The sequence below is a fragment of the Peromyscus californicus genome, unplaced genomic scaffold (assembly GCF_007827085.1).
Source record: "Peromyscus californicus insignis strain IS unplaced genomic scaffold, ASM782708v3 Scaffold_7__1_contigs__length_154581171, whole genome shotgun sequence".
Lineage (NCBI taxonomy): Eukaryota > Metazoa > Chordata > Mammalia > Rodentia > Cricetidae > Peromyscus > Peromyscus californicus.
In genome coordinates, this window is record NW_026294595.1 from 119,704,734 (window position 1) to 120,619,619 (window position 914,886).

At 43.3% G+C, this 914,886-nt stretch overlaps 2 protein-coding genes and 1 pseudogene across 7 annotated transcripts; 2 read left to right on the forward strand and 1 right to left on the reverse strand.

Moving 5' to 3' along the window:
* The first annotated feature begins 163,881 nt into the window (after positions 1 to 163,881).
* Positions 163,882 to 652,490, forward strand: Slc24a3 (solute carrier family 24 member 3). The gene is made up of 17 exons (XM_052722879.1): positions 163,882 to 164,033; positions 233,569 to 233,697; positions 456,934 to 457,010; positions 518,946 to 519,020; positions 524,546 to 524,630; positions 525,009 to 525,112; positions 588,991 to 589,065; positions 600,909 to 600,934; positions 608,017 to 608,070; positions 612,892 to 613,025; positions 615,109 to 615,269; positions 616,229 to 616,499; positions 623,776 to 623,942; positions 625,585 to 625,699; positions 627,204 to 627,316; positions 646,558 to 646,623; positions 650,571 to 652,490. Exons 1-17 carry the CDS (start codon positions 163,895 to 163,897, stop codon positions 650,715 to 650,717), a joined length of 1,938 nt encoding a protein of 645 aa, XP_052578839.1. The 5' UTR covers positions 163,882 to 163,894; the 3' UTR covers positions 650,718 to 652,490.
* A 40,259-nt stretch (positions 652,491 to 692,749) lies between these two features.
* Rin2 (Ras and Rab interactor 2) lies at positions 692,750 to 904,805 on the forward strand. 6 transcript variants are annotated; one of them, XM_052724316.1, is made up of 15 exons: positions 692,750 to 692,869; positions 737,739 to 737,866; positions 804,535 to 804,627; positions 842,174 to 842,274; positions 842,519 to 842,677; positions 855,405 to 855,500; positions 860,538 to 860,730; positions 864,553 to 864,664; positions 867,048 to 867,120; positions 874,570 to 874,661; positions 876,288 to 877,445; positions 891,624 to 891,929; positions 894,172 to 894,303; positions 899,547 to 899,710; positions 902,835 to 904,805. In XM_052724316.1, the coding sequence occupies exons 7-15, from the start codon at positions 860,539 to 860,541 to the stop codon at positions 903,153 to 903,155; spliced, it is 2,550 nt and encodes an 849-aa protein (XP_052580276.1). In that variant the 5' UTR covers positions 692,750 to 692,869; positions 737,739 to 737,866; positions 804,535 to 804,627; positions 842,174 to 842,274; positions 842,519 to 842,677; positions 855,405 to 855,500; position 860,538; the 3' UTR covers positions 903,156 to 904,805. The 6 variants fall into 6 exon arrangements, with proteins under 6 accessions (XP_052580276.1, XP_052580274.1, XP_052580275.1 ...); XM_052724314.1 differs by lacking the exon at positions 855,405 to 855,500; XM_052724315.1 differs by lacking the exon at positions 842,519 to 842,677.
* On the reverse strand, positions 724,327 to 724,422 carry LOC128102739 (uncharacterized; annotated as a pseudogene).
* Positions 904,806 to 914,886: the final 10,081 nt, after the last annotated feature.

The following is a 914,886-nucleotide window of genomic DNA, read 5'->3' on the forward strand; positions in this document are numbered from 1 at the left end:
TTCCCTTCCTAACTGTGGACACAAAGTGACCAGCGGCCTTGTATTCTTGACTCTGTCTTTCCTGCCATGATGGACTGGATCTCTTAAGTGGTGAGCCAAAAGAAAGGTCCCTTCCTTCTGCTGTTTTCGTCAGGAAGTCTGTCACCACAACAAGAACAGTGCCACACAAAGCGGGAATCTAGCTGTTGCATCTGCATTGCCAACACTCTGCTTTCTGGCCTGCTGCTCCCTCACCAAACATTCTCTTCTTATGCACCAAGTTGTAAGTCATGGCCAAGGCAGTGTGTGACACTGATCCCACATTCTCTGCTTTTCAAGTGTGCTTTTCCTTTGGAAAATTCAGGACTTCTCTAAAGTCCAAATTTCATAATTATATGTGGGCATATACTTATAGATGTGCATATTAAGTGATGTAAAATGGGTATATATGTAATATGTAATATACAACTACCTCATAAAATAACTTTCTATACTAATGAATTAGGCCCCGCCCATCTCACCGAGGCTGTATTGTTTCCATGGTAACTCAGGCACTGCAAAGTGGAAGGGGAAAAGAGAAACTTGATAGATTTTTTTTTAAAGGCCAGGGAACTATATACAAACATAAATAGTATATGCCACTAGGTGCAGTATGGGAAGGATCATAACACTTTTAATTGACACTTGCTTAGGAAAACCTGTATAGGTCACTTTGCAGCATCCCTGGGTAGCAGAATTCTCTCTGAAGGTACAGAATGGTCCAAAGACCAATGGCTACCTGCTACTGGCAGACACTGAACTGATATGATTAGGTTTCCAATATTCTGTCTGGAAAGACTTTAAAGACTACTGGGAACTTTCAGCTTTCCACCCCCCCCCCCCCCCCACCTGCCTGCTTACATCAGCCAAGCAAACTAAGCTCCACCCACTTGCCTGGGGCACATTCCAGAGCTAGCCAGACTAGCAGAAAACTGAGCTAGAGACTCTTTCTCACTCCTGTTATTTTTCCCTTGCCTTGCTATTCTCCACCTTTGCTCTCCACCCTCTTCTTTTTGCTTCTCTCATGCTTTGATCCCCCCTCCTCTGTTTTGCTGAGGTTTCTAGCGTTCACTTTCCTGAGACTTTTTCCTTTAGTATAGATTATCCACATAACTCGTTCTTCGCAGGCTTTTGTTGCCATAGACACTTGCTTTCCCATCCCTGCCACATCCTAACATTCCAGAGGACAGAGACCATCTGTGTCTTTCCAGCTCCAGGCACAGTGGGTAATACAGGCCTGATTAACCAGCTTAAATCAGGAAACCTCACATTTCGGCATACATAAGGACTCATTCCTAGATATTCTCAGTGTGTAAGCCTAGGTTTAGATAGACCAAGAATTGGCATTTCTAATAAGCACCCAGGCGATGCTGATGTGGTTGGACCAGAGGCCACACTTGTAGACCACTGGCCTAAGTTAAGTGTGGACCATTGATCAGATGTCATCTGTTATTTATTCCTCTAGTACACCTCTTTCAGTCTCTCTTTGTCCCAGCCCCCATCCTCCAATTACCTTCTAAGCATGCTGCATGCACAGCTTTGCATTCTGTTGGCTTAACCTACCCACAGGAACCTATCCCAATGATGATTGTTCTCAAGCTTTGAAGGGTAACATTTTCTTGAGGACAGTGTTGGATGGGAAAGAGAGTTTCACTTCTTCTGAATGAAATGGAAGTAAGCCTGGGCATTCTAGCTGGAAAAGCTGTATTGTCTTCAGCAGGTTCCATGAACCTCTCAGGAAATCTCAAGACAAGGCACAGCACAGCTGCTTATGTGCTTGCCCACTACTGACTTCTGTAATAAACTGCTCTTCTCCTTCTCACCATCGCACGCCCCTGGCCCCTGCTTCTCTGGGATTATCCTCTTGAAGAAATGTCCCACACTCAAGTCCCTATCTCAAAAATCTTTCTTTTGAGGCAGCCCTCACTAAGAGATGTGACATGATCATTTTTTTGTTGTCCTCTTCTGAGAAGTCATGGCCCATAATGATAAATCTGTGGGGCCATCATTAGCTTTCCAGATAAAGCTCTGAACATTGTAAAAGTCACAGAGTAGCAGAGAAGGCCACCCAAACTGAGAACAATTTATGGAATTGGGTTTTATGGAAGACTACATTCTAAGCAAGGGCTCAAGTGTTTGGGTTGGAATGGGTTGGGTTGGAAGAGCATGTAGAAGATATCTAATATCAACCATGGAAGTTCTTTGTATCTAGCAGAGGTGTGGGACTTTCAGTTAAGTAAATTGAAAACATAGTTCTGTTGCTAAGAAGGTTCCAAAGCTACTGGGTGAGGACCTAATGCCTTTTCCCAAAGGAGGTGTGAGCAACACATCCTTTTTCCTCATACATGTACTATGTTTGTCCCTATCTTGGCAAGAGGAAGTGGGCAATATAGATGTAATTCTAAACAGTCTTATTAAATAAGAAACACGCCGGGCGGTGGTGGCGCACGCCTTTAATCCCAGCACTCGGGAGGCAGAGGCAGGCGGATCTCTGTGAGTTCGAGGCCAGCCTGGACTACAGAGTGAGTTCCAGGAAAGGCGCAAAGCTACACAGAGAAACCCTGTCTTGAAAAACCAAAAAAAAAAAAAAAGAAACACAGAGCCAAATAAAGAGTTAAAAGCCCAAGAGGTCAGAGCACTAGCAAATAGCCTTTAGCTTGCCAGCCGCTGCTGTCCTTCCCCTGAGAAAGAGACCTACTTCCTGTGTGTCTGTATTTTTATTAACTTTCTGTTCTGCCTTCTCATTGGTTCTAAACCCAACCACATGACTTCTTCATCACTGCCTGTCTATACAGACCTCCAGGTCTCTATGGTTGGTACTTGAATTAAAAGCATGTGTCACCAAGCTGGCTATGTCCTTGAACACACAGACTCTGCCTGCCATGTGATCAGATTAAGGGCGTGTGCTACCACTGCCAACTTCTGCTAAATGGCTTGCTATTAGCTCTGACCCCTAGGCAATTTTATTAACATACAAATAAAATCACATCTCAGCACAAATAAAATATCACCATATTTCCCCCTTCTATTCCAATAAAAAGAAAAAAGGAAAAAAGTTATAACTAATATAAGAAAAACTATATCCAATAAGTACAATAATTATATACAATATATACAAGCAATAAATACTTAAACAATGTCTAGTCCTATTTTGGTAAGTCCAAAATGTACCTGATTCACTTTCTATCCTAACTTATATTACTAACAGAACTATTTTATAATGTCTTTCAAATTTATACACTTACACCTCTTTAGTGAGTTTCTTTTCTAAAATTCTTAATAAGGAAAACTGTAACTATCTAATCTTCAACTATAACTGTAACTATCTAATCTTCAACTATAACTATCTAACCTTCAACTCCCTCAGAGACCCAAAAAGGAAATAATATTACCTAATAAAGCAGGGAGTGCAAACAAGCGACTTCCAAAAAAGTTGCGAGTCAACAGAAACAGCCAGCTGCCTGGACAGTCACCCGAGGTTTCTCCGCAGCGCTGGGGCATCATAAAACAGCAGGGCTACAGTGTCCTTGGCGTGGAGATGGAACACTGAGGCTCTCTGCTTCAAGGCATCTGCCTCTCTTCTTTGATGGAGTTGGAGGGAGCTGAGTCCCAGTGATGGCCGTGCACAGAGCCAGCCAGCCCTGTTGGGTGAGGCCAGCAAAGAACCATCACTGTTTCCTCTACTCTAAAAGCAGTTTAGAGTAGCCTTGAGAGGAAACACAGAAGGGAAACAGGAGTCAGGGAGCAGACCTCGCTGTCTAACTTGGAGCTAGGCAAAGTCTGCCTGAATGGAATGCTTGGGACTTCTCCATGATATGCTTTGTTTGTGTTTTTTTTTTTTTCTGCTGATTAAACACACACACACACACACTGATGATTATGTAGAAAATATGGATGAAATTAAAAAGGCCTTTCTGTGAGTCAGGGTTCAATGCCTTGTCATTTTTAGATGCTAACTTTCTTCAAGGCACTGATTCTCAATGATCGGGGAAGGATGGGGGAAGATTTTTAGGTTGCATTCTTATATTCCACCTCTAGAGAATTTGGTTCAATATGTCCAGGGTAAGTCCTGGCATCGGGATACTTTTTATGTGATCCTTGGGTTACTTTGTTCTGATGGTATTCCCATGCTAGGGCACATTGGTCTGCATGGTAGGGCACTCACAGCAGGAGCCACTGTGGCTAATTCTGGCATATTGAAGACTAAAGGACAGCCAGCAAAGCGCACCTGAATCCCTTTGGGGTTGTAGATACAACAGCCCACATGCTTGTAAAATGGAGAAAAGACCAGAAATCTCTAATGTGAGCTCCCCATGATGGGAACAGAGGAGCAGGCAAAAGCCCAGCTGGACTGAAATAGCTGTAAAGACCTTGCCTGCAGCTCTTTCATATGAACTTGAAATGCCCCAAGTTCTAAAGTTCCTCAGGGGAGTAATCAAGGCAACTGCTCTCCTTTTTTCTATAAAGCCATGTATCATCCCTCCTCCCCGATGAGATGTTCAAGGACACCCCTGCTCTTCGCCCTATTTCATCTTGGGGGAAAAAAAAAAGAAAGAAACAGAGACCAAGGAAGGATTTGCTCAAAGTAGAGGTGAGGTCCCAGGACAGGAAGAACTTGGAAGAAAAAAGGAAGCCTGGGAGAAGATGCAGCAGGAGGAAAGCTGGATGTGGAAGAATGAAAAGAGAGGGAGGAATGGAGAGGATGCAAAGGGATCAGAGGGCGGGTGAGGCATGGACGAGCTCTCATGACTTACTCAAATTTCCACAGAGAGATACAAGCAGAGCAGAGCTGTTATCTTATAAGCCCAAGAGTGGCAATTCTACCAGATGAAAAGCAGGTCAACCGCTAACATCTCCCTGACTAGATTGTTACCCATGTCACCTTTGGGGGAAACTTCCCTTCTTCTGGTCTTTGATTCATTTCACATTAATAGATGCTTTGCTTGGGTTTAGCCTTGACACCCACATTTATCTCTGTATTACAACCTTGCTTTTGACTACTGACCTCTGCATGTTCCTCCTTGCCCACAGTGTCATCTACAGATGGCTCATCGAGGCCCATGCGTTATTTCTGTTCATTCATTCTCTTATATGTACATTTATTTCACGACCACCACACACAGAACCAACACATCTTTATTGAGCCAGGAGTGGTCCACACAGCACTGCTCTTTTGTGACTTATGATCTTGTGTACCAGTTTGGAAAATCATCTGCATGATAAAGTCACTTCAACATACCCTCATCCAAGTTCTCTGCCAGATTACATCAGAATGTCAGAACTGAGTGCAGCTGGTATGGGGGTCATCTGGGCTTGAGGACTGAGGAAAGTCACTTTCTAAGTGCTGCTATTATTTGGATCCTTATAATTCCCACCTCCTGTGCAATAAAGGCATGGAACATACCTGAGTTTCAATTTCTTCCCTGGTAGCATCTCCCCTCTTGCTCCTACAGCTGCTGGACAGCTCCTTCCATGGCTTCTGATAGACTACTCTAGCCATAGTTTTAACCTCTGCAGCTGTAGTAACATCATTTCCCCTCTGCACTTCTATTACTGGAGGTGGAGTGGCCTCACATTGAAACTATGCTGGTTAGTTTTTGTCACCTTGCCACAAACGAGGCTCCTCTGGGAAGAGGGAACCTCAGTTCAGGAATTTCCTTCATCAGAATGGCATGTAGAAATGCCTGTGGTGGCATTGTCATGGTTAATGATTATGTGGAAGTGTTCAGACCATTGTGGGTTAGTGTCATGCCTGGGTGGGTATAAAAGAACACACTGGAAATCAAAACAATGCTGAGATTTCATCTCCCCAGTCAGAATGGCAAAAATCAACAAAACAACCAGCAACAAATGCTGGAGGGGCTCTGGGGAAAGGGAATCCTTTCACTGTTGGTGGGATGCAAACTTGTACAGTCACTCTGGAAATCAGTGTGGAGAATTCTCAGAAAGATAAAAATAAGTCTACATATGACATAGCTATACTACTCTACTTTGGGCATATTCCCAAAGGACTCGACATCTTATTCCACAGATACTTGTTCAGCCATGTTCATTGCCGCTCTGTTCAGAATACATAAGAAATAGAAACAACATGCAGGTCCTTCAGTTGATGAATGGATAATGAAAATGTGGTACATATGGAATACTATTTAGATGTAAAGAAAATGAGACTAGGAACTCTGCAGGTAAATGGATAGAACTAGAAACGATCATTTTGAATGAGATAACCCAGACCCAGAAAAACAAACATCTCATGTTCTCTCTCATTGGAGGCTTCTAGCTTCAAATCTTCAGATGTGAGTACATATCATATAGTAACTACAGAAACCAGAAATGTAAACTGGAAATAATGATCGGATAGCGGGGTTGGGGAGCAACAGAAGGGAACAGCAGTATATGAGACCCGATCTGGGAAATGGGAAAGGGGGGTCTATAATTAAGGAGAGTAGATGGAGTTAAATACAGAAGGAGAGAGAGGAGGACAAAATATCAGTAGAGGTGTCTGAAAAAGTCATAAGGAATCATACTATTAACTATTTACCTAAAAATAGCCACACACACACACACACACACACACACACACACACACACACACACACACACACTGTTTAAATGAAGATTTCTCATCTGGGCTGGCAATGCTCCCTCTAAGAGCCAAAGAATGATCTAACAAAATTCAGAAATAAGAAACCATATTTTGAGTTGTTGGTCAGGGTTGTCAAGAGACTTCTAAAACACACAGGCTGTTGCTATTGCCTTTGGTTGTCCCACATGCAGGTAAGTAAGTACCCATTGCTGAAGACACCATGCACTTCAGATGCAGAGCCCAGAGGCCCCTGGGCTGGATCTAATCTGAATGCCTACTTCCTGAGGAGTAGCTTTCATGGTACCAAAAGGCTCCATGCAAGCTTCCACTCTGCTATGACAACTATTAAACACAACAATGACCTGTATGGCACTATTACTGTAAGAGTGCAGTCGTGGCATGTATCCTTGGTGGCAACCAACAGCTCTTTAATTGGACTTCAGACTGGCTCAACAAGGGGGAAATCATACTCGATATTAGAAATAGAGCCAACCACCTAGGTCTAGTAAAGTCATGGATCTTGAAGGAGAACCAACAACTACCAATTTGCTAAATAAACATAATTCCTAACTACATTCTACATATTTGACCTTGTACCCACAGATAAGTGTTGTCTTCAACCCTCAACAAGAAAACTTCTCTTTGCAACAGACAGAGATAAAAACCACAACCAATTAAAATGCAGAGTTGTGGAGCCCAGTACCAACGGATACATCTACAAAACAACTCCTTCATTGAAGTCTCAGGAACGAACATTGTGGAAGAGGGGACAGAAAAGTTGTAAGAAGCAGAGGATCTGGGAGTTCGTTGTTAGACTGTATCTCCTAGTAATGTCAGAAGCTACACCCACCAATAAAGCCTCACCAACATGACTGCCTAAACATGAGCTGAACAAGGACAACACCAATAGACTGCCAAAGTGGATGGGGAAAGCCCATGAGGCCTCAAACCTATATACAAATGACTACAGACAACTGAGGAGTGCTGATAGCAGGGAAACAGTCTTCCCCAGAGAAGAGCACGCCAATCGGTTGTCTAATACCAAATGGATAGCCCTGAAAACACATATTCAAATAACTTTATACAGGTTGAGTGGGTTGTATTTATGTATTCAGGAATATATATATATATATATATATATATATATATATATATATATATATGTGTGTGTGTGTGTGTGTGTATGTATGTATGTATATATGCATGTAACAACAATTCATGAAAAAAGAGGCCATGAATTTGAAAGAGAGCAAGGAGGGGTATAAGGGGTTGGAATGAGGAAAAGAAAGGGGGAAATGATGTAATTATATTATAATCTCACAAAACAAAAGAAAAAAAGAGGAAAAGTTATATCCTTAATTTTATGACTTACCCTTTTATTTTTCCCAACTTTTAGCTAAAAAACAACAACTAACAAAAAAAAAAAAACAAGCCAAATTCTTTCTGTATAAGTGTGGAATTGTCAAACAATAGAAACAAAAACAATATTCTTAAGTTAAAAACAAAAAAGCAAGCCAAGGAAGCCACGGGGAGCAAGCCACCAAGCAGCACTCCTCCATGTCCCCTGCTTTGGTTTGGTTTCTGTCTCCAGGTCCCTGCCTTGGCTTCCTTGCCCTGGCTTCTCTCAACAATGGACTCTGATCAGGACATGTAAGCCAAGTTAACCCTTCCCCTCACCAGGTTGTTTTTGGTAATAGAGTGTCTTAGGCTTGTATTTCTGTGATAAAGACCTTGACCAAAAACAGCTTGGGAAGGAAAGGGTTATTTCAGCTTACAACTCTCAGGTCACATGCCATCAGCAAGGATGTAGGGTATAGACTCAGGTAAGGAACCTGGAAGTAGGAACTGAAGCAGAGGCCATGGAGGATCACTGCTTACTGATTTGTAACCCTGGCACGCTCAGCCTGCTTTCTTATACAACTCAGGACCACCTATCCAGGGGATGACACCACCAACAGGGGGCTGGACCTTCCCACATCAGTCATTAATCAAGAAAATGCCCACAGATTTGCCTATGGGTAATCTGATGGAGGTATTTTCTCAATTGAGGTTCATCTTTCTAGATAACTCTAGCTTGTATCAAGTGGACAAAAAAAAATACCACTCCATTCCATCCTCCTGCAAAAAGCAACCAACCAGGACATGGAGTTTATCACAACAAATGGCAGTAACTAGGACAGTCAATAACCTTTATGTGGCTTCCCAGTTGTCCATCATCTTGTAAACAGCCCCCTGTAATGAATTCCCTCTGTTAGAAAGAACGTGCTTGTGGTGGTTCCTGTTTTCCAGAGGGGATTGCATGGCACAGAGTCCACTGTAATGAATGACACCTGTATCTTAGCAACTCCCCATCCCTTGTGAGGTGGTACACAAGGTATCCAGGGAGGCAGCACATGAGAGTGCTGGAAGATGATATTGTCCTCCTGCACTGGAAATACCCAGATTAGGTATGATAATAGGTAGTCCTTATTTGCACCCACACCACCTGCCGAGTGATTCCTGGCTGCCACTTTCTACCTGCTGAACTGAATTCTCTGGCTCAGAAACTGTAAATGTAAAGAAATTTCTCCAAAGCTCCACTTTTATCCTCGTATAACCATGTAGCTATAACCACACAGAGGTCTGCGTAGACTTCTTGTGGGTGCAATTATAGCTCCACCTCTAAGATATGGTTTAGAGAAAAATGAGAATATCCCCTCACCACATGGGAAAGCACCAGGAAGAACAACCTGCCCATTGGAAAAGCACCAACTTACATGTACTGCCTCAAAAATCATAGTAGCTTTGGAATTAGGATATAGGTCAGTGAATGAGCATTGTGGCTTGTCAGAGAGTGAAGGACATGGGCCTTTGACTTTTAGAATTTAGGATTTTGTGAGGATCCACACTCAGGAACTACAGTTCAATACTTAACTTCCAAGTCAAGTAGCATTTTTGTGTGTGGTAGCTGCAGAAGGTAAATGAAATGAAAGCTGCCACAGACCCAGAATGTAGTGGGCACTCAAAAGCAGAACATTTATCTAGGATCCTTTCCTCTTTCTTTCCCTTCAGCCCCCAGCTTGAGATAAGAATCCAGTAGAGGAAACAGAACCAAGACCTGTTTGGGTTTCCAAGCAGCTTTGTGTTTCTTTATCTCTTTCCTTTCCCACTAAGCCAGGGATCTGACTGCTGGCTTTGGTATTTCCTTTCTGCAAATTCTAACAGCATGTGGCCATTACCATCTTTCCTTTATGTATTTATCTTCAGACAAGCTCCTTGAGGACAGGGACTTCCCTTTCCCATAATTCCTAAGATTCTTTCTGAGCCCTTCATAGATAAGCAATACATATGGATTTATTTCAATATTTCTAGTGATGACTCTAACTTTCGAATATGCACAAGTTTTCCAAGGTGGAAATTCTCTGGGGGTACTTTGCCTGCAATTGAGATCCTGGCCAGCAGATGGTGGTAGAATACTGGGAAATGCTGTTGGAATTATTTCTGGTCTCATCAAGTTGTATTATTCACTTGACCTGGAGCAAAGAAAAAGGATCCTTTATCAAAACTACATTATAAAATATCAAAGCAATCCTCAATTAACAGCATAACCTGTGATCCATCTGCCTAGCACTTGGTATCCTATCTGTCTGTCTATTTATCTAATCTATCTGTCTATCTATCTATCTATCTATCTATCTATCTATCTATCTATCTATCATCTATCTACCTACCTACCTACCTACCTACCTACCTACCTACCTAACTACCTACCTATCTACCAGGAAAGAGAGAGCAAGAGGGAGAACATCTTTCTGTGCTGCTAGGTTACCCAGACTGGCCTTAAACTCCTGGATTTAAGCAATCCTCATGCTTTAGCCTCCTGAGTAGCTAGGAGTATAGGTAAGTGCTACAATACCCGGCTTAGAATAAACTCTTTCTCTTCCTCCCTCTCTCTTCCTTCCTCCATTTCTGCCTCCATTGCTGGGGATAAAACCAAGGGCTTTGTGTATGCTAGACAAATGCTTATCTTGTTCACCCAGAAGTGTGTGTGTGTGTGTGTGTGTGTGTGTGTGTGTGTGTGTGTGTGTGTGTGTGTGTGTGTTGTATGCTTTGGAGACAGGCTTTCTCTATGTTGGCCTTGCTAGTCTTGAACTTGAACTTGTTGCTGTCTCAGCCTTCTCAGCTCTGGAATTACAGATATGCACCATCACACCTATTGTGCTTGATATTTTAAATTAATCCTTTTCACTTTTGCCTTTATTTTTATCCCATTTACATTTACAAATGTTCTTTGTTATCCTATGACCTTTAACCTTTACTTGGGATGCCTACTTGAGTTCATTTACTTTCTATTTTAATTCTGTAGGCCATTTAGTAAGATTTTGCTTTCTGTGGACTATTTAATCAATTAATATAGCATTCTTTTACTTGCCTCAAAAAAAAAAAAAAAACCTTTAGAATTTGCTGGTCTGCAAATTTTGGCTGCCCCCTCGAGAGATTGTACTTTTTTCATGTGACTGGAACTGTGCAAAATGGAGGATAAAAAGAGAAGGGGGAGAAGGACAGAGAGAGAGAGAGAGAGAGAGAGAGAGAGAGAGAGAGAGAGAGAGAGAGAAGTGGGGGAGGGAGGAGGGAGGGAGGGAGGAATGGAGGAGGAGAGAGAGAGGAAAGGAGAAAGGGAGAGAGCAAACTATGGTTGTTTTTCTGAGTAACACAGGATGGTGCTTACCCGTGAAATCTCTCTGCCTTTCTGAGAGCAGTCTGTGAACACTGGGGTCTGAGAAGGTAAGATTGGTGGGAAAGAGCAAGCATACCAGCCAGGGTCTGCTGATAGCCTTCCCTTCACTGTGGTGCCCTCAAGTTTTGAAGCTGGAGACCCTCAACATCTTCTTCCTTGGGACATCATCCCCACGAAGAGGGGTAGAATGTGCTCCGCACAAATCAGAGCTGTGGCTTTGAAGTGGACCCTGGTGAAAGGAGGCAAGATTAGTGAAAAAAAAAAAAAGAATTAACAAAGAATAGTAGGATATGATGCCATCCTGTGGTCCTGTGGCAGATGGCCTGGGGTGTTCTGTGCACTATAGCCAGGCTCTCAAATCACCATCTACCACTATGTAACAGCTCATTCTAAAATTTAGCAGCTGAAAGCAACCATCATTTTGTGTCTCATGATTTTGTGGGTCAGCTGAGACCAAACTCAGCCTGGCTGGTCTTTTGAAGCACACTCACCAATTCAGATCACTTAGTTGTATTCAGCTTCTGGGTAGGCTAGTCCTGAGCTTGCAGCTTGATACCATTGTTGAGCCTTGGCGGGGATGGCTGGAGGATGGGGCAGGAAGATGGCAAAACAGAGATCACCACGTGATCTCCCCAACATGGTAGAATGGAGAAGTCAGACTTACCACATGGGACTTCTGGGGTTTCCTGAAAGGATGTTCCAAGAGTTCCAGAAAGAAGCTGACAGTCCCCTGGCCCTGCCTTGGGCTCCCAGAGTATCACCCTGCTGCTCTAAGAAGAGGCCTGTTACAAGGGCATGGGACTTAGGTCCTGCCTCTCACTGAGAGGAGTGGGAAAGGGGCATTGTGGCCATCTTTCGTCTACTTCACCTGCTTTATAGTAGCTCTTTAACACCATTCCCACCTCTCCATATTAGCCCATTTACATATTTGATTTTCTGCAGATTCTTAATCTCTCCACACCTGAACAGAATTCCTTGAGAGCAGGGAGTATTACTTTCTTCATTAAAGGACCCGCTAAGCACATAGAAATTGCTACTGAAACATTGTAAGTACCCAACTAATCATTGCCGAATGCCTTATCTTGCTTAATCCTCTTACTACTTTTTGAAAAACTTCTATTATCTCAATTTTACAGATGAGAAAATGAGGCAGAAAGAGGTTAATATACTCACCCAGTCACATAGTTATTGAGTGGCAGAACTACTGTTTGGACCCAGGTAGTTCTGATGTATTTTCAAGGTCATGAACAAGTTTTGTTTTGTTTTGTTTTTTTTTACCAGCAAAAAATTCAATGCATAAGAGGGCCTGCTAAGAATGGTGTATGTGGCCTTTCCTAGGCTCTTAATCCAAAGCAGTGGTTGGCTGTGGGAATAAAAGGTTCTGGCAACGGATTTATCTTACATTCTAGCTTTGCTTTCCACCCCTCCACCAAGATCTATTTTGAGAAAACACATATGAAGTACAAAATCTGAGGGGCAACAGTGTTGCCTCTGTGTTTGTGCTGCTGACCCTTGGTAGTCAATGCAGGACTTCAGGGCATGAGAATGCCTCTTCACTGGACTGTGGGCTTAGCCAGGTTGAGCAGTGAGGAGCAGTGAGACAGCCTTCTACACCACTGTTGAATAATTCTGGGTAATCTCTTGGCTATATTTAGACACGATCCATGGTCTCTGTGTTTGCTAAGTAGATGACGCACCAGAGGGACAATGCCTCCGAAGCCACCCCACGTAGACAGAGCATTGTGTCTATAACCGTGCCTGTCCTGTCCCTTCTGTCTCTTCTCTATTCCGAATGTCAAGCTCCCTGGACACTTTCATTCTGTCATCCCTGCAAACTTTTCAGTGGTATGACATCATATGACCTTGTCAAATCTGATGAAATCCTTCCTCTGTCTTTGGGTGCATGTGTTTTTCTTCAGGATGGGGGACTGGGATTCTAGCAGCTGTAGAAGTTCTCTGCAGACTGTCATCTGCTTCTCCTTTCTCCTTGCCCACTGTCTCCTTCACTACAGTGCATCGCTACATAGAGAAATGTCCTGAAGGTGAGGCTGGTGATCGGTGATGCTGGAGTTCCGGGAGGGGGGCTTGGTAGAGTAGACAGGGATGACAGCAGCTGGCAAACACAAGCCGTGCTAGTTGTTTCTCAAGAGTGAGAAGTCAGAGAGAAAGGAGTATTCTGGCTCCACAGTTCAGGGATGGTGTGGTGGTCATAGCTGTGGGACCATCTCTTTTCCACGGTGGGGGAGGGAGTGTGAGGCTGTTTGTTCACATGTCTGTAGAACAGGAAGCAAAGAGCTTAGACAGTCCAGGCTATCACTCATAAGGCCTGTCATCTAGTGACTCAACTTCCTCCTAGTAGTTCCCACAAATTCCCCACAGAGTACCATCAAGTGTTCAAACATCTAGGCTATCACACAAGCCATGACTCACGGGGATGGGGTGAGGCTGTGCTGTGGGTGGTGGTAAGCTATTCTGAGGCAGAGGGGGGCCAAAATTCACAAAACCAAGGATGGGGAACAGAATTAGGTTTGACCAGAAGATTAGAACATGTTAGGCAGAGCTGAGGTCTTGGGGAAGGGCTCATTCATTACAGATCCCTTCTTTCAGTGAGTATTTACTGAATATCTATTGAATGTACCCAACTCTGCACAAGGCACTGGGAATGAAGAGTGAGGCCAACAGCAAACAGCCATGATTTCCTAGAGTGATGGAACCAGAATTAACCAGCTGACAAGCATGCAATCACAGTGTGCTGTGTGACAAGAGGAGAGCTTGAGAGGTATGACTTGGGAAGGGGGACTTCTGATAGGGGTGAAATAAGGCTGAGTCAGGGGCAGAGCTCTAAGCAGACAGAGGGGGTGTTTAGGAAGGCCAAGAGGGCAGAGAGAGAGAGAGAGAGAGTTAGTGTGTTTAAAGGACTGGGTGGAGGCTCTTAACACAGTGATCTCTCAGCAAGATCCTGTGTACCCAGCAGCAACTGTTGTAACTCCTATCTCAAAACTTCTCAAATGTGCTGTGTGGCTTCTGACCCTGGGGAGAGGACACTGCCACACTTACTTAATCCCATGCTTCTGGAAGCTTCTTCCAGGGAGACTGTCTGGATTCTTCTACTGGAACCAGCCATACCAAGATGCTATGCACACAGCACCAGTAACCATCATTTGTGTGTGACACGACTGCTTTCATGACCACAGGTCTCTATCATTAAAGATAGGTTTGTTTTTCCTTCATCTTTATAGTCCCAATGCCCAGAATAGGGCCAGGCACATCCTACAGTGAAATAAGTAGTTATGACCAGTGGCTGGAAATATGGCTTCAGTAGTTCGGAGTACTTGCTTCTCTGGCAGAGGACTCAGATTTGGCTCCCAGAACTCACACTGGGCAGCTAACAGCCTTCTGTAACTCCAGCTCCAATGGGATCAGATGCCTCTGGCCTTGGCAGGTACCTATACTCCTGTGTACATACTACCCCATAATGTACATGCATACACATAATTTAAAATAAAAGTAAATCTTTAAAAGTTGTTATGACTAATGGGAGTTTCAGAGTCCATTGCTTCATTTGGTAGCTTAGTACCTTGTAGGGCTTGAGAATTAAGACAGGCCATAGTGAGAATGGCTTGTGTCTTCTGTATGAAGCTTGGAAGAATTCATGTCTGGGTGAGCCAAAAGCTTGTGTCTGGAATCATCTGAAGCTGTTGATTCCAGCTGTTGGTTGAGATCTCAGCTAAAGTCACCAACCGCAATGTCTACATGTGGCCTGTCCTTTTGCTTGGGCTTCCTCATAAGACAGTGGCTTCACATAACTCAAGGCTCCAAAGTTAAGGGTTCTCGAAGGATCTTTAATCATAAAAGTTGTGTGGGCTTTTCTCAGTGTGTCCTGAGAATTGCCCTATGTGACCACTACTAGACGCTTTGAGGTCTAATTGAGCCTCCGCTCAATCCAGATATAAATACCACTTATCCAAGAAGGAGTAGGGTTTCCACGGGTCTGGCATCCCCGGTGATTAGTTGTAATAGACTGGTTCTGGGTTCTGCCATATCCATCCTTTGTTCTGTGGATGCTGCTGTGATCCTTTCCTGGAGGAGTGCTTACAGCATCGGGCCAGCAGGAGTAAAGGAGGCTCAAACATCTGTACGATAGACTTATAGACGTAGAGGACAAGGGAATCTTTCAGAGCACCATCGTCCTCAAGGGGGAGAAGCAGTTTGGGGTCTGGGTACATTACAGAGGGAGGAAGCCTCCTAACATGCTGAAATTTTACAAATAGAAAAGACAGTGCTGAGAAGTCAACTCATTTTCCATTACCTCGGGGGAGTTAGAGTTGAATCCACTCCTGCAGCTGATAGGGCCCTGGGGACTGGAGCCTATGTGTTTTCTGAACAGTTGAGTTGGAGAAGGAGAGGGGCCTCTGTGTCTGGAGTTCAGGTGAAGCCACTCACATCCTGGCCTTGAACAGCAGCAGTGACCTCATTGTGTCTGAGTCAATCAGAGAGAGGCAGCATCTGGCCATGGAGTGTGGAGAGGTCAGCCACACTGTTCCACATCAACCCTGCATCATGGCTAGAGATTCGGAGGTGTCAGTCCAAGGGAAGGTCTGGGCTTTCTCTAGAGTAAATGTTTATGGTTGTGCTGGAGAAGCTCAAAGCCTAGCTCTTATATGCAGTCTTCTGTCATTAAGGCTCCTATCAACTCACCTTTCTTTTATTGATGTAAAATTTATGTAACATAAAACTCACTCTCAGCTATAACGACTATCTAATTTCACATAGGAGCACTGTTATAATTATTATCCCTCACCAAGCCCTAAGCCAGCACTGATCTGCAACCTCTGCCTTAGCCTGTTCTGGATGTTTCCTGTAGGTGGAGTCATATAATATACACAAACCACTTTCCTTTGCGCTATGAGAGAAGATGGGAAGGTGATCAGCTGTTACATGCTCAACATGCCAGGGTCAGCCCTTGAGCAGTGGGAGCCTGGGCCAGGGATGGCTTTCCATCTTCCTTATTTCACACAAGTCCTTGGGAAAAGAGTTAGCTGCTCCCAGAAGTGGCCAGCCCATAATTCATCATCCTTGGATTTTCTTTCTTCCCTCTTAGCCCCACCAACCCTGTTCTGTGAGAACCTTCTTCTAGCCCCAAATAAAAGCAAGCAACTTAACATGACTTACTGCAAATAAAGCCTCCCTCTTCAGACTGTCTGCCAGGAAAACATTTGGGAAGGGCTCTGTGGCCTTTGCAGGTTGGTGGCTGGGGCAGGTTTGTCCTGGGAGAGGGGCAAAAAGCCTTAAGATCTGGATTCTGCTTCAAACTTAGCTCTGCCTTTCAGTGCCCTTCCTAAACACTATTCTCTTTGTGCCTTGGTCTGCTCATTAATAGACTGGGGATAATGCCAGGATCCACTTACAAGGACACTGGAAAGTTTAGTGGTTGCATGGCAGTGCTGGATTGAGGACCAGGATGGAGTCAGTGTCATGTGATCATAATGAATGAACCTCTCCCCTCAAAAGTTTCACCAAAGGGTTTCTGGTTACTTTCATATCAGCCTTCTTCATTCTTAACACCCCAGATGCATGCTATCAATTTGGCAGCCATTCTAACTCAATGTGACTCATTTTAATAAATATTTTTGCTAATGCAATATATTTTGATCATATTCATCCCAATTCTTTTCTCTAACTCTTCCAAGATATACCCCTACCTCTCCACTGGAAAGTATCCTGCAGCCTGCTGGTAAAAAAGAAAGTTATTCACAGTCTTACCCAGCCATGAATCCTGTGAACTACAATAAGGACCATAGTGGCAAGATATAACCATGGATGTAATAGTGGCAGGTCAGTTATGGGGTAAGTAACTGCTTTCTAAAGCCAATGGCTTCAAGGCCTGCTCCACAGGAGGAAACACATGCCGGATACTGGAAATCTGGCAAAGAATAGGTATCAGTGGAGTGCTCAGCCACAAATGGGACATCTATCATGCCCTCAAGGCACAAGACCTGTATAAGGTCAAGCCGGTCAACATAGAGAGGGATGCAATTGACCAGCTCCCACCCCAACTGAGGAACTCCTGACAGTTGATGGCTTCTGGGGGAGGAGTGGTTAGTTTTCTTTAAGGATGTGGACCATGGTCGGCCAACCACACTCTGTTGGTTGTATATGGACAACGCAAATTGGAGTCAATGGGTTTTTAACAACAACAAAAGAGGATAAGAAGCTTCTTGTACAGGCAACCACAGCTGCTGTGAGTTCGTGGTTTAGTGGTCCTGTCATGACCAGAAGACGCTGTTTTGCTCTGGTCCTTCCCAACCTTTGGCTTTTACAATCATTCTGCCTCCCCTTCTCTAAAGGTGTCTGAGCCTTGGGGGCATGACAGATGTCCCATTTGTGGCTGAGCACTCCATGGACACTTATTCTCTGTACTTTGACCAGTTGTGAGTTTCTGCATTAAGCATTATCCACTGCATAAAGAGACTTCTCGGATAATGTCTGAAAGTGGTATTAATCTACCATAGAGCTATAAATTTAGAGGGCAGCTAGGTACTATCTTCATTAAGCAAGATAATAGTGGTAGGTTCACCCCTGGGTCCTGTGACTCTCCAACTACAGGCTCTTTGCCAGATTTCCAGTACCAGGCATGTGTTTTCTCCTGTGCGGCAGGCCTTAAAGCCATTGGCTTTAGAAAGCAGTTATTTACCTGTCCTGCCACTATTACATCATGGTTATATCTTGCCATCATGGTCATTATTATAGTTCACAGGGTTCATGGCTGAGTAAGACCGTGGATGACTTTTTTTTTAGTTCCAGCAGGTTACAGGACACTTTTCAGTACTATGAATGCTAGACAGCGTGGAGGAAGCTTCTTGGTCAGTACTGATTTGATTTTCCCATGACCAATTTATGCAGTGTCTTTAACAATAGAGTTTTATTATCAAATTTTGGCAGACAACCAAGAGCATGCCTTATTGTTTTGGGCGTTTCAAGGACACCTCTGACCAATGACTCTAGGTGAGGTATCCTACATCTGCACTAGGCTTTTTATTTGGCAGCCGACGGCTTCTGGGATGAGCAGAGCCCTCCATGTATAGTAGCTCCAAGTAAAGCATTTGATAAGAACACCTACATGCACACTGTATAAAGCAATAGGTCTCCATATGCCCTGTCAAACATCCTCAGTGTTAGTTATTCCTTCTCCAACTTCCTTGTCTGCCATACCCTCCCACTTGTGACTCTTAAAGATCAAATACTAAACACAATAAAATAAAACTTCATTTCCTCAGCAGCCCTGCCACATCTCAGGTGCTCAAAGGTCCCCAGGGAACTTGTGACTCCAGCACAATTGCACTGCAGACAGAGGACATTGCTAAGATCATCGAATTCTGGGAGATGGCACTGCTCCTGCTGCTCTGAGATGCCCCTTGCTCTTTGAACATGTGTTACCCTTTCCCATTGAAGCCTTTGTTCATCATCTTCCTCATGTCTGAATTCATCATCCACTGGTGGCTTCCATTCTTCAAACCTTAACCATTCCTTTGGAAGGGAAGGTACCATCCCAGGCTCTAATCCTCCTCCTCCTGCTTCCTGTGCCTCACACTATTAGTGGGTCTGTCTATAGTCTCCGCTCTACTCTGAGGGTCTGGCTGCATTTGGCTCCTCATTTCTGCCTGGGTTGGAATTCACTCTCCTTGGATTTACTCTGCATGGCTGTTAGGCAATAGCAGCTGCCTTGGGGTAGTTCTTCTCATGGTGACGGCTGTGAACAAACACGTGTTTCTGCTTTAGCCCATTGACCACAGCAAGGCACCTGGTGAAGCCCAAAGGTAGAGAGGAATCATCTCTACATTAGTGTGAGAGACCAGAATTTAGTAAGGCTAGGGATGGGTGCAAGGAAGGATGGTCTTGAAGCCAGTAACTGGATCCACCCCTGATAAGGAAGTTTACAGTTCTGCTCTCAGCCACCTTTTCTTTTATTCCCTGGTGGTAAGGCTTCAAGTCCTCTGGTTTTTCCACAGTTAGCTGCGTTCCAAAAGGGACTCTTCACAGCTCCCCCTGTACTCACTACTTTCTGTGAATACCACCAACCCCAGTCCAGTTTTGAGGAAGGTACTACCTAAAGGCTCAGTAGTATAGCCAGAAGCCTGCTTCTTCAGATTAGTGAATCTTTAATGATGGTGTTTGGGGCAGTGTGAGAGCTACATTTGGAGCTCATTTATTGGTGAAATTATTAAGGCCACTCCATGTAGTTAAAAGGAGATTTATTTAATGGCGTAACTTACAAGTTAAGGGATAGGTAGGTCGCAGGGTCTGGGGAAGGTGTATCGCAGTCCAGCGGTGTTCTCTGGAGCTCTGCTTGGCCCACCTTCACTGTCCAAGGTCCCAGAACCGAGTGAGTGCGCCACCCATCCAGATCTCAGGTCTCCAGGCGCCTCCCTTGGCCCCGCCTTGTAGGCGTGACAGTTGTCGAAGTCTCAATGGGAGTTGGAACTTCCAGATCAAAGCTGGAATGGCTACCCACTACACTCATTTATCCTTATTTATGTGCACAAATAGAAGTTGGCTAATAATGTTTCCTGTGTGAGTCATGGAATACACCTGCTTAGAAGGAGCCTTGCTAGGTCTAGAAGTCAGGAGGCATGGGATAAGGGCATGCTCTTTCATGGGTCCCTTTGCGGAAGTTCTCCCTGTTTCTGGGCCTCTCAGTGTTCTCATATTCAGTAGATAATGAGGTTTATGGTTTCTGTGACCCTGGCTGGCTCTGAGACATTATGGTCCCAAATCGTCACCGTCCCTGCTCAAAGCAGCAGTTGGTCTTGCTTTCTGGTCTCTATCTCTATCTCTAAAACCTTTCCAACCTCTAACCCTTGTTATCTGCCAGCAGAATTGATGTAAAAGTTCTGAGGAAGAAGGCCGACTTTAGAGGCGTGCCTACTTCTTCTAGAAGGTATATCTATGGAAACCTGCATACAGACTCAGGTGTGGAATCCTAGAACATCAATACCATGTTGTAAATACAAGTCAAACTCAATCAGATATCAGGGATATTGCCAGAACAAATTTAGGATTACCTCAAAGGTACAGGGCTTTGGCAATTTTAAAGGCTCTGATATTGTCTCCTGGGGACCATGTCCAACTCATCTACACCCACATGAGTATCAGAACAATGTGGACTTTAATTTTCTGCAGAGAAACCATGTGTTTTTCTCCCCCAGGAACCAAATTGACTAGCATTTACCCAGAATGATTTGCTGCAGTTTTAGCAGCTCCTGTTTGAAGATAAGGATGCTTCTGAAAGAGGCCCAGAAATAGCTGGAGAAAACAATCTGGTTGGTTGCTTGCCTGCAACAACAATAGAAGCAGGTGGAGTGATTCAGAGCTCGCAGGGAGCCTGCTCCCCCTGGGATCCTGCCTGGGCAGCTCTACTCTGAAAGCGTTTTCCAGGTCAGGGTATCTGAAATAAAAAGGTTGGGAACTAGATGGGGGGATAGTTGGAAAGGGAGGTTGTGAAACATGGTTGGGGGTAGTGAGGGCTGCAGGTGTACTGGCCAGGCAGATGGGCAACAGGGTGGTTGATGGTTTTCAGACACACACTAGAGGGAGAAGAAGATCTCCCCTGAAGAAAGTATCTCCCAGAGCTAGAGTTCTTGCAAATGAGCCAGTCTATAGGCTGTTACTGGGGTCTGCTTTTTTAGATTCTGTGCCGGATGTACTTACTGTGGATCAAGTGCAATGTGAGTCTCTAGGCATCTGGAATGAATATGCTGTCCTGGTTGATTTTTTTTTTGTTGTTGTTGTTGTTAACCTGATATAAGCTACAGTTATTTGGAAAGAGGAATCTCAACTGGGGAAATGCCTCCATCAGATTGCCTGTAGTCAAGTCTGTGTATTTTCTTGATTGATGATTAATGTGGGATGGCCCAGCTCACTGTGTATGGTGCTAATCTGGGGCAGGTAGGCTTGGGCTGTATAAGAAAGCAAGCCAGTAAGCAGCATTCTTTCATTGTTTCTGCTTCAGTTCCTGCATCTAGGTTTCCACCCTGACTTTTTTGATGATAGACTGTGATAAGGAAAATAGGCAAAATAGACCCTTTCCTCTTGTCTTAGTTAGGTTTTTTTATTGCTGTGAAGAGACACCATGACTGTGGCAACTCTTATAAAGGAAAACATTTGAGGCTGGCTTACAGTTTCAGAGGTTTAGTCCGTTATCATCATGGTGGGAAGCATGGCAGCATGCAGGCAGACATGGTGCTGGAGAAGGAACTGGGAGTTGTAACTCTTGATCCTCAGGCAGCAGAAGGAGACTGCCATATTAGGTCTAGCTTGAGCATGTAAGACCTCAAAACCCACCTCCATAGTAACACACTTCCTCCAATAAGGCCACATCTGCTCTAATGAGGCCATACCTCCTAATAGTTCCATTCCCTATGGGCTAAGCAGTCAAACATACAAGTCTATGGGGACCATTGCTATTCAAACTACCACATCTCTCCAGGTTGATTTTTGTCCTGGTGTTTCATCACAGCAATAGAAACCTAAATGAGACAATGTCCATGAGGCACTAAGGTCATTGATCCTAATTGTTTCTGCTATGGTTTGTGACATTGTGATAGAGGTTTTGCACTGTGCTGGTCTCTGTTTTTCTTTCCTCACTAAGCCTTAGCAGGTAGGAGTTATAGTTCTTATTTTGCAGAGAAAGAGTGTCAAAAAGTGTCCTTTAGGTTATAGCCAGTTAAGTGAGGTTCTGGAAAATCATCCTTGAGGCCTGCACAATCTATCAGTGAGCACACGAGCAATTGTTAAATATTTAGTAGCCACATGTAGACTTCAAGTTTTGCAGAGAGACTATGTGTTTTTCTCCCCCAGGAGGTAAATTGACCAGTCACATCCCCCTCCTCTGATGACAGAAAGACCACTGCATACCTTGGTTCTGGGCTATAGAAACTCAAGTGTGTGAGCCTTCTATACTGGGAAAGGTAGTATCTGCCAAACTTACTGCAAGAGTTGTTGGAAAGACTCAGGGATATTGATAATAGTATACTACATTGAAATACAGTGATTTTCTTCAAATCTTTGCTCTTTGTAACTTCTAAAGGAATACAAGATGAAACAAAATACAAGAGTGAGTTCTTGAATTAGCTGCCACACATATGCCACTACTTATAGAGTGGCACAAGGGAAATTTGTTCTGGCCTGTGTCCCCTGGTATGGCTGGCCTGGAAGTCTCTGTTGGTGCCACGGCTACATGCTGGCAGCAGCTGTTTGAATTTATGAGTGCCTTGCTGATAAATTGGGAAGACAAGTTAACCTGAGGGTTACATAGCTCCTGAAGCTTTGCTAGATCAATAAAGACCACAACACTGGCTCTGTGTGCAGAATGCTTCTGCTCTCTCTAGAAGCAAGCTCGTGGTGCTTTCCACCAGCATCATCCAGTGCTCAGCATCCTGAAGAGGAGAGAGTCTAGGCAAGGGACTCCTGTGGGAGGGAGGCCATCAGGGGGAGGACTGCAGATAGTTCTGGACATATCCTGGCTCTAACTGGCATCACTGAAAAGGCCCACACTAGTGCCCTGATCCAGAGGTTCCAGTGAACTTAGTCTTGGGGTGACCTGGGCATAAGGAAGGTTTTACAGCTTTTCACATGATTGAAACTTGTGATCATATTCAGGGACACAGCAGAGTTATAACTCCCATCAACGTACAGGATGGTTTCAGGCTTGAGTCTTTAGTCAGATTATTTTTGGGAAGAAGATCAGCATATCTAACCTCAGATGCCCCCCAGGAATGGGAATCTGCCAGCTGTTTATCCACCAGGGAACTCATATCTAGAATATATGAAGAACTTAAAACTGAAACACTAGAAGCACAAGAAACCCAATCAACAGATGGGAAGTGAACTGAATAGACAAAAGAAGAAACAGAAATGACAAATAAACCCATAGAAATGTTCAGCATTCTTAGTCATTAGCGAAATGAAATCTATACAAGTGGCTACCATAAGTAAACCAAAATCATGCTGGCCACAGTGGGGTAGAAAGACCATCTCCATGGCTGATGGCAGTGTTTATTATTACAGCCTCTATGGGAATTGGTATGGAGGTCCTTCAGACAATTTAAAAATAGCAATACTGTATGACCCAGCTGCACCAGTCCTGGGAATATACACAAAGAGAACAAACAGCATAAAATAAAGATACTTGCACATCCAATTTAAGGTGGCAATATTCACAACTTCTGTGCTACAGCATCAGCTTCATTGCCCATCAGTGAATGATTGGATAAAAAAAAATGAAATGCAATGTATATACACAATTGAGTATATAGTATTCAGCCATAAAGAATAAAATCGTGTCAATTTCATGACACAGAACACAAATGTCACTTCAGCAGCTACATGAATGAGGCTGTTGATTTCACTGGCAATGCCATTTTATCCACAGAACAAATTTTACTTAAATTAACAGTAGTAAAACTTCAATTTCAAACATAAAAATATGTAACAACAAAGGAAAAAGCAAGAAGTATCTCGCTAGCAAACAGATGAGCAAGTTCTCTGGCACTCAGACACTGGCTGAGGCACAGGGAAGCTGTGTTTCTGTTAAGATACAAAGTGCGGCTTAGGCTTTATTTCTGTTTAATAAGGCCTTCTACCATTGATTAAACGAAGGAATGTATCTTTTTGAAGAGATTTATATTCTATAAATAAACATTGGTTGTAACAATAAACTTGAGTTCTAACTATAAAAAAAGGACTAAAATCATGTCATTGGAAGGAAAATAGATAGAACCATCACATCGATTGAAATAAGTCAGATTTGGAAAAACAAGTACACACATTTCTTTCTCACATGTAGAATCTGGGAGAGAGAAACATGCAAGCAGGAAGGGAAAGTTCTAGGTCAAAGGGACAGGATTGAGGAGGCTAAACAACAGATGGCAGAGGGGTCGATATGACCTAAGTACATGATATGCATGTGTGAAATAGCCCAACAAAATGTTCCTATTGTTAACATACACCAGTAATAAAGAGAAAGAAGATGCTTAGCCTCGGCAAATTGCTTATTTTCCTGGGAACTCTGAATACACACACACACACACACACACACACACACACACACACACACACACACACAAGCATGCACACACCATGTCCCAGTTATTTATATATGTATATATAAACATTTATGCATACACACAGACACATACCTATCTATCTATATGTGTATCAGAAACTCAGTAGACTTTCAGAGCTTTTTTGCATTTAAGGAAGGATACCATAACCCCCAGGACAGCTTGGCTTTGAATGATCTTTGTCTATGCCCCCTACTCAGGTGCTGCAGAACTCACATACCACCAGACCAGAGCACACAGGCCACTGGAGGATGCTGTTTGGCTACAGGCTCAGCCTTGTGTGCTCTGGAGTGGCACCTGAACTGCATTTCTCACGTATTCCCGTGGACCTGCTGGTCTCCACCTTAACACTAAGAGCACAAATGTAGCCTGTGTTTACAGCCTATGACCACCTGGCTTGGCTTACAAGCACCGTGGTTCCCTTCCCGGTTTGGAGTCCAGGGCTTCTGGGTATGATTACCCACAATTTCCCCCTGGTCCTGCCTATTATCTCCTTAAATCAATGGGTCACATTCGAATTCCTGAAGTGCTCTGTTGCCTAGAAGAACACCGTACAGAGATGTCTTTGATTGTCTAGGACTGGCCTGGATGCTGGGGGTCTTTAGAGCCCAGTTGCTCTACTTGTCCCTCGTTCAGCAGCAGCCTTGGGGTTCAGAATTCAACAGAGTCAGGGACTCTAGTGGGGAGTCCAGAAATCGGTGCACCAAGTGCTCCAGGTGATTCTGTTATGACTCTGACAGTCACTTGTGTAAGAGGGAGGGGTGGCTCGGCCCTTGTTGGTCACCTCTTGACCACGGCTGAGCCAGTGGAGGGATGAAAATGGCTGCCATTTCTCAGGTGTCCCTAAGTAATAGCAGGTGTATCTGAGGAGGCCCCACAAAGCAGAAGTCCACAGTGCCTCAGAATCTGGGAGCTCCCACACTTTAGGGCTGGCTGCTCTGGTGGGGCTACCTTCCAGCCCCCAATGTACCCATTGGCCATTTAAAATCACTGATGCACCCTTTTTTGCATTGTGTGGAGTGGTGCAGACTTCCCTTCAGAGTCCCTTTAGGTGCCAGGAGCCACGTCGCTTGGCTTATCTAGGACTGTCTGGGACCCATTTCCCTGGGACAGATCTCTTACCACTGTCTCCCCATCTCCTAATTGCAGCCTAATTGTGTAGAAGTTGGAAGGGATTTGGATTTCCTCTACCCTCACAGTGACTCCCCCAGGGTATATATAGTATTCACAATTCCCTTTCCTCCTGATAGGGTATGGCCAGAGACAGCGAGCCAGACACCCAGAATCATACAGCATGTTCATAACTGACTCAAGTCTCAAAAACCTATGTCTTGTCCCAGTGGGCTGATTGTATAATATTACATTTCAGGGGAGGCTTCTTAGCTTGTCCCTCATGAGCTGTTAGGCTGCTACCTTCAGGATTTAGTCTGGATTCCAGGCTAGAGAGTGATCACTGCTGGGGCTATCTACTATTTAAGACCTGTGAAGTGAAGTTTGTAAATGTGTCTTGAGATGCTGAGGCCACAGGATCCAGCAGCATCCCCTGTGATGGGCAGGCTCCTAGCTGTGGCCGGCATATTGTTTCCTCCTCAGGTCTAGTAAGAAGCAACCCCAGGCAGATGGCCAGCTTCCCAGCCACTCCTAGAGAAGGACTGCTCACTTGTGTAATCATTATCTTCAGACTGTACTGGGGACACAGCTCTGGGAAGGAGGGAAATGTTTTTCCAGGATAGCACCTGTCAGGGATGGACTTGGATAGACAGGTATGTTGATCTTTTCAAAGTCATTGAAGGCCTTGGCCTGTTGCCTGGGGGTTCTGTGTTGTCTCAATGGAAGCAAAATGGCTGTGTTTTCTTCTGTACTTTCACCTTATCTAGGTTGGCAGCAGTAGACTGGGGCAGAGAGTAGCATATGGCAGAAGATTCTGGATGCTCCAAGGCCACAGGGCAATGCATGCCTTGGAGCTAGAGTTTTCCTGCCTGGCCCACAGTCAGGGCAAATCTCTCTCACCTGCCAGTCCCACAGCCTCTCAGACCCAACCAAGTAAACACAGAGACTTATATTGGTTACAAACTGTATGGCCGTGGCAGGCTTCTTGCTAACTGTTCTTACAGCTTAAATTAATCCATTTCCATTAATCTATACCTTGCCACATGGCTTGTGGCTTACCGGCATCTTCACATGCTGTTTGTCATCGTGGCGGCTGGCAGTGTCTCTGACTCAGCCTTCCACTTCCCAGCTTTATTCTCCTCCTTGTCCTGCCTATACTTCCTGCCTGGCCACTGGCCAATCAGTGTTCTATTTATTGACCAATCAGCAACACACTTGACATACAGACGATCCCACAGCAATGCCTTGACCTGAGGGGGATCTGGACTGGCACCTGGTAGGCACCATAGGCATACACTGGTGATTCCTGTCTGTTAAGGGTAGGGATTGGCTGAGGGACTGTGTTGTGGCTGCAGACCTAGCACAGCCATTAAGAACAAGGCAGGAACATGTCCAGACTCCAGTCTTTCTTACTACATATGAGCTGTGGGAAGTTGGGAAGCTATATTGTTGCTTGATGACTGTTTCCTCAATAGTAAAACGGAAATACTAATATTTTGTTGTGATGAGTAAATTAACTACTGGATACAAAATCTTTAGCTCAGTGGTTGGCAAAGAGCTTAGCAATGAGCCTTTTGCTTCTAGATAAGGGTGTGGTTTGCTGTGAACTTTCCCTAAAGAAAGACTGCCAAGTTACATGACAGGTGTCGACTTTTGGGGTCGGCTGCTCATAACGAACCCCCTAGTACATACTCAGCTCTTAGGGAGGAAGTGTGGTGGCAGAAAGAATTGTTGGAATTAATGTTCAGATCTGAGTTTTTTTTTTTTTTCAGATCTGAGTTTTTAATCAAACCTTTGAAGCCTATGAGAAACATGGGGACTCAAGGGCGGGTGAGAATCAGCCCTGCAAGAGAAACCTATTTAATGCTGCAGGCTCTTGAGAATTTTCTGAGTGGAGGTCACTAGTGTTCTTTCTAATTGTGTCCAATTTCTCTGCTCACAAATCCTGAAAATGTTTCATGTCATGGCTCTGCCGAGCAAAAGCAGGAGATTAAATAGCCCTCAAGGAAGTCATATTGGATAACTTCTCAAATCAAAGCCTTTTGTTTGTTTGCTTCTCGGCTATTAATAATATTCAGTGTAGGTCCTTGTGGGAGGACTCGCCATGCTAGACACAGCGTGAAGATGCTGCATCATCCCTAGTCCTTCTCTGTTGGAGAACATGGTTCATAAGATGCAGGATCTCGATTTGAATTAAGGGGGTTATGGGTGATTGGAACTAGAATGCTTATGGCTTCTAACAGAAAGCTGTTTCTACTGGGATGCCACTTTCTAACTCAAGGACCCACATTCTGTGCCTCAGTCAGATGACTCTCTGATGACTCAGGTCCTCCTCTGAATGCAGAACTCTTCATGGCTATATCCTCAGCTCTGAATATCACCTCAGTAATAAAATATTACTTTGCATTCATTTCTTATGTACATGCTATGTGTATAAATAAGTTTAGGGATATGTGTGCATATGTGCACATGTGTGTGTATACACATGCACACTTAACCTCTGTTCCCAGAACACATCACCAATGCTTCCACTTAGTAATAATTTACTTCCTTTTTATTAAGAGTATTTGAGTGTATCCCTTCCCTCCCTCGTCGTCTGCTCGATAATAAGGTCATGGTATTTATAAACCTTGCAGGGCCAAGAGTACCCCACAAATGCTGGTTAGATACATGACATTTGTCTTTAGACCCTTGACACCTATAAACAATGATTAGGGACCCTACATGATTACTGAGCTCTTGTGCATATCTGTGGAGGACACAGAGATACAGCCCAGACCTTGGCTCTCAGTGTGGAGAGTGTGATCAGCAGGTGACCGTAAGCTCTCGGCCTGTCAGAAACTCACTTTTCTGAGCATGACCTGTGTCAACCAGCCATGGGACAGCTCTGCAAGCAACATTTATTCCAGAACTCCCTGCCAGATTCTCAGGCTTTGCTGGATCTGCCTTGGGGTTTGGCTTTTTGGGTCCAATCCTACATCTTTGCCTTTCCTTTTATGGAATTAGTCTCCAGGAAGAATGCAGCTTTCCAAATTCCATGGTGCTGACTATCTCCTCTGTAAAGTTAAGCCTATGAAGTTTTCAGTAGAAGGAAGGCTGAAGAAACTAACTACCAATCCATGTTTGAGAAAATATTGTCAGGAAATATGCGTCTTACAGGTAAGTAATAGCAGTTCTGAGCTAAGGGTGTAGCCACCAAGAGAAATCCCCATTCAGCTCTTTTTTTTCCCTATCCGAAAGAAAAGGGAAGCCTGATAAAACTAGTCAGCAAGTCTCCTTTCTGGGAACTCTCTCTCTTTCCTCTCTTTCTTCAGGGATTATCTCTTCCTGATACTCCCCCGTGTATCAGTAAGCTATTGGAGAGTAACAAGTCATACCAAGCTCAGCCTTCTGGCTATAAGCCTTTGGGCCTCATGTATTTATCTGTCTTCTTCAGATTGGATAGGTAGTGTGTATGACCCTAGCTGAGTATTCTCACTTGCTTGGTGGGAAGTCTTGAGCATAAAAGCTCCTTAGCAGGCACAAGTGCTGAATGTCTGATCCTTAGCTATTGGAGCTACTTTGGGAAGTTCTGGAAACTTTAGGAGGTGGGACCTGGTTGGAGGAAGTGGGTCATTAGCGGTATGCTTTGAGGATTACTCCTGGTTTCCAGGACCTTCTTAGCTTTTTGGTTCTTGTTCGCCACAAGGTAAAGATCCTCCTCTGCCACACACTCTCGCTGTCATGGCGTCCTACCCCAGTGTTTGCAGCCAAGCAACCATAAACCAAACATTCCAAAACTACGGGAGAAGATGGGGCTTTTGAGTGGCATCCTCCAACTCTCCAAGACTCTTTTCCTTCTTAGTTTTTTGTTTCTCATTCTTTCCTTCTTTGTATTTGATTTTTGAAATATAATTTTTATTGGTCTGCTTTCCAGGTCATTAACTCTTTTGCCATCTTTGTTGACTATATAGCCCATGCAGTAAGTTTTTAAAAATTGGTTATTTTATTTTTCAGTTATAAAATTCGCATCTAGCTCTTCTGTTTATTTGCTGATTTCCCGCCTTCCCTTTCACTTCAGCAGTGTTCAGTCATGTTTTGAAGAGTTGTAAATGAATACCAGGTTTCTGTCAGATGCGACCAGCATCTTTGCTTTCTTACTGTTATTGTTGGATGTTGCCATTAAGAACTAAGTTTCACCAGGCGTGGTGGCACAAGCCTCTAAGCCCAGCACTTGGGAGGCAGAGGCAAATGGATCTCTGTGAGTTTGAGGCCAGCCTGGTCTACATAGAGAGTTCCAGGACATCCAGGGCTACATAGATAGACACCCTTCCCCCACCCCAAATTGTAATTTTCTTGATTTTTCATATGCTAAGGAATTTTGAATTAAATTTTGGAAACTTGGAATATTTGTATTGTGAAACTCTAGATTTAGTTTTATTTTCCTCATGAAAATATGAAATAGAGGCAGGGGGAATACTTCCCAATTTATTGTATGAAATCACTATTCCCTTGACACCAACACCACAAAAAAAATAATTCAATAAAGAAAATGACAGATCAATATCCATTGTAAATATACGTGCAGAGATACCCGGCCCAATATTATCAAATGGAATTAAGCAGCACTTAATACAAAGCATATTCCTCAACAGAGCTTTGTTTCTGGGATTTGAGGCTGATTTCACATTTGAGAAGTAACTTAACCCACCCATATTAATGGGCTGACGAGGGAAACAATAAGAACCATTGAAGACGAAGCATCTGGTAAGAGTCAGCACTTCCGGGGAAGACTGAGAAAAATGAGAACAGTGCGGAGCTTCCTAAAATCCATATACAAAGCAGCTAGCATGGTAGAGCTTGCCCGAGGAAGACTGGATGTTTCCACCCAGGTTCTAGGCACAAGGCAAGGGTGCTCTTGTACCCTGACTCCTACTCAGCATTACAGGAAATCCCAGTGAGCCCCAAGGTAAGAACAGGAAACCCAAAGCAAAGACCAGAAGAAAGAAGAGACTCTCTTATCCAAAGACTACATGGGTACCTTATATCTTTTTAAAACGTATTTGGTGCTACTGTGCACAAGTCAGGCTTCATTGTGGTACTCTTCAAATGAACTTTGTTCATGGTTCTTTTACTCCCCTCCTCCTGCTCTCCACGTGAGACTTTCCTTTGTGTTCTCACATCGCGTGTGTCATTTGTTCCTACCTACTTCTCAACACCCCTTGTTTTTCTCTTCGGTCTCCTCTCTAATTTCCTAACTGATCCCCACATTCATAACCTATTCCTTAAGAACGTGCAAATGTTAAAAATTAGGATCTGGAGCTGGTACATGCCTTTAATCCTAACACTATGGAGGCAGAGGCAGGCGGATCTCTGTGAGTTCAAGGCCAGCCTGAACTCACAGAGCTGGTTCCAGGACAGCCAAGGCTACACAGAGAAGCCCTGTCTCAAAAAACCAGAAATAGATGAAAATTAGGATCTGCATATGAGGTAGAACAAATAGTTTTATTTTTGTGAGATTTGGTCATCTCAAGATAACGGTTTCTAGACCTATCCGTTTTCCTGCAAAATTCGTAATTTCATTTTTCTGTATAACTGTATGTGTTCCCCAGTTTTATTATCTAGAATTATTGACGAATAATGCAGCAACAAACATGGATATGCAAGGGTCTCTATGATAAGGTACAGAGTCCTTTGGGCATATGCTCAACACTGCTCTAGCTGGGTCACCTGGTAGCTCTATCTTCTGATTTTCTACGGAACCTGAATACTTATTTCCATAATGGCTGTGCTGGTTTACAGTAAACAAGGGCATCACATCCTTGTCAGCATTTTTTTGTCATTTCCTTTCTTCTTCTTTCTTTTTACTTTTAATGCTTTAAAATAATGGTTTTATGTGTTCTTTGATAATCTCATACAGTATATTTTGGCTACACTCATTCCCTTCCCCCCAAACACCCCCAGATCCTTGTCCACCTCCATCGTTTGTTTTATTGATAATAGTCGTTTTTAATGTGGGTGAGATAAAATCTTCAAGTAGTTTCAATTTTCGTTTCCCGTATGGTGAAGGATGCTGAGCACTTACAAGAATATTGGCCATTTGCATTTCTTCTTTTGAGAACCGTCTGCTCATTTCCTTAGCCCATTTATTGATTGGCAGTTTTTGGCTTTGTGTTTAATTTTTGTAGTTCTTCAAATATTTGAGACATCAACCCCCGCCTGAGGTTTTCTTTCACCCCAATGGCTAGTGCTCTTTCTGCCCACACTTTGCTTTGCTGTGTAGAAGAAGCTGCTGAATTTCATGGAGTCCCATTTGCTGATGCCTGCAGCTGTTTCCTTTGCTACTGAAATTGTGTTCTGAAAGTTACTACCTAAACTTGTATTTTTATGTTTCTTCCAGCAATTTCAGCATATCGGGTTTTTAAGTTCAGGTCATTTGGATTTAGCTTCATTGTGTACATGGTGCTTAATATTTATTGTACTAGGAAATCAATCTTCTGAGGCTACAAGATCTATCTCTAGATCTCAATGTCTATTATATGTTAAGATTTTTGAAGAGTTGTGTCTGTCCCATGTTTAGCTTTCCATCCATCAGGCATCTGGTTAGCAGTCCATCCCTTAGTTCAGTTCTCCAAGTCTGTGGGGGTACCAGTAGGGTCAGCCTATGTGTGGCAGCTTGTGACTGAGCCCAAGAGCCAAACTACCTGATGTGGTTGCTCTTCTGAACTCTGCTCTGTCTGTGACCTCCTTAGTATTTTCTGATTCCCCGGAGATTACCTTTTAAATTCTACTCCGCCCCCCCCCCCCCAAAAAAAAAAACCTTCCACCCCTGGTGCTGTGTTTATTTTGCGCTGCTGCTTCCTCCTCCTAAAAGAACACCTATCTAGAGTCAAGCAGATTGGAAGGAGGGAGGGAGAGAAGAAGAGAAGGGAAAATGAGAAAAAAAGAGACAGCCAGGGTTCACTTCCCCATCCTGGGATTATAGCTCTTAAAATTGGTAAGGAAGTTCCCTGGCTAGGACTTCCAGGCTCCTGCAGGGTCTCTGTTTGCACCAGTGCCACCACTGGCATTGGACTATTCTGAAGCTGGTACAAGACTCCCTTTTCTTCCCTTCCCACAAGTCAGACTAGAGAGTTGCTCCTAGAGTGAGCCACGCCCTGTTGGTTTGAAAGAGCAATGGCCTCCCATAGGCTCATGTATCTGAACACTTGACCTTGGTAGCTGATGCTGTTTGGGGAGGCATTGGAACCTTTAGGGGGTGGAGACTTGCTGGCGGAAGCACATTACTGGGGATGGGTTTTGAGGGGTTATAGCCTCACTGTGTTTCCTGTCTTTCTCTCTGCTTTCTACTTCCTGTTTTCCCTTCCTACTTCTTCTCTGCTTCCTACTCATAACTGAGATGTGATCTCTCAGCTGCTGCTGCTACCATACCATGCCTTTCCCACCATGATGCCTCTGGAACCACAAGCCAAAAGGAGCTCTTTGTTCTTTAAGTTGCTTCTGGTCATGGTATTTTATCACAGAAGCAGAAAAGTAACTAATACACATGCCATTTTATACATTCAGACTTCGGAGTGATAGAGTTCGGATCAAGTATGGTAATATATTGTGTACCCTAATAAAATTTGCCTAAAGATCAGAAGACAGAACAAGCCACTAGATTAAACATAGATGCTAGGCAGTGGTGGCACACACCTTTAATCCCAGCACTTGGGAGTCACATGACTTTAATCCCAGCACTTGAGATCTCATGCCTTTGCTTGGGAAGCACACACGCCTTTAACCCAGCACTAGAAAAACTGAGACAGGAAATGATATGGCTGGGTGGAGAAAGGTATATAAGGTGTGAGGAGACAGGAACTAAAGGCTTTTTCAGGCTGAGGAGTCCTGGAGGTAAGAAGTGACTTGTTCCTTTGTCTCTCTGATCTTTCAGCAATTACCCCAATATCTGCTCTGGGTTTTTTATTATAAGACCATTTAGCAATTCGTGTTACAATCAAGAAATCCTGGAGGAAACCAAAAATAGAACTGCCAGCTTGATGGCACTTGAATTCCAGTCCCCTTCCCCAATCTGCCCATTACAGTTTGCTTTTGAAATCAGGAAGCACATCTCCATGGATTCTTTACAGGGAACACTGCTTTCAGAACAGGCTGGGTGTATGTTCTCTATTTTATACCTACTTGGGACCTATCTTGGATCCGTCATGCCTTTTAAGGGTGACATTCATTCATATCCCTCTCCTTAAAAAAGATGCTTTGGCCCTTTCATCTAATCCAAAGTGTCATCCAACAACTACTAAATTCCGGTAGAGAATGGAATGTAGTAAAGGTCAACAAAAGCATGGTGAGTCACAGACTCTCTTCTGCTCGGGATAGAACAGAATCTCCAGTCCCTTCCCCCTGTGACTATTTGTCAGGCAAGGCCCTAAGCCTAACATCTGTTCAGCAAGATTTATATAGCCAGTATGATACCATATATATAAATATAAAGAATTAGAGTCTCTGTTGGTGACTGAGTATTTTCCAACTCTTTAGAGAGATAATAGAAACAAAATAAGGACAATGATGAAGCACAGTTGTGATAAACTGCCCAATTAGAGCAGCAAAGAGAAATATTCAAGCAGCATTTGCTTGAATAATTGCAGTCCATATTGATATTACATTTTAGGAAATGAATTTGGAGGGGAAAAGCACCAAAGAAATACTAAAATATTCATACATACTTGTGAATTTATGCTAAGACAATAACTTTAAAATGAAGTCATATGCTCAAAGGGATTTCTTAAAGGATCATTTCTAGCCATCAGATATTAGACATCAAGCCCAATGTTCCCTAACTCAGGAACATTTTATTAAATTAAGGCTCATAAATATTGTGTTATGGGATGAAGCAACTTCAAGTGAATATTTAAGTATGTGAAGGGATGCAAATATTTGCAACACCTTGATGGGTCAATACTCTATTACTGTGCAATTTTAGTATTTCTCTGTATTGGAATAAATGCTACCCAAATGAAATACACATGAAAGAGAGTTTTAACAGAATATTACCAATTACATAAAATAAAAACACTTCATGTTTGTATTTCACCCAGTCTCAATTAAAACATATGTTCATCTTTTACATTGCTGCATTATGTAGTAGTTTTGAACAGAGTTTTCTTTTTCTTTCTTTCTTTCTTTTTTTTGGTACCAAATTACTATGTAGTCCCAGCTAGTCTTGAACTTCCTACTGAATCCATGCTTCACTTCAACTCATGATCCTCTCTCTTTAAGCTTTGGAGTACTAGGATTACAAATGTGTGTACCACCAGGCCCAAAATTTTTGAGATTTTTAAAGTACACATATAAACTTGAAATTAAATTAATTTTGCATCCCCCCCAGTCTGTAGTGCTGGGGACCAAACTCAAACTCAGATCCCAACACATGCTAGGAAAATACTCCATGACTTAGCTACATCCCCACAGCTTGGTGCTTCATCTTTAGGCTTTGTTTCATAGCAGTAGGAGAGTTCCAGAAGAGAGTGGAATAGTAGCAGTGGAAGGCAAGTATCTCCTGTTCTGGGATCTTTAACACAGGTTATTACATGAACACTGTAAAAGAGAAAATGGTGTGCTCATCACTACACATTTAGCAAATGCTGCAAAGGCAGTTTATATACCACTATATCAACCCTTTCAAAGGGTCTAAGGATAATTGGACAAAGAGGGCAAAAATGCAATGAAAGAAAAAGCATTTCCCTGAAACTTCTGAAAGTTTTTATGTCACCAAAATAATATTCCAATAGTGATTTTAAATGACTATATATGGTAACAATATAGTATATTATATAGTAAATATAATTATATATTAAATTATAATATATAGTTATAATTCATCAAATTTTGTTCAGGAATTATTGTATTGAGTTGACTCTCCTTATCAAGTCTCTTTATATATATTTTTTAAAAGTTCAGAGGAACTTTAAGTTGGTGCCCTGTCAGAAACTTTTGAATAATCCTAGATTTTGTTGATTTTTGTGTCTAGTTTCTTAAAGTTTCTTTTGTTTTGTTTTGTTTCCGAGACAGGGTTTTTCTGTGTAATAGCTCTAGCTGTCCTGGAACTAGCCCTGTAGACCAGGCTGGCCTCAAACTTGCAGAGATCTGTCTGCTTCTGCCTCCTGAGTGCTGGGATTAAAGGTGTGTGCCACCACAACCTGGCTTAATTTCTTAAAGTTTTAGATTTACACCTTTAATTCATTCTTTGAGAATTTTGAACAATGTATTTTGGTCTCCTGCCAGACCCAGACCCACCCACTTATGTTCTCTCTCTCTCTCTCTCTCTCTCTCTCTCTCTCTCTCTCTCTCTCTCTCTCTCTCTCCTTTCAAAGTCCCTGAAGTTTAGTTTCTGCTGTTCATATACTCTCTTGGATGTGTGGCTATCCACTTGTGTATGGTTGACCTACCAGTGCTATACCCTTAAAGAAAACAGAGTCTTCCTGTTCCAGTATTCATTTTATGTTTAGAATTATGATCAATTTTAAGTTATATTTTGTATAAGGGGTATTGCTTAGGTTGAAGTTGATCTTTTGTGAATGAATGTCAAACTGTCATTTGAAAAAGCAGCCCCTCTTCCTTTGGATTTCTATTGTACCTTTCTTATATCTTTGGTTGTGAGCCTAGCCTTTAACAGCTGAGCCATCTCTCCAGCCCTGTTGTACCTTTCTTAAGTATTGATTCTCCATGTTTGTGTCAATATATTTTTGGAGACTTGTTCTGTTCTACTGTATTAATTGCTGTAGTTTTATTAAAAGTGAGTCAGCCAGGTGAGCTGATATCTGCATGTAATCCTATCACTCAGGAGACGAAGGCAGAAGAATTGGGAATCCCAGGCCACTGTGGCCTATGTAGTGAGACTTTGGTTAAAGAATCAAAACTAAACGTAAGTCTGAATATCAGAAAGTTTGTAAAGTTTCCATCTTAGAAAAATTATGTCAACTATTCCAGTTCCTTCAGCTTCTGTCTATGAAGGCTGAAATTTGACTATACTATATATTTTTCAAAAATTATTTGAAAAAAATCCCATGAATTATAACTATCAAATATGTATTCATCTTGGAACTGAACCTTCTATAGTCTTTTGATAAACTTCGCCAGGTCATAGGATGTAATCCTTGTAATATACTTGTTTATTCAATTTACCTTTAAAACTATTTTTAAACATATGTATTGATATATAAAGCTAACTAAGAGTAGTGTCTTTTTTTGTGATTTTATACACAGGTTTTCCAGTTATGGTTAAACTAGCTTCATTGCATGGATTTGAAAAGCTTTTTATCATTTTCTATGGTCTGGGAGAGTTTAATATAGGAATTATCTGTATTTTTCTACTGACTGAGTCTCTGTGTGTCTAAAAATATCTTTCTTTTGCCTTGACAGATGATGGATATTGTGTCTGGGCTGGGAGTCTTGGAATACTGGCCTCATTCAATCATCTTTAAGCATTTTTTTTGCAATCTTACCTCAAAGTATCCATGTCTATCCCATTCCTTTCCCATTGCATTAATCTCTCTCTCTCTCTCTCTCTCTCTCTCTCTCTCTCTCTCTCTCTCTCTCTCTCTGTAATATTTTCTCTTTCATAATTAGAATTCAGGAATTTCATCAGGAAATGTCATGAGAGGGTCTAGTTTTGTTGTTTTGTTTTGTTGTTTTAACATATGTTTAATTCTACTTGGGTTCCATTACTTTTTTAACCTGAAAAATGAAAACCTTTTTCCTACTAAGAAAACTTTTCTATTATGATTTCCTTATTTATGACTTCTCCATGTGTTCCCTTCTCTCCATTTAGTAAAAATTTATTTTTGACACTCAGATACCCTGGATCTGTCTTCTGGGTCTCTTTTCTTAATTCCTCATGAATTCCACACCATTTGTCAGGTATTCCTTCCATTTGACCTTCAAGTAGTCACTGGGTTCTTAGCAAAGAATTTTCTCTTTTCACTGAAATCTTTTGAATTTGTAATTTAAGAAATAAGCATCTCAGTTCTAGAAAAAGCCTTTTGTTCTGTGTTTAATTAAGTACCCCTTGGGAGTTCTCATTTGTTTTTTCGTGTAAGTTCGTCTGTCCCTTCCATTAACTCTAATAAGTCGTCTGCTCTCCCTGTTAGCTCACACTGCTCCCCTAGCTTGCTGAATTTCCCTAATTTAGAGGCTCTCAACCCTGACCACACAAGAACAGCCCACTAGGGGGGCCTTGCAGTCTCAGTGCCTCTGACACAGTGCAACTAATTAATGAGGAATTTCTCATAGTAGAATTTGGGCACTGGTACACTTGAAAATTCCCCAGATGGTCCCAGCAAAGCAGCTGCAGGTAGGCAGCACTCTTTTAAGTGGGTCTCATTCCATTTGCCTGCTCATGGGTGTGAATTATCACCCGTAGAAAGGCGAGCAGGGAAAGCCAGAGACTCCCTTCATAGGCGATTGTGCCTTTCAAGTTGTGGAGTTGTTCCAGATGGAGAGTAGGGAAAGGAAGTCAGCAGGCAAGCATGCAAAGCAGCCATACATAACCCCAGAGTCCCCTCTGAGGCTCCACTTGGCAACTAAAGACTTAGTCATAATTTAAGCTTTGCATGGATCAGATCACTAGTATATCGTTCATAGTCATAAATCAAGTACATGGAGAATCTGACACACATCGATGTACCAGCATGGGCAAATCTCAAATGTAAAATAGTAAGTGAAAGTAGGTGGGCTCAGAAGACTGTGCACAGTATAATTCCATTTATATGTCATTCTGGAAGATATACACCATGGGGACAGAAAACAGATCCGTGGTTACCAAGGCTTAAAGTCAGAGGGAGGGACTGGCCACAGAGGGGTACTGGAGGAAATTGGGTGATATGAAATTCTATAGCTCGATTGTGGTAGTGGTTATACATTAGATGCATCTGTCAAAACTCATAGAACTGTGTATTAAAAACGGCACATTTTGCTACATATGAATTATACCTTTAACTCTATTGGGAAGGAAAATAAAACTCATGTACTTCCTCTATTTGCCATGCCCTACAGCTTCCCTGAAGCCTTTCAGGCTTCTCAACTTTTGTCCACTGCATGGGCTATACCAAGAAATTCCCCTTTAACGTTTGTGATTTGGGCTGGACACCTTCTCTCCCCGGAAACCATTTCCTTGCTGGAGTCTCCCTGTGTTTCTCTTAACACAACAGTTCAAGCTCTCCCACCCCTCCTAATGTGGTTCTGAGGTGCTTGTCTCTTTGTTTTGATGGCCTGTTTAGGACATAAAATCGTATTTACCTATCGGCCAGCAAATACAGCCTCAGAAATTTTCCTGGAAGCCCCTTTAAAACAATCAACAAATAACCCAGCCGTGCTGCTCAGTCACAGAATGTTTGCTTAATATACGTAAAACCCTGGGTTCTGTCTCCAGAGAAAACCCACATTCTCTCTCTCTCTCTCTCTCTCTCTCTCTCTCTCTCTCTCTCTCTCTCTTGCACACACCAAATCATGAAGTGTTCTTGCTATTACTTGCCCAACCCTCACACTAGACAGCATTAGAACATGTGCGCTGCCGAGCTTACAAACCCATATGGTGGACACCTAGAGGGAGATATTTAGAGAAGGTGCAAGTCCATGGTCCATAGCACCTCATCCATTTTTATAGGTACACTCAGCAAGAATAGTCATTCCCTTTCCTTTCTTTGCTTGACAATATAATTTCAGAGACTGATGAAAAATGTCTTCAGCTCTAGAATCAATACTTCTGATTATGGCTGCCTTTGTGCTCATCTCTCCCCAGTGGAAATACTGCCAGGGAAGATGGGAAGATGTATGGAAGCCTCCTGTCTCCTGATATTTTAGCTCTTGAAAATCTGTCTGTTCTAATCAAAAGCTGCATTTATCTTCAAGACTTTGAAGGCAGGAGTGTGGGATAAGAAAAGAGTGATGATAATTTTTAGGCATTTGCTCTAAAGCTCTTCTGAACCAATAAGGAGCCGCCGTCACCTACCTCTATTTCAGAATCACATCTCTTTCCCTTTATTGATTGTCAGTTATCTGTACAAGCACTCAGTATAGCTAGGAAATGCCTTTAATTTATACAACTCTCAAAGAATTTGCCTTCAAGATTAAAGATGGGCCACCTCCTCTGGTAGGAGGGACTTCTCTCACTCCTGGTGGATGACGTCACTGAAATGTTGCCATCCTGGCTGCACCTTCAGGCCTGCAGGAAGAGTCACTTTTTCTGTTTTTATACTGATTTACTTTTTGTCTTTAAAAAAATTAATTTCTTTACATCCCTACAATGGTGTCCTCTCCCTCGTCTCTCCTCCCAGTCTCACTCCTTCCCCTTTGCCTGTCCAACCCACCTCTTCTCCTTTCTATTCAGAAAACGGCAGCAGCTCTCCCATGGATATCAACAAAACATGGCATATCAAGTTACAGTAAGACTAAGCTCCTCCCCTTGTATTAAGGCTGGACAAGGCAACCCAATATGAAGAATAGGGCCCCACAAGGCAGTAAAAGAGTCAGAGACAGCCCCTGCTCCCACTGTTAGGAGTCCCACAAGAAGACCAAGCTGTACTACTGTAACATATATGCATAGGGCCTAGGTCAGTCCCATGTAGGCTCCCTGGTTGTTGGTTCAGTCTCTGTGAGCCCCTAAGAGTCCAGGTTAGTAGATTCTGTAGGTTTTCTTGTGATGTCCTTGACCCCTCTGGCTCCTACAATCCTTCCTCCCCATCTTCCACAGGATTCCCCAAGCACAGCCTAATGTTTGACTGTTTCCATCAGTTGCTAAATGAAGCCTCTCTGATGACAATTGGGCTAGGCACCAATCTATGAGTATAACAGAATATAGTTAGGCATCATTGCATTGACATTTCTTTTTCCTTCAGTCATGTTTTGTTCTATTCTAGGTCTCTGGGCCATCCAGCCTCTGGGTCCTGGCACTCTAGGCAGTGTCAAGGGTGGGCTCAGTCTTGTGGCATGGGTCTTAGGCTGGACCAGTCATTGGTTAGTCACTCCCCCAATCTCTCTACCACCCTTACTCCAGCACATCCCATAGGCAGGATAAACTGTAGGTGGAAGGTTTTTGTTTTATTTTGATGGAGCAGTGGAAGCTTGCTATTGTTTCAGCCTTTCTCTTCATTTTTTTCAGAGTTGCATCTAAGTTCTGAGAAGCTGCAGAGGGCCACAGTGTTCAGGAGTGGAGGAATGAAAGTGTATCTCAGTCTGGATTGTTCTCATCACATACCTTATCTTAGCCCTGGGTCATTCACTCATGCGGATTGCATCTTTGATTCCACCATTATATTCTTCAACCCAGTTAATCTTCTATCCCCTCTCTCTGCCACTCAGAAACATTTTTTGGGGGGGGGTGTCTTTCTGCCTTTGTTCTTACAATCTCTGAGATTATCTTAACCCATCCTCTTAGAAGCCCTTTGTGACATCTTTTCTATTTTTTTTTTTTTTTTTTTTTTTTTGGTTTTTCGAGACAGGGTTTCTCTGTGTAGCTTTGCGCCTCTCCTGGAACTCACTTGGTGGCCCAGGCTGGCCTCGAACTCACAGAGATCCGCCTGGCTCTGCCTCCCGAGTGCTGGGATTAAAGGCGTGTGCCACCACCGCCCGGCAATGACATCTTTTCTATCTTAGGTCCCCGAGGTATGGGATAAGTCTGTGCAGCTCTGGGGTCATCAGAAATTGAAGCATCCAGTTCTTGGCTCCCTGGAGCTCCAGGTACAATCTTGAATGCCTAATCTAGCCAAATGGAGATGGGTGAGTTATGGGCTTAAAATGCCTTTCTTGGAGCCTAGTAAGAGGAAGCAGGCCACTGGGTTTTTGGGTCAATCTCTTGCTCTGGTCCTTCATGGATAGCTTTGTCTTGACTTCCTGCTGTCAGACAGATACAGGGTAAAGAAGCCCCTCTGTACACACTGCTACCACATGGGCTCAAGTATGTGAGAGCCAAGTGACCATAGACTGGACCTGCTACAGCCATGTGTCAAATGAATCTTTCCTCTCTCAGGTACTCTGTACCAGGCGTTTTGATTACTGTTGAAAACTATGTCAAAGTTGAACCATACTAAGTCACCATTTATGTTGGCTCAAATGGGTTTATTAGTTCATACTAAATTGGCATGAGAGTGTGTGTGTGCATGCTTGTGTGTGTGTGTGTGTGTGTGTCTATGGGGTAGTAGTAGTAGTAGTAGTAGTAGTAGTAGTAGTAGTAGTAGACTATACTACCAAATCATAATAGAAATTTCTCATTCTATCTACCAACTTTGCAAAGCTTATGTTGAAATTTTTTTTTAGAAAAGTCACCATTCCTTCCTGATGACCTGTAGTTGGTTTTGCAAACCACTTAAAAGGCCTTGCATTTGAACATTGCAGAGCAATTGTTGTTAAACCACTGCTAAATCCTTCATTTGCAAGATTGTTTAACACATCAGGAAAATGCTCCCAAATGTTACCATACAACACACATTTATAGATAAAACACTTAGTCTGGTAGGACAAATCCACGCACACTGGGGATAACTACTTTGGAAATGCCCTCTTCAGAGATGGAAGTATTCCTTAGTGGTGGAGTGCTTTCTTAACATGCCAATGCCCCCAGTTCTATCCCATGTACTGAAAAATAAAAGCTGTTTTCATAGCATGCCCTAAAATGTTTTCATTTTATTTTATGTGCATGGGTATTTCCCTGCATGTATGTCTGTGCACCACATGTGTGCAGTTTTCACAAAATCTAAAAGAAGGTGTTGGATCAACTGGGACTGGAGTTACAAACAGTTGTGAGCCACCATGTACATGCTAGGACTTGAACCTAGGTCCTGCAGAAGAGCAGACAGAGCTCTTAATCATGGAACCATCTTTGCAGCCCCAAGCATGCTTATTTAAAACAACAGTTTTTTTTTTTCACTTTTGCTTAAAATGTCATCTTAACCATGAATAGACAGGTAAGACACTTCTCAAAAGGAAGTATTTGTTAAATGGCAAAATTATGACAGACACTTGAATCTCATCACATGAAGGGAGGGAAAAGTTAGTATACTTGTCTTTTTTTAAAGCAATGTTTCTTATTAATTTTTTGAGAATTTCATGCAATATTTTAGAAAATCATGCAAATCAGATCATGCAAATCATTGAAATCAGACATATATTTTAAGTACTTTGCCATGAGATAAGCTACAATCTTTATGTAACACACACAAAAGAGCTTCGAGGGCATTCTCCTTTGATTATGAAATAGAGTACCAATTCTATTTGACCTCATGAGCATTCATTGACAAATTTTCCAGCACTGTTGACATTCTATAGTCCTTGGTGCATTTTGAGATTCAAGGTATTTGTCACAAGCCTTTACCTATGAGTAATGCTCTACGTGTTTTATATCAAATACTCTTTTGGTAGCTTTACCCCAGAATTCCTGCATAATCTCATAAGACTGTGTATTTAACTAAGACATCAATTGTTAAGATTATCTTTCCATGCACATCTCTATTATAGTGACTCACCCAAAGTGTCTCTTTGTGGATTTCATTAATGAAAGCAATCTGGTAAATCTCATAAGCTAAAACTTGTTAGAAACATCTGTAGTTGATCTGCTTATAATCTCCCACACGGAACGGCGGTTCAGATGCCCCGCTCTTCCACAGTCTTTCTGTGAGCAGTCCAGTGGTGTTTGCTGACCAAGGGATCCATGTTTGTCGGTTGCCATGTTGTCTTCTGTCCATTCTCTTAGCCACTTTTTCTTTGTCAAGGAAGACAAAGTTATTCCAAACCGGGTTACTTTGTTCAGTCACTGGTATGTTTTCAATTTATGAAGCACTGGATGGAGAATTTAAACACCACAAGAAACAAAACCTTCATGCTCACTCCTTGGTTTTGATGTTTTTTTTTTTTTTTTCCCAACAACTGTCTTGTTAAACACGATGGTTCTGTGCAGCTATTCTCAACAGAGTGTGGCCCTACAGAAAGTGCCTTGAATATTTTCCTTGTCTTTCTAAGGGAAATGAATGTGTGGGGAGAAGACAATACATTAAATCCAGTGGATGGTGTTTTAGGTCATTAGGACTTAATATCCTGGAATTCTAATTAAGGGAATGTTTGTGGAAAAAAGCCACTGTCAAATTCTTTGGATTTCAGGGTTTGTAGTCTTCCTTCATTTACCTAGTAAATTTAATAGACTATACATTCATTGTAATCCTGTGCCATTCCTTTTATTAACTGTAAGAAGACTAAGGCTTTTCTGTGTGTTTTTGATAAAAATAAATGTAAATACAGATTTCAATATTTCATTACATATATATATATCCCCAGTGAAGTGCCCGTCTTGTCTCCTGCGTGTGGACACCTTACTGTGGAGATGGTCACAATATAGCATGGATCTTTATTTATAGCTTTCATGGTAGCAAAGCTTTTTCATTGAGAACTGAGGAACTGTAGAGAACTGATGAAGCCTAATTTATATCATGGTTTCAAATGGGTTCAGTGCACACAGAATTCAGTGGCAGTGGTAGATTGTTCTCTTTATTACACAGCATTATTGTAGTAGAGCCTGACTAATTCTGAGGGGCATGCCCCAGGTCCCTATAGGTCCTTCATCCTAGCTTATGGCAAATATCAACATAGACCTGAACCAAGCTCAACCTGTAGCCTATAGTTGAGTCTGGTTGAATCCAACGGAGTTATTGTTGACTTTCAGAATCATGAGTGATATTTAATGGCAAATAAACTTTAGCATGTGACTGTGTAAAATTTTTATCAGCTTCGAGTACCCACAGTGCTCTCTTATCCTAAGTCCTGTGCAATTAAGAATATAGATAGTTGGAGGCACTTGAACATTCTCTGAACAATTTTGCCCCAAATTATCTGATTGTGGCTTTGTTCCCCATGAGACAATCCTCACATTCTATGAACCAGTCCCCAAATACACCATCCTTTTTCATTTATAACTTTGGGGTGGAAAATGGATACATGTGAAGTTGGTCGGAGAACAAAGTTACAAAACATGTTATGGAAATAAAGGGATTGATAAAGGAGTTGAGACGTCCATGAACATGGAAGGAAATGGGAAATCAGTTTTCTGAGGGCTGCAGCTTCAGGATGGAAGAAGCAGTCATAACTTGGGATGAAAAGGCTAGAACTCCTGAGGATGTCTGTGAAGCCTAGTGTCTAACATGTGAGATCCAGACAAGGTTTGCTAAACACTCATTTTTGATAACACCATTCCAGATGCCTTCCCAGGAACTCTCACCTCGTGGTTACTGGCTTACTGCTGCCTTCCCACCCACAGTCTTCTCACTGGTCTTGAGAGTTTCTCATGAAAATCCGAAGGCCTCAGGGAAGCACTCAAAGAGGAGGCTCTACATCCTCGGTGGGACCCTTGGTGGTGCAAGCGGACAGAAGATGGTTCTGTGCTCAGTCTGCCAAGGCTTTGTGGACCTAGTCTGTTTGGTTCATTCAGTTCCTGGATCTACTCAGATGTTAGCTGGTTGTGACAGAGGGCATGTCCAGAGCCCCATCATGCTCACAGCTACCCATGGACTTGCCTCCTCAGCGTGTGCTGCCATGCTAGGTCTCACATCTGTCTCCTCAGTTTGGCTTCAGGTTCCCTGGGGGAGGCGGGGGCGCTCTCTTTTATCTATCTTTGCTTCTTCAAAGACTAGCATTTTTGTGTAATTTAGTACACCATCTGTACATAGAAATAATTGGATGTTTTTCTTTTTAAATTAACTTGTTTTAATTTGTAAAGAAGAGGAGGTTGGAAAGGTCTTTACCAAATTACACTAAAACCATGAACGTGATCCCCCCTCCTCCCTGGCATTAAGGTCATGCATATTTTGCATCAGAGATTTTTGCCATCCTCATCAAAGCTGTTTCCTTGAGAGGCATGGGTCTGGTTTGTCTCCTCGACTCCAGGCAGGGCTTCACTCCAACCAGATGGAAGATCATCTTTCACTACTTATTTATTTAAATTGAAAGATTTCACTCTGGCTCTTGAATTTGCTTGAGGATATGAAGAAAAGAGATAGTGGTCCAATGTTGTTGCAGCACTACAATCTCCAGTCCACACAACTTCCCTGGGATCTGGTGGAATATTTGCATTTAAGAGCAGCCCTCTTGGGCTGGTTGCTGGAATTTGCTTTTACTCTCAACCTGTCCAATCCGTCTCTCCCAGCTTCTAAAAATACACTCTTATTTTTTGCACTCCTTTCAACTTGAAACGGACATAGAACGCAGACATCTCACACTATTTACACTCCCAGAAAGCTGTCAGCAGAGGCGCTGGGGAGACAGTGCTTAATCTTGGGAAGAAAATAGAACGTATACACACCCAGCCAAGTGAAATGTTGTACATTGGCCTTGGCTCTGACTGCCCCTATGTGTGGTAGCAGCTACCATGGCAAGGCTATGAATCTCCACTGTTGTCACAGACTCCTGTCATCTGGGATAAGTGCTAAGGTTTTCCTGCTCCACAGTCTCTGGGATCAGCCAACCCAGCAAATCACTGTTAGTCTGGGTTTCTGGATCAGCCCTGTTTATTGACTCCCTATTGAGGAAAACTATTTCCTTCAGCCTTCTTTCTTGGTCTCTTGTCTCTGCTAGCCTAAGGTGGCAGTTTAGCAGGAGTTATGTGGTATCGTGGACAATGGTGTCTCCACAAAACCTCATGAATGCAGCTGGGCATTTGCTTCAAGCGTATGTCAGAGAGTCATTGGCAACCTTGGGGGCTGGGGTGCATTTTGTTATAGGCTTGGATCTAGGCACAATTGCTGGAGCAGGATAGTCCCAGCAAAGTCAGACAATTCAGCCCTGCTCCAGATGTATGTATGAGTCAGGGCAAGAAGAGCCTGTGGCAGTGAGCATATTTGTGTATCAAACAGTGTAGACCAGAATGACCCTAGAAGCAGTATTCATCAGCCTCTCTGCTTTAGTTTAGATCTTGACTATCCCCCAAACCCATATTTTGGAGGGTTGGCACCTCTGTTCCACAGTGCCATTGTGAACAATGGGACTTTTATAAGGCAGGGCCCAGTGAAAGGTTATTGGAGGCATACCTTGAAGGGGATATGGATCCCCAGTCCCTTCTCTTTCTCTCTGTTTCCTGGCTGCTCTGAGTAGCCTCTTCTTCATGTTCTTCCCACTGCTTTGCTATAGGCTCAACAGCAATGGAGCTAAGTGGCATGGACGGAAGCCTCCCAAACCGTGAGATGTAGCCAAGAGCTTTTCCTTGGGTATTTTGTTACAGTAATGGACAGTTGACTAATCCAGGCCCCACCTGGAAGTAGTATAAATATTCATCAACAGTAGAATTGATCGATTATCTGAGCTGGTATTAATACGCTCTATTATTACCACGAAGATAATGAACACAATTTAGCTTCATGTCACAACAGGAAAGACTCTAAGAGCATAATGCTGAACATGGAAACCAGGCATGTAAACTTCATCCAGATGTTTTTGTGCTTGAGTCCATCATGAGGTGTTTGAGAGAGGAAACAGTGTGTGCTGTTCCAAAGGTAGGGTGGGGGTGGTTGGAGCACGAGCAGCTCAGAGGAGGGGTATGCCGATGTCCTTCTGTCCTGATGGCATCTACACTTGCATGTCTGGTTTATGTAAATCCATTCTCACTTGTGTACAATCCTGTGAAAATGTTACACTCCACTAAGAAAACAATATAAACAATAAAAATACAAGCCTGTGACAGCCCAGCTTACTTTCCTGGCCCCCCTTCTGCTTTTTCACAAATTGGCTCTCAACTGACAAGAGGAGCTGTTGACAAGCACTCCACTCGCTCTTGGTGCCTGGCAGGATCTTCCAACTAGTGAGTTTCACCCACCCCACAAGTCCTCAATCCTCAATACAAACTCCATACCCCCCTTTTCTTTCTAATCTTACCATTGCAAATGTGCACCAGCCCACTCCAATTCCCCTGCCACATTCTTCGCCCACTTCAGACCCATTGCTCTAACTGCTATCACCTGCAGACAGGACCCTCAGGAGGCTGGCTTCATGTCTCAGCAGCACTTGGTTCCTACTGGGCCTCTAACCAAAAGCATCTCCTCTCCCTCTTTGGCATCTGAAATCTCTAGACTGCTTACTACTTTCAGACGATAGCATTGAACATTCCTACTACAATGTTACAATGGAAGTGGCAGGCAAATATTACTTGTAATCCATCCATCAAGCAGACCTTTTATTAAGGTCCCCTGAGATCCAGAGAAGCTTCATCTAGTGTCCCTTTGGGAGTAGTCTTCAGACTTGACCTTAAACTTTTGAAGAATGGGTTACACATTTTGTTTTCCCTTTTGGTTTAATAATCATATTCCGTCATTTCTTGACACAAAACCATGAAATAAGAGACTTATTTAGTTCAGTTGTTTTCAAACTTAAAAAGAAATTCTCCCCAAACTCTGCTGTCTAAATTAAAAGAAAAAACACTTAAGAGAGATTAGTTGTTGGGCGATGGGGACAGGAGACTTCTGAGGCCCTCTCGGTGTCCTCCAAACAGTCCTCATCTTGGTGACGATGAGGTTCTGAGGGGCTCATGTTTGGGAATTGGGTGTTTTGTGCAATCTTCTCATCTTCTGGTCATGACTTGGGCTCACCCTGGTTGTACTGGCAGAGACTGACTGACGCTCTCCCTGCCAGAGAAGAGCTCTTTCCTCTATGGCATGGAAGCCATTCTTGTTTCCATTTCTCCTCAGTATTTGCAAAACACACCTCTTTCTCTGTTTCCGTCTGAGACTCTCCTGCCTGTTATACACATGTGTGATCAGGTGTGTGTTTGCATTCTGAAGACTTGAAGCCCAGTTTCTCCTCAGGCATATGTCATCCCTGCTTTAGGTCTAAAGGTTTGTCAGGGAACATTGCTGGGAAAATTAGTCTGGATCCCTGGGCCTTCACCAAGGAAACTGAGTGTTGGCTTCCCAGATCGGGGGACCTGGTTTAGGTTCAGATAAAGGATATCAGGGCCATCTGAGCTTAGATACTGCAGTTGCCTCTATTCTGAATTAGCTGCATGAACCAGTTGAGTTTGGGGGATATGCATACATCACTGGACACATGAGCATTTTCAAATGGTGTATGTGATCTGGGGCTGGCATAGCAGGTCTGTAATACCAGTGACCTGGGAAGCCAAGGTAGAAAAATGCAAGGTCAAGGCTTATCTGAACTACAGAATGAGTTCAAGTCCAGCCATGGAATATTTAATGAGCCCTCATCTCAAATAAAAATGAAAAAAGAATTGAGAATGTAATTCAGTGGTAGAATACTTGCCTAATGTGGGAAGACCCTGGTCCAATCCTTAATACCACAAAAGTATGTACACGCATGTGCATGTACCTGTTCATGTTCGTGTGTGTGTGTGTGTGTGTGTGTGTGTGTGTGTGTGTGTGTGTGTGTGTGTGTTTTGAAGGCCTCACCAGCCAAAATCTCCAGGCATACACCTGGAGTCAAACAAGATTAGGCAAACTTCTGTAACATTGACAAGAGCACACAGGGAGTCAGGTGTCTCAGAAAGAGGACACAGGCATGGCCTCTTACAGAATATGTGCCTTTTGAACTTAGAAAACTTGTTGCTTTAGAGCCACCATGGAAACACACCTCTGAATGGATGAGTGAGGAGAATTTCAGAAAGCCTTAACTGAGGAGAGAAGACCCACCTTGGATATAGGTAGCATTATCCCATGGGCTGGGGTACTTGAGGTACTCAGTTGAGTAAGAATGAGTAGTGAGAGTCAACAAAATGGCTCAGCAGGTGAAGGTGCTTGCCAGACAGGTCTGGTGATGGGAGTTCAAACCCTGGAACCCCTGTAAAGGTAGAAAGAGAGAACTGATTCCTGAAAAGTGTCTTCTAGCCTGCACATGAACAGCATGGCATGTGCGCTCACACATACATCCTTTCATCTATATGCAGAATAATAATAATTTTTGAAAAAAAAAGAAAGGAGAAAACGAGCTGACCACCAACATTGCTCTCTCTGTTTCCTAGTGCTCCTGCTGACATGTCTTCTCTGGTATAGAAGATAAACCCTTCCTTCCTTCATCCCAAGTTGTTTTTGTTGGTTATTTTGCACAGCAATAAGGGAAGTGACTCATATTCAGGCCTTGAGGATGTTGAGGCTAGCTCTGGGTTGAGTGTTATCGGAAAGAAGGAACAGCTCTGATGTTGAAGGTATCTGGGCAGTTGTTACCTAGGCAACATGAGGATTAAAATGGGACTTGTCACTGATAAAGGAACAGAAGATGCTTATTGGTTAATTTTGTGGTCCCTGGGTGTCCTTATCTCTAATTAGCTTTACACACAATTATAGAAGGCTCTTGTATTTCACTCTGGTCATCAAGTAGCCTACTCTAAGTATTATTTATAGTTTGTAAAACTTGTTCATACTCAACTGGAAGCATTACAATTTTCTTGCTGTTTGATGTCAACTAGAGTGTTCATTAAAAAATGTGTTAGTTCTTTGAGAATTTCATACAAGGTGTTTTATTTATATTCATCCCCTCAGCGCTTCCCAGGTCCACCCTCCTCCCATACTCATCCAATTTTGTGTCTCTTCTTCCCCCTTTTTAACCCATCAAGACCTATTTGTGATGCCCAAATATTCTTGCTATATGGTCTTCCACTGGAGCATTGCCAACTTACCAGGAGCTACATTCTTGGAGAAAGCTGACTCTCACTCTCCCAGAAGCTAACAATTATCAATAGCTTCCTCACTAGGGGTGGGACTTCCTGCCTAACTCCCTTCTCAATGCATTTGGTTTGTCTTTGAGTTAGCACAGGTCTTGTGCATGCTATCACAAATGCAGTAAGTTCATATGTGTAACTGATATGTCCAGAAGCCACCATCTCCTTGTAGTCATCCACTGCCTCAGGCTATTACACTTTTTCTTCCCTCTCTTCCACCATGATCCCCGAGCCTTTGGAGGACTTGGTGTGGCATAGGTTCCATTTATAGGCTGAGTATTCTGCAGTCTCTTATTCTCTGTGCCTTGGCTAGTTGTGGGCCACTGTATAATCAATCACCATCTACTGCAAACAGAAGCTTCTCTGATGGGGGTTGAGAAATGCATTAATCTATGGATAGAGTGATAGGTCATCAGGAACCAGTCTAACACTATGTCCATTTAGCAGCATAACAATGGTGGGTTCTTCCCTGGGGCCTGTGACCTGTCTAGACATAGGTACTTAGCCTGATAATAGTGCCAGGTGTGGATTTTATCCTTTGGACTAGGCCTTAAATCCAATCAGAAAGTGACTGTATTCTCTCATGATGTTTGAGCCACTATTGTACCAGTGGGCATGTCTTGCCAATCCAGTTATTACTGTAACTCACAGAGTTCACAGCCAGGTATAACTGATGATCATGTTTCTCTTCCAGTAGCATGAATATCACCTGCCAGCACTGTGAAAGCTGAAAGGGATGAAGCTTCCCAGATGAGGACCAGCTTTATATCGTCATGTTCTATGACTCAAGCATGTGGTGTCTTCAGCAATAGGGACTTACCATTGAGTTCTGGAGGGTAGCCAAGAGCATTGGCAATAGCATGAATTATCTGAGGGTCTGTGGGCTCTCTGGCCATCAATTCCAGAAGAAGTAACCCATTCCTGGCACTAGGCTTTTTATTTGTTATTCTTTGATATCTTGTAGGGGCTTTATTGTCTCATTATGGGGTAAGGAGTGGCCATTTTAACTCCCACCCATATTTTGCTGTATCCACATCCATATTCATTCACATATATAATATAATGCAAGTATGGTATTAAATGATAGAATGTGCATGCCAATATATAGTATAGTGTATTTAGTACATATAATCAGGAGGGGCAGCCCCACACAGACACTAGTACTAGGGGCTTTGGAGCAGAAGCCTGGGTTTCTAATTCTTTAAGCAAATTTCTTGATTGTACAAGTTACTTTCCTGTTGCTGTGATAAAGTGTTCCTAATAAAAGCAACTTAAAGGAAGAAGAGTTTTTTGGCTCACACTTCGAAGGTAAAGTCCATCATCATGGAGATTTGGCAGCAGGAGCTTGAGGTGTCTGGTCGCATTGCATCCACAGTTATGAAACAAGGAGTAATGAATGTTCACTCTCAGCTTCCTTCCTCCTTTTCCTTCAGTCCGGGACCCTGCCCATGAAATGATGCTCCCCACAGCTAAGGTGGATCTTGCTACCTCAAATAACCTAATTTAGATAATCACTCATTGGTTTGCCCATAGGTTCTTCTCCCAGGTGAGTCTAGATCCCATTACATTGATAATATTAGCCACCACAAATATTAAGTGGCAATGCCATGAAGCAAGAAATGAACTCCTGTTAGAAAGACGGAGTTAAGCCCAGTTCTCAGTGTGTGTTTGGGGGTGGGGGGGGAGAGGTAATCTCTAGAAGAGCTTTAGTCAAAGAATTAGATAGGAACTTGTCCCTTTGATTAGCAGATAAGGTGAAGGAAGGTTGTAGTTGGCTAGGACTTAGGATTTGTGAGCAAGCATGAAGACCAGAAAGGAGAGGGGCAAAGTGTATGTCCACAGACAGAATCAACGACATTACCTGAGGACCTGTGGGACACACAGATTACCAGACCTCACCTGAGACCTACGGAATCTGAAACTGTGAAGATAGAACCAGTACAAGAGCCATCAACAAATGCTTCAGGTGATTGAGGTGCTCCTTATGGTTGGAAACCTCTGCTGTGAATGTGCAGGACTCTTCAGTACTGGCCTGGAGGGAGGACCCTGTGAAGGTATGTCCACACTGTCTCTGTGTCACTTTAGAGCATAGCTAGCAGCCAGGCCTATTTATTCTCTGTTCTTGTCATGAGGAGGAAACACCATGGCATGTAGCCATGAAGAGGCTTCAGGCCATACCAGAGGACTTACTGGTGGGTCTCCCACTATACCTGTTTCTGTGAGGGTTATAAGTAAAGAAAAGAAGTGTCATAATGAGTTTACATCAACTTGATGCAGATCTAGATATTCCTGGGAAGGGGAACTCTCAACTAGGGAATAGCCTCCACCAGACTGGCCTGTGAGCATGTCTGAGGGGGTATTTTATTGATTCCTGATTGATGTGGGAGGACTCATGTCACGGAAGGTAGTGCATTCCCTGGGCAGATGGGTCTGAGTTGCATAAGAAGGGTAGCTGAGTTAAGCCAGGGGATTACACCAGTAATCAGCCTTTCTCCATGGTCTCTACTTCAGTTCCTGCCTCCAAGGTCCTGCCTTGAGTTCCTGCCTTGGCTTCCCTAGAGGATGGACTGTGACTTATAAGCCCTTTCCCCCACTAAGTTGTTTTTGATTGGTGTTTTATCACAGAAACAGAAAACTGTCTAAGATAGGTAGAGACAAATCTTCAAACCAAAAGGTTTTTATTAGGCATAATAGAATATTAAGAGGATCATCTGAGATTATAAAGAGAGACCAGAATGACTTAGAAGTATGCCTGAATTATGTTGGAAAGGGGGCACTGAGGGGAGATGGAGGAACAATACAGAACATTTCGAAAATGGTCTTATTTTTCTTTGGAACATTTCACAGAAGCTGCCAAGCCCTGATTGGCAGGTAGAGTATCTATGGAATATAGTTAGTCTTAATGTCATAGTAGGCTGCTTTATGGTCAGCTGCTGGGTATGATGATTTCAATTAGGACAGCCCCCAGAGATTCATATATTTGAATACTTGGTCCCCAGTTGGTGGGCCTGTTCGAAAGGATTAGGAGGTGTGGCCTTATTGGAGGAGGTGTGGCCTTGTTGGAGTGTCACTTGGCATGTCACTGGGGGTGGGCTTTGAGGTTTCAAAAGCCTACACCACTCCCAGTTTGCTCTCTCTCTGCCTCATGGTTGTTGTGTTAACATGTAAGCTCTTAACTACTGCTCCTATGCTATGCCTTCCTGTCTGCTGCCCATGCTCCTCTACATGATGGTCATGGAACTGTAAGCAAATGCTCAATAAACTCTTCCAGAAGTTGCCTTGGTCATGGTGTCTCTTTACAGCAGTATAAAAGTAAGTAAGACACTGGGTAAAGCTATGTTGTGGTTTGAATGAGTCCCATAGACTCATATGTTTGAATGTTTGGCCCCAGTTAGTGGAACTGTTTGGGAGTGATTAGGAGGTGTTACTGGGGGTAGGATTTGGGGTTTCAAAGGCCAATGCCAGGCTTAGTGTGTGTATCTTTCTTTCTGCCTGCTGCCTGTGGATCAGGTTGTAACACTCTTAGCTGATGCTCCAGTGCCATACCTGTCTGCTTCCTGCCATGATGATCATAGACCAACCCTCTGCAACTGTAAGCAAGCCCCAGCGAAATATTTTCTTTTATAAGAGTTGCCTTGGTCATGATGACTCTTCACAGCAATAGAATATTAACTAAGAAAAGCTAGGTTTTCTAAAAGTCACAGCAGGTCTCCTCACTGGAGTAGTGACTTAGGAGGCAGTGTCTGAAACAATCTGTTATGACCTAAGCATTTTTCCTATGGCTTCTTACTTCTGTTTTATATAGATATAACAAGAATGTATTTGCTTCTATGCTCAACTTCAAATGTTGATTTTTCAACTGGATCCCTGGTTCTGGGAAACATGTGAGGATAGCATGCCTTCAGGCTTATGGTAGAACCTAGGAGTTCTACTTTTAGTGCAAATTAAGCCCAGTGAGGCCTCTGTATTGTGAGAGTGAATAAATCCATGAGAAAGCTGTGGCTCTGGGTGCCCATGAAATACAGTCTCACTCAGCTCCCAGTTACTGGAAGACATTGTACAAAGCACTTCTTTGCATCTCCATTAGCCCATGCTGTGTCCCTGAGGTCTCCACAATTAGGAAACAGATGTAGAAAGAAATGAAGTTTATTATGTTTGGGGGCAGCCAATTTCTAGATGGCTTTGGGAAACCATGGACTAACTGATGGTAAGAAACTCATTTTTACTTTTTCATGCCAAGCTTCTCATTGTATTGGATTTAGTTATTTATTTAAAGTATCTTTTATTGGTGCATATTCATTGTACAAAGTGACAGGTTTCCTAATGACATTTTTGACCACACATATGTCATTTGATCATATTCATTCCCCACTACTCTCTTCTATATCTCCTTCCCCCATTTCCTTCCATTCCTTTTCTCTTCCATTTTCGTGTTCTACATATACATGTCTATGTGCACACACATATGTGTATATATAAAGTAATCTATATTCTACATATAAGAAAAGACATGAAATACTTGTCTTTCTGTGTCTAGCTTATTTTGCCAAATATGATAGTTTTCAAAGCAATCTATTTTTCTGCAAATGACATTTTTCTTAATTATGGCTGAATAAAACTCTATGTGTTTATACACCACATTTTCTTTATCCATTAATCTGTTGATGGACACCCATGCTTATTCCATAACTTGCCTATGGTGAATGGTGTCAAAAGCAACATGGAGGAATAGGCATCTCTATACTATACTAATTTCTCTAGGTTCTGTAAGGTGTCCCCAAGGTGACCCAGACTCTCTGATAAACCCAGTGCTCTTCTCTGGGTTTTGGAAACTTCAGACAAACTAATATTCACTACCATGTTTCTGCCTAAAATTCCTTTTTGGTTAAATATAGTGAAAGCATCAAATACCCTTATCTTATAGAAAAACAAAACAAACACACAAAACACAAGGCAAAGCACTAAATATCCTTAGTTCGAAGTCAAAGTAACATGGTCTTATGTGCATTATTTGTTTGTTTTAAGTGTGTGTGTGTGTGTGTGTGTGTGTGTGTGTGTGTGTGTGTGTGTGTTCCCAAGTGCAGGTACCCTCAGAGGCCAGAGATGTCTGGAGTCACAAGTTGTTATGAGCTGTTACACATGGGTCTTGGGAACAGAATTCAGATCCTCTACAAGAGCAGTATGTATTTTTTAACTGCTGATCCTTCTCTCCAGCTCCAGTCACTTTGATTTTTTTGAAAGACATTTGTTCAGTGTTTTTGTGAAAACTTTAATATTGCCATTTATACTAGAGCCAAACTAAATGAAAAGAAAAACTTAAGTTTAATGCTCACAGAATATATTCAGGAACTATAAACAGAAAATTGCAGATCACCATAGACATTTAAAAAAATCTAATATTGGTAATGGAGAAGTATACTGTATCTATACATTATAAAACTTATTATTATTTTTATTTATATATATTTATTATATATTTTCCTCAATGTTGAAATTGTGTTGAATCTGCATTGATCTACAGAGTCAATGTAATCACAATGAAAATCTCAGAAAGCTTTTTTTTGTAGATGTTGACGAGCTGATCCTCTATTTTGCATGGAAAGCTACAAACAAACCAATAAACTGGCACATAGCAGCATGGCCAACACAAATAATGAAGAAGAAAGATGGAGGACTAAGGCTACCTGACTATGAAGCTACAACTATCAAGAAAATGTGATGTTGGTTGAAGAAGAGACAGATCATAGCGGGAGAATGAGGAGCTCAGAAAGACTTTATAAATGCAATGGGAGTGTGGCAAAGTTAGTCTGTTTAGTAAATGGGACACAATCAGAAGCTTGTATATAAAAAATAAGATAGTAAATAAATACACACATACACACAGAGACAGAGACAAAGACAGAGAGACACAGAGAGAGACACAGAGAGAGACAGAGGAAGAAAGATACAGAGACATACACTGAGAGAAGTTAGTATACACACAAACCCTAAATATTTCCAAAATTAACTCAAAAGGAATCAAAGTCCTAAATGTAAAGCACAGAACTAAAAATTCCAATGAAAATAATGAGAATCAAAAGTTGTTTGTTTTGTAATAAAACAGTAAAAGCCTACTAATATATTAAAAGAAATACCAATAAATTGGACTTTATTGACATAAAAAAATTTGTCACATAAAAGACATTGCTGATAGAATATAAAGATGGGAGAAAAACCTTTGCAATGTAGATATCTGACTAAAACTTATTTCTAAACCATGAAAAGACTCTTAATGCTTGCCCATGTAAGTGAAAAAACTCATTTAAAATGAACAAAAAGACCTGAACAGATACCTTACCAAAGGAGATAACAGATGGCAAATAAGCCAGTGAAAAGAAGTCAATAATGTGTATCATTACAGAACTTAAAGTCAAAATATCAACCATGTGCCATGGCATATCTATTAGAATGGTTAAAATCCAAAACCGGACAATGCCGAATGCTAACGAGACACGGAACAACATGAAAAATGATAAGCTGCTTTAAGACAGTTTGTCCACTTATTCAAAGATAAAGATTGTCTTTCATATTATTCAACAGTTATGATCATTGGAATATACCCGAGTGTATTGAAAAGTGTCCACACAAAACCTGCTCCTGAATACTTATAACAACTTTACCTTTAATGGCCAACATTTGGAAACAATTGGACCTCCTTCACAGGCTTCAAGGATAAAAAGTCATAGTGCATCCCTACGAAGAGTAAAAAGTCTCATTCATTCAAAAAGAATCTACAGCTGGGCAGTGGGGATGCACACCTTCAATTCCAGCACTTAGGAGGCAGAGGCAGGAGGATCTCTATGAGTTCAAGGCCAGCCTGGTCTACAAAGTGAGTTCCAGGACAGCCAGCTAAAGAACCTGGGAAGCTTTATATGCACACTAGTAAGTGGAGGAAGACAGTCTGCAAGGTTATAATATGATTGCAACTATACATCATTCTGGAAAAGACAAAGCTGTGAAGACACAGTGGTCACCAAGGGATCAAGCAGAGGGGGTGAGGTAAATATGTCAAACACAGCAAAAGTATTAGAGTAGTTTAAGTATTATGGTAGTGATACAATATACCTGACATTGACATCATGTAACGGTTTACACGAATAGACTTTTACAGCACAAACCATGAACCCTAATATAACCCTACCCCTTTTTGTAATTTTTTTTTGAGCTATGGTCTTACTATGTTGCTTTGGCTGGCCTGGAACTTGCTATGTAGACCAGGTTGGCCTTGGACTCAGAGATGCCTGCCTCTGCCTCCAGAGTACTGGGATTAAAGGTGTGTGCCATCATGCATAGCTTTCCTCCACCTTTTAAAATTGAGTATCAACACCTCTCCGGAGTCCCCTGGTGCAGTGTTTTAGGTTGGTTATGTAAAAGCCTATTCTCTAGGCTGTTTTTAATTTGGCTTCTCTGTCATTGTCCTTCCTTCTGACAACATCAAGCGCTGTCTATCATAAACTTACCAGACCTGCCAATGAGTTGCCAACCCTGTCTGTTTTTCAGTCCAGTCATCCAAACTAGGGTAGCAGGCCCAGCTGGTTGGGACTTTTTATATCAAGAGTGGTCAGAGGAGCATCACCTGTAGCTGTAAATTGAAGCTGGAGAACCACTGGGGTTATCGTTTTCATTATTCAACAACCCCAGTGAGCAGTGTTTTCAGTGTTCAGCATAGAACTGCTGGGAACTCCTTGTGGGTGAGGTCTTTCCCACCATATTGCATCTGCAAGTGATGATGGAAAGCTGGTACTGTGTTCATGCATCACACAGGTAGACCACTTGAAGGTAGAAGATCCTCCTTGATGTTGCACAGACTCACTGTCCCCTGCCGTCCTTGTGGATATGTAGAAAGCAGTTGGTAGTTGTCAGAAAGACAATCATTTCCACAAGGGGATATAGGGCTACAAAGGTCCATCAAACAGAAATAGCTCTTCTTATTTGATTAAGGCAAGAACCAAGGAGTGGAGAGAAGAAAACATTTGAGAAAGTCTTAGTTTGTGTTTGTTGAGCATTTATGAATCAAGGTCTTTGGGGGAATAAGACACTTAGCCAGAGGGTGCTGGCTTTGACACTTTGCTATGGTCTGCATGTGTCTCCCAGAATACATGTGCTAGACCTTTTATCCCTAGAGTGACAGTGTTGGGAGATGAGGCCTTATGGAAAATGATTAGGTCATGAGGGCTTGGATTTAATAAGGTATTGATGCCTTATAGATAGGACTTCTGTGGATTGGCTCATTCTCCTATTTTCTTCTACCATATAAGGATGCAAATTTTGTCTCTCTCTTGCCCTATCTTCCGCTGTATGGGGATTGAGCAAGAAGCCCTTCATCAGACAGCAGCAACTTAATCTTGAACATCAAAGACTCCAGAACCATCAGGAAATAAAGTTCTGGTCTCACAAATTACTTAGCTTGTGGTAGTTATAGCAGTACAAAATGAACAGAGACACTCCCAAAGTCCAGTCTATTTCTGCAGTTAGAACGCCTCCAGGCTGGGGCCCTACAAGGTCTTCACTGAGCACAGGCTGCCGAGGGGCAGACCGAGGGGCTCTGGGCAGCACTGAGGGTGCAGCTTTAGAACTCCAGTCTGAGTGTGGGTGGGAACTGGAGGAGAGGCAGATGGAGGCAACCCTTTCCCATGTTGCTTCTGAAAACAAATTTTCTACACCTTCCACAAACCACTCTTTCAGTTAGTGAGTTCTCCATGCTTTTTCTAAAGTTTTGCTTATGTGTTTCCTCAACTAAAATTGGTCTCCTTTCAATTTTAGAGTCAACGGGTGTTCTCTTTCCTGTATTTTCTTTTGGACCAACCCTACCCCAAGTAGCATATTTGGAGTTAAAGTTTCAGTATTAGAATTTGATGAGACACAAATATTACATCCAAAGCGCTGGATGATATGAATCTTATATATAAAATAAAGTATAATCAATTATTTCTTTGAATTGATAGTCCTTGACTAAACTATTTTTTAGAAATTAGAAAGTTTACAATCTTAAGGCAATTCTACAATTTATTTTCCGTTTCTCTGCAGCATTCATCAATCTAAGAAGGATGTTGGGGAAGTGTATAAGAAAGAACAGGGTAGGGAAAGCCCTAAGAGTAGTGTAGGAGCCTGGGATTAGAAAGCCAGGGCATTATACCCTTTGGCTTGAGTGGCAAGAAGAGCAGTTTCCAGAAACTGGAAGGAGAAGGTCTATGCAGAGAGATACCCTAAGAGAAGGTATGACCTTCAGTAGGAAGACATTGCCAGCCTGAGGGGGAGGACTTTGATATTCCTTTCCTGTAAGCTCCTGCTGAGTTTCTATGTTGGTCAAATGCAAAAACACAAGACAGATGGATGCGGTGGCACATGCCTGTAATCACAGCACTCTGGAGTCCCAGGCAGGGGGATAGCAAGTTTGAAGATATCCTGGGATACATCCTAAGTTTTAAGTCAGTTTGAACTGTATAGTGACCCTGTCTCACTGTTCAACATATGCGTGTATATAAGCCAGAAGACAAAGGAGTCAGTAGCTTTGATCCAAAGAGGTCAACATCCTAGAACAGAGATCTGGAGGAGATGTGGCAACTGACTGTATCCTCCAAATATCATATGTTCAATGCTAACACTTAATTTCATACTACTGGGGACTTGGGCTTCTAGAAAGCAATTAGGTCAGGATAATGGAGCCCTTGAAAATGGAACTATGGGCCCCCAAACCACCCATTTGACCTTTTTCTGTCTTTAGAACACAGACCAGCATGGTACCACGTATGGTCTAGAAAAAGGTTCTCCCTGGCACAAAACATGCCATCATCTTGATCACAGGCTTCTCAATTTCAAAAGTATGAAAAATAAATGCTTGTTGTTTTAACCATCAAGCCTGATACTTTGGTTGTGTCAGCCCCAAGGACTCAGACAAGGCTAGTAGAGAGAGAATCTAGAGAAGTGAGCAGAAGGCATTTGACAAAAGCTCTCTTTTGTCTCTTAACACACATTCTCATCTGTCATCTGGGTGAAGTGTTCAAAGAATACGCAGAGTCCTACTGCCAGTTACATTATATGAGGTGACATTCATTTGGCTGCATGCCCAGTTGAAATCCTAAATGTTAGACACTTGCTGGTATCTGTTTTCAATTCAGTAGGACCATGATGCATTTCTGAAGGAATCATTCCTCCTTTGGTGCTTCTAAACCCAGAAAGACTATGAACATGGTGCTAATAAGCAAAAGTTTTTCAAGTGGTTTATGAAGAGTAACAGTGAGATGGGACATTTTTTTCATTCTGGCTGTGACAGAGGGAATATTACATTTAGATGTTGTTTTAAATTAGATCATAGAGAACACCCCCACAATTTCATATAATGTAGGCTCCTGGCCAGTGGTATACGTGGGCATCATTTCAACATGTAGCAAGGCAGCAAATAGGTGATGGGACATGTTGAGAAGCCAGGGAATCCCGTGTGCATGGTCAGTGGCGCCTCTGCAATGAAACTAGATTTCTAAGCAAAAACAACACTGTGTAGGAAACCATGGCATAAACAACAAATTCCCTAAGTCTAGGAACAGTAGCTCTGGAAGACACATTGCTAGAAAAGAAGATAGATTCTTGCCTGCCATAAGCATGTGTTCCCATGAGAACAGAGCACTGTTCCCACCATTATGGGACATTCTAATGTGATCAAATTGCTACCAAGTAGTTGCCATATCTAGCACTAGCTGAAGCCAAGTGAAAGCCAGGGGGTAAAGGAGTTGTATTGCTGCTCTCCATACATGATAGTCTTCTAATTGAGAGCCATTTGGAGAAGGGAGGAGGATTGAACATTGGTTAATGAATTCACAACTCAAGGGTTCCTGCTCTCCAACCACTGAGCTACTTAAGCCTGTGATATTTCTAGATTCTTCTGGCTGTTTCTGCTGTCAAAACAGAGTTCCTGAGATAATTTCTATCTCAGTGAGAATATGGAGTATCCTTTGTCTCTTCTGAGTGTGTTTGCATTTAACAACCAGTGTTTCTGCTTATGTAGAATTTCCTTTTTGATCATTTGGAAAGTGGGAGACAACATACTTATGCACCAACTGCTGGAATAAAGTGGGACTAGGTGGAGAGCAGCCATCCTCTGAGGTGGTGGGTGAAGGAGGAAAGACACTGACATTTTAATAGCAAAGGAAAAAGAAAGCTTAAGAAAGCAGGAGAGTGCCAGAGAGAGTCCATTCAAGAGAGCCTGGCCCCAGGTGGGCAGTGCTCACCTTCAAGTGGGGCATGTGCAGCAACTCCCAATGAGAGGACCAAGGCTCAGATAAAGTCTTAGAAAAATAGGCATTGTATTTTCAGTACCAGCAAATTTAGAGAGCAGAACATGGTGAAGAAAGGAGGGAGGGAGAGAGGAGAAGCAAAAGAAGTGACATAATGGAAAGAATCTGTGAGTAGCAGATGAGGGATAAAAACCAAAGAGAGAAAACACAGTTAATGCTGGACTTAACCTTAAGCATAACTGCATAGACACGTGAACTTCTCCACATATACACACACAGAGAAACACATATAGCTTGTACACACACACACACACACACACACACACACACACACACACACACACAGACCAAGTGATCTCAAGTAAATAATTTAATGGCACAGCTCAAATTTTAGAAAGAGATAAACAATCCAAAACTCAGAAAAGTCCATGGAAAGAAATAACAAAGATTAGGGTAGAAGCCGATAAAACAAATAATAGTAATAATAATAATAATAATAGTAATAATAATAAATAATACAAAAACAGAATCAGGGAAACAAAAGATTCCTTCTTTGAAAAGATAAACAAGATTCACAAACCCTTCACCAAACTGGGCAAGTTTCTAGACACTTATGAACTACCAAAATTAAACCAAGAGAATATAAAAATGTAAATAAATCTGTGATGAGTAATGACATTGCAACAATAATAAAACGTCTCCCAACTAAAATGTCCAGGCCCAGATGGACTCACAGTTGGATTTTTACTGGATCTTTAAAGAAGAACAAACATTGGTGTTCTTCAAACTATTCCGCAAATCAGAAAGAGAGGGAGTACTACCAAGCTCATTTTGTAGAGCCAAGATTACCCTGGAACCAATACTGGGTCAGGCCACATCAAAGAAAGAAAATTTCAGGCCAGTCTACCAGATGAATGTACATGCAAAAATTCTCAATAAAAGACTTGCAAATTGAATTCAGCAACACATTAAAAAGATCATTCACAATGACCAAATTGACTTCAGTCTAGGGATGTAAGGATGGTTCCATGCATACAAATCTGTAAATACAATACAGCGTATAAATAGGATCAAGAACAGAAATTACATGATCATTTCAACATATGCAGAAAAAGCCTTTGACAAACTCTAACATCCCCTCATGATAAAAAGCCCCAAAGAAACCTGAAATAGAAGGAGCATACATCAACTTAATAGAGGCTGTATATGACAAGCTTAAAGCCAATTTGATATTACACGGGAGAAAGAGATCACCCCTCAGATCTGGACCAAGACTGGGTTGCCCTTTCTCCCCACTCTTATTCACCATAGTTCTTGAATCCTTAGCTAGAGCAGTAAGACAAGAGAATGAAATGAAAAGCGTGCAGATAACAAAAGTAGATATGAAATTATCTATATCTGCAGACTCTGAGAACTTCCAGCCGAGCAGCAGGACACAAAAATCAACACATAAAATCGGTATTCTTATATACCAATAATGAGCCTGCCATGAAGGAAATAATGAAAGCAATTTCATTTTCAGGAGCTTCAAAACACCCATAATAAACCATGTTAACCACTGCAGCCAAGTCTTGACTTCCAGAGATAGACACAGGCAAAGGTATTCTGAAAAGGATTCCAAAAACTAGGAAAACATTTCAAGACTTGACAGCTAGAAATGCATACAATTAACAGCTCCTGCACAGCAAAGGAAACAATTACTGAAGAGACAGCTCAGAGAATGAAGTTCTTCGCTAGCCATTCATCTGACATATGATATTCAGTTTCTATGTTATACAAAGAAATGAAAGAGCTAAATAACAAATAATCCAACCAATAAATGGGCAAATGCCATCAGTAAGCAGTTCTCAAAAGAGGAAATACAAATGGCCAATATGCTGTGGGATGGTCTGTATGGCAAATGTGTTGCTGACTGGTCAATAAATAAAACACTGATTGGCCATTGGCTAGGCAGGAAGTATAGGCGGGACAAGGAGGAGAATAAAGCTGGGAAGTGGAAGGCTGAGTCAGAGAGACACTGCCAGCCGCCACGATGAGAAACAGCATGTGAAGATGCCGGTAAGCCACAAGCCACTTGGCAAGGTATAGATTAATAGAAATGGATTAATTTAAGCTGTAAGAACAGTTAGCAAGAAGCCTGCCATGGCCATACAGTTTGTAACCAATATAAGTCTCTGTTTACTTGGTTGGGTCTGAGCTGCTGTGGGACTGGCAGGTGAGAGAGATTTGTCCTGACTGTGGGCCAGGCAGGAAAACTCTAGCTACAAATGGCGTCCAATGTCATGGTAAGAGTTTCCACCTAAAAACTGAGAAAAAAGATTCTAAAATGGAGATAAAAACAGCTTCCTAATTGTCTCTCTCAAATGAGCAGCAGCTGCCGGTTTGAGCTACTGGTGGGTTCCTAGCGTGTGCGCTCGACCTGCAGTATGATGGGAATGAGGCCTCTGCAAGTGACACATTAAGCTGCATGGTGGATTTAGCCTTTGCAGGTACAAAACAAAAAAAGAGGTTTCTGGGCTACACGCTACTTGGATAAAAGCATAGACACATGGTTGCTCCCAGAGCTGGTGGTAAACGTAGCCATGTTGGGAAGCTGAGGTGGGCAGAGCCAGCAGCCACAGCTGCTGCAGTTTAAAGCAATAGATTCACAATAAGACAGATTCAGATGTAATAGTTTACAATGTGTGTAAAATATACGTAGGCTTGAAAGAGACAAAAAAGGTGATATATACAGTTATATAAACAAATACATAGTTTTAAAAAATAAAGTCTTTAAAGAAACAGTAAAATTAATATAAAAAATAAGCCACGTGAAGATGAATATTACACAGAGAATCTGGATTGTGTTGTCTTTGGGATTTTTAACTGCAGAAAAACATTTGATTGTAAAAGCTGTTGAGTTATGCCAAAATGTATATTTTAAAGGTACCTTGACTTCAAAATTTGGATATAAGGATATGTTGCTTTGAAAAAGAGTCTCTGCTTTTGTTCCCACAGAAAGTCAAAGGCTATGGATTTGTTCCAGATTAAGATACATCAGGTTTGACCAGCCAAGACCCCCTGAAAGGTCTCTGATGACACCATGGCCCAGATGATCCAACATCCAGAATGGTTTCAAGGCAACTGGCTCAGATGATACAGTCTCACAAACTACTCCATGATCCTAACTGTAGCTTGAGTTTTCCTGCCTGGCCCACAGTCAGGACAAATCTCTCTCACCTGCCAGTCCCACAGCCTCTCAGACCCAACCAAGTAAACACAGAGACTTATATTGGTTTCAAACTGTATGGCCGTGGCAGGCTTCTTGCTAACTCTTCTTACAGCTTAAATTAATCCATTTCCATAAATCTATACCTTGCCACATGGCTCGTGGCTTACCAGCATCTTCACATGCTGTTTCTCATCATGGCGGCTGGCAGTGTCTCTCTGACTCAGCCTTCCACTTCCTAGCTTTATTCTCCTCCTTGTCCCGCCTACACTTCCTGCCTAGCCAATGGCCAATCAGTGTTTTAATTATTGACTAATCAGCAACACATTTGACATACAGAACATCCCACAGCACCTAACATTTTCTTTGTATCCCCATAAGATACAGCGCCCCCCTCCAGCAGGAAGTAGTAAGAGAAGCTATGCCCAAATTCCATGTAATTTTACTTTGTTAAGGTTAAAACCTTCCTTTTTGAAAAAAAAAAAGGGGGGGGGAGTGCTGTGGGATGGTCTGTATGTCAAATGTGTTGCTGATTAGTCAATAAATAAAACACTGATTGGCCATTGGCTAGGCAGGAAGTATAGGTGGGACAAGGAGGAGAATAAAGCTGGGAAGTGGAAGGCTGAGTCAGAGAGACACTGCCAGCCACCACGATGAGAAACAGCATGTGAAGATGCCGGTAAACTACAAGCCACTTGGCAAGGTACAGATTAATAGAAATGGATTAATTTAAGCTGTAAGAACAGTTAGCAAGAAGCCTGCCACGGCCATACAGTTTGTAACCAATATAAGTCTCTATTTACTTGGTTGGGTCTGAGCTGCTGTGGGACTGGCAGGTGAGAGAGATTTGTCCTGACTGTGGGCCAGGCAGGAAAACTCAAGCTACACCAATAGACATATGAAAAATGTTTATCATCCATAGTTATTAGAAAAATGCAAATTAAAACTACATTGAGATTTCTTTTCACCACAGTCCGATTGGCAATCATCATATGCTGCTAGGGATAATGTAAACCAATTCAACCAGTGTGGCAATCAGTATGGGGGTTCTCCAAACAACAGAAAATAGAACTGTCCTGTGGTCTGCCTAAGCTAGCATTCTGCAGAGATTTTTGCACATACCTGCTTATTGTAGCATTATTTACAATAACCAAGTTACTGATAAGGCCAAAGAAAAAGTACACGGCATTGAAGTAAAAGCTGGAGTATCTGGTAGTGGGACAAAGGAGAGAGAGAAAGGAGCGGGTGTGGGGGTGAACATGGTTTAAGTACATGACATAGCTTAGTGAAAATGACTTTATGTAACCCACCACTCTGTATAATGAATATACACACCCACTAAAAGCAAAAGCAAGTGACAATTGTACTAAGTCTGACTCATCCCTTGGCCATAAAGGTAACCACTAAAGCACTGAGTGGTATTTAATTTGGGTTTTTGTCTCTTAAAATTTTTATTTCAAGTGTCTAGTTATAGAGAAACTTGAAGGAGACTGAATTATAGACATTATCAACCAGTATCTCTAACATGAACAATGGAGAAAGATCAGGCCTGTGGTATCAGGAAACTCAGTGTTCAAAGTTAGAATCTCCTAGGTCCCAGAGGGTATGAATTGGGACACTTTGCAGACTGGCAAGATCCAACTTTCTTCTTCTGTAGTCGAGGGACAAGAGTGACTGTCCCCCGGGACTTAGGATGTTAAGTGTGGTTGCAGGTGAATGGAACAGTCCTGTGGGCCCTACCTTGCCCTCTGGGAATGCTGTGCCATCCATCCTTTTCCCTTCACTGACCTAGAGTTCATATTTATGTGTTTTGTCAAAGGGTTTCAAGGTCCAGGCCTCAAAAGGAAAGCTGAACATTAAAAAGCAGAGATGTTAGATAAAGCTTTGGCTTTTTCTCAGTGAAACCCATCACATCAATCTGTGAAGATGTGGTTCATTATTCTCAGGGTGCTGTAATTAGTCTTAATGATCTGACAGGAACTTCTGAGCAATGATTCCTAATAAAGCTTCCAGGACTAAGGTCAAAGCCACCCACAGCCTGGGCTATTCATCTTGCTCTCAAGCTCATCCATGTGTATCTAGTCTATACATGCAGTTCTTAAACCCATCTTCAGGGGACTTATGTAGTGATATTCTATTATGAACAACCTTGCTTCTAGCTGAGAACTATGCTTGCCTCATTTCACAAGAGAAATAGGCTAAGGAGGAGAGGAGGTGAAAGTTGAGCTGATATCCCTCAAGATACATGGATGGACCAATGGCTTACAATAGCTTGAACTGAATGAGAGATTTGAATGCTTCACGTATATAGTTTAATCAGTTACTCAGAGGATTCATTTGGTGTCCCAGCTGAGTAATTGTGTGATGGTATACTTGGCTTTTTACCTCAACCTTTCTCTGACCAGCACAGCCTCATGAAGGGCTCTCTATTCTGAATTATCTTAATACTCACTGTAGCTCCATAATTGCTCATGTACCTGTTATAGACATACCTTGACCTTCTTCTTGATGGCACAGAGATAGCAGAGTGCCCTGAAAAGGCGAGTTACTATTTTCTCAGATGTCCTTTATGCTAAGACTTAAATATGCAACTGATCTTGGCTTTTGGAGTCAGGCATGGGAATAGGGAGTCACCTGAGAGCTTTAGAACTTCTCTGCAGTTTTAAAAGACGGACACCCCCATGCTTGTGTTTGCATAGTATACATGAGAGTGCAGTGCCAGCAATCTAATGATCAAAGGAATAAAGAACAGATAACCACAGAGAAGCCAGAACAGTCCCTATAACAAAGTTTCAGACATTGATGGGCCTTTTGTAATTACGATACCATAAGATTACAGCGGAAGTGTTAGCATCACTTACTGATGTCATAGTTGTCACACAATACATCATTCACATGTTTGTGTAGAAGAAAGAAATTTCTGTGCATGCAATTATTTATAGTTCACATTGTATTATAGTTCATATTATACTTCATAATAGTAAATAACTATTTTCCTGGTTTATGTATCTACTATACTATATATTTTATTATTATTTTGAAATATATGTCTACTTATTTAAAAAGCAAGGGAAGATGGGGGAAATGGGAGAATAACATTAACTGGTGATGGGAGAGGCAGGGTGATACAAAAGAAGAGGGAGATGGGAGGGATATAGGATACTAAGATAAAATAATGTAGTTTCCCTATGGATTTTTCAAAAATAACACCCAAAAGTGCTATTAATGCTACCTAGGGAGAAAGGCAAACAATAGTCCTATCTACCTGTAAAGCCTGTAGACTACAATAGACTATAGGTACCTCTGAAGTACCTTCAGTGATGCAGTAGTGGCACTTCTACCTTAGGGGTAACCAACAGCTGTCTAATTGGACATAAGGCCTGCGTTGTGGGGGAATTCATGCCTGATACTGTAAACCTAGGCAACCACCCATGACTGATGAAGTCATGGAACCCAGAGGAGAACCTACAACAGTCACATTGCTGAACCAGTGTGATTTCTAATTCCATTCTAAAAACGTATCCTTAAACCTGCAGATAAATGTAGCTCTCAACCTCCACCAAAGAAGCTTCTTTCTGTAGCAGATAGGGACTATTACAGTAATCTTCAGTTGGTCAAAATGCAGAAAACAAGAGACTGTCTGTGGCATTCAACCCCAATTGGTACATCTACAACAGAGTCTCTATACCCAAGACTCAAAAAAACTTGTGGAAGAGGGAATGGTAAGATTGTAAGAGGACCAGGATATCTGCTGAGAGATAGTGTCTTTTAGATATTATAGGAAATCTGCATCTAAGAGATAAAAAGTCATCTAAACAATACATGCATAAGGACAAGCCCCCTGAGAAATTATGCAATCCCAAGTGGTCAGCTCTAAACACATGCCCATAGGAGCAACATTTAATGGACTCAGTAGGTTCTCTCTCTCTCTCTCTCTCTCTCTCTCTCTCTCTCTCGTGTGTGTGTGTGTGTGTGTGTGTGTGTGTGTGTGTGTGTGTATTTAAAGAAGAAATGGTCATGAATTTGAAAGAGAATGGGAGGAACTTGAGGGTGGAAAGAGAAGTATTGGAATGGTGTAAATATAGTACGAATGTAGGGAATTCTAAAAAAAAAAAAACCACAAAAACCTAAAACATAAAAAAGCAAGTTAAAAAAGTTTATAGCATTCTACTTAAGTGTATTCATTACTGTGATAACATGCCTGAACAAAGCAACTTCAGGCAGAAAGAGTACATTTTGGCTCAAGGATTCCTCATTTCCTTTTGCTGCTATGATAAACACCATGACTAAAAACAGCTTGGGGAGGAAAGGGCTTGTTTCATCTTATGCTTCCAGTTAACAGTTTGTCACCGAGGGAAGTTAGAGAAGGATCGAAGGATCTGGAAGCAGGAACCTGGAGGCAGGAACTGAAACAGAAACCAAGGAGAAACGCTGCCTACTGGCTTGCTCTCCATGGCTTGCTCAGATTGCTTTCTTATACAACCCAGGACCACCTGCCCAGGGGTAGCATCCTCCACAGTGGGTTGGGCCCTCCCCCATCAGACATAGTTAGGAAAGTCACCCATAGACATCCCTACAGGCTGATCTATCCGGTGGAGACAATTCTTTATTTGAGGTTCCTTCCCCCTGGGTGACCCTAGTCTGTGTTAAGTTGAAAGAAACGATTCCCACAGAGGAGTCACCATATCACCATGACAGGGAAGGCATGACAAGCAAGAACGTAAGGTGGCTGGTCACATCACAGCTGCTGTCAGAAAGTCAAGAGAAACGAATGCTGACTCAGCTCAGTATCCTTCCATTTAGTCAGGACTCCTGCCTAGAGGATAGTGTAGTATATTTAGAGTGGCTCTTCCCATTTCAATTAACTTGCTCTCTAAACTCCCTTGCATGCGTCTCCATAGACGACTCTAGATCCTGTCAAGATGACAGTCAATAGAAACCATCACAGGAAGTATACTCCTTCTACTTAATAATAGCAGTATGTCACGTTACATTGGCAATGGCCTCAAACATCTGGTATTTACTGTATTTCTTGATCGCATCAAGTGTCCATGTTGCTAAAAACCTATACCATCTATGTTTCTGTAAGTGCACTGTATAATGTTCATACAATACCATGATCTTAAAGAAACACTTCTCAGAATGTATCCCTATTAATGAAGGAGATGAGATTGTAGTTTAGTTGGTCAGCTAACAGGTCCTGGCATTGCTCCCCTCCAAACCTCTTGTTATATATGGTAATCAATGCCCTTAGTTGTAGTCACTTTTGATTGATGCTAGCATTTGATAATAATTTCAAAATATTACTCCTCATTCCTTGTTAAAAGAATACAATTCTGTTCATTGAGGAGACCCTCTGTCCTTGGTGGAGTTGAGTCCAGTCTCCATGCTAAGCTATGCTGGACAATGGAGTAGAAAGTGAGGACTTTTGGAGGGCTGTGGGAAGTGTTCCTCTTCCCTAGTAAGTGAGAAGCACATAAACACAGAGACTCTGTCCCAGTCTTCCTCATGAAGACAGATGCATAGGATGCATTGCAGAGGAGGGAGGTGCCCTCAAAGCAATGGTGGAGAGGACATCTTTGAGTTTCTGAAATGAATCCTGAACCATCTGCATTTAAAGTTTTAACAAGAACCATTTATCACTATTTGATTTGTAGCCATAGGTTGGGAGGTCCCTGCTAAAGAGACTTTTAAAGTGCTCAGGCCTTGTCTAGAGCTCTAGCAGGTGGTAGGGGTCAGGTAGGTTTTCACAGTGATGTTGACCAATTTTCCCCTTTAAACAAAGAGAATGCATATCATGTTTTTAGAGTGATGGGGAAATTCAATGAAATAAAATGCCCAACCAAGTAAGAGAACTATGCCCTTGATTGGGACAACTTGAAACTATGGTTTGGCCATGATGTGGTACAAAATAATAGAAATATCCTAGATGATCATGGGAGTTGATGAGGACAGAGAACAGTGGCTTCAGCATAACCAGGGAGAGCCTGAGCACCTCATGATTGAATCCACATGCTATGTGATATCTTTCTGTATGCTGTGAATATATGTTGCTCCCATTGGCTAATAAATAAAACTGTTTTAGCCTTGGCAAGGCCGCTCAAAGGCAGGCGGGAAATCCAAACAGAGATACAGAGAGAAGAAAGGAGAGTGGGGAGAGCCGCTGAGCCGCCGCCCAAGGAGCAGCAAGATGCCAGCAGACCCATAATGCCATGGCCATGTGGAAAAACATAAATTGATAGAAATGGGTTAATTTAAGATAAAAGAGCTAACTAGTAAGAAGCCTGACATAGGCCATACAGTTTATAAATAATATTAAGCCTCTGAATGATTATTTTATAAGTGGCTGCAGGACCGTGGGGCCAGGTGGGATGGGAGAAAACGTACCACTACACCCACACCATAAATGGCAGGAGAGGGGAACATTTGATATTCCCAAGAGGATGGACAGAACCACTGTTGGAAAATAGATGGGAAAACAGTAGAGATTGATTCCTGTGATTTGCTGGTGAAGTATACCAGTGACTTTTTTTTTAATCACTGAGCTCAAGAGATTGGTATGACTTGGGGAAAAAAACTGTTGTGTAATTGTATGTTTGACTGTTGCCAGCACCTCTTTATCCAACTTGTCTGCACCTGTTAGGAACTGCCTTACATTTATCTGTTCTCCATGTATAGGCAACAAATATGGTGTTTAGCATTAAATTGGGCAGATAGTTATTGAGTCCATACTCTGCACCAGGCATAGTGCTAGGTATTGGAGGATTAGCAATGAACGTTGCTGAAAGGCTGCTTACATGAATCAGGGCAAGCATCAGATAACCCTTGGCCGGTCATTGAGGCTCTACCCAAAGTGGCTTCCTGCTGATCTTTGTTAACCACTAGAGGGCAGAAGAGGAGACACTTGCAATGAGTCATCTTTCTGAAGTTGGAGACCAGGCTCTGGACACCTGAGACCTAAGAGGGACACAGGGGTGGGACTAGGACTCCTTGGAACTGTTCCTGAGTGCTGTTCTTGCTTTTGGTGTCCTTCTCAAGGCATCCCATAAACTGGGAAAAAATTACTCAGTCATGTTAATTATGACAGCCAGAGACCTCTCTCAAATTACCCCTGTGTCCAAGTTCTGGGAAACACAAACTTTTAAGCTGTAAAATTGTTTTCTTTTTTATAGCAATGAACCACTTTTATAAAACCCCCAATGTACCCATAGGTTCCCAGGAAAATGGAATAGGTGGCTTCTCAGAGGTAGCTTCTTTTCCTTGCCCTTGATTTGGTTCAGGGTATTTATGAAATGGTAGATTTGCCTCAGTTGATGGAGAGAGTGGTGCAAGTCTGGTTAACATACAGCATTTCAGCTGTATCAGCTTCTCAGTCCTCAGGGAACCATAGCTGAATGACTAATTAAATGGCTCTGTGTATTGGGAGATGGCCTCATGCCTTTATCTTACACTGAACTTTCTCTTTTATGTTAGTTAACCTTTAAGCATGGTCACTCCACAATAAACAGAAAGTCTCAAACCAGGAAATCGTTTCCTCTTGTGGGGCTTGAAGCGATACTCATCTTCAGCAGAGAGCCCAAGTGTGCCACCAGGTTCTAGTGGGGAGAGGTGTCCAGGGTACCAACATAATGTAGAGGACTCGGCATGTGGGACAGGAGAGAGCAGAGCTCCAAGACATGAAAAATCTTACAGTCTTGTTTGTGTGGAGCCTTGTGAGCAATGTGCTGTTCAAATAGCCTATGGAATTGCTTGCATGAATCACTGGCTACATCATTCAGGAGTTACATCCTAAGCATTTTAAAAAGATGCCAGAGGGATGGGCATAATTGAAAACTGCTTATCTCCCAGTATTAGTTGCCCAGTGACCAAGTCCTAAACATTAACTGTTTAGATCCTGGGAAAAGCAAGTATCAGCTGATTAAGAGTGAGGGGCTATGAAGTTAGGTTACCTGGCCATGTATCTATGCAGGGTGTAGGGTCAAGGGAGCGAGTGATTAAAACCTTGAGTTTATTTCTGCAATCAGAGATGTGCTTTGCAGTTGGAAATCTTTTCGTGTTCTCAGGGAAAGTGAGAGACATGTGGAAAGTACAGATAGAAAGTTTTATGATGATTGCTGAAGAATTTCTTCTGAAAAGCCATTTCAAGAGGAAAGTGGTGTTATGTGTTCAGGTTGGAACAAGAAAATGAAATCTTCTGCTGCCTAAAATAAAAATCAACCTGTGGAGAACAAAGAAGAATTACTTGTATTTGTGACTTATCAGGATTGCAATTCTGGGGTAACAAAATTCAGGCCATCTTGAAAATGTGTTTTGGGTTTACAAAACAATATCTATGCTTATTCCTCAAATTGCAAGGGGGGTGTTAATTACATCTATTGTTTGTCAAGAATGGGGATTGCTGTTGCAAAGGTCAAGCTGTCCTGTAGAGAAACAACTGGGCATGGTCTCAGCAGTGTAGAGACAGGGTTAGGGGGGCTAGGGGTGGGAGGCTTAGGGAGGTGTATGTGTGTGTGTGGGGGGGGTGACACTTTGAACAAAGGCCATGAGTTTTGTACTGACAAGGCTAGGAGGCAGCTTCTGTCCAGCTCAGATGATGGCCAGAGGCTTTGAATCCATGGTTTGAAAAGCTTGACTTTGCCAACAGTAGCAATGTCCAAATAACAAGAATGATTATGGTATGATTAGAAATCCTGAAGCTTTTTCCAAAGGCTGAACCATTTATACAGATGCCAGATTCAGTGCGAGAGCTGAAGGGAAACTATGCAACAGTAGGTATTGTATCACTCTTTCTAACTGTAAAACTTGGCAAAAAGCAAGTAGCTAGTAACAGTAAAGTGTGTGGGGAAATTATGGCAAGTACAGACTTGAAAATGTTTATTTCGAACAGTTTTTAGTGACAATGCAAAGTGTTCATGATATGGTGTTGACACAAACTTACACAAACAATATAATTCTACCCCTATTTTTAAAGCCTTTCTTTGCAGATAAAAGAGATTGGAATGAAATATGCCAAATGTAATATGTTGGGTGGTGTGATTATGAATGATTCTAATTTTCTTTTGTATCCTCACTCTATTTTTCCAAAGCATTTTTTTTCTTCCATGATCAGAAGAACAGTACAGTTTTGTTAAAGCCTGGGAAACAGAAGCCCAGTGCCTTGCTCTAGCTGGGATCTGAAATGTTCTCCCCCAAGTCCAAAATGTGTTCAGTGTTGTCGCTTTAGCACCAACTCAAGCAGTAGGACCAGTTTAGCCTGGGCCAGCGTCTCCAAACCTGTGAGCCAAAATGAATCTGTCCCTTTTGCAAGTCGGTTGTCTCAGATCTTTTGTTTCAATAACAGAAAGCTGAACACATCCCTAGTGATGATTTTGAATCTCTTTCTCTTTAAGTTAAACTGCCTTTCCCTGATCATAGCCCCCCTGCCCCCCAGCATTCTCCTGTAATCCTCCTCCTCTATCTAGACTCATCTTGATGGCTGGAATTGGGTTTCTCTTTGGTAGAGCCCACGCCTTGGGCCTCTCTGATCCCTGTAATGTCCTGTCTTGGACATATGTGGTACCTCACACCTACTTACAGAACTGGATTGTAAATACAAGACTTGGATATGATATTAGGGAGCCACAGGGAGAGAAGTGAAGAGATAAAACGCTAGTAAGTCATGATTTTCTGGCAGGGTGTAAGAGCATTTTTTTTTCTTTACCTGGTCCTCTATGGTGTGAGAATAAAGATGACGCCCTCTTCGTGACATAAAACTTTCAGTGGGTTAGAAGCAGAGTGTGTTGGATGGCTTTGGATGTGGAGAAGCCACTTAATACTGGTGCTCTCCCTCAAACCCTGCCACTCTGTAATTCCTTACCAGACCAACTATGGGGACCATCTTCATAAGTGTGGACTGAGCCAGTTTGGGGCATCTGATCCCTTCTCATGGTGTACCTTCCATCTACTTGTTGCAAATTTCTTTGCTGTCTGGGATCATAAACTCCCCTGAACTGGGAGATTTATTAAAGTTTGAATTCCCTTCGATGCATTGCTCTTGGCAGGTACTAAATAAAACATGTTTAATGAACTTTAATTTCCCTTCCTAGATAACCTATTTTTTTTCCTTTTTAATCACAGCAATTCCTAAACTCCAATGCAAATGCTTCCTGTTTACTCTAAAGCCAGGTCCTGGGGGTTGGCATCTGGAAGGTTAAACCAGGACAGGACTTGGAGACAGAGGCAGAGGCTTTCTGTAAGTGAGTGGGGGAGGGAGGGTGAAGGGATGCTGGCCTTCGCTGGGACCATTCACTGTTTGGCAGGTGTCAGCTCATCTTCAATGGTGAGGAGAAGATGTAAGTTTATCTCTCACTTTGAGTCACTCATTGAGATATACCCTTGTATTTGCACAGCTCCTGGTACCTAAGAAATGTTGAAATATTTATTTACCATAAAATTCACCCCTATCTCTAGGCCACTTGATTGCTCTCATCTAAGTTTGTTAGCAGATATGGAAGGCTGGAACAGAAGCCAATTTTTAAGTTATTCATAGATCTGGGGTTCAAGGACGCTGTCAGGATAGTAGTGTGGCAGCCTTCTATGCTATATTCAGAGCCTTAGAAAAACAGGACTTATTCTCCTGGTTCTGGAGCTAAACCCTAGCTAATACTGCACAATGAAGCAAACAGAACCCATTCAGGAGGTACTCATGAATTCTGAGCCAGGCCAGAATTTAAGGTTTGTTTGTCCGTGGCCCTGGCCATGTAATGGTGTAGCATTAAGTCACCCCACTTACTTGTCTCTAATCATTGTCCTCCTGCCTGGGGATAAGTCAGAGGCTTGTGACCTTGGTTTCCTTGGTTTCTGGAGCAAGGTGAGAATTTGTGTTTTTATGTAAATCAATCCTTGTGTTTTTCTAGCATAAATGCTAATTGGTAATAACCAGTTGATAATAAGTCTGTTGATTTAGAAGCCTCTGGAGAAAGCTCCCTCTTTTAATTTGCAAATAGAGCATGTCACATTTGACAGTGGGGTTGCTCGTCATCTCATAGTGGTGTTGGGCCGTGTGTGTCTTGCTGGAGCATGACTCACAGGATGAGTTTGCCTGCCACCGGATGTCACAAATAATGCTGCTATTCAAATGAGGAGGGATGCTAGGAGCAGGACTCAGAAATTATTATTTTTTTAATTGAAAACCTTATTTATGTGTCCTCAAGAATATCCCAAGCCCCCTCCAGGAGAATATACAATGCTCTCTGTTTAGCTGGTGAGGCAGAGGCAACAAAAACCCCATTATGTGTAATACCTCTGAAGCCAAATTACAATATTTACCTCTGCATGTGAACTTGACATGCATAATTATCTCTGCTTAGAACAGAAAATGGAAAAAAAGGTTCAATGAACAGCCACGTGTGTGTGCTGAATAATGTTGTTCCAACAGAAGCTAAGTTGTGGGGGAGGACTGGAGAGGAGGAGGAGAATGGGGAGGAGGCAGGAAGCACAGCTCAGGGGTATCCTGGGGAGAGGAAAGAGCAAGAGGGAGTCTCTGGGCATGGGAGCAAGACTGGAGAATCACGGCCTGGAGCAGAAGGGTCTCTCTTGTCCCATCAATGGCAATGGGATGTCCATCAGCACTCACACAGCTTTCCCCCTCCAAACCATCCAGTGTCCCCACCATTCTGCTACCAAAATCAATGTAAGTGACAGCAAGACAGCCAGGCAAGCCCAGTGCAGTCCAGTCCCACTGCAGATTTGGAGCTGATTCTCTCTCAAACTCTCGATGACCAGCACAGGTTCCTTGGACTGGGCAGATACTAAGAAAGAGTGCTTCAAATACTCCTGTCCGAGCGCACTGCCCCTCAGCCAGCTCTGGCCTCCCCACTTCCTAGACCAGCCCTGAAAGGATCAAGATCTCTCCATTTTTTCCCCCTGGCTGGCCACATGGAGGAAGGGATCTAAGGTAAAGGAGGAAACTCACAATGGCTCATTTTTTAGAATAGACTCTGTCTTGGTCTCTTACACAGCGACAAGCAGGTAACAAAAGAGTGACGGCCTGACCCAAAGCATCACCAAACAGATGTCCACACCAAAGCAACAGTAGCATTGATCCCTGAAAGTGGAAGGCTAAGTGCTCAAAGTTTTTACTAGTGTGTAATTGACTGATGGGTAACGCTGGCTTAAGTATTGATTTTTAATTAGCTATCACCTCAAGACACTGCCATCCAGATAGCATCCTCAGAGAATCATGAAGTTTTGCTCTTACTTCATCCATCACCCTATCCCTGAAAGGAAAGCTCCGGGGACAGAAGATAGAACATTCTAACACAACCTAGAAATAAGCTCAGCTTTCTCAGCTTGGAGGCTGCTTGCTTCAAGTGCTGAAAAAGACACCCTCTGGGGACACGGTCTCTTGAAGGCAAGCCAAGGCTCCGGTTCCCAGCTAACGCTGCTGTGCCTCAGCCCCTAATAACTTTCAGGTGCTACCTTGGACGTGAAGGAGACTGTGGTTTCCTTGCAGGCCTTGCTTCTTCTGTTTTGCATTCACGCCTGACCTAGCCTCTTAGGCACTATAGAAACCAACTCCCCATGACCCAATTGTTGAACACGAATTTCACTGCTGGGAATCAGCTAGTTAATGCTCAGGACTTGAAGGCAGTTGTTACACACCGCCATCACCATAAATTAAATTATGTTAAGTTGGAAGTAATGCATCACACGAAAAACCAAGAAAAATAACATTAACTTGTGATATCCTGACTTTACCGCATTTCCTGTTGCATCTAACTGTGAGGTTACTAGTGTCTCTTGCATATAAACGCATGTCACTATGGATGCTGCATCATAACTCCCCCTAACTGTGACATCACTGTGCAGCTTGGACTTGTCCACCCCAGAAGTATTCACACCAGAGAATGGCAATAACGACATTCACTGCTGCTCGGGCTTCTTAGGGAGACAGATACTCAACATTGAGAAGCACAGCTGTGATCTTTGCACACCTCCACCCAATACACAGCAAGAAATTCCTGGACCCATGTTTTGGTTGTCATCTTCTTGGGGTGCTTACTGCCACTCATGGGTAAAGGCTGGGTGGGCTAATAAATAGTCCACAGTGAACACAGTTGCCCCCACAACAAGGAATTCTCCATCCCCAAATGTCATTAAGGCTATTTTAGGAAATGCTAAGCTAAGCAGACAACACAGGTCAGCCTTCCAGTGCTGAGACCATGAGCGTAAAAGGAAGTCCAACCACGAGCTTATAGGGAAACAGGACAAAGAGAGAGTGTGCTGTCTGAATGGTAGCACTGGGAAAACCAGAGGTGGGTTCTTCATGGAATTTTTAAGGAGCTCAGTGTGTTTGCATCACCCCTGAAGAGGTGTTGGCAGCAACTGACTTACCAGCTCCCAGGATGCTACCCCACCCTAAGCCAAAGGACCGAGGAAAGCAGCCAGGCAGGCCAGGGGCTAGAACATCCAGAAGAGGTTAGTATCTCCCAGTACACTGTGAACAATGTAAGCTGACATTACCTGCAGAAAGACCCTGCTTCCTGCATGCTTGGGGTCATTTGTTCTTGGAAATGCACAAATGCAAAAACTAGACTAGCAGTGCTGACATCACTTCCTGTGTGTCCTAACGGATGGAACCCTGGAACCCTCTTTCTGTGGTGAGTCCTACAGTAAGGGCACACTGTGGAAGAATGTGGGCTCCTTGTCCAGTGGCTCACCACAAGCCTTTCCATGTTTCCTATGTATACAGTTTCAGTAAACTGTATACGTCACCTGTTACTTTGGTCTCTTGACAACCTACCCCTCTGCCCTATGGATGCTCAGACATTTGTAGCTCAATCATTATCAGCCAGCTGGCTGAAGTCCTTTGGATATGCCTGGACAGAGATCATGGGTAGGTGAGGAGAAGCTGGCAATCCCTGGGTCCTTGAGTATTCAAAGCCTAGGAACTGTATTAGCAGACCCAGAGGCTCAGTGCTCAAAACTCTGAGAACTAAGGGCCTTCTCTTACAAGGCTTTAGATACCAAAGCTTTAAGCTCTAGACACTCACAGGTTGAGGCTTATCACTCTGGGCTCTAACCACCAGCAGTTCTGGTGCCTGTCAGTTATTATAATCCTCAGCTTCCAATAGCAGGAGGCATTGATAAGAGCCCCAAGTAACAGTGGGTGTTGTTGTCTAATGCTACATACCTCAGACAGACATTAAGGGCTTTGACAATGACATGTTTGATAATGCTTGGGCTAGAGTGTCTGAGACCCTTGGCCCTTAAACTTTGATACATCCATTGCACTCTTCATGGGCATGGACCTTAACTTCTCTAGCTCCCCATAGCCTTCTATATTCCTTCTGCTTCTATTCCCTACCCTATCTTTCTGTTTCTCTACTACTTGCCACCTCTATTCCCTATTGTTTTTATCCTAGCTGCTTTCTCTTTGTTACTACTAGGGTGGCAGCCACTGCCACCACCACTGATGTTGCCTCTTTCGCTCTGCTGCTGCTGCTGCTGTTCACTCTTCATGTTACCAGATCAGTCTGTTCTACTAAGGATGATGATCAATAACAGGCAAGAAAAAGCCATTCAAGAGAACGCTTTTGGTCAGCCTGATGGTGGAGGGCCGCGCTGGAGGTTTGAGTAGTGAATTAAACAGCATGCTTATATAGCCAGAAGGGCAGCAGAGTGGCAAGGTTATCTTTTCCACCAAGCAAAGCAGAACCTCATGCAAATGAAGGGTTATGTTGGTACCAAGCCTGCCATCATCCCTCGCGCAAATGGAAGGCTTTATACGCACCAGTCATAGGTCTGTGCTGGGCCATCAGCATGAGAAACTGCTGTTCCGATAGCTTGGGCAAATGACTACGGAGTTCTGCAGAATTCAGGGCAATTCAAATGGTTAAAAAAAGCACAGTGCAAGCCATTCGAATCGGTCATAGTTGGTAGAGTCCCTTTCAGCACTGTACATTAGCAGCAAGCAGCTGTGCCTGCCATGTGGTTTCCTCAAGGTGTCTGTGAAATGTTCCAAACAGCTGATGCACTAGTATGACAGTAGTCTGACTGGCTGTTTGGTTTTAGCCTTTTGGTTAAGGTGGCTGGGACACTACCACCAGATTTTCTCAAATCTGGTGGAGCACAGAGACTCTGGTGATGCCTGGCAGGCACTAAGAATACTGAATGAATGAATGAATGAATGAATGAATGAATGAATGAGTGCATTAATGAACTCTAACTGGATAAAATAACTTTCTCAGTATCCCATGGTGGAATAGTAGAATTCTGCCTCTTTTCCTCCTTATGCCCCTGCCAGTGTTCAAGCCCAACTGGAATCCTTGTGGTACTGGCCTCTCCCTCACCCAGCACCACCAGTGCAGGGGCTTTGTCCTTCATGGAAATAAGTGTGTGCTGGTCACCATGTAGGGAGTTTAGCCAAGGGCTTTTCACCCGGTAGGAAGTCAGCAATACTGAGGCAACAATATGCGTCCCCTCTATGTTGTATGCTTAGGTTTTTGAGTTGGCATATGGAGTTTTGTGTGGCTTTCCCTATTGTGTTTCTGTAAGTTATCAATCTTTGTTCTTGTTGATAATTTTCATTTGTGGTTTTAGTCTTCCATAGGCAAGAAGTCCAGTTGACATGTACGATTAAAGACAGGGAGCTGATTCTCACTCACACCACTTATGTCCAATAGTGTCATTGGGACACTAAATTAGTACCAAGCCTTCATTCCTGGAGAAAATAGAACTGGCCTCCCATGAGTTTGTGGTCTCAAGTCAGAGGCATCCAGTCCCAGTGGTGGGGCAAGGGCTATAGAGCTGTGGCAGTGTGGTCTAACCCTAATCTACTTTTGGATATTTAAATTTTAAGCCAGCAAGCAACTCAAGCCAGTTTGAATCACCTTTATTATTGCCATTTTCATGCAAATGACCCCTGATTAACTTATCCATTTAGTGAAAATGCATTTTTACTGTATTGCAGAAATAAAATGCAACTGGTGCTACTTTATTTCTGATAGCGGGAAACTCTCTATCTAATGCCACATTTTTATAAAAGAATGCTTTTATGAAAGCAGCCTTCCTGACAGACAGGCAGAAACATGTATTGAGTACCAACTGTACCCCAGGAACTAGAGCAGGCTTATAAGGTACTCGTCTTACAAAATGAATACCCTCCAAGGTTTCATGGCTTAAGATAACGTCAACTTTTTAAAAATCGTTCTCTGTGACATGGGAAAGTAATTTTATTATTAATGTTTGATGTGCTTAGCTTTCACTACAGTAATACTGCATTTTCTTAAAGCAAATAAAAAGCTTGGTGGTACGAAATAGCAATTTATACACAGGCTAGGGGTGGCTCTGAAGGTCTCAGCTGATCACAGTCTTGTGTCTAGGGTGGGCTATGGTTTGGCTGGTCTGGAGTGGCTGTGGCTCGGTGATTGGATTATTCCATTGACGTATGCAGGTGGGTTAGAGTGGTTCGGGCTACAGGCTACAGCAGCTGGGTGTCTGGGCTACATCATCTTTTTCAGCTTAGTCTAGCTGCACATGTCCTTTTCATAGTGACAACAGAACTATAGCACAGGGAGGGGAACATAGGTGAGTGACCAAAGGTGTAGGCTACTTCCACCTCCTTCTATGAGTTGAAATAAATCACATGGGTAATGTTGAAGTCAAGGCGGTGGGGGGGATGATAGCTCTTTGGTGAAAGATATTACAAAGCATATGGATACAGAGAGGGCAAAGAGCTGAAATTAATACTGTAATCTGCTGCGCTGTTTCTCTTAGGTCTCCTGGAAATCCAGCTGAATATGGCTGGAAATCACTTGAGTGTCCACTTCTTTTGGTTGCTTAACTGAACTTGGCATTCTTGTCATGACTTTCTTCTCTCCGGGTCTTGCTTTTCTCAAATGGGGTGCATGGCAGGCACAATCTGTCTGTGATGGGGACTGAAAAGCTGGAGCTGGTACTTTCATAATGGGCTCTTATCGTAAGCTCTCTGGGGGCACAGCTTACATCATTCCAAGTTGCACTCTGCAAATTGCTAAGTTCCAGAGAAGTGAATATTAATGGAAACACATTAGGCACGAGGTTGTCTTGAAGTTGGGCGCTTGTTCCCAAAACCACCCTGAGAAACTGTTTGCATGAAGCTGATTTTGTTCATTCTTTTGGTGGGAGGACATTCTGGTAATAGGATTGGACAGGCTACATTATTTCCTTTAATGCCTTGCTGGAGAGAGATTGATTTTTCTTGATGTAAAGTACTGATGCATCTCTTCCATTAAACAAATTAAACTGCTTAGGTCAGGAAGGCTACAAGAAGGAGCAGTGGTGTGTTGATAAATGTTTAACAACCAGCTCTCTGCAAGAAAATGCCCCAGTTTGTAGGATTTGCCAATTCCCATGGCATAGATCTGTTCACTGTTCAGCTGATGTAAGGCTGCCAACCTTCTGAAGGCTCTGATTGGAGACTAGTGAGTAGATACAGCTGTGTGAGCCTGCTCTACCGTCACTGCCTCTGATGCTGGGAAAACCAGGTGGAAGAGAATGGACTTGCTTGCTGGACAGTCAAGGGGCAAAACAGACAAAATAGGGCTCTGTGTAAACTTTCTTGGAGGTAAAGTCAGCACAGGATGAGTCAGGCTGTATCTAGAGTGTTGATGGAAGGGGGTTTTCCAGGATGAGGCTGTTTGTTGTTACAAAGTTGCTGTTTCTCTTCGCACTTCACCCCCATGAACACAATTGCTCTTTACACAAGCATGTAATCAGGACTATGCTGGAAATGTGGGGCAAGAACTAAACTTGTAGTAAGACTCCAGTTGAAATCCAGGCTCTTTAATCTCAAGTCCCTCTTTGAAATGAAGCTGAGTCTCCTGCAGTACCTGAAGAAATTACAATTAGAACAGCTTTAATTCCTCCTCCTTCTCAAAGATACCCCACCACTCTGCCAGGCTATCCACACCTACATTCTGCATTTGACAGGTGGATATTTCTGCAAGAAGTCGTGAGCATTGGCATCTCTGAGGCTGAATGTGGCCCTGCCTACCCATGTCATGACTTCTACCTGACGCCCCAGCCAGAGGTTCTATACAGGGGTAGAAGTCTAGCTTGCACTTGCTCATAAAAACCGTGTGGAAAATCTTCAGGGATTTCTCAAGCCTTTATGAAAAATTAAGTCACACAAATATACAACTAAACACTTTATGAAAGATAAAAGGAATAAATACTCGCCTCATCTCTTCTGAAGTGCGTGTTCTGCAATCTGTGCTCTTGGGGTTATTTATATCTGTGGCACCTGTCTAGAAATGTTTACAGGAGGGTGGCCACTGAGTATCCTTTCTAACTTCATGTGTAGGACATCACAGGGGTAGCAGAAAGTCACCAATGGCAGGAAGATTTGCACCATGGAGACCATCAAAGCAAAGCTTGGTTTATAATTTTGTTGTTGGCTGGAGTTGGGAAGGTGCTGGAGAAGACGTCACTAATGCAGATTAAACTTCAAAGTCTTGGCCATGTGTGTGTGACAGTAATAGCCCAACATTGTATGAATATGGATGTTTCCAATATTTGAAATTATGATTTTATATAGTCAAGAAGTCTCCTAGGTTACCAATGAATAGGTGACATCCCAACACTTTGTATCACCTCTGTCTTTTTTGTTAGCAAAATATTACTGGCAATGGACCTGTATTCAGATAGCAATTGTAATAAACTACATGTAATGACTACAAATCCAAGAGTTAGAAATTTGATGAAAAACTCAAATCAATGAAAGAACTTTTTTTTATTTTTAGCCAAGATGAAGTAACTAGACAATTCCATAATTATAGTATGAATATAATATATAAAAACGGCTTCTTTAATGTCAAGAAAGTGAGGAAACAGGTGGATTTCATGACTGCACAAGATTGTTGTTAAGCAAAACATCAGGAGGTTGTAGTAGTAGGACAAGACAGAACCTGGCAGACTCCTTGAGTTAAGGAGCTAGAGATGCTGGGTAGAGAGGTCAATGTAGCTTTGATATCAAAGAGCTTCAGGGAGGAGACAGCTCTTCAGAGGCAGCATCCTTCCAAAGGTGTGCCCAAGTGTCCACTGGTATATTCACCAGCACAGCAGCTGTGCAGTAGCTATTCTTTACCCACCTGGCAGGTTTAAACATGTGGGGCTGTGTATACACACTTGTTATAGGCTCTCAGTACATTGGTATGATAGGCTAAAATAGACATGTGTGGTTTGAAAGGCCCTTCTTTTGATTTTGAAAACACAATAGTAGATCAGACTTATCTATCAGTTGATACCCACACACCTTTAAAACTATCTCACATGGACAGTATTGCTGTGGTATGGTCTGTATGTCAAATGTGTTGCTGATTGGTCAATGAATAAATCACTGATTGGTCAGTGGCCAGGCAGGAAGTATAGGCGCGACTAACAGAGAGGAGAATTGAGAGAACAGGAAGCTGGGTGAGGGGACACTGCCAGCCGCTGTCAGACAAGGAAGATGTAAAGTACGTACCGGTAAGCCACAAGCCACGTGGCAAGGTATAGATTTATAGAAATGGATTAATTTAAGCTGTAAGAACAGTTAGCAAGAAGCCTGCCACGGCCATACAGTTTGTAAGCAATATAAGTCTCTGTGTTTACTTGGTCGGGTCTGAGTGGCTGTGGGACTGGCAGGTGAGAGAGTTTGTCCTGACTGTGGGCCAGGCAGGAAAACATTAGCAACACAGTATGTTTTAGTTTGCTTTCTATCACTGTGATAAACACCGTGACCCAAAGTAACTTGGGTGAGGAGAGTTCATTTGGCTTACACTTTCACATCACTGTACATCACTGAGGGAAGTCAAGGCAGGAACTCAAAGTAGGAGCCTAGAGACAGGAGCTATAACAGAAGCCACGGAGGAGCACTGCTTACTGGCTTGCTCCTTCTCACTTGCTCAGCCTACTTTCTTATTCAGTCCAGGACCACCTGCCCACTGGTGGCATGGTCCACAATGATCTGGATCCTCCCATATCAATCATCAATAAAGAAAATGCCCCACAGGCCAGTATGATACGGACATTTTCTTAATTTAGGTTCCTTATCTTAGCTTGTGTCGAGTTGACAAAAGACTAACCAACATACAGTGAAAGAGCTCGTCTCCATTTATTCATAGCTTTGGATGCAGCACCAACAGAATGATGGAGGCAGAATGACGTGCATTGTTTTGCAATGTACCAATAGCTAATAAGAGATACACTTAGAATAGGTGTCAACCAGGACCAGGTCGCTGAAGCTAAAGTTGCAATGTCATTAGGTTCAGATATGTGGACAAACTGAACCAAATTAGCATTTCTCAAATGCATGATCATTTAGAAACATTTAATGAGCATTTCAAATTATAACTCAAAATGAATAAGCCCTTGCCTGAAACTCGGTGTTCCCGTCTCTACTATAGGATTGCAGATGCTCATGTGACATGAAAGTCTCAAGCAAGCAAATTACAATTCCATTTAGTGATGTAAACGTGAAGCTGTTGAATACTATGTGGATGCTGATGACTATGGTTCTGTACTGTAAGCACCACTCTATAGCATGAAAGTTAACCAGGCAAGCTTTGGAATCGTACAGGCATGGCTGGAAAATCTCAGATGTGGGACAGTTGCTATTTCTGAGCCTTCATTTTCATATAAAACATCTGCAGCCCCTCTAAGAACAATGGTGTATGTAAAGGTCTAAGCACAGTTGAAATTGCAGTAGAACTCACTCTGTGTGGGGCATACCTCCACATACTAGGGTATGGCTTGAACAGAATCAAAAGTATAGTGTGTGTGTGTGTGTGTGTGTGTGTGTGTGTGTGTTTTAAACACATCCTAATCCCTTCTCACCCAATCACTAGATGAGAATATTTGTATTGAAAAGATCGGACCAAATTTTGCTGAAATGTACTCAGCAGGACGTTGGGATATTAAATGCAACACTGTTCTCAGCAGCAGCAGAAGCAGAGGTGGTGTGTGTGAGTGTGTGTGTGTGTGTGTGTGTGTGTGTGTGTGTGTGTGTGTGTGTGTGTGTGTGTGTGTTGTTTCACTGTGCCATGTACTGGAAGAGGTCATTTCAAACTCAAAAGCTGAGCAGGGCCATATCACATAGCTGGTGGTTCACTACATTGCTAACAAAGACTCACACATTCAGATCTGGGAGATTTTCTTTGTCCTCATGTGGAAGAACTGGGCTGACTCAACATTTTTTATTTTAATTGGCCTTCCACAACAGTGCAAATATGCCTCAAGCATTTGAGTGTATGATGGAGTTTTATATTCATAACCTTCAAGGATGTGATAGGTGCCGATTCCCTGCCCTCCGTTGATCAACTCATTCATACATACAGTTCAGCTTCCACATCCTGGATTTGCATGCCACTCTCAGATTCATTATTTTAAGGAGAGGATTCTGTTAGGAGTTGTAAGGAGCAGTCTGCAACCCCAAGGTGCTGGGAAACCTGAACAGGGAATACCAAGTATTTTAACTCAAAAATAATAAAGCTTTAGATGCTAAAAGTATTCTATAGTGTAAACACTTGGGATTTTAATTGGCCTTCCAGTGCATCACAAATCTATCACAGCCATTTCAATCTGCTGTGGAGCATCATCTCTGAGCATCCTGGAAATTGGTGAACTTGAGTTTTGGTCATGACAGTGATCCATTCATGGCCCAGAAGTTCATGAGGAAGGCAAATTAGATCTCTGCATCTGGTTAAATGAAATGCCTTTAGAGAGTCCATTGTCAACCTCTTAAGTTTTAGGTTTTAAAATTAAATAGGTATAAGATAACTTTCACAATAAGAATGACAGATGGATGAGACTCTGGTGTTACCACCAAGCTTAAGAATCAGAGTTCTGTGAGTCCTTCAGAAGCCCTGTGGATCCTGTTCTGATACAGCCTCCCTCCAGGCCTGCAGAGGGATAGCCACGGCCTTGAAGTCTGTGCTTGTAGCTACCCTATCCACACTCAAATTGTATGAAGTGTGTGTGTACCTTTCCCAACATGTTCAGCTCTGCAAGCTTCTTCACTTGGTAATGTGAGTCATCGTCTATGTTTTCCTTTAGGACTTGCTGTTTAACATTGCTCTCAAGCCCTCCCACTTCATTTTAGGTTGCAATAGGTCACACATTTGAGTTACTGTGCAATTGGTAGTTGTCCTCTGTATGACTACAGCATTCACTGCTTAATGATATGGTTTCCATTTTCCTAGTCTTTCTTGTTCCTTCTTTTTTTTTACATTTATACTCTTAATTTTTCTGATTTTTTTCTTTTTGTCTTCCTTCCTTCCTTCCTTCCTTCCTTCCTTCCTTCCTTCCTTCCTTCCTTCCTTTCCTCCCTCCCTCCCTCCCTCCCTCCCTCCCTCCCTCCCTCCCTCCCTCCCTTTCTTTCTGAGCTTCTCAAATGGCTTGGAAGTTTTGTACTTTATATAATTTGGGTTCACGCTGTATATCTTACTTTTTTTCCATTGCTATAATGAAGTACCCGAGACTTGGTATTAGTTAAAGATAAGCAGCATATTTAACTCACGGTTTTTGAGGCTAAAAGTATAAACAGGATGATATCAGCTCTGGAAAATACCCCTCTTGTTCATACCACATCATGCTGAATGACATGGAGATGCTTGGACTGATGTTTCCCTTCCTTCAGCGACTAGATTGTGCAAAACATTTCCAACATGCTGGGCATAATAGGCCTATCAGTACATGCAGAGTGAACCTTACTTTAAAAACTAAGTCAAATAGGGATAGGGGCACTGAGAAGGGCCACTTTTTCTTTCTTATAGTAATCCCTCACACAGTACCTAACCAGATTCCAAGAAAGGTATCTTATGCTCTCCCACTTGTGGCCCTCCCAATGGCTCAATCACTTCCCATCAGGCCTAACCTCTTAGAGGTTCCACTACCTCAGCATGGCTGTACTGAGCCCCAAAGCTCCCAATACAAGAGGCCTTGATAACAAATTCAAACCATATCCAAACCATAGCACTGTGGGGATGTTAATACCCATTCTAACCTTTAGAAGGCTTGAAATTACTGATATCTTCAAGGCTTCTCATAGCAGTGCAGATTTGAACACATTGACTCAGCTTACTTCCCTTACACACACTGGATTTTTGCAGTTTTAATTCAAGCTTGGTTTTTAGTTACTCCCCACCCAAACTGGATATTTGAAAACACATTGCTTCTTTTATGCTTGGCTTGACTTACTCATATTTTTCTAATGTTTGTCCACCTCTCTTTTGTGTATTTCCTGCTTTCTTTCTGGATTTTTTTCCTAATGTATATCCTTTGGAATTTTTCTTTTTGAACATCTAATTATTTTTATTTTAAGTGTATGGGTGCTTTGCCTGCATGTATGTCTGTGTAGCAACTGTGTTCAGTGTCTGCAGAGGCCAGAAGAGGGGATTGGATGCCCTGGAACTGGAGTTACACGTAATTGTGAGCTTCCATATGTGAGCTGGGAAGCAACCCAGCTCCTCTGCATATGTACTTGGTGCCTTTAACCACAGAGGCATGTCCAGCCTCACATCCTTTGGAATTTTATTTAGTGAATCCTTATCCATGTGTCTGTAACCATGTTTATTCTGTCTTCTCGGAGTAAGTTTTACTACACTTATAATCCTAGACTGTCTTTCCTTAGCAGACTGAAAGCGTTTAGGTCCTGTTTGTACTACATAGTTGCTGATGGGACCTGAAACATCAGCCTAAAGATCTTTGTGGGTAACTTTCTCGGGTTTAATTTTAGACTGTGTCCTTGATGTTTCTATAACTTTACCATGTACATGATTTTCTTCCAATGATCCTGTCTGGATTTCTTTTCTTTGTTGACTCTCTACATGAGTTCTAGAAATGCTTGGGTATGGTATCTTTGACTATTGCTCCGTCTTTGCTCTCTCTAGCAGGGCTGAGGCTGTGTCAGGGTGTGTAGGACACTCATGTTCAGCATAGAATTAAAAAAGAGGAGCTAAAATATTAAGTAATTGAGGCAAATCATATTTTAATGTGGCAATTCTAGAAATAAAATCCAGTTCTGGAAGCTGCATTGTCTACCCATGCAGGGTACCCCCACTCAAATATACACACACACACACACACACACACACACACACACACACACACACACACACAAACACACACACACACACACACACTATTATATGTGTGTTACATATATATATGTATTATATATATGTATGTGCATAACAATAATTACTAAAGAAAAAGAGGGCATGCATTTTAGAGAAATCAGTGTATAGAGAGAAGTAAGAGCGGTTGGAGAGAGAAAAGGGAGGAAGGATAAATGTAATACTATATATGAAATTCTCAAAATAAATAATTTAAAAAATTATATTTTGCAATTGGCTTACAAACTAGTGAGTTTCCGCAGTCTCTCCCCATACATCCTTAGTTTATGTTAGCACACCCTGTAAACCCCTTCTCTCTCCCAACCTCACTTAAACCTTTAATCTCTAGTATTCCCTACCTCTTCTTCTGTATCACACACACCACTCTCCCTTCCAATGACACTCTTAAATTGGGTTGCAAGGCAATAGGTTTCCACATGTTTTTTCATACACCCTTCAGTTCAGTTAAACCTCCACTCTGTTGTTTTCTGCATCTCCCCAATTCTCCTTGCTAAAACTCCCCCTCCCTCACTATTCCCCTCCCTACTTGTTTAATCTATATTCTACTCTCCTGCATAGTGTCCTGGCTTCCACATGTATTCCAAGCTAAACACACAAAGGTTCCAAAGCTAGGATCCACATATAAGAGAGATCATGTGGCATTTGTTTTTTTGCCTGAGAGCCCTAATGGCCTCCAAAACAAAACAGGCTATTACCACTACTCTTAGCTGTCCATCATAGCTAGATGACAAGGCTCTATTCCTGAAAACATCACACATTTTTGTTGCAAGACATAGAAAAATCATTCTTGAAGTGACCTGGAAATTTCCTTCCTGCTGGCTACCACTCATAGTGCTGAATGCTATGCAGGTCACTGAGGAGAAAAGGCATCAATGGTCTTACACACTGCCAGACCTGCTATACCACAATACAGAGCTTCCATGCAAGATGTGCCCACTGGTAGAACACTGGCATAAATGTTATGAGGGTCATCAGTTGCTTTCTTGTTGGATCTGAGTCCTGCTCTGTAGGAGGCAATTGTTCCTTAGTACTGTAAACCTAGTCAAACGACTAGAGGACGCTTACTACTATTTTTCTAAATGGTCATGTTGTCAAACTGCTTTCTAAATATTTATATTTACACCCATAAATCTGTTCTACTCTCAACTTTTTCAGAGAAGTTCCTTTTTGCAGTAGGTGGTGTTAATGCAGAGACTCATAATTGTTCAAAATGATGATAATAGGCAATTGAAGGTATTGCAATGAACTGGTCCACTTTTCAATCAACTGTTAAGTAAGTACGTGATGAATGGGCCTTATGTTTAATGCCAGTTCTCTGGTTCTCAGTCTTGTCAAGGGAAATAACACCAAGAAGCTGGTTCAGGCTTTGTAGTTCACATGCTGAATGAAATATGGAGGAAGATGCTGAAATAGCATGAAGATGATTAGATTTTCACACTTTGGTGCAAACAAAGGACACATATTAAAAGTTAAAGGAACATCTCTAGACTAGCACTCCATCACCAAGCCACATTCCTACCCAACAGGCATTTCTGCCATCCAACTGCTAACCAGGCCTGACCTGGCTTAACTTCTGGGTATATTCAGGACGGTAGAACTGTAGAGCCAAATGACGTTTCTAAGAGAAACTTCAAAAAATTGAGATGATCTATCTTACCTTATTTTCTGCAGGTTCTATTATTTTATTTGACTGCCAAATGTCTGGTCTAGCTGGAGCTCCCTGGAGGCATAGTTTGAGAGAGTTGCCAGGTTGCATCTTCTTCAGCTTCTTTCCTTGATGAGAAGTAAAGACAGCCTTGAGGGCCGCTTGATTGGAAATGTGATCCCGGAGGCTCATATTCCCACAAAGTCTCCTGTGTGGCCTAAAAATAGTCTCCATCTATGTATATGCACATGGATACTTTAACCATGAATGGTATGTGTGGTATGGCATTCATGTGCAGTGTATATGCATGTGTGTATGGCAGGGAGGAAGGAAAGAAGGCAACTTTGAACATGTTTTCTGAGACCTTCCATTTTAAGTCTTCAGGGATGGTGAGACAAAATTAAGCTATTAGGCTTCCTGGCACTTGCTTCTGTGAGAATTCCTTTCATATTGGACAGTCATGTGAATCACAGCTTATATGCAGCCCAGTTCAGGACTGTTTTTTTTTAATGGTCACTGATATATGTACTATACATGACTAGAATTTTCTTGAGCTAGGGACTGGTCCACAAATTTATCACAAACATAGGAAGAAATCTCTTCCAGCCACATGATCATGGGTACTTGTTTTATTTTTGTTTTTCAGTTTGAGATACTGACATTTTGTAAGATACTTCAGTTGTGTTAAAAATTTATATGATGGTAACCAGCAAGATGGTTCATCAGATAAAGACACTTGCTCCAAGGCTAATAACCTGGGTTCAATTCCCAGAACCCACACAGTGGAAGGAGAGAATCAACAAGTTATCTCCTATCTCTACACACATACTGATGCATGTGGGCCTGTGTATACACACACACACACACACACACACACACACACACACACACACAAACACACACACACACACACAAACAAACAAAAACACACATACATGCACTAAGTAAGCGCAGGAAAAAATTGATAAGGCAACTGAAGTAGAAAAATGAGGTCATTATTATATAGAAGGGAAGTCAGACAATGGTTAAACATTTGTCACTGGAGACAGAAACAAATTTTAGATAAACTGTTGTGAGTCCTGGTCAAGTTCACTCACTCTATTGCTTCAGTGGCTCAAGTTCATACATCTTCCAGACAAGCCCCAAGTCTAGGTTTTATATGGTGGGTTTAAAACAAAGAAACAACAGCCATTGCCCACAGTAACTTTAGAGAGCTTCTGTCCTGCTATCCTTTGGAAAGCCAACCATATCCCCTAAGAATGGGATTGCAAGCCTAAACCATCACTGTGTGCTCCAAGAGGCTGCTGTAGTTTATCTTCAGGCCTCTTTGTCCTTCGGGCAAGCTGATGCAAGGGTTCTCCCTAAGGGCAACAACAGGTCATTCTGCCTCATTAGTCCATATTCCTCTTACTCACTACATCCAGAGTTGCATTTCCTCCATAAAATATTACATTGAAAAAGTCTCCATGTATGTTATCAAATGCTATGGATACTAGGCTCAGTTGATTATTTAGATTCATAGAAAACCAAAACAGCATCCAACATCCAGTGGTTACCATGCCAGAAGCAGAGCTAGGGAATATTTATCACATGAAGTCCTGATGAAGAACACCAGTCTCCACTACACATAACATGTTTGCCAATGTTGAGGAGTGGAAAGAAGCTCTTGAAGTCCTGGCTTTGGGCTCTTACTAATCCTCTTCTAATAAATCCATGTTTTTATGGATTGTAAGCTTTCTTACTTGGCTATTCCCTTTGGCTCTGTAACACAATGGTCCTCTGAAGCTCCATTGTGGCCTTGGCACTTTCATTGCTTTAGCAGGAATCATCATTTTAGCATCCCTGTTTCCATTTTGTCATAGAATATGCCCTCCAGCCAGTTTCGAGGTGTTGGATGAATCTGCACGGCCTGGTGTTTAATTTTATATAAATGACCATAGTAAGTCTTGCCAGTTGGCTGTGCATGCCCAGGGCTGGCAATAGGTGCCAAGCAGGTGCAGTTTTCAGCCGGGTTGGACATGCAATGAGTGTGGAAGGAGAGCCAGGGCCTGGATTTGCTGATAGAAATAGCCGAGTTCAGACCTGTTTTTTCTGAGTCACTTGACTGCTTTTATCATATGAGCAGATCAAAAGACAGGGCAGAGACCTCTGAAAATGATTTGTGGTGATTTTGAAAAAAAAAAAGAGTTTTTCAGTTCACTGTCACTGTTTCTACTAAGGGATATGAACCTCGCTCTTCTCCTTGGATCTCGTGGGTTCCCATGTTTTTATTGCTATGTAATAAGTTTCCATCCACTTAGCCTTGTAGAACCACACTTGTTTCTTCACTCTGTAGGTCAGAGGCCCAGCCCCGCCCTCCACGTTCTCTGAGTGCATTCTAAAGTTAACCCTGACATTGATGAGCAGAGTGTATTGTCTGGAAACTGCTTTCAAGCTCCTTCCAGCTGTTGACAGAATTCAGTTCTTCGTGATGATAGGACTGAGTACCCTTTTCCTCACTGACTGAACTAGCGGACTCCCCCTGCTACTAAAGGCCACCTCCAAGCCTTTCCATGAGGCTCCTGCCACCTTTAAGGAGCAGAGGTACGCTGGGTCCCTTCATTCTTCAGGTTTCCAGATTCTCCCTCTTCTTCCATCAACTGGAACATTAGAGCTCATGGGATTATATCATGCCCATTTGGACAATACCCCCATCTTAAGGTCACCTGTGCCAGAGAACAGAGCTTAAGCATACTCTTGGCTTTCATTAAGGTGGGACAACTCTGAGATGTCATCTGAGAAGCTTTATCACAGCTTGTGACAGATTGACTGAAGAATCTGGCAGGAATGAACCAGTGTGGTTTCTAAACCAGATGCTCCATCTTTTTCTGAGCTCACATTATTATGTGTATCTGTGGCCTGCCGTACATGAGGTCTACTGCTCCATGAAGTGAGGAGGCAATCCACATATATATATATACGACTGCCTGGCAGCCCTCAATTCTGACTCAGCTCAGATTAGGTTCTAGACCCAGGAGTGACTAGCCTTAGATAAATCTGTCCCCCACTCAGAGACATTCCCAGTTGAGGTCCTAGACAGGAGAGGAGAAAGAGGCAATTCCTGCTGTACCCTTCCCTGATCAGTTCCTGATACATGAGTAGAGAACCGTAATAATATGATCGTCGCAGTCTCTATGTTAGGATATAGTTTATTATGCAGCAATAATCACCAGGACAAGTAGAGGTAGAATGAAAACACCATTTTCTCATTGCCCCTCTGTGGAGTGAAGAGCTGGTATAGAGTGAAATCACCATTTTCTCATTGCCCCTGTATGGAGTGAAGAGCTGGTGTAGGGTGGTGTGTTAGCTGCAATCACCACTGTAAAAGAAATAACTGAAGGAAGAATGGTCTCTTCCGGTTCACGCTTTCAGAGGGCTCAGTCTGTCATTGCTTGGCTCTGTGTTTCTAAGTTAGTGTTGAAGAAGAACATTTTTGTGCCAGGAGTATGTGGCAGAGACCATTTACTTCCAAGAAGACAGGAGGCAGGACCAAACCATAGCAGGGAGAGGCCAGGGCATGATACAGCCCCAAGGGCATGCCCTAAAAGTGACCGACTTCCTCTAAGTAGGTCCCGCTTTGCACAGTCCACCACCTCCCAGCAGTCAAGCTTAAATCCATAATTAGATTAAGTTATGAGCCCTTCATTAAACCAGAGCCCTTGTAATCTAATTATCTCTGGGAATGTCCTCATAGATACAAAAAGATGTGATGGCTAATATTCTGAGTATTTCTTAAGTCAATGACATTAACAACCAAGGTTAACCTTCATCAGCTTGCTTAGAAATGTACAAAAGGCACACAGGTCCCCAAAACCCACCAGCCACCACCATCAGTTCACAGGAGGTGTGAGAGGCACACATGCCCATCCAGGTCTGCAAGCAGAAGAACTCAAATTCCAGGCATGGCAATTTGCCAGGCACAGTTCTCAATGTGTTTCTACAAGCAGACTTTGGGCCATTTTCAGACCCGGGCACAGTTTTGTCATGTTTATTTCTTTTCTGACTAAAATTCTGCTACCATTTTAAAAACTAAATTTATTTTTAATTTTTTTTGTTTTTTGAGATTATAATTATATGATTTCCTCCTTCCCTTTCCTCCTTGCAAACCCTCCTATATACCCTCCTTAATCTTTTCCAAATTCATGACCTCTTTTTTCATTAATGGTTGTCACATGCATATATGTACACATGTATATACACACACACACACACATATATATATTCCCATTTTTTTAAAAGACAACATCTTATACAGTCAAGCCCGCCCTCTAAATATGTATATATATATACATATATATGTGTGTATATATGTTTATATTTATTATTATTATTTATTTTTATATTTGTATGTTATATATATATATATAAATAAATCCGGGCTGTACTTAAACTCTTGATCTTCCTGTCTCGGCCTCCTCAGTTCTGTGAAGACAGGTTTGTTCCACCATACCTGACTTATCTGCCATTTTTTATTGGCTTTTAACTTATTTCAAGTGTGTCACTAATGATGCAGATGCTTTTGAATGCTGTACCCTTACCAAACTTTTTGCAGCACTCCCCGTGGGTTTTTGTTTTGCATGATTCTGCACAGCAGGGTGATTTAGGAATACATAGGCCATACTATAGAAGATCTGACTTTAAGATCCTGGGGGATCTTAGAGCCACAGGTACATTGTCTTAGAGACAGAAACAAGCCTGTTTTCTGAGGAAATGTGGCACCTGAACAGCAAAAAGGACAGAAAAGAGATGGGGAGACAGACAGCCCTGAGGGCTGGGTCATAGGAGCCTTAGAGTTGGATAGAATTTGGCAGTAGAAGTGACTCATACCTGCTGCATTGATATAGAGCCATTGGAGGGGAGAAAGAAGGGAAAGACCATGATCAATGGCTTCTCACTCTGCTACCTGCTGTGGCTGAGTGACGGTAGGTCCTCACAGGAACAAGGGGAATATGAAACTGGGTTTCTTCAACAATTTTAATTTGCTTTTTTTTTTTCATTACCTCAGATCCCAGTACAGTGCTTGGGGGTTGATTCGGGATATCTCAGTGTTAGTCCTGAGGGTTTTCACCATCTCACTTCTACCTCCACCCCGAGGGAAGAGAACTGTGTGTGTTCTGCTGTGCTGAAATGTTGTATGACATTATGTTGATCATGGCAGAGTTGAATGGGAAACCATGTCTAATTTTTGATTGATTGCTTGGCAGTGGATGAAGGCATACATTTTCAATTTCTGAGGGAGTGATGCTTACATTTTTAGGTATTTAATGATACCCACATTGGAGGGATTTGAAGAAATCATCCCTTTCTCCCTAGCAATGCCTGCTCATGAGCATTACAAACTCTCTTGCCTGCATGCTGGGAATTTTCCATTGTGGCATTGTTGCCCCTCAGAAAATTTTGAGTCCTTGGCATGCTAATGCTTCCGAGGACAAAGTGGAGCTTTCCTCTTTGATCTCCTTTGATCCCTCCTGGGACGTCTTTTCTTGGCACTAGGATGAGGTTTTAACAGTCCTGACGTGGAAGCAGTGGGGAGATTTCACTTGGTCTGTGGATGGTCAAAGGGAAGTAACCATGCTCTGTTCAGTGGATGGGGAAACTGAGGCAAGTGGGAGGAGGATGTGATAGCAGCAGAACTCCAGACATCCTCATATGTTCATGAATTAATTGTGTTTCACTTCTCCAGCTGTTTTAGACTATAAAGATAGCAGCTCTGCACAGGCCTTAGCCATCAGCCCCGGGGGACTGCTGGTATACTGTCGTTATGCTGCTGATGTATTGATGGTATACTGATGATGTATTGTTGATATAACGATGGCATACTGATGGTATACTGATGGTATATTGATGGTATACTGATGATATATTGTTGGTATAATGATGGGTATACTATTGGTGTACTGATGATGTTCTGATGGTATACTGTTGGTATACTGATGGTATATTGTTGATATACTGGCAGGATACTGATGGACTGCTTCTTAGGACTTTCATGTCTTCATTTTCTGTAGATGTAACCAACGGTCTTATTAAATAAGAAACACAGAGCCAATTCAGAGAAGAAAGCCAAGAGGTCAGAGCTAAGAGCCTCACCCTTCCTGATTCAGGGATCCTCTTCAGCCAAGAGAGCTCTCCGAAAAAGGGGACCTACTTCCTGTGTGTGTCTTTATATAGTCTAGCTGTTCTGCCTTCTCATTGGTTGTAAACCCAAACATGTGACTGCCTCGTCACTGCCTGAATGTACCGCCCTCCAGGTCCTTAAAGGCGTGCGCCACCGCCGCCATGCACTTGCTATGGCTCTAATAGCTCTGACCCCCAGACAACTTTATTTATTAACATACAATTAAAATCACATTTCAGTACAAGTAAAATACCACCACATTTCCCCTTTTCTATTTTAATAAAAAGGAAAAAAAAGAAAAAGGTTATAACTAACAAAAGAAAAACTATATACAAAAGTACAATGACTATATACAATATATACGAGTAATAAATGTCTAAACAATGTCTAGTCCATTTGTATTTGACAAATTCAGAGAAAATAATTTCATTATCCTATTTTGTTAAGTCCAAAATGTATCTAATTCACTTTCTATCCTAATTAATCTTCAACTATAACTAACTAACCTTCAACTCCCTCAGAGACCCAAGAAGGAAATAATATTAGCTAACAAAAATAAAAACAGAAAATGCATGCAAGCAACTTCCAAAAAATTTGTGAGTTGACAGAAACAGCCAGCTGCCTGGACAGTCACCTGAGGTTTCTCCACAGTGTTGGGGCATCATCTTCAGCCTATAGGCTTAGCATATCTGACAGACTCATTTGTGAAGTAGGATGTACACAAGGTCAACAGTTCAACCTCACATTGAGTGAGAGTAGTCCATGTACCAGAAACACCTGAATTCCACTAGTGTCATGTCATGATTCAGGATTTTAAATTCTGGAAATTGTTGATGGTTTTTTAATTCAGCTGTCCATTCTTCTTGGCTGTGTATATATGGCTTCCTCTCAGCATCCCATTCTTCTCCACATCCCTCTATCAAATGCCAGTCTACTATTGAGAGGCGTGAGCTTAGTTACTCTTCAAGAATAACTGTTTCAGCTGCTGTTCCATTGCACATCAGAAGCCATCGGCCCACTGCCTGTTCAGCTGCCTTCGAAGAAAAGGGCACTGTACCTTTTCCGAATTGCGAAGGCCACTTCAGGGATGGTGCCATATTGTCCTGGCCTCAGAAGATGCCTTTTGATAAAGCCATAACCACACTTGTTTTGGCAAGAATCAGTAGCCCTTTGTTTCATGTCCTGTCTGTCCATTTTGTCAGCAGTTGATTCAAGGATACTTTGTTGTCCAGTGGCTAATTTTTGCCACAATGAAAGTTAACTCCATACACAGTTTCTTCAATGCCCATATTTTCTCTGAAGTAGATTGGTACTGCCAGGAGCCGACATGTCTCATAATCATAACAAAAAAGAAAAAATTTCTAAGTTATTAAAACATTTTAAATGCCATATTCTGTAGATCTCTGAAGGGTTTGAAGATGATCTGTCTAAAATATATCTGCTCAATTTTTAAAACATATCTAATATGACTACAAGTTCTATTGTAATGTCTAACTACTAACTTTCATTTCTTTATATCCTAATAGTTGGTAATAATAGCATTCAAGGATCAGAAAATTGCATTGTTAAATGAACGGTATAAGTACAATTAGAGATATACATATAGCATTTTCTAACAATATCAATTTCAATATATATAATTTGTATACAATATAAAACAATCCAATCCAATGTAAAGTATTTAAAACTAGTAATTGTCTTTTTCTTCTTCTTTCTTTCTCTTTTTTTTTAAAAAAAACAAGAACCTTAAATCTAATCTCCTTTGCTTAGCCTTTTTCCTAACCCTTGACAACAACTTGTAACCAACTCCCCTAAACAATGAAAATTATCCCAGACCCAAAACCCATTAAAAAGACCAAAAAACCACCCGTCCCACACCAACTCTTTGGGAATGTGGGCGTCATATTCTTAAAATTGCTTCCTGCTGGGTATGGGCGAAGTTATCTTTATCCTGAAAGAAAAATTTTAGGTTAATTGTCAAATTCTAGGAAAGGTAACCATATCCTTCATTATCCAGTCTGTGTATAATGCCAAAGTTCAGGGTTTATCTCAAGTCCTTATTCAAGTAGTCTTTGAGACTGGATCATCTCAGCTAGTCATCTTAAAATTGCTCTGAGCACCTTGTAGTTCAAAGCTGATCTGTAGATGATGTTTGTCAGCTTAGTGACATTGTTGTTGTTGTGGGGCCCCAACTTCTTCCTGGAGACTTCAGTTGATGTTAGGCCTAACCGTGATTTCCTGCAGAAAACTGATAAGAGACTCGAACACAAAGACATATATATGCAGCTAATTGAAGCCTTTTTTCTAGAATTAATTAATACTCTATATGACCATTCATATCTTAACAAAGGTTAAAATGTATATATATCTATATATCTATATATATATATTAATCTTGTAAATTTTGATATAAAATTTATACTTTAAGAAAAGTTTTAAAGAATCAGAATAGAATCAAAGAGTTGAGATTAGTAATAGAATAGTCCCTTAGTTAATTTGGCTTTTCTCCTGTCCCATAGCAGAAGATGGCTCTTTTATTCTGGCATGATACAGGGGGTTTGCATTTTCCTTTTAACAACATGCTTGAGTTTAAAGAAGGAGAGAGCCATTCTCCAACTCTAAAGTCAGCTTTAAATTTTAATTGAACTGGGACTATTAGAAGACCAATAGTGTTAAATTTTTAGAGAAAAGCAGAAACAAACATTTAGGAAGACATACAATTTTTTAGATAATATATACCCATACGCCGTTTCACTCTGTTTCCTGGGATAGATGATTTGTCCCTTTTCTTCAGTTGTCTCATTTGTCCAGTGTTCTTCAGATTCCTTAACCTTCATTCTCCTAAAAGACAAAAACAAAAACCTTTCCCCAAGACTAATTTTGGGGATGTTTCTTTTTGGCAAGTTATTATCTGATTAAATGAAAAGACGTGTGTTACTGGTATAAGTTAGTTTAAATTGGATGTTCATGCTGGTTGAAGAACTATCACCTCCTCTAATTAAGAGGTTTCTCTTGTTCAAATCGAACCTTTATCAATTTTGATGGTACCCACAGCTTATCTTCTCCTGTAGAAATAAAAGCAAAACCTCGTCCCCAATGTAACACATATCCTGGTTTCCATTCTGAGGTCAGCACATCCTTAAAGTATATAGGTTGATTTAATTCTGCAGTTTTTTCTATTATCCAATGTCTCTCTGCAGCTGTTGTTCCTTTCTCATTGGCATTGAGAAAATTCAAAGTTAATAGAGCATTATGTAGTCTATTTCTGGGGGTTTTTGTTACTCCTTTTTGTTTATTTAGCATATCCTTTAGAGTTCTGTTTGATCTTTCTATAACTGCTTGACCTGTAGGATTATATGGTATGCCTGTAATATGCTTTATATTGTAATAAGCAAAAAACTGTTTCATTTTAACAGAGACATATGATGGAGCATTATCAGTTTTGATTTGTGCAGGTATACCCATGATGGCCATAACTTCTAGCAAATGAGTGATTACAGAATCAGCTTTTTCAGAACTCAAAGCAGTTGCCCACTGAAATCCTGAATAAGTATCGATAGTGTGGTGTACATATTTCAGCTTTCCAAATTCTGCAAAGTGAAACACGTCCATCTGCCAGATTTCATTCCTTTGAGTACCTTTTGGGTTACATCCAGCTGGTAATGGCGTTTGATTGTAGAAGGAACAAGTAGGACATTTCTTTACTATTTCTTTGGCTTGTTGCCAGGTTATGGAAAAATCCTTTTTTAAACCTTTACTATTGACATGATGTTTTTTATGAAATTCTGAGGCCTCCAGCACATTTCCTATCAATAATTTATCAATCTCATCATTGCCTTGTGCTAAAGGACCTGACAGACCAGTATGGGATCGAATGTGAGTTATATATAAAGGATGACTCCTTTTCCTGATTGTATCTTGTAATTGAATAAATAGTGAAGTTAATTCTGAAGCATCAGGGATAAATTCTGCAGTCTCAATATGTAATACTACTCTTTCAGCATACTGAGAGTCAGTTACTATGTTGAGAGGTTCTGAAAAATCCATTAATACCAACAGAATAGCATACAATTCTGATTTTTGAACTGAATTATAAGGACTTTGAACCACTTTACTTAAATTTTCTGATTTGTAACCTGCCTTTCCTTGTTTGTTGGCATCTGTATAAAATGTACGAACTCCAGATATGGGCTTTTCCCGTACAATTCGAGGCAAGATCCAATCAGCTCTCTTTATAAGATCAATTCTATCGCTTTTGGGATATTTGCTGTTAATTTCTCCCAAAAAATTACTGCAAGCTCTTTGCCAAGGTTCACTTTCTGTCCATAATTTTTCAATATCCTCCTTAGTTAAAGGTACGACAATTTCTGCTGGGTATATTCCTGCTAATTGACGAAGTCTCAATTTTCCTTTCCAAATCAAGTCAGAGATTTTTTTCCACATAAGTTTTTAATTTTTTATTTGGTTTATTTGGTAAAAATATCCATTCTAATATAATATCTTCCCTCTGCATTAATATTCCTGTTGGAGAATGCCTAGAAGGTAAAATAACCAAAATGCAATCCAGCTTTGGGTCAATACAATCCACGTGCCCTTCATGTACTTTCTTTTCTACCAAGGCCAATTCTTTCTCAGCTTCAGGTGATAATTCTCTTGGACTATTTAAGTCCTTGTCACCTTCTAAGGTTTTGAACAAATTATGCAGTTCATCATTTTTTACCCCAACAATAGTTCGTAAATGAGAAATATCTCCAAATAATCTTTGAAAGTCATTAAGAGTCTGTAGTCGATCTCTCCTAATTTGCACCTTTTGGGGTCTAATTTTTTGTATCTCTATTTTATATCCTAAATAATTAATAGAATCTCCTCTTTGTATCTTTTCAGGAGCAATTTGTAATCCCCAGCAAGGCAAAATTTTCTTTACTTCTTCAAACATTCTTTCTAAAGTATCTGCATTTGAGTCAGCTAGTAAAATATCATCCATATAATGATAAATTATAGATTTAGGAAATTTTTTACATATCACTTCCAATGGCTGTTGTACAAAATATTGGCACAAAGTTGGGCTATTCAACATTCCCTGTGGGAGTACCCTCCATTGAAATCTTTTAACCGGTTGAGAATTATTATAAGTAGGCACTGTGAAAGCAAATCTTTCTCTGTCTTTTTCTTGTAAGGGTATTGAAAAGAAACAGTCTTTTAAATCAATAACTATGAGAGGCCATCCTTTTGGTAACAGAGTAGGCAAAGGAATTCCAGATTGTAGAGAGCCCATTGGCTGAATTACTTTGTTAATTGCTCTAAGGTCTGTTACCATTCTCCATTTACCAGATTTCTTCTTAATAACAAATACAGGAGAATTCCAAGGGCTGGTTGATTCTTCAATATGCTGAGCATTTAACTGTTCTTCTACCAGCTCTTCTAAAGCCTGGAGTTTCTCTGTTGTTAAAGGCCATTGCTGGACCCATACAGGCTTGTCTGTTAACCATTTTAAAGGTAGAGCTGTTGATGTCTTTGGAAGATCATCAGTTGTTGTGACCTGTTCTTGTATAATATGGATGCCTGATGACCATTCAGAATATTGCCTTCTAATATTTCTCTCAGAAACATGTGCTAGTTTATGATTTGTTTCTGAGATTGGAGGGATGTTAATCTGAGTATTCCATTGTTGTAACAAGTCTCGACCCCACAGGTTCATAGCTATGTTAGCCACATATGGTTTTAATTTTGCTCTCTGTCCTTCTGGACCTATACATTCGAGCCATCTTGCACTCTGTTTCACCTGAGATAATGTCCCAATTCCTAACAGTTGAATGTTTACCTCCTGAAGAGGCCAAGTTGGATGCCAAAATTCTGGTGCAATTATGGTAACGTCCGCACCTGTGTCTACCAGACCAGACAACAAAACACCATTTATTTTTATCGATAATTTTGGTCTTTGTTCATTAATAGAAGTTTGCCAAAAAATTTTCTTTATGTTTTCTCCTGAATTTTCTATTCTCTCTGTTTCATCATCCTGACCAGCATGACTTATTCCAATAGGCATTTGGTTATTTAATTGCTCTGAGTTGGGGTTTCCTCTACGACTGCAGGAAAGGTTTGAACTGGATTTGCTATTGGGGCCTGCATGAGGCCCCTCTGGGAGTTTCCCGAAGACTGAGGCAAAGGATTACCCTGTCTGTCTCTTGTTGATCTACACTCCAGTGTTTTCCCTTACCACACCTTCTGCATACTCCAGAAGGAAGGGGCAGTCTGTTGCCATTGTTCCTTGAAGAAACATTGTTTCTAGGAATGACCTGTTTACAGTCCCTTTTCAAATGTCCTTGCTTTCCACATCCAAAACATCTAACATTCCTCAAACCTTTTGAAATTGCTTCTCCTACCCACGTATCATCATGCTCATGAGCTTCAACATTAACCGTGTCTCTAATCCAATCTTCCAAAGGTGCAGATCTTGCCTTTAACGGCCTGATTATTGTTTTGCATGCTGCATTCGCATTCTCAAAGGCCAAAGATTCAATTATTATCTTACTAGCTTCTGAATCCGGGACCATTCTCTTTACTGCTGAAGCCAGTCTTTGTAAAAAATCTGTGAAAGATTCTTTTGGGCCTTGTACAACCTTTGTAAATGACTCAGTTTTTTTTTCCTGGTTCCTCAACTCTGTCCCATGCATTCAAGGCTGCTGTTCGACATAAAATTAGGGTTTGGACATCATATAAACATTGTGCTTGTGCTGAAGCCTATTGACCTTCTCCAATAAGCTGATCCTGGCAGACTTGTATTCCTTTATCCCTCCACTGTTTTTCTATGTTTTTAGCTTCATCCTTGAACCAAGTTAGCCACTGAAGCCTTTGACTGGGTTCAAGAACAGCTTGTGCCAGCTCCCGCCAATCCTGTGGTACAATCCTATTATATGTTGACCAAGAGTTTAACATTTGCTTTACATATGGGGAATGCATGCCATAAGATACTATTGCCTCCTTAAACCTTCGTAAATCTAACATTTCAATTGGAGCCCAAATATTTTGTGTAGTCATTTGATCAGGCAACTGCTGTACGGTTACTGGACAAACTAAGGGTGACTGTGTGAAAACAGGCTTTCTTTCTGTAACCCTATGATCCAATCTTGAAGCAACTTCACTGTTAATTTCTTCTGTCTGAGTTTTTACAGGTTTATCAAGTTTTTCTAAAGCTGTCATCCTGGCACTTAAATTGACTATCTTTTTAAATAGTAAAATGAGAATAAGCATAGTAATAAAATGCATAATTCGGTCAACATTAATCTTCTCATATAGCTGTTCCATTGTCAGACTGTCTAAAATTGCAAACAAAGCCCAATTTTCTTCCAATGAACACAGAAAACCCATTTTTTTTTAAATGTGGAAAAAAATTTCTCTTTTAAATAGTTTCCTTTAAAATATTCGATATGTTAAGTGACTTACCAAGTCCTCGTAGAACAGTACCAATCCGAGGGGAATTTCAAAACAGCCTCCTAGTGTCCGAGGTGTGAATCCAGAGAGAGAGAGAGAGAGAGAGAGAGAGAGAGAGAGAGAGAGAGAGACAACACGCAAGAACCGTAGCCACAAGTTCTGCCTAAGAACTTGAATCCAGCCACGTGTTCCCGCTTGAGCCTAGTCAAGCCTTGGCTCTGGCTACCTTAAGCTCCAACCACGTGCGTTGGCTTTACAGGCAGGGGCCCTGTTCGGCAGGGCAGGCCTGAATTGTCTGTAGCACCGGCTTTAAGCAAGTAGCTCAAAGTTAGTCCGGCCTGAGGCCAAGCCAACCTGGGCCCGGGCTAGGGAGCCGGCCGCCCTGGCAGGAAACGGGACCTGCCGGCCGCCCTGGCGGGAGAGGGGACCTGCCGGCTTCCCTGGCGGGAAACCGGACCTGCCGCCAAGCCAAGTTAAGTGGTTTTTAATGGATTCTTGTCACGTTGGGCGCCAAATGTAGATGTAACCAACGGTCTTATTAAATAAGAAACACAGAGCCGATTCAGAGAAGAAAGCCAAGAGGTCAGAGCTAAGAGCCTCACCCTTCCTGATTCAGGGATCCTCTTCAGCCAAGAGAGCTCTCCGAAAAAGGGGACCTACTTCCTGTGTGTGTCTTTATATAGTCTAGCTGTTCTGCCTTCTCATTGGTTGTAAACCCAAACATGTGACTGCCTCATCACTGCCTGAATGTACCGCCCTCCAGGTCCTTAAAGGCGTGCGCCACCGCCGCCATGCACTTGCTATGGCTCTAATAGCTCTGACCCCCAGACAACTTTATTTATTTATTAACATACAATTAAAATCACATTTCAGTACAAGTAAAATACCACCACAATTTTCTGTGAGTACTATTTAGAGATCATGTGGTGAAATGGAAATCCCCTTTATTCTTCTTAGAGTTTTCTTTCCCCGACCATCACTATTTCTTTCTCTTGGGATAGAAATATGATAGAGGAACTCACAGGGATCTTCTCTCAGACATGCCAAGCTCGGTCTATCATCTTCTCGCCACTATCATTCAAGTACCAGGCATCTTCTAAGATCTGGGTGCTTCTGGCCTCATTCTCCTGAATCTTAAGCAACATTGGATATCCTACATGTTTGGTTTGGATGTAAAATGTCTCCCACAGGCTCATGTGTTTGAACATGTATTCCTCAGTTAGTAGTGCTATATGGGGGAGTGTATGGAACCATTGAAAGGTAGAGACTAGCTGGAGGATGTGGATCTCTGATAGATCTGCTTCTGGATCTACCAAGATGTGAGGGAGGAGCTCCATGTTCCTGCTCTCACAGATAATCTGTGAGACCACCCACCACATACCTTTCCCACCATGATGGACTTCCCTCAAACTCCAAGTCAAAATGAATGCCACCTTTCTTGGGTTGCTTCATTAGATGTTCTATCACAATGAAGAGAAAGGCAACTGATACCCTGTCTCTATATTTTCATGATCTTTCCATTTATGTACAAAAAGAAATAGATTCTCACAGTCATGTGAGTATATATAAAGAAAAATGAAGTGAGGGTAGAATAAGGGAAATGTACTCAAGAATACAGAAAGGTCTCCAAATGGCTGAAGAACTAGGTTTCAGAAATGGGGATAAGCTAGTTAGTTCTAAGAATGGGGCTGGTACAGAATGTATATCCAACTAGTTCTCTGCTTCTCCCTGCCCCTCATCTTCTTCCTCCTTTTCCCTCTCCCTCACCTCCTCCTCCCCTTTTTCTTCCTTTTCTTTCCTCCCTGTTGTTTCTATTCAGTAATTGTTTTCCAACTAGCACTCTCCAGAGTTTACTTACTCATAATTTCTGTATGCAAAATGGTCCCAGTGGGGAGGCCCTCTCTTCAACTCATCATGGCCATTGGCCCATATAATGGATCAAATACATACTTCTCAGTTCTGGGGTAAGAAGGCTGGTTTTTTTGAAACAGGTACAAAACCCTTAAGTTGGTATCCACCAAGGATCAATCAACTGTGACACGAAATATTGATAAAGTGTGATTGATGCCCATCCTTCTAGGGTGCATGAAAAATGTGTTCAGGGTGGAGAAAAAATTGGCCTTTTTAATACAACTTAAGTTCAGCCCTACAGAGTTTAAATCATTCTTGTGATACTATCTATGTCTGAATCTCATCTCCTTTCTGAGATGGATCCCTGTCAGCCCATCTCTCAAACAGTCTCTGTTTGACCTGCCTTCTCCAACAATGGCTGCTTGAAGAGATCAAAGGGATCAGTGTCTATGGTGTTGCTTTAAATATGAAATCTCAATCTGAACATTTCATGAAGGACATTTGATTCAGTTAAATCATGCCAGAGCTGTGCAGAGGAACACCATCCCACCAATAAAGTGTGGTTTCAGTAAAATATTTATGTGGCAAGATGTTTAAAACACTGTTAAATGGAAAAAGTGAATTCTAAATGGTTCACACATTATTATTCTGCCTGTGAGTACACATGTATATGTGAATGCATACAAACACACACACACACACACACACACACACACACACACACACACACACACACACACAGAGTCTTTGTACTTGGGAAGATGCTCACTAAAAAACCACCAACAGTACAACGTAGATGCTAAGATTATCATTATTTTGTCTGTGTGGTGTGCGTGCTTGGGCGTGTGCGTGGGCGTGTGCGTGTGCGCGTGCGTGCTTGTGTGCGTGCGTGCGTGCATTCTTTTGTGTGGGTGTATGAGTGTATATGTGCATGTGGAAAACAGAGATTGCTGTAGGGTGTCTTCCTGGATCACTCTCCTTATTTACTGAGGCAGGGTCTCTCAACAAACCCAGAGCTATAACTATTCAGCTTGCCGGGTCACATGTATTCACCTCCCAACAGCTGGGATTACTGGCTGGCTGCCACACCTGCCTAGCTTTTGCATGGTTGCTAGGGATCCAGACTTGTAGGACAAGTATTTTATCCACTGATCTGTCTTTCCAACTCTAGGTGGTAAGATTATTGGTGATAAAAATTTTATTCTGTTTGCTGAGCTTTAATTCTTATATTTTCAACAATAAGCATCAGATATAAAGCTGAAATTTCTTTAAGGATAAACTACAGTTTTTAAAGAGTTTGCCACACTAAGTATGTACAAGAGGTTTAGTAAATAATTGTGAGTCCCCTTAAATCCTATGTGGAAAGTTTTCGGTAAGTTCACAGGCGCCTGTGTCTGTGTCTGTGAGCATGAGTGAAGTGATTGCATTGTACTGAACGGCTTTCTTGGGTCCAACCCTGTAGGAAGAAGTAGTTTATTTGAGAAGTGGTCTCAGGAAAGAGAACAGGAAAATAAGACAGAGAATAGAAGAAATCCAATAGTGTGTATGCTGCTTACCACACTTTGGGGGCAACTGGGACTTCTCTCATAGGGGCATCCAGAGTGCAGGAGCTGGTCTATTTGTCTGTTTCCATCTATATTGGTTTAAGGCTGTTCCAAAGTAGGGTTGACTCTACAGTCCTTCCAGTCTCCATGTGCCCAGGCATAGCAGTTCTGGAGACCAGATAGGGCCTTTGTCTTTGCAATAGGAAAGCACCAGTATGCATAGGAATTATGAATTTTGAGAGGATATGGCAGGTATCACCAACATCCACTGCCATTGTGCTCTTCCTCTTCTTTTCCTTAATTTTTGAGTCCTGCTATGCACCCAAGGCTGGCTTAGAACTCACAATTTTCCTGAATGAGCCTTTTATAATTACAGTTGGATACCACCATGCCTGACCATTCTGTCCACCCCACCTCCACCTTACCTTTGAGACAGGGTCTCCCTATTTAGTCATAGATGTCCTAGAACTCATCATGTAGACCAGGCTGGCCTCAAATTTGTGACAATAGTGCTGCTTTTATCTCTTCAGTGCTGGGATTACAGGCATCCAGCATCACTCCCAACAGTACTCTGCCTTCTTGATAAGCACCTTCCTACCAAGTTTTACCCACAGTTTTTCTTGATAGGTATAGAACTGAGATTATTGGGTTTACTTGTAATAGTCCATGTGATATTGTTATTGACAACCACTTAAGCCAATTAAAAGTTTTAAGTCCATTTTATTGATGGCCAGACCAAGAGTGGGCTTGTGCCTCTGAAAGTGTCTTGGTGCTCAAGTTCAGGGATACGGAGTTTTTAAAGGCAAAACCCACAAAGACCACAATCTATATCAAAGTTATATGAGGGTCAGAGTAATCTAGAAATGTTCATTCCTGGCTGAGCATAGTAGTTATTTTAGATATAACTTGACAGTTATTTTGGTTAATACATCTGGACCTTGGCCAAGACTATGAAAATCTCAAATGTGTTGCTAAGGCAGACATGACCATTGGGTGGGAGGGAGGTAGAGGGATGAGAACTGTCTAAGCAAAGACAAAAATGGAGTCAGAACATGATGGTGTTACCTTAGTCATTTCATACTGACAGAACATGAGTGAAGGGTTGCTTACAGAAATGTAGATGCCCCCCAAATATCCATATTTTAAAGTCTTCCCTCCTCACAGATCATGGCTTCTCCATAGTCACATAGAAGGAGGTCACAGCTCTACTTAGCTGTTACCAGTTTATATACTTTACCACCTCCAGAGCCCCTGAGGACACCTGGTCTTAGGTCAAAATGCATATTAATGGCTAGAATCCCAGGTGAGGGTCCAATGACCCTCTCTATCCCTTCCTTCTTGGAGGCATCAATTGTCAACAGGTCAGCTCATGACTGTCTTTTATAAGCAGCTGACTTGATAAAGGTGGAGACCATTTTTGATGAGAGAACCTTGTAATACAGTACCTGGGCTTGGTATAACTCTGTTGTTGAAGACTTAAACAACTCCCCATGATGATTCTGGGAACATCCAAAGCAAAGGTGTAAAATCCAGGCCAGTGAAACTGAAAAATGCACCGCGAACACATGATAGCAGAACTGAGAGATGTTTATTTATGCATTTGGCAAGGTCTTTTTAATTTTATGGAGCATTTGAACTCCTCTACATATAAGGCAGAATTTTATCAGCCCAACAAGTCTATAAAATCCTTCACAACTCATTTTATGGTGTGTTTGAAATACTTCAGGCTAAGTTATTTGTTGATAATTTGTCTTTTCTTTTTGATGTCTCAGCCAGGGATTATCTTCCCCAAAATAGGATTACTAACTTCTCGGAGACCTGTGACCATTGTTTGTTAGCAGGACACATAAATATTTATTTATTGGTGCCATGCTAGTAGCAGCAGAAGTCTGTATCTTAGGTTTAGTAGAAACAAAGTCTTTCAGAAGGAGAATCCCAATTGTAAGAGGTAAGTTTTCATTTTACAATTCAGAAGACAGTCCCATGTCATCCATCTGGTTCAGGGAGAAACTCTGCCATTTCTTCCAATGAAGTAGCCTATGTGAATGTTGACTGATGTCTTTTCCTGGTTGGGTGGTAAATGATTCAGTGATTCATGCTAATCATCAGCTCAGACTCCTGTGGTCAGACTCCATGGAATCTCTTTCATTGACCATGATGTGATTGGAGGAGTTCTCAACCTCTTTAGCTTTCCTGGGCCTTTTAAATTTATTGTATTCTTTCAGAAAAGCAAGGACAATTAATTACTTAAAGACAATTCCAGTTAGCTAGAACAAATCATTATGGGTTCCTAAAATAAAGTTTTGCTGTGTCATAGAGCCAGCCCACTCCAGTTCTCAAACCAGGCTATCTGCCTCCTCTATGGGGGCAATTTTGAGGATAAATTAAATGATATGTGTAATGAAACCCCTCTGTGGTCAGGTTTAATTTTTAAGAGATTGGATGTTCAAAGAAAGAAAGAGCAAGTAGCCATTTAGAGGATTAGTGAAGAATGCTGGCTAAGGCATATCTAAAACATGCTAAGGCTACCTGCTAGTCAAGAAAGGCAAGCTTTAACAGCAGAGCCTAAAGACAGAGTCCTGTGCTCAGAAGAGCTATATAAAAGCACTTTGTACATGTATTGCTTAATTTAAGATGGAAAAGCATGCTGAAGGCATGGGGACCCTTTATTTTCTACTGGTGAATACATGTGTTCCTTTGTTTAAGGAACTCAGGTAGAAGGTGGAAAATGAAGAGGACAAATCTCCTGCTTGCTGATGTAACTTCTGAAACTCAGGTGGAAAAAGGCCAGTGGTCTTTATTATTATCACATCAGTGTGTCATGTTCTGTCCCACATTGACTCCCTTGTAGTACATCAGTTACCTTCCCCAACTCAAGCTCTGTACTTCTGCCTGCTGCCATCACATTGGTGCCATGGGGCAGTGAGGATGGTGGTGGATGCCTTCAAAGGAAGAAGAAACTGGATCTATCCTATAGCCAGAGAGGCCATTTGCCATCTACCCCCTCCCTATCCACTCCTCCTCCATCTCCATTCAGAAAGGAGCAGGCTTAAGCTATGCTTGCAGATATGTGAACATGTGTGTGTATGTGCATGTTGCTTATCTCCAAATGAAGTGTGTGTTTTTGTTGAGGTCTGTGGCAAGTGTGGATACTATCGGCTTCCAGTTGTAAATTTTTGTCTTTTACGTTTTCAGACATCTTGTTTAGTTTATCTCTTCCCTGTTTTCCTCTTCGCTTCCTTTCCTTCTCTTCCCCTCCCCTCCTCTCTCTTCTGCTTCTTCTCTTTTCTTTTTCTTCTTTCTTCTCATCCTTTTTTTATTGCCCATTAAGGATTTCTGTATCCAAAATCAACCCAGATGACACAACTTCTAGAATATCTGCCATCTGGTAAGTGCTTTGTGTCAATGGGCAGAATCTTATAGCAGGTCTATAGAGTGAAGTGCTGGAGGCAGTTGATACTTGAGATAGAAATGAAATCAGATGCTCTTATTAGCATCTCTCCAGGGTCTCATGACCACACATATCCACACCCAGTGTGTGTTTACAACAGCTAGTATCTCACTTCTCTGGTGGAAGACTGCCCTAGGCCTCTGGACAGTTCTGTCTGTATGCCAAGACATGGAAGTACTTGAGAGTATGTTTTGGTTTTAATGAAACTAACAATGAACAGGAAGATTTGACAGGAAGCCAGTGTGGTGAGAAGCCAAGTTTTTAATAGGATTCTGCTACCTTCCAACTTAGATTTTAATATATTGAGACATCATTTGTATTCAGCCCAACATACCCCCATGAAGATAGTGAATGTTCCCATCATCATGAATGTGTCCTTGTACCCATTTCCACTTAATTCCAACCTCTCCAGGACCACAGATGACTGCTCTCTCAGGTACATTAGCGCTGTTGACATTTCCCTGCTCTAGAACTTTATGAAACTGACATCATTTATTTCCTCTGTGTCTATACTATTTCCTTCAACGTTATGTTTGTAAAACTCTGCCACATCTTTTTTCATAGTGATAATCAACATTCCTGCTGTAAAGTAGCGTTTTACTGCACAAACAGACTACAGCTTCTATGTTCTTCCTTCTGTTAATGGACATCGGGGTCATATACAGTTGGGAGCTTTCATGAATAAAGCTACTATGAACATTCATGCATGAGTCTTTCTGTAGACTACAATGTTCTACATAGCTTTTCTTCCTCCCTGCCCTACTGCATTTAAATACCTCCTTCATGTTGGTTTGGAAGAGAAAATACTTCATTCCTCTTTCAGTGTGTCCTGTACAAGACCTTGCAGATTCAGCCTTCAGAAAAGGGCTACTCAGAAAGCCAGCCTCTCTCCCATACTCCACCTCTTCCTTCAGTCAACCCCACAGTCCTTACGTTAGCTAGATCCTTCCCTCAGGAGATTTCAGCTCTCCCCTCTCACCAGCTTACCAGCATGAGTGTGCAAAGTGTTAATTGGCATTTTATTTCCTCACTGCTGGGAATGGAACCTGGGCTTCACACATGCTTTCTCTGCCACTCAACCATGTCTCCAGTGCACTCTCTTTGCTGAGCCTCACACATGTCAGCCTGACTCTACCGCTGCTGCTTGTGGTCCCCCTTTATCCAGGTGGAAGCCCTAGACTCTCAGATCCTGTCTCCTCTGTTTAGTTTCCCCAGCCCATTGCTCACAGCCTGCAAACCTGAGACCAACAGAAGGTAAACAACCTGTCCAAGGTTCCAAACCTGTCAAGAGGGAAGCCAGAGTATGAACTCGGTGTTGCCTTGCTCCATAGGCCACTTGCTTTCTACCCTCATGTTTTAGAAAAAGTTATAAATAAACCCTTGAGGTTAAGAAGAAGGAAACTGCAGATCAGAAGTCTCTAACTCCATACATTTTATTATAATTATAATGAAAAGCAGATACCCTCAGGGCACAAGCAGCCTGTGTGGGAAGAGAGATAAATGACTGAACCTAGATTCGCATGGGGGCTACTTCTACAGCGGGCAGTGTGAGAAGTACAGCCATACAAAAGCATGGCTGCCTAAAGTGCTGTACCCTTGTACAAACGGTCAGGAAGATGATGAAGTGGGGGTTGGGGGGGGGTATTTTATTCTGTCCGAGTCTTACAAAAAAAAAATTCTCTGCAGAACAGAGGTCAAACAAGGAGAGCTGGAAGTTGAGAATTACTGAGAGATGGCCTTCTTTTCTGCACCACCCCGTGACAAAATGGAAAAGGCTGTAGTAAAGCATCTGGCTGATGTAACTACAGTCACAGAACAACGTTCTTTAGAGCCTGGAGAAGCCCCAGGCTCTAGGAACACCTGGTAGATGCACTTAAAAGTTCAATATACTCTTCTGCAGGCTCCCCTGGTTACCTGGATTAACTGTCATGCTGTGGACATGTCTGGCCTGACTACCTCTCGGCTTTCTGCCAGTCTTTCTGAGGACTGGGAGCAGGTGGAGACAGCCCAGCTGCTGAGGAAGGCAGGACCACCTGCATTATCAGCACAGACCTCTCCTATAGCAGTGTGTTGTTGAGAGGAGTGCAAATGTCTTAGGGGTGAGTGAGAGCATGTGGAGACTTGCTATGGTGTGTTAAATTGCCAAGTGGAATACTGAGTGTGTGTTAAATTGCCAAGTGGAATATTGAGTGAATACATAGTCTGTCCATGTGACATGATGGTTGTGTTTCTTCATCCAAGAATCAATGTAACCTAAATACTTCTGAAGGAATGTGTCGAAACTTGAAACACCTCTATTTTTAACTTTTCATTTCTGTCCCCCAATATTCACCAGTAGCCATCTTTCAAAACTAGCCAACTGAAGAAAGATGGAAATGCAACTTAAGAAAGTGGGTTTGAAGCAAGTCCTGACTGACAGAGACAGAATAAAGGCACCATAGAAATAAGAAAGAAGAAGGCTGAATAATGGGCGACTCGTTGACTATGCATCCTGATTTTCCTGGCCCTGGTCAGGGAAAAAAATAGAGGCAGAAGGACACTGGCCATGTGTTCCACTTTGAGTTTTAGTTGCTCTGATTGGGCAAAGAGGGAGAAGAGAATCTAAATTTTCTCTTCTATAGTCTTACTGTGCCTATGTAGCTCGATAATCATACAGATGGACTCTTTGGACCCATAGGATGGAAAGTCAGTGAGAAAGTCCTGGGAGACGACAGAATTTCTATATTAAATCATAGTGACTTGTAGCCAACAGTTACAGAGAAAGTCACCCAACAACTTGGACTGAATTCTGCACCAGAAAGTATTGGGTTAAGAGGCCAAAATGAGAAGATGAGACCTCAGGCTCTAATGGGTTCAAGAAAATGGACCATGGCTTCACCATCCACTGCAGCCACCAAAGGAAATAGACAGCCTTGAGAACAGATGGACTAGAGGTTTCCTAGAGAGGCCAGGAGAGATACAGCAGTACCCATGTTACCAGGGCTTGGAGTCTGGGCTAGGTCTTTTCAGGTTATTAGCCTCTTATTTAAAAAAAATTAAATAAAAACCCACACAGACTGCAACATATTGAGAAAACTTCATTTAAGTCAAAGAGATAGAATAGATTGGAATGCACCACAGGAGAGCAGAAGGCCACAGGAGTGAAGATGCTCATGGTCCATAGGTGGGCCTTTTTATGGGGTATAAAGGAAGGGAGGCTGGCAACTAAGGTTCTCTATTTTGAATGATAGATTAGATCATATACTTATTTTCCCATTGCCCGTATACCTTCCCATAATGCATCTGATTTTAATCATAAGCACACTGGATTATGCATTGGCATAAGATGGGGATTTGCCTTAAAAGCTTGCTTGAGGATCAAGTTATCCCTTACTATAAATGCATCCAAAACTAATTTAGACTGCACTGGCCTTTATTTTTTCCTACTTGGACACAAGCACGGTACAGTTAAATAAAATCTGTTGAAGTTATGTACTTTCTAAGGAAAGAAAACATCCAATTCATTGTTAGAGAGGAGTGTATATGTAGGCTGATACAAGTGAAGGTCCTAGGTCGCTAACACACTGCGAGGTGCACTGTTCAGTGTGTGTGTGTGTGTGTGTGTGTGTGTGTGTGTGTGTGTGTGTGTGTGTGTGTAGTACATGCAGGCAAGGGATCTAGGCTTCCAAGTGCATTACTATTAGCAGATAGGAGTGCATATAGTCCAAACCAAGTGAGGTCCGAGGTTAATAAAATATTCCCTATGCTCGGCTGCCTCACCTGGATCTATGTGCATGGATTGGAGATGTTCTCTCTCTCATCAGCAAGGAACTCCCACCTTAAATATCATGAGACACTGAGACAGACTAGTGAAGCAGAAGAATAAGCATTTACTTGGGGCACACTGAGTCAACTAAGAATTTTTAGTGGGAAAACAAGTGATGAGATGTGGGTATCCTGACCTATGTTCTCTGGCTTTGGTTTGAAGGCAAGGCTGAAGATGGAGAGGCACTTGGAGATATGGAAGGGGCTGCTTCACAGGAGGTAGCTGGATCAACACCAAAGACATTTGAACAGATTTAGACAAAAAGAGAGTTCAGGTCTATCCGCTAGGCTCTCCTCTTCTTCCCTGTGGCACTGAAGTGAAGGCAAAGTCTCATAGTTTGTGGAAGCTAATGGTGGTGAAGAGTTGACTATGGGAGTGAGTTACCATGGCAGGAGCTTGAGAGTCAGTTCCATAAGAGGCAAACATCATTGTGTCCAAGTCTCTTAGATCAGAACTAGTCACATATCTGGATGCAAAGAACACTGGGAAATGCAGGCTTTGCTGAAGGTAAATGGAATGGTTAGTGAACACCTAGCAAGGCTGTGGCTGACTATCTTAGTTGTAGGAAAAGCAGTTGCTTCTTTGAAGGTGGATACTTAGAGTCATTCAGTTTATGAATGAGTTATGTGTGTGGATGCTAAGTCAAAGAAGTGGAATCTGCTTCTTACAGAGCCAGGGATCTTGTGTGGAACCAGCATGAGCTGAGATGGAGTCAGGTAAGCATGGAAACCCTTCAGGTCCTACAGATTCAGGAAATGTAGACATAAGCAAAGATGCCCACTGGAGATACTTTTTTATCTGAAAGGACAAAGTCAAATAATTGAACATGCAGGTATATGTAGAAATATCAATATAGTCATATATGAAAATATGGGAGTGAGGTCCATTACTTTATATAGCTAATGCATATTAATAACTATAATTAAAAATAAAATAAAGGAGAACACTGAAGGCCAAATTAATAGAATGTTCATCATCAAGGATGTTTTTCATTTACCTCTTGGAGTGGAGATATGTCAAGTCCCTAGGGAGGTTAAATTTGTTATTATTGATAAGAAATCTATGCTTTACCTGGTCAATCATGAAATGAATTAGATAATTTGTTTAGGTGTGCTGAAAATCCATAAGAACTAAGTCTTGGGACTCCTCTTGATGTGCCTGTCATCCACATCCATTGAGCTGTTCTTGTCTGAAGTTCTGATATGATGACTTCAGGAGAGAGAGCACCTTTATATCTGAGCTTTGTTGAGAGACATAAATTGCATTCTATTTGAAGGTCAGAGGGCTATATGTCTTCTAATTTCATGAATCTATATTTGGCAATAGCTTGCCTGTAAAAGAAAAAGGAGTGCTGATCAATATTAATTTAGCTGAAAAACCTGCATGGAAATAACACACAGGTAGATAGATAGTGTGCACTGGCTGAATGGGACATTAGGGCCTTGTGGTGACTAGAAACTCAAGGCCACATGCTCAACAGGGACATTTGAACATTTTTTTTTTAATAGTGATGAGAGATAATTCAGTTGGGAAAGAGCTTACCGTACAAATGTGAAGATCTGGGTTAGATTCCCCCATTCACATAAAAAGTCAAGTGTGGCTTGTAAATTCAGAACAGGGGAGGCAGACAGTCGGATCCCATTATCCACTAACCAGTCAGCCTGGACTAACTGTCAAGCTGCAGAGTCCAGGGACCAGTTTCAAAAAACAAGGTGGACAACCACTGGAGAATGACACAAGAGATCGACTTCTAAATTCTACACACGCGCACACACGTGCAAAGATACACAACACACACACACACGGAGGAGGGAGGGAATGAGGGAGGAAGGGAAGGAAGGAAAAAGAAAGGGAGGGCAGGAGTCAGGAAAGCAGGCATTATACTTAGCAAACAGAAATGCCAGGAAGCAGGCTTCCAGTTTTTAGTCTCACTTTAATAGCTGATCCTTTGAAATGTTAAATGTACATTACATAGAAATAATTTTTAAAAATATTTGCTGTTGGAGAATGACTTCTTTTCCATTTTCCTTTCATGAGCCACTCTGAAGTTCCAAGGGGGCTCAGCAGACACCGGTACCTCAGATTACCTTAGAAAAGAATCAGTTAATTATTCAAAATTTTGCCAAAAGAGAGGTGAATTCACAGTTGGGCATTCCAGCCCCACATTTTTCTTCACCAGGAGATATGGGCAATGAGATTTTTTTTTCCACAGGTATAAATTAAAGTATTCCTCACTGATCCCTGAATTTAGTAAAAAGCAGATGGAGAATTGCCAAGAAGAACATTAGAATTGTATATAAAAAGTTCTCAAGATAAAATGGCCCCTTGGCAAATGTCACCACTCTGTCTCCCAGGTAGTTTTGAGCAATGTGGCCTGGCCTGTCAGAGTTCTGGTTTCAGACCTCTCAGAGAGGGACACAGTGATACTTTGGGTTCAGTGCTCCTTATCTTTGGAGAAAGTCAGGTGTCTGGGGAGTATGGCAGCGGCTTCTAGGGTATATTTACAGAGTCCCAAGTCCAAGTATAGGATGTGTAGGAGGATCTGTGCAGATATTAGACTGAGAAGATGTGGGCTGTACTAGTTACAAGCTGCTGTCTCCCACCCTTCCATACTCAGTTGTGTGGATGGGACCTGGCATCAGGACTATCCCACTGGCTGCTCTCTGGTACTCGTCAGTGGGGCACGAGCAGAAAACACAGAACTGGAGTAGAAGGGTCTGCTCTTTCCTGTTTGCTTCTTGCTCTAGCCTTGCATCTCCATGCTGGCAAAACTGTTTGTTCCTATAGCAACAGCTGGGTGTATTTTGCAGTTTTCCCAACAGTTACACAACCACCCCAGGCAGCACCCCCAGCCAGTCAGTGGCCCCTTCAGAGTCCATCAGAGTCCAGAACCAGGGTGACTCCCTCTGATCTCAGAGGCACCAACACTGATTTCCAATGCCTGCCCCCCAGTACTACAGTAGGGAATCCCTTCCTTAGTCCTTTATGTTTCTGTCATCCCAGCCTCTTTTCCATGTTCCTATGGTCCTAATGGCATTGTCTCTGCTTCCTGTTGCTCTGCTTCATGACAAGACACCTTGGTGTCCTGTTTGGGTCCCATTGCATCTTCAGTATGTGATTAATCATTCTTTATAGTTCGTTATCTTTGTGAAGGGAACTAGTTTGTGTTTTGTCTCCTGACTGAATAATAACAGATATGATGAGCATTCAGAGGGACAGGGGAGGGTACAGTTACAGAATTGCCTCCCCTGTGTTTGTGCTTAGAGACATCCAACTCAGGTGCTTGTCTGTCCTTTGGGTATTCTGATGGGTGTTTCCCATCTGCTACCACTTAAGGGGCCTGCTCATTTCTCCATAATGAGAATGGACTTTAGTCTTATGGGCAATTGGTTACAGTCACAAGACCCCAAAAAGAAAAACATTCTTCTATTAATCCCAGTGTAAGGCCCATCTTCACAGATAATAAATTCCATCTAATGTAAATCTCTTTTTAGTAGTTTAGTTTGTGAGAACTTCCCAGATAAAACAGCAACTCTGCCTGAGGAAGTATGAGCTTCTGCCTGCATCCCGTGGACAATTACAGTGGGAGAAAGTAGACTAATCTCTGGACACAGGCTCATCCTTTTTAACATGAAGTGATAGACAGGCTATCCAGGATATGTTTGTTTCCCTGGAGCACTTAATTTTCATTTCTTCCCTTAGTGTGAGATACAAAGAGGCTGTATTGGTACTTTCTTCCTTGATGTGACAAAATGCCTGGTAAAAACAACTTGAGAAAGAAAGGGTTATTTTGTCTCACAGTTCAGGGGAGACAGTCTAATGTGGTGATGTTTTATTTGTGCAACCCAATAAAGTTTATCTGAGAATCAGAGGAAAAAGCCAGCCACTATATTAAACATAGAAGTCAGGCAATGGTAGCACATACCTTTAATCCTATCACTCGGGAGGCAGCGATCTCTATGACACACTGAGAACAGAGCCAGGTGTGGTGGCACATGCCTTAAATTCTAATACTAGTTAACCATGGAGGTCTGGAGCTCTGTACAGACAGACAGGAAGTGACACAGCTGGGCAGGAAGAGGAAGTGATGCAGCTGGACAGGAGAGCAAATGAGATAGCAGAACAGAAAGGCATATAGGTGTGGGTATACAGGAAGTAGGTCTCTTTGGAGACTGTTAGTGAAGTGAGGTTAGCTTGTGGCTTTCGTATTCCTCTGATCTCTCAGGTTTTTACCCCTATATCTGGCTCTGGGTTTTTATTTAATAAGACCATTTAGCAATTCGTCTACAGTCAAACATGATGGGGAAATAACTGGCAGCTGCAGGAGGTGGTTGGTTACATTGTATCCATAGTCAGGAAGCAGAGAATAATGAATGTGTGTGCTTAGCATCTTCTATTTATTTAATCTGGGACCACAACCCACGGAGCAGTACCACATTTAGGATGAGTCTTCTCACCTCAGTGATCTAGTCTAGATAACCTCTCACATTCATGCCCAGAGATTTGTCTCCAAAGTGGTGCTAGCTACTCAAATTAACAATCAATTTAAATCATCACACATATTCATGCCCCCTGGCAAATCCTCCTTGCCTGCCCAGAGGAAGCCATACACAATTCTGTAAGTATAAACAATAATATGAGTCAGATTAATCCATACTGGGATCATGCATTTCATTTAAGTAATAGGACTTACAGGCAAAGCTTGCTAGAACATACCAAACTAGCCATGGGGGTGCTTATCTGTATTCCTAGCACAAGGAAGGCTCACAGAGGAGGATTATGAGTTCAAAATCAGTTTAAGCTACTTAGCAAGACTTTGTATCAAAGCAAAAACAAAAACAAAACAAAATATCAGCAGAAAATGTAAGTCAATTTTATACTCATGAAAGAATATGTGACAGCCCACTTCTAATGTCCACACTCAAATTAACAGTAATACTACCCAAGAATAGGACTTATTTTTACTAATTTATATACTAATACTAATTTATATCAAGTTTCACTTATAAGTAAAATCAAGAGTGTTTCATGTAAGTTGTAGTGTGCCTGAGAACTTTGCATCACCTTTTTGGGGTTCCTTGGGAAAGAAAGGTGGTGCTCTCAAGTCTAGCTATAATTTAAGCAAGTTGGCTTAAGATAAAGGCAGAATTCTTTGAGAGAATCACACCATGATTTATTTCAATAATCCTAATGGGTGTTTGTCTGTAGTAAATAATATCTCCCTAAAATTCAGGTTCACTCAGAACCTCAAAACATGACCTTATTTGGAATTGGGGCTGGCAGAAGTTATGAATCACAATGAGGTCACATTGGCTAGGCTGAGTCCTGATCTGGTGATGCAGCAATTTCAAAGACGTCCTTTGTCCCTGCTTTGTTTTCTGTCCCCCCTCCCCCCCAGGGGACTGTATCAAAGGCTTGCTAGATGAGCACTCTACCACTGAGTTAAATCCCCAAGCCTTGATGTCATCATAAGAAGCAGAAACAAACACAGAGAGAGGAAAGAGCAGCTTGTAATAATGGGGACAAAGAATCGGGTGAGGATCACACTATCCAAGAGATGCCCTTTGTAGTTTATAATACTTTATTAAGAATTTTATAGATAACTGAAAGAGTTTGAAAGTTCTCCACACAAACAAGTGATAAATGTCCAAGCAGATGGAAATGCTGGTCACCTGGTATGATCTGCACATTGTGCATATGTCAAATTATCACCCTACCCCTTACACATGTGTGAATAAACATAAAAACTTTCGATGAGACAGGGCGTATATAACACTCTTACACTGAACACTACTAATACTGGTGTTAGAAGTCAAACACAACTCGGTAAGAGGAGAGATGTATTATGGAGTTTAAAAGTTCAATAAAGTGGAAACATAAACTCTACCTAAATTTACCTCTTGAGTAACAAAACACAAGAATGCAGTGAGCACAGTTCCTTCTCATTGTTTTGATGTTGACCATGTTAACAGGAGGCAACCTGTGCTCATCCCCTATAAAAGCCATGTTCCCCGCCCCCACCTTCCTCCTTCCCTCACCTCTCTCTCTGCCTCCCTCTGTCCTCTTTTCTCCCTGATCGGTCTTTCCAGAGGCTTGACAATTTGGTCAATCTGTTTTTTTAAAAAAAACAACAAAACAAACAACAACAACAAAAAACACCTACTTCTGGCCCAAATGATTGTCTTGACTATGTCTCTGCTTAAAAATTTATGCATTTTCATTCTTTCATACTTATTTCTATCTCATTTAATATTACATTCTTTTTTTTTTTTTTTTTTTTTTTTTTTTTGGTTTTTCGAGACAGGGTTTCTCTGTGTAGCTTTGCGCCTTTTCTGGAACTCACTTGGTAGCCCAGGCTGGCCTCGAACTCACAGAGATCCGCCTGGCTCTGCCTCCCGAGTGCTGGGATTAAAGGCGTGCGACACCACCGCCCGGCACATTCTTTTAATGAGCTTTTAAAATTGGCCTTTTTGTTCATTTCTTTTCAACATGGTTACTTAAATGAGTGTTTAAAGTACTTTATTACTGCTTATCTAGGTATATCCATATTTACATTTCTTTTTGGTATCTCTGTTATCTTATTGTATGTCAGTCAAGGCTGTCTCCTTCAAATCTTCTCATCAGTGGTTTGTAACTTAGTGTAATAATTATAGGAAAAGGTGTAAAATTGGACAGTTTGGGAACAGATAATAGTTAAAACGGTAAATTTGAGGTTGTGGCATGTTTTAGATTATTACATTTCATTCTAAAACTTTTTTTTCTGAGAGCAATGTAATGTATCTAAATGTGACTGTGAGGCTATCAGGAACAAGGAATTTCATTAGAATACTAATTAAAGAAATGAGAAGCAGAAAGATTCTAAACATTTATAAAATCAACCAACGGTAGGATTAAGGCACACCTTCCACTAAGAACTTTTTTTTTGCCTTTATCTGCTACAGACACCAGATAAAGACAAAAAAGAAAATTATAGGCCAATATCCCTGATGAACATAAATGCAGTTTCTCAACTGACTATTTGCAAATCAAATTTAACACGCCATCAAAAATACCATTCACCACGATCAAATTGACTTCATTTCAGAAATCACACAATCATTATAATAAATGCAGAAAAAGCTTTTGACAAAAATCCAATATCACTTTGTAATAAAAGCTTTAAAAAAGACAGGAATAGAAAGAATAAAGCTCAAATAACAAAGACCATATACAACAAACCGCCAGTCAACATTATACCAAATGAGGGAAAATCTCAATGCTTTTCCAACTTAAGAATAAGACAAGGGTACCCATGCTCTTCACCTTTATTCAAAGTAGTCCTTGAAGACTTACAACAATAAAACATGAGAAAGAATAAATAAAAAGGATACAAAAAAGAGAGGAAGATGTCAAAGCATCCTTCCTTGTAAATGATATGACCCTGTACCTAAGAAATTCTAATGTTCTACCACAGGACTCTTAGAACTGACATACATTTCCAGAAATTTGGCAGGATACAATAATCAACATAAAGAGACCACCCAGTAGCCTAGCTAGATAGCACTCAGTAACAAACATACTAAAAAAAAAAAAATCATTCATAATATCCTCAAAAACACCTTACAATAAACCCAACAAAGGAAAGGAAATACCTCTATTATTAAACATATAACATAATATATATAAATAGAATATAAATAGATTAATAATAGAAATAAATATATTATTCAATATGTTAAATATATTAAAAATATTGAAGAAATTGAAAAAGGCAGTTGGAATTGGAAAAGACATTCCAATGAGTCATGAGTCAGCAGAATCAATATTGTGAAAATGACTGCATCACCAAAAGCAATCTACAGAATCAGTGCAATTATCCCCACCCAAATTCATGATATTCTTCACAGAAATAGAGAAAACAACTCTAAAATTCATTCGGAAGCACAAAAGTCCCAAGATAGTCAAAACCAAAGCAAAAGAGCAAAGCAGGAGGTATCACCACTTCTGCTTTCAAATCGTACACCAGAGCCAGAGCAATGACAATAGAAATACAGAACAATAGTATAAAGGACATGTATACAAGCCCACATGGCTACATCTGCTTGGCTAGTGACTAAGATGCCAAAAATACACATCAGAGAAAGACAGCCCCTTCAGTAAACAATACTAGGGAAATAATACTTGGTTATCCACAAACAGAACAATGAAACTAGATCTACATCTCTCACCGTGTACAAAAATCAACTCCAAACAATCAAAATCCTTGCGGTAAAACCTGAAACTCTGTTACTGTTGGGAAAACACTTCAAAACATAGCCACAGGTAAGTAGTTTCAAAAAAGGATTCTGGAAACAATCCCCACAACTGAGAAATTAGATGGCATTAAAGCAAAAACATTTCTGTACAGCAAAGGAAACCACTGAATGTAGAGACAAGCTATGCAGTGGGAGAGAGCCTGTGCTAACTGTATACCTGACAGAGAGTTGATATTCTGTAGAATACACCAGAAACTCACAACACTACATAGCAATGAATCAAATACCTTCAACAAGAATGAGGCTGATAAAATGAGCAGACAGTGTCCAAAAGTATGGTAGTAATGTCCAATAAACATATGAAAAAAATCCAACATCAACAGCCAAGAAATAAATGCAAATTCCATTTTGGTCAGAATGACAGCCATTATGAAAACCAGTCGGAACAAAGGCTGACAAGGAAGGGTTCAGGGAAGAAGGAGGGAGCCCTTTAAGTGATGATGAGGATGCAAATTCGTTTACCCTCTATGAAGTCATTGAGGTGATTTCCGGAAACCTAAAACCTTATTTACTATGTCACCCAGATATATTCCTGGTCACTTACCCAGAGGACTCTAAGTGAGCATATCACAACAGCACTGGAACTTTGATATATATTGTAGCATCGTTCTTGACAGCTAAGTTATAGAATCAGCCCAGATGTCTTTCAAGAATGAAATGGATAAAAATGTAGTATATTGTAGAGAGTCTTATTAATAAATTCAAACCTGAGGCCAGTTATTGGGGTCAATGCTGGTAGATCAGAGAGACAGAACAAGCCACAGCTATCTCACCTCACCAGTTCCTCTGCTGGTCTTGTTTCCTCAGACTGGATGCTTCTGAGTCCTGTTGTTGGAGTTTTCCTGCCTGGCCCACAGTCAGGGCAAATCTCTCTCACCTGCCAGTCCCACAGCCGTCAGACCCGACCAAGTAAACACAGAGACTTGTATTGGTTTCAAACTGTATGGCCATGGCAGGTTTCTTGCTAACTGTTCTTTCAGCTTAAATTAATCCATTTTTATAAATCTATACCTTGCCACATGGCTCGTGGCTTACCGGCATCTTCACATGCTGTTTCTCATCTTGGCGGCTGGCAGTGTCTCTCTGACTCAGCCTTCCACTTCCCAGCTTTATTCTCCTCCTTGTCCCGCCTACACTTCCTGCCTAGCCAATGGCCAATCAGTGTTTTAATTATTGACTAATCAGCAACACATTTGCCATACAGAACATCCCACAGCAGAGTCCTCATCCCAATGGCTCTCAGCTGAACTGCCGCTAGAAGCCTGAAAGCTTAACCAAACAAATGCTTAACCAGCCAAATGCTTAACCAGCCAAATGCCTCTAGTTTCTGGTCCTCACGCCTTATATACCTTTCTGCTTTCTACCACCACTCCCTGGGATTAAAGGCTTGCTTTCTGGGATTAAAGGCATGATGAGTCACCATGCTTGTCTGTATCCTTGAACACATGGATTTCTGCCTCTGGAATGCTAGGATTAAAGGTGTGTGCCACCACTGCCTATCCTTTATGTTTAATATTGTGACTGCTCTGTCTCTGACCCCAGATAAGTTTATTAGCATACACAATATTTGGGGGAATACAATACCACAGTATATAATGGAATTTCTTATCCATAAAAAAGAATGAAATTAAGTTGTTTGCAGGAAAATGCATGCAACTAAGAATTATTATGATAAGCAAATAAAGGCAGAACAAAACTGACAAACACTGCATATTTTCTCTCATTTGTAAATCCTATATTTTATACGCATATGCAAAGTTTGATGTATCTATGACATGAAAAAAATGTTTAGGACCCTAGGGAGAGGAGGGGTATTCGTGGAATAAGAAAGGAAAGGAAAATAGTGAATAATATGGCTAAAGCATGTCATGTGCTTGTATGAACAGATCCTTGTGAAATCTACCAATATATACAATGGATACTAGCAATAAAAATATTTATGAGCTCAGTAGATAATAATGTAACTATATCAATAATCAGGACATGTGAATACACTAAATTTACTAAATTAATTAGATTGGCTTAAAAAACCTAACCCAATTATGCATTATCTACCAGAAACCATATTTAAATATGAAGGCTCAAATAGGGTAAAAGTAAAGGGATAGAAAAAGATAATTCATATTAACACAAGCAAGGAAACAAAGATAATTGTTAATCTCAAACATATTTTTCTTTAGGACAAGAAAAATTATTAGATATTATAAAGACATTTCAAAATGATAAGTGGATAAATTCTCTAAGAATTAAGTTTTTATTCACCTAGCAAAAGGGCTTCAGTAGGGATATATTATATGAGAGAAGAATAAATTAAAAAATAAGGTAAAACTTTTAGAACTATAAAGGGAAATAGAGAAAATCACAGAGTACATAGAAATCAGACAGGATATGACTGATCTGAGTAGGGTCATCAGTCAACCTGATATTTATAGAATATTCCATCGAATAATAGCAGAATATACATTTTTTCCCTCTGGCTCATATGACATTTTTACCACACTGACCATAAAACATTCCTTAGTAAATGAAAAGGAATAGAAATCATATAAAATATGCTTAGGAATCAAGTTAGAAATCAATTACAGAAAGATTTCTATAAAGCTGTAAAAAATTTCAGAACATAAATTAAGATTACTTTAAAATGATATTATATTTCTTGGTAATTTCTGAGCCCCTGGTTCATATATTTGTTTAATTTAATTGGGGCTTTTGTCTGCTTGCCTGAGGAGTGTGTGTGTGTGTACAAGTACAGGGGATCAACTCTAAAGCCTTGTGCATGATCCATAAGCACCCTACCACTGAGCTAAAGCCTCAGTCCAAATTGATTTAACATAAAGTGTTGGCACAAAATTTCAGGGTCCATTAAATTTCAGCTTTGGCCTTAGTGTTGTATTCTGACCTATTATTTGGCTTTGCTGGATCTCAGTCTTTGGAAATGAAGTCTGTTCCCTGTCTTATCACTCTGTTTTACAAAGTCCAGTAACCAGTTTACCACAAACATATGATTACATAAATAACCCGCACATCTCATTGGAAACAATGGTGCTGCTTGAATCTTAAATAGTCTTATTAATAAAAAAAAAAAAAAAACAAGACAAACCCAGAGCCCAGATATTGAGGTGAAAACTGAAAGATCAGAGAAGCAGAGCAAGCCATAGCTAACCCTGCCTCATCAACTCCTCAGCTGATCCTGTTTCCACACATTCTCAGACTGAAAGCCTCTGAGTCCTCACCTAAAAGGGTCTCAGCTGAATTGCCTTTTTCCTATCTCCTCACATCTTATATACCTTTCTCTGCCCAGCCAATGTTGCTTCCTGGAATTAAAGGTGTGTGTGCTTCCCAGTACTGGGATGAAAGGTGTGTGCTACCACAGCCTGGCTCTGTTTCCAGTGTGGCCTTGAACTCAAAGAGACTCAGACAGATCTCTGCCTCTGGAGTGATAGGATTAAGGGTGTGTGCCACCACTGCCTGACCTCTATGTCTAATCTAGTAGCTGGCTCTGTCCTCTGATCCTCAGGCAAGTTTATTAGGGTACACAATATATCACCACACAATGGCACCAATTAAAGGAAAGCATGCTGTTTAGATTTCTTTTTATTATGTGAATTTCTATTTCCAAATACAGATACATATGCTAGTGATAACTTAGGGTAAAAAGCATGTACATGATGAAATTCCATTAAAGTACAGATGCATATTAATTATTATGAGAGTAAGATGTTGCAGTTAATTATTATGATTTTTAATATTTTTATTAGTGTATATTAATTACACACAATAATAGGTTTTGTGCTATTTTCATGGGTGTTTATAATGTATTTGGGTCATAGTCTCATCCCTCTATTAGTCCTCTTTTGTCTCTTTCCCACTCTTGCTAATAACCTTGTTCATCAAGAAGCTCCATTTCTACTTTTGTGTGAGCCATTTTTGTGGGACCCATTGACAGGAGCTTGAGCCTTTTACCAGTAGCTACGCCACTGAAGAAAATGTCTCCCTTGTCCCACCTGTTAACTGGTTATAAGTCCTCAGGGCAGAGTAATTATGATTTTTCAAATAGGATGCTAGAACTGAGAACCCACAGGCCACTCCGGCCAAGGAAGCAGATAGGCTAACTGCATATCTTCACCTCTCATTAGCACGCCAGATTCTAGGTCCATTTTCCAGTTTTGTGTTCAAAAGTGAATAAAGCAGAGGGCAATGGAGTCATTACTAGCTAGAAGGAATAGAGCTATAGTCAGCATTCTTTTGGGGGTGGGTTGGGGAGAGGTGCTTCTTTCAGCTTAAAGTTTATAGTCCATTACTTAGGGACACCAAGAAGGTGTCTGGAAGTCAAGCAGGAATCTGGAGGCGGGAACTGAAGCAGGAGACCATGGTGGAATACTGCTTACTGGCTTGCTTACATCAATTGCTAAGTTTTACCTTCCTTCCTTCCTTCCTTCCTTCCTTCCTTCCTTCCTTCCTTCCTTCCTTCCTTCCTTTCCTTTTCTCTCTCTCTCTCCCTTCCTTCCTTCCTTCCTTCCTTCCTTCCTTCCTTCCTTCCTTTCTTTCCTTCTTTCCTTCCTTCCTTCCTTTCTTTTTTTCTTTCTTTCTTTCTTTCTTTCTTTCTCTCTCTCTTTCTTCCTTCCTTTCTTTTTCTTTCTTTCTTTCCTTCATTCCTTTCTTTTTTTTTTCTCTTTCTTTTTTTTTTTAATTTATTTTAATTTATTTTGCAATACAATTCAGTTCTACATATCGGTCACGGATTCCCTTGTTCTCCCCCCTCCCGTCCCCCTCACCTTCCCCCCAACGCCCCCCCCCATTCCCATCTCCTCCAGGGCAAAGCCTTCCCCACAGACTGAGGTCAAGACTCAGTCCAGGTAGGTCTAGTCCCCTCCTCCCAGGCCGAGCCAAACAATCCTGCATAGGCCCCAGGTTTCAAACAGCCAACTCATGCAATGAGCACAAGATCTGGTCCCACTGCCTGGATGCCTTCCAAACAGATCAAGCCAATCAACTGTCTCACCCATTCGGAGGGCCTGATCCAGTGTGGACCCCTCAGCCATTGGTTCATAGTTCATGTGTTTCCATTCATTTGGCTATTTGTCCCTGTGCTTTATCCAACCTTGGTCTCAACAATTCTCGCTCATATAAACCCTCCTCATTCTCGTTAATTGGACTCCCAGAGATCCACCCAGGGCCTAGTCATGGATCTCTGCATCCAGATCCCTCAGTAGTTGGATGAGGTTTCTAGCACAACAATTAGGGTGTTTGGCCATCCCATCACCAGAGTAGGTCAGTTCGGGCTGTCTCTCGACCATTGCCAGCAGTCTGTTGTGTGGGTATCTTTGTGGATTTCTGTGGGCCTCTCTAGCACTTTGCTTCTTCCTGTTCTCATGTGGTCTTCATTTACCATGGTCTCCTATTCCTTGTTCTCCCTCTCTGTTGTTGATCTAGCTGGGATCTCCCGCTCCCCCAAGCTCTCTTTCCCTCGACCCTCGCCTTTCATTACCCCCACTCATGTCCAGGCTGTTCATGTAGATCTCATTCCATTTCTCTGTCATTGGGCGATCCCTGTGTCTTTCTTGGGGTCCTGTTTTCCGGGTAGCCTCCCTGGTGATGTGAGTAGCAGACAATTCATCCTTGTTTCATGTCTAGTATCCTGCTATGAGTGAGTACATACCATGTTTGTCTTTCTGAGTCTGGGTTACCTCACTCAGGATGATTTTTTCTAGATCCATCCATTTGTCTGCAAACCTCATGATGCCATTGTTTTTTTCTGCTGAGTAGTATTCCATTGTGTATATGTACCACATTTTGTTTATCCATTCTTCAGTTGAAGGGCATCTGGGTTGTTTCCATGTTCTGGCTATTACAAACAATGCTGATATGAACATAGCTGAACAAGTGCTCTTATGGTGTGGTTGAGCATTTCTTGGGTATATGCCCAAGAGTGGTATAGCTGGATCTTGGGGGAGATTGATTCCCAATTTTCTAAGAAAGCGCCATATTGATTTCCAAAGTGGTTGTACAAGCTTGCATTCCCACCAGCAGTGGAGGAGAGTTCCCCTAGCTCCACATCCTCTCCAGCATAAGGTGTCTTCAGTGTTTTTGATCTTAGCCATTCTGACAGGCGTAAGGTGGTATCTCAGAGTTGTTTTGATTTGCATTTCCCTGATGATTAGGGATGTTGAGCAATTCCTTAAATGTCTTTCGGCCATTTGAGTTTCCTCTGTTGAGAATTCTCTGTTTAGTTCTATAGCCCATTTCTTAATTGGACTGTTGGGCATTTTGATGTCTAATTTCTTGAGTTCCTTATATATTCTGGATATCAGTCCTCTGTCAGATGTGGGGTTGGTGAAGATCTTTTCCCATTCTGTAGGCTGTCGCTTTGCCTTGTTGACCGTATCCTTTGCTCTACAAAAGCTTCTCAGTTTCAAAAGGTCCCATTGATTGATTGTTTCTCTCAGAGTCTGTGCTACTGGTGTTCTATTTAGGAAGTAGTCTCCAATGCCAATGCGTTCAAGACTACTTCCTACTTTCTCTTCTAGCAGGTTCAGAGTAGCTGGATTTATGTTGAGGTCCTTGATCCACTTGGACTTAAGTTTTGTGCACGGTGATAGATATGGATCTATTTGCAGCCTTCTACATGTTGATATCCAGTTTTGCCAGCACCATTTGTTGAAGATGCTTTCTTTTTTCCATTGTGCACTTTTGGCTTCTTTGTCAAAAATTATATGTTCATAGGTGTGCGGACTTCCCTTTTGGAAAACTGGTGAGTACCCTTCCTTGCCCCAGACCCCATCCCTGGGCACCAGCCACTCCAGGGAAGACCTACCCAACTTGGCCCCAGGTTCTGGCCACCGGGCAGGTTCCCTGCTAGCCCCACCGGGAAGGATCCCCTTCTCCAAGACCCCTGGCAGGCCCTGCAGTCTCCACGCCCTGCCCCCACGCCCATCCGCCTGAGCCCCAAGCCTCTTCCTGAGACTTAGAGGCCGGCCCCCAGCTCCCATCTTGCTCCGGACTTCACTTTTGGAACACTGGTCTGGCTGAACCAAGTGTGCGGATAAGGCCAGTAACGAAGCACAAGGAGACGGGCAGACGTCAAGGCAGAAACATATACAACAAAATGAATAGCAATACAGCATCACCAGGCCCTAGCCCTCCTCCAACACCTAGACCTGAACATCAGAAATTGGAAGAAGCAGAAGAAAACAGCCTTATGAATGACATCATGAAGAAGCTAGAGGCTTGTGTAGAGGAAAAGACAAAAAAATGTGAAGAACGCTGTAAACAACTAGAGGAAAGGGCAAACAAATTAGAAGAAATCAATAAAGTCCTGGAAGAAAACATTCCTTTCTTTTTAATTAATTTATTCTCTCATTATTACATCCCAACCACAGTTTCCCCTCCTTCCTCTCCTCCCAGTCCCTCCTTCCCATCCCCACTCCCCATCCACTCCTCCTCCTCCTCTGTTTCCCTTCAGAAAAGGGCAGGCCTCCCAGAGATATCAACCAAACATGGCCTATCAAGTTGCAATAAGATTAGGCACCTCCCAGAAGAAGGGGAGGAAGGATTGGAGGAGCCAGAAGGGTTAAGGACACCACAAACCCCCCACAGAATCGACAAACCTGGATTCATAGGGGCTCACTGAGTCTGAACCGACAACCAGGGAGCCTGCGTGGGTCTGACCGTATATGCTATGGTTGTGTAGCTCATTGTTTTCTGGGACTCCTAACAGAGGGAGCAGGGGGCTATTTCTGACTTTGGGGACCCTTTTCCTCCTACTGGTTGACTGATCCAGCCTTAATATAGTCAGCATTCTTCAGCCACCATCAGACTACAAGATACACAAGCAGGGCCTTGTCAGACACTGACAACAGACATTCACGTCAGCAGCAGTGATGTGCTTAAAAGACTGCTCCGAAAGAAACCCAACGGCGAGCCAAAGCCCTTCCTGCTTCACCCCTGGGTTTTGCCGCATGTTAATGGATCGAATCAGTAAGAGCCATGGTTACTTTCAGAGAAAACTGGTGGAAGTTGCTAGAAAAGGGATCAAAGGGTTTATCTTAAAATGTAAGTTTCTTTAGTAGCTCAAGGGAAGCATTGAAGTAGAAGAGGCCAGTGGAAATCCCGAGATCACTTTGTGCAGTGGGAAGCTGGTTGCGTCTCCCCTACTGTTTCCATAGTCATGATGGAGAAAGACTTTTTTTCTAGTATTTTTGCAATACAGAAATTTCGTGTAGAACCAACTCTGACATACATTTCTCCATCTTTGCCTCTATCTGCATAAATATCACCATGTTACCTGTCTCGGGAAATATTTATTCTCTTTACAACAGAGAAAGTTTTAAGTTTGTTAGATTGTTTTGATAACTGGGTTAAATAAATAAATAATATAACATAATTATATAATATAAATTATTTATATTATGTATATAATTATATAAATGACTTTACAATACTGAATAATTTTCCTTGCCCTAAAGAAAAATGTTTGAAATTAACGATTACCTTTATTTCCTTGATTGTGTTAATATGAATTGTCTTTTTCTATCCCTTTACTTTTAGCCTACATGAGTCTTCATATTTAAATATGGTTTCTAAAAATAAATAAATCAATTAATTAACCTGGTGGTGCTGTCACATGCATTACCAAGTCCAGCCAGGTGTTTGTACTTTTCAGTTAACAGAAGAAATCTGTTTATTATCACTATGTGCAGTATAATGAATGTAAGAAACTGGCAGCTGATAGCCCATCACCATTCCAACAAGCTTTTAAAAAGGTGGTATCAAAATTCTAACCAACAACAATTATACTGATAACTGAATTTTTTGGGTCAGTGTTTCTGATTTATTTGTCTGTGACAGAAGTTCATTTAAAATTCTGTGATCTTTGTTTGCCTTGATTGAAAGACTGATTTAGCATCTAGTCTGTTGAATTTGGCCACATGTAATGTTTGATGTTCTCCCTCCAATACACCTTGAAAGGATGAGAAAATAAGTGAAGAGATAAAATAAACCCTGACTATCATCATGTTCAATATCAATATCATTGGGGGTTTGGTTTTAGCTGGAACAGAAGGAATCATTTCAAAACAAAAACATAAAAACAACACATGACAGACAAAACTGCTTAAGCATAAAACTGCCCCAGAAGCACCCCTAACCACTGAAAATTAGCATTCACCTATGCCCATCCAACTAAGTTCTCAGTTTGCTTAGGTCCTGGGTGACTGACTTGTGTGTGAACTCCTAAGAGTCGGATGTGCATCCAGTGCAATTCATTTGCTAAGTGAAACTGCAGACATAGTAAAGTATGCATGCCTGTAAGAGGTTAAGGGAAGTAGTAGTAGGGCGTGGGTGGAGTGTTCACAAGACTTGGAAAATGAAGACCTGGCAGACTGTGTCAAGTTCACAGCCAGGAATGAGAAAACAGCCAGAAGGATGGCAGGAGGCACACCTTGATAAAGAATGGTCTCAGTCTCATGGGAAGGAAAAAGGCTCTCAAAAAACTGATGAAGCTGTGATATATTTATTAAAATCTCTTCTTATTATGATTACAAACATTGTATAAATACAATTACTAATAATGCAGACTATGTGTTCAATATTTATCATGTGGCAGACACTGCCTCAAGTATTTTTTTAAGCATTAATCTAACTTTGCTCACAACTCTTTGAAGTAAGAGCTCTAACTGTTCTCATTTCATACATGAGTGAACTAAGTTGAAGAAAGGCTTAAGCCACTCTCCCAAAGTCACACAGCTAGTGAGTGATTAAATTGGTCAATTAAGGATATTATAGCAGAATTCTATTGAAAAATTTACAACTAAGTAATCAACATGTTCATTATCTATTTTAAAACCATGTGTTGTTATAATTAACTGAAATGTTTTAATACTTTTATACCATTTGTGTGTGTGTGTGTGTGTGTGTGTGTGTGTGTGTGTGTGTGTACAAGCACGCACATGTGTGGGTGCACATGTAGATGACTAGATGTCTATATCAGGTGTCCTTTATCATTCTCCACCTTATTTTTGAGATGAGATCTTCAGTGAACCCAGGGCTCATGGATTCAGGTAAACTGTTAGGCCAGTGAGCTCCAGGGATTCACCTGTCTCTTCCTCCCCAGCTAGGATCGCAGGTGCTTGCCAATTCACCTGACTTTTTATGAGGGTTCTGGTAGTATGAACTCAAGTCCCCATGTGCCAGGCTCAGTTAGAAACATTTCATATATCTTATTTAATTTTTACAATTCCATAAGTAGGTAATATTATCTCATTATTCAGATATGGAAACTGTTGGCTCCTGAATGTCAAAGATTTGCTCAGAGTTATGCTACTAGATATGTAGTGGAGTTGTGGTCAGGCAGTGTCTTAGCAGGATTTCTGTTGCTATGAAGAGACACCATGACCATGGCAACTCATATAAAGAAGACATTTAATTGGGGCTGGCTTACAGTTGTAGAGGTTTAGTCCATTACCATCATGGCAGAACATGGTGGCATATAAGCAGACATGGTGCTTAAGAAGGAGCTGAGAATGGAGAAGGAGCTATATCTTGACTTGCAGGCAACAGAAAGTGGTCTGAGATATTGGGCATGACTTGAGCATATATGAGACCTCAAAGCCCATCCCCATAGTGACACACTTTCTCCAAAAAGGCCATACAAACTCAAACAAAGCTATACCTCCTAATAGTGCCACTCCTCATGAGCTTATGGGGGCCAATTACATTCAGACTACCACATACCACTCCCTGGTCCCCATCAGCTTGTAACAATATCATAATGCAAAATGCATTTAGTCCAACTTCAAAAGTCCCCATAGTCTATCACAGTCTCAACAGTGTTTTAAAGTCCAAAGTTCAAAGTCTTTTCTGAGATTCATGAAATCTAACTGTAATCCCTTACAAAACAAACAAACAAAACAAAACAAAAAACCAAATCACAATCTTCCAACATATAATGGCACAGGATATACATTACTGTTCCAAAACATAGGGAAGGGAGAATATTAAGGAAACACTGGACCAAAACAAGACTGTGTCAAAATGCTCTTCAGATCTCCAGCTCTTTTTATCTTTGTTGACTACAAGATACTTCTTTCTCTTGGGCTGGATCCACTTTGTTATCAGCTTCTTGAGCCGGTATCCCATGGCTCTGGCATCTCCAACATCTCAGGGTCCTCTAAGGCAATCCAGGCTTCACCTTCACAGGTTCACACAATGGCCTCTCTAGACCTCTATTCAGGGACACATGCCTGGCCTCAGCAGCTTTCCTACAGAGGCAAATTCCATAACCTCTTTTTTCTATCCTTAACTCTAAAGCCATGACCACATGGCTGAAGCTGCCAAGTTCTGTTTACTAGGGCTGGAACATGGCCCCCTTGTTCAATTACATCTTCATCAGCTTTCTGTTTTTGATGTTTTCCTTCTATTGTTTTAATATTATTTTAAGGTGTGTTTTTGTTTATGTTGCATTTGTTTAACTCTGTGAAGCTGTGTTACTGTGCCTGTCTAAAACACCTGACTGGTCTAATAAAAAACTGAACAACCAATAGCAAGGCAGGAGAAAGGATAGGCAGGGCTGGTAGGCAGAGAGAATATGTAGAAGGAGAAAAATAGGAGACAAGAAGAAGCAGCCAGAGAAAGAAGAGGACTCTAGGGGCCAGCCACCCAGCTACACAGCCAGTCAAGGAGTAAGAAACAAAGGTATATAGGAAGAGAAAAGGGGAAAACCCAGAGGCAAAAGGTAGATGGGATAATTTAAGTTAAGGAAAGCTGGCAGGAAACAAGCCAAGCAAGACCAGACATTTATAATTAAGAATAAGCCTCCATGAGTGATTTATTTGGGAGCTTGATGGTGGGCCTCCTAATAGAGCCAGAAAACAAACAACAGCATCCTTCACTGCCTAAGCTTGTCTGTCCTGAAACTGGGTCTGTAGACAAAGCTGGTCTCAGACTCAGAGATCTGCCAGCTTCTGCCTTTGGAGTGATGGGATTAAAGGTGTGAGCCACACCCAGCTCTAAGTTTTTCCTTAATTTGTTTCCACAAATTGGAAACTTAGCTGGGTGGGATCTTGCCCTGAGGTCACCACTCCCTTTACTCTATTTCTTAATCTTTTTATCTCATTGAACATAGGGCTTAGCTCCATTCCACTTCCTGGGGTCTCTTTTCTCCTCAATCTGTACATTTTGTTTTTCACTTGCTCAACTTGCTCCTTTTCATTATAAATCTGTATAAGAGTAATCAGTAATGCTGGGCAGTGGTGGTGCATGCCTTTAATCCCAGTACTAGAGAGGCAGAGCCAGGTGGATCTCTGTAAATTTGAGGCTAGCCTGGTCTACAGAGCAAGATTCAGGACAGGCATCAAAACTACACAGAGAAACCCTGTCTTGAAAAAAGCCCCGCCAAAAAGAATGATTAGTAATAGCCACACAACAGAGTCAATACTAGACTGTTTTGAGATTTCCTCTGACAACAGAATTAATCCAAATTTCTTCAAACTTTAGCCTCAGGTAGACTCTTCAGACAAAGGTAAAAAGGATCCACATTATTTCCAATTACCAAGAATGATCTCTAGGCCATATATTAATATTCTTCTCCTCTGAAACCTCTTGAGCCATCCCCCACCAGTTCAAACCATTGTTAGCACCATTGTCTTCTATGCTCCTTCTAGTATGGCCCATTAAGGAATGCTTAAAACATTCCACTGCTTTCCTAATCCAAAGTTCCAAAGTCCAAAATCCTCCAATGGTCAAGGTTATCATAGCAATACCCCACTCCTGGTACCAACTTCTGTCTTAGGGTTTCTATTGCTGTGAAGAGACACCATGACCATGGCAACTCTTATAAAGGAAAACATTTAATTGGGTGACTTATGGTTTCAGAGGTTTAGTCCATTATCATCATGGTGGGACATGGCAGCATGCATGCAGACATGCTGATAGAGAAGGAGCTGAGAGTAGAGAAGGACCTATATCTTGACTTGAAGACAACAGGAAGTATTCTGAGACAGTGGGTGTGGCTTGAGAATATATAAAACCTCAAAGCCCACCCTTACAATGACACATTTGCTCCACCAAGGCCACAAACTCCAATAAAGCCACACTTCCTAATAGTGTCACTCTCTATGAGTTTATGGGGGCCAATTATGTTCAACTACCACAGGCAGGCAGGCAGGCTCTAGACTGCTTTGAGATCACTCTATCACTTCTCACGTAACAATACATTTTCATGTAATATATGTACATGTATACATGTAGAAATATATAGAACAGATGCAGATCTGGAAATAGGTAGATAGTAGTTAAGCACAGTTTCTTATTATATCCTTAGGACAAAGTAAAAATAAGATCTTTCTTTTCATTCTTTGCTATGAAATAGTCTCCACTTTAGGAAGAATCACCTGATCTTGGATAGTGAGGACCAGCCAGACTAAGTTATCCAAAGGTCAGCACAGCAATCATGTGGTGGCTCCATACCTAGAGTACTATCCACCTGGGACCCTCCATCCCTGAACTGCAGGTACCCAAATGTGAGAAGACAGCAGTTAGAAGGTGCTTTGTTGTGGCCTTGTGGAAAAGAACATCAACAACTATTGTGTAGTCTGAGTGGATCCTGATCATATGGGACTCTTGTTCTCTTAATTTATATTTTTCAGTCAATTTTAAAATCAAGATATAATTCATGCATCATAAATTTCAATTCAGTCAAAAGTGTGGGACAGAGGGGATGGCTTGGTGTATAACCATGAGGACCTGATTATTCAGATCCCCAGAACCCACCTAAAAGCTGATTATGGCAGCACCCACCTATAACCCCAACACTTGCAGGGTAGACAGGAGGGTCTTGGGGGTGCACTGTTCAGCCAGTCTAGCCAAATTGGTGCGCTTCAGGTCTAGTGAGGGATCCTGTCTCAAAAAAAAAAAAAAAAAAAGGTGGTAGGTGGTAGGAGGAGATACTCCATACCAATCCCTGGTCTCCATTAGGGCACACACAGGGAAAAGCCTCATAACCCATGTATACACACATTCAGACACACACTTTTTTAAAAATTAAAGTATGATTGAGTGGTTTCTAGCATATTCACAAGGATATGGCAATATTTCCTCTACTTAATTCTGGAACATGTCATTATCCCCTATGGAAAGCCTGTCTTTAGCATTCACTGGCCATCATCTATCCAGTAAGCCTCTGTCAACTGCAGATCTCTGTGTCTGTGCAGAGTCCCATTTTCTGACTGTGCTGTGGGATGTTCTGTATGGCAAATGTGTTGCTCTGATTGGTTAGTAAATAAAACACTGATTGGCCAGTAGTCAGGCAGGAGGAAGTATAGGCGGGACAAGGAGGAGAATAAAGCTGGGAAGTGGAAGGCTGAGTCAGAGACACTGCCAGCCGCCACCATGACACACAGCATGTGAAAGATGCTGGTAAGCCATGAGCCACTGGCAAGGTATAGATTTATAGAAATGGATTAATTTAAGATATAAGAACAGTTAGCAAGAAGCCTGCCATGGCCATACAGTTTGTAAGCAATATAAGTCTCTGTGTTTACTTGGTTGGGTCTGAGAGGCTGTGGGACTGGCGGTTGAGAGAGATTTGTCCTGACTATAGGCCAGGCAGGAAAACTCTAGCTACATGACTGTTTCATGAAAATTAAACCATATGATATATGAATTTCTCTGTTTTCAAGGTTTACCTAGCATTATAAACACATATTACTCTTTACTGCTGATTAGTCTTCCACTGAATGGATATACTATATTTTCTTTATTCATGCATCAGTTTGTATAAAATTAGGTTATTTTTTACTTCTTCAGTAACCATGAATTGTCCATTTAGATGAATTTTCATACAATATCTTAGATGTATTTAGGATTGAAAGTCCTCTGGCACAGGATCCCCCTCCATATGGAGAGAAGGCCAAACTTCTCTCCTTTAACATTGCCACCAGTGATACAGGAGGGTTCCAATTCCTCTGCCTCCTCAGAGTACTTGTTACTGTTTGTGATTTGATCATAACCACCCCAGTGGTTGAGAAATCTTATCACATTTATGACTTCAAGTTGTGGTTTCCTAGCAGCTGAAGGTATTTAATTTTTCTTTTGTTTATTTTCCATTATAATTTTAATAATTCTTTAATTTCTTTTTTGGGGGAGGGGGTTTGGTGTTTTGAGACAGGGTTTCTCTATGCAGCTTTGGAACCTGTCCTGGAACTCACTCTGTTGACCAGGTTAGCCTCAAACTCAGAGATCCACCTGCCTCTGCCTCCCAAGTGCTGGGATTAAAGGGGCATACCTCCAATGTGCCCCAAGGAATTTCAGTAATTCTTTTTTTTTTTTTTGGTTTGTTTTTTGTTTTTTGAGACAGGATTTCTCTGTGTAGCTTTGTGCCTTTCCTGGAACTCACTCTGCAGACCAGGCTGGCCTCGAACTCACAGAGATCTGCCTGCCTCTGCCTCCCGAGTGCTGGGATTAAAGGCATGCACCACTACCGCCTGGCTTGAATTTCAGTAATTCTTTAAGAATTTCATACATAAATAAAATGTTCTGATCAAATCTGCCCCTGCTCCTTTTCCTCTGGATCCTCTGATACCCATTCCTCACCATTACTGCGTCTCCCTTCCAACTTCATGTACTCTACAAACCCCCGGATCCCATTTTAGCCAGCAATCTCAGACTGTGAGTTCATGTGTGAACTGTGCTAGCACATCTGGAAAACATTTGTTTACCACCGTCTTCTGCCACCTCTGGCTCTTACAATCTTGTTGTCACTCTTATGCAATGATGTCTGAGCTTTGGGGGGAGGGGATGTGATATGGTCCCATTTGGGGCTGAGCGCTCCACGTTCTCCTTTTCTCTGTACTTTGACCATTAAATGTATTTTTTAAAATATCTAGTTTTAAATTCCCCCCTTTGGGGGAAATTTTGCCTTTTAAAGACTGAACAGTAAGAAATTTTTATGTATTAGGGATACTAGTTCCTTCTTAGTGATAGAACTTAGAAATATTTTCCCATACTGTAAGGTTGTCTTGATAGTATCCTTTGAAACAGAATTATTTTTTCACTTTGATAAAGTACAGTTTACCAACTTTATGTTGCTGTGCTTTGGTGTTGCCCTGGTTAGCCTTGATTGTCAACTTGGCACAGTCTAGAGACATCTAAGGAAAAACTTCAATTGAAGAATTGCCTGTGGGTGAATCTGTGGCTACTCTTTCAATTGATAATTGATGTAGGAGGACCTAGACCACTGTGAGCACTACCATTCTTGGAAAGGGGGTTCTGGGGAAACTAGCTAATCAAGAACCTGAGAATAAGCTACAGAGGGAGCCAACAAGCGGAGTTCCTGCCACAGTTCTTCCTGGAGTTGCTGTCCCAACTTTCCATGGTGGTAGATTTTGATCTGGAAGGATAAGGCAGATTAACTCTTTCCTCCCCAAGTTGCTTCTGGTCAGAGTGTTTCTTCAGAGCAACAGAAAAGTAACCAACAAAGGTGTTACCTGAGAAATTATTAGTCTGAAAGATTTGTAATTATATTTTTTTCTAAGAGTTTTTATCTTCTTACCTCTTTTATTCAAGTGTGATTAATTTTGAGTTAGTTATTGCATCTGATGTGAAGTCTGGCTTCAGTCACCTGCTTTCGGTATACGACCATTCCAGTACCATCTGTTACAAAGGCTCATCTTTATTCACTGGATATTTGATAATTTTGTGTGAGTTTATTTAGACTCTCAATTATATCCCGTTGATCTGTATGTTACAGTTTTGTCAATGCCACACAGTGTGGATTACTGTAGTTTTGTAGTAAGTTTTCAAATTAAGAAGTGTGAGTTCTCCAACTTTTTATTTTTCAAGTTGGTTTTGGCTAGTTCAGTCCATCTCACAACCACACAATTTTAAAATAATAAACCTTATTTAATTTTTATTAATTTAAAATATATTTACACCATTTCTCCTTCCCTTTTCTCCCTCCAATGTCTTCTGTATACCACCTCCTTGCTCACTCTCAAAACCCTGGCCTCTTTTTCTTTAATTATTATATGCCTAAATATTTATTGGTCTGCTTAGTGTTATTTGTATGTCTATGATTTTAGGGCAGACCATTTGGTATTGGATAACCAATGAGGAGACTCATCTCTGGGGAAGACTATTTCTTCTACTCTCAGCAAATTCCTTAGTAGTTCCTTGTCTGTGGGTGGGGCCCAATGAGATTTCCCCCTTCCATGTTAGCAGGTCATTACTTCTTTGGTAGACCTTAATTTTCAGAGCTGCTTAGATTGGGAAAAAATGGAGCGGAAGGCAAATCCCCATATAGCCCTTTCCCTGTGACATGTGAATCCTCCCTCACGTAGAAGCCCCATACCAGAAGAGTACATTGGCTGCATTGGATGAACCTATATTGACACATCATAATGCAGCCTAGTGTTTATTATATTTGGGTTCACTCTCAGTGCTGTACATCCCATGGATTTGGACAAATACGTAATGACATGAATCACTACTATTGCATCAAGCAAAGTAGATTCTCTGCCCTGAAATTCTTCCATGTGTCACTTGCTACCACTGACAACCACTAATCTTTTTGCTGTCTATGTAGTTTTGCCTTTTCAAGAGTGTCATGTGTGGCTTCTTCAGATGGTCTGCTTTCACTTGGGAACGTATTTAAGTTTTCCTGTATGTCATCTCCTTATTTGATCGCTTAATTGCTTTATGTACTGAATAATGTTCCACCGTCTGAATGTGCCACAGCTTATTTATGCTCTTTATGGGGACAGAAGATTCCTTGGTTGCTTCCAAGTTTTGACAGTTTTGAATAAATCTGCCATCAAACCTTCCTGTGTAGATTTGGTGGGGGCATCAGCGTTTGACTCACTTACACCACTTATGCTGTTTTTTTATTAAATTCAGTAGCTGCCCCTTAAGCAACTGCTGTCCTAATTGGCAATTGCAAATCCCACAGCTACCAGAAGCAGATTGGCCACAGTGGCCATAGCCAGGCGGGAATTCTGTTCCCTCAGAAACCAGCTCTATCACAGCTGCTAGAGGGAACTTTATTTAGATCTCTATCCCTCTACAGAACTCAAGATTCAAAGGTTGAGGTGAAATTCTGCTTGCTTTGAGAGGCTGAATAGCAAGGAGCTAACCTTCTTTCCTAGCTCATGGCTCCCTAAAAAACAGAGCATCCTTCTGCTCAGCCCCCACTTAAGGACCCTAACTATACCTGGGTTCTCTCTACCACTTTCTGTCAGCTACTTGCTGACTCAGCCTTCTGACCCCAGGTTAATTTTACTTCATCAAACAAGTTTAACACGTCTTTGTACCACGAGACAAATATTTCATGGCATAATCAAATGTAACACTTTTTTTTTTTTTTTTTTTTTGGTTTTTTCGAGACAGGGTTTCTCTGTGTAGCTTTGCGCCTTTCCTGGAACTCACTTGGTAGCCCAGGCTGGCCTCAAACTCCCAGAGATCCACCTGGCTCTGCCTCCCGAGTGCTGGAATTAAAGGCGTGCGCCACCACCGCCCGGCTAAATGTAACACTTTTTAAATTAATATTCCTCAACACATTTAGGCAGACACATTAGATAGGGAGGTTGTGGTTTGAATGTGAAGTACACCCCGGGAGTTCCTGTGTTTAAACAACAACTTCCCAGCTGGTGGTTTGGGAAGGCTGCAGAGCCAGTGGGAAATGGGGCCTAGCTGGTGCATGCCGGCCACTGGGCCAGGCCTTTGAAGGTTGTCTCTCACTCCGGTTGCAACTGGGCCAGGACTTTGAAGGTTGTCTCTCACTCCGGTTCTGGTGTACTTCTCTCCGCGCCATGGTCAGCAACGATGTGAGAAGCAGTGGCCGCACATGCCTACTGGCACACACCAACTCTGCCATGCCTGCCCTACAATGATGCATTGTGCTCTCTTAAAATAGGAGCCCAAACAAGCCCTTTTCTCCCATAGGTTGTCTCTGCCAGGGGTCTGTGTTACAGTGACAAGGAGCTAACAAGAGTGTACAATTTCTGCTGGGCAGCGGTGGTGCACGGCAAGCCAGGCAGATCTCTGTGAGGTCCAGGCCAGCCTGGTCTATAGAGCGAGATCCAGGACAGGCACCAAAACAACACAGAGAAACCCTGTCTCAAAAAACAAAAAACAAAACAAAACCAAAACAAAACCAAAGAGTGTACAATTTCTGAAATGTATGGAATGAATATGTTCAGTTTTGCTTGCACCTGCTCATCGGTCTCCCAATGAGGCCATAAAATTTTGTATTCACACCACTAATGGAAGAGAACTAATGGTTCCCGTCATCATCGGTGTTTAGAACTGACTTTGGGATTTTTTTTTTAATTTGAGCCATTCTAACAGCTGATAGTAGTAGCTTGTCGTTTTAATTTGCAATTTTATAATGACAAATGATAGTCAACACATTTTCTATGTGTAATTTACATCTGTGTATCTTTGGTGAGGGGCCTGTTTAGGTTTATTGCCCATTTTAAAAATGTTATTTCTTACTGTTAAGTTTTAAGAGTTGGCATATTTCAGACAGCAATTCCCCTCCTGTTTCTTTTCCTCTTCTTGTTTCTCCTCTTCCTCCCTCTCCCCTTTAGAGCTTCCTCCTTTTCCTCTTCCTTTTGAGACAGGAACTTGCTGTGTGGCCTCAGTTGGCCTCAAACTCATGACCCCCCAGTCTACTGCATTACATATATGTACCACAACATGGGGCTAGACCACACTTCTTTATCAGCTATGTCCTCCCCAAATGTGACTTGTTATCTTATTTTCTTGATAGTGTCTCTCACAGAGCAGAAGTTTTCCATTTTGATAAAGTTCAGCTTATCAACTATTTCTTTCCTAAATCATACTTTTGACATTATGTGTGAGCAGTGGTCATTATTCTCTAGTCACATAGACTTTCTCCTGTGTTACTTTCCAAGCATTTACAGTTATATATTCTACATTTAGGGCATTGCCCTGCTTTGGATATCCTCTAAAATCCATACTGAAAATTCACGGCCCTCCTGATGGGGCTAAGAGGCAGAGTCTTTGCGTGGTGAACTGGTCTGAGGGCTTTGCCCTAACGAATGGATCTCACTGCCAGTGGGAGGGGCTTCCTGAAAAGAACGTGCTCCCATTTCTTCTCACTTGTTCACTGACAAGGCTGACTCGGTACAAAGACCCTCCGCAGATCACAGTGACATGTTGTCAGGCTTCTCAGCTTTCCAGAACAGCACACTAAAGACACTTCCATGGTTTATAATTTATTCAGTCTTCGCTATTCAGACACAGCGGCAGAAATGCTGATAATCATGTTGGACTTCATTTCTGTGAGAAGGCTGAGGCCTCTGTTCAGACTCACCTCTTTTCACTCGAATATCCTGCTATTTAAATACCGTTTATTGCAAACACCCTTCTTTCTCCACTGGTGTGCCTTTGTCCTTTCCTCGGAGATCAGTTGAGTACATTTATGTGGATCTATTTATGGTTTCTTTGTTACATTCCAGTGAGCTCTCTATTCCTTTGCCAGCATCATGTTGTGAGGATTATTGTATGATTATTTCAGATCTTCATGTCAGGTATTGTGGGTTCCCTGACTTTATAGCCCTTCAATATTTGGTTGGTTATTCTGGACCTTAACCTTTCAAAATAGTTTGAGACTTAGTTCCTTTATAACCGCAAAATAACTATCTAGATTTAAATTGGACTTGATTTGCAAAATTAGATCTAGTCAAAAAGAACTGACATTCTAGCCATCACAGTTCTTTTTTGTGTGACAAGGTGATATATACAGTTATATAAACAAATACATACTTTTAAAAAATAAAGTCTTTAAAGAGACAGTAAAGTTAATATAAAAAATAAGCCACGTGAAGATGAATATTACACAGAGAATCTGGATTGTGTTGTCTTTGGGATTTTTAACTGAAGAAAAACATTTGATTGCAAAAGCTGTTGAGTTATGCCAAAATGTATATTTTAAAGGTACTTTGACTTCAAAATTTGGATGTAAGGATATGTTGCTTTAGAAAGGAGGCTCTGCTTTTGTCTCCACAGAAAGCAAGAGGCTATGGATTTGTTCCAGATTAAGATACATCAGGTTTGACCAGCCAAGACCCCCTGAAAGATCTTCGATGACACCATGGCCCAGATGATCCAACATCCAGAATGGTTTGAAGGCAACTGGCTCAGACAATACAGCCTCATGGACTACTCCATAATCCTAAAATTTTCTTTGTGTCCCCATAAGATACAGTGCCCCCCTCCAGCAGGAAGTAGTAAGAGAAGCTACGCCCAAATTCCCAAATATACCAAGCTGACTTTGGAGATGTATAAAGGTTAAAACCTTCCTTTTTAAGAAAAGAAAAGGGGAAGTGCTGTGGGATGGTCTGTATGGCAAATGTGTTGCTGATTGGTCAATAAATAAATCACTGATTGGCCAATGGCCAGGCAGGAAGTATAGGCGGGACTAACAGAGAGGAGAATTGAGAGAACAGGAAGGCGGAAGAGAGACACTGCCAGCTGTCGCCATGACAAACAGCATGTGAAGATGCCGGTAAGCCACGAGCCACGTGGCAAGGTATAGATTTATAGAAATGGATTAATTTGAGATATAAGAACAGTTAGCAAGAAGCCTGCCACGGCCATACAGTTTGTAAGCAATATAAGTCTCTGTGTTTACTTGGTTGGGTCTGAGCAGCTGTGGGACTGGTGGGTATCAGAGATTTGTCCTGACTGTCTCTTTTTTAAATGAAATCCTGAACACACTACACCTGTTCAGATATCTGGCTACCAGGAGTCCTCTGTATTTGTCGTTCCTACACATCTCCCACTTCCTTCTCACCTTCTGTCTTTGGCAGCCATTCTTTAATTTTATATCTCTATGCATTTACACTTTGGTTTTGAAATTCTACATATAAACATATTAAGAGCATACGGTGTTTTCTTTTTGGCATCTGCCTTCTTTTATTCTGTATAATATCCCCCAGGTCCAACAATATTATTACAAATGGAAGGATATCCTGACAAGTCATATTCATAGAGGTACGCACACATACATACATTTCCCCACCCCTCATCAGTAAAGGATACATTCCAATACCACCTTCAGTACCTGAAAACACAATAGTCCTGAGCACTGTGTGTAATAGTTCATAATAGTTCATAATAGTTCATAGACTATATGTATACACTATATAACTGTTGTATGTAGGACTCCGTACTGGTGATGGAGATGGCCACTAAGTGGCTAATAGGAAGATAGTGTGCAGTGCATAGACATTTTGGACAGCAAGGTGAGTTGTCTTCCCTGCTAGACAGAAGGATGTTTTAAAATTCCATCATCTACTTAGTATAGTACACAATTCAGACAAAAATTTTTTTCTAAAAGTTTCCATTCAATATTGTCAGACTGGTTAATTATATAACCTGCAGAAAGCGAAACCAAATATAAAAACACAATATTGTTTAATGTTCTATTAATTCCTTCATCCATTTATAGACAGTAGGGTTGTTTACACATCTTGGTTCTTGTGAATAAAGCCACAAGGATGCCAGACATAATCATATGGACATACAGATGTCTTTTTGAGGTGGTAATTTCATTTTCTTTGAGTATGTAGTAAGACGACTGATTGCTGATTCATTACTCGTTCTGTTATTCTGCGGGAAACTCCGTACTGTTTTTCTATAATGTTTATACCTGTTTACATTCCCACCAACTACCTGCTAGGATTCCTTTTTCTGTCGGTTCATTATCTCTTACCTTTTGAGATTATAATGTAATTGCACAGTTTCTCCCTCCAAACCCTCCTATACACTCCCACTTGTTGCTGAGAGCGGGAGAAATAGTGTCCTCCAGGGAACAGCACACCAATTGATTATTCTGTAATAACCAAGGATCAGGCCTGGAAGTGCATACATACAGGTAACATTATATGAACTGAGCAGGTTGTATTTATATACTGAGTCTCTCTCTCTCTCTCTCTCTCTCTCTCTCTCTCTCTCTCTCTCTCTCTCTCACACACACACACACACACACACACACACAGATGTAGCTACAGTTCATTATCTTTTATCTTTGTTAACAGCCACCATTCCAACTATGTGGTCCAGCTAAACACTGCCATAATATGCATAAGGTGTGAGGAGTGAGGCCATAGTTCATAATGGTTTTGAGTTGCAATTGCATTTTCCTGATGATTAATAATGTTGAACCTACTAACCAGTTTTATGACTATTTTGTAAAAAGAAAAAAAAAAGTTTGCAGAAACCACCCCAAAACAAATTTTCCCTGACAAATTATAAAGTTTTTTTAAATATAAATTTTGGATATTAACCACTTATTGCATATGTGGCTTGTAAATATTTCTCCCAGTTGGGAGGTTGTCTACTCATATTGTTTTTTTTTATGTGAAGACATTTTTAATTTCATGCAGTCTTTTTTTTTCCAATTAGAACTTTTAGTCTTTTTTTTCCTTTTATAGACTAAAACTTTTGTCAAGGTCTCAAAAATATTGTCTAGTTTAAATCTACAAAAGCAAGAGTAAACTAATTTTATAATTTGCCTTTTAACTAGGTTGTTGTTTGTGTATAAAAGATACTACTGTTTTGTAGGCTATTTTATGTCCTATGTGCTGTGGGATGTTCTGTATGGCAAATGTGTTACTCTGATTGGTCAATAAATAAAACACTGTTTGGCCAGTGGCCAGGCAGGAAGTATAGGCAGGACAAGGAGGAGAATAAAGCTGGGAAGTGGAAGGCTGAGTCAGAGAGACACTGCCAGCCGCCACCATGACAAACAGCATGTGAAGATGCCGGTAAGCCACGAGCTACATGGCAAGGTATAGATTTATAGAAATGGATTAATTTAAGATATAAGAACAATTAGCAAGAAGCCTGCCACAGCCATACAGTTTGTAAGCAATATAAGTCTCTGTGTTTACTTGGTTGGGTCTGAGAGGCTGTGGGACTGGCGGGTGAGAGAGATTTATCCTGACTGTGGGCCAGGCAGGAAAACTCTAGCTACACCTATGCATCTACCTGGTTCATTTACTAGTTGTAACTACGTGAGAATGGATAGATGTGCATGTATGTGGATACATGTGTGTGTATTAGGACATGTGTGTGCATGTGTATGAGTACATATTTGTGTGTATATGTGTGTACATATATGTGTGTTTGGAGATTTCTTTGCATAGGATCCTTCCATCTGCATACATAAGTGATTTCAATTTTTCCTTTCCAGTTTGGATGCCTCTTGTTTCTTTTTCTTGCCTGATTAGATGTTACTTGAAGACTTTTCGTAGACACTTCTTTTAGTAGACACGTTTCCTCATGTTGAGGAACTTTACTTGAACTTTTTGACAATTGCTTTTACTGTGTTCACTGAGGTAGTCATATGGTTTTTAAATAGTTCTGCTAATATTATGTGTTCACATTGACTGATTTACTTATGTTGGTGAGCCACACATGGCCAGGAGAAATCTCATAACGTATATGTGTTCAATAAAAATCACTTCATTGTAAAGAACTTGCAAAAAAAAAAAAAAAAAAAAAAAACCACAGAGCTAGATAACATAGCCTTTTAAAAAAGTACTTGCCCACAGCCAAAGCCTGTATATGCAAATGAACTTATATATAGTTAGAAGAGTGATTCTGAAGCCGTGGAGCTTTGCTCTGGGTTTTATGTTCTCAATATCAACTCCATTTTAATGTACTATTCACCAAAAAAAGGAAAAAAAAATCCTTTACAGAGTTAAAACGACAAAGAGTTAGTTTTATATCTTTTTTTTTTCTTCTTCACAGTCCATGTGTCCTCCACCTGTGTCCTGTTCTTCCTCACCACCCTTTCTTATTCTCTTTTCAACATGCTATTTTATACCTGGTCATACATCTGACTATATTTGTACATGAATACATTATAGGCTATGGTCTGCTTATGAGGGAGAATATGTGGGATTTGTGTGTGTGTGTGTGTGTGTGTGTGTGTGTGTGTGTGTGTGTGTGTGTGTGATTGAATGATCTCACTAAATATAATGCATTCTAAGTCTGTCCATTTTCCTGCAAATATCGTGAGCTGAGTGATATTCCATCATCTATGCATACCAGATTCTCATTACCTGTCCTCCTCTTGATGGACAAATAGTTTGGTTCTATTTCCTTGAAGCAGCAAGCATGGGACTGCAAATATCTCTATGACAGGGCACAGAGTTTTTTGGATGTATGTCCAAAAGTAGCTGGGTCAGGTGGCAGTTCTATTTTTAATTTTTTGAGGAGCCTCCAAATTGTTTTTCATAATGACTGTATTAATTTGTACCCCTACAGTGAGTACTTTCAATGTATTATAGAGTTCTATTGCTAATATTTTATTAAGGATTTTTTTTTGCATCAGAAATACTGGCCTGTCATTTTCCTTGCTTGTGATGTCTCTGTCTGGATCAGATGTCAGGTGATAGTGGACATATAAAATACATGGGGAAACATTCCCTTTTGCTCTGTTTTTGGAAGGTTTCATAATTCACTTTTGGATGCTTGATCAAATGTAGAGATAAATTCTTGCCAACCTTGGCTTTTCTTTATTAGAAGACCAGTTACTTCTTCAATCTCTTTATTTGCTACTATTCTATCTAAAATTTTACTTTTTCTTGATTCAATCTTGGTAGACTATGTTTTTCTGGAAAAAAAAAAAGGAAGCGAAACATTTATCCTCAGTTATCCACTTTCTGGCCAGTCATTGTTCACAACAGCCCCTCATGATTCTTTTCATTTTCCAAGTGTCTTCGTGTGTTTCCACTTAGGATTTTAGGTGTGTGGGCTTTGGCTCTTCTCATCCTGGTCTCACTGTGGGTTTGTTCTGCGACTTCAAAGATGTGCTCTTGGTTTCTTTGACTTCTCAATGGTTCTTCTGTTCTTGATCTATTTCCATTCTTATGTTTATTAGCTCCCTCCTTCTGCTAATGTTTGCTTTGGCTTGCTTGCCTTCTTCTAGCACCTTGAGGCGCAGTGTTAGACTATTTATTTGGAAGCTTTTCCTGTTAATGGAGGCATTAACCACCATGAACTTGGCCTCTGGGAATGGCTTTTGCTGCCTAATACAGATCTGACTATTATGTTCCCATTATTATTTATCTAAATATAATTTGAATTTTTTCACTTTTTCTTTCTCCATTTGTTTTTGAGGAACATGTTTAATTTTTATGTATTTAACTTTACCCTGATATTCCTCTTATTATTATTATTACTATTATTTCTCTTATTATTGGAGTTGGAACTAATTCTCGACATGCGTCAATTTTGAATTTGCCTTAGGCATGTTTTGTGGCCTAACATATAGTTTATCCTGAAGGACATTGCACACGTGCTTGAAAAGAGTATGTATTCTGCTAGTGATGAATATAACACACTATACATGTTTTTAGATTCATTTTGTCTGTCTAAAGAACATCTCTAGGCCAATGTTTCCTTTCTTATTCCTACCTTTTAAAATACCCACTGTTCAAGACGAGTTATTAAAGTCCCTTTGTTGAATCATTTTATTATTTTTTCCTTCATGTTGGTTAATATTTGTATATTTAAGTAGTGATATGCTGTTTGCATCTGCATTTACAACTGTACATCCTCTGGATGATTAACCTCTTTATCATAAATCCTGGCTTTCTTTCTCTCTTGTAAAAGCTTAAAGTATATCTTATCTGATACATATATAGATATATATATATATTCCTGGTTTGCTTTAGGTTACTGTTTACATGGACCATCTTTCTTTATCTTTCAACTCTATCTACTGTGTTGTTCTTAAAGTGTGTCTACTGTTGGCAACATTTAGTTGGACTTTGTTTCTCATTATTAGTTCTGTGTCTTTAAATTGGAGCATTTAATTCATTTACATTCAGGTTTGTAGACAGGCAAAGACCTACTTCTACTACTACCTCGTTAATTGTTTGCTAGTTGTTTGTTGAACCTTCATTCCTTTATTCCTTTCTTGTCTACCTGTATGACTTGGCAATTTCTGCAGTGCTAAAGTTGGATTCTTTTCAATTTCTCATTTACCTATGTATTATGGATTTGCATCTTGTGGTTATCATGGAGCTTGCATTAATAATGTAGTTATTATAGTTATTACAGAGTATTTTAAATTGATTGCAAAATAATTTCACTCACATTCAGATACACACTTTAGCTGTTTATTACCCCACTCTAAGATTTGTACTTTTTAGTGCTACAAGTTATATATTTTCTAGTACTGTAGCTGGAAGTTTTTCTGTGTCCCGCAGCTGCTAGGTCCCAAATAGACACACTGAGGCTTATATTAATTACTATCTGTTTGGCCTATGGCTCAGGCTTATCATTAACTAGCTCTTACAATTTAATTTAACTCATTCCTATTAATCTATTTCTTGCCACATGGCTTCATGGAGTTACCTGTGCTCCATTACATCTTGTTCCCCTGGCAGTGCTCAGTGTCTCCTCTGACTCCACCTTCTTTCTCCCTGTATCTTTGCTTGGATTTCCTTCCTGGCCCTATTCTGCCTTGCCATAGGCCATACAGTTTGTAATTAATATAAACTTCAGTGTGTTTATTTGTGACCTAGTGCCTGTGGGACACAGGAAAACTTTCATCTACAATTGGCACACAGACAAGAGTTTCCACTTAAAACCTGAGAGAACTTAAGAAGAGATTCTAGAACACAGTTAATACAGCTTCCTAGTTCATGTCCTTCATGCAAGCTGTGGTCCAGAGACACCATGATACAGAGACTCTGTAACATTCAAACTTGAGCACAACATGACAGATTCCCGTCATGGTACACAGAGGCATCTCCAAGCCGTGCAGCATGCTGTGTGGCAGATTTAGCTTTTGCTATAAGGTTTCTGGGCTGCACACTGCTTGGTGGAGGCATAGATCTGCTGCTTCCTAGAGTTGGTGGTGAGCATAGCTCCTGGAGCTGGTGGAAAACATACCTCTGCCATGTTTGGACGCCGAACTGGGTAAAGCCAGCAGCCAAAGTCACAGACTTGGTCCTAGCCTCGAAGCTTAAGAGTTTAAAAACTCTCCTAGTCAAAAAAGAATTACAGATATGCAGTAGCACAGATTCAGATGGAAAAAACCTCTAAACAGTTTACAGTATGTGTAAAAATGTACGTAGGCTTAGGAAAGAGAGGAAAAGGAGTATAAGCGTTATACAAAGAAATAAATAGTTTTAAAAAGTAAAATCTTTAAAGTGACAGTAAAAGTAATATAAAAAATAGCCATGGAAAGATGTAAAATACACAGAGAGTCTGGATTATGCATATTATTGTGTTTTCTTTAAATTTTTTGACTATTAATGAGCTAACTGCAGAAAGACATTTGATTGTAAAGGCTGCTAAGTTAAACCAACATATATATTTTTAAAGGTATCTTGACTTCAAAATTTGAGTCTAAGGATACACTGCTTTGGAAAAAAAGGTTCTGCTTTTATTTCCACAGGAAATGAGAGGCTGTGGATTCATTGTGTGTTAAGAAAAATCAGATTTGATTGAGTAAGATCCTCCTGAAAAATCTCCAATGGGAATAGATGGCCCAGATGATCCAATGTTTCAGAGTGCCTCTGTTGCAGTTTCCTCTGAGTTCTGCATCCAGAAAGGCTTCAAGGCTGCTGGCTGAGATGATCCAGCCTCACAGACTACTCCAGTCAGGACTTGACCATAATCCTAATTTTTTTTAGGTTCCCCTAAACGTTACCAGTGCCCCCAATCAGCAGGAAGTAGCCTAGAAAACTATGTCTACATTCTCAAAAAATGGATTATGGATGTCTGTCTTTGTTTAGAGGATTTGGTTACAAATTGCTATTGGTCATAATCAATCTCTTTCTAAAAGAAAAAAATAGGGATATGATATAGAAATTATAAAAAAGATAGATTATTGAATCTACTTTGATTCAAAAAACAGCTGTTAATCTCAAAATACTTTACATTGATATAGATTTGATTTATTGATACAAATTTAAAGTTAATTTTGGTATACTGTATGTATATTTCTACTCTTGTTTAAGGTATTATGTTTATGCAACTCATTTAAAATTGTAATGTATAATTAAGAAATACAGATTAATAATTAGTCATCTATGATAATCAAACTTATGTTAGTTAATTTTCTAGGTACATAAAGATATATTTTAATTAGGTTGGTAATCTTCAAACACTTCAAAGACTGACAGAATATGGCATTTAATATGTTTTAAGAACTTAGACCTTTCTGGACAGTGAGTGCAGATGCTCCTAGCAGCATCAATTATTTCAAAGGAGATGATGGGCATTGAAGAAACTCATTATGGAGTTTGCTTACAATGTGGAAAAGGCTAGCCATTTGGGCAATAAATTGAACTGCGTGACAATGTGTTGTATAAACTAGACATGCAGGACCCATGGGAAAATGACCATTGAGCTTTGCCAAAACAGGGTGAGAGGGTCCTTCAGCTTCCTGCTTCACAGAAGAAACTCTCAGACATTCTGCAGGACACAGAGAAAAGTGACTGGCAAACTTTGCCAAAATAGGCAAAACAGTCCTTCAAATTTCCTGCTTCACTGAAAAGTATGCCAGAGACTCTAGGCTTGTGGATTGAAGATAGATGTCCCAACATTACAGACGAACTTTGGGTGACTGTCCAGGCAGTCAGATGTCTCTGTCATTTCTAGAATTTTGAAAGTTGTTTGCAATACACTTCCTGTTTACTCAGATAATACCCTTCTGGGGTCTTTGATGAAGCTGAAGACTAGATAGTTATAATTATAGTTTTCTTTGGTTATGATAAGAGGTAAATTAGATATGAAATTTTAGACTCACAAATATAAGATAGATGATAGAATATTTTCTTTAATTTTGCCAAATACAAATAGACTATATATTATAACTAATTCTTGCTTGATAACTGTTTTGTTATTTATAATTTTACTATGTTAAAATGAAAACCTTCCTCTTTGATTAGACAGAAAAGGGGAAGTGCTGTAGGATGGTCTTTCTGTACGCTGTGAATATGTGTTGCTACCATTGGTTAATAAATAAAGCTGTATTAGCCTATTGCAGGGCAGGAGGGAGCCAGGTGGGAAATCCAAGAGAGATTGAGGGAGAAGAAAGGTTGAGTCAGGGGAGACACGATCTAGCCACCCAAGGAGCAACAAGATGACGGCAGACAGGTAATGCCATGGCCATGTGGCAAAAACATAGAATAATAGAAATGAGTTAATTTAAGATGAAAGAACTAGCTAGCAAGAAGCCTGAGCCATAGACCAAATAGTTTGTAATTAATATAAGCCTCTGTGTTTATTTGGGACTGAACAGCTGAAGGATTAGGCAGGACAGAAACTTCTGTCTACACAGCACTGTGCACTCCTTAACTGCACATCTAGCTACAGTTGATTTTGACCAGAAATTCTAAAGATTTACACAATACCATCATAGTCAATGTGTATTCTGAATCAGAATTTGACTGTGGATTTACTCCAACTAGTGAGTTTCATAACTCAATATGTTTTCATGATAATAATGACCACTCCTTTGTTCTAGAACTGAAGTAGACCTTCCCAGGAAGTCAATACTATGGCTACTCAGAGCAGTCATCCCAGCTGGCTTTTCCTTTATATTTATGCAATTAAGTCAATCAGTCATGAAAGGGCTTAGATTCATTTTGTCTGTCTAAAGTACATCTTTAGCCCAATGTTTTCTTCCTTATTCCTATTTTGTTAAACTACCCACTGTTCAAAATGAGATATTAAAGTCCCTTTGTTGAATTGCTATTTTTTTCTTCATGTTGATTAATATTTGCATATTTAGGCACTCAGATATTGTTTGCATCTGTATTTACAACTATGAAATCCTCTGGATGATTAACCTCTTTATCATAAATCCTGGCCTTCTTTCTCTCTTGTAAAAGCTTAAAGTATATCTTATCTGATATATATATAGTCATTCCTGGCTTGCTTTAGGTTACTGTTTACATGGACCATCTTTCTCTATCTTTCAACTCTACCTACTGTGTTGTTCTTAAAGCTTGGGCTTGTCTCCATTCTTTACTCATCATGAACATAGCCTTGAACATACACACAGCTCTGCACATGCATGTGGCTTTCTATATTCCCATGAATGTTGGTGTTTTCAAAACCCCTTATGGACATCTCTTTGTCTAGTTCTTATTTTTAAATTTTTGGTTAGCCTACTTTGTTCCATTTGTTATTCACTGCCTTGGGCATGATGTTAAACAATTGCTGTTGATTAGTTCCAACAAATTCCCACAAGCAAAGGGCAATCTGTATTGGTTGAGCTCTGAGTCAGGTTAAAACGAAGAGGAATTTTTCCGAGAATGTGTGCCATGATGGTTGTCTGCCTCTTCCTGTGGCTGCTAGTTTTACATGGCACTTGGTCACAGGATATTGGTTGTCAAAGGCTTCCATGGAGGTGGAAAGTGTGAGTATGAAGCGGGCAAGCTAAAAATCCTGCTAAACATATTGTTCTTTCCCTGTTCAAGCCACTTTTTCTTGACTAAATGCTCCATGTATTGATGGAAATCTTCGATTGGTTTCTCAGAAGTACATCGAAGTAGATTCTGTCTCTCTAAGTTCCCCCTGTTGCTATGGAGGGAGATATTTTAGGGCAAACTCACTTTATTCTTGGTAGAAGCTAATGAAACTTTGAACAAGAGGTGAAAGCTGGTTCACATGAGGCTTTGAGGTACAGTGGGCATCTGAAAATCAGCCTCTCACAGTTCTGGCTACTGCTTAGTGGGGACTTGGAGAGCTTGCTGTTGTGAGCACACAGACCTCATAATTTCAGTGCCTCAGAAGTTTCTCTTAAATATACAGAGAGCAGAATTCATGCTTTAAGAACAAAACAAAACACTTGAGCACCATGACATTTTTGAAACTGCACTCCATCAGTATCATGATACTCAATATATCTGACTAAGGATGTCTTCATGGAGCCCCTCCAGTCATCAGAAACATACTGCATACCAAAAGACTCTGTTATGTTTATAGGATATGGTGATTTAAAAGGTTACAGATGCAAATCTATTTGATTACAGATAACCGGCTCTGCTTGATTTATGTATTTTGCTAACAGGATTGGCACATGGATTGCTGTGTGGTTTTCTACTCTGAATGGCAACTAAGGTTACTCACAGATACAACTTAAAGTCTTATAATCCTTGAGGCCTTGTCTGGTAGATTTATGTTTGTGGATTGGAAATTTCCACTGGAACAAAGAAAGTTCTGAAGTTGAACAATGCACTGAAACATGCAATTTCCTGCAGACAGGGCATCTGCCCTCCTTTCTACACTGCTCACTGCTTATTGCTTGAACACATCCTACTTACTTCCTCAAATCCTCAGCCTTGACACACACACACACACATACACACACACACACACACACACACACACACACACACACACACACACCCTCTGTTAGTCATTCCCCAGTTCAGGAACATGGCAAGTAACTTCACCAAATAGGTGAATCTTACATTAGTCATCCTTGTAGAAAAAAAAAATCCACCAATGCTACTAAAATTATTAGGTGGAATTTTTATGAGAATCAAGAGGTATATAGTTTCTAAGTACCCTCAAATATTTAGTTCTAGTGATCAAGATTGATATCATCAATAATAGACATAATAGTGGCATCAGAAATCACTCTGTAGGGTGCACTTGGAAGGACATGCCATCTTTCCATTGCCCCAAATGCATAACATCAGTCAAATCATGGGAATAAAGCAGAGAAACTTAAACCAAGTCTACAAAATAAATTCTCAGTGTGAAATGCATTATACACCGATGTGATGTTGCTGTCAAACTAACATGGTTTACAATGGTTGTGGGATTTCGCTTAGATACTTTTTTTCCTTCTCAATGCTGTGTGGAATAGAAGCCTTGCTATTTACCCCTACACATTGCTGTAGCTGGAATTCTTCCTTGGGGACTTCTGAATCTATTGCCTAGAGTTCACTTTAAGATCTTAAACCCTGGAGATTTCATTTTGTTGATTTTCCATATTGAAGAGGTGTTTGGATACAAATGAGATGTAGAAAGTTGGAACAACAGAATGGTCCATGTAATCTTGAATGAGCCACGAACATGGGCAGTTATTGGTATGGTTTGGCTGCCTTTTGAATCTGCTTCCCCCAAAGCTTGGGGGACACATGCTAGAAACGTGGTCTCTTTGATGAAGCTGAGATGACAGGATGTTTCAGTGGAGGCCATGGTGGCGCCAACCTTGTAATGGGTTGTGCTGGTTCTTGTGGGATTGGAGTAGTGGCATGAGAGTAAGTGTTCATAAAAGGAAGTCAGCCTGCACGGTTGACCTTGTCTTCACCTGATTGGTTCTCATTTTGCCTCTCCACCATGTTGCCACACAATCAGGGACCTCATCAGGACACTGATACATCTGTTTGAATCTCCAGCCACATACTTACAAACCAAACAAATTATAACTTTCTTAGCCGCTGGCATTTATATTGTAGCAATGCCGAATGAACTAAAAACACTAACAAAGTACCATTCATCTAACCTATAGGTGCATATAAACCTAATCCATGCCTCTCAATCTTTGGTGTGTAAAAGAACCCTCTGTAAGTTTTGTTAAAAATGAAGATGGTGAACCCAAGAGCCATTTCTAACAGTCTCTCAGGTAATGCTGCCTCTAACTGTTGTTGGTCCTTGTTAGTTCTGTGATCGTGTCTTGAAAGAAAGGAATTTCATTTTAAATAGGGGGAACATGAGGTACCTACGGACAGTATGGCTTGATCATAAACATCCGAGGAAATGTTGCCAATGAAGCAGACTCGGGAACCCTGAAAGGCTGCTTGTGACGTTGTGTCATTTTAACCTTGCCTTAAAGGCAGCATGAGAACCAAGGAGCCTGGATCTTACCCCAGTTTAGTCTAAGCCAGTCTAGGGCAGATAACCCGGAGTAGGGAACACCTTCTAAGAATGCAGATCCCGGCGGAGGATGGTTGCCACTGCCACCAGGGGGCGCACCACCATAGCATTTCCAGGCCTGCAGCATCTGGTTTGAGTCAATCTGAGAGACTACTAACATGTGAAGGAGACGGGATTTAAAAAAACAAACCAACCAACCAAACAAAACCGATACAGCACAGCACTGGATAATGTGAAGCCATCCCATTGTCTTCAGGTGTCTTTAATAATGAAGACTTTAGGTAAGTTGCATATTTACAACTCTCAGACACCTGACAGCTGTGCTGGTCTTGTGTTAAAGCAAATTCCAAAGGTAGATTGAAAACTCAGTTAAGAGCACTTTCCAGTGATTATTCTCCTTAAAATAACCTAGAGCTGTGCCAGAGGCGATTGACTTGGGTGCTCCTCTGCTTTGAAAGTTTTACGTTTCCAAAATGCTTCACTGCTGGCTGTAAAATGTTTTACTGAGGAAGGGCCGTGGTGGTCTAATTATCAGCGGGGAAACTGAGGCACACGGGGAAGAAGTGACCCAGGCCTTAGATCTGAACCTGGATTTGAACCAGAAGTTCAGCTTCCTGACTAGGCAGCCTGGCTGACCACCTAGGTGGGCTGCCTAGCTGCTTGACACCCCAGGGCTCCTTGGAATGGGAGTTTCCAGCCACAGAGCAAGCCAGTTAAGGCTGAGAGAATCGCTGGCCTTGGAAGGCTGGCTAGAAGGTCCCACCAAGCCTCCTGCTGTCCTGCCAAACTGAAGCCATGTTGGCTGTATAATTTATGTTATCTGCCTTAACTGCTTGCCTGTGGACCAATAATTTTAATTATTTTGTAAACCAAAAACTAGGACATATTGATGGGAGAAGAATTACCAAACTACAGGAGCATATAGAGACAAAAGTGAAAAGTCCCTTTGCGTTAGTCAGTTCTCATCCAAACCCTGTACTCCACCAATAAACACCTAATATACATCATGTATATTCACATACAATATACACATGATATATATTGCATTTTATATACATATATACCCACATGTGTGTATATATATAATATAATATATATATATATATATATATATATATATTATAGATCTGTTTTAAACTTTCAGAGAACAGAAAATAAGTAGGTACAATTTGATCAATTTGTTCATTATGTCAGGAATGTTTTTTAGATACACAAATATATAAACTCACATATATAGGGAGAGAAGTACTTTTTCAGAACTTTAAAGGAATGGGACTATGCAACCCATACTATGGCTTCTGATTTTTCACTTATATATGTCATAACCTGTCAGGATGAGATATTGAAAAAACATCTCGATTAAAAGCATGAGATTCTTAGCTGGGCCCAATGGCCACACCTGCAGCCACAGCTCTTAGGGGAGCAAATCAGGAGGGTTGCAGGTTTGAGACTGGCCAGGGCTATGTAAAAGAGTGTCTGAAAACATAAACATAAATCCCAAGGGACTCCTAAATCCAGTGTTCTGAGGACAGCAGTATGCTTTGAGGTCCACCCTGGTCTTCTCTACACACATAACATCATGTCTGCTTGAGCTTACATAGACAAAATAAAGAGACATTGATGTGTTTTCCTTCTAAATCAGTGGTTCTCAACCTTCTTAATGCTGTGACCCTTTAATATAGTTCCTCATGCTGTGGTGACCCCCAACCATAAAATTATTTTTATTGCTATTTCATAATTGTGATTTTGCTGCTGTTATGCATTGTAATGTAAATATCTGTGTTTTCAGGTGGTCTTATGTAACCCCTGTGAATGGGTCATATGACCCCCAGAGGGGTTGCCACCCACAGGTTGAAAACCAAATGATCTTAAGAGTGCTCAAAGGGCTTAAATTGTGAATGCTTAATTTTTTCTTTCTGAGGACTGAGCATTTCAATCTCTTATTTCCATGATTATGGATTATTTTATGGAGCTTATTTTTCATATTCAGGTGAAACAAGGGATGCAGACATCTCCATAGATGTCTGGTGTGTGCTGGTGTGTGGTCCTCAGTTCTTCAAAACACTCCAAACAAGTCAATTGAAAATATTGACAAGGAGGAGCTAGGTAATAGATCTTTCCTTTTTAGATTTTCTTCCAGGACCCACGCCAAGTGCCCACCTAACTGTTGCTTCCTCACAGCAGCAGGTCTCAGCCTTCTGAAGAGTCCCAGGAAGCATGAGAATAATATAGCTGATTAGGTAGGCCTGTACCCCACTGCTCAGGGTGGCTGGGTGAGGACATCTCTGTCATACTCACATGGACCTGGAACACCAGCTAACACTGGATTACAAGGAAGGGCTATGATTATGAGGGACGGAGTGTGCATTTTTCCTGAAGTCATCTGTTCTATTTTCCTCTCCTCCCCCGTCTCTCTCTCTCTTAGAATAAAAGGGGTAGAAAACACACAGGGGAAATGATTGTACTGACTTTCCCCATGAAAAGCAACTTTTAACATAGATGTACTTCTTGAGAATTCCTCCATACTCATCTTTAAAAGTATGGCATCCCGTTATCCGCCAACCCATCTGTTGACTGTTGACATGTGTCACTGAAGTGACCCTTTTGCCAATCCTTGTGTGGTACAACAGGTTTGAGAAGCAGCCAGTGACTGCTTTCAATTTTAGCTAAAGTTCCTTGCAAAACTAGCTAGCCCGGGAGGTCATTTGTCTCTGGTCCAGAGGCGGTGGTTTGATTATTCTTGGCTCAAACTGAACTTGGAAGGGAACTGAAGCATCAGGTAGGAAAAAAAAAAAGAAGAAGAAAGAAAAAGAAATCCTCCATACCTACAGAACATGAGAAAGAACAAACAAATGCATGCCACCAGTGTGGACAGATTTCATGGAAACAAAGCAGAGTGACTGAAGTTCAAGGACAGGTAACAGTGACCTGAAATGACAGGAATAGGGAGGAAGGTTGTCATATGGAAGAATTATTGCTTTCAAAAGAGATGGTGGGGAAAAATGCCCCGGGCCCTATTTTGGTACTTATTTAGCAGGGTGCATGTACATATCTGACTTTGTGGAGTAAAGACTTAAGCTGTGCACATTCTGATATATAAAATACCTCATTAAAGTCCTTTTTATAAAGAAGAAAGCTGTGGTTTAGGCCATGAGCCAAGGGAAGAAAACTATAGTCATCCATGTGGTGAGTCAAAATTCATCAAACAAATGCATACAATTGGAGAAAGAATGAAAAATTAACACTTGAATTAATGATAAAGTAAGAGGTCTATTTTGACTCCAGTAGTAAGCTGAACACCTAATACAGGAGGAGTCCGTGCTGTGGACATGGCGTTCTCGATATCCACACTCCACAGAGGAGTTTTTGTACTTAAAAAATGCTGCTGTACAGCTTTTTTTTTTTTTTAAATAAAGGCAGAGGACAAGGAAAGTACAGTGTCTTCCTCAGTAAAAGTGAGGAAATGTGTGTGATGGGCAATATGAAAAACACATGTGACCCACAAGTGGAGGGTAACTGGTCAGTCCTACCCATACAATATACATAGAAATCACATATCCTTAATTCCCAAGACCCATAGAAGGTCCCACATCCAAGGTCTGTCGCAGAAAGTTTTTTTTTTTTCTTTTTCTCCTTCTCCCTACGCTGGTTCGTTGAGCTAAAATGACCCCTGTGGACAGCTCGTGCGCTTCCCTTGCTCGAGCCAGGCCTCTGTGTTACTGAGCGGCACAGGGAGGAGTCACTTCTTCATGCAGGTGACTGCTTTTCTTCTTTCTCCTCCCCTCTCTTCTAAATCCTGGCTTGTCTGTTTAATACCACCGGCAATGTTTGGTGTTATGGAGACACCACCTCACTTTGTTGTGGAGACTGCTCCGTCAGGTCTGGGCACTGTGGGTGAGGGGAGATCAGAGAACTTGGTAAGACTGCAGAGAGCCCAGAACAATCTGCCTTGTCTTGGAACAGTGGAGGCCCCACCTCACTGGCGGATGAATGATCCCAAGCCAGTGTTATCTTAGGAGGGACTGTGGTCTGTTACTGTGGTTTACTGTTGTTGCTGTTTTGTTTCAGATGGAGTTTCAAGGTGTAGCTCAGGCTGGCCTGGAACTATGTTTATGGCCCAAACAGACTTCAGATTTGTGGTCCTTCTGTCTCCATCTCTTTTTAGGGGCTGGGATCACAGAAGTCTGTCAGCATGCTCAGTTTTCTGGGAAGGCTTTTGATTTTTGCTGTTGTTGGTAGTGCAGTGGCAGGGCTGTGAAATCAGTGAGTGGCTTCTGTTCCCTACATCAACACTGCACGCCACTGCACGTGAAGGGCTTATGGGAGTAAAAACTGGGGCAAGGAGATGGAGCCCTGCCTCCAGCCAACATGGAGATACTCTGTAAATACACCTGCTTCATTCTTGGAAGGGAAAAGGGCCCACCGCCCCCAAGCTTCTTTTTCCAAGCAAGCTCATTCTGGGATGGAACTGTAAGTGTGGGATTTTCATCTTGAAGCATAAGATGTGAGACCAAGTGTGGAACGGACTGGGGAATAAAAGGAAGCAGCCACACTGGGATCCTTGAGCTTCCTGATCATGAAAGACCACAAATACGTTCTTTATTCTGAGTCCCCCTCCTTCCAAACTTCTGTTTCCCGAGGTGAATTCCTCCACAGATGCTCTCACCCTAGGAATTAGGGGGTCTCTCTGAGCTAAGGCACTGTCAGGAGGGGGACCAGAGATCCCCACCTTTCGCTCCCAGCGATGATTGGCAGCTCCAGAAGCTATCTTTCAATGTGCTTAGCCTCCCCACCTCCTTTTACGCTGAGATTTCTTAGAACAAGTATCAACTAGCCAAGCCCTCTCTGTGGGCCACAAGAGTCTCCTCTCTATTCCAGGGACTCATCAGTTCCTGGTCCTTCTCCCTTCCTCCCTCACACACCCTACCCATGCCCAGATCACACAATTCCTTCTGCCTATGGTATTTTCTGCCCCAAGATGAGTTAGTGTTCATTCCCTGACTCAGTAAATTCCAGGTTGCCCCCCCCCCCTACACTCCTGCTTTTCATACAGACATCATAAGAGTGACTTTCCTAGCACATTGAACTCAAGGGTCTCAGAATGCTTGATGGAGGTGGCCTAACTAGAGAATTCTCCATCACATTCCAACTTTGGATGGACCTGAATAGTTTGAATTCCTCCTTTGGTCCCTGGCAACTTAAGCAAAGGTAGGCTCACCCAGGCATTTCAGGGAAGGTGTGCTGGACACAGGGCCGCCAGCAGAGAGTAGGAGGGAATAAACTACACAATAGGAAATTAAATCTTCTGCTCTTGGGGTGTGTGTGTTAAATGGCCCTTCTGTGGAAAAGAGACCAACTATGACCACTCCCCATTTCCCCAGATGTTATCAGGGAGGCTTCTGACAGTATGTGGGGTGGAAGGTCACCTACTGCTGATTCTGTGGGTCCTTTGGGACCTAGGCATGGAGAAATCTGTTCACAGGTTCCCTCCTCCCTTCCAACCTCCCAGGGCTAGACTGCTCAGTCCCAAGAGCTTCCACACCGCCATCCAAGCTATGCATCTGGTTTCTAGGGCCATCCTTTTTAGAATAAGACTTAGGTTTTCAGCACCACGTGTACAACACATGTCCTCTTCCTCCTTTCTTCTGGGGTTGTGTGTCTTTCAGTCTGCAGGCACCTGGGAGGAGGCAAGGGAAGTCCAAGCATGGAGAGTGAGCTGTGCCTGGGATCACTAGGTGTCCTGTTCAATGGTCACCTGCTGTAGATGGAGGCGGAGACGTTAGCAGGGGTAGAAGAACCCGAATGAGGGGAATGGGGGCCTAGGGCTTAATCTTGTGAGATAGGCTGATGATCCTTGTAGAAGGCCAGGAGTCTCCTTCCCAGGGATCTTGCCAGGGCCCCCTTATCTTCAGCGACACACTGGACTTGCTTCAGTTCCTCAGAGAGCGAAATGTGAACCTGAGCCAGAGGGGGGAGCCAGGACACCTCTAATAAGCCAAAAGCCCCCAGGAGACCAGTTTTAGAACTTGAGCCTGGCTCACGGGGATCCCCACCAGGGGGCAGAGGGGAACCCCGGAGGCCCGCGGGAGGAGGCAGGACCCAGTGGTTAGCACTGGCCACCTAGCACACTCTCACGCTCTAGCTGAAGGCAGCGGATGGAAGAGAGCCAAGGAAACCCTCCTTTTCTCTGAAAGTTTCAGGCGAATCCTTCTTGGCAGAGATCTGTCTACCCGAATCTCGCCTTGCAGGCCTCCGGCACCACCGCTTTCTCTGGGCACCAAAGGGTTGAAGGGCTGTGCACTGGGCTCCCTCCGCAGCCCAGTCTCCTCCCTGCGCCCCCTCCTCTCAGTGCTGGCCAGAGACCCGTAGCATCCCGGGCGCTGCCCCCCCCCCAACGCCGTGAGCCCCCCCCCCCCCGCCATCGACCCGCTGGGGGGCTACGGGAAGCTGCTCTCGCCGGTGCCGCTGACGCTCGCCGGCTCCGAGTGCCCCGCGCGTGGACCGTGGAGTAAGGGGGCGGCCCCGCGACGCGCTCCCGAAGCTCGAGGCCAGGGCCTGCTCAGGGTGGCCAGCGGCTGGCCCTCCTCTCGCCGGTCCTTCCCCGCTCCTCCTCCCCGGCCCCCGCCACCCCCGCCTCCCGGCCGCCCCCGCCGCCGCCGCCCCAGGCCGAGCGCGGGCGCGGAGCGTGGGAGCCATGGTGCGCGAGCAGGAGAGGGACCCTGAGCGCAAGGAGGCGGCGGCGCGGGCGAGCGGCGAGGAGGAGGAGGAGGAGGCGGCGGCGGCGGGGGAGGAGGGACTGAGCGATAGCGACGAGGGCGACGGCGTGGAGACGGGCAGCGGCCGGGAGGAGGGAGAGCAGGAGGCGGCGGCCGGGTGGGAACGCAGCGAGGACGCGCGGCTGCTGCGCGCAGGGCTGCCTCCCGCCGCCGTCCCCGCCGCGGCCGCCCGCGACCCGAGCGGACGCCGCCCGCCGGGGACGCCGCCCGGCCGCCCGAGGATGCCGCCGCCGGGCGACCAGGACCGCGCGCGCCGCCGCCGCCGCCGCCGCCGGAGGGACCTTCTGCTGAGCCAGCTCTGCTTCCTGGCCTCAGTGGCGCTGCTGCTCTGGTCGCTGTCGAGCCTGCGAGAGCAGAAGGGTGAGTGCTCCGCCGCCTGCCCCGAGTGGGCGCTGCGGCTCCAGCGGCTCGGGCTCCCCGGGCTCAGCGCTGGGCGGCTGCGCTCGGCTCCGGTCACACCGAACAAGCACGAGGACACCCAGGTTCCTCGCAGGGCTGGGGAGGAAGGGGTCTGGGCGCTAGGACTGCTGCGGTGGAGGAGCGGCCGACCCCCTTGGGCACCCTGAAGACCTTTACTTGTGACTCTTTGCCTTCTGCCCCTTTCCCACAACCTGAAGACTGGTGGTGGCGGTGGTGACAGGGAGTCTCACCCTAAGCAAAAACCCTGTCACCACTAAGGCCAGTAATAAAGTTGTTCTGGCAGCAGTCGGTACCTGTGCAGGTAACCAACCACCTGTACTTCTGGCTTGCTGAGGACTTGCAGGGCTGGCTGACCGGCTCACACCCGGTTCTCCACGTGTTCTCCGCAGAGAACAGGTGGGGTGGACAGCAGAGAATGCTCCTTGCCACTGTTTCAGTCCAAGAACAGGTGCTGGGAACTTCGGACAGGAGAAAGTGATAGCTACCAGCTGGGGTTTAGGAAAGGGCATGTTCTCTTAGAGGGTCGCTCAACAGGAACACATGGATTCATTTCTCAAGGCTGGTTTCCTTCCCCGGACTTGATGCTGGGGTTGGACCACTCTATGCTGTCCACTTTTTCCTGGTGCCTTGGCTGGTGGCACACACACACACACACACACACACACACACACACACACACACACACACACGACTTTGGTCTTATCTTTGCCCTTGGCTTTTCTGGAGCTAAAATAGATATCGAGGAGAAATGTGCTCAAAACAGTTGTCTATTGGAAACAATTTGGACTCCGGGATGCAGCTGTGTAAAAGAACAAAATAACACCACGGAAAGGAAAGACTTGGGAGAAAAAAAAACGGTTGTAAAATGATTTTGTATCCTGGCTTTTCAAGTGTCAGGGTTTGTGGGGAAGCAGACAAATAAATGGTTGTGGGTGGAATAAAACAGTTACAGATATGTGCTGTACTGTTGAGATAGACATGGATCTGATAAGCAGTGCTCTGAAGCACACAATAAAGGCATTTTGATAGTGATGGTGACATTTTAAAAGATGCCATCAATCAAGACAGGGATTCCCCTCACATTGGCTGGTGTGTGCTTCCTGGTGAAACTCAAGGGCCATTCTAGACTTAGCAGATCTCTCTACAGACTTCATCATATATGGTAATAGGAGAGAGGCAGCCCTGGTTTTCGGTGAAGCCTGTAGACTTGACGAGTCTCTCCATTGCTTTGGAGTCTCAGATTTTCTGGCCCTGGGTGCTGATACCGGGGAGGGGGGGCTGTGTTGTTGGAATGAATTGAGACTTCTCTCCAAGGGCAGATTCAGACCTGCTAAGCAGTGTCCACTGACTGTCACCAAGAGGCTTGGTAGTTTTTCTGAGTGAAAGCCAGCAGATAGTTTATGCCTCCCTTGGCAAGAGTTATTCCAAGTCAATTACTTGGTGGCCGTTTCCCTACAGGTTGGGGCCCTTGTGAGTCACAGGCTTCTCAGCACTTTCCAGGACATAAAAGACATTGTTTTTTTTTTTTTTTTCCTGGATGGTGAATGTGACCCACACAGTGAAGTGGATCCATTGCAGGGGGCTTCAGTTCCTTATGACCATCAGGAGCTGGAATGGCTGGGCTGATAGGATAGCACGCATTGTAAACTTGGAACCCGATGACTAGACTTTCATTTTGAAGTAGTTTCCCTGACAATGACATTTCTGTCCGGGTGCTACTGACTCAGATTTTATTCTATAGCATACCCCCATCTCTACCCTTTTCTTATTAATCTTTCATATTCTCTTTCTCACTGTCACTTTCTCTCTACCCCCCCTGTCAATGTCTAGTTTAGGGACCCTTGATTCCCAGCCCTTGAAAGACTTAGTTGGGAGAAACCCACCAGTTCTAAGGACCCTGCAATCCAGGCTCTGCTTATCCCCTCCACCCCCAGCTCCATGGCTTGCTGGTCCTAATTCTTTCTCTAATCACCTTTTCTTCCATTAGATGCTGCTGTTTTCAATAGGGGAGGCACAGCCGTGATGCAGCAGCAAGGCATAGTTTTCTTTCAGGATAATTTTAAACAGATTAATTACTGCATAGGACTCTTCCAGTGATATTTTGCTTGGGATATGCCATTGAGGATTATAAACATCTGAGTAGTGACTCTTACCCCCAAAACTTCAGGACCATTCTACATAATGTCCTTTCAGCATGGGCAAAATGTTCGTAATTTTGCCCCACTTTAAAGACACTGGGACTCACAAAGGGTGATTGAGTAAAGTCATATAGGAGTTGAGAAATGGAGGGACAAACCAACTTGAGGTGACCTGCTCTTTGTTCCCAGTTGCATTCCTTGCTTTGGGGTGCAGCAGTGTGATGTTTATATGGTCATGTGGGGGTATGGTCCTAATGACCAAAGGTAATATTTTACCTTTAAAGGCAATTATTAAAGGTAATTATTAAAGATAACAAGATAACCCTCCAGAGGCTTGTTCCCCAAGGATCTCCCCTATTCTTGTTCTTTTTCTTTCTTAATAAAAAGGGCAGTTAGTTCTTTTTATAAGAAAGTTCAAATAGAGGTGTGTGGAAGTTATGTTACATAATGTCTAACATTTCTAATCATGGAATTTGGGATCTCTTTCTTGATTTCTAAGTAAATGCAGATTGGGTTATATACTGAAAAGTTTGGTTCTATTTTGCAAAGGTTTTTGGTGCTCAGTATTTGGTTAGAAGAAGTATAGCAAATAATCTATACTGGTTCTTTTTTTTTTTTCCTGTGTAGCTAGGACATGAGGATTGTTTAATTTAGGTCAGGAAGAGTTAGTGCTGGAATGAAGGGAATTCTTAATTCTAACTACAACAAAAGCAATAATAATAATAACAACTACAGTTTGGGCATCTCAAGCGCCAGGCACTGTGCCAAGCATACTTTATGTGCATTTTCCTCATCTTCAAATACTGTCTTCAGTCCTGTGAGCCTTCAGCAGGGGAGACACAGGCCCCAGGTGCCCTGTTTAGTTGTTACTGATGAAGATCTCCTTTTTGATCTCTGTGTTCAAAGCCAATTTAAATAAGGTGTTAGATTTGCTAATGAGGGTTTTCACTTATTCTTGCCATGAGAATGGATTCTGTTTGTATATATTGAATAGCTTGGAAGTGTTTCACTTTTCTTGATATAAACTACATGGCCATCTTTCTCCAGAAGTAGGGGTTCTAACTCAGGAGCAATTATATACATCTTGTCTAGAAAGTTCTCAGGGTGTAACTAAGAAAAAAATAAACATTTGCACACACACATACACACATTTGTGCGTTAGTGTATATATGTATATATATGTATGTATATATATATGTATATATATATGAGAGACATATATGACTGTATATTTTGTAGTTCAGTTACTCTTGCTATTTAACAAATTAGCCCCAAAGTTGATAACAACAGCTGTTTAACTTTTTTCCCCATGGATACTTTGGTTCAGGGATTTGGATGGGCATGTTTGGGATGGCTTTTCTCTACTTCATTATGTCATAGGCCATGGCTGGGAAGAGTGCAAGACTGAGCACCTTGACAGTTGGCTCTGGAATCATCTGAGACAACATCGCTCCCATTTATAGGGGTTGATGTGGATGTTGACCTACACCGACACATGACCTTTCCATGGGGCTCAGTTTGAACTTCCTCAGAGCATGGCAGCCAGGTTCCCAGAGATAGCACCCCTGACAGCAAGATGGAAGTGCCTGGCAATTTTATGCTCTAGCAGAAACCACAGAGTGCTGCTGCCATGCTGGCCTTCTGCTGGTCAAGGCAGGAACAAATGCCACCCAGGTTGAAAAGGTGAGGACATAGAGTCACTATTTTCTCAGTTTAATGGGAGATATGATTTTGGAAAAATCTGGAGATCTGGGAGGATCCTAACGTAGAAGTGAGTGAAGGCATTTTCCCAAGTGGCCAGTTGGGAATAAAGGAAGTATATACATATACATTTGCATGTAGATGTTTGTATGTGCACCCATGTGGACATACACTGTATATACATGCACATGTATAATGTCTTTGAAATGTCCTCCAGTCGTGAGAGTATTGCCGTTAATCTTATGTGGGGTGAAGACAGGAGGTAACCTTTGAAGAAGGAGCTACAGTATGGATTTGAACTGCAAACTGAGAGTCCATCTTTGCTTCCTGGAATCCCTCATCAGAGGGCTTGGGGTGAGCCTGCAGAGTCCCTCCCTTGATGTCCCCTCCCTTAGCCTTCTCTTTTCTGATCTCACTAGGGCTTTTCTGTTGCTTCACAAGGGTGTGACCTTTCTGGGCCCAGATTTCTCACATGTGCTGGTCCCACTGTACTCCTGTGTCCACCACAACTAGCTAATCCTTCACTCTGCAGTTACTTAATCTTCCTGCAAGGCCAAGATCTTCTGGACTGTATTAGATCCCCACTGTGTCCTCTGAAAACGCTGCTTTCTGTTGATTATATTTATCAAAGTCGGCAGCTGTCTACTTGTTTGGTCAGGGTTCAAGCAACATTCCTCTTCACTGGATTCTGAGCTCCAGGAGGTCAGAGACCCTGTGATCTAGTCTGACATCTGTCACCCCCATCATCCAGCCCATAATAAGAGCTCAAAATGTATTTGTTATAGAGAAGTCCTTCTGATTTCTGAACTTCAATGTCTGTGATAAAAATAAAAAAGCCAAAACAAAACAAAACCCACCATGTTTTAGGGCCCCACTTGCTGGCATGTGCTTAGTTTCTGAATTTCTAGTCCTGTAAATTTGATGTTGTTGACCGTTTTTCTTTGGAGAGCGCCGAGCTGGCAAAAAGTGGCAGACTGTACCCATTATCAGTTGGATAGGGGTAGGATTTGAACCTAGGGATGCCTGTGTCAGAGCTGCATATGGCTGCATTTTCAGCACTGGCAGAGAGGAACACAAGCCAGGGATTCACCCTGCCTTTTTCAGTCAGCCGAGGAGTAAGGAGTAACAGAAGGTTGGTTTCATAGAAGCAGTATTTTAGAAACACGTTGCTTTCAACCTTTTCTATTTTCCGCACAAACATATATAGAAGTGTTTCTTTCCTCCTGCCTTTTCTTAGCTGCTCATCAACCCAGATTTTTTCTCAAAGATTTCCTCTCCTCAGAAGCCTCGAATCCTTGTGGGAAGATTTTTTTTACCCTGGAGGGTTGGCAAAGCCAAAAGAATTGCAAAACTAGCTGTTTGCTGAACATTCCAAGGCCTGGTGGAAGCTGGCTGATAGTGCAGGACTTTGGCAACTCTCACTTCTATAAGGAGTGTTCCATACGCACAAGGAAAATCTTTGTGTACGTGTTTGGGTAATGGAGGGGAGGATACTACATAGACTGTCCGAATGGAGAAACTGAGGTATAGGGGATTCAAAAAAAAAAAAAAAGTCCCCGGAGTCACACTGTGAGTGGGTTATGATCTCAAGAGAGTGACTTGAGGATTTCTGGTTGATGGCTGCCAGTTTCTGATCCTGTAGTGTTTATTTGACAGCCAGTATTATTTATTGCTTGCAGTACTTTCAAACGAGGTCCTGCTGTGTAGGATCTGAGAATGTGAAGTTTTGAGGACACAAGTGAAGGAAGGTTTGCTGTGATCCAAGGTGGTGGTGGGCTGTGTGGGTTTCCGGCATTCTGCTTGCTCTTCTCTCAGTCTGCTTCTGGCTTGGGACTGGCCATGCTCCTCCCTGTTGCTCATGTTGGGCGCCACCATTCTTCGATGGCTTCCTTGTCCCCATCACTGTCTTCGTTAGCTGTCTTTTTGTGAACTTCTTCTCAGTGGATTCCTTGGAAGGAGCCCTTCCCAAGACCCCAAGGGCATCAGATCCAGGGATCTCTGCCTATGCCTTCTTTAATCAGGCATTTTGCTAGTTGTTAGGGTGACAGTCCTATCTGAGATTGACACCCAATGTCAGTCTTTGGGCTTTGTGAGAAGAGGGGCACCGAATGACTGTTTTTGAGAAATCGTTGGTGATATGAATGAGAACTACAGCATGCCCTGGAGGAGTATGTGGTGCTTCAGAGGTGCTAGGACCTGAAAAACAGAAATGAGTTAGGAAGACAAACACTCCTAGAAAACTGAGAAAATACTGTGGGCAGGCAACAGACAGAGATGCAACTGCAGAGGGCCTATAGCCACACATAACATTTTCCACCCTTAATTATCAAGTGGAGAATTGGAATTTAAAAATAGTGGAGATGTCATTTCTTTTTAATAGTTGGACTGGCAAAAATTAATGGATCCAAGTGTAGTTAACTACAGTGTGGAGGCTGTGCGGCTAAGTTGCTGTTTGCTGTTGTTTTTGAACCACATACATGCTTATGGAGTTAGAGCAGCTGCACATATTTTTGACCCCTGTGTACAGACTTAGTGGACTTCGACCCAAATGTGGACCACGGGGCTGGTTGGCTGTGGCCCTTCAAAGTCTGGAGTTTAGGATTAGAAGGGAACTCTGGGGAATCAGGAAAGACCAGTGCTGGTTGCTTATTTAAACCCTGTAATCTAGCATCCATTCTTTACTTTTCAGTAGCTATATGTTCCTCAGAGGGTGAGCAAGTAAGATCAGCTCAGCTGCTACCCAGTTTGGAGAGTTTCCCATCTGTGGCTTTTGAAGTGTTGACAGTGCTCCTTTTCATTTTTCCCTTTAAGTGTCCACTTTGTTATGGCTTAGGAAGGGGTGTCTTTACTTTAGTGACCTGGTATGCCACCAGAATTTGAATCCCCACAGGACACGAAAGAACAAAGGGTGGCGGGGAGGCCTTGGCGACCAGGCTGGCATTACACGTCCGCACCAGGAGGTCAATAATGCCACTTTCTAGACGGAACGTGAAGTGTTCATTTTTGAATAGTTTGAGGTGGCGAGCTGGTGGGACACGATGAAGCTGACAGTTGAAAATCGGGATTATTAGCAGTTGCAACCACAGACAAGGACTTGTGAGGAGGATACCAGAAGGTGAGAATTATCTCTTCGGCAAGCTCATATTCTTCAGACTTCTATGCAGTGTCACCGGGGAAACTCTGAGCTTCACTTTTGTCTGAATCTTACCCAGAGATACTGATGGAATGCTCCAGGGTATGGTGTGGACATTGGGTTTTTGTTGTTGTTGTTGTTAAGGGTGATACAGTTGGTGCCAGTGTACAGCCAAGACTGAGCCCTGCTGGGGTAGGTTCATATGCAGCATTCACTGTATTATGACTATGTAAAGGCCCATTGCCGCTGATCTGTGAAATATACTGAACTCCATTTTTCTCTTCTGGATGAAAATCAATATTCTTTTGCTTAGTTTTCTAAACCGCTGTCACAATTTCATCCCGAACTCTCTTCCCCTGGCCTCATCTCATCTTTATATGTACGCTGACATTAAATGCTCCATCAGGGTTTCTTTGGGAAGTGATCTGCACGTGGGTTCTTCTGGCCTTTTCTTGTCTGCCAGGTGACTTGGTAAGCCTGCCATCCAGATGTCATCCTGCCACCTCCCTTCAGCTCTCTGCCGGTCACATCTCACGACTCTGCCCCGGAAGTCATCTTCCTAGAAGCCATGCCTGCATCTCTCTCGGATTATTTCCCCAATTGTTCTTTTGGATCTCAAACATTCCAAGGGCCTCTGTACCAAGGCAGCGAAAGCACAGGTTTGACTGACTCCTTGTGTGCTTGATCCTTCTTCTGACCCGCGTGCCAGATGGATTGGGCTCATAACTTAGGTTACACACCTGTAATCCTAGAACTTGGGAGGGCTGAGCAGGAGGGTTATGATTTTGAGGCTAGCCTTAAATCTAAAAATAAAGGGAAAATAATTTAGGATGGGCCTCATTTTCCCCTGGGGTCTGAAGATGTTGCTTGGCTACCTTTCTTCAACGATGTCTTTAAGAAGCCTGATGGTGTCCTATTTTCCATTGTTTTAAGACTCTGTTTCCTTTTTCTCAGACATTTGCTTGGCTCCTCCTGTGTTATTTTCTCCAAGTGTCAGTGAGTTAGAAGACTAGTATGGGTGTGTGTCTGTCCAGTCCCTTAGGTCTTCCACCAGATTCTTCTAATCTGGACGTGCATGTCACTCAGGCCTAGGAACTTCCCCTCAGTGATGTTCTCATCCTTGTTCACCCCCTTTCTGGGTTGTCTGTTACTGGATGTATGAGTTCCTGAAAGCATCTCCTATTCTACCTTTCCTCTTTCCTCCCTTCCTCCTCCTCGTCCTCGTCCTCGTCCTCGTCCTTGTCCTCCTCCTCCTCCTCCTCCTCCTCTTCTTCTTTTTTCTGAGACAGGGTTTCTCTGTGTAGCTTTGGAGGCTGTCCTCGAACTCACAGAGATCCGCCTGGCTCTGCCTCCCGAGTGCTGGGATCAAAGGCGTGCGCCACCACCGCCGCCCGGCTCCTCCCTACTTCTTTCACCCTTTTGACTGAGCTTTTCTTTGTGTTTTGAGATAGTTTTGTTATACAGCTCAGGCTGGCCTTGGACGCATGATCCTTCTGCTTTAGCTCCCCAAGTGCTGAGTGTACAGTCATATGCAATCACCCTGGTCCTTTGGTCTGATTTCTATTAATGTTATTTATTTGATTATATTAACTCATGTGGGTATTTTGACTACATGTGTGTCTGTGCATCACATGTGTTCCTGGTGCCTGAGGAGTCCAGAGTAGAAATATGGATCCCCTAGGACTGGAGTTACGGAAAGTTGTGAGTAGTCATATGGGTGCTGGGAATCAAACCCAGGTCCCCTGGCAGATTCTTAATCTCTAGTTCCTAATCTAGTGTTCTTAATCTCTGAACCATCTCTCTAGCCCCTCCACAAATTTCCCTAACCAAGAATTTCCACCTCGCTTAAACAATCTTGGTTTAATTATTCACTATGGTGTGTGTGTGTGTGTGTCTGCGTGTATGATGTGTGGTGGGGAAGCATGCATGTGGATTCATTGGTAACCTTATGGAATTAGTTCCCCGCTTCGACCTTTAATGGGTTCTGAGGATCTCACTCAGGTCATCAGGCTTGCACGGCAAGGGCTTTCACCCACTGGACCATCTTGTGGTCCAGGTTTCCAACTCTTACAATGGCTTCAATTCCCAAGAGCTGTATTTCCTGTGGGAATGACTTTACTAGCTCCTCCTTCTTTTATCCATCTGAATCATCTCTCCCACCTCTAAGTGTCCACGTACTAGTTTTGAAGCTTCCCTTTCTCTCTGTGGACTCTTTTATAAGTGGTTCTTGTCCATCTGCCTTGTTCCATTTTCCTTACCGGTGTCTTTCAATGTCAGGAGAACTTTGGTGTCTGAGCCTGCCTTGTGTGTGGGTGGAGCTGTTTCCCTGGAAGCTCACCTGACTGGGCCGTGTCCCTGGGAAAGGCTCTCTGTGTCTCATTTTCCATCTTTGTCCAGGGGTTAGTCGGATTTATTATACAGTAAGATCACTGTGTCCTGCCATCAGCGGGGAGACCAGTGAGAGAAGAGGTTTTCTTCAACCAAAGCACTTTCTCTGACTCAAGGACTTAGGTCCTCCCAACCATGACTGTGAAGGGGTTCTATAACTTATTTGATGACAGAACCCAGGCTATCCCAAGTTATTTAAGTCAGCCTGCCTCCCTCCCGCCCTCCCTCCTCTTCCTTTTCAATTTTAGCTACCATACATAAGAAAACTAAAGGTAGTGGGTAGGAGGAATGGAAAACCTTTTCTTATAGAAATTTTTTATTGAGTGAATTGAAGAGTCTCAGGTAGGTGGAAAGCAAAATACAGAGACCCCATTGCACATGTTTTCTAGTTAGCTTCACTGTAATATTTTGCAAAATTATGGCATAATATTATCAGGAGGATGGTGTCCTCCATCCAATCCAATTCTCTTACTCAGATTGACTCTCTTTATTGTGTATGCAGGTGCATGCATTCATGTGGGTGTGCATGTGTGCGCACGCACGTGCACGTGCACATACACTGGATTCTACACAATTGTATAACTCATGTGGGTTTGTGTATCTACCACCAACAGTCAAGGTAATAGAGAAGGGTCCCTCTTATGACAACACCATCCATACCTTTTAGTACAAAAGGACCAGTGGCATTAAGTAATTGATAATCACCTACACTCAAATAAAGTCAACTTTAAAAATCAAGATTTTAAGAATGAAGGAAAATCACCACCAAGACAATTACATTCTGCACAAAATTTTGATTATACATTGGGGCAGAGAAATGATCACCAAGTTCATTTACATTTGAGAACTGAAGATTTGGACTGCCTCCTATGTTTGCGGAGTTACCAATCTAGCATGTGGAAATCTGAACTGAATGTGAGGGGAAGGTTGTTCTTGGCTTGTTGAGGGCTTCTTTAATGGATAGTTATTTTCTGTCATTTGTACAATATTTTTGAATGAAGGATGCATGAAAATAGCTTCTTCAGATAGATGGACCATTCAGGCAGTTTTTCCACATTGCTTTCCTTGGTATTTGTTTTCTGGAATATTAGACATGGAGGCACTCTTAGGGGCCACTGAGTCTTAACATCTGATTTTGTTAGAAGTGACACGAAAGAAAATTGCCAATTTCACTCTTTGCTTGAAAAAATAAAAGCCACTTAAGAAAACAGCACAGTTAAGGGAAGAATATAATGAATGAAGATCAACTTTTGGTGAATTGTCTCACATTCTGAAATGTTACTGAAGTGCTGGAATCTCCTGGGAAACTGTTTGACATTCAGGAACGTCGGTTCATGGGAAAAAAAGGGGGAGTCCCGGGATGAGCTGCTTCATGTAACAAGTAGAGATGTGCTGACGGTGGAATGGTGGCTCTCAGGGCACTCCTTGTTTAGTTTTCTGAGAGTTTGTGTTATTGTTTCACTTCCGTCTATCTCGATGTAATCAATACGACAATGGGCTCTTTGGAAAATGAGTCGCCCTGGATTTTCTTTTTCTAGTGAGCAATGTTTGAGTTTATAACTTCCCAACTTCGTTTTGTCCTTGGACATTGATCTGAACACCAGTTGCTAAGGAGAGCTTCCTAGGATCTTAGCAACGCAGGATTTTAAAATCAAACCTATAGCCTTTGGAATGGGATTTCAGGTTGATGTTTAAAATCAGATAGTTTGGGGCTGTGTAGAGAGAGTAAACTCTGCGCCCACTTTAAACAAAGCTAGGGAAATTTAGATCAGTCCTATTATTTTCTAACATTGTGATGTTATTTTCTCCCTTTAGTATGTCAAAATTGAGATCGAATGTATATAATGGCTTAGATCTTTAAAATTTTTTGTTTGTTTATTTGTTTTATAAGACAGGGCTTGTCTGTGTTTGCCCTGGCTGTCCTGGAACTTGCTCTGTAGACCAGCCTGGCCTCAAACCCAGAGATCTGCCGACCTCTGCCTCCCCTATGCTGGGATTAAAGGCATTTGCCACTGCCACCCATCAGATCTTTAAATTTAAAAAATCTCTCATCTATATCTATCCATACATGCATCCATCCATCCATTCATTTGTCCATCCATCCATCCACCCACCCATATCTCTCTATCTGTCTGTCTATCTATCTATCTATCTATCTATCTATCTATCCATCCATCCATCCATCCATCCATCCATCTACCCATCTACCCACCCACCCACCCATATCTATCTATCTATCTATCTGTCTGTCTGTCTGTCTATCTATCTATCTATCTATCCATCCATCCATCCATCTACCCACCCACCCATATCTATCTATCTATCCATCCATCCATTTACCCACCCATATCTATCCATCTATCTATCTATCTATCTATCTATCTATCTATCTATCTATCTATCTATATCTATATATCTATTGTGTGGATATGTCAGTATGTATGTGTGTACATGTATTCATGCCACAGCATAGATGGAGAGGTCAGAGGATAACTGGGAAGCCTGAATTTTCTCCTTTTACCATACGGGCAGGTCCTAGAGATCAAACTTAGGCTATCAGGCTTAGAGACAAGTGTCCGTACTCACTAAATCATCTTGCTGGTCCCTACATTTTAAAAATAAATTAATATGTTTTAACTTAAAATTGCGTACAGCAAAACTGATTGACAGTCAGGACACAGATAGTACGTCACTCTCCCTGCAGAACTCCGGATTGTCCCTTTGTAGGCACCTTCTCCTTTCATCCACTACCCTGATTCATTGCCTGTCACCGGAGTATTTGATTGTTTTAAGAATGTAGCCAAATGTAACGACACACACCTGTAATGCTAGCCCCAGGGAAGTGTAGACAGAAAGATCATGAGTTTGAAGCTAGTTGAGGCTAAACAGGGAGACCTGTCTCAAAAGAAGAAGTAAAATAAAAATTCATGTTTTGCAAATGGAATCCAACAGTTTGTTTCTTTTACTGAATATCGTGACTTCACCTAAGTTGTCTTCTGAATCGGGCACTTACGTGTCCACTTCTTGTGGCTGAGTAACCTTCCGTTTGCAGGTATTGGAGGGTTTATGCCGTTACCTGTTGTAAGGCACTTGAGTCGCTTCTAGCATGATGTTTACTGTAATTTTTCATAGTTATATTTTACAATGTGAAGGAATGTTATGTCTCACTTTCATTTGGTGAGAAGCTATTTTTTTTCTTTTTAAATAAGGGATGGGTATTGAAACTTCTCAAATGCCTTTCCTGTAGGAATGAATTGCCTCTCTGATTTTTTCCCTTAGTTAACATATAATGGTTATTCAGAATGGATTGTGTGGAGCAGCCTTTGAACACAGAGCCAGTCTTGCACACCAAGGATAAGCCACAGTAGCTCAAGAAATGGTTTGCAGTTTATATTTCTTGGATTTGATTTGCTAAAATTTTAGTGAGAACTTTTATGTTATGATTGCATGAGAAAATAGTTTGCGATTTTCTTTCTTGGTACTGTCTTTGTCTGGTTTTGCCGTCAGGGTAATACTAGCCCACAGAAGGAGTTGGGAAATGCACCCCACCCCGCGCCCCCCCCCCCCACCCCCTTGCTCTTCTGTCTGCTGGGAAAGATTGGAATTGACAGTGCCTTCCTTTTAGCCTGTCATCAGCATTTCTTCAGGACATTAAAGTTAAGATACAATTTTAACATCTGCATAATTGTAATAAAATTGCATTTTGTTTATTTGAGAGAGAGCCTTGCTATGTAGCTCAGGTTAGTCCTCTAACCTCAACCTCCTAAGTGCTAGAGTTATAGGTGTGTGCATCTGCCATAAAACTCATGCTACTTTTTATGGAAACCAGTGTTTCTGGAGCACTTGGCAGGCCTGAGAGAGACATTGTTCCAGGTACTTTTTCTGTCTTAACTTCCTTACCTTCCCCCATAACCCTATGGAATGGGAAACATTTTCTTTCTGTTTTACAACCAAAGGAAAACAGGAGACAAAAGAAATTGAAGTAAAATTATTGATGCTCACTGTTTCTATATAACCAACTTAGATTAGAACCCAGCCTGTTTGATTCAAAATCACATCACATACCACACATGGTATAATCTCTTTTGATTTTACTATGCCATACCTGATTCATTTGAGTTTCTATTTGACAACATTTTATTTCTGAGATAGAGTCTCACTCTGTAACCCTGGCTGCTTTGGAACTTGCTATGTAGATCAGGCTGGCCTCAAACTCATAGAGATGTCCCTGCCTCTGCCTTCTGACTGTTGGGGTTAGAAGTGTGTGCCCCTACACCTGACTTTCTTAGGTTCTCTATTTGACATTGTGAGGCATTTTCCATAGGCCCTCTGTGGTGAGAGTCTGGTGCAGAATCTTTGCCAGTATCTGACAGTTTGTTTGACTAGAATCTTAGAAACGGTATTTCCTCGTTAACAGATATGTCTGTCGGAGAGGCTCATAGTAACTGCTCTGTCAGCTTCCAGGAATGTGAACAGGTTTGAAATCCCTACAACCATGCTTGACAGCTTTGGATTTAATATCCACTTGCCAAAAGTGAGTATTATAATTATTGTGTGGTGCATTTCTTCAGCACTGGGAAACAAACCCAAAGCCTCTTATGGATGCTAGGCAAGTGCTCCGTCAGTCACTGAGCTGCATACATCCCAGCACTTACATAGTTCTCATTCACTTTACGGTGGAAGAATGGAATCTCACTGCTTTTGTTTGCCTTTCTCCTCTATCTTTTATCCATTTATGTCATTTTATTTCCTTGTGGAAAAGATTTGTTTATGTGTAATCTCAATTTTCTTTTTTCTGTTAAGAAAACTAATTCCAGGTCAGGATTATTTATTTGTGTCACCACACTCAAGTCTGCATTTCTATTTAGGGGGATAATAGTTTTTAAAAGATAATCTATAAGAGTTTTAGATTTTTCCTGTATATCTTATTCTCTCAGAAGTTTTTATGGCTTACTGGTGTCATTTTCATCCAGTTCAAGCTCTCTCTTTTTTGCTTATATCTATCTTTATTTTATTCTTAGATTCAAGATCTGAATCATATATTTATCTCACATAATCCTTCCTGTTTTTTCTTCCGACCTGTATGGTTTAACTTAAAAAAATTACTCTGTACTTCATTTGGGGTTCATCATGGTTGAGCTGAAGATGTGAACACATTCACAGGCTTGCCTGTTAATTCTAGTATTGTTTGTGGAATCATCTTGACCCACGCATTTCTCCTCATCACATCGGTCTGTGTTTATTCCCCCTTTGCGGCTGCCGGCTGTTTTTACGACATCTATTTCATTCCACTTCCTCATTAATTAATGCTGTAGTTTATTAACATGTTAATTATCTGGCAGGGTGAGGCTCCTGTCCTCTTGTTTTGGAAAAAGTCATTTGCTGTTATCATCCGTTTATCTTTCTAAGTGAACTTTAGAATCTCTGTGAAATTTCCATGAAATCCCTCTAGGATTGGGCAAATCTATAAATAGTGTGTGGAAAAATGGCATTTTGCAGTGCAGATTTCTCTCACCCCTGCTGCGCTGTTTTGTTTGATCAGGCTTTAAGGAAGTTAGCTGGGAGTCATGATTACTTCCCTATTTCTTTCCTGCATTTGTTTGTGAAAGTTATTCTGCTGTGTATTAATTTATCATTGCTATTGTTTCATTCTGTATACATTTAAAATATTTCTTCATAACATTTTATTCTTTTTAAGGTTTACTTTTATTTATGTGTATGTGTTTCTGTATAAGTGCATGCCACATGTGTGCAAGTGCCTGTGAAGGCTAGAAGACAGCATTCTATGCTCTGGATCTAGACTTCATAGAAGGTAGTGAGCTGCCTGATGGGGGTGCTGGGAACTGAACTCATGTCCTCTGCAGGAACAGCATGCACTCCTAATAACTAAGCTATCTCTCCAGGCCCTGCATTGTATTCTTAAGATTTAAAAATTATGTAAATATAATTATTCTACTAAAGCAGTAGTTATCAACCTTCCTAATGCTGTGACCCTTTAATACAGTTTTAAACAGTTCCTCATGTTGTGGTGACCCCCCCAACCATAAATTTATTTTCATTGCTACTTCATAAGTGTAATTTTGTTACTGTTTTGAATTATAATATAAATATCTGTGTTTTCCAATGTTCAGAACTGCTGTGCTAATGGAACATAGCAATAAAATGCCTTCTGATGAGATTCTGTTATACCTATACATCAGTGCCTCACCCAACCCTCATCAGAGAAACTTCTTGCAGTAGATGGGAGCTAACACAGAGACCCACAAATAAACTATGTATGGAGAGCAAGAGACTTGGCAGCCTTTGGTCCTAATGGAGATGACTTCATCAAAGCCCTCCCTTCAGAGCTCAGGGGTCTATGGGAAAGAGGAGGCAGAAAGACTGTAAGAACTAGGAATGATTGGATGACTCCAAGGCAACAGTGTCTTCCATACACAACAGGATTGATGAGCATATGAACTCACAGGGACTGTGGCAGGATGCACGTGGGTCTGCATAGATTCAAGCCACAGGGGGTCCCAGCACTGAGAGGGAGAAGTAGACATGGACTCCCATCCCTAACCAAGAAGCTATGTGCAATTGATACCCAATGGCAAAGGAAAGATTAGTATGCTCCAGTGAAGTTTCATTGGGTATTTTCACCACACTACAGGACAAGGCAGCATGCGGAGGAGTAGTTGGCCAGTACAAAACGGTATTTTAATAAACTTTTCATCCCATTTTGCTTTGTTTGGGTATTTTTTGCTTTATTGGTCCTTTACTTATTCTGATTTCTGTTTTTATGCAGTTTTTTTTGTTTCTTTGTGTGTATTTGTTTGTTTCAGTTTGATGTTTGTTTAAATAGAGAGATAAGAACATAAAGTTGGGTGGATAGGAAGGTGAGGAGGACCTGGGAGGAATTAGGAGAGGGGAAAACATGGTCAAAATAGATTGTATGGAATTATATTTCAATAAAAATTGTGTAAATATATTAAAAATAATTTCTTATACAAAGCAATAACATCCAATTTTGTGGTAATTTGCTATCAGCTAAGGAATTTTTGGGCCAGTTCACGACTGAGTATTTATTGATCTGTTACGGAGCTTTGTTTCCAGTTCTAGTGTCTCTGATGTTTATGATCAGTCATGGACATTGAATGTGAATAAATGCCTGGGTAATGCCTATTGAAGTGTTTAGTACAGCATGATGTAAGTACATCTCCACAGTAAGCCAAGACTACATGACCATGATAGAGGTTTTTTCCTTTGAATTTGATTTGTTGGGGCCTTCTCTGAAAAATGTACTCTCATATTAATGGGTTTATATATTTATTGACTAGACTTGGGTGTCAAAATAACATCAACTTTATAAAATGAATTGACAACTTCTGTGTTTGTTTATGTCACAGAATATGTTGTCGAGCATGGAAATGAGCTTGATAGTTAGAACGAGCCTGTCCTGGGGTCTCCTTTGATAGCAATTTTGTACAAACTGCCGTTTCTTCCATCCATATTTTCCTATGTGGGTAATTTCCATTTTTCCAAAGAACTCTCAGTTTCATTAAGATTTTAAAAATGATCAAAATTATGCATTCTTATTTGCTTTACTATTTTAGTTGTGATTGTATGATCTTCCCTCAGCACTGAGGTAAGCTTTTCTGTTTCCCTTGATTCAATCTGATGCTATTTGACTGACTTTATTAATTTTGTATAAAAAGATTGACTGATTATAGTGATCAGCTTTGCTTTTCCAATTGCTGACTCAGTTTCAGCTGCCATATTTCTGTAAAATCTTCTCTTAATCTCTTTATCTTTTAATATGTTGAATTATGAGTATTATCTTTATTTGTCTTGATTAGTGGTCCATTTGATTTTGTGGGTAGTCAGACTTATGATATATATATATATATATATATATATATATATATTTATCTTGTAGTTATTGTTGGCTCTTTGCAAATAGTAGTATGATTTTCATTTTATTTCCTCTGTAATTATTTAAGAGACTGATTTCTCAGCTGTCATGGTGAAATATATATATATATATATATATATATATATATATATATATATATATATATATATAATTTTTTTCCAAGCTCTAGTTTTATCTCATTTTTGTCTGGAGAATATGGCCATTGTAGCTTCTCATCTGTTTCAATTCCTCTTTTTTTTTCAAACAAACAAACAAACAAACAAACTTTTTATTTTTATTAAGCATGTGTCCCACTCTTCACTCTAATATTTTTATTTTAATATATACATTCATGATAGCTGCTGCTGAATTAGATAGATTATAAAATAAAGATGTAAATATAATTTGTTCAGTGGGTACATGTTAAATGAATGAATGAAAAACAGAAAGTCCTCAGATTAACTCAGTATATGTTAAAAATAAATCAGAGTAGAAAACTGTTGCTGTTCTTAATCTGTATGAGAAAGATGTACTAATTAATACTATAAGACCATTATTAGCAATTTTCAAAGTCAAACTTGAAAATGATACAGCAGAGTCAATTCCATCCTCTTGGGACTCAGCCTCATGGTGGGGACCCAGAGTCCCCTAGTTTGTTTATTTTTTTAAGTTTAATTTATTTATTTTTACATCCCAACTGAAATTTTCCTTCCCTCTTCCTCTTCCATTTCCTCCCCATCCCCTCTGCCCCCGCCCCCATCCATTCCTCCTCTGTTTCTGTTCAGAAAGGGGCAGGTCTCCCATGGGTATCAACAAAGCATTGCATATCAAGTTGTGGTAAGACTAAGCACCTCCCCTTGTATTAAGGCTGGGCAAGGCAATCCAGTATGAGGAGTAGTTTCCCAAGAACCAGCTAAAACATTAGGGACAGCCCCTGCTCCCACTGTTAGGAGCCCCAGAAGTAGACCAAGCTACCCAACTGTCTCATATATGTAGGGGGCCTAGGTTGGTAACATACAGGCTCCCTGGTTGTTGTTTCAGACTCTGTGAGTTCCTATGAACCAGGTTAGTTGTTTCTGTGGGTTTTCTTGTGATGACCTTGACCCTCCGGTTCCTACAATCCTTCCTCCCCCTTGTCAGCAGGATTTCCCAAGCTTGGGCTAATGTTTGGGTCTCTGCATCTGTCTCCATCAGTCACTGGATGAAGACTCTCTGATGATAATTGGGGTAGTCACCAATTGATCCCTGGAGAAGGCCAGTTCAGGCTATGTAGGCATTATTGTTAGAAGTCTTAGCTGGGTCATCCATGTAGATTCCTGACCCCAAAATGCTCCCCTTTCCAATCATCTTTTTCAGTACTCTCCCCTCCATGCACCCCCCCCCTAACCTGATCCCTCAAGTTCCCATCCCCACCCAGCCCTATCCACCCAGGAGATCTCTTCTATTTCCCCTTCCTAGGGAGATCCATGCATTCCCCCCTTGGGTCCTCCTTGTGACCTAGTCTCTCTGAGTCTGTGAATTATAGCATGGCTATCCTTTTCTTCAATTCTTAAAAATATGAACTGTTTGTAATTCAGAAAACCATTTGTTTGTCTTTCATATCAATCATCTTCTCTGTTCCTTTTTTTTTTTTTTTTGAGACGGTCTCATTATGTAGCCCTGGCTAGCCTGGATCTCACTATGTAGACCAGGCTGGCCTCAAATTCTCAGATTCACCTGCCTCTACCTCCCATGTGCCACCATGCCTGGCTCTGGTTTTTCCCTGCTCATGTTCTAGGAGGTTCTGCATTATTTTTCTCCTTGGCGATGGGATTTCCAGCATAACTGACTTCTGTCTTTCATTTCTCTTTATGCTTTATGGTTGCATTTCTTTTATCCATCTTATGCCTTGTCCACCTCTAAGTTAGTCAACTCCATTATAATCTTAGCCTCACTGTTTTGTGATTGATTTTTTTTCTTGTAGCCCCTGTTTCTTGAACAGCATTGAGACTCCATTTAGGTTCTCTTTAAAAGTTTTTTTCTATACAATACATTCTTCTTTGTGGAAAATATTATTTTTCCTTTTTTTTTGATGCAAGGCATTTTCAGGAGACTCAAGGCCATTGTCCTCTGACTGAGGAAGTTGAGATCATATTTTGAAAAACTCTCCTGTGCCTCCAGTGTCCTTCTCCACCCTCACGTGGCTCCAACAGTCCATTTACTTGAGCATCAGTGATGCTGAAGGACTGGTTGGTGGGTGTGGCTTGGCTAACTGTCCAGTGTTTGAGGATCCCTGCCCTACTCTGAAGTCTGTTCCTTCTGCCAAGTGTTGTGAGTATGTGATTGGGACTTTGTTTGTGGAGGTATTGTGTTCCCCAAAATATTGTGCACCATAATAAACTTATCTGGGGTAAGAGACAGAACAGTTACTAGATACGAAGGCTAGAAAATGGTTGCACTCACACCTTTAATCCTAGCACTCCAGAGGCAGAAATCCCTCTGGATCTCTGTGAGTTCAAGGCCACATTGGAAATGGCCAGGCATGGTGACACACGCCTTTAATCCCAGAAAGTGAGCCTTTAATCCCAGGGAGTGGTGGTAGAAAGCAGAAAGGTATATAAGGCATGAGGACCAGAAACTAGAAGCATTTGGCTGGTTAAGCTTTCAGGCTTCTAGCAGCACAGTTCAGCTGAGATCCATTCGGATATGAGGACACAGAGGCTTCCAGTCTGAGGAAACAAGACCAGCTGAGCAGTTGGCCAGACTCTCTAAGATTCCTGCTACATTTGTTCTCTTTATTATTTTCATCAAGAAATAATTCTTCCTAGTTCTTAAACCAGAAACAGTGTATGAAAGTTTCGCATCTTCCCTGATTTACAACTCCCTGGTGCTCTCCATCCCTCCTCTTTTCTCTTAATCTCTGGAAAGCAATATATCAGCATCCTGTTTTCTATCTGGTTAATTTGCATTTCCAGGAAATGGGGTCTCTGAATAGATGAGTCTAAAATGCTCTGCTGATAGGGGTGGAGGTGCCCTTGGAATCGTTTCCTTTCAGTCGCAAAGCCCGCATTTTCTGAGCTTACACCTGGGGGTCAGTGTGTTCTCTATGGTCCACCTGTCACATCCCATTTTTATGTCTCAGGGCCTTCACACTCAGCATCTTTTTATGTTTTTCTATATCCCATTCATTGGGAATGTGGAGAAATGTGAACTGTTCGCTACGAGCTAGCTGACGTTATATTCCAGAATGCTTCTTCAGGCTTCAGCTTGAAAATGTCTGCTCATTAGAAAGAAAATTATCTCTGCAGAACCGCAGGGGAGGCCCCACTACCATCATCTGAGTTAACGTCAGCAGTCATTTTGAATTTACACTTAATGATTAGAAGGTGTTTGAATGTTTACCCTGTTCCAGCAGTTCTCATCTTTCCTAGTGCTGCGACCCTTTAATACAGTTCCTTGTGTTGTGGTGACTCTCTAACCATAAAATCATTCCATTGTGACTTCATAACTGTAATTTTGCTACCGTCATGAACTGTAATGTAAGTATCTGATACGCAACCCAAAGGGGTCATGGCCCACAGGTTGAGAACTGTGGTCCTATTCTAAGTATCTCTGAAGACAAATCACTGAGCATTGCTGCCTGGGGACCTGGACAAGAGGTTATTTCAGTGTGTTATTCAGGGTTCTCCAGAACTGATAGGAAAAATAAATAAAAAATAAAAATATATGTACATATATACATATTTTATTTATAATATTTTTAATTTTTTACATCGTCTGGCAGTGCGATGATAGTGTCTCACACTGGATAGACCAAGAATCCAGTAGTTGTCCAGTCTACAGTTCTGAGTGTCTTGCCAGTCCTGATTAGTGCTGAAAGCCCGGAGGACTCTTGGAGAATTGCTGTCTTTGGTCTATACTGGAAGACGAAGAAGCTTATTCTAGCATCAGTGAAGGAATGTAGCAGTGGCAGTCACAGCAGAGATAAACTTGCCAGCAAGAGGGAAAGTAAGCAGGCAAAAAAGAAAGCTTTCCTTTGTCCATACCCTATTTTCTTGACTGTCTCCATTTTCTGGTAAGTCTTCCCACTTCAAACCATCAAATGTAGAAAACTCCTCACAGGAGTGCCCAGGGCTTGCACTGTAGCTGATTTAAGACATAGACAAGATAGCTAGCTGTGGTGGTGGTACATATCTTTATCCCCTGCATTAGGGAGGTAGAAGCAGGCAGATCTTTGTTAATTTGAGGCCAGCTTGGTCTACACAGGGTAGCCATGGATGCATGGTGAAAACCCTGTCTCAAAAAAAAAAAAGTCAAATTAACAACTAAAATTATCCATTACACCTAGCCTGTTAGGTGCAATAATGGCCCTTCGTAGATGTCTGTGCCCTGGTCCCTATACCCTGTCATTTTGTCGTGCTGCTCGGCAGTTAAGGGGAAGTCAGTTTCCAGATGGAATTAAGGTTGATAGTTGATCCTCAAGTGCTGAGATTATCACGATCATCAAGATGCTCTAATGTCATTATACAGCTTCTTTCTGGCAAAAGGGAGGAGGGAGAATCTGCATCAGAGAAGGGGATGTGATGGCCCAAGCAGAAGTCAGAGTGGTGTGACTCTTGGCTTGAAGATGGAAGGGCACCACAAGCCAAGCACAGCAGGCACCAGCTGGGAGCAGTGGAACACAAAGGATTCTGTTGTGTAGCTTCCGGAAAGAACACAGTGTTGGGCATGTGGAGACCTGCTTTGGATTCTGTGTTCTAGAACTGTAGTATCAAAGTAGGCTGTTCAAAGGCTCCAAATTTATGATAACTTCTTAGAGCAGTGATGGAAACTCCTCTACTCTATGTATTAAATATTGACCACAGTATAACTTACTGCAGACACCAGAAGTCCGTGTGGGACTATGTTCACATTTCATGGGGCTTTTATGTTACCATCTCTGTGTAACTGCTTGAGGGCTATATATTTATTGTTTCTTCAGTTGTTACTTTTCCCCAACTAGAATACCAGCTCCCTAGGAAACGGCACCCCTACACAAATCAATAATAAGATTAATACTTGAAAATAAGAATTTCCACATCACAGACTGGTCATTCTATTAAGTAGCTCCATCACAATTATCTGTGGTTGATTCTTGAAATTGTGCTGGTTGTTGCAGTATTTCGTTGCTGTTATTAGACACTTGTTCATGACTCTGTTCGAATCCCTTCATCTCTTACCTTGCCATTGTGTTTGCAGTAATTCCACAGACCTGCACAGCCCAGTCCAGCTATCGATGGGTGGTGCTGACAGGTTCCAGGACTTTCACACAGAACAGAACTTGCTCCACTAGACCACCCTCTGTAGAGTTGCTGAATGACTGGCAAGTTTCCTGCGCACCTGTTGTCAAGTGTCCCCGTATTGTCTCTCCAGCCTCAGCTGATGCTTCTCCCTAGAATTGTTCTTCAGTAGGCATCTCCAGAAGCTCTCCAACAGATGGAGATAGGAACAAGACAGGAGGGAGCACAGTGAAGGCTAAGATGAACATCCAGGGTGGACGGCAAAGCAGAAGGCTTATTGATAGCAGGCTGAGACATCTCCTTCCAGTGTGTCATGTGACATACTTCCCCTTTTCAGTAGCCACTTTGCTTCCCTTATCGGCTCCTCTTGAAGGCTGCTTTGGCTTCCTCACGCACTAACTGCTTCTGGGATGACAGAATCTGAAGGGAAACACAATTTTGACCCTTGCCTTAGTCTTGCAAAGATCAGTGAAAAGTTGGGGTGGGGGAAATAATGACTCCCCATGGTTGTACAAACCTGCAGTATTAACTGAATTAAAAACAACAGTGCTGAGGGAGGAGAAGCATGTCTGGGCTAAGACAGATCTGGACAGTCTTTTTGCCTAAGATGGCAAAAACATTATCTTTTAATCTTGATCCAAGAAAAACATAAATGGATGCATCTTGTCCTGCTGGGTCGGGATGCTCATGTGGGTGTCTGGGTGCTGTAAGTGTCCCTTGGTGACTTTTTCCACCTTTGGACTTTATCTTTTGGGAGGTGGGGTGTGAATGGGGTGGGGGAGGAAGAGAAGACACAGGAAGCTTGCTTGCCTGGCGCTCTCTCCTGATGAGCATTCCAAGTGTCAGCGTGGAAGGAAGGCTTCCTTTAGGAGAGTTGAGGAATGAAATCTTTTATGTTGTCATTGTACAGGGCTGGCTGGGACCATTCTGCTCTTGCATCTTCACAGAAACACCCAGGTACAGGAAACTTGGCCCATTAATTCAGTGACATTGCCCAGCACAGAAGTACTTGACCGAGAGCAGGGAGGCAGGAGGTTCTAACCCCTTTCTGGAAGTGGTCTTCTACGTGCTTGCTCTCTCTTGTCCTCGGTGTCCTCATCTGTCAAGTGTGAACCTGAGTGTTCAACTGCTGTTGTGTTCACAACACTGCATTGCTCAAATTCTATCTTTAATTTGAATCCATTAGCCTCCTGGATGATGTGGGAAATGTGCTTCCTTCTAGGGTGAATTTACAGCCAGAGCAGTAACGCTTTGCCCCCCAGCATGCCCTGATTCATCCTTCATTTTTATTTCACAAGAATTACTCTTGTAAATGTGATCTTCTATTAGTTTCGCAGGGCCATTGAGATTGTATGGCTCAGTGGATTCCTTCCATATGTCATAAATTTTTGCTCAGTGTTTTTCAAAGTGAGATCCCAGGACAGCAGATGGCATCTCCCGGGAACTTTGTTAGTGTAGGTTCTTGGGTCCCACCCTGGTCTGCTGAATCTCTGGGGAGAACTAGGCAGCTTTGTTCTCTATGGTCTTATGTCACATCAGAGAAGTGTGAGAAGTGTTGCTGGTAAACCTGGGGAATAGTATGCTGCCCTTTGTCCTCCCAACTCCAATAAGCATGTGTTTTTCTTTTTTCCTTTGAGTGGCTGTTATAGTTTGGATCTAGACTATAGTGCAGAGGTTCATATTTTGAAAGTTTAGCCCAGGCCTATGTTCCTTTAGGGAGACTGGAAGCTTTAGGTGGTCAGACCTATTGGAAGAGAGGTAAGTCATTGGAGGAACCCTCAGAAAGGAGATGTTGGGACCACTGGCTCCTCTGGTCTCACTCTTTGCTTTCCAACCACCATGAGGAATGCTCTCCTCTAGAGGTATTCAGGCTGTGATACCACAGGCCCAAAGAATCAGGTCCAAAAGGTCATGGAGTGAAACCTTTAAACCTTTAAAACTGTAGACTAAAATAAACTCCTCCTCATTGTAAGTGGTTTACCTCAGGTAATTTTTCACAGTAACGAAACTTACTAACATGATTCAGATCCATCTGTGTTAGAGAAACAACTGTGGCTTTCTTAAGAACTTAATGATACCAAGAGAGAAAAAAAATGTGAACCTGCTTCAGGTGAAACAGAGAATAAGTCTCTCTCTTTAACTTCTTGAGTAACAGGATCAAATCTGGAATTTCCCAGGAATGGCTCCTTTGCTGACCTCACGGGACCTGTAGGTTCATAGATACATCCTGAAATGAGGCACTGGACCAAGTATTTCTCAGGACCCTGGGGGAAAAACAACAGCCATGATTAGTCTGCCATTTATGTGTGTGGCATTTATTTTGTTATATGTTCCTGGGTTTTGATCCCAATCCCCATGATTATGATAGACACCATCCAGTTGGGAGCATGGTTCTGAGACCTATATAAGCTTCAGTCCTACAGGGAATTGTTCTTAGAGAGACAAGTCTGAGCCTAGGAGAGGCCAGAGTTTCCATCCTTGGTCATTTCTGCAAAAGTTAACTAAGCATTGTGCATTGATGGACAGATGCTTGTATGCACACACACACATCCCTTATCATCATCTGTCCCCAGTGGAAGGTGTTGAAGTGTCTGTGTATCCAGCCCTAACTGGCACTCCTCTGAAGTATGCCGTGACAGCTTGAGAGCCACCATAGCCTTCTCCTTATTGTGAACATCTCACACTGAGTTAAAACACTGAGAGGTTCACATTCCCATTCTTTAAGTGCTTTTTACCCATAGAACACTTGACTCATTTCTTACATCCTTTGATACCTAGTAAAGCTCATTAGTGTTCCATCAGGACCATAAGATGCCCTGGCACAAACATTCATTGTCAGGATGTCCAGCCTTGGTGGCCACAGAATGGAGACCCTGGTCTGGAGCTATAGCCATTTAGGAAGGGCTGTCCTTTGCACATGTACTTGTCATTCTGTATATTTGTTTGGCCTCCTCTTTGTGCAGATGTCTAGCCAGGGACTCTGGGTCCCTAAAAGGTAGAGGGTAAACCTGAGTTTTCACTTATAAGCTGTGTCTCCATCTCTAAGTGTGAATATTGCTGAAGAAAAACTTCTGGGACAGCCTCTTAAACTATGTTTCTTTCCTGTTTGGTTACCTGGATTTAATATCTGAGCATCCTAGATTTCTGTGTCTTTACTATACCACACCCTGGAAGCTGGGTCTCTGATTTTGTCTCTGTCCTTCATACTGTCTGTCTGTCTGTCTCTCTCTCTCTGCTGTCTCTTGAGTATACTCTTACCTTATCTTTCATCAGGTCTAGATCTTGTCACCTCTGCGTCTCGGATTGCATTCCTCCTGATTGTTGGACATATCACACAGCATCCTAAAGCAGTGATGTGCTGGAGGCAGGGGCGTTCTTATGCTGAATATCCTGTCATAGCCCCTTCCTCCCCCATTACATGAAACTGGAACCATGTTGCCTGTACTTGAAGCCTCCATCATTCAGCTCTAGCTGACACTGTTGATGCCCAACCCATTCCATAAACTGTAGGGTCAAGGGGCACGTGGAATACCTGGGGATTTGATAATAAAAGTATTGGGTGACAGACCAGATGACAACATGCAGAAAGTACTAACAGAACAGCAGGCTGGAAGACGTTTATTCTCTACCTTCTTTTATAGCTTGACTCAGCTCCTGCCTTCTTGACATCTTACTCCAGTAGTTAACTTCTTTGGGGGAAGGGCTTGGTCATTATTTAATATAGTTAAGCTGACTTTGAGGGTAGGAGCCACTCATTCCTGATCCCATGGTAGTAGTGCTCAGACACAGTGCTTGTTCTGGAGATGCTCAGAGTCCAGTGAGAAGATAGATATGTGTAAGCAAAACGCCCCTAATGCCATGTGTAAAGTCCCCTAAAGAGTAACATGGAAGGGCACTAGTCTGACTGTCAGGGTTAGGATCTGACACATAGAAGAGCTACTTTGTGTTTCCACTTTTCAATGTGATATTTTCAAATTAAAATATTTAATAAAAAAACTATGTTTTCATTGAAGATGCACAATGTGATATATATATATAAATATAATGATGACATATGTATATACATAGTGAATATACACATACACACATGTATACATACATATATAGGTATTTAACAACACAGTCATATTAATGAGCATCCAACACTACTCGTAGTAACTACTTGTGCTACTGTGAAGAAAACACACCATAATCAGTTGGGCGTGTCCTGGTTTATATACAATTTATTTATCCATTGTAAACTATGGTGTTTCATTGTATTTAGGCAGTAGCAATCTGTGCCTTTCATTTGGTATGTTTCTTATTATCATTCAGTTATTATGAGAACGTTTTAAAAGAGTGGTTCCCCAGGATATCCTATGCACCCTCAGCTGTGCCCTTCACCCCTCCTCCACACCACTCTATGCAAGAAACTTACTTCCCAGCACCCTTGCCGTCCATTTTCTAGGTAGATTTGGTCAACATGATGTATGGAGTTGGGGGAAAGGAAGGTCCTCTCTTTCTCATCCCCTCCCTTTCTTCCTACTCTTCTTCAGGGAATAGCCCTGGCAGTGGCTGTGACTTCTTTTATGCTAGAGAGCCCTGGCCCTCATAGCTTGGTTTTCTGAGCTCCTATAACATTGTAACAGTTAATCATTGTCAACATGACAGGATCTAGACTAACCATTGGAAACAAGCCTCTGTAGATGTCTGCAAAGAATTATCTAGATTATATTAATTGGAGTGGGAAGACTTACCCGAAATGTGGGAGGTACCATTCCATGGGATGGGGTCCTAGACGACGACACAAAACAGAGGAAGGTAGCTGATCATGAACGTTTGTCACTGCTTCCTGGTTGCGGATGATGGATTCCTGCTCCTCCCAGCATGCCTTCCCCACCCTGGTATGTCCCCTTGAAGTATAAGTAAACATAAACCTTCCTTTAACTTCTTTCTCGACAGACATTTTGTCACAGCAATGAGTAAAGAACACAATAAAGCACCTTCTTAGTTCACTCCTTTCACCACAGTGGAGATGCTGACAGTTTTCTTCTGTTGATAGCTCTGGATGTGCATCCCCTTTGGTCATGCTCTCACCTATAAGTACAAATCCCCTGAGTTCAATTCCTGCCATTTGAAATGCCAACTGTGATTTTGATGTTCGTCACTAATGTCTGCCTCATTCATATGGAAATAACAGATCATTTTGGCTTTCAGTTCTTCCCATCTACGGTGAACACTTGAGTTACTTTTTACTATTTTCCCAATCACAAATGGCATGGGTGTTGAGCACCCCTGTGCAGAGCTCTTAGTGCACATGCCTGAGAGCAGTTTCTTCAGGTAACACCAAGCAGTAAGATCACCAGGGTTAGCATTGAATTCTCCTCTGGTGCATTCTGTCTTTAGTCTCTAGCAAGTTCATCTACAGGAAGAAGTCTGCTAAGCAGCCATGGACTGAGTAAAATGAATGGATTTCTACTTACAGAAGGAGAAAGCATTGGCCAGGTGACCTCCAATGAAAGACTCCCTGGCTTTTTAGCTTACCTTTTTACTGTTCTTCCTGTACATTACTTTGGGGACTCATACCCTGGAGAGATTGACCTGAGAATCAGGGCCTGCTGCTTTATGTAGGATCCAGATTAGCATGGATGCTTACAGTGAGTCCTGTAGCTAGTCTAAGTAGAATGTTACAGAGAAGTCCTGTTTTCTTCTTCTGGGAACCCAGTGTACATTGTGATAGAGGGAAGTGTTGTGACTGCGGGAGTAGGCATAGGTATTGGTAGAAATCAATATAGGTTAGGACCACACAGTATCCCAGGAGAGGTAAGCAGCTGTTGCCTGGAGAATCATGGAGTCTCCATCCCTCTGTAGGGGTTGATAGACCAACCAGTCCCTGTTTCATTATGTACTTCTATCCTCTACCTTATAAGATTTCTAGATAAGGAGAAATCTTAAAATGTGCATCCGGGACACATTGAAAGGTCAATAGTTATGACAGCAAACCCACTGTTGGACAGGGATACATATGTTGAAGAGAGAGAATATTCCTTGGGGGTTATATTATTGTATTAGCCTTTTCTTGCTGTAAGAATATACCCAAGGCTTAGTAATTTATAAAGAAAAATGGGTTTGGGGGCCTGATCCAAATAGAATAGTTTTATCTCTGGTAGACAGCCCCAGCTTCAGGATGTCATGGCAGATGTGCACTCAAGAGGAAGAGACCACAGAGGAAGACAAGAAGCCAGAGAGCAAGATGGGCGCAGTCTTGCTCTTCTCGGAACAACTCACCTTCATATGACACTTCAGTATCTACAAAAGTGTTTCCAAGGGTGGCTGCTTCAAGGACCTGACTGCTTCTTAAAGTTCCCATTGTCTTCTAATGTCACCATCCTGGACACCAGGAGTCCAAAACATGAGCCCTGAGAGGACACACCACATCCAGACACTGGCAAGGAAGGTCGGTGTCTCAGCAGAGGGGGCTTTGTAATCATCCAGACTTTTTGTAGAGCATTGAACAGACCCAGGCATTCTCTTTATCCCTGGATACTGGGGAGCCTGCCCAAGCTCCAGACAATTCCAAATGCTGAGATTAACTTAAAAAATATGAATTGTATGGCCCTTGGCCTGAAATGTTGGCAAGGAAACATGCTGGCCACACAGCAGACATTTGATTCATACAGTCTTTATGAGCACAGCATTTGCCAATTGTACACATGTCCTTCTTTCTTAAGGTCTGAGTTTAGAGACCTCCAAGTCTCAGGTATACACATTCATTCACCTGTCCCTTCCTACCAAAAGTGCAGGTCTTTCTGTGTTCAGATGTCTAGGGACTTGTGTGCCTGCTGCTGGAACAGGCAGGTGTGTGGCAAGCCATGGAGTTAGATGGAGCGAGTGGTCAGGGACAGCAGAGTTGCCTGCTTTTGTCCTGCTTCTTCAGTCTGCCTTTAGCCACTTTGCCATCTGCAAGTCACCTTGAAAGGGATTTCATGAGAGCTGCCTTCTGAGAAGGCCTGGTGTGTGGGGTCCCTGTACAGTCTGAGGGAACTTCTCTCTGGGGTCAACCTCTATTCATGCCACATGCTGGCCCAGCCTGAGATACCTGCAAACTGGAATAGCCAGGCTGGAGCTCAGGGCATCAAGTAGATCTTGCATATGTTCTCCTTGAGTAGTACAGCTGGCTCCCCCTGTATCCATATCCATGGATTCAGTCACCCATGATTTAAAAAAAAAATCCAGAAAAAAAAATGTCTGTGCTAAAGTGTATATGGCTTTTAATGTAGTATAACCAATGTTTTCTGTAGAATTCATGGTATTCACTGTTATAAGTAATACAGTGACTTAAATTTTATGGGGAAATGTGCATAGGTTGTAAGGACTTGGTACTTCTTTGTCTTTTAGTACCTGCAGGGGGTCCTGGAACCAGTCCACCATGGATACTGAGGGGTGATGGCTGTCTGTCCCTGGTCTAATGTTAATGTGGACATGAGAATGGCTGGGTTAAGAGAGAAGGTGGGGAGGACAGATGTTCTGCTCTCATGTGGGACTCTTGGTTCTGCCTTTTCCATCAGTCCCTCCAGCCTCCACCTCTCCCTCTGCTGGAAGCATTCGGCTTCAGCTGATTTTACTTTGGGTAGATTCTATGAAAGCCTGAGCTGCCGAACGTTTCCTGTGGCTTTTCTATTTTCAACTTGAATAGGAAGTGACAAGGACAACTTCAGAGGAGGGAGAGCATGATTCACTCTGTTTCTTTAAAACTGCTTGTGGAAAGAGAGAAGAGAGAGGAGAGAAAAGAGAGAGAGACAGAGCGAGGGAGGGAGAACATGATTCATTCTGTTTCTTTAAAACTGTTCGTGGAAAGAGAAGAGAGGAGAGAAAAAGAGAGAGAGACAGAGATAGAGACAGAGTGAAGGAGGGAGGGAGGAGGAGGAATGGAAGGAAGGAGGGAGAGCGTGATAGAGAAGTGTACACACAAGAAATGCACCTAGCATAAGTGCATAGAAGCATTTTTTAAACCAAGCACACCCTTGATAGGCATAGATTTATTCTACTCAGTATTGTGTTATTTCAGTGTAACCTGTGGGTACTCCTTTGCTGAGTGTCATGTATGGGAGATTCATCCATGTCCTCATTGGTGGTGGATGATTCCCGATCACTGTCATTTACTCATGAGAACTGATGAGCAGCTGGTGACTTCCTGGGGTTTTACTAACTTATGAGCTGTGCTGCTCAGAGCGTTCTTGCACACGTCTTTCCGTCTTTCCATGGTCACGTGTCTGCATGTCTACCTATCTCCGCAGAGTGGAGCTGTGCCTGCACTCTGATGTGGTGCCTCAGCAGTCCCTTTCCTCAGTTTCCTGTCATGTTTGCTGCGTGGAAGGCCTCACGGGAAAACCACAGCCAAGAGAGGATCAAAGCCTGGTCAGCGGGGGTGGGGTGGGGTGGGGTGGGGTGACAGCCAGCACTATGGTGCCATAGCCTCTCACTCTTGATGAATCCTAGCACCATACAAGGAAGTGCCTAGACAAGGGACACACCAGGGGCTCATGAATTGCCTTATGGAGGCAAAACAATTTATTATTATTATTATTATTATTATTATTATTTGATGCTCCTCTTCCTGTTCTTACACACACACACACACACACACACACCCCTTGCCCTGTGGTAGTAAGGCAGGCAGGGGAATTACAGTGAGGATAAAAGTGTTAATTATCCCAGAGAAAGTGCGATCACAGTAGCCACAGCTCTTCAGAGAAATGCTTATTAAAGGGAAATGGCAAGGATGAGTCTTCCCGAAATGACTGTGTCTGGGGTCTGCCCTGTACACACCGCCTCTCTCCCATGGTCTCTGTGCAGGGTTAGAATGGTGCTAAACTCATAATAAGTGGTGTGAGGACCAGACACCCCGAGCAGAAATAACAGGGCAGCACTTTCTCCAAATGCAACACCCTCTTTTTAGCCACACCCTCTGTGACTGGGGATCCCACTGCTTGCTTGCTGTCTGCCTCTAAGGTAGCTTTGAGATGGGGTGAGGGCTTGCTCCTCACTTGAGGCCCTGATATACACAGGGAGGGCAGAGTGTGACTGGTAGGAAAGACATTTACTTGAGACATTTGTTACATTGCTAGAGAACAATGTCCTTTGGGCTGTTGACCCCTCTCTTTTCCATTCGGTTCAGCTCAGGCATGGGTAACATCTTGAGAAGTCAGTATATATCTGTGGAGGGCTGGGATGTCCCAGGTAAATTGGTTTGTTGACACAATAATCCTATTGTATTTTTTTCTCACCCTACCTGTTGATCAGAGTGTGAGAACTTACTCAGTGTCAGAGGATCTGAGCTTGCTTTACCCAGCAGGGCTGCATAATAGATGATTTGGCCACGGGTGTGTTTACCAAATGTTTGGAAGGGTCTACACTTGTCTGTGCAGTGTGCTTTGATCTTGCAAGGGGTAAGTCTTTTGCCTCTCCCCTTGGCATATTATAAAAAGTCCTTTTGAATAATCTTTGAGGCTGTTGGGTATTGACTCAGGCCTTCCCAAAGCTAATCTGTGTTTTTGTCTTTCCTCTCGTCAGCTAGGTCTCTCTTTCTATCTATCATTTCTTAATTCCTCTCTCCTCCACGTAAGAACCCTTCAAAAGGTAGGAGTAGGTTGGAGCTGGTCTCCCACAGACCCCCACATCAGAAGTTTGTGAATTTGGTCTGAGATCACAGAACATGGGGTGTAGGGGAAGAATCTGAAAGCCTATTTTGTTGTATCCCGTGTGGCCCCATCCTCAGGGCTTTGTGCAACATCATAGCAGCTGCTGGAGCCTAGTGGTACAGTGTCGCTAGAAATGGAGGCAATGCCCATTGTGCCTTTCTACGTGCGTTGTCTCATGGCCTGTTCTTGTACAGAGCCTTGCTCCCAGCCAGACCTAGAGACTCCCAGATGCTGGCTAGAGGGAGATCATAAGTCCCTCTACCAAAATGGCTAGCAAAGTGGCTGGACATTGTTGTGAGATCCCATGCAAGCAGCCTTGACATAAATCTTGGGCTCTAGCACATAAAGCTATGCTGGGAGAGGTCCCAGACTGGCTGGGTTTAGCACTCAGATCCAAGGAAGTGAGGGAACTGGGTTTTATGTCACCATCAACCCCCTTCTCTATCTTTTGACCCTGGACAGCCTCCTGCCCTTGAAAACTCGAATGACTAGGACTGGGAAGCTGCCATCTTGATGGCAGACCATCCCTTGGACTGTATAGGGTGATGTGATAGTTGGTATGGAAAGTGATTTAGGGCTGACCTGCATCTTTTCTCTCTGGCTGTCTTCTCACTCGCTGGCCCAACTCCAAGGGCCTAACAAAGGATCAATTTACAAGGTATAAAAAAGCGGGTTTATTAGGACCCTTCAGTGAGTATCTCCTAAAAATCCAAGGTCTTGCAAGATTATGTGAATCAATCAATAAATCCATATATTAATAAAGCACCATTTCTTCCTTTTCCTCTGAAATCCATCCTAGACCTACACAGCTAATTGCTAGGGCTTTCTGTCAGTGCAAGTACTGATGTGGCCACTTGAGCTTACATCATTAGGGAGGGAAGCAGAGGCTTATAGGTTTCTGTTCATCATTACAGGCGTATTCAGAGGAGGTCTGAGGTTTGTGGTGTATTTCAATTGCACACAGCCCCTCAAAGCCACACTGTCCTGTCACTGGGCAGAGGAGCAATGGCTCGGCAGTACATATTTGCATTGTGGACACAGACTATCTTCCCGGTAGGTTCCACATCCCAAGTTACTGGGAACTCTAAGGACATGCAAACTCTTCACAGTAAACCAAACTGTATGTGTGCAGACAGGTGCTGGGAAGCCAGGGAGGCCAGTATAGGTGCTTATACAGGTGTTTACCCCCACCCTACCCCTTGATGGGCATCAAATAGGATAGAACCCTGACCTCCTCCCAGGGAGTCATCTGCTGCCTCTGGTTAACACCACTGTGTTCTTAACACTTGAAAGCAGGAGAGGCAGCTGGGAATGTTGTCTCTGCTGGAGTCTAGTAAATCCCACTGGAAATTCCAGAACACAAGGATGTCATAGAGTTGATCTAATCCTGAAGCAAAGGGTCACCTCTTGTATTTCCCAGCCTGCTGCTCACTATTTCCTCGTCCCTGGCTATTCCTGGCATGGGGTGAATGCCTCTGAAAGAAGGCAGATTCTCTGGAAGACAGGGGTAGCTGGAAGCCATGAGCAGCTAGTGATCATGGCAGCAGGATGGTGTCTGGACAGGGAATGGATTCTAGTTGACACCGGTTGACACAGGAGCCCCTGTGGGCCTGGCCTGCCTTAGGTCTCCATCTACTGTCCTTGTGAATCATTTTGTGAACTCCCCTGGACCAACCAGTTTACACAGTACCATTTAGTAGCTTTGGGGAAAGCAGACCTTCCATAACCAAGAGCACTAGGCAAGTGGACAAAGCAGCTTGAGATATGGCTGTTGGGTAGGGCAGGATGTGGGAGCCCCAGATGTCTGGTGACCCTGTTTGAGGCCCATCAAAGCTTAGTCATACGTCCCTGCTTAGAACAGCTGCTATGAGACACCAGGGTTGTATGGACACCATGCAGGTCTGGGCAATTCCTCAGGTGCCACCAGAACTGTGGATTTTCCACCCCTAGTTCCCCTCTCTGGCCCAGGACCATTTTCTGCAGATGGCCTGGATCTTCTTCCAGCAACTCCATCGCTCCATTCTTGGGATCAGGCTGTTGATTAGGAAAAGCATACTGGTCTCACACAGATCAGATGAGACATCTGGGTCTGAATTCTGAAACAGTGAAAAGTACTCCCTGAGCATGCCCAGGAGCATTTCCCAAAGCCAACACAGATGGATTGGGAAGAATGGATTGTAAATAGCAATCATGGCATGGTTGGTGCTTATGGTGAAAACTTTAGCTCTCGGCCTTCTTGGTGGAGTTGGAGACACTCTTTCCAGGCTGGTGACTCTGCATTCACTTCAGAATCTTTGACAATATGCAGAGAAATGGTGATGAAGAGTGAATCAGCACCTCCCAGATATTGGGGTTTATTTTACTGCAGAGTAACTGTGCTTTGTCTCTATGGCAAAGGGGTGATGAGAAATGAGTAATAAGGACAGTAGAAATGCTGAATAACAAGTGAACTTGAGCCCAGCAGGCCGCACGTTTGAATGGCTCCCTTTGATTGGCCCAGGATACCTCCAAGGTTCCTGGACAGGTCCTTCGGAAAAAGTGATTGGCTTCAGCTTATCTCTCTGCCTCAGTGGGATCAGATCTCCTTGCAGGCTCTCATCCTCACAGGGGGTTTTGGTTTTGAGTATAATAATAATTTGGTGGAAAAGCAAGAGGAGGTGAGGTGAAGTGTGGGATTGTGAGTTGGATGTACTGAACCCAGATCCAAGAGGAAGATTAATTTACAACTCAAAGGGAGAGGTGCCCGCAGTATCTGGAGCCAGTCTGTGTGCCCTGATAGGAGGAAATGAAAACCTCAGGTTTTGTCTGTGTTTCGGCTTCGTTCATCCACTTCCACATTCACTGAGGTGAGAGGTGTGAGGTAAGACCAGTTCTGCTTGTGTTGTGTTGGAGATGCCCCATATAGATTGGGGTTTGGACAATAGAGGTCTGGGTAATGGAAAGAAGCAATTTTTCCACTCTTTTTCTCAAAACCGTACCCAAAGCAGCTGGGATTGCAGCTGACATTTCCCACACACGGCACTGTTTGCTAGTCAGTACTCACTCAAGGGGGTACATTCTCTCATTCCTTGCTAAATAAAAATTTTCAGAATGGTGAACCATGGCTACTATTATATATATATATATATATATATATATATATATATATATATATATATATGTGTGTGTGTGTGTGTGTGTGTGTCTAAAGAATTCATTTACTTCATTTTTAATGAGGAAACTGGTAAAGTGATGCAAACATGTCCAAAAAGAATACAAAGAGCAGGTGGTTACCAGCCAGGGAGAGTAATCAGTGTGCAAATGGAGGCAGAATTGCTTTCCTCTTCAGTGGGGGAGGGAAAGTTAATTAAATGTACTCTATGAAATTAGCAAGTCCAGGTAATTATTTTGCGTCATCAATTTACAATGTTGTAAAATAGCTCAAGGGTAATGAAAAGTTAGAATCATATAATTTGGAAAATGTACTGTCAACAATACATGATTTTTTTGTTGAAGCATGAGTTTTTTTCCCCCTCAGTAAAATCCAGAAAATATGCTAAGGAACTACCTCTCTGTTTATTTTTTAAATGTATAGATAGAAATAATGTTTTTAAAAATAAAAATTTGATATTCTCTCTGACTTGTTCCCTGGCAGTGTTGCCAAGTTCAGGCTTAGCTTGAACTTCGGACTCTCCTGGGAGAGACTTATACTAGGATAAAGGCATATGCTTTAAGTAACTTGAAGAGTTATTTTAGAAGTGAAATACTGGATTTACCCTGCATGCTTTCCCAGAATTTGTATTGATGAGTCTAGAGTATGGTCATAAGAATATATGTATGTATGAAGTATGTAAGATGCTGAACATGGGACTGGCCTCAGAGTAGCGATCCATGAGCCAGAAGTGAAGAGTGTCATACAGCATGAAGAGCCTCACATCAACAGCTGCTATGGTAGATGCTGGGAGATGTGGGGAACAGCACGTTTGGAAACATCTAAATAGTTGCAGAACATGATCTCAGCACCACCTGGTTTTGTACCTGATCTTTTTATACTTCATCCTCAGCATGGGTAAAATGACAATAACCAAGTTCCTTCCAGTGAAATGTGACTCCTTTTCAAATGTATCATCCTTTACTTTCATTTACCAAGCCTTCAATTCCTTTTGCTCTTATCTGACATTTCCTTTCATTCTATTATTATTATCTGATGCTGGCCTTCCTCCCTCCATCTACAATGACTCTGCATTCATCTTAGTTCTGTAAGCATTCCTTTACTGCTTTCTGAGGATCATAAGCCAGATGCTGCGGGAGATCTGATGCTGAGCTTGAAGATGGACATCAATTAGAAACTTGCACTGTTAAGTGTATAATAATAAATAGAGGAAAGTTTTAGAAGGAGTATACTACATGACTATGCAAGAGGAAACTCCAGTTTAGTCTGGGAGCCAAATGAAGCTTTCCTGAGGAAACGGTTGTTGGGACAAAAAGGTGTCTGAGGAACAAATAGTAGTGACATTCATAAAGGCGAGGTGGTGGCTTTTGTCAAGGACACTGGGTTGCAGGAGGCTTGGTGCACACAAGAAAGACTGAGTATGAGAGGTCTGTGTGCTAGCAGGAAGTAGATGAAACCTAGAGTGACCTGGGATGAGATGGGGGAAAGGAGGCATAAATAGGTAGTTCTAAGTTGCAACAAGCAGTTGAGTGTCTATTGTCAGGGTGAAGGGAGATCCTTTAGGATTTTAAGCAGGCAGGGAAATGACATAACCAGCCAAATCTTTTGTAAAGATCATTGTGACAGCTATATGATGACTAGTAGACAAGACACCCTGAAATTGCTCCTGATCCAAAAGCAAGAAATGCTGGAGAATATCATAGCATGGGTAGGGCTAAGCTTACAGGGAAGGAGAAGATATTCCTGGAACTGAAACCAAATTCAAAGACCAACATTCATGGAAGAAACATGCTGCCACTGACTGCTTCATTTTTTTGGTGGCATGTTGTCAATAGACAAGAGATATACCTTTAATTAAATGACTAGGGACAAAAGGTAAGGCTGGGGTGGTCATGAATTGAGGACCTAGATACAGTACAGTCATCTAAGAGAGGAATACTTTCAGTAGTAAAAAAAAAAAATGCCATATAGTAACTTTTCCTTCAAAAGAAAATGTTGGGAAACTTCTCCTTTTTGACCTGGGCTCTGGTTGGGAATGGAAGTGCTTTGTTCTAAAAATATCTTGCCATGGACCTGCCACGTGGGTTTGAAATTCCCCTTTACTCTATTTTCATGACTCTAGATACCCTGTGCCAAGACCTAAACATAATAATAGGTCCTGCATCTGTGAAATTCTCTTAATTCTAAAGAACTTAATCCAACAGCATGCATAAACCATATAAAAACATTTTAAGCTGCATAGAACAATAGTGATGGTATAATTAATTTGGGTAGATAGTCAGAATTAAAACACATTCTTGTGCTTTGAAGGGAAGAGAGTAGGTATTTTCATGAAAATATAAATTTATTAAGTTAAATGTGTATGTGTACATTAAAATTATGAGGTGTTACTAAAGTTTAAGAATAGGGAACGTGATTTTCAAAAGCAAAGAGGATAACACTTGGCATATAGAACTTTGTTGGTCCAAAGAAGAGAGCAAAAAACAATGAGAAGAAGAAATATAGGATAAGAAAAGTGAAGATATAAAACCAGAAGTTAAAAACAAATTCAGTCAATAAATAATAAATGTAAGTGGATTAAATTTAGGACAGTTGTCCTACTGAAACATAAAAAAACCAAATTTCATCTCTATATTCTTTACTACAGATAGATATAATATAAAGGCATAAATGACACCTTTTCCTGTAATTATCCCAAACCCAGATGGGTAAATGGCAGTGCAAGAATACATTCAACAACATAAAGAGCAATATGGCACCACCAGAACCTAGTGATTCTATAACAACAAGACCTGAACATCTCAACACAGATGAAGAAGAAGAAAATGACCTTAAAAATAATTTAATGAAGGTGATAGAGGCCCTTAAAGAGGAAATGAAAAATTGTCTTAAAGAAATCAAAGACAAAAAATTGAAAGAAATCAACAAATACCTTTTTTTAAAAAAGCCAAGAAAAAAGAATCAAACAGGTGAAGGAAATAATTCAAGACTTGAAAATTGAAATAGAGGCAGTAAAGAAAACACAAACCAAGGGAATTCTGGAAGTGGAAAATCTGGGTAAATGATCAGGAAGTACAGATGCAAGTATAACCAACAGAGTTAATACAGGAGATGGAAGAGAGAATCTCAGGCATTGAAGATATGATAGAGGAAACAGATTCATCAGTCAAAGAAAATGTTAAATCTAACAAATTCTTAACACAAACCATCCAGGAAATCTGTGACACCATGAAAAGACCAAACCTAAGAATACTAGGGATAGAAGGGAAAAATTCCAGCTCAAAGTCACAGAAAATATATTCGACAAAATCAATAAAGAAATCTTTCCCAGCCTAAAGAAGGAAATGCCTATGGAAGTACAAGAAGCTTACAGAACACCAAATAGACTGGACAAAAAAAAAGTCCCCTATCCACATAATAATCAAACCACTAAACATACAGAGTAAAGAAAGAATATTAAGAGCTGAAAGGAAAAAAGGCCAAGTAACATACAAAGGCAGACCTATCAGAATTACACCTGACTTCTCAATGGAGACTCTGAAAGCCAGAAGGTCCTGGACAGATGTAATGCAGACACTAACGGGTTTTTCTTGTAAATGCTAATTGTCCTCCATCTTTCTCTCTTGAGTCTGTTCTTAAATTATTTTATTAATGAGACTAAGAATCCTGAGAGGGGACCCTGTTTTCCCACAGTAACATGTGGCACTCCAGATGGGGCTCCCCCAAATTTTCAGAATCAGGAGCAAGTGATGAGTAAATGTGAAGACAGCACTGACTGCCCTCCCCAGAGGGCTTTATGGTGTTCTGCTCTTAAGCCATGCCAAATTTAGAAAGAATTAATCCTACCTACTATAACTTACAAACTGTATCTTCTAAGATTTTTGATCCTTTTATAATAACACGTAGAACACAAACACATGGTAGTTTTGTAAAAATATTCTTTTTTTCCCCCATGTGTGGCAGGGTCTTGCTTTGTAGCCCAGGCTGTTCTCAAACTCACAATCCTGCCTCTGCCTTTTTAAGAATGACATTAGAGGCCCACCTCACTTTGTCTGGCCTCAAAATGCTTTCTTTATATTCTTGTTACTGTTTTTGAATGTTTTTTCTAAGCCCAAACACAAACACACACACTAGCCTAGGCTGACAGAGCACCAAGAGTCTCAAAGTCACCTTCTATCACCTCTACAGCTGTCCCACTGGGAAGTCTCCAGGGCTGGCCCTTCCCCAGGATGTTTTATAGTTAACCCTTTAAAGAATGGATAAGAGTGACAGTTCTCAAAAGAAAATCACAAATGGCCAAGAAGGTTTTTGGTTTTGTTTGTTTTAATGTTCAATATCCCTAGCTATTGGGAAAATGTAAATTTAAAGTACTTTGAGATGCCACCTTATTCTGATCAGAATGACTGTCACCGAGAAATCTGGCGATAAATGCTGGCAAGGATATGGAGAAACGGGAACCCTCTTCACTGCTGGTAGGAGTGCAAACTGGCATAGCCATTGGGAAAGTCAGGATGGAGAAACCCAAAAAATTAAAAATAGAACCGCCATATGACCACTTACACCATTCCTTGGTATGTTCCTCAGGGATCTCCATGTTCATATTTGCTCCATTCACAATAGCAAGGAATTGGAATAAATGCAGATGCCCCTCAACAGATGAATACAAAATGGGATACATATACACAGTGTAATTTTATCAATTGTAATGAAAAATAAAATTATGAGAATTTCAGGACAGTGGGTCTAGAAAGTATTGTATTAAGCAAAGTGACCTAAACTCAGAAAGACAAAAACTACATGGTCTTTCTCATATGTAAATTACTTGTAATATATGCATGAGTGTGTATAAATGGGTGAAGATGAAGATAAAGCATACCAGAGCTTGAATGGAGACCAAGACAGAGTGAAAAGAAGTGATGAGAAAGGGACTTGGAGCCAAAGGACACATTTGATATGAGCATGGGAAGGAGACCTGGCTGGGGGTATTGGTGGAGTGGAGGGCAGGAGATGAGTGGGGAAGAGAGTCTGCTAAGACACACTTTGTTTACTTTGTTTGAAAATGCCATCATGATAGCTAATATTTTGTATGCAAATTAAAAAAATTAAAAACCCTGTAGTATGCCAAATAGGGAAACTAGTGATGGTGGTCCATTATTGTTGCCAGGTTCGGACATCATGTGTAGTTGTAAACTCTGGGCTCTCTGCAGTGGGCAGCACAGCAGACTTCTCTACTATCAGCATCAGCACAGTCCTGGGCGAAGCACTACACTATCTTCATGATAGCTAGGGATGTGCCCAGCTCTCTTATAATCCTAGGGGAGTTTATCAAGTGGGGTCTGTTGTTGACTGAGGTCATTATGCAGTACACAACTGTAGTTTACTATGCCACAGTACAGCATGACAAAAAATAAATGCGTCAATTATTCACTGTAAGAAGTTAGAGGAAAGAACAATCAAATAAACCCAGAGACATTCAAAGGGAGGAACTAATTCATGTGAGTACATCCAGTTAACTAGGAAGCAGAGCTTGCAATCCACAGAATCATCAAAACCAAACCTGGTTCTTCATAAAGAGCAGTGAAATACACTCCTCGATAAGTTTAGTCAACAGAAATGGCCAATATTAGACAAGAGCAGTGGGTCGTAGATGTCGCTGTTCCATGAGATCATTGTCAGTGTGGTAGGAGACCCAGGTGAAGCTGAAATTGTTCTAGACAAACATATGCTGACAGTGTGATCCAAGAAGGAACTGAGCATTTATAGGAATGTGCAATGTTAAAATTTTTATCAGTAGTGTAAAATATCTTTATGTGTTTGTTTAAATTTATTAATGGGGTTTACCTCACAAATAGATCAAAGAATAAAAGATGTGATTTGCAAAATAAATGTAGAAAGACATTTCAGAAATTCAAATGTTCTCCTCTCTCTCTCTCTCTCTCTCTCTCTCTCTCTCTCTCTCTAGCTCTCCCTCCTCACCCCTTCCCTCTCTCTTTCTGCAAAGCAGGGCTACTAAAAAGTAGAAGTAGACTATCCAAACCAGAAAAGAAATATAGCTATTAGTTACATATTAAATAAATACTTCTTTTAAAGTCAAGAACAGGCAACACTGATCATACTATTCCTCTTAATCAGTATTTTATGTGTTTGTAAGCAATATAATATGTCAAGACAAGTTAAAGATAAAACCATTTCCTCAGGCTGGAGGTGATTAAGAGCACTGGTTGCTCCTCCAGAGGACCTAGGTTCAGTTCCCAGCACCCACAACCAGTCTGTTTCCAATGACTTACAACCATCTGTAACTCCAGCTCGGGGATCTGTCTCTCCCCCTCTGTGGGCTCCAGGCACACACACGGTGAGCATACATACATGGAAGCAAAACAGTCACCACTAAGACAATCAGATCAGTTGCATGTCTACACATCAGTCATGTTCAAATAGGCAAATATGTACCATTTAGAAAGGAGGGGCATATGCCCTCATGGCTGCCATCTCTTAGCATGGGGTCTTTCCTGATTAGCTGCCCTTCCCATTCAGGCACACCCATACCCTGCACCTAACTCTGACCTTTCACGCCAAAACTGCCTCCTTAGTTGCTTCTCTCAGTGTTTGTCTGACTAAATGGAAATTAAGGAGGGGAAAAGGAAGAGAATCTAAGTCCAATTCCTGAATGTCTTCAACACTTTCTAGTGATCTGTGACTTTCTCAGAACACTCTTTCAGAGGGAAGGGTATAATCCAGAGGTAATAATTTTGTGGCTAAAAATATGAGGCTTCCAGCCACTGAAATGTTCAATCCTGGCAGCAGTAGACAGCTCCCAGCTCTGTGTGGAGCAGCAGCCAACAGTCACATGTAGCTGAATGAGAACTTGAACTGTGGAATCCAGATTGTAATATGCCTGTCAAACTTTGAAGACAGAACACAAGAATATGAATATTTCAATAATAATCTTGTACTGATTATGTGTTACAAGGCTATTTTTGAGGTACGTGGGTTGTTTACATTTTTCTTGTAGAAAAACTTGACATTCTAAGTGCTAGGCAATGTAAGGTTCTATGTAGGGCTTGCCTCTGTTCACATTTTGTTTCTATTGGCCAACAGGGCCTAGAGCTGCTTTTCCTAATTGTATGGTTTGGGTTGAGTGTCTTATTTCTTTGTGTCTCCCTTTTCTATTTTGTAGGCAAGGATGGTAAGTCTCATGTACTCCACAGGAGGTTGAGAGAAGTGGGGTAACTCATCTTACAAGGGTCTATTTAAATCATGGTAAAGCATTACAAAATGTACACTCGATGCTTTTGTTTCTTATCTGTCTGTCCACTTTTGTTCGGGAACACAGCAGAATTCCACCAATGGAGAAAAACAGAGGGGCTTGGAAGAAACTAACCATAGTTCTGGGATCTTGCTTCATTGATTGGACCCAGCCCTGTGAACCAGCCTCTAAGCAAGCTTTGATATTGGTCTTCCTCACAGACTTCTACATTTACAGAGAATCAATTCTCTATGCCCAGTGTCCCACACTCCCAGTGGGCTCAGAGGATAGGCTAGTGGTAGAGTACTTGCCTGCCATGTATGAGGCTCTAGGTCACAGCCCTAGCACATAAACTAAATAACAACAACAGAGGCTTGTAGCATTGGTTATACATGCACAGCACAATGAAACATAAAAATACAAATATATAGATAGCACACTTAACTTTAAACATTTTAAATACTGAGGACCAAGTGTCTTCTTTGTAAATACAAAATAAAAAATTTAAAAAATAGCAGAAAAAAAGAGCAAACCATAACTTAGCGTTGAATGACTAGGACTTACGGCATGGAGCGAGCATCATTTAGATGTTTCTACTGCTGCTCAGACTCTGTGTCAGTTTGTGTTTTGTACTTTTAGTTACATGAAACATTTCCAAGAGCTCCTCAGATGCAACATTCTTTTTCCTCATGACTGCTTTCATTGGGTCTGTTGGTAAGTTTGCCTTTGCTAATTCCTGGCGCTGCAGTCTAGCCTGACCAACCGTACCATGTCATCATTCCCATGGGCAGCTGTGTCTTCCACAGCTCCATCACCTTGTGGCCACACCTCCCTTCTGTGGCACCACTTTCCACTGCTTTGCTTCACTTCTATCTTGTGGGCAACATCTTTACATTATCCATCTTGCAAAATGTCACATGGGCTTAATGCCTGGGAGATGGGAGGAAACACAGCTTCCTCACCTGCTGCCCGGTTGTAATGGGTAAGCTGATGCAGTGCCCCTTCAAGACCGACTTGGAAAACTTGGATGTGTGGGTCACTGATCAAGAGGCACATGCTATTTGAATGGTGATTTGAGTTAGCAAATGCTGAGCTTTTGGTTGATGTACAGTAGGAGTGAAGCTAGAACTGGTAGTGTTGGGGTACTAATGTGATCTAGATCATAGCCACTGACACTGGCATCTTTCAGGACTGCAAAGTGAGGGCTGTGTATACTGAGCATGTCTATTGGAAGAGAGAGACCCCTCCATATCTCTACTCCCTCATCTGCACTACAAGGGCTCCTTTCCTACTTGCATTCTTCTAATGCTATCCTGTGCAAATTCTGAGCATGTGAGGGTGATGTGCGGGCCCAGCCATCATTGAGTCACTCAGCAGCCATGTGCCCAGGCCCCATTCTACACTGGGCTAAGGGCTGGCCTCTGGTACATTTTCTGGCAACTGAAAGTGCCTGAAATTGCTCTCATTTTTGGTTTTTGGCAGCTAACTTTCCAGCATATTTTCCAAACCACTGCTTATACCATTTGCAGAAGGTTTTAAAGTTGCTTCTCACTTGCACAACTTTTCCAGTATCTTGATGGTTGAGATATACACGTTAGGAACATCGACTCTTGAGATTGGGCTACAGGCCCATTTTCTAAATAGGACAATCAGCTAATGGACAGGGTCTAAACTTGCATTGCTGCTGGTTAATTATTCAAAGCAGTGTTTCATCAAAGCCAGTGCTATTTCTCAGCACCATCTTTCCTCCGTGTTTTTTAATTGACCTAGGAATTATGGCCACCATGGTCTACAGGGTGTGTTCGGGTTTACTTAAGATCAGATGTCTTTGCCTGGAGGGTTAAATTCCACTACAGAACTACCCCAACCAGAATAGAGGTGTGGCCAGAGGGAAAAGTTCAACTTAGAGAAAAGAAAGAAAGAAAAGAAAAGACCAACCAACCAACAAAAACCAGATCAACAGCAATAACAAAAAGGCTTTAATCATTTTATGGTCCTTCACCATTAGATGCTTTAAGTTGTGTTGGCAAATGATGCATTTGCTTAAGATATTTGAAACTCATTTTAAGTGAGCTCTCTGGCTTTCAGTGTGAAGGGAACTGAACTTTCATTGAGCAATGACTATGATGGAGGTCTCTGCATATCATCCTACACGGTCCTAACAATAGCCTTCTAGTTAGGAGTCATTAACTTCATAGAGAAAACTAAAGCCTAGGCTGGAAAATAAAAATGCCCAAAGTCAGTCTCATATCTTTATATATTGGAATTGAATTTTAATTTATTAGTTTATCTAGTCTCAAATTCTTATGCCTTTCCTTTTGGGATTGTAAATGCTTTAGCGTATGGCTACCAGTCTCCTATTTTGGCACCATTACAGACATCACTAATTGATAGCCTATCTATTATCTCTACCTTATGACATGCTGCTGCCTTTGAAGGTATTGAATAGTGCTCAGAATAGAAATTCCATTTGACCCCCTTAAAGGATAGATAAGGCAAGCAAAGAGATTTTAGGAAAAGTTACCCTAAAGAACCAGTGGGATATTGATGGCAGGCAGCTTTCAGGCCAATGTGATCCTTCATTGCTGGAGAGAGCACTCCTCCTGCCTGACATTTTCTTAGGCCCATTATTTCTATATTAGGGGTAGTAAGGGAGAGCTAAAGTATCCCCTGAGGAATAAGCCACAGCCAGCAAAGGAAAACAAGCACTTGTGAATTTAAATCCTGCATGTTCAGCCAATGTCTTGGCTTGGGTTTCCCTAAAAACAGACATTCAGATAAGTGCTTCAGTACAAGGAGGTGACCCAAGAAGCAGACCAAGGGAATGAGATGAGTGAGGCAGAAGGGCAAATAAATACCATTATCCTCATGTGGGTATGCGAGACACACACACACACACACACACACACACACACACACACACACACACACACACACGGAGAGTGTGTGAGCATCTGTGTGCATACATGCATATGCATGCATATATGTATATAAACACATATACATATATACAGATCACATGCTTCCGCATTAATATGGAAAGAAGTGGACACCTGTGTGCATACATGTGATTCACATGCATGGAGAGGCCAAAGGTCAAGTTCAGGTGATTTCCGTGGTTACTCTTCACCTTAGTTTTTGAGACAAGGTTTGCCATTGAATCCAGCAGGCTGTCTGATAAGCTCCAGGGATTCATCTGCCTCTGCCTCCCCAGGACTGGCATCACAAACACATGCTGTCATAACTGTCTCTTACAATGTCCTCATGCTTTCAAAGCCAGCATTTATATTCTTAAGCTGAGTACTGCAGTGGGCTTGTGAGACTGAACGTTAGTGGGATCTCGGAATCTATAAAAAACAACAACAACAACAAAAAAAAAAACAGCTTCAAGGTCATCCCGTTGCAAAGCAAAGAAGATGGGGGATTTCCCCACCAAACTAGTCCCCTACAGGTTGAGGGGGCTTCTCATCCCTCCCCTGCCCCTGATGAAATCTCCTTTTAATTCACAGATGCTAGCAACAGTCCTTGTGAGAAAGGTGCTGGGAAGCAGGGGCAAAACATGGAATAGAAGTGACATGGGCCCCCATATGGCTACAGAGGCTGCTTCTCCAGCATCTGTCCTCTCTCCACGTGCCTCAGAGGGATACTTTTCTAGATGGCCTGCAGAGAGCCAAGCTAGTCCCACCTCCCTTGCTATAGGACGTCACCAAGATTTTCCATGTTCTGAATTGCTCATGCCATGTACACACCCCTTAATGGCTTTTCTCTACCCCTAGGCAGCATGCCGAGTGGTTGCAGCCAGCTCTGTGGATTTGTAGCTTATGGTGACGGTTGATTCCATCAAAGACAGCACAGAGTGCTGTGTGTAACTCCTAATAAATTCCTCGTTATCTTTTACAACCATTACGGGAGAGCATCATTCCTCTGGATACAGCGGGCCATGTCAGCCAGAGCAAATGTTACCCTAGATAGCCATGGATCCAAGATTAAAGAGGTGTCAGAGCCAAAATAACTGCCTTTGAGATGGAGCCAAATAGTTTTGTACGGCAGAAGGGCAGATCGAAGGCAGGATGAACTCAGATGGTTTTTGTGTTGGGGATACCCTCAGCTTTGGAGGGTCCCGGCAGCTATTGGTAGCAATATCTTTGCCACCAAAGCTTGGAACAAGAAGAAAAAGCCATGGTGGTGACAGGGCAGTAATCCACCCATGGTAATAGGCGCTAATTAACCCAGACAGCTGATTTTAATAATTTTCGTCATCTGTGGAGACCAGCTAGCTGGCAGAGTAGCTCCATTCCATCTTTTCCAATGAACGGATGCTTAGAGCTGTTCTTTTATCCTGCCTTACCTCTCTTCTAGCTTTAAATTTTTCCTACAGATGGAATAGGGGGTATGCCTCCCAGAAACCCCTGCTCCTTCCCTTCAGGTTGTTTGTGTGTGTTCGTTTGCATGGGACATTGTCCCATTTGACTGTGAAAACTAGCAGCCAGCAGCTCCATGGATTTTTCAGTAGCTTTTGTCTGGAGTTCTTGTGATACATTTCCGTTGCTCCTCCAGTTTGGGGATGTTAGCTTCCATCTAAAGTAGATGTGTGCACAGCCTTGTACCACACTCGAAAGCTATAGGCAGAGGTGGCACTTGTTTCTTCAGTGGCCTGGTAGGAGCAGCATGTGCGCTTAGGTTTCTGTCATTATGCAATAGGTGCGTTGCCTCTTAGAGTCAGGCGAGGTCAGTCATGCGGCAGCATGTGGAGCAATTCCTGGATGTTTGGTCCTCCCACAGGATTAGGCAATGGCCCTGTTCCTCATGCGTCCCTCAGGGCCGCAGCTGGAATGGTGCCATTTATAGAAGGTATTGGCCATTGTCCCAGGTGGCCTATGGACTCATCTGCCTGATCCTGTAGGTGGAGGAGGGGCTGTAATTAAATTTCACATCTCCTGGGGACTTGTTGGGCTATCCCAAGGAGCAGGCCATGTCCTGCTAATTTCAACCAGTGACCCCCAAACATTGAGGGTAAATGACATCCCTATCACTCTTGGTTATGGAAACCAGCCATTTTCAGGGCCTTTCCAGCTCAGGAGAGGAGAGACATGCAAGAAAGTGTTCAGGATCTGAGGAAAGCCTATGTGTAGCACATGTAAACAACTTTCTTGCCAGGTGTCACCTTGACACCGCTCGCTTCTACCCTTGGGGCCTGAGCACTCGGGTAGTCAAGTCATAATCCTCTGGGTTTTCAGTATCCTTCCCTGTAGTCTGACCTTCACCGCTCTGATTATTTCATTAATGTTAATTTAGACTCATCAGTGTCTTTGCCTGTAGGAATCAGGTGTATACCAACCATGACCTTCTGAGGTCTTGGCACAGGTTTGAGCATTGCGGATCTGTGTGAGCTCACCTATGCCTTGCCCCTCCCTCAGTTGCTCAGTCTGGCAGGAGGGGAGCTGAGCTGATGGAATGACTCTGCCGTTCCAAGCTGCTAGACAAGATGGAAAAACCAAGCATGCATGTGGGAGAGGAAATCATGATCCTCTATTCTGGGCCAAAGAAGGGGGCTTGAGTCCTAAGGGAGGCCCTCACAGGTGAGGGGTGTCTGGATGGTCTGCTCCTGGTATGGTATGGGTGGGGCTTAACTAAGAGAGAAAGGAGACCTGATTAGCTGGGGCTTGCCCACGGCCAACTGCAATGTGTGTGTTCTATGTCTATGTCCCATGGCCTTGTGAGTAGTAAGAGGGAGTGGTTGGGACTCTGAGAGCTTAGAACTTCTCTTATCCAATACACAGTCCACGTTCTCCTCCATTCCAGAGTGGCATGAACTCTGGACTATTTTGCCAGGTCTTCTTGGTTCTCAAGGTGAAATTGCTTTTTGTATAAACTTGAGAAATTTTTACACTGTATGAACAAACTCCACATGTGCATGCCTATATCTAGCCTCACTTTGGCTAGCTTCCAGCCAGTACTTTCCTAGTGTGCTCTCGTGGGGTAATGTTCCCCAGGCACCCTGCTGTCTGTCCACAAATGATGTGACACTAGAGCCTGTCTGCTTCTGTCTGGTCACCCAGATGTTCATGAATAGATCCCAAGAACCTCTTTTAGTCTTAATCCTTTTTTTTTTCTTATATTGGTGAATGAACCCAGAACCTCATGCTTGCTCAGCAAACATTCTACCACTGGGCTTTTATTTTGAAACGAGGTTTCACCAAGTGACCCAAGCTGGCCTTGAACTCCCTCTGTAGCACAAGCAGTCCTGGATTTTGTTGTCCTGTGGTCTCACCCTCCCAGGTAGCTGGAGTTACAGGCCTTCACAATCGGTCTGGCCCTCTCTTACTCTTCCCTGAGCTGAGACTGGAGCAGAGAGACCTCAACTTCAATTGGAAAGCCACCTGCCATGCTGTACCAGATGAGAATTTCTGAGAAAGCATTTCAGGCGCGGGTTCGGGGCATGGTTTGGGGACAAAGCCAATGGATCTGAGCATCGTGGAGTCTTGTCATTCCTCAGTGACAGACTCAGCAGCTCCTTCCAGTTCAATAAAACCAGAGCCCCGTGGCTCATGCAAGCGATGACAAGTAGTAATAATTCATAAACAAAAGGAAGGAATTCTTTTGTCTTTCTGTCTCATGCTTTGTAGGCAGGGTGGCCACAAATGTTGTTTGGAGTGAGGAGACCCAGAAGGACACTCGCATGTCATGGGAACTCTTTGGGTTCTGTTGTGGAGAGGTAATGGGGTGAGGTTGGAGTCCCTGTGCCATCCAGTCTTTTCAAAAGTAGCCTCGTGGTCAGAAACTTGAATTTTGAAGACAACTGCCTGGGATGTGGGCTGTACCACTAGCCCTGTGGCTTCCAGGAGTTTATTTAACCTCTCAGTGTGTCAGGTTTTCTCTTTAAATGCAGATCACGATAATAATAGCAATAATAATAATGCTTACACTTCCCACACTGGTTGTGATGAGCTACATACCATATCTAAATCTTCCCTATGAAAACCACTCAGAAGACCATCTGGTACATAATTACTGCCATATAAGGGTCATCTGTTACTATTAATTATTCCTTTTTTTTTTTTTTTTTTTGGTTTTTCGAGACAGGGTTTCTCTGTGTAGCTTTGCGCCTTTCCTGGAACTCACTTGGTAGTCCAGGCTGGCCTCGAACTCACAGAGATCCGCCTGGCTCTGCCTCCCGAGTGCTGGGATTAAAGGCGTGCGCCACCACCGCCAGGCTATTAATTATTCCTATATGCTGGAGAAAGGGTGTATCTGCCCTTACCTGGAAATAGTAAATGTCTTCCATCCACTGAGTGGGGATTCACGGGGTGTTATTATTTCCAAGGGATGAAAGTTCACTGGTGATTACTCAGCAAGTCTCCCTTTTCCAGGTGTATTTGCATCTGGTTTCCATAACTACCCTCTAAAGCAGGGGATATGTGTATTGTTTTTCTGCCTAAGGACTTCAGTTCCGTTATTTCTGTGTGGTGACTGGTCAGTTTAACCTTTGCAGACACTTCTGGAATTCAGCTGTCTGAAGAATGGAGAGGCCCTCCCTCCTTCCTCCCTCCCTTTCCTCCCTCCCTGTCTTCTTTCCTTTGGCTCTTCAAATGCAGCTCTCTTTAGGGTGGTTCTTGATTTCCACCTTGTCTCAGGGCCTGAGCCTTGGATGAAAACAGAATGTCAACCATGGTGTAGAAAGCTGTTCAGGGAGAATAATGGACCTTTGGATGGATTTTCATCTTTGTCTTCTCCATATGACCGCCCCCCCCCCCAATGTAGGTAAGAATGAAGCATGTTGCATAGGATGGGCCCATAAACATGTGGGTTAAAGTCAGATGTAGCCACTGTCCGGCATGTAACCTTGGACAGGTAACTCTTTGCACTAACTTTATTTAGTGTCATAAAGAGAGAGGGAGAGGGAAAGGGAGGAGAGGGAGAGAGGGAGAGGAAAGGGGAGGGAGGGAGGGAGGGAGGGAGGGAGAGGGAGAGAGAGAGAGAGAGAGAGAGAGAGAGAGAGAGAGAGAGAGAGAGAGAGAGCGGCTGTGTGCATTCAGTATGGAAGACAGGACCACACTCAACATGGAGTACATGGAATTCAGCTGGTCCACAGGATGTTTGCTTTTGGAAGCTTCATTCAAATGTAAAATATCTCATTAGTGACTTTTTATCCATCGATGGATTCAGCACCTAAAAGGAGTGTTGAGCTGATGCATGCAGCAACATGGGCAAACATTGAACATTCAATGTTAAGTTAAATCAGCCATTCACCAGAGACCATGATGTAGGCGTAGGCTGTGTCCAGTGTAGACACCTCTGTGAGTTCAAGAGGCAGGTTAGTGGTCACCAGGGTGCACGAGTAGGTGGCAAAGAGGGGTTTCTGCTAGGTGCCTTTTTGCCATGATGAAAATATTCTTAAATTAGATGTTGGTGAAGCAACCTTCCACAACTCTGAAATACTTTTAAACAGGTTTAATTGTGTGCTTTTGCATGAGTGAAAAATCACATGAGTCAATTTTATATCATAAGTTCATAATTTATATAATAAATCATATATAAGTAAAGTTGATAGAATGATTTTTATAATTACAACACATTGAAATGATAGTATTTTGGGTATGCCAGGCTAAATAAATATGTATTAGAATTAATTTCACCTGTTTGGTATTCCCTTTTAATATTTCTGCTGGAGGCTCTGGAATTACTTACACGGCTCACATTATATTTTTTTTGGAGTTACCACACCCTCCCCAAGGACCATCCAAGCTCCAGAATTGTATTCCTCCACAAACCTGTCCCCAGGTTTGAACTTCTGATGACTCATCTGGCATAATGATTAAAACTCAATTTTGGGGAAAAAGTCACTTGGGTCTGTTTTTTTTTTTTTCTTCTTTTTAAACATCATTTGCAAAAATAGGTTTTAAAAGAGAAATCCTGGAAGGAGTGAGCGTCAGAGCTGGGCTCTCACTTTGTCTTGTTCTGTGAGTCGTTCAAAGAGTCGTCTATAACCATGGACAGGACTGTTTTAAAAAATTCATAGTCTGAGCTAAACAAAGGTTTCCTTAATTGATCCTCCTCTGAGCTGCAGGCTGAGGGAAATAGGTAATTGATTCCTGGGTGGCCAATGGGCTCTGTGGATGCCTGGATTCCTCTGTCCTGCCTACTTTTTCTGGAGACCATAGGAATATCATGTTTGCCTCTAAAAGGTCAAACCTTGACCCTCAAGTACACCTGCAGCGAGGGCTGAAAATGACCTCACTTTTTGAGCGGGTCCTCCTGTAGAATTTATTTTTCTAACTGTTTCTTCTACCAGCTGCCCTTGCTGGGCATTGTGGGAACACTCAGAAGTCTGTCTGTCTGTGGAACCAAGCAACGTAGCCATATTACTCCAAGAAACATACCTGGATTGCCTTTCTTCGATGTGACAGGATACCTGGGAGAAATGAACTTAGGACAGAAAAGGTTTCTATGGACTCCTGGCTTGAGGGTGTAGTCCATCATGGCAGGATGTCGTGGTAGCTGGTCACCTTGCATCTGCAGTCAGGAAGCAGAGAGGAGCGAATGCCGATGCTCAGCTCGCTCTCTCTTTGGTAGTCAGTCCAGGACCCCATTCCAAGGGATGGCGCTGCCCACATGTGGCTTCCTACATCCATTTCCCAATCTATATTTCTTCATAGATATCCACAGAGGCTTGTCCCCTGGGTGAGGGTGGACAATACTGGGCATCAATCCAGAGCTATGGGTGTGGTTCTCATTTCTGCTGTGAGAATATGTTTCCTCTGCCTTCCACTTGTACCTTAAAGGACGATCAGTCTGAAGCTGGGCCAGTAGCCCTCTGCACTCCTGCATTCCTGATACTCACACTTGGGAAGGTGTCTGCACTGGTGCCAGTGTTCGAAGTCTTGGGGACTGTGGGAGCCCGTTCTCGGGTTCCTCGTGGCTTTACCCAGCAGGTCCGCATAGAGGATGATTAGGACCACGGGCCTGAATGCAGGTGTCTGAGATGGTCTGCACTTGGCTGTGCTGGGGGAGGAGGTCTTTTGCTCCACCCCTTGGCGTCTCTATAAAAACCCTGGGGCAGAGACAGTCAGGGCCCGTTGGAAAAGGTTCCAGGCCCTCTCGAGGCTATCCTTTATTTTCTATCTGTTTATCTCCACAAGATTCTCCTCAATAAATCCTTCTATCTAATATTTCCTGCTGCTCGCACTCAAGAAAACTCTGGGGAACTGTGGGGGTGGTGGGTAAACGCCCCACAGGGGACCTACACTTGCAGGAGCTGGCATGCAGCTCTTCTCCAGCCAGTTGCCTCCTATCCTATGAGTCCTTCCCGCTCATGGCAAAGCCATGGAACAAAACAAATACCGAAGTCTTTGGTAGTCCCCATCACAGAGATTCAGTCGGAGAAGCAGGGATGAGGAGGGAGATATGAATGAGCTTTAACTTACCGAAACTTTCCCACTACCACACAAGCTTTTCCCAGAGAAAATCAGGCAGGCACAGAGGCTACACAGCCATGATCAAGCACAAGGTCAGGGCAGATCAGACTGATTTGTGGAATACTATGCAGATTGCATCCAGGCCCATCTGGTGCTTGTAATAAATCACCAGTAAAATAACCCAGCTCACCAGAAGGCTTCCATTTTAATGTGAGTGCAGGGATAGAACCCAAATCACAAGCACACTAACTGGGTGATTTTCCTAGGCACAGCGATATCCTGAGGACGTATTGAAAATAGAGCTGCACAGAGGGAATTTGCCCCTGGCCAGGATTATTTGATGGCTCTGGCCAGAGAGGACTTTTGTCCATGTGGCTTTGCTACTAAGGCTAAGCCCTCCAACACCTCTGATGAGAAGATGGGATAAACTCCTCTAGAAGAGGGCCAGAAGCCAAGGTACAGCTTGAGATGCTGGGGGAGTTGGCGTGTCCCTGGAGTAAGGATTCAAGTAGGCATGGTTATGGAGCAGGATGCTCCCTACTGCCCGATGCCAGCAGGATGTCTGTTTCTTGGTGAGGGGTATGTTCAGGGTGCTTGGCTACAGTGGGTATCAGCACAGTCACCACAAGACCCTGAGGCAGAGTAAACATTATCTCAGAAGTGCTTCTGAATGGTGGTACGCTCTTTGCTCTCATCAGAAACCCCTCTGGCAAGGGGTAGACACACTCCTCTGACTCAGTGAGTCCCTGTCTGTCATGCCTGTCATCAGCAGAGAGGTCAACCAGAGACATAGATCAGGGTAGCCTTGGGAGTAGGACGCAGCAAGGAATGACTTTCTATATAGTACCTCAGATGCCCTCAGCCCCTCATGTGGCTTCAGGATGCCACAGAAAACAGATGGTAACATTCATAATACCATCATAGCTTCAGTGAGCATCTCTGAGGGAAATGTTGCTTTCAGAGAGCATCCCTTTCCAGTTTCCTTCTCCTCTTCTGCTGTGGTAGTGTGGAGCTGCCTGCTAGGCTGCCCTGATGGACAAGGTGCTTTCCCTCATCCAGTAGACGGGCACAAGTTGACCCAATGTGGGCCCTGAGAAGAAGGAGAGAGACTTTGGGGCGAGTATTTACTGCCGTTATGAAAACTCTTCTTGTGTGAGGAGGCAGACTTGTGGGACAGTTCACACATGGAGGGCCAGCTTCTCAGAAGCTCCTGTGGCAGTAAGGTCACAAAGGTCAGAAATAAACCGGTGCCAGATAGGAAAGGGAGTGTGCTGGTTCATGGCAATGCTATGCCAGAGCAGAAGGCATGGTACTTCATATTGTCAAAAATAAAACAACTGACATGCTCGATTTACCTGGTGATCCCATCACAGGTATTTGTAGTAGAGTATGGGGGCATCAAAGCTCGAGTAGTGAACAGATCCGTGGTCACATCAAGAACCCAGTTTTATTTTCTCTTCCCTTTTCCTTGTGTTTGCTTCATCTCAAAACCAGCTTCTCTCTAATGGCAAAATGGTTCCAGGCCTCACCTCTTCACATAGAAGGGGAGCGGTACATGGCATCAGCAGTTCTATCTGAAAAGCAAGAGGACCTTCCTTCCTTCCTAGATGCTATCGGCAGACTTCCTTTCATGTCTCACTGGGGGTTATTTATCACTCCCAGACCAGAGATATGCTACATGCAAATCCCTCCTACTCAAACAATAGTGGCCCACCAATGAAGTTAAGGCCAAGCCACCCCATCTCCTCTATAACCTCCTGCTGGTACAACAGGGATGGGTAGAAGTGATCTTGAGAAAAAGGCAGTGTCCATGATATCTCCCATGGGGGTTACCAAGTACCAACCCCACCCTGTGCCTGACCTAGCTGCGCTGTCACCACCCACTCACCTTTCTGCCATGGAGAGAGAATATGTAATTCCAAAAGAGACAACATGCTCCATTCATTGCCAGAATCCCTTGTGTTACCACCCCTTTATAATGTGGTGTGTGGTGTGTGGTGTGTGTGTGTGGTGTGTGTATGTGTGTGTGTGTGTGTGTGTGTGTGTGTGTGTGTGTGTGTGTCCGTGTGTGTCCACCCATCCTTTGTTTCCCCTTATTTCTTGGCCATGGAAGCTGTGATGGACAGGCTGTCTCACAGTATTCAGAAAGGACTGGCCCAGTGTAGCTTTGGGAAATAGAATGTGAGCTAGAAAGCAGGAAACAGGAAGCCTGCAAGCAACAAACCACACTGAGTGGGACCAGGAGCTCATGGCTAGGTGCAGATGGCAGAAACCCAATACTAAGTATTGAGTTTCATTTCCAGTGAGCATTTTCCAAGGGGAAGCCATTGGAAGCCTGCCGCAGAGACTTGTCAGAATTCTGGGAAACAAGCAGTAGGATGTAGGGGTCCTCTTAAAGTCAGCATAGGGGAGGTATTGCCCCCTGGCTGAATTGTGAGTTCTAATCAATCATGCTTGCAGTTCAGACAATATGTGGTGGTGAGTAGCACCCCGCTCTCCACAGCCTGTCACTGTCGGGCTCAGCAGTGTCCCCTTTTCCCAGCTTGCCTTTCCTCTCCATGGACCTGAGACTCAGGCTGAGGCAGGAGGGCCTGGAGCTGATCTTGTTTTTCCATTAGCCCCGAGTGTTCTCCTGTTGCTGGTTTCAGTTTCCAGCTTGGATAGGGATGTGTGTGTGTGTGTGTGTGTGTGTGTGTGTGTGTGTGTGTGTGTGTGTGTGTCCCCCAAAGAGAATGGAATGGTGAGAGCAGAGTGACTTTTTGTTTAAACAGAAAGCACACCACCAGCCCCCTCCTCCACTGTCCTGGCCTCTTTGTAAGGTGTCAAGGGGGTTATTTCTCTTCTGGAGTCAAGTTCCATGGTAAGAAGAGCAAAGGAGGAAAACATCATTAGGATGTCCATCATGGCTCTGCACCAATTGCATCTTCCACTTGCTTCAAGGGACTTTGCATCAAAAACAAGGCCAAGGTTACCTTTTAGTCGATGACATCATTTGGATTCCCTCTAGACACCCTGTCTGCTCTCCTTGGGTTCCGGTCACAGCGGTAGTGGGCAGGTCACTATGAAGTCAGACTCTCATTGAAATGACAGGGTATGCCTTGTTTCATTCTGATAAACCCTTTCTAGATATGTTGGCCCCCACAGCAGGAGCTGGCTTGACCCACTCAAAATACAGGCTGGAATTGGTGGAGTTCATGCTGTTAGGGGTAACTCTACACTGGTGGGATTCTAGAAACACAACGTTTATCCTTCAGATGGACAAATTCGGAAGGCTTTCTGGATACATCATCGAGTGTCTGGGGGGCTTATGCCTTATTAAGAGTCAGGGCCTCCGTGATACATCATGGTCTATTTTCCCCCTTGTCTTGACTTCCAGTCTTTCTCAGCCTCCTCTTCCCTTCCCTCCCCCTCAAAATAAACTACATCCATGTCTTTGTCTTCTTAAATTTGACTTTTGTGGAACTCAAACCAGGATACTTCCTGGTGTTGCCAGCACTACGTTGCCATCTAAAGCATTCCTGCACCACCACCATGGTGTTTGAGGCTTCCCATCATTTGAACGTGCTGGCCCCTGGCTGTCAGCTGCCCAGGCTGGCTGAGTATTTGGGGAGCTCTGCTTGAACTAATTTGATCCACTTTCAGTGGCCCAGCTTCACCTGGAGTTGATCTCTTTATCCCCTATAGTCATCTTAATCCACAGTAGCCCAGTGCTCTTACAGATCTATTCCTTTGTTTTATAGATGACATTTGAAAGGCTTACCATTCATGACAGAATGAGGGACATTTGTTCAGAAAAAAAAAATGAAGAGCTCTCTGCACCATGGTGGATGCAGGATGAAGGCAAGTTGGTTTAGACAAGAACAGTGCTGGTTTATTCTTTTAGATTTCATCAGATTTTACATGAAATGGGACTTTGAAAAAAATGAATCATGGATCAGATGGGAGCCTTTCCATTGCTCTTACAGAAAGACCAACCTAGGCTGGTTCAGGCTGCAGACAGAAATCATTGAATCATGTGACTGAAAAGCTCACGATTGTCTTGGATTCATCGTCAAAGCCAACATATGATGTCATCTGGGCCTTGGCTGCCTGCCTCTTGATCTTGTCTCTGGTCACCTTTGTGTGCCTGATGTGTTCTTCCACTCAGAGCCTCTGGGGTTTCCTAGCATCATGTTCATGTTCACTGAGAAAGAGTGGATGAAGATCTCTCCAGGGACTGGCCTGGTTCAGTTATAGCCATTGATCAGAACCAATCGTCATGGCCCATGAGATGATGGCCTTTTATTAGTGTGTTAGTCAGTTTTCTACAACTATAGCAGAACAACTGAGGCGATTAACTTGTGAAGAGGAAAGGTTTATTGTGCTTCCTAAGTTTGGGACTTTCTGTTATCAGTTGACTAGTTGCTTTGATTCTGTGGTGAGGTAATGCATCATGGTGCGACAGACATGGGACAGCAAAGCTGCTCATTCATGGTAGCTGAGAACCGAAAGAGAGAGAAGAGGGGACCAGCACCCTAGGTCTCCTTTAAAGCATGCGTCTAGTCTCCTAAAACCTCCCACTAGGCCTCACTTCCTCAAGTATCAACACATGGGCTCTAGGAGGACATCCAACATCCAAACTGTTGCAGTTGCCCATGCATTCCATGCAGGCTGCACGGGTGGGTGGATGGAGCTTCCTGTCAGAATTGGTGGACTGGATGTGGTGAAGGGTTGCTTTCAGAATGGAAATTTTAGGTTGATTCAAATTAAGGGAGAAGAGATGTGAAAGGGGTGGGGTGAGTATAAACCTCAAATTTCCAGTGTAGTTAGCTTTGTGTATTTCTCAATAGAGATTGATTGAATCATTCTGTGTAAGACCTTCCTAGAGCCCAATGAGAAAAGGATAACCATGTCAGGAAGCCCATGACCTAAGTGCGGTGATGAAAAATATATGTGGCTGGCACTCATGCAATCATTCAGATGCGTTTCTTACTCTCTGTGAGGCTGTGAACTGTTCTTCCTCACTATTAATGTTCTGTCTTTTTGTCCCTGGTCCCTGTCATCCCCCACCACCCCCAGGGAGAGTCCTGATACTTCCTGTCTTTGAAGAGCCTTGTCCTCAGGACCACAGAGGAAAAATTGCCTTTCATTTCTCCTCCCTCAGCCAGATTCTCTCGTGTTGCTTTTTATCATTGGTGTGAATTAAGAAGAGCCTAGGATGAGGGGGAGTCTTAGTCCCTGCCCTCTTCTGCAGCAGGGGGATGGTGCTGCCTGAGAGGAGATGCAAGCAATTTTGTACTTGTACCCGACAATAAATTGGAGTTTATTCAAGCACAAATGATGGAAAAGGCCGTGCTTTTGAGGAGCCAAGTGATGTAGTGTGACCAAATTCTACTCAATTGGAAGCAAAATGTGAGTTTTAAGAGAAACGAAGGAACGTATTAGTCAGAATTTCAGGGGTCAAATGTATTCTCTATATGGAAAATACAGTCACAGGGGTACACCAGCAGTGCATGGCTTAGCTAAGATGGATGGAATCATTTGAAGTCAGAATCTGCAAATTCTTCTGAACAATGTGAATGCATGTGTCTTCAATACTTTATTATGTGTGAAAATGATGTATTTTACTGGGGCCTTGTACCTAATTTTGTATTTCTATTTTACATTTTTAAAGAAGGAAACTTATATAACTTTAGGCCCTATAAAATCCAGAAACATAAATTTAAGAAGTAAAAATAAAAGTTAAAAAGTGATTTTAAAATTGTTTTATTTTTTTCATAGAACAAAATATTTAGATTTTAATGAATACCATAACATGAATGAACATTGTTTTATTGAGTAGACATGACTCAATACACTTAATCATTTTTGAACATGTGCCTTTCCAGAAACATGTGTTTGGAGCTCTGACTACTTTGTGTTCCATTTAGAATTGAAGCTTAGTGGCTAAGATAATTTGGTAAGGCACACACATCTGAATGGCAGAAGCACACTATAAGTGAGATCTACTAAGTTGTGACACTGATTTTTCAATCACAGCCAGTTATGCGAATAATCCTCATCCTGGCTCAGCTGATTAATCTTGTAGTTTTTCAGGTGGTATATTTACACATTGTTAGGACATGTGTTCAAAACTCATTGTCTTGGAATGTTTATAAGCAGATTACACAGTTCTTCCTAATTTATGGTGGGTGGGACATATAAACTTTTTTTTAAGAGTCTGCTGATCTTTATCTTCCAGTAAGGGGACACAAAACTTCTTGATACTTGTTCTCAAATGACCTTTCCATAGAGTGAGTTACTTTAGGAAAGCATCAGTGTTCTCACTAGCTATTCAAATGTCATTTTGAAAGATGCATGTTTGTCTGTAGGTGTCTGTGTGTGCTCTCTGGAAATAGCTAGGAGCCTACCTACCTAGTAATCATGTTCTTCCCAGAAAATTTTAGCATATTTATAGTAGTTGTCATTTTGTAATAGAGAAATACACACTTTATATTTAAAAATAATTTTTACATGTACTTACTGCATATGTGAACTCAAGAATGCATTTACATGACACTTATGGAACACGTGTGGAGGTCAGAGGACAACATGCAGGAGTCAGTTCTCTCCTTCCACCAGGTAGGTCCCAGGGCTTGAACTCGGGCCATCAGGCTGGGTGGAAAGCACTTACCACTGAGCCATCTCACTGGCCCAAAGTCACCAGTTAAAAAAAATAGTTATACATCTATGAAGTAAAAAAAAAAAAAAAAAAGGTCTGAGATCATATCCCCATTTCATCTCAAAGTAGTGTACAGAATTTATTTAAGTAATAATTTGTCATTTCATTAAACTGAACTTATTCAAAGAGCACCATGCTATAATTCTATGAAAGCAAGGGAGCTAGGGATGGCACCATGTCTGTCCTGTGCTCTTCCTTTAGGACCACCCCCTGCCTTTTGGTTATAGTAATACTTACTATTGGATATGTAGACTCAGTGTGATGCTGCCACTTTATATGTTAAATATTAAATCAATATATGTTTTTCTGACTTTAGATTGATGTGTGATGAATATATGCCATTTCTAATAGTTCCTTCTCTCCTGAAAGCTATGTGGCTCCTCCACAAAACTCTAGAGGCCAGGGATCCTATTAGCCATCAGATAACTCTCCCCTAGATAAAAGATGAACTTAGAATCCAGCTAAATGGGCATTAGAGGTCAGATTACTCATGCCTTTCAAGGCTCAGGTCAGTAACAGAGATGAAATGATTCAGCTTCTACAGACAAAAGCTATTGGCAGATCTGGGGCTAGAACTCCAAATCACTATATGCCCAGGATAACAAGGTGCTAGGTCCCTTCCCCAGAGGACCTCATGTGATTTCTCCATCAACTCGATTTTGTTTGAGTTTAAATCAGATTTGGGAATGTTTGTGTGCCACAGAGCAAAATGACTGTGTGAGAGGGCTTGGGGTGGTTTTGAGTATTGAAAACTCTTCCCATCTCTTCTGCCATTAAAATGGTGGTCTTTCTTTTACCCCTGAAAATAAGAAACTGAAAGAAAAGCAAAATTGAGCGGACTCCATCTCCTTTGTCTCCCTGTAAAGCTTCGCCAGCTTTATCTGAAGGCCAGTGCCTTTCCCTTTGCCTCCTGCAGTTGAAGTTTCCCGATGGAATTGGGATTCTACCTTGATTCTTGGCCTTGGAATGAAACATTTTATTTAAGGGATGCAACCAGCCCTTAAATAGCCAGCCCTTCTGCTGTCTAAGAACCCACAGTTCATTTCTCTTCTCGGGTAAAAAAGGCACATGGGTTTGATTTTAGTATTTGATCCTGAGTTCTATACAAAAATTGATAGACCCAGCAGGCTCTTGCTCATGGAAGGAACTAACTGTAGGTCTTCAGGGTTGCCCCATGAAGAGAAGAATGCCCCTCAGACCTTCATCCTGCAATATGTAACCCACAAATGGTAGAACCACAGCCCTTTCATTTCCAGTCTAGCCATTTCACTTCCAAAGACCCACATTCCTCTTGGGACTGCTTAGCCCTTCCTCCAAACTGGGAATCTCTGGAGAATGCTTGGAGATCCTACAGAACTCACTTCCAAGACATGTGCAGTTTCCTTTCTGAATCACATCTTGGGGAAAACTGGTCCACAGCTACTCAGACCCTTTCCTGAACATATATGTGCATCAGTTAAAGATGTATGAAACTCCTGCTTCTTGAAGTGGTGTTTGGACCAGCAGCACTAGTCTTCCTGGAAAATAATTAAAAAGACAGAATTTTAAAACTCATTCTAAAATCTGTATTTGCACACAATTATATTAAAATTTGAGAAGTATCTTAAATATGACATAATACTACAGATTACATGGCTTAAGCAATGAAAAGTTCTTCCTCATAGTTCTTAGATTGCAATTCTGAGATCAAGGTATCAGGTCATGGTCAGGTGAGGATGTTCTTCTGGGTTGCAGGCTACTGTCTTCTTGAATCTTTATCTTTTGGGAAAAGAGCTAGAAGGCTCTCCAGAGTCCCTTTATAAGGACACTAATACTATCCCTGTGATTCAGTGATGACATCTTAGCCTCATAAATTAATTACCTCCTAAAGAACCCATGTCCTGATGCTGTCACACTCAATATAAGAATTTGGGGGAGGCACAGTAAATATATTATAACAAGATATCTTTTTTTGATATCTTCATATCAAAGAGAGAGAGAGAGAGAGAGAGAGAGAGAGAGAGAGAGAGAGAGTCTGTCTGTGTGTCTGTGTATGTGTGGGGGTCCTGTTATGAGGGGCCAGTTAGGAGACACATGGTGACGAGCCTGAACTTCAGGCTCTGCAGACAATAGAATCTAGAAAACAATCCTCAGTAGGCAGGAGGTGGTGAAGGAGCTTCTCTAGTATGGTGAAGTGATGAGCAAAGAGAGACTAAGGGGAAAGGGAGCTATTTGGTGCTAAGCTTGGATCTCTGACAGGTCAATGGACCATCAAGAGGAAGTTGGGCTGTGGGCAGGATGCATGGGTCATTAGAACAATCCCGTTTGCTTTGTTTAGTATTTGAGTGTATGTCATGAAGAGAAAAGGCTGCCTGTACTCTCCATCCCTGTGTCAGCCTCACAGCTACCCTACCTTGACCTTCCCAACATCTTCAGCAGTTTGGATTTTTTCTCATGCCTTTGCTCTCAAGCTCTGGGCAGTCCTTTCTTCCTTGCCAGGGACTCATCCAACTTGCTCCTTCCCATGCCACACTTCTTCAGGACTGGTGAGTTGGGTGTGGATGTATAAGGCGGGACAATGGAGTGGCCAGCATCAGGCTGGACTAGAAATTAAAGTGATTTTAATGGGAAGTCAGGAGAAATATGGGCCTTCCCTTTCATTTGCTATGGTGCGTTTGCGTCTTGTCTTGAGACGGGCACAATTTCTATAGAGATATGACATGGTTGTATACCCTGTATACCATCAGTCTCACAGCTTGCTTAGGTCCTCATCCTCCCTGCCTCCATCAAGGCTTGAGTTTACTGTGCTCTGTGTCCCTACACCAGCAGCAATACTGGGTTCTAACAGGCCCTTTGAACCTTTGCCTCTGGTGCTGAGAGTATGGCCTCTCAGTCTGGGAGGAGCCCGCATAACTCGTATGGCCAGGGAGCTCCGTGAGTATTAGATACAGAATCCAATATCTAGCCCCAGGGCATCTGAAAATGCTCCTGACTCATAGAACCCCACTTTAAGTGGAATGGTGACTAGTATAGTATGGGTTGGTTATCTGTTCCCCTCTACTCTGAGCAAACGGGAACCCCCTCAAACTGACTGAGACCCTCAACTGAATTCAAATTCAGCATAAGTTTTTTTCTTGGAGTAGAGACAAGAGGAAGAAGTTTACATTGAGCATGAAAGCTGCTGCCTGGGAGTGCCCGAGATGACTGGGGGACACTGGAGGTGTGACTCAGCCCATCAGATTCTCGGGGTCCTATCACCTGCCAGACACAATGTGCACATGGCCTGAGGAAGAGGAGCTAATGGAATCCATGGCTTCCCTAGGGTTTGGAGTTCTTCTCTTCCATACCTCTGGATCTCACCCGAACTCTTTCTGGAAACTTCCACATAGTTGACAGAAACCAGTGCACTTTCCACTTAGCCTCAACCTCTCCCTCTCTACTGGGTGCGGAGGGCTCACTTCATTGAGTTATGGCTTCGCTACACATTTCCTTCCCAAGGACCAGGAAATAATGCAGAAGCAAGTTCTTGTTTCAAAACTCTGAAAGATTTTGTATTAGAGGTGGAACAGATACAGAAAAAAGTGGAAAGAGAAGGATGGAGTGAGGAGGGGAGGGCAAGGGGATGAGAGGGGAGAGAATTGGCCCCAATGAATACGTATAAAAGTCCCATATGGAAACCTGCTACTTTGTAAGCTGATTTATGAAATGAGAATAAAGTGTTTAAAAAATTCATTGGAAAGAAATCCTCATGTATAAACCCCCTTCACTTATAGAAGATAAAAATTGCCTGGCCACTCTCTTGGGATAGAAGGGGTGAGCCAGAAAAGGGGCCGAGTGGAGAGTGGTGCTGATCACTGGAGACTGCAGAAGGAGGTCTGCAGGCTGCTGGCTTATGCAAACTCGACCTCCAACCCTGGGGTGAAGACCTGGAGTGCATAGAGTGGAGGCAGCTGTGTAAACTGCAGAGTGGGTATTTATAGCCTTGGCGAGGCTTACACGGCCAGCCTAGAGTCTGTCAGTGGCTATCACCATCAGATTGAACCTTGTGCCCTGGACTGAGTTTTCTGCTCCTTCCTTCTTGAGTGATGCAGGAGGTTCCATAACTTAGTTCCTACACCTGCAAGGGAGAGGCTGTTGCTATGGTGTTCTGGACACTTGGGAATGGTGGCTCTCCATGCTCATTTTCAAAAAGCAGGACAGCATTCCAGTTCTCTAGAGGTTGTATGTGCTTTCAAAGAGGGACTGTTGTTCCTGTGAGGCCACTCCCCTGCCTCCCCTAACACTCTGGGACAAGATGGGAAAATGCATGCCTAGACTATGGACTCAGATATGGACTTGGGTTCCAGCTCAGCTGATCAACGTCTGAAGCAAAAGGGTAACAGGATGTAGTGACATGGCACAGGAAGGGGACTTGGTGCATAGCTGAGGGACATACAAGATACATTTTACATTCTTCTATTTTCCACTTTTTATTAAGATATATTAATTGCATAAAACTGCTATATTGTGACATTTTTGTGTGCGCGCGCAGGAGAGAGACAGAGAGACAGACAGAGAGACAGAGAGAGAGAGAGAGTACATTGATCACATTTATTTCCCTGATCACTCTCACTTATCCCTCCCTCTCCTACTGTTTTACTTTCACTGATGATGCCATCTTCAACCTGTCCAGGTCTCTGAGGAGTTAATTTCTTGGCAGAGAACCAACAGACCCCCTTCTCTTCTGAGCCTAAGACCAGCAGCCTCTGAGAAGGGATAGAAGGCCTGTGAGTCAGTCTAGCAGACAAGAGGCAGTGTGTTAGGAGTCAGGGCTGTGAGCTGAGGATCTGGGTCATGGGGCTCCCGAGAAGATCCATTATTGGTATGTGAAATCCTTGGGCTCCGTATGCGTTGGTCATGGGAAGGAGAGTAGGAGAGAGACAGAGAATGAGAGGGAGGGGGAGGAGAGAGTGCTAGAGTGCAAAAGGGTGAACACACAGCTCTGTAATGGAAACTTGGCACCCAGCCTCCACTCTCTCTGCTTCCTCAGTGCAGGCGGCTTGGATCTCAGATTGAGAACTGAGTTTCCTCCTCCGCCAGCAGCAGCCCACAGCATCTCTATGGCCCCCTCTTGTCACTCCTTCTCAGAGACCAAAGCCCTACACGCTTCCTCTGCTGGTGACATGTGACAGGAGAGCCTGCTGCTTCCCCTGCTCACCCCCTGCCTCCTCCCCTTTCCCTGACTAATTAGGCCAACATGCAACGTCCAGGGCCTGGCAGATGAGAAGCCAAGAATGCCATGGACTGGGGCCAAGTGTTTTTGTTGACATTGCTCGAGTGTAGCTTTGTGGAGCAGCCTCTTTGCTGTAGCAGAGAAGTCCGAGGAGCCAGGGAAGCTAGTTAGGAGAGGGAAATGGAAGGAGCAAGTGTTGGCACCCTTTGCTTACCTGCTTCACCTTCCCCTGCATCCCAGCTTCCCCACTGCCCACACTTTGCCTTCTCTCTCTCAATCCAAGAATGCAGCAGCCCATGTCCTAGATAGCCAGGTCCTTGAGTAGAGTGCCATGTGTAGAATGAGATTCTACAAGTGTTTGAGTCTTTGGTCTGTGATGTTTTCCAGGTGTGCTGCTCAACTTCATAATAGTTTCTGGGGACTGTTTAATAGGTCTAGTAAGAGAGTCTTCACCTACACCTATTATAAGATGCAGGCTGCTTACACAGTCCACCTTACTATAAACTGTGCATTGCAACTGGAGTGAGCTTCTTCCATCTAGGGATCTGCCAGGAGACTGGCCTTTGAAACCATTAATCCTGGGTTCAAATCTCTCCTCTGCTACTTGTTCACTGTGCAATGCAGGGCAAGTTGCTTAACCAAGGTATGCTTCCATTTCATTTACTTATTTGCAAAAATAAAGCTAGTATTTCCACACAGGTTTATTATGAAGATGAAACATATTGAAGAATGGAAAATTGTTTGCACATAATAGACACTCAATGCGCACAATGACAAAAGTTATGGAAAGTATTTGATACGGCCATAGATGTTCTTAGGCAAGTCAATTTCACTCTGACTTACTTACTTCAGAGATACATAGGCCCTGAAGCCTTCTCTTCTTACCAGAGATTTTTGAGGAAATCAAACTGAGCTACAGCACCATCAAACTTTGTTCTCCCTGGATGTTGTTACTATTTTTATTATTAATATTTTCTCAGACTCTGAACATCATTGTTGTATCAGTGGTCGGTGGTCAAGTCTGTTTTTGTTGAGATAAAAGTTTGTAGGTTTTGGAAGGCTGAGGTGCTGTCTTAATAGTGTCTAATTCCTGAAGATATTGAATCATTATGTTAAAAAATCCTCTAATTTTCTGCTACAATAGCTGGCTTTGCTTTTACATCTCTTAATTGGTATCAGCTTTTCTCTTAGAGTCACAGAACCATGGAAACTTGGCAAAAGAGCCTTGGGAGTCATTGGAAGGAATACTTTTGCTTCTTTTCAAGTCTTTGGGGTCTGCCTGAACCTTATGACTGCGGGTCCACAGAGCACCCTTTTCTGACCCACATTGTGAGGACAGGCAGTAGAGTGGCCACTCTGCCAGCCACAGCATGACTGCTTCTTTAGATGCCATGTGGACTGGCAGATAGGGTGGTACTCTGTCCATATCTGTTGTTCTGACTCCTTCGTGCTCACTGGCACTGTACAGCTTCCAGAGCCGGCATCTCATTGTCAGAGGCCTTTGCTGTGCACCAGAGCTCACTTTGGAGCTTCATGTCAGAGGCTAGAGAATCTGGAGAGGGTGATAAAGAAATGGCCCGGCAATGAGGAGCATGTACTGCTCCTGCAGAGGACCTGAGTTCAATTCTCAGCTCCCACATCTAGTGGCTCACAACAAGCTAGAATCCCAGCTTTGGCCTTCATGGGCACTTGTACTCAACCCCCCCCCCTTCCCACACACACACACACACACACACACGTACACACACGTATACCTCCCACACATACACAAGCACACACACATATACCACACACACACACACACACACACACACACACACACACACACACACACACTTTTAAAAATAAGAAATGAAAGAAAAACAGGAGAATTCATGTTTGTGGGAATAACCCCAAGCCTATGGCAGAGGAGTGGGTAGACCAGTACCCATGTTCCCTCCCATCTTGTGGATCTGAGATGCTTTCTCTCTGGCTTGTAGCACTTTCAAAGGGACCCAGTGCTCTTCACGTATTTTGGCAGCTGACTTGACACATATCTCTCCTATCCTACTTCTCTATTCCCTGGCACGTTCTTCCTGGGATCACATCTGTCAGCCAGTGGTGCTCAAGTCTTCCTTAGGAGCCATTCCTGACTCCTAGCCTGGGACAAAGTGAATGCCTCTCCCCACACTTGATAGTTTTAATATGGTACATTTATGCTTGAAGACTGCTTATTGGAGTTTAAGGCTACTGACTTTACTCTTTGTTCATAGTTCTTGGAGGATATTTTTTCTGCTTGACATCAGTTTTAGTCATAGGACCCAGGTCAAATAAGCTATCCAGATAACTTGATTGAACTTTGAATCCTTTCTTAAGCGTTGTTCTGGTAATTTTGGCCAAATGAGTACATGTAGCTACCCTAGAGGTTTTTTATATTTTGGAGTTGAAGCAATGGTTTATTGGACTGTCCCATACCTTCTCTGACTAGGGGTGCTTTTCTGGCTAAATACCTAAGTTCTAATTAGACATCTTGACAATTTTACATTCAGGACTAGGGCTGTTTTTTGGGGAAAACCTAAATTCACGAGCTGCTGATACTATCAGCAGATTTTGAAGTGAGATGTACATGAGCACTACACTTTTCAGAAAGGTCTAGGACCCTAGTTTATCCATGTATAAGGTGGGAATGATGATTTCAGATCGTGCTTACTGAATACCTCCTGTGATCTTGTAGCAGTTTGTTGCTGGAGAGATAATGTTTATATTCTCCTGTGTAGTGTTGTGAGAATCAAACTCCATAGTGAAGGTAAAATGGTTTGGAAAATTGAGAATCACTGTAAAAATAGAGACTAGGAGATGGTGGCTTTTAGCTCTACATTGACAATTTCAGAATATCACATTGTATAGGAGTGCACTGTGGTCTATGTGAAAGCCACTGGGCCCAAGAATTAGGTCCTTGTCTTGTATTTAGAACCATCTCTCTTTATATTTTTATTAAGATAATTTTAAAATTTAAATATGTTTTATTATAGTCTTGCCCTCCCCCAAGTCCTTCCAGATCTTCTCCCCCCTCTCTACCCACCCAACTTTAAGTTCTTTCTCAAAAAAAAAAAAAAAAAAAAAAAAACCCTAACCAAAACCCAATGCAACCATTTTTCTAACCACAGCTAATCTAGCCATTTTGGAGGTGATCTCCCATAATTTCTTTCTTTCATGCCAGGCCACTAGAATGAACTACCATGTCTGACCACCTCCATCTCCAATAACCCCTTCATGACCTCCAGTAACCCCCTCATGGCAAGCTCGAGCTATCATTTCTCTGTTTGTCTCGCTTGATTTTTCCATGGTGTTGAAGACTGTTAATCTTTCCTCCTTGGATTCATTCTTCCTACTTTTCATTCCACTTGCTCCCTTCTTTCCCTATCTTTTGTTGAATTCTTTTAACCGCCTGCTCTCTGGAGAAACATTAGGTTCTCAAAGATTTTCTTTTTCTGTTTCTTCTCATTGCTCATCACTAATGTATGTATGCATGGTGTCTCCCTCCAGTCATGAAACCTACAGAGACCCCCACCTGGTCTATATCCCAAGGCCTTCCCTGGGATCTCTTTTGTATTCGCTCTTTTGCCTGAGGTATCATTACCAAGAAGCTATATGATTTCCACCTGATAATCTTATCTGTAGAAACTTCAGACTCAGCATCCCCTGAGCCGGATAGAGAGCCTCTTCCCTCATGTGCCCTTTCTTCTTTTTTCTTTGTATTGACACTCTCATCTCCATAGTCATCCCACCCAGAGACCTAGGCTTTGTTATGCTCACCCTCTAACACGGCTTCTGTAGCCTTCTTTTTCCTTCATCTCTCGTTTTATGGAATTTTATGCTGGGGCCCTTACAGGCTACTGCTTTGGGGCTAGTGAAATGGTGCCTTAGCTTGGGTAATCCCCAAGAAGCAGATTCTGAGCGTACATTCAACTGCAGTTGGTTATGTGAGAGATGATTTAAGCAAATATGGTGGAGGTGTAGACATTGGTAGGCCAAAACTGCTCACACTGACTCAGTAGAGTCCATTCTTCCCAGATTGGTGTTAATGGTGTTATATTTGTAGCTTGATTTTAGCTCTTGTGAGAGTATTGGTGCCATGAAAATCTTCCATTGGCTACAAGTCTTGACTGCCTCCCTCACTATTATTGGTTGCTAAACAGTTCTTAGCATCATTGGGTGTAGAGGATTGAAAAACAGAGGCGCTAGCTATCAAATATACTTTATCAAGAGATTTGTCTTGTAGACAACATTAGTTTATTCACACGGTGGGAAACTCTGGAATCCAGTATAGAATGCATACCTCACTGTCATCCTTCTCAAGCAATGAAGTATTTATATATGAGTTCCTTCCTGTCATTGGATAGGAGACTGCTGTTGTTGGGCCTAGGAGGACTCAGCAGTCAGAGGAAGCCCTCAAACAGTTAGAGTCAAGATGTCTTAAAGGCATCTATGCAGTGCAGAGGAAAATAGTAGCTGATTAAGGCACAGGCCAGCATGGGTAAAGACTGACATTATATTTAGTTGTTAGTGATGCATGGTGATTCTCTTTTTTTGTTCTCTAGAACTTGACCTCATGGATCTCATCGGAGAAGATAGAAAATGGATGGTGGGGAGAAAGCTGATGCAGGTGAATGATACACTGACTTCTGAAGATGCAGGACTCCGGAGCAGCAAGAACTGCACTGAGCCAGGTAATAGTGGTGACCTTTTCCTGGCACTGGCTGCCATTTTCCGTGATCATGGCTGAGGATGAGCTGGGTGACATCTCTTCTTTAAATTATAATCTGGAGAGATTTTAAAGATGTTGAGGGCATATGTTCCAGAAACTCATGTTTGATTCTCTCAAAGGTCTCAGAGCTCAATAATGTGAAGATCATGTGTCTAAAGATGGAGACAGACAGTTGCCATTGTGCTCCCAAAGGACTTAGATCTTTTGATATGGAAAGTGTTTCAAGAAGTCACGTGTCTACTCTTTTTTTGGAAAGATGAGTAGAAAGATCTTTCCCTACTATGCCAAGCATCTTAATAATCATTTCTCAAACGTATATGGAAAGAATGAAGACCTGATACTTGTATGTCTACCCCAAAATACTGTATAACCTATGGTCCTCAGGTTGGAGGACTCATGGTTACTGTGAGCTGTAACCATGCTCACAAGGAACATTTTCAAAGGTCAGTGAAGCATGTGGAAGCTACCTTAATTATAAATGAAAATGGCCATGAAGGGTTTGTGTGCTCTTGCTGAGTAGATAGTCATGTATGACCTGAAAAGCACAGACATGTCAATGACTGGCCTGAATAGACAGGAGAGGGAAAGTACAGGCTCTCCTCCAAAGACTCTGTTGGTGATCTTGTCTGGCAGTCAGTTTTCAATGTATTTCTTCAATTAGCAGGCAGATGGTAAGTGGGATATAGGAAGAGAGGAATCACAGTAGTAGAAATCTCATTTTTATCTCTGTGGAAAGAGTGGAGAGAAATGTGACGTGGTGATGAAGACCTTTCATTGAGTTTGTCTATATGCAGGGTTGGTGGAGATGGAAGGATTCTATTTCCTGCCAGTGTGGCTTTGTTTGTGGGGAGAAGATAGGCAATCTTGCTGTGAATGACATTGCTCACTCTATTAGGAATGTCTTCCCCACAAGATAGGGGTAGAAACTTCAGGTACATTGAAAGCCATTCCCAGGGAAGAGATGACTCGACTTCATAGGTAGCAGCAAAAATGTCTGGGTTGATTAAAAACAAAATCCACAAACTTAGCCTCTACGGAGTTGCTAAAGGAGGGTCCAGAGAAGAGATAAAAGGTTTTATGAAGACGATAGGAGGCGATGAAAGAGAGCTCAGGTGTGCTATCCAGGAAAGACTCTGATGTGCATGTATGGAAATGTTAGCCCACTATTAGGAACAATTAATATATGCTCATAAAACATTACAAATAATGGTTACAAAGGAATATAGTGCCAGAATTGATACTCTCACATTACTCATCTGTAGACTAAAGGGACTAGAATTCACTTTGGGACCTTGACTCTGGACTAAACTGCAGGGAAGGTTTTCATGCCTGAAGCAGAGAGCCCTGTTCACGTTCTGGCATGTTGGACCCTGCATTCTTCAACTCCCCTGCCCCACCAGCTGTGGGGACCACTTTCTTTCCCAAATGCTGATGTTATGAAATGTCTTTAACTACACCCTGCATGATAATATTCAGTGACAATTTAAATCAAATAAATATGGCTAGAGAGATGGCTCAGTGATAAAGAGTACTGACTGCTCTTCCAGAGGACCAGAGTTTTGATTCCTTGCACTCACATGTCTGTAACCCCAGTGCTGGGAATTCAGTACATTCTTATGACATTTATATGCACTAGGCATATCTATAGTACACAGAATACATGTAAACTAAACACCCATATACATAGAATTCATTAAAATTAAATCAAATGAATGAAAATAACATAAAATAAAACGTGTGGATGTTCTTGATGTTCAGTTGTGTTAGCCATGTGACTGGCAGCTGCTGTAACTGGGCAGCACAGGTCCCAGAACATGTTTATTAGCATGAGAGGGATTATTGGACAGGTGGATCTAAAACTTCCAGTGGTCTCTAGATACATTTTCTGTCTTACTAGCTCACTTGCAGACATTTCAAGAACTAAGAGTAGATGTGTGTCTCTGTGATCTCCATTTCCAACCTTCCAACCTAGATCTTGGAGTCACATCTAGGTTTGAATTTAGCTTGGAACCTATGGGCTGTGGGCAATGTAACCAGGTTGTCTCAGTCCACCAGCTCCTCAGAAATTATAGCAATTATTCTGTTCTTTCACGAGTGAGAATCGGTACTGAAGTCATAGGGTATGTACAGTTTAGGACTGCTTGTATGATAGTAGTTTTGTAAGAGTTGACTTGTAAACTCCCCGTGTTTACTGGAAGGTGTCCGTCTCTCCCTCTCAGGTGAGTCATGATGCAAGGTTCCTAGAGCCACAATTCCATAGCTTCTTCCCCACAAGAGATGGTCAGTTGAGGTCTATCAACTACCCACACTCTCTAGTAGTCCAGAGCTGAGCATCTAGTCAGCTGGACTGTGAGAGCCAAGTACCATTATCTGTCAAACAAGCGCTGAAGATCCTGTGCTGATAATGAGCACCGTCATCTCTGCTGACCTCTGTGACTAATAGTGATGTGATCAAAACATGCTGGGCATGATCAAAACATGACACAGCTGGCTCAGTGCCTTGCTAAGAGGAACAGGTAATTTATGAGACAAAAATTAAAAGCCGAATCACAGGTAGGGCTGTGATTTAATGTTATAACTTTAATAGTGTCATCAGCCCCCATTCCATGGGGGCATTCTGAAGACTCCTAGTGGATATCTGAAACCACGGAGAATGCTGAGGGCATATATACATATACATATATATGCACCCATATATGTATATATATATACACACACATATATATCATATGTGCATACCTACAATAACCTTTAATTTAATAGAGATGAATAGTAATGACGACTAATAAAATAGAACAATCATATCAATATACTATAATAAAAGTTACAAATTGCTCACGTCTGGAATTTTCCACTTAATATTTTTGGACCATAGTGGACTGCAGGAAACCAAAGTAAATGAAACTGTGGGTAAGGGTAGGGAGCTGCTGTGTTATCTCTACCTCTGACTCGTTGAGTGGGAGCCCTTAGCTGGCGTGAGCTGTGGCGGGTCCATTCACCAATCCTTGTCTGGTTTTCTTTAAGAGGCTCGGAACACAATGGATATCATTGTGCTGGCTGAATACAGTGGATTCAGAAGTCTAAATGTAGGGGCGAGGAAGGGAGCCTGCGGTTTCTGGACTCTTTCCTTTCTTATTTGTGATGCCAACAGTGGCCCTGAGTTGACAGAGACGATGGACCAGGGTTCCCTCTGTGCTTGGATGGGGTGATTATTTGCACAGGAACATGAGCGTGCTGGGTGCCAGTTGAGCCGTAGCCATGTGAGCCATGGTGTCAAGGTCATAGGCAGGAATTAGTGTAGCATTTGTCCTGAAGCACAGTCTGTTTACCACTTATGTTGTCACATTTTCAGTTCCAAGACTGTGTCCCTGAAAACTCTACTTTTAGATGCTGTTAGGGGAAGCCTATAGATTTGGGCTCTAGCAGGAGAATTAGGGCGTTTATTTCCTCCTGTTGTCATGGAACTGGTTTGCTTCTCAGAGCTCCATTTCTTCAACTATGAAGTAGAACTCCAGCTTTCATCCTTTCCATTACACAAACCCACTAATTCAAAGAAATTTCCAGAATAAAGACTAACAAAACTTCTACTCCAAGTTAGCCTCCTGCTAGTAACTTCCTTACATTTACATAATTCCACATCATTTCAAACTTCTTCTCCCTTTCCCTCTCCCCTTCCTCACCTCTCCCTCTCCTCCTCTTCTCTCTCTGCCTCTCTTTCCTTCTCCCTGAAGGTCAACAGCCTAGAACACTCCATTTGTAGGCCATGAGAAGTAAGGTGCAGGGCCTCTGATGAAACAATAGTGTTTTATGTGACTGGTCTGGCAGTATTGGAGTGTCTTACTCTTTATATGATACAAGCCACTTTAAGAATATATTATTTTTCTGGGCGGTGGTGGCACACGCCTTTAATTCCAGCACTCAGGAGGCAGAGCCAGGTGGATCTCTGTGAGTTTGAGGCCAGCCTGGTCTACAGAGTGAGATCCAGGACAGGCACCAAAACTACACAGAGAAACCCTGTCTTGGAAAAAACAAAGGAAAAAAAATAATATATTATTTTAGGCACTCTTTATTTTTACAAGAATGGCATATTTCATCTCCCCTGGTTTAGTAGAAGCCTATCATTTTTTTCCCTCTAGAACTGAGTGAAAAGATTGACCTCCAGGCTCCAATTTTTTGTGCAATTGTTCCAGCTCTCTGTGAATTTTTGAGCCTGTTTTCTTAGCCTGACAGTGCCGATTTCATCTGAAGCCTGGAAACAGATTGTTTTTTTGGCAAATAACACTTGAAATTGTTTATTCAGATGACCTATTAAGAGAAATTTCACTTTGAATAAATCTGATCCACAGAAAATTAAGTTAACTTAATGTAATATTGAGGGTGGTGGACAACTGCAGCAGAAATGCATTCTTTATAATAATTCTGTGTACACTTGGCAAAATTTTATTCATACACTTTGCAGTTTGTCTCCCAAAGCCTCTATCACCCCCCTGTTTTCAGTTCTTTGATTATTTTAAGGAAATGAGTTTCTTCTTAGGGCACCTCTCTGAAATAAACTTTGGGAGGAGGAAAATAGCTGGAGTGATAGGCTTTGGAGTGAGGCCCTTTGGATGGAGAGGTTCAGCTCATGGCTCACTCCATCCCTTAGCTTAGTTGGGTCTAATGTCTGTAGAGGTAAGAAAGATACCTGGACCTGTGTTGCAAAACCAAGGTGAGGTTGTCCTAAGGAAATGTGTCAAGAGGGTCTATCAGATCAGTTGTTTATGGGATGATCAGAAACCACATAATTAGGAGGTAAGTGGTGATCAGAACAGTGGAGGGAAGCTGGAGGTAGTTATGAAGGAAACTGGATGAAGTAGGTTCAAGGAGAAAGTATGGTGGGAGATAAGCAAGAACTTAGATGTAAGTGGGCAAAATCCACACAAGGTTCCGGCTGTGAACAGCATGCCAAGATCCCACTGTATAGGGATTTGAACAGTAACGCCAGAGCTGACTAGTTTAATGAAGGGCTGGATGTGACCAATGTACAAAGCATGAGAAGGCTCAGCTTCTAAGCTTTTACATGAAAGATCAAGATGCAGATCGGAGAAACAACCTACCCAAGGTGATGGAACTGAGAAGAAGCAAGTCTCCTGCACTGTAGACACTCAGTATGCACAGAAGTGCATAGACAGCCTGAACTGCACATTATCTAGAATAGAACAATGGGAACATAAATCATAACTCAAAGGCAAACTTAGATTTTTCCAGCAACTACCTTGCAAAAGTAAGGTTGAACAGGTAAAAATAAAAAAAAAAATATGTTGACTATATTTTTATCAAATACATGAAAACATTAGAAATAACTAGTTGCAACAACCTCAGTATTATCATTTCTGGTTTTAAATCCAGGAAAAAATGAAGTTTAAAGACTTAAAATCCATACATTATGTAGCATGAATTGCTAAACAGTCTTATAAAATGAAATAACCAGATCCAGGTTTTGGGGTGAATGCTGAAAGACCAGAGAAACAGAACAAGCCACCTCACCTCGCCAGTTCCTCAGCTGAAATTGTTTCCTCGGACTGGAAGCCTCTGTGTCCTCATCCAAATGGATCTCACCTTAACTGCTGCTAAAAGCCTAAAAGCTTAAAAAAGCTCTAGTTCCTGGTCCTCATGCCTTATATACCTTTCTGCTTCCTGCCATCACTTCCTGGGATTAAAGACGTGAGTGTCCATGCCTGGTTGTTTCCAGTGTGGCTTTGAACTCACAGAGATCTGGATGGATCTCTGCCTCCAGAAGGCTAGGATTAAAGGTGTGTGTGCCACCATTTTCTGGCCTCTATGTATGTCTAGTGGCTGTTCTGTTCTCTGACCCCAGATAAGTTTATTAGGGTGCACAATATGTTGGGGGAAACACCATTTCACCACAACATTATTACTCAAGGTCACACACCTTCAACTAACTTCTCTTTGCTGTTGCATTTTTTTTCTGCTCTCTGGTGTATATGCATGTTGTATGAGTGTGTGTGCTTGTAGGGAGGGTCGCCCGTACCCACAGGCACACTATAGAGGCCAAAGAAGGACATTGGGTGTCCTACCCTATCACTCTCAACTGTATTCCCTTGAGAGAGGGTCTCTCATGGAACTGAAGCTTGCCACTTGGACTAGGCTAGCTAGCCAGAGAACTCTCTGGGCCCCTCCCATCTCTACCCTCAATGCTTGGTTTCCAGGTATACAGGGCAATGGTTGGCTTTTACATGGGTTCTGGGGATTCAAACTCATGTCCCAGTGCTTATGCAGCAAGCCCTTGTACCCACCGAGCCATCTTCCCAGCACTGTAGTTGCTGTTTTCTTAATGATTCAAAATAACAGCTGCTTGCATTCTTATATGGAGCAAATTAGAAACTAATGTGATCTGCTTTGTAATTTGTGTCAAACTTCTCTGCTGAAGTAGTTAGATGGGGAAATAGTGGCTATAATAACAGATACGAGGGCTTTACATCAGAAACTTTCTTTCTCAGGCAGAATTTTGTTCCATGGCTGCCATTATTGTAAGAAGTGGTCCATGAACTTCTGATCCTAGTGCCTAGGGGCTTATGTATCCCCATATCTGGCTTCCAAGGCCCTGTGCTTCTTTACATTGAGGGTTCAAACATGGAAATTGGACATAGCAGGATTGATCACTTTCTGTTCAAATTCCACTGGCTAGAATTCAGACACATGACAACTTCTAAGTTGGGAGGCTAGTGCATGGATGTTAGAAGAATGTAGAAAAAAACAAAGAGAAAATGAGTCTGGTAAATATCTAGCTGGGTCCTACTCCATTCATTTCTTCCAAGGTTTTTTTTTAAATGGTCTGTATGCTTTTTATGACAATGGTGTGCTGGCTAGTTTTATGTTAACATGACACAAGTTAGTTATTGGAGAGGAGGGCACCTCGGTTGAGAAAATGCCTCCCCTCCATCAGATCAAGCTGTACGGAAGCCAGTAGGGCACTTTTTAAATTAGTGATTAATGTGGGAGGGCCCAGCCCATTGTGGGTGGTGCTGTACCTGAACTGGTAGTCCTAGGTTCTATGAGAAAGCAGGCTGAGCAAGCCAGGAGAGCAAGCCAATAAGCAGCACCCTCCATGGCCTCTGCATCAGCTCCTGTCTCCAGGTCCCAGTACTGTTTGAGTTCCTGTCCTGACTTCCTTCAGTGATGGACCATGGTATGAAGTGTAAGTCAAATAAACCCTTCCTCCTCAACTTGCTTTTGTTCATATTGTTTCATGATAGCAATAGTACCGATAACTAGGATAAAAGGCAATATATGCCACTGTAGAAAAATCATAATTCAAATCTTTCAAGCTTAGCTTCAGCCCCTGGCTTCACTTGATCAAGGTGATAGTGCTGATTCTCTTTTTACCCTGGGAAGATTATCACTGAGGTAGAAATTCCCCAAGTTGCAAATCACAGTTTTTCACTGGAAGAAAGCAATGATTGTTTTTCTATAGATGAGGTCATTAATAGTATGGAAAAAAATCTGAGTTCTGGAGGAAATCTTAAATCCCAGTCCATCGTTTTCAGCCTCTTTGATATTATATGAGGTTTCTAAATTCTCTGAGCTCCATTGCCTCCTTCTGTAAGGGGCAGATTAAAGTGTCTTCTTTACAGGTTGTACAATCACTAATGGCATGAACTTTGTAGAATTGTTGGGTCCTCCGTGGTCATTGTGTGCATGTAATGAGTTTCATCTGCCTTTATCTTCTTTACAGACATGGAAAAAAGGGCAGGCTGACAGGAACCATTTGCAGTCCCTGTTTGGTTCTGCAGACACATTAGAACATGGCCAGATATTCAGCTTATTTGAAGGATAACTACAGCATTCAGGCTAGTTCAGCAACAAGGCACCATTCTCGCAGTGTAGCAGTGAGGAGACAGCAGATAGAGGAATTACTCAATGGACTTCTGACTTCAGAAGGCCAAAGAGGCCAGTTTGTAGACAAATAGGATGGAAGGTAGGAGGGGACTTTCTACTTCATAGACATCGCAAGTTTAAAAGACTTGGGTTCTTCCAGGAAAGGGCCAGCTATACTGCATTTCTTTTAACTTTGACATCCCTTTAAGACCTTCAAGACATTTTATTGAGACCTTTCTTTAAAAAAAAAAAAAACTATTCTCTAACATAATCTGGTAAGTGGTGTCTGGAATTCTTCTGAAAGGCAGACAAAGGATGATAAACTGTCCTTTGATGTAAGGCTTTGGGGGTTATTTGTAAAGCACATTTGGCTTTTCAGAGTATTTCATGTTCATTACCTTACTGGAACAGTTTGGCCCTTGGAACAAATCCATCCAGCTCAGACCTCCAGCTTAAGAATGGCTATCCTATAATGCCCAGTTGATAAGTAAATAATTACAAATCCAGAGTCACAACTGTGAGTAGAATTTGAGGGATTATTACTTCTAGTCTCCTCCAAATCCCTTTCCTTAAAGTCAGTCTCAACAAACTAGAGCCCTTGGATAAAACAGAACTGTTAACTGTATTTTATGAATAAAGTTTTATTAGAAAATAGTCAAATGCATACCCATTTATGTGTGGTCAATGACTACTCTTATCTATTAAGGCTTAATTGAGTAGTTGCAGACAATAGAGTAAGCAAAGCTGAAATTATTCTCTGGCCCTTCATAGAAATACTTATTACTGTTCCCTGTGCTAGACCCTGATACCAAGACCTCATGTGGCCTGGAAAGGAGATTAAATCAAGAATGACTTTGTAAACTTCCTCTCTGTACCTGACCCTGACCATCCCTGTGCCGCATTAAATATATATAATATAATCCTCAGTATTAGAAGTATTTGAGCTACATATTTTTCCTTTTCTGTCCCCTCTAGTCAACACATAATATAAAACTCTTTGTCCTTCAACATTTCTCTGTTCTTGTATTGGGAATATGTTTAAAATTTTACTCTAAGAAGAATTTTCTACTGCCTAGAAACCCTTCAGAATCACTGTTCTGGACTGCCTTGCAATTCATTAGCATCTGCTTTTCGATACTCATTAGTCCCTGCATTTGTTTTTCTCTTGGGTCTAAGAGTGAAGCCTCAATGCAGGTTGAATCCAGGCATACAAGCCCATGTCATATATGAACAGCTTCACTAAAGCTTGCCTCTCAAGCAATTCCAGAATGGGCAGCATCCCTCACCTACGCAAAGAGTCCATAAGAACAGGAATGGAGTGGTTGGCAGCACCTACTTTTGGACCCAACCAAGGGAAGACCACTTCCTGGCCCCATTGTACCTCTTGACTGGACCTGTGTTGCCTACAACAGTGATGGTCATGTGTCACTGCTGGCTAAGGATCAAATGCTAGTTCATGTGTCTAGCCCTGTGGATCTTACGTCTCTCTCCTCTGTCATTTCTGTAGCAGTAATATATCCAGGGTTACTGGGGTACTCATTTGAATCTTTCACTCAGAATTCATCTTTTTGCACAGATTACCTCATTGTTCAGATAAAGCCAAGCTGAGGTTTCAGTGTGTGAAGGAACCTCTCTGGAATCTACAACTAAAAGGCGCTAGAATGAGGACAGACTAGCCACAATGATAGTCTGACACTCCTAGCTTTGTTGGTGTGTACTTTTAAGTCATACCTGCAATCTGGATTGGCAAAGAGCACCAGTTTGCCCTCATCTACATGTTCTCTGGTGCCTCAAAATCATGAGCAGTATAGGCCTCAGGGATTGCCGGAAGTGGTCATTTCTTGGCCAGATTTGAGATCTGTTAGATCAGAACTTCCTGGAAGAAGACTCGGACATCTGGGTTTTCACAAGTTTTCTGGGGCTTGTTGGGTGCACTCAGGTATGAGGTCCCTTAGTCTAGCTCAAGTGGAAGTCACTTGAGGAGACTGAAGTTTATGCCTTTCCTTAGGCTCAGAAGCTGGGATGGCTTAGGTAAGGGACTCAGGGCAAGGCCTTAGTGTAGCTAGAGAGTTTCTCTCCAGCTCCTACCAAGCCCCGCCAGTCCCAGAGCCCACTTATAAAATAAACACACTGACTCTTATATTATTTAAACTGCTCGGCCATTAGCTCAGGCCTACCATTGTCTAGCTCTTACTCTTATACTAAGCCCATTTTTGTTAATCTATATGTCGCCACGTGTTCCGTGGCTTTACCTGTTGCCTCTACATGATGCTCTCTGGATGGCAGCTGGTGTCTCCCCTGTCTGCCTTCCTGTCCTTTCCTTTTTCCTCTCTGTTAGTTCTGCCTATACTTCCTGCCTGGCTACTGGCCAATCAGTGTTTTATTTCTCAAACAATCATCCACAGCACCTTAGGGTGTAAGCAGCTCTCCTACCACACTTTGACCTGGAATGTGATGCTCTGAGCCTGGGAGAAGATGAGACTCAGCTTCTTCCCAGAGGCTTTCTGCAGTTTCTCCAAAATCCCCACATCAGTCTAGGCTGCCTGCCTGAGGGATACAAAGAGGGCAGAGCTGAGTTATGCACCATGTGAATTCAGATACAGAGACTTCCCTCAGTGGGATTCCTGTGGCCAATAGGCTGATGGCCTTCTTTACAGTCTACTTAGGGACAAGGCCCTAGCTAAGTTGAGAATCGTGTTCACATTGCACTTTAGAGAATCCATTAAATATGAATGTGTCTAGTTTGTTGTATGGCTCTTGTGAGCCTTCTGATATAATCCCATTCATTTCTATGATAGAAAAATAAAATCTCTGAATTAAATATGAACAGCCCCTTTCAGAAACACAGAACAAAAATGATTTTATGCTAGTCTAGTGTCTTAGCTGTCTATATCAAGACCCAAAGCTCATCCTTTGGGCTTCTAGTCCTGGGCCAGCAGTGAGACTTCAAGATACCACACACCTTTGGTATTAGAGACAAGGAATCAAGGAAACATGACAGGCTACAGACCACTTAGTACAGCAGACCATGCTGGAAGAGATGGGTTTGGGAGCCAAAGAGTAGGCTGGATTTGTCAGTGGTTTTGTTAATCATTTGTCTTGGAGTCATGAGGAAACCTGAAGATAGGGGATGCTCAATTTTTGTTTTGTTTTGTTTTTGTTTTGAGACAGCATTTCTTTGTGTAACAACCCTGGCTGTCCTGGTACTCACTCTGTAGACCAGGCTGGCCTCGAATTCACAGAGCTCCACCTGCCTCTGCCTTCTGAGTGCTGGGGTTAAAGGTGTGCACCAACATGCCAGCAGGATGTTCACATTTTATAACTCCTTGGTACCACTAAGGATACAGGCATGAATCCTATAAACCTGAGTAGGAAGCCTGACTTTGACAATCATACAAACCAGGTATTTAATATCTCAGGGACTCTGATTTCTCCTCTGTGCAGCAGAGACGATTCACAGGAGTGAGTTTATAAAGAGCACCAAGTACTTTACACCCAGCACATGCTCAGCGTTGAATAGATGCCCATTTCCTGGGCACATGCTGTGAAGATTCTAAGTGATCTCACAAACCAGGACTCAGTGAGTGACACATAAGGAACTGTGATTACTATTCATGCTATTGATTCTTTTCTCTGACTTGGGGAGGTTGAGAAGTGAATTTGACAGATATTAATATAAAAATCCAGGAATGAAATAGAAATAGCTTTAACTGCCCAAGTATTTGTGCAGGGTACAAGAACACCCTATTGGTATAAAAATAAGCCATTAATTTGCTCTGGGCAAGTCCAGAGAGCGACCACTGTTGACAGGGATTTGGAGCTTTGGATGGAGTCGGCTAAGTTGTGTGTATGGAATGAATCTTATGGGATGAAGAAGAGTTGAAAGGCTGTGAACAGGTGCAAATGATGTTGGGCTTTTTCTGTGCAGGTCTCTGCTTCCTGTTGTCTTAGCTCATTTGGCTGCTGTAACAAATACTGTAGACTGCTTGGCTCTAAGGAAAAGGAATTAGTTGCTCACATTTCTGGAATCTAGAAAGTAAAAAGAAGAGGTACCCACAGATTTGGTGTATGGTGAGGGCACTCTTTCATTTTTTACAGATGCCACCTGCTCACTCTAATGCCCTCTGGTGTTAAGGGCTGAGTTCTTTTTCAAACACTCTTTTAAGATTTATTTATTTCATTTTGATGTGTATGAGTATTTTGTCAGAATGTCTGTCTGGGCATCAAGTACATGTCTGGTACCTGTTGAGGTCAAAAGAAGGGGTTGGATATCCTGAAAGGAGTTCTGAGTGGTTGTGAGCCACCACATGGGTCCTCAGCATTGACCTCTGCATGGTAAACAAGTGCTCTTAACCACTGAGCTAGCTCCCTAGCTATCCTCTAGATGATGAAGCCCCACCCATGGTAACAGCTGAAGAAGCATGATGCTTTGGGTACCTTCCTTCCCGTATCGCCTGCTCATTCCCTTCTGGTGTTTCCTGGATAGCCTCCTAAATCAACACACTCAGATCCTTGTCTTGGCATCTGTTTCTAAGGGAGCCTAAAGTAAGCTGAGGCACTGGGTGGATACAGCAGTGTTTATGTGTTATCTTTATATAGGTCATTTACAAATCACAAGTTATCTACTAAAAATCACACTGTAAGGGACTGGAAAAAAAGAAAATAAATAAATGACACCTCAGGGAGTTTTTCAGGGACAGAATTTATTGGGAATTATGGCTCTTACTACATTCAAAGACCCTAATACACACAATTCTCACCTTAATGTAAGGGCCTGCGTTTCTTACCTCTATCAGCATCTAGGTCTCAGTGGAGGCAAGTGTAGAATTCTTTCTTCTCTCTGATGCTATGACTGTTGACTGTAATAGGAATCTGCCCAACTTTAGAAGGATGCTGCCTAGACCCCCTGACTCCCAGCAGGTTCCATAGCAGAATCCCATGGCTGTTAACACAGTAGATCTAATCACTCCCTCCAATCCCTTAGCTTCTCCCTCATACTTACTATAGCTGAATTTCTTTCACTACACTCAGAGAGACAGGAGTGGCAATAAGCCCTTAAGAACCACAGAGACATCTCCCATCCCCCACCCCTTTCCCAGTCCAGCCCACAGTTCCACTTTGGAGAGACATGAGAGGGGAGATTATGGGTAACTGGTCTTTGCTAAGTTTCTTTCCCTGATGAAGTTTTCAGATACCACAAAAGTGTAAATATCTGAGAAAAAATGACCCAAATTTACAAGGCTTTTCCCAGAGAGAAACCCAGCCAATTCACTAACATTTACCCAGAGAGTGCATCATTGTGTATGTGTTATCTACATGTGTTGATATATGTTTATGTGTATGTACATATAGCCAAGAATGTATCTATGCTCCAAAATATGGATGGATCTCAAAGCCTGTGTGCTAAGAAGGCTTATATCAAAGAGCATGCTTGCACACAGAGTTCTAGAACAAGCATGAACTATTGTTCTGTGGTGATAGAAATAAGATGTGTGGTTGTGGGAAAGCAAGATGGGCTGGAGTGTTCTAGGAAACTGCACAAGAGAACTTTTCTGGGATCATGGTGCATCTTTATCTTCACAGTAGTTGGATGTACAGGTGTATAGTTGTGACCAGCTCACTAACGGTAGACTGGTGGACTTGGGTATGTGGGTAAATGTAGCCCCCAAAGAAGGGCAATAATAAACTTTATTTAGTTAATGATATATTTATTAGCCTATGCATTGGGGGGTAGAGTATAGCTTTAGTTTGTTTGACATCTGGTCTCAATATGTGGCCCAAGCTGGCCTTGAAGTCCTGATTCTCCAATCTTAGCCTCCCGAGTGCAGGGATTACATGAGGGGATACATTGATTTCTGTAAATTGCTTTGAAACACTCAAATATGACAGATTAATGAATGGAGGCCGGCCTGGCTACATGGAAAAAAAACCAGATAAAGTAAAATACAAATTGCAGCCCTTCAGTGCCGGCTCTGTGGTCTGTAGGTGGTCACTCTAAAATTCTTCCAGTTTTCCTGGATGTTTGCAAATGTTCACAATAAAATGTTCGAGAAAACAAATTTGAGGACAATATTCTTAAAACTGAAAGGGGAGATTGGGGATAGAAATTTTCATATAAATAACATGTAAAATTGTAGCGTTCTTGCACAACAGTTGTAGACTTCTAATGATAATTATTAAGAGACTGCATTCCCCAGGAACTGCTAAGCTGAGCCAACAGGCAGTAAGACATTTGGTCTTGGCATCTTAAAGAAACTATCCTTTTCTAGCTGGAAACATAAAATAATTCTGCAACGGGGCCAGTGTCCTGCCTGAAACCAGGATCAAGGGATGCAATCTACTGGCCAAGGGAGAGGGGCAGCTGTGCGGCTACTTCTAATGCAGCTTTAAATAATTCAGTTTAATAAGGCAGCCTGGGATTTGAGGTTAAAATGGAACAGGCAATGGAGAAACAGAGAAGGTCAGTAACTTCTGTGTCCGTGGAACACAGGTCACCTCTTTTGGAGAGGTCTGACTGAGGTGACATTCAGAAGACAGGCATCCATGTCAGTACTCAGAATGGAGGAAGTGAGGCATCATATGAACGCTTATGTCTCTCCTAAATTCACATACTGAAGTCCTAGCCCCCAAGGAGTTAGAAATCAGAAATGGGATTACAGTCCTTATATAAAGATAATCCACAGGTCCAGCAGAGAAGACATACTGTGGAGTTTTTCCACCAAGAAGGGAGAGAGACCAGCGTTCATTCATTAGTCGTGCCTTGAGGGAAGTCGTGCCGTGCTCGGGTTCTGGTGGTTGGAAGTTGGGTCAGGGTGTTCCCAAGAGCTAAGGGTAGAGAAGGGCAAGTAGGCCACTGGCAACCATTGGCTAGTTTGCTTCTTCTGCCTCCCCACATGTCTTAATATTCGGGGAAGTACATCCTAACCCCAGAGATTCTGTCATTTTCCACCCCCTTCCTCTGAATGTGCCCATTTGTGTTTGTCTCCCTAAGCGCAAGTACTCAGACTTGGCCCTCTAGATTTTCCAGCCTCCTAATGTGTTTGCACAGTCACTGATAGAAGCTCACCATTAGCAGTAGGGTCAGGTCTGTAAAGGGGAGGGCACTTTCGTGAGAATCAGAAACCATCCCCCACCTTCTTCATTCTATCTGTTACCACTCTCCCCTGTGTCAGACATCTGGGGACCCAGGAGGAAGCTCCCAACTTGTCACTTGGCAAAAAAATGGAAGCTATAAGAAAAGCCTACCCCCAATTCTTCTGCCAGGAAGCAGAGGATTAGATGTCAACAGAACAAATCCTTGTATTTTGCAATCCAGGAAAGTAAGCAAGTCATGTCTAGAAGTGTTGTTGGGACCTGAGCCTGGGACTTACATAAACTCGAATAGAAAACTCCTTGAGGACTGAGTAGATGTTAGGGACGGTACTACCGGAAGCATCCTGCCCACCCCATGGCCCATGGTGGGTGTGAGATTTTAGGGACACACACTGCTTTTCTGGCTCCAGAGTTCAAAGCAAATGGATGCATATCTTCAGGCAACACTTTAATCTCTCACCAGGCTCTGCCTTGTGTGAAATGGAATTTGTATTTCATACTAAATCATTTTTCAAAGAGAGTCGGTATGTTTAAAGTGAGGAACCCGGTACTCCTGTTGTTCAGCTCTTCTGTGGTTTTCTATTTCTAAAGATTCTCAAAGGTGGAACACATCTATGTTAGCAATGCTCTTCAGCCCAAAGCTTGGCACAGAGGAGGGAATCCCCAGGCTAGAAGGTGGTGTGTGGATCCCTCAGAGGAACTAGAGTGTGATTTCTAGGGAGGGATTGAACTTCATGGAACTTTTAGTCAGGCCCACCAATGCTAAGGCTTGGCCTGCTGGCTGTCTCTGTGAATGTAGCAGGCCTTTGTGACTTGTGTCTGATAGGTAAGATATAGCAGAAGCTGTGTACCTTCTATATCTGAGTTATTGCAGGCAGTGCAGCCTCCATCCGGCTCTCTCCCTTGGGATGAGTTGATCTTGGAATCTGGCCACCACACTGGGTGAAAGCCAAGGTGTCAGGGAAAGCCACATGCAGGCTCTCCAGTCAGCAGTCCAGTCCCAGCTGGCTCAACAACTAAACATGTGAGTATAGTCCCTTCCTGGATGACCCGGCCACAGCCCCTGTCTGATAGCAATTTCAGAAGAGATTCTGAGGAGGAGTTGTGCACCAGAGCCCAGGTGCTTTCAGAACCAGGAAGGAGAAAAATGAAACAGAACTGTGGTTATTTGGTGCTGCCAACTTGGGTTGGTTTGTTCTGTAGCCACAGTGTGTGATGCAGTCATACATCCACTCTACCACTGCTGAGGAACCTCCATGGCCAAGAAAGGATCTCCACTGCCCGCCCATCACTCTCCTTCGGCTGTAGTGACTGTTCACTTCTTGTTTCCCCAGAAGTCATGGTCAGGGAAGAAAGGACAGATGGAACATCTCTCTTTCCTATGATTCTCAATCTCCAGATTTCTGATACTGTTTGTATCTTAGAGGCAGACATAAGGTTTTCACTGTACTGATAATTCAATTGATTGTCTGTTTGGTGTTTGTTAACAGTGGCTGTCTTTCTTTCTAAGAAGATACTGAACAGACAGGATCACCATGGTGATGGCAGCTATGACCCAGAGTAACTTGCGATACTCTGGACTCTGGTCTCCATTGACCAAATTTGCTTTCATTTTTTTTTTTTTTGTTTTTTTTTCGAGACAGGGTTTCTCTGTGTAGCTTTGTGCCTTTCCTGGAACTCACTTGGTAGCCCAGGCTGGCCTCGAACTCACAGAGATCCGCCTGGCTCTGCCTCCCGAGTGCTGGGATTAAAGGCGTGCGCCACCACCGCCCGGCTGCTTTCATTTTTTAAATTATATGTATGTGTTGGTGGGGGCTTGTGCATGCTTATGGAGGCCAGAAGAGGGTCTCAGAGCCCCTGGAGCTGTAGTTACTAGTGGTTGTGAGAGAACCAATGTGGGTGCTGGAAACTGAACTCAGGTCCTCTGTAGGAATAGTATGTGCTCTTAATCCCTAAGTCCTATCTACAGCCCTGCTAACTTGATTTCTGGTCATGACCTCCATAACCAAAACTGGGGTCTTAGGAAGTACCCGGCTGCAGCAGAGGCTCAGGTGTCCCTTCCAGTTTTTCAGTTCTTTCCCATATGAATCCTTGTGGGGACCTTTATACCCTCTTTCTCCCTGACATCACTTTGTGTTCAGTCCAGAAATGGCCAACTCCACTGGCTTCTTGGGAGAAATGAGGAGGGAAATCGGCAAAGGCAGAAGCTGTCATTAAGGGGTTAATAAGCCACTAGCAGTTGGGGCAGGAGTGGTGCACCTTTGTGGCCATTTGATCACCTCTCCACACAAGAGAGTTAGAGTCCTAAGGTGTTAACACTCACAAACTTAAAAATTCCTGTGGCCCAGGTAATGCCGGACTTACCTTTATAGCATCATTCTGAGGTGCTGTACCTTCACGTCTTTGGATACCTGTAGTGACAGGAAGTTCACTCTTTACCTCCTTGCAAAGGCCTTTTATTGCTAGCTGCCTGGGGTTATTAACATTGTCATCCTTTTGAAGAGCCAAAGTTAGTTGCTTTTATGTCATTCTGAGTTTGTACAATACATCTTAAGCCCCTTTCACTTGTATCTCTTTGAAGGTAGCTATCAATTTCTTCCATTTACAGGTTTCCCTTTCTTTGGTCTTTCAGCCACATCTTACTGTGCCATGGTTTGGAGAGCCTCCATCTCTTAACACCATTGCCTCCCTGCTCACCTTTGGTCCTCAACACTATCCTTCCAGGTCACCTTCTTGCTCAGATGTTCAAATGTTCATCCTCTTCTCAGCTCTTAAAAATCAGTTTACTGGTGTGTTTGAACATGTGAAGAGACGGAAACTGATTGACTCTATGATCAGTTCTTAGATGCAGTTGTTTCAAACATACACTTAGCACTCCTACAGTAGTATTCAAGCCCATGGGTTCTGTCCAAGGAAGAGACGAGGGAACCAGGCACTTCTTAAGTGCCCCCTTGAAGCCAAGGCTGGGCTAAGTGCCCTGCCTACAGAATCTTCTCAATTCTGGTACCATGCTTATGAGTCAGACATTCCAGAACACCTAGGGAGAGCTGGGTGGTGCTGGAACTACAGCCTAACCATGCCTAAGTGCTGCTTCCCAACACCTCACCCCTCACTAAGCCATGCCAGGGAAAGTCTTGTAAGGATGCATTATTTCTCCAAGTTCTGACTGTTTCACAGTGGATGAGAAGCCTTGGACCAGGGCTGCTTTGCTCACTATCACATCCTTAGGATATAGATTTTTACCTGTCATGTGGAAAGAAACATTTGCTGAATGAAGAGTTGCATGGATGAATCTGTGAAATTTCCATGTGGCAGTTTTTTCTTTTTTTAATTGAAGCCAAACAGCAACAACAAAACCCTACTGAAATAACCAAACTTCCAGTATCTACTCTCAGAATTAATGAACTTGGACATTTAATATAGCCTTGGGTCTGGAAGAGCTTCTGACCTTAGCTTATTTTTATAATATTTGCATACACTAAATGAGGTGTCTTAGGGTTGGGACCCACAGCTAAAGTTGCAATTCATTTATGTTCATATGCAGGTTTTGAAAATGCCTGAAGATGATTTCATATGATATATGATATTTAAAAATTTTTTGTCCATGAAACAAAGTCATATGCATTGAACCATCAGAAGTCAGGTATGGAATTTCTCTCTGTAGTTTTATACTAATAGGTACTCATAAAGCTTCAGGTTTCAGATTTATAGTTTGTTCTCTGTGTTTAATCTTTTCTACTACAAGTAATAAAACATTTTTATTTATCCTTTGTATTTAATTGCCCAGATCTTTGACATTCATAAGCAACCACCCTTCTATTTTGAAAGTATCTGGCTTGTATTTATTATTTTTAACCTCATGTGTGTGTAACATGTGATTTTGGTATCATTTTCAAATTAATGTAAATGTTATTTTACTTTATTAGCATTAACATTCTGTGATTCTCCTCTCATGTTTGCCCTGAGCTCTAAGTATAGACTCTCGCTTATTTTTCTGCTATGCTTCTTTTTTACACATTGTCCAGTAATCAATATGAGGGTTGTTGTCTGTTCTCAGCTGTGGGCATCAACATTGTCACCATCAACCCAACAGGTAAATGACACATCTAAGGTGAGAGAGCTTTAGTGATTGTGCAGCCAGAGAATCAGCCCAGTCTTTCCACTTCAGCCTGGTGGCCTTTCTCCCTGTTAACAAGATCTCCCTTCAGGGAATGATAATACAAGAGGGATCCCTACATCAGCTGAAAGTTACAGGAAGGGCATGATCACTCTGAGAGTTGAGTGTAAATATGCTGAAAGTTACAGGAAGGGCATGATCACTCTGAGAGTTGAGTGTAAATATGCTGTTGAAAAGATCACTCCTGTGTGCTAGCAGGGCCTATTCATGGTGTGGAGTTTCCCTTCTGCGTTGTCACTGCCAGATGCAGACAGCATTGTCACCAAGTCTCTGACCTAGTAGGTGCTGAGCAGAATACCCACTCCTGACTCCTGCACACAGGACAAGGATTATGTTCACCATAGAAGATCCAGGTAGCCAGGCGGCGGTGGCACACGCCTTTAATCCCAGCACTCGGGAGGCAGAGCCAGGTGGATCTCTGAGTTTGAGGCCAGCCTGATCTACAGAGCAAGATCCAGGACAGGCACTAAAGCTACACAGAGAAACCCTGTCTCAAAAAACCAAAAAAAAAAAAAAAGATCCAGGTAGCTTTCAGTATCTCCAAACGCCATCAAGATGGGACCACTGCTGTCTTGAGTTAACATCCTTTTTGTTTTTCATTTAAACTGAATACAGTGTCTCACTGAGCAAAGTCTCAAAATCAGTTACCACCAAAAGGGACTGATCATGTCTTCCCTCATTTCTCTTTAAAATTCAGCACTGAAAATTAGCCAAGGTTTACAAGTTTCTCAGAAGATGTTCCTGTAACATTAAAGCTACCTTTTACTTTCTCAAGGCATGGTATAGTGTAACATTCTTCAAACCACGTGGCTCAGTTCCTTTCCACTAAGAGACCCATGGGCAGTTTGTGTTTCCAAGCACATGATATTAAGCTAGGTATATGGTGCAGGCTTTTCATCCTACCTACTCTAGAGGCAGAAGGATCATGAGTTCAAGGCCAGTGTGGTCTCAAAAATGAAATTTCTCACATATGATGCTTATTTATTTAGTGGGAAACATGTATTGGAGTTCCTGTACAGTCACCCTGCCAATATCTGTCTAATCTTCCTGTTCATGACTTGGTAGGCTTTTCCATAAAGAAACTCATTTGGATTATGTGAGCTCTGACCATCCACACTGGGGGCCCACTTCCTTCTACATGAGGTTGTCACAAGTAGGATGCTGGCACCCATGGCCTGTTGCGTCATGTGTGAATAGTGATTGCTAGCCATTGTTAGGATAGTCATTTCACTAATGGCCTGAAGGACGAGTGATTGTCCTGTCATTGCCTGGACTGAACTGAGTGCTCCACCAAGAAAATTATGGCAATTTAATTTTCCCATTCTCCTGTGACTTGGCTTCATTGGGGTCTTCAAGGACACTGTGGAGAGGACTAGACATATTAGTCCCTGCCCACCTGATGCCCCAGGATTTTTGTGGCATAGTAGACAGAAATGCATCCATTCCCAAGAACCGTCCTCCCATGATTCTTCCACTGTTCTTTGTCCAGAGAAGACAGCATGCTTCTGAGGCACCCATTCCTGTGCTTTCTTTTCCGTTCTTGAAAGAAAATGAAAATGAAAATCCCTCAAGTTAAAGCTAATGACAAAGCATTGTACAAGGAAAGAAGTATGTGAGAAAACACTCATCATCAATAAAACATGAAGTGGGTGTTTGGGGGAAGATGGGCTCTGGAAGAGGGAAGTGATAGGAGTTTATTTTGGGGGCATGCTCACTGCCTGACTCCCCAAATAACCCACATCCTTCAAACCTGGACCAGCATATTTTGGCCCCATCTGTGTTTTGAGATTCGGTTTTATTTTTTTCCCCTTTGTTTTTTCTGTAGCAAAACTATAGTCGTGCTGCTAAATTTCCCTCTTCTAGTTGACTGCCGCTGATTGTTTGTTCACATATGATATGTGTGGGTTGTTAGCAGCTTTCTGTTGTAGATCAACATGACCAGGAGCTATCACATTCCTGGAGAAGCACTGTCCCATGGGGGCCCCATAGAGTTGGTGAATCTCAAATGTCACATTTCCTTCTATATAATTATGTTCTTTCCCCAGAGGTAGGTTTTTGGTTGTTTTGGTTTTTGTTTTCATTTTTTTCATTCTATTTCTAGGCCTTCCTGGTATTCTCAGTTTTTATGGGAGGAATAAAAATATTACAGCCTAGCCACGCCCATGAGAAACTGTAAGAAGGTGATTGTTGTCCTTGACTAACTCTGAAAGCTATTTGTGTTAGTCAGTTTTCTGCTACTATAACAAAATATCTGAGATAATCAGCTTATAAGAAGAAAATGGGGCTGGAGAGATGTCTCAGTGGTTAAGAGCACTGGTTGCTCTTCCAGAGGCCCTGAGTTCAATTTCCAGCACCCACATAGTGACTCACAACCATCTATAATGGGATCCAATGTCTTCTTCTGGTGTGCAGATGTACATGAAGACAGAGTACTCATATACACAAAATATAGAAGGAACTAAATCTTTCAAAAAAGAAAAAGCTAAAAACAATTCACAGAGTGAAAAAAAGAAAGATTTATTTTGGCTCACTGTTTCAGAAACTTCAGTCTGTTATCAGTTGGCTTTGTTAACTTTGGGCCTGTGATGAAGTAGAGCATTATGGTGGGGACACTATACACAGTGGCTAGGAAGCAATGGAAGCGTGAAAAGAGGTCCAGGGTCCCAGTATCCCATTCCGAGATATTCCCCTAGTGACCTAACTTCATCCTGCTATGCCTGATTTCCTAAAGATTCTGCCATCTGACAATAGCACACATCCTGGAGACCCTTTAAAACATGGGCCTTTGGGGCAAAGTTAAGATCCAAACTCCAGCACCATTTACAAAACCTTCCAGCCTCTCCCCTCTTGGAACACCATCTTAGCACTCACCATGTGCAATGCTGGTGCACAAACCAACTGGAGGTAAAGGCTTGTGGACAGTGGCAGCACCTGTTAAAGAGTGAGTGCATGCTGTGAGTTGGGATGCTGCTCTTACTTGAACCCCGTACTTGGTCCTCATCCTATTTTTATTAATTTTTAAAAAATTTTATAGAAACTTCATACATGAGTACTGTATTTACATCATTTCACACATACTCTTTGCCCCTCCCTCCAACTCCTCCCACTCCCTTGACTCCTTGTCAAATTCATGACCTCCTCTCCTCCAGTTCTTATTGTCACACACACACCCATACACACACACACACACACACACCCATACACACACACCCATACACACACACACACACACACACGCACACGCACACACACACACATACACACACACACGCGCACACACACACACACACACACGCACACATACACACACACACACACACACACACACACACACACACACACACACACACGCACACACACACGGCCCACTTCTTGGCAGTCATTGTTTGCCTTTATGTCTTCATCAGTGAGTGGGCTTTATGAAATTTCCCCCACCCACACTGACATATCAACTGGTGGTCTTATTAAGCAGGTCTTGTTTAAGTGATCAAATTGTAGAGATTTCATTGGGGCAGCTACCCTGTCATGTCTAGAAGATACTAACAGCAGACATCCTGGTCCTCTGGCTCTTACAGTGTTTCAGGCTTTTTTCCAAGATGTTCTTTGAGCCTTGGGTATAGGCATTGCATTGTAGGTATCAGTTGGGATTGGGTACCGCAAGGCCTCTTGTTCTCTCTGTATTTTGGCCAATTGTAGATCTCTGCAAATAGTCACTATCTACTTCTAGAAAAAGCTTCTTTGATGGGGACTGAGAGCTATACTTATATATGTGTATTAAGGATAAGTATTTAGAATACTTCTAGGAATTATTTGGATTTAGGAGAATGGCAGTTGTAAGTTTTCCTCTAGGGCCCATGACCTCTCCAGCCATGGGCAGTTGGCTGAGTTCACAGTAACAGGCAGGATTACATCCTAATGACTGGGCTTTTATGTCTAATTAGACAGTTGTTGGTTACCCCAATATAAGTTCTACTATTGCACTATTAGAGATATCTTGCTGGACCAGGCATTGTTATGATTCTTAGGCTTTGCAGTGGGGTAGGACTGATTGATGTTTTTCTCTTTGCAGCTTGTATATCACATTCAGATACAACAGGAGCTAGTCCTCGGGGAAGAGGCTTCTAGAACAATTGAAGCTCATTTCCTCCAAGTCTTATATTTGAAGCACATTATGTTGTCAGCAATAGGTCTTACCTTTAAGATTTTAGGGACAACTGGGGGCACTGGAAATAGTCTGTATTGTTTTGATGAGTTAAGTAAGGCAGCATCTGCTTGAGAAAGACTGATGAATGGTTGGTTCTGAGGTTCTAGGGGCTTGTACTGTGTGCTGTGTACTGGCTGTCCACAATGAGATGCCTCCGAGAATCTTATTCTGGATTTGGAAGCATGTGGAGGTCTAGGTCCTAGACAGGAAGCATGAATCTACACCTTCCTGGATGAGCATGTCTCCAGGCATGTTTTACAGAATCCCAGATTCCTAGGAGGTTAACAGAGATTAATAGAAAGATGCTCCATTGGTTTGGGAAAGGGGAACTTAAAGGGATCAGACAGATCTGCCCCCATGTCTCTCAGAAGCTCTGGAAGTGAAATAGCATTAGATCTCTCACAGGATATGATGCTCTGTGTTCTCTAAACATAGTGAATGACACAAGTTTCTTCTCCGGGCTTTATCCAAAGTTATTTCCAAACAAAACACATTTTCAGCATCCATCTGCCACATCTAATTTTCAAGCAAGTGCTATTAGTTATTTAATTCAAGATCAATGAATCTTAGGGTGGGATCCTTCTGATAGTTAAATACAAACAGCTCTTCATACAATAATCTTCCCTCTATTGTCCCCAAGTGTTTACCATTATAGTTCACTGAACCCATAAATGCTGGGGTTTCATGTAGGTCCTGCCTATAACAACAGTCATTATGCCATTCATTCATTCATTCATTTATGCACCAAATACCTACTGGAACCTACTCCATACCAAGTCCTGGTCTAGGCCCTAGAAAAAAACAGGACACATGCTAGACAAAGGCCCAATTCTCAGAGGGCTCCCTCCCTGGATAGCTCTGTACAAAGAGTTTTTCAAACAGTATGTCTATTTTTCTTAAATTTTATCCTTCTTTTCCATGTGAGCCTTTTAATCTGTTTGGGGACATTTTTATGTATCTTCTTAAAAAAAATAAAAGCATTCCCTTTCACACTAGCAGGAGCTTTAACACATCATCTAGTTTATTTGTGTATTTTGTACACAAAATACATGCTTCAGAGGAGAGGGTCCATGAAGTATTTCAGGTACACTGGGCACTATTCAATATTGGGTACAATTACAAACACTATCTGATTTGTCTTTTATAGTAAGCTCATTGTGAAACTGGAAAACCATTTAACTGAGTCATGAACTAGCTAGTGTCAAAATCTAGTCTACAGAATGCCACATTGATGCAGTGTCTGTGCCAAAATGTTCTTTAAATTCTTCTCCATGGTTTTGCTTGGTTTTAATGGAAACAAAGGCATTTACAAAAATGAGTTTTCATCTTTATTTTCCAACATTGAGTTAGTATCTATGTGACACTGAGGTCCTTCCTATGGACCTTAGGAAACGTATGGAGAAGGGTGAATCTTTTCTTTCATGAGGATGTGTCATATTAAGGGTATTTGACATCACTGCTGTGAAATTTTCTAATGAACTGTTGCAGATGCTGTAGAAGGGAAAGGCATCTCTAAAGATGTATTGGTCAACAGTGATGTTAATGACTCTGTGGTTCCCTTTTGGTTCCCTTCAACCCCACATTTATGAGTATTGCTCACATCACCCTTGCAAAAAGAAATCTCCAACTTAGACCCAGCCTGGCTTCATTATAAAACGTGGGAAAAAATAAACAAGTAACTCTGATTTTGTTACACATTTTGTTTTGAAAAATCCAGAAGCTAGGCTATGACTCTGCCCTTGTAGTCCCCAAGCAACTGGCTGGAGTCAGGTGACATCTGTGTTGCCCTCAGGGAGCAGGTGCTGTAGAGATAGAACATCGCACGCCCCCTGTCCACCTGTCATGTATTTGGCTGAGGGCCTCTCAAGATAGATTTTATCCCTGATACACTCTGCAAACCTTTATTGAGCTATTTGTTATTAAAGTGCCCCCAATCAGCGATGTCATTTGCAACCCGTGGTAGAGAAATAGTAAGCTGGCTGCACTAGTGGCTTTATTTCATTATTAAGGAGCCTGAATTATGACTCAGGCATCTCATTTATCCAGCATCATGGAGAAATCATTTCTACCTAAGTGGCTGCTGTTGGTAGTGCAGTTCCTTATAGCTGGAGGAGCTCAGTGAATGTTTGTTGAATATAGTTGAATGAATGAAATACAGCATCTCTTCAAATGCCACAGCGTTTACAAAGAGATAAGCATGTGGTCCATATCTTTCTAAAGCAAATTCTATCCATGTCTCCTTAGTTACTCAGTATATGCTAAATGTAGATTGTCTTTCTGGTGACACACTAAAGCCATGATTTTGTTGAGGATACATTTACTGTTCTGTTATGTAATCCATCCCTGTACCCCTTGTTCTCTTGCTGTTGTTTCTACTGGTTTCTAGGTTTGCCTTTAAATTGTCCACACCTCCTTGTCTTGTAAAGATCCATCCTGGCAGGTATCACAGACACATGAGAACAGGCAAATGTACTGTAAGTCTGGCCCCTCCCGTTCCCTGGCTGCAGAACTCCATTCTGTCTCTTAGTTTCCATGAATATGATCTTTTGGTCTGTCTGCCACGTGGTCTGTGCTTGACCTGAGAGTGGGACTAGAATATTCCATTAATTAACTCGGACAAAGGGCCTAATGTGGTGACTTGATCATTTCTTAGCCTCCTGCTACTCAGTTTGGTCCAGGGACCAGCCCAGCAGCGCCAGTAGCACCCGGGAGTACTTTATAAATGCATGGCCTGGGGCTGGAGAGATGGCACAGTGGTTACCAGCACTTGCTGCTCTTGAAGAGGTTCAGTTTCATCACCTACCGAGTGATTCACAACCATCCTTAACTCTGTCTAGTTCCAGGTGACTTGATGACAACCTCTTCTGACCTCCACACATGTATCAGACACATGTGTTATACATACATTCGTGCAGGTGAAACACACACATAAAAAATCTAAAAAAAATGGTGCAGATTATAGGTCCCAGCTACCTAGATCAACTGAATCACAATCTATAGGCCAGCACCCTCCCCAGGTGTTCCCTGTGCACAGTAAGTATGGCTTCCCTTTCCTCTTCTGGTGAAGAGAAAACAGTAACTCCAGCTTAGGCATTCAGGGTCTTCCCTTTGCAGAAGGTTCATGTACCTGAGCTTCATGAGCAATAGCCTCCACAGAACAGTAGAACTTTTTTCTAGATTCTTTTTTGTATAGGAGGGCTATAGACAGCCTTTTGTCATTCCTTCTTAGCCATACACATACAGATGCAGGATCTTATGGGAGGATAAAAGAAGCCCAAACACTAACCCAAGGAAGTCAGGGCTTCCCTTCTGTGCCCTATGCACTGTCCTGGACCCTGGGGACAAGCTGGATCACTAGGCAATGTTAAGGTAGCTGAACACTGTTCTAACTCAGTGCCCTGCATCCAGCCTGCTTCTGGAGTCCTATCCCTGCCTAACCCTAGGGTCCTGAGCAGAAAAAGCTATATCATCAGAAGGTATTGACATATGATCACCCACTCTTCAGTTTTTCAAACACATAGGCCCTTGCCTTCCCAGTGTGCCCTGTAACATCTTTGCATCATAGTCTAGACTCTGGCCACTCAGAATGTAGAATGAGGAGTAGAGGTATAATCCTGCTCCTCAGCTAATTGACTGTGTAGAAGCTCAGGCTAAGTCTGGGCCCACTAAAACTGAAAGTTTATTCTAGTCTCAGGTGACCGTGCACACAGTAAATGTTGGAAAGTGTGGGCTACTGTGTGTTCAGTAAATATTCTCTCTTCCTTTGTTAAATATGGCATGTGAAATAAAAAAAAATCAATAAGCCACTATAGGAGAGTAATGAGTAGGCCATGAGCAGGCTACATAGTTCTCTGTGAGGTCAGGGGTGCTCCAGGGCTGACCTGTGGCTTCCTGGGGATGAAATGTACTGCCTCAGCCACTTTTCTCCTTCATGGATGTCTGCAGCCCATGAAGCCCTGGCTGGAGATAGCTCTTGTCTATGTTGCAATAGCCCAGGCTGCAGGAGCAGAAAGAGAGCCCAGCATCGCTCTTTCTCTGCTCCGCTTCCATGATTTGCTCTTTAGTAATACTTCCAGATGTTGTGTATGGGAATGCTCTCCTATTCTTGGACTACCTGTTCCTTTAACTGTGTATAGTTTTGCTAGAGAAAGACAAATGCCAATTCCAAGGACAGCCAAGGTGCTTGGAATCTCGGAACAGGCCTTTTTGAGATCATTCTAGGTTGTTCTTATTTTTTCTGGAGTCTTTTTAAAAGCTTTTGTTTTCCCTTCCCTCTGTAGACCCAACATTCCTTCATTTCCTGACCCCGTTTCCTTCTATTGAGATGGACAGTTTGGGGTCATTGGACCTTCAGTTTTGCTTGCTTTCTTATATGTATCACTTTGAGCTCAGATAAATGAAGTGTTACAGCATGAACCTAACACGTGTTTCCAAAGGCTCCAGATAGAGAATTCCACACTTGCAGTGGGCAGTTTCAACCAGCAGGGTATGCTCAGAGGTTCTTCTTCCATGGTGGATCCTTTCAGAGCCACATACAGGAAATCAGAAGGAAGTTTGCTATACTCAACAGTTCCACATTCCCTGAGGGTTTATGAGGGCCAGGCATTCTTCCCCATGCAAAGAGGCATGAAGATAGGAGAGTTCAGCCCTCAGGAACCACATGGTAAGGAGCCAGGGGGAGAAATAGTTACTTCTGCTAGAGGTATCCATGCTGATCTTGGCTGGGGACCAAGGGAGGATGGATAAAAGGTGTGGAGCAAAGAAAGTTTGCCTGTGGAAGGCCGTTTTTAGTCAGTGAGGATCTTCTAAGGAAAATAGTTAATTTAGCACTCACTTGGGAGGCAAATGGTCCTGTGAAGTGGTGGGTGTCACAAAGTCAGGACTCTCTCTCTCTCTCTCTCTCTCTGTGTGTGTGTGTGTGTGTGTGTGTGTGTGTGTGTGTGTGTGTGCATGTGACTTTCTTCTTTTACCTCACAGCTGCAAAATATTCATTTTGCTTCTTGCGCTCGTTAAAATCCATCTTTCAAAAGGATTGCACAAATTATATATGTTATACATGGCCCATGTAATAACATGACAGCCCATGTCCAAAACCGTATTGGGGTGGGGGTGGTTTTCCTCTGCATTCTCTCTTGTTCCTCTGTCACAAGTGCTATGTAATTGCTTCCTCACCTTCACACTCATTCTTCACTTTGGGGTATGCACGTGTTTATTCATGTGAGTGCAAGTGCACATGCATTTGCAGGTGTGCATTCACATGTGGAGGACAGAGAACAGCTTTAGGTGCCATTTCTCATAAATGCCTGTCCACATTTTTACCTTCTCGGACACAAGGTCTCTCACTGGCCTGGAACTTGCCAAGCAGGCCAGGCTAGCTGGCTAGGGAGCCTTGGGAGCCCTGGTCTGCTTCCCTAATAGGATTACAAGCACATGCTGTCACATGCCCTCACAGCTTTTTTCTTTCCTTTTTCATACATATATATATGGCTTTATTTTTATTTTTTAACTTGGATTCTGGTGATGAACTCTGTTTGCAAGGCAAGCACTTTGCTTCCTGAACTATCTTTCCATTCCTCAAATTCCGTTTTGAAACCTTGGAAGGGTGAATGGAAGGGAACATGTAACAGGAACTCTTGGAATGGGATATTTTGCTGCGAACTGAGATGGCATTTGCTGGGTTTATTAGTGAGCTAATGTGATTGTTAAGTTACAGTAGGCATGCTTCTGTTAGATCACTGTCTTGGAAGTGTTCCTTAGGCCTGGAAGACACTGAGCCCTGGTTTCTCTTTACTGAAAGGCTTCATTTATGTTTCTAAGAAAGGTCACATGGCTGGGTACTGTAGAGCACATCTTTGATCTTAGCATCCAGGAGGTGGACACAAACCAGTCTCTATGAGTTCAAGGCCAGCATGGTCTACATAGTGAGTTTCAGGCCAGTCAAGGCTACATGATGAAACCCTGTCTCAAAACGGGGGTAGAGGAGGGGACAGCGTGTACCATATCAGTGTGCCAGGAATTATCAATGGGTGACCCAAAATAGGCACAGATATAAAGGAGAACTCTAGAAAACTGTTCACAGTCCTAGCTACATAGAAGTTTAGAACAGTTTAATGTCTTTAGACTTTAGATTCATATGGTTGATTTTAAATTAGCTGAGTCATTTAAGCACACATATGTCCTTAAGAAATCCAAATGGAACCACATAAAGCATAGAATTAAACTCCTTCTGGGGTAGGGTGTAAGGTGATGGCTCAATAGTGAGAGTGTTTGCTGTTGAAATGTGAAGACAGGAGTTCATATTTTCAGAACTCATGCAGTCTCCTCCAGGCACAGCCCTACAAGCCTAGAATCTCAACTCTGGAGGTTGGAGACAGGCAGATCCCTGGGGCTCCCTGGCCAGTCGGTCTAGCCAAAAGAGGGAGGAGCTCCAGGTTCCAAAAGAGGCTCTGTCTCAAAACAGTGAGATAGACAAGTGATGAAAGATCCCAGTGTTCATCTCTGACCTGCACAAATTCCTGCATTGGGAGAATATCCTCACACACATTTACACACACACACACACACACACACACACACACACACACACACACGAACGTATACACATGTGTATGCACGCACACATACACACATACACAAACTTATACACACATACATACATACACACACACTCACAATACACCTCCCATACACACACATAGACGCACACGCATACACACACACTCCTCTGCTTACACTACACTGCCTCCATCTGTGCTGCACAAGGACCCGAGCCACTCTGAACTGGGTTCTGAGAGGGTGGAATTGCTGGCCTCTTACTCACTCACAAGTTCTTGCATGCATTATGAGGTAGCACCACTGAATTACATTCAGTGAATGTGTAAGTGTGAAAACTTGCACAACTCCTGGGAGCTTGGGATCCTCTCCTTTGGTTTTTCATTTGATTGTTGATGTGGTGGCGGCTTTGTTTCTATGTATCTATCTAGACTTTGTAACTAGAGATGGAGAAGGACCTTTGGGTTGTGTCTTAGAGTTTCTATTGCTAAACACAGTGACAGAAACCAACCTGGGGAGAAAAGGGTTTGTTCCTGCTTACAATTCTTGGGTCACATTTATCACTGATGGAAGTCAGAGCAAGGACTCTGGGGGCCATGGAGGATTGCTGCTTCCAGGCTTGCTCCTTGTAGCTTGTTGGGCCTGCTTTTTCATAGCACCCAGGACCACCAACCCAGGAGTAGTACCACCCTCAGTGAGTTAGGCTCTCCCACATCAATCATCAGGCAACAAAGTGCCCCACAGGCTTGTCCACAGGCCAATTGGTAGAGGCTTTTTTTTTTTTCAGTTGAGCTTCTGTTTTTCCAAATGACTCTACCTGTGTCAGGATGACATAAAGCTAGCCAGCACAAGTTGTGATGGATTGATTTACTAATTTATTTTTGGTTTTGGTTTTTCGAGAGACGGGGCTTCTCTGTGTAATCCTGACTTTCATGGAACTCTCTCAGTTGCTGTGAATTAACCCTTCTGTACACTGTGAATATATGTCACTGTGACTGGTTTAATAAACAAGCTGACTGTCCAGAAGCTGAACAGGATAATGTTAGGTGGGAAAGCCAAACTGTGAATGATGGGATGAGGAAGGGTGGACTCTGGAGAGATGCCAGCCATCCAGCTGCCGAGGAAGCAGGTCATGTAGAAGATGAGCTAACAAACCATAAGCCATATGGCAAAGCATAGATAAGAAATATGGGTTAATTTAAATGAAAGAGTTAGGTAGTGACAAGCCTGAGCTATTGGCAGAGCCTTTCAAATTAATACAAGCCTCTGTGTGGTAATTTGGAAGCAGCTGCTGGGACTAGAAAACTTTGCCTACGCTTTGTAGACCAGGCTGGCCTCAGACTCAGAGATCCACCTGCCTCTATCTCCCAAGTGCTGGAATTAAAGGTATGTGCCACCACTGCCCAGCATAGGTTGTGATTTTTATTTTGGCTCTTGAATGAAGTTTGGGGATTGCCATATACTCTTACAGACTTGGCAGCTCAGCACTCTACTGACCAGCTAGAACCAATGTAGTATCATTGTGGATTTTGATGATCAGAGGGAACTGCTAGCATAGCTTGGCTTCCTGTGTTCCCTGGACTGATAGTTTACATGCACATAAGTAGGTCACTCTTATTCACCATCCCCTCATTTACTGTCCTTCGTATAGAGAGCAGAGTCAGGACCCATGAAATGAGCACATACAAGGATGCCCCTCAATATTTCCATTTACTCCCCCTTTATGGTTATCTTTCCATGACCCCTGCTTCGCGGAAAAGTGAGACAGAGTGGAACAGAGTATTCTGGCTGCTGCATATCCTTTCAGAGGCAGAATAGAATCAGAGCATCCTAGAGGGAGCAGTGGGTGAGTGACTGGTTCCTCCTGTGCATTCACCTGTACCTAAGTGACACTAAAACAACAGCACACAGCAGATCCAGGATCCAGCCTTGTGCTGCGCCATTTCAAGGGCAAGGCTTGACCTTGCGTCTTCTCAGTCTTCCTTTTCTTCTTAGTTTAACAAGTCAGATTTTAAACTCTATCCAAGAATCCACAGCATGGAGTCCACATGGCTTCAGAATTCTGCTGCTTATCATGAATGGACAGGTAACAACTTCCTGTTTCGAAGGAGGTTCGGCGGGCTGTGGTGATATGTTTTCCTTGTGCTTGTACCCTTTCTTCTTTCCCTTTCCAGCCAGTGCTACGGAAATGCCACACGGACCAGTTTAGCCCTTCAAGGTGCTTCAAGCTCATGCTACTCTGTCTCTCTACACTGATATGTTTCCATGTCCAGGCCAAGAGGCAACAATGCCATACACCTAGGCTGAACTATAGACTTCAGCTACTAGGGTATGGGGACACATGCTGCACATTCTCTCTGATGTAACTCCTATGCACTTCCTCAGCTCACATGAGTAGCACCTGGGTGCTCCTGGCTAATGCACCATAAAAGCTTTTCCACTGGACAGTCTGTCTCCAGGCTCATCTGTGGCTTTGCTATAAGATCTGTGGCCTGCAGACCCGCTTCTTTGGAACAATAGTTTGGGGTGAAATATTGCATTAAAAGAATGATTGGACTAAAGGTGTCTGTTTCTATTCTAAAACTTTCCCTGTGTTGTTCTGGGCACTTGAGTGATCTATCTCACTAGGCCCTGAAGCTCTCTTTGCTGCTAGATAGAAGAGAGGTGCCGTGGAAGGTTCTTGGCTATGCAGGCATCCTGGAATCCCTGCCTCCTCGGCATGCTGCCCAGCCTCACAGTCTTCCAGGAGAAGAGTCAGCAAAGGCTTGTCACAACACACCTTGGTGCCTACCAGGCCTTGGCCTGCCGATGTGTCTGGACATGGGTTACTGATTGCAGGCTGGAAGCCCGATGTGTCAGATGTGGGATTTATGCATGATGTCTGCAACACACAGACCCATGGTATCACCCTGTCATCTGCAAACGCTGACTGCCTGTCTTGTCATTCCAGCAAAGGCAACCTCAGAGGACAGTGCCTAAGAAGAAATCCACTTTGATCTTACAGGTCACTGAGCCAGCAGGATGGCAGTCAAGTCACTGCCTCTGGGACATGCCTCCTTCTGTCCCAGCTCTAGGAGCCCATCTGCTCCTGTTTGCTGCCTTTGCAAAGAAAGGGTCCTCTGTGTTGCTGTCTTCAGACCTACTTATCCTTGTTCCCATACCTATTCCTAAATTCCCCACATGTTGCTAGTTTTCTCCCTACCAGGCAGGGTTATTTGGTCTTTCCCACCAGGTTAGGATTATTGAAATGGAAATGGGAAGGGAGCTGTGTGCAGCAGACTGTTGTGCTCCCACATTGGTTTTCCATGGCATGCTTATCTCAGGATCTGGGTGGACACAGAACTGAGGCCTCAGATAGTCACTTAAATATTTAGGAAGCAGTATACATTTGAAGGGTTTTTGTTTTTGATTCTGCACCCAGCACCAAATGGGAATGGAATGTTCTGGAGAGGAACCATACTTATGCAGCGATCCTAGCACTGTAGCCCTACACGGAGTTCTGCCTGAAGACAGATCCTTCAAACTGTGTGACCACGGAAACTTCGGACAAAGCTAGGGTGTGGAAGTAGTCTCGGTGATTTCATGGTGCTGGGCTCTGCATGCCTTGTTTGGATGTTTCCAAGAACATCCAAATTGGTGATCATCGTGCTCTTTGTGTGGCCAGTGGCTCTGGGGAAGGTTGTCACCTTGCTGGAGGCTCAGCACTATAGCCAGTTCACACTAACCCCACTAGAAAACTAGGAAAACAATAGGTTTGCTGGAAGGATGAGACCACAGTTCCCACCTCTGTGTGCTTGCTGGAGGGGGTCAGTAGGCACAAGTGTGCCATCAAAGCCACAGAAGAGACAAGCAGGTCCATAGGACTGACATGGAAGGGGGAAGAAGGTAGTTGGCCTACAGTCACATTGTGTCACTGGGCTATAAAACATCAGTGGTTGCCCCTCCCAGGAGCAGGTGCAGGGGTCCATTTGACAGGGCTGGGGTTTCCTGTTTAATCTGAGCTATGACTCATAAATCAGTTAAATGAAAAAATCCAATTTTGAAAATCTGGCAGTTCTAAAATTCTGGGATTAAGTTCTGAACAGAGGGGCAGTAAATCAGTCAGAAGTGAAGTCATCTTGAACCCCACTGGATAGAAGAGGGGAGTGTGGAGGCCAGGGTGGCCACAGTGGAGGAAGGTCACCCAAGCTGAGATAGAACTTGCAGAGGAGAAGATGAGAACAATGTTATGATCTTTGCTGAGTAGGTGGACTTCAGCTATTCCCAGATTTCTGATTTTTATTAGTGCATATTAACTGTGTTTGCAGTTTTTAGTTAACTGGCTTTCCTTGATTTCCAAGAGAGCTCCCACTGGGTTGGTGTGCTCATTCATGGGTATCAGGATCCTCTTGTTTCCATTTCTCCTCTAATGCTTTCGTTTCTACCCTACTTCCCACAAGGGCTCCCTGGCCACCTGCTGTATCCACATCTGCACCCACATCTGTATCCACAGAAAAGCCAAAATGAGAAAAGAGCCCGGGCACAACAGCCATAACATGGCTGTGGGTCACCCATAAAGGTCTCCTCATCATTCACAAATGGTCAAACAAATTTGGGTCCCCAACCACATGCCAGTCTTGCCTTGAGATGCCTCTTTTTGGGTTTCTGAGACAGGGTTTCTCTATGTAACAGCTTTGGCTGTCCTGGAACTCTCTTTGTAGGCCACGTTGGCCTTGAACTCACAGAGATCCACCCACCTCTGAGAGCTGGCATTGAAGGCATGTGCCATCACTACCTGTCCTTAAGATGCCTCTTTAGAAGCTGACAAGGAAGATGGCCTGGATGTGCACTCTCTTAGTTAGGGTTTCTGTTGCTGTGAAGAGATACCATGACCATGGCAATTCTTATAAATGAAAACATTTAATTGGGGTGGCTTACATTTTCAGAGGTTTAGTTCATTATCATCATGGTGGGACATGGTGGCATTCAGGCAGACATGGTGCTGAAGAAGTACCTGAGTGTCCTACATCTTGACTTGCAGGTAACAGGATGTGAACTGTTTCACTGGGTGTGGCTTGAGCATATATGAGACCTCAAAGCCCACCTCCACAATGACAGTTCTTCCAATAAGACCACACTTACTCCAACAAGGCCACACCTCCTAATAGTGCCACTCCCTTTGGACACCATTTTCTTTCAAACCATCACATATACCTTCCTCCTTTGAGCTGGAGGTAGGTCTAGACTCCTTTGAGAGGTATCGTTGGCTCCCCACCAATAACCTTCTTGTCCAAATTGAATTACTTTGTTGGCTGAATGTACATGCCTTGGGTTTGCAGTAGCCCTTTATCCCAAGAAGCGTAAACCTTTTGTTTAAAAAGTGATCTGCATCCCTGATGCTGCTCAGTAACAGCTGCATTCTGGGTCGTGTGGGTAGCAAACACTGGCCGTGCCTTGCCTCTGGCTCCTTGTTCTTACCTCTTTAGTGCACTCTGGGGAGGTGCCACCTACTCCCACCTGTGTTCTTTTACTAAAAGACTTTCTCTGGAGGCCGGAGTCTACTTATTTCTCTACTTTATCATAGCAACTCTTGTGATACCCCTCAGCAAGTGGTCCCTCTCGCTGGGTTGGGAAGTCTCAGGTGGGAAGTCTTCAGTAGGATTAGGCTCTGGTCTCCCCTGGTGGTGACCTGCTGTATAGCATGTTCCATTGACCAGCTTTCCCTCCCCCTCTCCACTTTTTGAATAAGTTACTTGCACTCAGTATTTGTCCCAGGGTCTGGCCCATTCACCATCTTTGCAGGGAGCTGTAGGTAGAAGGAACTTACTGTGATGAACAGAAGCAACCCGGGAAAGGCCAGTGCCTGAAGAAACAGGCATTTTAGCTCCAGAAGCCACAGTATAGCCTCATCTCTGGCACAGATGTCTGAAGCTTTCCCAAAGTACTCAATTACCTCCTTGAGTGCCTCTTTCCCAAGGTCTGCTGCTGTCACCACCAGGTGTGAGATCAAGGATAGTAGACACTGGCTTCTCTCTATTTGAAGTCCCCAGAAGCTCCTTCTGGAAGCACCAGTCTCTTGTGGGGTTCCATGGGTGGAAGGAGTCACAGATATATACCCAGACAAGTGACTGTGAGAAAACAACACAAGGCTCAAAGTATGTCCTTCTTGTCTCAGAGATAGTCTGGTCATGGCCATGTCCCAGAGCCCTACCTTAGGGCCATTCACCTGTAAGAACCTCCCTGCAAGGGGAGCGAAGCATTTTGTCTAGCTTCATGCAGAATGACTGCCTCAGTATAAATGATGGAGTTCTTTCTCCATTAGACAAAACAGCTTTCATTCTATGTAGTTTATTCCCCCTTTTAGGCACTGTCCAGACCTCAGAGAGAGGGACTTGGTATTAGGATGTAGGAACCTCCCCATAACGCGTGTCAAGTTAATCTGCTTCTTTTGGTTTGTTGGAATATTAGCCTTATACTATCCCCTCTTTCCCTAGTCATTACAACTCATTGAAGGTGAGACTCAGATGCATTTGGGGATATAGAAATAAGAGCAAACTAAATCTCACAGGATTGTCCTGTCTCATTAACATGTTGGGGGGACACTAGTCTCAACAGGGCAATTCTTTGCTCCGTGTGTGTGTGTGTGTGTGTGTGTGTGTGTGTGTGTGTGTGTGTGTGTGTGTTTTCTTAAAAGTATGTCCTGGGACTGGAGAGATGGCCCCATCAATAAAGTAGTTGCCTCATAAGCATGAGGATCTGAGTTTATATTTCCAGCTACCATATAAAATGCCAGGTATACCAGTATATGACTGTAATCCCTGGGCTAGGGCTGGGGAGGCAGAGATCAAAGGATCTCCCAGGCTTGCTGGCCAGCCAGTCTAGCTTAGTCTTTGAGCTCCAGGTGCCATGTGAGGATGTCTCTAAATACACAAACAAGCAGATGGAGAGAGACTGAGGAAGATGCACAACATTGACCTCAGGCTTACACCCACATGTACACACCTGCATGTACACACCACACACATAAACAGACACATGCACACACATGCATGTACACACAAACAGACACATGCACACACAAGTATGAGCAGAGAGAGAGAGAGAGAGAGAGAGAGAGAGAGAGAGAGAGAGAGAGCATCTCAAGCATTTTCCAGCAGAACTAAACAGAGACTCAGGTGTCTTACTGTTTCAAGTCCCTGCCATCGAAACTTGGGTGTGCCTCAGAGACGGTGCAGTTTGTACTCTACCTTCTCTCTCAGTTCCTGTGTTTACTCACACTCATGTAGACAGCCCTGTCACAGCAGAGACCCTTTCATTCCTCAGTAGATTCCTTTGGATGTGCTTGCTGGTATCCCTGAATGCATGGCTCTGGGAGACATGTAGGGGTGCAGAGATAAATAGCCTCCTTGCCCTGAAGAACAGGGTTCTGGAAGGCATAGTGCTGTTTAAAGTATCCATCAAGAGCAGAGCACAAGCATTGGCAATTTGGAACTGTCCTAGGTTGAAGGGAGCTAGGTGTTGGGAGAGTTATGGGGAGGTGGTGATGGAGTGGACCTTCAGAGCAGGGTCACAAAGTAGGAAGTTCTGGGGGTGGGGTTTAGAGGGAAGTTATTCACCAAATGGTACAGAATAGGTCAGTATTTGAACAAGTGATAAATCCATACTGGTTTTATAACAGCTGACCTGTGCCCTATTGACTATGGGGTTTTGGCATACTCACACCCCCTGCTGATCAACTTCTCCTTGCACTAGGAAGAAATCACCAGAGCTTTTATGGATGGCCAGGAGAGTTCTGGACCAGTGTCTCTTTAGCTGCAGCACAGATCAGAGCTGTGTCTGTATAGCTTGCTCACCTATAATTACATCTGTTTAAATCTGTTGGATGTCAATGTGCTTATATAAAAGCTGGGCCAAAGGAGCACTGATGCCCTGTGTACTGTATGACAGGCATCTTGTGGCTTTGTTTTCTGTTGAGCACTGATAGGGCCAGGCTTCGTTGTTTAGAGGAGTGGTGTGCATACGTCATGTGTTTTTGCTCCCATCAAAATACGGTAATGTACTAACATCATAAAGGTCGAGTTATGAAATTAACATGAGGGGATGCCTGAGTGGAACTTAAAAGATTATTTCTACCTCATTTAGGAGATTGTTGCTGAGTTGCTGTTCTGGAGCTCTTGACTTTGAGCATCTGCTCATTTTTTTCTGGGACAGATGTTGTCCATTGCTTGATTCATGCTACAGTCATTGTGCCTTGAGTGGGCTGACCTTTTTGATATGGTGTATTTCTGGCCTAGTCACAACATCTTATTCAGGGGATTATCACATTTGCTTAATCTCCCCATACCCATACTATCTGCTACATATACATTAGTGCTACATTATACCACATGTATTACTACTGTATAAACAAGTGTATGGATGATACAGGTATATGTATTTTACATATCAGTATATGTATATTGTATATGTATTTAAATATATTTGAAAATGCATTGAGGATCAGCATTTGCTTGTAAACATTTGAACATAAGAACCAAGTACAATGATAAAGTATGAAAATGTCACAATTATACCCAGCTCCCAGCTTTCTCATCAGAGAAGCTTCTATTTTTTTTTTTCAGTAGACTATGGATAATACAGAGTCACAATTGGCCAAAGTATGGAGAAAAAGTGACTGTGGAATCTCTGGCCCTAAAACGGACATCTGTATTACGCATCTCTCCTACAGCTCAGAAAACATTGTTGAAGAAGGGCTGGAAAGGGTAGAAGAGCTGGAGGTTGAGGAGGAGCCCTGTGACGTACCCGGCCAGCACACTCATGAACTCACTGCAGCTGTGGTTACTTACACACGGTAGGGCTGGTCAGCATTTTAGCATGGAAGCAGGAAGGGCTTATGAGGCAACACCCCTCCCTAAAGAACTAGTGACAGTTAATGGTGTCTGGGGGAAGGGCTGTCCCTTTCCTCGGTGGTATAGCCACTGATATTCCCTATGCCTCAGTAAATAACCTCCCATCCATGCTTATGTACACAACTCTAGTTAAACTCACTATGTCAGACGTGCACAAAAAACATGGACGTAGAAGTGGGACTTGTTGGGAAAAAGGGTTTGGGGAGGAAAAGGATAATAGGGGGTGAACGGGTCTAAAGTTCATTGCATGCATATATCAGATTGCCAAAGAATAAATAAATAAATAATTTAAAGTATAATTAAAACCATTGTTTTACATGTAACGATATTAACAAAACATAGTTTTATTAGCATACACACATAAAAACGAACATATTAAGAAAACAATATAAGCCTGATCTCCTAGGGCCGTTCCTAACTACTGACATTGTCACACTAAAGAAATGGGATAGTTACCTTGAAATTTCATAAAGAAACATCAGTTCCATGTCAACTTGAAACCTGAGTGTTGGAAGCAGGAGGAATAATAACTAACTTATCAAGTGGACATGGACTATGTACTGAGCACCATCACTGGCATTGAGGAAACAAGGAACAGAAAGAATAGGAAAATGAATGATGGAGAGAAGAGACATTTGAAGGAACAAAGTTAAAGGCCACTTTCAACTGTAGGCTTGGAAATTAATACAGATCATCTAAGATGGTCTAAACTCCTTGGAATCATAAGAGATTGCATGCATTAAAATGTGTCTGTAGCAATTAAAAGTGTATGCCAAGGGGAAATTTCTAGTGTGTTAAAATAAACGTAATTGTGTTTTCTGGTCAAAGTTAATGTCAATAACATCTAATATATGCCTCATTCAAATTCTTTCCAATTGTCTCCCAAAGTCTTTCTTAGATGTGTTTTCAATGTAGAATCCAGTTTCGGTTCCCACACTGCTTTGTTGCTTGTCAGAATAGCACACTGTTTCTTCCTCTTCCGCATTACTGATGTTTGGCAGATTCAGGCCTGTTGATGGGTAGAATACCAAGCTCTGACTCTCTCGTGGTCTCCACCTGATTTGTTGCAAGTTGGATATTTTTACTAAGAAGTATGTCCCATCAGGATTATATGTCATCAGGGCCTCTTGCCAGCTTGGTCCCTTGGTTAGGGTACGTTTACAGAATGCTGTTTTGCTGTGTGTGACTACCCTGCTTCCCAAAGACCTTTTGTTCCATAGATTAGTATCTTTGGGTCATCCTAGCCTATAGCAGTCATTACACCAATTTAAACAGTGGTTTTCCTATTCAGCCAATCCTACATTAGCTTGTATTCTTCTCTATAGAATTTTCCTCTTTTAGTATCACTGTAGGTTCAGGGTGTCTTCTAATTATCCTTTTCTACTCCAACAATCCATTATCAACATTGTTCTTTCAGAGCTCAGATTGTCTCCATTTGGCTCTTGTGACATGAGCCCATTTGAGATGACATGTTTCTAGTGGCTTTCCCAATTGCCCCACCTTGTCTTTTCCTTAGGGGTGTTTTGAACTTCCTGTGTCCTGGAATTGCTCCCCACAGGGTGAACTTTACCAGCTCTGTGAGATCTACTTAGAGTGTGGCCATTTCTTTTGGTTGCTATTACTGTGTATTATTCTGCTGAATTCCTTGTGTCTACTGGGAACAATCAGGAGATGCCATCCACACATCAGTCTCAGACTCAGCAGCCTTAAGCTCACAGAACACAGCAAACTGTGGCTGTGTTAAGCTCTTCACCGAGCTTTCCAGGATTAGCTTTCCTTGTCAGCTGGAGCTGATGAAAGAACACAGACATGGGCAGAAAGGAGCCCACTTTGGGTGAACAAGTTCTCCTTTGAGGATAAACATAATCCTCTTTATTCCTTAAGCTTTTATGGTATCGAGCATAGAGCTTTATAAGCAGAATGACCCTGAGTAGAGTTTAACTGTATATGTGGTAACTGGGGTTAAAGTGCCAGGGGCTCAGTGGCACAGACACTTTTGGATAGACCAGCCTGAAATTTCTAGGACCAAGAAATTTAGCCTTGAGTTCTTTCTGGCAGAGCTTATCATGTCATTTTTATTCAAGATATTCTTAAATATAAGTAGGCCTTGTGAACCAATGAAATCAGGCCCTGTGGAGATGACATGGAGTTCCCTAGATATTCGGGCCACTTTGTGCTATGAAGGCTGCTTGTCTTCAGCCCACTGCCTATGATGCCCTCACCATGAATCTCACATGCAATCGAATCATCAGGAGGTCAACAGGGGAGATAAAGGGAGGTCACTACAGTTTATACAGTGTATGGCACCTACTGTCACAGAAGGACTAGAAATGACACCCACGAGGGTAACAAAGCATTACCCATTTATCTGCCAAGGTGGCTGAAGAATTGTTCCCTTAAAACCCTGCTTCATTTAAAGAATTTCTTTGTGTAGCTCTGCAAGACATTTAGATGACATTGCTATCAACACCATCATTGGCATTTAAAAAATCTACTAAGTTAATAATATTTACTTTCTGGCTTGTCATAAACTAGAAGAGTGTCTGCCCGGGTCATTGAGAGATAAGCCAGACCATGCATAGAGAGCTCCTAGCATAGTATCTGTAGGTAGGCTAAGGGTTCAGAGACACTGGCTTGGAACCTGTTAGCTGGCCAAGATGATGTGATCTTGGACTACTTCAGAATGAAAAATGTTCTTCCAAAGCCATTAAATATTCCTCTTATTTCAGTCATCTGAGATCTCCAGACTATCTTTTGCGGTACTTGGAAGGCTATAAATGGACACCTGTGAGAGAACTTGACTGTCTTTTTTCCTTCACTAGAACAGGAGAAATGACCTCAAGTGCTGCATGTCTCCGTTCTTAAAATCCACCCACATCCATTTGAAATCATTTTGGCTTTAATTAGTTTTCTTATCTATAGAGATATAGGGCCACAATCAAGAGTCTTGTCTGAATTATAAACCTGCTGGTGTTTATTATGAACCAACTACTGTCCCAATTAATTCTGCCTTTGAGAAAGTTCATTTCCTAGAGGTGTACACCAAGATATCATGACCCCACATGCCCTGGCCCATGTAGCCTAGGGCTTCCTGGTGCTGTGGCCAGAGCAGCATTGGTCACTGTACTCTCCAGACTCCACAGATTGGTAGTTTAATCTGTATCCACTGGTTAAGTCATAGAAAGTCAAGTTATTGATTTAGGAGTGTGATTTTCTTGAACTTTGCTGTGGAATACCCAATTAAGCAGCTGAATGGAAAAGCCAAGTGTCTGATAGTTTCCCAAAGAATTTAATGCACTCTGATGTTTGGATTAATATTGTGACACCTGCCATCCTGGGAAATGCCTCAGACTGGTACAGGAAGTTAATCCTGGTGATATCTTCAGTTTGCAGTTTTCACCCTGGAAACTGATATTCAAGAATACAACTTCTCTGTGATGGCAGCTCAGAGGTGAATGGAAGGTGGAGGTTTTTTTTTTTTCATGAGGTGACATCATCTTATTCTTACTCATGCTGATCATTTTTCTACATTCCTAAAATACTCTGGATGACCTTCAGGTCAGAATGGGCCATCCCACAAAGAGGAGAAATCTAGATTACAACCCCAGGTGCTGACATGGGTGAACAACTTCAGCCTGACTCAGAATGGATGGTGGTCTCCTTCAGTGCCCTTCACCACTCTGACCATTCCCATGGACAAAGAGGCAACTACCAGGGCTGTGGGACTATATTTTCTTCTGAATGTGCTGTTCCATTGGTCCATGCATTATTCCTTCATCCAGAGCCGAGCCTGGAAAGTGTGGTGGGATTCTCAGAGCAGAGGAAAGTTCCATGAAGAAGCTATTAACCATGATGAGAAGTGTGAGAGAATTGAGAGGAGATTATGAAGCAGTCAGAAGAGCCATGTGAGGAGCCATTACCAGGACCATTGTGCTACAGGAGTAAAGGCAGAAAGGGACAGCGCTGTGAGAGCTGTTTACATCAGGGACTTGAGAGAAGCTATCAGTAAAAAAAAAGAACCAGTAAAAAGAGGATCCTGCCCTCTCTTCCCTCCCACTCTTTGATCTGCCATTCATCTAATCCCCAAAGGACAAGTGGTCCAGGCTAGGCTTCCTGTGGCACAGAGGAGGCAGGGGTAAGTGGAGACTGGATCAGGAGGGACAAAGGGAGAATTTACAGCACATTCTAACCCCCCTTTCCTTTCTTTAAAAAAAAATACAGAACAAGGCTTGTTTCCTTTGGTTTACAGAAATGGATTCTTAGTTTTTACAACAAGGAAAAATAATCTTGCAAACAATTAAGTACTGTTTAGAGATTCATTAAAACAAGACTTTGAGCCAGGAAGAGACGTAGTCTGTCTCTTCCTCAGGTTTGGTGTTCCCCACATTAATTTGGTTCATGTTTCGTATTTCTTTAATTTTATTTTGAATGCTCATTAATATTTAGCTGCCCAGTCTTGAGTTGTTTTGTTCTTTTCTGCTTCACACAGTGGAAGGAGCATATTTAGGGCCCTCTCCTGTTCTGATTGGCAGAATGCTGGACTAATGGGAAAGCCATGAACTTGCCAGATGTTAAGATGCTCCTTGTGGACTCTGTCTGTGGCAGGGTTCAGTTATTGTTAGGACACCTGATAGCTATATCCACTCTCTTTCCAAACAAGTCACCAAGAGAAAAGACTCACGCCTAAGTTGCCCAGGTGAAGATGCTTAGGAGGAGCACATAAGATGACATGGACGTACACCACACAGTTTGTTACCTTTGAAGGCCACAGTGGGATAAACAAGAAAAACATCAGTGTTTTGTCACTGTGATGCTTTAAATGAGAAAAATCCTTCATAGATTCATGTGTTTGTGTACTTGGTCCCCAAGGGTTCAGGGCAATACTCTTTTAGGGAGGTTATAGAACTTTTAGGACACGGCATCTGGCTGGAGAAAGTACATCACTAGTGTCAGATTTGATAGTTTATAGCCTTGCCCTACTTTCTGCTCATTCACTCTACATCTTATGTGTGAGCCCACAGCTTCCTGGTCTTGCCACCATGCCTGCCTGTGACTGTACCTTCCCCCCATTATGGACTTTAGCCTTCTGGAACTGCTTGACAAAGTAAGCTTTCTTCTTGGTCATGGTATTTTATCACAATAACATAAAAAGTAATGAATACAGCCATATTTACTTATTCCTCTGAGGCTTGGTGTTAACATAGTCCATCACTCTGGAACTAAATGGAATCCTCTATTCCTGTATCCCAAGTAGAGCTCACCCAGGACAGATTGTCTCACTTCTTTGAGTATCTGCTTTATTACACAGAAATATATATCTTTAGGAATGAACTTATTTGGATGAATATGTTCCCAACCTCAAGATCTACTGAATTCTCAGCTCACCGTCTTTAGTGTTCCAAATGTGTTTCTGTGCTCTTTTGTCTTCTTTTCTATGAGACTTTATACAAATGTATTCATTCATTCATTGAATTGGGTAGTTACTGTAGGTCACTCATTGTGTCTTCTGTGGAGGACAAGGAACAAAGAGTCTCTATATACATGAAGGTTCCATAGGGGCTAAAAGGTGGTGGAAAATACAAATAATGGGCAATAAAGTTATCTGTAAAATAAATAGAAAGGATGTTTAAAAAGCACAGATGGTAATGGGGGAAATTAACAAGGACAGAGATTAATTGGGGGGAATATGTGGTAGGTTGCAACTTTAATTCAAGGTAGAACTCTCTGAGAAGGTGGCACTAGAGCAATCAAATAGAGAGATGGGGGAAGAAAATAGAGAGATATCTAAGCAACAGCATGTGGGCAGAAAAAATGTAAGAGCAAGGTGCCAAAGAGGAAGGAAGCATGATCGGCATATTGTGAAGCAGTATAGAGGTTGCTGAAATGGAATAAAGGAAGAGGGGGTAGGAGAGAGGGCAAGACAGATGGGAAAACCAGACCCTGGAGGTCACCAGAGTTCTACTTTCAGAATGAAGATCCCGTTCTTGCCTCAAGAAGTGACAGGACAAGGCTTGGGTTTCTAAAGGGTCAGTCAGAATAGTAGATTGATAAAATATAAAGGGCAAGTGGAAAGCTAAAGGACTGTTAAGTCATGGCTCACAATGGGTTGGTGACAAGGGAGAACATAAAGAAGCATTAAATTCTAGATGCAATTTGAAGATGATGGCATCATCCTGAAAGAATAAATGTAGTGAGAAGTCCATAGAGAAGTCTAAGGCTCTTGATCTGAGCAAGTGCAAAAATAGTTGAGAAGGCTGTTCTGTTCTAGAACTATGTTCTAGAACTACACATAGGCTGAGGCCATGAAAAGGCAGATGATTGTGAGAAGTATTCATCTGGTGTATCATCATGTCAGGCACCAGGTCAGGGCTGAAGATGGAACAGGAGACTGGGCTAGTAAGACACTTACGTTTATAGCTATGGAGAGGCCCCATGGGAGAGTGTGGACAGGGTTTGATCAAGGACTTAGCCCAGGCACTGTAGAGAGCAGTCAAAGGGAACTGAGAAGAGCCAGAAATGTGTTCCTGGGAACTGGGTACCCAGGATAGAGGAAGCAGAGTGCAGACTGCTGACCAATCAGGTGGCACAGAGGCTATTAATGACATGGATGAGAAAATGATGTGGTGCTGATGAGAGCAAAATGTTGCCCGGATGGTTACAGAAGAGGATTCCAGGAGAACTGGAGACAGATCAGATAGGAAACTCTTGGCAGAAGTTTTATACAAATGGATGAAACACAGTAGCACACAGAAGGGGAGGAGTACGATTTGTTTTACTTGATTAAAGAATGTATAATGCCTATTCTAATGGAATAATCTTTGTTCCCCTGAATATACTGACTTTGAGTCTTTTATCTTTTTGCTAACTGATGTTAATCTTTTATTCTACAAATGTGGCTTCCTTTCCATCAATAGAAACTGATAACTATTACTCCTATAGCTTACTAGGCATGTGTAAGCCATTCTATAGCTTATCAAATAAGTTTTTTAGCTTAGTCATTCAATTATTTAATTGTTGCAGTCTGTCTTATAGATATGAAGATGATCTTATATATACTATTTTTCATGCTTATTCAACTTGTAAGTTAATGAGATGGGCTGTGAAATCTTTAGGAAAATATAGCATCACTCTATCTGAATTTTTGTCCTCCTTAAAAGATTAATTAGTTTGTGGTTGAAAATATGTTTATTGGCCCTGGGTTTGCTGTTGGCTTTATTTGGTCTAATTAATACAGAGTAAGTTCAGTGCTGTTATTCATGATAGTTCAAGGTTGTAGTTTTTACCATGACAGTAGTATAACTGCACCCAGAATCTTGGGATTCTCGTTGATACAACTTATGTGAAATGTCTCTTATTCCAGGATGGAGGCTTGTGTGGTCCTGGATACCCATTAAGATAGTTCAGATCTAGAGTCTCTTAACATGGCTTTAAGTGCAGAACTCTGTAACCCTCATCACATGCCATTTTGCCCCACATTTAGTGTAATTAAGGGCTAACACACTATCTTTTGAAACATGGTTATGCCTTAATGTAGAATTGCCTTAGTTGTTTTCAAGGGTATGTAATGGTGCATATCTCTTTGGCCAAAAGTTGTCTAGGTGAAGTTGGATTGAGAAGTGTCTTTCAAATATGGTGTGTGAACATTTTCATGAGATCAGTGTGATGGTTTGAATGAGAATGTTCCCCAATAGTTAAGATTCTGAATTAAACACCAAAATACTTAAGGGTAGAAATTAATTGTATACCTGAAAACCATAAGAATCCATATTTCTCATAACATATTCTCAACACACAGAGTAGTAAGTGGTAGGGGAGGGAGAGTTTTCCCTACAGTAGATGGTGAGCAGAGCCTGCTGGATGTGCAGGAGCTCCTGGGCTTGGAAATTCTTTATTTTGTAGCCATCACTGGAAGGGTCAGGTCAGATAAAATCACTAGTTCAAGTAAAATCTAGGGGGAGGTTCTGATGAGGAAGAAGACATTTACATCGCCTTCAGATACCTCTCCAGTTAACAGGAGGAAAAGTAGCAACTGTAGAGTAATCTGATAGTACTTTGTCTGAAATGACCTAGATCAAAGTCAATGTCACTAGTGAGACTATGTGACCATGGTGGCTCCCAGAGGTGATGGTACAAGAAGGAAGGATGCATCTTCTCTGTAGTATGCTGGCCAGAAATGCACAGTCTGAATATTATTACTAGGAAATACCGGATAAAAATCTCATAAGAAACATCTCCATGGAAACAAGGGCTTACTGTGCCTTCAACAATGCTGGTGTTGGGTTGGTGAGGTAGCTTTTGAGGTAAAGGTGCTTGCTGCTAAGCTTGATGACCAGAGTTCAATTCCTAGAACCTAGATGGTAGGAGAGGACCCACTCCCACAGCTATCCTCTGACCACGAGATGCATGCAGGAGTATGCATACAACTACACAGATAAACTTACACTCTAAATAAATAAATAAATATTAAAAAATGAAGAACAAATGTCAGTGCCATGTAACATAAGAAGGCTGTGGAATTGCTCCAGATGGCCATAAACTAGACAGGGGCAGGGGGACAGTGCACAATGGGTTGTGACAAGACTATTGAAAAAAGAAAGCTCCATTGGCTGCCGTTGAATTAAGTGATAAGATATAGGTATAAATGATAGATTAAATAAATAAAAGTTTATCATTATGTCAATGATAAACTTACAGAAATTGATAACTATGTTGCAGTTTTATAGGAAAATGTTGTTCTGCGAAAGTTAGCAATGAAGTATTTCAGGATGGATGATACTGATCCATTTGATACTGGATCAAACTGCCTGGATCCAGATAGAAATTGTCCAGACAGATAAATAGAATACTGGAACAGATGGGGCACAGCATCAACTATAGGTGACCCTGGGTAATCTATAGGAGTTGCATATAATGTTGATTTTGTTTTTCTGTTAAGCTTGACTTCTCCCCAAAACTTCCTTTTTAAAAAAATGCCTGTGTTCGTGATTGTTCATAGAGGCACTTGGGGAATCACTATAGCCCCCACATGGGAGAAGGTAGAATTGGCCTCATAGAAACCTTAGTGCTACATGGCTTATCTTAAATGAAGCAAAAGTTGTGGTTTTTCTTGCCTACTTGTGTATTCCCATCTGTGCTTCTACCTGATGCCTCCAGCTACTCTTTCTAGAACTTCAAATTCAGACATCTAGGAAGCTGAGATAATTTATGAACAACACTCAAAAACTGTTTAATTTTGCCTTCTCTAGTGTCCGATGGACTGAGGGTGTTTTGGAGCAAGCTGAAAGGGCTAGTGGCTGGCATCCTGTGGCTTGTTGATAGCTGTTTTGTTGAGATTCCATTTTGTCAAAAAGTGAAATTACCAAGGATGACATGTGTCCTCCTATACTGTGACTTGTTACAATGGACAGCTCTTAACAGCCCTTTTAGTTTAATTTTATTTGTGGGGTGTGTGTGTGTGCGCACGTGTGAAGTGTGTGTTTGTGCATATGCATGACAAGGTATTCATGTGGTTGTATATCAGAACTAGCCCTTGGGGGTTGGTTCTCTCCTTCCACCAGAGGATTGGTGATCAAATTTAGGTCATCAGGCTTGTGTGGCAAGTACTTATATCTGTTATATTATCATGCTGGTTCAGACCCTTTAAACTTTGGGGTGTGTGTGTGTGTGTGTGTGTGTGTGTGTGTGTGTGTGTGAGAGAGAGAGAGAGAGAGAGAGAGTGTGTGTGTGTGTGTGTGTGTGTGTGTGTGTGTGTGTGTGTGTATAGGAGTGGTATATATAGTAGGACATTGGATGTCCATAGAAAGACATATGCAATTACATATGGGTTGTGAAAATACTGCCCTTTTTTTTCTCCCATTTGAGTCTAATGTTTGGCTATGCTAATGCACACTTCCACTACCATCAAAGTTCTCAAACAAGGGCCTATGAAGCACATTTGGATGGTGACTTAAATGGCCCCAGATGTGTGGGGTATGAAAGGAAGGTGTTGAGCTGAATTGTTGACCAAAGAGGGAACTGGGAAGAAAGAATGAAAGTTTAGGAAGGAATATATTTTTGTGTGTGAATTTGAATTTTGTTGAGCAAATAAAATGTTATTGATGAGTTTTGCTATTTTTTGCAGTAAAAATCATGGATGTGGTTGAACATTGAACACCATCTTAATTTATAAAAATGGAAAGAAAGAAGCACTAATGTGATTGTTGTTTATTATTTTGTCATTTTCAGTGGTAGCTAATTAACCTTCAGTGCATATGACTCTGATGGTTAGATGTGGGAATATGTGAGATCACAATGCATGAAACCACTTATAGTGAAACAACACACCCAGTGGGTTTTATTCTAAAACCAAAAAAGAGGCCAAGAGAGTGACTCTAAAGAAAAGTAAACAAAATTGCCTGCCACTAATATTTTCAGTAATGAGTATCCAACCAACCCCATGAATACACTGGAAAATGACCAAATCACGTGCTTTCAGTGGTTGAATTGTATGGGATGGGAACTATATCTGAACAAAAAGGTAGCAAGAGAAATGTGCAGATAGACTTGACCATGAAGAAATCAGATTTTAGAAGTCACACAGGAAATAAGGGAAATGAGCGGCCATGGCCTCCATGGCCGTGCTCCATTTATTCTAATGACTTGCTATTGGCTAAAGGGCCTGAGAGCTGGACTGTGGGAATTGCTTTCAGAACCCAGGACATGTTCTTTTCAGTATTCTCAATGGGGGCCAGATGTCACTGAAGAGCGGCTTGGTTTTTGGAAACAGCTAAATGTTCTAAAAGTAGAACTGGCAATTAAGCAAATGATCAAGCTGAGAAATATCAACACAGTAAAAAAAAATGTACAAGAGTGCTGCAAAGCGTAGAAAATATAGAAAGTATATACACACAGTAAGAAAGTTAAAGAAATACATTTTCTGAGATCTTATATGCTAATTTCACAAATGATGATCATTTTTACCACTGAAATTAGCTATGTTTCAGACTATGAGATTTAGTGCCAAGATAAATGTGACTGTCTTACTGACATAATTGTCTTAGTTAGGTTCCCTCGGAACCCAAGTTGAGCCAGTAAGAGCAGTGTGAGCCAACAGCAATCATGTGGGTAACCTGGGTTTGCTGTTACCAGGCAACTCTGGAAGCCTCAAGAGACTATGTCTCTCAGAGTTTCCCAAGCTAGACCACATATAAGCTGGGGTGCATGTTCATGGATCCCTACCTGTCATTTGTAGGCGCTGCTGCTCTGGCCTTCATGGGGCCCAGTGTGTCCTCAAAACCAGGGACCATACACTCAGGTAGAGTTGGGATATCCATGGCAAACAGTTTCTTTGACACCAGCTTTACAGTGTCTCCAAACAATACACAGTCTGTTTGGAATTTCTGTGATGGTAGACATTTTCTCTGTCTGTACCATAGAGTGATGTAGCTGAGAATGGGACTGATATGGCTGAAGAATTAAATTTCAAATTTTAATTAATTGTGATTTTCATGACTACATAGAGTTAGTAGCTACTATCTTGACAATGTCATTTCCAATAGCATATAGTACAACAAAGCCCTCCACATCTCCTTCTCTCAAACTGAAGAATTAAGAAGAAAGTGAGTGGTGTCTAAAGGTGTGTTTTCACTAATACCTAAGTCCCTTCAGTCTTTTGTGCTTCAGCCACATAGGTTTTCAGTCTTTCTTAGCTAATAGACAAGACTGTACTCAACTAAAGATAGTGGTGAATTAATTATTCAAATTTTTAAAAGACATTTGTAGGAAATTTCTGTGTCCATGCACTCTACTCTAGTACACAGAAGAGGAATAGCTGGGGTCTCCATTGATGGGAAATCCATGCCTGTCAGAATGCTTGATGCTTGACTGCCTAGATAAGGGATGGTCAGGTCTGAATTGTTAGAAGGGAGTTCCTGGAGTTATCATTTGACTGATTTGATTGATAGTGACTACAGAAAAATATTAGTGGTAGGCAGTTTCGTTTAGTCTTTAGTTTCACGCTACTGGCCAATTAAAAAAAAAAACTAATATAGATAAATATGTCAACAACTCACTTGGTGAAGGGAATTTAGAAGTTTACTAACACCTGTTTCTGAAGCCTGAATTACCATCAACGGATTTTTGTTGTAAATGAGCATTGGCACAATAGAACATAAATGACAACCATGAGGGATGTTTGACTTACCTCATGCCATCTTTCTTCATGTCTTTGCTCAGGGCAGGCATTACTAATCAACTAGAGTGCTCTTTCTTATGCACTGATATATAGCCTCTCATGTTCTCTTAACACTGAGCTGGGAGCCCATATACAGCAAGTAAATCAAGATGAGTCCATTCATTAAGAAACAATTAGTCGGCCAGGCGGTGGTGGCGCACGCCTTTAATCCCAGCACTTGGGAGGCAGAGCCAGGCGGATCTCTGTGAGTTCGAGGCCAGCCTGGGCTACCAAGTGAGTCCCAGGAAAGGCGCAAAGCTACACAGAGAAACCCTGTCTCAAAAAACAAAACAAAAAAAAAAAAAAAAAAAAAAAAAAAAAAAGAAACAATTAGTCATCTCTGTCACATAAAGATGGTGGGTGATTCAGATACTATTAATATTAAGACACTTTAAATAGACTTTTTATTATTGTTTCCTAACTCCAGGGAATAAGGGCACTAATGTTTCCATGTATTTCTCCTCTCCTGGTCTATCCTGCAGGTTATGGCTTAACAAACTGTATCTGCTTGTATAGAGAAAATGCTGTGAGATTCAGCTACACTCTCTCATTTATGTGTTTCTGTGGCTGGTTGTGTGGTAGAACCAGACTATATGGACTATAACTGCTGAAAGAGTGACTGTCTGGCTCTTCGTAGGTTAAGCTTTCTAAGCCTAGTGTAGATACATCTCCTCACTTACATACAGAGAGAATACCCCTCCTTCCTGGACACCAGAAAGAACGGGTAGTCTCTGCTTGTCCTCTCGCACTGAGGGAACCTGGAAAGTGTGTTGTTTTCAAAACCTACTGGTAAAATGCACATGAACTTGCTCTCTGGCCATGGTGGAGACTTTTCAATCATCACATAGCATAATTAATTAATTACAGAACCAGAACTTCCTAAGCATGTGAACTTGGGATAAGTTGGCCTTAGATTCACTCTTTGGATTAGTCACATATTGTAGCTGGAAGTTTTCCTGTGTCCTGCCCAGTCTGCAGCCACTCAGACCCAAGTAAACACCCAGTTGTATTAATTAAAACTGCTTGGCCATTAGCTTAGGCTTACTACTGACTAACTCTTACACTTAAACTCAGCCCATTTCTGTTAATCTATATGTCACCACCTGTTCTGTGGCTTTACCTGTGTGCCATTACATGCTGCTCCCTGGACAGTGGGCTGGTGTCTCCTGACTCAGCCTTCCTCTTCCCAGAATTCTCCTCATCTGCTTATCTCACCTATACTTCCAGCCTGGCTACTGGCCAATCAGCTTTTTATTAAACCAGTGTAAAAAACCATTATCCCACAGCAACATATCATGTGACTTTTGTTCACACAACCTTTCTGAGTTTCTAATATGAAAATATTAAATCTTGATTTGTCTGTGTGGCTACTGAGAGAATTTGCTACCAGAATTAAATAAGGAAATGGAACAAAAGAAGTGCCCTCTCCAGCACCTAATACATATTAAAATAACAGACATGTAGTATGTTTTTTCTTGAGAACAGATACTAGAACAGAACAAATTCCAATCTGCAACATTAATGTGTTGGGGAAAGAGCCTTCATTCATGCATGAGTTAGCTATAGCTGTATAACAAAATATCCATATACTTTGTTGCTTCAACCATGCATCCATGGGTCAGCTGGGCATTCATATTGAACTAGACAGGATCAGCTGTTCCCAATAGAGCTGGTTTGTGTGTGTGTGTGATCATCTGTGGACCATCTATGGGTAGCAGAATTAGGATGGTTTCGCATGTCCTAAGGTTGACTAACTATTGGGTAGGTCTCTTATGCCTACTCTACCTTTAGTGCTTATCTCAGATTCATTCAAAGGAATGCTGGAGAGCTGGAACATGCATAAGGCCTATGAAGCTTGACCCAGGAAAATGGGATAGCATCACTTTCACTGATTTTCATGGTCAAATCAAGTCATGAGGCCCACCCAAGTTCAAGAGATAGCACCATTTACCAGTGAGAGGAACAGAAAAATCTTATTATAAAAGGATGAATGAAGTGCAGGCTGACAGTTAGTCATTCCATCACATTCATTTGCTCCTGCATAGATGTGCTGTGGGATAATGCTTTTGTACACTGGTTTAATAAAAATCTGATTGGCCAGTAGCCAGGCTGGAAGTATAGGCAGGATAAGCAGATGAGGAGAATTCTGGGAAGAGGAAGGCTGGGTCAGGAGATGCCAGCCCACCGTCCAGGGAGCAGCATGTAATGGCACACAGGTAAAGCCACAGAACAGGTGGTGACATATAGATTAACAGAAATGGGCTGAGTTTAAGTGTAAGAGTTAGTCAGTAGTAAGCCTGAGCTTATGGCTGAGCAGTTTTAATTAATGTAAGCCTCTGTGTGCTTACTTGGGTCTGAGTGGCCACAAACTAGGTGGGACACAAGAAAACTTCCAGCTACATAGATGATTTTTAAAAAATAATAAATGAGGAGGTCACCGATAAAATGTACCTTTTAACCTTATGAAATATTAAAATCAAATATCCAAATATTTTCAGCTACAGCTTTAAAATATTTTTATAAACTTTATTATAAAAAAAACCTTACAAGTAACACCCACCACACTCACTGATATTAATCAGACCCAAAGTCTACATCTCAGCAAATTGTATAGGCATTTTGAAGCTTCTGCTACAGCTTGTAGCTTTAAAGAGAGAAATGAGTATACGTTCTTAGCTTTAGTAGGAACAAACTGAAATAAAGCTGCTAATTAGGTTGTTCTTGGATAAGCTCAAGTTCCCTTTGACCTGCCAGTCTTGCTATGAAATGTGGTCAAGGAAGCCTGTGGCATGTCCAGATGCTAATTGGGTCTTGTCTCTCATAGTTTGTCTCTCATATAACAGGGCTACAGACCTCCAGGGCCAGTTGGCTAGCTGTATATCAGTTTTCTTTCATTGAAATTTCCTACAGCATCAGAGCCCTCAGATTGTCTTAGGAGGGAACCCGAGACCCTCACTTCCCAGACTAAAGATTCCATAGGCTATGAATTCTCCCAGAGGTTCCTTGAAAAGTGAACTGCAGGGCAGACAGGGTGCCATTTTGGTACCTGGGATTGGGCCCTCCTGGTGGACTGCCAGCTTGGTCTCACTGGCTATTCAACGTCAGCCTATTGTTAGGGAGAAGTGTGGGGAAGCATGAGGAGTTGTGTTTGTCCTCTGGGGTTCATAAACAGTGTATGAACTTGGGTCCTACTCTTGCAGGTATGACCTTGAACAACATGCTGACCTTGAGAGGCTTCAGGTTTATTTCAATTAAATGGGAGTAATAATTGCCTTTCATATACTAGCTGTGAAGATTGCCCATGTCCCTTATGGTGATACACCTGGCTTCTGTGTACAGAACAAGCCCTCACTCCCCGAGAGCACTTATTACCACCATTGTTTTTTAGGTATTTACCCAGTACCTTGGAAAGGCTAAGATATGGGTCTGGTCTGTCCTCTTCAAAGGGTTCTCCACTGTCATTTTAAGGCCAGATCTGGAAGACCTATTTTGAGTTGGGAACATCTATGTGTTGCCATGGTGATGCCATTTTTTATTCACAAGGCATTTTCTGTGTTTTGAAGGGGATAACTTCTCCTCAGCACAGGGATATTTGCCAAGCTTCGAAAGAGCCATAAACTTAGTGAGTTGTGGAAAGGCATTCTTCGGTACTGAGCTCCCAATAAACATGTTTGTAATTACTCCGAATGCTCTCGGAGCTTCCTGGTGTAGCTCCCCTGGTGTATTCCCATGGGAAATGCCTCAGGCTGTAGCTGTATGTGGATGTTTGAGTTCTGTCTTCATTCTCGTCCAGGAAGCCACACTTTAGCAGAGGGCTGTTGGCTTTTGTCTTAAGGTATCTGTTGGATTTTTTTTTTCTCTTCCACTTAGCATATATGTGGGTGTTCATTCTGCAGAAAGGAGAAACACATTCAGTGAGTGAAGAATCCATGACAATATTTATTCATAACCATCAATGAGTCTATATAACAATCTATAAGAGATCTTTCAAAGAGTCATTTCAGTTACTTAGCTGTTCTAAACTTCTTACATGGCCTACTTTGTTTGGAAAAGTAAAAGGAACACATTAGGAAAACGTAACCTAATGAATGTCAGTGTCAGAAGAGACAGAAATTGTTAAATAACTGCTGGAGTCTCATTTCAGTTTGCTTCCCACATGGTGTTTTAGAGAGGGCCCACCCTGGTATACCTGCTGGGTAGAATTGTATTCTTAACCCAGGGCTGCAGGGTTTGCCAAGACTGGGGGCTGAGGTTCAGGAACCAAGAGGGAATGAGGGGCAAGCACTAAAATCAAAAGTCTTCCCAAATTTCAAGCTAGTAGTAAGTCACCTGAATGCAGCTCAGAGTTATTGCTTACTGTTTGATAAATCTTGCTTAGTCAGAAGTACATTAGACAGGGGAAGAAGGGGAGGACGCAGGCCCATTGCAGAGAGAGAGTTCTACATGATCTCTAAAGGATTTCCTTTTGATAGTTTCTGAAGCAAGAGGTGTTGGATAAAGTACTCTTCTACTTGGAGCTACTCACCCTTTTAAATGTTCCACACTCTGTTCTCTGTCACTGAGTCTTAGGGAAGTAGGTCTTTCAGTTTGGGGTGGTGCTGTGGATTGAACTGCAAACCTCACAAAAAAGATATGTTGGCATCCCTCCCACCTCCCTGAGAATGGAGACTTCCTTGGAAATAGGGTCTTTGTAGAAGTAGCTACATTAAGTTGACATCATTAAGACAAGATAAAGCAGACATGACGCCCTGAGTCCTTGTAAAATGAGGACATTGAGATGTTGTCTTAGTTTGGTTTCTGATGTGACAATAAACAACATGACCAAGAGCAATATGGGAAGGATTTATTTCAGCTTACTCTTGTTTCCACCCTGAATGGAAGTCAGGGTCTAGGTGGAAACAAATCAAACAAAAATCAAGACTCTAAAGTATAACAAGCATCTGGGACTCATTCATGATCCTCTGGGCTCCAAAGGGTCTGGGCAGCTCCACGTCTTCAGCTCTGCCATCTGCAGCACACACAGCTTGTCTTACAGGCTCAGGCGAGTCCCATTCCACAGCTACTGCTGTCCTTGGAGGTCATCCCACACTCCTGGCATCTCCCACATTCTGGTGTCATAGTCTGCACCACAACCAATAGCATTTCCTGGGCTCTCTTCAGGGACTCTAACCCTGCCGCATAGTGTCAAGCCTCAGCGTCTCTCCATGACATTTTCAATCCTGGAGTTTCCACTATAACTGAGGCTATGTCTTCACCAATAGCCTCTCCTGGCCTCTCCCAGTGCCAAGCCTCAGCAATCCTCCATGACCCATTCATGCCTTCAGAACAAGTACCACATGGGAAACTCTTATACATTACCAAGTTTAGCTGCCATCATGAGATGCAGCCTTGACCTCAGCTTCTGTGGGATGGCTCCAAAGAAATACTTCCCAGAAGATTTTACCTCTATAGTGCTAGTCTCTTCTTAACCACCACTCATTTCTCAGTCCCAGCCAACTAGGATGTATTGTCTCAATAAAGCAAAGATTTCAGTTTAGTGGTTCTGGCCTCTTGTTAACCACAGCTGAGAATGTGAAGATGCATGCAGACATTTGGGCAAGGTGTCTACAATCCAGGGACATGGAAGGTTAGCAAATTGCTGGGATGTGGGAAGAAGCTGAAACAGATTGCCCCTCACAGGCCTTGGATGGAGCTAATGCTGCCTACTTCTTGATCTTGGATGTTTGCCTCAAGAACTGTGAGATGATGGGCTTCTGTTGTTGAAGCCACACAGTCTGTACTGCTAAATCGCAGCAGCTGTAGCAAACTCACACAGATGCTTCCTGCTGAAGGGCATGAGTGTTCTTTCTCAATGGCCCCCTGTCTTGTTTCTATCATCTCATAGCCTGGGCAGTTGGATAGAATGGAGTGAGGAGAGAATAAGACAGAATTCAATGTCCAGACATTGCCAGGTCCCCTTAAAAAATTCTGGGGATCACCTAGCAATGCACTGCTACACACCCAGAAACTAGAGCATAGATTGAAGATGTCTCTCTCTAATCTTGTCGTGTAGACTTTCTGTTTAGAACAAAATTACTAATATAAAAAGTATCTTTGTGTAGTATTCCTCCTTTGTAGAATGTCACAATAACACAAGGAAATTTGAATACACACCATATTGAATGTTTGCCATAGCAAGTGAGTTAGCTCTTTCTGTTCCTTTACTGTGAACGAACTGAGACTCTGGGCATAAGATGACAAATACAGGTGAATGACAGAACCAGAGATCAAATTCAAGACAACTAACTCACTGGCTCTATGCTTGACCCGTTACTCTGTAGGGCAAGCACACCAAAGTCAGGATGGTGGCGGAGTCCCCTGGTCTTGGTGGGGTGTGAGCATGGGGATTTCTCAGCTCTCTCACACCGACACCTTCCAATGAATTATTTAAGATTGGCAGCTGCTTTAAGATCTTTATCTTGTTCAGAGGCGCTCACAGAGACCTGTGACAATCACCTGGGGAGTTGCTCCTTATGTGCAGATTCTGAGATCCAACCCATGCATACAGATCAGGGTTTCTAGAACTGAAGTTCAAGGAATAGTATTTTATAAAATATTCAACAGTTATTCATGGATCATAGTGGTTTGGGAACAGGTTCTAGTTTGTCCCCTTCAGAGTACATTCTGGAATCTAGCTAATGACAGGACTCTATTGTCTTCCCATAAAATCTATGCTAAAAAAAGGAGGGACACAGTTCTTCAATTGTTTTAGATAAATATCCCAAAGATAAATATTAGAATGCTACATTCAAAAAGCATTCCAGAGGGACCAGGATGTAAAGAGAGTAGCCACTCCTTCATTCAACAACCACATATAACTTCCAGTCACCAGGAACTCTGGTGTAAAATGAAACAGCTCTTCATAATCCCTTGTATAGCAGTCATTTTCCATTCCACATATGCACAGGTAACAGATATTTTGATGTGATCTAGCCAAATTCTTTATTCTGCAAATGAACCTGAAGTCTGTATTCTATGTACTCCCTTCAAAGGACAGGTCTAGGATTGAAGACTCCTGATGCCAGTTATTATGTCCTTCTCATTGTCTCTCTGTTTCTGGCCATGGATGTGAGTGCTTCTAACTGAATTGCCAGTTGGCATTTCTGAGATATTGGTGCCCCAGATTGAACACTTGCTTTAGAGGAACCATGATGTGTGACAAATGAAGCTTTCTTGGAAAGATTGTAAGCTAGGGACTTGAGAAGCATATCTGAGAAGAAATATATCCCAGTTTGCATGCACAGCTTAAGTCAAATGAATCTGAGTTTTATTGCACCATGTTCTAGAACAGTATTCTCAAACCTATGGATGCAGTCCAACACATTTGTAAACAACTGTCATATTGCATTATCAAAAGTTGGATACCCATGTTCTAGAATGAATGGCACAGCCTTCACTGGAAGGTTGCCTTAATGCTGAGGAGCACCTAATCTGAATCCTGTAGGCAAATGGGTATCACTTACTTTCTTTATGGAACCCTTGCCCTCGAGTGGTTTATTGTCCGTGGAGCAGAGATCTTGGAGAGGCAGCATGGTGTGACAAAAATGAGCACAATGTTTAGGGTTGGAAGCCTGAGACCTAAGTGTTAACTTACCCCTTGGCTACAGGGGATAAACTCCTGAGGCTTTCTGGGCTTCTGTTTTGCATCTCTAATAATATCTGTGTTTGAAGTATTTTTGAAAAGCAAATGGGGTGGTGAGTGTTCAAACATTACATTTTTTATAAAGCATTGATTGTTATTACTGGTGTTAATGGGACATTAGTTCACCTGAGGGGAAACTGAAAATGGGGTACCAACTTTGATTTGGACCTACAAAAATGAAGTGTTAAGAACCTATATCTGTTTGTGAGTATAATTTTCCTTGGCTATCCTTTAAACAGTTAAGTAATGCAATGCCCTATATGTAAGTTAATCTGATTATTCTTCAGTTCTAGAGCTTAACATCCATGCCAGAAAATATTGGCAGTAATGAAGTTGACTGGGCTGTTGGCCAATGCAGGTCCATTAGTAAATCAGTCCTTACATCTTGCCTAGGCACTGTGGGAAACTGGTCTAGAGCCACAGAACTGCACTCTGCCAGTGTTCCAAAAATTTCCCCTTGGTATCTGTCATGACAAATTTCTGCTGAATTGGCCATGTTAATCTTTGAACAGATCTGATGTTTAAAATCATATTCAATTATAATACCCAATGCATTGGAAGGTTGGGCAATCACAAATTATGCTGTTAATGTTGAATGACATGGGAACATGTTTACAGTAACTATTTTTGTGCAGTATGGAAATACGTATACCAAGTGTTAAGAATGTGTTCCTGTTGGCAAAAGGAAGCTATTTTTATTTTCATCTTTGTATCTGTTGGATTTTTTAAAAAGAAATACTAATTCTGCTGGTGAATGTGACTTCATAGGAGATGTTACACTTGATGGGTCTTAATGGATGTGTAAAAGTTGAGAATGGGGAAAGTGCCTGTGGAGTGGGAGTAGCATGGATTAACTAATGTCTGTGGTTTGTTCTGAACTGGTGGCATTTAGGGTAGTCCACATTCGGGTTGACAGTTATTAAAATGTTACAATGCTGTGGCACCTACATACTCCAAGTTTGAATTTTGGCTTTACCATATTCACTGTGTGACTTCGGGAGAGTCAGCTTATGTTATCCATCCTCAGTGCCTCCATTTGTAAAATGCAAGAAGCATTAGGACCAAGGTATGGGGGAATGAGTGAATGATTAACATGTTAAGCAGCTAAGCTTCTGCCTAAGCATAGATGGTGCTTAGCAAAGGTCAGCAATGGTATGATTTAGTGTCGCATGTCTCATTGTTATAGTAGACATTGTGTTGGGCCCCACAGAAGTATAAATGAGGTTATCATTTATTTGACAACTGGAGAGACCACAAGGAGGACAAGTGCTCTGTGGGATTTCTGAAATCATTCAGATGGAGGGAAGAATGGTGGGTATTATACTAGCCTGGTTGCCACCAGGTGAGAACATTCAAAATGTAAGATGAGTTCTACCTGGAGTAGAGAGGAAGGATGAGCAGTGCTTGGAGACAATATTGAATACATTCAGTGAAACACAAAATGGAGAAAGGCAACAAAGGAAAACAGATTAGGATGTGAGTTTACAGGTGCAGCATGCTTAGTGGAAATCTTAGAGTATATGTGGTGTGGGCCCAGCCATATTTCCTAAAGTTGTGGGATTGTATGTCTCATGGACCTCACCTAGGGCTAGTACTGATCTAGAAGTATTTTGGTCTCTCTTTTCCCATAGTGTTACTAATAAGCTCTGATTGCTGAGCCAAGAAGGAATCATGGTAGACTTCCCTTCTGCATGTTGGGGTCTTGGCTAGAGAGAGCAGAAATCTATGGATCCCTCCTTTGGTAGACAGGCAGGACCATGGTTAGTTATGAAGGAGCAGTGAACATGAGCAGGCCACAGCAAAGTGTATGGCTCTCTTACTTTTTTTTTAAGTTTATTTGCTTTTTAACTTTTCTTAATTTTTGGATACCTCATTATTCTTTAATTTTAATGATATGGTTAAGATATACACTTGAATGGGTTTGGAACAATGATTGTACCTCTAAGTCAGCATTCTGAATGCTAATTTTACATGTGTAGATAAACTGAACTGGCTTATAACTTTACAGTTCTTCCCAAATTGATAGGTAGATTCAGAGAAACCCCAATCAAAAACCCATCCAGGTTTATGGATATTAACAGAGTGACTCTAATATTCATATGCAGAGGCAAAAGTTCAGCTATAAGTTTCTAATAATGGTTAGAATAGCCAGGAAAGTGATAATACCTGACTTCAACAGTTGCCACAAAGTGACAGAAATCAAGGTCAATGTGGAGCTAGAGAAAATATTACACACACACACACACACACACACACACACACACACACACACACACGCACAAAGATGGCATAAAGCAATGCCTCGTTGACCCATATTGGAATTAACTAAGATACCTTCAGTAGGTGTATGATGAATGAAATGTAGCAATTCATAAAATAGGATTAAACCACAAAAAGACACATAAAAGTGCTAAGTGAAACATGCCAATCTGAAAAGGTTATGCCCTGTCTGACTCCCAAGTGCATGATTTAGGTCAAACTATAAAAAAAGAAGGGCTCAGTAGTGACCTGGAGTTTCAGGGGTCTGAGAAATGGAGGTGGGGCACAGAGGTGTTTTAGGGAAGGGGAACTAATCTATATAATACTGTAGTAGTGGGTACATGATGCCTTACCAAATCCCAGCGATCACATCAAGGATGGACCCTAATACAAACCGTGGGCCACAGGTAATTAGCAATGTTGGTTACTTACTTGTTACAACCAAAACACCTCATCAAGGCAAGAGGGAGGGGGCACATTTGGGAAGATTATAAATTCTGTTCAGTCGTTCTGTGAACTCAAAACTTCTCTGGAAAAAAAAAAGTCTAGAAACAGATGAATACAATAAAATAAACCCAGAAGTTGGGAGTTTTAAGTTAATGTCTGTGACTAGTTAACTTTTAACATCTATTAAAATAGATTCTAGGCTGTTCCCACAGCAGTATGTCCAGTACAGAAGATGAGAGGTTAATGTCATTGCATCAAGAATGGTATGTTTAGGGAGATGTGTGGTATTGGAGGCCATGTGGGGTTGGAGATCAGTCGATTTGAGGCTTATCTCAGAACATCTCTAAAATGTAGTATACTTACTGTACTTTTGCATCCACAAAGTGGGGGTGAGCAGACCTACCCGTTGGGGTTGTAATAAAGATGAAAGCAGATAAGGTCTGCAAAGTGGTTAGGCAGCAGGGCCATGGGGCTGAGCTTCCACCCATGCTAGCTTGGTCTTCAAACCTTCCTGGTGCTGAACAGAACATTTCTCCTTGATTCAATCAAGAGTCGTGCCATCTTTGGCTTGTGTTCTGTGGTGGGGTTGCCAATCGATGACAGACAGCTCCTCTGGCAGGTCACAACAAGGTGGTAATTGACCTTGCTTCTCCCAGGACATCTGTTCAGGCTCTGCTAGAAAGCCAAGGAGTCCCCAATGTGGGTTCTGGTTTCACATTGTGGCAGTCCAAACATTCTTTATGGGCTGGCAAAAAGCATTTCACACTTCAGATGGGACTCGGGAGGGTGATTCACTTTCTTCAAGGAGGGCTGGGAATTTCCAGATGATTGGAAGTTTCCACCCTGTTCATTTTAATGCCTCAGATAGACTCCCCTCAACGCATGCAGTCCTATCAGAGAAAGGAACACGCAGTAACAGGAGGTGAACTGTCACTATGTTGGACAGTACAGATATAGAATATTTCCACTGCCGCAGAAGGTTCTGCTGTGGCACAGAACAGACATAGAATGTTCTGTCCCTTTGCTGGTCACCCCTTTTATCTCCTACTTGCATCTCCTACTTGCATTGCTGCTAGTGTGGTCACCACCCCAGTTCTGCTGTAAGCATTCCATTTGACCGTTATCTTTCAGCAGGCTGCCTGTAACCCTGAGGCTCTGGCTTCTCAGTGGCAGACTTACACCTCTGCTCAGTATTCAGACTTTTGCCAGGATCCCAGGGCATCAAGAGGACGTTTTCTTACCCACTCCTCAAGACATGCATAAGAGTGCATGGGGAGTAAACACTGGCCACTTGCTGTTTCAGGAGCCACGTGGCCCTAGTCCCACCTGTAGGCTTAAGGTCTTCTCAGAGCAGATTCCCTTCCTATCTGTCTGCCCTGGCCCAAACCTCCATTAGAAGGCACATTCCTTCACTATCACCTCTGCAAAGAAGGCTCTATGATCACCCAAACATAGACAGTTTTTCCTTAGGGAGATCATCCTAATATTTTAGGTTTCAATCACACACAACGTCCAGTCCATCCTGTTTCACATGCTGTAAGTGTTGGTATTTCCTGACTTCACTTCCTCATGGGGAATATGGGCCTCTAAGGCCCTAGTTCTCAACCTGTGAGTCATGACCCCAGGAGGGGTTACACATCAGATATTTACATTACAGTTCTTAGCAGTACAAATTTTCAGTTGTAAAGTAGCAACTAAAATAATGTTATGGTTGGAGGTCATCATAACATGAGGAACTGTATTAATGGGTCACAGCATTAGGAAGATTGAGAAACACTGCTCTAAGCACAGATGCTCTGGTGCCTTTATCTGTGCAATTCCTTGGTGGGCAACATGTTTTTGGTGCATGGTAAAGCAGCCTCTTTCCAAAGAGCAATGCCTTTTTTTAAAATTATTTAAGTGTATGTGTGTATCTGTGTGTGACTATGTACATGTGAGTGCAGGTGTCTGAGGAAGCCAGAGATGTCAGATGCTCTTGAGCTAGAGTTACAGTCAATTGGTGGCCTGATATGGGTGCTGATAATTGACCTGGAGTCCTCTGCAACTGTGGCATTCACTCTTTGGGTCAGGTCTCCAGTCCCTATAGCAACTTATAAAGTCATTTCTCCAAGAAATTTGTTTCTAAACCTCCATAGCAACAAGCCATCAATCCTGCGTTGATTCCATCTAGGGAGAGCCATAGAGCCTCTGCCTCATCGCTGGTCTCTTGGTCTTTGCATCATCCCCTCCCTATCTGCATGCCTTAGATGAGCATACACACAGGCCATGTGTCCCCTTACAAGGGAGATGGGCTGTGTCTTAGACACTGTCCTTGCTCACTTCATGCCCTTCAAGCTGTATTACTGGAGTGATTATTTCCCAAGCTTCTTACTGCCTGATCCTGAGTCTTTCTGCCTGAGGTTTGGGAGGTTTGGGAGGTTTTGAAATACATGGGAAGAGCACTCTGCCTACTCCATAAAGCAGACTAGGAATTCCGGGGGAATACAGCCCTGGGGCCAGTCTTCAACGAAGAACCAGTGCATGGCAGTATGGAGATGCCCTGTGGGTGGCCTGGCTGTAAGTGTGCATGCTTCATCTGGCTTTCTAGAGTTCTCAACTGAGCTCAGTTGTCCACACTAGGGTTGGTGTTTTACCTTTTATGGGTTCCCATGTGCCCATCCCACCTTTTCTATTATGATCCTCCTTATCTCAACATAGCCACTTGCCTTAAGTCTCTAGATTCTGTCTTTGGAGAACCCAAATACAGACTGAATGGCAGTCAGACAATCTTCATTTCTGGCATCCTGGCTCTTTTAGCTTCATCACCTTTTGATCTTTCATAGCCAGCGTTTTGTCTACTTAGTTTATCACTGTGTGGCAGATGTCCCTCTGCACTTAGCTGGGATGATTGTCTTGCTCATGTCACAAGACTAATCCTGGAAAATGCCATGTCCTAGTGCAAACCCAGGAGGGTGGAAAACAGGCCTCAAGAGCTGTAGACCTTTTTGAGGTATCCAGGAGCTATGCAGGGAACAGTGCAGAGAGGTTCTTGGCTGACATAGCTCTCTCTTAAGCCAGAGGTTATTGAGGGTAACCAGCTCCGCTCTTTAGGAATGAATTCATAGCTGGGGACTGTAAATGAAAAGTGGGAAATACTGTTTTAATGTGAAATTTCATTTGTTCTGTAGCTGATAAAAAAAAGAGCATTTGTTTAAAATGGATTTTTTTGGAAGATAGCAGTTACTTTATAAAATTACTTCTCAGTTTAATTCTCTCTGAATTCTTTTTCTTGGATCTACTATCTTCTTTTTACATTCTTCTCCTTTCTCCTTTTAACTATTATTATTTGTAGTACTGTGTTTAGAAAATATTAACTTTTTAAATACACATAATTTGGCTTAACTATTAGTATTTGAACTTAGCAGAAGTTTCTATGGAAAAGAGCAAATGTATGGCTAATGTGCTACCATCTTATATCTATTATACTTTCCAGGCATCAGTAGTCAATCACAGTACATCTGTGAGCTTCCAGTAGACATTGCCAGTTGATGGGCATTAGTTGTGAGCTGGTTAGATTGGGGACATCAACTAAAGCAGGTGCTTGGTATGCTGGTCCTTTCATTTGCCATGTGTTACAAGAATGAAGCTAAATGATTGGCTCACCATCATTTAGAATCAGGCAGGAGGGTTCTTTAATTCCCATGGTATTTGAATCAGTTTGTGATGTTTGACTTCAGCTGGGGAAAATTGCAAGGAAGAGTGGAATCACAAGTCTGTTTTTCCATCCACCTCCCTTCTGACCCTGATGACAGTTTAATATAGACCTTCAAGAATATGTACAGATAGGATTCTTGCTTTTTGTCTCCTATGAATTTTACACACATTAATGCCACTGGGGTTCCCCATGACCCAGCTATAGATCCCATTAGTCATTGGCTTTTCCCTTCCTTGAATTCCTTGATATTTGTGGTCATCAACTGTCCCAGTTCAGGAATGGTCCCCACTGAGTCTCTTTGGGGACAGATGAGAAGGGATATCACTCCTCTCTTGGATCATCTCAGTCTTTCCCAGAAATTTAATCCTACACTATGGACATCTCCCACTGGTTTTCTGTCAGTTCCATCCATAGGTGTCTTTAACATTTAAATCTTTAAGTCATTTCAGATGCCATGTACGGGATCATCTTCCCCTCCCATATCAACTTTTCCAAATGGAAATCCAGTCTTGATATTTTTTCCATCTCATCTCCACATTACTGTCTAAACATAATCCTAGGCAACCCATGGAGATGATAAATCTCCTCATCCAAGAAACTTAATGACTATCTCTCCCTTCTCAGAACCCTTTGTTCTCTTACCCTTATTTTGTTAAAGATCAGTCAACTTGGAGAACTTCTTTAGTGTCTGCTATCCAACCGAAGCCCAGTGTTGAACTTGTTGAGAGCTATCATTTGTGTGACCAAGAAACAGTATTGTGGTAATTTGAATGTAATTGGCCTCCATAATCTCATAGGGAATAGCACCATTAGGAGGTGTGGCCTTGTTGGAGGAAGTGTGTCACCGTGGAGGCAGGCTTTGAGGTCTCCTTTGCTCAAGTTTCATTCAGTGTGACACTCACACTACTTCCTGTTGCCTGCAAGATGTAGGACTCTCAGCTACTTCTCCAGCACCACATCTGCCTGCATGCCACCATGCTCCCTGCCTTGATGATAATGGACTGAACCTCTGAAACTGTAAGCTGCCACCTCAATTAAATGTTTTCCTTGTAAGAGTTGCCATGGTCATGGTGTCTCTTCATAGCAATGAAGACCCTAAGATGGTAATTTTTACCTTCCAGGTAAATTTCTTTCCTGGAATACTTTCCAATTCTTTTTATATTACTAACATGTAGACTAGAGATTTGTCTTTGTGAGTTCCTCCTTGTGCACCCCTAAGGCTTCAGGAAATGCCTCCCATTTGATAGCTCATTTATTTCACTTTGCCCAGGTAGACTGAACATAATAATGGCCATAGACTCCATGGGTTTTGGAAAGTATGAAATTTTATTTTAGGTTTGATCCTTTGCAACTCCTGAAGTCAGCAAGCATGACTTCAAAAAATATTATCCTCGTTATCAACAATGAATCATAAAAGAAATTGTATCTCAGATATTTTTGGTATCTTAAGTTGGATTGCCAGTTGGAAACTCTGTGGCAGTGATTCATGGCATGTGCTTTGTTAGGAACAGAACTCAAGAGAGACTTGTGAGAGAGGGAGGAATACAGTGTTGAGCAGGGATAGAACCAAAAATGGATATGGGGTCAGCCTTAGCCTGGTCTGTTGTAGACAGGACTGATTTTATAGCTGACATCACACCTAGACTCTCCCTTACAAGTCAAGGAGTCAACTAGCTGCATCTATTTTTGTTTTTGTGTTTGTTTGTTTTGTTTTGTTTTTTTGAGACAGGGTTTCTCTGTGTAGCTTTGTGCCTGTCCTGGATCTTGCTCTGTAGACCAGGCTGGCCTCGAACTCACAGAGATCCACCTGCCTCTGCCTCCCGAGTGCTGGGATTAAAGGCATGTGCCACCACCGCCCGGCCAGCTGCATCTATTAATTGGTCAGTGAATCCCCCTGGAAGTGAGGAGGAGGTGCAGCATTCTGGGGACTTTACTGACAATGGACAGTTTTGCAAAGAGCTCTTGAACTTCAGTATCATTCTTCAACAACTAGGAGATGATGGTAGCAGCTGTTAAGAGATGGGAGGTGGATTCTGGGCATCGGAATAGGGCATGTTTGTGCTAGACAAGCTCTCTACAACTGAACTTCCTCTCTAGCCTGTTTCCCTGGTTCTCAAATGAGGAATCTGAACCTCAATGAGATCCAGGTGTGTCCTCAATCTGGGAAGTACTAAACAGAAGACTCAGGATTTGAACCCAGAGCTCACTTTCTTGTTTCCTTCTCCACAGCACTGATCCGAGTTACTTCATTGCTCCATGTTTCAACCTGTTAATCCCCAACCTCTCAAGAAAGGCACTGTATCAGAGTCCTTAAGGCCCCAACTCAGACTCATTCTCATTTATTTATTCTGTTGTGAGCTTATGAACAAGCTCATAGTCAATTCAAATTGCCTGTTTGAAAGGTAGGTCATCTACAGGCAGGGGGAAAATTGAGATCTGAAGTGGAGAAAGGGACAATTTAATTATAGCAATTTAAAAAAATGATCAATCTTGAGCCAATCACCCTAGAGAAGCCTTCTGCTCAGCACTCTTCAGCAGAATCCAAGAATGTCATTAAATTATATTGTACAATTAACTAGAATTTGTCCACTTTTTTTCTAGCAGAGTTCAATTGAACACCTTCCATGTGTCAGATATGATGCCAGGGATATAAAAACTTGATTCTTGTGCATAAAGAGCTTCCATCTTAAATACTGTTTGGCTACAAAGAGGATAAAAGGAAGTAAGAGCTAAGATTGGGTGTCTTCTCTGTATAGGAGGCTTTATCTCATTAACAAGACTCATAAAATTGCACCTCCCAATAAGCTCATGGAGGATGCTTAACAATACAGTAGTCATTGGAAAATAAAAATTAAAAATACCATGAGATACTACTGTATGCTTACATGAATGGCTCAAATTTGAAAGCTAACAATACCAAATATTGGGAAAGATATGGAGCAATTGGAATGTCTTGTAAATGGAAATATAAAATGTAAAGAAGCCACTTCAGGAAACAGTTTAGTTTCTTCTTATAGATAAACGTGCACTTACCATATGATTCACCTATTCTGCCTCTGTGGGAATTAATCCAAGAAAGATGAAAAAATATAGTCACAAAACATTATACACATGAGCCAGATGTGTGGGGATATACCTGAAGTCCTAGTTATTTAGGAGGCTGAGACAGGAAGATACCTTGAGCCCAGGAATTTGAAACCAACCTGTGTAACGTAGCAAAACTTTGTCTCAAATGAAAACTACACTTAAAATGAAAGATATGGATGTGAATGTGCTTATTAGTTTTATTCATAATTTTCTCAATCTAGAAAAATCCAAATGTCCATAAATTTGCAAATGAATGAACAAATAAGGATGTATCTGTGCAATGAAATATTGTGCAGCAGTGAACCTCCGAAACACGAAGGATCTCAGAAAACACCACACTGAATGAAAGAAACTAGACACAAAAGAATGCATCCCATATGCTAATCCATTTGTAAGCAAGCTAAACTATGAAAGTAAAGCAAATCTGTAGTTATGGGGGTATGCAGCTATGGGGCTGGGGGTGTGAGAGGGAAACTTTAATGACTGCAGCTCATTGTATAGAAATTATACCTAGGAGCATACATAGCCCATAGCACAGTCAGTAAATGATGGACATGTAAATAGCTATTTGATCATTTGGTGCTTTAGTTACTTTTTTCACTCAAGAAATTAATAATAATTGTAGCTAGAGTTTTCCTGCCTGGCCCACAGTCAGGACAAATCTCTCTTACCCGCCAGTCCCACAGCTGCTCAGACCCAACCAAGTAAACACAGAGACTTATACTGGTTACAAACTGTATGGCCACGGCAGGCTTCTTGCTAACTGTTCTTATATCTTAAATTAATCCATTTCTATAAATCTATACCTTGCCACGTGGCTCGTGGCTTACCGGCATCTTCACATGCTGTTTCTCATCATGGTGGCTGGCAGTGTCTCTGACTCAGCCTTCCACTTCCCAGCTTTATTCTCCTCCTTGTCCTGCCTATACTTCCTGCCTAGCCACTGGCCAATCAGTGATTTATTTATTGACCAATCAGAGCAACACATTTGCCATACGGAACATCCCACAGCACTTCCCCTTTTCTTTTTTTTTTCAAAAAGGAAGGTTTTAACCTTAAAGTAAAATTACATATAATTTGGGAATTTGGGCGTAGCTTCTTTTACTACTTCCTGCTGGAGGGGGGCGCTGTATCTTATGGGGACACAAAGAAAATTTTAGGATTATGGAATAGTCCATGAGGGTGTATTGTCTGAGCCAGTTGCCTTCAAACCATTCTGGATGTTGGATCATCTGGGCCATGGTGTCATCGGAGACCTTTCAGGGAGTCTTGGCTGGTCAAACCTGATGTATCTTAATCTGGAACAAATCCATAGCCTCTGGCTTTCTGTGGGAACAAAAGCAGAGTCTCCTTTCCAAAGCAACACATCCTTACATCCAAATTTTGAAGTTAAGGTATCTTTAAAGTATACATATTGGCATAACTCTTTTACAATCAAATGTTTTTCTACAGTTAAAAATCCCAAAGACAACACAATGCAGATTCTCTGTGTAATATTCATCTTTACATGGCTTATTTTTCTTGCTTGATATTGTTTGCATTGGTTGTAGTTCCATCTTATCTAGGTCATTATCCCTCATTATTCCTGGACAATATTTGATAACCATTCCTTTGTATATAGTCTTGTATTAGGTTAGAACCTTCTTATTTAGATAAAAAGGGGGAGATGTAGTGGGTAGCCATTCCAGCTTTGATCTGGAAATTCCAACCCCCATTGAGACTTCAGCAACTGTCACGCTTACAAGGCGGGGCAAAGGGAGGCGCCTGGAGACCTGAGATCTGGATGGGCGGCACACTCACTCAATTCTGGGACCTTGGATGGTGAAGGTGGGCCAAGGAGAGCTCCAGAGAACACCGCTGGACTGTGATACACCTTCCCCAGACCCCGCGACCTACCTATCCCTTAACTTGTAAGTTACGCCATTAAATAAATCTCCTTCTAACTATGTGGAGTGGCCTTAATAATTTCACCAATAAATAATGATGAAAATAAAGCAAATAGATTCTTTAACAAATGGATGCATTTTTCTGATTACTGTTTTTTTATTCAACAATATTTATGCACAAGCTACACTTTTAGCCTCAAAGGCAGGACAATGACAAGAGACTGTGTACCAGTCCCTAGTCCATACTTTTAATTGGATTCTTTTTTAAATCAGTACACAAAAGTAAAGGGTTTTTAGGGGGTATTCCATACATTTGTGTTGTTTTACTCTGCTCATATTCACCCATCACCCTTTTTTCTTCATAGTTCCCTTCCTACCCCCAAATAGTCACTCTTGTGCTTTCATGTCATAAATATATGAATTTTTACATATATATACACGTGGTACTTAATTCTGAACTCTTTATTACATGTTTCTTACAGTTTGCTTCAACATTACTATATAAGAGCTGAATTAAGAATATTGTATAATATAAGGAAATCAAGTTACTTTGTCCAAATTCTTGTTGGTTCCTGTGTCAGGAGTCAGGTTTCTATTGTGGAACTGTCTGAGTGGCTTTAGCTCTGCACGAATAAGTCAGTAAGGGGTAGGTGTCATGAAAAGATGTTTGTAGGTGCTTGCCAGCCTGTCGTCTTGTGCAGATAATGGTGTCTTGTTCTAGGGGTACAGAACTCTCCACTCTCCCTCCAAGTGGGGCAGCAAGGCCCACCTCCTCTTCCTGTGGGAATAGTTGTGTAGAGGTTGCCAATGAGATTCCCTTCTGCTACAAGCAATTGTGTCTCTTTTCTGTCTTGGTCTATTGTGACCCTGGGCAGATTCCCAAGGCCTTTGTCCTGGTTTGATTTTCTGTTGCTGTTATAAATTACATGTCCAAAAGTAACTTGGGAGAGAAAGGGTTTATTTCAGATTACAGTTTACAGTCCTTTGTGAAGGGAAGTCAAGGGGGAGCTCGAGGCAGGAACTGAAGCAGAGACCATGGAGGAACACTGTTTCATTGCTTGCTCCCCATGGATTGCTCAGTTTGCTCTCTTTTATAACCCAGGACTACCTGCAATTGTGGTACCACCCACAGAGGGCTAGGCCTTCCCATGTCAATCATCAACCAAGAAAATGTCCCATAGATATGTCCACAGGACAATCTGATGGTGGCAATTCCTCAATTGAGATTTCCTTTCCAGATATGTCTAAATGTGTGTCAAGTTGACAAAAACTGATCACAGCCTGTTTGCTACACCCCAGGTCCCCAAGCCAGGCAGAGTCAGGACATCCTAAATGGCCAGAGGGAGACAGCCACATGTGGTTCTCATCACAGAATGAGGAATGCCGTCATTTCTCTTCTGTTTGGAGACTCCACCCACTAGTTCAGTTCTTGTGTTGAATTTATGACAGTTCAAACCACTTCACAAGATAGTTCCTGATTAAAATCCAATAAAACAAGACAGGGAGTAAATGAGTTGGCAAAGATGGCATGTCTAAAAATAGCTTGTCTTAATTTATGAGTTATGCAAGCAACATCTGTTAAGACAAGCAAGTGTCACTTCCTGGAATCCAGATTGAGTCTCACCTCTGGCTTCTTTGACTCAGAGCTGTGGGGTCCTCCAGGGACCTTCAGTAGCACTGACCTGGTCCTTTAGTAATTCCAATTCTCCATTTCCAGTGACTCTGAACAGGGTACTAAACGAATTCTTTTTAAGCATACAGGCACCAAAGGGTGCCTTTCATTATTGAAATCTGGTTATCAGTATAGTAAATAAAGAGGCAGCTAGTGGAGGGATTGATGGGTTTCTTTATTGCTGCATTTAGTAGTGAGATCTGGTGGTGGACCTGATGACATTTTGAATTGCTGATGTGCATGTATGCTATTTGGGGATGTCTGTCATACTACAATGTGCCATAAAATGCTCAAGTGCTCTTTTTCATAAAGTCATGATAACTACTGATTTTGCCTCAAGCCTTGGTGATGGGCAGAGCCTTGTAGGTTCCCCCGAATTGCACTAAATGATAGTCTTGGTTACATCTTCAAACACTGTTGTAACCCAATGGCCATGCTAATTATTTTGATGCTGAATTTCGTAGTTGTCAATTCCTGTGCCTTTTAGTGATGACTTAGTCTTTCCTATTCAGTGACCACCACTAGGGAATCCAACTCTGACACATGTGGCCCTCTAGCTCAGTTGAGTTAGCAGGGCTGTTCTCATCCCACTCCTGCATTCATTATGGTTTTCTTTTATTTCAGCCAAAGTTTTATTTAGTATGTTCCTTATTTTTCTATCAATAATTCAGATTAGTAACAAAGACTTTGCAAAGGCCTACGTGGTGTGGCAGATGATGGAGGAGCAAGGAGGTGGACTGTATAAGGGCAGCTTCTGCTCTAAATTGGAGACAGGCCAGACAGATGTTGCCTTCACAGCCTCTCTAGGCTCTGGAGGGTTGTGTAGCCTCAGAGCAATTGACTGGAGAAAATGGTGTTGTCATTGTCAGTATCTGGCCAGGCACAAATGTCAGTGTCAAGCCAGACACAAATGAGGATATTCCAAAAGACAACCGTGTCACTCACTTTTGTCCACTGAAACAGTAGACCCCAAGAAATTAGAATTCCCTTAGGAATCCAATGCTGGGATAAGAAAAAGACAAAAACTTGAGTGAGTCAGAGTCTGGAGGGAGGACCTTGTCTCAAGGAATTGCAGGGAAGAATAGTACAGGTAATGATGGGCTAATGATGGGTGATCCTATCCCTTATCATGGACTGTGTAGCTATGCATGACTCTGGCCCTATACTTAAATCTCACCTTTGTGCCAGTACCCCAAAGATGAAGTTGGTAGGAAGCAAGGGTCACTGGATCACTTTGTACCTCTTCTCAATTTGACCAAATTTAATAAATCTTTCCTTTTTTAATGTTATTTGTTTGTTTAATTGGCTTATTAAGGATGATGACCAAACATGGCTTATTAGGGCTGTGAGGGCACAGGCTCTTGACCATTAATTATTAAGATAATGGATATATATCCCTGCATTCCTATGTAGATGCCAAGCCCCATCCTGGACCAAAGAACAACCTCAAACAGATATCCAGGAGTCTGTTATGCACAGATAAAAGACTCCAAGGATTTAATGAATGTTTACTGCAGGGAAAAGGACGTGGAAGAATATTTGACAGATACTAAGGAGTAGGAGTGAGAATTTACATCTTTCCCAAAATGTTTGAATGTCCAGCACATGTGTGAGAAGATCCAAACATCTCCTCATGCAAACCTCTCTATGAGTCAATATTAAAACTACCTCCACATCTGAATCTCAGAGCTTCATCACCTGTGGATGTCTCCAAGCTTGAGGTTGATAATGTCCCATCATCTCATCATGTGACTGGCTTAGCATGTCACATCAGCATCTGAACTTGTGATGCTTTAACATTTCAACATACTAATGTGTCAACATGCAAGATTCATATTCAACAGGTTCAAGAGTGTCTCAATGCCTCAGTAGCTAAAACCATCTTGACATGATGCAACACCATCTGAACCAAATGTCTCGACCTAACAGCATGAAAATATCTTTATTACAGCCCATGATTTATTGAGGGAAAGATCATCTTCCTTACTCATCCAGTTCCTCAAAACTTCATTTAAATACTAATTGTTGGAGGGTTCTGCTCTTTCATAGATGGCAAAGGTGACCTGGCTTTGTAACAATTCAACAACACTGAACTTATATGGAAATCAGGATGTTGGTTCTCTCAGATGCTTCCAAATCTTTCAAAGACAACCCTGATACCCATGCACTTTACCAAAAGTGGCTTTGAGCTTACCCCCATGATCCCTAACAAAATAAGTGCAGATAACATAAACTTACAGATTGAGAACACCACTGAGTCTGTCTGTCAAGTGACAGCTAACTGTGATGAAAGAAGCTGGAAAGTGAGTATCCCAGGAAGTGTAGGTATGTCCACTGGGAAAGGGTAGGGGGCTTTCCAAGCACATGGTCAAGGAGTGGATAAGGCTTTAGAATACACAGGGTATTCACATGCCAAATCATGTGAATGCACACTTGAGATTTGTGCATTTTATTATGTGGTTTTAATTATATTTCAACAAGCAGATATCATAAACAAATGATGTGTGTCCTGAAATATTCAGGGAGAAGTACGTAGATTATGCTTGCAATATATTTTTCAAGTTTTATGTATTGTTGTTGGGAGTTATAAGACCCATGTGTGGAGGTTAAAGGACAACCTTATGGAGTTCCACTTTTAGAAGGGTTTCAGGGATGGAACTCAGGTTACCAAGATTTCAAAGCAGGCTCCCTTACCTATCTAGCCATCTCAAAGGCCCCTGTAATAGAATTTTAAATGTGTTTTAAAAATCATAGGTTTATTGATGGGTACATGAATGAAGATGTGATAAAACAAGGGTTTTACAACATTGTTGTAAAATCTAAGAGGTGGTATAACTTAGAAAAATGTGAAAATTACTCTAGTAAAATATTCCAGAAAAAAAAATAGTAGGCTGAAAAAACCAGCAAGTCTAGCCATTAGGAGTCACTCTGCCAATGTCACAGACTAATATTATTACCTAGTTGTATCTTACTTTCATACTTGATACTCATTAATATCAGAGGCTATTTTTAGAAATCTTTAGAAATTCTAGTTCATGTGTATTTAAGACAGGAAAAAAAGCATAATTACTTTTGGAAATTTTCCATTAAAAAAATCTCTGCACTAAAAAAAGGAGTTGATTCTTAATTAAAGGTAAGCTTTATATACCTGGAAAATCCCATTTAACTGAAGCCTTGTAGGAATGTCATGTTAATTAGCATTTCTGGTTTGTGGGTAGTCATATCCCCTTAACTTTCACTTGGCTTCATCATTTCCAGGACATTTTTATATTATGTATCATTTCAGGGGGTCAGAGAAAGAACCTTTGAGTTAGAGTCATCTTAATTTGAATTCTACCTTGACTGCTTGCTGGGCAAGGAACCAAAAGACGCTTAATTTGTTTGAGCTCAGTGCTTTCCAGTGGCCAGTGGAAACGATGATACTTAAGGCAGGTATGCATTTGATCCCAGCACTCAGGAAACTGAAGCAGGAAGATCAAGAATTCCAGTCCAGCCTGGGCTACACAGTGAGTCCCTGTCTCCAACACCAAACCTAGAAATGCCTCAACAAACTTGATGTGACTATTGTGAAAACAATTAACCATTTGGGCTTCACACGTGTCACCCAAAGAAACTTAGGCTTGAGCTGTCTGTCACTGCCATCGATCTCTGGGCCATAGGGTAGCATGCACAGAAGTCTTCCTGACTCTGAGCTCTCTAGGTGGGCCACCCTTTTCATTCTGTGGCTCATCACTCTGATCCTTCAATAGCATCCCTTCCCTTCCTACCTGGAGCCCAAACCAAATGAGAAGGTAGAGATGCAGGCTCAGGAGTGGGCACACAGGGCAGCAATAGCCCTTCAAATGCCCATGTGTCCTCTCAAGCATACTACCTTTGTTCCCTTTCTTTGGTGGAAACGATAGAATTTCTTACCCACAATCGAAGATAAGCCATATTTATTACTTACCAGATTGACTTTGCCTTAGACCTGACAGTATTTAGATAGCTTTATGCCAGATATCTAAGGTTTTATTTATTTTTCCTTTGTAAAAAGGACTCTCTGGATTTCAGGCTGGCACTGAACTATGTTCCTCCTTCCTCTACTTCCAGAGTGCTCGCACTTGAGATATATATCATCATGCCTGACCATATACCTAAGTTCTAGTGAAGCCTAGCAAGCCTTCTTAGCGTCATCATCAAGAACTGACAGCAGGCCTTACTGATAGTGTGAATGGATAAGAGATCTATCTACTAGAGAGTCTTACTAGCTTTTTGAGCTTTGAATGCTGTGTTGATTCGAAAGGGAGATTCCAGGAGCCCAGCCAGCATGTGTCTGGCTGGGGATGCCCATTCAGGGTGCTTTGTGGCATGTCAGAGCCCATGGAAGGAACAAAGTACACTGGGACCAACCCCAGGAGAGAAGCTGAGGCCAAAGAACACACACCCTCATGTGGCTTATTGTTTTTAGAGCATGCTAGAGAATTACAACAGACTGCTTGGAGCCTTAACAATCGCTTGTTTTGTATTGGATGCTTAAAAAAAAAAAAAAAGCAAAGTTTTTTTTTTTTTTTTCTTTGTGTGTTACACATATGCCAGGAAAAATAGTTCCTGGTGAATGAAAATAACTCAAGGGTCAGTTTGTAACTTGAGAGGACCCATTGGGTCCGGTTTCGAAGATGCCATTTTCTCTGCAATAATGAGGCTTAGTGTTCTGCGGGGAGACAGATTCCAGATTAGGTGCATAGGCTTGAAGGCGAATGGTTTCTGTCTCTAGGGAGAATCCAGCTGAGTCTTAGGGGAAGCCTTAAGGTGCAGTAAAGTCTCTGCCTCCTCTGGCTGATAGGAATATGGGCTCCTGAACAACTTTTGTCCAGAAGTTAATGGGGAACAGATCTCCGGCATGATATTCCAGCCCCGATGTCCATACATGGCCCTAGGCTTCCTCAGGGGGCAGTTTGCTTTTAAACTGTGTGTTCCCTCAGCATCTCCAGGGCTGACTTGGGAAACTCACCCAGATCCTGGTTTTCTTTGGGCTGTGCTGTTCTCTGCAGGGCCAGGAACCTGCCAATCAGCAGCTGCAAGGGTGTGCAGCAACAGAGACCTGAGAAGAGGGAAGACGCAAACAGCCCAACTTGCAAGTTAACCAAGGCTGTGGTGTACAGCCTCCCTGAAGACCACAGAGAGGAGATCTCAGGGCCGTGTGCACATAGTGTGTTTAGAATGGCGCTCTCAGCATGCAGCCATGCCACCCGGCTGGGTGATGACAGATTTGGTCCCACTGACCACTTCAGCTGACTTCCCTTCATACCAACTTCTAGGAACATTGGGAGTCATCCAAGCAGTGTGCCTCAGAGACTGATCCAACGACCCCATCATTAGCTTCCTGTAGGAGCACATGGGAAATGTAGATTCTTAGGCTCCATCCCAGACCTACCAAATTGGGAATTCTGGGGGTAGCATGGGAGTCTGAGTCTTCATAAGACCCTCACGGGAGCCTGATCAGCACTCCTAATTCAAATCCCAGGCTGTGGCAAAACCACAATGACTTTTGCAGAAAACAAACTGAAGTAATAAAGAAGGGCCCCCATTGTGGGTGTTTCTTTAGTCTCTCCCATTCTGCACTTGATGCTAGCTGCAGTTAGGTTTCTATAAGGGAGCTGCCGGGGATATCTGAGGCAAAGATCTGCTAGAATGGTAATTTGGAACTTTTAAAATTTCTATGTCATAGTTAATAATTTAGATGATATGGATCAGTACTCTAGTACTTTTGTTCATACTTTACATAAGAGTAAGCAACTGTCAAGGTTAGGGTTTGCGTCTAAGGCTACTTTTGTAATTGCTGACGGCAGGAGGTGGTACTATAACTACCCTCCAGCCCTCCACTCTAAGGCTCCAGCAGCAACATGCATGCATCTTCTGGACACTGGTGTGTCAAAAATGAAGACATTTTTTTTTCCTTCCTGACTTTCCTCTGACACGTGGGTTCAGGTATTGTTTATTATCTGGTTTTTCTCCTTGCCTCCAGGCTAGGACTATATTTAAGCCAATTCAAACTTTGCAGGTCTTAAAAATAGCTCTCCCCTTGCTAACATCATCTGGGTTTGGCAGGGGCTTCTTTGGAACAGGAAGTCCATCTTCCTACCTGCCCATCCCCTGTGATTAACACACCCTGTGACCCTTTCTAACATTTTCAAGCTGTTATAATACTATTTGACAAAGGCTTTTCTTTTGGTGGTTGGTGGTCAGCGTGAGTATGGGGTCCTGATTCCCCTGCTCTGTAGCTGAAGATACTTATTTCTCAGTGGCGAAACTAAAAAAGATGAACGTCTTTGAAGGCAAACAGTCCTCTGTGCCTGTGATGAATGTCAAGTTCATCTTCGTGTCGCTGCTCTGAAAGTCGCTCTCATCTCTGGAACTGAAAATGGCTGAGATGATTTAAATCCTTCCTGCCCATGGCATAAGTAAGCTGATAATTATCTCCGAAGAGAATTACTTTCATACAGAGAGGAGGCCCTAGGAGAGTTTTTATTCTCCTGTGGTTCCTCCATTTAATTGTGTGTGTGTGTGTGTGTGTGTGTGTGTGTGTGTGTGTGTTTATTTGTGAGTTCTAGATTCTATTCTCCAACAGGTTTCCATTTATTCTTTTTTGGTTTTATTTTTTCACTGATTTATTTTTACAACTCAACCACTGTTTCTCTTCCTTCCTCTCTTCCCAGTCCCCCTATCTTCCTTCTGCCCCTGATTTATTCTTAACGACCAAAGCTTATCTGAAGACTTTTTTCCTGTCCTTAAAAACAAAACAAAACAAAATTGCAACAGTCAAACCCACCATCCCCTGAATGAGCCCCCCTGCCCAGCCCACATTTCTTTATTCATGAAAACTTGAAAAATATGAAGTGGGTATACTAGCCCTTGAGGGTTTTGATAGATTTAAATTGACTTGCTTAATAATCCAGTTAACATAGGGGCTAGTGATGCAGCACCATGCTGAAGCAGGTTTTCCCTTGCTGAGACATGAAGAGTGGGACATCTTGGGAAGGTAGGTGTAGTAGATGAAAGAAAGAGTCAGTCTCCCATCCCCATCCCTCATTCGAAGCTTACATATCCTGGAACTTACTATCACCCATGGTCACGTGAAAATGACATTCTGAGAAGTCACTAGGTGGTTCAAACCCAGGCCTCCTCTGCTTTGACTTATGTACCTTTTGGTTAGCGCCAGCATCCATTACAGCATCTTACAATAGCACATAATATTCTTTGTCCCATTTAGTTTAATTGCCACTTGCCAGAGTGCCTATTGTACATTTGACACATGGACAGCGTGACTAAATTTAAGACTACATTTTGAAATGTATTTAATTACCATTTACTTCTAAATAGTCACATGTAGCTAGTGTCTACCATGTTGGGCAGCTGGAAGGAAGGAAGTGGAATTAGCTGAACAGAGCCTGTTCCCTTGTGACCTGACGATTCCACTAGACAGAGGTCCGAGGAGCAAACTGGCTTCTTAAAGAGCGGTTGTTTCTGAACTCTAAATCTGAAGGCTGAAAGGAGAAGAGGCAACTGTTTCCTAGACTACTGGAGAAAATCGGGACTCTAAGTTTTCACACCGGTGAAAACAGAGCCTCTCCTCGGCTAGGGAAGGGTGGAATGAGTCGGCGTCTGATCAGATGCCCAGGCTTTCAATTAGCCTTGCACACTCTCTTCCAGTTTTCCCACCCTGCTGAGCCACCCCTCGTTGGAGAAGGGACAAAGGAAGGAAAGAGAACTAACTGATGTTGCCCTGGCTGACCAGAGTCATGAGATGAGGGGCAGGGAATTTTTGGAAACATCCCAGACAAAGGCTGGAAGATCTCAGGTGGTGTCTGGTACCATTTGCAGTCAGTGTGGGGGCCATGTTTATCTGAGAAAGCAGTTCTATTTGGGAATGTTCCTTGGCAGAGATTGGCTAATTACCACTCTTGATGTCTGCTGTGTGCTTTGTCTATGTGAGTCAATGCGACATCATTACATTTGTTTGTTTGTTGTGGTACTAAGGATTCAGCCTAAGGCCCCATACATTCCAGGCAAGTGCTCTGCTACTGGGCTCTACTCCAAGAAGCACCCCCTTTTAAACGTTTTATCTTGAAGCAGTCTTTCTTAGTTGACTAAATTGGCCTTGCATTGGTTCTTCAGTAGACATGTTTTGAACTCACGTTCATTCCGCCTCAGCCTCCAGTACCTGTTCACAGAGAAGCATCATTTTTACCCATAGAACAAAGAAGCATGGGATTAGGGAGCTAAAATATGCAGTCTTTTTAACATGTATATTTTTGAGACTATCACCTGAGTACTATATTTACACAATTCCCACCCCTCACGCTTCCCCTCCAACTCTTCTCATGCCCACTCCACCTCAATGGTGGGACTTCTTTGATCATTAGAGTTATACACTCACTCATACACACATGCACACACACACACACACACACACACACACACACACACACACACACACACACACACACACAAATACAACCTGTAACCTGCTCAATCCATTTAATGTTGCTCATATGTATATGTGCACAGGGACATGCAAACACTGGAATAAATGACAGGAAAAATTGTAAGACGAATTGCTCAATGATCTTATTAATAAAAACCCTGAAGCCAGATACTGGGGTAAAAACCAAGAGATCAGAGGAATAGGACAGGCCACAGTCAACCTCACCTTACCAGCCCTCAGCCTCCAAAGAGATCTACTTCCTGTCTACCCACACCTATATGCCTTTCTGTCCTGCCATCTCACTTCCTCTCTCCGCCCATCAACATCACTTCCTCTTTCTGCCCAGCTCTGTCACTTCCTGTCTGTCTCTATAGACCTCCAGACCTCCATGGTTAACTAGTGTTGGAATTTAAGGCGTGTACCACTATGCCTGGCTCTGTTCTCAATGTGGCCTTGAACTCACAAAGATCTGGATGAATCTTTGCCTCCCGAATGCTAGGATTAAAGGCGTGTGCTACCATTGCCTGACTTCTGTGTTTAATATAGTGGCTGGCTTTTTCCTCTGATCTTCAGATAAGCTTTATTAGGGTATACAATATATTGGGGGACACAATAGTTTTCAAAGTGTTAATTTTGGGGTGCAGATTATGGATGGGGATGAATGTGTATACACAGATTCACTGATGCCATGGTGGCAATAAGTCAGAAAAACATGTTAGATGGATTTGGGAATGTTTTGATTCTGAGAACAATCATGGCTGATATACCAATGCAGGACAGTCCAGCAATTCATGATGATGAATGGGGCAAGGTATAGCCAGAGTCAAAAACAGGACAATCAGAGTCAAAAACAGCAAAACAGGGCCAGAAGATTATCCTGGGAATCTGGCACTTCAACTCCACGTTCATACATCCACATCATCTTTCTTCCTTTGATCTTGACTTCCCATCATACCTCTTGGTTTGGGTTCTTGGAGGGGTCTCATTCCCTTGAAACTTTCTCTGCCTGGTTCTGGCTTTGGAGCCTGCTGTGGGCCCCCTGTTTATGCTGTTGGTGGTCCCTCCTACAGTATCTGCTGAACCCACCTGAGGTTCTGGCATTGAAACTCCTTCCTGGGTCCTCATAGGAGTCATCTCCAGTCCCTCCACAGTCCCAAGCTCCTATTAGCTTCACTTTTTTGTGTAACAAACAGCCAGGGCTGCCATTTTCTCCAATATAAATCAGTATAGGAAATGATGTCTTAATTAAAGGCAGGCACTGAAGAACAGTTAAAGCAATTCGGAAACAAAAATGAGACCTGTGGTCCCATAGGATAGGCTGTCACTGACCAAATCTGGGGTAATTTTAATATAAAAAATAAAGACATTAACAAGTTATAATCCAGAGAATAAAACCAGAATCTATGAGTCTTTGTTAGATGGAATTGGGGAGGGAAAGAAGACATGGGACAATGTGAGTGGAGAAAATGATAGAATTGAAGTAGTAGCCATTTAGCAGGCATTATGATGGTACAACATGTGTAGTTGTGTTTGCCAGTTTTCTTTCACTCTATCAGATCTCCTGAGATGGTTAACTTACAAAGAGAAAGATTGGTTTTGTTCCACAGCACTAATGGTTCTGGGCCCTTGTCAGGTTGATTCATTGCTTGAGGCCTCTGATGGGCATGGAGGATAGCAATGGTGGGGATCGGATGTAGAACAAAGTGTTCACCTCATGCTCAGGAAGCAAAAGTGGAAAACACTGCCAGCCCAGGTCCCTCTTGAGGCACACCCCCAATGTTCTAAAGACCTCCTACTAAGTCTTAATGCCTTAAATGATGCAGCTCACTAGCACTATCCAAGGGACCAAGACTTCCATACATGGACCTTTGGGAACATTCAAGGTCCAAGGTGTGTCTACCACGTGACATCTCAGTCAGTGATGGGCTGTGTGGTGACAGTGGTTCCATAGACTTATAACAGATTTGTAAGATTTCCTGTTGCTGACATTTATGGTCATCATAACAGCTTAGTGTAACACACTCACATGTTTGAGTGATGATGATATGGACACCTGAACTGCCAGGAGTATGAAAGCACAGCACACTGTCATGTGCAGAACATAGTACTTGGTGCTAATAAATGACTGCTAATGGTTTTATTTACTACTTCAAACTTATTTTTCAACCATGGTCCTTCTATTTATAAAAAAATAAGTCACTGTAAAGCAGTATGCCATGGTACTCTGGCAGGAGACACATATATCTTATGTTTACTTTTTCTCTTGGTTGCATCATTTTCTATTGTGCTTGATTTATCCTGTGTGACTTTGTTTATCATGGCCCTAGGATAGTGTATCTGTGAGTGTGCGCATGTGTATGTGTGTATGAAAATATATGTATATATAATATATATATATATGAGCCTATTGCTCCTAAGCTATGATATGTGTATGTCTTTGTGTGTGTGTGTGTATATATATATATGTGTGTGTGTGTGTGTGTGTGTGTGTGTGTGTGTGTGTGTGTGTGGCTATATGCCATATATCCTAAGTGCCTAGTTATGGATTATCTAGGTTTCTGTAAGTGCTTTTGATGCTTATACAATAAATTAATTAAGCCAGCCTTCCTTCCTTTTTTCAATTTCCTTCCTCCCTCCCTCCCTTCCCCCCTCCCTCCTTCCTTCCTTTTTGGGATAGAAAGTGAACTCAGGGTCTTATGCATACTAAGCAAGCACCCTACCACCAATCTACACCTTAGCCCTTAAGGATATGTTTATGAGAACATATTCCTGTCATAAAGCAATACAGAACTGTGATTATTTCAAACAAGCACCGTAAATGAATCCTAGACCTAGTGCTAACAACTTGGTAAACAGGACATTAGCATATTCTCAAAGTGAATACCACAGCATAGTTAGTGATTAAAAAAGGGAAACCTGGTTGCTTCACAGCCTGGCTAACTCCTGCCACTCGTGAGGGTTTGTTGTTGACATCTTCAGTAAAGGCAGACATAGGAATGTGCTGTCTGATGAAGGGTGAGCAATGTGCCTGGGACAAACATGGCCTCACTTCTGGACTCTTCTGCCTAACATGTGTGACAAGAAAATAATCACAAGCTGTCACCAGGCAAGCCCAGATTGAGACGTTCTAACAAATTTCCAGCTTGTAGTCTTCCAAAACGAGGAGGACGTGAAAGGCAACCCAAGATTGAGGAACTGTCCCAGATTGGAGGCAATGGGACAGTTAAGGAGGGGAGGGGACAGTTAAGGAGGGGAGCGGACAGTTAAGTACAACATGTGGCTGGTGGAATCCTGACCCATAAATGACCATTTTTCCTATAAATGTCATTAGTGTCCTAATGAGCAAAATGGGGAATATCTGAAGATTAGATAAATAGTAATGCTATCCCTGTTCATTTCCATGTTTTGACAAGTTTGTGTTAGTTATGGAAGAGAATGGCCTCATTCCTAGGAAATATAATAAAATGTTTGGACATTCAAGGGCATGGTATCTGACTGACTGGAATGGACACAAAGAACCAGCTGGGTGGGGAAATACTCTTTAGCTTTATGGGTTGTGGTTTACAAAGAAATTCACATTTGACAAATTTCATTAAACTTACACTGGAAAGCTACATGTTTTCCTGTAGGCAAATTATGCCTCAGTGAAAAATTAAATCAAAATAAAAATAAATACTCAAATTATTCCAAAAGAGCTTAATGTGTAAGTCTTTACAGTGGGTGTGTAAATCTCTCACAGTGGCTACTTTAGCATTTCAATGAAATCTCTCATCAGTACATACTACTTTTTAAAAATAATTTACTTTTTTGTTATGTGTATTTTCCATTTAGTGACACATCTAGCATCATAAATATTTGTCAATTGATTGGTAACCATGACTGGCATTTTTATAGAGTGTGTCGTATTTGAGATCTAGCAGATGGGAAAGACATTAGTGTTGACTGGGAGGAACAAAGGGTGACCCTAAAGGTGACTTTTCAGGAACTTTTAACCTCCGTAGGAGGATCTTCTGTCTTGAAAAATGCCCCTGCCCTGGTGGGGCAGCAATCAGAAGGATGGCAGCCCTACCACTCCATGAGGTGGAGCTGGCCAAGCCGCTGACGGGGATTTCCTTGTAAGGCGTGTCTGTCAGCTTCCTGCCTTGTCAAGATTTGGAGAAATTATTTGTGGTTTTTCAAATCACACTCCCATGCCAGGATATTATAAGTCTTTGGCCTACAAATTAGTTGGAGTGAAACTCTGCAGCTAGCCCAGCCCAGCAGGAGGGAAAGATGTGCAAATATGGCAGGTCAGGGAAGCAGAGTCAGGATTTCGATCTGGCAACTGAGGCTGGACCTTGGCTCAGAATGCTCGAGCATTGAAGCATGCATCTCACACTGAACCAGCACGAGGCTTTTGGGGTCTTGGAAGGTCCTGATGCTGGTTCCACCCTTCAGCCTGTGCTTGAGGCAGGCACGATTCTGACCCTTATTTGCAGATGATAATACAAAGGCGACTTTAAGTTGAATGTGAAACGTTCTCTATATGCTTATGATTGGAATACTTGGTCCCAATCCACTACAACTCTTTTGAGAGATTCTGGAAACTTGAGCGGGGTGGGGTGGGGGGAGGTACAGTCTACCTTTATAATATACTGGGAGGCTAAAGATGCAGCTTAGTTGGTAGAGTCCTTGCCTAGCATGTGCAAAATCCTGGATTTGATTCCCCAGTACTACATGAGCTGGATACTGTATACCTGTTCTACTGTACATGGTATTATGTACCTCTAATCCTAGCACTTGGGACAATTCCAAGGTCTTCCTTGGTTATATAGTAAGTCCAAGGCCAGCCTAGAATATATGAGATGTTTTCTAAGAAGAAATAAAAAAAGAAAATGAGAACTGGGGGTATAAGGTGAGGCCTTAAAGACATCATTCTGTCGTTCTCTCTGCTTCTAGTCTGCTGTGACTGAACAGCTGTTCTCTGACATATGCTTCCACTGGCATGATGTTCAGCCTGAGCACATGGGGCCAAGCAATCACAGACCGAGATCCCAGAGACTGTGAGCCAAAATAAATCTGCCTCCTCTCAAGTTGTTTCTGTCAGCTGCTTTGGTCAGAGTGGTATAAAAGTAATGAATGTAGAGGCTCGGGGATAAGAACTCACTAGAAACCAGACTGTCTTACTCCCTTCTTTTCCAAGGCCTGTTTTATTGTGGGTTCTCTCAGAAGCAGATTCTGAGCAAAGATTTGAGGCTAGGTCATCTACAAGGTAGATGAACCAGGGGAAGGAAGGGATTTCTGGAAGCCTCTTGGCTGACGTGTACTCTGCTGGGGATTCTGTAAAATTTATCCCTTCATATTTACTCCTCCAAGAAGGTAGGAACCAGGCTATGGTTACTGTGGCAACTGTCTGTAGTTCTTGGCCAAAGGATGAGGTTGCCGATTCCTCGCTCTTCTGCCCCCTGCCCATGTGGGCAAATAGATGCCAGTGCTGAGTGCTGGCAAGCACCGAAAGAGCAAGGGCAGAGGAGGAGCAGCAACAGTGTGCCAACAGGGTCTGCCATGCTACCTTTTGTGTGCTGGACCAAGTGGAATAGAACGAGAGTCCTGAGCAGAAAATGAACATTCTGGATGGACTTCAGGCCTGTCTTTGAAAAATAGATATACCTTTCCCTCCCCTTCCCTCCCCTCCTCCCTCCCCTCCCCCTCCTCTTCCCTCTCCCTCCCCCTCCTCTCCCCTCCTCTCCCTTCCCCCTTCCCCTTTCCCCTTCCCCCCTTCCCCCTTCTCCCCTCCCCTTTCCCCCTCTCCCCTCCCCCTTTCCCCTTTCCCCTCCCCCTCTCCCCTCCTCCTTCCCCCTCCCTCTTCTCCCTCCCCCTTCCCTCTTCCTTTTCCCCTTCCCTTTCTCTTCCCTTCCTCCTCCTTTTTCCTGTCCCTGCTGGGTAGGAATATCTAAGCCATGTGGGGTCAAGTTCTTGAGCCCCTTCATGTCCATTCCTTGTGTGCTTCTTACTTGGAGGAAGACACGCGGTAGTGAGGCTTGAGGAGACAGGAAGGAAGTGTTGTGAGCAAGTGAACCATCCTGAGGTACAGGGAGAGGGCAGAGATGTCTCCAGGCCACCAGCACTGGCTCTTGGTGCCACAACAACTGAATCATCCATGCCATCCACCTGAAGGATGATGCTCTTAAGGAAAAGTCAAAGACTGAAACAGGTGGTAGTAGTGGAGGCTCATGGGGAGTAAAGGCATGGTTCTGCCCCCTTAGTGCTGTATGGCATAGGTCCTGGTGCCATTCTCTCTCTCTCTCTCTCTCTCTCTCTCTCTCTCTCTCTCTCTCTCTCGTGTGTGTGTGTGTGTGTGTGTGTGTGTGTGTGTGTGTGTGTGTGTGTGCGTGTGTGTGTGTGTGTGGTATGTGTGTTAAACCAAAAGCGGCAAACATGACATAACAGAGGAACGAAGCGACACAGGCGTCACATGACCAAGGCTTGGAGAAGCTTCCAGCCTCTGTACCAAGAATCCCATGTAGCTAGAGGAGAGCCCTGCAAGTAATCTTGCTCCCCGAGCTCCACTGGCCTCCTCAGTGGCTAAGAGAGGCAGTTAGGGCAGGAAGTGGGGCAGATTCCAGAGAGAAGCTTGAAAACGTGCAAGGCAAAGCTTTCCCTCCACCTGCTCAGGGCCAAGCCAAGGACACGGAATACCCACTAAATCCTATTGCTCTGGCGGGCAGAAGTTGAGATTTCATCAGATGGCATCAGAGGGCAAATATTTGTGCCTGTCTATGGAAAGTTCTTCTGATTCACCATTTCCTGTGGCAGCCTGAGGCTGGATGAGACCGCAAGGAAAATGAGCTACACCGAGAGCGTATATGCTTAGGCTGGGTGGTCAGGGGCGGGGGTGGGTAGCACCAGCACAAGTACATGTACATGTCTCAAACTTTGTGATCTCTGGGGGCCCCTTTTATTAAAGGGCTGTTACTCTGCCATCTCTGGGACCTACAAGCTGGCTCTGTGCCCTCACCTCATTTTGTCCTTTCGTGGGGATGCTTTCAGGCCTGGTTTTGGTTTGTTACTGTTCCTCAGGAGACTCTGACTTATATGACCCAGTTTCTCCCTTGGCAGACCCAAAGGAAACTAGACCTTTACTGGAATGTTCTGGTCATGCTGGCCAATGTCAGCCCCACTGCCACCTCTTCTGCAAAGGCAGGACCCTACTGGGGCTGAGCTCATCTTTCACCTGGTTGGGGAGTTGAATGGACATTGCTAGTCTGTGAGAAATTAAGCACCATGTTGGCTTATGGTGTTAAAAGTTCAGACAATGAAAGATGAATGACATGAGAAAGAGTGGCGGTAGAAAGATGGGAAGAGAGGAGTGCGAGAAATAAAAAGAGAATCCCCAAATCTTAGAGAAGAACATCTGCAGCCCCCCATGGGGGGCCCTGGTAGAGACTCTTGGTCATTACATTCCTGTCCAGTTCTCCACATGACTTTGAAAAGTCATTCCAAGTTTCAAGAGCTGATCTCTTCATTGTAAGAACAAAGGCATACGGTGAGATGACATACAGAACCCCCAAAGAAGGCAAAGAACAGTGAGGACCAAAGCCAATGGTCCAGAAAGGACACGGGCTGCTCTGTTTCCAGCAGTGAGCAGGTTACTCAACTTCCCAGAGTGCCGGGGGCTACCCTTCCATCTCCCCCAGGTGCCACCCTTCCATCTCCCCCAGGTGCCATGGGACAATTCTCAAACTTCTCTGCAGGGCTGTCTTTCTGTCCTTCGTTGGGTACCAAACTCAGTAAGCTCATACTGACATCTGGGGGTGGCACATCAGTTTTACTTATGATTTTTTGGGGGAAATAATTACTTCTTATGCTAAAACTAACATGGATATATCATCGTGCTTCTTGGGTAAAGTGAGCTTTGATTTTAAAGATACTTTTAAGGTGGTGACTCCAAACAGCAGGTTCTGTGTGTGTACAACTATGATATCCAACCTGTAGCCAGGGCTGCCCAGGTGTAACACTTAAGAGATCATCCTTTTTTTTTTTTTCCTTAGTTATCAGAACAGCCTGTGTGCCACTTAGGGCCCTATATATGATCCTTTCCATCTTGATGTCTGTTCTAGGTGTTGTTTTAGACTAGAAGGGTGGTTCCCAACTTCTGGGGGCCTCATGAAGAAACTGATTATCATGGCTAGAAATTTGGACTTAAATTTTGCACAGTACCTGGGAATATTCAGGTTATTATATAGATTCCCAGGCTCTGTATCCTAGGTTAGAAAGGTATTGTCTAGACAGATATGAGGGGGAAGATAAGTTGGAGGAAGACCTTTATCTCCTACTAGGTGCCATTTTTTTGGAGAGGGTGGACTTCTGGATGTAGAAGTGTCTGCTGAAGTCATTTCCAAATCCACAACAGTATGAAGCTATGTGAGGTAGTGAGGGTGGTGTGTGTAGGAGGAGTATTGTCTAATCTAGAAATCCAAGACTCCTCTTGGGCTAGTCATAGCTTCTTTTAGAATCTTTTTGGATGGGTTTGATACTCAACTTAAATAATTATTCATCCACATTGTTGTTACCTACCTATTGGAATCAGATTTTCACACCATTTTTTTTCCTAAGGAAGTTGGGACACTTTAATGCTAAAATGCCTTTGCTTAAGGACCTAGTAAAGAAGGAGCCTCAGAAGCTGTCTACCATGGCACATCAGTTTTACTTATGATTTTTTGGGGGAAATAATTACTTCTTATACTAAAACTAACATGGATATATCACCGTGCTTCTTGGGTAAAGTGAGCTTTGATTTTAAAGATACTTTTAAGGTGGTGACTCCAAACAGCAGGTTCTGTGTGTGTACAACTGTGATATCCAACTCGAATCACAAGTTCAAGGCCATCTTGGACTGCATAGTTTCTTGTTCTGGGCTATACAGCTTTTTGTCCTGTGCTAACCTGAGCTACACAGTGAATTACTTTGCACACTCGCACACACGCACGACCTCAGCCTAAAGAAGTGACACTTTAGTCCTGTAATCTGAGAACAAAGCAATGACTCTCAGTCAGACTTCAAAATCAGCAAAATCTCCCAGTTTATCTGATTATCTAACCCCAACATAGGATTCAGATGTCACTCTGGAGTCGACTGAAAGATAGCAAGATGGACTGTTGGGTTGGCCTCCATGCTGCTCAAGTATCTTTTCTTTCTGGTCACACATGAGCAAATGTAACTCTGTTAGAGTGACACATTTTCTCTGAGCTGGTACTCTGATAAAGCAGGTTGGATTTACCTGAGCTCTTCAAAAAGTAGGCTGAGCAGTGAGCTGGTATTTAACTCTTTGAAAATTATGCTGAGTACCTACTTGCTCTGTTCTCAGTCAAGTGGAATCCTGAATGGTGAATAAGCCTCCTTTTTATGCTATGTTGTAAGATATGGAAGGCCAATGCCTGCATCTAATCTCCCTTAGAGCCCCTGGTGGCCTCCCAGCACCCCTGCAGGTAGGTCTGAGCAGTTAGCAAGATTACCACCATGCTTTCTCATTTGCACAGCAGGTTCAGGACATCATCTGACTTAATTCTGTCCACACCCATAGGGAGGAGGTATGCTGGCACTATTTTCTAGATGAGAACATAGGTGTATGTTATAGAAGGTAAGAAATATGGCTGTCACAGCTCTGTTCAATGAACAGACGTCAGACTCAGGAGCTACCGCTGCCCTGTGGATTTCCTTCAGTCCTTTGCCTGAAGACTTCCTCTGGCCACATGTCTTAGTTACTTTTATATTGCTATGAAGAGACATCATGAAGAAAGAGTTTATTGGAAGCTTGCTTACTACTTCAGAGAGTAAGTCCATAGTCATCATGGCAGGAAGCATGGCAGCAGGCAGGCATGGCAATGGGGTAGTAGCTGAGAGCTTACATCCTTCTCTGCAAATAGAAGGCAAAGAGAGGGCTAACTGGGAATGATGTCGACTTTTGAAAGCTCAAAGCTCATCCCTAATGACACATCTTCTCCAACAAAATCACACCTCCTAAGCCTTCCCAAACAGTTCTGCCACCTGGGGACCAAGTATTCAAATATATGAATGTATAGTGGCCATTCTTATTCAAACCAACACACCTGTTAAAGGTGTCTTTCCTGCCTTTGTAGTAAACCGGAAATGAGAGGAGAAAATGCTTCCTGAGACAGCCATATTGTGATAGAAGGGCAAAGGTGTGCATCTAGCCCTTGGGTGAGAGAATGCTTGAGGTGCAAGAGGCTTTCAGTCTTGCATTTTCCACAGGTTTCTTGCTGAAAGTTAACCTGTTGCTATCATGCTCCATAACTCTGGGACACATGCTTTATACTGGACCTCTTCCCTTCCCAGTGTCATCTCCCCATTTCTGTGTTGGTATGCCTTCACCTGTCCTGAAACATTTTCAGAGTCTGTAACTGGGAGAAGTCATTGAGACTGCAGATTCTTGATCAACATGGCCTGGCTTTTTCCTTCTAAGGGCAAATGTTCTGTGAAGACAGGACAGAGCATGCTCCAGTGGAAGAACAACCCATATCTATCAATCCTGTGGTGCAACAATATGCAGTGAAGTAGGTGGAGAAAGAAAATCAGAGGGGCCTGGAGTTACCTTGCAAGCTAACCAGCCAGCCTTTCAGAGGCTACACTCCTTTCCCATAAAGAGAAGTTGCCTAACAGAGGCAGGGTGGGCAGAGACCAAAGAGAATATCCAGTGTCAGAACTTCTGGCCTGGGAACAAGATTGCACCAAGATAGGTTCCAGAGTTCATGATGTTGTTCCGTTTGTTTGGCAGATAGCCTTGGTATGTAAGGGGAGGAAGCACCATGTCCAACTCTGTGACAGCCTTTGTAAATCGTGGGAAGTGTATGTGGCCACCTCCTCATGGAAGCTTGGAAGTGAAACTGTATGTCAAACCAGGAATCTGGGTTGCATTTATCCTCAGCCACCTCGGCTGGACCTGTGGCTAACAGGATATGGGAGTGACTACTGAGGTGTGTCCATCATGAGTTGGGGCTCAGCACATCCTCTCAACACGCTTGAAGATCACAGAGGCCCAGCAAAGCACAAGTGTTTTAGAGTAGCTTTTCCACTTTGCTGAGGTGATCCATAATTTGCCACATGAGCAATGAAGGACTTTTAAAATGAGGCCAGATCTCCAAAATTATTGCTTCTGTCTGGAAAGCTCTTTTGAGTGTGTGGGAAGAGGTTGAAATGAAGAGAAGATGTTGAATACAGCCTGCCCTCCTTATTCAGATCTGATAATCAAAGCCCAATCATTTTACCCTCCCACAAGTGTGTATTTATGAGGATGAAAAGGAGCACACACAGCTGTGTGTAGGTATATGCAAACAGACACGGGTGGTCAAGAGTGTGTGCATTCATTTAAGTGTACATTGTAAGATCCGCAAGAGTGAGAGGAGGGGATGGCAAGGAGCCTTGTGGAGGACATTGCTTATCATTTTACTTATAGCTCTATTCTCTGTTACTGAAACTGCCAATTTGAGGACACTGTTTTAGGCTCTAAGTGACCACATTGAATAAGAAACCAAAAAGAGAAAGGGCAGATGGAGGACTCTCTGTCTTTCAAGATTGCCCCTTGGTTAGTGTTCTGGTGAATATTATTAGAACGTAAAGACTAGTTGCGAGGATCCACTGAGACCGATAAATGAGACCCCAGAGTCTTCTCCAGATTGCCCTCTGCTTTGCATGAGGTTCCCATGTGTCCCCAGAGTGGACATTCATGGCAGCATATTGCCGTAGGTTTGATGGGAGGCTAATTCCAAGTCATTTTCCTCTCTACCACAAGCAAGCCAAGGGAAGGATATTCCTAGAGCCAGAGTGTTCCAGCATTCTTAAAGGTCATTGCCACTTTTTCTTTGGTAGCTCTTAGCAAGGCAGAAATGCTTGGATGTCAACCCTGTCTCTTTAATACGGCTGTGAGCTGACTCCATTTGTTAGAGATAAAACTTCCCTCTTGGTCCAGGAGTGTTCACGGCTGAGTTGGCCACGAGACAGAGGACCCTGTGTTCCTAATTATTTCTGGATGAAAAGTCCTGCAGGCAACTGGAGATTCGGGGCAAGGATGGCCAGGTGGAGCCATCACCAGTGTGCAGTGAATTGTAGAAATGGAAAGATAATTAAATTAAGAGAGGCAGGTGCAGGCATTGAAAAATAACCATGGGTGTTAATTATGCAGTCCAGCCTCGCTGTCCAGTGTTAGCAAAGGAAATGCCACAGGCCTGTCCATCACATGGCTTGTGAAAAGCTTGGGAGAAACACATTCACGGTCTCTAGAGGATTTGCCAGGGCAGGCTACTTGGGATTCTAGCGACACGGGAATTATTTATTAGTGGCACTGTGCTGCACATTTCCCTCTTTGCCAAGATGGCCATTTTGGGGTGTGTGTGTGTGTGTGTGTGTGTGTGTGTGTGTGTGTGTGTGTGTGTGTAGATGGTGTGGGGGGTTAACCTCAATCACACAAAAGTCTGAATGCTGTGCAGATGTTTGAATGTGTTCTCAATTTAGACTTTTCTGCAGGCATTTCTTCTCTTTTTTACTTGAAATGATTTTATGGGCCAGGGGCAATGTGCCCTTGTTGGGAAAAGGTAGAGATAGATGGCGGAATGTCTGCACAAGTGTGGAGCATAACAATCAAAGGGAATGGCTGCTAAGAGCTGCAACAGCACATGGCTCGATTACAAATCCAGTAAACTGAGTGACGGACGGCACAATGCCTCAGAATCTAAGGCGTGTTGTTCCATTTTGATGCATCCCATAATAGGTTCAACGAAGCCGTAGTGGGTTGGGAATGTAGCTGATGGTTAGAGTGCTTGCTTAGCATGCATGGGGCTCTAGGTTGCATTCACAGGAGGGCATGAACTGGTGTGAAGGTACACGTTTATAATCTTAGCACCAGGGCTGTGTAGATGGGAGGATTCGAAGTTCGAGGTCTTTCTTGGTTACACAGAGTTGGAGGCCAACCTAGGTTACAGGAGACTCTGTCTCAGATAAACAAATAAACAAACAATCTAAGCCACAGAGATAGGTGTCCAGACCTCATGGGGTACACAGGAATGTCACAGGATGGTGGGAATGTTCTCTGTTTCTTGGGTGAGGGGTATGTGGGTGTAAAGAGTTTTCAAAATTTGTCTAATGTGCCCTTTGAAGTCTTTGCATTTCCTTCCTGGTAAATAATGCCACTCTGAAAGGAATGTGAAAAGCCCTTCAGTGCTTTGACCTTACATAGGTTTTGGATCCTGGTCAGTTTATATCAACACATACCAAAGACAAGTCTCTGTGGCCCAGATTTTCTCAGTTCTGATCTGTTCTGAAAAATCTTTAATTAAAGTAAAGAAAAATCAGAGACTGTGGATAGCAAACTGCAGCCTTTGGCTGGATCATTCACCTACATTTTCCTATGTAAAGTAGTCTTGGGGCACAGCCACACCCACTCCTCTCTGTGTCTTTCCTGACATTGCTCTCTTGTCGCAGTGGCAGGTAGGTAATCTGGCCCTAAGCCCTCCTGGACCACAAGTCTGAAGGTGTACTCTCTGTCCCTTTATAGAAAAAGATTGTGAATTTGGGAGTAAAGGACCATTTCTGTTTGGAGCGTCTCACTTCACTGTTTATGGGTGGAGTTTTCTAATAGAGTGTGCTGTATAGGGAAGAGAGCTTTCTAGAAGAGACAGGATAGGACAGCTCCAGAGTGTGTGCACTCTTTGAGATCAGTTGTTCAACCCATAGATTTTGCTGGACGTGCATGGTGCCAAGGACCTGCACAGCTTGGCCTATATAAAGTCTAAATAAACGTTTTCTGGGTCATCTTTGTTAGAAGAGGAGAAATAAATCTGGCCTGGAAGCTATCTGAGACCAAAGCTAGACTCCCTTTTTAAGCTTTGAGCTGTTGGCTGGGAATTACCCCTTCACAGAAAATAAAGCCAAGCTAATTGATGGTGATGAAGGTGAATGTGATCTGGTTAAGCATCGTCAACACAGTTGGCAGTGTTTGTTCAGTAAATGAAGGAACAAAATGAACCAATATAAAAACTCAGGTTTGAATTTGGGGCTAAGTGAGTCATTTAGCAGAAGATCTACAGTATTGTTACTTCCTTTAATAAGGAAGGGTTAAACCTCCTCCCCCTCCTTGACCTTCTACCCGAGATGAGTGCTCAGGACAGGAAGTCCCTGGAGGATTTGGTAATGAGACACACAAGTCCCAAAGTTCCATCTTTCTTCATCTAGCAAGGACTTAGCTTCCTCATCTCTCTCTATTTTGTCTTTAAAGGATTTGATCTTAGGCAAGAAGGGTCATTAGCTTTTGTAATGAAAAAGGCAAAAACTGATAAGTACTAGTACCCAAAGACAGAGAGGTATACCCTCACTTTCTAACAAAACAAAACAAATCATCAAATGGCGGGAGCTGACTATGACCTGGCACCTTGGCCCACACCTTACAGAGCCTCAGTTTCTTTCTATGGCTGTTCTCGAACCACCCCAGGTTACAGCGTCTGTGAGCAGGGAAGTTGTACCTCCCTGAGACATGACAGGAACAGGATGAAGAATCACGGTTGTGTTCAGTGCAACACAGGTATTGCTGATTTGATCATCTGGTTGAATATTTGTGATTTTAATCTGTTCCATATGCTTAAAGTCCCTGGGGCACCCGACCCTGCACTAGAAGCTGGCACTGCCCGAGGAGCACCCTGATCTGTTCCTGGTTCACGGGCCCTTTTTAGGGTGAGAGCAGAAGTGGGAAAATGACAGTATGTGGCAGTCGTTATCTTCCTGGGTTTGATGTTGAGTCCACAATCAATGAGGAGTCAGTCTGTTTTTCCTTAAGATGAAGGGACTTGGTGAGCCCCGGCTCAGCAGTTGGTGGAGGACCTGAACTGGAGTATGTTGCTGTTTGTGTTGGTGAAGGTATCTCTGTGGGCCCTGGGGTAGGGATTAGAGTTGGCCGAGTTATCAGCCACCCACGTTTACTTTGTCATCTAAGAGACAGTCAGGATCTGCCAAGATGTTCCACAGACCATGCTACTCTCGGCTTCTACTGCAAATAGTGTAAGAAATAATTAAATCCCCATATCACCCCTGCACCATCCCTTAGGCCACTGAACCTGACAATAACAACAACAATGCATGTACCATAATTAGATTTCCTCCCTTATACCTTCAGCTCTGGATTGGCGACTGAGAGAGAATATGATTTTTAATACTTGTTTCAAATATGTATAAAGTATTTTATGGGTATTTTCATAGAATTGCTAATAAGCCTATGAGTAGGAATGCTGTATTCCCAACACAATCTGGTGAATATTCTCTGTGCATTTGTTCATTCATCTAATAGGTCATAAGCTCATCTTTATGAAGCCTATCTCCATATGTGAAGTTCGCTACTTATTGATAGGAAGTTAACAGTAAGCACAAACAAACTAATTCCCTGCAGCTTAGTAAAGGAGGCAGATGATTATGTCATCATGTGCAAATCTGTGCTTGCAAGTTTGGAAAAACATTGTATAAGATGTGGATTGATTAATGGATCTGGGGAACAGGAAAGACCTTTTAGATGAAAATGACACTGAGCTTGTAATCTACAGCCATCCTTACCAGGTGGATATTAGAGGAAGCTGAGCAATGGCATGCCACATCCAAGTCCCCAGGATAAAAACATAACAGCAGCATTGATAAGTTGCCGTCTGAAAAGATGAAGACGTTGCCTAATCTCAATTGTTATGATGCTTATGAAAAAAATAACTCACTTTCTTTTACTGTTCAGACTGTTTTCTTCTTCCTCCCACTAAATATCCTATGTCAATAGTCATCAGTTCGTCAGACCTTGCCCCACACTCAGACCACGCCCTGTGCAACATCAGGCTTCTGGGTTATGCATTTCCACTCCTATTCTCCCACTGCCTTTGCAGCCCTGGGAGGCGAGTCAATCAGTAAAAGTCATGGCATATTCACATGTAATGAGTCACAAATTGCTGACAATTTTACCAAAATGTTGACATGCTAAGAATGCTCCCTGGTCCCCAGCCAAGAACTGACACGTGGCAGACATCCACATTGATGTCAGGAGCAATGTTCATGGCAGAGAACACCATCCCTGGAATGGAGAACAGATTTTATCAATGCTACTGGTGGGACATTTCAGCTACAGGATGTGTTCCTTTCAAATTCTGCTTCAGTGTGTCAACCCCTGATGCTTATTTCCATGTTCTATGCTTAAGAGTATGCCTGCCTCTCCAGTCACCATGAGGCTGGATAAATGCAGAAATGTATGAACCTTGAATATTGTCTAAAAGGAGATGCAATGGTAATGTGACTCATTAATACTCTTGAGGCAGCTCTCCTGGAGACCTTTGCCCAGTGAATGAATGGCTTCAGCCCTAACCTGTCAGGGGAAAGCAGAAATCAAAGCATTGGGGACAAAGACAGAAGAATGAGAGTGGATGTCAGTCACTCCGCCTGGAAAGGAGTCTACTTTTGTCAGTAAAAGTTAGTGGTTATTATAGCAGTGGCCCTGGACACATAGCAGATACAGCAGAGAATGTGTCTCAAGTCCTGAGAGCACATAGTAGTGCAGGGCCTTCATACCCACTGTTCTCATATGCTCCTCCCCATTTGTCCCCTCTCCCCTTTCAAGGCAACACCAAAAGTTCCAGAATATATTGAAACTGTATGACCAAATTGCATCAGCATGAAGGGAGGGAGACAGCAGGTCTGAGGTGCATCATCTTTCATTGCCCATCTCCTCCCTCCTAGAAAGTGATTTATGAAGCACCCACATGGACTGCGAGTGCTGGAGGACTTGGGCTGGAGGCTGGTGCAGCCTTGCTCGGGGTGAAGTGGCAGTTTGCTCTGGTCTTGCCATATATTCACTCCAATCTAGCCTGGCTGCTTGGTGTCTCTATGGTGAAGCCTACAAAATTACGAGCTCTGTACAATTGCCACTGACTCAGCTGCCAAAGCATATTTTTCTGTCTGTTTCTGACAGAGGTTCTGTCTGAATAGAAGAGGGATCATCTCTTTGCAAAGTGACTCTTGCCTGATTCTCAAGTCACCAAGTCCATTTGGAATGAATTGATTTATCCTTTCTAGTGGTCCTGATCAACACCCTCCCCAGAGGGTAGGCTGTAAATGGGAGGTAATCATAATGATATACATATTTCTTTGTGCTGCCTGATTAAGCCAGTCCATTTTCTATAGATATCACTTCAGACAGCTACTGTTCCATTGTGGGTCTTGGGAGTTTTCAGCTGAACCCCATGCTTCAAGAGGAATCTGGTAGTTTTGTGGATGCCCTTGAGTTGCCAGAAAAGCCTGGGATAGAGCAGAGTGTCCTCCTCTGTGCTTTTACATTTTTTGCTACAGAAATTGCATCTTTTACTCCTTTCTCCTTGGGCAAAAGTTGAATAACTCATTTATCTTGCACAATGATATAACCACATGATGCTGTAGACGTGATAATCCATGCACATTTACTGATGCTCCATGTCCACCCACCATCAGGCTTTGTGTTATCATGTTACATGTTTGTTTTGTTTGGCACACTCATTGTTCTGGGCTTCACTACAGCAAAACTTGGTATATTTGCATGGCTGTCCCATGTGCCAACTGGCTCTGCAGCTGGAAATCTGGGGAACTGTTTCTGTCTTGACCTGTTCATCCAACACCATTTGTTTTACCTCCCAAAGCTGAATGCTTTCTTCAGCCATCTACTATTGTCTGCTTATGAACTCAACGTTTACCTAGGTAATACTTCACTTTCAGTTTCTTCCCTTTTGGGTCCAAACTAAGGGTTCTACTGGGATTGGGATGGTATCCTTGTCCATTGCTGGAATTGCCTTACTCCAACAGCAACTTTAGTATGCATGGATTTCTTTATATTACTACTTTTTTAAAAAAGTGCTGAGTCAGGGTCTTACTAGGTAGCTCAGGTTAGACTAGAGTTGTAATCTTCCTGCCTCAGCCTCCTGAGTGTTGGGATTTCAGGCTCATGCCACCATGACTGGCTCATCTGTTTTTAATTTTTTTTTTTTTTTTTTGGTTTTTTTTCGAGACAGGGTTTCTCTGTGTAGCTTTGCGCCTTTCCTGGAACTCGCTTTGGAGACCAGGCTGGCCTCGAACTCACAGAGATCCGCCTGGCTCTGCCTCCCGAGTGCTGGGCTGTTTTTAATTTTTAAGGGCACTCCATACTGTTCTCCGCAGCAGCTAAACTAGCCTACATCCCTGCTGTGTTCAGGAATCTCCACTTCACTGTGTCTTTCCCAACACTTGCAGTCCATCTTATAGTAATAATTACTCTAATAGGTATAAGGTGATATGTCATTATATTTTCATTTGAATGTCTCTGATAATTAGATTTTTTCCATATACTTGTTGGCCTTTTATCTTCCCTTCAGGAATGTATAATCAGGGTCCTTGTCCATCTTTAAGTCAGGTTATCTTCTTGCTATTGAGTGGTCAAATTCCTTACATGTTTTCAGTATTAACCCCTTATGCAAATATTGTCTTTCATTTTATAACATGTTTCTTCACAATGTTGATTGTTTCATTTGTTGCATAGATGGTTCTTAGTTTGAAGTAATCTTATGTGTCTACTACTTTTGTTGTTATTTTGTGGGTTATTGCCAAAATATTCATTGCCTAGACCAATATCAAGGAACTTTCCCCCATATATGCTTCTAATAACTATAGTTTTATATCTGAGTCTTTATTACATTCTCATCTGACTTTGAAAGTGGTATATGATGGGGATCCAATCTGAATCTTCACCATGTGGATATCAATAAGTGATGTTCCCAATACAATTTATTGGAAAGACTGTTCTTTTCTGTGTGCTCTTGACAACTACATTGAAGTTCAATTAACTGTACATGCCAGCATTTTTTCTGTATCTAATATCTTCTAATGGTCTGTTTGTCTATTTTTATCTAAGTACCTGGTTCTGATTACTGGCTTCTTTGGTGTATATCTAAATCTGGTAGTGTGATACCTCTAGCTTTGCTGTTATTGTTCAATGATGGCTTTTAGGAATTTTAATGGTTTTGTGCTAATTTTAGGGTTGATATTTGTTCCTAATTCTCTGAAATATTCCACTGTAATTTTAATAAGAATTTCATCAAATCTTTGATTGATTTGGCTAGCATGGGCATTTCAACAATATCAATTCTTACAAGAAATTGGGAATATGTTTCTATTTACCCAAGTCCATTCAGTGTCAAAGCTTTCTATGTACAGTTCCCACCTCAGTCAAGTTTATTTCTAGGTATTTCTATGTTACTATAAATGTATTATTTCCTTGATTTTTTTCCAGATAACTTGTATCTTAGAGCATGGAAACTCTACTGGCTTCTGTATGTGGATTATAAACATACCCTCAAGTTTATTGAATTGATTTATGAGTAGGTTTTGGTGGAATAAAGGTATTCTGTGTATAAAATTAATGCATCTACAGAAACAAACAGTTTAATTTCTTCCTTTTTAATGTGGAAATATTTCACTTTTTTTTTGCTTTGGATACCACTTCTAGTACTGCATTGAACAGAATTGGTGAGAGCTACTTTGTAACAGAAGGATGAGGAAAAGCACGTTTTTCTCCCATTGACTATAAAGTCAGTTTAGAGTGTTTGATTGTAAAAGATTTTCTTTGTGTTGATAAAATTTCTGTTTATCCCTAACTTATTGGGTATCTCTATCTTGAAAAAATTTTAATTTTGTTAAATATGTCATTTTCATTGATTTCTCACATGCTAAATAAAATTTGCTTTCTAATGCAACTTGTTGTTATATAGCTACTTATTCTAATCCATATCATCTCTGATGTTTCTGTAATGTCAGTTATAATGTCCTCTCATTCATTAATAATTTTGAGTCTTCTTTCTGTTTTCTTAGTTTGTTTTGGTTTTTTTGTTTTTGTTTTTGTTTTTGTTTTTGTTTTTCGAGACAGGGTTTCTCTGTAGTTTTGCGCCTTTCCTGGAACTCACTTTGTAGACCAGGCTGGCCTCGAACTCACAGAGATCCTCCTGCCTCTGCCTCCCGAGTGCTGGGATTAAAGGCGTGCGCCACCACCGCCCGGCTTGTTTTCTTAGTTTGGCTAATACCTGCTAACAATTTCTAAAAAACAGTTTTTAAAAAACTTACTTACAGTGATCTTTTACATTTTCTGTTCTATTTTTTTCTGCTTATGATTCTATTTTTTCTTTCCTTTTGGTATTGAGGTCTAAATTGTCTTCTTTTTGGTTCCTTGAGGTGTAAGGCCAAACTGTTTATTGCAGAACATTCTCCCATCACAGTGAGCTTCTCCAATAGAATCAGTTTTGTTACAGGCTATAGATTTTAGTATTTTGTATTTCATTTGTTTCAAGATATGTTTTGATTTCTTCCTTGGCTCATTGATTGTTCAGCAATGTGTTGTTTAATTTTCACATATTTGTGTATTTTCCATTTTTTCTTGTTTTATATTTCCAGTTTCACTGTGGTTGGAAAAGATACTTGATATGATTTTAGTTTCCTTGAATTTGTTAAGACTTTTGTGGCCTAGCATATGATCTTTTCTTGAGAACTTTTATATGTGTGCTTAAAATAAATTAGTATTTTAAGCTGGGTATAGTGGTTCATGCTTTAATCCCAGTACTCAGGATGCAGAAGCAGGCAGATCTCAGATGTTCAAGGTCAGCCTGTTCTACAAAGTGGGTTCCAGGACAGCCAGGGCTACAAAGAGAAACTCTTGTCTTCAAAAATAGATGGATGGATGGATGGACGGACGGACGGACGGACGGACGGACGGACGGACGGACGGACAGACAGACAGACAGACAGACAGATAGATAGATAGATAGATAGATAGATAGATAGATAGATAGATGTGTATTCTGCTGCTGTTGAGTGGAGTGTTCTGTATATATACACTAGGTGATTTTGGTCTGTAGTGTTATTTAAGCTTGATGTTTCCATACTGATTTTCTGTATTAATGATCTATCTATTATTAAAAGTAGAGTATGTAAGTCCCACACTATTATTGTACTGTGCCTATTTTGCCTTTAATTCTAATAATTTTCTGTATATATTTAAATGATTCTTATTGGGTAATTGCTATAGAATCTTGATGAGTCAACTCTTATTAGATAATGGCTTTCTTCATTCCTTGTGATACTTTCTGACTTAAGAACAATTTTGCCTGACACATAGCCAGCTTGTTCTCTTCTAATTACCACTCATATGGAATATAGTTTTTCACTACCTTCTATTTCAGCCTATGTGTGTCATTAAAGTTAGTACAAATCTTTTATTGCATGGCTGGTTTTTAATAATCAAAGAAAAAGAGGTCACCAGCTTGAGTTGTGGGTGGTGGGAAGACATGAGAGGGGTTGAAAGGAGGAAAGGAGAAGGTGAAAATGATGTACTTATATTTTAATTAAAGTTAAAAAGTACTTGTTGAGGAAAAAAAATCCATCCATTCTATGTCTGTTGATTTGAGAATTCAGTATGTCCACATTTAATTAACCATTTTAAAAGAACAATGTACTACTTACATTGTAATGGTGGTTTCTGTTTCATACTTCCCTCCCAGCTTTCTTCCTTCTCTTTTCTTAGTGATTTGGTGGCTTTTATAATGATATTCATCAGCTCATTTCTCTTAATGGTTTCTGGTTATGAAACTTACACAAAACATGTTATGGTTGTTCAGTCTGTTTAAATCTGACCACAACTTACCGTTGCCTACATAAAATAAAATCCCCTTTTAATGTATCCTCTTCCTACATGTATTACCAATACAGCTGTTTGCATCTTTTATGTGGCATGCATCTACCACCAAGTAAATTCAGTGTCTCTATTTTTTTTAATATAGTTATGTTTTAACTTTTTTTCAGTGTTACCAGTTAACCCAGGGATTTGGCCATGGCAAGCAAGCACTTCACTACCGAGCCACTCCCTCAACCCCTGTCATCTAACTTTTATAATAGACTTAAAAGTAATTTATATACTGCCATTATAATGTTGGAGCATTCTCTTCTAATTCCAACTTTTAAGTTTTGTGTTTTTATATGTTTTCCTACTGCCTCTGTATTTTTGTTTCAGTTTTAAGAATTACCTTTAAACTTCTAGTGTTAATAAACTTCTACCATCTTTGTTTGCCTGGGAAAGTCTTTCCCATTCACTTCTGAAGGACGACTTTACTAGATAAAAGCATTTGTGGCTTGTGGATATTTTGTTTCACCAGTTTAATATTTTTGCCTATACTTTGCTGGCATTCCAGGTTCCTACTGAAAAGTCTGTTGATAGTCCTAGAGAAGTTCCCTTGTGTGTGTAATTGGCTTTTCTCTTGCTGTTTTCAAAATTCCTTTTGTCATTCATTGCCTTTTGAGAATTTTATTATATAACCTGTGCTGGGGAAACATCTCTTTATATTTAATCTTCTTGGGATTCTCTGGATTTTATGGGTTTAAATGGGCTTTCTCTTTACAGATTTTAGAAATTTTCATTGCTGTTTCTTTACATTAAATTTCAGCCACTCTGTCTTTCTCCAGACATTCTAGAACTTATAGAATGCACACATCGGTTCCCTTGATAGTGTCTCCTGACTCTTAAAGGCTTTTTAAAATCCCCTTTTCATTCTGTTTTCTTTTTGTTTCTCTGATTGTGAAATTTCACTAATTCTAGCTTTTGCTTGATCAACTCAGCTGTTAAAAACCCTTATGGAATTTTTCAGTAAAGTCATTGTAATTTTTATTTTCAATGTTTTTCTTGGTACTTTTATTTCTCAAGCCTCTTTGTTAAACTCATCATTTTCTTTCTGTTTTATTTTACTTCTTTTTATTTTTTTGGTCTAGTCTCCCTTTTTTTGTTTTGTTGTTGTCTTAAGACCTAGCAAGTTCTAGGCCAGCTAGGGCTGCATAGTAAAATCTCTATGCCATATAGTGATACCTGCACATTAGAAGAAGCCAGCTCCTATCCTAATCTTCACAAACTAGCATTGACAAGAAAAGTTCTTTACCAATCAACTGATTTAAATATTCTGGGGGCTGGGCATGGTGACACACACTTTTAATTCTAGCACTTGGGCAGCAGAGGCAGGAAGATCTCTGTGAGTTCAAGGTGATCCTGGCCTACATAGTGGGTTCTAAGACAGCCAGGGCTATAGAGTGAGACTCTCTCAATAATAATAATAATCAATAACAATAATAATGAAGATTTTGGGAAGGCCATTTGGCAGGGTTATAGAAGACTTTCTTTTTTCTGAAGTCATTGGGTATGCCAAGTATGGAAGGTCTATGATAGTAGCCTAAGTGTGGGAATATAGAGGCTGGGGTTAAAGCCAAGTTTACTATGTTCATTACAGCTGGGAGGCCAGCCTAGTTATAAGAGGCATAGGGAATGGCCTGGAACTTGTGTCTACAGGGGATATTGAGGTCCATCTCTAGTGCCATAGGAGCATGGTTGGAATATGTGGAAGCTTGGAGGCCCTATTGGTGTGGTCCTGGAACCTTGGGTTGTAGAAATGCATCTATGCATCTACAGTGAGTGATGCTGAAGACTTGCTTTGCAGGAGCTAACCCAGTAGAAGGACTGGTTTGGATAGTGGCCTAGAACCAGGGGAACTTGAATCTTGGAGTGAATGGTGTAGTGGGTAGCTGTTCCAATTTTGACCTTGAAGCATAGCCCCTAGTGAGGCAGCAGGCAACTGCTACACTGCCTATGACCTGCCCCTGGGGCATGGCCGAGACGGGGACCCCTTAAGACCCAAAAATGCATACGTGCCCGCTCTCTCTTGGCTACCTCGTGATCCTGGATGCTGGATTGCTGACCAAGTCAGAGTTCTCCAGAGAACCACGTTGGACTGTACCTCACCCTCTCCCAAATCCTATAACTAACCCCTTTACTGGTTATAAGTCACCCCAAAATAAACCTCTTTTAACTACCAGATAAACTATGTGGAATTCCTCATTAATTGCTGCTTTAGAATGGGGCTTACTCATTACTAGAATGTGTCTGAAGCTTAGAATTGCAGAGCCATCCCAGAGCCTAGTTATATGGGGACTGGCCTGTTACTGGGGTCTACAGCAAAGTAAAGTGCTTAATATAGTCGTCTTACCCCATGTTGAGAGGATCACTACCTTACACTGCTTGGGATTTGGTGGAGGTTAACTCAGCCAAATTGAACCTGTCTTTCTAATCATCATAAGAGAGTCTGTCTTATTCTGCACTATGGGTGTTATAGTCTCACATCTGTATTTCTCAGCTTTCACAAAGCTATTTTCTTTCACGGGATGGTGTTCAGATTGATGCTTCTGTGAGAGGATGAGCACTGCTAGTGTGATTGCACTGCTCTCCTGATGGCATGCCCCAGTGTTTCATGTATTTATTTGATAATTTTCTGCATCTCCTGCTACATGCTCTGTGACAAATCTAGGAATTTATTTTATTTATTGTTGAGTTTCTAGCCAAAGATTGAGTCTGAAAATTTAATCAATAGAAAAAAAAACTGCACTTAATTATAATTTGCCCTACACGTCTTTCCCTTTGAGCTCTTATTACATGCTCTAAGTTCTTCAACCTCTGTTCCACAACTATAGACTTCTGTCATTATTTTGTTGTGGGAATTTTCAGTCAAATGAAGAGCACCTCATTAATATTCATGTACATACTACCTAGATTTTACTATTGGCATTTACTAGACTTGCCTCATTGCCCATTTCTCTGTTCATCTAAATTGCATAATACCCTTTAAATTAAAAGTAGGAGAATGAATGAGGATAGGAAGCTCCACACCTTGCCGAGTTCATTCCAATCTGATTGTCCTAATCTGAGGTTTGTAACCACTGCAGCCAAGCTCAGAAAGACAGTCTATCTGGGGTGGGGGATAGCAAGTGTGCCCATCTACTCCCTTGGGATCTTCCTTTGTCTGTCTTCCTAACTAATGAGAACTGGTAACCATAAGGTCATGCATCACTGGATAAGCTTCTCCCCCAGGCCTGAGCACTGCATATTTGCTTGGAGAACTTCTACCGTAATCAAACCTTCAGATACGTGCAGGAGAGGATGTGTCCATGATATATCGTTGTCACTGTTCACCTGGCATATAACCCTCAGGCTATCTTGTTTAACTGATCTGAGGGAGGCTCCTCCCCCACCCACCAAGACCCTGAGCATCCTAGGTCAGACTCCAAATGTATTTTCTTTTTATATCCCACATTAGCTTCAGGCTATAGTAGATGTATTAGTCAGGGGTCTCCAGAGGAACAGAATCAATAGAATGTATACAACTATAAGAATGGATTTATTAGGCTGTCTCTTATGATTAAAGGCTGAATCATCTTACAATGGCTGCCTGTAAGCAGGAAAGCCTGGTAAGCCAGGAGCTATTCAGTGCAAGAAGCTGGGAATCTCAAAACAAAATAGACCAATGATGCAGCCTTAGTTAGAGGCTGAAGACCTGAGAGCTCCTCGGAGAGTTGCTGGTACAAATGCAGGCTCAGAGCCTGATGAATCTGGAATCTGAGGTACACAGGTAACACAACATCAGCACAATTCAAACTTGCTCAGCAGAGCCATGTGCACATGTGAGCTTCCCTCCTCTGCTGCTGTGTGTTCCACCTGTGTGAGCCTATTGGGCAGTGCTGCCCACACTCATGGCAGAGCTTTCCCACTTAGTTTACTGGCCCCCACTCAGTTCATCTCTGGAAGCATTTCCATAAACACACCCCATAGCATGTTCTGGATAGCTCTTGATCCCTTTAATGTTGACAACCAACACAAACCATCACAAGGAGACTCCTTAGTGACTAAAATATTGAAGGATCATTGGTGACTCAAGATGTCTCCCTAGCCATAAATACAGACCTGTGTCACTGAAGAATGTTAATGGACTCTAGAGAAAGGATTTCTTGCATTCTTTCCAAGGTGTTGGATCCTGCAGCTTAAGTTTCTTTATGTGCATAAATATAAGGCCATAACCAATGCTTCTTGGAGTTGGGTCATCATCCGGCAGCACAGGCATCAATCAGTAGACTCAGAACAAATCTCAGTTCCCAAATCAGAACCCTTGGGGTGGTGCCCTACAGTGTATTCTGTAGTCAGCCCACCAGGATTGGAGAGTCCTCTCCAAGTGTGAGGAACAATGGGCCAAGCCACAATACATCTGGCTAACCTCAGTCTTTGGGAAAGGTATTGCTGATTATCAAGAAGACTTTTCCAGGCTCTGTGTCTAGAGGCATGTCCCAGAAAAAATACAGAAGTTTTTATTTTGTTTTTGCTTTTGTTGTTTTGTATCTGCTAAGAGTCACTCCTCCATTCTCCAAGGCCTACATCTGAGGCTAAGCTTGAGGACATACTGAGAACTTCTGCACCTGCTGTATGGGTCATAGGTCATCTGGCATGTGGTAGCACTGCAACTCTAGTGCATGGAGAAAGGAATAGATGTTTTAGCCACTGGTGAGTGTTAACAGTCTGTTTCCCTTGGAATAACTGAACCTATGAGTCCAGGGCTGGGGCATCTCATCATTTGTCTTTGTGTAGCCCTAACTCAGAATAGTTACGTAACAAATATCCTAAAAAGAGGAAAGGTCCATGGAGCTTAGATGTCTAGAGGCCAGAAAAGGAATTAATATCCATGTTTCATCAGTTTTCTTAGGCTAAGCTGTGGCCTTTTGGGGATAAATAAGCAACAGCCACACCTATTGGCCTTTACTATTAGGCCTCCAAGTTACCTGAACGTTGGGCGAGTAGAAAGGAGGCCACAGAAGGGACATAATAGCTTACAATGCGTCAGTTCGCCACAAATGCCCTCAAATCGCTTAATACTGAATTCCATCATTTTCTATTACCTTCCTTGAGAGTAGAGGCTGTATGAATCCCCCTCTCCTCCTTGATGTACAGAGTTTTGGAGAAGACTTTTAAAAATGATGAGAAACATTTCAACAAGGCACCCAGTTTTTCAAGCATGACTGTGAATTTCTCTGTGATTTTGCTGACCAAAAAGCTGTCTTCATGAAGCCACATCCCAAAATCCCTGGCACCCACAAGTTATGATCACATAGAGTATTCTCAGGGATATTGAAATTGGTGGTCATCTCTGTCTTCTGGGGTAAAGACCCCCTTTAAATTATCCTTGAATGTCATCCTTAAGTCAGAGTGCAAGTTTCTCACCCATGGTCCTTAACATACAGGTGTGCCATGCATCTTAATTTCAAATGGCAATGTGAGTGTGGCATCATGGTAGAATGCCCGCCTAGTGTGCATAAATCTCTGTTTCAATCTCCAGTACCACCAAGAAAAAAATTAAATACATAACTCTAAAATGTGAATGTGCCCTGTGGATAAATCATCAGAGACAAACTGATACTGTGACATGTGACCTCATAATAGTAATTAAGTAGATAACCCCTGTTGAGGGAAGAGGTGTTTGCCATCAGAAGGGGAGATCTCTTTCTCTATTACCCAGGTTATTTCTTTCTTTTGGTCAGAACCAAACTATGCCATACTTCCTGTTTATCTCTTATTTCTGATCACATCTAGGTATACTTAAGCAAAGAATAGATTTTCTTTGATGAAGTAACTCAGTTATAATATGCCCAATAAATTCTTGTTTGTTAAATTAATTTTCATTCAATTATAAAAACTATACATGGTTCCTGCCTAATGCTTATAAGAAATTCATAATAAAAAAATATAAAAAGATCATCAGTATCCAAAGTTAGCATACTCAGTAGTGAAAGGTTAAAAGTTGGTTTTTTTTTTCCTAAGGCAAAGAACATGATCAGTATGCCATTTGTATTCAGCATAGCCTTGAAAGGCCTAGGAGAGAAATCAGATGGTTATTTTTAAATCCAAATTTGGATGAAGTGTTAAAATTGTTCTGTGAGAAATATGATCCTATATTAAAAAATCCTAAGATTACATATATAAACACATGTATAGTCAATTCTATAAACCATTAATAAGTAATATGAAAAAAATCTAAGAAAGCAATTACATTTAAATATTATCCAAATTATTGCTGAAAGCTTATTGCTATGATGACAGTCCTATTCAAAATAGTCTTTATATTTCATGCAGTCTATATCAAAGTCATAATATTTTTCCATAAATAGAAAAGCATATCATAAAATTCATGTATGATCTTAAAAAAAACCCAAATAGCTATAGCAATCATGACAAAATGAAGGTTTTACACTGACTGGTTTTAAAATTTGCCAAAGCCACAGGGGTCCAGAGACCATGGCAGGACTACAAAGACTGACATGTGGCCCCATGGAACCAAACAGGAAGTTCAGACATACAGTCTCATACATATGGGGAAATGATTTTCAACAGACTGCCAAGACTATTCAAAAGGAAAAGGACAATATTCAACAAATAATGTCAGGGAAAACTTGTGTACACATAAAAGAATGAAATCTTTGCCCCAGATTTAAAAACTAGCTCAAAATTGATCAAGGGTTGGAGTTCAAGGTCTAAAAATATAGAAAGGAACCTTGCACAGTGGTGCATGCCTGTAATTCTGGGGCTCCATAGGTAGAGGTAGAATTATGGACTTGGGTGAGCTACATAGCGGTATCCTGTCTCAAAGCAACAAACTGACAGAAACAAACACAAAGTATAAGACTTTTAAAATAAAACCATTGAGGGAAAGTTCATGACATTGGGTTATTGGATTTAGCAGTGATTCCTCAGATATAAGGCCAAAATATAGGCAATCAAAGTCAAAACAGATAAATTGAATATATCAAAGTTAAAAGGCTCCATTAATGAAATGACATTACAAATAGAGTAAAAAGAGAATGGAAGAAAATATTTCAAATTTATCTGATAAGCAGTTTATATCTAGGATATAGAAAGCACTTCTAAAATACACAGATTATAAACAAACCACAATAACTCAATGTAAAGTGGGCAAAGGACTTAGATTGACATTTCTCCAAAGATAATCTACAAGTTACCAGCAACTGCATAGAGATGCTTAATGCCAGAAGTCACAGAGAAAGTCCCAATCCATCAATCACCCCACCCCAGGGGCCTGGCTGATCTATCACATACACACAAAAAAGAAAGAAAAAGAGAATAACTGGATAAATTGGAACACGTGTTATGGGGGAAGAGGTGTACAATGATGTTGTCACTGTTGAAATTTCTCTAAAATTCAAAATGAAATTTCCATGTCACCAAGCAACTCTACTTCTAGGCATATTCCTAAGGAATGGAAAGCAGGGACTGTAGCTGATGCCTGTATCCTCACATCCGCAGTGACATTCTCACAGTAGCCAAAGGTAGAGGCAGTCATTATGTCCACTGATGGGTGAATAAAAAACACATTGTAGCATCTATATACAAGAATGTTCTGATATATGCAGCAATGCATATGAACCTTGGAGAATAAGCCAGTCATGAAAAGACAAATACTATATGATTTCTCTTATAAGAGGTACCTTGTGTGGCTCTGTTCATAGGGATAGGGAATTGAACACTGGTTGCCAGGGGCTGGAAGGAAGAATCATGAAGAACTACAGTTTGATGGACCTAGAGTTCCAGTTCTGAGAGATGAAAACTTCTGGAAATGTGTTGGACAATGTGACTGCAGTTAACTCTACTGAAGTGTCCACTTAAAATGGTTGTGATGGAAAATTTTATGTATGTGTATTTTACCACATTTTTAAAAATCACCCGTTATCTATCTAGTGGTAGATACACAACAAAATATCTGATATGTAACTCTCTTAGAGTTCTCCTTCCTGTGTATATGTGTTTGCAAGTGTTCACATAGGCACATGCATGAACATATATGCACATACACAGACACACCAGCACAACACTGATTGATGGTTTTATAGTGTTGGAGGCACAGAGAATGGTACAGATTATGTGACCTGGGCTCTGCTTACAGCAACAAATGATTGCAATGAAACCTGGCTGCACCTCAGTGGTTAGATAAAAATGGAAACTACAAGATCAGAACAGGTTTCTTTTACATAGGGGGAGGTGACTGTGTTATGTTAATATATGAGTAGGAGTTTTACAGACAGAGAAAGGAAGTCATATACTAAGAAGTAGAAAATACGTGAATAGGATATGGAAGCATGAAAGTTGTGATGCATTTGGGGAATGTTGAAAAATATGTTTGAAGCATTGGAGTGTGGTAAGGGGTGGCAAGGCATGAGCTAATGGCTTGAGGTGAAAGTTTTGGGTCTGTCTATTCAAAAAATGTTCCAACTACTAACCCTCAAAATGATATGCTGGTTTTAAAGAATGAGAATGGTATTTTGGTAGCAATAGCAGCCTTAGTGGTCATCGGCGATCGGTAGTCACTGAAGAAAGTTGTACAGTGAGCCCTGAAGGTAACTATTCATAGCTCTGAAAAGGGAAACTCCTAATATCTTGGCTCCTGCAGGGATTATATTTCTTACACATGTGAAAATTGAGTCTTAGTTATGTGCTCTTCCTGTTGCTTTTAAAATAGACTAAGTAATGAGGTCATAGAAGCTCTCCATCCCTACCACTCAGGACAGCTCTGTCCAGGAGATAGAAAGGATGGCATACAATGTACTTATATGTTTTCTTTCTTTCTTAAAAAATAAACTTACTTATCTCAGCGCAGTTTCCCCTCCCTCCCCTCCCACCAGTCTCCTCTCCCCACCTTCTGCTTTGTCCTAACCCCCAATCCACTCTCACCCTTTTTCTGTTAGGACAGGGCAGATCTGCCATGGATATCAACAAAACATGGCAAAGCAAGTTGCAGTAAGACTAAGCACTTCCCCATGTATTAAGGCTGGGCAAGGTGATCCAGTATGAGGAGTAGGGTCCCAAAAGGCAGTCACAGAGTTGGAGACAGCCACTGTTCCTACTGTTAGGAATTCCACAAGAGGACCGAGATACACAACTGTAAGAGATGCAGACCCAGCAGCCAAACATTATTCGTTTTCTAATAACTGCCTTAAATAAAATAAAAGGCAGCAGAGAAAGTGACCGGAACAGAATATTTGATTTCTCCCATTATTAAAATTGTTTCATTTCGACATGAAACTAATGTAATATTTATTAATGATGTTTTTAAGTTCTCTTTTTATCTCTGGTTTTCAAACTCCAGTGTGTGTTTTGCACATCCAACTATCTCAAGGCAGACTGCCAGCATCATGAGTACCACATGCCTCAGTGGCTACATCCACATTGTGAGTACAACATACTGCAGATACTTCAAGAAAGTCACAAGAGCCATGCATTGGGCATAACTTTGTTGGAATAAAACAGGGTCAGTATGAGTATCTTCTGCTCAGCCTCTCCTCATAGGTACAGATCTAATTACTAGGGGTTAAGCTGATGGACTGTAATCTTAACTGACACCTTAGTTTGCCAGAATCCTTTATAGTGTCTAAAAATCGTCCAGTCATGGTAAGTGTTGTCAGGAAGGAACTTGTCAGGGACGTGCATGACGGCTCTTAGCACCTCTACTTGCCAACCTTGACAAGGGATTTTTTTCTTTTGCATTTTCATTCTGGTCCGTAGAGCTGAATTACTCTACAGAATATGTATACCTGGCTGAGTATTAATACAGGTGGGACTTACTTTAGAGGATAATGGACTGAAGAGTCCATGAGAAAGTGACCATTCACAAGACTACAAACCATTACAAACACATTCAACACATAAACATAGGTAAGACATGCTAGTAATCATTTGCATCTTTTTATACATCTCAATCCGACCTATAGAACCGACTCTTTAGGTATTAGTTTGAGTACAGTCTAGATGTACCTTTCAGATTTTCCCTCCTCCCACATCTGGCCTATTTTTAATCTGTAGATCTGGAACCTTCAAACTGTATGTTTCCTTTCCTTTTTTTCTCATTACCCAAACTTCTCCTATAAGCCATATGCTTTTATTCTTTAAAGTTAAGATTTGTTTTCATCATAACCAGTTAGATTCTGGCCAACAGTAGGTTATAACCTCTGAAGTAGCATATCATGGCCAAACCTCCAATCAAGATAACAGATTAATTGGAAACTACAGCATTTGGAAAGCAAACTAGACTTGAGCCCAGGAGTTTACAAAGGTTTAGCAGGGTTTACAAACATTGAGAGAAAATAAAATCCTAAAAACAATTTATTAGGCAAGCATTTGTTGTTTTCAAAAGCTTTTCCCCCTATGTCTTGCTTCTTTTTACCTTAAAAATGTTAGCCTTTCAAGTGGTTATCAAGGGAAATGATGTGCCTTTTCTTTCCAATGGAAATTAGGATGAGAAGGGAGGTAGGGTAAAGATTGTAAAGTTAAAGGTTGGCAAACATAGCCGGGCTCTTTCATCTGTTATATAAGTTGGAAGCTTCCGGGAAATAACCTACTTTGGAACCATCACCATGATGTGGAACGAGCTTGTAAGTCTTTATGTTATGTAAGCTTCGGCAGGAGCAGGGATGGTACATGGTACCTTTGCTCCCTGAGGTTGCAGGGCAGCAATAGGAAGTGAAATCTCAGAAGGAAGTAAGAATCATGGTTGCTCTCCCTCAAGGAGCAAGGGAAAGAGCCACCTGCGTGTGTGTGTGTGTGTGTGTGTGTGTGTGTGTGTGTGTGTGTGTGTGTGTGTGTGTGTTGGGGCAGGGGAGCACATTTTTCTTATACGCTGTTTTATTAAATTCCAGCTGTTGCATGATTCTGCTGTCTTGGCCTCTTTCAAATCTTTATGTTTCATTTATTTTGATGTTTTGAGCCTTCTCTCTATTCCCCCAATAATCATTTTCTTTTGGCTTATGATGTAATTTATAAAACTTATTGTTGGTTTGCCTCATCATTTAATTTAACTTAAGGGACTGAAACATTTATTTAAAAAAAAAGCCTGTTGAGATTTTGATTCAGGTTGTCTTAAATATATAAATTGAATTCGAGAGGACTGACAGCAACCTAATTCTGAGCTTTCTGACACTAAGTATGGCACAACTGTCCATTGCTTAGGTGTTTAACATCTCTCTGCAATCTTTTGTAATTTTCAGTACACATATTTTGTATACCTTTTATCAGACTTATCAGACTTATTATAAAGTTTTAGGGCAAAACATACTGCTTTTAAACTTTCTCTTTTTAGTTTTGACATTTTAATTTTGTTTTGGTTTCTTTGTTGATAGCATGAAGGCACAGTAGATTTTGTATATTTAGTTTGTATTCTGTAACTTTAGAAAACTTGTGTGTTACTTCTAATTGATTTCCATTCATTCACTGTATTAGGTTTTCTATATAGAGGGCTGCAATGTCTGTAAATAATGAGCATTCTTTTACTTTGTCCTTGTAATTACATTTATTCTATTTTCTATGTTATAAGTATATAAATATCCTGCATATTATTCTAATTTTATTTTCTTGTCTACTGCCCTAGCTTAAGGAGAAAGAATAGATAAGCTTGTCTTGCCTATTCTTTTTGAGAAATGGATACATTCTTATCTCTTTAATAAGATATAAACTGTAGGAATTTTTGTAGATATCATTTATCATGTGAGGGAGTTCCCCTCTATTCCTAGATTGAGAATTTTTTGTTGAAAATGAGTATTGATTTCATCAGGTATTTTTTACTAGTCTATTAAGATGATTGTGTATCTTTTGTTTATTTATAGTTTGTTGATATTGTCTAACAGCTGGATATAGGGCAAATGTTTAAACTTCTGCCTTAGTTTTTCAACTTACAGCCCTATTTCATAGGACTGATGTGAGAATGTATAAGCTGATGGATGTCAAGTACTTAGAACATTTCAGTCACATAGCACATGTCTTCTTCTTTTAGGTCTGAGGTCTAAAAGAGACAATGACCTTAATTGCTTTTCCAGTGATCACCTCACAATTGCCTGAAGTCCATAGAGGTGCCACAGATGGCTTTAGTTTCTGCCATCTCTCAGAGTACTCTCCACAGTGAAAACAGACTGCACCTCAAGCTTTCCTGAAGTGACAGGGGAACCCAGACACTCAAACAAATGAATTATAGGTCAAGAAGCTTGTTGTATCTGATGGCATACTGTTAGATAAGAGATGCTGTAGGGTATCCACTTGGATACCTGACTGAAACTAATCCAAACCTTAAAGAAGCTACATTCTTCAGAGCCTTGGAAATCATCTACTTTTGTCCCTTCATTAGACAATGGAAAAGTTAAGTGTCTTTTCCCAAGGATTCTCAATACAGATAGATTAGGAACCCGCTTGAGGGTATCATAGTATGATCAGCGCCCTGGCCAGAGCCTCTTACTCTTACCAGTTCAGGTCATCACCATCCATGTCCTGACTCATAGCACTTGCACTTTTTTCATTAGCATGAATTAATTGTACATATTTATGGTGTCCAGTTTGCTATTTCTACCCATGCATACAAGGCTGCCCTCTGTGACTAACAAAGCACACTATGCCTGTCCAGTGGAGTGTGGGAAGATGCCACGGGGTCCAGGAATCACCCTCCCTGAATGCCTCTGGGAGTTGGTGTATACCCCAGCTCCTTTCATCTGTGTCACATGGAATTAGACCCTGTATGGGCATAGAGACAGCTGGTTTCCTAATATGCCTTTCATTGATTGCCTTCACTTTACTTTCTTCTTCTTCTGTTTCCTGGTAGTATTTCTTCATCTCAGCCCCCATAACACATTGTTTGCCTATAAATCTTTGTCTTGGTGTCTGCTTCTGAGAGAACCGAAGCTAAGACAGAGGCTACATGGGAACAAGTTACAACCCTTAGGAAAGGCAGAAATCCCCTTTTAATGTACTGTTATAAAGAGGAAAGAAAGAATTAATGCTCTAAAGGTCTAATCTAAAGATTAGACAGAAGCCTTGAAAGAAATAATCACAAAACAATCAAATCCGTGATGATCTCAACAAGAATAGGCAGCAAATGAAGAAGGCTCAGTCTGGGAAAGCAGATTTGCTAGGTTTTTCTCACCCCAGTCATTCCCCATCATCTTGCGACTGTGGTAGGTGAATACAGATGCTAGAGCAGTGCATCGGCAACCCAAAGCTTGGCTCCCAAAAGAACCTAACCAGGGGCCTTAGAATGGAACTCAATTGGTTGATCTCCAGCACTGCGTAAAACCAGGCACGATGATGTAGACCAGTCATCCTAGCACTCAGGAGGTGGCAGCAAAAGGGAGAGAAATTCAAGGCTCACCTGGCTTACGTGTAACCCTGTCTCAAAAATTTACAGAAAGGAACTAACCATGGTCTCAGAAGGATAGACATGGTGGGAAGCCAACCAAGCGTTCACTGTGGACTCCACATAGTCAGGACAGCTCGAAAAGGAGACTGCACCCTCAAAGAGACTTCAGATGAGGCAGCCCAGTGATGGACAGACAGTAGTGAGAGGACCAACCTTGAATGCAGGTTGTTTTCAGCAAAGAACATGAAAACAACAGTGATGGGTGGGGCATCTAAATCTGTTGGGCACAAGGAAAAATCGGAGAACTTGGTTTATTTGACAGAGGAACAGTTTAAAAATCTTTCTTGTTCCTACCTTTTTAGAAAAGATCAATGGTGTCTATTTGGTTGTAAAAAAAAAAAAAAAAAGCTGCAATTATGATGTTAGAAAGGAGAAAAACCCAAATAGGGAACAATGTGGCTGTCCCCGAACGTGGAATGTGCAGAGCTGAGGAGGGCCCAGAACAGTGTCTATGTGTATTGGGAGAAATGATCTATGTAATGTGGGCAGGATGGTAACATCCATAGCTATGGCTGATTCTTGAGGACTGAAAGAAGGGATAATGTGAGTAAACTGAGATTTTATCTTATTTAATCAGTGTAAATTCCTTTGACACATGTGGCTTGGAGACTTCTCAAATTATGCAACCCAGGATGTACCCCAGGGTTCTTTGAGATGCTTCAGAGGAGCCCCTGGACTGACATTGTGAGACACATAGGACAGAGTGAGCTCTGTCAAAGAGCCAGTCTTGTTTCTTCCTCTTTTCTAAGATAAAGGAATCACTAGAAAGCGTAGGTTTGTCCAACATCATAAGCTGTGTGGAATGGAGTCCTCATAGCAATCCAGTGCAACCCATATTTATTTCCCCCCTCTCTGAACGACCCCCTGCACATGCCTCTGTGTGTGTGTGTGTGTGTGTGTGTGTGTGTGTGTGTGTGTGTGTGTGTGGTGTGTTTTACTGGATACTGTGCCTAGGGCATTACATGTACTACTCTTTACCCACACTCTACTGTTGAGCTATACCTACAGCCTTCTGTTTTATCTTTCACTTTTAATTTTGAAGTAGAGGTCTCAGAAAACATCCAGCTTTGGCCTCAAGCCCACTACATAGTCCAGGTCAATTTTCACTTATAATCTTTGTGTTCAGCCTCCTGAGGGGCTCGGATTACAGGCCTATGCTACCAGAATGCCTGTTACTTTGTCATTCATTCATTTATTTCTTCAGGAAATAGTCATTAAAACATGAGTTTAGCTTTGAGGACACAGACACAGTCTGCATCTTCATACTCAGGAAGATGAGGAGATGGTAATTTAACAAGAGGAACAGACGTCAGACCAATAATTACATTGATTTACTTAATTATGACTATGCAAGTACCATTATTAAAAGGGCAGAGTACTGTGAGAACCAGTAACAGGGCTCAGACTCACCTTAAGGTGGCAGGTGGCCTTCCTGAGGAAATAACTTTGAGTAGAAATTAGTCTGGCAGAGATACAGCAGTGAGTGGGCAGGAAAGAACATTCCAGATCGAGGGAACAGCATGGATGCTGGCCCTGGGGAATCAAAGATATTGGTTTATTTCTGGAGCTGTAAGACTAACAATGTAAGACTATAGGTCAATCCCTTACCATGCAAGCATGAAGACTGAGTTTGTTGAATCCACAGAACCAAAGTAGATGCTGAGTGGAAGCTCCCATGTAATCCCTGAGTTCAAGAGGTAAAGTCAGAGATCCCTGGAGCAAGCTGACCAGCAAGAGAGACCGAAACAGAGACAGACAGACAAACAAGGGGGGGACACATAAACTTCCACATATATGAACATGCATATATGCATGCAACACACACACACATACACACACACACACACACACACACACACACACACACACACACACACACACAGCCAGAATAAACCTTAAGAGATTATTTTTAGTCCTGTAGTAGAGCCTATAGGGTCAAGAGACCCCAGTTATTTTTCCAGCCTTTTGCTGTTAACAGTGGAATTTCATAGTCAAACAGTCTTTTAGGTAACTGCCACAGCACAGTAGATGAAGGCAAGCTTGCTTGCTTTTCCTAAGGGGAAGAGGATCCAGTAAGTTTTGGGTCTGAACATCAAGTTAGGTAGAAAATGCTGCTGGAGGCAATCCTTATCTCACATGTGAGGAACTGGAAGTGCAAAGCACATACGGGAAACGGCCAAGATTGAATATCTCACCCAAAGCAAAGCAAATCAGTACCATATCACATTATTGCAGAAGGAAAACTCCAAATCTCAATTCAGAATTCAGTTTTGCCCATCAGGTATTTCTGGGATGACAAGCACATGTCAAGTATGCTCCTGGAAGCCGGGAACATACCAATTAACAGAGTAAGGCATAACCTTTTCTGTGGCTCAATTTTATGAGCTCACACTCACGGTGACCGTTGGGTTAGACAAGCTTGTCGACACTCTAGTTTTGGAAATCTGTAAGTTCTTATGACAGGACTGTGGATCAAAATAACTATTTTTATAGCTTGCTTTATCCAGTTGTCATGGTCACGTAAAAGGGGAAATGATGATGGAGTCACTGAGTGTTAAGTACTTGGTGAATACAGCTTTGAACAACATTACCAAAAGAAAACCCACCTGTGCCCTAGGGGTGTGGTAGTTTCCTGTAGTTCTTTCTGTTCCTCCCGCCAGCCTCCTTTTTTATGCATTTGTGAATCACAGCCTCATGTTGATATTTCAAGCAGAGATTTCAGTTTAGTTCCATGTGGACTTCAGTATGATCCAGTGTGGCTGCTGGTGGTGATCAGTCAGGTGTGGTCTGTTGCTTGCCTGAGCTTGTCTCCTTCTTTGTATTCCAGTCTTTACCTGAGCCTTGGCATAGCAGAAGCAGTGAAGGCCACCTGCTCAGGAGATGGGCTCTTCCCAGTCGGGTGGCTATTCTTTCACTAGACATGAAAGAAAAGTGGTCATGGTTTTTCCTAAGCCTGTTAGTGGTGAAGTGGTTTTATTTTTTATTTTTTGAGCCTTAATCTTGGGGTGAGAGACATGGCTTTGTGATTAAGAATGCTTACTGTTCTTGCAGAGGGCTGGGTTTAGTTCCCAGAACCCGCAAGGTAGCTTATAAGCACATGTAAATTCAGGTCCATGGGATCTGATGCCCTCTTCTGGCCTCTGGGGGCAACAGGCACACATGTGCTACACATACATACAGATAGACAGACAGACAGACAGACAAAACACTAATAAACATAAAAGATACAAATTAAAAAGAGCCTCAATCTCTTCTTATAAAATTCTCAGAGTATGTAGAACAGATAGATAGTAAAGACATCCTTCCCTGGGGACCACTAGTTGGCACACATAGGGTGGCCGAGAGTCCTCTGCATGTAGAGTGGTTTTTAGCTGAAAGTTGGGAATCACCTTTGTGTACGTCACCAACTTCAGTGTGTCTATAGTCTTAATTCCAAGATTCAGTGTGTTTCTCCATGGACCTTGGTCATGGAGTCTTTGGCATCCTCCATGAACGGTGCCTTAATAAAAAGTTTCCTTCATTCAGCTGGTATGACTGAACTGAGGCCTTGGAACCTACTCTTCCCAAATCTTCCAACAGCTCTGTAGGAAAACCAGATACCCCACATGCCACCTCCAGTCAATCTCAGCTCCCTCTTTGCCTTCATTCCCTCTGCAAAGTAAAACTTACAGTTAAGGGTGAAAGATCTGTATCTTAGAAAACAAAATGTTGTTGAGTGCCATCCTACCTGCTTCAAGCACCTTTTCATTCGGCAGAAAATGGAGAAATAGGCAAAATGCCACTGGTGACCCATCATGTGTGGAAGCATCAGGGAAGCTAAGCAGCTAGAGAGGCAGTTTGGCCATGAGCTCACTGAAGCAGAACTGTGTATACCCTTACGGTTGCTATCTCCTTTGAATTTTCATTGACCACCACTCCAACACAAATCAGCTAATTCCTAGTGTATCAGTAGCATTGTTTCCAGTCACTTTAAGATAAAAATGAAAAACAGGGAAGTCTTTGAAGAACTGCAATTTTATTTCTACTCAAATAAAATTCTACTTATTGGAAGACACAGCTCTAAGCTAATGGGAATTGCATATTGGGTTAGGAGAACATGAAGATGTGGTTTAATTTTTTTGTAGAGGCAACTTTGGGTAGAATAATGAAGTGGTTTTAACACATGGATTTGGAAATGCATTCAGGTTTGTTCAGTGAATGATTTCCTGTGCTGAGGATTATATTAATAAAGACTCTGTCAGCAAATGGATTTCAAAAGGGAACTTTTGAAAATCTGATTTTAAATTGCTTCATGGAAGCTGCTAAAATCTTGTGTCTATCCTTCCTTTCTTATTTGATTGCCTTGAAAAGTTCTTCAAATTCAGTCTGAGGCTTACCTAGCTTTGAGAACATTGGGGCGCTCAACCAAAAGGGCTTAGTATTTTAGCAAAATACCTAGTATTCTTAACTTTGTGTTACTATTTTTATGGGGAGGTGGAGAGAAAGAGGGAGGGAGGGAAGGAGAAAGGGGGTATAGAGAGAACTTGACTGTTGGTACCAAATCATAGCCCATCTGGAAGATTTCTTCTTAGAAATTCTACATAAGTATTCTTGTACTTGCATGTAAGAGCAATTGTGAAATTACAGAGGATTAACAAAGTTGATTTAGAATTGAGGAACGTGGAGTTGGATTTTACGGCTCTTCTGCTTCTCCCTTCCTTTAATATCTATGCAAAGACTAAAATAATTGACTTTTCAATCTTCATCTGGAGAGTCAGTTCAGCTCAATTCAAAAATGCTTATTAAGAATCACGCCAGCTCTGTCTACAGCCAAACAACCCTGAATACATCTGATCAGAAGCTAAGCAGGGTCATGCCTGGCTAGTCTTTAGGTGGAAGAACCTTCTCGGTGCATTTTGAACAAACAGGATTTGACTCCTTCCTTTGAAAAATTTTTAGTCTAGCAAGGGATGAAAACATTGCAGTACAGAGCATTGAGATGAGTAGGGCTAGAGTACAGGAGTATGGCAAAAAAAGTGGAAACAGTAAGAGAAGGAAAAATAAATGTAAGGACCTGAGGGTTAAGCAGTAGTCACAGCCTTCTGCTTGTCCTCGGTGGCCAAGTCATCCCTGCAACCTTCCAGTGGGATGAGGCAGGGCTCTGTTGTTTGCATCCCAATGCACACATAAAGTGAGTCATTTTCTGTCTCTAGTGTATGTTACAGAAGTACTCCCCCTCTGTGACAAGGTGCCAAGGTACAGCAATACCAATATAAACCCTGGAAAGTAAGGGGGTAGATCCAGTAAGGGATGGCACCTGACAGATTTGTGATATTCGCTTGCCCTTCTCCCAAGACCAATGGCATCAGACATCAAAGATCAGTCATGGTACTCTTCCCTGTTGACTCTCACAACAACGTCAACCAGAGAGTGGTCATTAGCAGGATACCTTTATTAGTCAGGGGCTTGTCACCATGAAAAATACCTGAGAGTGGTTTTAAAAGTACGTGTATTTTATTTTGGCTCATGAGTTCATTCCACGGTTTCTTGCCTCTGCAATATCTATTACTTGTGATCGAGGGGTGGGTTTCTGGAAGCTGCACAGGCAAGTGGAACTCAGTGAATTTGTTAATAAAGAATGGTGGAGGCTCCCAAGAACCAGCATCTATCCTTTTTAGAGCCCATAGGTATGAAAGCAGGACATACTGGGGGGAACTTGCACAGTAGCATTGAAAAGTGGGAAGCTCAAGGCTTAGAAAGAGGAAGGTTGGAGGGATGGACAGTTAAAATAACGGAGGTGAGAAATTTCTGGAGAGTTGGAAATGCCCTTTAGATGGAAAGTAGTTGTCATTTTCACATGTTCTGCTTCCCAAAGCTGTGTCCCCATTTCTGTCTGTCTCCTGGGAGTTGAGAAAGGCTATGCTCTGATGGAGCCTGCTCCAGCCGCTCCAGGCATTGAGGGAGGCCACCTGGTAGGGTGGAGATGGCTTTCATGTCAGAAACAGAGAAAAGGAAAATAACAACAAAGCTCCCCTGGCTTCAGAGAACTGCAGGAAGGATGCAGCAGATGAAGAGCTTCAAGGAAAATGAACGAACCACACAAATGTCTATTTTAAGAGATTTTTACTTTTGATTACTCTCAGGCCTAAAATGAAAAAAAAAAACAAACAAAAAACGACTAAAGACCAACAATGATAATGATCATTGTCATTATGTGCTAGGTTTCCCTCTTGCTTCACAAAAAAATATACTTTTCAATTTATTGATGAGTCTTCTGTATTTTGGTAAAGATATGATGGCAAGGATATGTTTCTTTTTTAAATTTATTGTTAATGTGTAAGTAACTAAAACTAGGTTTCCTTATGACATATTCATATATGTATATAATGTACTTTGATCATAGTCACCCTCCATTGTCCCCTCTCATAGCCACCCCTCCTCGTGTCCCCCTTATTTTCGAACTGTTCTCTACTTCCATTTGTTTTTTATATGCATTTAGAGTGTAAGAGAAAATATGCGACACTTGTCGTTCTATATCTGTTTAATTCCACTTAATGTGGTGATTCCAGTTCTGCCATATTCCTGAAAATATTTGTGGCCCAATAAAACTCCATCGTGTGTATACATATGTTTACACATATACATACATACATACATATGCCATGTACAATATAATATATCTATCTCACTTTTTAAAAATCTAGTCATCTGTTGGATGCATCTGGATTGGTTCCATTCTTTGGCTATTACATTGGTGCCATAGTAGGCATTAGTGTGCAAACATCTCTATATGCTGACTTGAATTCATTTGGATATATGAAGTGGAATAGCCAGATCGCCTGGTAGTTCTGCTTGTCATTGTGTTGTGGAACCTTCCTATTGATTTCTATAGTGGCTACTTTAACTTATATTACCCACAGTAGGATAGGATTCTTTCTCCCCAGCATCTTCTCCAGCATTGTTTTTTGTTTATTTTCTAACTACAGTAAGGTAGGATCTGAACATAGTTTTCAATTGCATTTTCAGTTGCTGATGGCTGAGGATGTTGTGAACATTGCTTCACATATTTATTATCTGTTTGTACTTGCTTTGAGAACTGTCTGTTGAGTTCATTTGCCCCTATAATAATAGATTCCATCATTGTATGTGGACTCCATGCCCACTAGACACTGCTATAGACTTGGCAAAGGGTGTCAGTGAAAGAGAAGTCCTGATACTTTTTTTTTTCACTTTAGTGGGAATTGGGTATACCAAGAATAAAGGCTGCTATCAATTTCATGTTTGCTTATAGGAGTAAACTTTCAAAACTAGTACCTCCTTTGAACATTCTGTAACACTTTTAAAAAGAGCTACTGCTTGCAAAACCATTCCTAAGATTGGAAGAGAAAGCCAACTGTCAGTACCTAAAAAAAAAAAAGTGAAGGAAAATGTTGATTATCAATACCCACGAAATTGAAGATTTTTTTTATATTATACTTTTGTCTAATTGTAAAACAAATGCATGCTGATTGGGCAAAGATTACAAAATCCTGAAAATATAAAGAAAAGTAAATTTTATTGCTCAGGTATACCATTAATATTTGGTACATTTATTATCATCTTCATATTTTTTTGTGTGCATGTCTGTGTGTATGCGTGTGTGTGCATTTACCTGTGTGCACAGGCATATAGCAGTCAATGTCAGGATGCCGTCCTCAATTGTTCTCCACCTTATATTTTGAAACAGCGTCTTTTTCTGAGTCTAGAACTTAGTGATTCAGCTCGACTGGCTATCCAGTGAGCCCCTCAGAGCCTCCTGTCTCCACATACCCAGTACTAAGATTCCAAGGCCACTTCACCATGCCCAGGTTTTTACTTGGTTGCTGAGGATCTGAATTCAAATCTTCATTCTTGTGCTTGTGTAAGCACTCTACTCACTGAGCCATTTCCCTACTTTTGTTCATGGTTCTTTATACCCAGGTTTTACAGACTGCACCTTTGTATGCATGTTTTTATTGACTACATCATATTTTGCCACCCATATGAGATTAGTGTGTATAATAATTGTCATATTTTTATATTACCATTTCTTTTGATTCTTAATAAAAGTTGCTATCTCATTATATCCTTGTGTCAAAATTAGTGGCTCCACTTTTGTCTGTGTCATCAGGAAAGATTCCTAGAAGCAAAATACTGGACAAAGAGTGATGGTTTTGAGATTTAAGAAATCCTCCAAGCATAAAATACATCCTGACAATGTGGCAAATAAAATATATAACATTTCCCCAAGGAAATGGGACTTGCCTTTGCTATGTTTTTTGTCTGATCGGGGGGTTCACATGAGTAAAAGCTTGGTTCTTATAGTTGAGATAGTGGGAAATACTGTGGACTTAAGATGGGAGGTCCTTAGGTCCTGGGAGTGCATCTTAGATGGTTACTTTTGTGAAACCTTTGAGATCTCCCAGGAGGCTTATTATAAAAGGAGACAGCCTGGAACAACCAGTTCTCACTGCTTCCTAGCCCTCCCTGTGATCTTTTTCTACACATGTTTCCACTGCTTGCCTTTGGGCATGATCCTTGAGTCTGCACACATGCTCAACCATGGCCAGGTTTGCTCCAGTCCTAAGAACATATCTTGGTACATAATAGGTGATTAGCAAATGCTGAAAACAAGTAAATGAAGTAGTCCAGCACACCATGAGTTTTAGGTGTCTCAAGGTCGCACCAGAAACATTTTTACTCACAAATCCACCCATTTTTCCTGGAAATGTTTATCAAATAGTTCTCTGTGTAAGAAGATATCATCTACAAAATGGCAATAATACACAAGTGTTAACTAATGATTTGGACAAATGTGCTAATGAAACAGTGTCTTTGTACTCACTCCATTAATGAGTCTACATTTGACAGTGAAAGAGGTGGGAAGTACTTCTAGAAACATTCTTGTCATTTTGAAATGGAGTCTCAAGAAAGGCCACATAGTTCTTCTAGGCTTTCCAGTACCTCGGCATGACCACACAACTACTGATTTGACTCCTGCTTACCTGTCCTCCCTGACGAGTGGACATGTTCCTCTCTGATGTTCAAGGCAGCCATGACTTATTCACTGTCTCATGTGGAGGAGGTCTGGTGGGCCCCTGACACAGTGGGCTAGGAGTGACATGAGTCTTAAACACATCCTTGCTTCAGGAAGCCCCTATTCCCATCTCTTCCATAGGTGATGAGTCTATCCTAAGTATCCCAAATTGAGCCCACCCACTGTTAATCTGGAAATGTCGTTTCCTTAGGTTTCTGTTTCAGTAGAGAGTGTGGGAAAACAATGGCTCTATGCATTGATGCCTTTTATTTTTCTAGTACAAGTGTTTAGAATTCTACAATAGCCTCCTAGTTGGCAGGAGAATGAAGTCAATATTTGGACTTGAAGAGTATATTTAGACTTTTCTTTGGACATCACCTAGCAGATTGATGATCCATCATTCTAATTCTGGGATTGGGACCTTTTAAGCACCAGCAGAAGCAAGAAGTGAGTTGGATTTCTTAAGCAACTGAAAGTGCTGCCAGTCAGTGTTTGTCTGCGTTTGTCAATGTATGAGTCAAGCAAGGCTGACGTGGGAGTGATTTGAGGAGAACAAATAGGGAGCAGCAGGGTATCACTTATGGAGTGTCTCATGTGCTTCTCTTTCAAGGATCTGACCACCTCTCTGTCAGTTTGACTAATTGTGGGTTATGCTTTGAGGATGCAAGCATTTCGCTGTAGCAGCCTCCAGCGCTTGATCTCCAGAGGCTGCACTCTGTAACTAAGGACATGAGGACATAGAATTTCCTTTGCTGCTTCCAAAATAGTTGAATGTTGTTTCTTACATATTTGTTGGACATTGTGTTCTTCTCAGAACCTGCCATGGGATAAGAAACTCATGGCGTGAGCTTAAGAAAGGCCCCTCAATAGCCCCTCCCAACTCTGTAACTCAGCACTTATTCTTCATGTATTTTAATTGAGCATTCACAGTGCTTTAAGCCCTTTCTTACACAACAATCTAGGTTTGCACAAGGCAAACTTCCAACCCCAGTAACTCTAAGAATTTCATGCATTTGACCTGTGAAATTACCTCCTGCCATTTTTTTTATTCATCGTTGTTTAAAACTTGATGAAATTAAGCCCTAATGAAATTATACAGACAGAGGAGGGGGGTATGGATTGGAAAAAGAGTTCTATTGATGTAGTGAGACAGCTATAGACTCCTGGAGAAAACCCTTCTGTAGGGTAAAACTGGGGAAAGTGATGAGAAGATTGTGCTTGTTCAATTTCCCTTGTGGGTAAAATGTCAAATTGAACATGAAGAGGGAGAGAAAGAACAATGAAATGTAAAAGCGGGAGCATGTCCTGATGAAATGCTCCCAGTCTCTCCCACAGCACATCCTAATCAATTATGGTGCATAAAAGGAGAGAATGCATTGTCCTCTCATGACCCGGACCCCCTGTATGTTTCCATATGCGAATAACAACTGAACCATTTGCAAGTCATCCCCTTATTGATTTCCAGCCCCCCTCACCAATGCCCAGGCTCTGGCCAGCTGATATTATTTCGTAGACATCTATCTCTTTGATGTGTCTCTGCTGAACACACTGCAGTGTTTTCAGGATAAATATGACAATAATAATCAGGACTGGAAACCTGGGAACAAGATAGGCCAGAGCATCCAAACTTGCTACTGAAATGTCCCATCTTTCTGGGAGTGCTCTAATTAGCGGCCACCTGGGACATTCTCACCATCTGTTTAGTGCCGGAAGTAATGTTCCCTTTTGCTTCCTTTTGTTCTAAATCATCAAGAATGGCCAAACTCGGTTTAGTGCTGGGGCTAGCCTTCTTCCAGAGCTGGCCTGGATCTATAGGTAATTACAAAAGTGAGAACATGGGTGGTTTTGTGGTTTATAGTGTTTCATGATGTTTCTCGGATCAAACCAAGATAGACTTAGCATTTGCTGCATAAATAAACAAGTGGCCTCAGACTTGTTTATTTATGTTTAGGATTTTGTCTCTGTGTCTCTTTGTCTCTATGATGGGGGTGGGGTGGGAGAATTGGGGGAAAATGATGGAAAAGTTGGAATGATTTTCCAAATCCTCTTTAATAAGAAAAGTGTTAGGCTCAAGGAGCACCTTTTAAGGAGTCCATCTGGGAAGATGCCTCAAGTTGAACATTCTAGTCTCTAGCAAGGACACTCAGTCTTCCCCTTTTTCCTTGATGTTCAACTCCAATTTATAATACAGACTGTCTCAACTATCCATCAGTACAACATGCATTTGAGATGAACAACTCATAGAGAAAAGGTGTATTTTGGCTCACAGTTTGAAAGGTTTCAGTGTATAATTAATTGGTCTCGTGTCTTGGCCTTACAGTGAGACAGCCCACCATACCAGAGCAAAACTGCTCACCTCATCACTAGGAAGCTGAGAGCCGGGACAGGGTTCCACAGTCCCCTACAAGAAGAGCATACCCCCAATAGCCTAAAGACCTCCCATTAGGTTCCACCTCCTAAAGGATCAACTACCTTCCAATCTACCTTAGGGATCACGCACATGCTTTCTGAGGGACACACAAGATCCAACTATAATCTCAATGACCATATTTGCAATTCCCCTTTGATGCAGTAAAACATAAGGAAAAGCAAACAGCTTGGTGCTATTCTACTTTAGTTCCTGAGAAGACTATTCTAGGAAAGCTCTGTGATGGAATTGCTAAAAGTAAATGCATTGAATGAAAGCATAATGGAAATGATTAATAGGTGTGACTTCATTGCAGGTTAGCATTTTATCTGTAATACTCAAAGACAGAATTAACAGACCAGCTTTGGGAAAGATTTGAAACAAACATGACAGAATAAAAATATAAATATTTCTAATAGATCAAGTATTCATACAAATCAATAAGAAAAACATTAGGACCCAAAATATATATCCAGACAAAGGGCAACAGACCTCTAAAGAATAACTGCAAATGGAAAAATAAACACAGCATAGAAGCTCCAGCCTCTGTGCTGTTTTGAAAAATGCAGATTGAAATGGCAGAGGGACTCACATCCTTTATTGACTTAGCAAAGGTTCAAAAGTGGTGCTCTAGAGGAAGGTGCAGTGAGATAGAGTGCCATGTGCCACTCAGTAGCTCAGAAGGTCTGAAAGACAGCACACTAATATGTATAAAGATCCAGGAATTCAGTTTCTTGAATAAGTCACCAGGCATTGAGATCTCATTAATACACTAGATGCTCATGAGAGATGCATGATTTATTTAAATGGACCAAAGTGCACCAAAAGATAGGTCAGCAAATATGGTTCCCCCAGCCCATGGACTGTAGAGCCATTAAATATGAGAGTGGGTACCAAGTTCTTCCTGACATGGGAAACTCAGAAGAAAACCAGGAGAACACCACAGTTGACTGTTTTAATAGATTTTCATGGAAAGAGACTGATAGAGGATTCCCCAAATCCTCATGTCAGTTATCTCAGGGCAGCAAGATCATAGAGAGTTACTGTTTGCTCCTCAAATATTTTATCTCAGGTTTCCCAGAAGAGATATCCTTTCTCCTTAAAATAGAAAAAGAATAATGACCCTCCTAGATGCCCTTTTCCAGATCAATGCCTTCTTGGTTTAACATTATCTCATATATTCCACAGATAGATAAATGACACAGCACATCAGAGCATGTTTCCATTTCTTCTTTGAGTGCCAGAGAGCTAAAATTAAATATATTACTTTTATTAAAATAAATGATTATTTGAACGGCACACATATATGACATGAAACACACACACACACACACACACACACACACACACACACACACACACATACACACACACATCCCTAGATTATTTTGGGGGGCATCAAATATATTAACACATTTCCTTAGAAGAAGCAGATCCAAGGTGAGCTGATGCACAGAGCCAAGGTCACGGGAAGCTGGAAACAGAGATGCTTCAAAAACCAAGAACACCCAAAGCCCGGGGAAGGGAAAATAGATTCTCCCCTTCTGGTTCCAAAAATGTAAGAGGATTCTCATCTGTTGTTTGTGGTGATGTGTGATAGTGATCTTAGGAAGCTGACTCAGTGCCCCATTCCCTAGTGGACTGAGATTGTTTCTATCCATTTCTCTGAAGGCAACTATAGCCATCTGCACATGTTCCTGTCATGGTAAGAGGATTTGTCCAGGATTTTCTAAAATAAGAGCCCTATATGGAATGGGCAACAGAAAGTGTTCTAATTGCATTAACATATGAATTCTAGAAGGTTTTGTACATCATTTTGGAAGATACTTGGAACTTTATTTGAACATCTAGAGATTTCCCTTTCACAATATTTTTTTTATTTTATAATTAATTTAATTTTACATATCAGCCTTGGATTCCCCTGTCCTCCCTCCTCCCACCCCCAGCCTTCCCACCCCAATCCATCCCCCATTCCCACCTCCTCCAAGGCAAGGTCTCCCCTGGGGATTCAGCTCAGCCTGGTAGATTCAGTTGAGGCAGGTCCACTCCCCTCCTCTCTACACTATCTTTTAACATGCGATCTTGACAACTAATGTTGAACCAACTCCATCCTTGTCACCATTTTACCAAGCAAACCCCAGGAGACAGACTGGTTAGCTCATTTGCCCACTTGCTTCTACTGAGAACTGGAAGAACATTCAGTATGGACAAGGCTATCCTATGTAATTATGAAATGTTCTATTGGAGCAGCAGAAAGAAGGTCATTTCACTCATGGGAGAGAAATTCTAATTTCATTTGTGCCCTGAAGTATCCACTGTGGGTGGCATCTGCCAGCACTGTGTCTAGTAAGGCTGAAGGGATTCAGAGGTGTCACAGTCCCTGTGTCTGCCATCATGGAATTCACTAGGGAGATGAGCTATTTGCATAGAAATGATTCAGAGCTAAGACAAATGTTTATGTGTGGCAAATAATGTCAGTTTTGAAGGATTTAAAACAAGGAGTTGTTTGGTTTTGACACAGAAAACTTTCTGGGGTCAAGAAGCTATTATATTGCCCAGCTTAGCCTGGAAGTCCCTGGGCACATTCCTTACTTCGGTGCACTTGCCTGACAATTCTTATTTCTTGTGCAGATTCTTGCCTGTGAGATGATAGGGCACTGTGGGCTCAGTGACAACTGTGGTCCCTCTGGCTCAGTTGAGATATGTGTATCATACATATGTGCTCCAGAAATCAAACCTGTGACCACTTTGACTCCCTAGTCAGATGGGACACTGCCTTAGCACCATTCTAGTTTCATTCTGCTGCTGTGATAAAATGCTATGACCAAAATCATCTTAGAGGGGGAAGGTTTTATTCTGCTTATAATTCCAGATCACAGTCTGTCATTGAGGGAAGGCAAGACAGGAGCACAAGGCAGGAACCTGAAGGCAAGCCTTCTTGCTATCCCACACAACATTACCTCCAACCAAGGAACTCATTTCACAGGCAGGGAAGGTACAGCAGAAGCCATAGAGAATGTTGTTTGCTGGGCTTTATGTCAGATGTTTCTTACATAGTTCAGGTTCACCTGCCTAGGGATTGTACCTCCCACAGTGGGCTGGGCTCTCCTATCCAATTCTCAATCAAGACAATCCTCCACTGACATGACCTCAGGCCAGTCTGATCTAGGCAATTCTACAGTCAAGGCTCTCCTTTTGGATGATTCTACACTGTGTCATGTGGACAGTTAAAGCTAACTAGAACAGCACCCAAAACTCCATTTGAACCTTTCCTTTTTTTATTTAAATTTTTTTTCATTTTACATACCAACCACTGTTCCTCCTCCTTCCCCTACTCCTACTCTTCCCCACCTCCCCCATCCCACCCCCACATTTGAACCTTTCTCAAAGCACATTCCAGTTATTTGTGAGCTCATCTTGCATCCATATACTCAAGGCAATGGTGTGTTACACTTTAGAAAGCAGTGCCAGCCATGTTGCAAGTTTTCATTGTATTGCTCACCAGCATCTGAATTCATTTCTATCCAGCTGAGGTGCTTTCCCACTATAGCCACCCTGGTAAAAGACTTCATCACCAACATTCAAAATCACATAAAAGGCCAGAGTTGGGGTTCTATCTCCCTAGTGTATGGACACTTGACCTTGGCTACTCAGACAGATATACTCACCTGTACTTACAAGGACAGGAGAAAGGGAGGAAGACTGGTTCTGGAAGCAGCTTCTCCCAGCCTCCAGCTTCAGTAGGTAGCACTGACATGTCATGTCCACTCTGTAAGCTATGGTAATAATGCCAAGTTAATGGCAGTGGGCCACTGGCAGGCAGGTTTAGTAGTGTGATTTTGATTATATTCTAGCCACTGCACTGGCATGTATCCATGTTTTTCGGAGTCTGGGTTTTCATTGTCATGGAAGTTTTGTGAGAAGAACAATATCTACTCAGCTTCAAAGGATGTCAAGGGGATAGAAGCAGGACACCTCACCAGTGGGCTACATACAGTTGGACTCCTGCTTCTGCATGATGCATGGGGGAGGGGAGGGCCAGCTAAAAGCAAACCAATTAATTTTAGAAAACATTTAAAGGCTTATAAATCAAGACAAAGACTTGGGTAGAGATGAGAACAGAAGGATCTTTACATTAGGAGCAATGACAGACTTTTAACTTCCTCCTGCCATATTTTGTAATCAGAAACCCAGCCCCACCCTAACCTCAAGAGATCTGTGAAGATACCTCCTCTGATATAACCCAGAAACTTTCTGACTCAGGTATGAGGCAGGGTGAGGGAGTGGGGTGAGGCATGCCACTTACAAAAGTGGAAGGGAATTGTTTTCATTCTGCGTGGTAAGACTCCAGCATGATACCCTGAAGTGGAAGCCAGAAATGTGCTCCCCCGACATAATATTAGAGGATCCCTTGGGTAGATGCTGATCAGTTCAGGAGAAGAGACACACGTAACAATGGCCTTGTAACATTGGCCCCAGAAAGACTGCTTTGAACTTGTGTGACCTCTCTTCAATGAGGCCTACTGGGAGACAGACTCTTCCTCCATAGCAACAGAGCTTTCAGTCAGCACTTTAGCCCACCCCTTAAACATAAGTGATTCACAAAGAACCATCGGGTATTTAAAGGGGAGAAACAGAAAATCAAGGCAGAAATTTGTAAGAAAGAGATGGTGTGGTTACACCCAGGAAGATCAGAAAATGATAAAGGAGAAATGAAAAGGGAAGAGGTGAAGAAAATGGTGAGCCCTAATCTCGGGTTTAAGAGAAGTTATTTCATCCTGGAACAAGAACAGCATGCTATAAAATAGGAACAATTAGAGAATGCAATAGAACCCTTGGGGGAAAAAAAGACGGAATAGCAATATTAAAAGTTCCCATAGCATAGTGGCAACATAAAGTTGAAATCTCCCAGAAAGAAGAAAAAAAATCAACGAGAATATAGAATATTGGTTTAAAAAACTTAACATCAAGATACATGTTTCCTAAACAAAACATAAAAAGGAAAGAAATCATCAAATAAAAACACCAAGTGTCCTGCTCATAGCCATGGGTTGTTTACTCTGAAAGGGCTCTTAAGTGTCCATCCCAATGACTTTTAAGAGACCCTCATGTACAAACTATTCTACTTAAAAGGAACCAGAAGTCACTGGAAAAATGGTTGATTTGAGGGCCAAGACAGGAAGTATTCAAGGTGGAACACCGTGTCAAATGAAACAAGAAAATACTCATTGAAGTCTGGGTTGGCAAGGACTTGGGAGCCAGTTTGGAGCAGTTCCCTCTAACCAGAGTACAGTGACTCCAGCATCCCATAAAGTAATGACTGCAGTGCTCCAGGTGTGTTTCAAACCAGGGGTCTGTAATGAGTCTTCAGAACAGGAAAGCCCATTGGCTTGGAAGATGCTAGCAATCCAACTCATTATTTTGAAAGCTAATAAATAACAAGAAAGAATCAAGATTCTTTATTTCGCTCCTTAAAAACTGTAGCCATGGTTACCACACAGTTGATAGGAGAAGCTTTTCTTTATATCAGTATTTCAGCTAAGAAACAATCAAGGATTAAAGCAAAGGAGAGCTTTGCCGTGTATCTCCCAGGGAAATGAAGGATCCAGGCCAAGGCTGCTGATGCTGTTAACACCATGGTGGCAATTGGACATTTTGTGCCACCAAATGAAAGCACACCACCACCTGGGAAGGCCTTTTGCCAAATGTCCTCTCCTGCTGGCACAAACCCGGCAATAAAAACCTAGTTTCCCTGTTCCTGGTTATTTAAGAGAGGAGAGAGTATTTTAGACTGAGTCCCGGCTTACAATGTGTGCAGGGACTAGGGAACTGGTGGAATCTTTGGGATGTGATTGGCTTAATATGTAACAGGTGCCTCTGGAATGCTAGAATTAAAGGTGTGTGTGCGCCACCATTTTCTGGCCTCTATATCTAGTGGCTGTTCTGTTCTCTGACCCCAGATAAGTTTATTAGGGTGCACAATATTTTGGGGAACACAATATCACCACACCAGGGTTTATGATGCTTACTTCGTTTCCTTCTTACTTGACCCTGAACCAGAGTTTAAGTCTAGGAGACCATCCCAGGAAGCCAGGAAAGGGATGCAGGAAGAGAGATGGGAAAGCCAATCAAGATGCGCTGACATCAGGGAGGAATTCCTGCCGTAGGCAGCTGGGGCTCAGTCCCTCTGAGAACCTCTGTGTATCTGTGGGGAACAGGACTGGGTGTTTTCTCATACAGAGGCAAGGAAACTGTCACCCCAATTAGTTGAGTCATTTTTGGTGTAGTACTGAGCATGCTCATAGAGGTCATGTGCAGACAGGATCAAATTGTCTGTAGGCAAGTCAAGGCCTCCCACATCCAGCCAGTGCATGGCAGGGCTCAAAGCAGAACCACACCAACATAGCCCCAATTCTAAGCATGTAACTGCCACACTAAGTCACTCTTCAAGGGTCATTTATAAAGCTCACATTTGGAACTTAGAGAGGGAGGAGCTGGAAGATCCAGGAAATATTTGCCTAGATTGAACATGTATCGGATATGATACCTATATCATGTATCAGAAAAGCAAGGATTTAGGTGGGTAGGGAAAGAGAATTCCAGAAAGAAATGAGACTCTTATGCTCAGTGTGCCCGCAGGGGTCTGGATTCTGACTGGGGCTGCCCTCCAGAGTTCAACTTCCTTTGCAGCCAGCTCTTAATCAGATCTAATCCTGTCCCTGTCCAGGCAGCTTTGGTGAAAATGCTGACAGTAATCACAGGCCCTGGCTGCACAATTAGGTCACCAGGAGACTTTGAAAAACACTGATGCCTCTACATCCAACCCAGAGCAAGGAAGATAACTGGTCTGCAGTGAGTCCTGGGACTTTAAAAATGCCCCCAGCTGACCTAATGAGCATCCACACACCCCTAGGAAAGTTTGAAATGCTTAAGCAGGGAGTCCCTGTTGCAAGCAAGTATTGCTTTAGCAATCAAGAAGGAATTTCTCACTTCCTATAAAGCGCAATGGAACTGGGAGGAGAATGAGACTCCATAGAGGGAAATGTGAACAAGTTCTTTTGCTTACAGATCTAAGGTGGAATGATTGTCACTGTGCCATTGGAATAGTGATGATTAATAACTCTCATCATCTCTGACCTATAAAATCCTGCTGACCAGCCACATCACTTCAGATCCTCTGGCTTCAGTCTCCACATTTATGAAGTGGGTGTATTTGCAAATAAAGCATGGACATAGTACACACAGGGCAGTTACACCAGAGGCCTTGGTTCCACATTCAGCTAGACTGGCCACAAGGAAGCTACTTTGGCAGATAAGGGAACGTTCTATTTCTTCTGCTGTGTGCAGGTCAGCCAGGCTCCATGTCAGAGAAACATTTAAGAAGCCAAACATCTCTCTTCCTCCAGCTTTTCCTGCCCAGCCCATGCAGCCCCAAACCACAGAAACTGCAAGCCAGCAGCCAGCCACAGGGCCAAGCGATAAAGGGCCTCCACAGCTGAAAGAGGTGCTCTGGTCAATAGGACAGAAGAAAATGTAGCTGGACCACTTACACACTTGCAGCTTGCTTGCTTTCCCAAAGAATGAGCAAAGGAAGAACCCCCTCCACCAGGCATTTTAATGGGCCTGAGCAGCAGAAGGGTGGCACAGGTGTGTTCCCAGCTCCAACTGCTGTTTGAACCTAGGCACCAAATGGTATTGGTCTGTGAGGGCTAAGCTGTTACTATTAACAACAGCATCATTCAGAGCTTAGCCCAAGGCAGGCATCAAGAGAAACAGAAGCCCGCTTTCTAGGGAGGGCAGCATCCCTGTTCATGACCACAGTGGGTAGTATCTGTAAATTCTTGGGGGCCAGGGGTTTCCCAGTAGGCAGCTAGGACTCAGTCCCTCAGGGGACCTCCAGGAGACTATGATAAACACAACTTGGAATTATCTCATCCTAGGCCAGAAAAGCAGAAGTCTCTTTCCCCACATAATTTGAGGGGCAGTGCTGGGCTGCTGCTGAACAGAATGGCCACACATTGTGTGCAGACAGGGCCCAGTGTCTGCAGGTGATGGTCAGGTGAGTCAGCATCTCCCACCCACAGCCAGAAAGTGACAAGGCACAGAGCAGAACTAGACCAATGTGGCTCCAATGCCAGGCATACTAGTGCCATATGAATGGCTCTTGTGAGTCTTTCATAAAGATTAGATCTAAAGGCTAGGGAAAGAGGCAAGTGGATCTTGGCTAGACTTGCCTAGATTAAACAGGTATCATGTTTCCAGACAGTAGGTCTTTTGGTGGCCAGGGATGACAATGCAGTAGTAGTATAGTCACAAATGAAAGCCAGTTCTACCTGGAGATCTTACTGGTTACAGAAGGATGACAATGTTGAGTTCATTTCAAAACACAACCTAGTACCTGATATAAAAATAATCAGGTACCTGAGCCTTGAGTGGGGAGAGGGAGGTGTTGCAGTGATACACAGAAAAGGTCTTGGTCCTGTGGAGACTCTTGTCTGTGATGGGTTTAAATGAAAAGGAATGCATCTTAATGGTGGGTGGAAATAACTGAGTTGCAGGAGAGATAGGAATGCAGGCATGGTGTATGGAGAAACAGCAGCCAGCTGGGTGTGGCTGGGGCAAAAAGGCACAAGGGAGGTGAAAATGAGTAGGACGTTATCCGGGGGAGCTGAAAATAGACCAAACACGCAGGACCATTTCCTTTGTTAAAGAGCAAGGGGTCATTACTCACACTGGCTCCAACTCTTTACTCTGAAACTTCCAGTCCACAGGAGTCTTACAGTCAGTAACTGTGTACTCCACACACGGATCCCCAACTTGTTAGCAGATGCCCGATTGCCTTTCTCCATTCTGACTCTTTTTTCAGAAGCTTTGAAGGAAGGTTATAGTCATCAAGACTAAATGCTTGAGCATCGGTCAATAGGAGGAAAGGACATTGTCCTTCACAAACGCATTGCAATTGTCACACCTGTGGAAACAAACATTCGATAGTAGATTGTATCTGTTTTCTAACCTCTTAAATGCATTTTGGACTGGATTCCCTGTAGAGCCAACGCCTTTTCCCAGAATTATCTAAATGAACTTCTTAGTTCTTTTGTTCTTTGTCTAGAGTGTGTCAAGGGAGACATTGCAGTTGGGACAGTGGCTTTTATCTCTTTTAATATAGAATAATCTCCCACTTCTTTCTTGTTTTGATTTGTTGTGTTTTTCTTGACATATCCATTTGACAGCCTGGTGTAGTGGTCCCAGTCTGCAGTCCCAGGCCACAAAATCCAGTAAGATCCTGATTCAAATGAACATTTTGTAAAGGTCTGGGGAATGTAGGTCAGTGGTAGAGCACTTGCCAACCAAGTGGGACATGTGGGTTTGATCCCTAGTATCACAATAAACAAACAAACAAACAAACAAACAAACAAATAAATAAATAAATAAATAAAATAGCAAAAAGTTAGTTTGTAGCGAACCCCATAGTATTGATGTATATGTATTCCCTCACCGTTAGAGTGTGATAAGTGTTTTTGGCAAAAGGGCTATGTAATATGTAAAGGGGAGCATGTCCTTCCCCTTGTATCACAGCGAGAGACTCGGGAGGTCAGTTTTGTCACCAAACTGCTATGCTAAGTGGTTCACTTGGCTGTGCTGCCCTAGTCTCTCCACTTTAAAGATGCGTTTGAACCTGTCTAATTAAGGGCAATTCTACAATACTTTCATCCCATTTGCTGCTTGAAAGTCTTCTGTAAAGAAAAGCTCCCACTGCACCCCTTCAAATCATCATCGTAGATTCATGGGCTAATCTTGTATTATTTGCTACATTGTACTCTAATTCATGGACATTGTTATGCTTCTTGGTGCCCACATTGCCCCAGATTGGGCCAATGGGAGCCCTTCAAAGACAGCTCCTGTGCCCCTGCTTGGCTCTGAGTACTCACAGGCTTTCTGTCTTGCTTTGTACTTCCCTAATCTAGTCTTGAAGTTAACTTCTCAGAGGAACACAATGTCTTCACTGAAAATTGACATTGGAAACTAAGGTACCCATGGCTGCAGACGTGTCCTCACTTCAGGACGTCTGTGTGGAGAGTCTTAGGGATATCTACTTTTTAAATACTGACAAATTTATATAATTAACAAAAACTAAAAGTTGTTCTTTCTTCTCTCCTATTCCATGATGATTCTGAAGTATTAATATATGAATACATGCACTTTTTCCCTCTGTCCTACAATATGCACAGTCTTTCCAGATGACTTTGAAGGTACATTACTAACCACAGTAGCTTAAAATAAAAATGTGAGATTTCTTTGTGTCTCTTCCTTTTTAGAGTATGGTGTCCTATAGGTAAATGTTCAGAGCATTTAATTAAGAATTGATGGAATATATTATTTGTGTCTATGGTTATACATGTGGACAATTAGATTCATTTGTTTTTAACTTGAGGGTTATTAATTTTAATTTTATTCTTTGGAAATAAAATACATTTCTAAAGTCAATGCTGATCAAATTATGCCCCTAACCTGTCTCCTAGCGATGAGAATTTGGGTTATTTCCAATCATTTTCTCTCACAAATAATGCTGTGATGAATTATTTCAGTTTTGTGCGTATGCATCTTCGGATAAATTCCTGAAAATGTGATTGCAGTGTTGAAAGATAAAGCCATATGCACTTCTATAAGCTGTTGCCACATTCTCCTCCATGCAGGTCAGGCCACTTGGGTTTTCATTGGCTCTGTGACAGAATGGTTTTGAGAAGAAATGACATCAGGCATAGAGGGCTGGGTCAGGAGGGCCTACTGTGGTCCAGGTGGTGGCCAGGCTCCTGGGGGCGGAACTAGGGAGAGAAGGGAGGAGATTGATTAGAAGCTATGCTGTTGATTGGCTGTGGGCAAAAGGAGAGGAAAAGAGCAGAAAGATAAAGAAAACCCGGGATTTCTGGGTGAAAAGGACAAGGGATGGATGTCTGTGTGTTCATGCCTCTGAGTGCATGTGCATTTATTTTGTTTATATTTGTTCTGTATGCCTTAGTCTACATGTGTGTGTACATATGTCTTTGTGTATATGTCTGTTTGTATGGGTGGGCATGTGTGTACATACCTATGTTATAATGTGATATATGCACACATGTCCCCACACAGGCACTGGAAACAGTTCAGTCTGGACATGCAGTGTTGGGGAATGGACTCTCACAAGCCTGCATACCCAATAGAGTAGGCTGGCACCATGAAGAGGGCACTAAAGACAGTGCTCATGGATGAGATTAGTAAATCATCACAGTGTGCCCCCAGGCTGCATGCTCAGATATCAGCACATTGTGTTTGCTTTTCTCGTATGAACGAGGGTACTTCTTGGTTTGAGTTTAGGGGCATTTCATCAGAAGAAACATCTAGAGGACTGAAGAACAATATAGTGAGCCTATCAAGTGAAGATGTAACCTGGCACCACTAAAAATAAGTTGACTTTGTTTCCTAACTTTTAGGATGGCACATATGTTATAGTATTCCACTCAGGGGCAGGCAGGACAGCCCTGGTCCCAGGAGAGAGTCACTGGGAAAAGGGATGCTGTGTAGGGCCTTCATGAGGCTGTTCCTGATGCTGCTTTCTGCTAAAAGCCCCACTCTTCTTCCTCTCTCTCTCTCTCTCTCTCTCTCTCTCTCTCTCTCTCTCTCTCTCTCTCGTTCTGAAAAATCCTAGGGAAGATAAAGATCTCTCTTGGAAGTCCTTACCAGAGGCAGAGAGGACTCCAAGTCAGGGACTCTTCTCTCTTGACATGGTCCTGTAAGATCTTCAAGTTCCCTGGAAAATGACCCCATTTACTATCAGAGGACATTCATGTTCATGTCCTCAGCCAAAGGTGGAACCTGTGCATTCCAGCACACCTTTAATTTTAGTGGACACATTTTAGGAGTCAGCAAAAATTCTGCTACCTTGTGGTGGTTTGAATAAGAATGGCCCCCATAAGCTCATAAATTTAAGCGTTAAGTCATGAGGGATTGAAACTCTTTGATAGGGTTAGAAGGATTGGGAAGTGTGGCCTTGTTGGAGGAAGTGTGTCACTGAGGGTGGGCTTTGAGGTTTCAAAAGCGCACACCAGACCCAGTTTCTCCCCCACGCCCTTCCTGTGGATCAGGATATAGCTTTCAGTTACTTCTCCAGCACCATGCCTGCCATACCTGCCACCATGCTCCCCACAATGATGATAATGGATTAAGCCTCTGAACTGTATGTAAGCCCCCAGTTAAATGTTTCCTCTTATAAGAGTTGTAATGTGTAAAATTCATGGAGTCTATTTAATGAGCAAAGGAATTTATTTGGGGGTTAACTCACTACCATGGTAGATTTATTGTAGGATCCAGGAAAGCTGAGCTATGTCCTACACTGATTTGCCTGGTCCAAGATCTCAGCATCTGATACCACAAGGAGGCAAAGAGAGAGCTGCATACGTGCATCTCAGACCTTAAGAGTCCCTACTGGCCACGCCCCAGGGACATGTACTTCAAGGTCATAAGTAGGTATAACAGTTACTGGCTATCTCACTAGGGGCGGTGCTTCAAGGTCAAAGCTAGAACAGCTACCCACTAAGAGTTGCCATGGTCATGGTATCTCTTCAGAGTGATAGAACAGTGACTAAGACATACCTGTACTGATGACACATATATGAAACAGCCATTCATTCAACATACTGCCAAAACTGTGTGTTTGCAGAAACATGCCTGGGATCTAGCATTGGCATGTTCCTGGTATTAACACTCACAAATAATTGAAATATTTCTTCAGACTCTAATTCAACAGCAGTAAAACATGGTCTTCTTTAGGTTTCATTTCAATGTCATCTTTTAAAAGTTTTTAATGTGCTGCATCCAGTGCACATTACTTTGCCACTCTTTAACTCTAGTCACATTGGCAGAAGCCTAGGGTTGGGGTCAGGGTGAGAGTAAGGGCTGGGGTTGGATGAAAGGTTAGGATTAGGGTTAAAGTAAGAATTGTGGTTAGGGTGAGAGTTAACACTTGAGTAAAGGTCAGGATGAACATTGGGTTTGCACATGCTCATGGGTCCCCTGAGGAGTGACTGCAGCTCTTACTTCTGCTGTCTTATGATTGCAACAGCAGTTTTTACACCATTGAAATGTAGCCCTTTTCCTTGTTTATTTGCTGCTGGAATAGTGAGTGAGCTTGGACTCTGATATTTATTTGGCATGTTGCTAGTACTATGCATTGAGTAGCTATCAGAAAACTCTGACTTCCTGAAAGTAACCATCTGACTAGGGTCCAGGAAATAAAGAAATGAGAGATTATTTTGGACCAAATATGAGTTATCAAAATCCAAGAACATAGATTCAAGTCACCCTGAATTAACATGTTCTTTTGTGGAAGAGTTTACATTAGCTTTTATAGTTGGAAGAAACAATCATAAGTCATCACATTTACCAGTTACGATAGTGAACACCAGGTGGGCCAGCTATAGCCATAAGGGGCAGTCTATTAAATCTATTTCAGATACTTGCTTCTGCTTTTCATGGCTGACAAGTTGATGGAGCTTGATGACTATGAAGCGTCATGCTATATTCTATGAAGTTTATCCCAAGGATGGTAGGTCAGATAAGAAAGTTAATGTAATATATTAAAGGGCTTAAGATAGCCCAAGATAATTTGGGTTGGTGACCTGCAACATTCCATCTCTCCAAAACCACAATGGTCTAGCCAGCCAAGCCCAACCATTCTCCAGACTGTTGACCATAGATGTATCATCTTCAGAGAACTTGATTAACAAGGGCACCACTAGCCAGGACAGAGAAATTCCCAATTTGAAGACAGGATGTGGAAGAACTTTGACTCCTAGATGGTAGTGTCTTACTGCTGGCATTTGTATGTAGATACTCCATTTCCTCAAAACTGTAGATCTGACAGTACAGATGACTAAGCTACAGTTCCATCACTCATCTGAATTCTTTCCTCCAGTGGGTAGGGGTGGCATGGACCATCCATAGTCTTTACATTGGAGACAGAGGTAAGGGAGCCCTAGCCTTGAGGTTTGAGTTCTGACCCATTCCATATACCATCATCCCTGAGTCATATGGTCTTGGGCAACTTGGAACCTACTTGTGTACATCTCCTTATCTCTTAAAATTGAGCTATCATGTGCTCTGCTCAAGTGGTGGCTACAAGAAAGCTTTGCTCATTCGATTCAGTCTTCAAATTAGTGTATGTATATCCTTAAGTGAACCATGGGGAGATTTTAGATATAGAGCAGAGAAGGTACTGAGCATCGTTATTTTCCTCAGCTGTAATGGCCATGTGGTACTTTCCTCCCCTCTTGAAGATCTTCTCCCTAGTGTTTTCTTCACCTCCCTCCACCACCAAGAGTTTTAAAGGCAAATACAATATTTTATTTTTAATTTTATTATACACATTTGCTTGCTTGTTTGTTTATGGAGGCAAGAACATGCCATGATCCATGTGTAGAGGTCAGAAGACAGCTTGCAGGAGTGTTTCTCCCATTTCATCATGTGAATTCAGGGACTGAACTCAAGTTCTCAGACTTGACTAATATCTTTACCCACCCAGACATCTATAGCTGGGCCTGTAAATACAGTTTTTCTAGAAATTAGAAATGACTGCCCCACTGATAAGCTGTAATCGTTATCGGAAAGTTTTGTTTCTCTGAAGATTACTGAATGCAGGGAGGAATGTGGACACATGGACAAAGCAAGCACCTCCACTGTCCCCCACTGTTCTCACCTTTGTCTCTGTTAAGTTGACCCATAGAAAGCGGTCAATGTTTGATCCTTTTTGAAATACAAACATGACAGTTTCCTGTGCTCAACCTGACAACTTCTAAGAAAAGAGAATTTAATCTTGGCTCAGGGTTATCCAAAGCAGCATGTGCAGTGTTGTGACCTTCATGTTTATGGTGGAAATGCTAGAGAGGAAAAACCATATAGACTGTCATGTAAATTAAATGCCCAGGTAGAACTAACTGTACCATGCCTATAGCTGTTGCCCTGGTCTCTAGACCTTTGTTCCCTCTTGAATGCAATTCAGCCTAGGAACGAGGCATGATCATGGGCAAGACTATGGGAATTAGATTTGAATTTGCTGTGTCATTTTAGTATTAGGCTTCCTTTACTTTACAGGGAGGTTCTCAGAGCATTACCTCCGACACCCTACTGAACTGCTAAATAAATAATGTCCCTGGCCTTCAGTCCTACATATGCTTCATCTGAGGGCATTTTAAATCTGTGGTCATTGGTCACCAGCTATCCAGTCACCCAGTCTTTATTTTTCACTGACCCATATAAAGCATTTTCCATGAACCTGGTTAGAAATCCATCATTTGATTTCAGATTATGTCACCCTAAAGCATGTAGAATTTCCTCACAGCAAATCTCTCTTCCAATCTGGGGTAGGCAGGCAGAGATGAAATGGGGTCAGGGACAGGGATAGAGCCACTTTCCAGCTGCCTAGGGGCCATTCTACAAGGTTGCAGTGGGAGCTGAAGGCTTGATGAGGACAAGCAGAAGGGGCCTGTGTGGTCTCACTTCACCACCCCTCAGTCTGTATAAATCCCATCGGCTAAGATTCAGCTGTGGCTGAGGTAGAGCCCACCTTTTGACTGGGGTCTCTGCCAGCAGTAGCTTTACAGACATGGCCAAAGGCATTCTGGTTGCACCAGGTACTCACAGAATAGAGCAAGCAGGACTAAAGCTGAGGAGGAGGAGGCGGGTAATCAAGAGAGAACCTCCCAGCTCAGCATTACGTGTCATCGCAACCAGACCAGGGGCCTGGTGCCAAAAGAAGGGAAGTAGAGGAAGGAGGGAAGTTCAGGGTGAGGGAGGCCAGGGATGGATGTAGAGAAGAAGGAGGAAACAGAGGAGGGAAGCAAAGAAACACGGAAGGAGGGGGCCATTCTCTCAGTTCATTTGGGTGGAAACTAAAACCTAAACCTGTGCTGAAGGATTTTTGTAGCCTTCAGGGAGAATGATAATGGGCAAAGTAGTGCATAAAAACACAGCTGATCCATGCTGGCAGCTCTGCTCCCTCGAGATGCCCCTGCCTCAGGTGGTGACCACACAGTGTACACGCACAGACATACACACACGTGCATGTATACACATGCAAGCCACTCACAATACCTGTATGCTCAGATGTGGATACACAATGCATTCATATATGTACACACAGAGAGATGCACATGCACACCTAGGCACACATGTACATACATACACACAGGGGTGGGGGGAGCACTGTCTCACACTACTCTGTGCCTCCTGATTTGACCCTGGTCAGTAGTGAAGTCCCCACAGGGTTATACCCTTTTCTCCTGCCTACCTTCAGAACCCCAGGCCAGCCAGATGTCTTTGATAGGAATAAATGGAGCAATTACTTCTAGCTTTGGGGGCAGGGTCATAGAGCCAACTACCTGCAGTTGGTGAAGGCTTCAACTGACTGGTTGGCCAGCAGAAAGGGGGTGTTGAGGACATCAGCTGTGTTTTTTTCTCTGTCTTTACTTGACCTAGGAAGACCATCCATTCTGCAAGCTTGGGTCCTCTAAGAAGTAGATACAAATGCAAGATGAAATATTCAAGGGTTTTGTTAGGAAATTGCCTGTAAAGAGCAGCAGGGAGCTGAGGAAGGCAGGGAGAGGTGACAAGCCACTGTGTTGGCTGATCTTGAAGGAAAGAGGGAGCAGGGGGCATTGTCGGTCTTCTGGAAGCATCCTTTGGGGTGGAAGTGCAGTCTAGGGAGTGTTCAGCAAGATCACCAGGGAGTCAATGAGCTCTCAGGAAGGATGCATTCGAACATGGGCTAGAAATGGCCCATCCATGGAGTTATGGGCTTCTTGACCCTTGGCCCATGGGTGAGATGTGTATCTCCTGCAAGGTGAGCTGTTGGAGCCTCCTTGCTTTGATTCCATTGAAGCTGCCCGTGAAGAAACTGAGAAGCAAGAAGATGCAACACAGTCCCAGTCCACAGCAGTGGGCCCAGTTAGTCTTAGACCAGAAATAGGAAATCAGTGGTTCACTCAAGAACAGGCTTGTTTTAAACATAAAAAGGCAAATGCAGTCAAACAATCATTTGCTCACAAGCTGTACTATCTGTCTGAATTCAAGGATACTTCTCTCTATATCCAGCTGGAAAACATGTGACATTCTGCTGTCTATATTGAGGACTGTGGGATTTAAGCTGTGACAGGGAGCTGTCTGAAGGGAGACACGCTGAAACCCATTCTTCTCCTGGTATCTGGTGGAGTTGGGCAAAAGTCACGCAGGGCTGAGAGGGAATGGTGTGGCTCCTGAGGTCACAGAAATGGCAAAGATGTTTGCACTCACCGTCTTTAGCAAAAGCCAAACCCAAAGATAGGTGTTCTGAGAACAGTTACTCTGCATCGTTTTCCACAAGATGAAACTGATATGTATGTGTGCTCTTTGCAATCATCCTACTAACTAGTGGAAATTTCAAAGCCCCAATTCATCAGAGAAACGGCCCCTGAGTATTTCTGAAGCATTCTGTTGCTTTTCCTCTGCTCATCTTTCAGTTGGCCTGTGGAGCTTATTCTCAGTGTCCATATGCATTTAAGAATCCCATGGAGAATTTCAACCTGATGTCAGATTCCACGGCTACCTCACCTTTCTCAAGCTCTAAGACATGCATAATAAAATTAGCAACAAAAGCCAACAGGGAAAGCCAGAGGCTTTCCATCCTAAGCGTGGGAATCTCTTCTCACAGAATAGGAAACATGGAGTGTTGTGCCACAGAGCTGCTCAACTGTGTGACCTTGACTGGGAAGACCACTTTGCCTGCTGTTCATAGCCAGATACATTATTTAGCATGTGTTCACTGGAGCCTCTCAAAACATTGCTGTAAGTTCACTGCTGTAAATTGTGAAGAGGAAAAATTCATGGGAATGTTTAGAGTTCCCCATGATCCTTCTGTGGATGATGGTGGTTGTAATTGCCCTCATTTTATGTAACTTACAAGGCAGTGGCATAGCTCCATTCTTCAGGTAGTTTCAATTAAGGGCCAGATGTTTTCTCCGATGCAAACAGCTATCTCTCTAGGAAATTGCTTCCTTCAGGACTTAATGGAGCCTGCCTCTTCTTTTCGATATATCACCTGAAACATTTCAGGTTCTATGTGGGGCAATAGCACCCACTTTTTTTTTCAGCAGCCTAATGATAGATGACCAAATCCTTGTGCATAAAACATTTCTATTTTATTTTCAGAGTTTGGGAATTGAAACTGGGTCAAATCACAGAATGCTCTTCCACAAACTAATGAGCTTACAAAATCCACAGATCCTCAGAAATCATGCTTGTGGTGGTTTTAATGAATGCTCCATAGGGAAAACACACCGAGATTTTTCATTTGAATCAGGCAACGACTAAACTTGGGTCACTTTAGGTAAAATTTCTGTATTATGGAGACTATTAAACTTTTATATGTGTGGCTTTGATTCTTTGGATTCTTTCTTCAGTCACAATGATTGGTATCCCTCTTTGAGAAGGAATATAAAGGTGAGGCCATGAAAATGCTTCTGCCGGCCTGGGGGTGAGCATGCTATGGAGTCTGGTGAGTGTGTTGGTTCATGTTTTCTCAACTTGACCCTGGGTTGCCTGGGAAGAAGCCACTTCAATTGAGGGAGTGCCTCCAATAGACTGGTCTTTGGGGAGGTCTGTGGACATTTTTCTTGACTAATGATTGATGTGGGAGGGACCATCCCACTGTGTGTAGTACCACCCCAAGGCAGGTGGTCCTGACTTGCATGTGAAAGCAAACTGAGTAGGCCATGGGGAGCTAGCCAGTAAGCAGTGTTCCTCTGGGGGTCTCTGTTTCAGTTTGAGCACTGCCTGAGTTCTATATTGGCTTCCATTTATGATTGAATACAAATATAAGCTGAAATAAACCTTTCCCCCTGATGCTGCTTTTGGTCCTGGTGTTTATCACAGCAATAGAAATCTAACTAGAACAGTGAGTGACTCAGATGGCAATTTTGTCTTGAAGCACACTGTGTTAATAGAAAAGCTAAGGCATAGCAAGGCAGCAAATAGGATGACCACCACCGAACAGTTTGTTACTCAGTTCCCAGAAGAGGGGGCATGTGCCATTCAGGACCACATGGGGAAGAACCAGAGTTGGCCAGCTGGGAGAATGGTGGAAAAAGCCTTTACTGTGGTTTCCATGGGAAGAAACAGGTGAGGCAGAATGGATAGGTGAAGGGCTATGGTTTAAATGACTCTTGTAACTCTGGGACATAGAACTATACCATAGGATTTTGCTACCCAGTTCAGAACAGGTGGATAGTAGCCCAAGATGAATTGTGAAAACCCAGGCAGAAAGTGGTTGGGTTGTGGACTGTAGATTGGTAGGTTTATATATAACTTCTGGACAAATTATTCATTGTCGTTAGGGATTACTCACCCTGAGACTGACAGTCCCTCCCAGAGTCAACAAGTACTCTAATATCAAAGCATCAAAATGCAGAAATTGAGAGGCAGAAATCCCTATATATGTTCTTCTTTGTGGGAGTGAAATTAAGGAAACCTTCTTCTCCCATAGAAGCCTATGACCCTGGAGACCATTGGCCCTACTAGTCACTCTATAGTGATGGCCTGGACTGCTTTATAGGGAAGAACAGGAAGCTGAACAAAGTATGAGGAAGAAGACCTGTGACTGAGCACATAATAGAAAGTAATTAGAAAGTATGTCTTAGGTGACCCCTGCCCAAAATAGTTTATGCTGTAGGAACAACATTTCCACTGCCAGCTATGATGGAGAACTTTGTAGAAGCCTGGTCTCTACTGTGACAAATGACATTTGAGGGGAACTCATGATTTGTTTAGGAAAGGACAAAGTCCAGCTGTTCATAGTACCTATAGTATAGTGTGGGAGCTACCTTTCTCTCTGTTTCTCCACGTGCTATAGTGAGTTATGCAGGTGTCTCTGGGTGCTTATTTATTCTTGGCTAATTATAGTGTAAAGGGACTTTACAGTCTTACCTAAAAGAATTTAAACTCTCTTTTCATTTATCCTAGAAAAGAAAAGTGAGTCTAACCTAATGCCTAATTAGAAAATTATGTATGCAGGTAGAAGAAAATGCCAGCTGTGCATTAGAAAGGCAAGTCTATGTTCCTTCTGGCCAATGCCACACTGTAACGCCATCTCCTACACTAGAACATATCAAACAGCCTCATTATCCTGGCAGTAACCAAGGGGTTGTCTTTCCTTCGTGTTGCTTACAGGAGCTAGTCTGCATCCTCCAGGAGGTGCGTTTTCACCACCTGATCTGATGAGTCCGGCACTGGATTTTTCAGAACCGTGACAAGATGCTGCCATCTCTCTTTTAGGTAGCATATTAGTTTGCTTTCTCTTGTGATAAAATGCTGACCATTGAGCAACTTGTGGGAGGAAGGGTTTGTTTCAGCTTATAGGTTATAGTCCACCATAAATGGAAGCCAAAGTAGGAATCTTATGCAGAAGCTTGAAGCAGAAACTAATGGAGAAACCCTACTTACTTGGCTTTCTCCCAAGTTCACATTTAGCTACTTTTCTTAGACAGTCCAGGCCTGCCTGCCTAGGGATGGTACTGTCACCAGTCTGAAAGATCAACCTACATCCATAGCAATCAAGAAAATGTCCCCACAGACAGGCTCACAGGCCAACCTGATGGAGGCAATTCCTCAACTGAGGTTCCCTCTTGCCAAGCATGTTAAGTTGGCTACTTAGAACAACCATCGCAGATGGTCTGTAATGGAAAGTAACAGGCAAACCTTGCTGCAGTTATCTGCATTTTCAACCCAATATTCTATGCACTACCAGCCAGCCAATGAGAGCACAGGGTTTCCCCTATAAGGCTCTGGCAGGGGTACACCCAGTGTGCTCCTCAGTTCAGGACTGAACCAGTAGCCTCTGTGTTAGGAAGGAAGAGAGTCAGCAGAGTTGTGCATGTCCCCAGAGAATGCTTGTCTTCCCATTTACAAAAGGCATCTGGTAGAGTTAGAGTGAACTGACTTTGGAGGAATGGAACTTTCAAATGAGGCTTTGAGGCTGGAGAGATGACTCAGTGGTTAAGAACTCTTTGCTGCTCTTCCAGAGGACCTCAGTTTAGTTCCCAGCACCCACATTAGACAGCTTACAACTGCCTATAACTCCAGCTTTGGGAGATGTGATGCCTTCTTCTGCCCTCTGTGGGCAGCTGTACTCGTATGGCTTCCCTGAAAATTCAGCTTACTACTTTCACTTGGGTGCCCCCTGCACTGTGTGGCTATTATGTGCACCTCGACTATGGTCCTTTAGAGGTGGCATCGCAGTCACTTTGTGATGCTATTGTGATAATGACCCATGGTGAATAGTGCATGATGTCGATGGGCAGCCCTCCAGGTCTGAAGATCAGGCCTCACTCACCCCCTAGTATGTTCCTTTACTTACAGCCCAGCACTGGAAGAACATGGCACCAAAGTTTTCTTCCTTGACTTAACCGTTTGTTATCTTCTGTAGAAAACAAGCCCACACTCAGACAAAAATCAGATGTCCTGAGTAGCCTGCCCAAACAAAATACAGCAACCAAACAAGCAGAAAAACAAAACAAAGGGCCCAACAGCTGTATTTGGACAGAGTCCTTTGGAAAAGAGATGTATTTGAAACGTACTTGGAATGATTTTCATCTATATAATTACATACCAATTTGATTGCCACATGTAAGTGACTCCTTAAAGTCCCTATTCATGGTTATTAGTAATGGACAAAATTTACCTTAAGCAGCCCGAACTTGTTCCTAAGAGTATCTCCAAGTCTGTTGTACTCCTCTTTTTCATTTTTCCATAAATTGCATCTACATGAAGTCAGAACACTTCGATTTGATCTGTTCAAGAGGCCTTTGAACAACTAAGAATGGAGTCCCTGAATGATCTGTGGGGTTCAACAAGACCAACTAGGCCTCTCCTAGTGGACATCCCAGCTCACCATGTCCTTGATTTCGCATGTAGCCAGCTTTGGGAGGTTAGGAGATGCTAATGGCTGGCTTTCTGATTGTGCACCGGAGTTTTGGTCCTACATGAAAAGTATATAATTATACAGGTGGATTATGATCCACGCTTTCAAATATAGAGGGGAGAATCAGACATAATCTTGACCATTTGTTTCTGCTGAAACACAATGATCTACAAATCCTTGGGTATTAGAACTGCCATACAATTCACTTTTCCATCTATCTTAGTGAATTTATTTGGAAGCTCAGAGATACAGAAAACCAATCTATGGGCAAAACCACATTCAAAATTTAGCATTTTAAAGCTGATCCTCCCTTCTGTCCCCCCACTACATCTACCTGCACCTAGTTCTCAAACAGTCTGTGTAGTGTTTCTTCAGATAGGAAAGTTTCAGTCTGTATTCTCAGAAGGAGCTGGGAGGTCTGGTGGGGAGAGAGAAGCAGGCATCTATCTGCTCTGTCTCTTGCTATTATCAAAAGACTTTCAAAAGCCATTTGAAGTGGCACAGCTATCAGGGAGTCATTACCAAGCCCCTCTTGGGTCCCCATGAAGGCAAACTGCTTTAGCATCACTGAGGCAAGAGAAAGATTGTGGCCAGAATTACCATGCCCATATTTTTCTAAGCTGGAGATATTTGCTTTGAATAATGTAGATAGAGTTCATAAAGGAAAAGCCATCCTGAGTTACTCTTGAAAGCATTAATAGAATGTCAAGAACCAGAATTAGGTTCAGAGTCAAGGAGGCATGCTCTCAGAGGAAGGAGGGTGGTGAGGCTAGTGGCCAGGGATCAACAAGGCATCAGAGAGGATGGAGAGCCTTTCAGGATGTTGAGAAGCACATGACCTGTGTTCTCCTCAGTGTGACTGGTGGGTATTTAGATAGATAGATTCAAAGTTTGCTAAGTGAGAAGCAGGCTGCTGCAGACTCCACAATCACCAGGGTTTCATATCACATACCTATAGCCATGCTTCTCCTGAGGCTCTAGAATCCTGCTTGGGTAAGGCCATTTTTGAAACTTTGGATGGAGACATTCATCAACCAGCTGTCTCACCAAACTAGGGATGGGCTGGACTTTTTATGAGGCTGTCCCCTCCTTGCAAAGTAGTAGCCTATTTTTGGTTTAAACTCTAAAAGTAACAAACATTGTGGCCTTGATTAAGTTTCCCCATCGTCCTTGACACATTTCTGGGCTGGAGGTGATGACAGCTAGTACCCCAGTGCAAGCACAAGTCATCACAGCTTGATCTGGGCCTGTCACCTTGTGTCCAGGTCAGGAGCCATGTGCATCTAAAGGCAGAGGAATCCACAGCAGTGGAGGCAAAGTTTACATGGATGGACCCAACTCACACAGGCTTGCCAACCAGATCACACTTTTTTTTAACTTCATAAAGTAAATCAATCTCTCTCTCTCTCTCTCTCTCTCTCTCTCTCTCTCTCTCTCTCTCTCTCTCTCTCTCTCTCACACACACACACACACACACACACACACACACACACACACGAGACATTTTAAGTTAATTTTAGAACAGTTTTAAGCTTCATAGAAAAGTGGAAATAAAGTACAGAAAGTTCCTATGCATCCATCTTCCCCAGTCCAGGTTCCCCTGTAATTTTCATTCTACGTTAGTGTGATATGTTAGTTACAACTGATGAACAAATGAAGATGCAATGTTGGGTACTAAACTCCATAGTCTACCTCAGGGCTTATTCCTGATGTACAGCTCCATGGATTTACTAGATGCTAAGTGTCCGGTGTCTACAATGTAGTGCACTACAGTGTGTATCTTAGCTGCCCTGAAAACGCTCTGTGCTTTGTCCACGGCAAGCTCATCCCTTCCCCTACTCACTAACCCTGGAAACCAACGACCTCTCCTCTTTCTCCATGATGCTGCTTCTTCCAACATGTCATGTAATTAGAACCTGGCAGCCCTTGGTCAATTCAGGTTGGTTTCTTTTACTTGGCAATATGCATTTCAGCTCCCTCCATAAGTGAGTGTGTGTGTGTGTGTGTGTGTGTGTGTGTGTGTGTGTGTGTCTGTCTGTGTGTGACTTGCTAGCTCATTTCTTTTTATCACTGACTAAGACTCCATTGTGTTGTTGCAACACAGTGAGTTTATCTGTTCACTTCCTGAAGAACACCTGGTCACTTCCAAGTTTTGGCAAATCAGAATAAGCTGCTGTACTCGTTCATGTGCAAGTTTTGTGTGAGCTCAAGTTTTGAACTCATTTGAGTCAATTCCAAGGAGCACACACCTCCTGAAGCCAGCAGCAGGATTATGTTTAGTTTTGCGATTAACTGCAGACTTTCAAAATAGCTGTACTATTTTGCAGCCCCATAAGCAAATAACTGGCCGGCCTTCTGTTTGTCCTCACTAGCATTTAGAGCTGTCTGTGTTTGGATCTGGACCATTCTAATTTGCATGGATGTACAATTGTTGTTTTTATTTTATTTGCATTTTCCTAGTGACATATGATGCAGAGTGCCATTTTATGTGCTTACATGCCATCAGGGTATCCTCCTTGGTCAGGTGTCTTTTCAGATCATTTGATAGGTTTAAATTTTTGTTATTTCCTTATTGTTGAGTTTTAAGAATTCTTTGGACATTTCACTACTAAATCTTCTGTTAGAGATTTGTTCTGCAAATGTTTTCTCCCAGTCTGTGCTTTGTCTGGCTGCACTTTGAGCGTCTCTTGTTGAGCAGTTTTCAGTTTGACCAATGTTTAACTTGGAACTTTGTTTCTTTTCTGTTAAGTCAGGAAACTCATCCTCTAGACTCTTCTCTCGTGTTAGAGGTTCTTGGCTTTGCAGTTTACACTTATCCTGTGGTCCATTCCAGGTCAACTTTATGAAAGATGTGACATCAATGTCCATTATTCAGTTTTCTTTTTGCATTTGCATACTTTGTTTTCCCTACACCATTTATTGAAAAACCTCCTCTTCTCTATTGAATCACTTTTGACACCTTGTCAAGGTTGGTTTACTGTGTGTTGTGGGAATGTGTTTTTGAACCCCCTATTCTGTTGTGTTGACCTTTGAGCCCTTTCCTCACCAACAGAGCATTGTTGGGGTCACTGTAGCATGTAGGAAGTGCTGAAGTTGGGTAATGTCAAAATCCTGCCTTGTTTTTCCCCAGCACTGTACTAGATTGCCTGTGGTTTTGCCTTAGGAACCCGGGAATCATTTTGTTCATATTTAAAGAATGACTTGCTGTGATTTTGATTGGTCTTGCATTGCATTCACATACCAAATGTGGAGGAACTGACACATTAGTAATATTGACCCCTCCATCCATGTAGATAATACATTTGCCCTCCCCTTCTGTATTTTTTCTTTTTATTTATTCTATGTGTATTTTACATCATGTGTCTTGATCCCATTCATTTCCCCATCCCTTGGCATTCATGCTTTGCCCCTGTATAACCCACACACACACACAAATAAAACAAAATTTAAGAGGAAAAAATAAAAAACAGAAAAAAATTTAAAATCTCTTCATGGAAGCTGCAGTGTGACACAGTGAGTCACGCAGTAAACCCCTTTGTCCATATGTCTTTACTTTCAAGTGTTCATTGCAAAGAGTCATTGGTCTGGTTTGAGGCCTCAGGTTTCTGCTCCACTATTGATGCTGGGCCCTCACTAGGGCTCTAAAGCTGCAGGATATCCACAACACAGGGCAACAACAGGATACCCTTCTGTATTTTTAAAATACAAATTTTATATGTAATCCATTACCTTTACTTTTAAATACTTTTTTTTCTTTTCTAATATAAGTGACAACATGTCTTTGAGTTTAAATTCTGATTTTTTGTTCCTGGTATATCTAGGTAAGCAATTGGTTTTTGCATGCTAATCTTGTTTCTTCCAACCCGTTGTATTTCACTGGCTAGGATGCTGAGGATGATATCACAAGTGATGGCACTCTTTCCTTGTTCCTAGTCCTAAGGAAAAGCTCTGCCTTCTCACCAATTTACTATGAAGTTCCACTGTGACATAGGGGAAATGGATGCTTTGCAAGTCCTCTTTTGGTACCCAGGCTTCCTTACATGACAGCTTTCTCTGCACACAGAGCAGGCTTAGCCTGTTATATGGAAATAGCCCAAGTACTAAGCATTTAATACAGTGCCTGGCTAGTCACTGGTAGATATGATGTTAACTGTAGGTTTTTTGAAGATGTTGCTACCTCGTTCCCTTCTGTTCCTAGTTTGCCAAGAGTTTTTATGATGGGTAAGCACTGGCTTTTGTCAAATACTTTTTTTCTGGATGTATCAATATGATTATATGTTTTTCCTTTAGCCTGTTAATATCAGGAGCTTTAGTAATTGATTTTGAACATTGATTTTTCCTTGCAGATTTGAGACAAATCTCCCTTGGTCATTATTTTCATGTTTAATATATTGTTGAATTTAACTTGCTTTTATTTTATTGAGGAGTTTTTGTGACCAATTATTGTGTGAAATACTGCCTTACAGTAGGAAATTTTAATTTCTCTGTTTTTGGGCTTATGGTACAGGTTAAGAAGCATCCCCTCTGCTTCCACTTTCTGGAAAACACCACAGAGAATTGGTGTGATTTCTTCCTTAAACACTTGTATAACTTACTAGTGCATTCATCTGTGCCTTGTGCTCTTTTAAAGGTTATTAATTCCTCTCTTAGAATACTAATTATTGATTTGATTTCTATAGTGATATAAATCTATTCATATTATGTACTTCTCCTTGACAGAGTTTTTGGTAGATTATATTTTTAAAGGAATCAATCCATTTCATCTAAGTGTTCAACTTTATGGGCATAGGGTTTTGTATAATATTCTTTATTACTCTTTTAATACCCATGAGATTGACAGTGCAGATCTTCTTTCATTTTTTATTTTAATAATTTGCATTTTTAATATTTTATATTTTCAGCTAAATAGAACTACAAATTTTATTGATCATTTCACAACAAATAAAAGCCTCTTTGTTTTAGTGATCTATTTTTTCTATTTTCTATTTTATTTATTTCTGCTCAAACCCTTGTGATCTTTCTATTCTTATCTGGAATTTAATTATTTTAGTTTTAAAGCTAGAAACTTACCTTACTGAGTTTAGACCTTTCTTTTTTCTGATGCACATATATTCTTTATTTGTATATTGTTGTATGTTATTAGTAACATCATTTAAAATTACATTTTATTCATTTATTGGGGTGGGCACATGACAGGACATGCACATGGAGGTCAATAGACAATGTGTAGGAGTCAGTTCTCTTTCCCCCTGTGGGTCCTAGTGATTTAACTCAAGCCATTAAGCTTAGTGGTAAGCATTTTTACTCTCTCAGCCATCTCACCATCCATGGGACTTTTTTTTTAATTGCCAAAAAGCACAAAGATAATTTAACATACTCTGTGTTACCATTAACCAGAACCAACCTTGTCAATAACCTCATATTTGTTTTGTTGCTTTATAATAAAATCTGATATAGTACTATATGTAATGTGACATTGTCCTTTGGTCATGGTCACTTCTCATAACCTCTGCCCTTTTTCTCCATGACTATCATGGAAGCAATGTGCTTGCTTGTAGCCGGAAGTTTTCCTGTGTCCCACCTGGCCCATGGTCGGGACAAATCTCTAACCCACAGTTCCGCAGTCATTTATAAAATAATCACACAGAGGTTTATATTAATTACAAACTGTATGGCCATGGCCTATGGCTCAGTTTTCTTGCTAGCTAGCTCTTACAACTAAACTCAGCTCATTTCTATTAATCTATATGTCGCCATGTGTTCCATGGTTTTACCTGTGTGCCATTACATGCTGCTCTCTGGATGGCAGGATGGCGTCTCCTCCACCTCTGCCTTTCTTGTTCCTGTCTCTCTCTTGGATTTTCTGCCTGCCTCTAAGCTACCTTGCCATAGGCCAAAGCAGCTTATTTATTAACCAATGGGAACAACATATATTCACAGCATACAGAAAGACATCCCACAGCATGTGCTCACCTCCCAGCTACCTATACTGACTTAATGACCACCTTGATTATTCCTCTGTCAATGGTATCTACTTCATGAAACCAGAAAGGAGAAAACTCATTGTGTTGAAACAGAATAGAAGCAGAATTCATAGGTCTGATCCGGAATCCAATCTAGAATATATAAATACATATACATGCACAGGTATTGCTCTTCATTTGAGATGTCTGGAAAGCAAACCCAGGGTCAAGGATTCATATTGTGTAGGTTATGTGACAGTGTAGGTCAACGGGAGGGAATATGAGACATGGAAAAGAACATGTGGAAAGGTCACATTATCAACTTGATAATGTAGGCGGCTGGAGCTTAATTCTTCTAAGAATTCGGTTACTCATGAGAAAAGAAGCCCTGGCATTTCTGGACATCGACAAAGTCAGGTCTCAAAGCCAGAATGGCCCCTTAAGAAAGAAGGACAGGTGTGGGCAGGCAGAAGTTGGGCAGCTGTATACTGAAATGACCATGGGAAGGGAATGTGGTAAGTCTACTAACAACATCTGCTGACACTTCCTGCCAAAAGTTCCTTTTCTGGAGTCATACTTCCTTCATGGGTATATAAAAGAAAAGGAGAATGCCACCTCTACTGTGCTGTGTGCCAGGTCCTGGAATCTCATTCCATCCTTTCAAGACCCTCAAAGGAACTTAACTGTTACCTTCATCCCCTTTGTCCAGGTGAGGGTTGCAGGTGTTCGGCATTTATCTCTATCATGTGCTAGCACCAGAACTCTGATAAACTTGCACTAGCTCTGGGTTTCAGAATGTGGCTTCAATGGGTTATGCTAAAGAACATCTAAGAGGAAAGAGTGGCAATGGCAAAGAATGCTTGTGCTTAGCCAACTTTTGGAGGGCAGAATATAATGAGTTCTGGGAGACTTTTAATTAAACATTGAAAGTACAAGAGGTTGAAAGCAAGCTGCTGCAATGGGAAAGCTAATATTTACAGATAAAAATGTAAAAGCCTAGAAGCCCAGGTCTCTTATTAGGTGTAATATAATTACTGAACCTCCTCTGTTTCCTAGCAATAAGGAAATATGTTAATTCTCTGCCCACTGGTGGCATTTAAGGCAGGTCTTGGGCTTGGTCACAGGCTGAAGCCATTACCAGGGGACATGTCTTTGTTTTCATGGATGTATGTGTTCTAGAAAATCACTCTGTAAAGGAAACCATTGTTTTCACTTGAAAGATTTGGGGACAGTAAATGTCAGAAGAGGGATGTGTTCTTCAAGCGACCTTGAGTCACCTTAAAAAACCAGAGCCCTCACTCAGCTTTGCTATCAGCCCACTGTAAGACTTTAAGCAAGTCCACAGAACTCTCTGGATTTCAAGTAATTTTGTTTGTTGGTTAGGTCCTTTTAGGGTCTGTTCATTGTATATGGCAGGCAGGTAAACAAATGGACAATGAACTCTTTGCCAAAAGATTTTTGCATGAGCTCACAGTGTGTGTGGAAAGTTGCAGCCCACGTTTATCACTAGCTCATGCCAATTCTGCCAAGTCTGATGGTTCCTTGTGGTTTCCAGCATCTCCTAACTGATTAGTATCAAGCTTCTGAAACTATAAAAGCCTGCCTTATGGATACCATAAACCTAGAAGGAAAGAAGGACAAACCAAAAGAACCTTGTTGACCCATGGTAATCATAGGTGGCATAATGGACTTTAGTAGTTTATCAACACAGAACTCTACTTATCACTCTTGCAAAGTTCCACGACTACACAGAATTCAGCCTGCACCCATCCACACAGTGACTCAGAAGCCCAACAGCTTTGTACCCTCAGTTTACCATTTGCTAGGACCTCAGGAATTCTCTTATGCCTAGCAGGTGGGGAAAGAGAGAAAGCAGAGGACAGGATGACAATGGAAATTTGAAGGCTTAGACCAAGAAGGCATGCATATCATGTCTGTCCCTACATCACTGGCCAGAATTGAACTACCTCGCTAAGCATGATGGGCTAGGTGGCTTAGGTATGTAGTACATGGATTTTAGTGAAATCACAGCTAATTCTGTCTTCATTATGAGAGCAGAAATGGAGCACAAAAGTCTGACACCCTGAAATGAGATATATCTTGAAAATGGGCTTTGATGGCAATGAATATAATAATTCCAAGGTCTTAGTTAAGGGAAAGCCTTTTTTTCAGAAGCATGGGATAGATGCATGTCTTAAGAGCACCATACATATGAGTGACTCGGGGCTTCCTTGAGTCTGCAGCTAGTATACTGATGGGCTGTCTTATCAACATAGTTTCCTAAAGCTGTCTGCAGCTAGTGTAGTGATGGGCTCTCTTATCAACATAGTTTCCTAATGCTGAGGCAGTGGTGAGTTAGACAAGGTCTCACTCACTCAGGGGCTGTGAGGCTGGGTACACACCATCTATGAATCCATTGTGGACCCCACCACATACTAGTACGACATTCAGAAGTCAGCTGCCTCTTTTCACAGGGAGGCGCTATTTGTATCAGTTTTTTCCAGGAACTTGCCAAGGAACTGATGACATAATCTGTGTGTATTAGTCTGTTTCGTGCTGCTATAACAGAATACCACAGACTGGAGCATTTATAAAGAAATGTATTACCTCTAATTCTAGCAGCTGAGAAATCTAAGATAAAGAGGCTGGCATCTGGCAAGGGCCTTCTGATGCATCACCCATGACTGCAGGGAGAAAGAAGGGCAAGAGAGGATAACAGGGAGGATGTGTAGGGAGGAAAGAATTCAGAGGGGAAGGAGAGAGAGAGAGAGAGAGAGAGAGAGAGAGAGAGAGAGGCTTTCATAACTTGAATACCCCCTAACACTGTTACATTGAGAAGAAGTTTCCAACATGTTTTTCAGGGACACACTCAAACCATAACATTGTGCAAACCAGCTTAGCTCAGTCCTGGCACCAAGTCAACACTCCATGAATTGCTAATATTTTAGAGAGCTCGGGCCTTGGAGCCATTTTTTCCTTTTCTACCCATAAAGAAAAGGAAATCCACACTTCCTGGGCAGGGAAGTGCAATCAAACAGCAGTTACTCAGCACCTCCTGGGGTGCAGCTCTAAGTTGAATACATTATAGGGTCGCTGCTGCCCATTTTGTTTGGGAGTCCCTGAGAACAGCTGTAGCATCAGGACCCAAGTAGTTTCTCAGGTAAGTGATGACAGGAAAGGAGGGAGCCGAGTGGGCAGTAGAGTGCGCTGGGCCAGGGAGAAGCTCCAACCAAAGATGCTATGTTGAAGAAGTTCCTGCTTGGGGCAGAAGGGACTGTGGCTAGCACTGGGCAGAACCCTAGTTCTGTCTCTACTACCCCTGCGGCTGCTGGCTGATCAACAGCTCCTTGCATTTTAGGGGCTAAGCAGCTTTGTTAGGAGAGAGCCTAGAGGTAGACAGGCTAAAAGCCATAGCCAGTGCTGGCTGGGAGACTCCACTCTGGATGATGGGAAGTCTCCTCTTAGTGACAGTGAGACAGGGGATCGCAGGTGTGGAGCCTGTGGTGAACCAGATCTGATGTACCTTCTCATGAAAATCGAATCTGGTGGAATGGTCGATGGCAGCCTTGTGCTGGGACTGTTGAAGGACCTTGGCCCAGACCCACACTCTTGCCCTGAAGTCCCCACTTTTGCAGCCTTTGAGCATGAACATTCCATGGACAAAAGCAAATGACAGACAAAATGACGAAAAACGGGATTCTTTTTTTTTTTTTTTTAATGACCTTTGTAATTCACACACCTGTTGTATCCTGGATGTTCCCGACTTTTCCCAAGGAACCAAGCTGAAGGCTCCAAACATTAAGACATTTACTTTCTTGGGAGACAAGGGCAGAAGGCATATTATGTCTGTAGACCATCTTGGAGAGTCCCTCCTCGGTGCCAGGTGAGAGCATCATGGTTCAGATAACCTGGGTCTGACCACAGCACACCTTGCCCTCCACGCATAAGGAGTTATGTGAGGATACTTCAGAGGACATGATGGAGATCACTTGGACACACCAGAGTAAACTTTTTTCCACCGTTCCGGCTTGGCTGATGAGCAACATCCAGTCTCCAGATAGCTCTCTACAAAGGATGGGATGTTCTCTGTGGATTACACCTTCCGTCTGTTCTGTCCCCTAGCCAATACAATTCTCATTCTTGTCTTGTCTCCCCTGCCCTGATCATAATATGTTGTGATCTGTTCTGTAAGAAGGAGAAGCTGGCAGAGGGAAGGAAGAGAGGAGACAGAGAACGTGTTCCCTCTTGCCACACCCTTCAGCACACAGTTGTAATTTCTTTTTGTTTGCTTTTTTTGTTTGTTTTTACATCCCAACCAAAGTTTCTTCTCCCTCCTTCCCTCCCAGCTTCTCCCTCCCCTCCCCCCATCCTCTCCTCCTCCTCTGTTTCTCTTCAGAAGAAGGCAGGCCTCCCATGGATATCATCTAATCATGGCATATCAAGTTGCAGTGAGACTAGGCACCTCCTCTTCTATTAAGACTGGATGAGGCAATCCAGTAGGAGGAATGGGTCTCAAAAGCAGGCAACAGAGTCAGAGACAGCCCCTGCGCCCGCTGTTAGGAGTCCCACAAGAAGACCAAGTTACACAATTGAGACATATATACAGAGGGTCTAGTTTAGTCCCATGAGGCTCCCTGGTTGTTGGTTAAGTCTCTGTGAGCTTAGTTGGTTCTGTGGGTTTTCTTGTGGTGTCCTTGACCCCACTGGCTCCTACAATCCTTCTTCCCAGTCTTCCGCACCTCTGCCTAATGTTTGGCTGTGGGTCTCTGCATCTGTTTCCATCAGTTGCTGGATGAAGCCTCTCTGATGACAGTTGGGCTAGGCACCAATCTATGTGTATAGAAGAATGTCATTAGGAATCTTTTTTTTTTTTTTTCCAGTCGTGTTTGGTTCTATCCTAGGTCTCTGGGATCTGGTCACTTTCTCTAGATTCTACTGTTCCATAGAGGGCTTTTGTGCAGACCTAAAGAAAACACGAATCCTTATGGCACTCACAGCCTCATGAGCAATGGCTTAATGAGAAGTTGGTACCTTGTTTCAAACCTTTTAAAGGATGCCCATTGGAGGGACACCCCTGGGGATCTGCTAGCATTCCATGTCTTTCCCCATAGTTGAATATGTGAATATGTTTAGTTAACTAAAAGTGATCAAGCTGGGACTTATGACTTAGGCTCTTCACCTGTATGTATTCTATATTTTGAAGATATTTACTAAAACCTTAAAAGAAATATATGTAATCTGCCCACCAGAATGGCTTGGCAAGAGGATGGTATGGTAGGATTATAGCACTCAGTCCCCTCTTCATCCAAAGACCCTTGCTCATTGCACATCCTATACAACCATAAATGGCCATCCTCACCTTAACTGATAGTGGGGGAGGTGGGCTTTCTGTTTCATCTTTGGTACCCACATCTTTATCACTAGTTAGAGCTATGCCATGTAACTCAGTGGAGAGGTGGCTGGTGCAAACTGAAGAGCTCAGATACTTGAACTAATCTGCTGTTTTTTGCCACAACAAATGAAAAACTTGATAGCAGCTCCCTGCGGCAGAGACATTTTGGAGTTGGCTGCAAATACATGTAGGTGTGGGAGACTCTTGAGGTCATTGGGGAGATGACCTTTAGAGCTGTTGATAAATACCAGTCACTGGTTTTATAGCCTCTATCCCTTTGGAATGAGGTATTCGTCCTTCTTCTCAGCCCGACTTTACTGGGAGGGGACCACACAGTTCTTATCATGCAACTGGCATCAGGTCCTAGACTGTGAAAAAGCAATCAACTTTGTCTCTGTTTCCTTACCCCCCAGTAGTATCTGAGTGGGCTTCCTGCCTCGACTGGGTGAAAGATGGACGTGTTTTCCCAGAGCCTCCCTCTCTTCTCGCTTGCTTTTCTAGATGCCTCTGTCCATCCACACATTGTAAGGCAGGATTCTCTCTGTGGCCGTTTTCAGATGTCCAGACCATAGCTCATCACAGGTGGAGAACGAAAGTCCAAAGAGGCCCAGCTCCACTCCTGGGAAGCATTGCCTGTGAAAGATAAGATGCCCAAGGCTTATCCTGGACGTGCACTGGGGCTGCTGCAGCCCCAGACTCACATCTGAAGAGCCCTAGGGAAGAGATGGCGTGCTTTGTAAAGAAAAGAATTAAAATTTCCCTGGAGGCAGGAGCCGTTTATCAAAGGTTCACATTGAAACCTGCTTTCTTGCCATCAGCTTCTAGCTTCTAGCAATATTTCTGTCCCAGTTGTCACACTGCATCATTGGCAAAATTTTAAAAATGGAAAGAAGGTTGCTAATGTGAGAGCGCGCGCGCGTGTGCGTGCGTGTGTGTGTGTGTGTGTGTGTGTGTGTGTGTGTGTGTGTGTGTGTGTGTTTAAAATGGGAGAGGAATGGATATGATCGAGAAAGAAGCAATACTCTACATTTCCCTGGGGACAGTTAAGAAGGTAAGCAGGGCTGAGGAACAGCCAGAAGAAAGCAGGTACCCTTCTCAAGAGGATACTGTGGATCACTGTACTTTTTGACCTTCCACAGAGCATTATCTAGGGAAAGATCTGATTGCCCACACACCTTCTTTTGGCCCTTGGTTCGGGAAGAGACTCTATTGGTGGGCACAGGAACATCCAGTTAGCCACTAAAGTCCTTTGGAAATCTGATGAAGTTCTGGTGCCATTGACTCCTGACCCCAGATGGAAAGCTGCCAAGTATCCAAAGATACTGGGTCCTGGGAACAGAGATGGTCATGGTTCTGGGATGATGGATACATGCTTGCCAAATTTGCTCAACTGGCCCCCTGTGGCTATCACTATATGCTCTCCCCCAGCACATGCTCCCCTGCTCCCTGTTAGGAACTTCTGTGCATTCTCACTCCCATCCAAGCTGGCTCTCCTTCCCCAGGTCACTTGCAGGCTCTACCAACTGATAAAGTAAGGGAACACATGGAAATACAAAGAACAGAGAAGAACTGAGAATGTTCCCAAGCTACCCTGTATGACTTTAAAAATATATCGATACCTATCCCCCACCCCTCAAGGCTTCATTTATTGCAAGTATTTCTTGGAACAAAAGATCACTAACACCACTGACAAAAGCCATTTTTCTATTTTACAAACTGCTATCTCCAACTATCTCCAATATTTTTAGGTGATTGTCACCTAAAGTTACCCTTGAAGCCATCTGGCCACCGTAGAATTAGTATATGTACCACTTCAGTTCATGAGACATAGATGCTGGGGTTGAAACACATAACCAAAATGAGTAATTTAGAGGCAAGCCTGATGTATATGATAGTTGTAGTCCATTATTGAGAGGAGGGGCTGCACAGTTGGTCTTATTCACCTCCCACCCATCTGTGGAGTTCCCTGTCATCAAACTAGTGAGGAAGAAGACCTATCCTTATATTCTACAACATATAAACCTGATCCTTATACAAGTTTCATTAAGGGCATCATTGGCAATGATTTCTTATTTTAAATGGTTTGCAAGTGGGTAACTCTGAACAATGAGATAGATAGCTTTGTTCTTGATTTCCATATAGGATTTGCTAGATCTAGTGTTGGCCAGACACATGACATACTACAGATGGGAATGCCACTGGTAAGTTAGTAGCTGTTTGAAAACTGCTTCAAAATGTAACTAATGGTCTCAGAAAGGGGCCCTCTATATTAGCATATCTACACTTGACCCCAGCAAGCTCAACATTTTTTACAAGTGATAGAGAATTAGAAAAGTCAAGCCATGAAGAACTCCAGCAAAGACATAAAATGCATAATTATCAGATTTGCAAAAGGCCAAAGGGTTGTAGGAGTATCCACGAAGTATAATGAAGAGCAAACATTCTAGGCCCTCTCTCCAGCCTGCAAGTGAATGGGAGGAAATTTAACTGGTATATGTATCAGCTCCCATAGGTCAATTCCTCATACCAACTGTACAAAGCAGGGTGGGTGAACTCTGGCTAAAGAGCACATTCTCTAGAAAGTGCTTGTACTTGTACGTACTAGCTCTGTAATATTACAGTGATCACATATGACTAGGAGTGTACAAATAGAAACAGAGTATAGAAGATAGTGTCACTGTCAGAACTCCAGCCACCCTACCTCTTCTTGTATATATCATTAGCAGGGAGGTAGACTTTGGTGTTTTAGTACCATCATCCTTAAAGACTCTCTTTTCATGACTCATGCTGTTTCCCAAGCCAATCATTTGCATGGAAAATGGAGATGCTCCTATGGACCAGGACGAATGGACATCTGGTCAAGAGAAAAACAGATTAACTGGGCAAAATTGGACCTTGTCAGAAAGGAGCAAGGGGAGAGATGGTGTCAGGTGGGCAGCAGAAAGTTCCAGGTATAGATGGGGAACAATAACTATGAGATTTTCTGATTCTTTATTTCCCAGTAAGCCTAGTATATTGTTTTCAGTGGGTTGACTGAGTTTATTATGTTCATTTCTGATCATTATAACTTAGGCAGATGGAGAAATATACCAGGTAGATGGGATGTGAGATTGTGGATTATAGCAAATGCTGCCAATGCCTGGACCCTATCCCCTAAACCAACACTGAGTATGGGTATTTTTCATGAATGCACATAAGATTTCTTACATCTCTCATCCTCCTGCTGTTCATTGACCATGGAAGTGTGCTCAAACTGAATTTAGAACAAGCTAAAAATGCCTTGGAATGAGTGTCCTAAAAACAATCTTCAATTCATGAGAGATGAGAATGAATGAATAGCATCTTCCCATCTTTGTGGACCAATCCAGAGTTGATTCTATGGCATCTTTCAGAGGACCACTGTGAGACTGAGCCCAATTGCCCAGTGAAGTGAAGCTCACAAACATGTCCTGCATGGCTCTCTTCCCTCCCTACCTTGCCTCCCACTTCCAGATTGGAGTTTCCTGGAACCATCCTCAAACTCCCTGTCTCAGGGCTAGTTTCTGGGGGAGGGGGAGCATGCGAAGATCGGAACTACACAATTAGAACTACTTGATTGGAAGAATGAAACTGCAAGTGTCTTGGTAATACATAGTTGGTTCCTTATGTAGCATGTCTTAGGCACTCATTGAATCCAGGAGGTACAGGCATTTATGTCAGGCATTTTTGTATTTTGAGTGACCTGTGTATTTGTAGTGTGTGATGAAGCAAAGCAGTTACTTCCTACCTAGTTAATTCTCTAGTCTACCAGGAATGAGATCTCTTGTGTAAATCATCCCTCTGTATCAATAAAACCTTTCCTTGACCTTGCAGACTCATCATTTAGGAAGAAAAAAAGCATGTGGGTCTCCCAATCAGGTAGGACCTATGGGAAAGGAGAAGTCAGGTGCTTGAAGCTATCCTTCCAACAGGAACCTGGGTTCACAAGTCTCAAACATCTTCCCAGGCTGATACTCAGATTTACAAGGCACTATAACTCCCACCCAGTCTTGCCAACCCAGGTGTGCAAAAGCTATGGGTAGAAAGACATTATGTAAGTGCAGAGTTCTTACACCTAGAATTTCCAGAACTATCAAGAGAACAAACACATCAGTGAATCCCAACCCATACTCTGGTCTCCCTGCAGCCACCTAGCCCTAGGTCTTCCATCTCTGAGCCTGCTTGTGTAGCTGTGATCAAGGACCAGCAGTCACTCCGAGGTCCTTTCCCTGGGAACTTTTAGCTAAGGAGTTGATCCCCTTGCCCTCCTCCAGATGGGATGCAAACCAGGCCAGTGTCCCAGGCCAGGGAAGGACAATGTTGGAAAGAACTGTAGGTTAGGGCAAGGTGCCATGAGGAAAGAACTGAAGTTGTGAGGTTAATAGAGCTTTGCCTGGCTTCACATTCCAGCTTAGGGACCTTATAGGAGCTGAACCTTAAAAAGCTTTTCCCATTACAACATTCCCAAATGCACCCCAATATTAACACCTCCAAGGCTGAAAAACAATGTTAACTTTTTCATTAACATTCTCCTATTCAGTAGAGCCAACCTTATAAATTGTAAAAAAAAAAAAAAAAAAAATCCGTATTTTCCTTCATATAATTCAACAAGGTATTCTCATTTTGAGTTCAGAAAGTAGCATAAAACTAATTTTTATCTTTGAATTTGAATTATGCAAATGAAAATGGCCCAGTCTTTCTCTTTCATTCTAAAGTTAAGGTTCAAAGGGGTCAAGTGATTTACCCAGGTCACATAGTGGAAATGACACCAGAGCCCCATCCTCACTAATCTTTTCTGTCACATCTAGACTCCTAATAAAATGAGAGACTGCAGGGTTGACATGTCCAAGGTCATTACATTAGGGTTTCCCTGAAGGCCCTGGACTAGATGTTGGCAATCCCTACATTACTCATTTCCCCTGGTGCAGACGCTTTTCTGTATGCCCCCTTGCGTTGGCAATCCCTACACTACTCATTTCCCCTGGTGCAGATGCTTTTCTGTATGCCCCCTTGCGGTGTTTATTTAGCAGCAGGCAGTTAATGCAGAAGTCATATCTGGCATGTGTCCCATCTTTATTCATTCTAAGAAAAAGCTCTAATATTTAAGCCCCCAAGCCACTGGCAGGGAGGTTCGGGGCAAAGGATCAGTAGTATTGTCTTTTGTATCTGTGACTACACAGTGTCTACCTGAGTTTTGTGGAGTATTAGATGCCCAGGCAGTGGATGGTGTGTTATACTGACTCCCAGGTCAAAGCAATCTGTATTAGCTTCCTCATTGTTCTGACCAAATACCTGAGAGCAAAATTTAGAGGAAGGAGTTATTTGTTTTGATTCATGGTTTCAGAGGACTCATTCCATTTCACCTGACCCAGTGTAATGTGATTGGCAGAATATCATAATGGCAGGAGTATGTTCTAGTATGTTCTCATCTCAGGTGGACCAGGAAACAGACAATAAAACAGGCAAGGGCTAGGGACATTCCCCCAGTGACGTACTTCCCCTAGCAAGGCACTCCCTCCTGAAGTTTCTTGAAGCTCTCCAAATAGTACCAGCAGCTTGACACTAAACATGAGCTCGGGGTGAGATTTCATATCCAAATTATAACACTGACTTCAAGTCATCCAGTCAATTGTGTGCCTTTGGCAGTGTTTCCAGACCAGAATTTGGGATTTGTGGGTTGACAGAGGATCTCTGAGGCATGGCTGGCTGTAGAAGGACAGGGTGAGGGGAGGATTTGAGTGCTCCTAGATGTTGTTACTGCCCATCTGTGGAAACCAAAGTTCTTAGGATCTGCTCAATATAATGAAACAGTCAGAACCTGGAGTGGTGGTGGTGTAGGAGTGCAATCATTACTTGCTAGGAGGAGGAAGGAAGACCAGGTGTCTGAGGCCAGCCTGGGATACATGGTGGAACCCTGTCTCAATCACCAAGAAGCATAAAAATGAAGAGCAAGGCTGGGGTAAGGTGAGGGAGACACCTAGGAAATCCAAGAAGCCACTAAGTGGATCTTAGGAAGATTCTCCCTCTCTGGGGACTTTAGTGCATAGGTGGCATGATGCTGAGAGCAGATGGCTCTTTATATGTTGGCCCACCCACCTTGTCCTAGTGTTGGCTCTGAAAGGAAATTTTTGGTTCAGGGAATTCATAGTTCATTGTTTGACCTAGAAGCCAATGTGACAGAAACCTCTGCCCATCTGAGTAGAGACACACAGTCTTCGCTGATCTCTAGGTGGTCTGGACCAAGAAGATGGGTCATCTATGTGGTGGCCATGGTCTGTTGTATGGGAGCAAGATTCCAGCAGCCATGAACCCTTGGCTGCCTGGCTGGTGAGGTACATCAAAGTCAGTACAGTAACATTTTTGATGAGTGCTCCAGGATGTAATGTGTGTGATGCCCCCACAGCAGCACAGTGAGTTGGCTGTGGAGTCACAACATGCACCTCAGTAGCTCCCTGACTTGCTGTGACTGCATATCCCAATGGCGCATGCTCTGTGCACGCTTTATTTTGATGCTGACACCTCAGGGTGCTAATTAGGGATCATTGTGTTCTCCTCAGCACAGAAGGAAAGACTGCAAAGCCGCCTTCTACTGCAGGCCTGCCATTGTCCTTTACCTACTTCTTCTTCTCAGCAAGTCTCTAATGATCCAATAATGTTCAATTAAAAAAAAAGAAAAGAAAGAGACAAGAAGAATGAGGTGATAGCTGACAAATGCCCAGGCTTCCTCCCGCTTTGGAATGTGGGGGAGGTCCCAGTGTGTAGTCTGGAAAGTGTAAAATTCTGAGCTAAGCCATATCTCAGAGCCGACCAGATTGTTCTTGTTTTAAAGATTGGGATTCATTTCTGGGCTGGGGAGGAAATTGAAGGATGCCCTCTCATATCACTCCTGAAGTTCCCGGGTCCTGGAAGAGAAGGTGACACACACATGGGGTGCCTCGAGTGAGCATCCAGCCCTTCTGAACACTCTCCTGAGCTTGCTGCATTCAGAAGCTAACAAGCTCTCTGGGAGTACCTTGGCATGCTAAGTCAAGTTTATTTCATGGCCTCCAGAAGCTCCCTCGCAAGCTAGTTGTTACCTACTTTGAGTTTGAATTCTGTCCTAGTAGAGCTATAGGTCTGATTTCCTCAATTAAATGAACAATAAAAGAAGAATAGAAAATTGAGGGGGTTGGGAGATCACCTTCTGATGAGATACCAGGTTGGCCTTGAACTCATGATCCTCCTGTCTCCACCTACTTCACCAAATCCTACCAGCATGCACCACCAGCTACCAATCTGTGGAAGTTCAAGTTCCCTATATTAAATTGTGTATTATTTATATTGCTTATTTATACATTAAATTTATCTTTATTATATTTTAAGTCACCTCTAAATTACTTATAATTCCTAATACAATGTAAGTACTATATAAATTGTTCCTATGTTATATTGTTTAGGGAATAGTGATAAGGAAGAATACTTTATAGATGTTCAGTGCAATTACACTTTTTCTTGATATTCTTGATCCATAGCTGGTTCAATCCATCCATGAATATGGAACCTATGTGTAAGAAGGGATGACTTTATGAACACACTTTACATATACTGAGACATATACATATATACATACACATACATATATACATACACATATATACACACATGTATATACATAATGCATATATACATCCATATATACAAACACATGTTTTATATAGTATGTGACATACATACATTGAGAATTTATTTCCATATATTTGCTGTGTACTTTGCCTATACTAACTCACTTAGCGGTAATATTCAGAAGAAAGCTATGTAAATTATTATAGGTCAGATAAATGTTGTTGACTGATCCTGGATTTGAATCCAGGTATTCCAACAAAATGGCTTAAACCTTAATCACAGGAGCAGTCTTTCTCAAACTTGAGCACCCATGAGATTCCTCTGGAGAGGTGCGATATCGTAGTTGTCAACTTTTCATAGCTGTAGGAGCATCAGGGATTAACCAGGTAAGGGAGGAAGGATGTATGCTGACTCACATCATTAGAGGTTTCAACCCGTCATGACAGGAGGGCGTGATGGGCCAGTGTAACACTAGCAGCACCCTGAACATGTCCATTTTCTCTTTAGTTTTGGTTGAATCTCATGCTATTTTGTTCTGGGAACACCACCCTACACCCTATACCACATAGCCTAAGAGTGCAGTAGGCTGAATCATGTATGTTTATCTGTTTACATGCTCTGATGTTCCTATGGCAATGCAATCACATCAGTCATATCTCTCACATAATATCACATCTCTCAACATGAAGCCCTGTGATTGATGTCTATGAGTTGGTTGTTTCTGGAAGTCCATGTAGAACAGTGCATAGGGTCATCCATCAGCCTAAATGATAAGGCCTCAGACATGGTCAAGGCTTCTCATTGGCCAAGAAGTCTGTGAGACAAAAGTTTGGAAGTTGGGGAGGCCCAGTCAGTACATGTCAGGTTGAATGAGCCTCCCTAGACCCCAGCCCCATGCTTCCACCTTAACTGTCAATGTTTCTGTTTTCTCCTTTAGAAAATATGTGGGCTACCCTGGTTTAGAGGCTGAAGCCTGTAATCCCAGCTTCTTGAGAGGCAGAGGAGAGAAGAGAACAAGTTCAAGGTCAGCCTGGGTAACTTAGTTAACCTTATCTCAAAAACAAATTTTTTAAGAGTTAGGGCTTTAGGTCCACATTAGAGTACTTGCCTATCACATGCAAGCAAATCAGAGATGGGAAACCTGAAGAGAAAAGAAAAGGGGAAGTGAGGAGGGGAAGAGGGAAAGGAAAGACTGGCCTGCCTGGCCTGCCGATCTCTAGCAGTTTGACTTGAGATTTGATATCTGTCTGGTACAACTCTTGTCAAAGTGTCTCAACCACTCTTCCTACCCAGAGTCTGGCCTTGGTCCCTCCTCCACAGGGTTGGGAATATTTCCAAGGGAAAGGACCACCACCCATTGTGAGGCCTTGCTACAGAGCATGGAGGCAGAGGAGAGAGAGAGAGTTGACCTGTGGCTTGTTGCTTATTGGCTTGGAAGACTGGCATCTGTGTAGAAGCAACCACACTTGGAGGCCTTCATTCATGTGGCTCTGTGATTGATTTCGAGGGCTAGCTTAAATCGAGGTATCAGAAGAATTCTCGGAACAAAAAATCTCAGTTTCTTTTATCATTTAGCACTAGGAAAATCTCAACCAAAAGGAATGGTGCTTTGGGCTGTTTGCTGTTGTTCTGACAGATGACCACAGACTGAGTAAATTATGAATAATCAAAATTCTCTTTCCCTCATGGTTCTGAAAGATGGGATGCCCAAGAGCATGGTACCAGCACCTGATGTGAGCCTTCGTGTTCCATTATGATGTGAGAGGGCAGATAAGTTCATGCAAGGCGCATGGGGATGTGCAGGCTCTGGTTTCCATAAAGCCACAAATTGCATCATGAGGCCCCAACTTCCTGGTGTCTTCTAACCCTAATTACCTCCTAAAGGTTCTGCCATTAACATAAGAATTCAAAGAGTAAGTTTGCAGCCCATGACTTAAAAAAAAAAAACACTAAGCATATTTAATCCTGTATATCAAATATCATACACTCAAAAGACAAAACATTTGTGAAAGATATGATAATCTCATAGGGCTTGTTTATGAATATGTATGTAACATGTGAGCTTTTAACATAGCAAATGAGGCTATGGAAATGGAGTCCCATTACTTCTCTGTGAGTTTGGATTAAAACCCTGACATTTGGTTTAGATACAAACAGATATTTAGGAGCTGACTCAAGTAAGACAAGGCAGCCAGAGAATGTCACTTTATGTGCCCAGTTGCCTCTTTGGGAAACTGAAATGCAACCCCACTTGGCAAGTAGAGTTGGGGACCAGGAGACAGAGCAGAGCACACCTCACTTATCCTGCTGAGGGGTCAGGGAGCTAGGATACTTGCCCACCACCTCCAGGCAGTGCTGATTCTTTGGCCCTTCCAGTGGGCATGTACACAACAGAGGAAGCCACTTATAGATCAGCAGGTGAAGGCACTGACGCACTGGGGATGGTCTCAGGTGCAGGGTGATGGCATATACTGTCTGCTTTTGTCCCCCAGAGCCCTAGAGATAAGGATGGTGTCAGCACCCTTCTTTCTCTTATTTTCAAGAGTAGAAATGACAGACCTAGCTCTTTGTTGAACCTCGAGAACAGAAGCCCAGAGTCTACTCTAGCCTTTGGAGGCAGCTAGACTCTAACCCCCAGGGTACCCAAAACTTCCTGCTTTGTCATATTTACTTAAGTATGCTAGACCTACAGACAGAGCCCCAGTTGCCAATGTCACCAGTGGAAGCCCAGATCAGCTGCAGTAGGAATTGTGGGAGACTGAGGAAGACAAGGTGGCTGTTTGCAGATGATCAGCGATGGGGGGCATCTGGGAAGCTATGTCACTTGATAATTCAGCTTTCCAGCAGGGTGGCAAATCCAGAGTGGGAGAAAAGAGCAGAGTTCTTCACCCCCACCCACAACTATTGGAGTAGGAGTTGCTGTTTACATCTTGTAGCAGTGAAGGCAGCATGGATCTGAGACACACCTGAACCTCCAGAATGTGTCTTGTCATCACAACATATTCACCTGGCTCTTAGGACTTGATGAAAGTCAGTGGTGTCTTCATTTGCAACAGCCTAAGGGCCTGTGGGTTGTCCAAAGGCTTCTGTGTAAGATTCATTGTTCAGCTAGCAACATTCTATGAGCCCTTTACCTTCTCAAAAGAAAAGTATCCTGTAACTTTTAATAACTGGGCCATTGACTGATGCTCCATCTTTACCCCGGCTCCTCTTCCAAGGAGCTAAGGGGGCTCCTAGATTTTCTTAACCCTCACACAGTGCATCCATCCATGCTGACTCACTTTTCCTTATGACACATTTCTGGGAGAGTATTTTCTAGATGTGCTAATGCCACTAGCTTGTCTTAACACAACCCTGCAAGTGAAAGTGATGTAAAGAATCAGTAAGAGTCTGTCACCAGTGAGACAGAATTAGAGGTATGGACCATCTGAGTCACACGGGTGAACTCAGTCCAGGCACAAACATTGAAAGCGTACTGTGCAACATTGACCATCCTGCCTAAAAGCGAGGGCCTCGTAAACCAAGAGCGTCTTCCACACTGAATGTTTGGACAGATAAGTTCAGAAAAAAAATGTGGCTTGTAGAGACAATTGGCATGTGGACTAAGGGCTATGACAGGAGAGAGGGCAGCTCTAAGGGACTCCTCTTTGCTGGTTTGAGGTCTTGTGAGGGACAAGGGAGCACAGTGCAGACTAGACTTCCCATGTCACGTTTTCAGAGGCTCTCCCAGGAGCTTGAAGGGAACCTAGCTAGGAAGAGGAATACATCCCCGACACCTTTCCCACTCACTATTAAAGCTCTGTTGAGAGTAGAAAGCTGTTCACACCCAGCATTCCCAGCCCTGAATGCCCACTTCTGGCTTGAGAAACATGGAGAATGAAATCTCCCTGCACTGTCATGAGGCCTCAGGGAAGTTAATGGTTTTTATTGACCTGTAAAAAGGTCAATAGAACCTGTGAAAAGGTACCATGAGAAGTTCTTCATCATAGGGGCTGACAGGGCCTGTCAGGCCTACTGAATGACCCTAGCTGTCAGTGGGAAGGGAGAGGGGGCTCTTCAGTGTCATCTCAGGGCTAGAGGAGCAAGGGTCTGGCTCTGCCTCTCCTGCCACACAGCTATGGCTCTGTGGTTTGCTTGTAACTTACTTTCCCTCCTCTTTGTTCCTGGGGTTCTCAAAACACACACATGCATGTACACATAGCTACATGTATATACACATATACACGGTCATACATGGTGTGTATTTGTGTGGAGGGAGGTGTCTGTATCTGTCTGTCTGTCTGTCTCTCTCTCTCTCTATCTGTCTTCCAGCCCATTCATGCATGTATTGGCAAAAACTGGAGTATTGAAGAAAGAAAGACTGTAGAGTTCTGTGTGTGATTATTCACTTACTCTCTGATTTTTCAACCTGGGTCTAATCATGAGTGATTTTTGTTAGTGTTTAATATTATTAAGATTAACAACAATTGTGACCCAGCCTGTGTACACAGTTCATTTGTCTCAGGAATTAAAGTTCCTCTTTTTTTAGCAAGCCTTCAAATACATTGGTATCATGAGAGATAGGAAAGCCTATGCTCTCTATAAAGATGAAGCCATGAAACCCCCTTTATACATAATGACCTCTTTCCCAGAAAGTCAGAGATTATACTGTTTCCCCTGAGTCCTTTGGTGAGACACTGCAGGACTTCATCAATGCTGTCTACTAGAACTTTCTATGATGATAGAAAGGGCCTGGATACCCAATATGATAGCAGTTTCTACCTATGACTCTCCAGTACTTAAAATGTGGCTAAAGGAACTGAGAGTAAGGTTTTAAATTTTTATCGATTTAAAACCTTTAAATTTCAATAACATGCTAAATAACCTTGGCTATTAACATACCTACAAAGAGAGACCCCAATATTGAGGACTTGTTCCCATCATACCGGCCTGTGGGCATGTCTGTGGGGAATTTTCTTGGTCACTAATGCATGGAGGAGGGCCAGCCCACTGTGGGTAATTCTATCCCTGTGCACCAGGGCCTGTGCTGTATAAGAAAAGTGGTTGAGTGTGGGCCTAACAGCATTCCTTCATGGTCTCTGCTTCAGTTCCTGCCTTTGCATCCCTCATCGATGGACTATAAAGTATGAGATAAAATTCGTCCTTCTTCCCCTAGTTGTTTTTGTTCAATGTTTTATCACAGCAACAGAGAGCAAATTCAAACAGATGGCAACACGTGACCAGTGGCCACCGTGTTGAACAGAGCCCAAGCCTGGGAAAGCACATAGTGAGGCAACATTCCATGAAGTGGAATAGCCACCTGTCCTCTGCTCCTTTTACTCCCATGGTTCCATCACAGGAGCAGATTGGACAGGTGGAGAGGTATGAACACCTGAGGGGCCTCAAGCCTGAGAGCATCATGGCTCATGGTTATGGAAGAGAATCGCTTCTCATTTGGAGATAGTCTCTGCTAAAGGGCTGGGGATTTTGTTTTTACATTAAGACACACAAAGAGATTGCTACCAAAGTTCTTTCCTCATGTCTTCCTAGAACACACATTTGTTTGCTGAAATCCAGCCAATGGGCAGTGAAATTTAGTTAAGACAGTCCTCAGATGATGTGCCTGTTAGGTTAGGTTACTTGTGGGGAGGTGGTGGAGGGGGACAGGGGGGACTCATGCATTATTCTGAGGTCTTCCAGGAAAATGGGCCATCTTATCTCTGCAGGCCAACTTGTGGTGTGCTCTAAGCAGAAAATGAAATTGGCATGGCTCAGCATGTTTCCCCTTCGTCACAGATGTCAGAAAATGCACCCGCGACTTCATCACTGCCTAGTTGCTCATCTTGGGGTGTAATAGAATCTAGCGCTCCTTCCTCCAGGCTGATGCCTTGGAATCAGTGGTGAGCTTTAAAAATAACACAGTGAAGCCCAGGCTGCATCCTGGGACAATTAAACTGGAGTTCCTAGATGTACTTAAGAACTGACCATTTTTTAAAGCACCCTGGTGACCCCACACCTCAGGTGGCCATGCTGCCCTTAGCCAATTTTGTTTGGTTTTGTTTTCCTTATATAGATCTTAAGGTCTCTTCTAAAGTAGATTGAGTATAAACCTTAGATACAATTCTACACTTTGCTCTTGAAAGTACAAGCACATATTTATCATAAATGTGGATGTTTGACTCTTTGAAAGTATAGGAGTCCAAATAATAAATCCGAATCGAATTTCTATCCAGTGTCAAATGATATTATTATTTAAATTCAGTACTCTCCATCCCTACATCTTTCCATTGTCCCAGAAGTTTGATTCAGTAAAATACACCAGAGAGAAAAGGACAGTGACGAAGAGTGACCTGAAGTACCTTTCTCTAGCTAATGTGCAGTGGAGGTGGTGTGTGGCAGTTTAGTGTTTGCATTGGAGAACAAAGTGTGATCCCTGCTCTGAGGGAAGCCTCTCTGGTGCCTCTGGAATATTTCCCTGGTCAGACTTCCCTCAAAAGGTAATAAAATATGTGCATGCGTTGATTAGGAACAAATGTCAAAGTACCCACTATGATGGAAGTCTCGATTTCCATGGCTCTGATAAATCACAGTAGGCTCTCATGAATCTTTAATGGATGGTCTATATTTAGGGGCTTTCAGTTTCTGTAGAGATAACGTTCTCTCAGTGCCTGGCTTCTGCCAGGGCTGGTACCTATTTAAAGCACATCTTGTCTTTTTGAACACAGGCAGATTTTATGCTGACAAGAAGCTTTCCTAGACCTGAGATCAAATGATAAGACCTCCGACCTGAAAGATGTTCACTAATTTCTTCCAAAATATGATATGGATTGTCTACTATATGTCAGGCCTTGTGCTGGGCATGTTGAGGAAATAATATAGAACCCCCCGACTTCCGAGTTTGCACTCTAGTTGGAGAAGACAGCGGTAGATACGAAAACAAATCATCAGGGTAATTACAGGCTGTGGTAATTGCAGTGAAAGAAATAAGCAGGGTGGCATGGTGTGTTTTTAAGCAGGAAAGTGACATGAGCTGATTTGCATTTTGAAAGATCACTCTAGCTGCTGGATGGGAAATGGATTGTAGAGGCCAAAGGTGAAAGCCAGGGCACCAATTAAAAAGCCACTTCAGTGGTCCAGGGACCAGCTGGTAATGACAGAGGAGGTGGGAGGCAAAGAGCAGATTTGCAATGCATGTCTGTGTGTGTGTGTGTGTGTGTGTGTGTGTGTGTGTGTGTGTGTGTGTGTGTGTGTGTGTATCTGTATATGTGTGTGTGTGTCTGTATGTATGTGTGTGTGTGTGTCTGTGTATTTGTGTCTATGTCTGTGTATGTATTACTGGAGATCAAAACCCAGCCCCTTGTGCATGTTAAGCAAACCTGTTACCACTGAACTATGTATCCTCTGTTGTCCAACAGATTTTTGAGTCAAAGAGAAAAAAAAACTTGATGATAATGGAAGAGAATTGCCAGAAGAAAAGAGATAAGGACAGCTGAGCTTGTGGCTTAATGACTTCGTGGACTGTCATGTATTCTTTGAGCCATAGAGGGACAGAATCTAGGTAGAAGGGCATGTTTGAGGGGTAATATGGAGTGTACTGTCACTAGAACGATCTAAATATGAATATGGTTGAAGTTCAGATATGACTAGTCAGAGTCCTGGTTATGGGTCAAGCCTGGAGATCCTTCCTTAGGAGACAGAAAGTGAAGAGTGACATTGGCAGCCTTGAACTGGCCTAGGAAGATAGCCCACTGGATCGTGAGTCCTCTGGACCTTTGCTGTTTACAATCAAAGAGCAGAGGTACCATCAAGGATGACCAAAATTGTGTGGCCAATCGAGCACATCCTAGAAGCTGCCATAGTAAAACTAGCTCGTAAAGGAGGAAGAAGAGGAGAGAGAACACAGGGCTGTACTCTGACCTCCACACACATGCTATGACATGCACACACCCACATGCATACATCAAACACATGCAGCAGCAACAGATTTTTTTTATTGTAGCTGAATGTGTGTGACCAGTTTATCTTCCATACCCAAATTTCAGCCTAATTGTGTAAAAAATAAACCAACAATTGAAAATTAAAAACTCACCAATAAAGCCAGGTCTATATTCCTAATTACATGTGAGGCTGAGGTAGGATTCTAGGACTGCCTGAGTTACAGAGTGACCACACAGTTAACCTGGGCAATGTAGCAAGACCCTGTCTCAAAATAAAAGGGAAATAAATAAAGGGCTGGTCATACAGCTCAGTGGAAGACGACTTGCCTATCACATGGGAGCCTTGGGTTCAATGTCCAGTGCCAATTACTTACTTGTATAATTAAAATAATAGTATGCAAATCTCTGCCCAACAGAGAAATCATTGCTTTACAAAGGAATTTGCTATGTAGTTCTTTAAATACTGAGTTCTCCTGGGGTTTTAAAACTACTCAATTTTTGCTGAAACTTAATTTACTGTTTTGTTTTTATTCCTGTTAGATAAACATTGTGTGTGTGTGTGTGTGTGTGTGTGTGTGTGTGTGTGTGTGTGTGTGCGCACGCGCGCGTGCACGCACATGTGTCTGTCTGTGTGTACGATGTTCATGTGAGTCTGTGGCACATGGATGACAGAAGATAACCTGGGATATCAGTCTTCACTCTCAACCTTGATCAAAACAGATCATCTTACTGTTCACCACCAAATACACCAGACGATCTGACTCACTTGCTTCTAGGGGTTCTCACTGTACTAGGGCAATGAGAGACAGTTCATGATCCTATGAATTCCATGCTGGGGTTCTCACAAAACATTACCGTCTCCTAGGTAACTGGAGACAAAGCTTTCCTAACCTGACTAGCCCAAGAACTATAGGATTTCTTACTTGAAGAAGAGGACTGTGGATGGATTGCCTCTTCTATTACTCACTGCCCTTCTCCAGTCACACACATTCATATCCATGGGCAAACAGGCCCAGCAGACCTCCAACAAGGGTTCCCTGTCAGCCTCATTCTTCCATGTCTCTGCAGTACTGGAGTCAGCAGTAAGGGAAGCTTCTTGTACAGACCCCACAGGGGGACAAGGAGGATGCAAGGAGTCTTCAGCCAACTGAACACAGCACTTGTTGGCTACCATCACTAGATGGTGGTTCAGGGGCCATTGGGCAAGGCTGGATTAGAAGCCCCTACTGCATCTGGCCCCAGAGTTGGATCTTCTGTCCTCTGACTATCTCTCTCAACCCAACTTTGATGTTTTTAAGACCAGAAATACTGCTTCAGAGATTTTTGATGGGTTGGAGTGTTAGTTGAGAACCCCAACCCTCTCATTTGCGGAAGATATGTTCTGTATGAATGCCTGTCCAATTCTGTGCACATCCACTGCAGTTCTGCAACTGTAGATCTGATGTCAGATGGTCTCCCCAGTGACCAGTGGATGGGTAGCACTATATATAATGGATACACTGGAATAAGAGATGATTCAGGCCACTCAAAAAAAAAACATAGGTTTAAACCTTATGAATTGTTTACCTCAGAAATCTTCTATTTAATATTTTCAGATTGTAGTTGGTCACAAATGACTGAAACCGTGGACAGCAAAACTTTGGATAAGAGCTAGCTTTTGTCTATTCACTGTAGTTATACATTCAGTAGAATATGAAGCTTATATCTGTATGAGTCTTGAGAATTTGTAAAGCATGTGTTCCTTGTTCTGGAGAATAATTTATTCTGGGGAATAAATATATAATAGGTCTTATATATTTACACGTGTTTTTTTTTTAAAAAAATGAAACTTGGGGTTTATAGAATTGGCTCAGGGCAGAGCCTTAGGCTCCCAGCTCCTAACCAGCCACATTGTCACTGCAGCAATAGTAATAATAATAGCAGCCATAGTAGTAACGAGAGCAACAGCAACTGTCCTTGGAAACACTTATGAAACTGTGTTCACTCCTTACTGCGGCTTTCTCTTTCCATCCCACACAACCCACCGCATGCAACAGCGCAGTTAACGTTCCCATTTCTGAGGTCACTTGGGTGAATCGCTCACCCACATCACAGGGCTGCTGAGCTGGAGAGCCACCATCTGAACCCTGGTGGCTGAACTCCAGATGTGAAATTTTTCTCCTTGTCTTCAGACAAGCTTCGGTCATTCTGACCAGTCTCTCCCAGGGGAACTCTTGTCACCTGTAATGGCAATGTGATAGCTTCTTTGCAGGTGCTGAACAAGATCTCCAGTCAGTGCCCCTCCCAGGGTAGGAGGAATGGGGATAGCTCTGGCCTTTGAACTCATGGCTTCTCATTGTCCTTTGCAATCAGATCAGTCCTTAATTTGGTGGTTTAGTCTGCAGGAACTTCTAATTAAAAGATGGATTTTGTAATGAACTTTTATTAATTCAGCAATCTGTCTGGATGCTGAATTGTCATTTTTCCTAATAGAGAAAATTGGTTTGGTTTATTTTCCTGAACAGTGGAAGTCATTCAACTTAATTAAACTGTCTGAGGAGATTTTCTACTTGTCTTACTCAACATGGCCCAGGAGAGAGCTCCCTTCATGAGGCCTCAGTGGTGACTGGAGCTTGGCTTTCTTTCCGAAGACAGTGTGGAACTGGAGTCAGCTATTTCTAAAATCCCTACAGTCCAAATCAGGGCAAGGCGGGCGGGTTCCTCTGTGTGTGTGTGTGGGGGGGTGGGGGCTCATGCCTGTAATTGCAGCACTCCAGTGGAGGAAGCATGAGGGCTGCTAGTTCAAAGCCACCTAGGGAGGCCCTGTTTTAAATAGGATGATGCCTGTTACATGGTTTCAGGTCGTCAGGAAGGTCGCCCTGCGCCCCTGTGCCTGGTCTGCACAGAAAGGTACAGAGTGTCTCACATTCCACAATGCAAAATGACAGCACAGCCAGAACTTAAAATCCTTCAGACTACCTTAAAAGGAACATTACTGAAGTTTGCACACTGTCAAAGAGAATACTAACCATATTTGGTAGTACATTAAAGAATCATCCCTTGCCAGCAGGTAGGGATTTTTCTCAAGGATGCAAAGCTTGAATAATAATACAATATCAGGCAGTGGAATACAGCATAGAGATGGGACGCTAGAGAAAAGCACCTAGATATTTTCCTAAAGGAAATCGTGTTTTTTTAAAAAAAGTGTTTGCCTGTTTATGGTATGTGTAGTATTTATGGGCTATTTTAATAGATATTATATATTATGGAAAGATTGAGGTAATAAATGTCCATCACCCCACACACTCACATGTTGTGGCTAAAGTATTTAAACTCCATCAGAGAGCTGTCTCAACAGTTTTCAATCTCATGGTATATTAACTATCACAATTTACCATTATTTGTTATGGATTATATATTACAATATATCACTATTAGCTCTCGATAGCCAGCATGCTGGAGCAGAGAGTCAAAGAACTTATCCTTCTGCCTAACTGAACAGTATGCCCTGTAACCTGTGGCCCATGCAGCTCCCTCACCAGCTACCATTGTGTTCTCTGCTTCTGTGAGTTCATTTGCAAAGCCCTTGAGGTTTCAGGGAAGACTACTTCCTGGTGACAACTCTCTGTCACCACAGATGACCAGGAGATAAGTCCATATGATCTGTAAAAGTCACAGCCAACACAGAAGCTAGCTACCATCACAGTTTTCTTTTTCTTTATTGTCTAAAATTCTACTTCATAGCACCGTGCATAGGATCACATTTATTTGCAGATAATATGACAGTAAAACTAGACGATCATGAGCATATATTGATACTCTCTTGAAATATGTAAGAAGGTTTCAAATGATCAAAAAGAAGGTAAGTATGCAGAAACCAGCGGCTTCCAAGAATTACAAGTGAACATACTGAGTTTTATTTGTATATAATAAAATAGTAGAATTAGCTTTAACCATGTACCACCTGTGTAAAGAGAAACTTCTAACATATATCTAGATATACATTTAGGTGTTTTAATGAATAGATATTCTTGGGTAGAAAACAAGACTTATTTTTAAATCATATTTCCAATTTCATTAAAAACTCAGCAGATTTTTGGATTTACCGATAGACCTGAAAACATTTGCATGAAGAACATTTTGCGCTGCTCTATACTGAAATGTCTTTACATGTTATTTAAATTCCAGCATTAAGTCAGGCAGGAGAGTGGAACGAAATAAATTGTCCAAAACTGGCTCAATGAACCATTTCTGTAGTCAAAGAAACAGGCTGGACCAAGACAGCAGAAAGGATTATTTAGCAAAATGTCTGGGAAATGGAAAAATTACTTGGGGAAGCTCAGCTTCTGTCTCCTCACCACATTGCCTCCTCACCGCTCTCTCTCCCCTCAGGTCCACATAGCCCATGGACAGCCACTTTCTTGCTGGTCTTACAGCTCTTTTTGTAAATGCACCCAAAGGTTCATTCTGATGAGTACTTGGTATTCATCCAAGATGTTGGTAATTAAAAACAAAAAAGTCTGGGTTGGCCTTAGGGTGAAAATCCTGGAATTGATTAAATTAAAAAATATAAGGAACCCTGATGACCTTATTTAGCAAGTGACTTTTTGTCCATGAAAAGTAATATATAACATAGACCCAAGTGCAAAATGCAAGATAACATGGAAGAAAGTCCAAGTGGCCTTGGATTTTCAATGAAGGTTTATATGTAATGCTGAAAGCATCCTTAAAAGGAAAGAAATTGGTGAGCTGAACTTCATTAAAATTAAACCATTTTGCCTTTGAAAGATAATATTGAGGCTCTAAAAAGCAAGTCACAGAGTGGGAGAAGAATCTGTGCAAATCAAATCCCTATTGAAGGATGAGCGCCAAGGAAATGTAGAAATGCCCAACATATTCTTAAAGAATAAAGTGACTGCTTAGAGATGATTGTCTCAGAGGAGGAGGGAAGAGCTACAGTTTGATAGTTCCTATGTATTAAAACCATATTCCCCAGTTTATGATATTTACACCTTGTGGGCTTATTGGATTGTGATCCAATCATAAGTCAAGGGGCATTGACATAAACTCTGTGTTTACTATCTATACTCTCTAGCACAAAACCATTTAGACTTAATGCAAAGAGGAGTTAAATACAGGGTTTGGGGTGAGAGAATGTGGTTGTCACTCTCACAAGAGGCAGCCTGTACAGATGGACGAGAAGCTCTATAGTGAATCAGAACATACAGGTCCCTGGACATAGATTCCCCGCCTTGGAGACCTTTGACAATCTCATCCGTGCTGCCAGCCGGGAGTCCTTGATGATTCTCATTTATTCCCATCTGTCATCTTGATTATTTCTGGGGATTTCATTTGGGGATGTGATCTGAATCCAGAGACTGCCATCAGCAACAGAAGCTGCCTGGGGCAGGGGTGTGTGCAACCTTGTATTCCTGCTCTGGTCCTGTCCCAGCCTTCCTGAAATTGATAAACAGCACAGCCTCTCTCTTCCCCTGAGAGAAATAAAGTGCAGACTCAGGGCCTCATTGATTTCCCAGGACACCCGATGCCACTTTAGGGCTCTATTTTTATTTCCAAAGTGGCCTTCTGACCTGACTCAGGTCTGTAAATCAGCTGGCAAAATGCTTTGCTGCTGCTGTTCCTGGCGTGATCCTTCGTGCTGTAGTTTTTCGCTTTTATCTAACAAGGAGAATATCCTTGAGAGTTCAGACACATCCCCTTCTTTGGGTGGGTGAGATTTTCTGAACTCTGACCTCAGAGATAGTTCTTTTTTTTTTTTAAAGGCTTGCAAAGGCATAGGCCTGGATCCTTTGCGGCTTGGCTAGTCTATTTCAGAAAGATGTGGTGTTCCTATAGCTAAATGCCTTCGTGACCTGTGTTTGTTTGTTTGTTTGTTTGTTTTTGCCTCTGGGTGATGAGAGTGGACATGTCACAGTAGAATCTGAATTGATTCTTCTCACTCACTTTTTTAAACCACACTCAGTACTAAGTCCCCCAAGAGCTTTTACACTCTGAAAAAAAAAATCATACATACCTCTCAGTGTCCAATAAACAACTTCAGGATTATGAATCCTGTATTGCTTGTTCACTTTCCTGTCATCCTCACATAGCTGTGGCTCTATTTCCTGTGGCTTTAGCGACCCATGGTCAAATGGAAAATTCTAGAAAACTAGTAATTCATTTTAAACTGCACTCTGAATATCATGATAAAATCTTATGCCAGAATATTGTCCCACCTGGGATGTGAAATGACACTTTTATCTAGGGTAGCCATGCTGTGTATGCTACCCTCCTGATAGACATCTGGCCACCGGACTAACTGCTGCAGGATCAGAGCATTTGGGTTTAAATAATCCTTATTTTACTTTAAAATGACCCCCAACCACAAGAATAATTATGATGGCAATTCAGATATGACAAACAGAAGCTATAAGATACCTCCTTTAAACACAATACTTTAAGAAAGACACCCCAATAATATAATTTTATTATGGTGTATTGTTACAATTATTATTCTACTTTATTGCAGTTATCTTATACTTTATCATAGGAGTGCGTGTAGAGAAAACAGTGGGGTTCAGTATATGCATCATTTCGGATAGCCATGGAGGGTCTTATGCTCATTTCCCTGAGGTAAGTAGAGGCTACTGTGTACCATGAGAAACTGCAAAGCCAGACTATTGAAGACAAGAGTCGTCTCAAAGTCATGTCTCATAAACGCAACTCCATCTCTGACACAATTACTTGTCATCAGTGAATTCCAGTGGGTTGGATAAATAGCTAGAGGCCTTGCTGGCCCCACACCAGTTGTCTTTGGGAAGCAAAACACTGTCCATGTTCTAGCCGATAACTTTGTCCCTTCTCTAGGGAAAAAACAACAACAACAAAATAAAACACTTTTAGGATGCATCAGGTCTCTAGAGTGGTGTAGAATACTCCAGGTTTCTAACAGACCACAGGCCAGGTTCAGTGACTAGTCACTCCTAAGAGGAAAGCTGAAAGGGATCAGAGACTCATAACATGTGTCATCTTAGACCTCCACCAACAGTCCTCACATACACATGCAGTTCCTTTCCCTTCCTTTAGTAGTGTCAGTGCTGCCCTCAGGAGCGTCTGCAGCTCAGCAAATCCACAGGCTGGCTACGTGCTGCCAGCATCCTTCCCTTCACCCATTTTGCATGTGTCTTTGCTGTTTGCTTTGAAGCTGTTATGAATCTGTATTCCTGGGAGGAGGAAGCTTTTCTAAAGGTTCTCTTAATGGCTCCTCCAGGGCTTCCTAGACTTTGCATTCTTCTTGCAGTTCTGGAATGGGAGGAGGCATATGTTGCTCTTACCTCACATTGTCTTCAACTGGTTTTCCTAAGGAGCAGACCCTGAGCAGAGAATTATGTGCTGGTGGCTTATTTGGGAAGTGATCCAGGAAAATTTTGGTGAGTGAATGGGGAGGAAAGGGAATCTAGATGTGGTGTGTTAACAAGCAGGTTGTTTTTGTGGTTAATTAGCACCCAGTCCCCATAAAGAGCTCAAGGAGATGGAGTACATGAAGTAGGATGCAGGTTTTTATTTCAAGTTCCTAGACTTGTGTCACTGAGCTACATCTAGGGATATTAGCTCCCAGCTCTTCTGGTTTGTTCCATTGCCCTCAAGATAAGAGAAAAATCTAGACAAACCTATGACAACCATGGACACCTTGAGTACATGATCAGAACCTTGTCGGCCCTGGCTATCCTCAGGGTTAAAAGGTTCATAAAAAAAAATTCTAAGGGGATTTGATTCAAAACATTTGCTCACATAGGAGATATGGGCAAACTCACCAAGATTCAGTTCTTTGTGCTGTGAATAGGGATTTCTATGAGACATACTTCATTACAGTTGTTTTGAAACATTAGGAGATGTACATAATGTACTTAATATGGTACCTGGCTAAGAAAGTACAAAAATATCTGAGCTATTAACAGCAGTATAATCATACTTGTCTTTCAGATAAGTTAATGTGTTCAGGACAGTGTGATATGCAGTAGATCATTGCAATTCCAGGTGGCTAAGGGCTTGGGTATCTCTAATGAAGATGAGTGAGCTAAAACAGCCCACTCCACTCTGTAGGATCCTTTGGACAAGAGCAGAGGCTCTCACTGAGAATTCAATGAGACAGTTGTACACAGGAAAAGGCTTATATTTCACAGTACTCTCAGAATTTCAAATACCCACCTTTGCCAAGCTTAGAATTTTTACCTTCAGAACTATGCTAGCATCACAGGACATGCAGCATCCCAAATTTCAGCTTTTGTTCATGATGATATTTTATTTGTACTGAAATGTGATTTTAATTGTATGTTAATAAATAAAGTTACCCGGGGGTCAGAGCTATTAGAGCCATAGCAAAAGCTGGGCGTTGGTGGTACACGCCTTTAATCCCAGCACCTGGTAGGCAGAACTAGGTAGATCTCTGTGTGTTCAAGGATACAGCCAGCATTGGAGACACACACCTTTAATCTCAATACCAACCATAGAAGATCTGGAGGTCTATACAAACAGGCAGTGACGAGGCGGTCATGTGGTTGGGTTTACAACCAATGAGAAGGCAGAACAGAAAGTCTATATAATGACAAACACTCAGGAAGTAGGTCTCTCTTGGCTGAAGTGGCTAGCTGCAGCAGACGGGTAAGACTCTTAGCTCTGATCTCTTGGCTTTCTTTTTTGCATTGGTTCTGTGTTTGTTATTTAATAAGACCATTGGTTACATCTACATTTGTTTTAAAGGAAACAGTGTTCAATTTGAGGTACATAATTGCAGTAACTAATTGAGAACCGTAATGTCTTACTTCCTGCCTGATAAATGGTTCTGGGCCTTTCTTAGACAAGTAATGCATTTTGCTTCTGAGGTGCTGTTCACAGAATAGTCTAGAACATTCTGTGTATTCTGTATGTCTATCACCACATTCAATTGGGAAAGCCATTCTGTGTGCTGACCTTATAAAAGGGAAAGTATATAAAAGAATAGTTTTCTTATTTGAGTCCCTTTCATAACTGAACTCCAGTTCAGTTCTCAGTCCATCAGTCTTGTATTTGTATTTCTGGGAGACTCATCCTTCCCTACTTTTCTGTCCTTCAGGAAGAAACAAATAGCAAAACTGACTGTGGTGGTATTGTGTTCCCCAAAATATTGTGCACCCTAATAAACGTATCTGGGGTCAGAGACAGAACAGCCACTAGATACAAAGGCTAGAAAATGGTGGCGCTCACACCTTTAATCCTAGCATTCCAGAGGTAGAAATCCCTCTGGATCTCTGTGAGTTCAAGGCCACATTGGAAACAGCCAGGCATGGTGACACACACCTTTAATCCCAGAAAGCGAGCCTTTAATCCCAGGGAGTGATAGTAGAAAGGAAAGCAATATAAGGTGTGAAGACCAGAAACTAGAAGCATTTGACTGGTTAAGCATTTGGCTGGTTAAGCTTTCAGGCTTTCAAGCAGCAGTTCAGCTGAGATTCATTCTGGATGAGGACTCAGAGGCTTCCAGTCTGAGGAAACAGGATCAGCTGAGGAACTGGCAAGGTGAGGTGGCTGTGGCTTGTTCTGTTCCTCTGGTCTTCCAGCATTCACCCCAATGACTGGCCTCAGGTTTGATTTTATTAACAAGTACCTTTAAGATTCCTGCTACAACTGACCATAGTCATGAAAGAAAGTCCCAGTAGAATTCCACAGGTATATAATGATCATCCTGTTTAATGCAGGAACCCTGCATTCTCATAGCTGCTCATTATATGGTTGAACTTATAAAAGTTTTTTATAGCTGTGTGTTCACTGAAGAGGCCACTTATTAAGCACATTCAGGACATTGTGACTGGAACTTGGGAATAAAACATGAATGAGAAATCACCCCTACCTGTGAGGAGGTGCCAAACAGAAAACAAAAACAGATGTTTTAGGTAACACCCAAGAGAGGGTAGTATGTTTGGGGGAATTAGGGTATGTAAAGTATGTAGAATAAGATAGTAAAAATAACTAAAACTTATTGAGAAGTTACTACCTACTAGACATCAAGTTTAGCACTTAGAGTCTTAATTCTTAGTTTTATACAACTTTGTGAACTCTATGAGACTATAGTCACAGATTTTAGGAGTAAATCAAGTCATAGCTGCCCAAATGATGCTCAGCTGGTAAGTGGTAAAGACTGAATGGGAATCTAGGAGACCTGACTTTAGACCTAACTAAAAGTCCATCAGGGAAAAGTATGACATGGATGCAGAGGAAAGGCTTAGGGGCAGAAATCAAGTCTAAGCCATGAAGCATTCAGGAGCAAGAACATTCACCATGGTGATTATTTTTCAGTATAGTGGAAGAAATAGTGATTCCAGCTATTCTTAGAAAGGACACAGGACAAGTACCTGGTAGAATGCTTTGAGACAGGAGAGAACAGAGTGAGTCTGACTTGGGGTGTATGGAGTTAGATATTGGTGAGATAGTGTCCAAGGGAACTCTCTGGAGAAGCCAGGAAAATTGGGCCAGCATTTCCCTCAATACAGGCTTTGATTCGCGAAGCATACCTTGAGGAAACCTTTCCACCCACCCATGATATTCTTCTCTGTATCATGGGGCCCCCTTCCATGCCTTCTGGCCCTAGATTCTCCTGGATCTTTAGACCCATTCATTTCCATGGGCATTTCCTTCTGGGAAACCATAGGTTCTTCCAACTCTACATGTCCAAATTGACCTCTTGACCCATCCGCCAGACTGGGGCCTCCTCCCTAGATCCCGCTTACTATCCACATACCTCCTTCCAGGGAGCACTCATCAGTTCCTCCTCTCTCCTGCACTGTACCCAAGTCCATGTTGTTCCATTCCTCTCCAGTGTTCCCCATACAACAGACAAGGAGATCCTTCTACAAACTTAACCAGCTTGTGCGCCCTCTTATTAAAAGTAAATGAAGGGCTTCCCATTGTTGTAAAGGTAAAGGCCTGTATGTCTACCCTGGCTCTTTCAGCCCACCTGGCTCCAGCTCCCTGTCCTGTTGGTTGGAGCTGTCTAGCATACCCCACCCCCCACCTCCACACACGCACACACACACACACACACACACACACACACACACACACACACGCACACCCATACGCACACACACACTTCTCCCCTCCCTGATTTCCTTAGCTCTCACCTTTCTTTCCTTCTTCAATTATGCAAACACTCTGTCAGCCTCCTCTGCTCAACCTCTCTAGGCTTATCCTCTTCCTAGACCAGTCTGTTTCTACTCATCACCTACTCCATGCCTATACCTTTTACCTTCCAACAAGGCCAAGGGGATCAGGCCTCCTTTGACAGGCGCTGAGAGTCCTCAGAGAGACTTTCCATTCATTAACGAAATTAAATCTACAATTGCTCCTCATTGCACAGTAATCTGTCTGGATCCACAGTGTCTAGCAATTGGTCGATGCAATGCTAGTGCTTCCCACTTGCTCTCTGAATGAAAGAATGAAGAAATGATGCAAGCCATGTAAAACGTCATTCTCTAGGAAGTAATCATACCCTCAGTGATGATTACTCCTGCCTCTATGACCTGTGACACTTACCTTATAGAAATTGTCTCAAATGTGAGAACCCTGGTGGCTTTGACATTTCCTTCAAATATCCCTCTGATATTCCTCTGCTTTTGTGGAATCTCGGAGATTTCAGGAAAGTCTTTAGACAGAATTAGAGAATGCTCCAAGGAGTAGAGGCCTAGCCATGCAGAGCTTCTGCACTCTGCCCTGAATTCAATTCCAGGGCTTCTGATTCACTGTGAAAACTAGTTTAAGCAGGTAGAAAGGTGTTAAGTCACAAACATGTGCCATGGCATGGTCATGAACTTGTCCTCTCAGCGATGGTGCAGCCAGCACAGCCTTCTGGAAGAGTCTGCTCGTCAACATACCGTCTGTCTCCAGTCCAGACATCAAGGCTCTATACCAACAAATGGCCTAGCGAATTCCCCGCTTCCTTAGTTAATGGTGGCTGAAGCCTGGTGAATTGGGGTCCACTATCAGTTCAGATGCATTGATGAAACTTTGCACTGACAGTGGACCAACCCCAGGAGGCAGCTGCACTTGATCACTGCTAATTCTCCTCCTACCCACCCCATGGAGACTGACATTTAACCAACAATAGCTCCTTGGCAGATTTTATCTTCTCTAAACAGTGAAAGGGAGACTTAAATTTTTCACTTTGCAACTGAAACAAATGGAAAATAATTTTGGCAACTGCCAGCAAAGGATCCTGGACACAGAATTTGACTTTCGCATTCCAGTGGCTTGTGAGGCTGTGGATGTAGCTTTTAACCATGCTTTGAAATTTAGGGTTTAGAATGCCTGGAAGATCTTTAGCATAAGTGGCATTTTATCAGCTGTACCAGCTATTTTTCTCAACCCATGTCAAATGATGTTTTTCCCTGCCTTGCTGGGGACACCAGAGGGGCTGCAGCTAGGAGCAAGAGAGAAGCAAACAGGTCTACATAGCCAGAAGGCTCACCCAGGTGCCCCGAAGGATGAAGGACTAGCCTGTGTAACCCTGGCATCAGGCGCTTTGCAAGACTAGCTTCAGCAGACTAGGAAGGCCAAATTGGTTCCACCATGGTAGGACTGGTTTCTGGTTCTATTGGGGTCACATTGGAAGGTAAAGTCCCAGGCTTTCAGAGGGAGCTGAATTTCCTTAAGGGAAAAATTCTATGCTAGACTTGAATATTCAAGAGAGGCTTCCTGGGAACAGAGGTCAGGTAGTGTTTAAGATTCAGCCAGAAATAAAATGGTGTTAACACATGCTAAAAGAATTAATCAGCCGGGCGGTGGTGGCGCAAGCCAGGCGGTGGTGGCGCACGCCTTTAATCCCAGCACTCGGGAGGCAGAGCCAGGTGGATCTCTGTGAGTTCGAGGCCAGCCTGGACTACCAAGTGAGTTCCAGAAAAGGCGCAAAGCTACACAGAGAAACCCTGTCTCGAAAAACCAAAAAAAAAAAAAAAAAAAAAAAAAAAAAAAAAAAAAAAAAAGAATTAATCATAGAATTCCAGTTTGGATTATATATCCAAATGAATTGAAAGCAGGGTCTTGAAGAGATATTTGCTTGCCTGTGTTCCTAAAAGCTTTATACACAATAGCCAAGAGGTAGAAACAAGCCAGGCATGGTGTAATTAAAGGATTTGGGAGGACAAAGTCTGGAAGATTGTGAGGCCAGCCTGGGCAATATAGTGAGTTTAAGGTCGGGCAATATAGTGAGTTTAAGGTCAGCCAGGGATATATAGTGAGACCTTGTCTCAAAAATTTACAAAGCAGGCTGGAGAGATGGTGCAGTGGTTAAGAGCATTGGCTGCTCTTCCAGAGGACCTGGGTTCAATTCCCAGCACCCACATGGCAGCTCACAACTGTCTGTAACTCTACTTGCAGGGGACCCGACACCCTCATACAGACAAACGTACTCATAAATAAATTAATTAAATTAAATTTAAAAATATACAAAGCAGAGAATACCAGAAAGAGGAAGAAGAATATGAAGTGCTTACAGACCAATGAATGATTAACAAAATGTGGTATATCCATGTAAGGGATATTATTTAGCCTAAAAAAAGGAAAGAATTTATGACCCATGCTGTAATATGGAATAATTCTGTAATGCTGCTAAACAGAAAGTCCAGTCATAAAAAAAGATACTATATGATTCCATTTGCATGAGGTTTCTAGACTATTTGGATTCATGAGGAAGAATAGAGTGATGTTTCCCTAGGCTGAGGAAAAGGAGATTAGAGTTATTGATTTATAGATGCAGAGTAACAGTTCTCCAAAATCTTCTTGATAGTAGTTGCACAATGTAAATATATCTAACATTAGTGAACTTTGCATTTAGACATTCCTGTTAAAATGAAATTTTTGTTATATATATTTTGTCATAACTGAAAAAATATAACTAAAACCCAGCCTTTATTAATATTATACTGGATGCACACTCTGCGACCCTAGCACTCAGGAGTCTCAAGTGGGAAGATCATGATGCCAGCTTGGGCCACAAAGTGAGATTCTACCTCAAAAGGAAATATTAAAGTATACTGAAAGAAACTCAGTCTTAACTGTTAGAAAGGGAAATGCAGGTTACAGCTGCTGACACTGTTTTTCTTCTATCATGGTCAGGTTTACAAAGTTATTCAATATGTTGGCAAAAGTCTTGAGTCAGACACCAGGCATCTCTAGTGGGTATTAAAAGATAAGAAGAAGCCATTTGGATGGTCAAAGTAGACACACATAACCCAAAGCACCAAAACCTAAAATACTTCCAACTTTGAAACTTGGTTTGTGCTCACATGACACTGTAAGTGGAAAATTCTACACCTGACCTCATGTGGCATTTTTCAGTCAAAACACAGATGTACTAAAAGCAATGTTTAAAATTACCTTCAGGCTGAGTATATAAGGTGTATGCCAAGGCTAAATCAATTTCATAACTAGGCTTGAGTCCTATCCCTTGATGCCTCATTATTCATAAGAATTCCTTCTGATCCCAAGCAGTTTGGAGAAGGACTATTTAATTCACATATTTTGATGAAAACATCCAAAATATACATTGCTTTTCTCCATCAGTTCCCATGCTGAGGTTCTTATCCCAGTATACAAGGAATTATGCACAGGATAATGGGACAACTCAGTATCTAGAGCAAGTAACTAGCAGCAGGCTGGATGTCAACCATGCTGGTATTGTTAAGTGAGTCATCCTATGTCCAGTAAATGAATGAGGCAGCTGCATCTGAGGCACACGTGGAGAGATTTCCAAGATAGAGCAAGGGAAAGAAACATCATGCCGATCACTGTGTATAATTAGCCACCTTTTGTGTAAAGAGAAAGGCAGTTATATTATACCCAAGTGCTTGATGTGTATAAGAACATACATACCAGGATTCTCAGGATGCAGCAACTTGCTTATATCTGGACCAGGATTAGGTGACTGGGAGGTTTCATTTCTTAACTGTTCCAGGGTTACTTTAAAACACAAATTGCTTATTCTGTATAAACGCATGCATGCATAAAATGTCTCCCAAAACATACATAAGCTTTTTAAAAGTTGGCTGTGATGGTAAAGGTCCCAGCCCATCAGGCTAGAGGGACCTCTGATCCAGGATTAAACCATTCAACTTCATCCACTTCTAGAAAATACCTTCTCTAACTATCTTCCACACAGTGATTGTTAGAACTCCAATACAGAGGGAAAGAAAAAGCCCCTCTAAGTGACAAAGAGCCCCCTCTGTTGCTAGAGTTTTCCTGCCTGGCCCACAGTCAGGACAAATCTCTCTCACCCGCCAGTCCCAAGCTGCTCAAACCCGATCAAGTAAACACAGAGACTTATATTGGTTACAAACTGTATGGCCGTGGCAGGCTTCTTGCTAACTGTTCTTACAGCTTAAATTAATCCATTTCTATTAATCTATACCTTGCCACGTGGCTTGTGGCTTACCGGTACTTTACATCTTCCTTGTCCTGATGGCGGCTGGCAGTGTCTCTCCCACCCTGCTTCCTGTTCTCTCTATTCTCCTCTCTGTTAGTCCCGCCTATACTTCCTGCCTGGCCACTGCCAATCAGTGATTTATTCATTGACCAATCAGCAACACATTTGACATACAGACCATCCCACAGCACTTCCCGTTTTCTTTTCTTAAAAAGGAAGGTTTTAACCTTTACACATCTCCAAAGTCAGCTTGGTATATTTGGGAATTTGGGCGTAGCTTCTCTTACTACTTCCTGCTGGAGGGGGGCGCTGTATCTTATGGGGAAACAAAGAAAATTTTAGGATCATGGAGTAGTCCGTGAGGCTGTATCATCTGAGCCAGTTGTCTTGAAACAGTTCTGGATGTTGGATCATCTGGGCCATGGTGTCATCAGAGACCTTTCAGGGGGTCTTGGCTGGTCAAACCTGATGTATCTTACTCTGGAACAAATCCATAGCCTCTTGCTTTCTGTGGAAACAAAAGAGACTCTTTTCCAAAGCAACATATCCTTACATCCAAATTTTGAAGTCAAAGTATCTTTAAAATATACATACTGGTTTAACTCAGCTTCCTTTACAATCAAATATCTCTCTGTAGTTAAGAATCCCAAAGACAACACAATCCAGACTCTCTGTGTAATAGTCATCTCTACGTGGCTTATTTTTTATATTAATTTTACTGTCTCTTTAAAGACTTTATTTTTTAAAACCATGTATTTGTTTTTATACTGTATATATCACCTTTTTTTGTCTCTTTCAAGCCTACGTATATTTTACACACATTTTAAACTATTACATCTGAATCTGTCTTATTGTGAATCTATTGCTTTAAGCTGCAGCAGCTGTGGCTGCTGGCTCTGCCCACCTCAGCTTCCCAACATGGCGGCGGTACTGTAGTTTTCCGCCAGCTCTGGGAGCTATCGTGGGTCTATGCTTTTATCCAAGCAGCGTGTAGCCCAGAAACCTCTTTTTTTTGTTTTGTACTAGCAAAAGCTAAATCCGCCACACAGCTTAATGTGCCACTTGTAGAGGCCTCATTCCCACCATACTGCAGGTCAAGCATGCACGCCAGGAACCCGCCATAGGAGCTCAAACATGCAGGCTGCCGCTAGCTTGAAAGAGACAACTACGAGCTGTTTTTAGCTCCGTTTTAGAATCTTTTTTTTTTAGTTTTTAGGTGGAAACTCTTGCCCCACGTTTGGCACCATTTGTTGCTAGAGTTTTCCTGCCTGGCCCACAGTCAGGGCAAATCTCTCTCACCCGCCAGTCCCAAGCTGCTCAAACCCGATCAAGTAAACACAGAGACTTATATTGGTTACAAACTGTATGGCCGTGGCAGGCTTCTTGCTAACTGTTCTTACAGCTTAAATTAATCCATTTCTATTAATCTATACCTTGCCACGTGGCTTGTGGCTTACCGGTACTTTACATCTTCCTTGTCCTGATGGCGGCTGGCAGTGTCTCTCCCACCCTGCTTCCTGTTCTCTCTATTCTCCTCTCTGTTAGTCCCGCCTATACTTCCTGCCTGGCCACTGCCAATCAGTGATTTATTCATTGACCAATCAGCAACACATTTGACATACAGACCATCCCACAGCACCCCTCTGTGCAGGTAGAAAAACATTCATTGTCTTTCATCATTGTCCCTCAAAGCCAATGACTAACTTGGAGGCTGCCCCAGGTCTTGAGCCATTAGGACCTTAGATGCTGCAATCCATGGATATTGTTACCTTTCAGGAGTCTGGCATAGGCAGGTACAGAAATGTGGGGAAAGAGGTTGTTTGTGGGCCGTGGACAAGTGGAGGGCAATATAACTGAGTCTCCAAGCTCACTCACTACCTCCCCTCACTGCATTCTTAGACTTGGTATGTCCTTGTTGACCAGGGAAGAGATTCTCCCCTGAAGGCATGGCACTAATTAAGGAAACATAATTCATAAGGCCTAAAAACAATCATTATCATCATAAATTGGGTTCTGACATTCTAAGAACAGAAAAACAGATCAGCATTTGCCAAGGGCTAAAAGTTGACTACTAGAGAATTTGGAATGTGACAATGTTCTGCATCTTGACCTTAAAGGGGATCCTTGGTCACACCTCACATTATTGAATATACATTTTTAAAGTAAATGAAAGTTTCCAAAAGTCAATATCTGTCTGCTCCTGAAATCAACTAGGAAAAAAAATGCTGTAAATATGTAGGTAATCTGGATTTATGGCTTCCAAGCTTACACTGAAGAACCATGGCCCAAAATTCCACCCAGCATATCCCTTTTACAATCACATTTTGGGGTTTACATTCTTCTCCCTCTGTCTTTGCCTAACACTATCAACACCACTGCACGAAAGTGTTTTTGTCTGTTTTACATATGCATGCATTATCTATCCAATGGCTTCATCATGGGGACCAAACACTTAAGAAATGAAGAGGTGAGGTGTGGTGTAGGCTGTAGCTGAAGAAGAAACTCACTGTCCGCCAGGTACACTGGTCTCTGTAGAACTGTTAATGATGTGGTGCTCAGTAGGAAGCCAGAGAACAGACATACATCAGCCTTTAATGTGGATATGGGCAAGCTGTGTCTGTACCATGAAGTCTTGACCAGTGGGAAAATTATTAAATATACTATTGAAGGAGGTCAGTCAAGCATGAGATTGGGTGAGAGTTTCAGTTTCTGGAACAGCTATCAAAATTCATAACCAAAGTTCTGTCAACTATTAAATGGGGATCATAATACCACCTTCACTGGAGAGTTTGGAAGACCTGGCAAGTAAATGTGAAACACTATTTCTTTGTGACATTTCTCTGTCATCTCTTACAGAACCAACTGCTCAGGATACAGGAAATACAAAAGTAACTCCTCTTGAATTGAACTAATATTCTATCATATAATAATGAGTTGAGGCTAGAGGCTCCAATGCCATAGGGAATTGGTTTCTTACTTTTTCGTTTCTTTTTCTATTTTGATGGTGGGAACCAGACCCATGGTTTCCCACCTGCTAGGCCAAGTTCCACCATGGAGCTTCAGCTCTGCCTGGATCTAGGCTTCCTTCTAAGGATGTAAGACTCCAGCCGCCCTGTTTCCTCAGCACCTTTGTTCTCTTCCTGTCATGGTCCATTGTTTTCATATGTGATGCTCTTTTTCCTCACTGGACTTTGACCAAAACCTCATTGGTTTTCTTACATCTGAAGTGGTGCTCCCACGATATCACAGTGACAACACCAGCATTTTATAATTCCACAGCAAAACATCTTTTGCCTCCTTGGATAAGTAAAGCAATCCCCTCTCAAGGAAAAACCGTATTTCATGTGTCATCCTTAAATTCATATGTGTTGAGGAACCCAAAAGTCTTTGAAGTACTAAATCCCAGGTTGTTGCTCTATATTATAAGGACATAATAGCACCCATACTCTATGCCATGGAGAAATTCAATTTGAGTCTATTAAAGCCCATCTACCTAGCCAATGCTATGGGGCATTGTGGGAGCCCATTCTCGGGTTCCTCGTGGCTTTACCCAGCGGGTCCACATAGAGGATGATTGGGGCCACGGGCCTGAGTGCAGGTGTCTGGGATGGCCTGCACTTGGCTGTGCTGGGGGAGGAGGTCTTTTGCTCCACTCCTTGGCGTCTCTATAAAAACCCTGGGGTAGAGACAGTCAGAGCCTGTTGGAATAGGTTCCAGGCCCTCTTGAGGCTATCCTTTATTTTCTATCTGTTTATTTCCACAAGATTCTCTGCAATAAATCCTTCTATCTAATATTTCCTGCTGCTCGCACTCAAGAAAACTCTGGGGAACTGTGGGGGTGGTGGGTAAACGCCCCCAGGGCATGAAGAGACAAAGGTCTGTGCACTGTATCAGTTGCCCAATGGACTCACAAGGGAAGACAGAGCTGTTCCATTTAGAAATATTTGCTGATCTCCAAGGTACTGACACCACAGAAAGACATCAAGCTGTGCTGTCAACCTTCCTAGGACCTTTGTGGTTTGCTGCTGCTTCTAATAATGTATTGTTTCACTTGTTTGCCTCCATTTGTGTTGTTCCCCATGAAACTGTATCTGTGGACTATTTCCTTCAAATCTGAGCCAAATTAGAATACATGGTGATAGTTTTCTCTTTGTCTTTGTGACACTACATTCCAAGCAGACTCTTTCCAAAGACCATTGGGAATGGTCAAGAGAGACTCCCTTATGCATAACAAGAGCAGTATGGACATGCTCTGTGTAATGTGAAAGTTACAAATTACCCTGGCATCTGTTCCATGGTCACTCTGTAGTCATGGGACATGAGACAGTAATCAAGTTATTTCTTTGAGTCAAATGAAGCTGGAGGGTGTGTTCTTGGAGCACCAACTTGAATGTCTCATCCCAGCATGCTTCCTGCTCACCTCTAAGGACCACGTCTCCTTTCTGACTAGAATACTTGAAGTCTGAGAAGTTCAGAAAAATATCCATCTATTACAAAATTAAAGACGACTAAGGATATGCTTTATGAGCAAACCTCATGTCAGGAGCTCTGTTTTCCTTCCCCAGGAGGCCAAGAGACAGATCTAAGAATGTGCCTTCTGTTAGATAGGGAAAATGGGAGCCCAGCTCTACCAAGCCTCAGTGTCCTGCAGGTGAACAACCCATCTGGGACTTTTAGCTCAGCTCCCCTTTGCATGTGCCAGCAGGAAATGGTCTTTTCCTAGAATTCCCATTTCTGAAGCTTCTATGGATCAGTGCAATTGGGAATTTGGCCCAATTGCTGTTTAGCCTCATTGCCAGTGAGCACAAGCAGCTTGTTGAAGCTACACTTGCTGAGAATACTACCAGAATATACATACCATGTTACCTAGCTCCTTTCCCCCCCCCCCTGCTTTGCATTCTAGAAAGGAATGTGTAAGCTGTTCTTAGACTTTCTGGGAAAGGTAGGTGGCCTAGTACAGTCTTTAAAACTACTGCATGTAATTTCCTGACACAGAAGGATGTCATCCTTTGATGAGATGGAGAATCAGTAGATTTCAGGGCCACTCACAGGGAACAGTACATAAACGGAGCCACATTTGTACATGGCTGACCCTGTCTTAACCCATTCTCCAATAGTTGAGAAAAATCAACTGAAAAGAAAGAAAGGTTCATTTGTGACTTGTCATTTCAGAGGTATCAGTTCATGGTTGTTTCCTTCATCGTTTTGCGGGGCTGTGGTGAGGAAGCACATCATGGTAGAAGAACATACTAAAGCAAAGCTAGTTCTCAGGATGGCTAAGAAGCAACACAAGGAAGAGAAAGAGGCCAGGACCCCTATAACCCTCTGAGGGATACTTCTCCATGATCTAACTTCCTTCCACTAGGCTCCTGCTCCTGAGGGTCCCACAACTTCCTTATAGTACCACAGGTTGAGCAAGGGTTGAATGCTTGAGCCTTTAAGAGACACTCTACAACAAAACTATAGCAGGTCTATCCCTAAAACCCTTCACCTACCCCTTAGGTGGCTTCCGGGCAGAATAAAACGTCCTTGCTCTTTGCATATGTGTTTCCTTGTCCCAGTTTCTGTTGATCACTGTGTTTTCCTATGTGTTGATTTCCCCTTGTTAGATATCGAGTCTACATCTAACCTATACAAAGATGGTTCCTTCCGTGTACTTTCTCCCAAGTACCTGCCTCTGTTGCTCGCCGTGGTCTTGAGTTAATAGAACAAAAGTGCGCACTGTCTTCCATGCCCTTTGATGTATTAATGACCTCCAGGAGAAAAAAATGACCTCTAGTCACTGTTCTGTATGGCAAAAGGTAGCCTGATAGGGATTGAGCTTCTGGTCATCTTCAACTTCTCCAGAACTTTAGTTTCAAGTGTCTGGCTTGAACATGTGCAGGCCCTGTTCATGCTGCCACAGTCTGTATGAGTTCATATGTGCATCAGTCCTGTTGTGTCTGTACACACTGTCGCCTTGGTTTCCGCTATCCCCTCTGGCTCTTATAATCTCTCTGCCTTCTTTTCTGCATAGCTCCTGAGCCCTGGGGTGAGGGCTTTGATAAAAGCATCCTATTTAGGACCGAATGTTCCAAAATCTTTCATTCTCTGTACATTGTCCAGTTATGGGCCTCAGTGTTAGTTCCCATCTCGTGCAAGAGAAAGCTTCTCTGATGATGACTAAGTGAGTCACTGATCTATAAGTAGAGCAAAATGCCACTAGGAGTCATTTTATTGCTATGTTCCTTTAGCAGAATAATAGTATTTGATTTTCCTCTGATTCCATGACCAATCTAGTCTCAGATTCTTGGCCACTCAAGGAATGCCAACCATGGGTTCTATCTCATGGAGTGGGCCTTAAATATAATCAAAGAGTAGTTGGTTACTTCTATAATATCTGGGACACTATTGCACCAGTATATCATGCAGTCAGGTTACTGTTGTAGAACATAAGATTTGTAGCTGGGTTAGTAGTTACTATTCCTCTCTCGTAGGGCACAGAGTACCTTCCAGTACCATGAACACTAGTCAGTAGGGATGAAGGCTCTAGTTAGGCACCAGCTTGACTTCTCTGTGTTCAGTGAGATTTGTAAGTGTTGTCTTCAGAAATAGTACCTTCCCATATTTGTGGAGAGCAACCAATAGCCTTGCCAATAGCCTGCCAAACTTGTTTTTCAATTTGGTTCTGGTACGGGGACTCTGTGGTCTTGGTCAAATTATTTATTTACCTTTTTCTTTTTTTATTTTAATTAACATTTATTTTGCATCCCAACCACGCCTCCCCTCCTTCTCCCTCTCCCCCTCTCTTCTGCTCCTCCAATCCACCCCTCTTCCATATTCACTTGGAAAGGGTCAGGCCTCCCATGGACATCGTCAAAGCATGGCTTATCAAGTGGCCTTAAGATGCAAGCACCTCTCCCTGTATTGAGACTGGGCAAGGCCATCCAACAGGAGAAATAGATTCCCTAGAGCCAGCCAAAGCACCATGGACAGCCCCTGCTCCCATTGCCAGGAGTCTCACAAAATACCAAATTATGCAACTGTCTCATATATGTCGAGGGCCTAGATAAGTTCCATGCAGGCTCCCTGGTTGTTGGTTCACTATGTGAGTTCCCATGAACCAGGCTAGCTATTTCTGTGGGTTTTCTTGCAATGTCCTTGACCCCCCATGCTCCTACAGTTCTTCCTCCCTCTCCTCAGCAGGACTCCCTGAGCTTTGCCCAATGTTTGGCCATGTTACCCTTTCCAGTAGAATTTCTACATCTTGCATTGATGACAGTTCTATGTATCTACCAGTGTTGTTGAAGAATGAATTAAGGCAACATATGGCTGGCTGGGCACCAAGCTCTGCCTATGAAACCTACCCAACACAGGGGTGGCCTTAAGGTCACCCATACTTCCCATTCCAAAAGCAGAGAATTCTGAGAAGTTGATGGTATGGTAGGAACATACCTTCTACCTCTTCACTCATTATGGGAATTTGACCCTTTAATACTGAAGCTAGGATTCCTGATTCCATATGGGCATCATAGTCATAGACTATAGAAAATTATATACTTAATGTTTATTAAATTCATTGTAAAATACATTTTAAAAGTGAATTTATTATATATCTCTAGTAAACAGAAATAAATATTTTATTGTAATACTTAAACACCATCATAAAACTGTCAACATTTTTGAAAAGTTTGTTCTCACGTGGCCTCACGTTATGTCACATTGGTACACAGATCAGTGATTTAGGATCCCACCAAGCCACATTTACTTTCTATTTCTTAAAGCTGTTATCCATGTCCAACTGCAATTGTGTGACTTGCACAGCCCTGTAGTTTGGGAAGCAGTTAAGACTATGGTATATCTTCCTTTTTTATTGTATTTTATTTTTTGAAAATTTTAAACACGTATACAATGTGTCTTAGTCATATCCATTCCCCACTCCCTCCCTTCAGCACCTCCTGGTCCACTCTCAACTATTTCTAATCTTTCCAATAACATCTCCTATTTCTGACTGCCAATGTCTGAATTGAGGCATAGAATTATTTCTGACCTTGAGGCTGCCTGGGGGTCTGATGGTAGCTCTCTGAATTAAATGGATTGGCTCTGACTTTGTTGCCATGGTGACAGAAAGCTGCACAAGCTGACCAGGTGACCAGCTGGATGGCAAAGCCTTCCAGGTGTGAGATATTTCTTTTTCAGCCATCCCAGTGACTGTCAGCCCTATCCTCCCAAGCTAGTCACAAAATCATTCAGATTGTACCCCTGGCATCTTAGTTGGGGGGGGGGAGGGTGCCCAAAACCCATGATCTAATGTGTGTGCTTACAAGGTGCATGTAGTGTCATGATATATGAAAGGGAAATAAATGTAAAAATGACAAGCACACAGGGGAAACACGACCTCTTTACTTACAGATGACTAAGCCACTCAGTGTAGCATAGGCACTAAAACTTCTGCGGGAGAATAGACCAACAGCTAAAACCACACTATAGCAATAACCAGGCAGTGCCCCCTTCAGTTGGCATTTATTAGCTTCTTTCTGCACTCTTAGGACCATCTTAAGGATCCAGGAATGGAATGACCTAGAAATGAGAGGCACTGGTGTAATATAAGGGGGTTGGGTATAGGAAAGGAGGAGTGTCAGAGCACATTATGCAGAAAAAAATGATGGAGCACTTGGGTGGAGGGTCAGAATCTGAGTTGGGATGCAGAGAGGCTACGTACAGACATCAGAAATAAATCTCTCAGGCCAACTGTCAATTCATCCACTGTTCCTCCCCCAAAGGGAAGATGCCTTAGTGTTCCACACCCACAAACACCAGAAACAAAACAGACATTCTGGGTGTGTGCCACAAATGATTGCCTACTCCATTCTTTGTCTCTTTGAAAAGTTCTATCTTAACTATGTTTGCTGTGTGTTGTATCTTTTGTCTCTGAGGCTCTTAGCTTAGCTAGTTGCATTCCAGACTGCAATAAACAGCCCTTCTGCTTGTCAGGACCCAGCAGGTTCCCTGGGGCCTGAGCATATAGACGTGCATGAAGCAAAAGAGTCCATAGCTGACTTTTACTGAGTGTGTCTATGGGGAGTGAACCTTGGCCCCTACCTGCATGTGATCAACAGAGATGCCCCTGAATGTCTATCTGTAGCCTATGCCCAACTGTCAGCCATAAAGTGAAAAATTTTGAACATTTTCAGTTCTTGGAAGAAAAAAAAGGGGAGGTCAAAATTTCCCTCAAAAAGTCAACTTGGGGATTCTTCATGGGGCTCCTTCCTCAGAACAATGACCCATAGTGGGAAAGCTCAGCCTAAAAGAGAGAAAAAGCAGTGAAGGAAAGCTCTACAGATTTGAACATTTGGGGTGTCTCAACAAGGATGGCTGGTTTGGTTCAAGCTAATTCTCTTCTAAGTGATGGACTCACATAGAAAAGAAATTTTATTTAAACGTGAACACCCCACCCACCCATAATCCCTGTCCAGACTTTAAAGGAAGATTTGCGAAATAAAACTCATACTCAATTTTAATTGTCACAGACATATTTAGTGGAAAAAAGCAGCAGCGTTGTTTACTTTTTTAAAAAATTGGCTAGAGTATTTTAATTCACTGGGCAATCAATGCAACACCAGTCATTTAATGATGTCTGGGTATATGTGAGTTTGGGACCATCTATTGATAAGGCTACCCATGCTTTTCAGGGCCTGCATTTCTGAAGAAAACGGACTCTCCCTCTCCTAGCAGCCATCAATTGCCAATGCCAATAGCTACTCAGATAGATGTGGGGCTTCATGAGCTTGTCCCCAACCATTCTGGGATTTGGGGTAGCTTGATCTAGTGCAGCTCTTGTGTGTGTGCAGTCACAGCCACAGTGTGAGCTCGTGTGTACAACAGTGCTATTGTTTCTGGCAAATGCTGTTTCAGCAGATGTCTTCTCTCTCCAGTTCTTACAATCTTTCTGCCCTCTCTTCCATAATAATCCCTGAGCCTCTTTTCTAGTCATTGATCAGTGAAGTCCCATAGACACCCTCACAAACATCACAAGCTATTGTTGCTGCTCTTGGTTACTATTTAAAGCCTGATGATAGTATCTGTGCCAGCTAATTTTATGACAACTTATCAAAAGTTGGAGTTATCTGAAAGGAGGGCTCAATTGAGAAAATTCTTCCATAAGCTCTAGCTGTAAAGCATGTTCTTAAGTAGTGATTAATGGGGGAAGGCCCAGCCCATTGTGAGTGGTGCCACCCCTAGGCTGGTGGTCGTGGGTTCTATAAGAAAGCAGGCTGATTCCTCCATGACCTCTACATCAGCTCCTGCCTCCAGGTTACTGCCCTGATTGAGTTCCTGTCCTGACTTCCTTTGATGATGAACAGTGATGTGGAAGTGTAAGCCAAATAAACCCTTTCCTCCCCAGTTTGCTTTTGGTCATGCTGTTTCACCACAGCAATAATAACTCTAATTAAGATGTCATACTAGACAGTTTTATGTCAACTCGACACAAGCTAAGATCATCTGAGAGGAGGGAACCTCAATTAAGAAAATGCCTCTACAAGATCAGACTGTAGGCAAGCCTGTAGAATATTTTTCTTAATTAGTGATTGATGAGGGAGGGCTCAGCCCATTGTAGGAGGTGCTGTTGCTGGGCTGGTGCTCCTGGGTTCTATAAGAAAGCAGACTGAGTAACCATGGGAAGCAAGCCAGTAAGCAACAACCCTCCATGGCCTCTGCATCAGCTCCTGCCTCTAGATTCCTGCCCTGTTGAAGTTCCTATCCTGGCTTCCTTCTGTGGTTAACTACAATGTAGAAGTGTAAGCCAAATTAACCCTTTCCTCCCTAAGTTGCTTTGATCATGGTGTTTCATCACAGCGGTAGTACCCCCAACTAAGACAGGTAGTATCCTGTTGGTGAAGACACACATACTTGAGTTATAGGACATGGAGAAATCAGGCTAGTCCCAACCTGTAGCCTTCAACCCTACTGGCTAGTTTTCATAGTTCTGTAAGTTTCTGTGCATACTGCCTGCAAATAAAGCCATCAACAGTCTTACCCAGCTGTGAACTATAGTAGCAACTGTCTTGGCAAGATGTGTACACTGGTGCAACAGTGGTACAAATGTTAGGGAACTAACCAACCACTGTCTGATGGGATTTAAAGCCCAAAACACCAGATGGAACCCATGCCTGTTACCATTTTCTGGGCCAAAAAGCCCATGTCTGGCTAGATCATAGTCCCTAGGGAGAAATCTAATACTACTATTCAGATAAATTGACATAATAACAAACTGTTCCCTAAATTCTTATCTTTATAATCATAGATTGGTGCATCCCTCAACCCACAAAAGAGAATCTTTTTGCAGTAGATAGTGATTAATACAGAGACTCACAACTGTACCGTGTACTGAGAATAAGAGATTGTGGAATGATCAGCAATAACTGGGACATCTATAAAACACTTGTTTCTAAATGACAAATCCAATTTTTGATCTGTGCTGCCAGTTTCTAGGATACAGCCTAGATGGCAGCTATTCTCAGACTGGGAATTTTGACTGGATCAGAAAGAGCTGGCATTATTGGACCAGTTCTGGGCCACAGTGATTTGGAAGGATTCTGGAGGCAAAGCTTGCTCTGATTACCCCTAAGTAGCCACTTCTAACACATTTTATATTTCATTCTACATTCTTTTGGAGGCTTAGAACAATTGTCAACCAAAGGGGTTATCTCAGGTTGGGTTCATAAAGACCAGGAAGGGAATTGCCACCAAAGCTGTCCAACCTCAATGCATGAACTGGCCTTTACATTCTTGCATTAGCCACACATTGACTGCACCACCCTCTTGGAGCAAGGACTTAATAATGCAGGCATTTGTGGCTGAAGTAGAACATGTTAGCTAAGGGTAATTAAGTGAAGAAAAGTGTGCATGGGGCTGTTAACAGACAGCATGCCAGCATTGGGTGGCAGAGCATCAGTCAGTGAAGAGCTTCTAGGAAGGTGCCAGCAACTTCTACTGCAAGATTAAACAGTCATATTGTTGCCTTACTGTATTTGAACAAGTTATATGAGCTCTTGCCACTTTTATGGAAAAGCATCATTCACTCTTCTATGAGAGCTCCCTTTACTTTCCAAGCTGTATACAATACTGGGTCTTAGACATTTTTTACAGAGGCATGAAGAATAGTGTGGTTACATAAGCTAAGGTAACTGGTCAAACATGAACAGCTTCTCCTGTATAGAACATTGCCAGCATGGACGTAGCCACTCAGCTATTCAGTCAGGCTTATTAAAATATGAGGGCATAAAAAGAGCTGATTCCAATCATTTTATGGCAGGACAGTTTCCCTCGGGAAAGCAAGGCTGGCCAAAATGTGTGTGGTCCATACCTTTTATGTGGAAGATATTTGGAAGACTTCCCTCACTTGGACATGCCCAGTCTTGCTTCTGACCATTCACTTGAGCGCCACACCTTTTCTCTGCCACTTGCCTTTCTGGTATTTGGAAACAGTCAACATAAATTACAAATTTTCCATTGCCAAACTCAAGTTGCCAAGTTCTTTTATCCCATGTGGTTCTAATATCCAAAGAAATCCCCTGCCTCCTTCGAGATTGGGACTGGGTATTATATTGTCACCTGAGTGGAGTGTACCTATTTCCAAAGCACAAAAACATAACCATTTGGATTTGAAATTCCCAGTAAAAGCGAGGTTTGAGACAAAGGATGTGATGAGGAAACCCAGGAATACATGGACTGTGTTCAAGACTAGTGAAGTGCTGTGAGAAGACAATTCCATAGCTGCCTCTCAATTCAGACTAGTCAGACATGCCTCTGGGACACCCCTGGCTTCCTTCTGCTGGCACGGGGAATGGAAACTTTGGCCATGGGTAGTTGTTTCTGTGGCTTCTCCACTCCATGCCTCATCCCCAAGCCTCCCTCCTTCTCGCTGACAATTTCCTAAAGCAAGTCCAGTCTAGCATCCATCCGCCCTAAATACCAGCCAGCCTGTTTCAGTACAGCCGAGACGCAGAGGCATGTATGAGGCTGGGCAGGAAGAATGTTCTTCCACTGAACACCAATAGACAGACACCCCTTAGAGAACGATGGGCCATGGAGCTGTGTGTGTGGTTCAGTTTGGAACCCCTTGTTTGAAGGGAAAGTATAGCGTTCTAGATCCATATCCCGGTTGTATCCACCACCCACTTCACCAGCCTACTCTCATGGGGTTTGTATCCTGATCTTTGTAGTAATCTAATGCAGAATTTCTCTATGCTGACCAAGGAAATGGTGGAGGAAGAAGTAGTGTCCCTGTGCTTTCTGGGTTAGCCTGGAAGTAAGCATTCATGAGAAAGTGACGTTGAAACTGCAGCCTGGAATAATGAGTGAGAAATCAGCATGGGACAGGGCAGGAGGGCAATGTACCAAGCAGCACTTCATGGTAGGGACTCTCAGTTCAGGGGAGCCCTAGGGATAGACTATTGTTCTTGGGCTGGAATGGGCATTTAGGAAAGTGACGGAGCACCCAGGACCTGCTCCTGTGTGTACTAGCAGCTTTCAGGGGAGATTTTTAGGAACAATGGCTGCACCAGGCCAGCTTTCCCCCAGTGCCAGAACCTGGCTCTGTTGTAAATTGGGGTCTTTCATAAGCCCCAATACCAACCTTTTCTGCCTTACCTAAGCAGATAGTGAGAAGCTAGCATCCCGTGACCCTGAAGTGTCCAAATGATAACATGAGGTCCTGAGCTTTCTGGAAAGTGTCACTGCTCAAGGTGCCAGCATGCTTTCCATCAAGAGCATGTCAGGCAATAGAGATTCTCAGTCAACTCCTTGCTTATGCTTAGCCCAAGACAAATAACAAGACCGAGAGAACATGGCCAGCACTTGAAGTGGAGAAAAACTCCCAAATCAGTTCTTTATAGAGTGGTTGGGGGTGGGGCTGGGACTCTTCCATCTTGAGAGCAGGCACTAAATGAGATAAGGAAATTCACTACAAGGGCCATGAATGTAGGTCAGCTGATAAAGGGCTTGCCTAGCAAACCAAAAGCTCTGGGCTCAACCCCTGGCCCTGCATCTGGCACACTGTAATCGCAGCACTCAGGAGTATCAGAAGCTAAGTAAGGGTCGCCCTAATTACACAGAGAGTTTGAGGATAGCCAGTATTACTTGAGATCCATAAGGAAAGAAAGGAAAAGGAGAGAAAAGAAGGAAGAAAAGGAGAAAGGACAGAAGGACAGACACATGCTCAAGATCTGCAGTGAGGATCCCTGCCCCAGAATCTACATGCCATAGGGATGTGTCTCTCTAGCTGAGACTTTGTAGGAGGCTAATCGGGACATTGACCAGTTCTAGTATTGGATTTCATATTAAATTTTAATGAGATTTAGTGCCACTCTACATGTCCTTTCAGTTCTTGGTGAAGACTTTTCTTTTAGGAAAAACATGGAGGCTATAGGATTGGCACAGGCATTTGCTTACTTCTCTGAGCCTAGAGAAATACAAACTCAGGCATGCCCAAGGTGGGTTGTGAAGATGCTACTACAGTAGAATCAAAGGGGGGATACCTGGCTTAGAAGACCTGGCCCGAGAGGCATACTTGTTTTGTAAGTTGGGCCTCAGTTTCCCACAGAGTTATCAGGGGTACTTTGAGAGTCAGGAAGATCATGGACAGGGAACAATGGCATGAGAATGCATGAAGTAATGTCCCTGTTTTCACTGGAAAGCTTGTCTGTTCGTTCACATTACAGAGCACCTACCACAGAGGACACGAGGTAACCTGTTCCCTCTTGCCCCCACCCTTCCTTCTCTACATTCTCTTCATCTGGGCAGCCTCCTTTGGGCCATGTAAGCCTATCCTGTCTACAAGGTTCGACTCAAATCTGTCTCTTTCATGAGGTATTTATCCACTGCCCTGGCTTAGAGTCACCTCTTTCTCCCTGACTTCACAAACTACACACTGATCCTCATTAATAGCTATTGATTAACTGTTAAAAAAAAAAAGTCATAGATAAAGCTATCATTTCAAATGGGGCAAATTGATTGCAGCTTCCTATCTACTCACTACAATAACTCTCTTCTAGCATCTTGTTCCTCCCTGACCAGACACTTAGAGAGACAGTTCATTCTCCTACCCCTTAACACCATGCAGACCTTAGTAACTTCCCTGATGCACAGAACACAATAAGCCGTTGTCTGTGGCTTCCCAGGTTAGGTTATTACAGGCCACATGACTTTCTCATAACTCTGTCTTGGAAGATAAATACATAGCTATAAGCTGCTGGATAAGATGTTACCATGCAGGAAAGCCCATATAGAAAGACCATAGGGAGATAGAGAGGGAGGCCAAAAAGCTTTAGCTGTATTGGTCTTGGGGCATTAGAGTCTCTCCAGACCAGGTGTCAGACAGGTACTATGAGCTTGAGCTTCCGTGTATGTGCAGATCTAATGTGATTGCAATTGTGGAGTAACTGAGCTAGGAGCCACCGACTGAGCCTGGTTAACCATTGGAAATGTAAGACCAAATCCTGAAATGCCAGTGTTACCTTAGACCGTTATGTGTGAAACTGGTTATTATATAGACATTGATGTGTACATACATCCTGTCCAGGTCTCTTTTGGGTACTACAATGAAGTACTAACCTGGATATCTCATAAACAGAAATTGTTTTTCACAGTTTGGGAAGCTAGATGTCTGAAATGAGGGTGCAAGCATGGCTGTGGTCTGGTGAGGCTTTTTCTTCTGGGTAGATGTCTACCTTGTATTCAGGCATGCCATGGAAGAGAACGGATAGGCAGCTCTCTCATGACATTTATAAGGGCCCTAATCCTTCTCAAGCAATTACTCCCAAGAACCCGGCATCACAATGCCATCACATTGGGAATTAAAAATATTCAGGCCATTCAATTTACATTTACCTATTTACATGAAGGCACATGTATGCATGCATATAAAAATATACACATTCAGGTATAAAGCCTCTGTGTACATACACACATGCACACATTATACACACCTAAATGTGCATATGCATTTGTGGTTCTTGACATGGGCTCCCTTCTATCCTGACATCCTTGGACTTGTGTTTCTTGTATATTATACACTTAACGCTGGCTTCCTCAGCTGATCTATTGACTCCATGAGTCCAAGAATGTGTTGCACACTCCCTTGCCATCCTCAGCCAGCCTTAGAAAGACATGGCCAATGTAGCAACTATACCCTGAGTTTTTAAGTTCAATGGACAGGGAACATGCACACATCTGGGCCCCTGCAGTGCTCACTAAAGCATGTTACTGGGGTCATAAAGAAACTGGACTCATTGTGTATTTGAATCTCTCTCGGAGCAACTTGGAGCTATTGACATGAAGTCACTGAGGATAAGCCTCTTGATTTGCTTCTGTGCTACAGACTTAGAGAAAGACAAGCTGCTCCCTCGCTATCCCTCCCCACTACAGATTCCAGTTCCAGGACATAGGAAACTATTGGGCCAGGCCCTGCTTCCTCCATCCTGGCTCCCCGCAAGCTCCGCCCTTTTCCATCATCAGATGAAAAGAAGCCCCTTTCCTCTCTCCTCATCTGATTGTCACATAGGAGATACAAGCTTTTATGCAGATATATTTGAGTCTGTGGTAATACTCATCTGAACTATGAAAGAAAATGTAATCCTTAGGCTCCCTCACAGAATATGTTATTTGTATTTAAAAAGTGGCTTCAAGTCTGGGGGTGGCGACACATGCCTTTCTTTAATTCCAGAACTTGGGATTCAGAGGCAGGTGGATCTCTGTGAGTTCGAGACCAGCCTCTGCAAAGTGGGTTCCAGAGCAGGTAGAGCTTCATAGAAAGACAGACCCTAAATTTTAAGAAATAGTGGCTCCAACAGTGAAAGGATTGTGTTTTGAAATGATAATTTAAGTAAAGTTTCTCAATAGAGCTAGATGAAATGCCCTGAAGCTTAATGTTCACGAGAAATGATCAGAAATAATGATATGGAATTCTTTTCTAGCCTTCCAAAGTCAGCTGTGTTGTTTTATTCCACCTCCTTCATGAATTCAAACAGACCAGCATGACATGTAATGACAGTGTCATGACTCAAACTGAAATGACCCCCACAGGTTCATGTTTTGAATACTTCCCATCCCCAGTTTATGGCACACTCTATTGAAGGCTGCAGAACCTCTGGGAGTTAGGACCTAGATGTTTTAAACAGATCACTGTGGGTAGGTATCTGAAGGTTTCACAAGCCTTAGTCCCAGCCTGCTCTCCAAGCTTCCTAGGCCACTACTGTGTGAGGAGTCCCACCACATTACCTTCCCCAGCATGGTGGACTGATGCACTCTGAACCCATATACAGAATAAATATATCATCCTCTGAGTTGTTTCCACTTGGCATTTTGTTCCAGCAGTGAAAAGGTGACCAATGCATGCTGCAGTCCAGCATCTTCAAAGACATACAACAATGGTTCTTTGATGCTGAGGCTACCAGAGAACTCATTTCTTGGATCAGCCTTACTGAATTGGGCCCAAGATCCATCCTGGATCATGGTGTCAGAATGCACATTAGCATATGACCTCTGTGACATCATGACCTAGGTTATTACATCTCAGAGATTATGAGGCTGCCATGACTTCAGCATATTTTTTTCTCATAAGAATGGTGTTAGTTGCTTTAAAGATCTCTTTCAATCTGTCTTCAACTGAAGTCAATTCTACAATGAAATATAACCACCAAGAAAGATGCAAAGACAGCTAATGACACAGAGCCCTGAGTTCTGAGGAGACCCAGAGGTCAGTGGAATGGGAGAGAGTCTGTGACACAAAGGTGATCTGGAACCTTTTCCTCCCACCAGGTGGTGCCTTTTCCTTTTTTCTTTGAGCTACAACACACAAAAAGGTAGTATTTATTATCTATGTCTCAACTAAATCAAAAATGAAGCAGAATTTTTCTCTAAAAGATTCAAACTAACTCCTTTATGTGCTTTATGTGGTGGCTGGACTTTGTCATCGGCTTCCTGTCTCTGTTTGCTTTGAATCAGGCTTCGCAGATTTGTCTGGACTTGAAAAGCATTTATTAAACACCTACCTTCTGTTGCTGTGGATTTCAATTTGCCAACCTCACGTGGGACATCAAAATATGACACTTACAGGAAACAAAGAAGAAAGCCTCCAGATTCCAAAAGAACTCAACTCTATTTCCTTCACTATAGATGGTGGCCAACACTCTTTTGCCTTTGAACCAAGAATGATCTTGCCTCTAAACCTTGGGGCATTGCCTGCCAAAGACGTCTGAATTTCCACAGATGCTTGTTGGGATGGCTTGACCTTGAAATATTTATAGCCAAGGGCCTTGGAGTGCTGCAGTGTCTCTTCCTGTAACCCCTCCCCAAGCCAAATCTTGCTCTGTCTAGTCCTCAGTTTAGCTACATAATGCAATATGAAACTATGTATGCTACAGTATGCAGTATGTATGCTACATAATGCAGTATGAAACCCAGGCCTCCCATCCTATCTTGGCAGCCCAACCATCAGCATCATTTCCCCTATACATCTACAGCCTTACTTAGCATTGGGTCAGATAGTTGCTCCAAACGGCAGACTGACTTAATGTGACTAATAACAGATTTTTGGAATCTTATGTAAATTGGTCTTACTGTAATTTGATTTGCAGCAGGCAATGATGATGAATATAAGCTGGGCTTCTGACTTGCAGTTGTTGTAGAGTGGGTAGCAGCAGATCAAGTCTCCTGTAGGAGCTGTTATTAACATTGTACAAAATACTGAAATGATCATTATTTAAATTATCTGGATGGTAAACAAAGAAAGCAGAGAGAATAGGAAGGCTGAAAGAAGAAAGTCATGTCAGGTTGGAATACCAGTTGGCTCTTCCCCTTAGTAGATTTCCCTCTATGTGAGATATGTGGGGTACCAAACTCAAGCAGAGATCAGTCATCTTACTGAGTCAAGACATCAGAGATTACAGTTTGGCGCCCCCAGAACTGTTGTCAATTAAGGGAAATGTCAGAACAGGGGAGTCACAAAAATGTTCTTGGATAAGCATATTCTCCTTATACATAGACCCCTGAACTGCCTGGGGAATTTCCAAACATCCTGGGGAAGTTCAAAGCAGCCAGGGGAGGTGGAGGGAGAAGGCAGAAGCAACATTTGAAAGACTGATTGGGCAAACAAAAGTAATAAATCCTCAAGTTAAGTCTCTTAATGGCTTAGCCCAGTGGTTCTCAACCTTCCTAATGCTGTGACCATTTAATACAGTTTTTCATACTGTGGTTACCCCCAACCATAATGTTTTTTTTATTGCTACTTTATAACCATCGTTTTGTTACTGTTATGACTCATAATGTAAACAAACATCTGCTATGCAGGTGGTCTTAGGTGACCTCTGTGAAAAGGTTGTTCAGTCCCCAAAAGGGTCATGACCCACACAGGTTGAGAACTTCTGTCTTAGACTTTCCTTCACAATCTTAACAATGACCATATCCCAAGACCAAGAGCACAGTCAAAGTTGATTTATTAGAATAAAGTCTACACTACCACAAGATATGGGCCCTCCAAAAATTCCACCAAAGCCTATAATCCTAAAACTACCACAAGAGCCAGCCTCCAGTAATCCAACTTCCTTTTAGAACAAAATTCTGTGCTCTTCAGGGAAGATTACAGAGCACAAAGTCTCCTCAGTACATCACCTATGAAGTCATACACACAGTAAAAACTCACTAGCCATCCATCAAGTATATTCTAAACCCTCCCATTTGATCTTGTCTATCTGACACTGTAATTAGACATGGCCTTCCCAAAGCATTTCCTTTGTCATTAGTTCCTACTCTTGGTCCACACCTATGAAACCTAACTGGAGACACAAACTTGTAGTCAAAGCAAAAGGCACTTAGTCTGTTTTATTCAAAGTGATCATATACCATTGCCAGAGTTTTAGCTTGGGTTAATTACTATCTTTGTTTAGTATCCAACCATATTGAGTGACAGGTGTTTTCTTTTTTTTTTTTTTTTTTTTTTTTTTAAGATTTATTTATTAATTATGTATACAATGTTCTGCCTGCGTGTACGCCTGCAGGCCAGAAGAGGGCACCAGATCTCATTACAGATGGTTGTGAGCCACCATGTGGTTGCTGGGAATTGAACTCAGGACCTCTGGAAGAACAGCCAGTGCTCTTAACCGCTGAGCCATCTCTCCAGCCCGACAGGTGTTTTCTAACAGATAGATGCATGGTATTTGGAATATACATTTTGAACACAGAAACTTATCTAACAAAAATAAATCTCTTGAGTTCAAATCTGCTCTGAGAAGAATTGCACATGTGACTGGTAAATTGAGTGTTTTGGTCCACAACTGTGTGCAAGTGATCAAGAGATATATAAGGGGGCAGATGGTCTCCTGCAGGCAACAGCTACATTTTCCTATGAAGGAACAGATCAGAGGATGCCAAGTATGAAATTAAGGTGTAAGCAAAGCTTAATTCATTGATATTTTGTCTTCCTCTAACTGGATATGAGTTTTCTTAGACATTTCCTTTATTATCACAAATTTCAAGCAACTATTGTGGGTAGTAATAACCTATTCCATATGCTTGGATATGCTTGGTATCATATACAAATACCTTTAGACTTTTTTCTCCTATTAAGTAAATTGTGTTCTTTTAAGAAGTGCCCAGCAAAAGAAGTGGCAGGAACCACTGTTATCAGGACTAAGGGCAGGATGACTGCATCCCTGCATTTTAGGACTCTGTCTACACACCTTCAGTGTAAAAGAGCACTCGTGACCTCATTCCCATTCCCATAACCATAGCAGATACTGTTAATGCATTGGATCTATCATACATGCTCAGCCAGTCACTGCTAGTCAGCTGATGGTAACAGCTGAGCCCTGGCTTCTATCCCTGAAACAACATGGAGAAGCAAAAAGAGCAGGCTTTGAAGGGAGACAGAGGGAAACTTTTGTGCTTATCACCAAATTTTCTGGTTCTCAGTTTCCCATCTGTAGACCAATAGAACACTAAAGGTTACTCTTAGCTCTGAGATTTGGCAATTTAACATTTAAAAATGTCACTGGTTTGAAACCTCTAGTCACTTGACCTATGCACTTCATCTTCTACAAATCAAATGCTTAAAGAGAGAAAATGTTAAATGTGGGTTCCTGCAGAGAAGTATTACTTTCTAAAAGAACTAATTTAAGCATGTTTTTCCTTTAAAAAATCATTCAATCTCCCCCTTTCCAACAATGCCGAGGGACTAGGGAAGCTTCTAACCATAGTGGACTCTTTAAAAGAACTATTAAGCAGGTTTATGGGTACATCAACTGTTAGGAATTATGCACATGTGGAAAACCCCCAGCTGGCCAGGCCAGGGTATCCCGAGCATGCAGCGAACCATACTGGCATGCTGGGCAGATGCAGCAGTGGTCTGTCGGGTGACCAACTCCATGTGGGAATGGCGGCCGTGGGCCAGCAGGTCGACATTCACAACCCAGACACTACATCCATGCAGAAATGGTTTATTATAATAGAGAGACAAAGAGAAAATAGGAAAGAAGAGAAAAAGAGAGTGGGAAAGAGAGAGGGGGTCGAGGGGTGCACACCTTGTGTGAGTGGAGAAAGGGTGGTGGAGTTTTTCCTTAAGAAGAGGTTTCTATGTCAGGACGCATGGTGGCCCCAAGGGGCCGGTCAGAATATTTACATCAACTTCCTGGCCTGAGTGTCTCTAGATCACCAAACAAATGTAAGAACAGCAGGAACACAGAACCCAGACTAGACCTTGAGGTCATCCATTCAAACATTGTCTTTGACATTGGCACCAAAGAACATTTGAGGAACAAAGAAGTCCAAGAAAGAGACAGCATTCTGAATTCCACTGGGATGTTTACCTTTAATATTTCATTTCCTTTAATGAGAATTCTCTATGGACACAGAATTGATAGTCCCACATGATCAACAAAATGCAAGCTGTCACCTGCAAATAGGCCTCCTTCCTGCTACCATGTTTATGACCTTTGAATGGTACATTATTCATGAGATCACTGTATTTTCTGCGGTAGCTGCTGGCTCCGAGATACAACCAGCACTAATGTTGTTTGTTAATATTATTTATAAAAAATATGTTTCTTGTTCATCAAATTAGATTTCATTGCTCTGCCAGGCCAAATGTCTATGTAACGAATGATCAAAGTTCTTCGGTTCCAAAGAATGCCTGTTCCCTTCCAGAAGAAAAGATTGTGGGATGATTATTTAAAATCTTTTGCCAATGTGGACATGAAAAGAAGAACTCTGAAGAAGAAACCAAGCTTGTCATGAGTGTTAAGTCAACTTCAGCACCGTGGGAAAAAAAATGACTGAAGATGGTTTCCCAGCCTGCAGTTAGTGCTCTGATTATTGAATGGGGGCTAGATTGTATACATCCATGAACACATAGAATAAGCCCAAGGAAAATTGCTCATGAGACTAGTCATTTGAACACAAATGAGTTCTTTGATGGAAAAGTGAATCTTTGTTGAATTGTAAAAGTGCAAGAACTCCAGGTTCTCCATGTTTAATCTGGAACTTCCTGAGGCCCACTCAGGTACAAATGCATTGTTTAGCAGGTGAACCTATGTAGATGAATCTTCAAGTAACATTGTGAGATAGAGAAAGGAAAGCAGCCAATCAGCTCAAGCAAGTCGATCAAGCCAGGGACCAGCAGCAGCTGCTTCATTCTGTTGAGAACTCTGACCATGTAAATCACACCTAACTTGTCATAAAATGTGGAAGGGTGCATCCTGCTTTCATCAGACTTTGACTGAAGCCTTTCTAGGAGAAAAGGAACCCTTACTGTGTGGCACTGCACAGATGTGGAGAAAGCCCTCAGACTAAGAGATATGAGTGCTGATGTTTCATGTGACAGTGGTAGATGCCAGGCTTGTGGACACTAATGTCTTAGGAAATACCCATTTGTCCTTATTTCTCTCTCTCTCTAATACTATTCAATTAAAAGGGACCTATTATTTGATAAGTACTTAACCAATTCTATGTGTTGCATATTTCATAAGCATCTTCACAATTAATCTTCATAATAACCACATAAATTAATATTGTGTTCATTATCCTATTTTGCATATTAAGAAACTAAGACTCAAAGAGATTAAGACATTTCCCCAAGGCTGCACACCTCCAAGTTGGTGAAGAGTGAATTCTAATTCAAGCATTTATATAACCCTTATGGGCTGTGGTAAGCAAATGTCATATCCCAATGTAGATAGATAGATCATAGACAGACAGACAGGTAGGTAGAATCTTGCTACAGAGCCCAGGTTACATTGAAACTTGTGATCTCTCTGCTGCCTGTTCCCAAGTTCTAAGATCTCTTAAGCATTTAACTACTGATCATAACTCAGCCAGTTTGATTGGCAATGTCATTTTGATAGCTGGATGCACTCTCCATTGTAGCTCTTCTTGAACCAGGTGTTGATTTCTCTTCACAGAGATGCTTTTTTTTCATTCAAAACTGATGTTTCTGTTTTTTTTAAATAAACTTTATTATTTAAGAAATTTGAAAAAAAACACACACACACTGATGTTAACCAGACCCAAGGTGTATAAATGTCAACAAACATCTGTACAGTTATAATAACCATTCATAACTGAAAATATGGAGCTTTACATATGGATACTTTTGCTTTCAAATATATTTCTATGCACTTAGCCATCACCAAAAGCAAAAAAAATTAAGACAATATTAGAACTAGAAAACAATTAGCTTTATGTCCTCTTTAATAACTCATGTCTATCACTGGCATTCAGTCTTTCCTCGTTCCCTTATATTGAGCCTTTCTTGCTCCTTTTTCTGCATGTTATACTATACCCACATGTATATGTGTGTACATATATACATATATTATTGACTAGATTCCACATATGTGGCTGTGTCACCTTGCTTTATGTAATACATTCTAAATCCATCCATTTTGGTTTTTTGAAGGAAAGAATTAGGCCCTTAAAAGTCATGAAAAGCCAGATGTGATGGTGATGCACATCTGTAATCCCAGAACTTCAGAAGAACATGCAGGGGGATCAAGGCTAGCCTAGGCTACATGGTGAGGCCTTGTTTCAGAAACAAAATAATATCATAACAATAGCAATCATAATATAAATTTAAGGAAATGGTAGTGGTGTGCCCTTAGTAGTATTGTGGAAAGGAACATGCTAGAATCAGCAAAGCTAGTCACACCCTGCTTAAATCTTCTGTCTCCTCTGACATCTGTGTGGACTTGGGCTAATTACTTTGCCTTCTTGGGCCTTAGACAACTTGTGTGAAATTGAGGATGATGATTCTTACCATATAGAAGCAATGCAAAATATGTATTTGCATGTTTTAAAAGGTTGCTTTGGTCCTTAAATTAAGGATACTGAGATTAGCAGAATGAGTTCATAGATCTGAGCACACCCTTTCTCTCAGCTTGGCCTTATCTCCGCCCAACTTCGGTGGTGAGGACCTTGAATCGTTTGCTTCTTCTTAACTAGGTTTCTTCGAGATGTTAACTCGATACCCATTTGCATGGTATCAATTTCTTAATAAACTAGTCAAAGCAATTAAGAGATAATCCTTAGAACCAAATACAAATCCAAAAGATCTCAGATTAATCTGTAGCCCCTGGATATCCAGTGCCACCCTTTGCCTGAATCTTTCCTCCTGTGTTCGTTCCTGAAGCTTGTGTAATCTGAGAATAAGAAAATAGAATTCCGAGGAGAAGTTTCAGTCAGTGAAGCATTTGCCCTGCAAACACAAGGACCCAAGTTAGAGCCCCCAAAGCCCACATAAAAATACCTGGGTGTAATAGTGGGCACTTGCAGCCGCAGCTTTGAGGAGGCAGAGGCAGTAGATCCCTGGGGCTCAGTGTCCAGCCAGCCTAGCCTACTTGGCAGATTTCAGGTCAGCAAGAGACTCAGTCTCAAACCAACCAACCAACCCACAAAACAAAACAAATGGAGTGACCTCTGAGAAATAACACCCAAAGTTATTCTCTGCTCCGCAAGCATACAAGTCCACATGCACCCACCTCCCACCTGTATACACAAAGGAATACATCAAACTGTCTCTAATACACTCACAGAGACTAAACATTCAGAAAATTAATTTGTGCATATACAGGTTGAGAACTTCAAATCCAAACACCAAATCTGAACACTCTTAAGCAATGAGGTGATGTGGAAATTTTCCCGCTACAAAATTTTATTTCACACATCAGTTTAAAATACTTATAAAATTTGTTCCATAATGTGTGTCTAAGGTGCTTATGGAAGCGTAAGTGAATTTTGTGTTCTGATTGGGGTCCTAACACCAACATATCTCATTATACATAGGTGAGTATTCCAAAGTCCAAAATAATACAAAACCCCCATGGCCCCTGAGCATTTCAGATCAAGGATGGTCAGTCTGTATGTCCTGGCATAAAAAGGCACACGATTCTCTCGTGAATATTTTGTTCAGGGACCCTTGGTTATGAACAATGTATTGGTTTCTAAAGTGAACATTTGCGAAGTACTGGGGATACTGAGAAGAATAAATATTCTGTAATCTAACCATCTTCCCGGTCTAGTAAAGAAGACAAGAAAACAGTCACATTTTTCTGCCAGCCAAGATCTTACTAGAAAAGTCACAGGGTGCTGAGAACCTTATTAACTTCCTGTTGCTCAAAACAGCTTGGGATGTTCTGGGTAACAGGGAGCTCCAAAAATCTCAGTAAGGACAAAAAACCAAGATGTAACTTTCATGACTGCTGCTTAGACAAAATATGTGCATCAAGGGGAATGGGGACTCTGATGTGCCACAAGAAAGTCCAGTTGAATGGAAGATTCACCCTGCTGTGTTTTCAGGATCTCCAAGGCAAGAAAAGGCAAGCTGGTGAGTTGAATGCTGACTTTCAAAGCCACATACAACTGGTATTGTGCTCCAATTTCACTAGCCAGACTAGTTTCCTGGTCCCACCCACCCTTGAAAGGATTGTAAAAAGGCCCCCTTCCAAGTCTTTGGAACAGAAAGAAAAGGGATATTTATGAACAGTCCTAATGGGCAGTGGGGTTGGGATGGAGCTGTTGAGAGTTTTACTGAACCTTTCCAACAACATTTCCCAGTTAGTAATTTTGTCCTGTGTTTATACAAAAGCCACCTCCTGGGAAAAGGGCCCTCTATGTTTATTCACACTTAAATTCACTTGACATTTAGTCCATTTTCATGGATCCTTGCCTGGTGGGTGTTGGCAATAGAGTGAGAAATGGCAGGGTTCCTGTCCTCAGGGAGCTCACAGTGCCCCTAAAGTAAAGATATACATTCATAATCAAGAAGTACAATGTGGCTGGAAAAGCATTTAATTGATGCTGCCATGGTGCAATGGGGCTACGGAAAGTCAGAGAAGTCTTTGTGGGAAGCCAAGTAAATACCACACCTGGCAGAGTTCAGAATGTTCAAGCCAGGAAATGTGGAAATAGTAGGTCTTCCTGGGTGAAGGAGGGAGAATCATTAAGAGAGACAAAAGTGTCTGGTAGTAGTTATGAAGTCACCTGTCATTGTATGGAAGAGGTAGGCAGCATTCAGACCCCCACTTTGGTGGGTAATCATGGGCTTGCACTAGGTATTCTGTCATGAGAAGATTGTGAGAGTCTGATGTTCTGATGAGTGCAGAGGCCAAGATTCTATTTGCCCAGACATGGTGAAGGATCTGGCCTCTTGTGAGACTTTGCCTGGAAAGTCTTTCTATTTATGCCCAGAAAAAGAAGACAATAACAGACCAAAGAAATAATTGTGTCCAAAGACAGCTTGGTGCACCAATGAGTTTATTGGGGTTATTACTGCAAGAATATGAATGTCTCTTGGGCAGCTGTATCACCAAAAAGTTCCATCTGAGCATGGATGACAACTCACCAAAGCTGCATTAGTAGACACACCAAGTAGCTTGCAGACAAGTGTATATATGAAAGAGATCCTTCTCCCCCAGCAGTTTTCTGCTGCTAATGTAACCTCTGGGAGGTCTGTGTCCATCCTAGGCTATTTCTTGATCAATATATGACAAAGTTGTCTGAAGACGATGTTTGTGTCTAAACTAAATTTTTTTCTTTCAAACAAAACAAAACATGATCTACCTCTTTGCAATCCTCCATTTAGATTTATCACTCTTAGGCCTCATGAATTTGCCCAGGAGATGGACATGAGGACACTGATTGCTGTTGCCTTGGAAAGAGGGGTCCACTCCCTTCAGGGCTCTGTGGTTTCCATGGGAACAGCACTGATGCTGTTGCTGGCCCCCAGACTGGCAGGATATACTGCAAAGAAAATTGCAGGGAAGAAAGAAAGGAGCTGAAATCGATGGAAGTTATGAGGGGGAAGCTCTCAGCTGGATGAGGCTACATCCCTACATAAGTAGGTGTTCTCAGCATTCCACGTGTATCACGGGGTCCCCATAGCCTTACCATAGGAATCACATGCATACCTCTCATGGACTAACCATCATCCTTGGAAACAGATGAAAAGGCAAGCTGGAATTAGTAATAGGTGGATTTCCATACCAAAATCCAGAGATGAATGCACTCTCTGCCTCATGCCATACCAGAAACTTGTTATCATTGTATTAAGAATAGGCTAGATAGACCCAGGAAGCTTGGTGATATGTATTTCACATACATTGCTTTTACTCATCACAGAAATTATACAAAGATGACACCAATGTGCCCATCTACTGATGAAGGAGATCTGGCTCTATGGAGCATGGATGGAATCGAACCCTAGTCTCCATTCCATACTGTAGACCCTTAGGCAAACTATAGCTATCTGTCTGTCATGTTACCACATGCAGTGAGTATCCTACTCCATCCACAAGAAATGTTTTCAGTTCTTTTAGATTTGGCATGAGAAATACACCCTCACAGGATGCCTAGCACCAGAAATCAACTCTCTGGGGGCCCTGGAGGGTCTGTACTGTCTGATCTCTTATTTACAGATAAGGGAATTGAGGCCAGAAACCACTAGCAGAGCCTTCCAACTGAGTGTGTCCCTCTGCTTCCATATGTTCCTTGTGGAAAACTGATGCTGTTCTGAAAACACCGTTTCCCACACACACATATGCAAAGCACCAGAGTATTGTCCACGTGAATATTTTGCCTGGCCTACATGGAAGGTTCTCAGCTACCATTGGCCACTCTTCCCTGAAGAGTGGGGCAAAGCTGACCTACTCTCTCCCTATGCATAAGTCACCTGTCCATTCTCTTCTAGGAATTGGTATCATGGTAGTATCCTGAGCCTGATCTCTGATCTATCACCAGCTACAAGCTCCAGGCGATTGGTTAAAGATATCTTTCCTTTTAGAAGACCTGATTGGTCATGAGAAAATGTATGGAAATTCCCTGTGGAGTGATGGCTGGCACCATTCCATAACAACACACACTTACGTCTGGGAGCAGAGCAACTGGCTTCTGGTGGAGCTTCCTTGTCACCCAGTAGCTATTTGCTGACTTTCAAGGAGATTGAAAGTCAAAATGCTAAGCATTCAAAACCAAAGTTCTATCTTACTGACATGAAGCCCTTGATGACATTCTTCCACTCTGCTCGCTTACCACATCCATGTGGTAGTAAAGCAGGAGAATGGACAGAACTTGTGCTGGTGTGGACACATGACAGATACAGACTCATAACTACTTCTTCCTTTCTTATGGTATCTCCTATGTGGCCTCAGCTCCCTTTATATGCTGCCCTAAGCCTGCTCTTGACTAAAGCCATATTATTTCTGCTGGGCAATGAGAAAAGAAATAGATGGCTGTCACACATATATGACGAAATTACCCTCACCACCTGTCTATCTCTACTGTCTACTCAGCAGCTCCCACATGTGATTCTTTTGGTTGCCTTCCAGGGTAATCTACTGGCTTTTTAACTCTTATGATAGCTATTGTGATCAATAAGTTAACTTGGCATCCTATCAGTCTGAGGATGGGAAGGCTGTAAGTTGTGATCCTTAGCCAATGTTGAAACATCTGGTGTCAGTGACATTGAGGATAGAAACGTCAATGGAGAATCAACCTGTCTGCTGCTATGGCAATATATAATTTGTGTCAGCTCAGACCTGAAGGAGGAAGTCGTGAGAAGAAAGAGATCTCAGAGTAAGACCACAAGTGTCAGAAGTGGAGAAGAAGACAGCCCTTTGGGATATATTGGCTCTAAGTTAACTGGAGTATGGCCCTTCTTTGTAGACTTACAGATGTGAGTCCCCACATATGTAACTTGATGTCATTGTCCTTTAGGTTTCTTATGTACGGAATGCAGATGATGGCTTTTGTGGGGATGAAAAAGGATGGTGGTGGTATGGTGACGTGTAAAGCCTGCCTGAGGCAGGTGATCAATAAATGTGAACCACCATCACCCTTGCATGCCTTTACTCCTCCCTCCTGGCCCAAGAGCCATGATTTGGGTTCATCACTAGCCAACCCAACACAAACCCCAGCTGCCAAAGACTTTATATGAAGCAAAGTAAGCCTATGAAAAGCAATGGGAGCCTCGGGGAGGAGGAGCTTCCATGGTATGGACAATGATTGGCATCTCTTCAGAGCCCCAAATTGGAGCCTGGACAAGCAGAAAACATGGGAGCTGGTCACTATGCAAAAAGGGTCTAAACCTTGCAGGAAAGGATGGACAGGATGTCTTTGAAGGACTTTTCCTCTCCCTGCTCCCCTCCCAATCTCCTGAGTTTGGACAATGGGCATAAAGGAACATTTTTCATCATTTATGACTCACGCTTATTATACCTTTAACAGAAATCAGGGGAATATGGAAGCTACCAGGTGGGTTAAGGCTCAGCTCTGTCTACCTTGGGAGAGCTCAAAAACAAAAAGTCAAAAGTCAGGACTGAGGATGGCATCAGAAAACCTCCATGTAGACACTGTCATCAGCAGAGAGGTTTCAGAGCTAACCACTTCCTCCTAGGGACCCTAGAGGACCTCCCAGGGACCATTTAGTGTGGCATGTTTAAAAGAGTGTCCTTATAGAAACACACAGTTTGGGGTATCCAGGACATTCTTGTCTTTCCTAATCTAACCATTTCATTATCGTAAGGACAGGATGCAAGTAGCAAGTGTGATTAACCAGCAACATACAGGCAAGCCTGAAAAAAGTAAAACTTCATCAAGATCATTGACATACACAAACATATAACAACTATGTGTTTATTGTATGTGTTTGAGCTCAAAAATACCTTGATCTTTTGCTGTATGTGTGTGTGTGTGTGTGTGTGTGTGTGTGTGTGTGTGTGTGTGTGTGCGCGTGCACGCCTCATATTGATAGCCCAGGATCTAACTAACATTCAGAATTCAAAGTATAGTTTTGCTGAAATGTGTGAAGCTTTTGTGCCATTGCTAGTGGGAGGTCAGCTATAAATTATGAAAGGATTCATACAGCCAAGCTAATCAATATCTCTTATCTATATAGTTACCATAAGGAAGATAATGAGAGATTGGACAGATTGCAAATAAGTAATCAGTACTTTTAACTCTTCTCCTTGCTATGCTTTAGAAGGTGAGGCTTACTCTCTGTATTGATGTACTCTCTGGCACAAATACCCAAGGCCACAGGGTGCCTTACCCTGATACTATCTTGGAAACAGAAAACTGAATATTTGGAAGAAATGGCCAGTGGCTTGTGTCTCCAACAGATGCCCTAGCTGGTGAGCCATGATCCTGAGGTATTTTCTACGAGAGCTTTGTGGTTGCCCACAGGACTGAGCCCTGACATCCTCTATAGTCTTCTTTATCTCCCCTTCCTGGTCTTGTCGCCTTCTTCATTCACAATGTACACTGCAGACATTTGCCAAATAAGCTGCACACCCCTAAATCCTTGTTTCTCACTCTTCTTGGGGGAGAACTCAAGACAAGATGAGTGGCAAACCTGTGTTCATGATACCTGGCCTACAATCCTTGCCCTCTGGTGATGATGATTACCTTGACTGCTTACTAGCGAAACAGTAGGAGACATCATCAAGCTCCAGAGGAGATGCTTTTATTGGCTGGTGATATCTGCCAAAGGTTGGATGAAGGCAGGCAGGGTGTCTGCTGCCTCCTGAGTTACATGGTCTCATGGCAAATGTAGGTCAGATGAGAAAGAAGGGCAGAGTTCCAGAGCAGGGTAGAGGTGCTGGAGTGCCCCAAGCCAGAGGAGTGTGAGGGACAGGGCAATGAGGACGTGAAGGGCAGCTTGGATCTGCCCCTTCACCAGCCGGTGAGGTGGACCGTGCGTGCCCTGCTCAGAAAAACTCTTTTCGCTGCATGCAACCAAGTTTAAGATTACAAATAAAAACTGGCCATATTGAATGAAAGTATATTACAATATTATAAAACAAGTTTGTAATACTAATTCCATGCTTCCTCATTTAATTATTTTTTTGAGACAAGGTTTCCCCCATGTAGCCCCAGCTAGTCTAGAACTCACTATACAGGCCAGGCTAACCTCGAACTCGCAGAGATCTACCTGCATTTGCTGAGATGGTTAAAGGTTTGTGCCAACACATTCATCTCCCTTACTTAAGTCACAAGTGATACTCTACAAACTACCATAGCACTGAAGTGAAGAGGCAGAGCTGCACAGGTTAGTGAAATGGAGTGGAATGCACCTTCTATATTTATGCATCTGTACCACAGATCAACCAGCTACAGTTGAAAATATTTAATTGTTCCTATGTGCAGACTTTTCTTATCATTCCCTAAACATCACAGTGTGACAACTATTTAATTTGTAGGGAAAGTTATGAGTCATCTAGTGATGATGTGCAAATACCGTGTCGTTTTCCAGAAGGGACATGAACATGCTGGATTCGGTGTCCCAGGAATCCCAGGTTCAATCTCTCATAGATGCCACAGGACAAATCTAGATGAGAATTTGCATTGGCAGGTGGGGCTGAGGTCATGCTAATGCTACCATCATTTGTCACTTCATGTTTGGAGGGAATACTAAATTCTAGTTAGAGGTTTCTGAACTTCAAGTCCTTTAGTTTCTTTTGTTTTGATCTTAGGCAAGTTCTTAGACCCAGAATCAACAGGACCCTAAAGTCAGGACTGGGGGATGCTGTCCTAGATCAGCTGTACTTAAAAGGTCATCTGTACTGAGCTGGTTCTCTCTCTGTTCTCTAGCCCTGCATGAATTCCCCAGGGACATCTTCTCCAATGAAGACCGACGACAAGGAGCGGTGGTCCTCCACGTGCTCTGTGTAAGTAGTCCCTCCTGCCCCTTGGCCTGAAGGGCTTGAAGAACAGAAGGTAGGTAGACAGCGGCAATGCCCACAGAGGCTGCACTCCCTCCTGCCCACCTGCCTGGTCATGCACCATCTCCAAATGCACCATCTCTTAAAGACTGGCTGGCAGACATCTATCTGTCTGTAGTCCTTCATTTTAGTGCCCAAGAGTGATCACTCAAGTCACACTCTTTTCCCAGCTAACCTGGTCCTGTCAGTGCTTACATGGCACCCTTTGGGGGAAGGATGGAGCCATTTTGTAACTAGCCGGTCCATATGTCCCATGTTTCCCCCGCCATGCTTTATTTTCCTCTATGTAACCTGTCATCAGACAGTTACTTTTTCATTGCCTGTCAGCATCACACGTAAGCCCTGTGAGAACAGGCACTGGGTTCTGACTTCATTCTTGGCACGTAGTGGGGACTCAGTCAGCAGATTAAACGTAATGACAGCCAGTGTCTGGCCCTTAATAGGTGATCACCTCTAGCTTGTGCTTCCTCTGGTTTTGTAATTCCCACCATTGCCCCGCATCATCCTCTAAGGATACAGTGACTCTAAGGTCTTTACCTCACCTTGTTCCCATTTGGAGAGTTTTGGGGGGTGGTTGTTTGTTTTTGGTGTGTGTGTATCTAAGGAAGTGGTTGCAGAACAAGAAAACTCCAGCCAAAGTCTAGACTGGGCATGTTACTACCTCAAAACGCTCTCACTGCCATCCACTTTGTTTTTTATTTATTGCTATGAAATGAGCTTCCTGCGCTTAGTGAATCCTGCTCACATCTATTGTTTTTGGGTTCTGTGTGTCAGACATTCGGAAAGAGCATGGAGGGGATGACTTTCCTCCATGTGGGTGGGACAACCTAACTTGGGTAGCTTGGACTACATGGTCACTTCCAGAGTGCTTCTTCACTCTGAGGTCTGGAGCCTGGGCTTTGCAGGGCTCCTCTGGACCCATCAGTCAAGGCTCCTTCGTGTGGTCTCTGCAGTGCAGTAGCCTCCAGGAGTTGGATTTCCGTGTGGAAGCCATGGAATGGTTTTGACAAGCAAGGAAGAAGTGTCATAGTCTTTAGAATTTGGCCTCAGGAGCCACACTGCATCATTTCCGTTGTATTAGTTTTAGGATTCAGCAACTAATTCTCAATCTACACCTGAAGGTGATCTCTAGGCATATCCTGGACTCTGGAGTCACATCAGACATGAGTTTAAGTCTCTAATGTCTTTGCTTTGCATATGGTTTCTGACAAGACGGTTCACTTCTCTAGATCCATGAGTCATTGAGCTGACCCCTTTTCTGGAAAAAGCAATCATCGACTCTTCAACTCTCTTTCTACTGCACTCCTACCTGGGGACAAAAAAAAATTACTTTTAGCAAAGACTGTCTCTGAAAACACCAAATAAACAAGACTCCTGGAAACCTGCCAGTCCTTCCTGCCCTTCCAGAGTCGTGTGCACGGAGCAATTAATGTGGGTGCCATCTTTGGCACCACAGAGGCTCCCCTGTCACAAGGCTGAGGCATCCCAGGCACTGGTAGGATCCAGACTTCCCCAGCAGCTAACAGCACCCTGCTGCTTTGACATCTGAGATATGAGATTCCTGGTCCTGGCCCAAACAGTGAGGCCTTTCAGCCTCCCACAGCAGTGCTGTTAGCTGCACATGGCAGGGCCCTCCTCTCTAACTCTATATTCCCAGTTGAAGACCAAGGGTTCAGAGTTTCTTTTGCCCTTCACAAGGTCAGGTCACTCAAAAAGGCTCCTGGTGCCTGTGGCAGTAGTTCCAAGCTGGCATGAAAACAAAGTGGGCAACATGTGCTATTACTGTTAGACACTTCTTACAAAAATGGATGTGAGACCACAGAACAACGTTTTGTAGTCGCTGATTTCTAATATTCCTTTTTTTTTTTTTTTTTGAGACAGGGTTTCTGTGTGTAGCTTTTCACCTTTCCTGGAACTCACTCTGTAGCCCAGGCTGGCCTCAAACTCACAGAGATCCACCTGGCTCTGCCTCCCGAGTGCCGGGATTAAAGGCGCGTCACCACCACCCAGCTCTAATGTTTCATTTGCCCCCATCCTGGGTCCTGCACTTTAGAACCAGAGATCAAGGTCAATGCCCATCCCTTCACAATCCTGCTCTACACGCATAGAGTCCAAGAGTTATCTACCCACATAGCTTGTGCTGATTTGAATGAGAAATGTGCTCACGTGATGTGAACATTTGGTCCCTGTAGTTGGTGGTGGCACTGCTAGAAAGTAGAGCCTTCTGAGAGGAAGTGAGTCACAGGAGGCGAGCTTTGAGGGTTCATTCACTTTCTCTGCTTCCTGTCTGTGACTGAAGATGTCATCTCTCAGCTTCCTACACTGGCTACCTGCTGCCATGCCTCCCCTGCCATAAGCCTACAAAACTCTTCCTTCCTTAATTTGCCTTTGGTCATGGTGTTTTGTCACAACAGAAAAGTAACTAATACATAACCTCGAGCTGGCTACCAAGGTCTACACAGGATCCTTTCCAGGGTCCTAATCTTGGAAGGAAGAGACCCAGGTGGATTAATCCTGAACTCACCACCTGTACTCCACATGCATGTGTAGCCCAGGGCAGAGTCAGGTGGGCAGGATGAGGGGAAAATCTTTCTGCATGACAGACAGAAATGACTTGCTGATGCAGCTGCATTGTCAAGGACCACCTCTGATCTATTGGAGACTCTGCAAAAGAAACATGCCTCAGGAGAGGAATGCTTTACATCACATTTGACTCACTGCACAACATGAGTTGTATAGTTCTCACTTACTCAATGCAGGGAAGATCCTTTTATTCCCACATAACTAGCATATTACCCAGCAAGTTTAGCTTGCTCAGGAAGTTTTCAGTGACCACCTTAGGGTATAAGAATAATTGCTATAAGGACAGAGAGTGTTTTAGGGGCCAGCATAGACACATGAATGCACCAGTCAAAACTGCAAAGATGTTAAATGACCACACATCTAGAAGTACTCCCTGAGCTCTTGACGGGGCCCTTTTAAATGAATGAAAGACAGCTTTGCCCTGCAGGAGGTCAGTATGTTGTGAGGAGAACTGCCAGAGAAGGACTCTGCCATGTGCAAAGCACTAACCATGGTTTGTTCTGTCTGCTGACGGAGTTCAGCACAGTTGGGGCCAAGATGGTGCTGGCCTTGAAGAGTAGACAGAAAGTCACTCAAGGAGACCTAGGAAGAAAAAGGGGTATAATTCCAGACAAGAGAGGGAAATCGCGTGGTTGGAGATATGGATGTGTGGAAATTCAGAGTACCTGCAGGAAGCAGGACTGAAGGATTGGGTAGTAGTGAATGCACAGGTATGAAAGTGGAGAGCTCATGGAACAAATTTAGAAGTTACCATGAAGTGATTTAGAGGTTGCACTGGGGTGCAGGGGCACTGTCCATCTCCCACCCTTCAGCCTTACCTCCTTCTTTAGCGTTAGGGCTACAAAAGATCAGGCATAGGATCAGAGTAGACCTCTCCTTAGAGTTGAGAATGTCCCCAAAAGATCACAGAAAATGGCTCAAAGGCATGTGGGAAAGGCACCCAGGTAAGAGGAGCAATACCCCAGGCCTGGTGAGAGTCTGTCTAGAAGTGGTTAGCACATGTCAGAGTCCATCTCTGGCAGTTCTGTCCAGAGCCTAGTATGCCCCCATCCATGTCAGAGAAGTATGCTCTCCTGACAGTGGGTCCCTGTAAGTATGTCCTGTTGCCCTCAGCTTTTGTGGTGGTTTGAATAAGTGTGGCCCCCATAGACTCACATGTTTGAATGCTTGGCCATAGGAAGTGGCACTGTTAGGAAGTGTGGCCTTGTTGGAGTAGATGTGACCTTGTTGGAGGAAGTATGTCACTGTGGAGATGGGCTTCGAGGTCTCATACATGCTCAAGCCATGCCCAGTGGAACAGACTCCATCCTCTGCCTGTGGATCAATATGTAGAACTCTCAGCTCCTTCTCCATCACCATGTCTGCCTGTGTGCTGCCATGTCCGGCCATGGTGATAATGAGCTAAACCTCTGAAACTGTAAGCCAGCCGCAATTGAATGTTTTCCTTTATAAGAATTGCCGTGGTCATGGTGTCTCTTCACAGCAACAGAAATCCTAAGACAGCTGTCCTAGGGATAGAGCTATAGGACTGTTCTTTTCATGAAGTTAACTGGCCATAGTCATGGGTCTCGGGCAGAGTGGCACACACTTTCAGGTCCTCCTGTGAAACCCAGTCACACCTACTAGCACTTGCACCCAAACCCACACTGCCCATTAGTGGTGCACGTGCCACACGTGGTTCTTCCTACATGACGTCTGTAGCCTTTGGCCCTAGCTGGTACAGGTCTATGGATGCAAGTGGAAGACACCCCCAGAGCAAACTTTTAGAGCTTGCTTCTCTTGTTCTTTCCTGGAAATACTTCTCTTTTTGTGTGATTTGTGGAACACAGGGCAGCCCTTTTTGGCTCACTTGCTGAACACCCAGAGCTCTAATTTCCCCTCTTGGATCCTTTTGGTTTAGAATGCCTAAACTCTGAGATTACACTTCAAAAAGCATTTCTATTTCTCCCAGCTGTGTGCGTATGCCTCCCCTGCAGGTGGGCAAATCCACCACCTTTATACAGTTTTAGTCAACAGTGAATATTCCTAGGAAAGCACATGTCTTAGAAATCCTTTGTTATTCTGTTTTTTCTAATGCAGAGGTGTTAGAAGCAGGATTTCCTGTCTCTGAAGAAGTCTGTGTCCTTTGTGAACTCATTGAGTCTGACCCCAAATAGAGGGAGAATCCCGGGGATTATTTTCTAGGGCTGTGATTTGTTTGTGGTTTGAAAATACCTGGCAAATGTTTGCTAATTATCCCGCCTGACATGGAAAGCTGAATCTCTGGGATGATCAACCAAGCCAGGCATTTTCTCTGCCAGGGGAGGGAGAAAAGCTGTAAATAATCAATACTTGAGATTCTCAAAATGAATTTGGGATGCTGTCTCTCTTTGGTGGATCAAACTCCTCTGGGCACCTTGTCAGCTTTCAAAAGGACCTTTTGTGAGTGGTGAGGCTGCCCTGCTTTGGTTTCCCACGTTCTTGTTTTCTTCTTTTTCTTCCTCCTGTATTACATCCCAACCACAGTTTCCCCTCCCTCCTCTCCCCCCAGTCCCTCCCCAACACTCCCCTCTTGCCCAGATCCACTCCTTCTCAGTTTCCCTTTGGAAAAGAGCAGGTCTCCCAGGGATATCGACGGAATATGGCATAACAAGTTACAATAAGACTAGGCCCGGACCCTCATATCAAGCCTGGATGAGGCAATCCAATAAAAGGAAAGGGGTCCCCAAAGCAGGCACAGGAGTCAGAGATAGCCCCCATTCCCACTGTTAGGAGCCCCACAAGAACACTAAGCTACACAATCATAACATATATGCAGAGTACTTAGGTCAGAGCCATACAGGCACCTGCTTTCAATGTAGCTCTTTCCTACAGACAGTGCTCTCTCTCTGTCTCTCTGTCTCTGTCTCTGTCTCTGTCTGTGTTCTCTGTCTCTCTGTCTCTGTGTGTATGTGTGTGTGTGTGTGTGTGTGTGTGTGTGTGTGTGTGTGTGTGTGTGTGTGAAGTATCACATAAAGTGATTCTCTCCCTTGTTAAGGCAATTTCTCATTAAATGAGTCTAAGAAAAGGGTTGCCAACTCGTCCAGCAGCCCACACCTGGCAAGTGGATTGCCTCAGATAGCTACCACAATGAGTAGGCTGTGGGAGCTGTTTGGTGGTACAGCACAAAATGTTAGGTGTGAGCTCCAAGGCTGCTGTAAAACATGAACAAAAAGGCACATCATTGAGAATGCTGCTTCTCCTGGGTATTTTCATAGTCTAAACCTGGACATGCTTCAGGAGTTTCACAGGAACCTCAGGGGTTTGCCCAGGAAAGAATTTTCCTCCACTGAACTGCTAGCCTATACACTAGTCAGTGTTATCATCACTGTGACCAAATACCACAGAGGAAACAATTAGCTGATGGTTTCAGTGGTTAAGACCATCAGAGCAAGGAAGGTTTGAGATGGAATAATGGATCAGCTTACGTCACGGTAGGAGAGAGGTGGGAGCAGAGATAGAAAGACAGATAGGGGAGAACTGGGAACTTTGTATAACTTTGAAAGGCATACCCCATTGGTTAACCTTTCTCAGGTAAGCCCCACCTCCCAAAGTTTCCACAGTCCTCCAAAATAGTGCCACTAGGTGGGAGCCAAGTGTTCAAAGACATGAACCTATGGAAGATGTTTCATTCAAATCTTAACAGGCAAGCTTCTATCTGCATCCTCTCAGCTGGCCTCTCAAGACAGCGAAATGGCTATGTGGACCCTGGAGGAGATCAATCCCTACTCATCTGCCTTAGCCTACTCCATCAAGTCATGTGGGTCTTCTTGTCCACATTCCAGCTTCCCTGCACTCCAGTGCCCAGTGCCCTTTAGGACCTCATAATAAGGGGTGTGGGTCCATACAGAGCAGCCCTTCCTGGAAGTCAATACAGGATCCTGTGCTGGGCTATCAAGCCTGAACTTCCACAGAGGAAGGCCCTCCAGGACTGGCAAGGAAGACTGCTAATGTCACTCCTTGGCCATCCCCGTGTGATGGTTCACAGGTTTGAGTCAAAGTTTGGTGGTCTCCTCTGCCACATCACCTGCTGCCCACATTTCTTTCTCCTTTCTTTAGTTCAAGGGGTTACTGTGGTCTGTGGGGACTGGAGAAATCCACCCTCTATGAGTCCACACCCATTCTCTCTAATTCCTCCATTATCTTCTAAGTTTAAGAATGGGCTAATTCCAGCCTCAGGATTCTGCTATGACCTTACCTTGTTCCCCAAAGGTGCAGAGGAAATCACTGTCAGTGGAAGGAGCCTCTGGGATGGATGTGCTGGAATGTTACTGGGTAATGGGAGGAAACACTCAAATAGCATCTCCTTCTGGTGTCGCTGCTGTAGCTCGTTTCCTCCGTGTTCGGTGTTCTCATCCGAGCTTAGATGATGCGCTTCCCTTCTTCCCACACAACCTGTCTTCTTTCTGAAGATGTGGGACTTTGCTTCCATTCTGGCCCTGACTTCCTGGTGTGTTCTTCTGACTGCCTGCCCTGCTTGCTCATCACCTACAGCACTGTTCACAACCTCTGTTGGCTGGCTGCCATGGGCCTGGCTCACATTTTTTCTCACCAGGCTATGAATCGCCAGCCCATGTAAGTTTGCCTCTTCTGAGTCAGGTCACCAGCATTTAATCAAGAAGCCAGCTTATATCTCCCTTTTCATTCTTTGGGGAAAGGGAACAACTTTGCCCTGAATGGGACTTCTAAATGGATGGTGTTCCCAGTTATTTCTGCTATTTATTTAAAATCTAAAGGATGGTTTCCTGGAATGTGCTCCTCTGGGCCCAGATTGCTTTTGAGATGAGTCCAAGATTATCTCCATTCATTAGCTAGTTGTTAGGGAACCAAGGAGCTGAGGTCCTAGTAGGTGGTGGAGAGCACTCCTCCCCCATCTTCCACTTCCCCTAGCTAGCACTTTCAAGGTTCTATCAAAGCTCACATTCCATCTCAGCCTTGTATTCCCAGGTCTATCATTTTGTAGTCCAAAAGAACTTCCTGTATTAAGTTATCTGTGTTCTCCAATACGGTGGCCACTAACCATTCATGGCTACTGAGCCCTTGAAATACAGCTAGTGTGAGTGAGGAACTAGGTTTTTGTTTGTCTGTTTCATCTAGTTTTAACTAGCATAAATGTAAAAACCCATACATGGTGGCACGTTACCCTGGAAGTCCTAGCCATGAATTCTCATTCAGCATCTAGCCTCCCTTCCCATATTTTCTGTTTGACATGATAAGTTAGCTCCCTCACTGGCAAAGAGGCTCTGCTTTTCTCCTTGGTCCTTTCAAGAGGGTCCTAGGCTTGGCCATCCCAGGAGGCAAGGTGCAAGGGAGGTACCACCTAACCATTAGACTTACCGAAACCAGGATGTAAGGTGCTGGAGAGACAAGAGTGGGAGGTAGGAAATGTGTGTTATTAAGTATTCACTATTTTGGAACAAGTACCCTGTGTCTCCTGGCACATGGTAGGTGTTCTGTGGGGTTAGGGTCTTAGGTCTTTATCCTGTCCTTCCCCTGTGCCCTTCAAAAGGTGCATGTCACAGAACCTGTCACAGTGTATCTTCTGCCATAGAACAAAAGCCAAGTCCATTCAGGCAAAGCCACAATTCTTATGAGCAAGCGGACAAGGTGCAACTGCAGATCTATCTGCATGGGCATTTCCTTCAAGCCTAGGGCTCAGACTCAAGAGGTGTTGCCATTTGCTGGAAAGGAGGTTAATTTTTTAATTGACAAGTAACAACTAATTGCATATATTCATGGGGTATGATGTAAGGTTTTGATACATTATGGAATGATCAAACGTGGGCTAATTAATATATCTGTCACTTTTCACACTTAAATTTTCTTTGTGTCAAGAATACCAAGAATGCAATTATTTGGGAGTTGTGGGTGTAGCTCAGAAGTAGAATGTTTGCTTAGTGTACACAAGGCCCTGTGTACCACCAAAAGTATAAGTAAATAAAATCCATTCATTTGGCCTTTTAAAATTTACATCGTTATTAACTAAAAGGTGGGAAAGAACAAAGTGGAAGAATCTTCTGCTCTACAGAAGACCCTAAAGACTCCATCAGAAAAACTTAGGAAGCTAAGAAATGAATTTCTGAAGTTGCAGGTGACAAAACCAGCCTGCAAAGATGAGTACCATTTCTATACAGTAGCAGTAAAGCTATCCCCAAAGAAATTTAGAGCACAGTCGTATTTGTAGGACTGATAAAATAGGAATAAATTTAGTCAACGGCGTTTTGCAACTGAAGAGAACCTGCGTGGTCTGGTCAAAAAGGTTCCAGCCACAACTCACTCTCTGGACAGACATGTTTGGTTAAGGGATTTCACCCTGGAAGAGAAAAAATGATTAAAACAGCGTGTGGAATGTGCTGTTTACTCTTGGAAAAGTGTTGAGCATGTCCTTAATTTGTCAGTGTCAACACGGAGCTAAAGCTGGTGTCCAGAGAGGATTAGAACAAGGATTGTAAATTATGTTCCAGTGGATCTGAAGTCATTCCTCTCCTTGCTCATGAGACTTAATTCCCCAGGCCCATGTCAAACCACTGGGCCTCTTAGTCTCCCTTAGGCTTGCTGCAAGGTCCGTTCCCCAGGCTCCCTGAGCTGAAGACAAAGCATGGTGAGGAGAGCTTGCACTTTCGATGGAGCGGGGCATACCTGAATCTCAGTCCTGGCCTTACTGCTTCCCTGCTGGTAGTCACAGGCAAACTATTTTGCCTTTGCAGACTCTTGGCTTCCTTAACTGTCAGTGGAGACAAAGGTCACACTCACCTCCTTGGGTTGTGTTGGAGGGTACCTGCAAACAGATGTGTGATGCTCTTGGCAGAGTGTCTAACGCTGACTAGAGCACACCCTGTGTCTTCTAAGTACTGCTGATTGTGTGTGCTCCCCCAGCCGCTAATATCCAACACCCCTACAAGTCTGAGCTTTTTCTAGTTCCTAAATCCCATTCTTCTAGAATTCAGGACAGCCTCTAGTAAGTTCCAGAAAATCAACAGCCCTGTAAGTAGCCCCTGGAGAGGGCTTTGGTGGTAGATAAATATTTCACTTCCACCATGCCTCATTTGGACTAAACAGATCACGAGTTCTATTTTGTCCCCTCCTGTGACCTAATGGGATAAGCTTTCCTCACCATCCCAGTATCTCACTTGGCTTTATTCCTTTACCCTCAGCCTCTGTTCCTGAGCCAGCTTCCCATTTCCTGGGAACCCCCACCCCCACCCCGAACCCACCCCATTCAGTAACCTGCTCTGGAATTTTAGTGCTGTTTCTGAGGCACCAGCCCACCAGGTTTGACCTGCTATTTTTATGCAAATCAGCCTCCCCCCCCCCCCAGACTCTAGGAGATACAGAGACTCTGACTGTCCTACAACGTGAGACTGAGGCTACCCCTTTGGATTCTAAGCGTCATTAGTATAATCATTTAGAATGGGCTCAAAAGGAAGCTTGAGGACAATTATATTAAAGTTCGAGAGAGAAAGAGTGGTGCAGGGTAGTTGAAAACCCCAGCAACTCTCAGGAGAGATAAAGAAAAAGACATGCCTTTTAAATGGAATAGAAATAGAGACAGCTTCCTAAGAAAGGAAAAAAATCACTCCCCAGAACGGAAGTGGGCTAGTGGCGAGGAAAGTGCCCGAAGCCTCTGGCCTTGCAGCTTACAGCCCTCTTAAACTGCCCCCTTCCCTGGCCTCTTTGCTTTGTATTTCATGGACTTTTTTTTTTTCTTAGATGATGCTAGGGTAAGGGAAGGCTTCCAATACCCCTCTGCAAAGTGACTTCTTTCATGTATTAATCTTGATGTAGCTTTTTCCCATCTCCATTCCCCTGTCACAGAGAAAAAGGTCTGCTGTAAATTGATCTCTCTCTACTTCTGTTCAGGTCCTGACCCCATGCCAACACAGAAAAGCATTTGGAGAAGTGAGCTTTGTGGGGGACATAGTTTTAAAATTCATTTCCTGAGAGTCCAGGTGGAGGCAGGAGAAAGGAAATGTCCATTAGCTCATTCTTCTGCAATAAGGAGCTCGCATGGTGCTTAGATGCCAAACGTTTACATACAAAGACCAGATACCTGCACAGTCATAACTGCTTCCTTGTCTCCCTGCTCCCCACTGAAGTATTTAATTTACTTCTCTTTTTTAAATAATTTATTTATTTTTATTTTATGTGCATTGGTGTTTTGTCTACATATATGTCTGTGTGTGAGGGTGTCAGAGTCCCTGGAACTGGAGTTAGTGGCAGTTGTGAGCTGCCTTGTGGGTGCTAGGAATTGAACGTGGGTCCTCTGCAAGAGCAACCAGTGCTCTTAACCACTGAGCCATCTCTCGAGCCCCAGTATTTTATTTCTTACTTATTGTTATTTAATAAATAAACTTGATTTCTCTGTTCTCTTGAGATGCTGTTGCCAACCATGAGAGAAGTCGCTTAGTAGTTCTCTGTTGATTGCAATGTATAGAAGGATTGTTTTTCCCACTGAAAAATGTAGATACAAAAGCTAAGCCAACAATGAGGTACTGCCCTCTGGATTCATCGTATTTCATCATTTAAAGAATTAGCCGTTAGCAGATATTCAGAAAATCGCTTTGAATAAAATAATCAAATACTGTAACTTATGAGAAAATACCGGTATGTGTTAAATGCTGTGTTCAATACATTTTGTTTTTTAACGATAATTTCTTGACTCTTATGTTCTCTGGAAAATCTTAGTACAAGACCCATGTTTATAGGCCTTGAAACTGCAGGACTGGCTATCCAGCAGGAGCTAGGTTTTTGTTTTCTCTTTTCTTTACTCACCCCACTGCCCTGGTGTAAAACATAGTACAAGTAATAGTTTCTAGTGTGACTTAAAAAAAAATCTGACCATATAACAAAGAAGTTTCTGCACCCCCCAGGAGCCCAAAGGAATATTAAAGTCAGTTTTCCCAGGCATCATTTCTTCCCCCAGGATTTGAAGGGGAAGAGTTCCTGCAGCCAAGAGCCCTGATGGGGAATCCAGGGCAGGCATTTCCTCGGGGATGGATGTTCTCAGGAAGTGTCCTGTCAGGATAAGGCATAGAGTGGTGGCAGCTGAGAAAGAGGGTTCGGTGAAGCCAGGTACTCCGGAGCAAACCCGCTGGAGGGCAGCCCTGTTGGAAAACTGGCATGATGGGAGTTAAAGGACACCATCTCATATGTTCCAAACTGGATATAAGGGGCTGGGTGTTGAACTCCATGTCTTCTGTTGGTTGAAGCAGCCTTATCTCCTTACATTTTCACTCAACCCTACATCCAGGGTAGCCAGGCAGGCTCCAAAGCCCTCATGCAAATGGATAGTTATTGTGTTGGGATGCTCAGAAACATAAGTGCCCAGGGATGATGATGGCTGCAGAATACCTACTACATGTTCCAGACATTTCTAATGGGTCTGCCCAAGCAGGAATAGACCCATATCTGTCCCACATGCCGAATTCAGCCTGTAGAACTCAGACAGGTAACTTCCTCTGTATCTTCTTCCTGTCTCCATGTGCCATAAGTATAGAGTATCAGAGAATACTCAGATACAGCAGGTATGCCCTGGAATCTCCTGAGGCCAATAGTTTAGGCAGACTGTCAGTGCTTTTTGCACAATGTCTTAGAGGTAGAGAAGGAGAAAAGATGCCATGCCTCTCATCAAGTGAGCGGTGGGGAGTCTGGGGCGACCCAGCTCTAACACCGACACACAGATGGAAGAGCTGTCAACACGCTCTTCAGGTGCCTGATGTGATGTCTTGCTGGCCATCCTCTCCCAGACAGCTTTTCTTCCATGTAGCCCACACATTTCCTCTCCAAATTCATGAGCTGTGAATAGTAAGGATCTTGCCTCATTTTAAAACATCTGTTCCCTTCAGTGTGTTTCCTCCAGCTATGTGTCGTACTTTGTAACCCAGAAAATGCCATTCATTCTAATATCATATGCAGTGTTAGTGTGAGGGTCAGGAGTGCTGTGCCATGCAATTTCTGTTTGACCTTTAATACTGTGGCTATCAGTTTCCCTCCCTGGGTTTGGGAATGAGGCTAGCACCTACCTCAAAGAGACAAACAAAGAATTGCAATGGATGCTTAATTCAGTGTCTGATGAATAATAACTCTCAACCATGTTCATAGCTCCTACCATGGACTAAGCTGTGATCATCTCTTATCCAGACTGTGGCCATCTAAGATATCTTCCTAGATTCAGTCTATTCCCTTCCCTTTAAAATTTAGCTCACCAGCACCAGATCAATCTCGGAGAGCAATGTCTAAAACATGCTTTGCCTAGAACTCTCCTCCAACAATCTTGCCATCAATAGGTTAACATTCATATTAGGGAGGGGCTGGATTGTTTTTGGAATAAGACTGCCTGGACTCAGATCCCAGACTTCTCACCTTTAGGACTAGAAAGCAGACAGTTGTGTTCTCTCCAGACTTTGGGATCCCACTCAGTGAAGGCCCTGGGAGGCCACATGCTAGATGACTCTTCCATATCCCTGTAATCTCGACTGCCTCTTGTCCTATTCAGAGTTCCTGAAGACTTTTTCAGATTTTTCACATTTCTGGGGGATCTCTTCTCACATTAAGGAATGTCCTTTTAGTCTATTCAACTCCTTTTCTTGAGGAATTAGGAACCATACCCAAAGGAGGTGGTAGAGGAAGGACATTGGGAGTAACTGTCAGCCACCAATACTTCCACTGCCATGAGATAAGACCCAAGATGGGATGGGATGTCATGGGATGAGGCCCACGTGTTCATTGTTTTGATCAGTATCCATGTACTTGGCTAGGGATGGCACTCTTAGTGGGAGACATGTCCTAAGGTTCCTTTGACCACTTCTGAAACCACTTGCAAACAGATCCCTTGATAACATGCTCTTTTATTCTACCGAGAAATCACCAAGCATAAATACTAATTAGGTCCAAAGGTGGCTCTCACTATCAGGCTTATCCTTGATTCTCCTGACTTAGCCTGATAATACTGAAAGACTGGCTGGCTCCCCACTGCTTCCCCTATGATTCCAAAGGTAATCATGGGATCTGTCTTGTCAGCTACCTCATTAGCATTCTGATTGCTGTTGTTTTATGCACAAAGGTGGAAGCCTGCAGATTTCCCTCCCTTCTTGAACTTGTTAAAACTGCCTTTTCTCTGCTGTGACCGTGGGGATTCGGCAGAGGTATATTTTTGGCAGTTAGCATAATGCTTCTCAGCGTCTGAAGCTGTAACAGAATCAGCCGTTTTGGCTGGTGCTGAGCCCTCCCATCCTCTCCTGGACACAGCCCAAGTTTATTTGATTTCATCACCTTGGTTTGACAGAGTCTGCTTGAGGAAAGACTAGTTAGTATCCTCTATAGAGGGAGGCCCTAGAGGACAATTTTATGCTCATGCTTAGATAAGAATGTACATGTCACACATATTATACATGTACATCTATGGTGTTGTAACCTTTTTGTGAAACACACCAGACCATAGTTGTAGTGTATGAAAAATAACTGTATACATTGTGTGCATGCATGTGTTTGTGTGTGTGTGCGCGCACACGCGCGTACATGCATGTGCGCATGTGTGTCCCCTGGCAATTCAAATAATTTTTCCTGGATCTGCTTATCTGCATGGAGTCAGATGTAATCTGAAATAGAGTTGTGAGGTTTCAAAGGCAAAAAGCTTTTCTTCTTCCTGCAAAACTCCTGATGCTTTGGCCTTGCATCTTAGCATTGGGTTGCTTGCGCTGGAAACTTCCAAAGCAGGACTGACTGCCTTTCTGTCTTCCCACACAACAGGAAATTCTATGTATTGATCCCATCTCTTTCTCTCCATTTCTATTGGTTTGCCCCTTGTTTAGGCCACTGCCATCTCTTCTGGGCCACAGTGAGAGTGGATAGTTCTCTCTATCATGTTCATATTTCATGAAGAAATCCAGTGTGTTTTAAAAGCGTACCTGAGAATCAGAACTGCATGATCTGGTCCTGCCAAGGTCTCCAACTTCATTTATGGTCCCGTGACCTTCCTCCTCTTCCTCAATTGACTCACTTTCATCATACTTTAGACACCTGGACAACATCTGCTCCATTGATTCCCCTTTAACTCTGAGGAGTGCTGTCATGTGACCTTTGTGACACATGACCCAGTTCTTGTTTTCTGGAGAACCCTCACCAACAGCCAGACACTCTGCCCTACTCTTTGTCCTACTGACAAAGGAATCTGACTTTTCTGTGCTAAAAATGACAAAACAAAAAAAAAAATATTCTCTGTGTCCCTTCCTATAGTAAATAGACAAGTCAATAAGGGGAGGAACTGTTCAAACCAGAAAACTCCCAGTGTGACTAAATACGTGATGTGCTATGGCATGCCTCATAAGATATTCTGGCCCTTAGCAGAAGGAGTGTCAGAAAGGAAGTAGAAAGCTGTTCTGTGAATATGTTCATATGGACTTGGTTTAGTGATCATGTTGGCATGGAGACACAGCAAGAAAAGAGAAGGAAGAAAGTGTCCTCTTTAAGCTGTGGGAAGACTGCTACTGTGTTCCATCTGATCTGTCTATTAACAAGATCCAACAAAATTCTATCTGCTGGGAATCCAGGGAAGAATCAGTCTCTCTCTCTCTCTCTCTCTCTCTCTCTCTCTCTCTCTCTCTCTCTCTCTCTCTGTGTGTGTGTGTGTGTGTGTATCTCTCTTTGTCTCTCTCTGTGTCTCTGACTCTGTTTCTCTGTCTCTGTCTCTTCCTTTCCCTCTATGATTCTGCAATAAAATTCAAAGAGCCTCATGCATGCTAAGAAAGCATTCTTCTACTGAGCTATATCCATGCTGCTTGGAATGTCTTAAAATCAACTGAGCATTTTCCAAGGGTCTCTTGCTCTTGTTTTTTTTTGGGGGGGTACAGTTCTGACTATAAGCCCATTCATCAGAAGAGAAAGAATATGGTTATGTGAAGATATTAGTCTTGGTGGTTTCTGTGCTAGCTAGTGGTGTTGGATCTTTCTATCCAAAATCTCCTACTGGCCAGCTCCATGACCATGATCAAGTCCCCTGCCCTTTAGAATCATGGTTTCTCCATCTGTTAAATAAAAGAAAGTCCATTCATGGTTTATACAGTTGAAGAAGAAAGGGTCTGATCACCTGAATATCCCATCATTAGACAACTATGACCTGGTATGATTCAGCAGAGCACAGCCCCCTTAAGAGGCTGGAGTTCTGACAATACAACAAAAGACTTAATATTGCCCAACTCCAGCCTCCTAGGGATCTTGGGCACTATCAGGGATTTTAAGCACTCAGGTATGGCCAGCACATGCAGAGGAAGACTCTATACCTTTTTGTTCTAAGTAGATGAGATATCCCCAAGACCCTGGAGCTACATGACCAGTAAAAGCAGAGCAAAGGCTCCTGTGTAAGGAGCAGGACTTCTGTCATATATAAGAAAAACTGCCAAAAAGTAGTAATAATCTTGAAAGCAAGAAGCAAAATGCTGGCCAGTGCTTCACTCTGATTGCCATTGACCTTAATGATTCACCTACTACAGTTACACCAACTCCTTACTGCTCTATATGTATCAAGATGGGAGGTGAACAGAAAGGGCTGCATGTTTATTGTCCCTCTGTGAACTCTTCCCAAACCAAACCATGTGTCTTCTGCTTCACTTGACAGCCACAAAGAAACTAGTAGTGCACCAGAAGGCTTCCTAAAGTTTCCAGAATAAACAACCAAATAATTAGAAATTTATCTCTCCTATGAGATACTTATAAGGGAGAGTGGAATAAAGGTATATGTGGCTTGTGGAGTTATATGTGCATCAATACCTCAAGTTCAATCAAGTAATGAAATATAATCTGAGGTCATTATAACTGGGAGAGTGGGATAGATTACAGACAAAAAGGGAGCTATAAGACAAAGTCCTCTCTGTCCATGAGTCTTGCCTTCCCCAGTTAGAAGCTGGAAATGTTATCAACAGGAGGTTTCAGATCTCTAGGCAATGACATGGGTGCCTGTTGTCCTATCATGTAGCTTGTGACATTCCCCATTTTACAGAGGGATAATTAAGGCTCAGAGATGTAAAATAATTTTTTCCCTGTTGTGCAGATATGATTTTGTCCTTAATACTATGGAGATGGAAACTGAAACACAAAGAAATTGAGCAAGATCAGGTAGACCAGATGCCTCTCTGGGTCACTCACATTCCAAGGGGGAGAATCATTAGGCAGGACCCCAGTTACATATCAGGCCTTGGCTCTGCCCAAGGCCTTGGCTCTCATCTAAGTATATGGGCCACATAAAAGACCAAGAGCCCAGGGTGGTGGTTTCTGTAAAGCTCAGCCAGTTATCTGTTAGACTCACTTGTCTGAGGTTCCGGAAGCCATTGGATAGCACTTGTGATAATTACAGAATCCCCACATATATTGATGAGCAACAGCTACATAAATAGCACAGCTTGGTATTTACAAGTGCCAGTTTTCTGCAAATATAGAATCTTGGCAGTTACTTCAGGCAATGTGTCCAAACCTGAGAGCTAGCATTTGTCTTCTTACAGCTTTTCCAAGGGAAGCATAAGGTCACTTCCACCTATGACCAGACCAGTCATCTCATTGGAGTACTATTCATTGAGGCAATTTGCAATCTGAAACTGAGAGCAGCAATCTTCAATGTCATTTGAGTATAGAGACTCTTTTCTGACACCCCAAAAAGTGTTTCAATGATTCTCAGCATCTGTGTAAAGACTTCTGACTCCCTCCAAAATAAGCTGGAGTTCCTTCAGCAAGTCTATAGAGTACAGAAGAAGCCAAAGCTTGGTTAACAATGTACACCAGCACTTCCCAAAGTATTTTCTTTGGATGCTAGTAAAAGAAAGACACATAGGTATCATGCACAAACTAAGGATTCCTTAAAAATACCAATGGCTAAGATGAAAGACAGTCAATACCAAGTATTGAGAAAGATCTTCTCTGTTGATGGTAGAATATAAATAGATCACTCTGTAAAATCATTTGGCAGTATGAAACTGAACTTGTTCATCTTCTGTGACCCAGAAACTCCGTTCCTACACATCAATAGAAGTGTGCATATAGGCCCACCAAACATATTAAGATAGTCAAGGCAGTACTGATCACAGTAGCCAGACACTGATGGCTACTATGGAACTGTATGTGTGTCAATACCTCAAGTTCAATCAAGTAATGAAGTATCAACTGATGTCATTATATACAAATATAAGAGAAATGATAAACTGTATTATGTTCATATAAACACGACACAGTGATAGTAATCAATAACATAAAATACAGTTGAATCCCACACAGTATTGTGGCTGGAACAGAAGAGTCCAGACTATAGGATCCAGGTATAGTAATGCACACAAACAGGCAGAATTTAGAGCAGAAATAGAAGGTAACACACTTGTCACTGTTCTGTGACTGTAATAAACAGCTGGGACAACTTACAAAGGGAAAAAGGTTTGTCTTGGCTCATAGTTTTATAAAGGTTCCAATCCACGATCAATTGGCCCTGTTATTTTTGGACCTATGGAAGACAACACATCCTGGTGGGGGCGTATGGTATAGCAAGGCTTGTTCACCTAATGTTCAGGATGTACCAGGACCCCAAATTTCCCTTTGAGAGTATACCCTCAGTGATTTAGAAGATAGGTCACTAGATCCACCTCTCAAAGTCTCCATCATCCCCTGGTAACACTAACCTGGGTACCAAGACTTTAACATGGGGGCTTTGGGAGACATCCCAGAGCTAAACAGAGCAGTTAGGATGATGGCAAGCCTCAGGTGTTGGTAACTGCAACAAGGTCCTTAGCCATGTTATGCTATTTTGGTTATTAGTTGCATAGGAGTATTCTCTAGTATGAATTCATTCAAACTGCTAATTTGTAATATAAGCAATGTGCTCATTCTAATTTAAAAAGGAAATATGAAATCAGCTCAACACATCTCTGGTATCATGGTAGACACAGACACATAGAGCCCTGTCTGCTTCCCACCACTTGTCACCTCTGGGCAACAGCCTGGGGTGAAAGACTATGCCATGGGCAGGGGTATTTCACATATAGGTGGGCAGGTACATGGTGGAACATGTGGCCACATGCTTGCGATTGTGTATTTTGGAGCCCACATGGGTGCAGTTCTGATGGCTGACACACATCTGTCCTGGAAGCAGTATAGCCCAGTTGGCCCCATGGACACATCTGTTGTTAGCTCCTGTTCTATTATAGGTTGAACACCAGAGTCCCAGAGGCCTGAAGGTTTAGCCAGGGCACAGAGTTGCACCTGGACCAATGTCTCCCAAGCTCCAGACTTGTCTTCTAAAGGATATGACCTTTTAGCCAGAAAGGGAACTCAGCATGCAGTCCTCCCATGAGGATGCTTCCTAGCACAACCTGAACCACCCACTGCTAAGGGAAGCCCTGAGTACACACAGTGCCTCTGTCTGAGCACCCATCTTAAATGCAAATGAGCTCTTCCATCTGCCCTAAATTTCGAACATATCATTCCAGAAGGTTCTCAGAGGCCAATAACACCAACTCCCTCATATAAATCCTGCATTCCAGCCTGTGAGGGGTAGAGGCAGTGCCATGGTGAGGAATACACATCACAGGTGTTATATGTGGGCGTACTAATACTGCGTGAAGGCTGGGCGAGGCCTGTTTCCTGACTTTCTGCTCTACATTTTAATCACGGCTGCATTAATGGGCAAGTTTGCCTTGGATTCACTTCATTTCCAAAATTATTCTCAGCAATGGAAAAGGAAATTGAGGGAAGGAAGAGAAACAAAACATCACTGGTGTTTCCTCCCTTCACTGGACAGTCCTTGGAGATTTGTCATGGTCCCCAAAGACCAATTACAAGGATTAAGGATAAGAGAATCTATTTTAATAAAATGTCACTTTAAATGGATTTACAATATATAGGCCTTGAAGCAATTTAAAACTAATATTCTCCCCTACTTCTTCCTGCTTCTTGTGAGATAACCTTCCAAACCTATCGTCATTAGGAACTGGGGAGACAGGTGAAGACATGAAAGGGCTCCTTTAAAAACCTCATGCACATAGAGCTCATATGCTCTTCTGATTTAGAAGCGGCTTTTTGCTCTATACTTCCTTTATAAGGAACACATTCTGCTTCAACCTTTTAGGCTACCCTATGGTGGAATCCTTTTATACAGCAAAGAACAGCCTGTGTGAAAGACTTTACAATAATAGCAGTACCCAAGCTGCCCAAGCTCCTGCCTCCAGAGTATCTGCTGGAGCTGCTTTAAAGCCAAGAGGTCCCCATCTTACTTTGTGTGCTCTGGAAAATGGGTCTCCTGTCCCACCCATCCTGGCAATGCTGGCTTCTCTCTCCTTTTTTCTCCTTCCTTTTGCCCTTTTATGGTAAAGTTGAAATGGAGACGAATTTCTAAACAGTCTTATTAAATAAGAAACACAGAGCCAAATACAGAGGTATACGCCATAGAGATCAAAGCAATAGCCACCAACTAACCTTAGCTTACCACCTCACCACTGTAACTTCCCAAGAGAGAGCCTCTTCCTGTCTAACCCAAGCTTCTGTTGCCTTCCTATTCTGCCTTCTCATTGGCTCTAAGCCCAATCACATCACTTTCTTGTCACTGACTGTCCATACAGACCTCCAGGTCTCTATGGTTGGTACTGGGATTAAAGGCGTGTGTCAACACACTTGCCTGTGTCCTTGACCACACAGAGACTCTGCCTGCCATGTGATCGGATTAAGGGCGTTGTGCTACCACTGCCTGACTTCTGTTTATGGCTATGACCTCTGATCTCGAGGCAAGCTTTATTTATTTATTTATTTATTTATTTATTTATTTATTTATTTATTTATTTATTTTTTGTTTTTGTTTTTTCGAGACAGGGTTTCTCTGTGTAGCTTTGCGCCTTTCCTGGAACTCACTTGGTAGTCCAGGCTGGCCTCGAACTCACAGAGATCCGCCTGGCTCTGCCTCCCGAGTGCTGGGATTAAAGGCGTGCGCCACCACCGCCCGGCTAAGCTTTATTTATTAACATACAAATAAAATATCACATTTCAGCACAAATAATATATCACCACATTAAAACTTTAAGACTTTTTTAAAATTAGGAATGTGTATGTGTGTGTACATGTAAGTACAAGTCCCACTGAACCCAGAAGAGAATGTTGGATACTCTGGAGCTGAACTTACAAGTAGTTGTAAGCTGTGGATGCCAGGAACTGAATTTGAGTCCTGTGCAAGAGGAGCAATCATCATTTTCAACCTTCAAGTTTCAGCTTAAAAATGTATCTGCCCAATAGCAGTACCCCCTCCATCACTTCGCAGGCCCGTACCAGTGTTGGAATTCATTTATGCTACAAGTGCCAAGAATGGATGTGGACGCCTTCATCTCCCCTCCCAGTTCCCACTCCAGCCAGAACCACAGACCCCTAGCACCTCAGATCTAGGAAGGCTCTTAGTATACACAGTTTCTATAGCCTGAATTTGTTATTTCCAGAAGGCCTCCATTCAAATAAAAAATATGACCTGTTGTGGGGTTTTGTTTGCTCATTTTATTTTGAGCAGAGACCAGATAGACTTCCCACCTGGGACATCAGAAGGCTATGTGCTGCAATTGATCCTGCTTTAGGTTCTTCCCACTCTCTCTTAGCTTTGAGATCAGCAGCTACAACGTACCTTGTGGTGTCTCTACCATGCAGAGGCTGCTGAGCTTGCCTGTGGATTCAGGAAGCAAGGATAGGAGGAAAGACCTTCAACTACTGCCTCCCAACAGTGTACACCTTGATCTATAGGAATCCAAACCTATGGATCCAAGCCCATGGTAGTACCATATGAGAATCCAAGAGACCCCTCCCAGCAAAGCATCTGCCAATTAATAAAGAAAGACTTCATAGTAATAGGTGTATTCATATTCTGCACCTGCAGCCAGGTGGAAGGGGGCATGGAGAAAAGGGAAAGACTGGGTCAGGCAATATCCAAACACAGTACCCGGAAAAAGAAATGTACCTTAGCAGGTGTGAAACATTGAAACTAGAGTGAAAATTGCCCTCCAGTCTATTCAGAAACCTTAGGGATTGGAAGTCTGGAGCCTGTGCTTCTAAGTGTTTGTTAGACACTGAAAATACATGCAGCAGTTCCCTTTATTACCAATTTCACTTCCCGAGTTATTCAAGGACAATCAGGATCCAAAAATATGAGCTGGAAACATTAACTGTTTGCTGCACAAACAAGTTATGAGGTATAAATATCAGGGTGTTTTGCAGTATGGGGAAAATCTGGAGCCATCCCACTGCATCCTGCTAAGAACATGAATCAACTATGTAGTGTATCAATGTTATATGTGTTGCCCACCCTTAGAGACTTAGCCTTTTGAGTTAGCAGATGGGCCACCTTGTTACTTGAGTGTTTATGTTCAAGAGTACCCATTTTAATGGCCCCAAAGTGCAAGAGTAATGAAGCTGGTGATTTGGGTTCACCAAAGGAAAGCCATAAAGTGCTTCCTTTAAGCAAAAAAAAAAAACAAAAAGGTAAATTTTCTTGGCTTAATGGTATACTATAGAGCAGTGCTTGTCAACCTTCCTAATGCTATGACCTTTTATTCTTCATGTTGTAGTGACCCCCAAACATAAAATTATTTCATCACTACTTCATAACTAATTTTGTTACTGTTATGAATCATAAAGTAAATCATGCAGGATATCTGATATACAACCCCAATGGGGTGGCAACCCGCAGGTTAAGAACTGCCGCTATAGAGGGGTGACCAGTTTATTGAGTACACTGCTGGAGCACAGTGGGCAGACAGTGACAGAACTGCCTGCATAAGATGACGGGTTGTGGCTGCTTTTATTTGGAAACCGTCTTCTGTGGGTTAGAGTGGCCTGTCATGCAGTTCCTTTCATGCAGTCCCCAGTGTGCGGATGGAGGTGGGGCTAATTGATCAAGCTTTAGTTCTGCTTTGAGACTGGGTTTACTGGACAGCAGCACTGTGGTACCAAGTCTTGGTTCATTTTGATTGGCTGCACTCGGTCACATCATGCTAATTCATGGCTTGCCTAGAAAGGAGCCACTGTCTTCTCCTGGGATGGGCAGCAGGCATGCTCTCTAGACTGGTCTTGTACTGTTGAAGTTCCCTGACAGGGACTTGATAACCTTTCGCCTCTCTCTGCATTCCCCACTGACAGAACAACAAACCCAATCCAGAAGTTGGTTGGAAGCCTTGAAGAAGTAACTTCTTCAAGCTTAATAAGAGTGACATACAGACACTGCCTACCTGTCATGTGTTGTTGTACTAGGGGCCTTGAGGAGTGTAGTCTAAAGATTTTCTGTGTCCCGACCTCGGGCAATGCAATCTCTTTCTTAAGAAGCAAAGAGGATATTATAGATATGATAGGATGGAAGAGTAGATTATTGAATCTACTTTTAAAGAGCAACAACTTGTTTAAAGTGTTTTACATTGCTATGGATTTTGGTTTACTGATACAAATTTAAAAGTTAATTCTATTATACTGCATATATATTTCTACTCTTGTTTAAAGTATTTTGTTTATGCAACTCATTTAAAATTGTAACATATTAAGAAATACAGATTAATAATTACTCATCTATGATAATCAAACTTATAGTCATGTTTTCTGGGTATACATAAAAATATTTCAATTAGGTAGGTAATCTTCAAACATTTCAAAGACCTACAGAATATATCATTTAAAATGTTTTAAGAAGTTTGACTTTTCTGGACATTGAGACATATCTGCTCCTGGCAGCACCAATCTACTTCAGAGAAGATGATGGGCATCAGAGAAACTCCATATGGAGTTTGCTTTCTTTATGGCAAAAGTTAGCCATTTGGGCAAGAAACTGCTCTTGCCTGGACTGCTTGACAGTATGTTGTATAAGCTGGACATGCAGGATCCATAAGAAAATGACCACTGAACTTTGCCAAAACAGGGTGAGATGGTCCTTCAGGTTCCTGCTTTGCAGAGGAAACTGCCAGACATTCTATAGGACACAGAGAAAAGCAACTGAGAGACTCTAGGCCTAAAGGCTGAAGATGGATGCCCCAACATTGCAGAGGAACTCTGGGTGACTGTCCAGGCAACTCTGTCATTTCTAGAATTATGGAAGTTGCTTGCAATGCACTTCCTGTTTACTTAGGTAATATTATATCCTTCTGGGGTCTTTGATGTAGTTGAAGACTAGATAGTTACAATTTTCTTTGGTTATGATAAAAGATAAATATGAAACTTTAGACTCATAAATATAGGATAGATGATAGAATATTTTCTTTAATTTTGCCAAATACAAATAGACTAGATATTATAACTGTAATTCTTGCTTGATAGCTGTTCTGTTATATCTAATTTTACTATGTTAAAGTTAAAACCTTCCTTTTTGATTAGACAGGAAAGGGAAAGTGCTGTGGGATGTCTTTCTGTATGCTGTGATTATATGTTGCTATGATTGGTTAATAAAGAAGCTGTTCTGGCCTATTGTGAGTCAGGTTATAGCCAGGCAGGAAATCCAAGAGAGAGGCAGGAAGAAGAAAGGCAGAGGAGAGGAGACTCTAGCCACCAATGAAGGAGCAACAAGATGCCAGCAGATCAGTAACACCATGACCATGCGGCAACATATAGATTAATAGGAATGGGTTAATTTAAGATGAAAGAGTTAGCTAGCCAGAAGCTGAATCCATAGGTCATATAGTTCATACTTAATATAAGCCTCAGAGTGATTATTTTCTAAGTATCTGCAGGTCCGCAGGCTGGGAAGAATTGAAAAATTTCTGGCTACAGAGGAGGATGCTATGAAAAGAGAACCATAATTAGAAGTGATTTTGGTAGAAGGTTCATGTTGCTTAATCTAGAAGATTAAAGGAATTGGGGCTTCTGATGGTAGAGACCAAAAGCCTTGCTAAAGCATCATTTGGTGATGGAACTATTGAACCCTAGGGAAGACAATATGATGAATAGATCAAAATACAAGGACCAAATGCAAGTAGTAGACAGATAGCTGTAAGTGGTCCCAGGCAGGGGAGTAACAAGGTTACCACAATCAGATATTTGTTTTAAAATCCCACCTGGCCGATCCTCCCTTTGTTCCTTTCTCCCCAAATCCTCCACACAGTTGATGATGATTTGGAAATCTGACAGTGCTTGTCCAGATCTTTTGAAGTGAAAGCAGCATTCTTCCTTTAGCGTGGCACAGGTTCTACCATGAGCAGCAGTCTAGATAGAGAGAGAGCCTGGCGAATCTAAACTAAAACTACCACTGTACATGAATTAACTATGCTATTGAAAGTTCTTGGGTGGGTGGCAAGATGACTCCCTGGATAAAGTACATGTTGCTGTGCAAACATGAAGACCTGACCTTTGGTCACTGGACCCCACTGTGGCATGCAGCTGTAATCCTGGGGCTTGGAGGGTAGTCATACATAGGCAGATGTTGAGGACTTGCTGGCTAGTCACTCTGCCAAACCAGCAAGCTTTAGGTTCAGTGACAGAACTGTCTCAGAAGAAAATAAGATAGATGACTGATTGAGACACACATCCTGAATTCAACCTCTGATCTCTCTGTGCAGCCACATGGGCTATTGCACCATATGATACATTTGCATGCGTGCTCGCACACACACATACACACATGGACACACATGAGTATAGCACACACAGTTAAAAGAAAAGGAAATTTGTTCTTGCGTTAGTGTAGTTACTTTGTGATGGCCTTTGAGCAGAAAAACTTGCTTCATAAACCCTTCATCTCTGATGAAGGTAAGGCCAAAAGCTACCAACAATGAAATAAAAATTTTTCTTTTGCCGGGCGGTGGTGGCGCACGCCTTTAATCCCAGCACTCGGGAGGCAGAGCCAGGCGGATCTCTGTGAGTTCGAGGCCAGCCTGGGCTACCAAGTGAGTCCCAGGAAAGGCGCAAAGCTACACAGAGAAACCCTGTCTCGAAAAACCAAAAAAAAAAAAAAAAAAAAAATTTTCTTTTAGTTCAGGACAGACAGAAATATAATGATAACAGATGTTAAATGTCATCTGAGGAAGTGTAGCTGCCAGGATTTACGTTCTTATCTTGTTGGCTGGAAGGTAGAAACAGGCCTGCATATACATGGTCTCAGCATTTAACTCGACAGCAAAAACAAGGGTGAACTATGGGATGCCTCAAGTAACCCAGAAAGGTGGGACCACTGATGCTCCCTATGAGGTTCAGGGCATCCTATAAAAGAGGAGGGCATAGAAGGGATTTTTGCCCAGATGAGCAGTTTTTTCAATAGAGTCCCAACTCAGATCACCATGAGAAATATTCATAACCATTTCATGTTGTATCTGTTTAATTGTGGAAGAAGTAAACATGATTAGCCATTGAAGAGGGCAAGGATCAAAATAAACAGTCCTGTTAGATGGAGATGGGAGACCAGCCATGGCCACACCCACTAAATAATGGCCTGAAAGGTCGGTAATGAGAAGCAAACACAGAATTGAAGGCTTGTGGTGAGGAAAATGTTCTGCCTATTAGGAAAGAAAATAGGAAGGCAAGATTCTGTTGTATCTAGGAGCATAGAGTTTAGGTTCCTGGAAGCCCCCATGAAACAACAACAACAAAAAAAAAAGATTGGAGGTCCTCAGTGACCTGGGACTTGTAAGAGAGCTGTGTTTTAAAGGGATAGACTGTGTTATGTTCTGAAGACAGGGTAAAGTACAGTGTAGGTGGAGTCTAAGGATCAGTGTGACAGATCCAGCTATGATAGAGATGCTTTTAGTAATAAGAGAGGAGACAGGAAATGGAGAGTTAGACTTATTTTTTTTATTCAGAGGCAGACAAATCAGTTTCATCAGAAAGGTAGAATACCTTTAAAGAGGTTTGATAGTAGTCTGGAGAGGGTTTGTGTGGCAGGACCAGGGCAGTGTGGGTTTAAGTGTCATTGAGTTACTTCTCATGAGAGAAGGCCAGGAACAGAAGCCCCAAATCCTGGGTTTATAGATTCACATCCCTGAGGTTGGCTCTGGAAGTCCCTTCAGAGGGGACGTGTAAGTCCTTAACTGGTTTTTGTTTCTTGTTTGTTTGTGTTGTTTGTTTGTTTTTATTTTGCTGTGTAAGATGGAGCTTTATCTCAATCTTGTGAACCCAGTGAGTAATTGCCTGGAATATGATAATCATTGGAGTACTTAATAAGACCAAATGTGGTCCATTTTAAATGAGCTAAACTTGTCTACTTGAATGACAGGATATGCAGGTCTTTACGAGTACTGGGTCACCCAGTTGAACCAAATCAGGATAAGAGGTCTGAGGCTGAAAGAAATCTATTTGTAACACTAATTATTTTACTATTTGGTTATGCTTTCTGGTGAGGTCATGTATGTGGCCCAAAATGAACCTCTTATTTTCATAGTTTAGGTCATTTTGGGAAGCTTTTGGGGGTAGATATGGGGCCATTGGCTCTTTTAGGTTTTTTTCAATCATATTTTTTTTCTATCATATGTCACCTGCAGGGATGTCTCACTTCTTGTTGACCATGCTGTTGCATTTTAAGCTCCAGGGACATTTCCTCTGTAATGGCGCTACTCTTTGGAGAATACATACTTTTTAGAGTCTAATTATGGGGTCTCCATGGCCTCTCTTAGCAAGAGGACATGTTGCTTACCAAAGTTGTAAGGCCCTTTAAATGTGTTCCATTGTCCCCTGTAACCTGGCTGGCCTGTGTCAGTAGACAAAATATTAGCTGTCCTGTTAGCCCCATACTCTCATTGGCTTTGGCCTCCAAATACCCAGAAGGTCAGTTATACCAGTTGGAGGGAATGAATAGTGAGTCAAAACTTTCCTATTCTTGAACATTTAGATAAAGTTTGACAAAATAAATAAATTGAAATTCTGTTAAGACTCAATTCTCTATGAACTTTTAAGGCTGACAACTTTGCAAAAAATGATAGCAGTAATATATTGATTAAAATACTAAATCTTTGTTTTTTAAGCCTATCCTTGTGTATGCTATCAAAAGCAGATCAATAACTTGATAGTTTAATGAAAACTCGGGAATCTTTATTTGAAATATAAAAATAGACAGTATGGGCAAAATATGTTAACATTCCTAAAAACATATTTTAAAAACAAACTTAAAATAGTAACTAATTTATTACACTTGTTTAAATCTGGTAAATTAAAAGGGCCTTGGACTGAGTTTGCATGCATACTTATAAGTTTCCTCGAATCTAGCTCTTTTGCAGGGGGTGGGGAGTGGGGGTAGAAGGGGGGCTTAATCACGTAAACATGCTATATAACACACACACACACACACATATGGGGTATATAGAAGCACACGCGCACACACATATTTTATATATATATATATGTGATAAGCCAAGATGAAGTAGGGTTCAAAATTTATAAAAGACTGACATGAGTTAAGAAAACCTATTTATATTGTCAAATTAAATCTAAAGCCTGTTCTCATTGTTGTATTAAGTGAATGTCATTGCTGCTTAGATTTTAAATGTTTTTTCTTTTGTTTTTTCCTTAGTCCTAACCAGTTTTGTCATTGGCTCTTAGATGTCTGCTCTCAGATAAGATAGGGCTTAGGATAGAAATCTTGAATAACATATTTTCTTTAAAGCAGCAGCAGGAAAAAAAAGTAAGACTAAGAGGTGAGATATTGAGATCATGATTGGAAAAAGTACAGAGACAACTAGCCAAACTATTGGAAACACATGAAAAGTGGACCAGTATCTGAGGAGCCCCCATGGTACTGGACTAGACCCTCTGGATAAGTGAGACAGTTGTTTAGCTTGTACTGTTTAGGGGGCCCCCAGGTAGTGGGACCAGGACCTGTCCCTGGTGCATGAGCTGGCTTTTTGGAGCCTAGTGCCTGTGGTGGGACACTTTGCTTGCCTTGGAGGAGCTGGCAGTTGGGGGTGGGTTGGAGGGGAGGGATGGGGGTGGAAGGAGGGAGGACAGAGGAATCTGTGGTTGATATGTAGAATGAATGGAAAATCTCTTAATTAAAAAAAAAAGAATTTATAAACCTAAAAAAAAAACCACAAACTAAAAATACCAAATTGTAGACACAGACTAACAGCTGGACTAGCAGACAAAAAGTCACACCAACTTGAAAAAGTTGTTTCAAGTTCCATGAAAACAACAATGAACAACAAGAGTCACACAAAGTTACATGGAAACAACTCTTAGAATGTGTAACATAATTACATGTAATCAGAGTGCACTGTGCAAAACTAATTTACATCTCAAAGACATAGATTTTAACCTAAATGTTAAGTAGGGAACTAAGGAAAGCAAAATGATGATAAGAAAGACTTTCTATGTGGACTGTGGTAAGGAAGGAAGCCTTTTAGTGCTGGTAGGAAATGGTGAGGCAAAGAGCTAGAATTGGGGCCAAAGAGCTGTACTGTGGTGAGAGGATTGATACCATTTTAAGGAACAGAAGACCTTCCTTCTCTGGGTCAAAAGATGGAATTTACACTAGTTCTTCGGGACTTTCTCAAATGCTGTCTGAAGGGATAGATGGGGCCTGTTCCATGTTGAGACAGGTCCATGACTCTAGTTCCTAATAAGTCATCCTTTTGGAAGAGAGAGATCCAGGTGTCCAAAGGGACCCACTTTCAAAAGAGAACATCCCACATCTTTGAAAGAACCTCCTGACAAGGTATCCCCAAAGGACTTTTAAATGGGATATCTCATCTTTTGAAAGGACCTCATGGCACTGGGGACAAGAACACCATGCCTAGCCTACAGTTCAGATTTGGAAAAAGGAAGGCATAATCTTCTGTTACAGGAAAGTCTTCAGGTGATTGAAATTAGTCTTCAGAGCCCTAGCCTAAAGAGAAGGAAAACACCCAGATGTTGTTGCTGCTGCTGCTGATGATGATGGTGATGATGATGATGATGATGATGATGCTTGGCATAGGCTGGGAACAGGGTCTGAGCTAAGAAAAACTAAATAGTCCTTTCTCTCTTATGGCTAAGCAGTTCAGCTACCCAGTCCCAGACCTTCAGATCCTGCCAAAGTGTTTGTTGCCTTGGCCAGAGATCCTTGGTTGCCAGGGGATGAGTAGCCTTCTACTGAAAGGTCTGTTGAAGAAGTGGATCCCTTGTCCCCAAGTGCTGTAAGAGTTTATATAAGAACCCAGAAGACTCTCAGGATCTCTCTGAAGAGGGATGCTGAACTGATTAGAGTCCAGGCCTAGGTAAATGCACCAGTGTTTGGTTCTTCATTGTTGTTGTTTGTTTTTGTTTTGTTTTGTTTTGTTTGAGGATGCAAAATTTTGCTTCTTTCTTCTTTTTCTGTTGTTTCTTATTACTACAAGATGAACATGAAAACTTGGGTAAGATCTGGGTTTAGGACCTCATAGTCATCCCAAGAGGAGGGCTATCCCCCCATATGAGAGTGAGAGAAGTATTTGAGTAAATAGATGTTTGTTGTGCCTTCATTGCTATAATTATGTGACAGTTCAGCCCAGACTCAGGTTATGTCTGAAGAAAAGTAAATGAGATGCACCAGATGGCTGTTGCGTTTCGCTATTACAGAATACCTGATGGGCTACCTAGGAAGTCAAGTTCTACCTGCTGTGGTTCTAGAGAGTTCAGTCCAAGACTGGGCAGCCTTATTGTAGCTAGAGTTTTCCTGCCTGGCCCACAGTCAGGACAAATCTCTCTCACTTGCCAGTCCCACAGCCGCTCAGACCCAACCAAGTAAACACAGAGACTTATATTGGTTACAAACTGTATGGCCATGGCAGGCTTCTTGCTAACTGTTCTTACATCTTAAATTAATCCATTTCTATAAATCTATACCTTGCTGCGTGGCTTGTGGCTTACCGGCATCTTCACATGCTGCTTGTCATGGTGGCAGCCGGCAGTGTCTCCTTCCACCTTCCTGTTCTCTCTTTTCTCCTCTCTGTTAGTCCTGCCTATACTTCCTGCCTGGCCACTGGCCAATCAGTGTTTTATTTATTGACCAATCAGAGCATTTGGCATACAGACCATCCTACAGCACCTCATAGTGATGGCCTTTGAGGAGAAGGACACACCATGGCAAGGGCACATGTTGGAGAGGGTACTCACATAGTGAGACAGGAAGCAGAGTAAAACCGAGGTTCCCCCGAGCACAGCCTCCAATGACCTAAGAACCTTCCACAAAGCCCCTCTCCTTAAAATCCATGGCATATCTCAATACTATTCTCCCGTGGACCAGGTCTTTTCATATAGACCTCTAATGAACACTGTCCACATTCAAATACTAGCAGAGAGGGGATGGAGCACAAAGGGGTCCTTCATACTAAGCATATGGGAAAGAAAACAGATTATTATTGAAGTGACACCCTGTGACAGGAGTTAGACAGTATGTGAAGTGAACTGTGTTCAGTCTGACCAAGTCCTCCACAGCAGGGTAAACCATTGGAATCACTAATGTACCCCAGGTTCAGTTTTCCTCATCTATAAAAAGGGGATGGTGGTACCTACTGTGAGCCTTAAGCGATGGAGGAAAAGTTTGCATTTAAAGCACTTAGCAGCATGCCTGAGATAAAGTGTTAGATACATGGGAGTTTTGTTACAATTATCCTGCTCTTATTCTTCAAATGAGACAGCAATTTTTTCTCACTCTCACCATTGCATGGGTTAAAAGGCAAAAGTTCTGTTAGATGAACTCTAGTCTTCAGGTTCATAGGTAGTGTGACAATAACAAGATGTTGTGAATAGGTGTCTCACCCTCACATGGGTATTATATTCTGAGAGGCACTCTAACATGAAGAGCGAGAATGATGCATGCATACTGGTGGCTTTTTCAAAGAAGAGTAAGAGTTTGACTCTAAAATTCTGTACCATGAACAAGGTTGAAGTAGTCAGGGATGTTGAGCTATAACTTTGAGCCTCTAGCAAGACCCAGACCATGTGCCCTTCATTCTCTGAGTGTATATATGGGGGTCCTATGATGAGCCAAGCTGTGACAGTGTTAGGGATACAAAAGCCAATGAAACTTCAGATTGAGCCAGCATGCTGTTGACACAGGAGACTATATGACAAGTCTCTCTTGCAGGACCGCAATGAGGGAATGATCTAACCTGACTGGGTGGGTGAGAACTCTTCATCCAAGCAATGAGATGAGGCACAACATTCTACATTCTAGATGGTGCTTGAATTGCTTACAAATAAGATCTAAAGGTTGTGTATTACCCTTTGCAAAGAGCTTAGCAAACCTCTAAACAGCACAATCAATTCCTGCCAGGTATAATAGCTAGTGGCCATAGCTGATACAGAATGAGTTCATATTGAAAAGAACTGGGCTGCCTTTATGCACTGTCCCAAGAAGTCAAGGGTTTGTTCTGTATTGCCATCATCTAGAACACCTCTGAAGCTCTTCATTGTCAAGTAAAGAGTTCTGATGTTTCTGAGACCCATCAGAAAGTCAAACTCACTATGTTATAGCAATCATGCTTCATTTCCAACCAAAGAAAATTTCATTACTCAGCTCAACCACCCACATGAGTCAAGTCCTTTACCTCCAAAGGGTTTGGGGCTCCTTCCCAAAATCAAAATCACCCTTTAAATATCTAGTTTTCCATGTCTGAAGTTGTTGGAATGCATAATCTGGGCCCTGAAGCAAAGTGCAATATTAGCAAGGACTTCTGAGACACCTCACTTTACATTTGGTCCCTTAAGAGACCCATAAGAGATAAGAAATGGACCAACCAGGAGAAGGTTCTTCCCATTCTCTGTCTTGATTTTGAGAGTCTGCTGTGGCACTGCAGTAGAATCAATGGATAGCTTGAAGGAAAACATGAAAGAAGCGTGAAAGATCTGCTGAAATTCTAACTCTTCTACATTGAAGTAGGAAGGGCAGTCTCCAAGTGGCATCACTCTCACACTAGAACAAAACTCATAAGGCTTAAGGTAGTGGGAAGAGAGATTGGTAAGCATCACATCTGATCCTCCAGATCCAGAGCATTTCTTAGTAAAGGATAATAGCGCACTTTGAAATTAGATGTGCATCTGATGTACATCAGTGCAAAATGTTGATGAAAGCTGGATTAATGTGCCCAAGCCAAGGCTCAGATGTCTTTCACGGTAGCCACCATATACAAACAGTCAGCAAAATGAACCTTGAATAGAAAGTTGTAAGAGGGTCATTTCAAAGAAGCACTATGCACTTGGACTCTGACCTCAGATTCACTTCCTTGGAAAATATAAGCATGGGGAAGAGATGTACTTGCTGCATCTTGGCACTAGATCCAAAAATTAAGAACAAGTGAAAAATGAATGGGTGCCTCACAATCTTTTTTTCAGAGATCTGATGGGAAAAAAAAATCACATGGAGTTTAAGAACAGTGCAGGCCTGTTGTTTGGCTCTGATTGCTTACTGGGTTCCAAGAGGTGAGAAGTGGGAAACACTACGGAAAATGCAGGCCAAAGCTTTTATCTCAGTGTGCTTACAGTGTAGTAAGGAGAGGGTCTATACTGAGAGGAACTCTGTAGGAGCAGATCCTGAGCTGGCAAGCAGTGGAGAGACCTTGTGTGAACACATGCAAGTAGGAAGAAAGGAATTCCCAGAGTCCATGTGGGTAAGTGAGTGCTTGGCTCCTGGCCTCTGCAGAGCTCCTCTTTAGAGGCACGCTCCCTAGAGCCTGCTGGCCTGGCTTCCCCATTTGCACAGAGTCAGAGTCGCTATGCAGATCTTGTTTAATTAAGATCAGATAAAATGGCTGGGTTTTTTTTTTTTTTCTGGCTCTTGCTCCCATGTGAAGTTGTAAGGAATCAAACAACTAGGTCAGCCCATGCGCTGCTATGGATCCCAATGCTATGCCAACCCTCCCCTATCCCCTTGTATTTGTAAGGCCCCTTAGCCCCCCTGGGGTACATCATGCAGTATTTCTGTGGCTCTGGACCAAAGGTAATGACAGGTTTGGAGGCATGTGCCCTTTTAGAGTCACAGAGACCGGTGCTGTGCGAGCTCCATTTTCACTGTCGCCAATACAATTTAGTTGATTAGCGAGATGTCTTCCAACCCTTCAGTGCTTCCTTTTTGCTATTGTTTTTGCTACTGTTGCTTTGAAAACATAGCATATAGGCCAAATCTCATCGATTGTATCAAATAGAACTCTCAGCCAGAACACGAGACACGCTCACTACACCTCATCACTTCTCACCTCTACCTGACCCACCCACCCATCAAGGTAGTTTCATGGAATGTTAAGAATGGGTGATCATAGTTTGAAAATCCTGCCTTGCTTTTCTAAAATGTCAGACTAATGACTCCCTTAGTTTACTTTATTTTTAGAGTTTCACTCTGAGATTCTCACTATCTTTCCTAGTGGTGGGATGATAAGCATGCACTGTTCCACCCAGCCATACTAGTGCTTTTTAAGGCACTTCCCAACTTGGCAGTTGCCCTGTGTCATAACTGCACAAAACTCAAGCCATCTGGCTCCCAGCCTGGTCCCTTTACAGCTTCTCCTTGCTCTGCAATTGGGCTTCCCATCCTGAAATCACAGAACCTAAAAACCTCTATAATATCAACATCTATCTTGCTTGGTCTTTCAGTGGGTTTTCTCAGTGTGGTTCCTAGACCACTGAGTTGCATATTATCTGAGGGCTAAATAGAATACAAAATTTCAGACTCCACTTGATGATCTTCAAGGTCTCCAGGTGGCATGCATACATGTGGCAGTGTGAAGGCAAGTGGCTATCTCTTTTCTTCTCCTGCTGCCCATACCCTAGGACAGTTGTTCTCAACCTTCTTAATGCTGCGACTCCCAACAATAAATTATTTGTGTTGCTACTTCATAACTGTAATTTTGCTACTGTTAAACATTATAATGTAAATATCTAACATGCAGAATATCTGATATGTGACCCACCACAGGGGTCACAACCCACAGGTTGAGAACCACCGTCCTAGGGGCTCTTGCTGAGTCTACCATAGTGGGGCAGCTCTGGTACAAATCACACTCCAAGTCTACCAGGGGATCAGGTTGAGGAAGAATCCCCCATCTCCTCTCTTTCCACCTACCTGCTGGGCCTCAAACTGAGTACTAATACCCCTGACCTTCTATTTCTTCTGATATTCATTCTCTCTGAAATGTTATCCTCAGCTCATCTCTAAGATCTCAGCTGAGAGGTTACTTCCTCCCTGTAGCCACCACTGACCACTCATGTCTAACCACACCCCTTGTTGATATGAGCTGGTAGCATTCTGTTCCTTTCCTGTGGTACCTAAGATTACCATGTGAAATTATACATGTTTTATAGGAATTTTTTGATTAATGTGTCTCTCCCCACTAGTCTTAATTTCTTTAATAATATGGACCCTATCTGTTTCGTTCAACATTTCCTGCCTAGGGTCTGGCAGGAGGCCTGATACATCATGCATGAGTGCCTCATAAGCTTTGAGCTAAGTGAAAGAAACCAAGTACAAAATATGAGATCTACTTGACTCTAGTGATTGAAATTTTTCTAGAAAAGAAAAGTAATGAGAAAAAAGCATTTCAGTGGTTATCTGAAGGTGGGGCTGGTGGTGAGGATTCATTGCAAATAGATATGGGAAAATTGGGGAATTGGTGGAAATATTATAGGACAATGGTCATAATTTCATTATTGTATAGGTTTATTAAAAATCATAACTACATAGTTAGTTATAGCATGCAAATCATAACTCAGGAAAACTGCTAGAAAACAAATGCAGTACAAGGAACCAGAGTCCCATAGGTGACTGCAGCCACATGACCACTGTCATATCCACTGTTCTTTTCTTCCCATTGAAGGGTTGCCTGTGCTCAGCAGCAGCTGGATGAATGACCAGGCCAAAAACAATGACTTCCCCAGCCCTCCCCTGCCATGAGCCTGTAGCAGATGCAGATGCTGAAAGTGCAATTCCTTTGATGATATCCCAGAGCCCTGGCAAGAGAAAGATTCATGATTTCTAATAACCCTCGGCCCTGGCTATAGTTCTCAACTTTCTCTAATTAGAGTGGTCTCCTTTGGGCTCAGCCTGGAGTTAGAGCATCTTTGTAGCTATTGCTGCAGACTTTAGCAAACTAAGTATTGGAACTATGATGTGGTTCATCCCTGACCCTCCCAACATCATCAAAAAGGAATTCCCAGCTAAGTTTGTACTTTAGGATTATTCTTCCTTCATTCTTTTATCCTCTGAAGGTAGTTTCAGGCCAAGGTGATGGGGCTGTAGCACTTTTAAGCATTTTCTGAGTCCTTTTAGACATTTGTTAAGAGTAAAGCATGAAGGTATATGATATGAAAGATCTCTTTATAGACAAAGTCTGAGAATGTCACCCATCACTTCTGCTTGCTCTTTTTTGGTTGGTTGTAACTCAGTCATATGGTGGTTCATAACTTCAGGGGATGCTGAAAATCTTTCATGTGTCTGGGTAACCACTTCTCACTGCGATCTTTATTCCATGTTTAAGGGAGCACAAGAACTTGAAAGATAGCTAAATAGGTCTTTACCTCAACTGGATTCAAATTAACAATCCAGAATGAATGCATTCAAATGAAACATATTATTCTCCTATGTCAAAAGTTAACACAGCAGAACTAATTCATCAGCTATGACCAAAAGACACAATGTATTTACTGAAGTCAATCTCAATTCCTTTGTTTAAGAAGTGTGTGTGTGTGTGTGTGTGTGTGTGTGTGTGTGTGTGTGTGTGTGTGTGTGTGTGTGTGTGATATGTATGTATAATATGTGAGGGAGCAGACCTACATGTCGTGCCATGGTGTGGCAGTCAGAGTACAACCTCAAGTATCACTCCTTGCTTTCCACCTCATTTGAGACAGGGTCTTCCTCATGTTTGACACTGCATACATGAAGTCAACTAGCCCACCAGCTTCTGGGACGTCTCCTAGCTTCAGCTTCTCTTGTTGTGGGTGTCCTGGGGTTGCAGATCAGTATGACCATGCCCAGCTGGCTTTATGTAGGTTCTTGGAGCTTGAACTCAGATCCTCATGCTTGCATGGCAAGCATTTTACCCAGTGAGCCATCTCCCTGGAGAAACCTCAAAAACCACTGACTCCTAAAAATTCATTTCCCTTTCCTGTCAGTGAGGAGTTAAATGACTAAAGTTGTTTCAGATTGTATGAGACAAGCCATCAAAATATGACTCCAGAACCCATTTTGAAAAATAAACAAGGGCTGGGGAGCTGGCTCAGATGGTAAAGCACTTGTTTCACAAGCATGAGGACCTAGGTTAGGATTCCCCAGCACTAACACAAAATTATGGGCAGAGATGCACATGTCTGTTACCCAGGCCACAAAGACAGATCCCCAGAGCTCACTGGCCAGCCAGTTTTAGACAAATTGAGGAGAAATGATGAGCTTTGAGTTCAGTTAGAAGACTATCTCAAAAAGAAAAAGAAAGAGAAAGAGAAAAGGGCAAGGTGAAGACCAGTAGAGGAAGATAGCCAGGGTGGATCTCTGGCCTCCACAGACACCTTCTTGTGTCCACATATGCATACACATTTACATGCACATGAGTATATATACATATACCACATACACAATACATAGAGAAAGAGCAAAACAGAAAATTTGAGAAAATTTGAACAACCTTCCAGAATGGCTAGTTTGAATCATGACAGTTACTGAGAGCATGTTCGAAGTTCTATCAGGAGAGCACAGTTAGTCAGATACCCTTGGCCTAAGACTTGGTCCTCTTCCGTGTAGGATGGTCCTCCTCTTGCACTGAAGTCACAGCTTCAGAAGGGATGAGTGGAGTGATGAGACAGGAAGGGCCTAGCCAGCCAGATGAGCAGAGTCAACCCTGGCCATCAATGTGCAGGCGTCGTTAGCCAGACTGTCCTCACATCCATAACATTTGCTTGATATCTTCTTTCAAACCTCTTATGTTGTTAGTCACAATTATTGCTTTCCTACTTATCAAAGTAAAGTGTGGTTGAGAGGAATACAAATAAAGCTTTGAATCACCAAGACAGTGATCACGGAATTTGGCCTTGAAATTTTTCTGAAAGTTACTTTCCCTGTGCTATTCTAGATGAACCCCATGAATTACAGCAATTTCCTCCCCTCCCCCAACTCATTTTTTTCTTCCTCATGTGTCTCTTTTTGGTTCTTTAAAAGGAACAGACATGCTGTGTGTTAGGGTGCATGCCTGTGATCCCTGAACTCAGAAAGCTGAACCATGAGGATTGGGATATGTTTGAGCTATCCTGGACTACATTGCAAGTGCTGGGACAGCCAGAGCTACAGAGCAAAACCCTGTCTCTAAATAAGAAAATACACAACAAGTGGAACATTGTAGAGGAAAAGCATTTGTTTCACGTGTAGTCACTTCAAAACACCAAGTAACACACATAGGATCCTTAAGGTGAAATTTGGTGAGAGCTATAGAACTTGACAAGTCTCAAGAGGGAAGAAGACTGGGTCTCTCTGGGAGACTGCAAGGCAGCAGATTTGAAGAATTTTCCCTAGTTCATAAAATGAGACCAAAAGACAGTCAGAAATGGAAAGAAAGTTTGCCTTCTTGGTATGTGTCTCACAACAAAAAATCACAACTGGAAAAAGATGTAGCATGTCTGTGTGTGTGTGTGTGTGTGTGTGTGTGTGTGTGTGTGTGTATGTATGTTTATGTATTGGGGTGAAGATGTTCATGAATAGAAAGAAAAGATGCATGTTTTATTTTATTTCCATTTAAGCCCTAGCAGAATGATGTCATGATATCATAATCAGGTTTAGAACCAATGCAACGTCTTTCTACCATTATATAAGATATTAGCTACTGCACTTCAATTTGTGTCCTGCCAAACCCTTCTGTTGTACCTGGTAGGAAAAGTGCCCCTAAGTCTACTTGAGAGAGGAAATGCCTTCATAGCTATGACCAATTAAGAAGCAATATTGAAAAAATTAAAGAGAAATAGTAATTAAGAGAAGATGAGGCAGAGGGGAAGGGTGGAATGTAAAGTGGCCTCGGGTGGGCTGTCAAGTCCGAGAGCAAGAGTGGCAAGGAAAGAGGACATGTGCTGAGCGGACTCTGTCTGGAGATGTAATTGGGCTATAGGCAACTCAAACTTCAACTATCAGTGGCCTTATCTCACAGGGTGGGGAAGGAGTCCAGGGGAGTCATTTCAAGGGTCAGTGCATGGCCTTCATGGATTCTTGACTTCCCACTCTATCCATCTCTCCAGTGACCACAGCTCCCCTTTGCTCTCATGGTTTCCAAATGGAGGGCAAAAGGATTATTGAAGTTGGAACATCAGACCCAGTAATCTGAGAGAGCAAGGTATAGGAGTCAAGGGTTTTGATCATCCTACCTCAGACCCTCACCTGACAGCCAGCAGATGCCACTGTGACAAGAGGCCCTACAGAACGACTAGAGAAAGGCTTATGTTGGCTCATGGTTGAGGGTGGCACTTTAAGTTTAGAATGGCTCTTGTGGTGAGCTTGACAGTGTTCCTCATCTGGTGGCCAGATCAGAAAGCAGAGCTTTGGGAAGCAAAGCTACCAGAAGTAGATAGAACCTTCAAGACCGTCCTCCAGGGAGTGATCCACCTCTGGTAGCCAGGCCCATCATCTCAAAGGCTCCATAACCTCCCAAACAGGACCACCAGCTGGCTCTTGGGTTCCACTGTCTCTCCCTTCCATAGTTCTGTCAAGAATCTTATCACAGCAAGGAGAGCAGTAACTAAGGCAAGAGCATGATGAGTATTAATAAAAAGGTCTCCCGAGGTGTGACTATGGATGTGATCGTCTTAGGTATGATGAATGGCAAGATCCTTGTGCAAGAAGAACTCATGAAACTGAAACGATCAATACCAAGAATACCGAAATCCTCAGAAATCAAAACAGACGTGGTATTATTTTAAAACGTTCCTCACGGTTGCTCCCTGTCCCACATTCATATGGCCTTCTGTTTTGTTCATGGTGGTCATAGAAAAATTCCTTGGTGGAGTTGCTAATAACATGCCCCGAGTCTTTTGTGAGTTCTTCTCAATCTCCTCCAGAGAACACACGTCCCCCCTCTGCTGGAGGCACCTGAGGGAAGATGTTCCTTTGACTCCTGGGGATGATACATGCCCACAGAAGGCTCTTCTTCTCCTCACCTCCTGTGGGACACACTCTAGACCATCCCCCTTCCCAAGCCCTGGAATCAATTTCAAGCTCTGCCCAGTGATCTTCATTCTACTTCACTTCACTCCCCCAGAGGACCAAAACAGCTGATCTCAGCTGCCAGATCTGTTCCCAGGGCTCAGAATATATCAGAATCTCTCCAGAGCCAAAACATTTTAAAAAATAAAAACAAAACCTTGGAAGCTGCCTTTTGCTGACTGCGCACAGTGCTCCTCCTGTGTTGTTTCCACTTCCATTTGCCTGCAAACTATTTTCAATTTAGTTACCTCTCGCCTAAGAGACTCCTTTCCAAGTCCATCTCTAGGGAAACTTTTCGTTGTACCTTTCTGAATCTTACCAAAGTCTGTTCCTAAGAATATTCCTCTTCCTAGGAAGCCAGTCAGGGTTGGCCCATTCTCGGGCTTCAGCCAAGGTAAGAAGGTGAGCCAGTTCTTCTAAGTCACTGCATCCAGCAGAAGGAAGAAGCAGTGAAACAATATGAGCGTCTCTCCTCCCACATCACTGGATCTCCACCTCCAGCCCTGCTTCTCTTGTTGTCTTTGTAAGTCAAACCCACCCCGTCCTACTGCCCTTTACACATCTGCCTGGGGGAGCCATCAAACAGTTCTGCTGGTGTGATGTCATTCAACCACCAAATCATCCAGGTTTTGAGACTTCAGTCCTCCTCAGAATGTCCTTGGCATCATGATTCACAGGAACTAGTAACAGAATGGTAGGGAGGATGTGTAAAACTAATGCTGATATAAGCATTTGGGTGGCTTTGCCGGCATTGCCGCTTTCCATCCCTTCAGAATCTCCAGTCCTTCCAAGTGGCATTATGAAGTCAAAGGCAACACCTGAGACTGGGAGCAAGTGGGTGCATTGAAATATAAATGTCTGTCTGGAGCTGTTTTCAGAAATGTACACAGGGGAAACATTTAAAAAATATTAGACACACCAAGAAAGGGAACAATATGTGGGCCTTTGGGTGGCGTTTCAGAGAATGTGGAGTAGCAGGCTGGATGGAGGGTAGCAGAAAGTTCTCAGTGCGGGGCAGTAGGGTTTAAGAAAAGAGAAAAATGATTCAGAAAAAGCAAAAAGCAACTCTGTGGCACTGAATGCAGAGTGAGAATGATATCTAAAAGAGACAACCCAGAGACAGAACATTGGCTATCCTCGTTCCACTATTTAGAATGGCACACACACATGCACGAACGCACGCACGCACGCACGCATGTACGCACGCACACAAGCAGAAAACCCAAAGCGAGAAAACACTAAACAGGATTTGGTTTGGTTTTTTTTTTTTTTTCCTCCTTGATGGTCTTGCTCTGGAACTTCTTCTAGCAGGGCTTTCTAGAGGAGAAGAGGAAGTTGAGGAGGAAGAATGTTATGATGCTAGAAGTCACATTATGTTTGAGTTCACTTCCTGGTGATTGGTGTCTGTGCAAATGACGTCAGCTCAGAAGGTTTCACGTCCTCCATTTCTATGACAGACAGTGCTTGCTGATGACATCGATTTAAACCAACAATTGTCAAACCTAAGTAGGGATCCATGCAAGGCCCCTACTGAAACACCTTGCATATAGCAAGAAATTCTCAAAGGGTAGTTCTTTCTTCCCTTCCTTTCCCTTTCCCAGGATAACATCTCTGGGGCCCTCAGGACAACAAGGGGAAAGTGAAATAAGTGTCCTGAGCTTTGATTTGTTCTTCCTCTTGCTGGATGTTGGAGATGTCAGCCTTTGGAGCAAGTGACAAAAGGAGCAGAGAGCTCAGCAGAGGAACCAAACAGCTGCACAAGAACTGCAGCCAGCCCACAGTGGCTAAGCCATCCACCCAATCGAGAGGGGGAAGGAAGAGCAGGACAGAAGCATCCTACCCATAGTTGGTAGGACTTGGAGATGCCTTCACAGCTCTGCTAAAACATTGCTCTCAGATCCCTTGTATCTGTTCCCATTGATAAAGGGGTGGATTTTTTTTTTAATTCTTTACAATTTTGTAAAACTGGCTTTGAGTTAGCCATCACCTCAATAACTGACAGCATTAATGTATTCCCTCCCCCAAACAAAGAACATAGCATTTCAAAAACTAAAACAAACAAACAAAGAGTGAAACTCTTTCTTATTCTTCAGATCAGTAACTCATGAGAAGAGCCTGTTCCTTGGGGACTTATAAATAAGTCACCTGCCAAAGAGTCATCAAATAACAATGAATGTCCCAACATCCCAGAGAGGCTCCATGGTAGGAGCAAGAGTAGATTATTTCAGAGACCCTGGAGTTGATTTGACATTTCTTAAAGGAAAATGAAACCAGGGAGAATTGATGGATGAGAATTGCGTTCTCTACTTCCAATCCATTGAATTCTTACTTCAAGAATAGCCGTATTTCATCCTCTATTGGTTAGTCTCAAGAACAGGAAAGAAAAATAGTTGGATGGCTAACTGGGGACAATGGCAGATCATTTTCAAATTGCTCTAGGCAGAGCTATAAAATCAACTGGTTTAGAACTGTAAGGAAAGCTGTGTCTGCTGCCACAGCTCCAACATGTTCCCTCCCCTTAGGAGTATCAAGTCAGGGGGCCTCAGCTTCTCATGTATAAAATGAAGAAGACATCATGGGATGAGCTATCATAAAAACTAGCTCCTTTACTTTATGCTTAGGGAAATAATCTCCACAATTCATCTTGTAAAGAATTGAAAGGAGATAATGAATGCCTGAGTTTTAAAGGATTTCTCTGGGACAAATAACATCACACCGAGAGTTTCAACAGCCCAGATAGAGAAGGTGCTAGTAATCACAGGAATGTGCACAAAGGCTCGCCATGTGACTTAGTCAGCTCATGTCCCGGGAACAAAATATCTAGATCGGCAACTTATAAATAACAGAAAATCTAGTTCTTTGGTTCTTCTTGTGGAAGCTGACAAGTTCGAGATTAAGGCACCATCAATTCTGTCTGCTGAGGGCTTTCTGGAACATAAAGAACAGCTGGATGTGTCCTCATGTGGTAGAGAGAGCAAGGTAGCTTCTAGGGTATCTTTCTTTAGCATTAAAAGTCTTCTTTTAGATTATAATGTAATTACATCATTTCTTCCTTACCTTTCCTCCCTCCTAACTCTCCCATATAGCTGTCCTTGCTTTCATTCAAATTCATGGCCTCTGTTTTTCATTAATTGCTGTTACATACATATATGTATTTATATATGCAAATATATTCCTAAATATATAAATACAACTGGCGAAGTACATATAATGTTACTTGTATGTGTGTTTTCAGGGCTAACCACTTGGTATTAGATAACTAAGTGGTGTGCTCTTCCCTAGGGAAGATTATTTCTCCAACACTCAGCATTTCTTAGCTGACTGTAGTTCTTCGTGTAGGGTTGAGGCTTTGTGAGCTTTCTCAGTTTACTTTGGCATGTCTGTTATCCTTGTTCAGCTCATGTTCAGGCAGTCATGTTGGTGAGACTTTATTGGTGTAGCTTCTGACATTACTTGGAAACACAGTCTTATAGAAAATTCCCCGATTCTCTGGCTTTTATGATCTTTCCACCACCTCTTCAGAAATCATCCCTGAGCCTTAGATGCAGATGTGCTGTAGATGTATCCATTGGGACTGGGTTCCACAAGTGCATTTTGATTGGTTAAGGTTTTCTGTAATAGTCTTCATCTGATGCGAAGAGACATGTTCTTGATGAGGAGTGAAGACTACACTTATCTGTGGGTTTAAGGACAAATAGTTAGACTATAGTTAGGGATGATGCTCGTTTAGTAGAGTGGCAGTTGTAGGTTCTCCTCACGATCCATGACTTCACTGGCCCTGGGTAATTAGTTGGCATGGTTTCCAGCACCAGGCATGGTTTCCCTCTTGGTGAGCAGATATTAAGTCCAATTAAAGAGCTATTGGTTACCACCAAGGTGTACATACCACTAATGCACTCTTAGGGTTATTGAGTCATGCTGGTCATTGATGTAGTTCATAGGCATCACACCTGGGTAAAACTGTTGGTGGCTTCCATCCTTTGGAAGCTTGCGTGGTGCCTTCTGGTACCATGAAAGCTAGTCCTCAGGGAGGTAACATTCAGGTTAGTTCTAGCTCAGGGAATTCTAGGCCCTGTTTCTGAAGTGCATGATGTCTTCAGCAATAGGGAATCATCTTCCACCTTTAATGGGGAAGGGCAGTCAAGGGAAATAGTAATAGCCTGTAATGGTTTGGGAATCCCATGGGCACCCTCCATAATTAGAACCTAAAAGAGACCTTCTCATGCCTGGTGTTGGGGTTTTTGTTAGGGTATCTTTGGCCCTTGGTGGAATATCATCAGCCCATATGGGAACATTTTATTTAAATTATATATGTACATTTAAACACCAACTTATATAATTATAAGTACTTTCAAGTATATAGTTAATAGTGTGATTCCTTATGACTTTTTCAGACATTCTTATAGTCATTTTATACTCCTCTTTCTTTTTTCCTTTCTTTCTTTCTTCTGTATTTCTCTCCCTCACCCTCCATAATTAGAACTCCTCCATTTTTTTTCATTTTATAAGAACACTAGTCCCATTATGAAATGATTCTCCATTATGATCTAATCATTTCCTAAAGACTTCATTGCTGAATAGTGTCACATTAGTGATTAATGACACCAAAAGTTCCCTGTTAGGACAAGAAATTCAGCTCTCAATGGGAGATTTCTGCCTAGCTTGCAGATCCACAGCACTGGCGGGGGCGGGGGGGGGGGGGACCTGTTACATATTGTCCTTTCTGTTTTTGCTCTCTACTGCTATAAATACCTTGACCAGAGGCAACTTGAGGAGGAAAAAGTTTGTCTTTCACATCCCAGGTCATAGTGTATCACTGAAGGAAGTCACAGCAGAAATTCAAGGCAGGAACCGAAGAGAAGCCATGAAAGACTACTGTTTACTGGCTTGTGTCTCATAGGTTGCTTATACAACTTTATACAATTCTTATACAACCCAAGAACACCTACCCAGGAGTTGAAAATACCCACAGTGGGCTGGGCCCTCCCACATCAATCATTAATCAGGAAAATTGCCCTGCACTCTTGCCTGCAGGCCGGTCTGAGGAGGCACTTCTTCAATCCCCTTTTCCTGAGGGTCCTTCCCAGTTGGCTCTAACTTGGGTCAAGTTGACAAAAAAACTAACCAGCACGGTTGTACATTTCCCAGTGTGTTTTGGGCATAAAGAAATCCAAAATAAAATTCCTTTCTTGCTAACAAAATAGTCTACTGGGAAAATTGTTCACAGTGTTAATAATCAGCTTGTCTTATTAAATTGTCTTTTCCCCCACCCTATCATCCAAACTAGTAGAGAATTTGGAGTCGGCTGAATAATTTCACCATTGAGTTAAGTAATTTAATAAGAGTGGGTTTTCTTCTGGCAAACCCCAAACAATGATGTCAAATTGAGAAGGAGGCATTGTTATTAACTAGAGTTTAAAAATGTTGCTGTCATGGACAGTATGGCTTCTTTTTTTAAGACAATCTCACCACTTAACAGTAACTCACTTCTACAAGTACATTTCTGCAAAGTTTATGATACAATTCCCAGTTGAGACAAATTCTCACAGTTTTCAGTGACTAGTTTAGTATAATACAACCTCCAGATAGTAGTTCCCTCTCATCACACAGACAGTATATGCTGTGTATTTACTGGCCTCAAAAACCAAAGTTTTCTGAAAGGCAGACCAAACTGGAATATTTTGGAATATAATACTATGGAAATTTTAAGAGCTATTATGGTTAGTATTCCCCCTTTGTAATGAAGTCATAAACATTACAGTACATGAGTACGTGTATATCTAAAATGTTGGAATGGAACATAAGCAAAGCATCATGGGTAGGGGATAGGAGGTAAATGAGGATGGAACATCCAGGCTATAACAAGGTAACATTTCCTTACCTTAGGTTCTTTGAAGAACCATTAGGTTCTCTGGGTCAGTTTGAGAAACACTGACATACTAATTTTCAATCAGCTTAATTAAGTTATACTTTACAAAAATTCAGGTTTTAAATAATTTATGTTTATTGAAAATAGTCCAGAGAATTCCTGCATACCTTTATGTACACTCCCCTAATGCTAATATCTTAAATAACAATAGTATCATGATCAAAATTGTGAACTGACTCTGCTACAATACTATGGACATACTGCAGACCATATTCAGTTCTCATCAGTTTCCCCATTGATCTGCTTTTCTCTTCCAACCCAAGAGTCCATAATGCATTTAAGTCGCTGTGACTCATTTCCTTTACTCCATGACAGATACTCAACAGTTACAGTTTTCTGACCTTAACAGTTGCCATCTGGTGTTTGTCCTCTGGTTTCTTGTAGTTGGATTGATGTTATTTTTTTGTGAAATATTACATGACATTATAAATTTTTGGTGTTATCATACTGTAAATGTGAGTTATGGATATGCTTCCTTACTTTTGAGATCCAGCCATATAGTTTGTGAATGTGTTGTATGGAAGAGGAGGGCTTGTTCCTTTTTATTTGCTGAGCAGAGTTCAATTATATGTGTATGTTAAAGTTTGCCTGTTCATTCACTAGTTGGAAGACATCTGGGTTATGAATAAAACTGCTATGAACATTCATGTACAGTATTGTCTACAAATGTTTTGCTGTCTTTAGGGTAAATATTGGGAGTGGTAAGTACATAATATGCTGAGTTTTATGAGATGCTGCCAAACCGCTTCTTAACAATGTGACTGAACCTTTGGATACTCAAATTAGCAGCGTATGAGAGTTCAAGCTGTATACAATTCTTGCCAATACTTGACGTGATTGTATGATCAGTATTTGTGTATTCATTTACATGTTTATTTTGGGGTTGTTTGTCTTGAGACAGTTTTACTAGTAGCCCAGGCTATCCTCCAACTCACAATCCTGCATGTGCCGCCATATTCCAGTCTTGTTAATCTTGTTCATGTTATTCTGCGTCTCTAACAGAAGCTCTGTGTGGCTTTGATTTTCATTTCCCTGATGACTGATGACTTTGACTGTGTCTTTTGTTAGCTTCTTTTTCCTCCATTTGTCTTCTTTCAGGAAGTGTCTGCTGAACTATTTGGCTCACTTTTCATTGTGTTACTCTTGTTTTGGTCTCATCCATGGTCTCCATGTGTGGTGAATATAAGTACTTCATGAGACATACATTTCACCACTATTTTCTCCCACTTTAGGCCTGCCGTTTTCATTTTCTTAGGATCTTCTAAAAAGTAAAGGTTTCATTGTATTGTATTGTTATGTTTTACATAATCTGATTTGTTTTATCCATCATTTTTTTTTTTCCTTTTCTGGTGCTTTCCTATCTAACAAGTCTTTGTGTAACTCAAGGTCATAAATGCTTTCTTGTATGTTTTCTTCTCAAATGATGCTCCAGTGGCAAGAACTCCTAGCACCTATCTCTTCCTTTTAATTTACCTTCCTGCTCACTTAATTCTAAATCTCAGAGCCAACTGTCTTCTACGGCTCGCTGCACTTAGAATCATTAATCTTTAGCCCATGAAGAAATGTTTGTAATAACCCTGGAAACTTCTAATTCTCTCCTGGGAAATGACTCCAGTTGCTCCTGACACTCTTAATTTGCAAACTCTAGACAAGGGCTTGGACTAAGACGGGAGTGAGCTAGTAAATACATAAGTACTAACTCTCCTTAAAAAGCTAAGACTTTCTTAAAAGCCCTAATTATTAGTGTTCGTGAATTTCCAGGGTGTAAATGCAACATGCCAATTTCAAGGTATTGGTGTTATAGCAACTAACAAAATTTCTGAAATCTTGATGATTGGCTCTCCTGAACTGATCCAAGCCTGCTCCAGCACAACACCACATAAAGCTTGTTTGTTTGAACTAATCTCCATAAATCAAACTGGAGAGATTGAGAAAAAAGAGATAAAGAAAGGAAGAAAAGGAAAGCCAAAGAGTGGGAAATTAAATAGCTGGCTAACTGTGGGGAACTGGACTTGATCCCACTGAGAACTCTCTGGGGCATACTCTCTACAGACCACAACTTGGAACTCACCCAATGAGGGCTAAGAAGACTGGGTCACTGATTCACTGACGCCTACTTCACTTTGGTGATAATTGTCCCTAGGTTGTTAAGACATTGGCACTTTTAGACTTCCCTAGAGATGAACTGAGGGACATTCTAGAGCATTGGTAGAAGTCTTAGGCAGAAAAACAGAACCATAGGTGAGAAGCTCTTCATTGTCTGAAACGGGCCAAGAGGTATATCTACTCCACCCATCACACAACTTTTCAAGCTTTGGATTATCACCCATATGTCCTCACTACTTCCCAAGAGCCACAGTCAAAGACATCAGTCCCTGTCTGTACAAACTCCCTGAGAATTGTAATTGAGAAGAGGCACCTTTGGTGTCCATTAAATAATGTAAAACACTCCCTCCAGCAACCATGACAATCATTCTTCCATCAATTAATAGACTGTTTCAAAGAAGGAAGATTCCTACTGTGTTGTTTTTAAGTAGTATTGGTATCAGTAATAGAATCTAATGAAACTAATGAAATAGTTTCCCCACCTAAGCTCCTTAATTATCAAAATTATATGTAATAAAGGGGTGAGGCAAGGAACATGTAACAAACTGGTAGACCAGTCATACTTGCACACTTTCCTCCCTCACTGTCAATATCGTGAGCTGCGGTAGTGAGTTGAGTTCTACTGCCTTTACACATCTGACCCAGTGTTTCTGTGGCTGGGTAGATTAGAGAAAATCTTATCATGACAAGGAAGATGATTTCTTCAATTCAATGGTCCAATCTTTCTTGGAGCAAAATAGAAATTGGCCACAGCTCTGTCTTCTCCTCTGGGACAACATCCCACAGATGTGGAGCAGATGGATCTAGATTTAGACACCATCTGTTTCTCAGTTACAATTAACATTGGATCCAGGATGGGTTGGATTTTACCATTGAGTTGGCCATCTCCATTGACCACTGGGGACTCTTAAATCATGTGTTTGTTGGAATGTGAAACTTGGGCTGGATTTCTTTGGATGGGCATCAACTCTTATGAGACAAAGGAGGAAAAGGAAACCAAACTCTGGCAAACCATTCATTCATGTGTGGTTGCTCCTATGGAAGTAGCCACCACAACCAGAGAGCAACAAGCCTCTTGGTCTTTCCTTGTGAGGAAAGGGAGTATAAGGGAGAATACAAACACTTCTCAAAGTCTCTTCTAGTCTGTGGGCTTCACTTTTCTAAAATATTAAGATAATAATGCCCTCCCCCATCAACAGTACTGTCTAGCACTTTTGGAATGCTTACAGCATTCTAACTATTACGCTAAGAATTTTACATGCATTATCTAGTTTCAAAACCACCAAATAAGGCAGATAATATTATTTTTTCCCATTTTACAGACAAGGAAAGAGTGAAAGCCTAGTAAGTATCATACAGCTGAAGAATGAGCCAGGCTTCTGATTCCATCTTTGTGAGTGTGGCATCCTCCTGCTTTGTGACTGTTGCTGTGGGATGTTCTGTATGGCAAATGTGTTGCTGATTAGTCAATAAATAAAACACTGATTGGCCATTGGCTAGGCAGGAAATATAGGCGGGACAAGGAGGAGAATAAAGCTGGGAAGTGGAAGGCTGAGTCAGAGAGACACTGCCAGCCGCCACGATGAGAAACAGCATGTGAAGATGCCGGTAAGCCACGAGCCACGTGGCAAGGTATAGATTAATGGAAATGGATTAGTTTAACCTGTAAGAACAGTTAGCAAGAAGCCTGCCACGGCCATACAGTTTGTAACCAATATAAGTCTCTGTGTTTACTTGGTCGGGTCTGAGTGGCTGTGGGACTGGCAGGTGAGAGAGATTTGCCCTGACTGTGGGCCAGGCAGGAAAACTCTAGCTACAGACTGTGGTACCCTCGATGCCTCCTCTAACTTCCTTACAATAAGCAAGAGCATTACTCAGCCAGCAAGTTCCCTCTATTGTGGTTTTGTAAAGCATAAGTAAGAACTGTAAAATCTCAAAGATACAGCTGTCTTCCAGTAGGCTTCATAACCTCTCTACCCTTGGCATTCCTCTCTCTTGTGTCCTAGTGTGCTCTATCTCTATATGCCTTCCAAAGATCTCCTGGCTTCCTGCTTGCAACACTGATTCTTGCTTTCTCTGAGCCCTGGGGATGGAAACTGAATGCCTGATTAAGTCTTAGCGCTCCACCTTGCAGCCATGTCTCCAGTTGCTGGTGTCAGCATCTACAAACTACAGAAACTCCATCCTTCTCATTATCCACGAGAACACCTCCAAGTGCCTCACTGACAACAGAGAGGGTTTAAGTAGAGAGGTTTAGGAGCACTTTTCTCTTGAACCTTGATTGCTTCTTAAGGTTACACCAGCCAAACAGATTGCAAGGACATAGTGAGAGCAGAAATGGTGCACTGAGTTACCAGTTTCTCTGAACTCTTGCTGAGTTTCAAGCCAGCCACCATCAACCAGAGGAGAAAAGAGTCCATGTGCCCAGCCAAGCTAATTGCCTGACAAGAGAGATTTTGAATCTTCTACTTAAAAGTCCGTAGTAATTATCTGGTAATTATTCTAATGCATTGTCATTGAAGTAGTGTGATGTTGGAAGTGTTGTAAGAGGAAGTGTGGCAGTACACTCTAACTGCCCTAACTGCTGGACCCTACCCACATCCTACAGAATAAAAAGCCCAATCTATGGGCATGAAATTCCACCAATCTCCACCCTAGAAAGAGCCACCCTGAAAAGTTCCACCCCCTTCCCAAGAAGCTCCATGTAAGTCCTGTATCCTGTTCAATTTGCTGCTGTTTCTCGCAGAGGCAGCCATCCTCCTGTTTTTTTCCCGCCCAATAAATCTCTTATGTGGGGAAAAAGAGAAGGGGCAGGAGAGAGGGAGAGAGGGAGAGAGGGGGAGAGAGAGAGAGAGAGAGAGAGAGAGAGAGAGAGAGAGAGAGAGAGAATGGGTCTGGCTTAATTTGCTATACTAGATGCTAAGCAGCAAGGTAAAAATAAGAATTTATGCTCCCCACAAATCAGGACTGTTGACTTTATTCATTTAAACACCCAGCTTGAGGCTGGACCCCTACCCACCCGAACCATCCAGCTTGTTAGTTCTTTGTACCCATCTCAGGAAGGATCTGGGTATATTCCCAGCATGGTTCAATGTAGCTCATCAACACTATTGCAAGTACGTCCTATGGGACTAGTTTGGACATACTAAAGATGCACAGATAAGGAGGTGGTTCTACCCTGAGAAAGTTCTTGTGGCTTCTAACTAGCTGTTCAGGGTACCAGTCTGCTAGGGCATTTAGTCACCACCATAATGATGCCAATTAACTTGGGTTCCAAGTCCTTACACAGTAAAAGGCAGGACAGGAAGAGGGGAAGTAGAAAGATAGGTTGATAAGGCAACCAGCAAAAATTGTTTGGGTGCCCAGAACCTTGCAGTTGTGGGGAGCTCTTACCTTGGCCTGGATCATGTGTAAGCAGCAGGAAGGGAGTTTCTCCAAAGTGGTGAGTGCCAGGAAGGGGATTCATAGCAGGTATTTAATCACAGAGCAAGAAAAGGATCCTAGGATCCTATAAGAGCAGAGAATATACTGTGTTCCCTTGGACTACCCACATCAGAACTACCTGCTACTGGTTAGAAATGCAGATTCCTGGGCCTCAGCTTAGGCTTCACAAAATAGATCTCCTAAGATCTACTGGGAGCCCACATTGTATACATGGCACAGTAATAAAGCTACATGTGATCTTTTGTTCATGTATTAGATAGAAGATCTATCATCAGGTCTCCACCAGCCTGTTTTGGAAAGAGTGATGTTAAAGGTGGTAGTTTTTAGCCTACTACCCAAAAGTGAGAAAGATCCGAGACTTCCACTGAGGACCTAGATCCAGATCTTGCTGTTCCTACTGTGGCTTCAGGCCTATACTCAGGAGGAAAATGCTGAATTCCACTGAGAATTTAATGAGGAGAAAAAAATGGCATAGCAGGGAGAACAGAGTCAACAACAATGTGTGGCATGTGCCAAGATAGGAGAGATCATTTGTGTATTCACAATGTTAAAATGACAAACGTGTAACATGATAGATATGCTAATTATCCTGAGGTGATCATCACCCAATGTATACATGATTCAAAATATTGAGGCTTTGGATTTAACTCAGGGGCAGAACAGTTGCCTACCAGGTGCTAATAAGCCCAGTAACACACACACACACACACACACACACACACACACACACACACACACACACACCACAATCATATTTTACCTTATCAGTACAATGTTGATCAAGAAAAGAGATTTAATTTTAAAAAAAAGTATTAACAAAACTTCCTTGGGAAGTTGGGTGCTGACCCAGCTTAGGGCTCCTGTCTTAAGGGAGATCTCCACAGAGGAGATATAAAGTCGGACAGGGGGGCACAAGCAATGGTTAACAATCCTATTCTTGAGATGCCCTATGGCCTGGTGATTGAGAGTATGCACTCAGGAGGTGGGGTGGGTTTCCTGGGTTCATGCCCTGGCTATCCTTCATGCTAGCTGTGGGGCCTGACCCAAGTCCCTGAACTTCCCTGATCCTCGATTCCCAATCATGAGGCGGGAGGATGTCCAGTGTCCCTTCCTACAAGTTGTGAAAGGGTATGGCTGACACACAGCACCCTGCAAACCAGTGTCACCATCTGCATCATCCTAGCTTGACCCATCTGTTCCCAGACCTTCCTTCAGGTGATGTCCATCTGGGGCAGTAGGAGAAGTAAATGGACACAAGAGACAATAGTTCAGGGAATGGCCAGCATGACAAAGTCATGTGGAGTAAAAAGAGCAGAGAGAGAAGACAGAAGGAAGCAAAAGAATATGGAAGTGCTTAGCAGGTTCTTCCTCTACACAACTATCTCCCCAGAGATAGCACATTCCTCGTCTCCAGGATCCACAACAAATGACTTGTGATCCCGTGACACTGAATAGACTCAAATACAACTGAGGATCTTGTTATTTGTTTATTCACCCACTCACTTATTGTAGTGCATTTATTCATTTATTTATTGTAGTGCTTGAGATCCAAACCAGAGCCTCGTGCATGCCAAGCAAGTTATCTACCCATAAGATGTCCCAGCCAAACAACCTTCAGGAGAGCAGGCCCTGCACCTCACCTGGGTAGCCCAATAGAGCTGACCCTGTTGGCGGAGGTATGGGTGAGCCAGCCCTGAAGTTGTGAGCATGGGAGAGCCATCCCCATTATTCATCTGTCTTGTGGCAGTATGGACAGGGGACAGATGCCCCCCAACACCCATCAACACCTGAGACAGGTGGGAGAGCTGGCCCTGAGGTCATAAGAGCTGGAGAGCTGTCCCTGCCCCCCCCCCACACACACCAACTGCAACACCCAGGAGAGCAGGCCCTGCACCTCACCTGGGCGGAACAATAGAGTCAAACCTATAGGCAGAGATGTGAGTGAGCCAGCCCCAAAGTTGTAAGTGTGGGAGAGTTGTCCCCACTACTCATCTGTCATGTAGTGGTGTAGGTGGGGGAGAGATGCACCCTCTTATCCCTTACCCCTTTCTGCTCAAGACGGATTAGCAAGCTAACCCTCCCCTTTACCAGCTGCAGCTCTTAGGGAAGTGGACCCTGCATCTCTCCTGGGTAGCACAGTAGAGCTGACCTTGTTGGTGGAGGTGTGGGTGAGACAGCCCTGAAGTTGTGAGCATGGGAGAGCTGTCATGTGGTGGCATGGGTAGGGAGAGATCCACCCCCCATCAATGCCTGAGGGAGGTAGGAGAGTTGGCCCTGAAGTAATAAGATCGAGAGAGTTGTCCCTGCTCCTCCTCAGCTCCAGCACTCAGGAGAATGGACCCTACACCTCACCTGAACAACACAGAAGAGGTGGCCCTGAAGGTGTAAATGTGGGAGAACCAACCCTGAGGATGTGAAAATGGGAGAACTGGCCCTGCCCCTTGCTCATCTCTGCAAAGGGTAAACTAGCCAGGGCAATGCTGGAGAGCTCACCCTGGTAGTGAAGTCACAGGGAGAGCTGGTGGACTGACCAACCCTGCAACTTCCCAGGCCCAGAACCAGGGTTATGTGTTGGCCTACCCCAATATCCACCCCATCTGTGATCTGACTGGAGCATGGGGGTGGGGGTGGGGGTCGGGTCTGTCCTGTGGACCCAGGACTGTAGGATCTCCATGACACAGGGCAGCAACAGGATGTCCAGGAAGAGTCCCAGTGAGGGCCCAACATCAGTGATTGTAGCAGAGACCAGGGGCCTTGAACCAGACCAATGAGTCTTTGCGATGAACACCTGCATGTAAAAATAGATGGATAAAGGAGTGTACTGTGTCACACTACAGCTTCCATCATGAGATTTTTCCCTTTCTCCCCCACCCCCCCTTTTTTTTTTTCCTTTTTTCCTCTTAAATTTTATTTTGTTTTATTCTGGGGGGCGGGCAGGGAGATGAATGGAATTGGGAGGTATGATATAAAAGATACAAAGAATAAATAAATAAATAAATAAATAAATAAATAAATAAATAAATAAACAAACAAATAATAAATAAATAAATAAATGTGCCCCAACTGAAATCTAGGACATCTAAGCATTCTGAAATTCCTTTAAAGTAAAATAGTCGTAGAATTTGTGCTAAAGGAGCAAGTGTCTTAACATATAATCCCTTCCATTAGAATCCAAGCCCCTCCCCCCTTTTTTTAAATCTTACAAGTCTTTTTTACTTAAATATTATGGTTTTGGATGTAGGTCTTTTGTGGAATTTCTATGTGTGGGGATGTGTGTGTCTCTGTGTCTGTGTGTGTTCCTTAGGCTTTTCCTTGACCTCTTTTTTGTTTTGTCCTTTTGGTTGGTTTGTTTGTTTAGTTGCAAGTTTGTTTTCTAAGGAGAGGAAGAGAGAAAGGGTGTGGGATGATGGAGGTGGGGAGAATCTGGGAGAAGTTTTGGGGAGGGCTGTGATCAGATATGAAAAAAATTCATTTTCAATAAAATTACTGAAGAATAAGAAGGAGAATCATCATCATCATCATCATCATCATCATCATCATCATCATCATCCAAGGCCCTGAATGGCTTCAAAGACCTTCCAAATGCCAGCTGACTAATGACCATGGGTGACATTCAGAAGAGTCCTCTAGACTTTAGGGAAGACCTTGTTTCGGAAAGTGGCCCGCCTTGATGTCCCTTGAATTTTATTCCTCCCACATTCTCCCTTACCTCACTCCCCTTTCACTTTAATTTGGACTGTCTGGAAACAACCTTGAGGCAAAGATTTGAATATAAATGGTTATTTGTGGTAGAAGTTGATGTTGCTGGGGACTAGAAAGTGGAGCAAGGAAAGGAAGGATGCTGATGAATGGTACATGAACAAGCATACCACCCTCTGGGCATGTGACACTCCATCCATCTGGGAACTGACCACCTAGTTACCCTACCCAGAGTATGAGGGAGCTAGGCACCGATATACCAATTCCCATAGGTTTTGTGGGCTTGAGGGCTTCACAGGGGGTTAATTAATTATCCAGCACTTCTTATTCACATTGAAGCAGAGTCTGACGTTGGAAAATTAAGTGGTGTTCTACATTATGCTTGAAGAAAATAGTAAGATAAGGAAGGAACACCAGTGTCCATCAGCTGTATTCTCCTTCCCTGCAAAACAACTTCCCTAGTCCTCCTATTTGGAACTTGTATCTATTCTGTGAGGCTAAGTCTGTGTCTTTGTGGTCACTAGAGTCCCAGAGTCAACAGTAGACACAGGATCAGGTCTACTTTAGTTTCATGAGTCCAAAAGTCAAAAAGCTTGTTATGAGAAAACTATTTCATGTATTTAGTTATTTTTATGTGTATGCATACAGTGTATGTGTACATGGGCATATGGGTGTGTGCACATAAGTATGCAGGTATGCATATACATGTGTGCACAAACATGCTGAAGCCAGAGGTCAATGTCAGATATCGTCTACCAGCCTTCTCCACCTTATTTTTGAGGCAAGGTCACTGAACCTGGAGCTCACTGATTCCATTAGCCTGGTGAGCAAAAAGCTCCAGGACTCCACCTCTTCACACACACACACACACACACACACACACACACACACACACACACTGACCCCAGTGCTAGGATTGCAGACATGCACTGACATGCACAACCTTTACATGCTTGCTGGGAATCCGAACTCAGGTCCTGTGTTTGCACATCAGTCACTTCACTGACTGAGCCGTCTTGCCAACCCCACAACACCAAGAAAACACTTTTAAAAGAAATCATATTCTTTTTCAAATCCCAATCCTATGAGCACTTGAAACGGGAGCAGGGAGAGGAAAACTGCTGTTTTATTAGTGAACCACAGTCTCTGGGAGGTTTAGAGCAATTTCTAGCCAGGCAAGAGCTCCACAGACCAGCCCTATGAAGTGTTCCCCAGTTCTTCATTCATGGAATCGAGAGACAGAGACAGGAGGGCAGATGATGTAGTAAAAGGAAATTATCTGTGAAATCTGCTGACTGGAGATGCCACATAAAACAGCAGGGTGAAAGTCACACTGCTCAAATACATTTTCCCCATGATTCAGAAACACTTATGGATATCAACATTTCAGCTACAGCCTGTTCACCTCCATTAAGTCACAATCCACAAACATCTCTTGTTATATTGGGCATTTTTTTAAGTTTAACCACTGTAGCCAAAGTTCTTCAGTTTTTTGTTGTTGTTGCTGCTGTTGCTGCTGCAGTTAGTGGGCTGTGTGGGGGTGGAGGGAGAGGGGTGGATGTGAATATGTTTGTGAGCATGGGTGTGATCATATATATATACAGGTACACACACAGAGGCCAGAGGGGGTACCCAATGGCCTGCCCTATCCCTCTCCACCTTATTCCCTTGAGCTGAATTTCTCACTGATCCTGCAGCTGATCTCATAGTCAGCAAGCCCCTCCCCGTGGTTTTCCTGCCTTACCTCTACCCACACCCCCATATCCACCGTCAGCCCCACAGCATGACTTACAAGCACCTGCCACACATGACTTTTTATGTGAGATCTGGGGTCCAAACCTAGTTCCTCATACTTGTGTGATGAGTTCTATCTTTCACAAAGTAAATACAAGGGGAATTAGTTCTGGTGGTCCCTGGTGCCCTTGGGTCTTGGCTATCCTTATCATGTTGGTATATAACATTGTGCTTGTTACCTCATAGTTATACAATGGCTGCTGCCACTCTGGACATCAAATTAAAATTTAAAGGAAGAAAAAAAGGATGACTTGAATTGGTTCTGTGCCCTTTTCGAATTGACCAAAGTAGTGTCATATGGCCATGGCTAGTTCTAGGGACACTAGAAGGCAAAAGATATTAATCAGCACAACATTGATATTATTTTCAAGATTAAAACCTGAATGGCCTATGGATAGGCCATCAACATTGATAACTGTGTTACAGAGCTCAGCCCTGTGGTTCTCTCAGCTTGAGTTTAGGGGAGCCACTGATCTTCTGCTCTCCAAACTGGACTTCAAATCATTCTTGTTTGCCCAAGGACAATGACTCATTAAATCTTAGAGCTCCTACCTGCCAGGCCATCTGGCTTTGAGTTGGTGACCCCACACAATACTGTTAAATTAATAAAGAACTCTTTAAAGCCTAAAGTTTGTCCTCAGCAAAAATTCACTTTGGGTGGTCTCTCAGCAGTATATTCTTTAAGCACACGAATATTATGTCAGTGAGAAGGAAAACCTGTGGTCTTCGCTGCCCCTGGAAGTTCTTCTCTGTCATTTTGTCTCTTAAGAAATTTGAAACTCTGCCTTCTGGGTAATCGGTCATGATTTTGTGTTCACTGTGACGGTCTTTGTCACCTTATCTGTGTCTGTTGCCACATACAAAAAACTTGACTCAAATGTCCTCAGTTGGTTTGTTGAACGTGGGTTGGGTTTGGCCAGTTGCAGCTGGTCTGTACCAGAGAGTTACCTTTTTGTCACCTGATCTCCGACAGGCTTGGCAAGAACAAGTAGAGTGAAGGGCAATGTTGCATGTGCTTTTTCCTCCAGAGGGCCAGCTGGCTTAGCCATGTACCCACATCACGGCCAACGTTGCAACAGTAATGATGGTATATGAGATGTGTCACTACATCCAGGCACCTTTGACCATTTTTCGCCATGTACTTCCCAAAACAACCTTGTAAGCCACCTACATGGCACACTGATTGGTCCCACATTGGCGGCTACATAGGGTAAGAAGAATCAATTAAATTCACGCACTGTGGAAGTGTCATATCTGAAAGCTGATGTGGCCCTTCACCTCTCGGGGTATCCTCCAAGGCTCCAGACATTTCTTCTGCTAGATCTCAGTGGTGACACCAGCTGTTCTAGGATCCATTTGCTTCACAGAAGTCATTCTGTGCCAGCCCAGCCTGGAATATGGCAGATACAAATACATGATGGATACGGCAGCCATTCAGGAAAAGGGAAGCTAGATACATGAGCAAAACTCATTCATACTCCCACACTGTGCACAATCAATGCCAACATGTAGATTCCCACTCTGACAGCTCTCCCAGACACCAAGGAAGAGAAGACCCTGCGATCTTCAGACTCAAGCTAAAGTTCTAGAGATGATCTGCCCCTTGACTAGACACACCCATTATCTCTACTCCAGACCTCACATTGACTTGTTCAGATTTCAGATCTGTCTTGTATTTTACCTTGTAAAAGAAATAGCACTAAAAAGTGTCAGCTACTCTGACAGGCAGCCCTAGAAGAAGGAGCAGAGGCAACATGAGTGAGAATGGACCTGTATAGAGAGAGCTGGGTTCAGAGAAGGGTGGAAAGGGTCCTGAGGTTCAATATAAGCCTTGCCATTTGCTTATTATATCTCCCTGAATTGTCTGAGAAATGGACCCACAGACTGCCTGCCTCCCACAAGTACCAAAAGTACTAAGGGAGATAGTTCTGTAAAGGACCTGGAGTGGAATCGCACACAGTGGTAAATATCATTATTCTCCTCTTCCAAAAGATATCCTCTATCTTTTGGAAATGTAGGCCTGGGCAAATGAATCTCAAAGTCCTTTAGTCTTCTGCAAAGATTTGTGCCAGTTGCATGGACAGCCCCATAGATGCCACACTTGCTGTAAGAGCTCTGCACCATACATCTAGACTTCGAGCCTTTGTTTGGGTCCTTTGTTCTTTTAGTTCATGCATTTTGTTTATTTTCCTGGTGGGGACCTGTTTTCCTGTGGGCCTCATGGGAGAGATGTACAGGGAATTATAACCAGAGAAGCAGTCCCCCACACAAACACAGAGAGATGCCAGAAAGCACCCTAGGACAGGCAAGGCGCCTCCACACATCTCTTAGGCTTCATAGCATCTCTTGATGTGCTGGCCCAGGGTGATTGACAGGGGGTATCCTCACCTCGCCTCACCCTATCTTGTGAACCGAAATCAGCGTGGCTTTCCATAGCCATCACCCTTGAAAACACTGAGAGCTTAGCAGATCTGTTCATTTCTCATCCTAGCCCAAGCATCAGTGTTACAATATTGGATGGAGGTTCTTGTCTTGAAACGAGATCAATACTTAATATGGGAACATGCTCTTACTGAGAGGGCGCATGGACTTCTAAGCAGCACCAGCTGCTCCAGTGAGCTGACTGTGTCAGTGATAGACAGCTTATTTAGATCTTGGTTAATCCACAGATGTGTTGATCTGTATTTCAATTACTTAATTTGGATGTCCTTTCAAGGATAATGTTAAAACCTGCATGTCATTGGATCAGCCAAGTCACACAGCAAAAGGAGGTTTGAGTTTATTACAGTTTGAGGATGTATTTCTGGCAGATCCAGCGTGCTATAAAATACAGCATTAATTTTTTTTGTTTGACATATTCAAAAATGCCATGGGCAAATGATTTTGTGTAGATTATGAATATATCAAGCAATAAAAAATTATTTTAGAGACTTCTCAGGGTACCACTCTTCCTGGCTTCTCAGAGGTTAGCAAAGTATTAAAAATTACCTCTAAAATTTCCTTCCACCTACACAAATCACACAAGAAATGTAAATTTAGGGAGAAAATATAGCTAATGATTATAAAATACAGATATATTGATTCCAGTGAAGAAACATGGCTATTACTTTGACAGCATGGCCAACTCATATGCAAATGTACTTATGTATGTGAGTTGGTCCACACCTACACCTAAACAGTTTAACAAAAGAGAGACTGTATAATTTTTAACATTTTCATGTAACAGTGGAGTGTAGATGCGTTTTCTTACCACTAAGTGTACATTCACACAATCTCTTTGGAAAGCATTGCACCAAATGAGTCATGTTGTTCTACCCATCCCCTGTGGTGTATTTTGGTAGGTTTTGATAATTTAGTGTAGTCTGCAGTTTAGGACACATCATCTTTGTGCTTTTGTGTAACATTTCCACAGAATGGGGTGTTACATTGTACTTGAGAATCTCCGGGTCCTCTGGGAGAGAACAAACACATACACATGGAAAGAAATCAAGGGCATATAAAGAGACACAGGGGACTAAATTAGTGCACTGGCCAGGACTCAAAAGCCTGAGCTCATTTCTAGCTAGGACTGCATAAGAGGGCCCCAGGAAGGAAAGCTGTGAGCAACAGAAACTCCATTAACAGGTGAAATGCAAAAGCAAAGCATTGGTTCATGAAACTGGAACATCCGCTTGGTTTCAAACTGAACTGAGACAAGTGTTCTCATGATGTTGTTGGGGGTGTGTGTGTGTGCATGTGCGCGTGTGCGCGTGTGCGTGCCATACACATGAACCTGTTGCATCTTTTGATTCAGCTTCTTAATGTGGTAGCACCGTTATCAGGCTCTCTTCTATGTGACTGCTGCTTCTTGCAGATACAGGCTTGAGGGGTATTTATATTCTCTATTAATCTCTGCCTGGCCCTTTAAAACAGTCTTTCTGCCCACCTATCATTCTGAGACAAGAAATGGCATGTTCTGGCAGCTGGCCTGTGTCTTATGCTTGTGCCGTTTGTGACTGGGGGCCCATGCTGTGGAGTAGTAATCAATGGGAAAATATAATAGAAGACAAGAATGAATCTACTAGGGAAGATGCTGGAAACTGGGCAGGCCCTGGTAAATACTTTAGGCTACAAATCCTGGGAAATTCTGAATCTGACTGCACAAGCAATGCTGCTAGTATACTATAACGCCCAGAGGCATGGTGGGTTCTAATGCCACATGATCCATGGCTCCATGATGGCATTGAAGACGCTGCTGCCTTCCAACTCAGAATCAACTTCACTCTAAGAATCCCATACTTCCTCTCCACAGCTAGCAACAGAGGGAAGAAATGACCCTTTCTGGAAAGTTGATAACTCTTTCCTTTCACCTGATTAGATGAGCCTAAGTCACATGCCTACCTCTAAACCAATAGCCACCTCTACTAGGAATACTGCACACTGATTGGCCAATCAGTAATCCTGGAGAAAGTGTGAGACACTTCTGCCTGAGGCACTGTGAATATGCCAAGGTGGTGGGGTCCCCTGAAGGAGTGAGAGGTGTATGTCGGGTGGTCTTTCAACACTGGAATCCAAACAAACGGTCATTGCTTCATTGATACCTTCGATAAGGAAAAAGACAATCTCTGGCTAGATGGTGAAATTCTAGGGATACCCTAGTGATAACTGACCACAGTGTAGAAGCAAGTTTGCACAGAGACCAAGTAGTAAGGAAGCTCACTGGGATATGGTCAGCTAGCTACTCATGCCTTCAGGGGGTAGCCTTGGGGTGACTTCTGAGGACATAATTACAAGAGGACATTCATCTCCTCAAGAACTTCTGGTGGTGGACAGCAGCCTAATAGAGCTAATCTATAATCTACCCCAAAAAGTCAAGATGAGAGGGTATAGAGAAAAAGGTAGGCAGGGAGTCAGGTTGGCATTTGAAAAGCATGGCAGAGTGAGACAATGGTATATCCAAGGGAAAGAGTGCTCTGGGTAGAAGCAACAAGTGCAGAGGTCTTGAAGCTGGTGCCCACCATCTTTTTGGAGTTTTAGAAGGGGGACAAGAGGCCATTAGTAGGTACTCAGGTCAAAAATGGAGCTAAAGCCAGGCCACAGGTCTTTCAGGAATTGCAAAGACCTTTTACTTACTCTGAATAAGAAGTTAAATTTATGATAACAGAGGATATTAATTGGAGGAGATAGTGACCCAGCCCTTTCCCCCTGGCTCTGCCTGACTCTTAATTCTTTCTCCTCTCCTTTCTTCCAGGCCATGTACATGTTCTATGCGCTCGCCATCGTGTGTGATGATTTCTTTGTCCCATCCTTGGAAAAGATCTGTGAGGTATGTGGGGGCACATTCCCATTGTGCTTGAGAGGGGTGTGGGGTGGGGACTCTGTCCTGCCATGTTCTAGCCTCTTCTCCGAGGTCCTGGGGAGTCTCAGAGGTAGTAAGCACCTGAATGACTGAAAGAGAAGAACTGTGTTAGCTCAGTCTGTGTGACATTTGGTAATCCGGGGAATGGTCAGACTTTAACCCACATCTGCTGTTACTGCTAGTTCTACAGTACCCTCTGGGTATCTGTGGGGATACTTCAGAATGTCCTGCAGCAACATAATGCGTGGATGCTCCAGCGCATAAACTGTGTGTAGTAAGGTGTAGTGTTTGCAAACAACCTGCGTGTACCCCCTGTGTGCTTTACTATGGTGATATAAGTCCCGTGGAGACAGATGTTCACTGTGTTGTTTAGGGAATAATGACAAAACCAAAGATGTGTGTTCCTTGCAGATGCAAATAGTTTTTCAAATAATTCTGGTTCCATGAGTGTTAAACCCACAATCGGCCCCCCAGACATGGAGGGTCATACTTTGTGTCCTGTTCCCCGCCCCTCCCTTTTCAATTCTGCTGCTTCTTGGTCCCTATCCCTCCCACCGCCTTCCTTCCCTCCATTTCTTCCTTCTGGGATCCTGTTAGGGTAAGAACCTACCACCACTACATGTTTCCCTCACACTTAGCTCTCTATTTATACTCTGGGTGGAGTCCTGGCAGGCTCTGGGGTAAGAGAGCTGGGCAAAGAGGAGAAAAGAGACTCCAACAAGTTGTCCTCCGACCTCCACATGTGTGCCCTGACATCCTCACCTATGCATAGGTATGCACACATATGCAAGCACACACAAATACACACATATGCACATGCGCACGCACGGACATGCAATAAATAAATAAACCTAAAAAGGCTTCTTTAATGCGCACCCTACCTAGAAAGCTCTCATTTCTTGTCACTTTCATCTTGCTGTCTGCCCTGAAATGTATCTTTCTTAAATGCAAGCTTTGAGTTTTGTTTTATCTACTGTTTTTATTTCATTATCTGAGTTTTCAGAAGGCAGTCTCCAGACACAGGTCCTACCTGAAAGTCCAGTAACAAGCCTTGTGACCTCTTCCTGCTCCACCCACAGTACCTGATTCCATAGGTCCCAAAGACCAACGTAAAAGGCAGTCAGGATCTATATTTCTAATTGGGTCACAGGTATTGCTGAGGATGCTAGTCTAGAAATCTTACTTGGAAGATTTTTAACCGAAGCAGTTTCTTCTAAGCTCTGGATATGTGTTTGCTTTTGTATTTGGAAATGAACAGTCATTGCACGGTAACCCTAGACATGGCCTAGGAGTGTGTTCCTCTTTGCAGTGACAGTAAATTAAGGAAAGTAGGGTAGTGTCTGGCATGCACAGTTCTCTAATGCAGAAGCGATTGTCACAGTGATCCAGCCCAGGAACAGGCACACCTTGTGTCAAAGCAAGGAAGCATCCAGCCCTGTAGTGGAGGCATTTGTGATCCCTCAGTCTCCATGGCAGATTGGGTCCAAATCCTTGGTTGTTCAACTCCCTTCTTTTCTTCCATGAAGTAGCCAACTTTATTCAGAGCATCAGACAATTTATACTCTGAGGGTTAATAGTCACATGAGTAAAGTGTTCGGTCACAAGCTGCAGGTGGTGAAAACATGTTTTCTATAGAGGCATATAAACAAATAACAATAGCCAATTGTAATGAATAATCCCTTCTTAAAGTAGTGGAGGACTGTAAAGTTTAAACCTTCTCTAGACTATGCCTAGTACAATGTCAGTATTATGTAAATGTCTGTCAAAGTGTACTTTTCAAAGAGAAATGATGAGGAAAAAGACTGTGTGTTTGGTAAGGATACAGGTTTATATTGGGATTTTTCCCTGAGTACTTTCCATCTGAGATTAGTTGAGTCAGTGATTGAGGATAAAGAAGGCCCACTTACCACCACTTAGTACTTTATTCTTATGCAAAGCAAATTTGTTCTGCCTCTTTCCATGTGACATGTTTGTTGTTAATGGCAGATAAATATAATGTCCTATAAATATAAATACAGATATCAACTTGTGTCCTCCATTGAGGAAACCCATAGAACCTTTGAGAACATGCATGTCCTAGGAAAGAAAGCAATCAAACAGCTATCAGAACAGAATCAGGTGGAGTAAGCCTTTAACAAAAAAGTTAAGAAGGCAAGAGAATGTTTAATGGGATTAAGATGCTATTTTTTCTGGGTCATTGAGGTGCAGGAAACTGGCTTTGTTGCTGTCAGTGTGGTGTGACTGTACCCATCCTCTAACCACGTCTAAGACTCTACCAGGTGACTACAGTCAACCTCTTTCTAGGAATCAAGAAACTGAGGCTCAGAGACTTAGAGTATCCTGTGTTTAGGAGTGGAGTCATGATCTGAGCCCAGGTCAGTCTGAGCATACCACTGGGTCATCATCATACCTGTTGGCAATTCTGCAACAAGTTATATCAGGTTTGTTCAGAACTGGCTCCACCTCTAGGATCCACAGCTATCTAGGGAAGAGGAATGCAGATGAAGGGCCTCCCTTCCCAGAGTGCTCTTTGTTCCCAACCAAGTCCAGTTTTAGAAGCAAAATACATTACAAGAAAGCATGCCATGCTACATGCCCATCTCTGTGAGTACAGCTCCGTGTACTTCAAGCCACCCTAGTTACTGAGCAAATGGTGTGTCTGTAGAAATGGGTAGGATGAGGACAGAGTTGTATATCCTTGGAGACCCTATGTTTATGTCTCTGAGAGTCTGTGCTCAAATCTCCCTGGGGTTCCATCAGGAGCCATGATGTAGAACCACCCATTGTGGCCTGGCAGGGCTTCCTAACCACACCCCCATTGTTGCTTTCCCTGATCTCTTTGTAGAGAGGTGATGCTGTGTGCTCAGTGCTTGCTCCCAGATTAACTCTAGAGCTAAGAAGAGATGCTCAAAAGGGATGTTGTTTGGACTTTGGTGAAAAATGATTCTAGAAAGAAAGCCGCATTACTCAATAAATCATAGCTGAGTCAGGGGAGGAGAGTTCAAGCCAGGAAAAATGTTGGGCAGGGAAGAGAAAGGAGTGCCAATATGATGACCCAGCATGCCAGCAACAGGTCAGATAAGTCACTAAATCTTAGACAGCCTCGAAGTTACATCATGGAACATACAAAGGTGTTGGAATGTTGATAAGTCCCTTGTCTGCCGAAGATAGACAAAGTCAGATTCTCCTACACTGAAGCAAAGTGGGGAGAGAGGTGTTTCAAAGACTCAGCAAGGGGAAGATGTGGCATTCCTGGGGATCAGGAAGTAGCAGCCTTAGGTTGGTCAGAGCTTATGCAGAAATGAAGATATTGGATGTCGAGAGTAGGAAGGCTTTAGGACCATGTGCAAGTTGAAAAAAGCAGCAGAGTGGCCTCCTAGGCTGTGGAAGAGGGTGACAGGCCTTGCTTCAAGTACTGTAAACACTGAACTAGACTCTGTCCCAGCCAACCTATGTGCCCTGGCTTGTAGACCACTGATAAAATGAAGCATCCCACCTTTTATGTGCAGGTTCCACATCTAAGCATTCAACCTTGGATCAAACATTTCTTAAGTTGCATCAGTATGGGACAGATATAGACTTTTTTCCTTGTCATTATGCCCTGGACAATATAGTATTTGATGTGGCATTTACATTGTATTAGGAATTGTAAGCAATGAAGGGATGATTTGCAGTATATGGGAGAATGTGTATAAGTTATATGCAAACACTGCACTATTTTATATGAAACTTGAACAATGCTTCGATTTGAGTATCTGGGTCCTAGCAGGGAAAGGAGGCATTCCTGGAACTAATCCCCACTGATCCCAAAGGCTGACTGTATTCACAGAAGATTGCATGAGCCCAGTGGGGACTTTACGCAGAGAGAAGGGAGCAAGTGATGGATTCTGCCATGGTACCCGGGCAGGGCTGTTTGGAGGGAAGGACCAAAGGAGCCTCATCTAGAGAAAAGGTCTTGTTGACAAAGCATTTCAGAAAAAGACAGAGAATGCCTGAGCCACTGAACCTAAATGGGAACAGCGGGACCTGTTGTTGTTCATGGAGAGCCCAGAGTGTCCAGCTGTGGTGAGGGGATGCAGGAATTATTTTCTGCTAAGGATGAAGCTAAGGAAGACGACTCTCCCTCCCTCCACCTCCCATATAGCAGCTAGCAATGTAGAGGCAGGAGGGCTTCATGACTAGTGATTCTAAGAGTCCAGCGGGGTATTGCCAGGACAGAGTGAATTAAGCATGAAGGAGGGAGGAAAGGAAGGAGATCTGGAAACAAGAGAGAAACCAGACATAAAACTAATCTTCATAAGCAACAAGGAAAACCAGCTAGTGGAACTCAGGCAGGGAAGTGCAGCAACTCAGGGCTTTCTTGGGAGCTGAGCTTCCTGGACTCCTGGTTCAGGTGTCAAGTTGCCTTCTGGCCATCCCCACCCATTGAGACTCAAATACCAGGGCTTCTCCACCAGCCACAGTTTTTAGTGTTGAGTACCATCTCAAGGTCTCCTCAGTACTGCATGTGAACCTTAAACCTTAACTGTGAGTGCAGAGCCAAGGAACCCAGGATCCCAAAGAGAATGCCTCTTTAAGAGGCTCCTCCAAGGCCATACTGCCTCTCTGTGGCCAAACAGGGAAGTGCAACCACTGTTTCCACTGAGAACAAGAGGGGGTGGCATTGGAAACTGGAAAGGAAGTCTCTGCCCTGACACCAGAAGGGAACCGGGTGCTTACCAACAGCCAGCAGCTTACTTTTTGAGACATGGTGGAATGCCAAAAAGCTAAACACACCAACCAGCCACCAAGGTGCGTTTGTATTCTGCTCTTGAATATCACCTTCTGGCTCAACACACGGGGTGACTTGAGGACTCAGGAGTGTCCCCAAAGATCTGGGACTTTTCTACTCAGTCTCAAGTCTTCTCTCCTGCTGTGCCACCTGGAGTTTGAAGGTCAAGGGTTGGGACTGTGCTTCAGGAGGGTGACTCCAGAGGCACACGTACCAGCTTGAAAATGGGCTGCTGTGAGCTTGAGGTAGCCGAAGCGCTGCAACAGCCATGATCTTCGCACACAGCTCTAGATTATCCACGTCTCTTCTAAAATCAGAGTGCCTGCCAACACTCTAGGGAGCTGGGCAGAGCTGGCATTAGAAAGGATATCACTCCCCACCACTGCCCATGGTGCTCTAGCCTCCCCACTGCACCCTCCTGCTCGTTGGCACAACAGCCCGGGCCCTCGGTACATTTGAGTTGTGGACCCCTAAGTCTTCTGTCGAGCCTTTGGCTAATGAAGTCTTTGTAGCCTGCTGATCCTACAAGTGAGAGTAATGAGCAGATTGCAGAAATGGCCAGGCTCTGGATGAAGGACAGTGAGAGGGACTGAACCCAGCCCCTGGGTCCCTCTGAAGTCCTAGTGCTGCCCTTCTCAAGGCTTAGGACCCAGGGAGCCACAGTCACATGTATTCCCAGGTAAAATCCCAACTCACCTGTCTTGTCTTTGTTCCTGCACAGCGCCTCCACCTCAGTGAAGATGTGGCAGGAGCTACATTCATGGCAGCAGGCAGCTCAGCCCCAGAGCTCTTCACGTCAGTTATAGGTAGGTGATGCTAGAAGACTATCTCAGCCCTTCCCTATGTGAGAGAAAAGGGCTCTGGGGAAGAAGGCCCTCAAATTTGGGTTGTTGGCAATTCACAAAAAAAAAAACAAAAAAACAAAAAATGAAGTTCACAGACCCCAAGCAGAGCCTTCCACTTTGCTGTGGTCGTTCAACCCTTTTATTGTGTGTGAACTCGTCCTAGACCCAAAGCCAGTGCTACTAAGGGAAAGTCTCACCTCTAGATTCAGAAGCTCCCCGCAATGGTTAGCTATTTCCTGTGGGTCCTGAGCATAGTCTAGAACTAGGAAATGATCTTTAGGTTCTCCTTGGAATGCAGCTGGACCACTACAGCCAGACTGGTTTTGGTCTGTGTTTCAGGAGTCTTCATCACCAAGGGTGATGTGGGAGTCGGCACCATCGTGGGCTCTGCTGTGTTCAACATCCTGTGTATCATCGGTGTCTGTGGGCTCTTTGCAGGGCAGGTAAGACTGATGACTTCTTGGTGATGGTTGTACATGGCATGTGAAGAAGATAGAAATATGAAGCTGAGGCAAGAGATTGTCATGTTAGAATTTACGCACATTGGAGCCTTGAGCGGTAGAATTGAAGATTTCCATTAGACACCTGAAGCCACTGTTATTTGGTTTCCAGATTGATGGAAAGTAGACTTTGCAGCTCCACATAGGAAATTAACCAGCCTGACAATGCTAACTGTGAACTTGAAAATGGGACGCCCACTCCCATTTTGAGAACTACTGATCTGCACTAGAGTGATTTTCAATGTGATGGTTGCCTCAGAGGAAATAAGATAAATGAGAAAGAGGGAGAAGAAAAGAGACAAAGTTTTTCAGCTTAGAGAATTCATAGTTGAGCCCGGCAGTGGTAGTGCATGCTTTTAATCCGAGCACTCAGGAGGCCGAGGCAGGTGGATCTCTGTGAGTTCGAGGCCAGCCTGGTCTACAGAGCAAGATCCAGGACAGGCTCCAAAGATACACAGAGAAACCGTGTCTTGGGAAAAAAAAAAAAAAGAGTTCATAGTTGTTGCCATTCAGGATGTTGCCTTTCTTCTTGCCACTAAATCTTTTGTAGTCTAGAGGAGCCCTGTAGTCCTCAGTTAACCTAATGCCAGAGATATCCTGAGGGGCGACTGTCCTTTATCAATGTAGTGTCTCTTGGATAATCTCAGGAATGTATTCAGAAGTCATGGTGTGAGGCTATTGGGCAGCCAAGGTCAGAGCCTAAAGGTTCACAGGGCATGCAGCTTCCCTGTGGTTCTCACATCCTAGTTTCCTCAGAGAAATGGCCATCAGAAAAGAGAACCTCACTTCCCTGCCTAAACTGCCAAGACTCAGTAGCTTCTATTTCTAGTGTTCCAGGGGTGACTACTTATAAAATTGAGGGACCTGGTAATCCATTTTACCTGATCAGTAACCTGACCGAGGTCTGTGCCATGCCCTGCTGGAAGTGGCTAGTGGGTATAAAGGGCTAGGACAGATGCTGCTGTCCTTGGCCCTCATGTGAGTCAGGCCTCTGTGTCTCTCAGAAGCTGCTGAGCATCCCATGATGTCTGCCCCTCAAATGTACACTCAAGAGTCCCTGTAGAGTTCACCGCTCCTCTCTGTGGCCCATTTTCACTGCCACCATTTCCATGCCAACTGATTTGTCCAGTTGGCCTGCTTGTGTTTATTCCTTCCAAGTGACAGACAGAAGAACACCTTGATCTTGTCAGACATCAGCTCCAGGGCTCCCCAGTGGACAGGCTGCCTCTCACGGGACTCCTGGGCAGGTGCTTTGGTCATGAAGATTGAGGTCTGTCCCACTCTCTGGACTGAATAGTTTCTGCTTTCTCAGTGACCCGGTGTGTTAAATGTAACGAGTCCACACTGTACTGGTCTTGAACTACGTAAGTAGCACCACTGAAAGAATGAGCCCCATGCCTGCCTGCCTTTGCTGTTGTCACTCTCCCCTGGCTCTGCCCTGCCTGACCGACTCACCGTTGCCTCCCAGAGATGAATAGTCACACCAGTGGAAGCTGTTGCTGTTTGCACTTTCTTAATTAGCATCGTCACCATTAGCTGTATGATTATTAGCCCGGCCGTTATTAGTGTTGTCATTGGTTCATTAGTCATTTGTACCTGCAGCTTGATTCTGAAGCAAGCCCGAAGGGAAAGAGATAATGCAAAGAAGTGAAACAAATGACTGGGTGATGTCTACTCAGGGCCACACAGCTAATTACTTATGAAATGACTGCAGTGTGTTGGTGGCATGTAATTCATCAGCAGTGCTGCTCATCATGAGCTTGGCTAGAACACCTGTTCATGGCTGATGCACCGGTTGTTGGCATCCATCTTTCTACCTTCTACAGGTCCTTGCTGGCTGGTTTCACAGCCCCATGTGACTGGAGAGAGGTAGCAATCAGAGCTGTTCCTGGAAGCAGCCATCAGGGTGATCCTAGATGTACCCTTCCTTTATTATTTTTTTTTTATCCTCTGCCTACTTGGAGATTTCCAAAGCCATCCACACTTGCCTTTTTTGTAGATTCTCTCACATCTTTGTAGAAGACACAGAATTGTATTTGGGGAGGAACATGGGCCAAAGAATCAGATTGGCCTGGGATCACATACTTGCTCTGCTGTTTGCTGAGTGATTTTGGAGAAGTTATTTTAGCTACTGAAGCCTGATCCTTCTCATCTATAGAGTGGGTATAAGCGTGCCTACTTCTGAGTGTTGCCATGGTGATGAAACCTATCATGTTTGACATTAAAAATAGTACTTGGTCTGCAAGGACAGTCAAAACCAGTTAGACACTTTTATCAATTCTTGGTATACTCCTCCTGAGGTCCGTACTACCAGATTCCACCCTAGGTCACTGGGAAGGTTTGGCCTCTCAGCTGATGGACAAGGGTGTTTGTGGCTCCCATCAGAGACATGGTGGGGAGCAGAGAGGTCAGGAAGAAGATCTTGTAAATGAGAATGAAATGATATATTGACATAATGAGATCAGAGGACTACTGCTTGGTCCTAGGCGGTCTCGTGAGTAGTAGAAAAGAACAATCAGCAAGAAGTGAAAGTTGTCTAGCCTCACACAGGGGGACACATTCCCAGACAGCAGAGCTGGTGCCATGGGATGTCACAACAAAGGCCAGGAATTGGGAAATGAGTGATTAATAAATCTATTCACAGGTATCACTTGGCATTATTATTTATATTGTTCTGCACTTTCACTGGCTGGGAATTACAGCAAACAGCCATGGGCCTCTCTTTAATGCATTTCAGCTTAAAGGGCAGTACATGAGGAAGTCTGTCGCCCATCTAAAATTAAAGTAATTAAGCTGTAAGGTTTGAGCTCCTGTCTCAATTAGGGTTTTGATGAATTCAGTGTAATTGAATGTCTGCTGTATTAGGAGTTTACAAACATACCCGATGCCTCCTTTTCGCCTGAGGTGCTTTGTGGAGTTTTTATGGGACAGGAGGAAATTGCCTCTCAGAAAATGGCTTGGAAGGAGGTTCTGGGTATCCCACAAGACATTTACAGAGCTGTGGTCCTCCCAGTGTTTCCTTAAGAACAAAGAAGGATAACAATGAAGTGAAAATATCCAGGTCTTGACGTAACCTTCTAATATATTCTGCATATTGCATTAAAAAGACTTCATGCCAATTTTGTAAAACAATGTGCTTATGAATTTAAATCCACCATTCAGAGCATGTTAAGCTTTAAATACATAACCACAAACAGAGAGTAAACAGTTTAACTGCATCCCAGATTAGGACCTTCATATTCTGGTTATTACAGGCTGGCAGATGGCTCCAGTTTGTTATAAAAGCTCCCACATTGGCTCCTGGCATCCTTATTATGTCCCTGATGTTCTTTGGCGGGGTCCATCTAATCTTGGCTACATTTGCCTTTCTTCAAATAGCACCCTGTCTGAGCTGGCTCGTTTACACAAAACAGAGCAGCAGCAAGAGTTGAAGCCTGCCTTCATTTGAATATCTCCAGAAGAAGACTCTAGGCAAGGAGTCAAGTGCAAGTAGTTAATCTGAAAGGTTGCCCCAGGGAACACTAGCCAGACACTGAGGAGGTGAGACAGGGAAGAGAAAGCCACAGACAAAAACATTAAGGAGCAAGTTATCACTGCCAGCAACTGGGATTTGATTCATCTTTGGGGAATGGTTTACAGATGCGCAGTGATCTCACATAGAAGGTAAGAGATCTGGGGCACTTATGCATTTATACACTTATGCACTTCCACTTTCCATTCCATGTGACTCCAGGTACAACACATGAACCCCTCACCATTTCCAGCTTGTTGGGTGACCACAGTCAGGGTGGACCTTGGCACTCAGAGAAAACCCTAGGCAGAGGGATGCAAGGGTTGACTACTGGGAGGACCTGAGAAGGGGGAGAGGTGTGAAGGGGCCCATAGAGTGTGTGGCAAACACAAGACTAAGGCTTCCAAATAAGCTGGCTGTTTAGAGCCCATCTTCAGCTCCACTGATGGATACAAACGTGAGGACCAGGTGGACAGTTAAGAAATTACAGATATGGATCTGTGGCAATACAGTGCTTGCCTAGTGTGTGTGAGACCCTGGCTTTGATCCCTAGCACTAAAGAAATAAATAAATAAATATTTTTAAAGGGCTTTAAAAGATCATTTATAATTTTCCAAAAGTGACTGATCCCACTTTCAAGTATATCAATTTAGTATGAATTTGCTGAAACTATGATTCTCATGATATAATTGGTAATTTTACATAAAAGCTAGAAAAATCTTGGGATTTAAAAAGGTATAATATTCATGCAGTGCTACTTGTATGTTATATAATGCTTAAAAACATTCTGTTTAGTATAAATGTTTGTCATTCCTCATGTATCTTTATCATTTTGGACTATGTTGTATAAGTAGTAATGTTTTGCCTGTATGGATTTGTGTGTGTGTGTGTGTGTGTGTGTGTGTGTGTGTGTGTGTGTGTGTGTGTGTACATATGTGTCTCTGTGGGTGTGTACACATGTGTGAGGTTTGGGTGTATGTGGAAACCAGAGGTCAACATCAGGGATTTCAGTCCCTCTCCACCTGATTCTCTCACTGAACCCAGAGCGCATCAGCTCAGTGAGACTGTCTGCCTCTACTCTCCCAATGTGAGATTATAGATGTGCACAGCCACACACAGTGACTACCCAGACTCGGGTCTGCATGCTTATGAGGAGGATCTTTATCCGCCAAGCTATCTCCTCAGCCCAAATAATAAGACATTTAAAGGAAAACCAATATATACCACATGTACAGTAACCTCTGGGGAGAAAAGTACAAATTAACAGTGACTCTGATAGTTAATTCTGCCCCAGGTCATAGCTTCATTAAATAGAAAACCTTTCATTTAAAACGGCATGCTTCATAACTCATTGCATGATGCGGGGGTGGGGGGGAGTAGCTACTATTCAATAAGCTTATTCAGACACCACACCCACCAGTAGTCTGTGAGTATTGGTAGAAATGCACTCACTGAGTTTTAAGGTACAGGATGGTACTACCCTCATCAACAGACTAGGAAATGGACCCTAGAGATTGGGAAAGGGGGTCTGCTGAGATAGTTAAGACTAGAACAGACATATCTCTTGACTACATAATCCATATGAGGAACCACTGATTATAAAATCTCTGGATAGAACTATTGCACTTTCATTATTAGGCTGAGATTTTATATATCCTTTAGAAGTTTGGAGTGGAGGACTTGGAACAATGCAAGGAATGGTCATATCAGCAAGATGGTGGTGACCCAAAATGCATGGTGGAAGCACTCAGTGTAGCTGAGGGACATCTCGAAGCTTCTATTATAATCTGAAAAGCATCTTCCACAGCTGAGCTTTTGATTCACCAATAATGGAGATTCGGGCTGATGAACATAATAGAAGACTCACTGGTCTCCTGTATACATTAATTCCTGGGTTATTGCTCTCCAGACGAAACTGAACACGTCATCTATCACGATCCAATTCTTGGAATCAATTCAGATCCCCAAATTGGCTAGGGACTATGAAAAGTGAGAATGAAAACCACACACCACCAATTCCAAACTGGTGTTGGAGGTCAACTATCCACTGTAAATAGGGAAATGATGGGACGAGAATGAGGTAGAATGACCCCTGGAAAACTAAGGATCAGGAGCCTCCCCCCGGGCAGGATGCATCCATGTTTGGTACTGTCGGAAGCAAGACAGCAGCATGCATGGGGCGAAGATGAGCCTGGGCAAGGGTTGACCCACGGAGCAGTCAGTCTACCAGCTGGATTTCAGGATTTTATCACCTGGGAAAACAGGTTCTGCCCCTCTGCAGGCTGCCTGCATCGGAGGACAGAGTGCAGATCCAGTCCAGTTACATCAGAGGAGTGGCTTTAACTGTGAAAGCCCCACCTTCAGGCTTAGCTCCACTCATACCAGTTCCAGCTCTGGCGGGCAGGGAACCTCTGGCATGAGCAGCCCTTGTGGGATGGCCCAGTCCTGTAGCAGGCTGTGTTCCCGGGGTGTTTTCTCTCTAATCTTGGTGCTGTCACCTCCCTGGCTAGTCCAATCTCTTGAAATCAGACCTGTCTTCAGTGCCACATGTAGTTGAGTGCAGAGGCTTTCAGTTTCTGCTAGCAAGGCACCAAACTTAAATTACATTATAAGTAAAGAGAATTCAATGGGGGTCTCTGAAAACTGCACAGGAAAGCATATGGTTTGGCCAAGCTCTGACCCCATTGCTGTTCTCTTGCCTCTAATCACCTCTGTCCTCGTCCTCAGATTAGTTTTCTTTGATGGAAAAAAATAAAGACTGTACCTGTTTCAGGCCTCATATACACATAACCAAGGAAGATTACTGCATCAAGGGGTGTGTGTGTGTGTGTGTGTGTGTGTGTGTGTGTGTGTGTGTTACTGCGGCCAAATAACTGACGAAAACCTCACCTGGAGAAAGGATTTACTTTGAGTCAGGGTTTCAGAGTTCGTGGTCTCTTGACCCCATGTAGCTGAGCAGAGCCTCATGGTGCTGGGGACAGGTGTCAGAGACCCCTCTCCACTTCTTGATGCACAGAAACCAGAGGGTGAGTCTGGAAGGGAACAGGGATAATCCACACCTGAGAACCTGCCCGGTGACCTATATTCTGCAGATGGATGCCAGCCCTAGAATTTCTAGAACCTCCCAAAGTAACACCACCTGGGTGGAGACCAGGCATGAAAACCATGGGTCCCTTGGGGGGGGGGGAGCATTTCACATTCAGGCTATCACGGTATATTTGTGGTTGTTTTTTTAATCAGAAGTTTCCAAACTGCTTTTCAAAGTGGGTACCCATGTTCCCTCCCTCCCCTGATCAGTGAGATCTCAGTGATTTGCATCATCACCAGCACTTGGTGTGACCAGTTTCACTTTGCTTTGTGACTTTATGATCATAAGCATTCCAGCAAATGTGAAGAGTGCCTCTCTGTATGTTTAGTTTGCAGTTAGAAGCATGGCTCTGAGCATCTTTCCCTGAGATTATGTGCCATCTTCTTCAGTGAAAAATGTTCAAATCTCCATCGGTGCCATCATTTGGACCTTGTTCTTTCCTTGCTCTCTTGTCCTGGCAGTCTCTAAATCATGGCACTCAACTACTCCTCTGAGTCCTTCTGTCCAATTTGTTTTAATTTCTAAATCAATAGAGAGTAGGGTCATTAGAAATTATTTAGAATGGCCATAGAGATGTTTTATTAGTGCTGTTGCTCTCATTTAGGTTTGCAAGGGAGGTACACAGAAACCACACTCTTCAACTGTGCCAAAGAAAATGAAGAGGTTGGTGCCCTTGTGCCCAGCAAAGCAAACTTAGCAATAACTGAGATCCAAGATGCATATTTTCAGAAATGTGAAGTGGAAAGCTGGAGTCGCTGGAAGGTGGGGTGAGCATTCCTTCCATGTGAAGCCTTACATTGCTCCTGGAAAGTGAGTTTCAGGTCACTGCCTGCCCTTGGAATGGTCGTCTTAAGGGCTGGCTGACGGCCAATGCAAAGGGAGCCCAGACCTTCTCTCCATTGCCACAGAACATCCTTTCAAGAGGAGAGACCAACTTTGAGACCTAAAGACATTTCTTCCCAGGACACTTTATTGTTCCTGTAGCAAAAAGACCTAACAAAAGCAACTTAAGAAGGAAGGGTTTATTTCGACTCTCAGTTTGAGGGTGTAGTCCGCTGTGGCAAGGAAATCATGCTAGCAGAAGCATCGGATAGTTGGCCATATTGTGTCCACAATCAGAAAGCAGAGAGAGAGAGATGAATGCTGATGCTCAGATGTTCCTCTTCATATTCAGTCCAGAACCTCAACCCATGGAACAAGCACATGCTGATCATGCACTGGACACCGTCTGTGCATCTTTAGATATAGTCACTATTTGTCCTCAGATAACTCTAAGGAGAACACTGTTTTCAAAAGAGTAAACTGAGGCTCCAAAATGTTTAATAATCTCACCACACTAGTGTGTCCGAGGCTTTGGGACTGCAGGGTCCAGCCCGTGGCATAGAAATGTCTGCTGCTTTCTCCATTTCAATAAGAAGTCTGACACCCTAAGCTGCCAGGCCCATGACAACCATTCCCATTGCTCCTTCACAGATCAGTGCCTTTCTAATCATGAAACCCATAGGAAGCAGAGAACAAGCCGGTTGAAGAGGAACTGTGGGGTGGATTTCCTCCTTCACCTTCACCCGGATGTCTTTACAGCACCAGTTGCGCTCACATGCCTTGGGCTATCTTGGCTGTACAAAGTCTCCTAAGCTTCAAAAAGAATCTGCCTGAGGGACCCAGGTACTCTGGCTCTTGTTACCAAGACTCCTCATCTCCTGTATGCCCCTTAGGTACCAGCACACGCAAACAGCAACAAGGAGTGACTCATTCTGATCATGGCCTTGTAACTCCACCTCAGACAAAAGGGCACAAGAAACCTCCCTGATAGAGGGGAGCATAGGCATTGGCAAGCCCTGGGAATGTGCAGAGCAAAACTGTGAACCTGCTTCCTCAGTTCCTTAGGCTGGCCTCCAGACTACATCCCGGCCTCACTTCTTGTAACCACAATACACACACACACACACACACACACACACACACACACACACACACACACATGACTGTGTGAGCTATGACATCATAAACCAAATTTCATGACTTGAGTGTAAGCAGCTACAGTCAAGATACCTGTGGAAAGATCTGTTGCCACACCTGAGGCTACCCAGTACTCGAAATTATGTACCCGTTTATAGACAACATTTCTGAGAAGATGTTTGTGTAGCATCTATGGATGTAAAGCCAGAGTAATAATCCACTTAAAAACGAACCCAGGGTAAGTGTCATACCTGAATTAAAATCCCATCTCAGTAAGTTCTGGATTTAACAAGGTTCACTGAGTGCTTACTGCATGCTGAGCACTGTTCAGCACCAGAGAGATGCCAGTGAAAAGAAATGCATACTAGAATTTGGCTATAGGATACTAATAAATATCCAACAAATACAATAATTGGTAGGTAGGAATGTAGAAAGATGGATAAATGATGGATGACAGATGGATAGATAGGGTGCAAGAGAAAGCAAGATGATGTATTACACTAGTTTGGGGGCTAGGAATAAGATGCATAGTGTCAATTATGAGTCAATGCTATGAAGGAAGGAAACAGTCTAGGAAGGTTTGTAGAGGATATATGAGAATAGAAGGTGCAAGCTTCTAAAGAGTTTCCAGGAAGATCACCATCACAAATGCTGATAGTTCAATGAAGTGGAAAATACCCCCTTCCACTCTAAAAAAAAATGGTACCACTTAAAAGCTAGACCGATTCAGATGATGCTCTGAATGTGAGTCACTTTGAACAGAGGGAATATACATACCATCTGAACAGACACACAACTGCTATCCCTGGAAATACTCTAGAATGTTGGTCTACTAGCCTCATCAGCCAGAGAAAGGAAACAGCAATGCCAAGGGTCCTAGGAAGACTCATGCCCAGTGGTTACTGCTGCTTCCAGCAAGAATGAAATGTTTGATGTGACTACAATGTCATAGAAGTCTCTGTTCTGTGAGGGAAAAAAAAAACTGTTTCAGGCTGTGAGCTCTCCAGAGCCATCTCTGCCTGCCTCCTAAGGTAAGACTAGAATTGGAGACCTGAGGAGATGGATTAGTTCATAAAGTGCTTGCCAAGCATGCATGAGGAACTCAGTTTGGATCCCAAACATCCATATAAAAGTAGGTACGGCAGCATGCATGTATAACCCCAGTGAAAGGGAGAGGAAGATATAAAGATAGGCAAGCTCCTTGAACTCTCTGGCCAGCCAGTCTAGTCAATAAGACCCTGTCTCAAAATATAAAGTGAAAAGGGAAAGACACCTGACTCTGACCTCTGACATGCATCCACAGGAATGTGCATCCACATGAACATGTACACATACGTACAATACACAGAGTAGCATCAACCCCTGATAAACACTCACTTGACCTTTGATCAAAGACTAACTGAATTGCCCTTGGCACAGCACATGAGGGCAAGGCTCATATATGATCTTAGAGAGCTCACAATTTCCCCAAAGTCTGGTACACACTGTATACGGAAGTTTCTCTGTCCAGCCAGTCAACTCTGTCCCACCAGCCAGCTCCCAAATAACCACACAGGGAATCATTATTAATTATAAATGCATGTCCAAGTGGGTGTCCAGACATGAAGCAGTTAGATGGGGATGAGAGTCATAGAAAAGGCCAGTTTGGAGCCTGGTGCAGAAGGATGAGTATGAGACAGACAGACAGTCAGACATTGGCAGGGACAGATCAGGTCTGGCCAGGGGTCTTGGGTGGGATTTGGGAAACTGGAAGCCGCTGAAAAGTTCTGAAACCCACAGTAATGTTGTCTGATTTGTACTGAGACAATAATTCTAGCTACTCACTAGGAAAAGGACAGCAGCAGGGGACCAGTAAGAATGCTGTGAGAGACTTGAGTGGATTCTGTAGTCGGAGGGATAGTGAAAGTGGCTGCTGGATTTAGAGGACAGCCCAGAGGTGACACTAAGAGGATGATGAATTGAAAATGGCAGTAAAGGAAAGTGATAAATCACAGAAGACTCGGGGACTTTTAGTGTGCACAGTGTAAGTGGGCTACAGAATATTTATCGACTCTATTAGTGATGATAGATTGGTCATAAGAAATTAGGGTCTGTCTCCACTGAATATGTTGTAAAGTCAGCAATTCTGTGTCAGATCCAGAACCATGGGAGGGTCGCTGAAATAGCAAAATGAATCTATTAATCAAAACTTAGCTTTTACTTTTTAAATTATTATCCGTTTTAAATTTTTTAATTAAAATATAATTATATAATTTCCCCCTTCCCTTTCCTCCCTCCAGCACCTCCCACATATCTCTCATTGCTCCCTCTCAATTCACATCCTCTTTTTCTTTGTTATATTTATATTAATGCCTAAATACATAAATATAACCTACTCAGTCTGTTCAGTGTTCCTTGTATATGATTTCAGGCCTGACCATTTGGTATTGGATAACCAATTAGGAAGCTCATCCCTATGGAAGACTATTTCTACTGTTCTCACCATTCCTTAGATGCCTGTGTAGGGCCCCACCCCTAAATAAATTGACTTTTAACTTAATTTTAACTCTAAACCCCACATTTTTAACTAAAAGCTCTATCACCTATCTGCTACTCCCCGGCCATTTTTACTTGGTAACCATTGTCACTACCAGTCCAACATAACCTCTCTAAACAACCCAACTATTAAGGAGACGTGACTCCCATTGGTGGAGCTTATAGTCAAAATCCTGGTTGATTGGCTCCTAATGGGACCAGGACCAATGACATACAAACCCTGGGTAGCACTGCCCATCTCAAAAATCAATGTATATGAATTTCAAATTGACAAAGTTTCATAGACTCCTATCAGTCATGGTTTGGCCAATGGCAAAGCAGGAAATGAACAACTGTAATCTGCACATTTACTACAGTGTCACTTGACCCATCCATTCTCATCGGTTTTTCCCCGGACACCTATATGCCCAATTAAAGCTTGACTAGTTCATCATCTCATACTAGACTGCAATACCATCAGGCTATCTTTACTTCAGGTTCTGGAATACCATCAGACAGTAAGGATTTATTTTATGATTTTTAAAATGCAGAAGCAGTGGAGAGAACCATGGGGATGTCTGTGAACTTTCTGGGTTTCTTTTTATAGTGTGACAAAACCCTTTTCTAGTAGTTATTCTCATTGTGGACCAATCTCCCTTGACATATGTGAAGTAAGTCGCCTATGCCCCTCTGATCCAGCAGCTCTTTCCTGCCCAGTAGATCCAACTCTGCATTTAAATGAAAGTCTTAAGCCTGGACCTGATTCTGACTCTCCAAGTGAGAAATATAGTGCTATTCATTAGCTTTTCCAGCTCATGTGTGGAACACATGGACAGTGGCGTCTGTTAACCAAATATCTGGTTTCCACTAGCAAAGCAAGATGTTTCGTCCCTACCCAGACCCAACCAAGGGGCCACTTGCCTTGTACATGGCAGGAAGGGGGATGTCTCCTTTTCCTGTAGGGAGGCATACATAAGCAGCCACTCCTTAGGAGATGAGGAAGAAATCTGGTCTGTATATGTTTTATTTGTTTGTGACTCTTTTTCCTCCAATATGAAGCTGCGGCTACAGTTGTAGCATGGAAAATTAGAGCTGGGCCATGTGGTGCACTGGCCAGCAGCTGGGAGACTCAGGATGAGGTGGAGTGGCTAGTCACCATTATTACCATGGCCTTCGTCATTCTCAGATCTCTGTCACGATGCAGTAAACCTGATTTTTTTCCACTGTCTTGCTGTCTTTGATTACTGCAACATGCAGCTTTCAAAGGCACGTGTCCTGCCTCCCCACCGAATCATTTATTTTTCCTCCTTAAAAAACAATACACAACTGTCTTCTGCTCCCAGTTATTCTCTGTTTTTATTGTAAATTAAAAACAGCTTTTGTGTTAATCACTAATCATTTGGGGGGAATCTCAGCTAAGTTAATGCAGAATTGTATGTATTAGCTCATTTCATCCTTAGATCAACCCCATGGTGTAGATAATGTTTTTCTCGTTTTATAGATAAGAAAACAGAAGTGGGGGGGGGGGGGGACTTGCCCCAGGCAACACATTCAGGAAGAGCAGAGCTAGGATTTGGAGCCTGGCAGTTTGATCACAGAATGTGCATTCTTTATCTCTGGAGAGGAAGCAGAAGCCGGGGGCACAAAACAGTACAGAGGAACCTGCATACAGGAGGCTCCAGAGCACACATCTCATGAAGGAAGAGGTGGCCTAGATATCATGCACTTCTCTGTGGTCTAGATGATTTCTCTGGGGTGCCCTTGAACCTCTTTGTTGGAGAACCTCCTGCAAAAAATGCTGAGGCTGGCTACCCAGGTGGCCAGTCATCTCTGAGTGAAAAACAGGATCACGTTTCCTTTTAGATCTCAGACTCCATCCCGAGCTACATTTATATGTGCCCTGGTGGTGGAATTTCAGAGTGACTGAAATATGGTATTGGATAAAAGGGACTTTTGAAGCCGTTTCTGATCCTGATACTTAATTCTGCTATGCTCTGGTGCTTTGAAAGTCCGTTGCAAAGAGCAGTGGAGTCCCCACCTTCCCTTGCCTCGTGTTAATGATGGTGGCCCGGGATTGATTTAGTCAGCTCTTCTTGCTGGTGGACAGAGTCTCTTAGGAGAGCCAACTCTGCTCTAGGAATATGGAGAAAAGACTAGAAAGGGGCAGACAGGTGATTCTTAGATTAGCTGGGGAGTCAAAGCCCATGGAGGCCCCTGGTAACATGTCGTTTCTTTCTCAAATCCTCCAGAGCCCCGGGATGCTTTGGCCATACTCTGTGTGAAGTCTGGGGCCCGGAGGAGTATTGCTGAGGGAATGCCTCACTGCTCCTGGAATAAAGTGGTAAACCAATTCAAAATAGGAAATAGTTACTTTTATGGAAAGAGGGGAAGCCTCCACCCCTGACATCTTTGTCTCCACAGAGCCCTGGCTAGACTCTGCCAGCTTAGCCTAGGTGAACCATACACAGTGGAGATCACAGCACTTCTGAGACTTGTATAAATTCTCTGTGGGCAGTTAAGCCCCAGCAGAGCCCCACGAAGGGGCTTTATAGTCACTTGAAAGCTCCCAAGGACCTCAAGACCATTCTTCAACACCATCATAAAAAACCCAGATCTACAGTTTCATATATAACAAAATAAGAATATCAAGCGAAAATTTATTTTCTTAATTTCTCTGACAATAAAATAATTTTGTTCATCTGTCATCTCCCATAAATGAAAATGCATTTTAATGAAATGTGACTCTCCAAGTTTTAATGGAAACAAGTATTGGAGATGTATGGCTCCAATTCTAGCCCTCAGCAGAGAGAATGATTGTAAATATCAGTCATCTTGTACAAGCACTAAGCCAGGGTTTTTATATGGTTCTTAACCCTGACTCCTAATTCTGACCTCCCTCAATCTTGACTATGTGGCCTGTGGAAGTTACTTGACCTCATTATGACTTAGATTCCTTGACTATTAAGTGAAAATAATAATAATATTATAATATCTACCAAATAGAGTTGTTGTGATGCTCAGATATGTTTAGATATGTGTAGCACACTGCCTTGTGGGGCAGGTCTATAAACAGTCTGCTCAGTACCAGAGAGTACTGTCCTCATCCTCTCTTGGGGACTGTTATGAGTGTGAAATGCCCTCCTCAAGCTCAAGTGTTTGAACATTTGTTCCTCAGCTGGTGGCACCATTTTGAGAAATTGTGAAACTTCTTAGGAGGTTGAGCCTAGGTAGGGAGTAGGTCACTAGTGGTGGTGGACCTTAGTACACATAGCCTTGGCCTCCCATCCAAGCACTCTGTGTTTCTTGGCCCATGCCATGTAACAAGCTGGACTTCAGGCTTTCATCACCATAGCCAGGAGCTGAATTATGCCATGCCTTCCTTGCCATGACAAACTGTAGCTCCTCAGCCGTGAGCCCCAATCAGTCCAACCTAAGTTGCTCTGTCATGTATTTGGTCAAAGCAGTGAGAAAAGTTACTAACAAATGGTGTGACCAAGTAAAGTTTCCAGGCAAGAGGGGAGTTATTCAGAAACCTGCAGCAAGGAATAGCGAAGCTCACCTCCACACTCAGGTATGACTGGCTCCAACTCCCATGTCCTTCACCTCCCCCTGGAAGACCCTGGGAAGTTGAGCATGAACATGAGCATGTGAATTAACATGAACATGAACATAGTGTCAGGCCTCTGCAAGGCTTCCCTGGTCTCTGTCTCTGTCTCAGTCTTCCTCAGTTTCCACCCCACAATGTAACTCACCAAGATTGTCTGCTCCTGAACTTCTACCTAGCAGCCCCACCATCCCAGCCTTGTTGCCCTTCCCCCAAACCTTGGCCTGGCCTTCCTGCCCAGTGTGGGAGCAGGGATTTAGACCAGCTTGATGCTCCATAGTCAGCATCTCTAGCTGCCCTCTCAAGCATCCCCTGTCCCTTTGACACCCAGATCTGTGGCTCTGCTCTGAGAATACTTAATTCTTGGCTAGCAAAAGGCAAGGACTGAAAACTCCTCCATCTTGGATTGGCAGAAAAGGAGACACACCCAGCTCCTAGCTATCTATACTGTCCTCTACTCCTGTGACTCTTACAGCCCAATTGAAGTCTCATCTTCCCCTAAACCAAAGAAGTCATATGTATCATGCTGGCTACTCAACGGGAATCCAGCTTTGATTTGACCCTTTCTAGTCTCAGAGCTCCTGGATTCCAGAATGTCTGGCTTGTAATCCAAGTATTCACTGCAAATTGGAGCATTGTTCAAGTTGGAGTTCATGAAGTGTGAAGTGCTTGAATTTTCATGGGAGGAGGGTCTGAGTTAGTTTTTCTTAGCCTGAACAATATGGTCACGATTCCACATGAATAATTTTGTTTCATAAAATTGTATCACTGTGTGGGTATGTAAATCTAGATTGTACTTAACAGAATTTACTTTAAATAGAATTATCAAAGTGTAATTAAGAGCAGGTAAGTTTTAGTCATACTCTCTATTCATAATAAAAATTAAAATAACCATATTAGTGATGATATTTAAAATTATAATTATTTGTACCACACCGGGGGCCATTGTGTTCTTCTGTGCTATGTTCTTTTCATACATTCTTTTATTTGATCTTTCTAGAATGATCTTCTAGACTATGAGGATAGTCCTGTCATTACTCCTAGTTTATATATGGGAAAACAGAGCTCAATGATGACAGTGGCAGTGGTTACTCTAGGGGCACTTTTGCCCACCCATTCAGCACCAAGCCCCCACAATGCCCCTGCTATAAGGATAGGACTTCAGAGGGGCTGATGTGTAGGACTTCAGAAAACCATTGAGTGTCTCTATCCAGAGAGATCCTTGAGGATCTTCTTACAAAACTGAAGTCCACTTGCTTTTCAGTGTCAGCTGGGTAGAGTGTCCAATTTAAGCTTCCGACCCAAATCTGGACAACCCTAGAATCCAGGCCACTGCCACCCTTCTCTCTTTGTCCTAAAACAATCACCTACACTAAGCATAGATGACTTGAATATTCCCACTTCACAATCTCTCTCTTCCTCCTCCCTCCCTCCCTCTCTTCATATACACAGAATCCCTGCCCCTGCTCTGTAACACAATAAGCATGTCCAGTAGTGATGGGAAAGCTCGCAGTGGGTTCCCATCTTTCTCCCCACAGGCAATGCCTGGCAAAACAGTGAGTAGTTAGTTGAGGTCCAGTTCTCATGTCTTTCCAGAAGACTGTTTTCTGCTATCAATAGGAGCATCATCCAGCCTAGGTGGATTTACCACACCCTCACCGTGGTTCACCTAAGACCATTTCTCAGGAAAAAAAAAACAGTACATGTATATGTACAGTTAGGGGTTTCTGTCTCTTTGGAAAAGCCATCTGCTCTTTGCAACCCTGTAATTGGACCTCATGACCCTAGTCAAAGAAATGAAGTTTACCCAGTGAAGCCCCAAGTTTGAGTTTGAGGCAAAGGGATCCTACTCATAATTGATCTCTGACCTTGATTTGGCCAGAGCTGGACATGACTCACTAAAACTTTGGGATTAGGTTTAAATTCTGAGTAGGCTTGATCTGAATGCGTCTGGCTACACCATGGCAGCTGCATGAAGATAAACCCAACAGGGCACAATGTACCCAAACTCTGAAAGGCATAGGAAACAGTTTTCCTTTGGGTGGAGAGAGGCTCTGGGCAGCCTTGTTGAGAACGATGATGTATGTTCATTGCATCTCTGAATGTCTCTCCTTTCCCAAAGAAAAGAAATCAATGTGGAATGGAGTTGGTATCGGGTATTTCTGAGGTGGTTTGCCTGTTTATAGCACTCCTGTATCAAGTGGGCCCCATCAGAGATGAGATCAATAGACACCAGAAATAGTGACTTCAGAAACGTGACTAAATCCTTCACTGAGTCTGCAGACTTGTTTACCAGCAGGCTGTCTATTGTCAAACCTCTTAGTTGTGTGGAAGCAGGAAACCTCTATCTGGAAAAAAGTGAGATTTCCTATAGATGTTAGAATTGGGGTACATATTTCCCTTTGGGTTTTTTGTTTGTTTGTTTTTTAGTATCTTAAATTCTTTGTGCATTTCGAAATTAAGTATTTTGAAACTAGGTATGCACATGACCTATATAAAATGCCTGTGGCCCTCTGGAGTGCCGACTGCATCTGTCCTGGTACTCAGGTTCCCACTGTGCCTGATACATAGGAAGACAGCCGAGCCAGCTGTTGTCTCTGTTGCTTGTGGGCTACCCTGAGCCCCATTGTTCACAGGTCTGGGAGGATTCCCAAGGAGAGCTTGAGGCTAGGGTGCCTTTATGTTGCCAAGATAGGAAGAGGTCTTCACACATCCCCAGACAGCACCAATTGGTCTAATCACTTAGTCAGTGAGTATTTACTGAGGACCAGTTCTAACAGTGGGTCTATAACAGTGATTAAGGAGAGGACAGACTTCTCATGGCTTGGTTCTTCTGTGATGTGGAGGATCAAAAAGTAAACACAAGGTTGGGAGTGTAGCTTGGTGGCTCATTGGCAAAGTACTTGTTTATCATGCGCAAGGCCCTGTGCTTAATTACTGAAGCTACCAAAAGGAGGAGGAAGAAGAGAGAAGAAAAAGAAAAGGATGAACAAGAAAATCAATAAAGAAACTTCAAAAAGAAGTGGGCTGAAGATAGTAAAATTAGAATCTTACATATGTACACACACACACACACAATATCTATAACACTACTCAAGGATGATTCTATCAGCTGTTAATACGTTTTGTTGTTAGTTCAAAACCCCTCATTACTGACATCAAAAAATTTCCACAGTTGCTCTTCCTCTTCTCTCCCTGGCCCTGTGGCCTCTGACTCTGACCATAAAGCATAACTCAACTGTCTACCATAGTTTTATAACTTAAGTCAGTTTAGAGATAGTCTAAATCCTAATGTAATAGGACAGGCCTTTTGGGAAGGTTGGAGCTACACACACACACACACACACAAACACAAACACACACACACACACACACACACACTCCAATATGATGGCCACTCTCCAAGATGGCAGCTCATCTACTCCAGCCTTCAGTGTTAAATCTTTTTGTTCCCTCCTACACCAAACACTGATCTGTATCACTAGCAGTATATTGTAAAAATAGTGGTGTGTGGTTCTCAAGGCTGGCCATGAAAGGTAGTGTAGCTTCTGCTTGCCTTTCTCTGTTGGATCATTTTCTCTTGGGGGAAGCAGCAGCCACTGCCTGTGAGAACACTTGAGTATCCCTGTGGAGAGACCTGCATGCAGAGAAACAAGACCTCCTGCTAACAACACAACTCACCAGCCGTGCACAAGAGGCTCCTTAGAAGCAGACAATACCACCCTATCATGTCTCCATCACATGACTGTGGGCCCCAGCCAGTATCTTTACTGCAGTCTGATGAGACTTTGGAACCAACATTGGAACCCAGCTAAGCCATTTGAAATGTCCAATCTTCAGAAACTGCGAGACAGTCAATGTTTATTGTTGACATAAGTGTTACACAGAAGTAGGTAATTGATATGGTAAAACTTTCCCCATTTGATGAATGAGAATGCAGACTCTAAGGTGCCAGGGTGAATGAAAGGCTAGGAAGCAGACAAACCTATTTCATGCACACAATCCTCCAATCATTACTCCCCGTAGCATACAACTTTTAACAAGCAGATCATACTAGGAAGAAACAAGAGGCCATGTTGACTTCATCTTGATCTTAGAATAGCTTTGGATGTGGGGCATCTCCCGCTGATTTTGAATCACAACAGCCGAGTAAAGGAGATGCCTTCTACCATTTGTATAAAGTGTCTGATTGATCAACTCCAATTAGAGCTCACTGCTCACCATGTTCACCAACAGCTGTCTGGTTTTTAAAGGTTTTTACATTTCATTTTTTTATTTCCAGTCCCTCCTCTTGGGATTTTTCAAGATCACTTAAACTTGCTACCTAAATAATTCCTTTTCCAATCAGGACTTTCACTAAACTTCCTCACAAAAGAGTTATTTTCTTTCCTTTGTGTTTAAAATAAAATGTGGCTTTCCTGCTAAATACAATAGCAACCCGTGAGTTCTTCTGACTGTTGACACTCTATATTGACTGCTATTGAGAGAACACAAGGCAGCCAGCCCCACACTTCTGTACCAAGTCATCAACAGATCTGCTTGCCCATGTGCTGCCTTATTTCTAGGGAGATTTTTCCCTATGGTGTAGGCTGCTTCTGCCCGTGGAGTATCTGTTGAGTGACCTGATTCTTCAGCCCCCTCCCCCAGCAGACCACAATCAGGACACAAACTCTGTTCACTCTGCATCACACCCCCAATTCTGTAACTGCAAGTCATTTCAGTTCTTCAAGACTGTATTCAGTATTACCTCCCGCTGCAAGCGTTCTCTGATTTCACCAACTAGACGTAATCTTCTCTTCTTCAAACTCCAGTATCAATTTTCAGTTTTATTTTCCTATTTGGGTGTAGATGATAATCTCTCTGCTCCTGCTATTGGCGCCCTTTGGTGATGGTGATGCGTGAGTACCAAGAAAAACACACAAGTGTGTGAGTATTGAAGTGGGCACTAGCAGAAACTCAGAGTGTGAAGTTTGAGGTTGGTGAGGGATCAAGTGCCAGATGAATGATGGAGACCTCAAGATCCTGATGCATCTGCAGAAGGAGCTAAGCTGGCTCACTGACAGTGCTCCATTTACTGCTGTGTTCCCATGGAGCACACGCCACAGACCTATAACAGAGTCAGCAACTCTCTTTGCAGGTTAGCTCCACTGTTCCGGTGTGTTTTTGTTGTTCCTGGAGAATCACCAGGTCACAGTATGACCCTAGAAATGAATAACATTGTTTTTCAGTGTGCCAATAGAACGTCATGTGTGATGGATCTCACTGACCTAAGTACAGTGCTCTTTATATGAGTCACTGCTGTTGGCACATTATATAGGGATGCCACTCAGTGAACACACTCCGTGTTCTCTAATGAACCAACCACTTTAGAAAGCTAGGTGCCCTCATCCATCTTCCCCTCCTTAACAATAGCATCTCTTCCCTTCAATTACATCAGCCTCTCTGTCCCGTTCATGGCAATTTGTTGGAGGTTGTTACATCCTATGAAAATGTGACCTGACTGCACTCTGTAGCTGAAAGTCTGGCAGATGTGCAGCATTGCATGAAGTGGATGTGCTGGGGAAAGGCACACCCTCCATACACGGAGGCACTGATGAAGAGGCAAGAAGGGAGGACAAGGTGCCCCATCCTTGCAGAAGGGGCATTAGAAAATTGGGGGATTGGGACAAAGGTTTGGAAAACCTGATGCAACCCTTACATTTCCCCAAGCTTTCTTTATAAAGCCACAGAAAGGGCACTAGCATCCCATGCCCTTTTCTACCAATCTGTGGGGCAGTGACATCAAGGGACAATCAGCACTTGCTGCCTTGTTACTGGCGGGGTGTGGTTGTTCCTCCAACCTGAATTGTTTAGGACACATTGTGTTCACTTATTTTGGAGGATAAAATTTCAATACAATCATTTTGTTACTTATGCAACTTACCCTCATTTCAAGCAGATTATAGAAAGCTTTCTCATCTTTGCCGGTTGTCCTCACATTTATTATAATAATGGGAGAATGGGAGTGGGTTTTTTTTCCTCAAACAGAATAAAACCAAACTTTGGGATTAAGGGAGTTTGGATTGAGGGGGTCTCTATATCCCTGTGAACGTGAGAGCAGAGACTTGATCTGTGCAGTGTTTCCTGTCACATTGAAACAGAACTTGTCCCTCTGAGTCATAGCCACAAATCCTCTAATTGTGCTCACTGGGTCAGTGTGTTGGTTTTGGATTGCCTATGAGGGAACCTGGGGAGGAAACTGTCCATTTGTATTCCTGATAAGCCCCTTACTGTAATTCCAACAAAAGGGGGCTTTTCCTGGATGTTCCTGTCTTGTTCTCTTTTTTTCCTTTCCTTTTTCTTTCCTCCCTTTCTGGTCTCTTCTCCTCCTCTTCCTTCTTCTCTAGTCTCCCTTCTTTTTTGTTTGCAGAGTTTAATGCAGAGTTTACCAAATGTCATTTTACCTACAACAGAGAAACACTGGGATAAAAAGCTTACAGCTCTCTCATAGAAGATGCTAGAACTGAACCTTAGAAATGCTCCAGATCACTCCTCTTTGTAGCTGGAAGTTTTCCTGTGTCCTGCCTGGCCCTGAGATCCCATGGCTGCTTATAAAACAATCATTCAGAGGCTTATATTAATTACCAACTGTATGGCCTATGGCAGGCTTCTTGCTAACTAGCTCTTTCATCTTAAATTAACCCATTTCTATTAGTCTATGTATCGCCATGTGTTCCATGGCTTTACCTGCGTCCCATTACATGTTGCTCCTTGGATGGCGGTTCGGCGTCTCCCCCCATTCTCCTTTCTCCTCTCACTCTCTCTCTTGGATTTTCCCACCTGGCTCCATCCTGCCCTGCCATAGGCCAGTGCAGTTTTATTTATTAGCCAATGGGAGTAACACATGTTCACAGCATACAGAAAGACATCCCATAGCCCCTCTTGGACTCAGAGACAGAATAGAAGGCCTGGGCTGGCCCCCTACACTGCTCCAGGCCACAGGTCATTGTCAGTTAACGTGCCTGCCTCCTGGCAAGGATGGCCACAGAGAAAAATGACAAAAATCTAAAGATGCCACGTCTTTTTAAAAATTTTATTTTAACTAATATTTTTCATTTATTTTACATACTAACCAGTTTCCCCTCCCTCCTCACCTCCCGTTCCCTCCCCCAACTCCCCTCTACCCCCCTCCCCAACCACTCCTTCTTCCTCTCCATTCAGAAAGGGGCAGGCCTCCCATGGGCTTGAACAAAGCATGGCACCTCAAGTTCAGGTAGGACCGAGCTCCTCCCCCTGCTAAAGGCTGGGTGAGGTAATCTATCATGGGGAACAAGTTCCCAAAAGCCTGATCTCACTGCTAGGAGTCTTACAAACAGACCAAGCTACACAACTGTGAGAGTCTGCCGGAGTTCAGCTCCAGCCTTCTCCCACCTTTCAAAGGGTTCTTAGGTGGAGGAGAGAGGAATGAGGAAATACTAGGTAGAAAGATAGAAAGAGACAATAAGAATGACAGAGACACTAGATAGCTTTGGGAGGACCCTAGGTCAATACGCAGTTGCCTAGAGCTTTATTCAAAAGGGCTTTTTATAATATGCCAAGGGGAGAGGCAAAAGACCTCCCCCTTGCAAGATTAAAGCACACCATATAGCCAAGTGCAGACCCTTTAAAACACCTGGTACCCACGCCCATGGCCAAATCATCCCATTATGCAACCCTGTTTGGTAACGATATTCTCTGACCTTGAGTAAGGTCTCACTAGGAAGCCTCTGTGGGCCACCACACACAACTGAAGATGCCACACCTTGAACTCCTCCTTCCATGTCCAATTTTGTATTCCCTAGAAGCAGATGCCCTACCCCAAAAAAAGATTTAAAAATAAGTCATTAGCCGGGTGGTGGTGGCGCACGCCTTTAATCCCAGCACTTGGGAGGCAGAGGCAGTGGATCTCTGTGAGTTCGAGGCCAGCCTGGGCTACAGAGTGAGATCGAGGACAGGCACCAAAACTACACAGAGAAACCCTGTCTCAAAAAACCAAAAAGAAGAAGGAGGAGGAGGAGGAGGAGGAGGAGGAGGAGGAGGAGGAGGAGGAGGAGTCGTTTATTTAGTACAGTTCTTAAGAAACACTGGGTCAGGATGGGGGACAGAGACGAAAAGGGAAAGAAGCAACCTGTGGTGTGTTGCCAAGCAGATTTCTGCTCTGGACAGTCCTGGGTCCACACTCAGTCCCATAGAACTCTGGGAAAGGGCAGCTAACACCCACTTCAGAGACACTCCTTGGGATGGTTGACCTCTATTGTCAACTTCATGAAATATAGAGTCAGTTGGCAGACAGGCCTCTGGGCCTACCTGTGGGGTTGTTTTGATAAGTTTAATTGAAGTGAGAAGACTCGCCCACTGTAGATAGCAAAGAAGGCTGGGACCGTGGATTGTCCAAAGGGAGAAAATAATAAGCTAAGCTTGTGCATTTGTGGCTTTCTTCTTCCTAGTCATGGATACTGTGTGACCAAGTGCTTTGAGATCCTATGACTTGACTCTCCCACCATGATAGATTGTAGACTCAAACTGCAAGCCCATAAACCTTTTCTTTAAGTTGTTTCTGTCAGGATATTAACAACAACAGATAGGCAACTAAAACATCCTCGTGCCAGGGGTGAAGAAGCCGTGGTGTTTTTTGCAAACAGTGTTAGCCCTCTATACAGCACTATAACAAAATGCCTGAGACACTCAATTTTCAAAGAGAAAAGGTTGGGCTGGGAATATAATTTATTGGGAGAATACTTGCTTACCAGACTGCAGGTTCAACCCCTTTGCTTTTAAACTGTGGCAAAACAGACCTATAGCTGAGTAAACTATCTCGGAAAGAAGCATTGGGAGGAAGTCCCACCGCCATGTGAAGTGCTGCCAATTCAATAGATTGGTAAACTAAATTTAGGCTAAGAGATGGACCTTGTGCTGCCCATCTCCACTACAAGAATTCCCATGTCTTTGCTCTCTTGGTCTTTATAGTAAAAGTTAAGTTTGTTACTGGCATGATTCTTGGAACAGAGGAAAAGGAAATGGCTGTACCCTGTTGAGAAATACTTTGAAAATAATCAATCTGATAATTCGATCAGGATCCTGACTCCTCACCCAGCACTGTGTTGCATGGGAGCCCATCTGTAAATGAGTGCCTCTATTTTTTTAATTAAGAGATTTTCTATTCATTTTACATATCAACCACAGATTCCCTTGTCCTCCCTCCTCCCACCCCCCAGCCTTTCTCCCCCAACCCACCCCCCATTCCCACCTCCTCCAAGGCAAGGTCTTCCATGGGGAGTCAGCAGAGCCTGGAGTACCTCCATTTTTATCAGCAGCCAGTGGGTGGATCCATCAAAATGAGAAAACAGACCTGGTTACAGCAGAGGCTTTGGTCGAAGTGTCAAAACTTCTTCAAAAGGCTTTTGACCTTAAACAATTTCAGTAGGTCCTTCCTCTTCACATGCTTTTTATCTAACCAGAGCTTCCCCAGAATGGAACCAATAATAGGGAACATCTTGGGAATCAACAGAGATGTCAAGGTTTAGACTATAAAGCTGTCTCCCAGTATCATATTACATCAGGGGGATGCTGTTGCCTCTCCAGACAGGCTTGAACCCTCCACTGTTCCACAACAACTCTCATCAGAGGCTCTGCTGACTAAATCTAACGCTGATCCTGAGCCTTTCCCCCCATGAGCCAGCAGCACTGGGCATGGTAATCACCCCTTGGACTCCAGGGTCTACACTGTCCTGCCAGCCCTCATGGCTCCTTCTCAATCCCTTTGCTTCATTCTTCCTCCTCTCCCCCACTGCAGAGCTTGTCTTGTGAATACTGCAAATACTCACCTTTACGCTGATGACCGCAGCCACATGTCCCCGGTCATCTACTTGACATATTAGATTTGTTAAAAAGTGAACTTGTGTGACTTTTTCCTGAAATTTGTTTCTCCTGAAGTCTGCTTGAGTAAGTGAAGCTCATCCTTTCGGGGCTCTAAAGAACCCTGCAGTCATTTATTTACGTTTGCTTCTGCGTCCCTATCAGAGCTATCTGGAAGGCCTGCTGCCGACCCTTCTCAGCACCTCCACTTGCCCCCTGGCCAAGCTGCCATTGTTCCTCTCTGGGGTGACTCAGCCTCCCCTAAATGGTCTCCCCATTTCTTTCCTCATCCCCCTGTTCTCGGCATCCTGCCAGCCTGCCAAAGTGGAAGCCAAAAGTAGAGCATGTCACCACTCTTCTTAAACCAACAAGATTGATTTGGCTAAGGTGATGGAAGCCACCAAGATGTAGCCTTAAAGAGCAAAAGAACCCTTTTGCTGGGAGACGGTCACTCTGCTTCTGCCCCAGTGCTTCTTGGGAGCCAAGAGTACTCAGTTGATTCAGATGACCCATTTAGGATGCGCGTCCTTTTCCATCCATCACTCCCACAAGGGAACAAATATGAGCTATGCTAAAGGCCCCATCACACCCAGAGTAAAAGCCAAACAGATCCTCGTGGGGATCTTCTAGGTATTATGCTGAATGTACACAACAGGTTCTATTTCTGTTTTCTCTGCTGAGACAGAATGTATCCATTCCCTGCTTAATTGATCACGAAGTCTGATTCAGCTTAACAACCCAGTGGGAACTGATCCCAGACTCATCATTTCTCTTAACTCTATTTTTGCCATTTGACTTCAAGACTTTTGTCTCCGCTTGGTCTCTATCCAGGGTGGTCCAAACCTGGAAGATATTGTTCTCTTGATGTGGTAGAATGACAAGTACTGAGCCCAAAGAGATGCCCATCTCTTTCCAGTCACATGAAGGACTCTTTTACCCAGCTGCAGGCTCTATTGGTTCTTATGCTCAGCCCATGGGAGCTTTTGAGCAGTTCTAATGTTCTTCCCACATGCAACCCTTTTCTGATTTTGCAACCATCCCTTTAAATGACCCTTGTTTATCTTGGCAATTGACATCTTCTTAAATCCTGACTGACTCACACAGTGAGAGATCTGCCTTCCCACTGTGTTGCCCACAGATCTGATCAGGAGTCTCAACGATGTGATGACATTAGAGCCAGTCTTCATGTGCTGAATATCTGACTAAAACTGTCTATCTCAAAATGACAGATAAGGATGCTGACGACAATGAAGCCAGAGCAGCTGGCTCACTAAAGCCCACGATCGCCTTTGTAGATGTACCAGCAAAGAGAATGAGCCTCCCAGATTTCCAAATGTAGAAGATGGAGATTGACACACCACCATGATTGCTGTGTTCTGAAATCCACCACAGTGTTTGAGGCAATGCAGTATTCCTCATGGGTAGTTTACAGCCAATGGCTTTATGGTCCAAGAGTTGTAGGTACACCTGGGGGACCCAGAAATCCTCTCATAGGTGAGTGGCTTGGAATCTACTTGACAGCCAAGATTTCTTAGAATTTAGACTAAAACTTGGAATTCAGAATGCCAACTAAGATGCTTCTACTATGCCCAATCTGTCTGTGACTTCCCCCTCAATCTGGTGACCCTCAAAGAGTCTGCAGCAAAGCATGAAATTAGATCTTGTATTTTGAGCTGCCCCTGTAGAATTACAGGAATTGGCATCTTGGAAAGATGGTGATTGGCAGCATGATGTCGAACTTGGGATTTGGAGCCCAAATACTGGGACTGAGTCTCATCTGTGCCCCCTGCTGCCTGTATAACATTGAGCAAATTACTTCTCTCTGCATCAGCTGGGTCATCTATATGACAGACTAATGATAATCTTACCTTGTGGGACCATTGCGATGGTTCAATAAGAGAATACATGTCAAGTACTTAGACTAGCATCACATAACCGGGAATTCCTCAGTGAGAATGATCTAGTATCCTGTCTATACAGTCCCTTTCTCCTAGAAAGTACTTACTGCCGGACCCATGCAAAACTGACCCAGAGTGCCACAGATCCTCTGGCTTGCTTTCTTCACTGCAGAGACTAGTAGAAACCCCACTCTCGTGCTATTCTGCCTTTCTTACCTACTTTGTGCCTGTTTACCTGGGCCAAACCAAGTTGGGCTGTGGCACAAGCTGGGCAAGTATCACTGACACAGCAGGATCCTCTTAACAAACCCTCCACCCAAACTGTCAAACTGAGAATATGTGATCTGTGATGCCAAGGCCCCTGTGGATGCTCTGTGGACTTGGATTAAATGGCACCAAATTTACAGCTCCTGAGGCCTTGCCTTGTTCCCAGGCGGGCCTCTGACATGGGTTACCCTGCTAAGAACATCATGGCTGAGAATGAATAATGAGCTGTATTCAAAGACATCTGAGGAAGACCCAGTATCTACTAGGTTGACAACCCAATTGGAACTGGGTGTGCTCGCTCTCGCTTTCTCTCTCTCTCTCTCTCTCTCTCTCTCTCTCTCTCTCTCTCTCTCTCTCTCTCTGTGTGTATGTGTGTGTGTGTGTGTGTGTGTGTGTGTGATTAGTAAATCTCTTCTGTTTACTCATCATCTAAGCCATAATCTCTTGTTTAAACCTTAATCTTTTAAGCTTTAATTTCATAGACTCTGTGGAATTTAGCTTCATCCTTGAGCAGACCTCAATGAGATAGAGGATCTTGCCTAGCCTATTATTTAATGTCTTTTCTGGTTGATTTTGTTATTATTGTTTGTTTGGGTTTTCCTTTTTTTTAATTAGGAAAGGACCAAAACCAGTCCAGAAATGTAAAAAAAATGGATTCTAGGCTATAGTGAGTAAGGGTTCTGGAAAAAGATGCTGAGACAGGGTTTAAGTTGCAAGATACAGTTTCGGGATCAATGCCTATGAAGGAGAGAAGAGGAAAATGAGGTAAAGCTATGATACCAGCTCCCTCAGAGAGCTCTGGAACCAGTCTAGCCCACATTTGGCCTGAACTACCATGACCTTATGTTGTTGACCTTGTAGTCTACAAGGCTGACTGTGGGCTTCCCCAAAAGTGTGTGACCCTGTGATGTTGCTCTCTTCAGCTAAGCTGACTCAGATCACAGGTGGAGAACATTGTTGGCCACATCCCTGCAGTTCAGCAGTCAGTGTTTCTGTGTGAGGGTTTTCATGTCACATCCATCCCTACTGTGTCTGCTGTACCACACTCCAGATACGGACATCCAGGAGCACCACGATTTCATGGGCACCTGGAAAAGAGGAAGCTTATTGGGTGCTGGGTGAGGAGTTGACAGCATTTAACAAGAGCTGGACCTCCCTACTTCCTGGACCCATTATCTATCTGAGTTTATCTACATCTACCCACTTATTCCAGGACCACCAAATAAGCACTTTAGGCTTTGAATAAATAGTTTCTATGGTCAAAAATCACCTCTGAGGAAGTGAACTACAGAAAGTGTAAAATATCCCTCAAAAGGCATTGGAAGGCACAGGAGCCATTGAGAAGTTGTAATCCAAAAATGGTGAGCCCTTTCTGTCACATTACTCCTAAAACTAACTCAGTCAAGAATAGGAGCCTGGCTCTGTCCAGGGTCCTGCTTGGGCAGTCTCATACTCCCTTTTGGGTCTGTTGGAAGGAAAGGAGGGAGGGAGAAAAGGGAGATGGGAGGGAGGGAATAAACATTCCTGCAAAAACCATGAGTTCCCCTCACATAAGAGTTCTATGAACCAAATACCTACTCTCCCTTTCCTATATTCAGTCTTATTGAATATCTCCTTGTAAAGGAAGCAGATGAGCCCACTGCCCTCATGGGCTTTTTGTACACACGTGTGTGAACATCACACTGGGATTGAACACCAAATCATATGGACATGGTCCTACCCTTCAGAGCTCAACATGAATCTGCATCCGTAGCCTCCTGAGGAGAATGGCACTGGGCCATTTCATCTGAACTCTAGAGTTTAGTGAGGTTGGAGAATCTAGACAGCCATGGAATGTGCCTGTAAGGCTCTGTGTCAAGGTGTGCCCACTCATTTCTGCCAATGGGTAAGGACATGTCCCTAGAACATCTCAGGAATGTTGGATAAGAAACTCCCAGGACAGTGGAGCCAAGAAAATGTGCCTAATTCTTCTGTCAGGTTCTGTCCGGTGAGGATTGACTCCAGCACCCCACAGCTACAAGGTTTTGAGGCATCCAGTAAAACTGATCTCAGTGTTGAGATCTCTTTTTCACATGGCACAAATGACCCAGTCCACAGCATGTATTCCAGGGCAGATTTGGGGAAATATAGTGAAACCAAGTCAGGCTGCAGAGGGTGATCTCTGGGACTTGGAGCCAGAGCCTTGACCTGAGGACTCTGTCCATAGTCTTGATACCAGGCCACCCACATACTTCAAGAATTTACTCTCAACCTATACCTTCTCCCTGTCACAGCCACAGCTGTAAGATAAGATAGTAAAACAAAGGACTTAACAGAAAGAGGGGAGGCATCCAGCAGGGACTTCAGGCCTACAGTTCAGCCGTGGCTGTCTATTGCATAACTGTGGGAGTAATGAACAGACAGGAAGCTCTCTAGGCCCCGTGCTTTCCTTTTTGATCTCCAACTTCCAAGCCAGATCCCAGGGAGCTTTAAAACTGCCCTAATCCTATTTGAAAAAAGCTAGCTTCAGGCTCGGTGAGGGAGGGCTCCTTCTTCAGTGAATTGGCTTCTTCTCCTAGCTTCTTCCACAGAGCACCTACTGTGAAATTTGTAGGGCAAGGGTGCCAGCCTGACTTATTACTAGTGATGGGAAATGTTACTAGCGGGTCACAAATGGGGACCCACATTCTAACTGCGGGAACAGGGTGGGTTCCCACCTGCACTCCAGGTCCACATCACTGCTGCAAAGCCAGTTGGGACCCCCGCAGCAAAACATCAGAGACAGACTGGCATATAGAACAGAAGCCTCCTCCTCCCTCTTCTGCAGCCTAGAAATGTCAGCTGATGACGTCACCAGACTTGCTCTCTTCCAAGCCTCTCCTCGGCACCTAGATGACTGTCCTTTCACTTTGCCTTGATGCCTTCTTCCCTTTGGGTGACTCTTTGCCCTAATATCTCACGAGGACACTAGTTACATTATCTCCTTTTACCTTAATGATCTCTTTCAAGACCCTGTTTCCAAATACAGCTACATTGTGGAGCTATACCAAGGTTGGAAGACTTCAACATAGAAATTTTAAAGGGGTACAGTTCATTCCCTGACAACCCTGTTCAAGAAATCTTAAGGAAGTAGTTTTGAAGCTCAGCTCTTAGTTTGTGTTTCCTCACCTGAAAATTAGGGCATAGTAACATTACCTCTGTGTCTGTTGGGGTGGGGTATAGATCAATAGTTAAAACAGTGAAGAGGGGCTAAAGATCAAGTAGTTGGAATAGTGAAGAGGAGCTAATTCTCAAGCATAGGCCTTTCATTCTTGTGATCCATGGAGACAGAAACACACCCAGCTTTGTCCTGAAATTCAAGAAGTATGGTCAGTTCTTTTCACTGGTTGAGAGTATAGCATAGTTTACATGTTCTCAAACCAACTGTGAAAGTGGTTAGCTGAGGGCCAGAGCCACCTCGCCAGCACCCACTTCTGCTCACCTGTGATACCTCAAAACATAGCAATAAGCCCTTCTCCATCTCAACTTCTCCTACTGGCATGTGATCACTGGTTCTCTTCCGGCAAATCTGAGGAAGACAAGATACTGCATGACTCCCTGGCCATGTGTGTGTGTGTGTGTGTGTGTGTGTGTGTGTGTGTGTGTGTGTGTGTGTCCACCCATTCTTCCCCCCACTTCACTCCCTTCCCTTCTTTCTCCCTCCTTCCATGGCCCATGGCCTTTTGGTGCTCTAAATCACCTTGAAGCAAGCTCGGCTACCCTGAGGCCACCATGTTAGATAGACCTTACTAGCACCCAGAGTGATGCTGGAGGAGCCTAATATGTCCCTAACTGAATGCTTCCAGCCCAGAAGCCAGACATGAGAATCAGCAATTATCATCTGACTTCAGTCCCTAGTCTTTGAGCCAACTAGAGCAGAGACAAGCTGTCCCTGAGGATCTATGGTGGTTTCATGTCACCACATTTTCGAGTGACGTGTTTAAAGTTACACAGCAGGAAAAGCAACACAGTTAAAATCCAACTGCCTTGGGGCAGACTTTGTAGAGTAATGCTTAGTTTTCTAACAAAGTGGGGGCTATAGCCTGTCCCTTTAATGCTGAGCAACAAGTCTATACAGTGAGTGTTATCTACGTCATTGAAAACTTCCAGAAGGAACATCTGTTAAAGATAATTAATAACTTTAAAAGGCCAAGTCAACCTTGGGATAACAGTGAGGGTAGAAAGTTACAAATTAAATTATGGTCAGAGAAGATCTTGGCAAAGAAGCTTGACCAAGAAGAGAAAAAAATAAAAATAGATGCGGGACACGTGTGTGGGTTCAATATACCATATTCTGCAAGCAAAAGAAAATTCTCTGGGACACACTGAAAGGGCCAGAAGACCTATCCACACCCACCCAAGGCTCCCCTTTGTATTTCCAGGGGAATATTGCCAGGCTTTTACTTGGACCTCTTACCCTACAAGCCTCAGTGTTAATGCAGCCATTGGCAACCTTTGGAGATCCTGGCCAACCTATCTCCCAGAACAAGGAGACCATGATACTGTACCCCCTGCCTCATGTTCAGCAGATCTTTTTATCAGGGAAGCTTCCCACACTCTTGAGATGGAATTAAGCCATGGTTCTTATTCCTTTGGGATAAAGGAAAGATGGTCAGGGAGCCCTATGGGTTATTGGACTATCAATCCTCTTTGACCTGAGAAAGCTTGAAGAAATGACTGCATTTGAGCATCTCAAGTCCATGTCTCTTTCAAACCCCAGCTAGTTGGCAGAGCTCTCTTAAAGGAAACATGATACATAGCAATGGCTTCAGCATTGTTGATGGGGGGTGGCTGAGAGAAGTTCCCCAGCAGTTTAACAGTATAGCCTGGTGACGAGGAAGAGGTTCATTGGGAGCAAGAATTGGGAATGCTCACACCAGCTGTCCACGGATGTCAGTGAGATGCCAGCTCATTATATCAATGGGACATCATCCAAGATTCCACCTGCTAGGGCATTAGCAAATCTCCTGTCTGGTTTTTGCAGAGAAGGCAAATGGGGAAGCTAATATGTTCCACACCTGGGAAATAGGTCTTAGGTTTCTGTCATAGGGTGTGAGATCAGAAAGGACAGTGGGTGTGTGTGGCACCCTAAGAAGCTGCATCTCTGGCTGCATTTTGAATCTGCCTTGCAACAGCAGAAGAGAGACTGGTGAGGTCTCCAAGCTCTCATTCCCTCTGCCAAAGAGGCATTGGCAAAGCCCAGACCGTTTTCACGGCACTTGCTTCTTACTTTCCTGCAAAATAACAATCTCACTAGCTCTGCAAACATGTCTGACTTGAGAAGTAAAACTTTGTGAGCTGCCTGGTGCTTACTGGCAGTATTTATGCCTGTTTGGATTCTTTCTTCTCTCCTTCCGTAGCCAATTGAGGGTTCATTTTCCACACCATGTACTGGAAGCATCTGAAGATAGCAAAAAAAAAGAGGCAAATAACATAATTTCTAGCAAACACAGAGAAAACCACCATATTTTCTGCCCTCTTTATTAACATCTTAGCTGTCTGCTTGACAGCAACAGTACATGGTGCTTGAGTGGGTTTCTAGAGGTTCACATCCTCAACCCCCTAGGTAGATTAACAGTCAACAAATTTCCCCCTGGACCTCTTACTTACCCTCTCCTGCCCAGTCACAGTACCCCACTACCCTTAGACATAATTTCCTCTGGTTGTGTATGAGTTTTCTGACTTAGTTCTTAGTACAGATACTTTGTTCACCTAGATAAAAATCTGAATCCAGATACTTTTGCTCAATGTATTAGGCCAGATCCCCTCAGAAATATTATCAAATCACCAAATATGCTCAGTGAGACATTCCTCTTTATTTTATTTACTTATTTATTTATTTATTTAGTTTTGTTTTGTTTTGTTTTGTTTTGTTTTTTGAGACAGGGTTTCTCTCTGTAGCTTTGTGCCTTTCCTGGAACTCACTCTGTAGCCCAGGCTGGCCTCAAACTCACAGAAATCCACCTGCCTCTGCCTCTCAAGTGCTGGGATTAAAGGCGTGCGCCACCACCGCCCAGCGAGACATTCCTCTTTAATGGGGGGATCACATCCCTTGTGTATGGCCCAAGTGCTTGTTCAATTTTTGTTATTTGAATATGAATTTCCCCCACAGGCTCACGTTTTAAGTATTTAGTCTTTGGGTGGTGGATTTTTGGTAGGTTGTGGAAACTTTGAGAGTTTGGAAATTGGTCGCTGGAGACAGATCCTGGGGAGTGTGTTACCCCTGGCTGCTTACTGTCTTTTTCTCTAATACCTGGTCAGGCAAAAGGTGAACTACTCTCCTCTACCACCCATTCCTAGCATCCTAGTGTACCACCCACACATATGGAGTGAAGCAGCCATGTACTCAATCCTCCGATACTGTGAGTCAAGTTAAATCCACCCTCTTAAAAGAGGTCCCTGTGAGAAATTCTCCACAATAATAACTAATCCACTAAGATTCCACATATCAGTGATAGTGTGGGGGCCAATCACTGAGGACCTCTGGGCCTTGCAGCTTCTGATTTTAGTAGGTCTGGGATGAGGCCTGAGAATCTGTGTTTCTAGCATCTCCCAGAAGATGCTGCTGCAACTGTATCCCATGGCACCCACATCCCGGAGCCAGTCCAGAGGGCCGCCCAGTCTTTGGCTCTCTCCACTTTCTGCAGAGCCCCATGTTCCATCTGCTCACCTTCAGAGACTTTCCTCCCAGCTGGTCTGCTTGTGGAAGATCATTTCCACGAGGCCTTAAATCCCTGAAACACCAATGCAGAGCAGTCCCTCTCAACAGTATCCCACCTACCCAATGTCAACATCACATTGTACTTCTCTGAGTCAGCATCAGGTGAGATGTTGGGAGGTGATGAACTTCAGGAAACTCCTTGTGGAGTTCTTAGCCACTGGCAAAGTCGAGGATCCGGAAAGAAAGGCAGCTGAGTGAGACAGAAGGAAAGTATGTAAGTGCTGGAACACACTGCACCTTCACTGAGAGTCCTTGGGGGTCAAGAGACTCTACAGGAACAGTCAGAGGAGCTTGATGGCAGGTGAGGACCTAGAGTGAGGGTCTGAAAAGTTGTTTCAAGGAGGCAATGTGCTGGCTTGAGTGAACACAGCCTCAGCAAAGGAACATTGGGCCATCAAGGATGAAACTGCTGAGAACTGAAAGTCCAGCAGACATAAGCAGATACAGAAGGTGAAAACCAGGGTGACAGAGATGGGCAATATCCAGAGCATCGCTTCAGGAGCTGGGACATTAGAAAAAGATATTTTCCACTTGTCACTACACTAGCGGCCATTATTTAGAGCCTTGAAGGTTGAGTATCTAATTCAAAAGAGCTGGGAAATGGAAAATCTCTGTTAAGGATCATGGCCTGACAGGTTTTCACTCTCTGAGTATAATTTGGAGAGTGAGAAGGACCTTCACAGCAATCAATGCTTTGGGCTGAACTGTGGTCTAATGCATCTAAGGAGAGACTTGGCATTCAAGCTGTGCTAGAACATTTTCCAGCCCTGGAGCGTGAAGGTGAGTTCATGTGAGTTCAGTGGTGTTTTTTGGATTTTGTTTGGTTTCATTTTTAAACAATAAGAACTACCAAATGTAGTGACTTGAATTCAGAGTCTTTAATTGAGCAAGAAAAGGTTATTCCTTTAGCTCACTTTTGCTCTGGACTTTTGGGTACCTTGCCCAAGGGAGTTGAAAAGCAGCACCACACCATCACATTGCTACCTATTTATTTGGATGTTATCAACTTTCACACCATCAAGTGTTTCTCAACAGTGGCCCCTGACACTTGGGAACTTGGCACACTGATTGCCAGCATCCAGTGTGTTTGGCCTGGAGTGAGAGCCACTAAAGGAACCATAAAGCCTGTAGTATTTTTGCATAGGTTTCATCTTCCAATACCTTTAGGTATTACATCGATGATATTTATTAGAGGTTCATAATGACCCATAGAATTATGCTGGCCAAAATGGTAGCCACTAGATTCATAGGGCCATCTAAATTTAAATTAATGAAAACTAATTGAAATTAAAAATTGGGCATTCAAGTTACACTTCAAGTGCTCATAACTACATATGGTCAGTGGCTGCCATGCTAAACACAGTGTAGACCATGCCAGTATTATAGAATGTCCCAATGTACAACTGAATCATACACATTATCTTGGGTTTTGCAGTGGTGGGCAGAAATGAACCTACCTAGAGATGAGTCAGGTACCTACAGAAGAAGAGCAATAATGTATCCTCGGGGACAGGGATGCGCCTGTATAACCCACAGTGGACTGAGCTATGTACTAACAGACACAAACACCTGGTGTCTAGACACATCTCACATCCTTGTGTCTCACAAAAAAGATAGGAGTTAAGGATTAGGCTTCATTCCCCACAAATGCCTCTTTTGATGAACTAGCCTGATAATTCCTTCTCTTGTAGATGCCACTGCATAAACGAGAAATCTTTTCAGATTTCACCTCATATTATTTCTATTCAAGAACTGCCATTGCTTGGGTGCATCTACGCTCTTATTTTGAGGAATTTTTGCTTGGCCCTTGCCTTTCCAGGCTTTGCATTCTCTCTAATGTCTTGATTGCACTCTTCTTTGTGCAATCAAGCCTTAGCTTCAGAAGCCTTTTTTTTACATAATCATTCGATCACTGCTTTACAGAAAAGGATCCCTGAACCTGGCATCCTAGAACCCAAGCCTAGAATAGCCTACAAGCTGCCCCCCATCTGACATTTTAGTGAAGTAAAAAAAAAATAAATAAAGTGGTACGTGTCAGTTAGCTGTGTAACAAACAGGCCCTAAATCTCAGTTACATACAACAATGAGCATTTAATCCTCACCTACCATTCATTTGGGTGCCAGTTTGAAGTGGCATCAGCTACTCAATGGAAGATCTCCAAGATGGCAGAAATATAAGAGAACAAGTGAAGCTTGTCAGGTTCCTTAAGGCTGGATTCAGAGCTGGTGAGCCCTCACATCTCCTCTCATCAGAGTAACCGTGTTGCCATGCCCAAATCCAAAGCACAGGAAGGGGCATTCTGTATCACATAAGAAGAGTTACAGATTCACCTAGACTGTTGTTTGAGTCCAGATAGTAGAGTGAGAATTGCATCCTATAATTCAGCCCATTGCATTATACAGATTATGCAGTTGTTAGGGAAGGAAAGTGAGCAGATAATCAATTATAGCTCCCACTTCTAACTCAGTGAATGAGCTCTGAAGTATCATGTATCTGTTGCTATGTAACAGTCTGCTCCAAGATTCCGTGACATCAAAGAACTACCATATCATTTTGCTTATAATTTTGTGGGTGAGAAATCTGAGCTTGACCCAGTGGGATGTTGGAATGGGTTGGGGATGTTGCTGTCTGGCTTTACTGAAATGTTTCAAGTAAGAAACCTGTGCTTCTCTTTCTCCAACAGGCTAACCAAGTTTGTTCACACAAGGATAAAAAAAAAAAAACACCCCTAGCATAAAACTAGACACATAAGGCCTCCCAAGATGAAGACTTAGAATTGGCACCTACCAGTTTGTTGCATCCTATCTATGCCTCAAGGAAAGTCATGTCAGATTTGAGAGTCATTAAAAATAGAGTCATCTTCTAGGAGAGTGGCTCTCAACCTTCCTAACGCTGTGACCCTTTAATACAATTCCTCATGTTGTGTGACCCCCAACCATAAAATTATTTTGTTGCTACTTCATAACTGTAATCATGCTACTGTTATAAATTGTAATGTAAATATCTGATATGCAGGATATCTGATATGTGACTCCCAAAGGGGTCATGACCCACAGGCTAAGAAATGCTGTTCTAGATGGTACAAGTGCAAAGGAATCTCGTATTATTTCAGCAATCTACTAGATAGAGCCAGAATATATGTCTTATGATTGTAAATAAAATTACAATGTTTGTTCCCATCTGGAATTTTCCAAGGAGGCAGCCCAAAGAGTAGAAAATAGTGTGTGATAGAGTTTAGAGAAGAAATATTCATCAATGATGCTCTTTACAGTGAGACACCATTCAATGCCCTGTTAATTGATGAGACAATATTAAAAGTATTCAGGTGTCATATTTTGACTTCATCCAGTTATTATCAATCCCACATAACACCATCAGTTCTCTGGTGGAAATCTACAGGATTGAATTTACTAAGAAAGTCCCCATTTACATCCATCGTAGGTCAGTCCCACCTGTTAGCCCTTTTCTAAAGGATAGGGTTGCAGCTGTCAGTAACAGCTGCAACAATAACACTAAGTTTCTATAGTTTCATTCTGTATGCGAGCCAAAGTGAACACAAATGATACACTATGTCATTTATCCTTTGGGGGGTGTATTTATTCAGGAACAGCTGGCCACTAGTGAATGCAAGTGTGTAATTCCCTAAAATATATATCTTCTCTATGTACTTCCAATTTGTCATTTCATCCTACCAAGATTTTCAATGCAGCATATTCCCTTATAGCATTTAAAATATAGTCTAAATTCCATTTTCTTCCTATTCATCTGTAAGAGTCCTTTTTTTTTTAACTTTCCTTCACTTTTGTACAGCTAACCATAACTTCACAGGATACCTTTGCACTTATTTTAGTAATGACTATTACACTTCTGTATTATTTGGATTTCTAAAGCATTGATTTTCAAATTATGATAGTCACCAAGTCCAATTCACATATGTCAGAACTAAGAAAGAAAAGTCCATGCCAGACTCCATAGCATGGACTCGAACTTAGTGTGGTCATGTCAGTCCAAAAGGAGCTGAATTGTTCTGTTTTAGTTGAGAAATCTCTATTTTTATTCCATGTTTATAGTAAGCAACCTCCAAATTTGATGTTGAATTGGACAGAGTCAAATCCATCTTTAAAATAACTGCAACTCATTCCAATAGTACCTGAATATTTCTTAGTTTTGTCCTTTGGGGGTCTAAGCATGTTTTCTTGAGGACTCATAGGCTTAAATAATTAATCTTTTTCCTAAATCTTTATTCCTCTGTACTGGCATGCTGCTTCTACCACAACTAGAAGTGTTTAATGTGAACTTACTCTGCTGTCTTACTACATCTCCTGAGAATGTTTTCCACCAAACACCAGGAAAGACAATGAGCAAAGTAGGAAGAAAATTAGTTTTCATGGTCTAAGTCCCCAGCCCTGCTGAGAAAGCATCGAGTATTTCTGTTTCTAGCAATATGCCCATGTGATCACCCATCCCCTTCTCAGTATAAATGTAGGCCATCATCTAGAGCCAGTTGGGGCTGGAGAGATGGCTCAGAGGTTAAGAGCACTGGCTGCTCTTCCAGAGGTCCTGAGTTCAATTCCCAGCAACCATATGGTGGCTCACAACCATCTGTAATGAGATCTGGTGCCCTCTTCTGGCCTGCAGGCATACATGCAGGTGGGACACTATATACATAATAAATAAATAAATCTTTTTAAAAAATCATGTCAGGGTGGTCAAGTGGTCTAAGTTGCCAAACTCAAGCTCAGCTTCCTCTTAAAAAAAAAAATCCCATAGAAAGTCTTAGAGGAGTTTTGGACACAAAAAAGGTTCCTTCCACTTCTATTGAAAATTCATCCACATGGTTTTATGAACTGGTGTGAAATGCCTGACCTAGCAAGGGCTACAGGTTAAACCCATCAGACTCTAGCATATCAAACTTCCTTATTATCTGAAAATCAGAAGTGAGTTGTGTCCACGGGGCATTTGAATAGAAGACACTTAGTTGTGAACTTATGCTATTCACAGATGACCCATCTCCTAGATACACTCATCTGGTTCAACCATGTCATAATTAATTACATCTGATGACCTTTCACACTCACCATGGCTTCCCATTTTAGCAACTATAAGTGTTTTGTTGTTTTGGGGGGAGGGGTTGGTTTATTGTTGTTGTTTGTTTGTTTGTTTTTAGATACTCTGTCTTCTGTATTTTCCCACTATCATTATATATCCCACATTGAACATTTGGGATTTTATGAGAGGGAAAAGTCCTTCAATTAATTTCATCATTCAATGGCCTAATACAAGTATTGACCATTGTCTATTTAAGAACCCTGTGTGGTTACCCCTTTTATAGACATAAAAGTACATTGAGTCCTTTGTTTACTTATAGCATGGGTTAAGGATACAGGAAAACATACATGTTGAAAACTGGTAAATATTCTAGAAGTCAAGAGAAATAATAAAACAAATCCAAGAATAGTTAACATATTAGGCAAAGAAGGAAAGACTATGATATGTCTGACCAATATTAGATTGTCCAACTTTATTAGTTAGTGGATTTGGAACAACACAGTGGCTTCTCTTGATGGATGTTCACTGACTGATTAATGAAAAAAATAGAAGAATGGGAAACCTCGCATGCTCCTTCCTTCCCCACTGGGCTCCATAAAAAATACATGGACCCGGTCTCTTCTGAGAGAACCTCAAAAATCATTTGAAACATAACCCTACATGGGCACAAGGCCAACGAGAAAGGCAGTGGAGCAGGGAAGAAATTCTGCCACGCTTAAGGCACTGAATTCCATCCTGCCAGAATAGCGTGCTGAAATTGGAATGAAAGGCACAACTTGTGGCCTCTCCCCCAACAGGGAAAAAGGGTAGGACATCCTGCACTGGCTGTGGGGGGCTGACCAGGGATCTAGTTCCTGTCTTGTCTGACAAAGAGAACGGAAGAAGAAAGATGACAATGTGCTGTGTGTGTTTGTGGACCTCTGAGGACAATGCGGCAACCCCTTTCACTGTCAGCAGCACCAGAGAGTATATTATCACAGCTGACACCAGAGGGAGCACGTGAGTAGAAACAGGCTGAGCTGTGCATCCAGCTCAGACAAGATGCAAGAGGCCTGGGGGTGACAGACAGATGAGCATGCTCCCCTTGGTGAAGACAGTCCACGGCCTGGGAACAAGCGGCTTTCTCTCAATGTCTGAATCCCAACAAAACATTAAAAGATAATTTTTAAAATTCAAAATGTAACCCAGTCAAAGGCACAAAACATCTCAGAAATAGATCCTGGGAAGAGGATGCAGAAGTCAACAAAGGCAAGAAAGTGACCTGAGCAAAAAGAGAAATGGTGTGTGTGTGTGTGTGTGTGTGTGTGTGTGTGTGTGTGTGTGTGTGTGTGTGTGTGTGTGTGTAAAATCATCCTTGGGGGGAATCAATAGGAAGTTGTCCTTAGAGAGTTCATTTGAGACCGTGGAACTAGAGGAGCCCAAAAGAAAGAGACCTGGCAGCATCAGCCTGTAATCTGAGCTACTAGAGAGACTGAGGCAGGAGGATGGCAAGTTCAAGATTCATCTCTACTGCAGAGCAAGTTGAAGGCTCATGAATTTAGTGAGACCCTGTCTCAAAACTAAAACTTTAAAAACATGTGTGAGACCCTAGATTCAACCCCGGTACCATACAAAAAGGGAAAAAATTAAGACAATCTGAGACTTCTAAGATATAAATGCACCAATATATACATTATAGAAAAATCAAAGAGACAATTTGAATAATGTCCAAAAATTTCTTTCAAATTGAGGAAGTGTATGTACAAATTTAGAAAATGTGAATAATTAATTGTCACATAATTAATCAAATCAGGAGCTGAGATGTAGGTCAGTGGTAGAGCACTTGACTAGCATTGTAAGCCCCTAAATCTGAATTGCAGCAATGAAAAATCAATTAACTGGTGATCTGCCCCAGTGACTTATGCATGGTAGGCAAGTAAGTGCTCTACCAGCTGAACTACATGCTAGCCACTATGATCTGTTAGAGTTTGCTTACTCAATTCTCAAGCTCAGACGGGCTTGGTCCCCAGCTGTTGGTACTACTGGAAGTTTTGGGACTCTTTGACTAGGGTCCCATTCAGAGTAAGTGAAGTCATCATATACCTTAATGTACCTTAAAAGTGATATTGAGACCTCAGTCCTTTCTGCTCTCTTTCTGCCCTGTGGTGCTTTGAATAGGCATGACCCCCATAGACTCAAGTGTTTGAAGGCTTGGCCCATAGGGAGTAGGTGTGGCCTTGTTGGAGGAAATATGTAACCGTGGGGGCAGGCTTTGAGGTCTCATATGCTCAAAGTACACCCCGTATGGGACACAGGTCTCTTCTTTTCCCTTTGAATCCAGATGTAGAACTCTCAGCTCTGTCTCCAGCACCGTGTCTGCCTGCATGCCTCCATGCTTCCCACCGTGGTGATAATGGACTAAATCTCTGAAACTGTAAGCCAGCCCCAGCTAAATGTTTTCCTTTATAAGAGTTGCCACAGTCATGGTGTCTCCTCACAGCAACAGAACCGTAACTAAGATATGCCCCAGGTTATCAAGAGATAAGAAGCTTTGCCCTATCACCTGCCCCCCATGGTGTATTGCTTTGTTAAAGACCCAAAAAGAGGGGGATAGTGACCATAGATTGAACCCTCTAAACCCGTGAGCCAAAACCAAATCTTTCAATTGACTCTTCTCTGGTGTCTTGTAGCTCTGATAGGAAGCTGAGCTACCACAGAAAAAGACTGGTGTTACTGAGGTTGTATACAGCATGACATATTCTGTGAGGGTTGACAATTTTTGCATTGGAGTTTATATTATAAAATTTTTAATTATCAAATGTTTCTTAATTTTCCATGTTTTTGTATGAAAATGAAACTCAAGACATGTCAAAATCTGAATAGGTTTAGAGTTCTACTGAATAAAATAAAATGAAATTGATGATGAAATAAAAACTTTTTTAAAGTTAAAATAAAGCTTCTTTCAAGCAGTAGGCGAAAAGTGACTCACTATATACAGGGGCACTTCCGTGAGCCTACTGGTGGATTATTTCTCACAGAGCCTTGTAGATTAGAAAGGAGTGGGATAAGATACTCAAAGGGCTAAAAGAAACTGCCAATCAGGAATAATCTGCAGCAAAACTCTTCTAAAAAAAAAAAATGAAAGCTGTAAAGACTTTCCCAGATAAGGCTGAGAGTTTGTTAGCATCAGACCTGCCAACAAATGCTAATAGAGGCCCTTCAAGCTGAACCAGGTAAGTTAGTCAGCACCATGGAGTTAGCAATTATGAAGCTGCACACGCAGCTATATAGCGCTGTAATATTCTAATGTCAGTGCATATCCTTTAATTCAGGCAAATAACTTAAGAACGTATCAGGGCAAAATTAATTAGAAATTACTAATAGGTGATATCAGAAGTTCATCGTGTAACACAGGAACCTGTGGAAAGCCACTTGGTTTATAACTCACAGGAGGTTCTATTCTGTATGTCAAAGTTAGCCAGCTGCGGTTTGAGGAGAACATCAGGTGTAAGTGTCAGATAGAACTGGAAACAAGACTAAGACAACTTGTGACTTAGAATGTTCTTGTTTGATGACAATATGAGTATCTATGGGTGTGTGGCGAACAGAAGCCAGTGCCCCACCATATTTAATTTTAATTGTCTAAATGACTGGAGAATTTGGTAGAAAATAAATGTCCAGAATCCTCAGCTTCTTTGCCACTTACAATGGTCAGGTAACCTGTATTCTGAAAGAGGTTCTGATGATGAAAATAAATAACAAGCTAGGATCAAGACCATTGGAGAAAGTAAAAAAGCATCAATTTTAATTCTAAATTAGAACCCAGACATTAGGAAAATACGTCTCCCCAAGTCTTCTCCTTTTCCTGTAACCAGATAAGAGCCACCCCTTTTCATTTGGTTCAGTAATATATAACCCCATTTTCTTATTTAGCATAGTTTTCATAGCTCGCACATGAATTCCATTATGCCAAAAGGATTTTAAGTGTTGAATTAGGCTACAGTGGGTAAGGACTGGCTGTCCATAGGTCAGCCAGGGAGGCATGTCCCAAGGAAAACATGTCTTCCCCATCCAGAACAGCAAGAAGGGACAGATGTCCATGGAGGTGCTCTGAAACAGCGTCATAGAGGTTCATTCTGGCCCTCAAGCAGCCAGTGTGTGGAAGCAACATGCTAGCTGGCTAGGAAGGAAAGCAATTACATGAGCAATCCCATCATTGTGTAGAACAAAATTGGCATGACCACGTCAGTGTGTGTGTGGAATACAGATGCCAATGACTTTAAAAGTATTGAGAGTGATGATTTAAAATGTTGTTTTACAAAGTCTCCTAGGGACATATCCATCATAGAATATTTAAAATAAAGCCAAAACATAATCGACTTTCAATTTGCAGAGTGGTGATACTTCCCTCTATCACCTTTTTATGATCAGGAAGAACAGACAGAAAGAAATGTGCTGGAAGTAGCATTCTGCATGACTTGGTGTTGGTATGGTGTATATAAAGGAAGATTATGTAAATGATGGAGAAGAACTTTTAAAACAATTTTGCAAATGTCTGTCATTCTTTTGTAATTATTAAGCTTCTCCACAGACAATGCAGGGGCTGTCTGTCTACACTTTGTTCTCATAATTCAGCATTATAGTATTGCTTAAAAACCGAGCAGGAGTGCCACACTTTTGTAAATCTGAGGTGCGGATGATGCTGAGATGTCCTGTAAAAACATGACTGCCACCCTAATCCAGACTAAAGCTCCCTTGAGGGTCAGTGGAGGAAAATACAAATGTTACAAGGTTGGATTTCATGCATGGAGGAATTTGGGGGCTGTTTTGCTGAGAGAAACATGGCAGGTACAAAAGAACCAATACTCTATGTTTCTACTTCCATGGGGTACGTAGGTCAATCAATCTTAGAGACAGAATAATGATGGTTGTCAGGACATGGGCAAGCAGAAAATGGGGAATTCTAGTTAAGCATATGGCAATGATGGTAACAGTGGTTACTGATGGCAACAGTGGTTACTGATGGCAGAAGTTTTTGTTAGAAAAAAGCGAATGGACATAATACATTTTGTGCCTTTGAGGTTAACTGCAGCACGATTCATAGTAGCTAAGTTACAGAACCAAGCTGTATGTCCGTCAACAGAGGAATGGATAAAGAAATTGGGGTATGTGGACACAGCAGAATTCTTGTCCACCATAAAGAAGAATGGAGTGATGTCACTGGCAGGAAAGCTGATGAAGCTGAAGATAATCACATTAAGTAAATTAAATTAGTCTGAGAAAGATGAATGTTGTGTGTTTTCATTCATTTGTGATTCCTGGATCTTTTATATAGATATATAAAACCAGGTATGTGTATATGACATGAAATAGAAATGATGCTATCTAGGAAAACAGAAGTAACTAACAGGAGAGGGAGGGACATGATAGGGGAGGGGGTGGTGGTGTGAAAAAACATGCTCAACATACAAGAAATAATTTGTATGAAAAAATGTAAAGGAAATTTAAAAGGAAAATATGTATATCCATATATGTATAATATGTATGAATAAATATACACCTGTGTATTTGGTGGCAACCACACACTTAAAATGGTTAAGACGGTAAATCATACATCTAATTTTTTTTTTTGGTTTTTTGAGACAGGGTTTCTCTGGGTAGCTTTGCGCCTTTCCTGGAACTCGCTTTGGAGACCAATCTGGCCTCGAACTCACAGAGATCCGCCTGCCTCTGCCTCCCAAGTGCTGGGATTAAAGGCGTGCGCCACCACCGCCCAGCCTAATTTTTTAAGATCAATTTTATTTTAAATTATGTGTTAAGTGTGTGGGTCTGTGTGTGTGAATTCACACTCACTGTGCTTATGAATGCAGGTGCCCATGGATGCCAGAGGCATCAGGTTCCTTGGAGCTGGAGTTGCAGGTAGTGGTGGGCTGCCGGACTTGAGTCTGGGAACAGAATCCAGGTCCTTTGCAAGAACAGTATGCACCCCTCACTGCTGAGCCCTCTCTCCAACCTTTGACCGAACATTCCGTCAAGCTTGTGAAAATGTTGGCTGCAGACTTTGGGAAATATGGCTCTGGGTATCTCTCTGTCCTTCTCAGCTGTGGGACCTGGAGAAGCATACCTAAGCTTCCATTCCCTCTTTGGAAAACAAGATAGCCGTGTGTACCTACCAGGACTATGGGAACAGTTAGGCCTTATGGTGGATCCATGAAAGACACAGCAGACCCTGCACACAGCCTCACGTGCAGGGCTTCTGGGCCCCAATAGGCCTTAGAACAGCAGGACATTTTTATTCCAGGATTCAGAGCATCTGTCAGCTTGGAGCTGGTGGAGCTCAGCAGCATCTGACCCCTGACATGACCTCTACAGCAGGACAGGTGTGGGACTTTCCCTTCGACTCTGCCACTCATTACTAAGAGCTTAATCACTTCGAACAGCCTGAGTTGATTTCTGACAGTTCTGAAGGTTAGAAGTCAAACATCAAGATGTTGGAAAGGCTGAGTTCCTTCTAGAAGCATCAGAGGGCCTCTGCCTTTCTCGGCTCCTAGAGGCTGCCTAGTTTCCTTGAGCATGGGGCCCTTCCTTATAACACCTGAGCCTCTTGCTGCCATCACCTCATCCCCTGTCACTCCCTCTGGCCCTCATTCCTAGCCCTTTTAAGGACCCTTGTGGCTATTTAGGGACTTCTGCGAAATACTCCTCACCATTCTCAGCTTCTGGGGTCACAAGCTTAGCTGACTGCCCCAGATATCTTTCCCCTTAGGAAACTATCAGACCAGGGACAAGAGGCAATCATGTCATAGGTTAGGCATCCTTGACAATGGGTCTGGTGTGGTGAACCCATCTTAGACAATCCTTCACAAGACACTCATCCTTATCTGCACCTTCTTGGACTCTGCTTACTAACGGAGCTTTGCAGACTGCCTACCCTGCTGATTATCTTCACAGTGGGGTGTAAGTGCACATTAAGAAATGGCATGCTTTCCATGTAACTGGGTAGAGTGGGAAAGGGATTTTTATCTGTTTAGAGCAGTGGTTCTCAACCTTCCTAATGCTGTGACCCTTTAACACAGTTCCTCATGCTGTGGTGACCACCCCCCCCCCCATGAAATTATTTTCCTTGCTACTTCGTAACTGTAATTTTTTGCTACTGTTATGAATCGTCCTGTAAATATTTCTGTTTTCTGATGGTCTTAGGCGACCCCTGTGAAAGGGTGGTTTGGCCCCTAAAGGGGTTGTGACCCACAGGTTGAGAACCACCGGTTTAGAGCATTGGTTTTTGTGTCCTTTGGCTGGCTTGGGTCTGGGCCCTGCGATTCCAGCAGGTTCCCGTAACCTTCCATCGCCCTCATCTGTGAGATAGAGATTAGAGCATGTCCTCATTGTACCAGTCAGCGAGGCCCAACAGAAGAAGACACCACCCCTGTGGTGGCTTAACCAGCACAGCTTTGTTGTTTTTTCCTCACAGTTTGGAAGGCTGGAACACAGAGTCAAGGTATTGTGGGAGGGAGGGCTGTTTCTTTTGAGATCACTCTTCCAGGTGTGGCGGTGGCCATCATATCCAGGTGTTTTTCACCTGGTCTCCTTTGGCTATCTTTGCATCCTAAGCTCCATTTCTTCCAAAGATAGCAGTCTGTGAGTTGAGGTCCATTCCAAATGACCACATCTCATCCCATTACGTATTTCCTGACCTTGTCTCCAAATGCCGAGTTACCCTGTGAGGTACCAGGGTCAAGACTGCACTCTTGAGTTCTGAGGAACTACAGTTGAGCTGAACAGCAAGCACACATCTCAGAAGAACGGCACAAGAGTTACATCAGTTAAAGCATGCAGGGAGACAGCTTCAGAAGGCCTTGGCGTTCGAATTCACTCAATGCTGCTGCAGCTATTGTTTTTGAAGGAAGTTGTCCAATACACTCCCGTACTTTCTATATCTGCTATAGAATAGTTTGTGTATTTATGATGGAGAGAAAAAGCTTCCTGTACCTTTCACTTCCTTTCAAGTTCCCTACTCAGCACTTACTTTTACAGGCATGGCCATTCCTAAAGGCAGAAACATCACAGTCAAAGGGGGAGCATTGCAGTTCCTTGCTCTCTGGCCCTGTTTATATGCTGTTTAAAGGGAGGCAGTCTATCTCTTTGAAATGCTTATTACCACAGCACTCCCAGCACTCCCGAGTCAAGTTTTCCAGTTCAGCAATCTAGGCTTTGATTTTCACAGGACGCTTTTGATATGCTTAACTCCTTCCCCGTAACTACTGGAAGCCAGAATTTTATGTTTGTTGGAAAACCAAGAAAAAGAGACTCATTTACACATTTCAGCTGCCCAGCTGGTACCAGAAATTCTGCTGGGGAGACTCCAGTCCTTTTACAGAGAAACAAAGGATTTTTTAAAATATGAATCTAAAGCATCCTGATAGTGTCCATGAAGAAATTTATTCCACCTTGAGCAGCCAAGTGTCTCTGCATTTGCCTACTTTCTTTATAAAGCAAAGTATCCCCGGTTAAAACTAGGAGTAGCGTTGTCTATGGCTATAAGCATAAATGTTTAAAAAGCCACTTGAAGCCCTGACAGTTTCACTAAGCATCAGTAATAAGTTCAGTCCTGGGGCCTAAGACCTCCTCAGCCATGGGGTTTTGATTGGCTTGACGATAGCAAGCAGGAGTTCTCTGTTGTGTAGCAGGCTTCCCCTGTCAACAGCCAGTCCTGGGGTCAAGAAGGAGCTCATGGGGCCCTCCCCATCCCCGCTGAACTACTGAGGGTTCTGGGAAAAGGAAGGTCAGTGTTCTCAGTTGTGTATCCACAAAGAGCCCACCAGGCTCCAGACTCCAATGTTGGTTCCAAGCCACACAGAGGATCCTGGTTTAACTCAATGGATCTAAAAAGACCAAAACAAAACAAAAGATATAAGGGAGGGGAGAGATGGGAATAGGAGGGAGGAGATTAGAGAGGCTGGAGGAATTGCAATAATCAGAATGCACTTTATTCATGTATGAAATTGTCAATAAATTCAATAGAAGTTTTTTGAAAGATTTATTCCATGATGTTAATAGCAGTTTCTCCAAAGTGCTGCCATCTGAAATATCCATTAGCCAGTAAATAGGTGAACAAATGGCATACAGCTCAGTGATAAAAGGGAGCAAATCATCGTCACTAACAGCAGCGTATGAAGATAGAGCTGAAGGTCAAGGATGCAGAGCGAAAGGAGCAGACAGGGAAGTGTGAACACTTCACACATCCACTGTGTGAAGTCCCGGATGAGGGAGACTGCTCTGTGGGGCTAGAAATTAGGTGTTCTCTATCATGTTGAGGGTATAAACACGGGGATGTGCTACATTTTTTTTATGACTCATTGAGCTACAGATTTTATGTGGGTGCATCTTATAGCCTATAAGCCTGAACTTCAAAACTTTTACTGAGAAACCAATTAGTAAATGTGGTGGTTTGAATGAAAACAGCCCTCAAAGGGAGTGACACTATTAGGAGGTGTGACCTTGTTGGAATAGGTGTGGTCTTGTTAGAGGAATCGTGTCACTGTGGAGGCAGGCTTTGAGGTTTCCTATATGCTCAAGCCACACCCAGTATCTCAGTCCACTTCTGTTGCCTTTTGATCAAGGTACAGAATTCTCCAGCACCATGTCTGCCTGCATGCCGCCATACTCCCGGCCACCATGCTCCCCACCCACCATGACGATAATGGACTAAACCTCTGAGACTGTAAGCTGCCATCTCAATGAAGTGTTTTCCTTTTTAAGAGTTGCCATGGTCATAGTGTCTTTTCACAGCAATAGAAATCCTAACTTAGACAGTAAATAAAAGAGCATTAATCTAAAATAGAAGAAAATTAATCTCATGTTCACAGGGTGAGTGATTAGAAAGAAAGGCTTTTGACTTTTCATGTTGGGACATGTGTTCTGTCTCCTAGCACAGCCTACATCTAACTCATGAATGGTGTGGAACGTCCCCCTTTGGGGACAGAGGACGTCTCTTTTTTGAAGTACTGCACTGATGCTTCTCACAAGGGACATTTACCGCCCATATCTACAAGCTCTTTGAAACAACAGCCCTGTCACAAAGGGGATTAATCCATCATTGCCTAAAGAGTCAGGGACGGCATCCCAGAGTGACCTGAAAATCTTAATGAACTTCTAGGGGACAGAAAAAAAGATGTGACTCTGTTGACCAGGAACCCAGAAGTCTTTAATCCAGAGCACTTACAGGAAAATGCTCAAGAGGAGATGGGGGACATGATTTTAGATACTCATAGAACATTAAGCACAGACTAAAGGGGTGTGATATAGGAGTCTGTTGTTAGAGAAGGAGGAATTGGGACAATTAACTGGAGGATAAGTACTGGGCCCTGAGTGTCTCCTGTTGCGTAACTAGTCACCCACAACTTAGTACTATAAAACAAGAGTGATTTAGTTCAACTCAGTGAGTCTGTGGTCTCAGAATATAGACAGAGCATAGCAAGACAATTATACCTGTTCCACAATGTCTAGGGACTATACTGAAAATCAGCATATTAGGTGACTGGCAAGTAGACTGGATGACTAAAAAGCCAGGACCCACTGGCACTCATCTGAAGTGCCTACAAGTAGTCTTCTCATGTGTCTTGGACCATCTCACATCATGGTTGCTTTGGATATCAGATTACCTTCATGGCAGCTTAGGACTCTGAGGTTTACCTGAGGAAGATGGGCAGTTGTTGCCTGACCTTTCCTGACCTCTCCTCAAAAGTGTAGTTTCACATCTGACAACCTCGATTAAGTCACCTAGTCCACAGAAGTCAGCCCTTCCCCTGTCAACAGACTAGTGGCTTTCCCAAGAAAGAACCAGAAGAATCATTCTAACAAATAAAGGTGTTCCTAAGAAAGTGGGTGACTGAGCCTGGGGGTTCTCTGGACCTTTCTCATGGCCAAGATCATAAAGAGACTCTTGACCAGAAGAAATATTACATCCTCTTATGTTTTGGTTGTCTGCCTACAACCCTGACTGCATACTCTAACATGAAACTCACCTGTCTGAATACCCTATGAAGCTTTACAGAGCCAGCAGGCAGGATTACTGTTGAAGAACTCTGGGCACGTAGCCTGTACATATAGAAAGCCAAGAAAGGCAAGTTCCCAGTACATTCATATGTATAGGAATGCTTTCTGAGAACAGCAGGCATTTGGGAATCCTTCCCCAAAAGAGGACCAAAATGGATAAACAGAACAGCTGTCCACCAAGTAACCAAAGATAATTCTAGTGACAGAAATGATGTGGGGTTTTTGTTGGTGTTGTTAAAGGCCAGCCTGGTCTATAGAGTAAGTTCCAAGACAGCCAAGGATACACAGAGAAACCCTGTCTCAAAAAAAAGAAAGAAAGAAAGAAAAGAAAAAAAAGAAATTCTTTTGAACATTTTAATTAGTGTCTTCAGAGAGCTCCACAAAGATATTGAAGCCATAAAATTTTTAATTTTTTCAGAGACATGGAACGTATAAATAAGTGTTTAAAATATATAAAAATATATTTAAAAATATATAAAAAAGTGTTGACAATGCAAAAGTCAATTTAACTCTACATAAGAGACTTTGAAAAGTATAAAGTAGGGGCTAAGAATGTAGCTATTAGTAGACTTCATGCTTGGTTCAATCCTAAAACTGGACATGGTGATACATGCCTGCTATCCCAGCACACAGCAAGTAGAGACAGAAAACTCAGAAGTTCAAAATTATCCTCAGCTACATAGCCAGGTTGAGACCAGTCTAGGCTACATGATACTCTGTGCATGGAGCTTTCTGTCATGTCTGCCAGTTCCCAAATAGCCAACACAGAAACTTAATATTAATTATAAATACTCAGCCAGAAACTCAGGCTTATTACTAACCAGCCCTTACCATTTAAATAAACCCGTTTATATTAGTCTACATTCTGCCACAAGGCATTACCTCTCTTTTATCTTGAACCTCCTGTTTCCTCTCCATGTCTCACTGGTAACTCCTCTGACTCCATCTTTCTTCTTCCCAGGGTCCTTAGTCTGGTTCTATCACCTAACCTTATCCTGTCCAGCTATTAGCCAGTTTCTTTATTAAACCAATCACATTGACATATATTCACACAGGGTAAAGGAATATTCCACAAGACTCTGTCTTAATAAATAAAGTAGAAGGTGGGGTAAGAGGATGGCAGGAAAATACTGATCTGAACAACCTTCTTCTAACTACCATGGAATCCAGAGATGTTCCAGAAAGTTCTGTGGGAACAGTGTAGTTGAACAAGGTAAGGAATGGAGAAACATGACTGTGGATCCTCTGAATTTTGTGACTGTGCCCCTGTCATCTGCCTGGCTGTATTCTGAAGTCTGGAGTTTACTGTCCTGCTGGACCATGTTGTATTGTGTGCCACATCCTTCCTGCCACCGGGCACTCTGTGGAGAATATAGGAGAATGAATGTGATCTTTCAGAGTGGTGCAATGGAACTTCATGTGAGTATCCTGAGGATGTGTTTGTTCAGGATGGGACCCCTTGAAGAGCTGTTGTCTACCGCTATGGAAAAAAAAAAAGATGCAAATATGATGACCAGTAATGGAAGCTAGGGGTGCATCTGGCAGTTGCTACAGGGAAATCAACACTTATGTTGATCATTTTGGTAACTGTTGAATCATGGACAATACTTCTATGAGATATCATAGCTCAGACTTCTTCTGTGAGAGTTCAGTGTGAAAAAGTGAAAGATCTTTCCTTTTTGAGAAGTCATCATACTGAACATTGAACTTACTTTGATGGTGTCACTTGCTAGGGTACTGACTACCATTTGGAGATGGCCATCCCTGATGTTGGTGATCTGGAAGATGGCACAGGCCATGGTCCAGAGCATGTGTGCATTCACAAGAAGTGTGTCCATAAGTCAATTTGAACAAGTGATTGTTCACCAAAGACCTACCCTACAAACCTTCACTGAGCCATCAACCAGCCTAACTATTAAGGGAATCTGGGCAGGTAGCCAATACATATGTAAGTCCAAGGCAGAGAAGTCCCCACTTTACTGCTCTCAGTACCTCAGTACATTCATATGTATAGGTCTGATTATAAACACCACTGCCATTGTGAATATGGGTGGGGCCCAGCACACTGCCAGGTAGGTGGCCCTGGAGGGAGTGTTGACAGTGGTCCATCTCCTATGAGAAAAAGGGGAAAGAAGAAGCTACAATATAATGACAGAAGATTAGAGACAGAGAGAGAGAGAGAGAGAGAGAGAGAGAGAGAGAGAGAGAGAGAGAGAGAGAGAAGGGTTCTAGAAGATTAATGGAATGTGAAATAGAAGGAGAGCCATCAAATATATAGTATATAGTAGGCATACTAACTATCACTGTCACATACTACATGTAAGAGAGGAAATAGGGAGCAATATCATGGTGGGACTCAACAGATTGCTAAAGAAGCTAAATCGGGAGTCATTAAGATCTTTTGATTTGTCACATATAAATTAGAACTAAAAGATCCCAAAATGAAAATAATTCCAAGTGTATATATAGTTCTGGGCCACTGGAGAGGTTAATTAAGAAGTGGATGTATTTCACTATAGAACTCCAAGTACCATTTAGTTTTAAGTATGTCAATTTAATTTTTAATATAAGAATAAAGTCTTCAAGATGACCCTTGTTATAAATTTTAAATATCCAAGAAGGAAGAAGGAAGAGAGAGAAGAGTATCAAAGGCAATAGCTATGGCTTGTTGTATAGACATGGCATGCTGGCCATGTTCTAAAGCTATTAGATGTCATGACACTTGATCCTCAGGATAGACCTTGATGGAGAAGCTGCTGATATGGTTATTCTTATTTTGTAGATGAGGAAAAATGTGATACCAAGTCATGATATAATACTTCCCCAAGGCCAACTTGTAACTGTTACCAATGAGATTTCCTTTGTGTTGGGGTCTTGCCCTAGGTCCTTGTGTTTCCTGGTACTGCCACCATGCCTCAGTCCTGCTAGCACCATATATCATTTCCTCATCTTCTTCAATGAGAAAATCAGATACGAAGAAAGGAGCAAGTTCTTTAGTTTGGTAACACCTGAAATGACTGAAGCAGAAGGTGGAGTGGTTACCCACTGTGAGGGAGACATGGTGGATAAGACTATTATTGTTCCTGTCAGACTCAGTTTGAGTTCCTTTTACTTTTTAAAATGTTTTGTTTTTAAAGTTATGTATCTGTACGTGTGTCTGTGTGGGGGTGTGTGCACATGAGAGCAGGTATCTGGGGGCACCTAGACTCTGATCATCTGCAAGAGGACTCTGGTCCTCTACTATATGCTCTTAGAACGGAGCCATCTTTCCAGCCACTTGAGTTTTTTTCTAATCATAATTGCACTTTTTTTTTTTTTTTTTTTTTTTTGGTTTTCCCAGACAGGGTTTCTCTGTGTAGCTTTGCACCTTTCCTGGAACTCACTCTGTAGCCCAGGCTGGCCTCGAACTCACAGAGATCTGCCTGTCTCTGCCTCGAAAGTGCTGGGATTAAAGGCATGCCCCACCACTGCCCAGCAATTACACATACTTTTAATAGAAATTTATTTTTGAGTTTTATGTTATATAAAACCTGCATATTTCAGTGGCTTTTTGTTGTTTGTTTGTTTGTATTTGGGGGTTGTTTGTTTGTTTGTTTGTTTCTGAGGCAAGGTCTCTACATAGCCCTGGCTTTCTTGGAACTCACTATGTAGACAAGGATGAACTCAAACTCACAGAGGTTCCCCTGCCTCTGCCTCCCAAGTGCTGGAGTTAAAGACATGTGCCACCATGCTGGGGTGCAGTGGACTTTTAACTTAAAAATTACATAGAAGCAGGAAGAAATTTATGAAAATTCCATTTTGTTTCCAGGATTAGAAGTAGTTTGTATATAAATATAAGTGGGGTTCTGGGCATGGGGGTTTTGTTTGTTTGTTTGTTTGTTTGTTTGAAGGCAAATACATTTAGATGTTCTAGCTTATTCTTCTATCTTATTTGAAACTTCCTGGCTTGTGACAAAGGCCCTTCTGAGGCTCAGCTGAAAGACCTTCCTTGTCTGGTCTCAGAAGTTGCTGTTATCAACCAGATACAAGTGACTTCTATGATAAGTAAAATGGGTACTTACCAGCCAAGAACTGAGTGCCCCTATGCAGCCACATGACTCAGAAACCCTGAGCCTCGGAGTGTCAGCCTAGACATCTGTAAAATGACAATGTTAAAAAATTGCAAGAAAAAAAAAACATGAAAGTGATTGGCATCTAAGAAGCAAGTTTTTAAATGATTTATTTATTTTTATTTTGTGTATGGTTTTGCCTGCATGTATGTCTGCATCACATATGTGCAGTACCTGTAGAGGCCACTACAAGAGGGCATTGGAGCCCCCTGGAACTAGAGTTACAGACAGCTGTGGCTGACCATGTGGATGCTTGGAATGGAACCCTGGCCTTCTAGAAGAGCAGCCACTGCTCTTAACTGCGGAGCCGTTGCTCCAGCCCCTAATGTTAATGTTAACTACTCCAGTATAGGGAGGAGTTTGACCTCTTTGGAAACAGCCCAGTATACCAGATCCCCAAAGACCTCACATCATCAGAGATGTCGTTTCTTTCTGGAAATGAGATAGGGAGCTATAATTAAGACCTCTGACTGAAAATATTCTTTGCTCCTAGTATATTCTCACACAAGATCCCTTTCTTTCCACAATCTTTGGTACATCTTGTCAACATTTCTATGGGTTTTTACACATTACTATTGATCTAGTACCGGTGAATATTACCACTCCAGATGAGAACTGAAGTAAAGCAGAGATACACAAATTGTGTACTTCTGATCACATAGTACTGTAACGGTAATAGTGGGGAGAATCTCACCTCTTCCAGACACATGCTTTGAAAGTGATAGGATGGGAGAAAGGGAAGATCTGCCTTGGGATCTCATCTTCTTTCTCTCAGCTCCTTCCATTAATTATAATAGAAGCCACATACTCCTGTTGCCAGACTTCCCACCTGCTGGTGATTGCAGTTACAGTCCCATGGAAAGCTAAGGTACTAGCTACTCTCTGTTTATCTAACCTCCATCTATAAACTAGAAAATGGTCATCAATATTTAGATAATACAGTGTCTCCTATGTTTTTGTTTAAAAAGCATTCAGCTCTTCAGGGAGGGATTTTTGGGTTTGGTTTTGGCTCATTGTTATTGTTTGTTAATTTGGTTTTAGGTTCGGATTTTGTTTTGGGGTGTTTTGTAGCTGGCTCATTTATAATTGCATTAGTCACCATGTTTCCTCAACTTTCTGCCTAATTATTTAATACTGACAAAGCCTGGGAGTTTCTGGTGCACCACTGTGTTTTAATTCTTGATTCGTTTAATGTGAGGGGATCTTCTAAGTACACATTATGAAATGCCCTTGCGTTCAGTTTGCCTGGCTGCAGGACTGATTCATGATATCACCTGCTCTCCCCACCCTGCGTCTCAAAAATTGCTTAAAATAGATTGGCTGCAAGTCAACTGGAGCCAGATGAGCCACAGATATAGCAACTGGTATTGTTTAGTATAAAAATATCACCATACACCTCTAAGGGAGGAACACAGCCTGAATTCTCACCCCACGGAGGGTGGATAGATGCCTCCCTCCCACATGGAGCTCCCACCAAATATCCGGAAGAGTTTGGGCTGAGCATTGGGATCAACCACATTTATTCTTTAAACATAAGCTCCATTTTAAGTCAGATTAGCATCTACTATGGCAACAAGCCCATGCTTTTTCAAACACTACTGTAAATATACACAAATCCCACTTCTGGTGCTTTAAAGGATGAAATCAGAGAACTTTGGATTTTTCCAGGTGTGGAATGGAAACTTGTAAATCTAAATCCGTATCCAGCTTGTATTTTGAAAAATAGCTGGTTCTCCTCTTTTTCTGTTTCGTTTGTTCTAGGCTCTTAATTTTCAGAGCAAGTGGAGGTAAGAGCACCTTCAGTCCCCCAGGATCCCTTTATCCACCTTCTAACACCAGGGAAAGCTCCCTCCTCCAACCTGATAATGCAGTAGACGGTGAATGCTAATGGAACAGTGTGTATCATTTGAAGGAGGGCTCTTTTCCAGAAGCTTAAACTCACATCCTGTATGTAGTCTAGCTGTCTGATTACTGAAGTCACATGATCTACATGAATGACCCATTTTGCCCCACTTTGAATGCATAGACACTGCATGCCCTCTTGGAGACCAAGCCCTCTAATGACCTGTTACAGATCAGGGCACCATAATGGTCCCTCAAGCTTGAGATTGTCCCATTATATTATGTAAGTGAGAATACATTATAATTTATGTAAAATGAGAATACATTTACCATGTAAAATATATCTGATGCTAACTTGAAGGGTGTCCATTTTTAAATAAGTTCTAGACTGGATCTTTCCTGTTCTTTTTTTAGTGGAAGGAACTTAAAAAGGAGTAGTAATTTTTTTTTTTTTACATGGATCTATACATAGTAAAAAGGGACGCCTCCTCAACAGGACTGGGACCTACAACAGATGAAGTAAGAAACCCCCATACAAGCAGAACCTCCCATTTGTGGTGTCATCCTTCCTAAACACACACACACACACACACACACACACACACACACACACACACACACACACACACACACACCATGGTTATTCTCTAGCCTGAAGATCCTCATTAGCTTTCTATGCCCAATGCATCATACCTAGACCCTACTGTGTGGGTCAAGGGCTGGAGGGCTGTGGTCCCCACCCCAGCTCCTTACTCTCTGTATTTTCCATTCTGTCTGTGACTCTGACTTAGGTACCCCCTGTCCTCCAGCCAACATTGTAAGTGCGAATACATCACTGTGCTAATAAGAAGCAGGATTGGATGGTTCTTCAGTGGTCCTGGGGGGTGACTGCCAACACCAACAATTAAATCACCAAACACTGACAGCTAAGGAGCCCAGCCTCAAGGCTTCCACCTCCAAAAGGTAGATGAGGGGATCAATGAATTTTGATGAGAAAAAAAAATACATGCTTGGTTTTACTAAGCACTCCTGTCCAGCATTTCATCTTATTATCCAGGAGATAGCGAATGAGGGCAAACTTGGCAGACATAGTCAGTCGTGGGAATGTAGATGTTTTCATGATGCAGTACAGTTATTGCAGATGCCCCCAAACTCTTTCCCCATCCGGCCTGACTCCCAGTTAACTCTGCCCATAAAGAAACTTGCTTACTCTTGATTATAAAGGGGTGTGTGTGTGTGTGTGTGTGTGTGTGTGTGTGTGTGTGTGTGTTGTACTATGTTCATTGAATTCTTGTGAAAAGTCACATTTTTAGTTAGAGGGGACATAGCCAGTGCTCCACCCATGAGCCCTTACCATTACCAGTTCAATTCCCCTGGCTTGATTTTCAACTGTAAAGCTTCATTTCTTTTCCTGGGGGCTCTCCCTTGCCACTGAAACCTGTTTTGCCCTTCTGGGTTAAAAGGTATCAGGAAATGTAATACCTGAGTGGCTGATAGAGTCAGAGGCTATGTAGCCCAGATGCTCTTTCTCTGCCTACCTCCCAATGGGACTGAGCCTCATTTGCCCATTACCACACTATTTTTGTCTCCCTTCTGCTACCTACCTCACTTCTCCAATGTCCCAAAAATGTTTCCTAGGATCATCTCACCACATTCAATACTAGCATTTCTTGTTTCTTTCATTTAGCACATGATAGTTAATATGGTACCCTAAACATGCTACTTTTATTCAAGAAACTTATATCAAATAACTAGCACTAACAAATACTGAGCCAAGCGTTGGTATGTCAGTGCCCGACAGTGAAGGCAGATGCCCCTACACCTGGTCCTTTAATGGGTTAAGGGTCCCAGGGCACAGCAGGAAATAGCCCCGAAGATTGGCATTGTCTTCTTTGCTGCTGCAGAGCAAAGTCTGTGCATTCTGTGGGTGAACTCTGAAATACCAGGCGGTGGCTTACATTTATCACAAAAGCTACTGCACATAATGTTATAAGAGATGGAGAAGGCCCTTCTTAACCCCTCGGAAACCCAGGTCACATGAATGGCCATGTTCATCACTCAGCATGCTCAATGGAGAGCATTCAAAAGATCATTCTCTGGGCCCGCTGTCCTGAGGTGGCCTCTTTATTGAAACACATCTCAGGCAGCAGCTTGTTGGCTGCCAGTTGTTTTTCTTGTGTAAAACTAGAGCCCAAAATGAATTTTCTTAGAAAAAATTAAATATGAATTCGCTTTATGTTCCCATTGTGAGGATTAACAAATAAGCCAAAGTTCATTGGCTGGAGAAGTGGCTCAGTGGACTAAGTGTCTGCTGCTCAAGTGTGACAACCTGGGTTGGGGATCCAAAAGCTCAGAGAGGCAGCACATGCCCATAACACAAGCTCTGGGAGGAAGAGATGGGAGGGCTCCAGGGACTGCTAGCCAGTCTAGCCTCCCAGTGAGTTTCAGCTTCAGTGGGAGATGCTGTTTCAAAAAGTAAGGTGGCTAATGACAGAGGAAGACATACACACAAATAAAAAGACATGAAAAAATAAATATTCAGAAGCTCATGTGTTTTGAAAAACCATGGCATAGCAAACTTCTAGAAAGCAAAGCCATTTAGAATCTGGTGGTTTTCCCCAGTGTAGAAATATTCTGCAGCAAATCTGAAGAGTGGACATTTGGTAGCACCAAGACTTCCTGGTGGAGGAAAAGCCCACACTAGTCCCTCTTCTGTCCAGACATGAGTGCCAGTGTCTTCACGCCGTTTCAGGGAATCCCAGATCCCTGTCCTAGCTCCAGACTGTATGACTGTGTTTCCTGGGATAGGAATTGGCTGTGGAAATTGTGTCAGCTCAAAAGCTTGTAATGAGCTGGGCAGTGGTGGTGCATGCCTTTAGTCCCAACACTCGGAAGGCAGAGCCAGGCAGATCTCTGTGAGTTCGAGGCCAGCCTGGGCTACAGAGTGAGTTCCAGGAAAGGTGCAAAGCTACACAAAGAAACCCTGTCTCGAAAAAAAAAAAAAAAAAAAAAAGAAAGAAAGAAAGAAAGCTTGGAACAAAACCCATCGTATGGTCTTCTTAATCTTTGTTCCATGAACTTTGTGTGAAATAGCATTTCTCTGAGACAACAGAAACTTCATGTTGTGCAATTATTGTGGTGTTTGGTCTGTCTTGATAGTTTTATTTAAAAAGAAAAACACTAACAAAATAAGAGGATTTGACTTTTTAAAATGTGTCTGACATGTCATATAGCTATCAAGAAAAATTGGTCATACATATTATATTGAATTATATGCACATATACATTATATTTTCAAAAATACTCTATATCATATATATACATAGCTGTGTGGAGAATTATAATATACATATATATATCCATATACAGAAGGCATAATTTTGTTGTAAATAATTACTTTTAACCTCTTTGAAGAATCTAGAATCCCAAAAGAGAGAAGAATGTGTTTTCCTGTGTTTGGGAAGTGTGATTTTCTTTTTCTCATTTATACCACTCTGAAATGAAATGGAATTATAGGAAGGAAATCGAAGCTGCATATTCAGTGGAGAATGTGTGAAATGCTCTCCAGAAATAGCAAGGAAATATCAAGATGAAATTCCAGCTGGGAGGGATTCCTAGTGCTCTGGGGGTGGGGCAGAGTCTCTGGCTGGGTGGCGGAGGAGTTTGCTGTCTGTCCGTTGGGTGGCCTTTTGCAATCCCCACCATCTATGCCACTGAATGATGAGGGCAAGGGCAGAATTCCCCACTGTGGGGTTCCTCCCAGGACCCCTGTTGTGGTCACTTGACCAGGATGACTTGTCTTGCCTCCTGTCAGTCATTGCGTGACAGAAGCTGAGCTATCCGCTTGTCAGCCTGCTCTGGGTTGGGCGACACCTGCAGACAGATGCACAGGACTTCCCTGCTTGCTCAGGGATACTGATCTATCCATCTTGACCAATAAATATGTTCAGGATGTGAATCAGGTGGATCCTGCCTCCATCTTCCTCAGAGAAGCAAAGGGAACTGTGTGGACCCTATAGGGTTCATGTATCCATGTTTAAGGAAAATGAACCAATTACCAAGCAATGGCAGGGATTTTCTTTTTGAGAAGTGGACAAATGGACCAGTAGTTCCAGTATGCATCAAATCAACTCTCTCCCTCCTAGTACATCCACATCCATACCTGCAGTCTGCATGCTTCAACCACTTGTCATGCATCTCCTTAAAATACTTCATTTCTAAATTGAACTGTGGCCAATGCCGTCTTGTGCTTTAGCCTCCAACTACTTCCCCTTTTAGCTACATTTCTAATATTCTGTCCTAACAGCTTAAAGTAATGGAGGGAGGAGAGTCCCTTCCTAGAGAAGGCAATACAATGGCAAGGGGGCATCTGGTTTTGGTTTTGGTTTTTTTCAGTCTTGCCTCCCGTGAGGTAATGTATAGCACACTGTGCAGGTACAGGGACTCATAACCCAAGCTTCCTGGGTTTGGATACTAATTCTACACACACACACACACACACACACACACACACACACACACACACACACACACCATTCTACTGGCACAACCTTGGTCAAATCTTTCAGTCTTACCCAGCTCCAATAGCTGGTAAAAGAGGGCCAGCCCTAACACACTAGGACATCGTGCAGATTGCATGAAATAACCCTTTGCACCCCTTAGCTGCAGAGTCAGGTAAGAATGGTCATTATCAGTGAATGGTGAGACCAGAACATTAGGCAGGAAGGACAAGAGTCCCTGATGGAGCTTTCACCTTATGTCCAGCAGAGCTGTGGAAGGTTTGGGGGTGTGCCTTCTCCCTGTTACCTCTAGAGGAGAAAGAGATTATTCTCTGGTTTGATGCCTTCTTGCTATGCTCCAAGTTCACCCCATCTATAGCGGGGAAATTGGTTTTGTAACATGTTACATCTTAATCTGGGGCTGAAGTTTGTCCAGTCCAGATGCTAAAGACAATTCATAATGAGAGAAAATGTATTACAGTCTGCTCGATTTTGACATCTGGACTTGGCGCAAGGTTCATTTCCTGCATTAGTAAATCTCAGTGGATAATTTGTATTACACTTTCCTGTTTTTATTAAGGTTATATATGCACAGAGCTTAGGCAGGGAACCAGTTATTAGCGACCTGTTATGGAAAACAGCCATCTTCCAGCCCCATCAGTACCAATTTCCCACTACTTTCCAATAATGTGACTGCTCTCGATATCTGCTATGAGATCCCTAAATAACATGCTGAGCTGGCAGCTATTGGATTTTCAGTTGCAAGCATTCTGTATTGACTTCACAGCATGGAAGAGGAGCCGTTAGCCCCAGCCCTCCCCGAATTATCCTCAAAGACTTGTATCATAAGTTTGTTTATACATCAGCTGGCTTAATTTATTATGACTCCGCAGCCTCTCTTTCTAACTGGGCCATTAGTATGTAATGATTCACAATCTTTCTGGAACACTTCTGTTTTCCTGGTAGTTTATAACTGTCTTTTTATTTGTTTCAGTTTGGCCCGGGTGTGAGTTTTTAAGAGCTGGGGTCTTGCCATGTAGCTCAGGCTGGCCTCGAACTCACTGTCCTCCAGCCTTAGCCTCCCAAGTGCTATGATTGCAGCTGTGTGTCACAGGTAGGCACTCTCTAAACTTGCTGCAAATGTTTTATAATATTTGGTCTCCCTCCTATAATTTCCTCTTGCCACCATTCTCGAAATGTCCTTCAGTTTTTATGACAGAGTCTAGTTGCGAAGTTCCTGGTGTTTTGTAGCCTGCTCTCTGTGTAATTCTTATTTTGAAGGCGTGCATCCTCCAATGATGTCTACTCAGGAATGAAGCATCAGAGAGAAATGTTTAATGGAGCCAAATTTTAGTACCTACTCTTGTCTCACTTTTAACTAATAAGTCAGTTGTACAAACAAACTTTCAGTTAAAATATTTTCCCTCTCTAATCTTAAAGATATTACCCATTTCCTTCTGGTTACCAGTATCTTTGTTGAGATATCAGTTGTTGATCTGTTTGGGTCATTTATTCTCTCTCTCTCTCTCTCTCTCTCTCTCTCTCTCTCTCTCTCTCTCTTCCTCTCCCTCTCTCCCCTCCCTCCACCTCCCCTGCCCCCTGGTTCCCCTCACTCCTTCTTCTGTCTCTGTCTCAATTTTCAGGTCTGTTCTTAGCTGACCATTGTGAAATTCTGTGGCTATGGGGTGTTTTGTATCGTTAACCTAAATGAATAATTTAGATTATATTTTTGGTTTTTGACCTTGTTTGCTGTGCCACACACTTGAGGGCCTCTTGACTCTGAAGATGTGTAAGTCCCTGGCTTCCAGAAGTCACTCATAGACTACACACACGGTTATCTCCTCCCTCCGCCCCTGTCTTTGCAGAACTGCTGTTGCTGAGGCACCTCCGCTCTTACCTTCTGTTAAGGTGAGGGATAGACTGTGGCTGGGCTGTTAAAATGAGGGAGGAAGCCTAGGAATGAAATTCTTCAATAGTCTTTTAGTTGTATTTCAAGGCCTGTCTGCCGCCTGGCTTCTGAGTTTTCTACAAAGCCAAGTGAGTGACCCTGCTTTCCGGATTCCAAAATTGTATTGCTCGGATCATCTCTTCTCTTCTTTTTCTACTTGTGGTTTTGTCTTGTTTTAAGAATATTTGTATTGTCATATGGTCACAGAATAACAAGAAAGAGGAATGGCAATAGCGTGGTTCAGTCTGCTGTCTAAAAGCCCAAGGGATTTGCTTGAGGTTCAGAACTGGTATTTGTCCGCTGTTGTAAATTCATTTGCTGATTATAATAGATTGAATAAATATCCAAGACCTTTTGGAACCTGCTGACAAAGGAGCAGTTTAGTTCAATTTATTCTGTTCCATCCATGGTGAGCGATGACCACAGCTTCTAAGAGTCCACAATCCAAGGGAGAACGACGAAAGGGTAAAGAAAGCTCTGTAATCACTCTGCAGCAATTGCCCTGGAGTGGGTCTCTTCTGGACAACCCTGTCATCATTAACTTAAATCAGCCAGTACAAAGACCTAATGAGGCAAAATGAGCCATGGAAAATATCTGCGTGTCAGTGTACCACGTAGAAGGATGTACTAATGGAAAGAGGCTGGCCTGTCTTTCGTGTTAGCTGAATATAAAAAGCCTTCTCGCATTTTCCTTTGCCTGGTCTTTGTAGCTGACCCAGCGGTCGGGATCAGCAGAGGTATGAGAGGCCACCTTCCCTTTGAAATCCCTTTTCCACGTGTGCTTGGTGTAAAGCGTGCCTGTCACGGGCCTACCTGCGAGTGTTGGCATTTGTGATGCCCTTTTTCACCTACTAGGCCAAAGGTAAAAGCAGCCAAACAGATGTCCCGTGGCTGTGAGCTAAGGGAAGAGACTAATCCAACTACCCGCGGACGTGGTTCTGTGGGCGTTTCCGGATAGCTCTATGCAAGTCTGCCAAAGTACCCCCTAAAAAGAGACTTCGAAGGATTTACAGGGGGGAAAATGGCTTGCCCACACCTCCCCATAATGCCCAATCCTCCCTCCCCCCCCCCAAGCTGTTATTATCCAACAAAACTCCTCTTTCTTCTGTAGCCGTGGCTCAGCAAAGCCAACATCTCTTTAAGGTGGCATAGACCAACCACTAAAGTAACTTTCTTTCCAAATTGCTAGGTAAATCCATTTAGTTTTTAATTCTAATTAAGTTTGGTCAGTTGCTAACAGATCTAGCTACATGATAGAAACGAGGCCAGAAAACCTGGAGGGTCTACAGGGGCCTGCCTGCCTTCTGAAGGGCAGCAGCTGCCCAGGCCAGGTGCTCATTCCGTGTTGACTCGGGCATGAGTTCACACCTGTCCCTCCCTTCACATGAAAGATGCTAAGCAACTCAAATGCCTAGTGATGTAAGACTCCCTTCGTAAGCACCTTTGTCCCAGGGCCCACCTTGACCTTAGCTACGCAGTTCTGGAACCACTCAGCAGCCAAACACATCAGCCTGCCTTCTCTCCTTCTCAGAGGTCAGACCACAGTCACAGTGGTACAAATCCCTGACTCCTTCCGTTTTCTGTCACTAGTCATTTCCCGTCCGTCCACCTGCTGTATCTTCTTATGGCCAGACTCATAGCCCTAAAGCCTTTCCCCATGGATGGACAGATTGATCAGGGTCACACGGCAAACATATGTGAGTCTATGTCTCTGGTTTTACCACTGGCCAAGAATACAGATGACTCTTCTGGAGTAGAAAGGGGAGACATGCCGTTTCCTTCTCTTCTGTCTGGGTCCCCTTGGAGGACAAGTGCTGGCAAGAGCCACGCTGCCTTGTGTGAATAGCCTGACAACCTGTTTCCTGTTTGTCTCCCACTTCCTGTAGGTTGTGGCTCTTTCCTCCTGGTGCCTGCTGAGGGATTCCATATACTACACACTGTCCGTGGTCGCGCTCATTGTGGTAAGTTTCTTTGACCGTTTTTAGTTCAGTCTTACCACGATACTTCTCAACACAGAACAGTGTGAGACTTGTCAGTGTGGAGTTTCTCTCAAGGACATAGCCACTAATAAGCAAGTTTGTGTCTTTGTGTGGGTAAGTGTTCCTTTCTCCGAGTTACTTTGGCTACCCAGAACCCTGCTTGCTCACTGGGTACTCAGAACAGTGGTCTTAGTACCTGTCTTGTCTGAATCTAAGTGTCCTGCAGCTATTCTGTAATCCTTTGACTGTTCTTTCTTGCTGGCCTCATGGCTCCTGACTCCCCTCCCTGGTGCCCCCTAACTCTTCCCCTGTTCCCTCATCGTCATCGTCACACAGCCTGCCTGCCATGACCACACCCACCCCTGTGCTCTCAGAAGTAGATCTCCCTGAGGTCTGTTGTGGGTAAATAACTCTGGACTACACAGCTGCATGTCTCTACTAACTCTTGAAATGTCTACCAAAGCTGGACTCTCTTCCTGTATTTCTGCCCTCATGTCTATCCTGACTACCCAACCTGGAAATTACATTAAGTCCCCCTTTTCTCCAACTCCCCTATACCTGTTTGACCTAACTGTCCTGTAGATTTCACCTCATAAAAATGTCCCAAGCATGTCCCCACTTCACTTGGGGCTATAGTCTTAGCCTAAATGGATGCGTCAGCCATGCTACGGTTCTTGGTGGGTCAGATTACAACATTTCTGTCACCTACTACCCTCCCCTCTCTGTCCCCAGTAAATCCTCGGAGTCATCCAAGTCTCCACCAAGAAATCCTTTGTTTAACTGACCAGAGGTGACCAAACTCCTTAGCCTGGCAGGCAGAGCCACGTGGAAGTGGATAGTTCCAAATAAGGAAAAAAAAAAAAAGAGGAATTTGGAGACCTGACTCCTAATACCAGTCTCCTCTTGTGATGGTTAATTCTACATGTCAACTTGACTGGCAGAGGAGGGCCCGGTTCTCAGTGGTACATTATTTCAGGGTGTTTCTGTGTATTGGTTACTTGGTTTCATTGCCACAATACCTGACAGACACAACTTAAAGGAGAAAAGATTTGTTTGGGCTCAAAGTCTCAGAGGGATTCAGGCCATCATGGCAAGGAGGGATGGTAGAATAGTTAAGGCCAGGGTGGTGGGAACATGTGGCAGAGACCATCAGCATCATGGTGGACTCGGATGTAGAGAATGAGACAGGAACAAGTGGCTAGGCTGCCCCCCTCCAAGGCCTGCTGCCTCTGATGTCGTCTTTCTACCAGCTGGGCCTCACTTCTTGAATCAGCTAGAGAACAAATAATCAAAACTTGTGAGATAGTTCAGATTCAAGCCTAATATATAGTCTGTCCCATAACACTAATTGCTAAACGATCTTTTTAATAAAAAAAAAAAAGATGGAGCCAGATATTGGGGTGAAAGCTGAAAGATCAGAGAATCCCCAGGCAAGATTTATTTCTTAGAGTACAAATAAAATGTCACCACACTGTCCAGACAGAGCATTTATACCAATAGAATTAAAAAAGAAGACCTCTCTCACCAAAGTGAGTGGGTGTCAGCCAACCCCTCAAGCACCTAAGGGAGCACGGTAGCAGGTGGTAATGGGTTCTCCCTGCTTAAGTAGAGTCATCCCTCTTCCTGTGCCCTTGGACATTGGTGCTCTTGGACCTTCCAACTCAAAGAGGGAGTTGAACCCGTGGCTCCTTGGTTATCATGTCTTTAGGCTTGGTCCAGAATTATACTGTCAGCTTTATAGATGGCAGATGTGAGCCAACACTTCATTATTAATCTGATGTACATGTATGATGCATGTATAGTGGCTCCGAGTGTCTAGAAAACTGTGCCTATCGCACCTTCTTACTAGCAAAATTGATTTTAGAGAAATCACTCTCTCTGGGTTTCCATTTGCTTATCTGTGCATCAGGACCGTATGACCTGCTTTACACAACACTTTCCTGTGGGTTGTCCTGGAAACTAAGTTACATATGTTCCAAAGTGTGTCCTCTGAGCTCTGGGGCTTAAGCAGGAACCTCTGGCAGGATCAAGAGCAGAAGGGCTCAGTGTATTATGTTCATCATTTGAAGTCATAGGCGATAGACTTTCGGACACACATGAACTCTATGCTTATTCTCGGCCATTACCTTTAAGAAAGGATTAGTCACTTCGAACTGAGAAGATTCTTTTTAACTTCAACCCAGACTTTCCAAACATAGTTTCTGGTGAGCTTTGTCCTGCAAGAGACCAACACACATTTCTCCTGTACATTCCACTATTCTGCCTTTTTAGGGTATTGTCTTAGTTAGGGTTTATATTGCTGTGAAGAGACACTGTGACCACAGCAACTCTTATTAAGGAAAACATTTAACTGGGGTGGCCTACAGTTCAGAGGTTTAGTCCACTATCTTCATGGCAGGTGGCATGCAGGCAGGCATAATGCTGGAGAAGGATCTGAGAGTCCCACATCCTGATCCATAGGCAACAGGGAGCAACTGTGTGCCACACTGAGTGTAGCTTGAGCGTAGGAGATCTCAAAGCCCACCCCCACAGTGACAGACTTTCTCCAACAAGGCCACACCTACTCCAACAAAGCTACACTGCCTAATAGTGCCACTCCCTTTGGGGGCCATTATCTTTCAAACCAGCACAGGTAATTTTCTCATGCTTTTTGAAAATTACATTTTTTTCTCAAGAGACATGTGAGTAAGGAATGCCAACCATAAACGAATGCAACTGTCCACTCTGCTGAAGTGCAGAGAGATGACTAGGCTTACAAACACAAGACAGTGACATGTAAAGTAGACAGGCAAGGTCTCCTGGACCACAAACTCAGCCATGTCCATTCCCAGAGCAGTCTTGTGAGTGTTGGCTTTCTGCATAGATGCCTCCTGGACAGTGTGTGGAAGAACTTTTCTTCAGTCTAATTTATCTGGACCTGTCCAAGATAAATCAGATACAATTGCTGCTAATGGTGTGTGAAGAAGTAAAGAGGTTTGGCTTCTCTGGGTCACAGATGACACACCTCCTGAACTTGGTCTTTGGGCCAAGCAACCATCTGCCCTGGGGCCGTGGTATATAAATCACAGAGCTGAGACAGCTGGACATGCTGGCTGCTGATGCTGCCCTTTGTTTTCTTCAGCAAGCAACAGACTGCAGCATCAAATGATGCCTTAGCATCAGCTGGAGACTTGGGCTATTTACAGATGGGTTGTCAAAATTAGGGTTTTATGACTTAGAAATTGCATATGTTTATTCTTAAGATGGGAGTCTTCAGTGATGGATATTGCTTCATTGTACGTTAAACGGCATCCCCCTAACTTTGGTGAACATCCAAAACAATTAGCACTATTATCTAAAATGTGGAAGCCAGAGATTTTTACTCTTTGAATTTTGGAGTGGAACCCAGGAAACTGCACTACAGCCTGCATCATCTTTCACCAGGGGCTTTGGACTTTGAAAAGCATAACTTCTGACTGTGGAAAGGAAATCCTTTGGGATTATTGATCTCTGATATATCCACGATCATTTCCAAAGTCAATTTTGAAATTCGGGAGAAACAAGATCATGCTCGTCTGTGCAGGCTTAGTTTGTCTACAATTTTGACTTCTGTTAGTGAGTGTGGACCATATTTTCATAGTCTCTATCTATCTATCATCTATATCTGAGTGTATGTGTGTGTGGGCTCTCACACATGTGTGTGTGTCTGTGTGTGCCGGCTCACCCCTGTGAAGGCAAAAGCCTGATGTTGGATGTCTTCCTCAATCACTTCTCTGCTTTAGTGTTTGATCCAGGATCTCTCACTGAATGGGGAGCTTTTTGTTTTGACTCGACTAGCTAGTCGGGGAGCCCAGGATCCACTGGTCTCCACCCCCAAAACATGTGTTCCCACCCCCAGCATTTACTTGGATGCTGAGAATCCACACCCAGGCCCTTCTGCTTGAACAGCAAGCACTTTACTAACTGAGCGGTCTCCCTAATCCAACCATCTGGGATCATTTTCACATGACTGTGTGAGGAATAAAATACATCCTCGGTCCAGAAGGGCAGCACTTAGCAAAGTAGCTTTTGCTTTACAGCATCCCCATATCTATTCCTCACCCCAGCCTTAGACCAAAACTCACAAACTCTCTGTAGCTTTTTGTCAGTATTTTTTTTAAATTCCTCTATTTTATGACCATATATGTAATAACAAAAACATTTTCATTCAATTTTCTTTAGGTAATGCCTAGCTTCCTACAGGACGGCGCCATGGCCATGTAAAATGCCTCTGTTAAAAAGCCCTTTCCTCAGCCCACAAAATAATCACCAAGCTTCCCAAACAATTTAATTTAATTATTAATTTTTTAAGTTCTGAAATGTTCAGCTGACCCCCTGAGGTTGTACAAGGAGAACCCATTCACTCACAGGGCAAGTGTGGATTAAGTGGGACCAGATGCTATTTCCATGTATCTTCTCATCAAGACGCCCTTAAGAGTCACACAACAGAGCCCCAAGGACAAACCAGGAGGCCTAGAGATCCAAAGATGGCCAGAACAGATTCTCCAGGGATGCTGCTTGCTGCTAAAGGACAGAGGGCGATGAGTCCAGCCAGGAGAATGCTAAGAGCTTCCTTATTGCTTGGAATCTAAGAAGGCTGAGACATACCAATTGAAGCAGGGACACAGATGGGGCAGAAAGCAAGAACACAGGAGTGAGACAGGCGTGTGCATTCCACACACAGTCTCCCAAAACGAAGACCGTTCATCAACAGACCCAAAGTCAGTTCACTCTGGTACTTAGGCCCCATCTAAATTTTCCTCAGTGCTATTTTATGATTAGTCTGCAGTGATGATATACCACTGTCTAAAGCAATCCTTCTTTCAAAAACACACAGTACTTTCTTCCCATTGCCCTCCCCTCAGGAATAGAGCCTCCCTTTAGCCTCATACACCCTCTGTATTGGAATCTCTGGCCATGGAAAAGCTAGACAATGCCTGGAAGCAGGAGAGATGCCACTCTTAAGTCCTGAGAATACTCTGTGTTCTTTCCAGCGCCTCCCATTGTGTGTCTGCTCACACATGCAACAGCTGTCCACACATCAGCGCAGGCCTCCCTGCCTCTCCTTCACACCCAGGAGCACTTGGTTCATGGGCATAGCAGGCCTCCCAGTCCTGCCCTTCTTCCAAATTCCAGCCAGCTTGTCAAGTTTCTTGCATTGAAATGTTGCTGTGATTTACATAATCATGAAATTTACATAAATGCAAATGATCCATCACATCATCAGTCTAACAGCTGCCCAAAAGGAACTACTTTATTTTTACATTTCATCTCAGTTGTAGTCAGTGATTGTGAACATGAAGGGGAGAGAACTTTCGTGGGAGATGGAAAGCTCTGTGGAATAGCTTTCCCATAACTTGGGCTGGTACAGAAATCCAATTCAGAGTGCTAACTGTCTGTGGATGACAGAGCCGAGAAGCCACTGATCCTTGTTGGCACAGTCCTCAAGCCACTCTGGGTGCGGGCACAGCAAAGAAGCTCAAGTTCAAGAGACTGCTTCCATTTCCATCACTGGGAAAGCGCTTCGCAGAGCCCCTGGGTAAAGAGATCCCATGGGGGCAAAGAAACAGCTGAGGTGACACACACTTCCCACAGATGGGCACTGACTCTCCATTGCCGTGACAAAATGCTTGAGGCACTTATAAATAGAAAGGTGTGTTTAGCTCATGGACCCAGGAGCCCAAGTTCAAATTCCAGTAACCCTGTTGCTTTGAACCCATTATGACAGGTGTGTGTGGTGGAACAAAGTGACAACCTCACAAGCCAAAACAACAAGAAAGAAAAGAGAAGACAGAGATCCTGCTGTCACCTTCAAGGACATGCTCCAATGGCCTAAAGACCTTTCATTTGGTTCCTCTCCACAAAGATTTCACCAACCTTCTTATAGTGCCAACCCAAGCACCAAGCTTTCAGCATGACCCCTGGGAGACACTTTCCTGGCTGAACTCAGAGCTTTCTGTCCCTTTTCATTGTCTCATACCGTAGCCATGGTAGCCATATGGGCATGGGCAGCTACTGAACACCTGAAATGCAGCTAGCAAGAGTAAACAACGAAGGTTTTTTTTCGTTGTTAAGTTGCAGTATACAGCCATAGATGGCTAGTAACTACCGTATTGAATAGTGTGGTTCTAGTGAGCCAACAACAGTCCTGCAGAAACTATGAACACTCCTACAGGCATCCATGCCTTTCGGGCTTTCAGAGAAGGTATCTAAGATTGTTCAGCTACACCATGCCAGTGTAGCTCCGGCTGTACAGTACAGCTATATAGAATCCAGATTTCCTTCCAATAAAATCTGCCTCTGGGAGTCTGAAATATTCCTTATTCTGTGAGCATGTTGTTAGGGGAAAAAAAAAGAGTTTTACCTTACACACCCTAGAACTCATGAAGGTAGCTGTTTTAGTTTTATTTCTGTTGCTATGATTTACAAAAAAAAAAAAAAAGCTGACAAAAAAGCAGTATAGGGGAAGAGGCTTATTTGGCTTACACTTCCAGGTTACAGTCTATCATTGCGGGGTGGGGGTGGGGGGGAGTCAAGATAGGATCTTCAAACCACAAGTCACATCATATCCATAGTCAAGAGCAGAGAGAGGTCAATGCACATATGCTCACTTCCCGCTTGTGCTCAGCTCGATCCCTCTGCCCTGACACAGTTCAAAGCTCCTTGCCTAGGGAATGTTGCTGCTCACACTGGGCTGGGCTTTCCCACAGCAGTTAACTTAAGACGATCCCCACAGACACACCCATAAGCCAACCCAATGGAGACAATCCTTCTTCAAGCCTCTTCCCAAGTGATTCTAAAGTTGTGTCAAGTTGACAATAAGTTATCCATCACAGCAGATAATCTTAAATACTCTAGAAATGGTTTGGTCCTGTTCCTCCTGTGGTAGAAAAGCAATCTTAATGGTCATGGTGAAACTTTGTCCTCTGTCTTCCAGGTGGCCTTCTCTCTGGCCAGCCCCCTTTCCCTCTTAATCCCATTCTTCACTGAGGATTAACTGATTCTCTCTTGATTCCCTAGCATTAACTGTACTCCATTTCATTCCAACTCTTCTTCTGGCCAAGGGGAAATGATGATGATAGCTAGAAGCTTTCCAGGGGAACGATTGTGACAGAAATGTAAAGTCCTGAAATGAATTGACTGTGGTCGCAGAGAAGTTAGCTGGTTTTACCATCACTGTGGTGGCTGTATGGAAGGAACCATGTGGTGCTGGGAATATTGGGAGACTGGGATCATCTTTGCATCTGCTCACTCCATAGGGAGGGGTGTCTGTCAGCTGTTCTGGAGAAGGCAGCTTGCTCAGCTTTGCAAGGAAAATGACTTTAAATTCTTAGTTTGTGTTTGCGTTTGTTTTTGTGCCGCCAGCTACCAGTCCTTTGATTTCACCACCCTTGTCTCCTGTGCACTTCAACTGTCTCCTCACCCTCTTCTGCCTCAGAGCAGGTTCTTACAGGTTTCTGTGAGAGGATCAGCGCTTCTCGAACTCTTGCTCTCTTGGCCTCCTTCCTGCAGCCGCTGATGTCATGCCCGTTACCTTCCTGCATGCCCCATTAGCCTTAAAGCACAAGCCATGGTGGGGCACAGCTTTTTAGTAGGTCCCATTGGATTCTTCCCCTTATTCCTTCCCTTAACTAAGCCACTTGCTCTGCCTGCTCCTGGACCCTGAGAAGTGAGTGTTCTAAATGCAGAGCAGCTGGGGTAGGGATGGGGTTGGGTTGGGGGTGGGGGGGTCCCAGTGCTGTCTGTGGGGGAGGCTGGCTTGATTTGATAGTTAAGGAAGATTTTCAAGTTTGAGCCTCTTGAAAGAAAATGAGGCTCTTGATTTTCCCGTCATTTTCACTGCTTAAAGTTCTCGCAGTGCCGATGATCCTAATAAAGATTATAAATCGCAGCAATGTGGCCATTCCCGTGGTGTGGTGTGGTGATGCTGAGGCAGTTCACCCCCTTCTCCTGGTTACACCAAAGCCACTCCCAGCTTGTCTTTGCCGTGTTTTTCCATCTTGAGGGAGCCATTCCCTTGGCAGTTCCCTGGGAAGCTCTGGCATCGGGGGAGGGGGGGGGAGGGGGGATGATCCACCTGCCTGCAGTCAGCCCGACTTCTGTGGGAGAATTCTAGAGCAGACACCAGGATTGACAAGCCTGTTTCCATGGTTCCCAACCACTTCTCTGAAGCCTAGAGGAAGTGAGTGCCTTTGTCAAATTCATTTCTGTTTGTTCACATTTAGCCCAGCGGCAGAATATGTGGAAACCTAAGAGAAAGCCAAGTACAGCTTTGGATGAGCCACATGTAGGTCAGAGGTCAGGACCCCCGGGTAGCGCTTGCTCAGCAAATCTGAGGCCGGGCTCTCAGCACCGGTGGCTCTCTCAGCAACTGTGAGTTATCTCAGTTCCTAGCCTCAAACACATGCAGCAGAGAGTATGTAAGGCTTGCTTTCTTTGGGGAAGAGGTTGGGGAACTTGCTCGGTTGCAACTCACAAGAAGATTCTGTGTTGGCACAGATGACTTATTCCCTGGCCCCGTCCAGTAGTGAACATCAAGCAGGAATTACTGCCACCTGCCACATGCCGCTGTAGGCCCGCTGTAGGCGCGTCAGTGGGCTGCCTGCCTGGAGGTACTTGCTCTCCTTCCCGCAGGTTTCACCAGAGCTTTGAAAATGGGCTTGGACCACGTCATTTTAACTTCACTGCCGAAACCAGGGTGGAGGGCTGGGGTGTGAGCACCACCTAGTGGTAACAAAGTGGAACTAAATTGGCATTTCTTAAGAGTGTGCATGTTTTTCAATTTCCTACAGTCCCCACTATTCCTATGGTGGTGTGGGGGCGGGGGGGGGGGGGAGGTGTTCCCTCTTACAGCCTGTGCACAAAACCAGAGGTATTTACATTACTTCCCTCAGGAGAATGAAATTAAATAATATCTGTAAGCAATAACTAACCCATTCTCCACAGCCATTAGAAGACCCCGGTCTGTCCTTTTAACTTTCTACACAGAATGATCCTAGGCCTCCATCAGGATGGCCCCATGGTCCTTTCCAAAAGGACATTTGCCATTGATTTCCTCATTCTCAGTCTTCCAGGAAGGGATGGCCAGGCCACACTGCCTCCCCCAAGAACCAGCTCTGACCTCCCCTGATGCATCTTCTTATTGCTCTACACAATCCTCTGAAGGTACAGGGATAAACTGCACCATGTTTCTGCAACAGCCACAGGGCAGCTGCATCCCCTGGCTTTGTGGGAGGCCTTATCCTCAGTAGCAGACCCAGCAGCTGTTACCCCTAAGGAACGGGGTGTCCCCGGGTCATACAGAAGGAAAACTCTCAGGTATTTTAAATGTTTCCAGATTGCTACCATGTATTAGAACTTGCAGGAAGATGACATCCATTTCTCAGAAGTGTCTGCCTCCCAACAACACCTCCACACATTACACATCACTCTGGCTGGCAGTTTACCTGATCTCACCATGGTTTTCCCGCTGTTTCTCTGATCTTTTAAGCTCCTTGTAAACTCTATCCCTCCCCCCACCCATTTGGGGCTATATTAGTTACTTTTCACTATGATAAAATGTATGATAGGCTCAAAGGAGATGCTTATAGCAGCTCACAGTTTCAGAGGGAGTGTGGGCCAGCATGGCAGGGAGGCACAGGAAGGGGCGCACTCCTGTCTGGGACAGAGGGAGCCTGAGATGTCTCCTCACAGGAAGCAGAAAGCTTGGGCCAGAAGCAAAAGCAGACATTCCCTGCAAGGCCAATGACTCACTTCTGCTGGGCCACCACCCAAAGGCTCTGTACCCTCTCGGTGTTCAAAAATATACATCTGTGGGGGATGTTTCACATTCAAGCCACAACGAGGACTTTTGTACAGTTAAGCCCATTATTATTTTTTTTCTTTAAATAATCAATAGTTAAAGGCCTACCGACCCACAGCTGTTCCTAGAAAGTACACAAAGGATGCCTGTGCCTCTGTACCAAGACTAGTCAACTGGTCACAGTGACTCCTTTTATAGGAGCTATACCCCCATCTATGGAGAATCTCACAGAGTGCAGGCTCCCTAAAAGCTACGTTCATATATGGCATCGCTTGCCTTCTCTGATGGAAGGGAATTAAATGGTTCTGGTTTAATAAACTCTCCTGGAGTCTCAGATTCTCTTGAGCGACTATGAAGTAATTGTTCCTTCCCCATTGCTAAGACTAATATTGAATTAAGCACTTAATAAAAATTTTTCCATCTTAAATAATTGGTTCTGTTCCATTATTTCATGATAACAATTTGTTAATGCTAGTGATTATGTAAAACAACCGTGAATCTTTCCAGGGGGTGGATTCCATACTATCTAGCTCACATCCTGGGACTGTTTCCTTGATTCCTCAAACCCTTTTCCCATTCTGGCTTGGCGTTTTTATCCAGTTGTACTTGTTGAATTTGATGGCAGAGACAGAGTAACAAGACAATGAAGCAACATTCTTTTTTTTAAACAGCTTGTTAAAAAGAACCTGTTACAAGTAAGCATGACTCCTGCCTCCTGCTCCTTCTCCTTAGACCTTTATGATGACTGGAAGAGCTCCTTGTGAGCTCCTTGTGAGTTGTGTGGGCTGTCTTTGAGATATCGTTTGTCTCTGCACAACTGGAGATTATTAGAATCGCTGGGGACCAAGGCAATGCCCGCATTGTTAGTTACATTCACCATCTCGCTGTAGGTGGTCTGGCACTGTCTGCCAGCCCTGAAGCCTCTGCCTTAGAGTCTCCAGAGGCCTCTGCCTCCATGGGGAATGCCAATCAGAGATCACCATGCTCAGAGAAGCCTTAAAACCATTTCTATGGCTTCCTGCCTCCATAACAGATACACCCTTTGTGGGTCCTATGAGTCATGTGGGCATGAAAAAAGGTCCAAAATAAAAGCCAGACCCGAGTCCTGGAATCAGTTTCATGATGGGTTGAACAACCCCAGAAATTATTTCTGCTTTATGAAATTTGGTTTCCCTATATATGTCAAAAGATTTTACCACTTTGTTTGGTTGTTTGTTTGTTTGCTGTTTTGTTTCCCCCAAATGGGAATTGATCTGAGGTCGTGTTGGGCTGGAAGTTAACTGGTTAAACTTTGTGATAGACGCTCTATTGGTCCCAATAGATAAGACTGAAATCTTGGTTTGTCACTTTTTTCCTTCACTGCTTCTGACCTTTTCTAGCCTCCTTCCTTGACAGAAGGCAGGCCGTGGCACAGGGCATGGGCAGCCAACAGTGCCAGGATCGGCAAACACATTTTGATGCCATTGTATTCACTTGTCTCAAGGTCAGTTTCTATGTGAGATGCTAAGGGGTGTTGATCCCCTCACTTCTGGTGGTGATAGAACGTCTCCCTTGGGAACAAAAGGAGACAATTAAAAGGACAATGTTGAGTGTGTGGAATATCAATTGCTTACATCAAATCTGAGATGTGCAGAAACGTCACTCGTGGTACCTAAAGGATCAGAATTGGAAAGCACCAGCCAAGTTCCTACCTCCCCTTGTAAACCTAAATTCCATGATGTGTCTTGCTTTATAAAGCAGAATCATCTCTCCCAGTCCTCCATCTTGGGGCAGAAACTGAAGGATCACCTTGCTTCTCCTTCCCACCCACAACCACCCAATCTTCACACAACGTGTTCTTTCACTCTCAGTAGTCAGACTACAGAAAGAGTTTGCCCACAGGTGCCTGACATTCCAGTCCTGCCGTGAATGTCCCCATGCCAGCGGTGAGCACCGACAGCACACCATAAAACACTGTATGTGCGTGCACATGTGTAACTGCCTTTCTTTTTTATTTTTTTCACAGTTCATTTATGATGAAAAAGTTTCTTGGTAAGTACCTTTCTGTCCCTTTTAACTGTCCCTTTTTATGATGCAGAACCAAATGCATTGCAGGCTGGAGTTGAGGTTTAGAAAAGACACGGGGCAGCAAGATGGCTCAGCAGGTAAAGGCACTTGCTGCCAGTGCCAACAACCTGGGTTTAATCTCTGGAAACCACGTGATCAAAGGAGAGAACTGAGTCCCACAAGTTGTTCTCTGACCTTCACATCCACACTTGGAGTGTGTGCGTGCGTGCGCGCATACACACACACACACGCACGCGCGCGCGCGCACACACACACACACACACACACACACACACACTAATAAGTAAATCTAATTTAGAAAAGGAAGGAAATGTCATGACAACTTGGAACAAACAGAATTTCTTAGGACCCCGCCCATCCCCCTCAACAAATTATCTTTTACCTAGCTTTTCCCTTGGGCTGGGGCGATGGGATTCATATCTTCATATCTGGATGTCTTTATTGTGGAGGTTGGATGCTATTCCAAGTTTCTGTGTCTTTCTATAGTCAGCCATAGCTGGACCATGGTTGTGGTTTGGCTAATCTTTTTTATAGCAGTCAGCTTTCCATTACTATAACAAAGTAACATAAATGATCAACTTATAAAGAGAAAAAGTTCATTTTTTACCCCAGTTTGAAAGGTTTCAGTCTATGTTCTGCTGGCACATCTGCTGGTAAAAGGGATGTTTGGCAAAGACAAAACCACTCACCCCATGACCATGAAGAAGGGAAAGAGGGGTCCCATTGTTCTTCAAGGGCATACTCCTAATGACCCAAAAACTTCTCACGGGACCCCTACCTCTTCAAGTTTTCACCAATTCCCAATAGCACCAAGCTGGGAACCAGTTCTTTTAACACTCTGGCCATTGGGGAAACATTTTGGATCTGAGCTGTATGTAGCAGGAGATACACCTAGTGCAGTATTCCAAACCCCAGTGACATCTTAGGAGTCAGGATCCAAGCACATCACTGACGGTTATCCCATTAAAGTGCTGCTGAGACTCTAAAAGGAATTTAATGGCTCTGAGTCTGTGGTGATTTAGATAGAAGATGTTGTTCAACTAAACATATTGAGGGTTATTTACACTTTGACCAACTGTCCAAACCCCCATTCTTGAAATGAATTCTGAGCAAGTCCAATATGTTTGAAATGGAAATAGAAATTGGGTGTCCTATGCATTCTTGTTAGTTTTTTTCCCAAATGTTTGATCTGCATAAGTAGAAGGAAATGAAAAACTTCTTAGAAAGGGGAGTGACTCTGTAGCTAGAAACTTCCATGGCATTACCTTGAGTTAGGAATGAGCTAGAAAAAGAGGCAAAGAATTCCTGTGGCTTCACTTTCAGTGAAACATTTTCAGCTTCGTTCTAACCCTTCGTTGGGGGCTGTGTCTCTGTCTAAGAATAGCTCTCCAGCCTCCAGAACTTGGGGGTGGCAAGGACCTACCTCAGTATGAGGACTGTCATTGGGGGGGGGGGGCTATACCAGCACACAGAGATATAATGTTAACTCCCTCAAGACCTCTCTCTCCTTTCCTTAAAAAACAGCTTGTGAAATGTTTGAAAACCCAACTGTTAAAAATGCAGCTTATAATAAAGTACATATATTCTATTTTCTTAAAAGACCCATGCTCTCCATACTGATTCACACACACACACACACACACACACACACACACACACACACACACACACACAAGTCTTTTTAAGTACTAGTGATCAAAAGCCTGAGGAGGTCAGAATGGCTGGGAGCACCCCAGATCCCAGGTCTGCTAAGGGTGCTGATCTAGAAGGCAGCACACTAGGATCACGGCTGATCTCAGCAGCTGTCCACCACTGCTGGAAAGGGCCAGCCCAGGGTGAGGCGCTACCGTCTTGGGGGAGCTCTCACTTGTGCTCACATAGCATTGCATTGCTGCATGAGAACCATGGCAGAGAGAGCTGATTGAAGACATCCTGATAAAAGAGCTTTGGTTGGTACCCTCACAGAACCCTTTAAGATACCTAACATGTCTTAGAGCCAGAAAGGGGAGTTAATTTCCTCTTCGTTCCAAAGGTGCCTTAGTCATTATTCTATTGCTGTGCTGAAACACTATGACCAAGGCTTATAAAAGAAAGCATTGAATTGGGGCTTGCTTATAGTTTCAGAGGCTTTAGTCCATTATCATCGGGGCAGGAATCGTGGTGCCACACAGGTAGATGTGGTAGCTGAGAGTTCTACATCTGGATCTGAAGGCAGAAGGAAAAAAAGAGAGATCCACTGGGCTTCGCTTGGGCTTCTGAACCCATCCCCCTGCCCCACCCCCATCCCCACCCTGTGCCACACTTCCTCCAATAAGGCCACACCTTCTAATCCCTCTCAAGTAGTAACACTCCCCAATGAGCAAGCATTCAAATATATGAGCCTATGGGGGCCCTTCCTAGTCAAACCACCACAAAAAGCTTCTCTCTGTGTCTCTCTCTGTCTCTGTCTCTCACTGTCTGTGTGTGTGTGAGACAGAGAGAGGGGGGGGGGTAGGTAAACTTATGCTGTGATAAAGCCTGAATCCTATCTCAGGAGATTCTAGATTCTGCAAAGAAACAGGCCATAAGTACCTACAGTCTGAGAACTAACAGTCCTGTACATGGAGTCAGGAGTGTGTGGAGTCAAGAGGGCCACAGATGCATGAGTTACAAATGGAATACGACTTGATGCTAGCCCTGGGGGGTGTCTTTGCTTCCAAAGAGCTGAGCCAAGGGCTCCTGGGGCCCAGAGTCCCATCATTCTCAGAGCGCTGGCCTGTTGTGTGATCACTGTTATTGCATGGATGGGCTGACAGAAAGAATTTCTCGGGTGAGTGAGGCCAAGAAATTAAAACCTACACCACTGGCCCTTTGGTACTCTGGGGCTTCCAGAAATCTTAATTCCTCATTTCAGGGGATGCAAAATACATTGAACTCGAAGATGCTTTTTACTGTTTGCTTCTCCTGTCTTCCTACCTACCAAGCATTGATTTTTTTTTTTCTGGATGGGAGTGGGCAGGAGCTGATCTCTCTCTCTGTAAAATCAGACTCTTCAGTGTGCATAGTGAAAACACAGCAGGGTTTTGGTGACCCTCACAAGCTGAGTTCCATCCTTGCTACAGGATAGTCTAGCAGCTCTTAGAGAGGTTAAGACGGGTGATTAACTCACTTCACATCTTCAGAAGAAAACTGATTGCAACTGTGTTGATTTTGAAATAAGAGTGCTCTTTAGGATATGAATATTCCAAATACAAATGCAGAGGTTTCTCAGGATTTGTGAAGAATTAGTTTCAGGACTGCTGAGGCTGCCAGAATATTTTGTTCCAGTCCGTATGTAAAATGTCATGGTATTTACACACCTTCTTTTGTATGCTTTAGACACCTCCAGATCACTAATGCCCAGTGCAATGCAAATGCCGTTTAAATAGCAGCATTGGAGTGTTTCATGTATTGCATGGTGTCACACTAGATTGTTCAGGGAATTGTCTTTGTTTAATTCCATTGCTGTGATAAAATACCCTGACCAAAGCAAACTTTGGGGAGAAATGGGTTTATTTTAGCTTACAGTTCCAGTACAGACTAGCAGGGAAGTCACAGCATCAGAGTCCTAAGATAGTTGGTCACATTACATTTATAATTGGAAGCAGAGAACAATGAATAAATGAAGGCATTCTAGTGTTAAGCTCACTTTCTCCATTCTTATACAGCCCAGGGTCTACTGCCCAGGGGATGATGCCACCCACAGTGGACATCTCTTCTCATAAATCAGATAATCCTTCCCACAGGCCAAACTAGACATCCTTCCCAGGTGATTGTGCATTGTGTCATGGATCCTAAAAGTAACCATGACAGGAACTACATTTGTGTGTGTTCAGTAAGATAGACATTAAAAACTTTTCAACCTGTAGTTGGTTGAGTTACAGATGCAGACAAGCAGGGCTAACTGTATACAAAAGCAAGGTGTCCCTGTTATACCTGAATGAGATGTCTTCACCATTCTTAAAGCCCATTGTGCCATGTGTTCACGTTCAAACAAGAAGTGGGAGCCAGCAATCAGTTGGGAGGCTTTTAGTAGAAGATGATTTTAAAAAACAAAGCAACCATCATGAATCTCAGATGCACCATGCCTGTTTCTGCAGCCCTTCCCCTAACAGTCCTAAAATGGCTCCTGTGGTTCTAGCCATCATGTCTGTGTTGAAGACAAGAGGGAAGAATGAGAGACTGTAATGCCTTTCTGAGACCCTTCCATCTTATGTATCTTTGGTAAGATGATGGCCAGGCCAGGACTGACCATTACAACTTCAGACCAATAGCTACTAATCCTGGGAACTGAAGGTGGGATTTATCTTTCTGGAGGTCATTTATTGCCTTGGTGCAATAGAGTTCTATCCCTGGGCAAGGGATGTAGACAACTTTCTATTAGGTAACATTCCCAAGACACTTAAAACTGAAAACATGAGAGATCCATCTGTTAGGTCATCCTGCAGGACAAAGCCAGTGGGTTCATGGTAACAGGTCAGCCAGGGTCACAGTGTCAGAAGGAAGCTGAAATACGTGTCATGATTCCAAAGGCTGGAGAAGAAACTAAAATATGCAGAGTACAGTGTTTTAGTTTCTTCCTTAGAGTTCCTCAAGTTGTGCCTATGGGAGACAGAAGTAGCTCTGGGAAACTGTTGGAGAAAACCTCTTGCTCCACCTGGGGACCTGTCAGCAAGGAGCTGCAGACAGTGCTGACCTTCAGGTTCTCACTGGCTGGTGGACAGGCAGTGGACATGTTATCAAAGGTCATTTGGAGATGCTCACAGTCACGAAGGAAAGGTGTATGTAGAGAGCACCATGCAGACCCCCTGGTGATCAGCTAGGCAAAGGAACCAAGGAAATGGTGGGAGGTCACAGAGGCTTCAACAACCCGGTGTGTTAGGGTGGAAATGGCTGTGGCAAGCCCACAAAGGAAACCAGCAACGTAGACAGGAATTGAGTCTCTCACCCTTGGGTGATCCTGAGAAATGGCCAACAACCAACTTAAGAAGGGCTTGCTTTGTGGGAAAAAAAAAAAAAGAATGAGAGAGATTGTTAAGTAGAAGTGTTTAGAAAGTACTGGATTTAAGCTGAGCGTCATGTCCACACCTGTTATCCCAGCACTCTGGAGGCTGAGGTAGGAAGGTTGCAAATTTGAGGGCAGTCTGGGATACAACATGAAAAAAAAAGAAATAAAAAGAAAAAAAGAAGGAAGAGAAAGAGAAGAGGTAACTGGCCACTGAATTTGGTTCTTTTCCAGTGATCTTACACTGTGTTTATTAAAATGCACCTTTCTTTAGAATGACTTAACCATGAAGTTCCTTTCACATATATGCCTGCTAAGGAGAGATGCAGTAGGGGTCAGACTAAAGCACCTTCCTGGAGACCAAAACCCAAAACTGTACCTGAACCTGGGACAGTTGGGATGCCCAGCCGCCTCTCACACCCCAAGTGCTTTCTACTTGGATAAATCCATGTTAGTAAAATCAGTCTTAAGGAGGCATGGGAGAACTCTGTGTGGACACAGGGTTTTCATGACCAGTGTCATTTTAGTTAGTCTGTACTGGTTGTATAAGATAATGGTCTTCATTACTACTTTCCCATACATGTATATCACATACTTCTATCACATTTATCCCATTATAATCTGTTGCCCCCTCCTGCCCTCTGTCACCCCTTCCCAACCGTTAGTTTCCCCTCTACTTTTATGTCTTACTTTTCATCTATATTCCACGTATGAGAAAAAAACATGATATTTGTCTTTTTGAGTATGGCTTATTTTTCTTGATATGACCTTTATTCTCATCCATTTTTTTTTGCAAAGAACACAATTATATTCATGTTTATGGCTAAATAATTTGCACATATATATGCATCTACACACACACGTGCATATATATATACATATATATATATATATACTTATGTAGATGCAGCACAATTTCTTTATCTATTCTGCTGGTGGGCAGCCAGCTGGTTTCTATGATGTGCCACAGTAAACATGAGTGTATAGGTGTCTCTGGTGTATCCTGTTGCATCCTAGCCCCTCCCCCAGGCAGAAACCACCATCTTTTCCATTTTGTAAACATAACGGCACAAATCACTATATATCTTTTATATAATAGGCCATACAGTTTCTCTGGGATCAAAGAAAGGCTAAGGGACCTGGAACGTCCTCCTCAGACCTCCCCAGTCCCCTTCTCTCCAAACCAAACATGCTCCTTCAACTAGTTTAATCCTGGAGCTAAACAGGGGTCCAAAAACCAAGTCCCCTGAGCTTCAGCTGGAAGTTACTAAATGAGGAAAATGAAAAAGATTCCCATCCTAAGAGGCAAGGACATTTCCCTTCCTTTCTTGTGGATGTCTCACCTCTTACCCTTTTTTGCTTTGGTTTGGGTTTTCTATTTTTATGATTTTGGGTACAGGGTCCACTCTGTAGCCCAAGCTGACCTAGAACTCACTATGTAGTGCACTTTCATGGATTGTAGGCACAATCCACTGTCCACCATGCCCAGCTCCCTCTCACTCAGTTTTACTCTTCCTAGCACCTTCCCACCCAAGAAGGTTCTGGATCTCTGTCCTGCTCTCCTTGACACTACATGACTCTCTCCTTAACTCTGCTTATCTCTCTGTCTCTCTCTTCTTCCTGTCTCTTTCTGGCCACACTCTTCTGCATCCAACCCCTCCCCAGCTCACACCACTACCACTATCCAGTCCCCAATCGGTTCCTCTGGTGTGTCTGCTCTTAGTAACTAGATCTGAGCAACCCCAGTGAGTAATTAAACCACAGCAGATTTATACAAACACTTGTATGCTTAAGGGTCTGTCACTTTCCATAGCATTTTTTGTGGTAAGAAAATAGCAGAGAGGCATCTTCTCTTCAGGTGAGAAGAAAAGATCCATGCAACATAAAATACTGGCATAGACTAAGAATGCGTGTAACTGGTCTACCTTGCCATCCTGGCCATTGACATCAGATGCCTCCAGTACAGGCTGACATGACTTAGCTGCTGGGCTTGCCTTCTCTGACTCTTCTTTGTCTTGTGCAGGTGGGAATCTCTAGTCCTTGTGCTGATGTACCTCATCTACATCATCATCATGAAGTAAGTAAAACACTTGCCGTGTTGTATAAGGATATAGAAAGAGGAGTCGGGGGAGGGGAAGGCCTGACTCGTCATCAGTGTCCACCACCACACACTCAGTGACTGTCGGGAGGAGTCATTTTGATTAGGAATCATAAAAATGACCCTTCAACTCATATTTGATGATAAAATCAACACTTCCATATTTCATTCAAGAACCCGTCTCTCTCTTTAGGATCTGGCAGCTGTGCTTTTAGCTTTTATTAGAATGAAGGTAAAAACCCAACAAGTTGTACTGGGTGTGGGGAGATGGAATGAGAGCTAACTAAGTGCCTGAAATCATGTAGACTTCCATTACTCCAGATGTATCAGTCATCTGTTGCCGTGTAACAAGTTGTCCCAGAACTTAATGGTGTAAAAACCACAAATATGTATTATCTGAGAATTAGAAATCCCAGAGCAGCTTCACTGGGAGGATCCTGACTCGGAGTCTCTCATGAGATTCCAGGTTGGACTTTGACTAGGGCTGAAGCCATGAAGTTGACTGAGGCTGGTTGACTCTTCCTTGGAGATGGCCCACTCACATGGCTGAGAAGCTGATGCTGGCTGTTGGCTGAAGGACTCAGTTCCTCACTACATGACTGCTTGAGTGGCTCCCTATAGAGCTAGTGATTCCAGAGAGCAGGGTATCCTGCCTTCTCTAATCCCTGCTCAGACATGCACATCATCACTCTGCCATGTCCTATTTATAAGACTTGAGTCACTGAGGGTAGCTCTTGCTCAGGACTGTACTTCAGCTATGGAAGAATAGAGAAGCCAATAATTTCCCATGCTCTCTCCTCTCCTGAAGGTCAAGGCAGCTTACTTTTTTTTTTTTATTTAATCAAGAATGATAGTCCTGCTTGCTGTTCTCTAAGTAAAATGAAATCACATTTTTTTTTAACTGGCTGCTTCAGGTCATCATATGGTGTTGCTGAGATGAGAAGCTTGTAAATAGAGCAGAGCTGTAGATCCCATTCCCCTGGAGTGGTCTCTAACTCAGCCATCCCCTCCATTTCCCCAGCGGAGAACACCTCTAGGGGAAGGAGACTAGAAAACTCTCGGCACTTGTCAGTTTGGATACGCCAGACAGCAGTCTAGAATGGACACAGTATTTTTTTTTTTTATGAGATGTAGGAAAGAGGTAATTTGCACCACCAGAGCGTGAGAGACCAGCTAGGAGAAATTAACCAGTTTGGACAAAGCCAAGCATCACATAAGCAGCAAAATCAGGTGCTGGCCTGACTGGTGTCCAGGGTGTGCCGTAAGTGGCTCACTGTCTGTCTATTCAATATGGCGTCCAGCATTTACTGGAGGAGCTGCCCAGTAGTCAGATCTGGATCCTCTCATCAGGCTTGACATTTCTAGAGTAGGACCTCCATATCCTGGCTTGGAATTGCTACAAAGAAACGGATGAGGGAGCTAGAAGTCACACACCATGTAACTAATTCCCTTCCACTGTAAATACTAATCCCCTGATCTCCCAGTAAGACCATAGCTGACCCAAAAGTCTTTCCAAAGCTTATGGCCTCCAAAGATAAAGCCTTAAGGTGGAACAGCCATCTTACTTTTCCTGGCTTCAAATGGCAAAACTGTCTGGAGTCAGTGCTACAGTGGGGCTGTCGTCAAAGATTCTCACTGCTTCCTTCCACAATCTCTATCTAATTATTTCACCTTCTTTAAAAACTGTTTTGGAAGCTCTAAGTTTGGGTTGCTAGGGTCAAGAATCCTCTTCTTTTTGAGAAGCTGATCCTGGGATGATCCCTGCAGTATTTCTTCTGTGCTGAGCATTTGGGTTCTCCAATACTGGTTTTGATGGTTGCGTGTACCATCATGAATTTAATGGAGGCTTTGCAAAATGAGGTGGTCTTCAAACATAGATGGGATCTAAAAGAAAGGGGAGTTGAGGAATTTTGCTAGCAGGCTTTCTACAGCCACTACAGCCTTTGACCTGGTCACCATAAAGCCCACAAGTTGCAGGTCAGACATGTAGGCATTAAGGTAAGAAGCGAACCTCTAGCCCAAGTCACACCACATAGAGCAGCTAGGGAGGTTCATTTCTGCTGAGGCCTCAGCTTTCCCACCATTCCAGATGTTCAAACCAGCAGGACACAAATAAAACGGCGAATAACAGCTCCTGCTCTCACAGAATTCTCTGCATAATTCCATCCCAAGTTCTAAATTGAAATCTCTGCTCTTTAGCCGTCCCTCTCTGCAATCAGAGGCTCTGATCATTGGGTTTTATAAAATCTGATTTATAAAATTGCATGCTTCACAATAAAATAGCCTCAGGGTGCAAGCACAAAATTTAAAACATTCAATTAAAAATATAAAACAGAGCCACAGCCATGGGAGGAGGGAAAAAAATCACAACAGCATATATTAGACTCTTCAGCTGCCTCCTAAGTAGATAGCTTTCAAATGACTTTAAACATTCTGCTTGAAAATTCAAAAACCATTTTTGACTGGCCAGATAGGTAGAAACGTTCCAGCCTACGTGGCACATGCAGCTTTGGCAAAGGCCGACCTTTATTGACCCTGGTCACTTCTCTGGGATGAATTTTGTAGGTGAGGCCATACGGTCTTGTAGGTAAGAGTTAAGCGCTTCCCATTCATCCCTAGGAGCAGCTCTTACCAGCCACTGGGTAGCCTTGGGAATGTGGCTAAATTATTCAGCCATTTTAATCTTGGTTTCCTCCTCTGCAAAATAAAATGAATAATAGTTTCTACTTCAGTGGGTTCTTTATCAGGACAGAATACAACCAGTTAGTTATCAGTGTAATATCTGGTTTCAAGAAAGCCATCACTGAATGCTAAATTTTTTAAAAGCCTTCATGCATGGTGCTGTTATCCTGTTATTAAAACACTAAAAGCATTAATAAGCTATTATCCTTTGAGAGCAAACCCTTGTGCGAGTTGGTATCTTTGTGGGAAAAATAGTTTCTGACTTAAGAAGGCACAAACACTGCTTCTGGCTAGATGTGGTGGAGTCGGTTTTAATTCCAGCACTTCTGAAGCAGGAGGGTTGCAAGCCCAGAGTAGTGTGCTCTATATGGAACATTCCAGATTACCCTCAGAATATACAGTGAGACCTTGAAAAAAAGCCACTAAGCCACTGCTTGTCTCCCTGTCATAGGGAAAGGTAGTCATACTGAACCTAGAAAGCCTTTCTATCAGGTGAATTTTGAATATAAGCAAAAGTCGACAGAATGACAAGCCTCACGTGTTCACCTTCGGCCCCCAAGCCATCAGCCCAACCTTGCTCCATGTGGCTCTGTTTTCCTCCCTCCATATCATTATTGTACCTAACACGAATGCTAATTCCTCAATATCCCAAACGCTCACTCAGTATTTCAACTTCCATAAGTGTCAATCGGTCCTGTTTCTCAGTTTTCTTTGGGTCTCATAAATATCATAAATGTTTTTCAAGTCAGAATCCAAATGAATGATGTTCAAAATTATTATCATTGGGAGAAGCATACCTTGGAGCGCTTTCTGCCTATAACCATTACCCTGGACTGTGTGTGTGTGTGTGTGTGTGTGTGTGTGTGTGTGTGTGTCCTTGCAATTTATTCTTAGGCAGAGTTTAGTAGTTAGTCTGCAGAGCTGCCCATGGTTTGGAATTTGTTACTGCATTCCAATACCATGACATAGCAAAGCCAGTTCCTTTGCTCTCTGTGTATCCTGTATGCCCACATTTGATTTGAGTCAGGCTGAACTGTGTCGACATGAGTTATACCATCAGGAAGCACGTCTAGGTCACCTTTTTCTCTGTGGTGGTGGTGGTCATTGATGCTTGACATCTGGAGCTGTTATTTCACAAAGGTTACAATATAGTGGCATTCTGATTCTATCCCACTTAGGAATCCCGAGAATCTAGGATTGATTGTCTTGGTCCCTTTTCAGAGCCCTCATCCATCACTTTTGATTGGTTCCCTGTTTTCCCTTGTGCCAAAATTGAACAGTCACAGGCTTCAAAGAATTCAGGAAGGGATTCATGGGAGAGAAGGTTCAAACACAGAGCATCCTCACCCATTCCCATCACACCACACCCTATCTCTACCAGGTAGTTATGAAGTTCCCACAGTTAATGCTCCCACAGAGGCACTGACTGAAAAGCCGGGCACAAGAATACAGCAGGAGGAGACTGTAAGGGGCCTCCTGTCTTGGAGCAAAAGGAATGAGGGGCAGAATGAAACAGGCTTCTAGCCCAGCCTGAGTTCCAGTGGGAGGCTGGAAGTCAAGCTGGGTGGAGGTGCAGCTTCAGTAGGTAATACCATAGCCAAGGAGCATTAAGATCTTTGAGTGAGAGAAAGTGCAATAGTGGCCCAAGGTGCTCTGGAATCCCTGTCTCTGCCTTTGCCATTGGGATTTTGAGAATTCCTCTGGGAAACTTCAGAGGAAAGGGACCAGAACGTTTTCCTGCCCAAGCCATTCTAGGAACCTTCAAATACTGCTTCCCTTCCATGCTAGTCTATTAGAGCATGTCTAAAGCACTGCTTGGTGTTTTGCCTCACCATCACTCCAGAGCACTGGAGCCCAGAACGTTATCATAAAGCCACACACCAACTGGACCTGAAGCGAGGGCACACAGTAACAGCGATTCTAGCAAAAAAAAATCTCTGACTGGGGGAAACCAAAGTCGGTCTAGATAACCAGGCAGCTGTAGCATGCAGACTGTGAGGTTCAGGCATGGGGCCTCACCAGCTGTATCCAGATGGGAAGATCTCAGAGAGGATGCTGTGGAGTCAGTAAAAGGAGAGCACAGGCACTGATAGATTCTCTCTGCTTATGCTTGCTCAGATACAACGCGTGCATACATCAGTGCTTCGAAAGGAGGACGAAGGGTGCTGGGAACATGGTCAATGGATTGGCCAACAATGCAGAAATCGATGACAGCAGCAACTGTGACGCAACTGTGGTGCTACTTAAGAAAGGTAAATAGCAGATCCTGAGTCCAGGATGGATGCCGCGGTTTGTCTGTCTGCCGAGCATACATCAACAGCCAGGCATTCCAACTGGCCCTGAGAAAACAGAGAAGAGTCTGCTCTCCTGCCATACCTGGGTCCATTCAAATCCCCAGGGAACCCGTTCTATGAAGGTTATATGGGAACACGGGGCCAGCAGAACCAGGAGAGAAGACCATGGATTTTGAGGTAGTGGATTAAGAGTGTGTGACCATGAAAAGTTCCCTAACCTCGCTGAGCCTGAGAGATGGACATCATTTCTGTAATGAGTAGGTCAGTTAAATATGCAGAAAGGCTTAACACAATGCTTCATAGTGAAAGGTATTGCTAATCATTATCACATATATCCAAATTCTCTTTCAGACTACATTAACTCGGGTTAATGTAGCTACAGAAGCAGAGAAAAAAAAACTACCTTTGTTTTCAAAGTAATTCTTCTACTTGACAGGCTCTTACAAAACTGTCTTTATGCTAGGGGAAGCAACATGGTACTCTCTGATAAATAACATTGCTTATATGGGACATAGAAAAATACCATGTAAATTTGCCATGAATGTATTTCATTTTTCATTTATTTTTTTTAAATTTTCTCTTTGAAATGTGTCTCATATGGTCACTATAAAGGGAAACAACAAAGAATAAATTAGAAACTTTACAGGTTATTTTCAACTATATCTCTAACTTTAGACTCTTGATAATTTATTGTATTTTGAAATTAGATATTTGATATACTTTTTCTGAAGGACTATGTGGATGTTTAATGGAAGACTTGGATGTTATTTAGTACCATTCCACATGAGGATTTTCTTTAGTTTCTCTCTTCTGAGTACTTTATAACCATAAAAGGGACTCTTGGGAGAAGCTAAATAATATTAGTGCTGGGCCTGGGGAGATGGCTTGGTGGGCAAAGTGTTTGCTACAGTGTGAGGACCTGAGTTTGGTTCCCCAGCACACACACATAGTGTGCATCTGTAACACCCGTGCTGGGGGATGCAGACAAGAAGATCCTAGGAACCTATTGACCTGCCAGTCTAGCTGAAACTCCAAGCTCCAGATTCAGTAAGAGGTCCTCTCTAAAAAAAAAATAATGTGGAAAGGGAATTGAGGAAAGCATCCTGACATCAACCTCTGGCCTCCACACCCACATGGGCAAGTGAATCCACACATGCACACACTACACTCATACAAACACACATAGCAGAGAGGGTTAATGATGATGATATGACAGATCATTTCATGGTTTCATGGCCTGGAAAATAGGAATGAGACCTAGTAGAAGCTACAGGCATGTACCTATGAATGATGGGTGTGCAGTGTTCTTCCAAAGAGAGAGAACTCAGGCGTGAATGGACTGTCATGTTGTACAAGGCTTGTCTGAAGTCTTCTCCTGAACACTGGTCCTCTGTGTGTGGATAGCTCACCCCTTGTCCACTCTGCTCATGGGATGCATGCAGGAGTGTGTACATAGCCACACAATGACCTCCACCTGGAACATGAGTCAGCTCTACAGCATTTACCAGTGCATTTGGGTTACCATGCATGGGCAGGATGGGTTACCAAAGGTTATTGGGGTCTTTCCTGGGACCCAGATCTTAGTGGTGGGAAAATAACTCTTTGGTGACAAGGAGAAATTCTCTTACTCTGTTCATTCTTGCCATATTGATGAGTGGTGTTTCAATAGTCTCCAGCCATTTCAAATGAATTATTAAATATGACCCATGATTTAAGTATGACCCCTAATTTTGATCATTGTAACCTTCAGTAGACAGAAGGAAGGAAAAAATGAAAAAGGGAGGAAGAGGATGATGGGAAAGGAGAAGAGGGGGAGTGATGAGGAAGGAATGAAAAGAGGGAGGGAGAGGAGGAGAAGAAAGGGGAGGGGAGGTAAGTGGATGGGTGGGTGGATGGATGGATGGATGGACAGGCGGATGGACGGACCAATAGACAAAGATGTGAAAGAGTAGGGTAGGAAAGAAGTAAAGGGAAGAGGAATGGATGAATGCCTCTCTCCTGGACTCCATGCTATTGTATTTTCTCTTTCCCATTTCCCTAGCCAATTTCCACCGCAAAGCGTCAGTGATCATGGTGGATGAGCTGCTGTCGGCCTACCCACACCAGCTCTCTTTCTCTGAGGCTGGCCTTCGAATTATGATCACAAGCCACTTTCCTCCCAAGACCCGGCTCTCCATGGCCAGTCGCATGTTGATCAATGAGGTATCTGGAAAAGCACAGTGACGAAAGGGAAGGGAAGGGAGGAGAGGGGGGAGAAGGGAGGGGAGGGGAGGGGAAAGAAGGGGAGGGGGATAGTGCTTTCTGATTTAAGATGCAGCCCCTGACTGAGAGTTTAACAGAAGCCTATCCCTCAGCCCTTTCCCAGCATCTTTGAGCACTGACCCATCTGTGCCCCAGTCCTCTCCCCGTCCTCACTGTATTGAGGGACACAGCCTAGTCCCCTCTACTTACTGTTTTGTTTTTGTTTTTGTTTTTTTTTTCAAAAAAATTTTTTTGAAACAGGATCTCACGTAGCCCCAGCTAGCCTCAAACCCACTATGTCGCCAAGGAGTATCTTGAACTTCTGAGTGCTGGGTCTACAGAAGCGAGCTACCACTCTCAATTTATGGAGTACTAGGGATTATATCCAGCTTCTCATGTTTGCTAGACAAGTACTCTACCAGCTAAGCTATATCCCCAGCCAGGACCTGTTTTCTTCCATTTAAATAAACCTCCGTCTTGTAAGCTTGTATCAAAGTTGCTAAGTAAAAGTTACCATAGTTTAAAACAAGCCAGAGGCCCTGGCCTTTGCCCTTCCCTTCCCTCGAGTGGCAACCTCACAAACAGGCTAGTCTAAGCAGAGTGCTGTAGCTTCTTGAATATAGAAAAGGGCTTCCCACAGTCTGGAGAAGAAAGATAATGTCACCGTGCACAGATGTCAAAGAACTCACACCCCAGATGTAGATATTTTCCCAAAGGGAATTTCAAAGTTCCAGTGGGTCATGAAAGGTTAATTTTCCCTCCCAAAGCCAAATTGTCTGAATCTGTTATTGCTCTGAGGACATTCCTAACACTTGGCTCTGGAGTCTTCTGGATGCACCTCTGGTCATTGCTAGGGAAGACCTACCTGCCCATGTTTTCCATCCCTCTGACTACAGTGACAGGTCACTTTCTATTTTCAGAGACAAAGACTGATAAACAGCAGGGCTTATGCCAATGGGGAATCTGAAGTGGCCATCAAAATCCCAATTAAACACACTGTGGAGAATGGAACAGGGCCCAGCAGTGCCCCAGACAGGGGTGTGAATGGGACCCGGAGGGATGACATCATTGCTGAGGCTGATAATGAGACAGAGAATGAGAACGAAGACAATGAGAACAACGAGAACGATGAGGAGGAAGAGGAGGATGACGATGACGATGAAGGACCCTACACGCCATTCGACCCCCCCTGTAAGAGGTCCTTGATCTGGCCTTGGGAAGGGAGATCTCTGGGGATGCTTGGGTAGATGTCTTCACTTGGCTTTTTACTCTTCATTTCCAAAAGAGTCTCTTGATAAGCAGAAACATATTTGTACGAAGTGTCTGCAGTGGGCAGGGCTCTGTTGTGAAAGGTCCAGAGATGAGGGCATGTGAGTGTGGGAGTCTGTGGAAGTCCAGCTCCAACCTGCTCCCACCTATCAAAGGGTTCTTGGGTGGAGAAGAGAGGAATGAAGAAATGATAGAAAAATAGAAGGAGACAATAAGAAAGACAGAGACACAGGATAGCTTCGAGAGGACTCTGGGTCAATACCCAGCCACCCATAGCTTTATTCAAAAAAGCTTTTTATAATATGCCAAGGGGAGAGGCAAAAGACCTCCCCCTTGCAAATCAAAAGCATACCATACAGCCAAGTGTAGACCCTTCCAAACACCTGGTAAACATGCCCGTGGCAAAATCATCTCATTATGCAGCCCTGCTAGGTAATGCAAGCTCAGATTCTTGGGTAAGGTCTCACTAGGAAGCCTCTGTGGACCACCACATGTGGGCAGGGGTTGAAATGAAAGCACTTTCAGCAAATGCATTTTGTGGATGAAGGTCCTCTCTTAGCCTCTTAGACATGCTGCAGGATCTTTTGTTCTAAGGTAGAAATGCACATGACCCATGTCAATAAGACAGTGTGGTGCCCACAGGCAGAGGCACTTCACTGGTGTTTCATCCTGGCTGGAAATACCCTGCCCACGATGGCTCTGGCAGATGCATCCCTGGTTCCTTTGTTCTCACTTCCTCCCCTTTCCCTCTATTCAGGACCCTGTATCTTCCACATCCTGCTCTCTGCAGAGCAGCATCCACAGGAGACACAGAGCCATGCGAAAGCTAGTCCTTGGGACCTTAGCCCATGAGACTGGCCAGGGACTCTCCCTGGCATGCTGGAAGAGGAGAGGCAAGACATATAAAAGCTTTCAGGACCTTGGCTTGTAGGGCATGCCCCTGAATGTTCCTGTAACCATGTCTCTCATCCCCACCCTTTAGCAGAACATGAGGACCAAACCCAAAGAATTCTGTGTCCTTGGCTAGACCGTCAAGAAGTTTCTACCAGTTTCATAAAGCCTGTGTTGGTCCAATTCCCATTCACAGTCATTCAATTATTAACTAGTGTGTGCAATTCCCTGGGGCTGACTGAGCTTGCTTGAGGACTGCCTAAGCAAGTATTGTGTGATCAGCCTGAGTGTGCAAGGCCTTGCTATGCTTCTCCCTGTATCCAGGGGGAGGGGCAGGTGATAAGTCCAAGTCCAAGCAGAACTGCTCCTGAGTCCCCCTCCTTCCCTAAGACAGGAGCCTTGATGGGCACTTAACAACTCTAATAAAGAAATACAGTCCAGATTTCTGTACACCTGCTAAAGTTAAATTATTAGTTGTTAGTAGACTATCTCAATAGAAAAAAAGTATGTCCCCCCTCCACCACCGCCAATCTGTAGTTTCACTTTCTGTAGTTTCACTCACTCCAGGTTAATTGTGGTCAACCACAGCCACCATCCATGGTCTGAAAATATTAAATGGAAAATTACAGAAGCAGTACATAGGTTTGAAATCAAGCTCCATTCTGAAACCTTACACCATCTTGCTCTGTCCCACCTGAACCATCCTTCAGCAATTCATCCTGTATACATTACTCTGTAACTGTTTCTTAGTAGTCGCTAAGACTATCACGTGCATATACATTTGTATTAGTATAACTTTATAGATGCAAATGGAGTTTATGTATGCATTAAATACATATGAATTATATATATATATATATATATATATATGTATAGTGCATGTATCTACACACCTACACATAAGAATACATATATTCTTGAGTGAAGAAAATCTTACTACTTGGAAAAAGATATGTGAATGTAGGTAAACACCTTTCCATAAAACAACACACTGGAAGAAAATCCACCAAAATTAAGTTGTATTTTGTTAGATGGATTTTTTTTCTATTGTAAATGTGTGTTTTTGTTTTCTATGCAATCAGAACAAAAATGAATGTTTATTATAGGTCTAAAACCTTGCACATTTTCTTTTTCTCTCTGCCTGATCTAAGCATTCCTAAAAGCTTAGTCAGCAATAGAGCTCCAAAGCCAGCCTTAGAAAGGTCCCTGACACTTGTCACCCTGACTTTGCCTCCTGTCAATGGCTGACATCTGTGAAGCTGCATCATCGCAAGTATATGGCCTCCACAGGAAAAAAAAAAAAATGTGTGCTTTCTAATTCACGCTGTGTCCTAGCCTGGCACAAAATGGCTTAGAGGGCACCCAACACATATGCTCTAAGTGAGCAAATAAACATATCCCCTTGGGGCTCTATTTGGAGCAAATGGTGATAGAACAAAATCTAGAAATGTCCAGAAATGCTGCTGACTCAGGAGAGGAAACATCTGCCCTTCTACTCAGAATTAGGTATTAAAGCTAGCTGAAACGTGTACCACCTCCTTCATTCCTCCTCTTCGAGTCATTTTCAAAACCCTTTCTGGGTTGCTTGCTTTGCTCAAGGAATTAAATCTGTTGTCTTGTGTTGAAAGTCGTATTTCAGATGCTGCTGTCTGTATTTCTACCTTTAGGGTTGGTGTTACTAAGGAACAAGAATGTACAGTGTGACTGTACGGCTTCATGTCCTTAGAGCCAAAGCAAAACAGCTGAGAAGGGTCTTGGGCCTTGGGAGCACCCGCTCACACTGTGTGCAGCTTTCTCTAATCAACCCCATGCTCCCCGCTCTCTGGGTGCCATGTCATGACCTCATCTTCCTTCTCATTTTTAGTTTCTGAGGAATAGTAGAGATCCAAGTTGAGGTCATTTCTTGTCCTATTCACTTGTTTCTCTGTAACCCTTGATTGCGGGTCCATTTTAAATCCACCTCATCTATTTCTTTCTCTGTCTCTGTGGCTACCTTCCCAGATGTAATGCCAGCAAGGGGACTCCCCCAGAGCTCCAGCTAGGTAAAGCCTTGGTGTCCAACTGAAGGACTCACATGGGACCCAAAGATCTGGCCTTATTCTGAATCCTGCAGCACTCGAAGCCCATCACAAAACAACCTGTAGAACTGTCTTCTTGATGAGCAATCTAGCTGGGCTCTAGGGTCTTGTTGTCCCCTTGACCTTCCCCAAGTTAAATCTAACGAGATGAGTAGCACCCAATCGGAAAAGACCCTCATTTTTAATACGACTTTGTCTTCACTGGCAGACTATGTTTAGATTCTTAAAACCAAGTAAGTTTTTTTTGACATTTCTGGTTATACTATAAATCATTATATTGTTGTTAATATTTTACTACTAGTATCACTAATACTTTTTAGCTTACTTGAGGCAGAAGAATGCTTGGGGAGTCTGAAGAGTGGGTGGATGGTGTCATAGGAGGGAAAATGGGAGGCAGCGTCAAATTAGGCAAAGCTTCATTGGTCATGATATGGAGGTGTGGTGTAAAGATGGTAGACAGCAGGGGTATTTTCTAAACCAGGTTTCTTCTTAAAATTCTCTCCCTTGGCCTGCAAGTAGCAAACAGATGGAGCTAAGGTAGGCACTGATGTGGGAGTCCCTTTAGGAAGCCAGGCCACCTTGCAGGGAGTTGGTGTGGAGGAAATAGCCTGGGCAGGTGTCAAGTTTAGGCCTAAGAATGAAAGAAGGGAAGAATCAAGAATGACTTATGCATTTTGACTAGAGCAGCCTAGTTGCCAACAACTAGCCTCGTCATAATGTTGCCAGTCATCCGGCTGGGGTCCTTTTGCTCTTCTTGGCTAGGCCTGGAGAAGATTTTCTCCTGCTAGTCCTTGACGCTTTTGTATCTCTTTAGTGCTTGCAGCACTAGGCAGGTGGAAGCAGTTGCAGGGAGCGCCCTCTAGTGTTGCAAGTCTCATGCAGGCCTCAGTATTAGTGATTTCTCAGCATCCATAGTTACAGTTTTCCGGGCTGGTTGTCTGAGACTCTTGGTCCTAAGGGCTTGACAAATCACTCTTCTGCCCCCAGGGCCTTGGGTTTCTCTTCTCTGGCTCTTTCCATCTTCTTATCCTTCACCAGGCTCAGTCCTATGATCTCTCTATTCCCACTGTGCGCCATGTTCCTCGTTCTTTCCGAATCTCCAGCTGCCTCTTCTTTAGCTGTTAAGAAGCCTCTTGCCTTACCGCCTTTGCCTGCTGACTGCTCCACTGTCAGCGCACCCGCCACTGGTGCTCGTTGTCTCTGCCACTTCCTGTTACCAGCTCAGTCCACGCTACTGAGTGTAGGCAAGAAAAGAGCCCTTGAGAGAAGCCTTTCCTCGAGCCTGATGTTAAAATAGCAGGAGAGGACAGCGGTGTTTGCTCTAATCACAGCCTACCTCACCTGCAGATGAAGGTGCTTGCACCAACCGTGGCCCAACTTGCATGCAATTAGAAGGGTTCGTGTTTGTGCCAGTCACAGCAGCCCCTTTTGCTAGATCTGCAGATTATGTGCTCCCCCTCTGGCCTGGGCAGAAATGTCTACATTATCGTCTAATGTTCAGGGAGGCTTATAATAGCAAAATGTCTGTGCAAACTATTTGAAAGAGCCCTATCACAGCTGTATCTTCAGGAGCTGCAGCAATTAGCTGTGACCATTGTGTGATTTCCTCAAGGTGTCTGGTTGTCTGAATAACTGATGCTACCTGCCATAAGGTCTCAAGGCAGCCAGAACAGCACAGAGAGACCAGGAGCTGCTAGTTAACAGATGGACTTGCCCCATTCCCTCCCTGTATTTACTTATGTACAGAAAAATGAACCCTGAAGGAAAGCTTACAATAAGAGTTTCATGGACACGAAGAGTGATTTTAACAGATATTTAACAATGTTTAAGACTTGCCTGGTGCCCCCAGGGAAAAGTGAGACCCTCATCTGTCTCATTAATATCTCATCTTTAATCCTCCCAAGAACTCTGTGAGCTCAGTGTTACTGGATCCACACTTTACAAATAATAAAAGTAAGGTTTGGTGACTTGGAGTAACTGTTCTAGTTTGGTTTCTATTGCTGTGATAAAACACTAATCGAAACCAACTTGAGGAACGGGTTTATTTGGCTTACATGTCCCAGTCAGGGTCCATCATTACAGGAAACCAAAGCAAGAACCAAAGCAGGGCAAGAACCTGGAAGCAGAAACCAAAGCAGAGGCCAGGGGGAAACAGTTCTTTGCCCCCCTAGAGTAGGACTCTCTTTGGACCGCCAGCTCCCAAATAATGACATGGAGACTTTTTATTAATTATGAAAGCTTGACCTTAGCTTAGGCTTGTTTCTAACTAGCTCTTATAACTTAAATTAACTAATTTATATTAATCTACATTCTGCCACATAGAATGCTCTTTACCTCTTCTCAGTACTGTATGTCCAACTTCTGTGTGACTGGTTGGTGAATCCCCCATTTCAGATTCTTTTTCAGAATTCCTATCTCTATCCTGAAGTCCTGCCTGTCCTCTCCTGCCTAGCTTTTGGCTATTTAGCTCTTTATTAAATCAATCAGAAGGTGCCTTAGGCAGGTGAGGTAAACAGAGACATCTTCACACAGTATACAAAAAGATTATCCCAACACCCCCCTCCCCATGGCCAGGACTACCTATCCAAGGGTGGCAATGCCCACAGTGTGCTGGACCCTCCCACATCAGTAATTAATCATGAAAGTGCCCCACAAGAAAAGACTTGCCTGCAAGCTAATCTGAGAGAGGCATTTTCTCAGTTGAAGTTCCTGATTCTCACATGGCCCTATTTGTGTGTCAAGTTGAAAACAGACAAGCAACCAACACAGAGATGCAACAACTCAACTCCTAAACAGAGGGTGCCTGCACCCCAGTACTGTCTGATGAGGAAGCCATACTCTTCTTATAGATTGTGCTACCCTGCCCATCTGACAGGGCAAGCTGCTGCCGGCAACGATAGGTACCTTTTCTATGTAGTTTAAAGAAAAAACAATTCAGAAGTTAGTAAGAGGTGATATGAGATAGACTACACATTGGTTTGAGGAGATGAAATGAATTGTATTGAGCCTCATATTAAGCACTGTTCACAGTAAGGAGGTAAGAAATTACCTCTTTAACTCTGATGGGGATATGAGACTGTTCAATCACTTTGGAAAACTATTTTTAATTCCTTAGTAAAAAGGTAAACACTCACCTCATGACTTGGGCAGCTTCACCCCAAATCTTCAGCCGGAACAAAGCCGTGCTCTCCAGCAGACCCACACAAGGGCATTGATAGGCACTGTCATTATTATGCTCTACAACCGGCCACCACCCAATGCCCAACCCCAGGAGAATGGATAAGCAACACCAGCATATTCCAGGCAGTTCAAAGGAATAAACCAATGGCACTTTAATCGGTCTAAAAGCAAACATGTGGTATGCAAAAGGAACGGCTACTCAATGATTAATTCCTTTGAAGATGGGGGTGAACAAAAGCTAATCTGTGGTAGTCAGGGTGAGGGTTGACTAGAAAGAGGCACAGAGAGCATCTGGAACATGGCGATGTTTTGTGTCTCAGTTGACATGGATACCACACGTGTGCTTATGTGCCCCCCCCCAAAAGGCTAATTTGTAGTTGAGTAGAACCGTAATGAAAACCAAAGGATTGGAGTTAATGTGTTTGTCAAATCTGAGGTTACAAGGAATTCATGGCAGAATAGTCACCCTATCAAGCATTTCTAGGTGTTTGTGGTATGAAAGTCCTCAGGTAACCCAGGATGGTAGAGACAGGCATCCCTGGCAGATCCGACATCTTGTCCTTTTACTTTTTAAGTCTGCAAATGCTCGTTCGCAAACCCTTTTCAGCTTATGATGCAACACTAAGAACTTCCATTAGGTGGCGCTGTGTTGGCTGGCTCTGCAATTTGGGACCGATTAGTAGAGAACAGACGCCAACTGGTGGTCTTCCCAGCGCCCCACACTGACACACCTACACACACACCACCCTTTTGTGAGTACCTTCCTCATCTTTTCCCACCTGGCCCATTTCTTAGAGCCCCTCCCCCAGTATCATCTGGAATGACTCAGGTATTTACAGGAGCTAACCAGCAGGTGGGCCGTACATGACCTCTCTTTTTCTGTTTGGTTTTGTGTGTCCAGCTTGGGAGGTGGTGGACCACCATTTAAGCCTTTTATGAAGAGAGATATATGTTAAGACTTAGTTCTGGGAGAAGCAGCATGAAGGCTACCAGAGCAAAGAAATAAAGCTTTTTTTTTTTCTTTTCTTCTTTTTTGTTTCTCCCCGCAGCTGGCAAACTGGAAACCGTGAAATGGGCATTCACCTGGCCACTGAGTTTTGTCCTGTACTTCACTGTCCCCAACTGCAACAAACCCCACTGGGAGAAATGGTTTATGGTGACATTTGCTTCCTCTACACTATGGATCGCAGCCTTCTCCTACATGATGGTGTGGATGGTGAGTGTGTAAGGGAACCCGTACATTGCTGGGTCTCTTTAGAGCGAAATGTATACTGAACCAGAGATGAAGAAGAACTGGAGTTACACCTGGTAACGCTATCAGTCAGTTATTGCTGCAGCAAGTTACATAACGCCCCACACCTTTGCTCAGAGGGCTGAAATCACAAGCGTTCCTTCTGCTCACATAGCTGTAGGCTGGCTTGGTTTAATTACGCTGTGACTGCCTCTGCAACTCTGCTGCTGCTCCAGGATGGCTACCTTTGATTCGGGAGCAGGCTGGGGTCGCATCTACTCTTTCGTTGACTCTTCCTTTGGGGCTGGTGCTATCCCAGGAAGGGTAAAGTGGAAACAGTAGGTGCCTCTTGGGGTCCTCACTGGTGACCGATCTGCCGCCTTCTCCACACTCCAGTGGCCAAGTCCAGCATCCATGAGTGGGAGAAGTAATTCTCCAGCTGTAGTGGGGTAACAGCAGCAGAATCACGGGCGAAGGACATGTTGCATTAGGTGACTGCTCAAGGGTCTCTTCCAAGCTAAAATAATGATCCATTGACTGGGCTAGGTTGTGGGGCCTCAAAGGAGCTCTGCCCCAGAGTCATTTTTAGAAATACAGACAGCTCATTTATATACTCCTTAACTGGGGAGCAAACCTAATCCATTAGAATTGGAGTTGGGCAGAAATTAAAAGCCGTGACAAATTATGCAAATCCAAATTAACCTCACTTGGATGTTTGACAGAAGGGCAATATAAATTCAGGAGAATTCAACTTAAAGCTCAAAAAAAAAAAAAAAAAACTCTGGAAAGATTATTTTGGCGGTGATAGCAAACTTGTAGAGCTGGCATGAGAAAGTCACAGTTACTCCTGGCCTCAACCTCACCGGCAAATGAAGTTTTAAAACGGGAAGAATTGTGGCCAGGGGCTTCTCACTCAGTGACTCAGACTCCCACAGCACGTCCTCCTCAATCCAGGTTTGGGAGATAGGCTCGCTGTCCCTGACCTCAAGGTCTGAAGTTCACTATTCATGGAACTGACTAATCTGGATTCAGTTCCTGATAGTGAGTGGTAACTTCAGGAGAAGCCAGGGGCCTGGCTGGGCTTCCAGAGCCCATCAGTTCCCCCAGAATCCCAGGCTGGACCATAGTATCCTAACGATGAAAGAGCCAAGCCAGGCCACAGTCCTGCGGGACCCATCTTTGAGGGAAGTCCGGAGGAAACTCACAGCAGGAGCTCGGAGGCAGGACCCCTGGAAGAATGCTGCTTACCGCCTTGCTCCCAAGCCCACATTCACCTACTTATACATCCCTGGGCCACTTGATTTTAAGTGTTTTGTTTCAATATTGTCTTTTTTCTTAAATTCTAGTTTTTTCCAATGTGCAAGTATCAACAGAAAGGAGCAAATGATAGATTCACCTTTCATGGAAAAGTCTGGGTTCTGTCAAAGCATCATCCTAAGGCCAGCAGCCCAGGTCTCATCCACACAATCTTCACGCCCTCCTGGGTTAAAATCCAGAAAAGATGCTGCCCCATCCCCTACCCCCAAGATGGCCCAAAATGGAGACTTTTCTACTCTTGATCAGAGGGAACCTGTGCATGTAGCTCACCATGTCTCCTGGCTCACTGCCTCTTCCTACTTCCTCCAAGGTCACCATCATCGGATACACCTTGGGGATCCCTGATGTCATCATGGGAATTACCTTCCTGGCTGCCGGAACCAGTGTGCCCGACTGCATGGCCAGCCTTATCGTGGCCAGACAAGGTGGGATCTCCAGGGACAGTGAAGATAGGGAATGAAGGAAGGGAGGGAGGGAGGAAGGAAGGAAGGATTCTCTGCCTGGTGGGGGCTGCCCCATGTGGCAAGGAAGCGGGCAGCAGATCCTTCTTAGAAGGAGAGATGGGTGATGTCAACCTCAGTGCCATGTTGGCCAGATGGCTTCCTGAGATCAAAGGAGTAAGGAATATAGGCAGAAGACATCTCCATGTAAGACACAGATGCTTGCCCAGGTAGCCACAGCCCCTTCTGGTCATTATTATCATCCATTAGTTATAAAATAACAGTGAATATGGGGGGGGAAGCTAACCTGGAGTGAGTGAGGCACTGGACTGAGTGAGGCACCTTATTCATCAACAACTCCAAGAGGAGGGACAATTGTGCTTCCATTTCATAGATAAGGAAACCAGGGCTCATAAAAGACAGACAACCCACCACAATTAAGCTCACTCAACTCCAAGTTGTCAGCAGTCAGTTCTCAGCACATGACAGGGGCTTTCCCATTTCAAAACTAAAAGCTTACATAACCAGGTTGTAGCTAAAGTTTTCCTGCCTGGCCCACAGTCAGGACAAATCTCTGTCACCCACCAGTCCCACAGCAGCTCAGACCTGACCAAGTAAACACAGAGACTTATATTGGTTACAAACTGTATGGCCGTGGCAGGCTTCTTGCTAACTGTTCTTACAGTTTAAATTAATTCATTTCCATTAATCTATACCTTGCCACATGGCTCGTGGCTTACTGGCATCTTCACAAGCTGTTTCTCATCATGGCGGCTGGCAGTGTCTCTCTCTCTCACTCAGCCTTCCACTTCCCAGCTTTATTCTCCTCCTTGTCCCGCCTACACTTCCTGCCTAGCCAATGGCCAATCAGTGTTTTATTTATTGACCAATCAGCAACACATTTGCCATACAGAACATCCCACAGCACCAGGTAGACACTATCGACAGTGACATCCTTCCCAGCAACCTCCCTCATTTCTGTACCTGATGGATGTGGGAAGGCATTCATTTTAAGCAACCACAGCAACAAAATTTAGTACAGTGTCCTATCAATTCCTTGGGAAATTCTACTGATGACATTATCTTTATGTTACTGGGTTATTAAGAAGCAGTGAATTCAGGATGGGACAGGTGGAAAACAGTGCTATGATGTATGTGTTGACAAGCTTGTGGGACCATGTTTATGCTGTGGGGTTTATTTCTTCTAGAAGGGTGACTCAGAAGTTCCAGTATTCTTGGAACCAAGTCTGGAATTTTTGATCACTTACACTGTCATCATATCTGAAGTGAAGTCAGGAGTCAGCAGAATGTGGGTTCTCTGTATGGTAATCTGTTATTTTTCATACCACTGATGGGCTAAGAGAGGAACAAGTATGTGGTCCAGCAAAACTACTACTACCAGGCTGCCAGACCAAAGACTCAGGAGAGTCCCATGTGGGTGCTGCCTACTGAGGTCCCCTTCCTCATTAATGGTCTCTTGTCCTTGCAGGGATGGGGGATATGGCTGTGTCCAATTCCATTGGGAGCAATGTGTTTGACATCTTGATTGGGCTTGGTCTTCCCTGGGCTCTGCAGACTCTGGCTGTGGACTACGGATCCTACGTGAGTGCTTTCCTCCATAACTTCTTAAATTCCTACTGAACAGACTTTTTCAGTAGCCTTGGCCACTGAGCTCTTGTCTCCTAGTAATGGGGGTATGAAAACACTGATGTTGGAAGGGAAGCAAATTCTTCGAGTACGGGTCTTCCAAAGTCACACATGTGTAGAACAGAGGTTGGCAAACTTTCTATCTTAAACAGGATCTAAGTATAGGCTGGTGTGGAGGGAGAGATGGTCTCTGTCACAGCTAACTCTGCTGATGCAACAGAAGAGCAGCCGCAGAACTTGATAGAAACTGAAATTGGAATGCTCGAGGCTTTCATGCTGTCATACATTGTGCTTATTTCTTTTCAACCGTCTGAAGATGTAGAGATGATCTTACTTCATGAGCTATGTAGAACCAGTCAGTGGACCAGAGTGGGCTGCAACCTCCAGCTAATGATCTGATTGCATGTAAAAAAGCGATGGTGGAAAGAGGCCATCTAGGTGGAGTATCTTAAACAGGTGTCATCCATTGGGTGGTCTCAGATTCCAAATAACCCTCCTAAATTCTGCAGTTTGGTGAGTCAGACCGCTGTCAGTCAGCTCCTATGGTTGGCCCGCATCAGCCACATTCACAAGCATTCGATGCATAAGCTAAAATATTGGCAGTTGCCAGTAGGATACATAGGGAGCATCCGAAGGCATACTTGTTTTTGAGTGTTTGTTTTTCTCTGCATTCCTGGAGGAATATCTTATGTGGAAGATATTAGGGATGGATGGGACTGGGGGTCCCATGAACATCTTTTAAGTTAGATCCATCAGAAATGCTGACAAGAACTAGTAACAGATTATACTCCCAGCTAAGATGTATTACAGCAAAGGATATGGAGAAAAGGGCAATGGGAAAATGAAGTGTATCCGCAGTCCAGAGAGTCTGGTATAGGTTTCCAGGTCCTTCCCTACTAGGCTGCACAGGCCCTGCTTTCTCTCTTTCTGACAGTGAACTCCGGGGACATGGCTGAGTTGTCTTGTGCAAGGAAGTCCCCTGGAATCTGAAGCATCTATGGAGGACTGCTCAGGCAGGCACATTTCTACTCTAAGAACAGCTATGATGATCGCGTCTTAGCACCCAGGTGTACATCATCAAGCTTGCCTAGCATGCCCCTTTATTGCTCATGAATAAAACACCATCGGCCGGTGGTGGCGCACGCCTTTAATCCTAGCACTGGGGAGGCAGAGGCAGGCAGATCTTTGTGAGTTCAAGGCCAGCCTGGTCTACAGAGCAAGATCCAGGAAAGGTGCAAAGCTACACAGAGAAACCCTGTCTCAGAAAAAAAAAAAAAAAAACCACCATCAACCAGCAGCATCTCGAGAGCAAGGATTGGCAGAAGCTTCCTGTGGGGCCTGCTGTGTTAACACCTGCTGCACAGAAGGTCAACTTACTCTTTTATTTGTTAGAGTAGTATTGCTAGGTACTATTAATATACTGCAGACAATTCAAGAACTTCACCGGGGTAACCCAGCAACGGCTAATTTCCGACTAAAATTCCACAGCAGATGTTCCCACTTTGACAACGCCTATGAGTACTTCCAAAAGAAAACCCTGGGAGTGTGGCAAATTCCATCGTGTGGCTCTGCCAGCTCTAAGACCTTCTCTAGTGTAGGGAAAGGAAGGGTACAAGAGACAGTGCACAGAGGTGACTAATGTCAGGTCTGTCCCTATCCCTTTGTCCAGATAAATCTCATTTGCCCACCAACTTGCAGGAAGTGTCTTGTTCATTTGTTTAACTGTGTGCCCAGAAAGGCAAGTAGAAGCTAATGACCACCACCTGGAGCAGGTTCCCCCAGCAGGTTTTTGAATGACCCAGGGCCCAGCTCCCCACTTAGCATCACTCTTGTTCTTACAATGGGGACAACAGTATTAAGTTTATTTAAGCTCAGTCATTAAGGCTGGCTTGTCAGTTCCTTAAAATGCAAGGTTTGCGCCGGGCGGCGGTGGCGCACGCCTTTAATCCCAGCACTCGGGAGGCAGAGCCAGGCGGATCTCTGTGAGTTCGAGGCCAGCCTGGGCTACAGAGTGAGTTCCAGGAAAGGCGCAAAGCTACACAGAGAAACCCTGTCTCGAAAAAAAAAAAAAAAATGCAAGGTTTGCCAATGCTAAAGACATCTCCTGGGGTTTGTTGACGCCTGAACCTTTACTTTCTTACAGACTTTTTCTTCCTGGGACAAGCGATGCATGTGATTTAGAGGAGATCACAGCAGACCTTTCGGTAGTGCTGGCAGATCTGGGTAACAGCACTGGCTGATGAACTAGCCCTTGGCCATACATGACATGTAGGCACTTGGTGTGGGGCTGGTGTAAATGAAGAGGGAATTTTTCATTTTTATTCCACTTTAATTACTTTAAGTTTATACAGCTACATGGGGTTTAGGGCTGCCTATGGGACACCTTAGCTCCAGAAGATGAAATTTAAATTACCCACAGTATAGCCCAGAGAAGAGCATTGTTAGCATTTTGGCTTATTTTCTCCTTCTAGTGCGTTTTAGACAGCGGAGATCCACTATGCGGATATTTCATATGTTGCCCTTTTTACTTCTTATTAGATGAAACACATTTTGCTTAAAATCTCATTAGAAATTTCATTTTCAAAGGTGGCCTGGTATTGTAACATCTGGATTTCCCAGAAGGCACTTGGCCATGCTGCTGTTCAGGGACATTCACATGGCTTTGAGTCTCACTGTCATGATTAGTGAAGCCTAGGACATCTTTGTACACCAGTCTGTGACGTTTAGAGGTCTATAAGCATTGCACAGAAATCTGATGGTTTAGAATAATGATATGGTTTTAATGACATTTTAAATTAAGTTACACTTTAACGTTAATTAATTAGATAATTAGCCTTTATTTTTGCAGTCCTGGAGAGTGAACCCAGGGCCCTGTACATACTAGGTGTGAGCTCTACACTGGGCTGCATCTCCAATTCCTGACTTTTTTAGTCAATGTCCCACTATGTAACCCAAGCTGGCTTTGAACCCAAAATCATCCTGACTAGGCCTCTTAAATTCCTGAATCACAAGCCTACAACACAATCCCTAGCTTATCCTTCATATTTTAATTTATCAAATGTTATGCCTGAGGTTTGAAGAAAGCTTCATGCTACCTGCAAATACCAACCACAGGAGCAAACACTGTCCCTCATAAATCCAGTTTCCTCAAATCCCAGCATGGAGGGCAGACACTTACTTGACCAGTGAAACAAAACAAAACAAAACCTGTGTTGAATATAGCAGAGCCTACTCCTGGAACTTATTCATTTTCATTGGTGTTCACTAAACACTTCCCTTTCATCAATAGGAGGGCCATCTCAGGTCCAGGTGAGGCCCAAAGGCCTGGGCAGTTCATCATTTAGTATCCTCTCCAACTGACACTAGAAATAAGCAATGACCCAATTTTTTTTTAAGGCCGGGTCTCACTATGTAGCCCTGGCTAACCTAGAACTCAATGTGTAGACCAGTTTGGCCTCAAAGTCATAGAAATCCACTTGTCTCTGCCTCTGGAGTGCTGGGATTAAAGACATAGGTCACTGCTCCCTGTCTAACATTTTTTTTTTAAAGATTGATGCATGGAAATGAAATCTCTGCTCCTCTTATTCAGTCTTTTCTCATCACTAGAAAAAAAAATCTCTGGCCTTGAAGAGACTTACTATTCTCCAGACATAAGTGCTGCAGTTGACATGACGACATCCCTAGAAAAGATTTAGTATCTGCTGGTGATTGGTTTTCCTTGGCAAGAAAAGCAATAAAGACCCCTCAGCCCAGCTAAGCACCAGCTACCCAGATCTACAACGCTCGGCGTTTATTCTGGTTTCTTTCACACTCTCCCTCTCCCCTCTTATCCGAGTTATAAAGAAGTTTTTAAAAAATGACTTTTTTCTCGAAAAACCAAAAAAAAAAAAATGACTTTTATCTGAATTCCAACTGCTTCTGGTCTCCTCTGTTGAGAACTAGAAGACAGTGGCTAAAAACCAGGCAGCCACAAGAGGAACAGAAATTGTGCTCTAAATAACTCTTAAAAATCAATTCCTGACTACGAAATTTTTACCCCATCAACTCACTTGCTGAGACAGACAGGAACAGGACACAGAACCCTTACGGTGTAAGATCCATTGTATATATCAGCTTTGTGTTACTATAATGAAGTAACAGAGACAACTAACTTGTAGGGAGAAAAGATTCATTTTTGGTTCACAATCCTCTTCAAGGGCATGCCTTCAGTGACCTAAGGACTGCCCGTGGGCACACCCTTAAGGGTCCACACTACCCCCATTAGCACCATCCTCTTAACACACAAACTTTTGGAGAGTGCTACCTATTTTCAAACCATAGCATCCTGTGTTTGTTGGGGGTATGTGTTTATATTTTTTTAATTTTTAATTAAAAAATTTTTTATACATATATGTTGATTGTGTTATCCTCTCTCTCAACTCCTCCCAGATACCCACCCAACTTCATATTCCCACCCTCTCTATCTCTATCTCTGTCTTTCTCAAAACAAATAATCAAAACAAACAAACAGATACCCAATAAAACAAACAAAAAAAAGCCAAATTTATTTTGTTTTGTTTTGTTTTTACTGGGATAACAGGATGTGGGCATGGAAGATAAAATCATGAAATCTCTAAAACAGGTATAGTTCATCCCAAGAGTGAAATAAACAAGGTCCTTTTACCAACCTTGAAGTCTTCCTTGACCAAACATGGACATCAGGCCTGAAATTGAAACTCACTCAGGCAAGCCTTCTACCACAGATCACCACTAGTCATCGCCCACCTTCCCTCTCCTCTGACATTCCCCCAAAGGTGTAGAGAATAGGAAATGAAACATTCTCACAGCTATGAAGCATACCTTTTCCAAGTCTCAATACCTGGTGACAGGATCACATCCTAAAAACAAAAATTGAGGCACAAACTCACCTAAAGATGACAGAATTTGGGTAGCTTTGGCCATTCTGCTGAACTGTACAACCGTGACTAGGCCTGTGGTGAAAATCTCCTCTGTCTTTAATAGAGGAGAAAACAGCCCAGCCAGGCTTCTCTGTGAACAGCAGCCAGGCATACAAGGGAAAGTTTGTAGAAGAAGGTGCATTAGGTTGCTTTGTATCTAAATGCAGCAGTCTCAACAGCAGTACAAGAAAGACCTTCATTTAATTTCAGAAGTACAGACATCCAAGGGCCTTTCCCAAGACCTCTCTTTGGAAAGAAACTCAGCATTGTTTACAAGCCCCAAGAAAACCAAGATTTCATTTTGTGTATAGAGGGAGGCTGAGGTCTGCATTCATTCTCTTCTGTATGTAGGTTATCTAAGTGTGTCATCACTTCTTGTTGCAAACGAGACTTCACTTTGAATTTTAAAAGTTCAAAAGAAGTGTGATAGGCTAATTTTGTGATACTATTGACAACATAAGAACTACCTAGAAGTTGCGGTTGTGCAGTTTTTGAAGTGTGTATTCTGGAAATTCTCTTCCACAGCAGCGATTGTATTCATGATGGAGAAGCCTTCATCCTGAAACAGGATGCGAAGGTAAATGGGCCAGAAATGAGGTCAGAAAAACTGTGAGCTGACTCAGTAGAGGAGCCATCATCAAGCCGGCCTTGGATCGTAGGCCCAAGCTTAATGTGCTGCTTTTAAACCTATTTTCCTCAAATAATTTGCTTTCTGTGTAATAGGACTTTTAATGAGACTTTTAATGAGAGAAGAATTCTCATGAAAAAAAAAATGCCTAAGTCTTACCCAAGAACCCCCACAGGCAGAACACTCTATCAGCATAGATGTACTGCCCACTCAGCTTCACGCTGCACACGCTCTCATCCCCACCTTTTTGTACAGCACCAGCCATGAACCATGGCTGCTGGAGTCTGAGTTTAGTGGCTAATGCACCACCTCAGCACCGATTTTCATTTACACACGGCAGGAAGTTCTCCTTGTTGAAATAGCGACCACTTTTATCTTTTTGGTTGAATTGGCACACAGTCCCTTTGTGTGGGATAGCTCCTGAGAGCTTGGCTACATTCTGGCTGTGTGACAGTATTTGTGTTCATGGAGTTGATCCTGAGTTTCTAAGGAAAAGTTAGATCTCCATTCCTAGACCTGGGATGAGCTTCAAGGTTAGGCTCTATCCCAGATGAAATAGCTTCGTCACCAGCAGATGAGCATCTTGACAAGGGTGGACTTTAATTATGTGGCAAACACAGGAAACATGCTTGTACTGATACTCTGGGTAGTGATGCTTGGCCAAAATAACAGTGCAGCATTTGGGCCTGCTAAGCTGCATCTTTAGTGTTGCCTAGAAGCCTGGGATCCACAAAAGAGCAGGGACTTCTATTCTTTCTTCCCTCCAGCAGCTTCTGTTCTTTCATTCTGAGGGTCATCTTGCAGGTATCAGCTTCGATGTCAGGGGTGATCTCCCGAGCCTGAATCAAGCATCACTCCCGTGCTCTTCAGCATCCAGCTGTGCAAGTGGTGGGTGTCTAGAGAAAGAGGGAGCATACTAGGAAAAGGAGACCACTGATGCAGAGACGCTGAGAAAGGTTATGCTCAAGAAGAGAAGGAAATCCAGGTTGTGGGGGTGTAGGATGCGGTAAATGGGAACTACGCCAGTGATCTCAGCTGGACGGAGGGCCCTCGTTTCACACTAAGTGAAATGCTGTTCTGATCCCATTCTGCAGATCAGAGAGCCAAGACCCAGGGAGGTTATATCCCACAAGCAGAAAGACATCCTTGCAAACGCACGTAGTGCCGTGGCAGTGGGCAGAGGGGTGTGGTGATAGGGGTGGAAATCTAGGCTGGATTCAGGCCTGTGTTTGAATCTTTGCTGAAAGACAGAGTGGGATCTACTTGTTAAAGATAAGGTGGCTTCATATACATCATATCAGGAGAGAAGGAGACAGAAGGGGCGAGCACTCCTGACTCTATGCCCACCTCTCCGTGTTCCATAGTCACTATGGGGGCCACAGTCTTCACCATCTCCCTTGGCACAGTGAGTGGTATCTATAGTAGGTTTCTGTCTCAGGGTTGGAATGTCCTGGGTCCTTTCATGAGGAAAATCCCTGTTCAATCACTGTCTTTTCCTAGCTTTCATGGGGTTCCTTAAGTGGTCAGTACCCCAAGCCCATCTGTTCCGGGGGCATCGCTATGTGGCTTTGTGCTGAGGCACAGGGCTCAGTTGGAAGATGGCGTGGATCCATGGAAAGGCAAACGTAGGACTTACTTATTACAAGCATTTGGTCTGCCCTCAGCTCCACCCTGAGTTCTTCCCGAGAGGCTTCATTTCAGAAAGGACACTCAAGGGCCTCCTTTCATTTAGCATGACAGTAACCCCAGGACATCTTTCCACGTCTCTGACATCAGAAGCGGGCAGCCTGTGTGGGTTTAATGACCTCTCCTAACCTCTGGAGAGACCTGCTGACAATTCTGAAGCAATTTTTCCATCTTGTCCAGATGGGATTTCCAAGTCATAATTCTGGGATAATTACCATCCAGGCATCTGCTCTGTGCCTGACATTAGGTTCTCACACTCAACAGTGAGGAACGAATGCCCTTTGACAGATTTTGACATGTCTATACTCTGCGGCTTGCTCAGAAGCACTTAGTTACCTAAGTGCCCAGAATAAATAACCCTAAGAGTCAAAGTTGGGGACATGAGTGCTGCTTGTACCATTATGGTGATGCACAGTCATGGAGTGAGATTAACAGAACCCAGGAAGTCAATAGTTGGCCTCCAGGAAATCAGGGCAGAACTCCATTTCTGAGCTAGGGTTTAGAAATGTACAATAAATCTTATAAGCAGCAGCAGAAAGAAAAAGGTTTGTCCTCTCCATGCAAGACTTGAGCTTACTCCAGAATCCACAGGGCTCAAAAGACCTTAAGGCTAGACCATTCTTTCTTGCAACAAGCACCAGCTGAACACCTGTTATGCACCGAGGTGCTATGGTAAGCAAGCCAGGCACTCCTGGGTTTCTGGAATGACAGCCTGTGGGAGGAGCCAAGAATACAATAAATCCAAACAAAGCATGTGGCGCTTGACCTTCAGAGGGTAATTGTTCAGGATACATGGCAGTTTGAGGTTAGGGCCAGAGGACCTGAAACCCTGGTAAGAAAATGGCATTTGTTCTGAGTCTGAGATTATCTGAGCAAGCATTTTGAGAAGACTTTTCCAAGCAGACAGGGAGGAAAAAAAAAAAAAACAGCTTGTAAAAACCCAAGATGTGAAAAGGCTTGCCACACTGCTGGACCCCATACCACCCAGGGTAGCTCCGATGGTTGTGGCAGAGGAAGGAGTAGAATTGAAGGTGAAAGGCCGGAATGAAAGTGGAGACGGAGCCTCCACGTGTCCAAGAACATTGTAAACCATAGTAACAGAGAGAATGATGGGTATTTGAGAGGTAAAGATGTGGTCATGTTGCCCTTCAGAAAGATTATGATCTAGGCCTGGGGGCATACGCCTTTATTAGTCCCAGCATTTAGGAGGAGGCAGAAGCAGGCAGATCTCTGTGAGTTCAGCCAGCCTGGTCTACAGAGTAAGTTCCGGGTCAGCCGGGCCTACACAGTGAGACTCTGTCTAAGAAAAAGAAAAAAAAAAAAGAAATAAGATTATGAGAAGTACAGAGAAGGGGCTGGAACCAGACAAAACTGGCAGCAGCAAGACCAGGGGGAGCATTTGCACTGGAGACAAACTAGAAGGATGCTGTCTGTGTAACAAAAGGTCCTGGAAGTTAGTAGCATAATTCTGTTAATACCTGTTCCTTACCCATGCACCTGTGTGTTGACAGGTGTCTGGCTGATCTGGCCTTGGCTCCAAGCTTCACAGCACTCTGCTCCAAGTGTCTCTGACCCTTGTCGGACCAGTGGCCTCATAAGACACATTCTTATGATTAAAAAAAACAAAAAAAAACAAAAAACAAAAAACAGAAACAAAAGAAGTCATGCCCAACTCAGCAAACACATTTCAAAAATGTGTTCTATCAGGTCAGGCCTACTCATGTTCTGTTGGCTAAAGCCTATCACCAGCCAGACCCCAAATCAGAAAGGTAGGAAAATACTTGTGCCCACTGTGAGGCTGTAGGAATAGGGACCTGTAACCCTAATGCAGGGGAGAGGGAGGGAGACCATCAGTTCCCTCTGTATCAGTTATAGCCCTAAGCTAGAAAATAGCAGATGCTAAGCAAAAGACACAGAAACACTGCACACCAGCCCTTGAGTGTTAGTGAGGGTGAGCTGGGAGAGACAAGGGCATAGTCATCCAGTGCTGTGTTGGCCATTATGAACAATTTGGGTTTTACCGTAAGTACTATTGAGGATTTTAGTAAGGTATCTCACTTTAAATTTGGGGTTTACATTTGATACTACTTGAAAATATACTGGAAGAAGTCAAGAGAGGAAGATGGAAGGCAAGTTAGGAAGCTGAAGACGAGATGCTAGTGACTTGAGCTGGTTGGAGTATAAATGGGGATAAACTGGGTTTTTAAGGAAGAAGCGATAACTAAGTTTTCTAACAGCTGCACGGTGATATAAGAGGAAAACAATCAAAGGATGCTTATTGTGGTGCCGCTCGTGGAGAGGGAAGACGAGATGAGGGACTCACTCAAGAGAAAGACAGCATTCCCATTAAAATGGGTCAAGTTTGATGGGTTTCAATGCCGTCCTGGTGGAAATGTCCAGCAGATCGTGGACTAGTGTGGAGTACGTGAGAAGTTCCACAGAAAGGCTGGGAATACTTGCAAGTCAACACAGTAAAATGCCTTTTGGAGGCTAAAACTAATAAAAGAAATAAATATAGATAGAGAAGAAAGCCAGAGCTGTGTCCTAGTAATGTAGAAAAAGAAATCCAAAGAGGGTGAGGTCATCCAGAAGGGAGGAAAACCACAAAAAAAAACCAGTCAGGGGAGCCAGAAGGATGCCTCAGGCCTCTCCCAGGTTACCCCCAGGCCAGCTGCCATTCACCATCATCTTCTCCATGTCTTCTAGAAGAGCATGGGGCTGGTGTCTCTGGTGTGTCTTCCCTTTACTCTCCAGTCGAAGGCAGGAGCTATGTCTCCCTCCCAGAAGAGAGTTTCTGTGGGATGGGTCAATAATCCAATCAGTTCTTGATGTCTTCCCGCCATTCTTGCCTACCTTCCTCAGCAAGTATTCCAAATATAATTCCTAATACCTGAAATCTGACTCTGTTTGCTGGAACCAGCCTCCCCTTTCTTAATAACCCCTAACCCAACCCCCATAGTTACCTCAGTGCTGGAGTTGGTTCATATGAGCTTAAGAGAAACAACTACTTACAACTCTTCAACCCACCTGTTGGCAGTTTGAAGTTGGCTGAGATGAATGTATTTCTGCCATAGAACTCAGCAAAATGAGAAAGCCAATGGTAGGGACAGTCTGCCTTTTCACATGACCTAAACAGACAACTTGGAAGTGGTGGGGTAGCATTTTAATGGATGACACGTGTCACAGTTGTTGTAATGGGGCCCCTGGGAGCTATAGTAACATCACCAATCCCCACACATTTGGTTCGTGGATTCCAAACTTTGTGTTAGAAAGCTTCAGTGATGTGTGGGAAAGGGAAGGTCTCTAATGATCCTAATGTAGAAAGGCTGACGTGGAAAGATGTTGAGTCTCAATATTCATTAGTGGAAGTGTCTTGGAGATGATGCAAACCTGAGGCAAGATTGAGATGAGTTGATTCAGGCCAGGAAACTCCACTATGGAAGTGGGGACATAGACAGAATGAGGAGGCAGCCAACACCAGCTGTATTAACAGACCAGTTATCATAAGAACAACTAGAGCTACATCCCCAACAGAGGGACATTGTGTGAGACTCTCCTGGGAATACATGAACAAATGTCTGCTTACTCTAGATATGGCAGCAATGACAGACCAAAGTAACAGTTACACCAGAGTCCAACGTGTTGAACCACTGAGTCTCAGGTTGTGTATAGGAATGTGGGTGAGGGGCTACTTAAAGGAACCTGGATGATTCAAGGACAGTTTCATTACTGGAAGCCCACTGCTAACCCACAAAAATGATAGCCTGGAGCTCTCCAAATATGCAGGCAGTTGGACAGATCAAAGAGTCTTCCTTCCCGGGCAATCCTTATGCTTATATACTAACTGGAGAAAGGGGCCTTGTGAGCCTTCTAAGTTTCAGCTCTCCCAGATTTCTAAGTATTGTTTACTTCCTGAATCTCATAAGTGTCCTCCCCGCCAAGAGAGATGTTTCATCATTGATAGACAACAAGGGAACTCTGGGAAACTGAACAGCCTTGTCTCTGAATGGCCCATCTGAGGGCCAGGCAAGTTACGGTTGCACCTTTTCCTGGGAGTCACTGTGGAGATTAGCTGCCTGGCAGTTGAGCAGTTCAGGAAGATGTCAGCAGATTCAGAGCAGGCACTGGATATTGAGAGGTAGCTGGTACCCACCTAGACATCCAGAGTGGAATATGTGATCAGTACAGTGCTTTGAATGTGTTCCCCAAATGCTTATTATTAGAAATGTAATCCTCTAAGTCATGTGTAATGGTGTTTGGAAGTGGGGCATTTCAAAGGCAATGAATGGGGCTAGATAAGGCCAAGAAGATGGTGGCATTTGTCGCTTTATAAGAACAGTAAGGGCCAAAAAAAAAAAAAAAAAAAAGCCGGGTGGTGGTGGTGCACGCCTTTAATCCCAGCACTCGGGAAGCAGAGGCAGGTGGATCTCTGTGAGTTCGAGGCCAGCCTGGGCTACCAAGGGAGTTCCAGGAAAGGCGCAAAGCTACACGGAGAAACCCTGTCTTGAAAAACCAAAAAAAAAAAAAAAAAAAAAAAAAGAACAGGAAACAGGAAGGGAACTGGAGAAATAGCTCAGCAGTTAAGAGCACTGGCTGCTCTTCCAGAGGACCCTTGTTTGATTCCCAGCACCCACAGGTGGCTCACAACCTTCTGTAACTCCAATCCCAGGAGATCTGAAACCCCTTCTGGCCTCAGTGAGCACTGTATAACATGGTGCACAGACATACACTCTGGCAAAACACCTATACACATGAAATACTACATGAAAAAATTGAAGAAAAGGGAAGGAAGGGAGACTTGAACAGCATGACTGCTCTGTCCCACCATTTGATAACCTACACACAGAGCCAGGGACAAGTGCAGACTTGACCCTTTGCCTTGTTTGTAAACTGCAACCTAAGTGGTCTCATCTTTAGATAAGAATCAAAATTTCCACTTAGCTCATGGGTCAATCCCTAGAGTAAAGAGCACTGAGTACACTTTGGGCAGGTCAGGATGCTAGTGCTCATTCACTTGTTTCTTTTCTGGGGCTTGTTCACTTTTTCACCCCAGTAAACTATTCAAGGAAAGACACCCCAACCCCAATGATATCACTCAGTATAAAACCATGGATAGTAACATCCACCTGCAAATTATATCCAAACAAATGTTAGAACTGCCCAGTAAGAAAACCCAAAGCCCTGGGGAGGCTGAGGCAGGAATACAGGACTGCGAGTCCAGCCTGAGCTGCATAGTGAGAGTCTGTCTCAGAAAACGAGGAAGGAGTGGGGGTGGGGATGACAATGTGTAACATGTGTTCCCAATGCTAATGAACAGAAAGAAAAAAAAAATAAAGACTTTGATTTTTTTCCAAGAGAATTCATGGATTAGGTAGAGCTGATGTCAGACCGTCAGGATGTCTTAGCTGCTGTGGGTGGGGGTTGGGAGGATGGGGAACAGAATCTGTTTAGACTCCCATTCTTGGATCCCTGAATACAGTGAGGCTCCAGGAACTGTTTCTTGTGTGATATAAATACATGAAACTTAGTGTGAATGAGTTTCTGTGTGCATCCACACTAAAAAATATGCATGTGCTGTGGGCTGCGCTCCTGTTGACTTTGGAAGCAGCCAGACTTCTGTTTCCTCCCTCACAACTTGCCAAAAAAGGAATTGGAAAAGGAAAATGGGTGTTTCTGAAGGCCAGCAATGAAAACAGCACTAAACTTCAGGACTGAATGATCTGAAATGGGCCTCACACGATCTCAGCTCATCCTTGCCATGAAAACACTCTGCCTTTGAACTTGCTGTGCCTTGCTTCTGTGAGGCAGAGCCTGGGGGATGACTAAACTTCAGCTCTGGGCAGAGTTGAGGCTCAAAGGCTTTGTTCAAAGCTAATGTGCAAATGACAAGAGTTTGATGCTCAGGTCTGGCTATAGACCCCAGAGAACGGTTCTGCTGCCCTCAGAGACATCCACCAAGGTTCCCTGGGTGATAGAAGTGAGATAGATGATAGATAGGCAGATATGTAGATAACAGGTAGATAGACAGACAAGCAGTCAGGCAGACAGACGGGTAGATGTTTCTATTTACATATGTGAACATGAATTGATTTTACGTAGTGGTGAGTTTCATAAGGACGTTTCACTCAGGTATGTCATGTAGTGTGAACATACTTCCCCTTCTAAACCCTCTCCTTTTTCCACCTCCCCACTCCTGCTGCTCTTCTTATGTTTCTCAGATAGTCCCACCTCTATTTTCATGTCCTATATAAAAGTTTTACAAATATAATTTATCATTTGTATTTACATATGTAATTGATACATGAGCTGCATGTAAGAGAAAGCATGCAGGCTACATGAAAACATGCATCTGTCAAAACTCATCTGGTAGTACGTACACTTAAGATCTGTGTGAGTGACTATATGAAAGTATGCCTTAACTTGAAACAACTGGGGAGCTGGGGAGATGGATTGGCAGTTAAGAGTGCTGCTATGCAATTGGGAGGACTGGGGTTCAGGTCCCAGCAACTATGGAACAAACCAGTGGTCTGCTGATGCCTGTAACTCCAGCTCTAAGGAATCCAATGCCTTCTTCTGACCTACACACACATACACACACACACACACACACACACACACACACACACACACACACACACACAGACCCATGCACCCATGCATATGCATATAAAATACTCATATAGACTCATACACATAAATAAAATATTTTGAATATATCATCATCTTCTATAAAGAGAAGCTGAGAGCTGCCCTCTCCTTGGTTGGCCTTTCTCTCTAATGAAATGTCAATTCTCGCCTTCCACTATTCAGCATGCACACACATGTACCCCTATAGACACATTTGGCATCACAGGCAGATGGTGGGGACTGGAGTTCTGGAATAAAGAAATACCTAGAGTCCAGCTGCCTGTCCCCAGAGTCTTTGTCCTGATTGAGGGGGTGAGATGATCCCTCACAGGTAGGAGGAGATCAGTACCCGACAGAAGAAACAAACAAATTTAAGGCAGGATGTGCAGAGTGGGAAGGGGTGAATATACCACCTGCCTGAGCTGAAGGTTCCATGAGGGCACAGAACACTCCTAAAATGAAAGAGGTGAATTGTACCAATTTGGAAAAATTCCAAGTGCCCAGCTGCAGGGAGTGAAGCTAGGAAATAGGATGGTGAGGAAGCTCTTTTTACATCGTTTTAGAGTTACGAAGGAAATACACACTAATAGTTCAAAACTGGAAGCAGCCTAGGTGTCCACTGATGGGACAATAATGAAATCATGTTATATTACACTATTGTTGCATAAAAGTAAATGACCTGTTGACCGTGTTGACCAATAAAAACCATGAAGGAATCTAAAAATTATGCTAAATGAAAGAATGTTTGTGTAGGGGCTGAGGTAGTTAGGAGCAGTGACTGCTCTTGCAGAGGTGGCTTACAACCATCCATAACTCCAGTTCTAGTAGATCTGATGCCTTCTTCTGACCTCTATGGAAAATAAATCACATTTTAATGTAAAGATTGTTCATTTAAAAAGACAACACACCACAGGATTCCATTCATATGAAGTTCTAGAATGGCCTAAACCGATGAGATTACTGGCTATCTCTGGCAACAAGAAAGCCTTGTGTGGCTCCTCATGCTCTTGGTCATGAGGAAGTTTATATTACAGAAATAGATATATTTCTCAGAGCTCATTTAATGTGCAATAATGATGATGAATTTCGCTACGTGAAAATTGCATGTAAATAGAAAAGATCATGAACTAACACTGAGCATGCTTAGTGTGATGTGAGCAGGAATGTTCAGGGATAAAACTTACTGGTGTCTGCAGCTTGTTCTGAGGGTCTTTAAAAATATCAGTATAACTCGTTGAACTTTTCTGAATGCTTGAAAACTTTTGCATATGGTGTTGGGATTTGATAAAAAGCTGTATCTGTTTATAAAAATGGAAAGGAAGGTGGGGGCAGGGAAGACTGGGCAGAGGTCATAGTGCTTCTAGAAAATTATCTAGAAACTGGTCTTCTATTTCCTTCTAACTGAGAAGTTTTGACTGAGATTGACGCACAAAACCTAAAATGCTGGCTGCCTTTGGTCCTTCACAGAAAGGTCAGCCAGTCCTTAGCTTAGGGCCCAGGTTCCTGATGCCACTTTCTCTGTTTTAAATCCCTACTTGGTGGCTCACTTGCTTTGGACAGACCAGCCATTTGACTTCCTTAAACCTCAGTTTTCTGATATGCAAGATGGGCATAAGATGGTTCCAACTTTATGTGTGCTTGGTAGACCACAGTCTCCCTGCTGCCAAGTTCTCTCTAGCCAGTCCCCATTGCCCTACTGAAAAGGGCCTTCTTAGAGTCCGCATGTGACATGATACCTCATGACCATTCATTATTCATTCATCAGTTCCATATCAAACACTGGGTCTGTGGATGGTAAAAATAAGACACAAACTTCCTCCTCTGATATCTGTACGATGGTAGGATATTGGTTTAGGTGATTAGTCTGTGGAAGAAACCAGAGAGGCAGCTTGTATTAGCTATGAGCAAATGACCCACCATGGTTAAGAATGCATTGCATTCTAGGCTCCGTTCCAAAGCTTTAATGTAGGTGAACACAACCCTCCCAAGCATGCATCAAGACAACAATGCAGAGATGTGTGAGACAACTTCTACTCAACTGTTTTCAAAAACAGGTGACAGGGCCAGATGTGGCTCAACAATCGCAGTTCACAAAGCATGGCCCCACCCACATACAGCCTTCAGAGGAGTTAAGCCAAGAACCAAGCTAAGGGGTCCTGACTCCTGACTATCATGTTTGTATGGATGAGCCAGGAGTCAGTCAGCCAGGAACAAATACAAGCTGTTAGAGCTCAGTTCTCTAACAAGGAAAAAATGACAGTGTCCCCTGGGTGCACAGGGCTCCACCAAAAAAAAAAAAAAAAAAAAAAAAAAAAAAAAGATTGAAAAGAAAAATGGAGAAAGGAGAAACCCCAATAGAAGAATCCATCATCTTTCATCTTTGAAGCCAGAATTAGTATTTTGGCAGTATTATTTATTCCTTGAGACTCTGTGTGAATGCAAGGGTGAAGTTCAAAAACTTGAGTGTAGCATGATTCATTTTGAAAGTGATTAGCCAGACAGCTTAAACCTTTATACTCATTGGTCCTTGGCTACTTAAGGGTGCTCAACTCTTACTAGGGATTAGACCCCAGAGCTGAAGGGGTAAGTAAGACTGGGAACACATGGCTCGCATTTGAAGAAGAATGCATATGGTGTTGAAAATTAAGATCTCAAAGGATTTATTTGAGTGTTTATTCACAGTTTGTTAATGTTTATGCACAACTCCAGGACTGTGCAGCTAAAGACATGAGCAAAGACAGTTCTTCCCCCTGCTGGCCACTGTGGTATTCTGGAGAACTCTCTGCTCCACAGAACTATACAGAATGGGGGGACATCATAGAGTTAGTAGGTGGTACATTTAGAGAAGAGCATCTTTTGTTTTCTTTCTTAAGATGGTCTCACTGTGTATTGCAGGCTGGCCTCAAACTCGAAATCCTCCTGAGTGCTGGAATTACAGGCATGTGCCACCTCACCCAGCAAGACTGTCCTCATCATTATGATACATTTGCAATGTACCCCTGAACCAACCAGTTGATGAGAGAGAGGAAATCTGTTTATACCAGGTTGAGGGTACAAGTCAGATTACCAGCCAGCCTGAGATAGGGCCCATCTTGCACCTTTCTGCTCTGAATTAGTAACATTAACCTGTGGCCCTTGTGTTACAGTTACAACCTGGTTTCCCTTTGTTGTCAAGAAGCCATTTGGTTGTTGGTAACTATTTCCCAGCCAGGGACCAGCAGATGAAGAACTCAAGATGGTCACTGTAGTAGAAAGTTTAATGGACTGATGAAAGAATTCAGCACTTAGCCAGGACAGAAATAAAACAAATTAATTTGGTATTCTACTAAGAGAGAAACTGGCATGTCAGTTATAGAACAACAGCCTGCAAATGGCCATGAGCTGTGGAGAGACTCCATTTCAGAAGAATCCTCATTTGATTAGAATAAGCCACTTGGCCTGCGATTTCCTGGCATGTAATTCCAGCCATACAAATGAGAGTAGTCCTGATTGGCCTGTTTGATTCTGGGTAGTTAGAGTGAATCACTAGGCATACCGTTCCCCTCTCTAGCCATGGAGTTCTTACCATGCAAATGAAACATCTCTGTTGTGTTCGAGTGTGTCTGGTTTTTATTGGCTTTGCCATCTGTTGTTGGATTTTTTGGTTTTGGTGGATACTTCCTGGACCAGGTTTATAATGGTCCCTTTCTGATCTCTTCATCACAACCCTCCCTCTACAATCCAGCCAATTCGTCCTCTGACAGACTTTGCTTAGTGAGGTTATTGTGCTGTAGGTCTCTCCAGAAAGGATTGGCTAGTTAGAGTGTCTGGTAAAAGATGGACTGGCACACTCGTCTGTAGAGACCCACACTGTTCCCATATATACATCTCAGTGGGAAACAGTGATAAGAGGGAAACATGCAGCTTGGACCTTGTTAAGAGGCCCCAAGCCATTCCTCTCTACAGTGTGCCTTATTAGAAAATGGTTGACAAACAGGGGCATGATGGGATTACAGACCTGTAATCCCAGCACTTGGCAGACTGAGGCATAAAGGATTGTGGATTTGAGGCCAACTTGGTCTATGTAGCAAAATTACTGTCTCAAGAAGAAAAACAAAAGAAAGAGAAGGAAAGCAATAGAGAAATCAACCAGTCTTATTCCCTCTTTCCATGAGCACAGGTTAACTTTTTATCCCCTTCAGGACCATGTATTATATTGGCTGGGGGGGGGGAATAGGGGTTAAATGGAGGTGGAAATGGAGTCCTCAAACTTGAATCCACATGTCTACTTCTTCCCATCAAACAAGCACAAAAGCATATGGGTGTTGGCTTTGCAAACAGTTTGGTAGGTGACACAGTGGGACAGAAGAAGCAGACTTTGAAATTATATTTCTCTAAATGGCCTGAACTTGGTAGCAGCATTGGTTACAGGGCCTCCAAGCACTAAGTAGCTGATGGTCTATCTCAACCCAGTCATGGGAACCAGTGCTGATGACTCATGAAAGGATATGAGCTCCATTTCTATAGTTCTTAGGCTCAGGCTCCTTTGGAACTAGTCTACTCTTCTGGAGGCCTCTTCTGTGATTGGACTGGAGGGGAGTCTCCTTTGAAGCTGGTGCTGATGGTGCTGAGGGCAGTTTACAAATTCTTCATCCTTAGTTCTCTTCAGCTGAGATGCAGAATTCACCAAGATCTCTTTAGAACTCCAAGGGAGTAGATGATTTCATAGCAAAGTTTGGCATTGGAGTCCTACACTTGGTGGTATGTATCTCAGTTGGCTTTGGCTTTGAGTCTGTCAAGTAGAATATGCGTGACAGGTGCTGAGGAAGAACATTCTCTTTCATGTGGAGGTCCAGTCAGTGACAGCCAGACTCAGTTAAACTCTCAACCTAGTTGTAAATCAAGTAGCTCAACATCTCTCTCAAATGAATTTCATGTTAAAAATAAAATAAAATAAAATAATTTTATACAAATTTTTCCCATCACTTATGTGATATAATTCACCCTAAAAATAGTATGAGTCTGAGAAAGTTAAACCTCACCAGAGGTCAGGTCAACAGGATGTTTGTTGACAAGAATCCTAACATGATAGAGAATCTGAGTGTTTGTGGGCTGGTGTGGCTGGGGCCCTGCATTTGAAGTAAGGACAGGATTGGGCTGAGAGCTGCCAAAGACAGCTGTGTGTGTCTGGGAAAGCACATATCCCACAAACAGGGCACATTGTCTGCCTCCATCCTAGAGGAGAAACTTGGAATCACTGCTCCTCCGACTTGCTTGAAAGGCCACACTGAGCAGGTGTCTGGCTTGGAAGACTGATGTTGTCCAATCCTTCCTTACAGATTCGGCTGAACAGCAGAGGGCTCATCTACTCCGTCGGCTTGCTCCTGGCCTCTGTCTTTGTCACGGTAAGTCTGCAACTTCCTTCCATTCTTGGGTGTTCATGTTCAACCCTTCCCCTCTCTTACTTTGGAGACCAGGCAAGTGTGGCCTCCATTAAATGGTGACAGTAGACATCCAGATGTGCCATCTCCTGGATGTTTTTTCTAAAGAGGGATCCTAGTGACCCACTGGAAGTCCTCCTCCCTTTCTAAAAGGAGCTAGCCTCTTCTTCGAAGCTGGTACTGTCTCAATTCAAACATAAAATATTTTTTTCAAAAGCTAGAGAAGAGTGTGGGGGCGATGGCTCAGTAGTAGGGCACCTGCCTAGAATGCCTTGGGTTGGGTCCTCAGTCAGATAATAAAAAGCAAAGAGTTGGGATGGGAAGATTGCTCAGTGGGTAGAGTGCTTTGTGTAAGCATTTGAACCTGAATTCAGGTTCCCCAGAATTCACATAAAAGCCGGACATGGTAACATATGCCTGTGACCCTAGCACAATGAGTAGGCAGAGACAGGCAGGTCCAAAGGGCTCCCTGGCCAGTCAGCTTAGCCAGGAAACAGTGAGCTCTAGGTTCAGTGAGAGACCTTGTCTCAAAAAACAAAACAAAACAAAACAAAACAAACAAACAAACAAACAAACCAAGGTGAAGAATTAATGAGGGAAAACATCCCAACATCAACCTCCCACTTCTACACAAGCACAAACCAGCGCGTGCACTGCATGAGCACATACACATACACACACACACACACACACACACACACACACACACACACACACACACAAGGTGTTCCCTCTTTTGTACTAGATTAGCCACCAAAGGGCAGATTCCATTTCATTGATTCTTCCAGATTATAAAAACTTCCCCATGATTCCTCATCTTTGACTAATATTCAGTAATCAGTCAGTGCCGTGCATGGAGCTAGGCAAGGATTATCAGTGAACCATATCCCCTGCTCTCATTTGACTTAATATTTCACAGTAGGGTCATAGTAAGTTGTACAGATCTAACTTGTGGTCCTCCTGCCTCAGCCTCCCAAGTAACTGGGACTACAAGCCTACACCACTAAGACTAGCAGAGTTATAATGCTTCTCATAGCCACACACTGTGCTCACTTCTTTGCATATTTTCTCATATAGAGCTCCCTCTGGAGTCACTATTACAACCCAACTATATAGAGGAAGGATAATGTCTAGAGAAATTAAGTGACTCATGTTTATTGATACCAAGTAATCTCTAGGGCCAGCCAGATGACAGCACAGTGTATGCTTGTAGGTCTTCTGTATCTCCTTAAGACATTCTATGGTTGTGCAAGGCTATAGGAGGCTGAGCTAACCACATGTTCAGTTATCAAAATGGAATTAATTAAAGAGAAGTAGTTTAGGGAAGAACAAAAAATTCCAAACATCTTCAGTTTGAAATGTCTGTTAGACCTCCAAGAAGAAAGAGCAAGAAAGGTAGTGGAGCTAAGAGTCTACATTTAGCAGAAATGTCCTATATAGGGACATTTGGCATGGCTATAGATAGAAGCTCTGCTGTTTGATGAGCTCCTCAAGACAGTGAATGTAGTCAGAAAACACAAGAGGCCCGTGACTGGAGTCATGGAGGACTCAAACACTTGGAGACCAAAATGATGAGGATAAAATACCTAAAGAAACAGAGAGGGAGCCAGGAGGGTTGGCGCATACAGCATTCAGTAAACTGAGGCAGGGGATCAAGTGTTTAAGGCCAGCCTGCGCTACCTCACGTGACCCTACTTGGAAATAAACAGAGAAAGAACAATAGTTGAATATGAAAGAAAACAGTAGGATGTGGCATCTTGGAAGCCAAGTAGACGTGATGGTTCAAGATAGAAAAAGGGATCAGCTGTGCTAAGCAAGACACACCCAAAATATTGGCCATTGAAGTTAGAAATAGTGCTTGTCTCATTGGTGGTTGATGGGGCAAGTTAAGTGGAACAAGCTAGGGAAAAATGGAATGAGAGGGCAGAGATACACCCTGTATTCATAACTCTTTCAGATTGTCAGTAAGATGATTTGTTTAGGATGAAGAGAAATGGAAAAATTTGAAAAATATCGCTTTTTACAATAAAGGTGCAGTGACATTCCCCAAGCCAATCGAAATAATCCAGGGGTGGCGAAGGGAATGTAACAAAAGGGAGAGAGGAGAAACTTGCCAGGGACACAGATTTAAGCACTATGACAGACGAGATCCAGTATACACATGGAGTTGGCCGTGAGTGAGGATGGGAAAGAGTCCTCCCGAATAAGAGAGAAGCTTGGCAGATAGATGGTGAGGAGAGCCCTGTGAAATGGGAATGAGTGAAGGTAGAGATGGAACTGAGGTAGAATATGAGATATAAAACAGTCATCTGAGGACAGGGTAAGCTGGGTCCTAGGGAGGCCAGGGTGATAGTTTTAAAGCATTTGCAACCAACCTAAGGTCAGTGAGCCCTATCAGTGTGGGTGGGCATTGTTTATCCAGCCAAGATGGTGAGTTGTGTGTATCCAGTGTGAGAAAATGGAGATGTGACTTGAACTGAAGGCTCCTGGATTAGCCAAGCAAGGACACCAAACAAAAGAGAAACCAGAGACTTTTGCAAAAGCAGTGACAGACAAAATGAAAAGAGAGTCAGGAAAGGAGGAAAGAGACAAAATGGGTACAGTCATGGGGCTCTGGTTGTCTTAGTTACATTTATATTGCTAAGACAAAACACCAGGACCAAAGCAACTTATAAAAGAAATTGTTTTAATTGGGGACTCCCTGTTCCAGAGGGTTAGAGTACGTGACCATCATGGGTGGAGAGCATGGCAGCAGGCAGGCAAGCAGGCATGGTGCTAGGGCAATATCGGGTTCCTTTCATCTGCTTCACAAGCGTGAAGCAGAGAGAGAGCCAAATACTGGGAATGGCATAGGCTTTCAAAACCTTAAAGCCCACCCCTGGTGACGTACTTCTTCCCACACCTCCTAATCCTTCCTAAATAGTATCACGAACTGGAGACCAAGTATTCAAATATATGAGCCTTTGGAGGCCATTTTCATTCAAACCACCATAGTGATGGTGTCCAGTAATTTTAGGTCCTTAGGGTTTGTAGAGTTGTGGGAGTTGTGGTACCCAAGGAAATGAGATGGAAAGGAAGGATTATAGAAATGTTGGCATCAGGTGTTTCTGCTACTGATAGTAAAAAGATCAGTGCTACAACACTGTTCCCTAGAACTTGCCCAAATGAAAGAGCTGTATATGCATCATATGATAAAAACTATATGTGTGGTATTAAGCACCTGAAGTAAAGCAAGGCAGCTGAGAGTGTACATTTTGCACCTTATTTCACTTTCATGTAGCTAACAGACACAGCAGGGAACTCAGTCACCAGTGGGTGACTGATGCAGAATGCAAGAACTTAAGAGTGTTAAAATCACTAAAAGGACAGTGAGAGTGCAGTGGTAGACTGAGGATGAGCCAGGACATAAATCTACAGAGATTGTGGGTAGCTGGGGTAGCATGATTGACAGCAACCAAGCCAGTTGGGAAATAAGAGATTTCACTCTTCGTTTTTAGAGGGGAGAGAAATAATTATTTGGAAGCAGCAAATTGTGGACAACTTCCTCACCTTCATCCACAGCAATGGGAAGAGATTCATGGGTAGTAGAGAACTGGCTAGGTGAAGCCACCACCTTAAGGATGTAGAAGGTGTCCTCAGGCACTAGCCAGGGGTGGAAAAAGATGGAAGAAGCCTATCTTGAACACAGAGGACTGTGGGGCTGGAGCACTCTGGGCTTAGGGACCTGATATATTTATTTGTTATCAGGATTTGTTATCAGGATGACCACTGCCTGCAGGTCCTGGTTCCTTCTCTTTTTAACTTTAATGTCCTACTTTCCAAGGATGTTACAGGCTCAGGCCCCCCTTTCCACAACCCCCCACCACGGCGCACCCCTCCAAGCCCCCTCTGATCTATTCTTCCTGTTACAGGTATTTGGAGTTCACCTGAACAAGTGGCAGCTGGACAAGAAGCTGGGGTGTGGGTGCCTCTTCCTGTACGGCGTGTTCCTCTGCTTCTCCATCATGACGGAGTTCAACGTGTTCACTTTTGTGAACTTGCCCATGTGTGGGGACTAATGATTGGCCAGGCCACCTGCCGAGGCTCAGATCCTCCTTTTCTGTGCAATACGAGACCCGGCCGCACCCGAGTCCTGTGGCCCCTCGAGGGCCGCGCGTGGCGTCCGTCTCTCCCATGCTGTCCACAGGCCTCCGCTCCTGTCCTGGTGGCCTAGGCTCTCCCTGCCACCTCCTTTGCTCCCAGCTCCCTGGGTCCTACCTCCCACCCAACCCCCCTCACCTGCCCACCCCCTTCCTGTCTTTCCTCTTCCGTGTGAAGACCCAACATCCACATGAATTTTCGAGCTCCATTTTTGAACAGTGACTGAGATTCTAGACAAAACTGGCTGCTAACTGGCCCGAGCCAGGCACAACTTACTCCAATCCTCCCTCCTTTTTTAAGTTATTTCACAGAAGATACCCTAATTTATGACCAGAGACTTTGAGGAAACAGGAGAGGGTCTACTGATGGCAGGAAATGTTGGAGTTATTTTGTTTGGGGGTGACTCCTAGGTTACTGAGTTTAGGGAATTGTTTTACTTGAGGGGCTCTTCGTTTCTTTTCTTTTCTTTTCAGAGATGGAGGGGTCCCCTGTGTCTTCTCTCATTGGGCTCTGGATGAATAGGTGATCCACAGATTGTAGTGAGTCTCCTGGGGGTGAACCCCAGGAATGTTGGGAATGTAACAATTAGTTGGGAAACCACTGAGCAAGACCACCAGGAATAAATGCATGACATGACATTTTTCTGCCCAAGGACACCTCACTAAAGTCCTGAAGGCGTCATCTGGGGGTGGGAGGGGTACGGTGTTAGAGAAGGGAACCTGCTTCACACATGTTCACTATGACCATCTCTCTCTCTCTCTCTCACTAGATTCTTTCTAGTTTTTCAAGCAATAGTTCTAGCCTGCCTGAGGCCTTTGACAGGGAGGCCCTGGCTAACTGTCCATCTAAAAGGCACCAGGCAGTCAACAACAGACACTTCCCCAGCGTGTGAGTCCTTGAAATGTGCTCTTGTTGCTTGGCATTTGTGGTGACAGGGAATGACCCAAGAGGCTATCACTGTTCTCTGGACAGAAGTTACAGACACTGGTTTCTTGGAAAATGGAGAGAAGCACATTTTGCACAGATGTCGTCAATGAAGTCCCAATTTGCCACTTGGTATCGAGTACACTGGACCCTGACGGCTGGCTCTTGAGCAAACGTCCTTCCTCACGGGATGCCACCACCAAGCTGGCCAATTTCACCCCTCCCCTCACGGAGGGATGGCCAGGGAGGGAGAAAGCAGAGAACTGATGCCTTGGAACCCACAGAATGCATTAACTGCAGACTGGCTCAAGGGCACAAGTTATTGTGAACATTTCGCCAATCACTGCTCAGCCGCCCTGCTAGATTTTCTATGATGCTGAATTATTATGCAGACTAATTCCACCAAGTTGAGACACACCCATGCTTGTTACACTTGTATTTATTGAAACTGTGGATTCTTGCCCGCCCGTGCTGTCCCTTGTATTACTTTAAGCACTGATCACTTATCATCCATTCGGTATGGTTTTTCCCAGTCCCTTGTACACATCCTGGTTTGAATTGTAAAAATAACCTGCTACAAATTGGTTGAATGTTTCTGTCTGAGGTTCAAGCTAAGGGGCAGCGTCCACCAAGGACCAGGAGAGGAAATCACCAATTTGGGCTCTCCGAGCTAAGACACACTTACTGATTTGGTTGCACATTTTGCACTGGTTTATGGCGATTGTTTTCTTAGACGGATGGTGTAAAATAAACTTCTCTCTTCTGTATCCTCCCTGAAACACAGCGTGTTGCTTTCTTGGCTGGACTGGTGGTGTTTTATAGCAGGGAGAATGGCAGGACATGCTATGGAGCAGGCACGTGTAGCCTCTACTTCTAGCTGGACTCACCTGGAAGACGGCTATGGCTAGCAAGTAACAGGTACTAACTGCAAATAATGGGTCCTGTCTAAAGTTTGAAGGGATTTTGGATCTGTGTCATGTCACGGAATTCTATCTAGAATTCTGCCTGTGGTAGAATACGTGTGACATTGTGTGTATTCTTTCTGACGGACACAACAAGAAGATCATCAGAGTCCTGATGTTGTTTAGCAGGGGTCAAGTTCTCCATCCTGACATTAGAAGGTTTCAGTCAGGAAAATTAACAGCTTTCTGGGTTGGCCGTGATATCTGGAATCCCAGCCCTCAGGAGAGTGAGGCAGGCTGATCTGAATACAAGGGCTACACAGAGAGGCTCTGCCTCAAAAAAGCAAGCACTATGTGCCTCCTGCAAAGCCAGTTCCTCAAAAGAGACAATAACATATAGTTACAGTAAGCCATGTTCTGATCCAAAGAACTCTCTGGAAATAATTATCCAGATCTACTATTGTGCCTGAAAGTCAACACAACTTATATAGGAACCAGAAGAAAAAAAATGGGTCCCGAGTCATAGCAACAACTTAGCTGCTTAAAATATATATTCCCAGGGTAGGAATGTGGAAGGTACCTGGCTTTGTTTTTTGTATTTATATCTTAAGATGTCTGACTACCGTAGTTGTGTGTCTCACAAATAACCTGTGGATGTAGGTTAGAATATTCTGTTACACCTATTGGCGTTGAAAAGCTTATTACTTACTTAGTTGTCCTAATCATCAACAAATGACATGTGATCAGAAGCCTTGCTTTATTTTATTTATTTATTGTAGCCTCTTCTACAGTGCTGAGGATGGAACCCAGGGCACTGTACAAGGTAGGCCAGCACACTCAGCTACATTCCCAGCCTGCAGAAGCTTGATTTAAAAACAGCATTTTCTGTGAAGTCTCTAGAAACTACAGTTCAGCTCTTAATGCCTCAAAGTAAAAATCCCAGGATGAACCCCTGGCATGGTGCTCACACCTGTAAGCCCAGCCCTCAGGAGACAATTGGGAAGACTGAGAGATCAAGCCTAGGCTGGACTACTTAGCAAGTTCCAGGCCAGCCTGAGCAACACAGTGAAACCCTGTCTCAAGATAAAAGAAGAGAGGAAGAAAGAGAGAGAAAGAAACCCACCCAGCCAGCCAGCTAGCCAACCACGCAGCCTGGTCTGAGTCACTTTTCCTGTTTCAGCCATGAGGTCTGCCTGTCTAGGCACGCTGGAGGCTTCCTTTCTGAAATGAGAATTTAGCATACTTGTGCCTGGATTCCAGCCATGCACAATTATTTCTTGGGTTGTCCATTGAGAGTCTGGTTTCCAATGAGCCAGCTGTCCTGTGAGGTAAAATTGTGACGTCAACCATTCCATGCTCCTGATGTGGTGGTGCTTGAAAAAGGTGGGGGTGGTAGGGAAGGATTGGGGAAAAAAAAAAAACCTTAAGATATTTCACACTTCACATTGTCAACAGAGACCCTTACCACGGTGTTCTGACATGACCTGTCCTTTCCCAGATAACCATCTCCCATTCTCACAGCCTTTACCAAGGAAAGATGCATGCTAGAACCTGTGTGTTCTCCTGAACACATCCTGCCTGGCCCTGGTAGGAGGTGCCTGAAGAAGGCCCGCCTTGCCTTCCCAGTCTGGCCCAGCTTGCATGTGATTCCTGCCAGCATGCATGCCTTCATTAGAACAGTCTCCTCTGCGCACCCTTAGTGCCTCTGAAGCCACCTAGGAGACTGTTCTAAGTCATGCTGGAAATGGGTTAGCTGCTCCTTTGATAAGGAGAGTGCTAGCCGGACCTCTGGGAGGATATGCACTTTCCAGTACATGCATGTTTGCTACTTCCTTCAAAAAGATGTAATGATATGGGCTGGGGAGGTGGCTCAGTGGGTAAAGTGCTTGTTGCACACGTGTGAGGACCTGCGTTTGAATCTCCAGCATATACGTGAAAAAAAAAAAAAAAGCCACGTGTGGCAGTGTGTGCCTGTAATCCAGCACTAGGGGCGAGGAGATTGGTGGATCCTCAGGTTTGCTCACAGCAAGTCGAACTGATCAACAAGCTCCAGGTTCAGTGAGAGACTTTCTCAAAGGACAAGGTGGAGAGCAGTAAGGGAAGACACTCAGTACGCATGCACATGCCCAAAAGCAGGGAGAGAGGTGATCATGGGAGCGGAAGGAAGGTGGTGGTCGGATTTCCCTGAAGGATTTTGCGGCAGACACTTATGATTCACAGTCATAATTTTGCATCCTAGGGGTCTGAGACTCTGTATATCCCAAACAGGAAGTCTGAGCTGATTTTTAAGCACTCAAGTTTCCAAGAAAAATCTAAACATTTAAATAAAGGTAGTAGCTAAGAATATTGTAAAGTCCGGTCTGTTTTCAAGTTGTGGTATGAAATAGAAACAAGATCTAGCTCTAATCACTGGTCAAACGTGGGGTGGCCTTCAAGTTTACCAAACTGTTCATGCAAATATTCAATTGTTGTAAAAAAAAAAAATTGTAGAGGAGGGAAACCGATGATGATTGTTTTTATCAAAATTTATTTTCACCTTTTCAAAATGGCATGGTTATCTGATTAATAGGATGTTCCAACAACAGCTGTGATCCATTTCAGTCAAGTGCTTTGTAAGAGTTAGCACATTGCCATATTGGATTTAAGAGTCATGTTAACACAATACACATGTATGCATACAGACAGACACACACACAGTCTACCTAATACAAAACAGTCCAATAGATTTCATTATTGAGATATCAAACTGTCTGTTTTCATAAGATTACAGGAATGAAGAAAATTAAGCAAACTTGTTTCTGATGAATAAAAAAAAGTATTCATTGAATCATCACTGAGAGATGGGGGCACTGCCCTGCTATTTAAAAGGCCAGGGGCTGAGATGTGAAGAAAAGAGGCCAAGAGCATGCACAAGATAAATTATGCCGTGGCCAGAACTGACTTCACACTGAACTTTTCGATTGGCTTTTGAACACAAAGTGAAGGACAAGAAATGTAACCAACATTTTTCAGGTGAAGTGTTGTAATCAGGGTGATATATGATCATGATATCCTTAATAAACTATACTCAGTCATCTCATTCACTTATATAGTTTTATTCAACTTTGATATAGCAAACGTTCTTACCAAGTTCTAGACATTTTAAACAGTGTATATAGTTCTCATTTTATTTTATTTTGGGTTTGTGTTTCTGTAACAGAAAGAATGGGGATGATTTAAAATTACAATTTTGGCATACATGTCACTGAATGTTTTTTCTACTTAATCTACATAAACATATGCATCTACAAATACATTAAATTTATTTTTCTCAAATTAGGCATAATGATACAAGCCTGTAGTTCTATAGTTTTGGAAGAAGAGGCAAGAGGATTAAGAGTTCAAGGTCATCCTCAGCTACAAAGTGAGTTTGACACCAGCCTAAGAGACTTGAGATTTCTTTTTTCATTATAACTGACAGATTATTCTGCTTGTCTAAAGCTGTTTTGATGATGCTGTGGCATCTAGTTTGTTAGGATAAACTGCCCAAGAATTCTGGGAAACTGCACACAGATCTTGGAGTAAAATGAAATGAGGAATTGCAGAATCTCTGTAGGTACTTTTGTCTACTTCTGGCCCGTGCCTATTGGTCATACTGAAAACACACTTGTATATGAAAATGCTTTTGCCTAAAATTTGTATTTTGTACTTGTTTTAGAAAAAATGGAGTACCATTCAGTGCCATGTCTCTCTTTTTTTAAGATACAATAGGCATTTCATCACCCTGCCATAATGAAGGAGGGAGAAATTTTCACATGTGAGTTAGGAAAGCTGTACTCCTCAGTCTGCACTGTTCTCACCACCAGTGGGTGTGGACAAAATTGCCTGATGCTTCAGACATAAAATGTGTTTTTTTTTTAATCCTAGATACAGGTTTCTTATGTATCAGTCATACCATCTCATCGCTGTTGTTACCACAGTTAATCACTGTCTTAATTAGGGTTTGCTATTGCTGTGAAGAGACACCATGACCACGGCAACTCTTATAAAGAAAACATTTCATTGAGGGTAGCTTGCTTACAGTTTCAGAGGTTCAGTCCATTATGATCATGAAGGGGAGCACGGCAGCATTCAGGTAGATGTGGTGCTGAGCTGAGAGTGCTCTATCTTGCAGGCAACAGGAAATCCACTGACTGTCACACTGAGTGAAGCTTGAGAAAAAGACCACAAAGCCTGCCCCCACACCTCCTAATAGTGCCACTCCCTTTGGGGGTCATTTTCTTTCAAGCCACTGCAGTCACCCTATAGTTACTTAAAATTCTATGCAATATCCATCTATTGAGAGAGAGAGAGAGAGAGAGAGAGAGAGAGAGAGAGAGAGAGAGAGAGAGAGAGAGCGCTCTGTCTGTATGCATTCGTCTACCTTGTTGTCTACATCAGTGTTTCCAAGCTTTTAACCCACTACAAAATTGCCTGGAGAATTACTAAATATATATTTCTGCAGGCCTGTGGATATGCCCAAGAGCTCTCTTTTCTCACAACTCCCAGATACTAATTGCTGCTGCAATGGAACCCACTTTGGAAACTCCTGCCCTAAAATAACATGGACTCCTAAAGGCACATTTGTCCTACACCAGCCCCCACTGCTATCATTAGTTTGACAGAGATAGATGTATTTTTTTTCATCCTTCCAATACTCTCTTTTCTTTCTGTTTCCATTGAGATCTATCAATGGCTGAAAGTACACAACAGCACACACATCCAGTTCTTCATTAACTATACTATCTAATCCCCCTGCAGGCTGTACTTCTACAAAACTAAAGAACCATTTTTAAATTAAAACCCACCTAGATCAAAGAAAATGGCTAAAGATGAAGATAAAGCCACCACTCTGGATGGAGACCACCATGTTCATTCAAGATGAAAAGATGTTAGTCACAAATGACAAGAGAAAGAAATAGTGAATTCAGGAAGAGGATTTTCCTTCACAGGAACCTGTATTTGTATGTAGGATCACAGATAGCTAGGATGCCAATATAGCTATGTTCTTTTCTGTGTGTTTTTGATTTGTTTTTGTGTGTTTCTTGCAATGCTCAGGGATCACACACATGGCCTTGAACATGCTAGGGAAGCATTCTAGCCCTGAGCTACCTCCCCAGCTTGTGGGTTTTGATACAGAGTCTGACTGTGTAGCCTAAGATGGCCTCCAACTTGTAATTCTCCTGCCTCTACCCCTTAAGTTCTGAGGTTATAGGCAGGCACTTCCATGCCTGGCACTGAATGTGTTACTTTGATTTAAATTTATCTAGTAAAGAGGTCACATCTCAGAAAAAAAAAATAATAAAAAGCTTGTTCCAGAATGGACTATTGAGTGTATAGGATTCTAGTACATACTCCATTGTGTTCTTGCCTGAGACCCAAGAGCAAAATGCATCCAACCATACATCTAAATAGCTTCTGTGTTCAGATGGTGACTCCCAAGTGTTAAATGATCAAAGTTCCCAAGAAAGAAACATAGACACACAGACACGGGGCTCATGCCTGTAGACAGTACTCCCTTCAGACGTGGGCTCTTGGCTAATCCACAAGGGCTCAAAGGACACACTGTGTTCCCACATAATGTGGTAAAAACCACATTTTACAAGCCCACTGAAAATACTCCTCTGAGTCAGGAAGTGGCTTTAAATGTTAGCAAGCATAATCCAGGGTGGGCTGGGCAAGGAGGAAGAATGAGACCTTCCACTTCAGAGGGAGAGCACTATGTGTGGTCCACACCAGCCCACAGGCAAGTATATAGACTCTCCATCACCCGCAAAGCCTCCACACTCTAAGAAGCCCTCTCTCTCCCTGGAGGTGGCATCTCTAGGCTGGAATGTGTTCCTGTGGTAGCATTGTCAGCTGTGAGACCTGTCTGAGTCACCACGCTTCCTATTTCTAAGACACTCTTTATACTTCTGACAGAATTTAATCAGCCAACTAAATGCTAAAACTCTTCTCAGGAGGAAACCAAGGATTTGGAAGAAACAAAAACTTGAGATCTAGGCCAGGAAATCTATTCATTTCTAACACATATGCAAATCAGTGACTCGGAGGCACTGGAAGTCAGTGTGCCTCGGATGAACGTGACACCCAAATTAGTTCCAAAGTTGCAACTCTGATTATTTTTTCTGGAACGGTCTTATGCCCGCTTGGTGTTTTAACATGGATCGACTGGCCACATGGAAAGTTTCACAGTTTATGTGTGTGATTACTGGGCCAAACCAGCCTTGTAGAATGAGTGGTCAGATTTCCCCTGCTCTCCATCAGGAAGGTGACAAACCATGCAGCCTGCGTCTCCTGAGGGTTACAGGCTGTCTGCAGGCAGTTGTTCAAGTTTGCTTTCTCTTGCTGTGATTAAAAAGCCTGACCAAAAGCGGTTTAGAGAAGGAAAGGATGTATCTGGCCTAACTCTTCCAGGTCACAGGCCATCACTGAGGGAAATCAAGGTAGAAAGTCAAGGCAAGAAGCCTGAAGCCAAGACTGTTGGTCCACACAGCATAACCTCTGGTGAGGAAGCTCACTCACCGCCAAAGTACAGTAGACATCGTGGAGGCATGCTGCTTCCTGGCTCACTCTCAGGTTCACACTTAGCTAGCTTTCTGATGTAGCTCAGAACCGCTTGTGTAGGCTTGGTGCCATCCACAGTACTGGGGCTCCTACAGACACTGTCCTCGTTAGCTTTCTGCTGTTGTGATAAACAACATGACCAAAGCAACTTGGAGAAGATTTATTTTATCTTATACTTTATAGTCCATCATCTAGGGAACTCAGGAGAAGGACTCAAGGCAAGAACCTGGAGGCAGGAAGTGAAGCAGGGACCATGGACAAATGATGCTTCCTGGATTGCTTCCCTTGGCTTGCTCATCTATCTTTCTTTCTTTCTTTTTTGTTTTTTGTTTGTTTTTGTTTTTTGAGACAGGGTTTCTTTGTGCGGTTTTGATACCTGTCCTGGATCTCACTCTGTAGACCAGGCTGGCCTCGAACTCACAGAGATCCACCTGGCTCTGCCTCCCAAGTGCTGAGATTAAAGGCGTGCGCCACCACCGCCCAGCCTCATCTATCTTTCTTATACAACCCAGGCCCATCTGCCCAGGGATGACACCATCCAGAGTGGACTTGACCCTCCCACATCAATCAGCAATCAAGAAAAGGTTCCACAGACCAGTATGACAGAGGTAATTACTCAGTTGAGGCCTTTTTTCTCATATGACTCAAGGCTGTATCAAGCTGACAGTTAAAATTAATCAGGACAGTAATCCAGGAAGTAATGAGGTGTTGTGGAATACTTGTATACTGTGGGAAGATGTGTTGCTGTGATTGGTGTAATACAAAGGTGAATGGCCAATAGCTAGGCAGGAGAGATAGGCAGGCCTTCTGAGCAGAGAGAAAGGATGAGGAAGAGAGGATCGAGGTATGTAGGAGATGCCAGGAGACACAGAGCAAGCAGGATGTGCAGGAGAGGTAACGAGCCATGTGGCAGAGTGTAGATTAATATAAATGGGTTAATTTAAGTTATAAGAGCTAGTTAAGAACAAGCCCAAGCTATAGGCCGGGCTTCCACACTTAATAAGAAGTCTCTGTGTCTTTATTTGGGAGCTGGTGGGACAGAGAAAGACTCATTAAATGAAGTCCCAAATATTGCAGAGTTTCTCCTGTTTCTCCCTTGTTGCATTTTAGTCACTGTCCTGATTCTGCTATGACACAAACAATGTCACTTGACTTCTCCCTTTTATTGGCTTAGAAGTGGTCAGAGGTGGTGTGATAGTGTTGACTGTCATCTTGTCAGGATCTGTTCTCACCTAGGTGTTGTGTGACCCTCTTGCTGAGAAAGGTGTGGACAAACACTTACTTACCCCACATAGAGGTGAGGTGACCATGGATACCAACAAAGTCCAGCTTGGTGAACCAGTGAGTTTTATTGAGGTTAAGTGAATATGGGTGAAGAGTTAACTTACAGGAGCAGAAATAACTCAAAGGCAGCTGTATTACACCCAGCTTAGATAACAGCTCACAAAAGCTGGGCACATGAAGCTGGACAACTAACCTGCAGTCAGCTCAACAGGTTGGAGAGGATCCTTTTCTGGTGATTCAGTTGGTCTGAGCCTCTTCCAGGCAGCTCAGCTTGCCTGAGAGTCTTCTAGGAATCTTGGCCTCTTCCAGGTTGCTTCTCTGTTCTGCTTCTTCCAGGTGGCTGGGCTTGTCTGGGTGTCTTCTTTGCAGCTTGTCTTGTTTGAGAGTGACTCTCAGCAGTCTTTATTGCGTCTATACTCTTGGAGAGGGATGGTCTCCATGAATCTGGTCAGTTTTAGGGACTTCCTGGGGGTATTTTGAGTTTTATATGTCCTGTCTTAAAGAGCATCCCTTCAGAGTAGAGTGCATCCATCTTGGGGGAAACTGTTACACAGCCCTAGAGAGCAAGTCTCCAGGTATGCCTGCGATGGGTTATTTAGGTTATGTTAGCCTCTGGACATGTCTGTGAGGGATTTTCTTGATTAAGTTAATTAAGGTGGGAAAACCCACCCTAAAGGACCAAACATTGCCCCATTCCTAGGCTTGGGTTGATCCTGGACTCATGGGGGAAGTTAGTTGAGAATAGCATTCATTGATGCAATATGACCAGATGCTTCAAACTTCTGCAACCTTGACTTCCCTTCTGTGATAGATTATAGTCCTGAACTGTGAACTGATTCCTTATGCTGCTTTTGTCTGGGACTTTGTTACAATGACAGAAGTAACTAACCCAGGTGGATTTCTTCCTTTTGCATGTTTATGTGTATACAGTGTGTATGCATGATTGTATTCATGTTTGTGGAAGGCTCACGTGTGTGCAAGTGGGTGAGCATAGGTGTGCATGTGAATGTAGAGCCAGGGTTCTGACACTGGGAATCCTCTTCAATTGTTCTCTGTCATATTCATTGAGTCAGGGTCTCTCCATTGAACCAGAGCTCACTGATAGAGCTGGGATAGGTAACCAGCTTGATGCGGGGATCATTGATGGTTGCTTTCTAAGTGCTGGGATTACAGACTGGGTCCTCTGTCTACCCAGTATTTACATGGTTCTGGAGATCCAAACTCTGGTCCTTCACAATCCCTTAACTAGTGAGCCATCTCCCCAGCTCCCTACTGGTGAGTTTTTCAAGGTTTTTTTCTTGCCCATATTGAGATCTCCCTTCATGATACCTCAGAAGAGGGATGGCTGGGCTTGTGGCTTACCCAGACTCTATGATACATGCTAAATAAAAACAAAGACCATGTCATTATACTTTTCAACTCAAGATGAGTTCATGATGGCCATAAGTCTCTTCATTTGCAGCCCCAACTCAAAGGTGTCAACAGACTGTCAACTCAAGGGAGGAATCCTGATCTGACCTCTTCTTCCTCCGAATGAAGGCCTTAGATCACATGGTCACTGCCTGTTCCAATGTTCTATTTAGACAGGAGAGAAGATGGTGGTTTCCGCTCAGAAGTTAAGAACGTGTGAAGACAGCGGGGCTTCTGAGTTTTTGGGTAAGAGAATCCTAAGTTATTCTGTTTTGCTTCCTCCATGCCTGGAATCCATCTTTATTGTTGTCGCGTTTGCTAACAGATACTGTAAGCCCCTCTAGCCACAGGAGTGTCCAGGCGAGCTGCCCCCCCCCCCCAGAACCTCTAACTGCCCGATTCCACCCACAGAATACTCTAACCGCCCTAACTGCTGGACCCTGCCCCCACCCGACAGAGTAAAAAGCCCAATCTCTAGACATGAGATCCCACCAATCACCACCCTGGAAAGCTCCACCCTGAAAAGTTCCACCTTCTTCCCAAGAAACTCTATATAAGCCTTGTGTCCTGTTCTGTTTGCTGCTGTTTCTCACTTGAGCAGAGGCAGCCACCCTCCTGGTTTTTTTTTCCCTCCCAATAAATCTCTTGTGTGAGGTTTGTTGTGTAATGTGACTTTGTGGTATTCTTTGACTCCCAGCTGCCAGAATACCTTTCTGTCCAAGCTGTCACCCTTACATATATGATTTAGACATTAATCCATAAGGAAAAAGAGCTTGCGTGGTCTTACTCCATTGTCATTCTCAGGAAGAAGTTTTGGAGTTCCAGGGACAAAATACTCAAGGTTTTTTCCCCCTGGTGCTGGCAGTTGAACCCAGGCCTCAGATAATCTAGGGAAGCACTCTGCAAACTCCCTAGGTCTAAATATATTCATTTTAAAGGAGACGTGGGTATATGCTTGTTGCCTGGCAATAGCTACAGACAGATTTACCCTTTCTAACATCATGTATATATGCCTACAAAGGAAAAATAGAATCTCCAAGGAGCCTATCTTCTAGGGGATGGATGAGAAGATAAGCAGGAGGCAAAGACTGCCAGAGGTAAAGGAGTCCACAGGGGTCACACCATGACAAGTGGCTCTCGGCCAACCACCTGCTGAGGTTTCCTGGAGATCTACTGGCTTTCAGAGGAAGCCAAGCACCTGTAATGAATCCCATGAGCCACACTGGCACAGAGGAGTATTTGAATGGTTATAAAACACAGAGCAAAGAAAATAATGAATCCATTTTAGTTAGAGGTTACTTGTTTGGTGTTGGTGTGGTGGTGGTGGTGGTGGTGGTGGTGGTGGTGGTGGTGGTGGTGGTGGTGGTGGTGTGATGTCCTATTGGTGGGGGGGGGGGGGGGGGGGCGGGGGAGGTGGTGGTGATGGTTGTGGTGGTGATGGTAGTGATAGCAGTGTGATGATGGTTGCTGCTCTTTTTGTTAGGGGAAATAGGTGCTTTTGTGATACAGGGCCTCATTTTTGTAGCCTAGGCTGATTCTCCTGCCTCAGCCTGTACTGGCTGCTTTTGTGTCAACTTGACACAAGCTAGAGTCATCAAGGAAGGAACTTCAGTTGAGGCAATGCCTCTATGAGATCCATCTGTAAGGCATTTTCCCAATTAGTGATCAATGTGGGAAGGCGCAGCCCATTGTGGGTGGTGCCATCCCTGGGCTGGTGGTCCTGGGTTCTGTAAGAAAGAAGGCTGAGAAAGCCAGGGGAAACAAGGCAGTGGGCAACTCCCCTCTGTGGCCTCTGAATCAGCTCCTGCCTCCAGATCCTTGCCCTGTTTGAGTTCCTGCCCTGACTTCCTTCAGTGATGAGCAGTGATATGGAAGTGTAAGGCAACAAACCCTTTCCTCCCCAAGTTGCTTTTGGTCATGGTGTTTCATCACAGCAACAGTAACCCTAAGACAGCCTCTAAAGTCTTGGGATTAGAGGTATGTACCACCCACCATCCTAGCTCAGATTTCTTGTTTTCCTACGGTTCCTCTCAGCTGTCTTGTGACCATCAAAATGTCTGAATTGGTTTTTCTTCTTTTATAACACCAAAAGTTCACTAGTTTTGATATAGTGCAAAGATTAAATTGGGAGCCATACCAAGGCAAAAATGGTTAATGTAACTATTTTTCATAATACCTGGAAGGCTTGTGATTGAGGTAGTAGCTATCCACCTATCACTTATGTATCCATGCTCTGTCTAGGCAAGATCAGGCCTGTAGGAAGCAACAATTCTCACTAAACTTGGAGTTTTTTTCCTGTAAAGAAAATCAACTCATCAGAAAAAAAAAAATCTGTAGAGTATTTTCCAAATATGTTGTCAATGGACTTCTAATGAGTTCCTAGTACATTTTTTAAGTGTATACATGCTTACACACCAGTCTGGCCTGAGGGGGGTAAACAGCAATGAGAGGAAGACAATTTTGAAGACCTACCCATACTTGCCACATGTAATGGTTTGAATGAGAATGGCCCCATAGGCTCATATATTTGAACACTTTTTCTGAAGTTGATGAAACTATTGGGGAAGGATTTGGAGGTGTGGCCTTGTTGGAGGAGGTCATTGGGGTTTGAGCTCATTTGAGGTTTAAAAACCCATGCCTCTTCTAGTGAGTCTCTCTCTTCCTGTGGTCCTTGTTGTCTCAACATGTGAGCTCTCAGCTGCCTTTTCTGCCATGTCTGCCTGTCACCGTGCTCATTAATGTTGTGGGGTATCCACCAGAGAAGACTGCTCAGACTTGGGTTTATGATAGTAGAAAGTCTTTATTAGCCAGCCAGCAACTACACTGGGTGTCTGGGATCCCAGTGTAGCCCTGAGCCTTTCTCAGGGTGAGCTTAAAAAGCACAAAAACCCTATCATAGGTTGACATACTTCAGTTAACAAGAACAGTTAGCCAGAAGTAGAACTACAGAAGCAAAAAAGCAAGGTTAGTACATTTTGAGACTTTCCCTGAACTATGGACTTGGATGGATTAGGTCTTTGCTTTAGTTTGGGCAAGTGGTACTGTCTACATGCTGAATTTTATGGCATGAATGGTACTTCCATTCCGGAGACAGTTGTGCTAAGGTCTGGGAGCCTGTTACATTAACATGATAGTCATGGACTCACCCTCTGAAACTGTAAGCAAGTCCCCAGTTAACTGCTTTTTTTTTTTTAATTAAATTGCCTTGGTCATGGTGTCTCTTCACAGCAATACAAAAGTAACTAAGATGCAAAGCATACAAAGTCACACAAGCCAGTGGAAACTGGACATTCCTTTTGGATTGATAAGCAAGGTACAATGTTAAATAAACCATGTCACTGGTATATTTCCAACAAACTGCCAGGAAAAATCTCCCAAGTAAAAGCTGGCCAACTGCTCATGGAAGGGACTTAAAATAGAGAAGTAGGGAAAAAACCTCCAAGAGACATGGTGGGTGTAAGTGGACCTGTGACTCAGCTCAGATACTCACCATGGTCAGATCAGCCATCATTACAGTGGGGTCCTTGCAGCACGAATGTCAGTTCTGTTGAAAGCATAAGCCGTCATTTTTAAAATCAGTGTTTGTATTACTGCATTTTTAATTACTGTAATGAAATACTTGAGACAGACTTCCTATATTATGAGAAGAGGTTTATAATTTTGGGAGTGTGAGATACTGAGTTTGCATCAGGCAATGGCTTGCTTGTTATCCAAATCTCTCAAGATGGTGTCGGTTATCACCTGGCACAAGTTTGTATGAGTGTGTCCTCTCCCCCCCCCCCCCCCCCCCCCCCCCGCCCTTACCACTGTCAGGATCCAACCATTGGATCTCTACCTGCAAGGCTTTATCTAATCTAACCTCTCGAAGCTCCACCTCTGAATACCACTGCCAGGTTGTTTCCACTCTCTGGACATCATTGATAGATGACTTCAGAGGTTACACACCTTGCTTTAAATGACTGCCTTCAGAGCCAAGCATCCTACAGTTAGGGAAGTTCAGTTGTGCCTCCTTCTTTGCAAAAGGCCATCCCAGCTGGGTGCACTCATGACCTGCATCCTCTCCTCCGAGCTCCCCCCCCCCCCGCCCTCCCCCACACACATAGAAGGGCGGAGTAAGGCACAAGCCTCTCACATGAGGATCCAGCTGCCCCCTATCACCTGGCACCACTGCACATGGCTTTGACAGGGGCGGAGTTTATAGAGGCTGGGAAAGACTAGAGCAAAGGCTCCCATCTAGGTGGGTACTGAAAAGCCCTGAGTGGGGTGATGCTTTCCAGGTCTAGCTGGTTCGAAGAGGAATGCCCACACCCCTGTAAGTAACCAATCCTTCCCCTAGCTCTACAAGGAAGCCCAATACATTCATTGGTTCCCCAAAGTGAACTTTGGTGGACTCATATCTCAGTTTATCCTGGGCAGCTTAGGAGGAGAGATAGGCCTTTCCCCAAGGAAGGAACTTCAGTGACACCCCTGCATGAGCTTAGGCGGACAGTTACTGTTCCGAAAGGGTTCTTTTTTTCCATCTCTATTTTTCTAAATGTAATTATGGAAGCAGAAAACAGAAATCAGAAATATTTGCTTTTATTTCTTTATAAAACATAGTTTCAATTTAAAAGATTTTTGTTGTTGTATTAAGACAAGGTCTCTTTGTTATGTAACTCTAAATGTCCTGGAACTCATATCCCAAGCACTAGGATTAAAGGTGTGGCCCACCAGGGCTCCATTTAAAAGATTTTGTTTTAAGTAGTATACAAAGTAAATGGTTTTGTTGTAACACTTTCATACATATACATCACTATCCTTTTTCTTATCCATCCTTCTCCATTACCTCCTGTCTCCATTTGCTCTACCACCCTTGTAGGGGTCCTTTCCTTCCTTCCAAATACTTCCCCACTTCTGTATTCATGGCATATGTATTCCATACTTTCTCATTTTTCTCCCCTCCCCTTAAATCTCTACCCGGGCAGTGGGGGTGCATGCCTTTAATCCCAGCACTCGGGAGGCAGAGCCAGGCAGATCTCTGTGAGTTCGAGGCCAGCCTGGGCTACAGAGTGAGTTCCAGGACAGGCGCCAAAGCTACACACAGAAATGCTGTCTCGAAAAAAAAAACAAAAAACCCTCTACCTCACCTCTCACCAGACCCCTTTCTACCTTCATCTCACACACACACACTCTTAAATCTGGAGTCTGCAACAGAGAAAAATGTGTTTTATTTACCTGTCTGAGTCTGGTTTATTTTACTTATCATACTTATCTCCAAATGTTATGATTTCAGTTTTCTTTATGGCTAAATAAAATGTATTGTGCTTATATGCTTCGTGTTCTCTATCAATTCATTTGTTAGTGGACATGTGGGCTGCTTCTGTTTCTTTACATTGAGAACAGTGCAGCAGTCACCTGAGTGTGCAAGGGTCTCTGTGGCTTATTGACTTTGAGTTCTTAAAGTGGAAGCCAAGGAGTGGTGTAGCTGAGTGATGTGGTAATTCTGTTTTTAACATCTGGAAGAACCTCCAGCTGAGGTCCAGAGTGACTGCACCAGGAGTGGTGTAGCTGAGTGATGTGGTAGTTCTGTTTTTAACATCTGGAAGAACCTCCAGCTGAGGTCCAGAGTGACTGCACCAGGAGTGGTGTAGCTGAGTGATGTGGTAGTTCTGTTTTTAACATCTGGAAGAACCTCCAGCTGAGGTCCAGAGTGACTGTACCACTTTCCTTTCTGACAAACTTTTTCCTTCAGTCAGAATTTTTGAACTTAATAGCTAAGGAATTATGGCCTTTTATAGATGTCCCAGGGCCTTGGCATTTCATATTTCTTGTGTTTCCATGATGCAATTTGTACACTTGTTGGTTTGAATATCTCTTCTGGCTTTATTTTAGGAGCTTCTCGTTGAGCAGCCTGTTTTTGAGGCCTCAATCCCCAGTGTCACTGAGGACAAAACGAACTGTTATAACAGCAACAACATCAAACTTACACACAGAAAGAAACACATTTAGAATCCTTTAAAGCATGCTCACATATGTCCGATTGTGGTAGTTTGAATAAGAATGGACCTCATAGGCTCATGTGTTTGAATACTTGGTCTGCAGTTGGTGGAACTGTTTGGGAAGGATTAGGGTGTATGGCCTTGTTAGAAGAGCTCTGTCAATGGGGGTGGGCTTTGAGAATTCAAGACTTGAGTCATTCCCACTGTGTTCTCTCCCTCCCTCCCTCTCCCCATCCATCCTTTCTTCTCCCTCCCTCCTATTTTTGTGTCAAGATGTGAGTTCTCAGCTGTTCCTGATGCTGCCATGACTTTGTTCCACCATCATAGACTCTGACACCCTGAAACCAGAAGCCCAATTAAATGCTTTAGTTTATAAGCTGTCTTGATCAGTTTTGTCACAGCAAAAGAAAAATAACTAATACACCAATGAACATAAACCAGAAAACAGGAAAATGAATGTAGACTGTTCTGTGAAACTTTCAATTATTCAGGCTGGAATGCAATGGTGCACATCTTTAATCCCAACCCTCGGATATCTGTGTGAGTTTGAGGCCTGCCTTGTCTATATAGAGAACTCCAGGACAGCCAGAGCCATGTAGAAAGAACCTGTCTCAGAAAAAAAATTATTCAGGATAAATGTAGGAGTAGTAAATGAATAAGACAAAGGAAGTGGATGCAGGGAAAAATAGATACGGAGCGTGGCTAAACCGTAAAAAGTAAGAGCAGTGGAAAAGGATGTTATATAAAGGACAAGAGATGAACAAGAGATTAGGGAAGACAGAAAAGGGACAAAAATGGTTTCTCAATTTTAAGAAGGTTTGAAAACAAAATTAGATAAATTATAGGAGAGAATTAAAAATAAAAGCATGTATTTAAATACAAAGCACATGAGAAAGAAAAAAGGGAAAGCACAGGAGCAATGAAGAAAGAAAAGATATTTTTAAAATATTGCCCTACCATGAAAATACTGTGTGGTTGCTGGGAATTGAACTCAGTACCTCTGGAAGAGCAGCAGTACTCTTAACTGCTGAGCCATCTCTCCAGCCCAAGTGGATCAATTTCAAACACCATGTTTCCTCTCAATATGGTGTCCTGCCTCTATCTTTGGAGTGACAGGGATTGAGAGAACAGGGTTCCTCTCTATTACTGACTCTCCTGCTGGAGAACTCGCCGTCTCACCAAATATAGCTCATTTTGAGGCTAGTAAATGCTTTGGATTTGTCTTGAAGGCAGGACTCCTGGTCCTCTTCCACCAGGGTCACCTGGCTTGCCTTTTTGGAGGAGTTGCCTGCTTCCCTCCCCACACCTTGGAGTTGCATGGCTGGAGCTGTGCTGGGTTTTGCTTGCTTTCCCCAGATCACCCGTATTTTCCCAACTCTCTTCAGGTGACTTATTAATAACTAGTTAGAGATCAGCAGCCTTGGAAATCATTGAGAAGGGACCCCTCCCTCATAGTCAACACCTTATAAAACCAGGAACTGAAATCACAGAATTCGACTGGTCAAAAGGATGGAGTCTGAGTCATATTTTTGGCCCTGAGTCTAGACATGGCATTCTAAACTATGCAGCTAATCATAAGATTACCGTCTAGACAAAGGCATTCTGGCGCAGAACAAAGACACACTGTAGTTTCCTCCCATGGCACTCAATACAAATGGCCCGGTCAGCCACCTGGGTAGGAAAACATACTTCAAGGAAATCTGTTGGAGAGACTTGAGAACTACTAATAAAGCTTATCTCAAGTACAGGTCAGCACACTGGTTCCTTTTGCCATTGTCTTCTCTCACCCCCTTGTACCTCACTTTTACTCTGTAACAAACCTTATCTACCTTCCACACTACAATCTTTCTCCTCTGGATTCTTCCAACAGAGGTCACAAGGACCAGGCTGCTGAAGAGTAGCCAAAGTAAGATCTTGGTGACACTATCCTTTGCCTTTATGAGTTTTCAAAGCTCTCCTCTTTGACTTTGGAATTGAGTTTATTTTTCCATGTTGTGACTGGCTGCTTCATTGGGTTCCATGGAGATAGCTTCTAGACTGCCATCTTACCTGGAACTCTAGATCACAGAAGATATTTTCTTAACTTATGCATCAAGCACAGAGAAATCAAAACTTCACAAGCAGCCCCAGGATACCACCTACATACAAATAGAGACCAGAGGGAGACACAAATTACCTACTTGACTGGTTTCATGATTCCAGGCTTGAACACTAGTTACTTTCCATTGATGGTAGTGTTTTTGAGGACATTGATGGGTATAAAAAGCAATATTAGCATAAGAATGTTTTATTTTTCCAGCTTGATCCTTATAAATGGATCAGGAGTCAGTCCTTCAAAAGATGAACTGTCAAAAGGAAGTTCAGCTTACCTAGTATGATAATTAGCTTTAAATGTCAACTTGACACAACCCAGAATCACCTGAGAAGATAGTCTCAATGAGGACATATTTACATTTGTTTGGCCTATGAGGATATCTCTGGGAGATTGTCTTAATTAAGTAAATTGATGTGGGAAAACCCAGTCTACTTTGGGTGGCACTATTCCCTAGGTATAGAGTCTTAAATTGTGATATAGAGCTAAGCACAAGAAAGCAAGCAAGTAAACCTGTAGGCATTCATTTTTCTCTGCTTTCAACTATGGATATGATGTGGCTAGGTAGCTTTTTGGAGTTCCTGCCTTGACTTCACCACAATGATGGATTAACCTGGAATTATAAGATGAATTAAATCCCTTTCTCTTCTAAGTTTCTTTCTTGTCAGAGTATTTTATCACAACAACAGAAATAAAACTAAGACAGCACCAAAGGCTGCCAAAGATCTCTTTTTGCTTGAGAAATACACAGGGCAGATGTCTTTTACTTACTCTCTATTCAAATTTTAAAATACTAAATTTTAAAGCTTCAGTCTTTTTTTTTTTAACTTTTTGAAATTAAAACATAATTATTTCATTTTTCTCCTTCCCTTTCCTTCTTCCATTTCTTCCCATGTAACCCCACTCCTTACACTCTCAATTCCATTGCCTCTGTTTCTTTAATTGTTGTTATATATTTTTATAAAATTATATAACAAAATTTTGCAAAAATGCATAAACTACTTCTGAGTCTGCATGATGTTACTCGTATGTGTGTTTTCAGAGCTGATCATTGGGTACTGGAGAACCAATTGGCATGTTCTTTCCTGGGGAAGCCTATTTCTCCTGCTCTCATCATTCCTTTTTGGCTTGTGGTTCTTTCTCTAGGGTTGAGGCCTCGTGAGCATTTCCCCTTCTGTGTTAGCATGGCTGTTGGGCCACCATTGTCCAGGTCTTGTTGGAGTGGCCATGTTGATGAGATTTCAGGGGTGTAGCGTCTCTGAATTTCTAGAAGACACAATCTCACAGCAAACTTCCTTGTCCTCTGACTCCTACAGTCTCCCTACCCACTTCTTCCACCATGAACCCTGAGCCTTAGGTCCAGGAGTTGTGTTGTAGATGTATCAACCGGGGCTCTGAACCACATGGTCACTTAATTCCTTACATTTTGATTAGTTGTGTTTTTCCAGAGTGGTCTCCAAATGTTATAAAGAGATATTTATTTGATGAGGGGTGATATCTATACTTATCTCTGGGTATAAGGATAAATATTTAGAATGTATTTCAGAATTGTGCTGGTTTAGTAAAGTAGCAGTTGCAGGTTTTCCTCCAAGATTTATGATATTACTAGTCATTGGCTAGATTTCCAGTACCAGGCATGATTTCTCTCTTTGAGTGGGTCTTAAGTCCAATGAGAGAGCTGTTTGATTATCACCCAGGTATGTGCCACTGTTGCACCCTTAGGGACCAGGGTCATGCTGGTCATTGTATCATAGCTGGGAAAGATTATTGGTTGCTTCCCTCCCTTGGAAACTTTCAAGGCACCGTGAAAACTAGTTCTCAGGAAAGAGGCTTTCGGGTCAGATGCAGCTTGGATCCTCTGGGTCCTGTGTCTGAAGTGTATGGTGTCTTCAGCACTAGGGACTTACCTTCTGCCTCTGGGAGGCAACCAAAGACAGCAATAGCCTTTCATGTTTGGGGGTGTGTCTCTTGTAAAGGTGTGAGGAAGGGGGATGCGTTTTGACTTTGGGGGTTCTTATAGCAAAGTATTTTTCCAGAAGGGTTATGCCATCCAATATGACAATGACTGGATGCATATGATTATTGGGCACTTGAAATATGGTTCATGCAACTGATGAAAAAAATTTAAACTTGTCTATCTTTAATTAATTTATATTTTTCTTTAAAGAGCTGCATATGATTCATAGCTACAATACCACACAAGGTCAGTGGAGAGCAGACATAGAGGGGTCCACTTGGCCAACAGAGACCCCAGAGTCTCTTTCAAAGTGTAGAGAAGACCATGCTTCTTTAGCCATCCTGGTGGGAGATAAGATACTCTCAAGAGAGATCCTTCACCCCTCCCTCTGGCAATCAGACTATTGAAACAGGGCATTCCAAGGAATTGAAATTTTTCTGGAAATCTTCTGCTGGAAAAAGGGAATAGCTGAGGTCCTGGTCCCACTCAGAGAAGGAACTGTGTTCTAGAAGATATTTCACAACTTACCAGATCACACTGTAGACTGCAGCTAAGGCAATGATGGGTCAGCAATGGGGGAGCCACACCTTGCCCAGGACTGCTTAGTGATGTATACTTCCTGCTCTCTATTTAAACCTAAACCTCGTGCCAATCACCTGATAACAGACTTGGGGAGTAAGGGAGTCTTTCTTGTTTGTTCCACTTCCCAATGTGGCCACAATGAATAAATCTTTCTCTGCTTTTTGCTGTGGCTTGTCTCTTTAAGCAGACAGAGGCCACTGAGCCCAGCTTGTTAGAGGTGCCGAGGCCCAGCCTCTGACCATTAAAAACTATGGTAACACTTCTGTCTTGGAGCTGGACTGTGAGACTGCTCTGGAATACAGGGGATGTCCCAGAACAGTGATTCTCAAAACAGGGTTCCATGACAGCAACAGCACCAGCATCTTGGGGCCTTGTTAGAAATGCATAATCTCAGGTCCACCCAGACCACAACTGAGTCAGAGCCCACATTTCTAACAAGATCCCTACATGACTTGTAAGGAGCACTCAGGTCGGAGACATGCTGCCAGGAGCTCTCCACTCTATGCATTGTGAAGACAAGAAGCCATTTGCACAGCCCTTTCCCCAAGGTCCCTGTGTGCTGCCATCTGTGTCCGAGTACATTGCCAGAATTGCCAAATGTGGGCAGGCATCGGTCCTACAGATAAACCTCTTAAAACTGGGACTCCATCAATGAAGTAGAGAAAATAAGAGCCACAGCTTCATCCCCACAAGCTTTCATGTCTATGGGATCAAAGGGGAAAATATAGAGAATTGTGAATACAAAAACATAGCTTTCATCTCAAAGGAAATAAGAGATGGTTTATTCTGGAGCCACGTAAGAGTGACCATGTCAGAGGAACACAGATTTATGTTGCCCCAGATGTCATATTCCATCCAATACGGTAACAGTGTCATGGAGGTTTTACAGAACAAACTCATAAATAAAGGTGCTTTCAATACATTAGTAGAAACAGAAGGAGCAGGCTAGAGTGAAGTGGGGAAGGCTCTGTCCGCTACGGACCTCAGATACTGTCTGGTGACATTCATAGCCCTGGGCTTCTCAAAGCTAGGAGTCTGTCCGTACATTCCAAAAGGATTTTATCGGGTAGTCACAAGGATGATCCACTTAAAATGGAGGTGAGCAGTACTGACTACGTTTTCCAGTGTGTGGGTGTGTGCACTAGTGTGCCAGCATGTGGAAGACACTGGATGTCCTACTCTATCACTTTCTTGCCTTTTTCTCACTGAACTCTCTCTGAACCAGGAACTTGCCATTTTGGCTAGCTTGGCCACCAGCAAGCCCCAGTGATCCTCCGATGTCCACCCCCAACCGTGTGTGTGTGTGTGTGTGTGTGTGTGTGTGTGTGTGTGTGTGTGTGTGTGTGTGTTATAGCACATACCTTTGGCCAAAGCTAAGTTTTTACCTGGCTCCTGGGTATTAAACTCAGGTTTTCTCACTTCGGTAACAAGCCCTCTTACCCCTGAGCCATCTCCTCAGCCTGATAAATAGCTAAAAATAGTTTAAGATAACTTGGTTCTAGAGCTGTAACATTCCAACCCTCACAATTACTAATTTTAATCCATCAATCAGCCTTACAAAGTATTTAACACAATTGCAACCTGGATCCAGCTGAAAGGCAAAGCTCTATCTCAAGGTGGATCTCACCTGATTTTCAAATTCCTCCCATGCCCTGCTTTAGACGTGCACACACACCAGAGGTGCGGCTAGACACTTTAAGCTAGGGGTGGGTGGACGGCAAACTCAAGAAAGGCATTGCATTTAGCAAAAATAGGCAGAAAACAGAACAGGGAGCAGGGAAGGTATTTGTGAGAAATAGGCTGTTCGTTTTTATAGGACAATTGGGGTTCATCTAGATAGCAGTAAGAGTCAAAACACAGCCGGGCGGTGGTGGCGCACGCCTTTAATCCCAGCACTCGGGAGGCAGAGGCAGGCGGATCTCTGTGAGTTTGAGGCCAGCCTGGTCTCCAAAGCGAGTTCCAGGAAAGGCGCAAAGCTACACAGAGAAACCCTGTCTCGAAAAAAAAAAAAAAAAAAAGAGTCAAAACACAGCCATGACACGAGGAGCAGAGGACTGGGTAATTACTAACCTGTGGAGTGTCAGTCTTCACCATCATTGGTTGTTTAACATCATGAAATCCAACGTGTGAGCAAAGATGGAAGTCTATGCATCTTATAAAGCAAATGTATTCACAGCTCTTGGCATAGCAAAGAGCTTCGTATGAAACTCAGGCAGACCCTATATTTTTTCTTTTTCTTTTCTGGGGATTTTTGCTACTTTTGACTCCATCTTGAACTCTCCCTCCTTATTCTGCATCTCCAAGCCAAATAGAAACCAGAACAATTGGGAATTAGTTGGTGCAAAGTGCTCTTCTGCACTTTCCTAGCTGCTGGGGCCATCATTACAGAACTGCCTTTGCAGAAAGAACAGGGTTAAAACAAATGAGGTATCTTATTCTGGCATTTTAATTTTCATTCTGCTCACACAGGCTAGAAATGATGGGTGGAAGAGATAGCTCAGTGGTTAAGTGAGCATGTAACTCTTTCAGAGGACCCAAGTTACATTCCCAGGACCCATTTCAGGCAGCTCACAAACACCTGTAACTCCAGCCCTATGAGAGCCAATGCCCTCTTCTTGACTCTGGGCACTGAACACACACACACACACACACACACACACACACACACACACACACACACACACACACATACTCCCGCACACATGCACATGTGTAAAAATAACAACAAAAACACCTTTTTAATGAAGTGAATTAGAAAGGGGTCTTGGTCTGACAGGAAAACACAACTTGGTACTTTCATAAGCACCTCATATAATCACCTGTCAACACAGATATAGTGTGTCCAGCTACAATATCCAAAATCTTTCTAAAATGACACTGTAAAAATAGAATGGACCTACATGTGTGATTTATCAATTCATTGATGACAGACTCAGTAAAGCACTACACGTCATTTCAGAAGCAATTTGACAAGCTAGAGTCCAATACTGTGGTAGATGATCTCCAGGCAAACAGGCCCAGCCTACAGCAATCTTCAGCATGTGCAAAAATGATAGGCTCTTCTCAGACAAGGCCCACAAGTTAACATACAATGCCATAATGTCTAGGCCCTTAACCAACACCAGGGAATCAAAGGTTCACTCCTGTAGCTCATGATAATCCTTGGGTGCATCTCCTGAGCTGCATTCCATAATGCTAACCCTAACACTCTCTGGCCTTATTTCTGAGTTTTAGCTAGCTACCTGGACCTCTTGTTAGTTTACTTGGAAATCATCCATCACACATGCACTCAACAGCCCAAACTCCCTGCAGGTTCCCAGAAGTTTCATTAACTGCCCTTCACCTTGCTGAAATGTCCTCTTTTGAAGCACTCTAGGCACACTGTAAGATAGTAATTCAAGCTGGACAATGTGGTCCATACCCCTGTAGTTCTAGCACTATAGAAGCTGAGGCAGGAGGATGGAGAGTACACAGCTTGGGCTGTGGGGTTCAGACCAGATTGGGAAACATAGTGAGATGCTGTCTTAAAATAAGAATTAAAAGGGTTGGGAAAATAGCCCCCTGGTAGAACACTTGCCAAGCATGCACAAAGCCCTGGGTTCAATCTCTAAGACCACATACACAGAGAAGTCAAAGCAGGCAGCTAAATCCTTTTTATCTCCAGACGTTAATTTCTTCTCCATAGTATCTACATTTGATTCAAAGTTTCCAGAAAAACCTGAGTTAAGTGTGTTCACAGGTCACATCTTAAGGGATTAAAATAAAAGATTTCCACTTCATTTGCCAGAATTAAAAGTCACATGATGTTTCCTTAAGTGCAACATTTACATGAAACTGAAAAGTGTGAGAGAGACACATGCTATATTTTTAAACTTCTGTTCTTTGGAACTCTTAAGATTTAAAAAATATAAAGTAAAAGGAAGGAAAGAATTAGGAGGGTAGAAATGTATTCTCAAAAAGTGTTTTCCACTAATGAGGATTGTTTTTTTTATCTTAAAGAAGTAACAAGATGCTGGGCAGTGGTGGCGCATGTCTTTAATCCCAGCACTCGGAAGGCAGAGGCAGGTGGATCTCTGTGAGTTCGAGGCCAGCCTGGTCTCCAAAGCGAGTTTCAGGAAAGGCCCAAAGCTACACAGAGAAACCCCAATTTGAAAAACCAAAAAAAAAAAAGTAACAAGATTAGGCCAGGCATGGTGTGATGTATGATTTTAATCTCTTCACTTGGGAAGCAGAGGCAGACAGAGCTCCATGAGCTGGAGGCCAGCCTGGTCTACATAGGGAGACCTTGTCTCTAAAAGAAAAACAAAAAACACAAACCAACAAAACACCAACTCGGACTCCTTTCTTAAAGAGATAGTTGTACTTTCTCATAGCTGTGTCGAAGGTTTCCCCACCTTTGTTTTCTCTTGTTGGGGAGCCTTTACTACGTTTTTCTCCTGGTGTTTTCTTTAGGAGTGTAATGGAGGTGAGAGAATTTTGTTCCCACTTTTCAGTAATCTAAATATTTACACACCATTCATTCTGCATTTCATAAAGGTATAGCTATTAATAAGCCTAAGAAAATTCACAATGCCATTGTTCAAAGAATAATAGGATTTATCACGCTCTACTGTTCCAGTTAGCTTTTGATTTACTTGGGTAATTGTTAGAGGTTGAACAGTATCCCATCAAGAATATATGTGAGTCGGGTGGCGGTGGCGCACGCCTTTAATCCCAGCACTCAGGAGGCAGAGCCAAGTGGATCTCTGTGAGTTTGAAGGCCAACCTGGTCTACAGAGCAAGCTCCAGTATAGGCACCAAAATTGAAGGCCTGAGAGATGTCTCTGAGGTTAAGAGCACTGGATGTTCTTCCAGAGGTCCTGAGTTCAATTCCCAGCAACCACATGATGGCTCATAACCATCTGCAGTAAGATCTGGTACCCTTTTCTGGCCTGCAGGCATACAGGCAGGCAGAACACTGTATACATAATAAATAAATCTTTAAAAAAAAGCCGGGCAGTGGTGGCCCACGCCTTTAATCCCAGTACTTGGGAGGCAGAGGCAGGCAGATCTCTGTGAGTTCGAGGCCAGCCTGGTCTACAGAGCGAGATCCAAGAAAGGCGCAAAGCTACACAGAGAAACCCTGTCTCGAAAAAAACAAAACAAAAATAAATAAATAAATGAATAAATAGTGTGTGTGTGTGTGTGTGTGTGAGAGAGAGAGAGAGAGAGAGAGAGAGAGAGAGAGAGAGAGAGAGAGAGAGAGAGAGAGAATGGGAATGGATTGCCTTTTGAGGCCCAGAGTGCTATGGAACAAGGGGTTTTGTTGAACTACACAGACACTGGACAAAAGGGTGAGACCCATCCCTGAGACAAATGCCTTGGGCTGTCAGCTGGTAAAAAAAAAAAAAAATGTCCACTGGACCTAAGGGGCCAAGGTGGTCTAGAAGAAAATTCGGAGGAGAAGCACAAATCCCTTATAATGAAGCTACTACCTTGGTGAAAGGTAGGAGGCAGGGGCACCACAATTTTTAACATGCAATGCCATGATGTCTCATCCCTCCTAGCCAATGAATAGGGAATCCGAGATTCACAAAGTCCTGGGACAGATGTTAGTTCATGAAGAGACGATGTCACTGCTTTTTGGTTGGCTGGTTGTAAGCACAGATTGCAATATGGTCTTGACAGGTTCTCTTTAAAACATGAGGGAGGAGTGTAGAACAGGCTTTTTCTTTGTCCAGTTAGCAAGTTAAAACACAATTCTCTGAGTGATTTCCTCCCTCTAGCCTCTGCCCTGTAATGTGACTTAGGACGTCTCAGGATTCTCTCCTAAGTGGCCTTATTTGGAAATTGGGGCCTTGCAGACATGATCAAGTGAAGATGAAATCATCCAGGCTTTGGGTGTTTCCTAATCTAGTCACTGGAGTTCTTACGAGGAAGAGAAACGTGGCCCTAGATGCACATACAGAGAGAAAGCCATGCAGCTGTGGAAGCAGATTGGCATTAGGCTGCCACAGCCTAAGGGCTGCCAGAAAGGAGAAGGGTAGGACACTCTGAGTGCCTAAAAAGCCACAGGTCCTCCTTGACTAAACTTCCAACCTCCAGCACTGTGAGAGAACAATGATCTGCTGTAAGGGGCTGGAGGGATGGCTCAGTGGTTAAGAGCACTTGCTGCTCTTCCAGAAGACTCAGGTTTGATTCCCAGTACCCATGCTGGGCAGCTCACAACCACCTGTAATTCTAATTATAGGGATTCAATGGCTTCTCCTGGCTTCAGTAGACATCCATACACATTTGCTGCACACACACACACACAAATAATAAACAAACAAATAAATACAAGCAAAAAGAATTTTTAAAAAAATCTGTTGAGCTAAGGCATGGACCTTCACTGAAACAATGTTGTTTATCAGGACACTGGATCCCTTTACTTTGATTTCACCTATTTACAAGAAGAGTTATGACCATGGGCCAGCAGGAGGAAATATCACAACACTGTAAGCCTGCATGTCCCTTCTCACAGTTGGGTCACAGCACAACAAGGCAAACAGTCTTTAATTTTCTACCTCTGAAAGCATTTCTGTGGCAGATCCATTCCATGTGGCATCTGGAATTGCCCAGACACAAGTCCACACTACTTAGCATCTGAACACACACACACACACACACACACAACTAGATCTGTTCTGGTTTCATTCTGTTCCTGTGACAACACCATGACAAACACCAAAAGTAATACAGGGGAGGAAAAAAACTGATTTTCGGCCTGCAGAGTCCATCGCTGAGGGAAGGCAGGACAGGAACTCAAGCAGAAACCCTGGAAGAATGCTGCTTGCTGACATGCTCACAGGCCAATGCTTACTTAGCTAACTTGTATACAGCTCAAGACCAACACCTGTGGAGGGAATGGTGCCACTCACAGGGGGCTCAGCCCTCAGGACAATGCCCCAAGGCGCCATGCCCACAGGCCAATATGCTCTAGGCCATTCATCAATTGAGGAGTTCCTCTCAGAAGTTGCTAGGTGATGTCAAGGTGATAATTACAGCTAACTAGAATGCAATCCCTCCACAATTCTGCCAGAGGCTTGATAAAATGGAGTTTAGATGTGGGAGTGCTGGAAATACTGTCTAGTGGAAATGTGGTACATAAATGTACTCATTGCGTGGCCAAAATCATTATAAGGTCATTTTGTTTTCTGTATTTCCTGCTTGAATAACTAATACCATCATTTAGTCAAGAGTGCAGTTCACACATCAACTACAAATTGCTCTGGAGTATAAGAATAGTAAATCATGTTCATCCAGCAGCAGGAGGCATGATCTGCAAGTATTGGGAGTCTAGAGCTGTACAGTGAGATAACAGAGTATTCCAAATCGTTTTCATTCAACTAGAAAGGTGATGTCTCTGTTCGCTTAAGGGAAGAGCATATGGAAATCATGTTGATGTCACTTTTATTTGTTTAAGCCACCAGGAACCCTTGTGAGAGCTGCTGTTCACACCATAAAAGCTCCCTCAGTCCTTGGTCTTCCGCGGTCCTTTTTGTTTGATCTCCAAGTAAAGGGCTTAGGGGAACAAAGCTTCAACAGCAAGCTAATCCTGTGAGTTTGTGCTCTCTATCCTCCCCAAATCCCTTAGAATGAAGGGGTTGATCTGTTACAGGACAAAGATCTGTGACGACCTCTTGGGTTGTCTGAACCTCAGGCAGACCTAGTGAAGACCCAGCAAATGGGAAGGAGTTAATCAGGACAAGGCAGTGAAAGAGAGGCCGGGTCGGACACATTCCAATGACTACTCAAACTTGGACAATGAGGAAACCTTCGCCAGGTAACGAAATGAGATCGGTTAGTGTCGGTTAGCTGTTTTCCGCAGTGCTGAGACCTGCACAGCTTTAGGATTGATCTGATTGGGGATCAGAAAATGTGGAAATGACAGATGTGTACTGAGAAAAGCTGAGATTGGGTGGGCTGTGCGTTCAGATAGTGAGGCACCCGTAGCCCAGAAACCCAGCAAGTTTATTGTCTATGGAAAGAGGAGACAGGTTGCATAATCTCAGTAGGGGATCTGTGTAGGAGAGCAGACTCAGGCTGTAGTCATCTGCGGGGAGGAAGCTATGCTTGATACTTTCTGCACACACTGTCAACATCCATACTGTGACCAGGGGAAAGCCTTGTCATTCCCGTAGGTCCTGCAGTTCCTGTGGGCCTGACCTGGGGAAGGCCTTGCCATTCCAATGGGTCTGAGGCATTAGCGTCCTTGACATGGCTGTGCTCATGTCAATGATACACATTTACTCAGGACTACATCTTCTCCCCACACCACAGCACCAGATGCAACACTCATTGGAGGGGAGAGGGACATCCTACCAGTTAAAATGAAGAGTGTTTTGAACCAAAATGTCAGTTAGCTGAAATATCCGCCAAGCATGAGGGCAAAATAAAATTGTTTTCAGATACGCAGAGACTCTGAAAGTGAGCCCTTTGGAGCGCTTTCTGGTTTTTGTTCAGGAACATTTTTTTTTATATCATTTTAAAAAGTTTAGTCAATATAACTGTACAGTTACAGAATTCAACATGTTTCAATGCGTGTACATGGTAATAACCACATCGATGTAATTACCACATCCATGCTCACTCTTCGTGGTGCAACAGTCAAAATCCCCTCTCCTTGATGTTCTGAAATGGATGGTGCACTCTTGTTCATTAGAGTGTTACCCTACAATGTAATAGGAGGGCAGGACTTGTTTCTTGGAAGCTTTCTAGGAGAAAATGGATGAAGAAAAAATATATAGAAGAAAGGGGGCCCCTAAATCTAGTTCCTAGCAGTTCTGGAATGAAGTCATCCTGAGACATGGCGAAGTCTCTGGAAGTGTGTCTATTCAAGGAGAAATTGGACCCCTAAAGATAATGTAATGGGAAGTCTGGACTTTCCTGAAGATCTTTAATGGAAATAAAAATTCTTTTTAGAGAAAGAAGGAAGAAATATGTACTATCAAAGGAGAAAAGAAGTGAGGGAAGATAAAAATGAAAAAAAGAAAGAGGAAAGAGAGAAAGCAAGAATGATGAGAAGGAGAGGAGGAGAAAGAGTAAGTGGGGAGAGAGAGGGAGGGAGAGAGAGGGGAGGAAGGGGGAGGAAAAAGAGACGTAGTTAGACACTTTCAGCTGTCTTTTAAGAAAAAGAGTTTAAATATATAGAGCAAGCTAAAAAAAAAACCCACAGGTTGTGATTTTGGAAAAATTAGGCGAGAAAATAATCCATTGGGCTTTGATGTTACACTAATCTGGGAATCCTGGGAATAAGGACATTCAATTCACAGAGAAGGAAAAGGAATCCCTGGCTACTCCAAGGCTTTTTAGTAAACAGCCACTACCTTGGTGGTGATGTAATTTAATGATCTTCTATCTCAGAGTCAACTAGAAACAAGGACTCTGGATTGTAGAGCAGGATGACCCATAAAATTAACTATGTAGCTAATGGAGACAATAGGAAGAAAAAATTCTGTCACTGAGGTAGTTAGAAGATGCTTGGTTTCCCTCAAGCCCTCTCCTTTCCTGTATCCTTTGAGAGGTGTTGGCTACTGTAGCTGGAAGTTTTCTTGTGTCCTGCCCAGTCCTGCAGCTGCTCAGTCCCAAGTAAATACACAGAGGCTTATATTAATTACAAACTGTATGGCCTATGGCTCAGGCTCATTATTAACTAGCTTTTATAATTTAATTCAACCCATTTCTATTCATCTATGTTTTGCCATGTGGCTTCATGGCGTTACCTGTTCTCTCACATCTTGCTTCTCCTGTCAGTGGCTCATAGCATCTCCTCTGACTCCACCCTTCTTCTCTCTGTATCTCTGCTTGGATTCCCTGCCTACTTCTAAGCTGCCTTACCATAGGCCAAAGTAGCTTATTTATTAGCCAATGAGAGCAACATATATTCACAGCATACAGAAAGAAATCCCACAGCAGTCTACTGTTCAACACACTGATGTACAAATCCCCTCCACACCTTTGGTCTTGCTGTGACCTCTGCTGCACCTCAACCTCTTCATACAATCTGATGACACCTTCTCCTTATGCCCCAGCTCATGCATCAAGTTCTCCATGCAGAAAGCCTTTGGCAAGCCCCATCGACAGTGACCTCACAGCTAAAACCAAAGCCACATTTGGGGACTATGCTATAAACTCAAACTGCTATGAGGCAGAGGCTATGAATATCACTTTCTTGATACTGCTCATGAAAGCAAAACACAGGCAAAATGTGGTAACAAGGGGGAAATGTCATGCTTGTTCGGAAAAATGTTCCTAAAATAGGGAAAGTGATCTTTCCATGAAGAATATTCTTGAGGTGTTCGGAGTAAAAGCAACACAAGTCCTAAGTTTCTGGCCCCCATTATTCTTTTAATAACAACATTAACTTTATAATGAGCACCCAATGCTTGGGGTGGGGGTGTGCTTATGTGTGCAAGCACAAATGTATGTAGAGACCAGAGATCAACCTCACCATGATGCCTCTCACTGGCTGAGGGCTCCCCTAGTAAGCTAAGCTGGCAGAGCTCCTGGATCTGGCTGACTCCACCTCCTCAGTGCTGAGATACCAAGTATGCTCCACCATGGCTGGCTTTTGCATATAGGTTCTGGAGATCAGACTCAGATGAGTTCATCTGAAGTTATCTTGTTGGGACCGGGGTCACGCAATAATGGGGGACACACCACCAAAGTCTATTAAACCAGAAGCAAACTTTATTCCAGACAAATAAAAATAAAAAATAAAAATAAAACACCATGGGGCACAGAAGTTTATCAGCTAGCTGAGACCACAGCCAATGTTGGAATTCTGGGGCTGTGGCAATGGAGGCAGGTACTGGCCCCCTTTTATAGTGTCAAGCACAGGGTGCATGCTAGGAGTCACGCAGAAACATCAGGCATGGGATGCATGCTAGAAGTCATGTAGAAACAACTATTAAAAGTTAACTTTGGCCCAGGCAGTTGTTGGCTATAAGGGGAAAGGGGGTTAAAAGTTAACCCCTGGCTGTTGACAGAGGAGCTGGCTGTAAATCAGATAGCCATTGTTAGCAGTTAACCTTTAGAGCTGATGATTGTCAGTTTTTACCTCTTAAGCTTATGATTTTATATTTCTATATTCCTGGGCCCTTCAGTCTCTTTCTTCCACTATAAAGCCTTTCAACTCCACTGCCTGCCTTGGAGCTTCAGAGGAAGCACAAAGACCCCTTGCTATGGAAGCTCTGGGTTCACACCCTTTGCTTAAGTTCACTTGACTTGGCTTCATTCACTTTCAAAGAGCCACAGCCTCAGTCACACAGCCCCAAGAAAGTGAGTTCTTCCAAAAGCCACAAGAGCTTAGAAGTGAATCTGGATAGGAGTCCAGAGGCCCTGCAGTACTGAGATGGAAACCCCACCAGTTCCTAAACTGTACCCCTATAAGATACCAGGTAGAGGACCCAGCTAAGCTCCATCCAGATCCTCTTTTAATTTACTGCACTGTATAAATTGCTTATGCTAATCATACATCCACAGAGTACAACTGCAAAACAAACAAAACACTGCAGCAAGGAAATAACCTCTACCACCTGAGTAAGAACCTGAATCGGAATCATTAAAATTGCCAGGTCAAAAAGCTTAAATAATATAATAAAAGAGTAAAATAGTGGGTGGAATTAGCATATTAAGCATCTTGAAATTGCATGGGGAAAAAAAGCAAATGGAAATTACATCAGTGTAAGCTCAGTAATATAGAGTGTACTTAATTAACATGCACAAGGTTTCAATCCCCAACACCTACCCCAAATAATATGTTAAATATTATATACCATAAACTGTGTATTATTATCAGAATACATAATTATTATCAATTTAAACTACAAGTATGTAAATACAACCAAAGAGACAGTGAGTAGGACGATGTGACCCAGAGCCTCTCCAAGACAAAAAGAGGTAGAATATGGAGATGTTAAAGGACATGGATAAAAGGCAGAACTAATGTGCACTTCCCAGGAATAGGAGAGAAAGGAGAAATGGAGAAGAGAAAATATTTCAAGAGATAATGAAGTTTACCTAGAACCCAAAAGGATGAAGTTCTACAGCTGAGAGAGGTGTGCAAGGCATATCCTTTACGAGACTAGGAAAAGCATTGCATCGGAGTGGAATTTAAAGATACTGAAGAAAAAGCTGGTCCTCAAGAGCTTCCAGATTACCACCAAAGCAGATCAAATTAACTCCATTCTCCTCAATTTGGCTCCGGGGGTTGGGGGGTAGTGGCAAAAGGTCAGCATTTTCAAAGCACAAGAGAACTCTAACTCGGATACTAGAGCTTTCTAACTCCTCAAAGTGTCACTGAACAGAGGATGTGAAAGCAAACACCTTCAAGCCTATCAGGTCATTGAAACGACAACCCTAGAAGATGCTCGGAGATCATCTCGGAGGAGGGAGCTTCACCGGGAAGAAACAGCAGGTGTGAAGGCTCTGAAGCTGGGCATCCTTGGCGTGCTCAAAGAACAGGTAAAGAAGGCAGAAGCAGAGTGGTGAGGGAGAGGGTGGCGGCAATGGAGTTAAAGAGGAGGCACGGGCTACAGCATTGGGACCATGTAGATCATGAGGATTTCTTCTAAGAATAACTGATGAAAAGCCCTGGTATCTGTGAGCAGCAAGCGACCTGATTTCTCTTCTGAGTACATCATCTGCCAACTGTGTGGAAAATGACCAGCAGGGGACAGGAGCAGCTGCAATATTCTATCAGAAAGTCCCACTGTGGTGGTTTCAGGCAGTGAGGGTAGAGAGAGGAAGTGAAATTGGGGCTGGGATTTGGAGATGATGAACGTTCTTGATGGCTTGACTTAGGCGGGGGGTGGCGTGGATGTGGAGGAAAGATTCATTATATATTCTGTAGGGAGGACAGACAGATGCTACTGTTGTGTTTATGAACCAAAGAAAGGCAGAAAACTAAGACTAATGGTAAGGAAGTCTGAAAGAGAAACAGTCCAGAGAGAAAACATTAAAACAGATGTCAGGGGTCCAAGTGTGAAGCTGAAAGATGACAGTCAAATGTAGAGGCTTGGTGGCCAGCAGTGAGGTCAAGGCTAGGGTGACAGATTTGCAACTGTTTGCAGAGGTAGCATTTAAAGTCAAGTGGAGAAGAGACTTGTCCACAAAGGATGCGTCCAGAGGGTAGCAGAGCAAGGGTCGATAGGGAGGAAGAGAGAAAGTAACTCCAGTCTGGAGGCAGAGGTAGACCCTGCCAAGGAGGATAAAGAGAACCATGGGAGGTAGAAACAGATCCACAGAAGGCAGTGGTGGCCTAGAAGCCAAGAGAAAACGGGACATAATAGGTTGGAGAAATAGTAAGTAGGGAAGAAAATGAGGAGAGGAATTGGCCACAACCTGGGCAATAGCGCTGTCAGGGGATGCCATTTACGGTGCAGAGTTGGGGGCAGATTGGAGCAGGCTGGCAATCAGTAAGGAACCTAAGCCACCTACTAAAGGCTAAGTGTCATATAATCTAAGAATTATATGTGGGGTCCTGGGAGTAGCTCAGTGCTGAAACACTTGACCTAGCATCAAAGAATTTCTGAAGCCCTGAAAAGAGAAAGAGGAGAAGAAAGAAAAGAGAAAGGAATATAGCCTAATGTAGGGGTCAGCAAAGTGTGTGTGTGTGTGTGTGTGTGTGTGTGTGTGTGTGTGTGTGTGCAATCATATGAGTGTGTCCTCCAATGAGTTTAATTAAAGTTACTTACAGGCACATGGGCAACTTGGCCACACCACTGAGAAAAATGTTTCTCCCTCCCTCAGCAACCATTCAGTGCTTACAGATCCTCAGGGAGGGGTGGAGCCTCATAAGCCCCTCTGGTCTTCATGATGGAAAGGTGAAAGGTCATCTTGTGTAGATCTTGTCAGTAATGGTTTTATAAAGAACCAAATGATGATATTGAGCCCTTCGTGTTTTTTTAATGTACACTGTATAATTATTCATTCATGGTAAAGCCACTGAGTGACATGATTGCCCGTGTAAAGACCAGTCTGTTTCCCAAGAGGATGGGTGTATCAGACCATCAGTATAACAAAATTCTTGAAATAATTATATAGATAAAAGGGTTAATTTGGCTCATGCCTCTAGAGGTTTCAAAGATGGGGGTGGTATTTTCTCTGGGCCTATAACAAGGTAGAATATCAGGGTAAGAACAAAACCACTCAATTCATTCCCACAGGACTCAGAAAAAACAAGTCTCATATTCCCCTTAGAGTGCATGCTTACAGTGACTAAAAGTCTCACTATGCTCCATCTCCTGAAGGTTCTAGAACCCACTGCCCCACATTGCTCTTAGGAAGCCCAAGACTCCAAACATGAATCCTGGGGAATATACTCAAATCCTTTCCAAACACAGCCATAATGAAGCAATGTCTATAGAATTTTGAAAAGCAATTATGACCATAATATTGATGTGTAACAAATGACTCTGGAATTTAGTGGCTTAACACTGTTATGCCCGGATCACAGGGACCCCCAAAAGACTACCACGGAGACCGAATCCCACATGTAAAAGCAAAGAGCCTTTATTACCTTCAAGCTCCAGGGCTTGGTCTCTCTGTCTGATGCAGCGGTGAGAGCAGAAAGCCCTGAGCCCAGGCAGGGTGGAGATTTTATCATAGCAGTGGCTGGGATGAGGGGATTTCCAGGGTTCAGGACCCTGATTGACAGACATTTGTCTAGGGGTATCTGTAAAACAAACAAACATAGGTGTGTGCTAGACTCGGGGACATCTGGCCATCTTATCTAATGATTAGAATGTTTGGATGTCAGGTACTTCCCCTTGGATGTAGGCCCTCCCTGGGTGCGGTCAGCTTATAGCTTTTCCTGGGTCTGGGTGTTGTCTGCCAGTAAGCCTATCACAGAAGCTGTGCCTGGGCCTCAAAGCCTGTCATGGCAGCTGTGTGGTCAAGCTGTTTTGGGTCCCCTCTACAAAAACAACCATTGCTCATGTTTCATCTTTATGATGTAGGCTTGCTGGGCTCAAATGGTCGTTCTACACAAGACAGCAGCATTGAAGTCTCCGCTGTAGCTGAATTCAGTAAGAAGTTCAGTTAGGTCTGGACCCAAGATGGTCGAGCCCTTGGCTGAGTAGCTACAAACTGTCCAGGGCTCTCTTTCCACACAGTGTCCCACCATTCAGTAGGCTGTCTCTATTAGTGACTTTTCTCATCATTATGACTGAATACATGAAAACACAGTGTAAGAAGGCAAGAGTTGGCCGGGCGCTGGTGGCGCACGCATGTAATCCCAGCATGGAGGCCAGCCTGGGCTACAGAGCTAGTCCAGGACAGGCTCCAAAGCTACAGAGAAACCCTGTCTCGAAAAACTAAAAAAAAAAAAAAAAAAAGAAGGCAAGAGTTAATTTGGCTAATGGTTCTAGAAGGGATGCATCACAGTAGGAAAGGCGTGGTGGCAGACCCATGAAATAGCTGGTCACACTGCACCCACCGTCAGGAAGCAGAGAGGGGAATGCTGGTGCTCAACTAGTTTCTATCTTTTTCCTTTTTATTCAGTCTGAGACCCCAGCCCATAGAATGGTGCCGCCCAATCATGGAGGGTCCTATGACCCTGTTAAACAAAAACACTCTCACAGACACTCTCAGGTGTTTCCTAGATAATCCTAAATCCCATCAAGTGGACAGTGAAGACCAACCATCACACTTTCTCAAGATTTTTATGTGGCATTGGGCCCATGAAGCAAACAATGGGGCCACAGAAACTTTTAAAATCCTAAGACAACAGTTACACATTACTTTTTTCGAATTCTTTTGGTCAAACAAGTCAGAAGATTGGACTAAAGTTAAGCCGGGGGGTGGGGATGGGGTAGGGGGAGGGTGGAATGACTGGCCTCTTGATGGGAAAGTGACAACCATCCACACACAGGGATGAGAGAGCCCTCTGAGGGCACTGTCACAGTCTACGACAGAAAATAAGAATCCCACACAGTTTGTGCTTAAAGAGATGAGAAGGATTTTCTCAGAAACACAAACACGTAGAGAACATTCAAGTCCTTTGTGTCCTGCTAGGGAAAATTATTTTAAGTTATGATATAAGGAAATAGCAAAACATCATGCATGGCAAAGGTATGATTTGAATGCTCTGTGAGTGAAAACTGAAACAAGTTTAAACAGAATTAAATCAAATTGTTATAAATAGAATTGGGAAAACTGGTTCTTGAACGATGAGTCATATTGCCTAAAAATAATGATTCACTAATGGAATATGTGTCCAAAGTTTAGTGTACTTAAAGGAAGAGTGGATAGACAGAATATGAAGGTTGTGTCTGGGGATAAGCAGAGGACTGGTCAGCAGCTAAACTCCACATTGGATGGGGACATACAGGTAGGCCAAACACCTGTCCACATAAAATGATAACAATTTCTGAAACACCCATACACATAAAACAATTTAAAAAATTACAAAGTATATTCCTTCTGCAGGACTCATCGAGCATAAAGTGACTCAGAGAACTTCAAAACAGACAGACAGATTTTATCAGGTGGCTGCAAACACGAAAGCAGGGGTCATGATAGGAATTTTGTCCAAGGGTAACTGGAGGCAAACAGTGAATGGGGCAAAGGGGAAACATTGTCTTTGTGATTAACACAATCCACAATCCATAGTAAAGTTATGGTACACAGAACTCCTGCCTGCAGTGTGTAACAAGACATGGAAATGCCAGGATGCAGGGCTGGGGATTTAGCTCCCTGGTAAAGCGCTTGCCTAGAAAGCGCAAGGCCCTGGGTTTGGTCCTCAGCTCTCGGAAAAAAAAAAAAAAAAAAAAAAAGACAAAATAACAAAAATGCCAGGATGCAAACAGTTGAAAGTCAAAGATGAAAAGTGTCGGAGCATATTGACAGAGTTCCAGGGATCCTCCTGTCTCTGTCTCCCCAGTACTGGGACTCGAGTGCTCACGCTTCAATGGCAAACCCTTTACCCACTGAGCCATCTCCCCAGCCCTGGTTTCTGAGACAGAGTCTCACTATGTAGGCCTGGCTGACCTGGAACTCTCTCTATAGCCTTGGCTAGCCTGGAACTTGTAAGTAGACAAGGCTTCCTTGGAACTCACAGAGATCAACCTGCCTCTGCCTCCTGAGTGCTGGCATGATAGACACGGGCCACCATGTCTGACTCTAACTTGGGTAGTTCTAACGAACTGAAACACCTACTAACTTGGGTAGTTCCAACTGAAACAGCTACTTTCGTCAAATAATCTCCATTTGTCTCCTGGGGGTGTTCAGGGCAAAGTATGAAGAATGCAAAAGGTCATATATGACCCCTTCTCGGCACAGATCATTAAACAACTACATCATCATCATCATCATCATCATCATCATCATCATCAATTATTTTGCAGCTTAAACTGATCTTTTCCAGGCATTTTATGAGCCCATGACATTCATCTCTACTTACCCTGCTACCCAGGGGAAAGAAACAGTGTTGTGGTGTCAGTTCTAGAGGGCACTTCTAGACCCAGTGCTGCTTGATCAAGTCAAGGGTAAAACAACTTCAGTAGAAATGACATCATCTTGGCTAGCTGGTTCCCTGTTGACAACAGTGACCTGAGAGTGTGCATTGAAAGGGCCCCTGGGTGGTAAGTCAAACCTGCCAAACAGGAAGCAAAGGCATGAGAGGGACTAAGGGCAGGCATCACACTGTTCCATCCCGTCTCTCTCTCTCCTTCTCCCCCCACCCCGTCACAGAATTTGGACAGATCGCAGTATAGTCAGATTTGTTACTGAAGCCCAAGTATTCACAGTGGTATTTAGAATGTAGCACTATAGGAAAGTCTTGTGTTCTCTTTTCCCTCTGAAGCTTCAGCAATTTTGGCCCACAAAATTAACTGGTGATAAACACGCTAATGAGAAAAAAGCATATGGATTTACGAATGTGTAGAAACATGTCCCATGTACCAAGTGCAAGACTCGCAGAAAGAGGTAGGCAGTAGAAGCTACAATAGCTTCGTAGCCAGTGGACCAAGGTCGGAAAGAAGGCAGAAGAGATCTAAATGCACTGAAGGAAGTTCTTCTGGCTAGTTACCCTCCCCCAACTGACAGTCATCAGAAAGCCACTCTGGGCCAGGTGTCACCCTGCTCTCCACTTCCAGTGAAAAGCTCCTTTGCAATGACTCTATACCCACATTATAGATGAAAGTTTCCCCCACAGTACAGCTTTTCAGAGCTATCCACCCCGGTCTGCAGCCCCTATGAACAGCCAGCCATCTTGAAATACGCTAAAGAAGTCTATGCTGGCCATGGTCCATTTAGAATTCCCTCTGTAGGGATTCCACAGGTAGACAGATCCCTACACTAAAACATATTTTCCAGATTGAGGGAAGAGCAGGACAAAATGGACCCCAGTTTCCTGAAGAGACTGATAAGGGTGGTTCAGGAAGCATTGTCCAGGGAACTTCATAAGAGGGTAAGAGGCCAGCACTAACCTGGGGCTCACTGTCTATTAAAGCAGACCCTCTGAGGCTGAATGAGGCTGAGAAAGGGAGGGACAGGGGCACTGTCACTTTGTTCACACCTTCCTTTTGCTCACATATCCAACCTCTTAGGGCAATGGTTCTCAAACCTTCCTAATGCTGTGACCTTTTAATACAGTTCATGTTGTGGTAACCCCTAACCATAAAATTATTTCATTGCTACTTTGTAACTGTAATTTTGCTACTGTTATCAATCATAATGTAAATATTTGATAAGCAAAACCCCATGGGGTCGCGACCCACATGTTGAGAACCTCTTTCCTAGGACCTCTCAATGCTCCCTTCAAAATCCGTGGGATTCCAAGTACCTCTCTCCCACTTGCGGGGCTGGGAGCATGCTCTGTGCTACCTGCCTCTCTCTCTAGTCTGTTTCCTTCTCTGTTTCTACATCGAGGGTTTCAGCTGCATCAATCATGGAACCCACTGCTCAAATTTGCTTCAACTTCCATCTTTCCCCTCAGAGCCTCTGCTCCACACATCTCCTCACAGAGAATCTTTGCTCAGCTCCCTTTTTTTCCCCAAGCAACACCTACAGGCGGGGTCGGTTCTATTTCATTCTATAACCTGGGCCATTCACTAGGGCTCCAGGTATCCATGACGTCCCTTTTCTTTTTCTTCAGCGCTGGTCTCTTGAGTGTCACATCCCAGTGATTTGCCGGTGGTGTGCGCGGCTTTCCTCCTGCCAGCCCTTAGCCCTCTGCATATCATAGCCACCAGAGCAGGGCAGATGATTTATTGTCCCACACATCTCAAGCTTAGAACACGCCGGGTGCACTGCGACTACTAAATTATTAAACGGGATTTGGCACACAAAGAGGAATGCAGTGGACGGCTTAGGTTTTGCTGGTGCTAGATTCCTGGTGATTGATAAGTATTTTTTTTTTTTTAATTTTTAGACGCCTCCTTTCACCAACACCCATCCTTTGCTGTAGGAGGAAGGAAACAAACATAAAGATTCCTTTTCCAATTCTGAGCAAAAGAGGGGTCTCTTTGAACACCCTAGCGGTTCCCTTTGTGACACGTGACACCGGCCACTTACCACTTAGGTAATTGCCAGCTAGGCACACAAGATCACCGTCTCCGGCACTGTCCCTTTCCTTCTTCTCTGCTTGGTCTCCAGCAAGGTTTAGACTTCGGAGTGCAGGGCCAACTCCATCCCACCTCCCCATGGTGCGTGCCCAGGGTAGCCAGCACACACTCAAACCTGGGCGGCAGTGGCCAGCGCTGACCCCAGGCTGGAAACCGTGTCCCACACTACAACCACCCCACCCCTACCCCCAACCCCATCCCCGGGACCCTGGCAGCTGAACTTCTCCAGTCCGTGCGGCCCCTTCCCGCAATCCAAAATTGGTCTAAAGGGAGGTGTGAGCACGCATCCGAGAAAGAAAGGAGAAAGGGGAAACCTCCCAGAAACGAACTCTGGCAGTGGCGGGGAGCGCAGAGGGAACCGGGTGGAGCCAGGACGGTCGGGGTGGGTCCAGCCAAGTTTGCTCCGGGTTAGGTAAACTTTTCGATTCAGTCCTACACGTCCCAGCCTGAGAGTTCCTGGTAACCCGATTAGTGCCCGAGGGTGGGCGGGACCAGGGGTCGCGCAGGCGCCTTGCTCTTCACCTCCAACCGGCTCGCCCCCACTGGGTCTCAGAGAAGCTGGGAGGAGACCTGGGAGGAGGGGATCTTTGAAGGGGCAGGGCGGAGGCAGACACAAAGCCTTTCCCTCCCCCCTCCTCCTACCCCCCCAGCCACGCCCCTCCGCCCCTTGGCCTTCTCTTCCTCCTCCAGGGCGGGGAATCCTAGCCCCGCTCAGTCACCGACCTGCCGGTCACCCCCGCCTCCGGGATCTGCACCAAGGGCGCGAGGTAAGGGGCGGCGGCATTGGAGACCCCACCTCCAGTGGGGAGAACCGGGTACCAGCCGCGAGGTGCAGTGCCCCAATGTTCTGCTGTCTCTTGAGATTAGGAGGAGAGAACCAACCAACTGGCGTCCTCAGCGGTCCTGCAGGACCAGTGGAGGGCGGGGGTAGCAAAGGCGAGTCAGGACGCTAGAACTCGAGGCAGGGTGACATTCCGGGGTCGGAACCAGGGAGGATCACTGGGTGTCCTCGACTGACCTTTGCAGGGGTTGGGTAGTGGGCAGCCACCGAGGGTGTGGGCGAAATGACTGCTGGTGCAGGTGCGTGCGTGTGTGGTGTGTGTATGTGTGTGCGTGTCACGCCCACGCACACCGGAGCTGGGAGGTGGGGACCTTTGTTAAACTCTACCTGCGACGCCACCTGCCGGGTGTCAAATATGCCTGTGCTGGCAAGTCAAACCTCAACAGTCATACTGCTTCGGTGCAGAGCTCACGCTGTGATCCGATGCTTACCCCCTACCGTGGAGCAGAGGGGTCAGCAAGTCCTGGCAGGAGGCACTGGGACTGTCACAGTGATTGAGGGCATTGCAGTCTCCAGTGCAGGAGTTCTGGGTTCCAGCTGGGAAGAGACGGGGCCATTTTCCCACTTGAAAGCTTAGGGGGGGGTGTCTCCCTTTGGGCTGGTACTCCACTCTTAGCCAGGGCTCTCAGGAGCGTGGCATATACCTTCCTGCTATGGCGACGGCCCCGGGATTGCAGGGTTCGCAGAAGTTCAGCTGGAAAGTGGATGAAGTATTGCCAAGAAATACAAGGCAAGGTCGGCCTTTGGGCCTTGAGAGGCGCCTCTCTTCTCAGAGCCCTGGAGTCCCTGGGGTTTTCCTAGTTCTGCAGAGGGAACCAGCAATCTGCACACAGTGCAGCCGTGCTTCCTTGCAGAGCTTAGAGTCATTGTGGTTTCTTAGGAACATGGTCTGTCCACCAACAGGACTTTGTAAATATTGAAGAAATGTAAACACTTGGCAACACTCGGAAATTAAGATAAATAGTAACTTCAGCACAATACTTTTAAAAAGAAACTTGTTTTAAAAGATCCTTGATGAGCAAAATGTCAACATTTTAAATACAGATGCTGGTTATGTCCAGGCATTATTGTTCAGTGGGACCAGTATCCCTATTTGTCCCTGTTCTGTGGTTTATGAGGGTTGACAATGGCATGCATCATTTGGGGCAACTTGGGCTTTCAGCATAGTCTTGTTTATTGACTGCAGAGCTTTTATTAACCTTTCCCCTACTTCAGGATAGGGAGGATGTTTTGATAAGGGGCTCATTTTTCTCCTGGCCTCAGGCTCCCTATGTCTCTGGACTTTCACATTCTTCATGCTTTTGCCTCCTTTAGGGGACAAGGGGATTTGGGGAGCCGGGACAGCAAGGAGCCTTTATATTTAGGATTTGGGAAGAAGGGTGTTGACAGGAGCTTTTGGGTTGGAGTTTGTTCTAGGTCATTGAGGTTGGGGGACATGATGGAGAGGAATGGCCAGCAACCAGGAATTCCCTCATGTGCAGATAGGTTCTCAGAGTAATGAGTTCCCTCTAGGGGATGCAGGTGCTTATTGAGAGATGATGCCCGTGGTGGTTTGAATACAAATGGACCCCACAGGCTCATATGTTTGAATACTTGGTCCCTAGTTGGTGGAACTGTTTAGGAAGGATTCAGAAGAGGTGTGCCCTGTTAGAGGATTCAAAGGTCATGCCATTCCCAGGGTGCTCTTTGCTTCCTGTTTGTGGATCAGGATGTGAGTCCTCATCTGCTGCCCCAGCACCATGTCTGCCTGCCTGCCTCCATGTTCCCTGAATTGTGGTGATGGACTCCTATCCCTCTGGAATTGTAAGCCCCAAATAAACCCTTCCTTCTGTAATTTGCCTTGGCCATGGCATGTTATCACAACATTAGAAAAGCAACCAAGATACTACCCCAGCAGCTCTCCTCCTCCTCCAAGGGGACCCTCCCCAGTACCTCTCCAAAGTCATGGCCCATAGCTACTATAAAGAGTTGTTTTGGCTGGGCAGTGGTGGCACATGCCTTTAATCCCAGCACTCAGGAGGCAGAGCCAGGCGGATCTCTGTGAGTTCGAGGCCAGCTTGGTCTACAGAGTGAGATCTAGGACAGATACCAAAACTACACAGAGAAACCCTGTCTCGAAAAGCCAAAAAAAGAGTTGTTTTGCTCCCTCCTTACTTAATTCAGCCCTTCTCTTCTTCTTGGAGACAGAGCTACATGCTTTTCTTTATTAGGGGACCTTTAAGAGGACCCCATCATTAAGCCCATTCTTCATGTGCATCCTATAACATAACATGTCCAACCCCTGTTGGTCTATCCAAGATGTCTAATGATTCTTCAAGGATTTTAGTGGTTTCAGTAAGGAAGTTTGCCCTGCCTTCTTCCTTCTTTGCCTGGTGAGGCCCCCCCCACCACCACCACCACTAGAATTGTGTGTGAGTGTGTGTGTGTGTGTGTGTGTGTGTGTGTGTGTGTGTGTGTATGTGTATGTATGTCTGTATGATATCATTCCCAATGCATATGCCATGAATTCTACTTGTTCACTGCCAGTGAGCTTCCCAAAGCCAAATCCTAACCCTTGTGATTTGCCACTAAAGGAGTGTGGGTTGAATGAATGAATGAATGAATGAATGAATGAGTAAATGAATGAATGAACCAGAGTATCCCTTTTTTTAAAGCACTTTGAGGAGTACACAGCAGGAAGTATACCTTAGGAAGGTAATGGCTCTGAAGGAAGCAGATAATGTTTTCATAGACCTTTATTTTTATAGATAGTAACTCAATTGTTTCTCACACAATCCAAATCACATTTTGTAGATGAGGATATGGAGGCCCAAAAAGGTCAGAACACCAAGGGAGGCCAGCCTCCAGGTCCAGCTGCACCCCAAAGGATTTGCCTAGACTGCAACATCACGACCTAGAGCAGGAGATTCACTAGAGTGACAATGGCTTGGCAACCTGTTAGGGAAATGCTTACAGGGACTCTAGGATGATACCATGATGTGGCATGTTTGCAAACTCCCTGTGGTGACACAGGATCTCTCTTCTGGAAACAACTGTGTTCCAAGGAGTCTAACTGGAGAGATGCTCCTTACTTTTAACCCCAGACCTGCTGCCAGCTTTGTCAGTTTCCAGGGGTAGCCTCCATCCAGTGTTCACAGTGGTGATAAGGATGTACATTCTGGGTGTCAGGAAAGCATAATAACCACTCACTCTGGAAGTTGCTGTTTTACCTGCTCTGTACTTCTGACTGATGGGAGTCGATTCCCCAGGGTTCAGTTAGATCTGAGGCTCTGGAGCTGCCTTGTGAGACTGCGTGGAAGCCTTCTCACCTCAGCTAGACTGCCCAGCTCTAAATGTTTGCAAGATTTAGAATCCATGATGGTGGATGAAGATGTAGTGGAAGGAGCCAGAAGCTGGGGGCTCACATCTTAAACCTTAAACATGAATCAGAGAAGAGTGAACTCAACTCTGGCAGAAGTCTTTAAACTCTCAAAGCTGACCTGTGACGCTCCCTTCAACAATGCCATGATTCTTAAGCCCTCCCAAGCATCTAGAGCAAGCATTCAAATGCCTGAGACTGTAAGGGACACCCCCTTTAAACCCCACTCGTGCATATGAGCCAGCTACCCCGGAGTTCTTATACTGGGCGTGTTTTTTGAAGTGCTGGGGGTGAACCAGGCCACACACACACACACACACACACACACACACACACACACACACACACACACACACAAACACACACACACATTGAGCCACTATTCAGCCAGAAAGTGCTTTCATTGAAGTCTATCAAATCTCTGAGTCGGAAGATGCACCCACTCAGTGAGTTTTCAGTTCACTCACTTGCTCATGTGGATTTTCTAGGATGTCAGCGCCAGCCTTTACTTATGTAAAAGTAGCAGCAGCCATTCTGCGGGGGAGTTCAGACTTGGAACAAAGGGTTTCCAGCCGCTATTCCTCACCTGGGAGGTGCAGCCCTCAGTTCCTGTGAACCCATTGTTGGAAGCCAGGTGTTTCTAAATCAAAGTTAGTCTGAACTATACTCTTGGGGAACTTTTCACAGCCTTATAAGCCCTCCATTCAGCCTCCATTGCAACTTAAGAGACCTAAAGAGAGGATAGTATTTTAGACTCAAGGGGAACTATGGACTGACACCATGGTAAAGATGGATATGGTGACATTTCTGTATCTCCAATAAGTACTGAGCGTTGTCACTTGTCTGCAAAGTCTGTTAAGAGTGATATTTGTATGCATTCAGCAGGTTGACATCCCTGAAGTCAAGAGCAAGAATGAGCTTCTCTGTCAGGTGGGGTGGGTACCCAGATGAGGTGAAGAAAATGCCTCAAAGGATAAGGAATCATCAGCTAAGTTCATGGCGTGTGTGTGTGTGTGTGTGTGTGTGTGTGTGTGTGTGTGTGTGTGTTAGGGTAGGGTGCGTGTGCACACAGGCATGGTAAGATGCTCTTAGATGTTTGACAAGGGAGCATGGTAGGGAAGAAATACTGAATGTGATTTTATTCCCCCAACACTAGCAGCTGAACCCAGGCGCTTGAGTATGAGGCCGGTGTTGCACCACTGAGTTGCAGCTGCAGCCTGTCTTTATTTTTATTTTGAGGTTGGGTCTCACTAAGTTGCCTTGAATTGAGTCATCCTGCCTTAGCCTGTCAGTGCTGGGATCATAGACATGTGCCACCAGGATGTGTGGCTCTTGGTATGATTTTTAAACTGTTGTGTTCTCTTTCACCCTTTTTAAAATCGTGTGTGTGTGTGTGTGTGTGTGTGTGTGTGTGTGTGTGTGTGTGTGTAGGCTATTTCCTTCGAGACAGAATCTCTCGTTTGCCTGAAGTTCACCAGTTAGGCTAGATCAGTTGGCCAGGGAGCCCTAAGGACCCTCCTGTCTCTCTTCCCAGCACTGGGATTAGCATTTTCACATGTATCCTGGAGATCAAACTCAGGCCTGTGTTTGCAAGGTGTTACCTTACTGACTGATCAATCCCTCAAGCCCTAACCTGCTGAGTTAAAGAGCCTGTATATCACCTAGCTATACAGAAATGCTCAGTGAGCAGTCGGAAGCACAGGAGTTACCAGAACAGTGAGTCACTGGGGCACAGTGAGTTGAGAAACTTCTCTAGGGTGAAACTCCAGGTCAGACAGGAAGAAGGTCAAAGCAGAGTTCTGGACGCTCATGTCCAAGGTGTGTGTGGAAAAGGACAGGAAGAGCCTGTGCTGATCAGAGCATTCGACCTGCTAGTTATCAGCATCTGTAGGTATTGTTTAGGACCCAGGCTCTCCCTGGTTAGGCATTTTTAATATCCACCAAGAGAAGTGTCGAGAATCTGGGGACAAATTGATACAGCCATCGACAAAAGGTTGATATAATAAATATTGATTATTAATGAATGGTTGATTTATAATGAATGATTGATTAAACAACTTTTTGTTTTGTTTTGTTTTTCAAGACAGAATTTCTCTATGTAATAGTCCTGGCTGTCCTGGAACTAACTTTGTAGACCAGACTGGCCTTGAACTCCCAGAGATATGCCTGCCTCTGCCTCCTAAGTGCTAGGATCAAAGGCATGCACCACCACTGCCTGGTGAAACAACCTTTTTATTTCACAGCAGAAATGTTTTCAACTTCCTAGCAGTTTGGTAAAAGTTTACACATAGCTGTTTTATGAACAAGGCCAAGAAAATAAAGTTAGATCTTGTTTTAAAATGAGGCTCTAGACATTCCAGCCTGTGGTAAGATAGCCTGCTTGTCATCAAGAATCCATGGTTTCAAGGGTCTCTGAATGCCGGCCAGGCTGATGAACTCTGCTTGGGAATCCCTGATTTGGTTTTGTGTAGGAACAGTTATAAAGATATATTGTGTTTTGTTTAAATCATCAGTAAGAGTGATTTAAATGATGTTGATGAGCTTTTAGTTTCCAAATGGGAAACAAACTCAAAAATTATTCTGATTTCTGCTATGAACTTCGGTTTGATGGTGGTCTGGCTGAGTGACAGTGCGTAGTGTTAGTGTGTAATCTTCCAATTGCCTGAACTCTCAGAATTTGAGTAATTTTTAAGTTCCAACAGGAAAACTTTTGTTGTTATACTTTTCTTTTTTTTTTTTTTTTTTTTTTTGGTTTTTCGAGACAGGGTTTCTCTGTGTAGCCTTGCGCCTTTCCTGGAACTCACTTGGTAGTCCAGGCTGGCCTCGAACTCACAGAGATCCGCCTGGCTCTGCCTCCCGAGTGCTGGGATTAAAGGCGTGCGCCACCACCGCCCGGCTCTGTTGTTATACTTTTCAATGAATGAAGTCTTCATGCTTGCGTTCCTGAAGTTGTTCAGGTTAAAGTCTGGACCCTGGGAGCCCTTACAGCCTAGGCTTCGCTACAAGCCAATTAAAGAGACATAGTGGAAAGCAGAGGAAGATTTATTCTACGCGGCCACTTTGAGAAGAGAAACAAAGAAGTCGTGTGACTCCCAAAGCCATGTTTTTACTGATATGTTTTAGTTTAAATAGACTAGAAAGAGGTATGCTTAACCAAGCAGCCTTGGTGAGGCGTGGTCCTGCCGTTGGTGACTGTCACTGTCTTAGCTCCACTCTCTCTTGCAGGGTGGCCTGGAAAGTTGTCAAACACTGTAAGATCTCTTCCTGAGAGACAAATTCCTCCTCCGGTTGTCACTAGAGCTTCTTCCCTTCCCCTTCTCCCAGCATGAGATTCCTGGGATGTTCCAAATTCCAAATTTCAGTAGTCAATGACAGACATCCTGGTTTCATTAGTGGGCAAGCAACAGGGTTGGGGTAGGGAGCAGAGCAGTAGAAGGCCCTTTGCTCTTGGCTAGACGGATGTTGGAAGGCTAGCACTCCACCCCTGTGGACACCAGACCTGCCTGACAGGTCTGTGGAGGGAAGGGGAGGAAAGGATTGGCAATTGGTGAGGCTGCAGACAGTAGGGCACCCCTCCAATTGTGACAATGTTTCATTTAGAGTGGCTACCATAAAGTTTCTTAGCTCCCCATTAAGGTTAACTGAGGTCTGGTCTATGACGCGCAGCCAGCTCTCCCACTGACCCTCTTCCATGTAGCGTACCTTTCGTGGCCGTCTGTCCACGGGGAACCCCATCCCATTCTTCCTATATTCTGAGATTCCTGCCTTAACAGATGGTGTGTATCCAGTATTATAAACAGTTTTCCTCCAGGACATCTCATACTTCAATTATGCCTAATGCATTTCTCCCTAAACAGTGTACGGAGTGACCTTAGACTACACTAATGATATAAACAAGATAGGAAACCCTCTGCAGTTTAATATGGCACCGATGATCCCCCTTTCTTAATCTGTTTCCACAGGACTGTGAGGTTGGAGGCAGAGTCATTTCTAAGGGCAAAGCTAAGAAAGGGTGGGTTCAGGGTGGGTACTCAGATAGCTTTTATTTCAAGAGTAATCTGACTTTTTACAAAAGGGGGCTACTTAATCCTGTCCTGAGCATTCGAGAAGGGTCACAGTGGAAGATGTCTAAGATAGAAGATAGATTCATTGGTTTTAGTTTAACAGCAAGCATTGTGCCTGGGGCGAGGGGCTGGCCGCGGGAAGCGGGGGGACGGAGAGAGCCTATCAGGGTAGGGTTCTGCTTAGAACACCGGACTCCAGCTGGCCTCTGTGAAGCATGTAGAAAGATAAGGAGGATGTGGGCCAGGCTCTCTGAGGGTTTTTAGGCCAGGAAGGGAGGCAATAACTTATGTGTGCATGATAAACAGAGGACAGTGTTGGGCAACATCATTCCTTGAACAGTAGATACACATTATCCTTCTGGGAAATAGTTCCTGGTTTCTGGTTTTGTTTTGTTTTTATTATTATTATTATTACATTTTTATTGCATGGGGAGGAGGTGAAAGTCTGTGAAGGAACAGTCCAGTCCACAAACAGATGCTCCGAGTCCTATACAGATGTGTGTCTTTAAAATTATATATGAAGAATCAGCCTTCTTTACCGAGAACAAGTTGGCAGAAGTTTCTGTCTTAGACCAGGTTCTCTAGAAGTAGGCTCCAAGGTGAAGATGGACTAAGAAATGTTCTATGGGCAGAAAAAAATAGGGAGGAGAGAAAAGGAGCCGAGTGGGAAAGAAGCCTGATAAGGATACACACCTAGCCAACTGCACAGAGGGAAACTTGGCTCTATGCCATAGGAAAGTTCTGGAAACAGCATAGGCCCATGAGCACAACCAGAGCAGAGGGAGCTTCCTGGAGTACTCCATCAGACTTCAGCTGAGGGCTGTGCCCAGTTCTTCAGCTCTCTTCTCTGTACTGGCAAAGGGAGTCCCATAGTGGGAGGGCCGTTCCCCAGCAGAGACGTACCATGAAGATGTGCAGGAGTGAGCATGGCAGAGGGACTTGAGGGTGTGTGGGCTGACCACAGCGGCACCTGCCGTAACAAAGTTCTTAGAGTCCGAATTGGGGTCCTGGCAACCCTTAAGAGACAAATAATGGTGAAAAGAAGAGACACTAGATTTATCCATTGTGGCCACTTTGAGAAGAGTAAAGAGGTCCATCGATGACTCACGCACCTGGCTTCAGTCATGATGTAATAAAATAACAGGATGTAGCCGGGTGGTGGTGGCGCACGCCTTTAATCCCAGCACTCGGGAGGCAGAGCCAGGCGGATCTCTGTGAGTTCGAGGCCAGCCTGGTCTCCAAAGCGAGTTCCAGGAAAGGCGCAAAGCTACACAGAGAAACCCTGTCTCGAAAAACCAAAAAAAAAAAAAAAAATAACAAAAAATAACAGGAGGTATGTTTAAGCAGTCCTGGTCAAGGTATGGTCCCACCCATCGTTGGCACAGACATAGTCTCTCTGGAAGAGTAGTCTGACAAGTGAGAACTGTGTGGAATTTCTTCCTCCAGCGGGGCTGGCACCCTTTCCTTCCTCTGGTGTGTGAGACTCCTGGGGAAGTTCCAATTTCTTGGGGTACATTGTTTTCAATAATGGGATAGCTAAACAGAGGGATGGAAGTGTCTCTTCTCTTTGAGTATCTTTATTCCTGCTGAGATCCTGCCAGAGTTTATGGTGCCTGGCTTTAGCCTTGTTTAATGGGACAGGGTGGGTAGTCACCAATAGTTCCCCTTCTTCATCTCTTCTGACTGGCCCCCTGCTGGTACAAGATACAGGACCTTCTTCCTACCAGCTGTCTGTTGCTGTGTCAACTTAGGAGAAAAAGTTTATTTTGGCTTGTGATTTCTGAGGTTCCAGGCCATGATCGGTTGGCCCCATCATTTAGGTCTGGGGCAAGACAACTCACATTGTAAAGCAAAGCTGCTCACTTTGTAGAAGACAGAAAGCGTGCGTGAGGACATGCGGCATGCGTGCATGCATGCAAGTGTGTATGTGCTTGTGGTGTGTGTGTGTGTGTGTGTGTGTGGAATGGAGTAGGGGAGTTGATTGAGACTGAGGCAGTAGCTTGGGACCTAGTACTCCTCCCTTCAAGAAGATAACCTTAGTGACTTAACTGCCTGTCACTAAGTTCCACTCCTAAAGCTTCCACTGTAGCACGAATCCTAATTGGTCTTAATAAAAACCTAGAGTCAGATATCAGGGTGAAAGCTGAAAGATCAGAGAAGCAGAGCAGCAGCCACTAGAGACTTCTTATATCTAGGAATCCTCAGACTGAAAGAGACTGAGCTCCTGTCTCCTCCTACCTTATATTCCTCCTAATAGCATTAGGGGCTAGGAACTAAGTCATTATTAGTACATAGGTCTTGGGGAAAGTACTAAGTCATTAGTACATAGGTCTTGGGGAAAGTGAAGATCCAAATCATGACAACATAGATGGCTTCCTGGTGCCTGAATGGCTACACTAGGCAACCAGAGACTAATCTTTCTAGGCTATGTTTATTTCTGACAAATCTGATACAGATTTTTATCCCTTTAGTACAATTTATATATATATATATATACATATATATATGTGTATATATATATATATGTATATATATATTCCCACTATGTATAAAATGAGATGACTGTGGGTATGCAGATAGCCTTTTTGGGAAACAGCATCTGTTTTGTTTTCTAATTTAGTTTGATTTTTATTTCTTTATTTTGTGTGAATGTATGTAGGCATGTGTGGTCATGTGAAGGTCAAAGAACAACCTGGGGAAGTTGGTTATGTCCTTCCACCATGGATTCTAGGGATTGAACTCAGGTTGCTAGGCTGGTGGCAAGTGCCTTTTCCCTGCTGAGCTGCCACACGGGGTGGAGGAAGAAGAAGGTGGTGATGATGATGATGATGAAGATTGATACTGGAGATCAAACGCAGGTCCTTACTCAAACCAGGCAGGTGTTTCACCACTGAGCCATACACCAGCTCTCCATTTCTATTTCTATTGGCTCCATTTTCCCTGAAACTTAACCGATGAGGTATAAAACAGAGGCATTGAGAACTATGGAATCTATCCAGGATACCAGAGAACGTAAAGATCAAAAGGAGAGTTTTGTAATCATGCCAGGGCTTAGCAGTACACACCGTCACTCCCCAGACCAGTTCCTGCCAGGTCTTTACTCCATGCGTTCACATGACCCTCTGAGTCTGTATTTGCTTTCCTGCCTCCATCCTCTCTGCGCTGTTCACCTGTTACCCTCTTCATCTCTGATAGGCTCTGGTAATAGGAGTCAGATATGCAAATTGCTGCTTTAAAGTAACCAATCACAGGAGGCTTCAGAAGTGAAGCACATTGTTACCAAGGGATGTTGATTAAACATGAAGAGTATACCAGTAATAAAGTATTAGTAAGAATTTCATGCATCTGCTATTCTGAGCCTGCAGCAGCCGGAGTAATTCTTGAGACACAGAGGGCAGAATGATGTGGCAGAACACACAGTCAGATGAGATTTAAAATACTGTCTTGCAGGGGAAACACCATGATAAGGTATAATTAGGGCCGTTGATATAATGTAGGAATCCATTCCTTCTTCATGCCCCACCAGTGGGTTTTTTCGTTTTTACTTAGTTTAAGAATCAAGAACCATACAAATAGGAATTGCAAAAGGAAGAAAACTAGCAACTATAAGGAGAGAGTGTTGAGAGCACAGGAGGATGGGATGATGTTTTAGCTACGTTTTCCCCACAGCCTACAGTTGATTGGAATCATCCTGGAGGATTACTTATTTTTTTCCGTGAAAGACAGTACAGTGTAAGTATAAAAAAAGCTTCCAGGAAAAGTGCACTCAGGTCTCCCAGAAAGAGTCTGACTAGACCCTAAGGCTTCATATTTCTCAGGGATTATGTTAGGGGAAGTGCTGGGAACAGAACCCAGGGCTTTGTGTCTGCTCAGTGTACATCCTGTTACTGAGCTGCACTCACAACTTCAAGATTATTATGTTTGTTTTTGATATGGTTATTTGAGATAGGGTTTTTGCTATGTAGCATGCAGGCTGGCCTTGGACTCCTAATCCTCCTGCCTCAGCTTCCTGAGTGCTGGGATTACCAGTGTGTGCCATCACACTGGGCGATGATGTTTTCATTTATTGAGGGGCTTTTTTGCACTGAGCATTGAATCTAGGACTCCATATATATTAAGTGCTCTCCCCGAGAGCTAAGACCATAGGCCCTTGATTACTTAATAAAAAAATCATTCCAGAAGCAGAAATAAAAGTTTTTAAAGTTTACTAACTGAAGATAGCACAAGTATGTAATCAGCTATATGGTTAAATGTTACTATAATTTAACAAAACTGCCTTTGAGGAAACTGCTCGTTTTGTTTATTTGTTTTTTTGAGACAGGATGTCATTACGCAGACCAGGCTGGCCTGGAACTCACACACCTGCCTCTGTTCCGAGTGAGTGCTGGGACCAAAGTTGTGTCTTCATGCTTGTCTGAGGAAACTGGTATGTGTGTGTACTGGGAAAATTGCCCAAACTATGATACAATTTTGTTTCAAAATCTTCATATACTGTGTTAGTTACATGCCTGGTGCCACCAAACACCCTACAAAAGGAGCTTAAGGAAGGAAGGGTTATTTGGCTCACAATTTCAGGGGACACATCATGACAAGGATAGTTCCAGGGGATGCATCATGACAAGGGTCAGGAAGTGATCGGTCACACTGCATCCATCGATAGGAAGCAGAAAGAGACAAATGCTGACATTCAGCCACCTTTCTCTTTCACATGCAGTCCTGGACCCCAACCCGGAGTGACGCCACTCACCTTCAGGGTTGTCATTATTTTTCCCTGACTCCTCTTGCTCAAACACGCATTGCCTTTCACCCTCTCGACTCTCATTTTGTTGAGCAACAATAAGTCACTTAGGGCAGTGGTTCTCAACCTGTGGGTCTTGACCCCTTTGGAGTACCATATCGGATATCCTGCATATCAGATATTTTCATTAGGATTCATAACTGTAGCAAAATCTCACAGTTATAAAGTAGCAACCAAATATTATCATTGGGGTCACCACAACATGAGGAAGTATATTAAAGGGTTGCAGCATTAGGAAGGTTGAGAACCACTGATTTAGAGGACCATCAGTCACTCCCACCATTATAGGACTGTCTCTGATTTGCATGCATACTTACGCTCTGCCTCCCTCCTTTTTCAGTGGATGGGAAGTTGGTGTTCCTGTCTAGGGTCAAGGATTTTCCTGCAGCAATTGTCATTCGATTTCCTGAATCACAATTCCCTCACTTTCTCTAGTCAGGAACTATCATTTAATATGATCCATCTTTACAGAAACTTCTTTTGGCACAGCATCCATCTACCACCTCTTTTCTCAACTTCAGTTTCCACCACAGCTCTTCACAGGAAGGTCTGTGCCCAGCTGCCTCCAAGTGCTTTCCATCCATCCTTTGGAGCCCTGCTCCAGGCCGGATGCTCTGCCTGGAACTGACCTGTCAGGATCACCCATGCCTTTCTTGCTGTTAGCCCTCAGTTGCTTTGAGTCTCACCTCATTAGGTTTTCTAATGAGGATCCCCCCCACCCTCAGTGGGAGCCCTTTTAAACACTGAGCCCTGTGTGAAGGCCAGGGTTGTAGGGCATAAAGCTGAGCTTGGAACCATGCAGGTTCACATGACACTTCGAATGAGATAGATGTGCCACTGAGGAGCACTTCATGATCCCAGGTAGTAGTTGCAGCAGTTGAGGGTACTTACTGATTGCATGAACTGGCCTCTCTCCTCGGGCCTTCTCACCTGATGGCCTCATTTCAGCACGCTAACAAACCCACGAAGTGGTTACCTCATGTGTCATCCCCCTGGTACTTGTGAAATAGTTCTATTTTCCCCTTTTCTCAAGTTGTAGAAATCCAAGCATGGAAAGGTAGAGAAACTTGTTTACAATGCAAAAGTTTAAGAAAGTAGGCCTACAATTCAACTCTTGTCTGTCTCTCTGCTCGTAGCAATGGCTTTCGTATCTGTAGAATACCTCTTTGTATATATATAAAATGTGTGGCTACCAGAATCTGGGAGAGACGACAGGAGCCCATTCTTCCCTGGCATCTTTAGACAAGTGTGACCTTGCTGGCATCCTGACGCCTAACTTCTCAGCTCTAGAACTGTAAGACAAGACATTTCTCAAGGTCAGATGGTGGTCTTTTGTTGTACCGCCCCTGTCTTTAATGGACAAACAATGTGGGTGGTTCTTGATCTTGTGACAGGCTGCTCATTCAACTAGTGGCTGGTTTCCATAACTGTCTCTTAATGACACTTGTCTGGCTCAGGTTAATGTCCCCCGAGACGTCACCACTTATCTTTGCTAAAGGCTTCAGCTATGCTAGAGGGCAAATAACTGTCTGGGAGATCAGTAGAATTTCAAAATTCCTACTAATACAGAGACTCTGATAATGATCATTCATATCAAATCATACCATAGACTGTGATAATGAAAATAATAAATAATTCAGTGTTGATTTATAAAATCAAACTTTAAAATGTGATCAGCACAAAGGGGGTAGTTTTAGCTGGTTCATAACTTTTTGTTACACCCTTGATGTGCACCTGACCAGCCCAATTCCTTGATGTCAGAGTTTCCTTCATTCGAATCCTGAAGTTCATTCCATGAAATAACTTCCCTAGGTGGCTGCCACCCAGCTATCAAAGGCAGCGTCTGGATCCAGACCTGTACCTCTAGATAGAGACTTGTTAAGAAAAGAGCCCCAGCATCCAAATACAGATTGTACAGAATATGGTACAAAAAGAGTGACTTGAATATCAGTTCTTCTTTGTTCCCACTCTCAGGTAGCCAAGCCTTAGCTTCTTAGAGCAGGAAAGAGTCTTGGGATTGCTTGAGAGACCAGGATCCTGGAATCGCATAAGGTGCCTAATCCAATCCAATCCTGATGTCTTTTTCCAAGAACAGGCAGATTAAGACTGTTGACTGGGCATATTTCCTTGTTCTTCAAGTAGCCTATGATAAAACGCGTAATTTTGTGCAGCTTGTGGGGGAGAGATCAAGAGCAAACGATTGCAGAAGTGCAGGGGACTTTTCCCATCAGGAAAAGCCATGGTTCTCCCTTCTCAGCGACACGTGAAGGGACCAAAGACACCTATAAAATAGTTCTGATTCTAGAAGAAGACAGAAGGAAGTGAAATCCAGTTGCTTAACCATCAAATTGCTGTGGAGTGCCAACAAGGTTGGTTCGACTATGTTGAATGGTGAAGCGTTTCCTGAGTTTCCACGGCTATTGCTCTACAAGCCCTTGGGGGACGCAATAGCAGGATATAGTATTTTGAAGATCTTGCTGCTTGCTGATTACAGACAGGATTTCAGTGGCAAGAGAGCGGCCTCAGTACCAGATGGGAAAGACTGAGATTGTTGTGGGGCTGGACTGTAGGGGAGAAATAGAGGTAAAATTTGGAAACTAATTTATCAGAGCTGTGATAAATTTGGTGTGAGGAGTGTGCAAGAGGGAGATTTCTCATGGCCTCCTGTATCAATGGAGGTGCTGTGTTGGCAAATCAGGGAAGGAACAATGTGTGTCAGTGAAGATTTCCATTTCGTATGTGTTAGGTTTGATGGCCATATAAGAGCCCACAAGGAGTTGTCAAGTAGGCTATCTAGAAAGATCTGGAGCTTAAATGGGAGCTTTGGGCTACACCTGCATGGTTAGCAGTTTCCATAGAAAGCCAGGGGAAGTTGATGCTGCTTAAATGAGGTACATTGATGCTGGCCTAGGGCTAGCAGCGTGGCAGTGAATACAGAATTTTATTTTTCTCAACATGGCATCCAAAGTCCTCAGACACATTGCAGTTTAAAGGTTGGCTGCTGGTTCATTCTCTTTAACTGGCTAGTTTTCCTGAAAACAGAAAACAGAGCTTACTTAAAAAAAAAAAAAATCTTTGGGGCTGGAGAGATGACTCAGTGGTTAAGAGTGCTGACTGTTTTTCTAGAGGACCTGGGTTCAAGTGTTAGCTCCCACATGGCATATCACAACTGTCTGCAACTCCAAGATCTGACACCCTCACACAGTCAATGCAAATACAATAAAAATAAATTATATTTAAAAAAATCTTCTATGTCATGGTTTATTATTTTCTTTAGATTTTTATTTATTTTGTACATAAGAGTGTTTTGCCCATATGTATCTAAGTGTACTACCTGCATTCCTAGTGCTCTTGGGGGTCAGAAGAGGGCATGGGATTCCTTGGAACTGGAGTTACAGATGGGTGTGAGCTGCCATGTGGGTGCTGGGAATTGAATCTGGATCTTCTGCCACAGCACCAGCTGCTCCTAACCACTGAGCTGTCTTTCCACACCCCAACACGAAATCTACTTTAAATTTGTGATTTTTTAACATAAGCATCCTGTTGTCTATACCAGGGAGGGCTTCTTACCTGGTAGAGGTAAGCCTGCCTTCTAATCTGTAACTGAGGACATCACTTGATTTTTTTTTTTTTGCAAAAGACTATAGGTAATATACAGAAACAAGATCACAAGTGCTGGTCATAAGAACCACATTGAGCATGTGTGCTTGTGTGTGTGTGTGTGTGTGTGTGTGTGTGTGTGTGTGTGTGTCTGTGTGTCTGTGTCTGTGTTTTTTTATTTATCTTATTAAATCTTACCTTTTAAGATGGGTGTTCTATACCATTCCACCCTGTGAAAACAGAGGTCTGAGGACGAGGCAACTTGTCATACTAGCCGGAGGTGAACAGGGCCCGGGCCCAGGTCTATCCATTGGCAGAGCCTAACTCCCTAAGTGCTGAGCCATGGTGTTTCTAGAAGGGGGTGCAAGGAACATCTCCATCCCTTGGTCATCGACGTGTGAGACCCCTCATTCCAGGGCTGCCTAATCCTCCAGCTCTACCCCAGGTGCAACTTTAGGAGAATACTCAGGAAAGTCAGTTCTAAGGTTTCCCACGGAAATAGAAATAATAATAGTTTTTGCAATATTTACAGCTTCTTAGAGGCATTTCCAGACATTCTCAGCCCTAATGTCTACTGTTCACTTCTCTACAGCTACAGGAGTTTCCTCTTGGGTGTGATTTCATTGTGTACAATGTTTAGTTACCTACAATCTAAGAATGCTATGTAGAAAATTCCAGACACAGTCCCTAAGTTTTTACTTCTGAAATGTCATATGCCTTGTTCTGTCCTGCATGAACACAAATCACCCTTTTGTCTAATGTGTCCATGCTGCGTTCAGTATCTACCAATTAGTCCCCGGGAAGCCTTCTTGGTCATTAGAGTCATTGAGCTTTCTCTGTAAGTCATAGTGTTCTGTGTTATCATTAGTCATTGTTGGTAAGCTCTTGCTGGGCCTCATAGATAAATTGACTTTTATTATGTAAAGAGGAGATAAAGGTTGTCCTAGCTGCCCCTAGTTCGTATGTGGACTCCAGAACTGGGTCTGGGAACCTAATTACTTCAAGAGCTGATTTACAAGAGAAAACATGTGGCCTTTCTTAATTGTAAATGTATACAGGGACCTTCATGAGAGAGTGAAGTCCAAAGTGAAGGCTGCTTTCCTGCCTTGGCATAAGGAAGGACATTCCTCCCCAAAGATTCTTCATGATTTGCTGTACAAAGGAAAGGACAGTCCAGATGGCCCTTTCTGAAGTCACAGTTCCTTAATCATTTTAGCTTCAAATACCAATTTGACCTATTTTGAGGTGACACCACTTAACCCCTTCATGTGTGTAGAAAACTTCAGACTATAAGGATTTGAGGTTGCCTGTGGTTTCAGGAATTCACCGGGAGTCCAGGAATGTAGCCCCTCCGATGAGGAAGGAATGCTTGCAATAGATGAAAGGGTGAGAGTGGGGGGGGGGGGGGGGGTCCTTTGGGAGTTTTTATCCTGACCTTTGTCTCCATTCTCAGTGGCTGGTGGATTGTTGTTAAAGGGCCCCAAGCTCAGAGAGAGGGTGTGGGGGAGGGGGGATCCTGGAGATCCCATTCCATCCCCAGGAATCCCTTTTATCCTTGCCCCACAGCCTTCTGCTTCCTGCCACTTGCCCTGTTGGCCTTCGAAAAATGAGAGCCTGGATTCTGATTCAGGGAGGCCTGGTGTGTGTGTGGGGTGGTGGTGGTGGTGGTGGTGGTGGTGGTGGTGGTGGTGGTGGTGGTGGTGGAGGTGGTGGAGGCTAGCCTTAAGTCTCTCTTTTAGAAGAAGCTGGAGGTCTCTGTATTCTCCATACATTTCCTACCGTCTCAGCACCACAGGTTAGAAACTCCGCACTCCAGTTACTGTTAAGCCTCATCAAGGGATTGACTTAACAGGCCTTGAGAATGTATTGATTAGGTCTGAGCTCACCTAGCTTCAGGTTCTGTGAAATAGTATTTAAAGCTACACCTTCAAGTTAACTGGCCCTTTTTCCTCGGAGCAGAATAGACACTGTTATTTTTTTTTCCTCAAACTTTGTATTAGTTTCTGGTTGAGACTGTATCTACTTTATAGAAGACTTTTGTTCACATGAACTCTTAAATTTTCTTGTATTTTCATTCTATATAAATTTAAAATCCAAAGGTTACTGTGACTAAACGAACAGAATGCTCAAGTGGAACAAAGCCTTTCCTTTTGACATTCCCAACTTTACTTTTGGATTAGTTATCGTCACATTTTACACTCCTAGGAGCAAATGCAGTTTAATTGAATTTTGAGAAGTTACTCACGGTCTTACTGGAGTGTGATTTCTCTCCGAAAATATGGAAAATCCTAGAAAAGCAAATACTGTTACAGAAGCTGCATTTGCAGGGGGAGCAGAGAGCATGTCTTTGTTTGTGGGCTACCTGAATGCATCTTATTTGTTTGTATTTCTGGATAGGAATTGGGGTGGGGGGTGGGGGCGGTCACCAGAGTCAACACATGCTAACTGGGGAAATAGATGTTTCCCTTTCTTCTTCTTAGTCTTGTTAATCAAAGAATTTAAGAATAGACTCAAAAGGAAGTTTAAGGACAATTTTATTAGTGTTTAAAAGAAAAACCCCCGAAGTAGGTAAGCTGTTAATCTCAGCAGCTGCCCCAAAGGAGCTAGATGAGAAAAAGAGAAAAAGCATGAATTAGACATGTGGTCAGCCACATGGTGGACGAGCAGCCACCAGGTGAGGAGGGACGCTTCAGAGAAAGAGTGAAGCCACAGTGTTGAGAAGGTGTTCTTAGAGGAGAGACAGAAAGAGAAAGCAAAATGATGCTTTTTTGAGCAGTTCAGGGCAGCAGCATACTCAAGGCGCTGCAAGACTGTGTCTGTGTAGGCTACTGCCCAAGAGGTTAGGAATCCCGGAAGGAAAAGTGAGTCATCTTATTAAAGGGCTGATTGTTCCTGTTGATTTAGAATGACTTACGGTGAACTCACCCTGGAGGGAAAGAGGGGTCCTTTGGCTAGGATATTATTAGCCTAACTCACTGGATTAATTTCTTTCCTTCCTTCCTTCCTTCCTTCCTTCCTTCCTTCCTTCCTTCCTTCCTTCCTTCCTTTCTTTCTTTCTTTCTTTCTTTCTTTCTTTTCAAGACAGGGTTTCTCTGTGTAGCTTTGGAACCTTTCCTGAAACTCACGCTGTAGTCCAGGTTGGCCTCGAACTCACAGAGATCCGCCTGCCTCTGCCTTCCGAGTGCTGGGATTAAAGGTATGCACCACCACCGGCTGGCTGGATTAATTTCTATGTTTTGGATAGATGGGAATGCTAGTTCCCCACTCAGGCCAGAAAAGTAGGTTTTCTTAAAGGGCCTCCATGGAGCCCTGGCCAAAGCTACTGTAACACTTGGACAGGAAAGCTAAAGTCTTCAGATGAAGAAGACACACTTTCCCAGGTTTGGTGGCACACGGCCTTAGTCTTAGTCCAGCACGTGGGAAGCAGATCTCTGTGAGTGAGTAGCTTGGAACTGAAATCTAGTCCTCTGAAAGAGAAGCAAGCACTCTAAATTGCTGAGCCATCTACACACACACACTACACGTATGTATACATACCTATGTGTGTATATGTACATATTCTATTTTAAAGTTCAGACTCCGCATAAGAGAAAACATATGATATGTATGTCTTTCCTCTGTTACCCTCTCTTATTCCCCTGTCCTTTGTCCCTTTAGTCCTCTTCCCTTGCCCAACATAATCTCCCTTCTATTTTGATATCCTGTGTGTGTGTGCATTCACTTATTTGTGTGCATATGCAGGGATGTGTGTTTGTGTATGTGTGTGTGTACATTCACTTATTTGTGTGCATATGCAGGGATGTGTGTGTGTGTATGTGTGTGTGTACATTCACTTATTTGTGTGCATATGCAGGGATGTGTGTGTGTGGCACTCACATGGAAGCCAGAGGTTAACCTCAGGTGCTGTTCCTCTGAAGTCATCCATGTTGTTTTTTGAGACAATTTCTCTGACTGGAATCTGGAGTTCACCAATTAGGCTTGGCTGGCTGGCCATCAAAGCCCCAGGAATCCTCATCTTACCACTTCCTCAGCATGTACCACGATGCCCAGCTTTTCCCCATAGGTGCTGGTGATAAAACTTGGATCCTCATATTATGCAACAAGCACTATACTGACTGAACTGTTTTCCAAGTGCTCGTGCACGCGCACGTGCGCTTTTGTGTGTGTGTGTGTGTGTGTGTGTGTGTGTGTGTGTGTGTGTGTATCAAATTCCATGTTAGAGAAAACTTACTTGTCTTTCTGAGGGCATGGTTTAGTTCACTTAACATGATCTCCAGTTCTATCTGCAAATGACATAATTTCATTATTCTTTATAGGATGGACAAACTCCACTGCCTGTATATACCACATTTTCCTTATCCACTTATCCATTAATTAGCAACTAAAGGCTGATTCCGTGTCTTGACTGGTATGAATTATGCTGCAATAGCCATGGATGTACAAGCATCTCTGTTGATCTCTGTGGAATGCTGACTTAAGAGTCCTTCAGGTACATACCCAAGAGGGATAGCTGTATCAAATGGTAGTTTTATTTTTCATTTTGAGAGGAACAGATATCCATGTTACCGGGGAATCCAAAGTCCCTTTCTGAGTTCTTAGACTCATTGATAAAAGAAATTTACAATGGACTTGGCAAGAAGCTAAGGACAGTTTTATTAGAGTTTAAAAGAAAAACAACAGGGCAGGAGAGTTGTGAACCTTGGCAGCTTTGGGGGAGGTTGACAAAGGAGAAGAAGAAGAGAGTCCTGCCTTTTGAGTATAAGAAAGTCAGCACGTTCAGCAATGGAGCTCAGCAAACACTCTATCATAGGATGGGAGAGGAGCTTCAGAAAGACAGTGAGGAAGACCAGCCTCATGGGAGGCATGTTTGGCTTTTACCCAGAATCTGAAGAAGAGATAAAGAGAAGGCAAAGCTTGCTTAGTGTCCCCCGACAAAGGGATACATGGTTAGAAATTGAGTTTATATATATATATATATATATATATATATATATATATATATATATAAAAAAAAAAAAAAAGGAAAACATTGCCGGGCCTGGTGGCACACGCCTTGAATCCCAGCTCACTGGAGGGAGGCAGAGGCAGGTCGATGTTTGTGAGATCAAGGCCACCCTGGTCTATATAGTGAGTTCCAGGACAGTTATTGTGTAATGAGACCCAGTTTTGATAAAAGAAGCACAGTACTCCAGAGAATATGATTATGCTGGTGAGCTGAAGGGACAGCTCCCAAGAGTTGGGCCACAGGGTGCATAGCCCTTTATGGGACATTTCTAAGGCACCAGCCTCTCCTGTTTGTTGAGCCCAGGCTTTCTTTGTGTATTTTCTGTTCCTTAGGGGAGGCCCAGGGAGGGAAGGACTTCTAGCCTTTAACTGATCTGAGCATGCTCCATTTGTCCTGTGAAGCCCAGGTGGGGAAGAGACTTCCAGACTTTCTCTGTCACCTTCCATATGTTCATCTTAACATGTCAGTCTACAGTTCCTACTCTTCCCTGCCACACTGAGGTTCAGAGTGCACCTCTGAAGGGATTCCAGGTTCTTGTGGCCCTAAACAAGGAAGTGAGTAGAGACATACAGTTGTAGCCGAGCCAGAGATTGTCATTACCGAAGAAGGACTCTGGGTGGAGCAGGGCTCTGTTGATGTGGTTGCACAAAAGATGGGGCTTTTATGTCGCCAGGGTGCATGTTTCTGGCTCATTTCCATAGCACAAGCTTTATTGCATATGCTCTGTTACGTGTTGTTCTAGATACAGCATCCTGCATCACGTCCTGCATCTCCACCCAACTGTGTACAGTTTATCATTACGGCAAATCATAAGTCGGTCACCTTCCAACACTCTGTGGTTTCCTATCTTCCCCAGGGCTATGTGGTTTCTGCAATATGCCAGTTTTGCGGCCCTTACACTAGGCTCTCCTGATCCTCATTCTCTAGCCTCAGAATTTCTATATTGATTTCCACAGAGGCAGCACAAGTTTACATTCCCACCAGCCTTGCATCAAGGTTTCTCTTTGCTTACAGGCTCACATTTCTTATTTGTTTTCTTGATGTAGCCATTTTAACTGAGATAGAATGGAATGTCAGTATAGATCAAATGTGAATTTCCCCGATGACTACGGATATTGGGCATTTGTAGTTCTTCTTTTGAAAACTGTCTGTTCAATAGATTTTTTTTCCATTTATTGACTGGATTGTGTTTTTTGAGCTTTCATTTTTGGAGTTTTGATTGTCGTTTTTCAAGACAGGGTCTCTCTACATACATAACCCTGACTGTCCTGGAACTCACTATATAGACCAGATTGGCATTGAACTCACAGATATCCACCTGCCTCTGCCTCCCTAGTGCTAAGATTAAAGGCATGCAGTAGCATCATGCCCAGCTATGAAAGTTCTTTATATGTTCTAGATATTAATCCCCTATCTGATGTGTAGTTGACAAAGATGTCCCCCTAGGTGATCTCTTTATTCTCTACTGATTGCTTGCCTTTGCTGTATAACAGCACTTTTTTTTTTTTTTTTGAGATAAGGTCTCTCTTTGCAGCCCTAGAATTCACTATATAGATCAGGATGGCCTGAAACTCACTGCTGTCTCTGCCTCCTGAGTACTGGGATTAAAGGCAATGTGCCACCACACCTGGCCATGATTGCCTTTACTATACAAAAGCCTTTTAATTTCAAGTAATGCCATTGGTCAAATCTCGTTATTATTTTTTAAGCTGTTAGAGTGCTCAGGGAACCCTTGCCTGTGCCTCTATCTTACAGTGTTAGACTGTGTTTTCCACCAGCAATTTCAGCATTTTAGATCTTACATGAAGCTCTTTGAGCCATTTTGAATTGATTTCTGAGCAGGGTTTCTATTCGGGGGCTCTCGTGTGTTCGTATCCACTTTAGGACTGACTGCTCTGTCTAGTGTTGTGATCAATGACATTGAGATTTCGAAGGGGATGCGTTGGATGTGTGCATTGCTTTTGGTAATAGCCATTTTCACAAAACTAATCGTCCCGATTCATGACAAAAGGGATCTTTTCTTTTTCTAATGGCCTCCTAATTTTTCTTCTTCCATATTTTACAGTTTTCATTGTGGAAGTATTTTTACTTCCTTGGTTAAATTCATTCCTAGTCATTTTATTTTTGTGTTTTATAAAAGGGATTTTTCTCTGACTTTGTTCTCAGTAAATTCATTATTGGTATGTAGAAAAGCTACTGATTTGAAAAAAAAAAGTCTTCATGTAAGGTATGCATGCATGTACATATGTGTGCTTGCGTGTTTGAGAGTGGTGTGTGCAGGTGCGCATGTATGTGTATGGAGGCCAAGGTTGACATTAAGAACCTTCCTTAATCACACTCTATCATATTCATTGCATAGGGGTTTTCAGCTGAAAAGACTAGTGTAGTTAGCCAGCTTGTTTCTGCCTTCTGAGCTCTGGGCTTGCGGGTGGGCTGCTATACCCACTGGGTGATTGCTTCTGTTCTGGGAATTTAATGTGTTGGTTTTGTATCCTGATGCTTTGCTGAAAATATATATCAGGTTTAAGAATTTTCTGATTAAATGGATAGGGTCCTTTAAGTATAGGGCCATGTTGTCTTCAAATAGGCATACTTTGACTTCTTCTTTTCCTGTTTCCACAGTTTTTATAGCTTTCTATTGTCTTATCACTCTTGTTAAAACCTGAAACACGCCGGGCGGTGGTGGCGCACGCCTTTAATCCCAGCACTCGGGAGGCAGAGCCAGGCAGATCTCTGTGAGTTCGAGGCCAGCCTGGGCTACCAAGTGAGTCCCAGGAAAGGCGCAAAGCTACACAGAGAAACCCTGTCTCGAAAAACCAAAAAAAAAAAAAAAAAAAACCTGAAACACAATGGGTGGTGGTGCTACATGCCTTTAATCCCAGCACAGAGGCAGGTGGATCTCTATGAGTTCGAGGCCAGCCTGATCTACAAAGCAAGTTCCGAGATAGCCAGGACTATTACACAGAGAAACCCTGTCTTGAAAACAAAACAAAACCAAAAAATAAAAACAAAACCAAAAACCCATCAAACAAACAAACAAACAAAATGCCAGAAACTACCCCACAAACAAACCAACAACCCAAAACCCTGAAACACAATGTTGAGTAAGAGAGGGGAGAGTGGACAAAGTTGTCTCGTTCTTGATTTTAGAGGAAGTGCTTTCCCCACGTAGAACGATGTTGGCTAGAGCGTCATTGTGTTAATCTGGATTATTTCTGTTCCTAGTTTCCCCTAGGGATTTTAGCATGAAGGAGTACTGACCTTTGTCTTATTGAATACTGAACTTTGCTGCATCCTTTGAGGCCATCGTGTGCTTTCTGTCTCTGGGTCTATTCAAGTGACGTCTTTCACTTATTAATTTGGATAAGTCAAACTTTGCACCTTGGGACTGAACCAAAAGTGACCATGGAGAATAATCTTTTAAAGGTTTATTGAATTCAGTTTGCAAATATTTGACCGAGAGTTTTTGCATTTATGCTCACTAGCTTTTCTTTTTTGTTGTTGTGTCCTTCTCTGGTTTGGGTAGAAGGAGAATACTAGTTTTATGGTATTGAAAGAGTTTGGTCATATTCCCTTCTGATGATGGAAGTTTTTCGTTCTTCTTCAAATGTCTGATAGAATTTTATGGTGAATCTCCCAGGCCTGCTCTTTCCTTTGTTGGGAGATTGTTGTTGCTTCATTCTCCTGATCATGGATCTGTTTGCCTTATCTCTCTACTGTTTAATTTGGCTAGGTTACGTGTCTGGGAGTTGACCCACATCTAGTTTTTGGAAGAATTTGGAACAATTTCCAACTGTTTCCAGAGCCTCTGGGTTTTGTTGGTACGATGTATTGCTATGTCTCATTTTTCATTTCCAACTTTATAATCTGGGTCTTTTCTCTCATTCTGTGGCTTGCAGCATAGTTGCCAGCTAGCCTGTAGCATGCAGTAGTGAGAAACAAGGATCTCTATCTCAAACAAGTACAAGGTGACAACTGACACTTGACATTGTCCTCTGACCTTCATCTGTGTGCTACGGCACTTGCACATCTGCACTCACACACATAAGTGTACATGTGTACATGCACATAACACACATACACACACAGAAATAGTCAAAATACTTCTAAAAGTAAGCGATCAAAAAGGGAAACGTAATGAGGAAATGAATGTTTCTGGGCTGTCTGAAATTGGAGTCTGTTGAAGTCAGAGACTCTTGTCTTTCACACCGTCTGGGCTGGTGCTGAGCCAGACCATCAAGGGCCAGGTGTCCCCAGAGCTGTCTTCCCTTTTGAAACTTCCCTTTGTATACCGAGAGCCTTTACTGGCCACAGATAGCTTTGTAGTCTGTGCACTGGGCAGGTTCTCATGACTCCCAGTACAGACACTTTGGGGTGGCCGATGTTCCAGTCAGGAGATGGCTTCTGGGTGTATTTGGAGTAAGACAAGCACCCACAGTGCTGAGATCTGTACAGAAGGACAGATGCCCCTGCTTTCAAAACTCACTCAGCATCTATCCAAGATCCAGCCGGAGGACTGATGGTTCAGAAGTCAAGTACTCTAGTGCAGCTTTGGAGTTCAGTCTCAATGGCAGTAAACTACATGTCCAATAGGTGGCACCAGAAGATGGTACCTGTTGACCTCAGACTTTTGACTCGCAAGGCTTTGCTGTTATCTTGGGTTGATGGGCTCAGCATTAGGCTCCGAAGACAGGGCTACTACCTATTGTACCCCTCACCCCCCGAGATGCCCCTCTCTCCTGCTGCTTTACCTCCTCATGATGTCTGTATCCAGCCAGCTTCCCCTCCATGATAGCCTACCATGCTGTCTGCTGCCTGGGGATGTGACAAGTTGTCTCCTGGCTCCCTAACTTGTTATTATTCCCTGTTGTTAGGCCCCTAGTATACATCAATTTTAATCAACAGGCTCCCTTTCAAGATGGTAGTGTCCACAGCTCCCTGAGCCACTAAAGTGACAACAACAAAAGGAACTTCTGTAGAATACAGCCCCCACCTATCCTGGTACCATTGTTCATTCTGTCACATGAGAACACAACAGATGGCATTCGAGTTGTAACTGACAAACATCGTCCATACTAAACAGGGTTCCCAATAATGTGATTTTCTCAAACTAAATCTGTTACCTTTCAATGCATTCAATATGCATTTCCAGAGAAGATACTGTACTCAAGCTTTTTTGTTTTGTTTTGTTTTTCCAGACAGGGTTTCTCTGTGTATCCATGACTGTCCTGGAACTCACTCTGTAGACCAGGCTGGCCTCAAACTCAGAGATCTGCCTGCCTCAGCCTCTTGAGTGCTGGGATTAAAGGCATGCACCACTCTTGGGATAAAATCACTAGCAATCCATGGAGCCTGCTTAATGATCAAAGGAATTTATTTGGGGGTTAACTCATAAGACAGAATAAAGGAATTTGTCGCAAGATCCTGGAAGGATGAGGCATGGTCCAACATGGCTTGCTGGCAGGCTCTGCCCTGGTCTGTACTAGCATCCAAAACCATGAGAAGTGTAGTGCATCCCAGGTCTTAAGGGTTCCCCAGTGGCCATGCCCCAGGGGCAGGTACCTCAAGGTCATAGGCGGATGTAACAGCTACCTGCTACCTCACTTGGGGCGCTGCTTCAGGACATGGCTCAAACAGAGCCTCCAACATCCCGCTTGGACTCAAGCTTTTGTCACAGACTACAGAGTCCCTTTCTTCACGTCTACCTGAGTGCCTTTCAGTCATGACCGTTGTACTCAGACGTTCTCCACCAGGACTGTCTCAGGGCCTTCCTTGAGCCCCTGCGTCTTTGGACTTCACATCCAAAGCCCCATCTTATTCTTGCCCTGTTTGGATGGGCTCCCAGCTTGGTGTCTGTCTTTCTATCCCTGACCTTAAGGATTCCAGTCCAAGTAAGGTTCTAGGAGGCTAGAAGCAAGGGCCCAGATGGGGAGCTGTCAGCTGTCTTCATCCGAGTTCCCTCTAGAAGCAAACCAGAACAAGGATAATTGGAAGTAGTTTACTTGGGATGGTCTCCAGAACACCATGGGGATGCGGATGTAAGAGGAGAGGGAAACAGGCATGGAGTATATTGTGCATTACATGGACCACATCCTTCTCACTTAAGGACGAGAGAGTGTGGAGCTGGTCTTCATAGGCCATCTCCCCTCAGTCACAGGGTGAAGGCTATCAGGGGCTGGAGGGATTGATGCCTAGTACTTCAGGCCCACTGGAAGAGGGCCAAACAATGCAGATTATGGCAGTGTGAAGCAGAGTCAGTGGGTTGGTGCTAAAGATAGGGCCCAGGAGCATCTCCATCGTTTTCTCCAGGGCTGAGGCTCCAGGTTAATACAGTGACTGACATGCTGTCCTGTGTCTGAACCATATGATCCTAGACAGCTATGCTCAAACTCTGCAAATGTCTCCTATTCAAAGACAGCTTGAAAACCAGATGTGGTGCTCCTGATAACTTCTGGTTTTTTGTTTGTTTGTTTGTTTTGTTTTGATTTTTCGAGACAGGGTTTCTCTGTGTAGCTTTGCACCTTTCCTGGAACTCTCTTTAGAGACCAGGCTGGCCTCGTACTCACAGAGATCCACCTGGCTCTGCCTCCCGAGTGCTGGGATTAAAGGTGTGCGCCACCACCGCCCAGAGAGGCCTGATAACTTCTGTAACCTTTTATTTCATTCCAGAAATAGGATGCCTTCAAGGGCATGCCATGTTTGGGATAGGAGGGTTCTCTGTCTTGGCAATGGCTGATGAAATTAACGAATTTTGGCTTTAAATATGTTTTAGTGGTCAGAATGGAATTTAGATAGTTGTATACACACACACAGAGTGAGTGTTATTATAAAAAGTTACTTATTTAGAACGTTATATATATATTCATGTACAGTTGACACTCCATACTGGCTGGTTTTGTTTGGATCCAAAAATTTGAATAACTCTGGATAGAAAATATTTGATGGGAGAGACGTGGCTCAGTGGTTAAGAGCAGGAGCTGCCCTCAAGTGGGCTGGGATTTGATTCCCGGCACCCAAATGGCAGTTCACAACAATCTGCAACTCCAGTTCCAGGGGATCCAGCACCCTCCCCTGGCCTCTGCAGGGCTGGCAGAGACATACGTGCAGGTGAAACACCCAGACACGTAAAATAATAAAAAATACATTGAAAAAGAAAATGTTTGAGGAAAAGAAGTCTGTATTGAACGTGCACAGATATCTTATGACCCCATAAATAGTGCAGTCTAGCAACAGGTTATTGTTGCTGTAGTGTGTTAGTTATGCCATCTAGAGGTGACATAAGTTATACAGGAGGATGTGCACAGATTAGCTGCAGGGCACCATTTGTGTAAGAGTCTTGCGAATGTGAGTTTGGGTGACTTGTGAGGTCCTGGAACCTACTCTCCTAAGGATACTGAACTAAGAAATGACTGTATATGAGAGCAAATAGGTTAGGAGAAATTGTATTCTTGTTTTGTTTTGTTTTGTTTTCGGGTTTCTCTGTGTAGTTTTGCTTTCTGTTCTGGATCTCGCTTTGTAGCCCAGGCTGACCTCAAACTCACAGAGATCCACCTGGCTCTGCCTCCCGAGTGCTGGGATTAAAGGCATGCGCGCCACTGCCACGCGATGGGAAATTGTATTGTTAAATGCAGTAAATGGCATTTTTATTATTTTAGCATTTAAAACTCTGAATTGGAATAGAAATATGGTCTTTGCCTAGATCCAGACCTCTTCTCAAAACGTATAGAAAAATTACCCTCATCTAGAAAGAGAGCAAATATAGTAATCACTTACATACTTGCTAAGAAACAGAATTCTACAAATTTCAGATTTACTGTACGAGGTGAAGACAGTGGTCTTGAGGAAGGGGGCTCTGGGAGAGATGGAGGGTGCTAGGGACACTTGTCTCTGAAGACTTAATGTTGAGAAAATCAACAAAAGAAATAAAATTGAGGCTCTTACAGAAAGCAAAGGGAATCAAAGCAGAGGACAGCCCTGAGAGCAGACCCAGCCAATAAAGAAACAACACAATTTTAACACTAGAGGGCGTATTTGAATCAGGAAACCCAGTTAGCCACCCAAGAACTGCCCTTGCTTGCGCCTGCTCTAACTACTGATCTAGAAAAGGAAGCACAGTGCAAACCCAGAAAGTAGAGAGCATGCAAGCAGAGCTACAGCCTGAAGAAAAAGGAGCTTGAGAGTCCAGGCATTTCCCATCATAAATATCATAAATGTCCTCATTGCCTCATAGATGCGTGAGTGCACACACACACACACACACACACACACACACACACACACACACACAACCTTAATCAATCAGTTAATCAGTCTTTTTTTTTTAAAGTGAGGCTGGAGAGATGACTCAGTGGTTAAGTGCTTTTCTAGAGAACCCAGGTTTGATTCCCAGCACCCAAGGAGCAGTCCCCAACTATCTGTAACTCCAGTTTCAGGGTATCCAAGGTCTTCTTCTGTCCTCTGCAGGTACCAGGCACTCACATGGTGCACAGATATATATGCAGGCAAAACACTCATACACATAAATAATGATGCTGATTTTGATGACATACATGCAGGCAAAACATTAATACACATAATGATGGTGGTGGTGGTGGTGACGATGCTGCTGCTGATAATAGATTTAAAAAGAAAAGAAAAATGAGAGTGTCCTTGCATGCACCACTTTGCAACCTCTTTAAACTTTAGACTACGAGGAAGATAGTATTTTTCCAACAAAGTTAAAAACCACCAGCACACATTTAGCCTATGTGCTCTCCAGGTTACCATCCCATCATGATAAAAAGGCGTATCCATTCCCCTCAACCTTGTGTGGCTTCGTGTCTCACTTGTACCCATTAGAATGGGACAGAAATTTTGCCACATTTCTGAGGATTGTTGCTCAAATATAAGATGGTCTTATAATAAAAAACCCAGAGCCAGATATCAGGGGGAAAGCTGAAAGATCAGAGAAGCAGAGCAGCCAGCCACTGGTTCTTACCTCTGCGGAAATCCTCAGCCTAAAGAGAGTGAGTTCCTGTTTCCTCATGCCTTATATACCTTTTTCTGCCCAGACATCACTTCCTGGGATTAAAGGCATGTGTGGTTCCCAAGCAAAGGCATGAGATCTCAAGTGCTGGGATTAAAGGTGTGTGCCACCACTGCCTGGCTCTGTGTTCAGTGTGGCCTTGAACTCACAGAGATCTAGACAGATCTCTGCCTCCTGAGCGATAGGATTAAGGGTGTGTGCCACCACTGCCTGACCTTTGTGTCTAATCTAGTGGCTGGCTGTGTGTCCTCTGATCCTCAGGCACGTTTATTAGGGTACACGATCTATCACCACAGAGAATAAATTGGAAAGGAAAAGATCATGTGATTCCTATTTTGCTTTCTGCTTCGTTCTTCCTGGGTCTGTGAGCTGCATCATCTAAGCAGATAGGCTGTTCTGGGACTACCATGCTATGAGGAAGGCTAAATCAGCCAGAGAGACCAATGATAAAGCCCTGCACCACATGGAGACATGACCTACCGCTCCAGGCCAGCTGCCCGGCCACACCTCCTCCCATCCCCCAGCCTTAGATCCAGGCTCCAGCTACCATCTGGCCGCAGCCTCATTTGATACTCTCAGCCAGAACAGCTCTGTCAAATTCTTCTGGAATTCCAGACCCTCGGAAACCATGGCAATGAGAAAATGAGTGTTGTTTGAAGCCACCGAGCCTTGTGGTCTTATCACACAACAATGCATAATTAGGATGAATACATCCTTAAGTAATAGCAATGAATTCCAGAGAAAAACAGCAGCTGGCTTCACTGCTTTGCATGTTAGGTTTTGTTTTGGACACTTTTCGAAGAAGCTGACGGTCGGGAACGTGGTTTTTGAGAAGAATTATGTCCCTCTTAGAGTCAGCTCATAAACTAACCTTTCCCATGGAGAAGAATTGAGATATTTTTAGACGCCTTCCTTTTCCTTTTGTCTTTCTGTTTTGTAGCTCGGAAGCTGTAACTCTCCATGGCTTTTGGCAAAAGCTGTGGGACAGACTGTTAGAACTATCTACTTTGTCCGTGGATGGGACAGAGCTGAGAAGATGCAGGGATTCACAGTATGTTGCACAGAGGTGTGAAACTGTTGTTTGTTTTTTCAGACTGGATGTGAGATTTATTACTGAACATAATTTGGTGGGGTATAGGAGAGTATAGTGGAAGCCACAGTTGTTCTCAACTGTGGTCCCCTGGGCAAGTGGAAGACAGGGCCCGCCACTTGCCCAGGGGACCACAGTTGAGAACATCTTTTGACTCCATAGCTATCAGGAATGAGCCACTTTTTAGCTACCTTGCCTTCAAATTCATCTGCCTTAAACTTAGTGAAGCCCCACTTCTTTGAGATGTGGAGCTTCTGGTGACCAGGGGAACTGAACTTGGTTCTAGGCGGGACCTTAATCACATGTTCTTTATTCTGCAGCTTGGTACAGATGGACCTGATGACCAGGTGGGTGTGAACCCTGGCCACTGTGCACTGGTGCTTCCTGTCTGGAGCCTAGACTGGGGACAGCATTGAGATTAGGGACATGAATAGCTGCCAGGAGATTGTCTTGAAGGTCCCTTAGGGTAACAGGCTGTGTACATGCCCAAGGAGGCTGCTGTTTGCTACCATTACACACCGGGTCTCCATGGAGTGTTTTATTTTTTACGTTAGTGTTACAACTGAAAGTGAAAGTTCACCTTAGTTGTGTGAAACAAGAGAGAAAATTGTAAGGGATTCACGAAATCTCATGCAAAATAATCACCCATTTTACAAAACAGAGTTAGAGGAATTAAGATCCTCTCCCCTCCCAAAGGTTTCTGATGAAGCCCAGCATTGTGTAGCTCCCAGAAACCAAGCATATCTAACAGCTTAGGGTATAATAAAGAGAAGTAACTGCTGGGCGGTGGTGGCGCACGCCTTCAATCCCAGCACTCGGGAGGCAGAGCCAGGCAGATCTCTGTGAGTTCGAGGCCAGCCTGGACTACCAAGTGAGTTCCAGGAAAGGCGCAAAGCTACACAGAGAAACCCTGTCTCGAAAAACCAAAAAAAAAAAAAAAAAAAAAAAAAAAAAAAGAGAGAGAAGTAACTTCACATGGAGTACTAGTGTAAGATTTCACTCTTCCCGGTACGGAGTCTAATGCTATGGAGTTAGAGTCTGTTTTCATTTCTCTTCCTGTTGCTGGGATAAAATGTCCAGCAAAAGCAACTTCGGGGAGCAAGGGTTTGCTCTGGCTCACAGTTCAAGGGTGTAGTCTATCATGGCAGGGAGTCAAGACAGAGAGCTTGAAGGAGTTTGTCATGGCACATCCACCATCAGAAAGCAGAGAGAAGAGAGTGGATGCTACTGCCTGGGTACCATCTCTATTGCAGCCCAGGATGCTAGCCAAGAAAGGGGGACACCCGTGGTGGGTGGATCTTTTCACTTCAATTAATGCAATCAAGATATTCCTCCACAGACACAGAGACCCCATCTCTCAGGAGATTCTAGACTTCGTCAAGCTGACAGATAACGATAACCATCACAACCCTACACTTTGTCCACTTGATACTCAAACACATCATTTTTAAGCTATACTCTGCCACCTCTTGTCCCCATAGTTGCATGATTGTGTTATAATAGAAAATGTATTTAGTGCAACGTTAAAAGTCCCCATAGTCTTCAACAATTCCAACGTCTCTTACCCATGAGCTCCTATAAAATAAAAAGCAAGCTGCATGCTTCCAATACATGACAGCACAGAGTAAAAATTCCTATTCCAAAAGGGAGGAATCAGGGCACAGCAAAGAAAGGCCAGACCAAAGCCAGATCAAAATCCAGCAGGGAAAACATCAAATCCTGTAGCTCAGAATCCAGCATCTGGGGTACATAATGCAATAAACTGGGCTTCAAAGGTTTGGCCAGCTCCACTCCCACCACCTGCAACACACACAGTCTCCCTCTTAAGCCAGCTCCACTCCAGGCCCGCAGCTTTACTCAGTGGGCATCCCATGGTCCTGACGTCTCTAATATCCTGTGGTCTCCACTGAACCTTAGACTTCTGCTTCATTCAGTGTCTTCCAAAAGGCTCCTTCTGGGATCCCAACCCTGCCATACAGTGTCTGGCCTCAGTTTCTGTCTGAATCCATGAGCAGAATTCCATGACACCCTTAAACTTGTATTTCCTATGCCTAAAACCAGTACCACATGGGCAATGTTGAGTTTTGCTGCCAGCTTTAGATGCCACTCGGCCCCCTTGGGTATGAGCTGAATCAGCATCCGTGTGCTAATCCTGGGGAAACACTTGCCTTTAAGGATCAGAGAACCCCTTACACTTGGGCTTTTTCCTTTAAGTGGATTTGGATCTTCAGAGGATGGAGCCTCCACTGGGTGGAGTTTTGCCCTCGTGCAGGAGGCCAGTGACACTAACCGTTTCAGTCCCTTTCTCAGCACCAGCCTGACTGCTCTCCCGGCTTCAGTTTACCTCTGCTAAACGAGTTAGTCTGTTACGTTTAAATTCAACTTGGCTCTTGTTTTAAGGACACACAGGCATAATTAAACGAGATTCTTGACCAAAATATCACGTGAATGGCCCCGATCTGAGTTCCTGATAGAGAGTCCTTGCTCACCTGTGAACAACGATGAACACTTGTTATAAAGCTAGATAATTACGACTGTCTCATCAGAACAAAGGTAAACAAATAGATACATGTAGCAGAGTTCAGAGTCCGGAAGTAGATGTACAAGATATGTAGTCACTTGGTTTGTCGGAGAGGCCACACCACAGCGTAACTGAGGAAGGAAAGTCTTTCCCACAGCTGAGGCTAACTGAGCAGACCGTCTAATAGGAAGAAAAAACTCATGGCAGATCCTGGACTTGTTAAGACTAAAATGATCAGGTACACATGAAAGTCTGAGACATTTTCACTTGAGATCTGATGTTAATATACTTCAGTAAAGCTTCCTGCTGCTGTTTTTGCTGTCTCAATCTTTCACCTGGCTTCCTAGTCCTTTCTGAAGTGTCCGTCTCTACTCCCCCTTCCTCTTGTTTTACTCAATATCCTGTCCGCAGTCCACTTATTTCCTCACACGACCCCCTGCATCTTGGGACATCTTACCAGGTTTCACCTGCCTGCTCTCTGAAAAGGTCTCACCATCTCTCCATTTCTCCAATCTGTTTTCTCCTGTAGGGTCACAAGAGTGACAGGACATTTGACTGTTTCCATGTCCTCATCATACACTTCCATCCCACCTGTAACATCCTCTGGGACTGAGACCCAGTCTGTTCATCTTTGATGAGAAAGTGCTGACCCAGAATTCCTCACCTTGAAGTATCAAGTCCCCGACCTCCAGTTGCAGTCTCTTGGTTCCAGGTCAACCTCTTCATGTTTCAGCCCAAGTATAATTCCATTTCACGGACAAAGGAAACGTTTTATTTTTCTTGATTTTGAAGCAAACCATTTGAGTAGCCATCAGACCCGTTTCTCTAAATATGGCCACATGTTTTGTTTCTGTACACTTCTGGATAGGTGCCAATTTTACCATGTTCTTATTAAGTGTGGTACCCTGAATTTCTGAACGGAAGGCCCAAGAGTGGCCTGGCTTCTCTAGACCTCTAGCTTCCTCATTGTTCACATTCTGTTTTCCAGATATGGCATTATCTGTTTGCCTCTGGTAATTCCCCAGCCGTCTTCTGGGTTCCTCAGTCTAGATCTACCGTGAAACCTCACAGTCAGCTCATTCATGAAGGAAATGGTTGCACACATCGACACCAGTGCCCCCAGCCTTAATGAGGCTAGTAGGTCAGAGCGCCCGTATCTCATATATCTAGATCCCAGGCATTCTGAACTAGTAAGGGTTGGATGTTTCCCTTTTCTTCCTTCATTATCTGTTTGAGAATGTGAGTTTTAGGGTAGAGTACATTTTATTCAGCACAGAATTGCCCATTTATTTCTGTTAATTTTTCAGCCAGTGTTGGATTTTCCAAGTTAGACTCAACTTGCCCCAAATGTAATAATCACCCCCCGGCCCACCCTCCTGACTTCTTCATGCTCCACCTGATAACCATATCTGACTCCCTTCCTCACGTCTGACATAGTTGGGCATAGCTTCTTCCTCTAGTTTGAGTCCATAGTTCCCCAGTTTAGGCTCCTGTTGTCTGACCTAAGTGTCTCTTCTGCTCCTGCACCTGACCCTTATCAGATTGTCGACCCTTATCTATTGGTGAAATTATTAAGGCCACTCCACGTAGTTAAAAGGAGATTTATTTAATGGCGTAACTTACAAATTAAGGGATAGGTAGGTCGTGGGGTCTGGGGAAGGTGTATCACAGTCCAGCGGTGTTCTCTGGAGCTCTGCTTGGTCCACCTCCACTATCCAGGGTCCCGGAACGGAGTCAGCGCCAGCCGATCCAGATCTCGGGTCCCCAGGCGCCTCCCTTGGCCCCGCCTTGTAGGCGTGACAGTTGCTGAAGTCTCAATGGGGGTTGGAACTTCCAGATCAAAGCTGGAATGGCTACCCACTACATCTCCCCATTTTTGTCTAAATAAGAAAGTTCTAACCTAATACAAGACTATATACAAAGGAATGGTTATCAAATATTGTCCAGGAATAATGAGGGATAATGACGTAGATAAGATGGAACTACAACCAATGCAAACAATATCAAGCAAGAAACACATACTAAAATCCAGAGAAGTATAGAGCATAGGTAAATGGCATGTTACAAAGATCATTCCAAAAGGTGTCCTATCCTAAAGAACCTGAATCTAATACTTAATATGTTCTATCTACTAAGTTGTAACTATAACTGCTAGTCTTCAATCCCATCAAAGACCTGAGAAGGAATATAATGGTACCTGAGAAATGGTAGATGGATGCAAGCAACTTTCGGGAATCTTGCATGAGTAGACCGAGACAGCTGGCAGCCTGGACAGTCACATAATGTTTCTCAGCATTGTTGGTGCATTCAAATTGGCTACAGGCCTAAAGTATCTGACAGACCATTTTCAGAAGCAGGAATTCTGAAAGACCATCTTACCCTGTCTTGGCAGAGTACAGTGGTTGCTTTCCTTGTGTCCCGCTTGTCCAGAACTCAGTCGGTAGAGCATGAGACTCTTAATCTCAGGGTCGTGGGTTCGTGCCCCACGTTGGGCGCCAGATATTGGTGAAATTATTAAGGCCACTCCACGTAGTTAAAAGGAGATTTATTTAATGGCGTAACTTACAAATTAAGGGATAAGTAGGTCGCAGGGTCTGGGGAAGGTGTATCACAGTCCAGCAGTGTTCTCTGGAGCTCTGCTTGGTCCACCTCCACTATCCAGGGTCCCGGAACAGAGCCAGCGCCCGCTGATCCAGATCTTGGGTCCCCAGGCGCCTCCCTTGGCCCCGCCTTGTAGGCGTGACAGTTGCCGAAGTCTCAATGGGGGTTGGAACTTCCAGATCAAAGCTGGAATGGCTACCCACTACACTTACCAGATTGTCGGTGGCTACTGTGGGTTTGCCTGATAAATGGCAATCATTTGCCCAGTCCTTATCTGGCTTGCCTTTCCCTGATAATCCCCTGTTTTCTGGGGCTGACTAGAATTCTACAGTACTTTTGTTTTATTACATCCTCTTGTAGCCAACCTGTTCTGTCTACACTAAAGTGCCTTTCCCCACCGCATCCCAGCTAAAACAGCACACACCTTTTGCAGCCCTGGAAGATGGTCCATGTCTAAAACAGGACTCCCTTTGTGTTCTTGTACTGTCCAGCTTAGACTTGAAACAGTCAACAGGTATTGGCTAAATTGAGTAAACAAAGGAGTTTCTTGTCCCATTTCTTTACTTGTAAAGATGGAATTAGGGATTATTGAAAAATCTCTAAGAGCCAGGAATAGTGGCACATGCCTTTAATGCTAGGACTTGGGAGGCAGGGGCAGGCTGATCTCTGTGAGTTCAAGGCCAGCCTGGTCTACATAGTGAGTTCCAGGACAGCCAAAGCTACATAGTGAGACCCTGTCTCAAAAAAAAACAAACAAACAAATAGAAAGAAAAAAGAAAACTACCTATGTTATGTAAGCATTTGTAGAAGTATTGATTATTCTTGAATAGGTTAACACAAAAACACAGTCCTCACATCAAAGAAAAATGAGAGATAGTTTTTTTTTCAAGAGCTAACATGAATGGCCATGTCCCAGGAACACAGATTTAAGTTAGCCCAAATGTTGTGTTCCAACATGGAGAGACTTTCGTGTAGTTTCTATAGTAATAGAAAAAAGTCATCAGTCAAGATACATTAAAAAATATGTAGGTAGAGGGGCTGGAGAGGTGGCTCAGCAGGTAAGAGTACTTACTGCAGAGGATCTGGGTTTGATTTCCAGCACCTGCATGGCAGCTTACAACCATCTGTAACTCTAACTCTAGAGGATCTGACACCCTCTTCTGGCCTCCTTGTGTATTGCCTGTACATGGTACACAGACATACATGCAGACAAAATACTCATCATATAAAATAAAAAACGAAAATACATCATTTTTTTTTTTAAAAAAAAGTTGGTAGAACTAGATGTAATGATGGATACCTTTAATCCTACCACTCAGGAGACAGGCAGGCAGACTGTGAGTTCAAGGCTAACCTGGTCTACATAATGAGATCCAGTCCAGTCAGGAATACACAGTGAGACCTTGTACTTAGAAACTGGTATGAACAGTTAGGTTATAGCAACAGAAAAAAGGGAGAACCTCTGTTTATAGGCCTCAGATGGTATCTGATGACATTTGTAGCCGTTAGGTTTGTGGAAGCTAGGGATCTGCTTGTACATTTCAAAAAGATTCTCCCTGATAGTCAGAAAAATGTTAGGTCAAACACAGAAGTAAACAGTAAACGACTCTTTGGGCCACCAGTACAACTAGGTTTCTCTACTCTGTTATACTGTACCCATTTCACACAGTAGCTAAGGGATAAAGAGTCTTCTAAAGTTGACAGAAATGTTCATTTTCAGAATTATCCCCAACTGTTCTCTTTGTTCCTGCTGTAACATTGAAAAGGAAAATGCATTTCCTTCCATTCTTCCTTGTCTGCTTTCTTCTAGAGTTGTGGCCAGAGATATGGACAAGGTCAAGTTGCAAGGTCAAGTGGACAGTTTGTACTAGAAGAGGAAGCACCCAGGAAAGGTCTTTGGAGGAGGAGCATGCAGGAATGTTCTTTATAACATGCCCGCTTGGCCTGCTTGCTTTTTATATCCCACCTGGCGGCAGCTAACTCAACCCCAAGTTTAATAGCACAAGTCTAGTTTTAAAAGGTGTGGAGAGGGCCAGCAAAATGACTTAATGGGTAAAGTCACTTACTACAAAGCCTGAAGGCCTGAGTTTGATCCCATGGGCTTACTTGATGGAAGGAGAGTTTTCTTCAGACCTCCACATGCACGCCTCTACCTGTGTGTGTGCATGCAACCAACTAACAAACCAACATTAAAAAGTAAAAACGTAAAATTATGGAGCAGTCCAAGCATGGTGGTTCACATCTATCACAAGTTTGATGCTATTTTGAGCAACCTGGGAAGTTCAGGTCAGTCAGGGCTTTATTGTGAGAACCTGTCTGCAAACAACAACAACAACAACAACAAAAAACAACAACAACAACAAAGAAAAGATAGGGAGAGCATTCAATTATGAAACATGTTTCAGCATATTTTACATCAATCAAATATTGGCTGAAGCCTTAGAGTGTGACTCCCTGAGACTTTAAATAAGAATAGACCCCATCACATTTTGCAGTGGTAAAAATGCATCATGCTGAGTAATACACACTGAGGAAAATACGAAGACTAAGATCTGAGAACACAGGGCAATGAAGGCTCAAAGGAGTAGAGATGGATGCGGCTAGGGAAGGACAGCAGACTTGGGAACAGTGCCTAGGGCTGCTATAGGAGACAGAGGTGGGACCAAGGTGACCGATTTAGCAAAGAGCATCTGGGCTTTGCTGCCAACCAACTCCTGGGATTGTTCAGGGCTCACATTCTCCAGCTGCAGAGCAGTGACAGGAGACTGAGTTCCTCGGCTACAGGGTTCCTTTGAGAGAAAAGGGTTCATCTCTAATAAAGGATGAATAGGATGGTAACGGAAGGTGGTGGCAGAGGGCAAGGTGTTCCGGGTGGAAGAGCACACCTCTGTATGTGTGCCATACATCTAGAATGTATGCGTTTGGAATACACCATTGTAGTGGGAGGGGGATATGGTGTGTGTGTGTGTAGTCAGGAAATAGCATTATATACACGTGTTTGAGTGTGTTTCTGCATGTGTGTGTGTGTGTGTGTGTGTGTGTGTGTGTGTGTGTGTGTCTGTGTCTGTTAAAAATGCAGCAAATACCCCAGTCCAGCCAAGGAGGACTGAGGTTCAGAAAAGTTTTGAGAATGATTACAGAGCAGGAGTGACACTGTCTAACAGAAATACAGTGTAAAGGACATATGCATATTTATGCTTTTTATAGTCCCGTGCTAAAAAGTTAAATAGATACATAGTTTTGATAAATATTTAATACAGAATTTCAAGGTATTTCAGCTTGATCATTATGAACATATATTGTTGAGGTAATTAATAGTTTTGTTTTGTTTTTTAATTAAGTCTTCAAAATACATAAATTTTCTACTCACTGTACATTGCTATTTGGACATGCAAAAGTTCAAGTGATCAAAAGCCACCTAGGGCTATTTCCTGTCAGAGTGTGCAGTCCAGCTATAAAGGGTCTTAACTCTTGAAGTAGTTACTACTTTTTCTCTGAATATTACTTTTCCTCTTTAGTCTTTGGCCCAGAGATAAATGGTGCTGTAGTATGGATATTGAAAGTCCCAAGGGCTCAGAGTTTGACCTCCAGGGTGGCATGTTTGGAGGCAGTAGAATCAGTGGGAAGTGAGGTCTACTAAGAGGTCCTTAGGTCACTGGGGTGTATCCTTAGAGGTTAGGGACACTGGTCCCCTCCTTTTTTTCTCCACAGTGAGATATATGGCCACCTGATCATGACTGAAGCTCCAAAACTGTCAGCCAAGGGTTTTCTAAGTTGGTTATCTTGGGAATTTGTTATAGTATAGCAGTTCTCAACCCGGGGGTCCAACAACCCTTTCACAGGGGTCTCCTAAGACCATTGGAAAACATGGATTTACTTTACAAGTCATAAGAGTAGCAAAATTACAGTTACAAAATAGCAACAAAAATAATTTTATGCTTGGGGGTCACCACAACATGAGGAACTGTATTAAAGGGTCGCAGCTTTAGGAAGGTTGAGAACCACTATTACGGTAACAGAAAACGAAGGGCTGGAGATATGACTCAGTGGTTAAGAGGGGGACCTAGGTTTGATTCCCTGCACCCACATGGTGGCTTCCAACCATCTGTAACTCAAGTTTTAGGGCATCCAATGCCCTCTTCTGGCCTCCAAAGTTCCTACATACATGTATGTGGTGCACAGACATATGTGCAGGCAAAACATCCATTTACATAAAATAAAAATAAAGGTTAAATTTAAACAAAGAAAGAAAAGGCAGTTGGTAGTACCTCTTTCTAATACAATTAATTCAAATGAACAAACAAGCCAACAACTAGAAAATGAAAGGCAGGGAAAAGGAAGTGTAAGAGGCTGTCTTCACAGCAAGAAAAAGCTCCAAAGATGGAGGGAACTCATGTAACATCCTTTAACCCTTGCAAATACTCCGAATCTTGTGGCAAAAACAAAACAAAACAAAACCTGTTTCACCCTGTTTAATTTCACACTTTGTAATTGAGTGTACGGAAAAATACTGTAATCCTTCTTAAACCCAAGAGTCTAGATTTTGTAAGAAAAGCTGTGGGAAAGGCTAAAAAGGCTAGATTTGCCTCCCAAATGGTAGTTGCTATAGATTTTCTAGGAACTGCATACTGGTAATTGGGAATGAGTGGATCGTTAAAATCTTATTCATTTACTTATTTACTTACTGGTTTTGTTTTGTTTTGAGACAGGGTTTCTCTGTGTAGCCCTGGCTGTCCTGGAACTTGCTCTGTAGACCAGGCTAGCTTCAAACTCAGAAATCAGCCTGCCTCTGCCTCTGAGTGCTGGGATTAAAGGTGAGTGCCTCCACTGCCCAGCAAGAGTGAATAGATTCTAAGACTGAGCCAGTACCAAAGATTTGGTCCACACATGAAGATGCCATGGGCAGTGTTTGATACCAACAGAAACTTAGATACACAAAGGTAGAATGAACCTACCTAACTTTACTTGTTGTAGGAAAATATCATGGAAACCAGTTGTCTTAATCCATTCTCTGTTGCTTATCACAAAACAGAGTGTCCTAGTTGGAATGTGTGTGTGTGTGTGTGTGTGTGTGTGTGTGTGTGTGTGTGTGTGTGTGTGTGTGTGTGTGTATTTTAAAGGAGGTTTATTGAACTCATGCTTCTAGGGACTGGAAAGTCCAGGAGTCTGGTGCTAGCATCTGGCTGGTGTCTGGTTGGAGCATTTTCACTTCATTGTAACCTGGTGGAGGGCATCCATGATGAGTCAGCAATTGTGGCAGAGAGAACTTCTTTAGAACAAAGCTAGTCTGCTTGATAATCCATGAATGGAGCCTCTCAGTACAAAATCACAACCCAAAGGTCCCACCTCTGAATACTTTTGCTTTAGAAACTAAATATGCAATATATGAAGTTTTAGGGGCACATTCAAACCACGTCAAAATACACCCCAAACTACAGTTGATGGCAGTACATCCATAATCAGTGTGTATGAGATGTGATAAAAGAGTCATTAGATACTTCCCCAAGAAGGTTTTTCAAAATCACTGATCCTGTTGTCTGCATTCTGCCAGTTAATCACATTCAGTGACAGGGAACAACATGGTATAACCTTTTAGGTGACTTTGTCAGAATACATGGGGAAATAAGCAACAGCCTCAATTTCTGGATTAACTACAACTGCATTGAAAAACAAAACCTGGTTGGTATCTTGGCCTCTTCAACTTGCTTTTACCTTTAGGATGTTGTTGTTTTGGGTCCTGGGAATTGAACCCAAGGCCTTGCACAGGCTAGGCAAGTGTCATTCCACTAAGCTACATTGCCAGTTCCCTTTTTACTTCCTATTTTGAGACAGGGTATCACTGTTACCCACGATGGTTTTACATTTGTTTTGTAGCCCAGGCTAGTCTTGAACTCAAGATCTTCTTGCTTCAGCATCCTAAGTGGCTGAGATTATGGGGCTGTGCCACCAGACCTGGCTACCTTAAGAGTTTCAATTTATACATTTCTTTAGAAGTAAGTGAAGGTTTCCTATGAGACTCATAATACAGAATTTCCCACAGTGCACACTACCTAATAGACAATCAACATTTCTTTATCTAACAAGTAGTTGTGATTAGGAAAATACTCTCTAATCCCATAAAGTTGGCTTTTCTACATTCAGAAATTAAACTAAAAATTAAAAGAACTTAAAATCTTGAAGTCATTGACAGCCATTAGACAATTTCACTTGTGTTGAGGAACCCATGTAAGTAGGGAAGAAGTTTTTGTTCCTTTTGAGAACACAGCTTTGTTCAAGTTCGGTAACAAATTCCAACAGCTGCCCTTCGCTGAGAAAATGCTGGGACACTACCCAGAAGGGCCAGGCCACTTTCCCAAGTTGTTCCAGCTGCTTCCCCTTGCCTCGTAGGAGCCACTGGCAGCCTGTTTCTCGTTTCAGTGAACAGTCTGGTTTTTTTCTACAAAGGTCTATTTTAAGTGACTGGTGCTTTGTATTTCTGTATAAAATTTTACAGCATGTCATACCTCTTCAGTGTAAATTCAGTTTGGTGTTTCTACTTTCAATGCTTTGGTTTTGGCTACTTAAATCATGGTGTTTGTCAATGTCAGGGACCTTTGGAAGCTGTCTAGTAACATTTTACCTGATGGATAATCCTCCTCACCCCCTGCCCTGGACCCTCAAAAGACTGTTTGAAACCCTTCTGCATGATCCTACTGTGGTATTCATGTAAATTGGGTCACGTGGAGCAATATTTAATTCTCTGTGGTGCCCATGGGGAAAAGATGTTGGAAGCCTAGAACTACAGAGTGTGTGTTGTAAGGACTCCGTGCTAGACTGTAGTGAACTATTAGACACCCCAGTGACAGCCAGCCTCCTCCTCTGAGAGCCATGTGCACCTTCTGTCACCTCCCCTAGAGTGCCATTTTATTAAATCCAAATGGCAAACGTGTGCCAGAATTCTAAAACGGGGTCAAAAGGTCCTGATGTAAAGACCTGTCTCATGATCCATTTGGTGGTCCTCAGACAACTGACGACACAGAGCCCTGAACAGCACGCGGGGAGGGGGGAGGCGGCGTCATGAAGGAAAGTGATGAGCTCTAGGTGTGAGGATCTACAGCGGAGCCGTTTGAGTGCAGTGCCCAAGGAGTCCAGAAGAGGGTGTTGGATCTGCTGGAGCTATAGACAGTTGTGAGCTGCCTGATAAGGTGCTGGGATCTGAGCTCAGGCCCCCTGCAGGTACTCTTGACCACTCTCTATTCCAGCCCCTGAAGTAAGTTTGGATTTCAAGGGTAATCTTTAATAATTCATTGAAGTATATTCTGGAGGCTGAGAAGATGGCTCGGTATAATGGTACATACCCTCGTAACCCCAGTGCTGCAGGGAGGAGACAGGCGGGTCCCCAGGGCTCACTGACCAGCCAGTCTAACTGACAGGCTCTAGGTCCAGTGAAAAGATCTGTTTCAACAAAAAGGTAGAGAGCCATAGAGGAGGATACCCAAGGTCAACCTCTGGCCTCCACAAATGCACTTAAAGGTAAACACACCTGCATACTCACATGTTTGTCACACACACACACACACACACACACACACACACACACACACACACACACACACACGATCATATTCTGGGTTGTCTGAAGCACTGTTATTAAGTGTGGCACATAGGTGAAGATGAGCATCTAGCATGGTTTTAAATAAAAGTGAAGGAGGTATGAGGAAGTGTGTGACTGGTGGTATTTCATGAAGTATTTGTTTCTGTCTTATACATGTGGGCATTGGTAGAGATCATGATGGAAGATGCATGTACTATGGGTGGAAATCAGGTGAGTATGGAGTTCATTAATCACAAGGCGATGGATTCTCAGCCTCCACTGTGTGCCAGAATGGTATGAAGGGCTTTGAAGGCAGGACTGCACGGGTGTCCCTGTGTAGGTATGAAGGATGGATGGATGTGATACCTACATTGGAGTAAAGAGCAAGTCTGAGGTCAGATAGAGGGCCTGTTGGAGAAGTGGGACAGTGAAATAGTATGAAAGTGTAAAGGCATAGGAATGAACCAACCTTGGTGAGTCATCCTAAGATGGTGATGAGCAAGGGCAATGGGCACATGATTAGCATTTATTTAGAAAAGTACTATTTGGGTGTTTACCAGTTAACATTGGACTGCATAGAACAATTGAGAAAGAATCTGAATGAAAGCTGTCCCTGTGCCAGGAATACAGGTATTAGTGGCAACAGTAAAAGGCCTCTCAGCTGTGATCTCTGTGTTGTGCTTTCCTTCATGAATGTGACGGCTGTATGTGTGGACTAAAGCAGTTTTGAAATGGTAGGGTACTGACAGGGACAGTTGGCAATGGCTGGGAGGGAATCCACTCCAGAATCCCAATGTGGAAGATCAAAGCCCCTTTAGGAGTAGCTGATGATGTACTGCAAAGAGTAAGGAAGAAAACATGTCACATAATAGTGACAGCAGGGTAACTGTTGATCCGTCCTTTGTTTGAGGAAGACTATTTGAAGTCTTTAAATTCTGAGCAGCAGCTGGGAATTTGGAGGGCATTTCTGGATCAGGAGATGCCCTCCCCATTTCCTGGTCCAGAGGTGGGCCTGGGGTCAGCATGGGCAGGAAAAACATCCCTGTACTCCCGTCTACTGATGTCCTTCCAGAGCAGGCAGGGAACAAGTCACCTGTGTGGTTACCGGTGGTGCTTTTAACTGTATTCAAATCCTAAACAGGGAATTCTGTGTGTTGCAGATGGAGACCTGAGATAGAGACTTCTGAATTTCCACCAGGCAAGATCAAATGCGTGAGCTTCAGGATTCTACAGTAGCCAGGCCTGAACTGAAGTGAGAGGAGAGAGAGAGAGATGCTGGCCTGACGGGGTATGTAAAAATGAGATGATGAAGCCCAGTGCTCAGCAGCCCCGGGAGTTGGTTCATTTCCAGGCTTGTCATTGAGGTTGGGGAGATATTCTGTGCCAGCTTTGGAAAATTGCTGTGGAAACTGTTTGCAGGGGGATTCCACCCATGATGTAGCAGGAGCAGAGCCACCCCAGAATCAGGACATTTTTAGGAACCCCAAGAATGTAACGTTGAACCATGCACATTGTAGGGAGCATTGACCATACTCCAGGCACAGCTTTAATAGTAAGTTAACTGATTTAATTTTCACAAGAGCTGAATGGGACAGGCCTTGCCATTGGCATTGACAGTACCATCCAGAGCATAAAGAACATAAAGTCAGTCCAGGGTCTTCCCAACAGAAACTATGTCACTTTTCCTTTTCCCTGCCCCAATGTTTCTTTCTTTCTTTTTTCTTTTTTCTTTTTTCTTTTTTCATAGAAATTGTAAACTTCTACCTTCTATCTTTCAGGAAATAAGCATAGAAGAGAATCAGTTGAAATCACTGTGACACAGTCCAACAAGTGGTCACATTGTCATTACTGCTCTTCCAGAGTCTTGCCACTCCTCCATCAATTAGAAGGTCTACTTTCCTTCTGGGCAGGACTTAGTGACTGAATTGACACACAACACAAGGAAGAATGGACACCAAGCAACTTTAAAGAAAGAGAGACATGGCTTTTGCTTGGCTTACTAATTATCTTGGGACTTATGGTCTTGAGAGGCAGCCATCATGCTGTAGGGAAAACAGATCCCAGTTCCAAGGCTACCGACGTATAAGTGAAGCTCTAGAAGGCTGACCCAGCCTTCAGGTCCCCTCCACTGATATCTAGTAAGATGGAGACAAGATGTTCTTGATGACCCATCCTTGCTGAGCCCTGCCCTTGGGGCAGATTGTGAGCAAAGCAAGCACAGCCATTTGGGGCTATTCATTTCAACTCATAGCCACACCATTTAAGGTAGTTATCATAACATTCATGTACAATGAAGAAAGCCAAGATCACATGACATTAAGTGATTGCACCCAAGACCACACAGCTAGCTAATGAGTAGCTTGAATTGACCTAAGGTTTTCTATTTTTTCAGCTTGCTATTCCTTACTGTGGACCCTAGTTAGATGCCCCCTGTTCTGGCCTAAACATAGAGTTCTCCATGCGCCAGATCTTCTGGTATCTGTTCATGTTATGCAATATGAGTTTTGTCTTTCATGCAGAAGAACTGTTGTATGACACATTGATCGATGTTTTTATCCATGTCTGACCTGGTGAAAGTCAAGGGTAGGTTTGTCTTAGATGTGTTATCTCTTTTCTTTTTTCTTTTCTTCCCATTTTTATTTATTTATTCATTTTTCTATTATCAGCTTGATACAGTATAAATTCTTATCCTAATAGTGAAATGTTTCATTGAGGCTTGCCCAGTAATTGAGTAAAACTAAAACTTATTATAAGCCACAGTCATCCTAGGGTCCCCCCTGCTATATATCCTCTCTGGTTCTGTGGGTTGCAGTCTGATTGTTCTTTGCTTTATATCTCGTATCCACTTATGAGTGAGTACATACCATGTGTGTCTTTCTGGGTTTGGGTTACCTCACTCAGGATGATATTTTCTAGTTCCATCCATTTGCCTGCAAATTTCATGTTGCCATTGTTTTTCTTTGCTGTGTAGTACTCCATTGTGTATATGTGTCACATTTTCTTAATCCATTCAAACAGTTGATTCTCCACTGTTTGTGGGAGTGCAAACTTGTACAACCACTGTGGAAATCAGTATGGCGGTTTCTCAGAAAATTGGGAATTGATCTACCTCAAGACCCAGCCATACCACTCTTGGGCATTTACCCAAGGAATACTCAATCATACCACAAGGACACATGCTCAACTATGTTCATAGCAGCACTATTCATAATAGCCAGAACCTGAAAACAACCTAAATGCCTATCTCTTTTCTTCTACTATAGCTCTGGACCTAGTAGAGAAGGGCAGGGTGGACGTGAAAGCCACACCAAAGGATAGTAATGTGGCTTCTCATGGCAGTGATGGTGACAGGGTAAGCGTTCTAGCTGCTGGTTCCGCATCTTCTCCTGGCAGCGGAAACTTGTCTTTTGAGGCTGTTTAGAATCACCTGAGACCAGGCATGGTAGTGCATGCCTATAACCCCAGCATTTAGAAAACCAAGGGAGATGGAGCATGATTTCAAGGCTGACCTTGTCTGTGGGTGTTGCTCAGTGGTAGAGAGCCTGCCTAGTATGTACAAGGCTCAAGGCTCAATCCCTAGAACACCCCCAAACAAAACAAACAACAAAGTAAACAGCAACAACAAAAAGTCATCTTTAATTTTACATTTAGTGTGTGTGTGTGTGTGTGTGTGTGTGTGTGTGTGTGTGTGTGTGTGTGTGTAGGGGGTCAGAACACCTTATGAGTCAGTTCTTTTTTTCTACCATGTGGGTTCCAGGAACTCAGGTTCTCTAGCTGGGTGACAAGTGCTTTTACCTGGTGAGCCCTCGCCATCTTGCTGGCTCCACAATAACATCTCAGACATCAGGCAACTGAATCATGTAGTTCTGCGGAAGTGATGCTGGGGCTCCGCTGACAGAGGCGAGAAGAGTCCCCGGAGTGTGTGTGTGTGTGTGTGTGTGTGTGTGTGTGTTGGGGGGGGGGGTGTTTTTATAGTCACAAAAGTAAAGCAAAGAAAATATTTGGTTATGAGCATAAGGCGGCCGTATTTAGTTTCTCCCACTGGAAATACAAGAAACAACTGACGTTTGCAAATCAAACAAAGCTTAGGTCACTTCTAAGGCACAACTGGTTTTGTCTGCTCGGGGATATGTCAATTCCTGCCTCCGTTTTAATTAACTTCAACAAAGCTGAAGCTGTCTTTCTTGCTTCCTTGGTCTTTTCTCTTAGATAAAACATCTTCCTTTTGGACTTGTATAAATAAACATCGTCAATAAAGTGTAGCTGTAAAGTAAACAATAACAGGAACTGCCACAGGGTACCCTGTGTTTCATTAGCTTGTTAAAATAGTGAAAACGTTTTTAATGGGGAAGAGCAAATGTCTACCATTGGAAAAGATACTGGGATGCGCAGTGGCTCATGTACTAACTACTTTTCCTATTATTAGGATGATACACCTGATGAAGTGATTTAAGAAAGGAAGGGTTTATGTGGGCTCATGGTTGAGGATACAGTTCACCATGGCAACTGGGGAGTAAAGGCAGCTGGTCACATTGTGTACACAGTCAGAAAGCCAAGAGAGGTAATTGCTGATGCTCCCCCACTTCTCATTCAACCTGAGACCCCAGCCCATGCTATGGCACCACCTACATTCAGTGTGAATCTTTCCTCCTCAATTAAACTTCTTTGAAAACATCCTCATAGACACAAGAGGTGAGTTTCCTAGGTATTTCCAAATCCTTTTAAGGAGTAGTCAAGATTAATACCCGCTGTCAGTCATCACCAAAACTCAGGGAGCTTGATCTACAATGTAGCAGGGTTAGGTATTAGTGAGACCTTTAAGAGGTGCTAGGTTGTTGGGACAGAGGTTTCCTGAATGGATTGATGCTTTCCTTGCAGGACTGAGTTCTCACTCCAATGGGACTTGGTTGGCTACCCCAAGGGTAGGGTATTATGCTACAAGCCTAACATGCCTGCTCTCTCAGATGTTTGCTTCTCTTCCATATGCTCCTGTTTGCCTTTCTATCATGAGGCCCTTAGCAGAAGCCAATGGTATAGTCTGCTCAGTTGTACGTGTTGTGTTGTAGCATCAGGAGAGTGCTGGGAGTTGTGCAAATAACAAGTATGTTGTTTCAGTTGACCTTTACATTGTCCAGAATAGCCAGTACTTATCTGTATACTTAGAACTGTAAGAACCCAGAAGTAATGGAGGTGTCAGCAGAACCAGAATATGGGAGTTATTTATATTACAAAACATGGAAAAATTTGTCAAAAATGTTAGATAACTATAGCTCTTTAATTGTATTTTGTATTAGCTAGTCTATTAATTAGTTAGCTTTGATGCTTAAAAACCTACCCCAAGTTCTGGAGAGATGGTTCAGCAATTAAGAGCACTGGATGTTCTTTCAGAGGACCCGGGTTCAATTCCAAACACCCACATGACAGTTAACCACCATCTGTAATTCCAGTCTTGGTGATCTGATGTTCCCTTCTGGCCTCCATGAGCACTATACATATATGGTACATAGATATACATGCATTAAAAATACACATAAAATTTAAAAAATATCCCTACTCCCAAACTTACAAAGGGTTGAACATCTCTTCTAAAAATGCTTAAGGTCAGTTGTTTAAGATGAGTAGTGTTTCAGACTTTAGGGTTTTTTTTTTCTTCAAATTTTCAAATATTTGTATTGGTTTTACTGGTTAGGCATCCCTAACATGAAAGTTGAAACACTCCAAAAAGTTTTAAATTTTCATTAATAGGGATGTTCAGTTTGTAGCTTAAGTAGTCATTTATTTAGCTCATAATTCTGTGGGGTGATAATTTAAGCATGGTCCAGCTGGTATATCTAGACCAGTTCAGCTGCATTTTTGCATCGCGGTCCTCTGCCAGTTGGTTAGGGGAAGATGGAAATCACATCAACAGAGTGACTGCCCTCTATTCCGCCTGTCTCGATCCTCTAGTCTGAGCTTTTTGACATGGGAGCATGACTTGAAGAAATGGAGCAAGTAGGGCTCTGTGAGGCTTGGGCTTGAAATTAACCATGTGACTCCCTCACATCCTACTAGGCAAAGCAAATAGCAGGATGGACCAAATTCAAGAGGTAAGAAAGAATGATTCAGCCCTTGACGGTGGGAGGAGTACCTAAGCCACCTTGCAAAGGGAGGTGGCATGGGGTGCAAGGTTGTGAACGAGAGCACATCTTCGAAACCTGCAGTACCACAGCTAAAGTAAATAGTTTACTGAGAGAACTAACAGCATTCCAAAGAGGGATGCTGGAAGGGAAGCTATTTGTGTGGTTTACAACACATGACAAAAATCTAATGGGATTGAGAAGAAAGTATGCTGAGATACTGAGATGGTCCTAGAACAGAACAGCTGCACACAACCCCAGGGCACTGTCTGCAAGGGCAGGACTAGGATGCAGACAGTGGAGCACAGTTGGTGACAGGTTTTCCCTCTTCCCTCTTTTATCTTCTTATTGATGGGGTGAGAGTAGTGGCGAGCAATGAGGGTTTGGCAGATGGAATGGAGGTAAAATATAAGAAAGTAATTTTCTCTATCACAATGCCATTAATCCTGTATGCTTCTTGACATTGCGGCTTCAAGCTCTATGCAGGTTTGTTGTTGTTGTTGTTGTCGTTGGAAGAGTACAGAGTTGTGGGGAAGTGCTAATGGTCGGTCTCCTGCATCCTTCTTTTCTAATTGAAGTTAAGAACGGCTCCAACTTACAAATGCTTGGCCTCTTAAACATCCCCACTCTATCTGTTATCACATTAGTCACAGCAGCCTTATAAGGGTAGGATTATAGTCAACCTTCCACATCTCTGGACCTGTGTCTATGATTTCAACCAGTAGTGGTTAGAAAACAGAAAACACAAAAAAGCTCAGATTAACCCACTGGTTAATAATATAAGATCTAACTATCTGTTATGTCCAAGAAACTCATATGCAAAGACATTCCTAAACTGAGAGTCACGGATTGGAAATCAGTCTACCATGCAAATGGGAACTGAAAATGGTGGTGTAATGATTCTGTATCAGATAAAGAAGACTTGAAATCAAAACTAGTCAAAAGAGATAAAGAGGCAACTACCTACTAATAAAGGCAATGATTCATCAAGAAGATGTAACTATTGTAAATATTTATGCACTGAGTCATGGGCCTCCCAGTTTCACAAAGCAGATGCTACAAAGCTTAGAAGGCCATAATACAATAAGAGCAAGGGACTTTAATACCCAGCTGTCATATCTACACGGGGCTTCCCCACTAAAAATCAGCAAAGAAACTTCAAAGTTAAATTATACCATAGACCACCTGGATTTAACAGGTAGCTACAGAAAACATTCTGTTGGAGCCCATCTAGGCTTCCTAGTGGCTTTACCCAGCAGGTCTTACAGCTATAAGTGCTCACATTAAAACATCAGATCTTGATAAGTAACTTAATTAGGTACCACAGGGTTCTCAAAACACAGAAAATAAAACCCAAGTACATTAAAAGGAAAGAAATGATAAGGATTAGAGCAGAAATTAATGAGATAGAAACTGAAAGAACAATGTAGATAATTAAAGAGTTGGTTATTTGAAAAGATTAGTAAAATTGATGAACCCATAGCTAAACTAACCAAAAAGAAAGGGAAGGTACGGTTTCCTAAAATTAGAAATGAAAAGGAAATTGTCATAACAAGATTATAATGAAATCCAGAAGATCACTAGGGAATACTTCAAAAACTTATATTCCCCAGAGCCTGAAGAACTTAAAAGAAAAGGATACATTTCTAAATACGTTTTACCTACAAAATTAAAGCCAGAAGATATAAACAATTTAAACAGAATCATAGTAAGCAATGAGATTGAGGTAGTAGTTAAAAGACTCCCCACAGAGAAAAGCACAGGGCCAGACAGATTCACTGCTGAGCTGGTTAAGGTATGTGGTCTACCATCTTCTCAAGAAGTCTAGCAGCAACACTTTTCAAGCTGTCCCACAAAACAGAAAGAGAGTGACACCACCAGCCTCATTCTGTGGAGCTAAAGTCAGATAAAAACACAGACTAATGATGAATGTAGGAGAGAATTATAGTCCCTGATGAACATAGAAGCAAAAATGCTCAACAAAATATACATAAATCAAGTTAAAGAACACATCACGAAAATCATATATCATGACCAAGTTGATTTATCCCAAGGATGGATGATTGTTTTGCTATATATACATTAATAATTTTATTTAAGTATATAAAAATAAACTTAAGGACAGAAATTACGTGAGCACTTTAATACATGCAGACAAGGTACTTGAGAAAGTTCAACCTTCCTTTGTGATCAGAATTCTGGAGAAATTAGGAATAGACAAAGCATATTATCTTAATTAAAGCGACATACAAAAAAGCTACGGGCAACATTATACTAAGTGGGAAAAACTGAGACCGTTTCCTCTAAAACAAGACAAGAGTGGCCTCCACTCTTATTCAGTACAGGACTGGAGGTCTCAGCTAGAGCAGATAGACAAGAGAAACATATAAAGAGGATAAACTAGGAAATGAAGTCAAAGTACCCCTCTTTTGCAGATGGCATGAGTCTATACATAAAGGACCCTAAGGACTCCGTCAGAAAACTTTCAGACCTGATAAACACTTACAGTCATGTTACAAGATAAAAAAGCAGCGTATAAAAATCAGTAGAATTTATACCAATAATGGACTTGCTGAGGAAGAAATTAGGAAAAACAGACCATTCACAATGGCTTCAAAAAAATAACCAGGAATAAACCTAATCAAGGAGGTGAAAGACCTCTACAATGAACTCTTTAGACACTGAGAAAAGATATTACAGAAGATACTGGGTTGTAGTAAACCTTCCATAGTCCTGGATTGGCAGAATTATTACATTGGAAGTTGCTGTATTACCAAATTAATCTCTAGATCCAATAGTCTCCATCAAAATTTCAATGACATTCTTCATAGAATAAGAAGCAAATATCCTGAAATTCATGTGGAAACACAAAAGGACATGGATTCCCCAATGCAACCCTAAGCAGAAAGAGCACTGCTGGTATATCAGAACTATCCTACAAACCATAGTAACCAAGACAGTGTGGTACTGGGACAAAAACAGACATGTAACCAGTGGAGCACAATAGATAACCCATATATATAATATATATATATATATATATATATATATATATATATATATATTACCAATGTGTCAAAAACACATTCATGGAAAAAAAATCTATTTAGCAAACGGTGCTGGTAAAGTTGGATCCATGTCTCTCATCCTGCCAAAAATCAAGTCAAAATGAATCAAAGACCTTAGTTTAAGGCCCCCAAAACATCAAGACTATAAGAGGAAAATATGGGGCAAACACTTCAAAATACAGGCCAAACATTTCAAAATATAAGCCAAACATTTCTGAATAGAACCTCTCAGAAGCACAGGAAATAACCTTAAGAGTTGGCCAGTGGGGTTCCATGCAATCAGAAAGCCTCTCTGCAGCAAAGGAAACCATCTGCAGAGTTCACAGGCAGCCTAAAGAGTGGACAACAAAGCCATGCATATATCAGATGGGACCAGTGTCTACATACGGAACTGTGCAAACAGGGGCTGGGGAGGTGACTCAGAAGTTAAGAACCCATACTGCTCTTGCAGAGAACCTGAGGTAGGGTCCCATCACCCACACTGGGTGGCTCACAATGGCCTGTAGCTCCAGCTCCAGTAGTGCCACTGCCTTCTTCTGGACTCCAACGGCACCTGTGAGTATGCATGCGCGCACGTGCACACACACAAATATACTTAATATAAAAATAAATCTATAGCCGGGCGGTGGTGGCGCACGCCTTTAATCCCAGCACTCGGGAGGCAGAGCCAGGTGGATCTCTGTGAGTTCGAGGCCAGCCTGGTCTCCAAAGCGAGTTCCAGGAAAGGCACAAAGCTACACAGAGAAACCCTGTCTCGAAAAAAAAACCAAAAAAAAAAAAAAATCTATAAAAAAAGAACTGCAGAATTTAAATATCAAAAATATTTACAGCTGCCCACAAAAAAAAAAAAAATGGGACAGTTCTCAAAAGAAGAAACACGATTAAACACTTAATGTTTTTAAAGTGTTCAACATCTTTAGCCATCAGTGAGATGCGATTAAAAGTATGTTAATATTCCATCTCGCTCCTATCAAGATGTCTATCACCAAGAAAAAAAATGATAATCAATGCTGGGGAGAATGTGGGGAAATAGGAGCCCATACCCACTGTTGTAATAGTGTTCAGTGGTGCAGCCACTGTGGGAATCAGTGAGGAGGTTTCTAAGAAAACTAAAAATAGAGCTACCACATGAGCCATCTCTATCCTCATGATCTCTTGAACATGTACTCTGAGGACTCTATCTTACCAAAGAGGAATTGGGATATGTCTATTGCTGCTCTATTCACAATGACAAGGCAATTGAATCAGCCTAGATATGCATCAACAGAAGTGGTCCTTGTACATACGGCATTTTATTTCACTGTAAAGGAAAACAAAATTGCAAAATTATGGAATTATGTGGGGAGCAGATAAAATCCTGAGTGAATATGTATTGTTGACATGACCATGGCCATGTCAAGGACCGCAGTGCCTCAGACCATGGGAACTGCAAAGCCTTCCCGGGGTCAGGCTCAGACGTACTATTTGGAGTTGGTCCCCCACTCTACCTGCGCAATTAGGATGTGTAATTTTTAATACTAACTTGGCATTCCTTCTCCCCTGGCTGAGGCCTGGAGGCCCCTCCAACAGTTTAAGTGCTGTATTTTGCATACCTCAGACGGTGCTCTGGTGCTGTTCAGGGCTAAACTGCCCATCGGAGGAAAATCCCTGGGCCACTCTTGGGCTATTTGAAACAGTTCCTCACTCTGGGCACTGCCCCTGGGGGGATCTCCCCAAGCCGCAGCTCTGTACACACAGGAGTGCAGCCTGCCCCGTGGATACCGCTCTCTCCTCAGTGCAGTTGAATCTCATAAATCCATGCTTCTTGCTCTCAGCTCACTGCAGATGAAGGCGTGTGCTGCCATCAGCTGGCTGAAAAGTCTCAAGAGGTTTAGTGACAATTCATTTCTTTTCTCTACATCCTTTTTCTTCCCCCGCCCCAACCCTGTCCCCATTCTTTTCAATGGTGGCTTAGAATCTTTAATACAGTAATAATATATAAGCCTTGCTTGAAATAAATATTATTGTTGGAAAGGTTGCCGTGAGTCGGGTCCTTTCAAGCAGGTTGTATCCCTTTACCCCACTTGGGGTTGGTAGGTGCTATTCTTGCCTCCATTTCAGAGCTGAAAACGAGTCATGGCATCTGGCACAGTCTGGTGTTCAATGAGTATTTGTCATCGTTTCTAAAAGTGACATTATATCTTAGTTTATGTCAAGAATTGGGATATAGGGTCAGTGAGATGGCTCAGTGGCTGAAGACCTGGATACCTGAGTATCTGAAGTGCCTGGATACCTGAGCAACCTGAGTTTGGTCCCTGGGGCCCAGATGGTAGAAGGAGAGAACTGACCCCTGCAGGTTGTCCTCTGACCTCCCTGTGTGCACTCTGGCATGTGTATACCACCCACATAAAATAATTAAAACATTTTGGAATGAAAGCATGTGTAGGAGTAATGATACCAGAAGCACAGGGCACTAATTTGGTGTCTGTTGCTGCGATAGAACACTGGCCCCCAACCAACATGGGATGGAAAGGGCTTATTTTCTTACAGGTTAGTCTATCATTAAAGGATGCCAAGGCAAGAGCTTGAAGCAGAACCACACTTACTGGCTTGGTCCCAGGCAAATGTTCAGCTACCTTTCTTATACAGCCCCGGCCCACCTGCCTAGAATAGCAACCCCCCATAGTGGGGATAGGCCCTCCGACATCAATTGCCAATCAAAAAAATATCCCAGGGCTGGAGAGATGGCTCAGAGGTTGAGCACACTGATTGCTCTTTCAGAAGAACAAGGATCAATTCCCAGCACCCACGTGGCTGCTCAGCACCATCTGTAACTCCAGTCCCGGAAGGCCAACACCTTCTTCTGGCCTCCATGAGCACCAGGCATGCAAATGCTTCACAAACATACACGCAGGCAAAGCACTCATACACGTACTATTAGGAGGTGTGGCTTTGTTGGAGTGGGTATGGCTTTGTTGGAAGAAGTATGTCACTGTGGGGGCAGGCTTTGAGGTTTCCTATGTTCAGGATACTGCCCAGTGTCTCAGTAGACTTCCTGTTGCCTGCAAGATCTAAGACTCTGAGCTACTACTCCATACCACATCTGCCTGACTGCTGCCATGCTCCCTGTCAGGATAATGGACTGAACCTCTGGAATTGTAAACAAGCCTGCCCCACACTAACTAAATGTTTTCCTTTACAAGAGTTGCCACAGTCATGGTGTCTCTTCACGGTAATAGAAACCCTAACTAAGACACACATGAAATAAAAATAAATTTCTACAAAGGAAAAAAAGTCCGACAGACGCACCCACTGGCCAGTCTGAGGGAGGCAGTTCCTCAGTTGAGGCTCTCTCTTCCCAGGTGTTCTGAGTTGACTGTCTGGATTGTCCATCACACACAGGAAGTGGGAAGTGAGAAAGGGAAGGAGAAGAGCCATGTAGTACCACGAGGATGTGTCTTAGTTTGTTTCTATTGTTAAACACCATGGTGATAAAAGACCATGAGCAAAAGCAGCGTAGAGAGGAGAGGGTTTCTTCCATCTTACACTTGCAGGTAAATCTATCACTAAAGGAAGTCAGGACAGGAACACAAGCAGGACAAGAACCTGGAGATGGGAACCAGAGCAGAGGCCGTAGAGAAGAGCTGCTTACTAGCTTGCTTGCTCAGCCTGCTTCTTAGTACACCCCAGGACCAGTTGCCCAGGGATGTCCCTGTCTATAAGGGGCTTACTAGTCGCCAATTAAGAAAATGTCTGACAAGCTTGCCTACAACCTGATCTTCCAGAGGCTTTTTCTCAATTGAGGTTCCCTCCTCTCAAATAACTCTGGCTTGTGTCAAGTTGACAAAAAACAAAAAACAAAAAACAAAAAACAAAAAAAAAAAAAAAAAAAAAAAAAAAAACCTATCCAGCACAGGATATGTGGGGTTCAGTTCCACTGGGGATCTGTGGCAGATTACATAACATATATTTTGTCATTGTTCCATTATGGGGCACAGAAGTTAGACTATTCTTAGGAAAAAGAACTTCTTTTTTTAAGGGGGGTGGAGAACTTCTTAGAGCAATCGTGAACATAATTATATCCTATACATTGTTACTTCCCATTTTTCCAGATAAGAAGCAAAGGAAAGCCTACCACATCCAATTTATTTGGCTTCTTATATGGCCCTATTGCCTCCTGGGTCAGCACTTACATGTACATATACCCCCAAACTCGGCAAGAAAATAGATTTTACACATCTGTGTAGCTCATGGAATAGATTGACTGTAGTTGGGCAGAGTGAGGCTGGACTGAGCTGGGCAGAACCTGGTAGTATCACTCATACATCTGGGGGTTGGCTGATGTGCTCTGAGCTTACCTGGCAGACTACTTTCTAAGCTCTGACTCAGCTGGCTCCTTGCTGAAGGCTGTTCAGACTGGCAGCTCCCGGTCACACCCTAAGAGCAGAATGGGAGCAGGAGCTGCCAAAGGAAGCCCCTCTCCTATCATGGTCCCCTATCATGGTCCAGGAAGAGTACAAGTAGAAACACAGGGACCGCTTTTGACCTAGGCTTGGCACTTCCCTGTCATTCAACTGGCTGAAAAGCATGTCATGGGCTCAAACCTGAGTCAAGAGAGTTTCTAATATAGACCTTAAGACTAATAGGGCAGGCTACCCTCCTGCCTCTGCCGTCTGCCAGATTGGGCAGCCAGAGTGTGTCATTTGAAAGCCCTTACTTTACCATTGCCAATTTTAGTAGTTCCTGTGGTTATCCTTAGTGATCTGCTAATTGCTATTAGTGGGATGCTGTATACATTTATGTTCCAGCAACCTCTTCAGTACCTCTGACACTGACTGGGACTTTTTGCCTTATTTTGTGTGATGGTTTTGTTCATCTTGGACTCATGATGCCCTCAGAATATGCAGCATGCTCCACTCACAGTGACAACCTGTCGCTGTAGCCCAGCAGCTGCATAAAATGGTTGGATGTGGAATCCACAGGTCCCAGTGGCTCTTGCTTGTCAGGCAGTAAGAGCGATGAGGGCCCTGGAGAAAATTCCAGTCTTATAGATGCGTGTGTTTTCCCATCTTTCAGACGAAGCCTTTGAACGCTGTGAAAGATGCCATTTCTTTGCTTCTCCGGATACCGTGGCTCTCTCAGCTGGCGGGGATACAGTTTAGCTGGAAGGAGAAGAGGCAGAGCTTTCACACTGGTTATAAATTTACAGGACTTTTTCCAAGCTAGCATGGAAAAGACTCGCTGTTTTATGCTTTTTCTGAGTTCTAAGTCATAAAGCATATGCTCGGGCTGGCATGACTGCTGAGTTCCTGGCTGTGTATAGAAGGTCTGCGGAAGAAATCTAAGCTTTGCGTGATGGAGTGTCTTTCCAGCTCTACGTTATGTATACTGTATCCATGCTTTGTCCAAGCAGGCCTGACAGGCAAGCAAGTAAACAAACACAGGAACCTGATGATGCTGGTATCACAGTGACACCCCTTTATTTGTCCTGATTGAGCGTTCAGTTAAGGTATTAGTGAAACTATATTCCCCATTAACACTGTCAGAGTGTCTGTGTCCTGGGGGATGGAGGGGTGGCAAGGCAGTTAAGCGCATTACTGCAGAGGACCCATTAGGTTCCCAGGATTGTTATGGGGGTAGGGGTTCACAGCTGCCTGTAATTCCAGCTCCAGGAGATCCATCATCCACTTCTGGCCTCCAAGGCACCCACACTCACATGCACAAACCCACACACAGACACAAATGTACACACAGAGTTAAAAATAACAAAAATAAATATTTTTTAAATGTCTGTATACTTGGTGGCATGTTTCTGCAGTATAACCCAAGGAAAGGAAAACAAATGTGTACATTAATTAATAAGTGTCACCTTGTGCTGGCTAGATTTATGTCAGCTGGACACAAACTATCGTCATCTGAGAGGAGGAAGCCTTGATTGAGAAAATTCCTCCATAAGATCGAACTGTGGGCCCGCCTGTAGGGCATTTTCTTAACTAGTGATTGAGGCGGGGGAGGGCCCAGCCCATTGTGGGTGGTGCCACCTGGGTTCTATAAGAAAGCAGGCTGAGCAAGCCATGGCAAACAAGCCAGTAAGCAGCATTCCTCCATGGCCTCTGCATCAGCTCCTGCCCCCAGGTTCCTTCCCTGTTTGAGTTCCTGTCCTGACTTCCTTCTATTATGAACAGTGATATGGAAGTGTAAGCCAAATAAACCCTTTCCTCCCCAACTTGCTTTTTGGTTTCATGACAGCAATAGAAACCCTAAGATACACCTCTCGACTGTCTGATTTGGGAACCCCCTAAAATCAGTCCCTGGGATCTAGACGCCAGTCCTCATTTGGGTGGGTGACTCTAGGAAGGATGGCGGGCGTGAGAGGACAGGGAAATGGAACAGAGAGAAAAGTAGCTGGCAATCCCAGAGTTGTGATGGTGGGAAAGCGAAATACATTTAGTAGAAACCACCCATTGAAATTTGTGTTTTGCACCTTTCCTTGGCTAGCAGTGTGCAGGGCTGGCTGGCAATGTTCAGGCTCCTAGGCAACAGCTGTGAGCCATAGCTCCTGACCAGCCATGTGATTACAAGATAGAGCAACCCATCTTGCACAGCAAACCGAGTGCTAAGCTAGGGTGTTCGTGGACTAGGAGTATGCAGTACAATATTTTTAATTCACAGTGGGTTTATGAAGACATAACCCCATTTGGTAAACTGAGAGACAGTTCTTGTGTAAACGAGCAGATTCGTATTATGGACACTTGGACTTAGTCCTTTTGGGCCATGTGGGAGCTGTTGTTGACTTCACCCAAGAGGAGAGGGAGCTGGGATGTGTATCCACACTCCTGTCCTCTGTTCCAAGGGCTAATGACTCTTTTGGTACTTCTCACCTACCCATGAGTGATTTAGGGATACTTCTGTCCCGAGTAAGTTTTCAGTAAAAGTCACAGGGACCCAAAATGGGAATGGTTGGCACTAAATGGGATATTTGCATAAGTGGTGCCCTGATGGTTAGGGCATCTTGATTGGATTAGGAAACACCTAAGAGCACCTGAATAAAGCATTCCTTTGGGTGTGTCTGTGAGGACATTGCTAGAGACAGTTAGTTGGTGAAGGATCTGACCTTATCAATGGGTTAACCATTTGAAAGGTACATGATATGATTGCATTATGGGAGGTGGTGAAAGGTAGACATAGGGCCTAATTTTCATAAGTAGCTAACCGGAGGTATGTCCTTGGGGGCTATAACTTGCCCTGGCCTCTTCCTCTGTCCTTCGTTCTCTTCTTCCTATTGCCAACACGTGAAGAACATCCTCTTCTGCACACACCTGCTGCCATGACTTCCTGCCCGAGTGCATGGGGCGAGGCACTTATGGACAGAGCACTCTGAAATCACGGTCCCAATAAATCCTTCCTTCCTTGGGTTGTGTCTGTGGAGCATGTGATTACAGCAATGAAAAAAGTGACTCCCACAGCTGCTGTTAGCATCTGCTGGAGTACATTCAAGAGATTCTGAGGAAAGGGAGATATGGCACAACAGAAACTAAATGTCTTCGATCATTATGTAACCACTTTTTAAGGAGCATAAATGAAACTCCACAACTTAATTTTCAGCAGAAAAAAAACATGTTTGAAGGAAACTCCATTTTTTTTAAGACTGGGTCTCACTATGTAGACTAGACTAGTATCATAGAAATCCATCTGCCTCCATCCTGCAAGTGCTGGGATTAAAGACATATGCTACTGCTCTCTGCCTAAGATCCTAAGATTAAAAATGGTTTTAAATATAATGTATATGCCATAAATTTTAAGTATATACATATGAGTGTTTTGGTTCTTTATACAACTTCCTAGATATTTCGTAAAATGGACTATTTAGTAGATGGACTTTTGTGCTAAACTACTTTCTCTCAAATATAATGTTATTAATGTAACCCACAGGTCACCAGTTCGTTCCCTTTTATATTTTAACTAGATTTCATTGTATAAATGTCTTATATTTTATGTATGTATCCTGTATTGGTAGAAATTGTGATTGTTTTTTGGTTTTATTAGAATGCACAGGCTGTTATGAACATCCTCATGCAAGATTTTTATGGACATTCATTTTGTTTCATTTTAAGTGGGATTTCCAGGTGATATAAGTATGTACTTATTTCTTCATGAAACGGCTAAATTGTTTTTCCAAGGAGGATGTAGTCATTTACATTCCCCCCCCCCCGCACCCCCCCCTCCAGCCTTTGAGCATCACCATTGTCCTCTGTCCTCCCCCACAGCTCATAGCACAGATCTCCTATCTTATCCCTTGGTGAGTGGTGGTGTGAGCGAGCGCTTCCCTGATGGTTCATGGTGCCAAGCATCTCTCCACGTGCTGATCTGTCATTTGCATTCCCTACTTGGTTTAACATGAGTTCGTATATCTGGTTTATTTTGTGTTTCATTGCTTTCTTTTTATCAAATGGCAATAGTTACTGAGCATTACAGGTTGTTTTTCTTTTTTTGCAAGTTCAAAATTACTTCCACATAAAAAAGTAAACACTGTTCTAGCACACATCATTCGCCTGTCATAATGGCACACTCAGGAATAATTTCATAAAATGGACATCTTCACCACAAGCATCTAAAGGAAGGTCAAGAGTGGATTGTAAGTTGTTGACCAGAGACAATGATTGTTGAGCAGGAGCTCAGTGGATCTTTTGAAATGGAGAAAAGTCTCCACAACTGCTGGTGATTAGAAAGACATGGAGGAGCTTCTTCCTATCTTCCTCCCACCAGCTCCTACAGATGTTGTTCAGGTTCCTCTATCCTTTCCCTTTAAGTATGATGGAGAATAGTTTGCCATACAAAGTTCACCTGACAGTGGGGTATCAGACCATGAAGGGACTGAGCATGAGCAGTGACATGTGTGCTCCATGGCAGGCTTCTCAGCGCATCCCCCTCCACAGTGGCCTCTGCAATCAATCACCCCATTTGCCCATCTGTCCTCTCTCTCACTCACCACCAAACCCACTCCTTCCTACTATTTCTCATAGAATAAAAATGAGTCAAATCCATGCCTGTAACTAGCTGATTGAGTTAAAACAGCAACCAATAGGTGAATTAGCCAATATCAGATGGCTTTTTTCCCCAATGAGGCAGAAAAAAAAATCTTGTACAATCCATTTCAGTTTTCTAAATGCTCAGTGAAAGCTGACTTTTCATTCATGAAATCCTATGGAGCCCACAGTGTACAGAATGCTGCATGAGGCTAAGAGGAGTTAATCATGAACAGAAGTCCTAAGACACATTTCCCCAAGAGCCTTCCACCATGGCAGGAGAAATGCATGATGATAATTAAGTAAGTATACTGTGTAGTTTTGGTTATAATAAGCTGCAAGATGAAGTAATATGCGGTGAAGGGGGAGAGGTTGGTGAGTGCATATAGATTCTAGAATCAATTACTCCAGAAGAGTGTTAACCAGTAGGGCTGAGGTTTTAAAATTCGCTCTTCTATGTTTTCTATGACTTTGTTTTGCTTTTGTGATAAAAATGTTACTTTCACTATAAAAAAAGATTTAAATTCACCTACAATAAGCTATTATATCATAATTCTATAACCAAAAATATTGACAAATTTAACCAGAAAATATTATCTTTATTGTCTAGGGTGCAGTTTTAACATGTTTTAAGGGAGCTTGGTATTTGGAAACATAGATAAATCATAGAAAGCTAGACACGTTGATAAAATGATCCCTAGTGTTTCATGTGAAATGATCAATAATATTGTTGTGTCTTACTAAGTGATGAAATGTGCTATGTAGGTCAGAATAAAATAATGGAATTATTAAATACTGAACACAGAAAGCAAATATTTTAGCCCCAGATGTTGTTTCTCATATTGTTCTGTAATGTTTCTCGGCAAGTGGAGTGTAAATGTGTGCTTGAGAAGTCACAAGTAGAATATAAAGGAGCAATTTCTAAGATTTGATTAGCCCAGCAGACTCCCAACCTTGGGGAAGAAATTTGCACAAAAGTCAGTCACTCTGAAGCTATTCCCAGGCTATCTGCTGTGAGCTCTGCTCTGTTGAGCCTTTAGGTATGTGAGTGGTGTGTGAATGGGTGATCATGTTGTACACCTGCTCCATCCTCTTTCTCTCCCTCCCTCCGTGCCTCCACCAGCCTGAGGCTGTCTCACAGTTCTCCAAGAGTGACACATTTGTTTTCTAACATTGCTAATGATTACAGTGACTGTTCACAACACCTGCTGCAGTCATATAACATTCCACCCAAGACTGCTACCCCTTCCCACTCACACTGTTACAATCACTCAAGCCCTGATTTTAAAGTCTGCTTGGCCATCTATAGGGCCAAAATAAACCAAATCCTCTCCAAACATTAACTCAGTAGTATGTCTTATGAAATTGGTTATGTCTTATTTTTCTACCCACAAAGAGACTCAAAGTTTGTTTCTACGTGGCATTGGTAGGCTCATGTGTCAAGTCTGAGCTTCATGACTTTATGCATTTGTTTCCAGAAGGTTCCCAAGTGATGCATTCCAATGACTTTGAGGCTTGCTTCTAGTTCAATTTTGTTTGTTTGTTTCACTTGCCTGTTGACTTGATTTGAATGAGTTTAATTTTATCCTCTTATTGAAGGTTATTAGGTAATTTATTTTTGAGAAATTAAATTATGTTAGAGAAAAGACTGTTAATGAGGCAAAAACCCTTATTTGTAAAGGTAAAGTAATTTAAGCAAAAAGTTAAAGTTTAAAAACTTTGGTGGTATTCCAAAGAAATCGAAGAAGGCCTATAAAGGAATATTGGAGATTAGCCAAAGATATTACGTTACCTTGGGTCACTTTTTCTTCTAACAAATACTAGGCTTACTAAGAAGAATTCAGTTCTTGGGTTTAGCTGCATTTGAGGCAACACCAGTTCACTGTTGCCATCATTAGCTGTATGAGGCTTTGCTTTGGAAAGTTGCTTTTCTGCTGCTGCCTTGCACTTCATAAAAGCAGAAGTTACACTGGCATGCTCAGTGTGGCATTTGCTGCCCTGTGAGTGCGTTTATGTGGTTTTAATCTGGAGTTGACCCCCGCCCCTTAACCTTTCCTTTTGGTTAATGTGAATCACGGTTGTTACTTTATTTTCTACCCTCGGCACCGTGATTCATTGCTCTCCACTTCCTCTGGATCACCAAACTGCCTCACACAGCCCTCTGGGAAGCTGATTTGTCATGGCTGAGCAAGCCACCTTGCGTGCCATTGGCCAGCCTCAACTGAGCAGCTGCCTTCAGGGAACGGGATGAAGGTGGCCACCACATCCTGCTTTGGGGAAGTAACAAATGCCTCAGGGCCTTGAGAGTGTGTATGGTTTGTAGCAATGCATGGGTTCCTCTTTATTTTGTAACATAGAGATAAATCTGATATTGAGAAAAGGCAAATTTGTCTCATCTGGGGACTCACTTCTACCCTCAAGGTACAGACATAAGAACCGAGCACCATCATCCCCACCCATGATGCATGCATCATGCTTATGTGGGTTGAATTTTGCTATGTGGATGCAATTTTGATAAACTTGGAACAGATTCATATACCACACACACACACACACACACACACACACACACACACACACACACACACATCCTAAGCTACTTGAATCTAATTTCAGGGCATTTCAAGCCAAGGGATTTTTGTTGTTGTTGTTGTTGTTCCTTAGACAAGACTTACAAAGTCATTCTGAAAGCCATGCCTTAGTCAAAAAATTGCCTTAGTCAAATTGTTTTCAGGAGGCTTCCACTCCATGTAATCTTGTCTGTCCATGGAAAACTTGAATGTAGTTGGAATTTTCTTTGAGCTACCAACCAGCTCCCAAATAAAGACATGGAGACTTACTGTTAATTATGGATGCTTGGCCTCAGCTTAGGCTTGTCCCACTGACTCTTTTAACTTAATTTAACCTGTTCATCTATATTTTCTCCAGGGCTTTTTACCTTTCTTTCATTCTGTATGTCCCTCTTTCCTCCTTCCTCCGTGTCTGGCTGGCATCTCCTTTTCTTACTTCTCCAAGCCTAAATTCCTCCTCCTACTGAATTACTCCCCCTGCCCAGAAGTTCCACCTGTACCTCCTCCCTTGCCAGTCAGTTTTTTATTAGATCAGTCAGGCGAGGTAAAACAGCAACACATCTTTTCATAGTTAAACATTCTGCAACATAAACAAATGCAATGTATCTTTGCACAGTTAAACAAGGCTGGGGACTAAGTTCTCATGGTTTGGCTTTAGAGTCTGAGCTCCAGTCATTAATTAAATGCAGTCATTGTCAATCAAAATCAGATTAATGTGACTTTAAGTATGACTGAAGTGTTAACTGCCTGACTAATAAAGATTTAAATGATTGTTAACGCTCATAGTTGACAAGAATGTGAGGTCAAAGACACAAAAGCTGCACATAGAAGATGGCTCAGTGGGTAAAGAATTTGCCATGCAAGCATGAAGACCTGAGTTCGGATCCCCAGCACTCCTGTTATTCCAGTGTTCCTATGGCAAGATGGAAGCAGAGACATGTGACTCCCCCTGATGATCACAAACCTGCTAGCCTGGTGTTCAAGCCACAAATAGAGATCCTGTCTCAAACAAGGTAGAATGTGAGATCTGACACCTGAGGTTGTCCTCTGGTTGTGGCATACAGGCACTCATACATATAAACACACACACACACACACACACACACACACCCCATATAAACACACACACACACACACACACACACACACACACACACACACCCCATATAAACACACACACACACACACACCCCATATAAACACACACACACACACACACACACACACACACACACACACCATATAAACACACACACACACACACACACACACACACCCCATATAAACACACACACACACACACACACACACACACCATATAAACACACACGACGAGAAGAGATTAAAAAGACAAACAAACAAAATAAAAACTGCACATTCCCTGTCCTAGCATTTTTAGTTAAGGAATTTTATTTAAGACAAACTAGCAGGGCATGGATCACAAGAGATTTGAAAAATGAAAGAAATTTTAAAAAAGGTTGTGACATGGTTTAAAATACCAAAGATAAACTAAAAGCAAAGTTGTTTAGTTGGCTGAGGTATTATGTTATGTCTTTCTTGGAAGGAATTTTATACATCTGTGAAAGAGACGGGGTAGATATATCCGAAAAGATGTCCGTGCTCTATGATGTAATGTAGAGTACACACAGGTTGACAATATGTGCAATGATTTCTTTACATAAAAAAATGTGGGCTGGGCGGTGGTAGTACATGCCTTTAATCCCAGCACTTGGGAGGCAGAGCCAGGCGGATCTCTGTGAGTTCGAGGCCAGCCTGGTCTACAGAGTGAGATCCAGGAAAGGCACCAAAGCTACACAGAGAAACCCTGTCTCGAAAAACCAAAAAAAAAAAAAGTGTGTGCAGGTACCTCACATATGAACACATATGAGCATACATATACATTCTGGAAATACGTTCTCAGCACTTAAGGAGATTTATTTCTCAGTGAGAAAAGATTAGAATGTGTTTCGATCAGCTGGAGCTGCCATGACAAATACTGCAGACTCAGTAGCTTCTGCAGCAGAGATGCACTACTCACAGTTCTGAAAGGCAGGGAGGTCAGAGATCAGAGTGCCGACATGGTTGAGTTCTGCTGAGGGCTGCTTCCTGGCTTGCAGCTGGCTTCCTTCTCCTTCCATCCTCAGGTGGTAGAGAGTATGAGCCAGCACTGAGGCCACTAACCCCTTCGTGAGGGACTCTGAATGGAACAGAAGCACTCAGTCCACAACACAATACTCTCCGTTTACATACGTTTGTTTTCAATTTTTCCAACGAATATTTCTAATTTAATCGTCAACATTGTGTTTTCATTTGTAAGCTAAAGCAGAGAACTGTAAGTAACTGGAAATTATATCTAACTCAAACTTTTCAGTTTTTATTTTTATGCATTAGTAACTGTTTGAGGTGGGGGCTATTTATGTGAATATGTGGTACTGAGAATTGGTCCTAGGGCTTCAGGTATATAAGATAAGCAATCTACCATTGAGCTCTGTCTCTAGTGCCCGACTTCAGTTTCTGTAGATAATGAAGTTGAATGGCCTTGCAGAGTCACGTGAGTGTAAATGTATAGGAAACCCCACAGTTTCTAGTCCAATGTTCTTTTTGCTAGAACGTGTTGCAAATAAATCATACTCAAGTAAGACAAGGGCATTCTATATAATTCTAATTAAATTTGAAGTCCAAAACAGACTGTGGGAACCGTGTCCCCAGCAGCCCCCTCCCACCGTCACCACCACCAGGCCATTCGTCACATGCACAGCAGCCCTACTTGTCACTGCTGATTCTGTAGGTTGTCAGTAAGGCTAATAAAGCCAGGCGGCCAGAGTTAGATTGTTGCTGGTAAGGTATGACCAGAAGACTTGGGCTGGTTTTAAGACAGGCTTTTGGAATGGTGCTACTTTTAGTCTGTCCCCGACTTTCTCAATGAGAGAGATAGATGGGAGAGGGGGAGCTCTAGTACAACTGTATTAGTTCTAAAGAAAAACCTCCAGGCAGACAAACTGTAAACCTCCACTGCTGTCCAGAGGAGAATAGAAAAGAGAAGCGGGAGTAGCCATGTCATTTTGAATTAAGCCAGCATGAGGATTAGCCTCATGGCAGGCATGTAGCCTTCTGACAGGGAGAGGAGCTTTAGAGAAAGAACTGCTTGTTGCTTACCCCCAAGTGTTAGGGGGAAGATGCCGGAAACAGAGACAGAAAGAAGAAAAGGGGAGGATGGGCTTTTCTGAGGAAATGTGCACCAGCTCATGAAGCTGCATGACTGTAACCCTGTAAGCTACCTTCCCGAGGGCTGGGAATTCTGGGAAGGAAAACAACATTACCTCATTAAAGGAATGATTATTCCACCCATCTCTTTAGACTGGCTTATGGTGACAGCCTACGTTGTGGTGGTCCAGGTCATTGACATTGCCCAACTAGAATTTAGGTCTTTACATAGGCCTGACATTTTAATCCTCTTGACCATTTTCTTAATGACCTTTTAATACTGTCATATCACACACACCCCATCCCATCACCAAGCAGTAATTCTAAAATCATTTAGTAGGCGGACTGAAGTTGGGGAATAGATAGAGCACATTTTCACCACGAAAATCTAGAGATTCATTTTCAAAGCTGTTCACAAGAGGGATATTCATGTCTGGGCTGGACTGTTAATGCCTACTCTCATGTGCAGCCTCCAGACAGATATGCAGTGAGAAAGGGCTAAGGAGCCAGAACTCCATCGGGCATTTCTGGACAGAGAACTAAGGATATTTTTGGAACCTGGTACCAAAAGGTGAAGAAGTGCAAGACTCAGACTCTTAAACTGTCTTATTTCTTCCTAAAAAGTAACAGTGACAATAACAACAGCAATAATAATAATACATTTTAGGAAATATATGAGCATGGCCAAGTTCATTGGTTTAGAGTCCAGCAAGGGCAGACCAGGGATCTCTTTGAGCCAACCCAACCTTGTGTACCTTTCTACTGCCTTCTAGACCATTCTAGCCCTCATGGGCCAGTGGTAAATCTGTATATCTACAACTGGGTTCTTCACCTTCCCTCTTGAATCCAAGTCCATGGGTGAAGGCAGCACTGTGAAAACTATCCCAACATCTTTGGATCAATAATTCTGGGGCCGAGCTAGTGAATTTACACTTATTCTTAGTTGTCGTCGAGAGTATGTGTAGGTAGCTGGCACTGGGCATGAGCTCCAGGAGAAAAAGACCTAATCTGTAGCATTTGCTGATTTCTATGTGGTAGCACAGAGCTACCAAGGATTTAACAAAAAGCTGGCAAGACTCCTGTGTATTTAACAATTAGTTCTTGTGAGCTGAAGTGGGCCCAGAGTGTTGCTGGTGGTGATCCTGCCACTGCTGGGCTAGATAGCTGGTGTTGTCTTCAGACTGGGAATGCATCGCTGGACCTCAGCACTTTTCCACCACTGTCTGATGATAGTTGGCTTGGGTTCCACACTGCCAGCCATCTCTGGTGACCCACGGCTCCTCATGCTCGGCTGGTGCCCACTGCTCTCACCATCACTGCCGTCTGTCCAGATGCCATTAATTTTGTGAATTCACTATTTACCCGGTTTCTTAAGAGAGAAACCTGAATTTCATCTTAGACAGTTTTTCCTCTTCCCACCTCCCACATGCACTCAAATTTTATACCCTAAAGAGATTATATATATATATATATATATATATATATATATATATATGCCCCATTCTTTGTATTTATCTCATATGCATACTATCCCCTATATGGCTGACCTTCCACCATTTGGATACTCCAGCTCAGAAGTACTTAGTGGTTAAAACTGCTCTGAGTTTTGGGTTCAGTAAGTCAGGACAGAACCTGAGAACATATTTGTCACTACTTTTCAGGTTTGTGAGCAGGTAGCCGCCAGCTTTAGGCCTGGGCCTCATTGTCCACTGTAGTGTGGAAAGTAAATGTGTTTCCCTGGCCCACAAGACAGTTCTGTCTGCCTGACTGGATTCTAACCCCGTCCACAGAGTGCTCGAGGCTCCTGCAGTTGTGTCAACATTGGATCTGTGGCCTCCCCAGAGCCTGTGCTCGCCTCTCGTTGACGGTCACTTCCCATGTTCTTCTTCCTGCCTGAAGTCTGTCTGTCCATTCTCCCAGGCCTACCTTACAGGTCACCTTCTTTGCCAAGCCTCCCTTGGAATAACTTCTACTTTCCACCCTCTGTTCCAAGTCACCATTCTCAATTTTAGTCACGATCTTGTAGGTGTCTGGGGACAGAGAATGGTATTTATGTATGTCTTTACTCATCGGCTAAGTGTGTTGTAGATCCTAAATCATACAAGTGAATTGTGTGTATGCATTACCCACATAGTACATAAACCAAGGAAGGTCAGACCCAAACCAGAGAAGTGAGTTTTTAAATTTAGGGTCATGACTATGAAGAACAGACAATCAACACTTAGGAAAGAGACAATTTAGAAATCAAGGTTGTCCTACTAACAGGGCCTGTGTGTGTGTGTGTGTGTGTGTGTGTGTGTGTGTGTGTGTGCACCACGCGCTTATGTGTGACAGAGCCCTGGTTCTTGCAGAAGAAAACCCAGCCAATATTCAAAACAGATACAGCAACAATGTAAATTTGTAAGGATTCACTCCACAGTGATTAGAGCTGGTTTATCTCTCTCCCACAGTCTTAGAGGATGTTTACAGGTGAGGTAGGGTTATGGTCTCCAGAATGAATATGAGAGAGAAAGAGAGAGAGAAAGAGAGAGAGAGAGAGAGAGAGAGAGAGAGAGAGAGAGAGAGAGAGAGACTTGCTTCTAGCAGAAGAAAACCCAGCCAATATTCAAAATGGATATAGCAACAATGTAAAATTGTAAGGATTCACTCCACAGCGATTAGAACTGGTTTATGTCTCTCCCACAGTCTTAGAGGATGTTTACAGGCGAGGTAGGGTTATGGTCTCCAGAATGGATGTCAGAGAGAGGGAGAGAGAGAGAGAGAGAGAGAGAGAGAGAGAGAGAGAGAGAGAGAGAGAGAGAGAGAACACACAGAGAGAACACAGAGAGAAAACACAGAGAGAGACAGGGGAGGGAGGGAGGGAGGGAGGGAGGGAGGGAGGGAGGGAGAGCACTGACTAGTGTCTTCAGGGTGTTAGCCAAACATTTCTGTGACAGCTTTCATGAGTGTGTTCAGAGCAAGAAGACAGGAATTGCAAGAGGTCACACTGAGACTCAGAGTCTTTCACCATGGCCTCTCTGCAAAGCCCATGTGGGGATAGGGCTCAGAAGAACCGAGTGGGTTGTATCTTACTGTCTCATAGGGAAGTGGTCTCCAGAAGGTGGTTTGTAGAAGGCAGATGTCTGGATCAACCACATTGAGGAACTAGAAGGTGGTAAAGGCTGGAGATTATGTCGGAGGTGACAGAGCCCTGCTTCTGGCAGAAAAAACCCCCAGCCTGTGATCAAAATGGATGCAGCAACAATGTAAAATTGTAAGGATTCACTCCACAGTGATTAGAGCTGGTTTATCTCTCTCCCATAGAGTCATAGAGGATGTTTGCAGGTGAGGTAGGGTTATGGTCTCCAGAATATGCGAGCCTATGAAATCCGTTCTCTGGAACGTGTTCCACCTTAGGACAGACCAAGCACTTACTACTACTGGGCAGCTCAGTGGTCTAAGCTTCCTGGGAGACTGTGCAGACTAGAAATGGTGTTGGACTTGTGTGGCACAGGTTGACCTGCTGCCTGACACTGAGAGTGAGACCCGTATAGATTGGACCGATGCGGGTGGCTGCTTCTCAAAGCCTACGAATGAGATCTTTTGGTAAGTAAATCCCAGGACTGACACGAGTCTCCAGGAATTAGACGATGGGATTGATAGAAGAGCTCATATTCATATGAAGAGACACAGAACTAAGGAATGTAAAAGCAAGAGCAGATATACCCACAGCTCGACTTTATTCTCAAAGTTCTGGCTCAGCCTCTCTGGCTCTCCCTAAGGGCCTTCAGTCCCTCAGGTGTTGGAATTATGGTAGTGTAGAACAGCACCCATATTGCCTCTGCTAATGGTACTTCTCCCGGGTACAGCTGGTACCGACTGGCTTACACTGGTAACCCCTACACATCTACAAATCCAGATGCTAAAGCACCAAGACATCGATTTTGATGAGCATAACCACGTTTTAATTGTTTGTGACCAGTCTTTCCTGCTCATGTTAACATGTGCATCAGAATTCACATTTTAAGCTATAATTTAGCCTGCGAGGTACCTGTATGCATCTAATATGCTATCATTATTTTTTCACTGTGGACTCTGTAATAGAAAGTGGTGATTGCATCCTTTTTTTAGATTTTTTAAAATTATTTTTAATCGTGTGTAAGTATGTGCATGTGAGTGCAGGTACCCACAGAGACTCAGGCCTAGAACTAGAGTTATAGGTGGTTGTGAGCCACCTGAAGTGGATGCTGGGAATCAAACTCCAGTCCTCTGCTCTTAACCACTGAGCCATCTCTCCAGCCCTATGTAAACGCTTTTATCTTGGCCTAGCAATATAGTAGATCAGATTTCTAAAAATAACTCTGTGGGCTGAATATTCATTTTCTCAATGAGGAGACTGAGGCACGGAGTGACTGCTCCAAGTCACAATCATTCCCTGGAACAGATGATGTTTGCATAGTCATCCAACTGAAACAGTAAGAATCTGCCGGTCGTTGGGGGTCCTTACCTCAAAGTTGAAGTTCCCTGGTGATGAACATGAAAAGCAGAGAGTAGTGAAAATGCTTGCACACTGACGTCTGAAGACTGAGTCAAGTTTGTGTTTCACGCTGGGTGGCGATTTGACCTCGAGGGCCTGAGTGAAAGTGGGTACATGGTGGTGAGACCTGATTTGCTCACCTCTGCACTCACACTGAGGGCTTCTGTTGAGCATTGGCTAAGTTAGTGATTGTGCTTTGAAAGCCAGACCAGTGAGGTCTTAACTAGGTCTATCCCCAGTGACCTCTCTCTTTCCTTTCTGGAAAATTAAGCTTGAGGCAGAGCCTTGAGCTTCTGAGACCCCTTATCAAAGGGAGGCACATTCCCCATTGGCCAAACATGAGATGAATATAAAGGTGTGCCAATTTATATGTACCCAGCATATCAGACTGATTTTACCATGAACATTTCTTAGGATGAATCAGGTATATTTGTTACTCAGTAGATTACATTAGTGTTCTAATGATATGGCGAAGATCAATGAGGTGGGTGTAGGCTTGCGTTGTATCCAGGTCCTTTCCCTCACTGAGGCCTGTGGATACTTCACATTGATGATTTCATGTTCTTTCTCACACCAGATTTCTAAAATGGACTAATCATCAGGCTCCCTAAAGCATAGATCTGCCCTTTATGGCAAAGAGTTTGTTTGGGGGGTGGTCTCTTTGAAATAGAAGCTCTCGACAAAGCCCAGGCTTGCCAGGGACTCACTGTGTAGCCCAGGCTGACCTCGAGCTCGCAAATCTCCTGCCTCAGCCTGGGTTGACACCCCAGTGTTTGTCCTATTGCTGTCCAACACCAGCTCAATTATTTCAAGCACTTAGAGACGATCACAAACAATGCTACATGGTTTCTTTTTTTTCACCACAGCTTGGCATGTGACAGCTCCACAGTGGCTGTGGGAATGCCTAAAGAGCATCCAGCTTCTCCTTTGCAGCTGCCTCAGTGACCTTAGTATTGAACCTATGAAGTGATGCTGGCTTCCTTTATAGTCTTGCCATCTTTATTTGATCCTCTTGTGTAAATTAGACACTCTAATGAGCAAAGAGTTTAAATTTGCTTTTCCGGCTGCTGCAGTTGACCTGATCTTGGACCAAAAGTATCTTTACAAAAATCCTTTTAGCTTTACTGAAGCTTGTTTTTTGTTTGTTTTATTACAGAAGATACCCCTTTTTGGGGGTGCTTCTTTCCTAGATATAATCCACTTGCTCCACTGCAATGCTTGGGGTCTGCCAGTGTCTCTGGAACCCTTACTGGCCTTTCATCCTGTGAGTTCATTGTGATGTCTGTGCGGACACAATAGCTAGGTACTGTGCCCCTCCCTTAGGGATTTGCCTCTTTGTGTGTGTGGCATCCAAACCCGTGAGCAAGAACTCCCCATCCTGCCTGGTGGAATGGACACTTTGATGGGCTCCAGCCCCTTCAAGGTTCTTCAGGTCTCTGCTACTATACACAACGTCCCCAGTCTGACTGGGTTTCCCACTCTCAGCTATCAGCAGCAGATAGATGAAGGAAGAATCCACCCTCACAAAGCCTATCGCTTCTGCTTCTGCAGGAGGTTCCTCCTTGTTCACTGGAAAGCACTTCTCTTATTCCCCCCTCAACCTTGAGGATTGGGTCTGTCAGTGAGTTACGTCAAGGGTGTGTCATATTTCTTTTTTTTTAATCACATCAGTGGCGTGAGAACATGTACAGACAGTTGGATCCCACTTCCATTTGTATCTTCTGTTTTTGAGACTGACTTACACAGCAGGGTGAATCACTTACTTCCTATATTTACAGTGACAATGACGTCATGTCAGTTTTTCTTTGGCAATTAAACCTAGGGTCTACCACTGGACTCCAGATCCAGCCTGTTTTTCAACTTTTTATTTTGTGACAGGGTCATACTAAGTTGCGTAGGGTCTCCTTCAACTAACTCTGCAGCCCCTTTCAACCTCACTGACTTCTAAGAGGAGCTGTTGAGATGGTCATTTACTCCTCCATCCCTAGAAACATTCTTGCTTTGCTTAAACCTACACTGTGTGGCCATTGGGCTGCCTTAACCAGTCTTCTTATCTCAGTTTCTCTTTGCTGACTAGCTCCTTGGTAGGTTTAGCTGAGGTGAAGCCCCGACAGATCTTTTTTTTTTTTTTTTAGTTTTTTGAGGCAGGGTTTCTCTGTGTAGCTTTGGAGCCTATCCTGGAACTCACTCTGTAGCCCAGGCCGGCCTCGAACTCACAGAGATCCACCTGGCTGTGCCTCCCAAGTGCTGGGATTAAAGGCGTTTGCCACCACCACCCGGCGTCTTGGCAGATCTTGTAGGTAGAAGGAAGGAAGGGTAAAGCCTGGGAAACTCACTTTGGTGTATTAATGATTCAAGATGTGTACTCATCAAAATTACAGAGTACCTGGGGTCCTAATGGGGGAATACTTAATCTAGGAAGGGAGTGACCATGTATGCTGAGTGGCCTCTGAAAGGATCACCCATGAAATGGGAAGATCTATCAGTAAGAAGTCCACAGAGGTCATGATTGAGCTGTTTCTTGAGTTGGCATTTTCCTGGCAGACCCTTATGATGAACATGCACGGAAGGAAAGAGTAAGCAAATGGCTATGAAAACCTTAAGTGGGTGTGCTTGCAAATAAGAGGGATTTGTTAGGACTATACGACAGGAGACGTGATGAGATAAAGCCCCTCCCCAAACACTGGACCAAAAAACACGAAAAAGTCTGGGTCCAGTAATTATGGGCCCTCTTTAATAGCCTCATCAAGGACATTGTGCCTCCTGCTAAGAGTGAAGTCACTGGAGTCCTAGAATTCTAGATCCTGAAGAGTGAGACGATTACCCCGTACCAGAGTGACTATAATCTACTTAGTATACTGGGCTTCCAGAGAGCACAGATAGCCCTGACATACAAGTGATTTGATTTTCATCTTTTCAGTTTGTAATACCATAAGAGTGATAGAATTTCAGTAGAAATAATACTTTAGATTTTGAAGTTTGATCTTTTCCTAGGCTACCAATATACACAAGTCCAGGACTGTTAATAGTCCGGCTGTTGGCTGCTTGTGGTCAGTGTCCCCAGCATGCTGAAGGTAGGCTGGCCTGCTGTGTTGTGTTAAGTAGTTTAGATATGTTTGATACATTTTCAATGTGACATTTTCAGCTTGCAGTGGACTTATTGGACTATAACTCTATTGTAAGCTGAGGAATATCTGTATTGAGTTTAATGAAAGGGTGCTGGGACTTTAAAAAGTGAATGAAAGGCTGTGTATTGGTCAGGGTTTGAGGTACATGCCGATGAATTGCCTTTAGTTGGTTTAGATAAGTAATGATACCAAAGATGAGGATGGACCATGGACTGAGCATCCTAAGTGACTCCCACAATAACAAAGCAGAACTGCCCCACCCAGAGGCCAGGGGCAGGAGGTTGCTGTCAAGATCGCTTCCTTAGCTGTTATGCAAAGCCACACCAGCTCTGCCATGGCCTCTGAGCACCACATGGATGGATGCTGGTGCTTATCCCAAATATATGGCCCAGTTTCCAACAAAGCTTTGCATGGACCCATCTGTTTAGCCAGAGCCCAGAGCACGTGACCACACCCCAGCAATGAAGCAAAGAAACGATTCTGTTGTCTGATTTTGACATTGTGGATTGGAAGTCTGGAAATTACCCTTCAAGATCCTGAAAAAGTGTGGGGCTATGCTCAAAAGATTTGGGATATGGACAAATGGCAGGAGTCCACCTTCAGAAAATACATATTATTGAGGAAAAAAAAGGGGGGGGGAGTAGAGGATGAAATTTGTATTTTTAAGTATCAAGGCCAACCTTCATGACTTCGTATGGGTCCATGAGACGGCTGGTTTCTTCAGCCATCCCATAATAAGCCTCCTGTAGTCTAACCTCAGTCTTAGTCTGCTTCCTGGAGCCCCGGCCTGCTGTCCCCAGCATCTGTGGGAGCCCACAAGCAGATGCCCACATGCCACATTCCACGCCAAGAATGTGCAGCTGCCGATTGCTCCCAACCAGGTAATGTCTGGTGTCTGGCGCTTGGAAATGGTTTCAGTCATCTAAAAACTTGGTATACATTTTTACATTAAACTTTTTTTTTTTAACCCAGAGGGGGAAAAAAAATTGAACTCTAGTTAAAGATGCACATGGTAAAGTACTTAGGGGGCAGTACAGACCTGTGCCGTTTTCTCTGAAATGCACCAAAAACAGGATGAACTGACAAATACCTGCATCCCAGCCTAATGGCTTCCCCAGCTGCCTGAGCTGCCCTCCCCAGTCCACCCCTCCGACGTTTCTAGAAATGAAAGTTTCACACATTTAATCCTTCTTGATGCCTCGCGGAGGATTCAGAGGACCGTGCTACTGTCCTTAGTGTCACCACAAGGATCCAGAGGAACGGGCTACCGTCCTGAGTGATGCTTTTACTGTCTTCGATTTTCTAGATGAGGAAACAGCACAAGGTTGCCGAGCTGAGCTGGAATTCTGACCTCTGGCTCCAGCTCTATCTCATTTCCTAAGAAGCTGACACCTCTAAGACAGCTTTTGATTGGCATGATGGCATCTAAGGGTCTTCGTTAATAATAATCAGAGCATTGGTAACCCAGATTCATCACGCAGGTGGGCACTGCAAGGCTTCACACACCTTGTGCAGTATAATCTGCAAAACCACCTTGTGGATAAGTATTACTATCAGCTCCCTTTCCTGGGTTTTTTGTTGTTGTTTTGTTTTGTTGTTTGTTTTTTACCAGTGCTCATGGTTGTCTGACAGTTTGCTACAGGTTTGGAGGCACATGGCAGGCAAGTGTTCCACCACTGAGCTACACTCCTAGCCCCTTGTATCCCTTTTTCGAGGCTTTAAAGGGCCCATAATTTCTCAATAATACATACTCAAAGCTGCTAAAAGCAAGCAGGGTTGCGCCCCCCATGCATCCACTCTGAAGCCTTCCTTTTGAAGTGAATTGTGCCACTGGCACATCTACAAAAGATCTTATGTTTGAAGGACCTCACCCATTCAAAGCACCCCCAATACTAACTCCGTCTAGGTCTCACCCTTAAAGGTCCCACCCCCTCTCACATGGCCACCCTAAGGACCAAACTTCCAGCCCATGAACCTTTGGGGAATGAGCCATATCCAGACCATCAGCCATCAAAACGTTTTCAAATGAAAGATGCTGGCCTTATGACGCATGCATGTTCTAGCTCTGTAAAACACACTGTGCCCTGGCTCGTGAACTATTAGTAAGCTTTAAGACAACTGAATTTAGGCAAAATAACAAGCCTTGGGGTGCAGAGATACCTTAATGGAATGTCAGAGAAGAAACCATTAATTTCATGGTTGTCAGTTGTAGTTAAATCTTCAAGTGTGTCAAATTCCAATGTCACAATCATTTAAGCAAGAATAAGGCTAGCAATGTGGCTGGTGGGGTCCCAGTTGGTGATCACAAGCAAGACCTTAGAAGGTGCTTGTTATACACTTCATTGCCTGAGACATTTGGAGCATACAAACACCACTTGCCTCTGACTCTGGGTCCAAGTGTGCCCCTAAGATGTGAGTTAAACAATCAAAGATGGGAAAGGTTCATCTGATACCACTGAAACTCATATATGATAAACTGTAGCTTTACTTCCACTGAAGTTCTTATGCATGTGGAAAGCATATGACTATATTCCATCCATATTAGTCTATCAGAACTCACAAAGGCCATCACAGGGTCCCAGAAGTATGTCTACTGAAGGAGACAGAGGGTGAAAACCCAGGTAATTATGTGAACAAGTGAGTGATGGCTGGGAACAGTGGGTGCTGGGGCCATCTAAAGATAACCTTCTTCTGTACAGGGGTAGCATGAGCCACTCCAGGCAGCCACCTGATGTCACGGGGCAGACAGCTGTGTTCCTAGCTCCTTGGACTTTCCAAAAGATGCCAGGAATCCAGATTGATGTGATCTCTTCATTTTTCTACATTAGCAGCTGTCCAGTTTTTCTTTTGTTTGTTTTTGTAGACCTGTATTAATGCGGTGTTTTGCTTTGCTAAATACAATCTTGGGATGGCTGAGCTACCAGACATAACATTATGTGGCACTTATCAGGGCCTTTTGTCCCATCCTCATCCAAGTGTGCAACATTCATGTGCAGCCTCTGTTTTGCCCTTCACAAAAGCACATGTATGATTGCTGCCTTCCGCCACCAGTGTGCCTGGCTGGTAGAGCTGTGAGGCTGTGAGAGTATACCCTTCCTGCATCCTCTAGGTTTTGGGATTCATTGCAGCTCGGACCTGGACAATCTCTCCCCCTTCCTTCTCATGTGTGTGTGTGTGTGTGTGTGTGTGTGTGTGTGTGTGTGTGTGTGTGTATGTCTCGGTGTGTGTGTGTCAGTGTCTGTGCCTATGTGCAATTCACTTTGTGCCCATATACTAGAAGGCTAAGTACCTGAGCTAGAAATAGGATCAGCAACAAGGTAGTGTTCTGGTCTGTTGTCTGCTGGCTTCTGAGACCTAGAGCAGATTCTAGACCTGTGCTGTTCAGTGTCATCTCTAGGCCCAAGAGACATCTGAGAAGGGCTGCTGAAGTACAGTTAGAGTGAGTCCAGATGTGCTTGTCAAGGCAAAATGAACTCTGGATTTGAAAACTGTGGAAAGAGATCAGATATCCCATTTTTGAAATGGTGATTGCAAGTTGAACTATTTTAGATGTATTGATTAAATAAAATGTGATTGTAGAAGTCACTTGTTTAGTTTTAATGTGGTTACTAGAAAATTTTAAATTGCATCTGCTGTTCATATTCTCTTCTGTTCAGGGTTGCTCTGGAGCAGTGTTCTGGAAATTTTTGTAAAGGTTCAGATAGCCCTTGAGGTTCCATGGGCCAGGTAGTCTCCACTGCAAATAATCCCTTGTACAAAACCAGCCACAGAAGGCATGAAAAGGGACAAGTGTGGCCATGTTGCAATAAAACTTTATTCACAAAATCAGGCAGGGCCTAGATTGCTTGCTAAGACACAGTAGGAAGAAGGTGATGGGGATTCTGAAGGCTGATGATGCTCTGTTCCTTGATCTTTCACTGGTTAATTGGGTTGCTAACTTTTTTTTAGAAATTCATCAAGCTAGCCCTACGAGATGATGTGTGTACCATTCTGTACTTCCATTGCCCTTCAGTGGATAGTTGACTTAACAAGAGCTTGTGTGGATCAGCTGTCTTCCTGTCTCAGATGTACAGCCATTTTATCGATTCTCTATCAGTGGTGAACAGTTTAGTTGTCCAGAGTCTTTGTCTTTGCTCCAAGTCTCTGTGGCTTTTGTCCAACACCTGCTTTCTTTCCACTGACCATTACTTTGGAGAAAAGTGTACAGGGCAAAATGGGAATGGCAGGCTATTTAGGGAATGGCATTCATGAGACACCATAAGTGTAAACTGTGTTAAAGATGAATGTGAGTATAAGCCACCGAATTTGCCAGTTAATCAAACAAAATCCTTGGTCCCCATGAGCTCATCATGTCTGCACAGTGAATAAACGAGTTTCAGTATTTTGCCATCAGAATATAGATACTGCTGGCTCGAGCTATGCAGACTGAAGGAGAAAACTTGGCTAGAGGTTAGAGGACCTGACACCCATGAAACCAGACTCCCGAGGTCAGGACATGTGACCTCAGACTCAGCCAGTCCTGGTAGCTGGAAAAGCATCCTCCAAACGCACCCCAGCTCTTGCTCCCCATCAGCAGAGAAGTTACAGAAGGGAGCTTCCAAAAGTGGAGACATTTTCAAATAAGTCTTTTAACTTTTCGCCTGTGGATACAGCTGCGTTGACACAAAGCCACGTTTGAGGCACGATGCCTCGGAAGCCTGGCACCACGGAGTGTTTTTCTACTGGGACCCATAATTGTTGGCTTTTAAGAGTGGTCCTGTGTTCAGTTTTATCAATGTGGTACTTGAACTGGACTTTCAGCTGACCTCCAAAAGGAAATAGTTTTAAAAGGAAGAATTTTAAGTCTGCCAAAAGCCAGATAATGGCACAGCACAGAGAAAAGCCAGCGTTCTGTGGATTTTATATTAAAATACAAGTCTCTTAATGCCTCAAAACAGTGGCCAGAAAATGTGAAGTTCAATACAGGAGGCTCGAAGGGACCGTTTCATTTTCCCTTTGTCCTTTGTGATTCCCCCAGAAGGAGCAAGCATCTTTCTCCTGGTCCTCCTTCTCCTCCTCTTTTTGCTTTTATACAAGTGACTGTTTTCATTAAAGTCATTTCAAAATACACTGACAATATCAGTGCCTAACCCAAGGCCTCAAACCTTGAGGAGTTTTCAGCTGCGGGCTCTGCAATGTATCTTGGGGACTAAAGCCGACAGCATCCGGTTTATCCAGCATCATGCCTTACTGTTCCCATAAGACCTCACTTCCCATTGCTTTGTCTGAGCCACATCTTGCAGGTTTGTTTTACCATTTGTTTTTATGTGTTCATAAGGTACCATGTGAGAAGCCAACACACACACACACACACACACACACACACACACACACACACACATATATGTATATATATATACACATTGTACAATGATAAATTGGGGTACTTAGCATTTCTACTTTCTCACTAGGTACTTTGAAATATCCTGGGCTAGGAGTGGAATCAGTGGTAGAACATGTGCTTAGCATGCACAGAATTCTGGTTTCAATATCTAATGTAAAGAAAGGAGGGAGGAGGAAGGGAGGAAAGGAAGGAATGTTTTCCCACAGCCCTAGGGAACCTTGAAATGAATTCCTCCTATGTGACTGTATTTTTCAACCTGCACATCCATCTTCTGCTCCACTCCCATGGATGCAGGGACCTTGTGGTGATTTGTTTAGCTGACCCAGTCCTGTTTATCCAGGCTCAGTAGAGCTGTGTCTCTATAAATTGATCATCTGTAATGAGAATGCTTCAGCTGGATACTAGTGTGGACTCTGGGATGGAACACACCTAGCAAGTCAGTTCACAGCAAGTGTGATTCACAGGCCAGTTGGCTTTGACTGCCATCTTGCTGTCCACTCACAGTAGTCACATAAATGGGGTGGGAAACTATGACATGAATTGCTAAACGGTCTAATTAATTAAAAAAAAAAAACCCAGAGCCAGATATTGGGGTAAAAGTTGGAAGATCCAAGAGGCAGAACAGCAAGCCACTAGTTCTTATTCCTACAAAATCCTCCACCGAAAGAGAGAGACTTACTGTTTGCTCACACCTTATATACCTTCTGTGCCCTGCCATCTTCCTTCCTTCCTAGCACTGGGATTAAAGAATGTGCCACCATACCCAGCTCTGTTCCAGTGTGGCCTTGAACTCACAGAGATCCAGATGGATCTCTGCCTCCTGAATGCTAGGATTAAAGGCGTGTGCTACCACTGCCTTTATGACCTCTATGTTTAGTATAGTGGCTGGCTTTTTCCTCTGATCTCCAGGCAAGCTTTACTGGAGTCCACAATATATCACCACAGGAAACACCAGCAGACTGCTAACAGAGGTTTGACCTACTGTCAGCATAGGATCCCCAACATTCTGTATCCTTGCCAGTGCTTGATACGGTCAGCCTTAAGTTTCACACACCGAAGTAGATGCATGAGGTATTTCACTAGAGTTTTCACTTGGATTTTTCTGATAAGTAGTGATGTTGATCTTTTTCATACACCTTAGGATGGGGAATCTCTATAGTGGGTTCTTTATATTGTTAGCCCATGTGTCCTTAGACAGACACAGACAGACAGACAGACAGACACACACACACACACACACACACACACACACACACACACACACACACACACACACACGGATGTAGTAGTAGTCCCAGGATATAGGAAGCTTGAGGCAGGTCAGTTGTTTGAACCCAAGTGTTCAAAGTTACACATAACAAGAGCATATCTCAAAAACAAAGACTTGGGCCTGGTGGCACAGACACAATCCCAGCCCCTCAGGAAGCTGAGGCAGGTGTATTATAAGTTCAAGGCCAGCCTGGGCCATTATGTTCATTGCTTTTAAATGCTATCTCTTGTTAAACAAAACCTTTTCTTTTAAATGAATTTTGCTTTTTAATTTTACTGAATTATCTTAAGGGCTTATCTTTTTTAAAACATATTACATGTATTTACTATTTATTTTCGTGTGTGTCTGCACATGTGCCATAGCACACGTATGTGGTCAGAGGACAACTTACAGAAGTCAGTTCTCTCCTTATACCATGTAGATTCCAGAGTCCAAACTTAGGTCCTTGGGCCTGATGACAAGTGTCTTTACCCCTTGAGCTATCCCACCAGTTTTGGATAATCTTTCTAAATGCTTTGATCTTTTATGTTTTATTTTATAGAGATGGTGGGTATGTTTACATCCATTGAAAGACATCCGTGCCCCTCCCTCTTTGCCTTGCATCCTAACGATATCTCTTGGCAATTCTTGGTTGAAAAGCACAGAAACCAGGTGTGCTGGTTATCTTTCATCAACTTGACATCGGCTAGAACCATCAGGGCAGAGGGAAACTCAGTTGAAAAAATGCTTCCATCAAATAGACCTGTAGCAAGTCTGTGGGACGTTTTCTTGGCTAGTGATGTGGGAGGGCCCAGCCCATTATGGATGGTGCTACCCTCCTTAGGTGGTCCTGGGTTGTTAAAAAAAAAGAAAAGAAAAGAAAAAGCAAACTGAGCAATGTAAGCAGCATTCCTTCTTGGCCTCATCTTCAGTTCCTGCCTTTAGGTTCCTCCTTGAAGTTTCTGCCCGGACTCCCTTCAAAACTGTCAGATGAAATAAAGCCTTTTCTGCCAAAGTGGCTTTTGGTCACAGTGTTTATCACAGCAAATTAGGACACTGGGTGTCTTAGTCCCTGTTCTGTTGCTGTGAGGAGCCACCATGACCAAGGGAACTCATAAAAGAAAGCATTTAATTGTGGCCTTGCTTACATTCAGAGGTTTAGTCCATTGTCATCACGGTGGGAGTATGGCAGCACACAAGGAGGCATGGTGCTGGAGAAGGAGCTGAAAGTTCTACATCCTGATCCACAGGCAGCATCAGCAGAGAGAGAGGACAGAGACAGAGACAGACAGACTGGGCCTGGAATGGGCTTTTGAAACTCCAAAGCCCACCCCAGTGACACACTTCCTCCAACAAGGCCACACCTCCTAACCTTTCTATTCAGATCACAGTGTTCTGCTCCCTAAAGCATCTAAATATATGAGCCAATGAGAGCCGTTCTCATTCAGACCACCACACTAGTCTGGCTAAATTTAGGGGAAGCACAAAGTTAAATTACAGAGGTAGGCCAGCAAGTGTGTGGCATACATTGAAGCAGGAAGGGCTATCAGATTGTTGATCCATGGGACTGAGGGGGAAAGCTATGCTCCAGAGGCTTTGGCTGGGGACCAGATGACTAACTCTTCGTCCTGCACTGTTCACATCTATGCTCTCCCTTACATGTGTTCACACACACTGTTCACGCCTATGCTCTCCCTTACATGTGTTCACACACACTGTTCACATACATGCTCTCCGTTAGGGGTGCTTTGGAAGACTTATCTCCCTTAGGAAACTGTTCTCTTGCATATCAACAGCTTCTGACTTATTGCCTAGAAACATTAAAAAGTTAGTAAAGTTCATGTTTTAAAGGCCTCTTGCTAGTGTCGGGTGGCCATCACTTTTAAGAGCCCAAAGACCATCATCTGAATAATCCTCTCCTAACCATATCCAGGAAGTCAAACCTCTACTGGAATAACATTTACTCATCCCTAATCCTCTGACTGTTCCCCAACTTTCCATAAGCCTTCCTAAAAAAGACCCATGTCAGTGATTCCATGATCTCATTTGTTTTCCTACCATCCTGGGCAAGTGTTTGGGTCTGCATTTCATAATGAGACCCTGGCAGGGCCACGATGGAGCTGCCCAGGCAATGAGGACCAGAGCCAAGTGGGCAGGAACCAGGAGGCACAGGACATAGAGCAAGAAGGCAGGACTTGTCACTGAGAGACAGGTCTGGAGGCCATGACTGGGAGGCCTCCATTCGAAGGCAGAGTGGTCAGCAAGTATGGTTCCATGGTGGGCCATCCAGCTTTGTGTTCAGTTGGGAAGCGGCAGGAATCTCCTAAGAGGGAGGAACTGGAGGAAGACAGTGTGAGGCTGATGGTGTGGTAGGAGAATGGAGGAATCACACATACCTGGCTCCATCTGAGCGCCACTCCTGTTGACCCTGTAACATTCATCAGGGCGATCACACCGTCCTAAGAGCCATGAAGGGATGGAACAGGATGCTGGTGTAGGATGATGCTCTTCTGATTTCCCTCCCATTCGTTTGGCTCTTCCTTCCTGTTGCTATGTCAACAAGTAGCTTTTAGTCCTTATCTTTCAAGTCCACTTTCCAGTGCTGGCTCCGCTCCCACTGAATAGCTACAATGCCTTAAACCTTCCCTTGACTTGCATGCAGATACCATCTGTTCCATGGTAGCAGCTTGCAGATATGGGCTTGTAACTCCTCCTGTCTCTCCAGCACGTATGTCTTTCTGAAGAGTTGGATCTGTGGATGGCCTGTCTCCTGAACTGTCCACGCGGTTGTCTAGCCCATAAGCTTAGGACTCCCAAATTCAACTCATTATCTTTTCCCCAAACCCTTTTCTCCCTCACTTGTGCTCTCCATTCTGAGAGCCCAGTCACTGAGTCCCAAATATGGGACTCATGGATTCAAGTGCAGGTGCTTTATTTGGGAGATGATCCCCAAATCATCTGGATGCCCCCAGACAGTCTCCAGCCATCCAGTGGAAAGAGGAGCTGGGGAGTCTCATCAGCCCTGTCGGTCACTGGCTTTCTCCATCACAGGCTGCCTCCTCTTGGCACTTCCTGTTTGCCTTATACATGGTAGCCTTAGGTCCTATGGGATGAGCCAGGTATAGCCCACATTCCAAAATGACCTCAGTGCTGACATTTGCAAGTCATAAAGGAAGATACACTTTGCGAAGTGGACTGCACCTTTTCTTGGGTAATTCTTTAGTTTTGGGTATGGTGCTATATTTGTAATCTAAGAAATAAAACTTGCCTGAAGATCAGAGGACAGAGCCAGCCCAAAGTTAGCCACAGAGGTCAGGCAGTGGTGTCACACACCTTTAATCCTAGCACTCAGGAGGCAAAGGCAGAGATCCGTCTGGATCTCTATAAGTTCAAGGCCATGTGGTGGCACACACCTTTAATTCCAGCACTTGGGATCACACACCTTTAATCCCAGCACTAGGAAGGTTGAAATAGGAAGTGATATGATTGGGCAGAGAAAGGAATATAAGGCGGGAGGAGACAGGAATTCACTCTCTTGCAGAGGCTCTGTCAGGCTGAGTAGTTGGTGAGGTAAGAGGTGGTAGCTATGGTTTGCTCTGTTTCTCTGATCTTTCAGCTGTCACCCTGATGTTTGGCTCCAGGTTTTTATTATAAGACCATTTAGGATTTGTGCAACATTTGGGTAACTTCATGCTGCCTGATTATCTGCTTCTGTACAAGCCTTTGTTCTCTATTACCCACCTCCCTTTTCTCAGAGTGGGTATGGATGCATCCCTCTCCATTAGCATTGATGCTTTTGTATTTTGTCTCTTTAATTGTGGCCCTCGATGAAGTACAAACATCTGATGAACAGAGACTAAGCCTCCTCTCATCTTCATATCTCTGTAGTTGAGTGAACAAAGGAACAAGTGAAGGAACCACAGAGGCAGTGGTGCAGTGTGCAGACTCCTTCAGGCTTGCTCAGGTAACCTAGGCATGCAGTGGCATGAGGCCAGAGATGAGCGCCTTTCTTTCAGGACTACAAACCCTAAGATGGCATCCCATCACTTCCAAATCAGCAGCCACTTGTTCCTTGTTGAGTGCAGGGATGACAGTTCCACATATGACTGTATTTGTCTTCTGGGGTGAAGCATGGTCAATCAACAGAGTAAATGAAGAATTTGTTCAGTGGGAGTACATACGTATAACCCCAGCACTTTGGAAGCTGAGGCAGACAGACAAGTTCAATTCCCAGTCCAGTGAATCCATAGAGAAGTGAAGATCAGCTTGAGTTACATAGTAAGACTTTGTCTCCAAACAACAGGCAAGGCTGCTCTATTCACTGCTTTAAACCCACTGAATCTCCCAGCAGATATGGGGCTATTCCCCTCCAAAACAACTAGTCATCTTTGTCTGGACCTTGGAGAAAAGTAAATTCTCCGTATCTCTATATACTCTACTCTCATTTGCCTTTACCCAGCATGCTGTTGTGTCGTAGCCCTTCCCTTGACAAAGACTCTTGCTTGGCCAGACTTTAGTCAGACTCCTGAACCTTCTCCCGGGTCCCTCTGTGTACTTCTTCACACAATTCTGCTTTAACAAAGAACCTTAGCAAATTAGCCAGAACCTCCACCCTCCAGTTCCTCAACCTCCACCACTGTTCCAGTGAGGTCTGCTCACGTGGCCTGTCTTCAGCAAGATTCCTGATAGGTTGTTCTTTCCAGAATCCCCCTCACATTTGATATTTCCTTTTGGTAATTTTCCATCCACCACCCGCATCCTTCTCTCTACTGTAAATCCCCATCTGCTCATGCTGTATTGAGAGTTTAGTCCCATCTCTCTTCCTGAATGCAAAATCCCCACTGCCATGGCCGCTGTATGCACTCCAGTGGTCTTGACTAAAGCCTGTGCCCCTGTCCTTTAACACAGCTCATGATGTATTTTTTCTTTTCCTTCCCGACTCTATGTGGACTATGAGTTCTTCCAGTTAGAGCCAGGGCGGGTCTCACCCACCTTTGTGTCCCCAGTGTTTGTATCCTTGTGTTTTCTCTCTGCATGGGAGCTCAGTGGCAGCATTGAGTTCTTGGCAAACGTGTGCTTACTGACTTCTACCCGCTTTCACTGCTAGACCTTCCCTCTAGGAAGCCAAGGCTCTCAGCTGTGGAGGAGCCAGCAGCCACTTCTCTGAGCCTCCTTCATCTTCCCAAATTGGGTGTTGATATAAGGTGGGCTATATCTCATAGGCCAGTAATTTGCTGGCTCCATTTGAAGAGGGAAAATGAAGCCCCATTGCATGGATGTGCAAGAGGACCAGCTGTGTAAGCATGTGGCCTGGGGCATAAGCATGCAAACTTTGGAGTCCTCATTTCTTTCCCCTCAACTGCTGACCTTGGAAACATTGTTTTAACTTGTGTGTCTTGTTGCTGTATCTGTAAGATTCATGCTAACCAGAGGCCAACTTCTCATGGATGCTATCAGGACTACATGAGACTCCATGCCAGCTTGACTTGCAGCTACTGGAATCTGTAGATCTCTCCTAGAGTATTGGGGAATTCATATCCCCAGGTGCAGCCTTCCACCCATGACTGGTAAGGGTTGCTATGGAGATATTTCAGGCCCCATTCCCTTTTCCGGTCTCTGAAGCTTGTGTCTGTTTGCCAGGTACTCATGTGTAGTTGTTTTGTTTTTTAACTCTTTACTGTTTAGGGGGCCTGCCACCCGGCTCCCAAATAAATACACTGAGGCTTATTCTTTCTTATGAATGTCTAGCCTTAGCTTGGCTTATTTCTTGCCAACTTTTCTTAAATGATCCCTTCTTTTTCCTCTGGGCTTTTACCTTTTTATATACCTTTCTTTACTTCTTACTCGGTGACTTGCTGTGTAGCTGCGTGGCTGGCCCCTGGAGTCCTCCCCTCCTTCTCCTTTCGCTCCTGATCTTCTCTTTCTCCTTCTATTTATTCTCTCTGCCTGACAGCCCCACCTGTCCTTTCCCTGACTAGCTATTGGCCATTTTAGACAGGCAAAGTAACACAGGTTCACAGAGTTAAAGAAATGCACCATAAAAGAATACAGCACATCTTTGTATCGTTAAACAAATGTTCCACAGCATAAACAAATGTAACACATCTTCACCTAATATTCCACAACACTCATGAGACTGAACTGCACTTGACTGTGGTGGTAATTGGCTTGGATACAATCCTGTTCTTCCCCCACTCACCTACCAGTATTTCCTAGGATTACCTCCCAAGAAATCACCAGCCTTCTTGTTCCAGCTCCAAAGTTTCTCCCAAGAGAACCATCTTTGGTAGGATGTAGAGCACTGGCTCCAGGGCTAGCATCTAGCAAGCCTCAGGATGTCACTGCTTCTGCTGTTAGTAGGAAACAAGGTGTTCCTAGAAAGGAGAACCTGCTCATCTATCATGTGCTACAGGAAGATCCTATTGTGGGCGGTGCCAAGCTGTGAGAGCATGGTCAATAACAGTCAGTTTAGAGCCTCCATGTTCAGTGGCTAGATTACCTTCAGGGAAGAATTGAGGAAAATAACAAAATTTACTATTTTAAAGTGTAGAGTTGCAAGTATATGTGAGATCCATAAACAAATATACAGTAATATCTGTGGTATTAAAGTTCACTAAAGGACATTCAAGTAGAAAAATATGTCTGAACCAAGCACTATGGCTCGCACCTGTAAACATGGGGCTCAGGAGGCCAGTGATGGAGGATATCAAGTGTGAGGAAAGTGTGGTTCACGTAGTGAGTTTAGGGCTAGCCAGGACAACACAGTAAAACCATTTCTCAAAGAAAACCCAAACAAAGAGACAGAAAATGCAGGAAGAAGCTAGGAAACACTGGTTCACAAAAGGCATGAAAACTCTTTGATGTTGCTCTGGCTTTTGGCCACCTCGAGATGCTGTGTTTAGTTTGTAGGGTTCATGTCCTCTTTTCTGGGTTGGGGAGTTAATAGTTGAACTTTCATTAGAATTCCTTGGTTAAGTTTGCCCAGCGAGTCGCCAGGATTTTTGGCAAAACAACCATCTGCTTGTGGTTAAGATTTTCCTGGTTCTGTTACAGCCAGACTTGGTTATGTTTGGAGAATCATGAGGCTTGGCTGTGTGGGCAAGAAAAGCGAATAGGCCACCAAACAAGATGGCCTTTAATTCTTTCCTTTCTGACTCTTCTAAGCCTTCTCCTTCAGGACATTGAATTTGACAACAAGGGGAAAGTATCAAGTCCTTCAGCTCTTGAGGTCTGATCACTAAGGAATTTAGAAATAGAGGCATTAAAGACTGGAGATAGCTCAGTCAGCAAAGGGCTTGCTGGGCAAGCACAAGGACATTCAGTACCCACATAAAACAGTCGAGCATGGGGTATGCACTTATAATCCCTGCACTGCACAGGCAGAGTCAAGAGGACCCCTAGGGCTCCTGGCCAGCCCATCTAAGCTATTCTGTGAGCCCCAAGCCAAGGAGAGACCTCGTACAAACAAAGTGACTGGCATCTAAAATAGAAAGACACCTGAGGTGGATCTTTGGCCTCCACATTCATGTCCACATACATTTGTGCACATGACATTTACACAGAGAGAGAGAAAAGAAAAAGACAAACAAGAGGTATCCTGTAGACATGATGAGTATAGGAAACCTTGGTAGACAGAAACAAAGAAGAATGGTGTGTGTATATTAAGCCTCAGGGGGCTGCTGAACCACACAGTCCCCTTGCCCATTGGGATATACCACAGCTTACCACCCTCACTGGGCCAGCAGATCATAACCTTTGGAGTGGTGCCTGCCAAACAACGCTATTTGTAAGTTGTATTTGGGGGGTTATGCATAGTTATTTTGGATACTTTTTTCAAAAGACAAGTGATGGGCACTTTTCAAACAGGGCATCTGGCTTCACCTTCATACTTTCTCTTGTAGTCTCTCTGGGCCATAAGTTCTCAATAAGCTTTATTTCTTCCTTTTAAAACTTTGGGGCTTAAAAAACTGAATTAAAAACTCAAATTAACCTTTCCCTTCAGATCAAAGATAGGTGTGCCCAGTAGCTTGCTGTCTTAGTTAGGGTTTCTATTGCTTTGAAGAGACACCGTGATCTCAACTCTTATAAAGGAAAATATTTAATGGAGGTGGTGGTTTACAGTTCAGAGGTTCAGTCCATCACTCTCATAGCGGGGAGCATGACGGCATGCAGGCACATGTGGTGCTGACTACATCTTGTGGGCAACAGGAAGTGGACCATGACACTCAGTGACACTTAAGCAAAAGAGACCTCAAAGCCCACCCCCACAGTGGCATACTACCTCCAATAAGTCCATACCTACTCCAGTGAAGCCACACCTCCTAGTAAAGCCACTCCCTATGAGCTTATGGGGGCCAATGACATTCAAACCACCACACTTGCTATACACAACTACCACACCCTCCTATGTAGCATTTGTCAGTTCCATGTATGGTCAGTTGCAAATGCCCAGTGTAATTCCATTGAAAGTGGAGTTGGGTAGATGTATGTAGTAAGTATTGTATGTGAATGTATGTGTGTATATGTGCACTGACATATATTCTATGCATGTCAGTCATGGGGTGCAGTTGTTTCCCAAAGAAGTTCTACGTCTGAAAAACGCAATAAAAATGCACTTATCCATATTGTATGCAGCAAATGTGTAAGGAAATATATTAGTCAGGGTTCTCTAGAATAGCAGATCCTATAGAATGAATAGACTCCACCCTTCTCCATATATATATATGGGATTTATTAGGGTCACAGGCTATGGTCCAACTACTCCAACAATGGTGGACTATGAACAAAGTTCAAGAATCCACATGTTGCTCAACCCACACAGCTGGATGTCTCAGCTGGTCTTCGGCAGACTCTGGAGTTCCAAAGTCGGCTCTAATGCCAGTGAAGGAATGAACTTGCTAGCACAGCCAGGGCAAGCAGTCAAAGAGCAGAAGCTTCCTTCTCCATGTCCTTATACAGGCTTCCAGCAGAAGGGGTGGCCCAGAGTGTGTCTTCTCCAACTCAAGATCTGGATTAAAGATGTGTGTCTGCCTACCTCAAGGGTCCAGACTAGAAGTGGATTCACCCACTTCAAACCAAGCAAAAAAATCTCTCACAGGTGTGCCTTCCATTTCTGGATTGTACTTCATTTCAGATGTAGTCAAGTTGACAACCAAGAATAGCCATCCTGGGAAGTATATGGGACTAAAACATATTTAAATCCCTGTAACATTTGAGAAGGGGGTGTGAAAGGGGGTTGTCCACAGGTATGAGAAGGGATACATGTATGGGATGGATCTTTAAATCACTATGTCTGTCATTTTCTTTATTTCTTTGCTTCTTGGGTGTGCTAAAGAGTTAGGATCTTAAACACACTAAACACATCCTTTGTCTAAGGTCTTATACATGCTATGCACATGCTTTTCACTGAACTGTACTCCTGGCCACATCTAGCACCTCCTAAATACTACATACTAATTATCAAAACATATACTCACAAATAAGTTCTCTAACAAATCTTATACCTTTAAAAAACATTAATAATTAGGAATCATTTCATTGACTTTTTTTTTCCAGTTGTGTTTGGTTCCACCCTAGGTCCCTAGGCTATCTTGCCTCTGGTCCTGGCCCTCAAGGGTGAGCTATATATAGTAAGGGTCTCAAGCTGAGCCAGTCATTGTTTGGCCACATCCACAGAGGTGTCTAGTCTAACTACAGCTTGATATACCAAGGCTGGCTGATATCCTTGGGAAGCCCGCCCTTTTCTGAAGAGAAACAGAGGAGGAGGAGTGGATGGGGATGGGGGGAGGGACTTGGAGGAGAGGCGGGAGGGGAAGCTTTGGTAGGGATGTAGAAACAAAACAAACGCCATTACTAAGGGGCTAGGAAGACAGCTTAGTTGGTAAAGTGTGTGCCACATAAACATGAGGCCTTGAGTTCGATACCCAGCACACAACTGGCCGTATAAAAAGCCAGGCGTGGTAGTATGTGCCTATAACCCTGGCAGCATCAGGAGGCTGTCTTTGTTGCTTGGTGGGTTTTGCTGACTCTGATGGCTTCTTTCTGGAGGTGTCCTGCACAGTTTCCTGCAGTGGGAGTGTTTTTTTCTTTCTTCTCTTACCCCCTTTTTTTGAGCGTAGTGTTTTAAACACAAGAGAAAAATCAAGCCATACATGGCTGGTAGACTATACCTGCAATCCTGTCACTCAGGAGGTAGAGGTGGGGGGAATAGAAACTCGAAGTTTCCTCAGCTACGTAAGTTCAAGGACAGCCTGGGATGCCTGTGCCCCTTTCTCAAAATAAGTAAACAAGGAGAACTGAGGGAGAAGGAGAAAAGAGAGGAGGAGATAGAGGAGGGGGAAACTAAAGGGGGGTTCCTCTGGCCTTTTCTGGGTGCTGCTCTGAAGCCTCTCCGCAGACTATCATGTAGCCAGGGCTCTCACTAAGCTGTGGGCACTTTTGTGGTCTGAAAAAAGAGCAGTATCAGCAACTCCAGGCTGCTGAAGCTGTTGGTGTCAGGATGTCTGGGGTGTGGTACCAGCTGCAAGGAGAGCCCAACCAAGTCTCCATCAGGAGCTGGCACCAGACAAGGTCTGGGTCCTGGTCAGAATTCTTACTTCCCTGTTTGGTGATGTGATATTTGTTTGGTGTGGCTTTTCTCGGTATTCCCCACCTTGCCATATGCAGTGAACATGATCTTTCTTCTCACCCAGGACTGCTGATGTCCTGAGCCACAAACTACCCACTGCCTGACCCAGGCTGGGGCACAGGCTCTCAGGCAAAAACAGGAAATAACATATGCACTTTCCACATTTGGCTCTGCTTTACATTTCTCAGTACTTCCATGTGTCTTGAATAACAGGAAAATTTTCCTTTGTAGGAAAATACCTACATGAATTAAGCTGCCTTATGTTGAATAACATTTTATTTCAGTAAATTATTTTGTGTTCTTCACTATTTTAAGGCCTGTTACAGATTCTCACTAATTCTTGCCAGAAACTTACCAGGTCAGGAAACATGTAGATGGGTGGAACAGGTAACACGGTGTCCTCCATGTTTTAGAGTGATGTCGGGAGCCCTGCCCCAGGGGACTCTATGGCTTGTGGGTTTAAAACAGAACCCTGTAGTCATGGTGTCATGGCATTCCTTCAGAAGGGACAGTAGGTACCCAGAAACTCTTAGTGGCAGGGCTGGAGATTAGGCAAAGTGTCACAGATAGGGTTATCATTTAGCTGAGTCTTGAGAGATAAGGACATATAGGTTATTAGTTAGATTGTTGTTACTGTGTTCAAAATACTTGACAGAGACAACTTAATGGAGAATGGATTTGTTTTGGCTCATGATTTTAGAGGGTTCAATCCATGACCCCTTGGCCCCATATACTTGAGGAAAACATTACAGTGGTGGGAGCCTGTGGAAGAGGAGAGCTGTGCTCTTGACAAGCTGGAAGCAGAGAATCAAGGACATACAGGACAGGGCCAGTGTAAGCTAGAGCTCCGGGGACACGCCCCCAGTCACCTGTTTCCTCCAGTTAGCCCTCACCTCCTGCTTCCCACCGCCCCCAAATGCCATCATAGTATGAATTCATCATCCATCGATTAAGACAAGAGTCATCGTAATCTAGTTGTCTCCTGAGCCTCCGTCTCAGACATAACCAGAGGAATGCTTCCCTGACCTTCTAGATGTTTCTCAATCTAATCAAATGATAATGAAGACAGATCCTCAGAAGGTATTCACCAGGGGGTGGAGGTGATGAATTTTACTTTGTGGTTTTATTTATTACTAGTACGTGCATGATGGGACAGATATACTACATGCATGTGAGGTCAGAGAGTAACTTTGTGGAGTCAGTTCTCTCCTTCCACCTTTACAAGGGACCCAGGGATAGAACTCAGATTCCGAGACTGTGCTGCAAGCACCTCTACAGGCTGAGCTGTCTTGCCAGTCCAGGTAGGGCTACATTTTAATTAGAGGCTGAATGAGGCTGGCACAGTTACAGGGTATAGTGGATGAGGGCCCAGAATGAAAATAAAGGTTTGACTCAAATTAGGGAAGACCGCTTGTGTTGTGTCAATAGTCTAGACCTTGTGTTCTAAGTATCGGAGATGTTTGATCAGATGTGGGCTTCCCTAAACTTGAGAAAGATTTTTAGGAAGGAGGACCATGGCTCACACTTCAGGCACTGACTTTGATCAAAGCTGAAGAATAGAGGTGTGAAGCCTGCAGTCGCCCAGGCCCTTCACCACCAAACACACCAAGGACAGACAGACACTGAGCTGGGAAAGGCAAACAAAGACCAAAGCTGGGAAATGAGGAGTCAAGAAACCATTAGATGACCTACACCACCAATATGAAGCCCCACCATGGGGGTAACACTCTAACCACTTTTTTAAAAAGTTTCTATATGGAAGTAATGTCAAGCTTCTAGAACAGTTGCAAGCTTATTCCAGAGGACTCCCCATGCCACACAGACTTGTACCATTTTGTCTCCTTTATTTCATCATTCACCTCATGAGTTGAAAGCAGATCGCAGACATCAAATTCTTTACCATTTGCTACATCTGTGTGAAACTTTGGAGAGCTATCCTTTTAAAAAGTCTTTCCCTTATTTTTATGTGTGTGAGTGTTCTGCCTGCATGTATATATATATATGTACCACTTGGGTGCCAGTGACCAAGGAGACCAGAAGCATCAGATTCCCTGGAACTGGCATTATGGACTATGGTGAGCATCCATGTGGGTACTGGGAACCAAACCCAGGTCCTCTGCAAGAGCAACAGATGCTCTTAACCATGCGCCATCTCTCCAGCCCTTGAAGGGCTGTCTTACATTCCTATAGTCTTGTGACCTTAAGACTGTTACCTTAAACTTGGGGTTTAAATCTATACCATGTGTGGGGCAGGGGTGAGAGGCTGGGACTTGAACTCAGAACTTTGCACCTTCTAAGTAAGTGTTTTACCACCACGCTATATACTAAGCCCTGCAATAAATACCAGATTATTGTTTTGGCTTGGGTTTTTTTAAATCAGTTTCCCCAAGAATAGCCTAGGTGTGGTGGCTCCTAACTTAGGACAATTTGACTGTTTTGTTTGTTTGTTTTACTTTACATTGGTTCAGAATTACTCACCCTCAGTAGAAAACATATTTGAGCCGGGCGGTGGTGGTGCACACCTTTAATCCCAGCACTTGGGAGGCAGAGCCAGGCGGATCTCTGTGAGTTTGAGGCCAGCCTGGTCTACAGAGTGAGATCCAGGACAGGCACCAAAACTACACAGAGAAACCTTGTCTCAAAAAAAAAAAAAAAAAAGAGAGAGAGAGAGAGAAGAGAAAACATATTTGAATTTTAAATTTTGCCCCTTGCAGAAGAAAGCAGAGCTGGACCATAGCTCATGGATGGCCTAAGAGGATATTCATTTGGGAATATCTGTTCTTTGAATGTATCTCTTATGGGCTGAACAGGGAGAAGAGGGTAGAAGAGGGAAGGAAGAGGGAAAGGAGAGAGAGATGGAGAGCATGTATTAATAAAAATTATACCTTCTGCTCAAAGGTGCTTCATTTTCACTGATCTGTACTTTGCAATGTTTCATTTCCTTATTTTCATCAGTTTCAAATGGATAGAGATGGTTGTTACATTAGGAACAGGGAGCATATTTAAACTGTATGTCTGCAACTTTGTTTTTGGATTTTCATTGACAATATTATTTCTATTTGTTGTAAATATGGTAGTAATTAAGCAAGTTTCCTTTTTATGATTCCTTAAAATAGCTGTGAATCAGGCTGTGTGGACCAGGCTGTGTGAATCAGGCTGTGTGGACCAGGCTGTGTGGACCAGGCTGTGTGGACCAGACTGTGAAAAGATTTAAGTTCAAGTAATTTATAAGGGGATGGTCTGAGGTAACAAACAACAAAGAAGACAGGAGGCAGGGGAATGGAGCTGCCATTGAACAGATCAAGCAAGTGTGTGTGTGTGTGTGTGTGTGTGTGTGTGTGTGTGTGTGTGTGTGTCCTTGACTGTCTCAGTTAGCATTCTGTGGAAGAGAGTTCTGAGTCGTCAGTTCATAAAGGCAGCCAGTGAAAGCTTTGTATGTGGTCAGTCCCCAGCTGGACCTCAGTCTCATGGAGAACCTTTGAACAGTATTGAATGTGTATCTCAGAGTCCACCCCCTGGTTTGCTGTTTAACTGCTTGGTATATGGTGTGAGAGTTGGGTCATCTGAGGGACGGTGGCGTCGGGACAATGCATGGTGAAGGTAGCCTTGAGAGAGTCTCTGCAAATTGGATGAGATTTGGCTAAGCTAAGCTAAGCAAAGATGCAGGGAAGGCACTCTGATCAGAATGCAAAGGTGGCTGTGGATGGGAAAGGCTCGGTGGGGTGGCTTGTGGTCCTGCCCCATCCTCTCCCCACCCTGCGCCTGCTCTCATGGACTTGTTTGTTTATTTTTGTCTTTGAGACAGAGTCTCATTATATAGCCAAAATGGGCCTTGAATTCACATCCTCCTGCTTCTGACTCAAGGAAGTGTCTTTTTAAAGGTGAAAATCTTTGGCTGAGGGAGTAACCGTGCTTACACAAGGTTCTGGCTTCACGCCTCAGCACTGACAAGCGGAAGTTATGCAAAAAGATAAAGTGAGATACTTGAAGGCTTCAGCGTTTCAACATTTGCTTAGCATGTTTAGAACTCTAGGCTCAGTCCCCAGTACTTCCAATGAAACAAAACAAAAACATGCAAACCAGGCATTTATAAAACTATTCAAAAACAAACAAACAAACAAAAAGAACTATATCCAGACTTTTTAAAGCCCACATCTGTAATCTCAGCATATGGGAAGTAGAGGAAAGAGAATTGTGAATCGGGACTAACCTGGGCTAATACACGATGTGTTCTAGAACAGGGCAGGCTACGAGAGCCTATCTCAAAAGGAAAAATAAGATTATTTTTTAAATATCGCAAGTAGTTTTTAAATGTAATCACATACAGATAATCACATAACAAAACTTTTCAGGAAATAACCAGATAAGAGATAACTTAGGGTTTGCAGGCCATGTGGTCTTATTACTACTGTACCCAGAAGCAACTATAGGATTCATTGTTTTATGTCAATAAAACTTTATATATAAGTGCACGTGGGAGGTGCATTTGGCCCATGATCCACTTTACAGACAGCTGATAAAGGAAACTCATAATATTAGAATTAGCCAGGTGTGGTGGCACACACCTATTATCCTAGCACTGAGAATCGAGGTCATCCTCAGTTACATAGTGAGTTGACCACAGCCTAGATTACGCGAGACCATGAAAAAGCAATATTGAAAATGCAGTGATTACAGAGCATGTCAATATCCACAGGACAGTAACAGTTGCATCTCACAGAACAAAAGCACCCTCCCTATTAGCTTTCTACTATTTACAGAGTTGAAAATGCACATCGTTGTTTTTATTGGCAGTCTCTGCCTTAGCAGATTTGTCTCCCTCCACAAAATCTAAACCAATCATGATAGAGCCCGTTTGGCCACTGGGACACATGCACAGGGAGCCAGAAACTTTGGTTCCCCTGACATGCCCTTCAGCTGGGCTAGTTGAGATACAGCATCAGCATCTTGTCCATCTCCTACAGCAAACAAGGGTCATTTTTGTGGTATCCTGAGGGCTGCATTTTTCACATTTTTGTGCTCTGCTGTGCGCCTGTGTGTGACTTTCCTGTTTTAAGTGGCCCCTGAGTGTGACACTGAAGTGCTGTCTAGCATTCCTCTACACAGGAGGGCTAAAATATGCCCTGTGGAGAAAGTCTATGTGCTGGATCTATTGGACATAAGCTAGAGCACCGTTGACTCTGAGCACAATGTTAATGAACCAACAATGTGCTGAATCAGGTGATTTTAAATTGAAATATATATAAGGCAAGGTCAGGTATTGATCTGTCAGTAATTAGATCAATTGTGACTAGAGACTGGTGGAAACATAACCAGTAGGTATTAACCAGAGAATGTAATGCCGTGAGCACAAGAATTACTTGTTGCTCAAAGACCAAGAAAGGCAGAGATAACCCAGGACAGCTTGAAACAGCACACTGGTCACCCTGGAGAACATTGCTGGGATGCCTTCTCCTCCCCTTATGGTGCCTGTCTCCTTCCCTGATAGTGTTTCCTCCCAAATAAGGCACTTGTTTCAGGATACCTGGGAGACTGAAAGGACATGGTAACAATGACAGAGGGGCCCATGAGATTTGAGGGATGCAGGGGTATAACTTCCTTGGGAAGTCTGGAAACTTGCATTTCATTGATACAGGACAAAAGGAGCCCTGGATACCCAAGGAGGGAACAGGAACAGGTCATTAAATTCCAAAACCTGCATTTCCAACAGGGAAGTGGAATGCTGGGAAACAGCCAGTCTTAGTCTGTTTTCTGTTGCTAATAACATAACATCACAGTCTGAGTAAATTACAAAGAAAAGAGGTTTATTTTGGCACACAGTCCTGGTTCAGAGTCAAATAGCCTACATCTGGTAAAGACCTTCATGGCTAGCAAAGTAGCAAAGGCAGGGCAGTATATGGCCAGACAGGGAGGCTGTGTGTGTGTGTGTGTGTGTGTGTGTGTGTGTGTGTGTGTGTGTGTGTTCTTGTTGTTGTGGCTGGAAGCCAGGGCCTCACACCTGCTCGCCCACTGAGTAACCCCTTCAGTCTTTGTTCTGATTGTATGCCCACCAGGATTCAACCACAGGCGATCTCATGAGCGTAGCCAGTTTTATCACCTCCCAGAGCCCATCTCTAAAGTTCACATCTTCCTAACGTACTTTCCCAAAGTGGGAATTAATTTTCAATAACGGGAACCCTTGAGGGGGTTCACTCAACCTATCCAAGCTATAGCAAGGTCGTCCCTTTGGGGCGGGCTGGCAGAGATAGATGGTAGCACTGCACAGACAGACACTGACGAAGCCATTGAGGCAGCCTTATCCAAGGCCAAGTGGCTGTGCAGACTGGGAGGAAGATGAGAGAGTCAGGGGCTTGAAAACTCAGCAGAGGTGCAGACAGATTGGCATGCAGGGCAGAGAGAGGAAGAGCCAGCTCCCGCTCTGAGCCTTCAAGCCTGGGGTTGCCATTAACAGAAGAGAGAGCGAGGACTTCAGGGGAACGGAATGTGAAGTGGAAAATCGGCATCTGAAGCTAAATTTGAAAGGAAGAAACCAGAAATGAAGGCTTTTGGCTCCTTTTTGTAGACAGATATTCCTGAGTCCAGAAAAGGAGGTGGGAGAGCAGAAAGAAAAACTCACAAACCTGGGGGGTGGGGGGTGGGGGGGGTGGGGGGTTGTTTGGTCTCATTTTTGTTTGAACCAGGAAAAAGAAACAGTTGCAACCCAGAAATAATGTGTAAATCTGACTTCAGGATGAGTTGACTTCTGTCTGCTGTCTTTGTCTAACTTGATGAAGTACTGAAGGAGGAGAGGATAATAATTTTAGAAGTAGGAAACAGGAGGAAAACGTGTTTGTAGGGAAATACTTCTAAGGAATGGAATAAGGCCTAGCTGACAGTCTAGGGAGAAAGCTTTGGTTAAAATAGAAGCTTCTTGCACTGTAGGGGAATGCCATGTTCCAAACAAAGACAACATGCAGGTGTGATCTCCAAGGAGACAGGTAATACAGGGGTTTATATATAAAAGCACCTTGTAAGTCAGAATACCAGAAAGCAACCAGTTGGCCGTATTAAGGACTTTGCTTGTTGCCATGACAACATACCTGCTAAATGCAGCTTAAGAACGGAAGGGCTTATCTTAGCTCACACTTTGAGGGTCCAGTCCCTCCTGTGGGGAAGCATGAAGGCTGGCTCATGAGGTAGCTAGTCACTTTCCATCTGTAGTCAGGAAGCAAAAAAAGGTAAACATTGGTGTTCAGCTCACTTTTCCTTTTATTCAGTCTGGGACGCCAGTCGATGGGATAGTGCCACCCACATTCTGGGTGTGCCTTCTTTCCTCTATTAAACCACTCTGGACTGTCGTAGACACGCCCATGATGTGATTCTAAGTTCCATCAAGTTGTCAGTCAAGCTTAGCCACTATAACTATTGTCTCTAGAGCAAGAGGGCATTAACTCTGAATTATCCAGACCCCTCCCCACATCATTTCAGTGAAGACCATGAAAGGGTTGGTTTGGCCAATCATTGAAGCTGATAGAAACTGTCCTTCCTACAGAAGAGTAAGAGGCTGAGCAAAGCATTAGCTTACAACCTCTTCCTTTGCTTCGCTGAAGATTACAACCACCCAAAGAGAAGGCCTCGTTTTATCAATATAATCAGACAGTGTTACCCACAGATTATTATCTGCAGTAACTTGAAGCTAGGAGGAGCCAGTTGTGGAAAGACTGAGACTTTTATCCTAGAGCCAAGACAGTGAATATGGCAATTTGGTTGCAGACGCAAGGTAGAAGGGGTTTTCAAGGCTAATGTGTTTTAACTTCCAACATGAGGATGCTTGGAGGGACATGGCAGCTGGTTTCGGATATGTACTGGGGAGTAACCTGAGATGGTGGGCCCACAGTGGAGAGGCTATAGAAAGAGCCATAGACAAAGGAAAGAGCCCAGCAGCCAGGATGCTTTCAAGGACCTGTCAGGAGGAAACTTGGATCCCTCTTGGCTCTCGAATCCATGCTGCCTACTTTCTCCAAATGTCACAGAAGTATAAACTGGGTCACTCATGTCTGAATTCTATACTTCTGCAAGCCAAGATTGATGAAGGCTGAGGAGGAGGGAAGCAGTAGGGGAAGGTGGGCCTTTTCTGCTGTGAGCCCTGAGGTAACATTGCCCACCAGCCCTCTGTGCCCTGAGACCTGGGCTCTGCACACTGTTCCTCTTTCACCAACCACTCTCCTCTCCATGGAGGGACAAGTCTATGGAACAGAAGGGCTGAACCACTCTTGGGCTCGTATTCCCTCGAAATCTCGGTCATGGTCCATAAGCCCAGTGTTCTGGAATCTCTGCCTGCAAGATCTGAGCTTGCTCCTGCTGTTTGCACAAGCTGTCTCCAGATTGTTCCACCCAAAGGTGTAGCATCCCCAGGCTACAAGACAGACAAGGCAGGGAGGATGGGCTGTCAGAGGGAAGAGAGGCAGGACACCCCATAAGGCAGCTTCAGAACTATCCCATGTCCCCTCATTCAGGCATAAAGCACCACAGAGGATGAAACTCCACATAACTGGGCCTTAAAGGTCCTTGCAAAGGTATGTCTGTCATGGAAGAATGGAATGGAACTTACTCAACAGTCTTGGGTTCATGACTGTTAAACATTTAGACATTCAAAGTATATATGGATAGCCACCTGTCCTCTTGCCCCAGCATCCCCTTGAGTAGCAGGAGAACCCAGGCTCTAGCTCTGTTGTCTACATAGACTGCCCATGCATGGACCCATCTGAGCCTATGCCATTTTCTTTTCTTCTTCCAGAAGTCTGACTCCTTGACATAAAGCAACCTCCTCAGACATGATGTGTCCTCCTGCTCAGACAGTTCATGATAGCACCTAAACCTGCTACCTCCCTCCACCCTAGGCTCCACACTAGCTCCACCTACCCTGTCTAACCTCCCTTTAAAAGAGGGGAGGGACATACACCTGAACAGGAGGATAAGAATGGGGCTGACCATGAAAAGGAAAACACCACACTTCAGAGAGCTCAACAGATGTCCTGGCAGTTGCCACCTGTGCCAAACTGAGTAGTATGTAATGAGATTCGTGTATTACCCTAAAACTATATACTTGCCTCTCTCAGTGATGGACATGAATGCCATTGTCCAACCAAGAACCATGCTGAAAATCTGAGGCACCATCACTGACGTCACACCACCTGTTTCATGATGGCAGCAGACAGCACTGAAAACGTATGTGGGCTCCCATGACTCTGGTAGACACAGACTATTTTGTAGGCCTGCTTCTTTATGCATCTCCTTTGCTAATTTCCAAACTCTGACTGTAGGACAGGGTGGCCACACTGCCCTGATTGCATTAACTGATGTGGGAAGACCTAGCCTACACGTGGGTGGGTGACATCATTCCCTGCATTTGGGTCCCGGGTTGTATAACAGTGGAAAGGAGCATAGCAGTAGCCATGCACGCATCCTTCTCTCTGCTTTTGACTGTGGATGTGATTGGCTACTTCAAGGTCCTGCTGCCTTGATTTCCCTGCAGTGATGGACTCTAACTTGGAATCATGAGCTAAAACAAACCCCTTATCCCCTAGGTTGCTTATGTTAGGGTATTTTATCACAGCAACCGTGAACAAAACTAAGTAAATGCCCTTAAAGGATGCCTAAATACATACAGAGAACCTGTGTGTGCCCTGTGTTTCCATATATGCACCAGCTGTTCTTCCGTCTTAACTAAGCACTCATCACACGCTATGGCCATTGATTTTGCACTTTGAGATATGACTGCAAAATTACCACATTTCCCCCTTCTTCCCAATTAGAAAATGTATTGATTTTTGTTTAATGTGATAAGCTGCAGATCTTCACTTTTTCACTTAAAAGCAACACTTCAATGGCTTCTCTTTGGTCTATCCCAGTTGCCAGGATCACTTATGCTTTGAGACCATTGTTAAATAAAGTAAGAATTACTGGAATATACTTGCTGGTCTCCAAACCAAGGCAGCTACAGAATGGCAGATGGGCAGGTGGTATACACAGGGGCACTGGATACTGCAAGTCCCAGGTAGGAAGATATCCATCCATCATGCTGTGCAGAATGGTACACAAAGTGAAATGTATAAACAGTTTATTTCTGGAATTTTCTATTTAATATTTCAAACAAGAGTTGACCTTGAATAACTGAAACATAGATGAGGGAGGAATAGAGTCCTATTGGTGTGTTAATTTGTGTGTTGTGTACATGCATGTGTATATGCATGCATGTTTGTATGTATTGATGCACATGAGTGTGCATGCATGTGGAGTTTAAGGTTGATGTTGAATTCCTCCCTCAATCATGCTCCACTTTATGTGTAGAGGCAGGATCTCTCACTTGAGCTCAGAGCTCACCTATTCATCTAGTCTAGTTGACTTGTTCCTGGTATCCCCTGTCTGTACCTCCCAATTCTCCTGGCATTGCAGATGGGCCACCACACCCACCTTGCATTTATGTGGGTGCCAGAGATCTAGGCTCTTGTCCTCACACTTGGGCAGCAAGCACTTTTCCCATGGACTCACCTCTCCAGCCTCTATGGTATTGCTTTCTTTTTTTAATGTATATGGATATTTCGCCTTTATACCACATGTGTGCAGTTCCCATAGAAGATTAGATCCCCTGGAACTGGAGTTATAGGTGGTTGTAAGATGCCATGTGGGTGCTGGGAATCAAACCTAGATCCTCTGGAAGAGCAGCCATTGCTCTTAACCTCTGAGTCATCTCCCCAGCCCCTACAGTAATACTTTTAATAAGTAGATAGGCTTCCCATTGTCTTCTGGTCTAACCTCTAAGAAAATGGAACTCACAAAGCCTAAGATAACAGACTAAACACATGAATTCCTTAAGGCATCCTAATGGCACCATTTAACTTGGTTAGGATAATAGCCAGAAGCAGTTGTGTCCAACTGGTGACAAATACATGATTTGTGGATAAAGCATGGTCTCAGGCTTCGGATCTAATTTCCGACATTTGCTATAGTTTACTACTTCAGTGTCTGAAGAATCAAATTATGAAACCTCTTCAGAGACTTTGTGGCCTAGACTTGGTGAGTGAAGTGCAATGGTGCACTGGCTTTGGTTCTGCCTGCTCGCCAGAGCTGATTATTAAATTCCTGTGTCTTTTGCCAGTCTGTTGAAGTCATTTTGGAAGGTTCGAGTCAGCTATGGTAGCAGTATTTATACCACAAAACAAGCAAATGTTAAAACTTGGGGCTTTGAGTCCCCAGCAAGGCAGTTGCTGAACATTTTTCAGCACTTTACTGATTTAAAGGGGAGAATAAATGTCTTAATGATAAATTTCTAGTTTTGTTAAATCCTCAATACACACAGTATAAAAAGAAGAAAGTGGGTGGAGTGTGTGGGTTGGTGAAAGTTTATTTTCACAGACCTTGGATCCAGTTAGCAAGGAGGAGGAGACAGAGGAGGAAGCAGCAATCATGTGACTTTTTGTTGCTCTGCCAAAATTTAAATGATTTTTCAAAGACAGAAGCCCCTTTCTCTTTAGGCCCCTGGCACTACAGAACATCATGGTAGAAGAGCATCATAGAGATTGGCTGCTCACCTCCTGGCAGCCAGGAAGCAGAGAGAGAGGAGGGGGTGAGCTAGAGATAAGCTCTACCCTCCAACTACGTCCCACCTCTTGATATTCCATTCAGCTGTGAATTGCATTAATGAGATTAGTGTCTTCATGATCTAGTCACCTTTCAATAGCACCACAAGCTAAATAACAAGCCTTCAAACCATGAACATTTTGTCTGGGAAGATATTCATATTCAGACCCAACATAACTCAGTTCATGGTATTCAAGACCCTCTTTGCTCCCAGGTACTAAATTATGTATATTATGTGGCAATGATATTCTTCTTTCCTTACTTCTGAGTGATAGGAGTTATGTTTTGACTCAGGACTTTTTTTTGGGCGGGGAGGGGAGGGATATAGTTAAGTAGGCTAGGCTGAACTTGGACTCTGGTTCCTCTAGCTTCAGTCTCCCAAATGCTGGGAAAACATGTGTGTCACCATTCCCAGTGATGCAGGACACTTTTATGTATTAAACTCAATCTGTTCATTACTTCTTATAAATAACAAGGCTGCTAGTAAATAAGATAAAAATATTAAAGAATAAAGAGTACTTTGTTCTTAAAATTATTCTCTTTAAATTTTAAATTAAATGAATTTCTGTGTGGAAAAATCCTCTCAACTTTCTATACTTCATATCCTGCACAAGAGCCAGTTTGATATGGATCATAGACCTGTACATGGAAGTAAAAACTATTAAGCATGTAGAACATAAGAACATAAGCTGGAGGTGCAGCGAGTGACTGAACATTTAACAAGCAGGCATTAGGCCCTGGATTAATATCCAGCACTACAAAAAAACAAAACAACAGCAACAAAAAAACCAGAATAAAATATATTCTTCAATAGTTTAACAATTGACATTAAAAAGAGGAAAATGATGCAAGAACTAAATAGAGCTGAAGAGGGATTTTAAGCATGTTAACTGTACTGTATAAGAAAATTAGCCAAGTAATTAAGATGACCTAATGAAGTTTGCTCTAGAAAATATTTTCTGTAAGAAGTGATTGGTATTGGGATCATTCCAGTGAAAATATTTGTGTTTATTAAACATGGAGTTGAAACTTCCTCAAGAATCACAAAGACCAGATTTTAAAAAGCAGGGCAAAAACATCTTCCAATGTCCGTGACTGCATCCTATGATCTAATTCTGAACCAAGAGGGAGCAGGGTGGTGGAGAAGAGGTAAAGAAAGGGGGGAGGGGGGAGGGGGAGGAGGAAAATGAGGATGAATGCATGCAGGTCTCCTTGCATTTGCAGTCATACAGAAGAGCAGGCACTGACCAGGGCTCTGATGAAATCTTCATCAAAGGTGTCTTTATCATAAGCTGTTCTTGTCAAGGGGCCTTTTTCTGTCCCAGAGCCTTTGTTAGTTTATTCTAACATCTTTGCACTAAAGACCTGTCTCGAGAATAACATCCTCAACTTCATCCTGTTCCTGAGAAGCCATGGTTGCCTCAGTCCCCCGTGGCTTCTCTAGCCAAAGAATATGCGTCTATCGGACTGCTCAAGACTCAGGTGCACATCCTGCCCCTATCGTCCAGGGGCCTCTTATATCCATTCATGCTACTCTCTCCCCATGCTCCAGATCTCTGCTTCCCATGCGCTGAGCTGTTACATGTGCCAAATCCAGCTTTCTAGTGCCTACTGTGTGCCTCTCCAGCTCCTCAGCAGAAGAGCCTACTCATCTGAGAGCCACTAGTTGGTTACTGGCCTGAGTCAGTGTCCATCCGGGGCACACTCAGCAGAGGGGAGGTGGTGGGCAGATTCACTCAGGTGGCACATCAGATACAAGGTGCAGTTTATGGTCTTCCTCAGGGTGTGCCCTGGTGTCAGGGTGGTCTCACACATAGCACAGAAGTGAGAGAAGCCAGCATGAGCTCTGGTGAACTGAAGAACTTGTGTGCTGTCTAAAACACTCAGCGCTGTGGCCATACTGGAATGAGGACAGTGTGTCAGAGATGTTCTCCACCAACACTTCTAGAACGGGGCACAGTGTAAGATTGCTACTACGGTATACATACATAGGTCTCCCCGCCCACAAGGCCTGTGTCTTTAAAAATATATCATTTCCTGGGACAGTATGATGACTCAGCGGGTAAAGGTGCCTGTTGCCAAGCCTGATGACCCGAGTTGGATCCCTAAAATCCACACAGTAAAAGGAAAGTGCTTACTCCTGCCAGTTGTGTGTCTGTGACTACTGTGTGTGTGCACCATGTTTGTGAAGGAGCCCATGGGGGTCAGAAGAGGGCATCAGATCCCCCCAGGGACCTGAGTCACAGGTGGATGTGAGCCACCATGTGGCTGCTGGGAATCAAACCCAGGTCCTCTACAAGAACTGTAAGCCCTCTTAACCAGTGAGCCACCTCTCCAGCCCCTGTTTCTCTTGAAAATGAAAAGTCTTCATGTTCTCAAAACCATGTAAGAGCTGGGTATGATGATGAACACTTGTAATCTCATTGCTTAAGAGGCTGGAGCAGGAAAATTGAGAGTTCAGTGCCAACCAGGGCTATACTGGGAGAGTCTGTCTTAAAACAAAACAAAAGATACAGCTTTTCTTCAAAAAAACAAGTTTGAAAGCTGGGCGGTGGCAGCACATGCCTTTAATCCCAGTACTCGGGAGGCAGAGGCAGGTGGACCTCTGAATTGGAGGCCAGCCTGGTCTATAGAGTTCCAGGACAGCCAGGGCTATACAGAGAAACCCTGTCTCCAAAAAAGAAAGAAAAAAAGGAGAAGTTGTTTAACTGCTGAGTAAAAGATAAAACACTGAAAACTGTTTTTGAATCCACATAACTTGAATTGTTGAGCCAGAATCTGGAATAACATTTTCCTGTCCAACTTGAAAAATCCCTGGCAATATGAAGGCAGTTATGGAAATGCTCAGAGACCTTTCCAGGACATAGACAGGAGCTCCCATGCTCTCAAAGAAGACAAAAGCCAGGGGAGAAAGGCCCACCACAGCAGGAGCTGTTTAAAGGGCTGGGGGGGGGGCACCTTGGTCAGGTTTGGACTTACCCTAACTGGTCCCCTGGGCTGAGTCATTTGGCAGTAAAATAATTATAATAATGAGATCTTATTTACTAAGATAAACCAAGTTATTATGCTTCCCTCAGCTACTAAAAGAAAAGTATTGAGTAGAAATTTTTTTTTTTTTTTTTTTGGTTTTTCGAGACAGGGTTTCTCTGTGTAGCTCTGTGCCTTTCCTGGATCTCGCTCTGTAGACCAGGCTAGCCTCGAACTCACAAAGATCCGCCTGCCTCTGCCTCCCGAGTGCTGGGATTAAAGGCGTGAGCCACCACCGCCCGGCTCTTGAGTAGAAATTTTTGTTTATGATTAGATCTGGGGGGTAGGAACTCAGGGCTTGCAAAGTTATGTGTTTTCTTCCTTTCTTTCTTTTCTTTTTTTCTTCCTTCCTTCCTTTCTGTATGCCTTCCTTCCTTCCTTCCTTTCTCTCTGTCTTTCTTTTTTGTCTTTTTTTAGATTTATTTATTTTATTTTATATGTAAGAGTGTTTTGCTCACATGTATGTCTGATGTCTGTATCGTGTGTGTCCTGGAACTTGAGTTAGAGACGGTTGTAATCCGCTGTGTGCGTGTTGGGACTCGAAGCCAGGTCCTCTGCAAGAACAAGTGTTCTTAACCACTGGACCACCTCTCTAACCCCTGAATTGTTTGTTTTCGTCTTGACCGTGAGTGATAGATTCCGACTGTTGCATCTGCTGTTCCGTGGTGGGGTTTGCACTCGTGACCGAAAGCAAGTAAATAGCAGGGGAGAAAGGATTAGGGTGAGGCTGAGCAAGGCCTACAAGATGTCAGTCAGACGGGAGAGACAAATCTGGAAGATCGATTGTACAACACGATGACTGTATGTAATAGTAATGACTATTTGCTGGGAATGGTGGTACGTGCCTCTAATCCCAGCACTCAGGAGGTGGAAGTAGATGGATCTTTGTGAGTTCAAGACCAGCCTGATCTATATAGCAGGTTCTACATCACAGGGCTACATAGTGAGATCCTGTCTTGGGAAATAAAGATTGAACTCTGCTGAGACTTGTAAGTGTTGTCCCAAATAAACAAGCACAAGCTGACAGACATGCCAGTTGGCATGAGTTAGCTACTCATAGTGTTTACAGATTTAAAAAACATTATATTGTATACCATAAATGTCCTCTTACTTTTTTCAAATAGAGAGGATGCCGTTTGGATAAGTTAAGAGGAAGGGAAAAAGAGAGGCATGAAAGGAAAAGCCTGCCTCTCAATAGCTCAGATGCCACATAGCAGCATTTCTGTCAGCAACAGACCAAGCACAGGGCTGTGGTCCCTGGGCTATGTCACCATGCAATTCAGTAGTCATCTTAGTTTGTGTTTGGACCATGTATGATGTTCACACAGAACATATCCCATATTGTCCTTAAACAATACATGACTGCAGGCTCCAGGCCTTCAGCCTTTCCCAGATCTGCCCCCCAGCAAGTGAGCCCAAAAGATGGAAGCCTGCTGGACTGAAGAGCTCCATTAATCAGCCAGCCATACATCAGAACCTCTCTCTGCCTTTGTCTCTGCATTGGACTTCACAGCGGCTGGCCTGTGGCCATGTCCAGGCAGAAGTGGTGTCCTCAATGCCTGCCCAGGTGACTCCTAGGACTTGGAGCACTCTTGTTCAGCAGGCTGCCAGGACAGCTGGCACCCAGCCAGAGGACATGGATGTCATTTGCACTTTCAAGAGCAGACCTTCAGTACCTCAGAAGTCACTCATGGAACCACCTGGAAAGCCACAGAGGCCAACTGTAGAGGGCCAGCCCGGGGTCTCTGGGAGACTGAGGAGCACCTGCTTCCTGCCTTTGTCCCCTATCTCCGACTGTCGCTCCATTTACATCCTTCCAGTGATTGATGGAAAGGCCTGGCTACTCCAAACTGCTGCAGTGGCTTTTTGCTAGTTTTTGGTGGTGTCTGCAAAGAGAGAACACTAGACAGACGGGTCTCATTTGTCAAGAATCTGATGACTTACCCTTCACAGAAACCAGGCAAGGTCTTCAGCGGTCCAAATCTGGAGGAACTTTATTGTGTCTCAAGCTACGGTACAGTTTTATTTTGTTGTCCAGCTGTAAGTGGGTAGTTTGGGGATCCCCCTGCTGGATGATATCTGCAGGAAGAATGGGAGCTGAAAAGTGGGGAAACGTGACTCCAGTCACCTCGATATTGTGCTATGGATGTTGAGACAAGGTATTGGAAAAATTAAGGGTTGGGAAGAAAACCATTGCATCGAATGAACTAAAACTTCCAGGCACCAAAAGCCATATACACGTCTATGCACATACATGCACAGCCCAGTCTGGTTCGACTGTGGTACCGTCCTCATCTCCCGTTATGTGACATGTACCTGCTGTGGCACTTGTCAAGATGTTTTGCCTTGGAGAAGCATTACAAATAAGAAAGAACATCACCTTCATCCTTTAAAGAAATAGAACAGTCTGCTAGCTCCACAGAATCCAGCTGGATGTTTAATCAGGACTGCCTGAGGTACAGGTGTATTCGGGTATCAGCAGCTAATTAAGCCAGCAGTGGACTTCAGGGGTTCTGACGACTTCATTGCCAAAAGCAAAATTCCTTGTGTGCTTTAGCTCATCAGCAAAGGTTTGTATATGGAAAACCCTGGAGCCGAACAAAGAAACTGTTCTGGATGAGGAATGAAGTCTTGGCTCTCTCTTAGCAATTCCTGAATTGCCAGGCTATGCAGAATCTCCTGCCAGGAAAACGTCCAGAAGAAAAAAAATGACAGGCCTCAGGTTTGTTTAAAGTGTACACTTTGTTAAAGTGCCTGTGTCTCTGGGTCTCAACAGTTAATCGTCTGCTGCCCAAGGTTCCCATCCCGCTCCAGTTCTGAACACAGCGCTGTGTGTTCCCTCTGGAGTGATGCCAGTCTATGGACGTTGCTAATAAGGATGGACTTCAGAAACCTTGGAGCTAGGCTCCCACTTAGGTGCTGAGCCGGGAACCTGAACCTCTGGAGTCAGCAGGATTGCCATGAAGCTTGCCACCTCTCCGGGAGGGTTTTGGAACACTGGCCTTCATCCCAGCAGGGTCACAAATGCAGCAGAATTCGGGAGAGACTTCAAGTGACCAAGACATGTAGCAACACCTCAACTAGAGGAGGTTTTGGAAGGAAGGCTGGGTATGGGAGAGACTGTTTTTCCTAGACGAGATTACACGTGAGTCCAACCAAACAGCTCACTGTGGGCGTGAGTAGAGAGGCAGTTTGGGGCCAAAGGAGTCTCTGCGAAGATTCTCGCTTCCACACCTGTGCCTTGCTCCGTGGTAGACTTCGCTTTTCCCCTTACTAGACCATCACTAACACCGGCCTCACCATTCAGTGTCTGACGCTGGCTCTGTCACCCCCGGCTTTGGTGCCTCCCCACCTCATGCCTGCAGCCCAACCACTTTTAATATTCCTTAATGATTCAAGTGATGTTTCACTTCCTACTTCCCGTGTTGTTCATGTCTGCAGTGTGCGCTGGCCTGTGCATGTTATAGCAAGTAGGGATGCGGGTGTACGGTTGAGAAGGAGAGGGAAGCCGGGGAGAAGGGGGAGGGAGAGAACACGTCGTTGTTTTCTGTTTAAACCTGTACAGTTTCACTGGATAAGTAAAGCTTTGGGGGACTTCCTTTGCCACCTCAATGCACACCTGTCTCAGCCGGGTCTATTGTACCAGGTGTGTGTACCCATTTAACTTAGAAGCTAAGGTGGAAGGCTTTGTAGTTTATGTGTGGCTATTACTGGTTTCTGTGCTGTGGTCTAGGAGGGGAAATTCCAAGCAAGATAGTCTTGGTGATGATTCAGGACCATGCTGTTATCCTGCCTTTAAATTTTCCTCTGCGTTCCAAAGTGAGCCCAACCCCCAAGCCCCTGGGTGATCAGAGCTGTTTACATGCATCCTTTTACACAAATGAGCTCTGTAAACAGTGACTCTCTGGGCTGCATCCAACCCCACTGGCTTCTAAGGGGGAAAACAGAGGGATTTCTCCCTAGTGCCCTTCTGCTGACCTTGCTTGCCAGGGAGGAGAGCTCACTGAGGGAATGCTGACCTCACCCCCTAACAGCAGGATTTCCTGGGACATAGAGAACTCCATTCTTCTGTGATCTGCCATATGAAATCTATAAACTTTCAGAGCAGATTATGGGGACAACTAATATTGGTTCCTTTTGGACTTCAGCATGGGGTCAAGCAAACACACAAAGCCATCATTATGCTCCCTGGAGTCCTAAGGACCTTCTACGTCAGCTGCTGGCAGAGGGGGTGGGGCAGCGAGGTGGGGCACAGTCTAGGAAGAGTGCTGGCTGCGGCAGGAAATCGGGCTGAAAGGAGATGTAAGGGCTTTGGTGGGAAATAAATGGCACAATGTTGTTGACGGAAAAAGATCTTGGCAGGACTGTTGTTGTGAGTGTTCTGTGGCTTAGAAAGGAATTTCCTACAGGCTGGACTAACCATTGAAAATGTCTCTACCTTCAGGAGTCCCGGGCGCGCAGTAGAACCTCGCTGGGGGAAATGTCAGCTTGGACCATGGGGGCCCGCAGTCTGGACAAGCGAGGAAGTTTCTTTAAGGTAAAAGGAAGCCGGATTTGGGATCTCATCTCTGCTTCCTCTGCGTGGCTGCCTGGGGAGCTGCAGGCACCCGAAACTGCAGACTGGAGCTTGGAAGCCTGCTGGCTGAGCCAGCTGGGGCCAGGGGAGCTTGCCTGAGAGCAGGGTTGGTGTTTACTGCCGGCTGGGGCTTTTGTGATTTAACACTTCCTCACTAGCTGGGGCTGGGGTAGAGATGCCACAGTAGGACCCTGGAGAGGCTCTGTACCGGGTGAGCTGTCCTGGCTTTTTCAGCTGGGCAATTTTAGGATGAAAGCTGGACTTTGCTTTCCAGAAAATTAATGGTGTGAGACCAGTGTATTCGCCTGACTGAGTCATTAAAGTGTAGAAGAAAAAGAAAACCAAACCAAAAACACAAACGATTCCTGGACCTCACCATAGGCTGATTAAATATTAGTTCCTGGTGTGTTTTTCCAAACACCGAAAGGTTTCCTGTGGTGGGGAAAGGGTAAGATAAGATTCAAACCATACAACTTTTCTGTTTCATGTGGGCATTGCTGGGGCTAAAGTAACTTTCTGGCTTAATGAGGGAAGATTTCAAAAGAGTGTATATATATCTATATAGATATATATGTATATATAGATATATATATTTCTATACATATATCTGTATATGTATAGAAAGAGAGAGTTTATATATTTAAGATTAGATCATCATTTCTAAGGTTTACTTGCAAATTAGTTTCCCTTTTGTGGCTTTTTGACTTGTTTACTTACACCGTCAAATAAATGCAAATTTCTTTTACAAAATCCTGAATCATGGTCCCCTCCCTAAAAAATGTAGAATAAAGAAGATTAAATGTGCACACTTGAAATGTATTACAGTCAGGTGTTCCAAACAATAGCCCTTGTCCCCAGAAGAGGAACACCAAAGAAACTTTATCGCTTTATTACTGAGGGGGAAAAAAAGTGCTTATGTTTAGTAATTCTAAAGCCCTCAAGTGTTAATAAAGAGGTATTTGCTCTTATCTGTGTTCCCTGTTTCCAAAGAGATTGTGACTGATACCATGTCAAAGGTTGACTGTAGAAAAATCCCACTGAACGTCTTGTTGCTAGAGCAAAGCTGAGTTTATTGCTGAAATGAGGGCCCCACCAGGATGATAGTATTGGTGTCTAGGAGAGGGACCACAGGACAGTGTATTCATAGGGTTTGAATGACAAGTCCCAAGTCCTTTAAGCCACCGTTTTCAAAACAGAATGGGATCGGATTTTAGCAAAGCTTGGTAGGTAGCATCCCAGAATTGGTGGACAGAGGTTCTTGAGGGGAATCTTGTTAAGTAAATCATTGAAAAGCAAGCTGTTCTCCCAAGTGAGCAAAATGTTCGGATTTCCTGCAGCAAATAGAAAAGCTATTTATTGGTTTATTGCCTTGACTCTATGGGCAAGAAGATCCTAGAAGAATTAAGTTATATTGGCACAAATGACCTCCGTTCTCAGTCCAGGTAGTTAAACTATGTCTGCGTAAGTAATCTCAATCTGCAACTGGCTTCCTCAGTTTTCATCAGACCCACATGAGACAGATGGGAGGAGGTGAGTCTTGTAGTCTCTTGGGGACCTGGAGCTGAACCCCAGAACCCTAGATTGTATCTTACACTGAGATATGCTTGCAGAGGCACCGTCTCTCAAGCCCTGCTTTATCCCAAAGCATTGCCTAAATTAGCCTAAATATTGGCTAGTCCTTAATTACCACCCTGGGATGGACAGGGAGCCCTGCGGAATCATAGCTTACATAGTAGTTAGACTTCAAAGTCAAGGCAAAAGAAGGAAATAGAGTGTGGTCCGAACTACGTTTGAAAATTTCTGAGGAGGATGTCCTGTTGGACCCAATGAACTGTCCGTCTTAAAGTTGGCTTTAGTCTGTTTGTTTGTTTTCATCCCTGGGAAAGTGGTGGTTTTTACTTTTAATTTTCAGTGGAGAAGCAGGCACAGCAGTTGGCTGGTAATACTGTTGGATGTTATAGATGATGAAGTATATGATGAAGGGTCAGCCAGGGAAGAGATGAGCTAGCTAAGCACACTGGAAGTCCTGGTTCTTTGCCTCTCCTGGGTCAGACCCTTCGGGAAATTCTGGCAAAGATGTCTGAACCATTTATTATTATCTGTATTTTTGACACAGTTTAGATTATATACTTTCTTTAAGTTAGATGTTCATGTAAATGAGTCACTTTGATGTAGGGTTTTTTTTCCCCTTTCCTCACGTTGATGTACACTGTTGGCCTGTGTTCTTCACCAGCCTTAGTTGTGGAGTTATCTGCATGGATAAAGTAATGCCCTTTGAACATTTATTAATAACAAGCTGGAATCCAGTGGCCCATATGATATGCCCCTCATGGGCTCTTCCGTTATGCGTCATGTTTTATTTGGATCCATGTCTTTTAAGCACATATGATTCCACCAAGCTCTGACCCAGGCCAGCTGGGGAAAAACCAAAAGCCATTCCTGACTTAACGGAACTTTTAGTCTGGTAGCAAAGAAAGATAACTACCAAAATCAGCACATCGCCAGCCAGAGTCATGAAGAAGGCAGTCCCTGGGATGAGAAGTAAATGGGGCCTCTGAGACTAGGCAGCCTACCCTGGGGTTCCAGAGACATCGCTATTAAGGAAGTGAATATTCACTTGACAGCTGAGATTGGAAGGTAGGAGTGGACCTAAATTTCAGAATGGCACTTATACAGTGGTAAAGCACCTCTCCATAGACATCGTAAAGGATGACGATTCTTGGTCCTTAGCTGAATTCCACATTAGGCTTATCATCCTTCATGCTTATTAGTGCTCTGTGGTTTTGTACAGCTCAGTTGTTGAAAGACACTCAGCAACTGCTTCTTCATCACACTCTCCCTCCCCAGCATGTGCCCTCAACCAGAGCTGCTGACCACCAGTGTCAAGCTTTGATTTGTGGTTTCTCATGTGTCCTGGCTTGGGAAGCAACTTAGGTTAGAGAACACGAGGCATGTGGAAAAGGCCCAGATGGTCTGACCATCCTGGAATAACTGTGGATGCCCGAGGTCATTGTTCCTGTAGGGTCACATCCTGGAAGCCACATAAATCCTATGCTGGACACACGTGTTTTCCAGTTGTTCACAGCACCGTGATTAATTTTCCTTAGCCACCTGTGACAAATACCGTCTTCCTACTCTATAAGGTCACTGTGAAAACATGGGGAGATGGAGAGACATGGAGCCCTAGACAGAGTAACCAGATACCTGTAGTTAGGTAACAGATCTGTACACCGACTACCAACAGATTTAAAGGGTAAATTGGATGAACGAGTTTATATAAGATGAAAGAGTTATATAAGAAAGTCTTCCAGGCTGGAGACATTCCAGCTGGACCTGACTTAGGACCATGAATGCTCAGTCGTCATGACCCCTTCTTTTCCTGGACCTTTTTCTTCCGAGCTGCCCCTACCCATTTCAGGGACCCAGTACTGACAGATATTTTACAGGTCTCCCAAGTCCATACCCTTCTTCCACTACATCTACCATCTGCTTAGGACCTCATTCTTTCATGAGTAGATGTCATGGATGATGCTCACCATCCAGCTACGCTACCACCAAACACAATTTGTCGATCTAAGTTACCTGCTTCAGATCAAGTCAGCAGGTTTTACCTTCATACCCTTGGGTTGTATCTGCCTTTTCCTCAACTCTCTATCACCTGTTCTGCCACAGCAGCTTGTGTCTAAGGCCAAACCTTTGACTGTCAGTCTCTAAGGTTTGCCCTCCTACCACCTGTCCCTCACCTTCTGCCTCTGAGCTATCCTTTCAGGCTGAATAGAACCACTTTACCCACTGGTAGCAGAGCTCACACAGGCTGAGTGAGTGGGGTTCAGCCTTCACTTTTTTTTTTTTTTTTTTTAAAGATTTATTTATTTATTATATTCACAGAAGAGGGCGCCAGATCTCATTACAGATGGTTGTGAACCACCATGTGGGTGCTGGGAATTGAACTCAAGACCTCTGGAAGAACAGTCGGTGCTCTTAACCTCTGAGCCATCTCTCCAGCCCTCAGCCTTCACTTTTATCTGAAGATAAAATCGAAGTAGAAATGGTGTGTGTGTGAGTGTGTGAAGGGCCTGGGTCGGAGGAGCTTGGTAGATGGCTTGGTTGATAAAGCACTTGCCTTACAAGCGTTTGTTCAATCCCCAGAACCAGATAAAAAGCTGAGTGCAGTGTCACACACTTGTAATTCCAGGGGTGGCAAGATGGGAGGCACAGACAGGTAGGGCCCTGGAGTTCATGGCCAGATAACTTATCCTATTTGAAAAAGTTTCAGGCCAGTGAAAGTTCCTGCCTCGAGACAAAAAAAAGGGCAAGGTACCTAAGGAACAACATCCAAGGCTGACTGTCCCCTGACCTCCAAGTTCACGCACACATGCACAGACAGACAGACACACACGTGCACACAAGCCTGTATGTGCACATGTAGAAATGGTATGAAGAGAGGCATAGCTGTGGTCCCAATATTGTTCCAGGATTTCAACTTCAATCCACAACTTCAGTTCCATCAGAAGAAGTGTGTCCTGTTCTTTTGTCATTGTGACTCAGCCCCTCAGAGGAAGTTCTTCCCTCACATAGTGGAGGATGATGCCAGGTGACCAGCACACACCACCCACGTGTATAGGAATGCCTTTGAGCTTCCTTGGCTGGCCCACCCTCGCCTGCCTGGACTTGTGTGTAGAGTTTCCCCATACTAGGTGGGACTTTCTCAGCTGCCTGAGCCTAAGGGACAAGGTGAAAGTTGATCTTAGTTAACCAGGAAGGAAATGTGTTGGGATCACAGAGACCCTGCTCACCTTTGCCTCACAAGTGCTTTGGCCTTTCGGGCATCCCTGAACCCATCACAAACCAGCTGAGAATCCCTGGAAGTGTGGCACATTGGTAGACTTACCTAGCCACGCTTAAGACTCTGAGTTCCATCCTCATCCTCAGCTGGCTTCGTTCAGGGGCCCTAATCACTGCGGGGACTCCATCTCAGAGGCTCTTCGGTGTGCTTGGTTTGCACAGGTTAGACAAGATGGCGAGCTGTGCTTATCTGTTAGAAATGGAAACCCTGCAGTTACAGGTCAGAGAAACCTCAGGGGAGCACTCCGGCATGGTAAAGGATGGGAATGCTGTGGCTGAAGTCTGGCTCTGCCAAGTGGGTGATTGATTCTCTTCATCTCAGCTGAGTCCCCTTGACTGGCAGTCTTTCCTGGACACCTGAGATGGTATTCAGTCTTCAGGAATCCCATCTACAGAGCAAAGCCTTAGTCATCCAGAACTGGACCAGCCTCACTGCAGCTTGGACCTCAGTGGCTCTCCCTGCATTTGAGTTCTCAGAATTGCCTTTGTATAGCAGTTCATTCCTCCACATGCACAAGCAAAGACAGTTCACTGTTGCAGAATAGTGGGAAGATACGACAGAGGAATTAAAATGACGGATAGAACCCCAAACCCCAATTTAACCAAAATTTGATTGAGCAGATCCTTTTGTGGATATGTGGACTATTAAAAGCCATAGAGAAGAGTGTTACTGTCTCTTCGACCTCCCTGTATGTACCCTAGAATGTGAATAGATGGCATCATATGGTCTGTCGCCAAACACACCAAAATACCTTGTGGTAGAAACAATGGTGATTAGAAATTTAGTCAGAGCAACAGTTTATTTGTGATACCGCAAAGGTTTGGTATTTGGCTTTTGCTTTCCATAAATACATTTTTTTCACAGACAGCAACTGATAGAATATCATTGTCCCATGGAAACATATGCAAGCTACAGATGTAATTTAAGATTTTCTGGAGTCACATGAAAAATGGTTTTTTTTGTTGTGTTTTTGTTTAATTAAAAAAACACACACACAAGTAAAGTTAATCACAAAAGGCAATTTTTTTTTGTTTGTTTGTTTTTTTGAGACAGGGTTTCTCTGTGTAGCTTTGCGCCTCTCCTGGAACTCACTTGGTAGCCCAGGCTGGCCTCGAACTCACAGAGATCTGCCTGGCTCTGCCTCCCGAGTGCTGGGACTAAAGGCGTGTGCCACCACCGCCCAGCTACAAAAGGCAATTTTATTTGGCTCTGTGTATCTATAATATCTCATAAAAATAAAAATTAAGAATTTTTTCATTTTCGTACTATATTTTTTAATTGGCAGTAGTTTATTTTACCAGATACAGCATATCATTCTGAAATATGTTCCAAAATACATTTTGAAGAATTCACTTTGTGCCAGGTGGTGGTGGCACATGCCTTTAATCCCAGCACTCAGGAGGCAGAGACAGGCGGATCTCTGTGAGTTCGAGGCCAGCCTGGGCTACAGAGTGAGTTCCAGGAAAGGCGCAAAGCTACACAGAGAAACCCTGTCTCAAAAAACCAACCAACCAACCAAACAAACAAACAAAAACAAGAATCCACTTTGTGTTTTATATGCAAGCATGTCTCAGTTTGTATCAGCTACATCTTGAGTGCTCAGCAGCCATACAGGACTAGTGACTGCCACACTGGGCAGCAAAGACTTAATGTTTTTCTGGCCTAAATATCTCCTTTTACAGGTGGGGAAACAGCCTAGAGCTAGAAATTGTAGAGCATGGGGATCAGCCTGGCCTGACTCTGCCCCAAGGTGTATAACTATCCTGGCAAGAGAAAAGGCAGCCTAAGGGAGACAGGTGGGCCCTTCCCTTCAGCTATTAAACTGTTGAGACAATGGACCCCAAGAAATTGGTGTTACCCAAGGAGTCCTGTGCTGGGAGAAAGACAAGGATGAAGCCTGATGCCAGGCAACTGGGGAAAATTCACACAGTTCTGACCGGATCTGAGACAGTAAAGTTTCAGGGATGGGGACAACCACACCTTGACCATGACGGGTAGTCTCACAAACCACTTACCTCCTGCTTAAGCATAAACCTCGAGTTAGGTCATACATGGTCACTGGACTCCTTTATTTTTTCTTCTTCCCAGTGTTCTTAGCCACAATGAATAGATTTGTTTTCTCTTTAGTTATCCTATTGAGGCCAGTGGCTAAGCCCAGCTTGGTAGGGTCTCCAGGACTCAAGCTTTGACCCCAACACCCCTGGGACCCTGGTACCCCACATGGCTCAGGCAATCTGACTGGATTTTCAGTTTTTCTGGATTGCCCACCCCAGAAATTCCATAGGGAGCAGTCACAGGGACAGTGGCCTTCTCTGGAGATGACACTTTTTAGGTGTGCAGACGGGCCTCTCACGAGAGGTTCCAAAGCCTTTAGGTCCCAGGTTATCCCCCAGGATATGCCTCTCCAGCAATGCCAGAACTTAGGAGACAGCAGGTGCCGCATTTGCCAAAGGCAATGAGTGTACTTACTGGTGGAGTGGTTTGAAGGACCGTTGTTTCCAGCACACCACGGCCGCGGTGTCTGAAGCTGAGTGTTGCCTGCTGATCTCCACGGATGCTTCAGGGGACTTCGTAAGCAAAAACCTTGAACTGCCTGCTGACAAGTACCTAATCCCAGCAAGAGGGTCACTCGCTTGAGCACATGAGTACAAGAACAGCCTAGACAATAGAGACTCAGTCTCAAAATCTAAACATCAAGGCTAAGCTAGGTACGGCAGTAGAACCTGTGAGATCTAAGTTACTGGTGAGGGCGAAACAACAGGACTGCTTGAGCCCCCCAATTCAGGACCAGGAAAGAAGGAAGGGAGTGAGAGAGGGGCAGACGGAAGACCGAGGTTCACCTTCCCCTTTGTCACCTTCCTGGCTGGGCTGTAAAACGAGTCGGTTCCAGTGTGTACTCTGAAGATACCAATCCATGGCTGTGGAAGTCATGGTGTTACTGCTGCTGTCTGGCCCTCTGCCATGAACACACTCCTGTGTCGGGAGGAGGGGCCATTTAGTGTGTTTGTGGTGTGAATGTCTTGGTTTCTGTCTCGTTTCAGACCTGTGCTCCAGCGGCCTGGGTAATCTGTGATTGCTTTCTCTCTGTGTTAGTTACGTGGGGGAAATTCTCATTCTTGCTTTCTGTATTTCCGGAGTCCCGGCTTATCTCAGAGTCTCTGCTGGTAGCTGGTTCAGTCTTGACCACTTGATCTCCAGCGATAGTTGGCAGCCACCACTTGCATGGAGGAGCTACTGGCCTCTAGTGGTCAGAGGCCAGAAGTACTGCCAAACTCCCTACACTACACAGGCCCATTAAACCAACCCTAAACTTCGGTAGTGCTGGGGTTGAGAGATTCTAATGTACACTGTAAATTAGGAGATAATCCTTGCCTGAGGTTTCTCTAGCTGGGTCTGCATCAGGCCTTCTGGAAGCAAAGGAGATGACAGGAAGAAAGTGTACTCATATGTTTAGCACCTTGTCCAGGGCAGAGATTTTCTCGCCGACTGAAGTTGCATAGCTTGGCTAATCAGTGGTCTGTACCCTCAAGTTTTCAGTAAATTGGCTGGGTGAGTGAAGGATGTGCAGACCATATGGGCATATGTTTACATGCAGGATTCAGGTATCCTCCTGGAAGGGAATCGGCACCCATGATGGCAGTGTGCGGTACCTGGGAAGTTCATAACAGTTAGAGAAACCTTGAGGGATGGGAGGGGGTGCAGAGCTCCCTGTGTGGGTGCTGGGAAGCCCTCTTGGGGAGCTGAAAGGAAGGTTGAACTGTGTGGGAGTAAAGATACAGAAGAGCCTTTCCAAACAATGCAGCGGCAGTGCTGGATCCTGGAGCAGCATCAGAGGCTCTGCATAGGACCAGGAATCAGGGCAGCGGAGGATGAAGAGAGGAGGGAGGTGGGGCCAGTTTTGCAACTAGGTGAGCATGTTGAGATTCCTTTTTTTTTTTAAATGTGCCTTGCCTCTACGTGTGTCTGTGTGAGGGTGTCAGATCTTGAAGTCACAGACAGTTGTGAGCTGCCATGTGGCTGCTGGGAACTGAACCCGAGTCCTCTGGAAGAGCAGTCAGTGCTCTTAACCACTGAGCCATCTCTCTAGCCTAAGATTCCATTCTTTTTTTTTTTTTTTTTTTTTTTTTTTTTTGGTTTTTCGAGACAGGGTTTCTCTCTGTAGCTTTGCGCCTTTCCTGGAACTCACTCTGTAGACCAGGCTGGCCTCGAACTCACAGAGATCCGCCTGGCTCTGCCTCCCGAGTGCTGGGATTAAAGGCGTGCGCCACCACCGCCCGGCCTAAGATTCCATTCTTAATGCAATTGAGAATTGAGGAAGACTTTGAGAAACCGAGGACAGACACAGAGTGCCACCTTTATAAAAGTCACCCCCAAAAGCCAAAGTATAACTATCTTCCCAAATTCCCTCAGAGGACAGCAGCCATTTGAGACCAGCATGATGGCCCTCTGCACATGGTTCTTCGTGTGCCTGGCAGATGTTGCCAAAGATGCCCCCTTTGCCCCAATTTCCCACCAGCTGGTCTTTACAGACTACTTGGAGGGTAAAAATGGATGAGTATTGAAAACTCCTGTCTTTTTTTTTTTTTTTTAAGATTGTCCCAGGGCTGGGTTGCATTTCATCCACAGACCATATGTTTCACATGCGTTGAGCCCTCCCCCTGAAAAGATGAGCCTCAAACTCTTTGTAGCTGAGGATAACATTGAACTTCCAAACATCCTGCCTCTTCCCTCCTGAGTGCTGGGATTTCAGACATGTCTACCTCACCCACTTCATGTGGTACTGGGGATCAAACCCAGGGCTTCCTGCAGGATAGGCAAGCACTCTGCCACCTCAGCTACATCCCCCAGGCAATTGTATTAAAAAATTAAATTAAAAAAAATAAATTCATGGAACACCGTGTGTGGAGTGGAAGAGAAGCTGCGGGAGAGAGGACCGAGTCACTGGGGACAGTCAGCAAACTGCATCCCTCCAAAATAAAGAGCTGGGGACTCGGTTATGGAGTTCAATCCACAGTGAGGCACCAACCACACGAGAGGGGAGGGGTCCAGTCCGCAGGAGCGGGGGTTTTTGAGAGGGATGTTACCTTTTTGGCTCTTGGTGAGTTTAAGTTGAGGAGCTAGTGTGCTAGATGATCAAGGGACATTCAAGGCACCCCGAGCCGTTGGCTTCCATATTTGTGATTTCACGCCTGCCCAAGAAGAATAAGTAAACAAAGAGTGAGCAAAGCAAACATAGATTTATTAAGGGAAGGTGAGAATGAACAGTGAGAGTGGGAGGGATTCCAACGGAGAAATGCTGCAGTGCAGCCCTGCCCGGGGGACATTTATGAGTCTTTTAGTGGGAAATGGATGGGAACGGGGGTTATTTCTACTGAAATTGGTAGTTTTCGAGGTCATCAGAAGCCAAGCCAGTAAAAAAAATCCTCAATCCTATGCGTGCTCCCTCAAGCTAACCAGAGAGGTGTTCATGCGTTACATATCCAGTCGGGAGTGGTCACGTGTGCTGCGTGACAAGCTCATACTCTCCCTTGGGCCCTGGCTTCTTGCAGGAGCTACATCATGTCTTACCGTGTTCGTCATTCAGGACACATAATACTGCAGAAATGACTGCTTTGACGATGACACAGGGGCTTCAGTAAGCAATGAAGGTGAGGTCAAGGCTCTGCTATCACCCAACTAGTTACAAAGCAACATTCAGCCTTGTGGTCCAGAATTGCATCTGGTGCAGGCAGTATTGTATGATTCTCTGGTGTGTTTAAAAATTAATTAAAATATAAAAATACTACTCCAAAAATAAAGAAGACAGCAACATAATGACTCGGTGCTGTGATCTGTAAGAAGCTGGAAGTCTAGATTTGTGTGTACATTTCCTGTTTGTTTGTTTGTTTGTTTGTTTGTTTATTTATTTAGGCATGGAATAGCTTTGTACTTAAATGTTAAAATGGTCTTCACCATGGACAACAGGAGAAGCTCATGCGAGTCAAGATGCACAAGGTCCCACAGGCCACCCGAAAATGATCTCTGACATATGACACTGGAGCTGCTGTGACTGATAGCTTCCTGGGGAAGGAGCTATAAGGCTGTAAGGAGGCTCAGGGCTGCTCCCAGGAACTGCACTAGGCTCTCAGCAGAAAAATAAACTTCCTGGCTTTTCTGGCTTCCTGACAAGTCCTCAGCCCTGAGCAGAGCTCCTGGCCCTCTCTTATCACCAGAGGGAAGGAAATGCCCACCAGCCAGGGAGGATGTGCAGAGGCAGGGAGGCTGAGCTGGAGAGGAAGAGGGTGGTGTGGGCTTGCACAGCCTCCAGGTCTGAGGCCCGAGGAGAGTTTCCTACCTCCTCCAGTCCCACAGCAGCTTTTCAAAAGTCAGAGCCTACTGTTGCTTTAGAGCCTCAGAGCTGTGTGCAGCCTGCGTCATGGAAAGGCCCCGGCCTGGTCAGTCGGTCATTCCCTGCTGCACCGCTCCTCATACACTCAGAGCCTCCGGTTCTTCATCCACGAGGTGGGGTTAACAGCAGTCTCTGCTCCACAGTGTTCAAGGAGACATGTGAATTGAGTGGGATGGTGGACAGTGCCTGCTGCACACATGGCCTCACTCTAAGGGGCAGCTGTTGTCAGTTGAGACTAGTTAACTGGGGACTTTCCTTCCTGCCTGCCTTCTTTCCTCCTCTGTCTCCTCCTCCGTCTCCTCCTCCTCCTCCTCCTCCTCCTCCTCCTCTTCCTCCTCCTCCTTCTCCTCTGTCTCCTCCTTCTCCTCTGTCTCCTCCTTCTCCTCCTATTCTTCTTCTTCCTCTCTCTCTCTCTCTCTCTCTCCCTCCCTCCCTCCCTCCCTCCCTCCCTCCCTCCCTCCCTCCCTTCCTTCTTATTTATTTTGACAAAGTCTCATTGTGAAGCCCAGCTAGCCTCAAACTCCCAGAGAGCCTCCTGCCTCAGCCTCCCAAGCACAACGCTGTGATCACAGATGCGAACAACCATGTCTGGCAATGGTTTACTATTTATAAACAGGGTTTTTAGGACGTGCCTAGCCTAAAATTACTTTATCTCTGTTGCTTCAAGAAGTGGTCTGTTGTTAATGATAGTGATGATATTGTTGTTGTTGAGACAGGACCTCATTTGGTGCAGGCTGGCTTTGAACTCACTGTGTATTGAGGATGACATTGAGTTTATGACTTCCTGCCTCCACCTCCTGAGTGCTGAGATTTCAAAGCTGCGCCACCACACCTGGTCTGTGTAGTGCTGGGGATGAATTCACAGCTTTGTGCATGTTGAGCAAGCACTCTACAACTGAGCTATATCCCCCACCCTCAAGCAGTCTTGCTTGGGTTTTTGTTTTTGTTTTTTTTTTTTTTTTTGGTTTTGACTGTTTTGTTTTGTTTTTTCTGAGACAGGGTCTACCTAGATAGCCCAAACTAGTCTTGAAATCACTATGTAGCCCAGGATGGCTTCCAACTGCTAGCAGCTTCATTGGTATGAGAGTCAAGTGTCATCGTGTTCAGCTCAGAGTGTACTTTTTAACCTTCCTGTGCCTGTGGCATTGGCTTCCTGAGAGGTCCCTACAGTCAGGACAGTGTAATCCTGTCTCCACCCATCACATCTGCAGCGCTATGGCTTCAAGGCTTGGTGAGAGCCATCCCAGAAACATTATGTTCTCCTCTGTATGTACGATCTTTATGAAAGGTTTGACTAACAAAGAGGGGTGACTAATACTAATCCTTGGGTAAATAACTGACTGCTGGAAAGAACGGCTCACCACCAACAGGAAGCTTCATGAGAGCTGAGAAAGTGTCAGGCAACCCAGGGACAGCTTCATTTTTCTGCTCACTAACTCAGCCTTCTAGTTTGAATTTTCAAAACTCTTCAAAATCGGACTGGAGAGGGGGTAATTACAGACAGCGGGAGCTGGAGGACTCCCCGCCATTCAGACATTGTGGCTGTGTGTGTGTTGCATACCCACTATTCTATTTGAAAAGAGCTGACTTAGGGGACAGTGATGGGAATTACATGCAGGATGCAACATGCCTGCCCTCTGGGTTTCAGTGTCGGTCTACTGAAGGAGATAAAACAAGTGCACCTGTCACCAGAGCAGCTTGGCTTGTGGCTTAATAATCTCCTAGCTTGGGTGTCCCCTGCCATGTTTCCCAGCTTACAAACTCAAACTCAGAAAAGTTGGAGTCCTGCAACCACTATTTATATGGTACTGATTTTTAATTTTTTACTCTTTATCCTTGTTTGTGTGCGTGTATGTATGGAGGCCAGAAGTTGGCATCCAGTGCCGTCTTCCTCTATTGTTTTTGAACATCATCATTATTATTATTGTTTTTGTTGTTGCTTTTGTTTTGGTTTTTGTTTTGTTTTGTTTTGTTTTTCTTTTAGAGAGAGGTTTCTCTGTGTAATGGCCCTGGCTGTCCTGGAACTCACTTTGTAGACCAGGCTGGCCTCGAACTCACAGAGATTCAACTGCCTCTGCCTCCCAAGTGCTAGGATTAAAGGTGTGCACCACTATGCTCAGCTCAACTTTAAAAAAAAAAAAGGACAGTGTCTCACCATGTAGTCTTGACTGTCCTAGAACTTACTTTGTTGACCACACTGGCCTCAGATTCCCAGAGATCCTCCTGCTTCTGCCCCTGGAGTGCTGGGGTTAAAGGTACACACTGCCATGCCTGGCTCTCCCTATGTTTTGAACGGTATCTAATTGAACCTAATATCTAGACTGGCTGGCCAATGAACCCCCTCCCTCACCCGTCCCCTCTTCTTCTCTCAGTCCCCCATCACTGAGCTCCAGGTACATAGCTTCACACCGGGCTTTTTAGATGGGTGTTGGGAATCTAAACCCAGGCAGCTCATGCCCACTCACCAAACACTTTACCCATGGAGCCACCTCTCCAATCCCACTAAATAAAATTTCTAGTTTTCTCAAGTGACACCAAAGTTAACAAAGTCACTCCTTTCTGGAACCACTGATAGCCAAATCCTCTGGGTGAGTTCAGTAAAGACAGATGTTTATGTTGGCTGTGGTAATGCACACCTGTAATCTCAGCATTTGGGAGGTGGAGGCGGGAATATCAGGAGTTCAAGGTCATCCTCTTTGGCTACACAGTGAATTTGAGACCAGCTGTCACAAACAAAACCAAACAACCACTGCATATATGTGTGTGCGTGTGTGTATATATGTGTCTGTATGTGTATATATGTGAATTATATGTGTATGAATATATATGGTACATGTATGTATGCATGTTATATGCATGTGTATACATTTATATGTGTGTGTCACTGTGTGAGTGTGTATGTATATGTTTATATGTGTGTGTGTAAATATGCCAGTGTATATCTATATAAATGTGTATGTGTGATATATGTGTATACATGTGTTTGTGTCAATGTATATGCATGAGAGTGTGTGTGGGTGTGCACTCACATACACTCCTGTGTGCTAATGCTCTCACTTACTCAGTGGCTGTCCCCACCAGTGGCATTGGCTGACTTTGACTGAGGCCTTGTGCCCACAGAGTGCTGGATATATTCCTCAGGCTAGCTCCCTTCATTTTCCCATAAACTACCATTGTCCATTACCCCTTTTACAGGTAAGCAAACTGAGGCCTAGGACAGTTACAGTCCTGCCCCAGGGGTCCCACAGGAGCAAGAGCCAGAGAAGACTTCTAACCAAAGCTGTGGGTCCCAGACTCATCAGGAGGCTAAAGGTTAACCTCTTCCCTGGAACAAGAAGTCCAGCCTGGTGGACACTGGCACTGGTCCCCATGCCCCAGAACTGCCAGTCTGAGCAGGAAGGGTGTGGCTCCCAGAGCAGCTGGCCTCACTTCCACTGTTCCAAGTGTATATTATTACAGATTTTGAGGGCAAAGGAACAGAACTGACAGAACTTTCCAGAAGAAAGAGCTCCCAACAAGAATGTGCAAAGTAAGTTTTGGAGACACACTAAAAATCAAAGAAATGGTTCCCAGCAGCATACTGTCATTCCTGGGTGCGTTGTTGGGAGGAGTTTTCATTTCCTGAGAGGGGAGTGGTTTTTACTGATAGAGTTTTAAATTTCATAAAAGTTGCCATCATAGCATGACAATTCCTGTAAACCCATTCATTACCCCAGTTCCAGCTCCCTAATTGCTTACACTTGTTCCTACTTGCTCTATCACTGACTCTCTTCATAAACACACAAGAGTGCAATGGTATCAGGGTGTGTGTGTGTGTGTGTGTGTGTGTGTGTGATATTTCTTCTTTCTATAAGGAGTTATATACACACAGTAGCATATTTTCTGAGCCACTAGAGAATACACTGAAGAAACCCCAACTATGTAGTTCCAAATCCTGGGAACAATGGCATTTATTTATTTATTTATTTATTTATTTATTATTTTGAGGCAAGGTGTTACTGTGAACCTAAGCTGGCCTTGAGCTCAAAATCCTCCTGTCTCTGCTTCTAGATTTCTGGGAATGCAGGTGTGTGCCACCACATCTGGCTCTAAACTTTCTGTTATTTCAGCCTAGTCCATGATGAAAACTAAGAAATTAAACATTGATCAAAGAATCTTCTGTAGCCTATCCTCTGGGTTTGTTGATGGCTCCAGCCATGTCCTTCAGTAACTTCTTTCTCCATCTTCCTAGATCCAGTCAGGATCTCCCACAACATTCAGGTGTCATGAGTCTTTTATCTCCAAATGATTCTTTTGCATTTGTTTTGCTGACTGACTGTTTAATTCCCCACTAAAATGCCACATGTTATAGAAAGTACTCCTGTCAATGTCCAGTCTAATGAATTTTCACTAAGTTCATCTACTTGGTACTGATTTTAAATGCTGTTTATGTGTGAAGACAAGAAATAAATGCTGTGACTCTTAGAATAGCTGATTGTTGTGAGTGAGTCAAGAGCTGCTGGCATGGTTCAATGTTAGCAAGCTTCCCAGCATGTGTAAGGGCCAAGGTTCCATCTCTAACATCACTCATATGATGGGTCTTCTTGAGTGTCAATGTGGCTGGGTTTAGAATTATTATGACATTAGAGAACACCCATCTCTGAGGGCATTTCCAGAGGATTAACTGAGAGGGAAAGACCCACTCCACCATCTCATGGGCTGGAAGCACAGGTGGAATAAAAGAGGACAAGGGATAAGGGGACAAAGGCCGGTACCCACCCCCTCACCACTGCGTGCCTGCTTCCTGGTTTGTCCTGACATGAGCTATTGTGTCTGCCACGCCTTTCCCAGTACAGCAGACTGACCCCTCTGGAACTGTGAGCCAAAATCGGTCTTTCCTTCCACAAGATGTTTCTCCAGCATTTTGATCACAGTGATAATAAAAATAGCCAATACAACTAAAAACTAAACAAACAAACAAAAACCATGAATGAGTCTGCTGTGTGGATGTACAGCCAGCCAGCCATGGCCTTGGGACCACACAATGGAAGAAGGCTATATAGATAGCCCTCTGGTAGCATGTCAGAACTTACTTCTAAGGCTGACTATTATCCCATTGTATGCATATATCACATTTTATTTGTGTGTTCTTCTATCTGTGGACCCTGGACTTGCTTCCACCTCTTGGCTATTGTGCATAGTGACGCTATGGACAGGAGATGGATTCCTATAGCAGCTTGCACCTGTTTCTGACTATCCACTCTGAGTGTTGTGAATTTAGATTAAGCTGAGCATTAAAAACAGATTCCAAAGCTCAGCCTCAACTCTAAGAATCTTTCTAAAGTATGTGTCGACTTGATTCAGACAAAAGTCATCTGGCCACAGAAAATTTTCTCAGCTGAAGCAAAATGCTGTAAGTCAGAATAAAACAGGGACTTCCCACCCTTCTCCAGACACAAGGAGAAAGGTATGGGGTTTAAGCTCGTCAGGTTTGTCATCCCTGTTACATCAGATGGGCCCTCCTGGGATATCCCAGCCCAGCGGCTTGATCCCAGAAAGCCGGTCACACTAGAAAGATCCTGGCATTGTCAGCTGCGGGGGTAATCCCTCACCACTCTGCTGACTGTGAGCAGCCGGCCTTGCTCCACGGTCCTGGCTAGTTGATGCTCCAGGAAATAGAAGAGGTCAAGGTGTGGGAAAGCATTTTGTCCTCAGCATCTGAGTGTGTCCCACACAGAGATGACCTCATCCTGTGTGCAAAGAACCATTGAAAGTGTGGGGGTGGGGGAGGCTACTTCACACTTGGGGTCCTCTAGGGCTCGGCATCAGGACTTGTGTTATTATGATTATTTCTACAAAAGGAAGTCTCTACAGCATGGGTTTATAAACAAACAAACATCGATTCAATAGCAACAGCAAACCCACAACAAAAACGGTCTTCTACTATGTTATCTGTTTTTGTTTAATTGTAGCTAAGCATGTGTAACATAAAATATAACTTTAACCCTTTTAAAATGTCCACATTGCTGGGCAGTGGTGGCGCACGCCTTTAATCCCAGCACTCAGGAGGCAGAGCCAGGTGGAGCTCTGTGAGTTTGAGGCCAGCCTGGTCTACAAAAAAAAAAAAAAAAAAAAAAAAAAAAAAAAAAAAAAAAGTCCACGTCTATGGCATTAAGTACATTTACATTATTGTGCAACCATTACCACCCTTCAGCTCCCAAACTCTTTTCATCTTGCAAAACTGGAACTATTCTCACCAAACTGCCCTCCATTTCCCCTCATCTTGGTCACCATCATTCTCTCTGCTTCTGTGAATATGACCACTTTAGGCTCCTCCTGTAAGTGGGTTCATGATAGTTATCCTTCTCTGACTGGCTTGTTTCACTTAGCATAATATCCTCAGGATCTGTCCAATGTTGTAGCCTGCATCAGAGTGTCCTTCCTTATTCAGGATGAGTGATAATACTCCATCATCACACTGTACTTACCCATTCATCTATGCATAGATAATTGCGGCATTTAAATCTTCTGATGGCCACAGACACTTCCACTATTCACTCTGCAGTCTACATCCCATTTTTTAAAGAATGCTATGCAGTTCTCTTGCCCTGAATGGGAATAGTAAAACTCTGATTAAGGAAACCCACTCACTTATAAGGAGCATGAACCAGTATGTTGCAGTGAGCCTGTGTTGAATTCAACTGAAGTTGAATCTGAGTCCCTATTTTGAAATGAAAATGCCAATGTTTGCTGGCTAGGAGAGGTGAACTACTTAGGAAATGTGCCATTGATTCAGGATCTAGTCTGAGATTCTAGAAACTTCCATATTGTTTTCCATGATGGCTATACTAAGCCCTATTCCTGCAGGTGGTCAATGAGAGTTGGTGTATTCTCCAGGTCCAGGACAGCTACCCTTGTTGTTTTGGGGGAAAGGGATGTTTTCCTTCTAGTGGCCATTCTGATTAGATAAGGTGAACTCATTTTGATTCTCATTTCCTGAGGATTAATGATGTTAAACATTGTTCTTATATGCCCATTGACCACTTGTATATTGTAGTTTAGAGGTATATCTATTTGGGTCCCCCTTGCTCATTTAAAAAAATAATGTTGTTTTTCTAGCTGTTGAGTTATTTGAGTTTCTTATATAGTCTGTGTATTAACCCTTTGCCATATTCAAAATTCAAATGCTTTCTCTTCTCATTTCCTTTGCTGTGCAGAGACTTTTAGTTTGAAGTTTGAAGTAATCCTATTTTCTATTTCTTTTTTTTGCCTTTGTTTTCTGTGTTTTTGAGATCTTGTCCAAAAATATGAGTGGCCTGAAAAATGTGATGGAGAAGTCTCCTATGCTATCATCTAGTAGCTTCATAGTTTTGTTTCTTACATTAAAGTCTTTAATCCATTTGAGGTCATTTTTACATATGGTTAGAGCTAAGGATCTAGTTTCATTCTTGAGCATGTAGACATCCAGTTTTCTCAGCACTACTCCTTAAAGAAACCACCCTTTGCCACTCTGAAGGTCTGTCAGCAACTGGTCACAAATCCGTTTTCTGTAAGCTTGAGGGTTTATTTCTGTTCCCTCTATTCGGTTCTATTGGCCTATGTGACTGTTTTTATGCCAGTGCCATATTGTTCTGATTTCTGTAGCTTTGTAGAATATTCTGAAGTTTATTTGTCTGATGATTTCTGCTTTGTTCTTCTTGCTCAAGATTGCTTTGGTTATTCAGTGCATTCTGTTTTCAAATGAATTTTAGGATTTTTTTTCTATTATTATGAAGATTGCCATTGGAATTTTAATACAGATTGCCTTGAATTGGTGGATTACTTTGGGTAGTGTAGATATTTTTTTTTTTTTTTTTTTTTTTTTTTTGGTTTTTCGAGACAGGGTTTCTCTGTGTAGCTTTGCGCCTTATCCTGGAACTCGCTTTGGAGACCAGGCTGGCCTCGAACTCACAGAGATCCGCCTGGCTCTGCCTCCCGAGTGCTGGGATTAAAGGCGTGCGCCACCACCGCCCAGCAGTGTAGATATTTTAATGATATAAATTTTACAATTCATAAGTGTAGGTTAGCTTTTCATTTATTTGTATTTTTTCTTCCATCATTGTTATATGGTTTTCTCTGTAAATATCTCTCCTACTCTTGGGTATATATCCAAAAAAAAATTACCTCAGCATGTCCAAGATATGTGTGTTCTCCCTGTTTGCTGCACCACTATCCATGATAGCCCATAGATTTAAGAACCAAACTATGCTGAATGGCAATAGGAAGATAGAGAAAAAAAAGCCAGTCTACAGTAAGTTCTCGTATCTGTGCATTTCACATCTATGAATTCAACCAAACATAATTGAAAACTATCAAGGGGAATGATTACATCTGTGCTGAGCATATATCGACTTTATCAACTTTCTTGCTATTATTTTTGAAGTGACACAATATAAGAACAACTTACCCAGTGCTTACCCTATATGGGGAATTCTAAGTGATCCAGGGTGACTTAAGATGCATAGGAGGATTGCATAGGTAATGTGAAAATTCTACACCATTTTATGAAAACAGATCTGAGCATCTGAGTACCTGGGGGGTCCTAACACCCACCTTGTCTAGAGGGTGGGCACAGGGAACTCAAGTAGGGGACCAGGAAGTAAGGCAAGGAGAGGCAGCCAGGACCAGACTCAGCCAATCTCAGAAGTTCTGGGAGGCTGTGAGCTGCTAGGGAAACTGAGTTGTTCCTGTACCAACTCCTAACTGTCCCAGCTGGGAGCTATCCTGGGCTATTGACTCTCCAATGTTTCAGGATTGTTCTGTACAGAGACTTCAGGTGCTTGCTGTAGAAAATTGCACAGTAAGGGGACAACGACTTGTGGGGCCTGTGCAGGCACTGACAGTACCTGCTATGAAAGTCCTGTCTGAAGCGGCCTCCAGGTGAGGAACAAGGCCTGTGTGTTGCACTAAGTTTCACATATCAGTGATTCATCCCCTGCGGCTGCTGATGGTCTGCCTGAAAATGAGAATAACCATGCTGCATATTTGCTCACAGTGCAAATTCCCTTTTAAACATCTCCCCACCTCACCCTTCTCTTAAACTGAGAATATGTGCTCAGAAGACATGATCATCCTGGACTTACAGAAAACATCTCTGTGTTGCAAAATTCTCATCCTGATTTTGCAAGTTGCAGATTCATGCCTCCACTCCAGTTCTTCCCCTTTGAACATTTGGTCTATTCTTTTTATTACGATTATTATTAAAACCTGAACCACAAATACTGCAGTTAGCATCCCCAGGAACACTGCTCTTAAGTTCACATCTCACCATGCTGTTCTGGCAGACCACTCCCAGGAGATGATCGTCAACAGAGAGCCTATGGCCAGCGGGTCTGGTGGACCCGGCACACTCTGTTCCCTCCCTGGACGCATTCTGCTCATGGGTTCACTGTGCATGTACAAGGTTCTGTGGAGTCTATGGCAGTTTTATGTAATCATGTTGAACAGGTTGTCATCATGGGTGCTCCCAGTCTCATTGAAGCAGTGACCTCTTTATTGAAGTTACCCCGGATCACGTCCCATGTTACTCAGGCTGGGTTAAAAACAGCTGAGGAAATGATACTTTGCTCGTAAATAATGATGCTTAGTGAGTTTGAAATTATAGGGATTTGGCGTGGGTTGGGTAGAACCAATGAGGCACGAGGAAAATTATAGAGTTTGCTTGTACTTTTTAACTAGGGAGAAAAAAAAAAATAAGTTCCACATAACTAGTGCTTGGGATAAAGAATGTGACTCCATATTAAAGTCAAACCTGGTATGTAATTGAGATTCATGAAGGAAGAAAGGGAGGAAGAAGGAAGGGAGGGAGGGAGGAAGGAAGAAAGAAAGAAAGGAAGAAGAAAAAAGGAAGAAAGAAGGGAGGAAAGACAGAACCTAAAGCTAGGTGTGGTGGTTGGTGTAGACCTGTGAGCTCAGCACTCAGGATGCTGGGCTATAGGCATCCCACATTCCAGGGCAGCCTTGTCGAGGAGAGATAGGTGAGTACCGCAGTGACTAACAACTAACTCCCTGGCTCCAGGGAAGGGAGGAAGGTGACTCACTAGCTCCACCATGGCCACTGACAGAACATCCTGGAGTCCTCAAGGCCTGCACCAATACAGGGACCTGGTGTTTCCATTTGCATAAAGCAGAATTAAGCCCCTGCCACCAAAGTACTAAATAGCAGAGACCAGGGCCTCTGAAAACAAGACGACCAGTGGATCTCTCTGCTGTGCGGGTCAGGCTTGCTGTGTCCCACCCACTGAATTAGTCATTTGCTAGTGAAGATAATCTGTTTATTGTTTGAGAGAAAAAAAAGTGAATCACTTTAGAAACGTTCACTGAAGTATAAGAAGGAAAAGGCCATCACCTGTATTGTGTTGTGCCTACAGTTGCTCCAACAGAATGAGCCCAGAGAACAGTGAGTGTCCAGGCCTTTGCTTTGTTAATTTATAATTCTATGACATCATTCCATACACAAATACATACATATATATTAGCCAAGTGGGCTCAGAGGACACATACTGTACTGCAGTGTCTTTATCTTAGTGACACATACCAGATTCACCATTTGTTGGCTGCATAGTATTCCATTATGTTGCTGTACCACACTGTTTACCCAGGTCCTCAGTTGCTAGACATCTAGTCCTTTTTCCATCGTTCATTGTTATAAATGCTGCTGCTGAGCACATTGTTTCATGTGTCTTTCTTTGGGTCAGTTCCTTGGGTCGGAAACGTCAAATCCGATAGGTTTCATATTTAAAATGATGACCTATGTATTCAGATTGCCTTCCAGAAAGAGTGAGTCAGTCATTCCTTTTCCTCTGGTGCTTGGAGAAAGCCCACTCAAGACAGCTGCTCAGTAGGAAGTCAAAAAAAAAGAGGAAGTGAGTGACAGCAAAGAACTCAGGGAAGGCCCAGTGGGGCAGCTGGGGACACCAGATTTGAGTTAGAAAGAGCCTCAGAATGCTGCTCAACTCCTTACTCTTTGTGGAAACTGAAGTCTCCAGAGTTTAAGCAACCCCAACATCACGCCCCAAGACCAAGTCTGCACAACTGATAAGCCTCAGAACAGATAACCCCAAACTTCAGGGCTAATTTCGGCTGATTTTGGGGGGGAGAAGTGGCGCTATGGTTGGACTGTGTCCCCCGAGGTTCATGCGTTGGAGATGTAATCCACATTGCAATGGCGCTGAAGTGGAGACCTTGAAGAAGAACTGAGGTCTCTGGGACCGTGTCCTGGAGAATGTATCCAGGCTGTTAACATGGAAGTGGCTTGGTTATCTGAAGGGCAGGCTCTGGTGGAAGGATCGGTGTGACTGCCTTCCTCTCTCACACACATATGCATGTCCTGTCTTTCCACCTTCTTCCATGGCCTGGCACAGAAATGCCTCTGCTCAGTGCGGCTCCTGATTCTGGACTGCCTGCACTGCAGAACTGTAAGAAATAAATCTCTGTTCTTTATGAATTACCCAACCATGGGTATTTTGTTATAATATAAATCAGTATGTTGCAGATTGTTTTAATCTGTTAATGAAAGAATTATTTATTTTATGTGTTATGAGTGTTTTGCCTGCATGAATGTCTTTGTACCATGTGTGTACAGTGCCTATGGAGGTCAGAAGAGGGTGTTGGATCCCTTGGAACTGGAGTTATGGATGGTTGTGAGCCACCTTGCAGCTGCTAAACCCAGGTCCTCTGCAAAAGCAGCAAGTGCTGAGCCATCTCTCCAGCCCCAGATCAACAGCTTATAAAAGCTGTTTTCAGGTAGAAGAAATTATTAAATGAGGAGTCAGTGGAAGACCAGTATGGTGGTATATACCTGTAGTCCCAACACTTGGGAGACTGAGGCAGTAAGATCTTGAGTTAGAGGCCAGCCTGAGCTACATACTGAGACCTTATCTCAGAACAAAGAAACAGGGGGCTGAAGAGATGGCTCTGTGGTTAAGAACACTGGCTGTTCTTCCAGATTCTTCCAGAGGACCTGGGTTCAATTCCCAGCACCCACATGGCAGTTCACAACTGTTTGTGACTCCAAGATCTGACTGACACCTTCACATAGACAGACAGACATGCAGGCAAAACACCAACGCACATAAAATAAAAATAAATTATGAACAAACAAACAAAACCAAGCACACAACACGTATAAAAGGCAAACATATCAGTGTATGAAAAGACCCTCCTTCCTCCCCCTTTCTTCCTCACCCCTGCCCCCCTGCTTTGCCTCCTCCCTATTTCTGAACCCTTTTCCTCTCCTCTCTACTTCCCCCTCCCTCCCTTCTTTTCTTTCCTTTCTTTCCTTCTTCCTTTCCTCTTTAAGATACTGTATCCCAGGCTGGTCTTGTAATCAGTCTCCCTGCCTCAGCCTCCAGAGTGCTGGGATTACAGGCGTACATCACTGCACTGTTCCTAAGAACAGCATCTTCAACTAGCTTTAACATCGTCTGTGAGTCAGCGTGTGTGTGTGTGTGTGTGTGTGTGTGTGTGTGTGTGTGTGTATACCAACCTTGATATTATCAGTATTTAACAATTATTTGGCCCATAAACAGCACGACTCCATACAGTTCAACCTAATACAAAACTGCTTGAAGATATAAGATAGGAAAAAACTAAAACTGTTGATGTTCTGTTTTCTACTAAATAAATATTTGGTAGTTTATGGATCTTTCCCAAGTTAGCATCCGGTTTTATAGTCTGGGCCTTCATCTAAATTAGAGTCAAACAAATTGATACCCAATTGACTTACTTGTTGGCGCCCAATGACAACTTTGTCTGTCTATTACATTTTTTATTTATTTTATGTGTATGGATGTTTTGCCTGCATGTATGTCTACACACCACTTGCATGCCTAATGCCCACAGAGCCCAGAAGAGGGTACCACATCCCCTAGAACTGTGAGTTGTCATATGGGTGCTGGGAATCAAACTCATATCCTCTAAAGAAGTAGCCAGTGCTCTTAACCACTGGACTGTGTCTCCAGTCCTACCCCACCCCTCAATGGTAACTTTGAAAGAAAACTTTTTCCCCCCAGTTTTGCGTTGTTCTCTTAGCTGTAGAAATAGGCTCCGAGGGTTGAACTGATGTGTGGATGGGAAGCCTCAATGTTAACTCTGAAAATCTTCAAGCTGCCTTCTGACCGGGTTCATCTGAAGGCTGGAGAGCTGGCAGAGCCCCCACTAGGTTTTCGTTTTCATTTCCTAGGCTTTGTGTTTCCTCCAAGGCCTTGTACACTATGTGAATATCTGCTTGCTCAGACTTCCAGCTCAGCCACAACAGGATGCCTCCACAAAGGCTTGCATGCCCACAATAGCAAAAGCACTGGATTGGGAAACAGGGTGGCCACCCTGTCAGTCGGGGCCAGTTTTGTAACCCCAGGATACTAGTCCTGAAAACAGTGTATCTGTTGCTAACAAGGCAACCAAACAAGCCACTGGTACTTAACTCATTCAACCACAGGCCTCTTCATCCTAAGCTTCATAAGTCAGGCATCTCAGGTCTGAGATTTGCAGAATTTCAGAGATGCTCACTCTGAAATCCTATGTGGCTTGCACTCCATGGTATGTGCAATTCCTGGTGGTCTGCAATGTAAGAGTGCATCTTATAACTGGAAATAAATTTGATGGACTATATGATGACTTATTGTTCTTCCTCATTGTAACCTGGAACCTTAGGCCTTTTTATTCTTCTTTAAGATAGATCTCACTACATATACAGTCCAGGCTGGCCTGGAACTCACTATGTGCCTAGTCTACTCTAGTCTCAAAGTCAAGATCTTCCCGCCTCTGCCTCCAGAGTGCTGCTGGCATTACAGGCGTGGATCACTGTACCTGGAAATATAAAGCAAAAAATACAAAATCAAGCTTAAAACTCAATTTCTAAAGCAAATCAGTGCTGTAGGAAAGGCGAAAACACATAGAATTCTGTTCTTCAAAGTACTTCTGTTCTGTAGCATATCACTAAACCTGAAAACATAGCCATGGGCAAAAATGAGGAGTCACCTGGGACCTCTGAGGACTGGGGCTCTAGCAGTGACACTGAGTTTGTGACACCCCCAATCATACTCCCCTCCTCCCCCGGCCTCCACCATATTGGTGAGCCATATCTGGTAACATGGAACCAATTTGGGTCTCTTTGACCTGTTGGCACATATGGCTTATAATGTAAGTTATTGGGAGAAGCACGTCTTAAAGCAAATGGTACCGCATCTACTTTGTGGTGGTGAAGAAGGGAACAGATGTGAGCATAATGCTTTAAGAAAATTCCTTAAGTTAGCTTAAAAAATAATGGGTTGATTGTGGCGTTAAATGCATATGCATATATTGTTGTATTTTGTTCATGTTACCCTCCACGGCCCTCCCCTCCCCCTCCTGCTAGTCTCTTTCCTCAGTCCAGATAGTCCCCCTTCTGATTTCATGTTCCATATGTACATGGGGTTTGGGGTAGGTAGATAGGTAGTAGATAGGTAGGTAGGTAGGTAGGTAGGTAGGTAGGTAGGTAGATAGATAGATAGATAGATAGGTAGATAGATAGATAGATAGATAGATAGATAGATAGATAGATAGATAGATAGACAGATCTAGATTACATAGGAGGGAAGGCAGGTAATGTGCAGTGTTCCTGCCCTTCATTACCCTCTTATTCACTCCTCCCTTTGGACCTCTTCCTGGCTGTCATCATTGCCTTTTTTACTTTCATGTCCAACAAGCACATATATGTGTGTATGACATATACATACACGCACATACATATTTGTTTTGAAATCTATATTCCACATATAAAAATGAGGTAGTCATCCTTCTAAGTCTTCAGTCTAAGACCCTTTTCAGTAGATATCACAATTTCTCCTACTTCCCCATCCTGTCCAGCTGAGGATAAAGGACTGTTCAGAGCTCTAGCTCCTCACTGTCCTGGTTTACCCCCTGTCTGGAAGACAAACAAACAGGGAAGTTACCAAGAGGAAGATGGGAGAAGGAAGAGCAGTCGGTTTACTCGTGGGGACAGCTCTGAGCTTGGAGAATACAGCGCTATACAAAAAGGCATGCCTGCCTGGGGAAGTTACATTCAATGGAGGACACTTACCCCAGGCAAGAAATTACCCCAGGCAAACCCAACAGCGAGAATGGTCAAGGGGTGGGTCCAAGCAGGAAGGCCAGAGGGTTTCTTAGGTTGTGTTCTTCAGAAACAAGTCCAGAGCTGAAGATTTTCATGGAAGTACCTTACCTAGAAATACTCCCACAGAACCCCATAGAGAACTCAGGGTTGAGTTGAGGGAAGGAGAGACCTTACACTGGTCTCCACTACCAAGCAATCCTTTAAGCATGGCTTTGGGCCCTTCTGAAAGAAGCATGAGGTCATGATGTTGCTTCAGAGTGGTCCTGTAGGGGATGAGGGAGCTGGGTGGGCTAGTTATACTTCATCAGTAGCTGGTTGAAGACTGACCCTGCAGGTCCTTCCTGGTCTTTGTTTTAACAGACAAAACAGGTTCCAGCAGCAACATGTCTCCTATGACAAGAGACACGGGCTGGCTTCGAGGGCAAGGTCTTTTCCTGAGCATTCTCCCAAGGTGTGAGAGGTTCCAATGATAGAAGGGCAGGTCTTAAACAGAGCTACCAGCAGTCTGGTCTTCACAGGGATTTTCAGGTCTAAGGAAGATCTAGCATAGTAAAGGAATGTCATCAATAGCTTGTGATGCTATCACATATAGGAGACACAGTCTCTTTAATTTTCTGGGCTTAATTTTGTGGGGACAGATGTAGTCATCTCAGGGTACAGGGCTTTGTGGCTTAGGGTTCTAGGTTTGACAATATTTTATTTGCTTTGTTAATATTGGAGTGGCTTTATTTAGTTCCTTAAGACAGAGTCTTGCCCTATAGCCCAGACAAATTCCTGACTTTATTTATTTTGTTACACACAAAATTAAATTCCAGAGGAATGAAAGACTTACAAACAATGTATGTAAATAAATAGACCTATAGAAAAGTCTAAGTAGAAAATATGTGGACTCTATGGCTTCAAGATAAGCCATAGGCCGGGTGGTGGTGGCGCACGCCTTTAATCCCAACACTCAGGAGGCAGAGCCAGGCAGATCTCTGTGAGTTCGAGGCCAACTTGGTCTACAGAGTGAGTTCCAGGAAAGGCGCAAAGCTACACAGACAAACCCTGTCTTGAAAAAAAAAAGATAAGCCATAACCATAATGAAAAGTTGGATAGTTTTTATTCTACTTTCTGGCCTGGTGATATATCCCTGTGTGCCTCATTACTTGGAAGGCTGAGGCAGGACGCTTGATAGCTCAAAGCTTGCCTGGGCAACAGAGTGACAGGGCAACCTAGGCCATTTAGTAAGGCCTTGTCTTGAAGTTCTTTCTCTTTCTTCCTTTTCTTCCTTCCTTCCTTCCTTCCTTCCTTCCTTCCTTCCTTCCTTTCTTCTTTCTTTCTCTTTCTTTCTTGCTTTTTTCTTTCCTTCCTTCCTTTCCTCCTCTCCCTTCTTCTTCCTCTTCCTCTTTCCTCTTCTTCCTTTTCCTCTTCCTCCTCCTCCTTCTACAAGTAAAAAGTACCCCCAAAAGGCTGGGTGTGGTGGCACACACCTTTAATACCAACACTTTGGAGCCAGAGGCAGGCAGATATCTATGAGTTAAAAGTCAGCATACATATCAAATTCCAGGCCTGATGGGGCTAGAGAGTGAGATCCTATCTAAAATAAGGAGATAGATAGATAGATAGATAGATAGATAGATAGATAGATAGATAGAGGCAGGCAGATAAATTAGGGATAGGATAGAGCTCAGTGGTAGAGTGTTTGGCTACAATGTACATTGCCCTGGGTTCAAGCACCAGAACTGATTCTATCATCATCAAATATTTAAGAAAAACATTAATTCAAAATAGTCTGAAAGAAAGTATTTGAAATATATGGGACAAAGGCCACATCTTTGTACAACTTAACAAGAAAAGTAAAGAAACCCCCCAACTGAGCAACAGATACATGAACAGGCAAAGAGAAATACAAATAGATAACAAAAATATACTTGGGTCCAGCAAACCACAGAAAAAAAGGAAAAAGAATCACTTCATTAGATTGAATGAAATTTAAAAATTAGATATTGGATATATATGTGGCAGCACACCTTTAATCCCAGCCCTCAGGAGGAAGAGGCAGGCAGATCTCTGTGAGTTTGAGGACATCCTGATCCAGTCCCAGGCCAGCCTACATATCTAGTTCCAGGTCAAGTGACTGAGTCCCGATCTAAATAAATAAATATCAAAATTGGATACTGGGATAAGGAAGTGTTTCCCTCAATGTGTTTGATACCCATATTGGGATAGGGAAGTACTTCCCTCAATGCGTTTGATACCCAGCCCCAGAATGTTTTTAAGTTAAAATTAGGTAAGTGGCTAGGGAGATGGTTCAGTGGATAGAGCACTTATTATACAAGCTTGAGTTACTAGTGTTTAGATTCCCCAGGACCCATGGAGAGTCCGGTGCAGTTGCCCACACTTGTACTCCCAGTGTTCCTACCGTAAGATGTGAGGCAGAGACAAGAGAACCTCCACAAGTTTGTGGCCCAGCTAGCCTGGCATACCCAGCCCTGAATGACGAGAGGCCCTGGCTAAGTAAGTTGAAGGCAAAGACTCATGCCCTAGATTGTTTTGTGACGTGCACATGCACGCACACACGGAGACTTTTAAAAGTGGTACATCAAAGCCAGACGGTGGTGGCGGCCGCCTTTAATCTCAGCACTCAGGAGGCAGAGGCAGGCAGATCTCTGTGAGTTCGAGGCCACCTTGTCTCTACAGAGCGAGTTCTAGGACAGGCTCCAAAGCTACACAAAGAAATCCTGTCTCAAAAAAAAAAAAAAAGTAATACATCAATGAAGTTGGAGAAGTCCTTCAGTGGTTAAGAACACTAGCTGCTCTTCCAGAGGACACAGGTTCAATTCCCAGTACCCATACAGCAACTCAACCATCTGTAACTCCAATACCAGGGGATCCAATGCCTTCTTTTGGCCCCTGAGGGAGTCAAAGCACACTTGTGTTGCACAGACATACATACAAGCATCATGCCCCCCCCCACATTTTTTTTTAAATAGAATATCAAATTCAGACAAGCGCCATGGACACTTTCTTCTTTTATTGTTTTGTTTTCCAAGACAGAGTTTCCCTGTGTAGCCTTGGCTGTCCTGAAAGACAGCCCCTGTAAACTAGGCTGGCTTTGCCCCTGTTTTTTACTGCCTCTGCCTCCCAAGTGCTGAGATTAAAGGTGTGTGCCACCACTACCCACTACACTTTCAAATATGGCAGAGGCAGTAAATAGAGGGGGGTGCAGCAAAGCCACCTGGATAACTGTGACACCACTGATAGCCTGAATACATGGGTGCTGGTGTTCCTCTGAGCTTTCACATGTTACACAGGGAGAACCTGGGACGTTCGGCCCAGCACTGCTCGTGATAGCAAAGCATTGAAGTTGACCCCGGTATCTATCAAAGTCGAGTGGAAATGGGAGTAATGGTGCATGCCTGTAACCCAGCACTGGAGACGCTGAGGCAAGCGGATTGCCATGGGTTCCACACCAGCTTGAGCCACACTGTGAATATTAGGCCAACTAGGGCTATAGCACGTCCCTTCTAAAAATAGAGAAATAAGCAAAGGAAATTATGGTGGTGGTATTTCCTTAGGTGATTCCTGCCAAATTCTATTTGATTAATCTCACAACGTTAACGTTAGTAAGCCATGACACACATCAGTATGACTCATTCCTTTGGGTGAAAACACAGAGTAATAACATTCAACAATGATCCAGCTGGGCATTGTCACCAGCTTCTGTAATCCCAGCACTCAGGAGGCTGAGGCAGGAGGATTGCCTCAAGTATGAGGCCAGCCTGGGCTACATAATTCCAGGCCAGGTTGGGATACAAGTGAGACCTTGTCCCAAACAAAACAAAACAAAAAACGAAGAAAGCAGCTGATCATAGTGGCACATGTTTATAATTCTAGTACTCAGAGGCGGGAAGATCAGAAGTTCAAGGCCAGCCTTGGCTGCATAGTGAGTTTGAGGCCAGTATAGGCTATAGGAGATGTTGTTTCAAAACAACAATAACAACAAATACATCTCTACAAATGAAGATGGCAGCCCCAGGCTACCTTTCACTCCCTGGTGATAGTTCAGTAGCAAAGATTGTTGGCAAATGTGGAAGAGGTCCAGCATTTTCAAAGTTGCCTTTGAAAAACCCCCAATGTGGGATGTACCCACCAGACCCAGGAAGCAACTCCAGGTCAACTGAATCAGACAGGGGAGGGAATTGTTTGGGTCATATGATTTCTCAGGTCCCGGAGTAAGTCTTTTCCCACACAGTTGATTCCCAGAATGCAGAAGCCCACCAGACTCCAAGGCCAAGCTGATGAATTGGGGTATAGAAGAGATTCTGAAGCTGGCAGCCAAGTGCCTGACTTTTCCCACACCCTGGGTTTGCATCCTTCACCCTATCAGCTGCACATCCCTTCTCAGACGCTGATAACATTCCTAAGTGACACCAGGCATGTTCAGCCTTGCTCTCTAAGCACTTTCTTGTTTTATTTTTACTTGACCTTCAAGAGAATTATTCTTTTATCTAACCCCCAAAAAAGAAAAGATTTGGGGTCCCTCCCTTTTCCCTCCTCCCTCCTGTGTATACAGGATGACATACAGTGGCTTTCCTTCCCATTAGAGCAAAATAGGTGCCGGGTAGACTTCTGGGCAGGGAGACAGAGATGCCCCTGCCCCAGGTCCGTGCTGCTGGTGATCAGGGCCTCTTCGGGGCTGAGTGGTGAATGGGCCTCCCTTAAGTGTTGCCTGGCATTAGTCCTCTGTAATCTTGGTTGCCAGAAATAAGAGGCAATATGTATAGGAAGAGGGCAGAGAACACATAGGCACCCATGGCAGTATTTAGTCCCCAGTATCATCCTCATAGCATCAATCCTCTGGAACCTTAAGGATAAGGCCAAGACACTTTGACTTGTGACTGGCCCAAGGTGACCCCACCCACAGAGGAAGAGGAGATGGAATTTGAAGGCTGGCTCTCCTGAGTCCCCAGATGGTCCAGTTACCACTGCTCTAAACTACCAAGCTGTAGACCTCCTCAGGCTGGAACTGCACAAGCTGATGCGGATGAGGTTCTGCCTGCAGGGAAGCTGCAGGGTGATGAGTGATTAGAGTGGTGTGAACTAGTGTGAGCTCCTGCACCACACCTGAGCACACAGGTGAGATCTCAAAGGACTGGGGAAAAACTGAGTCCTCATCAGTTATTCTCCCACTCTGGACAGGGATGTCATGTATGTGCCAAGTCACCCAGGTGAATACCCCATGGGGGCTAGGTTTCTGAGTCCTAGAATGAGGGAGGGGACCAAAGACCCAAGCCCTGGCCTGCCTTCCTCTCTCCTCCTATGATCACCCTAGCCCGCCCCTCTGGCCTCCTGGTCCAAGTACTCAGCCATGCCAGCAACACTTGTTTTCCAAGTTTATTTAATGTATAAGTTTGCACATGCTGAGGGGCAAACCCAGGGTCTCTGATGTGGCTAGGCAAGTGTTCCAGCATGGTGCCACAGTCCCAGCCACGCTCCCAGCTTCTGCCTAGATGTGTATCCCCACTTTGCACTGAGCCTTGTGGTATAGCCCTGCAGGGGAAAGAAAACTAAGCTAGACATGGTGGCACACGCCTTGAATCCCAGCACTTGCGAGGCAGAGGCAGGCCAGTCTCTGAGTTCAAGGCCAGCCTGGTCTACAGAGCAAATTCTAGGACAGCCAGGGCTATGTCAAGAAACTGTGTCTCAAAAAACAAACAAACAAACAAAAACATAAGAAAGAGAGAAAAAGGAAATAACCCAATATTGTCCTAGCTTTGACAGTAGAGCTCTACTGTGCTCTACCTTGGAGGTGACTGTCTGTTGGGCTCAAACCTTAGTTACTGTGTGCTGGTTTGGGGATGACAGCTGTTCTGGGGTTTGGGGGGTAAGAATCATTGTCTCCCCATCTTTATGCTATGACAACCTGATGTCCCAACGACCCTCTGACTGTACCAGGGTAACAGCTACTGTTGCCCCCTTCCCTAGGGTCTGCAGGCTTCCTGTGTGACCAGAGTGGTCAGAAGCCACACTCCAGGACAAGCTTTGCAGATGCTCTGGCCTCCGGTCCTCTCTGGGCCATGGCCTCAGCATGGTGGAGCTTCAGCAGAGATGGTCAGACTCCTAGACTGGCACTTGTGTTTGGGGTTGTGTAAGTTGTAGAAACTAGTTAATAGCACCAGGTTTATGCAGGAGCTCGTGGTGGCTTTAACATGGGTCCCGGCAATCGGTTCATGGGTTATCTCTGTCCTCAAAGGATGGATTTAGGAAGAACCAAATGTAACAGATTAGAACGAAGGCTTTTAAAAATTAAAAATAAACAAATAAACGCAAATTTATCAAAGAACAATGTGAGTAACTCCCAACGCCCAATCCATAGGACTTTAGAGAGGAAGGAATGACTTTCGGTGATACATTTGCTGGTGGAGGAGCCTGTTGTGTATAAAAACATAACACTTAGAGCAGGCCTGGCCCAGAACATTCAACTCAGGGCCAGTTCTTGAGGAAATTGCTCTATGCTCTATGCTGTCAAGTGGGTAAGTTAAGGAAGGATTAGATGGAGGAGGAGGGACATACCCTTCTCTGGCAGGGATCCAGCCAGGAGCAACGTTTGCGTTCATCCACCTTCATACCTTCAGGTCACTGTGCGGGGAAATGATGTGCTGAGTGATTAGCCAGCTTGGTACCACGATAGGATCTTGTGCTTGACTAGGTCTAGAGAAGGGAGCAGAGACAAGGCCTAGGGGTGTGGTCAGAAGTGCAGTGGTAAGAGCAATGCCTGAAGGAGACAACTTAGCTGGAAGGGTCAGTTGCTTCTTCTGGAGAAGGCCGTTGGGGGCCCAGGAATTGAACTCAGGTCTCCAGCCATCTCATAGGCCTGCCTTGAATTTTATGTTCAAATCAGTGTGGTGGTAACAGAGTGGTGAGTGGAGAGGTGAATGGAGACATGGTGGTCTGCTAGGGTGGGAATCTTCTCTGTGAGAGTTGCCTAAGGCTCTAACAAGTTGTCCTTTGGATGGGGCCCTCTACTTCCCAAGGGGCTGTGGTACAGCTCTTCTGTCTAGACCATAGCCTCAGCATAGTGGGGCTTCAGCAGAGGCATTCATCCTGTCCCTCTGTTCTTCAAATTTAAATCCTACCTTCTCTTTCTATTCACATCGGCACTTTCTACATACATGTGTATAATATATCTTGAGCATGTCCAATCCAACTCCCCTTCCCTCTCCCTGGAATGTATCCCTTCTACCTTCATGTTCTCCCTCTTTCTCTAGTATGCATGAGGCTCTGGGTTTAATTTTGAATATCAGCAAACAAAGCTTTTCTGTGACAGGGTCTCACTAAGGCCCTCTGGCTGTCTAGGAACTCACTCTGTAGACCAGGCTGGCCTCGAACTCACAAAGATCCACCTGCCTCAATCTCCTCAGGGCTGAGATTCAAAGTGTGTGCCACCATGACCAGTCTACTTTTCTGTACACACACATATGTACATAATTTGTGTGTGTGTGCACATATGTGTGCTCATGCCACATGCCTACCCATGGAGGCCAGAAAGAGGTGTTAGATCCCCTAGAACTGCAGTTAGAGGCTTTCGAGAGGCACCCAGTATGAGTGCTAGGATCTGAACCCTGGTCCTCGGATAGAGCAGTAGTAAGTGCTCTTAACTGCTGAGCCATCCTGCAGTCCCTTGTTTGTTTGAGTTTGAGGTGATCTCCTTATTCCAGGCTGGCCCCTGAACTCACTCTGTAGTTCAATGATCTTGAATTACTGATTCTCTTGCCTCTTTGCAAGTACCGGGTTACAGGCATGCACCCTCTCACACCAGCAGCTTAATTTTTAATTCTTCTTTTCTATAATTTCATACACAACCATCAGTTCATAGCCATTTCTGGCAAGTTGTTCCCAGATCTTCCTCCTCCTGTTCTCACTGCTCCCAAGAGGGCCCAGACGGTCTCTTGTCCAGGCCAAGCAGTTGCTCCTCACTAGTTACCTTGTTCCTCCTCCAGCATCTACAAGCATCGACAGCCCAAAGAGAAGATGTTCTTGGTTTTTTTTCCCCTTGACAGTGCTATAGATCAATCTCTGGACCTTGTGTTGATTAGGCAAGTGTTACATCTCTTGAGCTGCATCCCCAACTAGATAATCTCTGTAGATCACAAAACATAAGCCTCGTAATCTCCACAATTCAAAACTTCCAGTGCGGGGAGGGGTAGTGGAGAGATGACTCAGTGGTTAAGAGCACTTACTGCTCTTCCAGATGACACAGATTTGATTCCCAGCACCTACATGGTAGCTCACAAAATGTCTCTAACTCCAGTTCCAGGGGATTCAGACATTCTCGCAAGCAAAATACCCATACACATAAAATAATTTTTAAAATACTTCCAATGGCTCTTACTGTGGGAAACTCAAATTCATAAAGACTGTGATATTTGGCAAACATGATCTAGTAACCTGCCTGCTTCTTTTCCCAGGTTCTAGAACTTTCTGAATTATGGACTGTTCCTTTTGTCTTTTTATGTCGTTCAGGGCTCTGTTACCTGTGCAAACACCTGTCCTGATAGGCCACACTAGGTAGCAAGGCCCCCTAGCTGCCCCCTAAGCATCCCAATCTACCTTCATTCCAGAAAAGCTCAGCCTTCAATGCTAGAGTCTGTCTGTCCCACTAGAATGCTAGCCCAGTGAAAACGGAGACCTGCCAGCCTTCCTCTCCACCTCATACTCGGCATGATGTGGGTGCCTATAAAGGCTTGAAACCGAATGGATGAATAAATGAAGTCGAACTTTTCAAACAGCTTATCAATAGACACATTGAGTGTTAACATAAGCCACATGTATATGAAAAATAACTGCACTTTTGAACATCTGGAGCACAGTAGCAACCCTAAGCACGTACTATACATTTACAGTGGCTACTAAGTACCAGTAAAGCTTGTGTTGAGGAACTGGGGTGTAGCTTAGAGGTCTGTCACTGGCCTGGCATACACAGACCCTGAGCTCAGTCTAGCACTGTCAAAAAAAGAGGGGGAGAAAGGAAACCCCAGGTGAATGGATGAGCTGGGGATTTACAGCCTTTGGAGATGGAGCCTCTTCATAGTAGGCGAGAGACGAGACAGCAAAAGCCTTGGCCAGAAGGGGTCATTTTTTTCCCCTAGATATCTCTGGGGCTTACCCACCCACCATTCACCCATTCCCAGCCTTGGTCAATTCTTTCTCTCCTCTTACCCTCTCTTCTTGCTTTTATTTTTTAGTTTTTAGATTTTTATATTCATTCATTTATTCATCCGGGTATAAGTTCTGCCCATGTCGTCCTCTGTGGTCTCATTCTTCTGTGCTCAAATGACCCACCCGCCCTTACCTTCCATGTAGCCAGGAGTCCAAGTATGACCCACTGGTTCTGCATTTATCAGTCTTAAAAAACGAAGCTACGTGGCATAGTAGCACATGCCTATAATCCCAGTGCTCAGGAGGCTGAGGCAGGAGGGTTGCCTTGAGTTCTAGGCCAGCTATGGTATACACAGTGAGTTCCAGGCCAGCCTGAACTACATAGCAAAATCCTTTCTCAAAATACCAAAACAAAGACTCCGGTGAGAGAGAGAAGCTGAAGCAGAAGGATCTCAAGTTCAAGACCAAATTGCCATACATAGTAAGTTCAAGGCCAGCCTGAACCTGGCTCTACTCAGTGGCTCGATGAACCACCAGTCAATAAACCAATGCTGGAGATGTCACTCTGGTGGAATATTTACATAGTGTATGTGAGGCCTGAGTTTGATCCCCAGAACCACACAGAAATTTAATCTGTAAGTAGTACATTATTTACTTATTTGTTTCTTTTTGAACCAGTGTCTTACTATGTAGCTCAAATTCTTTATACTCTGTAGCAGGCTTTCTTGGACTACCAGCCCCCAAATCGAGTCACAGAGACTTATCAATTATGAACGCTTGGCCTTATGCTATGCTTGTCCCACTAGCTCCTATAACTTATTCTAACCTGTTTCTCTTCATCTACATTTTGCCTTGGGTTTTTTACCTTTCTTTCCTTCTGTGTGCCCTTTCATTCTGTATGGCTGGTGGCTGCCTGGCTGGCTGATCCCAAGCATCTCCCTTTCTTTCTCCTTCGTTTCCTACTCTCCTCTCAAACCTAGATTCTTCCTCCTACTCATTCTCTCTGCCCACCAACTCCACCTGTCCCCCTACTGCCTAGCTATTGCCCATTCAGCTCTTTATTAGACCAATCAGGTGCCTTAGGCAGGCAAAGCAACGCATCTTTACATTGTTAAACAAATGCGGCATAAACAAATGTAACGCATCTTTACATAATTAAAGTAATATTCCACAACAGAAACAAATGCAACACATCTTTAAATGGTTAAATATTCTACAACAATACCCCTTTCAGCTTCTTGAGTATAAGGATTATAGTTGTGAACCACCATGTCTTGTAATATGTTTTTGTTTTCTGAAAGAGGATCTCACTCTGTAGCCCTGGCTGGTCTAGAACTCGATATGTAGACCAAGCTGGCCTCCAACTCACAGAGATCCTCCTGCCTCTGCCTCTGCCTCTGCCTCTGCCTCTGCCTCTGCCTCTGCCTCTGCCTCTGCCTCTGCCTCTGCCTCTGCCTCTGCCTCTGCCTCCTGAGTGCTGGGATTTGTAATATGTTTTTGTTTTCTGAAAGAGGATCTCACTCTGTAGCCCTGGCTTGCCTGAAACTCACTAGTAGCCTAGGCTGGCCTCAAACCCAAAACAGTCCTTCTGCCTCTGCCTTCTGAATTACAGATGTGTACCACCACTCCGAGGTTTTGATTGCAAACATTTAATGCAGAGAATCCCTTGAAATATTTCTTTTGACAAAAATGAATTTGGAGACCTGGTTCAAGTAGCACTTATTTATTCTTCTATATTCATGTTGAGCAACCAAACCTGGGTGTCAGAATTTTTTCCTTATTACAATACTGAAACTCAAGCTCTTTCCCAATACCAAAACCCAAGTTCTTCCTCTTTTTAAAGGGGAGTTGCTCCCTCCCCCTTTATTTTTTCCTCTGTTTAGAGGAAATTCACAGAGCCAAGATTTAAAATGGGGCGGAGGGGGGGGTCATCTGTTGAGGGCAGGAGCTCCCTGGCTTTAGGAACATGGCCCGCCTCTTCACTTCCTGACGTCATGCTATTTTTGTCTTTGAATAGCTCATCGACACGATCGCCTCGGAGATCGGAGAACTGAAACGGGAGATGGTGCAGACAGATATCAGCCTGGGAAATGGCCTGGAACCTTCTGAAACCCACAGGTGATCAAAGGCGAAGTTAGGTGCTGGGTGCGAGTTGGGGGACTCCGTGAATGAAACTGGTGAATGAGGAGGGCTGACACACGGTCACTCCTTCAAACTTTGGGAACTGGAAGTGCGGTGACAATGCCAGGTGACATTCTCTGTAGGAGGTGGGAGTGGCCTAGAAGCTCCTTGTCTGCTTGTTTATTTTAATTGCTTTGAAGGCACTTGAACTTTATACCCTCTCGATTCCTCCTGGCACCAGAACCGGGAAACCTAGACTTGCCGGTGCCATGTCACAGTGATGGACAGAGTAACACAGCGGATCCTCCGTGCATGAAGTAGAATTCAGTATAGCCCTGTCAGTCTCCAGAAGGTTTAAAGGGGAGCAGCTAAAGAGGATGGACCCATTTTGCATTCTCAGGTCAGAAATTCTCCAGACCTACATAGCTATTAACCTGAAAAACCATCCGGGGGTTTGGAACTGAATGAGGCTATAAATGCTTGAAACGGGAGGCAATAGCTTGTGCCAGTTTGACATGCTGCATACTCTTTGAATATGGAGGAGGGGCTGGTTTTGATCTGGAAAATGGGGGTGCAGGGATCAGAGGTGGGGTTGTAGGTTGAAGGTCAAGTCTTTCAGCTCTTTGATATAGCCTTTGCTGTTGACACAGAAAGCAGAACATCGTTGCCCCAAAATGACGCAGCAACTGTTGCCTCGGAAACAGATTCATCATCAGGTTTCCCCCCATTTTTCCCTGGTTGAGGCTTCCTGGAGTAGAACAAAGTTTAAGATTTGTGGTGTGGGTTCTGCTTACAAGTTACAGGACACGCAGGCAAACTAGGTGCCGCTGGTTGCCCAAGCCAGTTTGAAACCAGCCTGACTTGTTCTCTGCCTAAGCTGAGGGAGAGAAAACAGCATCCAGAGAGGCAGGTGCTAGGTTAGAGAGACAGGAGGGCTGCCGTGCCATGCTTCTCAGGAGGAGCTGCATTTGCCTTAACAGGGCACTTCTAGGTGCCCTCCACTTCCCGACCTTCTCTGCAAAGTAATGGGGCTAGGCCGGGTGTTCCTCCATGCTTCTTGGCTTTGGGGGTTTTCTTTATACCCTAATGTGAAGGGCTTTGATTAGTTAAATTGTTTTCACCCATAAACTTGACACACATGCACAGTGCATAGTGGTTTTCAGTTACAGATTTTTTTTTTTCCCATCTCATATCCAGAGTAGTTCAAAGGCTCTTCTTGAAACTTTAGCCCAGGGTTGACCATTACTCTTTGCACTGTTATGCTTAAGCAAAACTGGAGTCCAGGCTGAGAAGGAGTAGGATTTAGTGACATCGGTTTCTTCCATGTCCAGGAAATCCAGTGCTGGGAGACAAACCCCCAAGCTCTGCAGGTGACAGACACAGAGTGAAGGGGACATCTCTGCTGAGTGTAAGGCATAGGTTTTGGGATCTTGCTCTCTGACCTCAGCACCCCTGTCACCTTCCTGTGACATCCTTCTCCACAAGCCTGAGTCTGATGGGGCCTCTCCTGTCCCAGCCATAGCCATTGCAAAATGCCTGAACTTCCTCAGTTGATGGAACCTGCAGTTAAATACCAAGCTAGTTCCCTGGCAGCTTTATTCCTTGGCTTGTGTGAGCATTTGCTCGCTCCATGGTTAATGCGGGAATGTACTTGCAGTCTTAATGTTTTCTTATGCCCTGGACTCCTTTTCAGAATAACATTATAAATATATTAAGCCAAGCCGATAGGATGTCATGGGGAAAACAACTGTGTTGAAACACAAGGGCGAAATGTTTAAAATGTCGGGTTTCATGGCGTAGACATTTCTTTACTAGCGCAAGTGGGACCGGCAACCGCTGTCATCTGAAGAGAGGGGAATAGAAGGGGACTCTGTCCCCAGTGCTGCTGCAAGAGAAGTACCTCTGGGTTCTGTTGGCAGCAAAGGCACAGGCCCTGGGCACGCTCTTGTACTCCTGTTACCCCCATTCCGATGGAAGGAGGTTCGTGTGCTCACCACCCCACCCCCACCCCCGTGTATGTGTGTGAGCAGGTGCACAGGCACACCTGTGGAGGCCAGAAGCCAACTCTAGGGGTCTTCCTCTATTGCTCTCCACCTTTTTTTTTGGGGGGGGGCAGGCCTGATGAAGCTGGAGTTCATTGTTTCAGCTAGACTAGCCAGCCACTGAGCTCTCAGTTCCTCTCCACCTCCCAGCACCGGGGAGACAGGTACAAGCCACCATGTCCAGCTTTTACATAGGTTCTGGACATCCAAACTCGGGTCCTTGTATTTGCACAGCAAGAACTTTGCCCACGGAGCCATCTCTTCCACCAGTATGTTCATTTCAAAGTGAGATTAAAGAAGGCTGGGACGTGTCTTAGCTGTGTCCCACCCCTACCACTGCGTATAACCTGCAAACACCCTTCTGGATACGTTAAATCATCTCTAAGCAGGATACGGGGGCACATGCTCTAACAGTGGCATTGGGAGGTGGAGGCAAGAGCATCAGAAGTTGGTGTCTGGACCTCACACCTACTGAGACTCTCCCCCCCCCCCCCCCCCCGCCTCCCCTGCTGCTGCTTCTTGCCTCTAGTCCGTGCTTTCTTGTTCCCTGACCCCCTTCACCTTGGAATACCCAGAACTTTTGGACATCTTCTCTTCATTTGCTCCTCTTTATCCAGGTGACCTTATCGAAGATATCTGGAAATGTCTGCACTCATCAGGGAATAATAACAGAACAACTTCATAGCATTCCCATGCGGCCAATGGCCATAAAGGACTTAGCACAGTACCTGACCTGGGCAGATACAATGTATGATATTTACAAAGGAAGTCTCTAGAGTCTAAAGTCAACCCCATCTGCCCTTGTGGCTTTGATGCCATCTATATGTTGATGATTTCCAACTTGGATCCCTTGGCTGATCCTCTTTAGGAGTTCAGAGGTGTGCATCAAATTTATAGAGACCATGATTGAACCTGTGGGGTCCCTGGGCAAAGCCACTCTGGCCTAGTCCTGTTTTACCCCCACTCGCATAAGAACCTTCCTGCCATTCATGTACCTCTCTCTCATAATCCCACTCCCATCCATCTTCAAATCCTAGCAGGTTCACCCATTAAAGCAGATTCATAAAGGGACCGTTTCTCACCAACACCATTGCCCTGGCCCCTCCTGTCTGGTACCCTGGCCGCCACTCTTTCCATTTTTCTGGGCTGTTATCTAAGCAGCAATCAGTCTAATCCTAACTCACATCACTGCTGTGTTCAAAACTCGTCAGAGGATTTTCATCAGAAACCGAAATCCTGACCACAGCCTTCAAGACCCTGTGGGGTCTCTCTGCCTTCCCTGGTGCCTCTTACACCACTGTATCTTCGCTCGCTCACTCGCTCAGTGCGAGCCGCACTGACTTCATCACCAGGGGCTCCTAACTGGGCCTTGTCCTTGCTGTTCCTTTGCCTGGAATGTGCTTCTCCCAAAGCACTGTCGCCCCCGAACCCTCCTTTCCTTCTGCCACCTTCCTTGGCTTGCTTTATTTTTTTTTCAAAGAACATGTAAGGATGGACATAAGCAGCCTTCCAAATTGATGGGTTCTGCATCCATGGAGTCACACAACCACAAGTAGAAAGTACTACTTAAAAACTGCATCTTTATTGAATATATTTTTCTTGTCATTATTCCCTAAACAATTCAAAATAATAACTATTTACATTGTGTTAGGTGTTAGAAATAATCCAGAGATAGTTTTGTCTGTTTGTTTGTTTGTTTATTTGAGCCAGTCTTGCTAGACAGCCTAAATTGACCTCCAAACCCATGATCCCTCTGCCTCAGCCTCTCAAATGTTTAGATTATAGTGTACACTGCTGTGCCTCACTTATAGGAGATATATGTAAGTTATTAGCAAGTATGATTCCATTTTATATAAGAGATTTCCATATCCACAGATTTGGGTATTGTCAAGGGTCGTTGAACCAGTACTGAGGGATTTGTATACCTATTTGCTTACTTAATCATCTTCTACCTCCAAACACTGGAAGGCCCAGCTCCATGAGAGCAGGGGTTTTACTCTTTATTTGGGGCCAAGAGTGGTGTCTGGCATGTGGCATATCATCCTTAACTGTGGGAGAATAGGTGGCCGACAGTCCACAGCAGCCCTGTGAAGATTCTCATTAGTTTGTCAGAAGCCAATCACAAGCATAAGATGCCCCCTGTACTAGTGCACAAAAAAGGAAAGCTGTGCTGAGCATGGCATTGAACACCTGTAATCCTAGCACTGCGGAAGCTGAGGCAGGAGCATTGCATGTCCCAGGCCAGCCTGGGCTATACAGTGAGTTCAAAGCTGACTTAGACAACTTAGTGAGAGCCTATCTTGAAAGGAGGAAAGGAAGGAAGGAAGGAAGGAAGGAAGGAAGGAAGGAAGGAAGGAAGGAAGGAAGGATGGATGGAAGAAAGGGGATAAAATTGAAAATGTGTGGTCAACCTTAGACTTCCTCCCTGGCCACAAAAGGGGGCCTGAGTCCCTTCCCTTCTGTCTCTGTCTGTGCTTCCTCCATCAGTACTGAGGTCTGGGCTGTTGGGATCCTTTGCTTGTAGATTAAGAGCAGATTAAATCTACTTCTACCCTCTATCAGAAAGAAACTGAACAACCAGGAAGAAGATGGCAGGGTTATTCCTGGTGGTCAGCCCTCTCTGTGTGGTATTTCTAGTTTCTTCTCTCTCTGTCCTTCTGAAGGCTAAGGGGCGTGGGAACATAACAGCCTTTGCTCCACATCCCTCCTGGTGAAAGTTGTCTGTGTTGGGGAGCATCCTCCGGGACTGAAGTGGGCCCATCTCCATCCTCATCTTCCCTGGGCCCATCATTTTGAGCTGACAGTCTACGTATTCCTCTGTCCTCAGGCAGAGAAGAGGGATCCAAAAATACAGCTTCATAGATATTCTCTGGGCTCAGACTGGACTTTCAGGACTCCTGAGGATCCTGGCTGGACACGGTCATTGAGGGACATTGCTCCTGCTGCCACCTTGCTGGTGCCCTGTGGCTTGGGTGGAAGCCTGGGTGATGTCTGTAGTCCTAACAGCTCCTCTCTTCTCACCCTGCCCCAAGGTCAGACAGGAATTTAAAGCTTCCTTGGCCAGCTCTAGTTAGTGCTGTTAGAATGTAGCAGTTGCCCTCTGCCGTTGCCCTGGCCTGGAAGTCAGGGCTTCACAGTAGCAGTGACATCAAAACCACTGCTTTCTTCCCTTGAAGCTCCAGAATGCAAGAGAGAAGTGTGGCTTCCATCAAGGGCAGTGGTTCTCAACCTTCCTAACACTACGACCCTTTAATACAGTTCCTCATGTTGTGGTGACCCCCAACCATGAAGTTCTTTTGGCTGCTACTCCTTAACTGGAATTTTGCTATTGTTATGAGTTGTAATGAAAATCTCTGTATTTTTTGCTGGTCTTTGGGGATCACACCCCACAAGTTGAGAACTACAGATCTAGGAGAAAGGGAATTCCATCAGAGCATGTCTCTAAAGAGACAGCTGTGGCCATATCTACTGCTCTGTGCCCTTCTCAAAGAACTCCGCCCCGCCTGGTACCACTTTTAAAACAATCCACCACTTATGTTAAACACAATTCAGCAAAAGTGAGTACATAAGTATATAATTAATGTGAATTTTCACAGACAGACCAAACAGTCTACACCCAGATCTCAAAACAGCTCCTCAACCTGCCCCAAGAGTTTCCGAGTCACATCCACCTCATGCTGAGCCAGTGTCCTGACTGGCATTGAGCTAGGTAGTTCTGATTGAAAGGTTTTTGATCGATTTTTGTTTGTCTTTGTTTTGATGCTGGGAATTGAGCCCAGTTTGTAGTTCTAAATACCCTAGATTTGCCCATTTCCCAACTTTATATAATTGAAATCATAACAGTATATGCTTCTGAAAGTGACTTCCTTTATTCAACTTTTAAAAATAATATTGCATCCTATAAACACACCAAAACATTAAATCCATTCTACTATCGGTAGATATTTGACTTGGTTCCAGTTCAGAGTTGGAGTTGTTGTTTTACATTTTTGTTTTTTGAGAAAGTGTCTCATGTAACCCAGGCTGGTCTCCAGCCCACCGTGTAGCTGAACATGACTTTGAACTCTTCTGGGGTTGGGAGGGGAGGGAGCACCTCACTAAGTATCTCTGGCTGGCCTAGAACTTGCTACGTAGACCAGGCTGGCCTCTAACTCACAGAGATCTGCCTGCCTCTGCCTCCCAAGTACTGGGATTAAAGTCCTGGGCCTCTGTGCTGAGCGACCTTGAACTCTTGATCTTGCAGCCACTACCTCCTGACCAATGGGATTACAGGTATGCTTCAACGCAAGGTCCATTTGTCTGAAGACATGTTCAGCATTTCCTGAACTAATTTGGTTCAGGCCACTAACAACATCATAACTGTAAATATTATACAGATATTTTTGCAGTTCTGCCTTTAAGATTATTGCATCCAGTACAATTTCCCATATTTAAAAATCTTATGTCCTCAACATTAGTAACTTCAAATACAGGATTCAAAGCCATCTCAGTTTATTCCTTCCCATTTTTTTCTTCAAGAGACAGATAACAAAGAGAATCTGAATTCTCTGATGCTCTTCTAAAGATTTCAGAGAATTCATTCATGATATCCCCGGAAAGGCAGTCAGGCCACTGGATGCAAAGTCATTGAGTATTTTGACTTCTTACACCATCCGTGTCATGTACAGTGTTAGCCAGTAAACAGTTTCCTCTCATATCACATCTAGAAACCTGTTTAAACCATAGGTCACTGTTGCTCTAGACTTGGGGCACATGCTAGAGCGTCAGTGAAAAACTTGAGCCAAACTCATATTTAAAAGAAGGGTTGGCTTGGAAGCTGGGAGGTACAGCTCTGTGGTAGAACCCTTGACTGGCATTTGCAAAGCTCTGGGTTCTATTACCAACATTGCAAAAAGCAGGGGAAAGGCAAGTGGTTTTCTTCCTTTATTATGACTTCCGCTCTGGTTTCTGCAGAAAATAGGAGACTCGTAGGAATCATGTGCTACAGAACACTGCTTCTCTTGTAGTATCTTAGGCTCTTTGCAAAAAGTGTTTGATGTTCACGAGTTTGTAGTTCCTTCTTAGACCTTGTCTATTTGAAGAAGTAAACACATATTCCTCTCATGTCTTAGGCGTTCACATTTCTTCTCAAGGATATCAGAAAGAGAAGCTTTTCAAGTGAGTCAAGATGGAAAGGCAACAGAAAACGAACAGTGTGGAGCTGGGTTATGAGGAGTGCTCACTCCTGTGGGCACATGCTCTGTTCAACAGAACAAGTCTTTTGGAATTGAAAGTTTGGCGATGACATTTTCTGTTGTGCCTGTAGTGGGTATAAACATGCCAATCTGATCCATTTCTCTCCAGACATTCCCTTAGATGGCAGTTTATTTCAAGCCACTGAGTATTCTCAATATGGCTTCCAAGAATTCTGTGAGGATTGTCTAACCCTCTGCTCATACTGTTGACAGCATGATGATTAAGTTCAGCCTAAGGGTAGTATTTACTAAGTGGGTACAATTTGTTATGGTTCCCCCAGTGGAGCCTGAAGATTTACGTGACATAGAAAGGAGAGAATTGTAAATGAATGAGTGTCATATAATGGGAGGAATACAGATGGATACAGGAATGTGCCAGGTTCCGAATGAGGAGAGTAGGGGAATTCCAGGTCATTGGTGGTTTTAGAAAAAGTTAAGACCTGACATCACTCCATTAAAGAATTAAACAGGTAAGAACAGCTTGTGATTACAAATGCCCCAAAGACCCATTTAGTCTGTCTCAATTTTTGGTATCCAGAAAATTTTTTTCAAAGAACATTTAACTTTTCTTTTCTTGATTACTAAAAGTTGGTATGTATATTGTGAAGAAAACACACAGCAGGAAATGAAAATAATTTGATGAACTTGGGAATGGTGGTGCATAGGTTCTTCCCATCACCAGGGATGCTGAGACAGCAGGGTAGAGCAGGCCCTATCTAAAAACAAAACAAAACAAACGAAAACCAAACAGCTGGCTGTGGTACCGCACGCCTATAATCCTAGCGCTTAGATATGGAGGCAGGAGTTCAAGTTTATCACAAGTTCAAGGTTATCCTTGGCTATAGAGTAAACCCAACCAAATAAGAAGCAAGCCCGAGTTCACCCACTGAGGTAGGACCTGGGGCTGTTCTCTCTTTGCTGTTTCATCTCTTCAGTGAATAACCCTCTGCTTTTGTTTTACTTTGCTAAATATGTAAGTGGTAAGTCACGAATGAATATCTGCCAACTGACAACGTTTTTGTTGTTGTTGTTGTTGTTCATTTTAACGTTCTGAGGCCTAGAAATTGGTTCTATTTTGGTTTTTGTCGTTGTTGTTGCTTGTTTTGGGTGTTAGTGGGGTTTGTAATTTTCTTCCTTTGCTTTGTTACTGCTTTTTCGTTTGTTTTCAATGTCTCTCGGTGTTGCTGGCCTGTTCCTGGATCCTATGCTGCGGTCATCCTCTTACTTCAGCTCCCCCAACATCTAGGACTCCAGGCCTGTGCCAGAGCAACTGTTGAGTTGGCATCCCTGTTTTGACCAGTGGCGCCATTCTGTTTCCTGGTTGGCATCTGTCAACAGTAAACTTTGGTCCTATAGGTATAACATTGGCAATACTCTAAGGTTAGAGTCACCCTACAGTTTAATTTTTTTATTTGTCTGATGTTAGGGATCAAGCGCAGGGCTATAGAGGCAGGTGCCGACTACTAAGCTGTACTCCAGCCCCCCCACCCTTTTTTTTTTTTTTTAATCTGGCAGCTTTGCCTTCTGCTAGCTTGGCTCCGCCACAAGGTATCTGCTTAGTTAGAATTCTGCTGGTGAATTGGTCCAGCTAGGCAATAGCATCTCACAGCCAAAAGCACTTGAGTAGTAGAAACCATGAATGCAAAGAATGCATGCCTTCCCGTGAAGCTGCAGGTTGGAGGGCCACGGGGCAGACTGAGCCCGCCTGGCTCCTTCTTCTCCCTGTTCTCGGCTCCAAGGGCGACCAGGACAACAGGTTCTTTGTTCCCACTTCTTATTTTTACAGGAACAAATGAAAGCCTCTGCCAGCACTGACTCCATATCTGGCCTTTTCATCTCGAGCTGGAGAGGAAGCTCTAGGGTAAAATCATCCCCCCACCCCACCCCCACCCCCCCCACCCCCCCCACCCCCCGCTGCCACCACCACCGTCCCCCATCCCCAGTCTTTCTTGTGTGCAAATGGCCGCCTTGGGTGACAGCCATTTCTAAATGCTTTCCTCCTGGGCCTCAGGAAATAGAAATTTAAAAAATCAAATGAAAGTCCTAAAAAAAAAAAATGTGTTTTTCCCCCTCATAAAATTCCTCCTGCTACATATCATTTGAAATCACTTTCAGGAAGTTGTGGCTTCCTCCCGCAAGAAGCAATAGCCCTCAGCCACTTGGAAATCAAATCCATAACCCAAAATACAGTAGAGTTTCGTTTTCCTTTTAGAGTTTGAAAGGATAAGAGGTCCCTGGGGAAATAAAGCATCAACTTCTTGGCTGCTGGGAAACTTCAGAAGTTGGAAATGGGGAACTAGGACCTGTAATGCACTTGCCTAGAGTGTACAAGGCTCTGGCTTTGACCTCAGCACCCCAAAATCACCAAAATGGCAGCCACAACTCAGGAAACTGGACTTGTATGGATTCTGTTTGGGTTTTGTTTTGTTACATCATTTTCACATCGAATAAGGAGTTAAGTTGGATGGCTTAACTATCCCTTCCACCTCAGCTAAATACACAGCGATCTTACAAGAACGCGGTTCCTTAGTCCTCAGCCATCACCCTTCCTGTCTTGACCAGTGAGTAGAAGGTTCCTCAGGTCGTCTGCCGACTTTTATGCTGGAAACAGAATTTGTGTCCTAGGACCTTATGTCATCTGGAGTGGATCTGGGCCTCCTTTCATCTCCAGACCTTACCGTTACCCACAGGGGTTTGATTTAGCCTCGAGAGTCGGGACTGTTGCAGTCCCCGAAGGTATTAAGCAATCATCAAATAGCAACCAACCACTAGGTGTTTTTGAAATGGAAGGTTTCTGGGAAGTTTTGTTTGCTTGGCATATGTGTGAGGAATTGTTATTTGTGCCAGAAATATTTCTATTAGATGCATTTTTTTCTGTATAGGACCTTTATTTATTTGTCTTTGTAAGGAGCCTACATTTTCTGAAACACTATTGATCCTCAGCCCTACCACCTGTCACCACCACCCCCAACTCTAAGAAGCCCTGGACTCATTTCCCACAAAACATGGTGTCTGATTGGCCACTGCCAGGCATTTTGCTACTGGTTCGAGGATTTGCTACTCCAACAGCAAAATCATGATATACATAAGACTCCACCCTCTGTCTGGTCCTTACTTCTGAAGACAGCCTAAGAGCTAACCTCTCAGAAGCAAGAAGCCTGGGCCCGGCAGTAAGGCATATTCATATGTGCCAGGGACAGGTAGTTAGATTATAGATGAATAAGAACTCATGGGATGAATGTTAAAGCCCCTTTGGTATATGTCCCTCGGTGTTTCTACAAGCCTCCTGCAAGGCACCTACCTTAACTGAAGGGTGGGTCCACCAATACTACCTACTTTCTGGTTTCTCCCTTGGGCACCAAGCTCCCACTGTTGGAATAATCTGCTCCAAGTCCTGAAATAAGCACTCTCTATTTGGTACTCTTAGAATATTTGTCTCCAGTGTCCTACTTTGTCCTTGTAAATCTAGGCTAAAAGTCATCATTGGCTTTATACCCTAAGACTAGAAAGCCTATCTGTGAGAGGAATCCATGAGCAATGAGGAAAGAGCTGCTAAAACCTCAGATTGGTTAGTCTGCAAGGGATGAAGCCACTTCCTTGCCCAAGGCTCCAAAATGGCCAAAAGCTTGGTGGCTGTGGTGACTTTGGCCACCCATTTCCTGATAAACACACAGACAAGAACCCTTTGTCTCCTGAGGCTAAACTAAGCAGCCAGAGTAGACTCCTCTGAGCCTGGCTAAGGGAAAGCCTGAGTCTAAGATTGAACACAGGGGCCTCAGAATGAAGCTCAGACCAAATGCTCATGAGTGTCCCCTCTTCCTCAGGAGCAAGGACTATCTAAATACCACCTCCTACTCAGGCCCCTGGTCATGCCTGCTCTGGACTGAGTCTGAGTATGGTTCATGTGAGGTCAGCCTGTGAAGGGTTGTTTGCCTTGGAGATGTGCAGACGGCAGTGAGGAGATCCAAGCCATGGGTTCCTTGTAGCTGAAGGAGAGTGGGGAGGAGAGTTGGATTTGAACTCAGTTTTGACAAGTTGGAGGAGCCTGATTGAGCATTTACTTAGACCTTTCCAATGTCTCCAAGTGACTAGATTTCCATGGCTTATCAGTAAATTTGTAAGTAGAAGCAAAACAAAGACTTTGATCAAGCATAAAGATGTCTTTGTCCATGAAGGTGGACCTTGAACACACCAGATTCCAAGGCAGATATGTGAGCATTTGTGCTGAGTGGACACAGGCTCTCACACATAAACACAGGGAAAGCAAGGGGCCAGTTATTCCACTGAGGACTTGTCATTACATTTTTTAAAAAGTTTATTTTGTGAGTGTGTGTGTGTGTGTGTGTGTGTGTGTGTGTGTGTGTGTGTGTGTGTGTGTATGCGTGCACGGGAGTACATGTGCCATGGTGCACACATGTGGAGGTCAACATTTCCGAGTCTTGCCTTCTATCTTGTTTTTGCTGCTGTGCTGAGTACTCCGGGCTGGCTGGCCTTTGGCCTTTTGGGGAATTCTTCTTTTGGGAGAGCTTTCTGTCTTGGCCTCTCATTTCACCATAGGGATGCTAGGATTACTCTGTACTTTTTACCTGGGATGCAGGGACTCAGTGCAGGTCGTAAGCCTTGTGTGGCCAGTGCTTTTACTAGCTGAGACATCTCCCTGGCCTGAAATGTTTAATTTAAAAACAAACAAACCTTTTAGCCTTAAAAGAAAAATGAGATACATACTATTTTAAATGACAAAAGGTGCCCAATTAATTCAATTAATTGAGTTATTTAACTCAATAGAGATGTTTCTTACACACAAAGAGAAGGTCTAGGGATCTTTTTGTTTTATTTGTTTATATAAGCTTACTGTGCTTTGTTCAGACAAAGGGAAGACAAAATTAGAATTTAGTTTAAAGATCTTATCAAATGTAGGATGGAACAATGTATCATTCCGTAAATCAGAATGAGTGTAGCAAGGAGCCAAGGACAGAGGTTGTTGTATAGCCAGAAACCAGAAAGATTTCTAAAACTGGTTTGGTTGTTTCAAAGTTGCTTTCTCTGTAAGGTGGGAAGAGGAAGAGAGTAATAGAAGGAGATCTAAGGGAAGGTCTCCTAAGGGTGCCTAACCCTGGCATCCAGGAGGTGGGCTGTGAGGAACAGAGGTAGGAAGATTACAAATTGAGCCAGCCTAGGCTACATAATGAAAGCTTGTCTTAAACAAGGAGAGAGGGCCAGACAGTGGTGATGGCACATGCCTTTAATCTCAGCTCTCGGGAGGCAGAGGCAGGCAGATCTCTGTGAGTTTGAGGCCAGCCTGGTCTATAGAGCGAGTTCCAGGACAGTCAAAGCTGTAATACAAAGAAACCCTGTATTGAAGAAACAAAAATAAAAACAAAAAAGAGAGAGGGTTTGGGTGTGATGATGGCACACAACTTTAATCCCAGTACTTGGGAGGCAGAGGCAGGTAGATCTCTGTGAATTTGAGGTCAGCCTGGTCTATATTATCAAGTCCTAGGATAGCCAGAGATACATAGAAAGACACTGTCTCAAAAACAAAAAAACAAAAAAACCACATAAGTAACTGGTTAGCATAGGGCTGCTTCTGGTAACCTTTTTACTTATTAAGGCAGAGGGAATGTTGTTAAGTCAACTGAAACCTTTTTGTTTGGGAATTGGCTGTTATCTCTCTCTCTTGATTCCATGTTGGGAATTGTCTATTCTTAGAATTCTTTGGAGGACAGTTAACAACTTGACTTGGATTTGGCCATGAGCAACAGTGACTCCATTTTTATTTCAGGCTCCCCATTGAGGCCTGGGGCAGGAATTTAGTCTATAACAATGGAGTCCTATAATTTTTATTTGGCAGTACCTACACTCCAAGGCTGAAGGCTGAACCATCCAGAGCACTGCACATCTGCTGAGACATAACAGCCAGGTGGACACGGAATGTTCTTGATTGACAGTAAGAACTCGGCATTTTGCTCTTTTTTTTTTTTTTTTTTGTTATTAACACCTGAACTAGGATTCTTACATCTGGAAAATTATGGACTGAATTTACTGTGCTAATATTTTTCCCATAGAAACAACCTCACATCAATTTTAATTAACTAATTAGTTAATTATTTAACGTATCTATTTTGGGCAATGCTGGGAATCAAACCCAAGACTATGCCCATCCTCGACTATACCTCTAACTTATACACCCCAACCTCTAATTTTTTATATATTTTTACTTTACTATCTCATGTTTGATTGAAAAAGACAAAATTATAAAGTCAGAATAAACACTTTAGATATGTTGTTTTGGATGGTGTATGGTAGAGAGAGCAGTGTAGTAGACTGTTCAAGAAAACCTCTGGATGTACTGTGGACACTAGGACTGGCCATCAGGGGCTGCACTGTGATCTCTTCTGACTCCCAGGGTCTGATCAGAAAGTGAAAGAACATCTGTCCTTTGGAATCTGCTGTTTCTCAGGACTGAACCTAATCCTGCTGATTCTAATAAAACTAAGTCAAGTGTCAGCCTGGCTGTTCCGCAGAGAGTTCACTTGATGTCCTCACTGACCCTTCCACCTCCTCCAGCTACTGTCTGGTGCCTAGAAATGAAGAAAGTGGAAAGGCCCCTTCATCCTATGCTCCAAAGAGCCTTAAGTCACGTGTGACCCAGGGGCATCCAGTGCTAGAGAGCCCTAACTCAGAGCCATGATGCTGGGCTGTTGTTTCCATCACAACAGATGCAGGCTATGAGTTTCCCAGTGGGTGTTTATTCTCTTCCCTCCATCCTCTCCTCTGTCCTTCTTTGATGAACCTCTCCTCCCCTCAAATATTCTCTTTTGCTTTCATATCATATATGTTCACTATTAATGTACAGCCTGCATATTTTGACTCTTCCCTGTTCCTCTTTCTTATTCCCTTCTGTGTTTAAGCCCCTTTTTTGCCACCATGGTCCTTTGGTCTTTCCTTATGGTCTTTTATCAACTGGACTTAGCACAAGGTCACAATCCTTGCTTGCTCTCAGGCAAGTGATCCTTAAGGCATAATCACTAGCTGGTGTTGGAGGTACCATTTACAAATGAGAAAAATAAAGCTCAGAACTGGTCAAGGTCTCACATGCCTGGACCAATTAGAAGAGGGATACCATGCTTCCATCCTTGAGGCTGGCTCTAGGACACCTCACTGGGACCATGTCATTATTATAAATGCCTGGGTTGTATCATGGGATGCCTTATTACCTTTCTAAGCCACTCAGCCTTTGCCAGCACTCATTTACATAGAGATAGCTGTCTGTCTTAGAAATCAATGGCTGCTGTTCCTCTCGGTGGCTCTGTCTTAGGTGGAACTCCCTAGGAGCAGAGCCTGATGCACGAATTCCTGAATTCCTGTGCAGACAGTTTCTAGAGGGAGGCACTCGGGAGCAGGGGGATAGACAGAAAGGGAAGCAAGGCAAAAATGTGGGCTCTGCCAGATTCCAATCCAAAATGCCCCACCTTGAGAGAAGGCCACTCCCTTCTCCAGCCATATCTGTGTGTCGTGGGCAGTGGTTGTTTCCCAGGGGGAGAGCAGATATAACTTCCCAGGCATTTCCAGGAGAGTGAAGAAGCTATAGGCTGTTGGTGGCCAGTCCCCCTAACAACCAGGGTGTGGACTCCTGTCCTGGAAAGGGGGCTCTGGAGGGGATGAGAGCATCCACCTGACAGTCCATATGTCAGCTCTTTCCTGAAGATTATTTCAGCTCTTTCCTGAAGATTATTTCTGATAACAGCCACTTGGTCCTCTAATAATACACTATAAACCTCACGTGGCTGGCTGGATCAAGTCAGTGCCAAAGACTAATTGCAAGGTCTAATTTATGGTTTCTTCTTTATGAGGCTCCATGAATCTTACTCACCATCTTCCTGTCTGGGCCCTGGCTGCTTAGGCTGAGGCCAATCATCAGAACAAAGAGCATTTTTAAAAACAACAACTTCAAACCAGGGAGGATTTGTGGGATGTGACCTTCTAAGAAGAAGTGAAATACTTTCTTACTTGCTCAGAACACCTGGGAGGAGCACCATTGTCAGACACTGTCAGATTTGGACTTGATAATATATGGCAGATTGGAGATGGTGGGGAAATGTGGCGCTATGGTTTTTCTGGTTTGGTTTGGTTTGGTTTGAAGTGCTGAGGAGCCAACCTAGGGCCTTGAAGATACTAGGCAAGCACCATACTACCGTGTATCTGTGGCTCTGAAATACTTATTTTGACTTTCGGCATTCCTTTAGTAGCGTGTTACCACTCCCCTCTTCCAGCCCTCTAAGAAAACCAAACAGTTAACTGATCAGAATCCAAAGTTCACATTCCCTACTTAGTTCGACAGCCACGCATTCCTTGCAGTGACGTCCTCAAGTGGACTGGATCAGTGTTCCCCAGAGCTTGGGAGAACCGGGTGGCTCTGACCCACCAGGACCCACAAAATCAGAATTGTGGGGGTCAAAACCAGGAGTCTGCAGCTTCACCAGTCCCCAGAGGATTCCTACACAGGCTCACAAATTTGGCAAGTTATAGTCTTCAAGTGTGGCTCCTGTTGTGATCCCCTTACCCACATCAATCCCCTTACCCACATCCCACCTCAAAGTCTCATTGACTTTATCTGGTGTGCAGTCTCGCCTCTGACCCTGTCTGAGTTTCTCAGATGACATTTGTAGATGGGTGGGGTGGAGAGGCAGTGGTCTTCAGTTGGCTCACTTGTGTGATAGGAGTCTTCACACCTGCTTCAAGAGTTTGCTCTTTGACCCCCATGAGGAGTCACTTTAGAACACCCAGGGGTCTGTGGTGGCTTTTGCAGAAGGGGCAGCACCTTCCCTTATTCTGACACAGACTCCTCTTTCTGAAAACTGACAGCCAAATTAAAAGAAAACTTTCATGTATTTGAGCAAAAACAACACAAAAAGCATGACCTCTCTTTGATTGTGTGTATGTGTGCTGGGATGACCTCACTGGCTTATCGGAGCTGGCCTTGGTCTCCAGGGTTCAGGTGATCCTTCTGCCTAAGCTTCTTGTGTAGCTGGTGCTTGAGGTATGCATCTAGACGATAAATGAAACATGAGGCTGTTTAGATCTGTATAAAACCAAGACGCTGGGGAAAGGGGTGGGATGGGTTCCCTGGCGGTCCTAGTGTTCCCCTTTTGTCACCATGACAGTGACAGAGATGGACAATCTCATGTTTCCTTTCTGCAGTCTTCCATTCTCCATCCTTCCCAATCTTAGGGCTTTATCCAAGACACACACTGGGCATGTGTTTGACGACTGGATGTACCCCACACTAAGTCTGCGCCTTTGGACACAAGGATCAAGTGTGACGTTCCTGCTGGCTACTCTGGGACCATGGTGGGGACCTGGTCCCTCAGAGCCAGGGAAGGTGTCATTGCTGAGTATGAGAGAAGAAGAGGGTCCCCAGAACCAAGCAATCTTGGACTAGAATTTCAGTACTCTCCCTCTGAGCAAGGACATGCCCTCAATCAAGATCTGACTTCCTGATCCTTTTGTTTGTGATTTGTTTTGCTTTTTGTTTACTTTTGTTCTTGAAACAGGATCTCACCTGTAGCCTTGGCTGGCCTGGAACTCCCTATGTACATTAAGCAGACCTCTAACTCAAAGAGATCCAACTGTCTCTACTGGGATCAAAGGCCTGGGCTCCACACCTGGCTACCTTGAAATCTTGATCCTTCTGCCTCCATTTCCAAGTGCTAGAATTATACATGTAATACACATGTGCACCTAGTCCAGCACCAGAGTACTCACAGTGTAGTGCTTCAAGGAGTGCTTGCGAAGAGACCAGCAGCTCCGTGCGTCCTCAAGCCTGTTTTCTTATTTCTCACCTAGAATTAGGTGTTGGCACCAAAGGAGGTCAATATGGCTTGTTTGTTGCTATGATCCACAGACCACAAAACCTCCCCATTTGAAAGGCATGAGTCATTCAGGGGTTTTCAGTGTACTCATAATGTTGTGCATTCCTTGCCATTACCGTATACCACATTTCCTACTACTCCCGGAGTTACCTGGTACCTGTTTCTAGTCCCTGCTCATCTCTCCCTCCCCTTTATTCTCAGCCAACCACTAACCTACTTTCTCTCCCTGGGTCTCTTCCCACTCGGAACTTGTGTAGTAGAGTCGTACAATACCCACTACCATGACCTTAGCTCAGTGACCCCTTCTCCCCCACCACAAAATGGGATGGACTTACATACCTGATTCTTCTCACTTAGCATGATATTTTCCAGATTGACCCTGTGGTAGCATTCCATATTGTAGCTGAGTAATATAATGCGCCCATTTATTGTTTATTTGTGGGCTTGGGGTTGTTTGTTTGTTGTTGTTGAGACAGGGTCTCACTACGTAGCCCTGACTGGCCTTGAATTCACAGAGATCTGCCTCCTGACGGCTGAGATAAAAGGCTTGTGCCACCACACCACAGCCAACTATAAAAAGCTTTTAGGGCATACATTTGTTGGCTTTTATGAATAGCACAGCACCATTGAATTATGGTATTTTTATTATTCCTGATGTTGGGGATAAAGAATGCTTAGGTTTGTCATAAGAAAAGAAAACCCGTCATTTATATACAGAACAAATAGCCCCAAGTGTGATTTGCCTATAAAGGGCAACAGTACTTGTGTTTGTGACAAATGTCTTTAAGCATTGAGACCTCAGGTTTACTGTATCTGAAGTTTAGCAGTTTAAAGGTCTGTCCTCCAGGTAAGAAATACTTTACGCCCAAAGACAAACAAACCTAAGTCAAATAATAATAGTCTTTATAGTATTTAGAACCTTTTGAAAATAGGGGTAGAGGTAGAGGACTGGGCCATTGCATACAAAGTGCTTCCTTTTATACTAGTGGATAAAACATGTCTGTCCTCAAGATCTTTAGATAGAAGTGTGATGACCTTAGGAGGGTACACATCCCAGTAAGTTCCCAGGCGGGGGATCAGTCCTTTGAGCCCTGTCCTTCTCTTTCTTCCAGCATGGTGAGACACAAAGATGATGGCTATTCTGAAGACAAGGATGGGAAGACGTGTCCCCGAGACTCTGGCTACGACAGCCTCTCCAATAGGCTCAGCATTCTGGACCGGCTCCTCCATACCCATCCCATATGGCTGCAGCTGAGCCTGAGTGAGGAGGAGGCAGCAGAGGTTCTGCAGAACCAGCCTCCAGGGGTAAGACCCAAGACTCGGGAGAGGTTGAGGCAGGCATGCTGCTGCCTGACAGAGAAGCACTTAGAGATAGTTCCAGAAAGTTCTTCCCGGCTTCTAGGTGGCTTCCAGTGTAGACCTCAAATACAATGCAGGGGGATTCTGGGGTCCACAAGGCAGTTTCTGAGAGCAGACCTTTTCCAGGTCTGTCTTCCTGTTTTCATCTGCTCGATGATGGGACTGTATGACTCAGCAGGGGGCCAGGGCATCAAAGGAAGGAAGAGCCCTGGCCAGAGGTCCTGGGCCTGACCTTCTGGGCCTGGTTCTGGGTCCCTGCCTGCCCTGATGCTCTCCCTTCATTCTGAGTCTAGGGACCCTATGGGGCCCAACCATTTATCCGGGGACATAACCTTAAGAAGTTGTGTGACGCACAGACTTGTCTTCTCAGGCTACCAGTGTTGGGTTTTGTTGTTGTTGTTGTTGTTTTGTTTGTTTGTTTGGTTTGTTTTTGGTCTTTCTCAGTCACTTTCCATGTGAATCTAAGTCAGATTCTGTTTCAGCAGCTACTACCTATCCAGGACCATTGGTTCTTATTCAGCACGCTTACCCTACCGATAGGCACTGCAGCCCATGTCTGCAATCCTAACACTGGATGGCTGAGGCAGGAGGATCTAGGTTTAAGACCAGCCTGGGCTATGTAGAAAGACTCTCTTTAAAAAAAGAAAGATGAAGAATGACTGAGTAGATAATGCACTGGTCATACAAAGTATGAGGACTAAACTTTGGCTCCCCCCAACCGATCTGTGAGCTCTCGATTCAATTGAGAGACCTCAATAAATAAAGCATAGAGCAATTGACAAAGATACCTGATGTCAACTTTGGATATAAATACATACATACATACATACCATTCTACTGCTCTATAGAAGTTCCTTGAAAACAAAACAAAACAAAACCATTATTCCATGACTAGTATATCTGGTGCTGTCATTGTGGTAGGGTCTCGCCCCCATATAGCTATTTAGATTCTCTTACATTAGAGTAAATGAAATTAGCAACTTGGTTATTGAGTTTCACTAACTCCGTTTTTTGTACTTAGGACCTACATGTTACTGCCATAGCGGGTGGCCCCGAATAGCAACTCTCTCCATCACTGTAGACCGTTCTAGTGGACAGCACTTTGTGCAATGTCCAAGCAAAAGACAAACACAGTAAAGCACAGATAAAATAAGGCTTAAAGCGCATGCTAGATACAAAGTAACTAAGCCGTACATGTATAGCAAGGAGAAAGTTCTATCAATAGCTAGCTGAGGAATGCCATAGCAGCATTGGAGTCCTGCAGCAGCCAGGACCTACCTGTGCCATTATCTGTCTGTCTGTGAATCTGTCTGTCTTTGCTTCTTCTTTTCCTTCCTGAAAACAGAAACAGACAGGACTAAGAATTCCATTAGAACAAGCTCGGTGCTGTGAAGCACAGTATTTGATCATCTATGGAGAGAATTCCTTGGCTAGCATACTAGACTGTTGCCTCTAGCCTTGGTCTGTATGGTCAGAAACTTCTTCCTGTGAGGCTTTCCTTTCTACCAGTTGAATTACATGCTTGTGCATTTCTGCGGAAAATTCTGAAGCTGGACATTGCCAGGCAGCAGTTCCCACCCTGCCCTGCTTCCCTCCTGGGGTGGAGCATAAGCCATTCCTGCTGAGACCTGCATGAGGAATAAGCTAGAAGAATAGTCTCTCTATCCACCTACCTGAACTCTTGACAGGGCCTATCCTGACAAGATGGGGCAGGCAGAGGACAGGCACCATGCAGTCCAGAGACGAGAATGAGGATGGAGGAAAAGCAAGTGGCTAGAAGCCTGGTGGTATGAATGTATTAAGGATGATATTGCATCCTCAATTAGGCAACTGCCCAAGACAGAGGTCTGTGGACTACTCTGGAAGGAACCAGAGTATAGATATTGTTGGGTTTTCTGGTCATACAGTATTTTTCACATCTACTCGGCACAGGTTCCGTCAGGCAAAAGCAGCCACAGACAGCATGTAAAGGAATGTGCAGCTGGGCATCAACACAGAGTTACTCACAGAAGCAGGCTCAAGGTGGATGTGCTCTATAGGCTTGACTTTGTCAGCCTCCCCGATAAGGCCACAGTGTTTTAGGAATCAAGGCCCCGGGGGTGCACTACTCATCCCTAATTGGTCCCCACTTCTTAAGGAAGCTGCCTCTCAGAGCTTGGGCCCTTTATCCCAAACACATGCACCCAGGATGCTATTTGGGAAGCATTTGCCTCAGTTTTAATCTGTCCCAGAGCCTGAGTGCTCAGATGTGTGAACCAGATGAGTTCCACGGATGCCCCGTGGGAACTATGGGAAGAATAAAGCTCAAAAGGCTTTTTAGTCACTCCTTTCCTGAAAAGCACCATGGGTACCGTAGGAAGAGAAAAGCTAAGATCAGCTGGATCGGGGGTGTGAAATACTGTATCGAGAGAGAAGCAGGGAGTGTAAGGTGTTCCAGTCTAGAGGACAGAGAATTGAAGAACAGGACAATGTAGCTCCTTAAAGAAGGGCCATTCCCCTATAGTAGGGGACCAGAACTTAACCAAGGCCACAAACTACACACCCCATTTGATTTATAGGCCAGGTGGATGATGCTAGAGAGCTGTGAGCACTTGACCTACACAGCAGCACATGGCAGGCCTGCCTCTGCACCGACAGAGGCCCAGCGGCCTTGACATCATTCCTGGAAATTGGTTTGGTGTAGAACATGTATGTGAAGACAGTGTATGTATTTGGTGTAAAAAACAAAATGGATGTGAAACCTGGAGGAAGCAGCCTCAGTGTTGGCTGGGGTGAACCTCAGAGTACACCCACCCGCCTCCCAAATGCAGCAGCCATTTTTTTTTCTCCTGAGGGTTTTTTCCATGTGTCTGACCTGACCCATTAAGTCATTTTTCAAAAGAAGTTAGAAAGTCATACTCAAAAGCAAAAACTAAAACTCCAAAACAACTGCTTTTTCACTCTTAACAAATGCAAGTTCCTCTCGTAAATATGCCATGAGTCAACTTAGCCAATGAATTCCCAGTTTACCATCTACAGTTTGGTTATGTGAACTTCTTTGGAATTTAAGTTCACCCACCAAGATACCTGTTTGAGACAGGGGCTAAGGCAGATACCTACCACAGTGAAACAGTCACCAGCCTGCCATTGCCTCTGCAGATAAGGGACATTTTAAGCTTCATGGATAAAGTTGGGTGGGGGTGTGTGTAGGGTTCTTCTAAGCCCCTTTTGAAAGCAAGGGGTCTGCAATAAGCTCTGATCTTTCTCTGTGGAGTGTTGTTGGAGAATGTCCTTCTGTACACTGTGAATATGTGTTTCTCTGATTGGTTGATAAATAAAGCTGTTCGGCCTATAGCAAGGCAGATTAGAGGCAGGTGGGAAATTCAAAGAGAGAGACAGGAAGAAGGCTGAGAGAGAAGCCAGTCAGCTGCCCAAGGAGCAACATGTAATGGGACCACAGGTAAAGCCACGGAACATGTGGCGATACATAGATTAATAGTTATGGGCTGATATAAGACTTAAGAGCTAGCTAGCAAAAAGCTGGAGCCATGGCCATACAGTTATAACTAATATAAGCCTCTATGTGTTTACTTGGGGGACGCAAGTGGGAGAGATTTGTCCTGACTGCCGGCAGGCCAGGACACAGGAAAACTTCAGCTACACAGTGTTCTTCACCAAGCTGTATAGTCCTGTTGGGAAGGCTGTTCTATGCACGGGGTATCATATGTAAGGAAAATTATGCACCCAGGTTTTCATCTCCTTAACTTGAGTTTTCCTTCCTTCTACTAGATCTTTTTGGTTCGTAAATCCTCCAAAATGCAGAAGAAAGTCCTCTCCCTTCGCCTGCCCTGTGAATTTGGAGCACCGCTCAAGGAGTTTGCTATAAAGGAAAGCACATACAGTAAGTGTTTGTCAGAGTGTGAGGGCAGGCCTGATGGGAAGGAGCCTAGACTTTGATGCCCACAGACATCTAGTCCTGGCATTCGGCTTTGGCTTTCTCATCTGTACAGTGAGGTGGTGTTAGCCTCTGAGTAATTCAGAGGCCAGTTAAACAACCTGTGCATACTGTATGCATCCTGGGGTTTGGCACATGAGAAGGGCTGAGTGTAGATTGTATTTTCTTGCCCTGTCCCCAGTTAGGTCCAGTGTAGGTTTGGGGCTCTGTTTTGCTGATGACTAAGCCACAGAGAAGCTGTAGCAACACAGCCCTTTTACAAGATCTCATGCCAAAGCATGTGTCTACACATCTTCCTGAATAAATAAGCCTCAAGCACATGAGTTCCCTCTAGGTAGTCACTGTTCAGTCTTCCATGAAAGGCAGTTAATCCGAGATGAATCTAGCCCCGAGGGCAGATGACGAGCTGCAGATTTTCAGGGAGTTGATGCTCAGCCATGTTGGTTTCCTTTCTGTTGTCTACTTTCTGGTCATTGAAAATGTGGAGTGTCAGTCGGGAGGCCAAGTTTTAAATAAAAGAGGGAACACACAGTTCTGAGGTACTGCCAGTCTCCAAGAAAAGATCAGGAAATGGATCTGCACAACAAAGTGGGGGGATCTGAAAATTCTAGGTTAGCAAGCTGAGGGGTGAAGGCCAGGAGAGTTGAGTTAGGAAGCCTGCAGGATGGAGCATGACTCAGTCCCTGCATCCAAAGGTACTGAGGTTAACTGAAGGACAGGCATGAGAGTCTCTCACCCTAGTGTCCAGTCTCCTTGAGCCAATGACCTTACATAGAATACAAGGAAGTGATATTTCCGGCACAGGAAAACCTTGCCTGCATCTATGATCTGCTTCCGGTTCAAGTGTAAACCTGGAATTCACATGATCGAGGGTACCTGGGAAGCAGATGCACCTGAGCAGGCTGATCTTGGAGAACAAGTAAATATAGTGAGAGAGAACCTGAAGTCACGTTTTCAGACCCACCGCCATTTTAAAGATAGTGACGGTATAATAAGTTAATAAATAATGAATTTATGTTAATTTGATTCCATTATTCTGAGGTAGCTTTTGAAAGGTTGCTGGCCCAACCAGCACCAAGTTCTCCTGGCTTTTAAATCCCTCCCAGTTCCCAAAGTTCACCATGGCAAGGGAACCTCTTCCCTTCTTTCAGAGCACAGTCACTATCAGTGAGCCTAGAACCTCCCCCCACCACCACCCTACTCCCCCACCTCCCACCCCCACCCCCCTCACCACCACTACCACACACACCTGTTTATTGAGTTCCCTGAAGCCAGAAGGATTTTTTTCCCCTCCATAAGATTCTAGGATTTCAACCACTCCCCCTAGTCCTACCTCAAGGGACTTCCAAGTGATTGAAAGAACTTGTTTGTGCAAAGCCTTATCCTTTCTGTAATGACTTACTGCAGGCCCGAGTACTACCATAAAGATATCTACCCAGCAGGCTGGTCTTCTATACAGATATGGGTGCGAGAGGGCTTACTACAATAGCAGATATTTTAGCATTATTTCTGGATGATGCAATAGACACCACCATACATGTGTATACACTTCTTTCACATAAGATAGTTCATTAAAAACAAATGATATTCTACTCCAATCCTTCTGGCAGGCAAGAAACTGTTATTGTCCATTTTCTGGGTGAGATGAAGGTGGTTGGCCCGTGAGGATTGGAAACCAAGCCACTGCCTACCCCTACCATTTGGAAGCTGTACATGTGGCAACAGCTTCTTGTCTGACTGCGTCTTTCATTTGGAAGCTTGTGTGATGCGGCCAGGCAAGAAGACAGGATTTTAGAATCTTTATATGGAATGTAACCCAGAACTGATTTCTAGAGCCCTTGAACTGACCTCTAGGTTCATGTCCCTCTGCCCTGTGCCTATATGAGAGGGCTCTGACTCATCAAAAGGGAGTATGGCCCTGACGGTCCATGATCTAGGAAAAAAGGGTCTGGGACAATGGGACCTTTGACCCATTGCTGCCGAGGGCTAGTGGCCTCTCGCTCCAGCCAGATGAGCTCTCTTGGCCCTGCCCTACTCTGTGCTCTGAACTTCAAAACAAACAGAGAGGTTGTTGTGCAAGTGTGTGTCTGTTTACTAAGTGTGGAGCGTGTGCTGAGAGTGAGTCAGGGAAGGCGCCCTTGCCTGGCTGGTTCAAGCTGTGTCTGGCTGTCAGACATCCCCCTCACAGCTGGTTTGGATAAGCTGCACAGTAGTCTGAGAGAGTGGAGATGGGGCCACATATCCTGTGTTAGATACCGGTCCTTCCCAGACACTCAGGAAGACTCAGCCACCTTCTGGAACCTCTCTCTCTCACTTTTTTTTTTTCTAGCCTTTTCCCTGGAAGGCTCAGGAATCAGCTTTGCAGATTTATTCCGGCTCATTGCTTTCTACTGCATCAGCAGGTAAGGATTCTGAATGTCTCATGACTTGAAGGACTTGCTTGGTGTGTGAGATGATCTGGACTTCAGTCTGGAGAAGGGATCTGGAAGACTGGTCACCTACGAGCTATCAGGGAAGGGTTTGCCACTTAAATAAGATGCTCACCCCCATTCCAGTGTTAGGCTTAGGATGGAAACAGCTGTCTGGCCCTCCAGATGCAAATTCTCATTAATATGGTTATTTCTTCAAGCTGGTCCCATGGTTCTTGATGGCTAGACCCATTGAACAGAAAACATACTCACACGCATACATAAACACACACCCACAAAGCAATATACCCACCTGTATAAACACGTGCATGAGCATGCACACACATACAGAGACAGACAGACAGACAGACCGACAGACAGAAGAAACTGATACTTAAACCTGTAACTTTTCAAGGTCCCTGACAATGTTGTTGAAAACTCCAGAGGACAGAGTCCATTCTCAAATGTGGATTCTTTAAGCCAACCTTAAACCTTGCACAGTTCTTCTTCAGGCCAGCTGGGGCTCACATCCTCTCTAGGACTGAATTAATGGTTGAAATTAAGCCCTGGATCAGAATGTGAACCAGTGTGGAAAGGATGTGAGTTGTAGGTTTCTATTGTTATTCTTTTCTTTACAGCAGTAACAGCTTTCCAAAGTCAATGTTCTTGTGCATGGGGTTGTAGCTGAGTGGTAAAGCATTTGCTTACAAAGCATGAGGCACTGAGTTTGATCCCTAGCATTGCCAACAAACAAAACAAAAACAGCCAAATGAAGCCAGCATTCTTGAAGTAATTAAGCAAAGAAATCTTGCTGCCTGTAGAGGTTAGCTTTGCCTGCTCTCTTTTCTTCCTTCCTTCCTCCCTCCCTCCCTCCCTTCCTTCCTTTCTTCCTTCTTTCTTCCCTCATTTTTTTTCCTGTTTTTAGATTTTTTTCATTTTATTTTATGCATATGAGCATTTGCCTGAGCGCATGCCTCTATGCTGCCTGCACACTTGGTGCCCACAGAAACAGAAGAGGAAGTCAGATTCCTCTGGAACTAGAGTTACAGATGGTTATGAACCACCATGTGGATGCTAGGAATAGAACCCAGGTCCTCTGCAAGAGCAGTAAGTGCTCAATGGTTGAGCTAGCTCTCCTGCTTGGGCCTTGCCTATTCTAACCAGGTAGAGCCCAGCCTGGCTTCCTTGGCTTCTCTGTTTGCTCACTGCAGTAGCTACAGGAAATATCTTTTCAGTGATCACAGCTCACGGCTGTCTCACCGAGACTGGGGAGTCATTTGGGTTTGGCTCAGTTTATTTTAAGGATTAGATTGTTTAGCATTCATCATACCTGTTGATTTTCTCTGCCTGGCATGGCAACTAAGCTCTCAGGCTAGCTGATGCTGTGCAGTAAACGGCCTGAGGAAAAGGAGGCATCTCCAGAAGAGACCCTAGCACTGTTCATCAGCAGGAAGAAAGTGAGAGCAGCTCCCAGGATGGACAGTGCCTGCCTGGTGACCCGATCCCCCCAACGAGGGGATGCCACCTGCCTGCCAGGTTAGGGCCACAGTCCTTGGAGCCTGTGTGCTTCGCTTCTAAACATCTGAAGTACAGATAGTTATAACACATCATTTTTTTTTTCCAAGACAGGGTTTCTCTGTGTAGTTTTGGTGCCTGTTCTGGATCTCGCTCTGTAGACCAGGCTGGCCTTGAACTCACAGAGATCCGCCTGGCTCTGCCTCCCGAGTGCTAGGATTAAAGGAGTGCTGGGCTAAAGGTATGTGCCACCACTGCCTGGCCATAACACATCATTTTAGATTAAGAGAATAAAGTCATTACTTAGCTGACTATGATGTCACTTCTCTTTCTTTGGCATTTTAAAATTTGGCTAAATATATTCCAATTTAATGAACACATATAATAACCCAAATGCAGGCAAAAGTCACACAAACCACCAAGTGGAGCTACTTCGTGCAAATATGACGCTTTGGGGCTAAGGTTTAGATCGAAGTACAAATCTTTTTTTTTTCCCCATGTAATTATATCCTGACTATTCAGGATTATATTAAAATTGTGCACAAAATACCTCTAAAGAAAGACTTTAGGGATCCAGAATGGTTCCATTCTGTGTGAGGCACTATCTCGGGAAATGAGATTATCTAAATTCCCCAGCACCACTAAATCACTAAATTCCAGTAGCGCCCGGATAAAATAAATACCAATAGCACCCCGAAAATATGACAAATTGCAATCCCCATCTTTAAAAGTTTAACGGAAATGTGTTGCCCAGAGTCAGAAGACCATCCCCAGAAGCGCCCACCCTTCCCTTAGTCCCCCCACCCACCCAGGACACCACACCTGGTCTAGTCTAAAGCCAACCAGGTAGAGATGATGTCAGGGCTGACATGTCAGCTGGAGGTGAAGCCGGCTGGCAGCTCACCTTCCAACTTTGCCTCCTGGTAATTGTGCTACTGGGGAAAGAGCCTTCCCCCCACAAATACTTGGCAACTACACAGAGAAGATTCCATCTCTGTCCTCCACACTCCAAGCAGGTCAGGCTGGTGATTAAAGGTCATAAAGTAGATGAAGGCCATTGGCAAATTACTGAGCACAGCACTCACTTGAGGTGCTTACAGGAAGAGCCCAGCAGCATCATTTTTTAAGTAAAGGGGCCGGAGAGTCTTTTTTTTTTCTTTTCTCAAAATGCCAAGGCACTTGACGGTTTGATTTCTTCCCTAACGCTCCTCATTGGCATTCGTGGTCATCCGTGAGTGACAGGAGCCGTGTTACCAAAGTATTTCTGAAATCCTCTACCTGGTGGCTAGTAGAGAATTCATCACAGAGACTACGGGGGGTTCCCACACAGAGCGTGTCAAGTATATATGGACAAGAGTATCCATAGTTAGCGGGCACCTCATTTGTCGTGTTGGATCAGCTCAATGAAAAGCACAGTTGGGAATAGAAGTAATGAGTGCCATTGGTCAGCAGCACCACAGAGCTCCCTGTTGCTTGGGGGTTGTCAACACAGTATAGAGAACCAGCCGCCTTTCCAGCACAGTTGTGCCCCAGAATCACGTGTAACCCTGTTGAGAGGCAGAACTGAGTTCAGGGGATCTGGGCTGTGCCACATTCTGCATCCTCAACAAGCCCCCAGGTGATGGCGATACTGCTCCTGGGCTTGGACCACACTTTTTAATATTGAAACAGTAACTGGAGTCTTCCATATTTGTGACAGGCACATTATCCCTAGCCCTTCTGGCAGCCTTGTGAATTAGAAATACAGGAGTGAGGTGCTTGCTTACCTTACCACCATATAATCAAAACCCAGCAGTTATAGGGGCTTGGAGAAATTGCTCAGTAGGGAAGAGCACTGGCTGTTCTTCTAGAGGACTGGGGTTCGAGTCTCAGCTCACAACTGTAACTCCAGTCCCAGGTGATCTGACATACTCTTCTGGTCTCTGAGGGGTACCAGGCATACATGTGGTATGAGACATACATGCAGGCAAAACACTCATACATACAAGGAAAAGAAATAAATCTAAAAAAACAAAACTAGCAAGTATAGAACACACCTGTAGCCCCAGCACCCAAGAAGCTAAAGAAGGAAGATTGAGAGTTCCAGGCCAGCTTGGGTCACATAGACAACCCTGTCTTGAGAAACTAATTACACACACACACACACACACACACACACACACACACACACACACACACACACACATAGGTTGGGGGGGGGAGGGAGGGAGGGAGGGAGGGAGGGAGAGAGACAGGCACACAGAGAATTTGAATCCATTCTTACCTTGATGCCAAAGCCCACATTTCCCCACTCTATTCTGCCAACTACACACGCCTGAGTTTCAGCACAGCTGGTTCCAATCCCAGCTTTGCTGCCATGAGTTCTACGGGGTACATCAAGGACTGCACCAGTCAGTGTGGTTGCATGATCCTGATGTCGATGAATGAGGGACATGAGAGCTTCTTCCCAGCATGGTCAGCAGGCCCCACAGGGGTTCACATGCTTGCTGCATTGCAGCAGGGGTTCACATGCTTGCTGCATTGCAGCAGTAGCTGCTGAACAATGTTAGTCTCTCCCTCTTTAGAAACAGAACATACAGAGCAAAGATCAAGTAAATCTAGATCGTGCATGTACTGAAACTCTTGGGAGAAAGTTCTGTATTAAGGTGTTGGCTCTATTTTGTTTGTTATGTACAAACTTTAACACCAAGGCTCCTTTTTTAAATTTATATATATATATATATATATATATATATATATATATATATATATATATATATTTTATATATATATATAAAATGAAGGAAGTGTGTGTGTGTGTGTGTGTGTGTGTGTGTGCATGTGTGTGTGTGGAGATGCTGGGTACTCCTGGCTGGCACAGTGTGAGGCGGCTCATATACAACATCTTAATTGTCTTAATAAGTCAAAACCTACAACCATCTATTAATGAATGTCAGGTATAGCTTCCTGTCCTATGTCATTAAGAACGCCCAAGCCAGTCAGATGATGTTTAAACTCTGGGTAGCATGCTGAGCTAGGTAAAAACTTAAAATAAGCATAGGTTGGTTTTGTTATGTGCTACTTTTCTCCACATTGGATAAAGAAAATAGGCTTGAATGGACTGAGTGTGGTCTTACAAATGTGGGTTTGTGATACACTTTGATGTTATAACATTCCGTTCCCATTAGCCTCCACTTCAGATTAGAGTCAGGATCACAGTCCCTGCCAGGACACAGAAGGTGTTCACAGTCTTAGGTGAGGTCTGAAGGCCTCGTGGAAGCAGAAGTTGACCAGGGCTTGACACCCTCAGGAGAAGCAGCCTCCTGACTTCACATGAGAGCATGGTAGAGCTTTGGTGACGCTATCAGGTGTTACGACACCCATGCTTTGTTATTTCCATTGACTCTGCAGCTTTTTCATTGACTGTCAACAGCTTTAAGGGTCCCAAGATTCTCCAGTCATCCAGATTTGATCTAGTTCATTCCAGAATGTTGTCCAATCTTACCATAAACAACAGGATAATTTGGTATATGATTTTCTTCAACAGAAATTTTCAAGACATTTTTTGATGACAAAATAGAGGCAGAAGCTTCCACATCTGTCTCTCACCAACTCCACCCTAGCCACAATGACCCACTTTCTGTTCTCCACATGTGCCAGACCCTCCCCATCCCAGGCCCTTTTCACATACTGCTCCCACACCTTGGAATTGTCTTCCCTGTGTGATTTACTCACTGGATACATCTTTTTCTAATTTCATGTGTGTGTGTGCACATGGAGGCCTGAGGTTGGTGTCAGGAATCACCCTCAATGGCACTTCCACCTATTCATTGAGGCAGGGTCTCTCGGTCAAACCCAGAGCTCAGCAATATGACTATTCTCTAGTCAGCTTGCTCTAGCAGTCCCTTACCTCTTCCTTATGAGGCTGGTATTACAGGGGTCACCTCGTCCACCCGGCATGTACATGGGTTCTGAGGTTCCTCGGGCTTGTGAGGCAAGTGCTTTAACTACTGAGCTGTCTCCCAAGCCCCTAGACCATAGTTATAACTGAATAACTATTGAGGAATCCTGGCCTGGGCCAAAATCACCTTCAAGTACTCTTTGTCTGGCTTAAGTGTTTTTTATAAGTGTGTGTATGTGCAAGTGCGAGTGCATGCGTGCGCATGCGTGTGTGTGTGTGTGTGTGTGTGTGTGTGTGTGTGTGTGCACACGCGTGCATGTGTGTGTTTTGTGACAGGGGGCGTGCTGGTGCTCCCTCTTCACCTTTCCATGGGTTCCAGGGATCAAGCTCCGGTGGCCAGGTTTGCACGACAAGAACCTTTATTCACCGAGCCGACTCACTGCTGGCCCTCTTATATTTTATTTATTATTTTATTTTTGAGGCTGGCTGTTCTGAAATTTGCTGTGTAGCCCCAGCTGGCCTGGAACTTCTAATCTCCTGCTTAAGCCTCCCTATCAGGGACAGTGCCAAGATTACAGGTGTGGACCGCCACACCTGCGGGTTTCAAAGAGTCTTTATTTCCTCCTCATGCATGTTTCTCCATGGCTTGTGACCCTTCCCATAAATTCTATCCATGGCTTACTTGTTTATATCCTGTTGATGTTCATTGGCATGATGCTCCTTTCTAGCAGGAACTCAGCTTTTGTTCCTGACCCAGAACAATGTCTGTTTATTGTAAATGATAGTAAACATTTGTGGAGGGGAGGAGTGGATAATTATTTTTCCCCACTAAGGCCAAAACCAATACCAAAAAAAAAAAAAAATGACCACATCTTTTTGTTCAGGTCACCATTGTCATTGAATATGACTTTCTCCTGGGCAGCGGTTTATGCTGAGCCCTGGGCTAATGTTCCGAGTTTTTAGAGCTTGGTTCTCAGCCTTGCATATGAAAATGAACCACTGTTTATTCCATCTGCCTGTACCCTTCCTAAGAAACACACCATGGCCCATGCATTTGCCCCAGAAGACTATGCCCTGATTGTGCTGGATCCTGATGTCAGCTTGGCGCTTTCCTAGTAGGCTTGTTGCTCTCTGGAGCCCCTCTGCAAATGGCTTATCAGCACATGGTACCACCCTCTTTAGCAGTTATTGGCACGAGGCACCTGAAACTTGCCTTCAAAGATTGTTCCAGTGGCAAGTGGCATTCATGGCCTAAGAGTTCCATCCAGACCTCCTGAATCTAAGTATGCAGTGTGTAATATGAGCTCTCCAGGGATCCCTGTGTATATCCAGGTTAGGTACACCAGTCCCAAAACACATAGGGACTTTCATCTCTAGCACACAGGGGTCACATGAGTGATCTCCACTTGGAAAATGGCACAATGAAACTGTATTTGAGACCAGCAGATATTTGCTGAGCACCGCTCTCTGTAAGATAGTGGGGATTAAGGACTGAACATTCCTGTCTAGAGAGTGAGAGCCCAACATTAAGATGGGCATCTAGGCCGGGCGTTGGTGGCGCATGCCTTTAATCCCAGCACTCGGGAGGCAGAGCCAGGCGGATCTCTGTGAGTTCAAGGCCAGCCTGGTCTACCAAGTGAGTTCCAGGAAAAGGCGCAAAGCTACACAGAGAAACCCTGTCTCGAAAAACCAAAAAAAAAAAAAGATGGGCATCTAGCTAAGTGGGACATGCTGCTTTAGAGGGGTGATGGGCCTACCAGCATAGTCAGACACCCTGATATGAACTCCACACACTCAGTGCTACTCAGCAGGGAACCTTGACCCTTGGCACAGATTCAATCAGGCAGCCTTGTGTCTTGGCTCATCCCCAATGTTATAATGCAGATGAGAGTTGCCAGAAGAGAGAGCTCTGGTTGGATGTGGTATGGTGTCAACTTGCTATGTTGTAGACAGCTTAATATGAAACATCTCTAGAATGAAAATGAATGCACGAGAGAGTCACCAGCCATATAATTACAAACATTCTCTTTCTTTTTTCTTTATATTAGGGATGTTCTACCATTCACCTTGAAGTTGCCTTATGCTATTTCAACAGCCAAGACGGAGTCTCAGCTTGAAGAACTAGCCCAGCTGGGACTAAGTAAGTGGGTACCCCTGCCTGGGTCCATCTTAAAGTGAATCCAAGTAGTATCCCTGTGGGGCTGCCCATGGCTCCATTGCTACATCAAACTCACTTGTAATTAAAAAGAATCCCACTTCCATGGCAAAATGCAGCTCTCAGAACCCTGAGGTCCTTGAGTCACACCTTCTGGGATTCTTTACCCAAGTCAAATGTTCATCCCACTCTCAAATACTGGGGCTAAGTGTGCCTGGGTAACCCATAAATCTCCTAGCTTGTCCCTTCAAACTATTAAGGCTCTCCAGATATAGACAGCCCAGCACGAGACCTGCCAGGGTCTTGTCTTTCTGTGGCATCTTGCTGGGGCACTAACAGAAAGAGAGGTCCAGTGAGGTCAGCATTCACATCCATGGCTCTTATCTTGAGTGGCACACAGACACCGGTGACACTCTGGTGCTGTGAGGAGTGATGATGTCATCTCACTGACATCTGTCTCTCTTCTCTCTTACTCAGCTCCCACCCTGCTGCTGTGGGCCATGTCCCTCATCCCACCAAAGGTCCTCACTCTGGCAGCTGGCACTTACTTCCACAGTCTGCCTGTTTGCCGATTTCCCCCAAAGCCCCACAATCCTGCCAGAGTGTGGCTGACAATGAACCAATACACACAGTTCACCTGCTTTGACTTTATCCCAGTGCTCAGGCAGAGCACTGGGATAAAGTCAAAGCATGGGTTCAACTTCAGTTAAGTATTTTCCTCCTAGATGGAAAAGGGAATTTCTTTTAAGATTTTAAGAATTCGGTCTTTGGATAGGTTGACAATCAGACCACACTCTTTGAATGGAAGTTTGAGATTTTTAAAACTTCATACCTAGGTGTCTAGAACCTATCTAGAAACTCTCTCTCACGCATGCATGCACACGCGTGCGCACGCGCGCGCGCACACACACACACACACACACACACACACACACACACACAGTGCACCCCCACCCCATCCCACCCCTGTAGGGAGGGGACCCTTGAATGCAGTTTTCCTCTGGGTTGGGTTTTAATGCTGAGTGTGTAAAACCTCAAGAAGATTGTGTAACATCCCCCAGGCCCAGCTGCTGATCCTACCTCATAAAGGGGAACTTGGAGGCCAGATGAATTCCTTGGCTGGCAGCCGCCTCCTTGGAGGGCACCCGGGAGGAGTTGATTGGAAAGGGTGGTGGTGCTCTCTGGGCTGAGTGAGATTTTGAAAAGCAAGCTCAGTAGCCCTGTGCCCTTTACGAGCTTATCCTGGATCCATTCCAGTTCTCCTTGTCCTTACCTGTGTGAAGGGCTGGGCTGGAGCTGTCTGTTGGCTCAGCCAACCTTTCTCAAAGGCTTTGAAGGTGAGAGGGCCCTGGAGTTTTCCTGTGAGCCTATACCTGGGCCTGGCTGCCTTTCTGCCCTTTCCAGTAAGGGAACATAGTGAAAGTGGGTGGTTGGGGCCGGGGGAGTGTCAAAGGAAAAAAAGCAGACCCCAAATTAAGCCTCTGTTGCCCTACAGACTCGTGTGTGTGTGTGTGTGTGTGTGTGTGTGTGTGTGTGTGTGTGTGTACTTGTAAAAGAATGGCCCAAGTACACTCTATTTACATTCTTGTCTTCACTGATAATGACTTTCAGATTTTTGGAGCTCCTCAGCTGACAACAAACCCCCAAACTCCCCACCTCCCCATAGGCCTCTCTCCTCAGCCGGCATCTGTCCTGCCTCCTTGCGTCAGCTCTGCCTTATAAATGGAGTGCATTCTATAAAAACCAGGACGCCTTCGGAGCTGGAGTGCAGCCAGACCAACGGAGCCTTGTGTTTTATTAATCCTCTTTTCTTGAAAGTGCACAGCCAGGACCTCAGCACAGGCCCAAAGCGGCCGAGCACAAGGACTCCCAACGCGAATGGCACGGAGAGACCTCGGTCCCCCCCACCCAGGCCCCCGCCACCCGCTATTAATAGTCTGCACACAAGCCCTGGGCTATCCAGGACTGAACCCCAGACGAGCATGCCAGAAACAGTCAACCATAGCAAACATGGGAACGTAGCTCTGCTTGGAACAAAACCAACTCCCATTCCTCCACCCCGGCTGAAGAAGCAGGCTTCTTTTTTGGAATCGGAAGGCAGCACTAAGACCTTGACCGCCTGCCGGCCCAGCCGGAGCCCGGAGCCAGAGCCGGAGCCGGAGGAGCCGGAGCTGGGCACAGCTGGGCATGCAGGTGGAGCCCCGCCTAGGGACGCCCCCGGGGATTGCACAAGGGCGCCGCCGCCCGGCTCTGAATCACAGCCACCACCGTGCCATGGAGGCAGGCAGAGGCTGAGCGACATGAGCCTTTCCACTTCCTCCTCCGACTCGCTGGAGTTCGACCGGAGCATGCCCCTGTATGGCTACGAGGCTGACACCACCAGCAGTCTGGAGGACTACGAAGGGGAGAGTGACCAGGAGACCATGGCACCTCCCATCAAGTCCAAAAAGAAGAGGAACAGCTCTTTTGTGCTGCCCAAGCTCGTCAAGTCCCAGTTGCGAAAGATGAGCGGGGTGTTCAGCTCTTTCATGACCCCTGAGAAGCGCATGGTCCGCAGGATCGCTGAGCTGTCCCGGGACAAATGCACCTATTTCGGGTGCCTGGTGCAGGACTACGTGAGCTTCCTGAAGGAGAACAAGGAATGCCATGTGTCCAGCACTGACATGCTGCAGACCATCCGACAGTTTATGACCCAGGTCAAGAACTATTTGTCTCAGAGCTCCGAACTGGACCCCCCTATTGAGTCGCTGATCCCAGAAGACCAAATTGGTAAGTGCCGTTCTCCCCACCCTCAAATGTAAGATCTGCTGTAACCCTTGTCAGATGGCGCATCCTGTTAGATGTTTTAAAGTTTACTCTGAGTTACAAATGACACCATCTCCCACCTGATGTGAATGGAAAGATCTCCCTTTTAAGGCAGATGCTACACAGCACGCTACAAGTGTTTGTACCACTTTGCAGGGTCCCATCTGCTGCCTGCTCTCGCCTCTGTGTGTGTGTGACACATCTGTTGAGCATTTTCTGGGTGTGCATCTCTCTGTAAGCAGCATGCTCGTGGACAGTATTTTTTGCTGTGTTTTGGGAGGCTATGGGTGTTTTGTTTTGTAGCATGTTAGGAGCGTGAAGACTGGGTGGGAAGAACACACCTGTGTACAAGCCTCAGGCCAGAAATCAGAGCACACACCAATACTTGGGACCCTAGGACCTTGTCTTGCCTCAAGAGTAACCTCACTGCTGGCTTTCACCTTACAGAGTCCATATCGGGCACAGTGTGGGAATAAACAAGAAATGGGAAAGACAAGTTTATTAGGTGTACCTTAACAATAAGGGACATACTTTGGAGATCACATGAAAGGCATTCTGTCCAGAGTCAAGGGGAAATGCTTTCTCTGTGACCTCACAGAAGGGCTGAATTGTTAATAGTTACTTTGGTTAGCAGCTTGCCAAGGCAAAGTTGAATTTGGCAAGCAGTCTTTTTTTTCCAGGGCGAGAGTATCCAAGTTTTTTTTATTATTATTATTGTTTTGTTTTGTGTTGATTTCAGAAGGTTGACTCTAAAAGGTTAATTTCAGAAGCTTCATTCAGTGGGTAGCAACAGCCAAGAGTTTGCAAACATTTCCATGGTTTAGCTAAACTCAGATTTCTTCTTTCTGATTGGGTGTGTTTGTTGAAAGTAGTAAACAGTGTGTGGTAGAGCATGTGTTTCTCTCTCTCTCTCTCTCTCTCTCTCTCTCTCTCTCTCTCTCTCTCTCTCTCTTTGTCTCTCTCTCCTACTTTGAATTTGAGCAGCTCTTTGATTTGGTCACAAAAGACTCAAAGCCCTGTTTGTTTTCTTGTGGTGCTCTGACCTAGCCCAGGGTTGTTTGGGCGTGGTTAGAGGAGCTGGGGTGCTCCAGAGAGAGTAGTTGAAAGGAATGTGTCTTTGTGATGTGTCTCAGAATTGAAAGTGCTTCGGGAGACTTACTCAGGATGCAAAATGTCCACAGAAGTTGCCTTTTTCCCCTAGAGTCTTCCCTCTCCTGAAGATCGGCTCCAAATTCATAGTCACAGAGACCCCTACCTGAATGAGACACTTTCTCCCTGGACTAGGGGAAGCTCAGAAACTGTTGGCAGGAGTCAGCCGCATTTGCAGACAACGCTAGCAAGCCCACAGGGGAGGAGCTCCTTGGGGAACAGGGCCTCAGCCTGGGCTTCCCTGCTGATGTCTTAACACCAATACAAGAAGGTCTTGGGAAGGTTACCTGTCAGAGGTGTGTGTGTGTGTGCGTGCGTGCGTGCGTGCGTGCGTGCGTGTGTGTGTGTGTGTGTGTGTTTAGAGCTCAAAGCTCATCCTCTCCAAAAGCATCCTGAAAATTGCAATTCTTATTTTAAAATTGGAGTTCCTAATGAGAAAGGAAGCCCACATCTCTAGAGTCTCTCAGACAAGCTGGGCAGCCTGAACAAGCTCCTTCAGTGGGTGCTCCCCACTCCCTCTCTACATACACCCCAGTCAAAATATATAATCTATCCCTCGAGGGATGGAGGAAGGCAGGTGATATGTCAGCCCACACCCCTAGTAGCTGGCAAGTTCAGAACTTGAACTGGTATGAAGCTGTATTATGTGGCACAGAGCAGCCTTGAACCCTCTGAGTCCTCCTGCCTCAGCCTTCTAAGTGCTGGGATTGATATAGGCATGAGCCACCATGTGTGGCAAGCCCCTGTTGTGCCAGCGTAACCCCTCAGCTACTGCTCGTGTTTCTTTTTTGTTGTTAGAGGAGTTGTGACAGTTTACTGGCCATTTGCTGTGGCTAAGACCTATAGAGATATCGTCTTGCTTTGTATTGGTTTTGCTGTTTGTTTGTTTGGTTGGTTGGTTTTGTTTATTTAAGTCAGAAGTCTGTCTAGCTAGACTGCTTAGTCTGTTTGTACAGTCTGGCTTCCAGCAGTCCTTCTACTCAGTTTCAGGAGTAGCTGGGACTACAAGAGTGTGCTGCCATGCCCAGACTGGTTTGGGGTGTTTTGTATTTTTTTTTTTTTTTTTTTTTTTTAGCATTTGCCTGAAGGCAGGCAGCTTTTCCTGTTGCTTCATGAATGAAAAACATAGTGTTTTGAAAGGACATTGAAAAGCGCCAGACTTTGAAAGTAAGGGGAAGGCTACTGTAGCAGAGGTCAGCCTGCGAAACTGCGTCAAGGGGAAGAAGCTATCCGAGTTATTAGAAAGCCAGTCTCCTTCAATGTGGAAGTGATTAAATTATGACTCTGGTGAGAACATTGATTTAACCCAGTTTTCAGTGTTTTACATTTCACTATATGAATGGCTGGGTGACCTACTAAGGACTTGTTAGTACAGTGACACTTTTGAGACTCATAACTCCAGAACTAGTATATTTCTGCATATATTATCCATCATTTGCCAGTTCAGAGAGAGGCCAGGTTATGTAGAGCTATGGGCAGAGGGTGAGCCTGAGCCTGTAGGGGAGTGGCATGCAGCGCAGAGCTCCTGATCTCTATTGTTTGTGTGCTCATTCCCACATCTCCCTTCCTGGAAGGAATACTGGAATCTTCACTGCTCTGAAGCACTCATACTATAATGCTATCTACAGAATCCCAAGCCTCGAGTTTGTTCTGAACAGGTGTCTGTGAGTGCTGGGAAGGCTTTTTAAGAATGCCATTTGGGTTTCTCTGCTTGAAAAGAATTTCATCCCATCTTTCCCTCTGGAGGACTGAACTTAGGAGACAGGAATTTGAATTAAATCCCATACTTACAGAACATCCATTCTGAAGCCACGGAAGTAGGAGGAGACATTTCATGAGTTAACCCCAGTAGAATTAGAGAGGTCATTCACAGGTAAAAGTGACCTCATGAACAGGCACACAAGGATCTCCTCACTACATGCAGATGGTGCTGCCATTGTCTTCCAAGGATCTTAAGTTACTCAGAGCAAAGGAGTTGGATTGGGAGAAGAGTTCTTGCTCATGTGCTGACTCTGCTCTTCTTTCTAGTGCTTTCTAGTCAAGTGTAAATTGTATGTGGTGAGTCAGTCTCAAAATAAAAAGCTGCTACTGTTGATGGTCATGTCTTGCCATGGGGCATTTACATTCTATTGAGACTGTCCCTCTAGAGAACTTCCATCCCAAAGTCCTACCATTTGGAGGTTCTTGAATACATGGAGTTGCCTAGCATCAGCTTGGCCAGTCTGTTGAACAATGAAATCAATGAGGGTGCCACATGGACCGGTTCTGTGTGAACCTCTCCCCCTTCATTCCAGGCCCACCACTGGGCTTCCTTGCTGGACAACAGTCACTCACCTTCACCTCTCCAAGGTGAAGAACAAGCCAGTATTTGGACAGAACAGGACACACTTGGAGGCTTTCCGCAAAGCTCTGTAGTCAGTTCCTGGCTAGCAGAGTGAATTAGACTCTTTTTTTTTTTTTTTTTTTTTGGTTTTTCGAGACAGGGTTTCTCTGTGTAGCTTTGCGCCTTTCCTGGAACTCACTCTGTAGACCAGGCTGGCCTCGAACTCACAGAGATCCGCCTGGCTCTGCCTCCCGAGTGCTGGGATTAAAGGCGTGCGCCACCACCGCCCGGCTGAATTAGACTCTTAACTGTATCCCATGCTATGAAGTACCAGGACAGATGGGTGTGGCAATACTTTAATCCCAACATTCATTCCTTTTTCGCATCCTTGCTTTGGTCTCTGACAACCAATGAGATAGAGTCCAGATTTTCTTGTTTAAAAAATAAAAATCTCCATTTTGCCAAACTTGTTGCAGTATTGAATGTTTAATTTTAGTAGAACTCTTTTTTCCCTTTGACTTGATATCAGCCTTAGGAGATCCTCCTGTCTTGAAGTCTTGCTTTGAGAAAAGCAAAAATTCTCTAACTCTGAAAATGGTAGCAACCCTCAGAGTCTCTATTTCATATAAACTGTTCACCACAGATGACTAATAGTGGCAAAGCACCCAATTCCACATTCCTAACAGTTAGTAGTGAAAAATAAGACAATATTTTTTTTCTGTAATTGCTATAAACCAAAACCCGATTTCTTCCCAAGAGCATTTTAATTCTTTGAAGAATCATCCTTAAATTCATTTCCCACATTTGTCAAAGAGCAATATTAATTTATGTACTCAAGTTTTTTGGTTGTTTTTTTTTTTAATCTTTGTTGTTTCTTATTTGTTTTACTGGAAAAAATGGTACTAAAATGTGGTTGAATACCACAGAATAAAGCACTTATAAAAAAGAGGACATTGAGAGCCTGGTGCAGGAGTGAGTGAGTACAGGCCCAGCCAGTCAAGAGGTTGAGATTACTTGAGCCCAGGAGTCTGAGGCAACATAGTGAGAAACCCTACCTTTAAAAAAAAGGTAAGGCCACATGTAATTTGTCCAAGTTAAACAATCACTGCTATTTTGGTTCAGGTTACAGTAAAGGTTTTTGGGTTTGGGGGTTGTTTTATTTTTGGTTTTGAGTGAACTTGTTGGGTTTTCTTTTGTTTTTAATGGGTGTTTGTTTTGTTTTACATAGAGGTTCTTTTTTGTTGTTGTTTGGGCTTTTTGGGGGTGGGGGTAGGGTGGGCCTGATCTCCATTGGCCCAGAACTTGCTATGTAGACCAGGCTGGAGCTCATTAGGTAGACAAGGCTGGAGCTCACTGTGTAGAGGAGGCTGGCCTTAAACTTGTGGCCTCTGCCTCTCAAGTGCTGCAGACTAAGTGTTGTTTTTTTGGTTTTTTTTTTTTTTTTTTTTTTTTTTTTTTTGGTTTTTCGAGACAGGGTTTCTCTGTGTAGCTTTGCGCCTTTCCTGGAACTCGCTCTGTAGACCAGGCTGGCCTTGAACTCACAGAGATCCGCCTGGCTCTGCCTCCCGAGTGCTGGGATTAAAGGCGTGCGCCACCACCGCCCGGCTCTAAGTGTTGTTTTTAATGAGTGTCTAAGTCGGGCTCAAGCTCCAGTGTCTGATAGCATTTGTATTAAATTCACAACGTGATTTAAGTCCTTAATTATTGGCTTTTTGAAAAGCCATTCTGAGGCATGTGGCCAGAGAGATGCTGGTGCCAAACTGAGATTGAAACCTGCATCTTTTGACTTCTAATCTAGGTCATGTGACTCTGCCACTCGAAAGGACCAGGTCTCCCAGTAGAGTTAAAGAGCAGATCATGGGAGAAAGAGTGGTCACTTCTAGAATGTGAAAAGAATGACTATATTATTGTTGAAAATTAATTTAAATGCTAAATAAGTTTTATTTTCCCCCTCTTGGTACTGAGGATTGAACCTAGAGCCTGGCACATAGTAGGCAAGCATGAACTATACCCTTAGCCTTCATTTTTCTTTCTGTTTAGAGACAAGGTCTTACTAAGTTGTCCAGGTTGGACTTGACTTATGACCTTCGTGTCTCAACCTCCCAAGTAGCTGGGATTACAGGCATTCACCACCAAGTCTGGCTTCATGCTTACTTCAGAATATCAAAATTGGGTCAGTTGTGTTATATCAGCCACAAGAAGGTTCACCACCCTGTAGCTGAGAACCTCTGAGTCACTGACTCCATGATATTCCACCCACTGAGCTGCCAGTCCTACCATTCCCAAAACCCCTCTTCAGTGGTTGAAAATAGGGATGGCATTACAAACAAGGCATGTCTGTGCTAGGCTCTTTGCTGTGCTAGACAATTCCACGTCTCAGGCAGGAAATACCAGGAGAAAGAGAAGTTTATGCCCAAACTGAAGAGCGACTCATGGGGCCCCAAGGTTCATACTGATTGACTAGAAGAATGTGGGAGTCTACAGAAGTCCAGCTCCAGCCTGCTTCTGCCTCTCCAAGGGTTCTTGGGTGGAGGAGAGAGGAATGAGGAAAATTAGGTTGAAAGATAGACCTAGATGATGAGGAGAAAGACAGAGACACAGGATAGCTTCGGGAGGGCCCTGGGTCAATACCCAGCCACCCAGATGTTTATTCAAAAGGGCTTTTTTTATAACATGACAAGGGGAGAGGCAAAAGACTTCCCCCTTGCAAGATCAAAGCACACCATTCAGCCAAGTGTAGACCCTTCCAAACACCTGATAAACATGCCCATGGCCAAATCATATCCTTATCCTGCTGGGTAAAGCAAGCTCAGATTCTCTGACCCTCAGTAAAGGCTTACTAGATAGTCTCTGTGGGCCACCACAGAAGAATTAGTTTGCTTTCCTACTGCACTATTCCCAGAAGGAATTTCAGTTGACTGTCTAGGCTAAGTGGGTAGTATACAGGCTGAGCCTTTAGTGGTCTGCAGGTCGGACCTTCAGCCCAGGTTCACAAGCTCAATGTCTGAACAAAGGCCAGGCTCACTTCCTTTTCTTCCCTGCCTTTTTTTTTTTTTAAACTGGTCTTTTACTGGAAGGCACTGAAATCATCTGTAGAGATTCCTTGTGTAAGACAATACATGAATAAAGCCCATATGTTTTCATGATGGCCTTCCCTGAAACTCACCAAAATGAGCAAAACTGAAAGTGAGAGGCTGGAGAGAGTGGTTAAAAGCATGCATTACTCCTTCAGTGGACCCAAGTTCAGTTCCCAGAACCCATCTTGGGTTGTTCACAACCTCCTGTAACTCCAGTCCAAGGGATCTGATGCCGTCTTCTGGGCTCCTCAGGTACCCGCACTCATGTGCCTATACCCATACTCAGATATATATGCATATACATAATTAAAAATAAGAAATGTAAGTGATTCACAATGCCAGTGCTTGCCATCTGTATATTGATACCAGTATATTGGGCTGGTAATACCTTTCTTAAAATGATAAAGCATCATTGTTGGTGAGACAAAGTGTGTGTGGGTGACATGCCCCCAGCAAATGTATGTTCCAAGCCATCCCAGTAGAGCTTCAGGGGAGACAATCCCACACCTGGCAATGATGTCATCACTAGTTAGGTGTCTGTGATCTGCACAGGTAAGGAAACACATCATCTTCATGCTAGTACCCAAAGGAAGGATTTTCTGTTTAATGCTTGGGATATGTGCTACCTGGAAGATCTCTGCTGGAGTCTGGGTCAGTTCCAGTGATCTCCCCAAGGTGAGATTTTTCAGAAGACTTCCTGTCAAGGAAAAATATCTAATGTGCCCCATGTCTTGGCAGTGGCAACAAAGAACACCAAGGTGCGAGGTTCTTACAAGGGAGGCAATGAGAGATGAGCCAATGGAAAGCTTCATTGGAATCATGTTAGAAAAAGTAGAGCAGACCCAGGAGGAGCTTGTGAGAAGGCACAGAAGCAAAGAGAGAGGTCCTGTCGGGACCTAGAGTAGACAGAATAAAGTAGGCCCAGCGATGTAATCTGGTCTTCTCCAATCACCAGATCAAAACCTCCATTAAGGATGGCTTGAACCCACCCTTCCTGCGACACTTAGCAGGAGGCCTGGGTATTCTCCTAGCCCCTGCCTATGCCATGTTTTCTCATCTGAAGCAGGGCTGGGGCTTTTTTCCTCTTGTAGTTGCCCTGCTGTGATGGCTACAGGACCACTCAAGATATCCAGCTCGCTGTGCTTTCCGGGGCTGTTAGACAGGAATAGAATGAGGCTGTGTTGAAACTCTAGAGGAACTGAAGCACGGCTAGAAAGCCTTGGATCCTCAATCTTTGAACCAAAGGGGAGGAGTTAGCAGATGTGAGTACCCAAGCCAGGAAAGGTGACTCTGGAAACCAGAGGGCTCTTAATCTACCCACAATTCATACTGGAAAGCAAAACAAAAGCCCTGACCTGAATCGTTAAACCTGGGGTCTCTTTTCAGAGGCACCATCATTGGTTCCAAGGAGGGAAGCAGTAACTTCAGCGTTCTTAGTAGGTGTCAGGTGCACCCTGGCTACTCATGGCAAGAGACCTCACCAAGTCCTCTCCGCAGTCCCATCGTGAAGCTGGAGGCAGCTCTAACGGATGAGGAAACTGAGGCAGGGGAAGGCCACCCCACATTTAAAAAGTGGTCATTTATTCTTTATGTCTGACTCTGGTACCCTCTGTAAACAGCATCCTGCTTCCCTCAGCTACCCACTCTGCTGAGAGAAACATCTCTGCTGGGGTGTGTCACAGGAAGAGCTGAGGCTGGACCACTGAATATGAGGTCTCAGCTTGGCTGCTGATAACGTGTATGCACATGTATGTTAGTGCATGAAAAAAAAAAAAAGAAGTGTAAACTCACTGTCAGCTTTTTACACAGTGGAAGGCCCAGGATTTCTCTAGCCCCAACTGTCCTGGAACTCTCTATGTAGACCAGACTAGCCTCAGAGTCACAGAGATCCACCAGTCTTTGCCTCCCAAGTGCTGGGATTAAAGGCGTGTGCCATCAAGCCTGGCTGTTCTAGTATTTTCTTGTTACTGGAAAAATAGAAGGAAAATTTAATGAGCATCAGGAAGAGCAGTCACCTGTAGCTACAGTTTTCCTGCCTGACCCATGGTCAGGACAAATCTCTCTCACCCGCCAGTCCCACAGCTGCTCAGACCCAACCAAGTAAACACACAGAGACTTATATTACTTATAAACTGTATGGCCGCGGCAGGCTTCTTGCTAACTGTTCTTATATCTTAAATTAACTCATTTCTATTAGTCTATAAGTTGACACGTGGTCGTGGCTTACTGGTACCTTACATCTCGCTTGTCATGGCGGTGGCTGGCAGCGTCTCTCTGCCTCAGCCTTCCACTTCCCAGAATTCTCCTCTCTCCTTGTCCCGCCTATACTTCCTGCCTGGCTACTGGCCAATCAGTGTTTTATTTATTGACCAATCAGAGCAACACATTTAACATACAGAGCATCCTGCAGCAGTCACCTACCCCTTGTCCATGAAGGAGTATTTGCACTCTTCCGTGGCATGTGCTCTCTGTTGACAGAGTGCAGCTGACTTCCTAGCTAGAAGCCCTGAAGCAGGTGTTTGGGGTTGGAATCCTGGCTTTCCCTCTTGCTTGCTGCATGGCATGGATTTCTTCCTGTGTGAAGTGATTGTATCATAGTCCTCCTTGTATGGGGTTTGTTTAAGGATTTGAAGAGTTGGTGGACCCAAGATGGCTAGGATAGTGTTGCTATTCTTAGTTGAAAAGATTTGGGTTTCTTGTGTTGGAGTTAAAGCAACCAGATATGACGGAAAAGCAGCAGAAAGGAGCAAAATTGGTAATCTTCAGAAGTGTGAGCGCTGCGGCCATTTGGTTTTGGTTTTGGTCTGAGCTAGCCCTCATTCTCAAAGGTCCCATTTCTTATGTTCCTCAAATAATTTTTCTCTCTTGCTTAAGAGCAGAAGCTTGAGTTTCTTGTTGGAGAGAAGCAGTGGGGGTCACTCAGTGGGGTCATTGGTCCTTCTTTTTATTTCAAACCTTCCCACCATTCTTTTTTTTTTTTTTTTTTTTTTTTTTTGGTTTTTCGAGACAGGGTTTCTCTGTGTAGCTTTGCGCCTTTCCTGGGACTCACTTGGTAGTCCAGGCTGGCCTCGAACTCACAGAGATCCACCTGGCTCTGCCTCCCGAGTGCTGGGATTAAAGGCGTGCGCCACCACCGCCCGGCCTTCCCACCATTCTTTATTGAGGATTTAATAGGGGTGGTCAGTAAGAATACATGTCCAGAAAACAAACCGAAGAGATCAGTCCTAGTTTTAAAGTGTGGTCTTTAAAAAAGAATAAACAAACAAACAAAACCTGGAAAAACTACCTAGCACTGTTGACAAACATCACCTTCTCTGCACACCACATGTGTGTCTGATGCCACTGTGCTTGGCACAAGAGTTTGCTCACTGGATTGCCAACTATGAGGAGATGGAAAGTCCCAAGTCTCAACCCCACCTGTGGGAGGCTAGAAAGGGCTTGGGGTACGTATGAACAGGGTGCTCTGAGCTGTCGGGAGAGGTGTTTACAGACAAGGAAAAGGAAGTAGATGGTCACCTACACAGAAAACAGCAGCTGTGCTGAGAGCGAACGGTCGCCCATCAAACACCTGGCATGCCCAGGTAATGAGTCACTGGTTTCAACCGAGTTGAGCTAGACACAAATTGGACAAACTCCTAGACAAATTTCAGATTCCTGAAAACAAGGTCAAAAGTTGCACCCAAGTGACCGCACTTCGTCATGTTATCCATTGTGAAGCTAGCAGAGGCCTGTTTCTCTGCTACATAGCTGAGTGACTTCTTTTTTAATATAATCGTTTTATTAATTGTTAGAGAATTTTCTCCAAGTCCTCTAAGAGCCACCATTTCCTCCATCATACTTACCTCTATTCTGTGTCTTTTTTTTTTTTTTTTTAAGAAGACACTATCTCTAGGCAGATGCTCTGGTCTCTTACAAGCTTTCTACCCCAAGTGACTTCTTTTTTTTTTTTTTTTTTTTTTTTTGTTTTTTGAGACAGGGTTTCTCTGTATAGTTTTGGTGCCTGTCCTGGATCTAGCTCTGTAGACCAAGCTGCCCTTGAACTCACAGAGATCCGCCTGGCTCTGCCTCCCGAGTGCTGGGATTAAAGGTGTGCATCACCACCGCCTGGCCTGAGTGACTTCTAAAATGAACAAAGAGTCAGCCAACCATAAAAGCTGAGGGAGGAAGACTGATGTGAGTTTGGAGCAAGCTTGGTCTACATAGTAACTCCCAGAACAGCCAAGGCTACTAGCTAGAATCAAGTGAAATAAGAGGGTTGATTCAAGTTTCCCCTCCATTTCAATACCAGGAATTATTTTCACTTTTGTGTTTTAAGAAAATGGGCTTATCCTAACAGATTCCCACGGTCCTACCACACCAAGGCCAGCACTGGTCCCTGGCCATTTAGATAAAAGAATGGAAGAGGGAACCTACTCAATTGGCTGGGCATGAAACCCTCCATTGTCCTCACCCTCTGTGAACAGCCCAGCACATTTTGGAGATGGTTTGTGTAACTCTTGGGTACAGAAGTGACTGGGCTCATTCTGAAGTTACACATTGTTCTGAGAATTCCAGGTAAAAGCCCCATGCTGGTCTTAAATTGTCTTCTGTCTACGTGTGTTTTGGTTGGAGTTTCTGTACTACCAGCCAGCTCCCAAATAACAACCCAGAGACTTATTATTAACTATAAATGCTCTGCTGATAGCTTAAACTAGCTCTTATAACTTAAATTAACCAATTTCTACTAATTTACATGTTGTTACGTGACTCATGGCTTGTTACCTCATTTTCCACACTTCCTGTTCCCTCTGCATCTAGCTGGCAACTCTACTCTTCTTCTTCCCAGAGTTCTCTCAGTCTGACTCTCCCACCTAACCTCTTCCTGCCTAGCTATTGGCCAGCTGGCTATTTATTAAACCAAGGAGAGCAATGCATCTTCACGGTATACCAAAGGATTACTCCACCGCACTTGGGTATTTGCATACATAAAGTGCACTAGTCTTAAGCATTGAGTCTAGTATATGGACACTCAAGTAGGACCCCCTAAATCTAGAAGCAGAACTTCTTCATCTTTGTCACATACACCAAAGTGGCCCTGTGACCCTCGGTTCCTTCCCACGGACAACTGCCAACCTGAGTTCTGACACCATAGGCAGGCTATGTGTTAGACTTTATAGAGATGAAAGACTATGGGAGATTTGCTTATCATGTCTCTTTCACACCCAGTGTGGCATCTGGAGTTTCACCCATACTGCATGTGGAGCAGTGTGCTTCCTCACTGAATGAATGTGTCCCATTGTCTGAGACCCATTGTAGTACACTACAGTGTGAATATATCCCATACAGCCATTATGTTGAACTAGGTTTTGGATTCTTTCCAGTTTGGAGCAATAATGAAAAGCACTGCTCCAAACATTTATATGCATTCCTAACTAATGATTGGCATGACCCATCCACTTCTTTGGAGACCTGTTCTACCAAGATGAGTGATATTCGTGAATGCTGCTTTCAGAACCCTTGAATGAGATAAACAAATTGGTTAGGGCTTACAAAGTCTTGAAATTTAAAATAAGAGATCACTTACTTAGGGGCTGGAGGAGAGTACCACTCAGTGGTAGAATACTTGCTTAATATGCTCAAGGCCCTGAGTTTGATCCCTAGCACACCAAAAGGGAGAGAGAGAGAAAAAATAGAGATGATTTACCTTGAAAAGCTGTCTAAGTGCTTGTTCCAAGTAGTCACTGTCTCCTCAAGCAAGTCATTTATGGACTTCTGCTTCATCATCTGTAAATATGCATAGTATCATTAAAATTTGCATAGTAATGTAAAAGTAAGGAGCTGCTGCAAGGATTAGATTACTATTAAGTGAAGTATTTGCATAGGGCTTAGCTCATCTAAGCACTCAGTTGCTGTTATTGATTTTTTTATGTTAATGATCATGGAGGATAGTCAAAGAAGCTATGAAGTCACACAAGCTTATTAACACAACCAATGCAAACCAAGTGACCTGTTTAATGTCTCATGTGAAGTGAGAGTGTTGTTCTGCTTTTCTTCTTTCTATTAACCCCTTGTGCATCTATTTTGATCTTTAAAAAAAGATAGAGTGTGGAAGTGGAGGAACAAAGAAAACCTAGGCTGAGGAAATCTGGTCACTGTGGGATCAGCATTAACCTCTAGATTCAGTTCTGACTTTGAGGTACAGTCAAGTTGTTCATGATTTGTACATCTGACTTAGATTATTCTCCACCCCCCAGACTTCTAATAATAGACAGTAATCTGAATTCAATATGACCTAACCCAATATCAAGAATTCCAGAGGCCAGAGAAAGAACCCAACTCTTTCCAGTCTTAGAAATAAGTGGATCCGTGCACTTGCAAAATGGAACCACATTAGTGTCATATATCAGTTAGTCACCACAGTACGACTCAGGTGGAATTGATGAGAACTGCAGCATGTTAGATGAAAAAGTTGGCACTGAAAAAGCAGAGAATTTATCATTGTGCAAATTCTCTTCAGCCTAGAAACACAGATTTATATTACTGTCCATTTTAGTATCAGCAATGGAAACTATTTCAAAGAAGGAAAAAGTAACTCCACCCACATGTAAAGGTTTTCATAACTCCATAGAAATTTAAATGTTTCAACTTTTCATTTTGAAATAGTATCAGACTTACAGGAAAATTGCACAAATAATACAAAGAAATGTCCCGCATCCACCCAGATTCCCTAGTGTTAGCCCTTTGTCACAGTCCCTTTGTTCTTCTTTCTCATTGTTCACACACACACACACACACACACACACACACACACACACACACCCCTTCCTTGTTTCTGAACCATTATGTCCCCTTTGCCCCAATTTTCATTGTGTTTCCTAAAATCAAAGCTATCTATTGCAAACTGTGGTATAGTTATCAAACTTGAAAAAACAATATTGATGCTGTGTTTACGCAGTTACCAAAGCTGCAGGCTGTATTCAGATCTCACCGAACGCCCCACTGGTGTCCCCTGTTGCAAATGAGATGAGATGTTTGGTTCCAAATCCAATCCAAGATCACACCTTCAGTTTTAGAAACCCTGTAGCTTGTAAACCAGCTAGCCTGATGTACACAGCAGTGGACCACGACAAAGAGGAGACCCTGCCTCAAATACGGTATGAGATGAGACTGGATGCCTGCAGTAGTCCTCTGACTGCCATGTTCTTGCCATAGTATGTATCCACTCTCTCCCTCTCACATACACGAATGCACACACATGCATTTTTTAAAAAGGAAGAAAATCCTGTAAGCTAACATATTAACAGGAAAGGACAGTAGAACACCTGGGTCAGAAGAAGGTCTTCTGAAATAATTACTTGTATGTAGGGAGATTAAAATAAACCTGCTTGTTTTATTGATTGTGGGTAAGGAAGGTATGATCAGGGAAAGGTCACTTTTCCTGGCCTGTGAGTCCTGGTGGTTCTGTGTGTAGTCTGTTGCGTGTTAAATATCCTGATGACATGTTTGCCTTCTCCTCTGAAGGCTGTAGGGAGTCACAGATGTGCATCCCGAGAGAGCGCCAGTTGCAATTCTCTCTTCAGACAATGGTCACAGTAGCTGCGTTTTCTCTGGCAGATGTGGTGTTGGAGAAGGCCATGCACAAATGTATCTTGAAGCCCCTCAAGGGCCATGTGGAGGCCATGCTGAAGGACTTCCACACGGCTGACGGCTCGTGGAAACAACTCAAGGAAAACCTGCAACTCGTGCGCCAGAGAAACCCACAGGAGCTGGGGGTCTTTGCCCCGACCCCTGACTTGGTGGACCTGGAGAAAATCAAAGTGAAATTCATGACCATGCAGAAGATGTATTCGCCAGAGAAGAAAGTCATGCTTCTGCTTCGGGTCTGCAAGCTCATCTACACTGTCATGGAGAACAACTCAGGTGAGGCAGCCTGTCACTGTGTCCAGACCTCCAATCGAGCCCCAGTGTCCCCTCCCTTCCGTCTCTCAATTTCCTCTATCAGCCTATAGAAATGTAAGTGCCGCTGGTGGAATTTGTCAAATGAGTCTTGTGCAACAGAGCCATCTCAGTCAGTGGTCTCAGATAAGGACAAAGTAAGAGTTGCCTACAGTGCTGACGTAAATAACAGCGTTAGTGCGATGTAGTGCTTATGACTGTGTTGCCCTCCCTCTGTGAAGGTGTTTCTTTACTGGGGGACTTCGGCTGCCTTAATCTTCTGTCCTGCAGTTTCCACATCTGTTTTTACATATGGACCCTCTCCTTCATAACTGAGAATTATGTGAGGCAGCTCAATCTGAACCCCAAGTGCAATGAGAATATTAGTGAGAACCTCTACCACACGCGGGTCCATGAGGGTTTATGCTGATAATCTACAGCACGTGTATGAGAAATCTGGAGTGTTAGGTAAAAGTGAGACTGCATTAGTCAGTTCTTTAGTATGGGCTGAAGCATTGCGATCAGAACTCATCAAAGAATTACAAAGTAGGAAATAAGTCCTCAGATTTCCCCAGGCTCTTTCCTAAAGATGCAGAAGTACCCCATGATTCATGGTTAGTGACCGAATCCACCCTGTTCTGGCCTTCAGAGAGCTTCCTGTAATACAGCGGGCAATTATCAACTTTTTCCTGAGAAAAATTGCCTTAGTAGAGAAGCCACGGACTCTGTTACCCATTGCTGGGTTAGACAGGAATGTGTGTGCACTGCAGACTGCTGAGTGAGGACCTTAACCTCTGAGCTCTTGGGACCAGGGAGATGGTTCCCCAGGCAAAGCCTTTGTCAGGCAAGCATAAGGACCAGAGTTCAGATTCCCAGCATCCACAGAAATGCTGCGTAGATGTGTGTGGTAGCCTACCCACAGTCCCACACCAGGAGACAGAGACAGGATCCCCGTGGTAATGTGAATAGCTAGAATAGCCAAATAGGTGAACTCTGGGTTCAGGAGAGACTCTGCCTCAGTAAATACAAAAAAGAGCAATTGAGGAAGATACCTAACTAATGTCAACCTCTGGCCCCTACATGCATGCACACACTTGTGCATGTATACACACACATACACACACACACACACACACACACACACACACACACACACACACACACACACACCAGAGCCCATAAACTATTGCCAGTCTGTGGCTAGACAGGGCCTCTGAAATTTGAAGCACATATCTCTATAGTTCATGAGATCATTTATAAAATTTTCCAGAATAATACCTACTCAGCATTGCATCGTTCTGAAGCACTGTCTCCACCTGCACACTAGTGACGGTTCAGTCATGATCAACTTCATTGTGGGGGCTGTCCTGCTTCCTGTGGGGAAGCCGAGCGGCCTCCTGGATACTGTTCACACTCTCGCCTTCCAGCTGTGATCTGAAAAATGTTTCCAGACACTGTATATGTTCTCTTGGTCAGCAAAGTAACCATAGTTAAGAACCACCGTTGCAACCGGGTGGTGGTGGCGCACACCTTTAATTCCAGACCGCGGGAGGCAGAGCCAGGCAGATCTCTGAGTTCGAGGCCAGCCTGGTCTACAGAGCGAGATCCAGGACAGGCACCAAAACTACACAGAGAAACCTGTCTTGAAAAAACAAACAAACAAACAAACGAAAAAGAATCACCATTGCAAAGAACATGAGAAATAAGGACTGTTTTGTTTGTTTGTTTGTTTACTATATATTGCTATTAATCAGGTGCTATCATCAACACACATTCAAATAAATTAAATTAAATGAACATTGAGCAGAGAGCAAATTTTTTTTCCTGGTTTAAGTTTGATCTGTCATTACATTTGTGATCAGTGAGCTAGAAAGTGTTAGCCCAAGGAAAGATTTTATTAAGGGTTTATATCATGCCTTGCTAACAGTTTAAAACACAGGCACTTTGTTCTAGTGTATAAATCTTAAAAAGGGGAAGAAAATCTGAACTGGGTTGACTGTCCCATAGGCATTCATTCTGAGACTGTGAGCAAGGGCTGGTCTCAGTAAACAGTAGAGGAAGAGTCTAGGGCCACGTAGGTAGAATTCCAGAAACTCCTACGCCTGTTTATAAGTAGCACATTTCCCCAGCATGACTCCTTGGTGGCTAATAATAGCAGCAAATAGGATGTGAAAAAAAAGACACATTGATAAAAATATCCTACTTTGCCCTCTCTTCCTGATCCTAGGGAGGATGTATGGTGCGGATGACTTCTTGCCTGTGCTGACCTATGTCATAGCCCAGTGTGACATGCTTGAATTGGACACTGAGATCGAGTACATGATGGAGCTCTTAGACCCATCACTGCTGCATGGAGAAGGTAATGTACCCTGGTGTGTCAGAGGAACTAGGCAGCTAGGTTTTCTGAGGGTGGGGGCCAGTTAGCAGGGGTTTACACGTTTTAAAACTGACATGAGATTCATGGAATGTAAAATTAGCCATTTTGAAACTGGGTATGGTGGTCCACACCTGTCACCAGCATTTGGGAGGTAGAAGCAGCAAAGTTATGAGACCCAGACAGGCCTGAGCTACATAGCAAAGGCCTGTCTCAAAAAGCACAATGAGAGCTGGGAAAATAGCTCAGTCAGTGAAGTGCTTGTGGACCCGAGTTCGAGCCCCCGGCATGCACATCAAAAAGCTCGACATGGAGGTATATCAGCAATCCCGACAGTGGGAAAGCCCAGATGTAACACTGGAGACGGGTGGAGTGCTAGGGCTGACTAGCCAGGCAGCCCGACAAATCAGTGAGCTCCAGGCCACTGAGAGATCCTTCCTCAAAAAACAAGGCGTATGGCATCTGAGGAATACCACCCAATGTTGTCCTCTGGTGTCCACCTTCATGCGCACGCACACACACGCACACGCGCACGCACACGCACACACACACACACACACACACACACACACACGCACGCATGCACGCACGCATGAACGCCCACGTGCACAGAGAACAGTCTAGCAATGGATAGTACATATAGGCTGTTGAAGCCGGGTGGTGGCGGCGCACACCTTTAATCCAGCACTGGGGAGGCTGAGCCTGGTGGATCTCTGTGAGTTTGAAGCCTGCCTGATCTACAGAGCGAGATCCAGGATAGGCACCAAAACTACACAGAGAAACCTTGTCTCGAAAAACAAAAACAAGAAAACAAAACATATAGTCTGTTGAACAACCACCACCTCGATCTAGCTCCAAAGCATCTTTATAACCCCAAATACAATCCTGTGGCCAGAAAACCAGTTATGGGGGCAGGGGGAGTTGGTCCTTGACATCTTACTGGTTAACCATAGGACTAATGTTTTTTTTAATTTAAAACTATGTACTTGTCTGGGTATTTTAGTGCATGCCTGTAATCCTAGCACTTGTGGGAAGGGGATCAGAAATTCAAGGTTATCCTTGATTAAATAGTGAGTTTGAAACATGAGATCCACTGAAACAAACAAAAATGTACTATACTGACTTTTTAAAATCACAGTAGTAATAGTATTTCATTGTAGAAAAATCAAAATTTAGAAAGGAGAAAATGCAACCAAGCCTGACAATAGAAATTTAATTTAGTAGAATTAAACATTTAATAGACTATCTTTTTCTTTTGGTATGTGTTTGTTTTTTTCAGTACTAGGAATTGACCCTAGGGCCTCATACATGCAAGGCAAGCAGCCGACCACTGAGTTATAACCCCTGCCCTTTGAATGGTACAATTTTTTAAAAAGATATAGCTTCTTTTTTTTTCATATAGCTTCTTTTATTTAGGAAGCTACTGACTTTCTATTAAAGAATACTTACACTGCTAGAAAAAATAACTTGCTATTGTTATCACTAAAATTAATGAAAAGCTGCCCCTTTTAAAAAAAGAATTGTTTTAAACATACAAACAGCATTGGTTTGCTTTCCATTGACCTTGGTATTCAGGCTCAGTCTTGTCCTGTCTGTGTCTTCGCAGAGGAAATTCTTTCTCCTTCTGCATCAGTTAGAGGTTGAATCATGAAAATCTTTTGGATGCTTGACTATGTAGCTCACAACCTTGAAAGGCGGCAAGAACTGGGACTCCCCTGTGAGCTGGTCCTTCTGCAAGGAGACAAATCAGGGCCTGTGTGCCCAGCTGTTAATCGTTTTCAGAACTTCCTGGGATACCCAGACAGACCCTGAGGGTACAGCTGTGTTTTCTTTGTACCTGTTGAGTTTCGGTCTGGGCTTGAGTACAAAGGTCCACCTGCCCTTGGGATTCCCCAGGGCATTCATCACCTAGGCATCTCCCATGGAGGAAATCAAATGCATTATCATCCCCAGAATGTCCTTGACTGTCCTCAGTCCTCTAATGTGAATCTGCTAGGCTTGGGTTTCCTATCAAAGACCTACTGCCCCTTGTCTCCAAGGCATGCCCTCCCTGTCCCTTTCTGGTCAATGCCAACTTGGGATAAGTATCCTCCATCCTGTCTCCAACCAGAGGCAGATATGAATGAGCTCTTCCTGTCTTTATCTCCCACTGGTTAATACCCTCTCAGTGAAATTCTCAGCCAGGGACTCATAGACTCCATTATGAGCCCATAAGACCCACTGTGTCTTTTCATTTTCCTGGGACTGGGCCGGAGAGAAAATGAATGTGGCTTTGTTCAGGCACCGAGGTAGACATTTGTAAGGTCCAGTGGCAAGCCTTCCCTTTCCCCACCATGTGATTATTGTAGTTTGGGGTTTATTTTCGTGGTTTCTGGTAGCAAGAAGACCCCTTGAGGCTTTGGGGAAAAGAGTGTGCCAGTCTCCCTTAGAAAATCACCCTTCTCTTATTGACAGTATATACTTAGGACAGACAGATGCTTACGTCTTGTGGTCTGAGGACAGAGACAACCATTTCCTGCCCCCTTTTTCTGGCAGTGCCTCAGTGTGAGGCCCCGTATCTCAAGCTTGTCTTCTTAAAGGAAAACATCATAAGTACTGTGGGTGACAGATGGGCAGGATTGTCTTCCCCTGCAGGAATCCCCGTGAGGGAAAAAAACAAAAACATGGTCACACTGCACACTGACACAAGAACAGCCGGTATGCTCCTCTGCATGAACTATGACGGACACTGCTTACCTTCCTTCCTCGGGAGGGCATGGCCCAGGCAAGCTGGCTGTAGCTCTAGAGTAAACGTCAGGGCATTGAACTTCAGCTCCTCCAACCCAGATCTAGAGGAGCTGCGGTCATGTGTCACAGATCCTTGCTTTCTGTGGCCTGTCCAAAGCTCTCTCGGGTTGGCTTTACAGCAGTCACATGCCTTTTCTGCTGTGTAAGCAGGTATTCTCATTTACAGACCCAGCACCATAGATTCCCTTGCAAGCTCAGAGCTCTTGCTTATGGTGAGATATAGTTTTGCTGAAATGTAAAACCTTCCTCTAATTGTATCCACATGTTTCAGAATATGGTCAAGTCTATGCTTCCAGCATTTGCGATTTTTTTCCTTAGTGGCCTGAGCACATCAGGGCCATGGTATCAAATTTAAAGTCCAGGGAACCCTTCACCATCCCACAGGGATTATAGCTCCCAGAACCACGGTTAAATGCTGACACGCAGGACAGTCTGTTGAGATTCCCCAAGTCCTTGTAGATTCCCTGAACTCCATTGTGTGGTGATTCACGCTTTATCTAGCGTTTTACACTGAGTCACATGTGATTTGCTCATGGGGCAAATACTAAGAGCAATAATTCATAGCAGAGGCTGACCTAGAGTTCTTCAATCATGGGTGGTAGGGTCAGGAAAACTCTAAACATGTGGGCTGATGTGGGCTGTCCTGGGTTGGGGGTGTGTTCACATGATGGAGTGCTCACCTGGTGTACATGAGGCCCTGCACCATAAAGCTCTGCTAAGGGAGAAAGAGCGGAATCTCCATTAGTGACTGTAAACAACAAAGGCTCTTTGCCAAGTTCAACCCAGCGCAGGCTCACAGGCCCGCTGTCCATGCTCCTTGAGAGGTAAACCATGTAATTCCTGCACATCGATTAGAGAGGGTTCTGCAAGGTCCTGTGTGAGCAGTTAATTGCTTTGGCCACGAAAGTGACACTTCTGAAAATAACTCGCTTAACTGCAATGAATGTCTGTCTGGTCTATGCATGAATGAACCATCAGTGCCTGTTTTCTTTAATACGTGTCTCCACGCCGGGCGCTGGGGGCGCACACCTTTAATCCCAGCACTTGAAAAGGCAGGCAGATCTCTGTGAGTTCGAGGCCAGCCTGGTCTACAGAGCAAGTTCCAGGACAGGCTCCATAAGCTACACAGAGAAACCCTGTCTCAAAAGACCAATATATATGTACGTGTGTGTGTGTGTGTGTGTGTGTGTGTGTGTGTGTGTGTGTGTGTGTGTGTCTCCACTTCTGGGGAGCAGGGATTCTCCACTTCTGGGGAGCAGGAATTCAGGTCCTTTTTCTTATGCTCTCCCTCCCCCCAACTCTGTCTTGGGCACACAATAGAACTTCAATTGATATTTTGACAAAGAATGCCTTTAATCATAAAATGTGCCATGTTCAGAGAATTCCTGCTACACATTTAAGGTGCCCCCTAGTGTCGCCCAAGCACATTTACACATCCTGCTGCAAGCAACTAATTATTTTTAAGACAAACCTAGAAAAATACATAGGCGCCTTACAATGTAGTATGCCTATGAGCACTCCCCACAAACCCAAGAGATCCTTTTAAGGGTACTCCTAGAGGTACACCACTCTCTTTACCATGTTAATCATTTTTCTTAAATGTGGAAACAGAAATGGTCAGCTTTTCAATGCTCCCTGGCCCCAGCACAGGCTTGGATAACTCCATAAATCTGGTTGAGATGAGAGCTTGAATAGAGGGATGAAGATGTGAGGGACATGCTCTTTGATGTATGCCTCTGTGGAAGTGATGGGGAAATCACAATCTCCTTCCACATGCCAAGGTTCTGCACCTATGGATTCAACCAACCATGGGCGGTAAATATTTAGGGGAAAAAAAATGAAATGAACATATACAACTTTTTCTTTTTTTTTTTTTCTTTCCGGAGCTGAGGACCGAACCCAGGGCCTTGTGCTTGCTAGGCAAGCGCTCTACCACTGAGCTAAATCCCCAACCCCTTCTTCAGTTCTTGATGTAGTGTTTCTATTGTATGGGGTATAATAAGTCATCTAGCCATGATTTAAGATTTACAGGAGTAGCCGGGCGGTGGTAGCACATGCCTTTAATCCCAGCACTTGGGAGGCAGAGCCAGGCAGATCTCTGTGAGTTCGAGGCCAACCTGGTCTACAGAGCGAGATCCAGGACAAGCTCCAAAACTACACAGAGAAACCTGTCTCGAAAAACAAACAAACTAACAACAACAACAACAAAAAAAAGATTTACAGGAGTATTGTGTAGATTGTATGCAAATACTGTGCCATTTTATATGAGTATTTAAGCATCCATAGATTTTTAGTACACAGGGATCAGATCCTAGTCTCCACCCCCCCCCCACAAAGGACACCCAAGGACAACTGTGTACAATGTGCCCTTAACACTAGTGCACCTCCACTGTCATCACCAGCGTGACACTCTTGAGGACCCACTTTCTCTGCCCTTCCAGGAGGCTATTACTTGACAAGCGCCTACGGAGCCCTGTCTCTGATAAAGAATTTCCAAGAAGAACAAGCTGCGAGGCTGCTCAGCTCAGAGGCCAGGGACACCCTGAAGCAGTGGCACAAGCGGAGAACCACCAACCGGACCATCCCCTCTGTAGATGACTTTCAGGTACGTCCCCCGGTCCTCTCCATGTTTCCCTCTTCCAGGAAGGCGGGGCTATCTCGGCAGCACGTGGGGTCAGGGCCTGAGTCCCAGCTCAGATGAACCGTCTGGTGGAATAGAATAATGAAGCCATTCTCTGGCCTTGCTGTATCACTTCTGTTTCTTTCAACATGCACAGAGATGCACCACAGCTTTCAACAGGCCATGTCCCCACTGACTACACTATAATAATAATAATAAAAATGCATTGACGGTGTCTAACCCATCAAATACCCTGACTTAGAAAAACAGAAGGATGATGGGGAGGACTTTTTGTGTCAAGATTGTGATCTTGTGGCTGATTGGCTGTGCCAGCTCATCACTGCTGCCCACATCACAAGGAGGATGATATCAAATATAGCTAGCCTGAGGAAAAGTACAGATTCAAAACCCGGCTGTTAGTATAGTTCGGTGGTAGACTGAATGTACAAGGCCCTGGGCTTCCATCCCTAGCACTCACAGAAAATTTCACAAGTCAAGGTACACTTTCTACTCAGTGTGAATCACTTTAGCACCAACATAAGTATAAATATGAGTATCACTGCATAAAATATACAAACAGGCGTGGCCCACAGTTAGCTGCAGTTAGGACAACCAAGTCAAATTAAGGCAAGATTCCTCCTAAAACATTCGGCCTGCTGTTAAAGACCTAACCTGACAGGATGTGCGAAGGAGAAGCCCAGGCAAAGGCATCAGATATCCAGCTTCCTCAGGAAACAGTGGACGTTTACCCTGCAGCCCACCTTGTTGCCCTTTGGGAAGTGGGGGAGGTACAACATGGTATCTTTCCATCTCTCCTTCCCCCTTTCCTCCCTCACATGCCAAACAGAATCCCCTGGTGTCTCAGCTCAGCACTTTGGGCAGCGACTGAGTCTGAGAGTGAACACTGCAACCAGGACCCACTTAGGTTTCCAGGCTGGGCTGCTGGGCATGTGCGGTTCCCGGTGAGTTTATTCCCTGGAGGAGAGCTAGGGCTACAGAAGCCTTTTCCTGACCCAGCAACCCCCAATTTACTTTTGCCGTGCAGTGATAATGAACCAGTCTGCAACCATCTTTGGGCAGTCATCTGAAGGCTTCTGTGGAACTCTGAAACCTGGCTGTGCCTTATTTCTAAGTGACACACAGCGGTTCCCTAGCAGGAGCCTGGAAAGGCAGGATGAATTTGCCTCTGTGTCCGGATTCACCTCCCTTGCCTTTTCTCTCCCATTTCTTATTGCTTTGAAAATAACCTTTGGTTCAAAGTCAGCCCATACTTGAAAAGCAAGGTCAGCATGTTTTTCTCCAAGATTGCAATTTTCTCAGAATTCCATCCAGATGCACAAACTACAAAGCAAGAACACATGCTGTGCCCTGTCCCTGCCCCACCCCCCACACCCCTGCTTGGGTTGTTCAAGAGCATCCACGTAGTAAGTTATTTAGCTCATGCAGACCACTGGACTACTGCCATATGGGCTAGGCATGGAGAAGGTCCTGAGGGGCTGCACCCTCTGAGATCAGAGGAAATGAGAAAAATACATTCTTCCATCAGTAGGCATCTCTGCCTACTTATGTTATCACCACTGACTACCAGAAGTTCCTAACCTAGAGACCCATGGTGCCCAATCCCCACACACCACAGAGCCCTTCCTTTGGCACATGCCCTACCCCCTGACCTCACTCACTTTAAAGAGGCATATCTTCCCACAGTAGCACCCAAGAGAGAGATTTTGAGCACTCAGATCATGGATGAAAACAAAAATACAGAAATGGAACTCCAGTACTGAAGGTTGTCAACACAAACACCCATAATGTTCCCTTTTACTGGAAGAAGACGACTCCTTAGTAGCCAACACAGTGAAATGCTGACTGTGTCTCAGTTTCCTATGTAGGCTACTCTCTTCAGGAGTCCTTGAATAAGCAAAAAGTGTCGGCAGGGATGGGAGAAGAGAGGCATGGTCTGATGGCACATGCTCTGAAGACAGACATTCAAATCTAAGAGCATGGCACTCCACCTGAGTGCCACTTGACCTAGCCTCTCCTCTGCAAAGTCATCAGGTTGGCCAGTGTCCTCCCTACACATGACATGAAACATCCAGAGTACACAAGAGCCCTGCCCCCCCGCAATTCTTGTATGCCTGCTAAGCCTTATGGCAGCCATAGGAGACATAAGGCTGGGCCCTCTCAACCAGGATCGCCAGAACTAAGAAGCAAGAATGTATGCATTCTCTAGATGCAGCTGGAATTTGACTAGGACTATTCTGCTTTGTGTGTAACTGTTCTTATCATTTTGATTGTGAGCCTAGCTTTTAATGGCTGAGCCATCTCTCCAGCCTGTATATAACCATTCTTAAGGACCTGGAAATAATGGAGCTACCCTGAATAACAAAATCTTGGCAACTACCTGGGCTTGGGTTGTAGGAGTCGACAGGCTTACTGCCTCACCGCAGGGTGGTGAACACCTACATGACTCCCAATGCCAAGCCTACAACCATCTCCTTTGACTTCCCCGCAGCACCACATTGTGCTTAGTCAGCTCCATCTCCAAAGTTTTCTTGCAGAACCAACATCTCCTCCCTCTGGTTCTTCCCACATCACACCCTGAGCTGCTGGGAGCCTTTTGTAAAGTTGCATCACATGAGATCTCCATCTGGGTAGAATGGTCAGACATCAGCGGTTTGCCCAAGCATTAATGTCTTTGCTTAGGCTTCCTAGAACAGCACAAAGTGAACATCATATGTGCTGGTGTGTCTCGGTGTTCTAAATCCCTTCCTGCTAACTCCTGGACCAAACCCTTCTGCTCTTTAGGGTTATTTTTCAAGCTGGGAAAAACCCCAGCTTTGGATGTGGTTCACACTCTTACTCCAGATTTCTTCAGCAGCTGGCTTTATAATGGATAAAGAAAGAGGAAAACCAGGGCTCACAGGACTTCCTGTTGCTTCTCTTTGCAATGAGCTAAAACATGGTAGCTCAGTCCATGCCGAGTTCCAGTCAGAGTCTTCCCTAGCAATCTGAGCTGCGTGGCCTAGCTTGAAGTGGCTCACAGGTTCAGCCTCTGAACTATGTTTGCTTCCTCGTCTGCCCTTGCTCCTGACATCTTTGTTTCTACTTGCAGAATTACCTCCGAGTTGCCTTTCAAGAGGTCAACAGCGGATGCACAGGGAAGACCCTCCTTGTGAGACCGTACATCACCACAGAGGATGTGTGTCAGCTCTGTGCAGAGAAGTTTAAGGTGGAGGACCCTGAGGAGTATAGCCTCTTTCTCTTCGTGGATGAAACATGGCAGCAGTTGGCAGAGGACACTTATCCTCAAAAGATCAAGGCTGAGCTGCACAGCCGGCCCCAACCCCATATATTCCACTTTGTCTACAAGCGAATCAAGAATGATCCTTACGGTGTGATTTTCCAGAATGGGGAAGACCTCACTCCCTCATAGAGGACACATGGGACTTCCCACTGATGCATCCAAAAGGGAGCCAGGAGTCTAGCCTTCTGGCTGCCACATGTTTGAGCTTGAAAGACAGTCACCTCCTCAAGGACCCCTCAGATCAGTGACTAAGCCATCCATAGGCTGACTTAGCCAAGGGCAGCTTGTAGATACATTGCCCAAAGGAGGTAGCTGGGGTTCACAAAGTAGTAAGATTCTCCTCTAGAGAGGGAGAATTGCGTTTGATGGTTCAGGTGTCCAGAGATCACTGGCTGCTTAGCCTTGGCCAGCTTCTGGGCTACCTTACATGTTTGTATATGTGCTGAGGAAACACTTAAGGTACAAGCTCTTCTCTTGGGTTCAATAGCAGGTGTTGACAAGACTGTCCGATGCAGTGCGTCAGGTACCTCTCAGCTCTGTGGACGGCTCCATCCTTCCCTCTTTCCCCTCTTTCCTCCTTCCTTCATTCTGTACTTTTTTTTTTTTTTACAAAGAGCCTTTGTGTTTTTTTATATATTTCATAGAAAAATTTATAGCAGTTGCAGGTAAACTGTCAGGATTGGTTTTAAAATATTTTTGTAACTTTAAAATATTCTATAAGTATGCATGTGATTTAACATTTAATATTTGAAGATAAATCTCTTGCTGGATTTGAGAGTATTGCAGTTTAGAGGTCTCTCTTCTGTAACTGGATGTTTTGGCAATTTTGTGGGGAGAGACTGCTGGTTGTTGTAAGCAATCCTTGACACTGGCCACAGACCGCCTTGGAAGAATCTGATGTACTGTTTGTTACCTTGCTCACTTTTAGTGGTGTCATACTATTTGTTGTTTGCTTATATTTTTAAGCAATTGATGCTGAGGATTAGGAGAGACATGAATGTAGAGAGAGGTAGAGAGAGAAACACAGACTCTAAGGAGGGGCTGAGGAATGTAGTCTGCAGGTTCAGGCTTTGGAGGACATAGGAAAAGGAGTCGGTACTGTAAATACGTGCGCGGTGAGGTTTGACAAAGGTCTGTTCCATATGCTATCTGCTTTGGGAAACACTTTTTAAAATCCCTACAAGGGAAAGTAAATCAAGGATAACGCTCCCTGTGCCCATTTTGTAAGCCAAAACTGATGGCATCCAATTATTTGGAGGCAGAAACCAAGTAATGTATAATATGGCTTTTGTTGAGTTCAGTAAGATGCTGATGGGAAAAGAATGCACCAAAAAGACAAAACAAACCAAAAACTCCTCTTTATTGTAATAATGGACAGTGGCTGGGATGTGACTCTGGTAGAACTGGCATGCACCAACTACCATACTGGGTTCTATCCTCAGCATGACAAGCAAAACAAACAGAAAACACACAAACAACACGGATATATGGTGAAGTTAGATAGATGTTGTATAAAACGAATTTCTGGGCACACATACTAGAAGGGTCGTGTATCGGTGTAATACAGGTCATTGCAGAAACATGTTACTGTACTGTGTAAGGATGCACAGGCATCTGGTTTGGGGAGGCCTTGTACCTGTATCCTTGGCTTTTGTTATACTAGAACCCTCAGCACATACTGTGTTGTTCTTTTTTGTAAATGATTTTCAATGGAATTTTGCACATAATACATTGTAATACTGTACAATAATCCTGTGTAAAATAATTTTTTCAATATTCTTCCGTTGCCTTTTTTGTGGGGGATTTGTTTTAGAGTCAGAATATAATCGGGTACCCAAAGATGTTGGGTAAATGTACATGACAGTGGCTGGGCTTGGTGGCCTGTGCCTTTCATCATAGCACTTGGGACACTTGGGAGGCAGAGGCAGAGGCAAGTGGATCTCTGTGAGTTTCAGGTTCACCTGGGCTACATAATGAGACCCTGTTTCAAATAACACACACACACACACACACACACACACACACACACACACACACACACACACGCATGCAAAGTATATGACAATAAACTTCACATTGATCTGGTAGTTGTAAAGAGCAGACATAAAGACCTAGCTCAGAAGTTTATGGACTGATAGAACAAAAATTAAGAAGCAGGAAGAGAAAAGAGATGGCCTGTGACCTGCAGGTGTTGGCAGGGTTAGCCAGCACAGTACTTGGCTCAGATGACTCTAGGGCAAATCACAGCTAATCTGAACCCAGAGCCAGGCAGGGCCCTGCAGACAACTCCTCCCTGTCCTTAGGCAACCCCTGCTATGTCCTGGCTGAGAGTTCAGGACTATTGCAAAATCAACAGTACAGGCCTGCTCTTCTGCAGACTAGTGAGTGTTCTGGTGATTGCAGCCATGCCTGACTGCTAAGGGAGCATTGCATTCCTGCTGACAGAGAGAAGGGAAGGAGTTAAGAGGGCTTCTGAGACATCCATAGAATAGCTGCTTAGAGACCAGAAGGAGAGCTGCATGAACTTGCTTTTGATGTTTGGAGTGAAGAGTTGCCCCCTGCATCTCTACAGCTGCCCCACCTGCTCCCTGCAAATTTAGACCATTATGCTGTCCTTGTACTGAGGAATTGGTACTCCTCTTAGACTGGAAGCAGTTCACAGCATCTGAATTAGGCAGTTTGAGCAGGCCCCATGAGAGCAGAATCAGTAAAACTAGAGTGAGCAGAGGAAAACATCACAAGACTTTCCCTAGTGTGTCATTGGGCAATGCTTCCCTGGCAGAGTTTCAACACATGTGTCTTCATTTTTTCCCCCCACGCAGGCATTTCTCACTTCTCAGTTTGCCAGGAAACAGACCCTGGTGGAGTTTGGATAGACAAAGAGCAGAGTAAAAATATACATGCCGGGTGGAGGGAGAGGAGAATGCACTTCCAGACCTAAAAATATCTTGAACACTAGCCAGAGGAAGGGATTTTGTTTTTGATGTTGGACCTCCTGCCAAATATGACCCCCTTAGGGACATAGGGAAAAAAATGGAAATTGGTAAAGTTGTTTGTATCATGTGGAAGTTACTTTAGATCTACAAGCAAATGCAAAAGACAGGAAGCTGGGCCTGACTGCTTCCATTCACAAATGTGGTCTCTCCTCCCCAACAGTTCTGACCTTCATCTTCTGCAAGAAATATAAGATAAGCAAGGCCAGTGGTGTTTAATAGTCTAGTTATACCCCCAAATGTCTGTGAAAACTAACACGGGAAGGGCTCTATGTACATGAGACGTGTGTTGTAATTGCCTGCAGACTCTGAGAACAAAATGCCAACTCTCCTTGATTTTTTTCAGACCATTTTCATATGGGTGAATTTGAGACCCAAAATGTTATTTGCCATTTGGTGATCCTTAGTCAAGCTGGAAAAAGGACCTCCTCCCCAAATCATATTACAGGACAGAATCACAAGCAGATGATGCGAAGGAGAGAGAGGAAAGAGTTGGTGTGTTTCAGAAAGCAGGCTCTGTTTTAAAAAAGTATGTTTTAGTGTCAAAGAGTGAGTGGTAGCTGAGCCAAACTTGCCACATGAATATTGACTTTGGTGGAAAAGGAACCATGGGAGTTTTAAAAAAAAAGAAAAGAAAGAAAGAGAGAGAGAGAGAGAGAGAGAGAGAGAGAGAGAGAGAGAGAGAGAGAGAGAACAGAGAAACAGAGAAAGAAGCATATTTGGAGGTAGGAGCATAGCTCTGTAATATAGCACTTTCCTAGCACCCTCTTGGTCCTGTGTTTGATACCCAGAATGCAGTGCACACGCACACTTACCCCTCCACCTCTCACCCCCACCCATACCCACCCTTCCAGAAAGACGGATACATTCACAGAGATCTGAAGGGTATCATTACTCTTTCTTCTACATTTTTTGTTGCTGTTGTTTGACTTTTAAGACAAGTTTCACTATGTAGCTGAAAACTGGCCTTAAACTTGCCATGATCCTCCTGTCTCTGACTGCTGGGTCAATGGGTCAATACTCAAAGATTTTTTTTTTTCAGATTAGGAAATAAAACACAGACTAGACAAGTGCTTTATTATTGAGCCACACCCCCAGTCCTGGGTCAATACTTTCATTATTGTTGCTGTGAGACAGAGTCTTATGTAGCCCAGGCTGGTCTCTCAAGCTCCCTGTAAAGCCAAGTATGATCTTGAACTCCTGATCCTGAGTGCTGGGATTACATGCATGTGACATCAAGCCCAGCCAGTGAGCCAATACTCTTATTAGAGGGATAACCAAGGTCTGTTCTAAGGATTCTCCATGGAAAATCTCCAAGTGGGGTGAAGTGGTTAGGGGGCTGGGAGAGCTTCTTTTCTTGATTCTAATAAGAACTTGCAGCCAGGCGGTGGTGGTGCACATCTGTGGTGATATTTTATTTGTGCTCTAACAAAGCTTGCCTCCAGAGTGCAGGGCTAACCACTAGCAGCCAGGTGGTGGCATACACATTTAACCCCAGCACTTGGGAGGAGGAAACAGGAAGTGATATGACTGGGCAGAGAGAGGAAGTGATAAGGCCGGCTGGAGACAGGCGCTCAGCCCCTTTCAGTCTGAGGATTCGGTAGAGGTAAGAGGTCTGTCTAGTGGCTGCTCCTTTACTTCTCTGATCTTTCAGCATTTACCCCAGTATCTGACTCCGGGTTTTTGTTATTAAGACCAATTAGAAGTCGCCTTTAACCCCAGCACTCAGGAGGCAGAGGCAGGTAGATCTCTGTGAATTTCAGGCCAGTCTGGTCTACAGAGTGAGTTCCAGGACAGCCAGGGCTGTTACACAGAGAAACACTGTCTTCAAAAACCAAAATCCAGCCAGGGACACACCTTTAATCCCAGCACTTGGGAGGAAGAGCCAGGCGGATCTCTGTGAGTTCCAGGTCAGCCTGGTCTACAAAGTGAGTTTCAGGACAGGCTCCAAAGCCACACAGAGAAATCCTGTCTCAACGCCCCCCCCCCAAAAAAAAAAATCTAAAATGAAACAAAACAAAAGCAGAGTTTTCTAAAATTCATATTCTCTACATTAAAAGCACTTAGAATGACTCAGTATTTCCTCTGACAGATATATTAGATATATACACTTATATCTAATATATTAATATATAATGTGTTAGAATTAATGTAGCTGAATCTTTCACAGCTTGCCATGTGAGGGTGAGGTCCACAGATAGCCAGGGAGGGCATTCAGCACACCCCTTACCCCTCTGTAAGCAACACTTCGGTTGCTAGGGCACATGCGGCTCACACTGTAGAAGGTGTCCTCACTAGCTCTTCCCTCTTCCCTTATGGCGACCATCCTATTTCTTCTCATGCCCCCACAGGATCGGTAGGGCGTCTCTCTCTCACAGAAAGTCTTAAAATACTTCTACTCCAATGCTCCCGGTCAAAACACAGGCTCTGACACGCCTTGCCCTCTTTTTGCTCCAGCTGAAGACTAGAATGTGAATGGACTCCAGGACACTTGTCACGCACCCACCCTCAGTTGTCACTGAGACTCGTGTCCACTGCTGCTGGTTTTGGGTTTTGGTTTTGGTTTTTGGTTTTTCGAGACTCGGTCCCTCTGTACAGCCCTGGTGCCTGTCTTGGAACTAGCTTTGTAGACCAGGCTGGCCTTGAACTCATAGAGATCCACCTGCCTCTGCCTCCTTTGCACCATCAGCAAGACACAGTTTTTTTTTTTGTTTTTTTTTTTTTTGGTTTTTCGAGACAGGGTTTCTCTGTGTAGCTTTGCGCCTTTCCTGGAACTCACTTGGTAGCCCAGGCTGGCCTTGAACTCACAGAGATCCGCCTGGCTCTGCCTCCCGAGTGCTGGGATTAAAGGCATGTGCCACCACCGCCCGGCTCAAGACACAGTTCTTAAAGTGACAATACACCTGGGAGCCAGCCTCCTGCTTGTCTGCTACCACCTGAATAGGGCAGATTCCTTATTTGGTTGGCAGAAGACCATAAAGAATTTTAACCTCTTGTATGGCTTTGTCTAATATAAACATAAAGCTGATTATAAATTTTCTAGAAGCCACTTTTTAAAAAAAAAAGATTTATTTATTATATATACAGTGTTCTGCCTGCATGTGTGCCTGCAGGCCAGAAGAGGGAACCAGATCTCATTACAGATGGTTGTGAGATACCATATGGTTGCTGGGAATTGAACTCAGGACCTCTGGAAGAGCAGCCAGTGCTCTTAACTACTGAGCCATCTCTCCAGCCCCTAGAAGCCACTTTTTAAAATAAATAAATAAATAAAAACCCTGGCAGTTCAAATTAACTTTAGTTATAGATATTTTTAACCCATGAGATTCCAAATATATTTCAATAATCTGAAACATTAAAGAGACATTTTACATTCTTTTTTAAATGCTAGTTCTTCAAAATCTTAGCTATATTTCACACTTAACAGCACATCTAATTTCATATGGACTTCATCTCAAAGAATCTATAAGCCCCTGTGCCTAGTGCTCACCAATCTGGATAATGAAGTTCTAATATATTAGCAGAAATGATTTTAAGTGTGTGTGTGTGTCTGTGTCTCTGAGTTTAAGTTTAGTTGGGTGTGGTAGGTCATTCCTACAATCTTAGTACCTGGAAGGCTGAGGCCCCAGGGAGATACGAGAGCTCACAGAGGCATATATATATATATATATATATATATATATAATTATTAAGGGGTGTGATGGAGAAACAAACTCACTAATACAAAACAAGGTACATGTGCTGCTGATCCAGCTTCCTTCCATTCTCAAGGCCGATGGGGACCAACTGCAAGTCGCTTTCCGCTGCCTGAACTGGTCTCCTCACCAGGGTTGCTGAAAATTCAAAGCAGCCTGATCTATGTGTGCCAGACCAGCCAGGTCTATATAGCAAGACATGGTCTCAAAAAGTGTAGATAAATAAATAACTTTGCATATATCGAATAGAATTATACCTGCAGATTAAATCTACAAAGAAAAATGCATATTTATGTAGTTAAACAGCTGAGGATAAGACCAGCATCTTGTTTCATGCTATGGTTTAGATCTTAAATATCCCTCCAAAGGCTTGATCCCCAGGGTGGAACCGTAGGGAAATGTTGGGGTCTTTAACGGTTAGAGCCAAATAGGCTCAAGATCTTTAGGTTGTGGGGTGCGTGGGGTGAGGGTGTCTTTAAAAATTGTGGAACCAGGCTCCTTCCCCCTCCCTTCTTTTGCTTCCCAATTGTGAGCGGTTTTGCTATGCTATGTTCTCCCCACCATTGCTACCCGGCACTCCCAGCAGAGCCCCAACAGCAATGGAATCCCTAAAACTGTGAGACAAAGCAACCATGTTTTCTTTATAAGTTGATACTTTGGTATTTGCAGTAGTGACTAGAGGCTGGTTAACACACCTCACCAGGGTGCAGAAGGCCAACATGAACCCATGCCGAGTGTTTAGAACAGCACCCAGCACTCCACTGTGAGGCTGCTATATGGTGGCTCTTCTCATTACTAGGTGGTCTACTGCTTTGGCATTTTCCCTCTGTGATCTTTTTTCTGTTTATCCATCCACATTATCACCAGCTAGTGAACTTCACATCAAATAGCAGAATGACGGTAGTGATGGGTATGGAATGTCAAAGAGAATGTACTGAAGTGGGATGTATTTGCTGGTGGTGGTAGTGAGTGTGTGTGTGTGTGTGTGTGTGTGTGTGTGTGTGTGTGTGTGTGTGTGTGTGTGTGTGTGTGTGTGTGTTTGAGAGAAAGAGAGAGGCAGACAGACAGACAGACAGAGACAGAGAGATTGGGAGTAGCCCATTGTTCCCAGCATTTCCTACTAGCTAAGAGCACCATCAGGAGCTGTAGTTAGAGCTTTTTCCAGGAAAGGGAAAATAACTGGAGAAAGGAGGCTGCAAAGACAAGCCTTGCTAATTTCCCATTCATGGCCAAAATGAAATCCTGAGATGAGCCATCTCTGTCCCCACGGCAGTCTTACTAGAACTCCTGGAAAGGAATTACTGAGGAGCTAAAATTGCAGCCATAATCAGTGATTATCCCAACAACATCCCCCCTTTTAATCATTTATTTATTACATTCATTTACTTATTTAGATATTAACATGTACATTTAAAATCATCCAACAGTGCTATCTTTTTTTTAATGTGCATTGGTGTTTTGCCTGCATGTGGAGTTACAGACAGCTGTGAGCTGCCATGTGGGTGCTGGGAATTGAACCCAGGCCCTCTGGAAGAGCAGTCAGTACTCTTAACCACTAAGCCATCTCTCCAGCCCAGCAGTGCTGCTCTTGACTTACTTTGAAGAATAGAAATACAGTGTGTGACGTGGTTCGTTTTTATTATTTCTTTTGTCGAGACTTTGTATTTGCTATGTCTGTGGTAGAATAGGCTTCTTTGACAGACTGCCATTTCAGTTAATTTTATTTTCACTTTCCTTGCTTGGCCATTTACTGATGCATGGTGGCATGCAGAATGAACACATCAGTATAAACTGAAAAAAAAAAAAGCCATGAAGTTAAGCTGCTAACAGCTCTTTAACCAACACGAAGTACTTTTTAAGCTAACCATCGTCAACACAGGAGGCTTTTCTGTCCTAACAGACAGTAGAAGGCCTTGCAGCTGAAAGACAGGAGGTCAAACCTTCCACTCACTGGAAGTCTGTTAGGCTTTCAAGCCGCTCTCAGACTTAATGAATTAGAATCGACTTTTGGAAATAGTGGTGTAGCATTTGCCTTCCATGTGCAAGGTCCTAGATCCAATTCCCAGCACTGCATAAAAAGGGAAAAACCTAAACAAAGCCATGGAGAATGCGTATCTCTGCAGTTTAACCCAACTCCTCACATGGCTTTGTGTTCAATACACGATGGCTTGATTGCAAAGCACTGCAAAGTGTGCTTGAGACAGGATAGGGCAGCTGATGTAAATAAACAAACATGATGTCGTGCTATCCCTCAGAGAGGAGCCACAGCTTGCGATGCCTACTAGAAGTAAGGCACCCAGTTTTGCTTAAAATCATCTATGTTGGGGTTGGGGATTTAGCTCAGTGGTAGAGCACTTGCCTAGCAAGCTCAAGGCTCTGGGTTCGATCGTCAGCTCCAAAAAAAAAAGAAAGAAAGAAAGAAAAGAAAAGAAAATCATCTATGTTTCCTACAAAAGGCTAAAAGTGCATATGTCAAAAGCAAGTGTTTATCTCATGGTTAGCCATGATATTCTTGCTTTTTTAGGCTAAAGGGTCCTCTGGACCTGGATCAAAGATTCTAATAATGAGGAGGGGACAGTGGGAGCAGACATAATAAGGCTGTGACAGGAGGGCCAGTGTCTGGGGCTGTTTGCAGGCCTGTGTGTGTGTGTGTGTGTGTGTGTGTGTGTGTAGTATGATCGTGTAGTCCTTCTAATTAACTAGTCACGCCATCCGCATCTGATGTGAGAAGTTTATGAGCTTTTTGGTTTCTTTAGGAGACAGCGTTCCTTTAAAAACTCAATAACAGGACAGTCTTACTCATCAGTTTTGAAGAATGAAGAAGATATATTAAAATCAAATATATTTGCTAGCCAAAGAGTGAATAATGGGAACATCTTTGGAAATGCAAATTGTGAAAGGTGCTCCATCTTAACCTCCACTTCTCCAGAGAACCAGCCTGGACAACCCCGAGCCATTATTTGCCAATGATATTTTTCATTCATAAGGTTTACCCTCTCTTTGGAGGGAGGGATTTCAAGATAAAAATAACTGTGCATGATTTAATAACTCAAACATTGGAAGGCTTTAACAGAGAGCAACAGTTCCTTGCTCTCCACTCAAACTTATTTCCAGTGTCCCTTTCCAAAACACCTCTCTGAAGGGGTTAAACTCTCCCACCCTCACAACTGAATTTAGGTTTCAGTTCTCTGAGAAGGACAAAACAGGTGTTTCTCCCAACCAAGAGCCATTTATCCACAATGCCCTTACTCTCAGAGTCCAGGGAGAAGACAAACACAAGATCTAAGTCAGCCTCACAGTGTCGCAAGGACAAATCCAGCACTCCATTCTGAGTCACGTCTGGACTTGCCCAAGCTTGTGCAAGTATGTTCAAAAATGATAAGACTAAACCTCAGTCAATTTTAAAATATACTAATATAACTGCTGCTTGTTCAACCAATCATTTGAGATGACCTCACTGTCCCTGAAACTCCCCTTAGCTGTACTTAAAAGGAGCCTACATGCTCTTCTCAGGGTCATTGTCATTTTGTACAAGTGAACTACCCCACGTGCATGCTGGAATATTAACAAACACTCTTTGCTCTTACATACTATTTGAGTCTGCGGTCTTCCTTCAGCATTTCCTCGGACCCTACACCTCCAGCTCTGATCCCATAATTAGCCTCCATGTTTCTAAAAACATGCTTACATTGTAGTTTATAATTACTTCCAGTGTTACTTTGGGGAGGAAGACCCTGAGGACAGAACACACGGCATGTACAGGCTAGAAAAGCCTCTACCATGAGTTAGGCTCTTGCTGAACATTAGGTTTTATTTCATTATGGATGGTAAAGATGTAACCACCTTTTTGATGGTGCTCCCTCCATGTGCAACCTGTCATTTTATGGAGGCCTATAGAATGTGACTACTTGTGAGACATTTCTCTCGGGTCAAGCTGTTCCACTACCACCCCCAACAAAATTTTCCTATATCCTGCTGGGAGTGGACAGAGGGATCAGTCTAGCTGCCAGCATCCTGGGACTTCTGTCTTTCAGATATTCCACTTCCAAGAGAAGGTCACTGCCTCTTTGTCCTTCATAGTATGTGTACTGAGTGGTGGCAGCAGTCAGAAAGGGTCAGGATATAGCTCCACATTTCCATCTATAGCAGCCTGAGAAGTTATTTCCAGAAACCTCTACACCATAGACTAGAACCTGAGGATCAGCCAGTGTGAAGGAGGCTTTATTGACAGGTTTTAGGGACTGAAGAGCTAGCTCTACAGTTAAGAGCACTTACTGCTCTTGCAGAGGACCCAAGTTCTATTCTCAGAACCCATATGGTGGCTCACGACCTGTTGCTCCAGTTCTAGGGGCTCCAATCCCTTTTTAACCAACTCGGGCACCTGCATGCATATGGTATACACTCATGCAGGCATGCATACATACATAAAGAGTTTTTCCTGAAGGAGGGGCAGAAGCTGGAGAGATGGCTCCATGGTTAAAAGCTCTGGCTGCTCTTCTAGATAACCCAGGTTCAATTCCTAGCACCCATATAGTAGCTCATGACCGTCTGTAAATTCAGTCCCAGAGGATCTGGCACCCTTTATGGCCTCTGAGAACACTGCATGTCTGTGATCCATAGATATGCATGCAGGTAAAACACCCATATGCATAAAATAAAAGATGAGGTGACATAGATTTAAGCACTGAGTTTAATAAAAAGACAAGTGCTCAGGGAAAGTGTAGTGAGCATCCAAGCATAGGTGTGGGTGTGGGTCTCCAAAAAATCCATTTTAAGTGCCTTGGCAGGAGCCACATTTACTATTTTGGCAGCCTCTGAAGTTACATATCAAAGCATTTTTTAAAGGAACATCATTCCCCTCCTCCCTTTTATGAGATTATAGGTGTTCCTTATTGCCTTGGGTAGGATTACAATCTGATACAATAAAACCATGACTCATAAAGGTTACACAAGGGGGTTAAGACATCTTTCCCTGTAAATGAAGTTTATGATCTTGCTTGTGAGGTTACTAGAAAATTGCCCCTTTACAGTTGGAAAGGGAAAAGGCATACTTGGTCATATATGCTTAGGTCTTAAGAAGGACTCACTGGTATTTTAACATTCTTATTTGAAGTGTCTCTGTATAAAGGCAGTATCTGCCTCGGCAACCTTCACAGCACATTTTGTCAAGTG

What these genes read in the sequence shown, in the direction of transcription:
- Rin2 (XM_052724310.1), top strand. Translation starts at nt 804,571, where the DNA reads ATGTCAGCTTGGACCATGGGGGCCCGCAGTCTGGACAAGCGAGGAAGT. An exon ending in TATAAAGGAAAGCACATACA is followed by an intron (nt 864,665 to 867,047) that starts GTAAGTGTTTGT and finishes TTTTTTTTCTAG; the next exon opens with CCTTTTCCCTGGAAGGCTCA. An exon ending in GATCCCAGAAGACCAAATTG is followed by an intron (nt 877,446 to 891,623) that starts GTAAGTGCCGTT and finishes TTTCTCTGGCAG; the next exon opens with ATGTGGTGTTGGAGAAGGCC.
- Slc24a3 (XM_052722879.1), top strand. Translation starts at nt 163,895, where the DNA reads ATGCCGCCGCCGGGCGACCAGGACCGCGCGCGCCGCCGCCGCCGCCGC. An exon ending in GCTCTTCACGTCAGTTATAG is followed by an intron (nt 524,631 to 525,008) that starts GTAGGTGATGCT and finishes TCTGTGTTTCAG; the next exon opens with GAGTCTTCATCACCAAGGGT. An exon ending in TATGATGAAAAAGTTTCTTG is followed by an intron (nt 600,935 to 608,016) that starts GTAAGTACCTTT and finishes TGTCTTGTGCAG; the next exon opens with GTGGGAATCTCTAGTCCTTG.